Source organism: Eurosta solidaginis, chromosome 5 (assembly GCF_040869045.1).
Source record: "Eurosta solidaginis isolate ZX-2024a chromosome 5, ASM4086904v1, whole genome shotgun sequence".
Classification (NCBI taxonomy): domain Eukaryota; kingdom Metazoa; phylum Arthropoda; class Insecta; order Diptera; family Tephritidae; genus Eurosta; species Eurosta solidaginis.
Window position 1 is genome coordinate 158,118,506 of NC_090323.1, and position 1,153,433 is coordinate 159,271,938.

Below are 1,153,433 nucleotides of genomic sequence, written 5' to 3' on the forward strand. Positions count from 1 at the left end.
AAAACGAATGATGTTCATGGAGACTTACGAAGTTGCCACTTTCAGGGATATAAGCTTTGATAGGACTGTTTCGTACCCTAGTAATTGGTTTCTGGAACATAAGACCAAACCAGTCATTCGACTATTGTATGATAAGGACAAGTCGTTAACAGTATTAAGGGATTTGGCTTATGGATTCGTTAAGGGAGACAAATTAGGATCCTCTGTTGTATCTTTATATCTTTATAAAGTTATGGCTACTATCAAGGCATATTTACCCAACGCCTGGGAATCATATGGGCAAAAAATAGAAGTCCAAGATATAACACCATTGCATTTTGTGAAAGTCAATGAAGTACCATCAACTATCGGAGGGGATGTATCTGGAACCGCCAATTTTGCAGATTCAATAGAAACAGACAAATATCTCGTTGCTCTTATTATGTCTTTGTACCGTTTATCTAAAACCCATGACAAGCATAAACCTGTAGTTGCACACAGGATCAGTCAGTTAATATCTCCACTCGTACCATCACCTGGACTAATACATGACGTCAAGGCCTATCTCTCAAATGCCGGATACATAAACGATTGTTCCACTTTTCTTGGTTTGGCATCCGCATTGGATATGTTCCTATTTATGTATCCAAACCACGAATTTGCAAAAGCAAGAATAGGGACCATAATCCTTCGCTATCTCGGATGCTCTGGGTTAGGAGACCTGATATACTTATATAAAACTCTTCAGACCAAAACCTTAGCAAATGCTGTCGAATGGATATTTTCATATTATGCAGCTGCGGATGTATGGCAAATGCTCGGGATAAAGGCCGCAAATGAGGAGATAGAAAGAGAAGATTCATATTTTCCCTATCTAACGGGACTTGGACTGTCAGACAAAAATCCGTACGCAGCTGCGAACACAGCATCACTTCACTTCATAGTCCATGCAGTCGGCTCTCTTTATGGAGATCAGAGGTCCATTAATTCTATCATGCTCCCACCACTAGAAGTCAAAGAGCTTTGCAACAATGCAGCAATTATATTCTTGGCTAATAAGCGAATGGTAGGTCTTAAGGGTCGGCCGAGGACACAAGGAGAGAAATTCAAGAAAAGCGACGAGGTGAAAAAAGAGAGAGAAGTTAAAGGAGAGTAACCATAAACACGTATCCACGGGACAGACCAACGGATCAGACGGAGATGAGGATGAATCGGAAGACGATGAAGGTGAGGATAAACTTCCAAGCTCAAACACTTTGAACGGATGTCCTGAAACGTGGCTCAATTACTATCGAAATCGAAAATTCTTATTTTCAAACCGGGACTTAAAGACTCTGACTTGCGCTGTTAATACTATCAGGGAGATAAGGGAACACGCCATTGGCGAATGGATGTCAAAGAACTTCTTGAATATGATAAACTTCAAATGATTATTACCATTACCATGTTAATGTACAATAATTTTTAAACTACATAAATTCTCTTTAACACAAAAGTTAGTTCACATTTTTATTTTATTGCCAATTGCGCATCTGCCTTTTGACAGTATAAACGCTAGGCCAGAATCGCGGTTACATGAACTGATCTAGATTTTCGGTTACATATTACTCCGACAAAAATTTTACCGGTAACGTTCGGAAAAAGGCCGTTAATCGAAATCCATTCTAGTTTTCTTTTGGCTAGACATTCTTCTGCACGGAAATCGGGTTGACTCGACAAAGATGACTTGATAGGAAACTCTAATTTTTTGCGCTCTCATGAGGGATTTATCTCAAATTTGTGCTGACAACAATCACAGATAAATCCCTCGCGCTAGCTGAAGCGGGTACCAGAACAAAAAATGTGCTAGCTAAAAGGAAAAACGGGCCAAAAATTAAGGTAAACTTTAGTTTGACCTACAACTGTAGAATAGCGTTCAAAAATTATGGGAAAAAGGATAAAAAATACTTGTTTTAGTGTAAATATTATTAGTCCGAAGGCGGAGGGTAAATATTATTTCCCATTCAAAAGTTATCACTAAAAACAGGTTTTGTAAATATGAAATCCCGATGCAACCAGTCCATTTTGATTACAGAACCTGGAACGACAGACATGTAAGATAAGCCCTATCCACTAAATGATGTTAACCATTATATCCTAGGTCCGATTTACTCAAATTTCGAAAGAATATTTGGTTTTCACTGTGAGTTAAATGCGTTACAATATTTGACTAATTAATTTAATCAAAATGTATATTTTACTTAGAATTGTTTATATTTAACCAGAGAATTTAAACACAATGAGAAGGCGTTTTTGCTAGATTCCAACTTTTTTGCATGTGAACACGTCTTGCACTTCACCACACACAATCCAATTTCAATGTTAACCAGTTAACAGCAGAAAATTCTCTGTCAACAGTTTCAGCTGGTGTATAAATTCTCTGGATTTTCTCTTAATATGATTTCTTTGTGGGAATATAGGTATTTAGTAGGATTAATTAAATTTAAATTTTATTACTTGTAGCAATATATTTGCTTGTTTTATGATTTAATACGAATTTGAACTTAATTAATATAATAATAGCAATATATTTGCTTGTTTTATGGTGATGCAAATTGCAGAAATTTTGCTTATTTCTTTACAAACAAAAACCTATTCATATACCCAAAATATGCCCTTTCATGAAATGTATGTAAATTAATCATACATTTATGAATTATCCCATCCCTTTTTGTTAATAAATTAAAATGTTAGGAAAATGTATGCAAATTAAAATATGCATGCAAATAGTGTTTTGCCGACGGCATTTGCACACTTGGAATTTCTGTGCACACGAAATCCATTGCATATTTATAAAACGTTAATTTGCATAAAATGTATGCATATTAACCATGAAGTATGAATTATTAATAAATTGAAAAATTGAAATAAATAAAATATTTGATAACAGTTGAATAAATAAAAAAATATTTAGTTATTATTTGGACTATGAGTGGGAGGGGAGGTACCTATAAAGAAATTTCCTAAAGCATTTTATATGTATGTGTTATTCAGTACAATGATGTAAGTACCTATGTACTTGAATATTTTCAAAGGCAGGTTTGATAAGCCAAGTCAAACTTAAATACATTTGACCTGCCTCAAATTAACCCTTAAATATGTAAATAAGACCAACAATACACAAAAGACATGTGCCTGTTGATCAGATGTTGAGCATTGTATCATTGAATATATATGTATGAAAATACAAACCAAAGCAAAAAAGTACAAATGTACATGCATATATACATATTCAATAATACTCCAATTAAAAGCTTGGTCGCTTTGATGCTGTGGCAGTGTCTTAAGTTATTAATAAAACAACTTGTCGCTTTCCGCGTTATGAAGCGACCAAATCAATTATGGCAATCCGCGTATACGGCCATGTATATGTAAATATCAATGCTCGTAGCAATTAGCCGACGAAATACAATAGGCACGAGCCAAATTATGTGTCGTCGGTGGTTAAAAGTGTTGCCGTTTATACCTTTAACAACTCACAGCTAAAAGGGGAATTTATTATAAAATTAAAATAAACGAATTTATTGCTCTTTTGCGAAATAATGTTATATTTCTTCGCAAAATTACTTTAATTTATTTCGCCGCTCCCATATATTAATTTTTATCTATGAAAATAATGTAAAATTCTTACTTTGTACTGACATGTGATAAACAATCAGCATATACAGTATGACGTCACAGTGCGAATTCGGGCCAGAAACGGGTAAAACACCAGTCTTATGTTACAACTGCAACACAGTTGCTGCAAATTTGGCTGCGTGACTGCGCGAACAATTTTTCGGCAGAATATGATAGGGGGTTTCAAATAGCAAATAAAAATGTCCATAAGCTGTGACAACTCGGCAATTCAGGATATGAGAAAATTATTTGTAATAATTTATATGAACAATGGATGGAAATTTTTAGATTATATTGCTAATATGTTAGTGGACATTTACTAGGCAATATCTGTGCATGTTTATTTGCATTTTTTACTACCATATTAGTACTTTCATACAGGCTTATAAATAGTTTGGTATTATTTCAAAGGAAAAGTGCGGGGTTATGAATGTAGTTATGCTCGTCATAATGAATACCCCCAATATGCATCGAAGTTGGAATTTATAAAATCGCAAAAATTTGTCTTTTGACGATTTTATCAAATGCCATGTTGCCGAATTGCAAAATTCTATCATCAATTTGGATAACTTATGAAGAAGCATTTATGAATGAAAAATCAAGAGGAAGCTAGTTTTCAGGATTTTGTGATTTACATACAAAACATGAGCATACATATGTAAATATGTATGTGTGCTTGTGCGTATGGTTGGATGGTTGAAGTGAGTTTTGTTTTCTTTGTCAACATGCGAATATAAAAATATTTCTTAGCTTATACATATATGAACATAGATTTGTACATATGCTTGTGCGTAAGAATAATTTTTGTTGGAAGTGGTTGATTGAAACAGTTTGTCTTTTATTTGAGCATGTGAATGTACAAACATTTGTTAGCTTATGCATGGATATATTGGTATCAATGAAGTGGGTGGGAAATGGGGGTGTAGGCTGATCTTTAGTTTAGGAATATATGTGTGTACATATATACCAATCTAGGTTTGTTTATACCCACTCACCATTTAGGTGATTAAATTTTCAATTTCCCTACATATCAATATAATTTGATTACTCTTTCTGACAAAATAATGAGTTACCATACAATTGAACAAAAGATATAATCAAATATGAATACTTTAGATGATCAAACACTGAATATATTTTTTCAACCACATTTTGGAATCATATTTGAATCAAATGTGTTTTCTTTAGGAGATCATAAATTTATAATAATTTTTAATTCAGCTTTCTGAATCTTTTTTGACTATAATTGTTGAATGAATAATGTATTTTATACTTGTCAAAATATTTCTTTACATCGGAGCTGCTCAACCCCTATACACTTGTAGCACTTTTGTTTTTGTTTTGCCCTGAATCATAGGCACAGATTCAAATTCACACTTTGAATATAAAAAAAAAAAACAAGTAAGGACAGGACTGTCTTCGGCCGTGCCGAAGACTTCAACCTTTCATGAATGGGGCTGAACAATAATATTATCCCGTTCGTAATCTCCAAATAATCGGATTTATAAGATAAGAAATATATAGTGAACAGATGTACATACCTAAACGATTTTTAAAAAATAAAATAACATTTTTTTTTAAGATAAATATAAAATAAACAAGTAAGGAAGGTTAAGTTCGGGAGTAACCGAACATTACATACTCAGTTGAGAGCTATGGTGACAACATATCGGAAAATAATCATGTAGGAAAATGAACCGAGGGTAACCCTGGAATGTGCTTGTATGACATGTGTATCAAATGGAAGGTATTAAAGAGTATTTTAAAAGGGAGTGATCCTTAGTTCCATAGGTGAACGCCTTTTCGAGATATCGCCATAAAGGTGGATCAGGGTTGACTCTAGAATTTGTTTGTACGATATGGGTATCAAATGAAAGGTGTTAATGAGTATTTTAAAAGAGAGTGATCCTTAGTTCCATAGGTGGACGCCGTTTCGAGATATCGCCATAAAGGTGGGCCAGGGGTGACCCTAGAATTTGTTTTTACGATATGGGTATCAAATTAAAGGGGTTAATGAGTATTTTAAAAGGGAGTGGGCCTTAGTTATGTAGGTGGACGCCTTTTCGAGATATCAGGAACCTACATACGAAATTTCATCAAGAGACCTCAAAATTTACTCAAGTTATCATGTTAACGGATGGACGGACGGACATGGCTCAATCAACTCAGCTCTTCATCCTGATTATTTCGGTATACTTAATGGTGGGTCTATCTATTTTCCTTTGAGGACTTACAATTTTGGGTTTCGTGACGAAATTAATATACCATTTCATTTTCATGAAAGGTATAAAAACTTTAGCACTCCCATATGCCCTCACATATAATTTCAAATCGTGAAAATGCCTGAATTTCTTATGAAAGTGCCAAGAAAAAGCACTCCCGTATGAAGCTCAGGAGCTTGTGTATGATAAAAAATTACACTAATAATTTGACAACTATGTTGTATATTGTAAAAAGTAAAATCAGCAGGGACAATTTCCACCGCCTAGGGCCGCGCCATGTAGTTGAAGGTGGGGAATTTGTGGTAATATTATTCGAGCAGATATGTTGTTCCCTTTTTCTGATGGCCTGGTAAAATCGGCTGTTTTGGGAAAAATGGACACCTTTCCTCCCTCATTCATTCATGTAAGGTAAAGAATGGATGGGACCAATATATAAATAATAAAACAACGAGCGGCATTGAACCACAAGTTGAAAAAAGAAGAAATAAATTGATCCAAGTGCTTTACACCTGCACCAAACACCCTATTAAATAATTGGCTCCTAAGACCTTACTTAATGGGGCAAGTCAATTTACAATGAATCATCATAATTTATTTACAAAAAATCAGAGAATTCAAATTTCCAATATATTTGCTCTGATCAGAGATTTTTTGGTATCAGACGAACAGAGAAAATCGTTAAGAGAATTTTCTGTTACGTCTTGCACCCTGTTAAGTTAACATGAATTTGGGGAATAGTGGTGAAGTGCAAGACTTGACACATGCAAATGGATCGTAAGCAGTGGATGCCAAAAAAACGCCTTCTCATTGTGTTTAAATTCTCTGATTTAACTATAACTAGTCGTATTATTGTAAAGTAAGTTACTTGACATTTTTGTCCACGGCGAATTCGTTGAATTGCTTTGCCACCACCTGGTATGGATTCGCCTTGAGTTTGACAGTGCTCTCTCGAAACAAAGAGTTGCAAATCCATTCATCTATGGAATTCGATTTGTCATTACCATGTATACGGCGAATCCATACAAAGTGATGGCCAAGGCGAATTCAGTAGAGGTGGTGTTATCATAACAGCTGATTGCTTCTTGATAATTTTCCATACAAAGCCTTGTAAAACAATATGTCAGTTAATCGAAATCAAAAATTTTCTTTTGACGACATTCTTCTGCACGGCGAATTGGTTGAATTCGCTTTGCCACCACTTCGTATGGATTCGCCTTGTATTGTTGTACAAGGCTTTGTATGGAAAATTATCAAGAAGAAGCAATCAGCTGTTGGGTTAACAACACCTGGTACTGAATTCGCCTTGACTGTGTTTCAAATTTGGCCACTGTAAAAAAGTGCTTATCACAAAATTACAAAAACGTTTATGGAAATTTTTGAGGCGGGGAAAAACGTAAAAGAAATTTAAACTATAAAATAATAATAAAATAAAACATTAAAGCATATTCCAATTTATTTAACTGTATTTTTTTACTTTAGTAAGTAAATTTATTTCGTAAATTTTATAAAAGAAATGAGTTAAAATTAAACTAAATTAACATAAACCTACACACACAAAGTCTTAACAGCATAAATCACTCGTTATGATCACTTAAATTAAATACATAAATACATTCATATATAGCTCACAATCATAATAACATTTGCCTTTCGAAACCTACACAAACGTTGCAAATTTATTTCTATTCCTTTGATACGAGTTTTTTCACTCTAAGTTAATTATAATAACTAATAGTCGATTAATTAAATTCAATTAAATATAATATCGTTTGCAATTTTAATTCTTTTATATATATACTACTTAGGCAATTATTTAAAATATTATTTTATTTCTCTATATTTAAAAAAAGCTTAATTATTTTTTCGGACCAATTGCGGCCTTAGAACAACAATGCACAAACGTTTATCAAAAATTGTAGTAAATATATTGTTAAAACTTTATCGTGGGCTTGCACATAACAAGAAATTTATGTGTACAACGCACAGTGGGAAAGTTTTGAAAAATTGTTCCTCAAAATATTTAACTCAACATTGAATAAAGCTTAGTGCATATAGATGCTACCAAAGTAATCAGAGCTCTATTTACTTGCACTCGACTCTATGTGAACCCACCAGTCACCTATACGGCCTTAGTGTGGAGGCCGAAGACCACACAAAGAACACCAGCAGCAAAACTAAGCAAACTGCATCGACTAGTTTGTATTCCCCCAGCGGGTTAGGGGGTCAGAACAAACCCGCGGTAGGTATGCCTGTCGTAAGAGGCGACTAAAATACCAGATTCAAGGGGCTGTGTAGCGTAACCCTTCAGGTTGCCAGCGCAATATACAGCTTCTCCAAACCCAATTATCAACCCAACCTATCCGCGGCGAATCCTGTTTCACTAACAGACGAGGCTCTGGCGACCCCAAGCCCCTCGTGGAACTTGGGGTGGGGAGGTAGGGATGGCCTGAAGGTTTAATGGTGCCATATAATTGTTCCCGAGATGGTCGGGCTAGCACCTTAATGGTGCTGTGTTACCGGAGCGTACCGGATCTGTATCCGGCAAAGAACCATCACATCGATAACACTCCCCAAAGCCTTCGGGGAGCAACCTGATCGCTACAACAACAACAACAACAACAACAACTAGTTTGTATTGGTATCACGGATGCGATGAGAACGTCTGATGCAGTTAATGCTTAGTAATAATAGATAAAAGGCAACACTTGCTGCACTAAGGCTTGAAAATATTTCTCAGCTAAAGATCGGAAACATGTGAGGATATCTGAAGGTTATAAGAGTTCATAGGGAATACCATATTGCAACTACGTGATGCAATGGCCCCTACGCTTAGAATCTCACATAACTTTGGGTTGTCCAATGTGGACAGAAAAACAAGGTTTGGATACGTTGGGTTTCCAGGTATCAGGGACATGAAGGTAATGAAATGACAGAGCACCAGATCAAGCAGGGTGCTCTAGCAGCGTGGACTCACAAAGACACACCAGGGAAACCACATAGGATTTAATGCCCAGGGCAAAGATAGGCCAAAGTGGTTTTACTCCCAGACACGAGTGTCATCCAAACTCATTAATATAAGTAGAAACCTGCGAAATCTTATTGGGTCCTATACACTAGTCTATGACATCTAGTTAAGTCTATCCGATACACAAATATGTTACTTTTGTGAGCCGATTTATATTCTCTGCGAATGCAACGCTCTGGCAAGACAGAGCCTCTCCCATCTAGGTGGCGTGACTCTTAATGCCTAGTAATATGGAGTAAAAAGCCTGAGGTTGTACTTAAATAGACTAAAAGCCACCACTTACGATAATACGTTGAAAGGTCAAGCACAATAGATCTAAATAAAGGTAGCAGTGAATCGGGGCCTCGTAATAATAATAATAAGCACTATACGATAAATTTAATTGAATTGTAGCAATATTTCTGTAATTATTTGGCGGTACTCTCTGATTTTATAAAATTTTTCTACATCCCAGCCAGCATTTTTTGAAAATTTTGATCAAAAAATATTCAAATATCATACCCCAAGATGATTAAAAACGTTCAAATTTAAAAGCATTTTCTGTTCGAAAATTAACGTATCGTCGGGAGAAAAATGTACCATAAATGTGATTATTCTTGGATAATCATTTATGATTCATATTTCGAAACGCTTTTTGGTCATATTTGATATCATTATAAAATTGAGCTTTAATTGTTTTAGAGTAATATTTGAATGCTTTTCACAGTCAATTTCTAATAATATTCGTGAACATATTTCAATCGTTTTGATTGAGATTTTTGAATAATTTTTGAATGCGATTATGATGCATATATTCTTCATATCTCATTCAAATAGCTCACAACCTATGTATTGTCCAATCATTATGTATTTTCTGGGAAGCTGAAGGGGAGAAATGTGATTACAAAATGTGATTGAAAAACTATATTCAGTTTTTGATCATCAAAAGTAAGCATATTTGATTATTCTTTTTGTTGGTTTTTATGAAATATTAAAATTTAGTCATTAAAGGACTTCAAAAATGTTTCCAAAAAGTGATCGAAAAATGCTTTTTAGTTTTTGATCATCAAAAGTATTTATATTTGATTATTTCTTTTGTTCAATTGTATGATAACTCATTATTTAGTCAGAAGGAGTAATCAAATTGTATTGAAATGTAGCGAAATTCAAAACTTAATCACCTAAATGCTGAGTGGGATATGTATGTAGATCTCTAGCTCACCGTGGAGTTACCTTAAAGCTCAACAAACTTTTGTGCTTTAAGAAACCGTTCTATTTACTGTTGTGTTGCGATCTCTAGTCGAAATATCTGAGATAAATTTCTATAAAACTCACCGCTGTGCGACGCTTTGTTTTAAACTTTTAAAATAAATACATACGTACATATGTGTCTACATACAGCCCGACTACCGGCTAATACTTATTGCGAAATTAAATATGCAAACATACATGCCCACTAGACTGGGTCGAAAAAAAAGTTGCTAATGTCCGCCCCTAAGTTTAGAGATTATGTTGAGAGGGTTTCGGGAAAAAAATATTTTTTTTTGATCCTTCGAAATACAGCCGAAAAGTTTTTTTTGTTGTAACTTGGTTTTTGACGTCCGATTTTTAAAATTGATATGTCATTATTTTGGCCTTAGTATAACAGCTGTTATACGAGGTGAAAGGTCAGACCCTGACTTTTTACTTTTCACCTCGTATAACAGATGTTATGCTAAATTTCTCAAAAAACAGAGTTCAGCCCTTCAAATAAGGGAAAAGAGCGGACCACGAACACGTTTTTACTTTTTCAATTTGCTGAACGCTTTACCAACAAAAAAATAAATAAATTTCGAAATGTAGAATTTCGAACTTCGAAAGCCGATATTTATTTTCTGGATGCTAACTTCGAAAAAGGGAAATACTACTTTGTTTACTTAGGCCTCAATCTCTACAAAAAAGTGGGTTTTGTCCAATACCCATAAAAAAAGTTGATTTTGTCGCATAGTGTTATTATTCAGAACAATTCTAAATATTCTCGCGGAATTTTGTTCTCGCGGATTTTTTTATTCCCGCGGAAAAATTCCTCCAATTCTGTTCTCCTAGGGAGAACAATAATTGGGGAATAGGAATTTCGAATTTTCGAAGTCGGCTGTTTTGTCAATTGAAATTTCGTTGCACATTTCTTATTTTGTTTAAAAAGTTTAATTATTGTTGCAAATTGGTTGGAAATTAAGAAATAAAATATAAACAATGCACAGTATTTATTGCATTTCATGTGGTATTCACTGAAATAAGTAATGAATTGGTGCCACAGCAACATCAACAGAGGAGAATAAGAAGAAGACGGCGGGATAACACAAATCCGCCGGAGTTGCCTGCTTTCATTCTGCAAAGCAATTTTCTGGCGGCCTCGTCGAGTTGAGTTCGCCTTTCGCTATATGCCAAAATCTACTTAAGCCTTCTTAAAAAATCCTTGCGCAATTTCTGGATGGCTGCATCAAATATACAAAGAGCTCTTCCGTTGCTTATGATATACTTTTCGACTTAAAATAAAGAATAGTGTGGTTGTTGTTGTTGTTGTATTAACAGTGAGAAAGAAAAAATACATATTTTAGCACAAATTTGTACAAATAAGTGTTCTTTCTTAAAAGAACGAATTTCCTTTAACTATTTTGATGCATGCCCTTTAACTAGTGAAAAAACTCCTATGAAATGGCAAAGAAATCTCCCTCTCCCTCACATTCATAATACCTACTTTTCTCCCATAACCGGTTTCCTCTTTTTCGAACATTGTTCAGAATAGGACGAAAGGGAGAAGTGAAAAAACTCACAAGAAATTTTTATTTAGAATACGAGGAATGGGAGAAGGGAAAAAACTCGCACGGAATTTTCGTTTAGAATTGGGCTGATTATAAATACTGTAACGAAATTTACTGCAATTCCGCTTATTTGCAACCTTCTGCTAACGTTCGAATCACTAAACTGTTGAATAAATATATCCAATATTCGATAATGCAAAATGGTCTTTATTAGACTACTTTCAAAATAACACTTCTATTGCTCGACAGATGGCGTGCATAAATCAAACTGACTTGTCGTGCCTCAACTGTTGCCGCTTTTATACTGTCCGGTTTCCTCGCCGACATATTTCTAGGCGCTTCTATTTCCAGAATTTACTACTTATCAGCTATAACTACAGATGCATGATTTTATAGCTTCTCTCATACCCCATGCGCGTGTATATGTGATACTTGCACAATTATTGCATACTTTCGGGAGTATCTCAGATATATGCATGTGGTTGTGCGTTGCTTCTCCGCTGCGTGTACGTACATATGTGTAGACATAATGATTGATTCGTTTATGTAGATACAAGGGACTGTCTGCTTTATTGTTGTTGTGGCTTCATTTACTTAGCATCAGACTAGTGATGTGAGTAGCACTTAAAATAAAAAAAAAAATAAAAAAGTAGCCCTTAGTGTCACTAATATTCATCACAATATGAAACAACAGGTTTGACTCACTTATTTACTTTGGCTTCCCCTATTTATGATATTTGGCATATCTTTATTAACTTTTTAATGCAAACCCTAATAATAATTTTTCCTCCAAAAATATCATGAGTTTCAGGTCTAAATATAATAAGAATCAGGTAAAATAACAGTTGCAATAAATATTGAAAGTGCTATAACTTCTTTGTTTATTATTTTAGTAATATGGTTTCAAAGCAACATTTTCTTGAATTTTTAAGTACTTTCGTTTGGTAAGGAAAAAGGGATACATTAGGGGGGAAAAAATTTTGTTAGCTGACCTAATCATGTGAAACCGACTTCATAGCTTAAAAGGACATTAAACGGAAATGTGAAACTTCTCAAGGCCAAAATAATGACATATCAAATTTAAAAATTGGACGTCAAATAACCAAGTTACAACGAAAAAACCTTCTCGGTTGTATTTCGAAGGATCAAAAAAAATTTTTTTTCCGAAACCCTCTCAACATAATCTTTAAATTTAGGGGCGGACATTAGCAATGCGCGCCCATCTATATATATTGCATTTATATAAAGAAAAAAGCGAAATCCATGCGATTGCACTTCAAAATCAATAAATTGTTAGAATAAAATAAAAAAAAAAAAAAACTGAAATTAGTGATAGTTTAGTCTTTTACCCATCTAATACAAAATTGGTTTTATTGTTCTTGTTGTTAGAATAAAGTGAAAGCGTGTCTTCTTCAATTAGAGCATGGCGCCTGACTGCCTTCATTCGATTCTTTCATAAATTTTTGTGTATCTTTTGCTTTGCATTTATCTTGATATTGATTTCAAAACGAAATTATTTCTTTTATATTTGACGCTGATTAATTAAATGATTAATTGTAATTCTTTGAATACAATCATCAAATTTTTTACATGTTTAAATAGATAATTTAATTATTTTAAAAATAGTTTTTTTGTAATTTGATTTTCTTTTTAAATTTTTTGTGTGAAGTGCTTTGTTGCAACTCGAGTTGTACATGATTGCTGTTTTGTTTTGGTTTTTGTCTTAATTTTAATTTTGTTACATCTTAATTTTGTTGTTGTTGCTGTTGTTGATATTCTATTGGACTCGTTATTGCCAACAGAAAATCACGTTGTGATTGTAGTATATTTCGTATAATGCGCAGCCACTCCATGGTCAATTCCACGGTGGCTGCATAGCAGATGATATTTAATCCAGGTTTATTTGGATCGGTTGATTTGAGCAGAAAACGATTGTTTGTAAGTTCTTCTAATTGCATTTTGTTCACCTGGAAAAAAAGATGGGAATTTGTTTTTTAAAAATTATTTATTTACAAAGTATTTTATAAATCATTATTATTATTATTAGGCCTCGATGCACTGCGAACTTTAGTTAGATCTATTGTACTCGACCTTTCAGCTACGCATCCTCCAGCTCACAAAAGCGGCAAATTTGTATATCGGATAGATTTAACTTAGTGAAAGGTGGTAGGTCCTCTCTGCTTAGAGAATGACAGATTTGGCTTATCTTTGCGCTGGGCATTCCATCCCGTATTGTCTGAGCTGCTTTGCTTCTTTATGTGGTTTCCCTATTGTGTGTCTTCTGAGTTCACATAAGGGTTCTGTATCTGCGATAGCAAGCAAGCCAAAGCCCTGGGCATTAAATCCAGCATAGTCTGAACTGCTTTGTTTCACAGTTACTTTTGTTTTCCCTAGTGTGTACTTTTGTGAGTTCACATAAGGGCTCCTTAACATAGAGTCTGCTAAAACACCCTGCTCGGCTAGGCAGTCTGTATGCCTCTGATGTCAGGATAATATAGGACTCCAATGCATTCATCCACAAGCTAAGAAGTAAAAGAAGTAAGGCTGCCTGGCTGTTTGACATAATGAGGATAATTCTTCTATTGCATGGATTTCTGCCTGAAAAAGTGGGGTAGCATCCCATTGTTATTGATTTCCTGAAGCTCGACCTGTAGATGCCAGCTCCAGTTTTTCCGTCGTAAAATTTGGATCCATCCGTGAATCAGACGTCCAAATCAGGGTCAGTATATGGATTCCCGTTTGCCAAAGAGATGTATCCACAATGGACACCTAATAATTCAATGAGTGTACTCGATGAGTGGTATACTGTGGGCTAGTTCAAAAAAAAGTTGAAAAAGATAACACTTAGTTCGGACTTATGTTCGGACTTACGTTGAGAAGATGTACTTTTTGATTCATCAAAATAGAGCCGAACTGTTTTTGTTAAAAAAAAAAAATACAAAAATAAATGAAAGGCGCGATAACCTCCGAGGAGATTTTAGGCCGAGCTTCTCTTCCAATTTGCGTCGTGCTCCTCTTGATTTTCCCTACAAACTGGCCGGACGGGACCTACATGTTTTATACCGACTCCGAACGGCATCTGCAAGGCAGATGAGTTTTCACTGAGAGCTTTTCATGGCAGAAATACACTCGGAGTGCTTGCCAAACACTGCCGAGGGGCGACCCCGTTTAGAAAAATTTTCTTCTAATTGAAAAAACTTGTTTCTAAAATTTTGATATTGCAACATCGTTAATGAAACAACAACACTATTAAACGTCACCAATGTTTACAATAAAATTGCTTTCCGCAACTGTTGTCGATCTGTGCGCGGAGGAAGAAAGCTGTATTTGTATTTGGCACGATTAATAGCTGTCTGTTTTTTACATCTATAGACGTTTACACTTAAACTTTATATGGACTGCTAAGCATCAAACTTTATCTATTCTTCTGAAATTGCCGCGCATAAAATTAGTACTACTAAATTTCAATACGCATTATACTCAGATTTAATTGAAATATGTGTCTATGTTTCCCCTCTACACTAATTCTATGTGCCACCTCTTCAAATGGTACGTGTCCACAATTCATCGCAACTGATTCAGCTATATGTTATACAAGTTAACATAGCAGCTAGAATCGCATTTAAATATGCTGCTCCTCCCGACATGTATGCTGGGTTAGTCACCAAACCGCCGTATATTTGTATCCGCATGTGAACATAGGTACAAACATTATCATTATCAATATCAATGTTATCAATATAAGCAAATGTGCTTGACAACAACAACAGCGAGTTAGCGCTTTCAAACTTTACTTGTTGCTGTCTGAGTGAAATATCGGGACTTTACTTCCAGGAATGCAAAGCAACAATACCATAAAAGCAAAGCAAGAAAATTATAATTACAAACAATGTGGCTTAGCACTTCAAAACCTTATTTGTTGCTGGCTGCGTAGAATATTTGAGCTTCGCCCAGGAATGCACGCTTACGGTAACTAAGCCAAGTTCTTTTTAATCACCTCTTCGCGGCAACGATGACATACCTACATTTGAAACGGTTCGATAGGCTTAGAGCTAGAAGCAATTAGTTTTAAGAATCAATTTGTAAAGTTGACCGGAGGAAGGCGAGTCGTATCGCTATCAAATAAATATATTGTAAAACACAATTGTCACAATCATTAACTGGCGCCCAACGTGGGGCTTAAAAGGACAAAGGACCCAATAATTCCAAAGGACCTGGTTGAAGTGAATCAACATATAATAGGACTAAGGAATCCAAAATTTCCAAGGAGCTGATTCAACTAAATCTACATTTACAAAAAATCTGTAAGTGATTTTTCAAAACATTTTCAAGTGGTTTAAAACAAAAAATTGGGAATGGGAATTAAGATTAAAGTGAGTGCATTTCTGTAATTAGAATATATCCAACAATAAAGTGCTTCTAAGTGAATATCTCTGATTAAGATAAAATCTATAAAAGGATAAATTAGAAAGTAAATTCTTAACTATAAAATAAATTTCTTAATTAGTTCACAAAATTATTACAATAAAACGCGTAATGATCTACACATTCAGTTATTTTTAATGAAGTAAGTTTTCAAACATTTTCTGGCACTTAATATTAAACTAAAGTTGATTGTGAAGATTCGCCTTTGTGGTATGTAGTAGCAACAAATATATTCAAAATATATTTGATTGAATATATGTAAGAATCTGCGAGTTATTAGTATTTGCATAAATTATATTTTACGCGTGTTTAGAACGCTGGTATATTGATATATAATTAATCTTTTCACGGGGATTTCTCGAAAGCCCTTCTCATATTGAATAAGTCAGATTTCGTGCTGCAAGAATACCTTTCTCCTCACACAATGTATTTAAATAAAGAACAAGTAATGGAAATCATTAGTGAAAGCAATGAGCGTACTAGACTTGAGTTGGTTGAACAGTTAGATAGTTTAGCTCAAGCAATTAGTCGTCTCCAACCCCCCACTGTTGAGCCATATCATCCAGTCTCAATAAATCCTTCGGTTGCAGAAAATAATGCAAGTTTAGACTTGATCTCTATCCGAATTCAAGGGTGATTCGACCTCTTACCCAGCGTGGCGAAGTGCAGCAGTTTTCGCAATGAATTATAATACAGAGAGATCAGAGAAATACTATGTAGCCATGGGTATATTAAGAAACAAAATTGTTAATTCCGCCAACTCTGTCCTTGCCTCATTCAATACAGTTTTAAATTTTAAAGCCATTATGGCCAGATTGGACCAGGAATATTCAGATAAGAGGCCTTTGTATGTCTTGGAAAACGAGCTTAGCATTCTCAGACAGGGTAATTCATCTATTGTTGACTTTTACAGCAAGGTGGAAAAATAACTATCACTTATAATAAATAAACATATTATGACCCATACTGGTAGGAATTAATGAACGAGCCAGGGAAAATGCTCTACGTATTTTTATATCAGGACTTCATCGCCCAATGTGCGATATTCTCTTCTCTGCTAGACACAAAGACCTCCCTAATGCCGTTGCCATTGCTCAAGAGCTACAAACCAATCATAGGCGAATGGAGTTTGCGGAAGCTTTTGCTGTAGGTAACGTATTCCGACCAATTAGGTCAACATTCACAATGCCTCAGCGCCAAGCGGTAGATCGTAATAACCAATCGATCTTGCGTTTCAATCAAAGTACGGTAAAAAGGCCAACCCCCATGGAAGTCGATAACGGTACAAGTTTTTATAAGCAGAGGACTAATCCTCAAAATTTCTCAAACGTTCAGCAACAACATAATAACTCATCGCAACATCAAACACCCAAATATACTGGAAAGCCACAGCATTTGAATTCTGATTTACCAGTAGCGTTGAAGCGTTCTCATGACCAATTACTTTCGGACTGTTCACCATTTCTAAAAATTAAAAAAACTAATTGTATGCTGGAAGAACAAAGTGCTTTTTTGAACGATGAAAAGTATCAAGACTGCACCGATAGCTCGTTTTACGAAATTGATTATTTAAATGAACATTATAATAATTATATTTCTCATGATAATGAACACTATAATCTTGATAAAGATATCGATGAGGAGATAAATCATTTAAACTGATATCGCTCCTGCCGTTTATTACTAAAAAGGCAAAAACGGCCAGGAGCTTCGAATTTTGATAGACACCGGCACGTCCAAAAATTACATTAAGGATCTCCCTTTTATTCAAGGTATTCAGTTTTTGGATAATCCATTTAAATTGACTTCAATAAACGGTGAAAATATTGTAAACCGAAAATGTTTCATTCACATTTTAAATAATACCTCGACGTTTTTCTTGCTACCGAATCTAAGAACGTTCGATGGTATCATAGGATATGATTTCCTGTAAAATATTAATGCAAAAATTGATACCGGTGAGGGGTATTTATTTTACCGTAATGGTAAAGTTAAATTACAGTATTTATCTTGTAATCAGGTTAATTCAATTGCAATAGAGGAAGAGTTTGATCCTCCATTAGTTCAAAAAAATTTCGGCAAGTTATAAAAAAGAACAATAATGATTTCGCTGACCCTAATAGGGCGTTGCCATATAACACTAGTGTGAAAGGCAGAATTCGAACAAATACAAATGATCCGATCTATAGTAAAAGTTACCCGTACCCCATTTCTGTGGCTCCATTCATCAATAATGAAATAAAAACTTTACTCAGAGATGGTATTATTAGGGAATCGTGTTCGCCATACAATTCTCATGTACACGTTGTTAGTAAGAAAGGCTTTGATGAAGATGGTAAGCCTAAACTAAGGATGGTGATCTACTTCAGGAAATTGAATGAGAAAACAATTCCTGATCGATACCCCATACCGGATACATCCGTAATCTTGGCTAACCTAGGTAGCTCCAAATTTTTTACAACATTAGACCTTAAGTCAGGGTTCCATCAGATTTTATTGTGTGAGGATGATAGGAAAAAACAGCATTCAATATAAATAATGGCAAATATGAATTTTGCAGATTGCCATTTGGCCTAAAAAACGCACCCAGTATCTTTCAAAGGGCCATTGACGATGTTTTACGCCAGGAAATAGGAAAATACTGCCATGTTTATGTCGATGACATATTTATATATTCTCCAGATGAAGAGTCACATTTAAACCACATTGACTGTATCCTGCAGAAACTTGAAAAGGCGGGAATGAGAGTATCAGCCGAGAAGTCGAGGTTTTTTAAAACCGAAGTGGAGTTTTTGGGGTTCCTTGTATCCGAGAAAGGTATAAAAACTTGCCCAGATAAGATTCACGACATCATAAACTACGAACCTCCAAGAACCCTTCGAGCACTTCGCTCATTTCTTGGGTTATCAGGGTATTACCGCCGTTTTGTGAAGGATTACGCTGCCATTGTAAAACCGTTGACAGTGTATCTTCGAGGTGAAAATGAACAAGTTGGTGCTAGGAATTCCAAAAACATAAAAATAGATTTTGACTTAAACGCCCTATGCGCATTTGAAAGAATAAAAAAGATATTAGCTTCCAAAGACGTGCTTCTCCAATATCCCGATTGTAACAAGCCCTTCGAGCTTACCACGGATGCTTCCTCTACTGCCCTAGGCGCAGTTTTATCCCAAAAGGGACGACCTATTACCATGATATCGCGAACACTTTCTGCTAGCGAACAAAATTATGCCACCAACGAGCGGGAACTTTTAGCTATTGTATGGGCATTAAAGAAACTTCGCCACTATTTGTGCGGGATTAAGGATGTCCATATTTTTACTGATCATCAACCGCTGATATTTTCGATGTCTGAAAAGAATCCCAATTCCAAGATGAAGAGGTGGCGATCGTTTTTAGAGGAATTCTCTCCCACTTTTCATTTCAAACCCGGAAAGGACAATAAAGTAGGTGAGGCACTTTCGCGACAGTTTGTCCAAAATTTGAGTGATAACGCTTCTAGTCAAACTGTGCATAGCGAAGTATCTTCGCGTAATACAATTAAAACGGTTAACTGTCCCATCAATCAATTTAAAAACGAACTTGTGCTATCAAAGTCTACCTCGTTTAGTAAATGTACCAAAATACTTTTCCAAAAATTTATTCGACACACAATTACATTTAACACTGTCGAAAATCTTATACAATGTTTAAAAAGCGCCATAAATACAAATACCACTAACGCAATCCACTGTGATCTTTCAACCTTAGCAGAAATACAAAATACATTAGTATCGGCATTCCCTGGTGTTAAATTCCTCCACACTGAAGTTATGGTCATAGATTTACCGAATAAAGATGATCAGTTGGAAGTAATAGCAACAGAGCACAATCGAGCTCATCGTGGCTTACACGAAAATTTTCGCCAAATTTTCAGCAATTACTTTTTTCCAAATATAAAAAAACTATTGAAAACAATGATTGCTAACTGCAAGATATGCTTGGAAAATAAGTACCAACGCAAACCACCTGATCCGGGGATTGGTAAATCTCCTATCCCACACCTCCATTTAGACATTTTTATAATTGGCAAGCAACTTTTCTTGACGTGTTTAGACAAATTGTCCAAATTTGCTGTTGTAAAGCCGATTACCTCAAGGTCAACAGTAGATATAAAGTATGCCTTATTAGAAATTTTTTTAGTATTTAGTAACACAAAAACCATCGTTTCTGATAACGAAAAGGCATTTCAATCGAATACCATAAAGGCCTTACTAAGGGATAATTTTGGAATAGACCAATTCTTTATACATACTCTTCATAGTGAAAGTAATGGTCAGGTGGAGAGGTTTCATTCCACATTATTAGAAATATCACGTTGCATAAAAGAACAACAGAAAGTAGAAGAAGTAATTGATTTGGTACTATTGGCAACTTATAAATATAATTGTAGCGTACATTCGGTAACTAAAATGAGACCAACTGATGTCTTTCACAATTTATCAGAAGAAAAATTAAGTGAGATAGAAAACGACTATTCGAAACTCAGTAGAAAAAGGTAAAATTTTGAAAACTTTTAGTCCTGGAGAAAAGGTGTTTTTGAGGCGGAATAAAAGGCTTGGAAGTAAATTAGATAAGGTCTTCGTAGAAAAGATTATTGAAAAAGATATTGGTACCACCGTTTTGATCGATGGAAGGAGAATCCACAAAAGCAATCTTCGTTAAGCGCAATTTCCATATAGATGCACCATAACAAATTAAAATCAAAACAACAATTGAAAAATAAAACAATAAAAAAAACAAAAACACTTTTCAATGATTTGAATTATCACATTGTTTTTCACAAGAAATGTACATATAACACTATTGAAAATTGAACATTAATAATTGCCATACTTAAATTTTCTACGTTTAAAATTGTCGCAGAACGCCCATTTGCCCTACACCGCATAAGGCTCATTTACGCTATTATGTCTATTGTAACCTCACATTTCATATTTGTATTTCATTTCATTTGTTTACTTCTTTATCTTTATTGCCTACTCATCATATTCTATATGTACTAAACTCGACTGAAATTTATCTACATATATATACATATGTACATTTAACTGTAAAATTGAATTCCATGTATTTTTGGCGATTAAGCGCGTTACTCCGTTTTGCTTGCTGAAACACGATTTAGTCGTTGGCCAGCAAACGGAGAAAAAACAGCAAAATAAACACAACTCGCTACACAACACGCACAACAAGCTATATTTGAACGCTAAAAATATATTGTTACTAATAAACCTATTGCTTATTATTTGGAAGGTGTACGTTAAATTTGCTCATCCAGGCCAACGACAAATTTTATTTTGCTTTTCGACAAGTTTTGCCTTTGTACAAGTTTATTTGCTTGTTCAACAAATTTCATTCATTTCATACAGTTTAGTTACAGGCCGCCGTATCACATTGATTGGAGTGAATCTTGTTGCCGCCCGTACACATCCACAAATGCTAGTACATACTCCACCACGTAGAAGCCCTCGCCTTAACAATAGTGTACAAATCACCAGTCAGAGTATGGCCGACAATAATTCGCCAACTTTGGAGTCAACCCCGGAAGAATCAACGGTCGTAGCCAATATCACCCAGCCAGATGTGAGTAACGATACCACCATAACGCCGCCCACGTCGGATGCCGACAGTTGTATCACTACAAATTCAGCCATGGGTGCTAATGCCGCCGAAGCTTCCAGAAACGCCACAGTGAGCATGCCTGCCCATTCAGCCTTCAACGTTAATGCCATGGAGCAACGCCTAGCTTTATTGGAAAACTATTTGCAAGCCACGCAAGTACAGTTAAGAGAGCGTGACATCGCAAACGAGAGTCTCAGAGCAGAAATATTACGAAGTGCCAGCTCTGCCGGAACATACGCCAGCAGCGCCGTCGTGGTATCGCATTCAGCAGTACCGCAGTCAACGCAAGCACCGCCGCCAGGTGCATATACATCAGAGCTCTTCCCAAATGCCAACTCTACCGTCACTTACGCCAGCAGCGCTGTCGCTGCATCGCAGCCAGCGATGTCGCAGCCAACGCCAGCACCGCCGCCGGGTGCATATACTAATGCACATCAATTAAACACTGGGGTCCATTATGATGTCAACTCACAGCCGCCAGCTCAACGCCATTTATTTGCCGAGTCCCGTTATGGCGTCAGTGCACAACCAACACCCTTTAGTACGGTGTCTTCAGCCAATAATTTGTACAATCCATACAATCATAGCTATGTGTTTTCATCACATTCGCCTAACTTATCCATGCCGCCGCCGTCTAACGCCAATACTCAAATGTATCCAGCGCCAACCGTATATATGCCACGGAAATTACTTGAGTTGCCAGAATTTAGTGGGCGTCCAGAAGAGTAGCCAGTATTTTATACAGCCTTTGTGGAGTCAACGGCAATGTATGGTTATTCTAATTTTGATAATAACCAGAGGCTGCAAAAGTGCTTGAAGGGTGACGCCCGTGAAATGGTCAAATCGCTTCTCATTCACCCGAACAACGTAAGCTGCATTATAGAACAACTGAAGAGCCGATTTGGACGTCCAGAGCAGCTCATTCGTAGCCAGCTGCAACAAGTAAAGGAGATTTCGCCAATCTCGGAAACCGCCTTGGGTAAGCTCGTTCCTTTTGCAACAAAGGTCAAAAATATTTGCGCATTTTTGCAATCCGCCAACGCCGACCACCATCTAGCCAACCCAATGTTGCTGGACGACTTAATCTCTAAACTCCCAATGAGTAAGCGTATCGAATGGGGCCGGTATGCAGTCACCGTGCAACCGCGAGCTATAACAGTACATTTTAGTGATTGGTTGACATCACTTGCCGATGTCATTTGTTCCATTCAGGACGAAAGCCAGTTCCTGGACATGACACAAAACGCCGAGTGCTACTACAAGTAGACGAAAAGCAAGAACAATGCAAATGCCCAGTTTGCCAGGTCAGCACAAACCATACGAGTGTAAACGTCTTCTCGACGCATCAGTTGCCAAGAGGTGGGCCAAAGAAAAATCTCATCACCTATGTTTTGCCTGCCTTAATGCAGGTCACTCCTCACGTGACTGCAGACAACGAAAGGTTTTTGGCATCAATGGATGCAATCGAATGCACAACAAATTGCTGCATGAATCCCACCCTGTTCATTCGCCAGTGCAATCATCATCGTCAACAAAGAAGGCCGTTCAATCCACACCAACTCAGCCATCGCCGCCAAAACAAGTGCCGCCAGCACAAGTAAATCATCAGCCAAATGATCCATCGGCTTCAGTGCTTAGTTGTGCCGCGGATTCAAAAGAAGGTAAACTGCTTTCGTATTCTGCCAGTCACGGTATACGGCAAGCAACGACATGTGAACACGTATGCCCTATTGGATGAAGGCTCGTCTGTCACAATGCTTGACAAAACATTAGCGCTGGAAATACACGGACAGCCGCACCACCTCAACGTTCAGTGGTTTGGTGGGCATGCCATACAAGAGCCAACCTCTTTGGTCGACATATGTATCAGTGGTGCAGGTATGTCAAAGAAACATAAAATGAAAAATGTGTATGTTGTAAAAAATCTTCAACTGCCATCACAAAGCCTTAGCCGTTCTGATTTAATATGCGAGAACAGACGAATGCGCCAGTTACCAGTGCAGCCGCAACCTAGTGTGGTGCCGAAAATACTTATAGGCATTGATAATTGTCACTTGGGTATCGCGTCAAAGACTGTTGCTATGCGTAAGAACGGTCCGTATGCAGCCAAACGGAACTGGGGTGGGTCGTGTTTGGTCCATCAAGCAACACTATGCCTAAGTCGCCAACATGCCTTTTGATGAACATAAACTCCGATGAAACTCTTCACAACATGGTAGCTGATTTCTTCGAAACCGAGAGTTTCGGTGTTAGAGCTGCAAAGCGTGTTGAGAGCGAAGCAGACGTCCGTGCCAGAGCCATGTTGGAAGCGACGACCCGCCGTATCGGTCCAAGGTTCGAAACTGGACTGTTATGGAAAGAAGACAACGTGCATCTGCCAGACAGCTACGATTTGGCACTCAAAAGGTTAGCGAGTGTAGAGAAACGGATGAATCGTGAGAACAGCTTTGCCGCCGCATACAAGCTCATGATTTCATCGTATATAGAAAAAGGTTATGCTCGTAAACCTGAACAGCGTGATGTCGACTCCATAACGCCATTCAGCTGGTATTTGCCGCACTTCCCAGTGACGAACCCGAATAAACCGAACAAACTACGAATAGTTTTCGATGCCGCAGCTGAGGTCAAAGGTGTTTCATTAAATCGCTATTTATTAAAGGGTCCCCAGGAATACAGGCCTTTGCCGTCAATCCTCTTTCACTTCCGTGAAGGAGCAGTGGGCGTATGCGGTGATATAAAGGAGATGTTTCACCAGGTGCTGATACGCCCAGAAGATAGAAAGGCACAGAGATTTCTGTGGAGGGATGGTGAAGCCGAACGACAACCAGATACATACGAAATGTGCGTGATGACATTCGGAGCTGCCTGCTCGCCCTGCATCGCACATTACATTAAAACACGAAACGCCCTTGAACATCAAAGTGATAACCCATGCACAGCCCGTGCAGTAAAAGCCATTTTGGATCATTTGGATCACGATTTTGTGGACAGCTTCGACACGTCAGAAGAAGCTATCGCAGTTGCCAACCAAGTGAAGTCCATTCACATGGATGCCGGTTTCGAAATGCGTAACTTTACGTCTAGTTCCTCGGAGGTTATCACGGCATTGGGTGAAATCGACGTCACAAAATCTCTTGTTAATAAAGATGGTATAAGTCTTGAGAAAGTACTTGGCCTATACTGGCAGCCAAATATAGATTGTTTCAACTTTAGCCTCAAATTCCATAACGTCAGTGAAGCCGTACTTGCCGGTGAACGACGCCCTACTAAGAGGGAGCTCCTAAGCGTGGTCATGTCGGTGTTCGACCCACTGGGATTTATTACGCACTTTGTCATCGGCGCGAGACTCCTAATGCGCGAGGCGTGGCGGCAAGAGGCCAGCTGGGATGAGCCGTTGTCCGACTATGTATCCGAGTTGTGGGAAAAGTGGGGTAATCAATTGCCATCAGTCACCAAATATGCCATTCTTCGGTACTATTTCCATGGAGGTAAGCCAAAAGAGCTACAACTGCACATTTTCGAGGACGCCAGCGAAAACGCATTTGCCGCTGTTGCCTATTGGCGGTCCACAAATGCTCGTGGAGACGTCGAAGTCACCTTCGTCTGCGCTAAGTCCAAGTGCGCACCACTGAAGCCGCTAACTGTGCCGCGCTTAGAACTACAAGCGGCGGTTTTAGGTACACGATGAAGCTACAAGCATCAACAACAAAGTTGCGTTTGCCCCAAACAGCCGTTGGGTACAGGGTCCACCATTTTTGCGTCAGCCAGAAAATACCTGACCTTCTGAAGAAGTTCTAGCCAAGCCACTGATCTGGATGACTGCAATGAAGAATTACGACCACAATACGCTTTAAACATCGTAAGTTATGACTTTATAAATTTTAATCGCTTCTCGTCGCTCAACAGGTTGGTAAGAACTACAGCCTGGGTAATCTTGTTTACTAAAATATGTCGACGCCAAGTTGAAATCTTAAGTAGTTGCTACGGATTGACGACCAGTGACTTGGAAAGAGCAAAACGCCTTCTATGTCGTTTCGTCCAGAATGAGTCCTTCAACGCCGAAATACAACAAATAAGTACAGGGCAAAGTATATCACGCCAAAGTTCTTTGCTACAACTATCGCCATATCTTGATGAAGAAGGAATTCTGCGTGTACGTGGGCGCATAGATGCTGCTAGTTGGTTGCCAATGGACGTGAGACACCACGTTATATTACCGCCTACACATACATTTACGAAACTAGTAACATTGCATCACCACACACTTATGGGTCATCAAAATACCGAAGCAACAATATGTTCCGTACGTCATTTATATTGGGTACCACGCCTACGAAGCCTTCTACGCAGCGTTATAGCCAACTGTCCAGTGTGCCGCCTTCGCAAGGCCATACCAGAGTTCCACCACTTATGGGACCACTCCCCATTGACAGGTTGACACCATACGTAAGACCGTTCACATACACGGGCCTCGACTATTTCGGTCCTGTATACGTAACGATGCGACGCAGTACAGAGAAGAGATGGGTGGCTCTCTTCACATGCCTTACCATACGTGCAGTGCACTTGGAGGTAGCCCACGACCTCAGCACTGATTCTTGCATAACAGTTATCCGAAACTTCATAAATCGTCGAGGTGTGCCAAAACGCCTGAGATCTGATAACGGAAAAAACTTCATCGGAACCAACAACGAAGCCAAGCGTTTTGCCGAAGTGTTCGACTGCACCCAAATACAGGGCGAATTGTCAAAACGTGGCATCGAGTGGCTCTTCAATTCGCCGCTCAATCCAGCCGAAGGAGGAACATGGGAACGCATGGTGCAGTCCATAAAAAGGGTATTACATCAGACGCTCAAAGAAGTCAAGCCGAGGGAACATACATTTAATTGTTTTTTGATCGAGGCCGAGAATATCGTCAACTCCCGTCCTCTTACACATTTGCCAATTGACGCGAAACAGGAACAGCCGTTAACACCAAATGACTTCTTATTGGGATCGGCTAATACTGCGCAAACACCAGGCTCATCCGAAGTCGTAACTGATACACTCGTTATCCGCCAACAATGGCGCATTGCTCGGCAAATTCGTGATCATTTTTGGAAACGCTGGATAGCGGAGTACCTCCCTACTTTAACACGTCGGGAGAAGTGGTGCCAACGTACGCAGCCAGTAAAAAGGGAGATCTAGTATTCCTATGCGATCCCAACGTTCCGCGAAGAGAATGGTGTCGGGGTGTAGTGGAGGAAATTTACCCTGGCCGAGATGGGGAAATTCGTCAAGTTGACGTGCGAACGGTGAAAATATTGTAAACCGAAAATGTTTCATTCACATTTTAAATAATACCTCGACGTTTTTCTTGCTACCGAATCTAAGAACGTTCGATGGTATCATAGGATATGATTTCCTGTAAAATATTAATGCAAAAATTGATACCGGTGAGGGGTATTTATTTTACCGTAATGGTAAAGTTAAATTACAGTATTTATCTTGTAATCAGGTTAATTCAATTGCAATAGAGGAAGAGTTTGATCCTCCATTAGTTCAAAAAAATTTCGGCAAGTTATAAAAAAGAACAATAATGATTTCGCTGACCCTAATAGGGCGTTGCCATATAACACTAGTGTGAAAGGCAGAATTCGAACAAATACAAATGATCCGATCTATAGTAAAAGTTACCCGTACCCCATTTCTGTGGCTCCATTCATCAATAATGAAATAAAAACTTTACTCAGAGATGGTATTATTAGGGAATCGTGTTCGCCATACAATTCTCATGTACACGTTGTTAGTAAGAAAGGCTTTGATGAAGATGGTAAGCCTAAACTAAGGATGGTGATCTACTTCAGGAAATTGAATGAGAAAACAATTCCTGATCGATACCCCATACCGGATACATCCGTAATCTTGGCTAACCTAGGTAGCTCCAAATTTTTTACAACATTAGACCTTAAGTCAGGGTTCCATCAGATTTTATTGTGTGAGGATGATAGGAAAAAACAGCATTCAATATAAATAATGGCAAATATGAATTTTGCAGATTGCCATTTGGCCTAAAAAACGCACCCAGTATCTTTCAAAGGGCCATTGACGATGTTTTACGCCAGGAAATAGGAAAATACTGCCATGTTTATGTCGATGACATATTTATATATTCTCCAGATGAAGAGTCACATTTAAACCACATTGACTGTATCCTGCAGAAACTTGAAAAGGCGGGAATGAGAGTATCAGCCGAGAAGTCGAGGTTTTTTAAAACCGAAGTGGAGTTTTTGGGGTTCCTTGTATCCGAGAAAGGTATAAAAACTTGCCCAGATAAGATTCACGACATCATAAACTACGAACCTCCAAGAACCCTTCGAGCACTTCGCTCATTTCTTGGGTTATCAGGGTATTACCGCCGTTTTGTGAAGGATTACGCTGCCATTGTAAAACCGTTGACAGTGTATCTTCGAGGTGAAAATGAACAAGTTGGTGCTAGGAATTCCAAAAACATAAAAATAGATTTTGACTTAAACGCCCTATGCGCATTTGAAAGAATAAAAAAGATATTAGCTTCCAAAGACGTGCTTCTCCAATATCCCGATTGTAACAAGCCCTTCGAGCTTACCACGGATGCTTCCTCTACTGCCCTAGGCGCAGTTTTATCCCAAAAGGGACGACCTATTACCATGATATCGCGAACACTTTCTGCTAGCGAACAAAATTATGCCACCAACGAGCGGGAACTTTTAGCTATTGTATGGGCATTAAAGAAACTTCGCCACTATTTGTGCGGGATTAAGGATGTCCATATTTTTACTGATCATCAACCGCTGATATTTTCGATGTCTGAAAAGAATCCCAATTCCAAGATGAAGAGGTGGCGATCGTTTTTAGAGGAATTCTCTCCCACTTTTCATTTCAAACCCGGAAAGGACAATAAAGTAGGTGAGGCACTTTCGCGACAGTTTGTCCAAAATTTGAGTGATAACGCTTCTAGTCAAACTGTGCATAGCGAAGTATCTTCGCGTAATACAATTAAAACGGTTAACTGTCCCATCAATCAATTTAAAAACGAACTTGTGCTATCAAAGTCTACCTCGTTTAGTAAATGTACCAAAATACTTTTCCAAAAATTTATTCGACACACAATTACATTTAACACTGTCGAAAATCTTATACAATGTTTAAAAAGCGCCATAAATACAAATACCACTAACGCAATCCACTGTGATCTTTCAACCTTAGCAGAAATACAAAATACATTAGTATCGGCATTCCCTGGTGTTAAATTCCTCCACACTGAAGTTATGGTCATAGATTTACCGAATAAAGATGATCAGTTGGAAGTAATAGCAACAGAGCACAATCGAGCTCATCGTGGCTTACACGAAAATTTTCGCCAAATTTTCAGCAATTACTTTTTTCCAAATATAAAAAAACTATTGAAAACAATGATTGCTAACTGCAAGATATGCTTGGAAAATAAGTACCAACGCAAACCACCTGATCCGGGGATTGGTAAATCTCCTATCCCACACCTCCATTTAGACATTTTTATAATTGGCAAGCAACTTTTCTTGACGTGTTTAGACAAATTGTCCAAATTTGCTGTTGTAAAGCCGATTACCTCAAGGTCAACAGTAGATATAAAGTATGCCTTATTAGAAATTTTTTTAGTATTTAGTAACACAAAAACCATCGTTTCTGATAACGAAAAGGCATTTCAATCGAATACCATAAAGGCCTTACTAAGGGATAATTTTGGAATAGACCAATTCTTTATACATACTCTTCATAGTGAAAGTAATGGTCAGGTGGAGAGGTTTCATTCCACATTATTAGAAATATCACGTTGCATAAAAAACAACAGAAAGTAGAAGAAGTAATTGATTTGGTACTATTGGCAACTTATAAATATAATTGTAGCGTACATTCGGTAACTAAAATGAGACCAACTGATGTCTTTCACAATTTATCAGAAGAAAAATTAAGTGAGATAGAAAACGACTATTCGAAACTCAGTAGAAAAAGGTAAAATTTTGGAAACTTTTAGTCCTGGAGAAAAGGTGTTTTTGAGGCGGAATAAAAGGCTTGGAAGTAAATTAGATAAGGTCTTCGTAGAAAAGATTATTGAAAAAGATATTGGTACCACCGTTTTGATCGATGGAAGGAGAATCCACAAAAGCAATCTTCGTTAAGCGCAATTTCCATATAGATGCACCATAACAAATTAAAATCAAAACAACAATTGAAAAATAAAACAATAAAAAAAACAAAAACACTTTTCAATGATTTGAATTATCACATTGTTTTTCACAAGAAATGTACATATAACACTATTGAAAATTGAACATTAATAATTGCCATACTTAAATTTTCTACGTTTAAAATTGTCGCAGAACGCCCATTTGCCCTACACCGCATAAGGCTCATTTACGCTATTATGTCTATTGTAACCTCACATTTCATATTTGTATTTCATTTCATTTGTTTACTTCTTTATCTTTATTGCCTACTCATCATATTCTATATGTACTAAACTCGACTGAAATTTATCTACATATATATACATATGTACATTTAACTGTAAAATTGAATTCCATGTATTTTTGGCGATTAAGCGCGTTACTCCGTTTTGCTTGCTGAAACACGATTTAGTCGTTGGCCAGCAAACGGAGAAAAAACAGCAAAATAAACACAACTCGCTACACAACACGCACAACAAGCTATATTTGAACGCTAAAAATATATTGTTACTAATAAACCTATTGCTTATTATTTGGAAGGTGTACGTTAAATTTGCTCATCCAGGCCAACGACAAATTTTATTTTGCTTTTCGACAAGTTTTGCCTTTGTACAAGTTTATTTGCTTGTTCAACAAATTTCATTCATTTCATACAGTTTAGTTACAGGCCGCCGTATCACATTGATTGGAGTGAATCTTGTTGCCGCCCGTACACATCCACAAATGCTAGTACATACTCCACCACGAAGAAGCCCTCGCCTTAACAATAGTGTACAAATCACCAGTCAGAGTATGGCCGACAATAATTCGCCAACTTTGGAGTCAACCCCGGAAGAATCAACGGTCGTAGCCAATATCACCCAGCCAGATGTGAGTAACGATACCACCATAACGCCGCCCACGTCGGATGCCGACAGTTGTATCACTACAAATTCAGCCATGGGTGCTAATGCCGCCGAAGCTTCCAGAAACGCCACAGTGAGCATGCCTGCCCATTCAGCCTTCAACGTTAATGCCATGGAGCAACGCCTAGCTTTATTGGAAAACTATTTGCAAGCCACGCAAGTACAGTTAAGAGAGCGTGACATCGCAAACGAGAGTCTCAGAGCAGAAATATTACGAAGTGCCAGCTCTGCCGGAACATACGCCAGCAGCGCCGTCGTGGTATCGCATTCAGCAGTACCGCAGTCAACGCAAGCACCGCCGCCAGGTGCATATACATCAGAGCTCTTCCCAAATGCCAACTCTACCGTCACTTACGCCAGCAGCGCTGTCGCTGCATCGCAGCCAGCGATGTCGCAGCCAACGCCAGCACCGCCGCCGGGTGCATATACTAATGCACATCAATTAAACACTGGGGTCCATTATGATGTCAACTCACAGCCGCCAGCTCAACGCCATTTATTTGCCGAGTCCCGTTATGGCGTCAGTGCACAACCAACACCCTTTAGTACGGTGTCTTTAGCCAATAATTTGTACAATCCATACAATCATAGCTATGTGTTTTCATCACATTCGCCTAACTTATCCATGCCGCCGCCGTCTAACGCCAATACTCAAATGTATCCAGCGCCAACCGTATATATGCCACGGAAATTACTTGAGTTGCCAGAATTTAGTGGGCGTCCAGAAGAGTAGCCAGTATTTTATACAGCCTTTGTGGAGTCAACGGCAATGTATGGTTATTCTAATTTTGATAATAACCAGAGGCTGCAAAAGTGCTTGAAGGGTGACGCCCGTGAAATGGTCAAATCGCTTCTCATTCACCCGAACAACGTAAGCTGCATTATAGAACAACTGAAGAGCCGATTTGGACGTCCAGAGCAGCTCATTCGTAGCCAGCTGCAACAAGTAAAGGAGATTTCGCCAATCTCGGAAACCGCCTTGGGTAAGCTCGTTCCTTTTGCAACAAAGGTCAAAAATATTTGCGCATTTTTGCAATCCGCCAACGCCGACCACCATCTAGCCAACCCAATGTTGCTGGACGACTTAATCTCTAAACTCCCAATGAGTAAGCGTATCGAATGGGGCCGGTATGCAGTCACCGTGCAACCGCGAGCTATAACAGTACATTTTAGTGATTGGTTGACATCACTTGCCGATGTCATTTGTTCCATTCAGGACGAAAGCCAGTTCCTGGACATGACACAAAACGCCGAGTGCTACTACAAGTAGACGAAAAGCAAGAACAATGCAAATGCCCAGTTTGCCAGGTCAGCACAAACCATACGAGTGTAAACGTCTTCTCGACGCATCAGTTGCCAAGAGGTGGGCCAAAGAAAAATCTCATCACCTATGTTTTGCCTGCCTTAATGCAGGTCACTCCTCACGTGACTGCAGACAACGAAAGGTTTTTGGCATCAATGGATGCAATCGAATGCACAACAAATTGCTGCATGAATCCCACCCTGTTCATTCGCCAGTGCAATCATCATCGTCAACAAAGAAGGCCGTTCAATCCACACCAACTCAGCCATCGCCGCCAAAACAAGTGCCGCCAGCACAAGTAAATCATCAGCCAAATGATCCATCGGCTTCAGTGCTTAGTTGTGCCGCGGATTCAAAAGAAGGTAAACTGCTTTCGTATTCTGCCAGTCACGGTATACGGCAAGCAACGACATGTGAACACGTATGCCCTATTGGATGAAGGCTCGTCTGTCACAATGCTTGACAAAACATTAGCGCTGGAAATACACGGACAGCCGCACCACCTCAACGTTCAGTGGTTTGGTGGGCATGCCATACAAGAGCCAACCTCTTTGGTCGACATATGTATCAGTGGTGCAGGTATGTCAAAGAAACATAAAATGAAAAATGTGTATGTTGTAAAAAATCTTCAACTGCCATCACAAAGCCTTAGCCGTTCTGATTTAATATGCGAGAACAGACGAATGCGCCAGTTACCAGTGCAGCCGCAACCTAGTGTGGTGCCGAAAATACTTATAGGCATTGATAATTGTCACTTGGGTATCGCGTCAAAGACTGTTGCTATGCGTAAGAACGGTCCGTATGCAGCCAAACGGAACTGGGGTGGGTCGTGTTTGGTCCATCAAGCAACACTATGCCTAAGTCGCCAACATGCCTTTTGATGAACATAAACTCCGATGAAACTCTTCACAACATGGTAGCTGATTTCTTCGAAACCGAGAGTTTCGGTGTTAGAGCTGCAAAGCGTGTTGAGAGCGAAGCAGACGTCCGTGCCAGAGCCATGTTGGAAGCGACGACCCGCCGTATCGGTCCAAGGTTCGAAACTGGACTGTTATGGAAAGAAGACAACGTGCATCTGCCAGACAGCTACGATTTGGCACTCAAAAGGTTAGCGAGTGTAGAGAAACGGATGAATCGTGAGAACAGCTTTGCCGCCGCATACAAGCTCATGATTTCATCGTGTATAGAAAAAGGTTATGCTCGTAAACCTGAACAGCGTGATGTCGACTCCATAACGCCATTCAGCTGGTATTTGCCGCACTTCCCAGTGACGAACCCGAATAAACCGAACAAACTACGAATAGTTTTCGATGCCGCAGCTGAGGTCAAAGGTGTTTCATTAAATCGCTATTTATTAAAGGGTCCCCAGGAATACAGGCCTTTGCCGTCAATCCTCTTTCACTTCCGTGAAGGAGCAGTGGGCGTATGCGGTGATATAAAGGAGATGTTTCACCAGGTGCTGATACGCCCAGAAGATAGAAAGGCACAGAGATTTCTGTGGAGGGATGGTGAAGCCGAACGACAACCAGATACATACGAAATGTGCGTGATGACATTCGGAGCTGCCTGCTCGCCCTGCATCGCACATTACATTAAAACACGAAACGCCCTTGAACATCAAAGTGATAACCCATGCACAGCCCGTGCAGTAAAAGCCATTTTGGATCATTTGGATCACGATTTTGTGGACAGCTTCGACACGTCAGAAGAAGCTATCGCAGTTGCCAACCAAGTGAAGTCCATTCACATGGATGCCGGTTTCGAAATGCGTAACTTTACGTCTAGTTCCTCGGAGGTTATCACGGCATTGGGTGAAATCGACGTCACAAAATCTCTTGTTAATAAAGATGGTATAAGTCTTGAGAAAGTACTTGGCCTATACTGGCAGCCAAATATAGATTGTTTCAACTTTAGCCTCAAATTCCATAACGTCAGTGAAGCCGTACTTGCCGGTGAACGACGCCCTACTAAGAGGGAGCTCCTAAGCGTGGTCATGTCGGTGTTCGACCCACTGGGATTTATTACGCACTTTGTCATCGGCGCGAGACTCCTAATGCGCGAGGCGTGGCGGCAAGAGGCCAGCTGGGATGAGCCGTTGTCCGACTATGTATCCGAGTTGTGGGAAAAGTGGGGTAATCAATTGCCATCAGTCACCAAATATGCCATTCTTCGGTACTATTTCCATGGAGGTAAGCCAAAAGAGCTACAACTGCACATTTTCGAGGACGCCAGCGAAAACGCATTTGCCGCTGTTGCCTATTGGCGGTCCACAAATGCTCGTGGAGACGTCGAAGTCACCTTCGTCTGCGCTAAGTCCAAGTGCGCACCACTGAAGCCGCTAACTGTGCCGCGCTTAGAACTACAAGCGGCGGTTTTAGGTACACGATGAAGCTACAAGCATCAACAACAAAGTTGCGTTTGCCCCAAACAGCCGTTGGGTACAGGGTCCACCATTTTTGCGTCAGCCAGAAAATACCTGGCCTTCTGAAGAAGTTCTAGCCAAGCCACTGATCTGGATGACTGCAATGAAGAATTACGACCACAATACGCTTTAAACATCGTAAGTTATGACTTTATAAATTTTAATCGCTTCTCGTCGCTCAACAGGTTGGTAAGAACTACAGCCTGGGTAATCTTGTTTACTAAAATATGTCGACGCCAAGTTGAAATCTTAAGTAGTTGCTACGGATTGACGACCAGTGACTTGGAAAGAGCAAAACGCCTTCTATGTCGTTTCGTCCAGAATGAGTCCTTCAACGCCGAAATACAACAAATAAGTACAGGGCAAAGTATATCACGCCAAAGTTCTTTGCTACAACTATCGCCATATCTTGATGAAGAAGGAATTCTGCGTGTACGTGGGCGCATAGATGCTGCTAGTTGGTTGCCAATGGACGTGAGACACCACGTTATATTACCGCCTACACATACATTTACGAAACTAGTAACATTGCATCACCACACACTTATGGGTCATCAAAATACCGAAGCAACAATATGTTCCGTACGTCATTTATATTGGGTACCACGCCTACGAAGCCTTCTACGCAGCGTTATAGCCAACTGTCCAGTGTGCCGCCTTCGCAAGGCCATACCAGAGTTCCACCACTTATGGGACCACTCCCCATTGACAGGTTGACACCATACGTAAGACCGTTCACATACACGGGCCTCGACTATTTCGGTCCTGTATACGTAACGGTGCGACGCAGTACAGAGAAGAGATGGGTGGCTCTCTTCACATGCCTTACCATACGTGCAGTGCACTTGGAGGTAGCCCACGACCTCAGCACTGATTCTTGCATAACAGTTATCCGAAACTTCATAAATCGTCGAGGTGTGCCAAAACGCCTGAGATCTGATAACGGAAAAAACTTCATCGGAACCAACAACGAAGCCAAGCGTTTTGCCGAAGTGTTCGACTGCACCCAAATACAGGGCGAATTGTCAAAACGTGGCATCGAGTGGCTCTTCAATTCGCCGCTCAATCCAGCCGAAGGAGGAACATGGGAACGCATGGTGCAGTCCATAAAAAGGGTATTACATCAGACGCTCAAAGAAGTCAAGCCGAGGGAACATACATTTAATTGTTTTTTGATCGAGGCCGAGAATATCGTCAACTCCCGTCCTCTTACACATTTGCCAATTGACGCGAAACAGGAACAGCCGTTAACACCAAATGACTTCTTATTGGGATCGGCTAATACTGCGCAAACACCAGGCTCATCCGAAGTCGTAACTGATACACTCGTTATCCGCCAACAATGGCGCATTGCTCGGCAAATTCGTGATCATTTTTGGAAACGCTGGATAGCGGAGTACCTCCCTACTTTAACACGTCGGGAGAAGTGGTGCCAACGTACGCAGCCAGTAAAAAGGGAGATCTAGTATTCCTATGCGATCCCAACGTTCCGCGAAGAGAATGGTGTCGGGGTGTAGTGGAGGAAATTTACCCTGGCCGAGATGGGGAAATTCGTCAAGTTGACGTGCGAACTGTTCAAGGAGTGAAGCGGAGAGCTGTGTCCAAATTGGCCGTTCTGGATGTAGTTGTTGGTGAATCGGATTAATTCACGGGGGTGGGAATGTCGCAGAACGCCCATTTGCCCTACACCGCATAAGGCTCTTTTACGCTATTATGTCTATTGTAATCTCACATTTCATATTTGTATTTAATTTCATTTGTTTAGGTTAGGTTAGGTTGGGGTGGCTGCCCGAGGGCACACTTAGGCCAGTAGTACTAGGCCCGTTGTGATACCACGAAAAACACCGTTACCTCTCCTCTTCGAACCATTTTGAGGACCTGATTAAATCTACCAGGTCCTTGACGTCATGCTCCACAACCTGACTCATAGTATCAAGAAATGGAGCTCCCAGAAAGCGCTGCCGTGCTCCGCTTAGCGCTGGGCAGTTGCAAATGAGGTGAACCACCGTTTCCTCCTCCTCATCTTCTTTACAACTCCTACAGCAACGACGATAAGGCGCTCCTAGCCTTTCTGCATGCCTACCTATGAGGCAATGACCCGTTAGTGCCCCTACAAGTGTGGAAATTGTATCCCTTCTTAGGTTGTAAACGTGACGGGACCTTTTAGGATCCCATTTAGGCCAGGTTTCTTTCGACGTTCGACATCCCGGTGTTTGTAGCCATCTTTCGTCGGCTTGACGGTAGATGTGCTCTTTTAGCATTAGCTTGCATGTGGACAGGGGCATACCTAAGCGTTCTTGTTCAGGAAGAACCTGCTTGGTTGTACCCTGCCTAGCGAGTTCATCTGCAATACAGTTTCCCTCGATATCCCTATGTCCAGGGACCCCTGTGAGGTGTACACGGTTCTGTTGAGCCATCTCTTGAAGAGATCGGCGACAGTTTAGTGCTAGTTCAGAATTGAACGAGTGGGAGCCCAGAGATTTTATGGCAGCTTGGCTGTCGTTGAAGATAAAAATTTCTTTGTCGACAATGTATGTCCCTATCCTAGCTGCGGCTTCCATTATGGCTGCAACTTCTGCCTGGAATACACTGCAGTGGTCGGGTAGTCTGAATGAGAGCTGGAGGTCAAGGTACCTTGAGTATACTCCACCCCCAACTCTCCCGTTTAGCTTGGAGCCGTCCGTGTATATGGAAATGCTGTTGCCCATAGCAAGGCACTTGTCCGACTCCGTCCAGTCATCCCTGCTGGGTATGTTTATCTTAAAGTTGGTTTCCGCAACTGTTGTGGTCGCACAGCGATCCGTGCTAGGAGGGAGACAACTGTATTTGTTTAGTATACTTGAGTGTCCTGTGGTCCTGTTGTTCCAGCACGACAACTCCCTTAGACGCAGGGCTGACGTTGCCGCTGCTCGATGACCAGCCAGATCCAGTTTCATTTGTTTACTTCTTTATCTTTATTGCCTACTCATCATATTCTATATGTACTAAACTCGACTGAAATTTATCTACATATACATACATATGTACATTTAACTGTAAAATTGAATTCCATGTATTTTTGGCGATTAAGCGCGTTACTCCGTGTAGGTCAGGGAAACAGACTCTTAGTCCCTACCTCCGTTTGCACCGTTTGCCAGCACAGAATATATATGTTTGCGACATCCGCCCAATGCAGCTCCTGCCTTGGGTGGTGCCACTTCCCTAGATGTTCTGGTCTCCGCGACGGCAACCCCCCGACGGGTTTCATCGCGCCATGTTGCCAGGTCGCCAACCCAAATCCTCCGGGTACCCCAATGCTTGCCCAAGGACGCCCAGTCCTAGGGCCACAACAGCAATTGCGTCCTGGCCTTCCCCAACCCAGGCGTAGTCACCCGTCACTTACCCCCAGAGTGGCGACGTCTCCCCTTATGCACTTCAGAATTCTGCAGTTAAACTGTAATGGACTAACTGGGAAGATTACGGAGATAGTCGATTTCATGAAGCGCCACAACATCCGCATTGCTGCGATTCAAGAGACTAAACTCACAGCAAGATCTGCATTGCAGACCTGCTCTGGGTATAACGTCCACAGGAAAGACCGCGAGAGCGGAAATGGAGGCGGTCTCGCGTTTATCATACACCACTCTGTGCAATATTATATATTTGATCCTGGCATCGACCGCAGGGACAATGTCTTAGAACGTCAAGGCCTATCTGTCCGGTCAGGCGATGCAAACCTAGAAATCATCAACATCTACATCCCTCCTGCCACCTGTTGCCCCAGTGGATACCGCCCTTATATCAGGGCCTTACTCACTGGCAACAATCGCATTATCTTAGGCGATTTCAATGCCCATCATGATCTATGGCATTCAAACTTGCGGGCGGACAGTAGGGGTGAGATGTTGGCGGATCAAATAGAAGAAATGACGTTCTGCACAATAAACGGAGACGCCCCCACACGTATGGTAGGAAGCTGTCACAGCTCGCCAGATATCTCAATCGTGAGCGCAGAACTCGTAAACTGCGTCAACTGGCAGCCGATGGTAACATTGGCATCCGACCACCTGCCCATACTTATTTCGCTTGAGCGTACCGCCGACTTCATCGTCACTTAAAAACGCACTTTCATAAACTTCAAAAAAGGAAAGGGGGAAGAATATAAATCCTTTACAGACACCCGCCTAGCTGCCCTCCCTATCCCGACTGATGCCCACCAAGGGGAGTGTGCCTTCCGTAAGGTCATTAAATCCGCCTCGGCACATTTCATTCCCGCCGGGAGAATTCCCGAAATCCGGCCCCACTTCCCGGCGGAGGCTGCAAACTTAGCGAGAGAACGTGACCTTATAAGACAGCTTGATCCAGGCGACCCCCAAATAAGGGATATAAACCAACGCATCAGATTGCTTGTGGATGATCACAAGCGGGCGAAATGGGAGGAGCACCTAAGAGGTTGTAACCTCTCTACCGGTGTGGGTAAACTTTGGTCCACCGTAAAGTCCCTATCGAATCCGACTAAGGACAAAGACAAAGTTTCCATCGCCTTTGGCGACAAAGTGCTGTCGGACGCGTAAAAATGCGCGAGCGCTTTCTGCCGACAATATATAATGCATCCTACGGTCGACAAAGATAGACGGAGAGCCAACAGACGCGCACATAAACACAAATTCAGCGCGTCATCAATCACCATCACCGCTAAAGAGGTTGAGGACGCCATTGGTCGTGCTAAACCATCCAAAGCAGTGTGCCCAGACGGCATAGCCATGCCGATGCTTAAAAACCTAGGGAAAGAGGGTTTCAAATATTTAGCGCATGTCTTCAATCTGTCTCTTTCCACCTTTGTCATACCTGAGAAATGGAAAATGGCCAAGGTGGTCCCGCTACTAAAGCCTGGGAAACCAGCTAACATAGGTGAGTCGTATCGTCCGATATCTCTCCTATCGCCAGTGGCAAAGACGCCTTATTTCCAAGCAAATTTGCAGCTAGCCCCTCATCAGCATGGCTTCAGAAAACTCCATAGCACTACCACCGCGCTAAATGCCATTAGCACCCAGATAAATTGCGGTTTAAATCAATACCCCAACCATAGAACAGTACTCGTAGCACTAGACCTATCAAAAGCTTTTGATACGGTCAACCATGGCTCGTTACTGCAGGACCTGGAAGGGTCTACCCTTCCCCCATGTCTTAAAAGGTGGACCGCAAATTATCTGGGTGGTCGGCAGGCATCGGTGCAATTTAGAAACGAAACATCAAAACCAAGGAGAATTAAACAGGGGGTGCCACAGGGTGGTGTACTATCCCCACTTTTGTTTAATTTCTACATATCTAAGCTACCTTCACCACCGGAAGGAGTCACAATCGTTTCCTACGCCGATGACTGCACAATAATGGCCACAGGCCCAGGCCCAAAGATCGATGCGCTATGCAATAAAATAAACGGCTACCTCCCTGATCTCTCCAGTTTTTTCGCCTCGCGAAACCTGGCATTATCACCGACTAAATCTTCCGCGACCTTATTTACAACATGGACGCCCCAAATGTCGACCATTTTGAACATCCACGTCGATGGCACCACGCTACCGACTGCCCTACACCCCAAAATCTTGGGTGTGACGTTTGATCAGGATCTACATTTTGGTGAGCACGCAGCCGCAACTGTTCCGAAAATTCAGAGCCGTAACAAAATCCTCAAATCCCTCGCTGGCAGTACTTGGGGAAAAGATAAAGAAACGCTCATGACTACATACAAAGCAATTAGCCAGCCGATTACGTGCTACGCGTCACCCATATGGTCGCCAAGCCTAAAAATCACCCACTGGAAGAAACTACAGGCCTGCCAAAATACTGCTCTCAGAATCGCCACGGGCTGTCTTCTTATGTCCCCAGAACACCATCTGCATAATGAGGCGAGAATACTCCCCATCAGGGAGAGAAATGAGATGCTGACCAAACAGTTCCTGTTGAATACCCAGAAACCTGGGCATCCCAACAGACATCTGATTGATGAACCAGCACCGCCTAGGGGCTTAAAGAGTCATCTCCGTAAGCATTTTGAGGAAATACGGCACCTGAGAACCCAGCCGTATGAAGTGGAAAAACACAAGCAGGTCCTTGGTGAACTCCATAAACAGGCGGCGGACCTTTATGCCGGGAACTGCCCTGTGAATCCAGTACTTAACGAAAATTATCCAAAACTTGCGGAAGAGGAACGCATACTCCCCAGGGAAACGCGTGTCACTCTTGCTCAACTTCGTTCTGGATACTGTAACAAGTTAAACTCTTACCTATCCATAATCAACCCCGACATACAAAATGTATGCCCCGCTTGCAATGTGTCCCCACATGACACCAACCATCTCTTCAATTGTAATGTGGAACCAACGCCTCTAACACCCCTTTCCTTATGGTCCACCCCTGTTGAAACGGCAAGTTTCCTTGGACTCCCGTTAGAGGATATTGATGACAATTTGTGATCGGTTGCGGCTATTAGGTGGGGCGAGCATTGCTACAACAACAACAACAACAACTGCGTTTTGCTTGCTGAAACACGATTTAGTCGTTGGCCAGCAAACGGAGAAAAAACAGCAAAATAAACACAACTCGCTACACAACACGCACAACAAGCTACATTTGAACGCTAAAAATATATTGTTACTAATAAACCTATTGCTTATTATTTGGAAGGTGTGGAACGTTAAATTTGCTCATCCAGGCCAACGACAAAAATATTGTTATCAAAGAATCTAAGCCCTACATTTGTATCGTTGTGCTAACTTCACGCACGGTGTAAAACAGTACACCTGAACGAACGGAGGACGTTTAGTGCTTAAGAAAGGGGGTAGTTAACATAGTAGCTAGAATCGCATTTAAATATGCTGCTCCTCCCGACATGTATGCTGGGTTAAGTCACCAAAGCGCGGTATATTTGTATCCGCATGTGAACATAGGTACAAACATTATCATTATCAATATCAATGTTATCAATATAAGCAAATGTGCTTGACAACAACAACAGCGAGTTAGCGCTTTCAAACTTTACTTGTTGCTGTCTGAGTGAAATATCGGGACTTTACTTCCAGGAATGCAAAGCAACAATACCATAAAAGCAAAGCAAGAAAATTATAATTACCAACAATGTGGCTTAGCACTTCAAAACCTTATTTGTTGCTGGCTGCCTAGAATATTTCAACTTCGCCCAGGAATGCACGCTTACGGTAACCAAGCCAAGTTCTTTTTAATCACCTCTTCGCGGCAACGATGACACACCTACATTTGAAACGGTTCGATAGGCTTAGAGCTAGAGGCAATTAGTTTTAAGAATCAATTTGTAAAGTTGATCGGAGGAAGGCGAGTCGTATCGCTATCAAATAAATATATTGTAAAACACAATTGTCACAATCATTAACTTACACAATGGCCACCAGAGGGTTATGTCTCCGCTTTTCGGTACACCCTGTGCTGTAGCTAGTTATTTAACCAACGTAAACGTATACGCGTGTAAAAAACACAGCTAATACTACCTTAGTTTTAGTGGTTCAGTCTTTGATTATTGAGCAATCTATGTCAATTGAAAGCGCACGAATGTGCAAGGAAATTACGACCGCTGCTTTACACTAAATAATTAGTAATTGTATTTCATGTTTAGAACTGTTAGTACTAAACAATTTGTACGCCCCAAATTCACATGCTTAACACTCCCTAAGTTTCAAATTTACCATTTTCGAGAATTTTTGAAGATAGAAAAGTTGGACGTCTCAGAGAAACGAATCCACTCACATGTGTTCAACTTCTTTCTAATCAACAACAAACAAGATCTACGTACTCCGAAGCCAAATTGTTTGCACATCAAACAAACATTTTTTTAACTTACCTGTAAATGCCAACGATACGTATATGTTGGACTACTATATTGTAGTTTTTTGCCATCAATATCCGCAAAAATAATACTTTGTTCGAATAGAAAAACATACAATTCACGCGGTTTTTGCATCATATAGGCATTGCGTTCAGCGCCTTTCTCATCCTCCACACAGGTAAGTTTGTCATGCAGCAGCAATTTGCCTTGCGCAGTAATTTTGCCTTCGAATTTTTGTAAGCGACGCAATTCCATCGCCTCATTAGCAGCCTTACAAATCATCTTAAAAATTAGTTAGAAAAACAGTTAAATTAATATTGTGTTAAAACAAATAGAAAAAAAGAACAAAACAAAAAGCCAAACAACAATATTTACCCCCATAACGCGCATAGCTTCTTCAATGCCAACAACTTCAGCATCACGTCCAGCGGCTCTGGCATGTTTGGCAATTTCTCTAAATAATAATTCATATTTGGGTAATCTTTGCACTGGTTTTATGAGCAAATCGTTCAGCTAAATAATTTGTGCGATAAAATAAGCAAAAATATATATTGAAATAAGACATTGACATTGATATTGCGATAAGGCGATGAGTTACATACATCCAAACGACTACCTAGTTTTTGTCGTATTTGGTCAAAATATAAAAGATGTGTTGTCACAATGTGATCTGATACTGGCTTATTTTGGTAATATTTATTATACATATCAAATTTGGGTAAATAACGTTTTATGATTGGGCCCAGATCGGCAGGAGAGTTGCGGCAACGCACCAATGCTTCCAAAAAGAATCTGCAAATATATATATTTTAGAAATTAAATTTAATAATAGAAAATATTCTGTGGGGCAGTTATTTTTGTTTTTTATACTCAGCTTAGCACAGCTCACAGAGTATATTAATTTTGTTCGCATAACGGTGCCCCGTAACGGCATAAACTAATCGAGATAGATATAGACTTGTGGCAACGCCAAACAAATATATTCGCTGGCAACCATCGTCACGTTGACAAGTAATTTTTTCCTTTCGTTTTAATCTTAGATTCTTACCTTCATTTTGTATTAAGGATTCAATAAAATTTCGTTGAGCAATTAACACGCGATATTTTATATTGGTGACCCCGAGACAGTAAATGAAAAAAAAAACGGAATACAATTTTCGATCAAAAACTACAGATTCCACCATGACGGAGTTAGATGCAATCAAAAAACAGTTAAATGACGCATCAGTCAACAACCAAGCACCAGTGCGAACTTGCGCCAAGTGTCCATTCCAACTTTCAATCGAGGAAACCCACTTATTTGGTTTGCTCAACTGGAACGTGCGTTTCGACTGAACAACATCACAGTTGACAACGACAATTTGACATAACCTCAATCAAATTAGAAGATGATGTCTTACTCCACGCGGAAGACCTCATACTACACCCGCCGGAAAACAACAGGTACGACACTTTAAAGCAGCACATAATAAAAAAGTTCACGGATTCTCCAGAAACAAAACTTCATAAATATGCTGGCACAAATGCGCCGTTTGTCACCAGAGGACAGTACCGGCCTTCTTCGTGTGCTATTTCTTCGGCAGATGCCAGCATCCATTAGGCTAATGCTAGTTTTATCAGAAGGAAGTCTTGACCAACTAGCCACATCAGCTGACAGAATGCTGGAAACCCTTAAAATCTCTCCCAGTTCTATATCAGCTATCGAGGTCCCGCCTGAAGACGACTCCGTCTTTGCAATAAAGTCGACGTCTCAAAACAAATCTAAAATTGCCGATGTCAACGCTACAATAAACTCTCTACTAAGCAAAGTCAATGCCATTCAGGTTGAGCTCAAAAAGTTAAATAGCAATTCTAATCGCAGCCCGTCAAATAATGTAAATACAACAAATTTGTGCCACTTTCATAAGAAGTTTGGAAGTTCTTCTAAAAAGTGTAGAGATGGCTGATAAATGTAAATTCAGCGAACCTGAAGTCGAATTTTTACGATACACTGTTAATTCGCAGGGCTGTAGGCCACCAAATGATCGGGTAGCCGTCATTGAAAAATATAATAAACCTGAAACTATTGCCGACCTCCGAAGGTTTCCAGGTATAATAAATTATTACCGACGGTGCATACCCCATGCTGCCAAACTCCAAGCTCCACTTAATGAGTACCTGCATGACTCAAAAAAAAAATGATAAACGAAAAATTGTCTGGACACCGAAATCCAGTAAGGCCTTCGAAGCATGCAAAAAGAGTATTTCCAATGCAGCAATCCTTGCGCATCCAGTATGCAACGCTCCTCTTGCACTCACATGTCACGCCTCAGACGTGGCCATTGGGGCCTCGGTTGAACAAAAAATGAATCGCGTCCCCTCGGATTTTTCTCCCCAAAATTATACCCACCCGAGCAAAATTATAGCACTTATGATCGGGAGCTTTTGGCGATTTACGAGTCGGTAAAATACTTTCGGCATTTTTGAGAAGCACAGCAGTTTATCATCAAAACCGACCACAAGCCTCTCATGTACGTTTTCACGCAAAAGCTTGACAAAGCATCACCTCGTCAGCTACGTCAACTTAACTACATATCGCAGTTTTCAACGAGCATCGTACATCTTTCTGGTGACGAAAATTCAGTAGCAGATGCACTGTCGAGGGTTTACACAATTTCTATGCCAACCGCAGTTACTAATAAGCAACTTCAAAACGCGCAAGAGATGGATAGTGAGCTAAGAGAACTGTTAACCGGCACAAATTCTTTAACATTGCGGCGCATGAACTTCGAGGATCAAACAAAAATTTATTGCGATACTTCAACAGACCAAAACAGAATCTATATATCTAAAAACTTACGGTTTCAAATTTTTACTTCGGTTTATGGGCAATCACATCCGAGTTCACGATCGACCCTTCGTCAAATGCGAGGTAAATATGTATGGCCAGCGATTAACAAAGACGTCGCTCATTGGGCAAGAAGTTGAATGCAATGTCAGAGAGCTAAAATCAGCAGACACAATCATTTCATACCTATCAAAATTCAGATGCCTAACAATCGTTTTGATCACGTCCATATGGACATAGTCGTTCTGCCACCTGACAGAGGTTACCGATACTGTCTAACAATGATTGATCGATTCTCTCGATGGCCGGAGGCTGTTACACTTCGAAACATCACTGCTGACGTAGTTGGGCAAGCTTTCTGGAACCATTGGATATCGCGCTTTGGATTTCCAAAGTCAATAACAACTGACCTAGGTACCCAATTTGAGTCTGCTCTTTTCAACTCACTATCTAAACTCATTGGCGCACAACACGTACACACAACAGCATATCATCCGCAATCTAACGGCATGATAGAAAGGTGGCATCGATCACTCAAAGCCGCCCTTATGTGTCATGACAGCAATCGGTGGACTACACTGCTACCAATCGTACTCTTGGGCCTCAGAACGAGTTTCAAAGATGATTTGCAAGCCTCTTCGGCTGAGTTTGTTTATGGGACCAATCTTCGCTTACCCAATGAATTTTTAGACCATAATGAGTCTACGAGTAGCCTGCACAATTTTATCAACATACTTAGAGAGCAAATGAGAGTACTACGTCCAGTCCCAGCAGCCCACCATAGTAAAATTAAGCCATTTTTAGCAAAAAACATGAGCAGTTGTTCCCACGTATTTCTCCGAACAGATTCAGTGCGTGCACCATTGGAAGCACCATACACTGGGCCCTATGAAGTGATATCCAGACCATCCGATCGAGTTTTCACTATAAGGATCGGGAACAAAGATGTCCAGGTTTCTGTAGAACGGCTTAAACCAGCTTTCATTACTTCCGACCAATAATGATTTTCAATGAAGTTATTAAGAAGGGAGTGATATGGCAACGCCAAACAAATATATTCGCTGGCAACCATCGTCACGTTGACAAGTAATTTTTTCCTTTCGTTTTAATCTTAGATTCTTACCTTCATTTTGTATTAAGGATTCAATAAAATTTCGTTGAGCAATTAACACGTGATATTTTATAGACTTCTATATATCAAAATGATCTGGGCGAAAAAACAAATTCATTTAGCCATGTCCGTCCGTCCGTCCTTCCGTAAACACGATAACTTGAGTAAATTTTGAGGTATCTTAATGACATTTGGTATGTAAGTTCCTGGGCACTCATCTCAGATCGCTATTTGAAATGAGCGATATCGAAAATTTCGAAAAACCGAAAAAGTGCGATAAAGCGATGAAACTTGGTAGGTCGGTTGACCTTATGACGCAGAATAGAAGTTTAGTAAAATTTTGGACAATGGGCGTGGCACCGCCCACTTTTAAAAGAAGGTGATTTAAAAGTTTTGCAAGCTGTAATTTGGCAGTCGTTGAAGATATCGTGATGAAATTTGGCAGGAACGTTACTCCTATTACTCCATATGTTCTAAATAAAAATTAGCAAAATCGGATGACGAACACGCCCACTTAAAAAAAAATTTTAAGTAAAATTTTAACAAAAAATTGAATATCTTTACAGTATACAAGTAAATTATTTCAACATTCAACTCCAGTAATGATATGGTGCAACAAAATACAAAAATACAAGAAAATTTCAAAATGGGCATGGCTCCGCCCTTTTTCATTAAATTTGTCTAGAATACTTTTAATGCCAGAAGTCGAACAAAAATTTACCAATCCTTGTGAAATTTGGTAGGGGCATAGATTCTATGACGATAACTATTTTCTCTGAAAATGGGCGAAATCGGTTGAAGCCACGCCCAGTTTTTATACACAGTCGACCGTCTGTCCTTCCGCTCGGCCGTTAACACGATAACTTGTGTAAAAATCAATATATCTTTACTAAACTTAGTTCACGTACTTATCTCTGCACTCACTTTATCTTGGTATTAAAAATGGGCGAAATCCCACTTTGACCACGCCCAGTTTTTCGATATCGAAAATTTCGAGAAATGAAAAAAATTACATAATTCTATGCCAAATACGAAAAATGGATGAAACATTGTAACTTGGTAAAATGGGTGTGACACCTACCATAGTAAGTAGAAGAAAATGAAAAGGTTCTGCAGGTAGAAATCAAAAGCCCTTGGAATCTTGGTAGGAATACTGTTCGTGGTATTACATATATAAATAAATTAGCGGTACCCGACAGATGATGTTCTGGGTCACCCTGGTCCACATTTTGGCCGATATATCGAAAACGTCTTCACATATACAACTAAGGGCCACTCCCTTTTAAAACCATCATTAATACCTTTAATTTGATACCCATACCATACAAACACATTCCAGGGTTACCCTAGGCTCATTTTCCTACATGGTGATTTTGACAAAGGTTGAAGGAAAATCGTTCCAAAAAACGTCACCCTTGGTCTACAGTTGGAATTAAAAACCACTTATAAACCATCTACGAAACCCTACGAAACCAACGCTCTCAGCTGAGTATGTAATGTTCGGTTACACCTGAACTTAGCCTTCCTTACTTGCTTTTTTTTAGCAGAAAAGAAAAAACCTCAAGATAATGAAAAATCCAGAAAATTCAGCAAAGTTTCGAAAAGGTTACATTAGGTTGGTCTGTTCGGACCGCGAGGACCTTAAATGGGCTGAATGAGTCCATGGTGTTACCCGACGACGAAACTAAAAAACCCTATCAGAAACCAGGATTATGTTATAAAAAAACTCCGTTCTCTTGAAAAATGCTAGAAGCTTTCTAGGCCACTTGCTGCTTCTAGATCTCATAGCCGTATCACTCCTAATAGCTGTAGTCTTGCCTTGGCGAAATGAAAATTTGATTAAAGGTTGCTATAATATTTCAAAAAAAAAAAATTATAAATATATTTTTTTAACTCAACAAACGTCGATATATGTACTCAGACTGTATAAATTGTAACCAAAGCAATGGAGGCGTGACCAAAAGGATGTATCTATTAGCTTGTATACAGTGTCCATTAGAGGGAAAAAATGGTAGAGGCCAATTTTGACATAATGTTTGGACTTAGCAGTAAGTAATGCCTAAAAGCTACACGTTTTACTAAGCAAAGCAATGATTCAGTTGTCGTTCAGAGAAGCACATTGTGTGAAACAAAACTGCTGATTTGTGGAAAAATAACGGTCACAATCACTGAACGTCATGCTGAATATATATCCAGCAGATATTGCGACAAGATCGTTGGTCAGGCTTCTTGATATGGGCTATGGGCTTTCTGACTTCGAACACTCTAGCGTTCTTACCAGTTTCGACTTTATACCGGGCAGAACGGACTATTGTATGCCGATAACTGCTCCCTATACAACCTTCACCCCAGTCATTCCACCGAGAGAGGAGTGGGGAAGAGGAATTATCTGGGGCATGGGATCGGTTAACTTGTTCACGGATGGGTCGTAGTTGGATGGAAAGGTTGGTGGGGGTCTTTTGTCAAGAGCTAAATGTAAGCCGCAAGTTTAAGTTGGCTGATCACTGCAGTGTATTCCAAGCGGAAGTTGCTGCGATTAAGGATGCGGTGGATGAAATGCTATCCAATGCTACTACGGCTAGGGAATTTAACATCTACTCTGATAGCCAAGCGGCTATCAAGGCCTTGAGCTCAACTACAGTGCGATCGAGGGTGGTCTGGGAGTGCCTGACCTCGCCTGCGATTGCATAGAATTATTTTACAATTAAGATTATCTGGGCCCCGGGCCATAGTGATATCTCGGGTAACTGTCAAGCGGATCTCTTAGGCCGCATCGGTACAACTGAACAGGATGAAGATGGCTGTAGGGATTTCGGGATTCCGCTGGCAACCTATGGATTGCTCCTCCATAGCTGGGCCTCTAGTCAGCTCAGAAAACGTTGGGCGGACACCACGTCTTGCAGGGTAGCAAGATCTTTCTGGCCGAAAGTGGATGGCAGGAGGTCTGCCGAAATAATTGGGTTCACTAAGGCTCACCTATCAATGGTCATTGGGGTTTTGACAGGGCACTGTCCCGTGGGTAAACATGCGGTACGTCTCAATATACTGGAAACTCCATCCTGCTGCAGCTGTATGGAGTATGATGACGTGGAATCACCAAATCTCTTTATGCTCGATTGCCCAGCTTTTGCCAGAACTAGGCGAAAGTACTTCGGTCGCGACTCTCCTGGATCTCCTGAGGATTTATCCAAAGTTGAGATCGGTATCATTCGGAGCTTTATCGTTGCTACCCAACGATTCTCTAGATCTAAGTCACCGTTATTTTTGGTGTATGTGGTATCACAACGGACCTTCGTGTTGTCCAAGTGAGCTATCCTTATCAGGCCAGCTACCATCTAACCTAACGGTCACATTCATGCACGCTTGACAAACCAATTGTGGTGGGTAGTTTGTCACTCTAAGTGCCGCTAGAGATGTGAATTGTGCACAAAAACACTTTCGAGTTGAACGCAACTGCTTCGTTCAGTTTCATACTTCAACTGCCCATTGTCCCCACCCATTTTTCTTGGAAACTAAAAAAAATTTAAAATTTTTGTTTAATTTATTATTTGACCATGATTACTTTTTAGTTAGTCAAGCTCTATCTCGTGGTTTAAAGTTTCTAAAAGAAATCCTTCAAAAATTTCAACAGCTTCATTTCTCGGACTCAAAGCAACACATTTGAATACTCACTTTTTATGCCATTCGTAAATAGCTTCAATATTACCAAACACCATGCGCTCTTTACCACCTTTCAGATCATCGGGTATGGGTATATCACTTTTGGGATCGAGTACCTCAGCAAGGTAGCTGAAAAAAAGCAACAAAAAATTTAAAAATTTAAATAAACCTTTCCATATGAAACCAGAAAAATAAATGTCATACCCGTTAACAATACTTTTTAAGTCCTCAATATAAGACTTTTCGGTGGTTATCAATTCATCAATTGCGTATTGACGCTTTCGCAACGCGCTCTCAATATCACTTAATTCTGTATTGCGCTGGAAATAAATAAATCAATACATATATCTTAGAGAGGAAAACATTTGAAATGCATATTGTGCCGAATATTAGCAGTTCTATTAATCACTATGCTGCTGGTAAATAAATACGCAACAACAGCAAAGTAAGCAGCCACGCATACATATAAACCGCTAAGCTAACAGCAGAGAGAATATTTCACATACATATATGTATTTAGTCGGCGGCTAAGAGCAGAAGTTGTTACTCACACATACACACGCAAAAAACTAGAAGAGGAACGTAAATACCAGATACATAAAGGAGATATAAAACAGCAGCTTTTCGCGAAAAGTCTAGAAAAGGCGACTAAAATACCTAAATGATTCAAAGAGTTGTGTAGCGCAAACGTTTCAAGCGGTTTAGTTTCTCCAACCCAATCGTCGGCCTCACCTACCCATGGCGAATTCTTATGGACCTAGGGGGTGGAGGGGGGCGGTATGGCGTAGAAGGTTCAATGTGGTAATATTAAATAGTTCCCGATATGGTCGGACTTGGAAGTCTACAGAGGAAGTTTCGGGGGATGCGCCCTTTTTAGCTAGTTTATCCGCTTCGTCATTCCCATCTATTTCCATATGCCCTAGGACCCAATATAGATGTATGAAGGGAAGGTAAAAAAAGTCTTGGACATTTTCTCATGATCTCGATACCGCTCGTTAAGACCAACAAATTACAGTTTATTAACACCGTAACTTCAGCACAAACTAAGCTATATTCAGCAAATCTTAAAACGAATTTTTTATAGTGGTGGAATTGGGAGACGATTCCTGCACATGATGGTAAAAAAAAGTATGTCTTTTGTCGTTCGGAATCACAAACTCCAACAATATTATGAAAAGCTGCAAACTCCATAAAAATTCCATACATTCAAGGTTGTAGAATGCTGTCTGACATTTTCTTCCGTCGTTAATCAAAAGCTGGTCATATCATTTGTGTAATTTGGCAGAAATATGGTGCTTGATATTATATACGGATCTTTTCTAAGGACCACTCCTACTTAAAAAAAAAAGTTGCTTAAAGATTTAATCTTAACAAAATTTGCAATATATGTATTGTATGTCACAACACTATTAGTAGAGATATGGTAGTGCAAAGTGCGAAAGTTAAAGAAATACGTTTAGTGCCATAAACAAAAACTTGGTTACCTCCTCCGAGAAGATTAAGTCCGAGTTTCTCATACATATTTTATTCCGACTCCGAAAGGCAGCTGCAAGGCCTATGCATTTCCACTAAGTGTCACTTGAAGTTTTAAACTTAATTCAGAGACCGAAGACAGTAGAAAATGCATTACAAAAAGTTTCGCTAAGTGGTGCACGGATTGTGATACTTAGAAAAATTTTACGGAACGGAGGGAATCTTGCGATCGAGTTTAAGTAACTTCTCATTGAGCTACAAACGTGAAACTTCACAGATAGGTTAATACACCGTGACAAACGAACAAAAAAAAAATCCGTTAGGTGGCGCACGGATCGAAATAATTAGAAGTTTGAAACCGGTTTTTGCAAATTGGCGGGACGGGGCCTTCTTGTTTAATGCAGACTACGAACTGCATCTGCAAGGCAGATTAGTTTTCACTGAGAGCTTTTCGTGGCAGAAATAGACTCGGAGTGCTTGCCAAACATTGCCTAGGGGCGACCACGCTTAGAAATTTATTTTTTCTAATTGAAAAAACTTGTTCCGAAAATTTTGATGTTGCTTTGCCCGAGGCGTGAACCCAGGATCACCGGTGTGGTAGGCGGAGCACGCTACCACAACACCCCGGCGGCCGTGAAGATAAGATATAAAGGTGGATCGCAATTAATTGCCTATATCTTGATAAGTTGACCCTTTCCTGCCAACTTTCCAATATGCGCTCCACTTTTATATTTTTATTTCTCATAAACATTTTTACAATATCTATGTCAAAATTTTAAAATCAAAGTTCAGCAAGAATATGCCTTTGATTTTTTTCCATTTATGTATATAAAGGAAGCGCTTAAATTTTTTTTTATTTTCCTAGAATGGAATGTCGCTGATACTCAAGCTGATAATGTGCTGTAATAGCGCAGTGAAATTTTCTATATTGCGTTTGTTTTCCTAGTGATGATCAATCGATTGCCAACCTTTAATTGAACGAGCGTGCGATGTTACCATATTTGCTCAAACTTTTCAGAAGAACGCGATGCTCTCTCATAAAAAGTAACACTGCTGCAACAACTCCAGCTCGAACACACCCACGATCTCATTAAAAGAAGTTTATTTTGGTAAACATTTCGAAGTACCCACTGGAATCGAGTATACTAGACAGCTTTTTACTGAGTATGAGTATTAGCATCGATACTTTGATACGAGTATTTTAAGCGAGTACCGGTACCGATACTTTTTCTAATAGTTCTATCATTAATCATATCATAACCGACCACTTAAAAATATATTGTAAAAAAAACTTTGTATACGTACCACCTCTTTATGATTATAAGAGTTGCTGTTATCATAATTATCTGAGGCATCCGCTTTCTCACCGCCCACTGTGGTGCATCCATTGCTGGCACAAACATCAGCATTGCTGTTACTACAATTATTTGCATTTGGTTTTAATATTTTTGATTTTTCCTCATGTTGTTCCTGTAATATAAATAAATAAGTATAGTATTAAGTTTGAACTAAAAAGAAAATCACGTAAAAAGTTATAATAAAATTACCGTCTTCTCTTTGACAATTTGCTCAATTTCCAACAAATCTACGGCAGGATTTCCATCCATTTTACCGGCGCTCGCCTATAAATAAATTAATAAATAAAGAATTAACTATTATTTAGTACTTATATAAGATTTTTATTGAATAGATACAAGCAATGAAATATTAGGTTATGAATATGTTTATTAACACGGGTCGATTTTTATGGACGAAAGTTAACCGATTTCGCGCCATCCATTTTTCGATAGGATTTGGGCTAAGGAAAAACAAGTTCCACTACGCATACCCAAAAAAATAATTTTCAAGTCTGCGAAATTACATTTTTTTTTACTTTTTTTCGACTTTGATTTTTAAAGTTTTTTTCATGACCTACTAAAAAAATTGTCATAGGTATACCCTGTCCAACCCAAAAATGTCCGCTAAAAACGTTGGCGATAGCAGTTTTTTGAAAAAAAAAAAATTATTTTTTTCATATTTTACATTTTACATATGAAAATTTTTTTAGTAGGTCATGAAAAAATCTTAAAAATCAAAGTCGAAAAAAGTAAAAAAAAAAAATGTAATTTCACAGGCTCGAAAATTATTTTTTTGGGTATGCGTAGTGGAACTTGTTTTTCCTGAGCCCAAATCCTATCGAAAAATGGTTGGCGCGAAATCGGTTAATAAATCGACCCAGTCTAATGTTTATGTGTGTTGTATACGATATTAACCTCATCGCCATGATGCAGTAAAACCAGACAGGCGAAGTCAGTAGTACAACAACAAAAATTGGCGGTCCTCATAATCATCGGTCATGATTTTATAAATAGTGGGGAGGGCAAATATTTGTTACTTTTTATACTCAGCTGAGCAGAGCTCACAGAGTATATTAACTTTGTTCGCATAACGGTAATCCGTAACGGCATAAACTAATCGAGATAGATATATACTTCTATATATCAAAATGATCTGGGCGAAAAAAGAAATTATTTAGCCATGTCCGTCCGTCCGTTCGTCCGTAAACACGATAACTTGATTAAATTTTGAGGTATCTTGATGAAATTTGGTATGTAGGTTCCTGAGCACTCATCTCGGGTCGCTATTTAAAATGAACAATATCGGACTATAACCACGCCCACTTTTTCGATATCGAAAATTTCGAAAAACCGAAAAAGGGCGATAATTCATTACCAAAGACGAATAAAGCGACGAAGCTTGGTAGGTGAGTTGAACTTATGACGCAGAATAGAAAATTAGTAAAATTTTGGACAGTGGGCGTGGCACCGCCCACTTTTAAAAGAATGTAATTTAAAAGTTTTGCAAGCTGTAATTTTCCAGTCATTGAGGATATCATGATGAAATTTGGCAGGAACGTTACTACTATTACTATATATGTGCTAAATAAAAATTAGAAAAATCGGATCAAGAACACGCCCACTTTTAAAAAAACAAATTTTTTAAAGTCAAATTTAAAGTAAATTATGTCAACATTCAACTCCAGTAATGATATGGTGCAACAAAATGCAAAAATAAAAGAAAATTTCAAAATGGGTGTGGCTCCGCCCTTTTTCATTTAATTTGTCTAGGATACTTTTAATGACATAAGTCGAACAAAAATTTACCAATCCTTGTGAAAAATCGGTTGAAGCCACGCCCAGTTTTTATACACAGTCGACCGTCTGTCCTTCCGCTCGGCCGTTAACACGATAACTTGAGTAAAAATCGATGTATCTTTACTAAACTTTGTTCACGTACTTATCTGAACTCACTTTATCTTGGTATAAAAAATAGCCGAAATCCGACTATGACCACGCCCACTTTTTCGATATCGAAAATTACGTAAAATGAAAAAAATGCCATAATTCTGTACCAAATATGAAAAAAGAGATGAAACATGGTAATTGGATTGGTTTATTGACGCAAAATATAACGTTAGAAAAAACTTTGTAAAATGGGTGTGATACCTACCATATAAAGTAGAAGAAAATGAAAAAGTTCTGCAGGACGAAATCAAAAGCCCTTGGAATTTTGGCAGGAATACTGTTCGTGGTATTACAAATATAAATAAATTAGTGGTACCCGAGAGATGATGTTCTGGTACACCCTGATCCACATTTTGGTCGATATCTCGAAAACGCCTTCACATATACAACTAAGGGCCACTTCCTTTTAAAACTCTCATTAATACCTTTAATTTGATACCCATATCGTATAAACACATTCTAGAGTCACCCCTGGTCCACCTTTATTTCGATATCTCGAACTAAGGCCCACTCCCTTTTAAAATACTCATTAACACCTTTCATTTGATACCCATATCGTACAAACACATTCTAGAGTCACCTCTGGTCCACCTTTATGGCGATATCTCGAAAAGGCGTCCACCTATAGAACTACGGCGCACTCCCTTTTAAAATACTCTTTAATACCTTCCATTTGAAACCCATGTCATACAAACACATTCCAGGGTCATTTTGTTAAATGTTGATTTTCCCTTATTTTGTTTCCAAAGCTCTCAGCTGAGTATGTAATGTTCGGTTACATCCGAGCTTAGCCTTCCTTAATTGTTTTTTTTTTGGGATTTGGGATTAATGGCAGGGTTCTATGACCATAGTGCCAGGTACAAAATCAAAATGACATTTCTAGATTGTCGTTTCATTCCACATGTTCCTCCGTTATTGACAATAGCTCCATTATTCACAGTAGCTCCGTTATTCAGTAATATTTAAATTCCGTTATTTCACGATATGTTAATTTTATTGGTTTTTAAATTACGCCAGGCACAAAATCAATGGTAAATTGGTTTTTATATGGCACCACGCCAGTTTTTAAACTTCAATATGAATTCTCTGATTCCTGTTAGGAGTGCAAAACCACCACACTGACTCCAGGTCAGGGAAGAGTTGTATCTCCCAACTCCGCCAAAACGTCAGAAGGAAACACAAAGCCAACCTTAAGGCTTATTTAAATTTTCAGCTCAACCAAAAAAGCCCGAAAAATTGCAGTTGAGCAGAGGATGACACTGCATGACCACTCCGACGAACAGACTAGAACGGAATGTTTTCCAGGCTTTGAACCCAGTATTTTCGATGTGGTAGGCATAGCACATGCTATAATCACACCACGGTGGCCGACTAGCTTTGCTCGGTTAACTAACAATTACTAATGTCACCCTAAGATACCGAAGAAAACTGTTAAAATAACAGATTTCCGTCAACATTAGTAAGAGCGACTGTTGATATGACTGAGATTTCTGTGGGAAGATAGTCATAAGAACAAAAGAGTTCGCGCCATGAAAATTAGTTTCTCTGTAAAATTGACTGTTGCATTTGCATAATATTGACAGTTGTTCGCTGTTGAAAAGACCAATGAAATTAATTCTTTTAACAAAAAAATCAGTTAGGTTGATTGGGTATTAGTCAATTTTACAAAATACTGTTAGCTTGAGTCCAACAGTTTTTCTTCAGTTGAAATACTTAAAAAAATGTCTTTTCTTAACAAAAAACTCGATTGAATTAATGCGATCAATTTCACTTAATGTCTGCATTAACAGACAAAACAAACCTGATTTATTTATTTTACAAGCTTAATTTCTTTCGGTGTAGTACTTTATTTTTTTTTTAATAAAAATTTAATAAATTTATGTTTAGGGATTCGAGAGCATGTTGACAGTTGAAATATTTATAATAATTCCACAACGATAAATTATAAGAATTCAAGAATTTTCTTTTAATTTATAATTTATGCTTTTTATATGTATATGTACATATGTATGTACATACATAGCTCCCAAATATATTTAGCTACGCACGAAAGTAATTATAATTAAATTGAATAAAAGAAAAATTAAATTTAATAAAAGAAAAAAAAAGTATTTCAACGCCCACGTTTCCTGTTATTTCTTTAATTTACATATGTATGTACATAAATATGTATTAATATTATTCTTATTTTCTTCTACATACAAATTTTCTCAATGCGCTACTAAAAATATACGCACGTAGTACTTATTGTAGTCACATCGCATGTATGGCATGTGTTGATGTGATTTGTCGGTTCTTAATTAAGTGCGTTTTGTATGCATCACAATATGTGATTCGTATCTCTCAAGGCAAATAACATTTTATTTCAGAAATGATGGATACTGCGCATCAATGAGAACAGCGAGGAGCAACGGAAGAGGGAGTGAGCATGTCATGCAATGTTGAGCTTTCTCGGTGCCCTGGACTAAGTGTAAGCTTTCAACTTTCTGGCTCAGTGGGAATGCACTTAAAAATCAATCGTAAGATTCCGGATCTTTAAATATTTTGATCCCTGCCCCTTCTAGAAGAATTTTTCATTCTAAATATTGAATTATAATAATATATTTAATAATAATATTATTATTAATATAATAATAACAATGAATAATAATTATTATTAATCCTATATGGAGGCTTTTAATGTATTTAAGTGCCTCTGCAGGCTTTTTACTCCCTATCACAAAGGGATTAAGAGTCACGCCAGCTATGCATTCGCAGAGAATATGAACCAGCGTTTCATTCTCCAGGTCACAAAAGCGACAGATTTATGTGTCGGATACATTTAACTTAATTGAAGATATCGTAGACTACAATGTCTCGTATAGTACCCAATGAGAGTTCGTAGCTTCTCTCTGCTTTGATTAATGAATTTGGCTTACACTCTCGTTGCTGGAAGTATAACCAATTTGGCATTTCTTTGCCTTCAGCATTCAATCCAGTAATGTTTCTTGTTTCCCAGTTACTTATGGCTTCATTGTTATATGCTTTTGTGAGTCCACAGAGGGGCTCTGGACCATAGAATGCTGCTATAGCACCCTGCTTTGCTAGGCAATCTGCACGTTCATTACCTTCAGGTCACCTGATTTCCGGGAACTCATTCCCTGTCTGTCCACAATGGACATCACATTCTGATTCCATTGAAAATCAGATTTTGGAGCCACCCAGGGATGGCGGGGATAGTTTTCTTTCTCCGGGAAAAAGGCACCAGGACAGTTTTGTTATGATTGATAGACAATCCTTTGGTATCAGACTACCTTTCTATGATGCGCAGGGTTTGTTGCATGCGATTGGATATTGTTTCCTTGTGCATCCCTGTGATGCAAAGGGTGTGATGCAGAAAACAAAGTCATCTACATGCCCTTGTGTGTGATTAGGGCAGTGGCGTAGTGAGGTTTTCTTGCGCCCGGGCAAAATATTTTTTTATTAATAAACCAATAAAGTTGTAGGCTGAAGAATGATACAAATATTACAAGGTAAAACCGGTGAGAGTCAAATGACGTTTTAAAAAATGTTAAAATTCTCACTGCTCTCATACTTTTTTATTTTATTTTGATTTCCTTTTCAGTACAAAAAAACAACATAAACAAACATTACCTTTTTATTTTATTATATTAAATATTTTTACATTAAGCTCAAAGTTTTTTATGAGAACCACCGAATTCTTAATCGATGGAGTGTAATCATTTTGGTGGGAAAGCCATCATAACTCTGGCAGCCTCATCCTGAAATATAGGAAACATTGCCCTTGCTTCATGGCACTGCGAATGCAGACTGGAATCAACAAAAGAAAACTATACCGCAACATAAACATAATATCCCCTGTCTCTTCAAACTTTTAACATCACAGGACTTGGCATTGATTTAATGTACATACGTCCATATTGTTCACGACGTGGACCTACGCGCATAACACAACAACTGGACAGCCACTTCGAACACAGCCTCTGCTTCAATACAAATGCATCCGCAATTGCCTACAATGCACAAGGATGCATCAAAATCCTCAAATCGCTGCAACTGAAAAAGTTACATGGCTACCAAATTTTCTACTTAGAACTGCCACGGAATATCTTCTTAAGACGTCTGAGCACCGAGGCATCCCAAAAGACAATTGATTGATGTAGTTGCGCCTCCAGGGCTGATAAGAAGACATCTGCATAAGCCCTTTGACGAGAGTATGATCCAGAGAAACACGAACGAGGGTCTGTGATTTCCTTCAAAGTCAGGCTCCCGCCTTTGCAGACATCGCCGAAGAAGAATGCATACTTCCGAAGAATATGCGCGTTACTCTGCCCCAACTTCGATCTCTATGTATGGCCCCAGCCTGGTGTATAGTACAAATCATCTATTCGTCTATAATGTGGAACAAACACCTGTAATAGCATTCTTTTCGGTAAAACCACATTGAAACTGCTCGATTCATTGCATTTTATTTAAAGTGTTCTAGCTCATTAACCCAGGCGAGGGATTTGTACAACAAAAATAAGAATCATACATGGACGGACGGGAAAAAGACTAAGCCGCCTAGTTCTGTCGCCGATAAACTGGGAAATGCATTAGTGCGCTGCTCTCTGCATGTCATCAAAACAAAATCGGGATTCCCCACGTAACAAAGTGGGGGAAAAAGATGTGAAAAATTCAACCTTCACAAATTAATGTCCCCCAGTTGGACTAGGTGAATCTTCCAGCAGCGAAGACCTGCAACATCTCTAACAAGCCAATCTAATAAAACCGCACTGCGTTTTTTAGCGCACGCAAACAACCGGCGTTTTTTGCCCTAACCCAAATAAGCATGCGTTGCGACAATGTAAAGCATGTGTGCAAACGTCAAATCTAAATGTCACGCAGAACAAAAATTGGAAATCGAGTTAGGTTTTCACGCAGCAAATTCAATTTGGGTTGCTCTCATACAAGTTGTCTGTGCATGAGACATTTTTGACAGACAATGACTTGCGTGCGTTTATATTAGGTTGGCTTGTAATGATGGAAGAAAGTGGATGCTGGTACATATGAACAAATTATGACCATGCATTGTTAAATCGTACAAATTATAAAACCGAACTAAAAACAATTCATACCGAATTTTCTATCTACATACATATTTTACTTTTATTCTTTATCGGGCATTTGTAAAAGTCAAATATTCTTAAATTTTTGTTTGTATCCTTTGGATTGTCATTTCACATATTTCGATAAAAAGTTCTGTTTCATAGAAATCTGTATTATAAAATTTACCCAAGTTCTTACAATTTCTTTCTATCGTTATTATCTCTGTTTAACAAATATCCCACGTCTAAGAGAAATCCAAATATAAAATTAAGGTCATTTAGTCGTTTAAATCTTGTACGTATTTCTTTTTGGAGACGATCGAGAACACTTTTCATAATGCGGGAAATTTCACATCAATTCAACATCTCTAGCCGATTCTCCGGGCATTTCGCGGTGCCTTCATACACGTTTTACCATATCAATATCCCATTTTTCACAAAGAGACTTCGCTTGTTATATTGCTTCTTTACAGAGAGTGTCTCGAATTTCGGATAGTTCAGTCGCTAATGATTTAAGATCATGATATGCTTCTCTAAAATTCATCACCGGATCTTGTAATCTGAGTTGCACACGATCAATCCTACTTAAGACTTCATACCAGAAATGAACTAATGTTATGAAACTAAAACTTAGTATATTTTGCAACAGAATTGTGCTTCGCTTCACTTGTGGTGTTAGTGTCCTCTGCTAATTGTTCTAAGTGTTCTACTACATTCTCTAGCCCATCGACGATAACGCTAACCGCTTGTATTCTGGTGCTCCATCGTGTTCAGATTAACGTTTGACAGTTTTTGTTAAAGCATTTTTTAATAATTTCCATCGTAACGTTGAACGTGAAATAAAAAAGATTATGCTTTCAATTATTCCACAACCTGTATTTAGTTTTCCGAATATATGCATGCATTTTTTAGTATAGAACATTTTTTCCAGAAATCAGTTATAATAAAAATACAAATTATCCAGGAAGTTCTGCTTTGCGGGCCATTTGCCGCCCCCGCTAATAGCGCCCGGAGCAAGATGCCTCCCTTGCCGAGAAGAAGACAAAATTGCAGAAAACGACTTTAGAGTTCGTAAAAAGATAATATGTATAGATGCTTCTCAATAAATAAAATACGGCTGCATTTGCAAGGATCACAAAAATAAAAATAAATATTTACTACGGTCCTCTCAACATAATCTTCAAATTTAAAGACGATGTTTTATAACCTTTTTTTCGACCAAGTGTAGTGTACATACATACGTACGATACAGATGGGGAAGGAATCATATTTCGGTTGTGAAATTCTGTAAGTAGTTAGCGATATCACAAATCTTTTTTTTTTTTACTTTTGTCACCATAAAAATGGTAAAAAAATATTTCAAGAAATGATTGACATCGCCAGCAAAAGATAAGTTTTTGAATTCCTTCTGCGTTAGTTTGGAGTTGGCATTGTGTTGTTTGTGGATTGAGATCAGAACCATGAGGACGTGTGTATTCAAAGTCAGCTGTCGAGGCAACGTAAGCGCCAAGGCGACGCAAAAGTTGCAAGAAAAGAGCATTTGTATGCAAATGTGTATGCGCTACCGAGGCTTCCCTACTTGAATCTTATTCTTATGGAAAACTTATTCCGACAAAGTGCATACCGAAATTAAACAAATAAAAAGGCTATAGACCCTACTAATAAGGTCTATAATATAATAGTGCTTGGATATTCACTTTATGGAAGCCTTATTCATTAACCTGGGTAGATTTGTATGGACGAAAGTTAACCGATATTGCGGCATGGATTTTTCGATAGGATTTGGGCTCAGGAAAATAAAAGTTCCACTACGCATACCCAAAAAAATAATTTTCAAGTTTTTTGAAAAAAAAAAATATATTTTTTTGGAAGAGAGTTGCATTTTTATTGAATTTCAGCGTCGAACTGAAAAATCTGATTAAGTGATTAGCTAATTGAGACTAAAGACTTACCAAAACGGTTTGAAATACATGGTGCAATTTGCGACGAAACTTTCGCCAACTACTTTCGTTTTCTACTGCCAGTTTCTTATATTAATTTCGTATTGATATGACGGATATAATTTATATTTCGAACACTGGTGCAGTGCGGCAAATGTTTGATTAACAAAATCGGATAAATTATTTTCAATGATTTCAACTTTTTGTTTTAATTATTTACTTCAGATCTTGTATTACAACTTTCTTTCGATTTTATTACACGAGCTTTTTCCTATTAACGAAATACTAGCAATTCGTGTAAATAAACGCATAAGTAGTTATTGGATTTTTTATATGCAATTTTATTCTGCTAAAATATTCGCGAAACACTCAGTGTGGCCAGCAGAAAAAACATTCCAATTGAAATACAAATGAAAACTGATTTGATATTGCAAGAAGAAATGTGTGTTGTCGTTCGCACTTTGCATTGATGGTGATCGCGTCATAGCGATTGAAGTGAGCGACACAGTGAGTGTGATCGTAGAACAATTTTACACACAAAAAATATTGGGCTATCAAAAAAATGTTCCCATATTCACATCATAATAGATATATTTTATTAATACACTGAACATCAATAAAAATGCAGCTATCTTCCATAAGGGGGAGATCTAGAGTCTTACAAGGGAATATTGCAGCTTGGTTAAGCCGTAATAATTATATATACGAAAAAGTCCGTGAGTGCACATAAACCAAACCAGAACAAGCAATGGAGGCAAGACTGGCATAAGGGGGATGAAGCGACAGGAATTGTGCAGAGAGTCCAACGGCTACTTTAAGCTTCAGCAGGAGAGCCTTCTTGTTAAATTGCAGAATGCAGAAAAAAAACAAAAAAGTAAATAAAAAAGAAAAGAAATGAAAAGTAGAGAAAAGGAAAATAAAGAAAAAAAGAAAAAATGGAAAGGAATATAATGAGAGGAAAGAAATGAAAAGGAAAGGAAACAAAAAATATAAGATAAGAAAATAAAAGAAAAGAAAAGGAAAGCAAAGGAAAAGAAAACAGAAGAAAAAAAGAGAAGAAAAGGAGAGAAAAAAGAAATGACCCAGGGGCTCAAGGACCCATCTCCATAAGCATTATGATGAAATACGGCACCTGAGAACACAGCCGTATGAAGCCAAAAAACACAAGCAGGTCCTCAGTGAACTACACAAACAGGCGTCGGACCTCTATGTCAGGAAGTGCCCGGTGAATCCTGTACTCAAAGAACAATACCCTAAACTTGCAGAAGAGGAACGCACACTCCCTAGGGAAACGCGAGTCACTCTAGCTCAACATCGATATGGATACTGTAACAGGTTAAACTCTTACCTATCCAGAATCAACCCCGACATACAAAATGTATGCCCTGCTTGCAATGTGTCCCCACATGACACCAACCATCTCTTCAATTGTAATGTGGAACCAACGCCTCTAACACCCCTTTCATTATGGTCCACACCTGTTGAAACAGCAAGGTTCCTTGGACTCCCGTTAGATAATATTGATGACAATTTGTGATCGGTCACAACTATTGGATGGGCCGAAGCACTGCTACAACAACAACAATAACAACAAAAGAAATTAAAATAAAAGAAAAGAGAAGAAAAGGAGGAAAGAAGACAAGAAAAGAAGATACAAGAAAAGAAAAGTAAAGAAAATAAAAGAAAAGGAAAGAAAGAAGGAAAGGAAGGGAATAAAAGGAGTGCAAAGAAATTAAAAGGAAAGTTAAAAAAAGAAAGCCATGGAAAGGAAAAAAATAGGAAAGTAAAGGAAAGGTATGAAAGGAAAGTAAAGTAAAGGAGCGGAAAAATAAGAACAGAAAAGAAGATAATAATACTGACACACACAATCCCGAAATATATAGTTCAAAATACGACTATGTCCCGAACAGTCATAGTGCAGACAGAAAGTCGATGTGCATTCGGCTGATCTCTTTATGAATGTCCTGTTTTTATACTCAGCTGAGCAGAGCTGACAGAGTATATTAACTTTCTTCGCATAACGGTAATCCGTAACGGCATAAACTAATCGAGATAGATATAGACTTCTATATATCAAAATGATCTGGGTGAAAAAAGAAATTCATTTAGCCATGTCCGTCCGTCTGTAAACACGATAACTTGAGTAAATTTTGAGGTATCTTGATGAAATTTGGTACGTATATTCCTGGGCGCTCATCTCAGATCGCTATTTAAAATGAACGAAATCGGACTACAACCACGCCCACTTTTTCGATATCGAAAATTTCGAAAAACCGAAAGTGCAATAATTCATTACCAAAGACGGATAAAGCGATGAAACTTGGTAGGTGCGTTGACCTTATGACGCAAAATAGAAAATTAGAAATTTTTGGACAATGGGCGTGGCACCGCCCACTTTTAAAAGAAGGTAATTTAAAAGTTTTGCAAGCTGTAATTTGGCAGTCGTTGAAGATATCATGATGAAATTTGGTAAACACGTTACTCCTATTACTATATGTGTGCTAAATAAAAATTAGCGAAATCGGATGACGAACACGCCCACTTTTAAAAATTATTATTTTGTAAGTAAAATTTTAACAAAAAATTTACAGCATAAAAGTAAATTATGTCAACATTCGACTCCAGTAATGATATGGTGCAACAAAATACAAAGATAAAAGAAAATTTCAAAATGGGCGTAACTGCGCCCTTTTTCATTTAATTCGTCTAGAATACTTTTAATGCCATAAGTCGAACAAATATTTACCAATCCTTGTGAAATTTGGTAGGGACATAGATTCTATGACGATAATTGTTTTCTGTGAAAATGGGCGAAATCGGTTGAAGCCACGCCCAGTTTTTATACACAGTCGACCGTCTGTCCTTCCGCTCGGCCGTTAACAGGATAACTTGCGCAAAAAACAATATATCTTAACTAAACTTAGTTCACGTACTTATCTGAAGTCACTTTATCTTGGTATAAAATATGGCCGAAATCCGACTATGACCACGCCCACTTTTCCGATATCGAAAATTACGAAAAATGAAAAAATGCCATAATTATGTACCAAATATGAAAAAAGAGATGAAACATGGTAATTGGATTGGTTTATTGACGCAAAATATAACTTGAGAAAAAACTTTGTAAAATTGGTGTGACACCTACCATATTAAGTAGAAGAAAATGAAAAAGTTCTGCAGGGCGAAATCAAAAGCCCTTGGAATTTTGGCAGGAATACTGTTCGTGGTATGACATATATAAATAAATTAGCGGTACCCGACAGAAGATGTTCTGGGTCACCCTGGTCCACATTTTGGTCGATATCTCAAAAACGCCTTCACATATACAACTAAGGGCTACTCCCTTTTAAAACCCCCATTAATACTTTTAATTTGATACCCATATCGTACAAACACATTCTAGAGTCACCCCTGGTCCACCCTTATTGCGATATCTCGAAAAGGCCCACTACGTTTTAAATAATCATTAACACCTTTCATTTGATACACATGTCATACAAACACATTCCAGGGTTACCCTAGGTTCATTTTGCTAAATGGTGATTTTCCCTTATTTTGTCTCCAAAGAGAACATTTAAAACACCATTCGGAATATAAATTGTGAAAAACCAAATCGAATTTCGGAAAACCTATAACTTTTACTTTGTTGAACCAAAACTGCTTGGGCAAAAAACCGGACACTCAAAATATTTTAGAGTAATCCAAATAAAAAGTTCGAAGTCTTTGTAAAATTTTCTCGAGTTTTCGAATTTTTCTAAAACGTTTCTGATTGGTTTCAGTTAAAAAATTCAAAGAAGTCAACTGTCTACTTGTCACTGCAATTTTTCTGTTCACTGCTGTATATACTATTAATACAAACAATTACACACATTGACACAATACCGATTACCAGTCCATATCTATAAGCTCTAAATAATTTTCTTTAATCACGAGATCAATGTGTGTTGCCATAAAGATTTGGGTACAGCAGTCCCTCGTGGTTGGGCAAAAAATTGCACACAAGCCTAAGCCCAGCAGGATAAAGAAGCTAACTAAGTAGAAGTAGAGTCGACACTACATTAGGAGAAAATTACAGGCGATCGTTGCTTGGACTTTTTTTAAATCACCAATTCTTGGTACTGGGAAGAGAGAAGTCGACAAATCAGCCATATGACCGCCCCGCTGTCCGTTGTTAATTTCTTCTCTAATAGTCGCCGTTGCTTTAACTCTTTAGCGCATTCACCGGCACTGTTTTGGTATCATCAGTTTTTATTGCATACTCCAGCCTTTTTCATTCTATATCTACATATATTTCAAGTTAAATTGTGTATGGAGCAAAGCGCTTAAAAGTATTCCCTAAATTCCCACATGGGTTAATTTTTTCTGTGTGGTATAGACAAAGCGAATGTTTCTTGTTTCGTATTTTACTGACCTTTTAAGAAATTCTGGCCTATTTAAAAGGGGCTGATTATTTGTTCACATAGTACATATGTATGTAAAAATATACACAATTTAAAAAAGACTGTGTGATTCAAAAGTTTTGAAACCGAATTTCGTTGCTCCAATTAGTTCTTTTAAATTTTATTTTTTACAAGTAAGGAAGGCTAAGTTCGGGTGTAACCGAACATTACATACACAGCTGCCAAATTACAGCTTGCAAAACTTTTAAATTACCTTCTTTTAAAAGTGGGCGGTACCATGCCCATTGTACAAAATTTTACTAATTTTCTATTCTGCGTCATAAGGTCAACCCACCTACCAAGTTTCATCGCTTTATCCGTCTTTGGTAATGAATTGTCGCACTTTTTCGGTTTTTCGAAATTTTCGATATCGAAAAAGTGGGCGTGGTTATAGTCCGATTTTGTTCATTTTAAAGCGATCTGAGATGAGTGCCCAGGAACTTACATACCAAATTTCATTAAGAGACCTCAAAATTTACTCAAGTTATCGTGTTTACGGACAGATAGACCAACGGACGGACATGGCTAAAAGTATTTCTTTTTTCGCCTAGATAATTTTGATATATAGAAGCCTATATCTATCTCGATTAGTTTATGCCGTTACGGGGTACCGTTATGCGAACAAAATAAAATACTATGTGAGCTCTTCTCAGCTGAGTATAAAAATGGCAAAATCCAAAATTGAGTATTCATCAAATGAAGGTTTGTTTATGTAGCGTGGAGTGTTTTTGGTCATTGTGAAAATAAACAAAAAGGCAATTCATTCATAGAGGCCTTCCTATGTGCGAAAGACTTTTATTTACATATTAATTTATGTTCGCGTATGTACAGCTATGCACAGAAAAATAGCAACAAAAATTATTTACAAGTTTTATAATTGAGTTGCTCACAGTCTTTTGTAATCTGGCGTGCAAGTTTTACCGGCTGGTAGAATATTGACAGATCATAAGATGGTACATTTTTTGTTTTTGTTTTGTTTGCAAATCGACAATACCACTTGTGTGAAAATATGTGTTTAATAACTATTTTAGATTCAAATTTCAGGTATTATTTCCACAGATATTCTATCACATCATGGATGGCCAAGTAAAAAAGGCGCATCCCTCAAATCTTGTACCGCAGACGTCCAAATCAGACTGGGCGCGATTAAGAAAAAGCAAGGATTGCTCATGATCGACCAAGCTGTAAAGTGTCGAAGATCATGTGAGGGTATTATACCATTAGATTAACGAAGTTACTCTTATCATTAAAAAAAGAGGATTATAGATGGATGCTGCTTTCTGGTGTCACATGCGTTTGAGCTAGGCATAGTCAGTGATAGAAGATGTAAGAAACGTGGGTTGGAGTAGGAAACCATCGAGGACGTTTTGTGCCCGTGCTCTGCGTTCATCAGGCTAATTAGGAGTGACACAGCTACAAGATCTAGAAGCAGCGACATAGGTCTAGAAAGCCAAGAGGATATAGTTATTTTATAACATAGGCCCTAGTTTTTGATAGGGTTTTTCAATTTGGTCGTTAAACGAGCTTCTGGTAATTCAATGGACTCATTAAGTCCATGTGAGGTCCTCGCGGACTGGCATGTTTAACTAACTTAACGTGGGATCATTTGAGCTATCCAAAGCCATATAGTTGTTGTTTCCGAATTCTTTAGGATTAAAGGTTATTTTTAGCTAATAAAAATACTGCCAAATTTTACTTTAACTTAGTTCGTACAGTTTCGGAATTTTTTTATCGGAACTTTCTTTATCGTTCAGTATGAAATATAATAAAGAAACACAGCAAAAAAAGTATTAAAGAAGCACAAAAAAAAATTTTCATATTTTTTACTGAATTTTCCCGAAGAATCTTGGAATAAATTGCGATAATCGGTAAAAATAGATATATTCGATCGGAGCCGATATTTTAGTCATATTTAAACTGATCGGACCTCAGATGCGAAATCAGTACATGAAAAGTGAGTTGATGGAAGAAAATGTAAAACACTTTACGAAAAACCTGAGACACATTTTTCAAAAATCAATGCGAATTTTGAGACTTCAAAGTTGTTACACTAAAATTGATTGGACCGCAAAACTGCACACTTAAACATTTTCTGAAAATTCCAAGTAGTATAAATTTAAATATTTTCATAATTTTTGACATTTATACAATTTTCGAATTTTTTAAAAATATTTTCTAATTTTCGAAGTTGCTTTATATAATTCTGTTTGCACAATTCATTAAATTTTATTTTAACAATTACTGAAATAAATGAACGATGAAAATCTTCGTATGCAAATAATGTGTGCTGCTATTTTTATGCTCACGGGTGCACATATATATCTATATATAATTACTTACAATTCGTACTTTATGTGTTAAATACATTTGTTTTGTATGCAAATAAATTTATTCTAATTTACTCAAATAAGGAGCGACAATTTTTAAGGTTTAGTGCGATAATTATGCGTCTTAATGGGCGTGGTTTTTGCGAAAAAAAACACTGATATATGATAAAACGACAGGAAAAAGTCAAGGTGTTAGAAAACAAGAACAAATACATTTTACTGAACAAACATTTATACTTAAATATTGTCAGTATGAATAGTTGATATGTGGGTTAATGGGCATTAACGACTTCGAAACAATGAAAAATTGCAACGCTTTGTGCTGAACCTTTGGAGTCACATAGTCCATAGTGTTACCACAACTTTGCTCAAAGACTAAACTGAAAAACCGATCCAGGGCTCAGGACTTATATTATCAAATAACTCCGCTCTTTTGGCAAACACTAGAAGCTTTATAGGACCTATGATACATGCTGATTTTAGATCTGATAACTGTGCCACTCCTAATGGCTTGGCGAGCGCAGGGCACGAGAACAAAACGTGTTCGACCGTTTCCTCCTCCAACCTTCACTTCCTACATCTGCTATCACTGACAAGGATTAATTAAAAGCATGTAATGTCAGAAGGCAGCTCCACTCCTTTCCTGCTTGGTTGATTATGTGTAGCCGTCAGCAGCTGCAGGAGGTCACTTCAAGTATTATTATATTTTGCAAACATAACCCCCCCTTGTACATGAACATTGAGGACAACGAGAAGGCATACGAAGATGCAGGGGAAATGCTGAAGTCTGCGGAAGTGGTCGTGATGTAATATACTCTTGCGTCAATAAAACGAAACATACATAGCAGATTCAAGGAGTTAGTCGTCACGAACTGGCACTCCTCGAAAACCTGTAAGATAACCAAGCAAATCTGGCTGAATTACGATAAAAGAAAAACAGAGGACCTACTAAATAGTTCGATGAAAGAAATATTTTGGATCACTGCATGGGACACTGGCCAATCGGCCTGCATGCTGCGAGAATGGCGATCCCTTTCAACAGCGTTCGGAGGAGTTTCACACTACCTGTTTGAATGCCCAGCTCACACTAGGTTTATAACTATGGACAGTTATCTACTGCCGGAACTTTGGGAATAAGCTAAATGCTCTGTTAAAGATATAATCAGGTTCATTGCCTGCACCGATTGCTTTAAACGGAACATCGAGTAGTCATACTAAAACAGCAGCTATTGGTTCCAGGAGAATTTCATCAAAACGGCACACAGTGAGCTACTTTTGGTCGGGCCAGGGTATCCGGGGGCACAGCAACCAAGCATTTTTCATTTAAAATAAATTCAAATGATATCTACATAGCAGTGTTAAAACTGATTAGTGCAATGAAATAGTGATTTACACATTTTCGTAAAAAAATTAATTATTTCCTAATGCCATACATCCATTTTTGGAAAAAAATTCAATACGAGTGTTGCATTTTATATTTTGCGCCTTGACAACACTACATGTGATTAGCTGTAATTAGATATTTTTTATCGTAAAGTTTGGTATTTTTTGGCATAAACTTGCATATAACGTTTTCACTTACGAGTTTTATTTGTGTTTATTTATAGGGAGTTTAAAAATTCATATTGCTTAAAAATGGAATTAATCCGTGAACATTTTCGTGCGATGATTTACTACGATTTTTGACGTGGATTATAGAGACAGGAGTGCATCAATCAACTTACTTCTACTTTTGATGCTGAATCGCCACACTTAGCCACTGTGAAACGATGGTACAACGAGTTCCTACGTGGGTGCCAATCTTTGCAGGACGAATTTCGTGTAGGTCGTCCAAAAATCGTGGTTGTGCCAGAAACAGTCGATGCTGTGCGTCAATTGATAATACAAGATCGGCATGTGACATATCGCGAGATAGAGGCATCCTTGGCCATTAGTGGGACCAGCATACATTCAATATTGAATGAACACTTGTCCGTAAAGAAGATTTGTTCTCGTTGGATACCGCATAATTTGATAATTGCCCAAAAAAGGACTCGTGTCGATTGGTGTAAAGAAATGTTGAAGAAATTTAGCCGTGGTGGATCAAAGCACGTCTATGACATCGTAACAGGTGACGAGTGTGGGATCTATGTATATATTCCGGAAACAAAGCAGCAATCGACTGTATGGGTGTTCCAAAACGAGCCTAATCCAACAAAAGTTGTTCGCGCAAGAAGTACCTCAAAGCAAATGGTCGCTTCTTTTTTCGGAAAATCTGGTCATGTCGCAACTGTTCCATTAGATAAACTTAAAACGGTCAATTCTGAGTGGTATACAACCATTTGTTTGCCAAATGTTTTTTGGAGAATTAAGGAAAATTAACCGCCGAAGAAAAATCATTCTTCACCAAGACAATGCGAGCTCTCACGTATCGATTCACACAAGAGAGTTTTTGATGACTCAAAAGGTCGAATTGATGGGTCATCCGCCATACAGCCCTGATTTGGCACTTAATGATTTCTTTTTATTCCCAAACATAAAAAAAAAAAAAAAAAAATGCGAGTTAAATGTTTTTCAAGGCCTGAAGGAGCCTTCAAACAGCTCATTTTAGAGGTGGCCTCTTCTGAGTGGTAAAAGTGCTTTGAAAATTGGTTCGAGCGAAAGCAGAAGTGTATTGACTTGGATGGAGAGTATTTTGAAAAACAATAAAACTATTTTCCTTAATATTTGACTGTGTTTTCCTTATTAGGCGTAAAATATAAAAGGCAACCCTCGTAATCTAAATTTAAAGGACATTCTTTTATCCTTTGACATTTTGAGATTTATGTATTACAATTGAATTTCTTTTATAGGCCTCTAAGTGCTATTGTCTAGCAAAACAATATACGAAATACTTTATTAGCATCAAACACGCAACAACTTGTGGAGCTTGTTTAGCGATTACATATCTACATAAGGTCAATATGCATACATATATACGTACATACGAACACATGCAACAGCTGTGGCGCCTAACAATTAATAATAAAATCATTCAAGCTTAAACGAAAACTATTAAGTGCAGATAAATTTTGAAAAACAATGCCAATGCCTTTGCACGCAAGGTCTATTATTGTTTGTCCGACACATTAAGATATATATAAGGTCGTATCAAAAATATTAAAAGCTTCATGCAGACATATTGGGGTCACGTCTTCATAATAGTAGAATGGAAATAATCGATCTTTGTGTTTTTTGTTTTCGAATATCAGCCTACAACAAATTGACCATGTGTAACGAAAAACACTTCGGCCATAAAACGCTGGTTGATTTCATTTTTGAAATATTTTGAATTATAAAAGAAAATTATTATTTCTTTATTAACTGCAAATATTTTAAACGGGAACTATGCATTTAACAAATATTCTTACATCACAGTTGTGGTACAACTAGGCGTATGAGCAACATTTATTTCGTTATGTGATGAATTTCATATCAAAACCTATAAAAACAAGTAAGGAAGGCTAAGTTCGGGTGTAACCGAACATTACATACTCAGTTGAGAGCTGTGGAGAAAAAGTAAGGGAAAATCACCATGTTGTAAAAAGGACCTAGGGTAACCCTGGAATGTGTTTGTATGACATGTGTATCAAATGGAAGGTATTAAAGAGTATTTTAAGAGGAAGTGGGCCATAGTTCTATAGATGGACGCCATTTAGGGATATCGCCATAAAGGTGGACCAGGCCTGACTCTAGAATTTGTTTGTACGATATGGGTATCAAGTGAAAGGTATTAATGAGTATTTTAAAAGGGCGTGGGCCTAAGTTCTATAGATGGACGCCGTTTCGATATATCGCCATAAAGATGGACCAGGGGTGACTCTAGAATTTGTTTGTACGATATGGGTATCAAACGAAAGGTGTTAATAAGTGTTTTAAAAGGGAGTGGGCCTTAGTTCTATAGGTGGACGCCTTTTCGGAATATCGTTATAAAAGTGGACCAGGGGTGACTCTAGAATGCGTTTGTACAATATGGGTATCAAATGAAAGGTGTTAATGAGTATTTTAAAAGGGCGTGGGTCTTAGTTCTATATGTGGACGCCTTTTCGAGATATCGCCATAAAGGTGGACCAGGGGTGACTCTAGAATTTGTTTATACGATATGGGTATCAAGTGAAAAGTGTTAATGAGTATTTTAAAAGGGCGTGGGCCTTAGTTCTATAGGTGGACGCCTTTTCGAAATATCGCCATAAAGGTGGACCAGCGGTGACTCTAGAATATGTTTGTACGATATGGGTATCAAATGAAAAGTGTTAATGAGTATTTTAAAAGGGCGTGGGCCTTAGTTCTATAGGTGGACGCCTTTTCGAAATATCGCCATAAAGGTGGACCAGCGGTGACTCTAGAATTTATTTGTACGATATGGGCCTTAGTTCTATAGGTGGACGCCTTTTCGAAATATCGCCATAAAGGTGGACCAGGGGTGACTCTAGAATTTGTTTGTACGATATGGGTATCAAGTGAAAGGTATTAATGAGTATTTTAAAAGGGCGTGGGCCTAAGTTCTATAGATGGACGCCGTTTCGATATATCGCCATAAAGATGGACCAGGGGTGACTCTAGAATTTGTTTGTACGATATGGGTATCAAATGAAAGGTGTTAATGAGTATTTTAAAAGGGCGTAGGCCTTAGTTCTATAGGTGGACGCCTTTTCGAAATATCGCCATAAAGGTGGACCAGGGGTGACTCTAGAATTTGTTTGTACGATATGGGTATCAAGTGAAAGGTATTAATGAGTATTTTAAAAGGGCGTGGGCCTTAGTTCTATAGGTGGACGCCTTTTCGAAATATCGCCATAAAGGTGGACCAGGGGTGACTCTAGAATTTGTTTGTACAATATGGGTATCAAGTGAAAAGTGTTAATGAGTATTTTAAAAGGGCGTGGGCCTTAGTTCTATAGGTGGACGCCTTTTCGAAATATCGCCATAAAGGTGGACCAGCGGTGACTCTAGAATTTGTTTGTACGATATGGGTATCAAATGAAAGGTGTTAATGAGTATTTTAAAAGGGCGTGGGCCTTAGTTCTATAGGTGGACGCCTTTCCGAAATATCGCCATAAAGGTGGACCAGCGGTGACTCTAGAATTTGTTTGTACGATATGGGTATCAAATGAAAGGTGTTAATGAGTATTTTAAAAGGGCGTAGGCCTTAGTTCTATAGGTGGACGCCTTTTCGAAATATCGCCATAAAGGTGGACCAGGGGTGACTCTAGAATTTGTTTGTACGATATGGTTATCAAGTGAAAGGTATTAATGAGTATTTTAAAAGGGCGTGGGCCTAAGTTCTATAGATGGACGCCGTTTCGATATATCGCCATAAAGGTGGACCAGGGGTGACTCTAGAATTTGTTTGTACGATATGGGTATCAAACGAAAGGTGTTAATAAGTGTTTTAAAAGGGAGTGGGCCTTAGTTCAATAGGTGGTCGCCTTTTCGGAATATCGTTATAAAAGTGGATCAGGGGTGACTCTAGAATGCGTTTGTACAATATGGGTATCAAATGAAAGGTGTTAATGAGTATTTTAAAAGGGCGTGGGTCTTAGTTCTATATGTGGACGCCTTTTCGAGATATCGCCATGAAGGTGGACCAGGGGTGACTCTAGAATTTGTTTGTACGATATGGGTATCAAGTGAAAAGTGTTAATGAGTATTTTAAAAGGGCGTGGGCCTTAGTTCTATAGGTGGACGCCTTTTCGAAATATCGCCATGAAGGTGGACCAGGGGTGACTAAAGAATTTGTTTGTACGATATGGGTATCAAGTGAAAGGTGTTAATGAGTATTTTAAAAGGGCGTGGGCCTTAGTTCTATAGGTGGACGCCTTTTCGAAATATCGCCATAAAGGTGGACCAGCGGTGACTCTAGAATTTGTTTGTACGATATGGGTATCAAATGAAAGGTGTTAATGAGTATTTTAAAAGGGCGTAGGCCTTAGTTCTATAGGTGGACGCCTTTTCGAAATATCGCCATAAAGGTGGACCAGGGGTGACTCTAGAATTTGTTTGTACTATATGGGTATCAAATGAAAGGTGTTAATGAGTATTTTAAAAGGGCGTGGGCCTTAGTTCTATAGGTGGATGCCTTTTCGAGATATCGCCATAAATGTGGACCAGGGGTGACTAAAGAATTTGTTTGTACGATATGGGTATCAAGTGAAAGGTGTTAATGAGTATTTTAAAAGGGCGTGGGCCTTAGTTCTATAGGTGGACGCCTTTTCGAAATATCGCCATAAAGGTGGACCAGCGGTGACTCTAGAATTTGTTTGTACGATATGGGTATCAAATGAAAGGTGTTAATGAGTATTTTAAAAAGGAGTGGGCCTTAGTTCTATGTGTGGACGCCTTTTCGAGATATCGCCATAAACGTGGACCAGGGGTGACTCTAGAATTTGTTTGTACTATATGGGTATCAAATGAAAGGTGTTAATGAGTATTTTAAAAGGGAGTGGGCCTTAGTTCTATAGGTGGACGCCTTTTCGGAATATCGTTATAAAAGTTGACCAGGGTTGACTCTAGAATGCGTTTGTACAATATGGGTATCAAACGAAAGGTGTTAATAAGTGTTTTAAAAGGGAGTGGGCCTTAGTTCTATAGGTGGACGCCTTTTCGGAATATCGTTATAAAAGTGGACCAGGGGTGACTCTAGAATGCGTTTGTACAATATGGTCTATAGGTGGACGCCTTTTCGAAATATCGCCATAAAGGTGGACCAGGGGCGACTCTAGAATTTGTTTGTACGATATGGGTATCAAATGAAAGGTGTTAATGAGTATTTTAAAAAGGAGTGGGCCTTAGTTCTATGTGTGGACGCCTTTTCGAGATATCGCCATAAACGTGGACCAGGGGTGACTATAGAATTTGTTTGTAGTATATGGGTATCAAATGAAAGGTGTTAATGAGTATTTTAAAAGGGCGTGGACCTTAGTTCTATAGGTGGACGCCTTTTCGAAATATCGCCATAAACGTGGACCAGGGGTGACTCTAGAATTTGTTTGTAGTATATGGGTATCAAATGAAAGGTGTTAATGAGTATTTTAAAAGGCCGTGGGCCTTAGTTCTATAGGTGGACGCCTTTTCGAAATATCGCCATTAAGGTGGGCCAGGGGTGACTCTAGAATTTTTTTGTACGATATGGGTATCAAATGAAAGGTGTTAATGAGTATTTTAGAAAGGAGTGGGCCTTAGTTTTATATGTGGACGCCTTTTCGAGATATCGCCATAAACGTGGACCAGGGGTGACTCTAGAATGTGTTTGTACGATATGGGTATCAAATTAAAGGTATTAATGAGGGTTTTAAAAGGGAGTGGCCCTTAGTTGTATATGTGAAGGCGTTTTCGCGATATCGACCAAAATGTGGAACAGGGTGATCCAGAACATCATCTGTCGGGTACCGCTAATTTATTTATATATGTAATACCACGAACAGTATTCCTTCCAAGATTCCAAGGGCTTTTGATTTCGCCCTGCAAAACTTTTTCATTTTCTTCTACTTAATATCGTAGTTGTCACACCCATTTTACCAAGTTTTTTTCTAAAGTTATATTTTGCGTCAATAGACCAATACAATTACCATGTTTCATCCCTTTTTTCGTATTTGGTATATAATTATGGCATTTTTTTCATTTTTCGCAATTTTCGATATCGAAAAAGTGGGCGTGGTCATAGTCGGATTTCGGCCATTTTTTACATCAATACAAAGTGAGTTCAGATAAGTACGTGAACTGAGTTTAGTAAAGATATATCGATTTTTGCTCAAGTTATCGTGTTAACGGCCGAGCGGAAGGACAGACGGTCGACTGTGTATAAAAACTAGGAGTGGCTTCAACCGATTTCGCCCTTTTTCACAGAAAATAGTTATCGTCCTAGAATCTAAGCCTCTACCAAATTTCACAAGGATTGGTAAATTTTTGTTCGACTTATGGCATTAAAAGTATCCTAGACAAAATAAATGAAAAAGGGCGGAGCCACGCCCATTTTGAAATTTTCTTTTATTTTTGTATTTTGTTGCACCATATCAGTACTGGAGTTGAATGTTGACATAATTTACTTATATACTGTAAAGATATTAGCTTTTCTTTTAAAATTTGAATTTAAAAAATTTTTTTTTTAAAAAGTGAGCGTGGTCGTTCTCCGATTTTGCTAATTTTTATTAAGCAGACATATATGTAGTAATAAGAGTAACGTTCCTGCCAAATTTCATCATGATATCTTCAACGACTTCCAAATTACAGCTTGCAAAACTTCTAAATTACCTTCTTTTAAAAGTGGGCGGTGCCACGCCCATTGTCCAAAATTTTACTAGTTTTCTATTCTGCGTCATAAGTTCAACTCACCTACCAAGTTTCATCGCTTAATCCATATTTGGTAATGAATTATCGCACTTTTTCGATTTTTCAAAATTTTCGATATCGAAAAAGTGGTCGTGCTTACTGTCCGATATCGTTCATTTTAAATAGCGATCTGAGATGAGTGCCCAGGAACCTACATACCAAATTTCATCAAGATACCTCAAAATTTACTCAAGTTATCGTGTTAACGGACAGACGGACGGACGGACGGACATGGCTCAATCGAATTTTTTTTCGATACTGATGATTTTCATATATGGAAGTCTATATCTATCTCGATTCCTTTATACCTGTACAACCAACCGTTATCCAATCAAAGTTAATATACTCTGTGAGTTCTGCTCAACTGAGTATAAAAAGGCACATGTTGAACCAGCCCCTCAGATTTTGATGAAATTTTGCATAGAGGTACACTTTTTCTACAAAAACACCACCTCGTTTTTAAAAATTGCATTTTTGAAAAATTGTGGGCGTGGCAAGGTGTCAAAGTTGTGAAAAATGTGTGAAAAAGACGGTAATAGGTACTTTTGAGCTGTGATAACTACGGAATGGCTCAACCCATTTCCAAGATCTTGGTACCATTGGAAAGGTATTCTAATCGGCTATCGAAATTTTTTTTGCTTGATCTTTATAATTTTTTCCAAGCTTAGTTTCAAAAAAAACAAAAAAAAATGGTTTTTCAGCGAAATAAAAATTCTTACAGTATACGTTTTCGAAAGCCTATTTGAATACCTTTCTAATGGTACCAAGATCTTTGAAATCGGTTCATCCATTCTGTAGTTACCACAGCTCAAAAGTACTATATCAAAATATAGAGATGAATTTACTGAAAACTTAAAAAAAAAAAAAAAGAAAAAAAGACATTTTAGTTTTTGCATATGTTATATATATTAAATAGACCTTTCTAATAAAAAAATATTTTATTTTAAAACACTTGGCCTTTGAATTTTTTTTCAAATCTAACATAAAATTAAGGAACAATTTTGCGGACAACAAAACAGCTTTAACTTCGCACTGCCAAGATACAGGACATTACCCGGACTTTGACAATGTCGCTATTTTAGAAAAGGAGAGAAATTATAATAAACGTTTCATGTTAGAAATGCTACACATAGTGGACACCCCTAATCATAAGAGGATGAATTTTAAAACGGACATCGCGAATTGTTCACATGTCTACCGCAACCTAATCAGGAACAACAAACATTCGTGACACATTTTTTACCCACCCACACAAATATAAAGGCTTCGTCTTCGTTTTGAATGTAATTGTAATGCTGAGATGACCACGCATTTATGTATTCTCCGTCTATTACTTTGTTGTTTTGAAAGTTTTTTGTTTACAATTACGGTTCTTTCATTTGTTTATACTCTCTGTTTAATACCGGTTTCTTGGAAATCGACCAAGTGACTGATCGCCTGCGCATCGCCAATTCAGCAATCCACCGGCATCCACCAACCCATCGTAATTTACGATTCGTTGGGTATCCATTCCATTAATAACCGGTTGCTTTGAAATCGATCCACCGATTCATCATCACCGATTCACCAATCCTACTCACCAACATCGTCATCTACTACTCGCCTACAATCGATTCCACAAACCACCGGGTACTTGGAAATCAATCCAACGATTTGTCATCGCCGCCACCAATCGCTTGTTCAACCATCGTAACCCCCCCACTTCTTATCGATAACATAACAGTCCGCTGCAAACCACGTCATCATCAAACGATACACCGTTCGCCGAAATCCGATAACAGTTCCCCGATTACACCAGTAAACCCGTTACACTGTTCACCGATTTCGCCGGCTGTCCAAGGATTCCACTGGCAGCCAGAGCCTGTATATCACCCCTTCCATTAGCTAGCGGTTGGTTTCTCGACTCTCGATGGACTGAGTGCTACCCTCAGCCTCGACGAAAGCAATCTTACAATATTTTATCGAGGAGTTAACGTTTTGTAATCGAAAAGGTTAAAAGTTATCATCGAAAAGTTATCCACATTTTATGAAACAGTTACAGATTTGTTGTCAAAAAGCTATCGATATGTAAAAGGAGTGTTCACAATTTGTGGCGTGTTATCGATTTGATGATGTTAGGGCGGAGAGCATCAACAAATTTTGTAAAATATCTTTCTAGTTTATCATTTTGTTAGGTTAGACTGAGTGGTAGCTACCCCGGCAGCGAAAGCTCAATTGGAAAACATGAAGGTTCGTTGTGATTCCACATAAGATAACAGAGACGCAAGCCATAAGTATTTAGACAACTCTTGCGTGACAGCAGCATTGCATATCACTCTGCACATCCCACCTGTACACCTAATGGCCAAAAATATAGCGCTAGCAACTGCAACTACACTTAAGGCCTCGGGGCAGCTTGAGTGCTGGACGTATGGCTTCAGCAATATAACGCCAATTAATATAGGGCGAATGGACTACATAGTTTCTCGTCTGAGCTTCGAAAGAGATTCTGGGGCCACAATATAGCCGGGTTGGCGTAAGGCTGTTGAAATGGCAGAACATACTATACATGTGCATACCAATGCTCTCTACTATGTCGATCCAGAAAAAAGTATGTTCTACAGGTTGTCAGATCACTGCAATGTCTTTCAAGCGGCATTTGCAGCCGTGAAAAAAGTAGCAGAATTTCTGGAGGAAGCTTGCTTAAGGAGCAGTCGCGTCAATATAGATCTCACACTGTACTTCATCAAGAAGTGTACTGGAATGCAAAGAGGCGTTGGTGAGACTTCGCTCAGACCGGACCATACATATATACTAGGATCCCGATCATAAAGGCATGAGTGTGCGGCTGCACCCTCCGCCTTCGATGGATCGACGTCCCAATTCGTTTGGGAGAAATCAAAGGAGACAGCAGTTGCATATGATCCATCAAGCAGGATATACGTAGACAGAAGAGCGGGGCTGCAACATTTCAAATATCATGTGCAAATCATATGACGTTAGATTCACACCGTTGCTTACATCTCTAAAAGAAAAAGACTTGAGGCTCACGATGTGCATACTAACAGGACACTGCCTTCTGGCTTCACATACTTATAAGTTAGGACTCATCAGTAACAGCAGATGTACGAAGTGCGAGGTGCAGGAAGAAGCGGTTAAGCACGTTCTGTGTTCGTGTCCTGCACTCGCGAGATAAAGGCTCCTGTTAATAGAGGCGGCCGAGTTGTCACGTCTCGAGGCAACAATTAAGCTAGGTCCTAGAAAATTTCTCGTATTCGCCAAGAGGATGGAGTTATTCTAAAACATAAGTCCTGGTGCATAATTGGGGTTTTCCCGTTTTTTCGTCAAACAAATTCTGGTAAAACTGTGAACACTCAGCCTTTATGAGGTTTTTATTGACCGCCCAGTTCAATCTAACCTAACCTACACTTCTAATTATGTGAGGTGGCTACTTCGAAGGACCAAAGTTTGAGGACACACAACAACTTGTGTGAAAAAATGGCAAAATACCATCCCAAAGTCAATTGTAATTAATTTCGTAAATCGCTTTATGAGCCAATAGTATATTATTTGTTTTATTTTATTATTAATCAAAAGTTTTGTTGACTTACCATGTTTTCGGAATTCTTTTTGTGATCCTTTGCAAATGTTGGTGGTCCATTTGCCATCAAATGTGGCTCTTGTAATGGTTTCATAGGCGGTGGTAGTTCGAGGCCAGCTTCTTCTTCAGCCTCATATTCGGCTTGTTGTGCAGCATTGGCTTGAGATGCGGCAGCCGTCGCCGCCGATGTGCCATAATGGCTACGACTACCAGCTGTGGTTACTGATGTGGAGAGACTCTTGTCATCCTGTTCCGTTTGTTTTTGTGTTAACTAGAAATTATAGAAATAGCAATACATTGAATTAGAAATATTAAGAGCTAATTGAGTTGGAGAAAAGAAAAACAAAAAGGAATTATTATTATTATAATTTACGATAACGCAGTATTTTGAAGGATTTGGAAAAACAAGAAATAAATGATAAATAAAAAATTTCAAGGCGCGATATGCTTCCGTAGAGAATAAGGTCGAGCTTCTTTTCTGATTTGCTTCGTGCTCCTTTTAATTTTTGCTAAAATTTGGCGGGGTGGTACGGGGCCTACATGTTTTACGCCGTCTCCGAGAGCCATCTGCAAAGCAGATTAATTTTCACTGACAATCTTTTCATGGCAGAATAATACTCGAACCGTTTGCCATATATCGCTGCCAAGGGACGATCTTGATTAATTTTTTTTTCTAATTGAAAAACTTGTTTCTATATTTTCAATTATTTTTTTGCCTGGGACTTGAACCCAGGATCTTCGGTATGATAGCCGGAACACGCCATCACCACACCACGACGGCCGCCCAAGAAACAAATTACAGATTTAATTTAATTTGAAAAAATGCAGTCAATGAAAGCTTAAAAACATATCTAAATTTTTCGATAAGGCAGTTAAGAATTTTAGAATATTAAAACTAAACGAAATATAAGGGAATGAAAAAAAATATGTAGGTTTAAATAAAGAGGAAAAATTTGTCATAAATAACAATTACCCCTTTTATTCAAAAACACTTAGTTTTTCATTCCTGCATACTTCGTTCATTTTAAATATTGTAAAATTCTTAATAGCCTTATAAAAATTGTATCATATTGTGGCGAATGTTGACATCACTAGGCTGCTAGTAAATAATCACGCAACAACAAAAACATGAGGCATCCACTCTTATATGCATGTCCACATTAAAGCTAGCAACACTTATGTAGTAGGCGACGAAGAGATATCTCTCACATACACACATGTAATCATCACCCGAAGTAGTTACTCACACATACACACGCATATGGCTATAAACTACAAACATACACGTATATAGCTGGCAAGAAAGCATGAGCTACAAGAGTTCTAGTAGGTGAAACGTCTAGACCTTTGGAGAAATATGCGGACGAGACAATAAAGATTATAAAAGCAGCGCAAGCTGAGTAATAACGCATCAGTTTTGATTTAAACACGCTATTGGTTGTGAAGTACAATTGTGAAGCACTAACCTCAAAGTAATCCAAATAAAGACCAGTTTACAATACTGAATATTGTGAGTGATTTATTCAACAGTTCAGCTATTCGAACGTTAGCAGAAGGTGCATAATATCCAGGATTTATCCAAAATTCGTTACAATATGTTTTTAAAGCTTTAGAGTCTTATGTTCAAACAGAGAGCCCTCTCTGAGTAGCTAAGCGTGGGCAGTTAAGGGCGAGCAGTTTAATGTGAGTTATAAGGGAGTAATTTGATGTGCTTGTAGGCGTATGAGTCGTGGCACAGTGGATGACGTACCCGACTCAAACGTTTGGGGTTGCGGGTTCAAAGCCCATTGCAACCAAGCATTTTTTAAATTTATAATTTTATAAATTATTATTTTAATGGACTGTATTTTATTAAGTTAGTTAATTATAATGTTATTTATGGTGTATTTAAAACACGGGACGATGCAAAGCATCGGTACACCTTTATTTATTTAATTTATCTTTATTTTAATGTATTCAATTTATTAAGTTTGTTATTTTTAATTTTATTTATGGTGTATTTAAAACACGGGACGATGCAAAGCATCGGTACACCTTTATTTATTTAATTTGGGGCGAGCATGGGGAACTCTGAGGTTTCGCTCTAATGAGCCACCTCATCTTCTATTTGAAGACCCCTTTAAAAATGTGATGTGGAGGCGAGCACTGGGCTCTGAGGTATTGGCACCCCATCTTCTACTCAAAGAACCTCCATTTTAAATTAAAAACTAAAACTATGTCTTTAGAATATTTCATAAGCCGGATGAGAATTTCAGCGCTTATGAAACAAACGAAAGAAAAAAACCCATAGTTTAAGTCGCTTAAACACTGAGATTTTTTAGTAGAATGCAAAGCTAGGACGACATAGCCCAATCAGAAGTGAACTTTCTACAAAGCTAAGTACAGCCGATTGGGGGAAGGTTTGCCCCAGATGCATGTTTAACACAAATAAAAACATCATCAGGGCTGTTAACAAAAAATGTTGGAGCAGTACCGCAAAAGCCTGAGGACAACAAATGAGAAAATAAAAAAACACAAGGCGCGATATACCTCAGAAGAGATTTAGGTAGAGCTTGGTTTCCAATTTGCCTCGTGCTACTTTTTAATTTTTCCTACAAATTGGCGAGGAGGACGGGGCTTATGTGTTTTTTACCGACTCCGTACTCGCTGAGAAGCTATTCAGGCCAGAAATACAATCGGAGTGTTTGCCAAACCACTGCCGAGGGATAACGGTGGTCAGACATTATTTCGTTATTGAAAAAACTGTTTTCTAAAAATTTTGATGTTGCTTTTTCCGGGACTTGGGCGTAGCAAGGTTACGTTAAATACTCTCTGGATGTGAATTGTTTCCAAGTGGCATAAACAATTCTGATGGTCCATTGATCGTCTCCAGCCAGTTTGGAGGATATTCCGGAGACATACATTTAGAGATGTGCACATGCGACCAATGAGACTATGATAACGAATCGCATTTGCACGCCGGAAATCGGGGCGTCATAAGCATCGAAATAAAGTTGATACAAACTTTTCGAGTGAACGTAAGTTCTCATACATAAGTATCATAAAAAACACAACGAAACTCAATTAACATAAATTTAAGTTGATACTTACTCTTAAACTCTTCTCGGAGGATTTCTTTGTAAGTATTTTATCTGTTGGCGTCTTCTCGTTCTTGTTCTGCGAGTGTTTGCGTAGTGGAAACCATTTGGGCCTGTAAAGGTAAATACAAGGAAAAAACTTGAATGTAGACTTTCATATGTATGAAAAATATGTTATTATCAAAATAAAATCGGTACTATTTATAAACTTTTTCGGGATCCCCATTTCGATATCTCTTTGGGCGTATTCGTGAATCATTTCATTTGTTGTCTTGGTCAATTCAGGAATACTTCATCATGCATCAAGCCGCTTAGCTTTGCACTATAACCTAACAATTATTCACCCCTATTCCGCATTTCGATTACGTTCCCGTTCTACGCTCCGCTTTAATCGAAGTTGGGTATTCTGCATTACGGCGGAATCGTAACTAGAAGAGGAAGAGCAAATTATTTTTCGAAATCAGCTGTTTGTACGGAATGTGTGAACATTGGAACAAAATAAATTAAAGAAAATTTGTAAAAAACACTGAAAAACGTTTATATTTTATTATCCACGCCATTTTGTACAACAAAAAGCAATAGAATATATTGCCGCAGTGTTAAATTTTTTTGAGTGAAGTGCTTTCATAATTGTAAGTGTGTTTTTGTAGTTCTTTTGGCCAATTGCCTGCCGTGGCCACCAAGTTTTGCTAAAACGGATTCCTGTACGAATATAGTTGACATTTTCTGAATTTTATGGATCCTAATTTCATTGCACTGGCCTAAAATACTTTATAAAGATAATTCATTTATTTATTCTTTCCGCAAGGATTGTTTACGATTTCGCTTCACCTTCCTCTACTCCGGCAGCTTGCTTTGACATATAACTGGACCCAACGAACAGACACAAATTATTGCTGTCTATTATAATGGAATCAATAGCCGCGGCATTATTTGTGGAGTTGGAAAGCAACACATACGAAAATGGCCAGGAGGGAATGGAAAGACAAATATTGCGAGATTTGTGTAATCCATTTGAGATGAGAAATTGAACTTAAAAGTGGTAAAGTTTAATGGCTTATTTTCTTATTTAGGTTCAAAAAAACTTCCGATTTAATAAGGATGCTTTGAAGTATGTGTTAGATACTTTTGCGGGGCAAATACGTCCAAAGACTTCGACATCGACATGTTGATTTTGACCTGGAAACATATAAAATATAATCATCATCAAGCCTTCTACGTTTCTTAAAAAGTTTTACTTAATTTTTTGTTAAAATTATGTTATAAATTAATAAAAAAATAAAAAGAAAATATTTTTCCGCCAACTAATTTGCAACTTAGAAAAATGGAACTACGATCGAAATGCAGAATACGCAAAATCGAACGATTCGAAGTTGGATCGAAAGAGATTGGAACACAGAATACCAAATTTGCTAAATAGAAAAAATTCCAATCCAAGTCGAAATGCAGAATAGGGGTGATTAATGTGACCCTAAAAAAATTAAAACTGTAAAATAACTGATTTTCATGAACATAAGAATTACAGTGGCTGTTTATATGACAGATATTTCTGTGGCATAGTCATAAGAACAAATCAGTGAGCACCATGAGTTTCTCTTTAATATTAGCTGATGCATTTGTATAACACTGAAAGTTGTTCGCTGTGGAAATGACCAACGAAATCACTTCTTTTAACAGTAAAATCGATTAGATTGATTGAGAATCTATCATTTTTACAGAGCATTGAGACCAACAATTTTTTTCTGTCGAAATAACGAAACAAATTTATTTTCGTGACAAAAAACTCGGTTGAATTGAACAAAATGCGAATATCTTTTAATTCAAGAACAACAAACCTGATTTGTTGATTTTACTAGCCTTGTGTTTTTCGGTATAATCGGCGACCTTTTTGGGATAATTTCTATCATTTCGGGATTATATTCGGTATCATTTAGATATTGTTTTCGTGATAAATTTAGGATTATCTCTGGCTATTTGAGGAAAGTTTTGCGATCAATTCAGCACTCTTCGGGCATCATTTCCTTATCGCTTGGGAGCCGTTTCGGTATTGAATGAGAACCATTTCTGTATCGGGCCTATCCCCGAATAATTTCGGGATTATTTTTCGAATTATCTCTCGGCTTTGTTTACAGGTTCATTTTGTTATCAAGAATTATTTTGGTGACATTTCAGGGTTATTCTCTGATCATTTCGAGACTGTTTCGGTATAATTTGCGAATTGTTATTGGGAGTATTTCCCGACAAATTTTGCTTCGGTATTGTCTCCATGTTATTTCAGGTCAAGATTACACCGGAACTATCTCCGGATCCATATTTGGTACAACGGTCGGATCGAGGGCCGAAAATTTTCTAAAAGTGGGCAATGCACACCTTAAAAATTAAATTAAAGTTTTTGATGCAACAAAAGAGGCACCTGATATGATTTCATAAAAATTAAACCGTTTCAAAATCACAACTTCGTTGGCAATGTATCTATAGCAGCGAACAGAAAAACAGCAACGGTAATTTTTTTTCAACTTTAATTAATTAATTTCTTTTTTTATTTTCGGTATATTAAGAAAAAACATATTTCAATTTTGCAACTCAAACTGTGTAAACAAATCCCAAACACGTTTTCGAAAACATTCGAAAGTTTTACGAAAACTTAGATGTTTTAATTTTGTGGTTATTGGAGCTTTTCGGCCGATAATTTCAAGACAAAACACAAGTTTTTCTTTTTCTCCTACGCGTTTCGATGGGTATTTTCCATCTTCCTCAGGGAGGCTGTATATTTTAACATAAAAATATAAACATAAAACAAAACAAACATTAACATATTTAACAGTGAAAACTTTACACAACTCTTTAACAGACTTTCCACTTACTTTCAATGTTAAATAACTTTATTAAAACATATAGACATTACTGAACATAAATAAACAACACTTAACATTAATTCATTCATCTACACTGAATCGTCCACTAGCTGATAATGCCGTCATTAAGCGCAGTTGATGTTATTGACGTCTTTTTTAGATGTTTTAATTTGGACATTTACGACATTTTTTTCTTTCAAATTGAAAAAGAGTTCACACATGGCAAAAATTAATGCGAATTTTCAGAGACTTACAAATTGTACTTTGTTAGCCTAGTTTGATTGGAATGCAAAACTGCATACTCCAAAAAATTCGTTTGAAGCTATCGTAAAATTTTCTCGAATATTTTCATTTAAAAACATTTTGAGATTGAAGTATTTTCTTTAGATATCGGAAATAAAAAACAGAAGAATTTTGCTGAAGAAATTTTGTACAAATTGTCACTGCTATTTTTCTGTGCGCTAGCGTAAATATAGCCAATTGTACGCATAAGCATTACAACCACTTGCTTACTCATTCGTTCAATCATTATTTTGTGTACACACAATTAAACGGAAGAAAAGAAGGAAGTCGTAAAGAAAATATGTTGTGTGGAAATGAAGAACGGAATAGAACGGTTAACCGCATCCGTCTCATTACCAACTGCATTCCCATTCTCAGTTATGTACATACACACATACTTATATGTATACTATGCACGTAGACAAGAGTCTCAATAAAAACCCTAACACTAGAAAATTAAGACATATACATAAATTTGTGATAGGATAATAAGAGGGCGGCGACTCACTCAAACTGAATTGCCTCGTAAACAAGGATAGCTTATAAATAAAAAGAAATACGTAAAATTTTACGAGCTTGAAATGAGTTTCCCTAAAATGAATGTACTGCGAGAACTTTAGAAATTTTATTAATTTAGCATAACAACAATTTAAAAACCAGTGAGTGTACGTAATCCACACCCAAACAAAATAAGAAAAATAAGGAGAGTGAAAAGCTAAACTTTGAGAAAGTAGAAGCGAGTATTAGGCCCGGCTTTTCAGTAGTTGGTTAAGATAAGCTTAAACTACGTTTGCTTAGACTCTAGTCAAATTTAAACTCCAGTTAAACTACTGAGCAGTTTTTCAGTCACAGTTTAAGGCCGCCTTTGGGGTACGCTTTTTTGTGCGGCAACATTGGTTTTTTTATTATCTAGATAATTTGTAGATACGGCAACAGCTGGATTTTGTTTACCCAACAAACATGCAAAAAAAAAATCCAGCGAAATATATATCTAGTTCCGGAAGTGATATCCAACATTAATTATTCTTAAACCAGATAGTTCTCGAGTTGATATCCAACTTCATTCTCCAATCACTACAAACCTTTGAGCAATTTTGTAAAATTAAGAGTTTTCGAGTTGATCTCTAACGTCATTAATATTTTCCAATTATTACCCAACTTTCGAGAGATTTTGAGAAATGTACAGTTCTCAAATTTATATTCAACACATTTCTCCAGTTGATATCCTACATTCCATATCGAGCTGAGGTGGAAATGAAAAAAATCTCCAAGGTGGTACCACTAAAGCCAGCAGCTGTTTATTGTGAGAAATAAACACCTGGTTGATAGCAGTAATGAAGCATAATTAATCAAAAATAAATTATATATATTTTATTTTATTTTCGTGAAAATACTGTAGTATGAAACCTTACATGTGAGTCCAGTTAGAGGACCACAAGTTGGGAATTAAATTTTTTCAACTTAAGTAATAGCATTTTTTGCTTTATAAAAAATTCCCTCTTTTGCTGTGTACGCTATGATTCTCGAGCCACTGTTTCGAAACAACCCTTGAGATTTTAGAAGTATGCCTAATTATAAACATGAGCTCTAAAGGTATTCAAGCGCAAATGTTTGTTGGGTAATTTCGACGCCATTTCGAACGAACGCAAATAACTGATAGGTTAACTAGAGTTTAACTCTGCCAGATCGGCCGCTTAAGCGCAGCTTAAACTTAAAGTATACTGAAAAACTGCAGAGTAAGTTTAAGCGTAGTTTAACTGACAAACTGAGTTGAACTTGTGCTGAAAACCCGCGCCTAAGTAAACCAAACTAGAACAAAAAAGGAGAATTTGGAGAAGAAAAAAGTATGGAGTTTTCGGGAATAAGACAGCGAGTGTACGTAAACCAAACTGAGAAAACGAAAAAAGAAAATTGGAAGATGAAAGACTTTTCTAGAGAATTCAGTAAGTATATGTAAATGAAACTAGTACAAAAGAGGTATATTAGAAAAAGAGAAAGATAATGGCTTTTCTAAAAAGAGACAGTGAGTGTACGTAAACCAAACTTGTACTATAGAAAGGAGTATGAGGATAAGGAAAAGGTAAAGAAATTTCTAGAAGGATACAGAAAGATTTTTGGCCACTCTAATCGGCTTGAGAGTGTTCAGAAAGTTGTTTAACGATTTATTCTTCGATCTTTAAACTTTTCTCAACGAATGCCTTCATATGAATTTCAACGCCTTTTTATTGAATTAAACACGCTTGCAAATAGACGATCCCTTCTATCTTGCTCATTTGTCATTGGCATAATTACAGGGACCGTTGATTGTCCATCACTTCTTGATAAAATTAAGTTTTATGTACCATGCAGAAACCTCCGTCAGTTTGAATTCTTAAAAATTGGGTTTTCTAAAACTATTTATGGCGTAAATGCTCCTATCTTAGGGCTTGCGCTGAACTGAATATGTTTTTTAACTTCTCAGATGCTGACTACACTTTTCTTTGCGCTGCCTTAATTAACCATTTAAGATCTTATTTTTCTTAGCATTAAGGTAATGTAAAAATTTGCATAATATAGTCTGTAAGAATCTATAAATTCAAAGACAAAACTTAAATAAATAAATAAACAAGTAAGGACGGGACTGTCTTCGGCTATGCCGAAGACTTCAGACCATTCATGAATGGGGCTGAACAATAATCTTATCCCGTTCGTAATCTCCAAATAATCGGATGTATAAGATAAGAAATATATAGTGAACAGATGTACATACCTAAACGATTTTTAAGATAAATATAAAATAAAAAATGGCAAAAAACCCCCTTATCTGAACGATCGGTTGTATGGGATATATGTATATTATCAGCTCTATTATGCATTTCGACTTGGATTGGAATTTTTTCGATTTGGCAATTTTGGTATTCTGTGTTCCAATCTCTTTCGATCCAACTTCGAATCGTTCGATTTTGTGTATTCTGCATTTCGATCGTAGTTCCGTTTTTCTAAGTTGCAAATCAGTTGGCGGAAAAATATTTTCTTTTTATTTTTTTCATTAATTTATAACAGAGTTTTAACAAAAATGTAAGTAAAACTTGTTAAGAAACGTAGAAGGCTTGATGATGATTGTTTTTTATATGTTTACAGGTCAAAATCAACATGTCGATGTCGAAGTCCTTGGACGTATTTGCCCCGCAAAAGTATCTAACACATACTTGAAAGCATCCTTATTAAATCGGAAGTTTTTTTGAACCTAAATAAGAAAATAAGTCATTAAACTTTACCACTTTTAAGTTCAATTTCTCATCTCAAATGGATTACACAAATCTCGCAATATTTGTCTTTCCATTCTCGTCTGGCCATTTTCGTATGCGTTGCTTTCCAAAGCCACAAATAATGCCGCGGCTTTGATTCCATTATAATAGACAGCTATAATTTGTGTCTCTTCGTTGGGTCCAGTTATATGTCAAAGCAAGCCGCCGGAGTAGAGGAAGGTGAAGCGAAAACGTAAACAATCCTTGCGGAAAGAATAAATAAATCTTTATAAAGTATTTTAGGCCAGTGCAATGAAATTAGGATCCATAAAATTCAGAAAATGTCAACAATATTCGTGCAGGAATCCGTTTTAGGAAAACTTGGTGGCCACGGCAGGCAATTGGCCAAAAGAACGACAAAAACACACTTACAATTATGAAAGCACTTCACTCAAAAAAATATAACACTGCGGCAATATATTCTATTGCTTTTTGTTGTAAAAAATGGCGTGGATAATAAAATATAAACGTTTTTCAGTGTTTTTTTTACAAATTTTCTTTAATTTATTTTGTTCCAATGTTCACACATTCCATACAAACAGCTGATTTCGAAAAATCATTTGCTCTTCCTCATCTCGTTACGATTCCGCCGTAATGCAGAATACCCAACTTCGATTAAAGCGGAGCGTAGAACGGGATCGTAAACGAAATGCAGAATAGGGATGTATATATAGCCCCGATCGAAATGATTTTTACAGGAAATCTTCTATGATAAATTAGAATATATATCACAAAGTTTCACGTTTTTATATAGGAAACTAAGGGAGAAATGGCCAAATTCTTTCTATCTGAACGATCGGTTGTATGGGATAGGTATATACTATATACATATTGCTCCGATCAAAGTGATTTTTTCAGGAAATCTTCTATGATATATTAGAATAAATATCACCAAAATTAACGTTTTTATATTGGAAATTAAGGGAGAAATGGCCAAAAATTTTTCTATCTGAACGATCGGTTGTATGGGATATAACTATATATAGCTCCGATCAAAGTGATTTTTTCAGGATATCTTCTATGATATAAAAAATAAAAATAAATAAATAAAATAAATTGAGGGACTAGTTTGCGTTCAAACAGACAGACGGACGGGCGGACAGACAACGGACGGATATGGCTATATCAACTCAGTTCGTCGCCCTGATCAATTCGGCATACTTAATGGTGAGTCTATCTTCGATATTTCTCAACGTTACAAACATCGGACCAAAGTTAATATACCATTTCATGTTCATGAAAGGTATAAAAATATTCAGTGAGTGTCCGTAAGTCAAACTAATCAGAAATTTTATTTAAACCTAACTCGAACCAAATAAAAAGAATGGAAAATTAGAAGACAAATGAAAAGACTTTGCCAAAAAGAGTCTGTGAGAAAAGGCAAACTATAAAAGTTAAGAATTTTCGAGGAAATGTAAAGCTACACTAGAAGTAGAAGACTTTTGCATAGGTCGCTGGATACAGGCCTGCAGTAAGCAAAGATGAGTGAGTACCCATCAAAAAACAAATATTAGTAAAAATCCAAATATCATATATATTACTTCTAATTGCTGTTTTTATGTACGGGTCCTTTTTTCGCTCTTATTTGGAATCCAAATCTATAAATAAAGTTTTGGTTGTAAGGCTGGAGATTCGGGCTATTAGCGAGCTTTGGGCAAGTTTGGTCGTAGTGCTTTTGTTTAGCTATACTCTACTAAAATAATTTGTTGAAAATAAACGATTGTGAGCAAACAAAGAAATCTATTTGCACTATGGCACTATTGTGAATATTTGCACTGCATTACCGATAGGTGCTACCATACGCCAGATAGCAGCGCAAGCTGAACGTTTTAATTGATTGATAGAACAGCTTATTTCTGTTGATATTTGATAAGATACTTTTAGATTGGTTGCGCAAGATGCGCACGGGTACGGCTCGTATGTAGATATTGTAATTATTTTTAAAAAAATGTGTTTAATTGCAATATTTTGGCTCGATGATAGATTGAGTTTTCCCTCAGGGTAAAGAAATGCTCTTGTAAAAATTGTATGCATTTCGCTAGTTGAATTGTTGGCAAGAAATAACTTTTAACCTCCAAAACACACACACACACACATAAATGTATATACCAATTCCCATTTCCGATGTTCTGCCACTTCCTTCATCTATCAATCAACCTTTTGTGCTTAAAATACTATCCCTTTTTTTGTGTGATAATGTGTAGGAGTAGCGTAGCAAAATATTTACTCCACGTGTCCGATAATATGCAGCTATAATATGGTTAAAGGTCGTCGCCTTGAATGGGTAAACATACTTATTAAGATACACTCAGAAAAAACACATACTTAAAATGAGAAACAAATTTCCTAACCAAGTTTTCATTCAGCTGAGAAAATTTACAATGGATTGAGTAAACCTTTATTTTATTGGATGGAGTTTATTTTTTATTTGGAGAGTAGTTTCACGTGCATTTTTGTATCGTTTAAAGCCAATCACAGCTGAAGGGAGGGCTAATGGAATAGGAATACGAAAAGGAATGAGAACGGGAACAGAAATATGAATAGCAGTATAAAAAAGAGTAGATAGATATAGGCAAATAGAGATGAATAGGCCAGGGACTAGAATTAAGAATTGAAATAGAAACAGGGCGAGTAAGAGGAAAGTTACGATGGAGAGGTAGAAGTGATAAAGGAATAGAAATTTGAAGAAAAATCAGACTAGGTGGAAGAAAAAAAATAAAAAGAGGGGGAAGAAAGGTAAAAGGAAAATACGGAAGCGGTGAGGAACAGGGAGAAGAGACTGACGAGAAAAAGATCCAAGAAAGAAGCAGATTGGGAGCGATAAGAAAAAAGATAAGCGGAACAACATCTTTTAAATGTAAGCAAGTAAACTTAAGGCCAGGACAACGCTAGAAACGTCGGAGTAATAGAAAACACCCATTTCACCCTCCAAAAGACCAATGAATGAGTTATCGTTCGTAATGAAAAATGAAATTTTTCCAAATGAGAAATCAGGAAATATCGTGTTATTTAATACTGCATTTCCTTCTATTACTGTGGCCTTTGGTTAGATTTTTTGTGCTTGACATTGCCGCCTATTACTCTATGTACATGATTTTAATGTATTCAAGCACATCGTCAAACTTTTTACTCCATATCACGAAGGGATTAAGAGCCACGCTTCCTAGATGGGAGAGTGTCTGCCTTGCTAGAACGACGCATTCGCAGAGAATGTGAACCGGAGTTTTTTCCTCCAGCTCACAAAAGTGACAGACTGGTGTATCGGATAGGCATTCCACTCACATAAGCATCTGGATTGTTCGTGAATCATATTCTTGAGTATGGTCGTCTAGATATTTTACATTCGAACCATGAAAAGTACTTGGCTGGATTGACGAAAATATTGTATGACCTACAATTAATCGAATTTTTGGCAGATAGATTCTAATCATACAAGCAACGCATCAAACACGAATTTCTTATTGCTCCAAACTTGTTTAAATTGATAATTTATTTGGCTTCCATTAGGATGGTACGTAGGTATAATGACTATGACCCACGTCGCCCAAGATGCTAATTAATAGTTACCTCGGCTATGTACTTCAACCAGCCCGAGTTTTTATACTCAGCGTGCTTTGCACACAGAGTATATTAACTTTGATTGGATAACGGTTGGTTGTACAGGTATAAAGGAATCGAGATAGATATAGACTTCCATATATCAAAATCAAAAGTATCGAAAAAAATTTGATTGAGCCATGTCCGTCCGTCCGTCCGTTAGTACGATAACTTGAGTAAATATTAAGATATCTTCACCAAATATGGTACACTAGCTTATCTGGACCCAGAATAGATTAGTATTGAAAATTAGCGAAATCGGATGATAATCAAGCCCACTTTTTATATATGTGACCCGGTCTATGAAAAGGTGGCTTATAACTCAAAAAAGATTTTGCGAGAAACAGCTGTTACAGATAAACAATGCATTTCTTCAGTTTCTTAGTAGTAGTAATTTTTTTGAGTCATAAGCCACCTTTTCATAGACCGGGTCACATATATAAAATATTGGAAACACACAAAAAACCCGATAATTTAGTAAAGAATACACCTAGAATGTTGAAATTTGACATGTGGACTGATATTGAGGCTCTTGATAAAAATTTTGAAAAATTTTTTAAAATGGGCGTGGCACCGCCCGCTTGTGATAAAATCAATTTTACAAATATTATTAATAATAAATCAAAAATCGTTAAACCTATCGTAACAAAATTCGACAGAGAGGTTGCCTTTACTATAAGGAATGCTTTGAAGAAAAATGAACGAAATCGGTTAAGGACCACGCCCACTTTTATAAAAAAGATTTTTAAAAGGGTCGTGGACGAATAAAATAAGCTATATCGTTGCAAAAAAGAGCTTTATATCAATGGTATTTCATTTCCCAAGGGGATTTATGACAATAAATAGGTTAGGTGGTAGCTGCCCTGATAAGGAAAGCTCACTAAGGTCCGTTGTGATTACACATACAACAAAACGGTGACATAGATTTAGCTACTTAGAGAATCGTTTGGTAGCAACGATAAAGCTCCGAATGATACCGATCCCAACTTTGGATAAATCCTCGGGATATCCAAGTGAGTTGCGACCGAAGTACTTTCGAATAGTTCTGGCAAAAGCTGGGCAATCAAGCATAAAGTGATTTGGTGATTCCACCTCATCCTCCATACACCAGCAGCAGGATGGAGTTTCCAGTATATTGAGACGTACCGCATGGATACCCATGGGACCGTGCCCGTCAAAGCCCCAATGGCCATTGATATTATTTCAGCAGACCTCCTGCCATCCACTTTCGGCCAGAAAGAGCTTGCTACCCTGCAAGACGAGGTGTCCGCCCAACGTTTGCTGAGCTGACTCGAGGCCCAGCTATGGCGGAGCAATCCACGTTTGGAATACACTGCAGTGATCAGCCAACTTAAACTTGCGGTTTACATTTAGCTCTTGACAAAAGATCCCCCACCAACCTTTCCGTCCAACTTCGACCCATCCGTGAACAAGTTAACCGGCCCCATGACCCAGATAATTCCACTTCCCCACTTCCCCACTCCTCTCTCGGAGAAATTACTGGGGTGATGGTTGTATAGGGAGCAGTTATGAGCATACAATAGTCCGTTCTGTCTGGGATAAAGTCGAAACCGGTAAGAAGGCCAGAGTGTCCGAAGTCAGAAAGCCCATAGCCCATATCACGAAGCCTGACCAACGACCGGGCCGCGGTCGCCTTTCCGGCAATATCAACTGGATATATGTTCAGCACGACGTTCAGTGCCTAAGTAGGTGTTTTTCTGAGAGCGCCACTGATAGCGATCAGCGCCGTTCGTTGTACTGACACTTTGGAGGTGCTCGCCGTGCCTAGTGCTTTCCACCAGACCAGCACCCCATATAGCAGAATCGGTTTGACCACCATCTCATAAAGCCAGTGTACTACTCCTGGCGAGAGTCCCCATCTCTTTCCGATAGCCACTCTGCAGCAGCGGCCTCCCTGGGCCTATCTTCCACATTGGGCCTCCAGGACAGTTTCTTGTCCAAAACAATACCCAAATATTTAACCCTATCAGATAGTACAAACGGTACCCCTCCAATAGAGGGAGTTCTGAAATCAGTCATCTTATATCTCTTTATAAAAATAACCAATTCCGTTTTTCCCGGGTTGACCGCCAATCCACATGATTCAGCCTACCTCGCCACAGTATCCAGGTAGCCCTGCAGAACATCGCGCAGGGTGCCCAGAAATTTGCCTCTGAATAGAATAGCGAGGTCATCTGCATAGGCAACCACCCGACAACCATTGGCTTCTAGCTCCACAAGAAGCTCGTTGACTACCACAACCCAGAGCAGAGAACCCCCCTGTGGCGTGCCCCTGCACACCTTCCTCTCAATTATGGCACCTCCCCACTCCGCTGCGACAATTCTGCCGCATAGAAGTTTGCTAATAAATTCAACGAGAGCCGCCTCGACTCCTAAACCCACCAGAGCTCTTTCGATTGCCACCGGTAAGACATTGTTAAAAGCCCCCTCGTGTCTAGAAAGGCACATAGAGCAAACTCTTTGTGTTCAAGGTACCCCTCTATTTGTTTTACAATCGAATGGAGAGCCGTTTCCGTCGATCTGCCCTTGCAGTACGCATGCTGTGAAGCCGGCAGTAACCTCCGAGGTATCCTTTCCCGTAGGTACAGATCAATCAACCGCTCAAACGTCTTAAGAAGAAACGATGAGATACTGATTGGCCTTACTTGTTTTTATTTGGAGAGTAGTTTCACATGCATTTTTGTATCGTTTAAAGTCAATCACAGCGGAAGGAAGGGCAAATGGAATAGGAATATGAAAAGGAATGAGAACGGAAACAGAAATATGAATAGAAGTATAAAAAGAGTAGATATAGGTAAATAGAGATGAATAGGCCAGGGACTACAATTAAGAATTGAAATAGAAACAGGGCGAGTAAGAGGAAAGTTACGATGGAAAAAAAAAAATTTAAGAAAGATCAGCCTAGGTGGCAGAGGGGAAGAAAGGCAAAAGGAAAAGACGGAAGCTTTGTGGAACAGAGAAAAGAGAGTGACGAGAAAGAGATCCAAGAAGAGGCAGATTGGGAGCGATAAGAAGAAAGGGAAGCGAAGCAACATCTTTTAAATGTAAGCAAGTAAATTTAAGGCCAGGACAACGCTAGAAACGTCGGAGTAATAGAAAACACCCATTTCACCCTCCAAAAGACCAATGAATGAGCTATCGTTCGTAATGAAAAAAAAAAAACTAAATTTTTCCAAATGAGAAATCAGGAAATATCGTGTTTTTTAATACTGCATTTCCTTGTATTACTGTGGCCTTTGGTTAGATTTTTTGTGCTTGACCTTGCCGCCTATTACTCCATGTACATGCTTTTAATTTAATCAAGCACCTCATCGACCGTTTTACTCCCTATCACGAAGGGATTAAGAGCCACGCCACCTAGATGGGAGAGTCTTTGCCTTGCCATAGCGACGCATTCGCAGAGAATGTGTACCGGAGTTGCATCCTCCAGCTCACAAAAACGACAGATTGGAGTATCGGAGAGCATTCCGCTCACATAATCATCTGGATTGTTCGTGAATCACATTCTTGAGTATGGTCGTCTAGATATTTTACATTCGACCTATGAAAAGTACTTGGCTGGATTTTTTGACCTACAATTACATCGAATTTTTGGCAGATAGATTCTAATCATACAATCAACGCCTCAAACACGAATTTTTTATTGCTCCAAACATGTTGCAATTGATAATTTATTCGGCTTCCTTTAGGATGGTAGGTAGGTATAATGACTGTGATCCAGGTCGCCCAATTGGCTAATAAATAGTTAACTCGGCTATGTACTTCAACCAGCCCGAGTTGTTTATAAAATCAAGAATATTTGGAATCCCTTTTTCCACAATTTACCCAGATCTTCAAAAAAAGAGGCCTGCGAAGGATCATAGACGTGTTCTATGTAGAGCGTGTTCTACATAGAATAGAAAGTATCTTCAGTAGTTACATCCTTACCACTTCTGCAGTGGTCATTCTGGAGTGCCAATCTTTTCTATATATATACTTTGTTGCCGCTTAAGCGTTTAAATAGTTATGGCCGTCCAACAAGTCGCGCAGCCGCTTCTTCGCTCTGCCAACTGGCGCCAATTGGCCACACCAATCGCTTACCACCTGGTCCTTCCAGCGGACCCTCTTCCTCTGTTTCCATGGCCGAGTTCCGATAAAAATACTTTCTTAGCCGGAGTGTTATCTTTCATTCCCATAACATGGCCTAGCCAGCGTAGCCACTGCGTTTTAATTCTTTCTTTCTGTATACGTGCCTAAAACCCAGTGCAGACCGCTAAAAGCTTCCGCAGATCTCACCGGAAGACTCCTTAATATCGAACTGCTTGTGATGCTCTTCCATTCTTGCTGAGCTTTTTTCACGTCCAAATTTCGAATTTACCCCTTGGCTACGTCTAGGGATATGCCTACTTCCGTCTACTGAGCCCTTACGTGTTAGTCATTTCCTTTGATTCCACTATGACGCGAAACCTAAATAATGAATATTTATAGTGTCATTTCGAGTTACGTAGAAATCTCTAGAGAATTTGAATTTATTTCAGCTCCCATACCTGTGTCTAGCTTGCAGCAGTCGGTGTAGATTTGTATTTTGTTATTAGTTGGACATATACCCTTCTTTTATCATTTCTACTTGGAAGGATAGTGTTAACGCTGTCCTCAAGCTGCATTTTGCGGAGATATTAATCTATTTCGGAATTAAAAGTTTCCGCTGGAAGTAAATTAAAAGTACTGCTATGTGCTTTCTGAGTATCGTTCCAGTACCCAGATTTTCTGAGTTTCAGCGCCAACGTACAATAGATGATTCTGATACCACTTGGTGTGGTGGGACCAACAACATAAGCTAGAAGCAAAATGCCTATTGTATAACCAGACACTAGCCGAATCAGGAAGACGGAATGAGAGCAAGAGACTTGTTACTTCCAAGAAACTTTAGCGCCAACAGCACAGTATATTTTGAACAAAGGCGAGCTACTTTCTTGCATAGCTAAAATTTTTTTGGCGCTGGTTTCCTTATGGAAACTATAACTATAAAATATTTAGCGTCCACCTCAAAAAAAAAAAATACTTTTCACCTCAATATTATTCACCTTCTAGAAAAAAAATTATAATCAAACGTTCTTCGTAGGTTTATCAAAAGAAATAAATAAATTCAATGGAATCAAAATGATATCAAAACAATAAATATGTAGTGTAGGAGCATTACTTAAGTAGGCGAAAAGTTCGATAAGTAAAGTATACATATACATATGTATGTATGTATACGTATATGTAAATGGGTATGTGTAGGGGCACAAAATATGTGAATCACACTTTTACTTTACGGATATGATGTTGATTGTATTTTTTTAAAATGCGATTTTTAAAGCGCTGTTCTAGAACGAATGATGGGTTGGCAAAAGAAAAAATACACCAAAAACTGGAAGCGCAGCTTAGTTTGGCAGATTACCCTGAGAGATTAAATATGATTATGCATAGCCTCACGGAAAGGCTAAATACATAGCCATCTGCGCTTTTATTGACATCTCAGGCAGGGGCTTTCGATAACACGACACATGACGTTTTCGAACAAACTACGATTGGCAAGGATATAAGCCCAATAAACATCCGCTGGGTGATTTCCGTGCTAAAGAGAAGAAAAATCAGTCTTGAGCTAGGAGGGAGAACTGAGTCAATTGTGGCCAATAGGGGATACCTCAAGGGGGTGTACTCTCTCGTCTCTTGTGGATCCTAGTCATAGGTGACCTCTTCAATTACTGAATTCCAATGCATTTGACACACAAGGGTATGCAGCTGACTTAGTAATCTGTATCACAGGGATGTACGAGCAACGAAAAAACAATATCCAATCGCATGCAACAAGCCCTACGCATCATAGAAAGGTGGTGTGATACCAAATGCTTGTCTATCAATCCTAACAAAACTGTCCTAGTGCTCTTTAATTGAAAAAGGAAACGATCTATGCCAGAACCATCCCTGGGTAGCACCAAAATACGTTTGTCAATGGAAGAAAAATACCTAAGGGTTACACTGGACAGAATCCTCGCGGGGAATGTGCATCTAGATGCTACTTTGAACAAAGCTATAAGAGCTTTTTCGTCGGCTCCCGACTCTATGGCAAAACATAGGGATTATCTCCCAAAAGGGATACTGGACATTTAATGCTGTTGTGAAGTCAATAACCACCTATGCTTCCTTAGTTTGGTGGCTCAAAACCACTCGAAGAACAGCAATAATAAATGCATCAGTTAGTTTGTATTGGCATAATGGGTACGATGAGAACCTACCCTGCTGATGCACTAAATGCCTTAGTGGGAATACCTTTCTTCACTCTTCTAATAGAGAAAGAAGCAGCACTTGTAGCAAAAAGACTTCAAAATATTTCCGAACTATAGAGCGCAGTTGCAGTCGTACACAATTACTTCTAAGCTAGTGGATGAATGCATTGGTAAATAATCTTAGAGCTAAAAGCAAGATTTTGTTGAAATGGGCTCCCGTGCATTAAGGATATGAAGGTAGTGAACAGGCGCATTTGCTAGCCAAGCATGATACTTTAGCAGCATTCTATGATCTAGAGTCCTTTTGTGGGCTGATAAGAGCACACACTAGAGAAACCACAAGTAACTGTGAAATAGAGCAGTTTAAACGACACTGGATTGAATGCCCAGGGCAAAAGCTGGCCAAACTGTTTTTACTCCCAGCAACAAGTTTATAAGCTAAACTCATTAATTTAAGCATGGAGCACCTACGAACTCTCACGTGGTGCTATACGGGACATTGTTGTTAACGATATCACCTAATAAGTAAATCTATGCGATAAACAAATCTGTCGCTTTTGTGAATTGGAAGATAAAACGCCGGTGCACATTCTCTGCGTATGCGTCGCTTTAATAAGGGAGATACTAGCCATCAAGCTGGTGTGATCCTTCATGATATGGAGTACAAAGCCTGAAGAGGTACATATGTAAATACATAAGAAGCCTCCACATACTGTAACAGGTGGACGAAAAGGCCAAGAACTGTGTTTTTTAATGAATAGGAGCAACTAGCATTTCACTTCAAGCAGATTTATAATCAGGATAAAAGCCCTGCGGTCACCGTGGTGTGATGGTAGCGTGCTCCGCCTACCACACCGTATGCCCTGGGTTCACACCCCGGGCAAAGCAACATCAACATTTTAGAAAAAAGCTTTTTCAATTAGAAGAAAATTTTTCTAAGCGGTGTCGCCCCTCGGCAGTGTTTGGCAAGCGCTCCGGGTGTATTTGTGCCATGAAAGGCTCTCAGTGAAAACTCACCTGCCTTGCAGATGCCGTTCGGAGTCGGCATAAAACTTGTAGGTCCCGTCCGGCCAATTTGTAGGGAAAAGTAAGAGGAGCACGATGCAAATTGGAAGAGAAGCTCGGCCTTAGATCTCTTCGGAGGTTATTGCGCCTTACATTTTTATTTTATTTATAAAAGCCCAAACGAAGCGCCGTACTCAGCTTTCGGTGCCATTTTTGTTTTTAGCAACCCGTGCATTCAGAAGTAATGTTTTTGCAAAAATTTTAATTTTTTTACTTTTTCATGTTTCACTGCAATTACTAACACAAAATTAAAAATTAAAATCGATTTTAAATCATTCAATTTGCATTCACACCCGCCCCGCTGCCTCCTCATCATGCCTACCAGGATTTGTATTTTTCCTTGCGGCTCAATGGTTCCGCGTCTGCTGCAGCTGCCTCTGCACAACAAAAACATAAAAAATGTTCCGAATGATCACAGCTGAATGACTTGGACATGATTGGTTTATGCGCAGATTTAAAGGCACGTAAAATATTATTATTCATTGACGAGAAATTGACAAATTGTATTTTTAGGTTTATGATGATGATGTTTTGCTGATTGCCAATGCTACTAAGTAAGTTTATGCTATGATTTACAATTTTACACTTGAACTTTTAATGAAATATTTTTTTATAATAATTTAAACTTTTTTTATTTAACAATTGACCGGTAGCAAGTACAATGTGCGTTTAATTGAGATTTGATTTTCTTCATTTTTTGAACGTTAACATTTAAATATAAAATTTATGTGCGTTTTTTTTATTGTTGCCTATCTTTAGGTATGCTTTTACATATATATATGTCGATATGTATAAGCGCGTCTACACAGAGGCGTATGAGTAATGCTCGTGCACACTCGTATTCCTGCCACACAATATTTACAATAATGTTATGATTTTTTTTTGTAAAAAAAATTGAAGCGCTTCCTTCCTTTTAGAGCGTTCTTACCGCACGAAATGAGAGTGACCAACTGATTTTTCAGACGCTAGAATTCTTTGAGTCCAACGTTATATTCGAAACCGCAACGCGAAGCAAACGACACTGCTAACTACAAGCAAGGAAGGCAGCGTCTTAGGCGGCGCTGTTGACGTTGCACAGTGGGATGGTCAGTCGTTTTTTGTTTGTTTTATCAATTTACTTAATATATCAAAAAATATGTGTACGATGTTCTCTGAATTTAATTAAGTAAATTGGGCTATAGGATCATTTTTATCTCAGTTATTGTAAATAAAATAAAATAAACTAAAATGATGTAAAGTAAAACAAATAAAATAATATCAAATAAAATTAAAAAAATAAAACAAGTAAAGGTGCCAACCACCCTTCTGAATTTTGATTTCTGAATTTTTGTTTCTGAGTTTTGACTTCTAAGTTATGGCTTTCTGAAAACGGGTTCTCACTTATGTTTTCAGAAAAAAAATGTTTTTGAATTTTTGTTTTTTAAATTTATGGGGGAACCAAAAATAAAATAATGTATAAAAAAAATAAAAATTAACAAAAAAAAAATTATATATGTATAATAAAATAAAATTACAAAAAAAAAACAAGTAAAGGTGTCTAAGTTCGGGTGTAACCGAACATTATATACTCAGCGTGAGCTTCATTTCAGATAAATTACTTTTCTACATAACACGTGGCACCGCCCATTTAAAAAAAAAAAAAATTTCTCCCCATTTCCTCTTACAATAATACTTGATAAGTGAAATATATTGATTCATAACTATTTTTTGCTAAGTTATCGCATATTATTCTGGTCTACGACCCTTTTAAACTTGTTTTATATCTAAGTTGCCGTGGTCTTTAACCGATCACGTCCTTTTTTACTAGAAATATTTTCTGCTATAAGGAAAATATGTGTTCACGATTTTATTACGATCCGTTAATTTTTCTTCGAGTTATGGCTCCCGAAACATAGAAAATTGCTTAGTCATAAAAAGGGCGGCGCCACACCCATTTTCAAAAATTTTAGTGTTTTCCAATTTAATGCTATAATTAAATTTAAAAAGTAAAATTCTATTGATACAAAGCTCTTTTTCGCTAAGATATAGCTTATATTTTCGTCTACGACCCTTTTAAAAATCTTTTATATAAAAGTGGGCGTGGTCTTTAATCGATCTCGTCCATTTTTTCTAGAAATATTTCCTGCAATAGGGAAAATCTGTGTACCCAATTTTATTACGATCCGTTAATTTTTCTTCAAGTTATGGCTCCCGAAACATAGAAAATTGCTGTGTCATAAAAGGGGCGGTGCCACGCCCATCTTTTAAAAATTTTAAGTTTTTCCTATTTAATGTTATAAATCCACTTGGTAAATGAAATACCATTGATATAAAGCTCTTTTTTGCAAAGATATTGCTTATTTTATTCGTCCACGACCCTTTTAAAAATCTTTTATATAAAAGTGGGCGTGGTCCTTAACCGATTTCGTTAATTTTTTTTTTCAAAGCATTCCTTATAGTAAAAGCAATCTCTCTGCCGAATTTTGTTACGATAGGTTTAACGATTTTTGATTTATGATTAATAATATTTGTAAAATTGATTTAATCACAAGTGGGCTGTGCCACGCCCATTTAAAAATATTTTTATCAAGAGTCTCAATATCAGTCCACACGTCAAATTTCAACATTCTGGGTGTATTATTTACTAAATAATCAGGTTTTTTGTGTTTTCCAAAATGTTATGTATATAAAAAGTGGGCGTGGTTATCATCCGATTTCGCTCATTTTTAATACCAATCTATTCTGGGTCCAGATAAGCTCGTTTACCAAATTTGGTAAGATATATCAATATTTACGGACATGGCTCAATCAAATTTTTTTTCAACTCTGATGATTTTGATATATGAGAAAGTCTATATATATCTCGATTCCTTTATACCTGTACAACCAACCGTTATCCAATCAAAGTTAATATACTCTGTGTGCAACGCACGCTGAGTATAAAAATGAAATAAAATGAAGTAAAAGTAAAGGAAAATAAAATAAAATTAAATTAAAATATGATTGTAGCGACCTTTCCACAGTTGGATAAAATAACATAATATAAAATAAAAAAAATATAATGAAATATTAAAAATAAAAAAATTAAAAATTAAAGTAAAATAAAATAAAATAATATAAAATAAAATTTAAAAGCTATAATAAAACAGAAAAATAAAATAAAAATAAAGTTAACAACCCCATCCCGCCCTGCCTTCTGAATTTTGATTTCTGAATTTTTGTTTCTGGGTTTTGAATTTTAAGTTTTGGCTTTCTGAAAAAAGGTTCTGACTAATGTTTTCTGAAAAAATGTGCTTCTGAATTTTTGTTTTCTCAATTTATGGGGGGAACCAAAAAAGAAATAATATAAAAAAATTAACAAAAAACACTTATATATAGTTAAAAAAAAAAAAAAAAAATATAATGAAATAAAGTAAAATAAAATAATATAAAATAAAATAAAAAAGTTGTATAAAATCAGACCTGTAAAGTACTGAGTACATACTTGTAGTAGTACCAAATAAGTACAAGTATTCAAGTATTTCAAATCTAAGTACAAAGTATCAGTACTAGGGTACTTGTATTTCGAATCCGAAAGTACAAGTAGATACACTTACGAAATACTTGCAAGTACACCAAAGTACGTTTTCTGATAAAATATGTCACTTTGATTCATAAATGGAAAATCACAATATGAGTAAAATTTATATTAGAAAGCAACAAGAAGTAAAACAACATATCAAATAAGTACAAATTGTACAATAGCTAACAATATTAAAGTAGTTTTGCGTTTGCCTTCATTAGAACTAGCTTTTCAAACGAAAAGACCGTGACTGATTGCCTTCTAGGACTATAAATAATGCCTGCTAAGGAAAATAAACGCTATACTGGGTCGGAGGAAGCTGAGGGTGTATTCATTTTGAGTGATAGGTCCTTCATAAGAGGATAACTCTGAAGCATATTGAAATCTGTTGATGTATCATTAAAATACCTGTAAAACTCTTCTTCAACCATTTTGTCAAAGTTAGGTGATCGTAGGGTGCTAGTTGATCCGCTTCAAAACCGTTCAATACTTATCAAAGTACTTCGAAAGTACTTACAAGTACTTTACTTGTACTTCAACAATTCAAGTACAAGTACCTCGATACTTATACTTGTACTCATTTTTCGAAGTACTGAGGTACTGATACTTGTACTTGTACTGGTACTTTTTCTTTACAGGTCTGTTTAAAATATAACAAGATAAAAATAAAAAACGACAAAATTGTGTAAAATAAAAATAAATAAACTAAAAAAACTAAAAAAAATAAAATAAATTAAAATAAAACGAAATAAAATAGCATAAAGTAAAATAAAAAATAAAAATTAATAAAATAAAATAAAAAAAACTATAATATAATAAAATAAATAAATTGTTTGTTATCGAAAAGTTATTGACTTATCAACGAGAAATTATCGATATGTTATCAATTTGCTATAGGAGTTTTACCAATTTCTTATCGAATTGTTATCGAAAAGTTATCGATTTGTAATCAATAAGTTACCGATAAATTAAGGCAAAGCTATCGAAATGTTAAGAAAAGGATACTAAAAACAAAAAAAAGGATATTCATTTCTTTGCGGAAAAATAAATACTTGTTATCGGAGTGTTACCAATTTGTTATCGGCGTACTATATATTCATTGATAAGATGCCGAGGAAGCTCTTCGCAAAAAGCCCGGAACTATTTGTTTATGGTAAAGTAACCTGTGGGTTAACTTTATTAACTCCTGTGCGAAATCAAAATTACTTAAAAACATTAGTTTCCTAGACGTACAACTGCATGTTTACACATCGAACTTTACGAGTACTTGGTACGCACGCCATTTTTTCGATTGGTAAATATATGAACTTTTGAATATTGAATGATTTACAGCTCCAGCTGCTGTCACATATTTAATGTAGGTACAAGTACCTTTATAATATCCCACTGTGCATCTCGTCAACTTCAAACTGAAGAACCAACAAAACGCCAAACACACTCACACAATAAAACATTATAATTTACCGTTTAAGTATAAAAATGTAACCATTCAGGCTCATTTTACATACTTGTATTACAGTAGATATTATTATTATCGTTTCAATTATCAATGTGTTGGTTTTGGGGTTTTTTTCGGTTGGGCGCTATGTTAAAATAAAATAATTTGGGTGTGTAATAAACGCAGGGCTTAGCAGAGCGCAGTGGGGAACAGTTACGAGTGTTGTGTGTATAGAAAATATTTAAAACAAAATAAATATTAATAATAGTAGGTAAGTGGATATGTCGCATAGGACAATTGATGCAAAGCGAAGGCGTGTAAATATCTACACATTTTTGTATGTACACGTGTAAAAAAAGCCGACTAAATTTTTTTCAAAAATATGGATTCACAACTGCGGTCAGAATACTGTGCTCGACTAGCCCCACAATACTTAATGAAAGGCCGTCTTTAGAACTCCGTCACTTAAGCGGTTTTTCATATAGATGCGGTTAATTCAATCTTATGCATTATGCGTAGATTGCACGTAATTTTATGGATAACGGTAGATTGGGCGACACTGGCGCTATCTGACATGGAAAAGTAGCCAACTTGCAACTTTTGTTGCAAGGAAAGCATAAAAAGAAGAATTTGTCATTTGCTTTGGCTAAGCGTGCTGGCGCACTTTGCAAGTGAAATTATTTTTCCTGAACTGAACTGAATAAAATTTATTTTGCACTCATACGAGAATATGAATCGTAGTCCATCGTTCCCCATCTAAGTTAAGTTTTCGCAATACCAGTTAGCGTGCGGGATCGGTTTTTTGTGGTAAGAACTGGGGGTTTTCGCCCTACGCTATTCATATTTCATGTGATTTGCAATTTGTAGACAATTATGGTTATTTTTTCTTTAAAGATAACTCTATTACTTTAAATAAATACCGTTGCTTTTACGAAAACTGCTAGCGACTTACTAACTTTCTCGTCCTAACATATCACCCAAAGCTCTGAAGTATTATCAATCTTCACCACAAGAACTAAAAACTTGCGTTACGTAGCTGTAGTGACCGTAAAAATTATGCAAAAGGGGAACATTTTTCGTCGGATTTTTTTTATCTTTGGTGTATGTACATATGTATGCAGGCTCCTATGGGTTGTAGACCGCTTCTAAACGCAACTTCGAAGCAAAGGGTCTAACAAATAAACCGTCAGCACAATAAAGTGGTGTTGAGCAAAGACCTACCAACCCTTTAGGAGGGTTAGTTTGACGTGGCGCTAAATCAGGCGCCCATGCTCCCGGGAAAGGTTTCTCGGCTAAGGGCGTAGTCATGATAAGGCATCACTTATGTATGCTCATATATTCCATTTAACTTCAGAAGTAAAGACCTTAGACGGGCCCTTATCCTGGCATTCTGTTACATGGCTCGCAACCGCCAATATTTATGTTCCAGCATCCTTGAAGAGGTATAACGGCAAAGCAACATATTTGACCAATTATCAAAAATTCTGAGACTGCAATCCTTCGCTAACGATGCAGGTTGCCTCAATAGAAGCGCTAGATCATGGTACTCAAGATGTTATTAAGTTCTTAAAATAAATCCCGATCTCCAAGACATGCCAAAGGAAAATGCATGTCCCCAGGGTGGAACATGGAGCTTGAAATTCTTCGGCAGGACTTTAGCAATATTTTTGAACTGGCAAAAGTCGTCCACTACATATTTACAAAAAAGTTACTAGTTGCAAAAAGTAACCGGTTTTATATATGTATGTACCGGTTCCAAACAATTAGACAACGGGGTATTTAAAAAAAAAACAGTCCGAATGAAGAAAACGATTCTAATATAAGTAACTTATTTCTAATTTCTCGGCGGTCAACGTAGTGTGGTGGTAGCGTGCTCCGCCTACCACACCGAAGATCGTGGGTTCCAGCCCCGGGCAAAGCAACATCAAAACTTAAGAAACAGGTTTTTAAAATTAGAAAACAGGTTTTCTAAGCGGGGTCGCCCCGTGCCATGAAAAGCTTCTCAGTGAAAACCCATCTGCCTTGCAGATGCCGTTCGGAATCGGTATTAAACAAGTAGGTCCCGTCCCGCCAATTCGAAGGAAAAATTAAATTGGAAAAGAAGTTCTTCGAGGCTTACCATGTCTTATATTTATTTCTAGAAGAAACCGATTTCAAAAAATTAGCCGGTTCTGAAAGGAACCGGTTCTAAAAAGGTAAGCGCTTCCACAAAACTATCCAGTTCCCTAAAATTGAAAATGGCTGGGCCCTTAAATTCAGCACTAAAAAAAGAAAAGAAAAACGATTTATTTTTGTAAACGGTCCAATGTACACATGCATTTGATAAATTTTGCATTGGCGTCAAAACAGTTTGACAATCATTTAATGGGAGCCAAATACTTTCATACGCTGCATGTGAAGGCTTTTTAAATTTAATACAGTAATTTATCTTGAGATATGGCAGTTTTTCTTTTGTCCACAAACGTTTTGTTTTCATTCAAAGATTTATTCACTCAGCGGTTAGATAAACAGTAAATGTGTGTGAGTATGTATGTGAGAAAAGCTCGCAAAAATGGTGTGTTGGCACATAAAAAATTAGCGGAGTTGACAGAGGCGACCAAATCCATTTTACAATAGCGCCCTAAACATAGTCAGGATAGGCTGTTTGCCTTCGAGGAATGCCACCTTCCTGTGGACCACTTCATGTTGTGCAGTCTCGTTTGAAGGACCTGTAAATTGGGTTCTAGGAAGAGCATCAAAAGAACTGCAACCTCTCTGCGGATGTCGGTGGGCAACCGTCAAATACTTGTCTTACTCGACAAAATACAATGATGAAATATCCATCGCCTTTGGCGATAAAACTTTGTTGAACTTGAAGAAATGAAAGAGCGTATTCTGCCGATAATTTGTAATGCATCCTTCAGTAGACAAGGGTAGGCGTGCAACCCATTACTATCACCACCACAAAGGTTGAAAAAGCCATTAAAAAGGTAAAGCCCTCTAAATAAATAGGCCCAGACCGTAAAGTCATGCAAATACTGAAACACCTTGGCGATGAGGGAGTAAGCTACCACCGGGTGCGCGTTTTCAAATCTTTCGTTGAAGTCCTTTTTCATTCCCGAACAATAGAAAATGGCAACTACCACTACTAAAACCTGGAAAACGGCTAAGGAAAGTGAGTCATAACGACCGATATCACTCCTCTCGACAGTAAGGAAGGCATTGGAAACCGTCCTGCTCCCTCATTTCACTGAGAGTCTTCGCTTAGCTACCCATCAGCATGGCTTCGGCGAAATGAATAGCACTACCACCGTGATAAATGCCAGAAACACCCAGATAAATTACGGACTGAACCAGCAAAAAGCCCATCATAGGACAGGGTTCTTGGCACTTGACCTGTCATAAGCTTTTGACACAGTCAACCACGGCACGCTACTCCAAGACAAAGAAGGCTCACTCCTTCCCCTTGTCTAAGAAAAATGTACCGATTGATTGATTGGTCGACAAGGGTTCGTTAAGTTTAGGAACGTAACCTCAAAACGTAGTAGAATTGAACAGTGGGTGCCACAGGGTGGTATACTATCCCCACTACTGTTTAATTTCTCGACTGCAAGATAATGACGGCCACCGTGGTGTGATGGTAGCGTGCTCCGCCTATCACACCGTATGCCCTGGGTTCAACTCCCGGGCAAAGCAACATCAAAATTTTAGAAATAAGATTTTTCAATTAGAAGAAAATTTTTCTAAGCGAGGTCGCCCCTCGGCAGTGTCTGGCAAGCGCTCCGATTGTATTTCTGCCATGAAAAGCTCTCAGTGAAAACTCATCTGCCTTGCAGATGCCGTTCGGAGTCGGCATAAAACATGTAGGTCCCGTCCGGCCAATTTGTAGGGAAAAATCAAGAGGAGCACGACGCAAATTGGAAGAGAAGCTCGGCCTTAGATCGCTTCGGAGGTTATCGCGCCTTACATTTATTTTTTTTTTTTTAAGATAATGACAACAGGCCCTCCATAAGACTACGCATCTACGTCGTTTCTACAATAAAAAGATATCTCCTGAGTCTTTCTGGTGTAGTGTAAACAGCCAACAATTTAATCCCAAATATTTAAATCAGTCTAATATGCTACCCTGCTACAAAAATAGTCTAAATGTCCATCAATACATAAATATGCATTTGATAATTATTGCTGACATAGGCATTCACACGATTTAATACAGGTGTGTGTACAACACACAACCAAACAAATTTGAATTCTAGCAAATTTGCAACCATTGCATTTGCCATAGAAGTCACAGCTCAACACAGATGTGTAGGTACATATTTTGTATCGAGTTGTATGTAGGTATGTAAGTATGTATGCTTAAGGTAGATATGCATGTTAGTATGTATGCTTAAATGTAAATATGTATGTAAGAATATGTTTAGAATAATTTAATATAAATAAGCTGAAAGATTTGAATAAAGATTCATTCAGAATTCACTCATTAAGGTCACAACTCTTTTTATTGCATTTTAATCTTTTACATCGCGATCCTGCCTATGATTCTACTGGCTGAATTTTCAGCAAACTCTACTAAAACCATAATAAATTCCTAAAAAAGCGAGATGCTAGCCGCGCAGACGGTTTAGATAAGGTAGATATCGTTAAACTATTCATAGAAGAAAAAACGATAGGAGAAAAATATTACAAATGTATTAATAAAAATACAAAAGTTAAGGCAGAAACAGTAGTAAAGCATTTTAAAATAATAGTTGAAGCATTTAACAAAATAGGAAAAATAATTCAACAGTTAAATGGTAAACTCGACGGCAATCGAAAAGACCAGGCATATCAAATTTTTTCCAGCATTAGAGACAAATTGGTGTCCTCACTGGCAAGATATGATATAGAATTGCTAGTACCAACGAGTTTCAAGAAGGAAATAGAAATAGACTATAGCAAATTCCTTCTGGAGTCAGCATCCGATTTAGAAGAGGAACCAAAATTAGAACAAAAAGAAGAAGAAAAACAGGAACAAAAGGAAATTTTAACAGAGACGCCAAACTACCAAACAAGAAAAGACAAAATGGCTCAAACCACAGTAGAATTCTTAAAAACGGCTTCGTCCATTCTACCTGAGTTTGATGGTAAACATGAGAACTTACATAGCTTCTTAGACGCACTAGATATCCTAGAACAAATTAAGGATACTCATGAGACCATAGCAGTCTCCATGATAAAAACTAAGCTCAAGGGAATAGCTAGAAACCTTTTGAGCACTGAAAATTCAATACTAGCAATAAGGCAAAAGTTGAGTTCAGCAACTAAAGGTGAATCTGTAGAAGTTTTGACGGCAAAACTCCTAAACGTCCAACAGCGCAGTAAAACAGCTAACCAGTACACTGCCGAAATCGAAAAATTAACAAAATCGTTGGAATGTGCTTACATATCAGACGGTCTTGCACCTGATTTGGCAACCAAATACGCCACACAATCAGCTGTAAAGGCTATGTGTAAAAACTCGGCTAACGAAAGAGTTAAACTGATAATGCAAGCAGGAACGTTCACATCTATGAACGAGGCTATTTCAAAATTCACGAATAGCTGTACTGAAGTCACGGGTAGTCCAAATACAGTGTTACGCCTGACGCGCTCACAACGTAATTACCGAGGTAACTTCCGAAGAAGCTACCAAAATAATAATTATCGAAGTAACCAAAACCGAAGATATTACGGTAACACTAACAGATATAATAACAACAATAGTAATAGACAAAATAATAATATCCAAAGACGTAATTTTGGAGGTCAGTCAAGATCATCCAATCAGAGTAACACAAGCAATCTCCGTAATATAAACCAACAGGAAAACCAGCAAACCCCACTCCAACAGTAAATTCTAACGGTAATAAAATATGCACATTCAACTTGCATCTAAACAGCTACATATCTTCCAATACTACCCTAAATAAGTCAACTTCGACGTTCCTGATAGATACAGGAGCGGATATCTCAATAATAAAGAAGGGTCAAATTGACAGTAATGTCACAATAAATAACTCACAGATCACAGATTTAAAAGGTATTGGCCGAGGCATAACAAGCACACTTGGATCAGTAAAAGCAGATCTAACAGATGATAGTCTTTTAATACGACATAAATTTCACATAGTAGAAGACAATTTCCCAATCCCATGTGATGAAATTTTGGGACTCGACTTCATTAAAAAATATAATTGCATTTTAGATTATAATAAAAATGGGGACAGCCTAATACTACGACCATATGACTACCCAGAAGATATAGTTATACAAATGACAAATAAACCAACAATTAATAGCATTACAATACCCGCAAGAGCCGAAGTAATTAGACAGGTTCATATCAATAGTCACAATAAGGAACTATTAGTACCTCATCAATAATTGACTAATGGCATTTTTGTAGCCAACACGATAGTAAAATCAAATCAAGCTTTAATAAGAATAATAAATACAACAGATAAACATGCAATCATTCAAGATTATGACATCAAAACAGAAAGTTTAGAGGATTATGTAATAATTGAAAATACACCTCACTGTAAAGCTAATAATAAAGAAAAGTTAGAAAGATTGAATAAACATTTCCCACCATTCGCTAGTAAATCACTCAACACATTATGCTCAGAATTCGTTGATATATTCTCATTAGAAACAGAACCAATTACGACCAACAACTTTTACAAACAAAAGTTTCATCTGAAGGATAACACTCCTGTGTATATTAAAAATTATAGAATGAAATAAATAAACAAGTAAATAAACTAATTCAAGATGATATTGTTGAACCATCAACCTCAGAGTACAACAGCCCTATTTTATTGGTACCAAAAAAATCTCTTCCGGGAAAACAAGAAAAAAAGTGGAGATTAGTTGTTGATTTCAGACAAATAAATAAAAAATTAACAGCTGATAAATTCCCTTTGCCTAGAATAGATGATATTCTGGATCAATTGGGAAGAGCGAAATATTTCTCATGCCTAGATTTAATGTCAGGATTTCACCAAATAGAACTCAGCCCAGAATCAAGAGATATCACATCCTTTACAGCGGACAACGGTACTTATCGTTTCAAGAGATTACCTTATGGCCTCAAAGTAGCGCCAAACTCATTCCAGAGGATGATGATATTGGCATTCGCAGGTTTAAAACCATCACAACCATTCTTATACATGGACGATTTAGTCGTATTAGGATGCTCTGAAAAACATATGATTAAAAATTTACGGGATGTATTCTCCACATGCAGAAAATATAATTTAAAATTTCATCCGGACAAATGTCTATTTTTCAGCAAAGAAGTCACTTATCTTGGACATAAATGCACAAGAACTGGAATTTTACAAGACCCAAGTAAATTTAAAATTGTTCAAAATTACCCAACTCCCAAAAATGCCGATGAATCAAAAAGATTTGTCGCATTTTGTAATTATTATAGAAGATTCATACCAAATTTCGCGGAATACGCCAGGATTCTAACAAGACTTAGTAAGAAAAATGTAATTTTGAATTGGACAGACGACTGCGAGAAATCTTTTAATTACCTAAAAAATGCATTAGTTAGTCCAAATATCCTACAATATCCCAATTTTGATAAAGAGTTCTTTATTACAACCGACGCAAGTGGTTATGCTTGCGGTGCTGTCCTAAGCCAAGAATACGAAGGAAAACAATTACCCATTGCCTATGCCTCAAGATCATTTACAAAAGGCGAAATAAACAAAGCCACGATCGAAAAAGAATTAGCGGCCATACATTGGGCAATTATATATTTTAAACCATATGATCATCGACCTTTAACGTATTTATTCTCAATGAAAAACCCTTCATCTAAATTAACTAGAATCAGGTTAGATTTGGAAGAGTATGACTTTGGGGTGGAGTACATAGCCGGAAAAGAAAATTACGTGGCAGACGCTCTGTCACGAATAGATATCAATGATTTGAAAGAAATGTCAGTACAGGCATATAAAATAATGAAAGTCACGACAAGATCGCAAACTAAAAAGAATTCCAGTAATAACAGTAATAGAAATGAAGAGAAGAAAAATCACAAAGAGAACCTTATAATATAAGAAGCGCTTAATAAATGTGAAGTAAAAAGACTTGTCCAGCTCTTTTTCGATCCTCCGAAATTATATTTCAAAAAAAGAAAGAAAATTTGTAGTGAAATAAATATAGAAAATCAAATTGTTGAGGCGAAGATTGACTTAGGCCAATTCTTTACCAGGCTTATGGAAAAGGTCGGCAATTTGGGAATTAAGAAAATACAGTTGTCCTTAGGAGACAAATTGTTTAATTATACTCGAGTAGACACATTTAAGGAAATAGGTACCAAAGTTCTCAAAAATTTAACTATTGCATTAACTCTTGAGGTTGTGCATGTGACGGAAAATGATAAAATTAAAAAGATTTTTCAAAAATATCACGATGATCCTGTTAATGGTGGCCACCCAGGAATCAATCGTACAACTAATAAAATAAGACAAAAATATTACTGGACAAATATGAAAAATGATATAAGAAAATATATAAAGGAATGCGTTAATTGCAATAAAAATAAAATTTATAAAAATTTAAAAGAACCAATGATTTTGACTGAAACACCACCAAAGGCGTTCGAAGCCGTACAAATAGATACAATTGGACCTTTACCAAGATCATTAAATGGAAACGAATACGCTGTCACTCTAATATGTGATTTGACTAAATACTTAGTTGCAATTCCTATACAGAGCAAGCATGCAAAAACAGTAGCCAGATCCATATTCGAGAATTTCATATTAATTTATGGAAGTATGAAAACAATAATAACGGATATGGGATCTGAATATAAAAATAGCCTGTTTGAAGAACTATGTAAACTTCTCACCAAACTTTAGGCACTGTTGAACGTAGCCATAGAACTTTCAATGAATATGTGCGTTCATACATATCCATTAACAAAGATGACTGGGACGAATATCTTAAATATTTTGCATATTGTTACAATACTACCCCATCTACAGTCCATAACTATTGTCCATTCGAATTGATCTTTGGCAAAAAACCCCAGACTTACGAATTTTTACAAGAAAATACGGTAAGCCCATTATACAATTATGAGGCTTACGATAAAGAAATTAAATATATGTTACAAATAGCACAGGATAGAGCCTTTAAATTAGTAGAAGAGACTAAAGAAAAACAAAAGATTAGTTATGATAAAAATATTCACTATAAGGAAATAAATATAGGAGATGTAGTGTTAGTAAAAAACGAAACAGGTCATAAGTTAGATAGTAGATATAAAGGGCCCTATAAGGTAGAAGAAATCGATGAAAATAATAATTTTACTCTAATACCATAGGGTAGAAGAAAATACTAATAATAAAAATAATGACACTTTAATCCCATCTAGAATAGGAAATGAGGATAAGCACAAATTTCTCATGCATTCTCCAAATGCATAAGCATTCTAAAAAAAGGGAGATGTAGTGTAAACAGCCAACAATTTAATCCCAAATATTTAAATCAGTCTAATATGCTACCCTGCTACAAAAATAGTCTAAATGTTCATCAACACATAAATATTGTCACGGATATTAGCATCACTAAGTTATCCCATCACTAAGGCGATGATAAGGCCATGCCAAGCAGTATTTACGTTAATAATCAAATCAAGTATACACATATATAAGGCAGCCCAGAGAGATGTCACACACAGATGCATTTACTTATACGCCTATGTGCGCCCGAGAGACTGTAAACTACAAACATTCACATCAATAATTCAATCTTTATGTATCTACATAAACGAATAAATAATTGCGTCTACACATATGTGCCATGTACGAATACAAGCAGCGGAGAGTCAATGCGCAAACACATGCATATATCTGAGAAGTTTGAGAGCTACTGGACTAGTAGATTCTGGAAGCGCCTAAAAGATGTATAAAATTGTGCAATTTTAGTTATAGCTGAGAAGTTTGAGAGCTCATGGACAATGCTAGTACATTCTGGAAAAATGCGAACGAGGAAACCAAAGGGTATAAAAGGCAACAGATGAAGAGGCGCTGTAATTCAGTTTGAGTTGAGCTATCAATCAGTTTGATTAAGCACGCGATCTGGCGGCCAATAGTAGAGTTTCATTTGAGTTATCAATCAGTTTGGTTATTAAGCCAGCGAGTAGCAAAGTATAAGTGTATTGTGAAGTACTTTAATAAAGGCCATTTTTCCATTATTCAATATTGGAGTTATTTATTCAACAATTTAGTGATTCGAACTTAGCAGAGGATTGCAAATAAGAGGACATGGCAAAGTTCAGTGAATTGAAGATCCAGCAACTAAAGAAGGAGTTGGAGAGCCGTGGATTGAATACAAGCGGCGTTAAACTTGAACTTCAGGCACGGCTACGAGAGGCAATGGAAGCGGAAGGAATTGATGTGGAAGACTATGACTTTCATCTTGATGGTGAGGAAGTAACAAAAATTTAAGAGAAAAACGAAACATCGCAGACAGTTACGAGCACAGACTTGAACATGATTTTGGCTGCAATATCTGCTCAAACATCGACAATCTCATCACAGATGGAATCCCAAGAGACACGAATTACATCGAAAATTGAAGCACAAGAAACGCATATGTCAGAAATGTCGACACAGATAACATCCAAGATTGAAGCACAAGAAACGCGTATGTCAGAAATGTCGACACAGATTACATCGAAGATTGAAGCACAAGAAACGCGTATGTCAGAAATGTCGACACAGATTACATCAAAGATGGAGACACAACTGAAAGAACAAGAGGCACGCATAACAGTACAACTCGAAGCGCAAGAGGCGCGTATATCATCAAAACTCGAAGCACGTATGGACGCGAAAATAACGCAGTTTGAAGAAAAAATCGAAGCCGAGGTGGATGCTTTGAGAGGTCGTATACAAGAGTTGCAATTAAACCGCCCAGCTGTTTCAGCAAGCAATACAAAGGTAAAAACACCATCCTTTGACGGTTCTGTTCCTTTCCAGGTCTTTAAGCTACAGTTTGAGAAGACCGCAGCAGTGAACAACTGGAATGCGGAAGATAAAGTTGATGCACTGTTCGTGGCATTGAAAGGGCCTGCCGCGGAAATCTTACAGACCATCCCAGAGTACGAGCGGAACCACTACGAAACATTGATGAGCGCTTTAGAGAGACGTTACGGAAGCGAGCATAGGAAACAGATATTCCAAATTGAGTTGCAAAACCGCTACCAAAAAGCAAATGAGACATTGCAGGAGTTTGCTTCAGATATTGAAAGATTGGCTCATCTTGCAAATGCAGACGCACCCGTGGAATACACTGAAAGGGTAAAAATCCAGAGCTTCATAAATGGCATACGAGATGTGGAAACGAAGCGGGCTACATATGCGAATCCAAAACTAACGTTTGCTGAAACGGTATCGCATGCACTGACTCAGGAAACAGCCTCACTTTTGAGTAAGCCAGCGTACAAAGCTCATCGCGTGGAAGTGGAAAAGCCAGACTGGGTAGACGCAATTTTGGAAGCATTGAAGGGTACGCAGCAGAAGAATAATGATGCAGTCAAATGCTTTAAGTGTGGAAAGCCAGGGCATATTGCGCGTTATTGCAACACCAACCCTAACAGTTCCAACAATGTGGGTGGTCGTAAACGCAGAGCAGAAGGAGATGAGCAAATCTCCAAGACAAATCAATCGTTAAACTAAAGCGAGTCAGCAGCAAGGGGCGACAGCTGACTCCCTCAATTGAATGCCCCATAATCTCTATCTCACAAATTGGAAGAAGGTCGAGCAATCTTACTGTCGGAGGACATGTGGATGGAAAAGAACGTTTACTGACTGTAGATACGGGTGCATCTCATTCCATCATTCGAGCGGATTTAGTCAACAAGAAGATAAGACCAATGCATGCAGCAATATTGCGTACAGCCACTGGAGAAGACACCCAGGTAATTGGAGAAGTAGAATGTGAAGTAGCAATTGGGAACGTCACGGTACTACACAATTTTATAGTGGCAGGTATTGTTGATGAAATCATAATTGGAGTGGACTTCTTAATCAACCAAGGCATCAAAATCGATATGCAAAGCAAGACGATGCGATATAAGACCATGGATGTGCCACTTAATTTCGGCTACGAGAGAGGCTACAGTAGTAAACGAGTGCTGGTGGAAGAGAGTCAGCAAATACCACCAAAATCAGAAGCAGTCATATGGGCAAAGATTGATGGAGATTGTGGGACAAACAAATTGTGGGTTGTCGAAGCAGCAAATAAATCAGCACTGAACATACTTGTAGGGAAAACCTTGGCTATGACAAAACAAGATGGACGTATTCCGGTAAGAGTACTAAATGAGTTCAAGTCACCATTCAATTTGACCAAAGGAGCTATTTTGGGAAGATGCCAAGAGGCCGAAGTAGTTATTAACTGTGAACAGCTCCAGGAATACGTTTCATCTAGTAATACTGATCTTTCAAATGATATCACGGCATGGACGCATGGGCTAGAGGAAGCCTATCAGAGAAAGGCAAAACAACTGCTCATAAAATACGCGAACATATTTGACCAGGATGGTTCCAAACCAGGCCGCACCAATGTTGTGAAACATCAAATTGACACTGGAGATGCGAGGCCGATCCGTCAAGCTCCACGTAGTGTTCCACTAGCGAAGCGGGAAGTTGTGAGTCAAATCATACAAGAAATGAGTGACAGCGGCGTCATCGAACCATCAGCTAGTCCATGGAGCTCACCGGTAGTACTTGTAAAGAAGAAGGATGGAAAAATGAGGTTTTGCGTGGACTACCGGAAGTTGAATGACGTTACGAAAAAGGATAGCTACCCGTTGCCAAGAATTGACGACACTCTGGACTCGCTATCTGGTACGAAATGGTTTTCCACACTGGACTTGAAAAGCGGCTACTGGCAAGTTGAGGTGAAGGAGGAAGATAAAGAGAAAACAGCCCTCAGTGTCGGTGATGGTCTTTGGCAATTTACAGTGATGCCTTTTGGACTTTGTAATGCACCAGCTACTTTTGAGAGACTCATGGAACAGGTACTGAAAGGACTACATTGGAAAACATGCTTGGTGTACCTGGACGACATCATCGTATTGGGCAAGAGTTTTGATGAACATCTTAAGAACTTGGAGGAAGTTTTCAAGAGAATAGCTGGCGCTGGTCTGAAGTTAAGTCCCAAAAAGTGTACGCTGTTTAAAAAGGAAGTAAATTATTTGGGCCACAAGGTAACTACAGAAGGTGTCTGTACAACGAATGAAAAGATAGAGGCAGTAAAGGATTGGCCAAGACCACAGAACCTACATATATTGAGAAGTTTTCTTGGGCTGTGCACATATTACCGCCGATTTGTTCCAAATTTTTCCAGCGTAGCCCATAGCCTCCATGAGCTTACAAGATAAAACAAAGCTTTTGAATGGAAGAAGGAGCAAGAAGTGGCTTTCCAAACATTGAAGGAGCGTTTATGCACTGCCCCAATGTTAGCATATCCGATTCCAGGAGCAACATTTATTCTAGATACAGATGCGAGTGGATATGCTATAGGAGGCGTTTTATCACAACTGGTCGATGGACAGGAGAAGGTAGTTGCATATTACAGCCGTTCGATTGGAAAACCACAGAGGAACTACTGTGTTACGAGGAGAGAGCTGTTGGCATTGGTAGAGTGCATTAAACATTTTCACAAATACCTCTACGGCCAGCGATTCCGTGTCAGGACAGATCATGCAGCGTTGAAATGGCTTCTGCAGTTCCGTAATCCGGAAGGACAATTGGCACGGTGGATCGAGCGACTACAAAGCTACGACTTATCCATTGAGCATCGAAAAGGTAGTATCCATGGAAATGCTGATGCAATGTCACGAAGACCATGTAGTTTGGAATGCAAGCACTGTTCAAAAGCCGAGGCTAAAGAAGACATTATAGATGTCCGGCTAATGAATATAACATGTACAGATGAATGGGACAAGGAACAGCTAAGAAAGTGCCAGCTAGAAGATGCAGATCTGCCACGTGTTATGCAAGGGCTCGAACGAAATGAAAGACCAAACAGAGAAGAGATGTCAGCAGAGAGTCCCATTGCGAAGTCATATTGGGCACAGTGGAACAGTTTAGAATTGATATCCGGTTGCCTTCATCGAGTATGGGAGAGTGAGGATGGTAAATACAAGAATAAACTGATAGTTGTTCCCAGAAAGAGGATTCCTGACGTGCTCAGCGAGCTGCATAATGGTCCAAGTGGAGGTCATCTTGGAATCACGAAGACGCTCGAGAAGATTAAAGAGAGATTCTATTGGGTTGGTTGCCGTCAGTCGGTCACTGAGTGGATTGCGAACTGCGAGGTTTGCAGCAGAGCGAAATGGCCCAGAACACGAAGTCATGGCCAGATGAAGCAATATAACTCAGGTGCGCCATTTGAAAGGATCGCCATGGATGTCGCAGGTCCATTTCCTACTAGCAACCGCGGAAACAAATACGTACTGGTGGTTATGGATTATTTCAGTAAATGGCCTGAGGTATACCCAATCCCAAACCAAGAAGCAGAAACAGTAGCAGAAGTGGTTAAAAACGAATGGGTTGCAAGGTATGGTGTACAAATGGAGTTACATTCTGACCAAGGCAGGAATTTCGAATCAGCTGTGTTCCAGGAAATGTGTAAGTCATTGGGCATTCGAAAAACACGGACAACTGCATTGCATCCTCAATCCGATGGTATGGTAGAACGATTCAATAGAACATTGGAGGAGCAGTTAAGGAAAGTAGTAGACAAGTACCATAAAGAATGGGATACCCGCATACCATTATTCTTGATGGCTTACCGATCAGCAGTGCATGAGACAACGGGCCAAACCCCTGCAAAAGTAATTTTTGGCAATGACCTTAGACTGCCAGCTGATTTGAAGTTTGGGATAGATGCCAATGCGGAGAGAAATGTCAGGAAATCCACTAGTGATTTGGAAGAAGAGCTAAGAGAAATACATGATCTGATAAGGCAACGAACAAAGATTATGAGTGACAAGATGAAAGCCAGATATGATAAAGCAATTAATTCAGAAGGTTTTCAGGAAGGAGATTTGGTGCTGTTATACAACCCACAACGTAAAAAAGGTTTGTCCCCGAAATTGCAGTGTAATTGGGAAGGCCCATACAAAGTTGTAAAACGGATCAACGATGTAGTGTACCGCATACAAACCATCGGTAAACCACGAACCAAAATGAAAGTGGTCCATTTGGAAAGGCTGGCAACGTTTAGATCGAGATATTTGTCTGATCGGGACGATTCGACTTGGGTGGAGGGCAGTGTCACGGATATTAGCATCACTAAGTTATCCCATCACTAAGGCGATGCTAAGGCCATGCCAAGCAGTATTTACGTTAATAATCAAATCAAGTATACACATATAAGGCAGCCCAGAGAGATGTCACACACAGATGCATTTACTTATACGCCTATGTGCGCGCGAGAGACTGTAAACTACAAACATTCACATCAATAATTCAATCTTTATGTATCTACATATATAAACGAATAAATAATTGCGTCTACACATATGTACCATGTACGAATACAAGCAGCGGAGAGTCAATGCGCAAACACATGCATATATCTGAGAAGTTTGAGAGCTACTGGACTAGTAGATTCTGGAAGCGCCTAAAAGATGTATAAAATTGTGGAATTTTAGTTATAGCTGAGAAGTTTGAGCGCTCATGGACAATGCTAGTACATTCTGGAAAAATGCGAACGAGGAAACCAAAGGGTATAAAAGGCAACAGATGAAGAGGCGCTGTAATTCAGTTTGAGTTGAGCTATCAATCAGTTTGATTAAGCACGCGATCTGGCGGCCAATAGTAGAGTTTCATTTGAGTTATCAATCAGTTTGGTTATTAAGCCAGCGAGTAGCAAAGTATAAGTTTATTGTGAAGTACTTTAATAAAGGCCATTTTTCCATTATTCAATATTGGAGTTATTTATTCAACAGTTTAGTGATTCGAACTTAGCAGAGGATTGCAAATAAGAGGATTTGCAAGCAATTTCGTTACAATTGGTGTCAGAAGAGGAATTGTTGAATAAATTCCAGAGGACAACAAAGACATGGCAAAGTTCAGTGAATTGAAGATCCAGCAACTAAAGGAGTTGGAGAGCCGTGGATTGAATACAAGCGGCGTTAAACTTGAACTTGAGGCACGGCTACGAGAGGCAATGGAAGCGGAAGGAATTGATGTGGAAGACTATGACTTTCATCTTGATGGTGAGGAAGTAACAAAAATTTAAGAGAAAAACGAAACATCGCAGACAGTTACGAGCACAGAGTTGAACATGATTTTGGCTGCAATATCTGCTCAAACATCGACAATCTCATCACAGATGGAATCCCAAGAGACACGAATTACATCGAAAATTGAAGCACAAGAAACGCATATGTCAGAAATGTCGACACAGATAACATCCAAGATTGAAGCACAAGAAACGCGTATGTCAGAAATGTCGACACAGATTACATCGAAGATTGAAGCACAAGAAACGCGTATGTCAGAAATGTCGACACAGATTACATCAAAGATGGAGACACAACTGAAAGAACAAGAGGCACGCATAACAGTACAACTCGAAGCACAAGAGGCGCGTATATCATCAAAACTCGAAGCACGTATGGACGAGCAAATAACGCAGTTTGAAGAAAAAATCGAAGCCGAGGTGGATGCTTTGAGAGGTCGTATACAAGAGTTGCAATTAAACCGCCCAGCTGTTTCAGCAAGCAATACAAAGGTAAAAACACCATCCTTTGACGGTTCTGTTCCTTTCCAGGTCTTTAAGCTACAGTTTGAGAAGACCGCAGCAGTGAACAACTGGAATGCGGAAGATAAAGTTGCTGCACTGTTCGTGGCATTGAAAGGGCCTGCCGCGGAAATCTTACAGACCATCCCAGAGTACGAGCGGAACCACTACGAAACATTGATGAGCGCTTTAGAGAGACGTTACGGAAGCGAGCATAGGAAACAGATATTCCAAATTGAGTTGCAAAACCGCTACCAAAAAGCAAATGAGACATTGCAGGAGTTTGCTTCAGATATTGAAAGATTGGCTCATCTTGCAAATGCAGACGCACCCGTGGAATACACTGAAAGGGTAAAAATCCAGAGCTTTATAAATGGCATACGAGATGTGGAAACGAAGCGGGCTACATATGCGAATCCAAAACTAACGTTTGCTGAAACGGTATCGCATGCACTGACTCAGGAAACAGCCTCACTTTTGAGTAAGCCAGCGTACAAAGCTCATCGCGTGGAAGTGGAACAGCCAGACTGGGTAGACGCAATTTTGGAAACAATGAAGGGTACGCAGCAGAAGAATAATGATGCAGTCAAATGCTTTAGGTGTGGAAAGCCAGGGCATATTGCGCGTTATTGCAACACCAACCCTTACAGTTCCAACAATGTGGGTGGTCGTAAACGCAGAGCAGAAGGAGATGAGCAAATCTCCAAGACAAATCAATCGTTAAACTAAAGCGAGTCAGCAGCAAGGGGCGACAGCTGACTCCCTCAATTGAATGCCCCATAATCTCTATCTCACAAATTGGAAGAAGGTCGAGCAATCTTACTGTCGGAGGACATGTGGATGGAAAAGAACGTTTACTGACTGTAGATACGGGTGCATCTCATTCCATCATTCGAGCGGATTTAGTCAACAAGAAGATAAGACCATTGCATGGAGCAATATTGCGTACAGCCACTGGAGAAGACACCCAGGTAATTGGAGAAGTAGAATGTGAAGTAGCAATTGGGAACGTCACGGTACTATACAATTTTATAGCGGCAGGTATTGTTGATGAAATCATAATTGGAGTGGACTTCTTAATCAACCAAGGCATCAAAATCGATATGCAAAGCAAGACGATGCGATATAAGAACATGGATGTGCCACTTAATTTCGGCTACGAGAGAGGCTACAGTAGTAAACGAGTGCTGGTGGAAGAGAGTCAGCAAATACCACCAAAATCAGAAGCAGTCATCTGGGCAAAGGTTGATGGAGATTGTGGGACAAACAAATTGTGGGTTGTCGAAGCAGCAAATAAATCAGCACTGAACATACTTGTAGGAAAAACCTTGGCTATGACAAAACAAGATGGACGTATTCCGGTAAGAGTACTAAATGAGTTCAAGTCACCATTCAATTTGACCAAAGGAGCTATTTTGGGAAGATGCCAAGAGGCCGAAGTAGTTATTAACTGTGAACAGCTCCAGGAACACGTTTCATCTAGTAATACTGATCTTTCAAATGATATCACGGCATGGACGCATGGGCTAGAGGAAGCCTATCAGAGAAAGGCAAAACAACTGCTCATAAAATACGCGAACATATTTGACCAGGATGGTTCCAAACCAGGCCGCACCAATGTTGTGAAACATCAAATTGACACTGGAGATGCGAGACCGATCCGTCAAGCTCCACGTAGTGTTCCACTAGCGAAGCGGGAAGTTGTGAGTCAAATCATACAAGAAATGAGTGACAGCGGCGTCATCGAACCATCAGCTAGTCCCTGGATCTCACCGGTAGTACTTGTAAAGAAGAAGGATGGAAAAATGAGGTTTTGCGTGGACTACCGGAAATCGAATGACGTTACGAAAAAGGATAGCTACCCGTTGCCAAGAATTGACGACACTCTGGGCTCGCTATCTGGTACGAAATGGTTTTCCACACTGGACTTGAAAAGCGGCTACTGGCAAGATGAGGTGAAGGAGGAAGATAAAGAGAAAACATCCTTCAGTGTCGGTGATGGTCTTTGGCAATTTACAGTGATGCCTTTTGGACTTTGTAATGCACCAGCTACTTTTGAGAGACTCATGGACCAGGTACTGAAAGGACTACATTGGAAAACATGCTTGGTGTACCTGGACGACATCATCGCATTGGGCAAGAGTTTTGATGAACATCTTAAGAACTTGGAGGAAGTTTTCCAGAGAATAGCTGGCGCTGGTCTGAAGTTAAGTCCCAAAAAGTGTACGCTGTTTAAAAAGGAAGTAAATTATTTGGGCCACAAGGTAACTACAGAAGGTGTCTGTACAGCGAATGAAAAGATAGAGGCAGTAAAGGATTGGCCAAGACCACAGAACCTACATGAATTGAGAAGTTTTCTTGGGCTGTGCACATATTACCGCCGATTTGTACCAAATTTTTCCAGCGTAGCCCATAGCCTCCATGAGCTTACAAGAAAAAACAAAGCTTTTGAATGGAAGAAGGAGCAAGAAGTGGCTTTCCAAACATTGAAGGAGCGTTTATGCACTGCCCCAATGTTAGCATATCCGATTCCAGGAGCAACATTTATTCTAGATACAGATGCGAGTGGATATGCTATAGGAGGCGTTTTATCACAACTGGTCGATGGACAGGAGAAGGTAGTTGCATATTACAGCCGTTCGATTGGAAAACCAGAGAGGAGCTACTGTGTTACGCGGAGAGAGCTGTTGGCATTGGTAGAGTGCATTAAACATTTTCACAAATACCTCTACGGCCAGCGATTCCGTGTCAGGACAGATCACGCAGCGTTGAAATGGCTTCTGCAGTTCCGTAATCCGGAAGGACAATTGGCACTGTGGATCGAGCGACTACAAAGCTACGACTTTTCCATTGAGCATCGAAAAGGTAGTACCCATGGAAATGCTGATGCAATGTCACGAAGACCATGTAGTTTGGAATGCAAGCACTGTTCAAAAGCCGAGGCTAAAGAAGACATTATAGATGTCCGGCTAATGAATATAACATGTACAGATGAATGGGACAAGGAACAGCTAAGAAAGTGCCAGCTAGAAGATGCAGATCTGTCACGTGTTATGCAAGGGCTCGAACGAAATGAAAGACCAAACAGAGAAGAGATGTCAGCAGAGAGTCCCATTGCGAAGTCATATTGGGCACAGTGGAACAGTTTAGAATTGATATCCGGTTGCCTTCATCGAGTATGGGAGAGTGAGGATGGTAAATACAAGAATAAACTGATAGTTGTTCCCAGAAAGAGGATTCCTGACGTGCTCAGCGAGCTGCATAATGGTCCAAGTGGAGGTCATCTTGGAATCACGAAGACGCTCGAGAAGATTAAACAGAGATTCTATTGGGTTGGTTGCCGTCAGTCGGTCACTGAGTGGATTGCGAACTGCGAGGTTTGCAGCAGAGCGAAAGGGCCCAGAACACGAAGTCATGGCCAGATGAAGCAATATAACTCAGGTGCGCCATTTGAAAGGATCGCCATGGACGTCGCAGGTCCATTTCCTACTAGCAACCGCGGAAACAAATACGTACTGGTGGTTATGGATTATTTCAGTAAATGGCCAGAGGTATACCCAATCCCAAACCAAGAAGCAGAAACAGTAGCAGAAGTGGTTAAAAACGAATGGGTTGCAAGGTATGGTGTACCAATGGAGTTACATTCTGACCAAGGCAGGAATTTCGAATCAGCTGTGTTCCAGGAAATGTGTAAGTCATTGGGCATTCGAAAAACACGGACAACTGCATTGCATCCTCAATCCGATGGTATGGTAGAACGATTCAATAGAACATTGGAGGAGCACTTAAGGAAAGTAGTAGACAAGTACCATAAAGAATGGGATACCCGCATACCATTATTCTTGATGGCTTACCGATCAGCAGTGCATGAGACAACGGGCCAAACCCCTGCAAAAGTAATTTTTGGCAATGACCTTAGACTGCCAGCTGATTTGAAGTTTGGGATAGATGCCAATGCGGAGAGAAATGTCAGGAAATCCACTAGTGATTTGGAAGAAGAGCTAAGAGAAATACATGATCTGATAAGGCAACGAACAAAGATTATGAGTGACAAGATGAAAGCCAGATATGATAAAGCAATTAATTCAGAAGGTTTTCAGGAAGGAGATTTGGTGCTGTTATACAACCCACAACGTAAAAAAGGTTTGTCCCCGAAATTGCAGTGTAATTGGGAAGGCCCATACAAAGTTGTAAAACGGATCAACGATGTAGTGTACCGCATACAAACCATCGGTAAACCACGAACCAAAATGAAAGTGGTCCATTTGGAAAGGCTGACAACGTTTAGATCGAGAGATTTGTCTGATCGGGACGATCAGACTTAGGTGGAGGGCAGTGTCACGGATATTAGCATCACTAAGTTATCCCATCACTAAGGCGATGCTAAGGCCATGCCAAGCAGTATTTACGTTAATAATCAAATCAAGTATACACATATAAGGCAGCCCAGAGAGATGTCACACACAGATGCATTTACTTATACGCCTATGTGCGCGCGAGAGACTGTAAACTACAAACATTCACATCAAAAATTCAATCTTTATGTATCTATATAAACGAATAAATAATTGCGTCTACACATATGTACCATGTACGAATACAAGCAGCGGAGAGTCAATGCGCAAACACATGCATATATCTGAGAAGTTTGAGAGCTACTGGACTAGTAGATTCTGGAAGCGCCTAAAAGATGTATAAAATTGTGCAATTTTAGTTATAGCTGAGAAGTTTGAGAGCTCATGGACAATGTTAGTACATTCTGGAAAAATGCGAACGAGGAAACCAAAGGGAATAAAAGGCAACAGATGAAGAGGCGCTGTAATTCAGTTTGAGTTGAGCTATCAATCAGTTTGATTAAGCACGCGATCTGGCGGCCAATAGTAGAGTTTCATTTGAGTTATCAATCAGTTTGGTTATTAAGCCAGCGAGTAGCAAAGTATAAGTGTATTGTGAAGTACTTTAATAAAGGCCATTTTTCCATTATTCAATATTGGAGTTATTTATTCAACAGTTTAGTGATTCGAACTTAGCAGAGGATTGCAAATAAGAGGATTTGCAAGCAATTTCGTTACAATATGCATTTGATAATTATTGCTGACATAACCATTCACACGATTTAATACAGGTGTGTGTACAACGCACAACCAAACAAATTTGAATTCTAGCAAATTTGCAAACATTGCATGTCCCATAGAAATCACAGCTCAACACAGATGTGTAGGTATATATTTTGTATCGAGTTGTATGTAGGTATGTAAGAATATGTTTAGAATAATTTAATATAAATAAGCTGAAATATTTGAATAAAGATTCATTCAGAATTCACTCATTAAGGTAACAACTCTTTTTATTGCATTTTAATCTTTTACACTGGTTTCTTCACCACGCGCGACCTGTTTACGACATATCAGGAACAGATGATTCAAATATTTGACGTTCACCTCCATGGTATTATGCTACCGACTGTCAGTCACCCGAAGATCTATTGGGTAGCTTCGATAACACTCACCTTCAAGACGCATGCATTCGAAATTGTATCCAAAAAATCCTCAAGTCGCTTGCCGGCAGCATTTGGGGAAAGATAGAGAAACGCTGGTAACAAATTACAAAGCAATTGCCCGGCCACTCATGTGTCACACGTAACCAGTCTGGTCATCTGGTCTAAAAACAGACACTGGAAAAGGCTGCAGGCCTGCCAAAATGCTGTAATCTAAGAACTACCGCGGAATGTCTTCTTATGACCCCTGAAAATCATCTACATAGTGAGGCAAAATACCTGAACATTAAATAGCATAACGAAATGTTGAAAAGACAGTTTTTGCTATCTCGGAGGGATAAGAAAACATCTCCGTAAGTATTATGATGAGATCCGGCACCTACCCACACAGCCGTTTGATCCAGATAAGCATAAGGCCATCTAAGGCTAGTCCACACAGAATCGGTTAACACCTTTGCTAGGTCGCCCCAGGTGAACCCCCTTATCAATATAAACTATCCAACCCTTGCAGAAGAAGAAAACAGGCTACCAAAGAAGACACGAGTCACACTGCCCCAACTTCGTTCTGGATACTGTAATAGGTTAAACTCTTACTTGTCCAGAATTAACCCCTACACCAACCATCTTTTCAATTGTAATGTGGAGCCTACGCATTTAAAAGCAACATCCCTATGGTCCAACCCTTTTGAAAGTGCTAGTTTTCTTGGAATTCCGTTAGACGCCTTTGATGACACCTATTGAATTGGGCGAAACACTGTTAACACAATAACAACAACTTACAATGGATGATAAATTCTTGCGATCATCGATAACATATTTGCCCATCATATTCCCCTTTGTACAATAAAGCACTTGAAACATATAATTTGTGAAACGCATTTGCTTTAAGGATTTAAGAGGTTAACGAACTCGGAAAAAGATTTTCGTGTGCTTTTTCTTAAACGCAATTGAAGTTCATAGAAAAAGTTGTGCGTAATACATACATACGTACGTTTGCATTGTTGTATGTGTGGAACATTATTCAGATTTTTGTTTCACTTTACGAGGGAAAAAAACGAATTCAATAAACTTCTATCTAAACAACGCACATTTTTATCACGCTTTAGGTTTTGGACGTAAATAAAAGTAGAAGCCAAAGATTAAGGTCTGAGGGAAGTTGGAACGTTATACCCAACTTATTAATTTAATGGTTTTAAAAGTCAGTGGAGCCGTGTGTAGAAGTCCATGCATGTGGTGAAAGCTTATGTTGAGGATGGCTGAATATATAATCTGTTGGTTCATGGCGGAGCGCGACCGCCGTGGTGTGGTGGTAGTGTGCTCCTCCTACCACACCAAAGGTCCTGGGTGAGTGAAAATTCATATGCCCTGCAGTTGCCGTTCGGAATAGGCTTATAATATGTCCTGCTGATTTGTATGCAACATTTGAAAATAAGTTGGGCCTGGATCTCTCCGGAGGTGGAAGTATTTATTATTTTTGTATGGGTGAGGAGCGAGTCTTTTAGGCCAAGATGGTTATCTCCTATAAGGCGGCTTTTCTGTTTTCAGCAATGATGACGTAACAACTGTTTGACTGTAGAGCTGCTTCTCCAAGACGATGTATCGGGGTCGACTATCGGCCTAGAAGGTTTACCGTACCAGGTCGGAACGTACCAGATCTATATCCGGCAAAGGAATATCAACATCGATAACATTCATTAAAACCTCGGGGAGTGTGTTTATCGATAATACAACAACAACTGGTAGGTACCGGTGTGTATACCTAATTTTTTGTTTGTTTATATAAAAGAGTATCGCGTAAGATCCTTTTCTATTTACATAACGGCCCCAAAACATGTTTTTCAGCTGCATTCACTACGTAATTTCGCCACGGAAACTAACCCCCAGAATGTACCCGCGGCAGGTATGCCTATCGTAAGATGCAACTAAAGTACGCAGTATCTGCTATGATGGCCTAGAGGGTTCTGTGTGGTCATATTAAATCGTTCCCATGATGGTCGGGCTTAATGATACTTGTTGTCGGACGTACTGGATCGATATCCGGCAAAGGACCATCAACATCAAACCCCAGGTGGGGAACAACGCAATTCAATACCACGAGGGGTGTTCTCAATAGAGATATACGCCGCCGATAAACGCCGCCGATTTTGGTCGTTTTTCGCACGCCGCCGCCGAATGTCAAAAATATCGGCGTGGCGGCGACGGCGTCCGGCGCGTTACTATATTTTCTACTCATTTAGGACTGTTTAGGCCATTTATTATTGTTCATGTCGAAAATTTGTCGGATATTGTCGAAAGTGGTATCAACGGATGCGCATCACTGCCAGCTATAAGAAACTAATTGCGAAATTTAACTCTTTCTAACTGTTCAAAAGTTATTTAAAAAACTGGCGCTTTCGATGTCAGCTTAACACGGACTTTGCATCACCCAATTCACCAAGTTATTAAAACAAAACACCAAAAGAAAAGTTATGTAATAAATTTATATGCTCACTTTGTATATTTTTTTCAAAAAATTAATAATGAATTCAAATAAAATTACCCAAGACGAACATGTTATCAAATTGGCCTCAAGTTGTTAAAAAAGCAAAACACCCAAAAAAGGTGCCGATTTTTTATAAAATTGTATATTGCGATTGGCTGAAAGAATAAGCGAAATCTCCTTTGAAATGATTCTTACCTCATACTTAAGTTGAGGATATATGTATGTACGTATGAGAAGGATTTGAAAAATCACTTGGGCTTACATTCAAACATCAGTTGTTTATTTGCGAAACTACACAGTGGCGTCTGAAATGTTTATTTCGATTTTCACATTTCATCATTCAACACCCAAGTCTCCCGGTTTGTCATTTCCTAAAGTTGGCAGCCCTATCCCATACTAGTCCCTTGGAGTGAATCACATTGGATAAAGTCTATCAATTGTTTATAAATATCACCTACACGATACGGCTCCTGTTACAAATGTGAATACGTAGGCACATATATTTACCAGGTGAGGCTTTGTCCTTCGCAAGAACACTCAAAGTGGTGAAGCAAAAGCTTTCCCAAGATAGTCGAACTAATGACCGTGTGTGCTACTACTCTAATTTATTGGACAGTCGAACTAGTCTGAAAACTGAAGCTACGCGGTCATCATAATGAGCTCTTATATCGTAAGGCCGGAAAACAGCAGTTAACATCTTTCAACTTAAAATCGGTCGACTTTCATTCTTAAATATCGACTATTGAAATCAATGTTTTGAACACAGACGTCTGCAAACTTTGGTATACATTTTAAAAATTTTATCCAGGGTACTTGTAAAATTTTAATTATGTAGATGTGCCGAGGATTATACGATTTTCACGATGAGTTACGCAATGACATCCACTTATAGACTGCTTATGATATCGAGGGCGGCATCCTTGGCCGAATAGTCACTCCCTAACGTTTCAAGGTGTTTCTCTGGTGTAGCTCGGCAGCAAAGCGCGACAAAAACATCCCTTTCACATATTTAGCACAAGTCTTCGGAGCTACACCTAGAGCTTCTATAAGTTCGAAGTCGCAGGCCTATAGCTTCTGTGCTGGCATATGGTGTGAGGATCACGAGGCGTGGTAGCGACTGGTGGTCAGGATTGCTACTGTTCGCACATCGGGAATTGTAGCTCTTAAAAATAGCCGAAAAACTGGAGGCGCCACGAGAGTCATGAGTATTAATAGACCATTAATAGCAACCGTAAGTCGCCTTTGTGCGTGACCGCCAAGGAGCCACAAATGATTTAAAGAAATTGTGTTCGCGACGATTACTAGGAGTTAACCCTAGGTGAAACTACGCTTTGAACGACATATACAGACAAAAGTGTGACTATTTTATGTATCTCTATTTCTTTTCAGCAGACGCAGCAGTATCAATTCCAAAGACAGTGGTTAGGTTCGAAACCTCTCTGGGTAAGCGAACGAGGGACAATCCCTCCGCAAGGAGCTACTTCTGAAAATTTTTGAACGGACTGCGAGATCTTGAGGCAAAAACACCGGATCTTTCCGAAATGGCCAACAAGTTGATTTCCTTAAATACATACAAACAAAACCGTTCCTAAATATTATTTTTTTAAATAGAAAAATCAAGCTTTTTAAAGTAAGAACACCGGCGTACGCCGGCGCGCCACCCACGCCGCCGCCGCCGCCGAAAAAGTGATCGGCGTATACCTCTAGTTCTCAAGGAGGAGCTCTGTCACCCCTTTTGTGAAACCTAGTAGTGGATGGACTCCTGAAAAGGTTATCAAACAATGGCATCAGATGTCGGGTTACGCGGATGATATAGTAATAATTGCAAGGGTTAATTCCAGAGCACGCTTTGTGATATAATACAGACAGAATAAATCATCAACTCATCGAAGACAGCCATCCTCCCTTTCACCAGACCCTTATCACCCTTAAGAACAATAACAATAGATGACGTAGGACTGGAATTTGGAACTGAAGCCACATGTATTGAGATGGATGTATACCACGATGGTAAATCCCATGATAACCTCTGACTCGATAGCGTGGGTATCCAGAACAACTCTACTCACAACGAGGCAAGCGCTGACAAAACACCAACGAATGGAGTGTGTATGCATCGCAGGGGCTATGCGTACATGCCAAAGGATATCCTCGACCAAACTCCGCTAGACATACCGATAGAGCAGTCAGCCAATTGAGCCCTACTGCATATTGCAAAGGAGGGCTAGGGCAAAGGAAAGGTTATCTCATCTCGGAACATGGAGGAACTACGAGAGAAGATCCCAATCTCTCAACTCCCAAGATATAAAGTGAAATTGGGAGACAAGAATGTAGCCAGACTAGATACCAATCAACGCATACACAAGACGGTACCCAGATTTGTCGAAAACACCAGGCGGACTGAAGTCGTTGGACCTAGAGCAAAAAGATCAGTGTCTCTGGGAGGAAACCCGAGCATATCTATTTCAAGCGGAATTGTACGCCATAAGTTAGTGTGCTGAGCTGAACCTCAAATTTCGGAGTTCGAAATAAAGTCAGCACTAGTTTTGGAGTGCGTGTAAAGCTAAGCCAACTAGGAACACACATCGTAGTACTACTGGCCTGAGTCCCACACCACAGGAGAGAGGAGAGTAATGAGGAGAGTAACCGTTTCTGCCTGTGGGCACACAGGAAATTATTGAGCAGTTATTGTTAGAAGAAAGGGAAAGGAGAGCCCCCCCCCCTGGTGTTTCCAAATCGTTCCCGAGAAGGGCTAGTACCTTTATGGTGCTTGTTACCGGAACGTACTGCATGCGGCAAAGGACCATCAACATCGATAACACTCCTCAAGGCCTTCGGGGAGTATCCTTATCGCTACAACAACAACAAAAACAACAACAGGGAAAGGAGAGAAGAGCACTGACGCAATGGGTCAGGTTTAAGACTATCTAAGTTACTGTTAAAAGGTTATAGTACAAATAACCTAAAAATTCTAACAGCTATTCTTACAAGACATTGCAAACTTAACAGCCATATCCTAGCCAGCATTTTTTGAAAATTTTGATCAAAAAATATTTAAATATCATACCCCAAGATGATTAAAAACGTTCAAATTTAAAAGCATTTTCTGTTCGAAAATTAACGTATCGTCGGGAGAAAAATGTACCATAAATGTGAGTATTCTTGAATAACCATTTATGATTCCTATTTTGAAAGGCTTTTTATTCGTATTTGATATCAACAACGAGGCAACGAGGGGAAGAAAGCATGCGAAAGTGAGCTATTCGAGCCCCAGCTAACTCGCAAAAAAACTTGACCGATATACACTTGCGACTACAACATCCAACATCAGCATTATCGTCTGCATCTTAAAATACGGATACGATACGGGATGTTGAAGCCGTATCCAGGTATGTCAAGATAGTTTCACTAACCTGGGGTTCAAATAGCTCACAACCTATGTATTTTCCAATCATTATGTCTTTTCTGGGAAGCTGAAAGGGAGAAATGTTTGGGGAAATCTTCGTTCACGAGCAGCATTACATTATTTTTGTCTTGGGAAGAATATCTTTTGCATAAATAATAAAATTTGTATATATTTTTTCTTAGCTTCATGATTGAAAAAATTTGTCTATATGAAAAAAATAAAATTTTTAATGAAAAGTAAAATTTCAACAAGTATAAAATTCATTATTCAGTTAACAAATATATTCATAAAAGATTCAGAAAGCTGAATGAAAAATGATTATAAATTTTTGATCACCTAAAGTAAACACATTTGATTCAAATATGATTCCAAAATGTGATTGAAAAACTAGATTCATTTTTTGATCATCTAATTTAAGCATATCGACTGGTTACTGACTCAACCACGTAATGGCAAAAACTTAAGTTTACAGGAGAACCAATAAACCGATTTTTATTAGAGATATCAGTTTTTTCGAAATTCTAAGGATAACCAAATTTTATTTAGAGGACGTTCTGTTACATAAGAAAAAATATACACAAATATTTTGCTGATTTAGTATTTTAAATAATTTATAAGTACTTACGAGGTTGCTGTTCTTGCGAAAAGAAAATATATGTTGTATATGCGTGGTTGTTGTTTTTTTATTTTATGTATGTAATGTACATACGTAGTTTGTTTAAAGATTCTCAAATTGGTTTAATCTTAAAGCGAAAATAAGATTTTTTATGTGAAATGACAATTTAAAATAAACAAGCAGTATTAATTACTGAAAAAGACATAGTACATTAATACATGTGATTATAAGTTAAATTTTTTATGGAATTTAATTTTATATATCTTCGTGGCTCAAATTATCATAAAAAGCATGATAGTCAGTGGGAATGAACGCTTTAAAACTCTGCAAATCTCGGAATTTTCTTAAAGGTAATTTTAAAGGTTGTATATAAAGGCCTTCGACTTTGGGTAATGCCTTTTCAGTTTTTAATCGGTGTGGTAATTGTACCCATTCATCGTCGTAATCAAGTTTGTAAAAAATTCCAACTGAGGTATGCTTTAGACATTTTACATCAGTGACACAAGCGTCGCCTGATTTTGTTCCGGGTCTCATGGATTTGTAAAAATTTTATTCGGAACATTTTTTAAAAAATGTGTGTCCAACATAATGCACTTTATATGGTCCATTGGTTGTTCTTGCCTCCCGTATGAGCTTTATAAAATCAGCAGGAACAAACAGTTCTTTATTTTTTTTCCTTTCTCAATATTCGCATGGACGGAATCGCATTCCATTTGGGTATGACCAACGGACAAATACTTTTGGTAAACTGTAGTATTATACTTTTTGGAAAAATACGTCAACGCATTTGATAAATTCACATTTCTATTTTGTGCACTACATCCATTACTGAACAAACATATAGGAATATCCTTTGCAGTTACTTCAGTTTCTAAAAAATGTAATAAACATGAGGCAAAAATATTAGCGTCCATTCCACCTTCACCTTCATGCCATACATAATAAACTACCTCCGAGATTTTCAAATTAAAAATTGTGAATTGATGACATGATAACTTTTGTTTGAAGTAATGGGCCCCAGCAGCAATAAATGGAACCATTTGAACAGCTTGAACATCCAGTGTGAAGCAATTAATCTCTCCATTCCTTGCTCTCTCTTTATCTTGCTCCTTCTCTTTTCGAGCACGATCTTTAAGTCTTATGTGCGTATTGAAAGTGTTCGTATCAACATTCCTATTTTTATAAGCGTAACAAATAATGCACTGATCTTTTTTTGGTTTGTATAATCCGATGTTCAGCTCATGCGTTACGTTTAAAAAAGTTTTATATCCAGCCCTTTCAGATTCGGAAATATTATTCATACTTAAAAAATTTGTAAATCTGTTTAATGGATGTGTAAGTCAATTCCATATATATTTTTTGCGAATTTTGTCGGCAATAGTGAGATGGCATTTTTGGAATATTGTCCAAAAAGGATTTAATGTGTTCTATTTTTCTTGAGTTCAACAGATTTGTCTTTCTTGAATTACTTGTTTTTTTACTATACCATGGTCATTGGCATTTTTCAGTGTATTTCGAACAAACCGTTCCCCAATATTAAGTGTACCTAAAAACATATTTTTGCAGACTTGAATTGATTCACCTTCAACTTTTAGATGATAACGTAGAGTACACGATTTTTTTATGGTTTGGTTTCTTCTACGCCCAACTGGAACAACATGAACTAGTGGACTAATCCACGACTTTCTTTGATCCCATGACATTTCCCTCCAAAAGGACTTAAAGAGCTCAGCTCTTTGACAATCAGATATGCTTACACACTTATTGCTGCCCCTATCGGTTTTACATCGGCATCGCAGCTTTAATTTTCTCTCACTTCTCTTTTTCATACCCACCATTTCTCCACTGATTCTTTCCAAACTATAATAGCATTCTCCCTGTTGCCGCGCTTTTTTAACCTTTTCTCTTTTCCACTGTTGTCGCTTGCTGTGCCCTTACTTTGCTCTCGTGTGTGATATCAAGCCTAATGTTTCATCCAATTTATGCTTCGTTGGAGTACTTGATGTATTACTTGAGCTTTAAATAGAATTTACTTCAAAGCAACTAGACGAATCAATGGAAAATGTGTTCTCTGAACTACTTTCGACGTTCGAATTGGCATCTATAAAAAGTCCGGTTCTTTCGTCTAATTTCTTGGGAGTAAAGCTGTTATTAGTTTCGAAACTTTCAGCGAAAATGAGATTGCCCGTTTTTTCATCAAGAACTCTGTGAAGTTCAGCATTTGCTTCCTAAAATACAATATGAGTTTGAGTAACTTCTATGTAGATTATATGAAAGCACATGTTGATAAATTTATAACTTACCTTAGGATATTCTTTTATATTAGTCGACTTTTTGCAAATTTTTTTCTTTGGATTCATTTTTTAACACTTTTTATTAAAACGAAAAGAAGAATAATATGAAATAGAAATAACGGAACTTAAAACTGATGTATGGCAAGTGTTGCCAAGTTATCAATTTAAGGAGTGCATTAAAAGTAAGTCTTTTACGGGGTTGCTGTATTCATGAAATTTCATGTTTAAGTTACGAGTTTACGTAAAAAGGATTTTTGTTCTAAAATAAGTAAAAATTATTATTTTTCAAGGTTTACCCATTTGTAATACATGTTAATGCTTCTTTTGATACCAAAAATCAAAATTTTAGGAAATGGGAGTTAAGTGGTTGAGTCAGAAACCAGTCGATATTTGATTATTCTTTTTGTTGGTTTTTATGAAATATTAAAATTTTGTCATTAAAGGACTTCAAACATGATTCCAAAAAGTGATCGAAAAATGCTTTTTAGTTTTTCATCATCAAAAGTATTCATATTTGATTATTTCTTTTGAATCACATAAATGTGATCGTTCAGCAGAGACGATTGATTTTAACTTTTTGGAATGCGACGCAAACTGAAGACGTAGGACTAAGTTTTTGGGCTCGCCAATGCCAGAGCATTCTCTCATTCAAACCCTCAAACCAAGGGAGCTGCTAGGCTTCATCAAAGAAGTAAGCTTGGATGAGGTGCTGTGAAGGAGATAAGGCACAACAGCTCAATGGTCGCAGTACATTCCTCAGCAATTATCTATCTATTCTACAGTTCTTTTGTCACTTTCATATTTTTCATTGTTTGGAGCACGCTTAAGCTTTGAAAGTTTTTATGAGTCAATTATTTTATTCACTCAATGCGTCAAAATTGTTTGCACTTAATTAGCGCAAGCACTTTTTGACAAAACTTTCAAGTGCATTTCAATTGCAACTTTATAACACTTCACTTTATTCAACTTCATCTTTACAATTGACGCGGCGACAGAATTTTTGTGTTATGTTATTTTGTTATGAATAATATTGTTACGAATATTAGCAAAACTGAGGAGTGCTGCCATCTCCAGGCCGATGCTAAGCAGTGACGTGAATTCACATCAATAATTCAATCATTATGTATCTACATAAACGAATCAATAATTGCGTCTACACATATGTACACATTCCGACGAGCAACATTTACATACAAGGCAGCGAGAGATGAGATGTCACACACAGATGAATTTACTTATACGCTTATGTGTGTGCGGGAGACTGTAAACTACAAACTCACATATGTACATCTGAGAAGCGCTAAAAAGTAGACAATTGTAAACAAGTAGAAACTATATGAGAACTATACACACACGAATATAGTTGGTAAGTTCTGGAAATGGAAGAGCCTAGAAGTATGCAGCGTAAACTATAAAAGCGGGGCAGGCGAGTAAGAAGGAATTCAGTTTGATTTGAGTTGTCAAGCAGTTTGATTAAGACGATATCTAGCGAGCAATAGCAGTGTTATTTTGAATAGTAGAGTTTCATTGAGCTATCAATCAGTGTGGTTATTAAGCAAGCTATTCGTTGCACAGTTTGTTATTGTGAAGTACTTTAATAAAGGCCATTTTGCATTATTACAAATTGGAGTTATTTATTCAACAGTTTAGTGATTCGAGCTTAGCAGAGGATTGCAAATAAGAGGACTTACAAGCAAATTCGTTACAATTGGTGTCAGAAGAGGAATTGTTGAATAAATTCCAAAGGACAACAAGGACATGGCAAAGTTCGGTGAATTGAAGATCCAGCAACTAAAGAAGGAGTTGGAGACCCGTGGATTGAATACAAGCGGTGTTAAACTTGAACTTCAGGCACGGCTACGAGAGGCAATGGAAGCAGAAGGAATTGATGTGGAAGAGCATGTCTTTCATCTTGATAGCGAGGAGACAACAAAAATTGAAGAGAAAAACGAAACATCGCAGACGGTTACCAGTACAGACTGGGATTCAAGGGGTTGTGTAGCGCAATATATAGCTTCTCCAACCCAATTGTCAACCTCACCTTCGAGCGGCGAATCCCGTTTCACTAACAGACGAGGCTCTGGCGACCCCAAGCTCCTCATGGAACTTGGGGGTGGGGAGGGAGGGATGGCCTGAAGGTTTAATGTGGCCATATAAATCGTTCCCGAGATGGTCGGGCCAGCACCTTAATGGTGCTGTGTTACCGGAGCGTATCGGATCTGTATCCGACAAAGGACCATCACATCGATAACACTCCCCAAAGCCTTCGGGGAGTAACCTAATCGCTACAACAACAACAACAACAACACCAGTACAGACTTGAACATGATTTTAGCTGCAATATCTGCTCCAACATCGACAGTGTCATCTCAACTGGCAGAACAGCAAACATATATGGAATCGCAGGTGAACCGAATAACATCGAAGATTGAAGCACAGGAAACAAAAATTTCTTCACAACTTGAAGAACAGAAGACATATATGGCATCCCAAATGGAATCGCAGGAGACACGCATAACATCAAAGATGGAAGAACAAGAAGAGCGCTTATCATTACAGGTGGCACAAATGTCTTCACAGTTAGAAGCACAGGAAGCAAGGGTAACATCAAAGCTGGAAGCGCAGGATGCAAAAATCGCTCAATTTCAGGCAGAAGTCGATGATTTGAAGGGTCGTATGGAGCAGTTACAATTAAATCGTCCAGCAGTTTCAGCGAGTAATCCAAAGGTAAAAACACCATCCTTTGACGGTTCTGTTCCTTTCCAGGTCTTTAAACTACAGTTTGAGAAGACCGCAGCAGTGAACAACTGGAATGTGGAAGATAAAGTTGCCGCGCTCTTCGTAGCATTGAAAGGACCAGCTGCCGAAATCTTACAGACTATTCCAGAGTACGAACGGAACAGTTATGACGCATTGATGGCTGCTGTAGAACGGCGATACGGAAGCGAACACAGGAAACAGATATTTCAAATAGAATTGCAAAACCGCTACCAAAAAGCTAACGAGACTTTGCAGGAGTTTGCTTCTGACATTGAAAGATTGGCTCATCTTGCAAATACGGATGCACCCGTGGAATACACGGAAATAGTGAAGATTCAGAGCTTTATAAATGGCATACGGGACGTCGAAACGAAGCGGGCTACATATGCGAATCCAAAACTAACATTTGCTGAAACGGTATCGCATGCTTTGATTCAGGAAACAGCGTCGCTTCTGTGTAAGCCAGTTTTCAAAGCACGCCGTGTGGAAGTAGAAAGGCCAGAGTGGGTAGACACAATTTTGGAAGCACTGAAGGGATCTCAACAGAAGAAGGCCGGAGTTATTAAATGTTTCAAGTGCGGCAACCCAGGTCACATTGCACGTCATTGCGATCTTGGTCCTAATAGTTCCAACAATGTGGGTGGCCGTAAACGCAAAGCTGGAGGAGATGAGCAAGAGCGAGTAAGAGGTAGAGATCGAGAGCTAGATCCAGCTATTGAATGCCCTGTGATATCTGTGTTGCAAATTGGTAGAAAATCGAGCAGTCTTACCGTCAGAGGGAATGTCGATGGCAAGGAGCGTGTACTGACTGTAGATACGGGCGCATCTCATTCCTTGATTCGATCTGAATTAGTCAACAGGAGAGTAAAACCGTTACCTGGAGCAAGGTTGCGTACGGTCACAGGCGAGTATAACCAAGTCCAGGGAGAAGTGATATGTGAAGTACTGATTGGGAAGGTCGTGGTTTTACACAAATTCGTTGTGGCGGAGATCGTTGATGAAGTCATATTGGGAGTGGACTTCTTGGTTGACCATGACATCAAGATCGATATGCAGAAAAGGGTGATGCATTATGAGAACCAAGATGTGCCACTTAACTTCAGTTTGGAAAAAGGGTTCAGCAGTAAGCGAGTGCTGGTGGAGAAGACTCGACAAAGGCCACGAAAGTCAAAAGGAAAGGTTGATGGATCGAATATGCCAAATAAAGCGAAATTAAAAGTACTTCCGAGAAAAAGACCGGCATCGACAAACCCTAATGGATGCACTAAAATGACTGAAAGAATTTTTCAGAAAGAATGCAAGGATGGTTTCAAGCCAGCGCGCACTTTTGTTGGGAAACGTCGGAACGATACTGAGTATGTGAAGCCAATCCGTTAAGAACAAGCTCTACAAAGTAGTTCTTCATTGGCCAAGCAACAGAGTGCGAGAGAACGATCCAGAATAATGAGTAGTAAGATGGAACACAGGTACGACAGGGAAAATAATTCGGAAGGTTTCCGGAATGGAGATTTGGTACTGTTAAACAACCCTCACCGGCGGAAAGGTGTTCCAGCCCAATTTCGGTGCAGTTGGGAAGGCCCGTACAAAGTTGTGAAGAAGATCAGTGATACCATCTACCGCATACAAACCACTGGGAAACCACGGATTAGAAGGGTGGTCCTTTTGGAGATGCTAGCGGCGTTTAGATTGGGAGATTCGTCTGATCGGGACGATCAGACTTAGGTGGAGGGCAGTGTTACGAATATTAGCAAAACTGAGGAGTGCTGCCATCTCCAGGCCGATGCTAAGCAGTGACGTGAATTCACATCAATAATTCAATCATTATGTATCTACATAAACGAATCAATAATTGCGTCTACACATATGTACACATTCCGACGAGCAACATTTACATACAAGGCAGCGAGAGATGAGATGTCACACACAGATGAATTTACTTATACGCTTATGTGTGTGCGGGAGACTGTAAACTACAAACTCACATATGTACATCTGAGAAGCGCTAAAAAGTAGACAATTGTAAACAAGTAGAAACTATATGAGAACTATACACACACGAATATAGTTGGTAAGTTCTGGAAATGGAAGAGCCTAGAAGTATGCAGCGTAAACTATAAAAGCGGGGCAGGCGAGTAAGAAGGAATTCAGTTTGATTTGAGTTGTCAAGCAGTTTGATTAAGACGATATCTAGCGAGCAATAGCAGTGTTATTTTGAATAGTAGAGTTTCATTGAGCTATCAATCAGTGTGGTTATTAAGCAAGCTATTCGTTGCACAGTTTGTTATTGTGAAGTACTTTAATAAAGGCCATTTTGCATTATTACAAATTGGAGCTATTTATTCAACAGTTTAGTGATTCGAGCTTAGCAGAGGATTGCAAATAAGAGGATTTACAAGCAAATTCGTTACAATATAAATTAGCATATATGTGTGTATGTATTTGTATACTCAGCTGAGCAGAGATCACAGAGTACATTAATTTTGTTCGCATAACGGTAATCCGTAACGGCATAAACTAATCGAGATAGATATAGAGTTCTATATATCAAAATGATCTGGGTGAAAAAAGAAATTCATTTAGCCATGTCCGTCCGTCCGTCACGTAAACACGATAACTTGAGTAAATTTTGAGGTATCTTGATGAAATTTGGTATGTAAGTTCCTGGGCACTCATCTCAGAACGCTATTTAAAATGAACGAAATCGACCTATAACCACGCCCACCTTTTCGATATCGAAAAATCGAAAAAGTGCGATAATTCATAACCAAAGACGGATAAAGCGATGAAACTTGGTAGGTGGGTTGACCTTATGACGCAGAATATAAAACTAGTTAAATTTTGGACAATAAGCGTGGCACCGCCCACTTTTAAAAGAAGGTAATTTAAAAGTTTTCAAGCTGTAATGTGGCAGTCGTTGAAGATACCATGATGAAATTTGGCAGGAACGTTACTCCTATTACTATGTGTGTTCTTAATAAAAATTAGCAAAATCGGATGACGAACATGCCCACTTAAAAAAAAAAAATTTGTTTTTGTGGCTCCGCCCTTTTTCATTTAATTTGCCTAGAATACTTTTAATGCCATAAGTCGAACAAACATTTACCAATCCTTGTGAAATTTGGTAGGGGCATAGATTCTATGACAATAACTGTTTCCTGTGAAAATGGGCGAAATCGGTTGAAGCAACGACTAGTTTTTATACACAACCGACCGTCCGTACTTCCTCTTGGCCGTTAACACGATAACTTGAGCATAATTCTATACCAAATACGAAAAAAGGGATGAAACATGGTGATTGGATTGGTTTTTTGACGCAAAATATAACTTTGGAAAAAACTTTGTAAAATGGGTGTGACACCTACCATATTAAGTAGAAGAAAATGAAAAAGTTCTGCAGGGCGTAATCAAAAGCCTTTGGAATTTTGGCAGGAATACTGTTCGTGGTATTACATATATAAATAAATTCGCGGTACCCGGCAGATGATGTTCTGGGTCACCCTGGTCCACATTTTGGTCGATATCCGAAAACTCCTCCACATATACAACTAAGGACCACTACCTTGTAAAACCCTCATTAATACCTTTAATTTGATACCCATATCGTACAAACACATTCTAGAGTCACCCTTGGTCCACCTTTATGACGATATCTCGAAAAGGCGTCCACCTATAGACCCACTACCTTCTAAAATACACTTTAGTACCTTCCATATGATACCCATGCCATATAAACACATTTTCCTACATGGTGATTTTTCCTTATTTTGTCGCCAAAGCTCTCAGCTGAGTATGTAACGCTCCGTTACACCCCAACTTAGCCTTCCTTACTTGTTTTCTATTACACTAAAGCAAAGCGAAACTTAAACTTACCCGCTAAAGCCACGCCGCTTAGTTGATGAAGTCAACGGATCTGGTTTGCCGCGATTGTTAGCTAAAAAAAAATGCAAAGAATTTATTAATTTATTAAAAAGAAATATTAAAGTTATTCATCACTCACTTTGTTCCTGCATAACATCATTTGTTTCCTTGCGCGCTGAACTGTTCTTCTGTGCGCTTGGCGTTGGTTTAAGTATTGAAACTGGCACCAAACCTTCCTGTATAGCTGCATCGTCACTTTGTGGATTTAGGCGTACCAAACAAAAATCTGCTTCAGTAGTAGATAGTGCTTCTACAACCTCTACCTGTTGACCCTTACTAACACTCAGTTCACTCGTACCAGGTGTTGCAATATAATCAGCGACTACCCAAGTACCCTCATGCCCACTGCCAATCTGTAAGCAAAACAAAAGAGTAGGAAAAAAAATCATAATCAAAGGCATACAATAAGTGAGTCAGGAAAAAAAGGACAACTTAATTGAATACTATAATAAAAGCGACATTAATAAACGGAAAACTATGAGAACGACGTTGGCTTAAACAGCTTGAAGATAAAAATCAATAAATGCTACCAAGACATTGGTTGTGTCTCCTCCAAGCACCTAACCTTAACTCCTCCAATGATGTATAAACGATGAAATATGGCCTGTTTGTTTTAGTACTAAGTTGGTGGCTTATTCCTAATCAAACAGCCAAGCAAACAAGTAGGCAAAGTAGGAGAAGTTCGCCTCAAAGGCATAGAAAGTTGATAATGAAATATATTAAATAAATAAATAATGGACATACATACATCCGAGTATTTATAATGGGAAAGGTAAACGAATGACAAAATACTTAACTACTGCTGTAGTGGCACAGGATTAAGAACTAGGGATGTTAAGAATGTGGAATTTTAGTTATACGCACATACCGTAACGAATGTCAAGTGTTTTTAGGAAATATTGCGACGAATTTTATGAATTCTCGATAAGTCTACGCTTTTTGTTATCATTTGCACCACAGAACTGCCGAATAAATAAACTCAAATTTTCAGTATATCAAATGTGTACAACACTACTATGATATTAGTACGTCACAATTGAAATTATTCGCGTACTTCACTTACAATGTTTTGAAATCAAACTGATTGACGATCACTTGGAAAGCGCCGGTTTTATACCCTCAATGGACTCGCCCGCCTATTTCCCTAGGCCCTACAAAACTGCATACCCAAAAAAGTCTAGAGCACTCCAAATAAAAAGTTCGAAGTTTTCATAAAATTTTTTATCGAATTTTATGTTTTGTTCGAAACCGTTTTCGAGATTGATTTGCATAGTTACGATTTCAAAATACACAAAATAAATAGCGCAACCGCAGCCTTTGTTCAGCCCGAATTCGGGCTTTCATGTACTTTAACATTTTCTACGCTGCCCTCTATCTTCCTGCTTCCTTAGTATCATTGACCACGTAATACCATTTATTCTTTTTCCCGCATGTTCTTTTTTCATTCTCATTTATTCTCTTTTCGCAGACTGCGATTCCACTTATGTACACTCCCACCTTCACCCCCACTCCCAACCCTTTTTTACCATTTGTTACCATTACCACAAACATAAGAAAATTATTTTTGGATTTAAAAAAATGTTAAATCAAACAGATATATGTACATAACCAAAAAGTCGGAAATTAGGCTAGGATTTCCACCCCCAGGCTCTCGCCAGCTGCTACTCTTACTCCCAGTTTGACTCTGACTCACACTTCTAGTTGAAATTATGAATCCAGAGCTTGCTCAGCTGACTGTGTAGCACAGTAGAAGAGACAGCGGAGTTCCAAAGTCTATAGGCAGCCACGTTCAGTTCGAAAGTGCCGGCTCGGGCCAAAAGATCAGCATGGGAGATAATTTTTATCAAAAAGTAATTTGAAAACATTGCGAGTGAAGTTCTCAGCATCATGACAGGCCTAAGAGCTTTAATAGTCGACTGACTGTCGAAGTAAATATCAAATTTTTTAACATCCATATTAGCTGCGATCTTCGCATGGAAGTTGCTGAAGTCTAAATTTTCGGCTGACACCTAAGTTCGAAACTGCAGAATGGTGTATCGATGCCTTATTGCGAAGCTCTTACTCCTCCAATTGAGGATGGTCTCCGTTTTGCTGGAGAAGGGTTGAAAGCTAGTCCGCGATATTCAGACAATCTTGTCAAATACTTCTGTATTCAGAAGTCTCTCCTTGATAAGGATTGTCAGGGTCCTTACCACATACCACCATCATATTGTGACGAATATTACCATCTATAAGCTGTTACTAAGTAAATGCACAACAACAGAAACATTAAAGCAAGCTACAAAAACACATTAATCATCATTTACCCACATACATACAAGGCAACGAAGAGATAACTCACAACCACATGTAGTCATCAGCCGAAGTAGTACTCACATATACACGCGCATATGGCTATGCGAGAGGCTATAAACGTGTATCTGTAGTTTATAGCTGGTAACCAAGTAGAAAATTTTAGCAAAAGAAACCTCCAGACATTTGGAAAGAGAGTATAAAAGCAGCACAAGCTGATTAGTCAGTAATCAGTCTGATTTAAGCACGCTATCAGTTGCGAAGTGAAGTTTAATTGCGAAATACTTTCAAAGTAGTCTAATAAAGACCATTTTGTAATACAGAATTTTGGAGTGTTTTATTCAACAGTTTAGCGATACGAACGTAAGCAGAAGGTTACAAATAAGAAGGATATCCCAAAATTCGTTACAATATATTATATTTCAATTTCTTTCAGATCAACATAGGTTAGGCTGTTCTGAGAGGCAGAGTGTAAGGGACTTTGCTGAGCTTTAGCCTCTTTTTATTTCTGAACTTTTAAGAGAGACTTTCGATTACATTTTCGTATAGTTTTACGAACCTGGTTAAGTTACTCGATTTTGTGCATCACCATATCAGAAATGTACACACTATAGTAAATTCATAAACAAATTCACTGAACTGTAATAAGTGTTGATGAGCGTGGGATTTTTATAAGCAATTGCCCAAGATATCAGGATTATGACTTCATTTAAACTGATTTATTTTATATTAAAAAAAATAAAAACATTTTGAGTGAACAGCAGCACGGTTGCCACTTTGGACCATTTGGACCGAAAATGGTCGCTTCCAACCCCATTTGGCCCGCTGGTCCGATTTTCTTAATTTTGGTCCTTTTTCGGCACGGTTTTGGTACTTTCATTTCTTTTCACTGAAACAAAAATTCAAAATACTGCTCATAACATTTGCACAAATTTATTAATCCACATATTATTTTCAATTTACTTCAATGGAATTCTAACCACGAAAATTGCTCGGTCAATAAAATGTAGCAGATAATTTAGGCGAGGCATTGAAAATGTTGAATGTTCGGAAAAACACATTGTCATTAATTTTTGATGAAACAACGGACTTATCAGAAAAAAGCCTTGTTTTAGTGGTTAGATATTTCGATCGGTTATCAAACACTTTTCGTGATATATGTATTTTTGCGACTACACCTTTTCCAGTTTATGTTCAGAAATTTAAAACTCAAGTTCAGAAAATTGCAATTCAAGTTCAGAAAATTACAATTCAAGTTCAGAATTTCCAATTTAAATTCAGAAATTTACAATTCAAGTTCAGAAAATTACAATTCAAGTTCACAAAAATACAATTCAAGTTCAAAAATTCCAATTTAAATTGAGAAGATTACAATTCATGTTCAGAAAATTACAATTCAAGTTCAGAAAATTACAATTCAAATTCAGAAAATTATAAGTAGGGTGTTATTTTTCAAAAGTTATTCCAATTCACATAATACGTAATGCAATATTTATATGTAATTTGCGGAAGTGTTGATGCTTCGTTGACAATGGTGGCTTGGATATACTGTACCTCAAGTCTTCTCCAAGGCGTGTACATCCCGAGCTAAGAAATCAAACGGAAGACAACCCTTTGCAACAAGTGCATGGGCATTTTTTTCATCATAATCGACCCGAATTGGCCACCTATTGTAATATTGTAGTATTTATATATCTTGTTCTTTATTTCAATCATGTGGTTTATTTACCTATATTTGCTGATATAATCATGTTATGTGCTTCTTCTTCTTTGACAGCTGTTAATATTAAGATTTAAATTCTATTGTTCCTGTTTACTTTATAAAATTTTCATGTAATAATGTTTTGTACTATAAAAGACCGGAAGATGGTCTTATTGTACTAATAATTCCCAAATAAATGAAATGAAATAGGGACGCTGCGGCCATGAAAGTACTTCAGTCGATACCGCAGTTTGGAAGCAGTGGAAGGGGAAGACCTCCGCAGAGTTGCGAGAGGCAGGTGGAGGAAGACTTGATCTGTGCACACAGTAATTATACGTTACTTGCGGGATTGTGAACGCTCCGTTGATTTCGTCATCACTGCTGTCATACTCAATGCAGATCAATGTGCTTGTGACCCTAAGAATATAGCTGGATGTCCTTGTAACTGACCTCTTATGAGAGGAGGAGAGAAAAGAGAGGAAACGGTTTTTATACTCAGCTGAGCAGAGCTCACAGAGTATATTAACTTTGTTCGCATAACGGTAATCCGTAACGGCATAAACTAATCGAGATAGATATAGACTTCTATATATCAAAATGATCTGGGCGAAAAAAGAAATTCACTTAGCCATGTCCGTCCGTCCGTAAACACGATAACTTGAGTAAATTTTGAGGTATCTTGATGAAATTTGGTATGTAGGTTCCTGGACGCTCATCGCTATTTAAAATGAACGAAATCGGACTACAACCACGCCCACTTTTTCGATATCGAAAATTTCGAAAAACCGTAAAAGTGCGATAATTCATTACCAAAGACGGTTAGAGCGATGAAACTTGGTAGGTGCGTTAACCTTATGACGCAAAATAGAAAATTAGTAAAATTTTGGACAATGGGGGTGGCACAGCCCACTTTTAAAAGAAGGTAATTTAAAAGTTTTTCAAGCTATAATTTGGCAGTCGTTGAAGATATCGTGATGAAATTTGGCAGGAACGTTACTCCTATTACTATATGTGTGCTAAATAAAAATTAGCAAAATCGGATGACGAACACGCCCACTTTAAAAAAAATTTTTTTTTTAAGTCAAATTTTAACAAAAAATTTAATATCTTTACAGTATATAAGTAAATTATGTCAACATTCAACTCCAGTAATGATATGGTGCAACCAAATACAAAAATAAAAGAAAATTTCAAAATGGGCGTGGCTCCACAAATTTACCAATCCTTGTGAAATTTGGTAGGGTCATAGATTCTATGACGATAACCGTTTTCTGTCAAAATGGGCAATATCGGTTGAAGCCACGGCCAGTTTTTATACACAGTCGACCGTCTGTCCTTCCGCTCGGCCGTTAACACGATAACTTGAGTAAAAATCTATATATCTTTACTAAACTTAGTTCACGTACTTATCTGAACTCACTTTATCTTGGTATAAAAAATGGCCGAAATCCGACTATGACACGCCCACTTTTTCGATATCGAAAATTACGAAAAATGAAAAAAATGCCATAATTCTATACCAAATATGAAAAAAGATATGAAACTTGGTAATTGGATTGGTTTAATGAAGCAAAATATAACTTTAGAAAAAACTTTGTAAAATGGTTGTGACACCCACCATAAGAAAATGAAAAAGTTCTGCAGTGCGAAATCAAAATCCCTTGGAATCTTGGCAGGAATACTGTTCGTGGTATTACATATATAAATAAATTAGCAGTACGCGACAGATGATGTTCTGGTTCACCCTGGTCCATATTTTGGTCGATATCTCGAAAGCGCCCTCGCATATACAACTAAGGGCCACTCCCTTTTAAAACCCTCATTAATGCCTTTATTTTGACACCCATATCGTACAAACACATTCTAGAGTCACCCCTGGTCCACCCTTATGGCGATATCTCGAAAAGGCGTCCACCTATAGAACTAAGGCCCACTACGTTTTAAATAATCATTAACACATTTCATTTGATACCCATATCGTACAAACACATTCTAGAGTCACCCCTGGTCCACATTTATGGCGATATCTGGAAAAGGAAAGAACTATGGCCCACTCCCTTTTAAAATACTCTTTAATACCTTCCATTTGAAACCCATCTCATACAAACACATTCCAGGGTTATACTAGGTTCATTTTGCTAAATGGTGATTTTCCCTTATTTTGTCTCCAAAGCTCCCAGCTGAGTATGTAATGTTCGGTTACACCCGAACTTAGCCTTCCTTACTTGTTTTCGCTATCTCTTTCATGTGAGCAAAATTGATTTAAGTGAGTTAAGAAGTCCAATGCTTTGTTAACAGATAGTAGGACTTCATATCCCTGAATCAGATTATTAGCGCTAACATTTACCATGTTACATACTTTAATTGCAATTGCATGAAAGAAAAAAATCCTGACAAACTTTCTGAACTTGAATCGTAATTTTCTGAACTTGCAATGTATTTTTCTGAACTTGAATTGTAACTTTCTGAATAGGAATTGTAAATGTCTGATTTTAAAACGGAATTTCTGAACTTGAATTGTAATTTTCTGAACTAACTTGAATTGGAAACTCTGAACTTGAATTGTAAATTTCTGAACTTGAATTGTAAATTCTGAACTTGAATTGTAATTTCCTGACTTAAACTGGAAAAGGTGTACATCATTTACGATAGACGGAGTTTGCCACAGCGCAAATTTTTTAACCGTTCCTTAGTAAAATCTAACTGCGCTATACATTTTATATCATTGCAATCAAGCAAAACTAGGGTCACACCGTTTGGTTGGTGAAAGACATAGGCCCGTAATCATAGTCGCTGACTAAAATACTCTTTAGTTAAAATCTTACCTAAATTAAAAATGGGATTTAAAATTTTGGTCTGTCATAGACATATTAAACACAGTTTTCAGCTAAAATAAGCATGGACAGGGTATCCGCATGAAAAAAGGTATTGATTGGCGCTATGAAGAAATTTTAAAAATTAACCCTGTTCCTTACAACCGTGGTTACTTGACTCTACGTATAAAAAATGGTAATTTTTTACTTCACAAAAACTCTTACAATAGCACAAAAAATTGTCAAAAGAGTACCTGAAAACGCGTTTTGATCATAATGCGGTGGCGGATAATTATCATTCAATTCTATTTAAGAGTTATTAGCAAACGTTTTGTAAAAATTTGCTGTTTTTTTTTATCAGCCGTCAATTTAAAATTGAGTGCACAATCTTTTAATTGAACATGAACATACTTATTTAAAGAAAATTTACTTAACTCCGTTCTTAAAAAATGATTTAAATCTCGCAACATAAACGAATAAGTAGTTAAAGCGGATTTGGGCTTTTTAAAGCAAAGGAAGCAACAAGGCTATCCACTCATACACACTCGTATTCATGTTAAATAGTTTATATAGTTTGTAAGAATGTTTTAAAGAAAAGTTGTTTGCATTAAGACAGATGTGACGGCCTAAATGATGCAAACCTTAAATATTAGGTGGCCCTAATCGTTAAAGCCGTTTAATTTAAAAGACCCGAAACCGAATAGGGATATCTCTAACCGCGATAGTAATAAGTATGCAGGTCATTCAATGATATCAGGTTAAATCAAATTTAGGTTTGTCTTCGCAAAGTCAGCATAAATAAAGGGAGTTTAGTATAGTTTTGCATAGGAAAGAAGTGACCTAGAATGTTGAGCCATTCTACATGGACCTGCAAAGTGTAAATCCCTTTTACATTAGAAAATCATTGAACTCAAGTCGATCATGATATAGACTAAGAGGGTGATAAAGGGGGGGAAGTAGCTCAGCAGCGCCCGTACCAAGCGGTTCTTAAAATTTATGTTGCTAGTTCTTGTTGTATTCCGTGTTTTATTTCACGCTTTCTTTTAAGAGGAATTGGCAAATGTAAAGGGGAAATGCCAGCAGAATTGAATTCAGGAATTCTGTAATGTAATTCAACAATTTGAAGTCGGAAATAAGAAATTGTTCTTTTATTAATAGATATTCATAAAAAACCAAATAATTACCCTCAAACGGCTGCGAAACTGGTGAAAATTGTGTCAGCGCAAAACGCCCTTTTAGTTAATTATTTTCTGTGTACAACAATATCACCAAAATTACATCAACCACATGAAAGTCTTAAACTTTTTTTTTGCAAAAATATCTTTACAGAGTACAAGTATTACTTTGCAGCCTTCCGATTATTGCTTCCGAAATTAAAATGCGTCATTTGACACCTCTCCCGAAATTTTTTGACATGTATTAAAAATTGACGCCTGTGGTAAATAATTTCTTCCATTGAATATTTATTTCTAAATTTAATGCCAAAAGCAGTATAGGATGCTACTTTTTCCTCAAAAGATACTAAAATATCAAAACTCAAAAATATCTTTGAATGCGGAATAGTCTTAATTAAAGATATCCCATATGTATGTGGAGCCAACTAACCATCGCACATTTTAAGATTGTGTAGTTTTCGTCACAAACATATTAATACGCATTCTAGGTATAATAAATTAGTTGCTGACGTATGTCGGGGAAGCCTTTTTTTACTTCCATTTAAGTTCATCGCGTTTAAATAGCAAATTGTTTAATTTCTTGCAACTGTTGACAGCAGACCACCAAGTTAACACCTATTTTAAACAAGTAAGGAAGGCTAAGTTCGGGTGTAACCGAACATTGCATACTCAGTTGAGAGCTATGGAGACAAAATAAGGGAAAATCACCATGTAGGAAAATTAACCTAGGGTAACCCTGGAATGTGTTTGTATTACATGGGTTTCGAAAGGAAGGTATTAAATAGTATTTTAAGAGGGAGTAGGCCATAGTTCTATAGGTGGACGCCATTTATGGATATCCCCATAAAGGTGGACCAGTTACAATTTGCCTCAATAAACCAATCCAATTACCATGTTTCATCCCTTTTTACGTATTTGGTATAGAATTATGGCATTTTTTTCATTTTTCGTAATTTTCGATATCGAAAAAGTGGCCGTGGTCATAGTCGGATTTCGGCCATTTTTTATACCAATACAAAGTGAGTTCAGATAAGTACGTGAACTGAGTTTAGTAAAGATATATCGATTTTTGCTCAAGTTATCGTGTTAAGGGCCGAGCGGAAGGACAGACGGCCGACTGTGTATAAAAACTGGGCGTGGCTTCAACCGATTTCGCCCTTTTTCACAGAAAACAGTTATCGTCCTAGAATCTAAGCCCCTACAAAATTTCACAAGGATTGGTAAATTTTTGTTCGAATTATGGCATTAAAAGTATGCCAGACAAATTAAATAAAAAAGGGCGGAACCACGCCCATTTTGAAATTTTCTTTTATTTTTGTATTTTGTTGCACCATATCATTACTGGAGTTGAATGCTGACATAACTGACATACATATATACCGTAAAGATATTAAATTTTTTGTTAAAATTTGACTTTAAATAATTTTTTTGGTCCTTTTTCGATTTTACTAATTTTTATTAAGCATACATATAGTAATAGGAGTAACGTTCCTGCCAAATTTCATCATGATATCTTCAACGACTGCCAAATTACAGCTAGCAAAACTTTTAAATTACCTTCTTTTAAAAGAGGGCGGTGCCACGCTCATTGTCCAAAATTTTACTAATTTTCTATTTTGCGTCATAAGTTCAACTCACCTACCAAGTTTCATCGCTTTATCCGTCTTTGGTAATGAATTATCGCACTTTTTCGGTTTTTCGAAATTTCCGATATCGAAAAAGTGGGCGTGGTTATAGTCCGATATCGTTTATTTTAAATAGCGATCTGAGATGAGTGCCCAGGAATCTACGTAGCAAATTTCATCAAGATACCTTAAAATTTACTCAAGTTATCGTGTTAACGGACAGACGGGCGGTCGGACGGACATGGCTCAATCAAATTTTTTTTCGATACTGATGATTTTGATATATGGAAGTCTATATCTATCTCGATTCCTTTATACCTGTACAACCAACCGTTATCCAATCAAAGTTAATATTCTCTGTGAGCTCTGCTCAACTGAGTATAAAAAATAAAATCGGGCTCATGTCATTTTAAATTTAAAATACTTTTTTAGAGATAAAATAGTGTTTAAGTGGACTATAACAGACTTAAAATGATATTTAATTTAGAACCATGTTTAAACCAATAAAACTATATTTTATTTCGACTATGATTACGGGCCATAGACTTTTCCTAGAAATTTGAAAATGTAAAAACTAAAGGTAGACTTTATTTTTGTTTGTGCAGTTGGAATAAAAGTTTTTTTATTAAAATTTTATATAGGAAACCACGGAAACATCCTAAAATTTTTACTTTTTACAACGAATACGACACCCTAGTAATTTGCCGAATTGCTTGCATACCAATAAAATAAAACTAAAATTTGGTCCGTTTTTTGAGATCTGGTTCTTTTTTTCGATGAATTTTGGTCCCAAGTGAAAACATGGTATGGCAACCGTGAACAGCAGCTAACTTTCAATTTTAGCTATGGCGAAACCGTATTATTTCAAAATATATGAAAAAATTAGATGTGCCTAAAAGCATACACGAATGAGGGTTTTTTCTCCCACATGACAATCGTAAAATCATTCACAGAATTTGAGTTCAAGGCAACGCCTAAATTTTCGTCATGATATTTCGAGACTTAAGAGAACAAATTTTAGCGCTAGCTATAGCTGGAATTATTAGGAGAAATAGTAATTCTGACCGCATGTGACATGCAATGAAATGTTGCACACTTTTAGGGGCACGTAATATTATTTCACAGATATCGAACAAGACTAAATCAAAAAACCTAGCATTGCGGACAAGACGACAATAGCCAGAGTCTTTTCTCCCGTGAGTAGTGTCAGAAACCGCACTTCTACAACTACGTTCCTCTTGACAAGGCGTCTCAACACATTCCACTATTAGCTCTTCTCACTGCTTTCTGTTTGGGTTATTTGAACATATCGTGCATATGACTTTTCTGTGATAAGCTTCTATGTATCCCTAGTGAGCAAAAGTACACGATGTAAACATGAGAACTTGATAATGTTACTCCTTTTTTGCATGCAATCAATTAATCAACATTATTTAGAGATATGAACATAAAGCGTTTTAACCAGCGAAAAAAAAATAAGCAATACTCAAGGATATAGAAAAATCATGTCATAACGGGTGGCCGATTAAAGCATATATAAAAATAAAAATAAATAAATTATTTTGTCTGTAATTAATCTTCTCTACGTTTTTTTGTAGAATGATTTCAAAATGTTATATGTTATATGTACTAAAAAAGCTCTTTAGCAATTTAGGTAAATAGCAAGACGATCTTACTAACGAAGCAACATAACCTATTGGCTTGGCACAAAAATAAACCAACAAAGCACCAAATATACGAAAAGACTAATCATACTGACTTCTGACTATCTGCTTATCTCAACCTACCCAAAAAGCCCCCCAGCGGTAAAACCAACTCTCTTTCATAAAAACAGCTACGAATTGCCACTGCAAATTTTCTCAAATTTCGTCAATTAAATTTTAACTTATACATTTTCGATATTTAAAAAAAAAATTCTATGAATTTTATAGCTGAAACTGTGCAAATTAAGCTCAAAACCATTTTTGAAAAAGTTCTAAAATTCGACTAAATTTTGCGAAAATTTCGAATTAAAATCGCGTTGACTTTTGAAAAGTTTTTTCGAAAGGGTTTTTTAAATTTTCTTTTATATAAAAAAAATTTTTTACACTTTGTATTGAGTAATATTTAAAAAAAAGAACACTCTTCGAAAAAAATTTTATATTTTGAGAAACCCATAACTTGTATTAGCTAGACTAAAATTGATTGCGCTGTAAAACTGCATACTCAAAAAAGTTAAGTAAACTCCAAATACAAAGTTCAAACTTTTCGTAAAATTTCCAGAATTTTCGAATTTTTTCAGGTTTGGTTTGCACACTGTCATTTACAAAATTCAAACAGGTGTTTTCTAAAAATATTGAAAACGTATAAAAGAAAAATTGACGAAATTAAAAAAAAAAATGCAATTTTTCTTTTTGCTGCTGCCCAATTTAACTTACTTAAGTTTCTCAGGGGGGCAACATTCACAAGACACCCTGTAAATACCAACAATAGTTTTGTTTTTCCAAGAAATTAACGTTAGTATGTTAAAAAATAAATTGCTTAGAAGCTCTTCACATACTCAAAAAAAAAAAAAAAGAAATACACAATAAACAAACAAAACTTACTGTATCATACAAAAGCATTAGTGATGTACAGAACCGATATCCGGGTGTGAAGAAGCGAATACTATAAAGAAATAATGTTCGGGACTTTGCAAAAATAAACGAGCGGCCCAGAGTATGTTAAACTGCATTTAATATGATACGAAAAACTGGTCCAAGGGTAACGAAATTCAATTCATAAAGGCCCAAAATGAGTTATAGCTGAACATTCAGGGTATGGATTCAAGGTGCATGATATATGCTTTATAATATGTACCCATGGGGAAGCTCGGATTCATTATGAATCGGTGAGAGTAGCAGGTATAACAACAACTATCAAAATTGTCGGTCGATTGGTGAAAGTAATATAAAAAGGACTATCTCCGGCTTTGCCGAAGACATCATACCTTTCATGAATGGGTCAGAACAATAACGGTATCCATTCGTAATATCCAAATAATAGGGTGTACTGTGAAATATATAGTGAACAGATGTACATACTTAAGCGATAAATATAAAATAATTAAAAAAAAAATGATTTTTAATAATCGGGGATTGCCCGTATTGCTTTTTTTTAAATGTATGAAAACATTTATTTGAAGCAATTTTTTAATTTTATAATTTATTTAATAATTTGGGAAAAATTTAAACAACTTGACATCAGGACGGACAAGGCGACAGCTGTTTCGATTATACCTTGTAAATCTCTTCAAAGCCTTTTCTCCCGGGAGTGGGAGTCGAACCCGCACTCCTACGATAGTTGAAATGGTTATAAACGCATTCAGCTACGTCATGCCTTAGTTGTTGTAAAGTTTTTCCCAATTGCCTTCTTTTTTGCATATTTTAATCTTTTACACATTGCATACTTCGTATGCAATTATGTGTTAAAGCTATGCTTGGTACGGCGGTTTTCAAAGAAACTTTGGTTTTTTTGCTGTTTTTGTTCTATTTATAGAACTACAACGAATTAACCAACTTTGTCTGTTTGTATGATTTTTAATAATCGGGGATTGCCCGTATTGCTTTTTTTTTTAAATGTATGAAAACATTTATTTGAAGCAATTTTTTAATTTTATAATTTATTTAATAATTTGGGAAAAATTTAAACAACGTGACATCAGGACGGACAAGGCGACAGCTGTTTCGATTATACCTTGTAAATATCTTCAAAGCCTTTTCTCCCGGGAGTGGGAGTCGAACCCGCACTCCTACGATAGTTGAAATGGTTATAAACGCATTCAGCTATGTCATGCCTTAGTTGTTGTAAAGTTTTTCCCAATTGCCTTCTTTTTTGCATATTTTAATCTTTTACACATTGCATACTTCGTATGCAATTATGTGTTAAAGCTATGCTTGGTACGGCGGTTTTCAAAGAAACTTTGGTTTTGTTGCTGTTTTTGTTCTATTTATAGAACTACAACGAATTAACCAATTTTGTCTGTTTGTATGATTTGAAAAAATTTTTCCCAAATTATTAAATAAAATTTAAAAAAAATGTTTAAGTTAAATGGTTTTATTGAAAAGAATACTTACATTAAGTAGTAATAATACTAAAAGCTCGAAAATAATTAGGTAGGTCCTAGGTACTAGTATCACACTCCTCATCAATCCACGGCGTTGATCAGACAATTAAATAAAAGCGTTAGACGCCCTCAAAATTTCTATTGATAGTCATAAGTAAGACCAACTGATCCTTAATCAGGTTATGCTACCCTTCACATTTTTAGAAATTTCACGGTCCCAACGCTAGAATGATGAGGGGTGTAATGACTAGTACCTAGGACCTACCTAATTATTTTCGAGCTTTTAGTAGTATTATTACTTAATGTATGTAAGTATTCTTTTCTATAAAACCATTTAAGTTAAAAACAATTTTTTAATCATTTTATTTTCAAGTTCTTAGTCTTTATTTAATTGCCTATTATTTCTAATTCTATTTAGTTGATTTAGTGACTTATTATTACAAGGACTTTTTTCTGAAAATTTGTTCAAACGAAGTCCTTAATACACAATCCTTCCAAAGACTTTACTCGACTCTGCGCCACGTATGCTTGTCCCTCCTCCAACTCCAAAATATTTTGATGTCACTTCTACCGGACTGTATGTAATATTTGTTCCAAATATGAGTCAAATCGGACCACAAATACGATTTTTTTTGAATATTTTGATCCATGCGCCACCTATCAGAGTTTTTTTCTTATTACATATTGCATTGTCATCGCGTTCTGAACTTGTTTCAACCTTGTAGCTTATCGGGCAGCTACTTAAATTTCAATTATAAAATTCTGTTCGCTACACAGAGTCAAGCTAAATAAAACAATTTAAAAATAGGTAGGTACTTTGTGTGAGGATGCAGTTTCACGTTTTTTGTGGTCTGCATGTAAAAACTATGACCACGAATCACTTATTTCAACAATATATGACGTAAGCGTAAGTATTTGATGAAATTTTAAGCTTCTAGCCGTTAAAAAGGGGACAGTTTATATGGGGTATATAATATATATGCAACAGATCTCCGAATTTTTCAGCCAACAATATTTCCTATATACGAAAGCATTTGATGAAATTTGAAGCTTCTAGCTGTTAAAATGGGGCAGTAATTACGAAAAGCTTCTTATCTGAACAATCGGTTGTGGGGGATATATGCTATATGTATATACGACCGATCTGATCCATTTTTTCAGACAATAAATGTGCAATATACGAAAGAATATGGTGAAGTTTGAAGCTTCAATCTAATAAATTGAGGAAGATACGCTGTGTCCGATCTGGCCGGTTCCGATAAATGTCTAATCGACACCTAAATATACCCGCTCACCAAATTTTATCAAGATATCTCAAACAATGAGGGACTAGTTTGCATACAAACAGACAGGCGGACAGACGGACATGATTCGTGACGAAGTTAATATATCATTTCATTTTCATGAAAGGTATAAAAAAACAGGACTAAAATCCATTCCAAAATATTGGGGTTTCACTCACATGAGCGCCAATCGTGAAATGTTTTGTAGCTGATTAAATATTCGACTCTCGGTTTTAAATGCTAGAGTATTAGTTTTTTGCCTACTAATCGCTGTTAAACTATGGCATGTGCAACAACTTCGCATATATTCCACGCCTGCCCTCGGCTATAACATTGTAAGTGGACTAGTCAGGATGGATTGGAAAATACGCGCTTCTCACACATTACTATTACGCACACTTGCAAACACACATACATATTTCGAACACATGCACAAACATACATATGTTTTACAAAGTCGATGTGGGCGTTGTTAGTCAACAGGTGCTAAATCATCAATTTACTAGGTTAGCACGTTCAGTTAAAATTAAGTGTGCCATTGAAATGAACCCCTTTATTGCACAGCAATTAGTATGGCATGATTGATGGAGAGTGACATTTCAGAATGTTTAAGACTTTGTTGAGAAATAAAATGTTGTACATTTTTTTTTTTTTTGTCGAACATTAGATAATTTCGCACATAACATTAAATAAAAAAAAAAAAAAAAACAAAATACATTTTATAAATTTTTGAAACTCGATTTTTTCGAAAATCAAAATCGCACATAACATTAATTAATAAAAAAAAAACAATACATTTAATAAATTTTTGAAACTCGATTTTTTCGAAAATCAAAATGTTTTCAAAGTTAAAGCTATTAAGTTTTTTCCGAAAATTTATTAATTTATCCTAACGTTTATTAAAAATTTTGTCTAAAAACAAAGTTTGAGTGTGGTGCATCGCTAAATTAAAAATACAACTATCATAATTTTTAGAAATTCAAATTATTATCGAAATAGTTCGAGTTTTCGAAGTTGTAATACTTTCGAAGGTTTAACATTTTCGGTACTTCGGTTTTATTAATGTAGAGCTTGATACTTTTTTGTCCTTTTTGAACGCTACAAAATTTTCCTTTATTCGATAACAATAGCCGTGTTTTTTTCACAAGCGTATACGTTTACGTTTGCGCGTGAAAAAAAACGCCTATCCTCGCTGAGGTAATGCTTAGGAGACCCATCTAGCGGCAGTGATTAAATACCTACAGCTACAGCACAGGGTGTACCGAAAAGCGGAGACACAACCCTCTGATGGCCATAGGGTATAACATAAAGCTGAATCAGTTCCGATGAATTGTGGACACACATAGAATACATAGAATTAGTGTAGAGGGTGAAACAAAGACACATATTTCAGTTACATCTGAGTATAATGCGTATTGAAATTTAGTAGGACAAATTTTATGCGCAGCAATTTCAGAGGTGTATTTAAAGTTCGTCGCTTAGCAGTCCATATAAAGTTTAAGCGTAAACGTATATAGAAGTAAAAAAAAACGCAGCTAGTATGTGCTATACAAATAGCATCCAATTGAAAACAAAAATTGCCACAGCTTGCCTGCTAAGTTATTCAGGTACTTATATATCGAGTGAAGTGTTGAGAATAGTACCGCACGCTCCGCTACTTAAAACCGATTTGTATGTGGGTCATTTTACTAAAATAAAAGTTTTATTATTTTTTCGAAAGTTGATCTTTTTTCGCGAATCAAATTATTTTCGAAGTTAAAATTGTTCTTTTTATAATATCCGTTCACAGATATAAACAAAATATACATTTTTTATAGCATCCTATTGAAAACAAAAATAGCCACAGTAGCTGACAGCTTTCCCGCTAAGCTGTTCAATTACTTTCGAAATGGAGTGAAAGATTGAAAAGAGCAAGGCTCAACTTCTTCGAATCAACTTTCAACATGCGTTTGTGCGGCATTCCAGGTCAACGCATTTTATCAACTAATTTCACAAGGATAGATAAACAATCTAAGTTTTATAAATTGTATCTATTTATTTACTAGAGCTTAATTAAGCCTAGCTTATATCTATTTACAATGTATATTTTAGAAATCTTTTGAAATTTGAACTATTTTTGAAATTCCATCTGTTTTCAAGTTAATAGCTATTCTATTTTCCTCAAGTTAACTTTTTTTATAACATTGGGAAATGCATAAAAAGAACTTTTCCGAAATCGGAAACCATTTCATCAAGTCATTCAAAATAAATGTTAACAAAGAAATGCAAATCTCGCGACTAATATTTTTGTGAAAAATATTGAAAATATACTAAAATTTAACAAAACACAAGTACTTTGAAAAATCCAAAAATTTGAAAAATGTTAAAAATAATCTACTTAAGTGATACGTATATATTTTATCAAGTTATTGAATATATATTAAAAAATGTATATCTTCAGATAAAAGTTCGAAAATTCATTTGCGATAAAATCAAATGATTAAAAAAAAAATTACACAAAAAAATTCCAAAATTTTCAAAAATATTTTTCTTCTGATATATAAAAAAAGCTCCGAAATTTTCTTTTATTAAAATTACGAATTTGAAAAATCTTAAGTGTTATATAAAAAAATATTTATAATATTTTACATCAGAAAAAAATTATTTAAAAAAGTCCTTAATTTTTAAAAATCCAAAACTCGCGATATGTATGTACATATCTGCAAAGGGAGTTTAAAAAAATATACAAAGTCGGGAAATGTTTCACCAAATTGGTAAACAATTTTTTATTGTGATTATTTAGTAATAAAGTATTGCAACAAAAGAACAACAACACAAAATAGAAAAAAATTTTGAGTTACAAAAATAATTAAAAATTTAGCAAAATCCAACTAAGAACTGGTACACAAAGTTCTGCAAATTAAAGTAGTCAGTTTTTTTTAACTTTTATTTTTGTTAGCATGGAAATACATATTTATATTAATGACAGGTAAATAAACTGTATAAATTTATACGTTGCTATTCATATAACCGAATTTTTCTGGAGAGACTCGGCATCAAGTTTTCTGCAACGGTTTTATTCACTTCTAGCGACTCCGTTCGTCACGGTGTTCGTACTTCTACCACCAATGAAGCGCAAAACCGATCTTCGGTCAGTGTCATAGGAGTTTGTGAGTTTCGCCAGCTTTTTGTAAGTTACTTACTTACTTACTTAATTGGCGCTTAACCGTCTAAACGGTTATGGCAGTCCAACAAGGCGCGCTAGTCGCTCCTTCGCTCCTCCAACCGGCGCCAATTGATCACACCAAGGGAGTTTAAATCGTTTTCCACCTTCCAACGGAGTGGGGGCCGCCCTCTACCTCTGCTTCCATAGGCGGGTTCCGATAGAAACACTTTCTTGGCCGGAGCATCATCTTTCATTCGCATAACATGGCCTAGCCAGCGCAGCCGCTGCGTTTTAATTCGCTGGACTATGTTGATGTCTGCGTATAGGTCGTACAGCTCATCATTAAATATTCTTCAGTACTCGCCATCGCCAACGCGTAGAGGTCCATAAATCTTTCGAAGAACTTTTCTCTCGAGCTTTTTGTAAGTAACATTGGGATTATTCGTCCAAATGTCTAACATTTTTTTAACGTAGCTCTTCGTTCGCATTCATTTTTGACGTTGTTGAAGGCTTGACTACAGAAGCTAATATATTTTTAACAAGTAAAGGTGTCTAAGTTCGGGTGTAACCGAACATTATATACTCAGCGTGAGCTTCAATTGTACATTTCATTTCAGATAAATTACTTTTCTACATAACACGTGGCACCGCCCGTTTAAAAAAAATGTCTCCCCATTTCCTCTTACAATAAAACTTGATTAGTGAAATATCATTGATTCAAAACTATTTTCGCTAAGTTGTAGCTTATTATTCTAGTCTACGACCCTTTTAAACTTGTTTTATATCTAAGTTGCCGTGGTCTTTAACCGATCCCGTCCATTTTTGCTGCTATAGGGAAAACTGTGTACCCAATTTTATTACGATCCGTTAATTTTTGTCGAGTTATGGCTCCCGAAACATATAAAATTGCTTAGTCATAAAAGGGGCGGTGCTACGCCCTTTTTTGAAAATTTGAAGTTTTTCCTATTTATTGTTATAAATGCACTTAGGAAATTGAAATACCATTGATACAAAGCTCTTTTTCGCTAAGATATAGCTTAATTTATTCGTCCACGACCCTTTTAAAAATCTTTTATATAAAAGTGGGCGTGGTCCTTGACCGACTTCGTTTCTTCAAAGCATTCCTTATAGTAAAGGCAACCTCTCTACCGAATTTTGTAACGATAGGTTTAACGATTTTTGATTTATGATTAATAATATTTGTAAAATTGATTTTATCACAAGTTTTTCAATTTTTTTCAAATTTTTATCCAGAGTTGGGGAGTATGGGGAGTTCTAAATTTGCAGAAGTTTCTGTATCAGTCCTCATAAGACGAGTTGTCATGGAGTTCCCCGCACAAAGGAATTTTTATACACATATGTAGGTATTTCGAAAACGACATGTCCGACAAATTGCTTGACATCGAACTATTAAGAATGCGCCTGAGTATCAGTGTCACCCACAGCCTATGGCAGTGTCAGTGCCAAGAACCAAATGGCAGTTTCCGTACGTTCGTTTGTTTGCTCATGTTGATTATGTAGGCATACTTAATTGAGACAATGCTTTTAGAAACATGTATGCATGTATGTATAGTCATATGTTGAGGGAGTGGCCTGAGCAAGCAGCCCTTTTCCACAAGACAGTGAAGGGACTAGTTATGAATGAATTTTGTGTCCAGGTGCTTGGTGTTTTTAATGGCATAGTAATAATGGTATGACCATTTATATTAACATTGATAAGTTAATGGCTGTAAAAATGTCTACTACATAGCATGACATAAAATCTATAGACGTGAGAATATTTACATACTCAAATATATTTGTAAGTATGTGTGTAAAAATGTTTGTGTGCATAAGTGAATAGCAGTTAAAGTAGTTAAAGAGGTTGGGCTACGAAGCTTCGAAGTCAAACATGCAGAATAGGACATTTTTTTATAATTGCACAGGTCGAATGTAAATATAAAACATCATAAGGGCAATCCTGTATATGAACATGTGCATACAAACAAAAACATAGTGAGTACGAGTCCACACAAAAACGTCCCACGCATTATTGTCTCCCCATGCATCGTAAAAATAAAGATTGAAAGATGGTCGGTCGGTTGGAGATGAAAAAAAAAACGAATGAATTAGCAAACAAATTTTGTATTGAATGATGGAAATTGAACCTGTGGAACTATTTATACACCTTTTTCAATTTAAAATAGTTATTTTTGTTATTTTGTTTTAAATCACTGAAGAGTTGAAAAATTAAAGGAACGTTACTTATAATCAGGGCTCTTAATAAATTTTTACATTGAAGTGCAAATCATAAAACATATACAAAATTATATGTACACTGAAACTTTTTTAAATTGAAAAAAAAAAAAAAAATATTTTAAATTTTTATGGGCCTGCTTTAAAAAAAGTAACAGGAAATAACTTACAAACTTTTAAGGAGCTGAATAATGAAAATTATAAAAAACAATTTCGAAAACGTGTCGCAAAAGATCTGAAAATTCGAAGTTAATAAAAGTCTTCATGAAAATTTCCAAACTAATAAAAACCTGATATTTAAAATTCGAGTAATTTTTAAAAATCTAGCAGCAACAAAAATGATCTGCTAAACTTTAATGAATTGAATTACCAATATCTATTATTTAAACCAATTTCGATATCGGTGTGGAAATTTTTTTTTATACCGAAGTTTTTAAAAGTTTTCATAAAAATGTCCAGGTTAATAATAAATTGAATAAAAAAAGACTATCAGGCCTGTTCTGAATTCCGATTCCGATCAATTTTTTCGGAATCGAAATGGATTGGTGTTCTCAATTTCGATTCCGACCAAAAATTATCGGTTTGAAAAGTATTGCCTCTGAGCAGTCGGAATGAAACTTAATTGGCAGATTATACACAAATGTTGCGATATTTGTCTTTCAAATAATTTTTTTTTTTAATTCTTCATTTTATTTGGAAGAGTTGTATGTATTTTTTTGTTTAAATTTGAGTTAAATTGGCATAATAAATCTTTCTTTAAAAACTTCTATCAAGAAATCTATTAGGCAAACAAATCGATGCTGATCGAAATGAAGTCGACCTGTTCTGAATTCCGATCCAGCGCATTTTTACGATTCGCACGCACAATAGCACGTCTTCTTGCGTCTGCGCATCCAAAAACCATATCTGCAGGCATTTTTTAATTAAAATAAAATTTTATGATACTTAAAACAAAACACATAAACAAAAACAGCTGATTAAACTGGTTACCGAATCGGAATGAAAACGATTCGAAATCGACTTCGAATCGATTTTTTACAATCGGAATTGAGAACACCAAATAGAAACCGAGTCGAAATCAATGTCGTTTTACTTTTCATTCCGAGTCGGAATTCAGAACAGGCCTGTATGTAAAAATGTTTCGTAAACGTTATCGAAAAAACTCGAGATTTCAAAATATTTCATGAAACTATGCAACTAAAAATAAGTTTGTATGATTTTTAATAATCGGGGATTGCCCATATTGCTTTTCTAAATGTATGAAAACATTTATTTGAAGCAATTTTTTTTAATTTTATAATTTATTTAATAATTTGGGAAAATTATCAAGCATAGCTTTAACACATAATTGCATACGAAGTATGCAATGTGTAAAAGATTAAAATATGCAAAAAAGAAGGCAATTGGGAAGAACTTTACAACAGGCATGACGTAGCTGAATGCGTTTACAACCATTTCAACTATCGTAGGAGTGCGAATTCGACTCCCACTCCCGGGAGAAAAGGCTTTGAAGAGATTTACAAGGTATAATCGAAACAGCTGTCGCCTTGTCCGTCCTGATGTCACGTTGTTTAAATTTTCCCAAATTATTAAATAAATTATAAAAATAAGTTTGTTTGTTAAACTAAATGCTTCAAAAGATTTTTAAAGCAATTGTTTTAATTACAATTTATTAAATATTTTGGGAAAAATTTATTAACATGTATAACGAAAAGTATGTGAAGCAATTTCGAAAGCATTTTTTGTAAACTAGAAAATTCTAGAATTTTTTGTTTTTAATCTTGAAGCATATTTCGAAATCTAAAAGAACTTTAATGAAGTATATATTAAAAACTAGATTAACCAAATTTCGTAAAAATTCGAAACTTCGAGAAGTTCTTAAAAATGAAAAAAAATAAAAATAAATAAAAATTTAAATAAAAAAAATTCGATTTAATAACTAAAACAATATAAACTAGTTTCAACAACATTTTTGCAAAGATTCTAAAAATTAAAAAAAGTTTTTTAGACGTCCTATGAAAATTTCAAAATTAAAAGAAATTTATAAATTGTACAACGAAAATTATGTTTTTGAAAATTCGAGAATTTTTCTTAAACTTTTATGAATATTTCGAAATAATAGGTAAATCAATTTCGAAAATGTTTGCGAAGGACTTAGAAAGCTTTTAAAAATTTACATGCAAATTTTCCCAAAAAAAAAACAAAAAAAAAATGAATTGTATAACGAAAACTATGTATATAGATATGGAAAATTTCCAAACTTCAAAAAAAACCTTATGAACTATATATCAAAAACTATATAAACGAATGTCGAAATCGTTTTCGAAAAAATTGGAAAATTAGGAAAATGCAGAATTTCGAGAAGTTTTAAAAAACCTTAAAATTTCTAAAAGAAAATATACTTTAAAGAATTCTAGAGTAAAAGATTTTCTACGGTCATGTTTCTTTTATCAAAACACAAGCATTATTCGAAATTTTTTTACGAGTAGTGTCACATTTAAGAATTTATTTTAAGCTTGTAAATTTGCCCTTCATTTGTGCGTTTAAGTGCAAAAAATACTACTGCTTTACTTTACTTTTTTGTTTTTGTGTTTAAGTTATAACTGTCAAAAACAAAATCATTTCTGGCAAAGTAAACTAAAATTGAAAAGCAATATCGAATATGGCGCGTATTTACTCAACGGCAATGTGACATCCCACTGCGTATACGCAACATATTCATTCAAGCGTGCTATGTGTAAACAATAGTGATGCGACGGAGCTACGATATCGATTTCGAAAGATTAAGAGCATTTAGCTTTCGATTTCATCTTCGTATTTGGTGGCACGGGCGCGAGGGAGTTGCTTATGAAAAAAGTGTTGAGGCTTTTAAACGCAGAATTTTAAACACAGAAGAGTTTGCAGACTATGATTCCGGATGTTGTTATGAGGTTTTACTAATTTTTTTTTTTTAGCAATTTAACCTTTACGGGGGTACTGGTACAATATGTCTCACCTTCACTCAAAATATTTTTTTTTACTTATGAAAACTTTTATCTAAATTGGCCACTACAAATTCTTTGTTTCATTAATTGACCCAAACCATATTTGCTCTGTTATATCTAAGCATTCAAAAACTATTGAGAGAGCGGAGACAAACATAAAATGCGAAAGGGTTAAGCTGCGATTCGCAATTCAATTACGAATCAAATTTGAAAGATCTGATCTCGATTTCAGTTCTGCTAAACTCACTTCCGTGACGTCCCTATTATAAATGCAAGCCAAGCACAACGAAGTAGAAGAATAAACCCAATAATGCCTTGCGAATGAGAGCTTATTTATTCAACTGAATGCTGCATTACAAAAGAGAAAAATTAGGAAGACATATTTCATAAGTCTGCATTATTTTTTTCCGCATTTTCTTTTTGCTGCGGTCTGTTATTATTGCGGTTTTTTTTCGCGCTTTCACCCACTTGAAAAAAATTGGCAGCTTCATATAGTTGACAAAGGCAGGGGCGCTGGTTGTGTGTACGCCTTCATATAAAAATGAGAACTATTATTTTCTTGGTGCTCTCCAAATGGGACAAAAATTAAATAGATATTTTTATTCACTGAGTTTATAATTTTTGCATTACATTGACGCTGACGGTCGAAAAAAATGTCTGAGCTTAATAAGTGCATTAAAGCTTTTATTGACAATCGTTTTTTTTGTATGAACAGAAAAATTGTACCGACCGATGTGCTTGACGACCTTGCATGCAAAATCTTATCTTCGTAGGTATCCTGAAGGAATTTTCGCAGAAATACCTGAGTAAGATGACTAAGTTCTCGGCGATGTTTGCTAATAACGCACTGCTGAAAAAATCCAATGTTACTAGGCAAACTTCTGTTGAACGCGCCTAAATATATTCCACATCGTTTGATTTAAAAAACTATAGAATACATACATATGTACATAACTGAGTAGAAAATGATGAGCAACAAAGGTAATAGGCAATATTAAAAGGCAAGTTAGCTGAGAGGATAGAGTCATCTGCCTTTACACCAGTATGAAGTATGAATGTTGCAGATTTGGAGTTCAAAATTCAGCTTCCGAAAAGCTAGCTGAAGAAGAAGTGAAATTCAGAAACATGTTCTAGTAACGATCGCCGTGTGCAAAATTTGTAATTTTTCTCTAATTTGAAAACCGGGGAAAAAGGTATATTTAAACTGTATAACGAAAATTATGTAAACAACTTGCGAAAACGTTAACGAAAAAGTTGTAAAATTCGCGAGTTTTTGAGTTCGAAAAAACTTGAATGAATTCTTTTTGTTTTGTTGATTTTCCGACAGGTTGGATAAATTGATGTAAAATAGAAAATTTGGTTTGGAGGCAAACCGTATTCGGCGTTTGTCCATCTTCCAGCTTTGTTCTAACGAAAAATTACACCGAAACCGGGTTGTCTCCAAACCAAGGGATGACGGAAAATCGTTTCAATATACAACACTGCAAAAAATTGTAAGTCGAAAACAATCCAAACCAGTTCCAAAAACGTATTCGAAAAAATTAGAAAAGTCAAAAAATTTTAAAAACTCTTCATGCAAATTTTAAAATCAAAACACTTTTATGAATTGCAAAAGGAAAACTTAAAAAAAAAAATAATTAAAAAAAAATTTTAAGTTAAACGGTTTTATTGAAAACAGTACTTACATGAAGTAATAATAATAATAAAAGCTAGAAAATAATTAGGTAGGTCCTAGCTACTAGTCATCACACTCCTCATCAATCTAGGGCAGACAATTAAATAAAAGCGTTTCACGAGTGAAATTTCTAAAAATGTGATTAGGGTTCAGGGTCTTATATATGACTATCAATAGAAATTTATACGTCCAACGCTTTTACTTAATTGTGTGATCAACGCTCTAGATTGATGAGGAGTGTGACGACTAGTACCTAGGACCTTCCTAATTATTTTCTAGATTTTAGTATTATTATTATTTCATGTAAGTATTGTTTTCAATAAAACCGTTTAAGTTACAAATTTTGTTTTAATTATTTTATTTTCAGTTGTTAGTCTTTATTTAATAGCCTATTATTTCTCAATCTATTTAGTTCATTTAGTGACTCATTACTGCTGGGACTTTCCTGACAATTTGTTAGAATCTAATTCCTCAATACATAATCCTTCCAAAGACTATACTCGACTCTGCGCCACGTATGCTTGTCCCTCCTTCAACTCCAAGATATTTTGATGTCATTTCTACCGGGCTGTAGGTAATATTTGTTCCAAATATGAGCCAAATCGGACCACAAATACGATTTTTGTGAATATTTCGATCCTTGCGCCACCTAGCGGCGATTTTTTTCATAGGTCGCTTTCTATTCTTGTATGTATTATGTGTTCCAAATATGAGCTAAATCGGACTCAAATACGATTTTTGTGAATATCTCGATCCTTGCGCCACCTAGCGGCGATTTTTTCATAGGTCGCTTTCTATTCTTGTCCCAAATATGAGCCAAATCGGACCACAAATACGATTTTTGTGAATATTTCGATCCTTGCGTCACCTAGCGGCGATTTTTTTCATATGTCGCTTTCTATTCTTGTATGTATTATGTGTTCCAAATATGAGCCAAATCGGACCATAAATACGATTTTTGTGAATATCTCGAACCTTGCGCCACCTAGCGGCAATTTTTTTCTTATTATGCATTGTCATTGGGTTCTGAACTATATTCCAAGTTTCAAGCTTGTAGTTAATCGGGAAGTTACTTAAATTTCAATTACAAAATTCGTGACAGCCATGCAACCAGCCAGCCTGTCAAATCAACCTAAATAAAACCGTTTAAAAAACGGTAAATTTAAGAAATTTTTTTTAAATATTTATACAATTTTCGAAATAAAAAGAAAACTTAATGAATTAAATAACGAAATCTGTGGCGAAGTTTTTAAAAATCTTCATGAAAATTTCCTATTTAAGAAGACTTCAATTTGTATAACGAAAACTAATATGCTGATTAATTTTGAAAACACTTCCCAAGAAATTGGAAAATTTAAAAGTTTCTAAAAACCGACATAAAAGTTTCAAATAAAGAATGGATGATTATTTAAAGGGAATCGTTACAGTAAAAACTGCAAAAATATTGAAAACGTTGCAGGACATGAAAAGTAATCAATACCTCCATACTGTGCCCACATACTCGAAACCTAAGAAAGTTCATGTATGAGGTAATCGATTACGGAAAGTACAAGGAACAACGCTAGTCACAACTGAGAAAAGCTAAACGTACTGAAGCCCACCAACTTCTTATAAAGCTGCAATAAATATATTATAATAACAGTTTAGTCAATGTCAATGTAAGTTTTTCAACACAAAGCACATAATCAAGCAATTTGCTCTAAAATCCGATTCTTTGAGTGACAAGCAATCAAGAATTTTCCCAGGAATTATGACCAACGGCAGGTTTGAAGAAGACATGCTGCGCTATTAATATGATTTACCAAGAATAAAAGGAAATTATTTGAATAGGCACTGCATAGTTGGCAATGAATTGAATTCGCGGAAAAAGGGAATGTACACAACCAGAAAATAATGAATTCAGTTTTGCTTAGGTTTTACACTATGTAACAATTATTTGTATTTTATTCTGATTAGTTTGAAAATGATGTTGGATATTAACTTGAGAAAAATTAATTTGTCAAAGGTTTGATAATGATGTTGGATAACAAATTGAGATAATACATTTATCAAAAGTTGGAGAATGATGTTAGATAACAGCTTGAAAGCAATGAGTTTCTCGAAGGTTGAATAATTATTGGAGAATGATGTTGGATAAAAACTTTAGAACAGTGAAATTCTCAAAGTTTGCAGAATAATTGGACTTATGTTGAATAACAACATGAGAACAATAAATTCTCTAAGGTTGAAGGAAAATTTGAAAATGCTATTGGATATCAACTTGAGAACTATAAATTTCTCAAAGGTTGAAGATTGATGTTGGATACGAAATTGAGAACAATGAATTTCTCAAAGTTTTGAGAATGATTGGAGAATTAAGTTGGACAACAACTAGCAAAAAATAAATTTTTTTAAAGAGAATAATTGGGGAATGAAAAAAGGTGAAATTCTCAAAGATTGGGAATAATTGGAGAAAATGCTGGATAACAACTTGAGAACAACGAATCTATCAAAGCTTGGAGAAAAGCTCCAACAAAACAACGTTATATATGAAATAACATGTGAAGGCAACGAAAATGAGGAATGTAAGAAAATATACATAGGGACAACAAAACGGCCACTAGGAGTTCGGCTCGCAGAACATGAAGCAGATATACGAAAGAAAAAACAAAGCACAGCATTATGTCAACACACAACACAAACTGGACACGCAGCTGATCTACAAAACACAAGAATCATAGACAAAAAATAACAAGGAAAATCAAGGTACACATTAGAAAGCCTGGGCATATTGCAAAGAAGAGACAAAACAATAAACAAAAAGGAAGATAGAGATGACATTGCTGCTGCATACACCCTCTGTCTGTAACATTAATTCGTTTTAGTATGACAATGATACCACTTTGGAATGGTACGGAAAATAGTTAAAGTTCAAACAAAATTGTTTAAATAGTCCAATTATGTGAGTTTTCTATATAAATCGTGTTATATTATTCAAAGTGTTTTTGCCTATTGTCTTGTGATATTTGTTTGTATGTAATACTGTGATTACTAATTTGTTTTTATTTGCATCAAACGCTGATGGTCAAAAGAGCCTAAGTAAGCCTTAGTAAATTTTATCAATAAATTGACCGGAAAATCATAAAATTAAGCTTGGAGAATGATGTTGGATAATCACTTGTGAAGACTGAATACCTCGAAGGTAGGAGAATAATTAGAGAACTTGAGAACTACAAATGTCTCAAAGGTTGTGGAATAATTGAAGATTGGTGTTGGATATCAACTTGAGAACAATGAATTTCTTGAGATTTTTTGTTCATTTTATTAATTTCTCAAAATCGAGAGAATATTTTTTTTTATTTATTTCATTATTCTCATAAGTATATGTACATACATATATCCATAGCTTAATTTTACTTATTTAAAATATCATAAAGTATAGGGAATAGCTACTGACATCTTTATTTTATATAATAAGATACGTATGTCACATAATGTTTTTACAAATTCAATTACATAAATAGTAGTAGTGGGGTGAACAAATAAAAATAAAAGATTTATATAAACAATTTTAAATGAGTCTAAAATATTTAAAAAATGAATTGATTAAATCAAGTTCATGAAAGAATTTCAAGAAAAAAGATAAAAGCTAAGTGACAGAATTTCTCATATGAAAACCGATAAAAGAAAATTCAAACTATACAATAGCTTATACAATAGTAAACACAAAACACATAAGGCATCAACATTTCTACCTGGTTGGTATCAAACTCAAGAAGCCAATTTTTTATTTTATGGAAAAACTCAGATGTGGATCTAATCTCTCGTATGTTTTCTGGAAGCGAATTAAAAAGTTTGCAGGATAGGACAGTGCAGGAGTTTCTAAACAATGTTGTTCGAAAAACGGGCAAAGAAACAAGTTTGCTATGGCTACTACGCAGGCTGTACATTAGACTGGGTCGAAAAAAAGTTGCTAATGTCCGCCCCTAAATTTGAAGATTATGTTGAGAGGGTTTCGGAAAATTTTTTTTCAATTTTTTTTGATCCTTCGAAATACAGCCGAAAAGGTTTTTTCGTTGTAACTTGGTTAACTGACGTCCGATTTTTAAAATTGATGTCATTATTTTGGCCTTAGAAGCTTCACATTTCCGTTTAATATCCTTTTTAGCTATGAAGTCGTGTTCACATGATTAGGACCGCTAACAAAAATTTTTCCTCCAAAAACATCATGAGTTCGAGGTCTAAGTATAATAAGAATCGGGTAAAATAACAGTTGCAATAAATATTGAAAGTGCTATAACTTCTTTGTTTATAATTTTAGTAATATGGTTTCAAAGCAACATTTTCCTGAATTTTTAAGTACTTTCGTTTGGTAAGGAAAAAAAGCATACATTAGGAGGGGGGGTAAATTTTTGTTAGCTGACCCAATCATGTGAACACGACTTCATAGCTAAAAAGGACATTAAACGGAAATGTGAAGCTTCTAAAGCCAAAATAATGACATCAATTTTAAAAATCGGACGTCAGTTAACCAAGTTACAACGAAAAAACCTTTTCGGCTGTATTTCGAAGGATCAAAAAAAATTAAAAAAAAATTTCCCGAAACCCTGTCAACATAATCTTCAAATTTAGGGACGGACATTAGCAACTTCCGTTCCTTATCTCCTGTTGGATTTTGCAAAAAGCCAACTCTTTGTAAAAAATTTTGAAAACTTTGTAATAGATCATATTTGATCTTCTAAATAAGTCAAAGAAGTGAGAGCGATGCGCACATTTTTGCAGTACAGTTAACTGATTGATTTTATTGAAGTGATCACCACCCCAGCAACTTATTCCATATTCTATTTTTGAATGAAATATTCCATAGTAAACCGTTTTCAGAGTATGGTTTGATACGTATTTTCTGAGACGGTAATGTATACCATGGGATGAAAGTGAGTATTTTCTTAGAGTTGCGAGTTGTTCATTGGAGAATGGTGTTGGATAACAGCTGGAGAACAGTAAATTTCTCAAAGATTGCACAAAATTATTGGATAACAACTTAGGAACAATAAACTTCTCTATGCTAGGAGAATAATGTTGGATAACGATTTGAGATCAGTACTTCAAAGGTTGGAGAATAATTGGAGAACGATATTGAATATCAACTTAAGAACAATGAATAATTGGAGAAATTATGTTGGATAAAAACTTGAGAACAATGAATTTCTCAAAGCTTGGAGGATAATATGAGAATAATGTTGGATTACAGCTTGAGAACAATGAATTTCACAAAGGGAGAAGAATAATTGAAGGCTGATGTTTGATATCCTCTTGAGAGCAATGCATTTCCGGACGAAAACCTACTCTAATTATAATTATCATATTTAAAAATCTCACTTTACTGAATGTTGTACTGAAAACCGAGGTAGCAAAACTTTGTTACATAGTGCACTACTATTATACGTTTTTATATATGTACAAACAAATACAATCTATAATGACCATAGTAGTCATGCAAAAAAGGCATAAGCAAAAATACCTTTAATGACGCGTAGTGAAAGAGAGAAAGTAGAAACATATCTGGCATATACTAGGGTGAAGGTAAGCAATCTAACTAAGTATTTAGAGGGAAATTATAAAACAAGTTATAAAATGTTTGCTAAAATAAATGAATGCTGCCTGGTTTTGGTATTTACACTAAAATAATTAGAACAATTTTCATGTGTCTTGCAATGATACCTTGAAAATTTGAAAAATACTTGTTTTCATGCTGTGATAGAATGAAAGCAATTTTCTTCGACGTCTTTAAGATTTGCAGTTTAAACAGATTTTGCAAAAAAAAATATATATATATATATATAAGCGAAAGAAATGTTTTCCTTTATCTTCCTACGCGGTTCGGAGCATTTTGCATCTTCCTCAGTGAGATCTGTTTTTATTATTTATCAGAACATAAAGCAAATACAAATAACATCAAACGTTTAAGTACGACATTAAACTCAGTATAAGAAAATATCAGGTACCCCTGAGCAAGGTACCAAATGTACCGAAACGCGTATATGAATAACGAAAATCGGAGCGTTTGCTCAAACTTCTTCGGTCAAAAGGCTTAATTATAAAACTTTGAATTAATAAAAATGTGGGAACATTACAACATATAAAAAAAAAACAAGTAAAGGTGTCTAAGTTCGGGTGTAACCAACATTATATAATCAGCGTGAGCTTCAATTGTACATTTCATTTCAGATAAATTACTTTTCTACATAACACGTGGCACCGCGCGTTTAAGAAAAAATGACTCCCCATTTCCTCTTACAATAAAACTTGATAAGTGAAATATCATTGATTCAAAACTATTTCTCGCTAAGTTATAGCTTATTATTCTAGTCTACGACCCTTTTAAATTTGTTTTATATCTAAGTTGCCGTAGTCTTTAACCGATCCCGTCCATTTTTACTAAATATGTGTACACGATTTTATTACGATCCGTTAATTTTTCTTCGAGTTATGGCTCCCGAAACATAGAAAATTGCTTAGTCATAAAAAGGGCGGTGCCACACCCATTTTCAAAAATTTTAGTGTTTTCCAATTTAATGTTATAATTAAATTTAAAAAGTAAAATTCTATTGATACAAAGCTCTTTTTCGCTAAGATATAGCTTATTTTATTCGTCCACTACCCTTTTAAAAATCTTTTATATAAAAGTGGGCGTGGTCCTTAACCGATTTCGTTATTTTTCAAAGCATTCCTTAAAGTACAAGCAATCTCTCTGCCGAATTTTGTTACGATAGGTTTAACTATTTTTGATTTATGATTAATAATATTTGTAAAATTGATTTTATCACAAGTGGGCGGTGCCAAGCCCATTTCAAATTTTTTTTTTTTCAAATTTCTATCAAGAGTCTCAATATCAGTCCACACGTCAAATTTCAACTTTCTAGGTGTATTATTTACTAAATAATCAGGTCTTTTGTGTTTTCCAAAATGTCATATATATAAAAAGTGGGCGTGCTTATCATCCGATTTCGCTCATGTTCAATACCAATCTATTCTGGGCCCAGATAAGCTCGTGTAATAAATTTGGCGAAGATATCTCAATATTTACTCAAGTTATCGTGTTAACGGACGGACATGGCTCAATCAAATTTTGTATTCTTAATATGATCCACCCTAGCACACTGTTCACATAAATACTAAAGTACTATCGAAGGCTTAATAATGCATGTTATTTGCCGGTATGAAGAATTTTGATTATTGAAATTCATATGAAACGACAATTAAATAGAAAATGAAATAGAAAATTTCGAAAAACTACCACTTGGCAGCTGCATGGTTTAATGTGGTTTTAATTACTTGCATTGTTGTTGCGTTCAAATAGTTGTTTTTAACATGAGAAAGTTTAAGCATTTTTTTTTAACATTTAAATATAACTAGTTTAAAATGAGTCCTGGTGCTGGCTGGTATTTAATAGAATTGGTAAATATTCGTCTAACTGTGATTTTGTCGCAGCGACTGAAAAATAACAGTAAACTGCAAAAACAGCTTCGAAAAAGTCACCAGGACTGATGTAATGTGACAAGATTTGCGGCTAGTATACTCAGCTGCGACGATATGAGCAGGTAGGCCCGTGATCTTTACTCCTGCTTACGACTATGCCATCTTCTGCCCTAAATCTCAGCTTACTGCTCTTTAGTCGCAATTCGCTGTGACGAGAGTTGTGATTGCGTTGATTGGTAAGCGTTCAGTCATAGTCATAGATAAAAATTGCTGCGACTGACAAGTCACAGTCTCAAATCACATTGTTCCTAAAAAATCGGTAGAACTCTTAAACCAACCATTTACGTAAATTGCCTTCATGGGCATGGAACATTATCGGTCGATTTTATTCCCAAGCGGGCAAGAGCTCTCACCTAGCTCCAAGTGTATTCAGACCAATCAGAATGCATCAGAACTGTGCACACGGGGTGGCTCTCGACGGCGCATTATGGCTATTGCAAAGGTAGGTTTATTAAAATTGCTTCATAAACTAATGCAAAACAAATACAGGAATCCCTAAAGCACAACTAATTCTTCTTGGGCGTATTTATAGAAAAGCTCTGATTTGTTTGTGAATCGAGGAGCTTTCATTTACAAAACTGCCTAGAGACCAGCATTTAGAGGTATGCAGTGGTAGTTTTTTGGAATCGAAGCTCAGCACGGGAATTGATGTTTCATATTTAGAAATGTAGTTGTGCTTAGAATGAATATCATCTGGGTTCCGCGGCAAGCGAACATCCCGCCGAACTGTACTGCGCATCTATTGGCCAAAAAGGGTACTGCGACCGGACGTGGCGAGCTGTGTAGTGTGCTCTTGAACATATGGACTTTCGGTTAAACAAATCAAACGCCAAGCATACTACTTCATTCAGTGCAGCGAGATATTTTAGACAAGAGGTGAATAGTCGCAATCACTAGATGCAATAAGGTTCCTTTTACATGGTAATTGCTATTTAGACAAAGTGCTGTCCAAGAGGGCCAAGCGGCGATACTCAACATGGGGGAATCTCCTTCTTGCTGCAGCTGCACAAGAAACCACCACCATCAGAGGCAGTATTACGTTTTATTATCTGTGATCGAAACTCAATTTTTAAATCAAAATAGCAATGAAATATATGTGTACTAGCGACAAAAAGTACTCGTAAGATCCATAATTCATGGTAATTTTTAGACAAATTTTACAGTTACATAGTTATCGTTTGAGTGAATATGTCTTATAGTCACTGATCGTAAAACGTAATACGGGCCCAGATTTCGCTAGGACGAGACGAAATCTACGTTGCAGCTACTAAGCAAATCGGACAGAACGATAATTCTATCACCTTTTTATTTAGCTCAGAGTTATCCATGAATAGGTGTACTAGGCGTACACACTTAAAAACTCTGGATAATATTTAATTGTGTGGAGCTTCTTGAGTTGGAGCTACATAGGAGCACTTTGAAGCTGCAAAATAGTACAAAACTTTCAAACGGATACCCCTAACATCAATCCCATGGTTTGAAGTCTACTACAGTGCATTTTGCAGTCTTTTACTTCCGAAGAAATTAACTTGATTTAATTTAATAAGCCGAATTATAAAAGCAAATTAAAATAATCTTTATAAACCTACGCGTTTCCTCGCTTTCGCGTCTTCTTCAGGGTTTTTTTTAAAGAATAATTCTCAACAATAAAGCCATGATATCGCAATAGGGGCCTTTTGCATGGTTCATCAATTAACACCACCCTAATGTGTTCTCACACATAAAGTACATTCAAAATTTAAATAAATTAACAATATCCAATAGGCGCATAACAACAAACCTTAAATGTATTACTCGTCTGTCGAAATAGGCGAAATGAGCCAGGCGTATCAATCGTATACTGACGCGCCAATCCACTATGCACCACACTCGATTGTCGAAACCAAGGTAATGAGATTTTTCGTCGACTTTTCTGCGGTTTAATAGCTAATGTTGAGATTGAATTTGTAACGCCGCCACCAACGCCAACAGCGCTACCGACATCACCCCTAGCCGAAGTGGGTGTAAAATTAAAAGGCGAACCTGTTGTGGGAGAGGCGCTATAGTAGATAGATGTACTGGTGCTGGTGTTGGCGGTGGTACCACTAGTGACGGCAGCTGCAATTGGTGAACGGCTACCGTCCCCCCCACCGGTTGTTGTAAGTTGAAATTCAGCGCTACTGGGTGGTGTTTCGTAGGTGGCGCCTATAGAGGGGCTAGGCGATGGATCGGCCATGGCAAAGGGTGCTGTTGAATCGCCAAAGCTGGGATAACATGTATCAGTAATGCCGCCGGTGCTGCTGCCACTGTTGCTGCCACCATCATCAGCGATGTCTGAGGGCACTAAATGTGCCTCATTAAGCATATTTGTAGTGCTGCTGCTATTGTTGCCAGTTTTATGTTTATTTGTTGATTTTTTGTTGCCGCCCGGTGACGCATTGCCATCCGATTGGTCGATGCTGCTAATGCGCTCGATAATTAATTTTTTGACGGTCTTCATTTTGTTTTTTTTTTGTTTTTTTCTTTTTTTTATTTTCTAGATTTGATTTTTGTTATTTTTGTTAAAATTTAACATTTTCTAACTAAATTTTTATTTAATTTGTCTTTGGCGTTGTTTTTAATTTATTTTTAATAAATTTTTAATGTGAATATAAAATCGAAAAAATAAAGCTACCGTTGCATTTGGTTGATATTTTGGACTAAATATTTTATATTTATTTTATTTGTGACACGGTTTTGTGTTGTTTGTATACTCAATTTGGTAGGTTTGGCTTTAAAATTTTGAAAATTTTTTTAGAGTTGGTTTAATTAATTTTTTTGTGCTTTTTGATTTTCGTTTTTGGTGACGTATATTTTTTTATTTTAGCTTATTATAATTTTTCTTTGGCAAAGAAATACCGTTGAAAATAAATTAAATCACAGATCACTTAAGTCTTAACATACCAAAATAACGTTGCATAGACAATTAAAGCTCTGCCTCTTGTTTTCACTGCATGATTACAAGAAAATCATTTGTTGAAGCAAGTTATGCTGCTTCTTTCAACGTTGTTTCCTTCTTTTGCTGTTCAATTTCACGATTTTACTAATTTTTCATTATGTCATTTTGTTTCAATTTTCAAGTTTTTCGCTAACTTCTAGTTTTTTCAGCTTCTTGTTTTAAATTGTGGTATATTGAAGTTTTCTAAATTTGAAAACTATAAAAAAATTTAAATTTCGGTATTTTTCTATTGGGAAACTCACAAGTGTGTTGTATTCATATACAATTTTAAGTTTTAAGTTGTTTCCATGGGTTCTAATATAAAAATTCGATTGAAGCATAGCACATACGGCATATAGAAGACCTTTTTGTCCATATTGTTACGAATTTACTGCAAATCCTCTTATTTGCAATCCTCTGCTAAGTTCGAATCACTAAACTGTTGAATAAATAACTCCAATATTGAATAATGGAAAAATGGCCTTTATTAAAGTACTTCACAATAACACTTATACTTTGCTACTCGCTGGCTTAATAACCAAACTGATTGATAACTCAAATTAAACTCTACTATTGGCCGCCAGATCGCGTGCTTAATCAATAACTCATTGATCAACTCAAACTGAATTACTTCTTACTCGCCTGCCCCGCTTTTATAGTTTACGCTGCATACTTCTAGGCTCTTCGATTTCCAGAAGTTACTAGTTAGTTCGGCTACAAAATCGCCAGCCACAACTACGTGCACAAATTATTGCTCTCTCTTGTGACAACTCAGATAAGATATATGCATGTGTTTGTGCATTGCCGCTCCGATGCTCGTATACGTACATATGGTAGACGCAATTATTTATTCGTTTATGTAGATACATAATGATTGAATTATTGATGTGAATGTTTGTAGTTTACAGTCTCTCGCGCATACATAGGCGTATAAGTAAATGCATCTGTGTGTGACATCTTTCGGCTGCCTTATATATGTGTATACATGATTTGATTATTGACGTAAATACTGCTTATCGTGGCCTTGGCATCGCCTTAGTGATGGTATAACTTAGTGATGTTAATATCCGTGACAATATGTTTTAAATTAAATTAAACGAGCCGGACCCGTGCGCATCTTGCGCAACCAATATAAAAGGCTCTTATCAAATATCAACAAATTATTTTAATAAAATATGGCTAAACAAAAGTGGGTTTTATTACCTTTAAATTAGCTATTAGTCTTGGAAAAATTTTTCTTTGGAAAATAACCAGAAAAAATAAATGAATAAAAAATAAATAAAAAATATTTTTTTAATGATATATGAAATTATTTTTTTAATGATAATAAAAATAAAAAATAAATAAAAAATATTTTTTTAAATTAAAAAGGAAATTAGAAAATGAATTCAATAAAATATGTAGTAAAAACTAAAAGAAATTTTTGTACCGAATTCTTCAAACGAATAGTTTTTTAATTTTGATATGATCTATAAGCTTTAAATTTTAATCACCAACACTTTCTTTTTCAAGTTATACCAAATTTTCTAAGTTAAACATTTTTTTTTTCAATTTTAAGGCTTGAAGAAACACTTCAAAACCGGAAATTTAGTTTTAAGACAAAAAAAGCATTTAAGAAAAAATTTAAAAGAGAAATTAAAAAAAATAAAAAGTTTTTAAAAATAAAATCTAATAATGAAGGAGGTTTGATTCGAGCTCAAAGCTAGAACAAGGCTTAGCAACCTTCGAAATGAATCTATCTGCGCAGCTATAGCGGGTGTCTGAAAAATTTTCTATCTTCTATTCCAAAAATAAAATATAATTTTTCAATTATAGAAAAATTAAAAAAAAAAAAAACAATAATTATCATGAAAATTATTGTTCTGGCCTTGAGCTCGTATCGAACCTAGAATTCTTTATCAATAGGCCGATAAAACAAACACAATTGCTTATCATTTAAATTTTATTTAAATTAAATCCTTTTAGCTTTTAGATTCTTAAGTTTTTTGTTTTAATATTTGAAATTTATTTAATTTTGACTGTTTGAGTTTTGAAACTTTATAGCGAGACCAACAATGGTATTTCAAAATTGTGCTAAAACATAAATTTTTATATTTGATTTTGCTTTTTCGAAGCTGTTTTCATTTTCAATTTGTAGATTTTTTATCTAAAATTGTAAAACTTTAAATTTCCAATATTTGAGTTTATAAATTTTCAATTTTTATTTTTTACACTTGCCACTTTTTCCGTTTTCGTTTTTCTGTTTCGTGTATATTTTAATTTTCTATTTATTTTCTCTTCCGTGTCCAAGTTCAATTTCCTTTTTTTTCAAATTTCTCTATTTTTATACGAAACTTAATAAAGTTATTTTTTACATGCAATGCTCGACGGACGACTGACGTTTTACTTCAGTGAGTGGTGATTCTCTTCATGTCAAAACCAACCTCACCACAGTACTAAGTACGTATGCACTCAACGTCTATTTTAAAATCTGCTTAAAAATTAATCAACCATTAACATTGTTGGTTTTTGCTGCTGCTAATGAAAGCAGTTAGTTTAAATATTAACGGTAGGTACGCTGTTGTTGCTGTCGCCATTACTGTTCGAGTTTTTTCTCACGGTACATATACATATATATGTATAGGTTTAACGGTTATAAATAATTGTCACTCGCTGTGTCTATCAAGCATAGTGAAAATACACGAAAAGCCACTACTTAGCTCAACACAACAGTTGTTCAAAAATCGATAAACTTTCACAAAATGTTGACTTCTGCATGCATGTGAGCGTGAATGAGTGAGCGAATATGTAGGAACGTGTTGCTATTAAGCGAAAACATGACCTGAACTTCTTGTGATCCTGTGACTTAGTAGTATTTTTCAATTTTTGTATGCAAGTATTTATGTCATACCTACAAATTGTAAAACGCTCACAACATTTTTTTGAAACAAACTTTAAGTTGTGCCCGTTTTTGTATTTGCTTTGTGTGTGTGATGCTGCTTTGACAAGTTGGTTATGCATTTGAAAGATGTTGCCTTGACTTTTTAGTCCTCAATTACGCTGAAATGCGCAAGAATGACAAGAAAGTCATTCATGCAGTTGAATTAGAAACTGAAAAACTTTCCTAATATCACAACTTATTACTTAAGTTGCTCTAAAAGCTTTAATAGATCTACATATACAATTATGTATGCTTAACTTTTATTCTATGCACTAGGATACAGGTGACCTTCACCACATTTAATGACTTTATTTAGCTGTTTCATCTCCCGAAATCCTAGGTTATAGAGTAAAAAATATTTTTAATAAGTTCAACAACGGCTTGGCGGACATTTATAAAAAATGCAGAAACAATCTGTTGTCTGTATTCTTTTGGAAAACTGGGCAGAACTACTTCGGTACTACATCTGGTCCCTTTCGGTATTGTTACCAGGTTTGCTGTCGATATCATATCCAGAATATTTTGGCACCATTTCGGGAATATAACCAAATCATGTTCTGGCATTTTGGTATAATTTGGGGGCAATATTTCATAATTAGTTTTGGGGCTAACTCCAAATTGTTACGGACTCAAATCGTGATGATTTCCAAAATATATGCGGATCACTTTGCTTAAGTTTTTGGGATAATTTCTGAAATTTTGTTTGTATCACTTCATTATAGGGGTCGTTTCGGGACTATATCGACATTATTAAGAGATTAACTCGGATCGGTTCGGAATTATATTTAAATAATTTTCCAATTGTTTTCGGGGATTTACCGGAAGTAGCTCCGACATAATTTCAGAACTAAGTACGGATCATTTTGGAACTATTTTGGCATCACTGCGGGCCTATATCTGGACGAGTTCGGTGTTATCTCAAGACAATTTCGGGATTTTTTAGGGGGAATTGCGGACTACCTCCGAATCCTGCCCAATTATTTATATTCAATTACATTTCGTAATTGATTTCGTTTATCTTCAGGTGCTATTTTCGATCATTTCGGGATTCTTGTAAGGATCATGTAGGAAGCTCAATAGCTGATCTATAGATGTGACATTTCTTAGGGGGGACCTATTTCCTTCGTTCACATTAGGCACCAAAACCAGAACCGAAAATAGTCTGAAATTAAATTCGGACACGAGACTACAACCAAACCCAAGAACCCAACCGAAAGTAGACAGAAATTGAGACCGGAAACGAGTGTGGACCCAAAACCAAGAACAAAGTCGCAACCAGAAAAAGAGTGGTACGGAACACAACTTTAAACCGCATCCGAATTCGAGTCTTGAACTAAGCCAAACCTAAAAAAGGAAACATTAAATAAATACTTGGCGTGATTTACCTTCGGAGAGATTTAGGTCGAACTTCTCTTCCAATTGCTGCGTGCTCCCTATTTTTATTTTTTCTACAACTTTGCGGGACATGTATTTATTTCTTTTATTCCGACTACGAACAGCAGCTGCAAGGCAGATGCATTTTCACTGTGAAGTCTTTCATTACGGAAATGCAGAGAAAACAAAAACAACACCGAAACTGAATTCGGAACCCGGCCGAAGATGGACTAAAACCGAAACAGAATCAGGAACCAAAACCAGGGCTGAACCCGGATCAAAATTAAGAACGAAATAGGACCAAAATTAGAGCCGAAACAAGAATTCAAAGTAGAACCCGGGAAACTAATAGATCATTGTCAGGTATAGGAAATTATTTAGGATCTGAAATCACAAACTCAATCAAATACCTTGACAGGCCAATAGCAATAATAAACCAAAAAAAAAAACACAAAAAAGAAAACCCAGACAAATTACTTTTAATCGTGCTCTGCCTGGGCAGTTTTTTCTCATATTTTTATTTCTTTTGAATATTTTATTACATTAAAAAACAGTAATCAACCAACATAGCAAAGAAATTATCAGAAACTAATTTCTAGCACGAGATGTTTTATTTTTATTACTTTTATCTAACCGCATGCATTTAATTGCATGCAATGGAAATTTTTTCTATTTTTATACTCAGTTGAGCAGAGCTCACAGAGTATATTAACTTTGATTGGATAACGGTTGGTTGTACAGGTATAAAGGAATTGAGATAGATATAGACTTCCATATATCAAAATCATCAGTATCGAAAAAAAATTCGATTGAGCCATGTCCGTCCGTCCGTCTGTTCGTTAACACGATAACTTGAGTAAATTTTGAGGTATCTTGATGAAGTTTGGTATGTAGGTTCATGGGCATTCATCTCAGATCGCTATTTAAAATGAACGATATCGGACTATAATCACGCCCACTTTTTCGATATCGAAAATTTCGAAAAACCGAAAAAGTGCGATAATTCATTACCAAAGACGGATAAAGCGATGAAACTTGGTGGGTGAGTTGAACTTATGATGCAAAATAGAAAATTACTAAAATTTTGGACAATGGGCGTGGCACCGCCCACTTTTAAAAAAAGGTAATTTAAAAGTTTTGCAAGCTGTAATTTGGCAGTCGTTGATATCATGATGAAATTTGGCAGGAACGTTACTCCTATTACTATATGCATGCTTAATAAAAATTAGCAAAATCAGAGAACGACCACGCCCACTTTAAAATTTTTTTTTTTAAGTAAAATTTTAACAAAAAATTTAATATCTTTACAGTATATAAGTCAATTATGTCAACATTCAACTCCAGTAATGATATGGTGCAACAAAATACAAAAATAAAAGAAAATTTCAAAATGGGCGTGGCTCCGCCCTTTTTCATTTAATTTGTGTAGGATACTTTTAATGCCATAAGTCGAACAAAAATTTACCAATCCTTGTGAAATTTAGTAGGGGCTTAGATTCTAGGTCGATAACTGTTTTCTGTGAAAAGGGGCGAAATCGGTTGAAGCCACGCTCAGTTTTTATACAGTCGGCCATCTGTTCTTCCGGCCCCTAACTCGATAACTTGAGCAAAAATCGATATATCTTTACTAAACTCAGTTCACGTACTTATCTGAGCTCACTTTGTATTGGTATGAAAAATGGCCGAAATCCGACTATGACCACGCCCACTTTTTCGATTTCGAAAATTACGAAAAATTAAAAAAATGCCATAATTCTATACCAAATACGAAAAAAGGGATGAAACATGGTAATTGGATTGGTTCATTGACGCAAAATATAACTTTAGAAAAAAACTTTTTAAAATGTGTGTGACACCTACCATATTAAGTAGAAGAAAATGAAAAAGTTCTGCAAGGCGAAATCAAAAGCCCTTGGAATCTTGGCAGGAATACTGTTACATATATAAATAAATTAGCGGTACCCGACAGATGATGTTCTGGGTCAAACTGGTCCACATTTTGGTCAATGTCTCGAAAACGCCTTCACATATACAACTGTCTAGAGTCACCCCTGGTCCACCTTTATGGCGAGATCTCGAAAAGGCGTCCACCTATAGAACTAAGTCCCACTCCCTTTTAAAATACTCATTAGCACCTTTCATTTGATACCCATATCGTACAAACAAATTCTAGAGTCACCCCTGGTCCACCTTTATGGCGATATCTCGAAAAGGCGTCCACCTATAGAACTAAGGCCCACTCCCTTTTAAAATACTCATTAATGCCTTTCATTTGATACCCATATCGTAAGAACAAATTGTAGAGTCACCCGTGGTCCACCTTTATGGCGATTTCCCGAAAAGGCGTCCACCTATAGAACTAAGCCCACGCCCTTTTAAAATACTCATTAACACCTTTCATTTAATACCCATATCGTACAAACAAATTCTAGAGTCAGCCCTGGTCCACCTTTATGGCGATATCCCTAAATGGCGTCCACCTATAGAACTATGGCCCACTCCCTCTTAAAATACTATTTAATACCTTCCATTTGATACGAATGTTATACAAACACATTCCATGGTTACCCTAGGTTTGTTTTCTTACATGGTGATTTTCCCTTATTTTGTCTCCATAGCTCCCAGCTGAGTATGTAATGTTCGGTTATACCCGAACTTAGCCTTTCTTACTTGTTTTTATAATAATTTTTTGCTGCGGAATGTAGTGTTTGGGAAAAAAATTAAATAAAATTTATCACAGCATGCTACAACAACAAACAATAGGTTTGCTTGTATACAAATGCATATAAATACTGTAAATAGATATTTACATATTATAGCATTTAATTAAGTTCTCATCTCTCATATTTAATCTTGGAATTTATTGCTTCTGTCATAACACATTAACATCAAAAAAATAGGTTTTTAGTGGTTTAATGAATGTATCACAAAACAATGTGTGAAAAATATGAAATAATTCTAAGTTATTGTAAGCCAGTTGAAATTTCTGCTATCTCGGGTTCAGAAATAGATTGATTTTGCGGAAACTAAGGCGGCTATTGATGTTTTAAAAAAAAAATTTATACTTTCCTTTTATATTTGGTTTAATAATTTTTGTAATTTTTATTTTGAATATAATTTCATTATCTTTTTCGCGAAATTTTATTTTACATTTATTTTAGTCGTTTATAAATATTTGTTTATAAACTACTAGAAAAAATTTAAGGATCAAAAAAATTAAAATTTTTGGGCAATTTGGAGCTACAAGTGTGTAGTTTTTGGATTATAACCTTACAATTTTGTAGCCTCTGGATTTCGAGTAATCTTACAAAAAGCAGAAACCAAAAATACTTAAATTTTTTTAAACTTTTTTTTTGGTATACGGACGTGCAAAATTTTTCTTTGGTTAACCACAAAGGATCGCATACTTTGTTCATTTGGCTTTAGTTTCTTCCTTTAAGTACCTTGATATATTCAATTCTCGCCGCGATATCGGTATTCAAATGGAAAAGGATCCTGTTAACTTAGATAAAAAATATCCAGCAACCAATGATCGCACAGAAAGATAAGTATGGGTATCAACAACCTCAAAGACTTATCTTTAACTATCCATAACTTTTTCGAAAACTTTTTTTCTTTCTGTCACATGAATTTTAATATGCAACAAGACAAAGGGCTTTTGATCGTTTATTGGAAAATCAAGCACTGTATCGAAAATATTGAGGAAACCACTAATGTTAAGTGTGCCTTTCTCAGTTAAAAATTGGAGCATCACATTTTTTTTACCTTTATATTAAGTCCCTTTCATGTTTGTCCCCTCATTTCCATACGAATTTTTGGAAAAGTCTTTTTCGGTAACTTCCCGTTGAGCTAGACACTTGATACTTAGAACATAGTTCAGATATGGGAGACATTACAATACAAGTGAACAAAATCCGCTAGGTGGCGCACGGATCGAGATATACAGCAAATTAATTTTAAAATGGAAATTTTGCGATCGACTTTTAACTAACTTCTCGGTGATCCAGAGACTTGAAACTTAGTACATAGTTTGCGAGTCGATGGCACTATAATTCGTGGAAAAGAAAATGCCGCCAGGTGGCAGACGAATCGAGATAAACGAAAATCCCTGAAAAAACGCAGGGAATCTTGCAATCGATTTTTGAGTAACTTCCCGGTGAGCTGGAGATATGAAAGTCAGAACCCGGTGACAATGCACTATTTTATCAAACAAATTCCGCTAGGTGGCGCATGGATCGAGATATTAGGAAAATTAATTTTAATTTGGGAACCTTTCAATCCATTTTTAACTAACTTTCCGGTTACCTAGAGACTTGTAAATTAGCACATAGTTCGAGACCCTGTGACAATACAATTTACAGAAAACAAAATTCCGCTAGGTGGCGCGCTAATTGAGATAACTACAAATCCGTTAAAAACGAGGGGAATCATGCAATCGATTTTTGAGTAACTTCCCGGTGAGCTGGAGATATGAAACTTGAGCCGTAAGTCAGAACCCGGTGACAATGCACTATTTTATCAAACAAATTCCGCTAGGTGGCGCATGGATCGAGATATTAGGAAAATTAATTTTAATTTGGGAACCTTTCAATCCATTTTTAACTAACTTTCCGGTTACCTAGAGACTTGTAAATTAGCACATAGTTCGAGACCCTGTGACAATACAATTTACAGAAAACAAAATTCCGCTAGGTGGCGCGCTAATTGAGATAACTACAAATCCTTTAAAAACGAGGGGAATCTTGCAATCAATTTTTGAGTAACTTCCCGGTGAGCTGGAGATATGAAACTTGAGCCGTAAGTCAGAACCCGGTGACAATGCACTATTTTATCAAACAAATTCCGCTAGGTGGCGCATGGATCGAGATATTAGGAAAATTAATTTTAATTTGGGAACCTTTCAATCGATTTTTAACTAACTCCCCGGTTATCTAGAGACTTGTAAATTAGCACATAGTTCGAAAACCTGTGACAATACAATTTACAGAAAACAAAATTCCGCTAGGTGGCGCGCTAAGTGAGATAACTACAAATCCTTGAAAAACCAGGGGAATCTTGCAATCGATTTTTGAGTAACTTCCCGGTGAGCTGGAGATATGAAACTTGAGCCGTAAGTCAGAACCCGGTGACAATGCAATATTTTATCAAAAAAAAATTCCGCTAGGTGGCACGCGGATCGAGAAAGTAAGAAAACAAATTTTAATTTGGGAATCTTTCAATCCATTTTTAACTAACTTCCCGGTTACCTAGTCACTTGTAACTTAGCACATAGTTCGAGACCCTGTGACAATACAATTTATAGAAAACAAAATTCCGCTAGGTGGCGCGCTAAGTGAGATAACTACAAATCTTTGAAAACCGAGGGGAATCTTGCAATCGATTTTTGAGTAACTTCCCGGTGACCTGGATATTAGGCGCATGCATCGAGATATTGAGAAAACAAGTTTTAAATTGGGAATCTTACAATCGATTTTTAACTAACTTCCTGGATATCTAGAGACATGAAACCTGAAATATAGTTTAAAACTTGGTGACAGTGCAATGTTTGATCAAAAAATGTGAACTGCCCAACGCACAAGTCGAACTATTTAGAAGATTAGGCCATACCTTCATGGCTAGCCTCCTGAGTGTTGCAGGCGTTGTAGAATTCCACCTCGTTGAAGGCCTAACTCATTGCACGTCCTTTTAGGCGTACGCGACTTTCACCACGAATCTTTTAGACTTTCAGGCGTATGCGAATTTCACCACGATTTTCAGCTGTGCAAATTAAGTAGCTGACAAACGAGGTGGAATTCTCTTGTTGTGATGCGAGGTGGAATTCTGTTGTTTGCACCAGTCTTGTCAACGAAAATTCCACTAATTCTCTTAAATCTTGCTATTTTTAACAAATAAATAAAGATACGAATTTCCACTTAGGAATTACTTAAATTACTAATCAAACTTGCAATTGCCTTTTTGTAAGCAAGACTAAAAAATTGAAAATAAAAAGATGATACAAAAAATTTTAAGGACTACCTATATATAAATGGCCCAAAAAATAGAAGGAAATTTTACAGACATAGTCTTGTTGAATTTTAACTAAAAAACTTTAACAATAGCTCTTGTAAAAGAATTTTGGAATTTAAAATTATAAAGGTAGAGCGCGTGTTTAAATTTTAAATAATCAATTAGTTAATCCCAAGTACATGGTTTGCCTTAAATTGAAAGATTACGCACAACCTTTATAGTTTTAAATCCCAAAATTCTTTTACAAGAGCCATTGTTAAAGTTTTTTAGTCAAAATCCAACAAAGACTATGTTTTGTTTGCTCTGAAATGCTCATAATTTAAAAACAAATATAAAAAAAATATTTAAAATATTTCAAAAAAATTGTTTTGAGCAAATTTTATTTATTTTATAATTTTAGTTTAGAACCTTAAAATTCTAACTTTTATTTGTAAATTAAGTAATTATGTTAAATTCATATTCTTCATATTCTTTATTTCTTATGATTTTTTTACCTTATTTATATACATTTTTATTTTGAATTTTTTTTTCATAGTTTTTGGTTTTTATAATTTAGTTTTTAAGTAATTCTCATCATAATTTTTTTAAGTATATTTAATTTTTTTTTGTTTTTTTGTATGATTTAATCGGGGATTGCCCGTATTGCTTTTTTAAATGTATGAAAACATTTATTTGAAGCAATTTTTTAATTTTATAATTTATTTAATAATTTGGGAAAAATTTAAACAACGTGACATCAGGACGGACAAGGCGACAGCTGTTTCGATTATACCTTGTAAATCTCTTCAAATCCTTTTCTCCCGGGAGTGGGAGTCGAACCCGCACTCCTACGATAGTTGAAATGGTTATAAACGCATTCAGCTACGTCATGCCTTAGTTGTTGTAAAGTTTTTCCCAATTGCCTTCTTTTTTGCATATTTTAATCTTTTATGTGTTAAAGCTATGCTTGGTACGGCGGTTTTCAAAGAAACTTTGGTTTTGTTGCTGTTTTTGTTCTATTTATAGAACTTTTTTGTTTTTGTTATCTGATTAAATTTTTTACAAGTTATTTATTTTTAATCTTTTTCTTTATGTTTTTTTTATTTTTATGGATTTTTTTATTAAATTAAATTGTTTTATACAATTTGTTTATAATTTGTTTTGATAACATTTTTCTTTATATTTGTTTTTGGCGTTTCTTCCAGCTTTATTTTACAGTTCTTTTTATTTTGTTTAAATCAATATTTTTAAATTATTATTTTTTTAAATTTTATTTCATAATTTTCTTTCGATGACCTTTTTTAATTTTTTTTTTAAATTGACAAATTTTTTATTTTATTTCAAATTCTTATCACATTCGTAAATAGATGAACAGATGATTAAATCGAAGATCTTAAATTCCTATTTTTTTATTTCATTACCTTATAGTTTTTTACCTTATTATTTTAATAATTATTTTTTATATTTCCATAACAGTTGTTTTTTAGTATTGGGTTTTCATAATTTATTTTTATAACTTAGTTTTGAAATTTTTATTCATAATTTTTTTTTTCTTAATACATTTTTTATTGTTTTATTTTTAATTTTATTATTTCATAATTTTTTTTTCGGCGGCTGCCCTGGCGTGATGGTTGTGTGCTCCGCCTGCCACACCGAGGATACTGGGTTTATGCCCTGGGCAAAGCAACATCAACATTTTACAAACAAAAATTTTCTAAGCGGGCTCGCCCCTCGGCAGTGTTTTGCAGGCACTCCAAGTGTATTTATGCCATGAAAAGCTCTCAGTGATAAGAAGTAGGTCCTCTCCCGCAAATTAGTAGGAAAAATTATAAGAAGCACGACGCAAATTGGAAGAGAAGCTCGGCCTAAAATCTCTTCGGAGGTTATCGCGCCTTACATTTTTTTTTTGTTTTAATAATTTAGAATTTTTTTTCTATCGAGGTGTGATATACATATTTTAAATACATTGCCATTTTATTTACTCTGGAATCTGGTATCTACACACATATATTTTTTCACGAATTCAACTGCAAATTTTCCCACTTAAAATCTTTTTTTTATGATGTGCATGTTACATTTTTTTATGTTAATTAAAATATGAAGTGCAAAATTTTGCAAGTTTTCATATAAACAACATCAAAGGCAAATATATAAAATTTGCCAAAGCAAAGATGCAAAATAACTAAAGCAGCCACATTTAGGTGAGTGCAGATTTTATTTATTTATTTTAAGCGAAAGTCAAGTATTTGAATTGCTATTTAAAGTAGTTGTGAGTGTGTCTCTGAAATTCCCAAGCTGATTTTACTGAGAGAAGTCTGTTTTGCAATTTAATTAAAAATTGTATACAATCGTAACTTACTATCGAAGTTTTGGGCTGAAACGATTTATGAGCTTAATTATAATTAATGATCCTAGTACACAAAGCTATTATAACTTTGATCCTCTTACGAAATTTCGTAATCGTGCGAATAGGTTAAAATATACATATACAGAGATCTACATACATACACTGAAAGAAATGGTGCTAGCAAAATCAACAAATCTGTTCTGTTGTTCTCGACTTAACGGAGATTCGGTGAAATTGATCGAACTACGGTTAATTCAACCGAGTTCTTTGTCAAGTGAACAAATTAGTCTAGTCTATTTCAACAGAAAAGAAATTGTCGCTCTTAAGTTAACAAAATTCTGTGAGAAAAGGCTTTGAAGAGATTTACAAGGTATAATCGAAACAGCTGTCGCCTTGTCCGTCCTGATGTCACGTTGTTTAAAATTTTTCCCAAATTATTAAATAAATTATAAAATTAAAAATTGCTTAAATTAAATGTTTTCATACATTTAAAGCGATACGGGCAATCCCCGGTTAACTCATATAAGTAGACAACATTTGGTTAATTCGTTGTAGTTCTATAAATAGAACAAAAACAACAACAAATACCAAGTTTCTCTGAAAACCGCCTTACAAACAGGCATAACTTCAACACATAACTACATACAAATTATGTGATGTGTGGAAGATAATATATGCGAATAGAAGGCAATTGAGAAAAACTTTACAACAACTAAGACATGACGTAGCTGAATGCGTTTATAACCATTTCAACTATCGTAGGAGTGCGGGTTCGACTCCCACTCCCGGGAGAAAAGGCTTTGAAGAGATTTACAAGGTATAATCGAAACAGCTGCCGCCTTGTCCGTCCTGATGTCACGTTGTTTAAAATTTTTCCCAAATTATTAAATAAATTATAAAATTAAAAATTGCTTGAAATAAATGTTTTCATACATTTAAAGCGATACGGGCAATCCCCGGTTAACTCATATAAGTAGACAACATTTGGTTAATTCGTTGTAGTTCTATAAATAGGACAAAAACAACAACAAATACCAAGTTTCTCTGAAAACCGCCTTACAAACAACCATAACTTCAACACATAACTACATATAAATTATGTGGTGTGTGGAAGATAATATATGCGAATAGAAGGCAATTGGGAAAAACTTTACAACAACTAAGGCATGACGTAGCTGAATGCGTTTATAACCATTTCAACTATCGTAGGAGTGCGGGTTCGACTCCCACTCCCGGGAGAAAAGGCCTTGTCCGTCCTGATGTCACGTTGTTTAAAAATTTTCCCAAATTATTAAATAAATTATAAAATTAAAAATTGCTTGAAATAAATGTTTTCATACATTTAAAGCGATACGGGCAATCCCCGGTTAACTCACATAAAATTCTATAAAATTGACAGATTCCCAATCAATCTAATTGATTTTTTTGTTAACACAACTGATCTCACTGGTCATTTCAACAGGGATCAACAGTCAATACATGAACAAATTTCAGAGAGAATTTTACGCTCACTGCGCTCTCTAATTTGTACTTATGACGATGGTACCACTTGTTAAAAAAAACACCAGGATATATAAACCACCAAATCGAAAAACACACAAAATGGGAAAACAACAAAAAACTTGTTTTTCAGTTATCAATAAAAAACGAAAAACCCTTTTTTGAATTTACTGTGCAAAAAATTATGAGATACCGGGACACCTATTTATCGGGTACAATGCTACAACTTCTTCTCCAAGCGAAATGCAAAATTGCGCCCTCTTGTTGCAAGAGCGTTGTTTGAACGAACAAGATTTTCCAAAGTTAGTAACATTTTGTTCAAGTTTTTACGATTTTTCACTCACGCAAAAAACATCATTTTTTAATGATGTTTCCGACAACATAAAAGTTTGAATTGTTTTGGAATCGTTTCAACTTAAAGTGTTACGAAAATTAAACTTGCCGAATTACATGTAAAGTTACTCCAGTGGTGAATTACCTTCCTGTGATTTGATTCTTCACTTTTCTATAACCTACAAGTTCTCTATTTAAAATGTTATGTCAAACATTTATACTAAAAGTTTTGTTCGAAACAATCAAGTGTGGCAACTACATGCTAGAGAAGAAGTTGAGAATAAGCTGAGCTGCAACTGAAATAATTGAGAAACAGTTTTGTGACTACTATTTTCATTTCTATTTGGAAAGCGAAATTCAAACCTATAAATTAAATAAATTATAAAATATAAAATTTGGTGAAAGTGTGTTTAGTAAAACAAAATAATAAAGTGTATAATGTTTAATTTGTGCCAGCATATTTGATGTGCGCCCAATTGAAGTTCGGTTAGTAAGTGCCACCGTGGTGTGATGGTAGCGTGCTCCGCCTACCACACCGAATGCCCTGGGTTCGCACCCCAGGCAAAGCAACATCAAAATTTTAGAAATAAGGTTTTTCAATTAGAAGACAATTTTTCTAAGCGGAGTCGCACCTCGGCAGTGTTTGGCAAGCACTCCGAGTGTATTTCTGCCATGAAAAGCTCTCAGTGAAAACTCATCTGCCTCGCAGATGCCGTTCGGAGTCGGCATAAAACAAGTAGGTCCCGTCCCGCCAATTTGTAGAAAAAAATTAAAAAGGAGCACGACGCAAATTGGAAGAGAAGCTCCGCCTTAGATCTCTTCGGAGGTTATCGCGCCTTACATTTATTTTTTATTTTTGTCACAACAACTTTTTTTGTTCATTTGACTACTAAAACGGTCAATTACGAATCAACAATTTGTGCGCAGTTGATTCAACATCTTGTTGTGTTGGATAAAAATTTACAGAAATTTCGGTTGAATTGACCCGTATTTCTGTTGATTTTGCTAGTCCTTTTCTTTCAGTGTAGCAAAAATCTAAGGGAAAATAGGCATTGATTGAGCAGTGTACGTTCGTCCATCTATCAATTCTTCAAAACCGATTTACCTTAGAGTTCGGCCAAGGAAATCCTTAATTGAGGATATTTTGTAGTAACGCTCTATCTCAGCTCAAAATATATGACGTGGTAGGGCGATTATAAAACAAATGTTGACGTAGAACATTTTTCAAACACATTCTAATATAGGCTGTTTTATGAAAGTTTACTGAGAGGGTGTATTCGATGCGACAGCCGAGATAGAGCCAATATTCCACTCAGTAGTCGAATATTACCGATTTCGACACGTCACTATCCAGATGAGACAACAAGTAGCCACGCACACGTGTACACAGCAGCTAAGAGCGTATACGGCATTACTCCTACGTATGCACAGTAACAAAGACAGCATATGACATACCCCACATATTCATAGAATACATCAGCGATTATGAGATGCAGCAGATGAGAAAGTCAATTAAGCGACTAGTTGAGAAGGCTGTTCGCGAAAAGTCTAGACCCTGGGAAAAATATCGGAACGAGGCAACTGAGACTATAAACTCGGGGCAGTACAAGTGATGGGGGATTTGATTTTAACACGCGTGAGTGAAGTTGGTGGGTGAGTACATGAAATAATGAAGATATACTACTATAGTAGTGCCGTTAATAAAGATCAGTTTATATACATAACATTTGCATTTATTTTTCGACAGTTCATTGATTTGAACGATAATACAAGGCGCAGAACTATCGAGAATTTAAGATTCACTACAATATATAAAAATTTCGAATCCGCACAATTGTACTATAAATTCAAGCTATGGAGTTTTATCTATTTCGATATCAAAAAGTTGATAAAATCTTCCACCTTCTACAAAGAAAAATGTTCCCTCCCTTCAAGCATTTCATGTAAAACTTTTACGAAAATTTCGAACTTTTTATTTAGAATTTGTAGGGTTTTTTTTAGAGTATGTGGTTTTATAACCCAATGAAAGGTTTTATAACCCAATTATAAGGCCCACTTGCAGAACAGCAAGTTAATTTATTAGCTCAGAGTTAACCCGACTTCAGAGGTTAAACTCATATATTTTTGACAAACGTTTTAAAATAACACTGAGCTAAAAAAAATAGCCAACCGTTCTGCAAGTGGGCCTAAGTCTCCCAAAATTCGCATTGATTTTTTTTTTCGAAATTAAATTATACGCACTTGTTTGGAAGAAAATCTGAAACACCCTATCAAAATTAATGGTGGAAAATTTAGTGCAATGCACCAAAAATTGAGTGGTAGCGGAATTGAAAATTTAGGGCAACGTGTCCAACTACGAGTATATTTTACCCGATGAAGGTAATCGGCATTTATTATTTAGGCTATTCCGGGAGGAGGACCACACACTGGCGTACTCCAAAATATGATATTTATTAATTTTATTTTAAAAACTGTTGAAGGCTGTTTACTGAAACATTATTATGTTGGTATTTAAATTTTTACTCCCTGCGTCTTCTTCCCTGGAATAACTCAGAAATTGTTTTTGAGTGTATTAAATATGGTGCGCACATAAAACAAAAAAAAATTTTGATAAAATATTTTGTGTATAAAGAAGAAAGCATTTTGCCGCAGCTGTTACCAACAAATATTCTTTATATGCAGAATTATTTTAGGTTGGCGAAAATCATGAGTGTGTGCATTTGAGTACAATAAATTGATTTGATTATATAAAATAATGCTATAAACCGAAAGCAGCTTTGCCTATAAAGTGCAATCTTTTTTCTGCAAAAAATACTCATACGACATAAGCATGAAAACTAAATTTTGGCGATGCAAGAAACTATTAAGTATGTATGTATGCACATATGTTAAACATAAAATAAATAAATAAATGAAAGGCGCGATAACCTCCGAAGACATTTAAGGCCGAGCTTCTCTTCCAATTTATGTCCTGCTCCTTTTAATCTTTCCTACAAATTGGCAGGACGGGAGCTACATCTTTTATGCCGCCTACGAACGGCATCTGCGAGGCAGATGAGTTTTCACTGAGAGCTTTTCATGGCAGAAATACACTCGGAGCGCTTGCCAAACACTGCCGAGGGGCGACCCCGCTTAGATAAATTTTCTTCTAATTGAAAAACCTTATTTCTAAAATTTTGATGTTGCTTTGCCCGGAGTGTGAACCCAGCGCATTCGGTGTGGTAGGCGGAGCACGCTACCATCACACACGGTGGCAGCCATAATGCGAAAAATTAACCCTTTCGCTATTTTTTTCGCAGGCTCGAAAATTATTTTTTTGGGTATAGGTAGTGGAACATTTTTCCGAACCCAAATCCTATCGAAAAATCGATTGCGCGATATCGGTTAATAAATCGACCAGTCTAATGCACTTACATATGTTTACAAATACCTTCGAGTTAGAAAATAGCAAAACTGAATTGAAAACTGTTTAATTTTTTTTAATTGTTTTTTATTTCATTTTAAGAATAAAATTTAATGAATTGTAAAACAATAATTATGCAAACAAACCCAAAAAGAACTTTGGAAAAAATTCGAATCCTGAAAAAATTCAGATTTTTTAAAAATATAATGAATCGCAAAACGCAAATAATTTACATCAATTTCCAAAAGGCTTGTAAATTGAAGTAATTTTGAAAATATTTGCACTAACATTTTAAAATTCAAGAAAAAGTATGAATTGTTAAAGAATTATCAACTTTCGCAAGCTAAGCTCGATAACGTTTTCGAAAAAAAATTTTTAATTCGAGAAGATTCTAAAAAATCTTCTTAAAAACTGATAATTGAGCCAACTTAGAATCCGCTTTAAAAAAAATCTAAAGGTTTTTAAGCTGATCGTGAAAATTTTCAGATTTTTTAGAGTTTAAGGAATTGAATAACGAAAACAAGGGAAATCAATCCCAAGAAAACTGGAAAATTCGAAAAACTTTTAAATATTTGCTTTTAGGATTTTGCAAATTTAATAAAATATTTTAAAGAAACTTATGTAAAATAAATTCGAAAATGTTTTCGAAAAAATTGAAAATTTTCAGAAATTTTTTTAATTGTTATCTTCATAAAATTGTCTGAATTTGAAAACAACTTTACTGAATTACTAAACAAAAACTATGATAACCAGCTTCGAAACCGTTTTCAAAAAAAATCGAATTTTCGAGGTTTTTTTAAACTTGTAAAAATTTTTAAATGTTTTTTTTTTTTGTTGAATTTATTGAATTATATAACGAAAACAAAACTGAAAAAATCGAAAAGCATTTAGATATTTGCATTACGTTTAAAAAATAGTATGACATTAAAAAACTTATGAAAATCGAACTCGAAAATGTTAAATTAAAAGGTTCGAAAATTTTTTAAAGACCTCTACAGAAATTGTCCATTGTGAAAATAATTTAACGGATTGACTCAAAATTATGTGAACCAACTAAAACACTGTTTGCAAAAAAATTCCAAGTCATTTTTGAAAATATTCGAAATTTCAAGAGTTTTTAAAAGTTCTGAACATTTTTAGGTTTTTTTAGCATCTAATGAATTCTATAACGAAAACAATGTAAATCAGATTTTCAAAAAAACTGGAAAATTCAAAAAGCTTTTAAATGTTTACATTATCGTTAACAAAAGTGTGAATCTTTTAAAGAAACTTATGTCAACCGAATTCAAAAATATTTTCGAAAAAAAAAATAATAAAAAATTGCGAAGTTTTTAAATATCTTCATACACATTTTCTAATTTGACAAAAACTTTACTGAGTTATCTAACGAAAACTATGTAAAGCAACTTCGAAACAGTTTTCTGATATTAATTTTCAAATAATTTTTGGTGGTACTTTTTTACTCACATGTGTACATAACTATGTAAATTCGTAAACATGTAAATAAGAGAGAAATAGATATGCAGATTTTCTGGCAATTGTGCAGATGAGAGCTAGCATTTTATGGGCTCGTGCCATTTCATGACCTCTTCAGCAGCGAATGCATATTATGTAAACCCGCCAAACCAACCAGCACCTGTCACAAGCCATTCAAACTGAGTCAAACAGCCTGGCTGAAAACTTTTTTCCCTCTATTGCTGCTACACCGCAAAAATACTTTAGAAGGAATGCGTTACGTTGTATGAATGCTTCCGATGCTTACGAATTTGTCAATTCTATTTTTCGCAATGCTCGTATGCCTTTTGTGTGCCAACATTTCTATTCATATTTGAGTGGAGCGTTATTTTTGTTATTGTTGTTTGATAATGTTCTATTTTGGCTTGTTTCCTTTGTTGTATTTTTTGTTATATGGGATGTAAAAGTTAAATTTGTGAAGTTTTGTATATACATTAGGGTGCGTTTTTTTAGTTGAATTTTAACTATTTTTATGTACCTGAAAATTTCATTCCTTAAAGTAAGAGGAAATTACGAAATTAAAAATAAACGCAGTGTATATTCATCCTTTATCCGGACGTAGAAATAATGAAAAACAGCGGCAAAAATAAAAACAATTAAAAATAAAAAAAATAAAAATTGTAGTGAACTTTTACTTTTGTGAACAAATTTTTCCTACCGAAAAAAAATTTTATCAAAAAATATAATTTCTCCATACAATTTAAATGGGAAAAGCAAATATGGGAATGAACCAATACTGCAAGCACCTATAATTTCCATTTTGATTTGATATTTGGAGTCACATTTTCAGATGAAGCTGAAAAAACAAAATTTACCTGAATGCAGTAGATACACCTGCGACTAAAAATATAGCAGCAAAAATGATTTTCAAATATTTTTCTTAATTTCATTATTTTTGTTAATTTTTAATACATTTTTGGAATAATATATCGTGAACTATGATAACAAGTTTGATTTCGACAAATTTCGAAAACTCGAGAAGTTTCTAAAAATTTTAGGATTTTTTTTTTGTTTTCAATTTTTGGATTAAGTTTTATATAGCCGACCTTAACAAATAGCCAGTAAAGTTTAAAAAGTAAAATCAGAGAAAACTAAATTTTTGTTTGAAAAATTTAAAACATCATTTTATTTTAAAAAGTACATTTTTATGCCATAAATAGCAACCCTCATCTTGTAAATATTAATGCTACGCCATTACAAAAAAGGCGCGATAACCTCCGAAGAGATTTTAGGTCGAGCCTCTCTTCCAATTCACGTCGTGCTCCTTTTAATTTTTCCTACAAATTGGCTGGTGGGAGCTGTTTTACTCCGAACGGCAACTGCAAGGCCGATGAGCAGAAATACAATCGGAGTGCTTGCCAAATCACTGCCAAAGGGGCGACCCCGCTTAGAAAACTTTCTTTTAATTGAAAAAACTTGTTTTTAATTGCTGACAGCCAATGTATGCCATGTCGTATGAGTACCATTTTTCTTTTAATTCTCTTTCTCAAACCTCATCTAAAGAGGAGTAAACTTTCCTCGTACTGAGAGCTCTATGTGGTAAGGTAGTTAGGGGAGCCAAACGGCACTCCTGGACAAGCTTCTGTGAAAACGTGGATGGGTGTAACGAGTGGTTCAAACAGAACCTCTCGAAGGATCCTGTTCCATTTAGGAACCTAAGAGAATGGAATCTGGCCCATGAGCGGTGAGTAATCACTTGGATTTCTAATATACACTCATTTTCCGGGTGTCCTAGTTGTGCAGGAATCTGCATTTTTGCGATTGCCAGCCTAAGAGGAACAATATCCATCCTCCTTCCGGAAAGCCAACTTGCATGGGCCATTAACCTTTTTAAATCGTACAACTATCTTCGGTTGGTTTATGTTGTTGTTATTGTTTTAGCATTGCTTCGCCCCATCCGATAGGCACGACGATTCACACATTGTTATCAATACATCATATGAGGCAAGTTACATGCGGGACATACATTGATTATATCGGGGTTGATTCTGGATAGGTAAGAGTATCCAGATCGAAGTTGTGACAGAGTAACGCGCTTACTTTTCTCAACTGCGAATTTCGGGTATTTGGCGAAAGGAGTTTAACGGGAAACAATCGGCAAAAACCTTTAGTGAATCATAATGGACGAGACTGAGGGCCTGCGTTCGCTTATCAGAATCAAACGGCCGGGTTCGTGTACGCCGATTTGGTTATGGACCCAAGTCTTGGAACATAGTCAAAGTAACGTGCATACCAAAAGCGGGGAAAAGCTCCTACGACTCCAACAAACACTTCATACCAATGACCCTATCCTCACTTATTTCAAAAGCGCTGCCACGCCTGGTTGATCTTTACATAAGAAGCAGGATTCATCGGTATCTTTTTTCTATCAATAGTTATCAACAAATCACCGAAAAACTACGCCGAACCCCTGCGTAACCGAAAGTGGGATATATTAACCTTTTGCGTAGATCATATTTCGGAGTTGGGCTAGAGTGACTCCTCTCTTTCATCTTGTGCAAGGCTGGGATTGTGTATATTAGGGCGGGTCAAATTGTATGGGGAAAAAAAACTTCAGGCGCATATCCAGTTTCTAAATCTATGGGTCATACTGAGTAATATTGTCCATGGGACCATAGGTCTGAAATGAATTTCGAGCCTACCTAATTTTGTTAGAAAATATTTTTTTTTTTAGAAATTTTTATTATTTTTGTTAGAAAATATTTTGGGCTATTTAAAAATTGAATTTGCAACCGAACCCTGTTGTAAGTTTATTACCGTCCACTATAGTCCTTTCTTGCCCTTTCTGTAACAGATATTAGATTCGTTTCGTTCGTCAGAACTTATTGAAAGTTCGCTATATGTCAAAGAAGCAAATTTCATCAATCTTAGTTATGGTGATGGGGATAGATAGCTGTTTCCACAGACTTTCTTTTAGAGTAATTACAGCATTATTGGAGAAATCTTCAGATGCAGTTAAAATCTTATGTGGTGTGATGGCCCCTTCCAACCTTAAGTATGAAAGCCACTTTAGTCTCCGTTAAACTTTTTAGGATATGATTGAGTAGTAAGCGATATTTGTAAACAAAATTAAGTCTAATTTAATATGAAAAACACTAATGTTTAAATCTGGTTGTTATAACGAGTTGTAAATGATTTGCTCGATGTATGTATATATCTAGATATTCCATTTTTTGTTTCGAAAGTATGCTGCGAATGAGTACTTAGTAGTGTTTACTCAATCCGTTGATTGCATTCTTGGAATTTGTTTTTTTTTTTTTTTTCATTTATCGTGATAGCATTTTTTGTTGCTTGCTTTGAAGAATGTGCATAATTAAAAAAAACACACACTTTAAATTTTTTGTCTGTGCTTCAATTGCGTTCGAGTATTTTTTCAGCTTTTCAAGATTAGATAAGAGCGACACATACAAACAAACTTTGGCGCATGAACTTCTCCGTAGCTCGCTAAGCAACAAAAAAAGACCAATAGTAATTTACATTAGCAACAGCAATAACAATACCAGCAAATCACACTTTACAAAGTAAATATTAATTAGAAGTTTCTGCTTGTGAAATTTAGAAGAAAAAAATCACTTTATACACAATTTTGCGTACTTAAATTTATCAATACCAAAAAGGACCGACAACTTTTTTGTATCACTAAACAAAATTCAACAAAGCTGTTGTAGTTGACTGAATAGTTTTTGTTTTAGTGCGGCAAGAAATATAAGTAGAGATGCACGAAGTTTTACAGTTTCGTATTCTTTTCTGAATTTGCTGAAACTTTTTTACGCGCAGTAGTTTTAATTGAAGAAAAGTAGTTTAAGATGAGACACACAAATATTCATAGGGATAGCGAGCGTTTGAAAGAACCAATAACGACCGTTGCAGTTTCATATTTAGTCCGCGTAACGCGGTACACCGATCAGATGGACATGCGACCGACCGTTAGACTGATTTTTGTTTTTTTTTTCTTCGGTATCACGTGAAGCACACGACCGTCACACTTTTCACATCGCATTAGACTATATGCGGATTTTTCACTATGCAGCATAATAACACAACTGGAAAGTGCTACGGGAAACCGAACACAACTTAAGGCACACACAGCAAAGGAGCCTGCTACCGAATTGATGGATCATTTGAGCGCGAGCGTATAAACGTAATTGCTACTTCTACCGCTTACAATACGAAATGTCAGTCAACAACAAACCACAACCCAACGCGATAACATATCGAATTTTAAAAGTTCAAGTGGCTGTGTCGGTGGTCCATAACATTGTGTGTATGTATGTACATACATACGACGAACGACCTAGCGAGCGTGATATGCGACATACAAACACACACACGTACAAATTTGCCACCCACTGTTACTCATCAAATAGTGTCGAATGAAGTGGATTTTGTTGTTGGTTGGCTTATTCAAAGGGGAGAGAGTGTGTTTATAAATGAGTGAGGTGCTTACCGTAAGGCACAAAGCGCACAATATGCAATAGCTCTCGGGAAAAGCAAACGAGAGAGTGAGAGAAAGAGCTTTTCGTTTTGAACGACATAGCTCATCTGATTTTACGAAAAAAAGCTTTACCTTTTTGGTTTTTTGTTGTTTTTACATATATTATTTTATTATACTCAGTTGAGCAGAGCTCACAGAGTATATTAAGTTTGATTGGATAACGGTTGGTTGTACATATATAAAGGAATCGAGATAGATATAGACTTCCATATATCAAAATAATCAGGATCGAAAAAAAATTTGATTGAGCCATGTCCGTCCGTCCGTCCGTCCGTCCGTCCGTTAACACGATAACTTGAGTAAATTTTGAGGTATCTTGATGAAATTTGGTACGTAGGTTCCTGAGCACTCATCTCAGATCGCTATTTAAAATGAACGATATCGGACTATAACCACGCCCACTTTTTCGATATCGAAAATTTCGAAAAACCGAAAAAGTGCGATAACTCATTACAAAAGACAGATAAAGCGACGAAACTTGGTAGATGGGTTGACGTTATGACGCAGAATAGAAAATTAGAAAGATTTTGGACAATGGGCGTGGCCCCGCCCACTTTTACAAGAAGGTAATTTAAAAGTTTTGCAAGCTGTAATTTGGCAGTCGTTGAAGATATCATGATGAAATTTGGCAGGAACGTTACTACTATTACTCTATATGTGCTAAATAAAAATTAGCAAAATTGGATTAAGAACACGCCCACTTTTTAAAAAAAATTTTTTTTAATTAAAATTTTAACAAAAAATTTAATATCTTTACTGTATATATGTAAGTAAATTAAGTCAAAATTCAACTCCAGTAATGATATGATGCAACAAAATACAAAAATAAAAGAAAAATTCAAAATGGGCGTGGCTCCGCCCATTTTAATTTAGTATGTCTAGAATACTTTTATTGCCATAAGTCGAACAAAAATTTACCAATCCTTCTCAAATTTGGTAGGAGCATAGATTCTATGACGGTAACTGTTCTCTGTGAAAATGGGCGAAATTGGTGGAAGCCACGCCCAGTTTTTATACACAGTCCACCGTCTGTCCTTCCGCTCGGCCATTAACACAATAACTTGAGCAAAATCCGATATATCTTTACTAAACTTAGCCCACGTACTTACCTGAGCTCACTTTTTCTTGGTATAAAAAATGGGCGAAATCTGACCATAACCACGCCCACTTTATCGATATCGAAAATTACGAAAAATGAAAAAAATGCCATAATTCTATACCAAATACGAAAAAAGGGATGAAACATGGTAACTGGATTGGTTTGTTGACGCAAAATATAACTTTGGAAAAATCTTTGTAAAATGGGTGTGACACCTACCATATTAAGTAGAAGAAAATGAAAAAGTTCTACAAGGCGAAATCAACAGCCCTTGGAATCTTGGCAGGAATACTGTTAGTGGTATTGCATATATAAATAAATTAGCAGTACCCGACAGATGATTTTCTGGATCACCTGGTCCACATTTTGGTGGATATCACGAGAACGCCTTCACATATACATCTAAGGGCCACTCGCTTTTAAAACCCTCATTAATACCTTTAATTTGATATCCATATCGTACAAAAACATACCAGAGTCACCCCTGTCCCACCCTAATGGCGATATCTCGAAAAGGCGTCCACCTATAGAACTAATGCCCCCTCTCTCTTAAAATGCTAGTAACACCTTTCGTTTGATACCCATATCGTACAAACATTCTAGAGTAACCCCTGGCCCACCCTAATGGCGATATCTCGAAAAGGCGTCCACCTATAGACCTAGTGTCCACTCCCTCTTAAAATGCTCAGTAACACCTTTCGTTTGATACCCATATCGTACAAACATTCTAGAGTCACCCCTGGCCCACCCTAATGGCAATATCTCGAAAAGGCGTCCAAATATAGACCTAATGCCCACTCCCTCTTAAAATGCTCAGTAACAGCTTTCGTTTGATACCCATATCGTACAAACATTCTAGAGTCACACCTGGCCCACCCTAATGGCGATATTTCGAAAAGGCGTCCACCTATAGAACTAAGGATTACTCCCTTTTAAAATACTCATTACCACCTTTCATTTGATACCCATATCGTACAAACACATTCTAGAGTCACCCTGGCCCACCCTAATGGCGATATCTCGAAAAGGCGTCCACCTATAGACCTAATGTCCACTCCCTCTTAAAATGCTCAGTAACACCTTTCGTTTGATACCCATATCGTACAAACATTCTAGAGTCACCCCTGGCCCACCCTAATGGCGATATCTCGAAAAGGCGTCCACCTATAGACCTAATGTACACTCCCTCTTAAAATGCTCAGTACACCTTTCGTTTGATACCCATATCGTACAAACATTCTAGAGTCACCCCTGTCCCACCCTAATGGCGATATCTCGAAAAGGCGTCCACCTATAGACCTAATGCCCACTCCCTCTTAAAATGCTCAGTAACACCTTTCGTTTGATACCCATATCGTACAAACATTCTAGAGTCACACCTGGCCCACCCTAATGGCGATATCTCGAAAAGGCGTCCACCTATAGAACTAAGGATTACTCCCTTTTAAAATACTCATTACCACCTTTCATTTGATACCCATATCGTACAAACACATTCTAGAGTCACCCTGGCCCACCCTAATGGCGATATCTCGAAAAGGCGTCCACCTATAGACCTAATGCCCACTCCCTCTTAAAATGCTCAGTAACAACTTTCGTTTGATACCCATACCGTACAAACATTCTAGAGTCACCCTTGGTCCAGCTTTATGGCGACATCTCGAAAAGGCGTCCACCTATAGAACTAAGGATTACTCCCTTTTAAAATACTCATTACCGCCTTTCATTTGATACCCATATCGTACAAACACATTCTAGAGTCACCCTGGCCCACCCTAATGGCGATATCTCGAAAAGGCGTCCACCTATAGACCTAATGCCCACTCCCTCTTAAAATGCTCAGTAACACCTTTCGTTTGATACCCATATCGTACAAACATTCTAGAGTCACCCTTGGTCCACCTTTATGGCGATATCTCGAAAAGGCGTCCACCTATAGAACTAAGGATTACTCCCTTTTAAAATACTCCTTACCACCTTTCATTTGATACCCATATCGTACAAACACATTCTCGAGTCACCCCTGGCCCACCCTAATGGCGATATCTCGAAAAGGCGTCCACCTATAGACCTAATGCCCACTCCCTCTTAAAATGCTCAGTAACACCTTTCGTTTGATACCCATATCGTACAAACATTCTAGAGTCACCCCTGGCCCACCCTAATGGCGATATCTCGAAAGGGCGTCCACCTATAGACCTAATGCCCACTCCCTCTTAAAATGCTCAGTAACACCTTTCGTTTGATGCACATATCGTACAAACACATTCTAGAGTCACCCCTGGCCCACCCTAATGACGATATCTCGAAAAGGCGTCCACCTATAGACCTCATGCCCACTCCCTCTTAAAATACTCAGTAACACCTTTCGTTTGATACCCATACCGTACAAACATTCTAGAGTCACCCCTGGCCCACCCTAATGGCGATATCTCGAAAAGGCGTCCACCTATAGACCTAATGCCCACTCCCTCTTAAAATGCTCAGTAACACCTTTCATTTGATTCCCATATCGTACAAACACATTCTAGAGACACCCCTGGTCCACCTTTATGGCGATATCTCGAAACGGCGTCCACCTATGGAACTAAGGATCACTCCTTTTCAAAATACTCATTAACAGCTTTCATTTGATACCCATATCGTACAAACACATTATAGAATCACCCCTGGTCCACCTTAATGGGGACATCTCGAAAAGGCGTCCACCGATAGACCTAAGGCCCACTCCCTCTTAAAATGCTCAGTAACACCTTTCATTTGATACCCATATCGTACAAACAAATTCTAGAGTCAGCCCTGGTCTACCTTTATGGCGATATCCCTAAATGGCGTTCATCCATAGAACTATGGCCTATTCTCTCTTAAAATACTCTTTAATACCTTTCATTTGATACACATGTTATACAACCACATTCCAGGGTTACCCCAGATTGATTTTCCTTATTTTGTCTCCATAGCTCTCAACTGAGTATGTTATGTTCGGTTACACCCGAACTTAGCCTTCCTTACTTGTTATTATTATTCTAACAATGCGCCACATTGTTCTCAAAAATTGCATACAAAAAACTGTTTACCATATATACTGCCGTAGTTATGCCTTAACATTAACATGGTGGCTTATTTAGTGGTTTATATTAGAGTTGGAAAATATACGTGTACCTGTGATTTTATTATAAAGACTGAAAGATCACAGTAAACTTCAGTAACAGCTTGCAATCGCCTTGATTGACTGACTGTGACGGCATGTGCTTCCCGTTCGCAATCACGCATACCAATAATAGCAAGAAATAAGGGTACTGCGATGAGCTGAAAATACCAAACCCAGAGAAGCCTGAGCAACTGCCCGCGTCATATCTCAGTTTTTCTAAAGGGTATGGAGAAAGTGTTGGATGAACTTACATATTAGGTAGGTCAACCTAAACAAACTTCGTCTGTGTAGGACTAACTTTGCCTATCAGTCAGGAAAATTCACGGATACGGTTATTGATATCCTCACGGAAAAAATTTAAAAGACTTTGTAGTTTAAAAATATGACACACTGACTGGCAAGGATATAAGTCCAATGATGATTAGCTCAGTGCTTTTCACGATAAAAGGAAATAACATAATTTAAAACAATTTTAAGTTAAACGGTTTTATTTAAAACAATACTTACATTAACAATTGTTTTTGTTTTTATCGGCCTATTGATAAATCATTCAAGGTTCGAATCGAGCTCAAGGCCAGAACAATAATTTTTTCTAATGATAATTATTGTTATTTTTTAATTTTTCTAAATTTGAAAAATTGTATTTTGTTTTTGGAATAGTAAGTAGAAAATTTTTCAGACAACCTGCCATAGCTGCGCAGATAGATCCATTTCTTGTCTGAAAAATTTTCTACTTACTATTCCAAAAACAAAATACAATTTTTCAAATTTAGAAAAATTCAAAAATAACAATAATTATCATTAGAAAAAAATTATTGTTCTGGCCTTGAGCTCGATTCGAACCTTGAATACTTACATTAAGTAATAATAATACTAAAAGCTGAAAATTAATTAGGTAGGCCCCAGGTACTACTCCTCATCAATCTCGCGTTGATCAGACAATTAAAAAAAAAAGCGTTGCACGGGTCAAATTTCTATTCATAGTCATAAGTAGGACCAACTGAACCTTAATAACATAACCTCACATTTTTAGAAATTTCACGCTTCCAACGCTTTTATTTAATTTTTTGATCAACGCCCTAGATTGATGAGGAGTGTGATGACTAGTACCTAGGACCTACCTAATTATTTTCTAGTTTTTAGTATTATTACTACTTAATGTAAGTATTGTTTTTAATAAAACCGTTTAACTATTTTTTTTTTATTATTTTTTTTTCAAGTTTTTAGCCTTTATTTAATTGCCTATTATTTCCCATTCTATTTAGTGGTGTGATGGTAGCGTGCTCCGCCTACCACACCGGATGCCCTGGGTTCAAACCCCGGGCAAAGCAACATCAAAAACTTTAGAAATAAGGTTTTTCAATTAGAAGAAAATTTTTCTAAGCGGGGTTGCCCCTCGGCAGTGTTTGGCAAGCGCTCCGGGTGTATTTCTGCCATGAAAAGCTCTCAGTGAAAACTCGCCTGCCTTGCAGATGCCGTTCGGAGTCGGCATAAAATCATGTAGGTCCCGTCCGGCCAATTTGTAGGGAAAATCAAGAGGAGCACGACGCAAATTTTTTTATTATTGCATTGTCATCAGGTTCTGAACTATATTCCAAGTTTCAAGCTTGTATCTTATCGGGAAGTTATTTAACTTTGAATTACAAAATTCGCTCACAGCGGCCAACAAATCAAATGGATATGACACACACAAGGGTATGTAGATGACTTAATAATCTGCATCACAGGGAAGCACGAGAAATCAATATCCAATCGCATGTAATAAGACATGCGCATCAATCTTAACAAAACTGTCGTAGTTCCTTTCCCCGCAGAAGAAAGCTATCCATGCCAGAACCATCCGATTTTCGATGGAAGCAAAACACCTTGGGGTTACACTGCACAGAACCCTCACACTCACGTGGAACGCTCATCTAGATGCTATCTTAAGCAAAGCAACAAGTGCTTCCCTGGCCTGCACTCGATTCTATGACAAAATATTGGGGCTTTTTCCCAAATTTGTTAACTGTACTTTTAATACTGTTGTGAAGCCAATAGTTACCCATGCTTCCGTAATTTAGTGACCCAAGACCACGCAAAGAACAGCAGTACCAAAATTAAGCAAATTACATCGCTTTGTTTGTATTGGTATAATGGGTGCGATGCGAACGTCCCCTGATGATGCACTTAGTGCCTAAATATCTCTCCTTCCCTATTCTAATAGAGAAAGAGGCAACACTTGACACTAAGAATTCAAAATATCTCTGAGCTAAAGAGCGGAAACATCACATGGCATATAAAATAATAAGATAATTCATTGGAAATCCTGTATTGCAACTATGAGATGATGTGGCTCACATACTCACGGAATTTTGAGCTGTTCATTGTTCATAGGTCTGGTTTACGGATGGATCAACATTTGATGACGAAAAAATTGAAGCTAGTATCTATGAGCCGAACTTCAAAAAAAGAAATCGATACCAACGGGATAGGGTGACATGAGTCGGTGGTTTTTGTGTTCCAATGACGTTTTACATTTTTGATTAGACAACTCCTGCGGCCCCGAATACCAGCATTCGCTGCTATGGACGCGAGTGTCATCATAATCTGCCGGGTTCTCCAGTACGTAGTACATCTGAACGTACGTCCTGATAGATGACAAGACCGTAGCAACTAAACAACGCTGTTTTTGCACGCTGCCGCCGCTACGACAACAACATGTTAGCCAAACGACCCTGTGCAGAATCACAAGGAGAGTTTGCTCTCCCAATGTAAATCTATCAACGGCTGCCTTTCTATAACGTGACCTTATTAAACTCTACACACCTATTTAGCAAGCAGATAAATCAATCTAAAGTCACGTAAGAGGTTCGATGTTGTCAAATGTATTACTTTATGTGACCGCAGCGCTTACTCGTTGGTTATAGGAGCTTTAAAACTTTCGACGAAATAAATGTCGATTTATGAACCACCTTGTATGTAAAACTGCGATACAGTGCACAGTGGGAAAGCTTAGTCAAATTTGTTCGAAATAAAATACTTCACTGACCAGTTACCACTGATCAAAAATATATCTGTCACGGTGAGGTGGCATAAGGTCAACGGCCAAAAGGTCAATTGAGGTAATGACCATAAAAGATTGCGCGATTTTCTTCACGTTTACTGAGTTTGATTTAACGGAAGTCCACGCTGGACCGATATTAAATCCTTTTTTTGAGACTGGAATAAATTTAGAATTAAAAATCACGTGACTTTTTATTTGACATTTTGTTTTAAATTTTAGTTGAAAAAGTTCTTCCTTATCTCAAAGAGAACCAATTGGTTAAGATTTCTATTCGATTTTTCGCACCAAAATATTGGAAAAAGAGTAACGTATCTGGAAAAATTCAAAAACATATGTATCTTTTTATTCGATTACAGTTGTGAACATTTTTATACGCGGAATGCGAAACAAAACAATTGATCTTATGGCCACTTGATAAAAAAAGAATTTAACTCATGATGTTGTTGTTGTTGTAGCGATAAGGTTTCTCCCCGAAGGCTTTGGGGAGTGTTATCGATGTGATGGTCCTTTGCCGGACACAGATCCGGTACGCTGCGGTAACACAGCACCATTAAGGTGCTAGGCCGACCATCTCGGGAACGATTTATATGGCCACATTAAACCTTCAGGCCATCACTCCCTCCCCACCGCCAAGTTCCATGAGAGCTTGGGGTCGCCAGAGCCTCGTCTGTTAGTGAAACAGGATTCGCCGCGGATAGGTGAGGTTGACAATTTGGTTTGGAGAAGCTATATATTGCGCTGGCAACCTAAAAGGGTTGCGCTACACAGCCCCTTGAATCTGGTATTTTAGTCGCCTCTTACGACAGGCATACCTACTACGGATATATTCCAAAAGCAGGATGGTCATAATGTTAATATTGTTGACATCGTTACCTTTTGAAATTTGGCGTTGTGACCGCTTTTCGGGATTATTTCGGGTTAACTTTCGGTTAAGCCTCGACATTATTTCGAGACCATTTCGGTTTAGTTTTAAAGGTTATTAAGGTCCGATTCGGTGTAGTTTTCGCAGGCACTTTGGTATAGCTTTCGGAGCTAGCCAGTATACAGTTACCAAAAATTAATGGGTTTCGAAAAGTAAAAGTACTGAAAAAGTTATATTTCGGGTAAGCCATGCATATGGGACATAACGTTATTGACGTTTGTGAAAATATATAAGCTGTTTAATCTTTTTAGTTTGTAGGCAACTTAAGAACACACACTGTGCAACCTACATAGACATTGTCCCTAAAGGGAGGCGTGCATATGTACATAAATACATACATCGATAGGATAATTATGAGTAAAGCATTACAGATAATAGATAGTGTAAAACAAATAATGAGGTAATAGATATTATCAAATAGGTCGATACCTAAAAGTTAAACTCATAAAACATATACGAATCGGTTATAAGCCCGCGACTACCATGATATCGTATTACAAAAGCAGCTGTAACACTGCACCTATCGAGGTATAAAAAATTATTGCATATTTACATATGCATATGTATATGTACGTACATATGTATGTATGCCGGATGAATTGAGATGGGATTACCGGGAATATATTTTTTTATGTTGTTCGGGTATTTTCTAAAGCAGTTTTATTGAGGCAGCTGGCAATCAAAATTCAATCGCTGACAATTTCTGAATAATTTAGATACTATTTGAAAAATATACACCGCCAATATTATCGGTTTCGAAAAGTAACATTACCTAAAAGGTTAAAGATTTCAAAAAGTAATATAACAATACCGAAAACGTTATTGATTGCGAAAAAGTGACGATACTGCCAAAGTTATCGGTTTCGAAAAGTAGCGAAACAATATCTGTTTCGAAAAATAACAATACTGAAAAGGTTATAGGTTTACAAAATTTACACTACCGAGAGTTATCGATTTCGAAAAGTGAAAGTACGGGAAAGCTTATGTTGCGAAGATTAACAATGCCGATAAAATGATAGGTTTCGAAAGGTAACAGTATCAAAGTAGTTACCGGTTAAGGGCCACTTCAAGAGCGGCAATTTATCTTTTTAACTTAAAATAAATTTTAAAATTTTGTTGCAATTGTATGAAGTTAACCCCTCATGTGAAGCTAACTCTGAGTTTAAAATATTAAAAAGTAACATTATTCAGTTAGCGACTTAGAAAAGTAGTTCCACCGATAAAATATCATACAGTTCTTAGAAAGCCATCGGCTCCGAACAAAGCAACCAGGCTCGAAAAATCAATTAATAACATAAGAGCAAGTGAAAAGTTATCGATTTGAGAAAGGTAACCATTACCATAAAAATGATCGGTTTAAAAAAGGTAAACAATTCTGGAAAAATTATTGGATTAAAAAAAGGCAAAATGATCGGTTTAAAAAAGGTAAACAATTCTGGAAAAATTTTTGGTTTAAAAAAGGTAACCAATACCGGAAAAATTATCGGATAAAAAAAATTTTAATTAGCGTTGCCAGTTTAAAAGACTTTTCCAGCTTAAAAAAGTAACCGGTCTAAAAAAAGTAACCGGCTTGAAAAAAATAACCGTTTTCACGATACTAAACGGTTTTAAAGAGCGACCGGTTTCAAAAAAGGAACCGGTTTGAAAAAAATTTACAGTTTTCAGTAGCCGGTTTCAAAAAAGTATCTCAAAAAATTAACCGCTTTCAAAAAAGGAGCCGGTACAAAATAAGATAATTAGTTTGAAAAAATTAAACAGTTTCAGAGAAATATCCAGGTTAGAAATAAGTAACAGGTTACAGAAAAGTAGCTGGTTCAAGGAAAAAACCGGGTTGAAAAAAGTTACCGGTTTGAAAAAATAACCAGTTTGAAAACAAGTTACCCGCTTGTAAACAATAACCGGTTTAAAAAAGATAAAGGCTTGAAAAAAGTAACCGGTTTTAAAAATGAAACTCTTTAGAAAAAAGTAAACAGTTTTAAAACAGCCAAAAAATTAGCCGCTCTCGAAAAAATAACCGGGTTCAAAAAAAAGTTTTTAATTAGGTCAATGGTTTGGGAAGGGAAGTTTGGACAGAAAAGTTCTTCCGAAGACTGATCATCTGCTAGCATGAAAACACGTCCTAGAAGATTTTCTCACATGAAGAGTGTTATATTATACACACATACATTCACATCTTGCCTTTTATAGCAAAATTCGTCAATAGCTATTAAATCCAATTTTTTCAATGCTTTAATTATGATGTGCCGAAACTCCAGCATTTTATTGAATGGGCCAACATAAAAAAGACGTTAATTTACATTAATACGAACTTATTAACGCGCATTATATATTATTCCGTGAAAACGCATAAATATGCCATTACTGGAGGCCTTCAAGGGGGTGATAGAGAGAAAGTATGTGCTCTCATATCTTACAACATCTCTCCGAAATCGCGCTCTGAAACGCGTTGAGGAAAAAGAAAGTGGTTGGAAAGTCCTATTAGAATTCGTCAAAGTACATACATATGTACATACATACGTATGCACCTAAACAAAAATAAAACAACAAAGTAAGTATACAACATACGCGAAAGGCACCACATTTACATACATATGCAAATAAATTTACACCATATTCCAAAGTGAGGTAGACCAAATACTAACATTTGACATATCGTTGGGAATACCCGCTCGTGTGTGTTGGTGTGTTGATGGCAATGGCAAAGGCAATGTACAAAGCCGCTTCAGAGTGACACAAAGAAAGCTGCACCATATGTTTGTTGGCCTTCAACCCGCACTAAGAAACTTTTTTTACTGATTTATTTATTTATGTTTATATTTAGTCAAAAAGGCAGGTACTCAGGTACATACATATCTTACATCATAATGAGTAGGTTCTCTTTGGAGGTTTTGCTCAGCCTTTGAGTTAATATTTTGAGCATGCATTTGTAGTTTGTTTAGAAAGTTAATTTTCGTTTAAAAATGCTTAAGTAGCCACGGGTAGAGGCAATAGAGCCACAACTTATGCGGAAATTTAGTTGGTACGTAAGCTAAGGTGTGAGTTTGTTTCCGCGCCGTTAGTTTTAGAGGTCTATAAAAAAAACAAAAATATACATTTAGTGCAAAAACTTTTGGTTATTTACAGATTGTATGCGCAATTCCATGTAAAACTTACGAATGCTCGTAATTGAGTTGAATTTTTGTAAATTGCGAATTCGGAGTGGATGCACATTGGAAGACGGGGTTGTACCAGCCTAAACTAGATGGATATGTAGGCCTTGTAGCGCGACCTAAAGGCACAACGATAGCCTATCGGTCGGAGAAAGCGCAGAGAAGGAGGTAAACAGGTTAAAACCGGTAACACAGGTGAGGGCTGACTAGCGTCATGATGGCACCATCTTCTCTATACCAGGAGTAGCTCAATATGGCAAAAGTACATCCACTCTTACCGTCTCTACCTTCCTTGCCTGAAATCTCCGGCATGAAAATGGGCTTTTATTACCTGCTTGTGCGATTTGTATTGCAGCAATTTTCTGGTATACAATAGAGATTACGAAAAACGAATGAAAGAGTTTACCCAGGAAAATCATCAGTTAAAAGCGAAAAATGTTTCTAACATCGATGAACATTTCTGTATAACTCATAAGGCTCGGCAATAGTAGGTCTATAAGAGTTAACGTGGTCATATCAAGTCGCTCCCAAGATAGTGGGAGGTAAGACGCTTATTTTGGAGCTTACCTGATTTACATACGGCCAAAGACTACACCAAAATCTTCACATTAGGTGGCATTGTTTACGCCCCTATTGAATTGATGTTCAGGTAGGGCGTTTGTGCAACATATTTTACGATACGCCATTCTTCAGACAAACTCTGAAATATGGCAATTTTAAATAGTTTCTAGGACGACAGCCGAGCAGTCAATATAGGCAAAGTGAGACGACCCGAAGGTTCATTTCCACAATCATGATTACAGCCATTGCTCTATTTGCGATGGAACCACCCATATTGCATGTGCAACGAATATACAAATGCTATCACACTTTTAAACATTTCTCACAAGAAATAAACAAATTAGTAAAATCAAAGAGCTTATGAAACACCAACAAAGAATCTGTACTTTGAGCTAGCAGATGTGGCTACAGAAAGTGTTTAATTTAAACAAATCACTGTTTGGACAAATGCTCCGCTTAGAAATCCATTTATTTTATGAATTGCTATTTGCTGTGATTTTCTGAAGCTGCGGCTAATGCTTGGATTCATTAAGTAAAAATGACTGCCATCAAAAACTGCCTTAAGCTGACCCGCAGGTCAGTTGGGGTCAAAAGTGTTTCCATTTGTCACTCAAAGCCGATAAAGCAATGGTCAAAACCCACGCTAAATTTTTATGTTCATTTATTTCACAGCCCGTTTTAGTTATTTCCCGTTGTTTCACACGTTTTGGCATTATTTATTAATGGGACAGCTGCTGGTAAACGAAAACAAATTACAAACATGTTGCCAAATGAAATTTGGCTATTTTCATTGATATCGATCAGATTGTACTTAAATTTGATCTAGTGAAAACCAGGCATAAGCTTACCGCGCCATCTATTATCACATATTCACTTGGTTGTACGTTATTAGCCTTACGACTATGATAACGCACATAACTATGATGTTTTACTCTTTTACGGTAATACGCTACTAAACACTAATGCTACATCGTGTATACCAATACGCTTGTACATAAGTAAACTATTCTTCTAATACGCTTTTGCGATAATACTCCTTAGCGCTTATACGCTCTAACGGACCTAAGTGGGATTCAAGGGGTTGATAAGCGCAATACAAAGCTTTATAGCTTCAAAGCTTTCGCAACCCTACGCACCTAAGCGAGGGGAATCCTGTTACAAATATGAATGTATCATACACATATTTAGCAGGCGAGGCTCTGGCGACCCCAAGTTCCTCGTAGAACTAGGGGGTGTGGCGGGATGGCTTTGAAGGTTTAATGTGGTCATATAAATCGGTCCGAGATGGTCGCGCTAGTACCTTAATGGTGCTTTCTTACCGGAACGTACCGGATCTATATCCGCCAAAGGACTATCGACATCGATAACACTCCCGAAAACCTTAGGGGAGTGTCATTGTCGTTAATACGACAATAACAACAACAACGGACCTACGTTAATAGGCTTTAACGCTATTAAACATCTTATCAAGAATGCTTAATTATTTTTCCACGTAGATACGTCTTTGCACTGGCGTTTTTACGCTAATAATCATATATATTATTTCTAATTGCTGTATTTATGTGCGGATCCCTTTTCGCTATTATTTGGAATCCAAATCTATAAATAAAGTTTTGGTTGTAAAGATGGAGATTCGGGCTATTAGCGAGCTTTGGGCAATTTTTGTCGTAGTGCTTTTGTTTAGCTATATTTTATTAAAGTAATTTGCTAAAAATAAACGAGTGTGAGCACACAAAGAAATCTATTTGTACTATGGCACTATTGTGAATATTTGCTCTGCATTACCGGCAGTTGCTCTCATACGCCAGATGGCAGCGCAAGCTGTAAGTTATATTTGATTGATATAACAGCTGATATGTGCTGATATTTGATAAGAGACTTTTAGATTGGTTGCGCAAGAAGCGCACGGACACGGCTAGTTATTTACATACTAGCAGACCCGGCGGCCGTTGTTCTGTCCGAAATTTGGTCTATCTGCATACATTTTAAGATGTTTTTTTCCGTCTCACACTCCTAGTCTCAGTCCCAGACCTAGTCCCAGTCCCAGTCCCAGTCGGTTCCTGGCCCAGTTATCGGAAAAAAGCATCGTAGATACTAACCTAGGCAAAGGGCTACCCATATACCAAATTTCAGGCAAATCGAACCATGAATAGAATTTGTTCGGATGGATAGGTTCACAATCTGGTTCACTTCCCGGAAAAAACATCGTAAATACTTAACTAGGCAAAGAGCTACACTTAAAGCGACACCAAAAGATAATTGCCGATAACAGCAACATGGAGTTTATGTGTTTGAGCTCGAAAATTTCATTTCGGTATTATCAATTCATGTCCGTATTTCGGCTTCGCATGCATATTTACCCGTTTTGCCAGATTTATGCAACTAAACCGAAAATCACAATAAAAATTACTTTACTTTTAAGCTCTCACAGCTTTCATTTGATATTCATATTGTATAAACACATTCTAGGAGTATCCGGGTTCACACTTTGGCCTATATCTCCAGACCCTGGTCACCCAGGGGTAGGAAGAATACCCCGTATTAAAGTACTCATCAGCAGCTTTCAGTTTATACCCATATTGAACAAACACATCCTAGGGTTACCCGGGTCCACGTTTTGGTCTATATCTCAAGACCCTAGCCACCTAGCGAGATTAAAGGTTGACGAGCGACTTCCGTGGGGGAAACTACATAAGCATGCGCATTATTCCGTTGTGTTGTTTAGTCGCCATTAGGTAACAACATAATGACAATCGCATTTTTATGTCTAGACGAAGAAGATAAACGCTTTAATGCGCTGAAATGTTTTCACGGTGTCCCGTTTTTACGCTGTTATGCCAAACAACTCTAAAGCTGATAGTCTCCTACGTAGTGTAACCTAAGCGTAGTTGTTGTTGTTGTTGTAGCAATGCTCGCCCCACCTAATAGCCGCGGCCGATCACAAATTGTCATCAATATCCTCTAACGTTTTGGATAATTTTCGTTAAGTACTGGATTCACCGGGCAATTCCCGGCATAAAGGTCCCACGCCTGTTTATGGAGTTCACCAAGGACCGGCTGGGTTCTCAGGTGCCGTATTTCCTGAAAATGCTTACGGAGATGACTCCTTAAGCCCCTAGGCGGTGCTGAGTCATCAATCAGATGTCTGTTGGGATGCCCAGGTTTCTGGGTATTCAACAGGAACTGTTTGGTCAGCATATCATTTCTCTCCCTGATGGGGAGTATTCTCGCCTCATTATGCAGATGGTGTTCTGGGGACATAAGAAGACAGCCCGTGGCGATTCTGAGAGCAGTATTTTGGCAGGCCTGTAGTTTCTTCAAGTGGGTGATTTTTAGGCTTGGCGACCATATGGGTGACGCGTAGCACGTAATCGGCTGGCTAATTGCTTTGTATGTAGTCATGAGCGTTTCTTTATCTTTTCCCCAAGTACTGCCAGCGAGGGATTTGAGGATTTTGTTACGGCTCTGAATTCTCGGAACAATTGCGGCTGTGTGCTCACCAAAATGTAGATCCTGATCAAACGTCACACCCAAGATTTTGGGGTGTCGGACAGTCGGTAGCGTAGTGCCATCGACGTGGATGTTCAAAATGGTCGATATTTGGGGCGTCCATGTTGTAAATAAGGTCGCGGTGGTAGTGCTATGGAGTTTTCTGAAGCCATGCTGATGAGGGGCTAGCTGCAAATTTGCTTGGAAATAAGGGAGCAAAATGGGTTCAAGCGTCTTTGCCACTGGCGATAGGGGAGATATCGGACGATACGACTCACATATGTTAGCTGGTTTCCCAGGCTTTAGTAGCGGGACCACCTTGGCCATTTTCCATTTCTCAGGTATGACAAAGGTGGAAAGAGACAGAGTGAAGACATGCGCTAAATATTTGAACCCCTCTTTCCCTAGGTTTTTAAGCATCGGCATGGCTATGCCGTCTGGGCCCACTGCTTTGGATAGTTTAGCACGACCAATGGCGTCCTCAACCTCTTTAGCGGTGATGGTGATTGGTGACGCGCTGAATTTGTGTTTATGTGCGCGTCTATTGGCTCTCCGTCTATCTTTGTCGACCGTAGGATGCATTATATATTGTCGGCAGAAAGCGCTCGCGCATTTTTTCGCGTCCGACAGCACTTTGTCGCCAAAGGCGATGGAAACTTTGTCTTTGTGCTTAGTCGGATTCGATAGGGACTTTACGGTGGACCAAAGTTTACCCACACCGGTAGAGAGGTTACAACCTCTTAGGTGCTCCTACCATTTCGCCCGCTTGTGTTCATCTACAAGCAATCTGATGCGTTGGTTTATATCCCTTATTTGGGGGTCGCCTGGGTCAAGCTGTCTTATAAGGTCACGTTCTCTCGCTAAGTTTGCATCCTCCGCCGGGAAGTGGGCCGGATTTCGGGAATTCTCCCGGCGGGAATGAAATGTGCCGAGGCGGATTTAATGACCTTACGGAAGGCACGCTCCCCTTGGCGGGCATCAGTCCGGATAGGGAGGGCAGCTAGGCGGCTGTCTGTAAAGGATTTATATTCTTCCCACTTTCCTTTTTTGAAGTTTATGAAAGTGCGTTTTTCAGTGACGATGAAGTCGGCGTTACGCTCAAGCGAAATAAGTATGGGCAGGTGGTCGGATGCCAATGTTACCATCGGCTGCCAGTTGACGCAGTTTACGAGTTCTGCGCTCACGATTGAGATATCTGGCGAGCTGTGACAGCTTCCTACCATACGTGTGGGGGCGTCTCCGTTTATTGTGCAGAACGTCGTTTCTTCTATTTGATCCGCCAACATCTCACCCCTACTGTCCGCCCGCAAGTTTGAATGCCATAGATCATGATGGGCATTGAAATCGCCTAAGATAATGCGATTGTTGCCAGTGAGTAAGGCCCTGATATTAGGGCGGTATCCACTGGGGCAACAGGTGGCAGGAGGGATGTAGATGTTGCTGATTTCTAGGTTTGCATCGCCTGACCGGACAGATAGGCCTTGACGTTCTAAGACATTGTCCCTGCGGTCGATGCCAGGATCAAATATACAATATTGCACAGAGTGGTGTATGATAAACGCCTCCATTTCCGCTCTCGCGGTCTTTCCTGTGGACGTTATACCTAGAGCAGGTCTGCAATGCAGATCTTGCTGTGAGTTTAGTCTCTTGAATCGCAGCAATGCGGATGTTGTGCCGCTTCATGAAATCGACTATCTCCGTAATCTTCCCAGTTAGTCCATTACAGTTTAACTGCAGAATTCTGAAGTGCATAAGGGGGGACGTCGCCACTCTGGGGGTAAGTGACGGGTGACTACACCTGGGTTGGGGAAGGCCAGGACGCAATTGCTGTTGTAGCCCTAGGACTGGGCGTCCTTGGGCAAGCATTGGGGTACCCGGATGATTTCGGTTTGCGACCTGGCAACATGGCGCGATGAAACCCGTCGCTTAGACGTAGAGTACGGGACGCCCTTGGGCGTGAACAGCAAGGAGCCACAAAAGATTTATAAAAGTTACGTGGACGTCGGGTTTTGGGATCAAGCCCAGAACAACCTGTCCGATGCAACCATCCCTTGCACGAGACACACTGAACAGAGTATGACCGTCCTAAAAAGATTCTTTTCCGGCAGATGCAGCAAAACCAGTTCTCAGGACCGGGGTCAGGAGACGGACCCGGATTGGATTCGATGCCTTCCCGGAGTAAGAGAATATGGAGCAGTCCTGCTGCAAGGAGCTGCTGGGAGGATGACAATTTGTGGGAGGGACGAAACAAATTAGATGGGGTCACACTGAAATGACAGTCCTTGGTCGGGAAAAATCCCGAGTCGCTCCGGTACATAGAACCGACTGCCTTGGGAAGCGCCCTAGGCGTAGTCTTTGGAGTTAGTATGCTACATGGGAAAATAAAAAATGTAGTCATGTAGAACAATGTATGAAGTAAAGTTTATTTAGGAAAAAGGGTTTAATAACGGTTTGTTATAAAGTTATCGGTTTGTTATCGATAAATTATGGGTTTGTTGTAGATGCGTTACCGCCGAGTTATTGATTTGTTTAAAAAGTTAATTTCTTATCGAAAAGTTGGTGTGCTATCAAAAATATTGATTGCTATCGAAAAGTTTTTGATTTGTTATCAGTGTCACCAATTTGTTATCTGTGAATTATCGATTTGCTATAAAAAAGTTATTGAGTTACTATCGAAAAGTTATCGAATGTTTACCGAAGAGTTTTCAACTAATTTCGTTTTGTTGTCGAAAAGTTATCGACTTGCCTTTGGAGTAATCGGTTCGTTATTAAAAAATTACCGATTTGTTATGAAAAACGTATCGACTTATTATCGAAAAGTGATAAAATTTTTATCGATGAGTTAGCGAAAAGTTTTCGATTTATGATCGAAAAAAATGGATGTGTTTTCAAGAAAACATTTGATTTGCTATTGAAATGTTATCAGTTTGTTATTGGAGTGTCTTCTCATTGGTTTGTCAAGAACAAATACCGATAATTTTCAATATAAAATCGATGATACATCTGTAATCCATCAATAACAATCCGATTAGAAACTAGTAAGCTGTTGACTACCGCGATAACAAGCCGGCAGCAAACCGTAACTCGACAACAGGACTTCGGTATCGATAATAAGCCGATATTAAAACAATACCTTGTCGGTATCTTTAACTTGCCTGATAGTCAAGAAGAAGTAATTAAGCCGGGACGATGAAGAGAGATGTTTACGAACATATGCATATATAAGAGTCTAACTAAAAATAACTTTACAGGTCGCTCAATGTTAAAATTTTCTAGAGAATGATTCCGAGCAATATTTTGGCAAAAAAGAGCGTCAAAACCGACGAATATATAAAGTAATTTCACTAAAAGTATGCAAGGTTTATTAACTTCCTTCTTTAGGCCAAATTACGATTGGCTGCCATGCACTCTTAATAAATCCTTCGATATTTCATTTCTCGGTCACTGCAATACGTGTTAATCTTGTATTTTAATCTCTTATTGACGCTTACAATGCACTGGACACGCACCCTCCCAGCTGCTTGCTGGTTTACGTTATTTACACGTTACACCAAGCCGTCTCATAGTTCATGTCGCCTCAATAAAAGGGAAAACAAAATCACCTACCTTATTGTCACTATCTGTGGTATTACCCGATCCGAAACTAGCCAATGAGCAACGATCATGATCATTTTCTGTTAGTGGTTCATCCAAATCACGCGACGAACGTTGCGATGAGCCAGAGTTCTTTGCCGGCGACTTTGGTAATGTAAGTGACGTCCCCGAAAAGCATGTTTCCTGCATAACTTCACGCATTTTCTTTACCCAAATCTATACAATAAAAAAATAAAAATTGTTTGGTTATTTAAGTGGTTTAAAGACTAAATGTTACAGTTCAAATCGCTATACTTTGAACTATGCAAAAAAAAAAGTTGAATTGGAAATTTCCGGCAACCTACCTGTTTGGTTTCCAAACTATTTGCCTTCAATACAATGCGGCAATCAGAGAGCATAGGCGAACGTCCCGTCCACACAGCAAATTTAGTTTCATCACCTTCAATGTGTTCAGTGATGCCCATATCTATTAAAGAACAACAAGATTATAAATGAAATACATGTTTTATGATTTCTGCATTTCAAATTTACACTCACCAGTTGTCATGAGTTTGCTCTTAAATTGATATTTAACAGAACCATTTGAATCCTTCACCTCTTTAGCAAACAACAAATACAATTCAAACAAGAAAACGCGTCTCTCACGTCCCTTACGTATCAATTGCTTTGTATCCCATGCTTGGAATGCATCCTGCAATACAACCTCACCCAAATTATCAATGGGTACATCACAGTTTTCCAACAAAGATAAATGCATTGCATCATTCGCTTTCTTCGGCACATTTAACATTACTTCTAGACCTTCTTTAATTTCGCCATGACTCTCCTCACAGCATGAAAGTAAATCTTTGAGTAATAATTGGTATTTTGTAATGCGTTGCACTGGTTTTATGAGAAAAGCGGGCAAAGGATGTTCAACTTTGTGACGATGTTGTAATTCATCAAAATATGTACCCGAATGCTGTACCATCAAATTATTTGAGATCGGTTTGTTTTTACAATAATAAACATACATATCGAATTTTGATGCCCATGTGACAAAACAATGTCCAACATCTTCAGGCATAGTTTCATATTTTTCTAATTCACGTAAGAATATTTTCTGATGGAAATTATAAATTTCACGTATGTTGCCAAAGAGTGTGTCTTCCTTGCCCACCAATGGCGGTGGTACACCTTGTCCTGTGCGAAATTCTTCAAGGAAGCATTTAATGCATGTTTCCAAATCTTTTACATAGGTACGTTCAGTTTGCATTAGTTCGGCCATAATGAATTCTTTTCTGCGTGCCGATTTTCGTTTTTCTTCGTTTATTTCTTTAGATGCTGCTGTAGTTGATGTAGTTAGTTTTGCTTCTAGTGAGGGATCAGAATGTCGATCAGTTGTGGAACCTGTAATGAAGGAATTGATTGGTTTGAATGAGAGCGATTAATGTTATTACGTTAGGAAAATGACAAGTAGTAAGAGAGAAAAATCCAAATTATAGAATGTTAGGTTAGGTTGAACGATAGATAGCCCGTTCCGTAAGCAAATAAGTAATTCGTAAATTTTCCAAGATATTGTTTTTCGAGGTTCGAAATGATGCCCTTCCCAATATATTTATTGTATTAATAAATTTAAATATTAATAATGTAGGCGTGGTCCGTCTTCTTTTCTCATTTGAATTGTAGGAATTGTGTTCTCCTATTAAAAATTGTTAAAGGCAGGTCTTCTAGAATTTAAAAGGCGACACAAGTGTTTCATTGCATTTTGACGCGCTGAATCCAAATCTGCCATAAGGATGGGCCTAACGGGTCATAGTTCGACCCTAACCTCAAGAACAGGAAAAATCACTGTCGATTGAGGGGTTTTAGAGGTTAGGGCCGAACGACCCATTCAGGCAATTCTGATAACAGAATTGGATTCAGCGCAGCAAAACGCAGTGTATAACATTTGTCGCTTTGTCAAATCCGGTACTTTGTGATGTGCGGCTTCGTGCTTCCATCACTTTTGCTTTTCGCAGATATGGAATTTTGCCCCTTATAACACCTGTTATACATATATGCACATGGAGAAAAAATTTATACAGATCAACTTACAGTACAGTTAAGGGTCCAACTTTGAACTTCGAAAACTCTTTCGAAGTTCTAAACTGGACCTATCCTAATATATTTTTTTTATTTATTGCGCTCAAAAAGATTTAAAAAACTAAAAATGTGGCGTATCTATCTTATTTTCTTATTTGAATTGTAAACAAAATTTTTCTCTATTATAAAGGAGCAAAGGCAGATGTTCGAAAAAATTAAATGGTATAAATTTCACAGCTACACAAAAACAATTCAGCGGATTTATACTATTAAAATAAATTAAAGAGGCAAAACCCGCTAATTTTTTAATATTAGGAAGGGTCCAATTTCAAACTTGGAAACTCAATAACTTTTTTGGGTCAATACCCAGAAGCAAGGTCATTTTGTCGTATAGGGAGAACAAAATCATATTAATATAATATACTAACCAGAAGCAGAACTTATCGATGAATTTGCGTCAGAATCAGCCGGAACTACCATTGACATGCCAAGAGACTTTTCTAATTGCTCCCTGTAGGTATCCATGCGGTTGCTGAAGTCCTTGTATCTAGTTAAAAATACACACAAATATACGTCAGAATACATAGATCTTGAGCACAATAACTGCATTCATACAACAAACCTTTGATCCACTGACGCCACCCATTGTTTTATAGCGCTCGCATGCGCATGCCCTTTCTCCACCAAACTATCAGCCAATTGTATTAGCAACTTAACACGTTCACGTGTCTCTTTTGCAGTACCACGAAATTCGTTGTGCTCTTTGAGCAGACCTTCGGTCTCTTCGCGTGTCTTACCTACCAAATTTGTGCGTGACGAGAGGTAAGCTTCACCTGTGTTATGTATCCATTCGATTGCTTGTTTTGCGCTACGCTCAAATAGCACAAATTGTTGACATTGATCTAGCGATTTTTTACGTTGCGTCCAAAATTCAAGCACCTGATTTTCCTGCGTCAACAACTTATCGAGTATGGTGCGCACATGCGTCTCACAGTTGCCTTGTGTTTGATATTTGTAATATTGTTGTGAGCGATTGGCATATTTAAGGAATGTTTCGGCGGTACGACGTGCAAGTGTGCACGCTTTAAGGAATGCCTCCTTTTGTTCCTGATGCTTTGAAATTAATTGCACAATAGTTTGTGCTTTATCACTTGAGCCACCACCGCCACACCAATCGTCTTCGCGACGATACTCACGCTCCAAGCTATCGAGCACAGAGCATACCTGTTCGGCGGTTTTGTAAAAATTCATTGAAGCTGTTACGAGTTTGTGGCGCTCTTCAGCGTACGTGACCAGCTGTTGCCATTTTTTGGTTACATCATCGGATATTTCACGTATCGATTGTGGATCATAGTGATTGGCATTGATGAGCGCATCAGCGCGATATTTCACTTGCACAGCGGAAGTGTGTGTCTTCTCAATGGCAACCTTTTCGAAGGGAAAGGGAAAAGAGATGGAATTAATATATAAAACAATAGAAATTGTAGTGCCTAATTAAAAGTGTGTGAACGAATTTAGTAAATTGACACACATTTTCCATTTCGGTGGAAGTAATAAAATCCAAATATCAACAATTACGCCATCTCTAACTCACAACTAAAAATATCATGGTAAACAAGGAGGAAGTAGAAAGAGGAGAGGGAAGAGAGAGGGGAAAGTGGAATCTTTTAAAGCATGCAAAATTAGGCGTAGAAGTAGAGATAAGACAGAGAAGGTAAAATTGATGTGGAAAAAGAGAAGCGAATATAAATAAAATGGGTAGAGAAGGGGGAAATGAAGAATAGATAGGAAAGTTGAGGTAGGGGTAGAACGTGAAGGCGATGTGAAAAAAAGGGAAGGAAAAGGAAAGGTAAAGGTAAAGAAGAAGGCAGAGAAAAGAAAAGGAAGAAGAAAAGAGGAAAATGCAGATAAAAAGAATAGAAACAGGGTGTGGCGCGGATAGAGATAGGTGAAAGGGATAGTGAGAAGCAAGAAAGAGAGAGGGAATACTGAAGGAAAGCCGAAAGATAGGGGGTAGAGAAAGGAAGAATTGAAAGGGAGCAGAGATCAAGGCAGAGTTAGGATATAGGAGCGGAAGAGGAAAAAAAGAAGATGAACAGTAGGAGTAAGAGAAAGAGTAAAGCTACAAAGAAAAGAAAGCGGCAGATCGTGACAAACCAGGTGCGGAAAATATACAATGGTTTAGGTTTGTTGGGATTTTTTTTGTATACTACGCGGAACCTAAATTCTGTTCCGAAAAAATCTAGAAATTATCCCGAAAACCATCGCATAGTGATCTCGAAATTTGCTCGAACACAGTACCAAAAGAGTCCATTAATGGGAACCCCAGCTGGTTAGGAGGCTTAGAATGTACAGGTATAAATACCTGTCATAAGAGGCGACTAAAATAACTAAAGGATTCAAGGGGTTGTGCAAAGCAACCCTTTCACGGGGATGCCAGCGTAATTTATAGCTTCTCCAACTCCATTGTCAACCTCACCTACCCGTGGCGTAGACTGTTTCTAAGCAGCCGAGCCTCTGGCTACCCCAAGTTTCTCATGGAACTGGGAGGTGGGGGCCCGGATGGCGCAGAAAGTTCAACGTGGGCAATTTAAATCGTTCCCCAGATGGTTGGGCTAACACCCTAATGGTGCTTGTGACCGGAACGTACCGGATCTATAGCAGGCAGGGGATCGCCCCAAAACTTCGGGGAGTGTTTTTATCGCTAAAACAATAACAAAAACAGTCGAGTTGAGTTCAAACTCATAATATCTCTAACATATCTTGAAAAAAAAAACAGTTCAAAAACATTTCAAATAAGTACCGAAAAGGTTCAAATACCAAAAAAAAATCTCGAAGTAATACCGGAGCAAGCCCTAAATAAAATGGGCGGCAACTAAAACTATAAATGTACAAACCTAGCTAAAGCTGCCTCAAAAAGATTCCCAAAAAATCTCGAAATAATATCGAAAAAATCGAAAAATGGTCACGAAATAGTCCAGAAACAGTTCCAAAATTCTTCTGAAAACAGTTTCAAAGGGATTCCGAAGGTTCCGAGGACAGTTACGAAATTATTCGTAAAAAGTCCGGGTATGTTTCCGAAGTACTCCCACAATATCCCGAAAAGGTCGTCAAATACCGCGCGAAAAACACTCCTGGAACTATTGTGTCCTATGCGCGAATTGTTGATAACGAAAACAAACCTGAAGTGATCTCGAAATAGTCCCGAAACTACATATTATATCATCATCATCTCTTTCATGATCTGTAAATTTACTACTTCTTTCCTTTCTAAAAGTTCAAAATGTTCCCCAAAGAAATGAACAACTGGCTTGTAAGGAGCAAATAATAAACACCCAGGGACCCTAATTTTGGGGTTCTTCCAAAGTAAGTACACAAATATTTGCAACTTTTTCAGGTTGTCCAATTCAAATATTTCACCTCATCTCATTCATTTAATTCATCTCTAATTCATTCATAATCACCTGAAATTGTTCATGCTCTTTCCGCAACTGCTCTGCCTCCTGCAAACTATTTGGCGTTACAAAACTAGCAACCAACATTGCTTCACCATTGCGAATCCACGATATAACTTGGTTGGCATCATTTTGAAATTGGCACAGTTGTACAGCTTGCTCCAATTTCGCGCGTTTCGCTTCAGATAATTCCTCCAAATCAATTTCGCGTTCACCCAGAAAGTCCAAAAGATATTGTATGCGCGCTTGCGCTGTATGCGTAGCATCGGCCATTGAAATAATGCCGGCTGTTTCGAACATTTGTAATAAATCTTGTCCCTGTTGCAGTACCTCGTAGGTGGTATTTTGTATATCTGTAACAGAATCGTTGTGCATACGTATTAACTGTTCCGCTTTTTGATAGTCGCGTGACAGATCGGCATGTTGCAATTCTTCTGACCAAATTTCTAATTGCGATGATAATTCCATGGCGTCACGTTCAAAATAACGCAAACGCATAATTAGATCTGCGCGATATTGACGAGCTGACCAAAGTTCTTCAAGCTCGACCTTTTGTTTTGTTAACTTTTCTAAAGTAGTTTCAAGTCCTGATATTGAAACACTATTTTCATCGTATTCAAGTGAACGCATTTCTTGCAACAAAGCTTCCCCCTGCGCTATAGTTTGCATGCAACCTTTCAATGTGCTTTCCTGTTGTTCGCGAAATTGTTGTAAATGTCGTTCAATACCTTCGAGATTCTCTTGAGAGAGCATAGTTTGATCGGTGGAAACATCGGTGCGTAATTGATCAATCCAAGCGGTGACCTGTAATGAGACAAATGTCATAGTATCAACTTGATTAAGCTTATAAAAAGATTAGCACAAGTTTTGGAGATGGAATAACTCAACTGATGAGGCAAAACTTGGTGCTATTACAGTTAATATTCGCCTAAGCAGTCTTGCTATATGTGAGTGGAAAAAACGATAGCCTACACTACTAAATTTGAAATTGCAGCACAGCTGAAATAAAGTCCCTGTTGTTGTTGTTGTAGCAGTGCTTCGCCCCATCCAATAGGTGTGACCGATCACAAATTGTCATCAATATGCTCTAACGGGAATCCAAGGAAGTATTAACAGGGGTGGACCATAGTAACAGGGGTGTTAGAGGCGTTGGTTCCACAAATGGTTGGTGTCATGTGGCGACACATTGCAAGCAGGGCATACATTTTGTATGTCGGGGTTGATTCTGGATAGGTAAGAGTTTAGCCTGTTACAGTATCCAGATCGAAGTTGAGCAAGAGTGACTCGCGTTTCCCTAGGGAGTGTGCGTTCCTCTTCTGCAAGTTTGAGGTACTGTTCTTTGAGTACTGGATTCACCGGGCACACCTGTTTGTGGAGTTCACTGAAGACCTGCTTGTGTTTTTTGGCTTCATACGGCTGTGTTCTCAGGTGCCGTATTACCTCAAAATGTTTACGGAGATGACTCCTTAAGCCCCTGTTGTTGTTGTTGTTGTAGCAATGTTTCGCACCACCTAATAGCTGCGACCGATCACAAATTGTCATCAATATGCTCTAACGGGAATCCAAGGAAACTTGAAGTATTAACAGGGGTGGACCATAGTAACAGGGGTGTTAGAGGCGTTGGTTCCACAAATGGTTGGTGTCATGTGGCGACACATTGCAAGCAGGGCATACATTTTGTATGTCGGGGTTGATTCTGGATATGTAAGAGTTTAACCTGTTACAGTATCCAGAACGAAGTTGAGCCAGAGTGACTCGCGTTTCCCTGGGGAGTATGCGTTCCTCTTCCGCAAGTTTTGGGTACTATTCCCCGAGTACTGGATTCACCGGACAATTCCCGGCATAAAGGTCCGACGCCTGTTTGTGGAGTTCACCAAGGACCTGCTTGTGTTTTTTTGCTTCATACGGCTGAGTTCTCAGGTGCCGTATTTCCTCAAAATGCTTACGGAGACGACTCATTAAGTCCCTAGGCGGTGCTGGCTCATCAATCAGATGTCTGTTGGGATGCCCAGGTTTCTGGGTATTCAACAGGAACTGTTTGGTTAGCATCTCATTTCTTTCCCTGATGGGGAGTATTCTCGCCTCATTATGAAGATGGTGTTTTGGGGACATAAGAAGACAGCCCGTGGCGGTTCTGAGCGCAGTATTTTGGCAGGCCTGTAGCTTCTTCCAGTGGGTAGTTTTTGGGCTTGGCGACCATATAGGGGACGCGTACCACGCAAACGGCTGGACAATTGCTTTGTATGTGGTAATGAGCGTTTCTTTGTATTTTCCCCAAGTACTGCCAGCAAGGGATTTGAGGATTTTATTACGGCTCTCGATTTTCGGAACAATTGCGGCTGCGTGCTCACCAAAATGTAGATCCTGATCAAACGTCACACCCAAGATTTTGGGGTGTAGGACAGTCGGTAGCGTAGTGCCATGGACGTGGATGTTCAAAATGGTCGACATTTGGGACGTCCAAGTTGTAAATAGGGTCGCGGATGATTTAGTCGGTGATAATGCCAGGTTTCGCGTGGCGAAAAAACTGGAGAGATCAGGGAGGTAACCGTTTATTTTGTTGCAAAGCTCATCGATCTTTGGCCCCGGGCCTGTGGCCATTATTGTGCAGTCATCGGCGTAAGAAACGATAGTAACTCCTTCTGGTGGCGAAGGTACTTTTGATATGTAAAAATTAAACAAAAGTGGGGATAGGACACCACCCTGAGGCACCCCTTGTTTAATTCTTCTTGGCTTTGATATTTCGTTTCTGAATTGCACCGTTGCCTGCCGATCACCCAGATAATTTGCGGTCCACCTTTTAAGACATGGGGGAAGGGTAGCCCCTTCCAAGTCTTGCAGTAACGTGCAATGGTTGACCGTATCAAAAGCTTTTGATAGGTCTAGGGCTACGGGTACTGTTCTATGGTGGGGCTAGGTAAGGAAAGGTAGAAAGAGACAGGTTGAAGACATGTGCTAAATATTTGAAACCTTCTTTCCCTAGGCTTTTAAGCATCGGCATGGCTATGCCGTCTGGGCCCACTGCTTTGGATAATTTAGCATGACCGATGGCATCCTCAACCTCTTTGGCGGTGATGGTAATTGGTGATGCGCTGAACTTATGTTTACGTGCATGTCTGTTGGCCCTCCGTCTATTTTTGTCGACCGTAGATTGCATTATGTATTGTCGGCAGAAAGCGCTTGCTCATTTTTTCGCATCCGACAGCACTTTGTCGCCAAAGGCGATAGAAACTTTGTCATTGTGCCTAGACGGATTCGATAGGGATTTTACAGTGGACCAAAGTTTACCTACACCGGCAAAGAGGTTACAACCGCTTAGGTGCTCCTCCCATTTCGCCCGCTTGTGTTCATCCACAAGCAATCTGATGCATTGGTTTATATCCCTTATTTGGAGGTCGCCGGGATCGAGCTGTCTTATAAGGTCACGTTCTCTCGCTAAACTTGCGGCCTCTGCCGGGAAGTGGGGCCGAATTTCGGGAATTCTACCAGCGAGAATGACACAAGCCGAGGCGGATTCAATGACCTTGCGGAAAGCACGCTCCCCTTGGCGGGCATCAGTTGGGATAGGGAGGGCAGCAAAGCGGTTGTCTGTAAAGGATTTGTATTCGTCCCACTTTCCTTTTTTAAAGTTAATGAAAGTGCGTTTTTCTGCGACGATGAAGTCGTCGGGACGCTCGAGCGAAATAAGTATAGGCAGGTGGTCGGATGCCAATGTAACCATCGGCTGCCAGTTGACGCAGTTTACGAGTTCTGCGCTCACGATTGAAATATCCGGCGAACTGTGACAGCTTCCTACCATACGTGGGGGCGTCTCCGTTTATAGTGCAGAACTTCGTTTCTTCTATTTGATCTGCTAACATCTTACCCCTACTGTCCACCCGCAAGTTTGAATGCCATAGATCGTGATGGGCATTGAAATCGCCTAAGATAATGCGATTGTTTCCAGTGAGTACGCCGCTGATATCAGGGCGGTATCCACTGGGGCAACAGGTGGCAGGAGGGATGTAGATGTTGATGATTTCTAGATTTGCATCACCCGACCGGACAGATAATCCTTGACGTTCCAAGATACTGTCCCTGCGGTCGATGTCGGGATCAAATATATGATATTGCACAGTGAGGTGTATGATAAACTCGAGGCCGCCTCCATTTTCGCTCTCGCGATCTTTTCTGTGGACATTGTACCCAGAACAGGTCTGCAATGCAGATCTTGCTGTGAGTTTAGTCTCTTGAATCGTAGCAATGCGGATGTTGTGCCGCTTCATGAAGTCGACTATCTCCGTGATCTTCCGAGTTAATCCATTACAGTTTAACTTCAGAATTCTGAAGTGCATAGGGGGAGAGGTCGTCACTCTGGGATCCTTAAGCCCCTGGACGGTGTGGGTTCATCAATCAGATTTCTGTTGGGATGGCTTTGTAAGTGGTAATGAGCGTTTCTTTATCTTTTCCCCAAGTACTTCAAGCAAGAGATTTGACGATTTTATTACGGCTCTGGATTTTCGGTACAATTCACCAAAATGTAGTTCCTGATCGAACGTCACACCCAAGATTTTGGGGTGTAAGACTAAGCGTATTGCCATTGACGCGGATGTTCAAAATGGTCGACATTTGGGACGTCCATGTTATAAATAAGGTCGCCGATGATTTAGTCGGTGATAATGTCAGGTTTCGCGAGGTGAAAAAACTGGAGAGATCAGGGAGGTAGCCGTTTATTTTGTTGCAAAGCTCATCTATCTGTTGGCCTGGGCATGTGGCCATTATTGTGCAGTTATCGGCGTAGGAAACGATAGTAACTTCTTCTGGTTGCGAAGGTAGCTTTGATATGTAGAAGTTAAGACTTGGGGGAAGGGTAGACCCTTCCAAGTCTTGCAATAACGTGCCATGGTGACCGTAGCTTTTGATAGGTCTAGCGCAACGAGTACTGTTCTATGGTGGAGGTTTTGATTTAAACAGCAATCTGGGTGCTAATGGCATTTAGCCATTTAGCCATAGTGCTTGTGCTATGAAGTTTTCTAAAGCCATGCTGATGACAGGCTAGTTGCAAATTTGCTTTGAAATAGGGGAGCAAAATGTCTTCAAGCGTCTTGGCTATTGGCGATAGGAGAGATATCGGGCGATATGACTCTCCTATGTTAGCTGGTTAAATAACAAAGTCCCTCATGTGGACGAGTCTGGTCATAGAAGAGAAACTAATTGAGAGGGCACAAAAAGACAAAGTTTAACCATATAAAAAAGTTTCTATATGTAATCTTAATTAGATTAGAATCATGCCACCCCCAAAACAAACACCCTTTAAGTCCCCTATACCCAACCTACCTCTTTTTCGTGCGTATAAAATATAACAGCCATTTCCAAGCGCCTTCGTCGTTGCTCTACACGCTCAGCAAAGCTGGCTACTTGCAATTCCAGCTCACGCGCCACTGAATAAATCTCATTAGGATCCGCTTCACCACTACGTGCCAATTCATCTGCTGCCGATAGCAACTTCTCAGCATTGCTATAAGTATTTTGCGCTACATTTTCAAAATGTTCATGTGACTTTTGATAAACGCGTGCTTTCTGCAAATTGCGCCCAATGCCAGTATTTTTGCGTAAAAATACTTCACCATGATTTTTCAACCAATCTAATACTTGTTTGACATCCTCCTGAAATAGGCGTAAAGCCAAAGTTTGATGTAATCTAATTTTCTCTTGATGCCATTTCGCTTCCAATGAGCGATGATGTCCGAGTATTTGATGTATAACAGCGAGCACATGTGAAGCACCCTCACTATAATCTGCTGCGGGATTTTGTCGCTCATATTTATTAAAGCTACTATTCTTGCGATGATCGGGTACACCTGGTGGTGGTGGTTGATTGCACACTTGCACCAAATGATCCAATTGATAAAGTAATTTCTTGCTGGTTGAATGCACTTCCGTGTAAGCTTGACACATCGCTTCGTACAGCGATTGATGTGTGCGTATTGCTGTCTCTAAACTTTGTATATCTGAGGGTAGCGGTTGTGATGCTTGACAAGCTGCTGCCCATGAGGCAACACTATTACAATACTGTTCGGCTTTGTGATGAAATAGCACGCTTAGTTGTAGCACTGCAGTGCGTTCATCTAAACCTGCAGCGAAATCTTTCCAAGTGCGATCGAGTCGCGTGGCCAGCGTTTTAATATGTTGCGCAGCATAATGTTGACTTTCGATTAGGCGTGATGCCACAGCTAGTATGCGATCAATATTTACCGAGACGTTCATTGAGGCGACAGCGAACTTTTGATGTTCATCCTGTAGCGATTTTGCTACAGAGTAATTATGTCCAATCTCAACGTAGGACATTTGGAACACGTCACGATTATGCAATATCCAATCGAACATTTTTTCACAATCTTGTTCGAATAGTCGCCACTGGAAACATTGATCCAATTTGGATTTTTTGTGCTGCCACAATGTCAGTAAACGTTGCTGTCCGTTACGTATCAGATCAACTTGACGTAGTGATTTATTAATAGCCGCTGCCATATCTGGATTATTGGTGGCAGCGCGAAAAGCTGGTGAAGAGTTTTGAGTTTGTGTTGAAGTGCCGGAATCGCTGCCACCACAATCGGCACCAGAGCCAACGCAGGGCTAAGTAAGAAATAAGAAAAAAATACGTAAGTTAGTTTTTGTTTTCTAAATTCATGCAAACGTTAGTGAGGTCACGTTGATATTTCGGTCAGAAGTCCAGTCCAACATTGCTTCTGCAACAAGAGGTTATTTAAGGGACTTTGATAACGTAACGTATTCAAAAAATTTAACCAGTAAGCGGTTTCAAAAGAAGTAACCGATTTAAAAAAGTACCCGTCTCCAAAAACGTAAGTGAGTCCAAAACAAGTAAGGACGGGACTGTCTTCGGCTGTGCCTTTCATGAATGGGGCTGAACAATAATCTTATCCCGTTCGTAATCTCCAAATAATAGGATGTATAAGATAAGAAATATATAGTGAACAGATGTACATACCTAAACGATTTTTAAGATAAATATAAAATAAAAATGGCAAAAACCCCCTTATCTGAACGATCGGTTCTATGGGATATATATTATATATAGCTCCGATCGAAATGATTTTTACAGGAAATCTTCTATGATACATTAGAATATATATCACCAAGTTTCACGTTTTTATATTGCAAATTAAGGGAGAAATTGCCAAAAATCTTTCTATCTGAACGATCGGTTGTATGGGATATATACTATATATAGCTCCGATCAAAGTGATTTTTTCAGAAAATCTTCTATGATATATTAAAATATATATCACCAAATTTCACGTTTATACTTTCTAAATTGCGGCAGGAATGACCAAAATCGTCTTATCTGAACGATCGGTTGTATGGGAGATATATGTTATAGTGGTCTGATCCTACCGGATCCGACAAATGTCTAATAAACCACACCGGATGCCCTGGGTTCAAACCCCGGGCAAAGCAACATCAACAATTTTAGAAATAAGGTTTTTCAATTAGAAGAAAATTTTTCTAAGCGGGGTCGCCCCTCGGCAGTGTTTGGCAAGCGCTCCGGGTGTATTTCTGCCATGAAAAGCTCTCAGTGAAAACCCATCTGCCTTGCAGATGCCGTTCGGAATCGGCATAAAATCATGTAGGTCCCGTCCAGCCAATTTGTAGGGAAAATCAAGAGGAGCACGGCGCAAATTGGACGAGAAGCTCGGCCTTAGATCTCTTCGGAGGTTATCGCGCCTTACATAGTGGAGTGGGATAGTGTAGGATAAGAGAAAGTGGTGTGTATCCTCAAAATATGAAGTTCAGACCTCTACTTATGGAACGCGCACTTTCAAGATCGATAATTTTGATAACCACTAATATTTGCATTTAGGTATTTAGGTGTTCTCTCAATCTCTTGTTGGTTACTTTTACACTTTGGGCGTGTATAGCGGTAACTGGAAGTGCTTTTGTTTATTATGCTGCTGAAGCGGTTAACACATCAACTCCAATCCAAGTTTCAGCCACACTTATTCGAGATGAATTCTGTTAGTGAAGTTTATGCTAGATGAGGTTGAACGACTCAAGCGTATCCGATTCGTATGCTGCAAGATATATAGGCCAATTCAGCAACCTTTGCACCTTCGGGGAGCTTTTTAACTGCAGGACATGTTAACAGCAAATATATAGATTCTTCGTTGGTTATGTCACCAGTACTACTGACTAATTATATCCCAGTCAGTGCTATTTGCTACTGAGGTTTAACATGTGCTTATCACTGAAAATACAAAGGATTCAAGGTGTTGTGTATCGCAACCTCTGAACGGTTGCCAGCGCAGTTTACAGCATTTCCAACCCACTTTTCAACCTCACCCACCCTTGTCGATTGTATCATGCCATGCTCCGGCGACCCCAAGTTATACACGGAAATAGTGGTTTGGATGACCTAGAAGGTTCAACGTGGTCACATGAAATCGTTTCAGCCATGGTTGGCTACTATTTTAATGATGCTATTTTCCGGAGCATATCGGATCAATATCGGGCAAAGGACCATCAGCATTGATAAAACTCCTCTGTGAATCTTTTTATCGCTACAAGAAGAAGTATAAGACTAAAAGTCCAATAGTATCTTCTTCTTCTGATTTTATAGCTTTTATAGAGACACATGGAGATATTGGAAACAGTTATACTCCATTGTAGTTGTCGTTTTAATGAGATGATACGGAGACTTAGGAACTAGAAATTTGGAAATTTCACGCATGCAATATCACGACGCCGTGCCTTGTTGGACTCGAACAACATCTTGACGAATCTTAAACACCATTTAAAAAAACTCACATAAAACTGAATTAATACCACTCACCTGTCTACCTGGCGCACCAGCGCCACCCGCATTTTTATTGATTTTTGCTAACAATTTTTTACTTTGCAATTCCAAATCTTCAATTGGTAAATTTTGTATTTTCTTTTTCATTTCGTTGTGATGATCCAATGAATGTTTGGCGCCATTTACATCCTCAGCAAAATCATTACGCTGTAAATCCTCTTGCAGATCGTCAATACGATCAGCCATATCGCTCGCTTGCCAAAAGAAATCCTCAATAGCCAGACGTGATTCAGTCCACTGTTGATGATCGTATGGCTGTGTGCCATCAAAATCGGAAGTCAATTGATGCGCCTCAGCAATTTTATGTAATGCTTCGATCGATATATTCGATGTTTCAAATTTATATTTATTTGTTGATATAGAAGCGCGTTGTTTTTGCCAAAAATTATCCGGTTTAATTAATACAACATTATGAATATTAGCACTGAAATGTTCTTGTAGTACTTTGAGTATTGTCTTTAGATTTGTGGAACAATTGCCATTGCCACGCATATCAATGATGACCGTAAAACCGAGGTTCTTCGCCGAATCACTGCAATAAAGTGAAAGAATTGAAAATTTGTGAAATTATTTGAAGCTATAAAACAATGCAAAAGTCAAATGTGTTAAGTTTGGTGTGGTTTGAAGAAAGGAAGGGCGCGAAAGGAGGAAATAAATATAGTATGTGAACGTGAACATGCCGTAAATAGGAGCGAAAATAACACGCCAAACAAACGTTGCCATGTAACTATGTAACTATTCAATCAAAGAGAGACAATGAACTGCTGCGACATGGGCAAGTCAAGCAAGGTAGGCAGCAGCAATGTTTTTTTGTTTTTAATGTTTGTAGGTAGTGATTGTTTGAATTTTGCATAAATTAAGACTTTTACGATGAATTTGATTTTATATATGCTGACACAATTTCTTTTCATTAAATTTCTTTCACATGCATAAATATTTGATAAAAACTCGTCGTGGTTGTCGTCGCAATGTTTGATCAAATTATAATAGTTAAAGGATTGTGGGTATGCAACTTCAATGAGAGACACAAATTTTTAGTGATGCATTAGCAATATAACAGTAGTCGAATAAATGCGATAAATAAGCCGGAACCGAAGCCGAAACCCAAACGGGGATTGAAATCAACGCGGATTAGAAATTAAAATCGAAGTTGATACTACCAACGACACAAAAAAAAAACCGAACCCGGTACACCCAAAGAAATGACGCTGGTAAAGTCAACAAAACGGGTATGTTGTTTTTGAATTAATATACATTCGGTAAAATTTACAGTATTATGGTCAATTCAACCAAGCTTTTTGTCAAAAGCACAAATTGGTTTAGTAATTTTAACATAAGAGAGACTATTGGTCTTAAATTAACAATATTCTGTGAAAATGGCAGATTCTCAATCAATTAACTGATTTTTCCGTTAAAAGAATTGATTTCATTATGGTATGGCCTAGAAGGTTTAATCAGGGCTGCAAACTGGATCGATCCGGTTCATCAACCGAACCACCCGCTATTTTGGGGCTTTGAACCGACCACGAACCGAACCGTTTTTTTTCTTAACTCCAAAAACCGAACCGAAAACACCCAAAAAAATGGTTCGGTTCAAAATAAAGTTTCAACAAAAATCACTTATTTAATTCACGACTTTGCTTGAAAATTGCATACATTTCTTCGAGGCGGTTTGCAGCCCTGGGTTTAATGGGGTCAAATTAATCGTTCCCGAGATGGTCGCGCTAGTATCTTTATGGTGCTTTGTTACCGAAACGTACCGGATCTGTATCCAGCAAAGGACCATCAATATCGATAACCCTCCCCAAAATCTTCGGGGAGTGTCTTTATCGTTAATACAACAACAACAACAGAAATCTGTTATTTTAACAATTTTCATTGCTATTCTTAGGGTGGCAAGTAACAATTGTTAAGTTAAGTGAGCTACTGCTTGCATATAATGAATTTTGGTTAATTTAACTGTTGAATCTGTCAATTCAGAATCAACAATTTGTGCGAAATTGATTCAACAGCTATTTGGGAGGGATTTTTCCAGTTTTTTTTTTCTTTCAGTGTATACATTTACCAAAATCAAAGTGCGTACATTGATAGTCTAGATTATGAGGTACTTAGGACGCTATTATTCTGGGTATTGGACTGAAACATTCGAAAACATGTAATTTATGCAGTGATTTCTCATAACTCGCCTACATTAATATTTCGCATACTGTTAGAAATTGTTATTGACAGAAATCTGGATAGAGGAAATGAACCAAAAGAAACACCAGGGAAACCGAAAAGACCGGAAAAGCGATAGACGAATATAGAGAGGTAGATATAGAAGAAGCAGAGTGGTAGGAGGAGGAACTAGAGAGATGGATATAGAGAAGGAGAGATAAATACGAAGAGGGAGAGAGAGACGCAGAGAGAGAGAAAGGAACAGGGAGGAGCGTATAAGAGGGAGGCGAGAAGTAAGAGATAAAAACTTCTTAAAGGTCAAGTAGCCACCGAATTCCAGCTTTTGCTAACGCTAAAACTGCATCGTTAAAACAGTATCAGGTTCGCAAAAAAGTATGCCACATTTAGTACCATATGGTCACAAGGAATAACAGCGTAACATCTATAATTTTACATAGGACTTAGTTGGTTCTTCCTTTTGATTACATCGCATTAAATGTTGCATACTTTTCTGCGCACTTGCTACCGTTTTAGATATTTTTGGTGACGGACTTTTAGTGTTAACGAAAGCTAGAATTTGGGGATATAACAAAGTAAGGGCAGAACAACGTCTGCCGGAGCTGCTAGTCATCAATTTGTTTTACTTATTCATTTAAAATGTATTTAGAGCCCACGGAAAACACATTAGATGAATCGGGACTTCAAGTCAACTTGATGCAAAAGGGAATGATATTCGCAGTAAATTGATATCTTACGAATAGCTTGTATGGATGGATACCACTTCAGTATTGGATTTATCACTAGGACATGGAATATCAATATTTATTGATTAACAACAGGGTACAATGAATGCAGTATCCATAGTTGTACAAGAAAAAATACTGCAAAGGTCCCAACTTATAGGGATTAGCCTTCCAAGAGTGATAACATTTACTTTGATGATTCCCTCTTACAACTGGCAGTAGCACCCGAAGAAGGGTAAGACCAGCGTACTGCATTTGGTAAAAAATTAAAACTCTACAGTTGTCAAAAAATGAAAAAATTGAACTTACAACTCTAACAAATTGTGACCAATAAATAAGAGATGTTTCAGTTATACAACTTCGATAACATCCACTGTCTTTTGTTGGGCCCTTTCTATTGATTATTATACTCAGTTGAGCAGAGCTCACAGAGTATATTAAGTTTGATTGGATAACGGTTGGTTGTACATATATAAAGGAATCGAGATAGATATAGACTTCCATATATCAAAATAATCAGGATCGAAAAAAAATTTGATTGAGCCATGTCCGTCCGTCCGTCCGTCCGTTAACACGATAACTTGAGTAAATTTTGAGGTATCTTGATGAAATTTGGTATATAGGTTCCTGAGCATTCATCTCAGATCGCTATTTAAAATGAACGATATCGGACTATAACCACGCCCACTTTTTCGATATCGAAAATTTCGAAAAACCGAAAAAGTGCAACAATTCATTACAAAAGACAGATAAAGCGACGAAACTTGGTAGATGAGTTGAACTTATGACGCAGAATAGAAAATTAGTAAAATTTTGGACAATGGGCGTGGCACCGCCCACTTTTAAAAGAAGGTAATTTAAAAATTTTGCAAGCTGTAATTTGGCAGTCGTTGAAGATATCATGATGAAATTTGGCAGGAACGTTACTCCTATTACTATATGTACGCTTAATAAAAATTAGCAAAATCGGAAAAGGACCACGCCCACTTAAAAAAAAAATTTTGTTTAAAGTAAAATTTTAACAAAAAATTTAATATCTTTACAGTATATAAGTAAATTACGTCAACATTCAACTCCAGTAATGATGTGGTGCAACAAAATACAAAAATAAAAGAAAATTGCAAAATGGGCGTGGCTCCGCCCTTTTTCATTTAATTTGTCTAGGATACTTTTAACGCCATAAGTCGAACAAAAATTAACCAATCCTTTTGAAATTTGGTAGGGGTATAGATTTTATGACGTTAACTGTTTTCTGTGAAAATGGGTGGAATCGGTTGATGCCACGCCCAGTTTTTATACACAGTCGTCCGTCTGTCCTTCCGCATGGCCGTTAACACGATAACTTGAGCAAAAATCGACATATCTTTAATGAACTTAGTTCACGTGCTTACTTGAACTCACTTTATCTTGGTATGAAAAATGAACGAAATCCGACTATGATTGACTAACATGGTAAGGTAATTGGATTGTTTTATTGAAGTGAAATATAACTTTAGAAAAAACTTTATAAAATGGTTGTGACACCTACCATATTCAGTAGAAGAAAATGAAAAAGTTCTGCAGGGCGAAATAAAAAACCCTTAAAATCTTGGCAGGTAGTACATATATAAATAAATTAGCGGTATCCAACAGATAATGTTCTGGGTCACCCTGGTCCACATTTTGGTCGATATCTGGAAAACGCCTTCACATATGCAACTACCACCACTCCCTTTTAAAACTCTCATTAATACCTTTAATTTGATACCCATATCGTACAAACTCATTCTAGAGTCACCCCCGGTCCACCTTTATGGCGATATCTCGAAACGGCGTCCACCTATAGAACTAAGGCCCACTCCCTTTTAAAATAGTCATTAACACCATTCGTTTGATGCCCATATTGTACAAACAAATTCTAGGGTCACCCCTGGTCCACCTTTATGGCGATATCTCGAAACGGCGTCCACCTATGGAACTAAGGGTTACTCCCTTTTAAAATACTCATTAACACCTTTCATTTGATACGCATGTCATACAAACACATTCCAGGGTTTCCCTCGGTTCATTTTCCTACTGAGTATGTAATGTTCGGTTACACCCGAACTTAACCTTCCTTACTTGTTTTTCTATTATTTTTATAACAAAGATATTTTTGTTTTGTTTTGATATTAGCTAACCACAAGCCACATTAAAAATGAAATAAGATTTGTTTATGCATGCGTATTTTTTTAATTTTTATTTATTTGTTTCACTTTTAATGCATTGTGAAGAAAGAAAAAAATTGTAGCGATAAATTATCACCATTTGGCTATTGCGTCTGTCTCTCTGCCTGCCTTGCTCTTGTTTCTTTGGCAACGGAGACAGTAAATAACGCGGGTATGACATACATTTGCATGTATGTATGTGCGCATGCGTAACCAGACTCATTGTTCTTTGATATAGTCTTATAAACCTTGTCGGCACCAAATATAACTTATATAAAGTAAAAGTTAAAATTATTTGTAAAAAGGGTATATCGATTTGTACGACAATTAAATCTTGATTTTTTTGTTTTCGATAGTTTGAGAAAAAAACGTCTATAATGTTTGTAACTGAATCTAAGCAAACCGATTTTGAAAACGTTTTCAAAAAAATTCGACAGTAAGAGAAAATTTTACTTCTTATTTAGACTGAGGCAGAGTGCTCGCTATGAGCTATGCTAGGCTGGAAGCAACTTTTATTTTCATATATTTTGCAAGCTTCAAACGTAACTCTAACATCTTTTACTATTTCCCATAAAGAAATAATTTTCATAGCTTTATAACGACAATTTTTTTCCGACGGGTATTTTAAGATTTTTTTACTTTGTTAGACCAAAATTTATTGGGCTTAAAAACTGCATATTTAACAAGTAAAGGTGTCTAAGTTCGGGTGTAACCGAACATTACATACTCAGCGTGAGCTTCAATTGTACATTTCAGTTCAGATAAATTACTTTTCTACATAACACGTGGCACCGCCCGTTTAAAAAAAATATCTCCCTATCATAATTTTTCTTCGAGTTATGGCTCCCGAAACATAGAAAATTCCTTAGTCATAAAAGGGGCGGTGCCACACCCATTTTCAAAAATGTTAGTGTTTTCCAATTTAATGTTATAATTCAATTTAGAAAGTAAACTTCTATTGATACAAGGTCTTTTTTGCTAAGATATAGCTTATTATTTTCGTCTACGACCCTTTTATAAATCTTTTATATAAAAGTGGGCGTGGTCTTTAACCGACCTCCTCCAATTTTTTCTAGAAAGATTTCCCACTATAATGAAAATTTGTGTACCCAATTTTATTATGACCCGTTAATTTTTCTTCGAGTTATGGCTCCTGAAACATAGAAAATTTCTTAGTCATAAAAGGGGCGGTGCCACGGCCATTTTTTAAAATTTGAAGTTTTTCCTATTTATTGTTATAAATCCACTTGGGAAATGAAATACCATTTAGAGCTTTTTTTATTCGTCCACGATCCTTTTAAAAAACTTTTATATAAAAGTGGGCGTGGTCCTTAGCCGATTTCGTTAATTTTTCTTCAAACCATTCGTTATAGTAAAGGCAACCTCTGCCGAATTTTGTTACGATAGGTTTAACGATTTTTGATTTATGATTAATAATATTTGTAAAATTGATTTTATCACAAGTGGGCGGTGCCACGCCCATTTAAACTTTTTTTTTTCAAATTTGTATCAAGAGTCTCAATATCAGTCCACACGTCAAATTTCAACATTCTAGGTGTATTATTTACTAAATAATCAGGTTTTTGTGTATTCCAAAATGTTATATATATAAAAAGTGGGCGTGGTTATCATCCGATTTCGCTCATTTTCAATACCAATCTATTCGGGGTCCAGATAAGCTCGTGTACCAAATTTGGTGAAGATATCTCAATATTTACTCAAGTTATCGTGTTAACGGACAGACGGACGGACGGACGGACGGAAATGGCTCAATCACATTTTTTTTCGATACTGATGATTTTGATATATGGAAGTCTATATCTATCTCGATTCCTTTATACCTGTACAACCAACCGTTATCCAATCAAAGTTAATATACTCTGTGTGCAAAGCACGCTGAGTATAAAAAAATTCAGAGAACTCTAAATAAAAAGTTCGAAATTTTCTTGAATGTTTTCGAAAACGTTTCGAGATAGCTCTGCATTGTTTCAGTAACAAAATGTATATCAAAAATGAAAATAGAAAAGATCTATTGACGATATTTGCGAATTTTCATGAGTTACTCTATTATCTTAATACTAAAAACCCCGTCACATAAGATTTTTGATGCAGCATCGTGTGCTGACAGAAGATAAGATTGCACATACTTGCATGGGGAGCGACAAATAGCGCATCATCAGCGCCATCTGACATGAAAAAGGTAGCCAACTTCCAATTTTTTTTGCAAGAAAAGAATAAGAAGAATTTGACATTTGTTTTGGCTATGAGTGCTTTCAGACTTTGCAAGTGAAATTATTTTTCTCACTCGTTGGTACTTTTTCAAAATTTTTCACAATTAAAACTGCATTTTAACAAATGAATAGGAGATAAAATATGTTAGTGTAATATGACCATCGTGGTCATCTGTATGTCCATTCTGGTGGATATGGATTTTTGCCATGTACTGGCTAGATAGAATACGGTTTCTATGCCGAAAATGTGCAATCAATATGCGCACTAGTTTGTACTCACGTGATTTCTGTTTACGCTTTAAATAAAATGTTCACCACTCTTAATAGTAATATGTTTAGAGTATATTTAATAAAAAGATATATTTAATTTACACAAACGAGTAACCGGGACTATATATATTTTTATAGTTTAATTTACACAGCAAGTGCAGGCACGACTCGTTAGTTTGAATGCGCGGAATTAATTGGCTTCTATTCATTTGACAGATAGCCCTTATCGTGAATGTGTTGTTTTGACAGGTGACCCTTATTGTGAATTATGGTTATGTTTAATAAGCATTGCTTGACTTTATGGTCACGCAACACTTACCGTAAGGGTTACCTTACATTAGTAATCGCAGCATGCTAGAATGTTTATAACAGTGCTTCGCGAAATTTTTTTTGTGTGAATCGACAAGTAAATTTCAAGTGTTAAGTCTTATGGCCGGGCCATAATGAAGTTTTTCATATAAGTGCGTTCAACGCAATCTTATGCATGCCAGTAAATTCGGCACAATCTCGCAAGATGTTGCGTTTTGTAAATATAAAGGAACTTCAGACTTAGCAATTAAAACTTATTTTGCCTTGCCCATTCACATACAAAATTTCGGGAAGCACTGTTATAAACATTCTCGCTATACAAGAAAAATACTTGCTAACATATTTTGTTTCCTATTAATTTGTTTATATGCAGTTTTTATACTCAGCTGAGCAGAGCTCACAGAGTATATTAATTTTGTTCGCATAACGGTAATCCGTAACGGCATAAACAAATCGAGTTAGATATAGACTTCTATATATCAAAATGATCTGGGCGAAAAAAGAAATTCATTTAGCCATGTCCGTCCGTCCGTTCGTCTGTCCGTAAACACGATAACTTGAGTAAATTTTGAGGTATCTTAATGAAGATTGGTATGTAAGTTCCTGGGCACTCATCTCAGATCGCTATTTAAAATTAAAGAAGAAGTCGGACTATAACCACCCCCACTTTTTCGATATCGAAAATTTCGAAAAACCGAAAAAGTGCGATAATTCATTACCAAAGAGGCTAAAACGATGAAACTTGGTAGGTGGGTTGAACTTATGACGCAAAATTCTAAATTAGTAAAATTTGGGACAATGGGCGTGGCACCGCCCACTTTTAAAAGTAGGTAATTTAATAGTTTTGAAAGCTGTAATTTGGCAGGAACATTACTCCTATTACTATAATATAAAATAAATAAATGTAAGGCGCGATAACCTCCGAAGAGATCTAAGGCCGAGCTTCTCTTCCAATTTGCGCCGTGCTCCTCTTGATTTTCCCTACAAATTGGACGGACGGGACCTACATGCTTTAGGCCGACTCCGAACGGCATCTGCAAGGCAGACGAGTTTTCACTGAGAGCTTTCCCACATTTAAATTCATTTATTTGACCTAGTGTTTATGAGGGGGGGGGGGGGGGGGAGGTCTAGCTGGACGTCCAGCTGGACCCCCCACTTTTGAAGTTTTAAAAAAATCATTAAAAGTTGTCAAAAAACCGAATTCTTTCTGGCACTATTGAGCACGTAAATAGCACATAATTCCCACATTTAAATTGTTTTGTTTGGCCTAGTGCTTACGAGGGGGGGGGGGGGGGGTTCTAGCTGGACCCACCACTTTTGATGTTTTAAAAAAAACATTAAAAGTTGCCGTTGTTGTTATTGTTGAGCTCAAGGCCGGATTAAATAAAACGCTTTTATTTGGTTTTAATTTAATTTAATGTCAATATTTCGACCTCAGTCTGAAGTCATCATCAGGACTGCAAAAAACAATACGTATTTATAACAAATATATGCACCTAAAAACATTAATTAACATGTATCATATCAACACAACTTACATCTTAAGCTGCACTTGCAAGACTAACATTTAACAAAACAATTATAAAATGAAACAGCGATTGATAATCTAAACAGAGAGTATAAACAAATGAAAGAACCGTAATTGTAAACAAAAAACTTTCAAAACAACAAAGTAATAGATGGAAAATACATAAATGCGTGGTCATCTCAGCATTACAATTAAATTCAAAACGAAGACGAAGCCTTTATATTTGTGTGGGTGGGTAAAAAATGTGTCACGAATGTTTGTTGTTCCTGATTAGGTTGCGGTAGACATTAAATTAAATTAAAACCAAATAAAAGCGTTTTATTTAATCCGGCCTTGAGCTCAACAATAGCAACAACGGTATATACTAACGGCCAAAAAAGAAAATAAATTATTAAAAGTTGTCAAAAAAACGAATCGTTTTTGAAACTATCGAGCCCATAAATAGCACAAAATTCTGCACCTATCCTGTTTCGATTTTTCCGTCTGGGGTTATATGCCCCCCCCCCCTTGCCACCCTCTGTTTTTCTGGACAGACCGTAGCTTATGTTGGAGCAGATTAATAGCACATAATTCCCACATTTAAATTTTTTTGTTTGACCTAGTGCTTATGAGGGGGTGGGGTCTAGCTGGACGTCCAGCTTGACGGACCTAGTAATACCGAAATTGTTAAAAAAAAAATAGTAATCCCCAGAGCAGTACCGAAATGGTAGAAATGATCCTGAATTAGACACGAAGTGATCACGAAGATCCGAACTGTTGCCGAAATAGAGCCGATATTATTGCGCATTGCGCAGAGGTCTGGAATGTTACAGAATAGTACAAATGACATTCCATAAATATACCAAGCCAATCCCAGAACAATACGAAAATATTCCGAAAGATACTCAACTTATCCCTTAAGAGCCGTAACACAACTTTGAAGAGATCCTCAACCACACCCCTGGATGGAACAGTATTCTTTTGTTTCATATGATGTGGTTACATCTCGGAGTCTTTTCCTTGTCATTTCGGGATTTTATGGTTTCGAAAAATTTACCTTTCAATTAAAAACTAGATTATAATTGTGCAGTACCGTAAAAGTTCATGCACTACCTAAAATGTATCCGGTTTCGAAAAAGTAATCGATTCAAAAGAACGGATTCAAGAAAAAAATCATATAAGAGCAGGTTCGGTAAAGAACTAAAAATTGAACCGTTTCCTTTTCCGGACTTGACTTTTCCAGACCCTGTTCCTTTTTTTGGGTCAAGTTAATTTTTTGGAACCGGCAACTTTTTCCAAACTGCCAACTGTCACCTTTTCATAACCCTGTACTTTTTCGGATCTGGTTATATTTTCTGAACTGGTTTGTTTTTCGAATCCAGTTACGCTTTCGAAGCCGGTTGCTTTTTCGAACCAAGCCACTGTTCGAGGATTGGAGGGTTTTTCGGAATCAGTTACTGTTTTGGGAAAGGTTATGTTTTTGGTACCGATTACTTTTTCCGAACTGGTTTGTTTTTCGAATCCAGTTACGCTTTCGAAGCCGGTTGCTTTTTCGAACCAAGCCACTGTTCGAGGATTGGAGGGTTTTTCGGAATCAGTTACTGTTTTGGGAAAGGTTATGTTTTTGGTACCGATTACTTTTTCCGAACTTTTACAGAGATGTTTACTTTTTTGCAACCAGTTTTTTTTCGAAACCGGTTATTATTACAGAGACGGTTACTTTTCATGTACCGATTAACTTTTTCGAACCGGTCACTTTTACGGCGATGATTACTTTTTCGGAACCGGTCACTTTTACGGCGACGATTACTTTTTCGGAACCAGCTACTTTTACAGGTACGGTTACTTTTATGGAAATGGTTATTTTTTCGGAACCGATTAATTTTACGAATCCAGTTACCTTTTCCGAGCCATCTACTTTCACCGAACCAGTTTTTGACGGTCCGGGGACGGTAAATTTTACGAAGCCAGTTATTTAATTCAAACCTGTTTTTTTTACCGAATCGGTTAATTTTGCGGAGCCCGCTATAACTTCGGATCTAGTTGCTTTTAAGTAACCTGTTACCTCTACGGAACCGGATACTTTTAATAGACCGTTATTTTTACGGAGTTGATTTTTTTTCGGTAAATCATTTGTACCAAGCTTATATTCCAAAGATTTTGATAGGATCCCGGAACAATAAAACTTGACTAGAACATTGTAGAAAGAAATTACAAATCTGAAAGCTGTCAACATATCACGGCCCAATAACAAAGGCTCAAGCGACATAGTTTTCAAGCTCCTGCTTTCAATAGGAATAAACCGTTAGCCCACCATGATATTCGCTAGAGCTTACTATATGCCTAGCGAAGCCGGCTCTAGCAACAAATTATGCTCTTCATATTTTTTTTTGTAATATTTAACAAAAATGTGTTCATTAAAAAAAATAGTTTTGCTCGCTTGTGACGTTTTGCCGCTGGGGCCCGATATGTTAATATGTATTGTACCACGTGTCGCAATTTCCGCCGTTTTAACGGCGCCCACACTGCTTAGAAATAGAATTTCCATTTAATTAGCTGTCAAATTTGTAAAATATTCTCACAACTCAAAAATTGTATTTAAGTTCTAAGAAAAGAATAAAATGAAACGAAACAAAGCTATTTTTAATCTAACGAATTACGAAGATGTGTACTATCAAATCAATCATTACATATTTTCATTATTTCATCATTTGTGGTCGTCACAGCCTTCATGCATTTCCATCGTAAACGCACTATCTCACCGTACTTATGTACATATGGACGTATGTAGGCCCGCCTGTGTGTGTCCACATCTCGTAAAATCACATCTACGTATTTCGCAAATTATCCTCCCTCACACAAATAAACTAAATCATTCATTTCGACAGAACCTATGCTGTCTTGTGTCAGTATTTTATTTGGGATATGTGCTCATGTATGTCGGCTTACGCACCTACTTGTGCTCTATGCTTCCGATTGCTATTTATGGGTATGGTAGGGTCCCACACTGAAAACTAGTTCCAGATGATTTACTTGGTGAGTGCTATAACACTGAGCAAAGAGCAGTAGTGAAACGAAACTAAAGTTTTGTGACCACTTCACAGTTACACCCTAGGACTGTTTTTACGCCTGTCGTAAGAGGCGACTAAAATATCGAATTCAAGGGGTTTGTGTAGCGCAGCCATTTCAGGTTACCAGCGCAATACATAGCTTCTCCAAACCCAATTGTCAACCTCACTTATCCGTGATCCGTGGCGAATCCTGTTCCATTAACAGCCGACGCTCTGGCGACCCCGAAGACCTCATGGATGTAGGGGGTGGGAGGGCGGGATGGCCTAGAAGGTCGCACGTGGTCATAACAAATCGTTCCCGAGATGGTCGGGCTTGGTACCGGAACGTACCGGATCTGCAACCGGCAAAGGACCATCAACTCGATAACACTCCCCAAGGCCTTCGGGGAGTGACCTTATCGCTACAACAACAACAACTGTTTTTACTATATCTGGTTAAGTTAGAATTTATCTGGGAGATAACAAACCTTCAAATAGCTTCATTTAACATTTTCAGCGTGATTAACCACCAGTTAAAACAATAATTGTAAATATTTTATAGAACAAATCGCTAAAGTATATTGTGAATACACGAAACCCAGTAAAACAGCTGACTTTTGCTTACACTTCTCCTGCGAAGACAGTCACCTTGTAGCGGTGCAGGGGCTTACGCCGATCGCATATGATACTAATTGGTCAGATGGGAGCGGGGAAACCGCGCTCACCTGACAGATGTGGTCGAATGCGATCGGTAACCAGGAACTGTCACCTCCTAATCCAGGGTGTCATGCGTCACCGTGCCCATTGGACTGGTTTGCAGCCAGGCGGTCCACAACACCGGCTGTATTATAACGGCGCCTCCCCAACACCGGGCCACCTTGGGGAGTAACCATGGCCTTACCGCGTCAAGGGGCTCTGCCGCGGCGGAGCAAACCAGTTCCCCAAATTAAAACATTGACAACAACGCTTGCCGTCAAGCAAGTTGTCGTAAGAACAAAATGAACAACAACAAAAAAACAAACAACAACAATAAAAGCACAACGAAAAAAACGGGCTCCAAGAAGAGCAGCGGGCAGAGAAGCGGTAGGCCACGCACGTACTCCAGGCAATTCCTGGACAGCCTCGTGAGAGAGCAGGCAATGCTCTTCTTAGAGCATCAGAGGGGTGAATCCCCCTCCACAAGCACTGGAGTATACAGAGAACCGGCTCTTAAAACCGCGAACCCCAAGAACAACACCAAAACCCAAGGAGAGCAGCGCGGGCACGAAGAGCATTCCAACCAGGAAGCAGAGAAACCCGCCATCCCCAGTTGACCCCTATCCACTGGTGAGCAGCGCGGGCAAGGTAAACAAGGAGAGCAGAAGGCGGCGGCAGGCAACAAACCCGCGATCCATGGAGGCCCAGTACCTCCATTGCGCAGCGCGGGCCGCAAGGGAAAGCAAAAGAATTGACTGCCGGAGAGCGAGAAGGCTGACAAAGAGAGGCTACGACGGCGCATGTAAGCACCGATATCTCGAGGAAGGCCTGTCGCCCAGGGAGGCAAGAGCCAGGGCGGATGAGCGCAGGCATGAACCAGACCACGGGCAAAGAAAAGCCAATGCTCAAATAGGAAGCAAAGAAGGAAGAAGAACACAGCCAGCGGTAGCTGACCAGCATGCGCCCGCTCCCGCTGAAAAGCGCAGGATCGGGCAAATTACGCCGGAGGAAACTCCAAGTTCAAAGAGGCAACGGGCCCACGCTCCCAGGCACACTGCACCCACGGGCAGGGAGAATCAAGCCAGGGCGACTGGGGTACCCGCTGAGATGGCACCAAGGCAGCAAAGCTATTCGGAAGCCCTTAGGGGTATCCGAATAGCTGTTCTGCCCAGTGACTACCCAGCAGAGGCCCTAAGTCAAGAGGACTTGACGAATCTCCAAGAGCTCATAATGGACGGAGTGCTCAGGGGATGTGGGCATGCCCTAGTTTTTTGCGGGGTATACTTCCGAGCAGGGCTCCTCCTCGTAGACTGCGAGGACGAGAGAACGGTTAAGTGGCTCGTTGAAGTGATACCGACGCTTGAGGGGTGGACAGGACCACAATAATGCACGAGACGCGGGGATGAAATACCGCCAACGCATAATGTGACTATGTTCCACCCCAGAAGTGCGGAACGCCCCAAAGAGTTTGCGTTACGGTTCCTCGCCAACCAAGATGAGGGCCTCAGGACGCAGAGATGGCGCGTTTTTAATTGCAGCGCAGAGGAAACAGGCCTACCTCTCGACGAGGGCATAGACGAGGAATCGTATCAAATTATACGCAGAAACGGATTTAAGCTGCACTATAGGTACGGCCTGGTCCTAGTGAGACCCTGGAGGCAGAGGCAACCAGGGAATAATGAGCAGCCGGAAGACAAGGCGGAGGCAGAGGGCACCGACAGAGGCGAGCTGTCGGACGAGAATATGACGGACGCGAGCACCGATACCATCAGAGCTCGCGAGACCACAAACCCTCCCACCACAGCAAGCAAGAAGGACATAATCGTGCAGCCTGGGGATGAAAGAGATATCCCCACCACACAAGAGCTCATCGAGGGCTTCGGCCTCCAGGAGCTGGAGCTGAATGGGCGGCACGAAAGCGAGAGCGATTTGTCGGATGACGATGATCCGATGAGGCCGGCCGGGTCAAAATTACCGGCACAAGCATAAAAATAGCCCAGATCAACCTCCATCACGCCATTGCAGCCTCGGCTGTACTGGTGAGGAGGTTCGCCTCGGATGATCTGAGCATCGCCCTCTTACAAGAACCTTTGGCTTACAAGGGACAGGTGAGGGGCCTTAATGTGAGTAGCAACAAAGTTATTTGGGATCTCTCACAGCAGAGACCAAGAGCATGTGTAATGCTTAAAGCAAATATTAACTATTTTTGCATTACAGAATTTTTAAGTCGGGATCTGGTGGCGGTGCAGATCGAGGCAAAGGTGAATGGAGACAACACCAGCATTGTGCTGGCCGCAGCCTACTTCCGGGGGACGACAGCACAGTCCCTCCAGTTAACGTTCAGAAACTAGTGGAGCACTGCAGAAGAGCGAAACTTCCTTTGATCATAGGAAGCGATGCTAACTCCCACAACATGGAGTGGGGCAGCAGTGATACCAACCAAAGGGGTGAGTGTTTACTAGAATATATAGTCAGCAACGATTTGAATATAAATAACGTCGGGATCAAACCGACGTTTGTTACGACAGTCGGGGCAGTGGTCCTAGATATAACACTTGGCAACAACCTAACTGAGAATATGATCTCGAAATGGAGAGTCTCAGAAGAACCCTCCCTATCGGATCACAGGATCATAAGGTTTGAGCTGGGTGCTGTTTCGGGGCAATTCAGCCCTAAAAGAAATCCCAGGAAAACAGACTGGGGCAGATACAAAAGTATCATAGAGGCTAACGCGGATAGTCTCAGAAATAAGAGCAGAAGCACTAACTGTACTGAGTAAGAGGGCAGAGTGGATAGAGCAAATCAGATAATGATAGATGCTTACAACTCCAGTTGCCGAGTCTCCCTAGTTAAGGGTAAGAAGGCAACCCCCTGGTGGTCGCATGACCTGACACTACTAAGAAAGAAAGTCAGGAAACTCTTTAACGGGGCAAGAAGAACTGGGAGGAATACACTCAAAATTTAACAAAGTACAATAAAGAGATAAGGAAAGCTAAGAGGGAAAGTTTCAGAAATTTCTGTGAGGGAATTTCTAGCACACCTGCAGCGGCAAGGCTCCACAAGGCCCTAGCCAAAGAGCAGAGGGAGATTAACCTAGCGATTAGGCTCCCAGACAGTACCTATACCGGAACGGTGGAGGAGCGAGCGAAGGCCCTGCTACAAACGCATTTTCCGGGTGCCTCTCCGCAAGTACCGGAACTTGTGTTCCCCAGGGTGAAACCAACCCCATCAGACTGGCAATTGGCCAACTCCCTCTTCAGTGAGGCCAGAGTCAGATGGGCAGTGGAATCCTTTGAGAAATACAAATCTCCGGGGGTGGATGGCATCTACACGGCGCTGATGCAGCAAGGGACACAGATTATTCCACATCTGGCCAGGATCATGAGAGATAGCCTGGCACTGGGATACATACCCATGATGTGGAGAAGAGCAAAAATGGTTTTCATACCAAAAGTAGGAAAAAAGGACTATTCACAGGCAAAGTCCTTCAGACCAATAAGTCTAACTTCCTTTGTCTTGAAGGCAATGGAAAATATATTAGACCAAGAAATTAGGTCGAATGCCCTCAAGAGCTGGCCCCTACATCATAGCCAGCATGCGTACAGAGCGGGTAGGTCCACGGGCACAGCTCTGTACCAATTAACATCTGAAATACAGAGGGCGTTCGAAACAGAGGAAACAGTGATTTGCGCTTTCCTTGACATCGAGGGTGCCTTTGACAACACATCTCACGAAAGCGTAAACATAGCACTGCAGAGAAGAGGAATTCAGATGCCTATCCAGAGATGGATTGACAATCTACTCCGCACAAGAATCGCTGAAGTCCATGTAGGCAATAGCGCAGTTAAGGTTAATACCACGAGGGGGTGCCCTCAAGGAGGTGTTCTATCACCCCTTCTGTGGAGCCTAGTAGTGGATGAACTCCTGCAAAAGCTATCTGACAGTGGCATAAGATGCCAGGGATATGCTGACGACATCGTCATAATTGCAAGGGGTAAATTCGAGAGTACGCTCTGTGACATAATACAGAGAGCATTGAATATTACAAAGGGATGGTGTGCCAGTGTGGGGCTTAACATCAACCCATCTAAAACGACCATCATCCCTTTCACCAGACGAAGGGCCCTACCAGATCTGAGAGCAATTACAATAGATGGCGTGGCACTAGAAAATGGAACCGCGGTGAAATACTTGGGGGTCATTTTTGACACCAAGCTCCTACGGAAACAGCACTTCGACTCCATGAGAGCTAGGGCCACGAGGTCCATCATGATATGCAAACGTTTAGCAGGCAAATCATGGGGCTGTAGCCCGCATGTGCTAAGATGGATGTATAACATGATAGTAAAACCTATGATAACATACGGTTCGATAGCCTGGGCATCGAGAACAACTCGGGCGACGACGAGGCAAGCACTGTCAAAACTTCAGCGACTGGCATGTGTATGCATCACGGGAGCTATACGCACATGCCCTACAGCAGCGCTGGAGGCTATCCTCAATCTGACCCCACTGCATATATCAATAGAGCAGTCAGCCAAGCGAACCCTCCTGAATCTCGCTAAGGAGGCATCGGGCATAGGTAAAGTCATATCGTCCCGAAACATGGAGGAATTCAGAGAGAAGATCCCAACCTCTCAACTCTCGAGGGACGATATCCTCAGGCAGATAGCTTATGAGAGAAGGTACAAAGTAGAACTGGGAGACAAGGGTACGTGGGAGGAAAGCAGAATTGAGTACATTCATCAGCTAAATAGAATATTATGGTATACCGATGGCTCGAAGACGCCAGAAGGGATTGGATCTGGAGTCATTGGACCCAGAGCCAAGATATCAACGCCTCTGGGAGCACACCCAGGCATTTTTCAAGCGGAAGTATTAGCTATAGGCCAGTGTGCTGACCTAAACCTTCAGCGCGAATACTCCAATGAAACAATTGCCATACTCAGTGACAGTCAGGCCGCCCTCAAGACGATCTCGGCGTCTGAAATAAAATCAGCTTGAGTCCTTGAGTGCGTTGAAAAGCAAAATCAACTAGGAGCACAAAACCAACTGTTGTTGGCCTGGGTTCCTGGCCACAGGGGAGTGGAGGGCAATGAGGATCCTAACAGCTATTCTTACATGACATTGCAGACTGAACAACCTGACGAGCTGCGTCCGATTAATACCCTACCTATTGATGAAAAAATTATGGAAACAGTGGTGAAAAAGCAACTAGTAGCATACCTAGACGATCATAATATAATCATACCAGAGCAATCAGGCTTCAGGAAAGGCCACTCCTGCGAAACAGCATTGAATATGGTAATTGCAGAGTGGAAAGAGGCTGTTGCTGATAAAAAGGTAGTAGTATCTTGCTTCTTAGACTTAAAGAGGGCCTTTGAAACAATCGATCGAAATGAATTGCTGAAGTTAATGGATAAAATTGGGATCAAGGGAAAAGCTTTGGAATGGTTTCGTAGTTACCTCAGTAACAGAAAGCAGAGGACGGTAATTGGAGACGCAGTTTCATCGGTTGTTGATGTTAACATTGGGCTGCCACAAGGCTCAGTACTTGCTCCGATATTGTTTATAATTTACATCAATGATATAAAAACTTGCTTGAGAAATTGTAAAATAAGTCTTTTTGCGGATGATGCATTAGTTAGCATTAGTGACAAAAATGTAGATTGCGCTGTCGTGAAAATACAAGAAGACTTAAATAATTTATTTAAGTGGCTATGCAGTAGAAAGCTAAAACTTAATATTGATAAAACTAAGTATATGATATTTAACAAGAACCATAATAACTTAATCCAGTCTAGTCTGAAAATAAAAACCAATGCAATTGAAAGAGAAGATCAAATGAAGTACCTAGGTGTAATAATTGATGAGAAACTAAGTTTCACAGAACACATGAATCATTTAGAGAAGAAAATTGCACAGAAAATAGGATTTATGTATCGAACATGTAAGCATATTAGCCAACATCATAAAATATTAGTATATAGATCAATTGTAGAACCACATTTTATTTACTGCCCATCAATACTACTAGTAACAAATGATACGTTAATTAATAAGCTCCAAATACAGCAAAACAAAGTAATGCGTTTGATACTAAAATGCTCTTATAGAACATCAAAAAGTATTATGCTTCCTATGTTAAATTGGCTTAGTATTAAGCAATTAATCTGTTATTACTCTTTGAAGTTTATACATTACATAACACAGGGAATGTTACCAAATTATCTGAGTGATAGGATACATGAGATCCATAACTATGGAACTAGGAGTAGCAGAAATTTAAGACTGCCCAAAGTAAGAACCGAGTTCGCAAAAAAGACCTTAGAATACGTAGGCTATAAAATGTATAATGAACTACCAGCAGAGATAAAAGACTGTGAAAACGTTGTTAAGTTTAAAGAAAACCTATTTCTATATTGTAAAAATTTAAATATTTAATACTAGTTAAACAATAAATTTACTCATTTCTTTTTAATGAAATAGTTTTAAGAAACAATTATGAATTTTGTAAATTGTACTATACAATGAATTAGGCTTTTTTGGCCGTAATAAATAAAATAATAATAATAATAATAACAGCCACATGCAGAAGCTGGGCATACTATCAAACAATACATGCCGATTTTGTGATCGATCAGCGGAGACGGCGGAACATGTACTCCTGGAATGTGATGCAATCTCAAGACGTAGGGCTAAGTTTTTGGGCTCACCATGGCCAGAGCATTCTCACATCAAATCCCTCAAGCCAGGTGAACTGCTAGGGTTCATCAGAGAAGTCGGCTTGGATGAGGTGCTGTGAAGCAGTTGAGGGCACAATAGACCAATGGTCGCAGTGCGATCCTCAATTAATTATCTATCTATTTGCTTACACTTTACCTTGGACTTAACTGCCAGTTGATGTTTCAGTTTGTATGGAAGAAACGAGAATTGCAATGACTTATACTTACGTAGATAAGTGACTAACTGAAGATGGTGCACCGGCCCATGAAGTGATTTCCAACCCAGGCTTTTTCTTTACTCTATATAAAAGTAAAAAAGCCTCCGCAATTCTTTGAGAAAAACAGTATATCCACTAAGCCGATTACTTGAAGTCAAATCTTAAATAGGCATATAACTGTCAGAGAATGTCATAGAGGAATTAAAAATTGTAATTTTAACAACAAATATGTTTAAAGTTTTAAACTTTTAAATTTTTGTACGAATCTCTAGACTGTTCCCGAACCTCCTCTCGTTTTATACTCAGCTGACACTGCAATGATAATGTACCCAGATGTTCCCATTGCTAGATTGTTTGTCATTCAAGCGTTCGTGCTTACATATCATCAACCAACAACATATCGACTACTGAATAATATGTCACCCTATCTCTGTGCGGGTTCGAAAACGCCCCATCTCACTATTAAAGAAATTTCTACCTAAGAATTTAATTCAAACACGCCCTTTCTCAGATTTTGTTTCAAAGACGCCATACCTGAGCATAAATTCAATACATTTTGACATGAGCTCGTTGTTGTTGCTGTAGCGATAAGGACACTCCCCGAAGGCCTTAGGAGTGTTATCGATGTTGATGGTTCTTTGCCGGATGCAGATCTGGTACATTCCGGTACAAGCCCGACCATCTCGGGAGCGATTTGGTGTGACCGCATGCGACCTTCTAGGCCATTCCGCCCTCCCACCCCCTAGCTCCAGTTCGGGGTCTCGAGAGCCTCGGCTGTTAATCAAACACTCTTTTCCACGGGTAGGGGAGGTTGAAAATGGAGTTGGAGAAGCTATATTTTGCGCTGGCAACACCCTGAAAGGGTTGCGCTACACAACCGTTTGAATATATTTGGTATTTTAGTCGCCTATTACGACAGGCATACCTACCGCAGGTATATTCTAACCCCCTGGGGGTTGAATGAGCTCGTATACCTCATTATTAAACTTACTTAGGGCGTGTACTCATTACCTGTTGTTATCACGGTCAGGACCATAAATTGTTCTTAGAATTTTTTTCTCTAAAAGTCCAAAAGCCACACATGTTCTCTCAACATCGCCCATGGTTTCAAGTCATATCAGGACAGGGACAACGAGAGACTTACAGATCGTGAATTTTGTTTCAACTGCGTCCTCAGTACAAAGAACACATTATGGCAAGAGTGATTTTCCGTTCGATTTGTAGACTGACATGGCTCTTGCTGGCAAAGCTGGTTCCCGATTCTTTGTTTGATATCAGCAAGTACTTCGTATTTTCCTGGTTAACCGCAAGACCCACTTTTTTGCCTCTTTATCCAAAAAAGAGAGGTCAGAGGGGAACTCAGATTTTTATATCGTAAGTCTTTTTCAGGAATTGAGGTATCGAGAATATGTATAGTAGCATATAGGGTCTGAGGACGCATTGATAAGGTCCAATCAGTTCGTTGTCTTCGGGCTACAGTCATCTACGCGATATTAAGCAAGCTGATTCTGGCGGTTTACGGTATCGCCTACCTTGCGGGTTGAACTGAGCATTTTTAAATTCCAATTTGGAGGCTTACGCTCCTCCGACTATATTATGTATATATGCCTTGTTATTTTTTACCTGAGATATTGCCAGAATCACTTTTTAATAATCGGGTGAGTTAACGTATATTCTATCGTCAGGGATTGAGATATCGGGTTTGTCATATCCCTCACACTCTAGCAAAATGAGAAAGTGTTGCCATCATAGCTTAAGCGCACTCTGTATGTTTGTTGTCAGGTCACCTTTATCATTCTTGCAACAATCTGTCCGGGTATTTGAACAATCTATCATCTTCCAGATTTTCTGAAATTTCGCGTTCGGCCTCATATTTATTTATATTAAGCAGCGTACCAGTTGTTTTTTCGGGATCGCTGGAAACCTATGGCGTCTGCGCAGTGGTAGACTATGCATCCACTGATCAATTACATCGTCAGGTCGAAAATTGCTCCCAGTGACTAGGTATGAGAGCCGAGTGGAGAAATAACCTTCTTCGCTGCACAAAAGGGCACGCCTATTTTGGATGCGACACGTTAATTGTCCGAGTGCATATGCTTAGAGCTTGTAGCGCGCGCACATCCAGGGTACTGCGCATACCGGCATTCAATAGTGCTTTTGATCAGGAACCAACAAAGGAGCTTGATGTATCTTTTTATGCTGTAACAGGCAACTTACAATATTTTGACCTCTGTGAAGTCAATCAACTTCAATCCGTTGGGGGATTTTATATCATGAAGCCTAAATATACTTCCTAGCGCAGACAAGAATTGAAGTCGCCAAACATGATTTGGATATCATGACGGAGGCAACCATTTTTGGATTCTGATAAGAGGAGTCTTATATCTAACACCACAAAACAAACATTGCTTTCCTTCTGACAGTATGGTAGACGTCGAATGGCCCATTTGTTCTTTTGCATTGCTCCTTCTTCCTGTATGGCAGTGATGACAGCCTCTGTGTTGACAAAGACATCAGCCAACCAGGGATTATTAGCTTCTCCTGCAAGAATTGGGGCATTGATCGCATCTGAGGTTTGTTACCTAGTTTTTTTTACCTCTACATTAGGGAGATTCAACTACAACTGGTCTTTCATAATTTCGATTTTCTGTGGGGTATTCACGCAAACTTGCACACTGACTTACAGAAGACATTTATCATCTGTAATATTTTTGGTTTGATTCCAAGTGTATTTATATACAGACAAATGTACTTGCTATGTACATACGTATTTATAGCGCTTATGGATTTCCTTAGAAATTATGTGCCACTGTTTATGTGAATATATGTATATATGTGTATGTTTGTTTTGGCACTGTGTCTGACAATAATGTTTATGATGTCGACGTTGGAGAGTAGGAGGTGTTGACCATGGAATCGCTGCTATCGACTGTATCGGCCAAAAGCGTCGCCAAAGTCAAATGAAGTCGCGTCGTCATTGCCACAGTCCGCAGTTATCGTCACAGTTTCAGTCACAAATACACGAATAGTCGGCGTAACCGCCACCGGCGTTGTTTTCATCCTCTTCCTTAGCCATATTTACCGCGTTTTCCGTCACCTTCCCCACAGCAGACATTTGCCATACTCGTACATAGAGGTCTTGACAATTCATTCCAGTGTGCTTGTTCAAGTTTTGTATAGATTTCAGTGTTTTTGCTTTCTTGTGTGGATTGTTGTTGTTGATTTTTAGTTTATGTTCTTTCGCTTATGTATTTTGCGTAATTTTTCATTTTGTGGATTTTTTTCGTTTGGTTCACTCCTGCCTTTGTGCGATGTTGATGATGATGGGACTGCATGATTCTTTTTTAATTTTTATTGGTTTTTTATTAAGTATACCCAGTTGTAATATCTAATTTGGATTGGGGGTTGTTTGTGAATAAATTTCGGGAGTTTTTCAATAGAGGTTCGGGACTATTTCGGAACATTTTCAAAATCATCGGGAATATTTCCGTATAACTTTGGGATAATTTTAGGTCCGTGCCAGTAAAGGCCGGAAGCACATATTTTCTATATCACTTCGGTCAGGATTGTTTTCAAGATCAATTTGAAAATGTGTTCGAAATCATATCCAGACTTTTTTCGAACCATTTCGGGATCAAGTCGGTACTGGTTCGGAGATGTAGGATATTTCGAAATAATCTTAGGATTTTTTTCAAGATCATTTTGGATATGTGTTCGGAATCATATTCGGTCTATTTTCGGATAACTTTGTGATCGTTTTCGAGATCATGTCGGTACTGTTTCGGAGATACTTTAGGATTGTTTTCAGACTATTGTAGGGTATATTTCAGGATAGTTTTGGAATTGTTTTATGGACTATTTCGGAATCATTTCGGGACTACCTTCTAATAACACGGTGCTACACTGATTTTGAACTTTAATAGCGACCTAGTGTCCGTTGTAGGTCTTGATGAGTAGATCAAGATGTCGTATTCCAAAATTTTCTAACACCCCGAAATTTAAAAGTTATTGTTGAAAAACTGTTTTTCTTGTACCTCGCGCATTCAAAAATTCGTTACTCCGTCATTTTTCCATCAATTTTTGATTGCTTAACAGTTTTGGAGAAGATAGGGCTTTAAAAATATATATATTTGTCTATACTTTTTATAGCAAATTTTTGAGATTTTTTAAAAGTTATCTAAAATTTTCTCGTTTTTTTTTTTAATTTTTCAAAGTTTGACGACTTTTTAATGTATCATTTCTTTAATGAATTATTTTTTTTTTAAGAAGTTGAGAGAACGTTCTATTTCGAGTAAAAAAAGTACTGGCTGATCAAATTCGGTTGAGAATTGTTGAAATAACAACACTTTTTGTGAACAAGAAAATTTTGGTCTCTTCGTAGAATCGATATCGCGCCATGTCAGGATTGAATGTATGATTTCAGTATATCGCTGCCATCGTATTGAACATTCTTATCGTTTCTTTTATTCCACCCATTATTTTTTGTTATAACAAAATTTCTATTATTGACTTTAATTATTTAAACAATTTCGATATTTTTTATTTATCTACATATATCATCTCTCGAGTAATTTTATTTCGCTCCTATGTTGGAGAGAAAAAATAAAGAAATAAATAGTTGCAAATATATTTACATAAAATTGTGTTTTATATTATGTACTTAAAAAAAAACTTCGAAAGTTTAGAGAACGTTCTATTTCGAGTAAAAAAAGTACTGGCTGATCAAATTCGGTTGAGAATTGTTGAAATAACAACACTTTTTGTGAACAAGAAAATTTTGCTCTCATCGTAGAACCGATATCGCGCCATGTCAGGATTGAATGTATGATTTCAGTATATCGCTGCCATCGTATTGAACATTCTTATCGTTTCTTTTATTCCACCCATTATTTTTTGTTATAACAAAATTTCTATTATTGACTTTAATTATTTAAAAAATTTCGATATTTTTTATTTATCTACATATATCATCTCTCGAGTAATTTTATTTCGCTCCTATGTTGGAGAGAAAAAATAAAGAAATAAATAGTTGCAAATATATTTACATAAAATTGTGTTTTATATTATGTACTTAAAAAAAAACTTCGAAAGTTGAGAGAACGTTCTATTTCGAGTAAAAAAAGTACTGGCTGATCAAATTCGGTTGAGAATTGTTGAAATAACAACACTTTTTGTGAACAAGAAAATTTTGCTCTCATCGTAGAACCGATATCGCGCCATGTCAGGATTGAATGTATGATTTCAGTATATCGCTGCCATCGTATTGAACATTCTTATCGTTTCTTTTATTCCACCCATTATTTTTTGTTATAACAAAATTTCTATTATTGACTTTAATTATTTAAAAAATTTCGATATTTTTTATTTATCTACATATATCATCTCTCGAGTAATTTTATTTCGCTCCTATGTTGGAGAGAAAAAATAAAGAAATAAATAGTTGCAAATATATTTACATAAAATTGTGTTTTATATTATGTACTTAAAAAAAAACTTCGAATTTCGATAGCTGTTAAAAATGTTTGCTAGATCTTTTGCGTTTATAAGCCACATCGTCAGTATCGCGTTTTAGAGACCAGCAATAATTTGCCAGCATTCTGATCTGACTTTTTCCGACAAAGCGTTTTTCGATCTCTAATAGTTCCTGATGGAACCGTTCTCCCTGTTCGTCACTGAATTGTCCAAGATTTTCAATAATTCATTAAAGAAATGATACATTAAAAAGCCGTCAAACTTTGAAAAATTAAAAAAAATCTCGAAAATTTGCTTCAGCTTTCCAAAACTGTTAAGCAATCAAAAATTGATGGAAAAATGACGGAGTAACGAATTTTTGAATGCGCGAGGTACAAGAAAAACAGTTTTTCAACAACTTGAAAATTTCGGGGTGTTAGAAAATTTTGAAACACGGCATCTTGATCTACTCATCAAGACCTACAACGGACACTAGGTCGCTATTAAAGTTCTTGAGATATTTTTTTTTGTAGCACTGTGTAATCATTTTGGGATCTTTTCGGAACTTTCTCTAAACAGTTTCGGGAATGTTTTCGAGATAGCTTCGGAATTACTTTCGGAGTCACTTCAAGACTATCTTGTGACCATGTCAATATAATTTCGAACGTATCTCCAAAGTTTGTTTTTAAAAATTTTTCTGGATCATTTCAAGTATATCGTCCGATCATTTTGTGACTATTTAGGGATAACTTTGGACTATCCACGGATCATTTTGCAAAATTTTTCAGAAACATATCGATACCATTCTGGAGGTATTTCAATATTGGAACCGTTTATGTATTGTTTTCGAGACTATTTTAGTTTAGGGATCATTTCGAGTTAGTTCAACTTTTACAGCTATGTATGTCCTTAACATCTTTTATACTAAAATGAGCTAATATGACTGCCAACAGGTGGGTATAATGTAGGGGTATATTCGAACTGAAAACTTCTTTTCCTGTTGTTTATTTTTATTGGTTTTTTGTTTAGTTGTCTTGTTTTTTTAATTGCGCGTTTGTTGGGGCGTTGCGTGCATTTGCGAAGCTTCGAGCTGTTGCTATTGTAATTTTTTATTTTATTTTATTTTTTAATCTTTTTTATTTTAGTTTTTAATTTGTATACATACTATTTTCCTTATACGTAAGACTTAATGCATTTGCCAGTTTAGTAGCTAGAAACCTCTTTAGGAGGGAGGCGACTTTTAATGTGACAATATACGCATGTAAATATTATTGTCTTTCTTTCCTTTCAATTCTGCGTCAATTCTGTGCCTTTTGGCGATGCGTTTCATACAAGTAGTACATAAATAATAATAATTCGCCATTGTTTCCGAGTATCTTGTTTTGAAATTACTTATTGTTATGCAAGTTCCTTCGACTATATTTCCCTTTCACCCCTTCCCCCATAAACCAAGATTTTGTACTAGCAGCTCATTAAAATAAATATTTGTGTACCAGCTGACATTCCATATGTGCGCAGATTTGCATTGAAGCTGCGTACAGCCCGGCTTTGGTGCGTCCATAACGCATAACACTCAGATGAATCATTCCTTGATTTTGCACAGTATGCGCTTATACCCACACGGCATTTAGATGATTAAATTTTGAATTTCCCTACATATAAATACAATTTGATTCTTCATTCTGACTAAATAATGAGTTATCATACAATTGAACAAAAGAAATAATCAAATATGAATACCTTTGATGATCAAAAACTGAAAATCATTTTTCGATCACGTTTTGGAATCATTTTTGAAGTCCTTTGATGATTACATTTTAATATTTCATAAAAGTCAACAAAAAAAATAATCAAATATGCTTACCTTTCGATGAACAAAAACTGAATATAGTTTTTCAATCACATTTTGGAATCATATTTGAATCAAATGTGTTTACTTTAGGTGATCAAACATTTATAATCATTTTTAATTCACCTTTCTGAATCTTTCCTGACTATATTTGTTAACTGAATAATGAGTTTTATACTTGTTAAAATTTTACTTTTCATTGAAAAACTTATTTTTTTCACATACACACATTTTTTCAATCATGAAGTTCAGAAAAAATATGTATATAAAATTTTTATTATTAAGACATTCTTCAAGACAATTTAATGCAAATGCTGCTCATGCCCGAAGATTTCCCCAACCATTTCTCCACCTTCCCAGATAATACATAATAGTTGGACAATACAAAAGTTGTGAGCTATTTGACCAGGTAAGTGAAACTCTCTTGACATATGTACCTGGATATATCTTCAACATCCCGTACCGTATCGTAATTTAAGATATTGACGATCATAGCTGATGTTGGATGTTGTGGTCGCAGGTGAATATCGGTCAAGTTTGTTTGCGAGTGACCTGTGGTTCAAATAGCTCACTTCCGCATGCTTTCTTCCCCTGATGAAATAAGATTATTATGTAGTATCTTATTTTGAATGAGATATGAAGAATAAATGCATCATAATCGCATTCAAAAATGAGTCAAAAATCTAAACGAAAACGATTGAAATATATTCACGAATATGATCAGAAAATGACTGTGAAAAGCAGTCAAATATTACTCTAAAACAATTAAAGCTCAATTTTACAATGATATCAAATATGAATAAAAAGCGTTTCGAAATATGAATCATAAATGATTATTCAAGAATAATCACATTTATGGTACATTTTTCTCCCGACGATACGCTAATATTCGAACAGAAAATGCTTTTAAATTTGAACGTTTTTAATCATCTTAGGGTATGATATTTGAATATTTTTTGATCAAAATTTTCAAAAAATGCTGGCTGGGTACAAACATTTTATTTGCTGTGAAGTTTCTTCTGCCTATCTTTTGTCCAAAAATCGTATGCTATACTTGAATATATGTAGGTACGTAAGTCAAGATGAAAGAGGGTGTGGTGAAATAAAGAGTGGGTATGATGTAAAGAAGGCATCAAACGTTGAACAATTATTTCTTTTTACCCCATAAGTAGTTCAAATATGGCAAAGATTGGATGAGAAATGCTTTATGTGCCTAATGAATATTGTGACGAATATTAGTGACACTAAGTGATACTCACATCGCTAGTCTGATGCTAAGTAAATGAAGCCACAACACCAATAAAGCAGGCAGTCACTTGTATATACATAAACGAATCAATCATTATGTCTACACATATGTACGTACACGCAGCGGAGAGAAAACGCACAAACACATGCATATATCTTATCTGAGATGCGCTCAAAAGTAGGCAATAATTTGTGCAAGTAACACTCACACATACACGCGCATATGAGAAGCTATAAACGTAGTTATAGTTGGTAATTTTATAGCTGCTAACTAATAAGTAAATTCTAGAATAGGACCGCCTAGAAATATGTCAACGGAGAAACCAAACACTATAATAGCAGCAACAGTTGAGGCAAAGAGTATATATTTGTTAAGAGGCGTCACTCGATACTTTGTTGTTGCCAAAGCAACCCTGTCATGTCGAATGTGATTCTCAAGGAAGTTTTGTTTAGTTTTTTTTAATTGAATCCTATATAGTTATGCGGTAAAGTGACTTTGCATAATTACGATTTTTGGAAAGAGAATTAATTAATTAATTTAATACAATCAGTAAAATAAACACAAATACCCCACGAAAATGTATAGAAGGCGTTTTTATAAATACATCTGATAAAAAAAACCAACGACTACCTTGAGAAAACATCGAGTAATTTGATTTGGCAACAACAAAAGTATCGAGTGACGCCTCTTGACAAATATATACTCTTTGGTTGAGGCACGAAAATCAGTTTGATTTAAGCACGCTATCTGTCGAGCAATAGAAGTGTTATTTTGAAAGTAGTCTCATAAAGACCATTTTGCATTATCGAATATTGCAGTTATTTATTCAACAGCTTAGTGATTCGAACGTTAGCAGAAGGCTGCGAATAAGCGGAATTGCAGTAAATTCGTTACAATATGTATACCATGGTTCATTTAAATATGTAAACCGCGACAGTGGAGTCGGATATTGCCTTTCCAAAGGAATCGGGTGTAGGCTCAGATTTCTCAGATTATACTTAGTTATCGCTTTTTGTTTTGCCCCCCCCCCCCCCCCCCACGGTTGTATTGTGTGCTAAATTGCCCCGTACTACTCAGGTTAATGAGTTAAGCTGCTATTCTTTTTGATTAAAGAGTAAATAATTTGGTCTGTCTTTACTGTAACCAGTAAATTCAGTGTTGTCTGAACTGTCATATTTACCAGTTGCTTATAGTTCTTCTGTGAAATACCTGTTGATTACCTCCATGTTGGTCATGCCAAAGAGACACATGCCAACAAAAGTTTGTTGTTTTTTTATTAAACGGTTTTATTTAGCTTGACTTGACAGGCTGGTTGGTTGGATGGCTGGCTGGCACGAATTTTGTAATTGAAATTTAAGTAACTTCCCGATAAGCTGCAAGGTGGAAACTTGGAATATAGTTCAGAACCCGATGACAAAAAAAATGGCCTCTATGTGACGCAAGGATCGAGATATTCACAAAAATCGTATTTCTGGTCCGATTTCGCTCATATTTGGAACACATAATACATACAAGAATGTGACCTATGAAAAAATCGCCGCTAGGTGGCGCAAAGATCGATATATTCAAAAAAATCATATTTGTGGTCCGATTTGGTGCATATGTGGAACAAATATTACATACAGTCCGGTAGAAGTGACATCAAAATATTTTGGAGTTGGAGGAGGGACAAGCATACGTGGCGCAGAGTCGAGTAAAGTCTTTGGAAAGGTTATGTATTGAGGACTTATGATTCAAAGTTCGATTCGAGCTCAAGGCCAGAACAATAAGTTTTTTTCTGGCCTTGAGCTCGAATCGAACCTTGAATCATTTATCAATAGGCCGATAAAAATAAAAACAATTGAGGACTTATATTGTAACAAATTGTCAGGAGAGAGTCCTTGTAATAATGAGTCACTAAATAAACTAAATAGAATAAGAAATAATAGGCAATTTGTGATGGCACCCTGTGCATTCACATTTTAAATTGTAGTCAATCATATGCGCAACATTTTTATCTTTCAGTGCGAATATAAATACCACCAAAACAAAAGAAGAGCGCAAAGTCTAAGCCAACAGCCAACACAGAGACAACACAATTTGGAAACACATCAACCGCCAAGGAAAAAAATTGTCATACATACATACAGTTAAATTGTTATTGTATTGTGAACCGTTTTTCTTATACATTTCAATAAACTAAAATTGCATTAACGTCATCTTTCCAAATTAACTGTTCTCCAAATTATTGTGATTGGCTGTTGGATATCGTGCGAGTTACGGAATTTGGTAAAACGGAAAATTGTTTTGGCTAAAGTCGCGTACAGTTGCCGCGAGATAGAAAAACTCTGTAATTTTGCTAAAATAGATGTCGTGCCGTGAAAAGGAAATTGTGTGATTGTTTAAAAATTGTCGTACGTGCCCGTAAAAAATATAATTGTTATCCACCGCAATTAATACTTATAAAATAATTCGTCTTATTGTCGTCCGAAATTTTGTGTAATAAAGATTTAATCGCACCGTCTAACACAATATATGAGCAACATGCCGGTAGGCAACGGGTATAATTTGCGGAGCCAGGACAGTACTCAACATGATCCAGAGGAGAATACGGAGGGAGCCGTAGGAGCATCACAAATTCATCTTGCCTCAATTGTAGAGAGTCTGAATGCACTTACCAATGCAGTATCAGAGCTGAGGGTGGCGACTGAAGAAAGCCAGCGGGACATTGAGCGTTTGCGAAGCAATATAGAACGGGAGGCGCAACAAGTACCACAACCACATCTTGTAGAAGCAACGCGGCAAAGTTCACCAATGTCACTACCAGAGCGACCGACGCAAGATACAGTCTTGGCAAGCAATAAATCGGTGACAAAATTATATGACCTGCCAAGTTTTTCGGGCAATCCTGACGAATGGCCACTGTTCTTAGCGAATTTCAAGGACACAACGCAGGCATTTCGCTACAGCAATCGTCAGAATTTAATGCGCTTGCATAAATGCGTAGTTGGTCGTGCCAAGGAAACTGTTGCATCCATGTTAATATATCCTAATGATGTGCCAAATGCCATAGCAGAGTGAGAATTTCATTTTGGGCGCCCAGATATTTTAGTAAGAAGCCAAATAAGTAAAGTAGAGCAGTTTCCCAGTATCAGCGAGAATAAGGTAGATCAAATTATAGCATTCTCCACTAAAACAAGAAACATCGTCGGATTTTTAACATCGGCCAAGTGTGAGCATCATCTTTCAAATACCACACTATTGGAGCAGCTGGTCATGAAATTGCCACCCAGTAAACAATATGAGTGGACACGCCATGCCATCAATATAAGGCCATATGCAACGGTGAAGGAGTTTTCATTATGGTTATGCGAACTTGCCAGGGTGGTGTGCCTCATTCCGCCGTCAAACACGACCACTAGAAGTCATCAGCCAGTGCCTCAACAACAATCGTCGCGTCGAATAATGCATGTTGGAAGAGAAAAACAAGTAGAACGCGGACAGGGTATTAAGTGCTACGTATGTTAGGGTGCTCACGTAATCTCCAGCTGTGAATCTTTCAAAAACATGAGCGTGCACGATCGTTGGGAAAAAGTAAAGGGTAAGCAGCTTTGCTTCTCGTGTCTACGTAAAGGTCATAGCACAGTCAAATGTCGTTCAAAAAGAATGTGTGACGTTGATGGTTGCCGCCGATACAATCATCATAGCCTGCACGAAAAATCGAGTTTGCCTCAAAATACAGCTGCTACATGCCATACAGGTGAGTCCCAGCCAGTGCTAAACTGTAGAGATGTCGACCGGGAAAGTGGTCAATTTTTTAAATACGTTCCGGTCACGCTAATGGGGCCGAACGGTAGTGTAGACGTTTTCGCCATGGTGGATGAGGGATCAGCCGTATCCTTGATAGAAGATAACTTAGCTAAATGTTTGGGTCTCAAAGGTCGGAGACAGCCACTGACGCTTCAATGGTATGGCGAAAACTGCACAACCTAGGAGTCATCGAAGGTAAACCTGGAATTAAGAGGCAAAAATTCCGCATCAACATATAATATTCGAAACGTGTGCACCCTGCGAAGCCTTGATTTGCCAGCACAATCATTTTCGAAAGCCGATTTTGCCCACTTAGAGTTCCTGCCATTAGAAAATTATAGTCGTGTCAAGCCGTCGTTGTTGTTGGGTCTTGATAACACCTCGCTAAGTGTTCCGTCCACAACTGTTCAAGCCAGCGAAAATAGCCCTGTAGCAATTAAGACGAAATTAGGTTGGATAGCCTACGGTCGAACCAGTTCACCGCCACAAACACCAGTTGTATTGCATTTCCGTGAGCGAAAAGGTCTAACATCACTAAACGCATTGGTAACCGAATACTTTGCCGCCGACAACTTCGGAATAGGTGAGTCAATGAATCAAATTGAATCTGAGGAAGATCAGATAGCGCGCCAGATGCTACACAACAACACCCGACGTTTGGGCAAGCGTTTTTAGAGCAGACTACTATGGCGAAATTTACCACCAGCACTTCCGGACAGTTACGACATGGCGTACAAGCGCTTGTTGAGCATAGAGCGCAAGATGAAAGCCGATTCCCATTTTGCCGCCAAATACAAGGAGGAGATCGACAAATATTTGCTATGCCCGAAAGCTGTCTGATGAAGAAGTACGTATGAACTTTAAATTTAATTTTTATTTACCGCATTTTGCAGTTAATAACCCACACAAGCCAGAGAAAATGAGAGTTGAGTTCGATGCAGCTGCCCTAGTAAATGGCGTATCGTTGAACTCGTGCCTTCTTAAAGGGCCCGAACATGCCAGACCATTACTGAACATTTTATTCAAATTTCGTGAAGGGGCAGTTACAGTCGCAGCCGACATTCGTGAGATGTTTTCGCAAGTACTCATTAACAAGCGAGATCAACAGGCGCAACGATTTTTATGGCGTGATGGAAACGCTAATCAGCCAGTCGAGCACTTTGTTATGCAGTCTATGGTTTTCGGAGCCATATGCTCACCATGTATAGCGGAATTTGTCAAAAATAAAAATGCCGAAGATTTCCGTCAGCAGTATCCAGAAGCCGCTACAGCCATCGTCGAAAGCCATTATGTTGACGATTTCGTTGCCAGTTTCAAGAACGAACAAGATGCTGAGCGGATTTGCAATGACATCGTTTATATCCATTCCGAAGGAGGGTTTCAATTACGCGGATTTGTATCAAACGTCAAACGTCTGCAAGATAGCCTTAATGCAGAGCCACACATGCCACAGTCTATAAGTCTAGAAAACGGAGTCAGCTATGAAAAGGTATTGGGAATGCGCTGGAACACCATGACAGATTCATTTGAGTTTATGCTTAATTTTCACCGAGTTTCAAAAGCCGTTTTAGAGGGAGATCGTGCTCCAACCAAGCGTGAACTCCTCAGTATAGTAATGTCGGTGTTTGACCCATTTGGCATTATCGCCGATTTTTTGCTTTTTGCCAAAATGCTAGTACAAGAAGTGCGGAGACATTCTATCGGGTGGGACGAAGCGATTCCGAGTAGCCTGCATCACAAATGGTTTATGTGGTGGAGCGAACTAAAACACGTTAATATTGTTAAAGTTAAACGATGGTATTCACCGCAGCTTCAATCTACAACTTCCATACAGTTGCACATAGTGGTGGATGCCAGTCCATCAACATTCGCAGCGGCTGCGTACTTTCGAATCACTAGTATTGATGGTTGTGATGTCAAATTTATCGCGGGCAAAACCAAAGGTGCCCCGCAGAAGTTATTATCCGTACCGAGATTGGAATTGCAAGCCGCAGTGTTAGGCGTCCGAGTTGCGAATTTGGTCCGCCAAGGTCACAACGTCCAAGTAAATCAAACATATTTTTGGTCGGATTCGCAAACCGTACTACACTGGGTCAACTGGAAAGAACGAAAATTTAAGCCATACGTTGGTCATCGCATAGCAGAGATTTTAGCATCAACTAAAACTTCACAATGCCGTTGGATTCAGACCGATAACAATACCACAGACGTCGCCACCCGTCCAAAGTCGCCACCAAAGATTGAGGAACGTGGGCCATGGTTGCATGGACCTGAGTTTCTGCTACATTCAGTGGAGGATTGGCCAGCCACATCTTGCACACATATGCCCGAGCTACTCGAGGAGGAGATTTTGCCAAGCCTACATATACAAGCCAAGGTAACTAGTTGTTTACTAAAATTTAATCGTTTTTCTTCATATTTAAAGATGAAACGGGTAATGGCATGGGTCCTGCGAGCTGCCGACATATTTTTGAAACTACGTAGCACCTATCAGACATGTGATGGAGGCGGTCTGCAGTCAGAGCTAAGCGCCGCCGAACTTAATACAGCAGAGATATACATAGTCAAAGCCGTTCAGCGCGAAGTTAACGCAGAAGAAGTATCAGCCCTATTGAAAGACGAGCAACTCCATAGACAAAGCAGTATTCGTTCATTAACGCCGTATCTAGACAACGATCAGATCATGCGAATCCAAGGTCGCCTAGACGCAGCTACGGTTTTGCCAGTAGAGGCCAGAAGACCAATTTTAATGCCAGCCAAACACATCGTCTCCGAACTCATAATGCGTCAGTATCATGAGCGGCTACACCATCAGAATTTCGCATTGACATTGTACGAAGCCCGCCAAAAGTTTTGGTTTACTCATGCCAAGTCGCTGTTGAAGTCCGTGCAACGTACATGCTTAACGTGCCACATAGACAGAGCTAAACCAGCAGCGCCTCTGATGGGTCAGTTGCCTGAGGATCGGGTCACTCCTTATGTCAAGCCGTTCTCTTACACAGGAGTTGATCTTTTCGGCCCATTCAATGTTACCGTTGGTCGCCGGCGATAAAAACGATGGGCAGTTATATTTACGTGCCTAACTACGCGCGCAGCCCATTTAGAGCTTGCACATGATTTATCGACCGATGCGTTTTTGTTGTGTCTTCGAAACTTTATCAACCGCCGTGGCACTCCAATAAGAATCAGAAGCGACAACGGCACGAATTTTGTGGGCGCTCAACGGGAGCTAAAGGAAGCTGATCGCATGTTAAATTTCGAGCGTATATCAGATGAAGCCACCAGCCGCAATATTGATGGAAATTTAATTGCCCTTCCAACCCAAGTTCAGGGGGTTGTTGGGAGCGCCTTATAAATAAGCCGGAGGGGACCTACATGTTTTATGCCGACTCCGAACGGCATCTGCAAGGCAGATGAGTTTTCACTGAGAGCTTTTCATGGCAGAAATACACCCGGAGCGCTTGCCAAACACTGCCGAGGGGCGACCCCGCTTAGAAAAATTTTCTTCTAATTGAAAAACCTTATTTCTAAAATTTTGATGTTGCTTTGCCCGGGAGTTGAACCCAGGGCATACGGTGTGATAGGCGGAGCACGCTACCATCACACCACGGTGGCCGCGGGAGCGCCTTATAGGTATCGTAAAAAGAATGCTGCTAAAGACACTTCGTGAGGAGGCACCGAAGGAAGACACACTTCGAAGCGTATTGATCGAAGCTGAAAATATTTTAAATTCGAGGCCACTTACCGACGTGCCTTTATCATCGGAAGAGGACGACCCAATCACTCCTAACCATTTCCTTATGGGATGCCCCAATTCCATGCAAACAGCGCAGCCAGCCGATCAAAACATTTGCCTTCGAAAACAATGGCGTATCGCACAAAATCTGAAAGACCGCATTTGGAAGCAATGGGTGAGACATTATTTGCCCCAATTACTTGTGAGGCCTACGTGGCAAGACAAAGTTAAACCAATCGCTATCAACGATTTGGTTCTCGTCTGCGACGATCTTCAACCGCGAAGCCAGTGGAAGAAGGGACGAGTTACCAAGGTGTTTCCCGCTAAGGATAAGCAAATCCGCCTCGTTGAGATTAAAACAGCTAACGGAGTACTGCGTCGGCCGGTGTCAAGGCTTGCCATCCTCAGAATAAATGGTGAATCCCTACGCGATTCACGGTGGGGTGGGGTGTGATGGCACCCTGTGCATTCACATTTTAAATTGTAGTCAATCATATGCGCAACATTGTTACCTTTCAGTGCGAATATAAATACCACCACAACAAAAGAAGAACGCAAAGTCTAAGCCAACAGCCAACACAGAGACATCACAATTTGGAAACACATCAACCGCCAAGGAAAGAAATTGTCATACATACATACAGTTAAATTGTTATTGTATTGTGAACCGTTTTTCTTATACATTTCAATAAACTAAAATTGCATTAACGTCACAATTAAATAAAGAAATGAAAATAAAATAATAAAAAAATTTAAGTTAAACGGTTTTATTGAAAACAATACTTACATGAAGTAATAATAATACTAAAAGCTAGAAAATAATTAGGTAGGTCCTAGCTACTAGTCATCACACTCCTCATCAATCTAGGGCGTTGATCAGACAATTAAATAAAAGCGTTGGGCGAGTGAAATTTATAAAAATGTGAGGCGTAGCATAACCTGATTAAAGTTCAGTTGGTCTTATACATATATGACTATCAATAGAAATTTGCGGCGTGAAACGCTTTTATTTAATTGTCTGATCAATGCCCTAGATTGATGAGGAGTGTGATGACTAGTAGCTAGGACCTACCTAATTATTTTCTAGCTTTTAGTATTATTATTACTTCATATAAGTATTGTTTTCAATAAAACCGTTTAACTTAAAAATTTTTTTAAATTATTTTATTTCTAAATTAATCGGAAGTCTAAAGCGACAAATTACTAGCTTAGAAGTACTTACTTGTATAAGGTCGCAAGGTGATTCGATAATACAATTCTTCGAGGGCATTCAACCTCGCAAACTTCAATTGAATGAAAGTCCGTTTGAATAAAGGGTATAACCTCCCATTTGGATCCATTACTTGAATTTCGGTCTTCCAGCTTGATGGGACTAGAGAATATATGTGACCCGGTCTATGAAAAGGTGACTTATGACTCAAAAAAGAAATTGCGAGAAACAGCTGTTTTTTTTTTTAGTCATAAGCCACCTTTTCATAGACCGGGTCACATATACATATATATTAACACTAATGCCTTAAGTGCATCAGCAGTAAACGTTCTCAACGCATTTGTTAGGAGGAAGCAAGCCAGCTTGCTTTATTTAGTGATTGCTGTTCTTTGAGTGGCCTTCGCAAAACAGTCTAAGGAAGCGAAGGCGTGGCTTTACAAAATTGTTAACTAAATAAAGACTTTATTTTGAAATAACCACCCTGTTTTGAAATTATTATTATTATTATTATTATTATTATCATTATTATTATTATTATTATTATTATTAGCTTCTTTATTTAGCCGTAGCTATTTAAAACTTTCAGGTACAGTTTAGTAATACAAAATCGGTAATCTTAGCAATAGCTAATTGGCTCATTGTGAGCTATAATGTTCTCTAATATGATATATTATTTATTTGTATTTTATTAGGCAATTCATCCCAGCACAACAATTTGGCAAAAATTATTTTACAGTGCTAGTGCAAAGTGCTAGTGATAACCCCCTAACCCGCTGGGCTTTAAGAAAACCTTCGTTTCTTGGGTGGTAGCAGTAAATGTACAGGGCTCTGATCGCTCGTACCTATTGGATGTGGCGAAGCACTGCTACAAAAACTACAACACTAACAACAAGTGAAACCCTTAAGTACTTTGATTCTGTTGCAAAACTTTTATGCCGTCCCAAATATGGCATTAACATGAATAGCCTTCTTCTCCGGTTTTACGAAGATATCAAGTTATCTACATACTCTTATTCCCAAATAAATTAGTTTCCAGCAGGTGAGGTCATCTATGTCAAGAGTTAACAAGCGACGGAGGAATATACGCCATTTAGGATGTCCACTAGTGGCTCCAATCGATTCATTCAATGCGGTCTTTAGGTAGACCTTTTTTATGTACTAGTCCAAAATATTCTCCATGCCCTTGGCTAAAAACATTAGCCCCTACTCTTCGAAGTAGGCAGGCTTTATATACAATAGGCCTTCCTCTTAGAAGTAGACAGGTTTTATATAAATTTGATAGGTCTGAACTGAAAAAAATGTTCATGTTCAACTAAAAGTTGCCCAACACGGATTCACTTGGTGAATTATAGTAAGTTATGTTGTTCTGGTTTTTTTCTTATCAAAAGGATTGTTTCTATGCTAACAGCTGTTAGTGGCAGCATTTTCTAGGGCTATTTGATCTCATACGGAGCAGCTAACTTAAATGTGAAAACACATTATGGAACCAGGAAAGTTATATTCATAAATTTATGTAATAACAAATATCGCTCTCACTTACCTAGGAATCGTGATTAAGTAACTCAGCAAACGGCGCAAATCTTCTAGTTTGAGCCGATCACGTTTCGGTGTTGCTGGAAAGCACAATAATGGGCCACCTCGTCTGTCACGTCCACCAGTTAGACACACGACACGCTCCTGCAGTAGCGTTAAAATATCGCGCGCCCTTTGACCGTCCATTTTGGCTTGATGATTCTTGTGATATTATTGATTTTATGAGGAAATATATATTATTTTGATTTCGTAATAGTAGACAAAGATGTTTGTGTTAATTTCGTTGTCACTAATTTGAGTATCTTTTTGTTTTAGAGGTACTTTTTGATAATCTTTTCACGGGTTTCACGTTCAGTGTATAATTTCTTCTTCACCGCCATGGTCAATGGTGGTTTGGTATGTAGTGTAGTGTAATTACTCGGCTATTTTTTTAAACACTTATTAATTTTACCTCTCTCTTCAGAACGTAGATATATTATAAAATTACTTGCTCTGTGCAAATACTTTATCTTTTTTAAACCTAATACCACTTCAAAATTTCTCACCAATCACACGCATTATTTATTTATACAAATTTCTATTGCTTTTACGCTACATATTAACAATTACAAGGAATTTATCTTTTCAATGCCCATACGAATATTTGTTATGCCAATTAATTGTTAATTTTCATTGGATAATCACCTAATTGGCAAAGATATTTCCGTATACGTTCCGATCATCACTTGTTCTCAAATGCTCACACGGTCGTCGTTGTCGTTGACTTCATCAGTAGCAGCAAAGCATCCCAATTTCCCATAACTCCTTTTGTTTTTATTGTTGCTTATTTCTTTTTTAGCATATTCTTCGGATTATTTTCCATTATAAACTATGAACTTACATCCATTGGAGCAGTACACAGTCAAAATCAAAAAAAAACTAAAGAATAATCACAAAAACAACAAAAATATTAGTGGTCGTGAAAAGAATTGTTTGCTAGCTTCTAGCTGCAGCGCAGCGTCTTGTTCACTGTCTAATTTTTTTCTGGTTCCTGCTGCTTTTAGCTACTTGTCCATACGTCTTGTTTATTCTTCATCATCTTATTATGCTTTGGCTATTTGCTTCCTCTCGTATTCTTTGACTCCTCCTGATGTTCCTGCTTGCTGCTGTTGGTGCTCCGATGCTTTTTTTGTGGTCATTGATTTTTTGAGAATTTTTGTACTGCTGGAAAAACACAATTTCACAATAAAATTGAAAATTTTTTATTATATTTCACAAACGGAGAGTTCATTTCTTCACTTTTCAATTGCATATTGTAAAAATTTCATGTATTTCTTATTGAAAATTAAAAAAATTTGTAGGAGGATTTCCACTGCCCAATGTGAGAACGAAACAATTTATTTTTGAGTACTCTACAAACTCTCCACTGTTGTCGATGACAACCGAAAACAAGAATTATGCTAAGGTTGCCAGAGTGTTAAAACATATAGAGAATACATTTTGTTGAGGTAATTCCAGTTCTGTTGGTTGTTGCTTATCGAATTACGTTATAATAGCCGCTTTTTTTTTACACGTAGACGTCTATACGCTTAAACTTTATATGGACTGCTAAGCGTCAAGCTTTAAATACACCTCTGAAATTGCTGCGCATAAAATGTGTACTACTAAATTTCAATACGCATTATACTCAGATGTGACTGAAATGTGTGTTTTCGTTTCACCCTCTACACTAATTCTATGTATTCTATGTGTGTCCACAATTCATCGCAACTGATTTAGCTATATGTTATACCATATGGCCATCATAGGGTTGTGTTCCGCTTTTCGGTACACCCTGTGGCTGTAGCTAGTTATTTAACCACTGCCGCTAGATGGGTCTCCTAGGCATTATCTAAGCGAGGATAGGCGTTTTTTTTCACGCGCAAACGTAAACGTATACGCGTGTATAAAAAGACACGGCTAATGAGATATTTGTTTCCAATTCGTTGTATTTGGCACCTAAAGAGCTCCAACACGACTATTCCGTTCAGTTAATGTACGAAAGAAATACCGGAAATAGTGAGAAGTGCGTTCAGCAAGGTAACGCTAAAACGGTTTATCAACAGTGGTTTCGTCAGCGTATATTATGACAGCAAATTACTAGCTAGATAACGAATATAGTCCTTTTTTTTTAAATCTGCTAGCTCATGCCTTGCTTATGACGGAATTCAATGTAAGATTTAGGTACGCTCCCAAGGAAGAATTTGTAAAACATAAGGGATCTTTTGTGTGAGTCTATTTTCTGGTTGATATTCATTAGCAACTTATGGCTGACCGTCAAGAGAGTGGCCAGAAAAGTGACGCAATTATAGGAGCATTTAAGCCAAACGCATATTCAAAATCGAAATTGCACGTATTTGCTTTGCACACAGAGTATTTTAACTCTGCTTGGATAACCGTTGGTTGTACAGGTGTAGAGAAATCGAGATAGATATAGACGTACATATATCAAAATCATCAGTATCGAAAAAAATTTGATTGAGCCATGCCCGACCGTCCGTTAACACGATAACTTGAGCAAATATTGAGATATCTTTACCAAATTTGGTACACGAGTTTATCTGGACCCACAATATATTGGTATTGAAAATGAGCGAAATCGGATGATAACCACGCCCACTTTTTATATATATAACATTTTGGAAAACACAAAAACCTGATTATTTAGTAAATAATACACCTAGAATGTTTAAATTTAATATGTGGACTGATATTGAGACTCTTGATAAAAATTTGAAACAAAATTTTAAAATGGCGTGGAACCGCCCACTTGTGATAAATTCAATTTTACAAATATTATTAATCATAAATCAAAAACCGTTAAACCTATAGTAACAAAATTCGGCAGGGAAGCTGCCTTTACTATAAGGAATGCTTTGAAGACAAAATAACGAAATCGGTTAAGGACCGCACCCACTTTTATATAAAAGATTTTGAAAAGAGTCGTGGACGAATAAAATAAGCTACGTCTTTGCAAAAAAGATCTTTATATCAATGGTATTTCATTTCCAAAGTGGATTTATAACAGTAAATAGGAAAACTTTAAATTTAAAAAATTGGCGAGGCTCCGCCCCTTTTATGACTAAGCAATTTTCTATGTTTCGGAAGCCATAACTCGTAGAAAAATTAACGGATCGTAATAAAATTGGGTACACAAATTTTCCCTATAGCAGGAAATATTTGTAGAGAAAATGGACGAGATCGGTTAAAGACCACGCCCATTTTTATATAAAAGATTTTTAAAAGGGTCGTAGACGAAAATAATAAGCTATATCTTAGCGAAAAAGAGCTTTGTGTCAATAGAATTTTACTTTATAAATTGAATTATAACATTAAATTGGAAAACACTAAAATTTTTTTTAATGGGCGTGGCACCGTCCCTTTTATAACTAAGAAATTTTCTACGTTTCGGGAGCCATAACTTGAAGAAAAATTAACATATCGTAATGAAATTGTGTACTTATATTTTCCTTATAGCAGAAAATATTTCTAGTAATAATAGACGGAATCTGTTAAAGACCACGGCAACTTAGATATAAAAGAAGTTTAAAATGGTCGTAGACTAGAATAATAAGCTATAACTTAGCAAAAAATGGTTTTGAATTAATGATATTTCACTTTTCAAGTTTTATTGTAGAAAGAAATGGGGAAACATTTTTTTTTTTAACGGGCGATGCCACGTGTTATGTAGAAAAGTAATTTATCTGAAAGGAAATGTACAACTGAAGCTCACGCTGAGTATATAATAGACCCCTTTACTTGTTATCATACAATTTAGTTCACATTTTCAATATATTCCCTTTGGTTTTGACGGTATAGTCGAGTAGGCCATAATTGCGGTTACATGAACTGGTAGCAATTTTCGGTAACATAGTACTCCGATAACAAATTTAACGTTCTGAAAAAGGCCGTTTTTATATATCTGTGGGAACAGCACATTTGGTATGTAATAGGGCCGTTCCATTGGTTTATCGAGCTCTGGCTCAAATCTCATTGGAACTATCTGGATCAACTTTATGAGAGCTGGCAGCACTAACATAAAACATCTGTTTTGTTGAAAATAAGAAGAAACGTACACAACATTTTAAGATACTGATAGAATTATTAATATTTAAATAGTTTCGCACGTAAGCAAACTATTTATTTTCGGTAGAAGTGCAGTTTACGGTACCCACCCTAAAGTTGGGCTAAGATTTTCTAGTGAGGTATCAAAATACGCGTATTAATCTCGAGAATAATAATCCGAAGGCGGAAAAGATATTTGCAGTTGAAAATGGCGATTTGCATGTGGTTGTTGTTGTGTTTGTACCCACAAAAAAAAATTGTGCATCACCGTGGTGGTAGGCACGGTTATACCACACACCCGGACTTGGCATGGCGTAGCCCAGGGTTATTTTTTATAAGCGCGGCCGAAGGCCGCCAACGCAGAAAGGTGTTCTGCGCAAAAATACTATGGATCCCACTCCCGGTTTCGGAGGGACCGCGGGTCTTTTTTCGGTTTTTCGTTAATATCTTTTGAACGGGTAAAAAAGTTAACTTCCGCTTTCGTATTCTTGATCTAGACGTGAATACGCGTTTTTTGATACCTCACTCGAAAATTTTGGCCCAAATTTCGGTGGGTATCGTAAACTGCACTATTACCTTATTTTCCTTACATCATCTTCAAGTTGTTTACTTTTTCAATGTTTTTGCTTTTAAATATGGCGAAATCTTTTATGTATACACAAATGTACACGTATTCAGTGCTACAATGGCTCAACTATATGGTTGGCTCATCTCACCAGCTGATTTTATTTTTTTCATTTCACTGGAGTAGGGATTGTTAGAAGGAGATGGCAAGCTTAAAATGAAACCAACGAATTTACAACATTTTCTTACTAACAAATGCTGCTAAGTTTTATGTTTTCATTCCATTCCATTCGCCTAACACCAACAAGCTGATTTTGGCAATGTGAACAAAGGTATGTTGTTGCTGTAGAGATGAGCCAACCATATAGTTGAGCCATGAGTGCTACCAACTCAAAAGTGGTTAGCTATCAAAAAATCGACTACGGAAAACGAAACGAACAGAACTGCTATACGGATCAGAAATTGAACCAGATAAATATGAGGATCACAAAGTTGTTGCATTTGCATGTTACATTTCTATCCGTATCTGGTTCACGCACCAATGGAACGTAATAAATATCGATCTGGCATCGTCATCGATTATTCGGCGCGTCACGGGACTTCTGGAACTGTCGCGCATGTAGAGACTTGCCTTTTTTCATAGAAATTAACATAATTAACCTTGTTACGTCTTTCTTAATAAATCACCTTAATTAAAGTAACTAGAAGACTATTTCCCCCAAATATCTTTTATTCATGCCCGCGTATGCTCAACCACTTAAAAATATAGAAAGGAACACCGAGTGGGCAACTTATGGCACCCGCAGCAGTTAAGACTCCATTACTGATACTTAGCATAGACTTGACTTGGCTTGCGAACTGTCACATACAGTTCTGTTAAATGAACATTGCATGTTACTGATTACTCAAAACTTAACTTGACTTAGAAGTCTGTTGAATTTTGATTTTCTATGTAAGTTCTAAGTGACGTTTACATTTTGAGATGCCATTTGTTTGTTTCCATTTCATTTTGACATTTTGTCGTACAAATTGACATTTATTTAAAAATTAATTTCAACGCTGATTATGATGCCAGATTTTATGCGCCAAGTGGAGTATAATCGTGGCTAAGTTGCCAAGTTTACGCCAAGTCAAATCAAGTCTATGCTAAGTATCAGTAATGGGGGCTTTAGATAACTAACAAAATTGCATGTTATTGAACAAAGTGGCAAGGTTAAACTCTAGTCAACTTTAACCAAAGATTATCGAAAATAAAGATGTTTCAGGCGCAAACTTCGGTGGAAAGCAGCGGAGCATAACAAAATTCTAGTAGGTCACTTTCACCACACCAAAAACTTTTAACACAATTTTTAACATAATTTAAGCACAGAAATACACTGATTGTAGTTTTAGAGCGTAAAAATGTAAGTTCTGAACACATTACCTGAATTAAAAGTGTACAAATAATTATTAAATAACAAATACAGACAGTGGTAGTTAACAAATTCTGCTGTGGTAAGTGGTGAATGTGACGTACTAGAAGTTTTGTGAAGCTTGCTTCACACGATTTTTCGTCTCTGCAACATCTTTATTTTCGATAATATTTGCTTTAACTGGAGTTTAGACGCGCACTGAGAAACCGGCATTAAGCTGGAGTCATTGGTGCCGTATGTCGTATCGCTGTATCCGTATCCCTAACGTAATCAGCTGTTTATCGTTACGACGGAAACCAAAACCCAATTGCCCTACAAGAATACTGACTATCATATGACTATCATCTGATTGTCAGCAATGTCAACCTAACGATCAGCGCCTCATACAAACTTTCTATCACAAACTTAAGGGGACTTGCGCAAATGTGATGTAAACAACTGTGTACGTGTGAGTTTTTGTCTCCTTCTTATACACCAACATCGCCTACTGATTAAGTATATAGCCGTACTGCTCACTCTCAATCCTTTTCCTGGATCATTGCTGACACTCTAACTATCAAAAAATGTCATAAATGATAGTTTACTGTAGATATCAGGTTTGACTGTTATACTATCATAAATGACAATTGTTATATTCCGCCAAAAATGAAACAATGCTTTTTGCTTTTTATTTACTTTATTTCATTACGTTTTTAATTTTGTACGCGATAAAAGCATACGCGTTTCTTATTTGTTTAAAATAGTTTTATAAAAATTCGACTTCATAATTTATTATTTTCGATTTTTTTTCTTTTAGCATGGAGCTTTGAAATGCTCTCTTTTTCACTTTTTAAACTTATTTTTTATATGGTTTTCGTCGGTTGAAAATGGCGGAATTTAAAAAATAATAAAACAACCGTGATAATCATTTGATTGTCATATGACAGTCAGTAGTGACAACATGATTAAATCGGATAAACTGTTCTCGCATACATAAAATTCCGTTGAGAATTATGTATCTGTCTCACATGCATAATGGTATCTGCTGTATGTTCTTTTGTTCTGTACCAGGTGTCCGAAGCTTTCCCAGTTTGAGTCCTTTTTCATGATTATAGGCTGTCGTTGGGAACATGCGGACATGCGTGAGCGATCAAAGGAACATACATAAATTTGAGTATCAATGTTTACGTCATCGCAGGATCAGCATTGTCAATTACAATTGTGAGTGTATTAGTAAAACTATCAGCGTTTCTTGTAGGGTGGTTGGCTACGATACGGTTACGACCTTAGCGGCACCAATAATCGATTGCATTGATTCTCATAAGGTTGGTCGAATCAGCTGTTATAAGGTTACCGATACGGTTACCGATAAAGCACCAATGTCTCCAGCTTTAATTCGAACCGTCGTATATTCGTTTCAAAAATTTGTGAGAAAATGCATAAATTGAACGAAGAATTCATTATTAAGATTCAATTTTAAATGCGATGAATCAATTACACCCGGTTAAATTATATTTAAACTTACTATTCGGTTATTCACGGTTATTCAATCAACTTTGAACTTTGAAATGGGTCCGTATTGTGTGTTGCTTACATTTCCACTAAAGCGATATTTATGCAACTGTCAAATTATTTCTAAAAATTACAGTAAGTTATGAGTAAAACAAGTACAATTAGTCGCTAGTTCACATATGCCATTAATTCCACCTACTATTTCACAGCTATTGTGATTTAAAAAATGAGGTTCATAAACATTTTGCGTCTGTGAAGAGATATTTGCAAAATAAATTAAAACTTTTCATGTAGTTGTTGTAACGTTGTTGTACACATGAAAAATGTTGTGTCCAAAGGGATTTTGCACGGATTTACTTTTGGTGCTACCTCATTGATGGGCATTTTTGAACATGTATTGAGAGTGTCATGCTGTCGTATAGAATTACCTAGGTAGAAGGCCAATTAAACTTCCTTAACCCTAACGCTATAGTCGTAACTATACCCATATCCATAACCATCCCCATTGTATCGATTAATGGTGGCAACCTTAAACAACTGACATTTTCATAAAAACGAGGAAAACGCAAAAAAATACAAACATATTCCACAAACATTAAGTCTCTTAGTCAAAACGTATCCAAAACAATAAATAAAATATACAAAAAGTTAATAAATTCACCAACTCAAATATTTTTAGGTTGTGGATATGGCGAGAAACCAAAAACCAATTGGCTGGCTATGGTATGGTTATGGCTTTAGCGTTATGGTATGTCACCATTAATCGATTACATTGATTTCCATAATGTGGTTCGATCAGCTGTTTTATCTGGTTATGGATAAGACACCATTAATTGGCCCTTAAGTAAGTGTCCTTAAGTTTGTGGTAGTTTCCCTGCAAAAATCGTGTGACCAAAAACGCACACAAACACACGAATTTTTGACAGGGGTGACGATTTGGAATGAAAAATTCTTCAAATGAAATAGCATGTTGACAAATTTAGCTTTCCCACAATGTATCGTGCTCTCTCGCACCTATTATTTTTATAGGGATAGCAAAATACGTAATTTTTGCGTGCAAAAAAATTCGCCATTTCTAATTCAGCAGAGACAGCAAAACATTTGGTGGTCGAAAATTTTTTCAATTTTGAGAGTTTTAAATGGAATATCTCCGGAAATATTTAAAATTAACAGGGAGTTCTCCAGATCACATATATATATATTTTAAAGCTCGCAGACTTATAATTTAAAAGTAATTTGGTGTTAAAGTTTGCAAATTTCTATACAAATTTTATATGTGTATACGTATATATATGTGGCAGCACAGCTTTGTAATGTCATCAATAAAATATACCCTGCAAAAACGCTCCACGTCATTTTACTAGTCATTTTACGGTCATTGTGACTTTCTGCAGCGGTTATATTCATAGTCATTTTTGCATGGGGCGATTAGGTTTTGTGACCAAATTTTCCGTTTCGTTCCTATTAATGTGATCATGCATTCCGCTCCCACCTATAGGATGTGAGCATAGTACTGTGCTGTTCACACACGTCACAATGCTCGTCAAATGGCGGTCATTTTTCCGTCATTTCACTCTACATTTTCGAGCCATTTGACAATCAATTTTACTGCGGTTTTACCATTTATATAACCGCCATATAACGTGAATTTTACCTGCAGATTTACTTTACCTGGAGCAGCCATATGATTAAAATATGAACCAAAAAAATTGAATTTTCAATATTTATTATTTTTATTATATGTACATGAAATTGGAACTTATATTAATACAGTTCATATAAAAAAGAAGTAAGTACTTTAATAATAAATAAACTCGCTTAATTGAAATCTTTTCTAAGGGAGCAGAAAATAATTTTAAGCTTTAGAAAAAACTCCAATTATTTGAATAATCTACAACTTAAAGCTTAGTAGAAATTCAGATTAGGTTTACTCTTTTTTTTTCTGATCAAGAATATTCAAGGTGTCGTGGAATCAGATTGCTGTCGTAATTGGTGAACTTAAAAATGTACGACTAGTAATTGAGTCAGACTTATTATTGTTCTAAATCTAACCATTCCAGCAATAATTCTGCAACGCTTAGCAGAAGTATTGATTGGTTTCAAATCTAATTCCAACAGCAATCGTACCACGACATACTTTATTTATTTATTTATTTATTTATATGTACATGAAATTGTAACTTAAATTAATACAGTTCAAATAAAGAAAAGTAAGTATTATAATAATAAATAAACTCGCTTAATTGGTTTTCGTTTTCCAATTGAAATCTTTTCCAAGCGAACAGAAAATAATTTTAAGCTTTAGAAAAAACTCCAATTATTTGAATCAATTTAAATCTACAACTTAAAGCTAATTAGAAATTCAGATTAGATTTACTCTTTTTTTTCTGATCAAGAATATTCAAAGGTGTCGCGGAAACCGATTGCTGTCGTAATTGAATTTGAAAGTAATAAAGTAAAGTAAAATATGAATTTAAAAATGTAGGACTGGTAATTGAGTAAGACTTATTATTGTTCTAAATCTAATCATTCCAGCAATAATTCTGCAACCCTTAGCAGAAATATTGATTGGTTTCAAATCTAATTCCAACAGCAATCGTAACACGACATACTTTATTATATATGTACATGAAATTGTAACTTAAATTAATACAGTTCAAATAAAGAAAAGTAAGTATTTTAATAATAAATAAACTCTCTTAATTGGTTTTCGTTTTCCAATTGAAATCTTTTCCAAGCGAACAGAAAATAATTTTAAGCTTTAGAAAAAACTATAATTATTTGAATCAATTTAAATCTAAAACTTAAAGCTAATTAGAAATTCAGATTAGATTTACACTTTTTTTTCTGATCAAGAATATTCAAAGGTGTCGTGGAAACCGATTGCTGTCGTAATTGAATTTGAAAGTAATAAAGTAAAAAAAAATATGAATTTAAAAATGTAGGACTAGTAATTGAGTAAGACTTATTATTGTTCTAAATCTAATCATTCCAGCAATAATTCTGCAACCCTTAGCAGAAATATTGATTGGTTTCAAATCTAATTCCAACAGCAATCGTAACACGACATACTTTATTGTATATGTACATGAAATTGTAACTTAAATTAATACAGTTCATATAAAAAAGAAGTACGTACTTTAATAATAACATAAACTCGCTTAATTGGGTTTCGTTTTCCAATTGAAATCTTTTCCTGTGCAAGCACATCGCTAACCTGTGTTGGCAAAAGATATGATTATACTGTCTTCGATAGATAGTCGGACGAGCCGCTACTCGGCGAAGTAGAATGACCGTTGTGTCGGTGGCAGCAGTTACAACAGCAGATTCTAACTTTGCACCATCCGTACAGTGTGATGAATGCTTCACTGCTTTTTCCAATTGCTTGGCGCAAGCAATTTTTGCTGTTTGTAAAGCTTTAGCTGTAATGCAAATATATAGATGGGTTAAAGTGGTTTTCGTATGTTATTCAACAACTCACCCTATACCATCATCACAGCGTTCTCATCGATTTTGAATATGTGTACTGTTTCAGTATTCAGACCCAGTTCGTTTGGTTCAATATTTTCGATTTGATGAATATGTATACTATCAGTTAGGCAGACAATTAGGTGCGTTCGATTCATTCATATACTGTGGGGAATTGAGCCGTAGACGCAATGACAGATATTTTGATTCTTTTTGAAGTGTAACATTTGTAAACAGTTAGGTTTCTCTGCTGTTCCATCACCAGTAGAGAGCTATTGAAGAAACGCTCGACCAAGATAATATGTTGCGATTTACGCGCATAGATTTGTTCCACCTCGTCACAATTATTGATGGAGAAAATGCGAAAGCCATATTTACCATCCAATACCGAAATGGAACTGTAGAGGAAGAAACATTTATTAAAATTTAATAAAATCAAAAAATGATAGTTGTGCTAAAATGGGGTAATGTATTGTATGTTAAAGTATAGCGAAGTCTCAGCGGCTTTGTCCTGGTCAAAATTGAGTTTGAATAGGCTTTATTCTTCATTCTTAGAAACATGTACGAAGGTACCTGGTAAGATAATAAAAATCCTCAACGCTTTTTTTGCAATAACTTAAAAAAACTCATATTCAAACTTCTGCTTAACTTCTACATATCAATAGCTACCTTTACCACCAGGAGTCACTATTGCTTCTACGCCTATGCTATTGTTTCCTACACCGATGAGCTTTGTAATAAAATAAACAGCTATCTCCCCAATCTCTCCATTTTTGTCGCCTCGCGAAACCTGATATTGTAACCAACCAAATCATCGGTGATCTTATTTAAAACATGGCCGCGCCAAATGTCGACCATATGACATTACCCTACCGACTGTCTTACACCTTAAAATTTTGGGTGTGACTTTCATCAGGACCTACATTTTGGTGAGCACGCAGCCGCAATTGTTCCGAGAATTCAGAGCCGTACCAAAATCCTCAAATCCCTCGCTGGCAGTACCTGGGGAAAGGATAAAGAAACGCTCATGACTTCACACAAAGCAATTAGCCAGCCGATTAAGTGCTATGCGTCACCCATATGGTCGCCAAGCCACTGGAAGAAGCTACAGGCCTGCCAAAATACTGCACTCAGAATTGCCATGGGCTGTCTTCTTATGTCCGTAGAACACCATCTGCATAATGAGGCGAGAATACTCCCCGTCAGGGAGAGAAATGAGATGCTGACCAAACAGTTCCTGTACCCAGAAACCTGAGCATCCCAACAGACATCTGATTGGTCAATCAGCACCGCCTAGGGGCCTAAGGAGCCATCTCCGTAAGCATTTTGAGGAAATACGGCTCCTGAGAACCCAGCCGTATGCAGCGAAAAAACACAAGCAGGTCCTTGGTGAACTCCATAAACAAGCGTCGGACCTTTATGCTAGGAATTGCCCGGTGAATCCAGTACTCAAAGAAAAGTATCCAAACCTCGCGGAAGAGGAACACATACTCCCCAGAGAAAAGCGAGTCACTCTAGCTCAACTTCGTTCTGGATACTGTAACAGGTTAAACTCTTACCTATCCAGAATCAACCCCGACATACAAAATCTGCTAGCACTGACCAAGCCTAATTTAAAGGCATGTGACGCCAGAAAGCAGTGACCAGTCAGAATACCAGTCATGAGTCTACAGGCCTCCCTTTTTAATGATATAAGTAACTTTGTTTGTCTAAGGTTGTAAGACCTACACATAATCTTCGACACTTTACAGCCCCGTGCTTGGATCCGCGCCTTTCCTGCTGGTAGATCATGTGTACCTCTCGCATTCTCTTAATCAGGCAATTAAAATATAAAGGTAATTCTTTACTTTAGCGCCCAATAATGTAAGTCATGAATAAAATAACTTCTGAAACAGGTAGAACAAGTAAGGGTGTCTAAGTTCGGGTGTAACCGAACATGAGCTTCATTTGTACATTTCATTTCAGATGAATTACTTTTCTACATAATTTTAATTAGTTCTTGACGAGCCTTAATGTAAACGGTTTACTTGAGCTGGCCGGTCAAAGCACTTCATATAGGGTGTATGTGTCCGCAATGTTACCAGAATCGGTGTGATGACCAAACGGAAAAGCCCGATTGGCAAATACTAGAAGTTTTCAAGGTAACAACTAAAATCCTGCCTCTAAGTCTGATAACTATGCTTCCTCGAGGGAACGGAGCCTTAGCTACGCGCGCGCAAGAAACGAACGCATGCACTAAGCATGAAACCCCCGGAGGGAATGTCCTCGTAAACACTCGCCTCATGAGCCTCAAGTCTTCTTTCTTCAGAGGCAAGAGCAACTTTGTTAGTCTAATATGATAAGGAGTGCAAATGCCTGATTTGAAGGCCTTCTTACATGAGTTAAGAAATCTATTCATTTAAAAAGTTAAGAAAATGGAGAGGAAAAAGGTAAGAATATTTTTGTTAAGTCCTGATATGTGTCATGCGTTAAGGGGCCGAATAGTCACCGATAGAATACGATAAGGAAAATTACCTTCAATCACACGTTCACATCGTGCCGAACACGAACAAAGTAGTAGGAGCACGTACATATAGCTCATTTATTTCAATAGTGTCATAACTCAAAAAACATGACTTTTGAGTTAATAACATATAAACGTACCCAATATCATAATCTATGTTGTATAAAAAAATCTTTGTGATCAGTTAAAACTTTACCACTATAGCACAATGAAAATAAGCCTTTATATGGGCAACATATGGCAGTTAAAATCTTTGAATGGCTCTCCTGGAAAATTGTGTTTTTGGAGTTATGACACCATTGAAGTAAATGAGCGATATGTTATTATGCGAACCCATATTTTTACGTAAAAGTCCAACGATCACGGATGTTACGGCTTTATTTGAGGTTGTTGTTGTATTAACGGTAAAGACACCCCAAAGGTTTGCAGCAGCTTTAACTCCGACGTCGGCAGTATGACATCATCCATGACATCATAATAAAAAATTTGGGTAATTCTTTACTTTAGCTCACAACTGCTAAAACTCGTCTAAAAATATCGGGAGAGGTGTCAAAAGACGCGCTTTGGACCCAGGATCACGAATCTGAAAGCGGAAATTGGAAATTTTATTTCGTTTCGGAGATATTTGCAAACAAAATTAAAAATTTTCATGTGGATATTGTAATTTTGATGATTTTGTGGTACCCACAAGAAAAACTGTGGGTAAAAGTGTTTTGCGCGGATATAGTTTGGGTCTCCAAACCGGTGTTGGACCCACCCAGGGTAATTTTTTATAAGCGCGGCCGAAGGCCCCCAATGCAGAAAGCTGTTCTGCACAAAAATACTATGGATCCCACCTCCGGTTTCGGAGCGCTCCGTGGCCATTTTGCGGTTTTTTTAAAAAATATCTTGTGACAGAAATTAAATTCTTAATTTCCACTCTCGGATTCGTGGTCCAGGGATCAAAACGCGTCTTTTGAACCTTCTCCCAATATTTTTGACAGTTGTGAGCTAAAGTAAAGAATTACCAAAAATTGTATAACAATTATTATCTGGTTTATTTTTGTTGATACCTTTTCACATTTTTCCATGTCACGACACGCCATATAAATTGTGGCTCCACGTTTAGCTAGTTCCCCGGCTGTCTCCTTTCATATGATGGTATTTGCTCTAGTAATAAGAACAACTTTCCCTAACGCCGTCGTACTCTTTCGATACTTCCCACCTTGCATATAGGATCTACACAGAGACAAATGGTATTAGTTCATACAGCTTATTTTTAAATATTTAAAATGTGCGTATTCATGATTACCTGATAAACCACAAGGCGGCGGCTGCAGTCAGTAGCCAAGCAATAGTTATTTGCTCCAATATGCCAATCATCCTGAAATCATTATTACCGAATTTCCATCGGCGCTGCGCTTTTTAGCATCTTCTTTAACCATATCCTTGTTCTCGCTATGTATGTACTTAAATAGTGTGCTGTCAGGATCGGATGCTGTTTTATCACACATTTTTTCCAAAGCCATAAAACTTTCATCAGACGTACGTTTATTATTATAAGGAATCCTCTTTATAGTGTTTGCATTGTTGGATTTATTTTCATCCTCCATTTCAAATATTTTGTTCATTGCATTTCCGCTAACAGCAACGTTACTCTCGTGTTGATCCACATTCGCTACACGAGGAGCTGCGCGTGCTTCTAGCAAAGTTTGTAGATCCTCCTCTAAATCCAAGCTAAAGCGTTGGCAAGATACCGGCTCTTTAGCAGGCGTTGTAGCCTTTCTAAATGTGTTCGTGAATCGAGAAAAAAATGTTGAAGATATTGTTTGTATTAATTTTTAATAATAGGTATATATTACCCATGCTAAAGTGATTTATCTTTTTAAAAGTAAAGTAATAAAGTTCTACAAGCTAGTAGCTACTTTTTAGTCAAAGGTTTGGAAAAATTTCAAATTCTTATATATTAAGCCAATTTACTCTACAGTATTTAAAACATCCATCTCCATGCTCACTCGAATGGCTCATCATAAACAAGCATGCAATTTTAATGATACATTTATAAGCATTTACCGTTGCATGACAAGTAATTTCTTGACTTTTGCACGTCAAGCTTTATTTGCTTGAAATTTTTCCAATCCAGACATTTGTATTCAGGAAAATTGAAAAAGAGCAACAAACATCCAAGTTATATTTTGTTGAACCACAGCAGACAAGGCGCGGTAATCTTCCAGGGTTTTCGTTACGAAATATCTTTTCCAGAACGCCAAAAATTGTAATGCTCAATAGATTAAACTGGCTTAGTATTAAACAGTCAGTTAGTTATTTCACATTGAAATTTATACACCAACTTAGGTTAGGAATGTTACCGAATTACCTGAGTAGTAAAATACATTATAATCATGAAATCCACAATTATGGAACAAGAAATTGCAATAATATAAGACTGCCTAGAATAAGAACTGAGTTCGCCAAAAGGTCTCTTGAATATTTAGGGTATAAAATGTATAATGAGTTACCTTCTGATTTGAAAGACTGTGAAAATATTAGTAAGTTCAAAGAAAAATTGTTTTTATATTGTACGTCACTAAATGTGACATGAGTAGTTATGTTAATTTCTTATTTTAACCTAAACTAGGTCTTAAAGACCGTAATAATAAATAAATAAATAAAAATAAATAAATAAGCTTATACCACTTGAGCACGCTACGTTGTGTTATTATTTTATCCAATAGTTTCTTAATGGTTGCCCCATCATTTGAAATTGTGGCCTTGCCACTGGAATCAAGAATATGCTTGTCCATATTACATGAACCCAATATAGTGCGCACAGCGTCCACAATTGAATGCGAGGTATTGATGTTGGATATGATGAATATTTTTTACATAAAAACTCATGTACCCAATACAAGTTCAGGCATACCGCCGATAACACACCTTTTAAACGACGTTGTGTGTCCAAATCACTTAGCGGTTTTTCTTCTATGATTTGTAGCAATTCTTCAACAAACGTTGGATCATGTATGGGATGCGACCAAAGTGGACCGCCCATCTATATTTGGGAATATAAGAAACAATTTGGTGTGAACAATTGGTGCCAGTTAACCCTCTGAAAAAGCGACTGACGCGCCTTTTTGAACGGACATAACCGTTTAAACGGTTAAGCACCAATTAAGTAAGAAGGAAATAATTTGATTTATTCGAGATTAAATACTTAAGTGGGATAGTTGAAACTTACATGATGTTTATCACCGCAATACGCACAATTTGTATTAACATTTGGTCCAGTTGGTATACCGAATTTTACTTCCGCATTGCCTTTATCTGAGATCTTGCTTTTTACAATACCCATAGGCTGTAGCGTATAGGTATCACAACCAGTGCATTGAAATACCATTCATTGTTTGCTGTGTTCATAATATAAAGATATGGTAAGTAATGGATTGTGGTAAAAGGCCAAAATGCTGTATACCAACCTCATGCTATATTTACACTTCGCTTGACTACTATGCATACGCACAAATACGGGTATATAAAAATTGGCAGAAATGCTCAAAAGTGGCTCAATATATTTTCCATAACGATTAGAGTGCGTTTCAATGCAATGCAATAGTATACGCAATCCCATATCATGGCAGCATTTCATACGCAAAGGCACAGAACTATATTTGGCATTGCAGGCTTCAGGCGTATTGCCTGCCAGCACAGCCATATCATTCGCATTTACAAGTAATGAACCCCCACTCGTCAGTGATTGTATAGCGCCATCCAGAAAGCGATTCGGACAACCATAAGGATCTAGGTCTATAACATCGAAACGCTTCTCATATGAAGTTGAAAGGTACATGAGAGTCCTATTGCGAATTTTATTATTGATTATTACAGTTAAATCACTAGCTATTGATTCGTATATCAAACCAACATTGCATCCCCTTCGCTTGGCACAATTAAATGTTCCACTCCATTGTGTCGCATATTTACGATAATGGATTCTTTTCCATAACTTATGCTACGTAAACCTGTTGCAGCAAGCGCTTCCAATATTCGCAGTCCACCGTCGTATTTTACACCACCAGCCGTGTATGGTTTCTTGTCATTAGCATTGCTTGCTTTCCTTTGTATTTTGTGGATTTTTATGCGCCGCCGCTTCCCGCTCTCTTATCAACCGCTTTGTGTATACATTAAGTACTGAAATACTTAAATCACGATTAAATTCTTGTACTGGATTGTAGAATACGGCCCCGCCGGCAATAATTTCTGTAGTGCTTTCTTTGATCACACGTTCGGGTGCTTTGTCGTTCGTAGCGATCTGTTAATTCATAAAATTTAGGGCGATTTTGTTAATAACGCGAAACATATATTTACCTTATTTTCAGATATTTCCTCAACTTCCATTTTGGCTTTAAACTGCTGTGCATACAAGTTTTTGTTATCAGCTGTTCGGTGGTGGCATACGCTGGCTGCTGCTTTCGTTGAACAGTGAATCGTGGAAACTGTTTCAACAGAGGAAATATTTAAACATTACAGATGCACAACACTGTTTTTTTATAAATCAACGATGATAGCCAGCCTTGGGAGGTTGTTGCTGCTGCTATCTTGGCCTTGCATTACCCGGTTGCTGTTGTTGTATATACCTTGGTATAACTGGATGTGGCGTCATTGCCCCACCTGGTCCAGTTGATGCGGATCACGAACAACAACCACCACGACCTACACTGTTTGGGTTCACTTTGCTGCTGCAAACACAACTCCGTCACAATAATTAATGGAGACCATGGAGGGGTATCTCAACAAGAGAGGATATTTTATTGCACACATTGCCGTTTTTTTACACCGAATTTTCTAATCTTTTTTTTTTCAATTTTGGATAATAAATCTTAATGGTAATAAGAATTTTTTTCTTGTATGTATGTGGAAATCAAAATTTGCTATTCTGCATTAAAATTGCTCACGATTATTTATACTATGCAATTACATATTTCACTTTCTTTCTTTATAAACATGCACACATTGATATGAGTTTTTTTTGCTAAAACACACTTTAGTAGACCAAAAAATATTAAAGAATCCGTATATTAATTTCTGCAAAATGTAAATCACACAAATTGAAAAAATTTTCCACTTTTCTGCAGAATTAGAAATGGCGGATTTTTTGCACGCAAAAATGACGTATTTTGCTATCCCTAAGAAAATAATAGGTGCGAGAGAGCACGATATATTGTGGGAAAGCAAAATTTGTCAGCATGCTATTTCATTTGCACAATTTTTCATTCCAAATCGTCACCCCTGTCAAAAATTCGTGTGGCTGTGTGCGTTTTTGGTCACACGATTTTTGCAGGGTATGTATATATATATATATATGTGCATGTTGCTACAAAAGCGCGATTGATTTAATAAAAACATTTATAATAAGTGAAAACAATGCAAAAATGAAATGTGAAATATACTAAAATGCAATTTAAGTTTATCGTTGCCAATTTATATAGATATGTATGTGGATTAAGGTTTTGAAAGATGTGTAAATTGTAATTTAAAGTTCTATAGAAATTTGTTAAATTTGCAAACTTTAACAACTAATAACTTTTAAATTATAAGTTTGCGCACTTTAAAATATATATATTTGTGCTCGGGAGAACTCCCTCTTTCATTTGATACCAAGTTTTACCCCGAACTCGGGGGTGCTATTCTAAAATTTTCCCAAAGTCTTTAATATACAATGATTTTTGCTGTTTATTTCGACAAAAATTTTTGATTTGATTTTTGTGCTCATCGAAAGAATTCACAATTATATAGCACCATGCCGCGAATAATGATAAAAGGTGGTGTGTGGAGAAACACTGAGGTAAGCATTTGACGCGACTGGTTACTCTTGGCCGTTTATTAACTAAATTGATAACTTTCAGGATGAAATCCTCAAAGTAGATTAGATTAGATTAGATTATTTATTTATTACGGCCAGAAGCCTAATTCGTAAATTTGAAAATATTACAGTTTTTTATCTTATAGCTAAGGTTTTACAATATTCATATAATTTTGTTTTAAATACTGTTATTTGGTTGCAACTTTTTATATCCATAGGCAGTTCATTGTAACTTTTCAGACCCTTGTAGAAAATGTTCTGTTGATCAATTTCAGTTCTAAAAAACGGCAATTTGAAATTATGTTTGCTCCTCGTATTTATGTTGTGAGTTTGCTCAACTAATGCTATATTTTTATTTAAATACTCAGGTACATTTCCATGTTTAATATTAAATATGAATTTCATGGAGTGGAAAAAAATCTTTTGTTTCACACTTAACCAGTCTAAAGTCTTCAACATGTCAGCCGTTCGTGTATCTCTAGGTTTCTGAAGAATAAATCTCATGCATCTATTTTGAAGCTTTTGGAGCTTGTCTACTTCTTTATCCGATATTATGAATAGAATGGACGGGCAGTACACGAAGTGCGGTTCTATAACTGATTTATATAAGATTATTTTGTACTTTTTCTGAATGAATTTCGTTGTTCTCTGCATCACTCCTATTTTATTAGCAGCTTTTTTAATTGTATAATTTATATGATCTTCAAATTTGAGTTTATTATCAATTATTATTCCTAAGTATTTTATACTGTTAACTCTTTGTATGATTTCATCATTTATTTTTAGCTCGGCTATATCCTCCTCATTGATATTCCTCCTTGTTATTATCATATATTTAGTTTTATTTATGTTTAGTTTCAGTCTATTACCACACAACCATTTATACAAGTTATTTATTTCATGTTGCATTTTGGCGAGTGCAGTATTAATATTATTTTCACTTATCATAATTAATGCATCATCCGCAAAAAGTCTAATTTCACAGCTGTAATGAAATATGGCAAAAACCAGTGGTCACGTATTGTATCACTGCTGCATCGCAAATCTGCCAAGCAATGTAAGGCACGCTGGTACGAATGGCTTGATCCTAGCTTAAAGAAGACAGAATGGTCACGCGAGGAGGATGAAAAGTTTTTGCATTTTGCCTAATTAATGCCAACACAATGGCGTACAATTGCGCCGATTATTTCAGAGGGTTAACTGGCACCAATTGTTCACACCAAATTGTTAGGTACAGGATTCGCCACGGGTAGGTGAGGTTGGCAATCACAACCTCTTGAATCATTTTGGTCGGCAGGTATGCCGCGGATATATTCTTGGCACTTGTTATTCATGGCATTTATGATGCCACCAACACAACCTGGACAGACGCCAATGCTCAGTCAACCACCCAAGCCGTGTCAACCCCCAATACCCGGACACGTCCGGACGTCCTGGTCATAATGTATGCTAATACAACTAATAATTTACAAATTTGCTGATTATTTTTGTGTTATTTTCTTTAGAAACCACCTGCACCTGTTACTGGTAAATATCAACAGCCGCAACAGTATGATCAAGCCCAACGCCGTTTAGATCCCGATCAGATGCCAAATCCGATAAGCGTTATCATTGAAAATCAAAATAGCGCTGGTGGTGCTTTTATTACTAATGCTCAGGGTTTATTACCACCATTGGTGACCACAAAATATGTGGTAGAAGATCAGGGTAACTCATCGCCACGTTACGTTAGGTATCGATAATCGAAATTAATGTTTTGTTTGGCAATTACATTGATCTTTCTTCTTTGCAGGTCGTCTTTGTATTGCATACATGCAACAGCTGATTTATTAAAAACAACAGCTTTGTCCATTACACTTACCGCCTCACCAATGGCACGAACGGTTGAGGGTGAATATGAGCCACCCATTGTAAATTTTGGTGAATTGGGTGCAATTAGATCTAATCGTTGCAAGGATCAATAGCAACTTGTAGATGCTGGTCGTTGTTGTTGTTGTAGCGATTAGGTTACTCCCCGAAGGCTTTGGGGAGTGTTATCGATGTGATGGTCCTTTGTCGGATACAGATCCGATACGCTCCGGTAACACAGCACCATTAAGGTGCTGGCCCAACCATCTCGGGAACGATTTATATGGCCACATTGAACCTTCAGGCCATCCCTCCCTCCCCACCCCCAAGTTCCATGACGAGCTTGGGGTCGCCAGAGCCTCGTCTGTTAGTGAAACGGGATTCGCCACTCGAAGGTGAGGTTGACAATTGGGTTGGAGAAGCTATATATTGCGCTACACAACCCCTTGAATCCTGGTCGTCGTTTCCAATGTCTAATGTGTAAAGTAACAAGAGATGGTAAAAAAAATCTTTCACTTTTACTTGTGTTCATTGATCCATATTTTTTTTCAACAGTGCCAACTGCATATTTCCAACATTTGGGCCATACCGGACAGCGTGTCGATAAATATGAACGTCCTGAACTTGTATTGGGTACATGAGTATTTGTGTAAAAAATGCTTGGGTACCGATAGCTCTCATGGTAAACCTCAACTCATATCCACATCAATGCCTCGCATTCAATTGGGTTCACGTAGTATGGACAAGCATATTGTTGATTCCAGTGGTAAGGCCACAATTTCAAATGATGGGGCAACCATTATGAAACTATTGGATATTGTGAATCCAGCCGTAAAACTCTAGTAGACATTGCCAAATTTCAAAATGCTGAGGTAAGTTTTTTGTTATATTAGAATGTGTAGAACAGGCATGCTTAACGAACGAAACGATATCATTTTGTTACGATAATCAACGTTAATAAACGAAACGAAGTCATTGCGTTTCGTTTATTAACGTTAAGAACGCCAAATTAACGTAACGTAACGAAATGATATCGTTTCGTTCGTTAAGCATGCCTGGTGTAGAATAAAAATGTTTCTCTTATCAGGTCGGCGATGGCACCACTTCAGTAGTACTTTAAGCAGGTGAAATCTTAAAACAAGTTAAACCATATGTTGAGGAAGGCGTGCATGCACGTATCATCATTAAAGCTATACGTAAAGCATTATAATTATGCATGACCAAAATATGACATGGCTGTACATGTGGAAGAGCCAATCAAAGGAACAGCAAAGTGCTTTATTGGGAAAATGCTCTGCCACAGCAATGTCCTCCAATGTCCAAGAGTATCACAAAATTGTTAATGCTGAATGGCGTCTCCTGTACAATAAAATAGGTAAGTAAGGCGCCAATGTTGTGTTTTCTAAACTACCAATTGGTGATGTTGGTACACAGTATTTTGCAGATCGTGAAATGTTCTGTTAGTGTACCAGAAGAAGATTTGAAACGTACAATGAAAGCTTGTGGTGGAGCTGTTATGACTACAGCTAATGATATTAATTCAAGTGTTTTGGGTCAATGTGATTACTTTGAAGAACGTCAAGTTGGTGGTGAACATTTCAACATTTTCCAAGGTTTGATAGTGGGTTTGACATTAACTTCATTTTTATAGTTTATAATTATTTAAAGGTTGCGTTAATGCTAGAACATATACATTGATTTTACGTGGCGGTGCCGAACAATTTTTGAAAGAAACTGAGCTTCGTTACATGATGCTATAATGATTGTGCGGCGTACAATTAAACATGATTCTGTTGTTGCTGGTAAGTCAAAATACATATTGAAAAAAATTTCTAATCTTAAATTGATAAGTAAAATTATGAAAAGATTGTGTCCAACTCTGGAAGAAAAAACTATAAAATTTGTGTCAGTGAAATGATAATTATTGCTTTTGGTTGTTATTTTGAGGCATCGTCATCGAGTTCCTTCTGATCGTATATGCCGGTTCTTTTGCATTCTTTTACATGCATAAAGTGCCGTTTAAGCCTTCCTCACCCTCTCCTCCACGTTGAGCTTCCATGACAGCTTACTGTCTAGGATCATTCCTAGATATTTTTTGCAAGGTTTCCCCGTAGGGTCGCCCCTCCTAACTTAGGCCTGGTCCAATTAGGGACCTTGTACCTCTTTGTAAACAAGACCATATGCAACGTCATCTGCGTAAACCGTAAGTTTTTCTGGTCCCTCGTAGAATCCCCTAAGCAGTTGGTTAATGACCAGCGTCCACAGCAGAGGTGATAGCACCCGGAGTGCCCCTGTCCACTAATTTCGTGGCCGCGTACAATCCCCATTGCGATGTAATCTTACTGCAGTTTAACATGCAGTCGATCCATCTGGGTAAGGCTGGATGTACTTTAACGTAATTAAGACCATCAATAATCGCCCATTTAGAAAGCCCCGGCAATGCTTAAGAAGACTTCTAGAGCATATTCCTTATATTCCAGGGCTTTTTCTATGCTTATTACCACCCTATGCAATGCGGTGTCTACTGACTTGCCTTTGGTGTACGCCTGTTGTGTTGTGGAGAGCAGCTTTTCATCCACGTTGGACTTTATGTACACATCTATCAGCCTCTCAAAGGTTTTGAGCAGAAATTATGGGTCTATAATCTTTGGGATACACGTGACCGATCTTCCCCGCCTTTGGTAGGAAAGCTACACGAGCAGTTCTCCAAGAGTGCGGTACATGATTCAGTTTATGCACCCATCGAATATTATTTTAAGCCATCCCACGACCGCCCTACTTGAAACTTGTAGCATGGCCGGACATGTACCATCTGAGCCCGGCGATTTCACCACCACTACGAGGTCCTCAGTAGTGTAATTAGGCAGCATATATGAATGCAGCTGTTTCCTTACCATTACTACAGCTCGCACCCGTCCTTCCGTTTGCGCATAGTAAACGCCAAATCCGCGCGCGCTAAGTCCAGAACCCTTTCCTCCCGATGGAAGCCACGGCTCCTGGATCAGCGCGTTAGGAGGAGGGGTTCGCTCGACGCCACTTTACTGTGTTGGAGGTTTATCTGTATGACTCGCAGTACCAATGGGCTGCTTGTCCCCCTCCAGCACCTTCATCGTGACGTCGTCGTCCTCCTCTAGCCCTCTTGTACCTGTTGTGCCGGGTGTTCCTCTGTGCGACTCACAGCACCATCTGGCTGTTGGTCCCCTTCTAACACATTCGGGGTGACGTGGGCTACCTCCACCTGTCTTTTTTTCCTTAGGCTTTTGAGGTCCTTTTCGACGTACACCGTGTTAGGACCTTAATAACCGCGACTTCTTTTCCTGAGTCGCATATACATTTTGCCTGTACCTAAGGACATTTTTCCAAGCTGCGCGTACAATATATCCTCCGCCTGCTTGTTTATTTGGAAGATGTATAACTAACCTTCGTCCGTAGGCCGAGATACAGTAAGGACCTTCGAATCCTGTGTCGGTATGTTCGGATTCTGATTTTGCAAAAGTCGCAGTGTATCCTCCGACTTCATCACGCACCTTGGGGATTTGCGCTTTATCCACCATCTCAAAACGAGCGTTCGTGCCCTGCCTTTGGAGGTTTGGAACCACTTCCTCCAGCCATCGCAAGCTCGCGATGTTGTCGCACGCTATCATCTTCATACCATTATACCATCCCCCGAATCAAAGGTTGGAAGGAGCTTACTTGGTTATTCCCGCATCATCTTAACTTACTTACTTACTTACTTAATTGGCGCTTAACCGTCTAAAGGGTTATGGCCGTCCAACAAGGCGCGCCAGTCGCTCCTCTGCTCCGCCAACCGGCGCCAATTGGTCACACCAAGGGAGTTTAAATCGTTTTCCACCTGGTCCTTCCAACGGAGTGGGGGCCGCCCTCTACCTCTGCTTCCATAGGCGGGTTCCGATAGAAACACTTTCTTGGCCGGAGCATCATCTTTCATTCGCATAACATGGCCTAGCGCAGCCGCTGCGTTTTAATTCGCTGGACTATGTTGATGTCTGCGTATAACTCGTACAGCTCATCATTAAATCTTCTTCGGTACTCGCCATCGCCAACGCGTAGAGGTCCATAAATCTTTCGAAGAACTTTTCTCTCGAACACTCCCAAAGCCGCTTCATCTGCTGTTGTCATGGTCCATGCTTCTGCCCCATATAGCAGGACGGGTACGATAAGTGACTTGTAGAGTATGATTTTCGTTCGCCGAGAGAGGACTTTACTTTTCAATTGCCTACCTAGTCCAAAGTAGCATTTATTGGCAAGATTGATTCTTCGCTGGATTTCAGTGCTGATGTTGTTGCTAGTGTTGATGCTGGTTCCCAAATAAACGAAGTCTTTTACTCTTTCGAAATTATGGCTGCCAACAGTAGCGTGTTTGCCAAGGCGCATATGCGCTGACTCTTTGCTCGATGACAGCAGGTACTTCGTTTTGTCCTCATTCACCATCAAACCCATCTTTACCGCTTCTTTTTCCAGCTTGGAGTAAGCAGAACTAACAGCGTGGGTGTTTAGGCCGATGATATCAATGTCATCAGCATATGCCAGTAATTGCACGCTTTTATAATATAATGTTCCAGTGCGGTTAAGTTCTGCAGCTAGTATAATTTTCTCCAGCATCAAATTAAAGAAATCGCACGATAGGGGGTCACCCTGTCTGAAACCTCGTTTAGTTTCGAACGGCTCGGAGAGGTCCTTCCCAATTCTGGCTGAGCTGATGGTGTTGCTCAACGTCATTTTGCACAGCCGTATAAGTTTTGCGGGGAAACCAAATTCAGACATAGCGGCATATAGGCAGCTCCTTTTCGTGCTGTCGAAGGCGGCTTTAAAGTCGACGAAGAGGTGATGTGTGTCGATTCTCTTTTCACCGGTTTTTTCCAAGATTTGGCGCATTGTGAAAATCTGGTCGATGGTAGATTTACCAGGTCTGAAGCCGCACTGATAAGGTCCAATCAGCCGGTCCACGGTGGGCTTCAATCTTTCGCACAATACACTTGAAAGGACCTTATATGCGATATTAAGAAGGCTGATTCCACGATAGTTGGTGCATTTTGCAGTATCCCCCTTCTTGTGGACTGGGCAAAGAACAACCGTCGGGCATGCTTTCGTCCGCCCATATTTTGCTAAGAAGCTGCTGCATGCGCCTTACCAACTCCTCGCCGCCGAACTTGAATAGCTCCGCAGGCAATCCATCAGCGCCCACGGCCTTGTGGTTTTTCAATCTGGTTATTGCTATTCTAACTTCGTCATAACCGGGCGGGGGGACATATATTCCATCATCATCGATTGCAGGATCGGGTTCTTCATCTCTGCGCGGTGAATTGCTGCCTCCATTTAGGAGAGCAGAGAAGTGTTCCCTCCATAATCTAAGCACTCTCTGGACATCAGTTACAAGGTCGCCGTTTTCATTCCTACAGGAGTTTGCCCCGGTCTTAAAACCTTCCGTCTGTCGCCGTATTTTTTGGTAGAATTTTCGGGCGTTATTCCTGGTGGCTAGCAGCTCAAGCTCCTCGCACTCACGCCTTTCTGCTTCTGCTTTTTTCTTCCTGAAAAGGCGTCTCACTTCCCTTTTCAACTCACGATAGCGTTCACACACTCCTCTTGTCGCGCTCGCTTTTAACGTAGCCCTGTAGGCAACGCGGCATTCTTCATCATACCAGTTGTTTTTTCGTGGCCGCCGGTAACCAATTTTTTCCTCGGCGGCAGTATGAAGTGCTTTGGAGATATGCTCCCACTGCTCCTGTATTCCTTCAGGATGAGTTGTGCCCTCAGAGAGCAGGTGTGAGAGTCGAGTTGCGAAATCATTGGCAGTCTGTTGTGATTGAAGCTTTTCGACGTCTAGCTTTCCTTGTGTTTTTTGTTCCTTGTTTTTAGCCGCGTTGAGGCGGGTGCGTATTTTGGCTGCAACGAGATAATGGTCCGAATCGATGTTAGGTCCTCGGATCGTTCGCACATCTAAAACACTGGAGGCATGCCGTCCGTCTATCACAACGTGATCGATCTGATTGCGAGTATTTCGATCAGGAGACAGCCATGTAGCTTGATGTATCTTTTTATGCATGAACCTCGTGCTTGATATGACCATGTTTCGAGCACCGGCAAAGTCAATCAGCCTCAGTCCGATAGGAGAAGTTTCATTGTGTAGGCTGAACTTTCCGACTGTAGGGCCAAAAACACCTTCTTTGCCCACCCTGGCGTTAAAGTTGCTAAGCACGACTTTTATATCATGACGGGGGCAGCGCTCGTATGTGCGTTCTAATTGTTCATAAAAAGTGTCTTTCACCTCATCGTCTTTCTCCTCTGTCGGCGCATGGGCGCAGATGAATGATATATTAAAAAATTTTGCTTTTATTCGAATAGCGGCGAGACGCTCGTCCACAGGCGTGAACGCCAGCACTTGGCGACAAAGTCTCTCTCCCACCACGAATCCGACGCCGAAACTGCGCTTATTCGCATGGCCACTCCAATATATATCACAATTTTTGATCTTCTTTCCTTGCTTCGTCCAACGCATTTCTTGGATGGCGGTGATGTCAGTGCATGCCCTCAATTCATTGTCCCTCAAACGTTTGCCATGGTCGTCATCAATAGAGAGTGTATTTATCTGAGGCTTGTTGTTATATTTCATTGGAGTATGGTTTTACGTGGCGGGTCCCAAGCCCAGCGCACAACCCGCTCAGCGGGGGTGAAAATATTACTTGGCACGTTTATATAGCGAGCCGCTTGCTCCAAGACAGACGCCCGCTTGCAGCCGCACCTGGAGGTGTACAGACGCTGCCGATGAAATCTCCCCCGGCTAGCCCTTAAACCGATTATGTCAGAGTGGCCTAGCCAGGTTGTCGCCTTCTCACATTAGCTCACCGCTAAACGGGTGTTTAGCGGCTACCCAGAGGATACTTGGCCGCAAGCGACCGGCAGTAGTGAGCTGCTTGAACCGCTTGCAAAAGAATCGCTCTGGCCATTCCCAGGTGAATGGCGGTCAGAAGCTTTCCCCACTTTCGTGGACTTCTACACACGGCCCCACCCTCCCGCATCATCTTAAGCATTAAGCTAATAAGCTCCTTTTCTACAGATCTGGAGATCGGCTAAGACCTCACACCAACGACGATTTTCGTTACAATTGCTAGTGCATGCTCTCCAAGATGTAGATCCTGATCGAAAGTCACACCCAAAATTTTAGGGTATAAGACAGTCGGTAGGGTAATGCCATATGGTCGACATTTGGCGCGGTCATGTTTTAAATAAGGTCACCGATGATTTGGTTGGTGACAATATCAGGTTTCGCGAGGCGACAAAACTGGAGAGATTGGGGAGATAGCTGTTTATTTTATTACAAAGCTCATCGATGTAGGAAACAATAGCATAGGCGTAGAAGCAATAGCGACTCCTGGTGGTAAAGGTAGCTATTGATATGTAGAAGTTAAGCAGAAGTTTGAATATGAGTTTTTTAAGTTATAGCAAAAAAAGCGTTGAGGATTTTTAATATCTTACCAGGTACCTTCGTACATGTTTCTAAGAATGAAGAATAAAACCTATTCAAACTCAATTTTCACCAGTACAAAGCCGCTGAGACTTCGCTATACTTTAACATACAATACGTTACCCCATTTTAGCACAACTATCATTTTTTGATTTTATTAAATTTTATAAAATGTTTCTTCCTCTACAGTGCTATTTCGGTATGGGATGGTAAATATGGCTTTCGCATTTTCTCCATCAATAACTGTGAAAAGGTGGAAGAAATCTATGCGTGTAAATCTCACATATTATCTTGGTCGAGCGTTTCTTCAATAGCTCTCTAGTGGTGATGGTGACAGCAGAGAAACCCAACTGTTTACAAATGTTACACTTCAAAAAGAATCAAAATATCTGCCATTGCGTCTACGGCTCAAATACCCACAGTATATGAATGAATCGATTGCACCTAATTGTCTGCCTAACGGATAGTATACATATTCATCAAATCGAAAATATTGCACCAAACGAACTGGGTCTGAATACTGAAACAGTACACATATTCAAAATCGATGAGGAGGCTGTGATGATGGTATAGGGTGAGTTGTTGAATAACATACGAAAACCACTTTAACCCATCTATATATATATTTGCATTACAGCTAAAGCGTTACAAACAGCAAAAATTGCTGGCGCCAAGCAATTGGAAAAGGCAGTGAAGCTTTCATCACACCGTACGGATGGTGTAAAGTTAGAAACTGCTGTTGTAACAGCTGCCACCGACACAATATATAATAAGGGATGTGATACGATTGCTGTCGGAATTAGATTTGAAACCAATCAATACTCCTGCTATGGGTTGTAGAATTATTGTTTGAATAATTAGATTTAGAACAATAATAAGTCTGACTTAATTACAAGTCGTACATTTTTAAGTTCATCAATTATGACAGCAATCGGATTCCACGACACCTTTGAATATTATTGATCTGAAAAAAGAGTAAACCTAATCTGAATTTCTACTAAGCTTTAAGTTGTAGATTATTCAAATAATTGGAGTTTTTTCTAAAGCTTAAAATTGTTTTCTGCTCGCTTAGAAAAGATTTCAATCGGAAAACAAAAACCAATTAAGAGAGTTTATGTTATTATTTAAGTACTTACTTTTCTTTATATCAATTGTATTAATTTAAGTTGCAATATCACGTACATATATAATAAGGGATGTGATACGATTGCTGTCGGAATTAGATTTGAAACCAATCAATACTCCTGCTATGGGTTGCAGAATTATTGCTTGAATGATTAGATTTAGAACAATAATAAGTCTGACTCAATTACTAGTCGCACATTTTTAAGTTCATCAATTACGACAGCAATCGGATTCCACGACACCTTTGAATATTCTTGATCTGAAAAAAAAAGAGTAAATCTAATCTGAATTTCTAATTAGCTTTAAGTTGTAGATTTAAATTGATTCAAATAATTGCAGTTTTTTCTAAAGCTTAAAATTATTTTCTGCTCGCTTAGAAGAGATTTCAATTGGAAAACAAAAACCAATTAAGCGAGTTTATTTATTATTAAAGTTCTTCTGTTTTATATGAACTGGATTAATATAAGTTCCAATTTCATGTACATATATAATAATATTGAAAATAATAAATATTGAAAATTCAATTTTTTTGGTTCATATTTTATTCATATGGCTGTTCCAGGCAAAGAGGATAAATATAATAAGAGCCGTCACTCGTTATTTTTTAAGCATTTACTCGATGTAAACTGTGAGGTAGTCGCTACTTTTGTTTTATGAGTGACATTTTTGAATTGCCTTCCATTTATCCATGCGGTGTTGTCACTTTATGCAAACGTGTTTTTTGGAAAGAGAATTAAATAATTAATTAAATACAGTCGGAGAAATAAACACAAATACCCCGTGAAAATGTATAGAAGGCATTTATAAACATCTCGCCCAAAAAAAAAGTAGCGACTACCTCATAGTTTACATCGAGTAAATGCCTAAAAAATAACGAGTGACGGCTCTTATTATATTTATCCTCTTTGTTCCAGGTAGAGTAAATCTGCAGGTAAAATTCACGTTATATGGCGGTTATATAAATGGTAAAACCGCAGTAAAATTGATTGTCAAATGACTCGAAAATGTAGGGTGAAATGACGGAAAAATGACCGCCATTTGACGAGCATTGTGACGTGTGTGAACAGCACAGTACTATGCTCACATCCTATAGGTGGGAGCGGAATGGACTATCACATTAATAGGAACGAAACGGAAAATTTGGTCACAAAACCAAAGAGGATAAATATAATAAGAGCCGTCACTCGTTATTTTTTAAGCATTTACTCGATGTAAACTGTGAGGTAGTCGCTACTTTTGTTTTATGAGTGACATTTTTGAATTGCCTTCCATTTATCCATGCGGTGTTGTCACTTTATGCAAACGTGTTTTTTGGAAAGAGAATTAAATAATTAATTAAATACAGTCGGAGAAATAAACACAAATACCCCGTGAAAATGTATAGAAGGCATTTATAAACATCTCGCCCAAAAAAAAAGTAGCGACTACCTCATAGTTTACATCGAGTAAATGCCTAAAAAATAACGAGTGACGGCTCTTATTATATTTATCCTCTTTGACAAAACCTAATCCGCCCATGCAAAAATGACTATGAATATAACCGCTGCAGAAAGTCACAATGACCGTAAAATGGCTAGTAAAATGACGTGGAGCGTTTTTGCAGGGTTGTTGGAGGAATTTAGCTTGACACCTTGACACCACTGCCATCAGATGGTGTTAAGGCTCCATTACTGATACTTAGCATAGACTTGACTTGACTTGGCGTAAACTTGGCAACTTAGCCACGATTATACTCCACTTGGCGCATAAAATCTGGCATCATAATCAGCGTTGAAATTTATTTTTAAATAAATGTCAATTTGTATGACAAAATGTCAAAATGAAATGGAAACAAACAAATGGCATCTCAAAATGTAAACGTCACTTAGAACTTACATAGAAAATCAAAATTCAACAGACTTCTAAGTCAAGTTAAGTTTTGAGTAATCAGTAACATGCAATGTTCATTTAACAGAACTGTAAGTGACAGTTCGCAAGCCAAGTCAAGTCTATGCTAAGTATCAGTAATGGAGCCTTTATTTGAGTGCCAGTGTTCTTGAAGGGTATAAGACCGACAGGAGTCTGGCAGCATTATAATTTTAACATGTCAGTTTATATCAAATGTCAATTTGACATATTTTATTTGGACACATTTTTCTTAGCTTGTTTTTCCAAAATTTTCACTTCTGTTTTCTTTTAAAAATAGCAAAAATTTTACGTAAAATCAAATTAACTCTGCAGCATCGCAAAAGAAAATCCAAACAGAAAAGGCAAGAGGTTTCTGCAGCTTCTACGAGTGTTGACGCAGTTACTACTATAAGTGGGGAGAAGACATACAGACAAGAATTTGGCAACGAAATCAGCAGAGACACCGCCGTCATGGATACCAAGATAAATCGAGTACTTAATCAAACTTTGCGTCATCCACTTCACGGGCTACTATTCAAATATACCAATGTCATGAAAGGTGTACATTTGAATATTCAAAGTCTATATTCAACTGATTAATTTTTGATACACACACACAGGCTGGCAATATCGTTGGTTCCAAGTTGACTCACAAACTGGAACCCTTAGTTATTACCTATGCGATTCGACTTCAGCGGGGGATGAAGCAGTGCCTTCGCCGCAAGTTTTAGCTGGAACACCGCGTGGACAAGTACATCTTGCAGGCGCTGTAGTCTGTCCGAGTGATGAAGATTCACGCACTTTTTCCATTGGTTGTGCGTCTGGTGATACACTGAAGCTGCGGGCAACTGATGCACGTTCACGCCAAGAATGGGTAGATGGTTTGCGTGCTGTTGTGGAAAGTCATACAAAAGCTATGGATATTACAAATTCTTCAACACTGCCAGCAAGAGAATTGTTAGCTGCATCCGATGCTATGGTATCAGCGAGGCAAGCACTATATTTAACTGAACAGTGGTAAGTAGATGGAATGCCACATTAGTAAGACTTCATCTGCCGTCTGGGTTTGTTGCTGGTCGCTCCCACTGTTACTAACCTAGCTCCGTTTTCTTATTTCTGCATCTCTGCATTTAAGGACGGTTATTAGGTAGATACCATATATACTGATTTCTCAAAAGCTTTCGATTTCATTCCGCCTTTTTATCATGGTTAAAATCGTATCTGTCGAACCCGTTCTCTGTGCCTCGAAATCGAGGACTATAAGACCCGCCCTTTCTTTGCAACAACCGCAGGTCCTCAGGGTAGCATTCTCGTGCCTCTTGTTTGAGATTTTTTATAAATATAATTGCCTTCCTGCTTTACATTTCCTATAATTAATGTCCGGTCGAATTCCATACATCTGCCAAATGACCTAAATAATTTTATCGATTGTTGCAATGTCATAATTCTCTAACTTAATGTCACTAAATGTTTTCACAAGTCTTTTTCTAAGCCATCTAACTTACATACCACCCTTATGATATATCTGGCGGCCAACTAGCTTCTGTCAAATAATTTATTAACTTAGGTGTTGTATTTGACACTACTTTTTCTTTCGTCAATCAGACAGACAATACAGACCTGTGAAGTGTTTCCGAAGGCTTACAGAAACCTTCCTTCGTAGATATGCAAGAGACTCCCTGTACCAGGGAGGCTCTTTATATCTCTCTAGTTCGCTCAAAACTAGAATATACCTAAGTTGTTTGGAATCCTATCTATAACCGGCATGCGGCCAGAATTGAAAGGGTTCTAAGAAATTGTTTTCGGTTTTGTTTATGTTTCTCTTAACTTTGACGACTCAATACCATTCTATTACTCGCGCTGCAAGTTGCTGCTGTTTGTCTATAATCTCATCACAGGCTTTTTGAATTGTTCAGCTCTCCAAGCGAAGGATGCTTTTAATGTACCCAATAGGTGTTTTCGAATATGCTTATCATTTTTCTTGCGTGCTTTCATGTCAACACTGGAAGCGTACCTTTAATTTAATTTGTAATATCAATTTTTTTATTTGTTTATGTTATCTCATGTTATTTACGTTTTTATATAGGTATACGTGGATTACTAGTTTTAATATCTTTGTATTTAGTCTTAAGATTCTTTTTGGGAGTGTTTTTGCTATAACCGCAGCAAGTTATTTGATTTAAAATCTAATTATTATTAATTTTCAGCAATGCTTCATTGGCGCGTACTATTGAAAATATTGATTGTGAAACATTTTCACCAACAGATCCCGATTTACTTTTACTCAAAGCTATTTCAACAGCAAGCACGCAATGCTTACATCAATGTTTGAGTCTATTGCAACGCCACGAAGAGATACATAATACAAACGGATCTGCGAGTGCAAACTGAAGTACGGTGTTATCTATGCATATTATTTTTAAGATGACGTTGGTATGCTCTACCTACGCAGTTGTTATTATTCGTTTTATTTGTAATATATATCTGTTATCCGTAGGTGCTTGCTAGCCTTAATCGCGTTGTTAGTGCTGCATACACTACGGCCATTGTATTATTATAACATAGGAAGATTCAAAAATGTCCATGTTGAACGAGTAACAATTTATTAAAGCTTATAATATTAATTCGTGTATAGTTGTATGTATGTACATATAAGTTAAAAACTATAATTTGTATACAAATATAACAATATCTTATTTAGATTAGTTAGGATCTAAACGAATTATCAAATATATGCACATACTCTTCGCCTTACATGAAGATGTGGATATGTTATGTGCTGCATTGAACTCATTCAAGGGAAATACTACATAGTAGTAGCAGGTTGATGTTGTTGTTCATCGGGCACACCCATTCATTGTGTTGAGAAACAAAGCTGGTCGATTGAGACTACTGACTGGGAATCGGTGAAGGCCATTGTTTTTATACCCAGCGTGCTTTGCAAACAGAGTATATTAACTTTGATTGGATAACGGTTGGTTGTACAGGTATAAAGGAATCGAAATAGATATAGACTTCGATATATCAAAATCATCAGTATCGAAAAAAAAGATTAGATTGAGCCATGATATTGAGACTTAATAAAAGTTTGAAAAAATTTTTAAAATGGGCGCGGCACCGCCCACGTGATAAAATCAATTTTACAATAAAATAATAAAAATATAATAACGAATGCTTTGAAGAAAAATTAACGAAATCGGCTAAGGACCACGCCCACTTTTGTATAAAAGATTTTTAAAGGGGTCGTGGATGAATAAAATAAGCTATATCTTTGCAAAAAAAATGGCTTTATATCAATGGTTTTTCATTTCCCAAGTGGATTTATAACAATAAATAGGAAAAAATTCAAATTTTAAAAAATGGCCGTGGCAACGTCTCTTTTATGACTAAGCAATTTTCTATGTTTCGGAAGCCATAACTTGAAGAAAAATTTACATATAACAAAATTGAGTACACATATTTTCCTAATAGCAGAAAATATTTCTAGTAAAAATGGACGGGATCGGTTAAAGACCACGGCAACTTAGATATAAAACAAGTTTAAAAGGGTCGTATACTTGAATAATAAGCTATAACTTAGCAAAAAATTGTTTTGAATCAATGACATTTCACTTATCAAGTTTTATTGTAAGAGGAAATGGGGAGAGATTTTTTTTAAACGGGCATTGCCACGTGTTATGTACAGGGACGGAAAACAATAATTATTTTTTTTCCGAGTTGAAAAAGTCCTGGTCAAAAAATTGTCTTAGGTGAGAAAATGTTTGAGTTCCCAGGTATCCCTATAGGCTCATTCCATTTCAAGACACCCGGTCCGCGCAGGACATGATATTTGATTTCGATGACATTTTAATATGTTGTTCTTTGGTCAAAATAATGAAACATTTGTTTTTTTTGGCCTCAACAAAAATTTTTTTCGGATTTATCGGCAATTGAATTCCATAAAATGCAATCGTTACTTAATTCACCTATTTTTTCAACTGTCAATAACTTTGTCAAAAATTAACCGATTCTCATGATTTTTTCTTCGAAATGTTCGTTATTACTTTTAATTTTATATAAATTTATAAACAATTGCATATAGTTAAAAACAAATTTTTTTTAGTATTTAGTAAAAATTTATGACTTTTTTTTTAAATTAATATTTCAAAAAAACGGTTATTGTTTTTTGTTTAAACTTTTTCTATATCGAGTGAGCAGTTTATATTTCAACTTTGGTAAATATCCATTAGCCAACGCTCGTTGTTTTCGAAATATGAATATTTGAATATTAATCTTTTTTTCCCATATATTAATGCACTAGCCTTTACTCGCGGCCCCGTCCGCAAGGAGAAAATGAATTATATGGGCTATTCACGTTAGACTGCTTATCAAGATTCTGTTAAAAAAAATTTTTCTGTCTAATGCATTTTATTTTTGTAATCGAGTAAAAAAAGAACTAAATCAGCTGATAACCAGATAGGATCCCCAAAAGATCCCGAAACTATCCAGAAAAAGCCACGAAATGACCCCGACGCTATCGCGGACGGATCTCGAAAACCATCCAGAAATGCCCCGGAAGGGTCTCCAAAAGTTCCAGGAATAGTCCCAAAAAAACCCGAAATCACAACGACACGATTCTAGACTTATCCAGAGAGCCACACAGAAATGATCCCTGAAGGGTACCAAAATGATCCCGAAATAGTCCCGAAAAAGTTCCGAACTGACCCTGACGGGCTCCCGGACGGATATCAAAAACCATCCAGGAGGGTTCCTAAATTATCCCGACATAGTCCAGAAAAAAGTTCCGAAATGACCCCGAGGGGATGCACGACGGATCGCGAAAACCATACAGAAATGATTAAAATGATTCCGAATTAGTAAGGAAATGACCCCGATGGGATCCCGCACGGATCCAGAAATGATCCCATCAGGGTCCCAAAACTATCCTGAAAAGTAACAAAAAAAAAAAAAAAATTTCGAAATGACTCCTACGGCATCCCGGACGGATCCAGAAATGACTTCGGAAGGGTCCCCAAATGATCCCAACATGGCCCCGAAATGACCTCATGGATCCGGCAAACCATCAATGATCCCGAAATAATACAGAAAAATTCATGAAATGACCCCTAAAGTGTCCCCAAATGGTCCCTATGGGTTCCCGTACAGATCTCGAAATCCATCCAGAAGTGAGGCCGGAAGGGACCCCAACTGATCCGGTATTAGCCCCGAAAATGTCCCGAAATGACCCCGACGGGATCCCGTATGGATCGCGAAAACCATCCAGAAATAATCCCGAAATAGTCCCGAAATGACCCTGACGGGATCTCGGACGAATCCTGAAAACCATCCTTAAATGATCCCGAAAAAGTCCCGAAATGACCCTCCAGAAATTATGCCGAAAGGCTCCCCAAATGATCCCGTATTAGTCCTAAAAAAGTGCCAAATGACCCCGACGGGATCCCGAACGGATACCGAAAACCATCTAGAAATGAAGCCGGAAGGTACCCCAAATGATCCCGAAATAGTCCCGAAATGACCCGCCCAGAAATGATGCCGGAAAGGTCCCCAAATGATCCCGAAAAAGTCCTGAAATTACCCCGACGGGATCCCGGGCGGATCCCGAAAACCATCCAGAAATGATGCCGAAATTATTCCGTATTAGTCCCGAAATGACCCCGACGTGATCCCGAACGGATACCGAAAACCATTTAGAAATTACACAGGAAGGTACCCCAAATGATCCCGAAATTGTCTCGAAATGACCCTCACGAGATCCCGGACGGATCCCAAAAACCATCCAGAAATGATGCCGAAAGGCTTCCCAAATGATCCCGTATTAGTCCCAAAAAAGTCCCGAAATGACCCCGACGGGATCCCGGAGGAACCCAAAACCATCAAGAAATGATGGCGGAAGGGACCCCAAATGATCACGAAAAAGTCCGGAAATAACCCCGGACGGATACCGAAAAGCATCCAGAAATGATGCCGGTAGGTACCCCAAATGATCCCGAAATAGTACCGAAATTACCATGTCGGGATCCCAAACGGATACCGAAAACCATCCAGATATGATACCGGAAAGGTCCTCAAATGATACCCTAATAGTCCCGAAAAGACCCTGACGGGATCCCGGACGGATCCCGAAAACGATCTAGAAATGATGACGGAGGGTACCCCAAATGAGCCCGAAAATGTCCCGAAATTAACCTCACGGGATCCCGGACGGATCCCGAAAACCATCCAGAAATTATGCCGGAAGGGACCCCAAATGATCCCGAAAAAGTCATGAAATGACCCCGACGGGATCCCGGACGGATCCCGAAAACCATCCAGAAATGATGTCGGAAGTGACCCCAAATTTTCCCGAAAAAGTCATGAAATGATCCCGACGGGATCCCGGACGGATCCCGAAAACCATCTAGAAATGATGACGGAAGGTACCCCAAATGATCCCGAAATTGTCCCGAAATTAACCTCACGGGATCGCGGACGGATCCCGAAAACCATTCAGAAATTATGCCGGAAGGGACCCCAAATGATCCCCAAATAGTCCCGAAATGACCCTGACGGGATCCCGGACGAATCCCGAAAACCATCTACAAATGATCTCGAAAAAGTTCCGAAATGGCCCCGACGGGATCCCGGACGGATCCCGAAAACCATCTAGAAATGATGACGGAAGGTACCCCAAATGATTCCGAAATTGTCCCGAAATGACCCTCACGGGATCCCGGACCGTTCCCGAAAACTATCCAGAAATGATGCCGGAAGGGACCCCAAATGATCCCGACGGGATCCCGAACCGCTACCGAAAATCATCCAGAAATGATGCCGGAAGGGACCACAAGTGATCCCGAAAAAGTCTCGAAATTACCCCTACCGGTTCCCGGGTGGATACCGAAAACCATTCAGAAATGATGCCGGTGGGTACCCCAAAATGATACCGAAATAGTCCCGAAATAAGCCCATCGGGATCCAGGACGGATCCCGAAAACTATCCAGAAATGATGCCGGAAAGGTTCTCAAATGATCCCCTAATAGTCCCGAAATTACCCTGAAGGGGTCCCCGACGGATCCCGGAAACTATCCAGAATTGATGTCGCAAAGGTTCCCAAATGATCCCAAAACAGTCCTGAAATGGCCCTGACGGGATCCCGGACGGATCCCGAACACCATCAAGCAATGATGGCGAAAGGGTCCGCAAATGATCCCGTATTAGTCGCGAAAAAGTCTTGAAAAGGTCCCGAAATGACCCCGGCGGGATCCCGGACGGATCTCGAAAACCATCCACAAATGATCCCGGAAGGGTTTCGATATTACCCTAACGGGATTACAAATAAGGCGAAGCTAATTGTAGAACCATTTAATTAAGGCAGCAGGCGCGTTGGAGCGAATGAAGAGTTACAAAGAAACATACAGGTAAAGGTAATAAAAGCGTGCTAATAAAAACAATTGAAGGAGGGCGGATGGCGGGAGGAGAAGGACCGCTGCTCGTTTTTCCAAAATTGTTTAGATCTCGATCTGTATGTGCCAGATACCAAAAACTATTGATTTAGGAGAAAATTTATATTGAGTTATAACAATTTATAGATTTTACACCAGAGGAGGAGAGAAAGGGGGCGGGGGGACGGAGGGTGTCACTGCTCACTTTGTAAGCCCTCGACTTATTTGACCCATTGAGTCTGTGATATTGGTGAAGGCCAGTATACGTAAAGTTATAATGTGTAAAAATTATTAAAAAGTAATTGCTCGAAGTGGTCGTGGAACCCCCACCCCTCTTTCCATGTTCGCAAAAAATTTCGCTAGTAGACTACTGTCTGTGTCCCAAATTTCATCAAAATCCGTGTAGCCATTCTGGCGTGATTCAGTCGCAAAGACTAAAAAATATAATAATTAAATTATAACTGTTCCTAGGGGTCGGGGACCTCCCCCTTTTGAAAAATATATAGCTAGTAGATCCTTCTAGACTATTGGCTATATGCGTGCCAAATTTCATCCAAATCGGTTCAGCCGTTCTTGCGTGATTGAGTCACAAAGACAAACGTCTGGACAAACGTACAAACATCCAAACTTTCCCATTTATAATATACTAGCCTTTACCCGCGGCCCCGTCCGCAAGGATAAAATGAAATATGTGGGCTATTCACGTTAGCCTGCTTATAAAGTTATCTGTTTAAAATTTTTTTTCTGTCTAATGCATTTTATTTTTGTAATTGAGTAAAAAAAGAACTTTATGAGCTGATAATCTGATAGGATCCCAAAATCATAACGAAATTATCCAGAAAAAGCCGCGAAATGACCCCGACGCTATCGCGGACGGATCCCGAAAACCACCCGGAAACGCCCCGGAAGTGTTTCCAAAAGTTCCCGAAGTAGTCCCAAAAAAACCCGAAATGACAACGACACGATTCTAGACTTATCCAGATAACCACACAGAAATGATGTCTGAAGGGTACCAAATTGATCCCGAAATAGTCCCGAAAAAGTTCCGAAATTACCCTGACGGGCTCCCGGACGGATCTCAGAAACCATCCAGAAAATATCCAGGAAGGGTCCCTAAATTATCCCGACTAACTCCAGAAAAAGTTCCGAAATGGCTCCGAGGGGATCCACGATGGATCGCGAAAACCATACAGAAATGATTCCGGAAGGATTCCAAAATGATCCCGAAATAGTCCGGAATTGACCCAGATGGGATCCCGCACAGATCCAGAAATGATCCCGGAAGGGTGCAAAACTATCCCGGAAAAGTAACAAAAAATCCAGAAATGGCTCCTACGGCATCCCGGACGGATCCAGAAATGATCTCGGAAGGGTCCACAAATGATCCCAAAATGGTCCCGAAATGACCCTGATGGATCCGGCAAACCATCAAGAAATTATGCCGAAAGGGTCCAAAAATGATCCCGAAATAATACAGAAAAAGTCACGAAACGACCCCTAGAGGATCCCCAAATGATCGCGTATTATCCCCGAAAAGGTCCCGAAATAACCCCGACGGGATCCCGGACAAATCCCGAAAACCATCCAGAAATGATGCCGGAAGGAATCCCAAATGATTCCGTAAAAGTCCCGCATTGATTCCGACGGGATCCCGAACGGATACCGAAAATCATCCAGAAGTGATGCCGGAAAGGTCCTCAAATGATCACCTAATAGTCCCGAAATGACCCTTAATGGGTCATGGACGGATCCCATAAACCATCCAGAAATGATCCCGATATATTCCCGAAATGACCCTGACGGGATCTCGAACGCACCCCTAAATGACCCTGACGGGATCCCGGACAGATCCCGAAATCCATCCAGAAATGATCTTGGGAGGGACCCCAAATGATCCCGAAAAAGTCCCGCAATGATTCCGAGGGGATCCTGATCGGATACCGATAACCATCCAGAAGTGATGCCGGAAAGGTCCTCAAATGATCACCTAATACCAAAATGACCCTGACGGCATCCCGGACTGATCCCAAAATCCATCCAGAAATGATCTTGGGAAGGTCCCAAAATTATCCCGAAATAGTCTCGGAAAAGTTCAGAAAATACCCTGACGGGTTCCCGGACGAATCCTGAAAGCCATCTCTAAATGATCCCGAAAAAGTCCCGAAATGACCCTGACTGGACCCCGAAAGGATCCCGAAAACTATCCAGAAATGATGCCGGAAATGTCCTCAAATGATCACCTAATAGTTCCGAAAAGACCCTGACGGGATCCCGAACGGATCCCAACAACTATCTAGAAATGATGCCGAAAGGGCCGCAAATGATCCCGTATTAGTCGAGAAAAAGTCCCGAAATGAACCCGACGGGATGCCGGACGAATCCCAAAAACCAGCCAGAAATGATGCCGGAAGGGACACCAAATGATCCCGAAAAAGTCCCGCAATAATTCCGACGGGATCCTGAGCGGATACCGAAAACCATCCAGAAGTGGTGCCGAAAATGTCCTCAAATGATCACCTAATAGTCCCAAAATGACCCTGACGGCATCCCGGACAGATCCCGAAATCCATCCAGAAATGATCTTGGGAGGGTCCCAAAATTATCCCGAAATAGTCTGGGAAAAGTCCAGAAATTACCCTGACGGATACCGGACGAATCCTGAAAACCAATCTTAAATGATGCCGAAAAAGTCCCGAAATGACCCTGATGGGACCCGGAAAGGATCCCGAAAACTAACCAGAAATGATGCCGGAAAGGTCCTCAAATGATCTCCCAATAGTTCCGAAAAGACCCTGACGGGATCCCGAACGGATCCCGACAACTATCCAGAAATGATACCGAAAGGGTCCGCAAATGATCCCGTATTAGTCGAGAAAAAGTCCCGAAATGACCCCGACGGGATGCCGGACGAATCCCAAAAACCATCCAGAAATGATTTTGGAAGGGACCCCAATGATCCCGAAAAAGTCCCGCAATTATTCCGACGGGAATCTGAACGGATACCGAAAACCATCCAGAAGTGATGCCGGAACGGTCCTCAAATGCTCACCTAATAGTCCCAAAATGACCCTGAGGGCATCCCGGACAAATCCCGAAATCCATCCATAAATGATCTTGTGAAGGTCCCAAAATGATCCCGAAATAGTCTCGGAAAAGTTCAGAAATTACCCTGACGGGTTCCCGGACGAATCCTGAAAGCCATCCTTAAATGATCCCGAAAAAGCCCCGAAATGACCCTGACGGGATCCCGAAAGGATTCCAAAAACTATCCAGAAATGATGCCGGAAAGGTCCTCAAATGATCCCGAAAAAGTCCCGAAATGACCCTGACGGGATCCCGAACGGATCCCGACAACTATCCAGAAATGATACCGAAAGGGTCCGCAAATGATCCCGTATTAGTCGAGAAAAAGTCCCGAAATGACCCCGACGGGATCCCGGACGAACCCCAAAAACCATCCAGAAATGATGCCGGTAGGTATCCCAAATGATCCCGAAATAATCCCGAAATGACCTCGTCGGCATCCCGGACGGATACCGAAACTTATCCAGAAATGATGCCGGAAAGGTCCACAAATGATCCCCTAATAGTCCCGAAATTACCCTGATGGGATCCCGGACGGATCCCGAAAACCATCCAGAAATAATGCCGGAAGAGCCCCCAAATGATCCCGAAAAAGTCCCTAAATGACCCCGACGATATCCCGGACGGATCCCGGAAACCATCCAGAAATGATGCCGGAAGAGCCCCCAAATGATCCCAAAAAAGTCCCCAAATGACCCCGACGAGATCTCGCACGGATCCCGAAAACCATCCAGAAATGATGCCGGAAGAGCCCCAAATGATCCCGAAAAAGTCCCCAAATGACCCCGACATACTCCAGAAAAGGTTCCGAAATGGCTCCGAGGGAATCAACGACGGATAGCGAAAACCATACAGAAATGATTCCGGAAGGATCCCAAAATGATCCCGAAATAGTCCGGAAATGACCCAGATGGGATCCCGCACAGATCCAGAAATGATCCCGGAAGGGTCCGATAACTATCCCGGAAAAGTAACAAAAAATCCCGAAATGGCTCCTACGGCATCCCGGACGGATCCAGAAATGATCTCGGAAGGGTCCCCAAATGATCCCAAAATGGTCCCGAAATGACCCTGATGGATCCGGCAAACCATCAAGAAATTATGCCGGAAGGGTCCCCAAATGATCCCGAAATAAAACAGAAAAAGTCACGAAACGACCCCTAGAGGATCCCCAAATGATCCCGTATTAGCCCCAAAAAAGTTCCAAAATGGCCCTGACGGGATCCCGAAAGGATTCCGAAACAATACAGAAATGATGCCGGAAAGGTCCTCAAATGATCCCCTAATAGTCCCGAAATGACCGTGACGGGATCCCGACAACTATCCAGAAATGATGCCGAAAGGGTCCGCAAATGATCCCGTATTAGTCGAAAAAAGTCCCGAAAGGACCACGACGGGATCCCGGACGAATCCCAAAAACCATCCAGAAATGATGCCGGTAGGTACCCCAAATGATCCCGAAATAGTCCCGAAATGACCTCGTCGGCATCCCGGACGGATCCCGAAAATTATCCAGAAATGATGCCGGAAAGGTTCCCAAATGATCCCCTAATAGTCCCGAAATTACCCTAATGGGATCCCGGACGGATCCCGAAAACCATCCAGAAATGATGCCGAAAGGGTTCCCAAATGATCCCGTATTAGTCGCGAAAAAGTCCCGAAATGACCCCGACGGGATCCCGGACGGATCCCGAAAACCATCCAGAAATGATGCCGAAAGGGTTCCCAAATGATCCCGTATTAGTCGCGAAAAAGTCCCGAAATGACCCCGACGGGATCCCGGACGGATCCCGAAAACCATCCATAAATGATGCCGGATGAGCCCCAAAATGATCCCGAAAAAGTCCCCAAATGACCCCGACGAGGTCCCGGACGGATCCCGAAAACCATCCAGAAATGATGCCGGAAGAGCCCCCAAATGATCCCGAAAAAGTCCCCATATGACCCCGACGAGATCCCGCACGGATCCCGAAAACCATCCAGAAATGATGCCGGAAGGGTCCCCAAATGATCGCGAAATAGTTCCGAAATGATTCCGGAATAGTCCCGAAAATGTTCCAAAATAACCCCGACGTGATCCCGAACGGATCCCGTAAACTATACAGAAATGATCCCGGAAGGGTCCCAAAATGATCCCGAAATAGTCCCGAAAAAGTCCCGAAATTACCCCGGCGTAATCCCGGACCGATCCCGAAAACCATCCAGAAATGATCCCGGAAGGGTCTCGATATGACCCTTACGGGATTACAAATAAGGTGAAGCTAATTATAAAACCATGTTAATAAGGCAGCAGGCGCATTGGAGCGAATAAAAAGTTAGATAGAAACATACAGGTAAAGCTAATAAAAGCGTGCTAATAAAAACAATTGATGGAGGGCGGATGGCGGGAGTAGAGGAGAGGACCACTGATCGTTCCTCCAAAATTGTCTAGATCTCGTTCTGTATGTACCAGATACCAAAAACTATTGATTTAGGAGAAAATTTAGATTGAGTTATAACAATTTATGGATTTTACACCAGAGGGGGATATAAAGGGGGGCGGGCGGAGGGTGTCACTGCTTACTTTGTAAGCCCTCGACTTATTTGACCCCTTGAGTCTGTGATATTGGTGAAGGCCAGTATACGTAAAGTTATAATGTGTAAAAATTATGAAAAATAATTTCTCGAAGGGTCGTGGGACCCCCACCCCTCTTTCCATGTTCGAAAAAAATTTCGCTAGTAGACTACTGTCTGTGTCCCAAATTTCATCAAAATCCGTGTAGCCATTTTGGCGTGATTCAGTCGCAAAAACGAAAAAATATAATAATTAAATTATAACTGACCCTAGGGGGCGGGGACCACGCCCCTTTTGAAAAATATATAGCTAGTAGATCCTTCTAGACTATTGGCTATATGTGTGCAAAATTTCATCCAAATCGGTCCAGCCGTTCTTGCGTTATTGAGTCACAAAGACAAACGTCTGGACAAACATCCAAACATCCAAACATCCAAACATCCAAACATCCAAACATCTAAACATCCAAACATCCAAACATCCAAACATCTTAACATCCAAACTTTCCCATTTATAATATATATTAGATATTAGACTAGCTTTTGCCCGCGGCCCCGTCCGCAAGGAGAAAATAAAATATATGTGCTATTCACTGTAACGGCAGCCCTAATAATATGATAGCTTCAATTGCAAGTAGACATACAGCACGATGTATCTAACATTGCAACTAAATGTTAATAGAGGGATTTTTATCGATGCGCTGTTGATTAACATGCATTACTATGTTAGCGGTGGCTGCACATCATTCGGGGATGCATGTGTATGGGTGTATTGGAAGATATATCTGTATATGCGTGTATATGTTAGGTTTTTAGAAACGGACATTATTGCCTGGTTCGCTCACACATGCTACTATGCCAAAAGATAGGATTCTACAGGAAAATTGCCGGTGGCACTGTTATGTCAAAAAACCGCTTTGCCTGACACTATAAAAGGGCTAGCACGCGCATCATTTGCTAAAGTTAACCAAATCGCGGATTTAACCGAGTGGTGTACCTGTGCTAAAATTTTAAGTGAACCTTAAATAAATAAAAAGACAATTTAGAAAAAAAAAAAAAAACGTAAAGTAGTGTGACGCGAGTGGAACAAAAATAACGAGGTGCACAAGAAACGGAGGAGAACAAATCGGTGTGACGGACACCGGTAAAAATCCGCCAGGGTTTCTGACCAGGAATCTGCTGGTAAGTTGGGCCTTAATGGAAAAGTGCCATCCTCTAATATGTGCGTGAACAAAAGTGCTCGACATGTGATACTTTGTTAATTTGAATTTTTTTTATTTTTTCTAATAGGCGTAACCGCGATTTGGTTTCCAATTGTTGGGGAAAACGCTTTAGCTACTACCCTATCCAACAACAACATTCATCGACATTTTTGAATAGAAAAAAATGCATACCAACACACACCAGAGAAATCCACACACGCATCTAGGGACACACATCCACTAGTCACCAACACATTCACCCACAAGCACCAAGATTCGTCAGTAACAACCAGCAACACTAACTTACAGCCTGACACACGCATCACCAGTCACCATCTTTCACCTGGTCAAAATTGGTAACACTCATCCATCCTATTGTAAATCATATCATTCCATCTTTAAACACACACACGCATATAACTCCATCCATCGTAACACCAACTGCACCGAGCTATAACAGATATCAACACACACCTCAATACGGTCGGCGACATCCAGTTAAAACATCGACTCATCCATCCTATTCACATTCACGCACCAACAAACATTCACCGGCAAAGACACGAAAATTTACCAACAACACGCAAGTAACATAATTTTAAAAGGGGTGGCCATATCCATACTGGCCAGGACTAGTGGCCGTGTAGCGGCAGCAGCGCGGTCATCGTGAGGTGACAGAGCAAAAGCGGTCAGCTGTTATAAAACTTATGTACGTTCTAGTACATGAAAGGCCAATGCACCCCAATCGCCCATTAAACCACCACAAAAAAAAATCATCAGATTCAGCACTGAGTAAAGGCAGCCTCTCGGGCTCTCGGCAGCACAAGCTGTGAGATCAGCACAACATACATTTGTACCTGTATACACCACTTTTATGCAGCGAGAAACAGGGTGATTGAAAAAGGATGACCGGCACTAACCAAACCCGACATTGTTTTTTTTTTATTTTGATTAAATTTTCTTTTATAGTTTAAGTCTATGTATACTGAACATTCGGTCCCTAGTTTTGAGCATGAATTTATATTTTCAGGCTTTTACACTTACACACACATCCCCATAGGCCATCTTAAAAGTTTTTTTGTTGAGTAAAATTTTTTTTTGGTTCCGATTTTCTTTTTATTAATTCTATTCAAGCATTCTAATTTGGTACGACGCGTTTAATTAAATTCTATTAGCTAGATTTTTTTGATTTTGTTTGGCCTTACGCAACAATAACAACACAAACATATATGAAGTCGCCTTGCGCACGGAACTTACACTATTCATACCTATTCCTTTTTGTTAATAGGCGCGAACTATCAGTAATCCCCAGCGGCAGCTTTGTGGCCCTTTGATTTCCTTTTTTTCGGGATAATTAACCTTTTTATTAAACGCGTTATACTTTTTACGAATACACGAACCTGGGTGTCTAAACGGAAATAATAATAATTTACAAACAGACACTGCAATAATTTTATTGCACTTTTATTCAGCTAGAGAGGGCCAATATTACATATGTGAGTAGGGTTGTTGTTTTGATCTCTATTTATTTGCAGTACACTTTCGGATGGTCCCATTAGAGAGTTGACAGCGAGGTGAGTTTCAACAGCTGACCCATATTATATGTATGTATATGAATATGTATATTCAATAACCTGTTCACGTAAATAATTCTCATATTAGAACACAAGTCTTTACCTAAATATCACTATGTACAAATGTGCCGGCATTGCGGAAAATAATCTATGCACGCACGCATGTACATACTTATATTAAGTCATACGCTCATGTACGATCGATTGTAGATACTCAGCTGAGACTGAGATTAGGCTTCGGAACATATACCCTATAGCACTCTGCGTACATTTTTATTATTGGTACTCATTTTTTTCCCCTATTATTGTCTTTTGATGCAAATCAATTTGCGGCTTTTGAATAGTAATTTAATTTAAATTATACAATGTATCTGTACTAGTTGCATGGAGTACATAGTATTAAATATTGAACCTTTCTTGGATCTCATTTGGTTTCAATTTTTAAATCTCTTGTTATTGATACCAAATGCCAGTTATCATTTGTGGGCAGAATATAAAATAAGATACGTAGTAGTTATTGTAATAAATTTGTAAGCCAGTATAAACGAATACTTGCTTTGCTTCAGTTTAAATGGTTCGTTGAAAGTATCTAAAGGTAAATATGGAGTAATTTAACTTTCAGTGTTAGTGTGGGTGGGGCCCTTGGGGAAATGGGTGACTGTATGGGGGTTGTTAGACAGAAATGACGAACTGACCAGTGACTTAGACCAACCTTTTGACGGACGAACAAGTGTCTGGAAAGGGAACTCCACTCGGATTATGGAGCCAAAGTGGAGTTCAAGGCTGTTTGCGTTTAGTGAACAGGTGGGGTGGGAAGGCTCCCCCAGACAAGGACAGGCTTCTTCAGGTTTTTCTTGGTTTATTTCTATCGCCAGATCCTTCTAAGGCATGAACTTTTTTGTTGCAGTAACTGTGGTTAGGTGCTGTGGCAAGAACAGCGCCCCAATACCGACGAGCTCTAGCCGGGCGACCACCATGCCTGCCGGCCGCCGCATCTAACCCCTACAGGCAGTTACGCAACAATGGCGCCCAACGATTATAGACCAGTAACTTTTATTTTGTCATTTTTCTGTACATTTTAACTTCTTTATTTTAGATTTCTCATATCCCCTCTTAGCGCTACAGTTTCTCTATATATGCTACCTATTTCTAATTTCCGTCTTCTCGGACAGATTAGGGACTACTGATAACATCACTTTAGTGCACACAGAAGCGATTAGTATACAGTTGATAATTTGGGGCGGGGAGTGTTGTCTGCAGAATCGGAGTTCCTGCCTGGGTCTTCAAAGGCCTTAGTAAGTGGTATCCGAATTCAAGGTCAGCAAAACATTATACTTTTTTACGCGAGCGTCAAGCTATTCAAGCTGCCATATGAGCAGTCCAGCACAGCACATATGTGAGGTTTATAGTTTGCCACTCTGGGGGTAATTCTGGGATTCTATGGGATAAATGCGGCAACCGCGCGATTAGCTTAGGCTTCGAGCGTAGCTGTGTCACATTTAATTAAAAAGGGGGATTAGTTGACTTGACCTATGACAATGACTCAATGGACCGAAACAACACCCATGCCGTTAACCCTGCCGGGGCAACACCAACAACACACTAACCATATTTAAAATAAAATTACAAATATTTTGCGCCTTTCAAAACACCTGTGTAATTGGTTTATTTATAGATATCTTGAATTACTTTTTATATAAGAATTCCTATTTTTTAAATATACCGCTACGAATTAATCAGTACGAAAAGCTCGATTTCTGAATAATTTTTTTAAATGAATTGGTAGTTGAGAAAATAAATACAGTTTGTTTTTCCATTCCAAATAAATTATTACTATCTGTTATAATTGAGATTTGCTAAGCAGTTATCTTTAATTGAATGCTCTTGTTGAACCATCCATTTAACATCAAATAGAATTCACCTATAGGGATAATTTTCATACTACATATGCTATATTCTATTTCGCCTTGATTGAAAGTTTAAGCAAATATTTATACTGGTGAATTTCAATTTTTTTATGCTTATTTGTTTAGCGATTTTAAAAATTGGATTGTGTAATCTAATTGAACATTTTTTTCTTACTATCCCTTGAATTGAAATTTTATTATTATATTTTAGGGGTTATCACATATGATATAAGATTAATCTTTCTATACAAAAAAAAAAAAAAAAAAAAATACGGTGATTGGATTCTTCTTACATTTTTATCATAAGTTTTCATTTAACATTTTCATTTTGCTATTGGTATATATTTGAATTTTTATAGTTTATTGGCAAACTTACTCAAATTTTTATTCCCTAATTTTACTTATGTGTATCATCAATCCCTTTTATCGTTAGCCTCCTCTCTGGTAGTTGAACAACCGTAAGGCAAACAAGGATTTAAGGCTGAACATATAATTCTGAAATTTCGGTAATTTTTGTTTATTGATATACCTAATTTTAAGAATACCTGTGTGGTTATAAAACTGAATAACATACATGAATTTTTCTCGGTAAACGTTTACCATACACGTAAATACTAAAACTTTTTTTGACCTTACTGTTGGCGGTTTAAGCTATAATCTGAGTTTTAGAAGTAAAATATAAATCTTGAGTAAGTTACGGCGGTATGATCCCTTCATTAATCTCTTCATACCGTGAGATTTGGGTATTTTTGAATTACAACTTGAATTCACTTTTACGCTCTTAATAAGTTGTATCATCGTATTTGACTTTACACGTTTATTAATTTTTTTATGATTTTGTTAGCGATTTTTGTAAGAAAAATCGATTAATATCTTTGGCGGTTCTGTCACTGGGTGAGGTTTAATACCAAACATTAATTTAAAAAGATTTGCCATTTTTAATTTTTTTCATAATCGTTATTGTTGCCTTGAAGGTTGTGTTTCAAGTTTATTTGAAGAAAACATTGATTACTGAGTTTGGTTTGAAGAGTGTATGGAGGGTGACAAAAACAGTGACACACCAAGACCCGGGCTAGGATTATTCTCTAGTGATAGGATCTTAACAAGAAACCAGCGGAGAGCATTAGAGAACCAAATAGCGGGGTCTCTGTTCATTCAAATAGACACCGGGATAGAACACCCAGTAGACTTCGTACCAGTCGACTTATTTAACCTTTGTGCCGCTAGAGTATTTGGAGATTACGATACCTTAAGAAGGCAGGAACAGAAAAATCCTCCTAGCAATAGAGTGGGGTTAGATTCAACGGAGATATCACTGAGTTTTGGAAAGAAATTAGAACAGGCTCTCGAGATGACCAACGAAAATAATGGAGAGTCAGGACAGGGGGCAGTTGGGGGTTCCACAGATGATGCTACGAATAATGCGGCTACGGTTGGCACTGGAACCGGCCGTCCCGTACCGACAATAGAGGACCGAATTGAACAATTGAGTCAAGTCATGGAAGTGATTATGCAGCAGAATTCCTCCATTACGAAGCATCTGAATGAGGTACGGAAGATACGTTCAGATATGTCGCAGCTTAGCAACCGCATTGCCGAAGTGGAATCATCGATGCACGCACCAGCCGCACAACCCTTACAAGCAAACTCGTCCACGCCCCAACCAAGAAATGAGAGAACAGGTCAATCAAGCATACAGCGGGAAAATAGTAACCAATACAGAAAGAAGGTAGATCTTGATAAGTGGCACCTTAAGTTTGACGGATCAACCAAGAGCATGACAGTCGAGAGCTTTGTTTTCAGAGTTGAAAGGATGAGAGAACAACACCAGCTATCGTATGAACAGTTGCTCTCTGACTTTCATTGCCTAGTGACTGGTCCAGCACTTAAGTGGTACTGGCAGACGCTAGAGGATCACGCCGAAGACTCCACTTTTAATTATACGGTGCTACGAACAGAACTGCTGTCCCATTTCAAATCAGCCGAGTCTGATTATGAGGTCATCAAAGAAATTATGGAACGCAAGCAGCTGCCACATGAAACCTTTGACGAGTATTATGCTGATGTCCATGACCTTACCTTCCGTCTCCGGAAGAGGATACCCGAAATTGAATTAGTGAATATAATAAAGGTGAACCTGAAACCATATCTAGCAAATTTGACGTTCGCCACGAAAACAGAGACATTAGCAGAACTAAAGCTCCATTGTAAGCGAGCAGAAAAACTAGTGAAGGAAAATAAGTCTCGGTTTAAAAATGTCAATGAGCTAGATAATGGTGAAAACCATGGGCCCGTGAAGATAGATAGGGAGATAGAGATAGAAGCCTTAGGTAAGAATGTCAAAAACGAGGCAAGGCTCTATAGGAATACGTCAGATACCACCATGTCTCGTGATATAAGTAAACCTCATGCCCCATCCTTCCAGCCCAACCTTAATGGGAGTAGTTCGTCTAATAGTGCTGTTAAAGAATTTTGTCCTTCCCCATTCCACCTAATGTTATGCTTTGCCTGTGGTATGCCGGTAGATTACTATGGGAAAAACCCGGCAGAAGCGGCAAAGGACAGTTCATGTAAGTCCTATTTCCACCTCATGAAATGCTTTGCATGTGGTGGCGACTCCTCGTTTTGCGTGTTTAAACCCGAAGCGGGAAACCGGGCTCTGGCAGAGATGTCCGGGCACTCTGTCCAGAATCACAAGCACCCGGACCCCCAGAACTGAAATTAGGAAAGGAAACTGAATTAGAAATTTTGAAACGTGTGAATAATGTTAAGTTAGATAAGAGTATACCCGTTAGTGAGAGAGAAAGTCTACATGTAAGAAAAATGAAATACGAGGAAGCTAGGAGACGGATATTCTGTGAAGAAATAAGAAAAAAGAAAACAAATAAAAGACATTTTCGAAAAATTAAAACAATGCGAGAAAAACAAAAGAAATTTAAGAGAATACGTAATAAAATCGTATCAACCATAGTTACCGTGAAGGGAGACAATCGATTTTTTGCTAAAGCTGATATAGGAGGTCACACTGTGTTAGTCCTACTCGACTCTGGAGCAGGAGCGAGCTGTTTAGGAAAAAATTATACACATGTAATAGAAGGAAAGGAGCATTTGATACTTCCGGTTAGGGGACACAATATTCGCACGGCCAATGGGGGTGAAACGCCTGTCGTGGGTGTAATTACGCTGCCTGTTGTATGGGACAACATGACTCGGGATCTTGAATTTTTAATCGTACCCGATCTGCAACAGGAGGTATATCTTGGTATAGATTTCTGGCAAACCTTTGATTTGAGTCGTATAAGTCGGGGGGCAACTGATAATTCGAGGCGTAATGCTGTGTCAGAACTCACACCTGCCGATGGGGACTTGTCTTTTGATGCGGTGCAGCATGCGTTGTCAGGCGAGGAAGCCAAAGCACTGGACTACGCTAAGTCACAATTTCCATCATATGCTGTACGTGGTTTGGGGAGGACTGACTTGGAGGAACATGTGATTGAGGTAGCCAACGAGGATCTGCCGATTAAACAACGACATTACCCTGTATCCCCAGCCATACAAAAGTTGATCTTCGCCGAACTCGACAGAATGTTGGAAATGGGTGTCATAGAGGAAAGCAATAGCTGCTGGAACTCGCCCGTGTCGCTGGTCATAAAAGGAACGAAAAACCGATTGTGCTTGGACGCCCGCAAACTCAACGAACGGACGGTTAAAGATGCGTACCCACTGCCCCATATTGATGGCATCCTGAGTAGGCTACAGAACACTCGTTACATATCGGCTATAGACCTCAAGGACGCGTTTTGGCAGATCCCGTTAAAAAGCAAGTCCAGGGAGAAAACCGCCTTCACAGTGCCTGGTAGACCCTTATACCACTTTACGAGAATGCCTTTCGGTCTGTGCAACGCGGCCCAGCGCATGTGCCGCTTAATGGATAAGGTCATACCTGCTTGCCTGCGTGAATTTGTTTTCGTGTATTTAGATGACCTACTTGTATGTTCCCCTGATTTTTCGTCCCATTTGTATTTGTTGTCCGTTGTAGCTAAATGTCTCCGGGATGCGGAATTGACAATAAACGTTGAAAAGAGCAAGTTCTGTTTCAAGGAGGTTAGGTATCTGGGTTTTGTCGTAGGCAACGGGTGTATACGTACCGACGCCAACAAGATAGCGGCAGTAAGGGACTTCCCGGAGCCGAAAACTCCGAAGCAGCTCCGAAGATTTCTAGGGATGTCAGGCTGGTATCGCCGATTTATTCAAGATTACGCGACTATTGCAGCTCCGCTGCACGACTGCCTCTCCAAGGAGAATATAAAAAAGTTTGCAATAACCGACGATGCTCGAGTGGCTTTTGAAAAGTTAAAGCAGAGTCTTATTTCGGCACCAGTCCTGACGCACCCAGACTTTACAAGACATTTTTACATCCAGTGTGACGCATCGACCGACGGAGTTGGAGGCGTACTCTTCCAGCTCGATGACGATAAAAACGAACGACCGATAGCCTACGTATCTGCCAAGCGGAATAAAGCACAGAGAAATTACTCTATCACTGAATTGGAATGCTATGCAGCTGTACTTAGTGTGAAGCGTTTTCGGCCATACGTGGAGGGACTGCCCTTTACGGTGATCACTGACCATGCGAGCCTTAAGTGGCTAATGAGCCAGAAGGATTTATCTGGAAGGCTTGCGAGGTGGAGCCTTAAACTGCAAGCGTACGATTTTAACATTGAACACCGGAAAGGAGCCCAAAATGTTGTGCCGGACGCGCTGTCACGAATGAACATTGAAGAAATCGTGAAGAGTGACAGAGTAATAGATGTTGACACCAGCTCGCCTTGCTTTCAATCGCTAGAATATGAAGAGTTAAAAACGACAGTGACGGAGAACCAAAACCGACTTCCTGACTTATGCGTAGCTGACGGCTTTGTTTACACGACGGGGTTTGGTGGAAGCATCCCATTGTTCGCCCTCGGTTGGCCACGGAGGTATTCACAAGACTCTTTCCCGCATTCGTGAAAAGTATTATTGGCCTGGGATGGTAAAAGATGTGCAAATGTTCACAAGTCAGTGCGAAACCTGTAAAGGAAATAAAACACAAAATTCATTTCGCCGTCCGCCCATGGGCGACCAACACATTACTGAACGCCCTTTTCAGCGCTTATTTGTCGATTTTATGGGTCCTTACTCACGTACGTCCGATGGCTATATGTATGTGTTGTTTAGACCACTTCTCTAAATTTGTATTTTTAAGGCCAATGCGAAAAGCAACATCTGCTGAAGTAGTCAAGTTTATGGAGAGCGAGATATTCCATGTATTCGGCGTGCCGGAGTATGTACACTCAGACAACGGGAAGCAATTCGTGTCGGAAATGTTCACCTCGTTCCTGAAAAGATATGGTGCCACGCATGTAAAGACCGCTTTTTATTCGCCGCAGGCGAACGCAGCAGAGAGGGTGAATCGATCAGCGCTGCAGATCGTCAGATCGTGCATCAAAGATAATCAAAGAAACTGGGGTAAGTACGTGAGCGACGCAGCATTTGCTCTACGAAGTGCCGTGCACTCCGCCATTAATACATCACCATACTACGCCGTCTTTGGCATTCCGATGATACAACACGCCACAGCTTATAACATCCATCGAAAATTAAGTGGGTTGAAAGACGCCGAACATGAAGTACTGGAAGAATCCGACCGACTACAATTGATAAGGAACAAAATAATGAAGGAATTGCGGTTAGCTCACGAAAGAAGCAAGAAGGTGTATAATACAAGGAGTAGAGAAGTAGCCTTTAAGACTGGACAACTCGTTTACCGCCGTAACTTCCGACAAAGCTCAAAAATCGACAACTACAATGCGAAGCTTGCCCCAAAGCAAGTCAAGTGCATTGTACTCAAAGCGATAGGAAATTCGATGTACGAGCTCGGGGACACTAGTGGAAGGAAAGTCGGGGTATACCACGCAAAAGACATTTTTGTAGCCTGGTGTAGATATGTGCTGCCTCATTAGTAATGTTGTAGTTGTCTTCTGTTTATATGTAGTTGCTGTCCTTCATGTATAGACATTAGTTCACACCTGACAATCTACTATTAAGGTAGATTTCGGTGATATGGATAAGGACTAATACAGCGTGCGGATTTAGAAAGGCTAGAAAAATGTACACAGTTGTAAACAGGTAGTAGTAGTGGTGATGCGCCGCGGGAATGTTTGGAGTCGAAAAAAAAAAAAAAAACAAAAACAAAACACAACTAAGCCTGGCACTAGGTCATGGGTCGAGGCCACACGTTGGGCTGCGTTGAAAATTTCTTTACGCACACGCTCCATGATACGGGTACCATCGGCGGGTGCGAGCCTGTAACGGCAGCCCTAATAATATGATAGCTTCAATTGCAAGTAGACATACAGCACGATGTATCTAACATTGCAACTAAATGTTAATAGAGGGATTTTTATCGATGCGCTGTTGATTAACATGCATTACTATGTTAGCGGTGGCTGCACATCATTCGGGGATGCATGTGTATGGGTGTATTGGAAGATACATCTGTATATGCGTGTATATGTTAGGTTTTTAGAAACGGACATTATTGCCTGGTTCGCTCACACATGCTACTATGCCAAAAGATAGGATTCTACAGGAAAATTGCCGGTGGCACTGTTATGTCAAAAAACCGCTTTGCCTGACACTATAAAAGGGCCAGCACGCGCATCATTTGCTAAAGTTAACCAAATCGCGGATTTAACCGAGTGGTGTACCTGTGCTAAAATTTTAAGTGAACCTTAAATAAATAAAAAGACAATTTAGAAAAAAAAAAAAAAACGTAAAGTAGTGTGACGCGAGTGGAACAAAAATAACGAGGTGCACCAGAAACGGAGGAGAACAAATCGGTGTGACGGACACCGGTAAAAATCCGCCAGGGTTTCTGACCAGGAATCTGCTGGTAAGTTGGGCCTTAATGGAAAAGTGACATCCTCTAATATGTGCGTGAACAAAAGTGCTCGACATGTGATACTTTGTTAATTTGAATTTTTTTATTTTTTCTAATAGGCGTAACCGCGATTTGGTTTCCAATTGTTGGGGAAAACGCTTTAGCTACTACCCTATCCAACAACAACATTCATCGACATTTTTGAATAGAAAAAAATGCATACCAACACACACCAGAGAAATCCACACACGCATCTAGGGACACACATCCACTAGTCACCAACACATTCACCCACAAGCACCAAGATTCGTCAGTAACAACCAGCAACACTAACTTACAGCCTGACACACGCATCACCAGTCACCATCTTTCACCTGGTCAAAATTGGTAACACTCATCCATCCTATTGTAAATCATATCATTCCATCTTTAAACACGCACACGCATATAACTCCATCCATCGTAACACCAACTGCACCGAGCTATAACAGATATCAACACACACCTCAATACGGTCGGCGACATCCAGTTAAAACATCCACTCATCCATCCTATTCACATTCACGCACCAACAAACATTCACCGGCAAAGACACGAAAATTTACCAACAACACGCAAGTAACATAATTTTAAAAGGGGTGGCCATATCCATACTGGCCAGGACTAGTGGCCGTGTAGCGGCAGCAGCGCGGTCATCGTGAGGTGACAGAGCAAAAGCGGTCAGCTGTTATAAAACTTATGTACGTTCTAGTACATGAAAGGCCAATGCACCCCAATCGCCCATTAAACCACCACAAAAAAAATCATCAGATTCAGCACTGAGTAAAGGCAGCCTCTCGGGCTCTCGGCAGCACAAGCTGTGAGATCAGCACAACATACCTGTATACACCACTTTTATGCAGCGAGAAACAGGGTGATTGAAAAAGGATGACCAGCACTAACCAAACCCGACATTGTTTTTTTTCTATTTTGATTAAATTTTCTTTTATAGTTTAAGTCTATGTATACTGAACATTCGGTCCCTAGTTTTGAGCATGAATTTATATTTTCAGGCTTTTACACTTACACACACATCCCCATAGGCCATCTTAAAAGTTTTTTTGTTGAGTAAAATTTTTTTTGGTTCCGATTTTCTTTTTATTAATTCTATTCAAGCATTCTAATTTGGTACGACGCGTTTAATTAAATTTTATTAACTAGATTTTTTTGATTTTGTTTGGCCTTACGCAACAATAACAACACAAACATATATGAAGTCGCCTTGCGCACGGAACTTACACTATTCATACCTATTCCTTTTTGTTAATAGGCGCGAACTATCAGTAATCCCCAGCGGCAGCTTTGTGGTCCTTTGATTTCCTTTTTTTCGGGATAATTAACCTTTTTATTAAACGCGTTATACTTTTTACGAATACACGCACCTGGGTGTCTAAACGGAAATAATAATAATTTACCAACAGACACTGCAATAATTTTATTGCACTTTTGTTCAGCTAGAGAGGGCAATATTACATATGTGAGTAGGGTTGTTGTTTTGACCTCTATTTCTTTGCAGTACACTTTCGGATGGTACCATTAGAGAGTTGACAGCGAGGTGAGTTTCAACAGCTGACCCATATTATATGTATGTATATGAATATATATATTCAATAACCTGTTCACGTAAATAATTCTCATATTAGAACACAAGTCTTTACCTAAATATCACTATCTACAAATGTGCCGGCATTGCGGAAAATAATCTATGCACGCACGTATGTACATACTTATATTAAGTCATACGCTCATGTACGATCGATTGTAGATACTCAGCTGAGACTGAGATTAGGCTTCGGAACATATACCCTATAGCACTCTGCGTACATTTTTATTATTGCTACTCATTTTTTCCCCTATTATTGTCTTTTGATGCAAATCAATTTGCGGCTTTTGAATAGTAATTTAATTTAAATTATACAATGTATCTGTACTAGTTGCATGGAGTACATAGTATTAAATATTGAACCTTTCTTGGATTTCATTTGGTTTCAATTTTTAAATCTCTTGTTATTGATACCAAATGCCAGTTATCATTTGCTGGGCAGAATATAAAATAAGATACGTAGTAGTTATTGTAATAAATTTGTAAGCCAGTATAAACGAATACTTGCTTTGCTTCATTTTAAATGGTTCGTTGAAAGTATCTAAAGGTAAATATGGAGTAATTTAACTTACAGTGTTAGTGTGGGTGGGGCCCTTGGGGAAATGGGTGACTGTATGGGGGTTGTTAGACAGAAATGACGAACTGACCAGTGACTTAGACCGACCTTTTGACGGACGAACAAGTGTCTGGAAAGGGAACTCCACTCGGATTATGGAGCCAAAGTGGAGTTCAAGGCTGTTTGCGTTTAGTGAACAGGTGGGGTGGGAAGGCTCCCCCAGACAAGGACAGGCTTCTTCAGGTTTTTCTTTGTTTATTTCTATCGCCAGATCCTTCTAAGGCATGAACTTTTTTGTTGCAGTAACTGTGGTTAGGTGCTGTGGCAAGAACAGCGCCCCAATACCGACGAGCTCTAGCCGGGCGACCACCATGCCTGCCGGCCGCCGCATCTATCCCCTACAAGCAGTTACGCAACATCACGTTAGCCTGCTTATCAAGTTATCTGTTTAAAAATTATGTTTGTTTAATGTATTTTATTTTTGTAATTTAGTAGAAAAAAAGAACTAAATGAGAAGATAAGCTGAAAGGCACGCTTTCATGAATAGTACAATACAGTTTTTTCGAATTAAAACAAAAAAAAATTACATTTTGTTTTTAAATTAAATTAACTGATATGAGAGGGGTGAAAGAATTAGTACTCATAGAACAAAGGAGTGAAACTACAATTAGCTAAAACCAAAGAGAATTTTTTAGATGCAAATAGTGTTGCATTTTCGGGTATTTAGTTGGTTAAAATATTACAAAAAGTGTTTTTATTTGTTGTTATAACAGGTCGTTACAGGATTCATTTAAAATACTCAAAATTAGAACGAAAAAGCTGTGTTAGTTTGAAGATAAAACATACCGAATTTTAACTGCGAATAATTAGCAGCAAATCCACGGCCATAAAAGCTCATAATTTAAAAAGACATGTGTGCTGAACTACCGGTTGCGAAGAGACCTTAAATGATCCCGGAAGGGTCCAAAGATGATACTAAAATTCCCGGCCAGATACCGAAAATAATTCAGAAATTAACGAGGACGGGTACCAAAATGATTCCGAAATAGTCCCGAAAAGGCGCGAAATAACCCTGATGGGATCCCGAACGGATCCCGAAACCCATCCAGAAATGATGCGGAGAGGGTCCCCATATGATCCCGTAATAATACAGAAAAAGGTCCCCAAATGATCCCGAAATAGTCCCGAAATTACCCTGATGGGTTCCCGCACAGATCCCGAAATCCATCCAGAAATGATTCCGGAAGGGTCGCTAAACGATCCCGTATTAGTCCCGAAAAAGTCCCGAAAACCTTTCAAAAATGATACTGAAGGGCTCCCCAAATTATACCGTATTAGTCCCAAAAAAATACAGGAATGGCCCCGACGGGATTCCTGACGGATCCCGAAAAACCATCCAGAAATTTTGCCGGAAGGGACACCAAATGATCCCGAAAAAGTCACGAAACGAGCCCGACGGGATCCCGGATGGATCCCGAAAACCATACAGAAATGATGCCGGAAAGGTCCTCAAATGATCCCCTAATACTCCCGAAACGACCCTGACGGGATCCCGGATGAATCCCGAAAATTATCCAGAAATGATACCGAAAGGGTCCCCAAATGAGCCCGTATCAGTCGAGAAAAACTCCCGAAGCGACCCGACGGGATCCCAAAAACTATCTAGATATGATGATGCCGAAAGGTATCCCAAAATAATCCCGAAATTACCCCGACGGGATCCCGAACGGATCGCGCAAACTCTCCAGAAATGATGCCGGAAATGTCCCCAAATGATCCCCTAATAGTCCCGAAATTACCCAGCTGGGATCCCGAACGGATCCCGTAAACCATCCAGAAATGACACCGAAAGGGTCTCCGAATGATCCCGAATTAGTCGAGAAAAAGTCCCGAAATGACCCCGATGGGATACCGGACGGATCCCGAAAACCATCCAGAAATTATGCCGAAATGGTCCCTAAATGATCTCGAAAAAATCCTGAAATTACCTCGACGGTATCCCACAAGCCATCCAGAAATGTTGTCGGAAGGGACCACAAAAAATCCCGAAAAAGTCCCGAAATGACCCGACGGGATCCCGGACGGATACCGAAACCATCCAGAAATGATGCCGGTGGGTACCACAAAATGATCCCGTAATAGTCCCAAAATGACCCCGTCGGAATCCCGAACGGATTCCCAAAACTATTCAGAAATGATGCCGGAAAGGTCCCTTAATAGTCTCGAAATTATCCGGACGGGATCCCGGACGGATCCCGAAAACCATCCAGAAATGGTGCCGAAAGCGTCCCCAAATGATCCCGTATTAGTCGAGAAAATGTCCCGAAATGACCCCGACGGTATCCCGGACGAATCCCGAAAACCATCCAGAACTGATGCCGGAAGGGACCCAAATTATCCCGAAAAAGTCCCAAAATGACCCCGACGGGATCCCGGACGGATCCCGAAAACCATCCAGAAATGATGCCGGAAGGGTCCCCAAATTATCCCGTATTAGGCGAGAAATAGTCCCGAAATGACCCCGTCGAGATCCCCGACGGATTCCGGAAACTATGCAGAAATGATGCCGGAAAGGACCCCAAATGATCCCGAAAAAGTCCCGAAATGATCGTGACGGGATCCCGGACGGATACCAAAAACCATCCAGATGTGATCCCGGTAGGTACCCCAAATGATCACAAAATAGTCCCGAAATGACCACTTCGAGATCCCCGACGGATCCCGGAAACTATGCAGAAATGATGCCGGAAAGGTCCTCAAACGATCCCGTATTAGTCGAGAAAGAGTCCCGAAATGACCCCGAGGGGATCCCGGACGGATACCGAAAACCATTCAGATGTGATCTCGGTAGGAACCCCAAATGATCCCGAAATAGTCCCGAAATAGTCCCGAAATGACCCCGTCGAGATCCCCGACGGATCTCGGAAACTATGCAGAAATGATGCCGGAAAGGTCTTCAAATGATCCCCTAATAGTCCCGAAATGATCCCGGACGGATCCCGAAAACCATTCAGAAATGATGCCAAAATGCTCCCCAAATAATCCCGCATTAGTCGAGAAAAAGTCCCGTACTGACCCTGACGGGATCCCGGTCGGATCCCGAAGACCATTCAGAAATGATGCCGAAAAGGTTCCCAAATGATCCCGTATCAGTCGAGAAAAAGTCCCGAAATGACCCCGACGGTATCCCGGACGAACCCCGGAAACTATGCAGAAATGATGCCGGAAAGGTCTTCAAAAGATCCCGTAATAGTCCCGAAATGATCCCCGACGGATCCCGGAAACTATGCAGAAATTATGTCGGAAAGTCGTCAAATGATCCCCTAATAGTCCCGAAATGATCCCGGACGGATCCCGTAAACTATCCAGAAATGATGCCGGAAGGGACCTCAAATGATCCCGAAAAAGTCCCGAAATGATCCCGGAAACCATCAAGAAATGATGGCGGAAGGGACCCAAAATGACCCCGAAAAAGACCCGTAATGATCCCGGAAACCATCAAGAATTTATCTCTCAAAGGTACGCAAATGATCCCGAAAATACCCCGACGGAATGCCGAACGGATACCGAAACCCATCCAGAAATGATGCCGGAAAGGTCAATAAATGATCGCGAAATAGTCCCGAAATGATCCCCGAATAGTCCCGAAAATACCCCAAAATAACCCCGTCGGGATCCCTATAAAAAAACACTATACAGAAATGATCCCGGAAGGATCCCAAAATGATCCCGAAATAGTACCGAAAAAGTCCCGAAATGACCCCGACGGGATCCCGGACGGATCCCGAAAACCATCCAAAGGCAGCAGGCGCATTGGAGCGAATGAAGAGTTGCATAGAAACATACAGTTAAAGCTAATAAAAGCATGCTAATCAATACAATTGAAGGAGGGAGGATGGCGCAAGGAGAAGGAGAGGACCACTGATCGTTTTCCAAATTGTTTAGATCTCGATCTGTATGTGCCAGATACCAAAAACTATTGATTCAGCAGAAAATTTAAATTGAGTTATAACAATATATAGATTTTACACCAGAGGGGAGAGAAGGGGGGGAGGGGGCGGAGGGTTTCATTGATCGCTTTGTAAGCCCTCGACTTATTTGACCCATTGAGTCTGTAATATTGGTGAAGGCCAGTATACGTAAAGTTATAATGTGTAAAAATTATTAAAAAGTAGTTGTTTGAAGGGGTAATGGGACCCCACACCCCTTTCCATGCTCGAAAAAAATTTCGCTAGTAGACTATTGTCTGTGTCCCAAATTTCATCAAAATCCGTGTAGCCGTTCTGGCGTGATACAGTCACAAAAACGAAAAAATATAATAATTGAATTATAACTGTTCCTAGGGGCCGGGGACCTCCCCCCTTTTGAAAAATATATAGCTAGAAGAGCCTTCTAGGCTATTGGGTATATGTGTGCAAAATTTCATCCAAATCCGTGCAGCTGTTCTTGCGTGATTGAGTCATAAAGACAAACGTCTGGACAAACATCCAAACTTTCCCATTTATAATATACTAGCCTTTACCCGCGGCCCCGTCCGCAAGGAGAAAATGAAATATATGGGCTATTCACGTTAGCCTACTTTTCAAGTTATCTGTTTAAAAAAAATTTTCTGTCTAATGTATTTTATTTTTGTATTTGAGTAAAAAAAGAACTAAATGAGCTGATAATCTAATAGGATCCCCAAATGATTCCGAAATTATACAGAAGAAGCCACGAAATGACCCCGACGCTATCGCAGACGGAAACCATCCAGAAATGCTCCGGAAGGGTCTCCAAAATTTCCCGGAATAGTCCCCGAAATTACAACGACACGATTCTAGACTTATCCAGAGAACCACACAGAAATGAACCCTGGAGGGTACCAAAATGATCCCGAAAGAGTCCCGAACAAGTTCCGAAATGATCCTAACGGGCTCTCGGAGGGATCTCAAAAATCATCAAGAAAGGGTTCCTAAATTATCCCGACATAGTCCAGAAAAAGTTCCGAAATGACCCCGAGGAGATCCACGACGGATCGCGAAAACCATACAGAAATGATTCAGGAAGGGTCTCAAAATGATCCCGAAATAGTGCGGAAATGACCCCGATGGGATCCCGAAAACCATGTAGAAATGATGCCGGAAGGAACCACAAAAAAATCTCGAAATGACTCTTACGGCACCACGGAAGGATCCAGAAATGACCTCGGAAGGGTCCCCAAATAATCCCAAAATCGTCCCGAAATGCCTGATGGATCCGGCAAACGAAATGATGGCGGAAGGGTCCCCAAATGATCCCGAAATAATACAGAAAAAGGCATGAAAACACCCCTAAAGGGTCCCCAAATGATCCCTAAATAGTCCCGAAAAAGTCCCGAAATTACACCGATGGGTTCCCGTACAGATGCCGAAAACTATCCAGAAATCATGCCGGAAAGGTCCTCAAATGATCCCCCTAATAATCCCGAAATAACCCTGAAGGGCTCCTGGACCGATCCCGAAAACCATCCAGAAATTATGCCGAAAGGGTCCCCAAATAATCCCGTATAAGTCGAGAAAAAGTCCCGAAATGACCCCTATGGGATCCCGAACGGATCCCGGAAACCATGTAGAAATGATGCCGGAAGGTACCCCAAATGATCCCGATATAGTCCCGAAAAGCCCATGTCGGAATCCCGGACAGACCCCGAGAACTACTCAGAAATGATGCCGGAAAGGGGCAAATGATCCCCTAATAGTCCCGAAATGATCCTTACGGAATCCCGGACGAATCCTGTAAACCATCCAGACATGATGCCGGAGGGGACCCCAAATGATCCCGAAATAGTCCCAAAATCACCCCGTCGGGATGCCGGACGGATCCCCAAAACCATCTAGAAATGATGCCGGAAGGTACCCCAAATGATCCCGAAAAAGTCCTGAAATGATCCCGACGGGATCCCGGACGAATCCCGAAAACCATCCAGAAATGATGCCGGAAGGGACCCCAAATGATGCCGAAAAAGTTCCGAATTGATCCCGACGGGATCTCGGACGAATCCCGAAAACCATCCCGAAATGATGCCGACGGGATCCCGGACGGATCCCCAAAACCATATAGAAATGCTGAAGGAAAGTACCACAAATGATTCCGAAAAAGTCCCGACGGGATCCCGGACGGATCCCCAAAACCATATAGAAATGATGAAGGAAAGTACCCCAAATGATTCCGAAAAAGTCCTGAAATTACCCGTACGGGACCCCGATGGGATCCCGGACGGATCCCGAAAACCATCCAGAAATGATGCCGAAAGGGTTCGCAAATGATCCCGTGTTAGTCGCGAAACGTCCCGAAATTACCCCGACGGGATGCCGGACGGATCTCGAAAACCATCCAGAAATGATGCCTGAAGGTATCCCAAACGATCCTGATATAGTACCGAAATGAAGCTGACGGGATCCCGGACGGATCCTGAAAACCATTCAGAAATGATGCCGAAAGGGTCCCCAAATGATCCCGTGTTAGTCGCGAAACGTCCCGAAATGACCCCGACGGGATCCCGGACGGATCCCCAAAACCATATGGAAATGATGGTGGAAAGTACCCCAAATGATTCCGAAATAGTCCCGAAATGACCCCGACGAGATCCCGGACGGATACCGAAAAACATCCAGATATGATGCCGGAAGGGACCCCAAATGATCCCGAAAAAGTCCCGAAATTACCCCGACGGGATCCCCAAAACCACATAGAAATGATGAAGGAAAGTACCCCAAATGATCGCGAAATAGTCCCGAAATGGCCCCGACGGGATCGCGGAAGGATCCCCAAATCCATATAGAAATAATGAAAGAAAGTACCCCAAATGATACCGAAATAGTCCCGAAATGACAACGACGGTATCCCGAACGGATCCCGAAAACCATCCAGAAATGATGCCGAAAGGGTCCCCAAATGATCCCGTATTAGTCGAGAAAAAGTCCCGAAATGACCCCGACGGGATCCCGGACGGATCCCGAAAACCATTTAGAAATGATACCGGAAGGTACCCCAAGTGAACCCGAAATAGTCCCGAAATTTCCCCGACGGGATACCGAAAACCACCCAGAAATGATGGCGGAAGGGACCCCAAATGATCCCGAAAAAGCCCCGAAATGACCCCGACGGGATCCCGGACGGATCCCGAAAACCATCCAGAAATGATCCCGGAAGGGTTTCGATATTACCCTAATGAGATTACAAATAAGGTGAAGCTAATTATAAAACCATGTTAATAAGGCAGCAGGCGCGTGTGAGTTACATAGAAACATACAGGTAAAGCTAATAAAAGCGTGCTAATAAAAACAATTGAAGGAGGGCGGATGGCGGGAGGAGAAGGAGAGGACCACTGATCGTTTTTCTAAAATTTTTTAGATCTCGTTCTGTATGTGCCAGATACCTAAAACTATTGATTTTGGAGAAAATTATAACAATTTATAGATTTTACACCAGAGGGGGAGAGAAGGGGAGAGGAGGGCCGGAGCGTGTCACTGCTCACTTTGTAAACCCTCGACTTATTTGACCCATTGAGGCTGTAATATTGGTGAAGGCCAGTATAAGTAAAGTTATAATGTGTAAAAATTATTAAAAAGTAATTGTGCGAAGGGGTCGTGGGACGCCCACCCCCCTTTCCATGTTCGAAAAAAAATTTCGCTAGTAGACTTATTGTCTGTGTCCCAAATTTCATCAAAATCCGCGTAGCCGTTCTGGCGTGATTCAGTCACAAAGACGAAAAAATACAATAATTAAATTATAACTGTTCCTATGGGGAGAGGACCTCCCCCCTTTTAAAAAAAGTATAGCTAGTAGATCCTTCTAGACTATTGGCTATATGTGTGCCCAATTTCATCCAAATCGGTCTAGCCGTTCTTGCGTGTTTGAGTCACAAAGACAAACGTCTGGACAAACATCCAAACATCTAAACATCCAAACTTTGCCATTTATAATATATACTAGCCTTTACCCGCGGCCCCGTCCGCAAGGAGAAAATAAAATATATGTGCTATTCACGTTGGCCTGCTTATCAAGTTGTCTGTTTAAAAATTGTTTCTGTCAATGTATTTTATTTTTTAATACAGTAAAAAAAAAGAACTAAATGAGCTGATAGGCACGCTTACATGAATAGTACAATACACTTTTTTCGAATTAAAAAAAATACATTTTGTTTTTAAGTTAAATTAATTGATATGACAGGGTTGAAAGAATTACTACCCATAGAACAAAGGAGTGAAACTACAATTAGCTAAAACCAAAACGAATTTTTTAAATGAAAGTAGTGTTGCTTTTTCGGGTATTTAGTTGGTTAAAATATTACAAAAATTGTAATTATAGTTGTAACAGTTCGTTACAGGATTCATTTAAAAATAGAACGAAAAAGCTGTGTTAGATATTAAAGATAAAACATACCGAATTTTAATTACGAATAATATGCATTAAAACCACACATGGTCGTGGCTCAATTACCGGTTTCTAAGAGACCTAAAAGGATCCCGGAAGGGTCCCTAAATGACACCAAAAAAGTCACGAAATGATGCCGACGGGATCCCGGACAAATCCAGAAAGCTATCCAGAAATGATGCCGGAAGGGTCCCAAAATAATCCCGAAGTAGTCACGAAAAGTCCCGAAATGGCCCTGACGGGATCCCGGACGGATCCCGAAAACCATCCAGGATTGATTCCTGAACGGTCCGCAAATGATCCCGAAATAGTCCGGAAAGATCCCGAAAAAACTCCAATGGGATCCCGGACAAAACCCGAAAATCACCCAGAAATTATCCCGGAGGGGTTCCAAAATGATTCCGAAATAGTCACGAAAAAGGCCGAAATGACCCTGACGGGATCCCGAAAACCATCCAGAAATGGCTCTGAAGGGATCCCCAAATGATCCCGGAAAAGTCCCCAAACCATCCAGAATTGATCTCTGAAGGTTCCGCAAATTATCCCGAAATAGTACGGAAGAAGTCCCGAAAAGATTCCGACGGGATCCCGGAAGATCCCGAAATCACCCAGAAATTATCCCGGAGGGGTCCCAAAATGATTCTGAAATAGACCCGAAAAAAGCCCGAAATGACCCTGGCGGGATTCCGAAAACCATCCATAATTGATCTCTGAAGGGTTAGCAAATGATCCGGAAATAGCCCGGAAAAAGTCACGAAAAAACTCAGACATATCCCGAAAATCATGAAGAAATTATCCGGGAAGGGTCCCAAAATTACCCCGAAATAACTCCGACGGGATCCCGGACAGATCCCGAAGATCATCCAGAATTGAGCTCTGAAAGGTCCGCAAATAATCCAGAAATAGTCCGGAAAATGTCCCGAAAAAACTCCGTCGGGATCCCGGACAGATCCCGAAAATCACGCAGAAATTATGCCGGAGGGGTCCCAAAATGATTTCGAAATAGTCCCGAAAAAGTCCCGAAATGACCTTGACGGGATCCCGGACGGATCGCGAAAACCACCCAGAAATGACCTTTAAGGGCAACTGACCCCGAAATAGTTGTTAAAAAGTCCCGAAATTACGCCGACGGGACCACGAAAAACATCGAGAAATTATCCCGGAAGGATCCCCAAATGATTCCGGAACAATCTCGAAATTACCCTGACATTTTCCCGTAAAAGTAAAAAAATAAACACGACGGGATCCCGGACAAAACCCGAAAATCACCCAGAAATTATCCCGGAGGGGTCCCAAAATGATTCCGAAATAGTCACGAAAAAGGCCGAAATGACCCTGACGGGATCCCGAAAACCATCCAGAAATGACTCTGAAGGGATCCCCAAATGATCCCGGAAAAGTCCCCAAACCATCCAGAATTGATCTCTGAAGGTTCCGCAAATTATCCCGAAATAGTACGGAAAAAGTCCCGAAAAGATTCCGACGGGATCCCGGAAGATCCCGAAATCACCCAGAAATTATCCCGGAGGGGTCCCAAAATGATTCTGAAATAGACCCGAAAAAAGCCCGAAATGACCCTGGCGGGATTCCGAAAACCATCCATAATTGATCTCTGAAGGGTTAGCAAATGATCCGGAAATAGCCCGGAAAAAGTCACGAAAAAACTCAGACATATCCCGAAAATCATGAAGAAATTATCCGGGAAGGGTCCCAAAATTACCCCGAAATAACTCCGACGGGATCCCGGACAGATCCCGAAGATCATCCAGAATTGAGCTCTGAAAGGTCCGCAAATAATCCAGAAATAGTCCGGAAAATGTCCCGAAAAAACTCCGTCGGGATCCCGGACAGATCCCGAAAATCACCCAGAAATTATGCCGGAGGGGTCCCAAAATGATTCCGAAATAGTCCCGAAAAAGTCCCGAAATGACCTTGACGGGATCCCGGACGGATCGCGAAAACCACCCAGAAATGACCTTTAAGGGCAACTATAGTGTTAACTACTTTGTACTCTTTACTTTAATTTTTAAAATAATTTTAATTGAGTTTTCCTGTTAACTTAAAATTTTGAATAACTTCAAAAAAAGAAAATTCTAAGGGAATAAATATAGTGTTAACTACTTTATACTCTTTACTTTAATTTTTAAAATAATTTTAATTGAGTTTTCCTGTTAACTTAAAATTTTGAATAACTTCAAAAAAAGAAAATTCTAATTAGTTTGAAAATATTTAAACTCAAAAATATACAAAAATAAATTTTTAAAAATAAAATAAATATTTGGCTTATTACCAAAGCAACTGACCCCGAGATAGTTGTTAAAAAGTCCCGAAATTACGCCGACGGGACCCCGAAAACCATCGAGAAATTATCCCGGAAGGATCCCCAAATGATTCCGGAACAATTTCGAAATTACCCTGACATTTTTCCGTAAAAGTAAAAAAATAAACACGACGGGATCCCGGACGGATCCCGAAAACTATACAGAAATGATCCCGGAAAGTTCACAAAATGATTCCGAAATTGTCCCGAAAAATTCCAGAAAGGACCCCGACGGGATCCCAGACGGATCCCGAAAACCATCCAGAAATGATCCCGGAAGAGTCCCAAAGTGATCCCGAAAAAGTCCCGAAATGGCACCGACGGGATCCCGGATGGATTCAGAAAGCCATCCGGAATTGCTCTCTGAAGGGTTCGAAATTGACCGCGAAATAGGCCTGAAAAAGTCCCGAAATTACCCTGAGGGGATCCCGAAAACAATCCAGAAATTATCCCGGAACAGTCCCGAAAAAGATGCAGGAAGGGACCCCAAATGATCACGTAAAAGTTCCGAAATGGCCTCTACGGGATCCCGCGCGGATATCGAAAATCATAAAGATATGATACCGGAAAGGTCCTCAAATGATCCCCTAATAGTACCGAATTGACCCTGACAGGATCCCGGACGGATCCCGGAAACCATCCTGAAGTTATGCGGAACGGGACCCCAAATGATCCCGTATAAGTTGAGAAAAAGTCCCGAAATGACACCGACGGATTCCGGACGGATCCCGAAAACCATCCAGAAATGATGCCGGAATGGACCTCAAATGATCCTGAAAAAGTATTGAAATGGTCCCGACGGGATCCCGGACGGATCCCACAAACGATCCAGAAAAGATGCCGGAAGGGACCCCAATGAAAAATTCTCGAAATTACCCCGACGTGATCCCGGACGGATCTCGGATCATCCAGAAATGATACCGGTAGGTACCCCAAAATGATCCCGAAATATGCCCGAAATGACTCCGTCGGGATCCCGGACGGATCCCGAAAAGTAAACAGAAATGATGCCGGAAGGTGAAATTATCCCCTTAAAGAAAGATGAAATGATCCCTTTATAGTCCCGAAATGACCCTGAATGGATCCCCGACGGATCCCGGAAACTATCCAGAAATGATGCCGGAAAGGTTCCCAAATTATCCCAAAATAGTCCCGAAATTACCCTGACGGTATCCCAGACGGATCCCGAAAACCATCCGGAAATGATGACGAAAGGGTCCCCAAATGATCCCGTATTAGTCGAGAAAAAGTCCCGAAATGACCCCGACGGGATCCCGGACGGATCCCGAAAACCATTTAGAAATGATACCGGAAGGTACCCCAAGTGAACCCGAAATAGTCCCGAAATGTCCCCGACGGGATACCGAAAACCACCCAGAAATGATGGCGGAAGGGACCCCAAATGATCCCGAAAAAGCCCCGAAAAGACCCCGACGGGATCCCGGACGGATCCCGAAAACCATCCAGAAATGATCCCGGAAGGGTTTCGATATTACCCTAATGGGATTACAAATAAGGTGAAACTAATTATAAAACCATGTTAATAAGGCAGCAGGCGCGTTGGAGCGAATGAAGAGTTACATAGAAACATACAGGTAAAGCTAACAAAAGCGTGCTAATAAAAACAATTGAAGGAGGGCGGATGGCGGGAGGAGAAGGAGAGGACCACTGATCGTTTTTCTAAAATTTTTAAATCTCGTTCTGTCTGTGCCAGATACCAAAAACTATTGATTTAGGAGAAAATGTATACTGAGTTATAACAATTTATAGATTTTACACCAGAGGGGGAGAAAAGGGGGAGTGGGGGCGGAGGGTGTCACTGCTCATTTTGTAAGCCCTCGACTTATTTGACCCATTGAGTCTGTAATATTGGTGAAGGCCCGTATACGTAAAGTTATAATGTGTAAAAATAATTAAAAAGTTATTGTTCGAAGGGGTCGTGGGAACCCCACCCCCCTTTCTATGTTCGAAAAAAATTTCGCTGGTAGACTATTGTCTGTTTCCCAAATTTCATCAAAATCCGTGTAGCCGCGTTGGCGTGATTCAGTCACAAAGACGAACAAATACAATGTTCCTAGGGGGCGGGGACCTCCCCCCTTTTCAAAAACATATAGCTAGTAGATCCTTCTAGACTATAGGCTATATGCGTGCCAAGTTTCATCCAAAACGGTCCAGCCGTTCTTGCCTGATTGAGTCACAAAGACAAACGTCTGGACAAACATCCAAACATCTAAACATCCAAACATCCAAACTTTGCCATTTATAATATATATATTAGATATTAGATATTTTAAAAAGTAATTGTTCGGAGTGGGCGTGGGACCCCCACCCCCCTTTCCATGTTCGAAAAAAATTTCGCTAGTAGAGTATTGTCTGTGTCCCAAATTTCATCAAAATCCGTGTAGCCGTTCTGGCGTGATTCAGTCACAAAAACGAAAAAATACAATAATTAAATTATAACTCTTCCTAGGGGGTGGGGACCTCCCCCTTTTCAAAAAATATAGCTAGTAGATCCTTCTAGACTATTGACTATATGTGTGCAAAATTTCATCCAAATCGGTCCAGCCGTTCTTGCGTGATTGAGTCACAAAGACAAACGTCTGGACAAACATCCAAACATCCAAACTTTGCCATTTATAATATATATTAGATATTAGACTAGCCTTTACCCGCGGCCCCGTCCGCAAGGATAAATTTAAATATATGGGCTATTCACATATCAAGTTATCTGTTCAAAATTTTGTTTTCTGTCTAATGCATTTTATTTTTGTAATTAAGTAAAAAAAGAACTAAATGAGCTGATAACCTGATAGGATCCCAAATGATCCCGAAATTATCCAGAAATGCCCCGGAAGGGTCTCCAAAATTTCCCGGAATAGTTGAGAAGAAGTCCAGAATTGACCCCGTCGGGATACCGGACGGATCCCGAAAACCATCCAGAAATGCCCCGGAAGGGTCTCCAAAATTTCCCGGAATAGTCCCAAAAAACCCCGAAATGACAACGATTCTAGACGTATCCAGAGAACCACACAGAAATGATCCCTGAAGGAGTTCCAAAATGATCCCGAAATAGTCCCGAAAAATTTCCGAAATGACTCTGACGGACTCCCGGACGGATCTCGAAAACCATCCAGAAAATATTCAGGAAGGCGTCCCAAAATGAGCCCGAAACAGTCCGGAAATGACCCCGATGGGATCCCGCACGGATCCAGAAATGATCCTGGAAGGGTCCCATAACTATCCCGAAAAAGTAACAAAAAAAATCTCGAAATGACTCCTACGGCATCCCGGAAGGATCCAGACAGATCTGATGAAATGATGCCGAAAGGGTCCCCAAATGATCCGGTATTAGTCGAAAAAAAGTCCTGAAGTGACCCGGACGGGATCCCGGACGGATCCCGAAAACCATCCAGAAATGATGTCGAAAGGGTCCCCAAATGATCCCGTATTTGTCGCGAAAAAGTCCCAAAATGACCCCGAAGGGATCCCGGACTGCTCCCCAAAACCATCCTGAAATGATGCCAAAAAAGCCCTGGAATAACCCCGACGGGATCCCAGACGGATCCCGAAAGCCATCCAGAAATGATGCCGGATGGGACCCGAATGATCCTGAAAAAGTCCCGAAATGACCCCGACGAAATCCCGGACGGATACCGAAAACCATCCAGATATGAGGCCGGAAAGGCCCTCAAATGATCCCCTAATAGTCCCAAAATCACCCTAACGGGGTCCTGGACGGATCCCGAAAACCATCCAGAAATGATGCCAAAATGGGCCAAATGATCCCGTATTAGTTGAGAAAAAGTCCAGAATTGACCCCGACGGGATCCAGGACGAATCCCAAAAGCTATCCAGAAATGATGCCGGATGGACACCAAATAATCCCGAAAATGTCCCGAAAGTACCCCGACGGATCCCGGAAACCATTCAGAAATGATGCCAAAAGGGTCCCAAATGATCCCGTATTAGTTGAGAAAAAGTCCAGAATTGACCCCGACGGGATACCGGACGGATCCCGAAAACCATCCAGATTTGATGCCGGATGGGACACCAAATAATCCCGAAAAAGTCACGAAATTAACCCGACGGGATCCCCGACGGATCCCGGAAACCATCCAGAAATGATGCCAAAAGGGTCCAAAATGATCCCGTATTAGTTGAGAATAAGTCCAGAATTGACCCCGACGGGATACCGGACGGATCCTGAAAACCATTCAGAAATGATGCCAAAAGGTTCCCAAATGATCCCGTATTAGTTGAGAAAAAGTCCAGAATTGGCCGGTAGGTACCCCAAATGATCCCCTAATAGTCCCAAAATGACGCTAACGGGATCCCTGACGGATCCCGAAAATCATCCAGAAATGATGCCGGTAGGTACCCCAAATGATCTCGAAATAGTACCGAAATTACCCCCTTGGTATACCGGACGGATCCCGAAAACCAACCAGAAATGATGTCGGTGGGTACCCCAAAATGATCCCGATATAGTCCCGAAATGACCCCGTCGGGATCCAGGATGAATCCCGAAAACCATCCAGAAATGATTTTGTAAGGGACCCCAAATGATCCCGAAAAGGTCCTGAAATGACCCCGACGGGATCCCCGACGGATCGCCGAAACTATCCAGAAATGATGCCGGAAAGGTTCCAAAATGATCCCCAAATAGCCCCGAAATGAACCTGACGGGATCCCGGGATCCCGAAAATCATCCCGAAATGATGGCGAAAGGGTCCCCAAATGATCCCATATTAGTAGCGAAAAAGTCCCGAAATGACCCCGACGCCATCCCGAACGGATGCCGAAAACCATCTAGAAATGATGCTGGGACGAACCCCAAACGATCCCGAAAAAGTCCTGAAATGACCCCGACGGGATCCCGGACGAATCCCGGAAACCATCCAGAAATGATGCCGGAAGGGACCCCAAATGCTCCCGAAAATGTCCCGAAATTACCCCGACAATATCCCGGACGGATACCGAAAACCATCCAGAAATGATGCCGGTAGGTACCCCAAATGATCCCCTAATAGTCCCAAAATGACGTTAACGGGATCCCTGACGGATCCCGAAAACCATCCAGAAATGATGCCGGTAGGTACCCCAAATGATCCCGAAATAGTCTCGAAATGACGCTGACGGGATCCCGAAAACCATCCAGAAATGATGCCGAAAGGGTCCCCAAATGATCCCGTATTAGTCGAGAAGGATTCCTGAAATTACCCCTACAGGATCCCGGACGGATCTCGAAAACCATCCAGAAATGATGCTGGAAGATACCCCAAATGATCCCAAAATAGCCCCGAAATGGCCCCAACGGGATCCCGGACGGATCCCAAAAACCATCCAGAAATGATGCCGGAAGGGGCCCAAAATGACCCCGAAAAAGTCCCATAATGATCCCGGAAACCATCAAGAATTTATCTCTCAAAGGTACGCAAATGATCCCGAAAATACCACGACGGGATGCCGGACGGTTAACGAAACCCATCTAGAAATGATGCCGGAAGGGTCCCCAAATGATCGCGAAATAGTCCCGAAAATGTTTCAAAATAACCCCGACGGGATCCCGGATGGATACAGAAAACCATCCAGAAATGATGCCGGTAGGTACCCCAAATGATCCCGAAATAGTCCCGAAATTACCACGTCCGGATCCCGGACGAATCCCGAAAACTATCCAGAAATGACGCCGGTAGGTACCCCAGATGATCCCGAAATAGTCCCGAAATGACCCCGACGGCATCCCACACGAATCCCGAAAACCATCCAGAAATGGTGCCGGAAGGGACCCCAAATGATCCCGAAAAAGTCCCGAAATGACCCCGACGGGATCCCGGACGGATCCCGAAAACTATCCAGAAATGATGCAGGAGAGGTCCTTAAATGAGCCCCTAATAGTCCCGAAATTACCGTGACGGGATCCAGGACGGATCCCGAAAACCATCAAGAAATGATGGCGAAAGGGTCCCCAAATGATCCCGTATTAGTAGAGAAAAAGTCCCGAAATTACCCCGACGGGATCCTAGACGGATCTCAAAAACCATACAGAAATGATGCCGGAAGATACCCCAAATGATCCCAAAATAGCCCCGAAATGGCCCCGACGGGATCCCGGACGGATGCCGAAAAGTCCCATAATGATCTCGGAAACCATCAAGAATTTATCTCTCAAAGGTACGCAAATGATCCCGAAAATACCTCGACGGGATGCCGGACGGATCCCGAAACCCATCCAGATATGATGCCGGAAGGGTCCCCAAATGATCGCGGAATAGTCCCGAAAATGTCCCAAAACAACCCCGACGGGATCCCGAACGGATCCCGAAAACTATACAGAAATGATCCGGTAATGGTCCCAAAATGATCCCGAAAAAGTCCCGAAATTACCCCGGTGGGATGCCGGACGGATCCCGAAAACCATCCAGAAATGATCCCGGAAGGGTCTCGATATGACCCTAACGGGATTACAAATAAGGTGAAGCTAATTATAAAACCATGTTAATAAGGCAGCAGGCGCGTTGGAACGAATGAAAAGTTACAAAGGAACAAGCTAATAAAAACAATTAATGGAGGGCGGATGGCGGGAGGAGATGGAGAGCCCAACCGATCGTTTTCCAAAATTGTTTAGATCTCGATCTCTATGAGCCAGATACAAAAAATTATTGATTTAGGAGAACATTTATATTGAGTTATAACAATTTATAGATTTTACACCAGAGGGTCTGAGAAAGGGGGAGGGGGGTGTAGGGTGTCACTGCTCATTTTGTAAGCCCTCGACTTATTTGACCCATTGAGTTTGTAATATTGGTGAACGTCAATATAGGTAAAGTTATAATGTGTAAAAATTATTAAAAAATATTTGTTCGAAGGGGTCGTGGGCCCCCACCCCCCTTTCCATGTTCGAAAAAAATGTCGCTAGTAGACTATTGTCTGTGTCCCAAATTTCATCAAAATCCGTGTAGCCGTTCCTTGATTCAGTCACAAAGACGAAAAAATACAATAATTAAATTATAACTGTTCCTAGGGGACGGGGACCTCCCCCTTTTCAAAAAAATATAGCTAGTAGATCCTTCTAGACTATTGGCTATATGTGTGCAAAATTTCATCCAAATCGGTCCAGCCGTTCTTGGGTGATTGAGTCATAAAGACAAAGGTCTGGACAAACATACAAACATACAAACATCCATACTTTCCCATTTATAATATACTAGCCTTTACCCGCGGCCCCGTCCGCAAGGAAAATTTTAAATATATGGGCTATTCGCGTTAGCCTGCTTATTATCTGTTTAAAATTTTGTTTTCTGTCTAATGCATTTTATTTTTGTAATTGAGTAAAAAAAAGAACTAAATGAGCTGATAACCTGATAGGATCCCAAATGATCCCGAAATTATTCAGAAAAAGCTACGAAATGACCCCAACGCTATCGCGGACGGATCCCGAAAACCATCCAGAAATGCCCCGAAAGGGTCTCCAAAAGTTCCCCGAATAGTACCAAAAAAACCCGAAATGAGAGCGACACGATTCTAGACGTATCCAGTGAACCACACAGAAATGATCCCTGAAGGTGTTCCAAAATGATCCCGAAAAGGTTCCGAAATGACCCTGACGGGCTCCCGGGCGGATCTCAAAAACCATCCAGAAAATATCCAGGAAGGGTCCCTAAATTATCCCGACTAACTCCAGAAAAAGTTCCGAAATGGCTCCGAGGGGATCCACGATGGATCGCGAAAACCATACAGAAATGATTCCGGAAGGATTCCAAAATGATCCCGAAATAGTCCGGAATTGACCCAGATGGGATCCCGCACAGATCCAGAAATGATCCCGGAAGGGTGCAAAAACTATCCCGGAAAAGTAACAAAAAATCCCGAAATGGCTCCTACGGCATCCCGGACGGATCCAGAAATGATCTCGGAAGGGTCCCCAAATGATCCCAAAATGGTCCCGAAATGACCCTGATGGATCCGGCAAACCATCAAGAAATTATGCCGAAAGGGTCCCAAAATGATCCCGAAATAATACAGAAAAAGTCACGAAACGACCCCTAGAGGATCCCCAAATGATCCCGTATTAGCCCCGAAAAGGTCCCGAAATAACCCCGACGGGATCCCGGACAAATCCCGAAAACCATCCAGAAATGATGCCGGAAGGAATCCCAAATGATTCCGTAAAAGTCCCGCATTGATTCCGACGGGATCCCGAACGGATACCGAAAATCATCCAGAAGTGATGCCCGAAAGGTCCTCAAGTGATCACCTAATAGTCCCGAAATGACCCTTAAGGGGTAATGGACGGATCCCATAAACCATCCAGAAATGATCCCGATATAGTCCCGAAGAAGTCCCGAAATGACCCTGACGGGATCTCGAACGCACCCCTAAATTACCCTGACGGGATCCCGGACAGATCCCGAAATCCATCCAGAAATGATCTTGGGAGGGACCCCAATTGATCCCGAAAAAGTCCTGCAATGATTCCGAGGGGATCCTGATCGGATACCGAAAACCATCCAGAAGTGATGCCGGAAACGTCCTCAAATGGTCACCTAATACCAAAATGACCCTGACGGCATCCCGGACTGATCCCAAAATCCATCCAGAAATGATCTTGGGAAGGTCCCAAAATTATCCCGAAATAGTCTCGGAAAAGTTCAGAAATTACCCTGACGGGTTCCCGGACGTATCCTGAAAGCCATCTCTAAATGATCCCGAAAAAGTCCCGAAATGACCCTGACTGGACCCCGAAAGGATCCCGAAAACTATCCAGAAATGATGCCGGAAATGTCCTCAAATGATCACCTAATAGTTCTGAAAAGACCCTGACGGGATCCCGAACGGATCCCGACAACTATCTAGAAATGATGCCGAAAGGGCCCGCAAATGATCCCGTATTAGTCGAGAAAAAGTCCCGAAATGAACCCGACGGGATGCCGGACGAATCCCAAAAACCATCCAGAAATGATGCCGGAAGGGACACCAAATGATCCCGAAAAAGTCCTGCAATAATTCCGACGGGATCCTGAGCGGATACCGAAAACGATCCAGAAGTGATGCCGAAAAGGTCCTCAAATGATCAACTAATAGTCCCAAAATGACCCTGACGGCATCCCGGACAGATCCCAAAATCCATCCAGAAATGATCTTGGGAGGGTCCCAAAATTATCCCGAAATAGTCTGGGAAAGTCCAGAAATTACCCTGACGGATCCCGGACGAATCCTGAAAACCAATCTTAAATGATGCCGAAAAAGTCCCGAAATGACCCTGACTGGACCCCGAAAGGATCCCGAAAACTAACCAGAAATGATGCCGGAAAGGTCCTCAAATGATCTCCCAATTGTTCCGAAAAGACCCTGACGGGATCCCGAACGGATCCCGACAACTATCCAGAAATGATACCGAAAGGGCCCGCAAATGATCCCGTATAAGTCGAGAAAAAGTCCCGAAATGACCCCGACGGGATGCCGGACGAATCCCAAAAACCATCCAGAAATGATTTTGGAAGGGACCCCAATGATCCCGAAAAAGTCCCGCAATTATTCCGACGGGAATCTGAACGGATACCGGAAACCATCCAGAAGTGATGCCGGAACGGTCCTCAAATGCTCACCTAATAGTCCCAAAATGACCCTGAGGGCATCCCGGACAAATCCCGAAATCCATCCAGAAATGATCTTGGGAAGGTCCCAAAATGATCCCGAAATAGTCTCGGAAAAGTCCAGAAATTACCCTGACGGGTTCCCGGACGAATCCTGAAAGCCATCCTTAAATGATCCCGAAAAAGCCCCGAAATGACCTTGACGGGATCCCGAAAGGATTCCAAAAACTATCCAGAAATGATGCCGGAAAGGTCCTCAAATGATCCCCTAATAGTTCCGAAATGACCGTGACGGGATCTCGAACGGATCCCGACAACTATCCAGAAATTATGCCGAAAGGGTCCGCAAATGATCCCGTATTAGTCGAGAAAAAGTGCCGAAATGACCCCGACGGGATCCCGGACGAATCCCAAAAACCATCCAGAAATGATGCCGGTAGGTATCCCAAATGATCCCGAAATAATCCCGAAATGACCTCGTCGGCATCCCGGACGGATACCGAAAATTATCCAGAAATGATGCCGGAAAGGTCCACAAATGATCCCCTAATAGTCCCGAAATTACCCTGATGGGATCCCGGACGGATCCCGAAAACCATCCAGAAATGATGCCGGAAGAGCCCCCAAATGATCCCGAAAAAGTCCCCAAATGACCCCGACGATATCCCGGACGGATCCCGAAAACCATCCAGAAATGATGCCGGAAGAGCCCCAAATGATCCCGAAAAAGTCCCCAAATGACCCCGACATACTCCAGAAAAGGTTCCGAAACGGCTCCGAGGGAATCAAAGACGGATCGGCAAAACCATACAGAAATGATTCCGGAAGGATCCCAAAATGATCCCAAAATAGTCCGGAAATGACCCAGATGGGATCCCGCACAGATCCAGAAATGATCCCGGAAGGGTCCAAAAACTATCCCGGAAAAGTAACAAAAGATCCCGAAATGGCTCCTACGGCATCCCGGACGGATCCAGAAATGATCTCGGAAGGGTCCCCAAATGATCCCAAAATGGTCCCGAAATGACCCTGATGGATCCGGCAAACCATCAAGAAATTATGCCGGAAGGGTCCCCAAATGATCCCGAAATAAAACAGAAAAAGTCACGAAACGACCCCTAGAGGATCCCCAAATGATCCCGTATTAGCCCCAAAAAAGTCCCAAAATGACCCTGACGGGATCCCGAAAGGATTCCGAAAACAATACAGAAATGATGCCGGAAAGGTCCTCAAATGATCCCCTAATAGTCCCGAAATGACCGTGACGGGATCCCGACAACTATCCAGAAATGATGCCGAAAGGGTCCGCAAATGATCCCGTATTAGTCGAAAAAAAGTCCCGAAAGGACCACGACGGGATCCCGGACGAATCCCAAAAACCATCCAGAAATGATGCCGGTAGGTATCCCAAATGATCCCGAAATAGTCCCGAAATGACCTCGTCGGCATCCCGGACGGATCCCGAAAATTATCCAGAAATGATGCCGGAAAGGTTCCCAAATGATCCCCTAATAGTCCCGAAATTACCCTAATGGGATCCCGGACGGATCCCGAAAACCATCCAGAAATGATGCCGAAAGGGTTCCCAAATGATCCCGTATTAGTCGCGAAAAAGTCCCGAAATGACCCCGACGGGATCCCGGACGGATCCCGAAACCATCCAGAAATGATGCCGAAAGGGTTCCCAAATGATCCCGTATTAGTCGCGAAAAAGTCCCGAAATTACCCCGACGGGATCCCGGACGGATCCCGAAAACCATCCAGAAATGATGCCGCATGAGCCCCAAAATGATCCCGAAAAAGTCCCCAAATGACCCCGACGAGATCCCGGACGTTTCCCGAAAACAATCCAGAAATGATGCCGGAAAAGCCCCGAAATGATCCCGAAAAAGTCCCCAAATGACCCCGACGATATCCCGGACGGATCCCGAAAACCATCCAGAAATGATGCCGGAAGAGCCCTCAAATGATCCCGAAAAAGTCCCCATATGACCCCGACGAGATCCCGAAAACCATCCAGAAATGATGCCGGAAGGGTCCCCAAATGATCGCGAAATAGTCCCGAAATGATTCCGGAATAGTCCCGAAAATGTTCCAAAATAACCCCGACGGGATCCCGGACGGATCCCGTAAACTATACAGAAATGATCCCGGAAGGGTCCCAAAATGATCCCGAAATAGTCCCGAAAAAGTCCCGAAATTACCCCGGCGTAATCCCGGACCGATCCCGAAAACCATCCAGAAATGATCCCGGAAGGGTCTCGATATGACCCTTACGGGATTACAAATAAGGTGAACCTAATTATAAAACCATGTTAATAAGGCAGCAGGCGCATTGGTGCGAATAAAAAGTTAGATAGAAACATACAGGTAAAGCTAATAAAAGCGCGCTAATAAAAACAATTGATGGAGGGCGGATGGCGGGAGTAGAGGAGAGGACCACTGATCGTTCCTCCAAAATTGTCTAGATCTCGTTCTGTATGTACCAGATACCAAAAACTATTGATTTAGGAGAAAATTTAGATTGAGTTATAACAATTTATGGATTTTACACCAGAGGGGGAGATAAAGGGGGGCGGGCGGAGGGTGTCACTGCTTACTTTGTAAGCCCTCGACTTATTTGACCCCTTGAGTCTGTGATATTGGTGAAGGCCAGTATACGTAAAGTTATAATGTGTAAAAATTATGAAAAATAATTTCTCGAAGGGTCGTGGGACCCCCACCCCTCTTTCCATGTTCGAAAAAAATTACGCTAGTAGACTACTGTCTGTGTCCCAAATTTCATCAAAATCCGTGTAGCCATTCTGGCGTGATTCAGTCGCAAAGACGAAAAAATATAATAATTAAATTATAACTGTTCCTAGGAGGCGGGGACCACGCCCCTTTTGAAAAATATATAGCTAGTAGATCCTTCTAGACTATTGGCTATATGTGTGCAAAATTTCATCCAAATCGGTCCAGCCGTTCTTGCGTTATTGAGTCACAAAGACAAACGTCTGGACAAACATCCAAACATCCAAACATCCAAACATCCAAACATCCAAACATCCAAACATCCAAACATCTAAACATCCAAACATCCAAACATCCAAACATCTTAACATCCAAACTTTCCCATTTATAATATATATTAGATACTAGCCTTTACCCGCGGCCCCGTCCGCAAGGAAAATTTTAAATATATGGGCTATTCGCGTTAGCCTGCTTATTATCTGTTTAGAATTTTGTTTTCTGTCTAATGCATTTTATTTTTGTAATTGAGTAAAAAAAAGAACTAAATGAGCTGATAACCTGATAGGATCCCAAATGATCCCGAAATTATCCAGAAAGAGCTACGAAATGACCCCAACGCTATCGCGGACGGATCCCGAAAACCATCCAGAAATGCCCCGAAAGGGTCTCCAAAAGTTCCCCGAATAGTCCCAAAAAAGCCCGAAATGAGAGCGACACGATTCTAGACGTATCCAGAGAACCACATAGAAATGATCCCTGAAGGTGTTCCAAAATGATCCCGAAAAGGTTCCGAAATGACCCTGACGGGCTCCCGGGCGGATCTCAAAAACCATCCAGAAAATATCCAGGAAGGGTCCCTAAATTATCCCGACTAACTCCAGAAAAAGTTCCGAAATGGCTCCGAGGGGATCCACGATGGATCGCGAAAACCATACAGAAATGATTCCGGAAGGATTCCAAAATGATCCCGAAATAGTCCGGAATTGACCCAGATGGGATCCCGCACAGATCCAGAAATGATCCCGGAAGGGTGCAAAAACTACCCCGGAAAAGTAACAAAAAATCCCGAAATGGCTCCTACGGCATCCCGGACGGATCCAGAAATGATCTCGGAAGGGTCCCCAAATGATCCCAAAATGGTCCCGAAATGACCCTGATGGACCCGGCAAACCATCAAGAAATTATGCCGAAAGGGTCCCAAAATGATCCCGAAATAATACAGAAAAGTCACGAAACGACCCCTAGAGGATCCCCAAATGATCCCGTATTAGCCCCGAAAAGGTCCCGAAATAACCCCGACGGGATCCCGGACAAATACCGAAAACCATCCATAAATGATGCCGGAAGGAATCCCAAATGATTCCGTAAAAGTCCCGCATTGATTCCGACGGGATCCCGAACGGATACCGAAAATTATCCAGAAATGATGCCGGAAGAGCCCCCAAATGATCCCGAAAAAGTTCCCAAATGACCCCGACGATATCCCGGACGGATCCCGAAAACCATCCAGAAATGATGCCGGAAGAGCCCCCAAATGATCCCGAAAAATTCCCCAAATGACCCCGACATACTCCAGAAAAGGTTCCGAAATGGCTCCGAGGGAATCAACGACGGATCGCGAAAACCATACAGAAATGATTCCGGAAGGATTCCAAAATGATCCCGAAATAGTCCGGAATTGACCCAGATGGGATCCCGCACAGATCCAGAAATGATCCCGGAAGGGTCCAAAAACTATCCCGGAAAAGTAACAAAAAATCCCGAAATGGCTCCTACGGCATCCCGGACGGATCCAGAAATGATCTCGGAAGGGTCCCCAAATGATCCCAAAATGGTCCCGAAATGACCCTGATGGATCCGGCAAACCATCAAGAAATTATGCCGGAAGGGTCCCCAAATGATCCCGAAATAAAACAGAAAAAGTCACGAAACGACCCCTAGAGGATCCCCAAATGATCCCGTATTAGCCCCGAAAAAGTCCCAAAATGACCATGACGGGATCCCGAAAGGATTCCGAAAACAATACAGAAATGATGCCGGAAAGGTCCTCAAATGATCCCCTAATAGTCCCGAAATGACCGTGACGGGATCCCGACAACTATCCAGAAATGATGCCGAAAGGGTCCGCAAATGATCCCGTATTAGTCGAAAAAAAAGTCCCGAAAGGACCAAGACGGGATCCCGGACGAATTCCAAAACCATCCAGAAATGATGCCGGTAGGTATCCCAAATGATCCCGAAATAGTCCCGAAATGACCTCGTCGGCATCCCGGACGGATCCCGAAAATTATCCAGAAATGATGCCGGAAAGGTTCCCAAATGATCCCCTAATAGTCCCGAAATTACCCTAATGGGATCCCGGACGGATCCCGAAAACCATCCAGAAATGATGCCGAAAGGGTTCCCAAATGATCCCGTATTAGTCGCGAAAAAGTCCCGAAATGACCCCGACGGGATCCCGGACGGATCCCGAAAACCATCCAGAAATGATGCCGAAAGGGTTATCAAATGATCCCGTATTAGTCGCGAAAAAGTCCCGAAATGACCCCGACGGGATCCCGGACGGATCCCGAAAACCATCCAGAAATGATGCCGGATGAGCCCCAAAATGATCCCGAAAAAGTCCCCAAATGACCCCGACGAGATCCCGGACGGATCCCGAAAACCATTCAGAAATGATGCCGGAAGAGCCCCCAAATGATCCCGAAAAAGGCCCCAAATGACCCCGACGATATCCCGGACGGATCCCGAAAACCATCCAGAAATGATGCCGGAAGAGCCCCCAAATGATCCCGAAAAAGTCCCCATATGACCCCGACGAGATCCCGCACGGATCCCGAAAACCATCCAGAAATGATGCCGGAAGGGTCCCCAAATGATCGCGAAATAGTCCCGAAATGATTCCGGAATAGTCCCGAAAATGTTCCAAAATAACCACGACGGGATCCCGGACGGATCCCGTAAACTATACAGAAATGATCCCGGAAGGGTCCCAAAATGATCCCGAAATAGTCCCGAAAAAGTCCCGAAATTACCCCGGCGTAATCCCGGACAGATCCCGAAAACCATCCAGAAATGATCCCGGAAGGGTCTCGATATGACCCTTACGGGATTACAAATAAGGTGAAGCTAATTATAAAACCATGTTAATAAGGCAGCAGGCGCATTGGAGCGAATAAAAAGTTAGATAGAAACATACAGGTAAAGCTAATAAAAGCGTGCTAATAAAAACAATTGATGGAGGGCGGATGGCGGGAGTAGAGGAGAGGACCACTGATCGTTCCTCCAAAATTGTCTAGATCTCGTTCTGTATGTACCAGATACCAAAAACTATTGATTTAGGAGAAAATTTAGATTGAGTTATAACAATTTATGGATTTTACACCAGAGGGGGAGATAAAGGGGGGCGGGCGGAGGGTGTCACTGCTTACTTTGTAAGCCCTCGACTTATTTGACCCATTGAGTCTGTAATATTGGTGAAGGCCAGTATACGTAAAGTTATAATGTGTAAAAATTATTAAAAAGTAGTTGTTTGAAGGGGTCGTGGGACCCCCGCCCCTCTTTCCATGCTCGAAAAAAATTTCGCTAGTAGACTACTGTCTGTCGTTCTTGCGTGATTGAGTCACAAAGACAAACGTCTGGACAAACATCCAAACATCCAAACATCCAAACATCTTCACATCCAAACTTTGCCATTTATAATATATATTAGATTAGATATATATTAGATTAGATTAGATATTAGATTAGATTAGATTACATTACATATTAGCATACAAGGCGATCAATGCCAAATGCTTAAAATTAATTAAAATATCACATTTATTATTGAAAACATTAATTTGTTATTATTTTTCAGAATTACAGTGATTTTGTAACAGGACATGGCAAAAGCTCTTGTGACGGTATTGGAGGTTTAGTGAAATATTTTGCCATATTCTGAAAAATAATAACAAATTAATGTTTTCAATAATAAATGTGATATTTTAATTAATTTTAAGCATTTGGCATTGATCGCCTTGTATGCTGATATGTAATGCATTAAGATATGGCAAAAAATTCATATTTCGAAAACAACGAGCGTTGGCTAATGGATACTTACCCAAGTTGAAATATAAACTGCTCACTCGATATAGAAAAAGTTTAAATAAAAAACAATAACCGTTTTTTTTTTGAAATATTAATTCTTGAAAAAAAGTCATAAATTTTTACTAAATACTAAAAAAATAATTTTTTTTTAACTATATGCAATTGTTTATAAATTTATATAAAATTAAAAGTAATAACGAACATTTCGAAGAAAAGATCATGAGAATCGGTTAATTTTTGACAAAGTTATTGACAGTTGAAAAAATAGGTGAATTAAGTGACGATTGCATTTTATGGAATTCAATTGCCGATAAATCCGAAAAAATTTTGTTGAGGCCAAAAAAAACAAATGTTTCATTATTTTGACCAAAGAACAACATATTAAAATTTCATCGAAATCAAATATCATGTCCTGCGCGGACCGGGTGTCTTGAAATGGAATGAGCCTATAGCAATATCATGTCGAATCATGCATCCTTTTTCTTTTTCGAACTTTTCTCATAAAAGTCCACGTATAAAAGTAAAATCTGTATTTTTATTTTTTTAGTCCGATAGAACTAGTTAAACTCGGACTTTTAAAAATAAAAGTCCGGAAATAAAAGTTAAATCCGGACTTTTATTTTTTTAGGCCAAAATAAAAGTCCGGCTTGATAACAAAGAAACGGCTAATCCGAATTAAAAAAAAATGTCTGCTTCGGATAAGCCGTTTCTTTGTTATCTAGCGGAAGTTTTATTTTGGTCTTAAAAAATAAAAGTCCGGATTTAAAAATCCAAAAATAATTTTTATCTTGATCCAAATATATTAAAAGTCCGAACTTAATTGTTTTGCAAGGAATTATATTATAAAAGGAATAATGTAGAAAAGTAATTTATCTTAAATGAAATATACAATTGAAGCTCACGCTGAGTATATAATGTTCGGTTACACCGGAACTTAGACACCTTTACTTGTTTCTCGTGTACTATCTATTTACTTATGCTTATCTTCCAGTCTACTTTATAAGCTCATCGAAATAAAAGTCGCACTCATTCCATTTCTTTTGTATAGTTACTGAATAAAATAAACATATTTATTACGCTATTTGAATTTATTTATGTAGTATTTTATAAGAATATAATACCATACTTTTTATAGCTCAATAGTCGTACATAACTTACTTATAGAAGTTAAATCAATTCTTGCAAATTTATAACTTCATTGCCCCTTTCAAACGTTCAATTGGTATTTTTGCTATTGGTTTTGCTTGTGTTTTCATTTTTACATGGGGAATTCAATATCAAATCGACCAATAAAGAAAGTTTCTGCAACTATGAGTGAAATCTTCAAAGTCTAAATTGTTGTTATATTGACTTTTTTTTTTAATAAATAACATTAACGGGAGTTGGACATTAGTAAATAAGTTTTTGATATCTAAGAGTATTAACAACGGCCCCAAATATTCACCCTTATCGCGAGTTTTATTTTCACCCGAAAATATTCACAGTTTTTGTTCACCCTATCGCAGAGGGTGGCGAAACAATTTTTCGTGTTCGAAAAAGATTTCACCTTATCGGCAACTCTTTGTTGTTCGGGCGAAATGAACAGCGCGGAAACCCAAATTTGTTCACTTACATTTTACAGGCGAACGAAGAAAAATGTAAGTAATTCTTTGTTTTGAAATTTGGTACTCTTATAATTATATGTACTTTTATTATTAGAAATACATCAATAAATAATGCACAATCGGAAGCTGAGTGGGAAAAAGTGAAATTCCTGTATTGCTAAGTATGTAAATTCTATTTTTTATGACAACGTATCAGTCGACCAAGTTATCCATTGTGGACAAAGCAACGATTCCAAAATGTTGGGCACCTCACTGAAACAAGATTGGCTAAGGCCTACTTCATGGTCATTTCCAACGCCTTTTTTCTATGCGAAAAACGAAGACATGTACTCAATTTTGCAATGGGGGGAACTCCAAATTTTTGCTTCAATGGTGGCAAGGAGTTGGTAAGAATCTAGCAAATATTAGAATGCCGGCTTGTTTAGCCTGTAATATTGGCCAAAGCTAATTAAAAAAAATTAACTTGTTATTCAAAAGTGCTGAAAATAGTAATTATTAGCTTACAGTGAATCACTTAGCTCCAAAAGGTTAGAACTGTCTCTTAATTGCCTCCGAATCGCTTTCACATTTATATTCTAATCGCGCTCAATCAATACCAACCTAAGTGTAATACTAAACATTCTTTTATAAATTTTTTGTTTCTATTTTTGTTGTATTTTAAGGAAATATATGCTAGGTTACAAAATTTACACAATTGTAAGCAAATTTTTTGTTCACTGCTAATTCACAATAGACATCAGCTGTTTCGAAGTGAACTTTTGTTCACCCGAACAAAAGAAGTGAAGGCGAACACTTTTCCGCGTGAACTTCGCTATAAGGGTGATTATTTGTAACTAGCAGACAAAAAACCCGACAAGTAATTGAAATAGTTCGAGATAGTCTCGTACTGATTCCAGAAGCAATTTCGAACACAAACCAAGAAATGTTTCAAAATTATCCATAAATCAATTCTAAAATTAACGCGAAGTCGTATCGATATGGTCCTTAAAACAAACTCAAAATGTTCTTGAGATAACATGAAAACTGTGCGGACATGATGCGATCATAGTCCACAAATAGTTTTTAACCGACCCCCAAATGCTATTCAAATGATCCACAACTTAGACAGGAAAACTGACTGGACACTGCCTGCTGGCGTCACATGCCTTTAAACTAGGCTTGGTCAGTGATAGCAGATGTAGGAAGTGCGGGTTGGAGGAGGAAACGATCGAGCACATTCTGTGCTCGTGCCCTGCACTTGCCAGGCTAAGACTTCAGCTATTAGGAGTGATACAGCTGTCAGACCTAGAAGCAGCAAGTGGCTTAAGTCCTAGGAAGCTTCTAGTATTTGCCAAGAGGACGGAGTTATTTTATAACATAAGTCCTGGTTTTTGATAGGGTTTTTCAGTTTGGTCGTTAAAACAAACTTCTGGTAACACTACGGACTCAATCAGTCTATGTGAGGTCCTCATGAACCGGCCAGTTCAACCTACCTACCTAGACAGGAAAAGTATCGAAATAATCCGAAAACAACCACGAAATGATTTCAAAGATAGTCGACCCGCAATAGACCCGAAAACATCACAAATATATCCAAAAATTATCCCGAAATTACCAAAAGAAAAATCCTGAAATGATAGCGAATCGATCTCGGAAAAAATTCTTAAATGAATAGTCTCAAAATGGTCAAAAAATATACCCGAAGTTGTCCTGAAGTTATAAGGAAACAATCTCTAAATTATCAAGGGTGGCTTTCCGAAATTCGATATCGAACACTCGTCGGAACCGTTTTTGTGTCCGTATCTTGATATATATGAGTACTTTAGTTTCATAATTCAAAAAGAGCTCAGAAATGTTTTCGGAGCTATCAAAATATTCAGCCCAATCACGCAATCCATCGTAGACTGTTTTTTCGGGATTCGTAATATTCGAATTCGTAACATTGCTACGACGGATTGCGTGATTGGGCTGTTTGTTTTAAATATTTTTCGCGTTTCGTAAATTTTCTCCGCTGGCGAGAAATTGTAGAAAATTGCAAATAAACGTCAAAAGTTTACGTTCCGAATGAATTCAGTGAAAACACTGTACGAATTTCGAATTTACTTTTTACTTTCGGAGACGTTCGGAAACACGGTCGAATTGCATGATAGCAATTTCGTAACTTTCCCGAAAAAGCAGTCTACGATGGATTGCGTGATTGGGCTGATTTTCTGTTGTAACATTTTTTATGGAAGGGGTAAAATGGGCTCGAATTTATCTGGAGAAAAAAAGCGATATTATTCGATGAAAGTGTAGAAATGATCCCGAAAAAGTCCCGATAAAATAACGAAAACAATTCGGTAAGAAACCCCAAATTAAATCGAAAGTTTCGAAATGAAACAAAAATAGCCCCAATATTATCCCAACGCAATACCGAGTTTATATCGAATATAACCTCAAATAGTCCCGCAAGAAATCCCGAAATGATCCAGAGGAAGTTCCGAAATTATTTCGAAATAAACCGAAAACTATCTCGAAACTATCAAGAGTAAGTAACGAAAATTTTGACATGGTCACAAATTTATTTCGGAAAGAGTAGCTAAAATGGTCAAAAAATAATATCGATGTTGTACTGAAACTATGCGAATACAATTCCGACATTATCAGGAAATAGCCCGGACTATAGTCCTTAAAATAGTATTGAATTGGTTCTGAAAAAAAACCGATTTGATCCGGTGATAGTCAAGAAAGATCCCCAAATAGTTCCTATGAAATAACGAAAACATTCCCGCAATGAGCATCAAATTATTCCGAAAAAGTCCCAAAATGATCGGAAAGCAAATTATACCGAGAATAATCACAAATTGTTCCGAAAGCAATCCCTAAGGGGTTCTCAAATTATAGCAAAATGATTCCGAAGTTTTAGGGAGAAATTACCAAAACGTTCACTGAAACAATTCCGAAACCCAATTTACCCCCTCAGAAATCCATAAAAGGCCCCCATTTTGTCTCGAGATAATTTCAAACTATTCCGAAATAGTCCCAAAATGATGCTGACAACAATTCCGAAATTATCACAAAATGATTCCGAAAGAGTTCTATGTTCAGCTCTAAATGGTCATGTTAGCATTGCTCACTTTACAATATATTGATTAGAAAAAGATCTATATCATCTAGGTACTATATATATCATTAGTTTTATTCAAATACTTTCAAAGTTATTACGATTAAAAGGCTTTTCCTTGTGGAGAGGTAGTGTTACTGTCCATTTTTCTAAAATTGCTTATATTTGACACATCTGACCTCCCTAAGTGGAAAATTACCCTATCTCGGATGCCGTTTTTCGAAAATACCCTATCTCAAAAAACTCTACTTCAGAACTTTATTCAAAAACCACCTATCTGAAAATTTGTTCTAAAAAAGCCCTATCTGAGTATTAATGCGATCGTTTATGAAAAAAATATTCTAATACCTGAACTAGAACTCAGTCTGGTATAGGCATTTTTGAAATAAATCTTCAGATAGGTCGTTGTGATAATATTCCACTCAGCAGTCGATATCTCAATATCATTACTGTAGTTCAATGATTTAATTATAATGACTCAAAAATAATTGAAAGCTTATTCTTCCCAGGGGCATGGGACCTCCTCCATCAAACAAAAAAAAAAAAAGAAAGAAAAAAAGACATAACCACTAGAACTTTCCAAATCCATGAAGCTTATTGCATATTGGAATGATTGTTTTTCATCCCATGCCAAATTTGGCTTGGAGACAAACCGGTTTCAGCGTTGTGCTATCTTCAGTGTATTTTTTCGAAATTATTTCGGAAAAACTTTCGAAGATGACACTGAATGTGGCACAACGCCGAATACATTTTTTCGAAATTATTACGGAAATTTTTTTTCGAAGATGACACTGAATGTGACACAACGCCGATACCGGTTTATCTCCAAAACAAATTTAACAAGGGATGGCCCTGTTGGAAAATCAAGAAAACAAAATGAATAAGTATCTTGTCGTTTCGGATTTCCGTTTGAACTATTCTGAAACAAATTTTTTTCTTCCCTAAATTTTCATTCGAAAAGGCAACTTATTAGACGGATTCAGAAGGGTCTGTTTTTGAAGCACTTATTTTGTTTTGTTGATTTTCCGACAGCGTGGGTAAATGATGTATATTGGAACGATTTTCCGTCATCCCTTGTCAAATTTGGTTTCGAGACAAACCGCTTTCGGCGTTGTGCCATCATCAGTGTCGATTTTCGTTCGAAACCGGTTTGTATTGAAACCAAATTTGAGAAGGGATGACGGAAAATCGTTCCAATATACATCGTTTTTGTAGCACTTTCAAATTTACAGGGATCGTTCATTAAAAAAATCCTTATAATTGGTCAATTTAACCTGGAATTACCCATATTTTTAAATATAAGTATGTATTTTAGGCATATATGTAATACTCCTATATTGCTAATAGAAAATGCTCCAAATGTGTTTTGAATTCGAAATCAAAACAAGACAGCCTATACAATTTTTGTGATTGTAGCAGCATAAGTGTGACAAGAAAAAATTTAAATTTAGGTACATTCGAGTATTGAATACAAAAACAAAAACGTTTAAACAGCAATATCTCGGCACTCTGATGTTTGGGAATGTACCTAGCCTTTTGTAGCAATATAGGAGTATTACATATATGATTTTAGGTAACAGTCAAAATAAAAGAAAAATTTTGATTAAGTTTTTTTTATATAAATACTGCACTTATGTAGTTTTTACTTACACATACATACATTCATACATATCAGGTGTATGCATATGAAACCGGTATTGGCATCTAGCGATCAGTAGGCACAATTGTAGGAACAGTCAAAACTTACCATTGGCGCTAGTTGGCGTCTTATGATCTGTCAACAATATCCAACACCAAACATTTCAAGTTTCATACAACATCGTGTTTTTTTCGCTCTTGAAAATTTCGAAATACCTGCCTTCGAACAACGATTTGGGGGGAGCATTAATTTTCTGCTTCCATTTGAGTAAATCGGCGATAGAATCTCATCGAATGCTTGTTGTAGCTTACGGAGAGCACGCTCTTGGTCGTACGCAGTATAATGAGTAGTTCAACAAGTTTAAAAGTGGTAATTTTGATGTGAGTAACGCTGACCGCGGCCTACCACCGAAATGATCAACGCTACCAACAACAATTGGCCAATTTAAACCGTGCTCTGTGCCAAAAACGTGCAGAATATGAAATTAGGCAAGACAAAGTGATTTTTCTCGATGACAATGCACCATCACACCGAACAAAACAGACTCGGGAATTTGTTGAGTCGTACAGCTGGCAACCGCTACACCACCCCGCTTACTCACCAGACTTGGCTCCATCCGACTTTCACTTATTTGCATCGATGGGGCACGCACTTAGCGAACAGCGCTTCACTTCTTACGAAAATGTTGGAAAATAGCTCGATGACTGGTTTGCTTCAAAAAACGAAGACTTTTTTCGGCGAGCTATACATAAATTACCTGAGAGGTGGTCAAAATGTGTAGCTAGCGAGGGCGCTTACTTTGAATAAAATATTCGTTACCATTCTCTTGAAATAAATGTATTTTTTTTAATAAAAAATACCGGTTTCACATGCATACACCTGATATAAGTACAGACATATTCTTTTATTGTTACGGCAAGAAAAAATATGGCTATTTCTCTATATGGATTTGCAAATGAGTTACATTTGTTTGCGGTTTAATATTTTATATAATTATTCTTCTTTTTTGTTTGTATTCTACTGAATGTTTGTAACGTTTCTTTGTAAACGGATTTTGATTACTTTATTGTAATTTAAGGGGTTTGGAATGGGCTGCGCACTGTGGGGTATTTTGGAAAAAGACGTAAAATTAAATATTTAGTTAATGTTTAGTGGAAGAGTAATAAATTAAAAAGCATCTATGTATAGTTAAATATATTTCAGATCGAGACCCCTGGGGACAAGAATATGAATTGTAACAAACCCCGGCCAAATCAGGTGATGGACGAGGACAATATGAGAAACATTGCGAATGTTCTGTTTCTCACCCAACCTCCCAAAGAGGATGTACACTTTACTCAAGAAGGCCGCATTGAAGAACTATTCTATGAATAAGAGCTAAAAGTAGCCTAGTGAAGCATGAAATCTAAAAAAAGCTTCAGGGTTTAACAGAATTCACACGGAGGCGATTAAGTTATCTTCAAATAACTACCCAGATGACTTCGTCTATCTGAGATCCAGCATTAACAGCGAAAACAATGTCAGCTAAGGTAAGGTTAGGTTAGAGGAAGCTCACTTGGACAGCAAGAAGGTCCGTGGTGATCCCATATAGATATTGCTATTTAGAGAACCCTGTCTGGCAACGACAAGATTTCGAATAAGACCGATCTCACCCTGGACAAGTCCTTCGAAGATCTTAATGAGCCGAGATCGAAATAACTTAGCCTAGTCTTAGAAAAAGCTGAACAGTCAAACATGAAATGCCTCGATCATTCTACCTCATCATCCTCCATGCAGCTCGAGCTGCAGAAGAGTTCCTCAGTATGTTGAAACGTGTCGCATGGACTCCCATTGGACAATGAAACACTAAAACCCGAATCATCACATATACATAGATGAGCCAAGGTGAACACAATAAGCACCTCCTCCAATGTCAGGTTGGAAATTAAACGAGAAATGGCCATTGCGGAGTTCCCGAAGGAGGTACAAATATGAGCATTACGCCTATGTGAACATACTTACTTAATTTACGCTTAGACGTTTAAACGACGATGGCCGCCCAACAAGGTGCACCAGTTGCTTCTTCGTCCTTTTGCACCTGCTCCTTCCAGAGGAGTGGAACATAGTGGAGCGAATAAAAGCCCCTAGTGTGATGAATAAAAGCCCAAATGGACGAAGACGCTCCGGCCAAGAAAATATTACTATCGATAATCCTATTAGGAAGTAGAAGAAACGAGAGAGTTGGGAGAGATAGGTGGAAGGAGACCTTTGTGTTACCAATTGACGTCAGTTATCCGAAAACAGGGATAGCTGGCGTGACTCGTTCATCTACGCACAAAATCAAGTAGGTGGTGGTTAAGCGCAAATTAATGATGATGATATAACAAGTGTCTCGTCGGAAGAATCTTTCCTATCAACTTCCATGTTGCATATTGCAGGAAAATGACTAACAGCTTTCTTAAGCAACGCCTCGCGGCAGGAACAGAAGATGGGCGACGGCTTTCTCACCGACAGCATATGTTCCACAATAGATGTCATAGCAGAAGAAATAGAGGCTGTGGAGAAAGCCGAGACAGCGTCCCACCAAGCAAGACCAATGTGTTGATGGTCCCGCTGGATGACAAAACCGCTTACAACTCGGCCAGTGTGGGTGACATGTTTGAGGTGCCAGAATGATCTATGAACGTACCCATATCTGATGTCATAAGCGGCCTACAGAACTAGAACATAACTAATGAAAGGTGAAGATTACAGGCAAAACAGTACAGAGTTCGTTACTAGGCCTCTATGTCTGAAATCTTAAGCAGTCTTCTGCGTTTGGACAATCCAGAAAGAACCTTTGTCGTTGCTTTCGCAGACAGTGTGGCTACCGTCCTAACTAAAACTAAACCAGCTCATGTGCAGCGTAAACATATAGATGGTTGATGGCGGTCTTGAGTTAACAGATTGTCATCCTCATGAAGAGGAGGATCCCCACTGTCAGTAATATGACAGTTGTGGACCAGCAAATATATACAAGCACCCCAACGAAATGTTTGGGCGTAACACTAGACCTCATCTCACCTTTTCGGAAAACATTCAAGAAGCCTGCAAAAGTGCCGAGCACACTACACCAAACCTGTAATAGAGTAATGGATAGAATAAGTGATCCAAAGACATATATACGGAAGCTAGTCGTATCAGCCTCTGCTTCTATGCTCCCATACGGTGTAGACATTTTGGTTGATGCAATGACAACAGAAGTGCATAGCTGGCTTCAACACAGAGGGGCGCTGCGAATAGCTTCAGCCTACCGCACGGCTTCCGCAGAACCTGTTCTAGTCCTAGCGAGAACCATACCGAGTCTTCTTGCTTAGGAAAGAAGAGGAATATACGAAGCGAGATGATGTCATACAGGCATGAGACAAGCCATCGGATGCTACTCTGCAGCCAGTCGCACTAGGTCCATACTAGCCCATAATTATCGGTTTAGGAGACGGTACTAGTTCTACTGACACTTTCCAGGGAAGTGGACTAGGTAATTATTTACCGAACTGAACCCATGGTTGAAGAGACCAAACTATGGGGTCGATTTCTTCCTGACAAAATGTTTAACTTAAATACATGTATTTAAAAATGGCAAAAATCCAAACCCGAAATATAGACGACTTATAAACGGACAGTGTCATTAACAACATGACCTGTGGAAATGACAGATAATATGTGGTCAGCAGATACGTGATGCGCAGATTTCTTCCCAAATTAGAAAAATACTGCCTTCTTCATTAGCATGAGATTAGAGCCCACGTCGGGCCCATCAGGGCCCAAAGTATTCTTAAATGTCGTCTTAGTGGGTAGATTATTAAAGGCGATGGACGGCTAGAGCTTCTTAGTTAATCTTAAAAATCCCGCTCAAAATGTAAGTGGTTTCCTACATCCACAAAATCGAAAAGAAGAATTGAGTTAATTACTTACAATACCAACTTTTTTGGCTTCTTTTTAATATTTGAAGCTTTTGAAAAAAAAAGTGAACTTTCACAAAAATTAACCCACTGCGCGCCACTTGTTTTGATATCGACTTCAATACCGTAGAAAGGTGGATGAGCGAGGGAGGGCGGTGGGGGTGGGGGAAGATAAAGGGGTGATGGGTATTATGGGGGCTACTAAGTATAATGACTGCATATAGATACATACATTGGTATGTTTGACATTGGAAAACTTATGTTTTTTTGATTATTGAGTTATTTATGAGATTTATACACTTCGTGTCTATTGCAATGCTTAGTTTTTTTTGTTGCAACCAATTTTTTTAAGGTTTGATTTGAATTTTTTTTGTTATTAATTTAGTTTTGTGTGCTATTTTTCATATAGTCACTTAAAATTCGTAGCTTTAATCTTTAGTGGATCTTTCAAATGGATTAATTGTTGGAATTGATTCTATGGATTTGGATGAATATTAGTTTTTTACAAAGCTGTTGATAAACTGTTCAGCCATCACTCCAAGCAAATATTTGTTTTGTTTTGGGTATTGCTTAATTTTTCAGAAACAATTTAGTTGAGAATTCACATAAATGGAAAGAAAACGATTCCAACCAATTATCTATTGGAAGTGGAAAGGCCTTAAAGCGGAGCTATATGAAACACTTTGACAATAGTTACGACATATGTGACCTGGAATCATGAAACGACACTATTGTGCGAAAACAAGTTTTCGAGACAAACGCGTTTAAAGTTTTTGTTTAACTTGACTGTGTAGCGGCCGGCCGTTGTGAACGAATTTTGTAATTAAAATTTAAGTAACTTCCCGATAAGCTACAAGCTTGAAACTTGGAATATCGTTCAGAACCCGATGACAATGCAATAATAAGAAAAAAAGTCTCCGATTAGTGGCGCATGGATCGAGATATTAAAAAAAATTGTATTTGTGGTCCAATTTGGCTTTAAATGCGATTTGTAAAAAATAAGAAAGGTAGAAAACTGCGGTTTGTTCCATTTGAAAGAGCGTTAAATTGCCTATAAGAATCACTCAAAAAGTGAACAATGGTATTTTCGCACAATAGGGTCGTTTCATGATTCCAGGTTACTTATATTAAAAATATCTCAGATTTTTACTTAATTTTTGTGTGGCAAGGCCGTACCTAAACAATATATTGAAATCATCTGTCAAAAGCAACGGATGGCAAAGCACTCCTTTTGCTCTCGCCTCTTATCTTCTATAACTTTTTTTTTTGCTAATTTGAGGTTGAAAATTATTAATTTCTTTCGATTATATCAGTTTTAATTTTTTTGCATGCGATTTCGTTTATGAGCTTCTATTTTTTATTTATTTTTCATTTTGTGTGCTTTATCAAATTAAAATTATATATTAATTATTTTGCCAAAAATTAAATTTTTGTTGGGCCGAAATATTTATTTTATAAAAATATTAGGTACTAAATAAATTTGTTAACTTGACATTTTTTTCTTTTTTTTTTAACGTTATGTGTCCAAAATTTGTTATAAACATACAAAAATGCAGTATTTTGCTGCTTTTTAGTTGTAATATATACGTATTTATTTTGAATAGCTGTGCGTGGATTTGATAAAAGAGCTGACAAAATTTATAAAAAAAATAGAAATTTATAAAAAGGCACTTTTTGTAAATTTTACTATGAAAAAAGGGTATCAGATACGTTCCACACAAACACACCATGAAGATTTGACGGTCAATACCGACGAAGACTCCGATTTGAAAGCCTTTTTATGGAGAGTTTTCACATTAGATCACATGCACTAATCTACAATAACACTGCAAAAATCGCGAGTACTCCATGCATACATGTATGGAGTACTCGCTATGGACCAACCGAGTGCTCCAAAATTAACCACACTTCATACAAAAAATATGGTCCAATTAACATTGCGATGTCCTAGGACTGGACCATATACTCCAGCTCCGCATTACATCAGAGTAATCCATGGAGTAACCATAGTCCAATAAACATCATGTAGTGATTACAATCGTTAAAAACGAGCAATGATCGGCTTACAATATGTTCGTGTAGAAACATGAGTTGGTCCTTTGCTGTATTCAGTGGAGTTTAATGGTAAGTACTCCAGTGGACCACATGATCCAACGATTTTTGCAGGGAAATCCACAATGGTCGATCTACTCGTTCACATATGTCCCATCTCTACGTACTGGATTATAAGCTGTTAATGTGTGCTTTCAGGAAACGCAATTGTTGATCAGTCGTTGATTGGGTTGAGTGAGAGTATTTTATGGAATTAAACGTCAAATTACGAAGCATACATTTTTTCTCTACATTCGCTAAATGAGTTTGTTGGGCTGTCTGGCAGTTCTTTGACATTTTAAAGTATCGGTTATGAATAAAATAATTCATTTTAATGTTAAAGTGAAGTGTAGAAAAGAATTTAACACAAGTCTTTTTTTTTTTAATTTAATAATACTGTAGCAAATTTTAACATCAATAAATAAATGCACAACAACAAAAACATTAGGGGGACTCATGTAACCGTATAAATGCCTTATAAATTGTGTAAACGTATAAATTTATCTAGTGCGTAAACGAACTGTCAAATTTTGTATGAAAAATCATTTACACAATTTGTATAAATTTACGCGCACATTTCATTGTGTAAACGCGGTAAACTCAAAGGAATGCAACCTTGCAGACATTACAGCAGGCATTTTCATCAGAAATCTCCAACACCAGCAAGTCATTTACAAGAATATCTTAGTAAGGACGTTTTAGTTTTGATTTTTCACTTAATCTTGGCATTTTTTAATTTGTATAACAATCAAAAAATGTTTGTTTGGCAATAATACAGCTGATAAACAATAAAGTTTATCAAGAGTATTTCTAGGTGCGTTCATATAACAGCGTGTGTAAATGGATATAATTTTACACCTTATAAGTTATATGCTTTCATGAGTCCCCCTATTAAAGCAAGCTACATAAACACATTAATCATCATTTACACATACATACAAGGCAACGAAGAGATATTTTACACACACATGCATGCATGGAGTACTCGCGATTTTTTCAGGGTAGTTACTCACGCATACACACGCATATGGCTAAGCGAGAGGCTATAAACTACAAATTCACACGCATATAGCTGGTAACCAAGCAGGAGATTCTAGAAGGAGAAACGCCTAGACTTTAGCAGAAATATGCGAATGAGGCGACGGAGAGTATAAAAGCAACGCAAGGTGAGTATTCAGTATTCAGTTTGATTTAAACACGCTTTTAGTTGCGAAGTATATTGTACTACTCCCAAAGTTGTCTAATAACAAGTAAGGAAGACTAAGTTCGGGTGTAACCGAACATTACATACTCAGTTGAAAGCTGTGGAAACAAAGTAAGGGAAAATCACAATGTTGTAAAAAGAACCTAGGGTAACCCTGGAATGTGTTTGTATGACATGTGTATCAAATGGAAGGTATTAAAGAGTATTTTAAGAGGGAGTGGGCCATAGGGATATCGCCATAAAGGTGGACCAGGGCTGACTCTAGAATTTGTTTGTACTATATGGGTATCAAATGAAAGGTGTTAATGAGTATTTTAAAAGGGAGTGGACCTTATTTTATATCGTTATAAAAGTGGACCAGGGTTGACTCTAGAATGCGTTTGTACAAGATGGGTATCAAACGAAAGGTGTTAATAAGTGTTTTAGAAGGGAGTGGGCCTTAGTTCTATGGGTGGACCCCTTTTCGGGATATCGCCATAAACGTGGACTAGGGGTGACTCTAGAATACGTTTGTACAATATGGGCATCAAATGAAAGGTGTTAATGAGTATTTAAAAGGACGTGGGCCTTAGTTATATAGGTGGACGCCTTTTCGAGATATCACCATAAAGGTGGACCAGGGGTGACTCTAGAATTTGTCTGTACGATATGGGTATCAAATGAAAGGTGTTAATGAGTATTTTAAAAGGGAGTGGGCCTTAGTTCTATAGGTGGATGCTTTTTCGAGATATCGCCATAAAGGTGGGCCAGGGGTGACTCTAGAATTTTTTTTGTACGATATGGGTATCAAATGATAGGTGTTAATGAGTATTTTAAAAAGGAGTGGGCCTTAGTTCTATATGTGGACGCCTTTTCGAGATATCGCCATAAATGTGGACCAGGGGTGACTCTAGAATGTGTTTGTACGATATGGGTATCAAATTAAAGGTATTAATGAGGGTTTTAAAAGGCAGTGGCCCTTAGTTGTATATGTGAAGGCGTTTTCGAGATATCGACCAAAATGTGGACCAGGGTGATCAAGAAAATCATCTGTCGGGTACCGCTAATTTATTTATATATGTAATACCACGAACAGTATTCCTTCCAAGATTCGAAGGGCTTTTGATTTCGCCCTGCAAAACTTTTTCATTTTCTTCTACTTAATATGGTAGGTGTCACACGCATTTTACCAAGTTTTTTTCTAAAGTTATATTTTGCGTCAATAGACCAATACAATTACCATGTTTCATCCCTTTTTTCGTATTTGGTATATAATTATGGCATTTTTTTCATTTTTCGTAATTTTCGATATCGAAAAAGTGGGCGTGGTCATAATCGGATTTCGGCCATTTTTTACACCAATACAAAGTGAGTTCAGATAAGTACGTGAACTGAGTTTAACAAAGATATATTGATTTTTGCTCAAGTTATCGTGTTAACGGCCGAGCGGGAGGACAGACGGTCGACTGTGTATAAAAACTGGGCGTGGCTTCAACCGATTTCACCCTTTTTCACAGAAAAGAGTTATCGTCCTAGAGTCTAAGCCTCTACCAAATTCCACAAGGATTGGTAAATTTTTGTTCGACTTATGGCATTAAAAGTATCCTAGACAAATTAAATGAAAAAGGGCGGAACCACGCCCATTTTGAAATTTTCTTTTATTTTTGTATTTTGTTGCAACATATCATTACTGGAGTTGAATGTTGACATAATATACTTATATACTGTAAAGATATTAACTTTTCTTTTAAAATTTGAATTAAAAAAAAAAAATTTTAAAAAGTGGGCGTGGTCGTTCTCCAATTTTTATTAAGCAAACATATAGTAGAAAGAGTAACGTTCCTGCCAAATTTCATCATGATATCTTTAACGACCAGGAACCTACATACCAAATTTCATAAAGATACTCAAAATTTACTCAAGTTATCGTGTTAACGGACAGACGGACGGACGGACGGACGGACGGACGGACATGGCTCAATCCAATTTTTCATACTTCTCTTTTATTTTGTGCTGCTATCTAAAGACGACACTCTAGAAATGATTATAGGTATAGAAAAAAGTCGGCATCTCTAAAATTTCTTTATAATTACCGGTTATCGAAAGATAAAGTTTTGCGGGAAATCGAGTTATTTAATTATCGACTAGGAGTTAAGTACGAAAATTAAGATAATCTCTATATATGTAAACCAGGCCTTAGATGTAATAATATACGGGACACGGAACTGGTGCTTCGGTAGGTAGGGGCATTGACAGGGGCCCACATACATAAGCATAATAAAACATAACAGAACTTTGCATAATTACATAACACAACTTAACAAAATATAAAGTCACTTCACATCACATAACTTAACATAAATAAACGTCATTACATAACAAAACACCAGCAAATATAACAAAATATAACAAAGCAGAATATAATATAACATAAATAAATAAATAAATAACATAACATAATCTAACATAGCATAACAGAACATATTAAAACTTAACATAACATGACATAAAATAACATTACATAACACGACATAACTCAATATAACCCAGCGAAACATAAAATAACTTACAACAAATAAAAACAACATAACATTACTGAACATAGCAATGAGGGATCCAAAAAAATACCAGAAAATATAACAGCAACAACTTACATAACATAAAATAACGAAACATATAACATTCGCATATGCTCTTTTTTCACATTGTACAATTGCCACGCACAGTTGCACAAAAAAATCAGTCTAAAATTTTGCATTTCATAATTTTTTTCGCAATAAATTTGGTTTTTTTGTTGTTTTAATTTCTTTGTCCTAATTTTTTCCTAAAATTCCACATTTTTTGTATAAATAGTTAATTTTGTCGTAATTTTCGCTTCTACATTAAATAGATTACATAATAATACAATAATAATGATTAGTTTAGAGTTAATTTTAATAATTTTAAATTTTTGTTATTAATTTTTTCATTTTTGAATTTTATTCCGAAAGGCATTTGTTTCATATTTGTTTCCTAAAAAAGTTTTTTGCTTTTTTTGTGCTAAATGTTTTAAAATTAATTTTGAATTTTTATTTCTGTTTTGTCCTAAATTTTTTGCATTTCATTTAATTGTGTTTTTTTTTGAAAAATAGTATCAAATTAATTAATTGTTGTTTGTAAATTTTGTGTTTTGCCAAACATTTATTTAAATTTTGTACATTTACAATTGTCTAACAAAAATAAAAGCAAAAAAAATAAATTATATTCGTTAGAACTGAATTGGGCACACTCTTATTTTAATTTTTAGTTCTTTTATATTTTTTTAACATTCTCGCGCTTTCTGTTTGTTGCATGCGCGCAATTTTTAGTAGTCGCTTGAGTTTGTTTTGCATGGAATGTTCCGCTTACAGTACATACAAACAACAACAAAACGTGAGCTAAATTTGTTACACTCATGACTTAAAAATTAAGGAGATCTCTGCTCTAAAGTTAATGAAATTATTACTGTATGTACATTTTTTCAATATCATTTGAAATTGAAGCAATATTTCATCTAAATTTACAAAGGAAAAAAATACAGAGTTGCTTGTTTATATTTTGTACAAAATTAGTTGAAGTGAGGATTAAGAAAAGTGTATGTTTTTTAAACATTTTGCTTTAAAAATTAAGCTATTAAGCTTAAATTTGTTATAGATATTTTTACAAAATTTATTTTTCTCAAGCTTACACTTTAGCATCAGTGTGTGAATACCCCAACTGCGTTTAGTTTACATAAAAACCAGTGTACTTATTTTTTTAGCTTATCTAATGACATTGACATTTTTTAATTATTATAATTTTAATCCTTATTTTAATTTATTTTTGATTCTATTTTTTTTTTGCTACTCTTGCATTCAAATCCAAAATAATCTTAACATAAATACTTCAAAGTTATAAATAAATAAATCAGTTATGATTATTCTCAACAATGAAATTTTATATAAATTATTTAGTTTATAATACTGCTAATACTATGTTTGAAAAAATTTAGTTTTTTTTTTCAGAAAAATGAAAAATTAGTTATGTTACATGACTTCAATAGTTGCTCAATTTATTTCCTTTAAAAGCAACGTTACTTGGAATTTTTGATTTAGGAAGCACAATCTTATATGAGGCAGTGAACATGCCGAAAGACTTTGTTCTTTGTGCCAAAGCTCATTGTAATCGGTTCAAAATCATCAAGAGCTATACGGCTGATAAATAAGAGGGCAAAATAAGAGTTTTCGTTTCCCTCTTACGCGTTTTCACGCTTTTGTGTCTTCTTCAGGGAGTCTGAGAACTTTATTTGAAAGCAACTTTATTTGTTTGCCGAACCGGAAAGAAACGCTGAAGTTGCAGAAGAAAAACTTAATTCATTTTAAACCCGAAATGGATTTTGATGAGGAAAACCGAAGCCGCAAACCGAACTTATTTTAAAGAACGAAATAAAATCCGAAACCGAAATTAATTTTAAAGAACAAAGCTAAAACCCAAACCGAAACTTGTTTCGAAGACCAAAACCAAAATCCAAATCAATTTCGAAGATTGAAATCAAAACTCAAACCTAAATTTATTTTAAAGAGCGGCACCAAAACCGAAAAAATTTCGAAGATTGAGATCTAAACTAAAAACGAAACAAATTTTCAGAGCGATACCAAAACCGAAGATCAAAGCAAAAACCGAAAACGACATTAGTTTCACTTTAGGAATGGGCAGTTTAGAATTTTTGATTACCGTCCAATCCAATTATTTATAATAAATAAAAATAAATGTAAGGCGCAATAATCTCCGAAGAGATTTTAGGCCGAGCTTCTCTTTCAATTTGTGTCCTGATTATTTTTTAATTTTGCCTACAATTGGTGGAACGGGACCTACTTGTTTTATGGTTTGGTAGGCGGAGCACGCTATCATTACACCACGGCGGCCGCCAATTATTTAAAATAACGAAATTGAAATATCGAAGATCAGAACCAAAACCGAAACCGGAAAAATATTGAATATAGAAATCAAAACCAAAATTGGAATTTATTTCGAAGATCAAAAGCAAAACCGAAAGCTAAAATAAGGTGAGGTGATAGCTTAGCAGAGACGGGAAGTTTATAATTTTCGATTGCCATCCAATATCCAATCAGCAAATCATTTATCTTGGATGTGGTTCGTCCAGGTCGTGAATTTCGGAAACTTCTTCCTTGGATGACCACGAAAAGAGCTAGGGTGGAAAGATGACAACTTGCCAAGACAACTGCGACATAATCGGACCAACGGCTTACTGAGAGGGGATCTGCTTTGGATCAAGGTTATAATCCAAGATCAATTTTTGCGCCAAAATGAGAGGCAAAATTTAATACAACGAAATCTCTGGTAAAATACCTTACTTTTTGACATGGTCAATGTTAAGTCTTTTAGGCACTATGATGAGTCCATGCAGCTTGAATGTTGAGCCTAAAATTTCAGCATGAACGGCGACAGGCAAATAACTTATAGGAACTTGAGATGACTGAAATGGCCATTAAAAAGTGAAGGAGTGGTGTAGTGAGAGAGGGCGTGTCTGAAAGGCTGAATATCTCTTATATGAATTATAATGCCTCCGTTATCCTTAACAAAGCTGGTTTCTTCAAATATATTGCTCTTCTCCATCCACGCCTAGACAAAAGAGTGGTGCTTTGGAAAAAAGTTCTTTTTATGAATCTTTGATAATAAAAATGACTGACACCGATATAAATCAAAAACATTCAGCCTCTACTACGTAAAATTCTACAATGAGAAGGGACAGAGACGTACATGCCTGAGAGTTCCAGGTTCAGTGGGAAAAGTACCTCAGGTCTTGACCGCTTAAGGATCTCTCCGATGACATGGCGAAGCAATTGTTGACTTCGGAGAAAAAAACATAAGGTATCCTTAGGCTAAGAAGTGGTAGCAACGTTACAGTCTACACAGACAGCTCGAAAGGGATCGGGGAGCAGGAGCTGGCCTATACTCGCAGCATCTGCGGGTCAATCACTCTTGGTGAATTCTTGATCCTTGCAGTGCCTTTCAGGCGGCGGAGAGGAAGTCCAGTCTGCAAAATGAATTTGTAACGAACTTTGGAAACAGACAGACTTAAACTTCTTAAACCCATTAGAGTCAAACTTGATAAAATCGGCTAATGTATAGAGGTAACCACCGTCGCAAGCGTTAAAATGAAGTTATAGTCTGCTTAGGTTACGAAATTGCTGTGGACCAAATTATATGATTGTGAGGCCTCAAGGATCTTGTATGTTTGGATAGAAAAGGTACGAGCTTCTTTCACAGTGCTATTACACTGATACGTCGATCATGGAACAAGGCAACAGCCGCCTCTGTAGAAGATATCGGGGTGAGGACGAAGTCAGCACTTTCTTTAACGTTGTCCAGGAGGACAGGCAAGATGCATCATATTGCATCTCGTACGGTTTTTCGATAGTCTGCCGAAGGAAAGGAATGCGGATCCTGTGATCTTACATAAGTTCATATTTGAATGCTAACTAGGAAGTATGTATGTGTATTGGACGAATATACCCCTACTCGGCACTCACCGTCGGCATTCACTGTGGAATCGGACTGGAACTATGGGTTTTTTCCATACTTGCTTTCTCAACCTAACATAATCACCTATCTTTTTAGAACCAGAGCTACCAGCGAGTTGTTTTTTCTATGGTCTTTGGGATTTTGCAACTGAGCCCCTGTCTTTACATTGTGCTCCATATCTTCGCTAACCTTTATCATTTTAATAAGACGCAAAACTACAATGTCCATAAAAGCTTACATACATCCACACTTATAAGTAAGAGTTAATATTTGCCTTACTCGCTAGTTGTTGTGATGGGTTCAATTTTTATACTACTGGAACTTATATTACCGCTCGTTGCGCTAGACGTTATAATCACATCTGTGTTACCGCCTCCCATTGCGGACGTCGTTGCCGTACTCGTACTACTCACAATGGTAGACGTAGCTGTCGTACCAGGTGGCGAATCTTCACTAGCACCCACCAAAGCAGCCAGGTCCTCCGAGAAAAGACGAGTTGGTGAGTAAACACTACTACGCGATGTCTTATAGCCCATATCGAGACCGAGCTCAGAGAGGGTAGAGTGCAGATGAGTGTCGCTGGTTGGGCTAGTGCGACGATGTTGTTCAAGCATTGTAGGAGGAGGTGAGCATTTCGACTTTGTAGCTGTAGCGCTGACGCCCGCAGAATGCTGTTGGTGTTGTTGTTGTTGTTGCTGGTGCTGTTGCTGACCTTGTTGAAGCTGCTGGTGCTGAAGTTGTTGATAAGAATGACTGGAAGAGGATGATGCTGCGCCTTGAATGGAAGCTGCCCCAGCTGCTGAGTGATGAGGCATCGAACCACCACCGTAACCGAGTGTATGGTGTTGCTGCTGGTGTTGTTGTTGTTGATGCTGCTGTTGCATTGATTGTTGCTGCATATGTAAATGATGTAACTGTTGTTGCTGCTGTTGGCTAAGTACAGCAGCGGGATCGCAGCGCCCCATGTGTAAAGCCATTGCCATGCTGGGCGGCAAGTTGGGCGGAAGGCCTGGCATACCGGGACCACATGGTGATGGTGCATGACGTGGGGCGAGCATACTTCCGGCACCCGGATTTGAGGTGGTACTGAGCGCAGGAGAAATACTTGTTTTAGGCAGCGGCACGCCACCATGTACGCCAGGTGTAGGACCTGGATGTAGATGCGGTGGTAAGTTGAATAGGCCGGGGCCTGTTGGACCTTCAGATGGATGTTGATGTTGTACCGCTGCGGCTAACTGCATTTGTTGGCGTATATTATGTGCCACAGCTGCGACTGCGGCGGCGGTGGCCTCTTGCGACATTTGATCGCCGGTGGGTGTGGGTACACCATTTGGACATGGAACACTCATGCCAGGGTAATTCAAAGGACCATCTTGAAATGGAAACATGGGCTGGAAATGTAGAAGAAATTAAGCATAAGTAGGAAGTAAATACAATTCCAAACAAACACAGCAATTACCGAATGTCGTCCATAGGGTAGATGCGGCACGAGGCTTTCATCTTTCAATTCTTTAGCATCGCGAAAAACCACCGTTTTAATAACACCTTTTATATGTTCATCAGGCCAAATACCGAGTAGTATGCGTTGCGGTCGCCCGCGTCCTTTCGGGCGCAAATCGGGACCACCGTCAATTGAAGGGCCAAGCATGTTGTGCACCCGATTCGCGTACAAGACAAATGTCGGATATGGAATGTCATATTTACGTGCCGCCTGTGAGAGTGAAAGTCCTTCTTTGAGAACACTAAATATGGCTTCAGCCATAGTTTCGGGACGCCAAGATTTGAGTGGACCACGTTCGCGAAAACGTAAATGATGCATGAGACTTTGATTGGTATTCCAACATTTTTGCCACATTGATTGCAATTGATATTGGTAGCTATCTACTGGAAGGAAAATGAGAAAAAAGAAGAGTAAGGAAGTGCGTTATACATTAAGAACGAGAGCGATAGAGACGGGTTTGTCTATACAATAGTTTGCCATACTAACCTGAAATTGTTGACGATCCGGAAGGTCCCATCCAGCCATGTGAATTTTCTAGCATTTTAGCCTGCAAAGATACAAATATGGACCGATTAGTATGATGCAAAGAATATGGACGAAACTTTTCTTTAAATTGAAATTAAAAATTTTATTTATTCGTTTTCCATTGCTCTAATTGATCCCGAGAAAAATTTCAAAATGATCCCGAAACGGTTCCCAAATCTTTGAATGATCCCAAAAACGAGCCTATATGAGTTTCAAAATGGTATCAGGTAGCTATCCACGAATATGTCCAAAATGATCCCGCACACAATTCCGAAATAGTTCTGGAAAAGTTCCGGGTTCCCAATATAACTTCTAAATTATTCCGAAATAGTCATACATTTGTTTAAATTGTGCTAATATAACTTTGTTCTAAGACGTTTCTTAAGAATAACCGAAAATTATTATTTGAAAAAGAATTGCCCTTTTTGTATTGAGTTTTTTAAGAAAAAAATTGAAAAATATTAATGTAATTGTTTTTATTGTGTTTATATGGAGTTGTTCAACGATCTGTTTAAAACAAAAAACTAAATTGCTCTTTTCAAACAAAAGGTTGCTTTTATTTGGTACACATAAATTTGATTCAAAATTAAAAACAAGAACCAAAATTATTGTTTGAAAATAAGTAGCGATTGTCTTTGGCCACATATTTGATCAAAAATCTTTCAAAAAAAATTACTCCCTCAAATTTTTTTTCTAAAATCAAAAAAACTCTTCTTTGAACAAAAAAAATAAAAATAAGATAAAATATAATATTTGTAATTGTGTTCACATAAATTTGATCTAAAATCTTTTCGAAAGAAAAAAATGATTTAAAAAAATATTTTTATTGTTTCTGTGCTCATATAAATTTGTTTAAACTTTCTTTGTAAGAAAAAAATTGGTCCATAAAAAAATAAACAAATTATTTTTATTGAATTGATATGTATTTAATCTAAAATCTTTCCTTTAATAAAAAATTGTCAAACATTTGCGTTTGTTGTGTTCTCAAGAACTTGCTATAAAATTTATACTAAAAAAATATACTCAAACATTTTATAAGAAAAAAAAGTTCATTAGAAGAATTTAGTGCGTAATTATTCTTTAACTTTTTCTTAATTCTTAAAAATAGAAACAAAAAAATAAATTTTCTCTGTAAAAAATATATATGTATATGTATTTAATAATATATAACTGTATTCGTATTAATTTTTTCAAAAATCTTTTTAAAGAAAAAACATTTGATCTTAAAAAAACATTTTTATTGTGTTTACAAGAATTTGCTCAGAAATCTCTTTTAAGGGGGAAAAATATCTTAAAATACATAAATACTTAAAATGCTCTATTGTGTTTAAATGAATTTATTTTATGTTTTATATGTTTTTTTCTATAAAAAATGTATTTTCTGAAAAAAAAATAACTATAATTGTTTTATATTGAATTCATATGACTTATTCAAAAATCTTAAAAAAAATTTGTATTCATCTAAAAAAATTTGGAAACAAAATACAATTTTTTTTATTGTGCTTCAATGAATTTTTGTCAAAAATCTTCTCTTAAATGAAAACAATATGAATTTTTTCAAAAATCTTCTCTTAAAAGAAAACAATGTGTTCTTTGCAAATAATATTTCTTTTATTTTGTTAAAAAAATCAAACAATTGTTTCTTATTGCGTTGATATAAATTTGTACGAAAATAGTTTTTGAGAATAATTTTTAGAGAAAAGTGTACATAATGGTTTTATCTGTTTGTAAAATATTTTTTGTCTTGTCCACATGAATAAGTTTTAAAATCTTTCTTAAAGAAAAAAAATTTGAAATTTCTTTTTGCATTGTACTAATGAATTTATTGGAAAATTAAAAACAAATTCTAATTGATTTCTTGTTGGGTTCAAATGATGCATTCAAGAATTATTAAACTACTTGTTTGAGAAAATAATTTTAATATGAGTGCAAGAATTTGTTCAAAATTTTTATTGATTTATATGATCTTTGGAAAAAATATATAACTATTTTTATATTGAAAAAAAAAAAAAATTAATAAAAACAGTTTTTCTTGTGAAATATTATTTCGTTTTATTTTTTAAAAGAAAAATGATGTTCTTTGTGAACTAATGGCGGTTTTTTTTTTTTTTTTGTTTACATGCATATAAATTAACCTGGGTCGATTTGTATGGACGAAAGTTAACCGATATCGCGCCATCGATTTTTCGATACGATTTAGGCTCAGGAAAAAAAAAATAATTTTCGAGCCTGCGAAAAAAAAATGGCAAAAGGGTAAATTTTGCGACCAAAACACTCCCCAAAACCCAAAAAATAGTTTTTTGTTAAAAACTGTTGTAAAAACGTTGGAGATAACAGATTTTTGAAAAAAAAAAAAATAGGAGTGTTTGGTCGAAAAATTTACCCTTTCGCCATTTTTTTTCGCAGGCTCGAAAATTATTTTTTTGGATATGCGTAGTGGAACTTTTTTTCCTGAGCCCAAAACCTATCGAAAAATCGATGGCGCGATATCGGTTAATAAATCGACCCAGTCTAATATACATGTACATTTGCAGTTGAAAAACAAAACGCTTATAATTACTTAGGAGACCCACCTAGCGGCGGTTACTGAAGACTCGCGGCAGTGGTTAAATTACTCGCTACAAAACGGGTTGTACTGAATAGGGAAGACAAAAGCCTCTATTGGTCATAGTGTAAAACTTATAACTGAATCGGTTGCGATGAATAGTGGACACACACCCATTTCGGTCATAGAAGTGGAGGATTGCGTAGAGATCAAACGGAGGGATACATATCAGTGGCGGCCACCGTGGTGTGATGGTAGCGTGCTCCGCCTACCACACCGTATGCCCTGGGTTCACACCCCCGGCAAAGCAACATCAAAATTTTAGAAATAAGGTTTTTCAATTAGAAGAAAATTTTTTTAAGCGTGGCCGCCCCTCGGCAGTGTTTGGCAAGCGCTCCGGGTGTATTTCTGCCCTGAAAAGCTCTCAGTGAAAACTCACCTGCCTTGCAGATGCCGTTCGGAGTCGGCATAAAACATGTAGGTCCCGTCCGGCCAATTTGTAGGGAAAAGCAAGGGGAGCACGACGCAAATTGGAAGATAAGCTCGGCCTTAGATCTCTTCGGAGGTTATCGCGCCTTAGATTTTTTTTTATTTAAAATTTAGCAGTACTAATTTTCTGCGCAACAATAGGTGTAGATCAAGTTACACACCTAGCAGTCCATATAAAGTATAAGTGCATATGTATCTATATGTAAAAAAACACAGCTTATATTTCATTTTATTTTGCTTGAAGAAGAAAACGTAAATATTGTAACGAATTTACTTGCAATTGCCCTTATTTGCAACCTTCTGCTAAGTTCGAATCACTAAACTGTTCAATAAATAACTCCAATATTTAATAATGCAAAATGGTGTTTATTCAAGTACTTTCAAAATAACACTTCTATTGCTCGACAGATAGCGTGCTTAATCGAAACTGATTATCGCGCCTCTACTGTTGCTGCTTTTATACTGTGTGATTTCCTCGTTGCATCTTCTAGGCGCTTCCAGAATTTATATAGTTACTGGTATATAATTATAACTACAGATGCACGTGTGTAGCTCTCATATGCGCGTGTATTTGTGAGCGACACTTCCACAATAACAATTCCATACTTTTGGGAGCATCTCAGATAAGATATCTGCATGTGTTTGTGCGTTGCTTCTCCGCTGCGTGTACGTACATATGTGTAGACATAATGATTGATTCGTTTATGTAGATATATAATGATTGATTTATGGATGTGCATACAAGTCACTCTTAGCATCTGCTTTGAGATGACAGGTCCCCTTAGAGTTGCTAATATTCGTAAAATATGTAATTGTTTTTTATTGTGCTTAAAAAAACTTGTCCTTAACAAAAAGAAGTTTTTTAGTTAGTTCACAAATATTTGATTAAGAAAAAAATTCTACGAAAAAAATGCTTTGTTCTCTCATGAATTTGGCTGGAAATCCTTTTAAAGACAAAAATGTTTTTTGGAAAAAAATAATTTTTTCAATTTTGTTTTTTAAAAACACATGGTCAATTCTTATATTTTTAAAGTTCTTCGAAAAAGGCTTCCTAGGCCTATGGTGAAAATATAAACGCTTGCATGGCGGATTGCTGTTATTCACTTCTCATAGAGCTTTGTTGTCTTACAGTTACTCTATCGCCATATAGTTCCACAAGTTTGCTTACGTTACATATTCATGTCTTCACTAATTTATCGCAGTATTTATCCATAGTTTTTTTAAAATTCATTGACTTGTTAAAATCGACCTATATGCATAAGTTAATAAAGAAATATTACATATTCAATCTAGCATCGGCATGTTTGTATAATACCAACCTATATTCAAAAATGTATGTGTATAAGTAAAGTGAAATAAGTGAACCCTTCAACGTATCCGTTAGAGTAGACAAACCTTTGGTAGTTATAGAATTTTCTATATAAAAAAAAAAAGATCACTGAGGTGCAGCGCTCTCGCTTACAAGTGCTTTGAAGCATTTCGCAATACGCCAATGCACCCATGTACCAATCTAACAATTTAAAAATGTGCATGAATGATTGTAGTTTGCAATAAAAGATTCTCAATCTTTAACTAAATCGACTAATTGCATAACAAAGTAACATTTATACAAACGGATGGTAGGGCGAAGGCATAGCAATACTACAAACATACATACATAGGTATAAATGTGCCTATTTCTATGCTTTTCAATATATTCCGCTTTTGAGTGGCTAAAGCTCCCAAATGTAGGAGTGGAAAAGAGGGTGGGCGAAGGTGAAGAGAAAAATGTTGCAAATATTACTTAAACATATAGAACAGAAAGGGAAAAGGGAGTGCAAAATGTGAATAAAAGCAAAATTATTTTAGTCGAACAATTAAACCATCCAAAGTGAATACGCATAAGCACATAAACTTATGTATGGATGTGTAAATAATTTTTCAGGGGTTGCGAATAACAGTTATTGGCCAAAATCTATGAATATTCTAAAATAAAGTAGCTTAATATTGTTGTACGGAGATTTAATCTAACTATCTTCACACAGAATGCTCCGATTTTAAAACGGGTTTTTGCATTTGAAAGCTTAGCTATGTGACCGACATTTTCAATATAATTTGAAGGTGGCAAATTGCCAAAATGTAGTGAAAAATCGTAAATGTTTGGTTTACACAGCTATAAATTCAAATCGGATGGTTCGATTTTAATATTTCTCCTTTGCAGTAAAAATTGAAATATCTACCTTCGTTATGCAAAAAAAAAAAAAATGCATGATTCCCTTCTAATATAAGCAAAAAAGGCAGTGCGTTTGTCCGATGTGAACTGTGCGAGCAAACTTACTTTGAGTAGGACAGCGTCACAAACATACATACATACATGTTGAATTAGATCGAATGGTGAAAAAAGCCAGCATTAGCTAGCGTTATTTTACTTCGGGAGTACATTTATAGGTTTGTATGGATATATGTATGTATTTTCATTTCATATGAGCTTGACATTATCGCTCATTTGCTGCAACGTCGTCATAACTCAAAAAACACAATTTTCCACAAAAGCCAATCAAAGATTTTAACTGCCATATGTTGCGCATATAAACGCATATTTTCATTTTTATAACACGTGCTAAATTTGTAACTGATCACGAAGATTTTTTTACACAATATAGATCATGATATTGGGTACGTTTATATGTTATTAACTCAAAAGTCATGTTTTTTGAGTTATGACGACGATGCAGCAAATGAGCGATATGTATGAACATTTTGATGCGAGTTGCCAAGTTAAAGCAACATAAGTAGTTAAGAATGCATGCATCTCTTGAAAAATACTCTTTCGTTAAAAATTTTAAACATTTCGTTAAAATTCTCAATCAATATTTTTATACTCAGTTGAGCAGAGCTCACAGAGTATATTAAGTTTGATTGGATAACGGTTGGTTGTACATATATAAAGGAATCGAGATAGATATAGACTTCCATATATCAAAATAATCAGGATCCAAAAAAAATTTGATTGAGCCATGTCCGTCCGTCCGTCCGTCCGTCCGTTAACACGATAACTTGAGTAAATTTTGAGTTATCTTGATGAAATTTGGTATGTAGGTTGAACTTATGACGCAGAATAGGAAATTAGTAAAATTTTGGACAATGGGCGTGGCACCGACCACTTTTAAAAGGAGGTAATTTAAAAGTTTTGCAAGCTGTAATTTGTCAGTCGTTGAAGATATTATGATGAAATTTGGCAGGGACGTTACTCCTATTACTACATGTACGCCTAATAAAAATTAGCAAAATCGGAGAAGGACCACGCCCACTTTAAAAAAAAAATTTTTTTTTAAGTAAAATTTTAACAAAAAATTTAATATCTTTACAGTATATAAGCAAATTATGTCAACATTCAACTCCAGTAATGATATGGTGCAACAAAATACAAAAATAAAAGAAAATTTCAAAATGGGCGTGACTCCGCCCTTTTTCATTTAATTTGTCTAGGATACTTTTAACGCCATAAGTCGAAAAAAATTAACAAATCCTTTTGAAATTTGCTAGGGGCATAGATTTTATGATGTTAACTGTTTTCTGTGAAAACGGGCGAAATCGGATGATGCCACGCTCAGTTTTTATATACAGTCGTTCGTTTGTCCTTCCGCATGGCCGTTAACACGATAACTTGAGCAAAAATCGACATATCTTTAATGAACTTAGTTCACGTACTTACTTGAACTCACTTTATCTTGGTATGAAAAATGAATGAAATCCGACAATGACCACGCCAACTTTTTCGATATCGAAAATTACGAAAAATGAAAAATTGCCATAATTCTCTACCAAATACGAAAAAAGTGATGAAACATGGTGAGGTAATTTGATTGGTTTATTGACGCGAAATATACCTTTAGAAAAAACTTTATAAAATGGTTGTGGCACCTACCATATTAAGTAGAAGAAAATGAAAAAATTCTGCAGGGCGAAATAAAAAACCCTTAAAATCTTGACAGGTATTACATATATAAATAAATTAGCGGTATCCAACAGATGAAGTTCTAGGTCACCCTGGTCCACATTTTGGTCGATATCTGGAAAACGCCTTCACATATACAACTACCACCACTCCCTTTTAAAACTCTCATTAATACCTTTAATTTGATACCCATATCGTACAAACAAAGTCTAGAGTCACCCCTGGTCCACCTTTATGGCGATATATCGAAAAGGCGAACACCTATAGAACGAAGGCCCACTCCCTTTTAAAAATACTCATTAACACCTTTCACTTGATACCCATATCGTACAAACAAAGTCTAGAGTTACCCCTGGTCCACCTTTATTGCGATACCTCGAAAAGGCGTCCACCTATAGGACTATGGCCCCCTCCCTTTTAAAATACTCATTAACACCTTTCGTTTGATACCCATATTGCACAAACGAATTCTAGAGTCACCCCTGATCCACCTTTATGGCGGTATCTCGAAACGGCGTCCACCTATGGAACTAAGGATTACTCCCTTTTAAAATACTCATTAACACCTTTCTTTTGATACCCATATTGTACAAACAAATTGTAGGGTCACCCCTGCTCCACCTTTATGGCGATATCTCGAAACGGCGTCCACCTATGGAACTAAGGATTACTCCCTTTTAAAATACTCATTAACACCTTTCTTTTGATATCCATATTGTACAAACAAATTATAGGGTCACCCCTGGTCCACCTTTATGGCGATATCTCGAAAATGCGACCACCTATACAACAACCACCACTCCCTTTTAAAACCCTAATTAATACCTTTAATTTGATACCCATATCATAAAAACACATTCTAGAGTCACCCCTGGTCCACCTTTATGGCGATATTTCGAAACGGCGTCCACCTATAGAACTAAGGTCCACTCCCTTTTAAAATACTCATTAACACCTTTCGTTTGATGCCCATATTGTACAAACAAATTCTAGGGTCACCCCTGGTCCACCTTTATGGCGATGTCTCGAAACGGCGTCCACCTATGGAACTAAGGATTACTCCCTTTTAAAATACTCATTAACACCTTTCTTTTGATACCCATATTGTACAAACAAATTCTAGGGTCACCCCTGGTCCACCTTTATGCCGATATCTCGAAACGGCGTCCACCTATGGAACTAAGGATTACTCGCTTTTAAAATACTCATTAACACCTTTCGTTTGATGCCCATATTGTACAAACAAATTCTAGGGTCACCCCTGGTCCACCTTTATGGCGATGTCTCGAAACGGCGTCCACCTATGGAACTAAGGATTACTCCCTTTTAAAGTACTCATTAACACCTTTCTTTTGATACCCATATTGTACAAACAAATTGTAGGGTCACCCCTGCTCCACCTTTATGGCGATATTTCGAAACGGCGTCCACCTATAGAACTAAGGCCCACTCCCTTTTAAAATACTCATTAACACCATTCGTTTGATGCCCATATTGTACAGACAAATTCTAGGGTCACCCCTGGTCCACCTTTGTGGCGATATATCGAAACGGCGTCCACATTATGGAACTAAGGATTACTCCCTTTTAAAATACTCATTAACACCTTTCTTTTGATACCCATATTGTACAAAAAAATTCTAGGGTCACCCCTGGTCTACCTTTATGGCGATATCTCGAAACGGAACTAAGGATTACTCCCTTTTAAAATACTCATTAACACCTTTCATTTGATACCCATATCGTCAAACGCATTCTAGAGTCAACCCTGATCCACCTTTATGGCTATGTCCCTAAATGGCGTCCACCTATAGAACTATGACCCACTCCCTCATAAAATACTCTTTAATGACTTTCATTTGATACACATGTCATACAAACACATTCCAGGGTTTCCCTCGGTTCATTTTCCTACATGGTTATTTTCCCTTATGTTGTCACCATAGCTCTCAACTGAGTATGTAATGTTCGGTTACACTCGAACTTAACCTTCCTTACTTGTTTTTGGTATGTTTTTGTGTTGTGCATTAAGGAGATTTAATCTATCTATCACTATATATATTTGTATGCAGCTTATGGACGCCGAAACCACTCCGCCGCACAGTGTTTCGTGTAGAACAAGCTAGCTGGACAAAATTATTTTATGAGATTTTCCGTTTCATATGCAGTCATTTATTACAACTACGTAATTTTTTTCAGCCATATGTCCTTTTTTTTAATTTTTTTTCCAAAATTTTACTTCATATGCATACATTTGCTTATTTCGTAACAGTAACTTTTCCGACAGGGTGAATAATTGATGATTGTTTTGCTGCCATCTTAAGTGTCGTTGATCGTTCTGATTTGTTATCAGTTGTGCAGTATTTATATTACATTCAGGTATTTGCGTAGATGATACCAAATGCGGTTGTTTTGTGTAGCGTTCCTGTGTGGTTATATCTGCATTAGGATTGCTTTGTATGTACCTGTTTTTATGCCTTGGAGACTGGTGCGGTTGATTGTGGCAGGTTGAAGTCAGTGACCTTCGCCTTTTTGCTTTTGGTGGGCTCTTGTTGACCTTGCGCGTTTATTTTTGTGTGTTTTATGGCTACGTGTTTGTTCCCTGTACCTGGGAATTGGCTTTGCCGTTTGCAGATCAGCTTTAAAGGTTCAAATATCTCGTCGGAGCCGGTACGTACATACATCCCATTTTATATGTATAGATAACTATATCTACAAAAAAAAAAAATTTAAAAAGATGTGCAAAGAATTCGCAATGGGCTTTTCTTTCGACTATTAGAGAATACTTGCGACTATAACATATGTAAAATTTAGCCCGGATGTCCGCGGATGTATGTAACTTTTTTGTCCCTAAAGTGAAAAATATAGAGAAAAAATACCTTTTCTTCTTAATAACGGAATGTTAAATATATTGAAAATAGTCTAATTGCGAAAGAATTACTATTAAAAAATTTTACTTACCTGCGAGCTTAGAATCCATCAAAAAAATTATATAAAAGTGTTCATTTAAAAGGAATATGAAGCTTAATATTCAACAAGAATTTCGCAAATTAATCAATGCATTTTACGGCCACTCCTGCCTTCTTACTTCAATTACTCAATATATATGAGCCAAAATATCAAAAAAAGCAAAAATCCTGTTATTTTGTTTGTTTTCTTTCATTTCTCATTACACTTTTCTTGGAATAAGAACTTTGTTTTTGTCCGGCTAGCTTGTTCTACACGAAACACTGTGCACCGATTTGGTTAAAATTTGCAGGGTCGCTTCACAACAACCTACAACCTGAAGTTTCTTTGCAGTAAGTTGACCAAGGGCCGATTTATTCGAATAAATTCTATTCACGGTTTGATTTGCCTGAAATTTGGTATATAGGTAACCCTCTGCCTAGATTAGTATTTACCACACGTTTTTTCCGGGAAATGGATCAGGGACCGACTGGAACTGGGAATTGGGTTGGGCTGGGACTGGAACTGGGACTGGGAAGAGGGATTTAGAAGAATAAGAAGAGCTAGGGATGAGAAAAGAGCGAAGTAGAAAGGGACTGAGAAAGAGATAGAGTTAGACAAAGATAGAGAGATAGGGATAGATGGAGCGGAAAATAAGTGAGTGAAAATACGTAGACCGAGAAAGTGAAAAGGGAGAGAGGGGAGGGAGAGTAAGAGGTAGACACTTTTTAAAACTTTTGCAAATAGATCAAAGTTAATGCAGAATAATGCCCGCCGGCTCAGCTAGTTTAAAATAAAAAAAAAACATACAGAAGGACATACATAAGAAGTAAACCAAAGCGTCAATAATTCGCTGGGAAATCAGTAATATTTTTTCAAATTTTGAAATTAATTTTTTGGGTCTTCTGTAACTTTTTGAGTTTTTAGTTTGGCCCATGGTTCAACTATATGGTTGGCTCATTTCTACAGCAACAACATACCTTTGTTTAGATTGTCAAAATCTGTGTATTGGTATTTGAGCGAATGGAATGGAGAGACAACATTAAACTTTGCAATTCTTGTGTGTTGTGGGAAAATAATGCGCTAAATTAGATGCAGTTACTAAAAAAATAACTTAAAGTGAAACAATATTTTAATTACAAATTTACCACCACGGCAGTTAATAATTAACAATTTGTTGGTTGCGTTTTGCGTTTCCTTTTTTTTTTGTACAATCCCTATGCCAGTGAAATGAAAAAAATAAAATCCTGGGAACTTAAAAATATTTATTTAAATTTTTTTTTAACAATAATAATTTTTTGAGTTTTTTCATAAATTTTTCGGAGATATTTATTTCGCTCGAAACAAATAATTTTTAAGTTTCTTTATTTCTCAAGGAAAATAGTAATAGTTTTTTTATTTATTTTATTCTCCTGGAAAATAAAAATGATTTTTTGAACGTTTTTGATACATTTTTTTAGTTTTATTTTCCTCGCTGGGAGAGTAAAACAATTTCCGAGTTTTAAAATTTTTTGAAGCGAATTAAAAAAAACTTTTATATTCCAAACGATATAAAAAACTGGTAAAATAACTTTTATCTCCCGAACGAAATAAAAAATTTAAAGAAAATAATTATGAAAAAGCGATTTTTACAATACAACTTCTAATCGTTACGAATCCTGTTATTTATTGCTTTTTATTTTGTCATCCATACATACATACATACAAACAAACATATTTACATACATATGCATGATTATGACGTCTCGTGTAACGCCCTAATCACTTAACTACGTATGCAATTGCAAAATGAAATAGCGGAAGTAGCGCACACAATATAAAGAATAAGAAAAAAATACAACAAACAGAAATATTAAAAAAGAGGCCACAACTAGAGCCCAAGCAGAAATCAAGCAGCTAGCAGCTAGCAAAGGCTTGTACAGTTCAAGATTCATCGAGAGCGCTGGCACCTCTTCAAATGTTATTTACATATTAGCAAATAAAATTGGTAGTTACATTACTCTAACACACATATACACACATACATACACATATACAACAAACTGAGCACAAATCCATATTTAAATATGTTAGTATGCATATATTAACAATTATGACGTCATAAATGTGTGTATGTATATGGTATGGAATGCATTAATAACAAACATTGTCTACCTATCTTTCTTTGAGAGTATTGCACACATACCCACACACTTGCACTCACACAATGAATATGTATTTATTAAGTGGTTTAATGACAAAGATAAAGGCAAGCACAAACCACTTGTAAGTATGTATGAAAATTAGTTATATGTTAAATAATTGCTTCATTATGCTGCTGCTTTTACTATATTGTTGCTGATTGTTAGAATAACTTTACTCTATGCATGAATGTTATGTTTCGGAAAATCATTTATATTTATGCATTGAGTGCATGTGCAATAAAAAACAATGAAATAGTTACCCATACGCCCAGTTGGCCACTAGAGAAAAAGTAAGGAAAATAAAGTTGAAATTCTTGTATTCATAGTTAAAATATTAGTAATACTATTCTTAAGGAATCAGCAATGGGTACATTGCACTAAAACGTTTCATCTATCACTTAGCCTTAAATGATAGAGACAATAACTTGTGTGTTTTTGATCAGAGTTTGGGGGACCAGTTGGGTATTATTTGGATATCGATTCAGACCTGTTCCTGAAATAAAATTATTACGTCACTGTTGTTTTTGCGAATTTAAACGATGTAATCATTGATGAATTCTAGAACATTCTAAAACACCGATGCGGCACATCTTTCTGTAATGCATACACACACGTATATATTGGAAAAACTTCTCGCGAAAACGATTAACTCGTCAAATATTCGAACCCAAGAATAGTCGAATATAATGAAAAATTGAAAAAATTAACAAATTAGTATTAAAATTATTGTTATATTATAGCATGTGGTGTCGTACATAACATCAATTAAGGCTATATTTATATGTGTATCTTCTATTATCTCGCAATGTCAAAGATATAGAATAACATTCTAATTTGCTATTTCTTTGGAAACCAGCCGATCGAAATTTAACATTTTCGACATTAAATCATACATCATATGATGTAATGTGGGATATCATCAACTGAGTCTATATTTATATATCTTTTACTGTCTCGCAATTTCGAAGATGTATAATGACATCCTTTTTCACATGCATATGTTCTAATATCTCGCAAAGTCAATAATATATCGACAATAAATCACAACATACCCCACGACATGCTGTAATGACACATGTATAGAATCTTAACACATCACTTGAGGGTATATATGTATATCTTCTATCTCTAAATGTCAAAAATACTAATGATACCCTATAGACATTAATGCCTCTATTACGGTATACAACTCAACTTAGTTGGGTTGTAATTAAAACAACTCAACTTTCAGACAACTAAACTCCTGTTTGGTATTACGAATTACAACTTATTTCAGTTGAAGTTGAATTGGTGCTGCCAACGTAGGAAAGTTATGATTTGACAGATAAATGAACAGCTGATGAATTTGTGGCGGAAATTTAAGCATTTGCAAAAGTGATTTTGTTATTAAAAGATATTATATGATACGAAATCTATTAGAATATTATTGGAACTACTTAGCACTAAGTAAGAAAATGTTTAATTGACAAATGATGAGCTTCAAATGAAGTTATTTTGCAGATTTGGAAGGAAGCATTTTGCTCATTACTAAACACAATTAAGGAGCATTTCCGCAAAAGCGCTCCAGGGAAGGCTTTATCCCTATTTTAAAATTATTACACTCAGATTCCTTGTTGATATGGCAGCTAATGCTGTGGAAATGATTTTGGTGTTGGACTGGTTTTAGATATTATTGAGAAGCATATTTGTGCGAAGTGGATTAAATCCCAAACAGCAAAAATTGTATTTTACTCTTAAACAGGATTTCCAGGAGTAGTGGGTAGTATCGCTGGGACTCATGTTCGCATAATTTCACCTATTTTGTCTGCATCCGAAATGGGGCCAGCCTCATCCAACTTCGGAATGTTGCTCCATAAAGTCAAAAAGTTATTCCATGTAATCCTTCGTTTAAACGTTGTTTTTTCTATAAATGTGTACAAAATTGTTGATTATTGTTTGATTAAAAAAGGTTTAACTACCGGCTTTAAATTTTTTGTTTTTATTCAGCAACGTTTTATGAAACCGTGCACCATCTAACTCTTATCAAAGGTGAACATCTTTCTGCGTTGGTGGCCTTCGGCCGCGGATTGTAAAATAACCCTGGGTTGATCCAACGCCTTTCTATATTAGTGTGTACAAAAAACCCTGCAAAATACAACACCCACATGAAAATTTGAACCGAAATGATATGACAGAAATTAAATACAAATACAAATTCCAAAATCGGAGGTCGAAACGTGTCTTTTGATACCAACTTTGAAAATTTTTGTTAAAAATTAGGTGGTGAGCCGTCTTCTAAAGCGTAAAATTTTTTCAAAACAACTGCGAAATTGTATGAGACAACTGCCAGTAATCAGTTGTAAGATTCTGACGTCTTTGACAACTACACCAACACAAGGTTGTAAACGGTAATGCCACAAAAAGTTGTTAGACTAGACAACTCAACCGACATTTTTTTGACAGGTTGAGTTGTAATCTGTAATACCAATTTGCGAAATTTCAACCCAACCAGAGTTGAGTTGTAAACGGTAATAGGGGCATAAATCTTAGCATACCCCATCACATCATATGATGTCATGTCACATCATATAAAATTAAATGGCATCAATTGAATCTATATTTGCATATATTCCACTATCTACCACTTTTAAAGGTATATAATGACATCTATCTTGACAGTTTTTGAAAACCAATCGACCCAATTTTCACATTTTTCGACATTAAAGCATAGCATAGCCCACTACATCACATGATGTAATGCCATATCCTATCATATGGTGTCGGATTAATTAAGCAATGTCAATTGAGCTTGATGTTTTTTGAAAACTCACGACTGACGACATAGTGGAAGCGAGAAGCGGTGACTTTTTATGGAAAATTGTAAATGGTGTCAGAGTGGCAGAAACGTAGCCAGCTTGAAAAATGTATGAAAATAAAAATTGCTTCTCGCCTAGTGAGCACTCTGCCGTCAGCCTAATGGACCGAAACTTAGCATTATGAAAATTATGTGTGGGTGACACCACTTTTGTGCTGATAATCTTATTTACATATTTTAAGTTGTATGGGCTACCCTTATGTATTTTTTCAATACATACAATACGAATTTGAAAATATCTGATCATGCGAATCATTTCGTAACTGTTTCCATGCAATTTCGTGGCAATATAGAGATGTCACTTTGGGACAATTTCAAGACGATTTCGAGACCATTTCGATACCATTTCAGGACTGTTACATAATCATTTCAGGATCATTTGCGATTGTTTTCGAAATTATTTATAGACTGTTTCGGATCTAATCGGAATGATTTCAGGATCACTTCGGGACTATTTTCGGAATTATGTCGAGAATATTTTTAGAATCACTTCTAGATGAATTTGGACCTAATTTGGAACGATTTCAGGATCACTGCAGAATTATTTTAGGTATAGGCTCGTGACTATTTTGGAAATGATTTGGAACAATTTCAGGATCACTTCGGGATTAATTAAGGAATCATGGGAAAATTTCAGGATCATTTCTAGATTATTTCGGGAGAGTTACTAGATCATGTCAGGATCAGTTCGGGACTATTTTTGGAATCATTTCGGGAATATTTTTAAGTAATTTCTAAATTAATTCGAATTTGGAATGATTTGGAGACTATTTCGGAACCCATTTGGAACACTTCAGGATTATTTTCGGTAACATTTCAAGACAGCTTCTGGATCATTTCGAGACTGCTTCGTAATGATTTCAGGACTATAACAAGCTCACTTCGGGATTATTTTCAGAATCATTTCGAGACAATTTCGGAACCAATTTGGAACATTTTTGTAATCGCTTTGGGATTGTTTTTGGAATCATTTCGGTATAATCTCTGGGTTGTTTTCGGGCGTGTACTACCGCGAACTTGTTTAAGTGTCAATATGATACCAAACTAATACTGCAACAATCCCAAAAGGGGTTTGAAATGGTGATACTGAAAGTGTTTCAAATCGGGACCGAAAGTATTCGAAAATAGTGCAGAAATGATCCCGAAACTGACTTGAATTTGGGTCGGGTTGTTTTGAAATGATCTTTAAAAAAATCTAGTCAGTTAGATTTCTGGCATTGACCTAATAATAAATCTGAATATGAATTAAAAAAAAATCTTGAAGTGTTCCTGAAGTAATTCCTAAATATTCACGAAATGGTCCGAAATAGCCCCAAAATGGCCCAAGAATATGCGATACAATTCCATTGTCTTCAAAATTCGATCGAATTCCGTCAATCTGTTACGCATGGAAAAAGGTGGCACTTAGGTCCATATCATCACTGATACAACAACAATAACAACATGTCCAAATCAATTGATATGTAAAAAGCTTCTTAAGATGTTTTCATAGGGTTATCATGTATTAGCATTTTTTGCAAAAATGCAAAGAGTTTTCCACCTAGAATTATCTTTAACCTTGTTATAAATGCACAACTAGGGTGGTTCTTATAAATCAAATCAACAATATTTTAATCCCGGTTGAAAATGGCTAAGAGGTGTCGCACAGCGGTCAAAGATCAGACTAACCAATTAAGATTCAATATAGTAAAATCTGAACTTTAACCAACAAGCGACATTCGCTACGCAAGCGGGTGAAATACTTGGAGTAAAACAATATATAATTGTACCTATTGGGTATTTTGTGTGATTTCCAGTACATGTCTGCTTCTTGAGGGCATTAGTGTACTTACTTATTTTATTTATTTCTTCATATATTATATATCTACATACATACATACATAGTTGCATTTATCTAAATGTAAGTTCAAACATAGATAAAGGTATACATTTTTGCCAATAAGTACCACTTATTAATAAATTAAGTACTATTATTTTTTTGTATGTGGTGCAAGAGAAAATGTCTATGTTAACATACAACCCTACGCTCCACTAAGAACTTTGTTACACTTTTCCTTCGATATTGTCTGCAATTTGTGTACTTAAGTTGATGTTCTTATAGTTAGCACGTTTATGTGAATTAGGCATGCACATTTTTGCAGATACACACACACACATTTGTGTGTGTATGAATTTTATTTAGTATTTTATAGGCTCGAAATTTCTACATACAATGTAATATTATTATAGCATTTAGCCGACTATTAGCATTGAAATTATTTTATTATTTCTGAAAATTACTTTATACGAAAGACAAAATATGCAGGACACATTGAAGGATGATTCATTGTAGTATATTACGGCACGTTTACTGGGATTAATTTGATACAAACTTAAGCTCTATCCTTTCACGTAGCATGATCATCTTTACTAGCTTTAAAATTAAAAGCTCTAATCTTCCAATCTTTTTTAGAGCAAATCATACGATCCCTGCCACCAATTTTTTTAATTCATACTTGTGATACGGAATGACATAGGAGTATAAGCAAGACGGAATTTCAGTAATAAATATTTTTATTTAAACTATAAAGTGCATCACCAATTTTACGTATTGCTAAAGCGTTTGTTATTCAAGCGTTTGAGCTTTCGCCGAAAACAATCAACCGATCGCAAGGAAATTAGATAAGCGCCTAAAATTTCGACGAACTTGAGCTACTGGATAATTCTTAACACAATTTACGACCAGTGGGGGCGGTGCGACGCTTCCAGGCAAAAAATTTATTGCTGTTCGTTTGTGGTTGAAGGTAAAAAGAAGTAGGGAGAAAATGCCGAGTAAAAAGGATGCATTTCTTATGTAGAAACCTATTGTTGCGATAGGTTTCTGTAAATGTATCGTAAAGAAAAGTGGGTTGTGACCAGAGTTCAGAAAAAGAATAACAAAGAATAAAAATTCATTCATTTAATTTTTTATACCGTCTGCGAATCAACTTTAAAACATACATTTGTTTTCATTCGATACTGAAGAATAATTAAATATGCTATAAATTCGGAAAAAATTTTTTTTTTTTACATTCATTTATGCCTTTACACAATTTTGACAAATATTCTCCTTCCATTTCATTTATACAACTGAATGATTTTAAATATTAGTTTGGCGACCTTTCTATTTCATAAATTTTTATTTGCCGGCTTGAGGTCTGATGTTTTGGAAAATAAAACACAGATGTTTTAAATTTTTTACCAATATATTTCGGTTATGCACGATAACCGTCCTCAGGGTGAACTATAAACAAACAGAACACAAAATAACATATAATTTACATCAAACAACAATTAACAATTATTAACAAACATACATTTTTGACACGTCTTTCCCTTCGTACGTGGAGTTGTTAACTATATTGGTTTTTTATTAGATGCCTATAGGAGAGCGCGGTGTTTGCTACATCTGTTTTGTAGTTAATTCTTGTGTTAGTTGGTGTGTTTAGTATATGTAGCATTTCCAGTGTGAATCTCTTTCCATATTGTTGTTCTTGTTGAAGTACTATTGTTTTTTCGAAATTCGGGCAGTGCTTTCTCGTTGCACAATGGGTCATAAGTGCGGTTATTTGGTTATTTATATTTAAATCATTACAATATTTAAAATCTGATTTATGTTGTGCTAATCGAGTCTTTAATTTAGATTTAGTTGTTCCAATATATACTTTGTTGCATAATTCTTTGTCGTTTCCGTTACACGGGATTTGATAAATAATGTTGCTTTTTTCCATTTGCGGTATTTTCGATTTCGTTTGGTTAAACATACTTTTTAAAGTGCTCATAGGTTTGTGTGCTATTTTAATATCTTCTTTATTATAGATGTCAGATGTTGATAGGCGCTCAGATAATTTAGGTACATAAGTTAACGACTTGAATATTTTCGGGTTTTCCTCTCTACGTTGACTATTTGGTGATTTATATCTTTTTAAAAGAGTTTTTATAATTTTATCAGGAAAATCATTGGCTTTTAACAATATCTTTATTTCATTTTCTATGTCATTATGGTAAGTGTCATCTGTAATATTCATCATTCGTCTTATACAGCCCATTACCGTATTTATGATCATGTTTTTTAATTTATAATTCTACCCGATGTTATGGACTTCTTATACCACATTAACTTCAGTTGATTTCCTCGTCGTATTACTATTGAATCTAGATAGGGTAATTTTCCGTCGTCCTCGAGTTCCGTAGTGAATTTAATATTTTTGTCAAAAGAATATCAACTGAAGTTAATGTGGTATAAGAAGTCCATAACATCGGGTAGAATTATAAATTATTATTTTAAACATTCCAAAAACATGATCATAAATACGGCAATGGGCTGTATAAGACGAGTGATGAATATTACAGATGACACTTACCATAATGACGTAGAAAATGAAATAAAGATATTGTTAAAAGCCAATGATTTTCCTGATAAAATTATAAAAACTCTTTAAAAAGATATAAATCACCAAATAGTCAACGTAGAGAGGAAAACCCGAAAATATTCAAGTCGTTAACTTATGTACCTAAATTATCTGAGCGCCTATCAACATCTGACATCTATAATAAAGAAGATATTAAAATAGCACACAAACCTATGAGCACTTTAAAAAGTATGTTTAACCAAACGAAATCGAAAATACCGCAAATGGAAAAAAGCAACATTATTTATCAAATCCCGTGTAACGGAAACGACAAAGAATTATGCAAAAAAGTATATGTTGGAACAACTAAATCTAAATTAAAGAGTCGATTAGCACAACATAAATCAGATTTTAAATATTGTAATGATTTAAATATAAATAACCAAAAAACCACACTTATGACCCATTGTGCAACGAGAAAGCACTGCCCGAATTTCGAAAAAACAATAGTACTTCAACAAGAACAACAATATGGAAAGAGATTCACACTGAAAATGCTACATATACTAAACACACCAAATAACACAAGAATTAACTACAAAACAGATGTAGCAAACACCGCGCTCTCCTATAGGCATCTAATAAAAAACCAAAATAGTTAACAACTCCACGTACAAAGGGAAAGACGTGTCAAAAATGTATGTTTTCAATGTTTAAAAAGTTTTGTTAATAATTGTTAATTGTTGTTTGATGTAAATTATATGTTATTTAGTGTTCTGTTTGTTTATAGTTCACCCTGAGGACGATTATCGTGCATAACCGAAATATATTGGTAAAAAATTTAAAACATCTGTGTTTTATTTTCCAAAACATCAGATCTCAAGCCGGCAAATAAAAATTTACTGAATGGTTTTATTTTATACATTCTTAATCATTCTTATATTTTCTTAATCAATAGGGGGAATCTATTTATCATAGGTATTTCAGCAGATATATGTGTAGCGAGGGCAATTGCGTTCTCGATCCCGCGCTCTGAAGAACATAAGCAACCTATTTTTGAGACACGATAACTTAAAGTTGTGGAGATTCGGATTTTAGCGGAGCTTCATTGAGTCCACTCCGAAATATTCGCCTACTGTTCACCACGATGGACGCCTGTAAGGGCATAAGTGGTTTCTTTATAAAGTGATGCGTGGATTACAGAGTTCTTCTTTAGATTTTGGACTTGCAATATTGAAAACAGTTGCAATGAATTGCTAAACGAAAAAACGTCGTATAAGCCGACCGCCTTTTCTTGACGACCTTGACAAACGTAAAAATGCTATGACAAGCATATGAAGCGGCCGGGCGCTTAGTAGGAAAGTCTGCGATGCCGATGACATGGCATCGTTGATTTCCTAATGGAAACAAGTGTAGAGGCTTGTCGACAAGTATTTCGGTTCGCGCATTGTCACTATACCGCACAGCTGCACAAAGCGATCATAAAATGTTCCTATGTGCGATTAGATGACCAGTTCCATACCTGTGAGCTATGTGAGAAACACTTTTCTTCATATTTAAGTACCAAAAGATAAGATAATGTACACAATACCGTACGGCCGAATTTTGGTTTTGTCACCCGAATTTATTTATAACCGCTATAATTAGTTGTGAAGGATAATAGTTATGATGACATATACATATCTATAATTTGTTTAAAATTGGGCAAGGTGTAGCAAATTTTCATTTAATTTAACAGTTAAGAGATTGTTGCTTGAGTCGCCACTTAGATTTGCTCTTTGTTTTGTAAGGATAGTTGGTAAAGCACTGAAGGCTCTCTCAACAGACACCTAACTAGAAGGAACTGTCAATGCTATTTCCATTAATGCACTAATGTCCCTGTCCGCAGCAGAGTTTTTCCAGTATTCGAGAACATTGGTATGAAATGGAGTCCTCTCATGATAAGCCAACTTCACCAGTTTCTGTCGAATGGTTATGTATGTTGTTATTGTATCACTTTTTTGTAGATTATATTCTTCCTCTAAATCTCCATAAGGGTCGTCAGGCTGAATATTTACAAAGCTAGAAGCTGGGTCACTACATGCATCGTAATACTCGCTATGTTGTGGCAATTTTTGACGGATGATCTTAGTTTCTTTACAACTGATCTCCAAGCCTCTAAGTCCTTATGCACAGTTTTAAAAAAGTCATGTGCAGCCAACTGAAGCATGTGTGCAGCGCATCTTACAACTGGCAATAGAGATTTTATCCCCTCATTAAGCTTTGGTATTGTATAGTATTCATTTTCTGTATCTCAAGCATAGGCCACCAACTCATTTTGCATTTCTTCTACATCGCGAAGCAAGAGTTTGGATGCCTCAATCATGTTGGATCCATTGTCAGTGGTTATGGAATATATTTCTTTTAGGCATATTCCTATCTAAGTCATATTAACTATCTAAGTACTTTGATATTTCATCCTTGATGAAACTTGAGCTATGCCTTTGTCGTAATTGGTTCATACCAATTGTATGGATCATAATTTTATAATCTTTTATGTATTGAACGCTTATTCCTAATACGCTCCTACCCATTCGGTTCGCCACATCTATTTTAAGACTTATAGTTCTATCTTTTAAAATATGTCTTAATTGGGTTTTTATTTTAGTAGCACACAAGCTTAAATGCTCAGTAATATTTTTTGAATTTATAGTTAAACAGTAGGTATCGCTATATGGCTGAAGCAATCTCTTAAATTATTTTTCATCGTCAAAAATTCTAAAGGGCATGTTTTTAACTGTTACTAAGCCAACGCAGCAGTTCCAAAAATCCTCCCTGTTTAACTTTAATGGTGCCTTCGTTAATTGCCGCCTTCTTACCAGATTTGTTTCGACGAAATTCGTGCCAAATTTATGTTTATGAACTGCTTCATAATGGCGCTTTTTGTTCCCAAGAGATGTCCTTTTAATTCTTTTTCACAACGAAGACACTTAGATAAATTTCTGTTTGCATTGTATTGCACTAATTTTGTTTTTTCATTGCAAACTCTAGTTCACACAAAAGACCGCGTAAAAAATTTGTATGTATGAGCAATAAATTTTGGAGAATGAACACAAATGTTTATTTTTCAATTAACTCTTATTACAAATGAAAAGATAAACAAAAAAAATTTCAAATATTTGAGAACAAATTCCTGTGCTTTCTCAAAAAATTCAAATTTTTGAAGTTTTTATTTGTGACAGTAGTTGAACCTGTACTCCAGCTGTATAAATATTTCAATACATTTCAAATATTTGGGAATGATAGAAAAAAAATTCGAAGCAAATGTTTGCTATAAAGAATAATTTGTGAAAAAATTTATATTTCAAACATTCTCTAAACCCTGGTTGTGACACGCGCTTTTCAGAAAAAAAGTGTAATATTTAAAATTGTAAAGGGTTGGAGCTCAAACGGGTGAGGGGATATCTTGACCAAACATACACACGTATTATGTACATGGACCTATTACGTTTTGGTTCTTTAATATTTAACATCAGACACACTAGGATCTTGAAATCCAGACCATGGACTCGGGTATTTTTCAAATATGGATGTACAATTTGGGTATCAAATGAAAGCTGCTGATAAGAGATTTAAAACAAAAGTAAACTTTTTGCGATATCTCAACCAATTTACGAGACATAGGACATATTTAAGATTTTCGTGGCACAGTGTTTGTCGTTGTACACCTTTGAAACGGCTCGACCCATTCTCATGAAACTTTGTGAGTTTATTGACTAGGTTTGAGAATCGGATCTTATTTATTTTTTATACCCAAAATAGTAAGGGTGGTCCACCCTTTAATTTTGTATATTTTTCAGAAACAAGTTTTTTATTGATATTAGAGAAAAAACAAAAAAATACTCAGCTCCCGAGAAGCTAGCTGATGAAGAAGTGAAATTCAGAAGCATGTCTTAGTAGCCATCGCTGTTTGTAAACTTTGTAATTTGTCTCTAATATCAATAACAAAACAATTGTATAAAGTAATTTGATCATGTCCCGCTAATAATAAATACAAACAAATTTTTTCTTGGTTTGTAAAACAGCATTCAAAAATATTTACAACTCTCTCAGACTGGGACTGGGACTGCAAATGAGGGATGGAGAAGAATGAAAAAACTAGAGAGAAGAAAAATGAGGAAAGGAGAAAGACATTGAGGAAGAGATAGAGTTAGAGTTAGATGAAGATAGAGGTATGGGTATAGATGGAGCTGGAGAGGGAGAAGGATCTAGAGAGAAAAGGAAGGATGAAAAAGACGGAGAGGATGAAAGAGACGGCGAGAGAGGAGTAACTAAAAGGATAGAGAAAGGGGGGGGGGGGGAGGGCAAGAGGGAGAGTAAGAGGTATGCCGATAGACCCAAGGTAGGGCAGAACAACGTCTGCCGGGTCTGCTAGTTTTTTATATTTTCGAAAGCGTTTCAAAGTGTGGTATAGTGTTCATATATATAAGAGATAGATGAGTAGGAGAGGGAGAGGAAGAGGAAAATGGATGGGAGATTGGGCCTATCAGCTGGAGAGGTTGGGATAAGCGGAATGTGAGGTGGGTAAAAGAGATGGGAAGGGAAAAGAAGAGGTAGGGTAAAACGAAAAGCCATAGGGAAACAAGAAGCTAAGAGAGAAAGAGAGAAGGGGAATAAGAACAGGAAAGCAAATGACTAGAAAAAGGAACACCTAAAAACTAAAAACAGTGAAAGGGGAAAGGAACATGGTGAAAAAGAAAAAGAGCGAGAGATTGGGGAAATAAAGTGGGAGGGGAGTGCAAGAAAAGATAGAAGGAAAATGGATGAAAAGATATGATGACAAAAAGAGCGGAAGGGGAGGGGAGAAGAGAGTAGACTGGGAAGTGGAAGCAAAAAGGCGGGAAAGAGGTACAGCGGAAAGCCGAAGCAAGACGAGGAGGAAAAGTGCGATAAAGAAAAAATAAATATTATATGGAGCTGAAGAGAAGCGAAATATTTAACAGGCAGTTAAAGAGATAGAAAAAAGGAGAGAGTCCGAATGGAAAAACAGAAAAGGAAAGAGAAGACAGAGATAGAGATTAGAGGAGATAGACACAGATGCCCAAGGAAAGGGAGGAAAGGGAGAAAAAGGAGAAGAAAAAAAAACAAAATGAGAGTAGAAGCAAAGTAAAGACACAAAGAAAACGAAAACTCAGGCGAGGGAGGTCTGCAAAAGGACTTTTAGGCTACATATCCGATTTCTTAAAAAAATTTTAGAATAGCGTTATAGAAAATCGTCATAAAATCCTAAGCATTTTTTCGGGAATTGGTAATTGATATTTATAAAGGGAGAGGAAACGGTAAAGGAGTAGGTACAAAGAAAAAGAAAAACCTTTTTTCAGGAGCTCCTTATAATTTCCACATTAATACACTGTATTATGCTGTCAAAGGTCTTTTAAATCTCTCGGAGATATCCACCTACTTCCCTGTTAGGTGGGGTTGCATCAAGCAATTATCTGTTAGGATGACCAATCTTCTAGCAATTCTGCAGAAACTGCTTGTTCAACATCTTATTACACTCCTTTATTCTGAGCATTTTAAACTCCTCCGTAAGTTATGCTTAAGTCACATATATATATATATCCAGTGGCAGGTCTGGAGCATCTTGTAGTGTATGGCTTTTAATGGTGGCTTGACACCATACCGGCGGCGCGTTGTTGTTGTTGTAGCAATAATGACACTCCCCGAAGGCCTTGGGGAGTGTTATCGATGTTGATGGTCCTTTGCCGGATGCAGATCTGGTACGTTCCGGTAACAAGCACCATAAAGGTACTAGCCCGACCACCTGGGGAACGATTTGGTATAACCACATGAAACCTTCTACGTCATACCGCCCTCCCACCTCCTACATCAATCAGGAATTCGTGATCGCCAGAGCCTCGGCGGTTAATGAAACAGGATCCGCCACGGGTAGGTGTGGTTGACAGTTGGGTTGGGGAAGCTATATATTGTGCTGGCAACCCCTTGAATCAATTTGGTTTTTGGAAAGATTAAAGACATTGCCACTAATTTTTGAGCCTTTGGAAGGACCCAACCCAGTTATCAATATCGAAACGGCGGAAATTAAGTGCGGTTACAGTCTCCAGTCAGTGAAAAACAGAGTGACTCCGATACGTGAAACCGACTGCCATGGGAGGTGATGGGAATATGCTAATAAGCTCATTTGTTTTTACATTACGCTTATACTATAATTGTACCTAACTTTTGCTACTATGACTGCGAATATGATTCCGACTATGCATTAAACATGTTACCGTGAAGCGTAGGCAATACGCCATTACTTATCCTCGCATAAATGACAAAACGCTTGTAGGTACATTAATGTTCCTTGAGTGAGTACGAGTTTACGATAGTACGAGCTCACACGCTTTATGCTATTACGCTGGAATGCTTATACTTAAGTTTCCTGTTAATATGCACGTACGCATTTAAGCCAAAACACTTGTAGTGTTAAGACTAGCACGCTCTTACTCCGGTGCTATTTTAACCTTGGCAGGCCTTGGGGTACGTTCGAAGTCCGTCACCATTTAGTTGGTGGTGCAGGTTCGGTTGAGATTCTCCCGATTAACGCTGATCTGGCTCTGAACGCAGTTTTCATAAGGAACTGCGTCAACCTTCACGTGGCCTCCCTGCCTTCGCATAGATAACCACGGGATCAATCAAGGTGACTGTACATCCGGACTAATGTGGCGGCCCCGGGGACAAAACCAAAAGGAACTGAAGCCAACAGCAGGCAAGAAGCTTCTCCGGCTGCTACTCCAGGGGCAAGAGAGGAGAAGGCTAAAACAGGCACTCCTTCGTTAAGTGACCTAATTAAGAAGGCTGCAGAAGATCTTCAAAATTCTCAGGCCTCAGGAGGGATCGAAAACAAGATGACCAAGCGATACTGTTATAGGTGGTGGGCCTATTGAAATATAGCCCAGAAGTGCAAAGGGACTATAGATAGTTTAAAACTTTGCAGGAAATGCGGTCAGGAACGACACAAGGCCGCGAACTGCTCCAACGTACCGAAATGTGCGTTATGTGGGGGAGAAAATTCGGCAGGCAGTTTTAGATGCCCACAGCGGGAAGGAAGCAGCCAGATTGCCCTATGAGATTGTTGCAACTCAATTTAAACCACTGTGAAACGGCTTAAGACCTCTCATCCCAAACAATGTTTGAAGGAGGATTTGACATAGCGGTACTCTCTGAGCCATTCAGATATAAGCAGGAGCAAGGCTGGCTCACGGACTCGGCTGGGAAAGCCTCAGGAAAAGATGGCACCAACAGTGGCAGGATTAACGTGGGCAAAAATCAAAGGATACCAGGAAGACTTCTTCCGCAGGATTCACGTGGGCAAAAATCAAAGGAATATACATTTTTAGTTGGGGGGGGGGGGGGGGGGGGCGGAGTAGTAGAACTACCGATAAAGGTAGAGTTCTTCTCGAAAGCCTTACACCCCTGAGGTTAGAACTTCTAAATGAGGCAGGGAAATATACATTCGACACTGGCAATAGACGCTCCATTATAGATCTCACATTTGCTAGTAGCAAAATAGCGATACGAGCAAAATGGTGCTTCAGTAACGTCTACACACTAGAGATATACGCCGCCGATTTAAGACGTTTTTCGCACGCCGCCGCCGAATATCAAAAATATTTATTATTTAAATATTTATTTATTGTTCATCTCGAAAATTGGTTCGATATGTAGGAAACGGGTATCAAGGGATGCGCATCACTGCCAGTTATAAGAAACTAATTGCGAAATTTAACTCTTTCTAACTGCTCAAAAGTTATTTAAAACAAGTAAGGAAGGTTCAGTTCGGGTGTAACCGAACATTACATACTCAGTTGAGAGCTATTGTGGAAACATAAGGGAAAATAACCATGTAGGAAAATTAACCGAGGGTAACCCTGGAATGTGTTTGTATGACATGTGTATCAAATGAAAGCTATTAAAGAGTATTTTAAGAGGGAGTGGGCCATAGTTCTATAGGGGGACGATATTTAGGGATATCACCATAAAGGTGGATCAGGGTTGACTCTAGAATTTGTTTGTACAATATGGGTATCAAACGAAAGGTGTTAATGAGTATTTCAAAAGGGCGGGGGTTTTAGTTCTACAGGTGGACGTTGTTTCGAGATATCGCCATAAAGGTGGACCAGGGGTGACTCTAGAATGTGTTTGTACGATATGGGTATCAAATTAAAGGTATTAATGAGGGTTTTAAAAGAGAGTGGTGGTAGTTGTATAGGTGGTCGCCTTTTCGAGATATCTGCACAAAGGTGGACCAGGGGCGACTCTAGAATGCGTTTGTACAATATGGGTATCAAACGAAAGGTGTTAGTGAGTATTTTAAAAGGGAGTGGGCCTTAGTTCTATAGGAGGACGCCTTTTCGAGATATCGCCATAAAGGTGGACCAGGGGTGACTCTACAATGTGTTTGCACGATATGGGTATCAAATTAAAGGTATTAATGAGGGTTTTAAAAGGGAGTGGTGGTAGTTGTATAGGTGGTTGCCTTTTCGAAATATCGGTATAAATGTGGACCAGGGGTGACTCTAGAAAGCGTTTGTACAATATGGGTATCAAACTAAAGGTGTTAATGAGTAGTTTAAAAGGGAGTGGGCCTTAGTTCTATACGCCTTTTCGAGATATTGGCATAAAGGTGGACCAGGGGCGACTCTAGAATGCGTTTGTACAATATGGGTATCAAACTAAAGGTGTTAATGAGTATTTTAAAAGGGAGTGGGCCTTAGTTCTATACGCCTTTTCGAGATATTGGCATAAAGGTGGAACAGGGGTGACTCTAGAATGTGTTTGCACGATATGGGTATCAAATTAAAGGTATTAATGAGGGTTTTAAAAGGGAGTGGTGGTAGTTGTATAGGTGGTTGCCTTTTCGAGATATCGGTATAAATGTGGACCAGGGGTGACTCTAGAAAGCGTTTGTACAATATGGGTATCAAACTAAAGGTGTTAATGAGTATTTTAAAAGGGAGTGGGCCTTAGTTCTATACGCCTTTTCGAGATATTGGCATAAAGGTGGAACAGGGGTGACTCTAGAAAGCGTTTGTACAATATGGGTATCAAACGAAAGGTGTTAATGAGTATTTTAAAAGGGAGTGGGCCTTAGTTCTATAGGTGGACGCCTTTTCGAGATATTGGCATAAAGGTGGAACAGGGGTGACTCTAGAATGCGTTTGTACAATATGGGTATCAAACTAAAGGTGTTAATGAGTATTTTAAAAGGGAGTGGGCCTTAGTTCTATACGCCTTTTCGAGATATTGGCATAAAGGTGGAACAGGGGTGACTCTAGATGCGTTTGTACAATATGGGTATCAAAAAAAAAGGTGTTAATGAGCATTTTAAAAGGGAGCGGGCCTTAGTTCTATAGGTGGTCGCCTTTTCGAGATATCGGCATAAAGGTGGACCAGGGTGACTCTAGAATGCGTTTGTACAATATGGGTATCAAACTAAAGGTGTTAATGAGTATTTTAAAAGGGAGTGGGCCTTAGTTCTATACGCCTTTTCGAGATATTGGCATAAAGGTGGAACAGGGGTGACTCTAGAATGCGTTTGTACAGTATGGGTATCAAAAAAAAGGTGTTAATGAGCATTTTAAAGGGAGCGGGCCTTAGTTCTATAGGTGGTCGCCTTTTCGAGATATCGGCATAAAGGTGGACCAGGGGTGACTCTAGAATGCGTTTGTACAATATGGGTATCAAACAAAATGTATTAATGAGTATTTTAAATGGGAGTGGGCCTTATTTCTATAGGTGGACGCCTTCTCGAGATATCGGCATAAAGGTGGACCAGGGGTGACTCTAGAATGCGTTTGTACAATATGGGTATCAAAAAAAAGGTGTTAATGAGCATTTTAAAGGGAGCGGGCCTTAGTTCTATAGGTGGTCGCCTTTTCGAGATATCGGCATAAAGGTGGACCAGGGGTGATTCTAGAATGCGTTTGTACAATATGGGTATCAAACTAAAGGTGTTAATGAGCATTTTAAAAGGGAGCGGGCCTTAGTTCTATAGGTGGTCGCCTTTTCGAGATGTCGGCATAAAGGTGGACCAGGGGTGACTCTAGATGCGTTTGTACAATATGGGTATCAAACTAAAGGTGTTAATGAGTATTTTAAAAGGGAGTGGGCCTTAGTTCTATACGCCTTTTCGAGATATTGGCATAAAGGTGGAACAGGGGTGACTCTAGAATGTGTTTGCACGATATGGGTATCAAATTAAAGGTATTAATGAGGGTTTTAAAAGGGAGTGGTGGTAGTTGTATAGGTGGTTGCCTTTTCGAGATATCGGTATAAATGTGGACCAGGGGTGACTCTAGAAAGAGTTTTACAATATGGGTATCAAACTAAAGGTGTTAATGAGTATTTTAAAAGGGAGTGGGCCTTAGTTCTATACGCCTTTTCGAGATATTGGCATAAAGGTGGAACAGGGGTGACTCTAGAAAGCGTTTGTACAATATGGGTATCAAACGAAAGGTGTTAATGAGTATTTTAAAAGGGAGTGGGCCTTAGTTCTATAGGTGGACGCCTTTTCGAGATATTGGCATAAAGGTGGAACAGGGGTGAATCTAGAATGCGTTTGTACAATATGGGTATCAAACTAAAGGTGTTAATGAGTATTTTAAAAGGGAGTGGGCCTTAGTTCTATACGCCTTTTCGAGATATTGGCATAAAGGTGGAACAGGGGTGACTCTAGATGCGTTTGTACAATATGGGTATCAAAAAAAAAGGTGTTAATGAGCATTTTAAAAGGGAGCGGGCCTTAGTTCTATAGGTGGTCGCCTTTTCGAGATATCGGCATAAAGGTGTACCAGGGTGACTCTAGAATGCGTTTGTACAATATGGGTATCAAACTAAAGGTGTTAATGAGTATTTTAAAAGGGAGTGGGCCTTAGTTCTATACGCCTTTTCGAGATATTGGCATAAAGGTGGAACAGGGGTGACTCTAGAATGCGTTTGTACAGTATGGGTATCAAAAAAAAGGTGTTAATGAGCATTTTAAAGGGAGCGGGCCTTAGTTCTATAGGTGGTCGCCTTTTCGAGATATCGGCATAAAGGTGGACCAGGGGTGACTCTAGAATGCGTTTGTACAATATGGGTATCAAACAAAATGTATTAATGAGTATTTTAAATGGGAGTGGGCCTTATTTCTATAGGTGGACGCCTTCTCGAGATATCGGCATAAAGGTGGACCAGGGGTGACTCTAGAATGCGTTTGTACAATATGGGTATCAAAAAAAAGGTGTTAATGAGCATTTTAAAGGGAGCGGGCCTTAGTTCTATAGGTGGTCGCCTTTTCGAGATATCGGCATAAAGGTGGAACAGGGGTGACTCTAGAATGCGTTTGTACAATATGGGTATCAAACTAAAGGTGTTAATGAGCATTTTAAAAGGCAGCGGGCCTTAGTTCTATAGGTGGTCGCCTTTTCGAGATGTCGGCATAAAGGTGGACCAGGGGTGACTCTAGATGCGTTTGTACAATATGGGTATCAAACTAAAGGTGTTAATGAGTATTTTAAAAGGGAGTGAGCCTTAGTTCTATAGGTGGTCGCCTTTTCGAGATATCGGCATAAAGGTGGACCAGGGGTGACTCTAGAATGCGTTTGTACAATATGGGTATCAAACTAAAGGTGTTAATGAGTATTTTAAAAGGGAGTGGGCCTTAGTTCTATACGCCTTTTCGAGATATTGGCATAAAGGTGGAACAGGGGTGACTCTAGAATGCGTTTGTACAGTATGGGTATCAAAAAAAGGTGTTAATGAGCATTTTAAAGGGAGCGGGCCTTAGTTCTATAGGTGGTCGCCTTTTCGAGATATCGGCATAAAGGTGAACCAGGGGTGACTCTAGAATGCGTTTGTACAATATGGGTATCAAACGAAATGTATTAATGAGTATTTTAAATGGGAGTGGGCCTTATTTCTATAGGTGGACGCTTTCTCGAGATATCGGCATAAAGGTGGACCAGGGGTGACTCTAGAATGCGTTTGTACAATATGGGTATCAAAAAAAAAGGTGTTAATGAGCATTTTAAAGGGAGCGGGCCTTAGTTCTATAGGTGGTCGCCTTTTCGAGATATCGGCATAAAGGTGGACCAGGGGTGACTCTAGAATGCGTTTGTACAATATGGGTATCAAACTAAAGGTGTTAATGAGTATTTTAAAAGGGAGTGGGCCTTAGTTCTATACGCCTTTTCGAGATATTGGCATAAAGGTGGAACAGGGGTGACTCTAGAATGCGTTTGTACAGTATGGGTATCAAAAAAAAGGTGTTAATGAGCATTTTAAAGGGAGCGGGCCTTAGTTCTATAGGTGGTCGCCTTTTCGAGATATCGCCATAAAGGTGGATCAGGGGTGACTCTAGAATATATTTGTACGATATGGGTATCAAATGAAAGGTGTTAATGAGTAATTTAAAAGGGCGTGGGGCTTAAGTCTATAGGTGGACGCCTTTTCGAGATATCGCCATAAAGGTGGACCAGGGGTGACTCTAGAATGTGTTTGCCCGATACGGGTATCAAATTAAAGGTATTAATGAGGCTTTTAAAAGGGAGTGGTTAGTTGTATATGTGAAGGCGTTTTCCAGATATCGACCAAAATGTGGACTAGGGTTACCCAGAACGTCATCTGTTGCATACCGCTAATTTATTTATATATGTAATACAACGAACATTATTCCTGCCAAGATTTCAGGGGTTTTTTATTTCGCCCTGCAGAACTTTTTGATTTCATTCTACTTAATATGGTAGGTGTCACACCCATTTTACAAAGTTTTTTTCTAAAGTTATATTTTGCGTCAATAAACTAATTCAAATACCATGTTTCATCCCTTTTTTCGTATTTGGTATAGAATTATGGCATTTTTTTCGTTTTTCGTAATTTTCGATATCGAAAAAGTTGGCGTGGTCATAGTCTGATTTCGGCCATTTTTTATACCAATACAATAAAGATATATCAATTTTTGCTCAAGTTATCGTGTTAACGGCTGAGCGGAAGGACAGACGGTCGACTGTGTATAAAAACTGGGCGTGGCTTCAACCGATTTCGCCCTTTTTCACAGACATAAGTTATCGTCCCAGAATCTAAGCCCCTACCAAATTTCACAAGGATTGGTAAATTTTTGTTCGACTTATGACATTAAAAGTATCCTAGACAAATTAAATGAAAAAGGGCGGAGCCACGCCCATTTTTGAAATTCTCTTTTGTTTTTGCATTTTATTGCACCATATCATTACTGGAGTTGAATGTTGACATAATTTAATTATATACTGTAAAGATATAAAATTTTTTGTTAAAATTGGACTTTAAAAAAAATTTTTTTTAAAAGTGGGCGTGGTCGTTCTCCGATTTTGCAAATTTTTATTAAGCATACATATAGTAATAGGAGTAACATTCCTGCCAAATTTCATCATGATATCTTCAACGAGTGCCAAATTACAGCTTGCAAAAATTTTAAATTACCTTCTTTTAAAAGTGGGCGGTGCCACGCCCATTGTCCAAAATTCTACTAATTTTCTTTTCTGCGTCATAAGTTCAACTCACCTACAAAGTTTTATCGCTTTATTCGTCTTTGGAAATGAATTATCGCACATTTTCTGTTTTTCGAAATTTTCGATATCGAAAAAGTGGGCTTGGTTATAGTCCGATATTGTTCATTTTAAATAGCGATCTGAGATGAGTGCTCAGGAACCTACATACAAATTTCATCAAGATACCTCAAAATTTACTCAAGTTATCGTGTTAACGGACAGACGGACGGACGGACGGACATGGCTCAATCAAATTTTTTGTCGATCCTGATGATTTTGATATATGGAAGTCTATATCTATCTCGATTTCTTTATACCTGTACAACCAACCGTTATCCAATTAAAGCTAATATACTCTGTGAGCTCTGCTCAACTGAGTATAAAAACAGGCGCTTTCGATATCAGTTTAACACGGACTTTGCATCACCCAATTCACCAAGTTATTAAAACACAACACTTAAAGAAAAGTTGTATAATAAATTTAAATGCTCACTTCGCATATTTTTTTCAAAAAATTAATAAAATACAATGAATTTAAATTAAATTTCCCAAGTCGAACATATTTTCAAATTGTCCTCAAGTTGTTAAAAAAGCAAGTTACGCGAAAGAGGTGCCGAATTTTATATCCCGATTGGTTGAAAGAATAAGCGAAATCAGTGATGCAAAATCCTTTAGTAGGCTCCAGTGGTTAAAATTCTCCTTTGAAATGATTCTCAGCTCACACTTAAGTTGCATATACATATCTTCAACATATCTTCAACGTATGAGAAGGGTTTGATAAATCACTTATTTTCTTAGCTATAAAATAGCATCTGAAATCTTAATTTTGATTTTCACACTTCATCATTCAACACCCCAGTATCCCGGTTTGACATTTCCTAAAGTTGGCGGCTCTATCCAAAACTAGTCCCTTGGAGTGAATCACATTGGATATAGCCTATCAAACATGTTTAAATATGACCTACACGTAACGGCTCTATTTACAAATGTGAATACGTAAGCACATATATTTACCAGGTGAGGCTTTGCCCTTCGCAAGTACACTCAAAGTGGTGAAGCAAAAGAAAAGCTTTCTCAAGACAGTCGACCAAATTACCGGGTGTTCTGCTACCTGTCGAACTTGTCTGAAAACTGAAGGCGGTCATCCATAATGAGCTCTTATATCATAAGGCCGGAAACGAAGACTATTGAGGTCAATGTATCGAACACAAACGTCTGCAAATTTTGGTCTACATTTCTAAACTTTTATCCACGGTCCTTGAATATTTAAATTATATAGATGTGCCAAGGATTATACAATTTTCACCCATGAGTTACGTAATGATATCCACTTAGACTGCTTATGATTTCGAGGGCGGCATCCTTGACCGAATAGTTATTCCCTAACGTTTAAAGATGTTTTTTTTTTGTGTAACTCGGAAGTATAGCGCGACAAAACCATCCGTCAGAATATCTTCGGAGTTACACCTAGAGCTTTGAGGAAAGTGACGTCGACGAAGGTATGAGTTCGAAGTCGCAGTCCTATGGCTTCTGTGCTGGTATATGGTATAATGACCAGGATGCGTTATAGCGACCGGTGTTCGGGATTGCTACTGTTCGCACGTCGGGAATTGTAGCTCTTAAAAACAGCGGAAAAAACTGAAGGCGCCCTTTGGCACGATCAACAATTAGCCAGCATTGATGCTAATCATTAAAACTGTGCCACGAGAGTCGTGACTATTAGTAGATAATTGATAGCAACCGTAAGTCGCCTTTGTGCGTGACCAGCATGTAGCCATAAATGATTTAAAGAAACCGTGGCGACGTCGGGTATTAGAGTTAGCCCAGAACATCTCCTTCGGTGAAACTGTGCTACAAAAGTGTGACCATTTTAAGTATTTCTCAATCTCTCCGCAAGGATCTACTCCCGAAATTTTTTGAACGATCCACGAGATTTTGAGACAAAAACCGCGGATCTTTCCGAAATGGCTGAAACGTCAACTTCCTTAAATACTGTGACGAATACTAGCAACACTAAGGGGTAATATCATCTCTAAGCTGATACTGAGCAGTGGCTTGTATGCACGTAACCAAATTAATCATTATGTCTACACATATGTAGCAACGCACAACCACATGCATATATCTGAGATACTCCTGGAAGTATGCAGTAATTGTGCAAGTATTACTCACATATATACGCGCATGGGCTATGAGAGAACCTATAAAATCGTAGTTATAGCTGAGAAATTTATAGCTGATAACTAACTAGTAAATTTTAGAATAGAAACGATTAGAAGTATGCGAACGAGAAATCACAGAGTATAAAAGCGGCAACAGTGGAGGCACGACAATCAGATTGATTTAAGTAAGCTATCTGTTGCGAAGTATCAGTGTTTTTGTGAAATACTTTAATAAAGGCCATTTTGCGTTATTGAATATTGGAGTTATTTATTCAACAGTTTAGCGATACGAACGTTAGTAGAAGCTTGCAAATGAGAGGAATTGCACTAAAATCGTTACAATTGGTGTCAGAAGAGGAATTGTTGAATAAATTCCGAAGATTGCGAATACAACTTGGACATGGCAAAGTTGAGTGAATTGAGGATCCAGCAATTGAAAAAGGAGTTGGAGAGACGTGGATTGAATACAACCGTCAATAAACTCCAACTTCAGGCACGGCTACGAGACGCCATGGAGACGGAAGGAATTAATGTGGACGATGATGTCTTTCATCCTGATGGGGACGAGACAACCACAAAAATTGAAGAGAAAAATGAAACATCGCATGGCATCCCATCTGGAATCGCGTATTTCACAAATGGACACAGATTACATCCAAGATGGAAACTCAACTGGAAGAACAGAGAACTTATATGTCATCACAGATGGAATCACAGGAGAAGCGTATAGCATTTCAACTGGAATCGCAGGAGAACCGTATAACATTGAAGATTGAAGCACACGAGGCACGAATATCCGAAATGTCGGCACAAATTTCAGCGCAGATCTCTGCACAACTGGAAGAGCAAGAAGGACGTATTTCTTCGAAGATGGAGACGCAGGACACAAAAATTTTGCAACTCGAGAAAAAAAACCGATGCCGAGATTGAAACATTGCGAGGTCATATACAGGAGTTGCGACTAAATCGCCTAGGTGTTTCAGCCAGCAATACGAAGGTGAAAACTCCATCTTTTGACGGCTCTGTTCCTATTCAGGTGTTTAAGATTCAGTTTGAGAAGACCGCAGCAGTGAACAACTGGAGTGCTGAAGATAAAGTTGTTGCGCTATTCGTGGCATTGAAAGGATCTGCTGCTGAAATCCTACAGACTATTCCCGAGGGGGAGCGGAACAACTACGAAACATTGTTGAGCGGTTTAGAGAGGCGATACGGAAGCGAACACAGGAAGCAAATATACCGAATAGAGTTGCAAAACCGTTACCAAAAAGCTAATGAGACTTTGCAGGAGTTTGCTTCAGATGTTGAAAGGTTGGCTCATTTGGCAAATGCGGACGCATCCGTGGAATACACTGAAAGGGTAAAGATTCAGAGCTTTATAAATGGCATACGGGACGTCGAAACGAAGCGAGCCACATACGCGAACCCAAAGCAAACATTTGCTGAAACGGTATCCCAAAATTGACTCAGGAAACGGTTCCACTATTGAGTAAACCAGCATACAAAATCATCGTGTGACAGTGGAAAGGCCAGATTGGGTGGACACAATTTTGGAAGCACTGAAGGGATCACAACAGAAAAACTCTGGAGTTATGAAATGTTTCAAGTTGGCAACCCAGGCCACATTGCACGTTATTGCAGCATCAATGTGGGTGGCCGTAAACGCAGAGCTGACGGAGATGAGCAAATCTCCAAGTCCACTCAATCGTTAAACTAATGAGAGTCAGCCGCAATGGGCGACAGCTGGCTCCCTCAATCCCCATAATCTCTATCTCGCAAATTGGAAGAAGGTCAAACAATCTTATTGTCGGGGGACATTTGGATGGAAAGGAACGTTTACTGACTGTAGATACGGGTGCATCTCATTCAATCATTCGAGCGGATTTAGTCAACAAGAAGATAAGACCTTTGCATGGACAAGATTGCGTACAGCAACTGGAGAAGACAGCAGGGTTCTAGGAGAACTAGCATGTGAAGTCGCAATTGGGAACGTCACGGTAGTACACAATTTTATACTGGTATGCAAAGCAAGACGATGCGATATAAGAACATGGACGTACCACTTAATTTCGGATACGAGAGAGGCTACAGCAGTAGACGAGTACTGGTGGAAGAGAGTCAGCAAATACCACCAAAATCAGAAGCAATCATCTGGGCAAAGGTTGATGGAGATTGTGGGACAAAAAAATTATGGGTAGTCGAAGCAGCGAACAAATCAGCACCGAACATACTTGTAGGAAAAACCCTGGCTATGATAAAACAAGATGGACGTATTCCGGTAAGAGTACTCAATGAGTTCAAGTCAGCACTCAAACTGACCAAAGGAGCTATTTTGGGAAGATGCCAAGAGGCTGAAATAATAATCAATTGTGAACAGCTCCAGGAAGAGGTTTCAACTAGCAATATTGATCTTTCAGGTGACATCATGGCATGGACGGAGGGACTAGAGGAAGACTATCAGAGTAAGGCAAAACAACTGCTCCTAAAGTACGCAAACATATGTGACCAGGATGGTTCCACACCAGGCCGCACCAATGTTGTGAAACATCAAATTGACACTGGAGACGCGACACCTATACGTCAAGCTCCTCGTAGTGTTCCACTGGCGAAGCGGGAAGTTGTGAGTCAAATCGTACAAGAAATGAGCGACTGTCGCGTCATCGAACCATCAGATAGTCCATGGAGCTCACCGGTGGTACTTTTGAAGAAGAAGGATGGGAAAATGAGGTTTCGCGTGGACTACCGCAAGTTGAACACCGTCACGAAAAAGGATAGCTACCCATTGCCAAGAATTGACGATACTCTGGACTCGCTATCTGGTACGAAATGGTTTCCACACTGGACTTTAAAAGCGGCTATTGGCAAGTTGAGGTGATGGAGGAAGATAAAGAGAAACAGCCTTCAGTGTCGGTGATGCTCTGTGGCAATTTACAGTGATGCCTTTTGGACTTTGTAATGCACCAGCTACTTTTGAAATACGAATGGATCAGGTACTAAAGGACTACATTGGAAAACATGCTTAGTGTACCTAGACGACATCATCGTATTGGGACAGAACTTCGAAGAACATCTGAAGAACTTGGAGGAGGTTTTCCAAAGAAAAGCTGGTGCAGGTCTGAAACTAAGTGCCAAAAAGTGTGCGCTGTTTAAAAAGGAAGTAAATTATTTGGGTCACAAGGTAACCACAGAGGGCATATGCACTGCGAACTAAAAGATAGAGGCTGTAAAGGATTGGCCAAGACCACAGAACCTACATGAATTGAGAAGTTTCCTTGAGTTGTGCACATATAACCGCCGATTTGTACCAAACTTTTCCAGCGTAGCCCATAGCCTCCATGAGCTTACAAGAAAATATAAAGCTTTTGAATGGAAGAAGGAGCAAGAAGTGGCTTTTCAAACATTGAAGGAGCATTTGTGCACTGCCCCAATGTTGGCATATCCGATTCCAGGAGCAACATTTATTCTAGATACAGATGCAAGTGGATATGCTCAAGGAGGCGTTTTATCACAACTGGTCGATGGACAGGAGAAGCTAGTTGCATATTACAACCGTTCGATTGGAAAACCAGAGAGGAACTTTTGCGTTACACGGAGAGAGCTGTTAGCATTGGTAGAGTACATTAAACATTTTCACAAATACCTCTACGGCCAGCGATTCCGCGTCAGGACAGATCACGCAGCGTTGTAATGGCTTCTGCAGTTCCGTAATCCGGAAGGACAATTGGCACGGTGGATCGAGCGACTACAAAGCTATGACTTTTCCATTGAGCATCGAAAAGGTAGTACCCATGGAAATGCTGATGCAATGTCAAAGCTATTAGTCTAGAGCTAGTGGAAACTGTACCAAGGAACGCCTCCAACCAACTGGAAAGGAAAAGATGGAAACAACACCTTTTTGAACCAGAAGTATTTGATGTTGTATGGAACGATGCCGTAATACGAAGAACACATGCGGAAGATCTTTCGGTTCAAATATCAAAGTCAGTTGCGCAAAAGTAAATCGGACTCCGGTATATTGGTGGAACGAGGAAAGAGCGGAGGAGCGTAGAAAATGCCACAAGGCACGGCGAAGGGCGCAGAGGGCACGCTCGCCGCCATGATATGATGAACTATACAATACCTACATAGCCCAAAGAACGACGCTTAAGAATACTATAAAAAAGAGAAAGAGAGCCTGCTTCAATCAGAGCAGCGTTCATGCCCGATACTAATGAGAAGAATCGTAGAAACTCTTTTTCAGACACAAGATTACCGGACCTATCAAAGTGAGGTTCTCGAAGGAATGGAAATCCCAGAAATAACAGAGCAGGAGGTACTAGATGCAACACAAAGAGTTGCGGACAGTAAGTCTCCAGGACCTGATATATAGGACCAAATATAGCTCTTAAATCAGCGATAAGGTCTAGAACTTCGGTATATACGGATCTTTCCAACACCTGTTTCCAAGAAGGCGTCTTCCCCCGCTCATGACCGTGTACTACAAATCGACCTTCCCGGAGGCACGGAAATTGTCGGCTATGCAAATGATATTGTCGTAGTAGCCGTGGTCAAGATACTTGATCTGCTCCAAGCATTATGTAATGACGCCGCGGGAAGAATAAAGGAAGGGCTGACGAACATGGGGCTGGAGATGGCTAGTAATAAGACAGAAGTGGTTCTAGTGAGCTCAAAGCGGACTGTGGATGAGTTGGTCCTTACCATAGGAGATTATCAAATAAATTCAAAGCCTTCCTTGAAATTTCTAGGAGTAATCATTGACTCAAAACTAAATTTTAGGGAGCACTTCAGGGCGGTGGGGGAGAAAGTTTCTAGAGTTAGTGGAGCCCTAATGCGAATAATGCCCAACATCGGCGGCCCAGGCGAAGCTACACGTCAGCTATTATCCAACGTTACCAGCTCTATAATATTATATGCAGCACCAGTATGGCACGGATCTAAAATGGTCCACCAAAAAGAGTGCTAGTATATCTACCGCATTACTGCTATACGATTAGCATGTGCTTATCGGACGGTGTCCGACGACGCGATCTATGTTTTATTCAGGAAAATCCCAGTAGATCTACTCTCAGGTGAAATGGCCGATCTGTATGGCATTGAATCAGCCCACCATCTGAAGATGCTAAGAAAATCGCAAGGTCACGAACAATAGTTAGGCGGCAAGAACGGTGGGAAGATTCGAGAAAAGGGCGCTGGACCTTCATGCTAGTCCGGAATATAGCGGAATGGTACGAGCGAAAACACGGCGAACTAAATTACCACCTCACACAGTTATTGAGCAGACACGGCGGCTTCAAGGAATATCTACATAAGCGTGGTATAGGGGAGGATCCTTTCTGTCCACACTGTCCCTCCGAATTGGAAAGCGAAGAACATGTAATGTTTCACTGCCCTCGTTTTCACGGCGAAATACAGTCTGTAAACAGAGTTTTTGGAGAGGAGCCTTCCATTAGGAATTTAGTTCCACGAATGTGCGGACAAATATATTGTTGGATTGCTGTGAGAAAGATGGCCTATATAGTAATGACGAAATTGATGCATGCTGAAAGGGAGCTCAGAGAAATGCGCATACAAAGTAGTGGCGACTAAATCGCCTTTCCCTCACGACTATTATATAACTGGCAACTTTTAGGCTTTTTACGGCAATGCGTTTCTACTCATCTACACCAACACGCTTGTACGCCCTTACGTCAATACGCTTTACCTGTTGTACGAATTTACGTTGTATGCTAGTTTGTTGACGTTTACACGTTTAACGGCCTTGCGCTAGCACGATTTTACGATATCACGCTTTAACGGTAGACTGATTTTACACTATAACGCCTTTGCGTTACTAAAACTATACGCCGTTGCGCTTCCGCTAACACGAGCTTACGCTCTTACTCGTATGTATATGTTTTCGCTATCATAAGCTGTATTTCGTTGCAAACTATTACAATTAAAACACTAGCTAGCTTACCGAATTGCATGGAAAGCAACAATTAAAAGTAATCGAGTTGAGTTGGCTAACCGCTTAGGTAATTGTCGATCTGATTGATAGTGTTGTATAGTGTTGCATTTTCAAAAATAGGGCACTATTGTGAACGAGCGAATGAAATGAACATACGAATGTGCAGATAAACAAAAATAACAAAAGAACAGCGTGGCTGCAGGGTGACATACATACAAACAAACACACGCATTTCATGTATTTTGTTTTTGTAATTCTCTGGTTGAGTGTCAAAAACATACTGCGCTAGAAGTAGAAATGTCAAAGCAGCTAAAAAAAGTAACCATCTGTATGGTTCTGCCATAATGAAATTGTTTAGCTAGTTGGAGCGTTTTTTTCGAGCTCGCCTAATAAAAAAACCCCTATACTTACGCTAAAAGCTATTACGCAGACCAGTTACCTAAACGTTTGCACTCAATATGGGTATCAAAGGAAATAGGCTAGGTGAAATGTGAGACATTATTCTTTATCTACGAAGTTAACTTTTATCACTTGTAGGGAACGACACGTTTACAGGTTTTTTGTAAACCGTTTCATGGTCTGACTTCGTGGCTATTCACTCAAATCGCTTAACCAAATTAAGCATATAAATTTCCGTTGCTAAACTTTGCCGACAAAGATTACTCGTTTGAACACACACCAACCCCTTGGCGAATATGCACTTCCTTTTACCAATACGACACCGTAATAACAAAGGTATATACACACACACAGCTTTCAAAGTTCCTCTTCAATGAACGTATGTAATCCTTGTAAGCATGTGTAAGTGTATGTATATGTGCATCCTAACTGAATTATGTAAATTGATCGATTTCTCGGCGATTGTCAATTTGTTAATTTGCGATTGATTGATTGAATTTGATTTTATTATTTAAACAGAATCGGTCGGACGACCATTGAAGCTAAGGCAAAGTACAACTACAATTCAAACCCCCACCCAAAAACTAATTCACAACAAAGCCATACGTGTACAATCACACATACACAAATTGCCTAATACATGCACACATTATATTATACTTGTTACTAAATGATGCTGCTGGGCTTTTGGTCGCCAGTTCATAAGCAACTGAACGCGGTGCCGAACTAATGTCAAATCTAAAATGCACCGAATATGCAGCGGCAGCTAAGTTGAGCGCACAAAGCGTATGAGTCATAGAGCAATACCAGCAACAACAACAAAATGTAATTGCAAACAATAACAACAATTAGCTAACAGCTAAAGCTTTGCTCTTCGCACTACATCAACTGTAGCCTGCATTCTCAAATATTTACGATGACGACACAAACCCACACACGCACACACACACAGCCGCACACACATTCACAGGGTAACTGAAGCAGTAGGAGTACAGGTGTTTATACGTATGTATGTATGTGTCATATCTTTGTCAAACTCAACCTTATGCAATGATCGATTCGCCCAGGTTAGCTACTCGCCTTGGGCAGTTTGTAACAATCTATGCGCGCTGTTAACCGGCTGCTTAGCCAATGATTATGCATTAACAACAATACACGCAACTCCAATACTACATCCTCAGCGACGCATGGCACATTGGGATAAATGGCATCATGTCTGCCGGCATAAATTATGGAATAACTTCGTGTCCCGTCTACTAAGTAGTTGGTCTTGGCTCTTGGCTTGCTGGTTGGTATAAACTGGGGACACGCTTTTTTGAGGTACATGGAAACCGAATAATACTTTGAACCTTATTTACCCGTTATGACCATTGAATGCCCCCGATGAGTGCGAGTGAGGACATATACGTCCAAAGAGATCCGCAACATCCACCTTCCTTACCTCCTCAAGACTACGGAAAAACCCTGCAGCTACAACTATGAGTCGTGTTGTAGACTGAGGGCATCGGCAGAGAAGGTAATGAATCTGTTACTCCTCCCACCTGATTCTGATAGTATCTGCAGAAATGATTTGTTGGTATACTCCATTGTATCCAGTGCAATAGCACCTTGATCTGTTATAATTTCGGTTAATGCCTTCACTTCAGATATGTATAGTTTAAGGACGAAGCTTGTTCCTTTACTACACTATCTGGCGCTCGGCAGGCTAGTACCCCAGCTATATATGCGTGGCACACCAATCAGATCTAAAATAAGCAAGTACCATAAGTCTTAGAAGGCGTATATAATTTGCAGGAAGACGGAGTTATATTATAATTTCGGTCCCAGTTTGTCCCTGTAGCAAACTTCTGGTAGCACTATGGATTAATTGAGTCTATGTGAGGTTCACACGGACCTGCTAGTGTAACCGAGGTGATCCATCTGATGTGGTGGTAGCGTGCTCCGCCTACTACAACGATGATCCTGGGATTAAGTCTCCGCAAAGCAACATTGAACATTTAGAAAAAAAGTTTTTCTAAGCGGAAGCTGCTGTTCGGAGTCGGAAAAAATTAAAAAGGAGCTCGACGCAAATTGGAATAGAAATAAAGTCTCCCAGCGGCAGTTATGACCTACCCAACTCTTTATATCCCGGTCAGTTCAACCTAACCTATCTAAACATGGCCTCAAGAACCTTGAAACCATGAAATCAATCCGATTGGTCCAAAGCAAGCTCGTTGCTTTTATGGTGTATCTTTCCATTTCCTTAGGAGGTTGCCCAGTGGAGACCTACCCGCGTCCTTTTTATCCATTTGTAAATATTTTCTGACCATCTTATCAACAAGGTGGTTGCCGTGTTGTGAAGGTAGCGTGCTCCGAATACCACACCGAAGATCCTGGGTTTACGCCCCAGGCAAAGCAATATCAAAATTTTAGAAACAAGGTTTTTCAATTAGACGAAAAATGGTTTAAGCTGGGTCCTTTCTCAGCAAAAACTGATGCTTTGCATGTGCCGTTGGGAGTCAGCGTAAAACATGTAGGTCTCGTCCCAATTTTTTTGGAAAAATTAAAAAGGAGCACGACGCAAATTGGAAAAGAAAATCTCGGCCTAAGTTTTCTTCAAAGGTACATCGCGCCTTGTATTTAATATTTTCTCATCAGCAAGCTCATTTCCTTTGATTAAAAGAGACATCGAGATGTCCTATCGACGCCCCCGAACGATTTCTAAATGCTAAAAAATTAAGGAGAGTGGATTTTCCCAACTACACTCTTTTTAGCTGCAGGGGGAGGGGATACCTAAACTAAGTTGGAAGGGATAGGTTGAGGAAGACTTGAATTTATTTCGTGCTCCCAGTTGACGACAGTTATTGCGAAGCAGGGACTACCATTTCTTCTTCTTTTGATTTCTTGATTTTAAGCAGCTCGAATTCCAAGCCTTATCGATGATGAAAGTCCTTTGCCACTATTAAGGCACTAGCCCGAGCATCTCGGGAACAATTTGATATGACCACATTGAATCTTGTGAGCCATCACGCCCCTTTTCACTAGTTGCCTGCAAAATATGTGTAGGATACATTCATATTTATAACAGGATTCCCTTCGGGTAGGCACGTAGTAACAATTTATATCTGTATGGAGGAGATTGAGCGTACTGTTAGTATTAATGCCTTATCAGGTTTCCCCTCGTCCTCGTTAATTTCCTTTTACCACTTCAGTAGACGACAATGAAGTGTTCGGTACGCTTTGTTATTGTAGATCCCTGCAGCTTGCACTCCACCACCGGCCTCTCTTCGTTGAGTCAATCCAGTTGAAAGGGTCGGTATTTAGAGTCGTTATATTACACAGTTTGCTTAGTCTTCTGTGGAAACACGTCCCTGCTCAGACGCCATTTATCATATGAAATTGATGGGATCTGAAAGCTGGCGGGATAAGCTGGGTTGAACAGTCATTCCATCGGATTTTGGCCATTGACGAAGACTGCATGTAAAGCGATTTAGATTTGTACGTCAAACTCTCTCGAAAACTGTCGCAGAAGTCAATGCGGGAAATAAAGTTGTTCGGTCACACCCGCGGCTTAGACGCAAAGCGGCTTGTTTGTCAAACGAAGGAAATGAAGGTCTAATCAGAGCTAACATAATAAGATACTAATTCCAGCTGTATCGCAGCCTAAGGCAGAAGTAAGTCGATAAAAATTTACATGTCGTAATTAATAGATGTGAATCCGTTTCCAATAAATCAAAAATATATACTTAGCACTAGCACGGGCTTAAAATAGTAGCTAATTTCGTACACTCCAGCCCAGCGTGCATCATTGAATGCCTTTCACATGTGCTTGACACCCTCTTCCCACTCTTCAGCCTTCCGCCACATTTACTCCCATTTCGTTAGCCATTACCGCCGGCAACTGATGGAGAGACCACACCGAGATGCTTACGTTTGACATTATAGCCGCTGTCATGCATGTGCTGTCCGCAATATTGACGGTAATGACGTTGGCCTTTGATGATGACGTCGTATGCTGTTGGAACGATGCTGATGGTAGTGCTTCACTTAATTTCGTCTCTACGAATAGTGGTCATATTGGCCGCTGGCGGTAAGCCATATTTCGCCCCCTAGAATATTGCACGTTGACGAAGTAAAAGTAAGGCCGTTGTTGTTGTTGTCCTCTTTGTAACGTTGCACCTCACGAATAATAATAATACAGCAGGTCATCCGCAATAGACATTTTAAAAATAGCGAAATATTGAAGAGCTCGCTGGTTTATGTTGACCGCGTACATTTTTTATGAATCTCTACATTAACAGCAACAACAATATGTCACACTTAATTCCCTAAGTAAATTGAGGCATATCCGCCGTGGTGTGATAGTGGAATGATCCCTTACCACACTGAAGATGCTGGTTTCAAATTCCGGGCAAAGCAACATCAGGAATTTAGAAACAAGTTCTTTCAATTAGGAAAAATCTTTTCTAAACTGCCCCTACGGCAGTGATTTGGCAAACACTCCGATTGTAATTCTACCACGAAAAGCTTCTCAATGAAGCTTCGGTGATTATCCAACGGCTGATTTGTTCGTCTCACATCTCTGTATATTTATGTAGTTACGTAGTAAAGCTCTTATTACTTTGCTGAAACATCTGCGGGAAATGGAGTTAGATGTGAAACCCTCATTGTCGACGTTCATATAATCACCAATCAGGTGGTAAGAGGTCATGTAGGGTATATTGCAGTACGATACTAAATTATTTATTTGTGTTTCCGTATTAGGCCACATATTCAGCATTTTAGTTGTGACATTAAGTATGGACGCATGGGTTTGGCATGTGACGTTTTCGCGCAATTGGAAACAACAAATAGTCTGTATGTATGTAAGTATTGTTGAAATACAAATAGGATATTACTAAGAACAACAGTATTATAGGTCCGACAAATAAGCAGTTTTTCATATAGATGAGTTTAACACAAGCTTATGCACTAAGAGTAAATTGCACGTATTTTTATGGAGAACGGTAGAATGAGCGACAATGGCGCCATCTGATATTGAAAAGTAGCAAGCAAATCATAAGAAGAAGTTGACATTTACTTTGGCTAAGGGTGTTGGCACACTTTGCAAGTGAAATTATTTTTTCCACTGGTTGGTAAATTTTCTAACATTTTTCACAATTAAAAACCGCAATATAACAATCGAATACGACACAAAATATGTTAGCAAGTATTTTTGTTGTATAGGGAGAATGTTTACAACAGTGCTTCGCGAAATTTTGTATGTGAATGGGCAGGCGTAATATACTTCAATTGCCAAGTCTGAAGTTGCTTCATATTTACAAACGCAACATCTTGGTTGATTGTGGCGATGTTATTGGAATGCATAAGCTTGTGTTAAACGCATCTATATGAAAAATGTCATTGTACCGCGGCCTTTAGCTATTGCAATGAAATCTACACACGAACACACATACATACATAGATCACCTTACATACAATTTACTTATATAAATGTTAGGCATGCCTTTGATGCTGAGATGCATTAAAAAACATCCAGGGGCGAGAACTATAGCCGCCTGCAGAATTTTCAACGTTTACATATTGAAAACTGTTCATTTAAAATTTTTTATAAATTTAAAGATTTACCGATTTAGCACTACGGCAAAAGCCATCCATATCCTTACCTAAATGGGAAATCATCGGTGTTAGATAGGGTAACATGCCGCTGGTTGAAGAGAAGGGGTAGGAAAAGGAGGAAAGGGGAGTGATTCGGTATCGACAAAGCGCTACTATAGCGAAATCGTCAGAGATCACCTCCAGATGGATTTTGTCGATGCAAGAAGCAATAGTTCAATGACTGAGTACGCGGAGCACTGGCATCGTGGTTCATGATTAAGTAGTTCCCAAAAGAAGAGGTACTGCAGTACTGGATAACAACGTGGAGGCCTGTCAAAATTGCCTCGCGAATCCTTAAAATCTTTGTAGACTTTATAATGAAGGGGAACTTTGAATTTTACATGCACGTAAGTTCATTAACCCAGTATATATCTCCTCAGATGATGAATTTTTCTCTGTAGCTGAGCATTCTACATCTCGAGGACTAACAAACCACTGCCTTACAATGCGCTGTTACAACGTCCAAGACAATTTTCCTAATCCCAGTCCTTACCACGCGTTTTGGGCAACCACGATGTAAATGGACTAGGTTATTCTTTTATTCAAGATTCAAGCCGAGCTTTTCTTCCGATTTGCGTGGTGCTGTAATCTCTATCTATCTAACAAATTATTCCTATTTTACCCGAGTTCATAGAACTTCGTGCGGTGGTTGAAAAACGATGGATCCAACTTACTGATAATATGGACGTTAAATAATCTTTAAAAATCTTAAGACAAACGACAAAAGTCTAATGGGTCTAGAGTCCATAGATTTATGACTCCGTTTGCTAGACTTTGCAATGACGGCCTTTCTGCTACCTCCCCCATCTAGAGAAACATGATTCAGTGGAATACAGCTTCTAAGGATACATTTCACACATAAAATTCCATGTTCATTTAATCTAATTTGGCATTATTAGTTCATTGTTACCCTCGCAATAACTTTGTGTCATATGTGATGAGCTACAGCCTGGGAAGATGCTACGGAGCCCTTTCTCTCTATAAACGAATGGAAAAAGACTTTCCTTCCAGGGGCTATCTCTGTGTGGTTGCCAGTTCTTGTTAGAAAGGCTCAAATGAAATAATCTGCGTGAAAAAATTTAATTTCCCCAGCGAGGATATACCTTGATGCTGAAATTAGTTGGAAAAACTATCCCAATAGAAGATTGCAAGGCTTTCTGCAGCTTGCTACTATTAGCGTCAAAGACTTTCATTGAGGAAATGTTCTGTTCAGAATGTCGACATAGCGCAGTACTCATAACTTTTACGAAATTTCGTCGATTACTCTTCTGCATGACGAGGAGGAGGAAAAAGAAGAAAAACGCTGTAGAAAATGATAAAGAAGTGGAAGGTCATCTAGAAGAATGTTAATAACGAATAGGGAAAATTGAAGAAGTGAAACATAAGGCGTCGAAACGGAGGGACTGGGAAGGCCGAGAGCAAGAAGAAGAGGAAGGTAAATGGAGGGAAGTGGGACAGGAGTGTGAAGAATTTGTGAAGGGAATATTAGGAGGACAAAAAAAAGAAGGGGTCTAGAGGCGGAAAGAGTTTTTTAGCAGAAAAAGAAAAGGACAGAAGCAAACCGTGAAGCAATGAAGAAGAATAAGGGTAATGTGATGGAAAAGGTCGAAGAAGTCGAAAGGAATCTAGAAGGATGATTGTTGAACAAAAGAAAATATGGCGATTGGTAAGAAAAAGAAACGGACACAATGGTGGCAATGAGCTGGAAAAAGAGAGAGGAAGATCGGAAGAAAGGCGAAGAGAAGAAGAGCGGGAGAGAGAAAGAAAAAGTACGAAGACAAGTGTGAATAAGGGAGTAAGCTTAGAAGATAGAGAAAGGGAGAAAAAAAGGCAGCCCATGAAAAGAAAGAGGGAGAAAGGAAAATGAAAAAAGGAAGAGGGCTGGTTAAAGGGAGAGGAAGATGTAAAAAAATAGCAAGAATGAAAAAAAAGCAAGAGAGAAGATGGAAAGAGAAGGAAGATGAAGATGAGAGAAAATTTTGTTTCAATCGCATAGGTAACTTTGGCATTGTTATACTCAGCTGAGCAGAGCTCACAGAGTATATCAATTTTGTTGGCATAACGGTACCCCGTAACGGCATAAACTAATCGAGATAGATATAGACTTCTATAAATCAAAATGATCTGGACGAAAAAAATAAATTAATTTAGCCATGTCCGTCCGTCCGTCCGTCCGTCCGTGAACACGATAACTTGAGTAAATTTTGAGGTATGTTAATGAAATTTGGTATGTAAGTTTCTGGGCACTTATCTCAGATTGCTATTTAAAATGAACGAAATGGGACTATAACCACGCCCACTTTTTCTATATCACGCCAACTTTATCGAATGTAATTTGGCAGTCGTTGAAGACATCATGATGAAATTTGGCAGGAACGTTACTCCTATGTGTTCTAAATAAAAATTAGTAAAATCGTATGACGAACACGCCCAGAAAAATTTTTTAAGTCAAATTTTAACAAAAATTTGAATATCTTTACAGTATATAAGTAAATTATGTTAACATTCAACTCCAACATTTGTCTCCAAAGCTCTCAGCTGACCATGTAAAGTTCGGTTACACCCGAACCTAGCCTTCCTTGCTTGTTTTTATATTAGACTTAGCCGCAGCGAAGCAGGAAGGGCTTGTTAGTACTAGTATCATTTGCTTAATCCCTGATTTCATCTGCAAGTGAATGCCCATTGTAAAAGTATGAATTTTAGGTTTAAAAACAAAACCCGAATTGGAAGCGTGGTAGAAAGGATTTCCCTGATCACTTACGCCAAATTTCTTTTCAACTCATATCGATTATAAATTCCCATAATTTTTCTTCCAACTTTTCATAAACGAGTCAGGAAATGGGTGGCACCAATTTATTAAAAATACAGCTTTGTAACGCCTTTTTGACGCCTTAATCAACATAAAAAATAAAAGGCAATCGAAATCATTAAATTTATGCTTCAATTAAGAGTGCAATGTAAAATTAAGAATTTTAAATTGTGTACTTTAAGTGGCGTTCACACTTACACAAATGCACGTGCATTCCCACAGCTATGCCAGGAACTCAAGAAAAAATACTTGGCTTTATAGAATATACATGAACATATGTATGTATGTAACGTTAAGTAATAGTGTATCTTGAAAATAACCACTGATATTTATTGAAGCGTTAAACCGCCGTCAAATTGAGTGTGAAAAACCCCTTTTTCTATTGAACGCCAAGGGTTAATGAAATTTGTCGCATGCTCGTACGTTCTAAATATGACGGTAAACCAATATTGTTTGTGAGTTTTTTTTATGGCGGTTGGTCGTTGAGATTGCAACCACTTTGCGGTGTCGTCGAAGTGCACTTATGCGTGCGGACGGTAAGTGACAAATAATTGCACATATGTATGTGTATGTATGTGGATGTGTCTGAATTTTAACTTATGCTAAGCGGCTTACTTGATTGCATTGCCAAAAATATAGCCAAGAAAAAGGTAGCAAATAGTTGCCAAGGGTGATGTTCGAGTGTTTTCCAAATTTAATAAATTCACAGCGGGTATTACACATCATCCTTAACGACACACACACATACACACACGCACAAATTTATCATACGGCACACTTGTACGCTTAACAACAAAGTATTTCATCAAGCAAAGCAGCCAAGTGTTGCGGAAATCGCTAAATAACGTAAAATATTAGAACGGAAATCAACGAAGTTAGAAAACCAAAAATTAATTAGCGTAAATATATTTGCAAAAATGTTTAATACAACATAAATGGGCGCATATAGCTTACTACATACACGCATACATGCATACATTCACATAGCCATAAATGCGTTAATACTAAAAATTCAAAATCGTTGTTTGCATTCAGATAGGTTGTTGCTCTTGTTAACGCCAGTGTTCGAACTTCTAACAATAAAGTGGTGTATTATTATTGTGGTGAACATAATCTAGTAGACAGCAAACAAATAGAGAAGAAATTAAAGAAGATAAAAATAGTTTTCGGAAGATTTTGTCTTCAATTTTCCGGAGGACGAGGTATACCATATTAAGATATTGGGGTCGAAAACGACACGTCAATCTGTTTTGGGGATATAAATGTATAATAACTTTGATTGGATAACGGTTGGTTGTACAGGTATAAAGGAATCGAGATAGATATAGACTTCCATATATCAAAATCATCAGCATCGAAAAAAAATTTGATTGGGCCATGGCCGTCCGTCCGTTAACACGATAACTTAAGTAAATTTTGAGGTATATTGATGAAATTTGGTATGTAGGTTCCTGGGCACGCATCTCAGATCGCTATTTAAAACGAACGGTATCGGACTATAACCACGCCCACTTTTTCGATATCGAAAATTTCGAAAAATCGAAAAAGTGCGATAATTCATTACCAAAGACGGATAAAGTGATGAAACCTGGTAGGTGAGTTGACCTTATGACGCAGAATAGAAAATTAGTGAAATTTTGGACAATGGGCGTGGCACCGCCCACTCTTAAAAGAAGGTAATTTAGAAGTTTTGCAAGCTGTAATTTGGCAGTGGTTGAAGATATCATGATGAAATTTGGCAGGAACGTTACTCCTATCACTATATGTATGCTTAATAAAAATTAGCAAACTCGGAGAACGACTACGCCCACTTTAAAAAAAAATTTTTTTAAAGTCAAATTAAAAAAAAAAAAGTTAATATCTTTACAGTATATAAGTAAATTATGTCAGCACTCAACTCAAGTATTTATATGGTGCAACAAATACAAAAATAAAAGAAAATTTCAAAATGGGTGTGGCTCCGCCCTTTTTCATTTAATTTGTCTAAGATACTTTTAATGCCATAAGTCGAACAAAAATTTACCAATCCTTGTGAAATTTGGTAGGGGCTTAGATTCTAGGACGATAACTGTTTTCTGTGAAAACGGGCGAAATCGGTGGAAGCCACACCCAGTTTTTATACACAGTCGACCGTCTGTCCTTCCGCTCGGCCGTTAATACGATAACTTGAGCAAAAATCGATATATCTTTACTAAACTCAGTTCACGTAATTATCTGAACTCACTTCATGTTGGTATAAAAAATGGCCGACTATGACCACGCCCACTTTTTCGATATCGAAAACTACGAAAAATGGAAATATGCGATAATTCTATATCAAATACGAAAAAAAGGATGAAATATTGTTACGAATAGTAGGAAAACTAAGGAGTGCTGCCATCTCTAAGCCGATGCTAAGCAGTGACGTGAATTCACATTCATAGATCAATCATTATCTATCTACATAAACGAAACAATAATTGCGTCTACACATATGCACCATGTACGAATACGAGCAGCGGAGAGTCAATGCACAAACACATGCATATATCTGAGATACTCTTATAAGCATGCAATGAGGAAAACTATAAAATTGTGCAATTGTAGTTACAGCTGAGAAGTTTGAGAGCTACTGGACTAGTAGATTCTGGAAGCGCCTAGAAGATGCGAAGGTTGAAATCAAAGAGTATAAAAGGCGGCAATTGTAGAGGCGCTAGAGTTCAGTTTGATTTGAGTTGTCAAGCATTTTCGACTAAGACGCTATCTAGCGAGCAAGAGCAGTGTTATTTTGAATAGTAGATTTTTATTTGAGCTATCAATCAGTTTGGTTATTAAGCAAGCTATTCGTTGCACAGTTTGAGTATTATTGTGAAGTACTTTAATAAAGTCCATTTTGCATTATTACAAATTGGAGTTATTTATTCAACAGTTTAGTGATTCGAACTTAGCAGAGGATTGAAAATAAGAGGATTTGCAAGTAAAATCGTTACAATTGGTGTCAGAAGTGGGATTGTTGAATAAATTCCGGAGGACAACAAGGACATGGCAAAGTTCACTGAATTGAAGATCCAGCAACTGAAGGAGTTGGAGAGCCGTGGATTGAATACAAGCGGCGTTAAACTCGAACTTCAGCCACGGCTGCGAGAGGCAATGGAAGCAGAAGGAATTGATGTGGACGAGTATGTCTTTTACCCTGATGGGGACGAGAAAACAGCAAAAATTGAAGAGAAAAATGAAACATCACAGACAGTTACGAGCACAGACTTGAACATGATATTGGCTGCAATAGCTGCTAAAACATCGACAGTAACATCAATGTCGTCGCAAATATCATCCCAACTAGAATCACAGGAGGTAAGCATTTCAGAAATGGCGTCGCAAGTAACATCACAATTGGAATCGCAGGAGACACGCATAACATCGAAGATTGAAGCACAGGAAACACAAATTTCTACACAGCTCGAAGAACAAAAGACATATATGCATCTCAACTGGAAGAGCAGAAGACATATATGGCATCCCAACTGGAGTCGTAAGAAACACGTATAACATCTAAGATGGAAGCACAAGAGGAGCGCTTATCATTGCAGGTGGCGCAAATGTCTTCGCAGTTGTAAGCACAGGAAGCAAGGGTAACATCAAAGCTGGAAGCACAGGATACAAAAATTGTGCAGCTCGAGGACAAAATTGATGCTGGGATGGAAGCTTTGAGAGGTCGTATACAGGAGTTGCAATTAAATCGCCCAACAGTTTCAGCGAGTAATCCAAAGGCAAAAACACCATCCTTTGACAGTTCTGTTCCTTTCCAGGTCTTTAAGCTATAATTTGAGAAGACCGCAACAGTGAACAACTGGAATACTGAAGATAAAGTTGCTGCACTCTTCGTAGCATTGAAAGGACCAGCTGCCGAAATCTTACAGACGATTCCAGAGTACGAACGGAACAGTTATGAAGCATTGATGGCTGCTGTAGAACGACGTTATGGAAGCGAGCATAGAAAACATATATTCCAAATTGAGTTGCAAAACCGCCACCAAAAAGCAAATGAGAATTTGCAGGAGTTTGCGCCAGATGTCGAATGGCTTGCACATTTGGCGAATGCCGACGCACCCGTGGAATACACCGAAAGAGTAAAAATTCAGAGCTTTATAAATGGCATACGGGACGTCGAAACGAAGCGAGCCACATACGCAAACCCAAAGCCAACATTTGCAGAGACGGTATCACATGCACTGACTCAGGAAACTGCCTCACTATTGAGTAAACCAGCATACAAAGCTCATCGTGTGGAAGTGGAAAGACCAGATTGGGTAGACACAATTTTGGAAGCACTGAAGGGATTACAACAGAAAAATGCCGGAGTTATTAAATGTTTCAAGTGCGGAAACCCAGGTCATATTGCACGACATTGCAACAGCAACCCTAACAGTTCCAACAATGTGGGTGGTCGTAAACGCAGAGCTGAAGGAGATGAGCAAATCTACAAGTCCACTCAATCGTTAAACTAAAGAGAGTCAGCCGCAAGGGGCGACAGCTGGCTCCCTAAATTGAATGCCCCATAATCTCTATCTCGCAAATTGGAAGAAGGTCAAGCAATATCACTGTCTGAGGACATGTGGATGGAAATGAACGTTTACTGACTGTAGATACGGGTACATCCCATTCCATCATTCGATCAGATTTAGTCAACAAGAAGATAAGACCATTGCTTATAGCAAGATTACGTACAACCATGGGAGATGACACCCAGGAATGTGAAGTAGCAATTGGGAACGTCACGGTACTACACAATTTTATAGTGGCAGGTATTGTTGACGAAATCATAATTGGAGTGGACTTCTTAATCAACCAAGGCATCAAGATCGATATGCAAAGCAAGACGATGCGATATAAGAACATGGATAGGCCACTTAATTTCGGCTACGAGAGAGGCTACAGCAGTAAACGAGTGCTGGTGGAAGAGAGTCAGCAAATACCACCAAAATCAGAAGCAGTCATCTGGACAAAGGTTGATGGAGATTGTGGGACAAACAAATTGTGGGTTGTCGAAGCAGCAAATAAATCAGCACTGAACATACTTGTAGGAAAAACCCTGGCTATGACAAAACAAGATGGACGTATTCCGGTAAGAGTACTCAATGAGTTCAAGTCACCATTCAATTTGACCAACGGAGCTATTTTGGGAAGATGCCAAGAGGCTGAAGTAGTTATTAACTGTGAACAGCTCCAGGAACACGTTTCATCTAGTAATACTGATCTTTCAAATGCATCACGGCATGGACGCAGGGGTTAGAGGAAGCCTATCAGAGTAAGGCAAAACAACTGCTCCTAAAGTACGCGAACATATTTGACCAGGATGGTTCCAAACCAGGCCGCACCAATGTTGTGAAACATCAAATTGACACGGCAGATGCGAGGCCGATCTGTCAAGCTCCACGTAGTGTTCCACTGGCGAAGCGGGAAGTTGTGAGTAAAATCATACAAGAAATGAGCGACAGCGGCGTCATCGAACCATCAGCTAGTCCATGGAGCTCACCGGTAGTACTTGTAAAGAAGAAGGATGGAAAAATGAGGTTTTGCGTGGACTACCGGAAGTTGAATGACGTTACGAAAAAGGATAGCTACCCATTGCCAAGAATTGACGACACTCTGGACTCGCTATCTGGTACGAAATAGTTTTCCGCACTGGACTTGAAAAGCGGCTACTGGCAAGTTGAGGTGAAGGAGGAAGATAAAGAGAAAACAGCCTTCAGTGTCGGTGATGGTCTGTGGCAATTTACAGTGATGCCTTTTGGACTTTGTAATGCACCAGCTACTTTTGAGAGACTCATGGACCAGGTACTGAAAGGACTACATTGGAAAACATGCTTGGTGTACCTGGACGACATCATCGTATTGGGCAAGAACTTTGATGAACATCTTAAGAACTTGGAGGAAGTTTTCCAGAGAATAGCTGGCGCTGGTCTGTAGTTAAGTCCCAAAAAGTGTGCGCTGTTTAAAAAGGAAGTGAATTATTTGGGTCACAAGGTAACGACAGATGCGAACGAAAAAATAGAGGCTTTAAAGGATTGGCCAAGACCACAGAACCTACATGAGTTGAGAAGTTTCCTTGGGCTGTGCACATATTACCGCCGATTTGAACCAAATTTTTCCAGCGTAGCCCATAGCCTCCGTGAGCTTACAAGAAAAACAAAGCTTTTCAATGGAAGAAGGAGCAACAAGTGGCTTTCCAAACATTGAAGGAGCGTTTGTGCACTGCCCAAATGTTGGCATATCCGATTACAGGAGCAACATTTATTCTAGATACAGATGCGAGTGGATATGCTATAGGAGGCGTTTTATCACAACTGGTCGATGGACAGGAGAAGGTAATTGCATATTACAGCCGTTCGATTGGAAAACCAGAGAGGAACTACTGTGTTACGCGGAGAGAGCTGTTGGCATTGGTAGAGTGCATTCAACATTTTCACAAATACCTCTACGGCCAGCGATTCCGTGTCAGGACAGATCACGCAGCGTTGAAATGGCTTTTGCAGTTCCGTAATCCGGAAGGACAATTGGCACGGTGAATCGAGCGACTACAAAGCTATGACTTTTCCATTGAGCATCGAAAAGGTAGTACCCATGGAAATGCCGATGCAATGTCACGAAGACCATGTAGTCTGGAATGCAAGCACTGTTCAAAGGCCGAGGCTAAAGAAGACATTATAGATGTCCGGCTAATGACTATAACGTGTACGGATGAATGGGACAAGGAACAACTAAGAAAGTGTCAGCTAGAAGATATAGATCTGTCACATGTTATGCAAGGGTTCGAACGAAACGAAAGACCAAGCAGAGAGGAGATGTCAGCAGAGAGTCCCATTGCGAAATCATATTGGGGACAGTGGAACAGTTTAGAATTGATATCCGGTTGCTTGCATTGAGTATGGGAGAGTGAGGATGGTCAATGCAAGAAGAAACTGATAGTTGTTCCCAGGAAGAGGATTCCTGACGTGCTCAGCAAGATGCACAATGGTCCAAGTGGAGGTCATCTTGGAATCACGAAGACACTCGAGAAAATTAAGCAGAGATTCTATTGGGCTGGTTGCCGTCAGTCGGTCACCGAGTGGATTGCCAACTGCGAGGTATGCAACAGAGCGAAAAGGCCCAAAACCCGAAGTCATGGCCAGATGAAGCAGTATATTTCAGGTGCACTATTTGAAAGGATCGCTATGGATGTCGCGGGTCCATTTCCTACTAGCAACCGCGGAAACCAATACATACTGCTGGTTATGGATTATTTCAGTAAATGGCCAGAGGTATACCCAATACCAAACCAAGAAGCAGAAACAGTAGCAGAAGTGGTTAAAAACGAATTGGTTGCAAGGTATGGTGTACCAATGGAGTTACATTCTGACCAAGGCAGGAATTTCGAATCAGCTGTATTCCAGGAAATGTGTAAATCATTGGGCATTCGAAAAACACGAACAACTGCATTGCATCCTCAGTCCGATGGTATGGTGGAACGTTTCAATAGAACATTGGAGGAGCACTTAAGGAAAGTAGTACACAAATACCATAAAGAGTGGGATACCCGCATACCATTATTCTTGATGGCTTACCGATCAGCAGTGCATGAGACAATGGGCCAAACCCCTGCAAAAGTAATTTTTGGCAATGACCTTAGACTGCCAGCTGATTTGAAGTTTGGGATAGATGCCAATGCGGAAAGAAATGTCAAGAAATCCACTAGTGATTTGGAAGAAGAGCTAAGAGAAATACATGATCTGATAAGGCAACGAACAAAGATTATGAGTGACAAGATGAAAGCCAGATATGATAAAGCAATTAATTCAGAAGGTTTTCAGGAAGGAGATTTGGTGCTGTTATACAACCCACAACGTAAAAAAGGTTTGTCCCCGAAATTGCAGTGTAATTGGGAAGGCCCATACAAAGTTTTAAAACGGATCAACGATGTAGTTTACCGCATACAAACCATCGGTAAATCACGAACCAAGATGAAAGTGGTCCATTTGGAAAGGCTGGCAACGTTTAGATCGGGAGATTTGTCTAATCTGGACGATCAGACTTAGGTGGAGGGCAGTGTTATGAATATTAGGAAAACTAAGGAGTGCTGCCATCTCTAAGCCGATGCTAAGCAGTGACGTGAATTCACGTTCATAGATCAATCATTATGTATCTACATTATTCGTTGCACAGTTTGAGTGTTATTGTGAAGTACTTTAATAAAGGCCATTTTGCATTATTACAAATTGAAGTTATTTATTCAACAGTTTAGTGATTCGAACTTAGCAGAGGATTGCAAATAAGAGGATTTGCAAGTAAAATCGTTACAATATGGTAATTGGATTGGTTTGTTGACGCAAAATATAACTTTAGAAAAAAACTTTGTAAAATGGGTGTGACACCTTCTATATTAAGTAGTAGAAAATGAAAAAGTTATGCAGGGCGAAATCAAGAGCCCTTGGAATCTTGGCAGGAATACTGTTCGTTGTATTACATATATAAATAAATTAGCGGTACCCGACAGATGATGGTCTGGGTCACCCTTGTCCACATTTTGGTGGATATCTCGAAAACGCCTTCACATATACAACTACCACCACTCCCTTTTAAAACCCTCATTAGTACCTTTAATTTGATACCCATATCGTACAAACAAATTCTAGAGTCATCCCTGGTCCACATTTATGGCGATATCTCGAAAAGGCGTCCACCAATAGAACTAAGGCCCACTCCCTTTTAAAATACTCATTAACACCTTTCGTTTGATACCCATATCGTACAAACAAATTCTAGAGTCATCCCTGGTCCACCTTTATGGCGATATCTCGAAAAGGTGTCCACCTATAGAACTAAGGCCCACTCCCTTTTAAAATACCCATTAACACCTTTCATTTGATACCCATATCGTACAAACAAATGCTAGAGTCATCCTTGGTCCACATTTATGGCGATATATCGAAAAGGCGTCCACCTATAGAACTAAGGCCCACGCCCTTTTAAAATACTCATTAACACCTTTCATTTGATACCCATATCGTACAAACAAATTCTAGAGTCATTCCTGGTCCACCTTTAAGGCGATATCTCGAAAAGGCGTCCACCTATAGAACTAAGGCCCACTCCCTTTTAAAATACTCATTAACACCTTTCATTTGATACATATCGTACAAACGAATTCTAGAGTCATCCCTGGTCCACCTTTATGGCGATATCTCGAAAAGGTGTCCACCTATAGAACTAAGGCCCACTCCCTTTTAAAATACCCATTAACACCTTTCATTTGATACCCATATCGTACAAACAAATTCTAGAGTCATCCCTGGTCCACATTTATGGCGATATATCGAAAAGGCGTCCACCTATAGAACTAAGGCCCACGCCCTTTTAAAATACTCATTAACACCTTTCATTTGATACCCATATCGTACAAACAACGTCTAGAGTCATCCCTGGTCCACCTTTATGGCGATATCTCGAAAAGGCGTCCACCTATAGAACCAAGGCCCACTCCCTTTTAAAATACTCATTAACACCTTTCATTTGATACATATCGTACAAACAAATTCTAGAGTCATCCCTGGTCCACATTTATGGCGATATCTAGAAAATGTGTCCACCTATAGAACTAAGGCCCACTCCCTTTTAAAATACTCATTAACACCTTTCATTTGATACATATCGTACAAACAAATTCTACAGTCATCCCTGGTACACCTTTATGGCGATATCTCGAAAAGGCGTCCACCTATAGAACTAAGGCCCACTCCCTTTTAAAATACTCATTAACACCTTTCATTTGATACATATCGTACAAACAAATTCTAGAGTCATCCCTGGTCCACATTTATGGCGATATCTCGAAAAGGTGTCCACCTATAGAACTAAGTCCCACTCCCTTTTAAAATACTCATTAACACCTTTTATTTGATACCCATATCGTACAAACAAATTCTAGAGTCATCCCTGGTCCACCTTTATGGCGATATCTCGAAAAGGCGTCCACCTATAGAACTAAGGCCCACTCCCTTTTAAAATACTCATGAACACCTTTAATTTGATACCCATATCGTACAAACAAATTCTAGAGTCATCCCTGGTCCACCTTTATGGCGATATCTCGAAAAGGCGTCCACCTATAGAACTAAGGCCCACTCCCTTTTAAGATACTCATTAACACCTTTCATTTGATACCCATATCGTACAAACAAATTCTAGAGTCATCCCTGGTCCACCTTTATGGCGATATCTCGAAAAGACATCCACCTATAGAACTAAGGCCGACGTCATTTTAAAATACTCATTAACACCTTTCATTTGATACCCAGATCTTACAAACAAATTCTAGGGTCATCCCTGGTCCACCTTTATGGCGATATCCCTAAATGGCGTCCACCTATAGAACTATGGCCCATTCCCTCTTAAAATACTCTTTAGTACCTTCCATTTGATACAGATGTCATACAAACACATTCCAGGGTTACCCTAGGTTAATTTTCCAACATGGTGGTTTTGTCTCCATAACTCTCAACTGAGTATGTAATGTTCGGTTACACCCGAACTTAGCCTTCCTTACTTGTTCAAAATAAACGGAACTAAAAAAAGTAAAATGCTATTTATAATGATTTGGTTTTGAAAAGAATACTCCACAATTAAGGGCCCTTTACTGATACTTAGCATAGACTTGACTTGACTTGAGAACTGTCAGTTACAGTTCTGTTAAATGAACATTGCATGTTACTGATTACTCAATACTTAGCAACACTTAACTTGACTTAAAAGTCTGTTCAATTTTGATTTTCTATGTAAGTTCTAAGTGACGTTTACATTTTGAGATGTCATTTGTTTGTTTCCATTTCATTTTGACATTTTGTCATACAAATTGGCTTTTAATGATTATGATGCCAGATTGTATGCGCTAAGTGGAGTATAATCGTGGCTAAGTTGCCAAGTTTAAGCCAAGTCCAGTCAAGTCTATGCTAAGTATCATTAATGGGCCCTTTAAGGCTGGGATTATCCACATATTCGAATATCCATACGGATATCCGTTGACACGGAGAAAATCCCGACGGCATGGGTATCCGGTTAATATTCGTTTGTGGAACTATCCGGATATCCGGATTTATGAAGATCCGGTTAATACCCGTATTTTTGGATATCGAGTGAAAGCAACAAATTGATGTGCCATATATGTTTAGTTAACATTAATAACAATAAATTCTTGGCGAATTTAAATCAATTAACAGTGAATACAAAAAAGACTCGTATGGAGAAATATGTAATATGATGTTAAACTATATTCTTTTTGTTCTGGAGTAAGAAAACAAGTGCCGATATCCTTTCCCGACTCAACCAATTTCGTGTGAGACGAAGTACGTTTCCAGCACTTGAAAATACCCTTCAGAAGCTGTTGAAGTGGCAGGTACCGCAAGATATCTTTTGGCGATTTTCGACAGATTGGGATATATTTTTATGGTCTTGCCACCAATTGCTGGCACTGAGATTGTGGTTTATTTGTTCTTCGAATAACTAGCGCTGAAACTCGTCTTCCTCCCTTGTGTCACTGTCGTTATCATTTAGGAGTATATCCATGGCCGTGAGATCACTGTTTTTCGGAGCTTCTTTTTGGGCATTCATATCAGCAGTACCCATTTTTTTTGCCATTTTTTCCACATGCTTTTTTATTTTGTTACGAAAAGCATCGGTTGAGGCTTTAACTGTTTGAACCTCGGATCAAGACAACTCGCCATATGTTTAATACTGATATTTTCTAGAGATGGATCTTCAATGTCTTCAAAAGAAAAACGTCTTCTCAAGTCTGCATCTACTTTTTCTTTAAATGTTTTTGCCATCCTCGAAACAGTGTTTTTAAATTTCAGATGCTTATTAATAATTTTATGAATGATGGGCTTCACTTTAGAAATTGTAATCTCGCTATCACTGCTAAGCACATTTGTCGCAATTTCGAAAGGGATGAGTAAATCTATTAGAACATCAACTGCGTGTACGTTTACTCGAATGACTGAAACTCAACACCAGTTTTAAAACCTTTTGGATGACTCCACAACATTCCGGTAGTTTCATTCCTAAATTAAAACTCAATTGAAGTGTATGTGCACCGCATGGATGACTGGTTATGTCAGGGCTCAAACCCCGAAGAGCATTTGCGTCCATACCACATTATCTTGAAGATGGAAAAACGGATAGTGGCTCCATAGACTTGATGTCGATCCTTGGTTTTGTAGCGTTTTTTCACAATATAAACAAATGGCACTGTTCTTATTTTCACTTGTTTGTAAAGTTGTAGCTTTTTACTTTTTTACGTTAATTTAGAAATCTACAAACATATTTTGTGAATAATTTTTCGATGCTCGCGTGCGGAGTCCTGAAGCTCCCCACTTCATTATATCGAAGTTCTACCATTGAATATCTTGAATCTAGTTTGAATATCTACAATTTTTTTTGAAGTGGAAGTGTTCTTATTACTATATTATTGCCCCTTTTTCATGGCACAACATGCGTATGGAAGAGAGAAATCCACAGAGTCAGTGCTTCATGAGGACGTTCGAAGTTTGAAGGTGCTTTCAACGCAACGCGATAGAGCTTGCCTTCGCAAGGGGAGGAGTGGACGGCCCAAAATGGAGTTTGGCCACTTCCCTTCTATTTAACTACGAAATATAAACTGTGGTAGGGGGATTAATAGTAAGTAAGCATATATGTAAGGGCGAGCACAGGGTCGGGGTGCTCTCATCTCTGTTGTGGCTCATTATTATAAAGATATCCTAGCAAAATTGACTTCGAGTCTTTTTTTCTACGTGATGAGTGAAATTATGAAAGAATCGTTGGCAGAACTTAGCAGGTGGGCACAAACCCGTGGCTTTATTGTAATTCAGGAGAAGATTGCGCAGACTAATCTACTTCCTTTAACCCTATGAAGTAGTACCAAGGGTTAACAATCTCTTGGAAACTTAACTGTAAACTTTGCATAGTGGAAGGGGTATCGGGGCATGTATTGTTTACTACGTTGGTAAACCTATTTTCGGTAAGAAATGGTGCTTTGCCTGTTCTTCTTCTTCTTGTAGCAGCGCTACGCTCCAAAAAAAAAGTGCAATTACTCACAATATGTCATCAAAATTCTTTAACGGAAGTACAAGCAAACTTCCAGTTTCAAAAGCCTGCGACCAAAGACACATGGGTCTTAGAAACTTTGGTTCCACGTTGCAATTGAAAAGATGGTTGGCGTCTTGTAGAAATGTTACATGCAGTGCATATATTGCATCGAAGTTGATTCTGGATTAGTAGAAGTTTAACCTTTTGCGTGTACCTAAAAAGTCTGCTTTCCTCTACTAAGACTTTCGGGTATGGCCACTGACAACGGCGTTCCCCCGGGCATATGTTGGCTTAAGACTTTGGCGCCTCTTTATAGATGAGGCTATGCGCCAGCTAATACATTGTTGGGTCAAACGTCGTATGTACCGTATTTTTTCACAGTACTTGCGGAGGGCCATCCCTTATATCTACGCGAGACGGAGCCTGTTCAATGAGTTGCTTCAAGATGGATTTGCACATCAATTGAACTACTTTCCTACTGCGACAGGTTTCACGAAAAGATCTTTATCAATCGGAAAGCCTGCATATCATTTGATGACAGCAGCTTTACATGAGTTCCAAATGGTTGCCGGTCAATCGACGAACTCCGTAACGCAATGAGTTTTTCAAAAATTAACTTTATAACAAGCAATACAGGAGAGAGCTCTCTAACAGACTGGGAGTTTACCACGTTTCTTTACCGATTGAAAGTTCTTAGCTTGATGGGAGTGTTATACTATTTTCATCAACCAATTATGTGACTCCAGGATTATTGGCATAATACTATCATGTGTGTGGACATGAAAAAAGGTACCCTCACGTCGAATCTTAGATCCTCTCTGTACATTTCTCCATTCTCTCAGAGGTGTCATGCTTTGCTGTAACTTCAAGTCCGAACACTGGCAACTCCTTCCGCTGGTTAGGGTATTCCATTAATACTTGCGTGTTTGCCTAAATTTGCGAACATAGCAATACAACAAACACATACATATGCACATAGCAATACAACAAACACATACATATGACGATTTGCGCCAGTAACTACTGTTCTGATTAAATTTGATTATCTGTAGCGAAAAAAAGGAGCAAAGTAATAATCAACAAAAACAACATCAACTGAAGCAACTTGAGGCGCCCCTATAGGAGGTTGCATTCGCTACACATACATACACACTTGCATTAAAACATTTATTTGTGTGTAAATATATATTTGAATAGTTTATTTGTAATTAAGGATATAAGGATATTGGAACGAAGGATATTCAAAAGCACATATATATAGTTATTCATATTAATAAAAGTGAATGGATGTAAGTGTTTGTATGTATTACACTGTGTAATATTTTCCAGAATTGTAATCTGATGACTTTACAAAATTAAAGAAAACTTCAAAACCATTTGAATTTTGAACTCTGATAGGCGGATAAGGGTTCCAGTAAGCTCGAAATAGCAACACAGCTCGGCATATAAACTACTGTGATAAGCTGCTTGAAATGTTCATCAGGATATTCAGCGGATGGTGGGTGGACCTTCTTAAGACCGTAGTAAGATTCTGCAGGTAAAACCATGGCGCCCTGTAAGGGACACTGAAGACTTCAGGTGTTTTCGGAATATCAACGGAACTGCTCAAAATCGTTACCTGAATATTTATGTTGACGGAGGTATGAAGGCCGGAGTAAGTTGTTGAAGGAAATCATTATGGCGCCCTGTAAAGTACATCATATGCTACCAGTGCGCTTGGAATAGCACTTGGTATGATAAACTGCTAAGCTGAGATATTAAATTGTGGTGCCCTGTAAGGATCTTGAACATACAAGAGATGCCCCTGCTTTTAACGAGCACACAATGCTAATCGAATTGTTTTTGTTTTGGACAAAGATTAGGATTTATATTTGGAATTTGTAGGCTCTTAAGGTGGGAGGTATGATATTCTGTCACTGTGTTAGATTGGGGTAAAACCCAATCGAAATGGCAGCGGGATAATATCGAACCCGCACACGTCCTGTTCAAATATGGGTAGGCCTCAGGGTACATTCCGGGTCCGTCGTCGTTAAATTGGTGGTGTAGGTGCGGTTGAGGTCTCTACTGCTTTGCGTCCGGTCTAACTCTGAACGCATGTCGGATAAGGCCATGTGCCAACACTCGCGTGGCCTCCTCGCGAAATATAGATAGCCACGAGACCATAGTTGGGTAACTATACATCCGAACCCGGGTAGCAGCGTGGAGGTAGGACTCATTAAAATGGAAACTAATGAAAATACAGCAGATGAGGGAGAAATGTAGGAGAGGCCATAACAGATAAAGCCAAGAGTAAATCGGGAGCCATCAAGGCACTAAAAGCGTGGTCTGTGGTCAGATGGCGGACGAGGAGTCTCCATTAAGGATGGATGGCAACGGGTGTCGAAACCAACTCCTAGCCAATCCAGGAAAAGTGGGAAGAGGGCTTCGAAATCGGACCATGGTAGTAGGTTCAGGCAAGACAAAGGGCTGATCGTACGGATCAGATTAAGCTCTTAATTCAAGCCACTATGTGTGGGGCTGAGTTGCTTGGGCAGTGGAGCTTAGTCATATAGGACCATCAAATTTTAAAGGGAGTTTAAAAAGGGTTCGGCTAATAAGACGAACCAGTATAATATTAAGGGAAAAGCCTTACTGGGAGAAGTGATTCTGAAGGTCAGCCTGGATGGAATAGCCAGTAACAGCCAGTGTATATCCGCTTGCACTACAAGCGATATTGCTTCGAAAACGCAAAATGCCATTAGGGGCAAGCGATCGACACCTCGAAGGAAGGCTCTGTGTTACCGACGACTGGCCAAGAATATTCCGAAGCGTTGCAGTGGAAAGGCTGTTTCTTAGATATCTGAAAACCATGCCTGGACATTGGACTGTGCCAAGAGTTTCATCTGTAATGACGATCACACACCGGAGTCGAATGATCCCGATGAACAGCATGGTTCGAAGTATGATACGGCCAAAAAAAGGCTGTGGCCTATTAGGGTCAACGCCTCCTTGAATAAAGGAGACTGGGGAGTTGAGAACGTTCAACGGAAATGTCAAAAGTACAGCCTCCGTCCCCCTGGAAGTGATCGACAGAGGCAGGGAGGATGACTTTACCACCCAGAAGAAGTGGATGTGAGTGGCTAGTTCGATATCGTCGTTCTCTATGACCGCCGTTATGAAGAGCCCTGGTCCATGGATAGCCTTTGAATACTCGGATTTGGAGTGGGGCTACACTACAGGCCGTGGATCGGAGGGTGTTTCCTTTTGAACCGAGGCCTCTTCACGATATGTAGGGCAACGTCGAATGCATTTCCCACACCCCACAAAGCTCTTGAGGGCATCTCTGGTTAAGCCCCACTACCTCAAACACATTTCATCTGGGGTTGCAATTATTCGATCCGGGCAAAGTGAATGTTACACTGTGAGTTTTCCAAACATATTGACACACAAATGTAAGCTTTTTGGTGTGTATATATTTCTATTATCTAATCAGCGCTTGCAAACGTTGGCAAAGAGTAGCAGCCTACCAAAGTCATCATCGCCATCATCATCACGGCGCGCTTTTGCTTTTGCGACGCGGCTGCAATAAAATAAATAAAATTCTCAACTTTTTGCAAAATATGCACACTTGAAAAATAAATTACAACAACTTTGCAATAAAATTACAACAAAGTAACTACAAGTATACCCTCTATGTATTGATATATGTAGGGATGTTTGTTGTTGTATGTTATGCTGCATTAAATTGTTTTTACACATTCGGATCTTTATACTTAATAAATGTTCATAGACTGCCAAGTTTGTTGGATTGGAATCAAGTCCTTTCATAACAAACATACTTATAAGCGCACTTGAACGATGCAAAGTAGAAATATACATATCGAGTTTGTGTTGGTGGGGTAAGCGAAGCAACCTACCTGGTGGAGAAATTAGAACACTCAACTTCGCCTATTTTGAAATCGAACTACATAAAAATTAATGAATATTTGTATGTTTTTTACAGTAGGTCCATTTGAGCTTGTTTAGGGCGTTAATCTTTAACTTCAAAATGTGGTCATGGTACCTTGACAGGACAATCTTCTCTTAACTGAAGATGAGAATTAAAGCATCTTCAATTGACGTGCACTCTTATCGAAGTATAATCTATCAACGTTTTAAAAATATAAAAGAAAATTTGTGCATGTCCTTTATGGCCACTGAAGTCCTTATATTACTATTATACAATTTGTAGGCTACTGGACATAAAGTTAGGTAAGGTTAAGAGGGCGTGCATGGGAAGTTTCCACACTTTCACTCGGAAACATTTTTGTCCATTGTGAATGCCCTCCGTGAGTGGCGTGTGAAGACACATTCGTCCAACTAAATTACTTCCTAGTAGCCCTCAAAAACCCGCTTGCTTTCTTTGCCTCGTGTGCAATCCTGGACATCGGTAAAGAACGTGATGAATCGACTCCTATTCCTTTTTGTCCTGACAGTTTGCGCAGAGGGAGCTGGTTGGTATGTACCATCATCGGAGCATCGGGGAAATGGCGCAATTACCTATCTTGGCGCCCGAAAGAAATCTCCCTGCAGATTTGTTTAGCTTGGGATGAAAACTATTTCTTTTCCCATCTAAACAGAGCAATAAGGACCTTGAGATCTCTTAATAGTCCCTGTTGGTCCACTGACCCAATCTTGTCACTATGTCCAGGCACCCTGCACAGGCAGATATTGAAATGCCTTATTGACGCCAGCAAAGCCAGATAGCTTCGCATTATATGCTACTTTATGACATTGTATTCTAATGCATATAACGTGGCTCGACGGCCGACTAATATTGTTACAGTGGTGTTTGAGACCTTAAGGTCTTTGGGCCGTATGGCTGCTCTCTCCATTGCATAAATAGGTCTCCGCCTGGAAGACGCCGCAGATAAATTGAGTATAGCAGTTCACTTTGCCATTTTTCAGCAGTCTGTGTTTCATTTCATTTTCATTTCATTTCATTTATTTTTTAGTCTATGATTTCATTAATCTTACAGACTAGATTTACATTCATTCAACTTAAATGCTAATAAATTTATTTTATACATAATACGAGTAAAGCTTAGCGCTAAAGGACGCTCTCGGGAGTGCGAAGTCAAGCTCAAGGCTAAAAAAGATCCTGTTATATTCACTGAGGGCCCTAGAGATTGGATCAAAATTGTGATAGTTAGCTCCGATAACTTTCACGTGGAACGGATATTGGGCACGAAGGGTTCTGCTCGGGACATTGAAGCCAATTTGCGCTAGTAGTTCCGGGCAGGCAACCCAACCACATATAAGATCATACACAAACAGCAGAGATTGAATATAACGTCTGGTCGCAAGCGACTTCATGTTTATAAGGGCACAGCGGGCGCGGTAAGAAGGTAATTGTTCTAAAAAATTAAGCGGTTGGAGTGCGAATCGAGTGAAACTTTTCTGTACTCTTTCCAGTCTTCGAGAATGAGAGCAATAAATTGGGTTCCAAATTATGGAAGCATATTCCAGCTTTGAGAGAACTAAAGAATTATATAAAATTTTTCTGGTGTATGGATCTTTGAAAGTTCGCCCATATCGCCGCAGGAAAGCCAAATTGGAATAGGCTTTAGGAAGAATGGAGCTAATATGATTCGCGAAGGTAAAACCACAGTCAAACATTACTCCAAGATCAACGAATTCCCTGACGCTAGAGAGATTATCATCAGCAATTGAATACGCGGTATTAATCGTATTGAGGTTTCTCGAAAGCGTCATAAAAAAACATTTCTTTATATTAAGGCGTAGATTATTTATAATGTTCCAATTAGTTAATCTATTTAGATCATCTTGTAAAAGACATACATCTGACATGCTCGAAATTGTTCTAAAAACTTTTAGATCATCTGCGTAGAGCAGGTATTTTGAACTCCTAAAACAGGTTCCTATATCATTTATAAAAAAAAGAAATAAAATTGGCCCGAGAATACTACCCTGAGGTACCCCAGATGTGGCAATGAATGAATAAGACTTGGTATTCTCAATTTCGACGAACGAGGTTCTATTAGTGAGATAGGACCCAATCCAACGTTAAAAGGTAGAATGGAAACCCAATAGTTCAAGCTTGCCTAATAGTATGCTGTGGGTGACAGTATCAAATGCCTTGGCGAAGTCAGTATATACAACATCAACTTGATGTCCATTTTTGAACGACGAAATGCAAAAATGAGAAAATTAGGCTAGGTTCGTAACTGTGGAGCGACCACTGACAAACCCGTGTTGACACTCATCTATGGAACCTTTTATTACAAAGGATAGATTCTCTTTTACCACTTTTTCAAAGAGCTTCGAGCAAGTGGGCAGTTTAGAGATGGGTCTGTAGTTAGTTACTATGTTTTTGTTGCCAGATTTAAAGATAGGAGAAATCGAGGCTATTTTCCACCTATCAACAAACTCACCTCTTGTTAGGGAAAAATTGAAAATGTAACTTAATAGGACGCAAAACGACGTGCTACATTTCTTTAGAATAAACGACGAAATTCCCTCAGTATCGCTTTTTATCGACGTTTCCAGATCTAGGATGGCTTTCATAACGTCTTCCTCTGAGACTAATATGGATCCGAAGTAAACCATTTGTTCGACATCGGCGGAAAAATTATTAGCAGGGTTGCTAGTTACGAAGTTTGATTTAAAGAAATCTGCGAAAAGATTAACAGTATCCAATAAGCTCTCAGAAGCTATACCGCCGTAGGACATACAATTTGGGATATTAGAACAACCTTTTTTAGATCGTATATATCTCCAGAACGCCTTAGGGTTTTCCTTCATCTCTACTTCATACCGAGAAATATATTGCTTGTATAAAAATTTGTCAAGTACATTAAAGCTTTTACTATAATAAATATATTTTTCTTTATGAGAGACATCCTTCGAAGCTTTATAGAGTTTAAGATGTTTATTTCTAAGATTCTTAAGCTTTTTTAGATTTTTCGTATACCACGGAAGTTTATGCATTCTCGCGGGAAGTAAGGGTAGATTATCAGAGAAAATTTCGAGTATATTAAGAAGAAAGGCATCGTAACATTCCGCTACGCTTTTAGAGGCGAAAATTGAATTCCAATTTAAATCCAAAATTTTTTCTTTTAAAGCATTAAAATCGGCGGCACGAAAATCAAACTTTGCAGTGGAGATTATACTCGGAACTGAAACAAAATTAAAAAATTCCAGAGTTAAGGAGAGTGGGACATGGTGCATATCGCACCTGCATATAGGGAAAGTGGCCTCCGAAACACTAAAAATCAAGTTTTCATCTACAAAGATAAGATCTAAAATATTATTAAGCTCATTGTAAAATGAATTAATTTGGGTTAAGTTAATGCTGAAAAGACTATCTATAAAATTTATTTCGTGCGAGCTATTCACCCTTGTTGGTGTTAAGATACCATTATCAAGTTAATTTGACCATACAATTTTATTGAGGTTAAAATCACCCAAAATACAAAAATTACACTCTTCATCATTCTCATAAAGATTCACAATATTGTTTATATGTGCAGCACCGGACGTTGGATCTGGACGTTGGATTAGTTATGATGCCGTTTAATCGCGCCTTTGACATGCCGTCCAGTGCCCTATTTTGGTTGATTTTCGCCAGTGGGATTCGCTTAGTCGTCTAGCCACTTTCGCGTCCAAACCCTGGACGAACACATAAAGTGGTATCAAAATTAAAAATGTCGTTTAACCCTTGCTGTGGTGCGCTGCTCACTGCACCTGTTATTCCTAGGCATCCTACACTTTGCACCTTCTCTTCTTTTCCGGGGCATAAATATCAATTTGCAATTATTCAGAACTTACTAGATATGGTTTTGATTTAAAAAAGTGAACGGCGCTTCGTCTCCAACAAAGTAAACCCCTATACAACCTAAAAGAACTAGTGTAGGGAAATAGAGAGAGGTTGAGTATAATAAAAATAGGAATAGGAATTAAAATATGTAAACGTATAGGATATTGATTAGAAATTGGAAATGGAATAGTTATTTGTGCAGAAATTGGAAGATCAAATGAAAGAAGATGAAAAAGACGAAAAAAGAAGGTGGGAAAAGGAAGATTAAGTGAAGGAGGAAGTTAGAGAGGCAGAGAAAAGGGTGGAGTGAGGAAAAAAGAGGGGATGATGAAAGGAAAGGTGAAGAGGGGAGAAGAAGGGGAAAGAAAGAAACAAGTTATGAGGAAGAGAAAGCCTTGCGGGAAGAGGAAGAAGAAAATGGAGACGTAGAATAAAATTGTTTAACTTTCAGCCGGGCAATGTCCACAAGGCATGTCTGGTGTCGTGTATAAAAACCGACTGAATCCCAGGGCAATTCTTTTGCATGTGGTTCGAGCAGCACACTACTTCCGAACGATTTATCCCAAGTATTCTCTTGAATATGCGTTTGGTGGTGAGTTTATGAGGGAAAGCGACAACCTTCTAAGATCACTGCGTTATAGTCAGTTTAAGGCCCATTCCTGTTTTGTATCAAATGGCCAGCTATTCAAACGTGTAAGTTAACATCATTACCCACAGATCAAGCTCGTACGGTCTAATGATTCGCCTTTAATTCTTGAATATCCCAGTCATCTCAGCACATGCACCAACGAGGTAGAATGCCTATGGGTAGAGTGGCGCTTCATAGCAGCGCCTGGATTGCATATACGAATGCTGCTTCCGTGATTATTTTAAAGGCGTGCTTGGTACCTTTAAAGCCAGGTTGGGACAAAAAAAGATATATTTGTCTCCACAACCGGAAAAATGACCATATCCAGCACCAAGTTTAGCGATATATGTCTCACCTCTTGGCGTCCAAAACTAGACATATTGCCAACGACCACGCCAATCAGCTCGTACACCTGCTCTCTGAGAGTGTTGAAGGTTTGCATGCTGAGCTATTCGAATTCGGGCGGGTGCATATATGATGATTTAAATGTAAATGTTCTTCGCCCAATCCACAGGAATGAACACACGTAGGCATATAATTTCCTGTTAAGCATATTATGGGAACAAGCCCAACGTAGACCCACTCATCGAACTTTATCAGTGCGAATTTGGACCTGGTAAAGCTATCGTAGACAAGCTTCTTGCAATGCTCCAAATTTCTCAAAAAACCTGCCGCAGCGACCTCAAACTAAACAAAACTTGTCTGGCCTTATTAAACTAAAACTGAATACCGTAAATTGTTTCCAATTATATGCTTGTGTGAATATTGATGTTTAAATGCGTTCGTATGTGTGTTAAAGTGCATTGGGTAATGGAATGGGATGGCAAGCATTTGCACGAGTTCATGCGTTTATCTGCGTGCAAAAAGTTTTCACAAATAAAACATATTGTTGCAAAAGGCATTTAGTGAGCACTCATTTTTTGCACTCCCACACCATATGCATACGTGTATGTTTAACCCAGTGGAAAAATGAAGAAGTAAGAGCACTTACTAAAATTACCAAAAATTCGAGAATATTTCAAAAATTCAAAAAATAATGTTCAGTTCTAGAATTCATGCAACGGAAACAAATCTACACACAATTACAAAAACTATTCATATACATAGTACATATATCTGAAAAGTTGAAAAATTCAAAATAAACAAAAAAACTGTCCTTTGTAGCTTCAATAGATTTATAGGAAAAAATTCCGACAGTATTTCGCAAAATAATCACATTTTTGAATAAAATTAAAAATTCAAAAATTTGAAAATATCCACAGGTAAAATAAACTTCCCTGAGTAACTTTCTACAATACTAGGGTTTAAAAAAGTTCTACAGAATTCAGCCAAATGGACAAATTTATACAAAAAACTTAAAAAACTGTACTGACTGAAGTGATTTTCAAAAGCCCTTGAGTTTCTGAAAAGGAAGAAAGTTTACGCGAATTTTGCTAATTTTTTAAGAGTCCAAAAAATGTTGAAAGTAAAAAAAATTTAAAATTAAAAAAAAATTTTTACAAAATATTAAAATCACTAGCCATAACCTTTTCATAGTACAAGAGTTCACAAAAAGAAAAGAATGTTCTGCAAAATGGTCACTTTTTGTTCGAAAACTGCAAAAAAAAATATATAAAAGTTAAAATAAAATAATGAAAAAAACTGTGCTTTTGAGTTCCTGGGGTGGAAAAAAAAGATCTGCAAGATCACGCCAAATTTTGAAAAGCATTTAAGAAGTAAAAAAAAAATTTTTTTTCAAATATTATAACTTCAAAAATTAAACAAGCCTTAGTACCTGTTCATAGCAGAGCTTAAAATTTCTCGAACTTGTGCGAGGAAAGATTTCTCGCGAGTCTCACCTTCTAGTGAGATTCTCTAATCTCGAATTACTCGTAAGGCTCGCGAGCTTCTCGACATTCAATTTAATCGATTCATCGTTTGTTTTATATAGAGCTTATGATTTCTTCTGCAGCACAAGCGAAAATTTCCACATAACCATAACTAAAAAACATCGAAATTTATAGAATACTGATAATGCAACGACTGAATTGAAAGTCGAGAAGCACGCGAGTATTACGAGTATTTCGGGATTGGAGAATCTCGCGAGAAGCTGTATTCTCAATATCTCGTTAAAAAAATAAAATGTTGTGAACAAAATTATATGTGTAACAAATATGTTTTGAGTTAAATGACATTGGAAAGCAATATAATCAACAAAAAATTCACAAGTAAAAAAAACCAAGTGTATAAATACTGTCCCATACAGCAATTAAGTTGATGTCAAGAAGCTCGCTCGATTTACGAGTACTTCGAGACACGAGAATCATGCGAGAAGTCGGGTTCTCGATTTCTCGGGTCTCGAAAATCTCGCTTGTGTTCGAGAAGAAATCGTAAGTTCTAGTTCATAGTAGTAAAGTTCATAAAGGGAGAAAATGTTCTGCAAAATTACACCATACATGTATCCAAATTTTTCTAAAAACAAAAAAAAGTTCGGGTGTAACCGAACATTACATACTCAGTTGAGAGCTATGGTGACAACATAAGGGAAAATAACCATGTAGGAAAATGAACCGAGGGTAATCCTGGAATGTATTTGTATGACATGGGTATCAAATGAAAGATATTAAAGAGTATTTTATGAGGGAGTGGGCCATAGTTCTATAGGTGGACGCCATTTAGGGATATCGCCATAAAGGTGTATCAGGGTTGACTCTAGAATTTGTTTGTACGATATGGGTATCAAATAAAAGGGGTTAATGAGCATTTTAAAAGGGAGTGGGCGTTAGTTCTTTAGTGGACGCCTTTTCGAGATATCGCCATAAAGGTGGACCGGGGGTGACTATAGAATGCGTTTGTACAATATGGGTATCAAACGAAAGGTGTTAATGAGTATTTCAAAAGGGCGTGGGGCTTAGTTCTATACGTAGACGCCTTTTCGAGATATCGCCATAAAGGTGGAGCAGGGTGACTCTAGAAAATGTTTGTACGATATGGGTATCAAATTAAAGGTGTTAATGAGTATTTTAAAAGGGAGTGATCCGTAGTTCCATAGGTGGACGCATTTTAAAAGGGAGTGGGCCTTAGTTCTTTAGGTGGACGCCTTTTCGAGATATCGCCATAAAGGTGGACCAGGGGTGACTCTAGAATGTGTTTGTACAATATGGGTATCAAACGAAAGGTGTTAATGAGTATTTTAAAAGGGCGTGGGGCTTAGTTCTATACGTAGACGCCTTTTCGAGATATCGCCATAAAGGTGGAGCAGGGGTGACTCTAGAAAATGTTTGTACGATATGGGTATCAAATTAAAGGTATTAATGAGGGTTTTAAAAGGGAGTGGGCCTTAGTTCTATAGGTGGACGCCTTTTTGGGGATATCGCCACAAAGGTGGACCAGGGGTGACTCTAGAATGTGTTTGTACGATATGGGTATCTAATTAAAGGTATTAATGAGGGTTTTAAAAGGGAGTGGTGGAAGTTGTATAGGTGGATGCCTTTTCGAGATATCGCCATAAAGGTCGACCAGGGGTGACTCTAGAATGTGTTTTGATCGATATGGGTATCCAATTAAAGGTATTAATGAGGGTTTTAAAAGGGAGTGGTGGTAGTTGTATATGTGAAGGCGTTTTCCAGATATCGAACAAAATGTGGACCAGGGTGACCCAGAATATCATCTGTTGGGCACCGCTAATTTATTTATATACCGGGTGGCTGATGAAAGCCGCTACCAAAAAAAAAAAATTAAATAACTTTTTTTCTATTTAATGAATCTGGTTAATTTTTTTTTTATTTTGCAGATTGACTTTTACATTTAACAAAAATGGATAACTGGGACACTGAAACGAGAATTTTGATTGTCCGCCGCTATTACGCACTGGAGTCCGTAGTTTCGGTTCAAAGAGAGTATAGGCGCACGTTTGGCGGCAATCCTCCGAGCAGATGGACCATAATGAGACTTGTAAACAATTTTGCCGAGCATGGGGCAGTCAACAGAAGACCTTACCATCGAAACCCTTCAGTTCGAACGGAGGAAACAATCGCTGCTGTAGCTGCTGCCATACAAAACAATCCACGTGTTTCGACAAGAAGTTTATCTGCTCAAATGGGTGTAAGCAGACAGTCATTACAGTCAATTATGCACAAAGATTTGGACTTATTCCCATATAAAATTCAAATGGCCAAAAAACTGAACGCTGCAGACTTGCCGATTCGCTTGGAATTTTGCCAGAAGATGCTTCAAATGGTGGAAGAGGATGGAAACATGTTGAACTGTCTTTTCATGTCTGACGAGGCCCATTTCGATTTAAACGGCAACATAAAAAAACAACATTGTCGAATATGGAGTGCTTCCAACCCACACATACTCCATGAGACGGAATTGCATCCACTTCGTGTCACAGTGTGGAGTGCAGTTTCATCACGCTGCTTTATCGGGCCCTACTTCTTCGAAAAAAACTGTCACACCGTTACGGTTACTGCAGACCGTTACTTGAGCATGTTGAGAGAGTTTTTCTATCCAGAATTACGCCGAATTAGAATTTCTTTCAACTCTGTGTGGTTTCAGCAAGATGGTGCAGCTCCTCACATAGCCCGACCTGTTATGACAGAATTGCGACGAAAATTTCCCAATAAGCTGATATCCAGAAACTCCACATTCCGTTGGCCACCCAGCTCGCCTGACCTTACTGCACCTGACTTTTTCTTGTGGGGTTATTGCAAACAGGAAGTCTACAAAGCAAAACCAACAAATTTGAATGAACTAAGGCAATCCATTCGAGAAACAATTGCGGCTATTCCTGTCTCAACTCTCCAAGCAGTAATGAACAACTTTTTTGTAAGATGCCGCATATGCATCAACGAGCAGAGGGGACATTTAAAGTCCATTATGTTTAAAACTAATTAAGCTATATTTAATAAAATTGAATGAGCTTTAACATAAATAAAAGAAAAATGAATTCCATACACTGAAAAAAAAATTATGTGAGTTTCTTAATGTAGCAAAATTCATCAGCCACCCTGTATGTAATACCACGAACAGTATTCCTGCCAAGATTCCAATGGCTTTTGATTTCGCCCTGCATAACTTTTTCATTATTTTCTACTTAATATGGTAGGCGTCGCACCAATTTTAAAAAGTTTTTTCTACAGTTATATTTTGCGTCAATAAACCAATCCAATTACCATGTTTCATCCCTTTTTTCGTATTTGGTATATAATTATGGCATTTTTTTCATTTTTCGTAATTTTGGATATCGAAAAAGTGGGCGTGGTCATAGTCGGATTTCGGCCATTTTTTATACCAATGCAAAAGGAGTTCAGATAAGTACGTGAACTGAGTTTAGTAAAGTTATATCGATTTTTGCTCAAGTTATCGTGTTAACGGCCGAGCGGAAGAACGGACGGTCGACTGTGTATAAAAACTGGGCGTGGCTTCAACCGATTTCACCCTTTTGCACAGAAATAAGTTATCGTCCTAGAATCTAAGCCCCTACCAAATTTCACAAGGATTGGTAAATTTTTGTTCGACTTATGGCATTAAAAGTATCCTAGACAGATTAAATGAAAAAGGGCGGAGCCACGCCCATTTTGAAATTTTCTTTTATTTTTGTATTTTGTTGCACCATATCATTACTGGAGTTGAATGTTGACATAATTTACTTATAAACTGTAAAGATATTAAATTTTTTGTTAAAATTTGACTTAAAAAAAAAATTTTTTTTTAAAGTGGGCGTGGTCGTTCTCCGATTTTGCTAATTTTTATTAAGCATACATACGCCAAATTTCATCATGATATCTTCAATGACTGCCAAATTACAGCTTGTAAAACTTCTAAATTACCTTCTTTTAAAAGTGGGCGGTGCCACGCCCATTGTTCAAAATTTTACTAATTTTCTTTCTGCGTCATCAGTTCAACTCACCTACCAAGCTTCATCGCTTTATCCATCTTTGGTAATGAATTATCGCACTTTTTCGGTTTTTCGAAATTTTCGATATCGAAAAAGTGGGCGTGGTTATAGTCCGATATTGTTCATTTTAAATAGCGATCTGAGATGAGTGCTCATGAACCTACGTACCAAAGTTCATCAAGATACCTCAAAATTTACTCAAGTTATCGTGTTAACGGACAGACGGACGGACGGACGGACATGGCTCAATCAAATTTTTTTTCGATCCTGATGATTTTGATATATGGAAGTCTATATCTATCTCGATTCCTTTATACCTGTACAACCAACCGTTATCCAATCAAAGTTAATATACTCTGTGATCTCTGCTCAACTCAGTATAAAAAAAAAACAAAAATTAAAAAAAACTCTGAGTCGAGTTTTACTAGTTTCAAAGTTCCTGCACAGAAGAAAAAAGTTCAACAAAATTAAATATTTTAAAAATTGAAATGTACAAAAAACGGTCTGATTGCTTTTTGTTGTAGAGATCCTAAAATGGGGGCAACTATTTTTAAATTATTCTAATTATTTACAGTTTTCGGAAAAATTGTACCATTAAAAAAGTTTGAAAATATTCAAACAAGGTCTATCCTGCATATCTTTTCGATAGTTCTAGTGTTTTGAAAAATTCGAAAAGTTTGAAAAACTGCCCTAAGTAACTTTTCCATAATAGAGTTCATATAAAGAGAAAAAAGTTCTGCAAAATTAAATTATTTTTGCCAAAAATATATTAAATAATTACTAATAAAATAATTTAAAAAACTATTCTGAACTGGTTTCCAAGCGCTCTTGAGCTCCTGAAGTGAAAAAAGCTCTGTAAAATCACAATTTGTAAAATTTAAAAAAAATTAAAAAATAACTAGCCCTATTGCCTTTTTGTAGTACTAGAGTTTATAAAAAGTGCTAAGTGATCTGCAAAATTACTCCAAATATTTATGTTTCCTCAAAAAAATAAAAAAAATCAAAAAGAAATTTTTTCTGAGTTTTTAAATTTCTAGAGTTCCTGAAGAGAAGATCAAAGTTCTACAAAAATGTGCTAAATATTCAAATTTTTGAAGCAGTAAAAAAATTAAAAAAAAAATTAAAGAAAATCAAAACAAAAAACATGGTCTAATTGGCTTTTAGTGAAAAAATGAAAAAAAAAAAACTTGAAAAAGATTAAAAAAGAAATGGTATAATTGGCTTTTTTATTATAGAGTGCCTGAAATGAAAAAAAGGTGGAAAAATTACTCAAAATTTTCGTTTCTCAGAAAAATTTCAGAATTAAAAAAATTAATCGATACTCCTAGAGTTCTGAAATGAGGAAAAAAAACGTCTTCAAAATAACGTCATACATTTAATAAAATCAAAAAATTAAAAAAGAGTTACTGAAGGATAGAATAAAATTTCTGCAAAACTACGCCAAATAGGTATTTGGATTTTTTGAAAAACTCGAAAAAATTTCAACTTAGAACAAGTTCTTTCTTGTTAAAAAAAAATTATAAATAAAATTGAAAAAAACAACAAAAATGAATGTGAAATGAAGAAAATGTCTTAATTAGAATAGAAGAAAGAAAATTTCTAAGACAACCGCTACAGCTCTTTGTATATCACAAATTTGAAAGCTGCTAGGAACGTTAAGGGAGGAAAAAAAATGTTATCATAACAATAATAAAAAATAAATAAATGCAAGGCGCGATAACCTCCGAAGAGGCCGAACTTCTCTTCCAATTTGCGTCGTGCTCCTTTTTTAATTTTTCTTACAAATTGAAAAAACTTTTTTCTAAAATTTTGATGTTGCTTTCCCCGGTGCGTGAACCCAGAGTCTTTGGTGTGGTAGGCGGATCACGCTACCATCACACCACGGCGGCCGCACCATAACAATAATAGTAAAAATAAAAAAAGAAGATTTATTGTTAAGGCTTTGAGCTCGGTTCGAACTTATGGTCTACCAAATCAATGGGCCAACAAAGTAAGAAAAAAGTTCTAGATCTCCTAGAAAAGAGAAAGAAATTCTGTAAAGTGATGACCTGGATTAAAACTTTTTTTTCTATACACTAACTAGTCCACTTTTCATAAGTACTTAGATGAATTTCCATCTGGGAAAAGAAAAATTCGAATGCCCCAAGTTACTTGCTTATATCGACGAATGCGTTTTATAAATGCACTAATATGCTGCTGGAAATTGTATTAAATTGGAGTTTTCCGATTTGTTGTTGTTATTGTTGCTTATCCTTAAACATTTTGTAAGCATCGATTAAACTTTTGCGCAATGCGTTTAGTTTCGTAAAAAAAAGAAACCATTTTATCCACAAACACTATTATTTGAAATAACACAAACAAAAAACAAAATATCATAAACGGAAACAAAAAGTTTAAACAAAGAACTAGAAAACAAAAACTAAATAATTGCAATTTTGCGCCAATTGCTAATAAAATTTGAATTTTCGAACAAATCGTACCAGGCGTAAATTGCGTAAACTTTTTAATACAACAAAAAGATAAGAAGGGAGGGTGGCGAATCTGTACAAAGCATTGGAAAATGAAATTTCGTAATTTTGATTGCAGGAAAATCATGAAATTTACATTATTCATATCAATATGTCTGACGTTAAAAAGGCTGAGCGAATGTTCAGATGCACCTTGGATTAGGGTGGTGAAAAACAAATTTTTTACTATTTCCAATATTCAATAGAGCACGAACAAGAGTTAGCAGATCTAGCGTTTTTTGAGGCGCATCGGTGATCTGTGACTGTGTTTTGATTGGTTCGAGCTCATTTCGACATTATTTTGTATCAGTTTCGGGTCTTCCAACATTCATCGTGGCCTTACGACCACTTCCGAGCTATTTGCGGAGTTATTTCGAATTCTTTTTTACATTTTTTTCTGGAAGATTACTTGTTGAGTTCTGCTATATTTTTGAATTATCTAAATTACTCTTGGTTCATTTGTTGAGTATTTTCGGGAAAACATGTAATCTTGGAACAATTTCGAACCCTTTGCGGAGAGATTTCAAATTGATTCCGAAACTGTACCGACTTTTCAATTTTTGGCGATGTTTTGAAAAACTTTTTTTTAACTTTTTTTATTTTTAATTTTTGTGACTTTTGGAATATTAGGAGCAATCTCGCAGAAACTTCAGAATGACAGCATTACATTTCTTTTAGTTTTTAAATTTTTGAACCTTTCCTTTTCAGGAACTTTAAAACTGTGGAAAAGTTTTGCAAAACAATTTAAAATTTTAAAAAAATTTTTAATTTTGCCGACTCTTTGGCATTGTTTTGCAAAAAAATTTAAACATTTTTTTTTACTATTTTTGAAAAAAATTTAATATTTGGCGTTGTTTTATACTCCTTTCTAAGAAATCTAGAAATATTGAGATGTTACTCAGTAAAGTTTTTTTTTGGTTATGCAAGATTGCATATGAACTGTTGCATTTTCGAATGGGTAGTCGAGCCGTTCACTCAGCTGTCAATATGAGATCTGCTGGTTTACCTGCTTCAAGTTTTTGTTATATTTTATCATCTCCCATATATCGTTAGATTTGTAATAGAGCAACAATTATTACTGTTATATAACTTTGATACCTAAATTAACTGCGTCAAACTTCATCGGTATCAACAAAGGTGAAAATACGATTTTGCAAACACAAATGACGGTTCCGGTGTCTTTTAATTTCTGAATCATTTAACTCAAATAAAAAAGTTTATTTCAAACAATTTCAACGTTCGACCCTCAATATGTACATCGAAGTACTTATGTATGTAAATCTATCTATATATTTGCATTGAGTATACATATACATATTAAAAAATGCATACATACATATTTATAGGTAAAAAAAAGGATTGAAACCTGTAAAGGATACTCTGCGTGATGCATTAAACGTCATAACCGCAACAACATTCCACAATTGGGCGACGATGAGGAAACATGATTTGTATGGACCGTTAAACAATAAATCGAACGGAAACAAGTGCAAAGGCAAATCTAAACATATGCATACATATGTATTTGTATAAATAACGGTGTTTATGTGTGGGTAAACACTTTTATTTACATATGTTTTTATGGTTAAAGGTCAACTATGTGCATATGTATTAGTGTGATTCTTTTTACATTTTATTCATGCTGTGGGGCTGAATGTCCCACAAGTTAATATATGATATGAATTTTAAGGTCGCATTGAACATTTCTGATATATAAAGAACAATGAAGAAGAAAGTGTAGCAAGTTGGCTTGTGTATATATAGATTTACTTATGTATAGCTTCTTAAACTCTCTCTTCAAAGATACCTGTTTGTTTATAGTTGTATTTATTTTCATTGTTAAATTATTATTTATTGTAAATGAAGTAGTTTTACTTTTGATGTAACCGTTTTTTATGTTTGTGAAATTATTTTTGAAATGAGATATATGGATTCATTATTAAAGAACTCTCGAACGAAGCAGACGTATTCTTAATTTTTTCGGCATCCTACAGCTCAAAAGTGGGATTGTCAGACATTTTTTTTCCTACAAGCTGAAAATTTTCAATCGCATAGAACTGAAGTAAACAGTCAAATTTAAATCAAATTTTTTTTTGAAATTTTGGAAATACAATTTTCAATTTTAATTTTGGATTGGTTCAATGAATATGAACATTATTTCTGGATTTGGATTACTAAAACGAGTGGATACTAGTCAGCTTGAAGGATTTGGTGTACAAAAAGTTTGCGGATACTAATAGCGTTTCACGGTTTTGGATAATGAAAATGAGTGGATACTAACAGCGTTTCAAGGATTCGAATTATAAAAATGAGTGGATTTGGATTTCAAAAAATGTGCGAATACTAAATAACGTTTCGAGGATTTTGATTACAAAGATTGTGGAGATACTAAGCAGAATTTCAAGGATTTGGATTACAAAAAGTGGGTGGATACTAATCAGGATTCGGACTAAAATTTTCGATAAAAATAACGTTTCTAGGAGCTGCTTTAAGAAAGGTAGTAGATACTAATAGTTTTTTTTCACCCCAAGCGTTTCTGGGTGCCAAAATAAAGAAGATATTAAATATATTAACGAGAACATAGTAAGGTAAAATGGATACTCAATAAGTGCTAATGATTATACATTGGTACAACTTCGTGCATGGTTGCAGCAGCTTCAGTTGCCAACATCGGGTACAAAAAATACGTTGGCGTTGCGCATAAGTGAGGTACCGGTTGAGATGCGTGGTAGTTGTCCTACTGAAATTCTTGAGTTGGGTGGAAGTCCATTGCCGAATGTTCCTATTTTAGGAGGTTTGTTAAGGATTTTTCAATTATACGATTTGACGAAAAAAGGGAAGAAATTTTGTTTCGGAAAGAGTGAGTTAGAGTGTTTTGAGATGCTTAAGCAAAAGCTGCTAAAGTCTCCAATATTAGCTTTGTATGATCCTGCAGATGAAACTGAGCTCCATTGCGATGCTAGTTGTGTGGGATTTGGAGCAATTTTAATGCAAAGAAAAAAGGATGAGAAAATGCATCCAATATTTTATTTTTCGAAACGAACCACTGAAGCAGAAGCGAAGTATCATAGTTTTGAACTTGAAACTTTGGCTATAATATACGCACTTCAACGGTTCCGCGTGTATTTGCAAGGGTTGAAGTTTAAAATAGTTACTGATTGTAATTCATTTACTTTGACTTTGAATAAGAAGGAACTAAATCCTAGGATAGCGAGGTGGGCTTTAGAGCTTCAGAATTATGAATATGTGTTAGAACATCGTTCAGGTAGTCGCATGCAGCATGTTGATGCTTTGAGCCGAACCAATGGTGTATTTATTTTGAATGCTAATATGTTTGAAGATAATTTAATAATTTGTCAAAATAAGGACAAAAAATTAGGGGAATTGCGAAACATGTTGGAGAGAGGGGATCATAATTTATATGAAATGAGAAATGGTGTTATATATCGAAAAAGGGAGAATGGTTTGGTTTTGTTTTATGTTCCTGAGGAAATGGAAATACATGTGTTGTACAAATATCATAATGAAATGGGGCACATAGGTGTGGATAAAACGTTAGATGTTATATCTAAAACTTATTGGTTTCCACTAATGAAACAAAAAAACAAAGCTCATATACAAAATTGTTTATAGTGTATTTCATTTTCTCCAAAAGGTGGGCGCGAAGAAGGTTTTTTGAATAATATACCGAAAGAAAGTAGTCCTTTTGAGGTGGTCCATATAGACCATTATGGCCCAGTAGAGAACTTCAGGATGAAAAAGTACGTTTTCGTTGTTATAGATGCTGGAACGAAGTTTGTGTGGTTGTACCTTACAAAAACTACAAGTGCTAGAGAAGTGGTTAATGCGTTAAAGTGTTATTTCGATCTTATAGTAGACCAAACTGTATAGTGTCCGACAGAGGTAGTTGTTACACTTCAAACGAGTTTGAAAATTTTTTAGTTGAAGAAAATATTAAACATACAAAAATAGCTACGGGTTCACCACAATCAAACGGGCAAGTCGAGAGAATTAACAGAAGTATAGGTCCAATGATTGCAAAAGTTATGAACTCGGTAAAAAGTGTTAGTTGGGATAATGTTATAGAAACTGTGGAGTATGTGTTGAACAATACAAAACATACGACCATTAAGGAATATCCTAGTGTAATGTTTTTTGGTGTAAAGCAACGTGGAAGAGTGTTCGATTATTTAAAGGAGAATTTTGTGGATGAAGTACAGGATACATTACCAAAATCGCTGACAGACATTAGAGAAAAGGCAGCTGAAAATGAAAGACAGTTACAAAGTTATAATAAGGCGTATGTGGATGCCAAAATAAAGATTAAAAACATATACAAGGAGGGTGACTATGTCATGATTAAAAACATTGATTCGCACACAGGAGTATCAAAGAAAATTTTACCAAAGTTCAAAGGTCCGTATGAAATATCTAAGGTTCTAAAAAATGATCGCTATGTTTTAAAGGATGTTGAAGGTTTCCAACAATCAAGGACACCTTATGTGGGAGTTTGGGCAGTTGGAAATTTGCGGCCCTGGTTAGTGAAGGGAACCTTTACAAAGATCAGGTGATCTAAAATGCCAGGATGGCAGAGTTGTAGCAAGTTGGCTTGTGTATATATAGATTTACTTATGTATAGCTTCTTAAACTCTCTCTTCAAAGATACCTGTTTGTTTATAGTTGTATTTCTTTTCATTGTTAAATTATTATTTATTGTAAATGAAGTAGTTTTACTTTTGATGTAACCGTTTTTTATGTTTGTGAAATTATTTTTGAAATGAGATATATGGATTCATTATTAAAGAACTCTCGAACGAAGCAGACGTATTCTTAATTTTGTCGGCATCCTACAAAAGGATTATATAAAATTTGGATTTATAGAAGTTAAGTGTATTAACCAGAGGCCGTTGGTAGTGCAACCTAGTCTTTTGTGGAGTAGAACATTATAGAGCTAAAGATTTTTTCACATGCGGAATTTCGAGACCCGAGAAATCGAGAACTCGATTGAGAAATACAATTATGAATAATAAAGGACTATGAAGAAGAAATACTTAGGGAAGTTTTTGGTTTCATTAGACATTGACATCACAGAAACCAAAAAAATAATTTTTGATTGACATTTTTGTGATTTATTTTAATGCGTGCAATTTGTTAGTTTTTCATAAAACAACGTGCCTGTTATTAGTATTTTCCAGGAGAAAGAAAAACTCGTTTTTTGTAAAAGCATTTGGTTTATCCTAAAATAAAATTTTACAAACTTAAATTAGCCGGACATTTTTTTAGTAAAAAAAATTGCAAAAAAATTGTTCGTTTCGAAGACTTAAATTCCTTCTTTTTGTTGTTTCTCATGTGATTATATACAATGTACATTATTACTTTTTTGTGCTGGCGTTTCTTTCTGATTTTTGGACGAATAGCAGCTTTCTAAAAAAAAACTAATAAAAGATATTTAATTTAGGAGATATACATAAAAGGCCATGAAGGAGGAAATCTGATACCTCAAATATCTAATAATAGGATTTCTTCACCCACGCATGAATTTGTTCAAAAACGTTTTTAAGTAAACAAAAAAAATGTTATTGAGAGAGAGAAAAAGCAATTGTAAATAAAAACACATATTTTTTGTTTTGACAGTTTAATTCAGGGACGCATTTTAATACACTAGCATTTTCATGACGAATCACGCATACTTTTTATTATTAAAATTTTTGTTTGTACAAAAAATACACAAACAACCAACTCTTATAGCACCATACTTATACTTTTCCATAGTACACTTGCACCTATTTCTTCGCCATAAAGTTTGATCTTTTTGAGATATTTCATGAAATTTGATACACCGCTTTCTATTGATTCTATTTAAAAAAAAATCGTTACGTTTGGATGAGCCTTTCCGTCCTTAAAGAATAAACGTACAAATTTGACTCGTCGCAAGGCTATCACCGGTCTTTATCTCAGAAACGGATTAAGATATCGAAAGAGTTAGAGTTTAACCGTACACCAACAACTTTCAATCGATTCATATGACTCTAAAAACATGCTTAAAAGTTATACGCAACCACATTTTAGTCAACCCAGCGGGATAGGAGATTAGAATATTCCCGCGTAGTGAGAGGCGAATAGTATCCACAGGATTAGAAGGTTCAACGTGGTAACATCGAATCCCCTGAGATGGTCAGATGATACTAATTTCCTGAATGCACTGTATCAATATCCAGCAAAGGACCACCATTATTGATAATACTCTGCAAAACCTTCGGGGAGTGCATTTATTGCTATAAAAAGAACAGGAACACATTTAATATCTTCGCACCCCAATCACCTTATATGTAGCAAATATACACTATATCCCATTCTCATACCTACAAAATATATAAATTTCATAAAAATTTGTCATTTCATTTGGTAGAACTTAACTCATACACGTAGCGACACCCTATTTTCTTTCAAAAAACTACTTTAACCTACCCTCACCTTGAGGGAAAATATGGCAATAAATAATCAATAAATAAAGGAGTACTCGGACAAGACACGAATAACTTTACATAACAATCAATTCTGCCAGCAACCAGAACAGTAATAGCTGTACCAGATTGGATCCATTAAAATAGTCCTGAGCACCTGAGCAGTGACCCGCACTTGACTTAAATAATAAAAATATAGTTTTAAAAATTAAAAAAACACGCAAATAAGGTGCAGTTTTAGTATCTACAATCCACTTAGATATTTTATGTTGATAGCACCGTAGCACAGAGTACAGAGGTTCGTGTCTCCGCTATTAAGCACAACTCGTTTTGTAGCGAGTTATTTAACCACTTGCCCGGCTAGCCTAGAGAGGTATAAACAAGCATACATATACATAAGTGAAGTCAATATAAGGGTGTTAATAATATATGATGTATATTGGAACGAAATATAAATACGATACAAACGACAACAACAGATCAGAATGAAAACCGATACTGATGATGGCACAACGCCAAAACCGGTTTGCCTCGAAACCAAATTTGATAAGAGATGCCGGAAAAAGTTCCAAAATACATCATTTATCCACCCGTCGGAAAATCAACAAAACAAAATAAGTCAATGAATAATATATCTTCTAAGAGATTCAGGCCGAGCTTCTCTTCGAATTTGCGTCTTCCGTCTTTAAAAATTTTCCTAGAAATAGATGGCATGGGACCTACATTTTTTACGCCGTCTCCGAATGGTGTTGCTTCTTCCAGGTCTTGAACTCAGGACTTTTCTTGTTTTGAAAAAAATTATAATTTTCGAAATTGATGGTGGTGCCGGTCTTTTTTTGGCCAAGCGATCTCTAGCATTCCCGAATCCATTAATTGAAAAAGAACTGACCTATCTTGATAGATTTAGGTATAGATATTTCCTTATGATGTTAATGCATAAACGTGGTCAAAATCAGTTAATGACCACTCCTACCTTTGTTGATAATACTTAGTTGAAACTAAATGAAATATGCAATAGAAGCCCACGCTGTTTTATATATGTATATTAGGGTAGGTCAAATTTATTGTTGAAAAGGCACATCCAGTTTCTGAATCTATGGGTCATACTGAGTAATATTGTTCATGGGACCATAGGTCTGAAATGAATTTCGAGCCTTCCTGTTAGAAAATTTTATATCCCAATCCGAATAGCGGTTCTCACAAATAAAATACATGAAAATAAATGTCAAATTCGGATTCGGATTGGGATATAAAATTTTCTAACAAAATTAGGGAGGCTCGAAATTCTTTTCAGACATATGGTCCCATAGACAATATTACTCAGTAGGACCCACAGATTCAGAAACTGGATGTGCACCTGAAGTTTTTCCCCTTTTTCCCCCCATACAATATGACCAGCCCTAATGTATATATATATATATATATATAAATATTAGATTTTGTTTGCCCTCCACTGATTTGCACCAATTTTTTAGAGAACATATTGCATTCAAATCCCTACCATTATTTACTTGCGCTTGATTTTGTATATCACGTTACATCAACATTTTATGGTTTTTTCTATTATTGCAGCATACCATGCACATTTTATTTGTGAGGCCAGTAAAGCCCCTTTTTTAACATTTCTGCAACTCACCGCCGCATTTATTGCAATTCGAATGCCTGTTGCATGCATCTCCAATTAATGATAGGAGGTGTGTCCTGTATTTATATGCAACGGCTACTTGAAAGGTCAGTTGCATTGGATGCAGTTTTGTGGTTTTGTGTTTTTTGTGCTTTTAATTGACGCGTGACTAAAATTCACAAATAAATTAAAAACATTGAAATTATTGACATTTTGTAGTTATATTGATGCAGTTGAAGGTGATAAAAATCGACATGCTCTTTTCGTATGGAAAACGAAAATAAATCAAACAAGTAAGGAAGGCTAAGTTCGGGTGTAACCGAACATTACATACTCAGTTGAGAGCTGTGGAGGCAAAGTAAGGGAAAATCACCATGTAGTAAAAAGAACCTAGGGTAACCCTGGCATGTGTTTGTATGACATGTGTATCAAATGGAAGGTATTAAAGAGTATTTTAATAGGAAATGGGCCATAGTTCTATAGATGGACGCCATTTAGGGATATCGCCATAAAGGTGGACCAGGCCTGACTCTAGAATTTGTTTGTACGATATGAGTATCAAATGAAAGGTGTTAATGAGTATTTTAAAAGGGAGTGGGCCTTAGTTCTATAGGTGGACGCCTTTTCGGAATATCGTTATAAAAGTGGACCAGGGTTGACTCTAGAATGCGTTTGTACAATATGGGTATCAAACGAAAGGTGTTAATAAGTGTTTTAAAAGGGAGTGGGCTTTAGTTCTATGGGTGGGCGCCTTTTCGGGATATCGTTATAAAAGTGGACCAGGGTTGACTCTAGAATGCGTTTGTACAATATGGGTATCAAACGAAAGGTGTTAATAAGTGTTTTAAAAGGGAGTGGGCTTTAGTTCTATGGGTGGGCGCCTTTTCGTGATATCGCCATAAAGATGGACCAGGGGTGACTCTAGAATTTGTTTGTACGATATGAGTATCAAATGAAAGGTATTAATGAGTATTTTAAAAGGGAGTGGGCCTTAGTTCTATAGGTGGACGCCTTTTCGGAATATCGTTATAAAAGTGGACCAGGGTTGACTCTAGAATGCGTTTGTACAATATGGGTATCAAACGAAAGGTGTTAATAAGTGTTTTAAAAGGGAGTGGGCTTTAGTTCTATGGGTGGGCGCCTTTTCGGGATATCGCCATAAAGGTGGACCAGGGGTGACTCTAGAATGTGTTTGTACAATATGGGTATCAAATGAAAGGTGTTAATGAGTATTTTAAAAGGGCGTGAGCCTTAGTTCTATAGGTGGACGCCTTTTCGGAATATCGTTATAAAAGTGGACCAGGGTTGACTCTAGAATGCGTTTGTACAATATGGGTATCAAACGAAAGGTGTTAATAAGTGTTTTAAAAGGGAGTGGGCCTCAGTTCTATGGGTGGACGCCTTTTCGAGATATCGCCATAAACGTGGACCAGGGGTGACTCTAGAATGTGTTTGTACGATATGGGTATCAAATTAAAGGTATTAATGAGGGTTTTAAAAGGGAGTGGCCCTTAGTTGTATATGTGAAGGCGTTTTCGAGATATCGACCAAAATGTGGACCAGGGTGATCCAGAACATCATCTGTCGGGTACCGCTAATTTATTTATATATGTAATACCACGAACAGTATTCCTTCCAAGATAACAAGGGCTTTTGATTTCGCCCTGCAAAACTTTTTCATTTGCTTCTACTTAATATGGTAGGTGTCACACCCATTTTACCAAGTTTTTTTCTAAAGTTATATTTTGCGTCAATAGACCAATACAATTACCATGTTTCATCCCTTTTTTCGTATTTGGTATATAATTATGGCATTTTTTTCATTTTTCGTAATTTTCGATATCGAAAAAGTGGGCGTGGTCATAGTCGGATTTCGGCCATTTTTTACACCAATACAAAGTGAGTTCAGATAAGTACGTGAACTGAGTTTAGTAAAGATATATCGATTTTTGCTCAAGTTATCGTGTTAATGGCCGAGCGGAAGGACAGACGGTCGACTGTGTATAAAAACTGGGCGTGGTTTCAACCGATTTCGCCCTTTTTCACAGAAAACAGTTATCGTCCTAGAATCTAAGCCTCTACCAAATTTCACAAGGATTGGTAATTTTTGTTCGACTTATGGCATTAAAAGTATCCTAAAAGTAGGATTTTTACGAAGAGGATTGATTTAACCACTTCTCTCGAATAATGTGACCTATGACCTTTTTGTTACCGCTATCGGAGAGTGGAATCCGGCACCACCACGCTCTGCTGATGACAAAATGATAACAGAAACATTTGTGAGCATATTGCAAAGAGTATGACGTCTACCAAATGGCTAAGCTAAGGATTGGTCCTTTTTAAACATAAACCCGCATCAGACTACCGTCTTTTACTAGAAACTTGGCGGGTATAAAACCAATTGCACTCAAGGAGGTAATAAATAATGCAAACGCAAAGAAATTACCTTGGAGTCATCTTGCAAATGTAGGAAACATTTCGACAACATAACATCTTGACCAAAGGAACAAAATTAGTACAAAAAGATATACAAGAGCTTCCCAGTAAGAGCCATCAAATGCGGAGATGTATGTATTCCATGATAGTAAGGCATTTGCTGCTTTATGGACCCGTGGTCTTGTTAACAAGAGCTGATGTCGATGATGAGGTTCAGCAAACTATAGCGACTGGGATGTTGTACGGTAGCTATATGTATGTTAGACTGGGTCGATTTATTAACCAATATCGCGCCATCGAATTTTCGATTGGATTTGGTCTCAGGAAAAAAAGTTCCACTACCAATACCCAAAAAAATAATTTTCCTGCCTGGGGGAAATAATGGCGAAAGGGTAAATTTTTCGACCAAAACACTCCCCAAACCAAAAAAATATTTTTTTTTTCAAAAAACTGTTATCGCCAAGGTTTCTACAGCAGTTTCTTGAAAACAAAAAAGTATTTTTTGGGTTTTGGGGAGTGTTTTGGTCGAAAAATTTACCCTCTCGCCATATTTTTTTGCAGGCTCGAAAATTTTTTTTGGGTTAACTTAGTGCAACTTTTTTTCTGAGCCCAAATCCTATCGAAAAATCGATGGAGCGATATCCGGTGGCAGAAAATGTCGAAAACTTTATTTGCAATTTTCCCAATATTAAGTGAGAGTCAGACGCTACTAATATCTCTACCTTCATGTCTGCATCAAATCTCACTAGTCCTAGAAGTTGTAAAAAACGCTGAGCAGACTGTCTACCCGCGACTCGGCCTTACTTGCCTCGGTACCAGGCTATATAGGTGTCTCAGACAATTGAGCAGATAGTATGGAAATAAAAGCAGTTTCCACAAAGTCCACCAGACCTAAAGCATTGTTTTCAGTATATCTGCATTCTATAAGGAACAAACTCAGGGGAAAAAGAAAGAAACGTTAAGGAGGCTTATTAGCGTGAGAATAGGAACTGCAACGATGAAAGGTCTTGTTGGGAGGATATTATATCTTATATATAAAAATTTTCTGTAACTGTGTTTGTGTTTGAACTCCTTCGAAACGGCTCTACCGGTCCTCATGAAATTGTGTGGGCATATTAAGTAATTCTGAAAATCGGATCTAATCTATTTTCCATACCCCAAAATGCTAAGGGTGGTCCACTTGGACAGGGATTGGGACTGAATAAAAATGAATAAAAAGGACAAGAGAGAAGAAAAAGGAGCAAAAAGAAAGCAACTGAGAAAGAGATAGAGTTAGATAATTGTGATTTTTGGCGACCTCTTAATTAATTACTTATTTTATTTAAAGCTGGCTTCAGATCAAATTGAGTAAAACACAATATGTTTAAGTTTTACTACCAATATATTTCGGCTACTCTTCCGGTAACCGTCTTCAGGGCGTAACTATTGACAAAATCAAAACAAAATAAAATAAAACATTGACATTTGCACATATTAAAAATTATAAAATTGAACAAAATATATGTACATACATTGCATTTATTTACACGTCTGCTCTGTCTGACGTGGAGCTGTGTACTATCTTGTTGGAAAGTAAATATTTGTAGCTGTGCGCGCAGTTCGCTATATCTGTCTTATAATTGAGCCTAATGTTTGTATCTTTGTCGACGATATGTAACATTTCTAGAGTGAAACGTTTGCTATAATGTTGTTCTTGCTGGAGAATCTTTGTTTCTTCAAAATTTGGTGTATGTGCTCTCATTTTACAGTACATCATGAGTGCTGTTTTTTGATTCATTACATTATGGCAATGTTTTAAATCCGTCTTGTGTTGGGCAAGTCTAATTTTCAATTTTTGTTTGCTTGTCCCTACATAAACACTATGGCAAGGCTCATTGTATTTACCTCCTTTGCATGGAATTTCATAAACTACGTAACTTGTTTCCATTTCGGGTATTTTAGATTTTGTTTTGTTGAAAAAGTTTTTCAAGGTATTAATAGGTTTGTGTGTTATTTTAATATTTTCTTTATTGTAACAGAGTTAGATGGAGCGGGAGAGGGGGAAGAAGAGGGAGCTGGGTAAAAAAGAAGGATGGAAGTGATGGAGAGGCAGAAAGAGATATAGAGAGGAGTGAATAAAAGGGTAAAGAGAGTGAGGGGGAGGGAGAATAAAATATAAAAATGTCTTATAAGTTATGAAACTAAACCAAAGTTAGGGCAGAAAAACCTCTGCCGAGTCTGCTAATAAAGCTATAAAAGGCGATCTTAAAATAGTCAATGAATGAGTTATGAATGTCAACAGATATTTGTACAGGGCACGGAAAACCTATCTTGAGCCTCTGTAGGTTCTATGACATTCATTCTTCTTAGGTGCGATAATATCGTCTAGAATAGAGTAAAATATTTGGCTTACTTTGAGCAGAGCATGGGCTCTGTTGTAGACCCGTATGAAGTCCTTTCCATAAAAAGCGCACAGCTCACATCCTTAGTACTCGTACATGAATTTTTAAGTATATAATGTGTTTATGTCGGTTTTATAGTTGTAATTATCTAACTTAAATACATAAATAATTCAATATCTACATTATTTTTAAGTTAAAGCATTTCGCTGCACCTTGACGTGAACTTTAAAATATTTTACCATAAAATATTTAACAGGAAATGCATGCCAATCAAATGCCAATCTTTAGTAAAGAAATGAAAATAAATTGATATGCTGCCAAAGGGCTAGTCAAATGCATGTATGAAGAAAGTTTTAGTTTGTATATGTAGTTTAAATTAATAGTGCGACAATATATTTGGGCGAGGAATGATTCCAACCCAGGATTAAAGTATGGGTTAACGACCTTTGTAACATTCCTTTGCACTTGTCTTTGAAATGTCTTTTTATTCTGGCTGGAGAGGACTGTAGGCTCATGATGAAGGTTCGTACCAAACACTGTCTTTCGTCATCACACGAATAAAGGGTTAGCCTAACATGGACTTCTGGTAAGACTATGGCCACATTCAGTCTATGAGACCCCACAATTATTTCGATGGAACTTGTCTCACAGATTTCTAATGCTCAAGAAGGATCCACTGGGCATATTTTTTTTTTTCAGACGGGAGTGTTTTAAAAAAGCAATCCTGTAATTTTATCCAAGGGATCCCGAAAGATTCCCAATCAATCCCTAAATAGCTCTCAAATTAGTTTTGTAATGACACCTAAATTAAGGCACTGACTAGTTCAATCTAATCTAACTATATGAGAGAGAAGTATATCATTCTGGTTTATATGAACAAAACTCATGAGGAATATTAATTGCATTATTTGGAGTTTCCCATACCAGAAGGTATTCTGAGTTTTGATTAGAAACACCGGAAAAGTTTTCGATCGTTTGATTCCTTTAAGAGAAAAATCCAAAGAGGTATGCGGAGGAAGAGGTAAATAGGAGTTGAGTAGGGCAGAGGAAAATGCAAAAGGAAAGAGAGATACGAGAAGTATCAACAGGTAGTTTAAAGGAAAGGGAACGAAGAAATAGTGAATACCGAAGCCAATGTGGAACCTTGCCTCGATTTGTGAATAGCGTTGCCCGAGGAAGTAGTCTAATGGCGTTTTCTCGCCTGAGTTTTGTGTCCCATTACTGAATAGGAAAATTGGTCTGATTGCCGACTCATAGAGCATTTTGCATAGCGTCAGGTGACCTAGCTCAAAAGTTAGAATATAAGAGTGCATCATGAGGGTAACATTTCTTGCAGAAAAGAAAACGCCATACATGAGTTATTAGGAACAGTTTTGAATACAAATTTGAGAAATCACCAAACGTTTTCTTTGTACTCAAAACCTGTTACTTGTTCCTTTCTGAGTAGCATCGTATGACATTGGTATTTTCACGTTTTCATTCAAAAATTTGTTTTCTCGTTCTTCTTGCAAATTGCAGGTCGAATGCTTCTTGACACATCCAACCTTTGTTTCTTTAATAATGAGCCAATGGAAAACCTTTCCCCTATTCGTCAACAGTTTGCCAGAGGAATTAGTCTAAAAGCTCTTATATTTTCGGAAAAACTACTTTAATTGAAGATTTAAACATCAAGTAAACCGACGTTTTGAGTGCATATAAAGAAAAGATATGCACTCAAAACGTCGGTTTACTGTCTTCTAATGAATATCGTTTGGCATGTTTTTTTCAAACAACTTTCTCATCCTCATTGAAGTTTACTCTCAACTCACTTATAGCTGCCCTCTTGTAATTGGCTGAAACCTTTTAGAAATGCCACCTGTCTATAAATTCGAAAATGTATCTTAGATTTAAAAATGGCGCCCAAAATTGGGCAGATATTCTCCATAGAGCGGAGAGTTCCGCGAGAAATCTAGCGAAAAGATGTTTATATTTATGCCAGCACTTTTGTTTTTTGCATCGAGAACTTACCACGGAATCCTTCAAAACCTTCTCTTCGCTACTGCAGTCATTTAAAAGTTACATAAATTATCGTTGTTTGTGCCAGGACTTCAATTAATACTGAAAAAATATTGCAAGCGTGACTCACTGCTCGTAATTGACAATATGCAGCCGATATGCTTTTAGTGCATAAAATACGTGGTGGGAATCGTGGAAGAGGGTACTAACTGCCTTGAACACATTACTCTGCTGCGTGTTTTTTGGCCCATGTCCCCCTACTTAGCAATGGTCACTTTCCCTACTCAGAACTTTTCGTCAGGTCCCCTATGTCCCAAACCAGCACCTACTAAGCTCAGAAATCTTTGCTTTGTTTCCAAATCAGTGTAGTTGACAAAACAAAATAAAAACACAATGAATATCACGACAATAGCAACAGTTACTTAAGTGTTGCAAAAATAACAAGTACAAAATAAGCGCAAATTTAATAGGCTACAAGTGTGGCAAGTAACTCCAAAGTTGGTTTTATTACAAAGAAAGCAAAATTTTTAATCACAAATGGAGTTTTTTCATTGACAGAATATTAAATGTTGTAGCATTATAAAATCAAGTGTCTTACACACACTTCTTTACATACAAAAATATATGCAAGTATGCTTGCTTGCATTCATAAATAATTTTTTTTTAAATATAAATGCAACTTACTAACTGACAAAAGTGAAATAATGCAAACACATCAAATGGAAAAAGGGCGGAAAATTGTAAAACCAAAATGGTTAAAAAAAATAGAACAAGGCAAAGTTGGCGAAGGAGTAAATCGCTATATATCACATACGAATATGTGTGTAAGTACGTAGGTAGTCTTGCAACAAAAGACGTTGGGTGCAACATCAAAAACAATAATAGCATAACCGTAACTTTGTGTAAAATATTTGTGAAAATTCAAAATACGCGAAATGCTTGGCAAGTGGGAAATAAAAAGGTAGTAGCTCAGTTAAAAGGGAAATGTATTGGGCACATATGTACATACATACATATATCTGCTGGGAGTACAACAGAATGAAATAAAATAAAACAAAATTTCATTTTGTATTTTACATGAATTATTCATGACCCGGTCTGTAAGTTGCATAAGAAATGTTTGCCAATTTAAGCCAAAAAAAAAAAAAACAAAAAAGAAGAAATACACAACAACAAAGAAAGGGTGCAGGGTCTATGACAGCTAGCCACAAAAGACTTATTTCATATGCAAAAGCCGTTAGCGAAGATTGGCAATGTGCAACAGTGCCAAGTAGCACAGCAAAGCATTGATGAGAGGAGGACCGTGTAATGGGGCACCGTCGACTATATAATATATCAAAGATTATGTGCACCAACTTTAAGTGATGAATGTGCAACAGTGCTACTATGTTTTTTTTATACCCAGCTGTGCTTTTATTATAAGAGTATTATAAGTTTGATTGGATAAAGGTTGGTTGTACAAGTATAAAGGAATCGACATTGATATAGACTTCCATACATTAAAATCCGCTGTATCGGAAAAAATTTGATTAAGCCATGTCCGTCCGTCCGTCGGTCCGTCTGCCCGCCCGTTAACACGATAACTTGAGCAAATATTGAGTTATCTTCACCAAATACAGGCTTATCTGGAGATGGAATATATTAGTATTGAAAATGAGCAAAATACGACGATAACCACGCCGAATTTTTCGGTATCGAAAATTTGGAAAAATGGAAAAAATCAAATAATTCTAAAAGGAATACCGCTAAGCCAATGAAATTTGGTAAGTAGATTGGTTTTACGACGCAAAACATAAATTCCAAAACCTTTGGAATATGGGCGTGAAACCACCCACATTTAGAAGAAGAAAATTTGGAAGTGTAACAAGCCGTAAATCAAAAGCCGTTAAATATATTATATTGAAATTTGGCAGAGACACTATTCTTGCCAAATTATATAGACTGAGTGAAGATAATCAAAATAGGTTAAAGACCACGCCCACTTTTCCTAAAGGTCTAACCTTAACAAAGTTTGGTATTTAACTACATTCGACTGATATTCTACCTCAGTACTGGTATGTTTAAACTAAGAACAAAACTTAAACAAATTTTGAAAATGTGTGTGACCCGCCCTTTTTTTGCTACTCTTTCCAAAGTACGTTTAATACCATAATTCGATCAAAAACGAAAATGAGTTCAGAATAGAACCATATATGTATTATTGCGCAGCCTTATAACACTATTAACCACACAAAGGAAACAACAACAGAGTTTCAAGTGCACAGCTGAGTATGTAATGTTCGGTTTCACCCAAATTTAGACACTCTTACTTGTTTTTATTAGAATAGTGCACTGTTATATATGTATATTTATACATATCTATGTGAAAATTTTATATGAGGGTACTACTTGTGTTTTAATAATCATATAATACGCAATACAATACTTACAATGGTGAATCATTTAGGCTGTTAAAAATTACTGCTCACTGCCCCACAAGCATCGTTGGCTTTGTATTACCATTTGTGTTAGTTGAACTTAAATTCAGTTAATTTAATATATGGATATCAATGAAAGGCGCAGGTTTGGATGTGTGGACATCTTTTTTCTCATGGTATGGGTGAGTACAGAATGTAAGCGGAAGTGTAGTCACTACACACTGTAATGTGATATGGGAACAAAACATGTATACAGTTGATATGAGCGACAGCAAATGAATTCATGGAAATTAACAGAAGACAGAAAAAGAATTCCATGATATATAAAGGAAAAAGTGAAATAATAAAGAGAAACAAGAAAACTTTAAGAAAATGAAAGAAAAGATGAGAAAGAAAAAGAACAACAATGTTGATATAGATGATGATGATACTAATAACGATGCCCGCGGTAATCGTCACGTTTGCGAAGTCAAGGAAACACAAGGAAAGGAGAGTATTGAAAAAAAGGGGAGAGGAAAGAAAAGATTGGAAGCCATAAGAGAAGTCAAAACTAAAACTGGATGGCGTGGAAATGTTAATGGTGCGTTTTCGATGAGTTATCAGTTTTTATGTTATTGACAAGGTAAAGACGAGCTATCGATTTGTAATCGGAATGTTGTAAATTGGCTATCGATAACAATTATTATCAATTAGTTACTGATTTAATATCGAAGAGTAAGCGAAAAACTTTGGATTTACTACCGAAAAGCTGTCGACTCTTTATATAAAAGTTGTCGATTATTTATTCATATTTCACTCAAAAAATATGGAAATATTATCGGTGTGTTATCGAAAAGTTTTGGATTGACTATCGAAAAGTTGTTTTATATTTACCAAAAAGTTATCGATGTTTTAACAAAAAGTTTTGGATTTGTTTTCGATTTGTTATGAAAATTTATCGATTTGATATATAAAAGTTACTCATTTTTTATGGGAGTGTCACCAACTTATTATCGGTGTATTATCGACTTGCTTTCGAAAATGAATCGATTTGTTATCGAGACGTTATGGATTTGCTATCTCAAAGGTATGGATTTGGCGTCAAAAAGCTATCAATTTCTCGTCGGAGTATTACAACTTTGTAACCGGTGATCTCTGCTCTGTTCCATCGCCAAAAATCTGTAAAACAAAATCAAGTGCGCAGAAAAGTATGCAATATTTAGCGATAACATCGTAACTTCTACGTTTGTGGCATACACAAACAAAGCGAAGTTGCTGCGTTCGTGAGGACTTAGGCTTTTATTCCCTTGTGAATACAAATCTTTACCGATAACTCAGTTATCGATTAATTGATCGAATTCTCGCAAAGTAATATTGCATTGTCATCGGAGTTATACATGTGTGCAAAATTTCAGCTCAATCAGACACCGGGAAGTGTATCAAATTTAACTTGCAAGATTTGGTTACAGACAACAGCTAAGTTAAAGTAAATAAAAGTTTATAAATAAAATAAACACATTCAGTTTACACTTCTTTTGTGAGCATTTGTTTCGCTTAAACGCTTGAAAGTATGTTAAGTATGTATGTAAGAGACACACTGCGTATTTATATGTAAAATTCTACGCCTGAAATCATGCACCTTTTGTTTTTTCAGTGGCGGTTTTAATATTTTATGATGGAGCTCAACTGTTGCTCTGTGGCGAATTCGCTCAGTTAAACCGGCCCAAATTTACATAAAGTCAATATCCCAGGTTTAGTTACAGTTGTACGGGTAAAATTTCTGTAGGATACACATATTTCATTCAAGGAGCTAATTTATATTTGTATTAAATACAGCCATTCATAGCCAAACTATATTATGAAAACAGTAATACTGCAAACATAAAGTAATCGTCTCATAATTATGGTGTATAATTTTAGGCGCATATAAATCCGCAGTCTAGTTAGGAGTTTTCAAGTCCGAAAAACGCATGAGTAAGTTGGATAAAATAAAAAAAAAAAAAAACAACTTCTAATTACTTCTCGAGAAATTAATTTCCTTTTTTCTTGGAAAATTTTTAAGTGAACCAAAGTGCCAAAATATCGTTAACTTGTCGAGTTTAAATTGTGTATATATATGTATGTATTCACATAGCCACATTTGCATATACTTATCTACTCATATATGTATGTATATACACCTGTAAATAAGTTATTTCTTGGCTAACTATTCCACTTCCTTTTTAACGTACCCATGCATGTGAATCCTTAAGACATACATATGTACATAGAGCCACATATTAAGAGCATTTGAAATTTACGCCTTGTTCATATACATATACACATGTACATATATATTTAATTTAAATATATCAACCACCGTTAGTTAAACTTGGCTGGTTATCTTACAAAATGTCTTCCAAGACATTGAAGCGTTATAAATTTAATTTAAAATTTTGCGCATAAATTAAGCACATAAGCGTGAAAGTATTTAGCGTTGAAAAAGAAGGTAACAAAATGTAAATGGCCAATCTAGACGCCTACATATACATATACACATAGAGATATAAAATGGAAAATGGTATTAATTTTTTTTGAGTAGCCCGCTGGAAATGATTTTCCATAGGAAGAATTTTTTCATGGCAGAAATTGAGACCTGACAACTGTGCCACCCCAATAGCTGGAGCTTTGACCTGGCGAGCGCAGCTTATAAGCATGTCAAAGCTTACAAGTATGTGAGGTCAGAAGGCAGTATCCAATTAGTATGCCCATCGTGAGCCTTAAGTCTTCTCTCTTCAGAGATATGACCCAATTTGTGAGTCTAATATCGTAAGATATGCACATGATCTTGGAAGTGTTGCAGCCCCGCGCTACGGTCCACACCCTTCCGGTTTGATGATTGATCATATGCAACATATATCTGCTTTTGATTTCTCCCAAACGGATTGGAACGTTTACCATCGATTCAGCGAATGCTGCACCCGCCTTTGCCCTCTCATCGGCCTTGTAGGGCTGGTAAGGGAAAAAAATCGGAGATTCGTCACATATTTAGTAGTAGAGGTTAGGTTGAAGTGATTGCCGCGGAGGAGCAAAAAGGCCAGAGTCAGCGGGCCCGTTGAGTACCAAGACACCATAACTTGCAAAGGGAGCTCCCAGGCAGCGCGGGGCAGCTGTTGTTGTTGTTTTTATTGTTGTAGCGATAAGGACACTCCCCGAAGGCCATGGGGAGGGTTATCGATGATGATGGTCCTTTGCCGGATGCAGATCTGATATGTTCCGGTACCAAGCCCCAACATCTCGGCACAGATTTGTATGACCACATGCGACCTTCTAGTCCATACCGCCTCCCCACCTTCTAGATCCATGAAGAGTTCGGGGTCGCCAGAGCCTTGGCTGTCACTGAAATAAGATTCGCCACGGGTCGGTGAGCATGACAATTGGGTTGGAGAAACCATATATTGCGCTGGCAACCCCTTGAATCTATTTGGTATTTTAGTCGCCTCTTACGACAGGCATACCAACCGCGGGTATATTCTAACCCCTAACCCGCTGGGGGCGCTGGGAAGCTGCAGAGTTCCAATGCTGTTTCGGTTCCAGTTTCAGCTGCGGTTCTAGCTTACGTTCAAGTTCCAGTTTCTACATTGGTTCCAATCTCGGTATCAGTTCCAGTTTCGGTTGCGGCTACAGTTTCTGTTTCAGTTCCATTTTAAGTTTTCATTCCACTTTTGTTTGCGGTTGCAGTTTTGCTTATGGATCTTGTTTCCGTTTCAGTTCCAGGTTTAGTTTCGTTTCCAATTTTGGCTTCAGTTTTGGTTCCAGCATGGCCTGCGGTTCCAGTTTTCGTTTCAACTCCAGTTTCAGTTGCGATTCCACCTTCGGCTGTGACTCCAGTTTCAGTTTCGCTTTCGGTTCCAGTTTTGGAAAGATATTTTTTCCATTTTATCTTTTGCTCGCCATTCTTTTCCGCTTTGTTTCTTTTTCTGACCTTTCCATTTCTTTTATCGTCTTTGCTCTTGGGAAATAAAATGCCTCTAATGTAATTCCTAAACAACTAGCTATCAGCAGATGTTAACTGATTCAAAGTTTTTACTTTTTGGGGGAGTGTAAGGCTTTCATTAAAATGCTTGAGCATCTGTCTGGTGTCGCTCAATTGCGTGTCTGTCGCCTGGCTGATGTTTTTTGGTTGACACTGTCACTAGCTATATTCTCCTCTAAATAATCAGTCCGCTGGCAACCACCTATAGTAAGGCCTTACGTGATTCCATGTGGTTTAAGTCTCGTAACCATGGGTCCGAATACCCATCCCTCCCACCTCAGTGGAGGTATGTCCATTCTCTTACTAGCAAATAGGGATGTCTACAGAATACATTATGCGCGGGATTCGCCTCATGTATTCCCATAACATAACTTGACTATAGTAGCGTTTTTGCTTTGATGCCCTATAATATGTCTTCCCAAAACTTAGTTAATTTTTCGCCACCTCCTAGATATACTTAAGTTTATTAAGAGAAACTTCAGAAGCCAAATAATATCGATCTACATACATACATATGTATAGGCGTCATATTTTTTTACTAATAAATATACTTGGTTCATACTATGAATACGTATATGTGCATACACACATACATTTCTTTTCATCACTGGATATATTTTGTTTATACATTGCTCTCCTCATTTCGATACAAACACATAATTGACAAAGTGTGATTTTTCACACCATAACATATTACGTTTGACACTTTATATCTGCACTTACACATACAAACTTATAAATGTTTATAGGCTTTCATGTAATTGCAGTATTGGCCATATTATGCGACGAAGTAAGTAAGTTATATACAGACGTACATACTTCCCAATGAAATACCAAAGTAGTCCCAAAAAGACCAAACTTGTCCAAGAAAAATTCAATGATATGTCTAATACAGGTGTGTGCCCGAATTGGTAAGTTCGCACTCGATCTTTTAATTTAGATTTGCTGCTTTGGCTTTAGGGGTAGAGTCCGTGCCTGTGAACTGAATACGTATCCATTATATTGCAGCCATCCTCAAATCATTTTGGAATGTGACATCTTATATGAGTGCTATACAAAAATGCAATTTGTTGACTATTTGGACCGAGCGTTCATACTAATTGTGAGGTAGCTTGCTAACCAGTTGCGGCCGCCGTGGTGTGTTGGTAGCGTGCTCCGTCTACCACACTGAAGATTCTGGGTTCACGCCCCAGGCAAAGCAACATCAAAGGTTTTGAAACATGTTTTTTCAATTAGAAGACAATTTTTCTAAGCTGGATTGGCCCTCGGCAGTACTTGGCAGGCACTCCGATTGTATTCCTGCCATTAAAAGCTGTCATTGAAAACTCATTTGCCTTGCGGATCCCATTCGGGGTCGGCATAAAAGAAGTAGATCCCGTTCCTCCAATTTGTAGGAAAAATGAAAAGGACCACAATGGAAATTGGAAGGGACGCCCGGTCTAAAATCTTCTATAAAATCTTTTTTTGCAAACCAGTTGGTTTAAACGCCGGGTGTACACAGACGTATTTTAAATTGCATTAAAAATGTTACACAGCTCGTTACATATCCGTTACAGTTCGAAAAATATTTCATATATATGCACATATCATTCATATATGTTAGCGAGAGTACATATTATTTCATTATTTGAATAATTTAATAATTTCAATTAAATTTTGCTTAACACATTCCTATATCGGAAATGCATTGGATATGCAATGCAGTGGAAAGAAACATTGATACTCTGCGATGCTGAACAAAAAAAAAAAAACCATTATGTATGTACAAATATATGTCTACTGGAAAAAAATAATTAAGTTTTTTATTCGACAGTTGCAGATGCATTTTTCATAAAAGAATGTTCACCCAAAAAGGCTCTGCAAGCCAAGAGAATTATTTCAACAGCAACTGTTTAAATCAAACAGGAAAATTATCTACTAAATCCTTTTGCCAATTTCTGAAGGCCTCCGAAAACCTGGCCATGAAAATCCCACTTAGACCCCTTTATCAAAAGCTTGTGTTACTCTGCGCGGGGTTGTGTTTTTTGCGTCGAAGTGCAAGTCATTCTGCAACAGCCTCCACTCCAAATAAAAAAGTCAAGTTCAACTTTTTGGTGCTGGTAGCGCCAATAAAACTGACACTAATAAATATTCATAGCTCAATATCTGACATACACAGTTTGCTTCGTTTTTCGCATCTAAAGGGCAGCGCCAAAAATTTGCCTTGCACAATTGCGCTAACCCATTTCTTTGATACCTGCCATGGCGCTGGCTTCAGGGTATCAGCGTAAAAAAAAGCGGTGTTACCCAGCTCAACTAAGTCAATGGCCGTGTTTTTATACCTTTCATGAAAATGAAATGGTATATTAAGTTTGTCACGGACCTTAATATTGTAAGTTTTTAAATGAGAAGAGATAGACCCACCAATGAGTATACCGAAATGATCAGGATGACGAGCTAAATGAAATCTGGCCGTGTCAGTCTATCTGTCTGTCTATCTGTTTCAACGAAAACTAGCCCCTCAATGTTTGGGATATCTTGATGAAATACTGGTATATTTGGGTGCCCGATTAATCGTTTTTCGGAATTAATCTCATGGGAGTAGTACAGCATATATCTCCCATACAACCGATTTTTCGAAAAAAAGGTTTTTGTCATTTGGAAGAATAAAATTTCACAAGCATACGTATATAGAGCATACATTGTTGTCTAAAAAAAATATCGGCCATATATATAATATATTTCCCATAGAAATGATTGCTCAGATAAGAGGTTTCACTACTTCATCTTCATTTTAACCACTAGAAGTCTCACAAAGTGTATAAATATTTACGGTTATGGCCGTCCAACAAGACACGCCAGTCGCTTCATCTTTCTGCCAACCGCCGCCAATTGGACACACAAAGGGAGCTTAAATCTTTTTCCATCTGGTCCTTCCAGCGGAGTTCGGGCCGCCCTCTTCATCTGCTTCCATAGGCGGGTTTCGATAGAAATACTTTCTTAGCCGGAGCGTCATCTTTCATTCGCATAACCTGGTCTAGCCAGTGCAGCTACTGTGTTTTAATTCGTTGGACTATGTTGATGTCTGCATAAAGCTCGTACAGCTCATAGTTAATTCTTCTTCGGTCCTCGCCATCGCAAACGCGTATAGATCCATAAATCTCGAAGACCTTTCTCGCGAACAGAGCCGCTTCATCTGATGTTGTCATGGTCCGTGCTTCTGCACATTATAGCAGGACGGCTACGATAAGTGACTTGTAGAGTATGATTTTCGAAGAACTGGCCACGCGACCCCTAAAGACTTCAGACCGATATGTCTGACATCCTTTCAGCTGAAGACACTCGAGAGGTTAATGGACTCTGCATTAAAGGAGTCCTTGGAGGGAAAGTTATCGACATACCAGCATGAGTATATGAAAGGGAAGTCCACGGAGACGGCCTTGCATGCAGTTGTCTCCCAGATCGAGAAATCCTTGGCATTCAAGGAATTCACACTCAGAGCTTTTCTCGACATTAAGGGAGCTTTCAACAGCGTTACGCCCTCTGCGATAACTGATGCACTAATCGGCTTGGGAGCGGATTCGGGGCTAGTGAAACTTGTTCAGCAGTTACTGTTGCGAATAAGGGGGGGGGGGGTACTTTCTCCACTTCTATGGGTTGCCACACTTAATGAGCTCTTGGTTCTTCTTGAGAAGGACGGATGCAGCAAGGTAATCGCATATGCAGATGACCTTGCGCTGTTAGTATGTGGGAAGTTTCCGTAGACACTATACGATATAATGCAAACAAAGCTGAGACTGGTGGAGAACTGGACCAGGAGTAAAGGTCTATAGGTCAATTCAGCCAAAACTGAACTGGGTCTGTTCACCAGGAATTATAACATACCTGCGTTGCAGCTGCCGATGGTATGACCCTGACGCTGAGGGACTCTGCCAAATGCCTAGGAGTAATTTTGGATAGGTAAATATCCTGAAGGGAAAACGCTCAGGAGCGTGTGTCAAATGCAATTGTGGTACTGTGCAATTTTAGGGGAGCTGTTGCGCGAATATGTGAATTATCATCGGATATTACCCTGTGGCTCTACACCGCTTTGGCTAGACAAATTCTTTTATACGGGGCAGTGGTCTGGTGGACGAGCTTAGATACTAAATCGAACCCACGGGTATTTCAGAAGGTACAAAAAGTGCCCTAATCTGCGTGGGGTGCCCTGCGCGCCACCCCTGCGGAGGCGCTGGACACTATTTTTAATGTGTTGCCAATAGATTTAATGGCCCAGCAATGTGCGGCCTTTTCTGATCTGCGGCTGTGGGAGTTATCTGGATGGAGAGACATGCAGCCATTCTCTTTAAGTATCTGGAAGTACGAGGTTATTATCCCGGATGGGTATTATTGGTTGAAGGAGCCGCCACACCTGAGCGATAGGCTGCAGATATATACTAACGGCGCCAAACTGGATTATAAGGTGGGCAGCGGTGTCTTTGCACTTCAACTAGGGTGGAATCTATCATTTAGCCTACATCATTGCAGCGTCTTTCAGGCGGAGGTGGCTGCTATAAATGAGGCCGCTGATCACTTGGGGATAACAGAATTTGTATTTACTCTGACAGCCAGGCTGCACTAAAAGCACTTGGATCGGTCACATGTAAGTCCAGGACAGTAGATAAGTCCCGCAAATCTCTTAACGAGATCGGTGAGCAAACTTCCGTCAGTCTGGTATGGGTGCCTGGACACTCGCATATACCGGGCAATGAGATGGCTGACGAACTTGCAAGAGGGGGCACATCCGATCCGCTTACGTCGTCCTGGAAGGGACTGAGCATGCCGCTCGCTACCTGTAAGCTCATTCTGAAAGGGATTTTCCTCAGGGAAGCAGGTGTGAGATGGAGCAATCTTGAATCCTGCTACCACTCCAAGCTCGTTTGGCCTGAATGGGACGCAATACGCACAAAAAGTCTCCTTTTTTTTTGGTAGGGGGGCATATCTCTGGTGGTTGGCTTTTAACCGGCCACATAGCAATATGGAGGCACGCAAAACGGCTGGGTGCTCCCTATAATGATTACTGCAGGAGCTGCAAAGACGAAGAGGAGATAGAAGCAGTCAAACATTTTCTGTGCGATTGTCCCGCGCTTTGGCACAAGAGGAAGAAATCTCTGGGATCTCCCTTCTTTGATCTTTGGTGATCTTGCTAAGTTGGAACCTAAGAAACTCTTGACGTTTGCTGTATCGAGCTGTTGGTTTGAGTAGGGGAGAGATCCACGTGTTATCACGATGGGACGTTTTTGGGCCTAAGTGCACTGGTACTCGCACCGGTGGCTACTCTAACCTAACCTAACCTAAGATTTTCGTTTGCCCATGTTTAAATATAAGGCACACATTTTCGTCTCAAAAATCAAAGATCTATCGTATTCATAACTGGGATGACGGAAAATCGTTCCAATATACATCAATTATCCACCCTGTTCGACATTTTTTCTCAATAATTATACCTTTCATGAACATGAAATGGTATATTAACTTTGGTCCGATGTTTGTAACGTTGATAAATATAGAAGATAGACTCACTATTAAGTATACCGAATTGATCAGGGCGACGAACTAAGTTGATATAGCCATGTCGGTCTGTCCGTCCGTCCGTCAGTCAGTCTGTTTGAACGCAAACTAGTCCCTAAAATTTTCAGATATCTCAATGCAATTTGGCACAAAGATGTATTTTTGTATTATATTAGACATTTGTCGGATCCGGTAGGATCGGACCACTATAACATATATCTCCCATACAACCGATCATTCAGATAAGACGATTTTGGTCATTCCTGCCGCAATTTAGAAAGTATAAAAGTGAAACTCGGTGATATATATTCTAATATATCATAGAATATATCCTGAAAAAATCACTTTGATCGAAGCTATATATAGTTATACCCAATACAACCGGTCGTTCAGATAGAAATATTTTTGGCCATTTCTCCCTTAATTTAGAAAGTATAAACGTGAAACTCGGTGATGTATATTTTAATATATAATAGAAGATTTTCTGAAAAAATCACTTTGATCGGAGCTATATCTAGTATATATCCCATACAACCGATCGTTCAGGTAAAAACCCCCCTTTTTTACCATTTTTTATTTTATATTTATCTTAAAAATCGTTTAGGTATATACATCTGTTCACTATATATTTCTTATCTTATACATCCGATTATTTGGAGATTACGAACGGGATAAGATTATTTCATATTGTTTTGCTGTTAATTTCCTAATAAATTTAGTCTATTCATTGTTTTCAGTTTTATAGCACTTTTGAGATTTATATATAAAAAACAAAAATATTAGAGTTTTAATTACAAAAATAGTTCATATTATTTTTTAAAATTACTGATTTTAATTAGTGATTGCTGAGTACCGGTAAATTAAATTATTATTCACCCATATAAAATGATAGAGGACTTACCATTGAATATATTCAGACTATTAATTCTTGTTTTTAAAGGTTAGAAGTTTATTTTTAATAAATTAATTTTTCAATCGAAAGTAGTGCTGCATATTTTTGTTTATTTATGAAATAAATCAAATAATAATAATTTTTTAATATTTGTTTGTTCATTAACAAAAAAAGATATAAATCAATATTTCATGAAATAGAGAGACCAATGATGCGCCAACGAATAATGATCAATAAATTAATTTCTATGTATGGTATATTACTTAAGTTCTTGAGTCTCTTCGTTTCCGCCTTTATCTCTCCCTATCATACTTGTAAACAATCATTTATGTTGTCTTTATTGTTAACCATCGCAGAGCATTCTTTTTATCCCATAGATAGTGATGGTCCTAGACTATAGGTTGTCTAGTTCCAAAGACTGCTTACATACACACTGTTGCGCGTATTCAGCAAACGTACTAAAGGGCTCAAAGTCATCCATCTCAATGCGCAAAGCCTATATAAAAAGCTGGATGAATTGAGATTAATATCTGAGGGTTCTGATATAGATGTTATATATATTTCCGAGACCTGGTTTTCTTCATGTTACACACATGATTTGGTGCAACTAAATGGATATCAACTTTTCAGGGCTGATAGACGTGGTCATGGTGGTGGTGTTGCTATATATGTTAAAAGTAGTTTATCCTGTAAACTTTGCTGCAGTGCTAGTCCAAGCGATTCTGTCGAATATGTGTTCGTAGACGTGTTCTCTGTAAATAATGAAAGGCTTCTTATCGGCTGTGCATACAGACCTAATCGTGGAGTTGACTTCTCTGGCTTTATTGAATTTCTCGAGCCTCTACTTATAAGCTATGATAATATAATCATCGCTGAGGATTTCAACTCCAACCTTCTCGTCGACTCAACTCTAAAGCTAAGTATGGAGTCTCTTGGACTTTTTCCCACCAATTTAACTTCACCTACACACTTTACTGACTCAAATTCTTCTTTGCTGGATTTATGTTTTGTGAATGATCCCCTGAAATTGCTCCACTACGATCAATTGTCGGCATCTTGCTTTTCAAAGCAAGCATAGATTACAGTTCCCTTAATGCAGCGGTGGAGTCGGTCGAATGGAGCTTGATCGGTCGATGATCAGCCATCACTCCTACAGAACCATATTATTAGGCTTTTCGACAACCATGTGCCAGTGAAACTCAAGGCTGCTACACACAATAATACCCCTTGGTTTAGTGCCAATCTAAAATACTTAATTCACCAGCGTAACCTTGCTTACTCACGATGGAAAAGATACAAAACCCTGGAGGCTCACAACTGCTTCAAAGCAGCTAGGATCGCTGCAAATAAAGCCATTAGGTCAGCTAAGCAGAGATTTTATAATAACAAGTTTAGTGCTGCTTTGAGTTCGAAGGAAGCCTGGAAGTCGATTAAACATATTGGAATCGGAAAATCCAAATGCGATATTTCTGTCTTCCCTGATCTAGACATTAACGAGATAAATATAAATTTTGTAAATCTGCCAATCTCAACTGACAATATATGTGCTGACAATTATTGTATTCGCGCTAATGTTGAATTTGGTCCTCTTAAGTTTGCTAGTGTCGATGATTGTGATGTCGTTCAAGCCATTCTTTCAGTAAAGTCTAATGCTTTGGGGTTTGATGGTATATGTCCGAAATTTTTAAAAATAATTCTTCCTAAAATCCTTCCTCACTTAACCTACTTGGTTAACTCTGTGCTGACGTCCTGTGTATTTCCCAAATGTTGGAAAGTTGCTAAGGTAATCCCAATCCCCAAGCAAACAAGGAGTATAGACCTATAGCTATTCTGCCTTTCCTTTCCAAGGTCGTCGAACAAATTTTGCACTGCCAGATAAATACTTATGTGCAGGATAATAACCTTCTCACAGATTCACAGTCTGGATTCAGGTCAAATCGTAGCTGTAAAACGACGCTCCTATCGGTGATAGAAGATATTCGAGAACAAGTTGACAAAAATTTTACTGCTTTCCTGACTCTTCTCGACCATTCAAAAGCGTTTGACTCGGTCAACCACATACTGCAAGAAGCTGGACAACTTATTTAATTTCTCCAACTGTGCAACAGCCCTAATCAGATCGTATTTGGCCGACCGAACTCAGGGAGTAAGTGTTGGTAGCAGAAAGTCTGACTTCGTCAGTGTTTTAAGAGGAGTCCCGCAAGGCTCAATCCTTGGCCCCCTGTTATTTGTTTTGTATATAAACGATTTGCCTGGTGTTCTCAAGTATTGTAATATTCACATTTATGCTGACGACGTACAATTGTATATGTGCTGTCCTAGTGATCGTACCAGTTCATGTATTAATAACTTAAATTACGATTTATGTCAAATTGGTACGTGGGCTTCTATGAACGGCTTATGTCTTAACCCTAAGAAGTCGAAATGTATAGTCATTCATAGAAGGTCACTAGATAAAAGTGGAATGGAAAATTTAATTTTAGACAACACTATTATAGAATACGTTGACACGGCAAAAAATCTAGGTGTAGTTTTTAACAAAACCTTGACATGGAAAGATCACATCTTCCGCACAGTGGGAAAAGTGTATGGGATGCTTCGTACACTCTGGCTTACACAATATTTTACTCCGTTACATATTCGTCTACTAATAGCAAAAGCGTACTTAATACCTACGCTCCTTTATGGTTGTGAGGTTTACTCTAATTGTGACTATGTATGTAATAGGAAACTTAATGTTGTTTATAACAACATTGCTAGATACGTCTATGGGTTGAAAAGACTTGACCACGTCTCTCATCATGCTTACAGGTTGCTAAACATTTCTTTCGATAACCTTATTAAACTTAAAACGCTCACTACGCTACATAAATTAATATATATGAAGGAACCTGACTATCTGTATCGGATGCTAAATTTTCTTCAGTCGTCTAGTTCTGTTCTCCTTACCCACTTCAGACATCGTATGCTAATATCTGATCGCCAGTTCTTCATTACTTCCATACGTCTTTGGAACTCACTCCCTTCTAGACTTAGGCTTATAAGCAATGCTCTGCTCTTCAATAAAGAATTAACAAGTTTCTATAATAACCTAGACAATTAAAATACTGATTTCTTCTAAGCAAATGTACTCTATCATTCGTTTATTTTATTTATTTACTATTTATTAAATATATTATTTATTGTAACCTTTTCTTAGCCATAGTCATTAGCTTTAAGTTTCAAGTTTAAATTGTTCCTATTTTATGTCTTTTACCGACTAGCACTATAAAATAATTTTTGCCAAATTGTTGTGCTGGGATGAATTGCCTAATAAATACAAAAAAAATACAATAGAAGTATTTATATTAATTAAAACTAGTATCGCCTGTGGTCGAAATTCGACCAGCTTGTATTTTTTCAACTCAGTCTATGCATCCAGTGTTGGGGGAAGTGCAATATTGCGTTAATAGTTAAGCAGTAAGTGGAAATATAGAAAACTGGTCTAACTTACTTAAATTTTTCATTAAAATTTTGAATTTGATCTAAGACGTTGTACTTTTTGATGGTATATTCTTAAATTTTCTACAAACTTTGCAAATGTAATTATAACGTTTTGGTATGGAGCTCCTTAATTAAAAATATAAAAATATGTAAAATCAAATGAAATTTACATACAGTTATGGTGAAATTACTTGCAATTGAATTGAAAAGTATCTTTTTCCACAACACCCGGGAGGTCCCCGTTGGCGCGTTACCGAAGTTAGTTTTGGATACTCGGTTCCCCAGTAGGCGTATATCACCCATATACATATATCGCCCATTTACTTATCTTTTAGTTAAAAACGAAGAAATGTGCTAAAGAAATTTAGCCTATTTCACACCACGCGTTAGGTATGCAATTGGCGTTTTACCGAGTTGAATTTTGTACAAATACATATGCAAGTGTGACACAAAACTAAAATTTCGAATAAAATAGAGGATACCTTCATAAAAAATAAAATAAAAATATAAAAAAATATGTAATGAGAAAGAAGGCAGAGTTTACTAAACAAATTTTAAATGAAAGAAAAAAATATAGTACTTAAAGTGCGAAAAAATTAAGTGAAGTGAATAAACATTTCCATATAAAATCGAAATAAGTGCTCTTAGAATTTTTTTCCGGGTTTAATGTCATCATTGTGAATATTCATTCATGAATATTAATTTCATGAATTTATATGACCATATACACCATAAAATATCGTCTGTGAACGATATAATACTAAGATATAACAAAGCAGAATAAATTAGAAATAAAAGAAAAACAAACAAAAAGATTGAAGTTATTCACGCAAACATATTTACTAAAATAAAATTGATTTCGTAACTTTAAGCGACATAAACAAATTAGGGTTCTGGGATCTAAGCATCCGATTAATAGGCATATAATCCAACAAAGTTAGCATAATAATAAATATAGTCGGTAATATACTGCCTATGCAATACGGCAGCTATAATACCGGTTGCCGTTTTGACCTAAAATCAGAAACGTTTTTGGCACGTTTTTTTCGTTTAATATACAGCGTGAAATTTTTCAAGGTGTCAAGGTGTCAAGGTGCATTTAAATAATAATAAACTAAGTTGAAATAAAAGAATATAAAATAAATTAGCATAAAAGACAATATAAAAAATTTAATGTTATTTTGTAGCAAATTTATTTTTTTTGTTCATTATAAGACGTACTTTATCTAAAATGAGGATTAAATCTGCAAATGCAAAAAACATTTTCGGGCAAATTTGACATTAAATAAATTTAGTTAATTTCAACAAAAATTAACCCAATATTTGTGACTTCATGTTTTTTTGCAAGCACCTAAAATAAAAAACAAAGGATCTGACCTATGTAAGAATAAAGACCTATGCATTTACGTGTAAGTGAAATTTACCACAAAAATTGGGCCGTTCAAATATTAATTCTATTTAAGATTTTTTTGTACGCTGCACATTATTTTGGAACAATTTTTTAGGATTTTGGTAGATGCCACTATAGGTAAGTGGCAATAATGGGAAACCATGTTTAATTCTTTCACCGTCTGGCTCGTACGCATATGTGTGTAGGTCAAACATTTTATACTCGCTTTTCGAATTCGGTGGGGTTACATGATATGTTGTTATGTGTTTTAGAGCACTTACACACTTGGTCCTACAGATGGCGCGCTTTTGTGCACGACAACAAAATTAGATATTTGGGGTGATTATTCAAATTTACAAAAAACTTTTTTTTATTAATTATAAACAAATAGAGTAATATTAGTTAACAAAAATAGGCCTATGCACTGCGGCTGATCCATACGAATCGATTCATATAACTTTTATATGATTTTACGTATGGTAAGTATGCGAAACAGCCTGTCAATTGATTGTATTGAAATTTTGTTAGCGTATTAATGTATAGATGAACAACTGATTAAATATAAGCTAAACACTCACAATATATTTTGTTATTTTAAATTGTTTGATTGTTTTTAAAAACTCAATTATTTTTAGTTTATTTCATGTAAGGCGCGATAACCTCCGAAGAGATCTAAGGCCGAGCTTCTCTTCCAATTTGCGTCGTGCTCCTCTTGATTTTCCCTACAAATTGGCCGGACGGGACCTACATGCTTTATGCCGGCTCCGAACGGCATCTGAAAGGCAGATGAGTTTTCACTGAGAGCTTTTCATGGCAGAAATACACCCGGAGCGCTTGCCAAACACTGCCGAGGGGCGACTCCGCTTAGAAAAATTTTCTTCTAATTGAAAAATCTTATTTCTAAAATTTTGATGTTGCTTTGCCCGGGGTTTGAACCCAGGGCATACGGTGTGGTAGGCGGAGCACGCTACCATCACACCACGGTGGTCGTTTATTTATTGTTTTTTAATATATGATACGTTTTAAGGTGAAGATCAAACTGCTTAATTTAACTATTTAGTTGAATTTTTTGAAATAATCAATTATTGATTGCTAACTCATGGACAAATTTAAATTGGTATTCTTGCATACAAAATGAATTAAGGAGACTAACGATTTAAATATTTAAAGATTATGACCTAGATCCAGCTAATAGTCAATAAATATAATTAACGATTAGTCTTTGAATACAAATAACTATTCACTTATATTTAGTTAAACAATAGTTTTCCACTTGCAATCAATTTGTCAGTTGAAAATTATGCTGATCATTTTTATTTATTTTTTTAAAATATATCAAATAACAATTAATAAAACTATAAATCATCAAAACCAAATAAAACAACGTGACTAACGATTAATAATGCTAATCGAATTGTAGATGCATGGATTCTGAACGACAAATTAATAGCTTTGGTATTTATTTTTATGTTTTTATATACATTTATTTTAGTCCTTAAGGGCAATACTCACTTACAAATGAAAATAAGTAAACCATTTATATAATATACATACAAATAGACCGACACGTGCAACATTTACTATTAAATGTAAAAAATATATGTAAATATGTAGGTGCGTATGTATGTAGTTATGTAACCAGAACCATATGAATATATAAATATTTACATACTGAAGTATTTCACACTCGAAAATCCATTTGCCGTTAAAAATTGTAAAAAATGTTTTCAGTAAACACATTATTTGATTATTATTGCGGCAATCAGTAACGCGCCATGCTGCTGCTGCAGCAGCTCGATGTGCGGTTGTAAAGCCAATATGAGCAGCAAGAATACAAAACTACAACAACAATAATAATAATAAAATCAACATTTTGCGGCAAAATACTTTAAGTCACATATTGTCGTTGTCTCTGTTCAATATTCGTATTTAACGCACAATTGTTGCTATATGTATGTGCAATATACAGAGCCCGCCATAAGTATTAGATTACGAATAAGTATAGGTTCCCATAAGAGGCCAAAATTTGTATTGCGCATAAAGTAATGCGAATGAGAAACAAATGTACAGGTAAACCACGTCTAAGTCGATCTGAATTAAACTCAAAGTATCTGTGATTATTCAAATGAGAAAAAACTTAATGTATTGGCCACGTCTAGTACTTATGAAGGCCCCTGATTTGATTGCGTATATATGTTTGTATGATTGCATATATGGATTTGTATTCTCCAGCGTTGCATGACTTAAGTGTCCTATTATATTTGTATATTATTACTTAAAAAAAAAAAAAGTTTTTTACCACAAACAACCGAGAAAAAAATATAACCAACTTCGCCTACACTGTCCAATGGACAGTGTCCATGCGTTTGAACTGCCATTGGCATTGCTCGTCGCAGGCAACATCTTTACTATAAAATCGCTTAACTTGTTGCTGCATTTTCCATTGAAATTTTGAAAATGAATATAATTGTTAGCGTTTCCATATGGATGTAGGAATATGCAGGTAAGCATATGCTTTCACTCGGCGAATATTGCTGTGCCATATGATCCGTTTACATTACAAACAAGTAAGGAAGGCTAAGTTCGGGTGTAACCGAACATTACATACTCAGCTGAGAGCTATGGAGACAAAATATGGGAAAATCACCATGTAGGAAAATGAACCTAGGGTAACCCTGGAATGTGTTTGTATGACATGTGTATCAAATGGAAGGTATTAAAGAGTATTTTAAGAGGGAGTGGGCCATAGTTCTATAGGTGGACGCCATTTAGGGATATCGCCATAAAGGTGGACCAGGGCTGACTCTAGAATTTGTTTGTACGATATGGGTATCAAATGAAAGGTGTAAATGAGTATTTTAAAAGGTAGTGGGCCTTAGTTCTATAGGCGGACGCCTTCTCGAGATAAAGCCATAAAGGTGGACCAGGGGTGACTCTAGAATTTGTTTGTGCGATATGGGTATCAAATGAGTATTTTAAAAGGTAGCGGGCCTTAGTTCTATAGGTGGACGCCTTTTCGAGATATCGCCATAAAGGTGGACCAGGGGTGACTATAGAATTTGTTTGTACGATATGGGTATCAAATGAAAGGTGTTAATGAGTATTTTAATATATGGGTATCAAATGATTGGGTATCAAATGAGTATTTTAAAAGATAGCGGGCCTTAGTTCTATAGGTGGACGCCTTTTCGAGATAAAGCCATAAAGGTGGACCAGGGGTGACTCTAGAATTTGTTTGTGCGATATGGGTATCAAATGAGTATTTTAAAAGGTAGCGGGCCTTAGTTCTATAGGTGGAAGCCTTTTCGAGATATCGCCATAAAAGTGGACTAGGGGTGACTCTAGAATTTGTTTGTACGATATCGGTATCATCATAATAGAACATCATCTGTCGGGTACCGGTAATTTATTTTTATATGTAATACAACGAACAGTATTCCTGCCATGATTCCAAGGGCTTTTGATTTCACCCTGCCAAACTTTTTCATTTTCTTCTACTTAATATGGTAGGTGTCACACCCCCTTTACAAAGTTTTTTTCTAAAGTTATATTTTGCGTCAATAAACCAATCCAATTACCATGTTTCATCCCTTTTTTCGTATTTGGTATAGAATTATGGTATTTTTTTAATTTTTCGTAATTTTCGAAATCGAAAAAGTGGGCGTGGTCATAGTCGGATTTCGGCCATTTTTTATACCAATACAAAGTGAGTTCAGGTAAGTACGTGAACTAAGTTTAGTAAAGATATATCGATTTTTGCTCAAGTTATCGTGTTAACGGCCGAGCGGAAGGACAGACGGTGGACTGTCTATAAAAACTGTCCGTGGCTTCAACCGATTCCGCCCTTTTTCACAGAAAACAGTTATCGCCCTAGAATCTTAGCCCCTACCAAATTTCACAAGGATTGGTGAATTTTTGTTCGACTTATGGCATTAAAAGTATCCTAAAAAAATTAAATGAAAAAGGACTGGGCCACGCCAATTTTGGAATTTTCTTTTATTTTTGTATTTTGTTGCACCATATCATTACTGGAATTGAATGTTGACATAAACTCATATACTGTAAAGATATTAAATTTTTTGGTTAAATCTGACTTTAAAACTTTTTTTTTAAAGTGGGCGTGGTCGTTCTCCGATTTTCTTAATTTTTATTAAGCATACATATAGTAATAAGGGTAACGTTCCTGCCAAATTTCATCATAATATCTTCAACGACTGTCAAATTACAGCTTGCAAAACTTTTAAATTACCTTCTTTTAAAAGTGGGCGGTGCCACGCCCATTGTCCAAAATTTTACTAATTTCCCATTCTGCGTCAAAAGTTCAACTAACCTACCAAGTTTCGTGGCTTTATCCGTCTTTGGTAATGAATTATCGCACTTTTTGTGTTTTTCGAAATTTTCGATATCGAAGAAGTGGGCGTGGTTATAGGTCCATTTCGGTCATTTTAAATAGCGATCTGAGATGAGTGCTCAGGAACCTACATACCAGATTTCATCAAGATACCTCAAAATTTACTCAAGTTATCGTGTTTTTCTCTATATCTATCTCGATTCCTTATACCTGTACAACCAACCGTTATCCAATCAAAGTTATCACACTCTGTGAGCTTTGCTCAACTGAGTATAAAAAACACAAAATTACAATATAAAATTAATGGGGAAAATATACATTCGAGTCTGTGAAGGACTTCGGCTATCTAGGATCTAGCTTTAAAAGCTACAAGTACTACTTTGAACTGAGTAGGCATTGAAAAGTAAAATCCTTTCTTGATGAACAAAAATCACGCTAAATAAGTGGCTCATCAAGTCTTATCTTGGGACCTTATCTTAACATCCATGAATTTTATCTTCATATCCAGCCATTACGTTCCGATACATACATCTTCTGTTACTGGTCCAAAACGGACTGCTCTCCGACCACTTATCGAACACTTTCACAAGCTTAATCGAAGTTCACAGCCATAAACTTTTCAATGGTCATAGCATATGTTCGCTTAAGCAAGAGCATGTATGCGCTAGGAAGGGTCGCATCAAAGATATCGTTATAATATCGCTAGCGTCGTTGTGCGCCGCAGGGATTGCAAGGACGGCAGAGGAACAAAGTTAAAATGTTTAATTGCCTTATATTGCGGTTGAATTGTCTGACAACCGCAAATATTGTTGTTGTCGTTGTACTTGTTGTTGCTCTTGCTAGTTACCGCATTTGTTTTCACTTATTTCACGGTAGATATTGAAAGTGTTGTTATTATTGCTATTGTTGTTGTTGTTTTTATGAACATTTTTATTGTTGTTGCTGTTTTTGTTTTGATATTTTATTATTTTCAATGCTATTGGACAAATTAAAAAATATTTTACGTACAAGGATATCAAGCTTGCTGCTGCTGCTGCTGCTGCTCTGCTTCTGCTGCTAAGCTGGGACATTTTACTGTTTTCCTTCTTATTTAAATCCACACGCCGCCATGTAAAATGCTTTTGTTGTTTTTATTGGTCAGCTGAGTGGCATTTTTACAGCCACTTTGTGTCAGTGTCGAAATGTGGCATACGCACACACACACACACCTACACATACACGGAACAATCACAACAGCAATTACAGAACAGCGGCAGGAACAACAACAAGAACTACAAAAATACCAACAACAACAATGTGCTACATACGCATTGGCATATCAAAATCACCATCCATGGCTCCAGCTGCCGTTTCAACTCAACCAATTTGCTGTCATATTGGTCATTATTATTAAATCGAAGTTTAATTTTTATGAAGTCAGCATTTGTGCGATTATGGAAATGTGAAAAGAATTAAATTATTCCATTTTCGTTAATATTGAATTTTAATTTGCAAGTGTCATTGGTAAAGCGAGTGAGTGTATGAGTGCCAAATAAAAATAAACATGCAAGGATATGATATCTTTGTAGGGAATGTGATATATTTTTTGTTCTAGGTATAATCAATATCCTCGTTTGTTAAGGTAGTCATGTTTGAAAAGGGCATAGGAAAGGAAAGGCATATTATACCAACGGTATGGAGTTGTATAGCGTCATATACTAGGAGGGCGGCTCTATAAATAAACGTTTTTTCAACCATGGTCTGAATGTGTGCTTCAAAAACCATACGGACGAAGTAGTATGGCTAATATCTACAAATAGATGTTTGACCATTTTGGAGAGGTGGATAAAATTGTTTATTCATTTACAAGGACCACACTAGTAAGCGGTGCCAAAACCACCGCCTTGTGATCAGGGCCCCAGAGAGCCGAGCCGGGCCCCTGGGACAGTTCGCGTTTAAGGGCGCCCTAAAGAATAAACTCAATCCAGTAAAAACAAGTAAAGAAGGTTAATTTCGGGTGTAACCGAACCTTACATACTCAGTTGAGAGCTATGGTGACAACATAAGAGAAAATAACCATGTAGGAAAATGAACCAAGGGTAACCATGGAATGTGTTTGTATGACATGTGTATCAAATGAAAGGCATTAAAGAGTATTTTATGAGGGAGTGGACCATAGTTCTATAGGTGGACGCCATTTAGGGATATAGCCATAAAGGTGGACCAGGGGTGACTCTAGAAAGTGTTTGTACGATATGGGTAACAAAAGAAAGGTGTTAATGAGTATTTTAAAAGGGAGTAATCCTTAGTCCCATAGGTGGACGCCGTTTCGAGATATCGCCACAAAGGTGGACCAGGGGTGACCCTAGAATTTGTTTGTACAATATGGGCATCAAACGAAAGGCGTTAATGAGTATTTTAAAAGGGAGTGGGCCTTAGTTCTATAGGTGACCCCCTTTCGAAATATCGCCATAAAGGTGGACCAGGGGTTACTCTAGAATGTGTTTGTACGATATGCGTAACAAAAGAAAGGTGTTAATGAGTATTTCAAAAGGGAGTAATCCTTAGTTCCATAGGTGGACGCCGTTTCGAGATATCGCCATAAAGGTGGAGCAGGGGTGACTCTAGAATTTGTTTGTACAATATGGGTATCAAAAGAAAGGTGTTAATGAGTATTTTAAAAGGGAGTAATCCTTAGTTCCATAGGTGGACGCCGTTTCGAGATATCGCCATAAAGGTGGGCCAGGGGTGACCCTAGAATTCGTTTGTGCAATATGGGTATCAAACGAAAGGAGTTAATGAGTAGTTTAAAAGGGAGTGGGCCTTAGTTCTATAGGTGGACGCCTTTTCGAAGTATCGCAATAAAGGTGAACCAGGGGTGACTCTAGACTTTGTTTGTACGATATGGGTATCAAATGAAAGGTGTTAATGAGTACTTTAAAACGGAGTAATCCTTAGTTCCATAGGTGGACTCCGTTTCGAGATATCGCCATAAAGGTGGAGCAGGGGTGACCCTAGAATTTGTTTGTACAATATGGGTATCAAAAGAAAGGTTTTAATGAGTTTTTTAAAAGGGAGTAATCCTAAGTTCCATAGGTGGACGCCGTTTCGAGATATCGCCATAAAGGTGGACCAGGGGTGACTCTAGAATGTGTTTGTACGATATGGATATCAAATTAAAGGTATTAATGAGGGTTTTAAAAGGGAGTGGTGGTTGTTGTATAGGTGGTCGCCTTTTCGAGATATCGCCATAAAGGCGGACAAGGGGTGACTCTAGAATGCGTTTGTACGATATGGGTATCAAATGAAAGGTGTTAATGGGTATTTTAAAAGGGAGTAATCCTCAGTTCCATAGGTGGACGCCGTTTCGAGATATCGCCATAAAGGTGGGCCAGGGGCGACTCTAGAATTCGTTTGTGCAATATGGGTATCAAACGAAAGGTGTTAATGAGTTTTTTAAAAGGGAGTAATCCTAAGTTCCATAGGTGGACGCCGTTTCGAGATATCGCCATAAAGGTGGGCCAGGGGCGACTCTAGAATTCGTTTGTGCAATATGGGTATCAAACGAAAGGAGTTAATGAGTAGTTTAAAAGGGAGTGGGCCTTAGTTCTATAGGTGGACGCCTTTTCGAGGTATCGCAATAAAGGTGAACCAGGGGTGACTCTAGACTTTGTTTGTACAATATGGGTATCAAATGAAAGGTGTTAACGAGTATTTTAAAAGGGCGTGGGCCTTAGTTCTATAGGTGGACGCCTTTTCGAGATATCGCCATAAAGGTGGACCAGGGGTGACTCTGGAATGAGTTTGTACGATATGGGTATCAAATTAAAAATATTAATGAGAGTTTTAAAAGGGAGTGGTGGTAGTTGTATATATGAAGGCGTTTTCCAGATATCGACCAAAATGTGGACCAGGGTGACCCAGAACATCATCTGTTGGATACCGCTAATTTATTTATATATGTAGTACCTGCCAAGATTTTAAAAGTTTTTTATTTCGCCCTGCAGAACTTTTTCATTTTCTTCTACTTAATATGGTGGGTGTCACAACCATTTTATAAAGTTTTTTCTAAAGTTATATTTCGCGTCAATAAAACAATCCGATTACCTTACCATGTTTCATCCCTTTTTTCGTATTTGGTATAGAATTATGGCACTTTTTCATTTTTCGTAATTTTCGATATCGAAAAAGTGGGCGTGGTCATAGTCGGATTTCGTTCATTTTTCATGCCAAGATAAAGTGAGTTCAAGTAAGCACGTGAACTAAGTTCATTAAAGATATGTCGATTTTTGCTCAAGTTATCGTGTTAACGGCCATGCGGAAGGACAGACGGACGACTGTGTATAAAAACTGGGCGTGGCATCAACCGATTTCGCCCATTTTCACAGAAAACAGTTAGCGTCATAAAATATATGCCCCTACCAAATTTCAAAAGGATTGGTTAATTTTTGTTCGACTTATGGCGTTAAAAGTATCCTAGACAAATTGAATGAAAAAGGACGGAGCCACGCCCATTTTGAAATTTTCTTTTAGTTTTGCATTTTGTTGCACCATATCATTACTGGGGTTGAATGTTGACATAATTTACTTATATACTGTAAAGGTATTAAAATTTTTGTTAAAATTTTACTTTAAAAAAATTTTTTTTTAAAAGTGGGCGTGGTCCTTCTACGATTTTGCTAATTTTTATTAAGCGTACATATAGTAATAAGAGTAACGTTCCTGCCAATTTAATCATGATATCTTCAACGACTGCCAAATTACAGCTTGCAAAATTTTAAATTACCTTCTTTTAAAAGTGGGCGGTGCCACGCCCATTGTCCAAAATTTTACTAATTTTCTATTCGGCGTCGTAAGTTCAACTCATCTACCAAGTTTCGTCGCTTTATCTGTCTTTTGTAATGAATTTTCGCACTTTTTCGGTTTTTCGAAATTTTCGATATCGAAAAAGTGGCCGTGGTTATAGTCCGATATCGTTCATTTTAAATACCGATCTGAGATGAGTGCTCAGGAACCTACATACCAAATTTCATCAAGATACCTCGAAATTTACTCAAGTTATCGTGTTAACGGACGGACGGACATGGCTCAATCAAATTTTTTTTCGATCCTGATTATTTTGATATATGGAAGTCTATATCTATCTCGATTCCTTTATATATGTACAACCAACCGTTATCCAATCAACCTTAATATACTCTGTGAGCTCTGCGCAACTGAGTATAAAAATAACATAACATACATACATTTTTCAATTCACATCGTCGGTTTTATTTCATATAAAATAAGATTTACTGGAGCACTTACATAAATGAAATGTTATATTTCATTGTTTAATTTGTTTACATTCACTTTTTCTAAATATGTACATTTTAAGAGCTTGAATCAGCCAAGAAAACCTTCCGTGCTTTTTGGTCTGCAAATATGAAAATTACCGATTCAAAACTAATGCTGCGAGCAAGGCTGGACTGCAACGCTAACGTTCCACGGCTTGTCAAGCGATTTGGGCTCATAGTAGAACGTAAAAAATGATTTACGCGAGACAATATACTAAAAGAACGCTCCCCTTCAACCACACTGACTGGAAGTGTGCAAAATATTCTTAAAGCTATGCAGATGTGCGGAAATAATACTTCCATCTTCAAGTCATGAAATTTGTTCAGAAGTTGAAATGGTAGCAGCGAATCACATCCGAAATTTGCTAAGTAGATGGCCTTGGGATGAATGATTTCATCTATTAGATCCGCAGAATTATCGATACCATAAATCGTGCTGAATGTCGCTGCCTTTTCTCTGAGCTCTTCTTCCGTCAGATGCTGATACTTCCACAAAAAACTAAATTTAATCGCAATGTCATTTACGGCTTCGAAACGTCTTGTCATGTTACCAATCAGGCAGTCCAAAAGAACGTAAAAAACTTGCTGTTTGAATTGAGTTTCGGAATCACACTCAGGTGATTCGCCAGGTAATTCATCGTACTGGCGCTTTTTATCTTCCTTCTTTTCTCTGCGAAGGTATTCACAACTCCTATACTCCCTGCCAGAACCTTACATTCTTGAAGTATGATCGACCATTGATCCCTGAACTTCTTCAACTCATCAATCAGGCTTCGTATATTTTCTGTTTCCACGTCCAGTGTTGCATTTCTAGCTTGCAGTACTAGATTTCGATGGTTGATTACCGTCAACACTTTGAGCCAAATGGAGGCAAAGATGATAAACTCAAATTTCCCCATATATGCTTCAATACCTTTCAAATCCGTTACTGTTTCTGAACTCAGATTCAAAAGCTTGATTTCATAAATAGCTTTCAATATTTGGGGAATGTGAGTTGCGAACGGTTTCACACTATCCACACGAGCAGACCATCGTGTTTGTGACATGCTGTGCAACTTGCGCTAAAGATATTATAAAAATTCTGCATAATACCGAAAAATGTGATGACTTCTGCACAACATTCAGCAGCTTTCACTCCACATAAATTTAAACTATGACAAGCACATTGTGCAAATATTGCCAGAGAGTTATTTCTCAGAATACTACTCTGCGCTCCTTTGTAATGACCTCTCATATTACTGCCCTTATCATATCCTTGCCCACGGCAGTCATCCAGTGGAATATTGTGCTTTTTAAGAGTGCTGCGAATCACCTCAGCGATAGCTTCTCCTGTTTTTGCGTTACAATCGACAAACTCTAAGGAGTCCCTGTATAATAAAACATAACGCAATATAAAAACAGTCTGCTCAATATGCGCCGAATCAGGGCTTGCATCCACTATTACTGTGTAATACTTGATGGACTTTCTCTCGCCTTCTATCTTTCTAATTACTTGAATTGCACAGATTTCTATAAACTAATTTTGTATTCCATTCGACAAATAATGTGTTTGGAGACGATTCTTTTTCGTTTGAGATTCCCTCACCTTCTCCAAATGTTCATGCAATAGGGGGTCATAATTGCTGATCAGTTCCAAAATACCAAGAAAGTTTCAGTTTTTTGGATTTCCGATCAATGAGTTATCCCCTCTAAATGCCAATCCTTTTTCTCCAAGAAATAAAACAACATCAAGAATTCTGCGAAGTATCTCTCCAGCGAGCTGCTTCATTTTTAAGGGTTTCCGCTAAGAGAAAATCAACTGAACTTGCATTTCGAATATTCATTTCATATTGGCGCCACTCTATATAGCAAGTTTTATGATTTTGACTATTTTCATGTTCAGGAATTTTATCGTGTAACCTCTTCCAACCTTTTTCTTTAGAATAACCTGAAGACTTTGTCAAAGCTGATCGGGTATTTTAGGAAATTTTGCTGAAAAGCCGGCATGGAAAACAAAAAAGCGCTTCTTTTGTGGCACTCCAAACGAGCCAATCATTCACGCTTTACTTTTTCTCCGTTTTTTTAGACTAGTATGGACTATGATTTGAAAGAAATGGCGACCACTTACGTCGTTGGGAAGTCGAAATAAAATGTGGTTTTAAGTTAGTTTAAGCATTTTTGATAGACAGCGCTTATAAAATTGTGTCAAAAATGTTTATCTAACTTAAAATCACATTTTATTTCGACTATGACTATACCCCATAGTATTTCATCGGATGCTTATGATTTTAGTTAAGTGATTGTCAATTTTAAAACAATTTTTTGTAGCAACAAAATATGTATGTATCTATGAAATCATAGTTAGAGTACTGTCAATACTGCTTTGCCTTGCCGGGCCCCCAAAAACCTTCCGGGCCCCAGGGCGATTTGACCTAGAACATGCGAAATTCGGCAAACCGAGCATTTCGCTACTATCTCTGGATGACATTAATGCTACTGTTGGGACTTTTCTGTTGAGAATTTCCCCTCCGGGACTTTTCCAAAGAAATGGCTGAAGGTTCAATGCGGCTATATTAAATCGTTACCGAGATGGTCGGGAAGTGTATTTAGCGCTACAACAACAGCATGTTAAAAACTTGTTTCATTACTCTTTGCAGGTCGTAATTTTTAAATTTTGAAACTTTTTTGTCCTCATAGAAATACTTTGAGATTTCGAAGAGAAGTGAAGATATCGATTTTTGAATTTTTATTTGTTTATATAAATATTTTGTGGGCAAAGCCGATTTCTTGTTAATAAATAATTAAAGATTTTCGGAATCTTTTCAGGGATATTTCTGAATAATTTTATGATCATTTTTATATAACTTGCGCGGCACTACGGGATCATTTCGATATTACTTCGGGATTGCTTCGCGAACATTTTAGAGTTGTTTTTAGGATAATTGCGTGATAATTTCTGGGCTATATTGAGCAGTTTTGGCATTGTGTTCGGGATCCTGCGGACCATTTCAATACAATTATAAGGACAAGTTTGGGATTATTTGAAAACTTTTTCTTTTCGTAATTGGAATTGACACGGTTTAAGCCTCTATGGCGTCGATATTTTAGAACTATTTCAGATACTTGGGACTAATTTTGTGTAGCTTCGTCTTTGTCTCGGGACTAAGGCGTAGACAAATATGAAAATGGAGACAATGGTACGTGGGACAAAGATAAACTTACAGAGAAACTCATGACAAGAACGAGGATGGATGTTTAAAAACCAAGGCGATGATGATCAAAAGGCTAATACCAAAACAGAGCAAATCATAAATGCAGACGGAAGGTAATTCAAAACAGAAGACGGATATGGCCCTCAAAACGACTTTCCCAAACCATTAAAATAGATGACGGAAAATCCTTCCGAAATAATGTTTACTTTTACCCCGTCGGAAAGATCAACAACATGGGAGACTACCAATAAAAAATAAAAATGTAAGGCGCGATAACCTCCGAGGAGATCGAAGGCCGAGCTTCTCTTCCAATTTGCGTCGTGCTCCTCTTGATTTTCCCTACAAATTGGCCGGACGGGACCGACATGTTTTATGCCGACTCCGAACGGCATCTGCAAGGCAGATGAGTTTTCACTGAGAGCTTTTCATAAATACACTCGGAGGGGCGAACCCGCTTAGAAAAATTTTCTTCTAATTGAAAAACTTTATTTCTGAAATTTTGATGTTGCTTTGCCCGGGGTGCGAACCCAGGGCATACGCTACCATCACACTAAGGTGGCCGCATTACCAATACGTTTACCAAAAAGAGCAATTACATTTTCCGCACCAGGCTAAGTTAGCCACTTAGCAGTCCACGCCTGGAAAAAAGCACGGCTTGTCAAAAAATTGCCGATTAGAGAGACCACTATGCCCAACATGGGTTGAATCTTAAGGGAAATGTTGATAGCAATGCTTTTATGCTTCTTCAGTGGTCCGTTGCTGGACTCTTTAAGACACATTTTTTTGTCAGAAAATAAATAACGTTCAACTTGACAAGTTGACAAGTTGACAAAACATCGGCAAGCATTAAGCGACATTCATTGGAAGGCATGCACATTATACCGGTACTTTCAACGCAAAAATCGCATGCGAGGAAAATATTCTATGGCCCATTCTGAGCAGCTTTCCTTAAAATACTGTAGATCTAAAATGATTTCGGTCCCAGAATTTTCACTGGAAAATTTATTAGCTGGGTTTCATAAAACTGAAATTCCTGACATCTTTGCTTACGGTGTGGAGGAATGAAGAATGTAAGCGTAAGCTGAGTTTTTAGACTCCCATATCTATAAGGGAATGTAGAATAAAAGTGCAAGCGTATTGTGTGGTATTGGCTTGTTGCATGGGGGAATCCAGAATGTAAGCGTAGTTGTAGTCACTACACTTAAGTATAATGTGGGAACAGAAAAGGAGGGGGAGGAAACGAAAGATAAGAAAAGGAAGCCGAGAGCAGACGGCATTTTATAAATTTGTTAGGCAAGTGTGAATAGATTGTGATCGCTGTAGTATCGCTTTGCTATAGGTGTGTTATCGGCGAAGTATAGACAAGCTATCGATTAGTTATCGAAGTGTTGTATATTTTTTATCGATAACAAATGTTATCGTTGGGCTACTGAGTTTTTATCGAAAATTGAAAATCGATTTTTTATCGCAAATTTACCGATTGCCTATAGAAATGTTGTCGATACGTATTTAAAAAACTGTAGAAATATTTTCAAAAAGTTACCGATATATTACAGAAAATTAAAAAATTAGCACCGAAAAGCCTTAGATTATCTAGCGATAAGTTAGGAAAAAGTTATCGACTTAATATAGAACAAATGTGGACATGTTTTCGGAATATGACCAATTTGTTATCGGTGCGTTATCGACTTTTTATCGAAGAGTTATCAATTTTATATCGAAAAGATATCGACTTTTAATCAGAGTGTTACCGTGTTGTTATTGAAGTGTTATTGATTTGTTATAGGTGGCTTACCGATTTATTATGAAACAAATACCGATAAAACTTCACCATAAAATCGATGACACATCTGTAATTCGACAGGAACATGTTGTTTAAAACCAATAAGAAGCCGATGTCTCGGCTGTAACAAACCGATACCTCGACGATATTAATGAGCTATCGATAATAAGCTGATAATAAAACAATAACTTCTCGGTAGCGGTTGTTACAGAGCTTCGTCTCTTATTGATTTCTGGTGAAGTTGCCTCTGGTACCTTTGCACTAGTTAATTTGCATTTTAGTTTTCTAAACAAAAACCCTGTAGTTCCTCTGATGATTTTACATTTTTAGAAGGACATCCTACTGCACATACATATCTGCTTTTATAGATGTACACATAACCCGTTAGTCAAAATAAATACATACAACTCATCAATGCGTACTTAATACCGTAGTTTTGTTCATTATTCGTGAAGGTGGGTACACTGCGTATACGCAACCACGTTTCACATTATATAATAGTAATAATTACTATCTATCGTTTGAGGAGCGTAGAATATAGCATTGGCTACATAAACAACACTGCTTATTGAGAGCATCATAAGCAGCATTAACACACACAAGCAACACCAACAACAAACAATTGCAATACCAATAACAACAATAGCGATTGCCTTTTCTCTGTTAGCAGCGACAAAGGGTTATGATCAATGGCAAGCAAGCAAAAGCCGTACGATTTCTGATGCCTGACTGCCGCCTGACAACCATAACGTCTGAATTTCAGCTTGCGATTTCTATGATTCAATAATGATTGAATTAATTGCGTTAACAATTGACACTATCTTTGATGTTACAATGGTACATATGTAAGTGCGTACTTGTGTACATATACATATTGTGTATACAAGAAATATATATATGTATTTATGTATGATATGAACGCATTTGCGGAGAGAGCATATTTTACATAGTGACAAATGAATATTCTATTAGAACGTCCTTACATAAATACAAACGCATTCGAAATTGGTCAAGAGGATGTACCACATACAAATATTTAGATATGTATACAAATACATAAATATATATGGGATATTCCATCCCATTTCGACCAATTTTGAACCCGACCCCTTTAGAATTGGCTGAAAGTTTTTCTTCTTTTTCTAGCTTACGAAAGACGTTTTTCAGAATTTTTTCAAATTTTTTCATCCAAATCAAAAAAATTTTGAATTTAAAAAAAAAAAACACTGTTTTTGTTTTCAAAATGCTATAACTTTTTCAAAAATTGACCGTTTGGGATCTTTTTATTTTGTAAAAAACCTGAAACTTTGCGTCCTTACACAAAGTACCTATCTGTTTTTTATTTTATATTTATCTTAAAAATCGTTTAGGTATGTATGTAGATCGGTTAACTATATATTTCTTATCTTATACATCCGATTATTTGGAGATTACGAACGGGATAAGATTATTGTTCAGCCCCATTCATGAAAGGTATGAAGTCCCGTTCTTACTTGTTTTTTTTTTAATTGAAAAAAAAACTTTAACAATTTTTTTGTATTTTTTCCGAAAAGTACATTTAAAAACAAATTTAAAAAAAGAAACAAGATTCCAAACGGTCAATTTTTGAAAAAGTTATAGCATTTTGAAAACAAAAACGGTGTTTTTTTTAAAAATTCATAACTTTTTTTGAGTTGGATGAAAAAATTTCAAAAAATTCTGAAAAACGTCTTTCGAAAGCTAGAAAAAGAAGAAAAACTATCAGCCAATTCTAAAGGGGTCGGGTTCAAAATTGGTCGAAATGGGATGGAATACCCCATATATATGTGTACACGTGTATGGGAATGTATACAACCTTGGTTATTATAAGCCTCAATGTTTCTGTAGTTTTCCTTAAACAATATATACATACATACTATACATATATACTAGGCCGGGTCGATTTGTGGGGAGGCAAAAAATCGCCCATTGCTCTGTGAAAATCGTATTCTAGGGATCCAAATAAGAAACTTTGCCGAAGGAACCATACCTCTAAAACGAATTCTGATGTCCCCCCCGAAATTGCCTGTGTTGTTTTTTTTAAGCCACCACAAGACACAGCAGGTAGAATTGAAATTGCCCCTACCCAAAAGTTCGACCGAAAGGGGGGGACATCAGAATTCGTTTTAGAGGTATGGTTCCTTCGGCATAGTTTCTTATTTGGATCCCTAGAATACGATTTTCACAGAACAATGAGCGATTTTTAAATTGACCCGCCCTAATATATACGTATGCACGTGCGTACAAAACAGACAAATTACTTAAAAATTGTCGCAATTTTAAACACAATTATTATTAATTATTTTTTGCAATTTAAACATTTTTTACCGTAATGAGAAACTATTATGCGTAAATGTAAGCATGTTAAAATTTTAATGGTGCTTGTTATAAATTTAAAACGGAGGGTGTTTTGACGTAGGGAAATCTATGCGTCTACCTTTGATATATGCCACAATGAGTATCCGCCGTGGTATAGGGGAGGGGAAGTGTTCTGACCTAACAAACTAACATCAAAACATTTTTCAAAATTCTCATAAACTGGGGTCGCCTCTGAAAAGCTTCTCGATCGGAGTCGAAAAAAAAACATATAGTTCCAGCAACTTCTAGTAAAAACAAAAAGGTAGCAAACCACAAATTTAAAGAGAAAGTTGGCCCACTCTTATCTGAGACATGCATTACTATTATTATACTTTTTCTTGAAGTAATAAACTCGCTTAGTGTTTATTATTTCCAGATTTCTCTTGGACATTTTTCGGGATAATTAAGGTACTGTTGTTAACGAGATCAATCACGGCACATTTCTTATCCGTTCACAATCATTTCGATATAATTTCGGTACTTATTTTGGAAACGTTTCGTGATTAAACGCGACATCATTGCTATACTATTTCGGGATTACTAACGTGACTATTTCGAGCCTATTTGGGTATTATGTCGGTAAATTTTAAGGACCATTTCGGCTACTTGGTGATATTTTTGGAAACATTTCGGCATTATTTTCGGGATAATTTCAAACAAATTTTAGGATCGTGTCGAGCTTTACAGGATATTTTCGGAAGTATGTATGAATACAATAAGTATTTCGGAAGGGTTTTGGGCTTTTTATCATAACTAAAGGATGTGCTTACTACTTACTACCATGTGCAACGCTTACGATATTAGACTCACAAACTGGTTCATATCTCTGAAGAGAGAAGACATAAGGATCACGTTGGGCATACTAACTGGACACTGCCAGAAGGCGTCACATGCTTATAAGTTAGGTCTCGTCAGTAGCAACAGGTGTAGGAAGTGTTGCAGGAAGAAACGGTTCAGCACGTTCCGTGTTCGTCTCCTGCGCTCGCCAGGTCTATGCTCCAGTTTTTAGGGCCGGCAGAGTTGTCAGATCTCGAGGTAACAATTCAGCTAGATCATACAAAACTTCTAGTATTTGCCAAGAGGACCGATTTATTCTATAACATAAGTCCTGGTAACTCAATGCGATTCTTCCGTTTGGTCGTCAAACAAATTCTGGTACACTATGGAGACATTCAGTCTTTGTGAGGTCTTTATTGTTCGGCTAGTTCAACCAAAACTATTCTAACGCCCCTCTCGATCGAAAGCAAATCGATAACACGCCGATATAAAATTGGTAACACTTCGAATAAAAATGGATAAATTCTTGATATCAAATCGATAACTTTTTGTTAGCTTATCGATAATTTTTCGATAATAAATACATTATCGATAAAGATACATTTTCGATAACAATTCGATATTTTTTGATTAACTAATCGATAAAACACCGATAACAGCTTGGTAGTAGTCCGATAACAATTTGGTAGTAGTCCAATTAAAAATTTATCGATAAAATATCGATAAAATATAGACAGTTTTTCCATAATAAATCGATAAATTTTCGATAAGTAAATAAGATATCGATAGCCTTTCATAAGCTTAAGTTTAAGTAAGCCCAATTTGCAATATTTTAAGAACCAAAACTAGTGAGGTATTAAATATGGGGCAATTTATTTATTATTTATTTACATGAGGAGAAGAAGAGCCATTGCTCTAATTTCAATCTTTTTCTTATAAAACTCCTCTGTAGTTTCAGACTTATATCGCCACAATCAAGGATGCGGTCAACCTTTCCAACTGGGAGGTGTCACACCGCCGTACAGGGAGGTGTCACACCAAATCATCGGCGACCTTATTTACAACATGGGCGCGCCAAATGTCTACCATATTGAACATCCACGTTGATGGCATTACGCTACCGACTGTCTTACATCCAACGATTTGGATGTGATGTTCGATCAGGATCTACATTTTGGAGAGCGTACTACCGAAATTGTTCCTAAAATCCAGATCCGTAATAAAATCCTCAAATCTCTTGCCGGGAGCACTTGGGGTAAAGACGAAGAAACGCTCATTACCACTTACAAAGAAATTGGCTACTAAAGGTTACTCGCTGGAAGAAAATACAGGTCTGCCCCATTAGGGAGAGAAATGAATTCTGTTAAATACATAGAAACCTGGGCATCCCAACAGACATCTGATTGAAGAGGCTACACCTCCCAGGTGCTTAAGGGGTCATCTCCGTAAGCATTATGAGGAAATACGGAATCTGAGGACACAGTCGTATGAAGCAAAAAAGCACAAGCAGGTCCTCACTGACATACACAAATAGGCGTCGGACTTCTATGTCGGGAATTGCGAATCCGGTACTCAAGGAAGAATACACAGAACTAGGAGAGGAGGAACGAACTCTCCCTAGGGAAACGCCCGTCATTCTAGCTCAACTTCGATCTGGGTACTGTAACATCTTAAACTCTTACCTATCCAGAATAAATCCCTTCATACAAAATGTATGTCATGCTTGCAATGTGGCCCCATATGACACCAACCATCTCTTCAATGGTAATGTGGAACTTACGCCTATAGCACCCCTCTCAATATGGTCTACCCCTGTTGAAACTGCCAGTTTCCTTGGACTCCCGTTAGAGGACATTGATGACAATTTGAGATCGGTCGCACCTATTAGATGGGGCGAAGTACTGCTACAGCAACAACAATAACAACAAGAAGCGCCAATTCCTTCTTTACGAAAGATAAGAAGCACTAGTAAGAACACTTTCGGTTTTGGGCAATTTAGTACGTTCTCATTTTTTGATTGTGCTGTAAAGGTTTGGCTAGCGGAGATCAAGCAAACTTTCACACAACCGACGATAATTTGCAGTTTTGGGCTATTAGTAATATTTTTGGGGATTGTCTCCCTAGCATTTGAATATGTAATACAAATTTTGTTCATACTAACATCAATGCACATCAACAATTATTTGACATATGTAAATCTAAATAATGCAAATAAATCAACTTTCAACCAATCATTTATCAGTTTACCACTCACTTTCTATGGCGTGAATATACACATGCATAAACGTAAAGTTAGAATCTGATCTGCTTTGCGTTGAGTTTTTTGTTTTGCTTTAACTAAACTAATACTATTTATTATTGTGAATTGCATTTGAAACATTACTTATGGGTACAAAATATTGTAATTCGTATTATTTTGAATGTTGAAACTTTTGACAATATTACCAGAGGCACAACTTGGACAGCTATCGAGATAGATTTGATTGTGGAATATTCATTCTGTTAGATTATTTTATTAATGTTCGAACTAAATAAATTTTTCTTGCATATGTATGTATGTAATGTATATGGATACAGTAAGTAACAAATGCATGTGTAAAACAGTCGGCAGTGGGTGGTACAAACAAATAATTTAAAATAATGAAAAGAGAAATATTTTAGCCGCAAATATATAAGCAGTGTTGCCATTTTAGCTTTTTCCCGCTAGATTTAGCTTTTATTTTCTCAGTTTGGCTTGAAAAGTTGCGATTTAGTTTTAAGCTTTTGGTAGGCAGAAATCGAGGCGTAGTAACTTTATTAAGGCGACATCAACCTAATATCATTTTCGTTCCATGTGTTTGCCACTCGATTCTATAACTGTTTCATCTCCTTCGAAACCGCTTCCGAGCGAAATTGAATTTTTGATTGCAGAAACGTTTAACTAGGTTTCCTAAGTCCACGTGTTGGCAAAAGAGCTATGCAATGATACATATATGCTGAGTAAAACGACGGAGTGGACCCGTTGCAAAACGCTTCCACACGAATGGGATGACTCCTTGTTTTTCTGTACTTATGTCAACAAGCATAGTATTTATTTGAAAGATACCATTATTGAAGATACCATGGACCAACAACTTACTTATATAAGGTCTTATTAAAAGAAACTACTTGCTGTATTAGGACCTTTATATAAGGCTTATATATAGCACATTTCAAAATTTTATTCACCCGGGGGTCAATCAACGGCAGTGGCTCGGCCAGCCCAGAAAGTGTCATGAAAATATTCTCTCAAAAAATTCATTTGCCAGATATCATTTGGAGTCGGTGTAAAACACATACCAAAAATTTGAAAAGGAGGTGTGGAATGAAGAGTTTACATCTTTTATGGGTGCTTTAAAAGGACAAAAAGCAAATTACCTTATTGAAAATAGTTTTATCGGCATTCTTATTTTGCAAATACAAAACCATTTACCACAAACATATTACGAACACTTATAGCCTGTAGGGGCGTTTTATTTATCATGTCTCCCTTTTAAATTAAAATTCAGATAGCATCTGCTAACTATTTTTTTTTATGAATGTGGAAAAACATTATCTAAATTTTTTATGCTGTTTCTTATTTCTATTCTGTCATGAAATATTTTTTTTATTTTGCTATGAAGGGCTACGTCCACATTTATACAAAAGATTTTTAAAGGACCCTTTTAACGACGAAAATAATAAGCTATATCTTAGCAAAAAATAGTTTTGAATCAATGATATTGCACTTATCAAGTTTTATTGTAAGAGGAAATGGGGAGACATTTTCTTTTAAACGGGCGGTGCGACATATTATGTAGAAAAGTGATTTATCTGAAATGAAATGTACAATTGAAGCTCACGCTGAGTATATAATTTTCGGTTACACCCGAACTTAGACACCTTAACTTGTTTTCTCAGTATTTTTCTTGTATTTTCTCTTATATTTTTGCAGCGCTCCCTCCTAATATGGTTTCAGCACTGGTGTAAGTGTGTAAACTATATTTCCAAATACTAACGAAATACAACAAAAATACAATCTAGTTCATTAAAAAGAAATGAGTCCGTTTGTGTTTCAATAGGTTTTTTTGACATTCGGCGGTTTTTTCTTTATTGAAATGAAAATATTCTTTTTAGTTTGAAAATTTTGTGCACAAAAACACAATTTTCTTGTTAAAAAAGTTTGTTGTTAAAAATTATAATAAAAAATAAAATTTAAAACATAAACAAAAGGATGTAAAACTCACTAAAGGGGGGAATAGTGGTCTCATTTTCTCATGGTAAAAATTGTTTTTGTATTTTGAAGTTCCGATAAAGTTTCGTCAGTTTTTCTAGCTTGCAATCGAAAAAAGAAATTAAGTAGTGTCATATCGGCATTAGCCTTAAACATTTTTATTTAGCCTTTTTTAGCTTTTTATTTTTCTCAATCTAGCCTTTTTTCTGAAAAAGTTCTGGCTGCACTATACACAAGTACACTATTGAGAAGTGTGCGTTTGTGTGTAAATGTGAGTGTGTGTGAGTGTATTTAATAGCATATTTATATGCTCAAATTATTATACAGCCAATTTAACATAAATTTACATTCTATAACTATTTTGGTGGCTAACATCTGTGGACTTTCAAATTATTTTAAATTAATTATATGATATCAATCAAGTTATCAGATTGCATATCAAAATAAACGCAGTTGATGGGAAAAATTTGAGTTTTAATTGTGAACAACGTAAATTGGGCATGTTAATTAGATAGCAATTAAAATAAATATTTTAGAGACACGATTGCAATGTTAATAGGTGCACAATATTTTTATGCCGTGGGAATTTGAATCTTAATAAAAAATTTCAGTCACAAAAAAATGTAGATAATAACGGTTGCATATGCCGTTCTGCAATTAAGCACTGGTACAGAATCTACTGTAAATTTAGAACTTCCTATAAGTTTTTTGGTAATGATACAATATGCCTAGAGTAATTTTTTTTAAATAAACGTTTTATACCGTTGTTGTTACTGTTGAGCTCAAGGCCGGATTAAATAAAACTCTTTTATTTTGTTTTTATTTAATTTAATGTCAATATTTAAGCTGCACTTGCAAGATTCCTGATGATGACTTCAGACTGAGGTCGAAATATTGACATTAAATTAAATAAAAACATAATAAAAGCGTTTTATTTAATCCGGCCTTGAGCTCAACAATAACAACAACGGTATATACTAACGACCAAAAAAAAAATAAATTATAAACGTTTCATAACATTTTCAAAAAGATATTAATTTCTGAAGTCAGGCCTTCTTCAAGAGCGCCAAAAATTAATGCGAATGTATAGCTACATAAAAAAATGTTGTACACTTAGACAAATAATTCCAATGTTACTTACAAAAACTTGGCGAAACTCAGAGGATCATCATATGAAACTACCCGTGGATCGGCTTTGCGCTTCAAGAAAGGTGGTTTGGTGAAGGGAAAGCTAAGAAGACGACAAAGAGATCAGCAGACATTCAGCTGGAGAAAAATGTCCTATCACTAATTACGAAAACACGATCCAAGTTAATGAGGGATATTCCCAAAACAGATAAAAATCACACATGTGCAAGTCACACGAATCAAGAGCAGAGAAACGCTATTTTAACGTACAAAAAAAAAAGTTCCAAAACGACGTGGAAAACAGACTTCAAAACGCATTTCCTTTGCGCGTAAACTCTATGAGACCAATTGGGCAAGTAAATTTTTTTGTGTTATTATCTATGACGAAACATACTTCAAAATGGACATGCGAGCGTTGTCAGGTACTCCGTTCTACTGACCAACGTTGCTGAGTTGCGGCGAATTGAGCAATATTGGTCTTCGTTGATAGCTAAATTTTGACAAGTAAGAAACGCTAAGTTCGGGTGTAACCGAACATTACATACTCAGTTGAGAGCTATGGAGACAAAAAAGGGAAAATCACCATGTAGGAAAGTGAACCTAGGGTAACCCTGGAATATGTTTTTATATGTCATATCAAATGGAAGGTATTGAAGAATATTTTAAAAGTGATTGGGCCATAATTCTATAGGTGGACTCCATTTCGGGATATCGCCACAAAGGTGGACCAGGCGTGACTCTAGAATATGTTTGTACGATATGGGTATCAAATGAAAGGTGTTAATGAGGGTTTTAAAAGGGAATAGACCTTAAGTTTATATGTGAAGGCGTTTTCGAGATATCGACGGAAATGTGGACCAGAGTGACCCAGAACAGCATCTGTCGGGTACCGCTAATTTATTTATATATGTAATACCGCGAATTGTATTCCTACCAAGATTCCAAGGGCTTTTGATTTCGCCGTGCAGAACTTTTTCATTTTCTTCTACTTAATATGGTAGGTGTCACACCCATTTTACAAAGCTTTTTCTAAAGTTATATTTTGCGTAAATAAACTCATCCAATTACCATGTTTCATCCCTTTTTTCATATTTGGTAGAGAATTATGGCATTTTTTTCATTTTTCGTAATTTTCCATATCGAAAAATTGGGCGTGGTCATAGTCGGATTTCGGCCATTTTTTATACCAAGATAAAGAGAGTTCAGATAAGTACGTGCACTAAGCTTAGTAAATATATATCGATTTTCGCTCAAGTTATCGTGTCAATGGCCGAGCCTAAGGACAGACGGTCGACTGTGTATAAAAACTGGGCGCGGCTTAAACCGATTTCGCCCAGAAAACAGTCATCGTCATAGAATCTATGCCCCTACCAAATTTCACAAGGATTGGTAAATTTTTGTTCGCCTTATGGCATTAAAAGTATTCTAGACAAATTAAATGAAAAAGGGCGGAGCCACGCCCATTTTGAAACTTTCTTTTATTTTTGTATTTTGTTGCACCATATCATTACTGGAGTTGAATGTTGACATAATTTACTTATATACTGTAAAGATATTAAATTTTTTATTAAAATTTGACTTTTAAAAAAAATTTTTTTAAAAGTGGGCGTGTTCGTACACCGATTTTGCTTATTTTTCTTTAGTACTCATACAGTAATAGGAGTAACGTTCCTGCCAAATTTCTTCATGAAAGATGGCTGCCAAAAGCTTGCAAAACTTTGAAATTACCTTCTTTTAAAAGTGGGCGGTGCCACGCAAGTTGTCCAAAATTTTACTAATTTTCTATTCTGCGTCATAAATTCAACCCACCTACCAAGTTTAGTCGCTTTAACCGTCTTTGGTAATGAATTACCGCACTTTTTCGGTTTTTCGAAATATTCGATATCGAAAAAGTGGGCGTGGTTATAGTCCGATTTCGTTCATTTTAAATAGCGATCTGAGATGAGTGCCCAGGAACCTACATACCAAATTTCATCAAGATATCTCAAAATTTACTCAAGTTATCGTGTTAAAGGACAGACGGACGGACGGACGGACGGACATTGCTCAATCTAATTTTTTTTCGATACTGATGATTTTGATATATGGAAGTCTATATCTATCTCGATTCCTTTATACCTGGACAACCAACCGTTATTCAATCAAAGTTAAAGCTGGAGACATTGGTGCTTTATCGGTAACCGTATCGGTAACCTTATAACAGCTGTGAGCTCTGCTCAACTGAGTATAAAAATAGGGAAACCAACAAAAGACGTTACGAAAACACAAAAACTGTGGCGAATGGTCGAACTAAAAGTAAACAAAATTAGATGCCGGGTATTTCCAGAAAAGTTTTGTCATTTGGACAGCAACGAATAAATTAATAAAATTTCTTTACCTGTAATTGATATAAATATGTAGGAAAATGAACCGAGGGAAACCATGGAATGTGTTTGTATGACATGTGTATCAAATGAAAGGCATTAAAGAGTATTTTATGAGGGAGTGGGCCATAGTTCTATAGGTGGACGCCATTTAGGGATATAGCCATAAAGGTGAATCAGGGTTGACCCTAGAATTTGTTTGTACAATATGGGCATCAAACGAATGGTGTTAATGAGTATTTTAAAAGGGAGTGGGCCTTAGTTCTATAGGTGGATGCCGTTTCGAAATATCGCCATAAAGGTGGACCAGGGGTGACCCTAGAATTTGTTTGTACGATATGGATATCAAATTAAAGGTATTAATGAGGGTTTTAAAAGGGAGTGGTGGTTGTTGTATAGGTGGTCGCCTTTTCGAGATATCGCCATAAAGGTGGACAAGGGGTGACTCTAGAATGCGTTTGTACGATATGGGTATCAAATGAAAGGTGTTAATGGGTATTTTAAAAGGGAGTAAATCCTCAGTTCCATAGGTGGACGCCGTTTCGAGATATCGCCATAAAGGTGGACCAGGGGTAACCCTAGAATTTGTTTGTACAATATGGGTATCAAAAGAAAGGTGTTAATGAGTTTTTTAAAAGGGAGTAATCCTAAGTTCCATAGGTGGACGCCGTTTCGAGATATCGCCATAAAGGTGGACCAGGGGTAACCCTAGAATTTGTTTGTACAATATGGGTATCAAAAGAAAGGTGTTAATGAGTATTTTAAAAGGGAGTAATCCTAAGTTCCATAGGTGAACGCCGTTTCGAGATATCGCCATAAAGGTGGACCAGGGGTAACCCTAGAATTTGTTTGTACAATATGGGTATCAAAAGAAAGGTGTTAATGAGTTTTTTAAAAGGGAGTAATCCTAAGTTCCATAGGTGGACGCCGTTTCGAGATATCGCCATAAAGGTGGACCAGGGGTAACCCTAGAATTTGTTTGTACAATATGGGTATCAAAAGAAAGGTGTTAATGAGTTTTTTAAAAGGGAGTAATCCTAAGTTCCAAAGGTGGACGCCGTTTCGAGATATCGCCATAAAGGTGGACCAGGGGTAACCCTAGAATTTGTTTGTACAATATGGGTATCAAAAGAAAGGTGTTAATGAGTTTTTTAAAAGGGAGTAATCCTAAGTTCCATAGGTGGACGCCGTTTCGAGATATCGCCATAAAGGTGGGCCAGGGGCGACTCTAGAATTCGTTTGTGCAATATGGGTATCAAACGAAAGGAGTTAATGAGTATTTTTAAAAGGGAGTGGTCCTTCGTTCTATAGGTGTTCGCCTTTTCGAGATATCGCCATAAAGGTGGACCAGGGGTGACTTTATATTATGTTTGTACGATATGGGTATCAAATCAAAGGTGTTAATGAGTATTTTAAAAGGGCGTGGGGCTTAGTTCTATAGGTGGACGCCTTTTCGAGATATCGCCATTAAGGTGGACCAGGGGTGACTTTAGAATGAGTTTGTACGATATGGGTATCAAATTAAAGGTATTAATGAGAGTTTTAAAAGGGAGTGGCCCTTAGTTGTATATGTGAAGGCGTTTTCCAGATATCGACCAATATGTGGACCAGGGTGACCCAGAACATCATCTGTTGGATACCGCTAATTTATTTATATATGTTATACCTGCCAAGATTTTAAGGGTTTTTTATTTCGCCCTACAGAACTTTTTCATTTTCTTCTACTTAATATGGTAGGTGTCACAACCATTTTATAAAGTTTTTTCTAAAATTATATTTCGCGTCAATAAAACAATCCAATTACCTTACCATGTTTCATCCCTTTTTTCTTATTTGGTATATAATTATGGCATTTTTTTCATTTTTCATAATTTTCGATATCGAAAAAGTGGGCGTGGTCATAGTCGGATTTCGTTCATTTTTCATACCAAGATAAAGTGAGTTCAAGTAAGCACGTGAACTAAGTTCATTAAAGATATGTCGATTTTTGCTCAAGTTATCGTGTTAACGGCCATGCGGAAGGACAGACGGACGACTGTGTATAAAAACTGGGCGTGGCATCGACCGATTTCGCCCATTTTCACAGAAAACAGTTAACGTCATAAAATCTATGCCCCTACCAAATTTCAAAAGGATTGGTTAATTTTTGTTCGACTTATGGTGTTAAAAGTATCCTAGACAAATTAAATTAAAAAGGGCGGAGCCACGCCCATTTTGAAATTTTCTTTTATTTTTGTATTTTGTTGCACCATATCATTACTGGAGTTGAACGTTGACATAATTTACTTATATACTGTAAACGTATTAAATTTTTTGTTAAAATTTTACTTTAAAAAAAATTTTTTTTTTAAAAGTGGGCGTGGTCCTTCTCCGATTTTACTAATTTTTATTAAGCGTACATATAGTAATAGGAGTAACGTTCCTGCCAAATTTCATCATGATATCTTCAACGACTGCCAAATTACAGCTTGCAAAATTTTAAATTACCTTCTTTAAAAGTGGACGGTGCCACCCCCATTGTCCAAAATTTTACTAATTTTCTATTCTGCGTCATAAGTTCAACTCATCTACCAAGTTTTATCGCTTTATCTGTATTTTGTAATGAATTATCGCACTTTTTCGGTTTTTCGAAATTTTCGATATCGAAAAAGTGTGCGTGGTTATAGTCCGATATCGTTCATTTTAAATAGCGATCTGAGATGAGTGCTCCAACCGAACCTACATACCAAATTTCATCATGATACCTCAAAATTTACTCAAGTTATCGTGTTGACGGACGGACGGTCGGACGGACGGACGGACATGGCTCAATCAAAATTTTTTTCGATCCTGATTATTTTGATATATGGAAGTCTATATCTATCTCGATTCCTTTATATATGTACAACCAACCGTTATCCAATCAAACTTAATATACTCTGTGAGCTCTGCTCAGCTGAGTATAAAAAGTAAGGACGGGACTGTCTTCGGCTGTGCGAAGACTTCATACCTTTCGTGAATGGGGCTGAACAATAATCTTATCCCATTCGTAATATAATAATAGTGAACAAATGTACATACCTAAGCGATTTTTATGATAAATATAAAATTCATTCATTCCTTCATTCATTTTTATTGAGCATTTTACTTATATCTATTTATGTACAAGTTTCGCAGTATTACAAACTATGCAACACAAAGTTTAAACATAAAATCTTAAGACTTGTAGATATGTACATCTAAATATAAGAGAAGGTAAGACATTTTATATGTTATACTTAAAAAAGTGTCAAATGTCAACTTTATTGAATATGCAGTGGGGTGGACTGTTAAATATTGAAGTTAAAAATTAATTATATTGTGACGAATACTAGCAACACTAAGGGAGACTATCATCTCTAAGTCGATACTGAGCAGTGACTTGTATGCACAGAACCGAATAAATCATTATGTCTACTCAGATGTACGTACACGCAGCGGAGAGATACGCACAAACACATGCATATATCTTATCTGAGATGCTCAAAAATTGGGCATTTATTTGTGCAAGTATCACTCACATATACACGCGCATATGGGAAGCAATACACGTGCACCTGTTGTTATAATTTTATAGCTAGTAACTAAGTAAAGTCTAGAAACGCCTAGAAGTATAGAACGAGGAAATCGAAGAGTATAAAAGAGCGCAATCTGAGAAATCAAGGAATGAGTTTGATTTAAGCACGCTATCTGTAGAGAAGTAGAAGTGTTATTGTACTTTAATAAGGGCCATCTTGCATTATTGAATAATGGAGCTATTTATTCAACTGTTTAGTGATTCGAACGTTAGCAGAAGGTTACAAATAAGAAGAATGGCACTAAATTGTTACAATTGGTGTCAGAAAAGGAATTGTTGAATAAATTCCGAAGATTTCGAATACAATTTGGGCATGGCAAAATTGAGTGAATTGAGGATCCAGCAATTGAAGAAGGAGCTGGAGAGCCGTGGATTGAATACAACCGGCAATAAACTCGAACTTCAGGCAAGACTACGAGAGGCAATGGAAGCAGGAGGAATTAACGTGGAAGCGTATGTCTTTCATCTTGATGGCGAAGAGACAACAAGAAAAATTGAGGAGAAAAACTAAACACCACAGACAATGGCGAACACAGACTTGAACACAATATTAGCTGCAATATCTGCACAAACATCGACAGTAAGATCCAAGATGGAAAAACAACTAGAATCCCAGGAGAACCGTATAACATCTAAGATTGAAATACAAGAGGCACGAATATCCGAAATGTCGGCGCAAATTTCGGCACAGATATCATCGCAGATCTCTGCTCAACTGGAAGAGCAAGAAGGACGTATTTCCTCGAAGTTGGCGGCGCAAGATACACAAATTTTACAGTTTGAAAAAAAAAAAATCGAGGCCGAGGTGGATGCTTTGAGAGGACGTATCGAGCAGTTGCAACTAAATCGACCAGCAGTTTCAACGAGTAATCCAAAGGTAAAAACACCATCCTTTGACTGTTCTGTTCCTTTCCAGGTCTTTGAGCTACAATTTGAGAAGACCGCAACAGTCAACAACTGGAACGCTGAAGATAAGGTTGCTGCACTCTTCGTAGCATTGAAAGGACCAGCTACCGAAATCTTACAGACTATTCCAGAGTATGAACGGAACAGTTATGACGTATTGATGGCTGCTGTAGAACAACGGTACGGAAGCGAACACAGGAAACAGATATACCAAATTGAGTTGCAAAACCGTTACCAAAAAGCGAATGAGACTTTGCAGGAATTTGCGTCGGATGTTGAAAGATTGGCTCATCTCGCAAATGCGGACGCACCCGTGGAATACTCGAAAAGGGTAAAGATTCAGAGTTTTATAAATGGCATACGGGACGTGGAAACGAAGCGAGCGCAAAACCAAAACCTACATTCACAGAAAAGGTAAAACATGCTCTGATTCAGGAAACAGCATCGCTTCTGTGTAAGCTAGCGTTAAAAGCACGCCGTGTGGAGGTATAAAGGACAGACTGGGTGAACACAATATTGGAGGCGCTGAAAGGATCGCAAAAGCGGAGTGAAAGAGTTATCAAATGCTTCAAATGCGGTAAGCCCGGTCAAATTGCACGTCATTGCGATCTTGATCCTGGTGGTTGCAACAGCATTGGTGGTCTTAATAGGAAGGCTGTAGGGATGAGCAAGAGCGCGTCAGATGTAGAGATCGAGACCTATATCCAGCTATTGAATGTCCTGTGATATCTGTGTCGCAAATTGGAAGGAAATCAAGCAGTCTTACCGTCAGAGGGAATGTAAATGGCAAAGAACGTGTACTGACTGTAGATACGGGCGCATCTCATTCCTTGATTCGATCTGATTTGGTCAACAGGAGAGTAAAGCCATTACCTGGAGCAAGGTTGCATACAGTCACTGGTGAGTATAACAAAGTCCTGGGAGAAGTGATCAGTGAAGTCTTAGTTGGGAAGGTCATGGTTCTACACAAATTCGTTGTGGCGGGGATCGTTGAAGAAGTCGTATTGCGAGTCGACTTCTTAGTTGACCATGACATCAGGATCGATATGCGGAGAAAGCTTATGCGCTATAAAAAAAGGATGTGCCACTTAACTTCAGTTTGGAGAAAGGGCTTAGCAGTAAGCGAGTGCTGGTGGAGGTTATTCGACAGACACCACAAAAGGTTGATGGAACGAATGGGCCAAACAAATCAAAACCGAAAGTACCTGCGAGAGAAACACTGGCATTGAAAACCCCTAATGGACGCACTAAAACGAACGAAAGAACCTCCCAGAAAGAATGCAAGGGTGGTTTCAAGCCAGGGCGCACTACAGTTGGGAAACGTCGGAACGATACTGAGTATGTGAAGCCAATCCGTCAAGAACAAGCTCTACAAAGTAGTTCATTGGCCAAACAACAGAGTGCGAGGGAACGATCCAGGATAATGAGTAGTAAGATGAACCGCAGGTTCGATGAGAACAATAATACGGAAGGTTTCTTGGAGGGAGATTTGGTACTGTTATATAACCCTCACTAGCGAAAATGTTTTCCATCCAAATTTTGGTGCAGTTGGGAAGGTCCGTGCAGAATTGTGAAGAGGATCAGTGACGTCATCTACCGCATACAAACAATTGGGAAACCACGAAATAGAAGAGTGGTTCATTTGGAGATGCTGGCAGCGTTTAGATCGAGAGATTTGTTTAATCGGGACGATCAGACTTAGGTGGAGAGCAGTGTGACGAATACTAGCAACACTAAGGGATACTATCATCTCTAAGCCGATACTGAGCAGTGACTTGTATGCACATAACCGAATCAATCATTATGTCTACGCATATATACGTACACGCAGCGGAGAGAGTCGCACAAACACACGCATATATCTTATCTGAGATTTTCCCAAAAGTATTTGGGCAATTATCACTCACATATACACGCGCATATGGGATGCTATACACATGCACAAGTAGTTATAATTTCATAGCTAGTAACTAAGTAAAATCTAGAAACGCCTAGAAGTATGGAACGAGAAATCGAAGATTATAAAAGAGCGCAATCTGAGCAATCATGGAATGAGTTTGATTTAAGCACGCTATCTGTCGAGAAGTAGAAGTGTTATTGTACATTAATAAAGGCCATTTTGCATTATTGAATAGTGGAGTTATTTTTTCAACAGTTTAGTGATTCGAACGTTAGTAAAAGGTTGCAAATAAGAGGAGTTTCAGTAAATTCTTACAATATGTTGAAAATAGGTATAAATAAATCTATTTATGTAACTAACGCATTTAATAGAGCTTTTGTAAAGATAAAGGTAATACAAAGCAAAGCATTGAATATAAAACAAAATTAGTTAATTAAAAACTGTTTATGGATTCGTTCGCAGCAAAACTTCGATTTCGGTAGGTGAAAGGCCCAAAAGAGTGGTCTTCACGTTTTTCATGAATTGTTGTAAATTTCGTAAGGCACGAATTTCGGCAGGTATTGCATTAAAAAGTTTTCTAGATACTATAGTATAAAACTTGCTAGAGTGTGTGGTTCGCGAGGAAGGTACAACTACAGCAGGATGTGAGTTTATATTTAGATTATAGGTTTCCGATCTCATACTATGTAGGTATCCACACCCAATATAGTTAAGTACTTTGTGTGAGGATGTAAAGTTTCGCGTTTTTGTGGTCTGCATGAAAGTGATACGACCACTTATCTCAACATTATACATTAGTAAAATTTTATTTATATATTAGTAAAGCTTTATTGAGCGATTCGGTAAAAAAATGTTGTAAATAACAGGCACCCTATCATGTGTACACAGTGGTTGAGTGCTGCCAACTCTCAGAGTATTGATCCTGATCGTTCTAATGAGATTTGATCGTGATTCGGAGCTCGATGACTCATTGGAACGCTCAATGGAACGCTCCGTCTGCTGCTCATGTAAATGCGTGCCAACAAATAGCAGTTTGGAAACAAATAAAACTAATTAAGTTTACGCATTGTCCTTTTCATAAAAATATAAAGCTAATATAATACGAAATTTCTATAGAATTGTCATTTTAAAAAGCCGTATAAATATTTTGTATTTTTCATCATTAAGGCCATTGAAATATTAATTAGGCACTTCAAACCAAAAATTTACTCGAGGTAAAGAAAACAAGTAAGGAAGGCTAAGTTCGGGTGTAACCGAACATTACATACTCAGCTCAGAGCTATGGAGACAAAATAAGGGAAAATCACCATGTAGGAAATTGAACCTAGGGTAAACCTGGAATGTGTTTGTATGACATGTGTATCAAATGAAAGGCGTTAAAGAGTATTTTATGAGGGAGTGGGCCATAGTTCTATAGGTGGACGCCATTTAGAGATATCGCCATAAAGATGGATCAGCGTTGACTCTAGAATTTGTTTGTACGATATGGGTATCAAATGAAAGGTGTTAATGAGTATTTTGAAAGGGAGTGATCCTTAGTTCCATAGATGGACGCCGTTTCGAGATATCGCCATAAAGGGGGATCAGGGTTGACTCTAGAATTTGTTTGTACGATATGGGTATCAAATGAAAGGTGCTAATGAGTATTTTAAAAGGGAGTGGGCCTTAGTTCTGTAGGTGTACGACTTTTCGAGATATCGACCAAAATGTGGACCAGGGTGACCCAGAACACATCTGCCGGGTACAGATAATTTATTTATATATGTAATACGACGAACAGTATTCCTACCAAGATTCCAAGGGCTTTTGTGTTCGCCCTGCAGAACTTTTTCATTTTTTTTACTTAATATGGTAGGTGTCACACCCATTTTACAAAGTGTTTTTCTAAAGTTATATTTTGCGTCAACAAACCAATCCAATCACCATGTTTCATCCTTTTTTTCGTATTTGGTATAGAATTATGGCATTTTTTTCATTTTTCGTAATTTTTTATATCGAAAAAGTGGGCGTGGTCAGAGTCGGATTTCGGCCATTTTTAATACCAATACGAAGTGAAATCAGATAAGTACGTGAACTTAGTTTAGTAAAGATATATCGATTTTTCTCAAGTTATCGTGTTAACGGCCAAGACAGACGGTCGACTGTGTATAAAAACTGGGCGTGGCTTCAACCGATTTCGTCCTTTTTCACAGAGAAGAGTTAGCGTCCTAGAATCTAAGCCCCTACAAAATTTCACAAGGATTGGTAAATTTTTGTTCGACTTATGGCATTAAAAGAATCGTAGACAAATTAAATGAAAAAGGGCGGAGCCACGCCCATTTTGAAACTTTCTTTTATTTTTGTATTTTGTTGCACGATATCATTACTGGAGTTGAATGTTAATTTACTTATATATTGTAAAGATATAAAATTTTTTGTTAACATTCGACTTTAAAAAATTTTTTTTTTAAAGTGGGCGTGGTCCTCCGATTTGCTAATTTTTATTAAGCGTACATATAGTAATAGGAGTAACGTCCCTGCCAAATTTCATCATGATACCTTCAACGACTGCCAAATTACAGCTTGCAAACTTTTAAATTACCTTGTTTTAAAAGTGGGCGGTGCCACGCCCATTGTCCAAAATTTTACTAATTTTCTATTCTCCGTCATAAGTTCAAGTCACCTAACGAGTTTCATCGCTTTATCCGTCTTTGGTAATAAATTATGGCACTTTTTCTGTTTTTCGAAATTTTCGATATCGAAAAAGTGGGCCCGATATCGTTCATTTTAAATAGCGATCTGAGATGAGTTCCTAGGAACCTACATACCAAATTTTATCAAGATACCTCAAAATGTAATCAAGTTATCGTGTTAACGGACGGACGGACATGGCTCAATCAATTTTTTTTTTTTCAATACTAATGATTTTGATAAAGAAAAATCTATATCTATCTCGATTCCTTTATACCTGTACAACCAACCGTTATGTGAGCTCTGCTCAACTGAGTATAAAAAACCTAAAAGCAGTTTGGAAACAAATAAAACTAATTAAATTTGTGCTTTGTTCTTTTCGTAAAAATATAAAGCTAATATAATAGGAAATTTCTATAGAATTGTCATTTTAAAAAGCTGTATAAATATTTTGTATTTTTCATCATTAAGGCCATTGAAATTTTAATTAGGCACTTCAAACCAAAATTTTACTCAAGCTAGAGTAACAAAAAAAATCCTTTGTATTAATTGCTTTAACTTCAGTATACAAGTATTTTTATTGTTCAAATTCTTGAAATCTAGACGGCTACGTTTTTGCTTATTTTTTATTCACACGACCCAATTTGGTATAAATAGCGCCCACAAAATTGTTATCGGTATATTTTATACTTAAAAAGCGGTAGAAATAGTCTTAAGATAAAATGTATTTACGCCATTACTACGCGCTTTTGGTTATCATATTTAGCTGCAGTTTGACATATACGAGTTCGAAATTTCGCATTGCAGGGGGTTCTCCTTGGACCATAGAACAGAGCCCTTACTTGGCATCAATACGCCATATGAACAAACATCATTGCGTTGGTTCATTGGTCTCTTTGGACAAGGTGTTAACAGCTGCGAGTTGCGTGGAAAAGAAACATCAGAGCCAATTTGTTATTCTAGCTGGTGTAACGAATTTACGTGATATATTCTCAGCTGGAAAAACTCACAGCGTGACCAGGATAATTATTCCAAATAATTATAATTCCGCAACAAATGATATGGATATTGGTTGGGCCGTTTGACAAGAGTAATACAATAGATACAATACCAATTTGCGGAGATATTTTAAAAGGGGACATTGATATACGAATTAGTGGATGGGGTTGGACAACTCCAGAAAATGGGATGACTACGAATATACTCCAATCTACTGTCTTGACTACAATGTCAAGGTACTTATGTGCGAGTACATATTCGTTGTCAATGAAAACTATAACAGCATCAATGATTTGTGGTGTGGATGAAAGATCTCTTGCGTGCTATGAAGATTTTGGGGGACCGGGCGTTGTGAATAAAGAACTTTGTGCGGTGGTATCTCATAATCTGGGTTGTTCGCAATCCGATTGTGTGACTGTTTTTACAACTTTAAGTAATAAAAGGGTTAAGAGATTTTTAAATGATGCATTGGCTTTATGTGGAAATACAACTCTGTTCACAATTCACATATTCATGCAACCTTGTAAGATGTCAAATTTGAATTCAACATTTTTCTTCTGCTCTTTACTTTCAACAAATAAATTTCGTATTATATTTCGTGTTCAATAAAATTACTTTGTATTAACTTAAACATGTGTATATTAATTTTGTTTGGTGTAGAGGAAACTTCCACAGTGTTAGGTATACTATAAACTACAAAAGTTCAACACTTTAAAACTGCAGGGTGTTGTTATAAATCGACTCCTGAGTGTAAAATCACCCTAACTCGGCTGAACACCCCATTTCAGAACTCTTTTTTCATAAACGCTGCAAGTCACGGCAAAATATATAGAATTATGCTAAGATAGAGCTTTTTCGAAACGGTAGTAGAGATATGGTGATATTGAAGTCAGCAGATGAAATGATGATATTCCTTTTTGTGTTATATATAAATAAATGTTTATAATTACGTTTAAAAAAAAAACGAAACATTTTTTATTGTATGTAACGAAAGTGTGACACATGCAAATGCCTTAGATCAAACTTTATTCTTAGCTTTAAAGTTCCCTCTTTAATGAATAGAACATGAGATAAAAACAAAATTGCAGAATAAGTACTTTTAGGCCCTGAAAAACTCCATATAAAACAGCTGCTGCAATCAACCTTATGGAAATCAATGTACATATTATGTTATTGACGCCATAGCATAACGCCTTAGTGATAACCATACCGTAGCTAAGCAATTTGTTTTTGGTTGAAGTACATAGCTTAGCCTAGCCTAGGAGTTCATCATTATTTAACTAATTGCTTTCAAAACTCAATAAATCGCTTAAAATAGGGTGAAATATCAAAAGATATTTGGAATATTTGTTGCTTTTAAAATTTGTTTATGAAGGAAAGGCTCTGAAAAGCTGGAGCAATATTGTGTATTGAACACCTTTGTTACAAAGAACAAAGCTATACTTAAAAAAATGTCCTACTCTTTGCGAAACTTCACTGCGGTTGATTTTCTACTACACGTCACTAATCGTACGTACATGGCATGACCACATTCGTGAAAGATTAAGATTAAACAGTTCTACATTTGCAATTATACTGTGACTTTAAAAGAACATACAACCTGTTTTGTCCTCAAAAGCAATATCAGTTCCAAATAAATTATTTACCCTATAGAGCTGACTTATCACGTAATTTGCTTTCGTATGGTTGGCAACCAATGATCGAATTAAACGATACTACACTTCATTTTATTCCATTTGTGGCAACGATATTTTCTGTTGGAGTTTTTCGCGGGTAATTTTATTCTGCAACAAGTAAGGAAGGCTAAGTTCGGGTGTAACCGAACATTACATACTCAGTTGAGAGTTTTGGAGACAAAATATGGGAAAATCACCATGTAGGAAAATGAGCCTAGGGTAACCCTGGAATGTGTTTGTATGACATGGGTATCAAATGGAAGTTATTAAAGAGTATAGTAAAAGGGAGTAAGCCATAGTTCTATAGGTGGACGCCTTTTCAAGAAATCGCCATAAAGGTGGACCAAAGGTGACTATAGAATGTGTTTATACGATATGGGTATCAAATTGAAGGTATTAATGAGGGTTTTAATGGGGAGCGGCCCTTAGTTGTATATATGAAGGCGTTTTCGAGATATCGACCAAAATGTGGACCAGGGTGACACAGAACACCATCTGTCGGGTACCGCTAATTTATTTATATATGTAATACTACGAACAGTATTCCTGCCAAGATTCCAAGGGCTATTGATTTCGGCCTGCAGAACTTTTTCATTTTCTTCTACTTAATATGGTAAGTGTCACACCCATTTTACAAAGTTTTTTTTAAAGTTATATTTTGCGTCAATAAACCAATCCAATTACCATGTTTCATTCCTTTTTTCGTATTGGGTATAGAATTATGGCATTTTTTTCATTTTTCGTAATTTTCGATATCGAAAAAGGGGTCATAGTCGGATTTCGCCCATTTTTAATACCAAGATAAACTGAGTTCAGATAAATACGTGAACTAAGTTTAGTAAAGCTGTGAAAAAAGATGTGGTAATGGCCGAGCGGAAGGATAGACGGTCGACTGTGTATAAAAACGGGGCTTGGCTTCAACCGATTTCGCCCTTTTTCACAGAAAACAGTTATCGTCCGAGAATCTAAGCCCCTACCAAATTTCACAAGGATTGGTAAATTTTTGTTCGGTTTATGGCATTAAAAGTATTCTAGACAAATTTAATGAAAAAGGGCGGAACCACTTTCTTTTATTGTTGTATTTTGTTGCATCATATCATTACTGGAGTTTAATCTTGACATAATTTACTTATATACTGTAAAGATATTAAATTTTTTGTTAAAATTTGACTTAAAATTTTTTTTTAATTGGGCGTGTTTGTCGTCCAATTTTGCTGATTTCTATTTAGAACACATATAGTAATAGGAGTAACGATCCTGCCAAATTTCATCATGATATCTTCAACGACTGCCAAATTACAGCTTGCAAAAGTTGTAAATTACCCTCTTTTAAAAGTGGGCGGTGACACGCCCGTTGTCTAATATTTTACTAATTTTCTATTCTGCGTCATAAGGTCAACCCACCTGCCAAGTTTCATCACTTTATCCATCTTTGGTAATGAATTATCGCACTTGTTCGGTTTTTCGAAATTTTCGATATCGAAAAAGGGGGCGTGGTTATAGTCCGATTTCGTTCATTTTAAATAGCGATATAAGATGAGTGCCCAGGAACCTACATACCAAATTTCATTAAGATACCTCAAAATTTACTCAAGTTATCGTGTTCACGGGCAGACAGACGGACGGACGGACATGGCTAAATGAATTTCTTTTTTCGCTCTATCTATATCTATATCTATCTCGATTAGTTTATGCCGTTACGGGGTACTGTTATGCGAACAAAATTAATATACTCTGTGAGCTCTCCTCAGCTGAGTATAAAAAAATACATGCCAGGATCCCGTCTGATTTTCCTTATAAAACTATATAGCATTGATATTAATAATACGTATTAAACAGCCTATGTTATCAAATAAACAAATATACTCAGCTGGGCCCGTATCGTGTTATAAACAGGCCATACGAGAGAGGGGGGGTGTTGGGGAGGGGATACCCCCCGGGCCCGGTGTTTCTCAGGGGGCCCGTGATTTAGAGGTACTAAGACATTTTTTTTAATTCAGGAGAGTCTTTAGTTGTTCCATGTGTAAATTTTAAGCCGAATTTCAAAAGCAACGAATATTGATAATGATTTTTTGCCTAGACCTGAGGAGACAATGAAAACATCAAACAAAAATGTATGTTTACATGAATCCGAAATCGTTAAGTTTTCGTGGTGACACTGATGAAGGTTCATCTTCAAAAAGTCTTCCAACAATACCATAACGACTTCGTTATCGGTACCGTGAATAATGATTTTTTGCGATCTGAAGAAGTCAATGAAATAATTCGTAGAGGTCATCGCAAGTGTCCTGTTATTTTTCCACGTAATTGTCATGAGGAGGGATTTCCTACCTCGTTGTTAAACAGAATCTTGCCAAATGGACAGAAAGTGTAGCGTGACTAGTTAGTGTGGAGTGTCAGTAGCAATGCTTTTTATCGCCTACCATGCCGTTTAACTCCATTTCAATTCGAAAGCAACAAATTTTACAATTCAAGAACGGTTTTTGGCTTTCGTGGATTGTAACCAAAAAACTGGTCAGAAAATCGCTGATCTAATTTGCCATACTTGATTGAAAATTGTTTTGCACAAGGGTACGATAACGGCGCCAATATGAAAGGAGCTTACAACGGAGCACTACGTCACATTCTCGACAAAAACTCGAATGCTGATTACTCGCCTTGTGCAACCCACAACCTCAATTTATGTGATGTTGATGCTGCAGAATGTTGTACGGCTGCAATTACTTTCTTCGGAGTTGTACAAAAATGTTTTACTATTTTCAGCAGCACTCCACAACGATGGAAAATCCTCAAAAAAAATGTACCGAGCTCTCTTCATCTCGCCAAAGTTTCCGGACATTCGAAAGAGAAAACCCAAAAGACGTTCTGAAGATAATTTAAATGAGATGATTACGGATGATTCAGTGTCTGATTTTAAAAACAATACATTCCTGGTGATCGTTGATTCAGGCATTACTGAACGATTTGCAGCTATGAGAAATTTGAGCGAGACGTTTTTCTTTTTGTGGCAATTTGAAGACATGGATGAGACTACGGTTTTGGCGAGCGCAGCCAAATTTGTCGAAAAATTTAAGTCGAACGTTTCTCAAAGCTTAGAATGCGAAATAATTCACTTGAAACACATTTGCGAAGCAAATTTTGATAAAGGTCTGTCACCATTGGAATTGATAAATGCCGTCTATGTTCAAAATCTGTATACAATTTTCCCAAATATTTGTGTTGCTTTACGTATCTTTTGCACCATACCTGTCCTTGTAGCTAGTATAGAACGTTCCTTCAGCGTCCTTTCAAGAATCAAAAACTTTCATGGATCGTGTTCATCTAAAGAGACTTGCCATGTTTTGTGTTGAATCCGTTTTGGCAAGACAGTTAAATTTTTATATTATTATAAAAAAATTTGCAGCGAAAAAAGCAAGAAAAGCCACTCTTTGATATCCGAACCTTCTATATGGAATAATTAAAATTTATATTCATCATTAAATTTATCAGAAATGTATTAAAATGTTACCAAATAACTAGAAAAGATTATTTGAAATAATATATGGCTCTTAAAAGAGAATTTTATTTCTACGTTAATATAAAATAGTATAAATAGTAAAAGTTATGGGTTAATTTTATTTTCAGCTCTTAGTCCAAAAATCATTTAGTTGATGTTGCAAAAATTTTATTTGATGTAATCCATCAATAATGATTCGTGAATAAGACTTCATTAATTAAAATTAATCAAATTAATTAGTGGATTTTTTATAGGGGGCCCGTAAATTGTTTAGTCCCTGACCCGGATTTTCTCTCTACGGCCGTGGTTATAACATCCGTGATCGAATCGCAATAATGCTGAAATGGTAATTGGGATTGAGGTAAAACGTGAAATAGTGGCTACAGAAACCAATTAGATGCATTATGTATTATGATTTTTACAAAACGCCTGACAGTCCGCACGAGCCTACTTACAGAAATTCAAAACTTTTTTGGACTTCCTATTATGACCAAACCAAAATTGGTTTAAAATCAAACTGTAAAATCTTTCATGAAAAAGAGTATTTTGAGTTGGGTTTTGATATTGCATTGATTTTGTGGATTGAAATTAAAAGTGCGTAATTTTTATACTCAGCGTATGCGCACAGAGTATATTAACTTTGGTAACATAACGGTTGGTTGTACAGATATAAAGCAATCAAGATAGATATAGACTTCCATATATTAAAATCATTAGCATCGAAAAAAAATTTGATTATACAATGTCCGTCACTGTAACTTGAGCAAATATTCCAATATTTCACCAAGTATGGGCTTATATGGACAGAGAATAGATTGGTATTGAAAATGAGCAAATATTCCGATATTTCACCAAGTATGGGCTTATATGGACAGAGAATAGATTGGTATTGAAAATGAGCGAAATCGGACGATAACCGTGCCCACGTTATTGATATCGAAAGAGCATACAAATTTAAAAAATTAGATAATTCAAAAACGAATACCGTTAAGCTAATAAAATTTGGTAGGTGGATTTGTTTCATGACGCAAAACAAAAATTCCAAAAAATTTTCGAATATGGGCGTGGCAGCATGATAAATCAATTTTATACATAATATTAATCATCAATCAGAAACCCTTGAAGCTATCATAACTTAACTCGGAAGAGAGCTTGCCTTTACTATAAGGAATGCTTCAAAGAAAAATTTACGAAATCAGTTGAGGACCACGCCCACTTTTATATTAAAGGTTTTCAAAGGGGTCGTGGAAGAATAAAATTAGTTATATCTTAAGCTATAGCTTCTTTTCAATGATATTTCTTCTCCCAAGTGAAATTATAACAAGAAATAGAAAAAAAATCAAGTTCTTAAAAACAGACGTAGCCCCCATATATGACTAAACAATTTTTTATGTTTCGGGAGCCAGAACTCAAAGAAAAACAAACATATCGTCATAAAACTGTATAAATATATTTTTCTTATAGCAGCAAAAATTTTTAGTAAAAAAGGACGGGATCAGTTAAAGACCGCGGCCACTTTCATACAAAATAAGTTTAAAAGGGGTAGAAAAGTAATTTATCGGAAATGAAACTGTACAATTATAGCTCACGCTGAGTATATAATATTCGGTTATACCCGAACTTAGACACTCTTGTATTTTATAATAGCTAATTCCGATTGTCTAATATACATTGAATTTTACTATAATCGAATTAAAATTTTGCGAAAAAACTTTGCGTTTTTCAAATTCAAATCAAAGTTTTCTATAGAAATAGAGACTTTTCCCAAAACAATTTGAAATCCCTGAGATTTTCTAATATCAATTTTTTTTTCTAAAATCCAAATAAATTTTCGAAATTTGTTTAAATTAAAATTGACGTTTTCTGAAATTTAATCGAATAGCGGTTGCCGTGGTGATGTGGTACCATGCTCCGCCTACCACACCGAAGATCGCACCTTGCATTTATTTTTACACCTTTCATGAAAATGAAATGGTATTTTAAGTTTGTCACGAATCCCAAAATTGTAAATTTTTCTTTTTTACAGAGTTGCATGCAATATGCTAATGAGCTATACAAACGAAGCCGCAAATATGGCCATGTTTCGTAGCAGATTATAATTTATTAATTTTGATATTGTGAAAATGCCGGAATACAGCATTTCCCAGCGGGACACTTCAAAATTTGTGAAAAATACGTAATGTCCCGGCCAATACGGGACATTTGGCAACGCTACATACAACCGATTGTTCGGATAAGAAAGTTTACGTAATTTCTGCCCCATTTTTTTACGGCTAGAAGCTTCAAAATTCACCAAATGCTCGTTTACGGCATATATTGTTGAAATAAGTAATTCGTCGTCATAGTTTTTACATGCAGACCACAAAAACTTGAACCTTTGCATCCTCACACAAAGTATCTACCAATTTTTTATTTTATCTTTATCTTAAAAATCGCTTAAGTATGTTCTGTTCACTATATATTTCATATCTTATACACCCGATTATTTGGATATTAGGAACGGGATAAGATTATTGTTCAGTCCCATTCATTCAGCCCCGTCCTTACTTGTTCTTTACCACCGTCAATTGAGTGCGCCCGTCAGATGCTATTATATCCTTAGACGAGGATTATTGTTGCAGCCCATATTTTTCTATGTTAGGTTAGGTTGAACTGGTCTGTCGGAACACATTTTTTTCTAGAATGCATGTAGTTTTTTTCCAAATATCATTTATTTTTAAACGGTTTTATTTAGGTTGACTTGACAGGCCGCATGCACGGCCGTTGTGAACGAATCTTGTAATTAAAATTTAAGTAACTTCCCGATAAGCTACGAGCTTGAAACTTGGAATGTAGTTCAGAACCCAATGACAATGCAATAATAAGAAAAAAATCGCCGCTAGGTGGCGCAAGGATCGAGATATTCACAAAATTCGCATTTGTGGTCCGATTTGGCTCATATATGGAACAAATGATACATGCAAGAATAGAAATCGACATGTGGAAAAAATCGCCGCTAGGTGGCGCATGGATCGAGATATTCACAAAACTCGTATTTGTGGTCCGATTCGGCTCATATTTGGAACACATAATACATGCAAGAATAAAAAGCGACTTATGAAAAAAAATCGCCGCTAGGTGGCGCATGGATCGAGATATTCACAAAACTCGTATTTGTGGCCCGTTTGGCTCATATTTGGAACATATAATACATGCAAGAATAGAAATCGACATGTGAAAGAAAATCGCCGCTAGGTGGCGCATGGATCGAGATATTCACAAAACTCGTATTTGTGGCCCGTTTGGCTCATATTTGGAACATATAATACATGCAAGAATAGAAATCGACATGTGAAAAAAAATCGCCGCTAGGTGGCGCATGGATCGAGATATTCACAAAACTCGCATTTGTGGTCCGATTTGGCTCATATTTGGAAGATATAATACATGCAAGAATAGAAATCTACCTGTGGAAAAACTCGCCGCTATGTGGCGCATGGATCGAGATTTTCACAAAAATCGTATTTGTGGCCCGATTTGGCTCATATTTGGAACACATAATACATGCAAGAATAGAAATAGACGTGTGAAAAAAAATCGCCGCTAGGTGGCGCATGGATCGAGATATTCACAAAACTCGTATTTGTGGTCCGATTTGGCTCATATTTGGAACACATAATACATGCAAGAATAGAAATCGATCTGTGGAAAAAAATCTTCGCTAGGTGGCGCATGGATCGAGATATTCACGAAAATCGTATTTGTTTCCCGATTTGGCTCATATTTGGCGCATGGATCGAGATATTCACAAAAATCGTATTTGTGGTCCGATTTGGCTCATGCTTGGAACACATAATACATGCAAGAATAGAAAGCGACTTATGAAAAAAAATCGCCGCTAGGTGGCGCAAGGACCGAGATATTCACAAAAATCGTATTTGTGGTCCGATGTAATTTGGTCCATATTTGGAACACATAATACATACATGAATAGAAAGCGACCTATGATGCCCGATTTGGCGCATATTTGGAACAAATATTGCATACAGTCCGGTAGAAGGGACATCAAAATATTTTGGAGTTGGAGGAGGGACAAGCATACGTGGCGCAGAGTCGAGTAAAGTCTTTGGAAGGATTATGTATTGAGAACTTAGATTGTAACAAATTGTCAGGAAAGAGTCCTTGTAATAATGAGTAACTAAATGAACTAAATAGAATGAGAAATAATAGGCAATTAAATAAAGACTAAAAACTTGGAAATAAAATGATTAAAAAACAATTTTTAAGTTAAACGGTTTTATTGAAAACAATACTAACATGAAGTAATAATAATACGAAAAGCTAGAAAATAATTAGGTAGGTCCTAGGTACTAGTCATCACACTCCTTATCAATCTATGGCGTTGATCAGACAATTGGACGCGTCAAATTTCTATTGATAGTCATAAGTAAAACCAGCTGAACCTTAATCAGGTTATGCTACGTCTAACATTTTTAGAAATTATACAAACTGCAAGCATTAACTCAGCAGCTGCAAAAATTCTTCATGTGCTTTTTTCAAATATTTCTCTCATTATTAATATCTTAATGTTACATTGTTTACTTCTGTGATATTTTTTTTTAACTCAACAGCATATTTTAATCAGCAAATGCGTTCATGCATTTTTTCGCTTTGATTTCTTTTGTCTTATTGCAAATAATAATAATTTTTATCTTACATAACTCGTCAAAGCATTGAAAAAATATTCTTTTTGTTTTGTTTAGCCTTTGCAAATATGCACTTGCAATATTTACTAAACTAACAATAACTTGCAACATGTGCACACATACATACATATTTGTCAACTAACAAACAGTATACAGAAAGTCAGGGATGTGTCTATTTGTTTATATGTAGATTAACATATTTCCCACTTTCCAAAGTCTTAATAATCAAGAAGTTCATTACTTTCTACAATATTTCGCGATGATTTTATTTTGAATATTCTTTTTGCGTAAAATTAAAAACGAAAGCAACGGAACATTTTTCACATACAAAGAATTTATAACAAAGCGAATGAGATGTAGAAAGTTATGTGAAGAAAATACAAGTGCGGACGGGACTGTCTTCGGCTGTGCCGAAGACTTCATACCTTTCATGAATGGGGCTGAACAATAATCTTATCCCGTTCGTAATCTCCAAATAATCGGATGTATAAGATAAGAAATATATAGTGAACAGATGTACATACCTAAACGATTTTTAAGATAAATATAAAATAAAAAATGGCAAAAAACCCCCTTATCTGAACGATCGGGATATATATTATAAATGATTTTTACAGGAAATCTTCTATGATATATTAGAATAAATATCACCAAGTTTTACGTTTTTATATTGGAAACTAAGGGAGAAATGGTCAAAAATCTTTCTATCTGAACAATCGGTTGTATGGGATAGGTATATACTATATACATATAGCTCCGATCAAAGTGATTTTTTAGGAAATCTTCTATTATATATTAAAATATATATCACCGAGTTTCACGTTTATACTTTCTAAATTGCGGCAGGAATGACCAAAATCGTCTTATCTAAACGATCGGTTGTATGGGAGATATATGTTATAGTGGTCCGATCCTGCCGGATCCGACAAATGTCCAATATAATACAAAAATACATCCTTGTGCCAAATTTCATTGAGATATCTCAAAATTTGAGGGATTAGTTTGGGTTCAAACAGACAGACGGACGGACAGACGGACATGGCTATATCAACTCAGTTCGTCGCCCTGATCAATTCGGTATACTTAATGGTGAGTCTATCTTCTATATTTCTCAACGTTACAAACATCGGACCAAAGTTAATATACCATTTCCTGTTCATGAAAGGTATAAAAAGATTTAAATAAGCAAAAACAAGTCCACATGTCATTGCATTGCTTTAAGATTACTCATACGCCCCGCCCTGCTGTGTAAAACAAAGATTCTTCGTTGTTGAGTTCGTATGATAAAGAGATGTTGCTTTTAGAAAACAAATCTATCTTCAGTGGGTTTGTAAATATATGGAAGTCAATATAGTGAGTGTATGAGCAGCGTGTTAGTATGCAAAATTAACTGAAGGCTTCTTTTTGATTGCTCTTGGACTGGTGTGTTCAGGACTAAAGTTTACTGGGCAGGCATTTGATATTAATTACGAGGAGCAGTTTTTAAGACAGAATAGACTTTAAAAATAACTGATAACATATTAACCGCAATATTTCGACATACATACATACATACCGCCATATTTAGCAAACTTTCTTTTCAGAATGATGTTAGGACTCATAAGGAATATTCCTGGAACTATTTCCTACTGTTCTGGAGTGGATTGGTATATTTTTAGAATGCTTTTAGTACGACTCAGAAACAAAGTCGGCACTATTTCGAAATAATATCGGCTCTGCTTTTATATCAATTGATATCAGATGATTTGCTCTCTCGGGTCAAATACCTGGCCATTTCGGAATTGACCTAGCGATGTTTTCGAGACTGTTTCACACGTCGGCTCCGTTTCCGAATTCTTTCGGCAGCATTTCGAAATTAGTTCTGGACTTGTCTGAGAACAGGTCAGTTATATTTCAAGACTATTTCGGAGGATGATTAAGAACCATTTATATACTGTCTTCGATTTTATTTTGTAATTGCTAACATTATTAATTCATGTTTGCTGTTTTTTTGGAAACCTCGTGCATTGTTTTATTATCGGCTAATTATCGACAACGAATTGTTATCGTATAGATAACTTCGTCGGTTTTTTATTCGTTTGTTATCGTTGAGTTATCATCTTCATATTGGCTTACAAACGGCTTGTTATCGACGGGTTACAGATGTATTGTTGATTTTATATTGAAGTTGTATCGGTATCTCTTTCATAAAAATTGATGACTCGCCGTAGGAGGACCAACAGCAATAAAAAAAATCCTATATGGCTTTGAGCTGTGGGTAAATACACTTCGTAAGATTGCCGCGAAAGCAGCTCTGAGAGAAACCTGCGCTTATCGCACTTTATCAGCACCAGCCGTAAAGGTAATAAGCGGAACAATCCCCATCGAACTTTTAGCGCTGGAAAGAAAAAAAGGAGGATTAAGAACGCATGAAAGTCATTTGCAAAGAGAGCAGGAAAGAAACGTTTAGGTTGTGACATGAACAACGAAATGTACTCCGAGGCACCATAAGCTTTGGCGAGGTAAATTATTGCGTTACCCAAATGCTCTCCGCGCACGGGTACTTCAGAAAATATTTGCATAGGATAAAAAAGGCAGAAGATTCTATGTGCGGTTTCGGGCTGGGCGGCATTTCCAAATTGGGTGGTTTGTGGTTCACGGACACATGGTTGTTACGACGGCAGAAATCATGGTTTATTCGGTATTTTCCATCCCAACCTGTTAACAAATAGATAAAACGCCGATGACAAATTGGTAACACACCGATAGGAGATCGATAATTTTTCTATAACACACCAATAAATTTTTGATCACAAATCGATACATCATCATCTGCAAGCCGGCCATCCATCATCACCCAGTTTGCAAACTTTTAGTGAACGACTCGTCATGCATCACCCACCATCTGAACGTGCACCATTATCAAGCTGCGCCGGTTGTTCTGGATACCGGACGACTGCCCACCGAATCTCCGATCTACCAATGAAGTTGGCTATCCGAATCAGTTACTGAAAAAGCATCAAAGGGATGAAGGTCGGTTAAGCTCATAGTACTGCCGATAATAGCTAAGAAGATAATGTCTAATGCGTCCATGTATGGGTGGATGTATGTTTTTAAATCGGAATAGTTCTATACCAAAATGAACTAGTTTTAACTGCCAAGGAAAATTGAATGGTTATAAAAATTAACAATTGTAAGCAATTACATAAGTATACGCATCGCTACATAGACCGTGAAGTTTGATCTACATAAGCAAATATGTGCTTCTTTATAGTTACAACAGCAACAACGAAAGCCAGATATGTTATTCTTTTTATAAAAAGTTATTCATTCGTATTTGAAACAATGCAGACAAATATTATCAGGATTTTTAATAACACCTGTGCTCTACCGTATCCGCAGGATTTCGTCTCCTCTACACAGCAGACAACGGAATCCTGCGACCTCACTTAGTAAGTATTTTTTTGCTTATTACATATTTCAGTCTCTGTTTACGGCCGTTATTTTTTATCTCAGCTTACCTACTGTTTATCTATTATTACTCTACTTTAGCAATGAGCTGAGTGAATATCTGTCACGGAAATACGCCTTTGTTTTAGCTGCTGGCAATAGATTACAAATGGGAAAGAAACTTTTTGATATGTCAGCTTTAAAACAAATAATCGTAATACAGATGCGTAAAATAAATATGCGTAGCATGCAAGCAGAGTGTAGAGAGAGGGTGTGAAAGTAAATACTATGTTTTGAAAAATATGACGGTGGGAAAAGATTGCGATAGAGGTATGTGCCAATGAAAAATATCCATGAGTAGAATAAGCAGAATGTAAGATAGAACTTTTTATCCGAGGCTTGTTGTTATATTTCATTGGAGTATGGTTTTACGTGGCGGGTCCCAAGCCCAGCGCACAACCCGCTCAGCGGGGGTGAAAATATTACTTGGCACCTTTATATAGCGAGCAGCTTGCTCCAACACAGACGCCCGCTTGTAGCCGCACCTAGAGGTGTACAGACGCTGCCGATGAGATCTCCCCCCGGCTAGCTCTTAAACCAATTATGTCAGAGTGGCCTAGCCAGGTTGTCGCCTTCTCACATTAGCTCACCGCTAAACGGGTGTTTAGCGGCTACCCAGAGGATACTTGGCCGCAAGCGACCGGCAGTAGTGAGCTGCTTGAACCGCATGCAAAAGAATCGCTCTGGCCATTACCAGGTGAATGGCGGTCAGAAGCTTTCCCCACTTTCGTGAACTTCTACACACGGCCCCACCCTCCAACAGCAGATGAAGCGGCTTTGGGAGTGTTCGAGAGAATGGACCCCTACGCGTTGGCGATGGCGAGTACCGAAGAAGATTTAATGATGAGCTGTACGAGCTATGCGCAGACATCAACATAGTCCAGCGAATTAAAACGCAGCGGCTGCGCTGGCTAGGCCATGTTATGCGAATGAAAGATGATGCTCCGGCCAAGAAAGTGTTTCTATCGGAACCCGCCTATGGAAGCAGAGGTAGAGGGCGGCCTCCACTCCGTTGGAAGGACCAGGTGGAAAACGATTTAAACTCCCTTGGTGTGACCAATTGGCGCCGGTTGGCGGAGCGAAGGAGCGACTGGCGCGCCTTGTTGGACGGCCATAACCGTTTAGATGGTTAAGCGCCAATTAAGTAAGTAAGTAAGATAGAACTTGGCTTTTTAAAATAATTACTGTTCGGTGCTCAGCAAAGTTAGTTTGGGTATATCTTCGCAAATAGGCTTCACTTTTTTTGCCTTCATAGAAATTTTAAGTTTTATGACTGGAGTGAGTAATCTGTCTTGTACTTGTACTGACCGAGTTTTTTCGCCTTTTCTTCATACCAAAGAAGGCAGCACTGACGGCCAATAACTTGTTGCTTTTATTGGCGTTCCGCTATCTTTTGTAGAGGGACAGTTTCTACACACCTTTCGATTGTCTCCTAACACATTCTTGAACCTCCGGTAGTCAAGCTACTTCCCATTCATCTTTATCTTATATTGGTTGACGCTATTGGCTGTGCAAAATGACGTTAAGCAACACCATCTGCTCAATCAGAATTGGGAAGGACCTCTCCCAGCCATTCGAAACTAAATTGGTTTCAGACAGGGTGAACCGCTCTGGAAAATATTCTATAAAAGCGTGCAATTACTGGCGTACGCTGATGATATCATCGGCTTAAACACCCGCGGCGTTAGTTCTGCTTACTCCAAACTGGAAAAAGAAGCGGTAAAGATGGGTTTGATGGTGAATGAGAACAAAACGAAGTACCTGCTGGCATCGAGCAAAGAGTCAGCGCATATGCGCCTTGGCAACCATGATTCTTTTGGCAGCCATTATTTCGAAATAGTAAAAGACTTCGCTTATTTGGGAATCAGCATTAACACGAACAACAACATCAGCTCTGAAATCTAGCAAAGAACCACTCTTGTCAATAATTGCTACTTTGGATTAGGTAGGCAATTGAAAATAAAGTCCTCTCTCGGCAAACGAAAATCATACTCTGCAAGTCACTTATCGTTCCCGTCTTACTATATGGTGCAGAGGTATGAACCATGACAACATCAGATCAAACGGCTCTGGGAGTGTTCGAGAGAAAAGTTCTTCGAAAGATTCATGGACCTCTACGCGTTGGCGATGGCGAGTATCGAACAAGATTTAACGATGAGCTGTACGAGCTATACGCAGACATCAATATAGTCCAGCGACAACGCAGCGGCTGCGCTGGCTTGGCTATGTTATGCGAATGAAATGACGCTCCGACCAAGAAAGTGTTTCTATCGGAACCCGCCTATGGAAGCAGAGTTAGAGGGTAGCCCCCATTCCGTTGGAGGGACCAGGTGGAAAACGATTCAAGCTCCCTTGGTGTGACCAATTGGAGCCAGTTGGCAGAGAGAAGGAGCCTTGTTGGACGGCCATAACCGCTTAAACGGTTAAGCGCGAATTAAGTAAGTAAGGTAGTTTTGGAACCACATAGAGAACAAATATATCATTCCGTAAACTAGTCGGAATGATATATTTGTTTTCTATGTGGTTCCAAAACTACCTTACTTACTTAATTAAAGTATTTTTTTCGTTTTTTGAACAACACAACAGTAGTGTAGAACCTAAAAATTTGCCGGAAGTTAAGGCTTGAATTAGTTTTTGGTCGTTTTGTTTCTGTATTACCCGAATACAAGAGACCCAGGCTCAAGTCGCACACAGAGCGCCATTTCGATGCACTTCCTTTTAAACCTATTCTGTGGTCATAAGCAATAATGGGCGCAGTCCCGTGTAATAGGATAAGACTTACGAAATTATTGCTTGTGACCACAGAATTGCTGCTATTTTTAGTACGGCTATTCGGGCGCTCGGTTTAAACCACTTGTCGGGATCAATGAACCTGCTGATCTCTTAGGAAGCATTTAATAATTTCCTGAATTTACGACAGTATATTTGTGCCCATACTTTGAAATCTAGTGAGTGCGAGAGCTGGGCCTTCGCAAAGGTAGTGTTACACTGTTTCTTTACTGCCCTCATTGCCGCAGCTTCTGTTAAAAGAGATCCCAGCATGCAGGCCAAGGAGCATGCGTTCCGTGATTATGGCAATGACCGTAAACATTTCTTTTCTTGACCTATTTAGCAGGTCCCCTACTATCGTGAGTAGGCCGTTTTTTGGTTATCTTGCAGGTATTTGAAGAGTACCAGTTGTAATATCCTGGAATCAGCCACGCATGTTACTTTTGATTGATATAAAGGGATGATATGTCCTGACCACCACCATAATATTTAGCAGCGGCCCTCCCTTTCAAGTTCATGTTCCATACTATTACCCTCAATGTTCATTACATTTGCGAAAATATTCGACCTCCTGCAACCGATGGCAGCCTTAGAGGAAACGACCTGTGTATACCTCGTATCCTGTTGTTGTTGTGGTTGTTGTTGTAGCACTGATGAGTGTGGCTGTTCTGTAAAATTTTTTTTTCTACACACGCAGCAAAACCATTTCTCTTGCCGATTTGGGAAGACGGACTGACATCGCAACTCGTTTAGCGAAGACGCCAGCTTCTTTGCAGCAGTCCATTTTGGACCCGTCGGTGTAAAGTGTAATTGCGTTTTTTCCTTTTCACCACGTCCCTCCTCCTGTCTCCTCTTAAAAGGAGCTCACACCTGTCCAAACCTTGGGTTTGAGAAAATGATGATGAAGTTACACCGGGAAGCCTTCTGAGGATATCACTGTAACCATACGGCCTCGAGTACCAATAATCTGAGTACATGAGCTCGTACTGCAGAACAAGTTGCGGTTTTACGTGTGTTAAGATCCAAAGATAGCTGGTTAAGAAGAATATTTAGTCAGTTTGACACGACCTTAGTGCACCTGTTATACCTCCTAAGCCTGTTCGCTGTACACTTTTTAAACGGTTTTATTTAGGTTGTTTATTATTAATTAAACGGTTTTATTTAGGCTGACTTGACAGGCTGCACGGCCAGCGCGGATTTTGTAATTAAAATTTAAGTAACTTCCCGATAAGCTACAAGCTTGAAACTTGGAATATAGTTCAGAACCCGATGACAATGCAATAATAAGAAAAAAATCGCCGCTAGGTGGCGCAAGGATCGAGATATTCACAAAAATCGTATTAGTGGTCCGATTTGGCTCATATTTGAAAATCATATTTGACATACAAAAACATCAACCGCTTTAGTAAAAAAATTCACGCTAGGTGTCGCAAAAATTGAGATATTCAAAAAAAAATTACTTTTCTGTCCGATTTGGCTCTTTGAACAAATATTGTATACAGTCCGGTAGAAGTGACGTCAAAATACTTTGGAGCATATAAGTTCAAATTTTGCTGGTGAAATTTCAGTATAATAAAATAAATAAAATAAATTTTTTAAGTTAAACGGTTTTATTGAAAACAATACTTACATTAAGTAGTAATAATACTAAAAGATAGAAAATAATTAGGTAGGTCCTAGGTACTAGTCATCACACTACTCATCAATCTAGGGTGTTGATCAGAGAATTAAATAAAAGCGTTGGGAGCCTGAAATTTCTAAAAATGTTAGGCGTAGCATAACCTGATTAAGGTTAAGTTGGCCTTACTTATGACTATCAATAGAAATTTTACGCGTGTAACGCTTTTATTTAATTGTCTGATCAACACCCTAGATTGATGAGTAGTGTGATGACTAGTACCTAGGACCTACCTAATTATTTTTCTATCTTTTAGTATTATTACTTCTTAACGTAACTATTGTTTTCAATAAAACCGTTTTACTTAATTTTTTTTTTTTTAATTATTTTATTTATTATTATTTTAGTGTTTGTCTACGGCCGGCCACTACACTGTTACCCAATTGTATATATAGCGACATGAAGCCTTCGAAGAGAAGGATTGAATTAGAGCATCCCTTCCTGATGACTTTTAAGTCATAGCCATTTATTTGTTAGTAAAAAAATTAAGTTAAACCCTTCCGCTATGCGATTTTGTAATGCCATAAGCAGCACTGCTCTGTAAAAATGTGCACAAATAAGAGGCAACCTAATGTACATAAAGGTTATTTGGCTTCCTGCACTCAGAAGATATGTTTATCCAAATAAATATTACCAGCCTATAAGATGTTGTGAATTTTAAATATTCAGATTTTTCACTGCTCTCTTGCAATGGCAGGTATCTATGTGTTAGTATATGGGGGTGATTAAATATATTTAAATATTTATCATTTGGTCTGGTATAAGTAAGCAGATAAATCTTCTTATGCATATACGTATATCATAAGAATTAAGATTTCTATATACTTACATAAGCAACTACATATTTGAAGGGTGCTTTTTGTATTACAGCTTATTGAGAGATAGATATGCATGTATATACATTTCAAGGTTATTCGTTCAAATCTGCCAATTTTATAAATTTGGGGGAATATTTTTATACTCAGTTGAGCAGAGCTCACAGAGTATATTAACTTTGATTGGATAACGGTTGGTTGTACAGGTATAAAGGAATCGAGATAGATATAGACTTCCATATATCAAAATCATCAGGATCGAAAAAAAATTTGATTGAGCCATGTCCGTCCGTCCGTCCGTCCGTCCGTTAACACGATAACTTGAGTAAATTTTGAGGTATGGGATGAAACATAGTAATTGGATTGGTTTATTGACGCAAAATATAACTTTAGAAAAAAACATTTTAAAATGGGTGTGACACCTACCACATTAAGTAGAATAAAATGAAAAAGTTCCGCAGGCTGAAATAAAAAACCCTTGAAATCTTGGCAGGAATACTCTTCGTGGTATTATATATATAAATAAATTAGCGGTATCCATCAGATGATGTTCTGGGTCACCCTGGTCCACATTTTGTTCGATATCTGGAAAACGCCTTCACATATACAACTGCCACCACTCCCTTTTAAAAGCCTCATTAATACCTTTAATTTGATACCCATATCGTACAAACGCATTCTAGAGTCACCCCTGGTCCACCTTTATGGCGATATCTCGAAAAGGCGTCCACCTATATAACTAGGCCCCACGCCCTTTTGAAATACTCATTAACACCTTTCGTTTGATACCCATATTGTACAAACGCATTCTAGAGTCACCCCTGGTCCACCTATATGGCGATATCTCGAAAAGGCGCCACCTATAGAACTATGGCCCACTCCCTCATAAAATACTCTTTAATACCTCTCATTTGATACACATATCATACAAACACATTCCAGTGTTACCATCGGTTCATTTTCCTTTGGTTATTTTCCCTTATGTTGTCACCATAGCTCTCAACTGAGTATGTAATATTCGGTTACACCCCAACTTAACCTTCCTTACTTGTTATAAACAAAATTTGCTTGCCCTTGCAGTGATGTCGCTTACGAGCTTTCTTGTTATGTTTGTTTGGTTGTCGACATTGTTGTAGTTTTCTTCTCTGTTTTGTAGTTGCAAGTAACTACGGTGAAATTTATGATGGCACCTGCTGCGGTCTAAAAATTTATAAAAATTGCAGAAATTCGGAGATGAAATAATGTTAGTCGATGAATTCGGGAGAAAGTATTGTGCAATTAAGCAAAAATGAATGCTGAGTGTGCGCATAGTGTAATCAGAATTGGCTTGACGACCAAACGGAAACCCCCAATTTAGTTCCTGGACTTATGTTATAAAATAACTTGGCAAACACTAGAAGTTTACTAGGACTTAACTTAATTGCTACCTCAAGATCTGGCAATCATGCCACTGTATCTGAAGACTTGACCCCGATAATGTAGGACACGAACACAGAACGTGCCCCCCAGCGGGTTAGGGGATCAGAATATACCCGCGGTAGGTATGCCTGTCGTAAGAGGCGACTAAAATACCAGATTGAAGGGGCTGTGTAGCGCAACCCTTCAGGTTGCCAGCGCAATATATAGCTTCTCCAAACCCAATTGTCAACCTCACCTATCCGCGGCGAATCCTGTTTTACTAACAGACGAGGCTCTGGCGACCCCAAGCTCCTCATGGAACTTGGGGGTGGGGAGGGAGGGAATGGCATGAAGGTTTAATGTGGCCACATAAATCGTTCCCGAGATGGTCGGGCTTAATGGTGCTATGGTACCGGAGCGTACCGGATCTGTATCCGGAAAAGGACCATCACATCGATAACACTCCCCAAAGCCTTCGGGGAGCAACCTTATCACTACAACAACAACAACAACAACAACACAGAACGTGCTCAACCAACCTTTCTTCCTGAAGTCAGTATCTCCTATATCTGCTGTTACTGGCATGGCCTCATCTATAAATAAAGGCAGGGGCACTGCAGCTTTATTATGCCCATCATGAGCATCACAACTTTTCTCTTAAGAGAAATGATCAACTTTTTGAGTCTAATATATTACGGATATAAACGTGATCTTAGAAATGTTGCTGGTCGGCGCTTCTTTTCACACTTTACTTGCTTGTTTGAATATAGGAACCTCATGTCTCCTTTTGATTTCCATTGAGATACTTTATCCGTTTCTTAAGTATCCGCCACTTCGCATACGCGCTTGTAACTTGCTGCTACTTTCAATTTCTCGAGATCCCTTTCTCAACTTTCATAAAGCAGCAGAGCACTGTCTGCACAATATTATGCCTTCTGTCTTTCGCCGATTTTTTTGGGGGAATCGGTTCCTGTTATCTAACAGCTCTGAAGCTCTTCACACTCACATATTTCTGCGTATACTTTTTTTTTGTAAAAAGACGGCTCGGTTCCCTTCGCAACTTGAGATAATATTCTCCTTCTTTTCTGCAGGGGTAGAGGTGGTGTGATGGTAGCATGCTTCGCCTACCACACCGAAGATCTTGGGTTCAATTAGAAACAATTTTTTCTAAGCGGGATCGCCACTTAGCAGTGTTTTGGCCAACACTCTGAGTGTATTTCTGCCATGAAAAGCTTCTCAGTGAAAATTCATACTTGCAAATGCCGTTCAGGGCCGGCATAAACATGTAGGTCCCGTCCCGCCAATTTGTAGAAAAAATCAAAAGCAACATGACGCAAAATGGAATATTAGCTCGGCCTAGAGTCTATTTGAAAATTATGCCTTTATTTTTATTTCTTCTGCCTCTTATATGGGTTCACACACTCTTCTCGTTGTAATCGATCTCAACGTGGTTCGATAGGCAAAGTGCTATTCTTCGACATTCTTTATCGCACCAGGTGTTTTTTTTTTTGATCTGTGGTGTCCAATTTTTTCTCTGTGGTGGTACGAAGTGCTGGAGAGATATAGGCGCACGCGTCTGGTTGACTTATGCTTTCCGGCAATAGGTTTGCACTGGTTTTGTTGGAACGAGGTACTGGCACGGTTCGATGATGGGATCTCAATCGTGTGAAAGCCATGTAGAAGGATCCAGTGATGGGATCCGCTCGTGATTATTCTAACATAAAGCTGTTGTCACTTTTGTTTGTTCAGAAGAACTATAAGATTAAGTATTTTAGTTGCCAATTAGTAGCATCTACTGCAAAGCCATAGGCAATAGTATAATCCTGAAATTATCGCTTATAAGATTTTTTTCAGCATTTGTACCAAGACATCACTTAGAAAGACCGCGCCTAAGAGCAGGCTGTGCTTATTGGGGAAGAGGTTTTCCTGCCATCTGCTGAATAATTTCAAATATAAATTTTTTATAATAGATTATCTCAAAAAGGCAACAAAAGTCATCTATCAGTAAATGAAAGTTTAGGCACCTAAAAGTAGAAAGTGTTGTCGTTGTAGCGATAAGGACACTTTCCGAAGGTCTTGAGGAGTATTATCGATGCTGGTAGTCCAATATCGTTGGCAGATCCTGTACGTTCCGTAAACAAGCACAATTAAGGTACTAGCCCGACCATCTCGGGAACAATTTAGTATGATCTCATGAAACCTTCTAGACTATACCTCCCCCCCCACCCACTAGATCTAAGAGGAACTTGGGTTTGCCAGATCCTCTTCTGTAAAAGAAACAGGATTCGTCAGGGGTAGGTGAGGTTGACAATGAATTTGGAGGAGCTATAAATTGCGCTACACAACCCCTTGCATTAATTTTATACTTTGTTCGCCTCTTAAGACAGGCATACCTGCCGCGGGTAAATTCCAAGCCTCCTAACTCGCTGGGGTAAGTAGGCAGTATCGATTTGGTCATTGACATTTCAGTCACTTGTTGCACATCGAATAACCGTTTTAAAACGGCCATGTAAGACAACGCAACAGGTGTCGCTAAACCCCTAAAACAACAATAGCTTGCCAGTTAAACGTTGGCAACAGCAGTGGAAAAGCGATGCTACTCTGTCTGAGTAAAAACAAACATTAAACAAATAACAGCACAAAATATTAAAAATAACTGTAACAATATTTACCGCAAAATAGACAAAAGCAGGACGTAAAGAGCAATCAAAACAATTGTGGCAACAAGCGAAAAGACAACAATCGCTTTCTACTTTAGCACTTTGCCACAAAATTTTCTAAATTCAACTGAGAAATTCCATTGGCGAGGGTTGCCTCAGAAGCAACAATCCTCTGTTTATTAGCGTGATTTTTTATTTTATTTTGTCTGTTTTTTACTTTGACTTTTCTTTATTATTGTTGTTGTACGTGTTTACATCATTGAAGTGTAATTTTTAGCACTCCTGCTGAGTGGAACCACTTGATTTTGTGTCTGCCTGTGTGTTTGTGTATGTGTGATAGCGTGATTCCCCCAAAAAATTGCTTTTGGCTGCGCTTTAACCGCCGACCTGTTATGCTGTCTGCCTGGCTGTTTTCGTCTTTTATTGCTCTCTTCGTTAACAAAATTTATAAGAGCGTCTATGAAAACAAACTTGTATGAGTAAGAACAAGTATTTTATGCATTAGACTTGCTCCTGTTGCTTGGCTTCTGTGAATTGTGCTTAAGGCAAGCAACACGCCACCGCCTCCCTTACTGGCATCATCATTATAACCATCGTCGTTTTTGGTTGCGAGTCGTTGACGTCGCGTTTGTCATGTCAATTTGAAAATGGTTGACTTTTGGGTGTCGACATGATTTCATATTAGCTTTTTATTGCTTTGACATGACTTTATTCATTGTGTCTGCTTTTAACAATTTTCTTGTTTTTTTGCTACTTGTTGAATGTGCAATGTGAGATTTGGTAGTGGTTGGGTTAATCTTTAAATTGACACGGAGTAAATGTAAATGCCAGATCTCCAGTGATATACCCCTAACAAGTAATAATGTTTTGATGCGTAAACCTCTTTGCTCTTCGTTACGCCTTTGTTAAGGTTTATCGGTTTGTTATAGGTGTGTTATCGACGGCGTATAGACGAGTTATCGATTTAAAATCGAACTGTTATAAGTTTGCGATGATTTATCGATTTTGTATAGAAAATTTATCGATTCGTTATCGACTATTAATCGAAAATGTATCAAAGCAAAACGTTATCGCTATGTTATGGAAAAGTTATCTGTTGCTTTTCTATTTGTTCACTATCATTTATCGAAAGCTATTGTTTTACTATAGAAGAGTTATCGACTATTATTCTATTTCTTCCAAAGTAACAAGCTTTGTCGAAAGCTTTTTTAAAGGCATTCGAATTAAAGTGATAAAGTTCGTATCGAGGGGAGGTATCGGCATTGCTGTCGTCAATAAAACATCTATATATCTCAGCTATACTGAAGGGAAATAATATGCCGATGGGATGGCTTGAAAAGGTTCTGGTTTGGTTATAAGCGAGGTGGAAAGCTCCTTACGGCCACTGCTGGGTTATATGTGGGTAATTGAGGAATACTAGATTATAAAACCGAACTTGCTGTGCACCAACCGGGATGATTACGAGGTCTCAAGGTCCTTATGGTCATGTTTGGATAGAAAAAGAACTAGGTTCCTTCTCAAGCCAAACAAATCTGCAGTGAGAGTACTTACGGTGTCATTAAGGTGGCGCATACCAATAAGATCCCTAGCAGCTGTGTTCGGAGAGTCACCATAAAGCATGTGGGTCCCTTATCGCCACTTTGTAGGTAAATTAAAAGGGAGCACGCCGCAAATTGGAGTATAAACTCGAACTAAACATCCTCGGAAATAAATTGTGCCAAGTACTGTTTTATTTGATGCTATCATTTTTTTTCATCTGAATGTTACCTATTTGTTACAGGTGTGTCTAAAATATATCGATTTGTTATCAAATAGTTATCGGTATGATACCGAAAAGTTGTCGATTTATAATCTGAGTCATTCCAGATTGCTATCGGCGTGTTATCGACTACTCATCGCTTTTTTATGAAACGATAATAAAACAAAAGCGTGCCGGTATCTGTTGCTACCGATAAGAAGCTGTCGAAGCCCTTCTCAAAAGTCCTGAAGTTTTTTATTTCGGGTTATGACATCCCCTTTTATGGCATAACTTTAATTCCTGGGCGAGCTCTATTTAGGTTAAAAAAAGTTTTCTAAACGAATGCTTGGTACTTATGCTTTTGTTTTTGAAAATTATGGGAAATTCAGTATTTTCTTAGCATTCCGTATCGCCCTGTGGGGTTTTAGCCGGAGCTTTAAGAGAGGCGAAGTCTTTCTACAAACCTGCCTATCTCAACTAAGCGGAAGTGACCCTTCCAATGCTTCCAAATATTTGACGATAGGAATACTTTCTGAGTTGAAGCATCTTGTTACTTCATTATAACGCAATGTAGCCTGTGAGTACGTTGGCAATTTATTCGTTTCAGCGTTAAGCCCATGAGTATCTCTCCTGCAGTACTCGTTGTTGGCATTAGGGACAGGACTTTTATATCGAACGCTTCAAGGGCTATTCCATCGTCTTTCGACAGCGTTTTTATTTCCTAGCCATACATCAGGACAGGTATGATGAAAAACATGTAGTGGGTGATTTATGTTCGTCGTGTGAAGAGTATATGTTTTAGTTGCCTACACAGTCAAAAATAACACTTTTTGGCAAAAGTTGTTTTCGCTATTTAAGCTGATTTATTTACTTAATTGGCGCTTAACCGTTTAAACGGTTATGACCGCCCAACAAGGCGTGCCAGTCGCTTCTTCTCTTTGCCAACTGCCGCCAATTGGTCACACCAAGGAGATAGTTTTAATCGTTTTCCACCTGGTCCTTCCAGCGGAGTGGGGGCCGCTCTCTTCCTCTGCTTCCATAGGCAGGTTCCGATAGAAACACTTTATTAGCTGGAGCGTTATCTGTCATTCGCATAACATGTCCTAGCCAGCGCAGCCGCTGCGTTTTAATTCGCTGGACTATGTTAATGTCTGCGTAAGGCTCGTACAGCTCATCGTTAAATCTTCTTCGATACTCGCCATCGCCAGCGCGGAGAGGTCCATAAATGTTTCGAAGAACTTTTCTCTCGAACACACCCATAGCCGCTTCATCTGATGTTGTCATGGTCCATGCTTCGGCACCATATAGTAGGACGGGAACGATAAGTGACTTGCAGAGTATGATTTTCGTTTGCCGAGAGAGGACTTTATTTTCAATTGCCTACCTAATCCAAAGTAGCAATTTTTGACAAGAGTGGTTCTTTGCTAGATTTCAGAGTTGATGTTGTTTTTCGTGTTAATGCTGGTTCGCAAATAAGCGAAGTCTTTTACTATTTCGAAATAATGGCTGCCAATAGTAGCGTGGTTGCCAAGGCAAATATGCGCTGACTCTTTGCTCGATGATAGCAGGTTCTTCGTTTTGACCTCATTCACCATCAAACCTATCTTTACCGCTTCTTTTTCTAGTTTGGAGTAAGCAGAACTAACGGCGCGGGTGTTTATGCCGATGATATCAATGTCATCAGCATATTCCATTAATTGCACGCTTTTATAGGATGCTAAAGATTGTTCACAGATAAAGGAAGATACTTGCGGTCTCGAATTTAAATCCCTCCTCAGTCACAGAAAGTACTTTATACCCATTCACCATAGGACTTTATTTTTCCCCTTTTATTCGGGCACGACAAAACCTGGAAGTGTGGATGAATATTTCTGTGGCCCGCATGGTCTTCTTTCCGATATATGCACCCATTGTCCATGCATTGACCTTGTGAAGGTAAATACGAACAAAATGTAAACACACATACAAATTTTCTGACGGAAAATAAGAGAAAAATCTTAATCAACACACTTATGTGTGTATGTATAATACGTATATTTGTATATGGGACTTACTTATTTACCATATATGTAATACTTCTATATAGCAACTAATGAACTGTGCAGCCTGTCAAACATTACAGTACAGATATACAACGAGAGAAGGAGACAAAATCTCAAGGCTGTCGTTTAATTTTTGTAAAAAAGAGGCCTAAATATATGTATATTTCAACAAGCTGTCTTTTATCTATCAATATTGCACATTAGGCTATTTCGTTCTCCAAATGAAACATTAAGCTTTTGTTTTCCATTACCCTTATAAAATTTTTATTGTTTTAAGAACTCCGCAGAATAGCATTACCGATTTGTGCTGAGTGTGCAGATATACGTATGTAAATGAGCCCTTAGCCTCGTTTGTTTTTTGAAACGAAAAAAGCACGGACACAAAAAAATATGTTAGAAAAAAATTTATAAAATTGATATTATTTCAACACCATTAGCAGCCTGCCCAGTACATACTCATATTTTGTTTACTTCATCAAAAATTTACTTCATTAGAAAACACAAAATAAGTAAAATTTTTAAAACGTTTATATATCGTTTGTTCAAGCTAATTCACTTTGTTGGGGTGTATGTATAAGTATATTTTTATACATGTATATTTGAATTTTTTTCATTTCAAAAATACGAATTCTTCGCCTTGTTTTTTTCTTTACTATTTATGTAAATAATGTACTTTGTATGGCTGCAGCCCATGCTTAAATAATAAATATATCAAGCCTTGTATTGTATTTGTTGGTATTTTCATTGTTTAATCGACTAAACTGAGATTTTATAACAATTAGTATGCAGAAGTTGGGTAAAGGGGATAGTGACCCGTTGAACCCCTTTAATATTTTTTTTACACACGCTACCACAATTCACTAACACTAACAAAGCCCGCGCGTACGGAGAACATACATTTGCCCAGTTTCAGCAAATAATGAATGACAGAAAATTTGCACATTAGGAAGATAGGAAGGTATTGATATAGAAGTGTTATATATATGTTATTTATTTAATTGGCGCTTAACCGTCTAAACGGTTATGGCCGTCCAACAAGGCGCGCCAGTCGCTTTTTCACTCCGCTCCGTATATGGGACACGTGTGCATATATTGAGTACAACAAGCTAGCACCCTAAGATCATATCACAGTTATGATGCACTAAAACAAACCATAAACAAATTTGACTCTCTTTTACCTGCTTTGCTACCGCAATCTATTAAGTATAAGCAAAATTTGTATTTGCTTTCCATATTTATGTAAGAGGTGTAGAGTATATTCACCAGAAGGGGGATGAAGCTTCGTTTCTGCTTTTGAACCCAAAAATTGTCTGACGGTTGAGACTTTGCTGTAAATTCTTGTTTGGGGTAACACAACTTTCTAGTAGTTTTGTTTTTGTATAGAGCATGTCCTTTATAATATAATAGCTTTGTTTTTGTACATTCTTATATGCTTAAAAGATTTTTGGTTATTTCCGACAAGTTGACTTGAACGATTTCTGTTATTGCTTCAATGACGTTGCTCTTGAAAGACACGAATTAATTTATATAAATATTTATTTGTACACATTTACATATGCCCTGCAGTAAAACACCACAAGAGTCTGACAAAATAGTAGATTAGAACTACAATTTTCTGACTGTTATCTGACTGTTAGCAAAGCTGTTTCAAAAAGATCAAATTTTTTCCCCCGTTTCCTTTCTTCGGCCAACTGATGTTTGTTTGCAACTTGTGCATGGCCACCGTAGAAAGGAACGTAGGATATAAGATTACATTTCACATGAGGATCCCATCGATAGGACCTTGTATCGACTTCTAACAGGAGTTGTAAAGCGTTAAGCCGCTACTGTTCCCTCAAAATTTCAAATCTCTTACTCGTGGTTACTTCTGCGCCTCAGGTCACTTAGCCTTAATTGATTTCGAGAGTAGAACGATCAGTAAAATTGTAAACTTGGGAAGTGAATCACAGAAACCAGTTATATGAGGGTGTTTCACGAATGCTGTTGAGGCAATGAATTAATATTTTAACGGTGAAAGATGTTTATTTTCCTGAATGAAAGGCTGAGCTGATGTGGATGAAATGTGGCATATCAAAAGCCCACAGCTTGAAAGAATGTACCATCCAGAGTTTTCTGAATAAGCGAGGGAAAGTACTAACTTTTAAATTTTTTTGAGTCGACACGCTATGCGTATATTTGACCTAGATCAGGTCACAAAGATCGAGGTTTAATGAATTTTGGCAAAGTGATCAGGGCACCTACATCCACTCTTTCACTATGCACTCGTGACCAATTCAAGATCATTTAGAAATAATTTTAGCACAATTTCAAGATCATATCTGATTTAGCTCTGAATAACTTTCTTTGGATAATTTTGGAATATTTCCGGAATAATTTTAACACGGGTTTGTCACAAATGCAATGGGAATAGATGGGAATGAAAATGCGGACGAACTAGCTAAAAAGGGCACATGCCTTGAAGCTTGCTCCGTACACGTCCCAATTAGACTAGGCGAGATTAAGCGAAGGTGAGAGGTGCACATGATCGACCAAGCGGGAAAGGCGTGGGTTAAAGCGCGGGACTGTGAAGTGTCGAAGGTTATGTGCAGGTCTTACAACCTTAGACTAATAAATTTGCTTCTATCATTAAAAAGAGAGGACTGTAGACTCATGACGGGTATTCCGACTGAACAATGCCTTCTGGCGTCACATGCCTTTAAATTAGGCTTGGTAAGTGATAGTAGATGTAGGAAGTGCGGGTTGGAGGAGGAAACGATCGAGCACGTCCTGTGATCGTGCCCTGCAATTGCCAGGCTAAGACTCCAGCTATTAGGAGTGATACAGCTGGCAGATCTAGAATCAGTGGCTTAAGTCCTAGGAAGCTTCTAGTATTTGCCAAGAGGATGGAGTTATTTTATAACATAGGTCCTGGTTTTTGATAGGGTTTTCCAGTTTGGTCGGTAACACTACGGACTCAATCAGTCTATGTGAGGTCCGCATGGACCAGCCAGTTCAACCTAATATAACCTGTCACAATGCTGACATCATTTCAGAACTATATCGGAATGATTTCGAGATTGTTTTCGGTGTGTTTTCAAGGCTATTCAAGTATCTATTCGTAAATATTTCGGGACCAACCCAGACTCCTCGGATAACTTCGGTTCTATTTCCGAAAACAATTCACAGATATTTTTTTTTCTCGGACGTTGTGGCAGCGCACTGCCCTCAAGTGGCCCGATGAAACCAGGCTAATCCTGTTAAGTTTTTTTTTTGAATACATAACTTTTCATATTCTATTTCTTATTTATGTTTTATTTGCCGAGTCTTTGAGAGGCAGTGGCTTCTTAAGCGCCGAGATCTAAAACTGCTCAGCTACAGAGAAACTCATCAGCTGAGAAATATACATTCAGAAATACAATAAATTAAAAGTATATATATTATTTTTTCAATACTAAGAGAAGATAGAACCATTTTTTTCATGGCAAAGAGCGAGTCCGAAACATCAATTATTCTCGAGTGAGAGTTATAATCTTCACACAAACATAGAAAAGGTTCGTTTAGTTGGAAATTGCTTCTACATTGCTTAAGAATTATAGGTTTATAATGCCTTGAAACTCGGCATGGAAAATTCAAGTTTACTTCGTTCAAAATAAATGGGCTTGAAATCGATCCATTTAATAGTCTAGCCATAAATAGTACACCTAGCATTTCTCTACGACTTGCAAGGGTAGGAAGATTTATTAGTTTTAACCGATTAGTGCAAGGAATTCCTCCTTATTATACAAGGAGTCCCCTTGAAGATTTCTCAAGGCAAAAAGTAAAAACTGTTTTTGAATTGATTCTAGCCTCCACATGAACTTGATAACACGGATTCCAAATTATCGAGCCGTATTCTAATATCGGCCTCACCAATGATGTAAAAAGGGTTTTTGTAACGTAAGGATCACTAAACTCTTTTTCCCATCTTTTCATAAATGCTCAAACTCTCTCGCTTTATTGACTGTGGCATTAATATGAGGGTTGAAACGAAGTTTGCAATTCATTGTAACTCACAAGTCGACAAAAACATCAACGCTTTCCAGAGTTTGGCATTAATTGTGTAAGAAGCTGGCTGTACGTGCTCACGTGAAAAACACATGAATTTACATTTTTTTATGTTGAGCGGCATAAAATTCGCAATACACCAAGTAACTAAACAATTTAAATCCAACTGGAGTTACAGAACGTTCCTCAACCGACGCGTATAACTAAAAAAGTTTTACGTCGCCGGCATACATTAAAATTTTAGAATATTTTATAGTTGTGGAAATATCGTTTATAAAGAGCAAAAACAGAATCGGACCGAGATGGCTGCCCTGAGGCACACCGGAGGGAACATCGATGACATTCGAACAAATGTTTTTAAAAATCACTCTTTGAGTTCTGCCGCACAGATAGGAGGGGATCCAGCGAGTTAGGCCAGGTTGAAAGCCAAGCAATACGAGTTTATAGACAAGTAATGAGTGGCATACTTTGTCGAATACTTTGCTGAAATCAGTGCACATAACGTCGGAGTGATGGTTGTTTCGAAACCCATTAAAGACGTGAGTTGTAAATTCAGGCAAATTGGTTGTGGTTGATTTGCCTCTACAGAAGCCATGCTGAGAACTATCTATCAATGCAGAAATGGAAAATGTAAGGTGATTAGTAACGATTGCTTCGAAAAGCTTAGGGATAGCGGAGAGATTTGCAATTCCACGATAGTCCGTAAGGGGCTGGTAAATATATTCCACATATTTTATAAGAAAACATGTTGGGTATGTCCGGCACTATTTCGTAATTGCTGTCGGGAATATTCCGGTATTGTGCCCGACATCATTGCGTAACTTTTTTTTGGGCCAGTTTCGATACTTTCCTTGACACTTTTCCGATTTTGAAACCGCTTGAGAGAATTGGGATATTATGTACAGGATCATTTCGGAACGATTTCGGGATTATATTCAGGATTACTTCGTGAGAGTATGGTGCTAGTTCAAGATTTTTATTCATAACTTTTTCGGCATCGTTTAGAAACCATTCAGTTTAAATAAACTTTTTCGGAATGCTTCGGGATGGCTTTAGATAAGGAGTATTTTTAGGTCTGCTCTGGGACGGTTTTACAGATAATTTCGGAACTATTTCCAGATAGTGCTGCACATATTTTTATGACTTTTTTGCAATAGTTTTTGGATTGTGTCCGAAACCATTACGAAACTAGATTGGAATTATTTTATGGATTCTTTCCAGCTACTTTGGCAAAGGAAGCGATCGAGCTGGTTTTGTGCTCGTGCTCTGCGCTTGCCAAGCTAAGACTCCAGCTATTACGAGTAAAACAGCGGTTAGATCTAGTAGCAGCAAGTGGCATAGTTCCTAGAATTGGTCGTTAAACAAACTTCTGGTAACACTTCGGACTCATTCAGTCTATGTGAGGACTTCATGGACCGGCCATTTCAAGGTAATCTAATCGTGGCAAAGGAGGGTGCAGCAATCGATAAGTCGAAGGTAGATGTTCCAATCCATTTGGGAGAACACAAAAGGAGATAGGAGTTGCATATTATCCATCAAGCAGGAAAGGCGTGGACAGAAGTGCGGGGCTACAAAGTTTCTAACATGATGCGCAAATCCTACGAAGTTAGACACACACAAAGTTGCTTATATCTCTAAAGGTAGAAACCTTAAGGTTCATGATGGGCATATTACTTGGAAACTGCCTTCCGACGTCATATGCCTAAAAGTTAGGCCTCGTCAGTAACGGCACACGTAGGAAGTACGAGCTGCAGGAAGAAACGGCTTAGCGCGTTCTGTGTTCGTGTCCTGCGCTCGCCAGGTCAAGTCTCCAGCTACTAGAAGTGGGAGTGTTGCCAAGTCTCCAGTCAGCTATTAAACGAAGTCTCAGAAAATTTTAGTGTTTAGACAAGAGAACAGAGTTATTTTATAACATCTATGTGAGGTATTTATTGACCGGCCAGTTCATTCTAACCTTACCTCCGGCTTCTTTGGTAATACTTCCTTTCATGCAACTTTATTAAGATAGCCCATCCAGCATAATGAGAATTCTTATTGTAGTCTGTCAAATCAGCCATAGTCAGGTGTAAATGAGTCTGCCTTCCAGACCATTCTCAATCGCACAATCGAAGCACAGGCTACTCTAACCGCTTGAGTAGTGTTAAACGGCTCGAAAAATTACAGTTTTTACATACTAGAGTCCTTGACGCTGTCGTCGTTGAGAGCACGAGTTTTGTTCTAAAGTGTAGAAGATCAACCTTTGAAACCTTGTTTGATTGTTGGACTGTTTTAGTTGATAGTCCCTCCAAGTTGTACTAGTAAACTGGTGTTGATATAAGATATGTGTTAACTTGATAAGCCCTGCGGAAGACTAGTGTGAGATATGTATGTAGTTTATAACAATCAAGTTGGAATGCTATGCGCTTTTGTCAGTTGGCCAATGCTTTGTCGCACCGTCTTATGCACGTAAACATTCAAAGATTCGATTGCATGTGTATTCTGGTGGCCCGAGAATCAACTTTCTTTGAAGCAAATACTCTAGAATGTCCTTGAAAAAAATATGTTAAGCTACGGTGAATGTAAATAGAGCTACATATACTTAGTTATGTATAATGGCTGGAACGGATGATGTGAAGAACTTTTGGATACCTTTTGAAGTGAGCATCTGTTGTGGGAGTGTGTCTGTGTGTGCGTGTGTGATCCAAGGAAGAATTGGCGCCAAATAAATGTTGCTTGGTTAGCAACGAAGTGTCTTTGAAGACACAATACCACCATTACCGTTATCACGGCATAACAAAAAGGATGTGCTTAGTTGCTCCACTTTTATGGTTTCCTAGTAAATTTTGTTGCGTTGCTTTAGCTTGATGCGTGCAAATGTGTGCGTGCAAGTGAGAAAACCTATGCGTGCGTATGTTCAATAAGCCTATAAAAGTAATTATGGTAAACACTTGCATACATACTAAGCACACACAAACGTAGCAAATATAAAAGTATATAAAGCACACTCAGACAAACATTTCCATGTAAATAAATCTATGCACTTTTACACGAGCTAACTGCTTTGTTTTTGTTGTGATTATTGTCGCATTTATTATGTGGCAAATTTTTGCGGTTTCCGGTTTATTTGCCTCTTTTTTTGTTGTTTGCTGCTTTTTGTCTGCTACATTGAACTTTTTGCTGAGCAGATGATGCTGCCACAATTTGAAGCACACATAAATGCATGTATGTATGTATGTGTGTTTTGGAGTAGGTGCCTGTTTGTTGGAGCTGGAAATGCTTCACCATTGCTGCAGCATATGCTGCAAAAGTTTGTTTCTATGTAATGTTGGTGCTGTAGGTGGCAACCAACTGTTGCTTGCACGAATTTTGCCGCATGGCTAATTTATGTTCACATCAAAAGTTCGCACATTTAAACACTCACTTACACATACACAGCCACAAACACTTGGATGCTTAAATCTCATGATGGCGTTAAAATAATAAATTTTTTATATATTTGGTGTGACCTGGGGTGCTTGCGACTAACCTAGGATTAGTTTGTTATGCAGTTCGTAGAAAATATGCTTGTTGAATATTCAAATCGTTCCTATGAGAGTTTCGAACTCAGTGCAATAGCATTATCTCGATAAAATAATTCCAACTCCGCATGAAGCTACGCGGTAAAAAAATTTCGGCGCTGTTCGAGTTAGGTTAGGTTAGGTTGAACTGGCCAGTCCATGAGGACCTCACATAGACTGAATGAGTCCGTAGTGTTACCAGAAGTTTTATTTTAACGACCAAACTGAAAAACTATCAAAAACCAGGATCTATGTTATAAAATAACTCCGTCCTCTTGGCAAATACTAGAAGCTTTCTAGGTCTTGTGCCACTTGCTGCTTCTAGATCTGACACTGGTATCACTCCTAATAGCTGGCAAGCCTGGCAAGCGCAGAGAACGAGCACAAAACGTGCTCGATCATTTCCTCCTCCAACCCGCACTTCCTACATCTACATTGACCAAGAGTAATTTTAATGACCCAGAAGGCAACTTTGTTAGTCTAAGGTTGTAAGACCTACACATAATCTTCGACACTTTACAGCCCCGCGCGTGAACCCACGCCTTTCCCGTTTGGTCGATCATGTGCACCTCTCGCCTTCTCTTAATCCCGCCAAATCTAATTGGGACGTCTACGGACCAAGCTTCAAGGGATTCTCTCCAGAGACTGCTTACACTCTAACACGCCTTTAGATGCTGTGCTATGCGAGATTATTGTCTTAATTGCTGCTTGGCTGCCAATATAAAAGTTAACACGGTTGCAGTTTAAGCTATTCTCCTCCAGTGTTTCCATAACGCTACAGTGATCTGGCAGCTTGTAGGATCTGTTTTATTTCCGGATTAGCACAGTGTACCGCAAACCCTACTCCTTCCACCACTTTGGATCCATCTGTATACACATGTATCACCTCATCTGCCATTTGAGCACCCTTGCGACAACCATCCATCTCTCCACCTCTATTGTGACTTTTAAGTTCGAGTTAAAGATTCAAAAATAATCCTTAATATGGGCTTTTATCGCCGAGCTTTATCGTAAACATGAAAACCGCCCCTTATGAATGTTTAAGAAGTTTTGAGAAACAAAAGGATAATTCTTAATCGAATAGACGACTGGCGGGTTGAAGAACTTTCTGATACTTTTCTGTGGTGCTTAATGTGACGTAATGTAGCTCTCCCTTTTCATAACATAATTTATTTACTTAATTTGCGCTTAACCGTTTAAACAATCCAACAAGGCTAGTCGCTGGGCTAACTGGCGCCAATGGGTAACACGAAGGGACTCTAAACCGTTTTTCAGCAGATCCTTCCTGCGGAGTGGGGCTACCCACCTCCTCTGTTCCCATAGGCGGGTTCCAATTATAAACTTATTATTTTGGTGTCTGCATAAAGTTTCATTCAATCTTCTTCGGTACTCGCGTCGGTGAAGCATTAAGGATCATAAAACTGTCGATGACATTTTCTCTCGAGCACTTCCAGAGTCGTTTTATCTGATGTTATCATAATCCGTGCTTCCGCATTATATAACAGGATAGGTGCGATTGCCTGCTCAGTCCAAATTAGCATTTATTGGCAAGAAGGGGTTTTCGATGGATTTCTAGACTGACGTGGTTGTTTGTGCAAATGCCTCGCAGAACGATAGCAAAAACAATCCATCCAAAAGGGCGCCAAAATTTAGTTAAAAAGTTTTGAACTCTACGAAGAACAAGCTTTTTTACTAATTAGTGTTCCGAAACCCTCACTAGAGAAGGCATCTTATAAATGTGGGATTGACAGACGGACGTAGGACAACTAGAAGCGGACATACCTTTTAATTATACACTGCACTAATTGCATCCCTGCAATAGTTAGACCGGCAACCCGAACTAGACGAAGAGAGCCTAACACAAGTTAGTTAAAAGAGATGAACGACAATCAAGTTTGAAGTGCGGTACTGACAACACGTATATAAAAGTATATGTAAATGTAATAAACGCTAATATATACACGTTCTAGTAATTAACCGAGTTTTAATTGGAACCCTAGACAAAGAAATCCCACAATTGGGGGCTCGCCCGGAATTTTTTACAGTCGTTATACAAGTTAAAAAAGTTTTTCTAAAATAAAATCGGTGCAATCGTTAAATTGCTGCATAAATTAGAAACGCGAACGTGTATGTATGCACATATTATATGGGCGCACTGTAACAAGGGCAGAGGTAAATCGCAACGCACATAGCAGAAGGAGAAAAGTACCGCATCTTCGATTGTGTAAAAAGCATCAACTTTTACACAGAAAACTTGGGAAAATCGTGGTATGTAAGTAAATGCAAATTAAACCACCCGAAATAAGAGCCAGAAAAATAACGGAACGAAGAAACGGTTATACCGTGGCAAATAACGGCGTCATTCAGTGGAGATCTCGTTAGAGCAGTAGCAGAGCGCAGCCAAGCCTCAGTTGCGCGAAACAGCAAGAGTAAGCAGCGAACATTAAAATTCTGTCAGCAGCAGCAGAGAAAGATCAAACAATTGGTATAAGTTGCAATTTGAATAAGTTTGAAATTCAATTGCGTTTGGCAGAATTGTCTGCGAGTTGATAGCGAGGAAGGTTTGATCTAAGTTTTACTGCAGTGTGTATTGGAAATTGTGGCGTCGACAGAGGTTCGATAGTGAGAACAGTTGAGCTGGCACATTGTGTTCCAGGTAACGAAGGGTTACGATTGCAGTGGAAGAGTGGAAGTAAAGCAAAGCTGAGGTCAGTTAATGCGTCTTTGAGTGAAACAGAACGAAGGCGTTTGAAACAGTAGTTGGCTACAGCGACGTTACAGGCGAGATCAAACTAAATGCAGTTGTTCGAGTTATTTGCAGATAAGTTGTTAAAAATATATGTACGTTTTGTGTAATACATGTATGTGCACTGTTCGATATTTCTGGTGAGCAAAGTTAAATTGGAGTTTGTATGTCTGATGACGTTTTAGACACATTCTGTCTTGAGTAAAATAATTCGATTGATTAAAATAATCATACATAATTTCGACAGTTTAGAAATGAAATCTTAATTGCAAAATAAGTACATTGAGCTTCAGTTCAGATAAAGCCACTATTTGAGCAAAATAAATTTTGATCGCGTTTAAATATACTAATTACATTTTGTGAATTTGGGCTGAATTAAAACAAACATTCAAGCAATTTGAGTGCACTGTATCAAACTAGAGCTGTCGAATAGTTTTTAGTTGAGTGAAAAAAAAACATTTCTGTTTAAGTTTGTCTAAAAGTAAAGCGAAAAAAAAAATTTACTTCTCAAAGTTATTTTTGAAATCGATTCAAAACAAATTCATTCAAGAGTTGAATTTTAAATTAATAAACACTCAGATTTTCTTGTAAACCTTTGACTTAAGAAAATAAAGGAAACATTTACTGGTTTTCCACTTTGTACGTAAATTTATACTGCGATTTACGCGGAAATAGTTCACAAAACCTGTCTACAGGAAATTCTGAGTACAACCAATATATTGACAAGAAAGAAAATCTTTTTTTGTGATTTTAAGTATTGATACAATTTGAATACATAATATACCTCTTGCGTTGTAAACCATATTTATTGTAAGACGTCGACATGGACGTAAACGAAATTTTAGCATTGAACTTGAACGGTCTTAGGGAAAAACTAACATCGTTAGGACTATCAACTAGGGGACGTAAACGTGAACTCCAAGATACGCTTTTAGAACACTTCGGCCTTTCCAGAGAAGAAGGTGATGATAGTTCAGATTCGGATGGAAGTTTTCAGAATAGGTTGAACAATGCGACTCATAGCTATTTTAGTCTTCGAGACATTGAGGATACTCTGTCTTCGTTTTCAGGGTGTGGGCAACCTGACATTAATCAGTGGTTGCAAGAGTTTGAGAGTAATGCAGCTGTTGTTAATTGGAATGACCTGCAAAAATTTATTTATGGAAAACAACTCCTTAAAGGTGCGGCTAAAATATTTGTTAGGAGCCAGAGAGAAATTAAGGATCGGAACTCGTTAAAGTCCATCCTTAAAGAAGAGTTTGAAGTTAAGCTTAGTGCAAATGAAATCCATCGCCGATTAAAGAACAGACGTAAGAGGGCAAATGAAAGCTTTCTAGAATATTTGTACTCGCTGATGGAAATTGCAAGCATGCTAGATATGGATGATGCCAGTATCATTGAATATTTTATTGAGGGTATACCCGATACGAGATCCAATAAACAAATTCTTTACCAAGCTCTCACTATAGCTGATTTAAAAGAGAACTTGCGCGTATATGAAAAATGTCATGGACAATTCCAAAGTTTAGGTAGTAGAGCGGTTCCACAACCACCTCAAGGGAAAAATACAGACAAAAGTGAAACCCACGGCAGCAAAGCGTGTTTTAAGTGTGGAAAAGTAGGGCATCTGGCTAGGCATTGCACTCGTTCGGCTGTTCGGTGCTTTAAGTGTAGTCAAGTTGGTCATAAAGCCAATGATTGTAAGCAGCAGACATCGCGTACTGAAGAAAACAGCGAAAACAAGAAGGTTCATGTAGTTACCGACGGCAAAGAACAAGCAAATATTAAGCCAGTTGCGCGAGATACATGCCTATTTAGAGATTTAGAAATCAACGGGCACACATTTTCAGCTCTTTTAGACACGAGTAGTGACATTTGCGCGATAAGATACGACACTCTAGTGAACATTGGATATGTTGATCTACAACCAAAAATTAAAACCTTGTATGGCATCGGTAACAAAATGATTAAAACTATCGGATGTTTCACCGCGCGTATGAGTTTAGATGAAGTCGAAGTCGACATCGAGTTTCATGTCACTAAAGAGAGCGATATTTTGTACGACGCTATCTTGGGTAAAAACATTTTGAGTCAAGTCGATATAGCCATAAATGATGAAGGTGTAAGATTTTTAAAGAAAAGAATTGCAACTCAGGAACTCGATAATAGAGAGAAAACACCAGTTAGCAAGAAATTAGTTGTGAGTAAGGAAGCGAATATAGGCGAATTGGAGAAAGAGGTTGAGGCAATGTTGCAAATTGGGGTTAGCGTGAGCGTAGAGCCACAGTGTGAGCTTGATCATTTACAACCCGATACAAAAGCAAGTGTACTAGGTCTGATTACAAACTACAGATGTGTGAAGGAAAAACCATCGCCAATTGAGATGAAGATTATTTTGTCGGATGAAGTGCCCATTTACCAAAGACCGCGCCGACTGTCCTATGCAGATCAAGCCGTTGTCGAAAAACAAATTGAGGAGTGGTTAGCCGACAATATTATCCAGGCCAGCACATCCGAGTATGCGTCACCGATAGTTCTCGTTTCAAAGAAAGATGGTACAAAACGATTGTGCTGCGATTATCGTAAATTAAATGGAAAAATTATACGCGACAACTTCCCCATGCCGTTGATTGACGACGTGCTGCAAAGACTTCAATCGGCAACTTTCTACACAACATTAGATCTTCGTAACGGATTTTTCCATGTACCATTAGACATTGCGTCACGGAAGTATACGGCTTTTGTCACACACAATGGGCAATATGAGTTTCTATATGCTCCATTCGGTATTTGTAACTCCCCAGCAGTTTTCACGAGATACATTCATGCGATGTTAGGAGAGCTTATCCGCAATAAAACAATTATTGTATACATGGACGACATAATTATTCCTTCAAAGAGTGTGGAGGATGGGTTGACTAGTCTGAAAAGCGTGTTGGAGACAGCAGAGTTGTACGGGTTACAAATAAAATGGGAAAAATGCCAAATATTGAAGAGGCGAGTTACTTTCTTGGGCTACGTTGTTGAGGCATCAACTATAACACCGTCGCAGGAAAAGACTCAGGCAGTACAGAATTTCCCTGTTCCGACTGACATTAAAACGTTGCAACGCTTTTTGGGACTCACATCGTATTTTAGGCGTTTCATTCCGAACTATTCGTTGGTGGCTAAGCCACTGACTGATCTTTTGGGAAATCATGCAGAGTTTCGAATGGAAAACGAGCAAATAGCCTCAGTCCAACAATTAAAGACTGCGTTAGTGAATCCACCAGTACTCCGACCATTCGATCCAGCATTGCAAACGGAAATACACACGGATGCTTCTATGCAGGGATATGGCGCAGTCTTGCTGCAAAGAGACTCGCAGGATAGATGTCTGCATCCCATCGAATACATGAGCAGGAAGACTACAACCGCGGAACAGAAATACCACTCATATGAATTGGAAGTTTTAGCCATCGTAGCAGCGCTCAAAAAGTGGAGGGTATACTTAATGGGAATCAAATTTAAGATCATTACGGATTGTAACGCGTTTGCGCTTACAATGAAAAGACAAGAAGTACCCTTACGAATTTCGCGTTGGGCTATGTACCTTCAGGATTACCAATATGAGATAGAGCACCGTTCAGGAAAACAGATGAGGCATGTGGATGCGTTAAGCCGTATGCATTGTCTAATGATGACTGATAGTTTACGACACAGAATACAGGAAGAACAGCTTAAGGATGACAAGCTGGCAGCGATACGGAAAGTTTTGGAACATGAAAATTATCACGATTTTTATATAAAGCATGGTATTATCCATAAAGATCTCGCTAAAGAACTTATGGTAGTACCAGCACCTATGGAACGAGAAATCATCGAGATAGCTCACAGACAAGGACATTACGCATCCAAGAAGACACAAGATTTGGTTGAGAGAGATTTCTTTATCTACGATATAGCACCCAAGGTTACACACGTCGTGAAAAGCTGTGTAGAATGCCTAGTCGCGGAGGCCAAAGCCGGGAAAAAGGAAGGAATGCTAAACCCCATCAATAAAGAGGACAAACCGCTTGTGACATTTCATCTAGACCACGTCGGTCCTATGGAAGAAACAAAAAAGCGATACAACTATATTTTAGTGATCATCGACGCGTTTTCTAAATTTGTTTGGCTTTACCCCACCAAAAGCACAGGTAGCGACGAAGTGATAGATCGTTTAGAGAAACAATCGGCGATATTTGGAAACCCATCCAGGATTATAACGGATAGAGGGACTGGTTTTACATCAAATGCTTTCGAAGACTACTGTAGAAGTCAGCACATTCAGCATCTAGTTATAACCACTGGTGTGCCACGCGGTAACGGACAAGTGGAGAGGGTCCATAAAATAGTTATGCCAATGTTGACGAAGCTTTGCATCGAAAATCCCAAGTTGTGGTATAAGCACGTAGACAGAGTTCAACAACTAATAAATTCCACGCCGACGCGAAGCACCCAGCATTCTCCGTTCAAACTCTTAACTGGTGTCGATATGCGCGTTAACGCAAACCATGACATTCGAAGGTTGTTAGAAGATTCAGTTATAGAAGGGCTGGAGGCAGAGAGGAACACAGTGCGGGAGGAAGCGCGTGAAAACATATCTCGCATACAAAAGGAAAATATGAGAAACTTCAACAAGAACCGCAGGAAAGCAACAGAGTATGAAGTCGGAGAGTTGGTCGCAATTAAGCGCACACAGTATGGAGCTGGACTTCGACTGAAACAAAAATTTTTCGGACCATACAAAATAAAAGAGAAACAAGATCACGGTCGCTATATTGTACATAAAGTTGGTGACGTCGAAGGTCCGAGAATAACACACACAGTGGCAGAGTACATGAAGCCATGGAATCCTTCATCCGAGTCGAATGAAGCATCAGGATGGCCGAATGTGGGATTGACAGACGGACGTAGGACAACTAGAAGCGTGGGATTGACAGACGGACGTAGGACAACTAGAAGCGGACATACCTTTTAATTATACACTGCACTAATTGCATCCCTGCAATAGTTAGACCGGCAACCCGAACTAGACGAAGAGAGCCTAACACAAGTTAGTTAAAAGAGACGAACGACAATCAAGTTTGAAGTGCGGTACTGACAACACGTATATAAAAGTATATGTAAATGTAATAAACGCTAATATATACACGTTCTAGTAATTAACCGAGTTTTAATTGGAACCCTAGACAAAGAAATCCCACATAAATGATATGAGAGCTTAGCAGATCTCAACTAAGGAACAGATCTAAAATCTGGCATCTAGGCCCATGCGTCTCATATGTCGGCAGAGGGATGTCGAAGACCAATAACTGACAACCATTCTTAATTTTCTGTATTTCAGCAGAAAATAACCGATACAGGACATCCTCGGAAATTTACAATGTCCTTCCACAGGTAGGAGCACGGCTCTTGCGGACAGGTTTTCTTTCCGCAAATTTAATATAAGACAACTGAATCCGGCTTGTCAGACTGTTGGTCGTACGAAGGAGACAAGGAAATTAAAGTAGTTAAGCAAGGACAAATAAAAGCATTACAATCAATGAAGCAGTGAGAGAGAGCACATGAACTGTGTGGATAGTGACAAGGAAGTTCGAACACATTATTAACATTTGTCAAGTGCTTGGGAGCCGTGGTCCGAATGTATAGTGTAGGGTAGGAGGGTTAGAGACGCAAAGCAAGGGAAGATAAAAGCCAGATTTTCTTAAGTTGGAAACTCTGCAGGAGAGCGACTGGCAAGTTCAAACAGAGTAACACAGTACCGGGTAGCACTCATAATTGTTCAGCACTTGGGAGCTGCATCGACAAGACATATAGATTCCACGCTTTAAGGGAGATGAACCTTTACTAGAATGTAAACTTCAGGAAACCTGCAAATCGGGAAGCGAGCTCAAATAGGGTGATTTGTCGACAGCAGGAAGTACGTATAAGGAGGGAATTCAAAAGCCATAGAGAAACATATTGTCTAAAGCTTTCTCGGAGAAGCTATAGAAAGGTAACGTGTTTTTCAATGAGGGGATGATTAACTTGATGAACTAGACCCTGACTGTGGCGCTACTTGACGGTAGAAAATTCCGTGGAGAGAAGTCTCCCGAAGATCTTCTTAGCTTCATGATCAAGATTTTGCTGGGCGAACCGAGTATTCTGCTTCCTTTCTGTGTGGCGGAATAATACAACGGAGATAATGTGATGGCGTGCCATCAATACGCGACCTCGAGGTGGCTAGTGGGAGTTGTTCCTAGTCTCCAGGCACGAACGCACAGTTTGGGGCAGTCGATGGAGCGCTGCCCCTCCAAAAGCTAAGGTACGAAAGTCAGCTGTCAGTTGGAGAACACATTGAACCTATAACAGCATTAGAACATTAGAATATTCCGACTCGCGACCTGAAGGAATTTCGCGCATCTCCACCAACAGAACCATGATGAAATAATTATTCAGGTGTTCTCACCCCGTTGACGTTTTCCTTTATTCTGTCAAGTTGGGCATGCATAATTTAAAGAGTTTGTCTATCATACATAACTGCCTTTGAACTCTACTACGATCGAAGTAGATCTTGCTATACGTTTAGAAATATAAGTAAGCCGCTACCAGAATTTTTTAGACTTAAAGATTAACGCAACTTTGTATTCCCCATAAAAGATCACAGATAAAATTTAGCAGAAAACTTATTTTACGAGGAAACTTGTACGAAAAATGAAGCAACTAAAATTTATAACTTTTGTAATACAAGTAAATACCGGCAAATAGAGCTGCCGAAAAAGTGTGGTTATGTTGTGGACATCACCTTTATTACTCTATTATGAACAGAACGAAGTCTGCGCTACATTCTCCAAAAGAAAACAAGCAGGCTTGTCTCCATATAGTATTCTAGCTTCTGTTGAGCAGAGCTCACAGAGTATATTAACTTTGATTGGAGAACAGTTGGTTGTACAGGTATAAAGGAATCGAGATAGATATAGACTTCCATATATCAAAATCATCAGGATCGAAAAAAAATTTGATTGAGCCATGTCCGTCCGTCCGTCCGTTAACACGATAACTTGAGTAAATTTTGAGGTATCTTGATTTTGTATGTAGGTTCCTGAGCACTCATCTCAGATCACTATTTAAAATGAACAATATCGGACTATAACCACGCCCACTTTTTCGATATCGAAAATTTCGGAAAACCGAAAAAGTGCGATAATTCATTACCAAAGACGAATAAAGCGATGAAACTCGGTAGGTGAGTTGAACTTATGACCCAGAATAGAAAATTAGTAAAATTTTGGACAATGGGCGTGGCACCACCCACTTTTAAAAGAAGGTAATTTAAAAGTTTTGCAAGCTGTAATTTGGCAGTCGTTGAAGACATCATGATGAAATTTGGCAGGAACGTTACTCCTATTACTATATGTATGCTTAATAAAAATTAGCAAAATCGGAGAACGACCACGCCCACTTTAAAAGAAAATTTTTTTAAAGTCAAATTTTAACAAAAAATTTAATATCTTTACAGTATATAAGTAAATTATGTCAACATTCAACTCCAGTAATGATATGGTGCAACAAAATGCAAAAATAAAAGAAAATATCAAAATGGGCGTGGCTCCGCCCCTTTTCATTTAATAATGCCATAAGTCGAACAAAAATTTACCAATCGTTGTGAATTTTGGTAGGGGCTTAGATTCTGGGACGGTAACTTATTTCTGTGAAAAAGGGCGAAATCGGTTGAAGCCACGCCCAGTTTCTATACAAAGTCGACCGTCTGTTCTTCCGCTCGGCCGTTAACACGATAACTTGAGCAAAAATCGATATATCTTTACTAAACTCAGTTCACGTACTTATTTGAACTCACTTTGTATTGGTATAAAAAATAGCCGTAATCGGACTATGACCACGTCCACTTTTTCGATATCGAAAATTACGAAAAAATGAAAAAAATGCCATGATTCTATACCAAATACGAAAAAAGGGATGAAACATGGTATTTGGATTAGTTTATTGACGCAAAATATAACTTTAGAAAAAAAATTTGCAAAATGGGTTTGACACCTACCATATTAAGTAGAAGAAAATGAAAAAGTTCTGCAGGGCGAAATCAAAAGTCCTTGGAATTTTTGCAGGAATATTGTTCGTGGTATTACATATATACATAAATTAGCGGTACCCGACAGATGATGTTCTGGGTCACCCTGGTCCACATTTTGGTCAATATCTCGAAAACGCCTCCACATATACAACTACCACCACTCCCTTTTAAACCTCTCACTAATACCTTTAATTTGATACCGATATCCTACAAACACATACTAGAGTCATCCCTGGTCCAACTTTATGGCGATATCTCGAAAAGGCGTCCACCTATAGACCTAAGGCCCACTCCCTTTTAAAATACTCATTAATACTTTTCGTTTGATACCCATATTGTACAAACGCATTCTAGAGTCACCCCTGGTCCACCTTTATGCCGATATCTCGAAAAGGCGACCACCTATACAACTACCACCACTCCCTTTTAAAACTCTCACTAATACCTTTAATTTGATACCGATATCCTACAAACACATAGTAGAGTCATCCCTGGTCCAACTTTATGGCGATATCTCGAAAAGGCGTCCACCTATAGAACTAAGCCCCACGCCCATTTGAAATACTCATTAACACCTTTCGTTTGATACCCATATTGTACAAACGCATTCTAGAGTCACCCCTGGTCCACCTTTATGGCGATATCTCGAAAGGGCGTTCACCTATAGAACTAAGGCCCACTCCCTTTTAAAATACTCATTAACGCCTTTCGTTTGATACCCATATTGTACAAACGCATTCTAGAGTAACCCCTGGTCCACCTTTATGGCGATATCTAGAAAAGGCGTCCACCTATAGAACTAAGGCCCACTCCCTTTTAAAATACTCATTAATACCTTTCGTTTGATACCCATATTGTACAAAAGCATTCTAGAGTCACCCCTGGTCCACCTTTATGGCGATATCTCGAAAAGGCGTCCACCTATAGAACTAAGGCCCACTCCCTTTTAAAATACTCATTAACACCTTTCGTTTGATACCCATATTGTACAAAAGCATTCTAGAGTCACCCCTGGTCCACCCTTTATGGCGATATCTCGCAAAGGCGTCCACCTATAGAAGTAAGCCCCACGCCTTTTAAAATACTCATTAACACCTTTCGTTTGATAGCCATATTGTACAAACGAATTCTAGAGTCAACCCTGATCCACCTTTATGGCGATATCCCTAAATGGCGTCCACCTATAGAACTATGGCCCACTCCCTCTAAAAATACTCTTCAATACCTTCCATTTGATAAACATTTCATACAAACACATTTCAGGGTTACCCTCGGTTCATTTTCCTACATGGTTATTTTCCCTTATGTTGCCTCCATAGCTCTCAACTGAGTATGTAATGTTCGGTTACACCCGAACTTAACCTTCCTTACTTGTTTTCTGATTGTATTGCTGTTTTATCTCGCCGCAAATCCCTTTCTGATCGCACAAAAATATGTATGAATGTATTGGTCTCTAGTTAACTTAAGAAACTCACGCAAAAATATGGCATAAGTACGCTATAATTTAAATGCATTTTATTATAAGCACTTTGCATTTTTTTTGTTTTTTGTACTTAGCTTTTCCATTTATCAAAATTTCTCAACATTTTATATTGCACGTCATTAAAGACAATTAAATGCAAAATAGTTTCCTGTTTCAAGGCGTAAAAAATGTGTTGAGAACAAAGTAAAAAATAATATAATTTTGTTTCTATATACAATCTTGTATAATATAAATATGTACCTAAATACTTAAATACATTCCTATATATATATATATATATGCAAATTTATATTGTGTGAATATACTAGAGCGTTTTTGCTAAACTTGGCGGTTGAATACCAGTTAAGAGCATCAATCAAACTATGATGGTACGAGTGCAATACTGGATGTTTTGGGACTAGTAAGTACTCTATTTGATATAATTCAGGTATCGTTGTGTAACTAGTTATTGATCTTTTCGGAACGATATTAGTACCGTCCCATGATGAGTTCGGTATACCCTCAAGATTGTTTTCGGGATTAGAAGATAGCACACCACATTTAAAAGCATGATTTTTTTTTAACATTTTGTGAATTACATCGGGATACTATCGGAGCTATTTCGCAACAATTCTGATAGGTACACAAAGAGTTCAGCAGCAATAACAAGTTGTATTACAAAAAATTAGTTAGAGTAAAGTAACCAGTATCGCGTTTAAAATAAATTAATGGGTTCAGAAAAAAAAACTAGAAAAGTAATAGGTTCTAAAAAAAATTAAATTAAAATTTATATTTAAAAAAATTGTGCTCAAAACAATAATCAGCTCCAAAAAGAGTAACTGAATCAACAAAAAGTAACTGGTTCAAAACAAAATTTAACATTAAATTGATAAAATAAAAAATAAAAATTAAGGCTGTAAAATACGTCAGGCAGCTCGTATAATGAATCGATTCGAGAAACGCTTTTGTTGCACTTTTGGGTTTCAATATCTCAAAAGAAGAAACAATTTGACAAAACTGGTAATGTTTTCCAAATCGGCATACTCATTCATTGAAAATTGATTTTGACCAAACTTGCCACAAATACAAATTTTGTAAAAAAATATAAAGATACTGAACTTTTAGGAGGCAAAAAATATAGAAAGTTGTCATCCTTAGTACACATGTATCAATTAAATTTAGTTAGTTACCTATTACATCGTCGTTCCCAAGAAAGCTTAACATCTTTTGTGCTCCACGTAAAATACTAACAAATTTCATTGAAGGCATCTTTTTTTAAACGGTTTTATTTAGCTTGAGTTGACAGGCAGGCCGCATGCACGGCCGCACGGCCGTTATGAACGAATCTTGTAATTGAAATTTAAGTAACTTCCCGATAAGCTACAAGATTGAAACTTGGAATATAGTTCAGAAGCCGATGACAATGCAATAATAAGAAAAAAATCGCCGCTAGGTCGCGCAAGGATCGAGATATTCGCAAAATTCGCATTTGTGGTCCGATTTGGCTCATATTTGGAACACATAATACATGCAAGAATAAAAATCAACCTGTGAAAAAAAATCGCCGCTAGGTGGCGCATGGATCGAGATATTCACAAAAATCGTATTTGTGGCCCGATTTGGCTCATATTTGGAACACATAATACATGTGAGAATAAAAATCGACCTGTGAAAAAAAATCGCCTCTAGGTGGCGCATGGATCGAGATATTCACAAAAATTGTATTTGTGGTCCGATTTGGCTCTTATTTGGAACACATAATACATAAAAGAATAAAAATCGACCTGAGAAAAAAAATCGCCGCTAGGTGGCGCAAGGATCGAGATATTCACAAAAATTTTATTTGTGGTCCGACTTGGCTCATGCTTGGAACACATAATACATAAAAGAATAGAAAGCGACCTATCAAAAAAAAATCGCCGCTAGGTGGTGCAAGGATCGAGATATACACAAAAATCTTATTTGTGGTCCGATTTGATTTGGTCCATATTTGGAACACATAATACATACATGAATAGAAAGCGACCTATGATGCCCGATTTGGCTCATATTTGGAACAAATATTGCATACAGTCCAGTGACATCAAAATATTTTGGAGTTGGAGGAGTGACAAGCATACGTGGCACAGAGTCGAGTAAAGTCTTTGGAAGGAATATGTATTGAGGACTTAGGTTGTAACAAATTGTCAGGAAAGAGTCCTTGTAATAATTTTTTTTTTTATTATTTTATGTTTTTGCTCATGCTATTGTTTTAAAGAAGAGACGTTAGTACACTGGAAAGTAGAGTGTAAAAATTGGGCGTTGCCCAATTCGAGGAAATTAACCGGTTCTAAAAAAGTATCCGATCTAAAAATATAAATTGAAACTTGATTAAAAAAATCAAGCTGATGAAAAAAGTTCCGCTTTTCAAAATCTTACGAGTTCCAAATATTTGACATGTAAAAAGTAAACTAAAAAAAGTAAACAAAAAACGTAACCGGGTCCAAAAAATTATCAGGTTAAACAAAAAACTAAATCAAAATTTTAAACTTAAAAAGCTGTTAACTAGCTCGCAAAATTTAACCGGTTCAAAAAATGAGTGGGTTGAAAATAATAAGTAGTAAAAGTAACCGGTTCCTAAAAAGTATCCGGTTCGCAAAAATAGATTTGAGAATTTATTTTTTTAAATTTTTGAAAAAAGTAGATCAGCAGCGGAATTTATCAGCTCGTAAAATGTAACCGGTTCCACAAAAAATTAATATTTTGAGAAAATTGAACAGATAAAGCAACCGCTTCCTGGAAAATAGCCGGTTTCAAAAAAATTGTATTTAAAGTTTAGTTTAATAGAGGTTAATTGGAAAAAGTTGGTTATCAGTTCGTAAAATGTAACTGGTTCAAAAAAAAAAAAAAAAAAATTGGTGAGTTAAAAAAGCGGCTCCACAAAAGTAAACGTTTTTACAAAAAAAATGTGTTTGGGACACAAAAATAACGTTTTTCAGAAAACTGATCAACTTCGCAAAAGTAGCCAGCTCCAAAAAGCAGACGGTGGCCGCCGTGGTATGATGGTAGCGTGCTCCGCCTACCATACAGGTGGTTCACACCCAAGTAAGTTCCGTCCCGCCAATTTGTAGGAAAAATTAAAAGGAGCACTACTCAAATTGGAAGAGAAGCTCGGCCTTAAATCTTGCCAGAAGTTATCGCGCCTTTCATTTTTTTTTTTTTTTGTAATCAGCCCCAATAAGTTAACCAGTTTTCCAAAAGTAATCCGATTTGGAAGGTATTCGGTTCTACAAAAGTACTAAAACACAAAAAAAATTATGAATTCCAAAAAAGTAACCGATTCCAATAAATTTGTCTTTCCTTTGAACAAACAGTTCTCTAAAACAAGAGTAATTATTTCGAAAAAGGTAGCCCCTATTACCGAAGCAGCCGCTTTCAAAGTATTGACGGTGACCGGTCTCAACAAGTTTAAGAGTTCAAACAGTAACTGGTTTCAAGAAATTAGATTCTCCTTAAAACTAAACAGTTCAAAGTTATCCGTCCCAAATGTAATCAGTTCCAGCAAATAATCGGAAATTTTGTCCAGTGGCAATAAAATTACTGCTTTCATGATACTTACCAGCTACAAAAGTCTTCTAGTTCCAAAAAAGTTACCAGTTCAAAAAAATGTACCAGTTCTATGGTTTCAAAATGTTATCGGTTGCCATAAAATAACCGAATGTCTAAAGTAACCAAATTTATAAAGTAGCCCGTTCCCATGAAGTAATCGGATCTATTAAGTAACCCGTTTCCATAAAGTAACCGGATAAAATAAGCCAGCTCTAAAGAGTAACCGGCTCCAAAAAGTAACCGGATTCAAAAAATTACCGATACGAAAAAGTTTCCAGTACAAATTTTGTCTAAAATATGCTTACCTGAGACTAGTCTTCCTGCAGTTTATGCTTAATTTTATGACGGGGTGTATTTTTGGATTACTTCCTTTCCCCCATACATTTCTATAAAAATGAAAATCGTCGATTAAGTCCGCAAAAGTAAATACATATTCCCGACATAAATATTAAATGCTCTTACAACAACAACCACAACTCACTAACTTGGCAACACACTCACATTTTTTTTATGGCATTCAGATAAAAATCAAAAGTCGTTAAATTTTCAAATTATTATTGTATAAATATTGTAAAAAATGTTTATGTTGCGCATTTGTGTTGTTGTTGTTGTTGTTGTTGTGTTACTGTACGAATATGTGTAAACTCTTTTCCTTTTTATTATACCAACAAATTAATGCGGCTTGGCATTTACAACAATGTTGCATGTTATTTTGCACCAGCTTGATATATACAAATAAATAAACATATACACACTCACACATGCATACATACATGCGTATATATGTACATATATATAAGGTGGCGTGCGGTGCTTTTAACATTGCAACAATGTAGATCCTTTTATTACTTTTGTGACCATTTATTATGTTTTGTTTTGTTTCCTTATTTTTTATTTTTATAGTAAAATTTTTTTAAATTTTATTATTTTAAGTTGATTTGCTGGTTTTCTTTATTTCTTTATTTGTTTTTGTGTTTTTTTTTTTTTTTATGAATTACTAATATCACGTTTTAACTATTTTATGTATTGTTGTTATTGTTGAATTCTTTATGTATCGCATTTATTTCGTTACTTTGTTAGCGTTTTTTATTCGTTTAGTTGTTCGTTCAGTCGTTTATTCGTCGTTGCATCTGGGCATCTGTTGCATGAGTGGAGTAATTAGTGCATTCGTAAAATATTTTACAACTCTAATTAAAACGTACCCGATTTTTTTTTCGGTGTATAGTTATATAGAGTTGCTACATTTTGACAGTTGCTGGTCTACAATGAACGTTTAATGAGTTGGTTAGTTTTCTTTGTAGGTAAGTTGTAAGTTGTTGTTGTTGGTGGTAACAGAAATATGTGGAATATTATGAGGAGTTAAATTACTTGTACATTAAATGAAGTAGAATGAAAGTAATCAACAATAAATCGTGCTTAAGGCGAACTGAAGTGAATAGGACCAATCAAAATTATGAACATGTAAAAGTCCAATTAAACGTTATTTTATTTATACAGGATGACCGAAAATTGCATTTTAACACCTCGACCATAGCATCAACATCTGGACCATGAGAGAAATCGGTGCTCAGAGATCTTATTATTGCCGATTTTCACTCTTCACATCTCGGTCGAAAGCAATCACATTTTTCATCGATGAAAGATCAGATATGGTATCGTCGCCCGCTTGCCAGAAGCATGGATGTGCCAAAATGTAAATGTTGGGAAATCGAGTTTAAAAGTTTATTGCTCCCTCAAAATTAGAAGAATTAGTTTCCAATGTAAAAGTGTATCTATATATTATATTCACGCTATGCTCTTTCAACTGAGATAATTGCTCTGCTCGCACCCCTTCTATTTTCCGACATTTAGCACATTCATTTTTCTCGCACAACAAAAATTTTAAAAACTGATCTAATTTTTTGTTAACACAGCTATACAAAAAAATTAAAAGTAGTCGGATCAGGTAATGCGACTCATGTTTTCTATACATTTTGATGCGCTGAACCCAAATACGCTATAAGAATTGGCCCAAGTGGTCATGGCCTTAACCTCAAAACACGTAAAAAAATCAGTGCAGGTTTATTTTTAAATAATGTTAGGGCCACAATACCTGCTAAGCCAATTCTGTTGACGGATTGGGATTCGGAGCATCACAGTACTTGGGAAAACATCCGCGGCTTTGGCTTATCGAAAGTATGTATGTAAATGAAAAAGTTAAACATTCAATTCAATTTCATATACACTAATGTGTTTTTATTTAAAATATTATTGCAAACTTAGAACTAGTTCTTATACTTATCAGAATCAGAATCTTCTGAAATATTCGGTTTGGGTAAAGCATTGCCCTTAAGATTTTTATAAAAAGAATGATATTATTTTGGTACAACCAGTTTTTCACACCATATTTCCAAGTATTTTAATTTTGATTCGGGAAGAGACAACGGCTTCGAATAAACCGGTTTGTGTTCAATTAAACAACTATTTTTTTTTAGGATATTAACCTATTAAAAATTCTTCATCGGTATAATTTTTTTTTTGAAGAATACCAGGCACGTATACCCGAACGATTGAACATACGAATATGTGCTGTTCTTATTTTTTTCAAAAATTGTAAAAAATTGTTCACTGAAAGAAAAAGACTGGTAAAATCAACCGAAATACGGGTGAATTCAACCGAAGTTTCTGTCAATTTTTATCCATCGCAACAAGATCTTGAATCAACTGCACATAAATCGTTGATTCGTAATTGACCGTTTTAGTAGTCAAATGAACAAAAAAAGGTTGTTGCGACAGCTTTGTACGAAAGTACCTATGTTGCGGCATTTGCAAGGCAGATGAGTTTTCACTGAGATCTTTTCATGGAAGAAATACATTCGGAGTGCTTGTCGAACAGTGCCGAGTGGCGACCCCGCTTAGGAAAATTTTCTTCTAATTGAAAAACCTTATTTCTAAAATTTGTATGTTGATCTGCCCGGGGTGCGAACCCAGGGTCTTCGGTGTGGTAGGCGGGGCACGTTACCATCACACCACGGCGGCCGACATATACGTACGTAAATATGTGCATACAAATAGTACACAGCATACATAAATACAAAGTAGAGAGCGCAGTGATCGTAAAATTCTCTTTGAAATTCGCTCATGTATTGACTCTTGATCTCTGTTGAAATGACCAGTGAGATCAGTTGTGTTAACAAGTTAGTTAGATTGATTAGGAATATGTCAATTTCACAGAATTTTGTTAACTTAAGAGCGACAATTTCTCTTCTGTTGAAATGACTAAACTAATTTTTTCGCTTGACAAAGAACTCGGTCGAATTAATCATAATTCGATAAATTTCTCCGAATCTCCGTTAAGTCAAGAACAACAGAACCGATTTGTTGATTTTACTAGCACCATTTCTTTCAGTGTTTATCCATATCAACGAATGTGTCATACAATGCGCCACATTAATTTTTCTGGCTCAAACTTGTGTGATTGAAGTGTACATTCATGAAAATGGCACTGCAAATTATTGAGGTTTCCATGTGCGTGGAATCTCTAGATTTAAAAACCTAGAGAATCTAAAGGGTAATATAACGAGGCCTATAACACAAAATCGCAAATTATTGAAATCTCTTTTATTTCTGATGCCAACGATATTCGTGATGACCATAAAAAGGTTCCCAAAAATTGGGAAAAGCGACGGGTTTTGACCTGGCACCTTAATTTAAGTTAAACTCTGGACTTATAACTACCAATCAATAATGTTTAATATCCGTTTAAACTCTGGACTTTTAACTACCAATATATAATGTTTAATATCCGTTTTATAGTGAGATAAAGTGAGAAGGCGACAACATGCCAAAGCTACTCAAATATAATACTATGGCGAATATTTACAGTTTCGGTGCCTCACTATGCTGCTAGTGAATCAGACGTCGGGTAATTGAAAATGGAGCTGTGCTAGTGAGAGCCCCTTCACATAAGCAGTTTTTCATATTGATGCCTTTAATTAAATCTTATGCATTATGAGTAGATACACGTATTTTTATGGAGAACGGCCGATTGAGCGACACTGGCGCCATCTGACATGGAAAAGTAGCCAACTTGCAACTTTTGTTGCAAGTAAAGCATAAGAAGAAGATTTGACATTTGATTTGGCTAAGGGTGCTTTCACACTTTGCAAGTGAAATTATTTTTCCCACTTGTTGATACTTTTCAAAAGTTTTTCACAGTTCAATAAATAAATAGAACACAAAATATGTTAGCAAGTATTTTTCTTGTATACTGTAGATATTTATTATTAATTATTTGCATGCAAGTAAAAACTATTTTTTAATGATGCCAAAGAAGTATTGTTTCTCACGCGCGTACATAAGTACACACACCTTCTATAAATCGCTCATTATAACGACGGTGTTGAGAGAAGAGAGTGCTTGTAAGAAACATTTTCAGGAAGGTATATGGTCCTGCTCATGTGCCGACAGCAAGTATCGAAAAAGGTCTACATAAGAAGCGCTGCACCTTTCATCACGATCTACAGGTCCCGCTTTCTAATAGCCCGGATATTCAACATTAGCTGACACACAAAAATTCGCCTAAAAAGACCAGTATGAATTGCATAAGCCAACAAACTCTGCATGGAACGTGTTTTCCAAACCACTGCCGATGAGCGAACCCGTTTAGGAAAACGTTTATCTAAGGTATGGAATAGTTTAAATTAACACGCGGCTTTTTTGGCTGTTGGCAGCCATGAAGGAAGAATGAAGATCAATTTAAAAATAATTTGAGACTACTTGATGCTCCCTCTCTCTCTTCTCTCGTTCTTTCTCTCATTCTCACTCCCTCTCGCTATCCATTCTTCTTCTCTCCATTCTCTCGCTCCCCCTGAGTCTCCCACACCTCACCATCACCTTATAACCCGCCCTCTTTCTCTTCCTCTTTCTCTCATCCCCCTCTAACTCCTCCCTCTCTTTCTCTCACTCTCCAATCTGCCTTCCCCTTCCGCTCCCTATCTGTCTCTCTCTCTTCCTCTGCCACACCCTTTCTATCCCCTTGTCACTCTTCTTCTCCATCTTCCTGTGCCTCAATCATTTTACTTAAAACAAATTAACTTTTTTGTCGCTGCACTAATGGAAATCCAACTTATGGCTTTGTCCAATATTCCCCCCACTTGTTCTGACTCAGTATTCACAGTAGGTGTAATTTAATTTATTTTCCTTCTATCACTCATGAATCAGCGTTAAATCGTATTGTTTACTTTAGTGTGAAATAAATATACATTTTCGCATATATTTCAATATATTCTACTATAAAAAATAATTAACTAAGTATTTACATATTTTACATTCACCTTTTTATCTTTCTCACAAAAATTCAATGGGTCACACTAGAACAAAGTGAAAAAATAAAAAACAAAAGCAAAAACAACTTTTATTTCCTGCAGCTTATTAAAATATTAAATTGCAGTTTGTTAAATAAAATAAATCTAAAACGACTTAAGCCCCAATCTCATATACGAGTACATTAATAAAGTGTATGTACAAAAAAAAAAAAAAAAAAAACAAAAAAAAGAAACAAATAAATAAATACAATATTCTACATTTGAATTAGTGTGTGCTAATTGCTGGTCGCATTGTGGGGGATTTGCGGCAATTTGTTTGAATAATGCGATTTAATATTTTTTTTTTTGTCATTCAACCGCAGTGCACTTTTTACGTTGGTGTATGCTTTTGTTGTTGTCATTGTACCGCATTGCGGCAACAATTTAAAAATTTTATTATTATTTGGCGGATGTTTAATTGTATCTATTAAATTTTCTATTATAGTTACGAACTTGACGATTTTTGTTTTTTATGTGCAAATTTTTTCTATTTTTTTTATTTTTCTTATAATTTTTGCATTCATTTAATTTAATTTTTCGCCACGACTATTTGGCTACTTTTAATAGCCCATTTACACAATTGGGAATTTGAATGTTTCTATGTTTTAAAAATAACTATTTAACTGTTGCATACAAGTGCAGTGTTTCCAAGATATCTACATGTACAACTGCGAGAAAAATAATAGCAGTATAAATGAGTAGCAAATTTTTTTCACTTTTATCTTAATTAATTTTCTTTAAATGAAGAAAAAAAAAAATGTATTAATTAATCGTTTAACAAAAACTATGTAAATAAATTTCGAAACCATTTTCAAAAAACTTGAAAATTTGAGAAACTTTAAAAAAGTCTTATGAAAGATTTCAACCTTTTATTTAGAATATTTGAAGAATAGGCGACAATTTTTTGACCAGGAGTGTTTCAGATTTTCTTCCTTATAATATATAAAACGAGCGTTCCCGGCAGAAATCGACCAGTTGTTTTGCCTTCATTTGTAAAGTGGACCCCATTCCCCCTCTCACTATCTATATATATATTATCCTACAGGCTATTTTTACATTTCTCCCTCTTTTTTCCATTTCCCCTTCTTATTTATACCGTAACTTTATTCACTTTATTTCCATTCCCGTCTCATTCTTCCTCTCCATCACATTCCCACTCCAACTCTCGTTCCCATGCACATTGCTTATAGCTTTCCCACCTAATTTTCTCACATCAACTGCTGGGTGCAATATCACCCTATCTTGGCAGTCATTTCGAAAAATTCCTGTCTCAGAAAATGTTTGAATAACGCCCCATTTCAGAAATTTTTTTAAAATGTCCTTTTCTCAGAACTCGGTGAAGAACACCCCAGTTAATGTCAAAAGGTTTTGAGTTTAAGCTGAAATGGGGCGTTATTCAAACATTTTCTGAGAGGGTGTTTTCGAAATGGCTGCCGAGATAGGGTCATATTGCACCCAGCCGTCGATATATGGAATCTATATACCCCTTCAATTAATTACGGAGATATAGTGAATTTTAATTTTTGTTTCAGTTCCACTATCACTCCCACTTGAACTCCCTCTATCCCTATCCCTCTTATTCCCACTACCACCCGCTCTACTCTCTTCCATCTAAATTGCCCCACATATAGAATCTATATACCACGTATCAAATATTACATTCAAATAGTTACGGAGATATAGCGAATTTCGACAAAGTGCAACTTGTATTGCCTAGGGCGTGGCACCGTCCACTTTTTCAAATTTTGAACTGTATATAATCAGAAAAACACCTGGTGGTCACGTGAACTTAATGGGAAAATTTTGTGAGGACCGGTCGTATACTTCGGACGCCGATAGGACACACACACATACATGTTTATTTATTAGTTTGATAAAATTTGGTGTAGCAGAAAATCTAAAAAAAAAATAAAAATTCGGAAAGGAAGAGTCAAAAATGAATCTTAAAACGCTTCGAGCTTGTATTTTTTAGACATACATGATTTAGACTACGAAACTGTCATGAAAAGTTTCAAATACTTCTAAGATTTTCAAAAGTTTTCCAGGAAAGTTTACGAAAATTGTACATAAATTGTTCGCTATGCAAACCATACGTCTTTTTTAGCTTCAAGAAAAAGAGTCATAAAATTTTTAACTAATTTTTGCTGCTATTTTTTAACACGCAGATGTATACAAAAACGAATTTACTCTACTTTTCTCTTGGAGAGAAATGGATTAAAAATACTGGCACAGTGGTACCACAAAGTATATAATTTGGAATATTGTTTTAACTGATATGGAAGACATTATTCTAGGGCTCAGTTAGTCGTTGTCGTGGTCGTCTGCTTGTTTTCGCTTGCAATGAACTAACGCTTTATAAGGATCATCATGTAAGGATCTCAGGATCCGCATCATTGTATGATTTACCTGTGTTTGAGAAAAGTGTGTGAGAAAGGTGACTGAAAATATTTGTAGGCCCTCATCATGACTTGAGTATCTTTACGGTTTGGTACTCCTAGCTAGGTGCAGGATTGGCAATACTTCACTATACTAAATTAATAGGTTTGCTACTATATAAGTATTGTCCTTTGAAAGTCTCATAACATTTTATCGCATCGAGTTGTACAGCGAGTTGAAGTGCTTCAATATTATAAAATTTTTATAGTTAAAACTATGAAAAGTGCAGAAACATATATACTGTCGGAGATATCTGGAATTCAAAGATTAAAACTATATATATATTGCTTATTATTTGAGTCGATAAAGTTATCACTGTAAACTTACACACATTTCACAACCTCTATACTTTGGAAAATTTCATACTTTCTATCTACTTTTATAGATATCAAATTTCAGCTATGTCTTTAGAATATTTTATAAGCCAGTTGCGGCGGCCATCGTGGTGTAATGGTAGCGTGCTCCGCAAACCACACCGTATGCCCTAGGTTCGCACCCCGGGCAAATCAACATCAAAATTGTAGAAAAAGGTTTTTGAATTAGAAGAAAATTTGTCTAAGCGGGGTCGCACCTCGGCAGTGTTTGGCATGCGCTCCGGGTGTATTTCTGCCATGAAAAGCTCTCAGTGAAAACTCATCTGCCTTGCAGATGCCGTTCGGAGTCGGCATAAAACATGTAGGTCCCGTCCAGCCAATTTGTAGGGAAAATCAAGAGGAGCACGACGCAAATTGGAAGAGAAGCTCGGCCTTAGATCTCTTCGGAGGTTATTGCGCCTTACATTTATTTTATTTATAGTTGCGAATAATAAGCGCTGGAGCTTATAAAAGAAACGAAAGAAAAAACAACTTCTTTGCTTTAAGCTGCAAGTATGCACCGACGTGTGTCGTACGTACGGACGTTTGCCGTACGAAACACGTTTGACCGAACCCACAAGCCTGTAGGAATCAATATGCGCGTCATTAAAACCAGTGAGTTGTCTGTTGCTTACATCGCCGAATCGCAGACGTTGCGCTCACACAACATATAGTTTTCTGAAGCTGTTCGAAGCTCTTGAGGGTATTTCTGATTTTATCATGTTGCTATAGTGCTAACAGCTTCTTTCACATTTAAATTTCCAACACAATGCTTAATTTCGGAGATCTTGTGTCATAACTTGAACTTTTGCTCCAGAAATTATGCCGCCACTCTTCCAACTAAAGTATTCGAAATGAGCCTACAATTTTATGAAGGTCAAATTTTTTTATTTAAAGCGGAACATTGTCAAACATAACTCCATTCAGCGTGTCTCACTTGTGATAGGTTGGCTGTCCGTTTATACACGAGTAACTGTAGGCAAAGCAGCCAACCAGAAGAAATCGTGCAACTTTGCCGCAGATATACTGAAGAGTAACAATTAAACTAAATTTATATTAAATGCGGTGCTTTTTAGTTTTTTTATACCCGTGTGTATTGGAACCATACATTGCCCCCAGCGGGCTAGGAGGTCAGAATATACCCGCGGTAGGTATGCCTGCCGTAAGAGGCGACTAAAATACCTGATTCAAGGGGCTGTGTAGCGCAACCCTTCAGGTTGCCAGGGCAATATACAGCTTCTCCAATCCCAATTGTCAACCTCACTTATCTGCGGCGAATCCTGTTTCACTAACAGACGAGGCTCTGGCGACCCCAAGCTCCTCATGGAACTTGGGGGCGGGGAGGAAGGGGTGGCCTGAAGGTTTAATGAGACCATATAAATCGTTCCCGAGATGGTCGGGCTAGCACCTTAATGGTGCTGTGTTACCGGAGCGTACCGGATCTGTATCCGGCAAAAGACCATCACATCGATAACACTCCCCAAAGCCTTCGGGAGCAACCTTATCGCTACAAAAACAACAACAACAACAACAACAACAACAGAAACATACATTAGACCGTTAAAAAAAATTGTAACTGTTTTTGTAATACAAGTTGGAGAAATAAAATATTGTGACGATTATGAGTGACACTAAGTGATACTCACATCCCTAGTCTGATGCTAAGTAAATAAAGTCACAACAACGATAAAGCAGACAGCCACTTGTATCTACATAAACAAATCAATCATTATGTCTACACATATGTAGGTACACGCAGCTGAGAAGCAAGGCACAACCACATGCATGTATCAGATACTCCTGAAATTATGCAATGAGAGAAGCTATAAAATCGTGCATTTTTAGTTACAGCTGAGAAATTTTAGAGCTGATGGCCAACTAGTAGATTCTGGAAATAGAAGCGCCTAGAAGGTGCGAACGTTGAAAACAAAGAGTATAAAAGGCAGCAAATGTAGAGGCGCTGGAATTCAGTTTGATTTGAGCTATCAAGCAGTTTCGATTAAGACGGTATCTAGCGAGCAATAGCAGTTTCATTTGAGCTATCAATCAGTTTGGTTGTTAAGCAAGCTAGTTGCAAAGTATAAGTGTTATTGTGAAGTACTTTAATAAAGGCCATTTTTCCATTATTCAATATTGGAGTTATTTATTCAACAGTTTAGTGATTCGAACTTAGCAGAAGGGCAAATAAGAGGATTTGCAAGTAAATTCGTTACAATATGTATTTCTAATCTGTATGATTATCACGAAACTTCCGTTATTTTATTTGACGTTGTATTTTTGAATCAAAGAACTTCACCCCTCTTTGTATGTTGCGATTATCGCGTACTATATAAAAAAATTATCAGTCATGCCAGACCGGCCAGACGTCGCATAAAATTGTAGGTAAGTGTTGTATGGTTGAGGCCTGTAAACGAAAGGGAATGGGGGAAGAGGAAATAAAGAGAGTGTGAGGAGAGAGAAAGAATGAAGGGAGAGATGCAAGAAAAGAGAAGGGGCCAGGGTGAGAGAGGTAGCTTGAGAATGGGAAAGCATAAAAATAAGTAAGGAAAACTTCGTTCAAGACGATGATTGTGAAAGAAGATAACTGCAGAGTGGTGATGGTAAAACGCAGAGACCGAGAGCTGTAGGAGAGAGGGAAAGAAAGCTAAAACAGAAGAAGAAGGAAAGGGAATTTAATAGGGGCATATGGTAGCAATTGTGGGCATAAAAAGAGACTACTTTCCTAAAGAGACAAGTGGAATTTATGATAAGGGGTTAGAGGACTTTGGCTGCGTTATGTTACTATTCCTGGAAATATTGCGCTACAATACATGATTAGAAATTAGGGTTTCATTTTATCAGATCTATGCAAAAGCACTAACGACTGGCGCTTCCACTATGTTGGGGGTTTTTACTCGGATAAAAATGACACTTATGGCCTTCAAGTTAGTTAGTAGCTAGAAAGGCTTTGCCCACGGTTATCTCATCGAAAGATTAGAGTTGGACAAAAAGAGTTAGCCAAACCAAATTCTTTTGCGTGGGATATAGAATATCTTTTACTTTAATAACTTTTTGATTTCTAAACAACTTTTCTCACAGTATGGGTGAATATAGAATTTAAGCCTAATTGTAGCCACTACACTTTAGCGTAATGTGTGAACAATGTATGTACGTGGTAAAGTTTGTACGCGAGAAGCGGGTTGTTAGGGGCTTGTTATAGATGCGTTCTCGATTTTTTTTTATCGGAGTGCTTAAAATTTAATATCGATAACAGAGGTTATCGATTTTTTATCGACGAACTATAGCTTTGTAGTCGAAAAGTAATGGATTTACTATCAAAAAGTTATCGATTATCTATTGAAAAGTTGTCGATATGTGCGAAAAGTTACCGCTAGTTATCGTTATCAGAGTGTTACCAACTTGTTGTAGGCGTGTATCGAATTGTTATCTATTTTTATTGATATATTATCGATTTTTTTCAAAAAAGTAGCATTACATATTCGATTTCAACGTGTTTTAGTTACGTTATCGAAAATTTACCGATCTACTGTCAAAAAGTTATCGTCAAGTTATCGATTTCTTATCGGAGTGTTACTAGCTTGTTATCGATTTAAATTCATCGAGTTATCGGTTTGTTGCGAAACTGATACCGATAAAACTTGAATCGATGACACATCTGTAACCCGTCGAAAGCAGGCAAATAAGAAGACAATTAGTCGGCGAAAGCAAACAGAAAACTCGACGGTAATAATTCGCTATCTATAATGCTTGTCAGTATCGAATGTCAGTATCGAATTTTAACGATAAGAACTGTACAAAGCTTTTCTTAAATATCAAGAAAGCATTGGGGGCGAATATTCTGTATTGCAGTCTTCAGTACGCCACGCGCATGAATGAAAGCAGTTCTGCCCTAGGCCTTCCTTTTGATTTTTGAAGGCGCCTTTCGTCATAAATGCGTGATCGGTCCAATGCAATGTATCTCCAGCAATCATACAAACATAGATACTCTATTACACAAAAAAAATTTTTGGACGTGGGTTTTGCCCTATATACTCGGATTCTATGTTCAATTCTATAAAAAAAAAAAATACAATTACGAATCAAAAATAATTGGTTTTGTAGAAGATATAGCTATTTGAAAATTTTGCATTTTTGCCCCAGGCTAATGTAGGTCCATTCGCGTTATTTCGTCGATAGAGGGCGGCGGGTAGCTACCTGATGCAGCGATGCATCGAAAAAGATCTACTTAAAGCACAACATACTAATCTTAAAAAAAAATATACCAAAAAAATGTGGCTGAGAAACAGTAAAAAGGAGATAAAAGGTCCCAGATACACATGATTTTAGGTAGATTTGGCAATTCGTTAGGTACATATTAAGAAACTCATCGAAACTTTTACTGACGGATTGGCAGGCCTAACAATAGAGCATGCCAGCTTTCTGATAGCGTTTTGGTAAGTAACATTTTTTTTAAAAAGCTGTAGTTTCTTGAGTCACTCGTTGTGGGCGACGTTATGTTTTTGCATATTACAGAGGAATGATGTCTTCGAGAAGTTGTAAAGGAGCGGCTAATTCGTTTTGCTATATATGTGGCGAATGTATTAAAAGAAGACAAAACAAGTTTGATTTAACTAAAAACACAAGGATTTGCGAGACCTACCTAGCCTACTTCGGTCTACCTGTTAAAAACCAGGGCAAAAAATGGGCTCCACATGTTTCATGTAACTCTTGCAGAAGCATTCCGGAGCGTAAGTTTATTTTCTCTTTTCTAACTGTTTCGTATATATATACATATATCTACATATATATAATTGCATAACAACTGAAATTATTATGAAATGCTTTACGTTTTATTATAGTTTGGTACCAGGGTGAGAAAAGAGCCATGAAGTTCGCAGTGCCGAGTATTTGGAGGGAACCGAGTAATCATGACACTGATTGCTATTTTTGTGTAGTGAAACCACTGAAAGGGAAACGTTTAAGGAAAACAATATATCCGGAACAACCATCGACATCCGCTCCAGTACCACATTCGGAACAAAATCCTGTACCTGATCCACCTGTGTTGGAAAAGCAACTATTCCCTCAAGGCAGCTTTCAAACACCGAGTTCATCTGCATCCGTACATTCCGAATTTGTTCCTCAATTTGAACCAGGAATACCACATCTCATCAACTCTGAAGATCTCAATGACTTAATAAGAGACTTAAATCCAAAGCTGTCAGGGGCGAAAATTAAAGCTGGAGTCTTTGTTGGCCCTCAAATAAAAAAAATTATGAACCGCGATATTTTCCCGGACCTACTTAGCAATGAGGAGAAACTAGCGTGGAACAGTTTTAAGGCAGTAGTTTATGGCTTTCTTGGAAATCATAGGGATGAAAATTATGACGAGCTGATAACTGGCATGATTACGAATTTTTCCGCCATCGGATGTAGAATGTCGCTAAAGATTCACATGTTACATTCACATCTGGATAAATTCAAAGATAATATGGGAGCTTATTCAGAAGAACACGGGGAGCGATTCCATCAAGATATAATGGAGTTTGAGAAATGCTACCAAGGCCAGTATACGGAAAGCATGATCGGGGACTATATTTGGACGTTAATAAGAGAAAATGTTACCGAATATGGCAGGAAAAGCAGGAAAAAGCAATTTTAAACATTTAAACTGTATTCTAAAACTAAATTTATAAGAACAAATCTTAAATTGATTTTTACTATACTAGAATAAATCAAATCTGTGTCAAATTTTGATGAATTTTCATGTTTTTCGTTTTTCTCATTTTTTCGAACAAAACCAAATCAAAAATTTTTTATGTTCATATTCTTATTTCTGGGTGCAAAAGCAATAAAAAAAATATACGCACGACCCATGTACAAAAATGTTGTTGACCAGTGTTATTCATACTTGCATTTATCTTTAATTATAAAAAACAAATTCCCTGCGCTGTAGACATAATTATATGCGAAAAGTAAATACGTACATGCCCATATACATACATATATGTATCTATATAATATATCATCGCTTCTACTTCATTCACAAAGCGGATAAAGATTTGGTGGGATGGTGAGGCGCAAAAGATACTTGTTGCGGCACTCGCAACTAAGTATAATAAGTAACTAAGTAGATGCAACATTTTTATTACTGTATAATTTCCACTTAACAAGAGGATGTGATGCAATTCATTGCAATGCACTAAATAATGTTGAATACAGTAAGCTGCTAATGTTGTTCATATTGTGGTTGTTGCTGCTGCTACGTTTGTTACAAGCATCTAACAGCAGCTGGTGATTTATCTAAGTGTTTAGTATGTATATCTTTTATTTTTTTTTTTTTTTGTTGAAAGCAAAATTTTACACACTGCAAGATATTTAAATAGTTGCTGAGGTGAGACAATTAATGAATGCGAACAAATGGGAATTGCGAGTGCTGCTATTCATTCATGCAACAAAATGATTGTGGAAGTGATGTGCAATGAATTGTTAAGTGTGTAAGTTTTTTTTCAAAGTTTTTTGTTTTTTGTTATGTTCAAGCGGTTGCCTAACGCAAGTGAGGATTGTTAAATTTATTTGGTAGATTTAAAAGTTTTTTTTTTCGCCGATAGATCGCACTATGAGCTAAAATATCGTTTGAGTGGCTCGCATGAGCCTCCGATCCAAATGCCATAATACATAAGTCTATGCTTTTAACGTGAGTATATGTCCCTTTAGGATCAACCTCATCGTGCCAAATACAACGGATCTAATTACCTGATCTGATTGGCCAACTATCGTATAACTTCGTGGTCGATTTGGTACCAAATTAGCTTGTGTTTAAGCGACTGAAACTATGAACATTTTTCTTTCGTTTGTGCCATTAGACCTTGAGTGCGCTTGAAATTCTCAACTGATTATTGAAGCATTCTAAAGACATAGTTTAAATTTTTTATCCTAAAGCGGGATTTTTCAAAGCAAAATAAGGTGGCTCAACCTGCAGCCAATAACTTAGAGCCCCCATTGCTCGCCCACAATAAACACATACAAGGTGTAACAGGTGTATAGCGACCTCTCTCTAAAATAATTTTAAACAAGTAAGGAAGGCTAAGTTCAGGTGTAACCGAATATTACATACTCAGCTGAGAGCTGTTTCATCTCTTTTTTCGTATTTGATATAGAATTATGGCATTTTTCGTAATTTTCGAAATCGAAAAAGTGGGCGTGGTCATAGTCGGATTTCGGCCATTTTTTACATACAAAAGTGAGCTCAGATAAGTACGTGAACTGAGTTTAGTAAAGATATATCGATTTTTGCTCAAGTTATCGTGTTAACGGCCGAGCGGAAGGACAGACGGTCGACTGTGTATAAAAACTGGGCGTGGCTTCAACCGATTCCGCCCTTTTTCACAGAAAACAGTTATCGTCCTAGAATCTAAGCCCCTACCAAATTTCACAAGGATTGATAAATTTTTGTTCGACTTATGGCATTAAAAGAATCCTAGACAAATTAAATGAAAAAGGGCGGAGCCACGCCTATTTTGAAATTTTCTTTTATTTTTGTATTTTGGTGCACCATATCATTAGTGGAGTTGAATGTTGACATAATTTACTTATATACTGTAAAGATATTAAATTTTTCGTTAAAATGTGACTTAAAAAAATTTGTTTTTTAAAGTGGGCGTGGTCGTTCTCCGATTTTGCTAAGTTTTGTTAAGCATAGATATAGTAATAGGAGTAACGTTCCTGCCAAATTTCATCATGATATCTTCAACGATGCCAAATTACAGCTTGCAAAACTTTTAAATTACCTTCTTTTAAAAGTTGGTGGTGCCACGCCCATTGTCCAAAATTTTACTAATTTTCTATTCTGCGTCATAAGTTCTACTCACCTACCAAGTTTCATCGCTTTGTCCGTCTTTGCTTATGAATTATCGCACATTTTGTGTATTTCTAAATTTTCGATATCAAAAAAGTGGGCGTGGTTATAGTCCGATTTCGTTAATTTTAAATAGAGATCTAAGATGAGTGCCCAGGAACCTACGTACCAAATTTCATCAAGATACCTCAAAATTTACTCAAGTTATCGTGTTAACGGACGGACGGACGGACGGACGGACATGGCTCAATCAAATTTTTTTTCGATCCTGATTAATTTGATATATGGAAGTATATATCTATCTCGATTCCTTTATACCTGTACAACTAACCGTGAGCTCTGCTCAACTGAGTATAATAAACCAATTCGCCCGAATCACCAAAGCTTAGAGAGCTTGTAAGCGGGTGTACAATCAGAAGCTCTTATGTGTGTAAGATACGTAGTCTATCAAGTCTACTCAACATCGGGTTTCAAGGCAACGTCAGCTTGAGTTCCATTACGATTCTATGCTAAGCATAAATCATTCACTGCATTAGTTCTGACGCTGTCAGATACATGATACAATTCCAATACAATACAAGTATTTAGGGATGTGACCCACCTTTTGTAAGCACGAGGATAAAACTTGTATCACAATTAAGGGATGGGATTACAACTTTTTCTATCTGATTGTATGGGCATTCATATGTGTTCCAGTCTACGACTTAAATCCTCATCTACTAATCACATTCACCTTGATAAATGTCCGTTCCAGTCGGCTTAGCCCAACGCAGTTTCAAACATCAGAGAGGGCACAAACATAGCCTAGCCTACATTAAGTCAACTTTACACAACTATTTTAATCAACAGGTATTTTAGGAATGTCCTTTTCTTTGACCTTCCACGGAAGAGTCTTTGAAAAATATATGCTTAGCTTTTAACAGGTAAAGAGGCTGCTTTAGCCTTGTGGGAAAACTTTACTGCCTATTTACCAACGAAGGAGACCGCATTTCTCCCCTAGATCCATCAGGATTTCGGGATGGCCTGGAAGGTTTCATGTGGTCATACCAAATCGTTGCCGAGATGGTCGGACTAGTACCTATATGGTGCTTGTTACCGGAACGTACTGGATCTTCATCCGGCAAAGGACCTTCAGCATCGATAACCCTCCGTAAAGCCTTCGAGGAGTATCCTTATCGCTACAACAACAACAACCACATTTATCCGGAGAAAATACCTTATTGCCTATTTCGAAATCTGAATGAACCGCATTTCTCTAAAGAGAATGCTTTACTACCAACTTCAGCGGAGGAGGGACTGCATACTCTTAACCCCTTAAAGGGGTGGAGGGGGAGATACATATGTACATTAAATTTCTCAATAAAAATACTCCTCGGTAGTCATCTCAAAACGATTCTGGAGTGAATCTAAAACCAATTACGAAATTGTCTAGAGGTAATCTTTACATAGTTCCGAAATTATTCCTAAGCATTTTCACGGTGATCACTGAATAATACTGAAGTGGTTCAAAAACAAATATTTTCCAAAACGATCTGATTTCCAATTCGATTTTCATCGATTGTTAGCTCCCGAAACTTGGCGCTAGGTGTTAGGGTTAGTTGCTGGACGTTTAGCCTTTGTAATTCAAAATTTGAAAGCTTTTACTTCCCGTGAAAAATATTAGATGTGCTGCTCCGGGTTTAATTAAATAACCCATTCCATTTTGTTTTGCTAATATTCTATGCATGATGTCAATCATAACGGAAGTCAAGGCAGCTAGAATCGGGATCGTTACGTTTATAGAAATGAGCCACTGTAAAAGTGAGAACACAACTGCTGAGAATTAACGGACTCGGCCCAATTCCCCATTCGTTCGTCCAGCAGTGGTTCTATCGAGGGTGGATTCAATCGCGTAAGCTTTCATGTCATTGAAAACGCTTTCCACATCACCCTAGGCTAAAATTATAAATTGTTTCTGCAGAAATGTCTTCTCCACAATTCGTACCATTTCCTTTAGAGCAGTCGCAGGTACGTTTACTGCACCGTGCAAAACGAAAACACATCAAAATCTTCCATTATATTTATGGCTAGTCATTTATACAGGGTTTTCAATACGAAGGATGTGACATTTATTTTTCTGAAATCCTCGAATGTACTGTAGTGAAGATCTTTTTAGTTTCTTTACCAAGGTGTTTGGGGTTTTATCCAGCATAATTGGGAGATTACCATGTTTCCCCCGTAACTCTGATATTATGCATATAAACACGCCGAGGTGCTTCCTCTAATGTCCTATTCTCTCCTTGCGCTGACTCTACGGGGTCATCCGGAAGGTTGACAACTAAAAAGAAGTCAAAGCTCTCAGTTGCTGATCCTATCATACTCCATGATATTCTAGCGAAAACCTTTCCAAGTCCTACTGAGTTTTTCGTGAACTCAATTGACATGCGTTGTTGTAACTAGGAAATAATCTTTGAAGAGCACATTACTATTTATATTCCCTCATAGAAGTTCTCTACACCAGAAAGTCATCGCTTAAGTTGTCATCGTTCGACGACTCCTCTATATCAAAAAGGGTCATGTTTGGGCACCAGTGAAATCGCCACAAATAAATATTTGGTTTATAGCAATCTCCTAGTTTAAATAATACCACGTAATTTTTACGACACATTACATTATATTATTTTTCTACGCCCATATGTCAGCTCTTATTTAATTACGAATTTCCTCCCGCCACATTTTCTTTGAAAAAATAGAAATTTATTTAATTACCGTGGGCACATTCATACTCAAACTCATTTATCACTACTTATTGTACAAAAGTAATAAAATTTGCCAACTAATCTCTGCAAAAGAAAAAAAAAAAATAAATAAATACAATAGAATTTGCTGTAAGAAAAATTTGCATATGCAACAATAGACAAAAAAGCAACAACAACAAATGAAAATTGCAATAATAATAATGCGAAAAGTCATAGTAATTACAACAAATGTGATTACAATACTTAAAAAAAATAAATATTTTAATTCAAAGTAATTTCCGTCGCAAATGCAATGCCCTCTAATAAGCGAGCGAGAACAGGAAACGAATGTTGGAGTGAGGGAGAGAGAGGGGAAAGCGCAAGAGTGAGCCAAACATCAAATTGCATTTACTTAGTACAAATTAGATTTTTTTTTACTTTTCTTTAATCATTTTGTAATATTTTTTACATAAAACAAATAAGGACGGGACTGTCTTTGGCTGGGAAGAAGGCATCATACCTTTCACGAATGGAGGTGAAAAAAAATTGCTTAGTTATAATAGGGGCGGTGTCACACCAATTTTCAAAGATTTTAGTGTTTTCCAATTTAATGTTATAATTCAATTTAAAAAGTAAAATTCTATTGATACAAATCTCTTTTTCGCTAAGATATAGCATATTATTTTCGTATACGACCCTTTTAAAAATCTTTTATATAAAAGTGGGCGTAGTCTTTAACCGATCTCGTCCATTTTATCCAGAAATATTGCCTGCTGTAAGGAAGATATGTGTACCCAATTTTATTACGATCCGTTAATTTTTCTTCGAGTTATGGCTCCCGAAACATAGAAAATTGCTTAATCATAAAAGGGGCGGTGCCATGCCCATTTTTTTAAATTTAAAGATTTTCCTATTTATTGTTATAAAACCACTTGGAAAATGAAATACCGTTAATATAAAGCTCTTTTTTGCAAAGATATAGGTTATTTTATTCGCCCACGACCCTTTCAAAAATCTTTTATATAAAAGTGGGCGTGGTCCTTAACCGATTTCGTTAATTTTTTTTTCAAAGCATTCCTTATAGTAAAGGCAACCTCTCTGTGGAACTTTGTTACGATAGGTTGAACGAGTTTTGATTTATGATTAATAATATTTGTAAAATTGATTTTATCACAAGTGGGCGGTGCCACGCGCATTTTAAAAAATTTTTTAAAACTTTTAACAAGAGTCTCAATATCAGTCCACGCGTCAAATTTCAACATCCTAGGTGTATTATTTACTAAATAATCAGGTTTTTTGTGTTTTCCAAAATGTTATATATATAATGTGGTTATCATCCCAATTCGCTCATTTTCAATACCAATCTATTCTGGGTCCAGATAAGCCCGTGTACCAAATTTGGTGAAGATATCTCAATATATACTGAAGTTATCGTATTAACGGACAGACTGGCGGACGAACGGATAGACGGACGGGCGGACAATGCACAATCATTTTTTTTTTTCGATACTGATGATTTTGATATATGGAAGTCTATATCTATCTCGATTCCTTTATACCTGTACAACCAACCGTTATCCAATCGAAGTTAATATACTCTGTGTGCAAAGCACGCTAAGTATAAAAATAGGTTCGTGCTTTGTGCGAGGATGCAAAGTTTGACGTTTTTTGTGGTCTGCATGAGATAGATATGACCATGAATCACATATCTCAACAATATATGACGTAAACATAAGTATTTGATGAATTTTGAAGTTTCTAGCCCTTAAAAAGGGGGCAGAAATGACAGTTTATATGGGATAGATACTATATATACCGCCGATCTCTATGATTTTGTCACACAACAAAATATGCTATAAACATAAGCATTTGGTAAAATTTGAAGCTATATTCTATATATACTACCAATCCCTATGATTTTTCCAGACAATAATATGCGCTTTATACGAAAAGATATGGTAAAATTTGGAGCTTCAATCTATTAAATTGAGGAAGATATGACAAAAATCCTCTTTTCTGATAAATCGGTTGTATAGGGGATATATGCTACAGTTGTCCGATCCGATCGGTTCCGACAAATGTCTAATCGGACATCGAAATATACCCGTTCACCAAAATTTTATCAAAAATTACATTCAAACCGACAGACGGTCAGACGGACAGACAGACATGGCTAAACTAACTTAGCTCTTCATCCTGATCAATTCGGTATTCTTATTGGTGGGTCTATCTCTCCTTTTTTAAGTACTAACAATTTTCAGATTCGTGACAAACTTAATATACCATTTCGTTTTCATGAAAGGTATAAAAATGTCAGTTTATTTATTATCTCCACCATTTGTATACGGTATTCATATACCCAGTAGTCAAGTCGAATGTATTAATGTAAACTAGTCTGTTTCTAGTTCTAATTAGGTAAATATCACTGGACTACACCAGTGGTATCTAATACTAAGTGTAAACATTAGCGCTAATAATTGTTTGACTAACGTGTCACATGTTGCTTTAGAGTGGCGCTAAAAGGTAGAAAGATTAAAGAAAAGTGAGAAGCTGGTGGCTTACGGAAACACTTGCAAATTCGACCAGACATTTTGATGGATGACGGCAAGTTTTAAGAATGGCACACATTCTAGCAGAAACAGCAATATAAACCTAATATCCAATATACATAGAAAGCCTTAATATGGATAATGCACATGAAAAAGTAAGCCTTTCAAAAAGCGAGGACCAGGCAATCCCCAAGCAGGTTGAGGGGTTCATAACTTTCCTGCGGTAGGTATGCCTCGTCGTAAAAGGCGAATCGGGCGAAATGCTAGTACTGGAGCGTATCATATCCGACAAAGGACTGCCAAATCCGCAACACCCTCTTAAACTTTCTTGAAGTATCTTTAAGGTAGGAGCAACAACAGTAACAACAGCGGAAATAAAATTATGAAAACTTGGTCTATGTGGGAGCTTTCAAAAACAAAGAAAACTATGGACCTTATGCAAAAAAAGAGAGCATTTGCTATTGCATATTTTTTTATATGAAAGGCGTCTTAATTGTTGTTGCTGCATAGACAAAAGTAACAATAATTTACTTCAAAAATTTGGTTTAAGCAAATGCTCACTTTTATGCAAGAGGTCCAATGTCAGCGAAGTTCATGGCTCGCAAAAAATAGAAGTAATTGCACTTTTGCATACGTAATGATAGCACAATTGTGCTATACAATGCGGAACCCTCGTATAGATCTTTCTCGCTCTTGCCAAAATTTGCCACTTTGCCCTGAGTGGGAAATTGAAGTACAATTATTTCTAGACAAGCAGAAATCCTACTCTCACCATACATGTTCTTAGAATGGCTTGGCAAACTGGATACTGTCAAAAAGAAATGAGTGGGGCCTAGTACTCAATAGGAAAATTACTTCCAATGATGCTAACGGCGTGTATCGAAGAACATAACAAACTGTATGAGCAATAATGAGCATTGTGAAGCATATAAAAGCCCAACGCCTTAGAAGGTTAGGTTGTGTTATGCGAATAGATAAAATAAGCTTCAGTCTATAAAGTATTGCTCGCGTAGACCTGGACCTGTTGGCAAATGAAGGCCGGTTATTGAGGTGGGAAAAATCGTTGATGGAGGGTTGCTTTTACTTGGGGCTCTCAAATCTCGTCGGTTATCGCAAAGAAGGAATGACTCGCCTATCCTGCTACTCGACTGCCAAATACGCCACTTAATGATGATGATTATCAGATCTCATTAGTAATGAAGGGCTAAAGAACTTTTGCAATTTAATATTTTTAAAATAATGTTTATTGACTGTTAGCTGGCACACGTTTTTTTTTAATTTTTAAATTAAAGCCAGCTAATAGTCAATAAACATTCTTTTAAAAATATTAAATAGCGGTCACAGTGGTGTGATGGTAGCGTGCTCCGCCTACCACACCGGATACCCTGGGTTCAAACCCCGGGCAAAGCAACATCAAAATTTTTGGAAATAAGGTTTTTCAATTAGAAGAAAATTTTTCTAAGCGGGGTCGCCCCTCGGCAGTGTTTGGCAAGCGCTCCGGGTATATTTCTGCCATGAAAAGCTCTCAGTGAAAACTCATCTGTCTTGCAGATGCCGTTCGGAGTCGGCATAAAATCATGTAGCGCCCATCCGGCCAATTTGTAGGGAAAATCAAGAGGAGCACGACGCAAATTGGAAGAGAAGCTAGGCCTTAGATCTCTTCGGAGGTTATCGCGCCTTACATTTATTTATTTTTTTTAATAGTCAATAAATGTACTTCAAAGTAAGGGTCGCATAAATATTGTAATTTTAAAAGAACCTCTGCTGGATCACGTCAGGAAACAGAATATTATTACGTAAGTCTAACGAGGCTTCAAAACTTAGCGGTTGATGAATGGATACCTGCGATGAGGATTTGAGGGAAATTCGCACCTACCAATGTCTCGAGCCCTTCATGCTTCGCTCAAGTTACATAACGTTGGAGTACTAATACCTTCTGCTACTAGCCTAGCAGCCAAGCGAAACGACTTGATATAACTAAGTACAACTTTCTAGATCATCGAACCTCCACCCCCCTCCAGATGGGCTAGTTATTTTGCTTGAAAATTTGGGTTTACATCGTTTCAAATCATGCCCATATATTGTCTGCCGATTTTAAGCTTTAGCATTTTAAACACCTTACTTCCATTTGGAATATATTAGGAAAATTAGAAAACTAAGAAAACGGGATTGAAAGCGAAACCTTTAGTTGCTCAGAGAACATTTTCGCATAGAGATGTCTACTGCCCAACTAGTATGGTGTTTCACATTATGATTATGCACCATCTGAATGTAGGGCATTACCGTCACATTTGTGTGGGTTTAAATTTATTAGATTGTTGCTTGCATTATTTGGGTGTGTGGGAAATGCATTATGCTTCTGATCAACCCATTCATTTTTTCCATTCATTCATTAATTCATACATTTAGTTGACCACTCACTCTTTCACTGATTTAATATGTAAATTTTTTTAACAATAGTCAACTTTTTCTGGCCGCTGCTTGCATTGAATATGAAAAAAAATAAAATTGTTGGGATTTCCGCCCATGGTGACGTGGGTGTAGAAATACTTCTATTTTTGAAATAAGTTAGAACGAAAGATTAATGAAAAAGTCAAAACGATTGTAGATGCGTTGATGCCATAAGATATATGAATCTACTGCTCGTCGGCTGATCCATGGATTTTACCCCTTTTTAAATTCCTCTCAATATCAATCTCTTGCTATCACTTCACACTTGATGTCACAATCATTATTTATTTATTTATTATCGCTAACTCATAATTAAAATTATAGGCTAACGGGAAAAAACAGCTATAGCAACGCAGGCCATCAGCTGACTGCTGGGTTTAAAAGTTTGTATGTGTATGTGCTTAATTTCTTATGTATAGTTATAATGTTTTTAAAATAAATAATTACGTTGCATGTTAACTTAACTCTTTAGATTTCGAAGTACAGGTGTGATGATTTTAAAAATCTCAAGATTGTAGATATGCTTTGAGGGCTGGGATTTGATAGTAGGGAATTTGGATTTTGGGTGAGTATAGTTGTGCGTTGGGTATGGAACATCCTGCAGTCGCTTAGGATGTGCTCGACATTAATTAATGTGGTGCTATTGCAGTAGGGACATGTTTGAGATAAGTTGTTGTCAAATCTGTGCTGGTGTGTTAGTTTGGTGTGACCTAATCTGAGGCGAATGATTTTAGTTAGATCTAGTCTGTGCGGGTTATCTTTGTGGGCGAAGTTAAGGTATGTTTGGATGCATGGTTGTTTAACGGTCATGTTTTTATACCAGGCGGTTGTGTTGTGTATTTGTGATCTGTGTATTTTAGTGAAGTGCGTTTTTATAAAGTTCTTGATATCGTTGTGGTTGTAATTTGCGGTCATAGTTAAAGGTGAGGAGGTAGCTTCTCTCGCTGTTTGGTCGGCAAATTCATTGCCAGGTATTTTAACGTGTCCTGGAATCCAGATAAGTTTCAGTCTAGGATGGAAGTCTATAAGAGTACTTCTGATCATGGAAGCATAGTGATTATGGTTGTTTGTGTTTGAGATAGCGTCGAGTGCTGAGAGTGAGTCGCTACAGACGGCGAAGTGTCCTCGTCTTTGTTTTGCTATGTTAAGGGCTTCTGCTATAGCGATTATTTCAGCTGTGAAAACTGAGGTGTAGTCCGGAAGGAGAGACGTTTTTAAAATTTCAGAAGAGGTTGTTATGCTGTAGGATACACCCCTGCGAGTTTTAGATCCGTCGGTATACAAAAATTTGTTGTTATCGAGTTTGCTTTGTATGTCGAGGAAACTACATCGGTATACTTCGGGGGCGGTGGTTGATTTGTTGAATATACGAAGACTGGTATTTATGGATGTAGGATTTAAGAACCATGGCGGGCGTCTTTCTGCAGTATTGTTTATCGGTAGAAATGGGATTCCTAAAGATTGTGCTATATTAACAGTTTTATATAGTGCTGATTGTATTTTAGGAGCTCGTTTGGCTTTATTGAGACGTTTGGTAATAGCAGAAATGATACTATTTCTGTTACTTAGTATTTGCTTACTTAATTTTGCAATTGTTAAATCTCGACGAATTTCTAGTGGTTTGATGTTGGCTTCGTGTAGTAGACTAGTCACTGGAGTAGTTCGAAAGGCACCTAACGAGGTTCGTATCGCCGAATGGTATATAGATTTAATTTTGTTTGTTTGAGATTTTGCGCTGTATCCATATAAAAATAGGGCGTAATCTATCTTCGACATGAGAAGGGCATTGACTACATTTATAAGTGTCGACGGGTTGGCATTGAATTTGTTGCTAGCCAGACATTTTATTATGTTGAGTCGTTTTGATAGTGACGCTTGCAGATTTTCTATGTGATTTAACCAAGTGTATCGATTGTTGACGAGTACACCTAAAATTTTTAGGTTGTTACTGGTGTTAAAGTTAAAGTTATTGGCTATTAGTGTGCAAGTACAGTTTTTCTTCCGGCATATGTGGAGATGTTTGCACTTTTCTGTGGACAGGACTGCACCTGAGTAATTACACCAATTTTGAATGTCGCTAATTATATCATCAAGATTCACGACTATGTTTTTGTTTTTGTTTAATTTGCGTATTATTTGGAAATCATCTGCATATGCACAGAACTCTACTTATTTGTGAAGCGTGATAACGTCGCATAATTTGTTGTAAGCTATTAGAAACAGTACGACTGAGAGGGGGAACCTTGTGGTATACCGTTATATAGGGGGCGGCTGTCTGAATATTGACTATTATTTTTCTATTTTCCGTGTAGTGTATAATATAGTTGATGATTTTGTGACCAGCTCTCCATTCTACTAGTTGGTCGACGATGGTATGAATTCCCACATTGTCGAATGCTTTCGCGAAGTCTAGCGAAAGTATTGAAATGTGTCCTTTTTTGGATAGGGTGCTTGTTATTTGGTGGTCCAGATAGAGCAAGACGTCAGTTGCGGATTTGCCTTTTTTGAAGCCGAACTGTCGACTATTGAATAGGTTGCCCTTCGAAGCAAACCACCATAGTCTGTTGGCTATAATTTTGTCTAATAATTTTGAACAGCAGGGATTGAGTGATATGGGTCTGTAGGAAGCTATGTTAGTTTTGTTGCTATTTGGTTTTAATATAGGGATTATGGTACTATTTTTATACATCTGAGGGATATAGTTGTTAAAAATGTTGTTATATAATTTTAAAAGTCTCAGTTTGACGGCATGGGCAGAGTTTTTAATCATGGGATATGATATTCTGTCGGATCCAGGAGTTTTCCCTTTTAGTTGGTTGAGTGCTGTTGTAAATTCGAGAAAGTTAATTTCTTTATTAATTATTTGGGTAGGCTCGCTGGTTTGTGTGGGACTTGTAGGAGGGAGAATGGTAATTCTAGATTTGGCTTGTAAAAAAGGCACCGGGTATTTTTCATCACTGGACAAGTTTGACCAGTATTTACAGAATTCGTTTGCCATTGCTGGCTTGTCTAAAATTTGCTGATCGGGGTTGTTGGCTGGGTTAATGCTATGTATGCTGTGGTGTGTCTTTAGTCCGCAAAATGTCTGGATGTTTTTCCAGATTTTGCCGGGGGGCGATGTAGGGTTGATTTCAGAAGTAAATTGGTTTATTGATTTTCTTTTTTCTTTTTTAACTTCTCGTTTAAATATTGCGTTAGCTCTTTTGTAGTTTAATAAGTTTTGTTGTGTAATTTTGTGTTTGAAGGTGTGCCAAAGTTGGTTTTTTGTTCTGCGTAGTTCTTGTAATTGTGAATTCCACCAGGGAACTTGTTGTTTGCGTGTGTATGTTGTGTGAGGGATGGATTGGTTGGCTGATTTTGAAAGGATCTTGTGTAGGTTTCCTGCTTCTTGGTTAATGTTGTTGCTGATTGTTGTTTCGCTGTTGTGTTGGTCTGTAAGTGTTTGGTACAAGGGCCAGTTCGCTTTGTTCAAGTTGAATCGAGGTCTTTGTTTTTGTAGAGGTATTCCTGCCGTTGGGAAAAGGGTTGTTATTATGGGGTAATGGTCGCTACTATATAAAGTGGTCTCTAAATCCCATTTTGCTTCGACCGCTATTGAGGGTGAGCAAAAGGTTAAATCAAGGTGGCTGAACGTACCGTGTGTGCTCAGATGAGTAGGCGAGCCGTCATTGAGCAACACAAATTGTGATTGATTAATAAATTTCGATATAATTTTACCTCTTTTGTTGTTTTTGGGAGAACCCCAGTCGTTATGCCAGCTGTTAAATTCGCCTGCTACTATGCATGCGGAATGGCAGTTGTGGAATACATCCTCAAGGTTTCTTAGATTGAAAGGTTTTTTTTGGTGGTATATATATAGAAAACACTGTGAATTTTATTTTCGAAAAGACTGTGGAAGCGACTGTATCAATTGCGCCGCGAATGTGTAGTGGGGTGTGTTGAATAGACTTATGTATCAGAAGGGCGGTGCCACCGTATGAACTGCAGGAATTAGAAGCGTAGATATTGTAGTTAATTGGTATTGGTATATTGGAGACGGTTTGCAAATGTGTCTCTTGGAGTGCAATGATTGTTGGAGAATGAGTCTTTATTAGTATAGGGAGTTCGTTATAGTTATTGCTATAGCCTCGTATGTTCCATTGAATAAATTTTAATGACATTTGGTGAAAAGAAGGGACTTGGAGAGGGTTAGGGGTAATGGAGTGGGATTTGTGTTTAGTTTCTTATAAATCTAACTAGCTTAAGTTAAAGTACCTCCATATCGGAGGATTCTGTGCTATCGAAGTTGTGTGTATTGGTCTTTGATTTGTTATTCTTAAAACTATCATGAGTTTTCTGTTTTGCCTTGAGTTGCCTCTTTAGCCTATTTGAGGCGGTTCTCGGGAAAATTTGAGCGGCTTTTGGTGCGTTTTGAGTTATTTTATTTGTAATTGATTTTGTTGTTGACCGTTTACAGTCTTCGTTGGAGATTATATGAGTTGTTGGTTTGCTAGACTTTGCGTTGCTTGTTTCTCTCTGAGTAGTCGTTGATTGACAGAGTGTTGTGTTTTCGTCTTCGTATGTTATTTGATTGCGGTCAGCTGAGTAGGTTGTGGTTTTTGCTTTAGTTGCTGATGCGTATGTAACGGAGCCGTGTTGATGGCGCTCGTAATAAATTTGTTTTGCTGTTTTGGTATCCACTCTTTGGAGTGTTTTTATGGCTTGTAATTCTTTTTGTGTGATGAATATTGGACAGCTTTTGTTGAGTACAAAGTGTTTAGTGTCGTTCTGTTGGTGTTTTTCGCAGTTGAAGCAAACTGTTGTGTTGTTGCACTTTTCTTTGAGTTCTTCATTGGTATGAGCCGTGAGACCGCATTTAATGCAACGCTTTGTGTTTTTACAAAACTTTGCGGTGTGTTCGAATTCCAAACAGTTTGTACAACGAAGTGGGAGAGGAATGTAGGGCCTTATGTTTATTGATTGGTAGCCAATATTGATGCGTTCGGGTAAGTTTATGGTGGAAAAAGTTAGGATTATAAGGCCTGTTTCCGTTAGGATGTCGTTAGACTTCTTCATAATTTTTTTTACTTCAATGACATTTTGTTGTTGGAGTTCGCTTTTAATTTCTTCTTCGCTTATTCCTCGGAGATCGTTAGAGTAAATGACACCTTTGCTAAAATTGAGCGATGTGTGCACACTAACCTCGACTCTTATATTTTCATTAATTGCTGATAGCTTAATAAGTTTCTCAGCTTGTTGTTGTGTTTTTGTTTTAACTAGAAGTGTACCGTTTCGAAGTTTTTTACAAGTTTCTATTTCTCCTCCACATACACTGTCTATTGTTTTCTTTAATAGGAATGGTGACACATATGTTAAGGTTTGTTCGGAATCTATTCTGTTCATAATTAGATATTTAGGTCCGGGAGAGGCGATGTCTAATGTTTTCTCTTTGTTAGTTTGTATAAGCGGTTGGCTTCTTTTGATGCTCGATTGAGCATCAGGTGGTTCGTTCATTACTTTTCTTTTGTTTTGCTCAATTGTGAGCTTCTTTTTTGCTTTTATTAACAACCGTTTACAACAAGAGTGTGTGTGGTTCACGAGTAGAACAAGAGATAATCACTTTTACTTTTTGGAAGGTTGTCGCGATTAACACGGTGGTAGGTGTCGACCGATCAGTGTGATGTCTCGACAATGACTGATGATGTCACAATCAATTTCAATCATCTTTTTGAAGAATAGACAAGGAAAAGGGTGATGGCCTTAGTTGAGCTAGCTTTTTATTGTGAAGACAACTATCCTCTGTGCGGGTCTGAAATAGTTACCTGGCTTAGGCATGGGATGAAGTTGAAATGTATGATTACCGGCGTGGTTTTCAGTCAGCAGATCGATTTATTCGTGAGATCGGAAGATATGGTTGACCATTAAGTTTTCTCTTAGGAGTTCAAAATCACTGTAGTGTCTTCTGAGCGGAGCTCGCCGCGACTCAATATGCGGTGGATGTGAAGCTATCCGTTTCAAACAGCTGAGTTCTTGTGTGCGAAATTTTTTCATAGCGCATGCGGATATGACTCCTTATGCCGCTGGGAGACGGGGTTTCTTCAATTTGATTTTTGTTGGGATGCCCAGGTTTTTGAGTCTTTAGTAGAAACTATTTGTTCAGTATTTCGTTTCTCCCTTTTATGGAGAGTATTTCCGCCTCACTGTGTAGATGATGTTATGGCGACATAGAAAGACATCCCGTTGCAGTTCTTAGCGCCGTGTTTTCATCAAGTAACTTTATGCTTGACAGTCCTGATTGTGAGACAGCTTAGTAAAATTATTTCGGACTTGCATTACTTTGATATCTGTGCGATTTGTTCAACTCATTTTATTAAACTCATACGGCTAATCGTTTATCTTCTTTGATACTCACCTCCGCATCACGGAAAGGATCATAAATCTTCCAGAGAGCTTTTCTCTCGAAAACTCCAAGAGCCATTTCATCTTATCTACATGATTCTGAGCCATGCAACAGTACAGGTATGATGAGCGTCTTGTAGAGCATGATTTTAGTTCGTCGAGGAAGAAATCTACTGTTCAATTGGGTACTCAGTCCAAAGTAACACTTGCAGCCAACAATTATTTTCCGCTTGATTTTCCAACTGATATTGTTTTTGCTGTTAATGTTGGTCCTTAAATAGACGAAATCCTGGAAGTTTCGGATTAATATCCCTAAACAGTGACGTGGCTGCCAAGGCGCGCATGCGCCAATTATTTCTTGGAATACAGCAAATACTACGTCTTGTTTCCTTTAACCGCAAGACCCACTTTTTTTTGCTTCTTTATCTAATCTAGAGAAGGTAGAACTCACAGCACGTTTGTTCAGCCCAATAATAGCAATATCATCAGCACGCTCTTATAACAGATTGTACCATCACGGTTTAGTTCTACTGCTAGAATTATCTTCTCCGTCATAATTGTCAATCATCCTTGTCAAATTTGGTTACGAGACAAACTTGGACGACTATGACATATACTGGAAAAGCAACATATAAATTGGCAAACCTTTTTAAAAAATACAACATTAACACAGTGGTAAAAACACTGAACCATCTAGGGCGAAAACTAAGAACTAACACTAACTCAGAGGATCTGGTTAGTAGCCACGGAGTATTATCTCCGGATGCAACAAAGTTACATAGGACAAACAGGACGGCGAAGAAGAACGATGTTCAGAGAATACATTGGAGATTACAACAAAAAAACACGGAATCCATACATTATACCAGAGTCTAACTTCTCGAATCACATGTTCGAAAATGAATGTTGCCCAACAAACATCAATAAAACAGTTAGGGTCCTTCACATGCAAGCAAAAGGACGACGCCTCAACGTACTCGAAAACATGGAAATCTACAAGCAGAAAACATTCGACGGAAGAATAATAAACGAACAGATAAACCCAATTTCTGACACAATATTTGGGGCTTTACAGGGGTACAACAGACAAACACATAACATAAACACAAAACAATTAACGCACCAAAACAACAAACCCACAAAACAGGCCAAACGACTAAAATTACGGACTTTTACCTGCCCTAGCCAGCCACACAAATCGATCAGTAAAACCACCCTCGGTTCTGAATGAACACACAGCACATGCACATAAATATACACAACCATCAATTTTTACAATAGCTGCTCATGCACTTACGAACTATAAACACAAGACAAACGACAACAACAGATCAGAACGAAAATTCACACTGATGATGGCACAACTCCGAAACTGGTTTGCCTCGAAATAAAATTTGACATGGGATAAGGGAAAATTGTTCCAGTATACACCATTCATCAACCCTGTCGGAAAATCAACTAAACAAAATAAGTTAGATTAAGTGGTATCCAACACGGCAAGTGGAGTTTACTTGGACAACAAGAAGGTGCGTTAAGTTACAATATAAGATAACGGTGAAATACGCTTTAGATATCTAGAGAACTGTTTATAATTTCTAGAATATGTGCCGGTCACACACTGTCCAAAATTATGTCGAAAACTGAGTTATCAAGTCATAAGTGAGTACTTTTTCTGTAGAATAGCCACCCTAGACTAAATAAATGCTAGCTTGCCTAAACTAATATAATCATTTCCTTATTCCATATTAAAATAAATATATCCTCTTTCATTCTTCTTCTTCTTCTCGCAATAAAAGTTTCATTTTAAATTTCTTTGCCACAAATTGACTCTTCCCCATAACCACCAAGGGTGGAATAGAATAATTCATTGCACTCAAAAGGATTCCACTTCAACAAAATAAAACCAATAATTTATATGCATGTACTTGAAATTATATTGAAAGTATATATGTATGTATATGTATATCCACTTCTTTGCGTAATTTTGCATAAATATCAAAGACTTGCAATCAATGTAAATATAATTATATTTACAAATTTTTTCCAATCTTATTTTTCTATATAACAACTTATTCAAGTACATTAACATGTTCATATAGAGTACTTATGTTGTACATGTATGTTTGTTTGTATGTGTGTTACAACATTTGCAAAATATCAAATTTAATAATATTACACTTGTGCATCAATTGAAGCGTTCAACAATTTTGCTTAGAAAGCAACTACCAGACTGGAGTTTGTGCAGGCGTCGATGATGTCGCGACAGTGACGTTGCAAATGAACGCCAAGCATGTGATTATGTTTAGCTGTGATTGCACGTTGTATGTCGCACAGTCAAGGACGTATAGGATATGTGACTGATTGAGTAGGCAATGTACCTTACAGGAATATTGAGGGATTATTTTTTAATAAATTATTGTGACAAGAAGTTTATATGGAGGTTGACTTCAATATCAAAGATTATTGGAAAGTTATAAAATATTAATATAAGGAAGTTTTTCGGTTGGATCTGTTAACAAAACAGTCAAAGTTGATTTTTATTTTTCATATGGAATAAAGGTTAAAATTTAATTTTTATTCTTCAATCTAAAATTAAAGTTGGAATCCATTCCGTTAATAAAAAAAAACTATTCAAAAATTTAAAACAGCTTTGTTTTTTCCAGAAGGAGAACTTCCTCTAAATAGTGTTTGCTCGAGAAGGCATCTATGGTAAGAGGTCTTAATCCCCACTAGGGTCACCTGGTGCGGGTACAATAACATTTAACGAAGATAAGGACGCATTAAGTGAACGAGAATTGCTATAGAGAAAAAGAAGGAAAAATGCAAAAAAGAGCTTTGTCGTCAGAAACTACAACGGACGAGGAAAAGGTTCGGCTGCTTCACACAGCAGCCGATTCTATTTATCCGAACGACTCGAGATTTTTCCCGACCAAGGACTGTGATTCCAGTGTAGCCCCTCAAGTGTAATCCCATTTGTTACGTCACTCCTACAAATCGTTATTATCGGAGTGGATCCTAGCAGCCAGCCTGCTACATACTCTATTGCTCTGGGAAGGTTTTAAATCTAACCCCGAAGCAGAAAAGTGGTGTTGCTGGTTGCATGGAGTGAGTTGTTTTGCCCTAGATATCAGTATTCGTTGAAAAAGTTTTGGAGTCACCTTGCTGTTTTCGCCCCAAGGCGTTCCGTAGTTTGTATATCAGCGCACCCAGGAAGTCACAAAAAGTACGCGCTGTTGATCGCCTACAGCTAACATGGCCGCCTGCTCTATAGTTTTTTTGTACACAGCTTATCTGAGATCATCTGCCTCTGCCCTCCTCTTTCCTTCATCAAGAGTTCCTGCCTTGGATGATGCCACTCTCTTTGATGTTCTGGACTCAGCAACGGCACTCTGCCGAAGGATGCTATTGTCGCACCATGCCTCCACGCCACGCACCAACAACATTGGGCACTCTGGTATTTAACCAGTGGCATCTAGTACAAGTTCACAACAGCACATGCGATCCACACTTATTCTACCAAGGCGCATTCACACGTCTCTCATCCGCAGAGTGACGACATCTTCCCCGTCGTTCTTCAGAATAATGCAGTTAAACTATAAAGGGTTAGCTGAGAAGATCACGGATTAGTTGACCTCATGAGATGGCACAACATCCAGACAACTGCAATACAGAAGAGGCGGTTGTTGTTGTTGTACCAGTCCTTCGCCCCATCCAATAGGTGCGATTGCCATCAATATCCTCTAAAGAGTTCAAGAAAACTTTCTGTTTCAACAGGGGTGAACCATAATGAGAGGTGTGTTAGAGGCGTTGGTTCCACAATACAGTTAAAGTAATTCTTGGTGTCATGTGGAGACACGTTACAAGCAGGATATATGTTTTGTAAGTCGGGATTGATTTTGGATAGGTAAGAGTTTAACCTGTTACAGTATCCAGGTCGAAGTTGAGCTCGAGTTACTCGCGTTTCCTTAGGGAGGGTGCGTTCCTTTTCAGCATGTTCTGGGTATTTTTGTTTAAGAACTGGAGTCGCCGGCAATTCCAGAAATAGAGTCCCGACGTCTGTTTGTGTATATCACTGAGGAACTGCGTGTGCATTTTTGCTTCATATGGCTGTGTTCCCAGGTGCCGTATTTCTTCACAATGCTTACGAAGATGACTCCTTAAGCCTTGGGCGGTGTCGGCATATCAATCAGATGTCTGTTGGGATGCCCAGGTTTCTGGGTATTCAACAGAAACTGTTTGGATAGCATGTAATTTCTCTCCTTGATGGGGAGTATTCTCGTCTTATTATGTAGGTGGTGTTTTGCGGACATAAGAAGAAAACTCTTGGCGGTTCTGAGAGCAGTATTTTGGTAGGCCTGTAGCTTCCTAAGGCTTGGCGACCATATCGTGGACGTGTAGCATGCAATCGGCTGGCCAATTGCTTTGTAAGTGGCAATGAGCCTTTCTTTATCTTTACCCCAAGTACTGCCAGCAAGAGGTTTGAGGATTTTATTGCGGCTCTGGATTTTTGGTACAATTGCGGCTGCTTGCTCACCAAAAAGTAGATCCTGATCAAACGTCACACCCAAGATTTTGGGGTGTAAGACAGTCGGTAGCGTAGTGCCATTGACGTGGATGTTCATAATGGTCGGCATTTGGGACGTCCATGTTGTAAATAAGGTCGCCGATTATCTAGTCGGTGATAATGTCAGGTTTTGCTAGGCGAAAAACTGGAGAGATCAGGAGGGTATCCGTTTATTTTGTTGTAAAGCTCATTGATCTGTGAGCCTGGGCCTGTGGCCATTATTGTGCAGCCATCACCGTAGGAAACGATAGTAACTCCTTCTGGTGGCGAAGGTAGCTGTGATATGTAGAAGTTACACAAAACCGGGGATAGCACACCACCATCTGGCACCCCTTGTTTAACTCTTCTTGGTTTTGATGTTGCGTTCCTGAATTGCGCCGATGTCTGCCGGTCACCCAGATATCGGCGGATCAACACTAAGTTCAGCACAGTGAACGGGGATGTCCCGCTCGTGTGCTAGGACATTGTCATAGCCGAATTTTTACGTCTGAGCACCGTAATTTCATCAACTTCAAAAAGAAAAAAAACAAATTGACTGACTTTAAAGTATACACAGATAATCTTTTTGCTACCCTCCAAAATTCGACTGATATCAGCCAGAGACCTTAACTTGGGAAGCAGCAATAGCGACCCTAAAATCAGGATCACAACCCTACGCATCAGACAGCTTGTGGATAAACAGGAGCAAGCGAAATGGGGGAAGCATTCAAAGCACTGGCCTAGAAGGTTCAATGTGGTCATTAGACTGGGTCGATTTATTAACCGATATCGCGCCATCGATTTTTCGATAGGATTTGGGCTCAGGAAAATGTAGATATAATTTTGAGAATTGGAATCGAAATCATAAAGGGGATATCTCTGATTGCAGAATTTTTCATGGCACTATTTCCGGCTTATTTTGAGATTATTTCAGAATAATTTCGAACTATATCAAGAAGAATTTCCGAGCTCTAGGCCACACATATATATTAGTAATAAAAATGCGATTAATTATAAATTATAGAAAAATGTGTTTTTACAGCCCTGAAGATGATTTCTAATTGAAATCGAAATATCGACAAAATAAATAAATACAACTATGGTATAATTAATCGCATTTTTTTACTAATATATATGTGTGGCCTAGAGCTCGGAAATTCTTCTTGATATAACTTTTGAAAGACCGAAAATAAAAATAAAAACAACAAAAATTTCGAACTATATTTCACGGTCCTTTCGGGATGATGGTTCCGGAATCGTAGGGGGATAATTTTGAGATCTTTGCTGGATTACTTTCAGGTTAATTTCATCATGTTAGAATTATTTCTGATTTTTATACTCAGTTGGGCAGAGCTCACAGAGTATATTAAGTTTGATTGGATAACGGTTGGTTGTACAGGTATAAAGGAATCGAGATAGATATAGACTTCCATATATGAAAATCATCAGTATCGAAACCAAATTGGATTGAGCCATGTCCGTCCGTCCGTCCGTCCGTTAACACGATAACTTGAGTAAATTTTGAGGTATCTTGATGAAATTTGGTATGTATTTTCCTGGGAACTCAACTAAGATCGCTATTTAAAATGAACGATATCGGACTATAACCACGCCCACTTTTTCGAAAAAATGGGATAATTCATTGTCAAAGTAGGATAAAGCGATGAAACTTAGTAGGTGGATTTACCTTATGACGTTGAATAGAAAAGTAGTAAGTTTTTGGACAATGGGCGGTGCACCGCCCACTTTTAAAAGAAGGTAATTTAAAAGTTTTACACGCTGTAATTTGGCAGCCGTTGAAGATATCATGATGAAATTTGGCAGGAACGTTACTACTATTACTATATATGTGTTAAATAAAAATGAGCAAAATCGGATGAAGAACACGCCGACTTTTTAAAAAAAATTTTTTTTAAAGTCAAATTTTAACAAAAAATTTAATATCTTTACTGTATATAAGTAAATTATGTCAACATTCAATGACGTAGTGCAACAAAATACCAAAATGAAAGAAAATTTCAAAATGGGCGTGGCTCCGCCCATTTTCATTTAGTTTGTCTAGAATACTTTTAATGCCATAAGTCGAACAAATACTTACCAATCCTTCTGAAATTTGGTAGGGGAATAGATTCTATGACGGTAACTGTTTTTGTGAAAATGGACGAAATCCGTTGAAGCCACTCCCAGTTTTTAAACACAGTCCACCGCCTGTCCTTCCGCTCGGCCGTTAACACGATAACTTGAGCAAAAACCCAAATATCTATACTAAACTTAGTCCACGTACTTATCTGAACTCACTTTATCTTGGTATAAAAAATGGCAGAATGGCCGGCTATAACCACGCCCAGTTTTTCGATATCGAAAATTACGAAAAATGAAAAAAAATGCCATAATTCCATACCAAATACGAAAAAAGGGATGAAACATGGTAATTTCATTGGTTTATTGACGCAAAAATAACTTTAGAAAAAACTTTGTAAAATGGGTGTGACACCTACCATATTAAGTAGAAGAAAATGGAAAAGTTCTGCAGGGCGAAATCAACAGCCCTTGGAATCTTGGCAGGAATACTGTTCGTGGTATTACATATATAAATAAATTAGCGGTACCCGACAGATGATGTTCTGGGTCACCCTGGTCCACATTTTGGCCGATATCTGGAAAACGCCTTTATATATACAACTAAGGGGTATTCCCTTTTAAAACCCTCATTAATACCTTTAATTTGATACCCATATCGTAAAAACACATTCTAGAGTTACCCCTTGTCCACCTTTATGGCGATATATGGAAAAGGCGTCCACATATAGAACTAAGGCCCACTCCATTTTAAAATACTCATTAAAACCATTCATTTCATACCCATATCGTACAAACACATTCTAGAGTCACCCCTGGCCCACCTTTATGGCGATATCTCGAAAACTATAGAACTAAGGATCATTCGCTTTTAAAATACTCATTACCACCTTTCGTTAGATACCAATATCGTACAAATATTCTAGAGTCACCCTTGGTCCACCTTTATGGCGATATCTCGAAAAGGCGTCCACCTATACACCGAAGGCCCACTCGCTTTTAAAATTTTCATCAACACCTTTCATTTGATACCGATATCGTACAAGCACATTCTAGAGTCACCCCTGGCCCACCTTAATGGCGATATCTCGAAAAGGCGTCGTCCACCTATAGACCTAAGGCCCACTCCCTCTTAAAATGCTCAGTAACACCTTTCGTTTGATACCCATATTGTACAAATGCATTCTAGAGTCACCACTGGTCCACCTTTATGCCGATATCTCGAAAAGGCGACCACCTATACAGCTACCACCACTCCCTTTTAAAACCCTCATTAATACCTTTAATTTGATGCCCATATCGTACAAACACATTCTAGAGTCACGCCTGGTCCACTTTAATGGCGATATCTCGAAAAGGCGACCACCTATAGACCTAAGGCCCACTCCCTCTTAAAATGCTCAGTAAAGCCTTTCGTTTGATACCCATGTTGTACAAACGCATTCTAGAGTCACCCCTGGTCCACCTTTATGCCGATATCTCGAAAAGGCGACCACCTATACAACTACCACCACTCCCTTTTAAAACCATCATTAATACCTTTAATTTGATACCCATATCGTACAAACAAATTTTAGAGTCAGCCCTGGTCCACCTATATGGCGTCCATCCATAGAACTATGGCCCACTCCCTCATAAAATACTCTTTAATACCTCTCATTTGATACACATGCCATAAAACCACATTCCAGGGATACCCTAGGTGCATTTTCGTACATGGTGATTTTCCCTTATTTTGTCTCCATAGCTCTCAACTGAGTATGTAATGTTCGGTTACACCCGAACTTAGCCTTCCTTACTTGTTTAAATTATTTTTCCTCGTTATCTGGAACAGTTCCATTTAATTCGTTCTTACCCCTCTATATAAATAAAATGTGTTATGTAGTCATATATAGTGATCGAGGTACCAAATATTTTTGTAAAGAGTTGGGCGCAAGTTATAAATAATTTTTTTTCTTAACCAAATTCTATGCTTCATTAGTAACACAATAAAAGAAAGGCCTAGTTGTTGGTTTGAGGGCCCCAAATCAAAGTTATCTCAGAGATTTAGACTAGCTGGCCCAACTATAAATCCGAACCTGTACATATTTGTATTAATGTGTGTATATAACTCATCCATATTTATTGTTATTTTAAGTTGTATTTTGTTTTATAGGTTTTTCTAAATCTGTATTGTCTAGTGTACATAAGGGCGCAGGCTTAACCTCACACGCCGCATATGTACAAGTTTTGTATTCTCTAAGGGTGAATGTTTGAATTATAATATTTAAATATGTAGAAGATCAGCAAAAAAAAAATGTATAAAGGAAATATGAAATAAAATGTCTAAATGTTGAATATATAAGCTTTTGTTAAGATTGGAGATAATTTAATGGAAATGAACTACTTACGACGAGATATTAGAATTTCAAATACAAAGTACGTTTACGTAATTTATATTCTAAAAAACGAATTAAGGCAAGTCTGATATCTCGTACTAAGTTCTCTTAACCTAGGCGCAAATCAGTATATTCAGCAAATTTAACTCTATTAAGCTTCAAGAACATTCGCTTGCCTAGTTTGTTGATGCCTCAGTTCCATTACGAGAGGCATATTTTAAGGAGCTATAACACATTTTACTAACAAAACTGAGTAAAAATGATTGCAGAATTCAAGGAACTATGGCGTTCCTAACGGGAAAAAATAATGATTTAAATTTTAGAAATCGAATGTCAAATATCTAAGATATAATAAAAGACGAGTTAAGCTGTATTTAGAAGGATGAAAATAAGTAAACAAAAAATTGTATAGAGACCCTCCCACTTGTTAGCAATTGCGAATTCCAGCCTAAAAGTATGCGCGTGAAATTAAGACGAGCGGCCACACGAACAGGAAGGAAACAAATATGAAATATCGGCATGCCGTATATATATGGGGTATTCCATCCCATTTCGATCAATTTTGAACCCGACCCCTTTAGAATTGGCTGAACGTTTTTCTTCTTTTTCTAGCTTACGAAAGACGTTTTTCAGAATTTTTTCAAATTTTTTCATCCAACTCAAAAAAAATTATGAATTAAAAAAAAACACCGTTTTTGTTTTCAAAATGCTATAACTTTTTCAAAAATTTACCGTTTGGAATGTTTTTTAAAAAATTTGTTTTTAAATGTACTTTTCGGAAAAATACAAACAATTTTTTAAAGTTTTTTTTTCAATAAAATAAAAAAAAAGATATAAAAAAAAACAGCCCACTCCGGGATTAGTGGGGATGATTGCAGATTTGATTGAAGTTTTTTATGAAAAAAAAAAAAATGGCGAAATTCAAGAAATCTCGAAAATCTGAAAAATTAAAAAAAAACTTTAAAAATTTTTTTGTATTTTTTTCGAAAAATACATTTGAAAAAAGTTTAAAAAAAAAGATGCCAAACGGTCAATTTTTGAAAAAGCTATAGCATTTTGAAAACAAAAACGGTGTTTTTTTTTTAAATTCATAACTTTTTTTGAGTTGGATGTAAAAATTTGAAAAAAATCTGAAAAACGTCTTTCGTAAGCTAGAAAAAGAAGAAAAACTTTCAGCCAATTCTAAAGGGGTCGGGTTCTAAATTGGTCGAAATGGGATGGAATACCCCATGTATTCCCACTTAAGAGTCGCGCGACCCAGGTTTTTCACAGATTTTACCAACCTATTTTTTGAATGGGACTTGACTCGATGTCTGCATTGCTGACCTAGACTCCGAATGTAGAAAAGCTTGGGTAGTAATAGAACCATACATCTATTTTGAAGTTTTCTCAGTTTAAGATTGCCTCACCGCGAGAACTGACCTAGCATTGAAATATCTGGTTAACTAATCACCCTCAAAGAAGCTTAGCAACAAATGGATATTCATTATCATTCAAGTGCCTTAGCATTAGCAATCAACGTGTTTCCAGAAAGAGAGCTGTCTCAGTACCATATGTTGTGGTGTTCGAATAAATGCTTCATCTATACTTTTAAATAAAAATTTCTGTCGATGAGATTTACGAAAAATTAATGCTAAATCTTGGTGTTATCACCAGGAGTGTAGTACCTTTAAAACAACTGTGCTTATAGGATCATAGCATTGTTCAACGCAGTTTGTATCCACGTCGAGTTTGAGTTATGAAATACCTCAAATAAAAAAATAATAATATTTAAGTTTTACACGGAAAATTATCTTAAATGTGGTACGCGTATCCAGAATCTTAATCCGCCGAGCTACGTTTTCTTCAGATTGACTTAACACGGTGTACTTTATAAATTGTGAACGGCAGTCATACTTAAAGCAGTGGTTCTAAAAAAAATTTTTTTAAGCAAAGATCGAGCATGCTCGGATCCACCTGAGAATATTTTCAGTTGATGTGATGTTGCATCAACAGAGATTCGACTCACCAAATGGACCAACCCTCACGAATTGGCATTGCTATTCTTTAACGCAAGTCCATGGAAACTGGCAGCTTCAACACGTTCAGATTAAATGGCCTCTGCTGTTGCATGTGCGAATCCAAGAAGTCTACTTTCCTCTTCTGCAGGAATCGGGTATTCGACAATGAAAACACGGTTCATATCTATCTGCATGTATTGCTTCAAACAAGAAATACTCTATAGCCACGATATTCACCAATTCGGGGATCAGATGCGTCAAAGCATTCTTTCCTTTGCTCGAGCCGTTGCCATAATATTATGAACCTCACGTTGGCTTTTTACTCGCTTTATTCGTTCATTCTGTTGTTGGTATATCGCTTCCGGTTTTTGTTGTATTTCGTCCTTCCACATGGAAGTATTGTCGAAGCCGCTGGCTTGCTACCTGCACTGGCACTGGGTTTTTCAGGCTTCTTTTAAGAGACAATTCTTAATGCTGCTGGTAAGAGAAAGATTTGTTACTGTTGTTGTTTTAGCGGTGCTTCGCCCTATTCAATATGCGCGACCGGTCACAAATTTTCATCAATATCCTCTAACGGGAGTCCAAGGAAACTTGCATTTTCAACAGGGGTGAACCATAGTGAGAGGGGTGTTAGAGGCGTTGGCTCCACATTACAATTGAAGAGAAGGTTTGTGTCAGGTGGGGATATACATTTTGTATGTCGTGGTTAATTCTGGATAGGTACACTGAAAGAAAAAAAATTTTTTGGGTGAAAGATACCAAATGCCGCGCATTTTCTCATAAAATTGCATTTTCAAAACGACTCATTTTATCGCATTCGGCCTTTAAATGCACACACTCTTTTGACATTTTCTTACTGAAACAAATCCGGCGAAAACACAATGGATAAACGATGTAACATATCTTAGTGCTGCACCAGAGTTATAAAAAGCAGTTTTTACTAGTTCTTTAAAAGCCAAACTGGCATTTCTACCAGCAACTACCTTGGTTTTTGATAAATTTTTCTTTTTCTATTGAACTATAGCTTAATCAATTACGTCAGTGCATTTTCTTGCTATGGATTGGTGTCCTCGCAGTCGAGTCATACAGGGAAGGTTAAGCGAGATGCGAATGAGGCCAATGTAAACGCTTTCAAATGACTCATTTGGAAATATGCATTTGAGGCCAGTGAAAATGTAATAATATTGGTATACAAACAATTAGGCAATTCACTAGGACACTATTCGTTGTAAAAAATTAAATTTTTGGTTGTTTACGTGGTTTCCTTCATAAAGTTTGATCAATAGGAGAACTTTCTTTATTGCCATAATGTCTTTATATTAAAAAAAAAAAGTGCTGTATTCAAAATGCACAAAAGAAAAAAATATATTTTTATATACACATTGCTTTTTGAAATTTCTAGGATTTAACCAACTAATCGTTGTGGTCATAGTTTTGCTCACAAAGTTCTTAGGTCCAGCATTATTATCGTTGATTGATAGAAAAAAAGGGAATATAGAGTAGTACGTTCTGGTGTTAGGAAAATATGTGGCAAATTCAACAAATTATAAACGAAATTGAGCAATTCGAGGTATTTTAAGTTTCTTCCTATAGTTCCTTACTTCTTCCTAAACGTCCATACCACAACTCCGATCAAAGCAAATCAAAAGTAAAAAATTAAAAGTGACAACTGATTTGGTATTTCGTAGGGTTTTTAACTTCAAAAAATTGTAATCAAACGCATTGACCATTTGTGATCTAATCATATTTACGGGCACTATACATATATATAATTAACAAGTAATGAAGGTTAAGATCGGGTGTAACCGAACATTACATACTCAGCTTTGGAAACAAAATAAGGGAAAATCACCAAGGACATGGGTACCAAATGGAAGGTATTAAAGAGTATTTTAAAAGGGGGTGGGCCATAGTTCTATAGGTAGACGCCATTTCGGGATATCGCCATAAAGGTGGACCAGGGGCGACTCTAGAATGGGTTTGTACGATATGAGTATCAAATTAAATGTATTATTGAGGGTTTTAAAAGGGAGTGGCCCATAGTTGTATAAGTGAAGGAGTTTTCGAGATATCGACCAAAATGTGGACCAGGGTGACCCACAACATCATCTGTCGGGTATCGCTAATTTATTTATATATGTAATACCACGAACAGTATTCCTGCCAAGATTCCAAGGGCTTTTGGTTTCGCCCTGCAGAACTTTTTCACTTTCTTCTACTTAATATGGTACGTGTCACACCCATTTTACAAAGTTTTTTCTAAAGTTATATTTTGCGTCAATAAACCAATCCATTTACCATGTTCCATCCCGTTTTTCATACTTGGTATAGAATTATGCAATTTTTTTTTAACTTTTTGTAATTTTCGATATCGAAAAAGTGGGCGTGGTCATAGTCAGATTTCGGGCATTTTTTATACTAAGATAAAGGGGGTTCACCCCACCGGCGTCGCCTACCATCAGAACTAGGAACGTTAAAGCACCGAATGGCTGCTTTATCTTGGTAAACTCCAACAGCTCAATGCGTCAATGGTTTCGATCTCTTAATTTTTTTGTTCACGAATGCGCGTATTGTGTTTTTTAAAACAAATATAAAATGATCAATTCTTGTACGGAGAGTTCGGAGGTCCTCCTTAGATTAATGAGCTTGGCTGATACTTTCGTTAATGGAAACATAAAAAAATTGGCCTGTTTTTTGCCAGGGCGTAAATCCAATGGCGTCTGAATTGTTTTGTTTCCCACTTGCATATGGTTTCCCTGGTGTGTGCTTTTGTGAATCCTCAAAAGGGCTCTGGACCATAGAATGCTGCTGTAGCACCCTGCTTTACTAGGTAATCTGCATGTTCATTACCTTCAGTCCCTGATGTCCGGGAACCCATCCTAACAAAACCTTAAAACAACCTTTTTGCAAAAAGTTCCGAAAGTGCTACTTTTCGTTCTGCTCTTTGATTAATTTCTTCACAAACTCTAGATATTGGTATGCTCGCACGCATAGCTTGAACATCAATTGAAAAATTGTTTGCCCATGATCCAGTACTTTTCTTTTTAATGGCTTGCCTAAATTATCTGAAAGGTGAAATCTCATGGTTCTGCTACATTTTAATGATTGCACTGAAAGAAAAAGACTGGTAAAATCAACTGAAATACGGGTCAATTCAACCGAAATTTCTGTTAATTTTTATCCATCGCAACAAGATGTTGTATCAACTGCGCACAAATCGTTGATTCGTAATTGACCGTTTTAGTAGTCAAATGAACAAAAAAAGTTGTTGCGACAGCTTTGTACGAAAGTACCTATATTGCCATATACATAAAAAAATAAATATAAGGCACGATAACCTCCGAAGAGATCTAAGGCTGAGCTTCTCTTCCAGTCTGCGTCGTGCTCCTCTTGATTTTCCCTACAAATTGGTTGGACGGGACTTACATGTTTTATGTCGACTCCGAACGGCATCTGCAAGGCAGATGAGTTTTCACTGAGAGCTTTTCATGGCAGAAATACACCCGGAGCGCATGCCAAACACTGCCGAGGACGACCCCGCTTAGAAAATTTTTTTTCTAATTTAAAAAACCATATTTCTAAAATTTTGATGTTGCTTTGCCCGGGGTGCGAACCTAGGGCATACGGTGTGGCTGGCGGAGCACGCAACCATCACGCCACGGTGGCCATATACATACATACGTAAATTTGTGAATACATAAATACGCATGCTTGCTACATATACATACATATGTGCAGACTTACTAACCGAACTTCAATTGGGCTTACATCAAATATGCTGGCACACATTAAACATTATACACTTTATTATTTTGTTTTATTAAACGCACTTTCACCAAATACGCACTTTCGAAATATCGACCAAATAAAATTGAAATATAAAAATTTAAACTGTGTTTCAATTTTTTAAACAGCTCCTTAAAATTTAATAAATTATAATTTATTTAGTTTATAGTTTTGAACTTCGTTTTGCAAATAGAAATAAAAATAGTAGTCACAAAACTGATTCTCAATTCTTTCAGTTGCAGCTCAGCTCATTTTCAATTTCTTCTCTCACATGTAGTTGTCTCACTTGATTGTTTCGAAAAAAACTTGTAGTATAAATGTTTGACGTAACATATTAAAAAGAGAACTTGTAAGTTTAGAAAAGTAAAGAATCAAATCGCTAGAAGGTAATTCGCCACTGGAATAACTTTACATGTAATTCTACAAGTTTAATTTTCGTAACACTTTAAGTTGAAACAATTCCAAAACAACTCAAACTTTTATGTTGTCGGAAATATCAACATTAAAAAAGTATGGTTTTTATTATCTTATTAAATTCGTTCGCGTGAGTAAAAATTCGTAAAAACTTGAAAATGATGTTACTGACTTTGGAAAAATCCTGTTCGTTCAAACAAAACTATTGCAACAAGTGGGCGCAGTTTTGCATTTCGCTTGGAGGAGATGTTGCAAAATTGTACCCGATAAATAGGTGTCCCAGTATCTCATAATTTTTTGCACAGTAAATTCAAAAAAGGGGTTTTCGTTTTGTATTGATAACTGAAAAACTAGTTTTTTGTTGTTTTCCCATTTTGTGTGTTTTTTCGATTTGGTGGTTTTCTTATTTTGGTATTTTTTTTTAAACAAGTGGCACCACCGTCATAAGTACAAAGTAGAGAGCGCAGTGAGCGTAAAATTCTCTTTGAAATTTGCTCATGTAATGATTGTTGATCGCTGTTGAAATGACCAGTGAAATTATTTGTGTTAACAGAAAAATCAGTTAGATTGATTAGTAACCTGTCAATTTTACAGAATTTTGTTAACTTAAGAGCGGCAATTTCTCTTCTGTTGAAATGACTAAACTAATTTGTTCGCTTGACAAAGGACTCGGTCGAATTAACCATAATTCGATCAATTTCACCGAATCTCCGTTAAGTCAAGAACAACAGACCCGATTTGTTGATTTTACTAGCACCATTTCTTTCAGTGTAGGAGTTTAACCTGTTACAATACCCAGATAGAAGTGGATCTACAGTGACACGCGTTTCCCTAGTGAGAGTGTGTTCCTCTTCTGCGAGTTCTGAGTATTTTTCTTTAAGAACTGAATTCGCCGAGCAATTCCTGGCATAGAGGTCTGACGCCTGTTTGTGGATATCACTGAGGACCTGCTTGTGGTTTTTTGTTTCATGCGGCTGTGTTCGCAGGTGCCGTATTTCCTCATAATGCTTACGGAGATAACCTCTTAAGCCCATGGGAGGTGTGGTCTCATAAATCAGATGTCTGTTGGGATTCACAGGTTTCTGGATATTCAACAGAAACTGTTGTTCAGCAATTCATTTCTTTCCCAAATGCGGAGTACTCCCGCCTCATTGTGTAGGTGGTGTTCAGGTCATATAAGAAGATAGCCCGTAGCAAGATAGCCCGTAGCGGTTCTGAGGGCAGTGTGTATCTTTTTCCAGTGAGTAACCTTTAGGCTTGGCGACCATATCTGAGACGCGTAGCATGCATTCGGCCGGCCAATTGCTTTGTAGTTGGTAATAAGCGTTTCTTTGTCTTTACCCCAATTGTTGCCGGTAAGAGATTTGAGGATTTTATTACGGCTCTTGATTTTGGGTACAAGATATGTTATTCAAGTTGCTTGGTACAATTTTCCTCTCTACTTTTCTATTCAGATTCAAACTGCCGCTCGCTTACCGAGCTCATTGAGTCATTTACTGATCGCTTGCTCTGACTTTATCTTCCCTGGTTTGCAACCCTTTTTTAAACACAGGATTTTTTTGAGCTATTATAAGTGAATTCGACAAGTTACGAGTTTTCTAGTTATGCAAACAAAACGAAAAAAAATTGCTGAACCGCCGACTTCAAGCATCTTACACACGAGTTAAGAATTACTAAGGGGCACATATTTTTATAACCAAATTGTACTTGTTTTTATACTCAGCGTGATTTGCACACAGAGTATATTAACTTCCGTCCGTCCGTTAACACGATAACTTGTGCAAATATTGAGATATCTTCACCAAATTTGGTATACGAGCTTATCTGGACCCATAATAGATTGGTATTGGAAATGATGATAACCACACCCACTTTTCATATATACAAAATTTTGGAAAACACAAAAAACCTGATTATTTAGTAAATAATACACCTAGAATGTTGAAATTTGACATGCGGACTGATATTGGGACTCTTGATACAAATTTTACAAAATTTTTTTTAAATGGGCGTGGCACCGCCCACTTGTGTTAAAATTAATTTTACAAATATTATTAATCATAAATCAAAAATCGTTAAACCTATCGTAACAAAATTCGGCAGAGGGGTTGAATTTGCTATAAGGAATGCTTTGAAGAAAAATTAACGAAATCGGTTAAGGGTCACGCCCAATTTTATATAAAAGATTTTTAAAAGGGCCCTGGACCAATGAAATAAGCCATATCTTTGCAAAAAGAGCTTTATATCAACCGTATTTCATTTCTCAAGTGAATTCATAACAATAAATAGAAAAAACTTAAAAATTTTAAAAACGGGCGTGGCACCGCCCCTTTTATGACTAAGCATTTTTCTATGTTTCGGGAGTCATAACTCGAAGAAAAATTAACGGATCGTGATGAAATTGTGTACACATATTTTCCTTATAGCGGAAAATATTTCTAGTAAAAATGGACGGGATCGGTTAAAGACCAAGGCAACTTAGCTATAAAACAAGTTTAAAAGGGTCGTAGACTAGAATAATAAGCTATAACTTAGCAAAAAATAGTTTTGAATTAATGATATTTCACTTATTAAGTTTTATTCAAAGAGGAAATGGGGAGACTTTTTTTAACTGGCGATGCCACGTGTTATGTAGAACAATAATTTATCTGAAATGAAATGTACAATTGAAGCTCACGCTGAGTATATAATGTTCGGTTACACCGGAACTTAGCCTTCCTTATTTAAGTATACATATGTGCTTCCTATTCTTATAGGTCAGGGTATGAAGCCAACGACATATGGACGTGAGCATAATTCCGGTCACTTTTGACAACTTTTTGTCTCTGGTTGAATTTCGCAAGTCTCAAGTAACAAAAAAAAAATTATTGTGACAATCAACGGTTTTGTTGTTTCGGGGTAGATAATAAGTATATTTAATTAAAACTAGAATAAAGAAATTTCTACAAAAAATTTAATGAAATATGACACAACGCTGTTGCTATTAGAAAAACCACCCCAATTACAACATCCATCATCATCATCATCATCATTATCATCAGATATAAATCTATATTTTTATTATATAAAATAAAATGCTGCACAGCTAAAACATCTAATGGCAGGGATAACAAAAATCAACCCTGGTTTATTTTATGCACCACTGACAAGATATTATTTGGCATCGCCATATCGCCACATCGCATTAATGACCAATACTCTCATTATATCAGCAACGTAGTACTGTACAATGTACTGGTGCACCCCCTTGTATGTACATATGTATATGGATTTTAAATGCTTGCAACAACACCTTCCAACCAACGTTTCCATACTTATTCAAATGTTATATGCAAATTTACTGTCTGTCACACTTTTATGACAAATTTATTAATATAAAAAATATAAATAAGTATCGTCTGCATATTCAAATAAGTAATGCTGCGGCCAAGCACCCCCAATGTTGGTAATTTATTGAGAACAGCGAATATAAACATTTTTTGCAATGGAAACAGTGACATACGCTGAAAATGTGACAGAACATTATTTACAATTTTTAATTATTATACTCAGCGTGCTTTGCACACAGAGTATGTTAATTTTGATTGGATAACGGTTGGTTGTACAGGTATAGGGGAATCAAGATAGATATAGACTACCATATATCAAAATCATCAGTGTGGAAAAAAAATTTGATTGAGCGTCCGTCCGTCCGTCCGTCTGTGCATTAACACGATAACTTGAGTAAATAGTGAGATATCTTCACCAAATTTGGTACACGAGCTTACATGGACCCAGAATAGATTGGTATTGAAAATGAGCAAAATCGGATGATAACCACGCCCACTTTTTATATATATAACATTTTGGAAAACACAAAAAAACCTGATTATTGAGTAAGTAATACACCTAGAATGTTGAAATTTGACTTGTGGACTCATATTGAGACTTGATAAAAATTTGAAAATTTTTTTTAAAATGGGCGTGGCACCGCCCAGAGACATCGACAGAGAGGTTGCTGTTGCCATGAGGAAAGTTTTGAAGAAAAATTAACGAAATCGGTTAAGGACCACGCCCATTTTTATATACAAGATTTTTCCGCGACCCGGACGAGTAAAATAAGCTATAACTTTGCAAAAAAATCTTTATATCAATGGTATTTCATTTCCCAAGTTGATTTATAACAATAAATATGAAAAACTAAAAATTAAAAAAATGGGTGTGGCACCGCCCCTTTTATGACTAAGCAATTTTCTATGTTTCGGGATCCATAACTAAAAGTAAAATTAACATATCGTAATGAAACTGTATACACATGTTTTCCCTATAGCTGGAAATATTTCTAGTAAAAATGGACGGGATCGGTTAAAGATCACGGCAACTTAGATATAAAACAAGTTTAAAATGGTCGTAGACTAGAATAATAAGCTATGACTTAGCAAAAAATAGCTTTGAATCAATGATATTTCACTTATCAAGTTTTATTGTTAGAGGAAATGTGGAGCCATTTTTTTTATACGGGCGGTGCCACGTTTTATGTAAAAAAGTAATTTATCTGAAATTAAATGTGCAACTGAAGCTCACGCTGAGTATATAATGTTCGGTTACACCCGAACTTAGACACCTTGATTTGTGTGTTTTTTTTTTATATTTTCTCGAGTAAAGTTACGCAGAATCAGAAAACGTATAAGTAAATCAAAAAGAGAAATTCTGAAAACAGTGTCCGTATCGCGTTGTATGAACCGTGACCGAAATTCATTTTTTTAACCATTATAGCTCTGAAATGGTGAATCGGGTTAATGACATGTGTGAAATAGTTTAACAGAATCATATTTATAGTTTGTTTGAAATTGGTTTTCCATCCGAGATCGTATAACAACATATCTCCCCAGTTTTATACAATTTTCTTTCCCAGGTCCCAGTCTCACTCTCAAAAGCCCGCTGAAGAAATTTGGAGATGTCAACTGATTTTCTGTCAATCTTTATTAAATTTTGCTTAACAGCATTTTCATCATATTCAGCTAGTCATTTATCTATAAATTATCGAAATTCTTTTTTTCCATGTGTCAGATAAGCAACTCACTAATGCACCGCACCGACTGTCACCTCGTAAACGCCAAAACCGTTAACAAAAGTCAGCTGTTTTGCTGGTTTTCTTGTGTATTCAGAATGGATTTTGCGATATGTTCCACAAAATATTCGCAATGAGCGCTTTCTGCAAACATAACTGTTGATCAATCGTTGAGGGTTAAACTTTCTTTTAATCATCTAAACGGAGTGAGTTTTACGCCAAACTACTTACTTACTTAATTAGCGCTTAACCGTCTAAACGGTTATGGCCGTCCAACAAGGCGCGCCGTCGCTCCTTCGCTCCGCCGACCGGCGCCAATTGATCACACCAAGGGAGTTTAAATCGTTTTCCACCTGGCCCTTTCAACGGAGTGGGGGCCGCCCTCTACCTCTGCTTCCATAGGCGGGTTCCGATAGAAACACTTTCTTGGCCGGAGCATCATCTTTCATTCGCATAACATGGCCTAACCAGCGCAGCCGCTGCGTTTTAATTCGCTGGACTATGTTGATATCTGCGTATAGCTCGTACAGCTCATCATTAAATCTTCTTCGGTACTCGCCATCGCCAACGCGTAGAGGTCCATAAATCTTTCGAAGAACTTTTCTCTCGAACACTCCCAAAGCCGCTTCATCTGCTGTTGTCATGGTCCATGCTTCTGCCCCATATAGCAGGACGGGTACGATAAGTGACTTGTAGAGTATGATTTTCGTTCGCCGAGAGAGGACTTTACTTTTCATTGCCTACCTAGTCCAAAGTAGCATTTATTGGCAAGATTGATTCTTCGCTAGATTTCAGTGCTGAGGTTGTTGCTAGTGTTGATGCTGGTTCCCAACTAAACGAAGTCTTTTACTATTTCGAAATTATGGCTGCCAACAGTAGCGTGGTTGCCAAAGCGCATATGCGCTGACTCTTTGCTCGATGACAGCAGGTACTTCGTTTTGTCCTCATTCACCATCAAACCCATCTTTACCGCTTCTTCCCAATTCTGACTGAGCTGATGGTGTTGCTCAACGTCATTTTGCTCAGCCGTATAAGTTTTGCGGGGAAACCAAATTCAGACATAGCGGCATATAGGCAGCTCCTTTTCGTGCTGTCGAAGGCGGATTTAAAGTCGCCGAAGAGATGATGTGTGTCGATTCTTTTTTCACGGTTTTTTCCAAGATTTGGCGCATTGTGAAAATCTGGTCGATGGTAGATTTACCAGGTCTGAAGCCGCACTGATAACGTCCAATCAGCCGGGTCACGGTGGGCTTCAATCGTTCGCACAATACACTTGAAAGGACCTTATATGCGATATTGAGAAAGCTGATTCCACGATAGTTGGTGCATTTTGCAGTATCCCCCTTCTTGTGGACTGGGCAAAGAACACTTAGATTCCAACCGTCGGGCATGCACTCTTCCGCCCATATTTTGCTAAGAAGCTGCTGGTTGCGCCTTATCAACTCCTCGCCGCCGTACTTGAATAGCTCCGCAGGCAATCCATCAGCGCCCACGGCCTTGTTGTTTTTCAATCTGGTTATTGCTATTCTAACTTCGTCATAATCGGGCGGGGGACATATATTCCATCATCATCGATTGTGGGATCGGGTTCTTCATCTCTGCGCGCTAAAAAGCTGCCTCCATTTAGGAGAACAGAGAAGTGTTCCCTCCATAATCTAAGCACTCTCTGGACATCAGTTACAAGGTCGCCGTTTTCGTTCCTACAGGAGGTTGCCCCGGTCTTAAAATCTTCCGCCTGTCGCCGTATTTTTTGGTAAAATTTTCGGGCATTATTCCTGGTGGCTAGCAGCTCAAGCTCCTCGCACTCACGCCTTTCTGCTTCTGCTTTTTGCTTCCTGAAAAGGCGTCTCGCTTCCTTTTTCAACTCGCGATAGCGTTCACATACTCCTATTGTCGCGCTCGCTTTTAACGTAGCCCTGTATGCAGCGTCTTTCCTTTCAGTTGCAACGCGGCATTCTTCATCGTACCAGTTGTTTTTTCGTGGTCGTCGGTAACCAATTTTTTCCTCGGCGGCAGTACGAAGTGCTTTGGAAATATCCTCCCACTGCTCCTGTATTCCTTCAGGATGAGTTGTGCTCTCAGAGAGCAGGTGTGAGAGTCGAGTTGCGAAATCATTGGCAGTCTGTTGTGATTGAAGCTTTTCGACGTCTAGCTTCCCTTGTGTTTTTCGTTCCTTGGTTTTAGCCGCGTTGAGGCGGGTGCGTATTTTGGCTGCAACGAGATAATGATCCGAGTCGATGTTAGGTCCTCGGATCGTGCGCACATCTAAAACAATGGAGGCATGCCGTCCGTCTATCACAACGTGATCGATCTGATTGCGAGTATTTCGATCAGGAGACAGCCATGTAGCTTGATATATCTTTTTATGCATGAACCTCGTGCTGGATATGACCATGTTTCGAGCACCGGCAAAGTCAATCAGCCTCAGTCCGTTAGGAGAAGTTTCATTGTATAGGAGGAACTTTCCGACTGTAGGGCCAAAAACACCTTCTTTGCCCACCCTGGCGTTAAAGTCACCAAGCACGACTTTTATATCGTGACGGGGGCAGCGTTCGTATATGCGTTCTAATTGTTCATAAAAAGTGTCTTTCACCTCATCGTCTTTCTCCTCTGTCGGCGCATAGGCGCAGAAGAATGATATATTAAAAAATTTTGCTTTTATTCGGATAGCGGCGAGACGTTCATCCACAGGTGTGAACGCCAGAACTTGGCGACAAAGTCTCTCTCCCACCACGAATCCGACGCCGAAACTGCGCTTATTCGTATGGCCACTCCAATAGATGTCACAATTTTTGATCCTCTTTCTTCCTTGCTTCGTCCAACGCATTTCTTGGATGGCGGTGATGTCAGATTTTGCTTTAACGAGGACTTCAACCAGCCGGGCATCTGCACCAATCCCATTCAGGGAGCGGACGTTCCATGTTCATGCCCTCAATTCATTGTCCTTCAAACGTTTGTCATGGTCGTCATCAAAAGAGAGTGTATTTATCCGAGGCTTGTTGTTATATTTCATTGGAGTATGGTTTTACGTGGCGGGTCCCAAGCCCAGCGCACAACCCGCTCAGCGGGGTGAAAATATTACTTGGCACGTTTATATAGCGAGCCGCTTGCTCCAAGACAGACGCCCGCTTGCAGCCGGCTAGCCCTTAAACCGATTATGTCAGAGTGGCCTATCCAGGTTGTCGCCTTCTCACATTAGCTCACCGTTAAACAGATGTTTAGCGGCTACCCAGAGGATACTTGGCCGCAAGCGACCGGCAGTAGTGAGCTGCTTGAACCGCATGCAAAAGAATCGCTCTGGCCATTCCCAGGTGAATGGCGGTCAGAAGCTTTCCCCACTTTCATGGACTTCTACACACGGCACCACCCTCCAAACTACTAAGCACATAAATTGGATTTCCCATAAAGTTTTCATAGAGGGCTTCAATGAGTCGTCCCATTTTTACTGAACTTTCTTTTGTTTTTCATTTTTACGGATATCCTCATAAGTGTTTTGTTATTCACTCTTCAACTGAATCCATTTTTTATTACCTGCCTATTCACAATAGATTTTTGCAATTTGTTCTCTACAATTATTACATTTATCGATTCAACTGGAGTTGGTCACACTGTGTTGTTGAAGAAGAAAATGTCAAATTAACCTCCAGTTAAATTCTGATTTCACTAAAGATGAAAAAGGCGGCTCTTAATATTAAAGTGACGTGTAAAAATTTATTAAAACAGCCGTTTTCCTTAACCAGTTGGCTTAGCTTGCCGTACATAAAACGAAATTTGAATCTCTCAATTGGCGGAAACACGTTTGCAACAGATAAATAAAAGTTGTGTTCGCTGAAAGCGGGTTAGCAACGCTACATGGGTGAAAGCGAAAATGTGAAATGCGGTTATCTGAATGTTAACTGCTGTGCCACCTTCAGTGCAATTTTTCGTTCGTGAGCGGAAAATCGTATAAAACAAAATTAACTTAACTTGATGACGCGAAATGAGTAAATCATTTCAGATAATATAATTTTGCAACACTACGCTGAAGTAATAGGAAAGCGGTCTCGAGGGTTTCAAAGAGGTGGTTCTTTTAGTCCACGGATACAATGTTGCTGCGACGGTGGCAATTTCGGTGCATTAGGCATTTCTTATCTCAATCCGCACAAAAAAGAAATATTGATTCGTTTTTGCGTCTTCATCGTAATATATAGCTCCTTGCTGTTTATGAAAACAAATGGACCAGGTAATATTAGAAGGGCAAAAAGGTCTTGCAATTTTATTTAGAGTAAAATAAAATTCCCGTGCTCGAGTTAAATGCACAAGGTAATACAAGTAAAGTTTGCCATCAAGAAGCTGTTCAGAAAACGAGGATGATTGCTCTATCTGGCGCTTACACCTGCTAACTGAGAGCAGTCTTTAACCTGGTGATGAAATCGAGCAGTGTAAACGCCTCATATCACCGCTGCTAACACCTAAGGTTTTTGAGCTCGTACGAAAAAAGAGGAAAGTCGCTCTGCCTAGGATAGGAAAGACGCTGTCACAAGGGCAGATAGACTACTCAGAAGTAAGAAACAAGAGGAGGAAGGCATTTTTCTTTCCAACAAAATAATTCTGCGAAAAACAGGAAGGCCCAAGACCGAGTGAGATTTCTGCAGAATTGATGATTGGTAACCGAAGTTTAGTGCATGCTCAATAACGTATAACTCTACTTATTTCTAGAGGGAAGTTACGTTCCCTTAAAAGACTATGATATAGTAATAACGGCAATATCCGGCTGCTGCTAAAACGAGGAGGCGACAAGAGCATGGATCAACTCGTATGAAAAACATGGTTGAAAGAGGCCATGTCTTCAGATTGGAAGTTAAGTTTGATCTGCCCAACTCAAAAAAAAAAGTTGATCCCTCAAATCGGTCAAATTACGGCAGGATCACGCTGCTTAATATAGCGTGAGAGGTTCTGTCTAGATTATTTTGTGAGGATTGAAGACCAATGCCGGCTGTTTAGACCATATCTGTGCTGCTTCAGACCTGATACATTTAACGCAAGTCAGATGTTTACGATACGCCATACCCTGGAGAGGACTGACCATAACAGAACTGATACTTACTAATCACCATTTTGTCATGTTCTAAGCAGCCTTAGTCATCGAAATTAGTTGCTTGTATGCTGATATGTCTGAGCTTAAGGCACTTGGGAGGATTATAAGACTCTGCAAAATCACATTGAACAAGAATATCAACCCCATGTGAAAGGAAGGACCTCTCTGATCCATTCGAAACAAACGAGGCTTCAGACAAGGCGCCTCTTTGTCGTGTTATCTTTTGAGCCTCATGCTAGCCTCAACAAACGCGCCGAAAACTCTGCCTTTTATAGATAACATAAAAAATATGCTTTGCTGTAAAGAAGGCAAGAAAGTGTTTCTATCGGAACCCGCCTATGGAAGCAGAGGTAGAGGGCGGCCCCCACTCCGTTGGAAGGACCATGTGGAAAACGATTTAAACTCCCTTGGTGTGACCAATTGGCGCCGGTTGGCGGAGCGAAGGAGCGACTGGCGCGCCTTGTTGGACGGCCATAACCGTTTAGACGGTTAAGCGCCAATTAAGTAAGTAAGTAAAGAAGGCAATATGATGTACTGGCTTTATGAAAGGAAGAAACGGCTGATTTGTATCTTTGCTGACGTTAAAAGATAACATTTCGTAACAGCGAAAGTTCGTCTATCTGATTAGCCAAGTGCCGGCAATAACAGTGTCAGCTCAGAGATCAAATAGAGAATCACTCCTTCAAAATAAATAATATTTTGACCCCAGTAGACGCTTTATAAGTCTCTCATCATAGCTTGATATATGGCTAAGAGTTGTGTAATATAAGGAAGATTGAGTGGCCGATAGGGTATGGGAGAGAAAAGTTATGTGGAAATTATATGACACTTACCATAATGCCCACGCCATGCATCGCTGTTAGAGCTTTACGCAGACGTAAACATAACGCAGCTTGCTACACAATGGCCTAGTCATTTAAACGCCAATTTACGATAGCGATGGTAACAAAATAGGCTGATCCATATTCATTTTAAGCTACTGTATGTATGATTTTTAATTCCGCAGCAATTTTTTTTTTTCAAGTCGCCCTTAGTTTGAAAATCGAAAGTGGCAATGTATAATAATCGCTGCTCATATCTCATACCACACCAACAATTTAGCGCATTGGAACATTAAATCCCTACAAGAGAAAACGCCGGTAGCAGAGGCAACAACAAGAAATATTAAAAATATTTATATATCTACTGAATGCTGACAATTCAAATATACAAAATATATTTCAGAAATACATATTTGAATATCATATGCAAATATTTATTTGTGTATGTGTGCGTCAGTATGCATTTGCATTTGTATATACATATGACACCACCAATATCAAATGCCACACAATCTTGGATTTAGCAATTGCCACTCGAGGCTGCTTAAAAAGCAATAGAAATGAAAGAGCAGCTGAATGTCGAGTCGATGGCGGTGGCGCGTCGCGTGCAAGATGCGAACATAATTTTTCATTTAAAATTTAGTAATAAAACTTTTTTCAAAGAGCATTTATAGCTTTTTAACGCTATTTGCACCAACAACAAAAAAAAGCTACTACATATGTATGACGCAAGTGATTTTATTAAGGGATTTTATTTAAGTATGCAGTAGCTATAGCTTTTTAGGGATAATACTGATATCTTGCGTCTATGTTCCCCTGTTTGCATCTTCTAGTAGTCCAGGAACCAGTGTGGAAAAACATGAAAGAGGCTCATACTTTCACAATATTATTTTTTTTTTTTCATATAATATTAATATTGTAACGAATTTACTGCAAATCCTCTTATTTGCAACCTTCTGCTAAGCTCGAATCACTAAACTGTTGAATAAATAACTCAAATGTTTAATAATGCAAAATAGACTTTATTGAAGTACTTCACAATAACACTGATACTTCACAACCAATAGCTTGCTTAAATGAAACTGATTGTCGCGCCTCTACTGTTGGTGCTTTTATACTGTGTGATCTCCTCGTTGCATCTTCAAGGCGCTTCCAGAATTTACTTAGTTACTGGTATATAATTATAACTACAGATGCACGTGTGTAGCTCTCATATGCGCGTGTATTTGTGAGCGACACTTCCGCAATTATAATTGCATACTTTTGAGAGCATCTCAGATAAGATATCTGCATGTGTTTGTGCGTTGCTTCTCCGCTGCGTGTACGTACATATGTGTAGACATAATGATTGAGCAGTATTGCCTCATCGTGTATAGGAGGAACGGACTACATGGTCCTATGTCTGAACTTCGAAAAAGATCTCGGGGTCGCAATAGTGCTGAAGGTTTGGTGCAAGGGTGCGGAAATGGCAGAAGATGTTTTACACGTATATACCAATGATTCTAAATTAACTTTAAGTGTCGGATCTGCTGTTTACTTACGTGATCCAGGAAAAGGAAGATCTAAAAGGCTGCAAATCACTGCAGTGTCTTTCAGGCAGAAGTTGTAGTCGTAAAAGAAGCAGAAGGAATTCTGGAAGAAGCGTGCTTAAGCTGCAGTCCAGTCATTATAAATATTAATTATGGTGATTGTTTCACACATTACCTCATCAAGAGTTGTCCTGGAATGCAAAGAAGCATTGGAGAGACTTCCCTCAGTCCGCACCATACAAATATACTGGGTTCCCGTTTATAAAGGGATAGAAGGTAACGAAAAGTCCGATTAGATGACAATGCAGCGTGCAGCACTCGATGAATCGAAGATAGACGTAGCGATCCATTTATGAAAGCTCCAACGGGTTAGGGGGTTAATAATATGCCCGTTGTATGTATGCCTGTAGTATGAGGCGACTTAAATATCCAAATGGTTCAAGGAAATGTCAGAGCACTATACAGCTTCTTCAACCCATTTTATGGTGAGTCCTGTTTATTTAGTAGCCGAGGCTCTGCTTACTCAAAGTTACTTATGGAACTTGGGGGTGGGGGCAGAATAACCAAGAAGGTTTAATGTGGTCAAACTAAATCGTTCCCGAAATGGCCAGGCTTATACCCTAATGATGCTTGTTACCGCAACGTCCCGGATCTATATCCAGCAAAGGACCATCAACCTCGATAACACTCCCCCAAACCTCCGGGGAATGTATTTATCACTACAACAGCAACATTTTTTGGGAGAAATGAAAAGGAGACAGGAATTGCATATGATCTACCTGGACATAAGCGCGGAGCTGTAAAGTTTCTAAGATCAAACTCACAAGGTTGCTCATATCTCTAAAGATAGAAGATTTAAGGTTAACGATGGGCATACTAACTCGACACTACCTTCTGGTGCCACATGCTCATATGTTAGGCCTCATCAATAACAGCAGATGTAGGAAGTGTGAGCTGAAAAAATGCGCACTTGTTGTGTTCGTATCCTATGCTCACAATGTTAAGGCTCCAGCTAGTAGGGGCGGCAGAGTTTGCCAAATCTCGAGACACCAATTACATAAAAACGTTCTAATTTTGTTGCATTGGATAATTTTATGAGAGCGAACAGGCAAAAAGAAGAAAAATGCGGATTGAAAACTTGTGCTTACGAACCACCTGAAGAGTATAAACAAACATAAGTTCTTTCGCTTTCCGACAGATTTGACCGGTTGGTTTTGTACAACCAGCTGGAGAAATGTGTCCTGAATAAGCAGCGAAACTTTTTATTGGATACTGAACCCGCTAGTCCACGCGGACGAACATTAGATGAGGTATAAAAATTGCACTCTATGACCGTGCTGTGCTTTATATATGAAGATGAGAAAGCGAAGTACAATGGAAACCAGGTGCTTTCCAATCCCATACGTAAATAGATATCCAGTCAAGAACTGATTATTGATGCCGCGTAACACTACGAAGCAGACGTTGAGACGTGAATGTAGGGAATGTTGCCCTCGCTTATTCATGCTGCCGAAATATTTTGTTTGGTGTTGTAGTTTTAAACGCAAAGAAATCCCCCAAAGACTAAGATACGGCTTCTCAGTGCGAGTTTAACCTCCAGTCAAAGTTGACTAGAGTTTATCCTGCCACTTCGGTCGGTTTAGCTGAGTTGAGTAGCTGCTGCGATGTTATCGAACAAATTGACAATGTTAAACTCTAGTCAACTTTAACTGAAGTTCAAACTCGCACTGAAAAACCCAGCCTAAGGCATTGTTATGGATATTCCAGTCCTTTATCTAATTGAATCCAGCACTAGCACCTTCTGGCACGAGAACGATTTTTCTTACCACTCGAACTTCCGGATCTGTGGATTTTAGTTACCTCTTATGAGAGGCTTACCTATCCGCCGAATTTGTTTAAGCACCTTAAACCGCTATGGAAAGTTATAGATTTGGTCGTTTTACTTGATGAATTTTTGTCTGAAAAAATATTCAGTATGGCAATCTTGTGTGGGGGTATTGAGTTTCTTCTGGTATGGTTCTTATTAAAAAAATTTAACTTCAAAATTAATTGAAGAAAAAAGTACAGCCAAACGGGTGCTTCAATTAATTCATTCCATTTAACTAAAAAGTCATAAGGCTTTCGTTTATTACAGCGCTGTCAACATACATACCTACATACATATACAGTTATAAACACAAATTCCTAGTTAAATATATCCAATAGTTAATTTCAATACATCTGACTACCCAACTCGAACACTCAGCTCAAAAGTTGTGCTCTACCGGCTAATACCAACACTCAAGCGGCTTCTGCAAGGCATTTCAGTTTAGTTGTTCCGTTGCATTTAACATTTGAAGTATTTTTTTTTACCAGAATCAATTGCATTTAAAAGCATTTTCCTTTTATTACTTTTAGCTGCAGCAAAGTAATGCAATCTCTTCGCCACATGCACACACCCCACTCCAACTTATCTAACACGCTAACTACACACACACACACACGAAACCACATCTACGGCTAGTCACGTCCGTATTGTTTTTCGCAAAAAGAAAGTAATGAAAATGGAATGGACATAAAATTGGTATCCTTGTTACGATTACGCGTGGGCGTCTGCCTGCTGCATTTCTTATTGCGTCTGTCCATATGATACATAAATACATAGACATGTACACGAATAAATGCTGAAAAAAAACCTTGCATGCATACATTAAAAACATCTGTTTAAGTACAAGTGGGATATATTACATACATATACATATCTAAGTTGAATCAAGGGTTAAGCATTAGTGCAAGTATTACTGATTGCAATACTGTAGGCTGCAAATACAAAATTGTTATACCCAGTTGTGCTTAGATTATATTTTCTCTGAAAACATCTTGGTTATTCCAAGGTTATAAGGAAGGTTAAGTTCGGGTGTAACCGAAGATTACATACTCAGTTGAGAGATATGGTGACAACATAAGAGAAAATAACCATGTAGGAAAATGAACCAAGGGTAACCCTGGAATGTGTTTGTATGACATGTGTATCAAATGAAAGGTATTAAAGAGTATTTTATGAGGGAGTGGGCCATATAGACATATAGGTGGACTCCATTTAGGGATATCGCCATAAAGGTGGACCAGGGGTGACCCCAGAATTTGTTTGTACGATATAGGTATCAAATTAAAGGTATTAATGAGGGTTTTAAAAGGGAGTGGTGGTAGTTGTATATGTGAAGGCGTTTTCCAGATATCGACCAAAATGTAGACCAGGGTGACCCAGAACATCATCTATTGGATACTGCTAATTTATTTATATATGTAATACCACGAACAGTATTCCTGCCAAAATTTCAAGGGTTTTTTATTTCTCCCTGCAGAACTTTTTCATTTTATTCTACTTAATGTGGTACAAAGTTTTTTTCTAAAGTTATATTTTGCGACAATAAACCAATCCAATTACCATGTTTCATCCCTTTTTTTGTATTTGGTATAGAATTATGGCATTTTTTTCATTTTTCGTAATTTTCGATATCGAAAAAGTGGGCGTGGTCATAGTCGGATTTCGGCCTTTTTTTATACCAATGCAAAGTGAGTTCAGATAAGTGCGTGAACTAAGTTTAGTAAAGATATGTCGATTTTTGCTCAAATTATCGTGTTAACGGCCGAGCGGAAGGACAGGCGGTCGACTGTGTTTAAAAACTGGGCGTGGCTTCAACCGATTTCACCCTTTTTCACAGAAATAAGTTATCGTCCTAGAATCTAAGCCCCTACCAAATTTCACAAGGACTGGTAAATTTTTGTTCGACTTATGGCATTAAAAGTATCCTAGACAAATTAAATGAAAAAGGGCGGAGCCACGCCCATTTTGAAATTTTCTTTTATTTTTGCATTTTGTTGCACCATATCATTACTGGAGTTGAATGTTGACATAATTTACTTATATTCTGTAAAGATATTAAATTCTTTGTTAAAATTTGACTTAAACAATTTTTTTTTTAAAAGTGGGCGTGGTCGTTCTCCGATTTTGCTAATTTTTATTAAGCGCACATATAGTAATAGGGGTAACGTTCCTGCCAAATTTCATCATGATATCTTCAACCAAATTACAGCTTGTAAAATTTTAAATTACCTTCTTTTAAAAGTAGGCGGTGCCATGCCCATTGTCCAAAATTTTACAAATTTTCTATTCTGCGTCATAAGTTCAACTCACCTATCGAGCTTCGTCGCTTTATCCGTCTTTGGTAATGAATTATCGCACTTTACCGGTTTTTCGAAATTTTCGATATCGAAAAAGTGGGCGTGGTTTTATTCCGATATCGTTCATTTTAAACAGCGACCTGAGATGAGTACTAAGGAACCTACATACCAAATTTTATCAGGATATCTCAAAATTTACTCAAGTTATCGTGTTAACGGACGGACGGACGGACATGGCTCAATCAAATTTTTTTTCGGTCCTGATGATTTTGATATATGTAAGTCTATATGTATCTCGAGTCATTTATACCTGTACAACCAACCGTTATCCAATAAAAGTTAATATACTCTGTGAGCTCTGCTCAACTGAGTATAAAAATGAAAGGAGGAATTGGAAGTATCTTACTAATGGATACAGCAACTCATTCTTCAATTATTCAAGAATAATATGCAAGAATACTTTTTATGATGGGTTTCGCTGCGTGTACAATATTCCTTCTATATTAAAGAACATAACGTAACTGAAATTCAGAATATCTGGTGTGACTCATAATATTTTCAGAGGAGGCTTTTTGCATTTGCAAGCTATCGTTCATGAATGTGCAATTTTATCACAACCACTGAAAAATCACGATCGACGGCAGCGACAACTTCGAATATAGTGTGATTGACTGATTGTGATGGGGTGTGCTTATCGTTCGCAATCAAGCTTTGCAATAATGACAACCACAGAGCCGATCATAACTTTCATCAAGGGCGCGATTACCTGCGATAATATAAAACAACGATCTTGTGTTTCGTGCACTGAGAGAAATTGCGACAGATGTCATAGCAAACAACGGCTTTGCTAACAATCAGCTGATAGTCGTTTACAGCGGTAGTTGAAAGCAGCACAAATCACGAACTCTTTGAATCATACTGAGGCACCTAGTTGTTCTGCTGTGACAAGAGCTGTGACTGCGATTATAGGTAAGCGAAATTGTGAATTGAGATCTTATTGCTCTGCTTTAACTACTCAGTCACAATAGCGAAAACAAATGCTGCGACTGAAATGTCACACTCGTAAATCACGCTCTTCCTAAAAAATCGCAGGATCAAACCAAATCCTATATCAGTACCCATGTAAAGTTATTGGGGAAAAATATATTTTTAGATCAATTTCGAAAATATTTTCACGATCTTATCCATATGAGTTAGAAACAGTTTCAATATTCTTAAATGATTGTCGAAAATATTTAACATCATTTCTGCAATCCTTTCAAAAAACTCGGGACTAATTTATGGATTTTAACGGGCAGCTTGGGAGTTTCTTTGAGTAATTTCAGTAATATAACGGGATCATATAGGAACCTTGATTCATTGATCACCTGCAAACCATTGAGAGATCAGTTTTTAATTATTTGGGCATTCTTTGCGGAACTAATGCGCGTATAATTGGGATACTATTTCGGGGCAATGTCCAAATATTTTGTAGGAATAATTGTTTTCGTGCTGCAATTCCTCTTGATTTTTTAAATAGTTTTTTGGGGTGCGCCTTTAATGTTCGACTTTCAAAATTCCCATAGGACAAAATCTCGATTAATCACACCAATTTTCAGATAACACCATATCAGAATAAAACGAAATGCCGACAACAAGATACAATCCAAAAAAAAGTCCTATAATAATAGAACTCTGGGCCCATTTCACAAAAATACAAGTCAGTACTGATGTTACATACCCCTCACTATATTTCACGTTTTCAATAAAATGAAGTTAATAAGAAACTATTCTCCTCTTTTTATGAAATTGTTTGCTGTAATACATCTGGGTATATAATAGTCAGCTGAAACCGAACTCACTACACTTATCACTACTTTGGTGGCTGTGCCTACTTAATATATTGCGCATACACTCACACATACAGACAAAGAAATATACATTGTTGCAAGGCAATCGCATGTGGCATGCAGCATGCATCACATGTCTCATGGCAACATTGCTTCTGCTTTTGTTGCATTGCGGCGCATCTCAGTGGCTACACTATTTTACTTGCAACATTATGACTAGCCAGCGGACGCGCTCATGACCGCGTAAACGTGAATTCTCATACCCAAAGTAGTACGAATATATAAAGTGTTTTGTATAGGAAAACGCAGATGGATGCGAAGAGAAGTGGAAGGAGGGCAATACGAAAGGAAGTAAAAATGTATATATGACTGCAAATGCAACTGCACTCACTTACTCGCACCACACATAAAACACTCCTCTGCACAAGTGACGTTGTTGTTGCATACGGCAGACCGGCGGCGAACAATATCCTGCGAATGGTCAGTACAACAACAACATAAATATAACAACAATAAAAACGAAAATAATATGTGCATGCAGCATACCTCCTCCCCTCGATCACTTTCTCCAACCCTAAAGTCCAAAAAAAGCTGAACATCCAACACTTAGCGTCCATTGCACGTCACCCAACACCCCAGTTACTCATACACTCGATTAGGTCCATGACACTAATATTTTATTACTTACATTTCTGGCGAACTGAGTTGAGTAGTTGCGTTGTAAATTTTATAGTTTTGTGGTACTTAAGTTGTAGATACAAAGTAATTTTGTGGTTGTATTGGTGTTTTGCCAAATAGCGCATACTCTTTGTGTGTGTGTGTGTGTGTCTGCGTGTGTAAAATGAGTGGGCAGCTTCAGTATTTCAATATCCTGCGATAAAGCCAATGTTTGTAAGTGTGTGTGTGTGTATGTCTTTGTGTGACTTTGACTGTTTTGTGGCCGGGTGTAGGGCATTCATTACTTATTTGTAATTCAGTTCTACAGCTGCGATTTTTATTAGCGCTTTGTGTACGAGAGTTGAGAAATTTTGCGAATATTTTCTGCAATAGTAACTTGTTTTAGAATATTAGCAGATGTTATGGTTAGAAATACAAGTACACGTTGCATATTGCGAAAATGCAATATAAATTTTTTTATATCCAAATACCCGCAATGCATATTCTTATTTCTAAAGTTAGTAAATTGAGATTGATATCTCTATGTATATACATTTTCTATGTAAGTTTTGCCAGTATTCTTAAGAAAAAAAAGTTCAACAAATTTGGTATTTTTCAGAAAACCGACCTCGTACTTGTCTTACTTACGGTCCAGTATTTCTGAGTAATTTTTATTTACATTTAAAGATAAAGGGACCATGGAAACACGAAAACTTAATTACTCGGAAGTTAAAGACTATAGATCAATAAGTCTCTCTTGCTTTATCATTTAAACACTGGAGAGACTTATCGATCTACATATTAGGAGCAATGACAATATCTGCAGGATGGACGCAGCTCAGCACGCATACCGAAATGGCAAGTCAGTTGAAAGTGCCCTTCACGAGGCAGTCAGTGCTATCGAGAACTCACTGAGTTGCAAGGAATACACGTTAACTGCTTTCCTCGACATTGAGGGTGCTGTAAACAATGTGCAGACGGAGGTCATCTGCAAGGCTCTCACAAGATATGGAACCCAGAGCTCTATAGTTAGGGGTAGGGTCGTCAACGCAACTTTAGGAACTGGTTCTATTGGAAAAAGAACCACCAGAGGCGGGGTGCTATCGCCTCTTCTGTGGATACTGGTGGTCAATCAAATTCTAGAAATCTTTAGGAGAAAAGGAAGAAAGGTAGTTGCGTACGCCGACGACTTAGTGCTTCTGATCAAAGAAAAATTCTTGCCAACGATCAGCGATCGCATGGAAATGGCACTTTGAGACATTTCGCGATGGGCAAGGCAAAATTTGCTGGGGTACACACAACGTGTCGTGTTCACGACAAAGACAAAGGCACCCTCCTTTAACTTACCGAGGATAAACGGCAAAACGTTAAACCTATCTTCGGAATCCACATATCTTGGCATTATACTCGTCCAAATTCAGCTGGAGAAGGAACGTTGAGATGAGATAAAAGAAAGCTCTAGCAGCACACTACACCTGCAAAAGGGCCTTTGGACGGAACTTGGAACATATGGTGCTCTGATCTGGTGGAAGGCGCTAGGCAAAAACAGTAATTAAGTGTGGGTCGGGAAGGTACAAAGGCTGGTATGCCTAGGAATGTCAGGCACCGTGAGCAGCGCACCTCAAGAAGCGCTAAATGTAATCATGACATGACGAAGAGACATTTAAATGGAATAATAACTGACCTAACATCCAAAACCGACCACATCACAACGGTTTTGGACTTCCGGGTTCAAAACATACGATGTCCTTCAAGGGAGGAATGGGAAGAAGACCGATGGCTCGATGGAAAAAGGAACTGGAGCTGGGATGTACTCAACACAACTACAGTTAAGTCAATCATTCTGACTTTTTGGCGCTTGCAGTGTATTCCAGGCCGAGGTCTATGCCATAGACGGAGCAGCAATGCTGATTCAAGAGAGTAGGGTCTCCAACAACGAAAGGACAATCTCTGTTGACAGCCAAGCCGCCTTAAGGGCATTAGAGTCCAACATGATAGAATGGGATATCGTGCGGAGGTGTCGAGATTCGCTGGCTTCTATAAGTCATCTCAATGTCTCCTTTTGCTGGGTCCTTGGGCACAGCGGTATTGAAGGGGATGAACAAAAGTGAAGTGGACAGCTCCGTCCGACCATCGGTGAGATATCCCCTGGGGAGAATCGAGGAATATGAGAACAGTGCAACGAACTTGCTATGGACCAACTTACGGGTGTAATCACAGGTCATTGGGCTATCAAACTAATGTTCCAGCGGTGGCGAATACCAACAAGCTCCCACTGCAGATGCTGTCAGGATGAAGAGGAAGAGGAGTCAATCTACCACTTTTTCTGGCGATGTCCGAGGCTTCAAAGAAGAAGGTTCAGGTTTCTGGGCTCACAGTACTTCGACAGCCTTGCAGAGGTTGGGAAAGCGGACGTCTCCCTTCTTCTGGGGTTCATCAGGGAAAGCAAGTGGCTCGTTGAGAGCCACTAAGAGGTAATGGGGTTAAACGAATGTACCGCCACCCTGCCCTTACTGAGGGCACTCACAATGGACAAAAATATCTCCGCGGGGAAGTGTGGGTAATAAACACGCACCTCTTAACCTAACCTAACCTAACCTAAAGATAAAGGGGCGCAAGAGCCGTTTGTCAAATTTTACCATAACTGGAAAAGTGAAAATTTTAGTGTTATAGAAAATATTGCCCCAAACATTGGTACAAAAGCTTGTCGTTTCTTTCTAACACTGCATTTGTTTATCATTTGTTCTTCCATATTTTTTTTTTATCTCGGAAATTCAAAATGATGAGTAAATTTTTAGCAACAGGCTGCATCAATATGTGTTAACTTCCTGATAAAATCGGGGAAAATAGGAAAAATGTGTGGAAGGAGAAACGTTGGAGTTTCAAGTGTTAATACGAAATTCTACGTATTTTGTTAGGGCCGATGTTTTCTTTGGCACCAAAATCTAAAATCTTTAAAATTCTGTAGACATGGTCTAAGGCAGTGGTCGCCAGCTGTGGAAAAATTATTCGCGCTCACTTCACACATATTATTATTCGTTTAGTCGTCGCTGAACAAACAGAGTAGCAATATCGGAGAAGCTTATTGTTTATTTGGTCATTTCCAAAAAGATATTTTGCAAACAAATGCTCATGCGCAGAATGGTTTAATGGTATAATGTTCACAATTTATTTTGTATAAATTTTTCGTTAGAATAAAGCAATTAAATAGTATTTGTATGGCATATTTACTAATAATTTTTTGAGTGCTAACAAACATGCGTGCATATGTCCGACCTCATTGCTTTTTTATCAACGACTAAACCACTACCATTACACACACAGCCACAGTTTCAATTTTGGTTACCACTGGTCTAAGGACACCTTGTGCGCACCACCTTTTCTCTCCCACATTTCCAACACTTCCACTCTTTCAAAAAATTATGTCGCTATACCTATCGCTCTTGCTGTACCTCTACATATCATCTTTCTTTACATTTCCATTTGCCTCTTCCTGTCACTCTTCCCTTAATCCCTGTCCTATTCTTCCTCTCTTCCTATCCCTCTTCCTTTTCGGTCACATTTTCACTCCTCATATTCCCTTTCCCATCCCTCTTTCATCTTCCTTTCTCCTCATTCTCTTTTTCTCAGCCCCGCCCAACGGTTCTATCTGCTTATATGATATCTACTCTTTTTCCGGTTCTGCTCTCACTCTTACACGATTTATGAATCTGTCCCACGATTTCCGGCTTTTTGGAAATAGCTACGTCGCCTTCTTATCGGTAACAACCGATACCGGTAAGATATTGTTTATTATCGGCTTATTATCGATAGCGTACTATATCATCAGTTATCGGTTTGTTATTGGGTTGTTATCACCCAGTGATCTATTTTTTACTGGTTTCTTATATAATCGACAGGTTACAGATATGTCATCAATTTGGTATTCAAGTTGTTCGGTATCTGTTTCATAGCAAATCGATGATTAGCCGATAACGAATTTATCACACGACGATAACAAATCGATAGAAAGGGGTTAATAACCCTATAACGTTTCGATATCCAATCGATAATTTTTTTGTAACAAAAGGATAACGAATCGACAAATTTTCAAAAGCCAACCTATAACTTTTTTAATATAATTTTCCGATAACAAAAAGATAAATTTTTGATAACATATCGATAGTTTTTTGACAAAAATCAATAATTTTTTCTAAAATTTTTCAGTTGTAAGTCGATAACTTTTTGATTACATATCGATAAAAATAGTTAACTATTTGATTCCTCTTGTTATCGATAGCAAATTTCGACACTTCGATAGCATACCATTCCCAAATAATGCGCCTATGCCTACCGCATCAAAAATCGACCCTGAGATTGGAGGATCAACTAAGTTAATTGTGGCTACTTTTGAATGCCATCAACGGGGTTTGCTCTTTCCCATTTCATGGACTCTAGTCATCAATGGCCTTCTTCGCATTCTAGAAACTTAAACTTAAACTAGATACTTAGTAGAATGCAAGAAGAACCAACATCCCATTGCATCATATATATAGCTTCCCGTTATTTTAAATCAGTTGAAATAGTCTGACAAACTCCGTTTTAAAATTTAACTCGTCTGACATCTTAGCAAGTTAAATTATCACATGCGGTCATAAAACTTAACCGATTTTCGTCGCTTCAAATAGCTAGATGAATCGTGTATCAAGAAACCCCCATGCCAAGAAAAAACATTTGGGTACTTTTTTCTGGAACGCATTTTCTATGGCAAGCGGACAGACAGAACTCATTCGATGTGTTTATTTTAAATAGTATTTTGATGTACCTCAGAACAGCTGTTCTTTAAAATATATATAAAAGTACCCTGCGGTCAAAAGTCAATTCCGTTAGGTGTTATTTTAACTAGTTAGTATTTCGACGGGCACATAATACCTCACCGTTACTTCTGCAGATTAAAGAAGCCATTGTAAGGGCATAGCCTTTTAAATCAACAAGCCCAGACGGAATACCTATGCCGATGCTGAAACACCTTGGGCATAAGGGCATCAGCTACCTAACGCATGTTTCTACTTGTCGTTTTAGCCTTTGTCATTCCCACTACCAAAGCCTGAAAACGCAGCTTACGATGGTGAGTTGTATCTACCGTTATCATTTTTAAAGCCAGTAGAGAACCGTTGGAAACTATTCTGCTTCCCTCATTTAAAGACCAGCCATCAGCATGGCTTTCGTTAAATGCATATCACTACCACCGTGCTAAACACCATTAACATCCAGATAAATTGCGGACTGAACCAACCAAAATTCTATTGAATTTGCTCATGGCACTTAACATGTCAAGGCTTTTGACACAGTCAACCACCGCGTTCTACTGAAGGAGGAATAAGAGAACATCTCCGTAAGCATTACTATGGGATACCGCACCGTCCAACTCAGCCGGTTAATCCAGATAAACATAAGATGGCCCTAAGCCTAATCCACACTGAGGCGGTAAAAACCTTCGAAAGGTCGCGCTCGGAGAACGCTGTTATCAAAAACTCTTGCATAAACTAACTAGTATGGCATCTGGTTAGGATTCCTGGTGTATATTGTGACCAGTTTGTCGCCGTGTTAAAAATACAGCAGGGTATGCACTCACGTAAATGTTAATGCTATTTGTGCTTCAATTATGGACAGTAAATTAATTACAATATACACCAATTAAATTAATTTCATTATATTGAATTTTTAAAATATTGTACTTACATATGACATAATAATAAGCACAAATATAATCTACTTACTCATATAATATGTATAATTGTTCCCCCACTAACTTTACTATGCTTTGTAAATATGTTACCTAGTAGGAAAATCGGCTGCCAGAAAAGATATCAAATCTTATAATACATATATGCCATTAACTTGAAATATATATGTATAATTAGAAAGACCAGTGAAACTATTTTTTAAATTACTTATTCATCAGCAATTAGTTTCCCACACGCATCTTTATTACATAGTCTCTAACCACATGTATTTACCGCAAAGCTTACACTTACTTATACACAAGGACACTTGCCTGTTCCCACACTATACGTAAATGACGGCTTAGAGTAGGAGAAAGACAAAAGCCGCATAAAACATAATTAAATGTTAATAAAAAAACAGTTAAGTTATTATAAAGTTAAAGAATATAACTCAACAATAACGGGAAAGAGAATAAAAGAAGAGGCGCAGGGGACAATAGATTTTTTATGCATGTATTTTGGATGAAAGTGGGGCATACATATTTAACATTAGGAGTACATAGTTTTTACATTAGGTGGTTCCTTATTTGTTTGAAAAGTGTTTTGTGTTAAGTAATAATAATAATAATAAAACTCAACTTATTAATACTCTCAAAGCCCGCCCAACCGACACGAAGGGCGCATTCGCATGACGCACGGATTTTGTTTTGACGAGTTGTTGATAGGCGGAAGTTTGTTAAGTGTCAAGATCTATAACTGATCTGCTACTGAATGAAAATCGTCAGCTGAATATTATACATAACTGTTAGAAATTACACATATATTACATTGTTAAATAAGTGAACATTTTTACAATGTAAAAAATAAAATTTTTTATTTTTATTTTTCATATTGTTACGAGTTAAGAAAGGTTAGAACAGCTATCTTTAGTGAATCCGTTATATCAAATGAACTCGAATGAGAGTTAAAATCGCAGCACAAACAACCAAAATATTGATTTAGTCCGAAATTAGTTCTACACTGCCTCAGAAGAAGAGGTTTGAAATGTCTTGGCGCTCGTGATGGGACGTTGAAATTTACTTCGTTTAAAAGAAAAGGGCTTGAAATCAACCTATTCAGTGGCTTAGCCATAAACCTAACATTTCTCTACGACTTACAGAGTTGGAAGATTGATAAACTTCAAACGACTAGTTTAAGGGGGAAGATTATACGTAAAGAGCCAATGAAAATTCCTTAAAGAGAAAAGTAAAAATTGCTTTTGTATTGATTCTAATCTATCTGCATGAGGTCGATATCGCGGATTCTAGGTTACTGATCCATATTCTAGTATCGGTCTGACTAATGTGGTAAAGAGGGCTTTATTTACATAAGGGTCACTAAATTATTTGGACCATCGTTTCACGAACTATAGAACACCTCTAGCCTTATTGATAGTAGCCTTAATATGAAGGTTGAAACTTAGTTTACATCGATCGTGACTCCCAGGCCAATAATATAATTTACTGATACCAGAAAAAAATTATTAATTACGTAAGAGGCACATGAATTTACATTTATTGAGGTTCAGGGGCATTGAAATAACGTTGCACCAAGCACTTAAGCAGCCCAAATCCACTTGAACTAAGTGATGTTCTTCAATAGGCGCATAAGACCTAAAAAGTTTTACATCATTGGCATACATAAAGATTTTTGAATATTTTATTGTTGTACAAATATCATTATTAAATAGCATAAAGAGAATTGCACCAAGGCGACTACCCTGTGGGACGCCAGAGGGAACATCAATGTCAATGGAAATATTATTTTTTAAAATTCCTTTTTGCGTTCGACTGCAGAGATACGACGAGATCCACTGCGTGAGACCAGGTTGGAAGCCAAGTCGATTCAGATTGTAGATAAGCAAAGCATGGGAGACTTTCTCAAATGCTTTACTGAAATCAGTATAAATAACATCGGTGTGAAGATTTTCTCTAAACCCGTTAAGAACATGGGTTGTTAATTCAAGTAGATTTGTAATGGTGGATTTGCCTTTACAAAATTTTTATTGGATATCTGCAATCAATGTTGAAGAGAAAAATGTTAGCTGATTGGTAACAGAGCAATAAACTGAGCTTCATCGTCCAATAAATTTTTGTTTTGTTATCTTCACTATCTTGTTTTCTCTAATAAAAAGCCGATGCAAATATTTTAGGCGGTGATTCGTACTAAGATTTTATTTATTTTTTTTTAAACCAAACCAATAGCTCGACGATAATGTCGTTGCTGATAACAAACGTATACGTCTTCCATGTCGGCTGTTATCGTTAACAAGCCGATGAAACTCTTTCCAAAAAGTTCCGAAATGTTTTACAAATAATTCCGAAAGTATTCCGAAATAATACACTAGTAGATCCAAAATGGCCCACAAATATTTGAACTAATTCCGAAGTAGTTACGAAAAGCTTTCGAATTGGATACAGAATGATACCAATATCTTTTCGAAAAAATATCAAACGAATACGAAATTATTCCGAAAATAACTTCAGCTGTTTCCTCAAGGGTACAGACAACAAATTGTACAGATCCAAGACGAGTCTCAAAAGAAGACCATACAAAGTTATGTCGAAACTCTCTTGAAAATAGCGACAAAGTCCTGAAGTAATAGACTCCATAATTTTTAGAAATAGTTGCGTAAATAGTTTTAATCTTAATCAAATTACTCGAGTACTTGGTACTCACGCCTTTTTTAACAGACAAATAATTATAGGTATTTCTTCCATACATATTGTTACGAATTTAGTGAAATTCCGCTTATTTGCAACCTTCTCCTAACGTTCGAATCACTAAACTGTTGAATAAATAGCTCCACTATTCAATACTGCAAACTGGCCTTTATTAAAGTACTTCACAATAACACTTCTACTGCTCGACAGATACCGTGCTTAAATCAAACTGGATCATCGTGCCTCAGCTGTTGTTGCTTTTATACTGTTTGGTTTCCTCGTTGGTATATTTCTAGGCGTTTCTATTTCTAGAATTTACTAGTTAGTTACCAGCTATAAAATTACCAGCTATAACATAACTACAGATGCACGTAATAGCTTCTCATATGCGTGTGTATATGTGAGTGATAATTCCACAGATAATTGCCTACTCAGATAAGATATATGCATGTGTTTGTGCGGCTCTCTCCGCTGCTTGTACGTACATATGTGTAGACATAATGATTGATTCGTTTATGTAGATACAAGTGACTGCCTGCTTTATTGTTGTTGTGGCTTCATTTACTTAGTATAACTTAGTGTCACTAATATTCGTCACAATATATTTGACATTTTCAATTTGCCTCGAAAGTCAAACTCTTGTTATGATCTAATCAGAATTTTATCTTGCCATTCCTTGTAGGACAAAGTTTGCAAAATAAGCGCACCCTACTATACATATATATGTAACTACTTAAGTTGATATAGGTTTGTAAGTCAATTATTTTAGCAGTTCTCATTCTCTCATTCTCATTTTTTTACGTTAACTGTACGTAATAGTTTCGATTTAATATAATCAGATAATTTATAAAACAAAAAAATTTAATTTCTTCAGCCTTCGCATACAATAAATTATGCACTAAATGGGTAGGAGTACAAAATTACAGAAACAAGTATCAGGTTGTGATGTAAAATTATACAAAAAAGGAAAATGCATCCGTAATTAGTTTATAAATAATTGAATTAAAAAAGGAAATTGCTTTCGTTATATAAATGGGCAATTATAATTTTAAATTCAGTTTTTTGAATTTTATAGTAATGAAATTCTTGATTGCATTACTTAAGAACTTTTACCAGCCAAACTTAACTGAGAAGTACAAAAAATACAAAAACAGTATTCAAACATGTAAGGAGGGGATTGTTTTCCGTTGTAACGCTGATACTATACCTTTTGGGAAGATAACTTAATTATAATCAGATAGCATTATTGTGAAATATTTATATGGATCTGAGAGCATTCATCAACACATCGGATGATTTAAATCTTAAATCGAGGGCCCATAAAAAAATGAGCTCAAATCATGCATTCCGGAATTGTTGTAATTGTAATCGAATTTAAAAAAAAGTTTGATGATGTAGTGCTTTTGAAAGTTTTCGATTTTTTACATTTCTTCCACATTTCGCTACCAGTGTTCGGAGTATTCAAAATTGTTACCTGTGTAAACGACTACGCTGGAGATAAAGGCTTAATTAGCCCGGATATATATCGCGAAAAATATAAATAGTGTAACGAATTTTGTGAAATTCCTCATAATTATGCACCTTCTGCTAATAGAATAAAGTCTGAACATTGCGGTAATGTGTGATCTGTTTATTGGTTCATGAAGAGGACCCGTCTTAGTCTGCAAAGTGTATCATGTTATGCGATCACGGATCGAAAGCTATATTCACTTGAATGATTCTATTAGAACTGTCAAATTCTAATGAATTATAGATCTAATGAGTATGACTTGTAACCAATTCCGATAACCGATTAGTTTTTATGGACCAATCTAGACGATAACATAACAATACACTCCTTATTTGTCTAGAAATTTCAACTTTATAGACAAGTCTTCTTTTCTCAACAATAGGTTGTCTTGGTGATTTGTTTCAGACAATCAAACGTACATCAGCTAACTTCGGCAACTACTCGTTTCGAAGTGAGCTTAAAACCTTCGAATATAGGGAATAAGGATATCGCAAGAGTTCAAATTTTTCCTGAACTTCTCGGCAATTATTGAAGACTTGCGGCAGTGGTTAAATAACTTGCTACAAAACGGGTTGTGCGTAATAACGGAGACACGCACCTCTGTTGGTCGTAGTGTATAACCTATAGCTGAACCAGTTGCGATAAATCGGGGATACACACACCTTTCGGTTACAGAAGTGGAAAATAGTGTAGAGATGAAAAGTAGAGAACAAATTCATTTGCAGCTGAGTATAAGCGTACTAGTTTTTTGCGAAACAATTTCATAAGTTTATATAAACGTATACATTTAGCAGTCCATATAAAATTTAAGTGCATATGTATAAAAATGTAAAAAAGCACAACTTAAAACATTTCTTACTTCAACTTTTGTGCTAAGTTTATGCCTGGAAAAAATATATACCCTATATGTAATTATAAATATTTCATATTTCTTATTCGCTTTTCCCTCAACCCAAGCTTTTTTCCTCATTTAAATATGCATGAATTTCTTCGCGTCCTCTTCGTTTCTATATAATAATATGGTTTGCTCGCTGTATAATTACGTTTTTTATCCATTCTTCTCTGAAATTATTTTTCATACCTCCCCGTGTAAATTTTCATTTTAATATAAAATAAAATAATAATAAGAAAGTAAAGCGAATGCAGAAAAAATATTATTATTATTACAATAAAAGTAAAAAACGGCACACAAAAAACAACAACCAACACAACGAAGGAAAATGAGAAAATCGATTTTATGCAAATTGACTTTTGTGTTGTCGTAATTGTAAATGAGGATTTCTTTCGATGTCTACACCGCCGGCTCAACAGCCACCCAATGAGTGTATAATATTTTCTGGTACTTACCCACTTTTACTTGATATTTATTCTTTAATTTTATTTGTTAAGACAATGCAAAACGATGGCAAGCAAGTGGAGATGGGGTATTTGGGGAGAAGGGGGTGCGGGCGAACTTATGCGGACTTCGGGTGTATGGGTTTAAAAGGCAATTAGTAAGAGGAAGAGATGGATGGGGTGTAGGTATGTAAAGCGTGTGTGCGTCTGGGACTGCAAATTAACCCAAATAGAATCCCTGTAGAGAAAAAGTAACAAAATTTTCTTAAGTCTTTACAGACGCGATGCTTTGATCTTTAAATAAAATAATTAAAAAAAATTGTTTAAGTTAAACGATTTTATTGGAAATAATACTTACATGAAGTAATAATAATACTAAAAGTTATATATGACTATCAATAGAAATTTGACTCGTCCAACGCTTTTATTTAATTGTCTGATCAACGCCCTAGATTGATGAGGAGTGTGATGACTAGTACCTAGGACCTACCTAATTATTTTCTAACTTTTAGTATTATTATTACTACATGTAAGTATTGTTTCCAATAAAACCGTTTAACTTAAAATTTTTTTTTAAATTATTTTATCTTCAAATTTTTAGTCTTTATTTAATTGCCTATGATTTCTCATTCAATTTAGTTCATTAATGACTCATTATTACAAGGACTCTTTCCTGACAATTTGTTACAATCTAAGTCCTGAATACATAATCCTTCCAAAGACTTTACTCGACTCTGCGCCACGTATGTTTGTCCCTCCTCCAACTCCAAAATATTTTGATGCCACTTCTACCGGACTGTATGTAATATTTGTTCCAAATATGAGCCAAATCGGATCACAAATACGATTTTTGTGAACATCTCTATCCTTGCGCCACCTAGCGGCGATTTTTTTCTTATTATTGCATTGTCATCGGGTTCTGAACTATACTCCAAGTTTCAAGCCTGTCGCTTTTTTTACGATTTTTGTGAATACCTCAATCCTTGCGCCACCTAGCGGCGATTTTTTTCTTATTATTGCATTGTCAGCGGGTTCTGAACTATACTCCAATTTTCAAGCCTGTAGCTTATCGGGAAGTTAGTTAAATTTGAATTACAAAATTCGTGCCAGTCAACTCAACCTAAATAAAACCGTTTAAAAAATAAGATAACAATAGAACCCGAAGATGCCATGAATTTGAAAATATTTATTATTCACCTGAAAATACGGCAAAATTTTTTGACTTCCTTAAATTGGTAATGCACCACCAGGTTAAGTTAGGTGGTAGCTGCCGTGATAGGGGAAGCTCACTTGTTCAACATGAAGGTAATTAAACTTTGAGAATCGTTGCGTAGCAACGATATAGTTTCGAATGAGACCGAGCTCAAGCTGGGATCAATATTTCGCAGATCCAAGTGAGTCACGACCGAAGTATGTTTGCCTAGCCCTTCAAGAGGAGGTGTCCGCCCAACGCTTGCTGCGCTGACTCGAGGCCAATCTATGCAGGAGTAAACCACCGGTGACAGCGGAATCCTGAAATCCATCTACAGCCATATTAATCCCGTTCAGTTGTACTGATGCGGACTAGGAGATCCGCTTGACAGTTGCCCGGAATATGTTTTTGGTCCAGGACCAGATAATCTTAATTATTAAATAGTTCGATGCAATCGCAAGCGATGTCAGGCAGTCCCAGATAACTTCGATGATAATATAGTTGAACTCAAGGCCTTGATAGCTGCTTGGATATCAGAGTAGATGTTAGATTCCCTAACCGTAATAGTATTGGATAGCATGTCATCCACCGCATTCTTAATTGCAGAAACTTCCGCTTGGAAGGCGCTAAAGTGATTCGCCAACTTCAACTTGCGACTTACATTTAGCTCTTGACGAAGTAGTGAGACTTTCCTGGTCTGGAATAGTTAAGACACTATTTCTGTGACATATAGCTTGGATTGTATGACACTGCAGCAGCGGTTGGAAAGTCGGTATAACTGTTTCACGTGCAACCCAGCTCCAATTTCCTTTTATAATTTTGAGCTGTCTGTATAGACTGTAGTATCCCTACCAATAACTAAGTCCTCCTTTCGTTCCCTCCTCGAAGAATGTCTTATATTCTGTGCCTGAAAATCGACATATGGTGTGATATTTTCCATGTCGAGTGCTTGCCCGAAATTAGAGCGCCGTACGTTATATCATTCGAACGTGTGTAATGTATCTTTCTCCGGTTCCTGTGCTGTACGTCCTTCCCTGACCTATCATCAACACATTTTTTCAAGCTTAACTTGAAATCGAGAATTATATTAAAGTGAAAAAGTAATCTGATTTTTGTTTTTCCCTGTCAATCGAAATGCAGAAAAATTTCGTTTTCATGAACTCACTAATATTTGGACGGAATTCACTTATGAATAATATTGTAACGAATTTTGATAAATTCCGCTTATTCCAAACTTTCTGCTAACGTTCGAATCGCTAAACTGTTGAATAAATAACTCCAAAATTCAATAAGGCAAAATGGTTTTTATTAGACTACTTTGAGAGTACTTCACAATAACACTTAACTTCACAACTAATAGCGTTCTTAAATCAAAACTGCTTAGTCATGCCTCGGCTTGCGCTGCTTTTATACTCTCGGTTTCCTCGTTAACCCATTCCTCCTAAGGTCTAGTAATTTCGCGAATTTCATGCTTGGTTACCAGCCATATACATGTATATTTGTAGTTTGTAGCATATGCGTGTGTATATGTGAGTACTAATTCGGCTGATGATTACTTGAGTTTGTGAGTATCTCTCTGCTGCCTTGTATGTATGTGTGTACATGATGATTTATTTGTTTACGTACATACGAGTGGCTGCTTAGTATCGGCTTAGTGATGCTAATATTCGTCACAATATCAATAAGTCTGCAGCGTATGCGGTCACCCTCGTCCTTTCGCTGTGAAGGTGGCCTAGATTTCGTATTTATAGAAGAGACCGCAAATTGTATCTTAATGATCCCGAAGTAGTGCTGAAATGGTTCAGGAAACAAATTTGAAGCAATTTCGAGGAGGTTTTAAAGGTATCCTGAAAACAAATCCGACAAAGTCCATAAATTACACTGAAAATAAATCCGTAATGATGCCCAAATAGTCCAAAATTAATCCCGAAATAGTCTTAAAATGAGCCCAGAAATATCTTGAAAACCGGAAATGATCGCGGAAGGATTCTGAAATTATTCAGAAAGATACTCGTAATCTTAAAAAAAAAGATTTCGAAACTATGCGGTAATTTTACCGCACCAACTTTGGCATTGCTCAAATGTAATATTCCCAAAGAAGTATCAGAAAGTCTGGAAAAATTTCAAAATAGTCCCAGAAACAATCCCAACACGATTTCGAAATGATCCCGGAACGTTTTTGAAATTAATTTTACACAAAAACGAATATCCTGAATCAAAGAAATACAAAATCTACACAATGTTCTCAAAAGTTAATGCCGGGTCGTCTGGATTGGCCTTTACCGTGATCCACCACTGCTCTGCCACCAAAACCTTGCGGTAGAGCTAGTTCATTGATCTTATCATAGGTCTGCCACCTTAGTTTCTCCAAAAGACCTGATGGAAGTGTGTTCACAAAATTTTTATTTATCTGAATGAGAGCTGACATTGTAGGTGTAGGAAGATATAAATATCTAGTTTGAAGCAAAAGACATAAAGGATGAAATAATACAAATGAAATATATGTAAATGTGATTTTATATTTTCCAAATTGATGTCTGCGTGCCAATCAATATCTTTTTACTCTGTGGAAAATGAAAAACTTTTTAATTTTTTTTTTCGATTTGGCTTAGTTACCCAAATAAAAAAAAATTTAAAAAAATACACTTCCACCCTAAGACTAATCCAATTAGAAGTTTCGACCAATCCGAATCAAAGCACTGTTACATTCTTTGCCCTCATAGAACTAGAACTGTAATGAATATCTTTAATTTTTCTTCGTTATGGATCTAAAACTATATCTTATACAGATCTGGGTAAATAATTATTTATTTCCTGCGGGTATAGGCTTGCATTTGTATATATGCGTTCGGGTACACTAATACATACAAAGTTGAAAGAGCCAACATTTGGTGGCAATGCTCTACCGTTAAGACAATGTGCATAATAAGCATAAAACAAAATATAAGAAAATATTAAAAATAAGTTGAATAATTAGATTCGCTTAGCAGCAAAAACAGCAAAGCAGCCAAGCTGAAAGTATGTTGTGTTGAGCTTAGTTTGGGGGGTAAAATGGCCATTTTGATTTCTTTATATGAAAAGAGAAATTAAATTAGTACTGAAAAAAAAATAAAAAATTAAATTCTATATTCAAAGAGTGGTTTTGTAGCAAATAATTTTAAACATCTTACCCAGCTTTCTTCGCCCTATCAAACTTCACAAATTGACCAGTCAAAGGTCACTATCCCAAAACAAAGATTTCATAAAATTTATTGATTCATGCATTTGTGCTCCGCCAATTTCTTCTATTGCCTTTGCAACATTTTAAGTGATCTTTTTGTTTTTATTTATTATACTCAGCTGAGCAGAGCTCACAGAGTATATTAACTTTGTTCGTATAACGGTAATCCGTAACGGCATAAACTAATCGAGATATATATAGACTTCTATATATCAAAATGATCTGGGCGAAAAAAGAAATTCATTTAGCCATGTCCGTCCGTCCGTCCGTAAACACGATAACTTGAGTAAATTTTGAGGTATCTTGATGAAATTTGGTATGCAGGTTCCCGCGCGCTCATCTCAGAGCGCTATTTAAAATCGGACTACAACCACGCCCACTTTTTCGATATCGAAAATTTCGAAAAACCCAAAAAAGTGCGATAATTCATTACCAAAGACGGATAAAGCGATGAAACTTGGTACGTCCGTTGACTTTATGACGAGAAATAGAAAAATAGTAAAATTTTGGACAATGGGCGTGGCACCGCCCACTTTTAAAAGAAAGTAATTTAAAAGTTTTGCAAGCTGTAATTTCGCAGTTGTTGGAGATATCATGAAGAAATTTGGCACGCACGTTCCTCCTATTACTATATGTGTGCTAAATAAAAATTAGCAAAATCGGATGACGAACACGCCCACTTTAAAAAAAATTTTTTTAAGTCAAATTTTAACAAAAAATTGAATATCTTTACAGTATATAAGTAAATTATGTCAACATTCAACTCCAGTAATGATATGGTGCAGCAAAACACAAGAATAAAAGAAAATTTCAAAATGGGCGTGGCTCCGCCCTTTTTCATTTAATTCGTCTAGAATACTTTTAAGGCCATAAGTCGAACAAAAATTGCCAATCCTTGTGAAATTAGGTAGGTGCATAGATTCTATGACGGTAACTGTTTTCTGTGAAAATGGGCGAAATCGGTTGAAGCCGCGCCCAGTTTTTATACACAGTTTACCGTCTGTCCTTCCGCTCGGCCGTTAACACGATAAATTGAGCAAAAATCGATATATCTTTACTAAGCTTAGCTCACGTACTTATCTGAACTCTCTTTATCTTGGTATAAAAAATTGCAGAAATCCGACTATGATCACGCCCACTTTTTCGATTCCGAAAATTACGAAAAATGAAAAAAAAATGCCATAATTCTGTACTAAATATGAAAAAAGAGATGAAATAGGGTAATTGGATGGGTTTATTGACGCAAAATATAACTTTGCAAAAAACCTTGTAAAATGGGTGTGACACCTACCATATTAAGAAGAAGAAAATGAAAAAGTTCTGGAGGGCGAAATCAAAAGACCTTGGAATCTTGGCAGGAATACTGTTCGTGGTATGACATATATAAATAAATTAGCGGTACCCGACAAATGATGTTCTGGGTCACCCTGGTCCACATTTTGGCCAATATCTCGAAAACGCCTTCACATATACAACTAAAGGCCACTCACTTTTGAAACTCTCATTAGTACCTTTAATTTGATACCCATATCGTAAAAACACATTCTAGATTCACCCCTGGTCCACCGTTATTGCGGTATCTCGAAAAGGCGTCCACTTATAGAACTAAGGCCCACTCCCTTTTAAAATACTTTTTAATACCTTCCATTTATACCCATGTCACATAAACACATTCCAGGTTTGCCCTAGGTTCGTTTTCCTACCTTGTGATTTTCCCTTATTTTGTCTCCAAAGCTCTCAGCTGAGTATGTAATGTTCGGTTACACCCGAACTTAGCCTTCCTTTCTTGTTTTTTGTTGTGTTTTTTTATTATCGCCATACTTTTTTCAAGCCGCACACTTACCGAATTCCCGCCAATCCAATCACATTTTCCTTTATTCCCGCAACAACTTTGTTCTTAACTGTAGTCCTCATGTGGTGTGTGTCTGGGTGTGTGCCTTACCGCCACATTCCTTTGGCAAAGTTAATTTTATTTTTATTTCTTTTTTTGTTTTTGTTTCATTTGCTATTACTTAGTACTAGAGCTTTTTATTAGTCGCCAATTTAATAACATTCCTTTATGCATTTTCTGTTCTACTTAGTCACTTCGATTGGAATTCTATTACTTTTATTTGTTTTACTGTATTTGTGTGTATGTATTGTGTGTATGTGTATTTGTTGCTATATATTTTTATCCAATACTAGTTATTACTTAAATACTCATCTACAAATATACACACACAAACGCAATCGTCCTCTATTAACTTTGTATGGATTTTATAGTTTTCTGCAGGGAGCATTGGCGGTCCAGGTTTAATGGGCCGTTTCTTACAATGTCGCTTATAGAGCTTTGCTTTTCCTGCTGCTGCTGCTGCTGAGGTTGCTTTAGCCTTAGCTTATTCTTATTTATTAAGTTGCTCGTTAGTTGTCTTAAGCCCTGTTTTTCCGTAAAAGTTTAACTCAGTTTGTCAGTTAAACTACGCTTAAACTTATTCCGCACATTTTCAGTCTACTTTAACTGAAGTTTAAACTGAGCGTAAACGAACGATTTGGCAGGGTTAAACCCTACTTAACCTATAAGTTATTTGCGTTCGTTCGAAATGGCGTCGAATATACTCAACAAGCATTTGTTCTTGAGTACCATTAGAGCTCATCTGAAGATTTGGTTCGAAGCAGTGGCTAAACTTGAGAACAATAGCGTATTTAGCAAAAGAGAAAATTGTTTGTAAAGCAAAAAATTCTATTACTTAATTTGAAAAATGATAGTTCCCGACTCTTGCTTCTCTAACTGGACTCAAATGTAAGATTCCAATACTACAGTATTTTGTCGAAAATAAAATAAAATATATATAATTTATCACTGCTATCAATCAGGTGTTTTTTTTTTCACAATAAATAGCTGTTGGCTTTGGTATTAACACCTTGGAGATTTTTTTTTCAACTCCACCTCGGATCGATATCCAATATAGGATATCAACTGGAGAAACGTGTTGAATATTCATTTGAGAACTGTACATTTCTCAAAATCTTTCATAGATTGCATAAAAATTCGAAAACTCGAGAACTATAAATTTTACGAAATTTCTCAAAGGTTGGATAGTGATTGGAGAAAGTTGTTGGATATCAACATGAAAATCATCTGGTTTAAGAATAACAAGATAATAATGTTGGATATCACCTCCGGGACTAGATATATTTCTCAGGAGAAATATCTTTTAAATGTTTTTAGATAAACAAAGTCCAGGTTTTTGTCCTTTGTACTGTCCAAAATTCTTTGTAGCATGGAGTTTTTTTATTTTATTTATTTGTGAAAACTTTTTGATTTGGCCCAGTACAAATTCTCTTAATGACTCTAACCATATCTGCTCTGTTATGCCTAAGGTTAGGTTAGGTTGGGGGGCAGCTATCCAGTTGAGGACACTTAGTCCGTTGTTCTGCCACATACTCTAGCGGTCTAGTTATTTAGCGATTCGATGCGGGGCAACGATAAGGCATACATCGATCTTGGAAATTTCCTCCGGAGAGCAAAGCACGTCTCGCCTGAGATATTTATGCCTCGTCCTCGCAAAGACTGGACAGATGGGTATAAAGTTAGTGGATGATTCAACCTCTTCGTACACCATACAGCTAACACAATATCGCATAAACTCCCATTTCGCAGCGCCGCCGACCGCTTGTAATCAAAAACTGCCCAGACAGACTTCGACACCCGACAAATGGTGGTGTCGGCCCAACACTTGCTTAGCTGGCCCGTGGAGAACCTGTTCAGACGCAGACAGCAAATAGGCTACAGTGTCCCGAATATGAGTCAAGCTGTTGCTCACTTCCGTCTAGTGATGGGCAGCCTAAATTTCCGGCTTATGCTGAGCTCATGCTGGAAGACTATTCCCCCAACCCTCTCATCCAGCCTCAATCCATTGGTGAATAGGTTCACAAGACTCCCGTCCCATATTAATTTCCTGATCCATTCCTCCCTTTGGGGAATATGAGTGATGTATGTGGAAAATGGGGTGGAAGCCGGCGCTGATCTGCCAGGGATAAGTTCGAACTCGGTCAGAATGCTGGACTGCCCGTTACTAACAAGCTGATATATCGCGTAACTGAGCCGCTTTCTCGCGGGGATCTGTGGCCACTACACCAGACCAGAATGCCTGAGGGAAGCACCGTACTTGACTACCATATCGTTCAGCCTAAGTACCATATATGGAAAGTGCCTAAGTATTTACCAATTGTGCTCTTCCTATTCGTCGTCTCTACATTGAGTTTCAAGGACAACTTGGTTTCTTGAATAATTCGAATGTACTTAACCCCTTTAGACAGCATCAGCGGTACTCCCCCAGTGGAAAGTGATTTAATTTCAGGAAATTTCTCCTCCATGTAATCATAACGAGCTCTAATCTGCTACGGTTGGAAGCTAGTCTATATGATTCGCACCACCTGGTGGCGGAACCCAGATAAACCTGTACAACTTCCCTCTCTGTATTCAGAAATTTAGCATTGCCAATAATTGCCCGTTCATCGGCATATACCATCGCTTGGTAGCCCCCGCCTTCAATAACCTGAAGCCGAATATTGATTATTACCACCCACTGGGGCATGCCGCTTCTCACCTTTCTCTGAGCCTTCGCTCCCTCCCATTCCGCCGATGCAATTGTGTCACTCATCAACAGTGTCGATTCGACTCCCATTGTTGATAAGGCCCTTTTAGTTGCTTTTGGTAGGATATTATTTAAGGCTCCGTCTACGTCAAGAAAGGCACCAATTTTTCAGTTTCTAAACCAAAATACTGCTTTAAACTTTAATACTATTATTGTTAGTGTTTCAGATTGGCTATCTAATGTAATTCTAGTTTGAACAAGGATTTTTGAGAAAGTTTAGGGGAGTGTTACGCGGCGTTTTCCGCAAAAGAACACGGTATGATCTGGCACTAGCGACTTTGGGTACTCGCCCAGTTTCCGCGGAAACGATTATATAGACCTATCGAAACTTCATGCCCAAGGACGAACACTTGTGCTTGTAGGTATCGGAGTTGAGTCAAATATTCTCTGTTTATTGCATTTCTGAATTTAGAAGGTCGGGAATTTGAAGTGCTCGCAGATTGACTAATTTACCTACATCATAAAATATTCCATTAGCTTTGTTTGTACTTTTTAATTTGCTTTCTAATTTATTGTTTTGACACACTTATATGAAGGTCCTCTGCTTCGAGTCCAATACCTTTTTTAGTTTTAATTCCTCACTTAATTTTATAAGCAGATGCGCTAGAAATGGTCGTTGAGACACTCGTGGTGCTGCTGCTTTGTTTGCGCAAAAAATATTTAATTTTATTTCATTTATTACTTTTTTGTCATTCATTTCTAGCATATAATGAATTATTCACACATTTTATATATGTATGTATATATACACACACACACATGCACACATATGAATATACAAATATGGACCCCCTGCATTTTTCACAAAAGTTGCATTATTGTCGTCGCCCAACGGTTGCATGACCTCACTTCCCTTTCGATAGACTTTGTTGCAAATTATTATTTTTTATTACTAATGCATATTTGTTGTTGTATTTGCTTGCTTCTCGCTTTTCAGCAAATCTAAGCCCCCTACTTTCCCCAGAACGAAAAGCAGCCGTTTCGATGGTTCGAGGAAAAGTAAATTAATTTAGTTGAAAGCAATAAAGTTAAAGCTTTGTTGAGTTTTTAAATTGAAACTTGCCACAGCTAAAGACGCAGACCAACAACAGCAAAGACGACATTGCAAAAAGTGCAAGTTACCATCTAATATTTAACTACAATATATTCGATTAAAAAAGAAAAGACAAAAGAAGTAGTGTTGCCAATAAAAGTGGAAGAAGGAAGACAAGGAGCAGAAAAAGCAGAAGGCCAAGCAGTTTAATAGAAAATCAAAATCACATTGCAATCCCTTTTGCGCGTAAGTAAAGAACAGCAAAAAACAACCAACACTTCAACGGCATTGCGGCATTGACTGGATGGTTGATCAAGTTGTGTGTTGACGCTTAGATTGTCGAGGTGTTGAAAGCTTTTGAGGGTGGGCGAGTTATATGTTGCATGAGTTGGAGTGTGTAGAAGGCCTGGGTCAATGAATGGGCCAGTTCAATGATTATGTATTGGTTAGCATTTATTTCTTTGTATGTACATTTCATTTGTGAGCAATAACTTTGCTTAGCCTTTGCAGTTGTTGTTGTTGTAATTTAAGCTGGTTAAGCGAATACATTGATAGAAATATAAATTAAATAGGGTAGAGGCGCTAATACGTGCTAGCACGTACAAGAAATCTACTCTTTTCGAGTGTAAAAGGAGATCTCAACCTGTCATAGTCAATGGAAAACTGAACCTAGTAGTCGGAGCCACCCAGGGTGCGGTCTTAAGCCTCAATTTCGCTGAAACTGACTACTGTCGTTTTTGGACAAGGCAAAGGCACATTTCTTGTCGCTTTTGCAGGCGGCTTAGCTGCAATCATAACAGCACGAACCTGCGAGCTGGCACAGCTTAAACTAAACCATAAAGAGGACCACCCTGACTTCCATTAATATGACGGTTGAGGACAAGCAAATAGAAACACTGAAAAGCTTAGGAGTTATCACATTCGAGGAGCCTGAAAAAGGTCTGCGCACATTATACCCAACCATTGAAGATTTATGGTAAACACGATGGATCACTGTAAGTGCCGCATGCCTCTCATCTATATATTCCCTCTCGAGCTTTCCTCATACATAGTGGAAGTGGCAGATAGGATACGGCCAGCAGATACGTGAGCACTTATTTCCCTAAAGGAGCTGATGGTTGCCTAGCCTATTAGCATGAAAATTACCAATGAAACTCTTGTGTCGGGATAGGGGATACGGTACCCAATGTTTGAGCGTGCCGCATGAGTTGAGGTTTTAGTTTATTGCCTTTCGAAAGAGGATGAAAGTCCTTCATTGGAAGAGTCTAAGAGTGAAATTTGAAAAATCCCTGAGAGAAAAAAAAATTTCCTACTTTCACGAAATATAAAAAAAAACTTGTTGTCGGAAACTTTCCACTTTTTGAGCTTAACGGTGGCTCTTGCCACAGGAAGAGGGGCTACAAAGCGGGGCTGAAAGTCGTTAACTTAATGTTAGTATCACCATTCCCGGCCACGGAGTGAATAAAGCCTTTCAAGGGGTTTCCAGCGCAATATATAGCTTCTCTATTCAATTGTCAACCTCGCCTACCCGTGGCGAATCCTGTTCCCGGCCGAGGCTCTGGCGACCACAAGTTCCTCAAAGATCTGAGGGTGGGAGGGCGGTGTGGCCTAGAAGGTTTCATGTGTTCATACCTAATCGTTCCCGAGATGGTCGGGCTTTTACTTTAATGGTACTTGTTAGCGGAACGTGCCGGATCTGCAACCGACAAAGGACCATCAACAACAACAACACTTAACGTATTTCCGCATGCGGAGAAGAGTTACACTTTTTGCCAAATATAAAAGAAATCTAATTGTCCGACTACTAGCGTCTTTACCCTACACACTTTCCATTCTATAGACTTATATCTATGCAAGTGCTAAAGAAAAATTGCCTCAACGAAAGGTAGTACTTCTTTGTTCTTGTTGTTGCTTTTGTTTTTCTTGATATTGCATTTAGGGTATTTTACTGCAAGAGCGCGTTGCACGAAGCTGAAGAAAATTTTATTGCATTTATATCGTCAACTGTAAAACCTGGGGAATAACAAATCTTCAAAAAGTAGCCAAAGCAACAACAATAACAATACAAACCAGAGAAAGAAAACATGTTCATATAGAAATAAACTTTCGTTTACCAAATCAACCAGATAAGTTGTTAATATATTATTGTAACTGCTTCTGACCCCGAGCGTGCTTTGGATCAAGATGTTAGCCAATAACATATTCGATACGTAGATTGTTGGAATTCCTTATTTATTTATTAACTATTAATTTTACATATTAGTTATGCGATTTATGCCAATAGAGTTATTATTATCAATTTGTTGTTATGTTTAGGTATACATATAAATTTTGGTATTTAGGTGTCATACTCCAAAAGAATTTCATATGTTTTCTTCTAGGTGCTTTTTACGAAGCTCATTACTTTTTCTTCAAGAAATAATGAGTCCGTTTCTGAGAGTTCCATAGTCTACTTGTGTGTGAACATACATTTGTGTAAGATTCGTATAGGAGTTTTCAGAAAATTTTCAGCACCTTAAGGGATCAGCGCAGTAGATTTTGGATAACATATCAATAGAACTGCAAAACCAAACCGATAACGCGTCGATAACAAATCGATAACACGCCGATAAAAATAGGTAACTTTCCTAACAAATCGATATTTTTCGATAACAAGTAAATAACTTTCATATAATTTTTCAATAACAAATTGGTAGGTACTTCCTTGTCGATAAAAGACCGTTATCGATTAAAAATGTCTTGCTCTTCTATAACGAATCGAAAAATCGTTGTAACTTATAGGAAAGAAATGGATAACACACCCATAATTCGTCGATAAAAACGCGATATTTCATCAATAGCGGTTGTTACCAATAACAAACAGCTAACATTTTAATAAAAAATCGTTTATTTACGGATCACAAACCGATATTTTTATACTCAGTTGAGCAGAGCTCACAGAGTATATTAACTTTGATTGGATAACGGTTGGTTGTACAGGTATAAAGGAATCGAGATAGATATAGACTTCCATATATCAAAATCATCAGTATCGAAAAAAAATTTGATTGAGCCATGTACGTCCGTCCGTTCGTCCGTCCGTCCGTTCGTCCGTCCGTCCGTCTGTCCGTTAACACGATAACTTGAGTAAATTTTGAGGTATCTTGATGAAATTTGGTATGTTGATTTCTGGGCACTCATCTCAGATCGCTATTTAAAATGAACGATATCGGAATATAACCACGCCCACTTTTTCGATATCGAAAATTTCGAAAAACCGAAAAAATGCGATAATTCATTGCCAAAGGCGGTTAAAGCGATGAAACTTGTTAGATGGGTTGACGATATGACGCAGAATTGAAAATTAGTAAGCTTTTGGACAATAGGCGTGGCACCGCCCACTTTTACAAGAAGGTAATTTAAAAGTTTTGCAAGCTGTAATTTGGCAGTCGTTGAAGATATCATGATAACATTTGGCAGGAACGTTACTACTATTACTATATATGTGCTAAACAAAAATTAGCAAAATTGGATGAAGAACACGCCCACTTTTTAAAAAAAAAATTTTTTTAAATTCAAATTTTAACAAAAAATTTAATATCTTTACTGTATATAAGTAAATTAAGTGAAAATTCAACTCCAGTAATGATATGATGCAAAAAAATACAAAAATAAAAGAAAATTTCAAAACGGGCGTGGCTCCGCCCATTTTCATTTAGTTTATCTAGAATACTTTTAATGCCATAAGTTGAACAAAAATTTACCAATCCTTCTCAAATTTGGTAGAGGTATAGATTCTATGACGGTAACTGTTCTCTGTGAAAATCGGCGAAATCGGTTGAAGCCACGCCCAGTTTTTATAAACAGTCCACCGTCTGTCCTTCCGCTCGGCCGTTAACAAAATAACTTGAGCAAAAACCGATATATGTATCTTTACTAAACTTAGCCCACGTACTTATCTGAACTCACTTTATCTTGGTATAAAAAATGGCCGAAATCCGACCATAACCACGCCCACTTTATCGATATCGAAAATTACGAAAAATGAAAAAAATGCCATAATTCTATACCAAATACGAAAAAAGGGATGAAACATTGTAACTGGATTGGTTTGTTGAAGCAAAATATAACTTTGGAAAAAACTTTGTAAAATGGGTGTAACACCTACCATATTAGGTAGAAGAAAATGAAAAAGTTCTACAAGGCGAAATCAACAGCCTTTGGAATCTTGGCAGGAATACTGTTAGTGGTATTGCATATATAAATAAATTAGCAGTACCCGACAGATGATTTTCTGGATCACCTGGTCCACATTTTGGTCGATATCGCGAGAACGCCTTCACATATACATCTAAGGACCACTCGCTTTTAAAACCCTCATTAATACCTTTAATTTGATATCCATATCGTACAAACAAATTCTAGAGTCACCCCTGGCCCACCCTAATGGCGATATCTGAAAAAGGCGTCCACCTATAGACCTAATGCCCACTCCCTCTTAAAATGCTCAGTAACACCTTTCGTTTGATACCCATATCGTACAAACATTCTAGAGTCACCCCTGGCCCACCCTAATGGCGATATCTCGAAAAGGCGTCCATCTATAGACCTAATGTCCACTCCCTCTTAAAATGCTCAGTAACACCTTTCGTTTGATACCCATATCGTACAAACATTCTAGAGTCACCCCTGGCCCACCCTAATGGCGATATCTCGAAAAGGCGTCCACCTATAGACCTAATGCCCACTCCCTCTTAAAATGCTCAGTAACACCTTTCGTTTGATACCCATATCGTACAAACATTCTAGAGTCACCCTTGGTCCACATTTATGGCGATATCTCGAAAAGGCATCCACCTATAGAACTAGGGATTAGTCCCTTTTAAAATACTCATTCCCATCTTTCATTTGATACCCATATCATACAAACACATTCTAGAGTCACCCTGGCCCACCCTAATGGCGATATCTCGAAAAGGCGTCCACCTATAGACCTAATGCCCACTCCCTCTTAAAATGCTCAGTAACACTTTTCGTTTGATACCCATATCGTACAAACATTCTAGAGTCACCCTTGGTCCACCTTTATGGCGATATCTCGAAAAGGCGTCCACCTATAGAACTAAGGATTACTCCCTTTTAAAATACTCATTACCACCTTTCATTTGATACCCATATCGTACAAACACATTCTAGAGTCACCCCTGGCCCACCCTAATGGCGATATCTCGAAAAGGCGTCCACCTATAGACCTAATGCCCACTCCCTCTTAAAATGCTCAGTAACACCTTTCGTTTGATACCCATATCGTACAAACATTCTAGAGTCACCCCTGGCCCACCCTAATGGCGATATCTCGAAAAGGCGTCCACCTATAGACCTAATGCCCACTCCCTCTTAAAATGCTCAGTAACACCTTTCGTTTGATACCCATATCGTACAAACACATTCTAGAGTCACCCCTGGCCCACCCTAATGACGATATCTCGAAAAGGCGTCCACCTATAGACCTCATGCCCTCTCCCTCTTAAAATGCTCAGTAACACCTTTCATTTGATACCCATATCGTACAAACATTCTAGATTCACCCTTGGTCCACCTTTATGGCGGTATCTCGAAAAGGCGTCCACCTATAGAACTAAGGATTACTCCCTTTAAAATACTCATTACCATCTTTCATTTGATACCCATATCATACAAACGCATTCTAGAGTCACCCCTGGCCCACCCTAATGGCAACATTTCGAAAAGGCGTCCACCTATAGACCTAATGCCCACTCCCTCTTAAAATACTCAGTAACACTTTTCCTTTGATACCCATATCGTACAAACATTCTAGAGTCACCCCTGGCCAACCCTAATGGCGATATCTCGAAAAGGCGTCCACCTGTAGACCTAATGCCCACTCCCTCTTAAAATGCTCAGTAACACTTTTCCTCTGATACCCATATCGTACAAACATTCTAGAGTCACCCCTTGCCCACCCTAATGGCGATATCTCGAAAAGGCGTCCACATATAGACCTAATGCTCACTCCCTCTTAAAATGCTCAGTAACACCTTTCATTTGATTCCCATATCGTACAAACACATTCTAGAGACACCCCTGGTCCACCTTTATGGCGATATCTCGAAACGGCGTCCACCTATGGAACTAAGGATCACTCCTTTTCAAAATACTCATTAACAGCTTTCATTTGATACCCATATCGTACAAACATATTCTAGAGTCACCCCTGGTCCACCTTTATGACGATTTCTCGAAAAGGCGTTCACCTATAGAACTAAAGCCCATTCCCTTTTAAAATACTCATTACCACCTTTCATTTGATACCCATATCGTACAAACAAATTCTAGAGTCAGCCCTGGTCCACCTTTATGGCGATATCCCTAAATGGCGTCCATCCATAAAACTATGACCTACTCTCTCTTAAAATACTCTTTAATACCTTCCATTTGATACACATGTCATACAACCACATTCCAGGGTTACCCAAGGTTCATTTTCTACATGGTGATTTTCCTTATTTTGTCTCCATAGCTCTCAAATGAGTATGTAATGTTCGGTTACACCCGAACTTAGCCTTCCTTACTTGTTTATTATACTCAGTTGAGCAGAGCTCACAGAGTATATTAAGTTTGATTGGATAACGGTTGGTTGTACAGATATAAAAGAATCGAGATAGATATAGACTTCCATATATCATAATCATCAGTATCGAAAAAAAATTTGATTGAGCCATGTCCGTCCGTTCGTCCGCCCGTCTGTCCGTTAACACGATAACTTAAGTAAATTTTGAGGTATCTTGATGAAATTTGGTATGTAGATTCCTGGGCACTCATCTCAGATCGCTGTTTAAAATGAACGATATCGGACAATAACCACGCCCACTTTTTCGATATCGAAAATTTCGAAAAACCGAAAAAATGCGATAATTCATTGCCAAAGGCGGATAAAGCGATGAAACTTGGTAGATGGGTTGATGTTATGACGCAGAATAGAAAATTAGTAAGATTTTGGACAATGGGCGTGGCACCGCCCACTTTTACAAGAAGGTAATTTAAAAGTTTTGCAAGCTGTAATTTGGCAGTCGTTGAAGATATCATGATGAAATTTGGCAGGAACGTTACTACTGTTACTATATATGCGCCAAATAAAAATTAGCAAAATTGGATGAAGAACACGCCCACTTTTAAAAAAAAATTTTTTAAATTCAAATTTTAACAAAAAATTTAATATCTTTACTGTATATAAGTACATTAAGTCAAAGTTCAACTCCAGTAATGATATGATACAACAAAATACAAAAATAAAAGAAAATTTCAAAATGGGCGTGGCTCCGCCCATTTTCATTTAGTTTGTCTAGAATACTTTTAATGCCATAATTCGAACAAAAATTTACCAATCCTTCTAAAATTTGGTAGGGGCATAGATTCTATGACGGTAACTGTTCTCTGTGAAAATGGGCGAAATCGGTGGAAGCCACGCCCAGTTTTTATACACAGTCCACCGTCTGTCCTTCCGCTCGGCCGTTAACACAATAACTTGAGCAAAAACCGATATATCTTTACTAAAGTTAGCCCACGTACTTATCTGAACTCACTTTATCTTGGTATAAAAAATGGCCGAAATCCGACCATAACCACGCCCACTTTATCGATATCGAAAATTACGAAAAATGAAAAAAATGCCATAAATCTTTACCAAATACGAAAAAAGGGATGAAACATTGTAACTGGATTGGCTTATTGACGCAAAATATAACTTTGGAAAAAACTTTGTAAAATGGGGGTGACACCTACCATATTAGGTAGAAGAAAATGAAAAAGTTCTACAAGGCGAAATGAACAGCCCTTGGAATCTTGGCAGGAATACTGTTAGTGGTATTGCATATATAAATAAATTAGCAGTACCCGACAGATGGTTTTCTGGATCACCTGGTCCACATTTTGGTCGATATCGCGAGAACGCCTTCACATATACATCTAAGGGCCACTCGCTTTTAAAATCCTCATTAATACCTTTAATTTGATATCCATATCGTACAAACAAATTCTAGAGTCACCCCTGGCCCACCCTAATGGCGATATCTCAAAAAGGCGTCCACCTATAAACCTAATGCCCACTCCCTCTTAAAATGCTCAGTAACACCTATAGAACTAAAGCCCATTCCCTTTTAAAATACTCATTACCACCTTTCATTTGATACCCATATCGTACAAACACATTCTAGAGTCACCCCTGGTCCACCTTAATGGCGACATCTCGAAAAGGCGTCTACATATAGAACTAAGGCCCACTCCCTCTTAAAATGCTCAGTAACACCTTTAATCTTACCCATATCGTACAAAAAAATTCTAGAGTCAGCCCTGGTCCACCTTTATGTCGATATCCCTAAATGGCGTCCATCCATAGAACTATGGCCTACTCTCTCTTAAAATACTCTTTAATACCTTCCATTTGATACACATGTCATACAACCACATTCCAAGGTTACCCTAGGTTCATTTTCTACATGGTGATTTTCCTTATTTTGTCTCCATAGCTGTCAACTGAGTATGTAATGTTCGGTTACACCCGAACTTAGCCTTCCTTACTTGTTTAATTAAAAATTGATAAATTTTCGAAATTTTTTTTAACATTTGGTATCGTTAAAAAATGAAATTGAAAACAAATCAATCACTCGTTTATATTATAATGGATAAGCTGCCGATAACAAATATGTATCTCAAGCCGAAAGGAATTATTAGGATACTACGCCCATAACTCGTTGAGAACAAACTGATAACTCGTTGTTGTTGCTGTTGTTGTATTAACGATAAAGACACTCCCCGAAGATGTTGGGGATTGTTATCTATGTTGATGGTCCTTTGCGGGATATAGATCCGGTACGTTCCGGTAGCAAAGCACCATTAAAGTACTAGCCTGACCATTTGGAGAACGATTAATATAACCACATTAAATCTTCTAGGCCATACCGCCGCCACCCCTACTTCCATGAGGAACGTGGGGTCGCCACAGGCTCGCCGGCTAAAACATGTGTATGATACATTTATATATGTAACAAGATTCCCTTCGCGTAGGTGAGGTTGAAATTGGGTTGCATAAGCTTTGAAGCCATAAAGCTTTGTTTACGCTTATTAACCCTTGAATCCCATCGATAACTCATCGGTAAAGATTGTTATTGATTTCAAGTTGTTTGCAATTTCACAACGCCGTCCGGTGTAGGTTCCGGATTCAGTTTCGGTTTTGTTTTTCCTCTCCTTTCCTTATACAAATTCAGCGTACCACTGGGTGCAATTTTTTTTAATGGCTTCTGCTGAAATGCCGCCTCGCCTTAGACCTTATTTTAAAGATTACTTGCTACAAGGTTTCTGGTGCCGTATTTGGATAAATAGTCGATATGAATTGAGTTCGGCAATCAATTTTTCTTAAATATTCGATACTATTATATATCGCAACTGCTACCCCAGTGCATTCGATTGCTTAACAATGTTCTTGATATTATATATTTTTATACTCAGCTGAGCAGAGCTCACAGAGTATATTAACTTTGTTCGCATAACGGTAATCCGTAACGGCATAGAATAATCGAGATAGACCAGACGAGCCATGTCCGTCCGTCCGTAAACACGATAACTTGAGTAACTTTTGAGGAATCTTGATAAAATTTGGTATGTAGGTTCCTGGGCACTCATCTCAGATCGCTATTTAAAATGAACGAAATCGGACCATTAAGTGGGGGTGACTTTTTCGATACTGAAAATTTCGAAAAACCGAAAAAGCGCGATAATTCATTACTAAAGACGGCTAAAGCGATGAAACTTGGTAGGTGGGTTGACCTTATGACGCAGAATATAAAATTTGTAAAATTTTGGACAATGGGCGTGGCACCGCCCACATTTAAAAGAAGGTAATTTCAAAGTTTTGCAAGCTGTAATTTGGAAGTCGTTGAAGATATGAGGATGAAATTTGGCAGGAACGTTACTCCTATTACTATATGTGTGCTAAGTAAAAATTAACAAAATCGGATTACGAACACGGCCACTTTAAAAAAAAAATTTTTTAAGTAAAATTTTAACAAAAAATTTAATATCTTTAGAGTATATAAGTAAATTATGTCAATATTCAACTCCAGTAATGATATGGTGCAACAAAATAAAAAAATAAAAGAAATTTTCAAAAATGGGCGTGGCTCCGCCCTCTTTCATTTAATTCGTCTAAAAAACTTTTAATGCCATAAGTCAAAAAAAATTTAGCAATCCTTGTGAAATTAGGTAGCGGCATAGATTCTATGACGATAACTGTTTTCTGTGAAAGTGGGCGAAATCGGCTACAGCCACGCCCAGTTTTTATACACAGTCCACCGTCTGTCCTTCCGCTCGGCCGTTAACACGATAACTTGAGCAAAAATCGATATATCTTTACTAAACTCAGTTCACGTACTTACCTGAACTCACTTTGTATTGGTATAAAAAATGGCCGAAATTCGACTATGACCACGCCCACTTTTTCGATGTCGAAAATTACGAAAAATGAAAAAATGCCATAATTCTATACCAAATATGAAAAAAGAGATGAAACATGGTAATTGGATTGGTTTATTGACGCAAAATATAACTTAGAAAAAACTGTAAAATGGGTGTGACACCTACCATATTAAGTAGAAGAAAATGAAAAAGTTCTGCATGGTAAAATTAAAAGCCCTTGGAATCTTGGCAATAATACTTTTCGTGGTATTACATATATAAATAAAGTAGCGGTACCCGACAGATGATGTTCTGGGTCACCCTGGTCCACATTTTGGTCGATATCTCGAAAACGTCTTCACATATACAACTAAGGGCCACTCCCTTTTAAAACCCTTATTAATACCTTTAATTTGATACCCATATCTAATGTTGCCAAATGTCCCGTGTTGGCCGGGACATCCCGTATTTTTCACAAATTTTAAAGTCTCCCGCCGGGAAATGCTATGTCCCGGCATTTTCACAATATCAAAATTAATAAATTATAACCTGCTAAGAAACATGGCCATATTTGCGGTTTCGATTGTATTCAGGTCATTAGCATATTGCATGCAACTCTGTAAAGAAGAAAAATTCATCCCTACTGTGGTTCTGAATATTGTCAATGTTTGACATATCGCACACCTAAATATTCATTTTGCATGGGGAAGTGTTGTGTTTTAAAATAACGTCAGCAAAATGAATCCATAGAATATTGAATTCGCATTAAACACAGAAAACGTATTAATTATTAGCCTGTTTCATAAAAATATTTGTTATAAATAAATGAGTTTAAAAAGTTTAATTCTATCTAAAAATTATTTCGCCGAAATGAGCAACCCATACAAATATATAGATGTTTCCTATTTTTTAAATGTCCCGGGAAATTTTTAAAAATCCCGGGAATATGGCTCAAATTTGAGGTTTGGCCCGGGAAGCCGAAATAAAAATCTGGCAACCCTACCCATATCGTACAAACACATTATAGAGTCACCCCTGGTCCACCCTTATGGCGATGTCTCAAAAAGGCGTCCACCTATAGCACTAAGGCTCACTCCCTTTTAAAATACTCATTAACACCTTTCATTTGATACCCATATCGTACAACACACATTCCAGGGTTACCCTAGGTTAATTTTGCTAAATGGTGATTTTCCTTTATTTTGTCTCCAAAGCTCTCAGCTGAGTATGTAATGTTCGGTTACACCCGAACTTAGCCTTCATTACTTGTTTTTAATGGCTTCGGCTGAAATGCCGCCTCGCCTTATACCTTATTTTAAAGATTACTTGCTACAAGGCTATTGGTGCTGTATATGGATAAATAGTCAATATATATTTAGATAGGCAATCAATTTTTTTTTAAATATTCGATATTATTATATATCGCAACTGCTACCCCACCTGGCGGCCACCGTGGTGTGATGGTAGCGTGCTCCGCCTATCACACCGTATGCCCTGGGTTCGCACCCCGGACAAAGCAACATCAAAATTTTAGAAATAAGGTTTTTCAATTAGAAGACAATTTTTCTAAGCGGGGTCGCCCCTCTGCAGTGTTTGGCAAGCGCTCCGGGTGTATTTCTGCCATGAAAATCTCTCAGTGAAAACTCATCTGCCTTGCAGATGCCGTTCGGATTCAGCATAACACATGTAGGTCCCGTCCTGCCAATTTGTAGGGAAAATCAAGAGGAGCACGACGCAAATTGGAAGAGAAGCTCGGCCTTAGATCTTTTCGGAGGTTATCGCGCCTTACATTTATTATTTAACTGCTACCCCAGTTCATTCAATTGCTTAACAATGTTCTTGTTATTAAATATTTTGTTTTGTACGAATTAAAATAAATAATTAAACACGTCAATCGTATATTATTGTACAATATTTACTGAGTCTCTTTATAACTGGTCTGCTGCGACAATGTCTGGCACCTGCCAGACATACGCCCAGTGTCGTTCGTCTGGCAGCGCCATGCTTATGCGCCATTTGTTAGTGGGTGTATATGTGCGCTTTTACCTGCCGCCTGGCTGGCTGTCTTTATTTGGCCATAATGATTGCTTCTGAATCGCAACTTATTCACAGACCGTGGCTACGCTCATATGCGGACATACATGCATTTATATGTATCTATTTATATATGTATATGTGAATGACATACAAATAAATATATCAATAAATAAATATATTCCTGCCAATGAATAAGTTCATATTTTTATGATGAAATGTATATTTATGTGTGTACATATGTATGTTTGTGTATACTCATGCACATGTTCGCAAATAAATATTTCGTGTCAAGCTGACATTTGACATAAATTTTATGTTTACATTTTAATATGGTAAACAAAAAATCACTTAACCATCGGCACCACCACCATTGCCGCATCGTCGAAACAACGTGGATCCTTAAGAGCTGCTAACCAATGAACCGACCGACCAACATCATTAATGGTAAAAAATATTATTGTAAAAATATGTAATTATTCAAATGAAGCTACAAATATCTGTAAGTATGTTTAATATGCACATTAGGATGTGAGCCTTCGTCGGTTTCTTTTTGGCAAAGACCAAGACCGCCATGGTTTTGTTTTTTATCGATGATTTATATTGTCAAGTTATCGGCTTGTTAAAAGCGTGAAATTGGCTTGTTATTGGTTTGTTATCGACGTATTGCAGATGTAGTTTTATCGGTATATGTTCTAAAAAAACCGATGAGTCTTCGTTAGAAAATCGATAACACGCCGATAACAAAAAGAAACACTTCGATAAAAATCGCTAGCTTGTCGATAAAAGTTCGAGAACTTTTTGATACATTTTTTACCGATAACCGTATTTGTCGACAGAAAATTCGTAGCAGTTCCATAGAAAATCTATAACTCGTATATACCTCCGAAAACAATTTCGTAACACGCCGATAACAAGTCGACCAAAAATCTATCAGACAACATAACGATAACCATTATGAATAGTCGTTAGCTTTTCGATAATAAATCGAAAACGAGTTTGTAACTCATTGATAAAAAATCGGCAGCCCATCGATAACCTTATTTATCGATAGCAAAACTAAAACAATTTGTTAAAAAATTCGGTACTCATCTGCACTCTTCCTTTCCTCTTTTCTCCTTTCCTTTCCATTAATTTCCCTTCCTTTTCGGTCTAAATCCTTGAAAAGGTATGAATATGTCCCTTAGTCATTGCGTTATTTTGTTATTTCCTTCCTAATAAGGTGCACCATAATGTTCATCATATATTTATTATACTCAGTTGAGCAGAGCTCACAGAGTATATTAACTTTGATTGCATAACGGTTGGTTGTCCAGGTATAAAGGAATCGAGATAGATATAGACTTCCATATATCAAAATCATCAGTATCGAAAAAAAAATTCGATTGAGCCATGTCCGTCCGTCCGTCCGTCTGTCCTTTAACACGATAACTTGAGTAACTTTTGAGGTATCTTGATGAAATTTGGTACGTAGGTTCCTGGGCACTCATCCTAGATCGCTATTTAAAATGAACGATATCGGACTATAACCACGCCCACTTTTTCGATATCGAAAATTTCGAAAAATCGAAAAAGTGCGATAATTCATTACCAAATATGCATTAAGCGATGAAACTTGGTAGCTGAGTTGAGCTTATGACGCAGAATAGAAGACTAGTAAAATTTTGGACAATGGGCGTAGCACCGCCCACTTTTAAATGAAGGTAATTTAGAAGTTTTTCAAGCTATAATTTGGCAGTCGTTGAAGATATCATGATGAAATTTGGCAGGAACGTTACTCTTATTACTTTATGTCTGCTTAATAAAAATTAGCAAAATCGGAGAACGACCACGCCCACTTTTTAAAAAAAATTTTTTTTAAATTCAAATTTTAAAAGAAAAGTTAATATCTTTACAGCATATAAGTAAATTATGCCAACATTCAACTCCAGTAATAATATGGTGCAAAAAAATACAAAAATAAAAGAAAATTTCAAAATGGGTGTGGCTTCGCCCTTTTTCATTTAATTTGTCTAGGATGCTTGTAATGCCATAAGTGGAACAAAAATTAACCAATCCTTGTGAAATTTGGTAGAGGCTTAGCTTCTAGGACGATAACTGTTTTCTGTGAAAAAGGGCGAAATCGGTTGAAGCCACGCCCAGTTTTTATACACAGTCGGCCGTCTGTCCTTCCGCTCGGCCGTTAACACGATAACTTGAGCAAAAATCGATATATCTTTACTAAACTCACTTCACGTACTTATCTGAGCTCACTTTGTATTGGTATAAAAAATGGCCGAAATCCGACTATGACCACGCCCACTTTTTCGATATCGAAAATTACAAAAATGAAAAAAATGCCATAATTATACACCATATACGAAAAAATGGATGAAACATGGTAATTGTATTGGTCCATTGACGCAAAATATAACTTTAGAAAAAAACTTGGTAAAATGGGTGTGACACCTACCATATTAAGTAGAAGAAAATGAAAAAGTTTTGCAGGGCGAAATCAAAAGCCCTTGGAATCTTGGAAGGAATACTGTACGTGGTATTACATATATAAATAAACTAGCGGTACCCGACAGATGATGTTCTGGATCACCTTGGTCCACATTTTGGTAGATATCTCGAAAACGACTTCACATATACAACTAAGGGCCACTCCCTCTTAAAACCCTCATTAATACCTTTAATTTGATACCCATATCGTACAAACAAATTCTAGAGTCACCCCTGGTCTACCTTTATGGAGATATCTCGAAAAGGCGTCCACCTATAGAACTAAGACCCACGCCCTTTTAAAATAGTCATTAACACCTTTCATTTGATACCCATATCGTACAAACAAATTCTAGAGTCACCCCTGGTCCACCTTTATGGCGATATCTCGAAAAGGCGCCCACCTATAGAACTAAGGCCCACACCCTTTTAAAATACTCATTAGCACCTTTCATTTGATACTCATATCGTACAAACAAATTCTAGAGTCACCCCTGGTCTACCTTTATGGAGATATCTCGAAAAGGCGTCCACCTATAGAACTAAGACCCACGCCCTTTTAAAATAGTCATTAACACCTTTCATTTGATACCCATATCGTACAAACAAATTCTAGAGTCACCCCTGGTCCACCTTTATGGCGATATCTCGAAAAGGCGCCCACCTATAGAACTAAGGCCCACACCCTTTTAAAATACTCATTAGCACCTTTCATTTGATACCCATATCGTACAACCAAATTCTAGAGTCACTCCTGGTCCACGTTTATGGCGATATCCCGAAAAGGCGTCCACCCATAGAACAAAGGCCACTCCTTTTTAAAAAACTTATTACACTTTTCGTTTGACACCCATATTGTACAAACGCGTTCTAGAGTCAACCCAGGTCCACTTTTATAACGATATTCCGAAAAGGCGTCCACCTATAGAACTAAGGCCCACTCCCTTTTAAAATACTCATTAACACCTTTCATTTGATACCCATATAGTACAAACAAATTCTAGAGTCACCCCTGGTCCACCTTTATGTCGATATCTCGAAAAGACGTCCACCTATAGAACTTAGGCCCACTCCCTTTTAAAATTATCATTAACACATTTCATTTGATACCCATATCATACAAACAAATTCTCGAGTCAGGCCTGGTCCACCGTTATGGCGATATCCCTAAATGGCGTCCATCTATAGATCTATGGCCCACTTCCTCTTAAAATACTCTTTAATACCTTCCATTTGATACACATGTCATACAAACACATTCCAGGGTTACCCTAGGTTCCTTTTACAACATGGTGATTTCCCTTACTTTGTCTCCACAGCTCTCAACTGAGTATGTAATGTTCGGTTACACCCGAACTTAGCCTTCCTTACTTGTTTTTAATTAGTATGAATATTGTAAGTATCCCCTAAGTTATGAACATATCGTCCATTCAACTGCACTTTTTCGTCTTCGCGTTAATTGGTGCTTAACCGACCAAGGTCTAGTCGATATTGGGAGAGTTTAATTGAACAAGGCAGTTAGTAACACCAAGAGATACAACGTCTAGTCTATCGTAAGTTAATCTTTCTAGTTTTACCCCGCACTTGCTCGACCCTAATTTATTGTTTTCGCACTGGAAAATTGTAACCCTCATACTATGGTATTCAGGTGGTAGAACGTAGATGTTGGGGTAGCAGCATATTATTCTTCTTCGTAAAATGATATTATACTAAAATGGAATCGTTTATTATTTCCTGGCTCGGTACGGAGCGGTTGATGTCAGATGTTGCGCAAACCAAACCTTGTGGTTATGCCTGTAGTCAATAACTGTAATCGATTACTTTCGCGGTTTTGATAAGAAATCAGCCATACATACATACTAAAACTTGTTACTACAATCAACATTATAGACACATTCAATTAGGGTTTTACAGATCAGCCAGTTTAACCTATTATTACGGGTGATCAGTAGAGTACCCTTCAGTACTATAGTCTGGCTAACAACGATTTTAGTCGCATTTTACGAAAGGAATGCATAGGCAGCAAGGAAAATCAAGTTTGCATCCACTTGTTCTTAACCGAATGAAGGTCTACCCTGCAAAAATCGTTGGATCATGTGGTCCACTGGAGTACTTACCATTATACTCCACTGTAATGCAGCAATGGACCAACCCTGCAAAAATCGTTGGACCATGTGGTCCACTGGAGTACTTACCAACTTATGTTTCTACACGAACATGTTGTAAGCCGATCATGTAATCACTACACGGCGGCCACCGTGGTGTGATGGTAGCATGCTCCGCCTATCACACCGTATGCCCTGGGTTCAACTCCCGGGCAAAGCAACATCAAAATTTTAGAAATAAGGTTTTTCAATTAGAGGAAAATTTTTCTAAGCGGGGTCGCCCCTCGGCAGTGTTTGGCAAGCGCTCCGGGTGTATTTCTGCCATGAAAAGCTCTCAGTGAAAACTCATCTGCCTTGCAGATGCCGTTCGGAGTCGGCATAAAGCATGTAGGTCCCGTCCGGCCAATTTATAGGGAAAATCAAGAGGAGCACGACGCAAATTGGAAGAGAAGCTCGGCCTTAGATCTCTTCGGAGGTTATCGCGCCTTACATTTATTTTATTTAATCACTACACGATGTTTATTGGACTGTGGGTGTAATGCGGAGCTGGAGTATATGGTCGGGTCCTAGGACATCGCAATGTTAATTGGACCATATTTTTTGTATGAATTGTGGTTAATTTTGGAGCACTCGCTTGGTCCATAGCGAGTACTCCATACATGCATGCATGGAGTACTCGCGATTTTTGCAGGGAACTCATGTTTCTACACGAACATATTGTGAGCCGATCTTTGCTCGTTTTTAACGATTGTAATCACTACACGATGTTTATTGGGCTGTGGGTACTCCATGGATTACTCTGATGTAATGCGGAGCTGGAGTATATGGTCCGGTCCTAGGACATCGCAAGGTTAATTGGACCATATTTTTTGTATGAATTGTGATTAATTTTGGAGCACTCGGTTGGTCCATAGCGAGTACTCCATACATGCATGCATGGAGTACTCGCGATTTTTGCAGGGTACTCTTTTCTATGATGCCTAACAAATCTTATTGGCACATGGTACACAATATGATGGAATTCACATATAAAGACAGGTCTGATTGAGAGTTGTGGAGCTTTTGTCAACAGATTACTCAAAGTTTGAATTGATTACCCAGTCCAAAGTGTCATTTCTAAGTAAGAAAGATTCTCCATTGAATTTCTACTTCAGACTAGGAAAAGGGATTCAGATTTTGAGTGCTTATTTAATTATACAGTCCTTGTGCTTTGAGTAGACTTACACTCAGAAAAAAATTGCTTTCTTAAATCTACCATCACTGAACTTAATTTCAGCTTTTCACACACAAACTGCTATCCAAAATATTATAAATGGAAATGAAAGAAAACATCACAAATATTGAGAGAGCGTGCTCTCTTTGCGGAGGGGATTATATTTTTCCCGAATTTCCCACAAAATTAACCAAGTCTAATGTAAGGCTCCTAACCAAGGTTAAAGTCATGTGAGTCCGTTTTGAATTATCCAGTATTATTCTTACTGGGATATTGAGACTACGATGGAGGGCCGCACTATGGGGTAAACTTGAAAAAGTTGTTTCAAATTCATATTTCTCCGCAACGATTAAGGCTGGACTTACCAATTATAGGGATGTGATAAAAATCGAAATCGGATATTGGAAAAAATGTCAAATAAAAATATTGAAAAATGTTTTTTTGAAAAAAAAATATATTTTGCATTTTTTAACAATTTTTTTCTTAAATAGAAAAACTAAATGTTTCTTTTTGTCAAATCAAACCTTTTATGGATTTTTAAGCAAGGATTTTCAAAGCAAGATCGAAAATTTAGAAAAAATTGTTTTCAATTAGAAAAATGATTTTTTTAGCGGAGTTGCCCATCGGCAAACACCCCTAGTGTATTTCTGCCCGCAGCAGATTAGGGGCTTAGAATATACCCATCGGAGATATCCCCATTGTAAATACTTAATTCCTTCAAGGGGTTGTGTAGCGCAACCCTTTCAAGGGGTTGGCAGCGCAATATATAGCTCCTCAAACCCTATTGTCAACCTCACCTACACATGGCGAAACCTGTTTCTTTACACTGAAAGAAATGGTGATAGTAAAATCAACAAATCGGTTCTGTTGTTCTTGACTTAACGGAGATTCGGCGAAATTGATCGTATTATGGTTAATTCGACCGAGTTGTGATGGTAGCGTGCTCCGCCTACCACACCGAAGACCCTGGTTTCACACCCCTAGCAAAGCAACATAAAAATTTTAGAAACAAGCTTTTTCAATTAGAAGAAACATTTTCTAAGCGGGGTCGCCCCTCGGCAGTGTTCGTCAAGCGCTCCGAGTATATTTTTGCCATGAAATGCTCTCAGTGAAAACTCATATGCCTTGCAGATGCCGTTCGGAGTCGGCATAAAACAAGTAGGTCACGTCCCGCCAATTTGTAAGAAAAATTAAAAAGGAGCACGAAAAAACCAACTTAACAGACTTTCATCGTTGAATATTCTTGGCTTTAGACTTGTTTGGTTCGATTTAGAACGATTTTTTCTCTGAGTGTACAACTTAGTATGTATCCCGTTTAAAGTGTATTTTCACGGTCGAATCATGTAATCCACTTATTAGGTTTCTCTTTGCGCTGTAATATAAATTTTTCTAAAAATGAAATAACATTGTTGCATTTTTTATTGTTTATTAATTTATGTACATTTAATTGTTATAAAAATGTAAAAATAAATCATGCGCACACTTCAAATGAAATCATCAAAGCTATCATTTGGTATATTTTTCGCTTAATTATTATTATGGCAGCAATAAAATGTATTTTATGATTTAAAAAATGTAATTAAAAGTATAAAGTGCCTCATTGCATTGGCAGCGTTGGAATTTTATTACACATCTTTACAAATTATACATAGAAATTACGATATTTATAAATGTGAGATCATATAACAGAATTTATTTTTAATATGCGGTTTTTTTTTGGTTTTTATTAGATATTCATATGGATTTTTATATTATTGCTGAAATAGTTTTAATATTCTTACTTGACATCCGGTTCTAACCGGAGAGTAATATTAACAAGACCAAATTGGTAATGAAAGAAGGTGTCGCAATAAGAGACACAATTTATTAAAATGGTAGAGTGAAAGAGAGAAGTAAAAGGGAGAGGAGAGGGCGATAGTGAAGGATAAGAAGAGAACGAGAGAGAGGGAGGGATACAGAAAGAGAGGGAGATAGAGAGAAGGAGGAGGGAGAATAAGACGAAGTGGACAGTATTACTGGATAAATTCTGCAAGATTGATAGAAATGTCTTTTTTCCTATACACGTATGAAAGCAAAAATAAAACAGCGAGAAAAGGGCGACGGAGAAGTGTAAGGAGAGCTATAGGAAGGTAAGAGAGAGCGCGAGAGATAGAGAAAGAAAGAGAAAGAGAGACAGAGAGCAAGATATTGAGAGTGGAGGTGAGAGAAAAGGAAGGGAGAGAGTGAAATCGAGACGTTAAAGGAATTGTTAAAAGGAAAGGGAAACGAAGAAAAAAGGGAGGGCGCTAGGGAGAATGAGATAAAGTGCACAGCATGTAGTCCTTTAAGTATAGAGTTGCTTTCATCCATTGAAGAATCGTATAGGTTACGTTAATCTGGAAATAGGCTTCGTCTATCTTTAAACAATGTCAGTTTACAAATCCAATTGACTGAGTTGTTAAAATATTTGGCTGTTAAAAATCGTCTCTCCACGATCAAAGGTTATGCTCTATGAGCCTCACTTCATACTTGTCCCGATAAATCGGTATAATGTGCTGTATCGATGGAATGACGCTTTCAGTATAAGCAAAAGGAGCTCACTGAAATATTTGTGGCGCTGTCCATGTTGACAGCAGTGTTTATCATAGATGTACGAGCTTTATGCCGGCATGAATGTAGTGCAAAGTATACAAGTTTAAGGGCAAATAAAAGCAGACGCTCCGGCTTAAAACTTTTTTCTAACGACATCCTAATTTGAAAGCAGGATGTGGATATCTGCAGTAAGCTAGTAGCGGCAGGGCGAGGCAGAATTATTCTTCAGTTATCGTAAAATAAGGATAGCTGGCTTAACTTTTTGATGCAACGGCCAAAATTACCTAGCCGGTTAAGCGCCAATTAATAAATTATAATGATGATGGTTTACGGTTGAGGTGGAGGGTCTCGCCATACTTTTCCAGATTAAACTCCTGTATTCTTTCTTTTTTTTATTCTTAAATGCCGAATCTATCAATGTGCTAACCAAAGTATCAACTTATTAGACTAGAACTCGGGGCTGTGTCAAGCGATTATATATTTGGATGCCTAGAGGGATCGTCGTTTCTTGATGTGTAAATGCTATTAACTATAATGTGAAGCGATATTCATGCGAGAAGATCAAAGCCTAGAAAAGTAATTTCAGTTATGTTGCCTTGTTATTTTTTTGTTTAGTGGGTCCCAGAGACAACGACATCTGCGACGACTTAGAAGCTTTTCATTGCTGAAATACATACAAACTGCCAATCTCCGTCGAGAGCGACCTAAGATATAAATTATTTTGCTGATGTCCTTTTCATGTTACAGGCACTGGGCCCCATACAACAGCAACCTTCAAAATAACGAATCAATATATATATATTTGTATAGTTGTAAAGTAGCTAACACGAAATAACTATGTAGCAGTATATTCTTATGTTCGTCAACTTAATTCTTAATTTTTACAAAAGTTTCGAAATATTTATTTACAGTTTTAGAATTTTTTGGAGTATGCAGCTTTGTTGGACTACATTTTTGTCTAAAAATATAAAGCTTCGATGCTTAATAATTTAAGAATTCATGAGCTTAACACCGGCTTATAATAATTGAATACTCAATTTTCTTTTATTTTTGTATTTTGTTGCGCCATATAATTACTGGAGTTGAATGTTGACATAATTTACTTATACAATGTAAGGATATTAAATTTTTTTTTTAAATTTTACTTTTAATATTTTTTTTTAAAGTGGGCGTGTTCGTCAATCGATTTTGCCAATTTTTATTTAGCACAGTCATCATGATATCCTCAACGACTGCCAAATTACAGCTTGAAAAACATTTAAATTACCTTCTTTTAAAAGTGGGCGGTGCCACGCCCATTGTCCACAATTTTACTAATTTTCTATTCTCTGTCATAAGAGACCCACCTACCAAATTTAATCGCTTTATTCCTTCTTGGTAATGAATTATCGCACTTTTTCCGTTTTTCGAAATTTTCAATATCGAAAAAGTGGGTGTGGTTATAGTCCGATTTTAAGTTATCGTGTTTACGGACGGACGGACGGACATGGCTAAATGCATTTCTTTTTTCGCCCAGATCATTTTGATATATAGAAGTCTATATCTAGCTCGCTTAATTTATGCCGTTACGGATTACCGTTATGCGAACAAAATTAATATACTCTGTGAGCTCTGCTCAGCTGAGTATAAGAATATGTTTATGCCAAATTTCGTTTGGATTGGGAGATTTTTGTTCGACTTATGGCAATAAAAGTATTTTGGAAAGAGTAACCGAAACAGCCATTTTCAAAATTTGTTCAAGTTTTGTTCTTAGCTCAACCATACCACTACTGAGTTAGAATATCAGTCAACTGTAGTTAAATACTATAGAGTTATTGCAAACTTTGTTAGGGTTAGACATCTAGGAAAGGTGGACATAGTCTTCAACCGATTTTAAATTATCTTCACTTAGTCTATACAATTTTGGAAGGATAGTGGCTCTGGAAAATTTCAATGTTATATCTTTAAATACTTGATTTACGGCTTGTTAAACTTCCATATTTTCTTCCTCTAAATGGGGCTGGTGCCACGCCCATATTTACAAAATTTTTGTAATTCATGTTTCGCGTCATAAAACCAATCCACCTACCAAATTTCATCAGCTACCTGTATTCATTTTTAAATTGTCCCATTTTTTTCTATTTTTATACATTTTCGTTATCGAAAAAGTGGGCGTGGTTATCGTCCCATTTCGCGCATTTTCACCACCAATCTATTCTGGGTCCAGATAAGCCCATAAACCTAATTTGGTGTAAATATTTGCTCAAATTATCGTGTTAACGGAAGCACAGATGGACAGACATGGCTTAGTCAAATTTGTTTTCGATACTGATGATTTTGATATATGGATGTCTATATCTATCACGATTCCTTTATACCTGTACAACCAACCGTTATCCAATCAAAGTTATAATACCCTGTGTACAAGCACAGCTGAGTATAAAAAAATATATAATTAAATCCCTATAAAAAGAAATCTAAAAAAAATACCAGCAAATATGAGCGCAAATATGAAAACCTCCGTACATGCCACTGAATTTGTTTGCTCGCCTAACGTTTTCGGCTGCGCCTCCGTATGACTGCTTGCGCTAAATCGATTGTTCACTATTGATGGGGGTGGTAATAGGGGTAGTGATGTCGGTGTGGTGGTAAATCGTGTTTAATGTAACTGTTGGTTTATTTTATTTAATTAGGTATGCTTATTGCTATTATTGTTGTTGTCTATTCAACTATTTTACTTGTCGCATGCAATTTATGCACACAATTCATACACAAATAAATGCCTTTTTCGCGCAATTTGTTTTTGTTGTTATTATTCTTATTATTCGTTGGTCTTGTTGTGACTTTAATTAAGGCAAAATGATTTGAATGATTTTATGACATGTTTCCTGTCCATTTCTATTAGTTGCAAGAAAAATAAAGAACAAAACTAATTGACATGAAATGAGGCGCTGAAATGAGTAAAATGTTTAATGCAAAATGCACACATCCCTGCAAATACAGTACATGTATGTAGGTATATGTGTTCAACTACATGGGCAGGCATACGCTAATCTAAATACAAATTTAGTATTCGAAGGGTGGAAATATTTAAATGGATTAATGCATTTGTAATTTTTTTCTTTGCTCATTGAATGAACTACAGATGAGATGTTAAATATTAATTTAAGTAAGAGAGGTAGAATTTTTTTGCGAGATTAGGGGGTTTTGGTGCTTTTGGTACAATTAAAGTGCATATGTGGAAAGTTAAAACGAAAAAATAATAATAGAAAATATTTGGAAAATATAAATAATGTCAGGAATTGAACATTCGAACTTCTTACTCGTGACAGTTGAATTAATCACAAATTTCGCTGTGCTGAAAAAACTGATTGATATCATCGCTAGAAAAATTCTGAATGACCTTTCCGTAATCCCCATGAGAATTTGTCGTTGTGCAATTTTTCGTTCTCATCCGTTCTATTTCGGCTACTGTTGCGAAAACGCCCTATCTCAGAATATTTTTCGAAAACACCGCCATTAAAAAATCAACAAAACAAAGTAAGTCCAGAGGAAAGCCTTTGAAAAGCCTTTGCAGTGTAGTAATTCAGAGGTTTTATTGAGAAGAGCGCTGACGAAGGAAGCGATTTGAGCTTAAGTTTCACTTTGGCCTTTACTATATTACTTTTGTTTTGCACACACTGAATTGCCTTTTGAGAGAAACATCGCTCTTAAAGCGAGAACCCCAGCAACGACGCTTAAGTACTTCAGATGGAAATAATTTTTTGTGGTCCTGATTCCTTCAGAAGGCTGGCGGTTCTACTTTGATATTATATTGTCCATGAGGGGTTGGACAACGTACCTTTTGTCGCCCCGTGTGCTAATATTCTTCTAATGGCGGCTGGTAAAACCACAAAATCAATTTGGTTTTTGGAACCCCGCTTTTGCCCAATAATATTTTGCACTAGTAGTATCACGATAATTTTCCAACTTTGATTTAGTACATCTTCTGATATGGTTTTATTCCAGTTCCACTTAGGACGTTGGCGAGAACACTAATTTTTTAATTTAAAATCAGCCTCTATAATTAGAATGGCTGGTAGAGAAAACAACCTAGAGAGCTTTTAGTTTTTAAGTCATATAGACTAACAAAATTTACGCTCCACAAGTCGTTCATCATACCTGTCCTGATGTATGGTTCGGTACAGTGAACAGTCAGACGATGGGACGCCCTTGACGTGATTGAGAGAAAAGTTTTCTGGAAGATTTATAATTTGCGATGGTGCAACGAAAAAAAGCCCAAAGATTTGCGAAGTCATATTATGCGAATGGACGGAAACTCTCCGGCCAAAAAAGTATTTCTCTCGACACGTGTGTTTGTTACAATTGAAGGACACTTCCACTGAGTTGGGAGAAGCCGGTGGGGGAAGATTTGATCACACTCAGTACTCACAATCGGAGTCGGTTTTCGTGAAACAGGGATGGTGAGACTTTTTGCGAAGCGCTAGCTAAAGGCCAATTTATGATGATGATGATGATAATAAGCCAACATAGAGAGGGCCGGATTAACAAGTAGTCAGAATAGGAAGTTGCCTGGGGCCCACGATTTTGGGGGGGCCCCGAAAAATGAAAAAGACTTCTAAAATTTTCTTACAAGCATAACATTTTAGAGAGTGAAAGAAAAATAGTATCAGAACTGAAAATAATTTTTACTCAAATAAATAAAACTCAATTGACCGCATTCATAAGGCGACGACCGACGAACTACACAAGGTTCCTAAATTGTATTAGCGTGCAAAGAAGTATATTGAAAGATAAGAAAAAATTATCTCAAAATGTCCATTGGTTGTTTTTATTTTGAAATTATTTCTGTTATTTTTGGAACAGAGGGTGTAGAAGCCATCAACTTTATTTTGACTGCTATGTGTTCAGTGGGTAAGTCATTGCAAAGTGAAAAAGCATACTAGCAAACATGTGTTTTTTTTTACGGATTGTTAGAAGAGAGTTTAATTTCATTCCGTCAAAAGTTCAATGATTTCGAGGAAAAAAACGATACAATTATTACCTGGTTTAGGTTATACAGAAATCGTAAAATGTACTCGTCGTAGAAAAAAATAACCTAATGACGGAAATGCTCCAGAAGTAACAGTTTCGCTTCGCTATGATTTTAAGACAAATGCTTTCCTCGAAATCATCAACAATCTTCACAGTGAAAGAATATGGAGGTTTCAGAGAGATTTGCTTTTCTCATCAACTTTTATCCAAGTGATGGAGACCTCCACGAGACTATAAATAACTTAGTTATTTTTTGTTCTAGAGATTTGAAAGAATTTTTCATTGAAATGAAACAATTCCAAAGTTACATGAACTCCAGATACACTGATGCACAAAAAACTCATAGTCATTTGAATAAGATTCTAATGTAAGATCAATTAGCCGATTTATTTCCTAATACAGAAATAGATCTTCGGATTTTTTTAACATTAATGATCACAAATTGTTCCGCCGAACGATCTTTCGCGCAATTTAAAATAATCAAAGCTGCTGAAAGAGCTACAACGCGACAAAAGCGACTCGATGTGTTAGGTATACTTTGCATTGAGTCAGATTTATTGAACAAAATCAATATTGATTACATAATTTATGAAATTTAGTGATATTATTACATTGTGACAATAAAATGTATATGAAAGATAAAAGTTTGTACTTTTTAATCTAAAAAAGAAGGAAACGGACTTGAAAAAAGGGCCCTCAAATTGATGGTTGCCTACTGCCCCGTTGAGGGTTAATGCGGCCCTGAACATAGAGAAAGTGTGGAATCCTTAAGATTCCGTTTACTAGAAATTCTCGCAGTCGAAGTAATGATTGTTTAGTCATATTGATCAAGCGGAAGTTCGGAAGTTTGCTGCTGTTTGATGACGATGGATAATTTGGTAAGTTTGAGGGCGGCAGACTCTTTGGGCCATATCCTGCTGTTACTCGGTAGAAGATAAAGATTTGTCGACATTTGCTTAAAGCTTTACCCTACAGAAAAGAGTTCAATAGTCACTCAAACCGATAGCTTGGCACTACAAGTTCAATAACTACCGCCGAGCTGATGCAAATCGGTTGCACAGCGGGGAAATTGGCAGCCACAATTGTACCAAGAACGCTTAAAGCTGAGCTATATTTTATTAAATAAATAAATCAGAAGTTGCGAATGAACCAGCTAAGAATGCGTTCTGAAGCTTGCCAAGAGCTGCAGTTGAAAGCAATAACAAGTGGGCTGCTTTGAACATAGTGCGTTTCGCTGCAGATTCCTACAGAGTTGATCCCTGCTGAGACAAGTTATGGAGACAAGACCTTCCCCACCTGCAAAACAACATCGGAGAGAACGATTGTTACCTCCATAGATAATTCTTGCTGAGTCACGGATTGGAGAAAAGATCTCTTGAATATTTCAAACTGCGCAGCGATAAGTTTGCGAAATGTGGAAAACAACAACAATAAAAAATTGAAGCTGTGACCAGATGAAAAGAAATATTTCTTTTATTGAAACAAAAGTAGATTATTATATGAATAGGGCGTGACAACACACAAATGAAGTTAACAAAGACTGGAATAAACTGGCATACACATACTTATATGGGTTTCAGTTTCGGCTAATCGTATGCCTTGCGAAAGTATTCCAATGCAACCAGCAACAGAGAGCCTAGTGCTCCACCCACCTACCGACAGATTACTTGACGGTATAATGGTACTTAGAGGGTAGCAGGTTTATGGCAGATAAAGTACAACACTATTTTAAATACTGACGATGCTTCTTCCTGTGAACACTATATTTTAACTAAATATATTTGCTAAACATATTGTGCTCCAGGAATATCCCTATGTCATTCTGTGTCTCAAATATCCCATTTTAAAACTTGAACGCGGAAATATGTCCATTAGCTCGGCTGTTTTGTTCTAAAAACTCGGAGGTTATTGCCAACATGTAACTGTCAAACAGGCAATTAAATCCTAAACTCCCATAACGTGAAAATATTTTATTGCTATACTCAAACTAAATACATTGCAATACGAAATTGTAATTTATTACTAGGTATCAACTTTGTAATTGAAATCATTAAATGCACATTAATATTGAATATGGCAATGTGGAATGCGAATACGAATTTCCTTAAGAGAAACTGACTTTCAAATACAAACAAGAAATTGTTGGGCCTAGCTTCTTTTCCGAATACGGTTCCCATAATTTTTAATTTTTACTTACTTAATTGGTGCTTTACCGTTTAAATGGCACGCCTAACCCTAAAGAAATTTTAATGGAACCAGACTTTGTTTCTGAGGTGTGGCTAGCCGCCCTCTTGCTCTGCTTCCGTAGGCTCTATTAAAATGACTTTCTTAGCCGAAGTATTTGTATCTTTCATTCACATAACATGGCTTCGCTTGCATAGCCGCGACGGGCAAGGCAAAATGGGCTGTGGATAAACCCAACAAAAACCGAACTTGTCGTGTTCACGACAAAGATAAACGTACGCCTCTTTAACTTACCAAGGCTAAATGGCACAACGTTTAACTTATCTTCGGAAGCCAAATATTTTGGAATTAAACTCGATTCCAAATTAAGCTGGAATAGGAACGTCGAGATGAGATCAAAGAAAGCTCTAGCAGCATACTACACCTGCAATAGGGCTTTTGGACGGAACTGGGGACTGACACCATATGTCATTCATGGCATGTACAGAACAGCGATTCAACCAATACTAACATATCGATCTCTGGTATGGTGGAAGGCGCTAGACAAAAACAGTCATCCACAGATGGATGGGAAGGTAAGAAGGCTGGCATGCCTGGGAATGTTAGGCGCCGTGAGCAGCGCACCTCAGGAAGCGCTAAATGTAGCCTTTCACTTGATGCCTATACAAGTCTTTGTGCAGGGATTAGCCGCAAGAGGAGCTCTACTACTAAGAGAATCCAACATTTGGAATCAGCGAGGGCACGGACACGCGACGATTCTAGACGGCATGACCAAGGGTCAATTAAACGGAATAATAACTGACCTAACATCCAAAACCGACCACATCACAGAGGTTTTGGACTTCCAGGTTCAAAACGTAAGATATCCTTCAAGGGAGGAATGGGAAGAAGGCCTAGGCAATGGCAGGGTCTTTACACCGATGGCTTGAAAGTGGTAAAGGGAACTGAAGCTGGGATGTACTCAACACATCTACAGTTAAGCCTATCATTCCGACTTCCTGACGCATGCAGTGTAATCCAGACTGAGCTCTATGCCATAGATATATTAGCAAAGCTGCTTCAAGATAGTGTGGTCTCCGATACCGACGTAACGATCTTTGTTGACAGTCAAGCCGCCTTAAGGGCATTAGAGTCCAACATGATAAAATCGGATGTCGTGCGGAGGTTTCGAGTCTCGCTGGCTTATATAAGTCATCTCAATCTCTCCCTTTGTTGGATCCCTGGGCACAGCGGTATTGAAGGGAATAAACTCGCCGATGAGATGGGTATGGAAGGCACCGATTTGGACAAAAGTGAAGTCAACAGCTCCGTCCGACCACCACTGGTTTATCTCCTGGGTAGAATCGAGGAATATGAGAACAGAGCAACGAACTTGCTATGGACCAACAGGGTTGACTGCGAAGCCTCAAAGTCCTTATAGCCATTATTGGATAAGAAAGGCACCAGCTACCTTCTCAAACTGAACAAATCCTCGGTGAGGGTACATACGGGTGTCATCACACCTATGGCACCAATGTTCCGACGGTGGCGAATACCAACAAGCTCCCTCTACAGAAGCTGCCAGGAAGAGGAGGCCTTCTTAACCTAACCTAACCTAGTATAGCCGCTGTGTGTTAATTCGCTGGACTATGCTGATGCCAGCGTAAAGCTTGTACAACTTGTCATTGAATCATCTTCGGTCCTCGCCGTCACCAGCGCGTAGAGGTACGTAAAATTTGCTCCCGATGTTTTCATGTTTCATGCTTCTGCCCCATATAGCAGGACGGGTACGATAAGTGGCTTGGAGAGCATGATCTTCGTTTGCCGGGAGAATATCACGGCGCGGATAATTAAACCGATCATATCAATGTCGCCGGCATACGCCAGTAATTGCACGCTTATAGGAAGAACGCTGCAAGAAAAATATGCCTGTAAGTTTCGGTTTATAAATATATCCCGCGTATGACCTTCGAGCCGCATATTTGAGGCGAATGAGGATTGCACTTAAGCGTGCCTGTTAGAGCACCTACCTTTTGTTGCAGATGAAATCTAAAGATTTGAAAATATTTTATGACATAACCATTTGCTGTTTGTTGTCCGTAGCTAGAACGTTCTTTATGGCAAATCACTGGAGATGTAGCCAGCAGGTAAAAGCTTGAGTCTGTAATTTAAATCAAATGCAACATTTGTTGCAACTTAACTGCAACGATCTATTATATTGCCTGGTTTATATATTTTAGTACAGCTCCCCGGTCTCGTTCTCTCTCTCTCTCACTATCGTTCGGCATTGCACTTACTCTTACATTCTTACTTACTTATTTAAACATTTTTATTGTTTATTGCTCTTGCTTTTATTATTTTTATGGTTTTTTATTGTTGTTGCGCTTTCTTAATGTAATAAAAATAAAATGTTGCAATTCTATCAGCCAAACCACACCCAAGCACGCACGTATAAGCACACACAGCCAAACTAATACAAACACATTCACATACTCTGCGTCATGTTGCTATGCGAGTAATGTTGCCAATGTTGCAAAATGTGCGTGACGGTAAACTTTGCTGGTGCAGCGGTAAAAAAATAAAACATTCCAATGGATAGAGCAAACAAATGCCGAAGAAAGAAAGAAACAAAATGCAACAACAGGTAATAAAATTAAATGGAATTAAAACCAGCTACAACAATAGCAGTAGTAAATATAATAAAAAATGAGTAAGGAAATTTTATATCAAAAGTATTATGACAAAAAATACCCGGTTGTGGGATTTGACAATGGCTGTCCTTAAGTTTAAGAAGCGTTCTCACTCAGTAATAATAATAATTTGGCGCAAAATACCTCCGAGAATTCTTTAGCCGAGCTTCTCTTCTGATTTCTGTTGTGCTGCTCTTTAATTGGTTTTTTTTGTCTCGATTTAATTTTTTAATTTCGGCGGCAGCCGTGGAAGAAAATTGTTCTAAGTGAGGTCGTCTCGCGGCATCCTTTGGCAGGCACTCCGAGTGTTTTTCTGCCATGAAACGCTCTCAGTGAAAACTCATCTGCCTCACGGATGCCGTTCGGAGTCGGCATAAGACAAGTAAATCGCATCCCGCCAATTTGTAGAAAAAACTAAGGGAGCACGATGCAAATTGGAAGAGAAGCTCGGCCTAAAATTTCTTCGGAGGTGATAGCGCCCTACATTTATTTATTTTCATTTTTGATTACTCATTTTTAAGTTTTTATATGGAAAGTAGGCGTGGCTATCTGCCGATGTTTGTATTTTCCCCTATAGCAGCTCCTCTTTCAATGGGGAATATGCACTCCGAATTGCATCAGTGTACGTTTTACCTTTCCAAAGAGATCACTACCGAGAGCTGATGAGAAACCTACTTATTAAAGCATTGCCACACCAATTTTGTTTTGCTGATTGAATTAGCTCTACGTCGACAGCCTGCATTTTCTCGTGAGCAGAAGCACGCAAATCTCTATTTAACTGCATGTCATTGCAGGTATAACATGTGAGCATGAATCTTCGGACGCATAGGGAGATTGATAGACGAATGGGTGGATAAATAATGCTTACTTTTAATATTTTAAAAATTAAGGATTCTGTATATTAAATGTCTTGGTTTACGCCGGGCTTCACTTCCAATTTGCTTCGTGCTATTTTTTTTTACGTATTTTATGTAGACTTCGAACGCCATCTGCAAAGAGCTGCATTTTCGCTGGCAAGTTTTAAAGAAACTTATCTCCAAAGATTTTGATGTAGCTTTTCCCGGGCCTTGATTCCAGAAACTCTGGAATCTTACAATACTTACATGTAGTAATAATAATACTAAAAGCTAGAAAATAATTAGGTAAGTCCTAGGTACTAGTCATCACACTCCTCATCAATCTAGGGCATTGATCAGAAAATTAAATAAAAGCGTTGGACGCGTGAAATTTCTAAAAATGTTATTTGGGTTTCAGTTGGTCTTATATATGACTATCAATACAAATTTACGCGTCCAACGCTCTTATTTAATTGTCTAAACAACGCCCTAGATTGATGAGGAGTGTGATGACTAGTACCTAGGACTTACCTAATTATTTTCTAGCTTTTAGTATTATTATTACTTCATGTAAGTATTGTTTTCAATAAAACCGTTTAACTTAAATTTTTTTTTTAATTATTGTATTTGCAAGTTTTTAGTCTTTATTTAATTGCCTATTATTTCTCAATCTATTTAGTTCATTTAGTGACTCATTACTGCAAGGACTTTCCTGACAATTTGTTACAATCTAATTCCTCAATACATAATCCTTCCAAAGACTTTACTTGACTCTGCGCCACGTATGCTTGTCCCTCCTCCAACTCCGAAATATTTTGATGTCATTTCTACCGGACGGTGTGTAATATTTGTTCCAAATATGAGCCAAATCGGACATCATAGGTCGCTTTCTATTCATGTATGTATTATGTGTTCCAAATATGTACCAAATCGGACCACAAATACGACTTTTTTGAATATTTCGATCTTTGCGCCTCCTAGCGGCGATTTTTTTCATATGCCGCTTTCTATTCTCGTATGTATTATGTGTTCCAAATATGAGCCAAATCGGACTACAAATACGATTTTAGTGAATATCTCGATCCTTGCGCCACCTAGCGGCGATTTTTTTCATAGGTCGCTTTCTATTCTTGTATGTATTATGTGTTCCAAATATGAGCCAAATCGGACCGCAAATACGATTTTTGTGAATATCTCGATCCTTGCGCCACCTAGCGGCGATTTTTTTCATAGGTCGCTTTCTATTCTTGTATGTATTATGTGTTCCAAATATGAGCCATGTCGGACCACAAATACCATTTTGTGAATATCTCGATCCTTGCGCCACCTAGCGGCGATTTTTTTCATAGGTCGCTTTCTATTCTTGTATGTATTATGTGTTCCAAATATGAGCCAAATCGGACCGCAAATACGATTTTTGTGAATATCTCGACCCTTGCGCCACCTAGCGGCAATTTGTTTCCTTATTCTTGCATCGTCATCGGGTTCTGAACTATATTCAAAGTTTCAAGCTTGTAGCTTATCGGGAAGTTACTTAAATTTCAATTACAAAATTCGTGCCAGCCTGTCAAGTCAGCCTAAATAAAACCGTTTAAAAAGTCGGTACTTTAAAACTAACTGCTACCCAACAAACATTGATACCCAATAAGTAAATAATGGTGACTTATAGCCATAAAGCCATAACCAGATCGAACCTACCTTATGGAAATCTGGTTATGGCTTCATGGTTATAATTCACCATTAATTCGCCCTTTAACCCTGTAAGATGTACCTAAGGAGTAACCTATTTCAAATTTACTCTGCAACCTCAACCTAAAAAGTAATCGGTACCAAAAAATTAACCTTTACCTAAACTATAAAATTAACTATTAACGGATAGCGAGAAAACTGATGGTATCTATGTAAATATAACCGGGGCCTACATAGTAACTGGTAGTAACAGTAAAAAGTAGCCGGCACCCAAAACAGGTACCTTAAAATCAACTGCGAACTAAAATGGAACCTATACATTAAAAGTAACCAGTACCTGAAACGTAAACTGGTACCTAAAAAGCTTCCGGTTACAAAGAAGTAACATATAGCTAAGAAGTAATCGATAGCGAAATGTGAAAGGATTCGTAAAAAAAACGGGCTCTGAAAGGTAAGAGATATCCAAAAAACAAACCTCAAGGTTAAAAGCCCAAAAATAGCCAGTACCTTAAAAGTAACCGGCATCTAAAAATTAAGCGGTACCTAGAAATTAAACGGGAATTGGCGATTGTGGTTTTGCGATAACTGGTGCCAATTAAGGGTCCGACGTTGGTAACAGGAATAGAGGTACAGTGTTACAAGAATGTGGGCCAAGTAAATGTGCCCCGAGTTGGTGTCATGTTTGGAGTGGCCGCATTGATAGCCTGAGAACTATTTGACACAAAATCTGACAGGACACAGTTACTTACGTATATATCCTAATAGAATACGCAACATCTAGAGTCTGAACTACCTATACTACTACGGACACATAGAGAACTCAGGTTACACCTTCATCGTAAGCTATCAAAAAATAAAAATAACAAAGGTGGGCGATCGATCGTCGGACAGTGTTATTCATAAGATGACCAGCGTAAGTGATCGCCTCTATCATCATATAATCAGCAGATACATTGGAAATAAACTTCGAGCGAAACCGGCGAACGTTTGCTTAGCTAAATAGCTAGAGGTTAGCCAAAGATTTCAGTTAGCACGCTTCCATAGCTGAAATAACACCAAATGAGTTTAAGGACTAAGTTTTGATGGGCAAGAATTGAGCCGCGCACGCGGTTGGGCTTTTAGCTACAACCAGAGGCTCCGGTTGCTGTATAAAGCATTTCTTTCTAGCGCGTTCTTAAACAAACAAAATAACATACAAAATTACAGCTGGCTATAAATATAATGATGGCCACTAACCAAATTACATACAAATATTGTTGGCTTGCAGCAAGATATCAATGCCACAATGAAATGATGGTGACGAAAGGTGTAGACAATAGAAAAATGACAAGGCGAACGAGCGGTAGTTGCACTTAGCAGTGCAATGTTGCATGCAACAACAATGACAACTATGACCGCCACCATCACCACCAAAAAAGCCAATACAACGTGCGCAAATAAAACTAAAGGAGCAGCAAAATGCGAACTTAAACTATAAAATAAACATTAAACATACTAAAAACACTTTTTATGAGGCTCTCAAAGTGACGGAATTGTAATGGCATGAAATGGTGCAAGCAACAACGATGAGTTGCTCTGTTGCAGCAAATACACCTTCGTCACACACACATACACACACATGCACATTGGTGTAGATGCTACCTAAAATGCAGTTGAGTTGTGTTGTGTTGTTTGTTGATTATATAGTTATGAGTGTGTGTGTGTTATGCTATTCAGTATTGCCATATCAGCATTACTATTACACCAACTGATAGTTATTGTGACACTCTCCTCTTTCTTTCGTTCCTTTTTTGTTTTTATATGCAACATTCAAATATTCATGCCACCAACACGATCAACATTAAAATTCTACATTTTAAATTTTATATCGTCATGTGGATTTTGAGTGCATACGAAAAAATAATAAAAATAAACAATCACACAAATACACATACACGCACATGCATAAGTACTCATATAAAGGATAATAAAAATTAAAGAAAAGGATATATAAAAGTAGAATTAAAATGGCATTTGGCAATTGTTTTTGTATTCAGCATTTAATAGCTTAGCTTTGATAAAGATAAATACATTGTAAGCTGACAGGCTTAAGATTTAGAAATTACTATCCATTTCAAATGTCTTGGTTGCCGTAACAAACAAGCTTTGGACTGAGCTTGCTTGGTATAGGAATGGACCAATAATAAGAAAGTACGGAAAAATAAATATCGGAGTGAGCGCTTTCGAGCCGAAATGCAATTAATGTAATGTTAGCTTTTCGTCTTACAAAAGCAACTCAACTATAGTTGGAATAGAAAAAGGTCCGAGAGCCAGAATTCACCGGTCTTCAAACCGTTGTTTTATACATTGAATATTCTTGACAAACACCATAAAGTTTTTTAGTTTCAGGCTCAGTGAAGGGTTTCCTTATCACAACCATATTGAATTCAAAAAAGAAATACGATTACCAATTAGATAGGTGGAGAGAGTAGACAAGATTTCTTGGCTAGGTCAGAAGCCGAGATCATCATTGATTGGCACCTAGCACTTTAGGCAATTTTGTTTCGTTTGTAAAAGGCTCCGACAGCTTTCCCTTTTTGTAATAACTGAGTTCAGCTGGGCACGACAACTTGTGCCTCCCAGCTCAGTAACATGTCCCTCTCAGCAATTGCAGGTGCCAAATAAAGCGTCTTTATCTAATCTCATAATATGACCATCTTTTTTGTTGCAATTCATAGCATAGTTTCTGAATAAGGCTTACTTAATGTGCAGCTGGTCGCCCTTGTTCGAAATAAGCGCAGAACTTTAACATTAGAAAGAAATAGAAGTTTTATTTAAGTCCCCTCGAAGTGCTTTAAGCAGGCACTTTTAGCATTGCTAGTATTTTTGGAAGTGGTAGTGAAAGTGACAGTAGGATTGGAAGTAAGAGTAGGAGGGAGAGTGGGACTGGGAGTTGCATAAAGAGTGGTTATACCAAATTGTTCCCGAGACGGTCGGGCTAGTACATTTATGGTGCTTGTTACCGGAACGTACCAGATCATCATCCGGCAAAGGACCATCAACATCGATATCACTCCCCAAGGCCTTCGGGGAGTGTCCTTATCATTACAACAACAACAGGGGAAGCGGGAAAAGCGGTTTTAGGGGAGAACAAAGTCTGCGGGTATGCTAGTAACTTTTGAATAATTCTCTCTGGTCAAATTTGTGTAAAGAGTTCGATTTTCAAAGCTCTTTCTCATTCTCAGGATATTTTTGCTTTCATATACCTTTTAGAATCAAATTGGGATGAACTTTTATTTTTGCCAATATTGCATCGCTCGTCAAAGTATTAAGACTCGCTGGTATGCAAAATATTAAGACTCTATGGTCCAAAAATAAACAGCGAGTGCTTGATTGGTGTTCCATAGTGTTACCAGAATTTGTTTGAAGAACAAACTGGAAACTTCAATGGGTTACCAGGGCTTATGTTATAAAATAACTCCATTGTTTTGGTAAATACTAAACGTTTTACAGGACCTGCCTTGAGATCTGGCAGCTCTGCCGCCCCTAGTAGCTAGAGACTTGACCTCGCTAGCGCAGGACATGAGTACATCAAGTGCACAATCATTTATTCATGCATTCAGCACTTCCTACATCTGCAGTGTCCACTTAGTATTCTCACCATGAGCATTAAATATTCTCCCCTTGGAGATATGAGCAACTTTGTAAGTCTAACATCATAGAAATTGCGCATGCATAGCCAAGCGCTTCTGTCCACACCTTTTTTGATTGATGAATCATATGCAACTTTTGTCTCCTTCTTATCTCTCCCAACCGGATTAAAACCGCCGTGTTGTAATGATAGTATGCTCCGTCAACCACACGAAAGATCCTGGGTTCAAGCCGCGGAAAAACCAACATCAAACATTTGGAAAAAAGTATTACAATTAATTCTAAGCGGTGTCGCCCCTCGGCAGTGGTTTGCAAGCATTCCGAGTGTATTTCTGCCATGCAAAACGTCTCAGTGAAAACTCATTTGCTTTGCAGATGCCGTTCGGAGTCGGGGTAAACATGTAGATCCCGTCCTACATTGTAGGGAAAATTAAAAAGGAGCGCTACACAAATTGGCAGAGAAGCTCGGCCTAAAAGCTGAGGAGGTTATCGCGCATTGCATTTATTTTTATTGAATTGAGATGTCTACCGCCGATTCATCGAGTACAGCGCGCTCCTTTGCCAACTCATAAGCCGTTTCGTTACCTTCTATACCATTATGACCGGGAAGTATAGATATATGTTGCGGCATAAACCAAGTCTCTCCAATGCTTTTTTGCAATTCAGGACACTTCTTGATGAAGTGCTGTGAGATTATTGCTATAATGGCTGCCATAATATCAACATATATCTTGGCGCGACTACTGCTTTCTAAATGGCTACAGTGGGTAAGGGGCTTAGAATATACCCGCCGTAGGTATGCCTGTGCTAAGCTAAGAAGCGACTAAAATACCAAATTGCTTCAAGGGGTTGTGTAGCGCAACCCTTTCAAGGGGTTACCAGTGCAATATATAGCTTCTCCAACCCAATTTTCAACCTCACCTACCTGTAGCGAATCCTGTTTCTTTAACAGCCGAGGCTCTGGCGACCCCAATTTCCTTATGGATCTAGGAGGTGGGAGGGCGGTATGGCCTAGAAGGTTTCATGTGGTCATACCAAATCGTTCCCGAGATGGTCGGGCTTGGTACCCGAACGTACCGGATCTGCCTCTAGCAAAATACCATTAACATCGATAATACTCCCCAAGGCCTTCGGGGAGTGTCCTTATCGCTACAACAACAAAAAAACACTGCTACATTTTTCGGGATCGACGCAGGAATCAGCAGAACTGACCCCTTTCGTAAATTTGGAACCATCGGTATACCTGTGTATAGTATTTTCTGCCATTTCCACGCTCTTGCGGCAGCCTTCTAACTCTAATGTGACCCCAAGTTCCCATTGGAAGCTCAAACAAATTTATATATATATATACATATATATATATATATATTTCGTTTTTCAAGGATTTCCAATTTTTCCATGAGTTACCGCCAGTATCCCACTTCCATCTATCAATAACAAATTCTCTTCATGGTAAAGCATTTTAGTTACTTGATATAATTTATTTTAATTGGAATAATTTTATTTGTCTTTATGTTGGTTCATTTCCTATATTAAGACTATAATTAATTATTTTTGGTGCCCTTATAATTAATATATATGTATAGACATTAGACTGGGTCGATTTATTAACCGATATCGCGCCATCGATTTTTCGATAGGATTTGGGCTCAGGAAAAAAATGTTCCACTTCGCATACCCAAAAAAATAATTTTCGAGCCTGCGAAATTTCATTTTTTTGATTTTTTTTCGACTTTGATTTTTAAGGTTTTTTTCATGACCTACTAAACAAATTTTCATTTGATTGTAAAATGTTCATGTATACCCTGTCAGACCAAAAAATGTCCGCTACACACGTTGGTGATAACAGTTTTTTGAAAAAAAAAAAATATGTTTTATACATGGGCGATTCTCCCCGAGCTCTCAGTTTTACTAACCCAAAATTTTGGAAAAAAAATATTCGATTTCAATCATTTTTCTATGAGTTTTAATAGCTAAAAACATTCCCAAATTGGACGAGCTACAGGTATTAATTTCTGTTTTTGATACTGAAACCTGCCACGGTTGTGACATTACACGCGTGCAACGATTGTGAAATTTTGACAATAAATTGCTAGTATGAGGTGCAAGATTTTCCGTAAAATTTTAAGGTTATGTCAGCAAACTTTAAAAAAAAAATTGTACAATAGACGGTACCTAACTTAAAACTACAAAGATACAAGTGCCACTGTTGTGACTCGAATTTTTGATACGTACCGTTTTTTCCAGTTCTTAAGTGTTTAAAAATTGATATTACTTATATTAAGACTGCAAACATTAACATGGAAATATGCGGGGACATTTGCTGATCAAAATTCACACTCACATGTCACAAACCAGTGTGAAATAAAGCAGTACCAACCTAACGACTTTAATAACATTTTTTACTCAAAAACTCATGGATACTTTTCAAAATCAAATTACAAAGCGAAAGCAGAAATGTTATCATTAAAACAACATTTAATATTTTAGAGTAAGTCAAGTATTTAATATAATGACAGCTTTTGTTTAAAATAAAGATTATACCCCTGAGAATGCCAAGGAGCTTGGCGAAACGTAGGGTGATATTGGAGAAAAAGTACGAGTTTTTACTTGGACTAACTACACTAGACCAGCAAAGCCTAATAAAATTCAAATAATGACAGCTTATTACTCGTGTAATTAAAGATTAAAAAAGTTACCACCTAAAATGTTATGAAAAATGTGCTTTTGGACATGCCACGGTTGTGATATTTGTAGGGTATTATGAACTGTAAGTTCATAAAACTGATGACCAGTCAATAAAATTCAACATGAAACTTTAAAATAAAAATAATTTTAACTCAATTACATAATTTAATTCATAGAAAATGCTTAATTATATTTCAAATTTCGAAAAGACACAAAATTGTAAGCTGGCGGAGAATTACACATATATGAAAGTTTTTTAGTATGTCATGAAAAAAAACTTAAAAATCAAAGTCGAAAAAAAGTAAAAAAAATTAAAATTCGTAGGCCCGAAAATTATTTTTTTTGCGTATGCGTAGTGGAACTTTTTTCCTGAGCCCAAATCCTATCGAAAAATCGATGGCGCGATATCGGTTAATAAATCAACCCAGTCTAATGTATATACATAGCTTTGCTTTAGGTAGACATGTATGTGTGCAGCAAAATAAAACCAATGAGTTCAAGGAGCTATTTCATTCCTACGAATTACTATTTGAGTGTACATGATAGAGGAAAAGTTTGAATTTGTGTAATAAATATACTTATTTTTGATAAATTTGTTTGACTTTGGCGCACCCATATCGTTCGTTGTCCGGATGTTGCAGGGCTGAAATTGCTAAAGAAAATGCTGCGTCATAGCAGGGCGTTTACTGCATTTTTCTACATTAAAATAAATGATATTTGCTATCGTCTTTGTACATTAAAATACTTATGTGGTATTCAAAAAAAGTTATTTGTAAGGGAAACGAACTGAAATTTGTAAGACTTATGAAATTATACCGAATTTATTGATTTAGTATTATGTGAAAGTTGCACCTGATATGAGCACAAACGATTTATTTTTGGTGTAATGATAAGATTTTCAAGTACAATGACATGGTAAGTAACCCCATCTGATAGTACTAGACATAGTCCGGCAATGGAGGCTGTTGCGAATACAATAAGCATAGCACCCTCCGCGAGCTATAGGGCTATCCATGCGAAACTTCAATATGTTATATTTAAAGACTGTTGATTTACGGCTTGTAAAACTTTTAAATTTTGTTCTTCTGAATGTAGACGGATGTAGGGCTATCGTCCTTGTCTCACTTTTTCAAATGTTCGTGTAAATTCATTTTTGTTATTGATTCGAAATGCTATCGTCCATAACCTAAGTTGGCTTAAGCGACCAAATTTTAGATTTTCCATTCTAGACCGCAGTCCATAGCCTCCATTTTCGAGACGCCTTAACTTTTGTATTTTTGAAAATTTAAACACCATGCAAAATAGCGCCCAACATTTGGCGCTTTGTAGTGGTTCTGATTATGGAGTTAGTATAGAAATTGAGCACGTGTAAAGGAAAAGAGACCGCCTGAAGCAATGCAAACTGTTAGTAAATAAAAATATTTTCGGTAATTGTTAGGGTGGGAGGAAAAAAATAGTAGTTTTTCCATGCAACACGTGAGGCGAATTTTCAAGTTTTTATTAAAGGTGCACCACTGCTCTAAGCCCTGGCGCAGAGATCATAAGTTAAACATATGCTTATACGAAATTGATCGTTCAACAAAAGAGATCTAAATCGTCCCGTTTAGTAGTTATTCGAGATTAAAAGTCAACCTCAAATTTTTCCCATACGATTTTTATGGAAGAATTTAAATCAAAAAAATAAAACAAAAATCTTAAATTTTTAAGGGCTTTCTTTTTAGATCGACAACCGACTTTGTCAATTATCACAAAGTGTGTAAATAATAGCAACGACCACTGCTATGCCAAATTTCAGTATGATATCTTTAGCGGCTTTTGATTCACGGCATGCAAAACTTTAAAATTTTCTTCTTCTAAATGTAGACGGTGGCACGCCTATTTAAAATTTTATTTCCAAAATTCTATTTGCCGTCATAAATTCAACTCACGAATCAGGTTTCATCATTTTAGCCGTCTTTTTCAATGAATTATCATATTTTTAAAAATTTTCCATATCAGAAAATTGGGCCTGGTTAAAGTTCAATTTCCCCCATTTTCAATACCAATCTGTTTTGGATACAGAAAAGCCACTATACTTTATTTCGTAAGGATATTTAAATTTTTACTCAAGTTATCGTGTTAACGGACGGACGAACATGTCATGTTATCAAAATATTTTCCGATTCTTATAATTTTGATATAAGGAAGCCCAAATCAATATCGGTTCATTTATTTAGTCCTTATGTACAATCATTATCCGGTACACGTTGGGAGTAAAAGCAATTTCGGCTGTATTTGTAAAAATAGAAAAAAAAAAATAAAGCCCGATATCATCACGTCACAAGTTTCAATTCATGGAGGATTTTTCTACTGAAATGTGGCACCAAAACCTACCTGGGAAAGTCAAAGATCTAAGAATGACTGCATATAAGATTTTCACCCGACAGCGCCACTGGAAAAAATAGGGCTTTAGTACTTTTAGACTCTTGCGAGCCTATAATTTCGTTGGCTATAACCAATTTTCAGTTTCTTTTCGGAACGTATATGTATCGTATAAGAGATTTAGACCTCTCCAATGACATATATGTATATCAACTAGGAAAATATAATACAAATGTGCAAATTTTCCCAATGAACAAAGGTCTAAATCTTTCTTATACAATCCGAAGAGGAATTGAAAATCGGTTATAGCCAATAACTTTATACGCTTTGTGTCCTTAAGTTACGATTTTTGGGGTTTCCAAGGAATATCTTGTACACAGTCATTCTTAGATCTTCGAGATCTTCTAGAAAAATAGTATGGCTTCACAGGTATTTTCACTCTTGTCTGTTTGGTAACATTCTGTTATTATGCATTGTGCATTGTGTTCCTCCCGCCTAGGTGGTGTTGCCCTGGTCTAATAATCTTTATTGCGTTAATGACTATTTACCTGTCGTTGTAAGGACCAAACACCCCCCCCTGACCAGTCTCTTATCTTAACGCATAACAGTGCACTGTAAACTAAGCAAAACTTTATAATTTCCGCACGTTGTAAAGAATAAGTTTTAGTTCACTATCAGGGGTCTGGCTATTCAAAATTGTTGTTAGAAAACCAGCAATTCATTTAGCAACCAAAAATTGTAAATATTGCAATAAATTGCGTAAACAAGCGTGCAAAATGTTACCACACACATACATGCATGCATCATAAATATCTGTGTGTAAGTAAACAGGGTCAGAGTGCAAGAAACTTTAGAAGGTTTTGGGTAGGGGAAAAAAGCATTGTGGGGGCGGAGTGTGACATGAAATATTTGAATATGCAATTTTGGTAAGTTGCAGTAAAATGCGAAACTCAAAATATCTGCGATGAAATAACAAAAATAAAAGTAAACACATTAATTCACACATAGAAATAGTCAACGTAACAAATATTTAACTACACACAAACAATGAAAAAATACGTAGATAAATATCAATGAATAACAATACGCATACAAGTACTGTGGTGTAAAAACGAAATGCAGTAATATTTTTTTCTGGGTATTGGAGCAAACCGAGTCTTTTCTAGAGACTAATCCATGAGCAATAATATAAATATATGTAGTTTAAAACAAGTAAGGAAGTCTAAGTTCGGGTGAAACCGAAAATTACATACCCAGCTGAACACTTGAAATGCTGTTGTTGTTTGTTTTGAGTGCTTAATAGTGTTACAAGGCTGCGCAATAATACATATATATATATGGTTCTATTCTGAACTAATTTTTCTTCGAGTTATGGCTCCCGAAACATAGAAAATTATAGGTTTAACGATTTTTGATTTATGATTAATAATATTTGTAAAATTGATTTTATCACAAGTGAGCGGTGCCACGCCCATTTCAAACTTTTTTTTTTCAAATTTGTATCAAGAGTCCAAACATCAGTCCACACGTCAAATTTCAACGTTCTAGGTGTATTATTTAGTAAATAATCAGGTTTTTTGTGTTTTTCAAAATCTATCTATATATATAAAAAGAAGTGTACATTTTGATTGTTACTCCATAACTCGAGAACGGATAGAAAGATTGCCATTAAATTTTTAGGAAAGATACAGGAAGGAGAGATGATGGTAAGTTGATTTTGAAATCCCAAATCGGTTTAGCCATTCTGGAGTTATGATTTTTTTTTAGAAAAAATTCATGTAGGTATATAAAATTCGTCTGTCACGGTGTTAGACGCTTAACTCCTCCGAAACGGCTGAACCGATTCTCATCAAATTTTGTGAGCATATTGGGTAGGTCTGAGAATCAGCCAACATCTACCTTTTTTTCGCTACGAGCATAGGGTCTTGAGATCAAAACGTGGACCCGGGTACCCCTAGAATGTGTTTATACAATATGGATATCAAATGAAAGCTGTTGATGAGTGCAATAGTACAGGATAATTTTCATACAACTGGGAGGCTAGGGTATCGAGATATAGCATAAAACGTGGACCCGTATACCCCTAGAATGTGTGTGTATTATGGATATCAAATGAAAGCTGTTGCTGAGAGCTCTAAAGTTCATTGTGATATTCGATTTAGTAGCACCAACCTGACAAAACTGATAAATATGCATGCGAAGCCGAAATAAAGGCAAGAATTAATAATACACACATATCTATTTACATACGTCCTATTCGATTTGCCTGAAATTTCGTATATAAATTTGCCTATATTAATATTTACGATGCTTTTTTCCGGGAAGTATATCAGAGACGGACTGGGGCTGGGATTAGGACTAGGACTGGGACTGAGACTGCGACTCGGAGTGGGAGTGGAACAAAATACATACCACCCTCTGGGACTGGCAATAAGAGATGAAGAATAAGGAGAAAAACTTGAGAGAAGAGAAAACAGATAAGGAGACTGAGAAAGAGAAAGAGATAGAATGAGACGAAGATGGAGATTAAGCGAAAAAGACGGAGGGAGGAGTGAATAAAAAGATTAGGAAAAAGTGTAGAGGGGTAGGGCAGAGTTAGACGGAAAAAGCTTATTAAAATGTATGCAGATAGGCCAAATTTAGGGCAGAACAACGTCTACCTGGTCTGCTAGTATTATATGTATAAAAAGTGAGCGTGGTTATCATCCGGTTTCGCTCATTTTCAATACCAATCAAATAATATGCCAAATTTGGTGAAGATTTCTCAATATTTACTGAAGTTATCGTGTTAACGGGCAGACGGACGGACGGACATGGCTCAATCAACTTTTTTTCGATGCCGATGATTTTGATATATGGAAGTCTATATCTATCTCGATTCCCTTATACCCTGTGTACAAGTACAGCTGGGTATAAAAAAATAAAAAACACGCAAATATAGTGCCGTTTTAGTATCTACAATCCACTTAGATATTTGATGTTGATAGCACCGTAGTACATAGGTTCGTGTCTCCGCTATTAAGCACAGCTCGTTTTGTATCAAGTTATTTGACCACTGCCGCGAGTCTTCAATAATAGCCGCTAGATGGGTCTAACTCTCTTTTGCGCTCCTCGCCTAGGGAGCTACAAACAAGCATACATACAGGTGAACCTAATATAAGCGTGTTAAAAAAGAATTTGCCCGTTTTTCTAAGTTAGTCTTCTCCAAAAATACAGATATTTTATCTCCAAGTTAGAAATTAAACCCAACCTAAAATGTTCATAATATATATTGAGTTTAATACTTAAAAAAAATTAAAAAAAATATATATATACAATCGTGGTCTGCCCCCTTGGTTCATAAATATTATTTTTTATACCCAGCGTATACTTGTTCAAAAAGGTATTTTAACTTTGATGGCATAACGTTTGTTTGTAATGGTGTAAAGGAGTTGAGATGGATATAGACTTCATTATAAAAAAATTATTGAAATCGAAAAAGATTTTGATAGGGACATGCCCGTCCGCTGGTCCATCCGTTAACATGACAACTCAAGAAAAATTGATATATCATTGCGAAATTTGGCACACTGACTTACCTGGACACTGAACATATTAGTATTAAAAAGGGCCGAAATCGAATGATAACCACGCCTATATTTTCGATATCAAAAATTTCGAAAAATCGAAAAAATGCGATGGTTCAGAACCAAAGGGCGATCATCAATTTATTTAACTTAACAAGTGGGCTGTCTTTATGACAGAAAACAGAAATATGTTAAAACTAAGCGAAATGAGACCGTCCATATTTAAAAGAGGAAATTGTAGAAGATTTGAAAGCCTTAAATGAAAATCCGTTAACAATATCATGTTGAAATTTGGCACAGACGTTTTTCTTTCTTTAATATATACACAAAGTGAAAATTATTAAGTTGGTTGACAACCACACCCACTTTAAAAAAAATTGTTTAAGCATAAAGCTAATAATAATTCAATATCTTTACGGTAAATAACTAAATTATACCGATATTTCAGCTCAGAAGTGATATCGTGAAGCAAAGTACGATCATAAAAAATATGCTGAACACGGGCGTGGTTGCGCCTCTTTTTTAAGTTAATACCTCTTTAATATTACTAATGCTATAAATCGAACAAAAATAATCTTCAACCCGCGATCTTAAAAATAATCTTCTCCTATCTAAATTTGCTTAGGGCCTTGTTTTTATGACAAAAACTATTTCTTGTAGAGATGGGCGAAATCTTTTGGAAGCCATGCCCATTTCCTATACCCAGCCGACCCTCTGTTCTTCTGCAAGTCCATCAACACTGTGGCTTGACCAAAAAAATTAAGAAAAAATATCTTAACTGAATTTGGTACACACGCTTATCTGAGCTTAAAATCTATAGGTATTGAAATAATCGGAACCATATTTTCGATATCGAAAATTTTAAAAGATCGGACAACACATTAGAAAATGCTTATTAATTTGCGAAACTTGGCGTGTATATTAATTTTTAAAATCTAAAAAAACTTTGGAAAATGGGCGGGATTAAAAGCGGTAAATAACAGAGTTACCTAAAAAAAGTTGGCCTATCTGTTAATGTCCGACACGTACTGCCCTGCATTTTGATAAGCTTCATGGGAGTTCGCTCGGGGTTAGGCCCCAACTTCGAAAACCTTAATAAAAATGGAGGCCGAGCTTTTTTTGAGTATGCAGTTGATACGGATTCAGGGCAACAAAATGCCACATACTTTAATTGTTTCTCAATTACCTTTGTAATTCATCGCTCTTCCCTTTTTTGAATATCTGCCTTTTGACCCGATTACCTGTTATACACAGCAGCGAATAGAAAAATAGCAGTGGAAATTGTTTATCGAATTTCGTAAAATAAATTCTTTTTTCATATTTTCGATAATTAAGAAAAAAAATCTGTGAATTTTGTAGCTGAAACTATGCAAACCAATCTCAAAAATGTTTCCAAAGGAAATCGAAAATGAGTTTATTGTTTTCGAAGTACGTCTCTAAAATGAAAGTATAGGAATTCGAGGTTCGAAATGATCGAATTCTTATATTTTTATTTGTGATATTTTAGGAAAGAAACTTTTACGAATTTTGTAACTGAAACTTTAAAAACCAATCTTAAAAACGTTTTCGATAAAATTCGACAGTTCGAGAAAATATTATAAAAAGGTGTTTTGTATTGAGGGAAGTCTGAAACACTCTTTGGAAAAAAAGCAAAAATCAATGCGAATTTTCAGATACATTGAACTTATGCTTTGTTCCGCTAAAATTGATTGGGCTACAAACTGCATACACAAAAAATGTTGGGTTCACCAAATAAAAAGTCCAAATTTTTTTAAATTTTCTTCGAGATTTCTAATTTTTTCGAAAACGTTTTTTAGATTAATTTCAGCTACAAAACTAATACTAGTTTTTTTTTTTCAAACATCGAAAACAACAAAATTTTAATTTAATTGACAAACTTTGAAAAAAACTGCCACTGCTATTTTTGTGCCCGCTGCTGTAAACTTTGCTCAAAATTTACACTGTTCAATAAAGAAAAGCAGACAGAACAAGCATGATTTTTAAATCGTTAATTTGTAAACACAATAAATAAAAAATACTAAGATGGGTCAAAATTTGAATTTCGACAGCCGGTATCTATAATATGAGACTTACTTCGGAAAACGGGAAACACATTTCTTGCTTATATTTCGATCTCTAGACAAGTATTGCCGTATAGTGAAGGGTTTTCTTGAGTATCTTCACTGACATCGAACTATGTACCATTTTCTCATCTATAAAGATATATTTGCCCAAATACCGACAGTGAATCGTAAACCATTCCGTTGTGACCCACTGTTCGTTTGTGTTCGCTTGTAAGGACCTTGCTGCATATCTAATTCGTGCACTATTACCGTTTAAGCGCAATATGAAAACCAAATCGTTTAAGTGTGAGTGAAAAATATTGCGTTGAAAATTGTTGCAATTGCAATATGAAATGTCCGCGACTGCTACTTCTATAAATTTCTATGCACTTTGTAAAACTTTTTTTGGTGGTTTAGGTACAACGCGCCAAGGACTTTGGCAAAATGCATGCGGAAGAGAGGTGCATTTTCAGAAAGGTGTGGCTATTTCTGGGAAGGATTGCAAAATTTTTCGTTAGACACACAAAGCGCATTTTCTTCGTCGCATTTAAATGTGCTGCTAAATTACATGAAAAATATATTTGCAAATATTTCAAAAAAATACAAGGCTATCAGCTTAACGAAGGGGTAGCTTATGCAATGAACTTAGAAACTTTGGTGGTATTGGCTTGCAATTTGTAAGAATGCGACGTGGTGCATGCAAGTTGCTTCGAATGAGGATGAGATGAGAGAGGAAATTTCGCCGTAATATTTTGTGTATTTTGTACACAATGCACAAATAAATGTCTTATTCAGCATGCGGTTGCAATTTTAAAATGCACTTGCCACAATGCATTGTGATTTCATTGCATTCTTTGTTGCAGTATAGAGCAAATGTTGCATGCAACGTGTAAAAATGCATTTAAGTGAATGCACATGCTGCATAGAAACCAGGAGCACAGTAGCTTTAAGTTGGTGCCGAAATTCCCACAGCATTAGCTATTGATATAGAGTGCATACAAGCGCACACACACAAACATACATGAAACCAAAGAAATGCTACTTTAAGAAGCAGACGCAATGCTAAGAAATGCCCGTGGATAGGAGCCAATAAAGTGTGCTGCACTTGCAGTGGGATGTGAGAAGCAAAAGAAAAAAAAACAAATTTAACAGTCCAAACGAAGATGCTGACGCTGTTGTGCTAATACACACACATTCTTACGAACATACATATATCAATACCTATACATATAATAAGGAAAGTGCTCCTATTCGCCTCTATTTCGCCAAATGCTTCGTCTTTCGTAAGAAAACTCAAACTTTTGTGCCAAGAATGTATAGCAACAATAACAAAACTATTGGCAACAAAAACATAAGTAGTAAAATGGAAATTGTATAGCAATAGTAAGAAACGCAATGGTTTATATATGTTTGTATGTATGTATATATATATATATATAAAGAGCTTGCGTTAGTTATTTGCAATAGTTTTGTTGCATTTTGCGCAAAGAGGCAACCAAGAATGTTGTGCCAGCACCAACCAAGTACCTACGTAAATAATCAGTAAAGTGAAAGTTTTCTTATAAGAAAGTTGCGTGTAAGTCAGCGTTCGATGTTGTATGAGAGCCAAGCCAAATACGCAAGCACACACACACACACGCATCAATTGGCAAGAAGCAAGAATGAGTTTAAATATGGACCTTCACTTCCACGCACTTTGTTTGTTTGTTTGTTAGTAATACGATGCTGTTAATACTTATGTGTGTAAGTATGTGTGTATATATATGAATAAAATATGCAGCTGGTCTCGTACGAATTGATATTTATGAGACAACAAAGGAATTTGTATGCATGTCATCCATATAATGCACTGTATTTGAAACAGGCATGCTTAACGAACGAAACGATATCATTTCGTTACGATAATCAACGCTAATAAACGAAACGAAGTGACTTCGTTCGTTCGTGACTTCGTTTCGTTTATTAGCGTTGATTATCGTAACGAAATGATATCGTTTCGTTCGTTAAGCATGCCTGATTTGAAATATTTAGTTTTAGTTTGGATTTCTGTGGTTAGAACTCACATAAAAAGGTCAATTTGATCTTTAATTTTTGAATTCGAATTAAATATTTCAAGAGGTCACTTGAAGGTAAGCTACATCCTGGAATTATTACCTATTTAGCTACAAGCCTTTTCATTTATATCTTTTATGCAGTAAACAGAAAAGTCAGCAGAAATTAAGAGGACTGTGAGCCTTAATATGTACAACAACTTTTGAACGCTCCCTTACTTAAGCTCTATTGTTTTAGATTAAACATAAAAAACGTATTGCATATTACTAGGAGCATATTTTAATTTTCTGAACACTTTCTCGTTCTTTTAGCTATCCAAATTTTGTTAGAGAACTCTTGGGTTAAAGGGATATTTTCCATTTATATACCACACATAAACAGTTGGCGGCAGCCATGGTGTGGTGGTGGCATTTCCCGCCTAGCACACCGAATATCCTATATTCAAGCCCCGGGCAAAGCAACATGAAAATTTTAGAAAGCTGTTTTTTCAAGGTAACAGCTGTGATTTGGAAAGCACTCCGAGTGTACTTCTGTTATGAAAAGCTTCCCAGTAAAAACTCATCTGTCTTGCAGATGCCGTTCGGAATCCGAGTAAAACATCCCGCCAGGTTGTAGGTAAAATAAAAAACGAGCACAACGCGAATTGAAAGAGAGTTTTGGCCTAAAACATACTCGGTGGATTAACCCCCGTCAATTCTTTGTTGCTTTGAATACTTTCGCATTCTTTCAGTTACCAAGCTTTTGTTAGAGAATGTCCCAAGCAACACGTTGACGCTGTTAGCTCCCGGCAACATGTTTACCGCATGATTACCTTTTAAATTCCCTTATTTCGGAATCCGGGGTTAAAACGATACTTACCATTTATACCCCACACATAAAAAGTTCCACTTGATCTAAGTATATATTCATAAGATGAATTTCAGAGGTTGTTAAAGTGAGAAAATTATTTGCTATATTCAATTACTGTAAGCCTTTATGTAATAAAGCAAAAGTCCGAAATTTATTGTGTGTCTAAAAATATGCAACCCAATTTTTCATTCTGTCTGACGAAGACCCTTTTATGGCAATGAATAAGTTTAGGCACCTCATTAAAAATATTTCCTTTTTATAAAGCAAATATTTACAATATAAAAAATTTGTTGCATACTTCCTAGAGCATGTTACCATTCTACGTTTCCGCACACTCTTTGTAAGTAAAAACAACCATCTACGCCATTCCACCTCTCACTTCCTAGTTCCATGTGGAGTTTGGGGTCGCTAGAGCCCCGCCCACTAAACAAGTGTATAATACATTTATATTTGTAACAGGATTCGCCTCGCGTAGATGAGGTTGACAATTGGGTTGCGGAAGCTGTTAATTGCACCTATTCAACCACGTGTACCCCCTCTTCGATGGATCGGACGCTGTGGTATATAAATACCTGGGCACCGAGTGCTGTGAACGTGTTTACTAAAAGGTACTAGGTCCCGAATTGGTATAAGCCTAAGCCGGCAAAGGGTGACCCTTTAAGAGAAACCTTGCACAAAAAAAAAGGAATCATTCTAGATTCTAAGTTGTAGTAAAAGTTCAATGTGGAGGAGAGATTGAAGAAAGCCCCGACGGTGATTTACGCATGTAAAAGAATGCTGGGCCAGTACATCCCATGTTTCACGTCTCGCCCTATTGATCTCATTGGATATGAACAGTTATTAGCGAATCTCTCCCATACTATGGAGGCTTCTTTTGATGGGGAGCCTTCCAAAAAAGAACCTACCTCAACAAATTATGGGAAGTATGCAGGCTTTCAAGGCTTAGCTATACGGGAGCTTTGGAAACAACTCGAACGGTTGGCTGTTGCGGCCATTCTGCATATCCCACTGGCTCAATGATTTGGCTAAGCTTGAGCGCAGACCATACGACCATAGTAGTAAAGCGTCAACAAATATTGGACAAATATACTGACTTATACCATAACCGTGCTTTTATGGGATCGTTAGATCCACATCTCTGCAGTTCTTTTCAGGCGGAGGTAGTAGCCGTTACCAAAGCAAAAGGGACACTGGAGAAAAATCAGCCATTAAGGCAATAATCTCGCATAGCACAAAATCTAAAAATTTGTTAGGGTGTAAGCAATACCTAAAAGGAATCGGCTCCAGCTACTAGGAGCGGCAGAGCTGCGAGTTTTCGAGACAGCTATTAAGGTAGGTCCTAGAAAACTTTTAGTATTTGCCTAGAGGACGGAGTTATTTTATTACATAATACCTGGAACATAGTTGGGGCTTTTCCGTTTGGCCGTCAAATCAATTTTCGTAACATTTTGGAATATTCAATCTACGTGAGGTCTTTATTGACCAGCTCATTCAACCTATCCTAACCTAAGGATCAGTAGAGGGTGCAATATAAATCTACATAGGGTCGCCGGGAGTATGGGAATAGATGAAAACGTAAAAGCAGTTGAGCTAGTTAAAAACTGAGCATCCGTTGAAATTACCCTAAACATTCTAAACAGATGAGGCGAGATTAAAAGAAGGCGATAATTGCATAGGATGCGGAGACGTATCGTTTCGAAAACATATGCAGAGCCCGTATCGTGTGTTAAGATTCGTATCATAATTCATTTCTCACTCAATTTATAAATATGAAACTGCCAAACTATTTATATAAATTATGATAAAGTATAAATAAAACTTATACGCGAAGTCTCTAGTTCACATATGTCGTTATTCGGACTCACGATTTCAAAGCTAGTTTGATTTAATGTTTGAGCGAAAACTTGATTTGGATACGAATCGTAACACACGATACGGGCCCAGGTCTTACAACCTGAAGCTAAAAATGTGCTCTTGGGCCTATAGTCGCATAATGAATATTCTAACTAGACTTTGCCTTCCAGTGCCATTTGCTTTTGAACTAGACCTCGTCAGTGACAGGAGCTGTAGGAAGTACGGATTGCAGGAGAAAAAGGTGAAGAATATACTGTGCTCGTGTCCTGTGTGTTCATCAGGCTAATACTCCAACTAAAAGAAGTGACATAGCTATCAGGTCTAGAAATAACAAGTAGCAAAGGTTCTAGTATTTTTAAAGAGGGAGCGAGTTTTTTTTATAGTATAGGCATCGAGTTTTGAAAAATTTTAATTTGGCCGTTGTGCAAATTTCTGGTAATACTATGGACCCATTCAGTCTATATGAGGTCCTCACGTGGTAGCTCCCCTTTTTTTAATTAATTTACGCACGAATTGAATACTCAATCTAACCTGCCAACTATTAAAAAAAAACTTTACTATAAATACCATCCTTTAAACTTTAAACCCTTTATTTGCACTTGCATGATTCACCATTTTCATCCAATGGTGGTGGTTTGGTGGCAGCTTTCTGATAAAAAAAAACTTTATTCTGCAACGCCAGCAGTCATAACTAATTGAACTTTTCTTTATTTATAAAAAAATATCATAACTTACACACAAACATATACACGTAAACACCCACAATGTACATACAATGGCTCACAAAAGTATTTTTCATTCGAAGTTGATTATAAAAACCTTTAATTAATTTTATATTTTATTGAAGCGAATGATTCAAACTAGTGATATCAATTTAAAAATATGATTTCGTTTTTCGGTAAACCAAATAAAACATAAAAAATCCACATTTCTTTGCTCACAAAAGTGTTGCTTTTCACAACTATTTTTCTCCCACTCTTCGAGCAAAATGGACTTGAGGTATCTTTTCAACGAAATTTTATGTTATACATGCCATCTTCTAGATAGAACCGAAAACTTTCTACCGGATTTTTATCAGGACTTTAAGGAGGTAATGGTAAGTGTTTGGTGTTGAAAAGTATCAACTTTTTAGCATCATGGGATATGTTCTAAGGGTTCATGTCTTGTTGAAATAGAAACCCATTTTCTGTTAAGACGGACAAATAATCATGCTTACCCATTTTGCTCCTAAACAAACTAGCTTCTGTACTCCCTCAGCGGACATATAGCACCACAGCATGACACAACTTTACCATACTTCAAAGTTGCTTTAAAATTTTTGGGTTGCCGCTTTTCATTTCGCTTCCGCCATGCCCTGCGATGACCATCTGATCCAAATATTTTATGTATTTATAGAAACTGCCGTTTTCCAGGAGACAAAATCCTTGGTTTTTTAGTTCTTAGCGAAAAAGTGGAGTTTTTCTTTGCTAATTTTTGAAATTAAAGGCTATTTGCGAGATACGCCTTGTTTGTATGCACAATTCCAACTGTTTCGTTCGATATTTGGATTTGTAGTATAGATTTAAGTTTCGCGTTGATTTTCGGGCCCGATGTATAAGGGTTTTCACGGGTTTCTCTTAAAATTTGACGTTCTTCCCACATCGTCAACGATTTTGGTCGACTGCTCCTTGTCATTTTTTTTAATTACCGCGCCCTTAACGCGTTTTATTAATCTTTCAATTGGGGGGATGTGTGGAATAATGGTATAAGTCGAGTTACACCATTTTTCCATAAATCAACTAAATAAAAATAGCATGATTACATACACATACCATATTAATCTTAGAAAATAATAATGATATTTAACAAAGATATTAGCTTCATTGAAAAACGGTATAACTCTCTAATAAAATTTTGCAGTAGTGAAGCATCGAAATGGTATGAAAATATATTCAATGTCGTAGACCAGAAAGAACTGAAAAATAAAAGAATTGAAGTGGTTTCAAACACGACTAAGCAAACAGAGAACTCCATTGTTAAAAATAGAAAAAGTTTAAAAATGATAAGAGTAGTAAAAAAAGATTGCTACAAATAACAAAAGGAAATAACAAATAGTTATAAGCACATCTAAATAATAGAATATAATATATTTAACAATGGTTATTAATGTGTCTACTATTTTGTTTAATAAAGTATCTCAATCAAAATATTTGATATTCGATCTATGGAATAACGGTATAACTCAAAAAAAAAAAAAAAAGAAATCATCCATTTTGTAATAAAATTATGTATATATAAAATTTGTTACTTTTTCTTATCAAAGAATCATACTATCTAAAATCCTACCAAGTAGGATTATTATAAATTTATTTTTACATACATTGTTAAGTTTTTTCACTTTTCTCAAAAGGTTGATTCTTGAGTTATACCGTTATTCCACACATCCCTTCAATTGTTTGGCAACACCGACTAAACATTTCACTGATATACTTAACATTTGCAGCTTATCTTTGTGTGTCCCTCTGTGTTATATCTTTAATTTATCTCTGTCTTCGGGTATCTTTATTTATACATAGAAGTCAGCTACGATAACTCCAATTTTTACAACCGGAAACAAAAACCCAATCAGTATGGTTTTGCAGCTGGACGCTCTACTGTCACTAGGTTGGCACCCTTTCCTGGTTTTTTGTATCTACGCATTCAAGGACGTATCTTTAGTTGATGCTATATACATCGACTTCTCGAAGGCTTTGACAATTTCTCCCACCATGTCTTCATATATAAGCTTGAGTGTATTGACCTCTACTCTGTGTTCTTACGTTGGATAGAATCCTACCTAATGCATAGGCTCATGTGCGTTGAAATTAAATTGATTAAGTCTCACCCTTTAGTCGAAACATCTGGTGTACCACAGGGGAGTATCCTTGGTCCTCTCCAGTTTGTGCTTTTTATTAAAGATATTGGTTTCTGCTTCAAAAACTCCAGTTTCCCTCTCTATGCCGACGATCTTAAACTCTTCCGTAGATTCAATTCCCCTTCGTATGCCTGCCTTCTGCAAAACGAACTTAACAATCTGTTTGACTTGTGCCGTACTAACAATCCTTCACTATGTCATTCTCAAAATCACCCCGCTCCCATTCCTGATCCTATGGTATTTCAAGCGTTGGCGACAGTCACCGAATATGTTGACCCAGGCGTTGTCTTTGATTCCAACGTCACCTGCAATAACCATAACTACTATGTCCTGCCAAAGGCCTACAGAAATGTGGCTTTCCTTCGCAGATGTCAAAAAGATTTTAGAGCTCCTCATACATCTTTTTGGTGCGCTCTAAATAAGGATATGCTTCCATTATTTGGAACCCTATAAATAGCAGTCATTCGGCCAGAGTAGAAAGAGTTCAAAAAAAGTTTGTTCGCTTTGCCTTATGCTCTTTAAATTTTGATGATCCGTTACCACCTTGTACCTCTCGTTGCATAACTTATCAATTCGCAATCACTTGAAACAAGGAGAACGGTGCAGCTGGTAATGTTGCTGTTCAGCTCTTCTTGACAACATACCGTTTAATGTGCCCCTATGAACTCTTCGCTCATACCGACTGTTTTATTTGTCTGCTAGAAGGGTGAGTTACTATCAAAATTAATCCAACCTTTCGCGCCCTCAACCGAACTTAATAGACTCTCAATGGTTATAAATATTGGTTTCTCTTCGTCCAGAGACAACTTCAAGTGAACTATTAATATTTTCTCAACTTGATATTATCTTCTATGAATTTTTAGTGTAATATTTCTTCTTTAAATATTATATTGGCTGTTATATTTTGTTTTAAAATTTTTTTACTTATTTTGTATCTAGTCTGTACGATTTTGTGACCATAGGCTGAATAAACTAAACTAAAATAAAATGTTTTCCTTCATTATGCAGATACAAAATATATTGTTTATCAGATGCAGTTAGTTTTTTACCTTTTGAAATTTTTGATGTTCCCAGTAGCTGATAAAAACACGCATATGCAGCCAACAATATATCATAGCATAGAAAAAAAAAAAAATAAATCGCACCTTCGACGGGTTTTCGATGCAAAAGGCAAACTAATTTTTTGAAACAAGAATCTTGTCGCCTAGCTGTTTTCTTGTTGTAGTACCTATCTCTCTACCTTCGTCTAACTATATATCTTTCTCCTCCCCTATTTTCTTTTCTCTCTAGTTCTTCTTATTTCTTGTTCCCAGTCCCAGACGGTCCCTGCTCCATATCCCGGAAAAAAGTGTCGTACATACTGTAACGATTTTACTGCAATTCCGCTTATTTGCAACCTTCTGCTAACGTTCGAATCACTAAAGTGTTGAATAAATAACTCCAATATTCGATAAAGCAAAACGGTCTTTATTAGACTACTTTCAAAATAACACTTCTACTGCTCGACAGATAGCGTGCTTAAATCGAACTGATTTCCGTGCCTCAACTGTTTTTATAGTGTTTAGTTTCCTCGTTGCCATATTTCTAAGCGGTTCTATTCTAGAATTTACTAGTTAGTTATCAGCTATAAACTTACCAACTATAACTACGTTTATAGCTTCTCATATGCGCGTGCATATGTGAGTGTTACTTGCACAAATTATCGCCTACTTTTGAGCGCATCTCAGATAAGATATATACATGTGTTTGTGCGTTTTCTCTCCGCTGCGTGTACGTACATATGTGTAGACATAATGATTGATTCGTTCCCTGCAAAAATCGTTGGATCATGTGGTCCACTGGAGTGCTTACCATTATACTCCACTGTAATGCAGCAATGGACCAACTCATGTTTCGACACGAACATCCCTGCAAAAATTGCCGATGATTGCTCGTTTTTAACGATTGTAATCACTACACAATGTTTATTGGACTGTGGGTACTCCATGGAGTACTCTGACGTAATGCGGATCTGGAGTATATGGTCCAGTCCTAGGATATCGCAATGTTAATTGGACCATATTATTTGTATGAATTGTGGTTAATTTTGGAGCACTCGATTGGTCCATAGCGAGTACTCCATACATGCATGCATGTAGTACTCGCGATTTTTGCAGGGGTTATGTAGATACAAGTGACTGCCTTCATTTACTTAGCATCAGACCAGTGATGTGAGTATCACTTAGTGTCACTAATACTCGTCACAATACTTATCTAGGCAAAGGGCTACCTATATACCAAATTTCAGACAAATCGATGCGTGAATAGAGTTTGTTCGAAAAGATCGGTCCCTGGTCTACTTCCCGGAAAGAAACTTCACAGGAACGCTATCCTATCTTTCAAGTTAGTTCAACTGAACACGGTGTGCAAATTTGAATAAAATCAACAACGAACGTGACACGAAATTTATATACATATATGTATTAAGATAAGAATACTCATCTGAAAAATTAACTTTGTCTACCCTGCTGGTAAGATATTCGAAATTTGTACACATATGGTGTCAGCAAAATACTTTTGTGAGCCACTGTATGTATATATGTATGCAATTTTAAAACGCTTTGTACGTTAGAAGGGCAATTAATCTTTTTCATAACTTTATTCATGTATACATACATACCTTAATTTTAATATTACTTGAGTTTTTATTTATTTATTTCTGGTTTATAATAAAATTGTATTCCAACTTATCTTTCAGCAACATCAGGGTGTAGGTAACACCACGTGAAGTTTTCATCTATGAGATCAACCACCGATTGCCTTTAGCATTCCTTTGTTGTGCTTTTTATTTGCTTTTTTTGTTTGTTGGTGTTTTTGTTTACTTTCTTTGTTCAGGATATCGCGTAATTTTTCATCAGCCACTTAAACATCTGCACACAAACATAAGTATGAAGGTAGTTTTGTACTTCTATAAAACTATGGGTTTTTTTTGTAATTTCTTCTTGCTTAAAACATTTATTACAATTTTCAATTTTTTATCTGCGATTTTGTGTGAGATTATTTTTTTTAAATACGTAAAATATCGGTAGAGTTTTTTTCATAATATTGGCTAAAAATGTCCACATTGAGTATTTTTGTTTTGGTCGCACGTAGCGTCAAAGAGGGATGAAAAAGTTGAACTTATAAAAGCATCTAATCATCTGACTTTTGTCATCTCTTTAACATTTTTGTGTAAGTGTTATTCAAAAAAAAAAAAAAACTTGCAAGTCCTTAAACGATAAGAGATAGACCAACCATTAAGTATACCGAAATGATCAGGATGCAGAGCTGAGTTGATTTAGCCATGTCCGTCTGTCCGTCTGTCTATTTGTATGCAAAATAATCCCTCAATTTTTGAGATATCTTGATAAAATTTGGAGAGCGGGTATACTTAGGAGTCCGATTAGACATTTGTCGGAACCGGCCTGATCGGACCACTATAGCATATATCCCCCATACAACCGATTTTTCAGAAAAGAGGATTTTTGTCATATCTTCCACAATTTATCAGATTGACGCTTCAAACTTCACCATAAGCTACGGTATATTGCACACATTATTGTGTGAAAAAATGGATGAGATAGATCGTATATATAGATACGTCCCCCACAACCGATTGTTCAGGTAAGAAGCTTTTCGTAATTACTGCCCCATTTTAACAGCTAGAAGCTTCAAATTTCACTAAATCCGTACGTATGTAGCATATTTTGTTATTTGAAAAAATCATAGAGAACGGTCGTCATTTCTGCTCCCTTTTTAACGGCTAGACCTGCAAATTTCATCAAATAATTGCGTCATATATTGTTCAGATAAGTAATTCATGGTCATAGCTATATAATGCAGACCAAAAAAAAAACGCGAAACTTTGTATCTTCACACAATGCACCTACCTTTTTATACCCAGCTGTACTTGTGCACAGGGTATTATAACTTTGATTGGATAACGGTTGGTTGTGCAGGTATAAAAGAATCGAGATAGGTATAGACTTCCATATATCAAAATCATCAGTATCGAAAAAAAATTTGATTGAGCCATGTCCGTCCGTCCGTCTGTCCGTCCGTCCGTCTGTCCGTTAACACTATATCTTAAGTAAATATTGAGATATCTTCACCAAATTCGGTGCACGAGCTTATCTGGACCCGGAATAGATTGGTGTTGAAAAGGAGCGAAATCGGATGATAACCACGCCCACTTTTTATATATATAAAATTTTGGAAAACACAATAAACCTGATTTTAGTAAATAATACACCCAGAATGTTGAAATTTGACGTGTGGACTGATATTGAGACTCTTGATAAAAATTTAAAAAAAATTTTTAAATGGGCGTGGCACCGCCCACTTGTGATAAAATCAATTTTACAAATATTATTAATCATAAATCAAAAATCGTTAAACCTATCGTAATAAAATTCGGCAAAGAGGTTGCCTTTACTATGGCAGGTTGTCTATAAAAAATTTTTACTTACTATTCCAAAAACAAAATACAATTTTTCAAATTTAGAAAAATTAAAATGGTTGTATCATTAGAAAACAATTATTGTTCTGGCCTAGAGCTCGAATCGAACCTTGAATCATAAGGAGTGCTGTGAAGAAAAATTGAGGAAATCGGTTAACGACCACGCCCACTTTTATATAAACGATTTTTAAAAGGGTCGTAGACGAATAAAATAAGCTATATCTTTGCAAAAAAGAGCTTTATATCAATGGTATTTCATTTCCCAAGTGCATTTATAACAATAAATAGGAAAAACTTCAAATTTTAAAAAATGGGCATGGCACCGCCCCTTTTATGACTAAGAAATTTTCTAAGTTTCGGGAGCCATAACTCGAAGAAAAATTAGTTCAGAATAGAACCATATGTATATGTATTATTGCGCAGCCTTGTAACATTATTAAGTACACAAAACAAACAACAACAGCATTTCAAGTGTACAGATGGGTATGTAATGTTCGATTTCACGTGAACTTAGACTTCCTTACTTTTTTTAATTCATATTTATCGTAAAAGTCGCTTAAGAGTGTAATGTTCTCTATATATTACATATCTTATACAGCCGACTTTTTGAATATTACGAATGGGATAAGATAATTGTTCCGCTCCATTCATGAAAGGTATGAAGTTGTTGTTACTGTTGTTGCATTAACGACAAAGACATTCCCCGAAGATTTTGTGTAAATATAACAAAAAGTATCACTGATCTGGATATTTAGAATAACGGATCCGTTGAAATGTTGCGGTAAAATTTTAAAAGACTTGCCATTGAGCTACAGACATAAGCGCTCATAGGTAGTTGACACCTTATATTCTCCATTGATTTGATCAATATGCTGTGAGGATGGACCATCCCATAATGCAATGAAATATTTGATTTATTTTAATATGGAGTCATAACCGAAAATATGTTAGTCACGAAACTAGATCTGCCTCTTTTGAGTAGTATCGATAGCCCATGCATCAGCTGTCTCAACCTTAGGTATCTGCGATAAGCTATTGAGCAGTAATGACTAAAGCAATTTGCAAGTAAGAGCCCATTCACATAAACTTTATTATTTGTAACCCTCATGAACATGAAGTGACATAGTAACCTGATTATATGTATGTAAATACTAGAAAAAGAAGTCCTGGAACCACCAAGTATATTAAGATTATCGGGATAATGAGCTGAGTTGAAATGGCTATGTTAGTCTGTTTGTCCGTCTCTCAGCTTATTTGAACTAAATTAATTGCTGAGATATCACGATGAAGTTTCGTTTAAATATGCTCTTTCGTGTCCCATCAATCATTTGTTGAAACCGAAAGGACCAATATTTTAGCTGGTACAGACTTACAATTTTTATACACAATTGCTTACGACAAATGCATCATAAAAAATTTTGTGAAAAAATCACGAACATGGGCCATAAAAGTAAACAAAAATTGCCTAAATCATTAGCTACTGCAATTTTTCGAATGATTTTTTATTTTATAATGATTTGAGTGCAGTATCGTTAAGTGCACTAAAAAAAATAATTTTGTACATGCATTTAATTTTTTACACTATAATAACAAAAGAAAATAATCTCCGGCCAGACGCCGTCCAAACCAATTTCCTCTTAAGAGCCCCCATCAATCAGTGTTCATTTTATTTAAATGCAAATTCGCGTTTTTTGTTCCATTCATTACGTCAAATTCTGCTACATTCAGCTGTGTTGTCAGTGCAACATTATCAAACACCACCAACATATCTATATATGGGCAAGTCCTGGGTAACAGGCGCGGCATTCGCAAGCATTTCAAACTGTATAAAAGAGAACAAGAGCAGCGCACTGAGCGGATATTACAATGTTTGGAAAGTATTACCAGAATGCTTTATACCATAGAAACTTTGGGTACTTCAAACATTTAAGTACTTATGTATATGTATATGACCATATATAATGCGGTTCGGACGCGACAAGAAATAGAAAAAGAAGTTTTACACTCCTTAAAAGAGAGACTGAAGGTGCAAGAAGACCCTATGCGCTTAGATTTAGGAAGTCTGAACTATCTTTTTAAAACTCTGGTTGTAAACTAAATTACGGTTACGGCCTAGTCGAGTAAACCAAATCTGCATACCTGGTATTTTGATTACGCCCTCACAATTCGGGACAAGAGGCCAAAACCCCCGCTATCATAAGCGGAAATATATACTGGTAACTATACAAGTTTTCATCTGTTTATTTTTTGACCAATTTTTAGGTCATTCAATAGAGTATGCTTTTGTGCTTCTAACGATGTGCAAATGTTAGTTCCATTGACAGAAAAATCTCTGAAATAGTACAAAGTAAACCAAGAACTTGAACATTTGCATAATGCGTAACCGTCTTCCCTACTCTTTTGCTTGTCACTAAGTACAAAAAAGCCATAGATAATTTTGAGGTTAAAACTCACGAATATAATAAATCCATTTATATTTAGCTAAGATATTCTGATTTGACCATTTTTAGTCGACAAATATATGTTGTAGCGAAGTTCTGTCAAATTCCTGTCGAATAAATACTTCAGATATTCAATATAGCAAAATGTACTTTATATACAATACTTTGGTAGTAGTACTTCGCAATTACAATATCCGCGTTCTTCAATTATAGCGTTTAAAATTGAACTGATTGTTTCTCAGCTCGAACTGCTGTTATACTCTATGTTGCCTCGTTCGTCAATTTCTCCAAGGGTTAAGACTTTTTGCGAAGACTCTTCTCGAATAGCTGCTTATTTATTTCCTCTTTATATATCTGATATTCACGTTTCTCTTTTAGTTATATGCGTGTGTATGTGTGAGTAATAATTTCTGCTCTTAGCTGCTGCCTAAATGTATGTATGTGAAATATTCTCTTTGCTGTTAACTTCGCTGTTTATGTATATGTCTGGCTGCTTGCTTTACTGTTGTTGTGCAATAATTTAGTAGCAGCATAGTTATGAATTCTTTCGTTATATTTTGCGAGATTTCTCTAACATCTCCAAATATCAATTAACAGTTTATACGCTTTTGAAAGTACAAAACTGCCTCCGCCCTGACAACTTACAAGTTTTGTTCGTAAACTAAACAGAAATAAGGTCATAGGCCGACATATGGATCAACCAATGAAAGAGGGTTAACGGCCGCTATAAATTTTAGACACCAATATAATATGTTACCAGAACTTTTCGGAAAGCATGCTTCTCTGTCCAGGATGAAGGGAAACAATAAACAATTTTATTTTCACATCATACACATATTTGGACTTTAATCCCAAATTATAGGAATAAGGTCTGATCACTTTTGATTATCGATTCATGGAGGACCTTTTCTGGGATTCGCCCATATGCATATGTGTATGTTTAGCCCACAATTGCTCCTTATTTTTAATGCGTAAGTAAGTTTGCTTAAGTGGGCGTTGCATTCACCGCTTAATATGCACTTTTGTTTGACTTCAGATGTTTTCGATTATGAAATATAATTGCTTTGGTTATTTCCATTTTTGTGGAAATAAAAAAGGAAATGACCATTTGTTATTTCGCTTATTTTTCATTTACATTTGTACTCTGCAATTTTTTCTTCAATGCTTTGCTTTGTGTATATATTAAGCTGCTTGATTTGTAATTTATGCAGAATAGAGGATTTGTTGAAGCACTGATTGCTCTGCCGGTAATTGTTAGTAATTAAAGGATATTAAATTTAATGTTGACGTCTGAAGGTTCAGCGCCAATTGAATTCTAACTCAATCACGGGCTTTGAAAAGCAGTAATTTCTTTAAGTTGAAAAAACTAGCTATGATGGAAATTGTATCTCTGTTTACTTTACTTCCTTCCTGCTCTTTTATTAAAACTCATCCTTTTATATTTTAATGAACTTTAAAAATGAGTGAGGATAATAATTCATCGGTTTAACTGAAACTGGAAAAATATGTATTCTAGCAATGCATTTACTGGACAATTTTAATATATATAAAGTTAATGGAATAGGCAAAACATGAATAATAGTAAATACTTACAATTAGTGGCAATATTAGGATAAAGGTCATTGGCACTTACCTGGAAGAAGAAAAAATTTTAATTAATAAAACTTTTAACTTTTAAAAAATAAACTTTAATTTATGAAAATTGGATTGAAAGAATAAGTATTTTACGGTAATTAAAACATAACAATTAATCAGGTTGTGAATGGGAGCACCAGAAACAACATCGTTTGAAAAGTTTCACCCCAATAAATATTTTTGTTGTGTTTCAATTTTAGATGCATTTGAGAACTTGCTTTGCTCTCAAATCTCAACCGTTAGTTTTCAAATGTATCCCAAATAACCGTTCCAAACTTTCTGAAGCTAATGAGGAATTTAAATGTTTCGAACCCATTCCAAACTTGACCGGGATGAAATGGAATCGAGAAAGAGAGGGATCAAAATGAGAACGTGTTGTTGGTGTAATTGTGCTCAAAAGGCTGATAGTTTTGCTTGCGTATGTCGATATACCTATTTCATTCAACTATATATCAACCGTTTAATTCTGATAAAAGCTGACTTAAATTTATTCCCATTACATTTTCTGAGTGATAGGGTTGTAATCTTTAACTAGCTATTATCCGGCGCGTTGCAGTGGCAGAGAAACGTTCAGTAATTAACGCAGCTATTTTGTTGAAAGCAAACTTATAGTGAAAATTGATAATTCTCTCTCTCTCCTCTTTCTCTCAATTCCTTTCCCCCTACTTTTTTCCTACGTATTTTCTTTCTTGTAAATCTATCTGATATAGTCCCTCCCTTGACTCTCTATTTGTTTCTCTCCTTCCCCTCCCTCTCAATATTATCCCTCCACCATTCGGTTTTCTTTATGACTTTCCCTCTCCTTTTCAGCGTCCCTATCTCCTTCCACTCCTCATTTTTTCTTCACCTATATTTTCTTATCCCGCTCAATTTTCCGATTCGAACTCCATTCTACCTCGCTAACCATAAATCATAAATGCGATTTTTCAAATAGGCCGAGCCCTGATTCAAGCTTCTCCAATATTCATTCAGGCAAAAAGCTAACCACTTCTTAAAGAATATTTCATCGAACAGGTCTCTCTTTTCTACATTTTTCGTAGAAAAGGAATCTTAAATCATAATCTAGTCAAGAGCCTACCTAAGTAACAAATTTCAAGCGAATTCAACCATAAATAATATTTTTTTTATTGATCGCTATCTGAGCCACTCCCTGGAAAAAACATTGTTGGTGGCTTCAAAGCGGATAAATCTTTAAGGCATTTTATTGTTATCTTATGGCGCAGCCAAAACGGCAAAGCGAAGCAACCCGTCCAAAGCGTTTATGTCTATCATATGAACGACTGGAAGGAACACTCTAATGTTCACTGCTTCAAGTTTTCAAAAAGAACCCAGCCAGCAACTAATTTATATAACGCTTAAGTTAGAAAAGATTGGGTGTAGGTAAGCGCCTAGTACTCCTCTTGCGGAAGCTGGTCTGCTAGCTTAGGAGACGTTATTTGTCATCACATTTTTCACATAGTGCTGATATCACAAAGGAATGAGAAAAACAAAGGGCATATTGATTTCTACAACTTGGCTAGGTGCGTGGTAAACACTACGATGAGAATGATGAGAGCCGTCATTGTGTTGTTGTAATCTGTTACAGTATCCAGATCGAAATTGAGCCAGGTGGACTCACAACTCTCTGGGAAGTGTATATCTCCTGCGTAGGCGCGTCAAATCATTTGTCTGCGAAGATGCCCGGTTTGGGAATAGTTTAGGAAGAACTGAGTGTTCAACATCTCATTACGTATCTAACGATAGTGGCGTTGATATCGAGAAAAAATTTTAGCAAAACACAGAGGTATGTTGTTTATACTAACGGAATATAATTACCCCAGCTCCATGGATATACCTAATTCCATGTAGCAAAAATAAGAGGAGCAACCACAACATAGGTATGGTCCGAAGCACAAACTTGTAAGCACAAACAGGTAAGTAGATTCTGAGGTTGCCTTAGTCAGGACTATACTATCTAGGGTATAAACTACACAATGGGGCATGTTTTATTGTAGAACTAAGTCCTAGAATATATTTGTAGCTTTACATGAAATTCTGCCACTGCTCAAGTAAGGCAGTTGATACATCCTCATCCCACCCGTTACCTTCTAGCCAGATGACCTGCATTAAAATTGTTGCAATTACTAGGAGGGGAGCCAACCAGCTTAGTGAATCTACTAATTTGGCGATAGGAGAAAGTATCGATCGCTTGGTATAACTAGCTTGCTCCAGGAAGTCTTCATTAAGGAGATGGGATCTTGGGATGCCCTGTAGTACTCTTGCAGAAACTCCTGCTGAGTCCATTACTGCGGCTAATTTAACCCTGACTGTGATCGTTGCGTCCATGGTGTGTCCTCCTGCTGGCACGTCGTCCACGTACATGGATATTTGGGTAATTGGGTATTCGCCTTTCACGTGGTCTGCCAATTGAGGGACGGTCCTGATAGCAAAATAAGGGGCACTGCTAACTCCGAATTGAACTGTCTTTCACTCGTATAGTTGCGTTAAAGGTGAGGGGTCTGTTCGAAATATTATAAGTTTGTATTTCGTGTGGTCGGGATTTAAAAAGATTTGGTGGTACATTTTCTCAATATCGCCATTGAAAACATACTTAAAAAATCGCCATCGTAATATTAAATTGTGACTTATATATTTCTAGACAGAGCCATCTCTAGAATATTGTAGGGGCTAGTCACATATACATTTAGTTGGCAGGGATTTAAGGGGTTCATAAACGCAATTCACAGCTTCGCGGCACAATTGTCAACCTCACCTATGCGAGGTGAATATTGTTACAAATATGTATGTTTCATGCACATTTTTAGTAGGCGAGGTTCTGGTGACCCCAAGCTCCTCATGAAATTATGGGGTGGAGAGCGGAATGGCCAGAAGGTTGAACGTGGCATATTAAATCGTTCCCAAGATGGTCGGGCTAGTAACTTAATGGTGCTTGTTACCGCAACGTACCGGATTCATATCCAGTAAAGGACCATCAACATCGATAAAGGAGTGTCTTTATCGTTGCAACGGTAACAACAATCCAAGTTGCCAAAGGGACAGGATGGGCGGAATGTGGGCGGTTTCGCATAATGATTGGAACAGAGTAAACATGATGGCTAAGGAAATAGTGAGTAAGGGAAAGCAGGATATTTCTATACCTTTTCTGGTGTGAGTCATTCTTTTTTACATGGGTGCACGACTTTTTTTACCGACTGTTCAAAGCTTTCATTGATTATAACGAAAAAGAGATTAGTCGATTTCTTTCAATCAGCCTAATAAGTATGTAAGTATGTGACCAACAAAAATTAAAGTCACGATGGCACAAAAATTGCATTTGAATCAAGAAATTTTAACTCTTGCAATGATGTTTCACTTAACATATTTAAACAGACTGACATGGTCCCTCATCTTGTAAGCTCCATTTAGTACCAGAGTCGGTCATAAAAGGATCTCCTATGAGAAAACATGAGACCAACTCAATCGAATCGTTATCCTATGCACTTTGTACAGAGAAGAAAGAGGTTCCAAAAATATATAGCAATCTGTGTGTCGAGAAATGCCCTTTCTTAGAAATAATTTAGCCACATCCTGACCCAGGAAAACACAACAAAACTTAACAACAGTTAAAAATCGGAACACTTTTGAACAAAAGAGACCGGTGGCAATTTATTTCGTGTTTAAATAAAAAAACTTGTTTCCGCTACTCCACCAAATTCAAGGCACATGTCACAGCAGCACCAGCCTTGCAAATTCCCTCAAATGCAGATGAATGCTAGTCAGATATGCAATAATTGAAGTTAGACAAAAACAAGATGAACAAGTAAGGAAGGTTAAGTTCGGGTGTAACCGAACATTACATACTCAGTTGAGAGCTAAGGTGACAACATAAGGGAAAATAACCATGTAGGAAAATGAACCGAGGGAAACCCTGGAATGTGTTTGTATGACATGTGTATCAAATGAAAGGCACTAAAGAGTATTTTATGAGGAAGTGGGCCATAGTTCTATAGGTGGACGCCATTTAGGGATATAGCCATTAAGGTGGATCAGGGTTAACTCTAGAATTTGTTTGTAGGATATGGGTATCAAATTAAAGGTATTAATGAGGATTTTAAAAGGAAGTGGTGGTAGTTGTATAGGTCGTGGTCTTTTCGAGATATCACCATAAAGGTTGACCAGGGGTGACTCTAGAATGCGTTTGTGCAATATGGACATCAAACGAAAGGTGTTAATGAGTATTTTAAAAGGGATTGGGCCTTAGTTCTATAGGTGGACGCCTTTTCGAGGTATCGCAATAAAGGTGGACCAGGGGTGACTCTAGAATTTGTTTGTACAATATGGGCATCAAAAGAAAGGTGTTAATGAGTATTTTAAAAGGGAGTGATCCCTAGTTCCATAGGTGGACGCCGTTTCGAGATATCGCCATAAAGGTGGACCAGGTGTGACCCTAGAATTTGTTTGTACGATATGGGTATCAAATTAAGGGTATTAATGAGGGTTTTAAAAGGGAGTGGTGGTAGTTGTATATGTGAAGGCGTTTTCCAGTTATCTACCAAAATGTGGACCAGGGTGACCCAGAACATCATCTGTTGGATACCGCTAATTTATTTATATATGTAATACCTGCCAAGATTTCAAGGGCTTTTAATTTCGCCCTTCAGAACTTTTTCATTTTCTTCCACTTAATATGGTAGGTATCACAACCATTTTACAAAATATTTTCTAAAGTTATATTTCGCGTCAATAAACCAATCCAATTACCTTACCATGTTTCATTCCTTTTTTCGTATTTGGTATAGAATTATGGCATTTTTTTCATTTTTCGTAATTTTCGATATCGAAAAAGTGGGCGTGGTCATAGTCGGATTTCGTTCATTTTTCATACCAAGATAAAGTGAGTTCAGATAAGTACGTGAACTAAGTTCAGTAAAGATATGTCGATTTTTGCTCAAGTTATCGTGTTAACGGCCATGCGGAAGGACAGAAGGACGACTGTGTATAAAAACTGGGCGTGGCATCAACCGATTTCGCCCACCGATTTCGTTCACAGAAAACAGTTATCGTCATAAAATCTGTGCACCTACCAAATTTCAAAAGGATTGGTTAATTTTTGTTCGACTTATGGCGTTAAAAGTATCCTAGACAAATTAAATGAAAAAGGGCGGAGCCACGCCCATTTTGAAAATTTCTTTTATTTTTGTATTTTGTTGCACTATATCATTACTGGAGTTGAATGTTGACATAATTCACTTATATACTGTAAAGATATTAAATTTATTGTTAAAATTTTACTTTAAAAAAAATTTTTTTTTAAAAGTGGGCGTGGTCCTTCTCCGATTTTGCTAATTTTTATTAAATGTACATATAGTAATAGGAGTAACGTTCCTGCCAAATTTCATCACGATATCTTCAACGACTGCCAAATTACAGTTGCAAAATTTTTAAATTACCTTCTTTTAAAAGTGGGCGGTGCCACGCCCATTGTCCAAAATTTTACTAATTTTCTATTCTGTGTCATAAGTTCAACTCACCTACTAAGTTTAATCGCTTTATCTGTCTTTGGTAATGAATTATTGTACTTTTTCGGTTTTTCGAAATTTTCGATATCGAAAAAGTGGGCGTGGTTATAGTCCGATATCGTTCATTTTAAATATTGATCTGAGATGAGTGCTCAGGAACCTACATACCAAATTTCATTAAGATACCTCAAAATTTACTCAAGATATCGTGTTAACGGACGGACGGACGGACGGACGGACATGGCTCAATCAAATTTTTTTTCGATACTGATTATTTTGATATATGGAAGTCTATATCTATCTCGATTCCTTTATACCTGTACAACCAACCGTTATCCAATCAAACTTAATATACCTGTGAGCTCTGCTCAACTGAGTATAAAAACAATACCAGCAATAAAATTGGCATCAACAGAAAAACATATGTCTATGAATGTGTATAAAATAGACAATTCCCGTTAACAACACTAAACCATGAACAGCAACAATAAAATCGCAACGCATTTTACTGATTTTCTATGAAAGCCGACAAACGCTATTATCCGGCAAAAAAAAACTTTACGCGTTTTCCCCGCTTACCTACGACTGTGTATGGATTTTGAAATGTGGGTGCATGGATATCAGGGAGTGCGAATCAATAGCCGTGTTTTTTATACACGCGTATACGTTTACGTTTGCGCGTGAAAAAAACGCCTGTCCTCGCTTAGATAATGCATAGGAGACCCATCTAGCGGCAGTGGTTAAATAACTAGCTGCAGCCACAGGGAGTACCGAAAAGCGGAGGCACAACCCTCTGATGGCCATAGGGTATAACATATAGCTAAATCAGTTGCGATGAATTGTGGACACACATAGAATACATAGAGTTAGTGTAGAGGGTGAAACAATAACACATATTTCAGTTACATCTGAGTATAATGCGTATTGAAATTTAGTAGTACACATTTTATGCGCAGCAATTTCGGAGGTGTATTTAAAGTTTGACGCTTAGCAGTCCATATAAAGATTAAGCGTATAGACGTTTACGTGTAAAAAAGAACACGGCTAATATTTATGATTTTGAACTAAAAAATCTCAATGAAGGGACAATGTCGTCTACATAAGAAGAACAGCAATACATTTCCTATCACTCAAACTCTCGATAAATGGATTGATTATAATTTTAAAGATAAAAATAATTAAAAATTATTAATATTTTTTGAACTTTTTATTTCACTCGTAAATTAAGAATTAGTTTTTTGTAGATTTTATTTCGCTTCAGAGATTATTTTGTTTTCGCTCGGAAAACGCACCTAATTTCTTAGTTTTGTATTTCACTCGAAAAAAAAAAAACAGTTTTAAATAAATAGTATTTCAGGTTTTGGATTTCCCCGGGATAAGTTTTTTTTGTGTTTATAATTTTGCTCGTAATATTTTTTTATTTCGCTCGTATTTATAGAGTTTGTTTTTTGGTATTTTATTTCGCTCGGAAGATAGAAGCTATTTTTTTAGATTTTTGTATTACTCGAAAAATAACCGTTAGTTTACAGTTTTTTTATTTTACTCGGAAATCAAGATTTATTTTTGAGTTCTTCATTTCGCTCAGAAATTAAGACAATTTTTGAGTATTATTATTCGATTGGAAGTTAAGAGTTATTTTTAGAGTTTTTTTAAATCGCTCAAAAAATAGACGCTAAATTCTGAGTTTTTTTATTTTGCGCGGTTATTCTTTGAGTTTTTTTCGCACGGCAAATTATAGTCTTTTAATTTTTTTTTTATTTCACCCGGAAATCAAAAGTTATTTTTATTTCGAGAGAAGTTAAGATGTGTGTAAGTATTTTTATTTAGCTCTGAAGTTAAGAGTTATTTTTGGAGTTTTTTGTATCACTCGGGAAACGACAGTAATTTTTTGAAAATATTATTTACTTTTGAGTTTATTGCAAAGCCGGGAGTTTTAAAGCTTTTTATATCGCTCAGAAAATAATAATAAATTTTTAAGGCTCAACAATAATTTTAATACTCAGCTGAGCAGAGCTCACAGAGTATTTTAACTTTGTTCGCATAACGGCAATCCGTAACGGCATAAATTAACCGAGATAGATATAGGCTTCTATATATCAAAATTATCTGGGAGAAAAACGAAATTCATTTCGCCATGTCCGCCCGTCTTTCCTTCCGCCCGTAAACACGATAACTTGAGGTATCTCGATGAAAGTTGGTATGTGGATTTCTGGGCGCTCATCTCAGATCGCTATTTAAAATGAACGAAATCGGACTATAATCACGCCCACTTTTTAGAGATCGAATATTTCGAAAATCAGAAAAAAATCGAAAATTCATTACCGACGACGGATAAAGCGATGAAATTTGGTAGCTGGATTGACCTTATGACGAAGAATAGAAAATTAGTAAAAGTTTGGACAATGGGCGTGGCACTGCCCACTTTTAAAATAAGGTAATGTAAAAATTTTGCAAACTGTAATTTGGCAGTCGTTGAAGATATCATGATGAAATTTGGCAGAAACGTTACTCCTATTACTATTTGTATGCTACATAAAAATTAGCAAAATCGGAGAACGAACACGCGGTTAGGGGGGGGGGGGGGGGGGGGGTCAGAATATACCCGCGGTAGGTATGCCTGTCGCAAGAGGCGACTAAAATACCAGATTCAAGGGGGTGTATAGCGCAACCCTGCAGGTTGCCAGCGCAACATATAGCTTCTCCAAACCCAATTGTCAACCTCACCTATCCGCGGCGAATCCTGTTTCACTAACAGACGAGGCTCTGGCGACCCTAAGCTCCTTATGGAACTTGGGGTTGGGGAGGGAGGGGATGGCCTGAAGGTTTAATGTGGCCACATAAATCGTTCCCGAGATGGTCGGGCCAGAACCTTAATGGTGCTGTGGTACCGGAGCGTACCGGATCTGTATCCGGCAAACGACCATCACATCGATAACACTCCCCAAAGCCTTCGGGGAGCAACCTTATCGCTACAACAACAACAACAACGAACACGCCCACTTAAAAAAAAAAAAAAATTTAAGTAAAATTTTAACAAAAAATTGGATACCTTTACAGCATATAAGAAGATTATGCCATTCAACTCCAGTAATAATATGGTGCAACAAAACACAAAAATAAAAGAAATTTTCAAAATGGGCGTGGGTCCGCCCTTTTTCATTTAATTCGTCTAGAACACCTTTAATGCCATAAGTCAAACAAAAATTTACCAATCCTTGTGAAATTTGGTAGGGGCATAGATTCTATGACGATAACTGTTTTCTGTGAAAATGGGCGAAATCGGTGGAAGCCACGCCCAGTTGTTATACACAGTCGGCCGCCTGTCCTTCCGCTTGGCCGTTAACACGATAACTTGACCAAAAATCGGCATATCTTTAATGAACTTAGTTCACGTGCTTACTTGAACTCACTTTATCTTGGTATGAAAAATGAACGAAATCCGACTAGGACCACGCCCACTTTTTCGATATCGGAAATTACGAAAATTGAAAAAAATGCCATAATTCTATATCAAATATGAAATATTGTAATTGGATTGCTTTATTGATGCAAAATATAACTTTAGAAAAAACTTTGTAAAATGGGTGTGACACCTTCCATATTAAGTAGAAGAAAATGAAAAAGTTATGCAGGGCGAAATCAAAAGCCCTTGGAATCTTGGTAGGATTACTATTCGTGGTATGACATATATAAATAAATTAGCGGTACCCAACAGATGATGTTCTGGGTGACCCTAGTCCACATTTTGGTCGATATCTCGAAAACGCCTTCACATATAAAACTAAAGGCCACTCCCTTTTAAAACCCTCATTAATACCTTTAATTTGATACCCACAACGTAGAAACACATTCTAGAGTCACCCCTGGTCCACCTTTATGGCGATATCCCGAAATGGCGTCCACCTGTAGAACTATGGCCCACTCCCTTTTAAAATACTCTTTAATACCTTCCATTTGATACCCATGTCATAAACACATTCCAGGGTTACCCTAGGTTCATTTTCCTAAATGGTGATTTTCCCATATTCTGTCTCCAAAGCTCTCAGCTGAGTATGTAATGTTCGGTTACACCCGAACTTAGCCTTCCTTACTTGTTATGACTCATTTTGTTTTGTCGATTTTCCGACAATGACAGTTGATGTATATTGGAACGATTTTCCATCATCCATTGTCAAATTAGGTTTCGAGACGGCTTCGGTGTTGTGCCATCATCAGTGTCGATTTACATCAATAATTTTTTGATAATTATAAATCGCTATTTCTGTTGCAAAATACTGATATAGTTTAATTTTTGTTTACTCTCAGTTGCTTTTTGCCATTTCCATGTGCTCTTGGTTTATTAACAATTTATTTTGTTTTATCCACCTGTTTATAAAGGATTCCAGGTTTGAGTTCAAGGCCTATAAAAATAACTTTTATGATAATTATTATTTTTTTAATTTTTCTATAATTGAAATTAAATTTACAATTTTTTTATTTTGCTCGGAAATCAACAAAATTTAAAAAACAATTATAAAATCGAAATTTTTACAATTAACGTTGCAACTGGTACGATCCCTGATAGAAACTAGTAAATGTGTGTAGTCCAAAGACTTTATATATGTACGTAACTATCTTTCAACGCAACAGCTCCCCCAGTCATATAAATTGTACACCATTACAAATACTTCTAATACTCCAACCCCCATAGTTGCAACTCATTTGGAGTTAGGCTTCTGCACATTTTTTCCTAACACTCCTTTGGCTAGATGTGCCTATTCTCGACTATAGTCTATATATATATATAGTGCATAGATACACTCTTGTCGCTCCATTCGCCACCGACTGTCTGTAGGCATCAGGTTTTTTGTACCGTTACTTTGCATATCCTTCCAGGCACATTTAAAACTTTGTTTCGACGCCTCGTTTTTATACAACAAAACATGGCAATTCATTTGCTTGGACATACGAGAATATTTGGCTTTGAGTTGCCTATTTTTCAACTAAACATTCGCACATACAAAAAAGAAAACACACCATGCGGATGCATTCATGTAGTTTTTTTTTGTGTATTTGTTGTTAGTATTTTATAGTATATTTTATAAGATACGAAAATGAATTTACATCACACTTTTGTCTCACTTCAATATTAACACGTAGGCATACCAATTCAGTAATACGCACTGGTACACACACACATACACATGTCTAATTTTTCTCAATGGTTGGTTGAACTTGCAAATAAATACGTTTTTACTATCACAAAACGTTATTTCCGTCGCAAAGTCGTGTTCGGCGTTTTTAATCTTGGTGCGTAAATGGTGCAAAGGTTTATAGACAAACGGGTTGTCGGTAGGTGATCAGGGGTAGTTGTGGTTTTATCGGCAATTGCATTGTCGGTCTACAGCGAGCTCGACCTCCAGATATCGTTCGTGTGGAAAATAGGATGCAGTAGCGGAATCAGTTTGGCAGTTGGACTTTTATTCGATATATCTTGTCAAACGCATGTAGTTTTGAAGTATTCTGCGAGCAATGTAATCACCGTTTTGGGTATTCTTATGCCTCTGAGATGGATGTGCATTTGAGTGTGCCGCAAAACCAAAAGCTTAGGTATTTTCGAAAATAAAAACATGGAGGGAGAACCAGGTACAAACAGGAAGAGGCCAAGAAGAGGGAGTATGAGTTTGAGACAGAAACAAAAACCACAATGTGGATTCAGAATGCTTCTATGGGTTCATAAACGCAGCACCACTCTTAAAGTTTCACTGATTACTCATCCGTATATAGCTGGCGAGACTTTGGCGACGACAAGTTCCTTGCGAAAGAGCGGGGAAATGATCTAGACTGTTTAACGCTCAAAATCCTTGGGAAGTGTTCCTATATTAACAGCAACAGCAACGACAGAAAGTGAAATGCTCCAGCGCGTTAAAGGGTTCAGAATAATTCCGTGGTAGTGCACGCTGGACGTAAGGGCGACTAAAATCCACCGATTCAAATGTTTATGATGTAAAAAAGCGCCTCGCAGTAGTCTCATTAGTACCAGAGTATGCTAGGACCAGAGGTACGCTCTTATTCATACTTGTTACCCGGTTATAACCGTAACACTACCATAAAAATCCGGGCACATTTTTAAGCATACAATTACAACAACATGGAGAAGAGGGAAAATATAGGGTGTGAAGAAGAAAGAAACAGTGAAGGATACGGTAAAACTATGGTAAAACTATGGATTTAACCTTATCCGCGGCATTGTTTTCCATTTAGAGCTATAGTATAAAGCTTTATTAAATTTCACAACATTTCCCTAAATTAGTTACCTTATCCAATTAAATATATTTCATTTCACTTCAAAAAATTATTCCGTTGCCTACTTTGCGGCGCATTGCCATGTTTTACGCCAAGTCGCCATCTAATTTGATTTGTCGTAACAAATAATTTTAATTTATGCTCTCACATTTTCGCCGAATGAAGAAAAACAACAAAAGGGTCATCAAAAACTTACAATTTTCATGTGCTGTGCTGTGTATGCCACCCCACACTATACAACAAAAACTATGCGCATGAATGTATATGTAGCATATGTTATGTTGAAGAGCTCACAAAATATTCCATACACCCACTCAATCATCATTTATTTGATATTGTATGAATTGTAGATTTCAAATTTCATATAGCCAGCCACTTTAAACTTTGTTGTTGGATACGTACAGTATCGGTTGCAACTTAGATTGCATTCTGATGCGCGCCTATTTGTATGCTTCTACTTTCGTGCAATACTTGCATACGAATAGGCCTTAGCATACGCTCTTTTGATAGGATAGCACCAACTATTTTATTATTGATTAGGTTTTGCTTTTATAACGTAAGAATGCATCCGCTGCTTCTCCGGCCATTTATTTCGAAATTCAAATCTATATACATATTCGAGTACTTACTTTGGACCACTAAATTCCAACGTACAAAAGAAAGGTTTAGTACTTCCGTGATTGGAAGGTGGGAGCCGTAAAGGTTCATCTCCCGACGACTCGGCTAAAGGACTCACCTAGCTTTTGAGTACTCTTTACAATGAGCTATGGTCTTGAGTCTGGCCACAGAATTAAACATTAAAAAAAAATAAAAAAGGAGACTGGTTGATGTCCTGGTGAAAGCAAAATCGTACATCACCGCAATCTAAGAGATTAGATGGACGAAACTTCATCATCATGTAGATTAGTGTAGTTTCGAAGTGAGATGAATATTGGGAGTGCTGTCATGTGGATGAGCATCTTGTGAGTGGTTCAAGGGGCCTCCAGCAAAATTTATGGCTTCTTCAACCCAATTGTAAACCTCACATACTCATGGGTGTATTCTCCCGGTGAGGCATGCCTGTTAGATGCCTAACATCCACCAATTCGAAAGTTACGGTTTCAAACAGCAGTGGGGCTGGTACCAGAAGGTGGTGGTTCCAGATCCATATCCAGAAAAGGACTACCCACATTCGTAACACTTTGATAAACAATAGGGTAGTGGTTTTTTGCTTACAACAATAAGAACCTCCACACGATGAACGCAAAAATGCAGGGGCGATCGCTGTGGATTAAGGGGTTTCAAAAGTAGGCATGTATGTTGTAAGAAAGTCCTAAAATCCATAGATCCGGAAGGCTTTTACTGGAGATTACAGCATTATATCCGCAACACACGTTTGAGCCTTTGTTACAACAGAAATAAAAAGAAGGGGATCGGGATTGGCGATATATACTACGGTGGACCAGAGGAGGGAGGTGGTGTTTTATACGTCACTGAAATCAAGTTAAAGTCGCTAACAGTTCGGTGGGAAAAAACGTAGTGGGTTTGGTCCTAAAAACGCAAAGTACAGCTTCCACGTTGTAAAATCTCCAAAGTGGTTGAGGTTCGCTACGCATTTTACAGCCACTCGAATTATCGTAACATAGAGTATAGGACTCCAGAATAAGGGAGAGAAATGAAATGCTGAACAAACAGTTTCTGTTGAATACCCAAAAACCTGCGCATTCCAACAGCCAACTAATTGAAGGGGCCACAGGGGTTAACTATGTAACCGAGCAATTTCTTAGCCACTACTCACCGCCACTCGTCGGATATTGTAGAGTTGCAGAAAACATAGAAAAACCATTGGTATGACCATGTCCGCCGCGTCGTATAGCCTAGTTAGAGAAAAGAAACGTGAGGTCTGAGTGCTCGGCGCTGACGTCAACAAACCCTGAAAATGCTACAAAAAAATCCTGTGGATGACTAAAAGTGTCAAGCCCAGTGGGATATACTTCAGAAATGATAGTGGCAACCTGGTAACCGACATATGAAGGAATAAACGTTCCGGCATTCTACTGTAAAAATTTTATAAAATAAATCTTTGGCATGCTTCATTAATATCGCAACTACAGTTACGAACAATATAATAGCAGTAGATTTTTTTTTCAATTTTGTCAATAAATTCTCCTTGTTTTATTTTTTATATGTTACATAAAAATTTCTATACATTTTGGAACTGAAATTACTTAAATTAATTTCGAAAATATGCGAACTTTTACAAAACTTCGAAATTTTTATATGAGTTAACCGGGAATTGCACGTATCGCTTTAAGTGTATGAAAACATTTATTTCAAGCAATTTTTAATTTTATAATTTTTTTAATAATTTGGGAAAAATTTAAACAACCTGACATCAGGACGGACAAGGCAACAGCTGTTTCGATTATACCTTGTAAATCTCTTCAAAGCCTTTTCTCCCGGGACTTCTATGAAATTTTTTATGTATGCAGTTTTGCAGATAAATCAAATTTTAGTCTTACAAAGTACAAAGCTAGAAGTCTCTCTAATTTGTATCGAGTTTAGACAGTTTTTTTTTTCAAAGCATGTTTCAGATTTTCTTGCAGATAGAAAATAAAGTACGGAAGCGCACATCTTGAGAGATTGTACTTTCTTAGACTAGAATTGCATAAAATTCAATGAATTTGCAAAATTCTGAAAGCTTTGGATAAAAAATCGATATTTTCGTTATATTTTCTCAATCTTTTTTCGAAAACGTTGAGATTTGTTTGCATAGTTTTAATTACAAAATTTATTAATTTTTGAATGAATTAAGCGAGGATTACCATAATTGCTTTTAAATTTATGAAAATATTTATTTGGATTTTTTAATGAACTAGCCGGACCCGTGCGCATCTTGCGCAACAAATATAAAATTCTCATATCAAATATCAACAGAAATCAGCTGTTCTATCAATCAATCATCTATCAATAAAAACTTACATGCGCTTGCGCTACCATCTGGCGAATGTTAGCAACTGCCGGTTGCCGGCAATGTAGTGTTAGTTCTATTCAATTATTCACAATAGTGCCATAGTACAAATAAATTTCTTTGTGTGCTCACAATCCTATATTTTTAACAAATTATTTTATTAAAATATAGCTAAACTAAAGCACTACGACCCATAATGCCCAAAGCCCACTAATAGCACGAATCTCCATCTTTACAACCAAAACTTTATTTGTAGATTTGGATTCCAAATAAGAGCGAAAAAGGGACCTGCCCATAAAACAGCAATTAGAAATAATAGATAAGATTTGGGAAATATTTTAACAATATGTCAGCAGGACGGAACAGGCGACAGCTGTTTCGACACATGAAAAGATACGAAGTATGTACTGTGCAATGAACAAAATATGCAAAGAAGGCAATTGTGATAAGTTTACATCAACTAAGGCATGACGTGGCTGAATACATTTGTAAGACTTCAATCATCGTAGGAGTGCGGATTCGGATAACACTTCCGGGAGAAAAGGCTTTGAAGATATTTACAAGGTATAATCGATGATGTCACATGGTTTAAATTTTTCCTAAGTTATTAAATTCATTGATTTTTTATACCCGCTGCACTTGTACACATGGTATTGTTTCGAATATTAGCGAAACTAAGGGGTGCTGCCATCTCTAAGCCAATGCTACGCAGCGCCTTGCATGCACATCCATAAATCAATCATTATGTATCTACATCAGGGCTCTTCATTTCATAGCACAATTGTGCCCTCTCATATGGTTCGCTCTGTCGTCGTTAATTGAGTTAGTCTTCGCTTGGCACCTGGCGTAGCAACATCGGTGATTGGTATCGGCTGATCGGTATCAACATATGTATGAAAAATTATGCGTAATACATATGCTTGTTGTTAGCTCATTGCTTGCTATTAAGCGACTAAATGAAAAATTAATTCACTCGCACGATCATCGCGACGATTGCGCTCTCACTAATACAGGTGCACTTTCAGTTTTGAAAAGCCCTGATCTACATAAACGAATCAATCATTATGTCTACACATATGTAAGTACACGCAGCTGAGAGCAACGCACAAGGACATACAGATATCTTATCTGAAATGCTCCTAAAGGTATGCAATTGTGATTGTGGAAGTGTCGATCACACATACAAGCGCATGGGATATGAGAGAATCTATAAAAATTTTACATCTGTAGTTGTAGTTGAGAAATTTATAACTAACTAGTAAGTTCTGGAATTACAAAAGCCTAGAAATATGCAACGAGGGGGTCGGAAAGTATAAAAGGGCGACAACAGTGGAGGCGAGAGATCAGTTTTCATTTAAGCTATCAAGCAGTTTGGTTTAATTAAGCAAGCTATAAGTGTCATTGTTAAGTACTTTAATAAAGGCCATTTTTCCATTATTCAATTTTGGAGTTATTTATTCAACAGTTTAGTGATTCGTACTTAGCAGAATGTTGCATATAAGGGGATATGTAGTAAATTCGTTACAGTATTATAATTTTGATTGGATAACGGTTGGTTGTACAGGTATAAAGGAATCGAGATAGATATAGACTTCCATATATCAAAATCATCAGTATCGAAAAAAAATTTGATTGAACCATGTCCGTCCGTCCGTCTGTCCGTCTGCCCGTTAAGATGATAACTTGAGTAAATATTGAGATGTCTTCACCAAATTTGGTACACGAGCTTACCAGAATATATTGGTATTAAAAACGAGCGAAATCGGATGATAACCACGCCCTCTTTTTATATATAAAACATTTTGGAAAACACAAAAAAAATTATTATTAATAAATAATACACCTAGAACGTTGAAATTTCACGCTTGGACTGATATTGAGACTCTTGATAACAATTTGAAAAAAAAAAGTCAAAATGGGCGTGGCACCGCCCACTTCTGATAAAATCAATTTTACAAATATTATTAATCATAAATCAAAAATCGTTTAACATATCGTAACAAAATTCGGCAGAGAGGTTGCCTTTACTATAAGGAATGCTTTGAAGAAAAATTTACGAAATGGGTTAAGGACCACGCCCAATTTTATATAAAAGATTTTTTAAAAGGATCTTGAGCGAGTAAAATCAGCTATATCTTTGCAAAAAAGAGATTTATATCATTGGTATTTCTTTTCCCAAATGGATTTATAACAACAAATAGGAAAAATTTCAAATTTTAAAAAATGGCCGTGGCACCGCCTCCTTTATGTCTAAGCAATTTTCTATGTTTCGGGAGACATAACTCGAAGAAAAATTTACATATCGTAACAAAATTGGGTACGTATATTTTCCTTATAGCAGGAAATATTTCTAGTAAAAATGGATAAGATTTGTTAAGGACCACGCCCAATTTTATATAAATGACTTTAAAATGTGTCGTATATATATATACTTTATTATATCTTTATTTTAAAATAAACAGTAGGGAAATCCCCATATCTGAAGGAAAAGTGCAGTATTACCCGCTCAAGGTCATTGGCGTTAGCCTCTGAATCCTTTTTGCTTCTTTTAAACGAAAATTAGTTCAGAATAGAACCATATGTATATGTATTACTGCGTAGCCTCGTAACACTATTAAGCACACAAAACAAACAACAACAACATTTAAAGAGTACAGCTGGGTATGTAATGTTCGGTTTCACCCGGACTTAGGCTTCCTTACTTGTTTTTTGCTATTTTCGTTTTCGCAAATTTGTATCGAAAGCTTCGAAAAAGTTTGGTAGATTGAAATTAGAACATGTCTTTACTAAAGCTACTAACGTTAGAAGCCACATTTAGGAAAAATTATACGTAGCTCTCAGTCAAGCATATGTACTTAGACTCCTTGCTTACTTATATGTACATTAGGGTGCGCCTTAGCTATATGGGAGAAAAAAAAATATAGCGTACAGGGAATAACACCTCCCCATCCATAATTTCTGATGCGTCCACAAGTGTATCTTTCACATAGTTATCCTCAACACCACATTTGAAATTCATTTGATTTATTTTCTGCCAACTCTGTTTAAATCTGTGAAATATTTGAACACCAGGACCAGAAGACACTTGCATTTTTTGTTCAAACATGCTCCGCAAAATTATTTCCAGAATGTGATGTCGGCAGGGTAAATATAAAAGGTCTCTCTCTAATTTTTGCTCTAAAATTATACACGCCCCTTGTAAACGTCCCATATTGGACGCTGTAGTATCGCAGCAGAGGGCTTGCACTTTTTCGAGAAGGCCCCATTCGCTGAGCAAGTTGTATATGGCTGACGCTTGTTGCTTTCTCGTGCCTGCAGAAATAGCTGGGATTCCAAGCAATTGTTCAGTACCATTGAATGATATCACTACCGGTAGCCGATCAACGTTCTCTGAGTTGATCAAAGGTGGTAAAATTTTACCATCCCAATGAACCACCACTGCAGTTATTTCCTGGTTTTTGAAGGCGCGATAAATTTTGTGGGCGGATTAAACTCGATATCGAAAACGACACCGTCGAAGGGAGGTTCCGTTTATAATAAAGTCGTTAGCGTCATGTGTTAAAGCTTTAGCAGTTGCTATTAGTATTCGTACCGCATCACGATCACTTACTTTGCATTTATCCAGAACTGTGGCAAGCTCGGGTGTAATAAAGTTGATTCACGCCCGACTTTTCTTTACATTACTGGGACCCGGCAAATCGTCGAAATCTTTGGATAAATCTTCATCATCTTGCTCATTTTCACTACTTTCATCTTCCGTTAACGTGCATTCGGGATTTTTATACTCGCCTATTAAACAACAAAACAAAAAGAAAAAAATTTATACTTTTTGCAACACACTTGACACAAACAATAAAAACATGGTGAAACTAAAATTTTTACGCTAAGCAACGTCAAACTCGAGCCGTATTAAATTATATATCTTACCATGGATGTTAGCAATATATTCGGCGCTTTTACGTTTTCCTACAGCTTCGCGAAGGAGTTTCCTCTTTTCTTTTTCCAACAAGACGCGATCTGAACCAATAATTGAACCGTGTCGTCTTCCTGCCTTTGGCTTAGAAGAAATAATTTATCTTCCTCAATCGTAATTAGTTGTAGGGCATCAGCGTGGGCAATGTGAAAAAGGTTATTAAAAGTTGCAACAAAATCTTGCTCCCGATTTTCCTGCGTTTTTGTCCGGCGATTAGAGCTCTTCGGCAACCCCTTCCATTCCTGATACAAGCCTTCAAGTTTTAAAAGACTTTTGTCCACATTCTTCGTTGGTATTCGTGCTTTAGCCCAAAAAACTTCCACTTCTTTAATAACGAGGTAAGCAGCACCATGGAGACTTAATTTTACTTTACGAAGGTTATAAAAAAGCAAACGCAAAACTTGTTCGTTAGATAGCAACTTAGCACCGACAATTTGGCTTTCATCATAGTCAAGGAGATATAACTTTTCTTGTGTCCTGGTTTGCATTTTTAACTTAATTTAATTTAATTGTCTTATTTAAATTACACGAGGTAGCACACTTTAAACTTCTTGATAAACTAAATAATTATCACGTCTGTATAAGTCAAGTTTGCAGCTCCAAAGTGATTTTTGGTACATTTTTTGATCTCTTTGGTACCCAATTTTTGATCTCTTTGGACACTTTGGTGCTTGCACTAATTTTAAACACTTTTTAGTTTTTATTTTTATTAAACACTTTATCACTTATTTCACTACTGCTTAAATGCCTACATTTTCGCCGCGCTTAAGTAGTTTTTTACTGACGACCTGTTCAGGTGTTTCGCGACACGATTTGGCTTCGGCTAAACCCAAGTTCGGCACGGAGAAAAAGTACTTAATCGTGGTGTCGAATTGGTAGCAGATTAGTTGCAAGCTGCCAGCCACCGCTGTGCAAGCTACATACATGTAGTTTTGTGTGTCAATGCAATGCCTGCATATGGCTCCTGATTATGAATATTTATGTATGTCTGTGTATGATGTATTATGTATACTCTAATGCAACTTCGCAGAAGGATGTACTACGCAGAAGGACTTGGCATGGCGTAGCCCAGGGTTGTTTTTAAAATAAAATTTGAAATTTTGCACATACGCGGTTTTGCACCCACAGCAGTGGTACCTCAAATGAAAGGCAATTCAATTACCTATCCAATGCAAAAAAAGTTTTGAAAATCGGTTCAATAGTACTGAAGATATTGTGATTTTAAAAAAAAATTTATGAATATTGCAAACTTAACCCTCGTTGCGCCACGTCTTCCCATTATCCAATCGCCAAACTTTTTTGTAGAACATAATATTATACTCTAATGCAACTTTTGGGGGGGGGGGGTGTTATGCCCCATAGTTCAAAGTCAAAAAATAAGGCGCACCCTAATGTACATACCCACATGATTGTGTAAATATGCAACACTTCAAATCAATTACCCGAACAAATCACTCGTACACACTTTTATCCCCTTTTTCAAGCAGTGATTATCTTCTCCAAACAAACCTATGTACATATATTCATCCAAACACTCTTCTTATTAATATTTTTCGATTAAACGTACTTCAGTTTATTTCTTTGCTTGCAATTAAAATAAGTTTCCGCAGCAAGTTAAATATAAATACGTAAATAAATAAAAATCTTGCTATTTCATTCAATTAAATTGCAAGAAAATCGAGTGATGTCGATCTGAAGGAGTTAGGTTTTAAGATACAGCTTCAGTCGTTTAGCCGACAGCATGCAGTCCGATTGCATTGCTTGTGTACAGTGTGTTGTTAGTGGAGAAAACGTCTTCACTTAATTGATACTATAGCCACGGTACACGTATATATGTACATCTTTATTTGCAACTAAGCACACGCTTATCGACAGTTACATATATAGACATACACTTTTTAGTACTTATTTATGCGCAACATTTTCATAAGTGCAGATAAAGTTATGCATTTGGCAGTTCATATAAAGCTTAAGTTCATTTCTATAGGCTCATTCCATTTCAAGACACCCGGTCCGCGCAGGACATGATTTTTGATTTCGATGAAATTTTAATATGTCGTTCTTTGGTCAAAATAATGAAACACGTGTTTTTCTTTGCCTCAAAAAAATTTTTTTCGCATTTATCGGCAATTGAATTCCATAAAATGCAGTCGGTATTTTATTCACCTATTTTTTCAACTGTCAAGAACTTTGTCAAAGATTAACCGATTCTCAGGATTTTTTCTTTGAAATGTTCGTTATTACTTTTAAATTTATATAAATTTATAAAAAATTGCATATAGTGATTTTGTAGTAACACGGTGGCAAGTGATGTGCATATATGCCGCCGATTTACTACAAAATCACTGTAATTCTGAAAAATAACAACAAATGACTGCTTCCAATAGTAAATGTGTTATTTTTTATTAATTTTAAGCATTTGGCATTGATCGCCTTGTATGCTGATATGTATTGCATCAATATATGGCGAAAAAAGAGTTTGATATTCAAAAATTCATATTTCGAAAACAACGAGCTTTGGCAAATGGATATTTACCCAAGTTGAAACATTAATTTTTGAAAAAAAGTCATAATTTTTACTAAATACTAAAAAAATAATTTGTTTAAACTATATGCAATTGTTATAAAATTATATAAAATTAACAGTAATAACGAACATTTCAAAGAAAAAATCATGAAATCGGTTAATTTTTGACAAAGTTTTGACAGTTGAAAAAATAGGTGAATAAAATACCGACTGCATTTTATGGAATTCAATTGCCGATAAATGCGACAACAAAGTTTTTTTGACGCAAAAAAAAAAAACGCTTTCATTATTTTGATCAAAGAACAACATATTAAAATTTCATCGAAATTAAAAATCATGTCATGCGCGGACCGGGTGTCTTGAAATGGAATGAGCCTATATACATATATGTAACAAAAAACACAACTAATAACACTATATAGGTCGCGGGTACGTGTAAGAGTAAGTGATGGGGTTGATATTAGCGAAATCAGACAGCAATTCAGGTCAAGGCGAGGCAGGAAAAAGGATAGGAAAGTAAAGGCAAAAGAGAGAAAGGAAAGGTTATAGGTGTAATATCGACGAGGTATAGACTAATTTTTAAAATTATGTTATCGGATTGTTAAAAATTTTTAATAATCGTGGAGTTATCGATGTTTTTGTGATAGCTTATCGGTTTGTTAACACAAATTATCGATTTATTATCGAAACTTTTCGATCTGATATCGAAAATTATGGGTTTTCTAGCGAAAATTAATAGATTTGTTATCAAAAAATTATCGATTTTTTATCGACAAATATCTAATCGATTTTCGAAAAGTTATCGATTTGCTAACAAAAATGGTAGTTATCACGTACTCCCATTCAAAATAAAAACTCATTGACTCATACAATAAAAAGGGTCCTAACATTCTTTTCCACGAGAAAAGGATATATCAAATCATTCAACTTAATTTTAATACATCATAAGATTCCGTAAAAGGGGTGAAGGGGGGGGGGGGGGGGGGAGGAACGTGTTTATATCAACTTGTATGACGCCACCTTTGCTACAAAAACAACAAGCCAACTTTGTCCATGCGTATCGGTTTGACAGACTTCGACGAAAATTTTGAAGGAGATGGCATTCTATCGTATATTCCCGGACCACTTTGGGTGTATTTCGGAACTATTTCGTGAAAATTTTTGGTTGGTTGCAGTAATACCTCAGGACTATTTTAAGAGAAATTTCGAAACTACTTCGCTGCAATTTCGAGGTAATTTCAGGATCAACGCAGGACTATTTTAGAAATAATTACGAGACAACTTCGGGATCAATTTGGAATAATGTCACGACCACTTTGGAATCATTTTAGGTAACATTTCGGGACAACTTCTAATTCTGAAAGCATATGGATCATGTTTGGGTGCAAAATTACTTTCGTGCAACAGATTTCCCAAAACTATTGCTATGGCTTTCAAATTGGAAGGGGTTTCAAGATTTGCATATAGAGTTTCTTTGCAAAAAAAAATCGAGACTACTAAAGGGTTATCCCGGTGTTTCGAGAATGCCTTTTTTCTTAATTCAATTTCAAATAGATGAAATCTTTGCTTTACTCCGCATAGTCCTAGAACTCATTTTCTAAATTTTTTTTTGTTATTGTTACAGTATACAGAAACAAACACCGTATAAAATTCATATCTAGAGTACTAGCATCAATACGCAGTTCATTTTTAGAATACCTATCTTCGAATTTTGTAAAATTTCACAAATTGTTTCTTTTTGCATAGAATCAAATCATTGTGCAATGCAGATGTATGCAGACAGCTCCACCAGTGCAACCCACAACTACCTGCATATGTATGCGTATTGGATGTGTTTGATAGCGAGGCTTGGCGTCTTGTAGCCGCATATTCGATTGCATTTGTTGCAAACAACAGCGGCAAAAGTAAAACCAAGCAAGGCAAAGTACTTCATTGTGTGGCGGCGTCTTCAGCAGGCGATTTGTTGTATTTTTTGTTTTGTTATATATGGGGTATTCCATCCCATTTCGACCAATTTTGAACCCGACCCCTTTATAATTGGCTGAAAGTTTTTCTTCTTTTTCTAGCTTATGAAAGACGTTTTTCAGAATTTTTTCAAATTTTTTCATCCAACTCAAAAAAAGTTATGAATTTAAAAAAAAACACCGTTTTTGTTTTCAAAATGCTATAACTTTTTCAAAAATTTACCGTTTGGGATCTTTTTTTTTTAAATTTGTTTTTAAATGTACTTTTCGGAAAAAATACAAAAAAATTTAAAAATTTTTTTTTTTTAATTTTTCAGTTTTTCGAGATTTTTCGAATTTCGCCATTAAAAACTTACATGTTTACTGTGTCAGTCATTAAGCCTGGTTATTTTAATCGTAGGTTACCATAATATATAAAGAAAAGAATACTTAAAAATCATTTTCTTACATTTTTTTGTTATATAAATAAAATTGATAAAAAAAAATTTATTTTTGAAAATTTTTTTCAATTAAATAAAAAAATATATAAAAAAAATCGGCCCCTCCGGGATTAGTGGGGATGATTGCAGAATTAATTGAAGTTTTTTATGAGAAAAAAAAGGTGAAATTCGAAAAATCTCGAAAAACTGAAAAATTAAAAAAACAATAAACTTTAAAAATTTTGTTGTATTTTTTCCGAAAAATACATTTAAAAACAAATTAAAAAAAAAAAGATCCCAAACGGTGAATTTTTGAAAAAGTTATAGAATTTTGAAAACAAAAACGGTGTTTTTTTTTAAAATTCATAACTTTTTTGAGTTGGATGAAAAAATTTGAAAAAATTCTGAAAAATGTCTTTCGTAAGCTAGAAAAAGAAGAAAAACTTTCAGCCAATTCTAAAGGGGTCAGGTTCAAAATTGGTCGAAATGGGATGGAATACCCCATATGTAAGTACATAACATGAGTTTTTAATTTATAGGAATAAAAATAATTTATAACATATGTAACTACATAAACAGGCATGGGTACATTGGTACATTCTTTAATATACTTATATGGATATAAATCCATATAAAATATGTACGTATTTAAATATCCATCATACATGTTTTTATGAATGTAGGTAAATAAAAAAAAGCAAGTGTCTGTAGTGCCATGGCGATGTATTTGGTGCTTTATGTGCGCCTTGTAATGCTGCACAGCATGAGTATTTCTTTATAGCTTTAATTTATAAGATGATGTAGCAACTTGAAAGCTTTGAAGAAAAAAAATCTACTTTAATTAGATAATTAATTTAATTAATTTCCTTTCATATTGGCGCCAAGTATAACAAACACATGGCTTTATTCTAAATTTCACTTGTGAATGCATGAATATAATAATAGAGTGTACAAAACTATGTATGTAAATATGTACTATGGATGTCGCTATGCAAGTATGTAAGTTTGCTGGACATTGGAATGTTGTACACCAATATTATGCATTTTACCTATACGTTTTCTTCTTTTGTTCGTAAAAACAGTAACAATATTATTCCGAAATTGTTGTTGGAACCGAGACTACAAGACGAAGCTCCTAGATTTGACGTGAATGCAAACATTTCGAAACAGAACCCAGATTTCCCACATTGTTGTTGTTGTAGCACTGCTTCGCCCCATGCAATAGGTGCGACCACTCACTAATTGTCATCAATACCCACTAACGGGATTCCGATGAAACTTACAGTTTAAACAGGTTTGGTCCAGATACATAATGTTGTTAGAGGAGTTGGTTCCACATTGCAATTGCGGGACATACATTGGCTATGTCGGAGTTGATTCTGGTTAATTAAGGGTTTAACATATTACAGTATTTAGATCGAAATAGAGCTAGAGTAACGCGCGTCTCTCTGGAGACGCTGCTTTCCTCAACGGCGAGTTTAGCGTATTTGTCTATAGGAATGGGGTTCACTGGGCAATCGCTGGCATAATGGTCCGGCGCCATTTTATGGATGTTTCTAGGGAGCTTGTCGTGTTCCTCCTTTTCATACGGCTGAGTTCTTAAGTATAGAATTTCTTCATAGTGCTTATAAAGATGACTTTTTAAGTTCCTAGGAGATGGGGCCTCTTCAATCAGATATCTGTTGGGAAGACCAAGTTCCAGGTTATTTAGCAGAAACCTTTTGTTCAGCATTACATTTCTCTTCTTTATAGGAGTATTGTCGCCTTAATGTGTAGGTGATGTTCTGGCGACATAAAAAGACATCCCGTGATATTTCGATGCCCGATATTTTCTTCAGTGCGTTTCTTTTAGGCTCGCCGACCATATTGGGGACGCGTAGCATACAACATTTCCCATTGTAACAAGCTTAACTGAACAAACAAGTATATATATATATATATATATATATATATAACAAGAAAATAGGAGTGAAAATTTTTTATAAAAGTTTTTCAATAACCATTTTGTGTTTTCTTTAATTTAAGAAATAACTTATATCAATTTGGAACTGAAACTATGCATACCTATCTAAAAAAACGTTTTTCAAACAAAAAAAATTCCAACTTTTATGTAGAATTTTCTGATTTTTTTTGTATGCAGTTTTGTAGCCCAATCAATTCTAGTACCAAAAATTACAAGTCAAAGTTGTGCCAAGATTTATATTGATTTTTGACAATTTTTTTCCTGAGGAAGTCTCCGATTTTCTTCCATACCGAGCTAAGAACCCTCTGTTTTATTTACAAAAAAAAAAAAGATAAAATAAAATAAAAATAAATAAATATTAAAAAAAAAAAAAAAATTGTGAAAAATAAATATGATCTTAGATAGAAATGTACTTTATAGGACTAAAATTGATTGGGCTATAAAACTCCATACTCGAAAAAATTAAGAAAACTCTAAATAAAAATTTCAAAGCGTTCGTAAAATTTTCTTGCGCTTTTTGAATTCTTCAAAAACCGATTTTGACATTAATTTGCATAGTTTCAGTTACAAACTTCATAAAAGTTTTTTTTAAGTTATCGAAAGTGTAAAAATAAAAAAAAAAATTATTTATGATTTAATCTTGCATTGCCCGTATTGCTGATGTCACGTTGTTTAAATTTTTCCCAAATTATTAAATACATTAAAAAATTATTTAATTGGCGAAATTTTATAAATATTGCTACTTCTGTTTTTATGTTCGCTACTGTATGTGATTACAGTCACGATGGCATAGAAAAACCCTACATACGGAACCTTGAAATATTGAATGTTTGTTAAACACCTATTATTGAATGCAAAAATTTATATCTTCTATAATATAAAAATAAGTCGCTTAGTTGTGAAATAATCGCGAATCTCGAGAACTGTTGGACCGATTGCGCTAATTATTTTTTTAGAGTATTCCAGGAGGTACGGGGATTGTTCTTATATCTATCCTATATATCCCTAAATGGCGTCCATCTATAGAGCTATGACCCACTTCCTCTTAAAATACTCTTTAATACCTTTCATTTGATACCCATGTCATACAAAAACATTCCAGGGTTACACTAGGTTCTTTTTACAACATGGTGATTTTCCCTTACTTTGTCTCCACAGCTCTCAACTGAGTATGTAATGTTCGGTTACACCCGAACTTAGCCTTTCTTACTTGTTATTCATGTTTATAAGTTCTTTTCAATATAATTTGGATATTAGAATGCAACTAGATAATTTCAATGTAAGGTGTCTTGCCAAGCTAATCACGTCTAAACAAATTAATTTTTTTACATTAATTAAAACTTATTAGTATACTCGTCATTTTAAAAAGCACTTATAGTTAATTATTCAACACTAATGCACTCATCAATCCAGGGATGCACCTTAACGTTAAGCTAATCGTTTATCAAAAAATTTCCACCGTTTCCGTTGAAACACTTCGAAATATTATCGATAAAGAAATTATCAAGATAAATTGTATCTCGTTTTTAACCGAAACGAAAAGCTTTCGTTAACGTTAAAAACGTTAACGAAAACGTGATACTTTATGTTTGAATTGTGCTGGCAATGCTATAGCCATGGTGAAGCCGTAAGGTGGCAACAACGAGCGCACATACACACACAAACTCTATGTAATTTGTTTGTGTAATTCGTTGGTGGTAATGTCAAAAATACTCTGAGAAATGTTCGTACTGTCAAAATTCATGAGAAAAGTTGCAATCAGCTTGGATAATGCTTTCACCTTTAATGACTCCGCCATCAATCAGCTTTGCCAGCATAGTTTGAAATTAATAATCAACATAAACGATTTGATTTCGTTTTGATATGGCAGAAAACGAAACGAAATCATTTCGTTAATTTGACGATCTTAACGTTAATAAACGAAACGAAATGACTTCGTTTCGTTTATTAACGTTGATTATCGTAACGAAATGATATCGTTTCGTTGGTTAAGCATGCCTGCATCAATCTGACGCCTTATCTTGATACCGGTTTGTGAAGGAATGTGACTTAGTTCCGATTTTTTTATTTTTGCTTTGATCTTATTTAAATACTTTGCATTTCCACTAACGATACGCATGCGCAAATATTGATATATGTATATACCTGTATATGTTTATTTGTGACTACATAATAGCCAACATAAGTTAATTGTGCGCTAAATGGAGAGGTGGTAAGAGTTCGGTAAAATGTTACGTTATTAGTTAGCATATTTCGAAATTTATTTATCACTTAATTGTTATTTATTTATGTGCTTAAATGTAATGGCTACAACAACTTAACATTGAGCTGCGTATTTGCTTAAAAATATATATTTGAAATCAAAACATATTTTAATAAATGCATTCGCATAGCACGTGTTATTGTTCATGTTGCTACCATATGTTGTTAACTTTGTTGTTGTTATGCCAGTTGAGTTTGCGACTGCAGCATTGACTTTGACAACTTATGTTGCAACTCAACATATTCCGACTATTAACCTGCCAATCAGCTATTGGCCCATTTACGAACTACGTAAGTTTGTTTTGCTTGATTCCAATGCCGCTTGCTTCAGTCTCTCGTCGACTACTTGTCTGGCATTCTGTTCGTTCAGCTAGTATTTGTCATACGTTTTTAGTGCGTGATTTGCTGGTCACTATGTCAGTCACCTTGTTGGAAAAATGCCTTGTCTCAACAAACTCGTCACGTATTGTTGATATTGTTTTTTGTGATAGAGGTGCGAATGTTTAAGTTCAATGACACATTTCTTTAGAAGACTTCACATAAGGGAGCTAAAAACTTCGATGACCAAAGGAGGCCTATTGGACATACAGGATTTCATTAAAGATATTACGCACACTGGTTTCGCGGAAATTTGTGCGGTTTACGGGGTGATCAAAACATTTTGAAATTGAAAATAGTCTGAAGAGATCTATTGGCTACGGTTTTTCATAATAAGTGGTGGAAAACAGTCCACCGTCCACTGATAACATCTGTTCTTTAATTACTTTTAGTGGTTATAACTTTAATTATATTGACCTCGGATAATAATGTCTGTGGGTGTTATAAATCGAGATCGGAAAATTTTGAAAATGTGGGCGGTGCCATTCGCGCCCGCTTTTGTAATCGCTTCTTGAACTGTTTCTGAATAAATTGGGGATATTTCTTGGATGTTTTTAGGGTCGTTTCGTGACTATTGCGTGATCATTTCGGACCTTTCCGGTGCCTTTCCTTTGTCATTAGTTTTTTTTCGGGGATTATTTCGATATCATATCGGGACTGTTGTGGGGTAATTTGGGGACCATTTCCAGATGAACTCCGGTATATTTACAGATTACTTTTAGCTCATTTTGAAAATATAATCGGATCGCATCGGGTTTGTTTTGGGATAGTTTCGGGACTATTTTGAGATTCTATCGAGACTATTTCAGCGTGAGCTCTTATTTGCTTTTGGCATAACATCTAGATAATTTAGCGAGTATTTTAATGGAACATTTTGGTACAGCTTTCGGATAGATTGAGATTGATTTAGGTATCTTAAATATATCGGGTACATTTCTGGAATATCTGCAGGTTATTTCGATATCGGTCTCGAGATTATTTCGATCCATTTTCGTACCTCTTCGGGATCAGGGATCATTCATTTTTGTTTAAGTTATTTTTCGGAAATTGAGTTTCGGTTGATTTCGGATCCATATCAAGATCGTTTCAAGTATTGTGGAGTAATTTGAGGACTATCCCCCGATAATTTCGGATGGGTCTATCTCTGCATTTTTTTAAGCACATATTGGAAATATCTGGGGATCATTACGAGATTGAAATAGCTTCGGGAGCACTTTGAGATTCTTCCCAGATTATTTGGGTATAATTTCCCGATTGCTTTTGGGATACCACCTGGACATTTTAGCGAGTATTTTGATGGATCATTTTTGTACTGTTCTCCGAATCGTTTGGGAAGGTCACAAATTACCTTGGTACCATACGGGGAATATATCTAGAATATTTCAATATCGTTGTCAAGATCATTTGTTTGTTTTGGCGGATTAATTAGGAATTGATTGCGAGTAATTTCGGTTTAATTTTGGGAGTATTTTGAGGTATTTGGGGACTATCTCCTAATCATTATAGGTCTATCTCCAGATGGTTTTTAGCTCATCTCGGAGCACCTCGTGATTGTTTTAAGATTGTTTCGAGACTATTTCGGGAAAATTTCTTCTGGGATGAGATCGCGAGAAGTGCGGGAATATTTAAGCGATGAATTCGAAAATATTTCGGCATGACTTCGGTACTCACTTCAGGACTCAATCCGGATAATTATGGTACTATCTCCGAATTAAATTGCATTGAAATCAGTTTTGCGGCTAATTTGGGCCAATTTCGGTAATTTTTCGACTCAGTGTTATATGCTACTAACTTTCGGACTACTTCAGCATAAGCTCGTGAGTAGCTCGCCATGCTTGCCAGATTATTTTTGGCATTATTTGGGGAATAAGTTTGGGACCACTTGAAAGTCTTTTCGAGACTGTTTAATAGTTTCGGGTATTATTTTGGTTTTGTTTTAGTGGATATTTTCGAACTCTTTCATTTATCTAAAATATTGTTTTTGGTGTAATTTAATACTGTTTGCGTATCACCTCGGAATTATTCCTGGATTATTACTGGGACACTTTCCAAGACCATTTCGTGATTTATTAAGGATAACTAAAAGCCTATTCTGGTACGTTTTCGGAACTTACTCCGGATAATGACAGATTGTTTGAGTCACCACTTCGGGCCAATTTTGGATGTATTTCAGAACTGCTTTGGATTGTTATGTGTTTTGTGGACCTTGACGAGTATTCCTCGTATTTTAAAATCAAAACTAGTCACACTTAAGGTATCTCGTTGTTTAAGGAAAAACTTTATGTATAAAAATAACATTATTATTATTGTCCTTAACTACCTCCCATACGATAAAATTGTCTCTAATACTTATAATACAAGTAATTTGTATGCAATCATATTATTTTACTTTTCCGCATACTTGAGGTCAGATTGCTATATTCCCGTCATTAAAAACTACATAAACGCATTTTTTGTATTTTCCAATTTTCGTATAAATAATTTATGACAGCATTGCGAAAACAATTTACAATGAAATTCCTCTATGCAAAAACTTTTTATTGCAAATCAAACATATTCATATATAAATTTGTAAATGTGTGTATGTATGTATGAATGTGTAAGTAGGTAAGTAGTTACGTGCAATAACCGATTAATTAATTATTTACTTAAATATTCTACAAATTGCAGTAATTGTTGACAACTAAAGCATTTTAAACATAATTCCTATTACCACATGCCTACACACACATACAAATGTACTTTCATATGTTTGCATTTCCTATGGAATTTTACAATTCTGTAGTAACAAGGAATAGAACTCAAAGTAAATAATTTGGAGTTTTCAGAATTTTTCAAGAAAAATGCTAACTGGCTCTCTGCTTAGTTTTTAGTCTATAAAGTCTTAATTTTTTTAGCAAAAGAGCTGAGAGTTGTGTGATTATAATTCCGAGGGCGGCGAATGCAATGTTGGCAATAACTGAATCTTGTCTCAATCGTACAAAAAGTAATTTTATCACATTTCGTCAGCTATATTCCTTTTTTAAACGGTTTTACTTAACTTGACTGCACGGCCGTTGTGAACGAATTTTGTAATTAAAATTTAAGTAACTTCCCGATAAGCTACAAGCTTGAAACTTGGAATGTAGTTCAGAACCCGATGACAATGTAATAATAAGAAAAATCTCGCCGCTAGGTGGCGCAAGGATCGAGATATTCGAAAAAATCGTATTTGTGGTCCGATTTTGCTCATATTTGGAGCAAATATTACATACAGTGCGGTAGAAGTGACATCAAAATATTTTGGAGTTGGAGGAGGGACAAGCATACGTGGCGCAGAGTCGAGTAAAGTCTTTGGAAGGATTATCTATTGAGAAATTAGATTGTAACAAATTGTCAGGAAAGAGTCCTTGTAATAATGAGTCACTGAATTAACTAAATAGAATGATAAATAATAGGCAATTAAATAAGGACCAAAAACTTGAAAATAAAATAATTTAAAAAAATGTTTAAGCATTTTTGTTGTTATATCGGCCTACTGATTTGTAAGATCGCGGGTTCGAATCGAGCTCAAGGCCTAACAATAATTTGTTATCATTATTATTGTAATGATAACGGGGAAAAAGTGTCAATAAAATATGACACTATGGTAGCATTGCCATCAAACAAGTCCAATTTTCACATCCATTCTGCAACAGATGTCGCAGCGTTGTGAATATTAATTGGCACGAACCAGAATAGAAGTAGGATTAATGAAGACAAACAAAAAACCGCTGTGATGGCTGAATGGTTATAGCAGCGGCGCCTAAACTTTGCCGATGAATGAATTTAGCAGTTCCCGAAATGGATCTATACAACGAGCTTTGGCAGTTGTCTAAATTTTTTCTTTCTTCAATTCTAATTAAAAAATTTTTTCAATTAAGAAAAAATTTATCATAACAATAATAATGATAACAAGTAAGGAAGGCTAAGTTCGGGTGTAACCGAACATAACATACTCAGTTGAGAGCTATGGAGACAAAATAAGGAAAATCAATCTGGGGTAACCCTGGAATGTGGTTGTATAACATGTATATCAAATGAAAGGTATTAAAGAGTATTTTAAGAGAGAGTAGGTCATAGTTCTATGGATGAACGCCATTTAGGGATATCGCCATAAAGGTAGACCAGGGCTGACTCTAGAATTTGTTTGTACGATATGGGTATCAAATGAAAGGTGTTACTGAGCATTTTAAGAGGGAGTGGGCCTTAGGTCTATCGGTGGACGCCTTTTCGAGATGTCCCCATTAAGGTGCACCAGGGGTGATTCTATAATGTGTTTGTACGATATGGGTATCAAATGAAAGCTGTTAATGAGTATTTTGAAAAGGAGTGATCCTTAGTTCCATAGGTGGACGCCGTTTCGAGATATCGCCATAAAGGTGGACCAGGGGTGTCTCTAGAATGTACGATATGGGAATCAAATGAAAGGTGTTACTGAGCATTTTAAGAGGGAGTGGGCATTAGGTCTATAGGTGGACGCCTTTTCGAGATATCGCCATTAGGGTGGGCCAGGGGTGACTCTAGAATGTTTGTACGGTATGGGTATCAAACGAAAGGTGTTACTGAGCATTTTAAGAGGGAGTGGGCATGAGGTCTATAGGTGGACGCCTTTTCGAGATATCGTCATTAGGGTGGGCCAGGGGTGACTCTAGAATGTGTTTGTACGATATGTGCATCAAACGAAAGGTGTTACTGAGCATTTTAAGAGGGAGTGGGCATTAGGTCTACAGGTGGACGCCATTTCGAGATATCGCCATTAGGGTGGGCCAGGGGTGACTCTAGAATGTTTGTACGATATGGGTATCAAACGAAAGGTGTTACTGAGCATTTTAAGAGGGAGTGGGCATTAGGTCTATAGGTGGACGCCTTTTCGAGATATCGCCATTAGGGTGGGCCAGGGGTGACTCTAGAATGTGTTTGTACGATATGGGTATCAAATGAAAGGTGGTAAGGAGTATTTTAAAAGGGAGTAATCCTTAGTTCTATAGGTGGACGCCTTTTCGAGATATCGCCATAAAGGTGGACCAAGGGTGACTCTAGAATGTTTGTACGATATGGGTATCAAACGAAAGGTGTTACTAAGCATTTTAAGAGGGAGTGGGCATTAGGTCTATAGGTGGACGCCTTTTCGAGATATCGCCATTAGGGTGGGCCAGGGTGACTCTAGAATGTGTTTGTACGATATGGGTATCCAATGAAAGGTGGTAAAGAGTATTTTAAAAGGGAGTAATCCTTAGTTCTATAGGTGGACGCCTTTTCGAGATATCGCCATAAAGCTGGACCAAGGGTGACTCTAGAATGCTTGTACGGTATGGGTATCAAACGAAAGGTTTTACTGAGCATTTTAAGAGGGAGTGGGCATTAGGTCTATAGGTGGACGCCTTTTCGAGATATCGCCATTAGGGTGGGCTAGGGTGACTCTAGAATGTGTTTGTACGATATGGGTATCAAATGAAAGGTGGTAATGAGTATTTTAAAAGGGAGTAATCCTTAGTTCTATAGGTGGACGCCTTTTCGAGATATCGCCATTAGGGTGGGCCAGGTGTGACTCTAGAATGTTTGTACGATATGGGTATCAAACGAAAGGTGTTACTGAGCATTTTAAGAGGGAGGGGGCATTAGGTCTATAGGTGGACGCCTTTTCGAGATATCGCCATTAGGGTGGGACAGGGGTGACTCTGGTATGTTTTTGTACGATATGGATATCAAATTAAAGGTATTAATGAGGGTTTTAAAAGCGAGTGGCCCTTAGATGTATATGTGAAGGCGTTCTCGCGATATCGACCAAAATGTGGACCAGGTGATCCAGAAAATCATCTGTCGGGTACTACTAATTTATTTATATATGCAATACCACTAACAGTATTCCTGCCAAGATTCCAAGGGCTGTTGATTTCGCCTTGTAGAACTTTTTCACTTTCTTCTACTTAATATGGTAGGTGTCACACCCATTTTACAAAGTTTTTTCCAAAGTTATATTTTGCGTCAATAAACCAATCCCGTTACCATGTTTCATCACTTTTTTCGTATTTGGTATAGAATTATGGCATTTTTTTCATTTTTCGTAATTTTCGATATCGATAAAGTGGGCGTGGTTATGGTCAGCTTTCGCCCATTTTTTATACCAAGAAAAAGTGAGCTCAGGTAAGTACGTGGACTAAGTTTAGTAAAGATATATCGGATTTTGCTCAAGTTATTGTGTTAATGGCCGAGCGGAAGGACAGACGGTGGACTGTGTATAAAAACTGGGCGTGGCTTCCACCGATTTCGCCCATTTTCACAGAGAACAGTTACCGTCATAGAATCTATTCTCCTACCAAATTTGAGAAGGATTGGTAAATTTTTGTTCGACTTATGGCAATAAAAGTATTCTAGACAAACTAAATGAAAATGGGCGGAGCCACGCCCATTTTGAAATTTTCTTTTATTTTTGTATTTTGTTGCATCATATCATTACTGGGGTTGAATTTTGACTTAATTTACTTATATACAGTAAAGATATTAAATTTTTTGTTAAAATTTGCATTTAAAAAATTTTTTTTTTAAAAAGTGGGCGTGTTCTTCATCCAATTTTGCTAATTTTTATTTAGCACATATAGAGTAATAGTAGTAACGTTCCTGCCAAATTTCATCATGATATCTTCAACGACTGCCAAATTACAGCTTGCAAAACTTTTAAATTACCTTCTTGTAAAAGTGGGCGGTGCCACGCCCATTGTCCAAAATCTTACTAATTTTCTATTCTGCGTCATAACGTCAACCCATCTACCAAGTTTCGTCGCTTTATCTGTCTTTTGTAATGAGTTATCGCACTTTTTCGGTTTTTCGAAATTTTCGATATCGAAAAAGTGGGCATGGTTATAGTCCGATATCGTTCATTTTAAATAGCGATCTGAGATGAGTGCTCAGGAACCTACATACCAAATTTCATCAAGATACCTCAAAATTTACTCAAGTTATCGTGTTAACGGACGGACGGACGGACGGACGGACATGGCTCAATCAAATTTTTTTTCGATCCTGATTATTTTGATATATGGAAGTCTATATCTATCTCGATTCCTTTATATATGTACAACCAACCGTTATCCAATCAAACTTAATATACTCTGTGAGCTCTGCTCAACTGAGTATAAAAAATTATTGTTAGGCCTTGAGCTCGATTCGAACCCGCGATCTTACAAATCAGTAGGCCGATATAACAACAAAAATGTTAATACATCCCAGAGCACGGGGAAAAAGTGTCAATAAAATATGACACTATGACAGCATTGCCATCAAAAAAGTCCAATTTTTACATCCATTCTGCAACAGATGAGCAGTGTTGTGAATATCAATTGGCACGAACCAGAATAGAAGTAGGATTAATGAAGACAAACAAAAAACCGCTGTGATGGCTGAATGGTTATAGCAGCGGCGCCTAAACTTTGTCGATGAATGAATTTAGCAGTTCCCGAAATGGATCTATACAACGAGCTTTGGCAGTTGTCTAAATTTTTTCTTTCTTCAATTCTAATTTAAAAATTTTTTCAATTAAGAAAAAATTTATCATAACAATAATAATGATAAAAAATTATTGTTAGGCCGTGAGCTCGATTCGAACCCGCGATCTTAAAAATTTTTAAGTTAAACGGTTTTATTGAAAACAATACTTACATAAAGTAATAATAATACTAAAAGCTAGAAAATAATTAGGTAGGTACTAGGTAGTAGTCATCACACTCCTCATCAATCTAGGGCGTTGATCAGACAATTAAATAAAAGCGTTGGACGCGTATCATGTCTATTGATAGTCATATATAAGACCAACTGAACCTTAATAAGGTTCACATTTTTAGAAATTCCACGCGCCCAACGCTTTTATTTAATTGTCTGATCAACGCCCTCCTAGATTGATGACGATTATGATGACTAGTACTTAAGACCTACCTAATTATTGTCTAGCTTTTAGTATTATTATTAGTTCTTGTAAGCATTGTTTTCAATAAAACCGTTTAACTTAAATTTTTTTTAAATTATTTTATTATTTTCTACATTTAAAGAAAATACTTGTATGAATTTCTTATTGAAACTATGCAAACCAATATCAAGATCGTTTTCGAGAAAAATTCCAAAAATCGACAAAGTTTCGAACTTTTTATTGGAGTTCACTGAATTGTTTTGAGTATGCAATTCAATAGCACAATAAATTTAAAAAATTTAGTAGGTCTCTGAAAACTCGCATTGATATTTGAAAATCTATAATATAAAAATGAGTCGTTGAATATGTTGGTAAGTGCAAAACTCGAGAACGGGTGGACAGATTTCACCAGTTCAATTTTGGAATATTCCTTGAAATACGACCATGGTTCTTACATAGAGAAAATTTTTTTCCGGAAAATGGACAAGGGGTCGATCTATTTGAACATATTCTATTCACGTTTCGATTTGCCTGAAATTTGGCATATAGGTAACTTTTTGACTAGATTAGTATTTACGACACTGTTATGTCCGGGGAAGGGACCAGGGAATGACTGAAATTGGACTTGGGCTGTGGATGGGACTGTAACTGAAACAGGAGCTGGGACTGGGAATAAGGGATGAAGAAGAACAAGAAGAGCTAGAGCGAAGAGAAAAGAGGGAAGAAAAAAACTGAGAAAGAGGAAGATTTAGGCAAAGTTAGAGATATTGTGTGGGAACGGCGTTTTCAAGGAGTATCTACATAAGCGTAGGATAAAGGAAGATAATTTCTGGCAACATTGTCCCATCGAACTGGAAAGCGCAGAACACGTAATGTTTCATTGCCCTCGTTTTTATGGCGAAAAAATCTCTGTAGAGTTTTTGAAGAGGAGGAGGAGACAAAATTTTATCATCACCATCAATTGGTGCTTAATCGGCCAACATATTTTGGCGTTGCATAACAAATCGGTCATGTTTCAACATAACTGTCAGCAATTGCGAAGACCAAACAAGATCAAGTCTTGTTGGCGGAGGTCTCCCCTTTCGTCTGTTCCAAATACAATAGGAATTCTTCTTGCATTCCCATAACAAGGCCTAGCGGTTGACACCATGAAGAGGACCATAAAGAGTCGGCAGGACTTTTATCTCGAATACTCCAAGGGCCCATCGACTGTCGACACGGTCCATAATTCTGACCCATACATCAGGGTAGTTATGATAAGAGATTTATAGAGGGGTGTTGACAAGAGCTATTCTTCAATCTTCTAAGCAATCATTGAAGATATGGCAGAATTTTCTGCGCACAAAACGAGAATTTATTACAAAAATTGTATATGCTCCTTGGAACCCGAGGTCGGTTTATTTAACACAAATAAAAATTTGAAAAAGTACAGAACGTATTGTGGCGAATATTAGCATTTCGATACATTACTATGCTTCTAGTAAATATATGCACAACAACAGTAAAGCAAGCAGCCACACATATATGTTAACAGTGAAGCTAACAGCAAAGAGTATATTTCGAATATATACACAACTTTCGTCAGCAGCTAAGAGCGAAGATGACATTACTCACAACAACACATGTATATAGCTAAATAATAAACCATGAAATAAGCAAATGTTTGAGGAGACTGTTTATGAAAGTCTAGAGCCTAGGAAAAATAGTCAAACGAGGCAACAGAGAGTCCAAGCGATAATCAATTAATCACGCCATAAGTAAAGCACGCGAGTGATCTATTTGTGAAGTACTACTACAGAAGTGGTGTAAATAAAGAACATTTTGCTATATTGAATATTTGAGTTATTTATGCGGCAGTTTAGATATTCGTACTGTAGCGAAAGGTGTAGAATTCAAAAAACTCGCAACAGTATGAGGTTTTAGTATTGAATACACTATTAAGCCAAAAGGTTGGGAGGATCACGTGGAAAACCATGTGTTCTTTTTTGTTTTTTTTGAGAGTCGAATCGAAAAGATCTTTTTTTCCAAAAAATCTAATCGAATCCAGCTCTACTTAATACGTTTACTGAATATTCTATTTTGTTTCGGATCAGAATGAAGTAATGTGGTAGAGATTTTTTTTAATTTTATCACCTAAATATTTTTCTGCAATTTTACAACATTGTTTTAATTATGATTGGTTTCTATAACTTCTTTAATTTTGCAATAAACTGAAAATCTTAATATGTACAAATAATTTTACAACTCAACTAAAATGTATAATTCATATAGCCTGCGAAATGGCCGGATGAAGTAATGAAAAACTAAAACTCTTTCCTTCGAAGATCTTATTTTTATTGCTCGTATTTTCTACTTAATTACTACACGGAGTAAATGTCTGACTTTATGGGGTCCTTATTTTATAGCAACTAGATGCAGCGATATGTTTATGTATACATACATATTCATATATAATTTTTTTTACATATGTAAAACTCTATGTTGGGGAGCATTAGCGCACATATTTAAAGCAATCAAAATAACATTGTAAATTGCACTTTAGCATACAAACAAACATACATATACACATTAATACATATATATGCACATTTGAGTAATATTTATAATCACAATTTATACAATGTAATTTTTACGACATCAAACTGCATTTTCAAGTCAATAAAAAGTAATAACCAGATGCAGACGATGCGGTTCAACAGAGCACCCATACGTATGTATATATGTGTATGTGTGCGTGCGTCTCCCAAGTAATTAAAACGAAAGGAAATAGTATTTTTTTCTATTCCACAATTATTAAGTGCATATATAATATGTACAGTCATGGTGTATGTGTATGTGTGAACAGAAATGCCTTGGCAATTTTTAAGGATTTGAACATAAAAATAAAAGTTATTAGGCGTAAAGATGTAAGTTACCTGAGGCGTATACGAGGGGGATGTTAGTGGGGTCGATTTGCTACTTTTAGTTTCATTGTGTTTAATGGAACTTGAATCTTTCAATTAACTAAACTAATGCGTTATATAATGTCCAATGCATCTTAGTTGCATATATTCATTGGCAACTAAGAAATAACTGACATAGCAGACATAGCAGTTTAATTGCTCTGTTTTCGGAGAGGAACTAAAGAATGTATTGTAAGTACTGTTATACATATCAAGTGTCAGCCTACTTAGATGTGCAGACTGTAATTTGCAAGTTAACTTTTCTATGAATGAACATGTCGTATATGGCCCATAACAATATATCACAGCCCCCGCCTGTTGTCTTCTGGGATTATCATCGGAGCCGACAGAGCTTATTGTAATAAGCTGTGGGAATTGTTTCGAGTTGGGCCTTTAGCATATTTGGAGATATCTGAAACTGCCACATATGTACGTATGTCTCTGTTGATAAATTAATTCGAGCATGTAAAAGCGCTTATCAATTCTATGGTTCGCAGCGGTATCCAAAGACCTTAATGATAGGGCATCCAGTAGACGAATTTTCAACATGGACAAAACGAGTAATTGTTGCCATGTGCTGTGGAGTGGCCTCTACAACTGCGCAGCCGAGCGTGATTAGCCAGTGCCTACTGGAGTCTAGTCACTGGTGTTGTTGGCTCAACCTCACAACCGCCTTTTCGAAGGCTTAGGGCATGTTACGGGTATAGACAGTCTTTGACGAGTTGAATCTGGTACGCTCACGCACCAGCATGGTATATTATATAAAAAAAAAACCGTTCGTCCATAAGAAACTTGTGTCGGAAGGAGTCGTTAAATACTCCATAACGTATACAGGTCTTTTCTATTCTCAACTTGTTAATGAGCGCTTAGATAAAGGTCTCGTTCCTAGTTTATGGAAATCTTCTATAGTTGTGCCATTAGAAAAAGTTAAAAATACCATCAAAGCTGAGGAGATAAGACCTATTAACACGTTACAATGTGATGAAACAATTTTGGAAACAGTGGTAAAAAATCAGCTGGTAAAATATTTAGAAGATAATGTAATTATTATACCTCAACAATCTGGTTTTCGAAAGAAACATTCCTGTAAAAGTGCTTTGAATTTGGTTGTAGCTAACTGGAAAGAAGACTTAAGTAGGAAAAAACACATATTAGCTGTGTTTTTGGATTTAAAACGTGCATTCGAGACGATCGACCAAAACTTAATGTTGAAAAAGCTTTCCTACATTGGCGTTTCTAGTATAGAACTAATATGGTTTCAAGACTTCCTAATTAACAGATACCAAAGAACAGTGATTGGAACGTCCGTATCGGATAAAAGGGAGGTACCTGTTGGTCTACCTCAAGGGTCTGTGCTGGCACCCATATTGTTCAATATATATATTAATGATATAACTAGCTACATTAAGCACTGTGAAATAAAATTGTTTGCTGATGATACATTGCTGATGATAAGTGGGAACAATATTACTGAAATATATGCTAAGCTGCAAGAAGATCTTAACAGCGTATATGGTTGGTTATGCGTAAAAATACTAAAAGTGAATGTAAATAAAACTAAATTTATGGTTATATCTAGACGCAATTTTCAAAACAGTGAGCTACAAAACTTAAATATAAATAACGAACTAAATGAAAAAGTCAGCACCATAAAATACACGGGAATAAAAATAGATGATAAGCTGAATTTCAACGAGCACGTGGATTATACGGTAGGAAAAATAGCGAAAAAGTTATATTTTACACAACGAACCTGCAAATATTTAAATAGAAGGTATAAAATCATCGTCTACAGATCTATAATCGAACCTCATTTTATTTATTGCCCAACTATATTTTTCATCTTGCGAGATAGTCAGATATACAAGCTACAAAAGCAACAGAACCGAGCTATGAGATTCATTCTCAAAAAACGGTATGACACACCTATCAGAGACATGCTCTGCTCTCTTAATTGGCTTAGCATTAGACAGCAACTTTTTTATTATACCATAAAATTTATTAAAAACATAATAGAAGGAACTTTGCCTGCGTATTTGAGGACTAACATAAAATATGTAAAAGATATGCACTCTGTAAATACTCGTAATAAAAATGATTTTAATCTGCCGGCTTATAAAACTGAAGCAGACAAATGTAATCTGTATTATAAAGGTCTTAAATCCTATAATGAACTACCGAATGATATTAAATCATGTCATTCCAATAAATTTAAACAAAAATTGTACAATTGCAGAACACTACCAATTTAGTGCTGGACAGGCGGGCTTCCATAGCATCGATAGAAGTGCAGCGAAACTACACTGCTATGTAGCGCCAAGACTTCCAAGCTCTTGTACGCATACAAAAAAGATTGCCGAAGCACACACTGAAACGCATCACTCGATTAACTCAGTGCATTGCCGTGCAGATGTTGCCTTCACGCTTTACTAACATGCGTAAAATGCTTACATACTACACAAGCACAACACTTTGTTCGCATGATCTGGAAGTCTCCCATAGTACTCTAAGGTAGGACATAGATGTAACTATTCTAGATTGCATAGTCCAGAAGACAATTATAAACATGTAAAATATATTTAAGTTAGGCTTAGGAAAGCCGTAATAAATAAATACATTACATTACATTATATATAGTTCCAGTATGTCTACGCCCCTGTAAAATGCAAGATATATATATCCCAAATTATTAAATAAATTATAAAATAAAAATTGCTTCAAATCAACGTGATTTTGCAGCAAAAAAATTTACTATAAATTTCAGATGTGATCATTACATCATAGCAAATCAAATTTATTCAGCTATCACGTCATATCGAGCCATGTTATTGGAAATATTTTATTTGAAGTTCAGTTTTTGCGAAGACTTATACGAATAGTCGCAACATCCCTCAAAAACCTATCTGCATGCCTATATGCAAACTTTTAAAGTAATTAATATAAAAATCTTTCTTTTCTTTTCATTTCAGCCATCGAACGGCATTACAAACGAACTCATAAAATCCGGCAATCCTTGAAGCGATTTTGCTTTAACATTGTTGTCAAACAATCGAATAATAAATGAAAAAATAATGTTTTTTTTTTTTACTTTTTTATGATTTTTTTTCTACAACTTTTTTGTTTGTTTTAATTTATAAAACTGCTGTTTTATTGCTGCTTGCACACGCATCACATAATTGTGGCTCATGGAAAGGTGTCTGCTTTATAGCGCAAATAGCTTGATGCAGGCAGACAAGAATGTATCAACTAAATGCTAAAGAAATAAACAAGTAAGCATGAAGAGAATAGGAGCGTGGTTGATGCGTCGAGATGCATTTTCGTGCGCTGTGAAATGTTCACATTACCATTGAGTCCTTTCGTTGGCTTGCGTTTTTTCATTGTTCTTACTGGCTGTTCTTTACTAGCTGTATTTCATTTTCTATAGATTACATTTCATTTTCATTTTCATGTCGCATATCATTAGTGCTAACCATTAAATGGTAATAATCATTCTAATAATGCTATGACAATGTTGCCGAAAAGCATATTGCAAAGTTGCTTTTAGCAAGGGACGAGTCAGTGACGCATGCGCGGTAAAATTTAATGACTTGAATTGATTGTAAAAGTTGAGACATAAACTAGCAATCCTTAGAAAGAAGGTTTTAATTTTGTCTGGTAAACGAGATGAAATTCACTTATTTTAGATTCTAATTCATCTGCTGTTTAAAATAATATTTGTAAATTATTTGTAATTATTTTTTTTCATAGAGAAGACTTCATAAAGTTCAATTTGCTCCATATTTTTTAGCCCAGAGCTTCTGAATGCATTTATATTGCACTTAGATATGTTCTTGGATCAACTTTACAAAATGAAGAGTTTCAGTGGCCAATATTACATTAGTCCTTATAGGAATATTACTGCGTGGTAGTTCAAAGTAAATCTTTAGCAGCACTCTGCATCAGCATATTGCGTAAAGACGATGAATTACATTTTATTTTCAAATTTGCGTTAAGATGTTTATACAGCACGTAGTACTAAGTAAAACATAGCAACAAGCTACATCAGCATATTATGTCAACAGGATGTATCAAGATCTTGCGGCAGCATTTTGCATCAGTTCAACCAATATTACGGTGAAATTAAAAAAAAAAAATATTGAAGACGAAATCTGTCAGACTTAAGTAAAGTGTTTGTATGGAATGTTAGTCCTCTTATACTCATTTCTCCTTGGACTCCAGAGCTAAAATTTCGGTAGCCGATCTCTTTTGACCTCCTTAGCAATTAATGCAAATAAAAAAGAGCTTGAACGTGCTGCGATTTGATTTGTTCATTGGCGGTAACTCCGCAATTCAGAGAAGCACATAAAGGCCAACTCACTCAGTATGATACCTTGGCATGATATCCTCTTTTATAAATATTAGAAATTCAGCCGACCTGTGCATCTAACATAGAGGATATGTTTTTGATTTCTGGCAAAGTCCTTTGAACGTGCAGTGAACAATTTTTATTTCCTCCTCGTCTCTATAGCTTAGAGAGAAATCATTCACTGGGATTCTCATGAGTTTGCAGGGCATTCCCAACAGGCAGTGGTCTGTTAATAAGCCAATCAATTTGCCTAAGGAGTAACGAATAATATTGATTAGAAACCCGGTGTGATTCGCAATTGGGAGAGGCCAAGTAGGTCTTCAAACACATCACAAACTGGTTCCAGTGTCCATCTGGCATAACCTCTTTAGGTGTACCTCCGTCCATTCATCAGTCTTCCTTGCTAGTTCGTCGAAAGCATAGTACAGGTACAGAACTGCGACCAGGAAGGTATTGCGCTGAGAAGCCAACCTTCTGTTGCCGTTTATCAAGTGCCAATCGTCATATATTATGAGATATTTGAATAACAACCATACATCAGCTAGTTCGACAGCCCTATACTTAAGAATACTGAAATATCTTCTGAGTACGGAATACATTTAAAGCGATTCGTGAAGATAGCAGTCGTCTCATTCCTCCTCTCCGGGATTCTAATGAAGGACTTGTTGAAGTTGACATAAGTTATTAGAAATGCTCCACACAATGCTTACATGCCAAAATCTGATGAATCTTTACTGTACTGCAAATAGTTTGAAGTTTAGCATACAATTATATCGGGAAGAAATGCAGCATAATTTTGAAAGTCTATCTCGGTATGGAGGAAAGTACCTCTGGTTATCCTGCAGATCATGTCGTTTATTTCCAGTAGCGTCCACCGAACTGTTAAGCCCGAAAACTCTTTAGGCGCTCTTTACACCCAACCACGTGTATAACGATAGTTCCAAACTAACAGAACGGACCAGGTCTGCTGTTTGCTGTGTCTATCTAGAAATAAGTAGATCTATGTGTTGTTGTTAATAGTCAGGCGGCGATTAAGGCAATAATCTCACACAGTACTTCATCAAAAAATGTTCTGAAATACAAAGAAACATTGAAAAAACTTGGCTTAGGCCGGGCTATACATCTGTACTGCGTTCCCGGTCATAAAGGAATAGAAGGTAACGAAGAGGCTAGCGCGTTGCCAAAGGGGGGGTGCAGCACTCGTTGAATCGACGGTAAAAGTCCCAGGATGAGTTGAATTTGATCCATCAAGCAGGAAAGGCATGAAAAGAAGCGCCGGCCTGAAAAATATCTAAGATCATGTGCATATCCTACGATATTAGACTCACAAAGTGGCTCATATCTCTGAGAGAGAAGGCTAAAAGTTTACGATGAGCATACTTACTGGACACTGCATTCTGCCGACACATGCTTATAAGTTAGCCAGAAATGGCTAACCACGTTCTGTGTTCGTTTTCTGCGCTCGCCGGGTCAAGGTTCCAGCTATTAAGGGTGGCAGAGTTGCCAGATCTTGAGGTAGCTGTTAAGCTAGGGCCTAGAAAACTTCTCTTATTTGCCCAGAAGACGGAGTTATTTAATAATATATGTAAGTCCTGGCACGTAATTGGGGTTCTTACGTTTGTTCGTCAAACAAATTCTGGTAACACTATGGACACATTCATCTGTGTGAGGTCTTTATTAACCGGCCCGGATAACCTAAACTTTACACCAAACGTTTTAGCCAAGGCTGTCTTAAAGGCGTGGATTCCAGCTTCGGCCGACCTGATTGTCTTCCCGACACATTTGCTCATTTTACGTTTACTCTACAAGATAACTCCGAGGTATTTGATCTAGTGAGAGTTTGACCTTTACTCCATTTAAAAAATATTTTATTTTGTAGCATCCAATGTACGAAAATCAAAACGGACACCTGTAGTGTAGCCCGTGAATGCAATTCATTCCGTTGTTTTTGTGGTGATAATGTGCACAGCTATCCTTTCCCATTAGAGAAGACGCATTTAGAACTAGACAATTTAAGAAATCTCACATTATTTCTAGTGTGAGAACTTATATGTCTCTCTAACTGTTTAAGGGGAAAGAGTTGACTGGCTGTGAAAGAAATAAAAAGAAGTACCTATATCGTGCTAAGTTTTGTCGGTACATTCGACTGACTTATTTATGAATGATAACGGCTTTTTAAGCCTAAAACTTAAAATACTACAGTAATAGATTAAAAAAATAATAATAATATTAATACTAATTTTTAGCTGCCGGTTCGTATGTAGGAGTTTCCAATTAGTAGAGAAATGAGCAGTTCCAAAGGACGAGTCTTATTGGGAAGTTGGAAAGAACGTGTTTCCAACTCTGCCCTAATCCAAAATTAAAGTATTATAGTTTTAATATATATATTGTCGGAAAGAAAATGAATTCCGATCAGCACGACAACTGGCATCTCGCAATGCATCAGATAATGTTTTCGGAAGGTTGAAAGGACCTGTTACCGATCCCCTATAGAGGCAAAATTACTTATAGTACATAATTCTTCTTTATTGTTTGCGTAAAGGACTTAAGTTCGATCAATATGGCGAATGTCAGTGCAAGGCGGCATATTACAAGACTAATCTAAATGGAAGATAAGAGTGCTTTAGTCCCAATCCTTCATTGCTCAATGTGGTTTACGGATTTGCTTTGGGCGAGCCATTACTGCATCTTGACAATATTGGTTTTGGAATAAGAAAATTCTGGCTTTTCAGAGTAATTAAATAAAGACTATAAGGAGGTTTACTTTATATCGAGCTTCCTACCTTAACCATCAAATAACTATAAAGTTATTAAGTACGTAAAAGTTTTAATTTCTAAACACTAAATTTTAGTATTATCAATTCGTTGAATTTAACCCACCCATTCCCTTTCAACATGTCCTAAACAAATAACTATTTCATTGCAAGAAAAAATAAAAAACATTTAGAAATGCAAAACTGCATACATTTCATTTCCTTTGCAATTGTACTTTTTCCTGTTGTTGTTGTTGTGTTTTATTTTAAAATGCACTACAATTGCCGCTACACAGTTTAACTGCCATTTTTTGCTGTTGTTGTTTCAGTAATAAATGCAAGCAATAAAATATAGTAGAAGAAGAAGAAAAGTACAAAATGTGCAAGTGCAAGAAGAGTATAGGAATATGTGTCGGTGTGTGAGAGTCAGCGTACTATGGGCCAGAAATCCGACTTAGAGGACGAATTTCAAAACTGAAAACAAATTAAATGTTAGAGGAACTTTCTTGTTCCTTTCTTCAATCATTCACTTTTTGGAATCGGTTCCCTTTTTAAATCTTGTTTATTTTCTAGAGCCTGTTTCTTTACTGGAATCGATACTTTTCTAGAACCGGTTACTTGCATTGGTACGGTTCTATTTCTAAAACCAGTTATTTTTTAGAATCGGTAATTTTTAGAACTGGTTACTGTATTAGAAGCGGTTACTTCACTAAAACCGGTTACTGGTTTAGAACCGGCTACTTTTCTAACACAAGTTATTTCATAAAACCAGCCACTTTTCTAGAACAAATTATTTCTTTAGAACCAGTGTCTTTTAAAGAACAGGATACTTTTCTTGACTCGCCTACTTTTGAATTAGTTACCTTTTGGAACCTGGTTATCTATTTAATAATTTTTTTGTACAACTAAACCTTATTAGTCTGTTTTTTTTTTCAACCTTTTACTTTTTTAAACCGTTAATGTTTTCAAAAAACAACCGGATACCTTTTTAGAGCCGCTTGCTATTATGAAGTGTAATTTTTTTGGACTAGTTATTTTTGTAGTCGGTCGCATATTTTAACCGGCAAGTTTTCTGAACCCGCGTTTTGGAACTGCTTATTTCTGGGACCGTTCGCTATTGTGAACCGGTAATTTTTTCTAAAAGTGGGTATTCCTTTGAAATTTGTTTCATATTTTGAAACAGTTTTTTCTCGAATCGGTCATTTTTTTAAACTGGTTATTCTCTTGAACCGTAACATTTCTTAACCTACTACTACTATTATGAACCGTGTATTTTTTTTTGAAATGATTTTAATTTTAGAAATTGTTGCTTTTTTGAACTGGTTACCGTTTGGAACCTATAAGATACTCTTTTGGACTGGTTACTTTTTAAAACCGGTTATTTGGTACTGCTAACCTTTTAAAACTCATAAGTTCTTTAAAACGATTTTTTTACAACTGTTTAATTTTTTGGACTGGGTATCATTATACTCAGTTGAGCAGAGCTCACAGAGTATATTAACTTTGATTGGATAACGGTTGGTTGTACAGGTATAAAGGAATCGAGATAGATTTAGACTTCCATATATCAAAATCATCAGTATCGAAAAAAAATTTGATTGAGCCATGTCCGTCCGTCCGTCCGTCTGCCCGTTAACACGATAACTTGAGTAAATTTTGAGGTATCTTGATGAAATTTGGTGTGTAGATTCCTGGGCCCTCATCTCAGATCGCTATTTAAAATGGACGATATCGGACTATAACCACGCCCACTTTTTCGATATCGAAAATTTCGAAAAACCGAAAAAATGCGATAATTCATTGCCAAAGGCGGTTAAAGCGATGAAACTTGGTAGATGGGTTGACGTTATGACGCAGAATAGAAAATTAGTAAGATTTTGGACAATGGGCGTGGCACCGCCCACTTTTACAAGAAGGTAATTTAAAAGTTTTGCAAGCTGTAATTTGGCAGTCGTTGAAGATATCAAGATGAAATTTGGCAGGAACGTTACTACTATTACTATGTATGTGCTAAATAAAAATTAGCAAAATTGAATGAAGAACACGCCCACTTTTTAAAAAAATTTTTTTTTAAATTCAAATTTTAACAAAAAATTTAATATCTTTACTGTATATAAGTACATTAAGTCAAAATTCAACTCCAGTAATGATATGATGCAACAAAATACAAAAATAAAAGAAAATTTCAAAATGGGCGTGGTTCCGCCCATTTTCATTTAGTTTGTCTAGAATACTTTTAATGCCATAAGTCGAACAAAAATTTACCAATCCTTCTCAAATTTGGTAGGGGCATAGATTGTATGACGGTAACTGTTCTCTGTGAAAATGGGCGAAATCGGTGGAAGCCACGCCCAGTTTTTAAACACAGCCCACCGTCTGTCCTTCCGCTCGGCCGTTAACAAAATAACTTGCCCAAAAACCGATATATCTTTACTAAACTTAGCCCACGAACTTAACTGAACTCACTTTATCTTGGTATAAAAAATGGCCGAAATCCGACCATAACCACGCCCACTTTATCGATATCGAAAATAACGAAAAATGAAAAAAATGCCATAATTCTATACAAAATACGAAAAAAGGGATGAAACATGGTAACTGGATTGGTTTATTGACGCAAAATATAACTTTGGAAAAAACTTTGTAAAATGGGTGTGACACCTACCATATTAAGTAGAAGAAAATGAAAAAGTTCTACAAGGCGAAATCAACAGCCCTTGGAATCTTGGCAGGAATACTGTTAGTGGTATTGCATATACAAATAAATTAGCAGCACCCGACAGATGATTTTCTGGATCACCTGGTCCATATTTTGGTCGATATCGCGAGAACGTCTTCACATATATATCTAAGGGCCACTCGCTTTTAAAACCCTCATTAATACCTTTAATTTGATATCCATATCGTACAAACACATTCTAGAGTCACTCCTGGCCCACCCTAATGGCGATATCTCGAAAAGGCGTCCACCTATAGACCAAATGCCCACTCCCTCTTAAAATGCTCAGTAACACCTTTCGTTTGATACCCATATCGTACAAACATTCTAGAGTCACCCCTGGCCCACCCTAATGGCGATAATCCAAAAGGCGTCCACCTATAGACCTAATGTCCACTCCCTCTTAAAATGCTCAGTAACACCATTCGTTTGATACCCATATCGTACAAACATTCTAGAGTCACCCCTGGCCCAACCTATTGGCGATAATGCCCACTCCCTCTTAAAATGCTCAGTAACACCTTTCGTTTGACACCCATATCATACAAACACATTCTAGAGTCACCCCTGGCCCACCCTAATGACGATATCTCGAAAAGGCGTCCACCTATAGACCTCATGCCCACTCCCTCTTAAAATGCTCAGTAACACCTTTCGTTTGATACCCATATCGTACAAACATTCTAGAGTCACCCCTGGCCCACCCTAATGGCGATATCTCGAAAAGGCGTCCACCTATAGAACTAATGCTCACTCCCTCTTAAAATGCTCAGTAACACTTTTCGTTTGATACCCATATCGTACAAACATATTCTAGAGTCAGCTTTGGTCCACCTTTATGGCGATTTCTCGAAAAGGCGTTCACCTATAGAACTAAAGCCCATTCCCTTTTAAAATACTCATTACCACCTTTCATTTGATACCCATATCGTACAAACACATTCTAGAGTCACCCCTGGTCCACCTTAATGGCGATATCTCTAAAAGGCGTCCACCGATAGACCTAAGGCCCACTCCCTCTTAAAATGCTCAGTAACACCTTTCATTTGATACCCATATCGTACAAACAAATTCTAGAGTCAGCCCTGGTCCACCTTTATGGCGATATCCCTAAATGGCGTCCATCCATAGAACTATGGCCTACTCTCTCTTATAATAATCTTTAATACCTTCCATTTGATACACATGTCATACAACCACATTCCAGGGTTCATTTTCCTACATGGTGATTTTCATTATTTTGTCACCATAGCTTTCAACTGAGTATGTAATGTTCGGTTACACCCGAACTTAGCCTTCCTTACTTGTTTTGAACTAGTTTCTTCTTTGGAAGCGGTTACTTTTTAAAACCGGTTACTAATTACTTGTTTTAACCGGTTGTTTCTTAGAACTGGTTTAATTTTTGCAACAGTTTCAACATTTTTCGCAACTGAATTGTGCCCAAGTATGCAATCCCATAATCCATTGTACAATGAAAAAGCGGCCAGTAAGTTTTCTAAGTAATGCATTTCGTAGCTTTCTCCCTACTTCACTGCCAAAATTCCTCCTCTGTTGCCGCTGCCGCTCTCAAGTTGTTATTCGTGTTGCTATTCCATTTGCTAACAACGTGCCCAATTTATGGCCGTAAACTAATTTAACTTTTATAAATTACGAAACACGCATAAACACAATTTTATGCGAACTTTTTATGTGCGTCTTATAGCGAGTAAATATTCGTTCAGCTGTATGTACTCAAGTGTGTGTGTGTGTGTGTTGATTGCCTATGTATATTTGATTATTTGTTATTTGTTGCACGCATATACTTATTGAGGGAATACAACTTTGTTGCAGACCACGCCTGGCGGTCTAAGAAGTTCGTCTGTCAGTCAAAAATTGTTGCAATTACCCTCTTTGGCCCGTCGTTAGTAGCCCTCACCTATTGTAGAAGAAACATATATATGTATATCATTATGCATATGTATTTGTTCAATTGGCTTTCTTTCTTCCAGTGCACGTTAGAATTGTTTCGCTACAATGCTTCAACAGCACTTTATGAATGTACCATCATTGTTGCAACAGCTGCTGCTTCTACCACTGCTGCTGCGCCTGTTGTTGCCGTTACATGTATTTTTGTTGCAATTTCGGGTGGTCAGACCACCACTGTGCTGGTGATTCTAGGAAGTACTGTGTCTCTATAAAATAATCTGTTCACAGCTGTTTTCATCGCTCGCGATTTTAATATAGTCATGCACACACACACTCACGCATAAATACATTTGACTTTTTATTATTTGTGGCATTTTTGCGGGCGATGAAAATATGATTTTGTGACATTAATAACATATACATGTACCTACTACATTATGCAGTCGTTTGTCAAGAGGTGATTTTAAGCAAAGAATTTTATGAGCCTTCGTGGTGGTCAGCTTTTTGAGAGATTTGTTTGTGATTTTCTTTGGCTGAAAAAATAAATAAATGCTGTAAGATCTTTGTGTTTTAGTAAAAACTATAATTTATTTGATTTTCTGTGGGTTTATTTTATTGTAAGATTTTGCTAATCTTTCAGGAATTAATTTGATTATTATTTAAAAAGTGGTTATAAAATCTTTGAGTAAGCTGTGCAATAATGAAATCGTAAATTAGAACAACAAAAAACAGGTAAGGACGGGACTGTCTTCGGCTGTGCCGAAGACTTCATACCTTTCATGAATGGGGCTGAACGAATTGCCAAAAATCTTTCTATCTGAACGGTCGGTTGTATGTGATAGGTATATTCTATATACATATAGCTCCGATCAAAGTGATTTTTTCAGAAAGTCTTCTATGATATATTTAAATATATATCACAGAGTTTCACGTTTATACTTTCTAAATTGTGGCAGGAATAACCAAAATCGTCTTATCTGAACGATCGGTTGTATGGGAGATATATGTTATAGTGGTCCGATCCTACCATATCCGCCAAATGTCTAATATAATACAAAAACGGATATGGCTATATCAACTCAGTTCGTCGCCCTGCTCAATTCGGTATACTTTATGGTGAGTCTATCTTCTATATTTCTCAACGTTACAAACATCGGACCAAAGTTAATATACCATTTCATGTTCATGAAAGCTATACATATTTGGCGAACATCACATACAAGCTTTGAAAAATCTGTGATTCATGAGCTTGGAAATAGCATGTTCCCTGCGTGAAAATGGGAGACAGTCATGCAAAGCACCAATTTCGCGCTACAGATTTAATGACTACCACCGAGCTGGTGCTAATTGGATGAAGAGAGGAACAATTTGACTTGTAAGTTTGAGCTATATGAATTTAAGTCACTCGAAAGCAGCGATTATGACATAACCACTGAAGACTGTACCAGTTAAAAACGCATTGAAGAAGTTTTCCCTCTCGAAGTTTTTCCGCAAGCAGCTTTTCCTCAACTCATCACAAGAGTCATGAAAAAATTTTCCCGAGTAAATTTATTTAGGATTAGGTAATATATACCCCAACTACCTATTTTGATTAATCACAATTCAAAGCTCTTAATTAAATCGATTTTGGTATTAATCAATTGATAAACAAATATACATCATCAGAAGTTTTGTTTCGTTAAACTTTACAATAAACTTTGGAAAAGAGCATTCAAGCAAAATAAAGAATTTTTGATTAGTAATTTTTTAAAACTACTCAAATAATGTTCGCTTTTGATTAATCAAAATTTAAATTAGTCGAATAGTCGATTAATTGATTAACCTAAAGTTTTTTTTCATGAAATTCTATAAAACGTTTAAACATGTGAGCCTAACTCGCATCGCTTCTACAAAGTTGTTAAAAAAAGTGTCTTTACTAATTTCTTAATACGAACAAAAATATTTCGTTAGAAATTCCCGTAGTTATGTTATAATATTGGCTATGTCACTTTCCCAACCATCTAAGCAATTCCATTTAATAAGCTTTGCAACGTAATAAGAAATTAGTTTATGAGCTCTTATTGTGAAACATATGTTCATATTTTGCAAGAGAACAACAAATCCGGAGTTAGGACCTTTTTTACTGGTTGAAGCATATATTCGCGTACAATTTCAATTCAGTTTAGTCTGCCGACAAAAGTTATGTGTCATCCAAAAGGGGACAAAATACATCAAACGATTTAGTTTTGGCACCACTTTTTATACCTTTCATGAACATGAAATGATATATTAACTTTGGTCCGATGTTTGTAACGTTGAGAAATATATAAGATATCACCATTAAGTATACCGAATTGATCAGGGATATCTCAATGAAATTTGGCACAAGGATGTATTTTTGTATTATATTAGACATTTGTGGGATCCGGTAGGATCGGACCACGATAACATATATCTCCCATACAACCGATCGTTCAGATAAGACGATTTTGGTCATTCCTGCCGCAATTTAGAAAGTATAAACGTGAAAATCGGTGATATATATTCTAATATATCATAGAAGATATCCTGAGAAAATCACTTTGATCGGAGCTATATATAGTTATATCCCATACAACCGATCGTTCAGATAGAAAGATCTTTGGCAATTTCTCCGCTAATTTCCAATATAAAAACGTCAAACTTGGTGATATTTATTTTAATATATCATAGGAAATTTCATAAAAAAATCATTTCGATCGGAGCTATATATAATATATATCCCCTACAACCGATCGTTCAGATAGAAAGATTTTTGGCCATTTCTCCCTTAGTTTCCAATATAAAAACGTTAAACTTGGTGATATTTATTCTAATATATTGTCACGGATATTAGCATCCCTAAGCTATACCATCACTAAGGCGATGCTAAGCGATGTTAACGTCAATAATCAAATCATGTATACACATATATAAGGCAGCCGAGAGATGTCGCACACAGATGCATTTACTTATACGCCTATGTGTGTGCGAGAGACTGTAAACTACAAACTCACATACATCTGATAGACGCTGAAAAGTAGAAAATTGTAAACAAGTAGAAACTATATGAGAACTATAAACACTCGAAATAGTTGGTAAGTTCTGGAAATAGAAGAGCCTAGATGTATGCAGCGTAAACTATAAAAGCGGCACAACCGAGTAAAATGTAATTCAGTTTGAGTTGAGCAATCAATGAGTTATTGATTAAGCACGCGATCTGGCGTCCAATAGTAGAGTTTAATTTGAGTTATCAATCAGTTTGGTTATTAAGCCAGCGAGTAGCAAAGTATAAGTGTTATTGTGAAGTACTTTAATAAAGGCCATTTTTCCATTATTCAATATTGGAGTTATTTATTCAACAGTTTAGTGATTCGAACTTAGCAGAGGATTGCAAATAAGAGGATTTGCAAATAAATTCGTTAAAATATGATAGAAGTTTTCATGAAAAAATTACTTTGATCGGAGATATATGTATATAGTATATACCTATCCCATACAACCGATCGTTCAGATAGAAAGATTTTTGGCCATTTCTCCCTTAGTTTCCAATATAAAAACGTGAATATATTTATTTGGGGCCAATTTTTTATTACAATTGTAATTATTTGGAGCTTTTCGGCCGATAAAATAAAGACAAAACACAAGGTTTCTCTTTTCCTCCTACGCGTTTCGATGAAATTGAATGTAAGTATTATGTTAACAAGAGAGTGATGTGAATTGTGTTATTCACTAAGAAACCGTAGTCAATTCTTCGTTGAAAAGTCAACAGTTGAAGCAATTCCATCGAAATTCAGCTAAAATATTCCACTTTGACCCTGTTCAACCATCAATTATATGTACTGCAACGAACCATTTCAAAAGCTTATAAAAACAAGTAAGGAAGGCTAAGTTCGGGTGTAACCGAACATTACATACTCAGTTGAGAGCTGTGGAGACAAAGTAAGGGAAAATCACCATGTTGTAAAAAGAACCTAGTGTAACCCTGGAATGTGTTTGTATGACATGTGTATCAAATGGAAGGTATTAAAGAGTATTTTAAGAGGAAGTGGGCCATAGTTCTATAGATGGACGCCATTTAGGGATATCGCCATAAGGGTGGACCAGGCCTGACTCTAGAATTTGTTTGTACGATATGGGTATCAAATGAAATGCGTTAATGATAATTTTAAAAGGGAGTGGGCCTAAGTTCTATAGGTGGACGCCTTTTCGAGATATCGCCGTAAAGGTGGACCAGGGGTGACTCTAGAATTTATTTTGTACGATATGGGTATCAAATGAAAGGTATTAATGAGTATTTTAAAAGGGCGTGGGCCTTAGTTCTATGGGTGAACGCCTTTTCGAGATATCGCCATAAATGTGGACCAGGGGTGACTCCAGAATGCGTTTGTACAATATGGGCATCAAATGAAAGGTGTTAATGAGTATTTTAAAAGGGCGTGGGCCTTAGTTCTATAGGTGGACGCCTTTTCAAGATATCGCCATAAGGGTGGACCAGGGGTGACTCTAGAATTTGTTTGTACGATATGGGTATCAAATGAAAGGTGTTAATGAGTATTTTAAAAAGGAGTGGGCCTTAGTTCTATATGTGGACGCCTTTCTGAGATATCGCCATAAACGTGGACCAGGGGTGACTCTAGAATATGTTTGTACGATATGGGTATCAAATGAGAGGTGTTAATGATTATTTTAAAAGGGCGTGGGCTTAGTTCTATAGGTGGACGCCTTTTCAAGATATCGCCATAAAGGTGGACCAGGGGTGACTCTAGAATTTGTTTGTACTATATGGGTATCAAACGCAAGGTGTTAATAAGTGTTTTAAAAGGGAGTGGGCCTTAGTTCTATGGGTGAACGCCTTTTCGAGATATCGCCATAAACGTGGACCAGGGGTGACTCTAGAATTTGTTTGTACGATATGGGTATCAAATGAAAGGTGTTAATGAGTATTTTAAAAAGGAGTGGGCCTTAGTTCTATATGTGGACGCCTTTTCGAGATATCGCCATAAACGTGGACCAGGGGTGACTCTAGAATGTGTTTGTACGATATGGGTATCAAATTAAAGGTATTAATGAGGGTTTTAAAAGGGAGTGGCCCTTAGTTGTATATGTGAAGGCGTTTTCGAGATATCGACCAAAATGTGGACCAGGGTGACCCAGAACATCATCTGCCGGGTACCGCTAATTTATTTATATATGTAATACCACGATACTGTTCCTCCCAAGATTCCAAGGGCTTTTGATTTCGCCCTGCAGGACTTTTTCATTTTCCTCTTCTTAATATGGTAGGTGTCACACCCATTTTATCAAGTTTTTTTCTAAAGTTATATTTTGCGTCAATAGACCAATACAATTACCATGTTTCATCCCTTTTTTCGTATTTGGTATATAATTATGGCATTTTTTTCATTTTTCGTAATTTTCGATATCGAAAATGTGGGCGTGGTCATAGTCGGATTTCGGCCATTTTTACACCAATACAAAGTGAGTTCAGATAAGTACGTGAACTGAGTTTAGTAAAGATATATCTATTTTGGCTCAAGTTATCGTGTTAACGGCCGAGCGGAAGGACAGACGGTCGACTGTGTATAAAAACTGGGCGTGGCTTCAACCGATTTCGCCCTTTTTCACAGAACACAGTTATCGTCCTAGAATCTAAGCCTCTACCAAATTTCACAAGGATTGGTAAATTTTTGTTCGAGTTATGGCATTAAAAGTATTCAAGACGAATTAAATGAAAAAGGGCGGAGCCACGACCATTTTGAAATTTTCTTTTCTTTTTGTATTTTGTTGCACTATATCATTACTGGAGTTGAATGTTGACATAATTTACTTATATACTGTAAAGATATTAAATTTTTTGTTAAAATTTTACTTTTAAAAAATTTTTTTTTAAAATGGGTGTGGTCCTTCTCCGATTATGCTGATTTTTATTAAGCGTACATATAGTAATAGGAGTAACGTTACTGCCAAATTTCATCATGATATCTTCAACGACTGCCAAATTACAGCTTGCAAAACTTCTAAATTACCTTCTTTTAAAAGTGCCCATTGTCCAAAATTTTACTAGTTTTCTATTCTGCGTCATAAGTTCAACTCACCTACCAAGTTTCATCGCTTAATCCGTATTTGGTAATGAATTATCGCACTTTTTCGATTTTTCGAAATTTTCGATATCGAAAAAGTGGGCGTGGTTATTGTCCGATATCGTCCATTTTAAATAGCGATCTGAGATGAGTGCCCAGGAACCTACGTACCAAATTTCATCAAGATACCTAAAAATTTACTCAAGTTATCGTGTTAACGGACAGACGGACGGGCGGACGGACGGACATAGCTCAATCGAATTTTTTTTCGATACTGATGATTTTGATATATGGAAGTCTATATCTATCTCGATTCCTTTATACCTGTACAACCAACCGTTATCCAATCAAAGTTAATATACTCTGTGAGCTCTGCTCAACTGAGTATAATAATAAGCAAAAAGCAAGGTATGGTATTTTTTATAGCGTTTTCAGATGAAGTCGATAAAAATAAAAACTAAACGCTTTGAATTCAGAACTCATTTCAAACACAAGTGAGAGGAAATTCTACTTAAATAATGCTTTACATAACTAGCTATCAAAATACGCGAGAGCACAATGAAAAATTCTATCGAAAACTCAAGATTTTGGCATATTTTGTACCGTTTCTCAAAAATTTCTATACGTGGAACGAGCAGTTGTACACCGTTGGATGAGCCGAAATGGTATATTAAAATATAAAGCTATACACCAGTATATGCTTCAATCTATGGACAAGAGGCTTTTGGCTCCTAACTCCAAATTTTGCAAGAGTATTCGAAAGAATACATATGCTATGTTATTGTACAAACTTAGGCATGCGTCGAAAGTGTACTTTCACTGTCACACAGACTTAAACGTTTTCATGAGCCTTAAGGTATATGATTGCGATCTCTATCTGAAATAATTTGCTGGACTATATTCAAACTACATAAATAAATCTCCGTAATTTAAACAACTGCTTATATTTTTATCTCGAAGGCGCTAAAATGATACAGAGCTTTAGCAATCTGACATTTGAGAAGTATCTTCTGATTATTTTATTAAGCCAGAACGGTATAAACATATGTATATTGTAAATTCAGCCAGGGATGTACAGAGTATATCCTGAGTTTCATAATCCTTTGAAAAGACTATCAATCTAATGCTTTTTACTATTTTTGTTAAGACTCAAGTCCCGTTTCACCATTTACGTTCAACGCTGACCAGCACTTTAATTGACACAAATCGCTCGGTCATTTATGAAATCAACTGACGGTTAGCGTTAACCGAACCACAATAGTATGAAATATAAATTTTCTTAGCTCTTCGTCTAATAAAACCAATGCCTCTGCTTAATAATAAGCTAAAAGCTATAGACATGTATTTAGAAACAATAGTACATGCACTTTATTTGAGAGTAATCGTTCAGTGATCTGTCAAATAAAGTGCGAGGTAGCGTGATATTGGGACATAAATTACTACACGCATTAAGAAGTGCATTTATATTGTGACGAATATTAGTAACACTAAGTGATAATCACATCACTAATCTGATACTAAGTAAATAAAGCAATAATAACAATAAAGCAAGCTGCCACACTTGTATGTAAGTAAACAAATTAATCATCATGTACACACATACATACAAGCAGCAGAGAGATACTCACAAACGCATGTCATCATCAGCTACTACTTCGCTCACATATACACACGCATATGGTTACACGCGCGTATGGCTAGTTACCAGGTAGAGGATTCTAGAAGAAGAAACGTCTAGACATTTGGGCAGAGAGTATAAAAGCAGCAGAAGCTGAGTAGTCCGGAATCAGTTTGATTTAAGCACGCTATCAGTTGCGAAGTGAAGTTTAGTTACGAATTACTTTCAAAGTAGTCTAATAAAGACCATTTTGTAATACAGAATATTGGAGTGTTTTATTCAACAGTTCAGCGATACGATCGCAAGCAGAAGGTTGCAAATAAGCGGAATTTCCCTAAATTCGTTACAATATGTTCAGGGTGTGCTTTATATACCCATTAAAATAAATAAATATATATTTACTTTGTACACATAATTTCCTGAACGCATACTTACTTAGAATTTATTTATTTATATTTCATCAACCTTTCGAAATTTTTGGTTTCACTTACATTTCAGAATTTTTTATTAATAGGTCGAACGTATTTGGACCTACATATGTCTTCACAGTATGTGTAGAAAAGTGTTATTTATGCATTTATTACAACCATGTTATTGTTGTTATGACATATGTAGACGATCGTGCGAAACACAATGCATAACTGGTGAAAGATATTTTCCACCTTAAATGATTATCAATATTGTTCTGCCACTTTTCTTATGATTGTTAAACGGTGATAAAAGCAATCACTTTTTATGATATATGTGTATCAAATATTTGGAGGTTTTTAATTTCTAGCTGTGTATTCTAAGTATCGGAAAAGCCAAGACATATATATTGTCACGGATATTAGCATCAATAAGCTATACCATCACTAAGGCGATGGTAAGGCCATGTCAAGCAGTATTTACGTCAATAATCAAATCAAGTATACACATATATAAGGCAGCCCAGAGAGATGTCACACACAGATGCATTTACTTATACGCCTATGTGTACTTGAGAGACTGTAAACTACAAACATTCACATCAATAATTCAATCTTTATGTATCTACATAAACGAATAAATAATTGCGTCTACACATATGTACCATGTACGAATACGAGCAGCGGAGAGTAAATGCACAAACACATGCATATAGCTGAGAAGTTTGAGAGCTCATGGACAATACTAGTAGATTCTGGAAAAATGCGAACGAGGAAACCAAAGGGTATAAAATGCAACAGATGTAGAGGCGCTGTAATTCAGTTTGATTTAAGATTTCGATTAAGCGCTATCTAGCGAGCTATAGCAGAATTATTTTGAATAGTAGAGTTTCATTGAGCTATCTATCAGTGTGGTTATTAAGCAACCTATTCGTTGCACAGTTTGAGTGTTATTGTGAAGTAATTTAATAAAGGCCATTTTGCATTATTACAAATTGGAGTTATTTATTCAACAGTTCAGTGATTCGAACTTAGCAGAGGATTGCAAATAAGAGGATTTGCAAGTAAATTCGTTACAATATTATACTGGATCGATTTATTAACCGATATCGCGCCATCGATTTTTCGATAGGATTTTGGGCTCAGGAAAAAAAGTTCCCCTACGCATACCCAAAGAAATAATTTTCGAGCCTGCGAAATTTTTTTTTGTTTTTAATTTTTAAGGTTTTTCATGACGTACTAAAAAAAATTTCATGTATACCCTATCCGACCCAAAAATGTCCGCTAAAACCGTTGTCGATAACAGTTTTTTGAAAAAAAAAAGAAATAAATATTTTTTGGGTTTTGGGGAGTGTTTTGGTCGAAAAATTTACCCTTTCTACATTTTTTTTTCGCAGGCTCGACAACTATTTTTTAGGGTATGCGTAGTTGAACTTTTTTTTCCTGAGCCCAAATCCTATCGAAAAATCGATGGCGCGATATGTTAATAAATCGACCCAGTCTAATGTGTATCCCGAAGCGCCCGATTCATCAAAGAGCTACTATTTGGAAGGAACTTTCCACTTGTGACAATTGCAACGTCACCTGCTTAAGCCGTAAGTCTGACGGGTCACTCATCGAACCTCCTGAGTACGTGGTTGATGACCAGCATCCACAGTAGAAGTGGTAACACCCCTCATACAACCCCCATTGCGAAGTAATCTTCCTGTAACTTAACATGCAGCCGATCTCTAAAATAAATATAAACAATATGCGGACAGTAACTATCTCCACGTTAAACAGCGAAGACGTGTAAAATAATGTATGTAGAGAAATGTTCATGTTTGTTTAATTTTTTGTCAATTGTATTTTTATTTTATGTTTCTATAATTTGTTTATAGTTCAAAGCCCTGAAGACGGTTACCGTGTGTAACCGAAATATATTGGTAAACTAAAGAAAAAACAATTTTTGGTGTTTTAATACTAAAAATTGAACCTAAAGCCGGTTAAACATATACCTTGTTAAAATAAATATCATAAAAAACCTATTCACTGTATGTCGTGATCAAAAGTGAACGAGTTTGGATCACTTCTGCCTCTACTCGGAAAATCGACCCGAACATGTACAACCTTAATTATGCCAACCAAAAACAGCAAACACAAAACAGGATTAATAATAATAATAATAATTTACTTTGTTCATCATAAACAATGCAACATAATAGGTATAAAATATATGGCAAGAGTCTAAAATATATATAAAACAACTATAACTACAACAATCAAAAAACAAAAAACCTAAAACTACAAAATAAACGAAATGGTCAGAAATAAATAAAAAGTCGTACAAATAATGCGAACAAATATAATAATGATAATGGCAGACATGAACCGTAGCAACAACCACTCTTGACAAATATTGCAATTGCCGGCCAACTTTACTTTGCTACGCAACATTTTTACCGATGCCAACACCAAATTTATTTCAACTTGTGTGAGCGAACACCGTAGAAAATTGCAAGCAAGCAGTGCAACGTCAAAATCATTGTAGACTTCCTTAACAATGACAAAGCCGATAATGCTGATGAAGATCAGGAAATTGATAATAACGCTTACCACATTGTTGCACATTTCTTATACGGGGAATGCTTCTGAAGGAATTTTTATTTTGCTAACGTAAATGATATTAAGACTATGACGATTGTGGCCAAATTGGCAATTTTGTGGCGAGATTAAAAGAATGGCTATAATCAAGTTGCTGTATTTTCTCGCCGAATCGTTTTTTTGGTGTAGCTATGATTGGTGTGGTTTGAATTTGCAACTTTCTTCACTTCCTCTTCTTGTTTTGTCTTTTCTCCTGAGTCAAACAGTTTATCTACATAGTTGAAATTTCCGTATGGTTGGTAGCGCAAACGTGTCAGTGTGGCATTCAAGTGGCGTTAAGGTGGTAACATTGCAAAAGCCACAAAGCCAGCATTATTGGAATTCAAAAATTGATTTTTTGTTGACATGTGTATATTTATGAACATTGGTAAAGTCCCCACATAAAACAAAATAAAATGAAATTAAATAAAAATCAATTAAATTAATATAACAAGTGATCGGGCATTATAATACAAAGTAGCGGTCTTTTATGGAATTCCACAGCATTTGGGGCTATTTGCATACTGGATGTGTGGGTTGCCAATTGGCCGCGGTTGAAGAGCCCAGAAAACTTTATTATCTAATCGTTTTTATAGTTTATACACAAAGGGTAAAGTGGAACAAGTGAGGACAGGGCTAACTTTGAGTCGAACAATAATGGTTTGAAACTTCAAAAAATCATTAAATCTGAACAATATATGCATTATATAAACGACCGATCTTAACAATCTTTTTAAACAACAATACATGCCTTATATGTAAGCATACTGTGAAATTTCAAGCTTCTAGCTGTTAAAATGAGGAAGAAATTACTTTAAACCATTTATCTGAACAATCAGTTGTATGGGATATATATTTTATAAATTGCCGATCTTAACGAGTTTTTCACAGAACAGTATATGCTTTATATGTAAGCATCCTGTCTTATATGAAATCATCCTGTTTCAAGCTACTAGCTGTTAAAATGAGGAAGAAATTACTTTAAACCTTTTATCTGAACAATCGGTTGTATGGGATATATATTATATATATGACCGATCTTGACACTTTTTTCTGACAAAAATGTATGATATATATGTAGGCATCTTGTGAAATTTCAAGCTTGTGACTGTTAAAATGAGGTAGGAAATATGGTAGACTTTTTACCTGAACATTCGGTTCTATGGGATATATATTATATATATGAACGATCTTGAAAATTTTGGCAGACAACAATATATGCCTTATATGAAATCATCCTGTGAAATTTCATTCTTATGGCTGTTAAAATAAGGAATAAAATACAGAAATTAATGAATGAAAATGCTTTTTCGAAAAATCAATTGGATGGGGGACATATGCTATAGCGGTCCTATCAGGTCGGTTCCGACAAATGATCATTCGGACACCGAAATATACCAGCTCACCAAATTATATCAAGATATCTCAAACATTGAGGGATTAGTTTGTGTCCAAACAAACATACAGACAAACCGACAGATCTAAATCAACTCTGCTCGTTATCCTGATCATTTCGGTATACTTATTGGTGGGTCTATCTCTTCTTTAAAGACTGAAAATTTTGAGATTCGTGATAAAATTAATATAACATTCCATTTTCATTAAATATATAGAAAGAGTTTCTAGGTGGCTAAATCTTTTACTTCTTCAAAGAGATATCGCTAGCCTTATTGTTCAGGAGATACTAGACGATACACCTTTTGGAGATGTGATTTGAGTTTTTTACTGTCATAAATCAAACTTCACGCTTGAAGCCATTTTCCTCCCTTATTTCCAAGCACATTTGCAGCTAGCCCCTCATCAGCATGGCTTCAGAAAACTCCATAGCACTACCTCCGCGCTAAATGTCATTAGCACCCAGATAAATTGCGGTTTGAATCAATATCACCACCATAGAACAGTACTCGTAGCGTTAGACCTATCAAAAGCTTTTGATACGGTCAACCATGGCTCGCTACTGCAAGACTTGGAAGGGTCTACCCTTCCCCCATGTCTTAAAATGTGGACCGCAAATTATCTGGGTGGTCGGCAGGCATCGGTGCAATTCAGAAACGAAACATCAAAACAAAGGAGAATTAAACAAGGGGTGCCACAGGGTGGTGTCCTATCCCCGCTTTTGTTTAATTTCTACATATCTAAGCTACCTTCACCACCGGAAGGAGTCACAATCGTTTCCTACGCCGATGACTGCACAATAATGGCCACAGGCCCAGGCCCAGAGATCTATGAGCTATGCAATAAAATAAACGGCTATCTCCCTGATCTCTCCAGTTTTTTCGCCTCGCGAAACCTGGCATTGTCACCGACTAAATCTTCTGCGACCTTATTTACAACATGGACGTCCCAAATGTAGACCATATTGAACATCCACGTCGATGGCACTACGCTACCGACTGTCCTACACCCCAAAATCTTGGGTGTGACGTTTGATCAGGATCTACATTTTGGTGCGCACGCAACCGCAATTGTTCCAAGAATTCAGAGCCGTAATAAAATCCTTAAATCCATTGCTGGCAGTACCTGGGGAAAAGATAAAGAAACGCTCTTGACCACATACAAAGCAATTAGCCAGCCGATTACGTGCTACGCGTCACCCATATGGTCGCCAAGCCTAAAAACCACCCACTGGAAGAAACTACAGGCCTGCCAAAATACTGCTCTCAGAATCGCCACGGGCTGTCTTCTTATGTCCCCAGAACACCATCTGCATAATGAGGCGAGAATACTCCCCATCAGGGAGAGAAATGAGATGCTGACCAAACAGTTTCTGTTGAATACCCAGAAACCTGGGCATCCCAACAGACATCTGATTGACGAACCAGCACCGCCTAGGGGCCTAAGAATCATCTCCGTAAGCATTTTGAGGAAATACGGCACCTGAGAACCCAGCCGTATGAAGCGAAAAAACACAAGCAGGTCCTTCGTGAACTCCATAGACAGGCGTCGGACCTTTATGTCGGGAATTGCCCGGTGAATCCAGTACTTGAAGAAAAATATCCAGAACTCGCAGAAGAGGAACGCATACTCCCCAGGGAAACGCGTGTCACTCTTGCTCAACTTCGTTCTGGATACTGTAACAGGTTAAACTCTTACCTATCCAGAATCAACCCCGACATACAAAATGTATGCCCCGCTTGCAATGTGTCCCCACATGACACCAACCATCTCTTTAATTGTAATGTGGAACCAACGCCTCTAACACCCCTTTCCTTATGGTCCACCCCTGTTGAAACGGCAAGTTTCCTTGGACTCCCGTTAGAGGATATTGATGACAATTTGTGATCGGTCGCGGCTATTAGGTGGGGCGAGCATTGCTACAACAACAACAACAAACTTCCCGTACACAGAGCGCAACAGAGTTACTTACTATCGGCCAGCTGATCCCGTTATAAGCTGTTTTTATCCCATGCAATGCCGTTTAGTAATTGAGACAATCCCCTTTCTGTGGCGTTAAAACAACAACAACAAAGTGATGCGATACTAACTGCTGTTAGAAAGAAGACGACTAGGAAAGTGCCTTGACCTCTAATCCGGCCCACGTGGCAGAAAAAAACAAACACGTTAAATATAAATGCATTTCCTGAAGAACATTTCTAGAGTTGTTGAACTTTTTACTGGAATGAGTAATTAGAGAGAACGTTTTGTTGAATTTTTCATTTAATTCCAGTAGGTCTTAGGCGTATGGTTTGCGAGCAGGAATTATTTCAATTCAACCACTTCTGCGTACAGCATGCCTGTATAAATTAGCCTTAGCCTTACCCTACAATGCAGCTCAGGACATTCTCTCGGAGTCAGCATAACCACTTTAAGTCTCTAAAAACATTTCTGAAAACATATAGTGCCAAAAATATAATGACATCGCACTTTTTAATGGGTTCACGTTTAAATGCATCTTCGAGACTTAAGGCCGAGGGGTGGACCAGTATACTATAAAAATGTAAAGTAAAGCTTTTATTTGGGATCCGTTGAGGTTTATCAGTTTGTCTTTTCACAAACACATATTTTGCCGTTTTGACGTTTTCACAAAGAGCAATTCAATCCCTAAGTTTGTGTTTGACGTTTATTGTGTATTTGTGGATGGTGTGTTGTAGGTTTGCCCCGTTGATCGAAGGCTTAACTGCTGTCACGCCTCGACGGCACTCACGTAGGGGGTTTTCAAGACATCATCGAAAAAGGTGTCACTTATTTTATAAAATTTTTTTCTACTTAACCTGCCATCCTAGCTCATATTGCTTTATAAAATTTTTATTGTTTTATTAATATAGGGGCACAATCACTAAATTTGTACACGGCGATAGTTACTATAACATCTTTCTGAATTTCACTTCATCATCAACTAATTTTTCGGGTGTTGAGCTTTGAATTCTAGTTCACCTGCAAACCCACTCGATCCTTTAAATACCCCGATGCATGTAATTTATCCCTAACCTTTACTTTTTCGTTGGTCTTTCCCTTTCTACACACTTTGGTGCTTCCAACCTAGTCTCACCCAGTGGATCTCGTCGTATCTCTGCAGTCGAACGCAAAAAGTTATTTTTAAAAATACTTTTTCAAATGTCATCGATGTTCCCTCTGGCGTCCCACAAGGCAGCCACCTTGGTCCAATTCTGTTCTTGCTATTTATTAATGATATCTGTACCACTATAAAATATTCCAAAATCTTAATGTATGCTGATGATGTAAAACTTTTTAGGTCTTATGCGTCTATCGAAGAACGTCCCTTGCTTCAGGCGGATTTAAACTGCCTAGTTACTTGGTGCAACGTAAATTCAATGCCGCTGAACCTCAATAAATGCAAATTCATGTGCCTATCTCGAAGATCTTTGCCATCAGCCTCTTACGTAATTAATAATTTTTGTCTTCTATCAGTAAACTATTTTGAGGACTTGGGAGTCACGATAGATGCTAAACTTAGTTTCAACCTTAATATTAATGCTACTGTCAACAAGGCTAGAGGTGTTCTTTCATTCATGAAGCGGCGGTCCAAAGAATTTAGTGACGCTTATGTAACTAAAGCTCTTTTCATCACTTTAGTTAGACCGATACTAGAATACGGATCAATAGTCTGGAATCCACAATATCGAGTTCATGCAGATAGACTTGAATCAATACAAAAGCAATTTCTACTTTTATCTTCAAGGAATTTTCAGTGGGATTCTGCGTATAATCTTCCACCTTATACTAGTCTGTTGAAGCTTATCAATCTTCCAACTCTTGCTAATGCTAGGCGTTATATTTATGGCTAAACTCCTGAATGGACTGATTTCTAATCCAATTCTTTTGAACGAAGTAAATTTTAACGTCCCATCACGGATGTCAAGACATTACAAACCTCTTCTTTTCGAATTAAATGAACCTTTTCGGTGTTTGTGTCATGATTTTAACACTCATTCTAATTCATTTGATATAACGGATTCACCTTTTACCATAAAGAAAACTGTCTTATCCTATCTTAACTCTTAACAAAAGAAAAAAATCCAATGAATTAAAAATGTTCACTTATTTAAAAATGTAGTATGTATATGTATAATTTCTAACTGTTATATAATTTCTAACTGTTATGTATAGTACTCAGCTGATGATTTTAATTCTGTAGCTGAACGGTTTTAGATCTCGACGCTTATCAAACCTCGGCCTATTAACAACACGGCAATAACAAATCCGTGCGTCATGCGGATGCGCCCCTCGCGCCGGTCGGCCGTGCTTTGGAGGGTATTAATCCGTTGGGTATTATTATTATTATTATTATTATTATTATTATTATATACATACTTACTTATATTTTTAATGCAAAATTGTGTGGAACAGAACTTGATATGCGTTATTAGTTATGCTTCTGCTGTTCACAACTACATCAACGTTATTTTATACACATATATTTGATTGCCTTAGCACCAGTATTCATGAAGTCTAAGCAGCATGACGGAAATTGGAAGAGGAGCTCCGTCTAAATCTATTTTCGGAGGTATTTCGCGTCATGTATTTTTTTTTAATAAAGGCGCACTACTACATATCTACTGCTGAGAGGAATATCACCCTATCTGGCTGCTATTTCGAAAGCGCCCTATATCAGAATATATTTAAAAAAAAAAACATTTTTCGGAATTTATTTGAAGAGATTCCTATCTGAGAATGCGACGAAAGAAAGCCCTAACTCAGAACTGGTTTCAAAAGCGCCTTATACAAGCAAAACTTCAATGCATTCTGACGTTAGGTAGATCGTTTCTATAAAAAGAATTCTATGAAGGGGCGTTAACGAAACTGCAGCCGAAGTAGGGTGAAATTTCACTCAGCAATCGATATTCAAAACATATTTTTGAAAATTGCCACCTTCCTCTGAAAATTTGGCATACGCATAATTTTTCCTCATCTCCATTTTTTTCCAATGTCTACCTTGCACTCATCACTTAAGTTGATTCATCATCATTAAGAGGCGATGTATGCCCATTTCGTAAGAAGTCATGTCAGCTATCCCTGTTTCACAATAGCTGACGTCAGTTGGGAGGACCAAGGGAGCTAAGGCTCTTTCCCTGCCTCTCCCAGCTCCTCTGCTTCCAAACTGCGATGTCGATAGAAATACTTTTTTGGCTGGAGCATCTTCGTCCATTCGCATAACATGACGTAGCCAACGAAGCCTTTGGGTTTTTATTCTTGCACTATCATCATATCTGCGTATAGCTCGTACAGCTCGTCATCATACATTCTACGATACTCGAAGTCGGCATCACGAATATGACCATTAATCTGCTAGGGGACTTTTCTCTCGAACACTACCAGTTTCATCTCACCTTTTGTCGACAGCGTCCATGATACCGGGCCATACATCAGAACGAGTGTGATGAGCGACTTGCAGAGCGCGATTTTTTTTCGTCGAGAGAGGAGACTTTACTTTTCAATGGCCTCCTTAGTCCAAAGTAGCACTTGTTGGCAAAAGTTATTCTCCGTTTGATTTCTAAACTGACATTGTTTTTGCTGCAAGAGTTGGTTCCCAAATAGATGAAATCCTTTACAGTGTGGAATTAATATCCGTCCGCTGTGACGTGGCTTCCAAGGCGCAAATGCGCAGATTCCTTTTTGGATCACACCAAGTACTTCATCTTGTCCACATTTTTAGCAGGACCCACTTTTTTTGCTTCTTTATCTAATCCTGAGAAGGTAGAAACTTTGGTTTGTTAGCTTGAAAACCCAATGTATAGCATTTTTCCTTTTTTTTGTTGATTAGGAAATGTCTGGGTCGAAAAGTTGCCCTAGGTGAAAGTTTATCGGATCCTGAGCATAAAAAAAATCTATAATGTAAAAGTAAAATCTAACTTTCATTTTTTTAAGACAAATAAACGCCTGGCCCTATAACTATGGAATAAAAAATAAATAAATGTAAGGCGCGAAACCCTCCTAGGACATTTAAGGCCGAGCTTCTCTTACAATTTGGGTCGTGCTTCTTTTAATTTTTCTTTTTTTTTTTGCGGGGCAGAACGTACTTGTTTTATGCCTACTCCGAACGGCATCTGCAAGGCAGATGGGTAATCAATGAGAAGCTTTTCATGGCAGAAATCACTCGAAGTGCTTGCCAAACACTTCCGATGGGCGACCCCGCTTAGAAACATTTTCTTCTAATTGAAAAAACCTGTTTCTTAAATTTTGATGTTGGTTTGAGCGGGGCCTGAACCCAGGATCTTCGGTGTGGTAGGCGGAGCACGCTACCATCACACCACGGCGGCCGCCAACGAAACGAATTTTTTACCAATAGAGTCTTTTGTCAAAGTAGCACCATTTTTCTCGCCAGAAAGTTTGATCCAATTGAGATATGGCCTTGAAATGTTATAGAACGCTTTCTGTTAAAGCATAAGGATTCTGTAAGAAATAAAATGTGTCTCATTTGGATCAGCCATTTCATAGTTATCAGGCCGGACTTTTATTCCTTGAAAAATAAAAGACCGGATTTTAAGAGTCCTTATTTATTTACTTATTTCGAACCAAAAAATTTTAATTCTGAAAATAATTGTTTCTAAAGGACTTTTATTATAAAAGGCATACGAGTTTGGGTACCTTAATTCAATTGTATATCTCTTACACAAACAAATGTGCTTACTTTTACATTCGAGAAAATTGAAAAAGTTCACTGCGCCTCAATTGAGCCCGTTTTCGTAGCCATACTGTTGCCGCCACCAATCTCCTGCTACCTGATAAAACAACATTAAACTACTTTTTTTTATGTACAAATAAATATACAGAATTATAAAAATAAGCTACGTTTTTTTTATTATTATAGGTTGTTATTGATGACTTTCGTTTATTCCGCCTATGCGTTTTAACAACAACACCGCTGCAACATTAATATAAGTTAAACGTAACAATAAAGGCAGGGCGCAACTACGCCAAGAACAAAAACAAAATCAAATGGAAATAAATAAATATAAGTTGGAAACCATTCCAATCGTCGTCATAAACTTCAATACAAAAAATCATTTCCTTTACTTTGCAGCTGTGAAGTTAAATAATAAAATAATATAAGAATTCACAATAATGTTTATTATGGGTACAGTGGGTTGAACTTTGGAAAATCGTTGTTAAATATATTTAACTATTCTTAACATATAAATAAAATTATTTGAGGATCACTCATTATTTTCATTACTTTTTTTTATTAAGTTTTGAAAAAAAAAAAATCCATCGCAGAAATTCGAAATGTTAAGGCTTTGTGGGATTAGGAGAAAAAAAATATCATCGTAATAGTGTAACGAATTTTGGGAATTTCTGATTATTATGCACCTTCTGTTAACGTTCGAATCGTTGAAATATCGAATAAATTACGCAATATTCAGTATGGCAAATTGGTCTTTATTTAGACTACTTTGGGAGTAGTACAATTATCGCGTACTTCACTAAAGCGTGTTAAAATCAAACTGATTCATTATTCGTCAGCTTGCGCTGCTCTTATACGCACTGTTGCTTCGTTCGCATATTTCTTCAAAGGTCAAGGCTTTTCACGAGCATGCTTTTGGAACAGTTGTATCCCATACTTGGTTCTTTGTCTATATGCGTGTGTATGTGTGAGTAACAACTTCTACTTTTAGCTGATGATAGCGTGATGTGATGATTGTTTCTCTTTCTTCTTCACTCTTATCTGCTTAGTACATATGTGTATGTGAAATAATCTCTCTGCTTATATCTGGTGGTTATGTGTACGTATGGCTGCTTGCTTTAATGTGTACATGTACATAAGTGTGGCTGCTTGCTTTATTGTTGTTGTGCATTTTTTTAGTAGCAGTATAGTGATATATACAGCCCAATTCTAAACGAAAATTCCGTGCGATTTTTTTCCCTTCTCCCATTCCTCGTATTCTAAATAAAAATTCCTTGAGAGTTTTTCACTTCTCCCTTTCCTCGTATTCTGAACAATGTTCGAAAAAGCGGAAACCGGTTATGGGAGAAAAGTAGGTATTATGAATGTGAGGGAGAAGGAGATTTCTTTGCCATTTCATAGGAGTTTTTTCACTGGTTAAATTAAAGCGAATGCATCTAAATAGTTAAAGGAAATTGGTTCTTTTAAGAAAGAACACTTATTTGTACAAATTTGTACTAAAATATGTATTTACATTCTACCACAATATTCTCACTGTTAATACAGCAACAACAACAACAACCACAATATTCTTTATTTTAAGTCGAAAAATATATCATAAACAACGGAAGAGCTCTTCGCATATTTGATGCAGCCATCCAGAAATTGCGCCAGGATTTTTAAGAAGGCTTAAATAAATTTTTGCATATGATGAAAAACTAATTCAACTCGACTTGGCCGCCAGAAAATAGTTTTGCTGAATGAAAGCAGGCAACTCCGGCGGATTTGTGTTATCCCGCCGTCTTCTTATTCTTCTGCTCCTCTGTTGATGTTGCTGTGGCACCAATTCATTACTCATTTTAGTGAATACCACATGAAATGCAATACTATGCATTGTTTATATTTTATTTCTTAATTTCAAACAAATTCGCAACAATAATTAAACTTTTCTATTTTTTAATCAAAATAAGAAATGCGCAACGAAATTTCAATTGACAAAACAGTTGACTTCGAAAATTCGAAATTCCTATTCCCCAATTATTCTTCTCCCTAGACGAAAAGAATTGGAGGAATTTTTCTGCGGGAATAAAAAATCCGCGAGAACAAAATTCCGCGAGATTATTTAGAATTGGTGTGATAGAACTGCTAATATTCGCCACAATAGCATAGATGTGACTTGGATAAATGAACCCATATATAAATCAAACAAAGATATGCCATGCTCTTGAACCTTCTATTCTCTAGGTAGCCATTTGAAATTGAACTTTGGAAAATTTTCGCCAGATGGACTTTTATTCATATTATTTATTTTTCAAATCGAAAGCTTCATAAAGATGATTTCACAGATATTAATTCTATGAACCCCGGCAATGCATAAAGATAGAAGAAAGATTCCAAAATCTTTGCTAAATAATTTAAAAATGAATTTTCGTTATTTCATTTTAAAGTTGGATGTAGGAAGTATATTTACCCAACATACCCAATGTGCTAAATGACATCAAAAGGCTTTTGAATTTTGTTATGTTAAATCGGGAAGAGTCTACATAAAGAAAGCAGCACCATCCAGTTTGTAACAAAACTAAAAATTGCCATATTTTTCTTATATATAATGTCTACTTCTTCTATTGTTAGGAGTTGTAAAGTGGTTTCCGACGAAAACCACAGTGGTTTCCGTGGTAACGCACATTCAATTCAGAGTCCCGTTGACGTCGGACTCACTAACTTACTGTATTTGATTTAAGTCAGACCCACATACCGGTCGTCGGTTCAAGTTTAGATAGTTTTGCGGTAAAATCGGTGGACGATGCCAAAGTTCCAGTAGAATCGATGAGCGAATACCTACACTCAGAGAAAAAATCGTTCTAAAATGAACGAAACAAGTTCAAAATTAAGAACATTCGTTGATAAAAGTCTGTTCAGTACGTTTTTTCTTAACTCGTGACCGATAGACTTGTTTTAAGAGCAGTTTTTCCAAGCACACCGTTCGTATCTTATGACTACTTTCGTATTGATGAGTGAACCTTCTGTGGTCATTTCAAGCACTACTTGGGCTTGATTTATGATTATTCGTTCTCACGCTTCTACAACGATTTGTGGTCGATTTAACAGTTTTGGGTCCCAATTCAAGAACGGTTTGTGTTTGATGATTGGTGGAAGGGGGAGGTACCATTTATTAAATTTTTTTTATTACTAAATAATTTTTATGTCATTAATAAAAAATGTTAATAACAAAAAAACTATTACTAAACAAACGGATTAGAAAAAATGCATAATATGCATTTTTTCATATATTTCTCTTATTGAGAAATTCTTCTTGTTTGATGATGCAGTCAGAATATATATTTAAAACATTTCATAACAAGTTTGAGAATTACCTGTGCATATGTGATTGGAACTGAACGAAAAATAAAAGTTAAAAAAATAGAATATAAAAAAATTGTTTTAAAAAACTTCAAAGTTTGACGGTGATAGAACTCGCGCCACACGATCGCAACCGCAACATCATAGCCGATGGGCCACTACAGCTACTTGATAGCTTGTGCCAAATGTTGTATTTAACATTGTAGTACACACGAATTGTACCGTTTACTTTTACTTGAACTTAATTTAAGAACATTGTTCTTAATATTGTTCTTAATTTAAGAACATTTATTCATATTTTAAGACCAGCCGTTCTCTTTTCAAGAAAATGGTTTTCAGTTCTAGAACAAGGTTTTTGTTTTGAGAACAGGTCGTTCGTTTTTCAAGAACAAAAAAGTAAGAACATGAAAATCTTGAATTGAGTCCGGTGGTGCTGGATTTTATAACGGCGTTTTCTCTGAGTGTAGGGGATTGAATGAGGATGACAGATGATTAATGGTCAATAAATGGTGAACGGTGAAACGATGAGGATGAATCGGCGCCAAAGTTAGCAGTGAATGGCTTGCGAACAATGGCGGATGACGAATAGTAAAACGGGTGGTGGTAAGCAGGTGCTCACTTTACCAGTAGATGTAGAACGTCCGAGGTTTTATCAATGGAAAGATGGATTGTTGATTATAAGTGGCAAATGAGAGAAGGTTTATAATGTAGGGCCGGTCGGTGAACGGTGAAATGAAAAGTGATTTATTTATGTTAACACTACCCAAGGTCTGATGAGCTGATGTCCAATTAAGCCCTAGATCGGTTACCGGCGAGTATATGCTAAATATGCTCTAAAAAAATTAAAAAAAAAATTGGTAGCGTAGCTTTGGGATCTGCTCCCACGACATTTGTGGTACCAGCTCGACTGTTTCGGTACTGATTTATTTTACAACTCGACCCTTCGAGTCCGTGGTTTTTAGTCGCTTCTAACTCTAATTAAGTACCACAATACAAAGTATGAAAATTCGAATGTATGACATATGTATTTTCCAACACCTTCTAAACACTGTACATCATATTGCCCTTTGATCATCGTTAAAGAATATTATAAATTACTGCAACAACAAAAGTACGTATAAACAAGAAAGCTGGACAATAACAGGAGCAACACAGTGAACATTCATACAATGTGGATATACATACAGACATACATATATAAATACATACGTACCTATATTGATATATGCATTCAAATAAACAAACACACACACACCTTTCAAGCAATTTGAAATATTTATTTTATATTTTATTTTAAGCTAAATTAAAGAATATTATTTCTGTCGTTGTGCTCATGCCCCAATCTCGATTCGAGCTACTTTGCCCATTGCCTTCAGCATAGAGTGTTAGCCTCCTGCGGAGTTCTTGTGCTCCTTCAAAGTGCTTGCGATTAACCAGGCGCGTATGCTTGCTGTACCTATGTTAATATACACACGCAAGTGTAGCAAGTGTAGCTGATGTACATTAGACTGGGTGAAAAAAAGTTGTATAATACTAATTTACATCTTACGTTGAGAGGGTGTCGAGCAAGTTTTTTAATCCTTGCAAATACTGCGGGAATAATATTTTTATACTCAGTTGAGCAGAGCTCACAGAGTATATTATGTTTGATTGGATAACGGTTGGTTGTACATATATAAAGGAATCGAGATAGATATAGACTTCCATATATCAAAATAATCAGGATCGAAAAAAAATTTGATTGAGCCATGTCCGTCCGTTAACACGATAACTTGAGCAAATTTTGAGGTATCTTGATGAAATTTGGTATGTAGGTTCCTGAGCACTCATCTCAGATCGGTATTTAAAATGAACGATATCGGACTATAACCACGCCCACTTTTTCGATATCGAAAATTTCGAAAAATGGAAAAAGTGCGATAATTCATTACAAAAGACAGTTAAAGCGAAGAAACTTGGTAGATGAGTTGAGCTTATGACACAGAATAGAAAATTAGTAAAATTTTGGACAATGGGCGTGGAACCGCCCACTTTTAAAAGAAGGTAATTTAAAATTTTGGAAGCTGTAATTTGGCAGTCGTTGAAGATATCATGATGAAATTTGGCAGGAACGTTACTCCTATTAATATATGTACGCTTAATAAAAATTTGCAAAATCGGAGAAGGACCACGCCCACTTTAAAAAAAAAAATTTTTTTAAAGTAAAATTTTAACAAAAAATTTAATATCTTTACAGTATATAAGTAAATTATGTCAACATTCAACTCCAGTAATGATATGGTGCAATAAAATACAAAAATAAAAGAAAATTTCAAAACGGGCGTGGCTCCGCCCTTTTTCAATCAATTTGTCTAGGATACTTTTAACGCCATAAGTCGAACAAAAATTAACCAATACTTTTGAAATTTGGTAGGGGCATAGATTTTATGACGTTAACTGTTTTCTGTGAAAATGGGCGAAATCGGTTAATGCCACGCCCAGTTTTTATACACAGTCGTCCGTCTGTCCTTCCGCATGGCCGTTAACACGATAACTTGAGCATAAATCGACATATCTTTAATGAACTTTGTTCACGTGCTTATTGAACTCACTTTATCTTGGTATGAAAAATGAACGAAATCCGACTATGACCACGCCCACTTTTTCGATATCGAAAATTACGAAAAATGAAAAAATGCCATAATTCTATACCAAATACGAAAAAAGGGATGAAACATGGTAATTGTATTGGTCTATTGACGCGAAATATAACTTCAGAAAAAACTTTATAAAATGGTTGTGACACCTACCATATTAAGTAGAAGAAAATGAAAAAGTTCTGCGGGGCGAAATAAAAAACCTTTAAAATCTTGGCAGGTATTACATATATAAATAAATTAGCGGTATCCAACAGATGATGTTCTGGGTCACCCTGGTCCACATTTTGGTCGATATCTGGAAAACGCCTTCACATATACAACTACCACCACTCCCTTTTAAAACTCTCATTAATACCTTTAATTTGATAACCATATCGTACAAACTCATTCTAGAGTCACCCCTGGTCCACCTTTATGGCGATATCTCGAAAAGGCGTCCGCCTATAGAACTAAGCCCCACGCCCTTTTAAAATACTCATTAGCACCTTTCATTTGATACCCATATCGTACAAACGCATTCTAAAGTCACCCCTGGTCCACCTTTATGGCGATATCTCGAAAAGGCGAACATCTATAGAACGAAGGCCCACTCCCTTTTAAAAATACTCATTAACACCTTTCATTTGATACCCATATCGTACAAACAAAGTCTAGAGCCACCCCTGGTCCACCTTTATGGCGATATCTCGAAAAGGCGTCCGCCTATAGAACTAAGCCCCACGCCCTTTTAAAATACTCATTAGCACCTTTCATTTGATACCCATATCGTACAAACGCATTCTAAAGTCACCCCTGGTCCACCTTTATGGCGATATCTCGAAAAGGCGAACATCTATAGAACGAAGGCCCACTCCCTTTTAAAAATACTCATTAACACCTTTCATTTGATACCCATATCGTACAAACAAATTCTAGAGCCACCCCTGGTCCACCTTTATTGCGATACCTCGAAAAGGCGGCCACCTATAGAACTAAGGCCCACTCCCTTTTAAAATACTCATTAACGCCTTTCGTTTGATGCCCATATTGTACAAACAAATTCTAGGGTCACCCCTGGTCCACCTATGTGGCGATATCTCGAAACGGCGTCCACCTATGGAACTAAGGATTACTCCCTTTTAAAATACTCATTAACACCTTTCTTTTGATACCCATATTGTACAAACAAATTCTAGAGTCACCCCTGCTCCACCTTTATGCCGATATCTCGAAACGGCGTCCACCTATGGAACTAAGGATTACTCCCTTTTAAAATACTAATTAACACCTTTCATTTGATACCCATATCGTACAAACGTATTCTAGAGTCACCCCTGGTCCACCTTAATGGCGATATCTCGAAAAGGCGACCACCTGTACAACAACCACCACTCCCTTTTAAAACCCTCATTAATACTTTTAATTTGATACCCATATCGTACAAACACATTCTAGAGTCAACCCTGATCCACCTTTATGGCTATATCCCTAAATGGCGTCCACCTGTAGAAATATGGCCCACTCCCTCATAAGATACTCTTTAATGCCTTTCATTTGATACAAATGTCATACAAACACATTCCAGGGTTTCCCTCGGTTCATTTTCCTACATGGTTATTTTCCCTTATGTTGTCACCATAGCTCTCAACTGAGTATGTAATGTTCGGTTACACCCGAACTTAACCTTCCTTACTTGTTTATTTTAACATGATTTTTGACATCAGATTTTCTAAATTGGTTTTGGTCTTGAGAAGCTCTTTATTTCCTTTTAATGTTCTTTTGCGTACTGAAGTCGCGTTCATACAGTTTTATCCCCCTAACCAGTGCCCCGCAAGGTATGCTTCTCGGTTTGCTAGAAAACTTCTATGTGAAAACGACTGTACAGCCCAAAACGTCATAAGAAGAAATTATAGTTTCTTAAGATCAAAATAACAACGTGTCTATTCTGAAAGTGAGATTAAAATAAAGAAGTTAGAAAAAAATAATAAAATTTGGTTTGTTTTCAACGGCAAACAAGTACACATTCTTCCAGACCCTTTCAATATAGGCTTCAAATTTAGAAGCTGTTTTATGTAATGTTTGTATTTCGTATTGGGTATTTACAAATCTAATGTACATAAGAATGTTAAAAAAATTGCACAGGAAATCGACGGCGTGTTGGTTTCTTCAAATACCCCAATAAAAATATATAGATCGATTGATTCGGGTTCTTGGACTCGTATTCAACATTTTATTTTAATTTCTCCCCTTTTTGTTTCATATGCTGTTTTTAAACTGGTAGTAAACGTTTCTTTAGGTACCGACCTTCAACCAAATACTACGACTCATACAGCTGGAGAGCCATAAAAGGATAGTGTTATTGTGTCTCAACTCACACCCTCTTTAAGCTAAAGAAACCTGAATTATCAACAGTATGCAATTGGGCTTTAAGTTCGGATCTTGTGGGAAGCCCGGAAATAAATTTCAGTACAAAATACTGCAGCTTTTACCACTCAAAATTTGTGACAAAAGCCTACATTTACTATGGGAGCTCTAAGCTTTTCCCTGAACCTGAAACTATGTAGAGATCTCTTTCCGCATTTGATGATTATAGCCTGTATCAAAAAGATGGGAGAAATTCCTTTTTTCGCAGATAGCCAGACCAGGATAGTTCTACGGTCGTAAGTAGAGTGCAGTAAGCTAAGTAAGGTTCACAGCTAAGTTCATTGACATGACGATCGGCAATAGCTGGTACACCAAAGGTAAAGCTGACCAAAATAGGCCTGCCCATGGCAAAAGTTAGGGGTCGTAAGCCCTTTGCAGCGCAGCCCTTTCAACCTAACCGAAGCCACTCTTATTTTCTTCGCAGCTGGTTTATACACAGTAGACCGGGTCGATTTATTAACCGACATCGCGCCATTGATTTTTCGAAAGGATTTGGGCTCAGGAAAAAAGTTCCACTACGCATACCCAAAAAAAGAAAAATTTTGGAGCCTGCGAAAAAAACATGGCGAAAGGGTTAATTTTTCGACCAAAACATCCCCCAAAAAAACTGTTGTAAAAACGTTGGCGATAACAGTTTTTTGAAAAAAAAAAAAAACATATTTTTTGGATTTTGGGGAGTATTTGGTCGAAAAATTAACTCTTTCGCCATTTTATTTTCGGAGGCTCGAAAACTTTTTTTTTTTTGGGTATGGGTAGTGGAACTTTTTTCTTGAGCGCAAACCCTACTGAAAAATCAATGGTGCGATATCGGTTAGCTTTGGTCCATTCAAATCGACCCTTAATGCATAGTCTGTGCTGTTTTCCTGGTAAGGGCTGTTGTTGTTGTTGTTGTTGATGTAATAACGATAAAGAAACTCTCCAAGGATTTGAGGAGTGTAATCGATTTTGATGGTTCTTTGGCGGATATAGATCCGGTCCGTTCCGGTAACAAGCACCATTAAGGCCATACCGCCGACCATTAGGCCATATAGCCCCCCGCCCTAACTCCTTGCTTCATAAAGAACTTGGGTTCGCCAGAGTCTCGCCTGCTAAATATGTGTATGATACATTCACCTTTATAACAGGGTTCCCCTCGCGTGGGCGAGGTTGACAATTTGATTGTAGCAGCTCTGAAGCTATAAAGCTTTGTATAGCGCTTATCAACCCCTTGAATCCTGCCAGGTAAGGGCACGCACCTGACACTGTTTCATAAGCGCTGACGGCGCTAAAATGGCATTTTCTGGGCCATATTTTTTTTAACACCACCAAGCAGAAAAAGGTTAGCTTATCTCCATCAACTGTTTTTCTATGATATCCAAACTTTTGAAATAGGCGCAAAAGCTGAAATGATTTGCTCCACAAATTGATAAAAAATCGGGTTTGGAAAAAACGAATAATCGAACACCCTTACTTCGCATCTCTATGTATAGGTTTGTATATAGGAAGAGGATGCTACAGATGTGAGTTTAACGGAATCGGATCAGATTTTCAAACTCGCTTTATTTCAATCGAAAGTCGAAACATGGGACGACTTCTACTACTAAATCGTGAGTAAACAAAATTATATTTAATTCATATTGTCAAAAAGTTTCCACTCCATGGTACATTGCTACCGTTTTACATGGGTCCTTTCTTACAATCGAAGCGGTTAGAACTCCGATTCGGAATTAGATGACGAAATCAGTCAGAAACTCCGACTTTCCTGAATCAGAATCAAAGATCCGTAACATGGCTAGTGTAAATGACGAGTTGCAATTCTTGTCGTTGCTGGTTACTTGGCTGCCGCTGCTGTGGTTAAAGTTACTAACGGCGTCATTGTTGCAGTTGTTAGCGTCGGACGAGGGAATTAGTCTTCTCAAAATTCTGCTTAGCCTTCGTTTTTTTTTTAGTTTTTAATTTTGTTATATATATTTTTTTTTAGTTATATAAGAATTATTCGCCTCTCGTTGTTATAATAGTAATACTACTTGTTATACATACTTGTTATCTACTTTTATTCTTTGTTGTATTTTTTTTTGTACAATTTAGAAAGACGTTCATAAACGTAAGAAGTGAGGAAAAAAGTATGTGAAGACGATAAAATATAATTTCGGCTTTACATTATTTTAATGATGAAAAATGTAGAAACTTTATTATGATCAACAAAAAAACAACAACAATGAAGTGATGCACACCAGAAAGGCCAAAGGAATGGTGTATATGGATTGTGGGTTTGTATATTTGTAAGTCCCATACTTCAAAGACAAGTGTGAATAAGGGCGAAGGTGATGGTGACTCTATAATCGAAGAGTCCCTCAGTAGGGCTTGAAACCATTTCGTCCATTCGTGAATATATTTTTATACTCAGTTGAGCAGAGCTCACAGAATATATTAAGTTTGATTGGATAACGGTTGGTTGTACAGGTATAAAGGAATCGAGATAGATATAGACTTCCATATATCAAAATCATCAAGATCGAAAAAAAATTTGATTGAGCCATGTCCGTCCGTCCGTCCGTCCGTTAACACGATAACTTGAGTAAATTTTGACGTATCTTGATGAAATTTGGTATGTAGGTGCACTGAGCACTCATCTCAGATCGCTATTTAAAACGAACGATATCGGACGTGGTTATAGCCCACTTTTTCGATATCGAAAATTTGGAAAAACCGAAAAAGTGCGATAATTCATTACCAAAGACAGACGTGACGCAGAATAGAAAATTAGTAAAATTTTGGACAATGGGCGTGGCACCGCCCACTTTTTAAAGAAGGTAATTTAAAAATTTTGCAAGCTGTAATTTGGCATTCGTTGAAGATATCATGATGAAATTTGGCAGGAACGTTACTCCTATTAATATATGTACGCTTAATAAAAATTAGGAAAATCGGAAAAGGACCACGCCCACTTTAAAAAAAAATTTTTTTAAAGTAAAATTTTAATAAAAAATGTTATATCTTTACAGTATATAAGTTATGTCAACATTCAACTCCAGTAATAATATGGTGCAACAAAATACAAAAATAAAAGAAAATTTCAAAATGGGCGTGGCTCCGCCCTTTTTCATTTAATTTGTCTAGGATACTTTTAATGCCATAAGTCGAAAAAAAATTTACCAATCCTTTTGAAATTTGGTAGGGGCATAGACTTTATGACGCTAACTGTTTTTTGTGAAAATGGGCGAAATCGGTTGAAGCCACGCCCAGTTTTTATACACAGTCGTCCGTCTGTCCTTCCGCATGGCCGTTAACACGATAACTTGAACAAAAATTGACATATCTTTACTGAACTTAGTTCACGTACTTATCCGAACTCACTTTATCTTGGTATAAAAAATGAACGAAATCCGACTATGACCACGCCCACTTTTTCGATTTCGAAAATTACGAAAAATGAAAAAAATGATGAAACATGGTCATTGGATTGGTTTATTGACGCGAAATATAACTTTAGAAAAAACTTTGTAAAATGGTTGTGACACCTACCATATTAAGTAGAGGAAAATGAAAAAGTTATGCAGGGCGAAATAAAAAACCCTTGAAATCTTGGGAGGTATTACATATATAAATAAATTAGCGGTATCCAACATATGATGTTCTCTACCACCACTCCCTTTTAAAACTCTCATTAATACCTTTAATTTGATACCGATATCGTACAAACAGATTCTAGAGTCACCCCTGGTCCACCTTTATGGCGATATCTCGAAAAGGCGGCGACCTATAGAACTAAGCCCACGCCCTTGTAAAATACTCATTAACACCTTTCATTTGATACCCATATCATACAAACATATTCTAGAGTCACCCCGGGTCCCCCTTTATGGCGATATCTCGAAAAGGCGACCACCTATACAACTACGACCACTACCTTTTAAAACCCTCATTAATACCTTTAGTTTGATACCCATATCGTACAAACACATTCTAGAGTCACCCCTGGTCCACCTTTATGGCGATATTTCGAAACGGCTTCCACCTATAGAACTAAGGTCCACTCCCTTTTAAAATACTCATTAACACCTTTCCTTTGATACCCATATTGTACAAACGCATTGTAGAGTCACCCCTGGTCCACCTTTATGGCGATATCTCGAAAAGGCGACCACCTATACAACTACTGCCACTCCCGTTTAAAACCCTTATTAATACCTTTCCTTTGATACCCATATTGTACAAACGCATTGTAGAGTCACCCCTGGTCCACCTTTATTGCGATACCTCGAAACGGCGTCCACCTATAGAACTAAGGCCCACTCCCCTTTAAAATACTCATTAACACATTTCGTTTGATACCCATATTGTACAAACGCATTCTAGAGTCACCCCTGGTCCACCTTTATGGCGATATCTTGAAAAGGCGACCACCTATACAACTACCACCACTCCCTTTTAAAACCCTCATTAATACCTTTCCTTTGAAACCCATATTGTACAGATACATTCTAGAGTCACCCCTGGTCCACCTTTACGGCGATATTTCGAAAAAGCGACCATCTATAGAATGAAGGCCCACTCCCCTTTAAAAATACTCATTAACACCTTTCATTTGATACCCATATCGTACAAACAAAGTCTAGAGTCACCCCTGGTCCACCTTTATTGCGATACTTCGAAAAGGCGTCCACCTATAGAACTAAGGCCCACTCCCCTTTAAAATGCTCATTAACACCTTTCATTTGATACCCATATTGTACAAACGCATTCTAGAGTCACCCCTGGTCCACCTTTATGGCGATATCTCGGAAGGGCGACCACCTATATTACTACCACCACTCCCTTTTGAAACCCTCAACAATACCTTTAATTTGATACCCATGTCGTACTAATACATTCTAGAGTCACCCCTGGTCCACCTTTACGGCGATATCTCGAAAAGGCGTCCACCTATACAACTACCACCACTCCCTTTTAAAACCCTCATTAATAACTTTCCTTTGATACCCATATTTTACAAACAAATTCTAGGGCCACCCCTGGTCCACCTTTATGGGGATATCTCGAAAGGGCGTCGACCTATAGAACTAAGCCCACGCAAGTCAACCCTGATCCACCTTTATGGCGATATCCCTAAATGGCGTCCACCTATAGAACTATGGCCCACTCCCTCATAAAATACTCTTTAATGCCTTTCATTTGATACACATGTCATACAAACACATTCCAGGGGGTCCCTCGGTTCATTTTCCTAGGTGGTTGTTTTCCCTTATGTTGTCACCATAGCTCTCAACTGAGTATGTAATGTTCGGTTACACCCGAACTTAACCTTCCTTACTTGTTAAATAAGCGCTCGGGGAACTTTCGTCAAATTTTATAGGTAAGCTAAGTTTAACTCACAAAACAGGAGTCCGCAAAATAATCTAAGGTGATTAGACTTTGAATTAAAACTAGTTAAGGTATCCCGTGGCTTGTCATGCAACCGCTTATGTTTGGGAAACATAGACCAGAAACATATTGCGCTCTAACCTTCTTGTTTTTGTTATGCCTACATGGCACAGTAAACAATGTCGCTTTTTACACACACAAAGTTGCGTACCGACTTTTTTTACCACTTAATTAGTTTTTAGAGAGCAAATTATGCGTTCTTGCCACTTTCTTTTGGGGTTTGGGGTTCTTTTAAAACTTCAAGACAATTCCGTACGTAGCATCTCCATTAAAACCAAATCTTTAATAACACACACACATTTTCGGAACCAATTGTCAACCTCACCTATCCGTGGCGAATACTGTTTCATTAACAGCCGAGACTCTGGCGACCCCGAAATCCTCATGTATCTAGGGGGCGGGAGGGCGGTATGTCCGAGAAAGTCGCATGTTTTCATAGCAAATCGTTCCCGAAATGGTCGGGCTTGGTAACGGTGCCATCCGGCAAAGGACCATCAACATCGATAACACTTCCTAAGGTCTTCGGGGAGTGTCCTTATCGCTACAATAACAACAACTGCAAAGCTTCCTATCCTTGTAATTCGTTTATTTTTATACTTTATCGGACAATATTTTTTATGGAAAGTGGCCCTCATTCCGGTCTATGAAAAAAATATTGTTACGAATATTAGCAACACTAAGGGGTACTCTCATCTCTAAGCCGATGCTAAGCAGTGACTTGAATACACATCAATAATTCAATCATTATGTCTACACATATGTACGTACACGCAGCGGAGAAGCAACGCACCAACACAAGCAGATATCTTATCTGAGATGCTCCCAAAAGTATGCAATTTTAATTGTGGAAGTGTCGCTCACAAATACATGCGCATATGAGAGCTACACACGTGCATCTGTAGTTATAATTATATACCAGTAACTAAGTAAATTCTGGAAGCGCCTAGAAGATGCAACGAGGAAATTACACAGTATAAAAGCAGCAACAGTAGAGGCGCGAAAATCGGTTTGATTTAAGCATTCCATCTGTCGAGCAATAGCAGTATTATCAGTTTCATTTAAGCAAGCTATTAGTTGCGAGTTATAAGTGCAATTGAAAGTATTTTAATAAAGGCCATTTTGCATTATTGAAGAGTGGAGTTATTTTTTCAACAGTTTAGTGATTCGAACGTTAGAAGAAGGGTGCAAATAAGAGGATTTGCAGTAAATTCGTTACAGTATTATAAATGGTATCTTAGATTATTATAAGGGATGTCTTCTCTCCGCGAAATGAACAAAAGACAGGACCGATTCGACAAGATATTCTTTAAGGTGCGGTTTGCTTCTTGACTAAATAATATTGAGAATATTTGGAAGAGGGTTCGACCTATTTGAAAAAGAAACTGTTTATGGAAATAGAAGTGAAAGGAAAAGGAGATTGAAAGTGGATAAGCACAGAAACAGAGGTAGAACAACATGGAGGGAAGAAGGAAGAGTGGGATGAAGAATAGAGAAGGAAGGTGCGAAAGAGAAAAATAGAGAAATATAGAAGACTGCAGAGCTGTAAGGATGGATTTTGAAGAAGAATAGAGTGGGAAAAGGAGATGGGAAGAGAACAGAAGGAGTGAATGAAAAGTATATATTCAACATTGGTACCTTTTTTCACACAAAAAAAAAATCTGAAAATGGCTTTTCTGCTGCAAAAAATGCGCGTTTTTCAGCTAGTACCTATGGATAATTAAAAATGATTGATATGGCAACTCTACCTGCTGTTAAATTGTAGGAAAACATTCCTACTCTACCGACTAATACATAAAAGATAAAAGTAATGCTAAACTGTAATAAATAAATGTAATAAGTTGTACAAAACTGTGCGTCTGGCGGATGCCATAAAATACAGAAAAATTTGTGTTGGAAAATAAACATATAAAAGAAAAATATATATAATATTTTTTTATTCTACTCGCAAGTAGTACTCATATGGATGTAAGCACGTGAATAAGTATATACATACATACATACATAAGAATAAAAAAGTTGTTACCGTAGTAAGAAATTGTAAATCTCACAAAGAATTAAGAATAAGAACAAAAAAATAAAAGAAATATGAGAAAGTAGCACCGGGAAACTTCATGAAAATAAATTAGTTGTAATATTTATTTCGGTTTAAAACAAAAGCGGCAAGATATTAAAAGAAATGACATCGGTAAAATAACAATAACAACGTTATACATTAAGATATGTTGATGTGGTATAATTTAAAGGTGTGAAAATCTATGTAGGAATGTGTTGTAATAAAATGTGAACAAAGTTGTAAATGAGAAGTGCATACAGTGTACTACTAAAGTCTTCGTACAGCCCTAGATTATTGTGTTGCAGTATCTTCCAAATAGGTAATCTATGTGTATCTATGTATATATGTATATAAAACTGAATCGTGGTGAGTGTATGTTCAGATGTTTAAAACTTGTAAAATACTGGACCGACTTTTATAAAATTTTGTAGGTATATTACCAAGGTAACCGCATAGGCTATAGGCTATATTTCATATCGCTGGGTGGCTAGGGTCTTGAGACCAAAACGTGGACCCGGGTACCACTAGAATGTGTTTATACAATATGGATATCAAATGAAAGCTGTTGATGAGCGCTTTACAGCAGAACAATTTTTAAACCTCTGGGTGACTAGGATCTAGAGATATAGCCCAAAACGTGGGCCCGGCTAAAACTAGAATGTGTTTATACAATATGGATATCAAGTGAAAGCTGGAAGGTTCAAAACATGCTTATCAAGTAATATTTCATGCCATTACTTCGCGGGTATGGGATTAACCATGCTATTTTATATGAGAAAAATTTCTTTCCACGTGGTGAATCCCATGCTCGCATATTACGCACAGTGTTGAAAAGCAGGAACGCGATTCCAGATGTCGCCCGCTCATGCTATAATATTCCTAGGTGGCATTATATGACTAGCAGGAACTTTCGACTACCGGATGACAGATGTCGCTCGCTCATAACGCTATTTATTACCCGTCGTAGGTGGCGTCACAGCAGTGTTATTGGCGGCATTGTGGTGAAGTTCTGACTTACAGCTACTTCCGATTACCGAATTACAGATGTCGCCCGCTCATGTTATAATATTCGTAGGTGGCATTTTATGACTAGGAGCAACATTCGATTACCGAATTACAGATGTCGCCCGCTCATAACGCTATTTATTACCAGTCATAGATGGCATCACAGCATGTTATTGGCGGCATTGGGGTGAAGTTTGCTAACAGCAACTTTCGATTACCGAATTACAGATGTCGCCCGATCATATTACCAGTACTAAGTAGATTAGCACAGGAGAGTTATTGGCGTTACTGGTGGCATTGAGTTGAAGTGTTGAGAATTGATGTTATGTCGAAGATGAGTCTGAAGTGGTACTGCTGTTGGTGGAGTCATTGTGCCACGGTATAACGAAACAGTGTGTTAACTTCAGTGACACGAGCCCCCAAATTCCAACTTTCGCTCAGCTAAAATTCCATCGCCAAAATTCTCTAAAAGAAAATCAAGTGCGCAGAAAAGTATGCAGCGTTTAGTACCATGTAGTCGTAAGCGATAACAGCCTAACTTCTATTACTTAGGTGGTATTTGCTACCGACCACATGGTACTAAATATTGCATGCTTTTCTGCGCACTTGATTTTGTTTTAGAGATTTTTGGCGATGAAATTTTAACTAAGCGAAAATTGGAATTTGGGGGCAAGCTCGGTAGCAACTCAATAACTCAACACCGCACAGAGTTACGCAGCCTTACTGTATTCTTAGGTTAATCTATAACCTAAGTTATTAGCAATCACAAATTTCTAACCAAAATTTTTGGCAAAACGAAGTTTGCCAAGGTCAGCTAGTAATAAATAAAAGTTAAAAAAACTAAAAAAAAAAACTGCGCTGTTTTAGTTAAAAAAAATGCAAGGCGTGATAACCTCCGAAGAGATTTTAGACCTTCCAATTTGCGTCGCGCTCCTTTTAGTTTTTCCTACAAATTGACGGGCGGGACCCACTTCCTTAATGCCGACTCCGAACGGCATCTGAAAGGCAGATGAATTTTCACTGTGAAGCTTTTTATGGAAGAAATACAATCGGAGTGTTTGTCAAATCACTGCCGATGGGCGACCCCGCTTAAAAAGAATTTTTCTAATTGAAAAAGGGTTTTTTTTTAATTTTCCATGTTATTTATTTTTTAGTTCCGTTATCTATAAAAGCGTAGTTTTTTTAGTTTTATAAAACAATTATTTGTTTTTTATTTTTAAGTTCGATATATTTTGTTAGCAGATTTCTATGTTTTTGAGTATGTTCATATGTTTCATACGTGAAGGCTCTTAACTGTTTGTCTGATTGATGTTTGCGCCTAATTTTCCTATATCTGATTTGACTCCAATGGGAAAGCGATTGAAAAACTGTTGCGAATCATCGTTTAATTGATCTTTCGTATCTTGTTCTCTTTTTCGTCTCACTTCACCAAATTTTAAAGGGCCCCAAAGTCAATTTTTCCTATGGGGACTTTGAATTCAAATGGCCATAAAGTAAATCGGCCGTATGGCCCTCTGACGTAGTCATAAGGTTAATTGACTTTATGTCAGTTGACCTTATGTCACCAAACCATTTAAATATTACATTGTTATCGGTCGTTGATACGTTTGCAAAATTTCAATTAAATTTATGGTCATTTGAAGTGGTCATAAGGTCAATTGACTTTATGTTCTTTAAGCTTGTGTCACCCCACCAACAAATTATTGCATTGACATCTGTCCGTGGTACGTGTGCAAAGTTTCAATTAACCTTATGCCTATTCTAAATAAGATCAGTTGACCTTATCATCAAAAATGTTGCTTTGTCATAGGTCCTTGATACGTGCGCAAGGTTATAATTAAAGTTGTGGAAATTTGAAGTTGTCATCAGTTCAATTGACTTTATGTCCCTTGACCTTATGCCACTCCACTATCAGATTATTTTTCTCATCGGTACTTGATATGTGTGCAAAGCTTCAAACTAATCAAACTTCTGGAAGTTGGTGAAAATTATGCTCAAAGATTCCGTTACACACATACATCCATAAAACCCAAGTAAATAAAAGCTAGGTAAAAATCTACAATGTTCCTATCTGCTCCACGCTATACGGAGACATTTGTAGTACACTGTTTTTACTCGCTAATTCAAATGTCTATGTAATATGAATGACCAAACGACAACAAAGAAATTTGAAAAATTATAATCTTTGACCAATTTGTAGCAATGTAGTTGCCTTTGCACATATACGTATATGTAGTATGTATGCTAATATACTAAGTATGTGTTTGGGTTTGTAAAACAGATTAACTAGAATTGAGAGCGAAAGGGAAAACCGTCAATTTAGCTATAAATTTCTCGAAGCACAATACCGTAAGCCAAGTATTACCGACGGCATTGCAGCTCCAAAAGTTAAAAAGCTGGCATACATAGACTATAACAGTGGCGGTGCAAAAACAGGTTATTGGAGAGGGATTATTATACAAAGGGGATTATTATAGCAAATCGATAAGTTTTCGAAGAGAAGTCGACAGTTTTCCATAAAAAATCATAAACAATCGAACAAATAGATGAATTTTTTATAACAAACCGATAACTCGTACCTTTGCTATGGATATCAAATTTTTAGCACTTCGAAAACTCCTTCTTCGATAACCCACCTTTAGCAAACCGGTAACTCATCCATAAGGAATAAACAAAACGCCCATAACCGGTCAATGACAAATCGATTACTCATCGATAACAAATCATTAACACTTGAATAACAAATTGCCTTAATTTGCTATCTACCTACGCTCATATCATTTCTACCTCGCACATTGTTGGTTAGTTCATTGGTGCGAAAATCCACTCAAAAAAAGCACACAAGTTGCCCCAGCATTTTTCCTGCCCCTGGTTGGTAAGATAAACGCAACAGATTAAATTTAATTACACTGAATTAACAGCACTTGGTCATGAAAATCCCCGAGCTACTCCGGTACATAGAACCGCCAATGGAAAACGGCAGCTGCAACTCGAGATATTACCTTCCAATCCCATCCATGCTGTATGAACCCCAATTTCTCAGCTCGCACTGTGTACTGCAAAACCCTGTGTATATCCCTTATATTAATTTTAGGAACGGTTACAGACTGCCAACGCCTCCAGTTTTTGTTAGGCCAGTGGGCCTTGATGAGACCCGATGGCGCAACGACCTCCTTTGCTCTTATTTGTATCGAAGGTTGTCTGAAAGCCTGTATCTTGTTGCCGCTGTAATTGGCACACAGACAAATCATTGAACTTTCCTTAGCATTTTTTTATATACTTTGAGCTGATAGCCCTGGCAGCTAATGCTCATTCTGTGTTAGCCAATTAATTAATTTAATTAGTTAATAAATAATAATAATAATATATACTTAGTTTTACTCGACAGACTTTCAACAAACCCGTGCTCTGTATGCTCGGATTGATAGCAAACACACCTTGTACATCCATGCTGTAAATTTTGGCCTAGCAATCTTTTGCACCTTGGCTTAATTGTAAAATAAGTGATCCCAGCTATTTTTTGGCACTATCAGACAGACTTAGCTATTGACCACTAAAAGAAGGTAGGTTCAAATTTGGGAATTCCTTGCTAGTACTGGAGGGTACTAGTTCTGTGTTTGTGCGACTTAGGCCAAGTCGCGCGGTCTTCGCCTAACTACTCCACTTCCTATGTCATGCATACACCCGATACTACATTACCGATGTAGGCCACCATTTCAGACACATTTCTGTGGCGCTGTACAAGATTGCATTATACAACGCAAAGACAAATTGTTGGCAGCAGTATACCGCCCTTCGAATTCCCTCTCAACGGATGTTCTGTGATTGCTCCCAGTTAAGCGCTTATCATTTTGGACTTCAAAGTCGCCTCCTTCCCATTTACAATAACATTCCCATCGTCAGCAACAGTGGCATTATGGGCGTCCTCTTCTGCCCCCAACTAAACGTTATTAAAGGCTCCCTTTATGTCCAATAATGCCGGCAGGATAAACTATATGTTCTCAAGATTGTAGACCACTTCATGTAGCACACTCTGTTTAGCGGCCCCTAAGCATGAGGGAAACTGTCATTTCTTAAGACATTGCAATGTTAAAAGTACATTTGGAAAGCACTGTGAGGCGCATAATTAAAACTAGTACCGACTCTTAATACGATAGCTCTGCGCTAGTTGAAATTAGTGGGAGTATACTCAATTGGTCCGTAACCATGGAAAGCGAGCAAGAGAACCAATTTTTCACATAAGCTCGCGAGAGGTTGGTAAGCTTTCATGAGCTGCTATTATTTTTATCAATGTATAGTAGGAAGTAACAAAACCCGAAAACGCGGAAAGGTTTAGCTTAAATGTAGGGAGTCCTAGCATGGTTACTATTAATGGGGGTTCCAGACCTCTGCGCATATCCCCCATCATGCGCTTTGCGTATACATTTATTGACGTATTAACACATTGTATATCCACGTCAGTATGTTTAAGTATATAGCACGCGTGTTCACTCACTTTACTTTGGTCTTGCGGTAGGGTATGGACGCACGGCCAAACGCAGCAGAGGCAATCATTCCAAGTAGCAGATTTTGTGCTAATTGCTCGTTCGCTGGCAGTCTCGGTTGTGGTGGTTGGGTGCGCATATATATTTGATTATTCTTCGTAAAGTTGTTTTTTTTTGTTATTATTACAACTTTCACATTGATTTCTGGGCAATAAGACATCGCTAAAATTTTCTGTAAATTCGATCACGCCGTAGAAATGATTCCAGCCACCAGATGTGGATTTTAACCAAGCTATTGTACAACGTGTGTGAGCGCGTGTGTACGCCCATTCGTCTATCTGCACGCCGCGATGGACTATTGGTTTGTCAGTAAGCTGCCGTTCAAATTCTTTATGGCATTTTAGCAACGTATTTTATGGGGTCTTTGCCTTGCAACGTCATCGATGCTGATGCTCGTATGTGTGTATGGTTCATATGAATGCAACTGAAACATCAAACGTGTGCAATAACAAAGTTGCCGCAATGCAAATAGTAAATTCTAGGCAAGTCGATGAAGTAGTAGTAGTGGAAGAAAACGGAGAAGAAGAAGAAGAAATAACGCTTGCAACAGTGTTGTTGCAGCAAGATGCTGAAGAAATTTCCATGCAAATATTTACAACAAATTGCGGCATTAATCATTCAACAACATCGAGAGCGAGTTCAGTAAGGTGGGAAGTGGGAAGGCAGGCGCAGCGCTTTTAAAGCAGAGAAAAAGTGGTATGAAGAATAAAAAAAGATTTTTATTATAAATGCATATTTGTATACATTAACGTAAGTATGTGTGTACGAGTATGTGTATTTATATATCTAAATGTAAACTTAAATAAAAAGTGCCCATTGCAATCAAGTCTAAAAACATTAGGACGTCCGATCCAGAGTTCAAAGCGATTATTGTTGGGAGCGCGGCACGAAAAGAGGGTGTCAATTTTTGTCTGATGAATACAGCGCGCATTTTGAAGTTACGGCAGCGCATGTGGATGCAGCGAAGAAGTGGAATACTGTGCGCTTGGTTCTTCGATTTTTATATTCTATTAATTCTAATGCCATATGCCAAGTACCAGAATTGAACGAGTGCAATGAAAACAAACATGCGCCGTCATTAAGTTCAAGCATTTGGGCTCCTTTATAGCTGCCGCACGATCAGTCAGTCATTGACGCATTGATCTTGGCTGTAAACACAAGCTGTAATGATGACTGCATACATGTAGCTCCATACAAATACAAACACATGGACGGAGGTGTATAAATTCCTCCTGCTAAAAATCGCGAGACTAATTCCTAAAGGGAGTAGATCGCCAAAAATGCAGTTCGTCTGGCGTGGGCTATAATTGATCCAAAGGTACTAGGGGTAGAGTTGGGTTACTTACTCAAAATCTACGTGTTTAAGCGCCCAATTAGTTGCACCTGTGGAAGAACGAGTACGGCAGGACAAGTCTCCTTCAAAGGTATTGATTGCGGACCAGTTTCTTCAGAAATAGATCGCACAATTCTTTGTAGGGCTTCAATTTAGATATATATTTATGTGTGTCTTGTAATGATTTAAAATTCAAATGAATTGAAAATTAATAATAAGCAGCGTAAAATAAACGAATGAACAAAAATTATAAAAATCATATTCTTTCGCAACGGAGCCACAAAAAAACAATGATGGATTACACAAGTTTCTAATAGAAATGCATAAAACATAGTGCGAGCCAACAGATGGCGCCCGTTTCACTGTTGTAGTTGGATTCTAAGTAAACCCAAAGACTTCGCCAGACCTTTCTTGCAAAGGGCTATCCTACGTTTTCTCTGCTAACTCGAGGCGGAAAAGGACAGTCAACATCGGTAACACTCCCCAAAATCTTCGGGGAGCTCTGGAGGTAAGCCAGAATATCACCATTTATCTTTATTTTTGAGCCAAGATGTATCCGCTTGCTTAATTATGACACTTAATGTAAAGGAGGAGATGAACATTAAAAATGAAATTTGAAAGGCATCCTAAAGGGAGCTGCAATACAGCATGTTGATGTAACCGCAAAAACACTTCGCGCAGCCTTACGTTGAGCTTACTTTAAGAACTATTTCGAGAGCATTTCGGTACCATCGCTTTTTGAGGCTGTTTCGGGATCAATTCTGTAATATTTCTGGGACAAGCTTTTTCTTCCTTCCTTTCTCCTTTCTGTTTTTTATACTCAGCGTGCTTTCCACACAGAGTATATTAACTGTGATTGGATAACGGTTAGTTGTACAGGTATAAAGGAATCGAGATAGATATAGACGTCCATATATCAAAATCATCAGTATCGAAAAAAAAGTTGATTGAGCCATGTCCGTCCGTCCGTCCGTCCGACCGTCCGTTCGTTAGCAAGATAACTTGAGTAAATATTGAGATATCTGCACCAAATTTGGTACACTAGCTTATCTGGACCCAGAATAGATTGGTATTGAAAATGAGCGAAATCGCCCACTTTTTATATATATAAAATTTTGGAAAAACACAAAAAACCTGATAATTTAGTAAATAGTACAACTAGAATGTTGAAATTTGCAACGTGGGCTGATACTGAGACTCTTAATAAAAATTTGGAAACAGTTCTTAAAATGGGCGTGGCACCGCCCACTTCTGATAAAATCAATTTTGCAAATATTATTAATCATAAATCAAAAATCGTTAAACCTATCGTAACAAAATTCGGCAGAGTGGTTTCCTTTACCATAAGAAATGTTTTGAAGAAAAATTTACGAAATCGAACCACGCCCACTTTTATATAAACGATTTTTAAAAGGATCGTAGACGATCTTTGCAAAAGAGAGCTTTATATCAATGGTATTTCATTTCTTAATTGTATTTATAACAGTAAATAGGAAAAACTTCAAATTTAAAAACATGGGCGTGGCACCGCCCCTTTTATGACTAAGCAATTTTCTGTGTTTCGAAAGCCATAACTCGAAGAAAAGTTAGCGGATCGTAATAAAATTGGATACACAAATTTTCCCTATAGCAGGAAATATATCTCGGAAAAATGGACGAGATCCGGTAAAGACCACGCCCACTTTTATATAAAAGATTTTTAAAAGGATCGTAGACGAAAATAATAAGCTATAACTAAGCGAAAAATAGCTTTGTGTCAATAGAATTGTACTTTATAAATTGAATTATAACATTAAATTGGAAAACACTAAAATTTTTGAAAATGGGTGTGGCACCGCCCTTTTAATGTCTAAGCAATTTTCTATTTTTCTGGAGCCATAACTCGAAGAAAAATTAACATATCGTAATGAAATTGTAAACACATATTTTCCTTATACCAGAAAATATTTCTAGTAAAAATGGACGGGATCGGTTGAAGACCAGGGCAACTTAGCTATAAAATAAGTTTAAAAGGGTCGTAGACTAGAATAATAGGCTATAACTTAGCAAAAAATAGTGTTGAATCAATGATATTGTGACGAATATTAGTGACACTAACTGATACTCCCATCACTTATCTGATACTAAGTAAATAAAGACACAACAACAATAAAGCAAGCTGCTACACGTAAACAAATTAATCATTATATCTGTACACATACCTGTGGGGCAACAGAGAGAGATACTCACAAGCGCATGTCAACATCATCCGCTCACATATACACACGCATTTGGATACAAATTGCAAATCTACGTGTATATAGCGGGTAAACAAGCATCAGGTTCATGAAATTACTAGACCTTAGGAGAAATGGGTGAACGAGGAAACCGAAGAGTATAAAAGTGGCACAGGCTGAAGCATCACGAATCAGTTTGAGTTAAGCAAGCTATCAGTAAGCGAAGTATAAGTGTTATTGTGAAGTACTTTAATAAAGGCCATCTTGCATTATTGAAGAGTGGAGTTATTTATTCAACAGTTTAGTGATTCAAACTTAGCAGAAGGTTGCAAATAAGACGAATTGCAGTAAATTCGTTACAATATTTCACTTATCAAGTCTTATTGTAAGAGGAAATGGGGAGACACTTTTTTTTAAATGGGCGGTGCCACGTGTTATGTAGAAAAGTAATTTATCAGAAATGAAATGTTCAATTGAAGCTCTTGGACTTAGATACCTTTACTTGTTTTATTTTTTGTTTCCGATGTCATTTTAGAATCGTTTTATGACTGTGCTTGGTATAATTTCTGGATAAATCCAGGCCTATTTCGGAAACTAATTTTAATATTATTTTCGCAATAATCTAGGACTAATTTAGGTTCACTTCGAGACTTTTTCTAGGCTGATAGCGGGATTATTTAAGGACTGTTTTCGGTATAATTTCAGGGTCATTTCGGAACCCTTTCGGGATGACTTCTCTATTATATCGGGATAATTTTAAGGGACCACTTCAGCAATATTTCGGAATTATTTCTTGGTTATTTTCTGGGTGGTCATTTGACTAATTCAAACAATATCTGATTTATTAGGGATCATATCAGGATCATTTCAGAGTTTTCGCAACATTTTTCGGGATAGTTTGGAACTTTTGCGGCTATCTCGGGTTTATTTAAGGACTGTGTTAGAATAACTTTGAGACTGGCTTGGGATCATTTCATGACCGGCTTGGGACCATTCCTGCGGATATTCCAGAAAGTTTCAAGATTATTTTTGTAGTCTCTCTGAGATTATTTCGACCTTTTCGGGGTAATTTCGGTATTGGAACTGGGATCTCGAAAAAGTTTAGGCATTGTTTTCGGTATCATAGCGAGACTAACTCCGTACAGTTATTAAATTATTTATTGTCCTTAATATTTATTTATAATAAAAACTTGATCACAATCGCGGATTAAGTGTACGACATCCTGCCATCTCAATCCAGAAGAAACATATTTTGTATGTACACAATCGGATATATATTTAAGTTTGTAGGTATTACATATATCCACAGCTTCAATTCATGATTCCATGACTCCTTACTCTTCAGACTCCACTCCGCTGCAAAGGTGCTTTGTGGCCGCATCAGCTACTGAGTCATCTTCCTTCGGATCTTGTGTTTAAGTACGCGTATACACACATACATACATACAAACACATATTAAAAAATTATTTATTTATAGTTTTAATTTATATTTCCGGCGCAGGTTTTTCTTGTGTTTCTGTTTTATTTCACTACAACTTTCATTTATCATTGTTTATATATTTTCTCATTCATTTATTTATTTATTTTATTTCGAGCAACGCGAGCATTCATACTTGATTTTCGAGTTCGTTAATAAAAATGCATTGCGGATGCTGGTAATGCTCGAATGATACGAAGAAATATTTATTCCTTTGTGCCTCTTTTGGTTTTGGGTTTTTTTTTGTGTTTTTAGTTTTCGTTGTGTTTTTCTTGTTATTGTCATTGCAGTAAATCAAACATTTAGCACTGCAATGCAGCAAGACAACATTCCATGATTGGTATCTAGTGTTGTCTGAGGATTTTTTTATTGCTAAATTATTAATTAAATATTTTTCAGTTTTGTGCTGCTTTTTTGCAATTTTTTATTTAATTAATTACAGTGTTCGCCAGTCGACGGACCATATCTGCTGGCATGCGCTATGATTCGCATGAGTGGGGCAAAGTGTTCTTTCAAATGTTTGATTGGGTGTAGAGATTCATCGATAACGTCTTCACCTCATCTTCGAGTCTCGCTGTTTCATACATTAGGCAGAGACAGCCAGCCAAAAATGAAAAAGACCACCGCAAACAAAGTACGGATGAAGCTGCTACAGACAATGACCGATTATGCCACGATTAGGCTTATTTCAAAACTATGTTTTGATTCGAAGTTTCGGTATAATTTCGAAAAAGTTTACGGAATCATTTCTAGCCCTGGATCCTTCCGGGACTGTTTTCATAATTTTGTCGAGGCTTACTTCTGAAACATTTCTTGACTGTCTTTAAAGAATAACAGAATGGTTTTTATGATTGTGTTGGGAAAATTTCAGGTTTCTTTTCGCGATCACTTGAGTACTGTGTTTTGTGTAAGATTTTGGCATTATTTCGGAATCACAGTTTTGGAAATAATTTTTGAACAATTTGAGAATAAATAGGAACTATTGTGAAATTTTTGTTCTAGGGATTCAATTTTGGGATTTCCGAGGACTATTTGGAGAACTCTTATTAAATGTTTTGGAAATCGATTCGGGACTTTTTCCAGGCGATCTCGGATCAACTCTTTTTTGAATTATTTTGGACCGTTTCTATATGATTTTGAACTGCTTTATGAATGACTGGGAAAAATTAGAAATGACTTTGGGACTTTTTTGAATTATTATAGGCTATTTCCGAATAATTTGGTAGTGTGAGAGATAAGCTAATACATAAATCGTAGCGTTAAGTTGAACTATGTAAACATGCCATTAGGTTGAGTTCTTGTATATGCCGATGTGGCAATGCTATAACAAATGTCAAATAAAGAAACAAAAAAGTGCTCTCTTCCGGGTTGCAATTTATACGAAAACGAAGTTTGTACTCTTTCATTTTAATATATCTTAATATATCACAGTGGCGACGAGCAGAAAATAATTCAAACTGATTTATAAACGCGTAGCAAGTGCTTGGTGATCAGCGGATAATAATATTTTGGCAAAATGGCAACCAACAATTTTAATATTCCATTTTTTGACCACGAAAAAAACTCATGGTTTGTCTTTGAGAAGCAGTTGTTGCAATTCTTCATTGCTGCTAACATTGAGGAGGTAAAAAAGAAGGCAATATTGTTAACTTCGTTATCCGAAAGTGCGTATACTCTGTTGACAGCTTAGTACGTCCGGAGGCGTTGGAAGATAACAGCGTAACTTTGGAAAAGTGTCTCGATTGTCTGCGAAGCCATTATAGGCCAACAACATCTGCGTTTGCGGAGCGTTACAAATCTTACAATGCTACAAAAACAGCGTCAGAATCAATAAATGATTGGGCAGCTAGATTGAGAGCGTTAGCTGTAAAGTGTGAGTTTGGCCAAAGTTTAAATATGGCGCTAAGGGACAAATTTGTAATGGGTCTGGAAAAGGGTCCAGCCAGGGACAAAATTTGTTTGGAAAATGTAGGCGCAACTTTCGAGAAAGTGGTAGCGATAGCAAATACAGCAGAGTACTTTAAGCAACAACAAGAGGATATTATACAAGTAAAACAGGAAGAGCTAATTTTTTTGAAGAAAAATCAGAAGTCGCAAGCAGAGCAAAAGAAACAGCAAAATTGGAAAAACAAGTCAAATCAAGGCCAGCAGAAACAGCAACCATGCGAAGTGTGCGGCTACACTAACCATAGCAAAAGTGAATGTAAGTTTAAGAATTATAAATGTAATAATTGTAAAAAAAGGGGGCACCTAAAAAAATGTGCAAAGAGAAAAGTTTAAATTTTTTGAATAATGCAGACGAGTTAAGTTTATTCTCACTTAATAGAGCGAAAGATAAACCGATTGTTGTAACCATTTTTGTTGAAGGCAAGGCTACTGATATGCAGCTCGACACAGGGTCAGAAAACAATGTGATGTCGGAAGAGACATACAAAAGCCATTTTAGAAAAAATAAACTAAATGAGATATCAATTTTGTTGAAGACATACAACGGTGGCAGTATTGTGCCGCTTGGTGAGTTTGAGGTGGATGTACACTTTAAAGAGCAACGCAAATGCATTTCATTTTAGGCGGTCCGCCGTTGTTAGGTCGAAAATTCTTAAACAGTTTTGGTATTAAATTATCTAGCTTACATTTTTCTAAACAAATCAGATGCGACGTCAATGTCTTACATAAATTTTCCAAACTATTTGATGGGTCTTTGGGATTACTTAAGAAGAGTAAAGCCCATTTACATGTAAAGGAAGGCACCGAACCGAAATTTTTTAGGCCTCGACCATTACCTTTAGCGATTAAAGAAAAAGTTGAAAAGGAGATAGACAAGTTAGTAGAACTGAAATTTTTGGAACCAGTGGATTATTTCGAGTGGGGGACACCGATTGTTCCAGTGCAAAAAAAAGATGGGGGAATTCGCATATGCGGTGATTTTAAAGTGACCTTAAACCCACATCTGCATGTGGAAAAGTATCCCTTACCATGTATTGAAGAAATTTTTGCCAAGATGCACGGCAAATTCACAACAATTTCGACGTCAAAAGGCCTTTTTCAGTATACAAGATTGATATACGGGTTGGCATCCGCACCCGCCATTTTTCAAAAAATTATGGACACACTATTAGTAGGCATTGAGGGCGTGGTAGTATTTCTCGACGATATACTAATAACAGCAACCAACGTCAGACTTCTTACTCGAAGACTTGAAAAAGTGTTAGCCCTGTTAAGTGAGGCAGGGTTAAATTTGTCTAAATCGAAGTGTGAGTTTTTTGTTGACGAAATTAAATATTTAGGGCATATTATAAACAAAGAGGGCTTGCATATGGATCCTGATAAAGTAGAAGATATTAGAGGCGCTAAAGAGCCATCAAACGTAAAAGAGCTTCAATCTTTGTTAGGGGTGATAAATTTCTATAGAAGATTTTTACCTAATTTATCTACTTTGCTTCACCCACTTTATCAGTTGTTGCAGGCGAATACAAAATTCGAATGGTCAAAAGAATGTTCGGAAACATTTTCAAAACTTAAAGACTTATTGGCATCAGAGAAATGCCTAGCCCATTTTTGTCCCGAAAAAAGAATTAAATTAACGGTGGATGCTAGTCCCACGGGAGTAGGTGCGTTTCTAACGCAAGTAGAGACTGGTGAAATAGAGAAACCAATAGAGTTTGCTTCAAGAACATTGTCGGATACTGAAAAAAGGTATTCGCAACTTGACCGAGAAGCATTGGCTATACTGTTTGGTGTAAAAAAGTTTCATCAGTATATTTTCGGTAGGCATTTCACCTGGGTTACTGACAACAAGCCGTTACAACACATTTTTAGTCCGAAAAAAGGAATTCAGAAATGGCGTCAAATAGATTGCAGCGTATTGCTCTAACGCAATCAGGTTATTGTTTCGACATTGAATACCTCAAGTCTAAAGACAATATACCAGATTATTTCTCGCGAAACCCCGACAGAAGTGCCGAGGATCAATGCGTTTTGCCTGATGATGTTTATGTAAATTATTTTTGGTGGACGAAGCGAAATGATTAACTTAGAAAGCATTAAAACAGAAACTGCACAGGATAGGACGCTACAACGAGTAAAGAAATTTCACCATGAGGGATGGCCAGAGAAATGTCGGGATCCAGAGTTGTTACCATATTTTAATAAAAGATTGGAATTGGGCGAAGAATCAGGTTGCTTATTTTGGGGGTTTCGGGTTGTGGTTCCAAAAGCATTGCAAAATAAAGTTGTCGAATTTTTACATGCGACAAACATGGGAATTGTGAAAATGAAATGCAGGGCTCGTGAGTGTTGTTGGTGGCCGAACCTGGGAAAAGATTTGGAGAAGGTAGTAAAAAGTTGCGAGCTCTGTTTACTTAATCGTCCGAAACCACCAAAGCAAGAGCTTCTCCCATGGAAGAGACCCCAGGAAGTATGGTCGAGAATCCATTTAGATTTCTTTGGACCTTTTAAAAACCGCTGGTGCTTAATCGTTGTAGACAGCACAAGTAAATGGGTGGAATGCATAGACATGGGAACGAATATAACTAGCCGAGCTCTTATAGCAGTGTTGAGAGAAATGTTTGCACGTTTTGGGTTACCAAAATGCGTGGTTTCGGACAATGGTACGTCGTTCACATCGAATGAGTTTACCAATTTTTTGAAACAGAATGGAATTACACATGTAACATCTCCTGTAGGTCACCCACCCACTAATGGTCAGGCGGAAAATGCGGTTAAAACAGTTAAGACCGCCTTAAAACGGAATTTATTTAATACACCGTTGTCTGACTTCAACAAAGTTGTGAGTACTTTTTTGTTAGATTATCGAAATACTGTACATGCTAGTATGGGCGTATCTCCAGCCTACATTATGTTTAATAACAGGAAATTAAGATGTCGATTAGACTTACTCAATGGAAAGCGAAATGTTGTTAATCTAACCAATACTGAAATCACAGCATTTGTTGAAAAAAAGAAAAATGAACAAAAGAGATATTTTAAAGGAAAGCAAAACAACAACTTTAACGTGTATGACGCGGTGATAGTTAAAGATTATTCGGTTCCTGGGAAAGTAAAATGGACAAAAGCTGTGATTTCCAAAAGAATTGGAAAGCAAATGTATATTGTAAAAACTTACCATAATAAATCTTGGAAAAGACACGCAAATCAAATTATCTTATCGCAAAAAGAATCATCGCACTCATCACTAGATGATCCACTACAACCTTTAACAAATTTAAGTAATGAAAATCAAAACATATTAAGTAATAATTGTGGTCCCGATGATAAAAGTACAGACAAAAATACAACAACAACTACACATACAAGTAATAACGTACCCAACGATATTATTTGTAATGGGAAAACGAAGTCACGGGAACCCACTACTCATTATAATTTAAGACCGAGAAAATAACAATTTCTTGTCAAACAAATTTATGTATCCTAAGCGTGAAAGTCTGTATTAAAATCATGTATATGTTACCAATTAAGAAGGGGGTATTGTGAGAGATAAGCTAATACATAAATCGTAGCGTTAAATTGAACTATGTAAACATGCCATTAGGTTGAGTTCTTGTATATGCTGATGTGACAATGCTATAACAAATGTCAAATAAAGAAACAAAAAAAGCGCTCTCTTCCGGGTTGCAATTTATACGAAAACGAAGTTTGTCCTCTTTCATTTTAATATATCTTAATATATCACAGGTAGTATTTTGAAATAGTTCCAGTGATCATTCAAGTATTCTTTTAGTAATATTTTTATCTTCGGAATTATTTTGTTGTCATTTTGCGAGTGTCTAAAGAAAATTTCAGGATTGCTTTCGGCATCATGCCAGGAGTATTTTACGAACTTTAATTGATTGTGTTGGGGATCGTTTCGAGGCTTTTTCCAAGCAATCTCGCAACAACTGTTTTTAGAACTAGTTTCGCCTTATCATTTGAGTACAGTTTGTATCTATGGAAGATTTGAGAATTTTTGTTGTTATCATTTTGCGAGTGTCCAAAAGAAAATGTCGGGATTGTTTTAGAATTATCTTCGGAATCACTTCGGGGTTATTGTAAGGATTATAATGGGAATTTTCCGGTATTTTTTTTTCTGTTTTGTTGCTTCCCTAAGGAAATGTTTGTTTTAAATCGCTATAACGTTGAGTAATAAACATAGACTTAGGTCGAAGCAATAAAAAAGAGGAAATCTTATTTTTATACTCAGTTGAGCAGAGCTCACAGAGTATATTAACTTTGATTGGATAACGGTTGGTTGTACAGGTATAAAGGAATCGAGATAGATATAGACTTCCATATATCAAAATCATTAGTATCGAAAAAAAATTCGATTGAGCCATGTCCGTCCGTCCGTCTGTCCGTTAACACGATAACTTGAGTAAATTTTGAGGTATCTTGATGAAATTTGGTATGTAGGTTCCTGGGCACTCATCTCAGATCGCTATTTAAAATGAACGATATCGGACAATAACCACGCCCACTTTTTCGATATCGAAAATTTCGAAAAATGGAAAAAGTGCGATAATTCATTACCAAATACGGATAAAGCGATGAAACTTTGTAGGTGAGTTGAACTTATGACGCAGAATAGAAAACTAGTAAAATTTTGGACAATGGGGGTGGCACCGCCCACTTTTAAAAGAAGGTAATTTAGAAGTTTTGCAAGCTGTAATTTGGCAGTCGTTGAAGATATCATGATGAAATTTGGCAGGAACGTTACACTTATTACTATATGCCTGCCTAATAAAAATTAGCAAAATCGGAGAACGACCACGCCCACTTTTTAAAAAAATTTTTTTTTAATTCAAATTTTAAAAGAAAAGTTAATATCTTTACAGTATATAAGTAAATTATGTCAACATTCAACCCCAGTAGTGATATGTTGCAACAAAATACAAAAATAAAAGAAAATTTTAAAATGGGCGTGGCTCCGCCCTTTTTCATTTAATTTGTCTAGGATACTTTTAATGCCTTAAGTCGAACAAAAATTTACCAAACCTTGTGAAATTTGGTAGAGGCTTAGACTCTAGGACGATAACTGTTTTCTGTGAAAAAGGGCGAAATCGGTTGAAGCCGCGCCCAGTTTGTATACACAGTCGACCGTATGTCCTTCCGCTCGGCCGTTAACACGATAACTTGAGCAAAAATCGATATATCTTTACTAAACTCAGTTCACGTACTTATCTGAACTCACTTTGTATTGGTGTAAAAAATGGCCGAAATCCGACTATGACCACGCCCACTTTTTCGATATCGAAAATTACGAAAAATGAAAAAAATGCCATAATTATATACCAAATACGAAAAAAGGGATGAAACATGGTAATTGTATTGGTCTATTGACGCAAAATTTAACTTTAGAAAAAACTTGGTAAAATGGATGTGACACCTACCATATTAAGTAGAAGAAAATGAAAAAGTTTTGCAGGGCGAAATCAAAAGCCCTTGGAATCTTGGAAGGAATACTGTTCGTGGTATTACATATATAAATAAATTAGCGGTACCCGGCAGATGGTGTTCTGGATCACCCTGGTCCACATTTTGGTCGATATCTCGAAAACGCCTTCACATATACAACTAAGGGCCACGCCCTTTTAAAATACTCATTAACACCTTTCATTTGATATCCATATCGTACAAACAAATTCTAGAGTCACCCTGGTCCACCTTTATGGCGATATCTTGAAAAGGCGTCCACCTATAGAACTAAGGCCCACGCCCTTTTAAAATACACATTAACACCTTTCATTTGATACCCATATCGTACAAACAAATTCTAGAGTCACCCCTGGTCCACCTTTATGGCGATATCTCGAAAAGGCGTCCACCTATAGAACTAAGGCCCACGGTCTCTAAAAATTCTCATTAACACTTTCATTTGATACCCATATTGTACAAACACATTCTAGAGTCACCCCTGGTCCACGTTTATGGCGATATACCGAAAAGGCGTCCACCCATAGAACTAAGGCCCACTCCCTTTTAAAACACTTATTAACACCTTTCGTTTGATACCCATATCGTACAAAAAAATTCTAGAGGTACCCCTGGCCCACCTTTATGGCGATATCTCGAAAAGGCATCCACCTATAGAACTAAGGCCCACTCCCTTTTAAAATACTCATTAACACCTTTCATTTGATACCCATATCGTACAAACAAATTCTAGAGTTACCCCTGGCCCACCTTTATGGCGATATCTCGAAAAGGCATCCACCTATAGAACTAAGGCCCACTCCCTTTTAAAATACTCATTAACACCTTTCATTTGATACCCATATCGTACAAACAAATTCTAGAGTCACCCCTGGCCCACCTTTATGGCGATATCTTGAAAAGACGTCCACCTATAGAACTAAGGCCCACGCTCTTTTAAAATACTCATTAACACCTTTCATTTGATACCCATATTGTACAAACGCATTCTAGAGTCACCCCTGGTCCACGTTTATGGCGATATCTCGAAAAGGCGTCCATCTATAGAACTTAGGCCCACGCCATTTTAAAATACTTATTAAAACCTTTCATTAGATACCCATATCGTACAAACAAATTCTAGAGTCACCCCTGGTCCACCTTTATGGCGATATCTCGAAAAGGCGTCCACCTATAGAACTAAGGCCCAGGCTCTTTTAAAATACCCATTAACACCTTTCATTTGATACCCATATTGTACAAACGCATTCTAGAGTCACCCCTGGTCCACGTTTATGGCGATATCCCGAAAAGGCGTCCACCCATAGAACTAAGGCCCACTACCTTTTAAAACAACAAATTCTAGAGTTACCCCTGGTCCACCTTTATGGCGATATCTTGAAAAGGCGTTCACCTATAGAACTTAGGCCCACGCCCTTTTAAAATACTCATTAATACCTTTCATTTGATACCCATATCGTACAAAATAAATTCTAGAGTCACCCCTGGTCCACCTTTATGGCGATATCTCGAAAAGGCGTACCTATAGAACTTAGGCCCACTACCTTTTAAAATTATCATTAACACATTTAATTTGATACCCAAATCGTACAAACAAATTCTAGAGTTAGGCCTGACCCACCTTTATGGCGATATCTCGAAAAGGCATCCACCTATAGAACTAAGGCCCACTCCCTTTTAAAATACTCATTAACACCTTTCATTTGATACCCATATCGTACAAACAAATTCTAGAGTCACCCCTGGCCCACCTTTATGGCGATATCTTGAAAAGACGTCCACCTATAGAACTAAGGCCCACGCTCTTTTAAAATACTCATTAACACCTTTCATTTGATACCCATATTGTACAAACGCATTCTAGAGTCACCCCTGGTCCACGTTTATGGCGATATACCGAAAAGGCGTCCACCCATAGAACTAAGGCCCACTCCCTTTTAAAACACTTATTAACACCTTTCGTTTGATACCCATATCGTACAAAAAAATTCTAGAGGTACCCCTGGCCCACCTTTATGGCGATATCTCGAAAAGGCATCCACCTATAGAACTAAGGCCCACTCCCTTTTAAAATACTCATTAACACCTTTCATTTGATACCCATATCGTACAAACAAATTCTAGAGTTACCCCTGGTCCACCTTTATGGCGATATCTTGAAAAGGCGTTCACCTATAGAACTTAGGCCCACGCCCTTTTAAAATACTCATTAACACCTTTCATTTGATACCCATATCGTACAAACAAATTCTAGAGTTACCCCTGGCCCACCTTTATGGCGATATCTCGAAAAGGCATCCACCTATAGAACTAAGGCCCACTCCCTTTTAAAATACTCATTAACACCTTTCATTTGATACCCATATCGTACAAACAAATTCTAGAGTCACCCCTGGCCCACCTTTATGGCGATATCTTGAAAAGACGTCCACCTATAGAACTAAGGCCCACGCTCTTTTAAAATACTCATTAACACCTTTCATTTGATACCCGTATTGTACAAACGCATTCTAGAGTCACCCCTGGTCCACGTTTATGGCGATATACCGAAAAGGCGTCCACCCATAGAACTAAGGCCCACTCCCTTTTAAAACACTTATTAACACCTTTCGTTTGATACCCATATCGTACAAAAAAATTCTAGAGGTACCCCTGGCCCACCTTTATGGCGATATCTCGAAAAGGCATCCACCTATAGAACTAAGGCCCACTCCCTTTTAAAATACTCATTAACACCTTTCATTTGATACCCATATCGTACAAACAAATTCTAGAGTTACCCCTGGTCCACCTTTATGGCGATATCTTGAAAAGGCGTTCACCTATAGAACTTAGGCCCACGCCCTTTTAAAATACTCATTAACACCTTTCATTTGATACCCATATCGTACAAACAAATTCTAGAGTTACCCCTGGCCCACCTTTATGGCGATATCTCGAAAAGGCATCCACCTATAGAACTAAGGCCCACTCCCTTTTAAAATACTCATTAACACCTTTCATTTGATACCCATATCGTACAAACAAATTCTAGGGTCACCCCTGGCCCACCTTTATGGCGATATCTTGAAAAGACGTCCACCTATAGAACTAAGGCCCACGCTCTTTTAATATACTCATTAACACCTTTCATTTGATACCCATATTGTACAAACGCATTCTAGAGTCACCCCTGGTCCACGTTTATGGCGATATACCGAAAAGGCGTCCACCCATAGAACTAAGGCCCACTCCCTTTTAAAACACTTATTAACACCTTTCGTTTGATACCCATATCGTACAAAAAAATTCTAGAGGTACCCCTGGCCCACCTTTATGGCGATATCTCGAAAAGGCATCCACCTATAGAACTAAGGCCCACTCCCTTTTAAAATACTCATTAACACCTTTCATTTGATACCCATATCGTACAAACAAATTCTAGAGTTACCCCTGGTCCACCTTTATGGCGATATCTTGAAAAGGCGTTCACCTATAGAACTTAGGCCCTCGCCCTTTTAAAATACTCATTAACACCTTTCATTTGATACCCATATCGTACAAACAAATTCTAGAGTCACCCCTGGTCCACCTTTATGGCGATATCTCGAAAAGGCGTCCACCCGCTTTAAAGTTATAGAATTATATTATTCTGTAGGTCACCTCAATTTTTTCTAATTAATTCGTAATCGGAATTTATTTATTGTGTTCCATTTAAACGAAAAGACTTAGTCAGTTCGGTATTCGTTATTATACTTCTAGAATAATTTTAAGCTAAGCTTCTTGATTTAATAATTTAAGTGTTTGTCTTTTAAACGCAGCTTAGTTTTTCAACCCAAACAACCTACATTGTGTCGATATCGAATGCAATATTAGGTTTTGACTCGTACGAGAATTTCGAATGCCTGGCAAGTGTTACATGGCCCCGCCGAAAGTTTTAATACACTATATCAGTGCTGATTTATCAAATACTTATATGGAACTATACCTTGTTAAATCTTTTAAAAACTTTTGTCGATGTGCCATACGAAAACTAGAAATTTCAAAATTTTTTACAAAGGCATTCGATTTAAAAAAAATGTGAAAGTGCTACTTATCGTATAGGACGTCGGTATAAAGACGCAGAAAATTTCATTTATGAATAAGAGTAATCTTGTATGCCAGTCTTACGTCATAATTAAGATTGTCTAAGGTTTTTTTCTTTAAACTAATTTCCATTTATGTTTCTTCCATTACATCACAAAGCTTATGAAATTTTAATTTTATTATAAATGTTGGCTTAAAAAAAAACAACAAATGTGTTACCAAAAAAAATCAAGCCTAATTAAAACTTAAATAAATTAATTGAAACACAATTTTTTCAATCTCAATTTAATGCTTGTCGTAATAAATTTTATTAAACAAGTATAATTAATGGCTTTTTCTTAGTGTTTTGTTATTATTGCCTTACCTATGGCGATTAATATTAAGTTGCTGACAAATCAAGTCTGCAAGTGTGTACCATAATTGTGCACACTTACGCACGTTCATTAGGCTGTCACAGATAATATTAATTTTTATTTATTGCTTTAAGAGAGAAAAATACTTAAGGATCGTTGGGATGTAGGTAAATGCCGGTTACTACGATAATATCATAAGGCATATCCATAATTTTATCAGATGTACCCACGGCTGGGTACATAAAGCTAAACTGAACCAACTCTGCCTGATGACCCCAGTTGTTAAGGAATACATCCCGTTTGGAAAAATTATTCCTTTGACTGCAGCACCAGAGGATTGCAATACTTTTTTGTTAGTACAGAATAACGAATACAAAATTTTAGTCATTACTCCTTTTTGCATTTCTCTTTTTTAATCCATGGACTGCATTCATTGAACTGTAATATTCAGTGGAATGCATTCCGCAATCCTTTGAATTCCTTTGCCTTTCAAAATAAATATTCACTTGCGGAATGCTCTTGAATTTTGTTATTCCATAAGTGCTATGCTTTTAGATTTGTTTAATTCACATGGGAAATGCAAAAAGGAATAATTAGTCCGGACTAACAAAATGGAATAATGAATAAAAATATGTATTCATTATTTCTAAAAAAGGCAGAAAGGCTGCAATCCAAAAGCGTTAGTCCAGGAATGGAAATGCACGGATTGTATTCTGGGGTGATTGCTTTCCTTAACAATTCTGACTGATGAGCGAGCACCCATGACATCAGTATGCCACGATTAAATTTTAACCAATAGTTTCATATCAAAATATTTGGAAATGTTCTAATGGATACATATACTATACAAAGCTCTGCCTCCCCTTACCAAATATACCTTTATATGTCAAATGGGAAATAAAATTTATGATAAAGACGAATAGATTCAAAGATTATATAAATATTAAAAGGGCGACAGTCTTTCAAAGATTTTCAAAAAGTTTGATAGCTCAGTCTTCGTGTCATTTGCTTCATCCAATTTCTCGCCCAACACCTCTTCCTTTCTTCTTTTCGTCCGTGTTCTCTCGCTTTTTTCTTTCCCAAACTCTCCTATTATACCTCGCTTTCCATGCTAATTGTTTTTTCTTCAAATAAAAAATATTTTTTCGAATAGGTTACTACATGCAGCTAGGTCAGCTTAGGTTACGGTTGGGCATACTTCCCTTTTTAGGACTGGTCTGGATTTGGATTAAAGGGTGACTACACATCCTGGCCAGGTAGCGGATTAGACTGTTAACGGTTTTGATCATAGATGAAATATTAACAAAAATAGTAAAGGGAAAATTGGTCGAAATCGACGACTCTCAGCAGCTGGGATCTCCTCTAAGGAAGGCAACTCCAAAAGGGAAGCGTTTCAGGGAGTTATGTAGCAAAACCCTTTTAAGGCGTTGCCATATCTTCTCCGATCCACTCATCAACCTCGCCAAACCGTGGTAGCCGGTGTGGGTATACTCCAAGTTCCTCACGGAAAAAATACGTTGGATGACCTTGTTCAACGGGGTCATACTGAATTGTTTCCGAGATGGTCGAGTCTTAAGGCACACGATGGGCATACTAACTGAACACTGCATTATATCGTTACATGCTTATAAGTTCGACCTCGTCATTAAAAGCAGGTGTAGGAAATGTGATCTGCAGAATGAAACGGCTGAGCACGCTCTGTGTTCATGTCCTGTGCTCGCCAGGCCAAAGCTCCAGCTGTAAGGGGTGGCAGAGTTTGCCAGATCTCGGGGCAGCAATTAAGCTAGGTCCTAGAAAACTTTTAGTATTTGCCAAGAGGACAGAGTTATTCTGAAACGTAAGTCCTGGCACTCGATCAGGGTTCTTCCTCTTGGTCGTCAAACAAATTCTGTTAAATCTATGGACACATTCAGTATATGTGAGGTTTTTATTGACCGGTCAGTTCAACCTAACCTAACCTACATAGATATAGAACGTTTTCGGAACATTACTGAGATAAGGAAATTTGGAGTGATCTTCCCCTCGGCAGTTGCAATATATTTGTACGCATAAACATGTATATTAATTAAAATTCCAACTGCAGTAATAAAACAAAAAATATAATTCTATAAAATTTCCATAACATATGTTTAATTATCTTCATCCAAAGGGTAACCGTCAAAGCCAAACGAAGACAATTCACCACTAATAACATCCATATTATTTTATTCCCCCTCTACCTTCCTCAACAATATCAAATACAACGAATACAAACGAAATAGTCTGGTTTATGTTGTTTATAACTTTGTTCAATTGCAGATGCTTCCAACGCTGCGTCTTCGATTTGCCTGATACAATGAGATAGAACCCAGTCAAGTCTGGTGCGCGTTATTTATATGCATAAATTATTTATGCCGCATTAGGAGTATGGAAATAAATAAAATAAATTATACAAGGCAAAGTAAAGCCGATTAGGATGATGCAAGGAGAAGAAGAACATTCAACGTTGTGGCATTGCATTACGATATAAAAATATATAAAATTAATAAAAAGGCACAAAAAATATGAACATAATTTTAATACAACTTGATGTGAGCGATATTAATATGTTCGTATGTACTTAGATACATGGAATGGATTCGAATTATAATAAAGTAAAGAAAAGGAATAACAAGCACAAATGCATTCGCATTAAGATACGGAGATATGCAACTTTAGATAAGTGCGAGCCGTCAGTTGATGAAATTCTTATAAAATATGCTTTCACATTTTTTGTAGATTAATACAAAGTTGCAGAAAGTTGAGTTGGTACAAATGTGTTGCGTGATATCCCAGTAAAATTTTTAGTATGAATAAAGGTGGCTTTTGATGACCTGATACGTGAGGACTTATTCTAGAATGTTGGAACTAAATATATATTTATTCAGTTTAGATGGTAGGTAGTTGCGTTGAGCCAGATAGTGATTCTACAAACGCTGTGAATTATGCTATTGTGATTTTAACCAATTTTGCCACAACTCACTTCTATTCGCCAAACCGCTACTCAATTTCAATCGCTGTGAGTAACAGGGATTCGCCAATCACTTTGGAAAAATAGCCGATAGCGCCTATTTTCTCCACACTATAAGGTAGAGCCGTAAGTGAATTGGCGACTCAGCGGCAGATCCGTGCAAGGTGACCATATTTTGCATGCACGATTATAGAATAGTTGTTTCTCATAACACTTAAGCTCAGCATCACTACTTTATGCCAGTTTTCTGTTTAGAATTTTCGAAGATCACCTCACAGCTAAAGTTGCACCATTAGACATCACCTGTCCTGAAGATGTTTAGGCGGAAGTGATTTTGTTGAAGAAAGAGAATAAACAAAGGCTTCGGGTAAGAGATAAGGGAGAGGAAGTGGGAAAATAAAAGTAAAAGAAAATAGCAAAACAAGAGATAAGAAGGAAAAAGTAAACCAAGGTAAAGAAAAAAAGTGATCAGAATACCGAAAGAGATATTCCAGATACGACTAAATCCGAAACACAAAACTCCCATCCTTATTAATAATTAGCACATTTACCAGTCGAAACAGCAACACAATATAGTGGAAATTTTAATCCAGCGAAACTCGTGATCCTTTTTTCTTTGTATATCTTTTCCGTGGTGTCAATGATTATTACGGGTATATCCGCTGCCTTCCGGGGTTTTTACATCCAATTAGGATTTGAGGTTTTTATTTGCTCCGTTTATTGTTTCTTTGAAAATACTACACGACTGCGTGGCTTGGGTGACCATGCACCATCGAAATAAAATTAAAACTTTTTTTTTCATGACTTAACGCCTTGATGTCTCCAACCAGAAAGAGCGAGATCCATTTGGCGGAAATCGATCGTGCTCTCCTCTTTATCTCCTCATTTTCTCAAACCCATCATGCACGCAGTTAGACCGTTTGCCACAGGTGTTGCCACTGAACTATGTTTTGTAACTTTAACCCTAGTAGGAATTTGTGAAACCAATTGTTGCCAATTGTTATCCTCAAGCATTTAACTACCAGGCCATTCTATGTGAGTACATCTTACTGATATTACGATCAACAAAGAGACTTTAGGAACCAAATCCGCGCTCACAACCTCTTGTTTGTGCCACCCCATTTTAACTGACCCTAACTTCTTTTATGTATATTTTTGTTGAAGTAGAGTCTTATGTGAAGATAAAACTCAGACTCTCGAAGCCTTTAAGATAGTTAATAAGTTAACGATATAGCATATAAACATTTTTATTTTTTTTATTTTTTTTTTGTTACGAGTAAAGATAGGATAGGACAGTTTTCCTTATAGTAAAAAGTGAATCCGTTATATCAAATAAATTCGAATGAGAGTCGAAATCATGACACAAACACCGGAAAGGTTCATTTAATTCGAAATTAGTTCTACACTGCCTCAAAAGAAGAGGTTTGTAAGGTCTTGACGCTCGTGATAAGACATTGAAGTTTACTTCGTTCAAAAGAAAGGGGCTAGAAATTAGTCCATTCAATAGTTTAGCTATAAATAATACGCCTAGCTTTAACCGACTAGTATAAGGTGGAAGATTATATGCAGAGTCCCAATGAAAATTCCTTAAAGAAAAAAATAAAAATTGCTTCTGTATTGACTCAAGCCTATCTGCATGAACTTGATATCGCTAATGTGGTAAAAAGGGCTTTGGTTATATAAGGGTCACTAAATTCTTTAGACCATCTCTTCACGAATGATAGAACACCTCTAGCTTTATTGGCAGTAGTCATAATATGAAGGGTGAAACTAAGTTTAGCATCCATCGTGACTCCCAAGTCAATAAAATAATTTACTGATACAAGACAAAAATTATCAATTACGTAAGAGGCTGCTGTCAAAGATCTCCAAGAGAGGCATATGAACTTACATTTATTGATGTTCAGCGGCATTGAATTCGCGTTGCACCAAGCAACTAAGCAGTTTAAATGCGCTTGAAGCAAGGGACGTTCTTCAATAGACGCATAGGACCTAACAATTTTACATCATCAGCATATATTAAAATTTTGTAATATTTCATTATGGTACAGATAACATTAACAAGAACAGAATTGGACCGAGATGACTGCCCTGTGGGACGCCAGAAGGAACATTAATGGCATCTGAAAGAGTATTTTTAAATATTACTTGTTGCGTTCTACCGCAGAGATACGAAGCTTTCCACTGAGAGAGACCAGGTTGGAAGCCAAGTCGATTCAGCTTGTGGATAAGCAATGAATGGGAAACTTTGTCAAATGCTTTACTGAAATCAGTGTAAATAACATCGGTGTGAAGATTTTCCATGAATCCATGTGAGAATCCATGTTGAGAGTCTGCAATCAATGCAGAAATGGAAAATGTTAGCTGATTGGTAACAATGGCTTCAAATACCTTTGGGATGGCAGACAATTTTGCAATTCCTCGATAATTTTCTACACATGACATACTGCTAAGAAAAGATTCCTTCCAAGCAGCAGGAAAAACTCCATGTTTTAGGGACATATTGAATAAGTTATTTAGTTAGGGGCTGATAAATGTGTTCCGTGCATTTTTGGAGAAAACATGTGGGAATTAGGTCAGGACCGTATTTATAAGATTCCTTCAAATAAGTTAAATATGTAAGAACCTCTTCTGGAGATATTGATGGAATATTAATCGCGTTAAGTGAGTTAACTTGATACGGGTATTCACTAGACAAAGAAATTAATTCAGCGGAATAGTTAGATTTGAAAAATTGTGCAAATAAGTTAGCAATATCTTGATCGTCGCTAGAGAAATCATCACGGTATTTCATACCAGAAGGAAAGCCTTCAACCCTACGTTTAGAGTTCACGAAATCATAGAAAGCTTTCGGATTGCAAGTTATTTAACAGATTTATTTTACTTGGGTTTATGGAATAAATTCTAATAGATTAAATGAACCGAACAGAAGTATTTCATAAATAATAAAAAAGTAAAAACCCGATTTGGCAAAGAGCCTAAAAACTTGCGTTGGTTTCAGTGTTTAAAAATTTATTATAAATATCTTTCATACACTTACAAACGAAGAGCATCTGCAAGGCAGATGAGTTTTCATGACAGAAATACGCTCGGAGTGCTTGCCAAATACTGCCCAGGGGCGACTTCGCTTAGAAAAATTTACTTATAGTAATTGAAAAAACTTGTTAGTGCCTTTGATCGGAGCGTAAACCCAGTATCTTAGGTGTGGTAGGCGGAGTACGCTACGATCACACCACGGCGCCGCCATTAATTTTACATTACTTAAACTAATATTAGTTGTGTTTTTTTACATGTGTACACATGGGCACTTAAACTTTATATGGACTAAGTGTAACTTGATCTAAAGTTATAAAATTGTTGGCTAGAAAATGAGTACTGCTAAATTTCAGTATGCATTATACTCAGATGCAACTGATGTGTATTGCTCCATTTTATCTCTATACTATTCACCACTTCTGTGACCTAAAATGGTGTGAGTTCACTAATGATCGCTACCGATTTAGCTATAGGTTATTCACTACGAGCAACAGAGGTGTGAGTCTCCGCTATTCAGAACAACCCCTTTGTAGCGAGTTATTTACCACTGCCGCGAGTCTTCTATAATGCCGCTAGATGGATTTGAACAAGTCGTCCCGGATTGGCGTCCGAACGAGTCATATAAAAAATACGCTATTGCATACTTTGGGTTGCCCTGGTAATAACATAACCAGCGCGTTTTAGTTGCGCGAAGTTTATGTTGAGTTGAGAATTCTAATTTCTTAATTTCATGCGAATCTATAAAAGTAATTAGTAACGCAAAATATGCGCGCCAAATGGCAACAAAAACACACAGGCATTTAAGCATCTGCACATACATACGTACACATATAAACATTTATTCCTCAAGCAGAGTGAACAGCCTCCTCTGCAATGGCATAAGTTTTGTATGAATGTTTCTTTTTTTTTTCCATATACACATTTATTGCCTTTAGCACATCTGTAAAATATTTTTATTACTTTTTGCTTAAATTGATTTATATAATTTATTTTGTTTAATCCGTCTTAGTTTTTATTTTCATAATGCTTATTTGATTTTTTTTTTTTTTCATTTAATTTAATGTATTTTTATTTCTTTTAATTTTCCCTCGCATTTATTTCTTTAATATTTAATGAATTCTTGCTTATTTCTTCTAAGAAATTTATTATTATAAGTGTACGATAAAGCAATAAACTATTGGCAGCTGCGCATTTTGTTCCCCGCCCTGTTTGTGTGTATGTATGTGCAATTAAGCCACATCTGCAATAAATGCCACTAAACTTTGTAGATATATCATGTATACATACATACATATGTTGTGCTGTTACCGATCTTTATAGATAGGTGGCATTGTTGTAATATATAATTCGTTTGAATTGTTTAGAATCATCAGCGCAGTCATCAACATCTTGGCCAGGTTTGTGTGCGCTACGTTTGATTTTTATTTCTGTTCATTATTATGTTGGTATTTTTATTAGCTTTATTATTACGTTAATTTATTTACAATTTTGTTTTCGTTTTGCTTGCGTGTACGAGTTTGATATTAATTAAAACAAATTATTTATTTAATGCATGAAAACTTTCGTTTTAAATTTAAATTCGAAATTTTGAAAATAGAGGAAACTACCCAAACAAACAAACCGAAAATAAAACAAGTAAGAAAGGCTAAGTTCGGGTGTAACCGCACATTACATACTCAGCTGAGAGGTTTGGAGACAAAATAAGGGAAAATCACAATGTAGGAAAATGAACCTAGGGTAAACCTGGAAGGTGTTTGTGTGACATGGGTATCAAATGGAAGGTATTAAAGAGTATTTTAAAAGGGAGTGGGCCATAGTTCTATAGGTGGACGCCATTTCGGGATATCGCCATGAAGGTGGACCAGGGGTAAATCTAGAATGTGTTTGTACGATATGGGTAGCAAATTAAAGGTATTAATGAGGATTTTAAAAGGGAGTGGCCCTTATTTGTATATGTGAAGGCATTTCGAGTTATTGACCAAAATGTGGACCAAAACATCATCTGTCGGATACCGCTTATTTATTTATATATTTAATACCACGAACAGTATTCCTGGCAAGATTCCAAGGGTTTTTGATTTCGCCCCCCAGAACTTTTTCATTTTCTTCTACTTAATATGGTAGGTGTCACACCCATTTTACAAAGTTTTTTCAAAAGTTATATTTTGCGTCAATAAACCAATCCAGTTACCATGCTTCATCCCTTTTTTTGTCATTTTTCGTAATTTTCGATATCGAAAATGTGGGCGTGGTCATAATCGGATTTCGGCCATTTTTTATACCAAAATAAAGTGAGTTCAGATAAGTACGTGAACTAAGTTTAGTAAAGATATATCGGTTCTTGCTCAAGTTGTCGTGTTAACGGCCGAGCGGAAGGACAGACGGTCGACTGTGTATAAAAACTGGGCGTGGCTTCTACCGATTTCGCCCTTTTTCACAGAAATCAGTTATCGTCATAGAATCTATGCACCTACCAAATTTCACAAGGATTAGTACATTTTTGTTCGAATTATGGCCTTAAAAGTATTCTAGACGAATTAAATGAAAAAGGGCGAAACCTTGCCTATTTTTAAATTTTCTTTTATTTTTGTATTTTGTTGCACCGTATCATTACTGGAGTTGAATGTTGACATAATTTACTTATATAGTGTAAAGATATTAAACTTTTTGTTAAAATTTCACTTTTGAAACATTTTTTTTTTAAATTGGGCGTGTTCGTCATCCGATTTTGCTAATTTTTATTTGGTATACATATAGTAAGAGGAAAAATGTGCCTGCCAAATTTCATCATGATATCTTCAGCGATTGCGAAGATACAGCTTGCAAAACTTTTAAATTACCTTCTATTAAAAGTGGGCGGTTCCACGCCCATTGTCCAAAATTTTTCTAATTTTCTATTTTGCGTCATAAGGTCAATGCACCGCCAAATTTCATCGCTATATCCGTTTTTGGTAATGAATTATCGCACTTTTTCCGTTTTTCGTAATTTTCTATATCGAAAAAGGGGGCGTGGTTGCAGTCCGATTTCGTTCATTTTAAACAGCGATCTGAGATGAGCGCCCAGGAACCTGCATACCAAATTTCATCAAGATAACTCAAAATTTACCCAAGTTATCGTGTTTACGGGCGGACGGACGGAAATGGCTAAATGAATTTCTTTTTTCGCCCAGATCATTTTAATATATAGAAGTCTATATCTATCTCGATTAGTTCATGCCGTTACGGATTACTGTTATGCGAACAAAGTTAATATAATCTGTGAGCTCTGCTCAGCTGAGTATAAAAAGCTTTTTATATTTTCACTTCCCCTTCATCTTGATTCTCCGTACCACCTTTCTTTATATATTTTTGTTGTTGTTGTTGATGTTCCTTTGCCAGATATAGATCCGGTACATTTCGGTCACAAAGCACTATTTAGGTACTAGCCCGACCATCTCGGGGACGATCAATCAACCCCTTGAATCTCTTTGTATCTTCTCCGTCTTCCTCTTTATTTAGTTTTTCCTATTAATCCAACGATATTATTTGCAGTCACGAGGTATATTTGTGTATATTTGAGCGAAGCTTTGGAATATTAGGCTGCTTCGGCTGTAGCTCAAAAGAACCTGATCTATATTTAATATGACAACGTTGAGCTAGTATTGCCCAAAAAATGGTCATAAGAATTAGATAGGCAGAAGACCTTTTGTTTTTATTGTTTAGTCGCAAACCAGGACGTGGTGTCAGACATGGAGAGAAAAGGTAGCGGAAAGTTTTTGAGCTCGTACAGGAAGGGGTAGGCGAGTAAGAATAGAGAAGACTGAAATAAAAGTACGAAAGTGAGAAAGTAGAAGACCGCATTTAAAGTACTGGGCAGCATTAAGAATTTTCGAGAGCTGTTGACTCCACCTTGTCGCTAAGTTGCTCGTGCGATCAATATGGATCACTCTTGTCAATGGATGGCTTTGCTTAGTTCACAGTGTCCGAGTTAAATAACAAAATACTCACGAATATCCTTATTTATTACATTTAATTAGAGACCAATGTGTGGAAAGTACAAATCAGAGAGAGCAAAAGGTCCCACTCACAGTACTGGGCAACATTAAGAGTTATCCAGCACTTGAAGGCTGTAGTCGACCCAACCGAGAAGGAAGGTGCTTGCAAGACAGGTGAAATATGTAAGAGACGGTCAGCTCTCAAAACTTGCAGCGAGAAAGCTCTATATAGCAGCAAGTATGAGGATAAATAAAGAGGCAGTGATCTACTGAAGGCTGGGACCGCAAGGAACCAGAACGGGGGCTAGGCTAGCCGAAGTCGAAAGTTATAAGACAGAGGGACTTTACAAGCTAAAAAGCAGAAACCTCGAAAGCTGCAAGTAATAAAGGGAAAGAAACCTCAGAGAGGACAGTCGAAGTGGGTTTAAACGCCTATGCGAAATATTACCAAACATACTGGAATATAAGGGAGGTAACACTGCGTCTCTAGCGGTCCCTGAACGGATGAATGAAATGAACACGCAGTCCCTGACCGTGGTGCCAGTTGATCGCAGCAAAATTTCGTTAGCCAGATGTACACCGCCACGTGTAGATTTTCTGTAAGGGAACTTTTTAGCTTCATAATCACGATTTTCTTGGATGAGCCAATTTAATAGATTCCAATATTCAAAACACTGAGATAGTACAATGGCGGTAAATTGCTGGAGAACAGCGACCTTAGTAGAAGAGAGGAAGTAAAGCTCTCTAGAATAGCGAGAGGTAGAAAAAGACCTCGAGGTGTTGGAGTTCTACAGAGAGCTCAACGATGCTACGGGTCCAGCAAAAGTGTCTTACTACAAAGTTGAGGACCAATCGGTGGTACCCGCTGAATGGAGGAAGTTTCCTGCTACATGATTCAAAAAAGAAAATCACCATCTGGCGGGATTGGTGGAGGAAGAAGGGCACAAAGAACTGTTGGTTATCTTCTTTTATAGCGCTTGAAGAAGCTACTAACTGCGCTGCCAACCCTTGAAAGTATTACGCAAACCCTTGCCGTCATAGACGGAAATGGGAATACGAAACCAAATGCATGAGGAGGGAGGTATTTGGGGTATTGTGGTCATATCATAACCAAGATACCCAGAGGCAAAGTAACGCCATTTTAGTGGTGAGCTGAGGTTCTCCGGAAGTAGATGAATTAAAATCGGAAATGGTAGCGATCCTTTTAAACTACTCATTCCACGTATGTACCGCTGGCAACTGATTATCTTGATTTTTTCCCGACTACAAATACAACATAATATATGCGTATCTGTGGATGATCACTATAGTAGATTTAAAGTGGCTAACAAACCCGCGGTAAAGGCCATATGTATCTGTTTTAAGAGACGACAGAATTCTACAGACCTGAAGGATCCAGTGGTAGTGGGGCTAGTAGCAGAAGATGGTTGTACGGAAGTATGTCGAATTCATATACGCTGAATGGCTGCCCATATTCGCAACATTACCCTAAGCCTTTGTGAAATGTTTTGCGATTTCAACACAAACAACAACAACCACTATACGAGATGTCGCAAAACAAGACAGTTTCTTAGTCATGCCCTACTATAGTATTTCTGATGGAAGTTCATATCAGTCAGGTCGTGCGCCCGAATATACCTGGATGAAACCTCGCCTCAGAAACAGGCTGGACGAAGACAGAATCTCGGAAATATATGTATATGTACTGCCTTAAATTATAGCCGGTACGTAAATTATCTGGTTGTCTAATGCCCCGTTTCTTCTTTAAAGGTTAAGGTCACTTTGGAGGCTATTGTAGTTGGAGATATTGGATGACATGCTCGAGAAAAAACGCTTCTGATGTACATGTGTCGCATAAATTTGAGTGGCCTCACCATAACTCCTTCTGTTTCTGCTATGACGCATGGCTAGAAGGCAATTGGCCCACATGATCAACCCAAGAACCATTTCTAAAACGCGCTCAAAATTCATTATTTTCCATACCAACAACACATAAATAAGACAAGGTGTGCGTAATCACTTCGAATGAAAACAAAATCACTGAATTTGTCTGCCAAGGCGGAAGGAAGTCAACAATTCACTTAACCCAAAACGGCAAAATTCATTACACTCATTAACGCTATTGCAAAACTTCAACTAATCAAAAGCAAAAACAACAAAAGCACACACGCTGTCACATATGTATGTATGCGTGTATTTAGCACCGCCGCCACCCAGACTTGTCAGCCAGACAAGCTGACGGTCAGACCGAAGTTCGATGCTCGCACTCGCACATTCATAGATACTTCTATTTGTACTTAGTGTACTTGTACTCATCAAAACTTTGTAATTCAACTGTTGAGTTTTTGCTGTCTAAACGTTTTCCTGCGTTGTTGTTTGTTTTCATTGGCTGTAGTGCATCTCCGTCCATTCATATGGGTCCATATTGTGTATGCTGAAGCTCTCAACGACGCTGTGTGGTTCTTGTTTGACTTTGTTGGCGGTGGCGACGGCGGCGGCGGCATCTTCGCACCTTTCCCAGCTAAAAATTTGCCACCTCAAATTATTTAAGATGTTGTTTATTTGGTTATCGGCTCGTTTTTACATTTCTTGTTTTGATATTTGTCTGTTTTTGTTGTTGTTGTGTTTTACATTGGTTAGCTTCGCCAAAGAGCCCTTCATTAAATTGTATGAAAAATGTCGTACTTTATCATTAGAATTAAATAAAGTTAATAATTTTATAACTGTTTATGTAAAGCATCCATAAAATACAATTTGTAATGTTTTGCAAAATTTTTTGTTGTTATCATCTTCTTCACTCAACGATTAGTATAAAAACAGCAGATGATTTGTTAAAAAATGCACTAACCCAAAAGTATAAATTTTATATGTTATGATATGTAAATAATAAAAATATCTGAAAACTGCTACTTTGGGCTTTTTAATCTGCTCATTAGAGCTTTTGTGCATTATTTTGCATTAAAGTTTTCTTCTATTTAGTGTTATTACATTCGTTGAATTTTATGGCTCGCAAAGTTTAAATAAAATAGGTTGGTGAGATTTAACATATTTAGTATTATTTAGTGAAAAGGTTAAGTGCGTCAGAATTCGACTGATCAAAGACCCTTTTGATATGTTTTGGTAATCTCACCAGTTGTTAATGTTCTGACAGTTTGCCGCGATATTTGCGGCATGAATTGGAGCTATGTATACATGCCAGTATAAATGTACATTTGAGCCGTTTATTTTGAAAGTGGCATAAGTCATTTCATGTCGTTTAGGTTCAGTGATAATTTGTTTGTATCTCTCCTCGCGTCCAGTTTGTTAGAGTCCAATATCCAAAAGATGCAATTCTTATTATTATTTTATAATTGTAGAACCATCTATATATGCATTCGTTCAAAAATAACAATGCATTTAAGACCATGAGTTGGAAATGACTTATACCACTTTCAAAATAAACGGCTCATTTATTTCTTTTTAACACGTGTTGAGTCTTAAGGAGCATGCATAATCTATTACTCCCTTTGTACTACTTCTGTATGCATTTGGCTATACTAATGCCGGATGCGTACAAAATCACTAGAAAAACATGTATATATCCATACGTATCTTTAATATGCACGAAAATATTATCCCTGCGTTGATTAATTGGAATTTATTCCATATATGTATGTAATTACAATAACAATAACATGAAGATGATGGGAGATGGCGCAACTTGAAGGTATTAACTTCGATTATAAAAAAATAAATGTAAGGCGCGATAACATCCGAAGAGATTTTAGGCCGAGCTTCTCTTCCAATTTGCGTCGTGCTTTTTTAATTTTCCCAACAAATTGGCGGGATGGGACCTACTTGCTTTTATGCCGACTCCGAAACTTTTCATGGCAGACATACACTCGGAGTGCTTGCCAAACACTGCCGAGGCGCGACCCCGCATAGACAAATTTTCTTCTAATTTAAAAAACTTGTTTATACCATTTTGATGTTGCTTTGCCTGGGGCGTGAACCCAGGATCCTCGGTGTGGTAGGCGGAGCACGCTAACATCACACCACGGCGGCCGCCATGGACCATTAATACACACACAATTCTTACCGGTTTGGTTGAACGCCACCAAGCTGAAAATAGTATTCACAACAGTTCAAAGGCGGTAAAGCATCCTGCGCCAAAAGGACGACGGTGCCAATAATCTTCGATATATTCCAAGCTTATTGCTTCAAGTTCTTTTCGAAAACAAGGATTGTTTCAAGTGTATACATTGCGTAAATAAGAATTATTTTTGCAACATAATAAAGAACAACTAAAGGCGTCTAAGTTCGGGTGTAACCGAACATTATATACTCAGCGTGAGCTTCAATTGTACATTTCATTTCAGATATATTACTTTTCTAAACCAAAAATTTCTCCCCATTTCCTCTTACAATAATACTTGATACGTGAAATATTATTGATTCAAAACTATTTTTTGCTAAGTTATAGCTTATTATTCTAGTCTATGACCTTTTTAAACTTGTTTTATATCTAAGCTGCCGTCGTTTCTAATCGATCCCGTCCATTTTTACTAGAAATATTTTCTGCTATAAGGAAAATATGTGTACACAATTTCATTACGATATGTAAATTTTTCTGCGAGTATTGCTCCCGAAACCTAGAAAATTGCGTGGGCGTGGTTATCATCCGATTTCGCTCATTTTCAATACCAATCTATTCTGGATCCAGATAAGCTCGTGTACCAAATTTGGTGAAGATATCTCAATATTTACTCAAATTATCGCGGTAACGGCTAGACGGATGGACGGACGGACATGGTTCAATACAATTTTTTTTTTCGATACTGATGATTTTGATATATGGAAGTCTATATCTATCTCGATTCCTTTATTCCTGTAAAACCAACCGCTACGCAATCAAAGTTAATATACTCTGTGCGCAAAGCACTCTGATTATAAAAAGCGGAAGAGCCCTAAATTATATACGTGCAGACTATATTCAGAAAAGTGTATTTTTATAAACATACTATCATTGATACAACATGCATATTTCGTGCAAGCATACAACTTTTTCCACTCGTGTACCAATGAATTCTTGATACATTTTCACTAATACAGCATGCATACCTTTTCATGCATTTGACATGCATGCATTCTGCGTGCATACCATTTACTTCAACTGGGTTTTAAAACAATTTTTTAATTTTAGCCTATTGTTCAGCTAAGTTTAAAATTTCAACCGAGTAAAGTTTAAAAACGCAGTACTAAAATTAAGATGTTTCCAACTCGGTATAAAAAAAATTTTGAAAATTTCTTAAACCGGCGTAATGGTTTAAAACTTGGCAGCAAAAATTTTAACCTTGTACCATTTTTAATGTAACAAGGGCAACGCTCTAACGTTTGTCTTTCCCAGTTCAGAGAAACTTCTGTGGCAGGATGATGTGCTTGATCCACAATAGTAACTGATTGGCAAGTTCTTGCGGGTGCTGCAGAAGACTCAGAAGTCTTTGGTTAACGATCTAGAAGAAACTATATTCCGGTAACTAATAACAATAAAAAATAATGATGATTTTCATTCCAAAGGCAGACAGAACTGAACATGAGCTGACCAAGAATTTTAGACCAATAAGTCGCAAATCGTTCGTTGAACTAAGGGAATTTATGCAAATTTATTTGGGTAGGGTTATAAAGCGGCTTTGTAGAGGCACACCACAGTGTTGGCTACTCTCACCTCTACTGTTAGAAAACATGAAAATTTAACTGAGCTTTATAACGTTGGTTTGGCTTAGCCACTCATCTATAATGAGCGATGAATAATAGCAAAACTAATTAGGAGGGCACAGAACGTGGCTTTGGGAATTAACGATCGATTCTAGCATACAAGCGCGCATCAAGAAGGATCTGCGAAAATATCTTATTGATTTTTGCACTTGTAGATCAACGCTGGGTAAGAGATGAGAAGAAGCTTCCAAATCTCACAAACTTACAGATGTTTCAGGCCACTGTACTATGCAACGTTGCTCCACCGGCCCGGGGGTTGCCCATTGGCAGTGACCCCGCTTACAAAGACTTTAAACTAATTAAAAAAACTTGTTTCTAAATTTTTGATATTGTTTTGCCCGGGAATCGAATCCAGGATCTTCGGCGTAGTGGGCAAAGCACGCTACCACTACACCACGGCGGCAAGTAGGATCTTATATTAGCCTAATGATAATTTTAGTAGACTATATTCGTACCTTCTTGCAGTGGCCAACGCGAAAATAGCAGTGGACACTTTGAGAAAATTAAATTAATTCGTCAATTAAATTCTTATATTTGTTATTTCGATGATTTAAAAAAAGGCTTTTATGAATTTTTTAATTGAAGCTGTTCAAACTTATTTCAAAAACGTTTTTGAAAAAGTTAGAAATATTGATAGTTTTACTAAAATTGCGAATTATATATTTACAGTTTTTTGAATTTTTCCGAGTATGCAGCTTTGTAGCACAATCCATTTTACATAAAAAAATAAAAATAAAATATTGAATAAAAAAAATTCGAAACTTACATATGTACGATTTTCTCGAATTTTCGAAAACGTTTTCGAGATTGGTGCAAAAATAGAATACTTCTCCTAAATAATCGAAAATATATAAAAAAAGGAATTTATTTGAAAAAATTTGATAAAAATGCCCGCTGCTATTTTCGTGCCCGCTGCTGTAGATAAAAATGTTATGTCTTCCAAATGACCACATTTTTCATAAACTAAGATGACTAAAGTTAATACGATATAACTATGAATATATATGAAATTAGCACAAAGATCCTAAAGAACTCTTTTTATTGACAAACTCATCAACCCACATTCCTCTTTCTTAAATGAGTTAAAAGGAAGAATTTTCAACGGGCAATAAACAATCAATATGTTATTGAAATAAACAAAAATTCCAATCGACATCATTCACCCGGACCCGAAAGATGCTGTAGAGACAGTTAAAATGCCATGTAAGGGATAAAGTCACACAATCTTGCATCAAAACATTGAATATATATGTTTGTATGTGTGTATATCCCTACACTGAAACAAATGGTGCTAGTAAAAACAACAAACCGGTTCTGTTGTTCTTGACTTAACGGAGATTCGGCGAAATTGATCGAATTATGGTTAATTCGACCGAGTTCTTTGTCAAACGAACAAATTAGTTTAGTCATTTCAATAGAAGAGAAATTGTCGCTCTTAAGTTAACAAAATTCTGTAAAACTGATAGGTTCCTAATCAATCTAACTGATTTTTCTGTTAACACAACTGATCTCACTGGTCATTTCAACAGCGAACAACAGTCAATGCATGAACAAATTTCAAAGAGAATTTTACGCTCACTGCCCTCTCTACTTTGTACTTATGACGATGGTGCCACTTTAAAAAAAAAAAGCACCAAAATAAGAAAACCACCAAATCAAAGAACACACAAATTGGGAAAACAACAAAAAACTAGTTTTTCAGTTATCAATACAAAACGAAAACCCCCTTTTTTAAATTTAATGTGCATAACACTGCAAAAAAGTATGCGATACCCGGACACCTATTTATCGGGTACAATGTTGCAACTTCGGCTCCAAGCGAAATGCAAAATTGCGCCCTCTTTTTGCAAAAGTTTTGTTTGAACGAACAGGATTTTTCCAAAGTTGGTAACATTTTGTTCACGTTTTTACGAATTATCACTCACGCGAATGAATCTATTAAAAAAAAATAAATAAATGTAAAGCGCGATAACCTCCGAAGAGATCTAAGGCCGAGCTTCTCTTCCAATGTGCGTCGTGCTCCTCTTGATTTTCCCTACAAATTGGCCGGACGGGACCTACATGATTTTATGCCGACTCCGAACGGCATCTGCAAGGCAGATGAGTTTTCACTGAGAGCTTTTCATGGCAGAAATACACCCGGAGCGTTTGCCAAACACTGCCGAGTGGCGACCCCGCTTAGAAAAGTTTTCTTCTAATTGAAAAACCTTATTTCTAAAATTTTTGATGTTGCTTTGCCCGGGGTTTGAACCCAGAGCATCCGGTGTGGTAGGCGGAGCACACTACCATCACACCACGGTGGCCGCCAATCGAATGAATCTATTAAGATAACAAAAACATCCGTTTTTAATGTTGATATTTCCCACAGCATAAAAGTTTGAGTTGTTTTGCAATCGTTTCAAAATAAAGTGTTACGAGAATTAAACTTGGCGAATTACATGTAAAGTTACTCTAATGGTGATTCTTTACTTTTCTATACCTTACAAGTTCTCTATTTAAAATGTTATGTTAAACATTTATACTAGTTACAAGTTTTGTTCGAAACAATCAAGTGTGGCAACTCTACATTCGCGAGAAGAAATTGAGAATGAGCTGCAACTGAATGAATTGAGAATTAGTGTTGTGACTAACATTTTCTTTTCTATTTGAAAAGTGAAGTGACGCGCGGCGAAGTTCAAAACTATAAATTAAATAAATTATAAAAAATAAAATTTGGTGAAAGTGCGTTTAATAAAAGTGTATAATGTGTAATGTGTGCCAGCATATTTGATGTACGCCCAATTGAAGTTCGGTTAGTAAGTACATACATATGGGGTACTCCATCCCATTTCGACCAATTTTGAACCCGACCCCTTTAGAATTGGCTGAAACGTTTTCTTCTTTTTCTAGCTAACGAAAGACGTTTTTCAGAATTTTTTCATTCAACTCAAAAAAAGTTATGAATTAAAAAAAAAAACACCGTTTTTGTTTTCAAAATGCTATAACTTTTTCAAAAATTTACCGTTGGGGATCTTTTTTTTTTAAATTTGTTTTTAAATGTGCTTTTCGGAAAAAATACAAAAAAATTTTTAAAGTTTTTTTGTTTGTAATTTTTCAGTTTTTCGAGATTTTTCGAATTTCGCCATTTTTTTTTCTCATAAAAAACTTCAATCAATTCTGCAATCATCCCCACTAATCCCGGAGTGGGCCGATTATTTTTTTTTATTTAATTGAAAAAAAAAAACTTTAAACCGTTTTTTGTATTTTTTCCAAAAAGTACATTTAAAAACAAATTAAAAAAAAAGATCCCAAACGGTCAATTTTTGAAAAAGTTATAGCATTTTGAAAACAAAAACGGTGTTTTTTTAAAAATTCATAACTTTTTTTGAGTTGGATGAAAATATTCTGAAAAACGTCTTTCGTAAGCTAGAAAAAGAAGAAAAACCTTCAGCCAATTCTAAAGGGGTCGGGTTCAAAATTGATCGAAATGGGATGGAATACCCCCCATATGTATTTATTTTCCCGAGTTTTGTTTTAAATTCAAAGAAAATGGAAACAGTTTATATCAAATGTGCGTACACAAATATAATTATAATCAAAGACTCTTTAAAATAAGATGCTGCATTGTAGAGTTCTAAAACTTTGTGGAAATTGTAGGATGGCTGTTCGAGGAATTCACCATACCTTTTGCTATGCTGTCCGCCTCAACATAGCTGACTTTTTAAGGCTGTATAACTCTGTAATTTATTTTGCCTTAGGAAAAATTACCTATTTGAAAATAAGCTAGCTGAAAAATATTGGCATAACAGCTTAAGTTAAATCAACAATTGAAAATCCCAGCCAAACGATTTGTAAAAAAAGCTAATTTGTCTATTTATTCATTACTTTCTCGATATAGGGTGTGTTCGAGCTGCAGCAGTGTTACTTTTTATGATAGCGGATAACGTACCCGCAGCAGGTTAGGGGGTCAGAATATACCCGCGGTAGGTATGCCTGTCGTAAGAGGCGACTAAAATACCAGATTCAAAGGGCTGTGTAGCGCAACCCTTCAGGATGCCAGCGCAATATATAACTTCTCCAAACCCAATTGTCAACCCCACCTATCCGCGGCGAATCCTGTTTTAAAAACAGACGAGGCTCTGGTGACCCCAAGCTCCTCATGGAACTTGTGGTTGGGGTGGGAGGGGATAGTCTGAAGGTTTAATGTGGCCACATAAATGGTTCCCGAGATGGTCGGGCTAGCACCTTAATGGTGCTGTGGTACCGGAGCGTACTGGATCTGTATCCGGCAAAGGACCATCACACAACCTTATCGCTACAACAACAACAACATAGCGGATAACGTTCTTCAGTAAAATTTGAGCAGATGTGGCAATTTCGCGTGTTCGTTGATCATCTCTAGGAAAGTAGCGACATTCCAGCAACTAAGCAGCACTATAGCAATACTATTGTTATTATTTGGCTGCTCAAACACTCCCATATTAATTGTGCATTAAATCTAAAATATAAAACTCAAAAATGACTCCGGTTGGTATGTCCGGCATTAATTTGGTTCAAATACACAACCAATAATAGCCAAAGCCATAATAATTTACATGGGGCATCAATTCTTTGTCTGATTCAAAAGCTGAACTACCAGCGCTACCGTTATCAGCTCAGTGTCATCATTGCCAGTAGCGTCAATAACACCAAACTCGTGCCTGACACACAAAAACCATTTCACTCAATAGCGCAAGTAAAATGTACTACGCACTCCATACTGAGCAGCGTCAAAAATTCGCTTAGAGCCATTGCGTCAATGAGCTGGCATCGGCATGCGCTGGCGCCATGCAATTTACATCACTAAAATTGCGCGAATGTCCAGGCTTCTGACTTTTTTAATCGAGAGGGTGAAAACGAAGCAGGGGCAAAACGTATGGTGAATTCCTGTTGCAGTCGTCCCACTTTGTGGCGAATGAACGACTCTACAATGCTCCCTCTTATTAATGTAGGTGCTCTCTTTGTTATAAATATAATATAACACCATGGTGAACATTTTTGAAGAAAAAGTTGAAACAAATTCTTGAAACCGACGCCAACCTGGTTCGCAAGAGTACGTGTGTGAATATATATGGGGTATTCCATCCCATTTTGACCAATTTTGAACCCGACCCCTTTAGAATTGGCTGAAAGTGTTTCTTCTTTTTCTAGCTTACGAAAAACGTTTTTCAGAATTTTTTCAAATTTTTTCATCCAACTCAAAAAAAGTTATGAATTTAAAAAAAACACCGTTTTTGTTTTAACTTTTTCAAAAATTGACCGTTTGGGATCTTTTTTTTTTTAAATTTGTTTTTAAATGTACTTTTCGGAAAAAATACAAAAAAAGTTTTAAAGTTTTTTTTTGTAATTTTTCAGTTTTTCGAGATTTTTCGAATTACGCCATTTTTTTTTTCTCATAAAAAACTTCAATCAATTCTGCAACCATCCCCACTAATCCCGGAGTGGGCCGATTATTTTTTTTTTTTTTTGTTTTTTTATTTAATTGAAAAAAACAAAATTTAAAAATTTTTTTGTATTTTTTCCGAAAAGTACATTTAAAAACAAATTAAAAAAAAAAATTTTCCAAACGGTAAATTTTTGAAAAAGTTATAGCATTTTGAAAACAAAAACGCTGTTTTTTTTTTAAATTCATAACTTTTTTTGAGTTGGACGAAAAAATTCTGAAAAACGTCTTTCGTAAGCTAGAAAAAGAAGAAAAACTTTCAGCCAATTCTAAAGGGGTCGGGTTCAAAATTGGTCGAAATGGGATGGAATACCCCATATGTATGCAGCAAATATAAATGTAGCAATCATGCGTATTTACGTATGTATTCACATATTCAATGCAACATACTTTCGGACAAAGCTGTCGATGGTAATTCGGAAAAAGTTTTGTTTATTTGAATTCAGATTTAAGTTATTATTTTAATTAATATTACTAAATAAAGCAATAAAATCATTAGAAATGAAATGTACTTATGTATAATTTATACAAATAAAAAACTACGTAAATTTAAATATATATTTATCCAGCTTTTATTTTTTCCAAAGGTATTAATGTCATATGAACAGAAAACTCAGTTGATGTAAAAGTTTACTCTATAATCTAGAAAAAAACAGAAATATCTGTTATTTCAATAGATTTCACTGGTAGTAAAATTTCGACAATAAACTCTGTTAATTTAACAGTTTGCGCTGGCAATTTCAAAAGAACAGAAATCCCTTTCATATTAACAGTTTTTACTGGTATTCCTAGAGCGACGGTAATAATTGTTAATTTAACAAAACTGGGTAAAGTATAATGAAACAACTTTTTTGTTTATTTGACTACTAAAACGGTAAATTACGAATCAACGATTTATGCGCATCCGATTCAACATCTTGTTACGATGGATAAAAATTGACAGAACTTTCGGTTGAATTGACCCGTATTTCGGTTGATTTTACCAGTCTTTTTCTTTCAGTGTACATCTCGGCATATTATTCCTCAGTAACTTTTATACGTTTATTGATTTCCGCATGGCTTTTAAAATATTTATTTTAATTTTCTTTTATTTAAAAATCCATAATTGATCACACCAAGTCGCGATGTAGCAGCAGTCAGTTCAACGAACTACAATAACAAACAATAACGACAACAACAAGACAAAAGGAAAAGTCGGGTACGACCTACAACGAATACATCTAATGACGTGAATAAACAACAGAAGAGAACAGTTGAACAGAATATGTGATGATCTTCAATGCAGCTGAAAAGGGGGGTGAGATAAAAAAATATTAAAAATTATTATAAATACTTAAAAAAATAACACTCACATAAAAGTGCAATTAATCACGCAGCCAATGTGCAGACCAAGAAGGAGGCTAACAAAAACAGAAACATACAAACAACCTGAACTTTAAATAAAGGAAATAAAAAACGTAAATCGATTGCAGCGAGGAAGTCAACGGCGCGTCGCTCATTCATTTCATGTCCATCGAGCGTACATTGTCGTTGCGGCTCCGTTGCGCTGCATTGCTCTGCGCTTTGTGGAGATGCTGAGTGTGCGCACACCGCCTCTGATTTTTATTTTTATTTTTTTGTCTCCGAACAGACTGACACTTATCTTCTTTTTATCTTCTTATAAAAAAATTAAAATTGATTCTCGCTCTTTAGCATTATATATGTATATTGTATGTATGCAACTAAAAGTCTATATAAATAAATGTTCAAATATATAAATGTATGAAGTTTATATGTATGTACATATGTATGCTGGCATAAATGTTGAATTGTCGGTGCAATAGTGTAAACACAACGAATAAACTTCATCTGTCAATATTTGAGTCTGAGTTGAGTTCTTCGTTTTTTTTAATTGCATAAGCCTTTCCTTTCTTTGAATGTTTTAAACACATTCATCCAGTTTTAATGTAGGTACGCCTTGTTGTTTAATTTATTTATTTTTCAATATTTTTATATATTTGTTGTGTTGTAATTTATCAAATGATAGAAAACGATCGACGTTGGAGATGCCGTTGAAGTCGCTAAGCTCCATCAAAGGCACCATACATAATATAGAACTCTGTTAGGGGTGATGCAAAATCAAATTCATAAATCAACTGCTAAGTGGAATAACACTCTATCTCGTTTTGAAACGCCCTATCTCAGAATTGGATTGAAGAACGCCTTAGCTCAGTCTTTTTTTTTTCATAAACACCCCAGCTAATGTCGAGATATATTGAATGAAAGAAATTCTAAAATAGAATTCAAAAGTTGTCTGCAATAGGCTGATTTCGAAAAGGCAGCTGATGTAGGGTGATATTCCATTCAGCAGACGAAATATAGAATAAAAAGTGAAATTAAATGCAAGAAAATTGTCATCAATTAATATTTTTCATCATAATATTGTGTTTTATTTAACCACGGCCTTTAAGCTAATTATTATTAACATAACATAAACGCATAAGGCTATAAAAATTACCAAAAATTAATATTTTTCTTTAAAGCGCTGAATTTATTTGCTAAAGGCTGCCGCATTTTAAAGCCATCTAAATCACAGATAGCATTAAACGGTTAACCATAAAAGGCAATTCAAAACGAATACGAATAACAACCGATTTCCAAGCACTAGAGGGCTTTCTCAGTGTGATATGCTTATTTGTAATTTTTCTAGTTTCTTCACAGTGTTTTTATTTTCAAATATTTCCTCAATATCACTGTGATCTTTCATTGTGATTTATTGTCAAGGTTTTTTAGTTTTTGGATTGGCAAATTTCTCGTCCTAATGGAAATAGGGGAGGGGCGGGATGGCCTATAAATTTTAATGTGGTCATATTAATCATTCCTGAGATGAACGGGGTAGTATCTCAATGGTGCTTGTTGCCGGAACGTACCGGATCTATATCAGGCAAAGGACCATCGATATCGATAACACTACCCAAAACCTTCGGGGAGAGTCTTTATCGTTAAACAACAACAACATTAAAAAGAGGTCAGCGCTATATCGGGATCATTTTGAGACCATTTTTTTATAAAAAAGTTATCGATTTTTTTGAAAATATGTCGATTTGTTATCGAAAACTAGTCAATTTGTTATAATAAAATTATCGATTGGTATCGGAAAAATTTTCATTTTTTATTGAAAATTTATAATCGAAATATTGATGGTAAATTTATAGCGCTTAGAGAACAGATGGATAACTTATATATATCTCGTCGACAACACTCCGATATCAAATCGATAACATATTTATATCAAGCCGATAACTCGTCGATAACGGGTGATATCGATAATAAAACTATCAATTAAGATTTTCGATAACAAAACGAGAACATCTTGATATTTTTACAAAAAGAAAGAAAAAAATCGATTACCTTTCCAAAGAAAAATCGATATTTTTTTAATAAACAATATGATCTTTCCTTTCCTATTCCCTTTTTTATTTTTTCCTTGCCTTTGGCCGGGGGCAACAAACGCCAATATTTTTCTTAGTGCTTTAGTTTCGGTTGTGATCGTTGGCACTATTCTTGCATTTTCGTGGCTGACAAGAATTGAAAATACATTTGGTTACTTGGAACGCAAGAAATGGGAGAGCCATTTAGCCTTTTACTGAAGTAGTGCTGAAAAGGTAACGAAAACAGCTTCGAAGCAGTCCGAAATGATATTGGTATTATGCGTAAAACCGTCCTGGAAACGCCTTGAAATTACAACAAAAATAATTTCGAAACTAGCTGAAAATAATCCCGCACTGAACCCGAAATACACATGAACTTATTTCAATAATACCAATGGAAGTTACCAAAATAGTTCTGGAAAGATTGAAGTCATTCCGAAAATGGTCCCAAAATAATAAAAAAAAATTGTACCTAAAACAGTGCAATAATGGCTTGAAATGATCTCGAAACTTTCTCAGAATTATTCTCAAAATATCCCGCAACTACCCCGAACTCAAGCATATATGTACCAACAAAGTACCCGCACCATCACAGGTTGTTGCAACTCATCACAGGTCTATCACCATAATCAATATCTACGTGGAAATTGGCCACCCCATTGACAACTTTAGGTAAAAGTAACCGATATTTTTCATATCATAGAACCATAACTATTATGCCACCAATGCAAAGTATAAAAAGTGGTCGTACAAGAAAAGTGAAAAAAGCTCAAACACCGCCGGCAGTTTGGAGTGTCGAGTAAGATCATTGCATGAGTGAATCGAAAGCGTGATGCTGACTAAATAGCTATTACAACCAATGTGAAATTGAATATGACAACAATAAAGCCGAGGCGTCTACAAGGAAAACGCAGCAATGACTTAATCGGAGAAGAAGAATAAAAATAAAAATAAATAAAACACTACCGAAACGGCGCTTAGTGGAAGCCGTTTAGCCGGTAATCAGCGCGTAGCTCAATCACGTTGCACACTTTCAATTAAAACTGCGTAGCTCAACAGCTATCTTATACTTAGAAACTACATACGTAAGATTTAGCTTAATGAATAAAATTAGTTTATAACTTCACTTACCCGCTCTTCTTCGCGTATCATTTCCGCGATACCCGGTTTTATTTCCAAATCATCAGCTAGCGAGGGCGTATGATGGGGACCGTGTGGTGGAGGTGGTAGTGGACCGCTACCATGTGGCATACCCATGCCACCCATTTCCATTTGTGCAGCTACAGCAGCCGCCATCGCAGCCGCTTGAGAGCCCAACGCGAATCGCGAGTCACCTGCGCTACTAACCTGCTCGGAACGTCCGCCTACACCACTACTAATACCACCACCGGCGCCTATACTACTGCCACGGTCAGCGCCACTCATGCTACTGGGAGTCGGTGTTATTTGGCCGCTAAGCATGCTGGACGGATGTGTAGGTGTCGATGCCGATGAAGCTGGAGATGTGCGATGTGAATGCAGAAGATGCGATTGTTGTGATTGCTGATGATGCGCGTGTTGTTGTTGTTGATGTTGCTGCTGTGGCTGTGGTTGCGTTAGATGAGGAGTCACACATGGCGGTGTACACATTTGACTTAATAGCGAGGGTGCTGGCGTTGTTGAGGGTGAGGCCATATCTAAGTGTGCAGCACTTTCCAATAGCGAAGGCGTTAAACGCGAAGCAATCCGACTTGATTGTGTAGTAGAAGAAGGCGCTGTGGAGCTGGAAATTGATGTTAGCGGCGGCGGTGTTATAAGCAAACAATCTTGATCACGATCCCGTTCACGTTCGCGCTCACGTTCCCTATCGCGCTCGCACTCTCTTTCGCGTTCTCTTTCACGTTCTGCGCGTTCGGCAGCAATGAGACCAGACAAAGGACTTGGTGGTAGATTGAAGAGCATATCGGCAGAGGGCCAACGTCTTTTACGCACATTACGTCCTTGCTGATGTAGTAGCGCTTGATGTTGCTGCTGATGTGATAAATGTAGTGGTGAAAGACGTAACTCGAGATTGGTGCTGCTACCGCTGAGCAGTTCACCACCGAGGCTAGTAGCAGCAGCCGCTGCACCGAAGTCCCAGTCTGTGCGTGCTAAACGAATTTTTTTCTCAGCTTCTAAAAATGTAAGTGCATCATCATCAGTGTCGGCGATCGGTTCACCATATTCTTTACGTTCACGTTTCATACTCGGTGAAGTGCTATCCACGCCCCTTTTGGGCGACGTCGTTTTGGTGGGTGAATGAATATCTTTCATTAAACGCTCTGCAGCTGCCTCTTCCGCGGACACGCTATCAGCGCTTACATCCGCAAGTCCGCGTACTTTGAGCATTTCAGCTATACGTAAAAGTGGTCCAATTTGATCTTGACTTACGTTGATCTCACCACGATACATAAACTCCACTATCGCTTTTAAATCGCACCAATTCACGTCGCGCATTATCACTATGGGGTGTTGGCATGGTGTTTCGGCGAAGAGCATTTGAAAGTACGGCGAGCACGCAGACAAAATCATTTTATGCGCCTTGATCGAGCGTCCATCACAAGCAAGTGTCACGTCGACTAAGGACTCGGTTTGCAGAAGCTGATCGAAAACGCTTGTTAAATTACTTTGGTAGTTATTCCAACGCAAGCAAAATTGTTGCGGCACTATAGCAGTTGAACCATTTGAGGAATGTGGTGAAATCGGCGGCGCACCCAGCTCAGCACCACTTGCGCCATCAGGTGATGTCACACGTGTACCGATCGCATCACCATCAGTTGGTGTCGGCGTGCATGCAGTCGATGATGTACAGACAGGCGGTATTGGCGAATCATCGCGCAGTAATGGACTCTGATGAGCACCACTTTCTTTATGCTCATCATCACGCGTCGTCATACTTTCAGCATTTTGGTTTGTTGCACTTTGTGTTGTTGTTGTCGTTGTGGAAGTGTGTGGTGGTGATGTAAGCGGGCTAACAAGAAAACTCGGCAATGCGGAAGTGGGTCGTGTTGGTGGTTGGTGTGGTGACTCAGGCGAAGATATTGTTGTTGCGGATGTGGTTCGTGCTGTGACATTGGCGCGCTGTCGTGCTAATAACGGACTTGAGAGCAACGATCGATACGGCGACGGCGATGATGTGTTGTCGCCAGCACTCATTGATCGCGTGCCGCTTTGTGGCGGTGGTGAATTGGAAGTCATTTTGTTGTTATATAAGCGGTTATTTGTTGATCGGTGTACTATTTTCTTGGATATTAGTGTTAAAAATGGAATGGGTGGGTTTATGTAATCATTATTTGTTTATTTTGTTTACTTTCATAAAGCGCATTTTGATTCTTTCATTTTATCACACAACCGGCGGCTGTTTTTCTTTACTTCTTCAACGTGTTTGACTTTATAAATTCATTCTATTTTACACACATTTTCTTTTATTTTATTGTTCTTCTAAATAATATAAAATTATTTTCAGATATCTGTAAATCTGGTGATACATACTCTAGTATTTGGTTTTCTATTTCAATCCAAAACTTTTTTAAATTTTTCACTTGTGTTTGGCACAGTATCGAAAGTTTTTGTCCTTTAGAATACCGATCTCCCCTAAAGTTTTAAATTAGGAATTGCTCAGAAAACCAATCGCAATAAGTACGACCAATGATCAATTTTTTTGATGAAAAGGTTCTTGTGACAAAAATTATAGATATCTGAAGAATCAGTTGAATGGAATTGATTATACATATATACAACGGATGTTGTTGATTTCTTTACAAAAAAAAAAAAAAAAAAAAACACTGTCACATCCGTACATATTCAGGAAAGTTAAGCTGTTATTAATTAGTCTTAACCAGAGCTGCTCAACCCCTATTCATTTATGGCACTTTTGTTTTTGTTTTATCCTGAAGAATAGGCAGAAATACAAATTCACACTTTGAATAAAAACTCAAAAAAAAAAACTTTCATAGCACTCTCATATGCTTGCTCTCACAAGGCACTCCGGTATGATATTCAAATTTACACTAGCAAATTGACAGCAAAAATTTTTGCAATATGGCAGCACTGGAAAAAATTTTAATTTAAAATATATTCATTAAGGGGACCATCGAAATTCTTTAAACATTTAAAATTATTATTTTTTTTTTTTTGTTCAATTTAAGAAAGTTTCAGGGTGCATATAACTTTGTATATGTATTGTTATTTGCTCTTCAATATGAAATTTTTTGGAGAGCTCTGGTCTTAACTATGACATGTTGGTCTTTATTAACCGGACAAAATTCAAATTATTATATTACATAAACAAGCGCTTGTATGGCACAAACGATTAAGGGGACACAAAATTGTACAGTACTAGCAAACCCCGACAAACTTCGTTTTGCTGCTGTTAGTCAAACCTTCACCACAATGCCGCCAATAACACTGCTGTGACACCACCTACGACGGGTAATAAATAGCGTTATGAACGGACGACACTGCTGCGACGCCACCTACGACGGGTAATAAATAGCGGTATGAGCGGACGACATTTGTCATTCGGTAGTCGAAAGTTCCTGCTAGTCATATAATGCCAATATTAAAGCATGAGCGGGCGACATCTGTAATCGAGGGTTGCTGCTATTCAACACTGTGCGTAATACGCCAGCATGGGATTCACCACGTAGAAAGAAATTTTTCTCATATAAAATAGCATGGTTAATCCCATACCCGCGAAGTAATGGCATGAAATATTGCTTGATAAGCATGTTTTTAACCTTCTTGTTACTTTTAGTCCCCCAGCGGTATAAAAAATACTCTTTACGAATGCCCTTATCAACAGCTTTCATTTGATATCCATATTGTATAAACACATTCTAGTGGTACCCGGGTCCACGTTTAGGTCTCAAGACCCCAAGCCACGCCTGTAGCCTATTCGGATACCTAGATAACATACCTACAAAATTTTATAAAAGTCGGTCCATTAGTTTTCAATTTTTAAGCATCTGAACATACACTCACCACGATTCATTTTATATGAACAAATTTTTTTTTTATATAAACTAAATTTTACTTTTTATATAAACAAATTTTAATTATTGCTGGTTCTATCTCTTCTGGTATTGATTTACATCAGAACAAAGTTAATATACCAATTCACATTCTTGAGAGTGATAAAAATGTTACATTTTGAGAGCAATCAAAACAATCCATTCATTAGGGTATGGCTGCATTTGATCATCTATGAGAAGTCTATATAAATAATACATCCAACAATGAATTCGCAGTAAATAATAAAGTGAGAAGTTGATTATAAATAAAATAGTTTACGTTCCTTCTGTCTAAACTTTAACAACGAAGTGAAAAAAACACAAATGTCCTTTTCAAAAATAGTTTTTAAGATTAGGGGAGACCTTCCGGCTTTAATAACTTTATTGAAAAACATCGAACTGACTTAAATAAAAGTTATTTATTTTTCGTCGGCAATCGAAGAACTTAACATAAGAATTGTACTGACTTGGAAGTGTGCAAAATGGAAAAAATCTCACGATGATCACACATGCCAATAAGTTTTAGATCCATAAATAAGTTTATACTTTTCATTGAAAAAAAAACCTTAGTTATCTTGTTTTCTCGGGTCTAATATTTTTGCTACGGCCATTTGAAATATATAAATTTTTTCCTGAGTATTTTAGCAATAAGTGAAGTAAATATTGCACACCTAGATCAATAGAAAGTTAGCTCATAACGAGTATCTCTGGGCATTCCAATTAAATACCCATCTAACTATATACTCGATTTACTAACACCACTCACACTAATCAGCGGAAAAACACTTTGCAAAAAAACAAAAATCGGATTAACGCATAAGAGAGAGGCAGCCAGTTTTCTCGTTTTTTGAGCATAAGACTTCTTTTAATTGATCGCTGTTTTGATCAAGCTGTGTTATATAACTCGTGAAAAACAAATTTAGGGAGAGTTTCTAATCCCCGATGAAACAACGAAAATGGTCACAGAGAAGAAGAAAAAAAAAAATAAATAAAAAAAAAATATTATAAAAAAAACGTTGTTGCTGTATTTCAAAGATAAGAGAAAATTAATTATGTTGTATTCTGTTCTTTCTAGTTTACTTAAAAACTCTGAGCACATGTGGCTAGTATGAAGCTTTATCAACCTATCATAGATATATTTTACAGTCCTTTATTGTCAAATTTCATTAAACATATTCGCTCACGAAGCGGAACAATTTCGAAGTTCCGTCGGCATGTTGTGATAAAATGATTTTTTAACTGGAAGTTGTAAAGTTCACAAATGTGTTTTCTAGTGTTTTATCTACTACATTTAAGTATTGTAAACCGCGATGTCAATGCTTAAAGGAATCGGTTACTTTCATTGAAATTTTACTTTTTATGCATCCACGTGCTGTGTTTTCTTTGCCGGCGGCTTCACACCATTCGGGTTTTGCCATAAGAAAATAAAAATTTTAAACTAAAACTATCTTCATTTGAAAATCAAAAAGGATTTAATCTAGCGCTTAAAACATTATGTTAATAACCGTGGCTATAAACTAATAGTACAGATCACATTAATACAAAACAAGTAAGGAAGGTTAAGTTCGAGTGTAACCGAACATTACATACTCAGTTGAGAGCTATGGAGACAAAATAAGGAAAATCACCATGTAGGAAAATGAACCGAGGGAAACCCTGGAATGTGTTTGTATGACACGTGTAACAAATGAAAGGCATAAAAGAGTATTTTATGAGGGAGTGGGCCATAGTTCTATGGGTGGACGCCATTTAGGGATATAGCCATAAAGGTAGGATCAGGGTTGACTCTAGAATGCGTTTGTACGATATGGGTATCAAATGAAAGGTGTTAATGAATATTTTAAAAGGGAGTAATCCTTAGTTCCATAGGTGGACGCCGTTTCCAGATATCGCCATAAAGGTGGACCAGGGGTGACCCTGGAATTTGTTTGTACAATATGGGTATCAAAAGAAAGGTGTTAATGAGTATTTTAAAAGGGAGTAATCCTTAGTTCCATAGGTGGACACCGTTTCGAGATATCGCCACAAAGGTGGACCAGGGGTGACCCTAGAATTTGTCTGTACAATATGGGCATCAAACGAATGGTGTTAATGACCATTTTAAAAGGGAGTGGGCCTTAGTTCTATAGGTGGACGCCGTTTCGAGACATCGCCTTAAAGGTGGACCAGGGGTGACCCTAGAATTTGTTTGTACAATATGGGCATCAAACGAAAGGTGTTAATGAGTATTTTAAAAGGGAGTGGGCCTTAGTTCTATAGTGGGTCGCCGTTTCGAAATATCGCCATAAAGGTGGAACAGGGGTGACTCTAGAATGTGTTTGTATGATATGGGTATCAAATTAAAGGTATTAATTAGGGTTTTAAAAGGGAGTGGTGGTTGTTGTATAGGTGGTCGCATTTTCGAGATATCGCCATAAAGGTGGACCAGGGGTGACCCTAGAATTTGGTTGTACAATATGGGTATCAAAAGAAAGGTGTTAATGAGTATTTTAAAAGGGAGTAATCCTTAGTTCCATAGGTGGACGCCGTTTCGAGATATCTCCATAAAGGTGGAGCAGGTGTGACCCTAGAATTTGTTTGTACAATACGGGTATCAAAAGAAAGGTGTTAATGAGAATTTTAAAAGGGAGTAATACTAAGTTCCACAGGTGGACGCCGTTTCGAGATACCGCCATAAAGGTGGCCCAGGGGTTACTCTAGAATTCGTTTGTGCAATATGGGTATCAAACGAAAGGTGTTAATGAGTATTTTAAAAGGGAGGGGGCCTTAGTTCTATAGGTGGACGCCTTTTCGAGGTATCGCAATAAAGGTGGACCAGGGGTGACTCTAGACTTTGTTTGTACGATATGGGTATCAAATGAAAGGTGTTAATGAGTATTTTTAAAAGGGAGTGGGCTTCGTTCTATAGGTGTTCGCCTTTTCGAGATATGGCCATAAAGGTGGACCAGGGGTGACTTTAGAATATGTTTGTACGATATGGGTATCAAATTAAAGGTATTAATGAGAGTTTTAAAAGGGAGTGGTGGTAGTTGTATATGTGAAGGCGTTTTCCAGATATCGACCAAAATGTGGACCAGGGTGACCCAGAACATCATCTGTTGGATACCGCAAATTTATTTATATATGTAATACCTGTCAAGATTTTAAGGGTTTTATATTTCGCCCTGCAGAACATTTTCATTTTCTTCTACTTAATATGGTAGGTGTCACAACCATTTTATAAAGTTTTTTCTAAAGTTATATTTCGCATCAATAAACCAATCCAATTACCTCACCATGTTTCATCCCTTTTTTCGTATTTGGTATAGAATTATGGCATTTTTTTCATTTTTCGTAATTTTCGATATCGAAAAAGTGGGCGTGGTCAATGTCGGATTTCGGCCATTTTTTACACCAATACAAAGTGAGTTCAGATAAGTACGTGAACTGAGTTTAGTAAAGATATATCGATTTTTGCTCAAGTTATCGTGTTAACGGCCATGCGGAAGGACAGACGAACGACTGTGTATAAAAACTGGGCGTGGCATCATCCGATTTCGCCCGTTTTCACAGAAAACAGTTAACATCATAAAATCTATGCCCCTAGCAAATTTCAAAAGGATTGGTTAATTTTTTTCGACTTATGGCGTTAAAAGTATCCTAGACAAATTAAATGAAAAAGGGCGGAGCCACGCCCATTTTGAAATTTTCTTTTATTTTTGTATTTTGTTGCACCATATCATTACTGGAGTTGAATGTTGACATAATTTACTTATATACTGTAAAGATATTAAATTTTTTGTTAAAATTTTACTTTAAAAAAAAATTTTTTTTTAAAAGTGGGCGTGGTCCTTCTCCGATTTTGCTAATTTTTATTGGGCGTACATATAGTAATAGGGGTGACGTCCCTGCCAAATTTCATCATGATATCTTCAACGACTGACAAATTACAGCTTGCAAAAATTTTAAATTACCTTCTTTTAAAAGTGGGCGGTGCCACGCCCATTGTCCAAAATTTTACTAATTTTCTATTCTGCGTCATAAATTCAACTCATTTACCAAGTTTTGTCGCTTTATCTGTATTTGGTAATGAATTATCGCACTTTTTCGGTTTTTCGAAATTTTCGATATCGAAAAAGTGGGCGTGGTTATATTCCGATATCGTTCATTTTAAGTAGCGATCTGAGATGAGTGCTCAGGAACCTACATACCAAATTTCATCAAGATACCTCAAAATTTACTCAAGTTATCGTGTTAACGGACGGACGGACGGACGGACGGACGGACGGACATGGCTCAATCACATTTTTTTTCGATCCTGATTATTTTGATATATGGAAGTCTATATCTATCTCGATTCCTTTATATATGTACAACCAACCGTTATCCAATCAAACTTAATATACCTGTGAGCTCTGCTCAACTGAGTATAAAAAGAAAACATGTCCAATAAGTCACAGTCTTTAAGTCCCAAACACATTCGAATTTTGTATCGTTTTGGCGATGGAGTCACTCTGAAATAACGTACGTTGAGAACTTTCCTGGCACGTTGAATGGCTTTTTGTATTAATTTACACCTTTCTCAGTTTTCGTTCAGAAAATTGAAGTTCAGAAAGTGACAATTAAAACCCAAAATTTTCAATTTGGTTTCAGAAAACTACAATTGAAGTTCAGAAAAAGTTCAAAAGAAAATTCTGAACTTAAATTGCAATTTTCTGAAAATTTTGAACTTCAATTGTAATTTTTGACCTTCACTGAAAATTCTGAACTTTAAACTAAACAAAAACTGAAAAAGGTGTAGTTTTTAAAATAACAAAGAAACAAAATTAAAATAAGAATACAAGGACATATTTTGGTAAATTGGAAAAACCAATTGACAACATAACAGAAAGTGTAAGAATTTTGAATTCTATTTGTTTTACAAAGCGTTGCCTCTCTATTGAGTGCATAGCAGTGAAAGTGTGTGTTCAAAGTCAGCTGTTGACACAACCTAAGTGCCAAAACGACGCATAGTCTTTTATATATTCGGAGGTTCGTTTCGAGTTTGTACATAGATCTCTTAAACTTTGTATTGAGTATGTATCCTTTGATCGACTAGTTCAACCTTGCCTTATCTGGCGCAAGTATCTAAATATTTAGAAATCGTATGCCAAATATTTCGATGTGGTCTTAAGCAGCTTCCCGGTGAGTTAGTTCAGAAGCCGGGAAAAAAGTTCGCTGGATGGCGCACTGATCGTACTTTGAAATGTCGCACGAAATTTGAAATGTTTTGGTCGATTTTTAATTGGCCTTTTAGGGCAATATCTATTTCAAACTTGATACATACTTAGTTGCGAACTCGGTGACGATACAACAAACTAGGATGGAAAGTTCGGATATGTGAAGCTTTGAGCGAAATAGTTAGGAAATTCGCCCAAAGTTATTGGGTGTGTTAACCATTTAAAAAAGATTGGCATAGAGGTTAAATGACGTAATATTTTATATTCCACGAACTTCATAGTGATGACCTTAAAAGTTTCGAATTAAAAAATATATCAAAATAAAATCAATTGCGCTCCTCATTCATAGTCTTTTTTCTCATAGGCATTTGTTTAAGAACACATTTTTTGTTTTTTTTTTTTTTGGTCTATTTATATAAAGGTAGTATTTAATTAATGTAGTCTTCTGTTTTTCTTTGAAATTTTGTCTCAAAATTTTTAAAGCCATGCAACTTTCAATTAATCGCCGTATTCGCCATACACAGCAACCTTGGCAACAATTCTAGGTATTGTTCTAGCAAAAATCTACGTAGTAAGGAAATCTTCTAAACCTAAGGACTTGTTCTAAAATTTTTGTAATGGTAAAATTTAAAAGACAATTGCTAAAAAATGGTAGCGTTAAAAAGTATGATTTGAGACGCTCAACTAACTCGAAATCTCTTGGTTTTTTTTTGCAGAGGAGCACAAGAATTCACGTAATTTTCAGCTATTTTCTTCATAACTCGAGTTTGACTTTACTATATTGGGCCAATTTCCTGTCATCCATAGTAAAATTTCATATGCGGACAAACCAATTTCCGCGTTGTGCCATCTTCAGTACCATTTGAGGAAAAATGGCGTTGTTGATAGTATAACGCTTAACCCGCTTTGTCTTTAGCCCAAATTTGACACATTCAGTTTGAGAAGGAAAACTTGTACTGAGATGGCACAACACAAAAGTGGGTTTCTCTTCACAAAAAAATTGGACAAGGGATAACGGAAAACCTTTCCAGTATACATCAATATCTGCCCTGCTGAAAACTAACAAAAAATAAATAATTAGTAAGGATTTGCTATTCTTCAGTTCATTTTGTTCCCCCGACAGGGCTGATGATTTTTCATCATACCCATGGAGACCTTAAAATGGCACGGAAGACGGCACAACACCGACACACATTATCAACGAATCAAATTAGACAAACGATTACGGAAAATCATTCCAATATAAATCTTGCTTTTAGGCGTTACAATTGGGTGCCACAAAAATTTAAAGTCCCAGTACAAGTTCACATCCACTGAGTACTGTAACACACCACACTTCTTGGTGCCTTTGTGACAAACCGGATGTACTTCATACATTTATTTATTGAGTGAAAAATGCCCGATCACTTTTTGTCTCTTCAGTTAAAAATTCATTACTCATTTTTTATTTAACACAATATTTTATTCTAACTCTCCGATAAGCAACGCTCGCTTCTCTTATTTACTCCCAAACGCTGTTACACTACACCTGTGCCAAAACACAAGTTACTCACACCAATGCGAGCGCACATTTACAGAGAAAGAGGGCATTGTATGTTTGTATATAAAAATCAAACGGAAGTTCTTTGACGAGTCTGTATGTGTGCGTGTGCCAGCGTTTTTCTTTTGCTTTTCAAAATGTGCGTAACTATTTCCGCTCATCACAAATACTCACGTATTTATAATATATAAATGTATAATTTCTATTACGCGCTCATATTATTATTTTTTGGCTAAATATGTATGTGCATATACACCGGAATAAGCGTGATTATGCTACACATTGATACGCGCACTGCTGGTTGTTGGCAACATCATTACACAGCTGTCAAATATGTTGCATTGTTACTAATACTCCACAAATAGCATTTGTATTGCACGCTTCATTTTTTGTTGCCTCTTTTATTGATGTCGCGCGTTTTACATCAGAATTTGTTACTCGCGTAACCGTATCGGCACTCAAAACAGCGGAACGCGCAGCCCAATGTAAACAGAACTCAGTTCATTTCAATTCGTTTCGACGCGAATAGACGCGCGACTTGACCTATTGCGGTTATGCTTTTGGCTGCTTGCACTGCTGATTTCATAGCTTCGACTTACTGACTGTTTGGTTTGCTGACTTGCTGGAAAGTTGACCGGCCGGGCGGTAGTTTGATTGGTAGTACATATGACAACGCACAGACTGATAATAGCTTGACGCGCTAGTAATGCTTGCGGCTGAATTAGCAAGCTGCGCGTGCTTTAGTATCTTTTTTCGCGTAGCGCGTTTTTTAATATTATTTTTTCTGTTTTTGTTTTTTGTTTTTTTATAAACGCCTTAGCCAGCTTTTATTCAGACGCTTAAGGGCCAAGCGCTCAAGCTTTGCGTAGACGTTTGCGCGCGCTATGCCTATTATTCAGTTTTTTACGTTTGTTTTTGTATGAATATCCATGCGTTTGTGTGTGTGTATGTGAATGTGTATGTGCGTATTCTAATTACTTTGTATATGAGCGCGTGTTAAGTTTTGTTATTGACTTTAGTAGCTTGTAACGTTGTGCGGCGTGGCGTATGACGTACCTACTTATGTCGTATGTGTAAAATAGTTATGTTGTTAGTGTATGTATGTATGCGTATATATATTTTTGTAATGACGTTCAACAACAAAGTCTTCTCAGCACGACCGTCTGAATTAGACTGAAATCGTTTCGCAGATTTTGTTACGGAAAAACTAACTAAACTGAACCAAACTGAATGGCACTGTGAAATCGCAAACGAAAACTTTGACTGGGGGGAAATTTTCGCTGTCTGTTTGCTGTTGTCTGCGCGCCACGGCCGCCACACTATAAGCCATAGGCGTACATATGTATGTAAAAACTTACGTAAGTAAGTAAGCTCACGTAAGCAAGCAAGGCAAACGCAAGCACAAAAGTAAGTTTGTTTATAGGTGCATGCAGATGCGATTTACACACAAAAATATTGTAACTCCAACTTGCCTTTAATTTAGTTCCTGTTGCTACTGCTGCCGCTATTTCTACTTCCACTACTTCTACTTCAACTTCCACTGCTTCTGTTGCCACTCTTAGTTATAACGTCGTAGTTGTGTTCTTACTCTACGAGTATGCCTTGTTGTTATTGTTGCTATATACTACTATTACAATATTCATATCGTCAATTGGAGAGACGCCAAATAAGTCGAAAACGTAACAAGGGGAGACGACAAGGCGCACAGCACTGCCGGCAGCGAGTCATAGCAGTAACCATCGTGTGCTCCAAAGTAGTTGCATGCCACCACCACTGCCCTGCTTCTATTGCTGCCACATTTCACTTTAAATTTACATACATACACAACTTTACGTTGACTTGCGAGTATAAAAGCATATGCGCGCGCTCCTCCAACGGCGCTGACAGTCAAGGCAAAAAGCCAAAGCAAGCACCTGAGCCTCTGTGAGTTTTTGCACTATCACTTCTGAGTAGAATTTGTACATATATGTCCAAGTTATGTAGTTGTATTAGTTTACGTCAATTATAATGTATGTACGACACGACTTTGCTACCTCGTTGCAAGTACCGAATCTTTTTATTGCCGTGTATTATTATAGCAAAACAAGCGCCCTCGTCGGCAATTGCAATACCGGTAATATTTTGTAGTAGTTGTAGTTTGTTGTTCTCGCCCGCATGCGATTGTCGGCGTCTGTATTATCCTCGTCGTCGTCGTCGTAAGTGTTCTCGACATTAGCGTCGTCGAAGTCATTGAAATCGTCATCGTTATCGTTGTGTTGGTCTGTCATTTTAGTTGTCGTTGGTGCTACTGTTGCTCTTGCTTTTACTGTTGCTTCTCCAAATTAGTGTTGTGTTGCTGGTTTTGTTTTTGACCATTTCACACGTTGTTTTGTAGTTGTGTATTTCTATTGACTTTGCATTTTAGTTTGGGCACTAATATTAACAGCGCATTTTTTCTCGCATTTACCGTCGGCTTTTGCGTCTATGCCTATTTCCCATTGACAGCAACAGCGTTTTGCACAAGGAGAGTTTTTTAATCTTGCATTTTGTGGGTGGACTACGACTTTGAGGCCATTACTGCTGCTTGGGTGATGAATGGCGTATTTTTTTCGTGCACTAACGTGTGTTCTAAGATCTTTCATATAGCTCGCTTATACTCTCAGAACTCCCTAGCGCCTGCAGATCATGGATTCTAGAGTGCAAATATGAAGTTTGTTCAAAAGGAAAGAAATCAACGATATATGTACCTCTTATAGGTTTAAACGAAACTATGGGCTCGAAATCACGTCTATCCTGACATCATCAGCATTTTAATTCAGAATATGAAAAAAAATAGATAAATGAACTCCTTCCTGTAGTATCTGACGACATGCTTTAAGATTGATCTGATACTGTCTGGTTGAATTTCTGTTTGCAGTCCCATCGAGTTAATCTAATCAGGAATGCATCTGTGAAAACCGTAATTGAAACCATGGCTAGTAGACAAACCTATCGACATAATTATCGTTTTACTACGTAGTTAGAAATCGTTTAAGTGGCGACCGAGCTGGAACACGACACAAGACACTTTAGTTAACTTCAATTATTCTATATATTTCATATAACCTCAGCGTCGGCATTGGCAAAACAATCTCTATGGATACGTGGCCTTGGTTTTCACTGCTCAGCCATACTCATGCTGTGATCAGATGTAATATAATTGGCGTCCGAGCGGGGACAACGTAAACGATATGTAAACCTTCATTCAAAGGAAAATAGAGCCAAATCGCAACGTTTTCAAGACTCTTTGGGTGATTGCATTTAAAGGTTAACAAGAAAAAGAGTTTCGGTGTATCACAAATAAAATCCGATTTCCAAGAAAAAGAAAGGAGTGAGTATTCAATTTTGACCTTTAATTTTATGCATTCTTGCATATATGTTAGGGTCAAGCAGGGAATATTTCCGGGAAAATTTTTAGGTCATTTCATTTTTGAGAGCACTATGGAATCATTTGAGATCATTTCGTAGCTATTTATAGATAATTTCGAGATTATATTAGCGCTTATTCTCCATCACCTTGGAACCGTTTAGGATTTGTTTGAGACATTTTTTATATCAAAACTAAAAACGATAGGCCTGTTATCTCTTATTATTAACACGGTAAATGTTTGACATCGAGATCTATCGGCGTGTTATCGTATTGCTATCTAAAATTTATCTACGTATTGTCGGTTTACTATCGAAAAATTATCGATTTGTTATTGATTAGCCATAAAAAAAAGTTTTGTAATAAAAAAATTGTCTATTTGTTATAAAGATATCGAAAAAACTTTCAATAACGGATCGAAAAATATCCAATAACAGATCGACATTTTTCGATAGCAAATCGATAGACGCGATAATAAATCTATAAGTTTTGGATAACAAATCGACCCTTTTTCCATAGCGAAACGACCTTTTGATAAAAAATCGATATTTGTTCGATAAAAAATCGATTTGCAACTGCAAAAGTTTTTTGCTCCAATAAAATTAAGCATCAGCCTAAGATGTAACGTTGATAGCACGTTTACCTTCAAGGTGCATGCCTCAGAATTTATATCTAATGTACAAATTCGCTAGAAAATCCTCAATTCGCTTGCCGGCAGCACTTTGAGAAAAGATAAAGAAATGCTGCTAACAACTAATAAAGCAATTGGCCGACCGCTCATGTGCTAAGCGTCACCAATCTGGTCGCTGGTCTAAACAAAACACTGGAAAAGTCTGCAGGCCTGCCAAAATGCTGCATTCAGAACTGTCGTGGGAATGGCTTGATAGGGTAGTAACTTAATATGGTATTAACAAAAATAATATAAGTGGCGTTGGAACACGGCCCGATTAAATGGTATGTGGTATCTCTACACAATACCACAATAATACTTGAGGAAACTCGCGATGAGCCGCGGCGTTGGTTTTCTCCAATTTTTCCGTAATGTGTGCCGGAAAAGTATTCTAAACCTGCACCATGAGTTTGGCCTTTTCTCACCGTTATCACTACAACACTTCGGGGGCCTACGCTCAGTTACTTAAAACAAACACACATGCTACGGTTGGTCCAGATCTGCCTATTCCACTTTTGAATTCATAAAAATAACGCTCCCTTTTTTACGAATTTAAAATTTTTTTTTACCACTATGGCTCCTACCTATTTCTGATAGTTAGACATTCATCGAAAAGTTTCTTTGTAATCGTGTAAATATGTATAGTTTCTAGTTGTACAATGTGGATATAAATGGCGCTTTCAACGCTGTGATTAATTTCTGTGCTATTTTACCGAAATCAATTTGGTTATTGTTGGGATCGAGCCGGAGCTAAAGTGATGTTGTTGGGAGCCATTAGGAGCCAAAATAACTATTGCGTCACCCTTGGTTTAAACTTTACGCTCGCACGCGATTGTATCGATCCACACAAGTATTTCGCGACAGAGATAATATGCGTTTTAAATATAAAGACTTTGAAATTCCGCTGTCCACTTGCTCTTGTACATATATTGACGGTATTCATCAAATTTTTCTAGTTTACTTGATAGTTACAAAAAAAAACAAAATAATAACGAATTACGAGCTAAGATTGTTCCAAGCAATAACACCAAATAAAACAAAGTAAATGCAACAAGGTCCCTTTACGAAAATTCCAAAGTAAACGACATGCTGAGAGAGAGTGTATCGAGAAAGCCACCTACTTTCCATTTAGATCTTAGGCTTCTCAATTTTATTTTCATGCGATAGGTCTACAAATTGATAGGTGCTGAAAGGCGACGTCTACGCAATGCTCATATCAACGAAGGGTTCATCTAACTAAAAAAAAAACCAACACTAATACTTACAATAACTGCAACTGTAAACGCATATGTAAACTATTTCGCGAAGGGTTGATTGTATGACCATTGCCGTTGGAATAAGAATAACGTCGTCACTACAACTACACATTGACTATTATTTAAAGTGCTGCAGTTGACGTTGGGTTCTTTATTGCAATACTGCATTACTCATACATATGCAACCTAATCACAATGTAGGCCTAAAACGCGAAATTCACTAACGTTTCCCTGAAAGGCACGCGTTGTTGATTGGTGGTGCGACAGCAAGAATATCTATGTAGAACGCGCCCGCGCGCTATCTCCAAATGTGGAACAACAACTATTCAAATTAGTTTCTAGCTTATTCCCAAATCATATGCTCCCTTTAGGCGCGCGCGTTTACCTACTTTCTTACGTACAAAGAGATGAAGTGCACATAAAACGCATTTTGCAACGTGCTGTTCTCTGTATGTGTGTTTTGCAATATGCCGCACTTACACAATGTCGTTGCAATCACTTTAGTATTGCTACTCACACACGCAGCGCGCTATTCATGTACGCACACAATTGCGTGGCGCGCGCTTTATAGGTGCCAACGAGGGAGCCGTTTTCCGTCTAAAGGAATTTCAACGCCCTCATATAAATATATTGACGTGCACGTGTGCCAGTGTCCTAAGTGTATTGCTTCATATACGTCTATGTGTGCGCCTCATATTTTTCCTCTCACGAATACCCATCATCGCATTTGAACGCACGCATTGTGAACGATTAGTAACAACCCTTCTACGTTTGCTTCCTTCGGCATATCGTTCTACTAATCGTGACTTAACAACACCATCTCGTAAGTGAAATAGGAAAACATATTTTTATGCACGGATACTTGCGCTCACAATCACCGATGGCAACATTCCCGCCCACCACCCACAAATTGCTCTAGTGTCAGCGTGTTGTTGAGTGCTTACTTTACTGCTTCGTTGCCAAAAATTTTCGCATTTTTGGGCGCCCTGCTTTTTTTTGCCACACAGAGGGTCTGCGTTCTTGAGTGTGTGCATAGAGCGCGCTGACAGCCGTAGGAACCATATGAGCCGTGTTGTTTATGTGTCTCTGCTATGCAGAGATGATATCCTAGTTATGCTTCTTGTTATATTCATCCAGCACGCTGACCTCTTTTGCTTGCATTTGTTGCTTTTGTGTGTTAGGCAAGTTTCAATGTTTCTATAATTTTCTCAATAGCTGTTCTCTACTGTTCCTGTTAGCGTGCGGTCTGCTGCATTTCATTTGCTTTTGGTTTGTGATGGTGGGTCCTTTTTGGCGTCTCTTGTTTCTCACACTCAATCGGCTAATGACAAGTGGTGCATTTTGGGTGATGACTGCACTCATGCATTTTTGGATTTTGTATTTGCACATGTTTCGCTTTATTTTATGAACATTCCATTTCTGGCAACGAGAAAGTTTTTCTTCTTTATTTTGTTGATAGTAGAATTGGGTGCGTATCCTTATAATCTGGTGACTATATATGCGTATAAATTCGGATTTTCTTGGAAAAATTTGGAGGCTAAAATGGGTGTCTGTTGAACACGGTGCTTTAAAATTTTAAAAGACGGTATAATCCTCAGCAGTGACTTTGAGGGTTTCAGTGAAAAAAAAAAACAAAAATCTATGTAGGGATCAGTTTTTTCATGACAGATGTTTCAGGTGATGTTTGGTAGCACCAGAAGCTCAAAAAAACTTGAAAGGACCTCTCAGTATCGTTTTATATCATACAAGGTACCAACCCACTAAGAGTTAGCAACAGCACTTATCCACTAAAGAACAATCCAGATACAATCTCGAAACTGAGAAGGAATTCATTTACTTGGATATCAGCAAAACAAAATCTTAACCCACAAATCTGGCGGAGCAAACCTTTAGCCAATACGTGCTTCACTGACTGAGTATGCAACCGATAAGGAAAGCCCCTTATTGGCGAATGAAAATCAAGCTTTTTGAGTCACTCACTAACGTCATTCCGAATTATGGGCATCATCAATAGCTAATGTAGTATTTGTGAGGAAAAGCTTATGGAATATGCGAGTATCGTCTGATGTGATAAACAAAATTAACTCCCTGCTTTAGGTAAATTTTATGGAATGAATGAAGATGCTCCGATTCGGAAATAATTTCCTTCTATACCTGCTAAGGGTAGCTGCACATACGAGTTAATTGACCGTCTACGGATATGATCTTTTCTATCCTCACTATTAATGTCTTACTTTACTGAGTTTTTGGTGTGTTCTTTACTTCAAACGTCACTGTAGAACGAATGATCAAAGTAAGATAGATTAAAGGCTCCGCAGTGTGAAAACTGCTAGTTTTTGAGGATTTTCAATATTCGCCATCAATCTAAACCTGCCGGTAGGTAGGACGAGTTGGCTTGTTTTTTTTTTTGGTCTCATGCTCTTAGCTATCTCGAAGGAGTGTAGTTTTAATTTATTTGTATAACATAGCCATATACATGTAATGGAGTGGCCGTATTGTTATGTATGTATGCGTGATGTACACTAAGCTAGGTAGGTAGGTTGAACTGGCCGGTCCATGAGGACCTCACATAGACTGATTGAGTCCGTAGTGTTACCAGAAGTTTGTTTTAACGACCAAACTGAAAAACCCTATCAAAAACCAGGACCTATGTTATAAAATAACTCCGTCCTCTTGGCAAATACTAGAAGCTTCCTAGGACTTAAGCCACTTGATGCTTCTAGATCTGACAGCTGTATCACTGCTAATAGCTGGAGTCTTAACCTGGCAAGTGCAGGGCACGAGCACAGAACGTGCTCGATCACTTCCTCCTCCAAATCGCACTTCCTACATCTGCTATGACTGACCAAGCCTAATTTAAAGGCATGTGACGCCAGAAGACAATGTCCAGTCAGAATACCCGTCATGAGTCTACAGTCCTCTCTTTTTAATGATAGAAGCAACTGTGTTAGTCTAAGGTTGTAAGACCTACACATAATCTTCGACACTTTACAGCCCCGCGCTTGAACCCACGCCTTTCCCGCTTGGACGATCATGTGCACCCCACTCCTTCGCTTAATCTCGCCCAATCTGATTGGAACATATACGTAGCAAGCTTCAAGGGATGCGCCCTTTTTAGCTAGTTCGTCCGCTTTTTCATTCCGATCTATTCCCATATGCCCTGGGACCCAATATAGTTGTATGCTTCTCCCTGTCCCGATTCTCTCCAGAGACTGCTTACACTCTAACACGCATTTATATTCTGTGCTATGCAAGATTATTTCCTTAATTGCTACTTGACTGTCAATATAAAGTTAACACGGTTGCAGCTTAAGCTATTCTCTTCCAGGGTTTCTACTGCTTCGGCTACGGCTAATATTTCCGCTTGGAAAACGCTACAGTAATCCGGCAGCCTGTAGGATCTGCTTATTTCCGGATCAGCGCAGTATACCGCAGACCCTACTCCTTCCACTACTTTGGAACCATTGGTGTACAAATGTATCGCCTCGTCCGTCATTTGCGCACACTTGCGCCAACCGTCCACCTCTATTGTGACCTTAAGATCTCCCTCGAAGCGCAGATAGGGAATCATGTAGTTTGTTCGTCTTGTGATTTATGACGCTATACTACTATGGCCATATGGTCGGTGCTCAAGCTGCCCAGAAGCACCGAGCCTGGTTGCGGTCGTTAACGCTTTGTTCTTTGCTACCAGGTCTACAGGTGGGATGTGCAGAATGGCATACAGTGCAGCCGTCGGGGTTATCTTCATGGCTCCCGTAATGCTAAGCATCGATAGTCTGCATACCCACTCTAATTTTTTGAGGTATGTTGTTTTTTGTGTGGCTTTCCACCAAACAAGAACTCCATACAATCGCTGTAAAAACCCAATGAGAAAGAGAGGGCGATAGACCCCACGTACACCCAAGAATTCTTTTACATGCATAAAGTGCCGTTGAGGCCTTCTTAACCCTCTCCTCTAGGTTGAGCTTCCATGACAGCTTACTGTCTAGGATGATCCCTAGATATTTTGTGCAAGGTTTCTCCTGTATGGTCACCCCTCCTAACTTAGGCCTGGTCCAATTTGGGACCTTGTACCTCTTTGTAAACAGTACCATATCCGTCTTCTCCGCATTGACTTTCAACACGACATTAGATGCCCAGGTATGAATATCCCGAAGCGCCCGATCCATCAAAGAACTAATCGTTGGAAGGCACTTTCCACTTATAACAATTGCAACGTCATCTGCGTAAGCCGTAAGTTTTACGGGTCCCTCATCGAATTGCCTGAGCAGTTGGTTGATGACCAGCGTCCACAGCAGAGGTGATAGCACACCTCCCTGCGGCGTGCCCCTGTCCACTGATTTCGTGGCCTCGTACAATCCCCATTTTGATGTAATATTTCTGCAATTTAACATGCAGCCGATCCATCTGATTAAGGCAGGATGTACTTCAATGTAATTAAGACCATCCATAATCGCCCATTTTGCAACATTATTGAAAGCCCCGGCAATGTCCAAGGAGACTCCGAGAGCTTACTCCTTATATTCCAGGGATTTCTCTATGCTTATTACCACCCTATGCAATGCGGTGTCTACCGACTTGCCTTTGGTGTACGCATGCTGTGTTGTGGAGAGCAGCTTTTCATCCACGTTGGACTTTATGTACAAATCTATCAGCCTCTCGCAGGTTTTGAGCAGAAATGATGTTAAGCTAATGGGTTTGTAGTCTTTGGGATACACGTGACCGATCTTCCCCGCCTTTGGTAGAAAAGCTACACGAGCAGTTCTCCAAGAGTGCGGTACATGATTCAGTCTTATGCACCCATCGAATATTATTTTAAGCCATTCCACGACCGCCATACTTGAGACTTGTAGCATGGCCGGAAATATACCATCTGGGCCCGGCGATTTAAACTTAGAAAACGTATTCACCGCCCACTCGATCTTGGTATCGGTCACCAAGCCCGGCACTACTAGCTCCGTGATCGAAGTGTGAGTGATGTCTGCTGGCTCTTCTAAACCGTCTCCCGATGGGAAATGTGTATCGAGAAGCATCTCCAGGGATTCCTCACTATTACGTGACCATTCCCCGTTCTCTTTCTTTACTAGTCCCTGGACTATGTTCCCCTTTGCTTGGACTTTTTTCAACCTTGCTGTTTCGCTGGAGCACTCTATGTCCGTACAGAAACTTTTCCATGAGTATCTCTTCGCCCTGGTAATTTCACGCTTGTAGATCCTCAGTAGATCCCTGTACTCGTCCCGACACGCTTCGCTTTACGCGGCCTTTGCGAGCTTAAATATTCAGTTCACTAAGCTAGGTCCTCTAAAACTTTGTGTTGGCGTCGAGGACAAATGAGTGTAACGAAAAACTAAAATAAGTACTCAAAGTATTATGATGCTGTTTTTTAACGACATCGATAATATCTGCCTTATCCGCATATCCACACTTGGAATTATTATCAAGACCTAGAACGGCAGACTATTGTTATTGTTGGCAGAGTTTGCCTCAACAAGTAGTAAATATGATGGCTCTTGCTACACAAATACGCTTCCCGACTACGTTAACTTTAGGTGCATCCTAGTAAGTAAGAGTTTAATATGTTACAGTATTCAGATCGAAGTTGATCCAGAGTAACTGGAGTCCCCTAAGTAAATCAAGTATTTCGTAAATTAGAGGTAGTAAGTTGGCAACAATTACGACGTCACCCTTTGACGTGATGTGACGACCACAAAAGTGACAGGTAGCTCATGGTCGCCCGCCGATTGCCTTTTATGTTGATATCCGAGTTTAATTGTCTCCATTAAACCCAGTTGAATCCCTTTTCTAGTATTTCTGTTTTGTATAATTTCTGAACTTCAAAGTCAAAATTTTTAGCTAGCGGTCAATATTTTCAGGCTAGCTGCAAACGAAATCCTCTCAACGCCTTGCCTTTCGAAAAAGAAATTCGCATCTTTTACCTAATAATATCTTCAAAGTAGTCCCACCTTGCTTCTCTGAGTTCCAAACAAAGGCCTCCAAATTGAAAAAAAAAATAAAATAAAAAAAATTTAAGCGCTTCCTTTATATAAATGGACAAAAATCAGCGAAAAATGTGTCCTTATACAAAGACATATTCTTGCTGTTGTCGTTGTTGCAGCAGTACATATATTCTTGCTTAAACTTTGATTTTTAAATTTTGACACAGAAATTGCAAAAATTTTTATGAGAAGTAAAAATATAAAAGGGAAGCGCAACTTACTTGGATTGGAGAGTTGGTAGGAAAGGAGATATTATTAGTCAATCAATTGCGCTCCACCTTTATATTTTTACTTCTCATAAATATTTTTACAATTTCTATGTCAAAATTTAAAAATCAAAGTTTATCAAGAATATGTCTTTATATAAGGAGATATTTTCCGCTGATTTATATAAAAGAAGTGCTTACATTTTTTTTATTTTATTTTTATTTTCTCCTTTTCTTACATTTTCTCGACGTCTTAACATATCTGTTTTACGCTTGTAGTTCAATGAGAACTTACTTAAAATTAAACCCGAAATTCTCTCCGTTCCGTTTGATTTTTCGAAATCCCAGTCCGTGCGCCTCCTAGCGAAACTTTTTGTACTGTGTCAGCGGTTGTCATCGACCTCTGAATTACGGTCTAAATTTTTAGCGTCTAGCTCATCGAGAAGTTACTCAAAACCCGGTTCCAAATTTCTAAATTATTATCTAAATTTTTCGATCCGTGCTCCACCTAACGGCATTTTTTTTCTCCTTTTGTTCTTTTGTCACGATGTCTTAACCTGTCTGAGGTTTCATGTTTGTAGCTCAATGAGAAGTTACTTTAAAATCAATCCCAAAATTCCCTCGGTTTCGTACGATTTTTCACCAAATTTCCAAATTCTTTTCTAAATATTTCGATCCGTGAGCCACCTAACGGAATTTTTTTTCTCCTTTTCTTAAATTTTCTCGGCTTCTTATCCTATCTATGAAGTTTTACAGTTCTAGCTCAATGAGAACTTACATAAAAATCGATCCCAAAATTCCCTCCGTTTCGTACGATTTTTCTAAAATCTCATCCCGTGCGCCCCTAGCGAATCTTTCTGTATCGAGTCATCGACCTGTAAATTAAGTTTGAAATGTCAAGTCTCTAGCTCATCGAGAAGTTAATTAAAAGCTGGCTTGAAAATTTTCAAATTCGTTAATTATTTCGATCCGTGCGCCACCTAGCGGATTTTTCCCCTTTTGTTGCATTGTCACGGTGTTCTAACCTATGTGTAAAGTTTCACGTTTTTAGCTCAATAAGATGTTACTTAAAAATCGATTGCAAGATTTGTATGAAAAGCGGACAAACATTCAACCGACCTAATATAAAGGAAGTAAAAATCAAAATGTTCGTAGTGAGATTTGATCACCAATCGAGTTGCACGTTAACTTTCTTTGTGACATAGTGTGATGCTGTCATCATCCAAACTTTAGCGGCATTAACTACGAGACTTTCCGAACATAATTTTTGCTTGTTAGGGTAGGCTTTTAATTTAAACTCAGTAATGTAATACAATAAAATTAAAACATTTTAACGGAATTCGAATATTTAATTTTCATCGAACTTATTTATTATGACAAGAGATCTTTATTATGACAAGAGGTTAAGTTGTAAAAACTTTGGGAGAGTAACAAGTGGGGTGTTCCTTAAACAAAGTTAAATATATCATACTAACATTTTAACTTTCCGCGATGAGTCCTTCCGTAGTTTCTTATATCTTTAATGAAAATGAAATGGTATACTAAGCTTGTTACGAATCTCAAAATTGTACGTCCTTAAAGAAGAAGAGAAAGACCCACCAATAAGTATACCGAATTGATCAGGATGACTTTCTGAGTTGATTTATCCATGTCGGTCTGTCCGTCCGTAACTCCGTCTGTTTGAACCCAAACTACTCTCTCAATTTTTGAGATATCTTAATAAAATTTTGTTAGCGGGTATATTTTGGTGTCGGAATAGATATTAATAGGTACCGGATCGGACCACTATAGCATATTTCATCCAAACAACCGATTTGTCAGAAAAGAGGTTTTCTTGTTATATTTCCTCAAAGTGTCATCGCTAGAAGTTTTGCATTTAGCTTCTAGTATATCTCAAATTTCTTAAGTCAATTGCGAACTATAAAATGTTAGTGAATGAGATAAATGAGATCTCTATTTTAATATGCCCGTTTTCAATTTTCATATCCCATATCAAAAAAAACCCACGCCGCTAATTTCCAAAAACTCCTCGGTAGTAGTTCTAATCGAAATTCTCCTATTGCTTTTCTGACTAAAAACTTCAATACTCCTTACACGTATTCAAAAGCCACCCACAGACTGCAGCTGGTGGCACTGCGCTGATGAAACGCATATTTTCAAAGATATTAAGAAAAATGCGAGAGCATAAATCTTCTCCCATACCTGTGAGCAAGTGAGTCAGAACCGTTCTCATACGAATACTCTGTTAATTAGTGCCTTTTGGTGAAAAGCGAGTGCGGCAGTGAACGTCGCTTTGCTACATGTGCCTTCAACAACGTTCCAGGTCTCTGTCAACTCTCACGCACACATTCACGCGAATGAATGCAATTTCACGCACACATAAACACACGCATTGGTACTTTGATTATAACTGCAAGCAGTTGCAGCAAGTAAACAAAACCAATACACACACACACACTTAAATAATTAACTCATATAAACTAGTGTGAACGATTGGCAATGAAACACCTTGCAGGCAACAGCTTATGTTTTGTGAATTCGCCGGATGCAGAGAGTATACTTGGTTGAAAGAGATGAAAAACTGCGACGTGTTAAGAAATTCGGTAGTTGAGAAAATATATTGTTAAAGAAGAGTTTTTAGTGCATAATAAGAAAATATTAATTACTCTTTTCAGCTGTTCTTTTATATACGTGTGATAAAGAGTTTCGCTCTCTGTTTTTTCGTTTAAGTTGAAAATTTCTTCCACTCGTCAGACAAAAACATAAGTGCTTTAGACGGCATCCCAATTCTCCTCTTGAGTCAGATGACTTTTTTGCGCTCATATTAATGTTGCGTTTTTTGTTGTTGCCTTTTGAAGCCAAGCCCAGCCCCCCGTGCGAAAGATCTCATATGATTTCAATATGCGTCTGTTTATAAAGGGTGTCCCATACAGTGTTTGGTTTCTATTAAAAACAAAAATTTTAATGCGAGTTTTGTGCTTCATAGAACGAAAATTGCTCATACTTAGTACAGTAATAAGTTTCAAAACGTGTTCGTTGTATGTGCGAATGGTGATTAATGAATTACAAGAATTTTTTACTCATTTTTATACTCAGTTGAGTAGAGCTCACAGAGTATATTAAATTTGATTAGATAACGGTTGGTTGTACATATATAAAGGAATCGAGATAGATATAGACTTCCATATATCAAAATAATCAGGATCGAAAAAAAATTTGATTGAGCCATGTCCGTCCGTCCGTCCGTTAACACGATAACTTGAGTAAATTTTGAGGTATCTTGATGAAATTTGGTATGTAGGTTCCTGGGCACTCATCTCAGATCGCTATTTAAAATTAACGATAACGGACTATAACCACGCGCACTTTTTCGATATCGAAAATTTCGAAAAACCGAAAAATTGCGATAATTCATTACAAAAGAGAGATAAAGCGACGAAACTTGGTAGATCAGTTGAACTTATGACGCAGGATAGAAAATTAGTAAAATTTTGGACAATGTGCGTGGCACCGCCCACTTTTAAAAGAAGGTAATTTAAAATTTTGCACGCTGTAATTTGGCAGTCGTTGAAGATATCATGATGAAATTTGGCAGGAACATTACACCTATTACTATGTGTACGCTTAATAAAAATTAGCAAAATCGGAGAAGGACCACGCCCACTTTTAAAAAATTTTTTTTTTTTAAGTAAAATTTTAACAAAAAAAATTCAATATCTTTACAGAATATAAGTAAATTATGTCAACATTCAACTCCAGTAATGATATAGTGCAACAAAATACAAAAATAAAAGAAATTTTCAAAATGGGTGTGGCTCCGCCCTTTTTCATTTAATTTGTCTAGGATACTTCTAACGCCATAAGTCGAACAAAAATTAACCAATCCTTTTGAAATTTGGTAGGGGCATAGATTTTATGACGTTAACTCCTTTCTGTGAAAATGGGCGAAATCGGTTGATGCCACGCCCAGTTTTTATACACAGTCGTCCGTCTGTCCTTCCGCATGGCCGTTAACACGATAACTTGAGCAAAAATCGACATATCTTTAATGAACTTAGTTCACGTGCTTACTTGAACTCACTTTATCTTGGAATGAAAAATGAACGAAATCCGACTATGACCACGCCCACTTTTTTGATATCGAAAATTACGAAAAATGAAAAAATGCCATAATTCTATACCAAATACGTAAAAAGGGATGAAACATGGTAAGGTAATTGGATTGTTTTATTGAAGCGAAATATAACTTTAGAAAAAACTTTATAAAATGGTTGTGACACCTACCATATTAAGTAGAAGAAAATGAAAAAGTTCTGCAGGGCGAAATAAAAAACCCTTAAAATCTTGGCAGGTATTACATATATAAATAAATTAGCGGTATCCAACAGATGATGTTCTGGGTCACCCTGGTCCACATTTTGGTCGATATCTTTAAAACGCCTTCACATATACAACTACCACCACTCCCTTTTAAAACTCTCATTAATACCTTTAATTTGATACCCATATCGTACAAACTCACTCTAGAGTCACCCCTGGTCCACCTTTATGGCGATATCTCGAAAAGGCGTCCACCTATAGAAATAAGGCCCACTCCCTTTTAAAATACTCATTAACTCGTTTCGTTTGATACCCATATTGCACAAACGAATTCTAGAGTCACCCCTGGCCCACCTTTATGGCGATAATTCGAAACGGCGTCCACCTTTTAAAATACTCATTAACACCTTTCGTTTGATGCCCATATTGTACAAACAAATTCTAGGGTCACCCCTGGTCCACCTTTATTGCGATATCTCGAAACGACGTCCACCTATGGGACTAAGGATTACTCCCTTTTAAAATACTTATTATCACCTTTCTTTTGATACCCATATCGTACAAACAAAGTCTAGAGTCACCCCTGGTCCACCTTTATTGCGATACCTCGAAAAGGCGTCCACCTATAGAACTAAGGCCCACTCCCTTTTAAAAGACTCATTAACACATTTCGTTTGATACCCATATTGCACAAACGAATTCTAGAGTCACCCCTGGCCCACCTTTATGACGATATCTCAAAACGGCGTCCACCTATGGAACTAAGGATTACTCCCTTTTAAAATACTCATTAACACCTTTCTTTTGATACCCATATTGTACAAACAAATTCTAGAGTCACCATTGGTCCACCTTTATGGCGATATTTCGAAAATGCGACCACCTATACAACAACCACCACTCCCTTTTAAAACCCTCATAGCGTTAGACCTATCAAAAGCTTTTGATACGGTCAACCATGGCTCGTTACTGGAAGACCTGGAAGGGTCTACCCTTCCCCCATGTCTTAAAAGGTGGACCGCAAATTATCTGGGTGGTCGGCAGGCATCGGTGCAATTCAGAAACGAAACATCAAAACAAAGGAGAATTAAACAAGGGGTGCCACAGGGTGGTGTCCTATCCCCGCTTTTGTTTAATTTCTACATATCTAAGCTACCTTCACCACCGGAAGGAGTCACAATCATTTCCTACGCCGATGACTGCACAATAATGGCCACAGGCCCAGGCCCAAAGATCGATGAGCTATGCAATAAAATAAACGGCTATCTCCCTGATCTCTCCAGTTTTTTCGCCTCGCGAAACCTGTCATTGTCACCGACTAAATCTTCCGCGACCTTATTTACAACATGGACGCCCCAAATGTCGACCATATTGAACATCCACGTCGATGGCACTACGCTACCGACTGTCCTACACCCCAAAATCTTGGGTGTGACGTTTGATCAGGATCTACATTTTGGTGCGCACGCAACCGCAATTGTTCCAAGAATTCAGAGCCGTAATAAAATCCTCAAATCCCTTGCTGTCAGTACCTGGGGAAAAGATAAAGAAACGCTCTTGACCACATACAAAGCTATTAGCCAGCCGATTACGTGCTACGCGTCACCCATATGGTCGCCAAGCCTAAAAACCACCCACTGGAAGAAACTACAGGCCTGCCAAAATACTGCTCTCAGAATCGCCACGGGCTGTCTTCTTATGTCCCCAGAACACCATCTGCATAATGAGGCGAGAATACTCCCCATCAGGGAGAGAAATGAGATGCTGACCAAACAGTTTCTGTTGAATACCCAGAAACCTGGGCATCCCAACAGACATCTGATTGACGAACCAGCACCGGCTAGGGGCCTAAGGAGTCATCTCCGTAAGCATTTTGAGGAAATACGGCACCTGAGAACCCAGCCGTATGAAGCGGAAAAACACAAGCAGGTCCTTGGTGAACTCCATAGACAGGCGTCGGACCTTTATGTCGGGAATTGTCCGGTGAATCCAGTACTTGAAGAAAAATATCCAGAACTCGCAGAAGAGGAACGCATACTCCCCAGGGAAACGTGTGTCACTCTTGCTCAACTTCGTTCTGGATACTGTAACAGGTTAAACTCTTACCTATCCAGAATCAACCCCGACATACAAAATGTATGCCCTGCTTGCAATGTGTCCCCACATGACACCAACCATCTCTTTAATTGTAATGTGGAACCAACGCCTCTAACACCCCTTTCCTTATGGTCCACCCCTGTTGAAACGGCAAGTTTCCTTGGACTCCCGTTAGAGGATATTGATGACAATTTGTGATCGGTCGCGGCTATTAGGTGGGGCGAGCATTGCTACAACAACAACAACAACAACCCTCATTAATACCTTTATTTTGATACCCATATCGTACAAACAAATTCTAGGGTCACCCCTGGTCCACCTTTATGGCGATATCTCGAAAAGGCGACCACCTATAAAACGAGGGCCCACTCCCTTTTAAAAATACTCATTAACACCTTTCGTTTGATACCCATATCGTACAAACAAAGTCTAGAGTCAACCCTGATCCACCTTTATGGCGATATCCCTAAATGGCGTCCACCTATAAAACTATGGCCCACTCCCTCATAAAATACTCTTTAATGCCTTTCATTTGATACACATGTCATACAAACACATTCCAGGGTTTCCCTCGGTTCATTTTCCTACATGGTTATTTTCCCTTATGTTGTCACCATAGCTCTCAACTGAGTATGTAATGTTCGGGTACACCCGAACTTAACCTTCCTTACTTGTTATTTTTGGAAAAGAAATTTAGGCAGCAATCACAGCAAAATGGAAAAGATGACAATTGTTTGATTATACCGTGTAAGTCTTTTCTCCTAGAGTGAGTATCAAAATGCACCACTGCAAAGATGTTGCTGCTGCGGCGCAAAGTGGCTCAGAAGCAGCAGAAAGTATAGATGTGTGAATTGTGAAAACTCTTTTTTCCATATTTTAACTGAGGCGCTAATTGTATATTTGTTTCGAGAAAGGTATTCCGGCGCTGCTTTGAGCAAATAGTTTATACATAATTTTTTGATTTCTTAATTCTTCAAGAGAGTGCAAGATAGTTATATTTTTCTTGTCTTCTTCCTAATTGCACATGAATAAGAGATAGAGGATGTTTGCTCCAGGCCCCGTCCAATCTGTAAGTATTACTTTCCTATCATAATCATTAATTGGCGCAAGGAGGTTAAGTCTTCCCCAACCAGCATCTCCCAACTAAGTGGAGGTCTTCATCTGCCTCTGCTTCCAGACTGCGGTGCCGACTGAAATTCTTTCTTGGCGGGAGCGCCTTCGTCCATTCGAATACCAATAACTATCCAGGGGCGCCTTCGAGTTTTTATTCTGCACTACCGTCATATCTGCGTCACCTCAGATAGCTTATCATATTACCTCCTTCGATACTCGCGGTCGGCATCACGGACAGAACCATAAATCTTCCGGGGAACTTTTCTCTCGAACACTCCAAGTACCATCTCATCTTTTCTCGACACCATCCACGATTCCGAAGTGGTGATGGACGATATAGCGATTTTGAGCTATCAGTGAAAATAGATATGGCGATTTTTGAATCGCGGCTATTTTTTACAGCTATAGCGATCGCCTTAATTTATTTTTAATAAGCGAATCTGCAATTTGTATACTTGGATATAAAATAAGGAATGTTTAAGTTTGTTCACCGGAATAGATTGAATGTTATACATTAATTTAGTTTAGTATGCAGAATATATGAACCAAAATTGGAATAAAAAGAAAAAAATATGTATTTTACTGTAAACTGATATAATATAAACTTATATAATGTGAAATTCTAATTTTTTGAGACATTATGACACAATATTATTAACTGGCTGACGACATTATGTTTAGTCTCGAATTACACTCAATGAGATGAAACTAGCGGAAATAGATGTCTCTGCATCTTTGTTTTATATATTTTGCTAATTGAAAATGCTTCTATTTTTAAATGTAAGATGAATCAACCCGAAATAAATCTGTATATAACACCATATAAACATGATTTATTACTATTATTTTTATACTACACCGATGTATTCGGAAATACTCCGTATGAATTTATTCTGAAATTTGTATTTGGCGGCATAATGTTTTTATAGTAAAGTGAATTAATTTTTAATGAAAAACGCATAGGAAAAATATAACAAATTCTCCAAACTATTATAAAAATATTCTTTGACAGAAAATTAGCCACCCAATTCAGTGCCCTAGAAATTAGCCGGAGAATTCAACCATATAATATGACAAAACTTGAATTGCATTCTCCCAAAAAACTTAAATTTTGAGTTACATCTGTTTACAATAAAACGAGTGATGTATATTTCTATAATTATTTAATTCATCAACACAAATTGTATAAAACTGCTAACGGCTACTGCCTAGAAGTATTAACTTAGGAATTACATAGGCTATATATAATATATATCCCATAAAACCGATCGTTCAGATAGAAAGATTTTTTCCCATTTCTCCCTTAGTTTCCAATATAAAACGTGAAACTTGGTGATATATATTCTAATATATCATAGAAGATTTCCTGTAAAAATCATTTCGATCGGAGCTATATATAGTATATATCCCATACAACCGATCTTTCAGATAGAAAGATTTTTGGCAATTTCTCCCTTAATTTAGAAAGCATAAACGTGAAACTCAGTGATATATATTTCAATGTGTCATAGAAGATTTTATGAAAAAATCACTTTGATCGGAGCTATATATAGTATATATCCCATACAACCGATCTTTCAGATAGAAAGATTTTTGGCCATTTCTCCCTTAATTTAGAAAGCATAAACGTGAATCTCAGTGATATATATTTGAATATATCATAGAAGATTTTCTGAAAAAATCACTTTGATCGGAGCTATATATAGTATATATCCCATATCACCGATCGTTCAGATAAGGGGGTTTTTTGCCATTTTTTATTTTATATTTATCTTAAAAATCGTTTAGGTATATACATCTGTTCACTATATATTTCTTATCTTATACATCCGATTATTTAGAGATTACGAACGGGATAAGATTATTTTTAAGCCCCATTCATGAAATGTATGAAGTTTTCGGCACAGCTGAAGACGTCCCGTCCTTACTTGTTTTACTATAATTTGCTCTCATATTTCACTCGGTATTAAAACGGATTTTTAATAAATTAATACAACCAAATTTTCGCAGCCAACCAGATCAAAACGTCGTTAATAAAAGTATCAACTCAAAATAACGTCGCCTGAAAGAGCAAACTAGCTAAAAGCAAACACAACCAAGTGAAGAAATATAGCTACATGAAAAAATATAGTTTCATAAAGAAATATCGCTATGCCAATCACTGATATATATGGATAGCAACAACTATCGCTATTAGCGATTTTTCATTGACGGCGATGCAATCACCAATAGCGAAATATCGTTCCATCACTATTCCGAAGCATACAACAGGACGAGTGTGATGAGTGACTTGTAGAACGCAATTTTGGTTCGTCGAGAGAGGTCTTAACTGTTCAATGGCCTCCTCAGTCCAAAGTAGCACTTGTTGGCAAAAGTTAATGTCCGTTTGATTTCTAAGCTGACATTATTTTTGTGTTTGAAAAATATGTACCTGTATTTTGACCAAGGACTCAACCTATTAGTATTGTTGTTTTTTTTTTGAGTAGAAAAACTCCATAGATAGACCGATGTTAAGAAAAATGGTTAATGGTTACTCAACGTCCAAAAGAAATAACAGCCAAACCCAACTCTGCAGTCAAACTTTAGCTGTTAAAATAACCTTAATTTGTACGGTAGCCATAGTTCTTAAAAATACTATTTGTGAAGTAGGTGCCACCCCTCATTTTGCTCAATTGGTCATTTTACTTGAGGTGTAAGGACTTAACGTGTTATAGCTCCTTACCAATTATCATCATTCTACTATTACTACATCTAGAGATAAGCAGCTTAAATAATCCAACTGTATGGGAGGTGCCACGCCCCATTGCTCCTCACCCCACATTTTCTTGGTGGTGTTAGGAATTTGCCTCATATATCTTTTTACTGATTTTCAATGCTCTAGCATTCCGTAGTTATGCAGTATCAAAGATTCCATTTGTATGAGAGATGCCACGCCCCTTCCATATATCGGAATTATTTTTAGCCTATGACCATCCCTGAAAGCTTTCTAGTGGGTGTTTCGAACTTGGTTGTGATCGATAAATCCGTTTTGGACGCAGCTCTATCAATAATTACATACATATATACATGGATACATGCATAATTTGAAGTTTATATATATAGATATCCTCCACATACCACTTCCAAATGCTTATATCTAGATACCTTACGCTTACATTGTGGATTCTCCCATACCGTCAGCAAAGACAATCTGAAAACACCCTATAGATAAACTAATGGCGTTTTATTTTCTGAAAATAATGTTACCCTGTTGGTTATTCTCCGCTCTCTCGTAAGTTTATGTGTCCCTTTCAAGGAATATTTCCCAAAGAATAATAAAGAAAGGGGACATCATTACCTGCAAGTTCAGCAATTTTGAAGAACGCTAGATGACCCAGATCAAAAGTTAGAATTTGAGAGTGCGACATGAAGTTAACAGAAAAGAAAATGCTATTAGAGTGTGAATATTGCCAATGCACGATTAGTAAGTGTTTGTTGTTGTTTATGCATATTAATTTTATTTTATAATATATTTTGTTGTTTTTGTTTTATTATCGATATGATACCAACAACTATGAATCATGTTGCGCCTCCCCTTCAATAAGCCTACCCATTTATTTAACAACAACAGCAACAACAATTATTTTTATAAACACATACCCACTTTCACATACACATACCAATGGCAACACTCTGCTACACTCACACACACATGACGATAGAGATTTATAATATATATAATATGCAAACTAAAGCAAGCTAAAAACAGCGAAAACAACAAAAACAATAATAAAACATGCAACAATAAAACTTGTATAATAATAGTAAGAGCTTGCAGTTGGCAGATTGTTAATAAAACAAAAAAAAAAAAAAAAACTATTTCTACTATATTTTATTCGTCCGCACATTCGTCAAACGAAGAGTGAAAAAATAAGTGTGGAAGTGAGATCGACGATGCTAAAATGAAAGCAAAGCGAATGAAAGATTTCTTTTTTTCTGAAATTTGCATAAAAGCTTGCGTGTGTGTGTGTGAGTGTGTGTATAGTTTCGGACTTATATTTTAATTGCAACAATTTTATTAGCTGATTATATGTATATTGCTGAATTTTAATGTCGCATATGCACATATCAATCATTTTATATTAGTAAAAGTGTTTTCAGATTGTTGTTATTGTTTTCTTTGATGACTCAATTCTTTGTGTTCACTTTGTGATTTATAAATTGATTATGATTAAAGAAATCGTGATATTAATATTTGCTCCCCATGGCATAACACCCACGTACGGATGAGTACACATTATCGAGCTTTATATATTAGAACAGTCTTAGACCTCAAAATTAACTGAAGAATGGTGACATACTTTCCACAGAGCACATTACAGGAACCCGGCGTGTAGGAAGAATTAGTGCTAGGTATGCAATGTTGCAACTCGACGTGGTAAGGAGACGATGACTGAAAATAATAACTTTAGAACATTCTTTCTGTCAATTCCGCGAAATCCTGCACAATAATTAAGGGCTTTGGGTTCGAATTACGCAGCGTATGGGGTATGGAAGAGCCTCAGCGGGCTAAGGTCTTGCGATACCCCTTCGGTGGGCATGCCTGTCAAAAGAGGTAACAAAATTCTAGAAGGTTTGACGAAGTCATATCATATCGTTCCCGATATGGTCGGGTTACTACCTTAATGGTGCTAATTTCTGGAATGTATCAGATCAATATTCGGCAAAGGAACATCATCATCAGTAATACTCCCCAAAACCTTCGGAGAATGTCTTGATTGCTCTCACATGGAGACGAGATCGATATACCAAACCAGGACGATGGGGCCTTCGTTTCGCAATCTATATACCTTCGAGGTGATTTAGGCCGAGTTACACTTCCAACCTGGTTCGTGAATCTTTTAATTTTTCCTACAAATATGCGGGATGGGATCTACATGTTTTATGCCCGAACGGCATCTGCAAGGGAGATGAGTTTTAGCTCAGAAGCTTTTCATACAATCGCTCGGAGCGTTTGCCAAATTACTGACCCCGCTTGCAACAACTTTTTTCAAACAAATTGTTTCTAAAATGTATACGTTGCTTTGCCCGAGACTTGAACCGAAGTCCTTCGGTGTGGTAGGAAGAGCACGCTACCACCACACAACGGCGGCCGCGTCAGATATAATAAGGCGCCGAAAACGTTGGATTACGATCCGAGTTGTTCAAGCATGGAAGAGGTGAGGTGGAAAGCCTATCGATTGGTATCAAAGTGTGTTCTACGAAATCAACATAGAAGGCCATCTCAGTTCAGATTAGAAAGATGCGTGAACAGTGAAACGTTAGGATCATATATTTAACGATTTCAAAACTTTTGAATGCACGAAAAGTACCTGCCTGTTAACAGGAAAGAAGAGGAAACGAAAAAAGAAAGAGAGAGGAAAGTAAAGGAAATATTGGATATAAAAACCGAAGAAATGGCTGAAACCAGCGTGCTGTTGTAAAAGTGATATCGGGTTGTTATCGCTGAGTTATCGGATTGTTATACTCAGGTTTGTTTTCTGTTTATCGTAGGTGTGATATCCACGAGGCATATCGAAAAAAAATTTCGGTTTTTATCGACGAGTTATCTGTTTGCTAACGATTTATCATCGAAAAGTAATCCGTTATTTATCAAAATGCGTTCGACGATTTATCGATTTTGTATATAAGAGTTGTCGATTTTTAAACATATTTTCGATTATTTATAGAAAAGCTATCGATTTGTTATCACAATGTTGTTGATTTGAAATGGAAAAGTAAGTCATTTTTTATCGGAGTGTTACCAATTTATATCGTTAGCTTGTTGGTTTGTTTCAAAACACCAATAAAGCTTCATTACAAAATCGATGACACATCGGTAACCCGGCTACTATGAGCATATAGAAAAGCAATAACAACCCATCGACCCAGCGGCGATAACAAGCTGATAACAAACGATAACGATAGCATGATGTTATAATTTGCCGCCGATAATATAGCGAGAACTTGTCGGAATCGGTCGCTATGGATTCGACTTCTTTCCTAAACTTCCGGTAAAACTGCCTCTGTTGTCGCTTAACTTGCACTCCTGGGGTAAGCTAAAAGCTGGTTGTCAGTACCAGTTTAAAATCAGTTTCAGATGAGACGGTTCTTGAAGTGTTCGTGAGAAAAGCTCTTCGAAATATTTATGGGCCTCTATGCGTCAGCGACGGCGAGTACCGAAGAAGATTTAATTATGAACTGTAGGAGTTTTATGCAGACACCAACATAGTCCAGCAAATAAAAAAACAACGACTATGCTGACTAAGCCATGTTATGCGAATGAAAGATGATGCGCCAGGCAAAATGTATTCTTATTGGACCTCACCTATAGAAGCAAAGAAAGAGTGCGGCCCCCACACCGCTGGAGAAACCAGGTAAAATGGTTCAAATTCCCTTAAAATGAGCAATTGGCGCCACTTGGCTCAAAGAAAAAGCGACCTGTGCACCTTTGCTGGACGACATTTTAGTAAGTAAGTGTAACCTTGCCACTTTCACATTTATATGAAATTTTAGTGCTCATATTAGTTTAAGGGGCCAAAGTGTCATGGGAAAACTCTTGCCTAATTTAACTATAGTTTAAACTACCACAGAAAAACCGCGCCCTAAAATTTTGGTTTTCTGGACTAAAAATAAAGTTAATGTAAGGCGCGATAACCTCCGAAGAGATCTAAGGCCGAGCTTCTCTTCCAATTTGCGTCGTGCTCCTCTTGATTTTCCCTACAAATTGGCTGGACGCGACCTACATGTTTTATGCCGACTCCGAACGGCATCTTCAAGGCAGATGAGTTTTCACTGAGACCTTTTCATGGCAGAAATACACCCGGAGCGCTTGCCAAACACTGCCTAGGGGCGACCCCGCTTAGAATTTGTCTTCTAATTGAAAAACCTTATTTCTAAAAGTTTGATGTTACTTTGCCCGGGGTGCGAACCCAGGGCATACGGTGTGGTAGGCGGAGCACGCTACCATCACACCACGGTGGCCGCCGTTTTCTACACAGAGTAAAAAAAAAAAAAACAACTAAATGAGCTGATAACCTGAAAGGCACGCTTACGTGAATAGTGCAATACAGTTTTTATACTCATTTGAGCAGAGCTCACAGAGTATATTAAGTTTGATTGGATAACGGTTGGTTGTACATATATAAAGGAATCGAGATAGATATAGACTTCCATATATCAAAATAATCAGGATCGAAAAAAAATTTGATTGAGCCATGTCCGTCCGTCCGTCCGTTAACACGATAACTTGAGTAAATTTTGAGGTATCTTGATGAAATTTTGCACTCATCTCAGATCGCTATTTAAAACGAACAATATCGGACTATAACCACGCCCACTTTTTCGATATCGAAAATTTCGAAAAACCGAAAAAGTGCGATAATTCATTACCAAAGACAGATAAAGCGACGGAACTTGGTAGATGAGTTGAATTTATGACGCAGAATAGAAAATTAGTAAAATTTTGGACAATGGGCGTGGCACCGCCCACTTTTAAGAGATGGTAATTTAAAATTTTGCAAGCTGTTATTTGTCAGTCGTTGAAGATATCATGATGAAATTTAGCAGGGACGTTACTCCTATTACTGTGTGTACGCCTAATAAAAATTAGCAAAATCGGAGAAGGACCACGCCCACTTTAAAAAAAAAATTTTTTTAAAGTAAAATTTTAACAAAAAATTTAATATCTTTACAGTATATAAGTAAATTATGTCAACATTCAACTCCACTAATGATATGGTGCAACAAAATACAAAAATAAAAGAAAATTTCAAAATGGGCGTGGCTCCGCCCTTTTTCATTTAATTTGTCTAGGATACTTTTAACGCCATAAGTCGAACAAAAATTAACCAATCCTTGTGAAATTTGGTAGGGGCATAGATTTTATGATGTTAACTGTTTTCTGTGAAAACGGGCGAAATCGGTTGATGCCACGCCCAGGTTTTATACACAGTCGTTCGTCTGTTCTTCCGCTCGGCCGTTAACACGATAACTTGAGCAAAAATCGATATATCTTTACTAAACTCAGTTCACGTACTTACCTGAACTCACTTTGTATTGGTATAAAAAATGGCCGAAATCCGACATTGACCACGCCCACTTTTTCGATATCGAAAATTACGAAAAATGAAAAAAATACCATAATTCTATACCAAATACGCAAAAAGGGATGAAACATGGTAATTGGATTGGTTTATTGACGCGAAATATAACTTTAGAAAAAACTTTGTATAATGGTTGTGACACCTACCATATTAAGTAGAAGAAAATGAAAAAGTTCTGTAGGGCGAAATAAAAAACCCTTAAAATCTTGGCAGGTATTACATATATAAATAAATTAGCGGTATCCAACAGATGATGTTCTGGGTCACCCTGGTCCACATTTTGGTCGATATCTGGAAAACGCCTTCACATATACAACTACCACCACTCCCTTTTAAAATACTCATTAACACCTTCCGTTTGATGCCCATATTGTACAAACAAATTATAGGGTCACCCCTGGTCCACCTTTATGGCGATATCTCGAAACGGCGTCCACCTATGGAACTAAGAATTACTCCCATTTAAAATACTCATTAACACCTTTCTTTTGATACCCATATTGTACAAACAAATTCTAGGGTCACCCCTGGTCCACCATTATGGCGATATCACGAAACGGCGTCCACCTATGGAACTAAGGATTACTCGCTTTTAAAATACTCATTAACACCTTTCATTTGATACCCATATCGAACAAACGCATTCTAGAGTCACCCCTGGTCCACTTTTAAGGCGATATCTCGAAAAGACGACCACCTATACAACTACCACCACTCCCTTTTAAAACCCTCATTAATACCTTTAATTTGATACCCATATCGTACAAACAAATTCTAGGGTCACACCTGGTCCACTTTTATGGCGATATCTCGAAACGGCGTCCACCTATGGAACTAAGGATTACTCGCTTTTAAAATACTCATTAACACCTTTCATTTGATACCCATATCGAACAAACGCATTCTAGAGTCACCCCTGGTCCACCTTTAAGGCGATATCTCGAAAAGACGACCACCTATACAACTACCACCACTCCCTTTTAAAACCCTCATTAATACCTTTAATTTGATACCCATATCGTACAAACAAATTCTAGGGTCACACCTGGTCCACTTTTATGGCGATATCTCGAAACGGCGTCCACCTATGGAACTAAGGATTACTCGCTTTTAAAATACTCATTAACATCTTTCGTTTGATACCCATATCGAACAAACGCATTCTAGAGTCACCCCTGGTCCACCTTTAAGGCGATATCTCGAAAAGACGACCACCTATACAACTACCACCACTCCCTTTTAAAACCCTCATTAATACCTTTAATTTGATACCCATTTCGTACAAACAAATTCTAGGGTCACCCCTGGTCCACCATTATGGCGATATCTCGAAACGGCGTCCACCTATCGAACTAAGGATTACTCGCTTTTAAAATACTCATTAACACCTTTCATTTGATACCCATATCGAACAAACGCATTCTAGAGTCACCCCTGGTCCACTTTTAAGGCGATATCTCGAAAAGACGACCACCTATACAACTACCACCACTCCCTTTTAAAACCCTCATTAATACCTTTAATTTGATACCCATATCGTACAAACAAATTCTAGGGTCACACCTGGTCCACTTTTATGGCGATATCTCGAAACGGCGTCCACCTATCGAACTAAGGATTACTCGCTTTTAAAATACTCATTAACATCTTTCGTTTGATACCCATATCGAACAAACGCATTCTAGAGTCACCCCTGGTCCACCTTTAAGGCGATATCTCGAAAAGACGACCACCTATACAACTACCACCACTCCCTTTTAAAACCCTCATTAATACCTTTAATTTGATACCCATTTCGTACAAACAAATTCTAGGGTCACCCCTGGTCCACCATTATGGCGATATCTCGAAACGGCGTCCACCTATCGAACTAAGGATTACTCGCTTTTAAAATACTCATTAACACCTTTCATTTGATACCCATATCGAACAAACGCATTCTAGAGTCACCCCTGGTCCACCTTTAAGGCGATATCTCGAAAAGACGACCACCTATACAACTACCACCACTCCCTTTTAAAACCCTCATTAATACCTTTAATTTGATACCCATATCGTACAAACAAATTCTAGGGTCACACCTAGTCCACTTTTATGGCGATATCTCGAAACGGCGTCCACCTATGGAACTAAGGATTACTCCCTTTTAAAATACTCATTAACACCTTTCATTTGATACACATATCGTACAAACGCATTCTAGAGTCACCCCTGGTCCACCTTTATGGCGATATCTCGAAAAGGCGACCACCTATACCACTACCACCACTCCCTTTTAAAACCCTCATTAATACCTTTAATTTGATACCCATATCGTACAAACAAAGTCTAGGGTCACACCTGGTCCACTTTTATGGCGATATCTCGAAACGGCGTCCACCTATGGAACTAAGGATTACTCGCTTTTAAAATACTCATTAACATCTTTCGTTTGATACCCATATTGTACAAGCGCATTCTAGGGTCACACCTGGTCCACCGATATGGCGATGTCTCGAAACGGCGTCCACCTGTGGAAATAAGCATCGCTCCCTTTTAAAATACTCATTAACATCTTTCTTTTGATACCCGTATTGTATAAACAAATTCTAGAGTCACCCCTGGTCCACCTTTATGGCGATATCTCGAAACGGCGTCCACCTATGGAACTAATGATTACTCCGTTTTAAAATTCTCATTAGCAGCTTTCATTTGATACCCATATCGTACAAATAAATTCTAGGGTCACACCTGGTCCACCTTTATGGCTATATCTCGAAACGGCGTCCACCTGTGGAACTAAGCATCACTCCCTTTTAAAATACTCATTAACACCTTTCTTTTGATACCCATATTGTACAAACAAATTCTAGGCTCACCCCTGGTCCACCTTTATGGCGATATCTCGAAACAGCGTCCACCTATGGAACTAAGGATTACTCCGTTTTAAAATACTCATTAACAGCTTTCATTTGATACCCATATCGTACAAACAAATTCTAGGGTCACACCTGGTCCACCTTTATGGCTATATCTCGAAATGGCATCCACCTGTGGAACTAAGCATCACTCCCTTTTAAAATACTCATTAACACCTTTCATTTGATACCCATATTGTACAAACGCATTCTAGAGTCAACCTTGATCCACCTTTATGGCTATATCCCTAAATGGCCTCCACCTATAGAACTATGGCCCACTCCCTCACAAAATACTCTTTAATGCCTTTCATTTGATACCCATATTGTACAAACAAATTCTAGGCTCACCCCTGGTCCACCTTTATGGCGATATCCCGAAACAGCGTCCACCTATGGAGCTAAGGATTACTCCGTTTTAAAATACTCATTAACACCTTTCATTTGATACCCATATTGTACAAACAAATTCTAGAGTCACCCCTGGTCCACCTTTATGGCGATATCTCGAAACGGCGTCCACCTATGGAACTAAGGATTACTCCGTTTTAAAATACTCATTAACAGCTTTCATTTGATACCCATATCGTACAAACAAATTCTAGGGTCACACCTGGTCCACCTTTATGGCTATATCTCGAAATGGCATCCACCTGTGGAACTAAGCATCACTCCCTTTTAAAATACTCATTAACACCTTTCATTTGATACCCATATTGTACAAACAAATTCTAGAGTCACCCCTGGTCCACCTTTATGGCGATATCTCGAAACAGCGCCCACCTATGGAGCTAAGGATTACTCCGTTTTAAAATACTCATTAACACCTTTCATTTGATACCCATATTGTACAAACAAATTCTAGAGTCACCCCTGGTCCACCTTTATGGCGATATCTCGAAACGGCGTCCACCTATGGAACTAAGGATTACTCCGTTTTAAAATACTCATTAACAGCTTTCATTTGATACCCATATCGTACAAACAAATTCTAGGGTCACACCTGGTCCACCTTTATGGCTATATCTCGAAATGGCATCCACCTGTGGAACTAAGCATCACTCCCTTTTAAAATACTCATTAACACCTTTCATTTGATACCCATATTGTACAAACGCATTCTAGAGTCAACCTTGATCCACCTTTATGGCTATATCCCTAAATGGCCTCCACCTATAGAACTATGGCCCACTCCCTCACAAAATACTCTTTAATGCCTTTCATTTGATACCCATATTGTACAAACAAATTCTAGGCTCACCCCTGGTCCACCTTTATGGCGATATCCCGAAACAGCGTCCACCTATGGAGCTAAGGATTACTCCGTTTTAAAATACTCATTAACACCTTTCATTTGATACCCATATTGTACAAACAAATTCTAGAGTCACCCCTGGTCCACCTTTATGGCGATATCTCGAAACGGCGTCCACCTATGGAACTAAGGATTACTCCGTTTTAAAATACTCATTAACAGCTTTCATTTGATACCCATATCGTACAAACAAATTCTAGGGTCACACCTGGTCCACCTTTATGGCTATATCTCGAAACGGCGTCCACCTGTGGAACTAAGCATCACTCCCTTTTAAAATACTCATTAACACCTTTCTTTTGATACCCATATTGTACAAACAAATTCTAGGGTCACCCCTGGTCCACCTTTATGGCGATATCTCGAAACGGCGTCCACCTATGGAACTAAGGATTACTCCATTTTAAAATACTCATTAACGCCTTTCTTTTGATACCCATATTGTACAAACAAATTCTAGGGTCACCCCTGGTCCACCTTTATGGCGATATCTCGAAACGGCGTCCACCTGTGGAACTAAGCATCACTCCCTTTTAAAATACTCATTAACACCTTTCATTTGATACCCATATCGTACAAACAAATTCTAGGGTCACACCTGGTCCACCTTTATGGCTATATCTCGAAATGGCATCCACCTGTGGAACTAAGCATCACTCCCTTTTAAAATACTCATTAACACCTTTCATTTGATACCCATATTGTACAAACGCATTCTAGAGTCAACCTTGATCCACCTTTATGGCTATATCCCTAAATGGCCTCCACCTATAGAACTATGGCCCACTCCCTCACAAAATACTCTTTAGTGCCTTTCATTTGATACACATGTCATACAAACACATTCCAGGGTTTCCCTCGGTTCATTTTCCTACATGGTTATTTTCCCTTATGTTGTCACCATAGCTCTCAACTGAGTATGTAATGTTCGGTTACACCCGAACTTAACCTTCCTTACTTGTTTGAATTAAAAAGAATATATTTTGTTTTTAAGTTAAATTAATTGATATGACAGCGGTGAAGGAATTACTATTCATAGAACAAAGGAGGGAAACTACAATTAGCTAAAACCAAAGAGAATTTTTTATGTCTTGCTTTTTCGGGTATTTAGTTGGATAAAATATTACACAAAGTATAATTATAGTTATAACAGTTCATTACAGGAGTCATTTAAAAAAATCAAAATTAGAACGAACAAGTAAGGAAGCTAAGTTCGGGTGTAACTGAACATTGCATACTCAGCTGAGAGCTTTGGAGACAAAATAAGGGAAAATCACCATGTAGAAAAATGAACATAGTGTAACCCTGGAATGTGTTTGTATGCCATGAGTATCAAATGGAAGTTATTAAAGAGTATTTTAGAAGGGAGTGGGCCATAGTTCTATAGGTGGACGCCTTTTCGAGATATCGCCATAAAGGTGAACCAGGGGTCACTCTAGAATGTGTTTGTATGATATCGGTATCAAATTAGAGGTATTAATGAGGGTTTTAAAAGGGAGTGGCCTTAGTTGTATATGTGAAGGCGTGTTCGAGATATCGACCAAAATGTGGACCAGGGTGACTCATAACATCATCTGTGGGTACCGCTAATTTATTTATATATGTAATACCACGACCAGTATTCCTGCCATAATTTCAAGGGCTTTTGATTTCACCCTGCAGAACTTTTTCATTTTCTTCTACTTAATATGGCAGGTGTCACACCCATTTTACAAAGTTTTTTCCAAAGTTTTATTTTGCGTCAAAAAACCAATCCAATCACCATGTTTCATCCCTTTTTTCGTATTTGGTATAGAATTACCGAATTTTTTCATATTGCGAAATTTTCGATATAGAAAACTATGTTTAGTAAAGACAAATCGATGTTTGCTCAAGTTATCGTGTTAGCGGCCAAGAGGAAGGACAGACGGTCGACTGCGTATAAAAACTCGACGTGGCTTGAACCGATTTCGCCCATTTTCACAGAAAACAGTTACCGGCATAGAAGCTACCAAATTTCACAAGGATTGGTTAATTTTTGATCGACTTATGGCATTAAAAGTATTCTAGACAAATTAAATTAAAAAGGACGGATCCACGCCCATTTTGAAATTTTCTGTTATTTTTGTATTTTGCTGCACCACGTCATTACTGTAGTTGAATGTTGACATAATTTATATACTGTAAAGATATTACATTTTTTATTAAAATTTTACTTTAAAAAATTTTTTTTTTTTTTAAGTGGGCGTGGTCCTTCTCCGATTTTGCTAATTTTTATTAAGCGTACATATAGTAATAAGAGTAACGTTCCTGCAAAATTTCATCATGATATCTTCAACGACTGCCAAATTACAGCTTGCAAAAGTTTTAAATTACCTTCTTGTAAAAGTGGGCGGTGCCACTCCCACTATCCAAAATTATACTAAACTTCTATTCTGTGTCATAAGGTAAACCCACCTACCAAGTTTCATCGCTTTATCCGTCTTTGGTAATGAATTATCGCACTTTTTCGGTTTTTCGAAATTTTGTGGGCGTGGTTATAGTCCGATTTCGTTCATTTTAAATAGCGATCTGAGATTAGTGCCCAGGAACATACATACCAAATTTCATTAAGATACCTCAAAATTTACTAAAGTTATCGTGTTTACGGATGGACGGACGGACGGACATGGCTAAATGAATTTCTTTTTTCGCCCAGATCATTTTGATATATAGAAGTCTATATCTATCTGGATTAGCTTATGCCGTTACGGATAACCGTTATGCGAACAAAATTAATATACTCTGTGAACTCTGCTCAGCTGAGTATAAAAAGTTGTGTTAGATATTATAGATAAAATCTAAAGCCTTTAAAGCTCATAATTTAAAAAGGCATGTGTGCTGAACTACCGGTTTCGAAGAGTCCTTAAATGATCCCGGAAGGTCCCAAAATGGTGCCGAAATGGCCCCGGAAACCATCCAGAAGTGATTCCTGAGGGGTCCCTAGTGATCCCGATATAGTCCCCAAATGACCCCCTAACTAGGGTAGGCATCTTGTCGTTGGTGTGAGGGCTTAGCCGAACTCCATAGCGCCCGACTATAAGGCTGAGCTGTTTAGGACTGATAGGGTGCATTAGGCTGAATCATGTACCGCACTATTGGCGAACTGCTCGTGTAGCTTTCCTACCAAAGGCGGGGAAGATCGGTAACGTGTATCCCAAAGACTACAGACCCATTAGCTTAACATAATGTCTGCTCAAAACCTTTGAGAGGCTGACCGATTTGTACATAAAGTCCAACGTGGATGAAAAGCTGCTCTCCACAACACAGCATGCGTACACCAAGGGCAAGTCAGTAGACATCGCATTGCATGGGGTGGTAATAAGCATAGAGAAATCCCTGGTATAAAAGGAGTATGCTCTAGAAGTCTTCTTGGACATTGCTGGGGCTTTCAATAATGTTGCAAAATGGGCGATTATGGGTGGTCTTAATTACATTAAGGTACATCCTGCCTTAATCAGATGGATCGGCTGCATGTTAAGTTGCAGAAATATTACATCACAATGGCGATTGTACGAGGCCACGAAATCAGTGGACAGGGGCACGCCGCAGGGAGGGGTGCTATCACCTCTGTTGTGGACGCTAGCCATCAACCAACTGCCCAGGCGATGCGATGAGGGGCCCGTAAAGCTTATGCAGATGATATTGCAGTTGTCATAAGTGGAAAGTGCCTTCCAACGATTAGTTCTTTGATGGATCGGGTGCTTCGGGATATTCATACCTGGGCATCTAATGTCGGGTTGAAAGTCAATGCGGAGAAGACGGATATGGTCTTGTTTACAAAGAGGTACAAGGTCCCAAATTAGACCACGCCTAAGTTAGGAGGGGTGACCTTACAGGGAAACCTTGCACAAAATATCTGGGTATCATCCTAGACAGTAAGCTGTCATGGAAGCTCAACGTCGAGGAGAGGATCAAGAAGAACTCAACCGCACTCTATGCATGTAAAAGAATGCTGTGGTGTACGTGGGGCTTATCGCCCTCTCTTTCTCATTGGGTTTTTACAGCGATTGTAAGCCCTATTCTATACTATGGAGTTCTTGTTTGGTGGAAAGCCACACAAAAAACAACATACCTCAAAAAATTAGAGGGGATATGTAGCTTGTCGATGCTTAGCATTACGGGAGCCCTGAAAAAACCCTGACGGCTGCACCGTATGTCATTCTGCACGTTCCACCTGTAGACCTGGTAGCAAAGAACATAACATTAACAACCGAAACCAGGCTCGGTGCCTCGGGGCAGCTTGAGCGCCGACCATATGGCCATAGTAGTATAACGTCATCAATCACAAGACGAACAGACTACCTTATTCCCTATCTGCGCTGTGAGGGCGATCTTAAGGCCACAATAGAGGTGGACGGTTGGCGCAAGGGTGCGCAAATGGCGGACGAGGCGATACATGTGTACAGAGATGGTTCCAAAATAGTCGAAGGAGTAGAGTCTGCGGTATACTGCGCTGATCCGGAAATAAGCAGATCCTGCAGGCTGCCGGATTACTGTAGCGTTTTCCAAGCGGAAACATTAGCCGTAACCAAAGCAGTAGAAACCCTAGAAGAGAATGGTTTAAGCTGCAACCGTGTTAACTTTATATTGACAGTCAAGTAGCAATTAAGGAAATAATCTTGCATAGCACAGCATCTAAATGCGTGTTAGAGTGTAAGCAGTACCTGGAGAGAATCGGGACAGGGAGAAGCATACATCTATATTGGGTCCCAAGGCATATGGGAACAGATGGGAATGAAAAAGCGGATGAACTAGCTAAAAAGGGCCCATCCCTTGAAGCTTGCTCAGTAGAAGTCCCAATTAGACTTGGCGAGGTGTGGGTTCAAGCGCGGGGCTGTAAAGTGTCGAAGACTATTTGTATGTCTTACTACCTTTAACTAACAAATTTGCTCCTATCATTCTGACTGGACAAAGCCTTCTGGCGTCACATGCCTTTAAATTAGGCTTGGTCAGTGATAGCAGATGTGGGAAGTGCGGGTTGGAGGAGGAAACGATCGAGCACGTTCTGTGCTCGTGCCCTGCACTTGCCAGGCTAAGACACCAGCTATTAGGAGTGATACAGCTGTCAGATCCAGAAATAGCAAGTGGCTTAAGTCCTAGGAAGCTTCTAGTATTTGCCAAGAGGGAGGAGTTATTTTACAACATAGGTCTTGGCTTTTGATAGGGTTTTTCAGTTTGGTCGTTAAAACAAACTTCTGGTAACACTACGAACTCAATCAGTCTATGTGGGGTCCTCATGGTCCGGCCAGTTCAACCTAACCTAACCTAACTCCCAAATGACCCTGACGGGATCCCGAACAGAACCCGAGAACTATCGAGAAGTGAAAGGCCCCAAATGATCCCGAAGTAGTTCCGAAAAAGTCCCGAAATTACCATGACGGAATCTAAGACGGATTCCGAAAACCATCCAGAAATGATGTCGGTAGGGTCCCCAAATATTTCCGAAATTACCCTGTCGGGCTCTCGAAAACGATACAGCAATGATCCCGAAAAAGTCCCGAAATGACCCTGGCAGGATTCCGGACTGCTCTCGAGAACCGTGTAAAAATGATGCCGGAAGAGTCCTCAAATGATACCGAAATAGTCTCAAAAATTCCCGAAATGACTCTGATGGGATCCCGGACGGAACCCGCTAACCATCCAGAAATGATGCCGGAAGAAAACCCAAATGATCCCGAAAAAGTGCCGGAATAACCCTGCTGGGATCCCGAAAGCCATCCAGAAATGATACCGAAAGGATCCCCAAATGATCCCGGAATAGTCCCAAAAATGTTCCAAAATGGCCCTGACGGGATCCCGGACGGATATTTAAATTATCTCAGAAGGGTCCCTAAATGATGTTAAAATAGTCCAGAAAAAGCCACAAAATACCCCGTGGGGATCCTGGACGGATTCCGAAAACCATAGAGGAATGATCCCGGAAGTATCCCCAAATTATCCCGAAATAATCCCGGACGGATCCCAGAAACCGTCCAGATATGATCCCGGAAGTATCCCCAAATGACCACGAAATACTCCCGATATGACCCTGATGGGATCCAGAAATGCTCGTGGAAGGATATCGAAACTGTGCCGAAATAACAACGACGGGATCCCAGATGGTCCCGGAAAACAATCCAGAAATGATCGCGAAAAAGTCTCGACATGAACCTGACGGGATCCCGGACGGATTGCGAAAATCATCCAGAAATGATGCCGGAAGGGTCCCAAAATCATCCCGAAACAGTCCCGAAATTACCCTAACGGGATCACGAAAATCATCCAGAAATGATCCCGGAAGGATTTCCAAATGATCCCGAAATAGTTCCGAAAAAATTCCGACATGACCCCGACGGGATCCCGAAAACCATCCAGAATTGATCTCTGAAGGGTAAGCAAATGATCTGGAAATAGTCCATAAAAATTCCCGAAACTACCCCGACGGTATGCCGGACGGATCTCGAAACCCATCCAGAAATGATCCCGGAAATATCCTCAAATGATACCGGGATAGTCCCGAAAAAGTCCCAAAATAACCCCGACGGATCCCGAAAACTTTAGAGAAATTATCCCGGAATAGTCCCGAAAGGGTTCCGAAATGACCCTGACGGAATCCAGGGCGTGTTCCGAAAACCATCTAGACATGATGCCGGCAGGGTCCCCAAATGTTCCCGAAATTACCCTGTCGGACACTCGAAAACGATACAGTAATGATCCCGAAAAAGTCCCGAAATGACCCTGACGGGATTCCGGACTGCTCTCGAGAACCGTCCTGAAATAATGCCGGAAGGGTCCTCAAATGATACCGAAATAGTCTCAAATATTCCCGAAATGACTCTGATGGGACCCCGGACGGAACCCGCCAACCATCCAGAAATGATGCCGAAGAACACCCAAATGATCCCGAAAAAGTGCCGGAATAACCCTGCCGGGATCCCGAAAGCCATCCAGAATTGACCCCCAAATGATCCCGGAATAGTCCCAAAAATGTTCCAAAATGGCCCTGGCGGGATCCCGGACGGATCCCGAAATTAGCTCAGAAGGGTCCCTAAATGATGTTGAAATAGTCCAGAAAAAGCCACAAAATACCCCGTCGGGATCCCGGGCGGATTCCGAAAACCATAGAGGAATGATCCCGGAAATATCCCCAAATTATCCCGAAATAATCCCGGACGGATCCCAGAAACCGTCCAGATATGTTCCCGGAAGGATCCCCAAATGACCACGAAATACTCCCGAAATGACCCTGACGGGTCCTGAAGGGTCCCAAAATCATTCCGAAATAGTCCTGAAATTACCCTAACGAGATCCCGAAAATCATCCAGAAATGATCCCGGAAGGATCCCCAAATGATCCCTAAATAGTTCCGAAAAAATTCCAACATGACCCCGACGGGATCCCGAAAACCATCCAGAATTGATCTCTGAAGGGTAGGTACGCAAATGATTTGGAAATAGTCCAGAATAATTCCCGGAACTACCCCGACGGGATGCCGGACGGATCTCGAAACCCATCCAGAAATGATTTCGGAAAATCCCCAAATGATACCGGGATAGTCCCGAAAAAGTCACAAAACCCGACGGATACCGAAAACTTTACAGAAATTATCCCGGAAGAGTGCCGAAAGAGTTCCGAAATGACCCCGACGGGATCCCGGACGGATCCCGAAAACCATTCAGAAATGATCCCGGAAGGGTCTCGATATCATCCCGAAATAGTCCCGAAATTACCCTAACGATATCCCGAAAGTCATCCAGAAATGATCCCGGAAGGATCCCCAAATGATCCCGAAATAGTTCCGAAAAAATTCCGACATGACCCTTACGGGATCCCGAAAACCATCCAGAATTGATCTCTGAAGGGTACGCAAATGATTTGGAAATAGTCCAGAAAAATTCCCGAAACTAACCCGACGGGATGCCGGACGGATCTCGAAACCCATCCAGAAATGATTCCGGAAAATCCCGAAATGATACCGGGATAGTTCCGAAAAAGTCCCAAAATAACCCCGACGGATCCCGAAAACTTTACAGAAATTATCCCGGAAGAGTCCCGAAAGAGTTCCGAAATGACCCCGACGGGATCCCGGATGGATCCCGAAAACCATTCAGAAATGATCCCGGAAGGGTCTCGATATCACACTGACGGGATTACAAATAAGGTGAAGCTAATTATAAAAGCATGTTAATACCGCAGCAGCCACGTTGAAGCGAATAAAGAGTTACAAACAAACATACAGATAAAGCTAATAAAAGCGTGCTGAAAAAATAATTGCAGGAGGGTGGATGGCTGGAGGAGACGGAGAGAATCACCAAAATTTTTTAGATCTCGATACACATACCAATAATTATTGATTTAGGAGAAAATGTGATTCCGTCAAAAATACGTAAAAATACAACAATTAAATTATAAATGTCCCTAGGAAGCGTGGACCTCCCCCATTTTCTAGACTCTGGCTATACGTATGCCAAATCTCATCCAAATCCGTCCAGCCGTTCTTGCGTGATTGAGTCACAAAAACAAACGTCTGGACACACAAACATCCAAATTTTCCATTTATAATATTATTAGCCTTTACCCGGGACCCCGGCCGCGAAAGTAAAGTATATGGGCTATTCACGTTAGCCTGCTTATCCCGGACGGATCCTGAAAACCATCCAGAACTGATCCCGAAAGGGTTCTTAAATGATCGCGACATAGTCCAGGGTGTCACTGCTCAGCTTGTAAGCCCTCGACTTATTTGACGCATTGAGTTTGTAATATTGGTGAAGTTCAGTATACTTAAAGTTATAATGTGTAAAAGTTATTAAAAAGTAAGTGTTGGAAGGATCGTGGGATCCACCCCCTCCCCCTCTTTCCATTTTCGAAAAAAAATGTCGCCAGTATACTGTTGTCTATCTGTTTCCCAAATTTCATCAAAATTCGTGTAGCCGTTCTGGCGTGTTTCAGTCACAAAAACAAAAAAATGCAATAATAAAATTGTAACTGTTCCTATAGGGCGGGGACTTCCCCCTTTTTCAAAAACATATAGCTAGTAGATCCTCCTAGACTATTGGCTATATGTGTGCCAAATTTCATCAACCATCCAAACTTTTGCATTTATAATATTAATAAGATTAAGATTAAGATATGGGTATGGGGGAAAACCAAACTAATTGGTTGGCTATGGTATCGTTATGATTAAGGCGTTATTCTATGACTTCAATAACCCATTCCGTTCACTTCCATGGCGTTGGTTGGCTAGAGAGTTGGTTGGTTAGAGCTGTTTTAAACGAAGTTTGCCAGGGCCTCAAAATAGTTATTCCGCAATTTTCATTTTATCTTATGATCTGTTCATACACAAGGGAACTTTAAAGTCGTGATCAAAGTTTGATCTTACAACTTAATTCATTTACATGCGCCACACTTTAATTGCATATAATAAAAAATATTTATTTATTCGTCATACCAATTTAGTTTTACATGATACAAGACAAAAAAATTGCCATTTCGACTGCTGAGTGGAAAATCACCATATCTGAACTAATATTTAGAATAGGCCCTAGTTCAAAATGTTTCGAAATTCGGTGTTCAGTCGAGTAAGGGTGATATATTTCACTCAACAGTCCTCTTTTAACGACTTTGGGTATTGTATTTTTTCTCTTAAAAATAATAAAACATCTGGGTCTGTTAAATCTGTATAGAAACCGGGAGCACCGCGGTATTTACAAGGGCTTTGTACCACCGCACAAAGTCGTCCTTCCACAAGGGCCCCTGCTCCAATATCTAATTCACGCACACCACTTTCACTACATCCAGCACACATTATTGATGCTGGTAAAACATTCCGATAAAAACGGTTGCACTCCGTCCTTGACTTTACAGGCAATTTAGTTGTTTGGAGAATAAGATGAGGAGTATTAACATCTACAGCCCATCCACTAACTTCGATCATTGTTCCCGGTGATAAATCTTCAACACTGCAAAGATGTATTGGTTTTACGGCATCATTCACTTCAACATACTTATCCAATATAAGCACAGCTATATCCATAGGATTTATGTCTGCATTAAAATCAGTGTGAAATTTCTCTGCCACATCGAATTTTTGCCCTATTCCTGCGTCTATATTACATGGCATATCGGCTGCACCAGCTAGGACGGTGAGTTTCCCCATTGATATTGTGCAATACGTAACGGTAACCACCACATTCCTATCGACTAAGGTACCAGCGCATTTATAGACGAGAGAATCAAATATAGCAACCAAATGCGAACTCTGCTCTATTGTTATACTTTTGCCATTTCTAACACGATACTGCGCATCCGTAAATGTGAAATTGCAGTTTAGCCCGACAAACAGGATCGTTAGATGAATGAAAGAATTCATTTTAGTTTTAGGAACCTTTCGCAACTTTTTTAAGTATGAAATACATCAAGATTAATTTTGTGAGCGCTATTTATACCTAATTGAGTGGTGTGAATAAAAAATAAGCAAACACCTTTCAGTCAAAATTTCAGGAATTTTAAATAACAACAATATATCTTAATTAAAGTTAAAGATATACAATAAACAATTTTGTTTGGTTTCATTCGGTTATTCGGAGCTTATCTCCCAATTTGCGTCATGCTTCTTTTAATATTTCCTTAGTTTTTAATTAGTTAAACAAACAGATTTGCTTTATTAATTAAACAAGTTCAAGGTTTTTACTCATATTTCAACGAAATAAAATGAGCGCGGCTTTGGCAAAATATTTTGCTATACTTTTTCAAAGGAAAATTTACGTGGCGGTTTTCGAAATGGTACCATAGCAATATGCCAGTAAATGTTCCCATCTCTTTACTTTTTCCCAATAAAACCCAAATAATAATTGAATAACAATAATATTTACCGGTGTTAAGCTTATTAATTCTTAAAAATTTCCATGTACTTGTTTGCTTATATATGTGTTTGCACAGCTGAATTGTGTTATCAAATTGATATGCGTACAATGATAGTATTTTTAATGAATATGTTTTGCGGGGCAGTGTGGACCCGGGGAAGTCGGGCGTGTGCGTTGCAAATAAAAGAAAATAAATACCGAATTAGTAAATCTTAACCACAAGTTTGTTTACAAAATATAAGTTTATTGAAAATGTATAAAGGACGTAGCAATTGCAAAGAAATTAATCGAACTACAAAATGCACTTAACACGTTCAAATTTATGCAAGGGATTACTTGCAAATCGCAAATTGAAAATTAAAAATTACGTGACAATGGCAAGGAGTTAAATTATACAAAATAAATTCCCTTGGCAGTTCACAATTTAGACCACAATTTAAAGTTTAAGGTATACACTCGAAATGATTAGGAAACTCACCTGGGGCTAGCTGCTGGCTCTTGAACGTTCCAAATTAGTCCGCGGCACCTGCCGATAGCTAACTTTCGTTGAGTTTTTCCCCTTCAAAGTTAGCTTTCGGCTGGTGTTAGCCGTTACCGGTAATAATAATAAATAAATAACTAGTGTGCGTGTTAGGGTGGTCCGAAATATTTAGGCTGGTGGCCTAAACAGAATAAATACAGAAAAGAACAAGGGGTACAATTAATTAGTTTGATTTGTTTCCAAACTGCTAACATGTTCTATTGTATACTGCCAGAAAGGGTGCTGCAACACTGCTCCAACATACGTGGCCCAATAAATCGCAAAACATTCGCAGACGCAGAGATAAGCACACAGTGAAACAGAAGTAAAGATTTACTGGTTTTCTTAAAAAGGCAGGGTCCAATACTCCCCTTAAATACCTTTTTATTTAATAATCCTGAAACAGGTACGAAAACAACGAACAGATCGGCGATAGCTAAAAAATGTTCGGTACCAGTACTTCCGATATGATTCCCGAATCAGTATGAAATACCTTTGAAAACCATTTTGAAACAATATGGAAATAGTTCTAAACAATCTCGACGATATTATTACGAAAGCAATCTAGAAACGGATCCGAAACAGCCCCGAAAAGATCTTGAACACAGTCTCTAAATGGTCCTGAAATAGTCCAAGAAAATTTTAAATTAATCCCGAAACGGCCATTTTATTGTCTCAACGTATCTAGTCTATAAACAGTCCTGAAACGATTCCGTGCATAATCCCGAAATAATACTCAGGTATTCTTAAACTAGTTCCGAAAAGATTTCGTGCACGGTTTCGAACTGAGTTTATCCTGAAAAATATCCCGAACAGTCTTGATATAATCTCGGGAATCCGGAAATGATCACGCGCTCAACGCTTTTATTTCATTGTCTGATCAACGCCCTAGATTGATGAGAAGTGTGATGACTAGTACCTAGGATCTACCTATTTATTTTCTAGCTTTTAGTATTATTATTACTTCATGTAAGTATTGTTTTCAATAAAACCGTTTAACTTAAAATTTCTTTTTAATTATTCTACTTTCAAGTTTTTAGTCTTTATTTAATTGCCTATTATTTCTCATTTTATTTAGTTCATTTAGGGACTATTGTTACAAAGATTCTTTTCTGACAATTTGCTACAATCTATGTCACATAATCCTTCCAAAGACTTTACTCGGCGCCATGTATGCTTGTCCCTCCTCGAACTCCAAAATATTTTGATTTCACTTCTACCGGACTATATATAAAATTTTTTCCAAATATGAGCCAAATGGGACATCATAAGTCGCTTTCTATTCATGTATGCATTATGTATTCCAAAAATAAAATTTCTTTGAATATCTCGATCTTTGCGCCACCTAGCGGTGATTTTTTTCACAGGCCGTTTTCTATTCACGTATGTATTACGTGTTCCAAATGTGAGCCAAATCGGACCACAGATATGAGTACCTCGATCTTTGGCACACCTAGCGGGATTTTTTTTCATTAAGTGATTTCTATTTCTGAATGTAATATGTGTTCCAAATATGTGCCCAATCAGAACAAAAATACGTTTTTTTAATATCTCGATACCTGCGCCACCTGGTGGCGATTTTTTCATATGTCGCTTTCTATTCAACTTGTTTGTAATATGTGTTCCAAATATGAGCTTAATCGGTCCACAAATACGATTTTCTTGAATATCTCGATCTTTGCGCCACCTGGCGAAGATTTTTTAAACATCAAATATATAAATAAATATTCAATGGCAATAATAATTTACCACGGCGGTCACTGCTAATACATGTCCAAAAATTTTGGGAGAGGTGCTAAAAACGCAGTTTTACCACGGAAGCAATAATCCAAAGGCAGGAAAGAAATATTTTTACACTGTCAAGTCATTTTTGCCAAAAAGGGTAAACATTTTCATGTGGTTTTTGTAATTTTGATAATTCTGTTGTGCATAGAAAAGAATTAACTAAAAAGGCGTTTTGCGCCAATACAATTTTTATCTTCATTTTTTTAGCGCGGGCGAAGGCCTAGGTGTTCTGGGCGAAAATACTACAGATCCAAATCCCAGATTCGCAGCGGTGTATTTTTTCGGACGTTGGTGTACTGTTCCCTTCTTTTATCATTTCCTTAGGATACGCGTACACAGCCACCGATAAACCTAAAAGTGGCAATCGGCCGATGAAATTGACCGGGTGCTAAAACTGCAACCGACTATAGGCGACAGCTTTTTTTTATTATATTTTAATTTTTCGCAACAATACGATTGTTTTTATGTTTTAATTAGTTTTTCAGTCCATTACATAATTGGCGCTTAACCGTTTAAACGGTTATGACCGTCCCACAAGTCGCACCACTCGCTTCTTCTCTCTGCCAACCGGCACCAATTGGTCACACCAAGGGAGTTTAAATCGTTTTCCACCTGGTATTTCCAGCGGAGTGGATCCCGCTCCCCTACTCTGCTCCTATAGGCGGGTTCAGATAGAAACATTTTCTTAGCCGGATCGTCATCTTTCATTCGCATAACATGGCCTAGCCAGCGCAGCCGCTCCGTTTTAATTCGCTGGACTAAGTTGATGTCAGCGTAAAGCTCGTACGGCATCGGGCTATCAAAATCGGTGGCTGTGTAAGCGTACCCTTAGTCAATGGAGCGACAGACTTGAATTCAAAGATTGCCTTGTGTAAAAGGGTGTTCGAGGGAGTATGAGACCGTGCGCTCGTCCCACGAGTTAAATAAAAATCGGAAATATGATATAAGTATTACGTTATAATATTTATTAAGTAAATTAACAAATATTATTTAACTAATTACAATACGATACATATATTAATTATTACTATGTATATGAAATTACGTGTTTGTGGTATATTAATATTGTAACGAATTTACTTTTGCAAATCCTCTTATTTGCAATCCTCTGCTAAGTTCGAATCACTAAACTGTTGAATAAATAACTCCAATTTGTAGTAATGCAAAATGGCCTTTATTAAAGTGCTTCACAATAACACTCAACTGTGCAACGAATAGCTTGCTTAATAACCACACTGATTGATAGCTCAATGAAACTCTGCTATTCAAAATAATACTGCTATTGCTCGCTAGATATCGTCTTAATCGGAACTGCTTGACAACTCAAATCAAACTGAATTACTTCTTACTCGCTGGCGCCGCTTTTATAGTTTACGCTGCATATTTCTAGGCTCTTCGATTTCCAGAAGTTACTAGTTGTTTCGGCTACAAAATCGCCAGCCACAACTACGTGCACAAATTATTGCTCTCTCTTGTGACAACTCAGATAAGGTATATGCATGTGTTTGTAGTTTACAGTCTCCCGCACACACATAAGCGTATAAGTAAATTCATCGGTGTGTGACATCTCATCTCTTGCTGCCTTGTATGTAAATGTTGCTCGTCGGAATGTGTACATATGTGTAGACGCAATTATTTATTCGTTTATGTAGATACATAATGATTGAATTATTGATGTGCATTCACGTCACTGCTTAGATCGGCTTAGAGCTGGCAGCACTCCTTAGTTTTGCTAATATTCGTAACACTGCCCTCCACCTAAGTCTGATCGTCCCGATCAGACAAATCTCTTGATCTAAACGCTGCTAGCATCGCCAAATGTACCACTCTTCTACTCCGTGGTTTCTCAATGCTTTGTATGCGGTAGATGGTATCACTGAGCTTCTTCACAATCTTGTACGGGCCTTCCCAACTGCACCGAAATTTGGATGGAACAACTTTCCGCCGGTGAGGGTTGTATAACAGTACCAAATCTCCCGCCAAGAAACTTTCCGAATTATTGTTCTCATGGTACCTGTGTTCCATCGTACCACTCAATACCCTGGTTCGTTCCTTTACACTCTGTTGTTTGGCCGATGAACTACTTCGTAGAGCTTGCGCTGGACGGATTTGCTTTGCATAATCAGTATCGTTCCCACGTTTCCCCACAGTAGTGCGCTCTGGATTGAAACTACCCTCGCATTCCTTCTCGAAAATTCGTTGCTTCATTTTCCTACGTCTTTTAGGTTTTGCCAATGCCAGTGTTTCTCTCGCAGGTACTTTTGATTTTGATTTATTTGGCCCATTCGTTTCATCAACCTTTACCTTTGACTTTCGTGGCCTTTGTCGACTTTTCTCCACCAGTACTACTCTATTACTGCTGAAACCTTTTTCCAAACTGAAGTTAATTGGCACATCCTGGTTCTTATAATGCATCGCCCTTCTCCGCATATCGATATTGATGTCATGGTCAACCAAGAAATCCACTCCCAATATAACTTCATCAACAATCTCCGCCACAACGAATTTGTGTAAAACCATGACCTTCCCAATTAAGACTTCACATATTACTTCTCCCTGGACTTGATTATACTCGCCAGTGACCGTACGCAACCTTGCTCCAGGTAACCGCTTTACTTTCCTGTTAACCAAATCAGATCGGATCAAGGAATGAGATGCGCCCGTATCTACAGTCAGTACACGCTCCTTGCCATCCACATTCCCTCTGACGGTAAGACTGCTTGATTTCCCTCCAATTTGCGACACAGATATCACAGGACATTCAATAGCCCGGTCTATCTCTCTACCTCTTACTCGCTCTTGCTCATCTCCTCCAGCTTTGCGTTTATGGCCACCCACATTGTTGCAACTATTAGGACCAAGATCGCAATGACGTGCAATGTGACCTGGGTTGCCGCACTTGAAACATTTAATAACTCCGGCATTCTTCTGTTGAGATCCCTTCAGTGCTTCCAAAATTGTTTCTACCCACTCTGGCCTTTCTACTTCCACACGGCGTGCTTTGAAAACTGGCTTACACAGAAGCGACGCTGTTTCCTGTATCAGAGCATGCGATACCGTTTCAGCAAATGTTAGTTTGGGATTCGCATATGTAGCTCGCTTCGTTTCCACATCTCGTATGCCATTTATAAAGCTCTGAATCTTCACTCTTTCCGTGTATTCCACGGGTGCATCCGCATTTGCAAGATGAGCCAATCTTTCAATGTCAGAAGCAAACTCCTGCAAGGTCTCGTTAGCTTTTTGGTAGCGGTTTTGCAATTCTATTTGAAATATCTGTTTCCTGTGTTCGCTTCCGTATCGCCGTTCTACAGCAGCCATCAATGCGTCATAACTGTTCCGTTCGTATTCTGGAATAGTCTGTAAGATTTCGGCAGCTGGTCCTTTCAATGCTACGAAGAGTGCGGCAACTTTATCTTCCACATTCCAGTTGTTCACTGCTGCGGTCTTCTCAAACTGTAGCTTAAAGACCTGGAAAGGAACAGAACCGTCAAAGGATGATGTTTTTACCTTTGAATTACTCGCTGAAACTGCTGGACGATTTAATTGTAACTGCTCCATACGACCCTTCAAATCATCGACTTCTGCCTGAAATTGAGCGATTTTTGCATCCTGCGCTTCCAGCTTTGATGTTACCCTTGCTTCCTGTGCTTCTAACTGTGAAGACATTTGTGCCACCTGCAATGATAAGCGCTCCTCTTGTTCTTCCATCTTTGATGTTATGCGTGTCTCCTGCGATTCCAGTTGGGATGCCATATATGTCTTCTGTTCTTCCAATTGTGATGTTATACGGGTTTCCTGCGATTCCATCTTCGATGTTATGCGTGTCTCCTGCGATTCCAATTGTGATGACATGTTGGTGGATATTTGCGATGACATTTCTGTTATACGTGCCTCTTGCGCTTCCAGTTGGGATGCCAGTTGCGACGACATTGATGCTACTGTCGATGTTTGTGCAGATATTGCAGCCAATATCATGTTCAAGTCTGTGCTGGTAACCGTCTGCGATGTTTCGTTTTTCTCTTCAATTTTTGTTGTTGTTTCGTCCCCATCAGGATAAAAGACAAACTCGTCCACATCAATTCCTTGCGACTCCATTACCTCTCGCAGCCGTGCTTGAAGTTCGATCTTATTGCCGGTTGTATTTAATCCACGGTTCTCCAACTCCTTTTTCAGTTGCTGGATCTTCAATTCACTGAACTTTGCCATGTCCAAGTTGTATTCCCAATCTTCGGAATTTATTCAACAATTCCTCTTCTGACACCAATTGTAACGAATTTACTTTTGCAAATCCTCTTATTTGCAATCCTCTGCTAAGTTCGAATCACTAAACTGTTGAATAAATAACTCCAATTTGTAGTAATGCAAAATGGCCTTTATTAAAGTGCTTCACAATAACACTCAACTGTGCAACGAATAGCTTGCTTAATAACCACACTGATTGATAGCTCAATGAAACTCTGCTATTCAAAATAATACTGCTATTGCTCGCTAGATATCGTCTTAATCGGAACTGCTTGACAACTCAAATCAAACTGAATTACTTCTTACTCGCTGGCGCCGCTTTTATAGTTTACGCTGCATATTTCTAGGCTCTTCGATTTCCAGAAGTTACTAGTTGTTTCGGCTACAAAATCGCCAGCCACAACTACGTGCACAAATTATTGCTCTCTCTTGTGACAACTCAGATAAGGTATATGCATGTGTTTGTAGTTTACAGTCTCCCGCACACACATAAGCGTATAAGTAAATTCATCGGTGTGTGACATCTCATCTCTTGCTGCCTTGTATGTAAATGTTGCTCGTCGGAATGTGTACATATGTGTAGACGCAATTATTTATTCGTTTATGTAGATACATAATGATTGAATTATTGATGTGCATTCACGTCACTGCTTAGATCGGCTTAGAGCTGGCAGCACTCCTTAGTTTTGCTAATATTCGTAACAATATGAATATATTTTAGTTCAACTTACGTGAATCGTGGTGGCTGGAGTGTGCTGCTTGTCCTTTCGATGATCGCAAAAGTTGTGGAAGAGCCACCGTGTTCAAGAATTTTGCTATTTTTTTGCCATTCTTGTAGTTAACTGTTTGACAAAAGTAGTCAAACAGTTGATGTTAACATAACGGTAACATCTCTCATACTAGGGCTACATAAAATATTTATGTTTTGGGCCGTGGGCATAAACATGCAGGCCCTCTTGCGATAACCAATCCCTTAGAAGAACAGCAGGCAGCCACCAAGATTCAGAGTTAAAATTTCGGTAGTCTTCCACTGTATGAACAATTTCAGAAATAAAGAAAGTTATATACGTGTATTCAAAATTTCAGTTGCACTTGTATTATAAATTCATTTGATTAGCGTATAAAAAATGCATGTATAAATTCAACAATTCATATATGTAAATTCAAAATTTGAGTATAAAGGCTTAATAATTTTAATATATAAAATTACAATAATTAACAGGCCCATGATAGGACAAGCCAAAAGATGGTATATTGGGCCAGTAGTGGAATAGTGCTTGCTGGAATAGTGCCCCTGTATATCTTAGCGAACACGTCTGCTCCTAGTACTAGACGTACCGGGGCAGGCAGGATTATAAATATGCGCGTCTGCAAGCTTTAGATTGAAGTACGCTCTCACGATTGGACTGTCAATCTCGTTAGCCGGTGAGCGCTTACAAAAGTTCCGCAGAACTATAGCGTGGTTTGTGTCTGTGCTCGTTTGCCCGTAGTTGCCTCGAATTTTAATCAAGCAACTCTTTTGTTTTTTTGTCTGGAATGCAAAAAAAACATTGGTAAAACTTCGCTCAGGTCGGACCATACATCCTTACTGGGCTCCCGATCATAAAGGGAGAGAAGGAAACAAAAAGCTCGATGAGTTGGAAAAGGACGGTGTAACACTCGCTGAGTCGACGATAGACGCCCCAATCCATTTGAGAGAAATCAAAAGAAGACAGGAATTGTATATGATCTATCAAGAAGGAAAGGCGTGGACAAAAGCACGGTGCTACAAAATTTCTAAGATCATGTGCAAAGCCTACGATGTTAGACTCACAAAGTGGCTCATATCTGTGGAGAGAGACTTAAGGCTCATACTGACTGGACACTGACTTCTGGTGTCACATGCTTATAAGTTAGGCCTCGTCAGTAACAGCAAGTGTAAGAAGTGTGAGCTGCAGGAAGAAAGGTCGGCTCCAGCTATTATGGGCAGCAGAGTTGCCAGATCTCGAAGCAGCAATTAAGCTGGGTCCTAGAAAAGTGCTAGTATTCGCCAGGAGGACGGAGTTATTTTATAACATAAGTCCGGCACCTGATTGGGGTTCTTCCGTTTGGTCGTCAAATAAATTCTGGTAACATTATGGACACATTCAGTCTATGTGAGGTCTTTATTGACCGGTCAGTTCAACCTAAACTATGCCTAATTGAGTCATGTGAATAAAAAACAGGCAAAAACTTTTCAGTCAAAATTTCAGGAACTTGACATAACAAACATACATACATAGCTACACAAAGAATCATTTTTTTTTAACTAGTTAACCATGGCGGAACCATAAAAAGTGGCAGCACTTACAAACATAAATAAAAGTTCTACGTACTTTGTTTTTGTATATCGATGGACTAATGTCAAAATCGTACTGCCCCGGAATTTGATCACATTAAAAAAGTACAAATCAGCTGTCATTGTGCTGCCACCTTGTATAGTTCCGCCATGAGTTAAAAAAAAACAGATTTGATCCAGCGAAATGAAATGAACACATAATTGTTTGTTTATATATATGTATGTATGTATGTATGCATATTTGCACAGCTGAATTGTGTTATCAAATTGATACATATGTGTACAAAATAAAAGTATTTTCACGGAATAAATACAGAAAAGAACAAGGGGTACACTTAATTAGTTTGATTTGTTTCCAAACTGCTAATATGTTCTATTGTATAATGCCAGAAAGCCATAATTGGAGGCAGTGCACTAAATTTTGAGCAACAACACTGCTCGAACTTACGTGGCCCAATAAATCGCAAAACATTCGTAGTAGGGGAGATAATAATAATAACAGTGATAAACAGAAGGAAAGATTTACATGATACCTTAAAAGGGTAGGGTCCAATACTCCTCTAAAATATATATTTTTTTAAATGATCTTGAAATAGTTCCAAAAACAACGAAGAGATCCGGCGATAGCAGTCCTTCCGATATGATTCCCAAAACAGTCCTCAAATACTTTCGAAAACAATCTTGAAATATATGGAGATAGTCCCGAAACGGTCTCGACGATGTTATTATAAAAACAGGCATGAAGCTGTACCAAAGCAGCCCCGAAAAGATCTCTAACACAGTCTCTAAACGAAATAGTCCTAGAAAATCTTTAAATAGCCCCGAAAATGTTCTTAAAATAATCCCGAAACGCTTCTTAAATAGACCTAAAATGCCGAAAACATTCCCGAAACTGCCCCGAAATAATCACGAAAACAAAATAAACAAGTAAGGAAGGCTAAGTTCGGGTGTAACCGAATATTACATACTCAGATGAGAGCTATGGAGAAAAAATAAGGGAAAATCACCATGTAGGAAAATGAACCTAGGGTAACCCTGGAATGTGTTTGTATGACATGGTTATGAAATAAAAGGTATTAAAGAGTATTTTAAGAGGGAGTGGGCCATAGTTCTATAGGTGGACGCCATTTAGGAATATCGTCATAAAGGTGGACCAGGGCTGACTCTAGTATTTGTTTGTACGATATGGGTATCAAATGAAAGGTGTTAATGACTATTTTAAAAGGGAGTGGGCCTTAGTTCTATACGTGGACGCCTTTCGAGATATCGCCATAAAGGTGGCGAATTTGTTTGTACGATTTGGGTATCAAATGAAAGGTGTTAATGAGTATTTTAAAAGGGAGTGGTGGTAGTTGTATATGTGAAGGCGTTTTCGAGATATCGACCAAAATGTGGACTAGGGCGACCCAGAACATCATATGTCGGGTACCGCTAATTTATTTATGTATGTAATACCACGAACAGTATTCCTGCCATGATTTCAAGGGCTTTTGATTTCGCCCTGCAGAACTTTTTCATTACCTTCTACTTAATATGGTAGGTGTCACACCCATTTTACAAAGTTTTTTTCTAAAGTTATATTTTGCTTAATAAACCAATCCAATTACCATGTTTCATCCCTTTTTTCGTATTGGGTATAGAATTATGGCATTTTTTTAATTTTTCGTAATTTTCGAAATCGAAAAAATGGGCGTGGTCATGCTCGGATTTCGGCCATTTTTTACACCAATACAAAGTGAGTTCAGAAAAGTACGTGAGCTGAGCTTAGTAAAGATATATAGATTTATGCTCAAGTTATCGTGTTAACGGCCGAGCGGAAGGACAGACGGACGACTGTGTATAAAAACTGGGCGTGGCTTTAACCGATTCCGCCATTTTTCACAGAAAATAATTATCGTTCTAGAATCTAAGCCCCTACCAAATTTCACAAGGATTGGTAAATTTTTGTTCGACTTATGACATTAAAAGTATCCTAGACAAATTAAATGAAAAAGGGCGGAGCCACGCCCCGCCCATTTTCAAATTTTCTTTTATTTTTGTATTTTGTTGCACCATGTCATTACTGGAGTTGAATGTTGAGATAATTTACTTATATACTGTAAAGATATTATATTTTTTGTTAAAATTTGACTTAAACATTTTTTTCTTAAAGTGGGCGTGTTCGTCATCCGACTTTGCTAATTTTTATTTGGCACACATATATTGATAGGAGTAATGTTCCTGCAAAATTTCATCATAATATCTTCAAAGACTTCCAAATTACAGCTTGCAAAACTTTTAAATTACCTTCTTTTAAAAGTGGGCGGTGCCACGCCCATTGTACAAAGTTTTATAATTTTATATTCTGCATCATAAGTTCAACCCACCTACTAAGTTTCATCGCGTTATCCGTCTTTGGCAATGAGTTATCGCACTTTTACTGTTTTTCGAAATTTTCGATATCGAAAAAGTGGGGGTGGTTATAGTCCGATATCGTCCATTTTAATTAGAGGTCTGAGATGAGTGCCCAGGAACCTACACAACAAATTTCATCAAGATACCTCAAAATTTACTCAAGTTATCGTGTTAACGGACGGACGGACATGGCTCAATCAAATTTTTTTTCGATCTTGATGATTTTGATATATGGAAGTCTATATCTATCTCGATTCCTTTATACCTGTACAACCAACCGTTCTCCAATCAAAGTTATTATACTCTGTGAGCTCTGCTCAACTGGGTATAAAAACGGTGGCCGCAGTGGTGTGTTGGTAGCGTGTTCCGCCTAGCGTACCGAATATGTTGGGCTCAACTCCCGGGCACTATAACATCAAAAATTTAGAGAAATGTTTTTTTAATCGGGGTTTCCACTCGGAAGTGATTTGGCTAACACTTCGAATGTATTTCTGGTTTTCAGTGAAAATTCATCTGTTTTGCAGATGCCGTTGGAAATGCAGATGCCGTTGGAAAAGACGCTCGGCCAAAAATTTTTCGGTGGCTATCGTGCATTGCATTTATTTATTTAATTCCTAAATATTCATAAAATGATCCCGGCGATATTATTACGAAACAGTTCAGAAATTGATCGCAAACAGTTCCGAAACGATCCCGAAACACTCCTAGAAAAGCTTGAAATAGGCACGGAAAGGTTCATAAGATAGTCCCGAAATTGTTGTTGTTGTTGTTGTTGTAGCAGTAGTTCGCCCCATCCAATAGGTGCGACGGATCACAAATTGTCATCAATAACCTCTAACGGAAGTCCATGCAAACTTGGTGTTTCAGCAGGGATGGACCATAACGAGAGGGGTGTTAGAGGCTTGCGTTCCACAATACAGTTAAAGAGATGGTTGGTATTATGTAGGGACACGTTACAAGCAGGGCATACATTTTGTATGTCGGGGTTGATTCTGGTTAGGTAAGAGTTTAACCTGTTACAGTGTCCAGAGCGAAGTTGTGCTAGAGTGACTCGCGTTTCCCTGGGAAGCGCACGTTCCTCTTCCGCAAGTTTTGGGTACTGTTCTTTGAGTACTGGATTCACCGAGCAATTCCGGGGATAAACGTATGACGTCTGTTTCTGGAGTTCACTAGGACCTGCTTGTGTTTTTTGGCTTCACACGGTTGTGTTCTCAGGTGCACGGATAAGACCCCTTAAGCCCCTGGGCGGTATATTAAACAGAAACTGTTTGGTTAGCATTTCATTTCTCTTCCTAATGGGGTGTATTCTGGCCTTATTATGCAGATGGTGTTCTGGATACATAAGAAGACAGACCGTAGCGGTTCTGAGGGCAGTATTTTTGCAGGCCTGTATTTTAGGCTTGGCGACCATATCGGGGACGCCATGCTGAAGATTGGCTAGTTGCAAATTTGCATTTAAGCGAGGAAACAGAATGGCTTCAAATGAATTGGCTACTGGCGTTAAGATTGACCTTGGCCATTTTAGATTTTTCGGGGATGACAAAGGTGGAAAGAGACAAGTTGAAGACATGTGCTAGATAATTATGTAAATCCCTCTTTTCCTAGGTTTTTAAGCATCGACGTGGCTATGCCATCTGGGTCCACTGCTTTAAATGGTTTAGCGTGAACGATGGCATCCTCAACCTCTTTGGCGGTGATGGTAATAGGGGACGCGCTTTATTTATGTTTGTGTGCGCGCTTTTGGCCCGCCGTCTAACTTTCTCAATCACAAGCAATCTGATGCGTTGGTTTATATCCCTTATTTGGGAGGCACCGGGGTCGTGCTGTCTTATAAGGACAAATTCTCTCACTAAATTTGCGGCCTCCGCCGGATTTCCGGAATTCTTCCGGCGGAAATAAAACAAGTTGAGGCGGATTCAATGACCTTGCGGAAGCACCGCTGTCGCGATCTTTTCTGTGAACGTTATACCCAGAGCAGGTTTCAGAGCAGATCTAGCTGTGAGTTTGGTCTCGAGAATTGCAGCAATGCGGATGTTATGCCGCTTCATGAAACAGTCAATTCATTACAGTTTAACTGCAGAATTCTGAAGTGCAACGGGGGAGACGTTGTCACTCTACGGGTAAATGACGGGTGACTACGCCTGAGCTGAAGGAGGCCAAAAGTTTGCAGCCTGGCAGCATGGCGCAATGAAACCCGTCGGGGGGTTGCCGTCGCGGAGATCAAAACATCTATGAAAGTGACACCGTCCAAAACAGGAGCTGCATTGGAGAGATGACGCAAACATATATATTCTGTGCTGGCAAACAGTGGAAAAGGTGGTAGGGACTAAGGGTATATTTCCCAGAAAGGGAGAGTAGAAGACGGGCGGCGGCTGATGCTCGGCATTGCTACCGACTGTATTACCGATATTGTAGTTATGAGTGGGAGCGGTCGTATGAGCTTGTGGCGCAAGCAGTAGCGGGTACTTGTTGTGGCTTGCTGAGCAGCAGGGCTGTTAGAAGATAGTACCAAAGGGGGGTGCTGAGGTGCAGACTACGGGACTTGCGCGTGGACAGCAAGCAGCCACAAAAGATTTATAAAAGTTACGAGGAATTCGCGTTTTGCGGTCTTTCCCAGAACAACCTGCCTGATGCAACCATCCCTTGTACGTGACACAATGACAAGGGTGTGATCGTCCTATAAAGATTATTTTTCAACAAACGCAGCAGAACCATTTCTCAAGACCAGGGTCAGGTAAACGGCCTGGATTGGGTTCGATACCTTCCCGGAGTAGGAGAGTATGGCGCAGTCCTGCTGCAAAGATCTGCTGGGAGGATGAAAATTTGAGGGAGGGAAGCAACAAATTAAATGGGGTTACACTGAAATGACAGCCCTTGTTCGGGAAAAATCCCGAGTAGCTTCGGTACATAGAATCGGCTGCCTTGGGAAGCGCTTTAATCCCTATTATTATTCTCTTAAAGCCCCTTAACATAAACAGTTTTTCATGTAGACGCGTTTAACTTAATCTTATGCATTATGAGCAGATTGCACGTATTTTTGTGGAGAACGTTAAATTGAGCGACACTGGCGCCATCTGACATCAATAAGTGGCCAACATACAACTTTACTTGTAAGCAAAGCATAAGAAGAAGAATTTAACATTTGCTATGACTAAGGGTGCTTGCACACTTTGCAAGAGAAATTATTTTTCCCACTCGTTGGTAGCATAGCAGCAACATCGGCTGAGGCTATTGTTTTTTTACGCATTTCCGAAAAGATATTTTTGTTTGTTTGTTTAAAGGTGTGTTCAATTTATACTTATTATTTAAGAATTCATGAGCTTAACACTGGCTTATAATAGTTGAATATTCAATTATAATGTTTTTCTAATAGAAACTGAAAATAAAGAAGAAACATTTACTGGCATATTGCGATGGTACCATTTCGAAAAACGCCACGTAATCATCATCAGAAATGAGATAAACTGAATTAAGCCGGGAAACAAATACAAGCAGGATAGCCTAGTGGTTTAAGCAACTGCAGTTTCACCGTGTGATTCACGGTTCGAATCGCGGTGAAACCTTTGATAACATTACGAAATTGCCTAATGATGTTTATGCAGCGGTTCTCGAAATGGTACCATCGCAAAATGCCAGTAAATGTTTCCTTCTTTTTAGTTTTCCTCAATAAAAGCCAAATAATAATTTAATAGCAATAATATTTACCGGTGTTAAGCTCATTAATTCTTAAAAATCTTTAGGAAGTTTCCATGCACTTATTTGTTCATATATGTATGTGTTTGCACAGTTGAATTGTGTTATGTTGTTGTTGTTGTAGCAATGCTCGCCCACCTAATAGCCGCGACCGATCACAAATTGTCATCAATATCCTCTAACGGGAGTCCAAGGAAACTTGCCGTTTCAACAGGGGTGGACCATAAGGAAAGGGGTGTTAGAGGCGTTGGTTCCACATTACAATTAAAGAGATGGTTGGTGTCATGTGGGGACACATTGCAAGCAGGGCATACATTTTGTATGTCGGGGTTGATTCTGGATAGGTAAGAGTTTAACCTGTTACAGTATCCAGAACGAAGTTGAGCAAGAGTGACACGCGTTTCCCTGGGGAGTATGCGTTCCTCTTCTGCGAGTTCTGGATATTTTTCTTCAAGTACTGGATTCACCGGGCAATTCCCGACATAAAGGTCCGACGCCTGTCTATGGAGTTCACCAAGGACCTGCTTGTGTTTTTCCGCTTCATACGGCTGGGTTCTCAGGTGCCGTATTTCCTCAAAATGCTTACGGAGATGACTCCTTAGGCCCCTAGGTGGTGCTGGTTCATCAATCAGATGTCTGTTGGGATGCCCAGGTTTCTGGGTATTCAACAGAAACTGTTTGGTCAGCATCTCATTTCTCTCCCTGATGGGGAGTATTCTCGCCTCATTATGCAGATGGTGTTCTGGGGACATAAGAAGACAGCCCGTGGCGATTCTGAGAGCAGTATTTTGGCAGACCTGTAGTTTCTTCCAGTGGGTGGTTTTTAGGCTTGGCGACCATATGGGTGACGCGTAGCACGTAATCGGCTGGCTAATTGCTTTGTATGTGGTCAAGAGCGTTTCTTTATCTTTTCCCCAGGTACTGCCAGCAAGGGATTTGAGGATTTTATTACGGCTCTGAATTCTTGGAACAATTGCGGTTGCGTGCGCACCAAAATGTAGATCCTGATCAAACGTCACACCCAAGATTTTGGGGTGTAGGACAATCGGTAGCGTAGTGCCATCGACGTGGATGTTCAATATGGTCGACATTTGGGGCGTCCATGTTGTAAATAAAGTCGCGGAAGATTTAGTCGGTGACAATGCCAGGTTTCGCGAGGCGAAAAAACTGGAGAGATCAGGGAGATAGCCGTTTATTTTATTGCATAGATCATCGATCTTTGGGCCTGGGCCTGTGGCCATTATTGTGCAGTCATCGGCGTAGGAAACGATTGTGACTCCTTCCGGTGGTGAAGGTAGGTTAGATATGTAGAAATTAAACAAAAGCGGGGATAGGACACCACCCTGTGGCACCCCTTGTTTAATTCTCCTTTGTTTTGATGTTTCGTTTCTGAATTGCACCGATGCCTGCCGACCACCCAGATAATTTGCGGTCCACCTTTTAAGACATGGGGGAAGGGTAGACCCTTCCAGGTCTTGCAGTAACGAGCCATGGTTGACCGTATCAAAAGCTTTTGATAGGTCTAACGCTACGAGTACTGTTCTATGGTGGGGATATTGATTCAAACCGCAATTTATCTGGGTGCTAATGACATTTAGCGCGGAGGTAGTGCTATGAAGTTTTCTGAAGCCATGCTGATGAGGGGCTAGCTGCAAATGTGCTTGGAAATGAGGGAGCAAAATGGCTTCAAGCGTCTTTGCCACTGGCGATAGGAGAGATATCGGACGATATGACTCACCTACGTTAGCTGGTTTCCCAGGCTTTAGTAGCGGTACCACCTTGGCCATTTTCCATTTCTCGGGTATGACAAAGGTGGAAAGAGACAGGTTGAGTCGGTTCTATGTGCCGGAGCGACTCGGGATTTTTCCCGACCAAGGACTGTCATTTCAGTGTGACCCCATTTAATTTGTTTCGTCCCTCCCACAAATTGTCATCCTCCCAGCAGCTCCTTGCAGCAGGACTTCTACATATTCTCTTACTCCGGGAAGGTATCGAACCGAATCCGGGTCCGTCTCCTGACCCCGGTCCTGAGAAATGGTTTTGCTGCATTTGCCAGAAAAGAATCTTTTTAGGACGGTCATACTCTGTTCAGTGTGTCTCGTGCAAGGGATGGTTGCATCGGACAGGTTGTTCTGGGCTTGATCCCAAAACCCGACGTCCACGTAACTTTTATAAATCTTTTGTGGCTCCTTGCTGCTCACGCCCAAGGGCGTCCCGTAGTCTACGCCTAAGCGTATCCCCACTACCTTCCAGCAGCTTCGCTGCTCAGCAAGCCACAACAAGTACCCGCTGCTGCTCGCGCCACACGGCGCCAACAACTCAAACAGCTGATACCACTCATAACTACTACCTTCGTAGTAGAGCTGGTAGGAATGCTGAGCATCAGCCCCTGCCCCCGTCTTCTTCTCCCCCCCCCCCCTCTTTTGTGGCAGCAATCGTGCAGGTCAGGGAAACAGACTCTTAGTCCCTGCCTCCGTTTGCACCGTCTGCCAGCACAGAATTTATAGGTTTGCGACATCCGCTCAATGCAGCTCCTGCCTTGGGTGGTGCCACTTTCCTAGATGTTCTGGTCTCCGCGACGGCAACCCCTCGACGGGTTTCATCGCGCCATGTTGCCAGGTCGCAAACCCAAATCATCCGGGTACCCCAATGCTTGCCCAAGGGCGCCCAGTCCCAAGGCCACAACAGCAATTGCGTCCTGGCCTTCCACAACCTAGGCGTAGTCACCCTTCACTTACCCCTAGAGTGGCGGCGTCACCCCTCATGCACTTCAGAATTCTGCAGTTCAACTGTAATGGACTAACTGGGAAGATTACGGAGATAGTCGATTTCATGAAGCGGCACAACATCCGCATTGCTGCGATTCAAGAGACTAAACTCACAGCAAGATCTGCATTGCAGACCTGCTCTGGTTATAATGTCCACAGAAAAGACCGCGAGAGCGGAAATGGAGGCGGCCTCGCGTTTATTATACACCACTCTGTGCAATATCATATATTTGATCCTGGCATCGACCGCAGTGACAATGTATTAGAACGTCAAGGCCTATCTGTCCGGTCAGGCGATGCAAATCTAGAAATCATCAACATCTACATCCCTCCTGTCACCTGTTGCCCCAGTGGATACCGCCCTAATATCGAGGCCTTACTCACTGGCAACAATCGCATTATCTTAGGCGATTTCAATGCCCATCACGACCTATGGCATTCAAACTTGCGGGCGGACAGTAGGGGTGAGATGTTGGCGGATCAAATAGACGAAACGACGTTCTGCACAATAAACGGAGACGCCCCCACACGTATGGTAGGAAGCTGTCATAGCTCGCCAGATATCTCAATCGTGAGCGCAGAACTCGTAAACTGCGTCAACTGGCAGCCGATGGTAACATTGGCATCCGACCACCTGCCCATACTTATTTCGCTCGAGCGTACCGCCGACTTCATCGTCACCGAAAAACGCACTTTCATAAACTTCAAAAAAGGAAAGTGGGAAGAATATAAATCTGCAACAGACAGCAGCTTTGCTGCCCTCCCTATCCCGACTGATGCCCGCCAAGGGGAGCGTGCCTTCCGTAAGGTCATTGAATCCGCCTCGGCACATTTCATTCCCGCCGGGAGAATTCCCGAAATCCGGCCCCATTTCCCGGCGGAGGCCGCGAGCTTAGCGAGGGAACGCGACCTTATAAGACAGCTTGATCCAGGCGACCCCCAAATAAGGGATATAAACCAACGCATCAGATTGCTTGTGGACGAACACAAGCGGGCGAAATGGGAAGAGCACCTAAGAGGTTGTAACCCTCTACCGGTGTAGGTAAACTTTGGTCCACCGTAAAGTCCCTATCGAATCCGACTAAGCACAAAGACAAAGTTTCCATCGCCTTTGGCGATAAGGTGCTGTCGGATGCGAAAAAAATGCGCGAGCGCTTTCTGCCGACAATATATAATGCATCCTACGGTCGAAAAAGATAGACGGAGAGCCAATAGGACGTGCACATAAACACAAACTCAGCGCGTCACCAATTACCATCACCGCTAGAGAGGTTGAGGACGCCATTGGTCGCGCTAACCATCCAAAGAAGTGGGCCCAGACGGAATAGCCATGCCGATGCTTAAAAACCTAGGGAAAGAGGGTTTCAAATGTTTAGCGCATGTCTTCAACCTGAATTGTGTTATCATATTGATATGTGTACAATGACCGTAATTTTAATGAATAAATACAGAAAAGAACAAGGGGTACACTTAATTAGTTTTTATTGTTTCCAAACTGCTAACATGCTCTATTGTATACTGCCAGAAACTATGGGACAGTGTACTAAATTTTGAGAAGCAACACTGCTAGAACTTACGTGGCCCAATAAATGGCAAAACATTCGCAGTCGCGGAGATAATAATGATAACAGAAAGAAATATTGACTGGTTTTCTTAAAAGGCAGGGTCCAATACTCCCCTGAAATACCTTTCTTTGATATAATCCTGAAATAGGTACGAAAATAACGAAAACAGATCGGCGATAGATAAAAACTGTACGGTACCAGTCCTTCTGAATTTATTCCCAATTCAGCATGAAGTACTTTTGAAAACCATCTTGAAACAATCCAGAAACGGATCCGAAACAGCCCCGAAAAGATCTCGAAAATGGTCCAGAAATGGTCCTGGAAAATCTTGAAACAATCCCGAAAATGTTCATCAAATAATCCCGAATCGGTCCCTTAATAGTCTCAAAGTATCTAGTCTATAAACAATCCGGAAACGATTCCGAGCACAATCCCGAAAATCTTGGTTATTCTTAAAGTAGTCCTGAAAATATTTCGTACACGTTATCGAACTGGCCCAAATAGTTCGAATTGATCCTGAAAAATATCCCGAACAGTCTTAATATAATCTCGGGAGTCCGGACATGATCCTGGAATGATGCCGAAATTGTCCTGTGAGTAACCAGAAGACACAATCTTTTAGACTAACATCCATATATAAACCATGAACCGTAACATACATCTATCTATCTATCTATCTATATATATATATAATTCAAATTATGTATGTAGGTATAGATCGACTTGCGTCCTAAACGGATCGACCGATCACAACCCAATTTGCACAACCCACTAGAAACCTTCCAGGCATGGTCTAAAAATAATATCGATATATAAACGGGCGTGACACCTCCAATGCAAAATGAATATTTGGTACTACATAACTCTGAAATTATTCATGCTAGAACATTGAAAGTCATTAAGGAGTTATATGAGATCAATCCCTAACACCACCAAGAAAATGTAGGGTGGGGAAGAAGGGGCCGTGGCACCTCCCATATAAATAGAATTTATCATACTGCATATCTCTGGATGTAGTAATGGTAGGATAATGAAAATTGGTAAGGAGCTATATGAGGTTAAGTCCTAACACCTCCAGTAAAATGTGGAATTCGGGAAAAGGGGCGCGGCACCTTCCCTAAAAATGGGATTTTTCAGAACTACGGCTGCCGTACAAACTTAGATTATTATAACAATTAAAGTTTGACTACAGAGTTGTTTGGCTGTTATTCCTTTTGGATATTTACCAATCTTCCGCCATTAAATTTTTTTGTTAACTTCAGCCTATCCACATGTTCTATCTATATATATGTATAAAGTTAAAATTATGAATCTTTGTATGTAGGTATCAATCGGGTTGCGCCCTTAACGGAACGGGCCCATAAAACCATAATATTAATTCTTCGTTATTTCGGTTCTCCACGCTTATGTAGTGGGAAGGAAAATGCTTTTCATCACACAACTTTTACGAATGTCATTGAAGCAATTCATTTTATCGGAAAATTTCGAAAACAAAAAAGTTTAAAACCAAGAATTTCATTGAAACCGATAGATTTGTCTTTTCCATTTTAAATGCCTTAAATTTCCTATTCAATGAAGCTCAAGGACGATCATTAGCTGCGAATCAAGGGATTGAAGAGCGCAATACAAACCTTTATACCTTCAGAGCTTCTGCAACTCAATTGTCATCCTCACCTACGCGAGGGGAATCCTGTTACAAATATGAATACATTATACAACAAAAGTCTTTAGCTGTAGCAGGAGTCAATCTTACGAACTCATTTTTTAGCCATGCCTAGTTATGAATAGCCTGCATATTTGTATAGAAACGTGACGTAAAACCCACGGGCATAAGCTAGTATGTTATAAATGTGAAAATTGGGATGCTGGCTGCCTGAATGAACCAAATTAATGACTACTTAGGAAATAGGTTTGAGAGGGAGAGGAGATGCAACTGTTCACTTCACCTTATATTAAATACTAGCCTTTACCCGCGGCCCCATCCGCAAGGAGAAAATAAAATATATGGGCTATTCACGTTAGCCTGCTTATCAAGTTATCTGTTTATAAATTATTTTTGTCAATGTATTTTATTTTTGTAATAGAGTAAAATTAAAAAGATGATAAAACAATTTTAAGGACTTACCTACTTACTTAATTGGCGCTTAACCGTCTAAACGGTTATGGCCGTCCAACAAGGCGCGCCAGTCGCTCCTTCGCTCCGCCAACCGGCGCCAATTGGTCACACCAAGGGAGTTTAAATCGTTTTCCACCTGGTCCTTCCAACGGAGTGGGGCCGCCCTCTACCTCTGCTTCCATAGGCGCGTTCCGATAGAAACACTTTCTTGGCCAGAGCATCATCATTCATTCGCATAACATGGCCTAGCCAGCGCAGCCGCTGCGTTTTAATTCGCTGGACTATGTTGATGTTTGCGTATAGCTCGTACAGCTCATCATAAAATCTTCTTCGGTACTCGCCATCGCCAACGCGTAGAGGTCCATAAATCTTTCGAAGAACTTTTCTCTCGAACACTCCCAAAGCCGCTTCATCTGCTGTTGTCATGGTCCATGCTTCTTTTAAGGACTACCTTTATATTAATGGACCAAAAAAATAGAAGGCAATTTTTCCTTTAATACAGACATAGTCTTGTTGAATTTTGACTAAAAAACTTTAACAATGCTCTTGTAAAAGTATTTTGGGATTTAAAATTATAAAGATAAAGCGCGTGTTTAAATTTTAAATAATCAATTAGTCAATCCCAAGTACATGGTTTGCCTTAAATTTAAAGATTGCGCTTCACCTTTATAGTTTTAAATCCCAAAATTCTTCAACAAGACTATGTCTGTATTAAAGGAAAAATTGCCTTCCTTTTTTTGGTCCTTTTATATAAAGGTAGTACTCAAAATTTTTTTACTATCTTTTTATTTTACATTTTTTAGTTCTGCCTACAAAAAGGCAATTGCAACTTTGATTAGTAATTTAAGTAATTACTAAGTGAAAGTGGCACCGTCCAAAACAGGAGCTGTATTGGGCAGATGACGGAAACATATATATTCTGTGCCGGCAAACAGTTCAAAAGGTAGTAGGGACTAAGAGTATATTTCCCTGACCTACGCGATTGCTGCCAGAAAAAGGGAGAGAAGAAGACGGGGCCGCGGCTGATGTTCGGCATTACTACCGACTGTACTACTGATATTGTATTTATGAGTGGGAGCGGCCGTGTGAGCTGGTGGCGCGAGCAGCAGCGGGTACTTGTTGTGGCTTGCTGAGCAGGAGGGCTGTTGGAAGGTAGTGGCGAAGAGAGCGCTAAGGTGCAGACTACTGGACGCCCTTGGATGTGGACAGCAAGGAGCCACAAAAGATTTATAAAAGTTACGAGGACGACGGGGTTGGGGTCTATCCCAGAACAACCTGTCCGATGTAACCATCCATTGTACGTGACACATTGACAAGAGTGTGATCGTCCTAAAAAGATTTATTTTCCGACAAACGCAGCCGGGGTCAGGTAAAGGGCCCGGATTGGGTTCGATACCTTCACGGAGCAAGAGAGTATGGCGCAGTCCCGCTGCAAAGATCTGCTGGGGGATGACAATTTGAGGGAGGGGCGCAACAAATTAAATGCGGTTACACTGAAATGACATCCCTTGTTCGGGAAAAATTCCGAGTCGCTTCGGTACATAGAATCGGCTGCCTTGGGAAGCGCTTTAATCCCTATTATTATTCTCTTAAAGCCCCTTAACATAAACAGTTTTTCATGTAGACGCGTTTAACTTAATCTTATGCATTATGAGCAGATTGCACGTATTTTTGTGGAGAACGTATTTCAAAAATATATGACGTAAACGTAACTATTTGATGAAATTTGATGAATCTTGAAGCTTCTAGCCGTAAAAAAGGGGTCAATATGACAGTTTATATGAAGTATATAATATATATACCACCGATCTCTATGATTTTTTCAGACAACAATATATGCTATATACGAAAGCATTTTGTGAAATTTGAAGCTTCTAACTGTTAAAACGGGGCAGAAATTGCGCAAAGTTTCTTATCTGAACAATCGGTTGTATGAGATATATACTATGTATACCACCGATCTCAATGATTTTTTCAGACATCAATATATGCTATACACGTAAGCAGTTGGTGAAATTTGAAGCTTCTAGCTGTTAAAATGGGGTAGAAATTGCGAAAAGTTTCTTATCTGAACAATCGGTTGTATGAGATATATACTATATATACAACCGATCTCTATGATTTTTTCAGACAACAATATATGCTATATACGTAAGCAATCAGTGAAATTTGAAGCTTATAGCTGTTAAAATAGGGTAGAAATTGCGAAAAGTTTCTTATCTGAACAATCGGTTGTATGAGATATATACTATATATACAACCGATCTCTATGATTTTTTCAGACAACAATATATGCTATATACGTAACCAATCGGTGAAATTTGAAGCTTATAGCTGTTAAAATGGGGCTAAAATTTGCGAAAATATATATATATATACTATATATACCACCATATATATACTATATATACCACCGATCTTTATGATTTTTTCAGACAACAATATATGCTATATACGTAAGCATTCGCTGAAATTTGAAGCCTCTAGCTCTTAAAATAGGGCAGTAATTACAAAAAGTTCCTTATCTGAACAATCGGTTGTGGGGGATATATACTATATATACGACCGATCTCATAAATTTTGTCAGGCAAAAATATGTGCAATATACGAAAGTATATGGTGAAGTTTGAAGCTTCAATCTGTTAAATTGGGTAAGATATTACAAAAATCCTCTTTTTCTGAAAAATCGGTTGTATGGAGGATATATGCTATAGTGGTCCGATCCGGTCGGTTCCGACAAATGTCTAATCGGACACCCAAATACACCTGCTCACCAAATTTTATCAAGATATCTCAAAAATTGAGGGACTAGTTTGCATACAAACAGACAGACGGACAGACGGACATGGCTAAATCAACTCAGCTCTTGAACCTGATTATTTCGGTATACTTAATGGTGGGTCTATCTATTTTCCTTTAAGGACTTACAATTTTCGGTTTCGTGACGAAATTAATATACCATTTCATTTTCATGAAAGTATAATTAGCAAAATCGGATGAAGAACACGCCCACTTTAAAAAAAGAAATTTTTTTAAAGTCAAATTTTAACGAAAAATTTTATATCTTTACTGTATATAAGTAAATTATGTCAACATTCAACTCCAGTGTTGATATGATGCAACAAAATACAAAAATAAAAGAAAATTTCAAAATGATGATGGTTATGCGGCGGTTTTCGAAATGATACCATCACAATATGCCAGTAAATGCTGCCTTCTTTTTAGTTTTCCCAACAAAACCCAAATAGTAATTGAATAGCAATAATATTTACCGGTGTTAAGCTCATTAATTCTTAAAAATTTGTTTGCACATTTGAATTGTGTTATCAAATTTATATGTGTACAGTGACCGTATATTTAAAGAATAAATACAGAACAGAACAAGGGATATACTTAATTAGTTTTTATTGTTTCCAAACTGCTAACATGGTCTATTGTATACTGCCAGAAACTATGGGAGCAGTGTACTAAATTTTGAGAAGCAACACTGCTAGAACTTACGTAGCCCAATAAATGGCAAAACATTCGCAGTCGCGGAGATAATAATGATAACAGAAAGAAATATTTACTGGTTTTCTTAAAAAGGCAGGGTCCAATACTCCCCTGAAATACCTTTTTTTGAAATAATCCTGAAATAGATACGAAAACAACAAACAGATCAGCTATAGACAAAAACTGTTCGGTACCAGTCCTTCCGAATTTATTCCCAAATCAGTATGAAGTACTTTTGAAAACCACCATGAACAATCCAGAAACGAATCCGAAAAAGCTCCGAAAAGATATCGAAAATTGTCCAGAAATGGTCCTGGAAAATCTTGAAACAATCCCGAAAATGTTCCTCAAATAATCCCGAATCGGTCCCTTAATAGTCTCAAAGTATCTAGTCTATAACCAATCCCCAAACGATTCGGAGCACAATCCCGAAAATCCTGAGTTATTCTTAAAGTAGGCCGGAAAGAATTCTTACACGGTATCGAACTGGCCCAAATAGTTCCGAATTGATCCTGAAAAATATCTCGAACAGTTTTAATATAATCTTGGGAGTGGGGGAGGACATGATCCAGAAATGATGCCGAAATTGTCCTGTAAGTAACTAGAAGACACAATCTTTTAGACTAACATCTATATATAAACCAGGAACCGTGCATACATGTATTATAAATGTGAAAGTTGGGATGTTGGCTCCCTAGATGAACCAAAGTAACGACTACTTAGAAATACGGTTTCAGAGGGAAAGTAGATGCAACTGCATATATTAAATAATAGCCTTTACACGCGACCCCGTCCGCAAGGAGAAAATACAATTTGTGGGCTATTCACGTTATGCATATAATTTTTTCGCAATATTTTATATTTCAACGAGACATCAAGGACACGGCTGCTCGCGAGATTCTCAAACCTCGAATTACTCGTAATACTCGCGATCTTCTAGACTTTCAATTCAGTCGCTGCATTGGCAATATTCTATTCATTTCGGGATTTTTACTTGTGGTTTTGCGGACAGTTTGGCTTGTGCTCCAGAAGAAATCGTAAGTTCTATATAAAACAGCCAATGAATCGATTAAGTTGAATGTGGAGAAGCTCGCGAGCCTTACGAGTAATTCGAGATTCGGGAATATCGCGAACCTTGCGAGTAATCCGAGATTCTAGTATCTCGCGAGAAGGCGAGACTCTCGAGAAATATTTTCTCGAACATGTCCGAGAAATTGTAAGCTCTAGTTAAAATGTTACAAAAAGTGTAATTATAGTTATTACAGTTCATGACAGGATTCATTTAAAAAAATCAAAAATACATAGAACGAAAAAAATTTGTTAGGTATTAAAGACAAAACATACTGAATCTTAATTACGAATAATTTGCAGCACTCCATAGCTATAAAAGCTCATAATTGAAAAAGGCATGTGCGCTGAGCTATCGCTTTCAAAGAGTCCTTAATGAAACCAAAATAATCCCGAAATGACCCTGACGGGATCCCGGACGGATCCCGAAAACTATCCAGAAATGATGCCGGAATGGTCCCAATATGATCCCGCAATAGTCCCGAAAAAGTCCCGACATAAACCTGACGGATACTCGGACGGATACCGAAAATCGTCCAGAAATTATACCGAGCCCACAAATGATCCCAAAATAACCCTCACGGGTTCCCGGACGGATCTCCAAATCTATCTAGAAATGATGCCGGAAGGGTTTCCAAATTATCCCGGAATAGTCCCGAAATAACCCTGACGGGAACCTGAAAGCCATCCAGAAATGATACAGAAAGGATCCCCAAATGATTCCGAAATAGTGCCAAAAATGTTCCGAAATGACCCTGACGGGATCACGGACGGATCCTGAAATGATTTCAGAAGGGTCCCCAAATGATCTTGAAATAGTCCAGAAAAAGTCACAAAATGACCCCTTCGGGACCCCGGACGGATTCCGAAAACCATTCAGAAGTTATCCCGAAAAGATCCCCAATTTACCCCGAAATAATCCCGGACGGATCCCAGAAACCATTCAGATATGATCCTTAAAGAGTCCCCAAATGATCCCGAAAGGACCATGACGGGATCCCAGATCCCGAAAGCTATGCAGAACTGATGCGGAAAGCGCGGCGCTGCGAACTTTCTAAGATCATGTGCAAAGCCTACGATGTTAGACTCACAAAGTGGCTCATATCTCTGGAGAGAGAAGACTGAATCTCATACTGACTGGATACTAACTTCTGGCGTCACATGGTTATAAGTTAGGCCTCGTCAGTAACAGCAAATCAAGGAAGTGTGATCTGCAGGAAGAAAGGTCAAGGCTCCAGCTATTATGGGCAGCAGAGTTGCCAGATCTCGAGGCAGCAATTAAGCTGGGTCCTTGAAAAGTGCTAGTATTCGCCAGGAGGACGGAATTATTTTATAACATATGTCCGGCACCTGATTGGTGTTCTTCCGTTTGGTCGTCAAACAAATTCTGGTAACAATATGGACACATTCAGTCTATGTGAGGTCTTTATTGACCGGCCAGTTCAACCTAAACTGTACCTAATTGAGTCATGTGAATAAAAAATAGGCAAAAACTTTTCAGTCAAAATTTCAGTAAATTGACATAACAAACATACATACATAGCTATACAAAGAAGAATTTTTTTGTTAACTAGTTAAACCATGGCGGAACCATAAAAGGTGGCAGCACGGTGACATACTTACAAACATAAATAAAAGTTCCATGTACTTTGTTTTTGTAAATCGATGGACTAATGTCAAAATCGTACTGCCCCGGAATTTGATCACATTAAAAAAGTACAAATCAGCTGTCATTGTGCTGCCACATTGTATAGTTCCGCCATGAGTTAAAAAAAACAGTTTTGATCCAGCGAAATGAAATGAACACATAATTGTTTGTTTATATATATGTATGTATGTATGTATGAATGCATATTTGCACAGCTGAATTGTGTTATCAAATTGATACATATGTGTACAAAATGAAAGTATTTTCACGGAATAAATACAGAAAAGAACAAGGGGTACACTTAATTAGTTTGATTTGTTTCCAAACTGCTAATATGTTCTATTGTATAATGCCAGAAAGCCATAATTGGAGGCAGTGCACTAAATTTTGAGCAACAACACTGCCCGAACTTACGTGGCCCAATAACAGTGATAAACAGAAGGAAAAACTTACTGGATTTCTTAACAAGTTAGGGTCCAATACTCCCCTGAAATTTTTTTTTATACTAAGTTGAGCAGAGCTCACAGAGTATATTAACTTTGATTGGATAACGGTTGGTTGCACAGGTATAAAGGAATCGAAATAGATATAGACTTCCATATATCAAAATCATCAAGATCCGAAAAAAATTTGATTGAGCCATGTCCGTCCGTCCGTTAACACGATAACTTGAGTAAATTTTAAGGTATCTTGATGAAATTTGGTATGTAGGTTCCTGGGCGCTCATCTCAGATCGTTGTTTAAAATGAACGATATCGGACTATAACAACGCCCACTTTTTCGATATCGAAAATTTCGAAAAACCGTAAAAGTGCGATAATTCATTACCAAAGACGGATAAAGCGATGAAGCTTGGTAGGTGGATTGAACTTATGACGCAGAATAGAAAATTAGTAAAACTTTGGACAACGGGCGTGGCGCCGCCCACTTTTAAAAGAAGGTAATTTAAAAGTTTTGCAAGCTGTAATTTGGCAGTCGTTAAAGATATCAGGATGAAATTTGGCAGGAACGTTACTCCTATTACTATATGTATTCTTAATAAAAATTAGCAAAATCGGAGAACGACCACGCCCACTTTAAAAGAAATTTTTTTAAAACAAATTTTAACAAAAAATGTAATATCTTTAAAGTATATCAGTAAATTATGTCCACATTCGACTCCAGTAATGATATGATGCAACAAAATACAAAAATAAAAGATAAAGGGCGGAGCCACGCCCTTTTTCATTTAGCTTGTCTAGAATACTTTTTAGGCCATAAGTCAAACAAAAATTTACCAATCCTTGTGAAATTTGGTAAGGTCTTAGCTTCTAGGGCGATAACTGTTTTCTGTGAAAAAGGGCGAAATCGGTTGAAGCCACGCCCAATTTTTATACACAGTCGACCGTCTGTCCTACCGCTCGGCCGTAAACACGATAACTTGAGGAAAAATCGATATATCTTTACTTAACTCAGATCACGCACTTATCTGAACTCACTTTGTATTGGTATAAAAAATGGTCGAAATCCGACTATGACCAGGCCCACTTATTCGATATCGAAAATTACGAAAAATGATAAAAATGCCATAATTTTATACCAAATATGAAAAAGGGATGAAACATGGTAAATGGGTTGGTTTATTGACGCAAAATGTAACTTTAGAAAAAAATTTGCAAAATGGGTGTGACACCTCCTATATTAAGTAGAATAAAATGAAAAAGTTCTGCAGGGCGAAATCAAAAGCTCTTGGAATCTTGAAAGGAATACTGTTCGTGGTATGACATATAAAAATAAATTAGCGGTACCCGACAGATGATGTTCTGGGTCACCCTGGTTCACATTTTGGTCAATATCTCGAAAACGGCTTAAATCATTAACACCTTTCATTTCATACCCATATCGTACAAATGAATTCTAGAGTCACCCCTAGTCCACCTTTATGGCGATATCTCGAAAAGGCGTGCACCTATAGAACTAAGGCCCACTCCCTTTTAAAATACTCATTAACACCTTTCGTTTGATACCCATATCGTACAAATAAATTCTAGAGTCAGCCCTGGTCCACCTTTACGGCGATATCCCTAAATGGCGTCCACCCATAGAACTGTACCCTACTCCCTCTTAAAATACTCTTTAATACCTTCCATTTGATACACATGTCATAAAAACACATTCCAGGGCTACCCTAGATTCATCGTGATTTTCCCTTATTTTGTCTCCATAGCTCTCAGCTGAGCATGTAATGTTCGGTTACACCCGAACTTAGCCTTCCTTACCTGTTTTTAAATGATCTTGAAATAGTTGCAAAAACAACGAGGAGATCAGGCGACAGCTCTAAAATGTTCGGTAGCAGTCCTTTCGATATAATTCTCGAAACAATCCTCAAATACTTTCGAAAACAATCTTGAAATATATGGCGATAGCCCCAAAATGGTCCCGACGATGTTATTATGAAAACAGACATGAAGCTGTACCAAAGCAGCCCCAGAAGATATCTAACACAGTCTCTAAACGGTCCCGAAATAGTCCTAGAAAATCTTGAAATAGCCCCGAAAATGTTCTTAAAATAATCCCGAAATGGTTGTTAAATAGGCCTAAATGTCCAAAATGAAAGAAATGGTGCCAATAAAATCAAAAAAACGGTTCTGTTGTTCTTGACGTAATGGAGATTCTGTGAAATTGATCTAATTATAGTTAATTCGACCGAGTTCTTTGTCAAGAGAACATATTAGTTTAGTCATTTCAACAGAAGAGAAATTTTCGCTCTTAAGTTAACAAAATTTTGTAAAATTGGCAGATTTCTAATCAATATAACTGATTCTTCTGTTAACACAACTGATCTTACAGGTCATTTCAACGGCGATCAACTGTCAATACAGGAGCAAATTTCAAAGAGAATTTTTCGCTCACTGCACTATCTACTTTTTACTTATGACGATGGTGCCACTTGTTAAAAAAAAATACCAAAATAAGAAAACCATCAAATCGAAAAAACACACAAAATGGGAAAACAATAAAAAAACTAGTTTTTCAGTTATCAATACAAAACGAAAAACCCCTTTTTTGAATTTACGGTGCAAAAAATTATGAGATACCGGGACATCTATTTATCGGGTACAATTTTGCAACTTCTCGTCCAAGCAAAATTGCGCCCTCTTGCTGCAAAAGTTTTGCTTGAACGAACAGGATTTTCCCAAAGTTAGTAACATTTTGATCAAGTTTTCATAAATTTTCACTCACGCGAACGAATCTAATAAGATAATAAAAACATATTTTTTTAACGTCGATGTTTCCGACAAAATAAGAGTTTTAGTTGTTTTGGAATCGTTTCAACTTAAAGTGTTACGAAAACTAAACTTGCCGAATTACATGTAAAGTTACTTCAGTCATGAATTACCTTCTTGCGATTTGATTCTTTACTTTTCTATAACTTACAAGTTCTCTTTTTAAAATGTTACGTCAAATATTTATACTACAAGTTTTGTTCGAAACAATCAAGTGTGGCAACTACATGCGAGAGGAGAAATTTAGAATGAGCTGAGCTGCAACTGAAAGAATTGAGAATCAGTTTTGTGACTACTATTTTCATTACTACATTCATATATATGAATATGTAGCAAGCATGCGTATTTATATATTCACATAGTTACGTACTTATATGGCGCCCGCCGTACATTTCTGCCAAGAAAAGCTCTAAGTGAAAACTCATCTGCCTCGCAGATGCCGTCAAAGATAACTTGATACGAAACTCTCTCATTTTTTGCGCTCTCACGGGGGATTTATCTCAAATTTGAGCTGGCAACAATCACAGATAAATCCCTCTCGCGCCAGCTGAAGCGGGTGCCAGAACAAAAGATGTGCCAGCTCAAATGAAAAACGGCCCAAAAATTTCGGTAAATTTTAGTTTGACCTACAACTGTAGAAATGCGTTCAAAAATTATGGGAAAAAGGATCAAAATACTTGTTTTAGTGTAAGTATTATTAGTTCGAAGGCGGAGGGTAAATATTATTTCCCATTCAAAAGTTTGTAACGTAGCAAATGGAACGCCACAATATCTATTTTCCACCCCTAACATCATATTTTCCATATACTGCCCACCCCTAGTAGTGTATGTACCGACATACATATATACATACATACCGGCCCAACCATCGCGCAACCACAAAGCAAGCCAGCGATGGTGAACGCACAATGCTTGGGAATTTTCATTCGTGGCGCGCTGTGTGCGACAATGCGAGCATAATTCCCAACGTGTTCATAGTTACCTATGAATAAAATGATTGGCCGGAATACACCAGCACACTTCGCCGTAGGTAAGTGAAGTGCGTGTCGGCCGCCACTGGCGGTCGACAAGGGGTGCCCTTTGGGTTAGGAGGGTGCGTTACAAGGTCGGTTCCACCGATGGTACGCCCCCCCTGCTTATCGGACACCCCGCTGGTTTACCCACATTTCCAGTGAGTAAGACGGGATTTACACCCCTTATTACTTATCGGAAAGGTAATGCACGAGCAGCCTTCTCGGGTAGGAAGGAAACCCGTCCCAACGCCAGTGGCGGGCGGATTTCCCCACTACCCTGGCAGACTGCCCGAGCCAATATAAATACATTGTAGGGGATCCCTTTGGGTCGACGGGGGGTAAAGTTACAAGGTCGGTTCTGCCGATGGTACTTCCCCCAGGCCTATTGGGCAGCCTTACCCATATTCCAGGGACTCCCTTTGGGTCGAGAGGGGGTAAAGTTACAAGGTCGGTTCTGCCGATGGTACTTCCCCCCGCGGCCTATTGGGCAACCCTAATATTCTGTGGAGAGCCGTCGTCCTTGGATTACACTATATTGTCAGCGACACTACCTAGTGAACATCTATCTCTCTCTCTCTCTCCTGGATTCAAGGTTGTGGATATTTTAGCCCGAGAGCCGCGTGTGTGTGTGTGTTCGAAATCAAAACACTAATTCACTGTGTATTTATTTAGGTGGGGGAAGTGGGACCTCCATCCGACTCTGGATTAACTTGAGCATACCTCAGCCTTTGACCAAACCCACCTCATAAGTTATCACTAAAAACAGGTTTTGTAAATATGAAGTCCCGATGCAAAAAGTCCATTTTGATCACAGAACCTGGAACGTCAGACATGTAAGATAAGCCCTATCCATTAAATGATGTTAACTATTATATCATCAGCCCAATTCTAAAAAAAAATTCCGTGCGAGTTTTTTCCCTTCTCCCATTCTTCGTATTCTAAATAAAAATTCCTTGAGAGTTTTTTCACTTCTCCCTATCCTCCTATTCTGAACAATTTTCGAAAAAGAGGAAACCGGTTATGGGAGAAAAGTATGTATTCAGCCCAATTCTAAACGAAAATTCCGTGCGAGTTTTTTCCCTTCTCCCATTCCTCGTATTCTAAATAAAAATTCCTTGTGAGTTTTTTCACTTCTACCTTTCCTCCTATTATGAACAATGTTCGAAAAAGAGGAAACCGGTTATGGGAGAAAAGTAGGTATTATGAATGTGAGGGATAGGGAGATTTCTTTGCCATTTCATAGGAGTTTTTTCACTGGTTAAATTAAAGGGAATGCATCAAAATAGTTAAAGGAAATTCGTTCTTTTAAGAAAGAACACTTTTTTGTACAAATTAATGCTAAAATATGTATATACATTCTACCACAATATTCTCACTGTTAATACAACAACAACAACAACCACACTATTCTTTATCTTAAGCCGAAAAGTATATCATAAGCAACGGAAGAGCTCTTTGTATATTTGATGCAGCCATCCAGAAATTGCGCAAGGATTTTTTAAGAAGGCTTAAGTAGATTTTGGCATATGACGAAAGGCGAACTCAACTCGACGTGGCCGGCAGAAAATTGCTTTGCAGAATGAAAGCAGGCAACTCCGGCGGATTTGTGTTATCCCGCCGTCTTCTTCTTATGCTCCTCTGTTGATGTTGCAGCGGCACCAATTCATTACTCATTTCAGTGAATACCACATGAAATGCAAAAATGTGCATTGTTTATACCTTATTTCTTAATTTCAAACAAATTCGCAACAATAATTAAACTTTTCAATATCTTAAACAAAATAAGAAATGCACAACGATTTTTCAATTGACAAAACAGCTGACTTCGAAAATTCGAAATTCCTATTCCCCAATTTTTCTTCTCCCTAGGAGAAAAGAATTGGAAGAATTTTTCCGCGGGAATAAAAAAAAACCGCGAGAACAAAATTCCGCGAGAATATTTAGAATTGGTTTGCATATGTCCGATTTACTGAAATTTCAAAAGAATATATGGTTTTCACTATGAGTTAAATGCGTTACAATATTTGACTGATTAATTTAATCAAAATGTAAATTTTACTTAGATTTGTTTATATTTGACTCTAACTAGTCGTATTATTGTAAAATAAGTTTAAAGAAATGAATATTTTACGACTATCACTTTTATTAAATGATTGAAATTATAATCGCCGAAATGTATGTCAAAAATCCCCATATTCAGACCTATTAATTTTTGTTTGGAGTGGCATCATTGACAAACGTTATAAAAAATGTGCATTTTGACAGCGCTCTCTCGAAACAAAGAGTTGCAGATCCATTCATCTATGGATGCCGTTCGGAGTCGACATAATACAAGTAGGTCGCGTCTCGCCAATATGTAAGAAATATTAAAAAGGAGCACGACAAAATTGGAAGAAAATTTCGGCCCAAAATCTCTTCGGAGGTTATCGCGCCTTACATTTATTTATTTATATGGCAACATAGGTACTTTCATACAAAGCTGTCGCAACAACTTTTTTTGTTCATTTGACTACTAAAACGGTCACTTACGAATCAACGATTTGTGCGCAGTTGATTCAACATCTTGTTGCGATGGATAAAAATTGACAGAAATTTCGGTTGAATTGACCCGTATTTGGGTTGATTTTACCAATCTTTTTCTTTCAGTGTAGCGTGCTCCGCTTAGCGTGCCGAGGAAATTGGGCTCAACTCCCGGTCATAATAACATCATAAATTTAGAGAAAAGTTTTTCTCATCGGGGTTGCCACTCGGTAGTGATTTGGCAAACACTTCGAGTGTATTTCTGGTTTTCAGTGAAAATTCATCTGCCTTGCAGATGCCGTTCGAAATGCAGATGCAAATTAGAAAAGACGCTCGGCCAAAAAATTTTCGGTGGCTATCGCGCATTGCATTTATTTATTTAATTCCTAAATAGTCATAAAATGGTCCCGGCGATATTATTACGAAACAGTTCAGAAACTGATCCCAAACAGTACCGAAACGTTCCCGAAACACTCCTAGACAATCTTGAAATAGGCACGGAAATGTTCACAACATAAACCCGAAATTTTTGTTGTTGTTGTTGTTGTAGCAGTAGTTCGCCCCATCCAATAGGTGCGACGGATCACAAATTGTCATCAATAACCTCTAACGGGAGTCCATGCAAACTTGATGTTTCAGCAGGGATGGACCATAACGAGAGGGGTGTTAGAGGCGTGGGTTCCACAATACAGTTAAAGAGATGGTTGGTATTATGTAGAGACACGTTACAAGCAGGGCATACATTTTGTATGTCGGGGTTGATTCTGGTTAGTTAAGAGTTTAACCTGGTACAGTATCCAGAGCGAAGTTGAGCTAGAGTGACTCGCGTTTCCCTGGGGAGTGTACGTTCCTCTTCCGCAAGTTTTGGGTACTGTTCTTTGAGTACTGGATTCACCGGGAAATTCCCGGCATAATGGTCCGACGCCTGTTTCTGGAGTTCAGTAGGACCTGCTCGTGTTTTTTGGCTTCGTACGGCTGTGTTCTCAGGTGCACGGATAAGACCCCTTTAGCCCCTGGGCGGTGTTGCCTCATCAGTCAGATGTTCATTGGGATGCCCAGGTTTCTGGGTATTAAACAGAGACTGGTTGGTTGGCATTTCATTTCTCTCCCTAATGGGGAGTATTCTCGGCTCATCATGTAGATGGTGTTGTGGAGACATACGAAGACAGTCCGTAGTGGTTTTGCATTTTGGCAGGCCTATATTTTAGGCTTGGCGACCATATCGGGGACGCTATGCTGAAGATTGGCTAGTTGCAAATTTGCATTAAAGCGAGGAAACAGAATGGCTTCAAGTGACTTGGCTACTGGCGTTAGGAGTGACCTTGGCCATTTTCCATTTTTCGGAGATAACAAAGGTGGAAAGGGACAAGTTGAAGACATATGCTAGGTAATTATGTAAATCCCTCTTTTCCTAGGTTTTAAGTATTGACATGGCTATGCCGTCTGGGGCCACTGCTTTAGATGGTTTAGCATGAACGATGGCATCCTCGACCTCTTTGGCGGTGATGGTAATAGGGGATGCCCTTTATTTATGTTTGTGTGCGCGTCTGCTGGCCCGCCGTATAACTTTCTCAACCACAACCAATCTGATGCGTTGGTTTATATCCCTTATTTGGGAGTCACCGGGGTCGTGCTGTCTTATAAGGTCGAGTTCCCTCGCTAAATTTGCGGGCTCCGCCGGAAAATGACGCCGGATTTCCAGAATTCTTCCGGCGAAAATAAAACGAGCTGAGGCGGATTCAGTGACCTTGAGGAAAGTACGCTCCCCTTGGTGAGCATCAGTCGGGATTTGTAGTCATCCCACTTTCCTTTCTTAAAGTTGATAAAAGTGCAGTTTTCGATAATGATGAGGTCGGCAGGCCGCTCGATCGAAAGGAGTATAGGCAGATGGTCAGATGTCAATGTTACCATCGGGTGTCAATCGACGCAGTGTACAAGATCTGCGCTCACGATGGATAGATCTGGCGAACTGTGTGCGTCTCCGTTTATTGTGCAGAACGTCGTTTCCTCTATTCTATCTGCCAACATCTCACCCCTGCTGTACACCTGTAGGTTAGCAAGCCATAGATCGTGATGGGCATTGAAATCGAAGATAATGCGATTATCGCCAGTTTGCAGTGCTCTGACATCAGCGCCCCATCCACTGGAGCAACAGTTGACAGGAGGGATGTAGATGTTGATGATTTCTAGGTTTACATCGCCGAACCGGACAGATATGCCGTGACGTTCTAGGACACTGTCCCTGTGGCCGATATCGGCATTACCGATGTATTGTTCTGAGTGGTGTATGATAAACGCGAGACCGCCGCCACTTCCGCTGTCGCGATCTTTTCTGTGAACATTATACCCAGAGCAGGTCTGCAGAGCAGATCTAGCTGTGAGTTTGGTCTCGTGAATTGCAGCAATGCGGATGTTATGCCGCTTTATTAAGCCGTTAATCCATTACAGTTTAACTGCAGAATTCTGAAGTGGAACGGGGGAGAGCGAAGGGTAAGTGACGGGTGACTATGCCTGAGTTGAGGGAGGCCAAGACACAAATGCTGGGTAAGCATTGGGGTACCCAGTGTCTATGAAAGTGGCACTGTCCAAAACAGGAGCTGCATTGGACAGATGACGCAAACATATATATTCTTTGCCGGCAAACAGTGCAAAAGGTGGGTAGGGACTAAGAGTATATTTCCCTGACCTACGCCATTGCTGCCACAAAAAGGAGAGAAGAAGATGCTCGGCATTGCTACCGACTGTACTACGGATATTGTAGTTATGAGTGGGAGCGGCCGTATGAGCTGGTGGTGCGAGCAGCAGCGGTAGTAGTAGGTAGTACCGAAGGGGGGGGGGGGGGGGTGTCGGGCGCTAAGGTGCAGACTACGGAACGCCCTTGAGCGTGAACAGCAAGGAGCCACAAAAGATTTATAAAAGTTACGAGCACGTCTGGTTTTGGGGTCTATCCCAGAACAACATGTCCGATGCAACCATCCCTAGCACGTGACACAATGACAAGAGTGTGAGGTTTAAATACATTATTTTCCGGCAAATGCAGCAGAACCCTTTCTCAGGACCGGGGTCAGAGAGTATGGCACAGTCCCGCTGCAAGGGATGGCAATTTGAGGGAGGGACGCAACAAATTAAATGGAGTTACTCTGAAATGACAGCCCTTGGTCGGGAAAAATTCCGAGTCGCTCCGGTACATAGAACCGGCTGCCTAAGGAAGCGCTTTAATCCTTACCAGTATCGCCTGTGGTCGAAATTCGACCAACACTTATTTTTTTCAACTCAGTCTATGCATCCAGTGTTGGGAGTAGTGAAATAATGCGATAATAATTGAGCAGTGAGCGGAAATATAGCAAACTGGTCTAAATTACTTAAATTTTTCATTAAGACATTGTAATTTTTATTGTATTTTCTTAAATTTTCTACAAAATTTTCAAATGTAATTACATATAACCTTTTGGTATAGAGCTCGTTAAACAAAAAATATAAAAAATATGTAAAATCAAAAGAAATTGACAGAATTAAGGTGAAATTACTTGACATTAAATTGAAAAATAGGTTTTTCAACACCACCCGGGAGGTCCCCTTTGGGGCGCTACCGAAGTTAGTTTTGTGTGCTCGATTCCCCAGTAGGCCTATATCTCCCATATACATATACCCATTTACTTCAAAATTGTCATAATTCAAAAACACGAACTTTTAGTTAAAAACGAAGAAATGTGCTTAAGGAATTTAGCCTATTTCACGCCACCCGTTAGGTATGCAATTGGCGCTTTACCGAGTATAATTTTGTATAAATACATATGTAGTATGTACATAAGTGTGACATAAAACGAAAATTTCGAATAGAATAGAGGATACCTTCATAAAAAATAAAAATATAAAAAAATTATGTAATGAGAAAGAAGGCAGAGTTTACTAAAAAATTTAAATGAAAGAAAAAAATATAAAGTACTTAAAGTGCGAAAAAATTAAGTGATGTGAATAAACAGTTCCATATAAAAACGCAATAAGTGCACTTGGACCTTTTTCCGGATTTTAATGTTATCATTGTGGAAATATGAAGATTCTAATATTCGGATATTTAATGTTGGGATTCCCATTGAGATCTATGTACGTAATTAATTTGTATTAAATTTGTAAACATTCATATTCATGAAATGGAGATGAATATATATGACCATATCTACCATAAAATATCGTCTGTGAACGATGTAATACTAAGATATAGCAAAGCAGAATAAATTGAAAAAAAAGAAAAAGAAACAAAAACTTTGAAATTATTCACGCAAACATATTTCCTAAAATAAAATTGATTTCATAATTTTAAGCGACATAAACAAATTAGGATTATGGGTTCTAAGCATCCGATTAATGGGCATATAATCAAACAAAGTTAGCCCTATAATAAATATAGTGGGTAATATACTGCCAAGCAATATTTCGACCTAAAATCGAAAACGTTTTTGGGTCGTTTTTTTTTCGTTTAATATACAACGTGAAATTTCCGATTCAATCAAGTTGCATATAAATAATAATAAACTAAGTTGAAATAAGGGATAATATAATAAAATAAATAAAGATATATCAAAATAAATTAGCATAAAAGACAATATACAAATTTTAATGTAATATTTTTGTAGCAAATTTATTTATTTTTTGTTCACTATAAGACGTGCTATATCTAAAATGAGTATAAAATCTGGAAATGCAAAAAACATTTGGGTCAAATTTGCAATTAATTGTTATAAATAAATAAATTTAGTGAGTTTGAACAAAAGTTGACTCATTATTTCTGATTTCATTTTTTTAAAGCACCTAAAATGAAAAACAAAGAATCTGTTAAATAAAGACCTATGCTTTTACGTGTAAGTAAAATTTGTTCAAAAAAAAAAAAAAAAAAAATAGGCCGGTTAAGTTATTACTTCTCTTTAAAGTTTTTTTGTGCGCTAGCAATTATTTTAGAACAATTTTTTAAGGATTTTGGTACAGACCAATATAGGTAATTGGCAACAATGCGAAACAATATTTTATTTCAACTGAAAATGAACGAAGCAGTAGTTCTCTCACCGTTTGGCGTGTACAAATATATACATATGTAGAGATGAAACATTTGAGCAACGCAACAATTGAGAATTTGGAGCTATGTACTCGCGGGTTTATGTACATAATGCGTCCTACAGATGGCAATTTCGATAGTTGCACAGATTTTCGAAGTTACAAAAAACTTTTTCTTTTAATTATAAACAAATAGAGTAACATTTGTTAACAAAAATAGGCCTATGCACTGCGGCTGATCAATACGAATCGATTCATATAACTTTTATATGATTTTACGTATGTTAAGTATGCCAAACAGACTGTCAATTGAATGTATGGAAATTTTGTTAGCGTATTAACATATAGATAGTAGAGTAGTAAACGGCCTATGCAATATTTCGACCTAAAATCGAAAACGTTTTTGGGTCGTTTTTTTTTCGTTTAATATACAAAGTGAAATTTTCCGGTTCAATCAAGTTGCATAAATAATAGTAACCAAGGTTGAAATAAAAGATAATATAATAAAATAAAATAAGAAATATCAAAATAAATTAGCATAAAAGACAATATACAATTTTAATGTAATATCTTTGTAGCAAATTTATTTATTTTTTGTTCACTATGAGACGTGCTATTTCTAAAATGAGCATAAAATCTGGAAATGCAAAAAACATTTGGGTAAAATTTGCAATTAATTGTTATAAATAAATAAATTTAGTGAGTTTGAACAAAAGTTGACTCATTATTTCTGATTTCATTTTTTTAAAGCACCTAAAATGAAAAACAAAGAATCTGTTAAATAAAGACCTATGCTTTTACGTGTAAGTAAAATTTGTTAAAAAAAAAAATATGCCGGTTAAGTTATTACTTCTCTTTAAAGTTTTTTTGTGCGCTAGCAATTATGTTAGAACAATTTTTTAAGGATTTTGGTACAAACCAATATAGGTAATTGGAAACAATGGAAACAATATTTTATTTCAAGAGAAAATGAGCGAAGCAGTAGTTCTCTGACCGTTTGGCGTGTACAAATATATACATATGTAGAGATGAAACATTTGAGCAACGCAACAATTGAGAATTTGGAGCTATTTACTCGGGGGGTTTGTGAACATTATGTGTCCTACAGATGGCAATTTCGATAGTTGCACAGATTTTCGAATTTACAAAAAACTTTTTCTATTTATTATAAACAAATAGAGTAATATTTGTTAACAAAAATAGGCCTATGCACTGCGGGTGATCAATACGAATCGATTCATATAACTTTTATATGATTTTACGTATGCTAAGTATGCGAAACAGCCTGTCAATTGATTGTATGGAAATTTTGTTAGCGTATGAATTCATAGATTGTGGGTAATATACTGCCTATGCAATATTTCGATCTAAAATCGAAAACGTTTTTGGGTCGTTTTTTTTCGTTTAATATACAACGTGAAATTTTCCGGTTCAATCAAGTTGCATTTAAATAATAGTAAACTAAGTTGAAATAAAAGATAATATAATAAAATAAAATAAGAAATATCAAAATAAATTTGCATAAAAGACAATATACAAATTTTAATGTAATATCTTTGTAGCAAATTTATTTATTTTTTGTTCACTATAAGACGTGCTATATCTAAAATGAGCATAAAATCTGGAAATGCAAAAAACATTTTGGTCAAATTTGCAATTAATTGTTATAAATAAATAAATTTAGTGAGTTTGAACAAAAGTTGACTCATTATTTCTGATTTCATTTTTTTAAAGCACCTAAAATGAAAAACAAAGAACCTGTTAAACAAAGACGTTACGTGTAAGTAAAATTTGTTCAAAAAAAGCTTTTTTGTGCGCTAACAATTATTTTAGAACAATTTTTTAAGGATTTTGGTACAGACCAATATAGGTAATTGGCAACAATGGAAACAATATTTTATTTCAACTGAAAATGAACGAAGCAGTAGTTCTCTCACAATTTGGCTTGTACAAATATATACATATGTAGAGATGAAACATTTGAGCAACGCAACAATTGAGAATTTGGAGCTATGTACTCGGGGGTTTGTGAACATAATGCGTCCTACAGATGGCAATTTCGATAGTTGCACAGATTTTCGAAGTTACAAAAAACTTTTTCTATTAATTATTAACAAATAGAGTAATATTTGTTAACAAAAATAGGCCTATGCACTGCGGCTGATCAATACGAATCGATTCATATAACTTTTATATGATTTTACGTATGCTAAGTATGCGAAGCAGACTGTCAATTGATTGTATGGAAATTTTGTTAGCGTATTAATATATAGATAGTAGAGTAATATACGGCCTATGCAATATTTCGACCTAAAATCGAAAACGTTTTTGGGTCGTTTTTTTTCGTTTAATATACAACGTGAAATTTTCCGATTCAATCAAGTTGCATTTAAATAATAATAAACTAAGTTGAAATAAAAGATAATATAATAAAATAAAATAAGATATATCAAAATAAATTAGCATAAACGACAATATACACATTTTAATGTAATATCTTTGTAGCAAATTTATTAATTTTTTGTTCACAATAAGACGTGCTATATCTAAAAAGAGCATAAAATCTGGAAATGCAAAAAACATTTGGGTCAAGTTTGCAATTAATTGTTATATATAAATAAATTTAGTGAGTTTGAACAAAAGATGACTCATTATTTCTGATTTAATTTTTTTTAAAGCACCTAAAATGAAAAACAAAGAACTATGCTTTAAGTGTAAGTAAAATGTATCCAAAAAAATATGCCGGTTAAGTTATTACTTCTCTTTAAAGTTTTTTTGTGCGCTTGCAATTATTTTAGAACAATTTTTTAAGGATTCTGGTACAAACCAATATAGGTAATTGGAAACAATGGGAAACAATATTTTATTTCAAGAGAAAATGAGCGAAGCAGTAGTTCTCTCACCGTTTGGCGTGTACAAATATATACATATGTAGAGATGACACATTTGAGCAACGCAACAATTGAGAATTTGGAGCTATTTACTCAGGGGGGTTTGTGAACATTATGTGTCCTACAGATGGCAATTTCGATAGTTGAACAGATTTTCGAATTTGCAGAAAACTTTTTCTATTAATTATAAACAAATATAGTAATATTTGTTAACAAAAATAGGCCTATGCACTGCGGGTGATCAATACGAATCGATTCATATAAATTTTATATGATTTTACGTATACTAAGTATGCGAAACAGCCTCTCAATTGATTGTATGAAAATTTTGTTCGCATATGAATTTATAGATGGTGGGTAATATACTGCCTATGCAATATTTCGACCTAAAATCGAAAACGTTTTTGGGTCGTTTTTTTCGTTTAATATACAACGTGAAATTTTCCGGTTCAATCAAGTTGCATTTAAATAATAGTAAACTAAGTTCAATAAAAGATAATATAATAAAATAAAATAAGAAATATCAAAATAAATTAGCATAAAAGACAATATACAAATTTTAATGTAATATCTTTGTAGCAAATTTATTTATTTTTTGTTCACTATAAGACGTGCTATATCTAAAATGAGCATAAAATCTGGAAATGCAAAAAACATTTTGGTCAAATTTGCAATTAATTGTTATAAATAAATAAATTTAGTGAGTTTGAACAAAAGTTGACTCATTATTTCTGATATCATTTTTTTAAAGCACCTAAAATGAAAAACAAAGAATCTGTTAAATAAAGACCTATGCTTTTACGTGTAAGTAAAATTTGTCAAAAAAATAGGCCGGTTAAGTTATTACTTCTCTTTAAAGTTTTTTTGTGCGCTAACAATTATTTTAGAACAACTTTTTAAGGATTTTGGTACAATATAGGTAATTGGCAACAATGGGAAACAATATTTTATTTCAACTGAAAATGAACGAAGCAGTAGTTCTCTCACCGTTTGGCGTGTATAAATATATACATATGTAGAGATGAAACATTTGAGCAACGCAACAATTGAGAATTTGGAGCTATGTACTCGGGGGTTTGTGAACATAATGCGTCCTACAGATGGCAATTTCGATAGTTGCACAGATTTTTGAAGTTACAAAAAACTTTTTCTATTAATTATAAACAAATAGAGTAATATTTGTTAACAAAAATAGGCCTATGCACTGCGGCTGATCAATACGAATCGATTCATATAACTTTTATATGATTTTACGTATGCTAAGTATGCGAAACAGCCTGTCAATTGATTGTATGGAAATTTTGTTAGCGTATTAATATATAGATAGTGGGTAATATAATGCTTATGCAATATTTCGACCTAAAATCGAAAACGTTTTTGGGTCGTTTTTTTTCGTTTAATATACAAAGTGAAATTTTCCCGTTCAATCAAGTTGCATTTAAATAATAGTAAACTAAGTTGAAATAAAAGATAATATAATAAAATAAAATAAGAAATATCAAAATAAATTAGCATAAAAGACAATATACAAATTTTAATGTAATATCTTTGTAGCAAACTTATTTATTTTTTGTTCACTATAAGACGTGCTATTTCTAAAATGAGCATAAAATCTGGAAATGCAAAAAACATTTGGGTCAAATTTGCAATTAATTGTTATAAATAAATAAATTTAGTGAGTTTGAACAAAAGTTGACTCATTATTTCTGATATCATTTTTTTAAAGCACCTAAAATGAAAATCGAAGAATCTGTAAAATAAAGACCTATGCTTTTACGTGTAAGTAAAATTTGTCCAAAAAAATAGGCCGGTTAAGTTATTACTTCTCTTTAAAGTTTTTTTGTGCGCTAACAAATATTTTAGAACAACTTTTTAAGGATTTTGGTACAGACCAATATAGGTAATTGGCAACAATGGGAAACAATATTTTATTTCAACTGAAAATGAACGAAGCAGTAATTCTCTCACCGTTTAGCGTGTACAAATATATACATATGTAGAGATGAAACATTTGAGCAACGCAACAATTGAGAATTTGGAGCTATGTACTCGGGGGGTTTGTGAACATAATGCGCCCTACAGATGGCAATTTCGATAGTTGCACAGATTTTCGAATTTACAAAAAACTTTTTCTATTAATTACAAACAAATAGAGTAATATTTGTTAACAAAAATAGGCCTATGCACTGCGGCTGATCAATACGAATCGATTCATATAACTTTTATATGATTTTACGTATGCTAAGTATGCGAAACAGCCTGTCAATTGATTGTATGGAAATTTTGTTAGCGTATTAATATATAGATAGTGGGTAATATACTGCTTATGCAATATTTCGACCTAAAATCGAAAACGTTTTTGGGTCGTTTTTTTTCGTTTAATATACAAAGTGAAATCTTCCCGTTCAATCAAGTTGCATTTAAATAATAGTAAACTAAGTTGAAATAAAAGATAACATAATAAAATAAAATAAGAAATATCAAAATAAATTAGCATAAAAGACAATATACAAATTTTAATGTAATATCTTTGTAGCAAATTTATTTATTTTTTGTTCACTATAAGACGTGCTATATCTAAAATGAGCATAAAATCTGGAAATGCAAAAAACATTTTGGTCAAATTTGCAATTAATTGTTATAAATAAATAAATTTAGTGAGTTTGAACAAAAGTTGACTCATTATTTCTGATATCATTTTTTTTAAAGCACTAAAATGAAAAACAAAGAATCTGTTAAATAAAGACCTATGCTTTTACGTGTAAGTAAAATTTGTCCAAAAAATAGGCCCGTTAAGTTATTACTTCTCTTTAAAGTTTTTTTGTGCGCTAACAATTATTTTAGAACAACTTTTTAAGGATTTTGGTACAGACAAATATAGGTAATTGGCAACAATGGGAAACAATATTTTATTTCAACTGAAAATGAACGAAGCAGTAATTCTCTCACCGTTTAGCGTGTACAAATATATACATATGTAGAGATGAAACATTTGAGCAACGCAACAATTGAGAATTTGGAGCTATGTACTCGGGGGTTTGTGAACATAATGCGCCCTACAGATGGCAATTTCGATAGTTGCACTGATTTTCGAATTTACAAAAAAATTTTCTATTAATTATAAACAAATAGAGTAATATTTGTTAACAAAAATAGGCCTATGCACTGCGGCTGATCAATACGAATCGATTCATATAACTTTTATATGATTTTACGTATGCTAAGTATGCCAAACAGCCTGTTAATTGATTGTATGGAAATTTTGTTAGCGTATTAATATATAGATAGTGGGTAATATACTGCTTATGCAATATTTCGACCTAAAATCGAAAACGTTTTTGGGTCGTTTTTTTTCGTTTAATATACAAAGTGAAATTTTCCCGTTCAATCAAGTTGCATTTAAATAATAGTAAACTAAGTTCAATAAAAGATAATATAATAAAATAAAATAAGAAATATCAAAATAAATTAGCATAAAAGACAATATACAAATTTTAATGTAATATCTTTGTAGCAAATTTATTTATTTTTTGTTCACTATAAGACGTGCTATATCTAAAATGAGCATAAAATCTGGAAATGCAAAAAACATTTTGGTCAAATTTGCAATTAATTGTTATAAATAAATAAATTTAGTGAGTTTGAACAAAAGTTGACTCATTATTTCTGATATCATTTTTTTAAAGCACCTAAAATGAAAAACAAAGAATCTGTTAAATAAAGACCTATGCTTTTACGTGTAAGTAAAATTTGTCCAAAAAATAGGCCCGTTAAGTTATTACTTCTCTTTAAAGTTTTTGTGTGCGCTAACAATTATTTTAGAACAACTTTTTAAGGATTTTGGTACAATATAGGTAATTGGCAACAATGGGAAACAATATTTTATTTCAACTGAAAATGAACGAAGCAGTAGTTCTCTCACCGTTTGGCGTGTATAAATATATACATATGTAGAGATGAAACATTTGAGCAACGCAACAATTGAGAATTTGGAGCTATGTACTCGGGGGTTTGTGAACATAATGCGTCCTACAGATGGCAATTTCGATAGTTGCACAGATTTTTGAAGTTACAAAAAACTTTTTCTATTTATTATAAACAAATAGAGTAATATTTGTTAACAAAAATAGGCCTATGCACTGCGGGTGATCAATACGAATCGATTCATATAACTTTTATATGATTTTACGTATACTAAGTATGCGAAACAGCCTGTTAATTGATTGTATGGAAATTTTGTTAGCGTATTAATATATAGATAGTGGGTAATATACTGGGCCCGAATTACGTATTCCGTGAACTGAACACTCGTCTCTTAAAAGTACTTATTTGGTATTACGTGATACGTGAACGAATAGCTGCTATCGAAATTCGGTATTATGTGTCCAGTGAACGTACACAACAAATCGTAAACGTCAAAAAATTTCATACGATAGCAAAAAGACGTTCGAGTGCATTAAAAATTGGTTGTAGTTTGAAAATTAAACGAATTAATTTATAGTTCTTAAGTTTTAAATTTGTTTTTAAAAAAGTAAAGTGATCTTAGCACAACTAAAAAGGAAAATTTTATCAATCATTAAAAGGAAAATTTCGAGTTTAATAATGTAAGTAAATAAATATAAAATTAGTTAAAAGTATTTATAATATAAAATGTTTGTTTCCCCAAAGGACGCATCTAAATAAGCTTAATTATAAGCAAAAGGAGATGATGGGAGAATTTATGCAGCAGCACCCCAACCTGGCCAAAAACATCATACCAAATTGTGCCCAAGGAAAGGCGACATCTCAACGATTGTGGGAGGATCTATCTAAAAAACTTAACGCTGTAGGCCCACCTATGAAAGATGCAAAAATGTGGAGAAAGGTAAATCAAACAACCGATCGGAACACTCATCTCTTGGTATGATAATTTGTAATTCTGTGATATTTATAATTTGTAGGTATATGCTGACTAAAAATACCAAGCGAAGCGAAAACTAACTTTTAACCGCAGCTCAAAGTCTCGGACTAGTGGTGGAACATACGAGGAGAAATTGATAACATCAGCGGAGGAAAATATCATTGAAGCAAGAGGAGGAACTCTCTTCCACCTCTTTTTTATATTTATTATTAATTGTGCACTCATCACTAGAATTACCTGTGTTAATTTCTTTGTAAGCAATTCTTTTCCCCTTTTTTCCTTTTAAAATTTGCATAGGAATTTATTCCACAATGTAAATAAATAAATGTTCTTATTTACAATCAGAATATGACATTTAACTGTCAAAGTATCTATTACAAATCACCATTCAATCTATTACTGCCTGTCATAAATTACGATACGTTACTGAACGTACCTCATAATACCAATATTGCTATTCGAACGATCAGTCACGTAATCTTTATTCGTACGATTGCCGTTTCGATCACGGAATATGTAATTCGAGCCCTGCTTATGCAATATTTCGACCTAAAATCGAAAACGTTCTTGGGTCGTTTTTTTTCGTTTAATATACAAAGTGAAATTTTCCCGTTCAATCAAGTTGCATTTAAATAATAGTAAACTAAGTTGAAATAAATATAATATAATAAAATAAAATAAGAAATATCAAAATAAATTAGCATAAAAGACAATATACAAATTTTAATGTAATATCTTTGTAGCAAACTTATTTATTTTTTGTTCACTATAAGACGTGCTATTTCTAAAATGAGCATAAAATCTGGAAATGCAAAAAACATTTGGGTCAAATTTGCAATTAATTGTTATAAATAAATAAATTTAATGAGTTTGAACAAAAGTTGACTCATTATTTCTGATATCAATTTTTTAAAGCACCTAAAATGAAAATCAAAGAATCTGTAAAATAAAGACCTATGCTTTTACGTGTAAGTAAAATTTGTCAAAAAAGTAGGCCGGTTAAGTTATTACTTCTCTTTAAAGTTTTTTTTGTGCGCTAACAATTGTTTTAGAACAAAATTTTAAGGATTTTGGTACAGACCAATATAGGTAATTGGTAACAATGGGAAACAATATTTTATTTCAACTGAAAGTGAAAGGAGCAGTAGTTCTCTCACCGTTTGGCGTGTGCAAATATATACATATGTAGAGATGAAACATTTGAGCAACGTAACAATTGAGAACTTGGAGCTATGTACTCAGGGGGGTTTGTGAACATAATGCGTCCTACAGATGGCAATTTCGATAGATGCACAGATTTTCGAATTTACAAAAAACTTTTTCTATTAATTATAAACAAATAGAGTAATATTTGTTAACAAAAATAGGCCTATGCACTGCGGCTGATCAATACGAATCGATTCATATAACTTTTATATGATTTTACGTATGCTAAGTATGCGAAATAGACTGTCAATTCATTGTATGGAAATTTTGTTAGCGTATTAATATATAGATTATTATTCTCTTATAGCCTCTTCACATGAACAGTTTTTCATGTAGACGCGTTTAACGCAATATTATGCATTATGAGCAGATTGCACGTATTTTTGTGGAGAACGTTAGATTGAGCGACACTGGCGCCATCTGACTTGAATAAGTAGCCAACCTTTTGCAAGTGAGCATCATCAGAAATGAGATAAACTGAATTAAGCCAGGAAACAAATAGAACCAGGATGGCCTAGTGGTTAAGGAAACTGCAGTTTCACCGTGTGATTCGCGGTTCGAATCTCGGTGAAACATTTGATAACATTACGAAACTGCCCGAGGATGTTTATGTGACGGTTTTCGAAATGGTGCCATCGCATTATGCCAGTTAATGTTTCCTTCTTTTTAGTTTTTCCCAACAAAACCCAAATAATATTTGAATAACAATAATATTTACCGATGTTAAGCTCATTAATTCTTAAAAATTTCCAGGTACTTCTTTGTTTATATATGTGTTTGCACAGCTGAATTGTGTTATCAAATTGATATGCGTACAATGATAGTATTTTTAATGAATAAATACAGAAAAGAACAAGGGGTATACTTAATTAGTATTTATTGCTTCCGAACTGCTAACATTGTCTATTGTATACTGCCAGAAACTATGGGACTAAATTTTGAACAACAACACTGCTCGAATTTACGTGGCCCAATAAATCGCAAAACATTCGCATTCGCGGAGATAATAATGATAACAGTGATGAACAGAAGGAAAGATTTACTAGTTTCCCTAAAATGGCAGGGTCCAATACTCCCCTGAAATACCTTTTTTATACTCAGTGGAGGAAAGCTCACAGAGTATATTAACTTTGATTGGATACCGGTTGGTTGTACAGGTAAAAAGGAATCGAGATAGATATACACTTCCATATATCAAAATCATCAAGATCGAAAAAAAAATTTTATTGAGCCATGTCCGTCCGTCCGTTAACACGATAACTTGAGTACATTTTGAGGTATCTTGATGAAATTTGGAATGTAGGTTCCTGAGCACTCGTCTCAGATCGCTATTTAAAATGAACGATATCGGACTATAACCACGCGCACTTTTTCGATATCGAAAATTTCGAAAAACGGTAAAAGTGCGATAATTCATTACCAAAGACGGATAAAGCGACCAAGCTTAGTAGGTGAGTTGTACTTATGACGCAGAATAGAAAATTAGTAAAATTTTGGGCAATGGGCGTGGCACCGCCCACTTTTAAAAGTAGGTAATTTAAAAGTTTTGCAAGCTGTAATTTGCCAGTCGTTGAAGATATCATGCTGAAACTTGGCAGGAACGTTACTCCTATTACTATATGTATGCTTAATAAAAATGGGCAAAATCGGAGAACGACCACGCCCACTTTAAAAAAAATGTTTAAGTCAAAATTAAAAAAAAAATTTTATATCTTTACAGTATATATGTAAATTATGTCAACATTCAACTCCATTAATGATATGGTGCAGTAAAATACAAAAATAAAAGAAAATTAAAAAATGGGCGTGGCTCCGCCCTTTTTCTTTTAATTTGTTTAGGATACTTTTTATGCCATAAGTCGAACAAAAATTTACCAATCCTTGTGAAATTTGGTAGGGTCTTAGCTTCTAGGACGATAACTGTTTTCTGTGAAAAAGGGGAAATCGGTTGAAGCCACGCCCAATTTTTATACACAGTCGACCGCCTGTCCAACCGCTCGGCCGTTAACACGATAACTTGAGCAAAAATCGATATATCTTTACTTAACTCAGATCACGCACTTATCTGAACTCACTTTGTATTGGTATAAAAAATGGTCGAAATCCGACTATGACCACGCCCACTTATTCGATATCGAAAATTACGAAAAATGATAAAATTGCCATAATTCTATACCAAATATGAAAAAGGGATGAAACACGGTAATTGGGTTGGTTTATTGACGCAAAATGTAACTTTAGAAAAAAATTTGCAAAATGTGTGTAACACCTCCTATATTAAGTAGAATAAAATGAAAAAGTTCTGCAGGGCGAAATCAAAAGCTCTTGGAATCTTGAAAGGAATACTGTTCGTGGTATTACATATAAAAATAAATTAGCGGTACCCGACAGATGATGTTCTGGGTCACCCTTAACGGCTTACACGGCTTAAATCATTAACACCTTTCATTTCATACCCATACAGATGATGTTCTTGGTCACACTGGTCCACATTTTGGTCAATATCTCGAAAACGGCTTAAATCATTAACACCTTTCATTTCATACCCATATCATACAAACAAATTCTAGAGTCACCCCTAGTCCACCTTTATGGCGATATCTCGAAAAGGCGTTCACCTATAGAATTAAGGCCCACTTCCTTTTAAAATACACATTAACACCTTTCGTTTGATACCCATATCGTACAAACTCATTTTAGAGTCACCTCTTTTCCACCTTTATGGCGATATCCCAAAATGGCGACCACCTATAGAACTATGGCCCACTCCCTCTTAAAATGCTCTTTAATACCTTCCATTTGATACACATATTATGCAAACACATTCCATCCAATTATGCAAACACATCCCGGAATGATGCCGAAATTGTCCTGTAAGTAACCAGAAGACACAATCTTTTAGACTAACATCCATATATAAACCATGAACCCTGCATACATATATTATAAATGTGAAAGTTGGGATGTTGGCTACCTGGATGAACCAAAGTAATGACTACTTAGAAAATCGGTTTCAGAGGGAAAGGAGATGCAACTGCATATATTAAATAATAGCCTTTACCCGCGGCCCCGTCCGCAAGGAGAAAATACAATTTTTGGGCTATTCACGTTATGCATATAATTTTGTCGCAATATTTTATTTTTCGATACATCAAAAACACGGCTGCTCGCGAGATTCTCGAACCTCGAATTACTCGTAATACTCGCGATCTTCTCGACTTTCAATTCAGTCGCTGCATTGACAATATTCTATACATTTCGGGATTTTTACTTGTGGTTTTGCGGACATTTTGGCTTGTGCTCCAGAAGAAATGGTAAGCTCTATATAAAACAGCCAATGAATCGATTAAGTTGAATGTGGAGAAGCTCGCGAGCCTTACGACTAATTCGAGATTCGGGAATATCGCGAACCTTGCGAGTAATCCGAGATTCTAGTATCTCGCGAGAAGGCGAGACTCTCGAGAAATATTTTCGCGAACATGTTCGAGAAATTGTAAGCTCTAATTAAAATATTACAAAATGTGTAATTATAGTGACAGGATTCATTTAAAAAAATCAAAGATGCATAGAACGAAAAAGCTGTGTTAGTTAGTGAAGATAAAACATACCGAATCTTAATTACAAATAATTTGCAGCAATCCATAGCCATAAAACTCATAATTTAACAAGGCATGTGTGCTGATGATCCCGGAAGGGTCCCAAAATGATACCAAAATAGTCCGGAAATGATCCCGACGGGATCCTGGACAAATCCCGAAACCATGCAGAAATGATCCTTGAGGGTTCTCCAAATGATCCCAAAATAGTCCCAAAATTACAATGACGGGGTCCCGAAAACTATCCAGATATGATGCCGGAATGATCTCAATATGATCCCGCAATAGTCCCGAAAAAGTCCCGAAATAACTCTGACGGATACACGGACGGATTCCGAAAATCGTCCAGAAATTATGCCGAGCCCAAAATGATCCCGAAATAACCCTCAGGGGATCCCGGACGGATCTACAAAGCTATCTATAAATGATGCCGCAAGTGTTTCCAAACTATCCCGGAATGGTCCCGAAATAACCGTGACGGGAACCCGAGAGCCATCCAGAAATGATACAGAAAGGATCCCCAAATGATCCCGGAAGAGTGCCAAAAATGTTCCGAAATGCCGAATTTTTTATTTTCGCAATATCAGTCCCCACGTCAAATTTCAACATTCTGGGTGTATTATTTACTAAATTATCAGGTTTTTGTGTTTTCCAAAATGTTATATATATAAGAAGTGCCCATCGTTTCGTTCACCGAGTTATATACTTTCGCCTTTGAAAGCTAGGCCCCTTTCACCCAAAAATAAAATAGTGTCCAAAATTCTATATAAAATTTCTTTCCACTTTTGAGTTTCAGTGATTAGCTGGCCATTGATAAGTGTATCAATTGTAGCCTCCTTTTGAATTAGATTTTGTAAAGATCGCCATTGAATATAACATTTAATGTGATCTCGAGTATTTTCTTGTGATGGCAGTTTATCGTATAGCTTCTTCCATGCCTGGAATTTCGAATATCCGCAGAACAACTTTTAGGTCGATTTAAAGTATTGGTGCTTAATAGAAGACATGGTAGGCAATAAAAAGCATTGCTACTGGCACTCCACACTAACCAGTCACGCTCCATTCTCTCCATTTGGCAAGATTCTGTTTAACAACGAGGTAGGAAATGCCTCGTCATGACAATCACGTGGAAAAATAACAGGACACTTTTGATGACCTCGACGAATTATTTCGTTGACTTCTTCATATCGCAAAAACTTATTATTCACAGTCGTTTAAATAATCTGGACTTTGATACAGAGTTGGTGGTATTGTTGGAAAACTTTTTGAAGATGAAACTTCATCAGTGTCACCACGAAAGCTTTACGATTTCGGATTCATGTAAATATACATTTTTGTTTGATGTTTTTATTGTCTCCTTAGGCCCAGGCAAAAAATGATTATCAATATTCGTTGCTTTTGAAATTCGGCTTAAAATTTGCACATGGAACAACTAAAGACTCTCGTGAATTAAAAAAAATTTCTTAGTACCTCTAAATCGCGGGCCGGACGAGGTAGTAGAAACAATAAGTAAGACCTATTGGTTTCCTAAAATTAGAAAAAAGGCTTATAAACACATAGAAAATTGTCTGAGGTGCGTAGCATTTTCCACAAAGCATGGTAAAAAAGAAGGATTAATCAACATAATTCCTAAGGGGAACAAACCGTTTGAAATGGTGCATGTTGACCACTATGGGCCAATACATAGTATAAGCAGAAAATTCAAGCACATATTGGTAGTAGTAGACGCATTCACTAAGTTTGTGCGACTGTATCCAGCAAGGACTACAGCGTCAAAAGAAAGCAATAGCGGCGTTGAAAGATTGCTTCCGGGCTTATAGTAGTCCAAAGTACTTAACGTCGGACAGAGGCACTTGTTTCTCGTCGAAGAATTTCTAGATATTAACAACGTTCAGCACATAAAGATAGCAACAAATTCCCACAAGCTAATGGGCAAGCTGAAATTGTAAACAAGAGCCTAGGTCCGATGCTGTCGAAGTTGGTGAATACAGAAACAAATACAGGTTGGCATGGTAAGCTAGAGTCTATAGAGTTCGCTATGAATAACACTGTACATAGAGCAGTAAACGAACACCTAAATATGTTATTGTTTGTTGTTGCTCAAAAAGGCGTCATTCTAGATATATTAAAAGAAAATATTTTAGAGTCACTGCAAGCACCCAATAGTAGGTCAATCGAAGAGATTAGGCAAAAAGTACAGAAATATAACAAAAATTATGCAGATAAAAAAAGGATGCAGGCACGTAAATTTAAAATAGGCGACTCAAGTCGGAGCATCAAGTAAGCTTATTCCAAAGTTTAGAGGCCAGTACGAGATAGTGAAAATTTTGGAAAATGACCGCTGTATAGTTGAGGATGTAGAAGGTTTCCAACAGACCCAAATTACGGGGTACGTGGTCGGTCACAAATCTAAAACCTTGGTGTAAATGTAATAATCTAGAAAAAAATCATATTTGTATGATTGATTTCGTTGGGGATGTAGAATCAGGAGATTCTGTTTTTTTGTCAGGACGGCCGAGTTGTAGGCATACGTGCCTAAGATAAGCGCCCTTAGTACTTTAAGTTATTTAAGACACACTTAGTCATAAATGTGTTCCGACCGGCCATTCCTAGCAACATACATATTACAAAAGTCAAATGTCCTTTCAAATTGTGCATCCTCATTCCGTTTTAGCTAAAGTCATCGAATGCGTCAGGCTGTGTTGCCACGAAGCGGCGAAAATTGTTGTTAAGCCTGCCTAGATGAATATATAGAAAGCGGGTGGCAGAGTAGTCGATGTGTGGACGTTGAGAATGTTGCATTAACCAAATATTGCATGCAAAACGTGTTCTGCATGCAATTTTGAGACCGTATAAGAAACAAATGGGGAGGGGAATAAATGCACAAATAACGCGACAATAAAATATCACCAATGCATGCAGACATACCGAGATGAGAGGAAATATAAAGGAAAATAAAAGTGCGTTGTTTGAAAAGATGCAAATGCAAGTGTGCGGATATTCATATGGGGTTATATAAATGTATATTTGTTTCTAACATATTTTATGGTAGGGTAAATTGGCTAAGCAAGTAAGCTTTTATGTTCGCCCCAAAAGTGCACTTCAAAGGCGTTGGATTGAAAAAAAAAAAAACGCGCAACTGTTGAGAAAATAAATGCCACATCTTGTAGCCATTTGGAGAAAGTATATTTATACTTTGGCGGTCGTCGTCGTGTACTGGTAGCGTGCTCCGCCTATCACACCGAAGATCCTGGCAATGCAACATCAAAATTTTAGAAACAAGGTTTTTCAATTAGAAGAAAATTTTTCTAAGCGGGGTCGCCCCTCGGAAGTGTTTGGCAAACACTGCGAGTGTATTTCTGCCATGAAAAGCTCTCAGTGAAAACTCATCTGCCTTGCAGATGCCGTTCGGAGCGACATGAAACAAATAGGAACCAGCCAAATTGTAGGACAAATTAAAAATTAGCACGACGGAAATTGGAAGAGAAGCTCTGCCTAAAATCTCTTCGGTGGTTATCGTTACATTTATTTATATATATATCTTTCTATATATGCAAAATGCAAATCCACATGATTTGATTGAGGCTTATTTGAATGCAATTTCTTTTAAGAAAGTTTAATACCGATATCCTTCTAACAGTGTTGATTGCCAGCTCTACACTTTCTGGCATCATTATAACCGAAATAAATATCAGCCTAAACTTTCATAGGAGAATTGCTCTTGCCAAGAAATACACTTTACACTAAGTAGACTATTAAAAAGTTAAGTTTTTCTCCATCAAACAAACATCACGCTACATTCTCCGCTCGAAATCATAGATGTCGAAATATGGGACGGTCTTTTGAGTGCTCGAGATAAGTTCATTGGAGAATTGATATGTATTCTTTTGAGCATTTTACGTCGAATTCAATAGACACGGCCACTGAGGACTTATCATAGAAATTTAACGGTAGTCCAAAAAACTGGCAGGATTGGAACATATTAGAGTTGCCGTTTGAGGCGTTTGTTGCACATTGCAAGTGAAACGGAGGTAGGATTCACTCGAGGATTCAACGCATTGAGTAAGATTTTAACCTGATGAGTAATTTACCAAAACTGTATAGATAGTTAAAGCGGAGGGCCTTCTAAAATAGGACTGGATACCATTCCGTTGAAAAATCTGTTTAAATCTTCTGAGCTTGGATGTTAACTTTTAAATTGCACAGACGTTTGCTGATCATTGAGGTTGTTTTCGTACCACCTGTTAAGACTGTTAAGAACAGCTGATCCCTTTGTATCTTGGAGTAGTATGCCAGGGTTGCCTGTTTCAAAATCTCTTGACAAGTTTGTGCCGGGTATTTCATCGACTCCGACAGATTTTAATCACATATTCGATTGAAAGTGTGTATATATGTCAAATCTGACCACTACTTACCATCTTGAACTGAATGTGAGGCTGAAAGTGAAACCGAGATCAGAATGAAATAAGAACAGGTGATTGGAAACGAGTCCAAAAATGGAACCGAATTCGAATGTGAGGTTGGAATTGAGACCGAGACAAGGGTCAGAGCTGAGCATTTGACTGGAAACGGTTCCAAAAATGGAACCGGATTAGTATATGGGACTAGAAACGATACCAAGATCGGAACCGAATATGAGACTGGAATCAATACCGGTATCGGAGCCGGACAAGAGTATCAGACTGGAAAGGAGACCGAAGCCGGAATCGAAAATAAGAGTACGGCATTAGGTTATGGATGAGACTGAAAACGATATCAAAACCAGTGTAAAAAAGAGACCGGAAACTCGGGGATAAGATTGTAAATGCGATCGATACCAGACCAGGTTTAAAAACGATATTAAAACACACAAGCCTGTTCCATATAAAAATACAGAGACTGGTGCTCGACGTTGCTCTTACTAACACTACGGGGATAGAAGTTACGGGGAGCAGTCGTGCGAGCTGCACGTGCCAAAAGCAAGGGAGAGTCAAACAAGTTTCTTAATAACTCCAAGGTTGTTATTTTATGGGTCAGGGAAGTGGAATGGATAATGATGCTATAAAGTTAGACGAATTGTATGAAGTCCCAGGAGTTAATGGTCGGTTATAACACAAGTGCTTGTGCAGGAAAAGAGCTATAATTGTTTTGCGAGGCAACCGTGTGGGCTTGACGCGCCGAAACCAGCAAATAATTAACAAATTTCGAAAACTTGGACACACTGGAAAAAGTTTTGCCGTCTAAATATAATAAATAATAAATAAATAAATAATATTTTTCACTCTCTTGGGCTGATTTAAAAGTCATCATCATTAATAGTAATAGTGATGTCAGTTGGGAGTACTAAAAGAGGTCAAACCTTTCTTCTCGATTTCTTTCCAACGCAATGGAGGCCTCCATCTAAGTCTTACAGATTTCTAGTGAAGTTGCGAATATTTGCTGAGGAGGAAAGATCCAAGTGTTGGCAAACAATGACTGGTAGTTCTTCCCTTCAATCAGGAATACAACATTAAGGTTCCGTCTATAAAAGGTTAAAAAGGGTGCACGATACAAATTGGGAGAGAATCTCCTCGGAGATTTTCCAGAAACTTCACGGGATTAGTAGTCACCTTGGCATTTTTAAAGATTTTCTGCTTGGCCAATTAATAATTTTTATGTCTACATAAATCTCATTGATATGTTTTTTTGCTACCACCAACGAGCCGAAAAGGAAGAGATTAGAATTTCTAACGCTAATAATAACAATAGAGACAATAAAATCGACAGAATATCCATTGTACACAAAACTCCAGCATGACTCGGTTCTGTGTAAGTTCGCCTGCCTGTGCGGGAGTAGAGTGTCTGGAAGAATAGGAACATGGAGGCTACTACTCTACCAGCAAACTGTCGACAATACCGTGCAACGCTGGTCAAATAGAACAAAGTTATGGGAGATGGTTGAAGTGACTATAAGCACGTGAGTGATTGCTCATTGTTTGATGGCAAAAGAGTTGTGGAGATCCTCTAGCTAAATGGCGAACTAAATCTGTTTGTGTGTACGTGTTAAACATTAGAGCTTCTACTACGTTTAATACAACAATTTATTCGTTTATCGGGTGACGATGATGACAACATACAAAAATAAAATCCCGTTGACCAACCAACAATACTCTAGAAGGCCAGCAGCTGCTTTTGTTGCAAGGCGGGGCGGTGATGCAGAGCGATGTTGCAGAGCATTGATGCTTTAGTTAGTACAAGTATTGATGCAAATACGCGTGATATATCTGTGTGGATAATGGCTATTGGTGGAGGTTAACTTCATCCTCTCGGAATGTTCAACGCCGTCACCGTCATCGTCATCGGAAAAAGGAAGGTTTGATTTGACTTGGCGATTTAATCATAGCTGTCAGCTGTGTAAGCAACAACTTTGGTGAGTGCAATGAAGATAGCCAAACGTTAACAACGACAAGGTTTGAGCAACTAAACGCCAGGCTGGTGTGTGATATTTTAACTGTTTCATATGTGGAAGATAAATTCTTGCTAGTGGAAATGACTTCGGCAGCATTATAAACTTTATACAGCCTACCAACTTATGTTCCTACAACAAATATTCCGACTCACGTACAGTGAGTCAAAAGTCTTGTGCAATACCGATGCAAGATTTTCGAAGATGGGGGGAGGGGGGGAAGCATGCGTTCATCAGCCGAGTGCGTGCGCTGATGACTTCATTATTTTTCCAATTAAATTAAGGTAAACGCCCAACTATCTCAGGAACTCCTTCATATGACAACGTTAAACCTATTTGAACCTCCTTCCGTGAGATCGATCGACAGAGTCTCGCCTTCTAACTATATCAAAATGATGGTTATAAACTGCGATGGCAAGCCCTTCAAAGGGTTGCGCTACGACAAAAAGGTGCTAGTGTCATTGGGGATGAGGTGGTTTCAGCACCAGCAAGACCTTATCAGCCAAGTTACCGGCGATATATGATTTTCCAAAATCGATGAGTACATGAATCCTACTTAGAAGAAAGGTTCACTGTGATCGTCACTTGGCTGCAAAAATCCTGGAGTGGTAACACAGCCATAATGCAGCTTAGTTGTCTGAGAAGTATTCTCGTACTTGGGAGAGCGCCTGAAAAGTTTTGAGAAGGCAGACCCAGGAACGGAGAAAAATGTCACCGGGATGTTGTTCGATTCTTATGGGTGGTTGGAAAAGGGAAAAGGTCTTGTGAGGAGAAGCCTTCGTGAAATAGCTTCGGAGAAGGTGTAGAGCTGCAGAAAACGTTTACTGAAATCGATAGATGCACCAAATAAGTCACTATAGGTGTTTGGACAGAGACAAGAAGGACGGGGCCATATGAATGGGAGAATATCCGTGGGCGGCATTTGCAATCTCTGTGACTTACGGGAAGATCCTAAGAGAGTTTATTGGCCATTATTCGACCGTCTTTCGAGTTTAAAGTGGAAGGAATGCTCTAGTGCTCAAAGTCAGCTCAAGAAGCTAATAAAGCCAGAGTACAACTCTTGGCAAAATTTTCAGGAACCTGCCAATGATTCCCGTGCAGCAAAACAAGAAAGACGTTGCCTTCCCAAATTGGTAGGTGGGTTCACCTACCTAGGTGGGTTCAACTTATGACGCAAAATAGAAAATTTGTAAAATTTTTGGACAATGGGCGTGGCACCGCCCACTTTTAAAAGGAGGTAATTTAAAATTTTGCAAGCTGTAATTTGACAGTCGTTGAAGATATCATGATGCAATTTAGCAGGAACGTTACCCTTATTACTATATGTGTTCTTAATAAAAATTAGCAAAATCGAATGACAAACACGCCCACTTAAAAAAAAAATTTTAAAGTTAAATTTTACCAAAAAATTTAATATTTTTACAGTATATAAGTAAATTATTTCAACATTCAACTCTAATAATGATATGGTGCAACAAAATACAAAAATAAAAGAAAATTTGAAAATGGGCGTGGCTCCGCCCTTTTGCATTTAATTTGTCTAGAATACTTTTATTGCCATAAGTCGAACAAAAATTTACCAATCCTTGTGAAATTTGGTAGGGGCTTAGATTCTAGGACGACAACTGTAGTCTGTGAAAAAGGGCGGAATCGGAAGCCACGCCCAGTTTTTATACACAGTCGACCGTCTGTCCTTCCGCTCGGCCGTTAACACGATAACTTGAGCAAAAATCGATATATCTTTACTAAACTCAGTTCACGTACTTATCTGAACTCACTTTGTATTGGTGTATAAAATGGCCGAAATCCGACTATGAGCACGCCCATTTTTTCGATATCGAAAATTACGAAAAATGAAAAAAATGCCATAATTCTATACCAAATATGGAAAAAGGGATGAAACATAGTAATTGGATTGGTTTATTGACGCAAAATTTATCTTTAGAAAAAACTTTGTAAAATGGGTGTGACACGTACCATATTAAGTAGAAGAAAGTGAAAAAGTTATGCAGGGCGAAACCAAAAGCCCTTGGAATCTTGGCAGGAATACTGTTCGTGATATTACATATATAAATAAATTAGCGATACCCTACAGATGATGTTGTGGGTCACCCTGGTCCACATTTTGGTCGATATCTCGAAAACTCCTTCACTTATATAACTAAGGGCCACTCCCTTTTAAAACCCTCAATAATACCTTTAATTAGATACCCATATCGTACAAACACATTCTAGAGTCATCACCGGTCCACCTTTATGGCGTTATCTCGAAACGGCGTCCACCTATAGAACTAAGGCCCACTCCCTTTTAAAATACTCATTAGCACCTTTCATATGATACCCATACTGGTCCACCTTTATGGCGATATCCTGAAATGGCGTCCACCTGTAGAACTATGGCCCACTCCCTTTTAAAATACTCATTAGCACCTTTCATATGATACCCATACTGGTCCACCTTTATGGCGATATCCCTAAATGGCGTCAATCTATAGAACTATGGCCGACTCCCTCTTAAAATACTCTTTGATACACATGTCATACAAACACATTCCAGGGTAACCCTAGGTTCATTTTCCTACATGGTGATTTTCCCTTATTTTGTCTCCGAAGATCTCAGCTGAGTATGTAATGTTCGGTTACACCCGAACTTAGCCTTCCTTACTTGTTAACAATGTCTTACGGGTTTTTTTTCAAACATCAAATATGCACATTCGCGACTTTGGCATTGAACGGACGATATAGTCATCAAGTGCTGCATGTACAGTAGCTTCCGGGATTACTTGTGCAGTCACAATTAAAATTCATCTAAACCATGAAAACAGGATTTCTTGAGGGAACCTTCCTGATTTTTGTTGATTCACTACGTCGTCCACGTTTTCGGAAAAGTTTTGCCGCGAGTCTTACTGTACCGTCCATGCTTCAGATTTATTAGTCACTAAACTCACTTTGTATAGTTCTTTGTCCGAGGACAGTTTAAGGCAGATTGTCCTTCCCGCTATAAGGCTGCATCTGGCAGAATTGCTGTAGGGCGCTCCAAACAAAGTATCTAAGATAGATGCCTTCTTTATCCGCAACATTAAAGGGATTAGCTAGCTAAGTGAAAGCCAGTATCGAGGTCCATGGCATATCTAAACGGATTAGCGTAAAAATGTCAATAAGTGTCTAGAGTCACTGTCCATATGAAACTTTCTATATATTTTTCGCGTTCACATGCAACCCTCACATCGCACAGCAGCCACAATCACAGACACACCAAATGTGACATACAACGCTCAACGGTTTTACAAAAACAAAATATTGTGTATGTATATAGATATATTATATAACAAAAATGCAAATATTCCAAAACGTAAAATGCGAACATTGCATCCAGACGCACCAAGAGCAACACCAATAGCAACCAAAACAATACTTGTAGCAGAAGCAGTGGCTCCATGCGAAGCCTTCGTATGACTTTTTAAGGTATATGGCGGTGGGGTAAGCACCATATCAACTATTGGGTGGGAGGTATTCTCATATCTAGGAAGGTGGTGTAGCAGTGAAATAGAATATATTGCAGAAAATGGACAACTAAAAAAATTTTTAGTGGGAGAAAAGAGAATTTGCTGCTTCGTCGATGGATAGACACCAACATAAATGACGTTACTTGATGCTGAGGCATGGTTGGGGTGTTGTTGTTTCATAGGAAAAACCAGAACTTAGATTGCGCTAAGCAAGAGGCATATAGAAGGCAGTTTGTGTGTGGTCAGCACCCATTGAAGCCACAGTCAAATGCATGTAAATATAATTGTCTATAGTTGCAAGTATGTGTGTGTGTGTTAATATTTGGGGATGGCGGCGAAAAGTTCGCGAAAATACGGGTATATATATGCATATTTAGAATTGGCATTTTAGGCCGTCTAAGCATCGTTGTTATCATCGGCTACCTCGTGGCTACTACGCGTTCGTCTAATAGGTTTTATATACGAACAGTGTTCAAATAAGCAATAGCCAAGTAGAACGAGAATCTTATCATGATACTGAAGAAAGCTGGAGTAAAAGTTAAGCATCTAGAGTTAATATATAGAGTCCTTTAAGCAAGCGAGCAAGCCTTTCAAGTTTCATGCCGGTTGGGTTTGACTCCAACTTCAAACTAACTGCCTAGGAATACGAGGTTAGGGTTACGAAATTGTTTTCGACCACCTGGGATGATTGCGAGGTCTCAAGGTCGTTATGAATATGTTGGGATAGAAGGCAAGTTAAAAAAGTCTGCAGTGAGAGTGACGAATGCCATAACAAATCATTTTGCTATTGCACCAATATTCCGACGGTGACGCACGTCAACAAATTTCCAGAGTTATTGCATGTAAAGGTGTAGAGCTGGTTCCCAAAGTTTTTGATTACTTGAACGTCATATATGAAATTAACTTTATTATTATAATTACGTGCCTCACAATGGCAATAATCAGCAATAAGTTCTAAACCCTAATTCTCTCGACTTTATAAGGGGCTTTGCAGTTATACTTTGTTGATGTAAAAGAACTAAATTCTCTTCAGCTACCAAACGCGGCAATCTACGTAGGGCGACCTTTATTATGGGGGCTACCCGTTATGTTACAAGGACTGTTTTTCACCCTCTGTATCGTTCCCCTCACAAATATACTTTTTTGCTTGGACTCGCAAATATCTCTAGCAGCTTTGGTAAGGCCGCTTTTAATTTTAAGGGCGGCCCCGTATCGAGAAAACTCCGCTCATATACAGCCAAGTATACTGATTTAATATCCATGATTGTCATAACTTTCCTGATTCGGGAGCTTAGCAGTTCTTGCTTGCCATCATCCCGCAGCACTACCATAAGATGGAACGACGTAAATGCAGGCCCCTAAATCTAGCGATATAGTTGACAGTTATGGAGTTCGGCTAAACTTTCACATCATCTACAAGGTGCCTTCCTCAGTGGGTGATGCGTCAATCTAGCTGGGTAGTCTTTAACTATCCCCGTTTAGAAGGAAGGTTAGGTGGTAGCTGTCCAGGTAGGGGAAGCTCATTTGGACAGCATGAAGTTCCGTTGTGACACCACATAAAATAACAGTGACGTATCTATAGCTATTTAGAGAATCGTTGCGTAGCAACGTTATAGTGTCTAATGAGACCGATTTCAACCTTGGATAAATCCTCCGGAGAGCCTAGTTCTGGGAAACCTGGGTAATCAAGCATTAAGCGACTCGATGGTTCCATCTCATCATACTCCATACAGCTGCAACAGAATGGGTTGCCGGTGACCTGCCAAAACCCTAATGACCATTGATAAATTAGCCTAAGTAAATCCAGTCATTTCGGCAGACCTCCAGCCATCCACTTCCATCCAGAAGGATCTTGCTACCCTTCAAGAGATGGTGTAGGTCCTAACACTAGCTGAGCTGACTCGAAGACCATTTGCGCAGGAGCAGACATCAGGTGGACAGCGGAATCTCGAAATCCCTACATCCATCTTCGTCTGGTTCAATTGTACCGATGCGGGCTAAGAGATCCGCTTAACAATTGCCCGGGATCTCACTTTGGCCCGGCACCCAGACAAATTAATCGTAAAGTAGTTCATAAATTGAAAGCGCGGTCAGGTACTCCCAACCCACCCCCGATCGGATAATCCTCCGAACCGATTTCGGCAGCCTTGCTTTCCTCATCAGCAAGAAAGATATAGCCTTAGTAAAACCAAAAAAACCGAATTTTCTGTTAAAATAACTCCACTTATTTATTCAACAAACAATCAAGGACTAATTCTTAAATTGACAAACTTCAATAGAACTGACAGAGTTTGAGTTGATTAAACTAAGAATTTGTTAAAACAGCAAACTATTGCGGTATTTCATTTTAAGGATGTTACAGTTTCCAATAATTTTTTTGTTAGGCCAACAGACTTTTTTTGTAAATCCAGCAGCAAGGGAACTCCCATCTAAAAATAATATCGTCGAGGGTTCTTCAGTATGAGACAGGATGATTAGCAAATATAATTTTTCAGATCTTAGAGTTATTAACAGCGGGTACCAAAGTACCATCAAAGTGAGTTGTGGTCCTCCATCTTCGTTGATTGGTCTTCTTAATCGGGTGGCCCAAGATTTAAGTTAAAAAAAATTTGTTTAATGAAATGAAGAAGACTGCTGATAGGCCAGTCAATTTTAAAGCACATTTTCTTAAATATTGATTTCTGATTCCATAATCGAGCATTCATCGGCTAAACTTTATTTAATTCCACTGTGTCCGTGTACTCTACCTTGTAGATATTCGCGCCTTACTCGTTGCATTGTTTTTACAGGCATTCGTTTTCGCATTGGTTTTATTGCATGCTACAGATTACAACTACGACTGACGACTATCGTCACCACTGTCTCCAGCCCCACCCCCAACTTACGCTACCACTGCAGCTACGACGACACAAAGTAAACGATTGCGAATGCACGCATTTTTCTTGTTGTACTCGAATGTGTTTAGGCTCAAGTTGCTGCAGGGGTTATGCGGTGCGTATACTTGACGTTGATGCCAATACTATTATGCATACATACTTACATATGTAAGTGTGTGTTTGTATATGTGATACGCTGTCGATAGCCACGACTACACTGAATGGCGTTAGAGACTAATGAAATTGGCGTTCTTTTTAGGGAAAGGAAAGCTGCTGTAGGCATTTGATGTTGCCATAACAGCGCGTTTCAAACTTTTCTCTTGCTGCAATTGTTGCTCTTATTGATACATAGATAGAAATGTAGCTATGTGCATGTGATTATATTACCGTCTATGTATGCTACATAGAATTTATTTCCTTATGTGTGGTGAAAAGTTAGAGTAGCATCGCTTTTTGTGTATAGGCAAGTGGTTGCTTAAAGGGTTTTTTGAACATCCTCTACGATTTGGTAACGACATTTGCCGCGTTAAACGAAATATGAAACGCGAAACTGTACACCGTGGTGCTGTCACTCGTACGCAGACAACTTTAGTGGTCAATGTGTCGTAAGGATGTGAGGGTGCATGTGTTTTATGTTGATGTTCGCATGGTAATAGTTTTTCTTTAGTTATTATTAGTGGTGTTGGTGTTGTGTTGGCGAACTTTTGCTCAACTTTGCACATTTTTCTCCACTTGGCTGCGATAAAATGAAAGCCAAGCGCAATTGCATACAGCTCTCGAAAGGTGTTGGCCAAAGGGGCCATCAAATTGGATTTCTCAGCCATGGCGTCTGTTGAATTTAGGCATAAGCATACGCCTCGTTGCTCTATGACACCAACAGTGGAGAAGTATTGCTTTTGCTGGAACAAAATATACACATAGATACCTCGTTCATACACAGGAAGCCACAACCTCTTCCAATACCATCTTGGTACCATATGCGTACTTACATACATAGTTTTGGATTTGTTAGTTTAGCGTTATTAAGAGTTCACTCTACCCAGTGAGCTTGTATATTAGAGTGGGTCAAATTTAGTGTTGAAAAGGCACATCCATTTTCTGAATCTATGGGTCATACTGAGTAATGTTGTCCATGGGACCATAGGTCTGAAATGAATTTCGAGCCTCCCTAATTTTTTTAGAAAATTTTATATCCCAATCCGAATAGCAGCTCTTACAAATAAAATACATGAAAATAAATGTCAAATTCGGATTCGGATTGGGATATAAAATTTTCTAACAAAATTAGGGAGGCCCGAAATTCGTTTCAGACCTATGGTCCCATGGACAATATTACTCAGTATGACCTATAGATTCAGAAACTGGATGTGCACCTGAAGTTTTTTTCCCCCGTTTTTCCCATACAATTTGACCCGCCCTATTGCATATGCAGCATTATATCCTCAAATAAGGACGTATGGTGTCCGCGACACAATAGCTTTAGTTTTATTATGGTTGATAGGGCTGTTCTCCGCTGAAGGTAGACATATGTGCTCTGGTATTCTACGTTTTTTTAGACGCCCATGAAACTGAACTGAAGCGTTTCATTAGGACAGCATAGTATATCCACAATTTTTTGATACGGAATATTGCCATAGACTCCATAACTACAATTCGCAGTAGATCGCTTCCTGGTTTAAAATATTTTTCGATTACAGATAAAGCTTACATATTTCGTCGCCGCAACCAGTCTTCTCAGCAATGGATGGACTGGTAGAATCGGTTGGCGGATGCTAAACGCTGGTAAAAGGAATAAACTACCACTCAGAGAGCAATTGGCTGGTGTTAAGCTAAGCAGACTGATTGGGACGGCGAACCAGGTGACTGGTGGATTGTAGCCGATGCCCAGGGGGCCATTGAGATTGGTAAAAGGTGGATAAGTATGCAACTAGCCAAAAGATCGGCGCACGATGAGACGATGTTGATTAATCGCTGAATTATAAATCGGTGTACAAATAGTCCATGTATTGGCAAAAGCATTGAGAGATCATTGAATTTCACGCCGTTGCCATTAGTAGACGATGAGGTGAAGTTGAATAGCCGTTCAATCAGTAGCTGATAGGTTTATGCAAGTTTATGCAAAGGATAACCGAGGGATTAATGCCAGACAAGCGGTGGATTGATGAGCGTTGAGCCGATGTTGATCAGCCGGTTTGCCGATTTGTTGCTATGCAAAGAGTTGATGCAACGACGTCAAGCAATAAAAGAAAGAGACCACGAGGAATGCTAAGGGGTTGATAAGCGCAATACAAAGCTTTATAGCTTCAAAGCTTCCGCAACCCAATTGCCAACCTCACTTACGAGAGGGCAATCCTGTTACAAATATGAACGTATCATAAAAATGTTAAGAAGGCGAGGCTCCTCGCGGTCGTATTAATCGTTCCGGTGACGGTCGGGCTAGTACCTTTATGGTGCTTTGTTACCGGAACTTAACGGGTATGTATCCGACAAAGGACAATCAGCATCGATAACACTCCACAAAACGTTCGGGGAGTGTCTTTATCGTTAATACGACAACAACAACAACAACATGTGGAGTTTTTTTCAGTAACCGAAATCATAGCTTAAGTACAAGATAAACCATTTGAGAAGTTTATGACTGCGGTAATCGATTTGGCACGAATTAAATGCCTGAATTGTGTATTTGTTGATTATTCACTTTCTGATAACTTTTACAGTTAGTCGTCTATAGTTGTAACTTTAGGTGTGACTGATGCAATCTAATGGCGTGGGTGGTGTTATAAAAGCAGCAGTGCAGTCTCTAATGAGATTTAAGGAGAAAGGGAATAAGTCATATCGTCATACAGTCCTTTGGGCTCCTGTGCTGAGATTAGGTATAAAACTCTTTTAGGGTGGCAGTAAAAGTTTTGTGATATGATTGACGTTCCAGCCAAATTTATGAACGGAAATAGTCTCCATCGCATTAGCACTCTGTTTGCATAGATTTCTCCTAATCATCTTAAATATATTTTGCTTCATTTCAGATATTGGAAAGGCCAACTAACCAAGCAGAGCCAACTAACGATAACCTTAAACTGGCTTTTTTTGTTTTGCATCTTGCGCCTTGGCGACCACGCCACGCATTGGCTGCCATAATTTTGAAATAGCAAAAAACTTCGTTTATTTTGGAACCACCATTTACATAAGCAACAAAATCAGCTCTGAAATCGACCAAAGAATCAGTCTTGTCAATATATGCTACCTTGGACTAGGTCCTTGGACTTATCTTACCCGTCCTTCCATATGATGCAGAAGCATGCACCATGAACCATCAGATACCCCAGCGGGTTAGGGGATCAGAATATACCCGCGGTAGGTATGCCTGTCGTAAGAGGCGACTAAAATATCAGATTCAAGGGGCTGTGTGGCGCAACCTTTCAGGTTGCCAGCGCAATATATAGCTTCTCCAAACCCAACTGTCAACCTCATCTATCCGCGGCGAATCCTGTTTCACTAACAGACGAGGCTCTGGCGACCCCAAGCTCCTCATGGAACTTGGGGGTAGGGAGGGAGGGAATGGCCTGAAGGTTTAATGTGGCCACATAAATGGTTCCCGAGATGATCGGGCTAGCGCCTTAATGGTGCTATGGTACCGGAGCGTACCGGATTTGTATCCGGCAAAGGAATATCACATCGGTAACACTCCCCAAAGCCTTCGGGGAGCAACCTTATCGCTACAACAACAACAATAACAACATGAACCATCAGATAAAGCGAGAGACAAGTTCTTCGAAAGATGTATGTGTCTGTACGCGTTTTCGATGGCAAGTACCGGAGAAGATTAATTGATGAGTGATGCGAGGTTTTTGTAGACGCCAACAAAGTCCAGCACATTGAAACACAGCGGCTTGGCTGGCTAGGTAATGCCATGCGAATGAAAGCTGATGCTCCGGCCAAAAAAGTGTTCTTATCGGAACCCGTTTATAGAAGCAGAGGAAGAGCAAATGGCGCCAGTTAACTCAAAGAAGAAGCGAATTGCGTGCCTTGTTGGACGGCCATAGCTATTTAAACAGTATAAGCGCCAATTAAGTAAGATCTCACTTCCAACTCTGCATATAAATTCGGATAGCCCTTCGAGATGTCCCTTCTCATATGGTTTCCTAGGTAGTTGAATTTTTTGTAAGCCTATTGTGCTTTTTTGCATTTTTTGTTTGTTATTTGTCAGGCTTTCCATTGGCTACTACAGTTTTTTCGCTTGGCCTGAATGTTGCTTACGATTTTTTGGAAAAGGTGGATATGCGCTCTCCGGGTACTTTTTCTTTTGTACAACTCCTCGGCGCCTCTCCCTTCAACTGATTTGCAACTACTTCGTATGTGTATGTGTACCTATGGCATTAACTTTTTCTCGCACTTTTTTGTTGTTAGACACACGGATCTCGCTTCTACCTCCAACTAGTTTTTAACTTCAGTCAAATGTGAGCAATATCTGAATCAATATATTAGCCTTTCCTTCTCTAAGCCAATTTCTTCTTCTTCTTATTATATTGCAACGCGGCTTAAAATTTTGTTTGTTCATTGGTATTTTTGACAGCAGCGCGTATGTTCAAAAGAAAAAGACAACCAATTTTTCAAGTCTAGCGAAAAAAAGTCTAGTTTGATTGCATTGTGGATGGCAGCAACGAATTTGTGCCTATTCCATTTTTCTCATTCGCGAATGTCATAAATCCTTTTCATAAGCTTCATTTGCACCACGGTGATGGAATGGTTTGTTAAGTTTTAAAAGTGGCAGGACTCACACACACATACAATCATTGATATGAAACTTAAAGGCTTTTATATGCAAATATTTTGCAGAAACTGGGAGAAAAAACTCATACTATATTTCTGATAAGAATAAAGTGCTCTTTTGGAAATGCTTTATTTGTAATATTCTATGAAAAGACATATTGAGTGATCTGAGTCGGTCGTTCCGGCTTTTCATTCATTATATTCAAAAAGATCGGCCATTTGCTTTCAACCTCCAGTTTATGTACTCTAAAAATTTGTTGCAACGAGACTGAATGCCTTAAGGCAGTATGACACTGGACGGTACGACCATGCATTGGTTAGGTTCGGTTGGGTGGTAGCTCATCAGTTAGAGGACTTTTTTGTCCGTTCACACTTAGGTTGGTAATGGCTCCAGTTTTTAAGCGACTCGCTGTATGGTAATGAAATTTTCTAAGAACGTGCATATTGATTTTGGATATTTCCTCCTGAATGTCAAATACTTTCCAAACCAAATATTTACACCTCCTCTACGAAAAAGCTGGACAGCTGATTAAAAATTTGATGATTCCACTTGGTCCTCTTTACACCTAACATAGCTGGGATTGTCTAATTAATCAACGTCTAACGTATGCACCTTGGCAACCAGACTACTGTTGGCAGCCATTATTTCGAAAGAGTAAAAGATTTCAAATATTTGGCAACAAGCTTTAACACTAAAAACAACATCAGCTCTGAAATCTAGTGAAAAATCACTTTTGCCAATAAATGCTACTTTGGACTGAGTAGGCAATTGAAAACTGAATTCCTCTCTCGGTAAGCGAAAATCATGCTCTACAAGTCGCTTATGGTACCCGTCCTTCTATATGGTGCAGAAGCATGGACCATGACAACATCAGTTGAAGAGGCTCTGGGGGTATTCGAGAGAAAAGTTCTTCGAAAAAGATTAATGGATCTAGGCATTGGCGATGGCGAGTACCGAAGAAGATTTAACGATGAGCTGTACGTGCTCTACACAGACATCAACATAGTCCAGCGAATTAAAACGCAGATGACGCTCCGGCTAAGAAAGTAGTTTTATTGGAACCCGCCCATGGAAGCATAGGAGGAAGGCGACCCTCACATAGCTGGAAGGGTCAGATGGGAAATGATTTATACTACTTTGGTGTGACCAACTGGAGACTGTTGGCAAGCGACTGGCGCGCCTTGTTGGACGGTCATAACCGTTTAAACGCTTAAGCGCCAATGAAGTAAGTAAATAAGTAAGTAACGTATGAACTTCAAATGGATATTGCCCAATGCTGAAAAAATTACTATGCAAGTTTGAACTTGGAGCTAAGAACTAGCCAGACCGTCACCGACACCCGCCATGACGTGGTATGATACCAGCCATTTGAAATTGGGCAGACAGACTACCTCATCTAGTACATATACTGCTATAAAAATACTGGAGCCATAATACAGGAAGGGTGCCTCATGGTTTACCATCATGGATTTGACTATCGATTACTGCGTACAGTGAGCAGAAAAGAAAAGTCCAAATCCAGAAAGATTAAAGAGGCACTGCCATAGGGTGTTCCCAGAAGCAGGAAGTTTTTCTACATCCCCGTACTCCTTTTTCTAACAGAAGGGGTCACTATAGCTCCCTACATAGAAGGCAAACAGACCAGTACTTTTGTGCTTCACAATAGGCAGTTATCCCCTTGCCTCTCCAGCTTGTTACCTCATTTGATTTGGTAAGACGTAGATGGCATTACGCTTCCAACTCAAGTAAAAAAGATCATCCACAGGAAAAGGATCGGCAAATTCTGCTGAAGAACCTCGGTAGCGTCTAACAAAAAGATACGCTAGCCTCACCGAAAAATTCGACAGTCTCTCCTTCCATTTGTCCATACATCAGCTTACCCGTCCGAAGGCTCGTCCTTACAAGTTTTATCTTTACTCAGTAGTGCAAGAATACTTTAGATAGGTCTTGTCTGATTCAGAAGATAATAAGGCATCGCAGAAGCCACCTAAGTGACCAATGCCGGATTATATCTTATCCGCCCATCTGCACCGAACTGCTGAACTTACCAAGCCATGGTTAGAAGTTATATTTGTAGCTTGTCTAAGGTTAAATTACGTATCCGCATTATGGCGGGAGTTAAGGCAGTTTATATCGAATGATTTCAAGCCTAATATGCTATCTTCTTTTCTTTTTACAATCTTGGAAAGACTTCTGAAAGATTTCATTAGTAGATCGATGGACGCAATACATTTTTCGCAAGCTCAACGCTCATATAGTAAAAGCAGATTAACCGAAACTGCTCTTCACTTCTTTGTATTTGTCATTTATAGGTCTCCTAACCTCAACTAGTATACACAGGGGCCTTTAATAATGTTCTTCTGGAAGCAATCACCTTGGCCTCAATTAGCCTTTGAATTGAAATAGAAGCACATGCTAGGAAGTGTTCTCTCTCCGCTACTTTGCGTGGTGACCGTGAACCAACTTCGCCTAATGGAGGAGGAGGGTCAGAGGCTTATTGTTTTATTCGCCGATATCTAATAAAGGCGGTATTACGAACAACATGCAAGTGGGCATGAAGCCCCTGAAAAACTGAAAAGAATGTTAAAAAACGCAGAATCTTATACTTCCCAAGGTTGGCGGCGAAAGTCAGCTAGAAAACATTCTGGATAGGAAATTACTTTAGAGTTAAGATATTGTAAAGAATAAACATTTCAAAAAGCAAACACTGCGTTGTTCTCCTATAAAGGAGCGACTGGTGTCTCATGAGGTTTTTTTCGGGATCATTGTAAGCCCAATTCTACTCTATGGTGTTCTGGTTTTGTGGCGGCTCTTACAAAGTCATGAAACTGAAACGCTCACAAAAAGTCCAGAGGAGCTTGGAGCTCTGCATTAGCAGTGCTCTTGGCAGGCCCTGATAAGGGTTCTCACACTAGTCAATATTTGATAGGTACATGCAGCTAGGATGGGAATCGAATCATACCATTACGGACGCAGTTGCAAATGCGTTGTGGAGGAGGAAAGTCTGTGGCATCTTTTGTGCGATTGTCGGGCATTAAGTAAATGAAAATTGGGTCAACCGTTTTTCAAGGGATTTAGTCAAACTCGAAACTGTACGATATTTAAATTGATTCAATCTAGTAAGTGGTTCCTTGCCCTTTAAGATATCAAGATGGCCTAAGTGTCGGGATGGTATGCAACTACTCGGCACAGTCCTTTTAACTTAAGCTACCACTTAAAACAAAACAAGTAAGGACCGGACTATCTTCGGCTATGCCGAAGACTTCACACCTTTCATGAATGGGTCTGAACAATAATGTTATCCCGTTCGTAATCTCCAAATAATCGGATGTATAAGATAAGAAATATATAGTGAACAGATGTACATACCTAAACGATTTTTAAGATAAATATAAAACAAAACATGGCAAAAAACCCCCTTATCTGAACGATCGGTTGTATGGGATATATACTATATGTAGCTCCGATTGAAATGATTTTTACAGGAAATCTTCTATGATATATTAAAATATATATCACCGTGTTTCACGTTTTTATATTGGAAACTAAGGGATAAATGGCCAAAAATCTTTCTATCTGAACGATCGGTTATATGGGACAAGTATATACTATATACATATAGCTCCGATCAAAGTGATTTTTTCAGGAAATCTTCTATACTATATTAGAATAAATATCACCAAGTTTAACGTTTTTATAGTGGAAATTAAGGGAGAAATTGCTAAAAATCTTTCTATCTGAATGATCGGTTGTATGGGATATATACTATATAGCCCCGATCAAAGTGATTTTTACAGAAAATCTTCTATGATATATTAAAATATATATCACCGAGTTTCACGTTTATACTTTCTAAATTAGGGGAGAAATGGCCAAAAATCTTTCTATCTGAACGATCGGTTGTATGGGATATATACTATATGTAGCTCCGATTGAAATGATTTTTACAGAAGATCTTCTACGGTATATTAAGATATATGTCACCGAGTTTTACGTTTTTATATTGGAAACTAAGGGATAAATGGCCAAAAATCTTTCTATCTGAATAATCGGTTGTATGGGATATATACTATATGTAGCTCCGATCGAAATGATTTTTACAGGAAATCTTCTATTATATATTAGAATAAATATCACCAAGTTTAACGTTTTTGTATTGGAAATTAAGGGAGAAATGGCCAAAAATGTTTCTATCTAAACGATCGGTTGTATGAGAGATATACGTTATAATGGTCCGATCCTACCGGATCCGACAAATGTCTAATATAATACAAAAATACATCCTTGTGTCAAAGTTCATTGAGATATCTCAAAATTTGAGGAACAAATTTGCGTTCAAACAGACAGACGGATAGACGGACATGGCTATATCAACTCAGTTCGTCGCCCTGATCAATTCGGTATACTTAATGGTGAGTCTACCTTCAATTTCTCAACGTTACAAACATCGGACCAAAGTTAATATACCATTTCTTGTTCATGAAAGGTATAATTAGAATATATCTATGAGGAAAGTGTGTGTATGACAGTCTAGAGGAAAGAGTAATCATTATTTTCAACTTACGACTGATAAAATAGAAACAAATTATAGTGAGTTTAGTTGAGTTCAGTAAAAGAGAAATTCTGAATTTATCAATGATGAGTTTTTTCTAACAATAAAACAAACAAGTAAAGGTGTAACCGAATATTATATACTCAGCGTGAGGTTAAATTGTACATTTCATTTCGGATAAATTACTTTTCTACATAACACGTGGCACCGCCCGTTTAAAAAAAATGTCTCCCCATTTCCCTTTACAATAAAACTTGATAAGTGAAATATCATTGATTCAAAACAATTTTTTGCTAAGCTATAGGTTATTATTCTAGTATACGACCCTTTTAAATCTTTTAAACTTGTTTTATTTATATCTAAGTTGCCGTGGTCTTTAACCGATCCCGTCCATTTTTGCTAGAAATATTTCCTGCTATAAGGAAAATATGTGTACCCAATTTTGTTACGATATGTAAATTTTTCTTCGAGTTATGGCTCCCGAAACATAGAAAATTGCTTATTCATAAAAGGAGCGGTGCCACGCCCATTTTTTTTAATTTGAAGTTTTTCCTATTTAATGTTATAAATACACTTGTGAAATGAAATACCATAGATATAAAGCTCTTTTTTGCAAAGATATAGCTTATTTTATTCGTCCACGACCCTTTTAAAAACCTTTATATAAAAGTGGGCGTGGTTCTTAACCGATTTCGTAAATTTTTCTTCAAAGCATTCCTTATGGTATAGGCAACCTCTCTGCCTAATTTTGTTACGATAGGTTTAACGATTTTTGATTTATGATTAATAATATTTGTAAAATTGATTTTATCGCAAGTGGGCGGTGCCACGCCCATTAAATTTTTTTTTTTTTTAATTTTTAGCAAGAGTCTCAATATAAGTCCATGCGTCAAATTAAATTTCTAGGTTTATTATTTACTAAATAATTAGGTTTTTTGTGTTTTCCAAAATGCCATATAAAAAGTGCGCGTGGTTATCATCCGATTTCGCTCATTTTCAATGCCAAACTATTATGGGTCCAGATAAGCTCGTGCACCAAATTTGGAGAAGATATCTAATATTTACTCCAGTTATCGTGTTAACGGCAGACAGACAGACAGACGGCGGACGGACGGACGTGGCTCAATCAAATTTTTTTTCGATACTGATGATTTCGATATATGGAAGCCTATATCTATCTCGATTGCTTTATACCTGTTCAACCAACCGTTATCCAATCAAAGCTAATATACTCTGTGTGCAAAGCACGCTGAGTATAAAAATAAAGTCATCTCAAAAAACTGCTTTTCATTGTCTGTCATCTTTGATTACGGCGAAATAATTAAAAATCGCGGCTAATTAACACAAAAAAATATAAATTAAAAATGTTGCCGTTATTATTACTTTTGTGGATTTATTTTGTTTTTTATCAAAAACATTGTGATAACATTTTTTCCGCTGTCATTGTTACTCATCAATTACGAAACGGAGAAATCGGCGAGGAGGGTAGGGAATAATACAAAATGAGTCGTTGGCATATTCCAGTTTCACTGCAACACAAAAGTAACAATAAACAACTTTTTTCCTAAGACAAGGAATTTGAAAATAAGTAAACTTAAGGAAGTGGAAAATATTTGCTTTAGCTGTTGCTACTTGCTTTCGCGAATTATTGTGATTATAAAAATCATATTGTTTGTGTTTTCTTGTAGTGTTGGAATTGCAGCCGTTTAAATAAAAATAATACTCGTAATAAACATAAAATAAGAAAATTTTGAGGACAAAATTAAAATGGGGAAAAATACGAATATGGTAGAAATTGTTCAATTATTTGTGTATGGAGAGGGAGTGGGATCGAGAAGTGCTTCATGAATTTAAGTAGCCTAAAAAGCTTTTAATGGAACAGATATAACTCTGTGATTTTACAGATATTTTAACTGGACTTTAGGATTTCATTGGCCTCTATCTATTTATAAGGACAGTACCATATTACCTGAACAATCCATTGAATGGAAAAGTGCTTAGTTTTAAGGAATGTCACCTCATTTGCAACTGTCCGGCGCTGAATGGCACAAGGCAGCGCTTTCTGGAAGCTCCCGTTGCGGATAAACTGCGCCAGATCGTGGAACATAACATCAATTACCTGGCAGCTTTTACCCGGTCCTCAAAATAGCTCGAAAAGGAAAGGTAATGGTGAATTTTTATAGTATAACAACAGACTCAATGTCACTCCCCTAAGTGTGGCCCCCGGAAGCCAGTTCAACCTAACCTTACCTATGGCATGTTAATCTCTAGATTTTATTTCAACCTTGGATATATACAGAGCCTTATGTTTGAAAAAATGACTTATACTATGAAACGTCATGGCATAAAGCCCTTTAGTTGTAATATATAGAGGTATGGTAGCCATATTTTATAGCGGTCGACATCTGCAAAGTCAAACATATGGACGCTACATATATTAGTTTTCCTATTCCACACCATTTCCCGTTGTAAATAAGAAATCGTCAATTGTAGATGCAAAAGCGTCAGATGGAAGTCAGTCAAGTGTAAATGCGAATGCCTCACTTCGATATCAGAATAGTCAGTTCTAAATAAGAAATCAACAAATGTCATTTTGAAAGCTTCAATTGTAATTCAGAGTAGTCAGTTGTAAATGAGAATAGTCAATTGTAAATACGAAAGCGTCAAATGGCAATGACGTTAGTCAATTGTAAGTGCGAAAGCGTCTTATGGAAATGAAAATAGTTACTTTTAAATGAGAAAGCATCAAATGAAAATGCGAAAATGTGATTTGCAATTAAGAATACAAAAATGGTAATAAGCAATGTATGTGGCAACGGGCATATCCCATAAGGGTAATAACACTTGATGGGAAATCGCCTATATTCTGACTGACATATCTTGGAGTGAGAGAGCAAATCCATGAAACGACGTTGAATGCTGGAATGCTCTCGTGTAGTCTCAATTCAGTTGCTGATCTCTTCGCTCCATAAACCGACTTGTCTATATAAATATAGCAGGTTTTGCTCTACATACATCATACGTTTGTCAAAGTTATTGTAATATCTTCCTGCACCTATGTTTTTTACTTTGCCCCAGAGAGTCTCGATGGAGATCAGCATAAGTGAGCATAGTGCCAAATGCTGTACTCCCGTTTGACCATCTTAAGTATCACCTAACGCTGACTCTATTATAGACCAGAACTAGGTCGTTTATGTCGTTCGCCTACTCTTCCAATTGTTGGCAAACTGACCGTACTGAAGTAGCGCATGCACTCATTCTAAACGTCCGTCGATGGACGACACTCCAGATATCACGCCGAATAAATGAATGTACCAGCAATTACAAGTGGCGCTTTCTCATTTACCAGTAACCATTCTCATTTTCATATGACGGTTTAGCATTTACAATTGACTATTATTATTTCCAAGTGACGCTTTCTCAAATAACAAAACGTGCTGTACGAAGACTTTATAATGTTTCAGAACTAAAGATCGGAAACATCTCAGCGCATATAAAAGTAATGAGAAAATTCATAGAAGATGCCATATTGCAACTACAAGATCCAATGGCCGTTTCGCTCAGAATCTCACAAAATTTTTAGGTGTCCATTGCGAACAGAACTCTTGGGGGACTGTGAATCCATATATTCACCTTCACTTAGAGATCTGTGTCACGGATGAATCATAAATTTATCACGGAAAAATTGGAGCTGGTATCTATGAACCAAACTACAAGAAATTGATACCAATGTGATGTATTTTTATGACAGAAATCCATGCAATATAAGTTAGGGTTAAATACTGTCTTATAAGGGGCTTATTCTCGAGGCATATCCTCATTATTACAGACAGCCAGGAAGTTTTACGTGCCTTGCAGTCTTACACAATTACTTTTAAGCTAGTGAATGAATGCATTCGAGTTCTGAATGTTCTGGGAGCCATGGGCATCAGGGACATGAATGTATTGAACAGGCTGACTACCTCAAGTAGGGTGCTATAGCAGCATTCTATTGTGCATAGTCCTTCTGTGGGCTCACGAAGACACAAACTAGGGAAACATAAGTAACTTGGAAACATAGCAATTTAGACAACACTGGATTGGATGCCGAAGTCAAAGCCAAATCAAATTTTTTATATTCCCATCAAAGGGAGTATCAGTCATACTAATTAATTGAAGCATATATTACCCGGGAACGTTTACTGGATACTTTAGTCTACGATATAAGCTAAGCTTAGTAAAGTTTGTTCAACATAAATCTGCCGCTTTTCGAGCTAGAGAATGAAACGTCGGTTCACATTCTCTGGAATTCGTCGGTCTGACAAGTCAAAGACTATACCTTCTAAGTGGTTTGACTCTTAATACTCTAGTCATATGGAGTAAAAAGGCTGAAGAGGTATTCAAATACATTGTAAGGTGGTTTTCATCAAAGGCTGGGGTACCACTCGAAAAACCCAGAATTGGGGAGGCCCTTATTTCCTTTTAAATTAATACAAGTTACTTTATTGGTGATATTTGGGTTAGACGTAGAAACACTCACCGTGTCTGAGAGTTGTCATATTGAATGGGAAATGTAACCAACTGCTGATTGATTGTAGGGTTGCAGGCAATGTATCGATTGAATATTTCTGGATGCCGGTGGACAGGCGGCGGAAAACAGGGGAATGGTGCGTGCGTTGACGGACACCCTACGGTTGCTAGTGTAATCGGTGAACGGTAGTTGAGTTTGCAGCGTATTACTGTCTTATAGACAAATAGAGGAGGTAAAAATGGTTGGACAGGCGATATGACATGTCGTTGTGTTGGCTTTACCCGACGAATCGTCGACGACTAGTAGGTGGATCGACTTCAAGCGGGGCTTAAGTTAATTGAGGTCCGGCGAGTCGCAGCTGGTAAGTCGATAGACTGGCGGATCCCGGTGGACCGATTTCCGAGCAACTGAAAGTTGGTAAAACCGATATCCGGAAAGTTCCAGGCGACGGACTGGTGGGTCGATTTCGATGCAACCGATGGTTCATAAAATCGATGATACTCACGGAGTATAAATGGCTCCGTCGGTATGACGGCTATGGACGCATCTGTGCCTGGGATGACAAAAGGGTAGGAAAAATATACCTTCACGCCCAATCTCAGGACACACTAACAAAAGAGGAGGGCCTGTGAAAGATAAGGGAATTAGATATGTCCACGTATATTGTTTGCTGTGCATTCTCATTCTCTTGCTGATCGCCGTTAAGGTACGGTAGGATGTATATAGTGGTAATAATGTGAAGGCTTTACAACAGCGGAATATTTTGTCTTTTTCTTGCATCGTCTCGGTTTTCTGAACCATGTGGAGGATTTTAAATTTACGCTTATATGGGACGTTCCTTCAAATTTGATCGCAACATTTAGCGCATTTGTGCGAAAATTCAAAATATTTGGCACGGGCGCCATCTATCGACCTTCTCCCTTTACAATGCAATGTCATCAGGTTTTCACCCATGTGTCAGGTATGAAATTTGCAGCTTAATCTCAAAAATTAGAAGCAAGATTCCATCTGATCGAAGAATTTGTTCAAATACCTATATCCGTGTGACACCTAGCAAAACTTTTGTCATAGGTATTAAACTGTTAATGGCCTTTGAAATAAAAGTCGAGCTCAAGAATTCTAAACTCGTATGAAGCGGAAAATTGTTCTCATTTTGTTGCTTTAGAACGGTGCCGTGATCCAGGTATAAGGTCTCAAGTTTCTAGCTCAATAAAAATTTGCTTAAGAACTGATCGCAAGATCTTGAATACTCCTTAGAGATTTTCTAAAGGTCTCTTAATATATCGATCCCTATTCTATCTAGTATAATTACTTATCCTTAGTATTGCACTGAAACACAACTCTAAGCAATGTTTAAGATTTAGTTTCTCTATCCCATCGGGAAGTTACTTAAAAATCGATTGTTAAATTTCCAAACTCGTAAAAGTTTTTTAAATATCGCTATACCTGAGGCACCTTGTGAAATTTGTATTATCATCGTTTTTGAAGTATGCTCCAATTTTCAAAACCCTACCTCCACGAAGAGCTGCAAGCATTGTGAATTCATACAAGTGTCGAATGTGTGAAAAAAATGTTCACAATAGTAAACAGCCTCGATCACCTGTGCAATCACTGTTCGATTGCTTAAATCATTTACTCAATAGTGTTTTTCAAACGTTTTTGTAGAAGGCTGGTATAATGCATTATTTACATATTTCAAAATGTTTGCTTAATGGGCTGGTCATATTTTCTCTATTAACTAGATTTTAAAAATCAATATTAATTTGTAGTCTCATTTTCTATAGACTAAATTAAAATAAAAGTGCGTTTGAAACATGATTGGACAATTCATGGCGCTTCAATTTATTAACCGTGAGCAAAAAACAAACCTTTCTTCCATTCTCTGGACATTCGCGATAGCCGTTCTACCTGTCAGCAATTATTTGACAGGTAGGTATGGCAATGGAAGAATAGAAAGATTTTTCACTTGTATGAATTCACAATGTTTGCAAGATTGTCGAACTTTGTCCTTAAAGAAAGAACGCAGCTTGACCTCTCACGTAACTCTAATCTCTCATAGTATATAAATAATTAACAAACAAAATTTAAATTACCATACCAAATTCCTCTTTTTTCTACCTTGACAGTGCTAAATTTTTTTTTAAAAATAATGTGACGAATATTAGCAACACTAAGGGATACAATTATCTCTAAGGCAACACTAAGTAGTGACTTGTATGCACATAAATAAATAAATCATTATGTCCATACAAGCAGCGGAGAGCGACGCACAAACACATGCATATATCTGAGATAATCCCAAAAGTAGGCAATAATTTGTGCAAGTATCACTCACATATACACGCGCATATGAGAAGCTATAAACGTAGTTATAGCTGGTGATTTTATAGCTGGTGATTTTATAGCTGGTAACTAACTAGTAAATTCTAGAAATAGAAGCGCCTATAAATATGTCAACGAGGAAACCAAACAGTATAAAAGCGGCAACAGTTGAGGCACGAAAAATCAGTATGCGTTAAGCACGCTATATATCGAGAAGTAGTAGTGTTATTTTGAAAGTAGTTTAATAAAGACCAATTTGCATTATCGAATATTGGAGTTATTTATTCAACCGTTAATGATTCGAACGTTAGCAGAAGGTTGCAAATAAGAGGAATTTCAGTAAATTCGTTACAATAATACCAACAGGCGGGATACTGCCAATATTGACATTCCTCTCAAAAACAAAATCTTCCGAAAACTCAAATCATGCTTAGGTTTTTTCTATTACCAACAACAAATTTTCAACGTTGCTCCATGTTCTACCGCCCCTCCTCTTTGGGTTCGTTGAAAACATTACAAAAATTCTTTTAGACTTCTTGGGGCTAGCTACATACATAGGTGTTACATATTGAATTTGTTTGAAAGTGAAAATCAAGGGACTAAATGAACATACATTTAATCATTAACAATTAGACCTTGACTTGACCTTGCCACAATTGCAAATACATCAAAAAAGTTCACATTTGGGCGCCAGAAATTGACAAGCCTGCGACATTTTGTTGATAAGTCCGATGCGTAGAATCAATTGGAAAAGAAAACTTTACAAAATGGGCTCGTGCGTCCATTCAAACACGTTAACTGCAGGAGAACAGAAAAAGATAACAAAGCAGTTAGGCGTTTATGCCACACTAAAAAAATACAAGTTCAGGCAACACACTTTTTGCAAAAAGAGCAATATACGACACACACACGTGCACTCTTCCACTGCAAAGCATTCTTTACAACCCAATTCCATGCCCCACGCTTCTGTGTTAATATCAGTCCGCGAGTGCATCAAACATTGACTGTCGAACATCATTAGCATCGATTATCAACAGACACGTCAGTGATGTGACGTGATGCGATGCGCGACTCACTCCACATACACAGCAACTATACACCTGACTGCATACGCTCGCGGCGCGCCGATTCTGTGTGGCAGCTTAAATGTACATATATGCCACATGAAGCGTGAAACAGCAAAAAAAATACGCGATAAACAAAAATAGCAAAATGTACAAAAACGAAACACCAATATGTGCAGAGGTGGCAGACTGGTGCGTCGAAATAGATACATGAATGCGTGCCGCCGGAATTGATTGTTGCATCATTGGTGTAGTCATATACATACACACGTTCATATATGTGGCATGCTAAATTGCATAGATAGTAAATATGCGCACTATATACTCATACAAAAGTATATAAAACTTATATACCGCATATGTGTTCTACTATTTACTCGCATACAATTGTGTATGTGCAACAGAGTGAATGGATAAGCGCGTCAAGGTCATCACTCGAAATTATGCCACAAACACCAATGCGCTACCACAATGGCCAATAACGCACCTATACAACACACATATACACCTACTAATATATCCTCACACTAATGCGGAGCCTAAAAAACGGCGTGACACGTACAGCTTTTGCGTGTGTGTGTTGGTGTGTAAGTGAGGGTAGTGAGTTTGTTTTGGTCATTGCACCGAGTGCACTCGCGATTTGTTGCAACGATGCGACAGCGCTGCATTTGCAGTTTGCTCCAATTTCGAGTTGTTGAAAAAAGGACACACACAAATGGTTTAGGTGCATATATATACCTATGTATATATAGAGTTAGTGCATACGTAACTCACACCTAGCATAATTTTTTGCTGCAGCCGCTACGCTTGTTGCATGATGACCATGATTTGCGCTTTTGTGGTTAAACTTTTTGTTTTGCATTTATTAACGTGACCGATTTTTATTTATTTATTCGATACCCAGTTGTGTTAAGTTAACAAAAATTTTATTCTGAAAACTATAAATTGTAAAACGTTAACGAGTGAGGACCGAACACCCGCAACAGCGCTCTCTCTTTCAAAATACTCGTTTCTGAACGACCAGATGCATGAAACCTCGACACTTCGCTGATCCGATTAACATGTTATGGTCCTAGTATGGTGAATATATGTTTCTTAAAGTTAAATATTCATACCATCTTCATCTCTTTGGCTGCCAATAACTGATCACTGAAGTGACTTCTATAACTTCGCTCATATTTTACTTTTATTTAAATAATTTAAGGGTAACAAATCAAAGTGAACTAAGCAGAATTGTTTGGCGAAATATATCTATAACGCAGCGCTAGCATTATAACTTTATGTCATGTTAGCAATCACTTGAATGAGAATTAACTTATATAAAGGTCGAACCTGGGCGATCTTAAAAGCCCTCTTCCCTACCAACGAAATACCGGAAGAAAATGACTTCCACAAAAAGCTCTTGAAGAACCTCCTTAGCATAGTTACAACTTGCAGTAGGTTAGGTTAGGTTGTAGTTGCCCTGGTAGGAGAAGCTCACTTGGACAGCATGAAAGTCCGTTGTGGTGCCACTTAAAATAACGGTGAAGTAGCTTTAGCTACTAAGAGAATCGTTCTTTAGCAACGATATAATTTTTATTGATCCCGATTTAAATCTTGGATAAATCCACCGGAGATCGAAGTGAGTCGCGACCGAAGTACTTTCGCCTAGATCAGGCAAAAGCTGGGCAATCAATTATAAACTGACTTGAGGATTCCACCTCATTATCCTCCATAAAGCTGCAGCAGGATGGGTTTTTCAGTATATTGAGGCGTACCTATTGGACAGTGCCTTGTCAAAATCCGAATAATCAGTGATAGATGAGCCTTAGTGAACCAAATCATTTTGGCAGCCCTCCTGCCATCCACTTTCGGTCAGAATGATCTTGCTACCATGCAAGAAGTGGTGTCCGCCCAACGCTTGTTGAGTTTACTCCAGGCACATTTATGTAGTAGCAGACTATAGGTGGCCAGCGATATCTCAAAATTCCTTCAGCTATCTTCATCCAGTATAATTGTACCGATGCGGGTTAAGAAAACAGCATGACAGTTGGCCGAGATATTACTATGGCCCGGCACCCAGATCTTGTTCATAAAATAATTACTGGGGTAAAGGTTGCACAGGGAACAGTTATCGGCATACCATAGTCTATCCTGTCAGTGATAAAGTTGATGCTGGTAAGAAGACTAGAGTGGCTGAAGTCAGAAAGCCCATAGCCCCTATCATGAAGCCTGACGAACGACCAAGCCGCGGCCGCCTTTTCCGCAATATCTACTGGATGTATGTATGTTCAGCATGCCATTCAATGCCAAAATATATGTTATTCTAAGAGCGCCGCTGATACCAACCAGCGCCGTTCGTTGTACTGTATTTTCATTGAGAAGCTTAAAAAATAATAAGGCCTTATCGCCTATGGGTACGACCGCCAAGCGATTGCAGAGCATGTCCCAAAATAAAAGTTGACTTAGTGCGTCTTAATTATATATTTTTTTGCAAAAAAAAAGTTCGCGATTTTTATAAAACCGTGCTAACGGGTACTTTAGCGGAATTCCAAGGAGAAACCGGGATCCCATACCCTGGTTGACAACAGCCGCAGTTATAGGTGAGTCCAGTGAAACCCCCTTCCCCAGTCCATTGTGCATGTGGACTAATAGTGAAGATAAATAAAAAAATGTAGTAAAAAAAATAAAATTGTATACAAAGATAAAATTAAGTAATAAAATTAAATAAAATAAAATATATTAACTAAGATTATAAAATAAAGTAATAAATTAATTAAAATAAATAAAATTACATAAAATAAATAAAGCCAGATATTTAATAAAAATCTAGCGGATAAAATTAAGTAAAATAAATAAAACCAAATGAATAAATAAAATGATATAAATAGGTAAAATGAAATAAATAGATAAAAGGAAGTAAATAAATAAAATAACATAACTAGATAAAATACAATAAATATAATAAGTTCACATGCACTACACGTTTAGATTGCTGCGCAATGTAATGGCCCCCCAAGTTCAACCCAAAGAATCTCAACACATCAAATAAGTTCAATCAAAAGAATCTCAACACACCAAATCAGCCAGCTGATGTTTCACTTTCGTAACATTCCTATCGTTCATAATGCGATCGTGCACGCAAAAATAGATATACATAATTTTTCCATTTTTCGTGCGAGCAGTCGAGTTTTGATAAAACCTCAAGTTTAAAAATATATATTATATTGTATTGGGGAAAAAGCCCCATTGGAAACCCCATAAGCCAATGGCAATTTATAACGTTATAACTTCAAAACGTAATTAAATACACAGTGTTTATTAAAAACAAACCAACGCTCTTTTAATGTGGAAATGGTGGCAGTACCCGGACACCGCGACTAGTTCGCAACATTGTCCAGCGATCAAAAGTGGAACCACGCATCTGCTCCTGAAAACTACCGTGCATTTTCTCCGGCACGCTCGCAACTCCTGGTTGGTAAGCACGTACAATTCATCTATAATTTATTAGTTTACATGGCGACCGTGACATCGGGCCACGCCGCATGGTATACAAAATGGCGGATTTGCCAGCATCGGCTTCAAATTGTTAATTGCGCATTTATATTCGTTTCACTTGAACAAATTTGCTCATATGGATACGGCTGCAACGCAGATTGAATTTCCGTGATTCAACGAGTTTCAACATCATCGTAATCTATCCACCCAATCTTCATTTGTAACGCTGGCACAGCAACTTGTATGTATTTATATGTATATAAAAAATTATGATTTTCATACGTATGTACATTTCAAAATCTAAATATTTTCATAAATTTTTATAAAAGAAAAAAAGTTATATACGGCAAATTTATATATAAAAATTACAACGCATTCATTGTATTTTGTATGTTGACAACCTCTTTTGCTTGAAACATCCATACATTTTTTTTATAGGTTATTTTGCAGAAGGTACTTTGCGGAATTTGGTAATTACAATATATACATATATAAAATACTTTAAATATTATTTCGGGTTTTGCATATAATTATAATTGCCAATTGATACACTCTAGTCTGTTAGGGCCCATCGAGATGGCATCTCGGCAGAAGCAGGGTCCGTGGACCATGAAGGTTAGACTCCCGACTAACATATTGGGCGCAAATTGAACATGCGACCGAGAAGGCATCATCGTTACTAAGCAGGCTGATGCCAAACATCGCCGACCACGTTGTGGTTATGGTTATGTTTATGGTTACGATTATGGTTATAGTAATGGTTTTGGCTACGTTCATGGTTATGGTTGTGGTTATTGTTTTGATTATGATTATGGTTATAGTGATTTATAGTTATGGTTATGGGAGTATTAGTGAAAATGCTTACGGCTATGGTTTCAGCGACGGTTATGGTTAGTCAGTACTTGCTGTTAAGTCTACGGGTAAAGTACTGCTTTTTATTAACTGCTATAGTCACGGTACTTCTCTGTGTCATAGTTACACTTACGGTTACTTGTTATTGCTGTTTCTGTAAATCTTATGGTCTCGGTTCTTGGCGAGGGCACTGTTATTATTATGGTTAAAGTTAATGATTTGTAGACGTTTATGGATATGTAAACAGTTGCGGACATCGTTAAGGTCGCCTCAGCGTAGCTCCCCTAAAGGTGGCTTTAGTAACGACTTGTTACTGGACGACTTTCTGTCGTGCTGTTTGACTTTTCATTGTTTATCTTCCAAAAAACAAAACCGTATGTCAAACTGGATTCTGCTTTAAAGCTACATTATTATCTGTGTGGAGTTAAGGTTCGTTGCCAAGTATATCTCCGCAGTATAATGAAGTACAAGCGGGTATATAAATCTTGGCCAGAACCTGCATTTTGTATTTGCTCTTAATTTTTTTACCGGCAATGCAGTTTTTCCATAGCATTTTATCAATGCATTTCGTTTTACGCGAAGTTGATCCGCGTGCCACCAAATGCTCAATACATACATATGACGCGGGTTTGCTAGTAACTGGTCACCGCATGAGAGGCACCGCAATAATGACCGCACTTGAGTACTTTTGATATATCACACAAAAAATGCATACATATGTGTTCTTGTTGAGGAGTATGATGCGAGGAGTTGAATTTTTAAATTTTGTTGGCATAAAAATTCGGGCGACATCAAAATGCTGAAACCACGAAAATTTTTCCATTTTCAAGAACACTTTTTTTTGCCTTTTCAACAAATCGGTAGATGTCCTTGTTTGTTACGAGCTACTGCACTTTTGGACACACTCACTCTTTCAACAAACTTGATAGCAGTACATTGGCATCATCAACACGAATACAGCAGTCCAACATAAGGGGGAGTAGAGCTTCAGTGCATCACTTTAAACCATTGATATAGTCGAAGTTTCAACGCGCCGCTTTTTTCGGTGTTTGCTGCTATTTCAGTGCATACAATATTCATGTAAGAATTTACGTATTTTTGTATTCATGTATATATATTTCTCCAAGCACATCGTTTTTCTATATATTGACCACTTTCCAATCGATATGCCGATACATGCGCTGATTACATCGACGATTATTAGGGATTTCCAGCTTAATTGGTTGCACTCAAACAAGAATTGGTGAAAAACATGCACACACAGTGATACATCTACATAGGTACTCTGCACTAAAATATAATTGCATCGATAGAGATATGGTCACTGTTAGAGTAGACTTTCTTTTTACAGAATATGCATGATTCTAAATAGTGTTTGAAACAGTTTGTTCAAGGTTCGCATTTAGAGTGCCGCATTTGGGTGTGACGTTTGACGTTCGTCGCATCCAAGCATTCGCGGTTGTTTCTAAAGTACAGAGTCGCAGGAGGTCTGTCGAAATAATTGGGTTCACTAAGGCTCACCACTCCAATGGTCACTGCAGTTCTGATGGTGCACTACCCAATGGGAATACATGCGGTGTATCTCAATATACTGGAAATCTCTTCCTACTGTATCTGTATGGAGGATGACGAAGTGAAATCAACTAATGACTTTATGCTTGATTGGTCAGCCTTTGCCAGAGCTAGGCGAACGTATTTCGGTCACTACTCACTTTGATCTCGAAAGGGTTCATCCAAGGTTGAGATCGGTCTCATTCGAAACTATATCGTTTCTATGCAACGATTCTCTAAGCTGCGTCACAGCTATTTTATTTTATTTTATGTGTTATCACAACTGACATTCATGTTGTCCAAGTCATCTAATAACTTCATGCCAGCACTCTGGGAATTTCTAGAAAATACCGCACACGACACTTGGCTAGACGATCCTATACATATATCGAATTCATACAGGGCCGGTGATATATGCTGTTGAGTCCCCTCGGTGATTTCTTTTTTCGAGATGAATTTCAAATCTTTATAAAAGAGGAAAGGGCTAACATCTAAATCAAGGTAGAGGGCCCACACATCTGAAACTAAAAATTCTAAACTAGGTATTCGATATGGGCTGCAGGTGCTTGCTTATAGATTTCATGCTCGTTCGTACCGAAATAAGAACATCAACAAAGTGGTCCATCAGCTACGTATACACACACAGAAACCTTAATGGTACTAGCTTAGAACTTGAGGAGACTGCACCGAGGTAAGGTTTCAAGCAATTTAATATGAAGAATTTGGAATCTTTATCTTTTTGAACCACAAATAACTGAAAATATATGGAAATGTACCGCAGAACAATGTACACTTCACGAGCACCAGTCGGTTCAATAACTAAGCCATTGTTTAGGGCGTTTGATGCTGCCATGGGCAGAATTCTTAGGAATGTCCGTCGCATGGCAGTGTCTGATGACGTAATACGGAAGACGCTTGTTTATCTGTTGGCATGGGAAATCACTGATGATTCTTGGAACGTTCGAGAGAAAAGTTCTCAGGAAGATTTATGGTTCTGTCCGTGATGCCAACGGCCAATATCGAAGAACGTATAATGATGAGCTGTATGAGGCTACAGCATCGTGCAGCGCACAGGCTTCGCTGGCTAAGTTATGTTATGCGAATGGACGAAGATGAAAAAAGACGGCCAAGAAAGTAGCGCCGTCCACACCGCAGTTTGAAAGCAGAGGAAGTGAGGGAACTCCACTGAGGTGGGAGAGGCAGGTGGAGGAAGACTTGACCTCCCTTGGTGCTCCCATTATTGAATGATGATAATTAATGTGAAAAAACCTATCTGTTTGATATTTATATGAAGCGACCACCTGAAGACGTCAAGAAATGCGCAAGGTTCCGAACAAAAAAGGTTAGAAGCCTAAGGGAAAGTAAAAAGCGAAAGTACGAGAACAAAACTACTCACTCACGTAGACACTGAACGGACATGGCGATTTCAAGCAAAATTCTATTTGGAATATGCTGGGCATGTCCTATTTCATTGCCACGCCCAAAATGTAATTGTATAAAGATAGTTTTTGATAAGAATCCTCCTTCGAGGAACTAAGTTTCCTTTATGTTAATTCACATACATATAATGTTGGACTTCTGTGAGTAAAATTTCGTTGAAAATTATCTCAAAATTGATAAATGCGTAATGGGGAATGCCCATGCGAAGCGGTGCCTAAAGTACGAGTGCCGTTATGCCTAACGATTATCCCTTAAGGTAAAGGTAGTTAGAGGAAGATATAGAAGTAGAAATAGAGGTACAGGTGGGGGTAGAGGAAGAGGTAGAGGTAGACGAAGACGTAGAGGTAAACGTAGACATAGACGCAATTGTGGATAAGGACGTAAATGTTGACGCAGAAATAGACATTGACACAATCGTAAATGTAGACGTAGACGTAGAAACATACGTAGACGTAGGCGTAGATATAGTTTAAGAAGACATTCGCAAGTGTTGCTGAAGTTAGTGTTCTTTGACCGATATTCCTAAGTCATCTCATGTTGCTTGTCTGTGCGACCTAGCGTGAATAAAAGGTATTAAGTCCTTAATGAGAAGTAAATGGCGTTATTTCCGCCGATCAGTAATCGAGGAGCGCATTGATATCCCTTACCATGTTGTGTGAGTGGAACAACTAGTCCATAGCAACTCTTACTAGTGGTGCAAGTAGAAAGCTTCTCAACTTTAGAAGGACCATATAGAGAATTGCTTGACGCCATTTGGGCTCTTGAATCATCGTTAAATTTTAAATAATTAAGAGATATCCGCTGTGGCATAAAAGTTATTGATTTTTCAAAAAACGCACCGCATTCTCTTACAAAATATGTCAAAGGAAAAAAATCGAATTTAAATGTTTTAAGCAAAGTACTAAAACCGTCAATGACTAAATGATTTGTCTATGCGCCCCCGGCGCTATCAAACATCGTAGATCAGATGGCGCCAATGATTGACATTCGATTTAAATCATTAAATCAACCGCAATGCAGCATCAATTTAGAGCATACCAAATGAAAAAGTAAAACAAAAATACAAAAACAAAAAATATGGAATCATGGTTGTGTTGTTGCATGTCGCGAATGCACAATTGCAGCGAATATATATGTATCTATACATATTATTTGTTGTTTTTTTTTTTTTTGTTTTTTACTTTTCTATTTATAGGAAACATGCAACAGTTTGTGGCAACATCGAATGCACCTGTTTGCATTGTAATGAATATCATGTGAAAAAAATGGAGAATTGCAGCAAAAAAATTCAAAATATGTGCACTACAAATTGATTGACCAGCTGCAGTTGCATTCCACTAGCTGTTGTTGTGTCGCTGTGCATTACACTACCAATTTGCTGTTTGCGGCGGCACTTCATACACAATTTTTTTGTTTTTTTGGTTTCTAGGTGGTAGATGGATGTGTTGTGGCACGCGCTTGCTGTCTAACTGCTGTCAGCGCATTTTGATGGAGTGGGTGGCGTCACGCATGCCACGGTATTTGTTGTCGGTGTCGTCATCACCACCACCACCACCACCACCTCCACTAAATAGAATACTCACAGCACGGTGAGTGCACAAGGTGTAGGTTAAAAATCGCTGAATGTTTACCACGCTCACTGTTATTTATGTTGGCATGTCCGAAAGACAACCAACCCAACAATTGCAGTTGCGGAGTGTTGATTATATATTTTTTTCTTGTTTGCTGTCAATGCGCATACTGCGGCTACAGTTATGGGAAGGTAAATGGCCCTTGATAAAAAATTATTATTTACTTTGGAGGTAGGCGAAACGTAACACTATAACCAAAATCAATGAGAGATAAAGAACGGGAGAATGAGAATGGGAAAAGTGGGACGAAATATTAAAACGGAAAATAAAAGAAAATGAAGAGTGAGGGATTCAGAGGGCTATATGTTCAATTTACGAACAGTGCAGAAAAGCCGGAGTGAAAGAGAAGTAGTGAGAGTGAGAAGGAGAGTAAAAGGGATGGCGAGATAGGTATAGGCAGATAAACAGTGAAGGTTCGAGGAGCAAAATAAAGTAAGTGGACACTGAGGAGGATAGTAAACGGGAGCAAGAGAGTGACGCAATGAGAGGCCACGAAAGTGGCGTGAAAAGTATGTTGAGAGAGTAATTGAGAATAATAATGAAAGGGATATGGGGGGACAGAGAGAGGTTTATGTGGCTGGAGATGGAATGGAAATGCAAATGAGAATGGAAGATGGAGATGGCTGTGAAAATGCACAAGGCAAGTAAGACGGTAAGAGAACGTTATTGACAAAAATAACGAAAGTGTGAAAGAGGTAGAGAGACTGGATGTAAATGGAAATGGAAGAAAATGTGGAGATAGGGCTGAAGGCCCCAAAATTACCCAGGGAAAAAATTATATCGAAACAATCTCAAATTATCGTGAAATATTATCGTAACACCTAATCCAAAATAAATGTAAAAAAATCTCAAAATATCGCGATTTGTTTTCAAAACTATACCGAAACACCATAGAGGAGTTCAGGATTTTGTGCAAATGGTCTAGCACCACTGTATCTGTAAACTGGTGTAGTATTTTTACATAAAACGCCAAAATATTATGCGGCTATGCATTTTCTACGTCATGGCAAATACGCAACATCAAAAACCGTGGTTTGTTTTTTCTATTTTGACTAGTAAATTAACAACTGTCAAAATAAAACAAAATATGCAAAGAAAAAATTTTAAATGAAAAAAATTTGTTCACGATCTATAGCTTTCATTTGTTATGGCAGCGTTTTCAACACCAAATACAAAAAATTCTGCACTCCCTTCATATACTATGTCTTATGTCTACAATAATAATAGAAAATTTTCAAATAATTTAAGAATGATTTCAATAATAGTCCCAAAAGAAATCTGAAATATCCCCGATGTAATCCATTAAAACAATCGCGAAAACAATTCCAAAAATTTTCCGAAATGATCGCTAACAAGTCGCTAAACAGTTTCAAAGTGTTCCGAAAACAGTCATTAAACAGCTGCGAAATAATCCCGAAATGTCGCAAAGTCTCAGAGTGGTTTCAAAAAGAGCTCCAAAAAATCGCGAAAATACCGCTGGGGAAATAATCTAAAAAACCCTAAAATATTCCCGCTGAAATTATAAAAATTTTGCTGAAGCTCTCCTTAAAGAAAACCATCTCAGAATGATCCCTTGACAGTCGCCACATAGTTCCAAAAATGTAGGGAAGATAAAATAACTCCGATAAGAAGAAAAAATGACTTAATAATACCGAAATTGTCCCAAATTTTTCTGAAATTGTCCCCAAATTGTTCCACAATGATCCCGTAAACTATACTGAAATTATCATGAAATATTAGCAAGGGAAAGAAATAATTCGGAAATAATCCTGAAATAGTTCTGATATTACTATTCCTTAAATTATCGCGAAGTGTTTTGGAAAACAATTTTGAAATTGTCCCGAAATGATCGCCAAATACTCGTAAAACAATGTTTGGAATAAAGCGCTAAAATTGCCTAGAGATAACTTTGTATTTATCCCCAAACTTTTTCAAATTTTTCTGAAACTCTCCTTGTATAGTTCCAAAATTATCCTAAAAATAATCTGGAAATTATGGCAAATTTTCGGTTTTATCCATACCATATATAATTAGCCCAAACTTGTCCAGAAATAGTTCTATAATGATCCAAAATACAGTCCAAAATTTTTGCAAAATAATGTTAATAGAGAAAATGATCTTATAATAATAAAATCTTGCAACCAAACGCGAAGCCATACAGAAAACAATATCGAAACTGTCTCGCCCTTAATAACTTACAAACCAATCCCAAAATATTCCAAATTATTGCAATTTGCTTATGCAGGTTTTATTGTACTATAGATTTATTTTTATTTGGCTTTAAACTTAAATATATATCGTGAATGTGATCTTTTGATTTGGTTGAGAAAATTCAGAGAATGTGCTTAGGCGTGCCATTTCTATGTCCGTAACTGTATATATGTATATTAGAATGCACGTTGGTTAAGTGGCATGCAATAGTGCCATATTTTGTTTTTGTTGTTGCCAATGTTATTGATGAGGTGTTGAAATGTTGAAATGTTTGTAAAGGCGCCAAACTGTTGGTTTCGTTGTCATTGCTTTGTTTTTGTAATTTTCGCCTATGTCCTGTATATACAATTGTTGTAATTCATTTTTGCACATGACACGTGATCATCCGCGTGGTCATCGCGCTATTTATAGTCGCGCGTATTTTGTTATTTTGACTAGCACCTTTGTGACATTGAAACTGCAACACAACACACCTTACAACCCAACCCTTGTAATGTTTGCTGTTTTTTAAATCCACGCGCTTTCACTTGTCCGTTGGCATACAATTTTCTACAATTAGGCAAAATTCTCTCCCCCTCTTCTTACACATTTCATTGCATGCATGTTGCATTTCGTTGTTCGCTGCTATTGCCGCGCTGCCAGCTGGCACGCTGTCAGCTTTGCTTTGCATCCATCGGGATTATGCCACCAAACGCGATGTGTCTCGCCGCTATTTTGCATCCGATGCATGCGAGTTACTATTGTTATTGTTATTGCAATGCACATCAATGCCACATACTACTCCAAATGCATGTTGGTATGTGTTTTTTTTTTTTTTTTTTGCTTTGCAATTCTCATCACACTTATGCTACAAAGCACACGCGCGTTATTCGCAACTTGTTATTGTGGATTGTTGTTTTGTTTTTTTTGCACACATTTGCTATTTTTGTGTTGTTGTTGTTGTCAAAATGCCGATTTTTGCCACCTCAGTGCATATGTTCATGTGTGTATGTGTGTAGGTGCTGCTGCTTCTGCACTCGTTAACTTTCATTCATTCATTCATTGATGCTCGCTGCCTTTGATGTTGCATTTATTGTTGTTGTTTTAAATTCATTCATGCAGCTGGAGGCATGCCCCTTTCGTTGTTGCATTTTTTGTTAAATTCTTTTTTCTTTTGCACCACAACTATTGCACAAAAAAACGCAAAAGTGGTGCGTGTGCGTGTGTGTGTGTGCGCGCTAGGCGCCGGTAGATGCAACAGTTGCATCGCTGCGTGAGGTGCAAATAAACAGGAATGGCAACAAACACAACATAGAAAAAATGCAAAAATTACCACCAACGACAACAACAACAGTGTGCTTCACAGCAATAAAGTCAAAAGGTCCGCATTTGTTGTTGCATTTTTTTATTTATGTATGTTAGCTGCTCGAATTTTACTGTTGTTTGTTTGCTTGTATTTGCCTTGATTTTTTTTTTTTTGCTTCTCCACAATGCAATTGCAACTGCAATTTAAGCTGCATCATTGGCTTTTGTGTGTTGCAAATATGTCCGTGTGGCCGCAATGTCGCAGGTATGCAAACTCCGGTTGTCCTAACTTTTTTGTTTTTGTTCAGCCTCTGCCACATACGCTGCGGTTTTTGTGGTATTCGGTCATTTTGCTGCTTTTTACGCCCGTGTGAAAGCGAAATTTTAATTGCATATTTTTTGCATGCTAATGCTGTTGTTGTTGTTGTCAATTCTTGCATTTTTGATACCAATGGAATATGTATGTTGCCACACGAACTAAGCGATGGTGTTGTTGCCTGAAGTATGTTTTTTTGTCTTTCGGCAAGTTATAGAAAATTGGCATGTGGCACGCTTAAGTAACTAACACAAGCATACATACACAAAATTTGATAGTCGATTAAAGAATTGGAAAAAAATGCGTAAGAAAGGAAACTCACAGTACAGGCATTGTACATCTGTTACAAGAATGGTAGAAAATATAACGAATGGACGACTTTAAGGTATTGACAATGTTAACAACTTATTTGTGGCACTGTGGCTAGCGTACATATTTATAAAAAAGTTTCATCCATAACTCCCCAAGTATTTAAAACAATTATTACTGCGCTGTTATTCTTTGTTGAAAAAATAAAAAACCGGAATTTATTGATAATACTGTCCAGGAAATGACTGAAGCTTTGAGTGACAATTACATTCGCCACTGTAAGCTTTCAAAGAGTTGCGCATAAAACTTCACCGAAGTAAAGCTGTTCAGCGGACATATTTTAGCCAGCCAATAGCAAGCTTATCAAAACGGAGTAGCAGTTTCAAATATAGCAATCAGAAATAAGAAGATAGCGCCGTACTTCATAATCGCTTTGTAACCTTAGTTTTCTCCTTAGAAGGGTTAGTGAAAGCCGTCGTGTTGTGGGTGAAGCATGCTCCATTTACCACAACAAAAGTTCTGGGCTCAAATACCGGGCAAAGCCACATCAAAATTTAGAAAACAGTTGTATCAATTAGAAATAATCTTTTTAAGCATGCTCGCCCTTTGCCGGTGGTTACACAAATACTCGGAGTTTATTTCTACCATGTAAAGCTTCTGAATTAAAACTCATCTGCCTTGCAGCTGCCGTTCGGAGTCGATTGTATACATGTGGGTCCGGTCCCGTCAATTTTTAGGAAAAAATTAAAAAGGAGGACGACGATAATTGGATAAGAAGCTCAGCCTAAATATCCTCGGAAGTATATCGCGCCAAGCATTAATTTTTTTATTAAGAAGAGTCAAAGGCGATATATTGTGCAACTTATAGAGAACAAGTAAGGAAGGCTAAGTTCGGGTGTAACCGAACATTACATACTCAGTTGAGAGCTGTGGAGACAAAGTAAGGGAAATCACCATGTTGTAAAAGGGACCTAGGGTAACCCTGGAATGTGTTTGTATGACATGTCTATCAAATGAAAGGCACTAAAGAGTATTTTATGAGGGAGTGTGCCATAGATCTATAGATGGACGCCATTTAGGGATATCGCCATAAAGGTGGGCCAGGGGTGACTCTAGAATTTTTGTGTACGATATGGCTATCAAATGAAAGGTGTTAATGAGTATTTTAAAAGGGCGTGGGCCTTAGTTCTATAGGTGGACGCCTTTTCGAGATATCGCCATAAAGGTGGACCAGGGGTGACTCTAGAATTTGTTTGTACGATATGGGTATCAAATGAAAGGTGCTAATGAGTATTTTAAAAGGGCGTGGGCCTTAGTTCTATAGGTGGACGCCTTTTCGAGATATCGCCATAAAGGTGGACCAGGGGTGACTCTAGAATTTGTTTGTACGATATGGGTATCAAATGAAAGGTGTTAATGAGTATTTTAAAAGGGAGTGGGTCTTAGTTCTATAGGTGGACGCCTTTTCGAGATATCTCCATAAAGGTAGACCAGGGGTGACTCTAGAATGCGTTTGTACGATATGGGTATCAAATGAAAGGTGCTAATGAGTATTTTAAAAGGGTGTGGGCCTTAGTTCTATAGGTGGACGCCTTTTCGAGATATCGCCATAAGGGGGACCAGGGGTGACTCTAGAATTTGTTTGTACGATATGGGTATCAAATGAAAGGTGTTAAGGAGTATTTTAAAAGGGCGTGGGCCTTAGTTCTATAGGTGGACGCCTTTTCGAGATATCGACATAAAGGTAGACCAGGGGTGACTCTAGAATTTGTTTGTACTATATGTGTATCAAATGAAAGGTGTTAATGAGTATTTTAAAAGGAGTGGGCCTTAGTTCTATAGGTGGATGCCCTTTCGAGATATCGCCATAAAGGTGGGCCAGGGGTGACTCTAGAATTTTTGTGTACGATATGGGTATCAAATGAAAGGTGTTAATGAGTATTTTAAAAGGGAGTGGGCCTTAGTTCTATAGGTGGATGCCTTTTCGAGATATCGCCATAAAGGTGGGCCAGGGGTGACTCTAGAATTTTTTTGTACGATATGGGTATCAAATGAAAGGTGTTAATGAGTATTTTAAAAAGGCGTGGGCCTTAGTTCTATAGGTGGACGCCTTTTCGAGATATCGACATGAAGGTGGACCAGGGGTGACTCTAGAATTTGTTTTTACGATATGGGTATCAAATGAAAGGTGTTAATGAGTATTTTAAAAAGGCGTGGGTCTTAGTTCTATATGTGGACGCCTTTTCGAGATATCGCCATAAACGTGGACCAGGGGTGACTCTAGAATGTGTTTGTAGGATATGGGTATCAAATTAAAGGTATTAATGAGGGTTTTAAAAGGGAGTGGCCCTTAGTTGTATATGTGAAGGCGTTTTCGAGATATCTACCAAAATGTGGACCAGGGTGATCCAGAACATCATCTGTCGGGTACCGCTAATTTATTTATATACGTAATACCACGTACAGTATTCCTTCCAAGATTCCAAGGGCTTTTGATTTCGCCCTGCAAAACTTTTTCATTTTCTTCAACTTAATATGGTAGGTGTCACACCCATTTTACCAAGCTTTTTTCTAAAGTTATATTTTGCGTCAATAGACCAATACAATTACCATGTTTCATTCCTTTTTTCGTATTTGGTATATAATTATGGCATTTTTTTCATTTTTCGTAATTTTCGATATCCAAAAAGTGGGCGTGGTCATAGTCGGATTTTGGCCATTTTTTACACTAATACAAAGTAAGTCCAGATAAGTACGTGAACTGAGTTTAGTAAAGATATATCGATTTTTGCTCAAGTTATCGTGTTAACGGCCGAGCGGAAGGACAGACGGTCGACTGTGTATAAAAACTGGGCGTGGCTTCAACCGATTTCGCCCTTTTTCACAGAAAACAGTTATCATCCTAGGATCTAAGCCTGTACCAAATTTCACAAGGATTGGTTAGTTTTTGTTCGACTTATGGCTTTAAAAGCATCCTAGACAAATTAAATGAAAAAGGGCGGAGCCACGCCCATTTTGAAATTTTCTTTTATTTTTGTATTTTGTTGCACCATATCATTACTGGAGTTGAATGTTGGCATAATTTACTTATATACTGTAAAGATATTAACTTTTCTTTTAAAATTTGAATTTAAAAAAAAATTTTTTTAAAAAGTGGGTGTGGTCGTTCTCCGATTTTGCTAATTTTAATTAAGCAGACATAAAGTAATAAGAGTAACGTTCCTGCCAAATTTCATCATGATATCTTCAACGACTGCCAAATTACAGCGTGCAAAACTTCTAAATTACCTTCATTTAAAAGTGGGCGGTGCCGCGCCCATTGTCCAAAATTTTACTAGTTTTCTATTCTGCGTCACAATCTCAACTTACCTACCAAGTTTCATCGCTTAATGAGTATTTGGTAATGAATTATCGCACTTTTTCGATTTTTCGAAATTTTCGATATCGAAAAAGTGGGCGTGGTTATTGTCCGATATCGTTCATTTTAAATAGCAATCTGAGATGAGTGCCCAGGAATCTACATACCAAATTTCATCAAGATACCTCAAAATTTACTCAAGTTATCGTGTAACGGGCAGACGGACGGACGGACGGACGGACATGGCTCAATCGAATTTTTTTTCGATACTGATGATTTTGATATATGGAAGTCTATATCTATCTCGATTCCTTTATACCTGTACAACCAACCGTTATGCAATCAAAGTTAATATAATCTGTGAGCTCTGCTCAACTGAGTATAAAAATATTAATATTCGCGAAATTAATATATTCATGAATAACTTAATATTAAGGAGTTTGAGAGATCTCTGTTTACTAACTTGAAATCTGTGTTAAGAAATTTAACTTTTTTTAATATATCCTACTTAATTTAAATTTTGTATGTTATAGATTTTCAACTTGCGGTTTAAACTTTTTTATACTCAGTTGAGCAGAGCTCACAGAGTATATTAAGTTTGATTGGATAACGGTTGGTTGTACATATATAAAGGAATCGAGATAGATATAGACTTCCATATATCAAAATAATCAGGATCGAAAAAAAATTTGATTGAGCAATGTCCGTCCGTCCGTCCGTCCGTCCGTCCGTTAACACGATAACTTGAGTAAATTTTGAGGTATCTTGATGAAATTTGGTACGTAGGTTCCTGAGCACTCATCTCAGATCGCTACTTAAAATGAACGATATCGGACTATAACCACGCCCACTTTTTCGATATCGAAAATTTCGAAAAACCGAAAAAGTGCGATAATTCATTACCAAAGACCGATAAAGCGACGAAACTTGGTAGATAAGTTGAACCTATGACGCAAAACAGAAAATTAGTAAAATTTTGGACAATGGGCGTGGCACCGCCCACTTTTAAAAGAAGGTAATTTAAAATTTTGCAAGCTGTAATTTGGCAGTCGTTGAAGATATCATGATGAAATTTGGCAGGAACGTTACTCTTATTACTATATGTACGCTTAAAAAAATTAGCGAAATCGGAGAAGGACCACGCCCACTTTTAAAAAAAAATTTTTTGTAAAGTAAAATTTTAACAAAAAATTTAATATCTTTACAGTATATAAGTAAATTATGTCAAAATTCAACCCCAGTAATGATATGGTGCAACAAAATACAAAAATAAAAGAAAATTTAAAAATGGGCGTGGCTACGCCCTTTTTCATTTAATTTGTCTAGGATACTTTTAACGCCATAAGTCGAACAAAAATTAACCAATCCTTTTGAAATTTGGTAGGGGCATAGATTTTAAGGCGTTAACTGTTTTCTGTGAAAATGGGCGAAATCGGTTGATGTCACGCCCAGTTTTTATACACAGTCGTCCGTCTGTCCTTCCGCATGGCCGTCAACACGATAACTTGAGCAAAAATCGATATATATTTACTAAACTCAGTTCACGTACTTATCTGAACACACTTTATCTTGGTATGAAAAATGAACGAAATCCGACTATGACCACGCCCACTTTTTCGATATCGAAAATTACGAAAAATGAAAAAAATGCCATAATTCTATACCAAATACGAAAAAAGGGATGAAATATGGTAAGGTAATTGGATTGTTTTATTGACGCGAAATACAACTTTAGAAAAAACTTTATAAAATGGTTGTGACACCTACCATATTAAGTAGAAGAAAATGAAAAAGTTCTGCAGGGCGAAATAAAAAACCCTTAAAATCTTGGCAGGTATTACATATATAAATAAATTAGCGGTATCCAACAGATGATGTTCTGGGTCACCCTGGTCCACAAATTGGTCGATATCTGGAAAACGCCTTCACATATACAACTACCACCACTCCCTTTTAAAACTCTCATTAATACCTTTAATTTGATACCCATATCGTACAAACTCATTCTAGAGTCACCCCTGGTCCAACTTTATGGCGATATTTCGAAAAGGCGAACACCTATAGAACGAAGGCCCACTCCCTTTTAAAAATACTCATTAACACCTTTCATTTGATACCCATATCGTACAAACAAAATCTAGAGTCACCCCTGGTCCAGAAAGGCCCACTCCCTCTTAAAATACTTATTAACTCCTTTCGTTTGATACCCATATTGCACAAACGAATTCTAGAGTCACCCCTGGTCCACCTTTATGGCGATATCTCGAAAAGGGGTCCACCTATAGAACTAAGCCCCACGCCCTTTTAAAATAATCATTAACACCTTTCATTTGATACCCATATCGTACAAACGCATTCTAGAGTCACCCCTGGTCCATCTTTACGGCGATATCTCGAAAAGGCGTCCATCTATAGAACTTAGGTCCACACCCTTTTAAAATACTCATTAATGCCTTTCATTTGATACACATGTCATACAAACACATTCCAGGGTTTCCCTCGGTTCATTTTCCTACATGGTTATTTTCCCTTATGTTGTCACCATAGCTCTCAACTGAGTATGTAATGTTCGGTTACACCCGAACTTAACCTTCCTTACTTGTTTATACTCAGTTGAGCAGAGCTCACAGATTATATTAACTTTGATTGGATAACGGTTGGTTGTACAGGTATAAAGGAATCGAGATAAATATAGACTTCCATATATCAAAAACATCAGTATCGAAAAAAAATTTGATTGAGCCATGTCCGTCCGTCCGTCCGTCCGTCCGTCTGCCCGTTAACACGATAACTTGAGTAAATTTTGAGGTATCTTGATGAAATGTGGTATGTAGATTCCTGGGCACTCATCTCAGAACGCTATTTAAAATGAACGATATCGGACTATAACCACGCCCACTTTTTCGATATCGAAAAATTCGAAAAACCGAAAAAAATGCGATAATTCATTGACAAAGGCGGTTAAAGCGATGAAACTTGGTAGATGGGTTGACGTTATGACGCAGAATAGAAAATTAGTAAGATTTTGGACAATGGGCGTGGCACCGCCCACTTTTACAAGACGGTAATTTAAAAGTTTTGCAAGCTGTAATTTGGCAGTCGTTGAAGATATCATGATGAAATTTGGCAGGAGCGTTACTACTATTACTATACATGTGCTGAATAAAAATTAGAAAAATTGGATGAAGAACGCGCCCACTTTTAAAAAAAAATTTTTTAAATTCAAATTTTAACAAAAAATTTAATATCTTTACTGTATATAAGTACATTAAGTCAAAATTCAACTCGAGTAATGATATGATACAACAAAATACAAAAATAAAAGAAAATTTCAAAATGGGCGTGGCTCCGCCCATTTTCATTTAGTTTGTCTAGAATATTTTAAATGCCATAAGTCGAACAAAAAGTTGCCAATCCTTCTCAAATTTGGTAGGGACATAGAATCTATGACGGTAACTGTTATCTGTGAAAACGGGCGAAATCGGTGGAAGCCACGCCCAGTTTTTATACACAGTCCACCGTCTGTCCTTCCGCTCGGCCGTTAACACAATAACTTGAGCAAAAACCGATATATCTTTACTAAACTTAGCCCACGTACTTACCTGAACTCACTTTATCTTGGTATAAAAAATGGCCGAAATCCGACCATAAACACGCCCACTTTATCGATATCGAAAATTACGAAAAATGAAAAAAATGCCATAATTCTATACCAAATACGAAAAAAGGGATGAAACATGGTAACTGGATTGGTTTATTGACGCAAAATATAACTTTGGTAAAAACTTTGTAAAATGGGTGTGACACCTACCATATTAAGTAGCTCAGTAACACCTTTCGTTTGATACCCATATCGTACAAACACATTCTAGAGTCACCCTGGCCCACCCTAATGGCGATATCTCGAAAAGGCTTCCACCTATAGACCTAATGCCCACTCCCTCTTAAAATGCTCAGTAACACCTTTCGTGTGATACCCATATCGTGCAAACATTCTAGAGTCACTCTTGGTCCACCTTTATGGCGATATCTCGAAAAGGCGTCCACCTATAGAACTAAGGATTACTCCCTTTTAAAATACCCATTACCACCTTTCATTTGATACCCATATTGTACAAACACATTCTAGAGTCACCCTGGCCCACCCTAATGGCGATATCTCGAAAAGGCGTCCACCTATAGACCTAATGCCCACTCCCTCTTAAAATGCTCAGTAACACCTTTCGTTTGATACCCATATCGTGCAAACATTCTAGAGTCACTCTTGGTCCACCTTTATGGCGATATCTCGAAAAGGCGTCCACCTATATAACTAAGGATTACTCCCTTTTAAAATATTCATTACCACCTTTCATTTGATACCCATATCGTACAAACACATTCTAGAGTCACCCCTGGCCCACCCTAATGCCGATATCGCGAAAAGGCGTCCACCTATAGACCTAATGCCCACTCCCTCTTAAAATGCTCAGTATCACCTTTCGTTTGATACCCATATCGTACAAACATTCTAGAGTCACCCTTGGTCCACCTTTATGGCGATATCTCGAAAAGGCGTCCACCTATAGAACTAAGGATTACTCCCTTTTAAAATACTCATTACCACCTTTCGTTTGATACCCATATCGTACAAACATTCTAGAGTCACCCCTGGCCCACCCTTATGGCGATATCTCGAAAAGGCGTCCACCTATAGACCCAATGCCCACTCCCTCTTAAAACGCTCAGTAACACCTTTCGTTTGATACCCATATCGTACAGACATTCTAGAGTCACCCTAGGTCCACCTTTATGGCGATATCTCGAAAAGGCGTCCACCTATAGAACTAAGGATTACTCCATTTTAAAATACTCATTACCACCTTTCGTTTGATACCCATATCGTACAAACATTCTAGAGTCACCCCTGGCCCACCCTAATGGCGATATCTCGAAAAGGCGTCCACCTATAGACCCAATGCCCACACCCTCTTAAAACGCTCAGTAACACCTTTCGTTTGATACCCATATCGTACAAACATTCTAGAGTCACCCTTGGTCCACCTTTATGGCGATATCTCGAAAAGACGTCCAGCTATAGACCTAATGCCCACTCCCTCTTAAAATGCTCAGTAACACCTTTCGTTTGATACCCATATCGTACAAACATTCTAGAGTCACCCTTGGTCCACCTTTATGGCGATATCTTGAAAAGGCGTCCACCTATAGAACTAAGGATTACTCCCTTTTAAAATACTCATTACCACCTTTCATTTGATACCCATATCGTACAAAAACATTCTAGAGTCACCCCTGGCCCACCCTAATGGCGATATCTCGAAAAGGCGTCCACCTATAGACCTAATGGCCACACCCTCTTAAAATGCTCAGTAACACCTTTCGTTTGATACCCATATCGTACAAACATTCTAGAGTCACCCTTGGTCCAACTTTATGGCGATATCTCGAAAAGGCGTCCACCTCTAGAACAAAGGATTACTCCCTTTTAAAATACTCATTACCACCTTTCGTTTGATACCCATATCGTACAAACATTCTAGAGTCACCCCTGGCCCACCATAATGGCGATATCTCGAAAAGGCGTCCACCTATAGACCTAATGCCCACTCCCTCTTAAAATGCTCAGTAACACCTTTCGTTTGATACCCATATCGTACAAACATTCTAGAGTCACCCTTGGTCCACCTTTATGGCGATATCTTGAAAAGGCGTCCACCTATAGAACTAAGGATTACTCCCTTTTAAAATACTCATTACCACCTTTCATTTGATACCCATATCGTACAAACACATTCTAGAGTCACCCCTGGCCCACCCTAATGACGATATATCGAAAATGCGTCCACCTATAGACCTCATGCCCACTCCCTCTTAAAATTCTCAGTAACACCTTTCGTTTGATACCCATATCGTGCAAAAATTCTAGAGTCACCCTTGGTCCACCTTTATGGCGATATCTCGAAAAGGCGTCCACCTATAGAACTAAGACTTACTCCCTTTTAAAATACTCATTACCATCTTTCATTTGATACCCATATCATACAAACACATTCTAGAGTCACCCCTGGCCCACCCTAATGGCGATATCTCGAAAAGGCGTCCACCTATAGACCTAATGCCCACTCCCTCTTAAAATGCTCAGTAACACCTTTCATTTGATTCCATATCGTACAAACACATTCTAGAGACACCCCTGGTCCACCTTTATGGCGATATCTCGAAACGGCGTCTACCTATGGAACTAAGGATCACTCCTTTTCAAAATACTCATTAACAGCTTTCATTTGATACCCATATCGTACAAACATATTCTAGAGTCACCCCTGGTCCACCTTTATGGCGATTTCTCGAAAAGGCGTTCACCTATAGAACTAAAGCCCATTCCCTTTTAAAATACTCATTACCACCTTTCATTTGATACGCATATCGTACAAACAAATTCTAGAGTCAGCCCTGGTCCACCTTTATGGCGATATCCCTAAATGGCGTCCATCCATAGAACTATGGCCTACTCTCTCTTAAAATACTCTTTAATACCTTCCATTTGATACACATGTCATACAAACACATTCCAGGGTTTCCCTCGGTTCATTTTCCTACAGGTGATTTTCCTTATTTTGTCTCCATAGCTCTCAACTGAGTATGTAATGTTCGGTTACACCCGAACTTAGCCTTCCTTACTTGTTTTTATCTGTATTCAATTATCGAGACATGCTCATATTGCGTTATACAATTTGTTTTGTTATTGATATTAGAGAAAAAATTTAAAGTTTACAAACGGCAATGGTTACTAAGATACGTTTCTGAATTTCATTACTCCATCAGCTAGCTTCTCGGTAGCCGAGTATTGATCTCGAAATCTCCAAAATTCATACTTTACACTAGTATAAAGTCCTTTCCCCACGTAGCCATATGAATGCCCCGCTGTCCAATTTTCAATTGGTCTCTAAGTATTGCCTTTTGGTTGCTATTCCTTTATTCACCATTTAGGTACATACTAATTCCATATGCTTTGTAATCCTAATTGTGTGGAATAATCATAGGCGAGCTACGAGCTAAGTAATATTGGATTTTCATGTCCGTCGTATATTTTCAGCATATTTCAGCACAAAACTGAGGATTTTCTAATCGATTATTTAGTCCCATCGCGTTGGCGATGGCGAGTACCGAAGAAGATGTAACGATGAGCTGTACGAGCTCTATCTACGCAGACATCAACTTGGTCATGTGAATTAAAACGCAGCGGCTGCGCTGGCTAGGCCATGTTACGCGAATGAAAGTTGACGCTCCGGCTAAGAAAGTGTTTCTATCTGAGCCCGCCTATGGAAGCAGAGGCAGAGGGCAGCCCCCACGATTTAAACTCGCTGGTGTCACCAATTGGCGCCGTTTGGGAGAGAGAAGAAGCAACTGGTGCGCCTTTTTGGACGGCCATAACCGTTTAAACGGTTAAGCGTCAATTAAGTAAGTAAGTAAGACATGGAGCTAGGTTTTGAAGTTTAGAGCATATTTCAGAATGATAACAATGCAACGTGAGGGAAACAACTTTCGCTAGGGGGCGCCATTATCGTAAAATTTTAAAAAACATTGCATTAAATATTACATTCAAAAAACCTGATACCTCATACAAAGTTAAAAACCCGCTGAAAATGCATTTCACAAGGGTAACAAGAGCCCGTGGCGATATACATATTTAGAAATTTCGCTCCAAACTGGGAAATATTGCGATTAATATTCAAGAAATTTTCTTTTGAGCTACATAATTGCAGCTTCACAAATTGTTCCAAGGACCAAGATAATGCTCCTATAGGGTACGTAAACTCCACTAAGTGGCACACGGGTCAAGATAAAAAGAAATCAAATCATATTTGAAATCATTCGATAGATTTTTATATCACTTGTTGGAAAGCTAGACGCCTGCAATTGTATACAAATTTTATAACGAAAGGAGTGCAGTATCTATTAATGACAAAAAGTTTATCTAGGCAGCGCCTGAATGGAGGTATTTATGAGCTACAAACTTGAAACTCTACACATATATAGTTCAGCAAACACATGCTAACTGCGTTACGGACAGCGAGCAGCAACAACTGATTAACAGCAGTTCAAGCAAGCGAAATATTGGTATGCTTCCTCTATCATTCATGAGCATTGGCATATAAATATGCAGCATTTCCAAATATAAATGAGTCTCCTAAGGTGAGTCAGCCAGAGAAGTTGCGGCTACGCTGACTAGCCGGATGAGGTGAGCAATGCTTCCGCATAGGTGATCGCCTTCCCTCGCTCGGTTCCGAGCTTCGCTGGCCAATGGTTTGCGTATCGAGAGAAATATGGACGCTTGGAGTGACACCTCTCCCCTGCTGTTGTTGTTGTATTAACGATAAAGGCCCTCCCTGAAGGTTTTGGGCAGTGTTATCGATGTTGATGATCCCTTGCCGGATATAGATCCGGTAAGCTCCGGTAACAAAGCACCATTAAGGTACTAGCCCGACCATCTCGCGAACGATTTATATAACCACATTAAACCTTCAGGCCAAATTAATTGTTGCTGCACGCTTTGGTGGCCAATGTCAATGATAATCATAAAGTCAATAGGCCACAGGATATTGCATAATTGTATGACAATATATATGACACCAAACACACAAATGACTATATATTTATTAGATACTTACATACCAATAAGCAGATGTAGTTTTGCATTTTGTTTGAAGTTTTGCATTTTGTTTAGTTTATCCGCCGCCTTATTGTTTATATTTTATATTTATTTTTTTATACATAAAGTACATACATACATAAATATTTTTATTGTTATCGCCAGCCCATTGTTTACTTAAATTGCCTCCCTAAAATCACACTTTATCTATGTATTCACATTTGCACTGATGAGAACAAAAGCTTGTGGTCAATTTGCTGATTTGTTTTCAACTATTTTCAAACTTGTTGATTCAGATATCAACTAACTGGTATCCGCATTGTACGCACGTAGAAAATAAAAAAATAAAAATTCGTTTAATGAAAAATAAAAGCTATTTTTTATACTCAGTTGAGCAGAGCTCACAGAGTATATTAACTTTGATTGGATAACGGTTGGTTGTACAGGTATAAAGGAATCGAGATAGATATAGACTTCCATATATCAAAATCATCAGTATCGAAAAAAAAATTCGATTGAGCCATGTCCGTCCGTCCGTCCGTCTGCCCGTTAACACGATAACTTGAGTAAATTTTGAGGTATCTTGATGAAATTTGGTATGTAGGTTCCTGAGCACTCATCTCAGATCTCTATTTAAAAAGAACGATATCGGACTATAACCACGCCCACTTTTTCGATATAGAAAATTTCGAAAAACGGAAAAAGTGCAATAATTCATTACCAAAGACAGATAAAGCGATGAAACTCGGTAGGTGAGTTGAACTTATGACGAAGAATAGAAAATTAGTAAAATTTTGGACAATGGGCGTGTCACCGCCCACTTTTAAAAGAAGGTAATTTAAAACTTTCACAAGCTGTAATTTGGCAGTCGTTGAAGATATCATGATGAAATTTGGCACAAACGTTACTCCTATTACTGTATGTACGCTTAATAAAAATAAGCGAAATCGGAGAAGGACCACGCCCACTTTTAAAAAAATTTTTTTTTTAAGTAAAATTTTAACAAAAAATTTAATATCTTTACAGTATATAAGTAAATTATGTCAACATTCAACTCTAGTAATGATATGGTGCATCAAAATACAAAAAATAAAGAAAATTTCAAAATGGGCGTGGCTCCGCCCTTTTTCATTTAGTTTGTCTAGGATACTTTTAATGCCATAAGTCGAACAAAAATTTCCCAATCCTTTTGAAATTTGGTAGGGGCATAGATTTTATGCCGTTAACTGTTTTCTGTGAAAACGCGCGAAATCGGTTGAAGCCACGCCCAGTTTTTATACGCAGTCGTCCGTCTGTCCTTCCGCATGGTCGTTAACACGATAACTTGAGCAAAAATCGACATATCTTTACTGAACTTAGCTCACGTACTTATCTAAACTCACTTTATCTTGGTATAAAAAATGAACGAAATCCGACTATGACCACGCCCACTTTTTCGATATCGAAAATTACGAAAAATGAAAAAAATGCATTTATTCTATACCAAATACGAAAAAAGGGATGAAACATGGTAACTGGATTGGTTTATTGACGCGAAATATAACTTTAGAAAAAACTTTGTAAAATGGTTGTGACACCTACCATATTAAGTAGAAGAAAATGAAAAAGTTCTGCAGGGCGAAATAAAACACCCTTAAAATCTTGGCAGGTATTACATATATAAATAAATTAACGGTATCCAACAGATAATGTTCTGGGTCACCCTGGTCCACATTTTGGTCGATATCTGGAAAACGACTTCACACATACAACTACCACCACTCCCTTTTAAAACTCTCATTAATACCTTTCTTTTGATACCCATATTGTACAAACAAATTCCAGGGTCACCCCTGGTCCACCTTTATGGAGATATCTCGAAACGGCGTCCTCCTATAGAACTAAGGATTACTCCCTTTTAAAATACTCATTAACACCTTTCATTTGATACCCGTATCGTACAAACAAATTCTAGAGTCAACCCTGATCCACCTTTATGGCGATATCCCTAAATGGCCTCCACCTATAGAACTATGGCCCACTACCTCATAAAATACTCTTTAATGCCTTTCATCTGATAGACATGTCATACAAACACATTCCAGGGTTTCCCTCGCTTCATTTTCCTACATGGTTATTTTCCCTTATGTTGTCACCATAGCTCTCAACTGAGTATGTAATGTTCGGTTACATCCGAACTTAACCTTCCTTACTTGTTTTTATATAAAACTAGCGTACCCGACAGACGTTGTCCTGCCATATGTTTAAACACTGGACTTCTCCTCACTCTATATCAACGAACGGACTACAACTTTACGAATTTTTCTTCCATTTCTCTTTCTTATTCCAGTCCTTTCCTTATCGCCTTTATCTCCACTCCCTTCTCATTCTAATTATCCGTCTCACTACCAAGCACATTCACACTTCCACTCTTACTCTCATTCCCAATCCCACTCCCATTATCATTCCACTCCCTCTCTCATTTCCATTCTGACTCTCCCCATCTTAATTACTTTATACATGGCATCTACATACCAACTATGGGAGTATCAAGTAATTACTCACTCCTACTGCCACTTCCTTGGCCTCCAAATCTTCCACCTAACCTACTCCATATTTAGACCCTATTTATATTATCTACATACATATATACCAAATATTGCATGACCTTCAAATAATTACGGGTCATAGCGAATTTACGTATTTGTTTTACTCGCACTCTCATTCCTCCTACCACTTGCGCTTCCACTTCCAAGTCCGCTGCCACTTCCAACTGTATGACCTCAAATATAGAAGTTATTTGTCAAATAGTGTATACATCCTTAAGATAATTACATAATTAAAGCAAATTTAAACTTTTGTTTCACTTTTACTCCGACTTTCATTCCCATTTTCACTTCCATCATCACCCCCACTCTCAAAGCAAATATAGCAAGCTTAAAATTAAAATTTTTCCACTTATTCCTACCTCCACTCTTACTCTGCTCCTACTTTGAACTTCAATCAATTTCACCAGAAGAAGAGTCCTATCATCCCTAAAAATAATTGCAATATATTGCGTAGCTCTGGCAAAAGGAACTGAAGTAAAATACTTGGGGGCCATCTTTGACCCCAAGCTCTTTTGGAAGCAATACTTCGACTCCATGGAACTTGGAACACGAAGTCCGTCATGGTAAGCAAACTTCTAGCAGGCAAATCATGGGGCTGGGACCCAGGCCAAAAGGGAGTTAAGGGCAGAGGGACAAGCTGGCGAAGCAGCAGCGACTACAAGACTCAACGGTCCTGAGACGCTTCTGCCAGTTGGCCTGCTAGAAATTAGTGGGCATTTACTGTAGAAAAAGATAGAAAAGCACAATGCGCCTTTTATGCCTTTCAAAAAATAACCTTAGAATTCCAACCATTATTCTTACAAGACATTGTAGACTCAACAGCAATATGCGGAAATTGGGCATACAATCACATGACATCTGGCAATTCTGTAACTGGTCTGCGGAGACGTCCACGCCCACTTTTCCAAAATCCCATATAAATTAATATGTAGGGTACATTTACTCAATTATCAATGCAAATGGACTCGGATTTTCAGCTAAATGAATTTTCTAGTAGCTATGGACATGTCACCGCCCACCTCTCATAAAATTTTATAAAGCTAGAAAATTACCGGATAGCCACGTGGACCTAACCTGAAAATTTTGTGAAGAACACACTCACATTCATTTTTATACTCAGTTGAGCAGAGCTCACAGATTATATTAACTTTGATTGGATAACGGTTGGTTGTACAGGTATAAAGGAATCGAGATAGATATAGACTTCCATATATCAAAATCATCAGTATCGAAAAAAGATTTGATTGAGCCATGTCCGTCCGTCCGTACGTCCGTCTGTCCGTTAACACGATAACTTGAGTAAATTTTGAGGTATCTTGATGAAATTTGGGGTGTTAGTTCCTGGGCACTCATCTCAGATCGCTATATAAAATGAACGATATCAGACTATAACCACGCCCACTTTTTCGATATCGAAAATTTCGAAAAATCGAAAAAGTGCGACAATTCATTACTAAAGACGGATAAAGCGATGAAACTTGATAGGTGAGTTGAACTTATGACGCAGAATGGAAAATTAGTAAAATTTTTGACAGTGGGCGTAGCACCGCCCACTATTAAAAGAAGGTAATTTAAAAGTTTTGCAAGCTGTAATTTGGCAGCCGTTTAAGATATCATGATGCAATTTAGCAGAAATGTTAGCCCTATTACTATATGTATGCCTAATAAAAATCAGCAAAATCGGTGTACGACCACGCCCACTTTAAATCAAAATTTTTTTTGAACGTCAAATTTTAACAAAAAAATTAATATCTTTACAGAATATAAGTAAATTATGTCAAAATTCGACTCCAGTAATGATATGGTGCAATAAAATACAAAAATAAATGAAAACTTAAAAATGGGCGTGGCTCCGCCCTTTTGCATTTAATTTGTCTAGGATTCTTTTTTTATACACAGTCGACCGTCTGTCCTTCCGCTTGGCCGTTAACACGATAACTTGAGCATAAATCGATATATCTTTACTAAACTCAGTTGGCGTACTTATCTGAACTCACTTTATCTTGGTATAAAAAATGAACGAAATCCGACTATGACCACGGCCACTTTTTCGATATCGAAAGTTACGAAAAATAAAAAAAATGCTATAATTCTATACCAAATACGAAAAAAGGGATGAAACATGGTAATTGGATTGGTTGATTGACGCAAAATATAACTTTAGAAAAAACTTTGTAAAATGGGTGTGACACCTACCATATTAAGTTGAAGAAAATGAAAAAGTTATGCAGGGCGAAATCAAAAGACCTTGGAATCTAGGCAGGAATGCTGTTAGTAGTATTACATATATAAATAAATTAGCGGTACCCGAAAGATGATGTTCTGTGTCACCCTGGTCCACATTTTGGTCAATATCTCGAAAACGCCTTCACATATACAACTACCGCCACTCCCTTTTAAAATACTCATTAACACCTTTCATTTGATACCCATATCGTACAAACACAATCTAGAGTTACCCCTGGTCCACCTTTATGGCGATATCTCGAAAAGGCGTCCACCTATAGAACTAAGGCCCACTCCCTTTTAAAATACTCATTAACACCCTTCATTTGATACCCATATCGTACAAACAAATTCTACCACCTTTATGGGAATATCCCTAAATTGCGTCCACCCATGGCCTACTCCCTCTGAAAATACTCTTTCATACCTTCCATTTGATATACATGTCATAAAAACAAATTACAGGGTTACCCTAGATACATTTTCCTACATGTGATTTTCCCTTATTTTGCCTCCATAGCTCTCAGCTGAGTATGTAATGTTCAGTTACACCAAAACTGATCCTTCCTTACTTGTTATTTATAACGTGAAAGCATTTATCGATTTATTTGAACCATACCTCTCTTTCAGAAACAGATCTCACTTTCCTGCATTCTATTAGAAAATCGTGGAAGTTATAGAAAATTGCATAAATTTATTCCTTTTTTTTATTTTCCAGCGACGAATAATTCAATTAATACTGAAATATTGAACCATGACATGCAAATTATTTATATGTTACCAAGGTATAAATGTAAAAGTAAACATACATTCGTACAAACATATGTATATAATTTATATATTCGTCTGTACTTTGAGGGGGGTGCATTGGTGAATTTGTTATTTATAGAAATCCATTAATATGCAGTACAATGATGGTTTTTTTATTAAAAAACAGATGAAGATGTACATAGTGCCGACTTGTTAAACAGCGAATTCAGGTATAGCAGGCAATAACCTTCTTCTTCTGAACTTTGTCACCAAAACTATGCAAATCAACCTCAAAAACGTTTTCAAAAAAAGTGGAAGGTTCATAAATATTTTTCGAAAATTTTTAAGCTATTATGAAAATTTTTGATAGCTAACAATTTTTTATCTAAAGGGTGTTTCAGATTTTCTCTTGTTCACCCTTTTAATAAAGGGAAATCTAAAACATCCATGGAAAAAAAATTTTCAAAAATCAGTGCAAATTTTGAGACGCTAACAACTTACACTTACTTACATACAAAGCAGCATACCTAACAAGTAAGGACGGGTGTAACCGAACATTACATATTCAGCTGAGAGCTTTGGAGACAAAATAAGGGAAAATCACATGTAGGAAAATGGACCTAAGGTAACCCTGGAATGTGTTTGTATGACATGGGTATCAAATGGAAGGTATTAATGAGGGTTTTAAAAGGGTGTAGCCCTTAGTTGTATATGTGAACGCTTTTTCGAGATATCGACCAAAATCTGGACCAGGGTGACCAAGAGCATCATCTGCAGGGTACCGGTAAATTATTTATATATGTAATAACCCGAACAGTATTCTTGCCATGATTCCAAGGGCTTTTGATTTCGCCCTGCAGAACTTTTTCGTTTTCTTCTACGTAATATGGTAGGTGTCACACCCATTTTACAAAGTTTTTTCTAGAGTTATATTTTGCGCCCAAAACCCAATCTAATGACCATGTTTCATTCCTTTTTTCGTATTTGGTATAGAATTATGGCATTTTTTCATTTTTGGAAATTTTCGATATCGAAAAAGTGTGCATGGTCATAGTCGGATTTCCCCCATTTTTAATACCAACATAAAGTGAGTTCAGATAAGTACGTGAACTAAATAATGTATACTGGAACGATTTTCCGTCATCCCTTGTCAAATTTGGTTTTGAGACAAACCGGTTTCGGCATTGTGCCATCATCAGTGTCGATTTTCGTTCTGATCTGTTGTTGTCGTTTGTCCAGTATTTATAGATCGTAGGAACATGAGCAGGTATTTTCAAAATTGATGCTTGTGTATATTTAGTTATGTGTATGTGCTGTGTGTTTATTCAGAATCGAGGGTGGTTTTTACTGATTGATTTGCGTTGCTGACTGGGGCGGGTAAAAATCCCTAATTTTAGTCGATTGACCTTCTTTGTGGGTTTGTTGTTTTGGTGCGTGTGTTTTGTTTTTATTTGTTGTGTGTTTGTCTGTTGTACATATGTGATTTCTTTGTTTCTTGTAAACAAGTTTCAAAGGCTCGAATATTGTGTCAGAAATTGTGTTTATCTGTTCGTTTATTATTCTACCGTCGACTGTTTTCTGTTTGTAGATTTCCATGTTTTCGAGTACGTTGAGACGTTGGCCTTTTGCTTGTATGTGAAGAACCCTAACTGTTTTATTGATGTTTGTTGGGGAACATTCATTCTCTACCATGTGATTCACGAAGTTAGACTCGGGTATAATGTCTGGATTCCGTATTTTTTTGTTGTATTCTCTAATATGTTCTCTGAACCTCGTTCTAATTTGCCGTCCTGTTTGTCCTATGTAGCTATGTTGGCATCCGCAGGTATGCTTGTATACGCCGTGGCTGCTAAACGGGTCCTCTGAGTTAGTGTTAGTTCTTAGATTTCGCCCTAGATTGTTCGATGTTTTGAATGCTGTGTTAAGGTTGTATTGTTTAACCCTTCTGCTATGTTAGGAAAAAATTACACTTTTGAAGTTTTGGGTAAGTTTACCCACTCATGAAAGTTCACCGCTACTACAATTTTTTTAGTAAAACTTCATACAGTTTCATGGGAATGTATTTATTATTTCTTAAAGAAAATATTGTAAATAAATAAATAAAAGATAAATAAATGTATACATAGATGTTTAGCGGCAGTTTTTGCACACTAAGCTGCTATATTCCTTGCAAACAAATTTTTGGCACGTAGTGCATACCGTTGAATATTTATTTGAATTTTTTGTGTGATGGCAGAAGAAACAACGTTGACGTTTTTTTAGAAAATTCATGCGTGGGAGCAACAGGCGAAGGTATGACCCCTTTCGTGGATTTATAATTTTTTACATATTTTTAACAATATTCTTCGCGGAAATTCCATGTGGCATTCTCTCTCTACGGATGATATGTGGCTCGATCATTTGCTTTGCAATTTATTCTAGAAAAAGTCTGCGTTTATAAAGCTTTTTCGAGTTCCAAGATGGGTTTAATTCGGTCCAAATAACATATGCATTGTATGCCGATATATCTATCATATTTGAAAACAACGCAACTGGCCAACGTTTGGTCTGACATTTGCCCGTATAATTAGCTACTAGCTGATCAAATGCATCCACACCAGCTTTAGTTTTATTGTAGTGTAATATAACTCTATGCAACTACAAAATTATATTTTTTGGGACGTACGTCACAATAGTAACATTTTCCGTGAATAGAAATTGATTATGAAAAACGTTATTTTTTAACGTCGATAATTTTTTTCGGCAGAAAAGCTTTGTTCTTTCTCACAGTTCCCACCAAAGTAAAAATTATCGCATGTTATAGTGTGATCTTGGGAAGAGCTTCTGATAGGGAATGATCAACACGTTCGCCTAAAGAAAGTAAAGATAAGATGGTATAGTTTATATGTGCATATCACAAAACCGTTTATATAAATATAATTTAGGTTCATGATAGGCATTACGTTGGTTCCTTTCTGGTTCTGTATTTCTTGTTCGTCCTAAATAAACTTCCATGTTCCAGGCATACTTGCTTGTTGCATCACATAGAGCCAATATTTTTAAGCCTTATTTCGCGGGCTTTGACGGAATGTATTGTCTGAAGCCGCAACGATCACGAAAAGGCACTAACTGCTCATCGATTGTTACATTTTCGTGTAGATGATAAAATGTTTTTAGCTGGTGATTCCATTGATCCCAAACATTTCTTAATGAAGCTAGCTTATCGCGTTGTTTTCTTTCCTCCCTATCTTGAGTCGAGTCGAAACGAAGGCTCCTTGATATGTTCATGAATCTTTCCAGACTCATTGTTGCCCGGAAAATTGGTCTGCCTTTGTTTTCATCCCACAAATGAAGTAGGCTTTCACCATGTGATTTGAACACACCAGCCAATATTTGTAATTCTAGGTATGCTTCCAATTCTGTCAAATCTATGAGTCTCCAATTGTCTCCCAAAAGTTCCAGTCCTTTGGCATTGCTCATTTCAATAATCGTGTTTTTATACTCGAAGGAATAAATATATCAAACGATGATTTGACGTCTGTAACCATAGAAATAGCACGTTTCGATGGCCCAGGCGAATGAGACAAAATCTGATTTCCAGGGATTCTTCCTTTTGAAATTGAAGGTGGTTGATCATGCCAGAGAACACTTTTATCCTTTGATAAATTAGTTCCTAGGTTGACTTTTTCTTTCGCATTACAATCTTCAAGCACAATATCTTCTTCGCTGTCGCTGGAAGAAATGATTGAATCCTCAGCTTCTTCTTCTGGTATGGGTACAAAATCTTCATCATCATCACTGTCGTCAAAACAGTCCTCCTTATCAGCATTTATAATTTGCTGTATTTCTTCAGTACTTAGAATCTTTTCATAAAAAGCGAATTTTCATAAAAATAAATTATAGCAACTAATGAAAAGAATGTGACTTACCTTCTTTCTCTCAGACATTATGTAAAATCTTCCTACAATTATTTTTTATAAAAAATATAGAAGCTTCTCTCTGTATGAAAACAAACTAGTAACTGAGCGATGGGGAAATTGCTCTTTTCATATGTGCCTAAAACGGGGATTCCCAGTTTTCGTAATACTTATGAAGCTATCGATAATCGGTAGAAATAGGGCTGGCCATGGTGAAATAATATAATTTCACCATGTTGTTGGCCAAAATTGTCTAATAAATAATATTCATTAATTTTTGATCGAAATATGCAATGAGCTATGGCAAAAGTAAACTAAAGGACTAGGTGGGTCAAATTCACCCACCAACGCAATAAGTGTGACAAAAAAAATATTTAGAACTTTCTGGTAATAATAAAAACTATATATTTTTCAATTAGCATGTTAACCTGTTCTACTTGATGCAGTAAACAAGTGCAAAAAGAATCCGCACGATTCGATAAGATAAACCTAGGAATTTCGTTAGATTTTACTTAAAATTGGGTTAAATTGACCCAAACATAGCAGAAGGGTTAAAGAAGTTTGCCAATTTATATGTTGCTTTTCCAGTATATGTCATAGTCGTCCAGCTATTATTTTCCTTTTCATTATTTCTTTTTGGTTCCCCATTTGTCCTTCTGAGCTTATCTACTAGTGCTTTTTTATATCCGTTGTTTGCAGCGATATTATATATGACCTCAAGTTCTCTCTTATATGCCTCTTGTGTAAGAGCTGTTCTTTCAAGTCTATGTACCAAGTGCCTCAATGCTGCATTTTTATGCTGTTGGGGGTGATTTGAGATATTATGTATTATTGTGTATTATTATGTATTGTCATGTACCTACGAACTATAAATACAGGACAAACGAAAACAATAGATCAGAACGAAAATCGACACTGATGATGGCACAACGCCGAAACTGGTTTGTCTCAAAACAAAATTTTACAAGGGATGACGGAAAATCGTTCCAATATACATCATTTATCCACCCTGTCGGAAAATCAACAAAACAAAATAAGTACGTGAACTAAGTTTAGTAAAGATATATCGATTTTTGCTCAAGTTATCGTGTTAACGGCCGAGCGGAAGGACAGACGGCCGACTGTGTGTAAAAACTGGGCGTGGCTTCAACCGATTTCTCCCATTTTCACAGAATCGTCATAGAATCTATGCCTTTACCAAATTTCACAAGGATTGGTAAATTTTTGTTCGACTTATGGCATTAAAAGTATTCTAGACAAATTAAATGAAAAAGGGCGGAGCCACACCAATTTTGAAATTTTCTTTTATTTTTGTATTTTGTTGAACCATATCATTACTGGAGTTGAATGTTGACATAATTTACTTATATACTGTAAAGATATTAAATTTTTTGTTAAAATTTGACTTAAAAAATTTTTCTTTTCAAAAGTGGGCGTGTTCGTCATCCGATTTTGCTAATTTTTATTCGGAACACATATAGTAATAGGAGTAACGTCCCTGCCAAATGATATCTTCAACGACTGCCTAATTACAGCTTGCAAAACTTTAAAAAGGGGGCGGTGCCACGCCCTTTGGTCAAAATCTTACAAACTTTCTATTCTGTGTCATAAGGTAAACCCTCCTACCAAGTTTCATCGCTTTATCCGTCTTTGGTAATGCATTATCGCACTTTTTTGGTTTTTCGAAATTGTCGATACCGAAAAAGGGGACGTGGTTACAGTCCGATTTCGTTCATTTGAAATGCGAAATGAGTGCCCATGGATTTACATACCAAATTTCATAAAGATACCTCAAAATTTAATCAAGTTATCGTGTTTACGGACGGACGGACATGGCTAAATGAACTTCTTTTTTCGCCCAGCTCATTTTGATATAAAAAACTACCACTTCTTTTTTTCTGTACGCTGCAAAAAGAAGTTGTATGAAAGAATTTATGACCTACAGCACTTTTCACCAATCATATTTTTTTTAATGTCAGATTTTCAGCTATAAATTTAAACCTCTTGGTTTTGTGTTTGACCCGGAAGTGTCTGTAAGTTTCAATTCTTTGACATTTTAAAGGTTTTGGGTGTTTTAAAACTATTTTGAGATATTTTTTGTTGTTGTTGCTGTAGCGATAGAAACACTCCCTGAGGGTTTGGAGGGTGTTATCGATGTTGATGGTCCTTAGCCGGGTATAGATCCGGTAAGTTCCGGTAGCAAGCACCATTACGGTACAAGCTCTTCTAGCTCGGGAACAATTTAATATGACTACATTGAACCTTCTAAGCCAGGCCTCCCCCCACCCCCTTGTTCCATGGAGCTTGGGGTTGCCAGAGCCTCGGCTGCTAAAGAAACAGAATCCACCACGTGTAGGTTAGGTTGACAATTGGGTTTAAAAATCTATAAATTGCGCTGGCAACGTCATGAAAGGTTTGCGCTACACATTTTGTGTATTTTAGCCGCCTCTTACGATAGGCATATGTTCGTATATATTCTAAGCTCCCTAGCCCGCTAGGTTCTTGAGATTTTAGTCATAGTTTTAAATTAAGTTTAAAATTTAAATGGAATTAAATTCAAGAACTAATTAGTAAATTAAGAGCTTTACAAATTAGTACAAAAGATTTGAAAATTACTTAAATCGACGAATGGTTGAAAATTTATGCTCAAATGTTCTTCAAAGGCTAAGATAAATGAGGCCGGATATCATAAAAACGCTAACTGAGATGACCACTTCTACATCTTGGAGGCGCAGGCACAGAAAGCAGTTTTATGCTGGGCTGTTAACAATTAATCGGCGGCAGCTCTAAGTGTGGAGTTTTGGAAAATCTGAACATTTTTGTTGATTAGTGTTTACTACTACCAACGAAAAGGTTTGCTGCTCTCTAGATGCTTTCACCATTTTTCTTGCCTCTATTATTTTTAGTCCGTTTGATCTTGGAATTTATCTCTTTTATTTGTGGGTTAATTGCCGCAAAGGATCACTTTCTCTTGCTTAGGCTCCAGTTTGGGCCAAAGATTGAACGACTATTTCTTGTAAGTAACGCTTCAATATTTGAACGATATCCACTTTGACAAGGGGTTAAGCATGTATGTATAATATATAAACTGGCCGCTCTCATTTCCTTTCTCGTTGTCTGTTCTATGAGCGTTGTAGCCATCGCAAATTCAGAGATCCAATCTGAATGGCTAGTCGCTTTTATCGCTGTGATATGTTTTTTATGACTTTTTCCATAAAATCTGTTATCTTTCATAACTTCCAATGAAAGCTGTCAGTCTTTTGAAGCATGCCAGGGAGCAAATCGTCAATCTGGGAAGCACAGGCGGATGAGTGCGACTAGATAGTTTGAGCGTTAGTCGTGTCACAGTCGTGGTGCTGATGTACCGCTCATTTGTACCCTATCAAATCTGCAAGCGGCTTCTGGTTTTCTGTCGACACCGCGCATGATTCCGCAGAATTAATATGTGGGACCTTCAGTATGCGGAAGGGCAATCGTTTACAATTGTGGCGACCCATGCTTTAGAGCGTGATTGTTGTTCATTGAGAGAGGACTTTGGCTTTCATTTGCCTACACTGTGTACTTGCTCTGAAGAGTGATTATCCGTCGGATTTTTATGCTGAAGAAGTCTATAATTTAAGTCCGTCATAAGCGCTGTGGCTGCCAAAGCCCGAATGAGCTGAGTTAGCAAAGTGCCGAGTGGCATTCTAAATTTTGAATGCGAATATTTTTTTTTATACTGGCGATTCTAGCCAATATTTGAAGCATTCCCAGAGCGTAGCAAATCTTATAAAATTAGCAATGATTTCGTTTCATTTGCCGGTGACATTTGCAATGCGCGTACGTGACGGCATATTTGCTCTTATTTCAGTGTAAAAAAAATCTTGATATATTATTTTTCTTACTTTTTTAAAATTTAGTTTTATTTAAATTTTTTTAATTTTACTCCGTACAGCATCAAAGTCAGACAATTTTGACAATTCTAAATACGCGTTAAAGGGTGCCCTCCATCATCATAGAGTTGATTCTGTGAAAGTGTCTGCAACGAACTAAGCTGAGATGACGAGAAGTGTGGGAATGGAAATTAGGGAATGGAAGAACATACAAATCAGTTACCTTGAGTACCAGTGGTGGCCAATGTTAATAGCGTTTTATGTTTGTATGTATATATGACACGAATATACGATTTGCGATATTTTATTTAGCACAACCAAGATATCCATTGCAGTGGGTGGCAAATGCTTTCCGCCCCACATGCCACTTGGTTTGACACATAACAGCACATATTTATTATTGTATATGTAATGCTCTACACTCCACTTTTGTCAATATATTACAAGCACCCATTCTCTGTGCTCCCTGCGGTATTGCTAACGAACGACAAGCCCGTGTATAGCGACTGCCGGTGAGCTTGAAATTTTAAATTCATTTTTTAACGAAAAAACGCATTTGAAAGATATTCGAGAGTTCGACACAAACGACATATGAAATAATAATAAAATCAACAAATAAAATGCAAAAAATTACACAAACAAATATAGATGAGTGCGCATTGTAGAAACAGAGGACACATCCGCGCCGTTTTATACCAGTTAGTGTTAGATTTTAGAATTTTTTAATTCAACGGACGCTTGTCATTCAATCGAATAGTTTTGTGGTCATAAGCACAAGTCCAATTCTCTTCCTTGGGACTACGGCGATATTTGGTTTTGATCACGGAATATATGAACCACCTTTTTAGATTCAATGAGAGTTGTTTTCATTCAAGGTCCAGAAGACGAAATATTAGGTGTACAGCGCGGAGTCCTACAGCAAGAGGCAAACCTAGAACAAATCGCCTCATATCGTACCAGTCATTTCAGATGTGTAAAGTTGATCAGACTCACAGGCAAGACCAATAATAACGGGATGATCTGCACGAAATTCATGGTGGGATTTCTTTTGATAGATTTCTCACTTCTGTGTATGAAAGTCGACAAACTGATTGCATAATTTCAATGAGATTTTAAATAAAATAAGAGAAAAAAATAAATGGAAGGCACCTACTAAGAAATGTTAAGCCGAGCTTCTATTCCAATTTGCGTCGTGCTACTTATAATTTTTCCTACAAACGACGGGACCTACTTGTTTTATGCCGACTCCAAACAGCATCTGTAAGGTAGATGCGTCTTCACTGAGAGCTTTTCATGGCAGAAATATACTCGGAGTGCTTGCCAAACACTGCCGAGGGGCGACCGTTTTGAAAAATTTTCATCTAATTGAAGAAAATTGTTTCTAAAATTTTGATGTTGCTTTTCCCCTGGCGTGAACGCAGGATCTTCGGTGTGGTAGGGGGAGCACGCTACCATCACGCCAGTGCAGTTTTATACCTGGTAAATTCTGGGGTAAATTAGGTTAGGGGCTTAGAATATACCCGCGGCTGGTTTGCGCGCGCCGTTAGTTTTGCTTACTCCAAACTGGAAAAAGAAGCGTTAAAGATGGGTTTTATGGTGAATGAAGACAAAACGAAGTATCTGCTGTCATCGAGCAAAGAGTCAGCACATATGCGCCTTGGCAACCACGCTACAGTTGGCAGCCATACAAGTAAAAAACTTGGTTTATTTCGGAACCAGCATCTACACTAACAACAATATCAGCTCGAAAATGCAGCCAATAAATGCTATTTTGGACTAGGTAGGGAATCGAGAAGTAAAGTCTTCTCTCAGCAAACGAAATCCATAATCTACAAGTCACTTACCGTACCCATCCTGCTATATGGTGCAGAAGCATGGACCATGACAACATAAGATGAAGCGGCTCTGGGAGTGTTCGAGGGAAAAGTTCTTCGAAAGATTTATGGACCCCTACGCGTTGGCAACCTAAAGGGCTCAATTTAGTCATATTGAATCGTCCTGGGGATGGTCGGGCTTGTAACTTAAGGGTGTTTGTTAACAGAACCAGGATTTATATCCGACAAAGGACCAACAAAAACGATAACACTTAAGACCTCAGGGTGTTTTTTGTATCGCTACAACAAAAATAAACAACAACCTGGTAAATGTTTATCGACTCCATTTTCACTATAACCTTAATTATGGAGAATGCTCGATTCTTCTCTAGGCTAGGTGAGGCAAGATCCTTTCCTCTTTTTCGTTCGCGGCTTTCACCCGAAAAGAGTGTGCTATGCTGTCTTACACGCCATGTCACAGAATCGATAGAGGCTCCTCAATAGGATGACAAGTACGGGGATGTGGCTCGTACATATGCCATGTACTCAGTGTCAACATTCTCAAGCCCATTTATGGCTGTCCAATGATTACCCCTTTGGCGAACTTTTCTCTCTTATACCATATGAGCCATCATATGGTCTATCGACATCCTCCATGAGTTCAACCTATACATCAGTACAGGCATGATGAGAATTTTTGAAGCACTTACTTTTGTTCGTCGACAGAGCAGTATTAAGAACTAGAGCTAGTTAAACAAATTCGTATACTTACTTATGCTGCTGGGTATAATTCTTTATTTTACCCTGCCTTAATCTACTTGACTTGTTTGTATTAATTTTCTACATTTTCCATATTATTTTTTGTACACCAAACGCATACATTTTTACTTTTATTTTCTTGAAAAAAACTTTACTTTTCGAAAATGTGAGGCGCAAGTTAGATCCACATGTGCTATATGCTTGTCCAAAGTATTAGAACTCTCAGCAGGACCCAAACGACAACATGCATATTCATATATGTATGCACGTATGTGACCCCTAAAAACTCAAGCGCGCTTAATAGTTGCGTCTAAAATATGCCTTTTATAGGGTGAATTCGATGAGGTGGGAGCGCAGTATGAGCTAAAGTGAAGAGTGAGAAAGTCGTTCGGCCTATAAGCGAAGCATAGATTGAGTGCCTTGCTCAATGCGCTTTTGCTTGATTTTTCCGCTTTAATCGTGTAGCGGCACTAAGCGCGTGTAAGGGGTAGGGAGCATGTTACTTGGTGAGGAGTTTTTCGATGGTTTCTGGGGGTAATGAAGAATGTCATTTTTTATCAAAGTTAGCCAACTGCAGCCAAAATGTAATTCGAAGCGTCAGACAAGGAAAAATCCCATTGAAACGTCGTATTTTTGTTGTTTTACCTTTGATATCGTCAAAATGTTTGTGCGTATCTATGTGTGTATTGAGCATTTGTTCCTTGTTGCTGATGTTGTTGCAGCTTTTATCTGCTATAAAATGGACAAAGCAAGAAAGTTTTTTTTTTTAATTTTCTAAAAATAATCGCGCAACATTTAAAAAACAAAAACATGCAAAACTGAAAATATATTGAAGTAAAAACAATTTTTATTTTGTTCGATTTTTCTAAAAAATATTTTGCAATTTTTTCGCAATACAAATTCGATGCATGTAAATATATAACAAAAAGTATCTGTATGCGCCTGGCTTAGGCAACACGATATCGCTGTTAGCTGTCTTTGCCGGATGTATGTATATAAATATACATATATACTATGTAGGAACGTACATATGTATGCGTATTTCAATATTCAAAGTTCTTGTCTAAGTCTCCGTTTGCTTCGAAATTGCGTTAGCGCCGCAGCAGAGGAGTAAAAATGAAATATTCCTAAAACAACAATAACAATAATAAAGGATGTTGTAAAATATATATACTAGACTGGGTCGATTTATTAACCGAAATCGCGCTATCGATTTTTCGATAGGAATTGGGCTCAGGAAAAAGTTCCACTCCGCATACCCAAAAAAAAAAAATAATAATTTTTGAGCCTGCGAAAAAAAAATGGCGAAAGGGTAAATTTTTCGACCAAAACACTCCCAAAACCCAAAAAATATTTTTTTTTTTTTCAAAAAACTGTTATCGCCGATGTTTTTACAACAACTTTCGTCCATATAAAGCGACCCAGGTTGTGTTTTTTATAAAAGTCGCACTTTGACAAATAAGCGTCGTGGAATTGAAGTTAAACTATGAGTAGACGACGGGAATAATATGTTGTCTCAGGCGCGTAGTTGGAATCGGACGATTGCTATGTGCAACTCTGCCGTCAAGCTGGACCGAAGGTTTTTAACTACTTCATACCTGATACTCTGGCTTAAGGATCCCAAGAGAGTTATTGGATGTGGAGCTGCTGGTTAATTGACCATTTTGATTTCTAAACAGATATTATTGTGTCTGCAACCAGGTCTAGCCTATATTACTTACTTAATTGGCGCTTAACCGTCTAAACTAGCCTATATTACGTAAGAATTTTTATCCACTGTGATCGCCTTCAATGAATGCCGCATAGGGGCGAGCACATCGATACAACTAAATATAGACAATTAGTACGGGGCTGTCCATCTCATTGACACCTACATAAAGTTCTACTGCCTTTAAGGCAACATGTCCACGAAGTTCGAAAAATTCTTATCTGAGATGTAATATTTATTACCAGCCTGTATGCTATCTCTATGGTAGAGAATTTCGCCAGCTGATATCCGCATGTAAGATTTTCCAAATGTGAGAGCACTTTTTGCCGCCAAAGACCGCACGATCACATGAGAGGCACTAGTGAAATTGATATTTGACCCTTCTTGAGGTATGCAACATTCTGTACCCAATATTTTCAGATATGTTGGACTTTGTAAACGGGCTTTCTGGGTAATCTTCTGCAAAAACGTGGAAGGATATAGCAGTCCGTGAGACTCGGAAGATCCTATCGATGGATCATGCTCCATGGGGGTACCTGAAATTTGAAAATGGAAGCTGGGCGACGAGCGGTAAGTAATGCCTTCCGGATGCCCCAGTTGCGCAGAAATCTGCTTCGCTGCCAGGGATCGACTGCTAAAGAATCCCCTTGGGAGAGCCAACTTGCAAAGGCCATTAAATCTTTTAAGCCGCATCTCCGTAGCCGGAATGAATAATTCCTGCACAACTTCTGAGATCTTGGAAGGTTAACGTCCACTTTTGTTGGGTTGTGTTCCTTTGGAAAAGGGACAAAGTTAAACTCATCAGCAGATTACTGAGTGATTGTACTTTACTGGTGGAGTTTGAGGCTTGAGGGTGAATTAAGCGACGGCTCAGAGAAAGGTGAGAAGGGGTACGCCGCTGGAGGGTGTTATTTTTCCCCTGTTTTTGGTTGTGGTAATGAACGACCTGTTCCACGACCTTCCTATACCTGGGAGTAGCCCTGTTCATGTCTAACAGGGTTAAATATCTTGGGACTATTCTTGACACCAAGCTGTCATAGAAGCGTGATGTACCCAATATTTTCAGATATGTTGGACTTTGTAAACGGGCTTTCTGGGTAAGCTTCTGCAAAAACGTGGAAGGATATAGCAGTCCGTGAGACTCGGAAGATCCTATCGATGGATCATGCTCCATGGGGGTACTTGAAATTTGAAAATGGAAGCTGGGCGACGAGCGGTAAGTAATGCCTTCCGGATGCCCCAGTTGCGCAGAAATCTGCTTCGCTGCCAGTGATGGACTGCCAAATAATCCCCTTGGGAGAGCCAACTTGCAAAGGCCATTAAATCTTTTAAGCCGCATCTCCGTAGCCGGAATGAAAAAAGGGCAAGCACTGAGTGTGCCTCGTTCATTGACTCTACGATAGGGTGAAGAGTATTAACCCTTTCTTCCACGGTAGAAAGATTGGAAGCAGAGCAGTGATCGGCTATGGTTGGAATAAGCCGGGCTCTTCGTACAACACCTTTATCGCCCTTTAATTGTTAGGGAAGTTAACATCAACTCATATTATTAGGTACCAACATGCCAAGCTCTGTCACCGTGAATTCGGTGGCTGTGAGGTATTGCATGACCTCACTTGCAGAGGCACCTTTGATGCAAATTTTTTGGTCATCCCTGCCAACTGTCAGGCTGATCTCTTTGCCCGGGATGGCAAGGACAAATTTAAAGTGTCTGTCATTGAATGCTTTGGGATTCCGCATGTTCCTTGATATCTGCTTATGGCCAGGTGGGTCTCATCTACCCATGGTTATTGGATTGCATACAGGGCTTTGTCCGTTGGGAGTCTATGCGCTACGGCAATATGCTGGGCAGCAGCTGCGTTAGCTGTACGGCGGACGACGACTCCCAACTATATATCTATATTTTAGAGACACCCGTTGGGTTTGTGAATTACCAAGACTATACGCCTGAATATATTTTTCAATGGGCATGGGACTGCGTTCTGCCGCGTAGAATACCCCGTTTGTCAAAGGCGAAAATATATGCACTCAGAAAAAAAGTAAAAACTCCTTAGAAAAACGCAAAGGTCTGCATAATAGCTGTTCTGGTATCTAAAAATTTTAGTTGCTTCTGTTTTTGCGGTTATTGTTTGTGCTGCGTTGTTCTTTCCTTCACGCAACTCCCGACCATCCCTACCAGCAAAAATTTGTTTGCACTTAAAGTGGCTGGGCTTTACAATAAAAAAAAACACAAGTTTAGGTAGTCCAATAGTAGAGGCATAACAGTAATATAGTATGTGGTAGCAGCCAAACCAACCGTAACGCCTAAAATCAGACCCCTTACATGCACCCGCCAAAGATATACATCCCTCAAAGTCATCTATTTGCTACTGTTTGACGTTTTGTTGTTTTGTTGCATACGCGTCTAGTGTGTCAAGTGCAGAAGTTGCTACTATGTACATATATGTAAGCGTGTATGTTTGTGTGGATATTTATTTTTGCATTTTGTCAATCCGGCTCTCTTCAAAGCAGCGCTCTGTTACCATTTTATTCAAAACACTTCCGCATCGCATACAAAATTTCAATTCAATGTTGCCTCCTTCAAATTGTCTGCGTGCAACTGATACCCACTTTTGCACTTTTAGAATGAGTGAAGAAAAAATGTCAAAATTTTTTTTTATAGTTTTCGCTTAGGCTTGCAAAAGTTCGATACATACTAATAAATAGCCATATGCGAATATTATTCTTTTAGTTATCCAAAGTAAGTTTGATTCTCATACAGCATTTGTACTTTTTAGCATTTATTTTTTATTTTTTTGGTCCTTTTGCAATATGATAAGCCGTAATGCAGTCAACGATGAACAGAGGATGCTGTCAGAGAAGATGTATGCTGTAATAGGCTGCCATGGTCTTAGGTCTAAAGGTTACATCAAAATAGATTAAAGAATAGTGTTTCAAAACAAGGTAATCCAGATGACGTTTGCGGTCGGCATAAAAATTATAGATCCACGTCCAATTGTTGGATAAACATGAGAGTAGTAAGCCACAAATTGTATGAACAGCTCTGCCCGAAATCACTGGTTACAACCTGAAAACCGAAAAAAAACAAGAATAAAAGTCCAGCCTCAAAACAAGTTAGCAGCTCATTTTATAACAACCAAATCTATATGGATATCAAAATATATAGTTTAAGAAGCACTGAACCAACTCATAATAGAAATCTTATGAACATAAAAGGATTTGTGTGTTTTTTGCGAGGAAGAAGCTTCGAAAGGATCAAAATCAGTGTAGCACTAAAACGGCTTTCCGAGGAATGTTTTGCACTCCGATGTAGTTAAATGCACTGTTGGAGAGGCCCAACCTCGAGTCCGTGTGAAAACAATCACTGCATATGTATTTACTGCTTCGTAGTTATTACTGCGACTAGAGAGGCCTTGTCTCCAACACAAAGCACGTAATCCTTCAACTGATGCCGTTTTCGCTTGGTTGGAGAGGACTTGTCTCCAATTCTTCCCCTGGTTTTCTAATATGTTTCCTATATTCCAGTCTTTTCCTATTTTATCGTTTTATTTTACCGTTGCCTTATCTCCAATCAGTACTTAGTTCAGTCCTCTCCACTTTTGCAGCTTTTTTTTATCCATTTGCAAAACTAGGCAGTTTAATGTACGAGTATGTATGTGTGAGTTTGTCCTTATGGGCGTCCAAAATACTTAGCCGATCTTTACAAAACTTTCACAGCAGGTTGACGTGGTCACCTGTTTTTTTTTTTTTTTTTTTTGTATAAGTCGTCCTGGTTAGGAAATACTAAAATTCGCACCGTATAATTTGAAGTATGTACCCAATATTTGGTGTTTAGGTTCCATGCATGTGGTAATTTATGTGAGAGGAGTATAAGGTGTGGAAGTGGGAGTAAGAGTGAGAGTGGAATCGGGAATGGGTTTGAAAGGGAAAGTAAAACAAAAATTTAAATTCACTATATCTCCGTAATCATTTTGAGGGTGCATCCAATTAACGTAAAGTAAGACTACTATATTCAAAACCTTCTACTATACCGGTTCTGATTTTTAACATCAATCAGGAGATGCATAGTTGAAAAACCTCAATGAAAGGGAAGTCATATTAAAAATTATGCGTAATTTGAAAGTGTAGCAAATCTTTATTTGAAAATTTATACATTCTTGTTAAAATTAATCAAACCGATTTCAAACAGCAGCGCTGATTATATTACGAAACTTATATCAAATTTTATCATTAATAGAAAATTAATTGGTATTCAAATTTTGGTAAACAAAAACTATGAAAAACGAAACCAGAAATGAGCGCTGAGATGAGCTAAGTAATAGAAAACAATCAAATGATAATGGCAAATTTCGCAAAGAAAGATGTGCAAAAAAAGTAAATAACAAAAAATTGTTAAAATTACTAAAGATGTGAAAAAAATATGAATAGCGTATTATTGCAACAAATGCATAGTAAAAAGATCAGCAACTAAAGATAGTAAAGGTCCATTGCGGCGTGTTTACTGCTCAAAAAGAAAACCTAAAAAGTGCAAATGTTACCTTTGTACGAGAAAAAAAAAACGGGTAAAATTTAAATACAGACAAATCAAATTGACCTAAAAGGGAATTGCTAGTTTTACGCAACCATATGTACTACGCTGGAAAGCCATGCAGGAAAGTCTTGCATGAGCAATGAACTGACGAGATTTCTCACATTGTACTCAAATGTAAAAATGCAAAACTGGAAACTTTTAATTTGTAAACTTCATAAATAAGCCTATGAACATCTTTTTCAATATATCGTCTAATGATTGATATGTCTTTATCTCCACTGCCAGTTCCAAAAAAAATCACCACATTTCGAAATATTTATCAAAATCTTTGAACTCGACCTGTCTCGGAGTTTTGCTCATAAAGTCCCTATGTCACATCTAAATTTATTAAATTTAATGAATATTGAATTTTTCTAGAAGGGGAGCCTGCATGTGCATTTGGTAACATTCCCTTAACCTTCTTTAAAAAAAAAAAAAAAAAAACAATTTTTACTTAAGATGGTTGAGTTACTCGATTTTTGAATATTTTTCAATGGTTGGAGAGTAATTTGAAAAGGTGCCGGATATTAACTTGGGAACTATAATTTTTTTATAATATCCTATATATCTTCCCTTACTTCTTTTTCACCTCCTTTCGCATATTTATTCTATACCTCCTTTTCTTCTTTTTCTCATTTTCATTCTTCTTGCAATACCTCTTCCTTTTCTTTTCGATCTCCCTCTTTGTCGTCCTATTTATCTTTTCCTAACGATTTCCTCTTCCTTTTCGTCTTCGTCTTATTTTCTTCATCCTTTTCTAATTTCTTTCGTCATTATCTTGTGCTTCCTCTTCCTATTATTGTTTCTATTCTAATTCCAACCCCTATTCCTATTCCTGTTTTTAATCCCAATTCTATTCCTATTCCATTTCCTGTTCCAATTCCAATTCATATGCCATTACTTATTCCTTTTCTTTTTTCATTTATATTCTTCTTCCTATTCCTATTCCTTTTTCTTTTATTATTCCTATTCCTATCCCTTTTCCTATTCCTATTCCAATTCCAGTTCCTATTTTTATTGCTTTTCCCATTCCTTTTCGTTTTCCTACTCCTTTCCTATCCCGATTCTAGTTCCTATTCCTATTCAAGTTCCTATTCCTTTTGCTATTCCTATGCCTATTCCTTTTCCTTTTCCTATTCCGATGCCTATTCCTATTCATATTCCTATTTCTATTCCTTTTCCTTTTCCTGTTCCAATTCCAATTCATATTCCATTTCCCATTCCTTTTCTAATTTTCATTTATATTCTTCTTCCTATTCCTATTCCTTTTTCTTTTCTTATTCCTATTCCTATCTCTTTTCCTATCCCTATTCCAATTCCAGTTCCTATTTTTATTGCTTTTCCCATTCCTTTTCGTATTCCTACTCCTCTCCTATCCCGATTCCAGTTCCTATTCCAGTTCCTGTTCCTTTTGCTATTCCTATGCCTATTCTTATTCCTATTCCAATGCCTATTCCTATTCCTATTCATATTCCTATTCATATTCCTATTCCTATTCCCATTCCTATTGCTATTCCTATTAATATTTCTATATCTTTGCTATTACTATTACTATTCCTGTTACAGTTCTTACTTCTCTCCCTCTCACTTTCCATATTGATATCCCTCCTATTTTCTTTCATTCATTTCCTATGAGTCTTCCTCGCTCCTCTTTCCTCATCCCATTATATAAACCCCCTTAATCGCACTCCCATCCTTACTCTTACTCTCACCTAACTATCCATCTCCCAATCTCTACTTCCATCTCCATCTACATCTCCATTTACATCTCAGTCTCCATCTTTATCACCATACCCAGATCCAGCTCCCTTTTTCTCTTCCATTTCCGTTTTTCCATCCATTCCCTGGCCCTTGCTCCCTCTCTCGTCCTCTCCATCTCCTTTTTTACCACCTTCTCTCCTCCCGTCTCCTTCTCCATTTCCTTTCCACTCCTTTTGCCTTCGCCCTCTTTGTCTTTCGTCGTCTGGCTATCCTTTTCCCTTCCTTCTTCCCTCGCTCTCGCTCTCCCCCTCCCTCTCCGTCGACCCTCCACCACCCTTGAAATCATTTTCTACGTAGCTTTCTCTCAAAAATTTTTCGATTTTCTTTAGTACATATCTGAAAATTTTCCAACTCCTACAATCCCAACTGGGCATTCCTAGGAGTGTGGATACTGCCAAGAGAAAACACACAAAAAACCCAAACTAGCTAAAACAACAAAAGCATAAAGCGTAGTTGGCTATGCGGTAGTTTGCAAAGCCAGAGACAAAGCATAAAAAGATCTTTACGGCATTTTGAAAGCGAAGAAGAAGTCGTTGCGAGCCCATAAAACAATTACCAAACAGTATTTCCTTGAACATATTTATTAAACCTGTCCATGAGGAAAATGGCTTGCTAGCAAATAAGAACTACATAAAACAACAACAACAAAAACAAAGTAACTAAAGCGAATGCCATGGAAAAAAAAACTACAACAATGCACTGAACGGAGGGACGGGCAGACTATTATGCACGCGGGCGGACTGCGTATAGATGGACAGACATTGCATATAATATTATGAGCTGCCACTACAAGCCACCATAACCACTACCACAATCACCACAACTTGCCACTGTAATTGCAGTTAATGCAATTGTTGCACCATGATTTACAAACACACACACACGCATATGCCTACAAAACATCTTCAACGACTTCCGCGCCGATAGTCAAATCAAGCGATGTGTGGCAAGCAATTGAGAGTTTGTATGTATGCATGTTTATGTGCGCCAGAATGTGTGCAGTGCTAAGGGACTTATAAAACTTACCAAGTTTCTGCAACATTGGCTTCATTTAGTGAAGACATTACAAGCGCCAAGGAGGCCAAGCGCCACGCCACACCAAAATGTAACGCACGCTGCACAGCTACCTGAGTACCTATGTACATGCAATTGGCAAGTGATTGCTAGCAACAACAACTAACGGTTGAGTTATTGTTGAAGCTGTATTGCTTTATTTTGGTGCTTTCGTTGTTGTTATTGTTATTCTTATTGTTATTACTTGTACTTATGCTGCTAATGCTGTGTTTTCTTGTTGTTGGTATTGTAAGACAGTAGCTGCTTGTTTGCAATTTTTTTTTAGATGCGCTTGTTTTGTATATTGTTGCAGCGGCTACTGCATTTATTTTGGTTTGTAATTGCGACGTTTATTGTAGCACATACATATGTAGTTGTTGTTGAATTGCTTCTTCTGCTTCATATAATTATTATTGCTTCTGTTAACAAATGCATGCCGCTACTTTATTATTGTTGTTGTTTTTGTTGCGCATGGGCGCCTTCACATTGCTTGCACGTTTTCGTGTTCATCGTGGGCGATGCAAAACGCTTGGCCGCGACCTGTACAGCTCTTTCCAACCGCCAGCATTTCTGCTTCTGAGGGTTTTCTTTAAACCCAGCTAACTTCGGAGGTTGGAGTCTTGGGTAGCTTGCCATTTACTAGCGTACCTACTGATAGAGCGATTGTTTTGAATTTGAATTAAGTCGCACTTGAGTGCGTCCAAATGTCGTATGTGAAGATAGAATAATAGTCAATGATTTTTGCCAGTGCTTGCCATTGTGACAGTCTTTTGGCCAGAAAGAAAAACAAACATATTCAGGTTCGATTTCTCTACGAAGTTATCCAATTTGAAATGTTTTCCAGATCAGAATTTACAAAGTATTCGGTGGTTGTCGTCGATTCGTTGGTCAAAGCTGATTTCGATTTTAGTTTCGATGCGGTTTAGATTTTGTAGTTAGAAGATAAATGTTGACAAAATCGATATTTGATGGCTAATCTATATAAAAATCTGAATAATATACAAAGAAAAGTATCTAGCATGCTTTATGAAAAGGCTTGCATTTAGAAAACGTTGGCTCCGTGGAATTTGAAGTCAGTCGTCTCAGGATCTATAGCTTTGGAGCATAACATTTTGTTAGCCAAACGAAAGCCGAAATTACATTAAAAATGACATGGGTCCCAAGTACTTGTGAAGTTCGATGTGTAATCATGCTATAGAACTAATTTCTTCATGCTAACATAGATGTGTTTATTAGGACTAAATAATTTCGAGATTTTTGGGACGAACCTTGTAGGCTTCTTATCGGTAATAACCGATACCGATATTTCAATGTTTAGATTCAAGAGGTTGTGTAACGCAACCCTTTAAGGTTGCCAGCGCAATACATAGCTTCTTCAAACCCAATTGTCAACCTCACCTATCCGTGGCGAATTCCGTTTCATTACAAGCCTAGGTTCTGGCGACCCGGAACTCCTCTTGGATCTAGGGGATGGGAGGGGGGGTTTGCCTAGAAGGTCGCATATGGTCCTAACGAATCGTTCCCGAGATGGTAGGACTTGGTACCGGAACGTACCGGCAAAAGCCCATCAACATCGATAACAGACCCGAGGCCTTCAGATGGTTAGAATTGGTACCGGAACGTACCGGCAAAAGCCCATCAACATCGATAACACGCCCGAGGCCTTCAGGGAGTGTCCTTATTTCTACAATAACAACAACAACAACAACAACAACAACAGCAACAACAACACCAACAACACATTTCAATGTTTTATTATCGGCTCACTATCGATAGGAAATTTTTTTTGGCAAGTAATCGGGTTGTTATCGTCTTCTTATAGCCGAGATATCGGTTTATTGCAGGAGGGGTTCACAGTCTGTCATCGATTTTATATTGAAGTTTTATCAGTATCTGTTTCATAATAAACCGATGAGCTGCTGATAACCAATCGCCAACACGCTGATAACAAATTGGTAGCACCCCGATATTAAATCGATAATAATAACAGCAAATGATTGAAAATCGAAAGATTTTAAAAATTACCGATACGTTTTTAATACAAAAATTTATAATTTGGGGTACAATTTCGATAAATCTATGTCACATAATATCGATAACAAATCGATAATTTTTCGAGAGTAAGCAGGTGGCTTTTTGATAACGAACCGAGAAATCGACAATTCATTAATAACATTTGTTATCGATTGCAAATTCTCCACTTTTCGATGATTCAGTTGATAACACATCTTGCCTTGCCGTGATTTGCTATCTGATTTCGTCAGTTCAACTTTTGAAGATAGGTGTATATTAGGGCGGGTCGATTTAAAAAGCGCTCATTGCTCTGTGAAAATCGTATTCTAGGGATCAAAATAAGAAACTTTGCCGAAGGAACCATACCTCTTAAACGAGTTCTGATGTCTAATGCCCCCCCCCCCCCCCCCCCCCCCCCAATTTGGGTCGAACTTTTGGGTAGGGGCAAATTTTGACAAATCCCACTTTGACCCATTTAGAGTGCTCCAATCGAGTCCAAATGTATGACCGACTCCCACTAACTTTGGAGGCCCGATCCACCGATGCGAGTGGCACACCCCCTGGAACCCTGGAGTTCACCATAAATGTTTGTATGGAAATAGGCGACATTTCCCGCATCAGAACCTGAATGCAATACATCCTGGTATCATTCAGAGGACTTAGCTCATCAAAATGTATCGAGCAGCAATGATCAAATCATAGCAATGATTCTGATTTTATCAACCTTGTTGAGTCTAAGCATTTTAATCAAGATGAATTAAATGAATTAGTTAGAGATCTTAGACCTTCAACATTTTTTAGCACAAGTGTTCACTTCCATTCTTTACTGAAATTAATAATTTCGACTTTTGCAACAAAATTTTAGGTCTTGTGACTGCAATGGGGCAAGGAAACTACGATTTTGGATAGGATTTTCATTGGCCTACGAATTAGAAAAGTTATCTGTCATCCAGAGTACACTAGCCGCATGAAAGCACCTGAAAATCTGCATAGGAAGGGTTCATTTGTGTTGTAAACAACTTTTTAGGAAATAGGAAATTATCTTACTTCTCTGAAAGCTTGAAAGTGATAAAACAATGGTACATGTGAGTTTCGCGTTGGGTATAAAAAATATTTGTTCCTGCTCAAGTTTTTTTGTTTTTTACTTTTCTAAAATTTTGCTCATTCATGTCATACAGACACACACACTAACCCATATGTGCAAACACAATCTTAAGCGGTAAAGTAAGTTGTGTGGTAGTGCCAAAGACAAAACGATTGCATGGACAAACACCAGCTAGTATCAGACTAACAGACAGATGAAATGATAGACAAACGTACAAACATAAGTACAACAATGCTACTGACAACAATTTGAAGTTGGCAACTTGTGGCATTTATGAGCTGCATCGTGTGCCAGAGAACGAGTATGACGTCGCAAGCCACATGCACTGGCTCATAAGTAAGAATGTTAATCTTAAGACAAAGCCAAGTCGTAGCACAGCATAGTAAAGTTGGTAATACACAACAAATGTATGTACGTATATATGTATGTTTGTTAATTTGTATGTGAATGGAGTTGAGGACAATGTGTTGCATAGTTGGTGAATTACTGGCGATTGTTGCGAACATGCAGCATGCAACAAGTAGCAGTAAACAATTACACACCCACACACAGACACACCCACACATTTACACTTATAAACGCTGCATTATGGAAACAACAATTGAAACAACTACACACATACATATATACATGGGAGTATGTTAAAAAAAACTTGGCAGAGTAATATATAACAACAAAACAGTTCCAAATGTAGCATCAACAGTTTGTCAATGACTTTTAGCAAATTCGTTCATATTTATGTACATATACGATTGTTTGTAGTGATGTTTGTGCATAGATGTAGTTTATTACAAAAACAAAATAATGCACATAATTTTTGCACATTATATGCCACAGCAGTTAACACACACACACACACACACATTTCAATTGCCAACAACAATTGAAATATAATTTCACAACAGTAGCAGTGACAAGAACAATAACTACTAAATACTACAACTCACAAAATTGTATTAAAACAAAACATAGTAAAATAATTTGGATGGAGCTGAATATTAAATCTGCTACTGCTCTAGATCTGTAAAACAAATGGAGCCAAGAGCAACAGCAGCGTAGTGAGGTTTTCCTGCGCCTTGGGCAAAATATTTTTTAGGAGGAAGCTTCGTTCCCCGGCAGTTTGAAAGGCATAGAGGAGGAACTTAGTTTTGTCTGACAGCTTCATGGCTGTGCGAATGCAGATTGGAATCAACAAAAGAAAACTATGCTGCAAATTAAACATTTATATCCCTTGTCTCTTCAAATTTTTCACATCACAGGACTTCACACTGATTTAATGTACATACGGCCATATGGTTCACGACGTGGACCTTGCACATAACACAACAACTGGACAGCCACTTCAATGGCACAACGTTACTACTATGGAACCCCAACAACTTTTGGTAGTGACGTTCGGACACAGTCTCTGCTTCAATACAAATGCATCCGAAATTGCCTGCATTGGCAAAGATGCATAAAAATCCTGATATCGCTGCAACGATTCCCACTTAGAACTGCCAAATTTCCCACTTAGAACTGCCAAGGGATATCTTCTTAAGCCGTGTGAGCACCCAGGCATCCCAAAAGACAATTGATTGATGTAATTGCGCCTCCGTGGTAGATAAGAAGACATCTGTATAAGCCCTATGACGAGATCTGGTGTAGTATGATCCAGACTAACACGAACGCAGAGTCTGTGATTTTCTTCAAACTCAAGTTCCAGCCTTTGCAGACATCGCCAAAAAAGAATGCACACTACTCTGCCCCGACTTTGATCTCTACGTATGGCCCCAGCCATACATGGACGGACGGGAAAAAGTCTAAGCCGCCCAGTTCTGTCAATGATGAACAGGAAAATGTATATGTGCGCTGCTCTCTGTATGTCATTAAAACAAAATCGGGATATTCCGCTTTACGCCAAATTGTGGGGAAAAGGTGTCGGAAAAATTCAACTTCCACAAATTAATATTCCCCAGTTGGACTAGGCGAATCGTCTAGTTGCCAAAACCTGCAACATCTCTAATGATGGAAGTAAGTTGAATGTTGGTATGAGCAAATTATGACCATGCATGGTTAAATCGTACAAAATAAAAAAAAAAAAAACTATAAAACCGAACTAAAAACAAGTAACTAAGGCTAAGTTCGGGTATAATCGAACATTACATACTCAGCTGAGAGCTTTGAAGACCAAATAAGGGAAAATCAACATGCAGGAAAATTAACCTAGCGTAACCCTGGAATGTGTTTGTATGACAAGGGTATCAAACGGAAGGTATTGAAGAGTATTTTAAAAGGGAGTGTGCCACAGTTCTACAGGTGGACGCCATTTCGGGATATCGCCATAAAGGTGGATCAGGGTTGACTCTAGAATGCGTTTGTACGATAGGGGTATCAAATGAAAGGTGATAATGAGTATTTTAAAAGGGAGTGGGCCTTAGATCTATAGATGGACGCCTTTCCGAGATATCGCCATAAAGGTAAACCAGGGGTGACTCAAGAATGCGTTTGTACGATATGGGTATCAAATGAAAGGTGTTAATGAGTATTTTAAAAGGGAGTGGGCCTTAGTTCTATAGGTGGACGCCTTTTCGAGATAACGCCATAAAGGATATTAATGAGGGTTGTAAAAGCAAGTTTATATATATATATATATAATACCACGAAGAATATTTCTGCCAAGATTCCAAGGGCTTTTGTTTTCGCCCTTCAAAACCTTTTCATTTTCTTCTACTTAATATGGTTGGTGTCACACACATTTTACAAAGTTTTTTTTTAACTTCACAGTTTGCGTAAATAACCCAATCCAATTACCATGTTTCATCCCTTTTTTCATGTTTGGTATAGAATTATGGCCTTTTTTCAATTTTCGTAATTATCGATATCGAAAAAGTGGTCGTGGTAATAGTCCGATTTCGGCCATCTTTTATACCAAGATAAAGTGAGTTCAGATAAGTACATGAACTAAGTTTAGTAAAGATATATCGATTTTTGCTCAAGTTATCGTGTTAACGGCTAAGAGCGGAAGGACAGGCGGTGGACTTTGTATAAAAACTGGGCGTGGCTTCAACCGATTGCACCCATTTTGACAGAAAACAGTTATCGTCATAGAATCTATGCCGCTACTAAATTTCACAAGGATTGGTAAATTTTTGTTCGACTTATGGCATTAAAAGTATTCTAGACAAAGTAAAAAGGGCGGAGTCACGAAATTTTCTAATATTTTTGTATCTTGTTGCACCATATCATTACTGGAGTGGAATGTTGACATGATTTACTTATATACTGTAAAGATATTAAATTTTTTGTTAAAATTAGACTTTTAAAAAAAATTTTTTTAAAAAGGGGGATGTTCGTCATCCCATTTCGCTAATTTTTATTTAGCTCACATACAGTAATAGGAGTAAAGTTCGTGCCAAATTTCATCATGATATCTTCAACGACTGCCAAATTAGGGCTTGCAAAACTTTTAAATTACCTTCTTTTCAAAGTGGGCGGTGACACGCCCATTGTCCAAAATTTTATTAATTTTCTATTTTGCGCCATAAGGTGAACGTAGCTACCAAGTTTCATCGCTGTATCCGTCTTTGGTAATGAATTATCACACTTTTTCCGTTTTTCGAATTTTTCGATATCAAAAAAGTGGGCGTGGTTGTAGTCCGATTTCGTTCATTTTAAATATGGATCTGAGATGGGTGCTCAGGAACCTACATACAATCAAAATTTACTTAAGTTATCGTGTTAACGAACAGACGGACGGACGGACGACGGACATGACTCAATAAAATTTGTTTTCGATACTGATGATTTTGATATATGGAAGCCATATCTATCTTCATTCCTTTATACCTGTACAACCAACCATTATCCAATCAATGTTAATATACTCTGTGTGCAAAGCACGCTGAGTATAAAAATGCATACCAAATTTTCGATCTACATATATTATTTTTATTTTTTATCGGGCATTTGTAAAGTCAAACATACTAAAATTTGTGTTTGTATACTTTGGTTTGGGATTTCCACAAAGTTTTTGAGAGAGAGTTTAAAATTTTTTTAAAAATCAAAAAATCATTACGTCGGCCGGCAAGAGAGAATGGTTTTACCTTCCTATATTTTTATCATGGGCTGAAGATATCATCTATAATTAGACTCAAATACATATTTAATAATAATATGATTATAATACATTAGTAATAATATACGTTAGTAATATTGAGATAGTCAAGTTTGGAAAAAAATCTTCCCCATACGCGATTTTAAACGTAAGTAATTCTAACGGAGTTTTAGGTTCAATTTCTTTTCTACTGCGAAGTAATATCTTGCAGACACATATTTCGATAAAAAGTTCTGTTCCATCGAAATCTGTATTATAAAATTCACCCAAGTCCTTACAATTTCGTCGTTATTATTCCTGTTTAACAAATTCCCAACTTCGAAGAAAAATCCAAATATAAAATTAAGGTAAATTAGTCGTGTAAGTCTTGTACGTATTTTTTGTTGGAGACGATCGAGAAAACTTTTCATGACGCGAGAAATTTCACATTCTGCGGAAAGAACAATATCTCTAGCCGATTTTCCGGCACCTCCTTTCACGTTTTACTATATTAATATCCCATTTTTTACGAGGATACTTCGCTTTTTCTATTTCTTTTTACAGAGAGTGTCTCGAAATTTGGATTCACGTTTGACAGTTCTTGTTAAAGCATTTTTTAATAATTCCTATTGTAAGGTATAATAAAAATACAAACTATCCAGGAAGTTCTGCTTTGCGGACCTTCTGGCGCTCCCCTGTGAGTAGTGCCTGGAGCAAGATCTCGGTGTCATTCCGTGATGTGATAAAGCATCATTCGGAGTTATTAGTTCATATGGTGAGCTGAGGAATGGTTTTCGGGATAATTTAGGGACTATTTCAGGAGTGTTTCAATATCATTTCGGGGTCACATAAGGATCGTAGTGGAACTATTTCGGGGTAATTTTGGAATGGTTTTGGGTGATATTTCGTGCACATTTTGGGAATCAGTTGCTGTTGTTGTTATAGCGATACGGTTGCTCTCCGAAGGCTTTGGGTAGTTTTATTGATGTGATGGTCCTTTGCCGGATACAGATCCGGTACGCTCCGGTAACACAGCACCATTAAGGTGCTAGCACGACCATCTCGAGAACGATTTATGTGGCCAAATTAAGCCTTCAGGCCATCCCTCCCTCCCCACCCCCAAGTTTCATGAGAAGCTTGGGGTCGCCAGATCCTCGTCGGTTAGTGAAACAGGATTCGCCGCGGAAAGGTGAGGTTGACAATTTTGTTTGGAGAAGCTATATATTGCGCTGGCAACCTGAAGGGCTGCGCTACACAGCCCCTTGTATCTGGTATTTTATTCGCCTCTTACGACAGGCATACCTACCGCGCGTATATTCTGACCCCCTAACCCGATGGGGGATGGAATCAATTGTGGTTCCCCAGGGTCATTCGGGGACGATTTGAGGAACTATTTCGGAGTACCTCCGTTATAATTTCGAGGTCAGTGTAGGGTCATTCCTTGGTCGTTTCGGGATAATTAAAGGTCAAATTTGTATAAGTTCGGGGTAATTTCGAAAGATTTTATGAAAATGGAATGTAGGTAATTTTTAAGAAAGTGTCGAGGTTCATCGGGGGTCAGTTCAGGGTTATTTCTGAATGAATTTAGAGACTATTTCGGGATTCTACTGTGTTCAAAGACAAAAACTCAATTGTCGGCTAACAACCTTAAATAAGACATTAAGGATTTCAATTTAACGTAATATTCATAGAATGTCTGCAACCTTGAAACTAATATGAGAACTTTTTGTGTGAAAAGGCATGAAGTAAATGGGCTTTACAATATGTACTACAGTCAAGTGTCGACCATATCACACCGCCCACAACTATAATTTGTCCACCCACTCCCACACATTCTCTAACAGACCGATTTTCGGCTTATCTAAGTTGCTGTGTGAGACATATTTCTCAGCTGCCAAAACTATCACTACGATATAAAATTTCCACCTCAGAAAAGGAGGATGCCGCCTATAATAACAGCAACATCTGTTCTGAAATCCAGCGAAGAATAACTCTTGCCAATAAATGCTACTTTGTACTAGGTAGACAATTGAAAAGTAAAGCCCTCTCTGGGCACACGAAAATCATACTCTACAAGTCACTTATCGTACCCATCCTGCTATATGGTGCAGAAGCATGAACCATGACAACATCAGATGAAGCGGCTCTGGGAGTTCTTCGAAAGATTAATGGACTTCTACGTGTTGGCGATGGCGAGTACCGAAGAAGATTTAACCGAACTCTACGCAGACATCAACACAGTGCAGCGAATTAAAACGCATCGGCTGCGCTGGCTTGGCTATGTTATGGGAATGAAATATGACGCTCCGGCCAAGAAAATGTTTCTATCGGAACCCGCCTATGGAAGCAGAGGTAGAGGGCGGCCCCCACTCCGCGGGAAGGACCAGGTGGAAAAAGATTTAAACGGTTAAGCGCCAATTAAGTAAGTTATGTCGTGTAAATTCGACAGAAGATTATAGGTTTGACGATCTCCCAACTGTACATTACTAAATGGCAAGTAAGGTGGTGACCCGATAGTCCAATTCCAGATGTTAGGATCTTCGGTCTGTAAATATTACTTATCAAAAATAAGAACGTGTCGGTAAATGGCGACTACCCAATGGACATAGCCGAAAAGGGGACTCGCTATCTTACCTTATAAGTAACCCGCAGAGAGGATAACCCAAATAGCACAAGTAAACTGGTCAGGCAGTATCTACCGTACATAGGCCGCGCACAAACTGCTAATATGGCTGAAGCTGGACTAAGCAGTTGCACCATAACTCGAGACATCACTATACTAAAAGCGAAAGTCTATTAGTCGAGAGCAAGTACGTTAAACGTTATCAGCAAAATCTACTACTGTGAGTCATCGATAAAAAATCGATAAAACGCCAATAAAAAATTGATAGTACTCCAATAAAAACTCGATGTTGAACCGGGAACTTTTTGATAGCAAACCGATAAATTTTCGAAAACAAATCAATAACTTTTCGAGAACAAATCCCCATTCGTTTTAAACAATAATAAAACAAAATTTAAGTTGACACTACTGGGTATAATCAATAAACAAAAAAAATATATTCGCTAAACGACTTCTTCTTCCGCAAAACAATAAGTTAAAGCTTATTTACTGCAGCTACTCTTTCCACTGCACATGGATTACCACCTACTTCTCTACCTCAAAACCTGACAGCTATAACATTGTAGCGCCACAACGAGCGCGGGTTGCAGTTGCAAGTAGCGCTGTAAGGTTGCATGCAAAATATGTGTAATTGTTTAAACATTTTGTCCATTGTTTTGTGAATGATTTGTTGATTGCATATTATTATATTATTGTTGTTTTTGCTGCTGCTGTTGTCACTAAATTTTGTATATATTTTTATTGTTATGCGAGATTTTTGTTTGTTGTCTGTTGCCTTTCGGCTTTCGGCTTGTCGCTAGTATTAAATTTGTTGTTGTTGCTATTTTCGCTGTGGCGCTTTTATGTAATTTTCATATTATGGGCAATTGTCATATGTTGTACATTTTTATCGTTTATGTTACTATTTCTTTAAAAGGCAATATTCGTGCGCAACATCATGTCATATCGTTGTAGCTGCTGTTGTCTTACTGGTTGGTCTTTTGTTGATCTGCATATTGTTTGGGTCATCATGTTGGTTGCATCAAGACTTGAAAATAAAGTTGATATTACAATTAGTTTATGTAATTTTTTTTTGTTCTTATTATTTTCTGTCATAATTGCATCTTATTTCCATAAACTTTGTATGCACTCATCTAACTACTTGATGAGATTTGGGGTCGTCTTGAAGGTGGTCGTTGTTTATGGCATGCCCTTTGTTATTGATTAATGAAAATTACAACAACTGATTTCTTTGAACAACAAAAATAAAATTTGTCAACCCGAGCAAACCATAGAATCTGACATCTATACAAGCCTATGTGCTCGAAATTCCTCCCCTCATAAACTTCTACTGACAAAGGCTTTGGACTTCGAATGCGTGTTGCTGCACTAATGTGGCTATAGAAGGGCTTTACTTCCACAATTTCGTCTAATAATTGCGTTCTGCAAAGGGCGGTGACGCTTAATACAATAGAAGTTCTGCGGATCTGACGCTTTGTACCTTTCATAAATATAATAACTGACACGATCTCTACCACGTTCTTTGGTGGGCAGACTCCTCAAAATAAAGGGTAGGATTTACAATTGCGTTAGGGCTATAGGTTCCAAGTAAAACCCAGAATTTATTCAAAAACAAACAGTGCCTTGAAAGCATAGAAGATAGCGCCTCAACCAGCGGCGTGTCTTTGTTCACTGATTTCGTGCCGTCTTTTTTAAGTAACCTTCTTACAGCTCAACATGCATCCTATCGAGAGAAGAGGTAGGAGACAGACTTCCAACGACCGAAGAGCCTTTCTTGAAACATTTCTCTCGAAGGGCATTCTGACTCGATGACGTCATGCTTCATGTTTCAGTGCATAATAAAGGAGAATTCGTTTTTCGCAGGGATACCGATTTCTTAATGGAACGGTATAACAGTAGAAGAGGGCTTGGAAAGAAGAGGTAAAATTAGAATGAAATTAAAGGGTAAATGGACGAGAAGCGGGGAAGAATAAAAATAGGATAGAAGAAGAGATGCAATGATGACGGTTATAATGTCCTTATATTTTTGGTGAGCCATGGTCTAGAGTTATGGTTACAGTAACAGTAACAGGTGTGGTTTTTCTATGGTGTTACACTATTTTGATGGATAGAGGCATACGTTAAATGTCGTAGAGACGTTGGCTGGGTTACAATTATTGTTACGACAGCTCACTGCGGTTATGGTTAGGGTCATAACTACGGTCACGGCTATGGCCCAAGACCTGTTTACCCACAAAATCAGAGGCATTTGCAGCTTGGACCGCACTAAGCTGCGCAACTTTCAACTTTCGGACCTGCATGTTTTATGCCGACTCCGAACAGCATCTGCAAGGCAGATACGTTTTCACTGAGAGCTCTTCATGGCAGAAATACACTCGGAGTGTTCGTCAAACACTGCCTAGGGGCGACCCCGCTTAAAAAAATTTTCTTCTCATTGAAAAAACTTGTTCCTAAAATTTCTTTTTCCGGGGCATGAACTGATCCGGTGTGAATGGCGGTATGTCGAAAAATCAAATTAAACAACAGATATATAAGATATAACATACAGTAAACCAAACCACGATTCTTCAATAATTCTGACTGATCTCGGCTTTACTATAGGTTTTCACGTTCTCCTTTATAATTTAGCAATAAAGATAATTGTTCCATACATAGCTCAACTCCGTTCCGAAAGTCGAAGCACTAGAGCACTATAATTGTTTCAGTATCCCACAAGATCTTTACATCACGAATTTCCTACTCTTCTCTTCAAGAGTCATTTTATTTCCATTACTAAAGTAAACATTGTCTTGTACAAGTCCCTGTACCCATTTAATGGCAGAGCGCCACTGCTTACCAAAAATAAATGCAGACATTCAAATAATTTCTCAGTATTTGGTTCGAAAAAAGTACAACCTTCCCCATTTTAATCAAAAACCCTTTATCGGTTAAAGGCCTCAGGCAATACTGCGTACATCTCAATACCCAACAAATCAATACCGATTCGAAGTTTCATACATTCAGTCATTCGCTCATAATTAGATAGATCTACAGTGAAATTTAGCTGGTGCGGTGCGTAGAGTGCGTAAATATTTAGTACACCTAGCTAACTTATCATTGGAATATTCGCACATGTACTTAGGTATGGACGTACACACATATGTGTACATAAGGTTGAGCCTTGTTTGTAGATGGGAATGCATATGCGCAGTTATGAAGGCAAGGTGGAACGGCATTGGCATAGCTTGTACAATAATTGAAATCTATTGCTACCGCTAACTAAAGGTATGCTACATTTTTTTATACATATCTACATACATATGTACATAGTTATATTGTGGTCATATTGCAATCAATACTGTCTCCACACGCACAAAACTATTTTTCTTTTTGTCCGCAATGAATTTGAAATATTGCTGGATGTGTTTACATTTCTATACCTCTATACCCAGATGCACATCTTGGTAAGATAAGCCGGCTGCATGTTAAGTTGCAGGAAAGTTATTTTTTGTTTAAGTCTATATGAACCAAAGAAAGAAGAAAGTAGCGGTACTTCACAGTTCGCCTCTTGTTGACGCGGGTCATAATCAGGCGGACCGACTATTGAGCTACCAAATTTACAGCTTGAAATTCAGAAATACCACTTTTCCAGCTAGGTTGCAACATTTTCCCTCAGAACCTTCATTCCTTCGAGAGAGGAGTGGGGAAGGAACAAATATGGGGTAACTGGTTCACGGATGAGTAGAAATTGGACAGAAAAGTTTGAGGAGAAGTTTTTTTATCAAGACCTCAGTGAAAGCCGCAGGTTTAAGCTGCCAGATCACTGCAGCCTCTTCCAAGCGGAGGTTACCGCAATAGTGGATACAGTGGAAAGGATGCTGTCCAGTATGGTTAGACCACCTCCTCTGGCCACCTGTGGTCTGCTGCTCTCTAGATTAGCCTAGATTCACCTAAACGAACTCTCCGCGGACGCAACAACTTGCAACTCGTGGCTCTGATAAACATCCGATAAAATACTTATTCCCAAATTCATACGTGAAAAAAAAAGATAAAAACGATTAAAACATAATGGAAACTGGGTTCTGTTCTCACTGATGAATGGCCGAAGTTGTCTGGAACCTCAATGGCTAATTAAATTTCCTTAACCCTAACGCCATAGTCGTAACCATACCCACATACCTTAACCTAAAAATCGTGAAAATTTCATAAAAATGAAGAAAACGCAAAAAAATTACAAACATATTCCACAAAACATAGTCTCTTACTCCAAAACAATGAATAAAATCTACAAAAAGTTACTAAATTCCCCAACTCAAATATTTTTGGGTTATGGATATGGCTGGCTATGGTATTGTTATGGCGTTAGCGTTATGGTATGGCACCATTAATCGATTACATTGATTTCCATAAGGTAGGTTCGATCAGCTGTTTTTTCTGGTTATGGTTATATGGTTATAAGTCACCATTAATTTGCCTTTCATATGTAGATTTCATAAAGAGGGCACGATTGAAAAAACATCGCTTTATAAACATTTTATTGCCGTCCCTGTCTCCTAGTAGATATTCGATATAAAAAGTACAACCCCCAAATTCTCATGTTGCGTTAAGAGCGTCTCACTAAAAAATATTAGTTGTTTTTGCAGGCTGGTCCCAGGCATGCAATTGCACGGCAGGGTCACCTCACTGTTATCAGTCAATTGTGAAGTCGCTGATAGCGCTATACCGTGAGGGTTATTCGCTTACTGCACTTGGGTATACATTCTGCAATTTCGCCCAACATTTTAACATTCTTAATTGTTTATGCTTTGCTCTTTGTTTAGCCACGTACATTACTGTAGTGGCAATTTAGTTAAACAAACATACTTTTCAAATGGAACCAATAGTAACAAAAATCATTATCTAAAGATATAAGTATATAAATATATATACATATGTACTTAGTACCTTTATTTAGAGTGGCTAGAGTTTTGGCAAAAACTTGTACATGCCCACTTATTTAGGATGCATGTGTATGAACATACATATCTACTAATGTGTTAAGATAGTAGGGAACATTCCCTGAAGCTGTTCAAAAGCTCAACGACGCAACCATAATGAAATTATTCTTTGGTGAAGTATAAGGATGCAGGTATATGCCAACAACAACAAGTAGTTCGTTGTTCGTACCGATTTTCCAACAATACCACCCATTTCGTACCACTACACCGGAAGACTCTAGCAAAAACAAGTTGTATGAATACCATAATGAAAAAAAGTGCCAAAATTGTTGTGAAGTGTTCCTAAAATAGTACCGAAATGGTCTCCAAACCAATTCCATTAAGCCACAAAGTAGACCCTAAAAAGGCCCAGATAGACTCAACATAATGTCGAAAACGACAATAATATATCCCGGTAACAATACCGAAATGATTTTTAAATATTGCTGAAATAATAACAAATAGTCTCAAAATATTAAATCTATTGCCCAGAAAACGTCACGTAACGAATGAGTCCCAATATAATACAGAAACGGTCGCGATATATATTATATTATATATTCCGAGCTAGTCCCGAAATAATTGGCAAATACTCTGAGTGTATTTCTACCATGAAAACCTTTTCAGCAAAAACTCATCTGCTTTGCAACTGCCGTTCAGATTCGGTATAAAACATGTAAGTCCCGTTCCGCCAATTTATAGGAAAAACTTAAAAAGAGCCCGACGTAAATTCGAAGAGAAGCTTGGCCTAAATCACCTCCAAGGTGAGTCGCGCAAAAAGTAGCGAAATAATACTGAATTGGTTCGAAAATAATTCTGAAGCCAATACCGAAATGATCATGTAGTAGGTCTGAGATGACCCCGCACATATTCGAAGTGATCCCGAAGTACAGGCAGTATCATTGCAAAAGGTCCCCAGTGTTAAGAAGGTAACGTGATACCTCTTTACAAAATTTGATTTAAAAATATAAAGCCGCTTCCCAGATAGTAACGGATATTTAAAAGAAATAGCGTACCAACAAAAGTTTACCTAGCCGAACATTCGTTTCCTTAAATTTAAAAAAGTGTTTCTTTCTTCATCGCTTTCTAACCTATCCTCGTCTACTTTTGCTTCCATTTCTAAATCTATTCCCAAGCTTATATTATTCTTTCTCATTCGTTTTACCCTTCAGTCCCAATCCCACTGCCACTCTCACTCCCATTCCTTCTCCCACTCCCACTCTCACCGTGACAGGGTGGTGTGTACTGTATTGGCCATTCTAATCGAGACTCCCAACGAGAAATGTTTCTGAAACGCCGCCGCACCTCGACGCTGTTTTGCCAAGCCCTTATATAATAAGGTTAAATAGAAACACTAAAAATTCTAAATAAATACTACACATAATACCATAGATTTCAATATAAAGAGGTTATACAAGGTTATGAGTAAAGTATAGAAGTGGAAACCCTACTATGAAATATTAAAAATATGATTAGTTCCCATTGGCATCTCCCTTAATTTTGAAAAAATTCAAAGGTATGGCAACCTCGTTAAGGCACACTGAGTGGCAACACCTATAAAAAAATATATTTAGCGCTTCTAATTCGAATGCCGTTGATTTTACACAGCTTTCGCATGCTCACAACTCAAAAATAATATATCAATATCCGGTTTTAACAATTTCTAAAGCAAAGTTTGATTTGTAATTAGTTAAAAAACCGGATTTTCAATTTATGGGTCTCTTTTCGCGGGGCGTCAGATATATTATATATTTCTATACCTTTCATGAACATGAAATGGTATATTAACTTTGGTCCGATGTTTGTAACGTTTAGAAATATAGAAGAAAGACTCACTATTAAGTATACCGAATTGATCAGGGCGACGAACTGAGTTGATATAGCCATGTCCGTCTGTCCGTCGGTCCGTCTGTCCATCCGCCTGTCTGTTTGAACGCAAACTAGTCCCTCAAATTTTGAGATATCTCAATGAAATTTGGCACAAGGATGTATTTTTGTATTATATTAGACATTTGTCGGATCCGGTAGGATCGGACCACTATAACGTATATCTCCCATACAACCGATCGTTCAGATAAGACGATTTTGGTCATTCCTGCCGCAATTTAGAAAGTATAAACGTGAAACTCGGTGATATATATTATATCATAGAAGATATCCTAAAAAAATCACGTTGATCGGAGCTATATATAGTTATATCCTTTCATGAACATGAAATGGTATATTAAATTTGGTCCGATGTTTGTAACGTTGAGAAATATAGAAGATAGACTCACCATTAAGTATACCGAATTGATCAGGGCGACGGACTGAGTTGATATAGCCATGTCCGTCTGTCCGTCCGTCCGTCTGTCTGTTTGAAGGCAAACTAGTCCCTCAAATTTTGAGATATCTCAATGAAATTTGGCACAAGGATGTATTTTTGTATTATATTAGACATTTGTCGGATCCAGTAGGATCGGACCCCTATAACATATATCTCCCATACAACCGATCGTTCAGATAGGACGATTTTGGTCATTCCTGCCGCTATTTAGAAAGTATAAACGTAAAACTCGGTGATATATATTTTAATATATCATAGATTTTCTAAAAAAAATCACTTTGATCGGAGCTATATATAGTTATATCCCATACAACCGATCGTTCAGATAGAAATATTTTTGGCCATTTCTCCCTTAATTTAGAAAGTATAAACGTAAAACTCGGTGAAATATATTTTAATATATCATAGAAGATTTTCTGAAAAAATCACTTTGATCGGGGTTATATATAGTATATATCCCATACAACCGATCGTTCAGATAGAAAGATTTTTGGCAATTTCTCCTTTAATTTCCAATATAAAAACGTTAAACTTGGTGATATTTATTCTAATATATTGTAACGAATTTACTTGCAAATCTTCTTATTTGCCCTTTTTCTAAGTTCGTATCACTAAACTGTAGAATAAATAACTCCAATATTGAATAAAGGAAAAATGGCCTTTATTAAAGTACATCACAATAACACTTATACTTTGCAACTAGCTGGCTTAACAACCAAACTGATAGCTTAAATGAAACTGACTTTCAAAGTAATACTACTATTGCTCGCTAGATAGCGTCTTAATCGAAACTGCCCATAGCGCCTCTACCGCTGATGCTTTTATACCAGGCATCGGCATTTAGTAGCGCAATTGTGCACACTCAATTCACACGTATTCTTATTCTCTTTAGTTTAGTAGTCACTGAGCATTTGGCGCAGCAACATCGATTGTGTGCGTCGCTCGCAACGTTAACGAATGTTATTAGCAAGCAACAAGCGAAGATCGTTTGTTAATTTTTTCAATGCGCACAAGCGAAAAATATTAATGTTGACTAACCCTTTTGCGCAAATACAACGTATTTAATTGTATAAACCTTTTGCTTCCCATTTTGCGCATTAAAAATATAATAACAAATGATTTTGTCTTGTTGCTTTCTAATAAACGAACGAACTAAGCAAACCGATGCATCAAGTGATGTGCGCGACTATCGCGCTCTCACTAATACACCTGCATTTCCAAAATGCCGATGCCTGTTTTATAATCTGTGATTTCCTCGTGGCATCTTATAGGTGCTTTCGGAATTTTACTTAGTTAGTTATAAATTTCTCAGCTACAACTCCAGATGTATAACTTCTCATTTGAGTAATACTTGCACAAATTATTGCCCTCCTTTGTGACAACTCAGATAAGATATATGCATGTGTTTGTGCATTGTTTCTCCGCGGCTCGTATACGTACATGTGTGTAGACGCCATTATTGATTCGTTTATGTAGATCAGGGCTTTTCAAAACTGAAAGTGCACCTGTATTGGTGAGAGCGCAATCGTCGTGCGGGGGAATTGATTTTTCATTTACTCGCTTACTAGCAAGCAACGAGCTACCAACAAGCATATGTATCGCGCATGGTTTTTCATACATATTTTTATACCGATCAGCCGATTCCCATAACCGATGTTGCTACGCCAAGTGCCAAGCGACGACTAACTCGATTATCGACGGCAGAGCGAATCATATGCGTGTGAATTGAGAGGGCACAATTGTGCTATGAAATGAATAGCCCTGATGTAGATACATAATGATTGAATTATTGATGTGAATTCACGTCACTGCTTAGCATCGACCTAGAGATGGCAGCACCCCTTAGTTTTGCTAATATTCGTAACACTGCCCTCCACCTAAATCTGATCGTCCCGATCAGGTAAATCTCTCGATCTAAACGCTGCTAGCATCGCCAAATGTACCACTCTTCTATTTCGTGATTTCCCAATTGCTTGTATGCGGTAGATGACATCACTGATCGTCTTCACAACTCTGTACTGGCCTTCCCAACTGCACCGATATTTGGATGGAACACCTTTCCGCCGGTGAGGGTTGTATAGCAGTACCAAATCTCCCTCCAAGAAACCTTCCGAATTAAAGTTCTTGTCATGCCAGTGTCTGATCTCACTACTCATTACCCTAGACCGTTCCCTCACACTCTGTTGTCTGGCCAATGAACTACTTCGTAGAGCTTGCGCTTGATGGATTGGCATCTCATAATCAGTATAGTTCCCACCTTTCACAACAGTAGTGCGCTCCGGCTTGAAACTACCCTCGCATTCTTTCTCGGAAATTCGTTGCTTCGTTTTCGTGCGTCCATTAGGTTTTGTCAATGCTAGTAATTCTTTCGCAGGTACTTTTAATTTTGCTTTATTTGGCCCATTCAATATATCAACCATTGCCTTTGACTTCCGTGGTTTTTGTCGAGTCTTCTCCACCAGTACTCGTTTACTATGGAATCCTTTCTGCAAACTGAAGTTAAGTGGTATATCCTGGTTCTTATAATGCATCACCCTTTTCTGCATATCGATGTTGATGTCATAGTCAACTAAGAAATCCACTCCCAATATGACTTCATCAACCATCTCTGCCACAACGAATTTGTGTAGAACCATGACCTCCCCAATTAAGACTTCACATACCACTTCTCCCTGGACATAGTTATACTCGCCAGTAATCGTACGCAATCTTGCTCCAGGTAATGGCTTTACTAGGTTTTTAGAACTAACCCTTTTTACTTGGTAGCACTTACAAATAAATGCATTACGGCATCAGACATTTAACAAATTTTGTTCACTCGACAACAAATACTTTAACTTTTTAGTCTGCAAACAAATTATTAAGGACATAAAATAATTACTTTATAATGTATTTAATAATTTGGGAAACATTTAAACAACGTGACATCAGGACGGACAAGGCATGACGTGGCTGGATGCGTTTGTAACAATTCAACCTTCGTAGGAGTGCGAGTTCAAATCCCACTCCCGGGAGAAAAGGCTTTGAAGAGATTTACAAAGTATAATCGAAACAGCTGTCGCCTTGCTAGTCCTGATGTCGCGTTGTATAAAATGTTTCCCAAATTATTAAGGCTGTGTGGGAGTTAACCCAAGCTTCTACCTAAATAGAGAAAAAACCTAAATCACTGGAAACTGTCGGTAAGGCAGTGCAAAATAAAAATTTAGAATTTTTATGAGCATACTTTTCAACCTTAATTCAAATGTCAAATTTGAAAAACAAAAATATTGATTGTATATGCAAATAAATAGCTCTTGTCCATTCAATTTAAGTAAATCACAGATCATAGAGCGATGATCCCTGCCGCGATTAAGGTCCGATCGATTGTACGTGATGGTGAGCTCAATTTTGTTCAAGCTGATCTTGACGGCACAAAAATTGGATCCTTCTCAAATATGGACCGCAATCTGAACATATTTGACAGACAAGTACACTAACTGGCAGAAAGAAGTTATTGGAGACATACCAACATCACATTATTGAATTCGAGATTGTGGAAAAGATCATTGTGCACGTGCTCCACTATGTCCGAAAAAAAGCCTTATAAAACGGAGCCACTGCATTTTCTTGAACTGCTATCTGGGGATAGTCACTTACCTCTGTTCTTTTTAAGCGTGAAAACGCATCAAAAATGCCAAATTTCCCGTATTGTTATTATTTTCTTAGCAGAAATAAACAATTTAAAGTTTTAAATCAACTCGCACAGTTTTGACAGCTTTTTCCTAAATTATTGCAATGCTGGAAAGTTCCAGTGGAATATTAGTTTAGGTACTTAAATTTACGCGAACTCGCACCCAGCCTAAATAAATTATAAAAAATTTAAAAATGCTTCAAATAAATGTTTTCATACATTTAAAAGCAGTAAATAAAATAAAATAATTACATTAGGGTTGTTCTCTCCGCATACAATTCATAGAATAGGATGGTTCCAATGAGATTTGATTGTGATCCAGAGCTGGATGGCTCAATGGAACGCCATAAATGCAAATTTACAATTCTATAGATCACCCATAATGCAGTCGTAAATTTAGCGCCGCTTTCATCTTTGCCATTGTAGTTAAAAGTGGAATTGTTTACTTCAACACAATAAATATGATGGACGAAAATTGACAAAAATGACAAATGCATTTGTGACGCATTTTATATGCACGACAATACGAAAGCCCACATACAACTCATATATCTACTTATGTCAATCATATACTTAAACACATACATATGTACATAAATGGGGGATAATTAAAGGTCAAATTTGTATAAGTTCGGGGTAATTTCGAAAGATTTTATGAAAATGGAATGTAGGTAATTTTTAAGAAAGTGTCGAGGTTCATCGGGGGTCAGTTCAGGGTTATTTCTGAATGAATTTAGAGACTATTTCGGGATTCTACTGTGTTCAAAGACAAAAACTCAATTGTCGGCTAACAACCTTAAATAAGACATTAAGGATTTCAATTTAACGTAATATTCATAGAATGTCTGCAACCTTGAAACTAATATGAGAACTTTTTGTGTGAAAAGGCATGAAGTAAATGGGCTTTACAATATGTACTACAGTCAAGTGTCGACCATATCACACCGCCCACAACTATAATTTGTCCACCCACTCCCACACATTCTCTAACAGACCGATTTTCGGCTTATCTAAGTTGCTGTGTGAGACATATTTCTCAGCTGCCAAAACTATCACTACGATATAAAATTTCCACCTCAGAAAAGGAGGATGCCGCCTATAATAACAGCAACATCTGTTCTGAAATCCAGCGAAGAATAACTCTTGCCAATAAATGCTACTTTGTACTAGGTAGACAATTGAAAAGTAAAGCCCTCTCTGGGCACACGAAAATCATACTCTACAAGTCACTTATCGTACCCATCCTGCTATATGGTGCAGAAGCATGAACCATGACAACATCAGATGAAGCGGCTCTGGGAGTTCTTCGAAAGATTAATGGACTTCTACGTGTTGGCGATGGCGAGTACCGAAGAAGATTTAACCGAACTCTACGCAGACATCAACACAGTGCAGCGAATTAAAACGCATCGGCTGCGCTGGCTTGGCTATGTTATGGGAATGAAATATGACGCTCCGGCCAAGAAAATGTTTCTATCGGAACCCGCCTATGGAAGCAGAGGTAGAGGGCGGCCCCCACTCCGCTGGAAGGACCAGGTGGAAAAAGATTTAAACGGTTAAGCGCCAATTAAGTAAGTTATGTCGTGTAAATTCGACAGAAGATTATAGGTTTGACGATCTCCCAACTGTACATTACTAAATGGCAAGTAAGGTGGTGACCCGATAGTCCAATTCCAGATGTTAGGATCTTCGGTCTGTAAATATTACTTATCAAAAATAAGAACGTGTCGGTAAATGGCGACTACCCAATGGACATAGCCGAAAAGGGGACTCGCTATCTTACCTTATAAGTAACCCGCAGAGAGGATAACCCAAATAGCACAAGTAAACTGGTCAGGCAGTATCTACCGTACATAGGCCGCGCACAAACTGCTAATATGGCTGAAGCTGGACTAAGCAGTTGCACCATAACTCGAGACATCACTATACTAAAAGCGAAAGTCTATTAGTCGAGAGCAAGTACGTTAAACGTTATCAGCAAAATCTACTACTGTGAGTCATCGATAAAAAATCGATAAAACGCCAATAAAAAATTGATAGTACTCCAATAAAAACTCGATGTTGAACCGGGAACTTTTTGATAGCAAACCGATAAATTTTCGAAAACAAATCAATAACTTTTCGAGAACAAATCCCCATTCGTTTTAAACAATAATAAAACAAAATTTAAGTTGACACTACTGGGTATAATCAATAAACAAAAAAAATATATTCGCTAAACGACTTCTTCTTCCGCAAAACAAATAAGTTAAAGCTTATTTACTGCAGCTACTCTTTCCACTGCACATGGATTACCACCTACTTCTCTACCTCAAAACCTGACAGCTATAACATTGTAGCGCCACAACGAGCGCGGGTTGCAGTTGCAAGTAGCGCTGTAAGGTTGCATGCAAAATATGTGTAATTGTTTAAACATTTTGTCCATTGTTTTGTGAATGATTTGTTGATTGCATATTATTATATTATTGTTGTTTTTGCTGCTGCTGTTGTCACTAAATTTTGTATATATTTTTATTGTTATGCGAGATTTTTGTTTGTTGTCTGTTGCCCTTTCGGCTTTCGGCTTGTCGCTAGTATTAAATTTGTTGTTGTTGCTATTTTCGCTGTGGCGCTTTTATGTAATTTTCATATTATGGGCAATTGTCATATGTTGTACATTTTTATCGTTTATGTTACATTTCTTTAAAAGGCAATATTCGTGCGCAACATCATGTCATATCGTTGTAGCTGCTGTTGTCTTACTGGTTGGTCTTTTGTTGATCTGCATATTGTTTGGGTCATCATGTTGGTTGCATCAAGACTTGAAAATAAAGTTGATATTACAATTAGTTTATGTAATTTTTTTTTGTTCTTATTATTTTCTGTCATAATTGCATCTTATTTCCATAAACTTTGTATGCACTCATCTAACTACTTGATGAGATTTGGGGTCGTCTTGAAGGTGGTCGTTGTTTATGGCATGCCCTTTGTTATTGATTAATGAAAATTACAACAACTGATTTCTTTGAACAACAAAAATAAAATTTGTCAACCCGAGCAAACCATAGAATCTGACATCTATACAAGCCTATGTGCTCGAAATTCCTCCCCTCATAAACTTCTACTGACAAAGGCTTTGGACTTCGAATGCGTGTTGCTGTACTAATGTGGCTATAGAAGGGCTTTACTTCCACAATTTCGTCTAATAATTGCGTTCTGCAAAGGGCGGTGACGATTAATACAATAGAAGTTCTGCGGATCTGACGCTTTGTACCTTTCATAAATATAATAACTGACACGATCTCTACCACGTTCTTTGGTGGGCAGACTCCTCAAAATAAAGGGTAGGATTTACAATTGCGTTAGGGCTATAGGTTCCAAGTAAAACCCAGAATTTATTCAAAAACAAACAGTGCCTTGAAAGCATAGAAGATAGCGCCTCAACCAGCGGCGTGTCTTTGTTCACTGATTTCGTGCCGTCTTTTTTAAGTAACCTTCTTACAGCTCAACATGCATCCTATCGAGAGAAGAGGTAGGAGACAGACTTCCAACGACCGAAGAGCCTTTCTTGAAACATTTCTCTCGAAGGGCATTCTGACTCGATGACGTCATGCTTCATGTTTCAGTGCATAATAAAGGAGAATTCGTTTTTCGCAGGGATACCGATTTCTTAATGGAACGGTATAACAGTAGAAGAGGGCTTGGAAAGAAGAGGTAAAATTAGAATGAAATTAAAGGGTAAATGGACGAGAAGCGGGGAAGAATAAAAATAGGATAGAAGAAGAGATGCAATGATGACGGTTATAATGTCCTTATATTTTTGGTGAGCCATGGTCTAGAGTTATGGTTACAGTAACAGTAACAGGTGTGGTTTTTTCTATGGTGTTACACTATTTTGATGGATAGAGGCATACGTTAAATGTCGTAGAGACGTTGGCTGGGTTACAATTATTGTTACGACAGCTCACTGCGGTTATGGTTAGGGTCATAACTACGGTCACGGCTATGGCCCAAGACCTGTTTACCCACAAAATCAGAGGCATTTGCAGCTTGGACCGCACTAAGCTGCGCAACTTTCAACTTTCGGACCTGCATGTTTTATGCCGACTCCGAACAGCATCTGCAAGGCAGATACGTTTTCACTGAGAGCTCTTCATGGCAGAAATACACTCGGAGTGTTCGTCAAACACTGCCTAGGGGCGACCCCGCTTAAAAAATTTTCTTCTCATTGAAAAAACTTGTTCCTAAAATTTCTTTTTCCGGGGCATGAACTGATCCGGTGTGAATGGCGGTATGTCGAAAAATCAAATTAAACAACAGATATATAAGATATAACATACAGTAAACCAAACCACGATTCTTCAATAATTCTGACTGATCTCGGCTTTACTATAGGTTTTCACGTTCTCCTTTATAATTTAGCAATAAAGATAATTGTTCCATACATAGCTCAACTCCGTTCCGAAAGTCGAAGCACTAGAGCACTATAATTGTTTCAGTATCCCACAAGATCTTTACATCACGAATTTCCTACTCTTCTCTTCAAGAGTCATTTTATTTCCATTACTAAAGTAAACATTGTCTTGTACAAGTCCCTGTACCCATTTAATGGCAGAGCGCCACTGCTTACCAAAAATAAATGCAGACATTCAAATAATTTCTCAGTATTTGGTTCGAAAAAAGTACAACCTTCCCCATTTTAATCAAAAACCCTTTATCGGTTAAAGGCCTCAGGCAATACTGCGTACATCTCAATACCCAACAAATCAATACCGATTCGAAGTTTCATACATTCAGTCATTCGCTCATAATTAGATAGATCTACAGTGAAATTTAGCTGGTGCGGTGCGTAGAGTGCGTAAATATTTAGTACACCTAGCTAACTTATCATTGGAATATTCGCACATGTACTTAGGTATGGACGTACACACATATGTGTACATAAGGTTGAGCCTTGTTTGTAGATGGGAATGCATATGCGCAGTTATGAAGGCAAGGTGGAACGGCATTGGCATAGCTTGTACAATAATTGAAATCTATTGCTACCGCTAACTAAAGGTATGCTACATTTTTTTATACATATCTACATACATATGTACATAGTTATATTGTGGTCATATTGCAATCAATACTGTCTCCACACGCACAAAACTATTTTTCTTTTTGTCCGCAATGAATTTGAAATATTGCTGGATGTGTTTACATTTCTATACCTCTATAGATGCACATCTTGGTAAGATAAGCCGGCTGCATGTTAAGTTGCAGGAAAGTTATTTTTTGTTTAAGTCTATATGAACCAAAGAAAGAAGAAAGTAGCGGTACTTCACAGTTCGCCTCTTGTTGACGCGGGTCATAATCAGGCGGACCGACTATTGAGCTACCAAATTTACAGCTTGAAATTCAGAAATACCACTTTTCCAGCTAGGTTGCAACATTTTCCCTCAGAACCTTCATTCCTTCGAGAGAGGAGTGGGGAAGGAACAAATATGGGGTAACTGGTTCACGGATGAGTAGAAATTGGACAGAAAAGTTTGAGGAGAAGTTTTTTTATCAAGACCTCAGTGAAAGCCGCAGGTTTAAGCTGCCAGATCACTGCAGCCTCTTCCAAGCGGAGGTTACCGCAATAGTGGATACAGTGGAAAGGATGCTGTCCAGTATGGTTAGACCACCTCCTCTGGCCACCTGTGGTCTGCTGCTCTCTAGATTAGCCTAGATTCACCTAAACGAACTCTCCGCGGACGCAACAACTTGCAACTCGTGGCTCTGATAAACATCCGATAAAATACTTATTCCCAAATTCATACGTGAAAAAAAAAGATAAAAACGATTAAAACATAATGGAAACTGGGTTCTGTTCTCACTGATGAATGGCCGAAGTTGTCTGGAACCTCAATGGCTAATTAAATTTCCTTAACCCTAACGCCATAGTCGTAACCATACCCACATACCTTAACCTAAAAATCGTGAAAATTTCATAAAAATGAAGAAAACGCAAAAAAATTACAAACATATTCCACAAAACATAGTCTCTTACTCCAAAACAATGAATAAAATCTACAAAAAGTTACTAAATTCCCCAACTCAAATATTTTTGGGTTATGGATATGGCTGGCTATGGTATTGTTATGGCGTTAGCGTTATGGTATGGCACCATTAATCGATTACATTGATTTCCATAAGGTAGGTTCGATCAGCTGTTTTTTCTGGTTATGGTTATATGGTTATAAGTCACCATTAATTTGCCTTTCATATGTAGATTTCATAAAGAGGGCACGATTGAAAAAACATCGCTTTATAAACATTTTATTGCCGTCCCTGTCTCCTAGTAGATATTCGATATAAAAAGTACAACCCCCAAATTCTCATGTTGCGTTAAGAGCGTCTCACTAAAAAATATTAGTTGTTTTTGCAGGCTGGTCCCAGGCATGCAATTGCACGGCAGGGTCACCTCACTGTTATCAGTCAATTGTGAAGTCGCTGATAGCGCTATACCGTGAGGGTTATTCGCTTACTGCACTTGGGTATACATTCTGCAATTTCGCCCAACATTTTAACATTCTTAATTGTTTATGCTTTGCTTTTTGTTTAGCCACGTACATTACTGTAGTGGAAATTTAGTTAAACAAACATACTTTTCAAATGGAACCAATAGTAACAAAAATCATTATCTAAAGATATAAGTATATAAATATATATACATATGTACTTAGTACCTTTATTTAGAGTGGCTAGAGTTTTGGCAAAAACTTGTACATGCCCACTTATTTAGGATGCATGTGTATGAACATACATATCTACTAATGTGTTAAGATAGTAGGGAACATTCCCTGAAGCTGTTCAAAAGCTCAACGACGCAACCATAATGAAATTATTCTTTGGTGAAGTATAAGGATGCAGGTATATGCCAACAACAACAAGTAGTTCGTTGTTCGTACCGATTTTCCAACAATACCACCCATTTCGTACCACTACACCGGAAGACTCTAGCAAAAACAAGTTGTATGAATACCATAATGAAAAAAAGTGCCAAAATTGTTGTGAAGTGTTCCTAAAATAGTACCGAAATGGTCTCCAAACCAATTCCATTAAGCCACAAAGTAGACCCTAAAAAGGCCCAGATAGACTCAACATAATGTCGAAAACGACAATAATATATCCCGGTAACAATACCGAAATGATTTTTAAATATTGCTGAAATAATAACAAATAGTCTCAAAATATTAAATCTATTGCCCAGAAAACGTCACGTAACGAATGAGTCCCAATATAATACAGAAACGGTCGCGATATATATTATATTATATATTCCGAGCTAGTCCCGAAATAATTGGCAAATACTCTGAGTGTATTTCTACCATGAAAACCTTTTCAGCAAAAACTCATCTGCTTTGCAACTGCCGTTCAGATTCGGTATAAAACATGTAAGTCCCGTTCCGCCAATTTATAGGAAAAACTTAAAAAGAGCCCGACGTAAATTCGAAGAGAAGCTTGGCCTAAATCACCTCCAAGGTGAGTCGCGCAAAAAGTAGCGAAATAATACTGAATTGGTTCGAAAATAATTCTGAAGCCAATACCGAAATGATCATGTAGTAGGTCTGAGATGACCCCGCACATATTCGAAGTGATCCCGAAGTACAGGCAGTATCATTGCAAAAGGTCCCCAGTGTTAAGAAGGTAACGTGATACCTCTTTACAAAATTTGATTTAAAAATATAAAGCCGCTTCCCAGATAGTAACGGATATTTAAAAGAAATAGCGTACCAACAAAAGTTTACCTAGCCGAACATTCGTTTCCTTAAATTTAAAAAAGTGTTTCTTTCTTCATCGCTTTCTAACCTATCCTCGTCTACTTTTGCTTCCATTTCTAAATCTATTCCCAAGCTTATATTATTCTTTCTCATTCGTTTTACCCTTCAGTCCCAATCCCACTGCCACTCTCACTCCCATTCCTTCTCCCACTCCCACTCTCACCGTGACAGGGTGGTGTGTACTGTATTGGCCATTCTAATCGAGACTCCCAACGAGAAATGTTTCTGAAACGCCGCCGCACCTCGACGCTGTTTTGCCAAGCCCTTATATAATAAGGTTAAATAGAAACACTAAAAATTCTAAATAAATACTACACATAATACCATAGATTTCAATATAAAGAGGTTATACAAGGTTATGAGTAAAGTATAGAAGTGGAAACCCTACTATGAAATATTAAAAATATGATTAGTTCCCATTGGCATCTCCCTTAATTTTGAAAAAATTCAAAGGTATGGCAACCTCGTTAAGGCACACTGAGTGGCAACACCTATAAAAAAATATATTTAGCGCTTCTAATTCGAATGCCGTTGATTTTACACAGCTTTCGCATGCTCACAACTCAAAAATAATATATCAATATCCGGTTTTAACAATTTCTAAAGCAAAGTTTGATTTGTAATTAGTTAAAAAACCGGATTTTCAATTTATGGGTCTCTTTTCGCGGGGCGTCAGATATATTATATATTTCTATACCTTTCATGAACATGAAATGGTATATTAACTTTGGTCCGATGTTTGTAACGTTTAGAAATATAGAAGAAAGACTCACTATTAAGTATACCGAATTGATCAGGGCGACGAACTGAGTTGATATAGCCATGTCCGTCTGTCCGTCGGTCCGTCTGTCCATCCGCCTGTCTGTTTGAACGCAAACTAGTCCCTCAAATTTTGAGATATCTCAATGAAATTTGGCACAAGGATGTATTTTTGTATTATATTAGACATTTGTCGGATCCGGTAGGATCGGACCACTATAACGTATATCTCCCATACAACCGATCGTTCAGATAAGACGATTTTGGTCATTCCTGCCGCAATTTAGAAAGTATAAACGTGAAACTCGGTGATATATATTATATCATAGAAGATATCCTAAAAAAATCACGTTGATCGGAGCTATATATAGTTATATCCTTTCATGAACATGAAATGGTATATTAAATTTGGTCCGATGTTTGTAACGTTGAGAAATATAGAAGATAGACTCACCATTAAGTATACCGAATTGATCAGGGCGACGGACTGAGTTGATATAGCCATGTCCGTCTGTCCGTCCGTCCGTCTGTCTGTTTGAAGGCAAACTAGTCCCTCAAATTTTGAGATATCTCAATGAAATTTGGCACAAGGATGTATTTTTGTATTATATTAGACATTTGTCGGATCCAGTAGGATCGGACCCCTATAACATATATCTCCCATACAACCGATCGTTCAGATAGGACGATTTTGGTCATTCCTGCCGCTATTTAGAAAGTATAAACGTAAAACTCGGTGATATATATTTTAATATATCATAGATTTTCTAAAAAAAATCACTTTGATCGGAGCTATATATAGTTATATCCCATACAACCGATCGTTCAGATAGAAAGATTTTTGGCCATTTCTCCCTTAATTTAGAAAGTATAAACGTAAAACTCGGTGAAATATATTTTAATATATCATAGAAGATTTTCTGAAAAAATCACTTTGATCGGGGTTATATATAGTATATATCCCATACAACCGATCGTTCAGATAGAAAGATTTTTGGCAATTTCTCCTTTAATTTCCAATATAAAAACGTTAAACTTGGTGATATTTATTCTAATATATTGTAACGAATTTACTTGCAAATCTTCTTATTTGCCCTTTTTCTAAGTTCGTATCACTAAACTGTAGAATAAATAACTCCAATATTGAATAAAGGAAAAATGGCCTTTATTAAAGTACATCACAATAACACTTATACTTTGCAACTAGCTGGCTTAACAACCAAACTGATAGCTTAAATGAAACTGACTTTCAAAGTAATACTACTATTGCTCGCTAGATAGCGTCTTAATCGAAACTGCCCATAGCGCCTCTACCGCTGATGCTTTTATACCAGGCATCGGCATTTAGTAGCGCAATTGTGCACACTCAATTCACACGTATTCTTATTCTCTTTAGTTTAGTAGTCACTGAGCATTTGGCGCAGCAACATCGATTGTGTGCGTCGCTCGCAACGTTAACGAATGTTATTAGCAAGCAACAAGCGAAGATCGTTTGTTAATTTTTTCAATGCGCACAAGCGAAAAATATTAATGTTGACTAACCCTTTTGCGCAAATACAACGTATTTAATTGTATAAACCTTTTGCTTCCCATTTTGCGCATTAAAAATATAATAACAAATGATTTTGTCTTGTTGCTTTCTAATAAACGAACGAACTAAGCAAACCGATGCATCAAGTGATGTGCGCGACTATCGCGCTCTCACTAACACACCTGCATTTCCAAAATGCCGATGCCTGTTTTATAATCTGTGATTTCCTCGTGGCATCTTATAGGTGCTTTCGGAATTTTACTTAGTTAGTTATAAATTTCTCAGCTACAACTCCAGATGTATAACTTCTCATTTGAGTAATACTTGCACAAATTATTGCCCTCCCTTGTGACAACTCAGATAAGATATATGCATGTGTTTGTGCATTGTTTCTCCGCGGCTCGTATACGTACATGTGTGTAGACGCCATTATTGATTCGTTTATGTAGATCAGGGCTTTTCAAAACTGAAAGTGCACCTGTATTGGTGAGAGCGCAATCGTCGTGCGGGGGAATTGATTTTTCATTTACTCGCTTACTAGCAAGCAACGAGCTACCAACAAGCATATGTATCGCGCATGGTTTTTCATACATATTTTTATACCGATCAGCCGATTCCCATAACCGATGTTGCTACGCCAAGTGCCAAGCGACGACTAACTCGATTATCGACGGCAGAGCGAATCATATGCGTGTGAATTGAGAGGGCACAATTGTGCTATGAAATGAATAGCCCTGATGTAGATACATAATGATTGAATTATTGATGTGAATTCACGTCACTGCTTAGCATCGACCTAGAGATGGCAGCACCCCTTAGTTTTGCTAATATTCGTAACACTGCCCTCCACCTAAATCTGATCGTCCCGATCAGGTAAATCTCTCGATCTAAACGCTGCTAGCATCGCCAAATGTACCACTCTTCTATTTCGTGATTTCCCAATTGCTTGTATGCGGTAGATGACATCACTGATCGTCTTCACAACTCTGTACTGGCCTTCCCAACTGCACCGATATTTGGATGGAACACCTTTCCGCCGGTGAGGGTTGTATAGCAGTACCAAATCTCCCTCCAAGAAACCTTCCGAATTAAAGTTCTTGTCATGCCAGTGTCTGATCTCACTACTCATTACCCTAGACCGTTCCCTCACACTCTGTTGTCTGGCCAATGAACTACTTCGTAGAGCTTGCGCTTGATGGATTGGCATCTCATAATCAGTATAGTTCCCACCTTTCACAACAGTAGTGCGCTACGGCTTGAAACTACCCTCGCATTCTTTCTCGGAAATTCGTTGCTTCGTTTTCGTGCGTCCATTAGGTTTTGTCAATGCTAGTAATTCTTTCGCAGGTACTTTTAATTTTGCTTTATTTGGCCCATTCAATATATCAACCATTGCCTTTGACTTCCGTGGTTTTTGTCGAGTCTTCTCCACCAGTACTCGTTTACTATGGAATCCTTTCTGCAAACTGAAGTTAAGTGGTATATCCTGGTTCTTATAATGCATCACCCTTTTCTGCATATCGATGTTGATGTCATAGTCAACTAAGAAATCCACTCCCAATATGACTTCATCAACCATCTCTGCCACAACGAATTTGTGTAGAACCATGACCTCCCCAATTAAGACTTCACATACCACTTCTCCCTGGACATAGTTATACTCGCCAGTAATCGTACGCAATCTTGCTCCAGGTAATGGCTTTACTAGGTTTTTAGAACTAACCCTTTTTACTTGGTAGCACTTACAAATAAATGCATTACGGCATCAGACATTTAACAAATTTTGTTCACTCGACAACAAATACTTTAACTTTTTAGTCTGCAAACAAATTATTAAGGACATAAAATAATTACTTTATAATGTATTTAATAATTTGGGAAACATTTAAACAACGTGACATCAGGACGGACAAGGCATGACGTGGCTGGATGCGTTTGTAACAATTCAACCTTCGTAGGAGTGCGAGTTCAAATCCCACTCCCGGGAGAAAAGGCTTTGAAGAGATTTACAAGGTATAATCGAAACAGCTGTCGCCTTGCTAGTCCTGATGTCGCGTTGTATAAAATGTTTCCCAAATTATTAAGGCTGTGTGGGAGTTAACCCAAGCTTCTACCTAAATAGAGAAAAAACCTAAATCACTGGAAACTGTCGGTAAGGCAGTGCAAAATAAAAATTTAGAATTTTTATGAGCATACTTTTCAACCTTAATTCAAATGTCAAATTTGAAAAACAAAAATATTGATTGTATATGCAAATAAATAGCTCTTGTCCATTCAATTTAAGTAAATCACAGATCATAGAGCGATGATCCCTGCCGCGATTAAGGTCCGATCGATTGTACGTGATGGTGAGCTCAATTTTGTTCAAGCTGATCTTGACGGCACAAAAATTGGATCCTTCTCAAATATGGACCGCAATCTGAACATATTTGACAGACAAGTACACTAACTGGCAGAAAGAAGTTATTGGAGACATACCAACATCACATTATTGAATTCGAGATTGTGGAAAAGATCATTGTGCACGTGCTCCACTATGTCCGAAAAAAAGCCTTATAAAACGGAGCCACTGCATTTTCTTGAACTGCTATCTGGGGATAGTCACTTACCTCTGTTCTTTTTAAGCGTGAAAACGCATCAAAAATACCAAATTTCCCGTATTGTTATTATTTTCTTAGCAGAAATAAACAATTTAAAGTTTTAAATCAACTCGCACAGTTTTGACAGCTTTTTCCTAAATTATTGCAATGCTGGAAAGTTCCAGTGGAATATTAGTTTAGGTACTTAAATTTACGCGAACTCGCACCCAGCCTAAATAAATTATAAAAAATTTAAAAATGCTTCAAATAAATGTTTTCATACATTTAAAAGCAGTAAATAAAATAAAATAATTACATTAGGGTTGTTCTCTCCGCATACAATTCATAGAATAGGATGGTTCCAATGAGATTTGATTGTGATCCAGAGCTGGATGGCTCAATGGAACGCCATAAATGCAAATTTACAATTCTATAGATCACCCATAATGCAGTCGTAAATTTAGCGCCGCTTTCATCTTTGCCATTGTAGTTAAAAGTGGAATTGTTTACTTCAACACAATAAATATGATGGACGAAAATTGACAAAAATGACAAATGCATTTGTGACGCATTTTATATGCACGACAATACGAAAGCCCACAACTCATATATCTACTTATGTCAATCATATACTTAAACACATACATATGTACATAAATGTGCAACAGGATGTTTTGTATTTATATGCAGATGAGAGTGCTAAATTTGGTGAATCGGCTTTTTGCAGAAATTGTTAATTTGAATTTGTGAACAGTATCATTAACGCACGCACACACTAACATATGTACATCTGTACGAATTAATTATTTGGTGAATTGCAATTTTCGTTTCCAGCGTAATTATAAGCTGTTGGGTTTTCTTAATTTTCACTTGAATTCGATTATTGTTGCCTTTTTTTGAGGAAACAGCAAATTACTCTCACAGCCACAAAAAAACTAAAATTATCATCAAATTATTCGACCTAGTGCAAAATGAGGGTAACCTATTTTTCAGAAATGAAAACGACATAACTAAACAAACATTACACTTTCTTATTACCATAACAGGTTGACTTCAACATCACTTGGCCATATTCAGTCCGCTGCAGTCTCAAACAGATCTATCAAGGCACTCTATTGACTGAAATCAGGATGGTAATGTTCCAATCGTTGAATAGTGTGTCTCCAGAGTTGAAGGTGAGCGTACAATCCGAGGACACCAAATAAAATAACTTTTCTATCAGATCAGGATTCGAACAAGCTTCCAAGACACTGGTGATCATTTCAATTTCATGAGATAATAGGATGGGCTGCCGCAGTAACCATCTCTGTTCTTACACTTACAATATAACCGCCCCAACACTAATATAACGCACGACTGTGTTAGTTAATTTGAAAGTATTACAAATTAGAACAAAACTATTGAACCTAGAGACCATCATCTAGCTAAAATTTTTATTCTCTGCACCTTTGAAGAAGAAGTTTGTGAAACCACTGCAAACACACTACTGGTATTTACTAGGTCACTTTCAGATAATTTCCGGAATGTTGACCAGAAACCGACCTATTCCAATAAATCAAATATATAGCGCGATTCGCTTGAAACTTGGTGTAAGGGTAACTCTTCGACCAAAGGAATATTTGAGAAACTTTTCATTCCAGGGAGTGGACAATGGGCTGTACTATTCTAAAAAAAATATAGTTTTTGGTACCATTTCCTTGAAATTTGGTACAGGAGTACCTTCTTGACTAGCTTATAATTTGAGAAACATTGTTTACCGAGAAGAACCCGACCTGTTCAAAAACATCTTATTTATGGTTCGCTATCTTTGAACGGCGGCCGCCGTGGTGTGATGGTAGCGTGCTCCGCCTGCCACACCGTATGCCCTGGGTTCGCACCCGGGCAAATCAACATCAAAACTTTAGAAATTAGGTTTTTTAATTAGAAGAAAATTTGTCTAAAAATTTGTTCGCCCTTCGGCAGTGTTTAGCAAGCGCACCGAGTGTATTTCGGCCATGAAAATCTCTCAGTGAAAGCTCATCTGCCTTGCAGATGCCGTTCGGAGTAGGCATAAAACATGTAGGTCCCGTCCGGCCAATTTGTAGGGAAAATCAAGAGGAGAACGAGGCAAATTGGAAGAGAAGCTCGGCCTTTGATCTCTTCGGAGGTTATCCAACCTTACATTTATTTATTTACATCTTTGAAATTGATTAGGATAATCTTATATTTTATTAAAAGAATGCAAAATATTTTGGTAACTTTACCACTCAAGATCTAAAGAACCACTTCTACTTTATGCTGATCATGGTGCAATTAGCCAGACAGGTTAAACCAATATTAACAAATAAGGAAGGCTAAGTTCGGGTGTAACCGAACATTGCATACTCAGCTGAGAGCTTCGGAGATAAAATAAGCGAAAATCACCATTTAGGAAAATGAACCTAGGGTAACCCTGGAATGTGTTTGTATGACATGGGTATCAAATGGAAGGTATTAAAGAGCATTTTAAAAGGGAGTGGGCCATAATTCTATAGGTGGACGCGATTTCGGGATATCGCCATAAAGGTGGACCAGGGGTGACTCTAGAATGTGTTTGTACGTTATGGGTATCAAATTAAAGGTATTAATTAGGGTTCTAAAAGGAAGTGGCCCTTAGTTGTATATGTGAAGGCGTTTTCGAGATATCGACCGAAATGTGGACCAGGGTGACCCAGAAAATCATCTGTTTGGTACCGCTAATTTATTTATATGTGTAATACCAAGAACAGTATTCCTGCCAAGATTCCAAGGGCTTTTGATTTCGCCCTGCATAACTTTTTGATTATCTCCTACTTAATATGGTAGGTGTTACACCCATTTTACAAAGTTTTTTCTAAAGTTATATTTTGCTTTAATAAACCAATCCAATTACCATGTTTCATCCCTCTTTTCATATCTGATATAGAATTATGGCATTTTTTTTTATTTTTCGTAATTTTCGATATCGGAAAAGTGGGCGTGATTATAGTCCGATTTCTGCCATTTTCTATTCCAAGATAAAGTGAGTTCAGATAAGTACGTGAACTTAGTTTAGTAAAGATATATCGATTTTTGCTCAAGTTATCATGTTAACGGCCAAGCGGAAGGGCAGGCGGTCGACTGTGTATAAAAACTGGGCATGGCTTCAATCGACTTCACCCATTTTCACATAAAACAGTTATTGTCATAGAATCTATGCCCCTACCAAATTTCACAAGGATTGGTAAATTTTTGTTCGACTTATGACATTAAAAGTACTCTAGACGAATTAAATGAAAAAGAGCGGAGCCACGCCCATTTTGAAATTTTCTTTTATTTTTGTATTTTGTTGCACCATTTCATTACTGGAGTTGAATGTTGACATAATTTACTTATACACTGTAAAGATATTAGATTTTTTGTTAAAATTTGACTTTTAAAAAAAATTTTTTTAAAAGTGGGGGTGTTCGTAATCCCATTTTGCTAATTTTTACTTAGCACACATATAATAATAGGAGTAACGTTTCTGCAAAATTTCATCATGATATCTTCAACGACTGCCAAATTAGAGCTTGCAAAACTTTGAAATTACCTTCTTTTAAAAGTGGGCGGTGCCAGGCCCATTGTACAAAATTTTACTAATTTTCAATTCTGCGTCATAAGGTCAACCCACCTAACAAGTTTCATCGCTTTAGCCGTGTTTGGTAATAAATTATCGCACTTTTTCGGTTTTTCGAAAATTTCGATATCGAAAAAGTGGGCGTGGTTATGGTGCGATTTCGTTCATTTTAAATAGCGATATGAGATGAGTGCCCAGGAACCTACATACCAAATTTTATCAAGCTCTGCTCAGCTGGGTATAAAAAATGGAGCCACATTTGACAATACTCGCCCTCATAAATTAAAGTGTCGCTTCTTGACTTGTCTGCAATGTTTTTTTTATACAGTGTCATACAAAACTACATTCATGCTATTCTGAAACATGAAATAACGCACAAGAAAATAATGCCTGAGATCTCTATTTCCCTTTGTGGGAGAGTATTATTTCTTTTTGTATATGAAATAAGGTCTGTGTGCTTAACTTCGATTTTTAGGCACTAATTCCGCGGGCGTTATTTAATTTCAGCATAATTACGGAAATGCAACGTAACTGAATAACAAGCTGGATCTTCAGAGCATCTAATTTTCCACAACTACGAAATATGGAAACAGGCTGATGATATCAATGAGATGATCGACGATCTAGACCATGAAGTCGAGGATGAGTATCTGGGAGGCTTGTAAAATGGAAAACTCAGGATTGACGTTATACCAAGACCCCACATTTATCTATTAAACCAAACATTAAGATGTAAGTTCATTGAGCAGAAAGGGGTGGATGGTGAAAAATATTTATCGGTAAACATTTTTACAGCTTTAAAAAATCAGAGCTTATAGATTTACCTGATGGCAAAAAAGAAGTCAGATCTTCATTTTAAGTTTAGACAGTTGTGGCATTTCCCGGTCAACATTTAGACAAAGATAAAATGCTGCCAGCCATATGATCAAACACGACAGATGTTGTTTTAATTTTTTTTTATTTATCCACCTGCTTCTTCTCTTCTCACCCTATATTTTCTAGTTTATCTTATTGTCCTAGTTTATCTATTTGTCCGATTATTCAATTTTGCTATCGCTCTCATTCTTCTGTAAATCTTTCCCTTTTCCTCTTACTCGCCTTACTCTTGCTCTTGTCTAAATCTAACTCTCACTATAACTCCTTATCTTATCCTTTTGTTATTCTTACTCTTCCTCTTAACCCCACCTCTCTACTTTTTTTCAAAACATTATCCCTATTCTTACTTTTACTCTCACTTTCCCTGTTCCTACTTTTCCGACTTCTCTCCAACTTTATCTAATTTCTCCTATCAATTTCAATCAAAGTGCAGCATCAGGGTAACTTTTTTTCAGAAAAGAAAAGGCCTTATGAGTATTTTCAAATCACACCTTAAATCTCTTGACCACCAGCCTTGAACGAGTTTTTTCTAGTATTGGAAGCGCCTTCAGGGGAAAGAGCACTTACTCAGATCTATGGTTTAATTTTAGAAGCATTATTCCAGCTCCCTAGAGTATTTAAAATAAAAGTGTGATTATGTTATGTGAAAAAAAAAAAATTTATTGTCAGCAACTTTATAACCCCATAATTTGTATAATGAATTAAAACTTGGCTGCTTACTAACATTTCAATTATAAAACAATTCCGTTTCCAATGAAAAAAGATAGCATCTGTTGAATGATTATTTAGCTTTGTTGTTAAAAGTATTCAACATTAAAAGTTCTTTTTTTCATTTTGTTATTGCTGTTGTATAAATTAATTTCGTTTTATAAATTGTTATTGACATGTTACCTCAAAGTAGATATCATTTACACCATTCACTGTCAATATATTTGACATATTTGGCCCATTTCCAAGCCAATCTCTGAAACATCTGAAAATTGTTTTCTATTCATTCTATATATATATTTTTTTTTTATTTTTCTTACTAAATATAAATAAAAGGAAATCACCTAATGTACCCAAATTCAAATAGATGACAAGATCGTCTTTTATCACTGCCGCCATACAAAGAGTACAACAACAAAGCTAACATAAAAAAAAGCAGCCGCATAAAATCAATTACACGCACACCCATACATAGGCACACCCACATACCAGCACACATATACGTAGATGCACTGAATAGTCGTGTATACTTCGCAAGTAACATGTCGAGAACAAGTTAATTTGTTTTCATCGGTCTTTACCCCACCGCACTTGCCGATTATATATATATATTTTTTTGGTTTTCTTGTCTTTCATATTTTTGTTTAAATAACATTTCGTCTGCTTTTAATTTTCATTCAACACTAGAAAATAAACAAGAAATTAAAAGAAATCAGCGTTGGTGATAATATTAAAGTTAATATATGAATGTATCTATGTATGGAAGATAGCAAAGAGGGTGGAAGGTATAATGTAGCGTAATGGAATGTGAGTGTTTGTGAGTGTATATATGTGCGTGTATAATGATGCAAGATCATTTGTTTGATGTTTTAATGATGGTGACTCCGTTGTGAGTTTTGTAAACATATTTGGGTCGGAAGTTTGTGAAATTATTTCTTAAACAAACTTAATGTATGTACATTTCAGCAGCAATCTTTTATAACGGAGCTGCAATAGTACACGTGATGAGATATTGAAGCAGTAAGGTAGTTTAAGTTCGGGTGTAACAAAACATTAAATACTCATCTGTTAAGTTCCAAAAAAAAAGTAATAAATCCTAATATAGGCAAAGGACTACCTATTAAAGGTTTACGCCGGTCACTTAATCGGCGGCGGCTGCGTAGGTTTTATTATATTCCGGCGGCGGCGGCGTGGCCGGCACGCCGACAAATTGATCGGCGTAAACCTCTGAATTGAATTGCTGGACTTCAAAGTATCACATTGTCCACAACTAATGAATATGAAAACATACTGCTGACGTCAATGGTATGTTTGACCATCTGGAACAATATCATTAACTTGTTTTGTTTATATGTATTTAAGGAAATCGACGTTTCGGCCATTTCTGAAAAATCTCGTGGATCGTTTAAAATTTTCCGGAGTAGCTCCTATTTTTATTTCCAAATGTTGATGTACTTTAAGAGACAATAGTCTTACTTGTACAAATTATTAAATAAATTGAAATTGAAAATTGAAATTGATTTTGATATATGGAAATCTATATCTATCTCGATTCCTTTATACCTGTACAACCAACCGTTATCTAATCAAAGTTAATATACTCTGTGGGCAAAGCACGCTGAGTATAAAAATTAAATAAATCATGGTTCCGTTCCATAAAAAATATATAGTTCGTATATTCTGATGTACATATATCTTGCAATTCTGGACGGTGCCGAAAGGTAGGAGGTGGGTATTCGCAAGCAACCTTCATTGTAAGATTGATGGTCCCCTTCTTAAGGGGTCAAAGGATGAGCACAATGAGCTTCAGGCAAATACGAAGATAGCGCAACGAATATTATGTGAATGCAAGAAGATGCACCGGCTTAGAATGTATTCCTATGGACAACCGCATATCGAGGGGAGGCGACGAAGAGACTTCCACTGCGTTTGGAACTACAGGTTAAGTAATTCATATTTGATGCTCCGTATTTATGTAAACTATCGCCAAATAGCGGCGTGACTTTTTACGAAAAGGTGAAAAGATTAGGAATGCTGCAGAAAAAAAGGGTTTGGGAAATGGTGCACACCATATTTTATGTCACAAAAATTAAGGTTTTCCCGCACAAGCCATAAACACACACATATGTCGCTTCCCAAGGCAGTCGGTTCTATGTACCGGAGCGACTCGGGATTTTTCCCGACCAAGGACTGTCATTTCAGTGTGACCCCATTTAATTTGTTTCGTCCCTCCCACAAATTGTCATCCTCCCAGCAGCTCCTTGCAGCAGGACTGCTACATATTCTCTTACTCCGGGAAGGTATCGAACCCAATCCGGATCCGTCTCCTGACCCCGGTCCTGAGAAATGGTTTTGCTGCATTTGCCAGAAAAGAATCTTTTTAGGAAGGTCATACTCTGTTCAGTGTGTCTCGTGCAAGGGATGGTTGCATCGGACAGGTTGTTCTGGGCTTGATCCCAAAACCCGACGTCCACGTAACTTTTATAAATCTTTTGTGGCTCCTTGCTGCTCACGCCCAAGGGCGTCCCGTAGTATACGCCTAAGCGCCCCTCCACTACCTTCCAGCAGCCTCGCTGCTCAGCAAGCCACAACAAGTACCCGCTGCTGCTCGCGCCCCACGGCGCCAACAACTCAAACAGCTGATACCACTCATGACTACTACCTTCGTAGTAGAGCTGGTAGCAATGCTGAGCATCAGCCCCTGCCCCCGTCTTCTTCTCCCCTCTCTTTTCTGGCAGCAATCGTGCAGGTCAGGGAAACAGACTCTTAGTCCCTACCTCCGTTTGCACTATCTGCCAGCACAGAATATATAGGTTTGCGACATCCGCTCAATGCAGCTCCTGCCTCCGCGACGGCAACCCCTCGACGGGTTTCATCGCGCCATGTTGCCAGGTCGCAAATCCAAATCATCCGGGTACCCCAATGCTTGCCCAAGGGCGCCCAGTCCCAAGGCCACGGGAAGATTACGGAGATAGTCGATTTCATGAAGCGGCACAACATCCGCATTGCTGCGATTCAAGAGACTAAACTCACAGCAAGATCTGCATTGCAGACCTGCTTTGGGTATAATGTCCACAGGAAGGACCGCGAGAGCGGAAATGGAGGCGGCCTCGCGTTTAATCTACACCACTCTGTGCAATATCATATATTTAATCCTGGCATCGACCGCAGGGATAATGTCTTAGAACGTCAAGGCCTATCTGTCCGGTCAGGCGATGCAAATCTAGAAATCATCAACATCTACATCCCTCCTGTCACCTGTTTCCCCAGTGGATACCGCTCTAAAATCGAGGCCTTACTCACTGGCAACAATCGCATTATCTTAGGCGATTTCAATGCCCATCACGACCTATGGCATTCAAACTTGCGGGCGGACAGTAGGGGTGAGATGTTGGCGGATCAAATAGAAGAAACGAAGTTCTGCACAATAAACGGAGACGCCCCCACACGTTAGGAAGCTGTCATAGCTCGCCAGATATATCAATCGTGAGCGCAGAACTCGTAAACTGCGTCAACTGGCAGCCGATGGTAACATTGGCATCCGACCACCTGCCCATACTTATTTCGTTCGAGCGTACCGCCGACTTCATCGTCACCGAAAAACGCACTTTCATAAACTTCAAAAAAGGAAAGTGGGAAGAATATAAATCTGCAACAGACAGCAGCTTTGCTGCCCTCCCTATCCCGACTGATGCCCGCCAAGGGGAGCGTGCCTTCCGTAAGGTCATTGAATCCGCCTCGGCACATTTCATTCCCGCCGGGAGAATTCCCGAAATCCGGCCCCACTTCCCGGCGGAGGCCGCGAGCTTAGCGAGGGAACGCGACCTTATAAGACAGCTTGATCCAGGCGACCCCCAAATAAGGAATATAAACCAACGCATCAGATTGCTTGTGGACGAACACAAGCGGGCGAAATGGGAAGAGCACCTAAGAGGTTGTAACCTCTCTACCGGTGTAAGTAAACTTTGGTCCACCGTAAAGTCCCTATCGAATCCGACTAAGCACAAAGACAAAGTTTCCATCGCCTTTGGCGATAAGGTGCTGTCGGATGCGGAAAAATGCGCGAGCGCTTTCTGCCGACAATATATAATGCATCCTACGGTCGACAAAGATAGACGGAGAGCCAATAGACACGCACATAAACACAAATTCAGCGCGTCACCAATCACCATCACCGCTAGAGAGGTTGAGGACGCCATTGGTCGCGCTAAACCATCCAAAGCAGTGGGCCCAGACGGCATAGCCATGCCGATGCTTAAAAACCTAGGGAAAGAGGGTTACAAATATTTAGCGCATGTCTTCAACCTGTCTCTCTCCACCTTTGCCATACCCGAGAAATGGAAAATGGCCAAGGTGGTCCCGCTACTAAAGCCTGGGAAACCAGCTAACGTAGGTGAGTCATATCGTCCGATATCTCGCCTATCGCCAGTGGCAAAGACGCTTGAAGCCATTTTGCTCCCTTATTTCCAAGCACATTTGCAGCTAGCCCCTCATCAGCATGGCTTCAGAAAACTCTATAGCACTACCTCAGCGCTAAATGTCATTATCACCCAGATAAATTGCGGTTTGAATCAATACCCCCACCATAGAACAGTACTCGTAGCGCTAGACCTATCAAAAGTCTTTGATACGGTCAACCATGGCTCATTACTGCAAGGCCTGGAAGGCTCTACCCTTCCCCCATGTCTTAAAAGGTGGACCGCAAATTATCTGGGTGGTCGGCAGGCATCGGTGTAATTCAGAAACGAAACATCAAAACCAAGGAGAATTATACAAGGGGTGCCACAGGGTGGTGTCCTATCCTCACTTTTGTTTAATTTCTACATATCTAAGCTACCTTCACCACCGGAAGGAGTCACAATCGTTTCCTACGCCGATGACTGCACAATAATGGCCACAGGCCCAGGCTCAGAGATCGATGAGCTATGCAATAAAATAAACGGCTATCTCCCTGATCTCTCCAGTTTTTTCGCCTCGCGAAACCTGGCATTGTCACCGAGTAAATCTTCCGCGACCTTATTTACAACATGGACGCCCCAAATGTCGACCATATTGAACATCCACGTCGATGGCACTACGCTACCGACTGTCCTACACCCCAAAATCTTGGGTGTGACGTTTGATCAGGATCTACATGTTGGTGCGCACGCAACCGCAATTGTTCCGAGAATTCAGAGCCGTAATAAAATCCTCAAATCCCTTGCTGGCAATACCTGGGGAAAAGATAAAGGAACGCTCATGACCACATAAAAAGCAATAAGCCAGCCGATTACGTGCTACGCGTCACCCATATGGTCGCCAAGCCTAAAAACTACCCACTGGAAGAAACTACAGGCCTGCCAAAATACTGCTCTCAGAATCGCCACGGGCTGTCTTCTTATGTCCCCAGAACACCATCTGCACAATGAGGCGAGAATACTCCCCATCAGGGAGAGAAATGAGATGCTGACCAAACAGTTTCTGTTGAATACCCAGAAACCTGGGCATCCCAACAGACATCTGACTGATGAGCCAACACCGCCCTTGGGCTTAAGGAGTCATTTCCGTAAGCATTATGAGGAAATATGACACCTGACAACTCAGCTGTATGAAGCCAAAAAACACAAGCAGGTCCTTGGTGAACTCCATAGCCAGGCGTCGGACCTTTATGTCGGGAATTGCCCGGAGAATCCAGTACTTGAAGAAAAATATCCAGAACTCGCGGAAGAGGAACGCATACTCCCCAGGGAAACGCGTGTCACTCTTGCTCAACTTCGTTCTGGATACTGTAACAAGTTAAACTCTTACCTATCCAGAATCAACCCCGACATACAAAATGTATGCCCCGCTTGCAATGTGTCCCCACATGACACCAACCATCTCTTTAATTGTAATGTGGAACCAACGCCTCTAACACCCCTTTCCTTATGGTCCACCCCTGTTGAAACGGCAAGTTTCCTTGGACTCCCGTTAGAGGATATTGATGAAAATTTGTGATCGGTCGCGGCTATTGGGTGGGGCGAGTATTGCTACAACAACAACAACAACACACATATGTATGTGTTGTTTCTTACCATTGGCTTTGGTGCAATATCGTCAACAGGTGACAGCAAACAGCTAATTGCGGATTTAAATTTATATCAATAAAATATTCAAATAAATTGAAAATGCGCCATCATCATTAAATGTGGCTTCTCTAATGAATGGAGAAATGACACCAAAGTTACGGTCGATGTGCTTACCAATAACATACGAGTAAGTAAAGAAAGCAACAGCAACAAACATATCTCCATATAAAAAATTGCGCCTACAAAACGATAAAAATAAATCGCAACAAATGAGGCATTCAAAAATATTATACAGAACCTGAAAATATTTAACTTCCTTTTACTTAAGCGCTTAACGAAGCTAAGCATAATAACAGAAAAAAATTTAATGATAATCAAATAAAATATATGCTGGCGTATTGTAAAAATGCAAAACCAGAATGTTAACAGCCAACTTGCCGTTTAGCCGTTTATATAGCAACAACAAATGTGCATTCATGCCCGCACATCAGCATCAAGCGATCAGCAACTAAGTATGAAGGAAGACAAATAAACTAACTCAAACCATATAAAAAATAATAGTTAATGTATAAATTTAATGACAACTCGTTTATTAAAAATTTTATTTTATTTCAGTGCAACATTGTTGCAATACAAATGTTGGCGCAAATGCTTACATTGTTGCGAGCGAATGGCAGCAATGAGCGAAAGGCAGAGAGGAAACCGGAATTCCTGGAGGAAAGACTTAATGACGGTACGCGTGAATGTATGGATGAATAAATAAGTGTGATGTGGGTACAGTGGATCAATTGTGTGAGAATAGTGTACGATTTTTTTTTTTTTTTTTCGAAGTAACTGGAGGGCATATTTGCCCCAATAATTAACATGATCCTTAAAGGTCGCGACACAATGGAATTTTACATTAAGATACCAAGAGGTTGCGTATATAAATATAAAAGAACTTCAGACTTGGCAACTCAAGTTTTTTCGGCTTGCCCATTCACATAAAAAATTTCGCGAAGCACTGTTATAAAAATTCTCCCTATACAACAAAAATACTTGCCAATATATTTTGTGGCATATTAATTTGTTATATTGCAGTTTTTAATTGCGCAAAATATTAGAAAAATTACCAACGAGTGGGAAAATTAATTTCACTTGCAAAGTGTGCCAGCACCCTTAGCTAAAGGAAATGTCAAATTCTTCTTCTTATGCTTTGCTTGCAACAAAATTTGCAAGTTGGCTACTTTTTCATGTCAGATGGCGCATATGTCGCTCAAAAATACGTGCAATCTACTCATAATGCATAAGATTGAATTAAACGCATCTATATGAAAAACTGTTAACGTGACGGGGCTTTAAGCACCATTTCAACAAGTAAGAAAGGCTAAGTTCGGGTGTAACCGAATATTACATACTCAGTTGAGAGCTATAGTGACAATATAAGGGAAAATAACCATGTAGGAAAATTAAACTAGGGTAACTCTGGAATGTGTTTGTATGACATGTGTATCAAATGGAAGGTATTAGAGAGTATTTTAAGAGGCAGTGGGCCATAGTTCTATATGTGGACACCATTTAGGGATATCGCCATAAAGGTGTTCCAGGGATGACCCTAGAATTTGTTTGTAAGATATGGGTATCAAATGAAAGGTGTTAATAAGTATTTTAAAAGAGAGTGGGCCTTAGTTCTATAGGTGGACGCCTTTTCGAGATATCGCCATAAAGGTGGACCAGGGGTGACTCTATAATGTGTTCGTACGATATGGGTATCAAACTAAAAGTATTAATGAGGGTTTTAAAAGAGAGTGGTGGTAGTTGTATATGTGAAGGCGTTTTCGAGATATCGACCAAAATTTGGACTAGGGTGACCCAGAAAGTCATCTGTCGGGTTTCGGCCATTTTTTATACCAATACAAAGTTAGTTCAGATAAGTACGTGAACTGAGTTTAGTCAAGATATACCGATTTTTGCTCAAGTTATCATGTTAACGGCCAAGCGGAAGGGCAGGCGGTCGACTGTGTATAAAAACTGGGCATGGCTTCAACCGACTTCACCCATTTTCACATAAAACAGTTATTGTCATAGAATCTATGCCCCTACCAAATTTCACAAGGATTGGTAAATTTTGTTCGACTTATGACGTTAAAAGTACTCTAGACGAATTAAATGAAAAAGGGCGGAGCCAGGCCCATTTTGAAATTTTCTTTTATTTTTGTATTTTGTTGCACCACGTCATTACTGGAGTTGAATGTTGACATAATTTATATATATACTGTAAAGATATCGAATTTTTTGTTAAAATTTGACTTTAAAAAAAATTTTTTTTTTAAAGTGGGCGTGTTCTTCATCCGATTTTGCTAATTTTTATTTAGCGCATATATAGTAATAGGAGTAATATTTCTGCCAAATTTCATCATGATATCTTCAACATCTGCCAAAGTACAGCTTGCAAAACTTTTAAATTACCTTCTTTTAAAAGTGGGCGGTGCCACGCCCGTTGTCCAAACTTTACTAATTTTCTATTCTGCGTCATAAGTTCAACTCACGTACCAAGTTTCATCGCTTTATTCGTCTTTTGTAATGAATTATCGCACTTTTTCGGTTTTTCGAAATTTTCGATATCGAAAAAGTGGGCGTGGTTATAGTCCGATATCGTTCATTTTAAATATTTATCTGAAATGAGTGCCCAGAAACCTACACACCAAATTTTATCAACATACTTCAAAATTTACTCAAGTTATCGTGCTAACGGGCGGACGGACGGACGGATGATTTTGATATATGGAAGTCTATATCTATCTCGATTCCTTTATACCTGAACACCAACCGTTATCCAGTCAAAGGTAATATGCTCTGTGAGCTATGCTCAACTGAGTATAAAAATCGATAGCATACAATTAACATCAATTTAACCCTGATGGAGTCTGAGGGTTTATATTGACCCGTTTAAAGAAGAAAATTGGTTTTCCTGGGAAATTTTGCGGTTAATATTTTTAACAATATATGAATTTAATTCGTTTAAGAAACCTTAAAGGTACTAAACCTTTTCTTCGCAGTTTAAATGCAGAAAATTACACATAAAGTTCAAAAAATTGAAATTCAAATTCAGCAATTCCAGTTTAAAATCAGAAAATAACAATTCAAGCTCAGAATTTCCAATTTAAGATAAGAAGATAGCAATTCGAGCTCAGAAATTATAATTAGTGCCCATAAAATTACAATTCAAGTTAAGAAATTCTAATTTAAATTAAAAAAGCCACAACTCATTTTCAGAAAATTACAACCATGGTTCAACTATATGGTTGGCTCATCTGTACAGCAACAAATTATGTCTGTTCAAATTGTCAAAATCTGTGTATTGCTATTAGGTGAATGGAATGAAATGAAACAATAAAACATAGCAGTTTTTGTGTGCGGTAAGAAAATGTTGTCAATGTCTATCTCCTTTTGACAGTCTCATCGACCATGCAATGATAAAAATAAAATCAGCTGATGAGATGAGCCAACCATATAATTGAGCCATGATTACAACTCACTTTCAGACTTTTCAATTTAAGTTCACAAATTCCAATTTATATTCAGAAAATAACGTTTCAATTTCACGTTATTATTTCCAATTCAACTGAAAAACACTGCCAGTTTAAATTCATAAGGTTGTAACTCACGCTAAGAAAGATTCAATTGAATTTCAGAATTTCAAATTTAAGTTTAGTAAATTGCTATTCTAGTTTAGAATTGTAAGTCAAGTTTTGAAATTCTAATTTATATTCAGAAAGTTAAAATTCAAGCCCAGATATTTCAATTAAAATTCAGAAAATTGCAACTCAAAGTCAAAAAGATATAAGTAGCATGTTCCTTCTAGGCTTGTGTAATTTCTTCGAAATATGCCGTTGGGGTCAAGGTGGGGCGATATTTTCAATAGCATCCATTATTTTGAACCGTAGATCAGGGCAGTTATGATAATAGAGTAAGAAGAAATCGCAAGGAAGGAAACTTGAAACCTCGTTTGATTTCAAACTGCTCTGAGCGATCTCTCCTATTCATTATGAACCTGATAGAGTTTCTCAATTGGTTTTGTTTGACATGCAACTGTTATTCCAAACAAGCAGCATACAGACATGTAACACACTGATCGTTGATTTTAGGCTCTAGTCTTTTGAAAAAACCAACAATGTACGATATAAAACAGGCTGATTTCGAAAATGTTTAGGTGGTAAGCAGGAACATATTTTTCTGGATCGGGCAGAGCACGCCTAAATTCCAACCTGAAGGCATTCGCTCATACGATCATTTTATTAGAAAGAGTAGAGCACCTTTTTTGCTTCGTCTTTCAATAGCGCGGCGAGTAGTCCATCATTTCTCGTAGCTGTGTTATTTACTGCGGCGATATTTGTATTCCTATTTCCTTATTATCGGGAAGCTGAATGGAATTATGGCGTCAATTTCATCGTCTTGCTTACTGAGTAGCAATTTTGAGAACTGTTTCCAACATAATCACATTCTGCATGTCGGTTACCAGAACATTAACGGTAGTTTTTGCTGGAATTTAACTCAGCCTTGAAACCTTGCATCATCCGTCGAATTTTCTGATAAAATTTTGGAAAATATTCCCATCAGCCAGCATGTGAAGCAGCTCGCGCTTATGCCTGGACTGGGTTTTTGTCCTTTAAAAAGATGTATCTTTTTTCTCGCCGCATCATGAAAACACTTCCACACTTTGCGCGTTGGTGCATCTTAACGCATTGGCTCTATAAGCACCGTATTTTTTCCCTACCGTTTCGTACCGTTTTCTCGCACTGACTGAAAACTTATGGTGTCCACGCTCTCACTGTTATTTCCCTTGTTATGGAGGCTCCCAGTGAGCAGGTGTAACAGCTGAGTGACTCAGTTTCATGGGCGGTTTCTGAATGGCATAATTACTTGGATGTCACAAGGTATGATCCGCATCGTGATTTTAATACCTTGTACTGCGCTTATTCAAGACACCGGAGAGATGACAGTTTTTGTTAAAAAGTGGAACAAAAAATTACCAGTTAAAGCCAGTGTAATTCAGAGCTTCTCCGACACAATTTGCAACCCCTCCTTCTCGTGGGGTTGCCTGATTTGTTAGAAGGCGAGTCTGTGGCGACGCGAATTTCCTCACGGAGTGTAATGGATGTCCTAGAAGGTTCAGCGTGTAGTATCGAATTGTTCCTGAGATTGTTTGGCTAGTACTTTATTGGTGCTTTTTCCCGAACGCGACCTGTCAATATTCGGCATAGAACCATCATCCGAAAAAAGTGAAAACTTCGGAAGTCTCCTTATCGCTACAACAAGAATAAGAAAACTATTATTCAATCCGTTGAGGCTGAATATTCCGTTTGTAGGACCATTTACTTTGGTGTTATAGTTGCTTTGGTGTTTTGGCAGGAGCTTCGATTGTATATGTGACCCGGCCTATGAAAAGGTGGCTTATGACTCAAAAAAAAAAGAAAAACTACTAAGAAACTGAAGAAATGCATTGTTTATTTTAAACAGCTGTTTCTGGCAATTTCTTCTTTGAGTCATAAGCCACCTTTTCATAGGCCGGTTCACATATGTTCTCTAGTTTGTCATAAACAGGGTTCTCATCCACTTATGCAGCCGTATCTGTTACCGTGGTGACGAAGAAAAAAGATAAGCTGAAAACGTTCTTGATGCGAAACCTAGAGAGATGCTTGTCCACAGCCATTACCGATAGACCTTAAAGACAAAGTTCTTTTTTTTTTCAAGATTCAGTCAGGCATCCTTTATACTTATTCACTTGCACTTCCCTTCAGCCTTGAAAACAGAAGGACATCAACCAACTGAGCAGCGGTAGATTTCTTGAAACATATTAGATAACGACACGTTCTAAAATCATGGTTCTTTTGACGTATGCCATGGTCGTTATCAGAGAAGTCAATGCTTTTCCTTGGAAGGGCTTAAGAGAGGCTAGTAGCAGATTAATAATTGAAAAAAGACAGCGGAGCAACAACAACATCAAGATTTCCCTCCCAGGTATTGTTCATTATACAACATTTCAAATATCGCGACCAATCTCCATCGTACAACCCAGCTATGTTTTTTTTCATGGTGCAAACTCGACGATCCCTTAAGTCGAGTATGCCGAAGTGAGATTCAAAATATATAAATTTAACTATTTGTTCTGGCGCTCTGTCTACTGTAAAGTGAATTCGCAGATATTCATCCCAGCCAATTCGAGATGCACAATAGCAGATGGCTTGCAAGCAATTCAGAAATTCACACTACTCACACATACTACACAAACATCAATATCTGATTAAAAAAAAATTACATAAGTCGCGGAGGAACAAAATTCAAGAAAGTGAAGAAATCGCAAAGTATTTCTCATTCTACAGAATTCAGTCTAAATTGAAATCAGAAGCCACTCTGGTCGGACATTCGCCTTTGCCTTCTGCTCGTATGGGCTGGTAGATGTTTTAAGATTATTGAGATTATTATTGAATTTATTGAAATAATTTTTTACGCCTTAGGTTATAGAGTCCCCGCACAGTGGGAAGTTAATATCCATTTATTTGTATATGTTACACATTTGTACTTATGTAAGTATATATGTACATATTTACATAAATATTACATATGAATGCATATTTATGATACGTTCAGTGCACTTTGTGTTAAAATGTTGCTAAACAACTACAAACATAACACCAAATATGTAGCCCTGTAGCTATTGCGCATGCGCACACACAGTAGTAGCGATTTAATTCTAAAAAATGCGTGTAAAATAAACTAAAGTGCATAACCAAATAAAAGAGCGCAAATAAAGAATAAGCAATCAAAGTAATAATCATAAAATGTTAATGATGTGGCCAATGGCAGCTAAAGCAACAACAATAACAGAAGTAGCAATAGTCATTGCCTACATCAGCAAACAAACCTAAGGCTTAAGAAATGAAATGCAGCAGCTGAATCTTGTGCAATTCGATTGCTTACATTTCGTTGCAATCTTTTGTAGCTTTATTGGAAAAGCACCTGCGGTAGAACGATGAACTGCAGTTTTAATGGCAGCTGCATTTCAAGTAATAATGCCACACTCCTTCATTCTTATTCCAGAAATTTTTTAAGAAATTTCAAAAATGAAGTGCTCTAAAGATGGCTTAATTCCGAAGCTTTAACCTGCTTCGATAAACATGACAAAAAATTGTTCCGATATACACACAAAATCCATTCTGTAGAAAAACAAATGAAAACCAAAGTTTTGGCTCAGGACAAAGCTGACGTTGCTCCTCAGGTTCGCAAGTGAAGACCTAAACTTTATGTTTATGCATTTAGCAGCGGATCGCCATTGCTTTAGTTATATACATAGATATCTGTTACGCTATATGATATCTTTATATCTTAAAAATATTCTTATTGTCTTAGTATGAATGGATGGATATTTGGAAGTCGTGTTGTACAACCAGATCGTCAATAATATGGTGGATTTATCGATATATTTTGTAGACAAGAAAGTTGGACCCCACTTACTCGGGAACGGTTCCTTACTGATATGTTCTTTATTGTTCAAACTATAAGAATATTGACATTGACTAATGATATTATATATGCGGGTCATGTAAATCGAGGCCGCCCTCTTTGATTGTGAACGGGATTATTTCATATTTATTTCATTTTTGGACTTTTTCGACATGTTTTCGTGATATTTCTCGAACAATGTCTTTTGAGAAATGCTTCGGAAACTTAAGGTATAATTGTGGAAGTGCTTTCAGGATCTCTTGGGGAATTGCTTACGGAATAATTTAGGGGTTGTTTGAGAGCTATTTCGTGGTTTTCTTCGGTAACCTTTGGGGATGATTTCGGGACTGTTTTCGTTATCATTATCGGACTATTTCGTATCCTTTTCGGCATAACTGCGTGATTATATAAACAACATTTTAGGAGTATTTTCGGATGATTTCGAAGTAATTTTGTATTTTTTTTTTTTTTTTCAGAGTAATTTCGACATTTTTTTAGGGATAGTTTTTTAACTATTTTGGAATGATTTCGGGACCATTTCTGGTTTGATGCGCGGTTATTTTTGTTCATTTTTTGGAAATGTTTCAAGATCGGTTCGGCATCATTTCTAAACTATCTCATGACTATTCCGGCCTGATTTTTGAGAATAATTGGAAACTATTCGGGATTGCCTTTTAGAGTTTTTCGGCGATCAGCTCGGCACTTTGTTCTCAACATTTCAGCAACATTTCCAAAGTATATTGGATAATTTTGTCGTTGTTTCCGAGATCACAACGAGACCTTTTCGAGATTATTCCCCAATCTTCCTTTTCCCAATTCCTCACTTTCTTACTTCCTTCTCACACCTTTCCTTTTCTGTGCCTACTCCCTTTCCATACGTTCTTTTTTTTTTCATCCTCAACTGATTTTCCATTTTCCTTCCATCCGACTCCTTTCCTTATTGTCTCCCTTTCTTTTCTCTTCCTACTTGCCATCTTCGAATTCATCCCCGTTCCTTCTCTACATTTCATCTTTGCCGTTATTGCTACGTTTATCACAGTTTGGCGATATAAATTGTGGATGGTAGATGCTCATAATTGACGTAGCAGGTAAATATACCAAATTTTTAGATCCTGTGAAAAGTTGGTGAATGTGATCACATGGGTCCAGTACGAGCATGTCTGTTGATAAGCAAGCTACTGAAGAATATAAGGGCCACAGGATGAAGTGATGATATTCCCGTACACGGAACAATCGCAGGTACCTCTGCTGAAAGAACAAAATGCGCGGAAACATGAAGATAATTTAAAACAAATAAGGTCGGAACTGCACGGCCGAAGACTTCATACCTTTCATGAATGGGGCTGAACAATAATCTTATCCCATTCGTAATCTCCAAATAATGCGCTGTATCAAATAAGAAATATATAGTGAACAGATGTACATACCTAAACGATTTTAAGATAAATATAAAAAAATGGTAAAACCCCCTTATCTGAACGATCGGTTGTATGGGATATATATTATATATAGCTCCGATCGAAATGATTTTTTCATGAAATCTTCTATAACATATTAGAATAAATATCACCAAGTTAAACGTTTTTATATTGGAAATTAAGGGAGAAATTTCCAAAAATCTTTCTATCTGAACGATCGGTTGAATGAGATATAAACTATATATAGCTCCGATCAAAATTATTTTTTCAGAAAATCTTCTACAATATATTAAAATATATATCACCGATTTTCACGTTTATACTTTCTAAATTAAAGGAGAAATGGCCAAAAATCTTTCTATCTGAACGATCGGTTGTATGGGATATAACTATATATAACTCCGATCAAAGTGATTTTTTCAGGATATCTTCAATTATATATTAGAATATATATCACCAAGTTTCACGTTTATACTTTCTAAACTGCGGCAGGAATGACCAAAATCGTCTTATCTGAACGATCGGTTGTATGGGAGATATATGTTATAGTGGTCCGATCCTTCCGGATTCGACAAATTTCTAATATAATACAAAAATACATCCTTGTGCCAAATTTCATTGAGATATCTCAAAATTTGAGGGACTAGTTTGCGTTCAAACAGACAGACGGACGGACAGACGGACATGGCTACATCAACTCAGTTCGTCGCCCTGATTAATTCGGTATACTTAATAGTGAGTATATCTTCTATATTTCTCAACGTTACAAACATCGGACCAAAGTTAATATACCATTTCATGTTTAGAAATGGATTGCTCACGGTGTCCGCAGTTCTTGTAGGGTTTATAGAATGACATTTTGTACAAGGCTGCTGCATTTTTTGTAGTTATAATGCTAAAGATTACCGCTATAATAACATATACATACATATGTACAGGTTACACCCAACAGCTGCTTTAGTATTTTGATGTGTCGTTTCGCAATTTTTATTATATTATAAAAATTTTTGTTTGTGCCACAGTCACCATCTTACACATTGCGTATCTACAGAATTTTCACTCTTTTTATAGTTTCGCTAATAAGAATTACACAAACACACACACATACAATTATACAGCTCAGCTATTTCAGCAACAATGTTACCTTTGTAATGGGCATTTTCTCTTTTATTTAATTTTTGCTATGATTAGTTTGGTTTTAACTGCGGTTTTGCTGATAATGTAGATAAAAGCGACAAAGGTTCATTAATGTTGCTGTGGTCCGGTTAAGCTAATGACTGTCATTAAAAAAATTATAAAATTAATAAAATGAAACCTGAACTACAAACATACATATATGTGTATCACACGCACATAAATTGGGATTAAGTAAATTTGGTGCCAATTCATAAAACTTGCAAATGATCTGTAAAGTTGGGAAATCAACAAATTTTAGCTATGAGACAACCACGAATTAAGAATTGACTACATGTTATTAAATTTTAGTGAAAATTTACGAAGGTTCTTGACGATTATTGGTGGGACATACTTAATATTGAATCTTAACTAAACTATTGTATAATTTCAACTATCGCTACAAAAAATCGGGTACACAACCCCATATACAATCAAAACAAGTAAGAAAATCTCAGTTCGGGTGAAACCGAACATTACATACCTGCCTTGCAGATGTCGTTCTGTGGAGGCGTAAAACATGTAGGTCCCGTACCGCCAATTTGTAGGAAAAATTAAGAGGAGCACCACGGAAATCGAAATAAAATCTCGGCTTAAAATCTCCTCGGAGGTTATTGTATTTACTTATTTATTTATCTTTGAAAAAACATTTTATATTTTCAGAAATACATTTGACTTTTCCCTTTTTTCCCTCCTCTGATATATGGAGGGGCGGATACAGGATTTTTTTTGGGAGGGGCACACAGAACGAAGCCGCAAAAAATTAACAAGAACTTATATAAATATTTAGAAGTAGCATACCTACTTCAAATTTATTTATAGAGGTTCAAGGCTTATAAAAGTATCAAAATAATAAAAAATTATGTGTACAGTAAATAAATTTTTCTTTTATATTTCCTGCTGAAAATGTCCAGTACTTCATTAGGGTCCATTTTTCCCGCAATATCTTCATTGATGTGCATTAAAGCCAATCCATTCAAACGCTCTCCTGTCATCCTGTTGCGAAGATACGACTTTAATCGGCGTAATGTGGAGAAAGATCGCTCGGCAGCGGTGGTAGTCACTGGAAACGCATACAGCAATTGACAAAGAGTTCTATTTTTTGGCAACGCTGTTGCTCGTTTGTAGGCATCTGCTGCAGAATCTGGGATATTTTCTGTCATTTCTTTCCAAATTTTTAATTCACCCTTCAAAGCTTGAAAACAAGGAAAGTTTTCTTTATATACTTCTGCGCCTTGTAAAACATTCTCCAAATCTTCATCGCTGAACTTTTGGGACAGCAACTTTTGCAATTGCCCAATTCTTTGCATGGAGGCGTCAGGAAACCTGGATGATATTTCGTTTATAATATAGTCTAGAAAAGGAATATATATTGCAACTCGGTAACAATCCTCAACTGACTGAGTCTGAATGTTTGGTCGATTATTTTGACGCCCGGTGATTCTGGTGACCGTGATTTCTGCACCAATCTCTTTCGCGATGGCCTTAGCCTGGCTGAAAAGTTTTTTAAAAGAGTCAGTTCTAGTTTCACGTTGTCTCTGTAAACTCGATGTGGTCATATCAATAAGCTTAACTGCAGACTCTATATCAATATCTTTGGTTTGTAATTTTCGAAGTGTTGTTTATAACTCAAATTTTCTGTTTTAAAATTATTTAGAAGTGTGAAAATAAATTTAAAAGGTACATTTCCTTAAAATTAAATTCGAATACATATGTACATATATAAATATACCGTTCACAAGAGAAATTTTCATTAAACATAGATATTTCTGTAGAATTTCAAAATCTATAACAATTATGATTTTGATTTATTTGAGTTATTGATTACAATTAAAAAAAAACGGGTAAAAACCGCAAAATTAGGTGACTCAAAACATTATTATAACTTTCATGAAAATGAAATGGTATATTAATTTCGTCACGAAACCGAAAATTGTAAGTCCTTAAAGGAAAATAGATAGACCCACCATTAAGTATACCGAAATAATCAGGTTGAAGAGCTGAGTTGATTTAGCCATGTCCGTCTGTCCGTCTGTCCGTCTGTCTGTTTGTATGCAAACTAGTCCCTCAATTTTTGAGATATCTTGATAAAATTTGGTGAGCGGGTGTATTTGGGTGTCCGATTAGACATTTGTCGGAACCGACCGGATCGGACCACTATAGCATATATCCTCCATACAACCGATTTTTCAGAAAAAGAGGATTTTTGTAATATCTTACCCAATTTAACAGATTGAAGCTTCAAACTTCACCATATACTTTCGTATATTGCACATATTGTTGCCTGAAAAAATTGATGAGATCGGTCGTATATATAGTATATATCCCCCACAACCGATTGTTCAGATAAGGAACTTTTCGTAATTACTGCCCCATTTTAAGAGCTAGAGGCTTTAAATTTCAACGAATGCTTAAGTATATAGCATATATTGTTGTCTAAAAAAATCATAAAGATCGGTGGTATATATAGTATATATATGGTGGTATATATAGTATATATATATAGTATATATATATATATATTCGCAAATTTTAGCCCCATTTTAACAGCTAGAAGCTTCAAATTTCACCGAATACTTACGTATATAGCATATATTGTTGTCTGAAAAAATCATAGAGATCGGTTGTATATATAGTATATATCTCATACAACCGATTGTTCAGATAAGAAACTTTTCGCAATTTCTACCCCATTTTAACAGCTATAAGCTGCAAATTTCACCAATTGCTTAAGTATATAGCATATATTGTTGTCTGAAAAAATCATAGAGATCGGTTGTATATATAGTATATATCTCATACAACCGATTGTTCAGATAAGAAACTTTTCGCAATTTCTACCCCATTTTAACAGCTATAAGCTTCAAATTTCACCGATTGCTTACGTATATAGCATATATTGTTGTCTGAAAAAATCATAGAGATCGGTTGTATATATAGTATATATCTCATACAACCGATTGTTCAGATAAGAAACTTTTCGCAATTTCTACCCCATTTTAACAGCTATAAGCTTCAAATTTCACCGATTGCTTACGTATATAGCATATATTGTTGTCTGAAAAAATCATAGAGATCGGTTGTATATATAGTATATATCTCATACAACCGATTGTTCAGATAAGAAACTTTGCGCAATTTCTGCCCTGTTTTAACAGCTAGAAGCTTCAAATTTCACAAAATGCTTACGTATATAGCATATATTGTTGTCTGAAAAAATCATAGAGATCGGTGGTATATATATTATATACTTCATATAAACTCTCATTTTTGCCCCTTTTTTACGGCTAGAAGCTTCAAAATTCATCAAATTTCATCAAATAGTTACGTTTACGTCATATATTTTTGAAATACGTGATTCGTAGTCATAGTTTTTACATGCAGACCACAAAAAACGTGAAGCTTTGCATCCTCACACAAAGTACCTACCTATTTTTTATTTTATATTTATCTTAAAAATCGTTAAGGTATGCAGATCTGTTCACTATATATTTCTTATCTTATACATCCGATTATTCGGAGATTACGAACGGGATAAGATTATTGTTCAGCCCCATTCATGAAAGGTATGAATGTCCCGTTCTTGCTTGTTTCCTACTTAGTTTTAAAACTTTTAATTAACTACATTTTTTTGTTACTGGAAAATATGTGAATTTTAAATCACTTTGCAAAAATTCCTTGAAACCAATAAACAATTTGTAAAGAAATATAAATTCGGTCATATTGCCCCAAATACCACTGAATCTGAATCTCAACGTCTTGAACTGGTAAAAGCTTTAAGTTTTTTAAGCTAAGCTTTAAAAATAATAGTCTTCTGAACCGTTTTTTTAACATTTACTATTTATTGAAAATTTTACAGCTCTAGCTATTACCGTTGCTGAGGTAGTTAATTTAGATAAAAGCTTACCCAAAATGTCCAATAGTGTGGAGTTTGATTTTAAATTTTAGCAATAGCTATTGTGAAAAATGTTTGCAATTTAATCACTTATTTAGATGCTGTACCAAATGCTTAAAAAAAATTTAATTTTGACACTGATCTTGGTGAATACGAACGGGAAATGTTTTGCCAGCCAACGAGGGGGACACGTGTCGTCGTAGCATATACGGGAAATCTGTATTCTAATGAAATCTCAACAACACTAAAACTACAGTCTGAGGGGGCACGTTCGCCGTGGACATTTTTTCGAGTGCATTTCCACAAAATATGTACTCTGATAAAATCTCAACAGTACAAAAAAAGTTGGGGGGGGGGGGAGGGGATAAACGCCAATGGATATATGTATATGTATTTGCTGTTTTCTGAAATACGTTTGAGGGTTTCTGGAATATGTTTGGAAAATCTGAAATATATTTCTGAAATAAATTTTCACCTTTTACGAAACTAAATTGGGATTTCGGAAAATCATTTGGAATAACTGAGATACAGTTTGGTTTTTCTGAAATACATTTGTACGATTCTGATATTCATTTGGACTTTTCTGAAATACAATTGTTTTTTTCTGAAACTGAAATTGCTGGCCCAGATACATTATAAAACGTTAAGCTGGTACTGGTGATGCAAAACCAATCTATCACTGACCAAACGGAATGTTGTGGATCATGACATGGAACCACCAGCTAGTCAATGAAACTCAGTGGTAGTACTTTTGAAAAAGAAGAACATGTAAATTGGGTTTTTTTGTTCTGAAAAATTGGAGAAGTACTAAAAATGACGTTGAAAATGCCGCAACGCTGAAACTGGGTGGTTTCCCAACCAAATATGACAAGGAATGGCGGAAACCGTTCCAAGTAACATATCGACATTGTGGACTTGCTATCGGCTTAGAAATTGGTTTTCACCACGGTTTTAAAAATTAGCCACAAGGTAGTGGAAGCACATTAATAAGACAAGAAAAATTTACTATGAGTTATGGATTGCTGCAGCTTCTTTTGAGAGACTTATGCACTAGATATTGGGTGGACAAGTAATGTCCTTTCTGTTTAAGCGACTTAAACTATGAACATTTTTCGTTCATTTGTTTCAGTAGCCATTGAGTGTGCTTGTAATTCTCAACTGGTTAGTGAAATATTTTAAAGACATAGTTTGAGTTTTTTAATTAAAACCGAGGTTCTTCGGATGGTGTGCTAATACATCAGAGCCCAGTGCTCGCCTCCATATCACACTTTGAAGGGGTTCTTCAAATAGAAGATGAGGTGGCTCATTAGAGCGAAACCTCAGAGTGCCCAACGCTTGCCCCAAATTAAATAAATAGAGGTTTTTCTTGTAGAAAATGGGGTGCCAATACCTCAGAGCCGTCCCGTGCTCGCCTCCATATCACATTTTAAAGGGTTCTTCAAATAGAGGATGAGGTGGCTCAGTAGAGCGAAGCCTCAGAGCCCCCAGTGCTCGCCCCCAAATTAAATAAATAAAAGGTGTACTGATGCTATGCATCCTCCCATGACTTAAACACACCAATAACACTAAAACTACACAACTTAATAAACTGAATCCCTTAAAATAAACACAAATAAATAAATAAAGGTGTACTGATGCTATGCATCCTCCCATGACTTAAATACACCAATAACACTAAAACTACCCAACTCAATAAATAGAATACATTAAATCAAAAACCCCATAAACTCAATACAGTCCATTAATAATAATAATTTATAAATTTAAAAAAAAGGAATGCTTGGTGGGAGTTGAACCCGCAACCCCGGGCGTTTGGTCGGGTACGTCAGCCACTGTGCCACGACTCATACGCTTACAAGCACATAAAATTACTCATTTATAACTCTTATTAAACTGCTCGCCCTCAATTGCCCAAAGCTTAGACACTTTCGCATAAGGAATAATGGGTTTGAGAAAGACCTTTGAGAAATACCTGAATAACTTGACTGAAGTTTTGTAAAAAATACCTTGTGTTGGTCTGAAATTAATTTATAAAAGTGACCAATGTGTAAGAATAAAATGAGTTATTTGGGTCACAATGCTCGTCTAAAATGCAAATATAAAAGCTATGAATTATTGGCAAAGATCACAGAATTTATGTAGCTACGAGTTTGCGGGTTGTGTGCATACAACCACCGTGCCTCTACGAGTTTACTAGGAAAAGTGAAGCCACTGAATGAAGCCTAGCCAAACCCTTGAACACTGCCCCAATGTTGGCATTTCCGATTTCCGTATACTGAAAACTACCAATCAAATGTTTAATTTAACTTGTACTTTCTTTGAATCTCTACCAATATCTCTACCTATCTACGCTTGCTCCTCTAACTCACCCTCTGCTTCTCCCTTACCTACTTCCATCCCTTTATTTTTCCACTCCCTCTGAACATGTCGGTCCCAATTCCAATCCTTCCTTCTCAAGCTGCTTAAGCCTTTCCCTGTTAATTTTTCCGTGCCAGCACATGTTCTTTATTCCGTACTTTCCAACTCTCTATGCCAAAACCTTGCCTAGAGGCGTTAAGACTTGCTTTTCGATTCTACATCATAAGAAATTGGGTTTTTTTCTATCCGAGAAGGGTACACCTTTACAACATGTTGCATCAGCATGTAGCAACTTCTCGATGATCCTTAGCAAAAATGTGAAAAAGTGTTGAAAGAAGAAATCGCGACAGCTTAAAGTTTTGGTATAGAATGTCACTTATTTTATACGGATCAATATCTCATTGGCCACTAAAGCTTAACTTTTCCAGAATAATGTATACATAGTCCAAAAGAACTTTGTGGCCATATATAGATAAAACAAATACAAGGCGCGATAACCTCCTAAAATATTTAAGGCCGAACTACTCTTCCAATTTGCGTCGTGCTCCTTTTTGTTTTTTCTACAAATTGGAGGGAAGTGGTCTACATGTTTTACCCCGACTCCACACGGTATCTGCAAGGCTGATGACTTTTCACTGATAAGCTTTGTTTGAGGAATTACTACCGAGAGCGACCCTGATTAGACATTTTCTTTTTTTGTAATTAAAATAAGCTGGTTTCTAAACTTTTGATATTACTTTGGCCGGGATTTGAGCACAGGATCTTCGGTATGGTAGGCGAAACACGATACGGCGTTCACCACACCACAGTTACCATATTGACCCGCAATCTAGCGTACTAGACGAGAAGCTTTCGCGAAAGAAATTATCTGTACGAAGCCACAATTCAAAAATACCATGGTTACTCTGCTGTGAAATTGCACAATGTAATTATTAATACTTTTTATGAATAAACAATTCTTTATAATCATAAAATGTCTACCAACATACACAAAAAAAAATTTCAATAATAATTTAATTTGTTTATTTGAATTAGCCAGCAACAATGTTGCAACATACAATAACATAAACAAATAAATTTATACAAAAACATTTCTCGATACGATCACTTTGACCGGCGATCAACGGCAGCCATAGCGACGTCAGCAATAATCACTGCCACATACTTCCTTGATAATTGTAATTGTTTTCAGTCACTATGTAACCCATATGTACAGATGTTTATACATGAAATATATTTATTTATGTACGTATGACTTTTCCGCAATATATTGAAGTTTGAAGAATTTAAAGTTTATATACAGTAATTTAAAAATAAACACGAGCAGCCGAATGTCTGTTGTTGCGTCTACAAATGCCTACAAGCAACAATGTTGCAACTTTCAAGCGCTCAATAATATAATTGTATATCAACCCTGCAGGAAATGAAGCTACTTTATAAGTCACTTTTAATTGGTGTCGATAGAGCCTAGTGCTGACTCCTTTTTTTATTTTCTAATAGATTTGGATTGACTATTTTTACGAGGCGATGGCCAAAAACTGGTCAGTTATCACTACCTCTGCATGACCTGTACACTAGATATTATCAAACTACCTTTACCCACATGATTATCATGTCTACCTTTGACCGGTTTAACGCTAGCTTCCTTTCACTGGAAACTAAATACTTACGTGTTGCTCATTTAAATTTGGTTTAGTACACGTTACAAAATACTAGTTTTCAGTCTTTAAAATACACTTTATTAAATAAATTCAATTCAATTTCCCTTTGGGAGATATGCTTATATTATTTGAGTAAATTGAAACTTTAATTTTTTTAATTCAATTTTCCATTTGGTAGATAAGTTCGTATAGAATTATTTAAAATAAAATTTCAAAATCAAATTAGTATGTTATAACATTGATTGTCTTAGGTCCACTTGCTCAATGTAAATTTAAATTTTTAACTCTAGAGTTAATGTCAAATGAGGGGTTAAACTCAAGCATTTTGATAAATTTTCAAATTTGAAAATTTAACTTGCAGTTGAGCAAGTGGACCTTAAGGTACATAAATCAAAAAAATTTTCCATTTGAATTATTTAAAGTCCAAAGTAAATGCGGAGTAACTTAAATTGTTACATAATTCAGTTTGCGAGAAACACGATAACAGTGGTAGTCTTGGATGCTGGATCTCCGACCAGTTGAATTTAAAATCACAATCATTCTCCCCTCCATCCAAAACGTCAAAATCCGGCAAACTTTAGCACACATCCGACATCGAATGACTCCTTGTTAAGGGAGCTAGTGGATGTGGGACATGTGATTAAGTTTGCCGGGTTCTCTTATCATAAACACTGACCTTTTCACATTTTGGCGGTTTTTGATGTTTTGACTGGAGGGGGATGGTTGCGATATTTAATTAAACTGGTCCGAGATCCTGGCATCCCAGACTGCAGCATTCAAGAAAAAATTAGTTTCTTAATTTCGTATTTTTGACGAACCGTGAATAGACCTTCTTTCTTCGTAGTTTCAAAATGTGCTTCTTCTTGCCACAAGCTACGAATAAAGAAGTACTAATAAGCTTACATTCTATTTTACATATATTATTTAATTTTTCCTTTAGGTACATAAGTTGACATAGTATTTGTCAAAGCAAAAGATATCACCCAGCCAGCATTTTTTGAAAATTTTGAAAAAAAAAATTTAAATATCATACCCCAAGATGATTAAAAACGTTCAAATTTAAAAGCATTTTCTGTTCGAAAATTAACGTATCATCGGGTGAAAAATGTACCATAAATGTGATTATTCCTGAATAATAATTTATGATTCCTATTTCGAAACGCTTTTTTTCATATTTGATATTGTAAAATTGAGCTTTAACAGTTTTAGAGTAATATTTGACTGCTTTTCACAGTCATTTTTTAATCATATTCGTGAACATATTTCAGTCGTTTTGGTTGAGATTTTTTAATCATTTTTGAATGCCATTATAATGCATTTATTCTTCATATCTCATTCAAAATATGATACTACATAATAATCTTATTTCATAAAGGGGAAGAAAGCATGCGAAAGTGAGCTATTCGAACCACAGCTAACTCGCAAACAAACTTGACCGATATACACCTGCGACTACAACATACAACATCAGCATTATCGTCTGCATCTTAAAATACGGACACGATACGGAATGTTGAAGCCGTATCCAGGTATGTCAAGATAGTTTCACTTACCTGTGGTTCAAATAGCTCACAACCTATGCATTGTCCAATCATTATGTATTTTCTGGGAAGCTGAAGGGGAGAAATGGTTGGGTAAATCTTCGTTCACGAGCAGCATTACATTATTTTTGTCTTGAAGAATATCTTTTGCATAAATAATAAAATGTTTATATATTTTTTCCTAGCTTCATGATTGAAAAAATATGCGTATGTGAAAAAAATAAAATTTTTAATGAAAAGTAAAATTTCAACAAGTATAAAATTCATTATTCAGTCAACAAATATACATAAATTTTAATTTAGAAATTTTTGATCACCTAAAGTTAACACATTTGATTTAAATATAATTCCAAAATGTGATTGAAAAACTATATTCAGTTTTTGATTATCAAAGGTAAACATATTTGATTATTCTTTTTGTTGGTTTTTATGAAATATTAAAATTTAGTCATTAAAGGACTTCAAAAATGATTCCAAAAAGTGATCGAAAAATGCTTTTTAGTTTTTCATCATCAAAAGTATTCATATTTGATTATTTCTTTTGTTCAATTGTATGATAACTCATTATTTAGTCAGAAAGAGTAATCAAATTGTATTGATATGTAGATAAATTCAAAATTTAATCACCTAAATGCTGAGTGGGCAGGGAATACATTTTGATCATGCTAAGTTTAGTTAAATAAATGCAATTCATTTTCAACTTAGAACCTATATTAATACCTGGGGTTATAATATTAATAATAACATTTCAGCAAAAAAAATTGATCTGCTTAGCGTCTTTTTCAGAACAAATAAAGAAAAATTACTAGTTGGCAGTTGTTGGCAGGTTTTTCTGAGCAGCTGTTCGTTGAATACTTGCTTTGTGGAAATAACGTTAGTGGGCTTCTTAACGCATTTTTTTAACTTTTGCAAATAGTTTTCAAAGTCACACCCTGAAAAGCTATATAAAGGCCCAAACTGTTTGACACTTTCACTCAAATGAAGCAACCCGTGAACGTTGTATGATACACTGTTTTTTCCAAAAATTACTGGAAACTTTTGAACAAAAAGTTGCAGGAAAGAGTGAGCTTCTGAAACGTTGGACCTACATGTTTTCGGACAGGAAAGCAGGCGACAAGCAGTATGTAGTAAAAGAAGCAGTATGGTAAAAGTCATGTCCAACTTTTTCTTTTAAAACCAAAATTACAGAATATAAAAGAAATTGTCTGAACTCAGTGGCTTTCCAATGAATAAGCTCATCAAATGCCCGCGGCTTTCGGACAAACTCTTTTGGAATATATGAAGTAAGGGACTGTAGATGTTTTAAAATGTCATCTTTATGGGCAGTACTTAGTTTGAAAGCAGGTTCAGTTTTGCTACCATCTAATCTCAATAAGATCTTCCTCATCACCCCCAAATCTAACAGATGCATGGGGTCCAGTAGTACTTGTTGAATCATATCAATATTTAAATGCTCGAAAGGAGTTTTACGTATTTGAAAACATGGTTTGTGATGGTTACGATATCTCCTGCACTCGAAATATGTACCAGTAACAAGCTCCTCACATTGAGTTGAGTACATTAATGCACCATCTATTTTTCCTGCAACTTGGATACAGTTGGAACAGCCATGTGCAGCAGTGTGACCTGGTATACCACAAACAAATGTTCGCGCTGGCGCATCGCAGACTATTGCCCTTACTTTTATTTAATCAGCTTATTTCGAATAAACATAACATTTTCGGCCAGGTTTTTTAGTTCGCTTATTGCTTCACTCAAATAACTTTCAACACATCCTAGTCTAGTTTTCCCCAGATAAGCGCCAACAGGGAAAACTGAAAAGTTATCTATGTTTACGCTTTTCACTGGCCATAATTGCGTTCTTGAGCTTCGGTAAAGTGGAAGACCATCAACATTTATATCAATAATTAGCTCATCGCACTGAGAAATAATATCTAAAGCCTTATTAAATTGCTGTTCAAGCCCGAAGTGAGCGTAAAAACCAGGATGGACGTTTCTAATTACGGCTTTTCGAGTAGCATCTTCAAATGCAGAAGAGCTGAGAGGGATATCTAAATTTTCTTCATTTAAAATTAGAAGAAATGCTTCAAAAGATTTTCGGGAAATTGTGCTATCGAAATACCATTCTTTTATTTTTTCCCTAAATGTTTTTTTCTGCTCATGGTGTTGCACATTGAGGTTAGACACGACCTCCGGAGCGCTAAATGCAACAGAAGCTGTCACTGATTCTTGCACATTATAGCTAATATTTCGCAGTCGATTTAAATACACTTCTTTTTGTTTTTTTTATCAACCTACGCTGATTTCTTCCACTTGCACCTTTTTTGTACATTATTTTCTATTACCTTAACAAAATATTCACTTTAGTTCACGATTTGCACAAATTTCCATGACCGCAGCTTCAAACTTTTCGTTTACTTTTAAATTTGGCATTTGACAAACAGCTGATATTCAAATCTCAAAACAACCCGAGCACAAATGAATTTCGTGGTGAGAGCGGAGTGGTGGATTTCTCTGCACGACTATTCAACGACTTTGTAGTTAACGTAATTATGTTTGATTTAGATTTGATATTTTTCCCAATTAACACAAAGTAGTTATTTAGAAGGTCACTATTTTCAGCAATTTATAATATCTGAAAAATTTTATAAAGGTCTTTGAAATCTGTCGTGAAAATGTAATAAATATTTTACATTTTGATTATATACGCTGAATAATAATTTATTTGCTTAGAATTATTTCCATTTTAATTTATCAATTTAACAGGTACAGGTCGTTGATAGGCCACCATTGCATGATTTTGAAACCAGTTACAAGCCTATTTATTTTAATCCACTAAAAGTGAGTCAATTTTCGGAATCCCGCTAAATAGTCAGCTATTAGTTAGCTTGATTTTGCCAATTGGCATTTTTTGTCTGCAGGGAAGTGCCTTTACCACCGATCGACTGATTTGTTTACTATTCATTGTCGAACGTTCGCAGACCATAGATTTAGTGATTATCCGCGCCATGAAATTCACATGAAATGTGACACAGGAAAGAAAGAAACACTCAAAGAGTTACGGTATTTAAATAAACACAACATATTTTTAATTGTCACTTATACTAATATATTTTTTGTGAAGAATTTTTATTAGCTGTCCAGATCTACATTTTATCACATCTTCAAGAAGGTTCAATGTTGTCATATTAAAACGTTCCCGAGATGGTCGGGCTGGAAGCTTAATGATGCTTCTAACAGAAACGCACCGGATCTAGTTATATCCGTCATAGGACCATCAACATCAAGAACTCTTCCCAAAATTTTCGAGCAGTGATTCGTTTGGTTGTGTTGGTTTTTCGATAGGCTGGGTAATTGATGTGTACTGGAAGATTTTCCGTCATCACTCGTCGAATATGGATTTGAGACAAACCGGTTTTGGCGTTGCGCCATCATCAGTGTCGATTTTCTGCAAAAGTGCTACGAATCCCTCAAGAGAGGGGTCTCCGATTATTCTCTTTTGTCTACATTGGGGCATAACTGATCTCCTCTAGTACAGTAATCTCCTTGGGTAAAGTTACGATTAGCAATTTAAAAAAACGGCAACGAAATGAGTAAAATGAAGAATATTACAGGTGATGCAATCGAATTATTTAAAAAAATGCGGAGCCCTATAGCAAATTAAATTACCATAAGTTCCATTATCGTCGATCCATATCTTTTGGAATGAGTTGGCGGCTATATAATATTTTTACTTAGATATATTAAACAATCGTTTGAAAATTTTAATCTTTCGCTAAAAATGTACATATCGACGTGTCATACGAAAACTAAAACGTTTTGATACGAAAAGGGATTAGTCTTCTTTCGTTCTCTTAGGGGAACAAAGGGTATTGGTCATATAGTTCCCGTTTAGGTATAAATGGGTACAATTAATCTCTTCATAGGACAAAAGGGAATAGTTCAACGCGTACAAAGATATCAAAACTGATATTAGTCGCATACTCCTTTGCGACTCATCTCGTATTCATCATAGATTAATCGCCTTTTTCTAGGGTTCAGAAACAGGGGTTGTTCCTCACTGATCAACAACAGATCAGAACGAAAATCTGAACTGATGATGCTGGCAGAAGATCCTTCAAATATACTTCGAAGAGTGTCTTTATCGCCACAAGAACAACAACAAAGAAATAACTATATCTAGTTTACTACGTTGGGAAAAGGTTTGCCTTCATTTCTCTGCAGGGAAATTTATAAACAGTTAGCTTCAGTTGCGCAGTAAAGGTTTAATGAGTACCTCCGAACTTGTGCTAATTGGATGCGCACCCGGAAAGAAGGTAGCCACACTTCTACCATCAGCGCTTAAATGAATTAAATATAAATATGGCACAGCTAACTCAATAGGGAGCTAACTCAAAAATGTGAAATTTCGAAGTTATGAGTAAGTCCGGGCATCCCAAATCAATACATAGCGAATTGTATACTCCATTTACTATTATCGCCACTGATCAGCGAGAAAATACTTTGTCAAAAATAAAAATTGTACTTGGGCATATGACAGAGGTAGCCAGTTTTACGGGACCATTGACTATTGCGATATTTTGATTGGTCGCTGGTTTGATTTAGGAGTGAGATATATCAGGCTGATTGTACGGAACTACAGCGACCAAAAATACTTATTTCACTGTTGTCATGTTTTTCTAATACTATGTCAAAAACAGTTGTGAAGTTCAAGTCAAAAACGGCGTAAAAATTTTAAATATTTGTTTGGGCCATGACGAAAGAATCTGTCAACAGGGAAGCATAACCATCCATAAAGAAATGGGTATAGAGACGACCTTCCTTAGATAACACACGGATTCAGCTTTTTTTTTTTTAACCTGATCCAGCCTCATTGGCGGAGCCATATAAGGTGGCAGCACGGTAACATACTTAAAAACATAAATAAAACTTCCACGTTCTTTGTTTTTGTAAATCGGTGGACTTATGTCAAAATCGTATTGCGCCGGAAGTCAGCTTTCAACGTGCTGCCACATTGTATAGTTCCGTCATGATTAGCACTTAGAAATTCCTCCTTTCAACACTTTTTCACATATTTTTCGGAGGTATTAGAAAGTTGCTAAGTATCGTATATCCAGGAATATGGAAGTGCTGAGGTATAAGTCTGTTTCGCAAAGATGCCCTATGAGTTCACAGCAGAGTTTCACGCACCGCAGTAGCCATGGTATTTTTCTAAAAGGCTGCACCCCCTATGTAATATTTTTTTACAACAAACAAGTCAAATATCTTTTAGTGTTACACAATAAGATGAATCTAGTCACATAGTGGGCAGAATAAATGTGTACCAAGTACTGAAAATATGTACCTTTGATGGCCATGGCGATATTAAAAAAATAAATTAACATTTCATATTCGAAACTGATATGTACAAAGTCACATTGTTGAAAAATAACAGGTTTGACATGTTTTAAGAAACTAATCTAGTTTTGGTGTTAGCGAGTCGCACCTATTCTGAATTAACGCAGAAATATTGCATTCAGAGAGGGTACTGGCCCTTTTTCTGTCCCCTCGCAGGGCTTTCACATTGTGATGTCCTACGAAATGGCAATTGGTCTTTCAGAATGTTGAACGCGTTCTGATTTGATTCAGATGTAGGTGGCTCTGATATAATCGCTGCCTTTGGTTGGTCAATTTAAGTGCATATTGCTGAGACTGTACAGCTCTGTACCCGATTAGCACCAGTTCGAAGGTAGCCCTTAAACCGCTAGTGCAAAACTGCCGCTTTGTGTAACGGTCTCTCATATTTTATGCAGACATGTTATTAATAATATCTGGAGATTAGCTAATTAAATATTGCAATTCATTTCTTTAACTGATTTTTGAGTATATTATTGATCACAAAAACATTTAAATATGTGCATTGACTTAACTAATGTTTAGGATCACGTAGTAATAGAATTGTGCTGGTATTTATAAGGGGCGCTTTTTGAGTGAATGCAGTTCGAGCAAATCGCCAGTTGTGCAGATTGCTAAGTTGCAGATGGTGCTGGATGCCAATCGACAGCGCTGATGATCACGAATTAAGAAGTGCAAGGTAAAGTTGCGTTGAGAAATGTAAACAAGAACACTGCAATTGGCATATGCAAATGAACTGAGAAAGCTTGGAGAAAGACCAGCCAGGAAACCAGTCGATCGCAAGACATTAAATAAAATATTTTATTTCTAAAGCAGGCAAGCGATTTTTTTCCATTTTTTTTTTAATTCATTAATTTGCTCGAACAAATATTGGCAGTTTTCCTTATTTACAATACTTTATTCAATCGCAGACTAATCAGTACGCATAGATGGGCAGTTTTCATTTAAAATAGAAATATATTAAAAAATTTTTAATGTAATTCCATGTTTAATTGTACCGAATTTTGTCAATCAAACTCATTTGAATGTATCTCAAAACTCAATGCAATTAAATGAGTCAAACAACAGTTTTCCTCTCTTGCTTTATCTAAGTACCGTGAAAAAAATGCGGTTGGTCTAGTATGAATTCGGAATGAGTCGCAAAGTGACTAGGGACTTTAATCACTTTGATATCCTTATATGCGTTGACGTGATGCCTTTTGTTCGAGCATGTCCTATGGAGAGATCAGTTTGGCGTGCTTATGCCTGTTTATGTCAGACGGATCCTCTTTATATTCCTGCGGCTACTTTTGGACAGGTCCTTTTTTACTCTCCTATTTACCATTGCGTGTACTGTTCGACATGTCCTATTTGTATATCAGTCAGGTATTGTCGGACAGACCGTCTTCTTACCCCTTCAGCTACTGTCGGAAATGGACCCTCTTTTCGCCTATAATTCGTATTTCTACCCGTATAGGTTCTTAGCTATTTTATAATTTGTATTTTAACTCTAATACAATTTTTTAAGATTATTTTTATACTCAGCGTGCTTTGCACACAGAGTATATTAACTTTGATTGGATAACGGTTGGTTGTACAGGTATAAAGGAATCGAGATAGATATTGACTTCCTTATATCAAAATCATCAGTATCGAAAAAAAATTTGATTGAGCCATGTCCGTCCGTCCGCCCGTCTTTCTTTTAACACAATAACTTGAGTAAATTTTGAGGTATCTTGTTGATATTTGGTACCTAGGTTCCTGGGCACTCGTCTCAGATCGCTATTTAAAATGAACGATATCGGACTATAACCATGCCCACTTTTTCGATATCGAAAATATCGAAAAACCGAAAAAGTGCTATAATTCATTAACAAAGACGAATAAATTTTGGAAAATGGACGTGACACCGCCCATTTTTAAAAGAAGGTAATTTAAAACTTTTGCAAGCTGTAATGTGGCAGTCGTTGAAGCTATCAGGATGAAATTTGGCAGGAATATTACCCCTATTACTATATGTGTTCTAAACAAAAATTAGCAAAATCGGAGCCCACTTAAAAAAAATTTTTTTTAAGTCAAATTTTAACAAAAAATTAATATCTTTATAGTATATAAGTATATTATATCAATATTCAACTCCAACATTTGTCTCCAAAGCTCTCAGCTGAGTGTGTAATGTTCGGTTACACCCGAATTTAGCCTTCCTTACTTGTTTGTGACTGCAAGTGTTGACCTCTCTAGTTTCAAATTGAAACCTAGTTCTTTGGACTCCTTTTCAGAAAGACCAACATAATCTATATTTGAAACCAAATTTGCTTTGGTCATATAAAAAAGTTTTATATATATTTTCAAATTTTTAATGGTATGACTTATCCCAGCTGTACCCAAAAGGTACTAGAGGCAATCTATTATACCCCAATGTAGGGATCAACCGCAGACCACTCATAGTGTATCTATACTCAAAACAAAATGGCTTTAAATTTAAAGAAAATAAGAAAACAAAAAATAAAAGAAAATAAATTTTTAGTTCAAATTTAAAGAAAATAAAAGTTTAGTTCATTTTCAATGTTGAAGGGAACTGCCCATCTATATGGGTATGGATCTTCTTTGTATATATTTTTAAGTCTTCGCAATATGCACTATGCCTCAGCAAATAAACAAAGACGTGCGAAAGTCTGCCAGTTTGCATTCAATTAACGTCTGTACGTCGAACTGTCTATTGACCGGACGCAAATATGTATGTATATAAGCAAACGTAAGAATTGTTTTTTCATTCATTTCATTCCGACCACTGTAAGCATTATTTCCCCTCTATTCCTCAATTCTAAGAATTGCATACTTTCAGATTTAATATAATTTTTTTTTGTTTTTAATTTCTTTTCTAAATTTCCACTTATCCAGTACTCTAAGACCTAATCTGCTGTCCAGGATATCACCGTGAGCATATGAATTTTAGGGCCTGTGACAGGGCAAGTGACCAGCGGAATACCGAAGTTTCTACTATCAGTTACGTACATCTCGCCGTACCCACTCGGCCTTGAGATCAGTATAACAGAGACAGATATACCCTTATGCCACGACTTCGAGATAATTTGTATCAAAAAGTAGCTCGCTGCCACAGGGAGTGAAGTCAAGCAAATGCCAACATCCTGGAATATGTTACCACATAATATAGCAATGAACTACCCTTGGGGAGAGCCACCAGCATTTGTCAATTGCTCCTCGCCAACAGCACATAGTAGCCGCAGACCCCATACGATGAATTTTGCTGTCATGACATGAAAGTAGGAAGCGATCTTTGGTGGTACAGTCGCGCAACAAGTTTAGGTTGATTGACTAAGCCACGTATCGAAATATAGTAATCGGCAGTACCCTATTTTAGGTGTCAACTTCGAGCTCGAAAGTGCAAGCAGTGACAAAAGATATGCTTCTTGTTTAGAAGCTGATCACCAAAGATATGGCTGATAATTATTCCAAAGCTGTTGCTAGGTGGTGCATGATATTTAAAATAACCCAGAGCCCTATTAAAAAGCAATACTTTTAAAAAGCAATTCCTATAGATGGAGTAGCGTCTGCGATATTAAAAGATCTTTAGAAAATCCATACAGAGCTTGTGGAATCTAAATGGAGCACTTGTCGAGAAATTAGAAAATTAATACGATATTTGGAATTTTCCACCGACTTTATGTAACTATCTGTATTGTTTACACTCCCAATACAAATGGATAAGTAAGCGAAAGTATGCCGATCACAAATTGAAAAGTTTTTCGATAAAAAATCTTTAATATTTCGATAACTTTTGGATAACATATCGAAAATGCGCCGATAAAATAGCGATACCATTCCGATTACAAATCGGTAGCTTTTCGATAATTCGTCGATAAATATTGAGAACTTCTTGTTAGCATATTGTTATCGAAAGCAAGTTTATAACACTTCGATAAAAAACTGGTAACTCGTCGATAAGAAACACAAGCCCATTGATAACAAACCGTTAACACTTCGATAACAAATGTATAACAAACAGTAACTGTTAGATTTTCTTAATAAGAATTCACCAACACCATGTTTTCCATGTTTAATAATAGACTCAATTTTTCCCGATTTTTCAGTGCGAGTTTAAACTGTAGTTAAAGATTTTAAGATTTAATCCTGCCACTTTGGCCGCTTATGCTGAGATGAGCAGCGAAATTTTATGTTATCGAACAAAGTGGCAAGGTTAACTTTAACTGTAGTTTAAACTCGCACAAATCAACAAATGGCTGTGTCACATTCTCCACTGTATTTTGATTAATTTATACATATAAAGAAAGTGCTTACAACTTTTCGGCGACAGACGGAAGGTTTTAAGACCGGGGCAAACTCCTGTAAGAACGAAAACGGCTAGCTTGTAACTGATGTCCAGAAAGTACTTACATTATGGAGGGAACACTTCTCTGCTCTCCTAAATGGAGACAGCGATTTACCGCACAGGGATGACGAACCCGATCCCACAATCGATGATGGAATAAATATACCCCCACCCGACGAAGTCAGAATAGCAATAACGAGATTGAAAAAACCAAGGCTGCGGCCGCTGATGGATTGCCTGCGGAGCTATTCAAATACGGCGGCGAGGAGTTGGTAAGGCGCATGCATCAGCTTCTTCGAAAAATATGGGCGGACGAGTGCTTGCCCGACGATTGGAATCTAAGTGTTCTTTGCCCAGTCCAAAAGAAGGGGGATACTGCAAACTGCACCAACTATCGCGGAATCAGCCTTCTTAATATCGCATATAAGGTCATGTCAAGAGTATTGTACGAAAGATTGAAGCCCACCATGAATCAGCTGATTGGACCTTATCAGTGCGGCTTTAGACCTGGTAAATCTACCATCGACCAGATTTTCACAATTCGCCAAATCTTGAAAAAAAACCAGCTAAAAAAGAATCGACACACATCGCCGCTTCGTCGATTTTGAAGCCGCCTTCGACAGCATGAAAAGGATCTGCCTATATGCCGCTATGCTTGAATTTGGTTTCCCCGCAAAACTTATACGGCTGTGCAAAATGACGTTGAGCAACACCATCACCTCAGTCAGAATTGGGAAGAACCTCTCCAAGCCGTTCGAAACTAAACGAGGTTTCAGTCAGGGTGAACCCCTATTGTGCGATTTCTTTAATTTGATGCTGGATAACATTATACTAGCTGCAGAACTTAACCGCTATGGAAAAGTTTTCTACAAAACGTGCAAATACTGGCATATGCTGATGATGACCTTTATACAATCGGCCTAAACACCCGCGCCGTTAGTGCTGCTTACTCCAAACTGGAAAAACAAGCGGTAAAGATGGGTTTGATGGTGAATGAGGACAAAACGAAGTACCTGCTGTCATTGAGCAAAGAGTCAGCGCATACGCGCCTTGTCAACCACGCTACTGTTGGCAGCCATAATTTCGAAATAGTAAAAGACTTGGTTTATTTGGGAACAAGCATCAACACTAGCAACATCAGCTCTGAAATCCAGCGAAGACTCACTATTGCCAATAAATGCTACTTTGGACTAGATAGGCAATTTAAAAGTAAAGTCCTCTCTCGGCAAACGAAAATCATACTCTACAAGTCACTTATAGTTCCCGTCCGGCTATATGGTGCAGAAGCATGGACCATGACAACATCAGATGAAACGGATCTGGGAGTGTTCGAGAGAAAAGTTCTTTGCGAAATTTATGGACCTCCAAGCATTGGCGATGACGAGTACCCAAGAAAATTGAACTATGAGCGGTACGAGCTATATGGAGACATCAACATAGTCCAGCGAATTAAAACGCAGCGGCTGCGCTGGCTAGGCCATGTTACTCGAATGAAAGATGACGCTACGGCTAAGAAAGTGTTTCTATCTGAACCCGCCTATGGAAGCAGAGGCAGAGGGCAGCCCCCACTCCGCTGGAAGAACCAGGTGGACAACGATTTAAACAACCTTGGTTTGACCAATTGGCGCCGGTTGGTTAAGCGCCAATTAAATAAAAAAGTTTAGAATTTTGTTATCTCCTTTTTTGCTTCCTGATTCCTTAAAAATTTTGTTTTTTCAGATTTTGGGGTTTTTGCTTCTTATCGAACTGAGTATTTGGATATTCTCAAACTTAGCTCAAGCTAGACCGGGACGGAATAGAATCGGTAGTGTTGCATTAGCATTTACGCGTGCCTGATGTGTATGTGTGAATATATTTAGCCAACAAACTTCATATACATACATATGTATGTATGTAATCATATATGCACACATAAATGCTTGTGTTTACTTTGCATTTCCATTTAACGGACATCCTTTCGAATTAGAAATTGTGCTACGATGACCAGTACGCAAGTAACAGCCCCTCTCTTGCACAAAATGAGTGGATGACACGGTTGCACGACCGCAATATGCCACAGCACCCACGAACCAAAGGCTTGTCAATTTCAGTATGAGTGCAATGAGGGCGTTCATTTGAACACATAAACGTACATCTACCTTCATATATATGTATGTATATATGTATGTATGTACATATAAATAGCGATTATTTTAGTGATGTGCTTATGCATTAGGAAAGAGTCTCAAATTGACGACTTAGCAAAAATAGTGCATTTTCAGTTATGCAACAAACCTTTGCTGGACACTAGAAAAAAAAAGGATCCTGGCAACAGTGCCACCAATGCCACCGGTTTCATCATCGTCATTGCTACAGGCGCATCTATTTCGTTTCTTTTGCTCGCGACGTTCGCTTTTGTCGGCGTGGCAGGATTTTATTTGATGCAGTATTCTCGCTATCCTCGCCGTCCCATTGTTGCTTGCCATTGACATGGAGTTGTAGGTGGATAAGGACTTCAACGTTGATATTAGCGCAAGGACGCATTTTCACCACTTTCTTCTTCTACATGCTCACATTTTCTTTTAGTGCTGTAGTGTATTATATTACTCTTATTGCTCCTACATCGTTACTTTACATTGCTGCTGGTGTTGTTGTTGTGCATGCAGTGTACCTAAGTACTTATTGACCATTGGACAGTTGGCATTTGCCTCACGATGCAATGCAGTCAAACCGGCATATTCTTCCAGTGTGTCTACATACGCATAGAGAAAGGCGTTTTGTTGGTGAAGGCAAAGGATGCAAAACCCGCATGGACGCAATGTTCACACACACGCACACACACACACACACACACAATATTCTGGCAAATCTTTGCAATTGTGCTACATAATTTATTCTATGTTTTGCAGCAACTATTCGCATAGAGTTTTTGAATATCCTCCATTTTTGATTTTTGGTTTTTTATTGTTTGTTTTTCTGGGTAGTTATTCCTTTGTTGTTGTTATAGCTGCGTGTGTAGCAGGTTTTCGCAAGCTGCAGCCATTGCAAACTCTGCTCCAGATGTGTTTTTGTTTACTATTTTACCAAGTCTTCTACCTTTTCTTCAGCTATTGCGCACAAACCTAAGCTGTGTCAGCAAATTATTGATTGGTTGGATTTCTTAGTCGCGTTGGAGGATCTCAGGCAAAGTAAATATATATATTTATTTTATCCGACGAATTGTGTAATTAAATTTTATCTGAATAAAAACGCGAACATCTATATGGACTTTCGTAAAGGATCCAGTAGTACCAAATTAGCAGGAGGATAAGTGCCCACGCACATGTTGGCTGATTTTGCTAGTTCGAGAACTTAGCTCTGCCGTCCTCCCGTATGTTAGAGGTTTAGTAGTCAATGTTTGGCACTTTTGAGAAGTACAGGGAAGAATTGGCTGATATGGTCGGAAAAGAAAATAGCTTTGAGCCGTCTTTGGATAACGAATGTCCCTCAGATGTATCTTTAGTACTTTAATTTGGCTTGAGTGAAGCGAAAACGATGTATGCGTGAACCAGGTTCGGCTAGGTTTGATGACAGCTGTCTAGTTAAAGAACAGCTCACCTAGACACTTTTATGTTGGCCCTTTGTATCTACCACATAATCTTACGGTGAAACTGGATTTCTGTGCAGGTATATAAATATCCCGTGAGCTGGTCAAAATCAGACAAACATTTCACTTCGATCTCATAAAATAAAATAAATAAATAAACATTATTGTGGAAGCTGAGTGGAAAAGTGTAGAAGTTTAGGTAACATAAATTATGTCGTATGTGGTAGCTTGGATACCATCGCAGGGGTTGACTCAGTTTTAGCTTTTATCATAAACGAGGGTTAACCTTGCCTTGCGAAACCATATTCCCCTGATATCGAGCTGAAATTTTCTTTTGGAACACTTCTTGCCCGATAGCAGGAATATTCATTCTCCTTTGATAAACCACGCTTCTCTAAAATTAGGTATATCAATCCTAGGCGTGAAAACTGGGACCGATGTTGTAAAAATCTCAAGGAATCACTGCCAGAGGGAGTGTTGTCGAAGATTCCACTGATCTGGCTGAAAAATGGGAGTTAATACGCGGGTTTTGGGGGGCCTAGAATATACCCGCGTTAGGCATGCCTGACGTAAGAGGCGACTAAAATACCAACTTAGTTAAGGAGTTGTGTAGCACAACTCTCTCAAGGGGTTGCCAGGGCAATATATGGCTTCGCCAACCCAATTGTCAACCTCACCTACGCGTGGCGAATCCTATTTCATTAACAACCGAGGCTCTGGCGACCCCACACTCCTGATGGATATAGGGGGTGGGAGGGCGACAACAACAAAAACAACAATGCGCTTGCACAGGTTATTAATTATTTTAAGCCTTAAAAGTCTTAAGGAGGCTAAATTTTCATGATGCGCGCTCTAAGGAGAAACTGTATTCTGCAGTAACATACTTAAAAATGAAGCCCTGCCAATAACAGCAGATGTAATAAGGGCGGGCTGCATAAACATGGCAGTTAAGGACGTTATGTGTTCGTGTTATGCATTCGAGGGTCAAGGGTTCAGCTACTAGGGGCGACAGAGTTGTCACATTTCAAGGTAGGCAATAAGCTGTGTCTATAAAACTACTAATATTTACCAAGAGGATGGGGTTGTTTTATAACATAAGTCTTAGTACCTTGTTGTAGTTTTTATTTGGTGTTATAGTAGCACCATGTCAGTTTACTTAAGTCTGGTCTTTATTTAACTGGCTGGTTCAACTACCTTCATTCCAAAAGCATTTTGAAGTTATTTCAGGGCTCTCTAATTTGGATATAACTTCGGTGTCAAAAGGGAATCATTTCGGAACAAATTTGTGCGCTCTTTTGGAGTAGTCTTTGGATTATTTCACAATTAATTCGGGGTCTATTTAGGGTAATTTCAACATGGTGTTGAAGTCCATTTCGATGTGCTTCACCGGCCGGTTGTGAATAACTTCGATATAAATTGGACTAATTTCGGGGACTCTTTCTGGATTCTCCCAATGTCATTTGAAGATCACATCGGAGTCATATGGGGGAAGTTTCATTTTCATATATTCTCACTTCAGATTTCAGGAAATATTTTTGAGTCCTCCCGAGTTCATAGGGGATTATTTGGCGGTCACTTCGGAATGACTTCTGGGCTATTAAGGGATTATTTCGGGATTGTTTGGGTACTATTTCGTTGTCCTCCTGATGGTTTGGGGATCATATGATGGGCATTTAGGATAGGCATTGCAGGATGATTTTGAGGACTTTTTTCGGATTACAAAAATGTATCTATCCATTCCTTTATGACACCGCGAACCATCCGAAAATCATTCGAAGAGGTTTCTTTGCAATATATGCAATTTTGCTACTGCTATTTTAAAGAACTTTGGGGAAGTTTTTCTTCAAGTCATAGGAATGGTTTTTAGCGACCATTGGCCAAGTGGTGGAAACTTGTTAGACGAAGAAACTTGAAAACTGCCGGAAACCTTGTGCAGCTGCCGCGAGATTGCTGGCGGCTCTGTCTAAGGATGATCTATTGGGTGCATCTTATCACCGATCTAACTGATTTTCTCCTATTGAGTGTTAATCTGATGGAATGCATTTAAAATGGCTTTTTATGTCCAAAATCTTTATACGGTGAAATCAGTGACCTTTATTGTAATCAGCAACACCAAATCTGGCTAAAAAGGCATTGATTTCTGGTACTCTGTGTTTATTACTAGACGCCTCCTTCACAGCACGGGGTGTAATTAGGTTTCGGGGCGCAAGATATAGACTTTAATATAATGAACACTCCATCATTCTAAACAAATTCGACTTCATCCCTAGTAAGACCGATTACTGTGCGCAATTTTTCAACTATTTTCAGAACTTAAAACGAATAATGACGGAGTGACCTTGCCAGGTTGTCGCCTTCTCACAGTCGCAAGGGACCGGAAGTAGTGAGCTGCTTGAAGCGCATGTATAAGTATTTCCCTGGTCATTCCCTGGGTAATGACGCTCTGAAGCTTTCCCCATTTGGGTGAACTTCTACACAAGGCTCTACCGTCCATTTTATACATTTCTTTTTAATGTTACGTATACGCGCCGGTACCCGTATTTCTACTTGTTATGGACATGTTTGTGTGTAATTGGTTGGTTTCTCCTCGACATTTTTGGCATGATAAGCAATATTTTATTTAGTGCCAGCGATTTAAGCCTGAAAAATATTTTAGCACGAAATGTGTAAGTCACCAACCCTGACACTTCTCATTCCGAAATTGAAGAGATAGTACTGCATACCATAAGATTAAAAATTTGCGTTTGCGTTAACTATCTCCAAAGGAATCATCGTTTCCCTTTATCCATTTCTGCGTCCTTAAAGAGGCCTTCTTCAATCTTGTTGTTTGAAAAAAAAGGCCGAACTTCAAACCCTCTGGAATGCAATTAACATACATTGAGAATTTACAAAGTAGAATAGAAGTAACCAACCAGTATGTGAATCCAGTTTGAAATCCTGCGAAAGAAATAAGTTGATATATGTTCCAACAGCAATAAAAAGCCGCCATAGGACCACCACAGCTTCGCAATAGGAAAAAAACGCGCCATTTACTGTATTTGTCGGTATAAAGTGTATGCACCTAACATATACAATTGCACCCAAATATATTCATATAAGTATTGTCCAATAGTATAAAATATATTTTAAAATTTCGTTATGAGGAGCCGAAGCTTGGGTTGGTTTTCCGGTTTGGTGGCTTTTGGTAGTGCGCGAACATTATATTCGGTCCGTCTCGCTGACGTACTTAATTATTATCTGCAAATATGCAGCATTTTCGCCTACGAGCAAAAATTTCTAAAACAAAATTAATTCCACTTCAACGTTGTTGTTGTTGCCGCAAAAACTCCTACTAGTGGTTTCGTGAATGTTAGTGACCGGCGGGGGCAGGACCAGACGCATGCGAATAGGTACATATGTAAGTATATAGGCAAACAATTAATTTGAATATATTTGTGTAGGTACACATGTATGCATGTTTGTGTGACAAATTTAGAAATTAGTGTACGAAAATTATTCTTTTCGCATGGAAGCGAAAAATATGCGTTTGTATGAACAGCAACAACAAAAACAAACAAACGGCAAGAAATACGAATGTGTCAGTTAACTTATCACGTTTCCTAGCGCGCACTAACACACCAACAAAAGTAACAAATATGTGCGTAGTACGCATCTAGCAACCATTCACATGCGCACACGCACACCATTAAACCAATTGGAGGGACATGCGAATACGCAATTTGAGCCTACAAACCTTCCAGGCCTATTTCTGAGTGAAAATACTCTGAGCTCTTTGCATCGACATCGAGTTGGTAGAAAACCAACGATAGCGGCACAATTACTGGAGGACCAATGCATTGAATATATATGTATGTATGTATGTATGTATGTATGTATGTATGTATAGGTACTAGAAAGATGTGTAGTTTGGGTGTGGTATGGACCATGGCAGATACTTTCCATGCAATTTTGCACGCATTCTAGAATTTCAATTAAAAATAAATCACAAAATGTTGCCCACAATGCAGCATTGCATTTTTAGTGTGGACAAGGCAAAGTGGGTGCTGGTATTGCTTCTAGTGCACATCTCCACCATTCTTCTTTATACGTAGGTGGTGCCTACTTTGAACAGCATCAACATTTACCAGTTGAGAGGGGCACTGCTTTGGCGTCAATGGCAATGACATGTCCAGTACTGAGTTTCTTTCACCCACCACCACCCACCGTTCGCCAAATATGCTTAGATATTGAATTATACCAAGAGTCTAGTTTTGTCCCAACCCTGAATGCTTAGTATTTGGCTTCACAAGGCACACTGTGGGAAGCTCATGAGAAAATAGCTATAAATAAATAAAACCTTGTACTAAAGTAATAAAAATCTTCGGATCACTGTTCTGTAATGAAATGTAGGGAACAGTTCAGGACTTCAAAATTATTTATGGGTCGTTTTTGCTATTGGCACAGAATCTTTTCATAGTGTTGTCTGGCCCCTAAGGGATCAATAAGGATCTCTTTCGAAGTGTAATCGGTATCCGTATGATAAAAAAACGATGTGCCGAAGATATCTTTGTTATCTGTAACAAACCGTTATGGATTACTTTTCGATAAAAAATCAACCAATAGCTCATCGATAACTTTTTATGGCTAGCAAATTTATAACACCTTGATAACACACAACGATAATAAATAATAACAAACCTCAAAGTATAATAAACCTTCAACTCATCGAAAATAAACCATTAACACTTCAATATAAATTCGATGTCGATATCGCCATCCGATTTTGGTTCCGGTTTAGGCTTTAATGTGTTATCTTTATTTTAATTTCTTCCACCACTCTCACCCATTACGCCCACACTTACCCTACACTTATTTACATTCTTTATTCCCCCATACAGAATGCAATACTGGGCACTGCGCTGTTAGGACCCTACCATAGTTACGCCAAGATTGGGCGAATGGGCTTCCTTTGTGAGGAAACAAGTAATTATTCTTACAGACTCACATAAAGGAAAAATTGTTGTCAGACATAAGTCAGGTTAGGTTCAACTGATCTTTCTGTGAGAAGTTTAAATATACTGAATGAATGAATGAATAGTGTTGCCAGAAGTTTAATTAACGGCCAAGGAGAAAATCCTTATCAGAGACCAGGACCTATGGTGTAAAATAACTCCGTCCGCTTGGCAAATACTACAAGTTTACAAGACCTATGCCAAGTGATGCTTCCAAACCTGATAGCTGTGCCACTCCTATTAACTGGATTTTTAGCCCATCCGTCGTTTCCTCCTCCAACCCGTATATCGTACAGCATACAGCAGGACTATAGTTATGCCTTGAAAGTATCAGTACCTGACCACGTACCTGAGCCGGGATATTATTATCTACAAATGTACTGAAAAGACACACGCGCTGAGTACCGCTACCATATTCATGCTATAAGAGGATTACCGGATGGAAGGCGGAGTTATACAAACCTCGCTGAAGAGAAGAGCGCGATGAAGATAGGATGGTAGCTGCTTTGTCTTAGAAGTATAGCTTAGCGATAACCAAAAAGGTTGCTGTTCGAAGTCCTCGTAATAGAAGGATCACCCGCACTATGACTGAACGATTTCCACACAGCCTATCGCGAGGATGTTACCGCTGAATTTCTTATTAAGCGAGTTTTTTTTTTTATTTGGTTCAATTTTGTTAGAAACCAATTCCAATAATTTCCACTGTAAGGCGCCTACAGCGATGTAAACACCCCAAACTTGAATGGAGAAAACTCGAAAATTGCTTCCCGCCGTTGCCTTGAGCTGATATTCTGAGCTTTGCCATTCGATGTGGCCGGAACTAGTGTAGTTAAAAATGTGTGCGTGTGTATTTGTTTGTATGTTTTTTCTGACGAGCAGCAAATGTTGTAGAAATAGAAAATGCGGTGATAGAAAATTCAACGAACGCATTTACGCCAGCACCCAATTCTCTTTGACAGTCGAATGAATCTAATGTGGTACAATGCAAAAATACATGCACACACACATATATACATTCACTTATGCCTAGGGGCCTAATTACATATAGATGCATGTACAGATATATCTATACATATGTAGTGACCTAGGTTACTTGTGTATGTAGGTATGTATACGCATAAATATGTATTAGTATGTGATTCGCAATCCGTGCAGAAATATACTTACACACATACCAACAAAAAAATTACAAATTTCATAAAAAATTTTTGAAAAAGATGTAGTTCAAAGGCAAATCTCACGAAGTCTTTATCTGCGGATTGAAGGGATCGCATCTCCAAGCCAATTGCCGATCTAACCCACCCGTGGCGAATTCGGTTTTGTTTTTTTTTTTTGCAGGCGAAGCACTGGTGACCCTAAATTATTCACGAAAGTGGATTGTGGGATTGTGTTACTTGGAATGTGCAACGTGGTTTTCATGCCCGTGCTGGTATCTTAACAGTGCTAGATATCTGAACGTGCCGGATCTATATCAGTCAAAGGACCATCAACATCGATAACACTCCCCAGAACCTTCGGGGAGCATCTTTATCAAAACAAAAAGAAAAGGAAAAAAAGAAGTCTGAGTCAAAAACCGTTCATCCATAACTTCAACGCAACAATGCACGAGCCCAGCTAGTTCGAGTACCTAAAACTGCACATATCCACCCGCTCTAAGGGTAAAAAAATAAAATGTATTGAGGAAGTCAGACCATTGCCAGAAGGGGCTGGTACCGGAGTATAGCAGAGTCAGTCTTATAAAGGACTAACCACATCCGCAATACCCGACATGGGCCGGTTATTTTTGCAATCCTTCTCAAGAGAAAGGACTTCGCACGATCGTGCGTTGCTGTATTGGATGTGCATGGTTTTGGAGGTCCATTACCATTTCTTTTAACTCTACTCCTTGGGACTGCTTACAATGATCTACTTTACAGTCGATTCTACTGAATGGGATGATGCACTGCTACAACAACAAAAAATCTACTTTGCGGTTAGGCATCTTCCCAAAGTTGACCTTTTTTTCGAACTCACATACATCATCCGCTCCCGCAGTTAGCTCATAGATTTAACGCTTCTCTCGTCCTTAAGGTCGCTTATAGCATTGTCTTATTCTCCAAATTTTCTCTCTTGCCTCTCATGTGTATCGTAGATACAAGTTATTGATTCATCTATCGTGATCGTATGACCACTTGACCGGAATGGCCGGCTCGGTATAGGAAAAGCTCAGTTCAAACACGACCGAATATAGGTCTATATAGCGCCCCGCATACCGCCCTTCTGTTAATCTAAACGGCATAAATTCAAGTTCTTAAGCCGCTCAATCACTTATTCGGACGCTATGGAGTTCTTTTAAGTCCGCCCGCCATCGATAACGTGACTACATCAGCGTTTTATAATCACTTACACAATTTTCTATTGTTTGTATGTTTATTCACATAAACGAATATGTGGTCCGTCGAATATTGTATTGTATTTTATATTGAAGTGAAAATTTGTTACTCACACTAATACAAATACTTATTTATTCCTGTTAGCTTTATCATAGGTGATGCGGATGGGTATGTGGATATTTTGGTAGGCTTTTCGAACACTACGCAATGATTTCGAATACTTAATGTGTATTGTTGTTTTATTATTTTGTTCTACAATAGTTTTGTGCCAATGGTTTTTGGTAATGGCAGCTCTGGCCGAAAAAGAGTAGCTTCAAAGTTTTGCTTTTACATTTATAGTACTTAAATGTCCGTGCGTGTGTGTATTTGTGTGCGTACTTTACTTATTCAGGAATCTTTGTTTGCAATTGTAGTACCATGCGTACATACAAAATTATATATTTACAATCCGTTTATTCACATTCAGATTGCAAAATATGAGGATTGGTCTTTGCGTTTGTTTTAAATTCTGTACTTTTGTTCTACGCATCAGCGCAAAACTCAAAGTTTTAATCGAAATCAATAGTTTCCTCAATGATATTTTGAATTAACAATACTAAATAAAGGCCTTTGTTGTTGGAAGCAGTAGAAGTCAGAAATATTTTTCGTGCGTTGCAGAAACAACTATAGAGGAAAGGCGAAATCACTAACTTTGTCGAGGTCTGTGGTCTTGGTCGTTTCCGAGGTAATCGAGTTGCTACCTTAACGATTCGATTTTCCACAATATGACGGATAAGGTCCAGTAAAATACCATCAATATTGATAAAACTCTAAAATGTATGACTAGCCTATAATAGCTGCAAAGTTCATCCGAAGAAAATTTGCTATAAAATTATTGCGGTATAGCTCCAACATAATCCTGGAAGCAGTTCACAAACATTCCAGAAAATATTCTTGAAACAGTCTGTAAAATGGTCGCGAGATAGTCCGGGGATAAACCTGAAATGAGCCATAGAACAAAGGATATACATTTTTTTAAGAAGGTAGGGCCCAATACTCGCCTGAAACAGTTTTTTATGAAATGATCCCCAAATGCTCTAAAATATCTCATAGCAATTTTTCCGACATGATTCTCGAACAGCCTCGAAAAATTCACGAAACGGTTCGAAACAGTTAACAATTGTTTTTGTTTTAAAGCGTACTGATGATGATGACTTAAGGCGTTTTCTTTTCTGGAATAGTGATCCAAAAATAGCTCCAATACGACTCCAAAACTACCTGAAGAAAGCAGTCAAATTATTGCCAATAAGCCTCGAAATGCAAATGGTTCCAAATTTTTCTATACTGACTAGCTTTCCAATTTTATTTAAACCAAAATCTATATAAACCTTGAACCAACCATACGTATATTATACGTATATATTTTTGGATGTCGGGATGACCAGCCTTCGTGCCTCAACCATACTAGAACGGCTGCACGAGTTTCAAATTGGCCTTATATTCACTGGGCCTACTATTTTTTATGCAGGGAGTGTTCTGAAGCTAACAAAAAATAGCCCTGAAATTATTCTCTGATCCGGAATTAGCCCCGAATTATAAAAACTATCTCGAAATAGCCCTCAATCGGGAATCGAAATTCTCCCGAAAGAAATCCCCATCACATACCCAAATTTATCACGAAAGAATTGCAAAATGATGCGAAGATGATACGGAAATTATACTTTCTTATTAACAATTGCTTATTCTCATATCGAAGAAATGGTTTCGCATTCGCAGGCGACTTTTCTCATATTAAAACGAACAACTTATTCTCAAATTTAATTGACGCTTTCGAAATTATATTTGACGCTTTCTCATTTACGAATAACTGTTCTTATATCGAAGTGATGTAAATGCTAATACAATTGGCTATTCTTGTTTCCATATAACGTTTTGCATTTAAAATTGATTGATCAATTAAAATTTACGATTTCGTAACTTCATTTAACATTTTCTCATTTACAACTGACTTTTCGTATTTGCAACAGACTGTTCTCGTTCACACTTGACGCTTTCGAAATTTTGTTCGGCTCTTTCGTGTTTGGATTTGAATACCCTTATTTACAATAAACTATTCTCAGTTACAATTCACGCTTTGGAAATTTCATTGTAATCTCTCTAATTGACGAGTGTCTATTCTCATATTGGAAGGAGGTCTTCGCATTTACCACTGACTATTCCCATTCGCATCTGACGCTTTCACATTTGCAATTGACTATCCTCATTTACAACTTACAATTCCGAATTACGGTTCACGCTTACGAAATTTCACCGAAGCTTTCTCCTTATTTACGAGTGAGTATTCTCATATCAAAGTGGCACTTTCTTACTCACACCTGAAAATTTTGTTGTTGTTATGTTGCTCATACGCCACGGCATCTTCTACCAATAGTTCCTTACCAATTTTCTCTGTTTTAAAATTTATACAATTCTCCTCTAAAACTATTACTTGATTTTATTCCACCCGATCGTAGGACGCGCAAATAAAATAAAAGAAATTCCGCTTTTGTCGTTTGCCAGTCACAACTCTTACCACCCTGCGTCACTCACAATGGACCAATCCCAGGACGTAATTCTGTCTCCGATGTGCTTTTGCCACTATTTTTTAACAACAGCAAATCACATGCAAGCATACAAGAACATCGTTTCAGTATTTCTAATTTTTTATTTTTTCTCATTTTCAATTTCGTCAAATGCATGGCACAATCTAAAGGTTTGGTTGATATGGATAAAGTATGTATGTATGAATTTGGCATAGCAGAAAATGTCGTCAAATCTCAGCGCCATACTCTGGGTAGAATACGAAATTTGTTGAAGGCAATATACAGTTTTTCTTTTATTATTTTCTAGCCTAATCCGTGAACGCACAGTTAGTACTTTTTTATTGATATTCTGACTCATTGTTTATAGTTTTAACTAACAAGTTAAGTTAAACTATTTTGCAGCTCATGTCACCAGCACTTACAAGATACTTTCCTTTTGGTAGTATTTTTATACCCCTGCACACTGGTGCACATTTTTCCTTTGTCCACCTCCTCCGCTGGATTCTTGTAGGAGTATGCAGCTCGAACTTAAAATATGAAATTGAAATTTTAGCTTTTCGTTGCTCCAATAAGTCTTGCTTCACTTTCCGCCTCCCCCTTTGCAATCATTTTCACATGTAGGTTGGCATATTATCTGCATCTGCAATCCGTTTTCCATGCTAAGTTGATTCAGGCTCTAAAACATGAAAATTTCTTCTGAAAGGTGTATTGATGTGCAAAATATTTTCCTTTGACAGTAAATTCATTGTTCTTAGCCTTTAGTTTGTGTTTTATTTACCTGTTTGATGGAAGCTCGCTACATCTTTTTTCGTTTGGCCGTTAATTTACCTTTTCTTTGGAGTACATGGTCGGTTAATTTTTTGGAATGAAAAAGGCTCCAGTTTTCTCTACTATATCGTTACTGATATTTTTCTAGCAATCTATTAACTCTTTTCTGCTTTGTCGCGTTTAACTATGGCGTAATGAAATGGAACATGTCTGTATTTTCAAACGACAGCTAATGGCCTCACGCTTCGTTTGTTAATAGAATGTCCATAACACTTATCGCTCATTTAACTGGTTGCTTTTCATAGATGAGGTGTTTGTTTTTAATGGATGGGGTTTTGAAATCTGGAGTAAACAGAAACTTATGAATAAAAGCGCAGAGCCGCATTTAAAGGGAGATATATTGATGGAGAGGGTAGAGGAAAGCAGAACAAGACAGCGAGAAAGAGATTAAAAGAAAGGTTAGGGGAAGAGAAAAGGAAAGAGAGAGAGAGAGCGTCAGGAACATTTGGACGACGTCAGGAACAGGGTGACGGGAATGAAGATTGATATGGAAATAGAAATGGAGATGGAGCTGAAGCTGAAACTCGAGGTGGAGAGGAATTGGAGGGATTGTATAGCAAACCCCTTTTAAAAGGTTACCAGTGCAGTCTCTCCAACTCAATTTTCAACCTCACCCACCCGTTTTGAATTAAGTTTATTGAGCAGGCGAGTCTTTGACCACCCCAAGTTCCTTATGAAAAAGGGGGTCGGATGAATTATAAGGTTCAAAGTAGTCATATCAAATCATTCTCGGAAATGATCAGGCTACTTGATGATGTTTCTTTCCTTAAATAACCAGATCTGTGTTCGGGAAATGACAAGAAAAAGAAGAATAAGATGGCGATGGATGTGGAAATTGAGATTGCGATAGAGACGAAGATATTATGCGATGGAGATGGGCAGAGAAATTGTGATGGAGAGGAATATATTGTGGGGAGGGAGAGATAGTCAGAGAGGGGGAAGAAAGCGAAAAAGGAGAAGTAGAGAGAGGTATGGTAAGATTAAAAACTAGAAGCAGAATGAGATGGTGGTGGAGAAGAAGAAGAAACCAATGAATGAACAAAAAGTAATAGGGAGGGGTAGAAGAAGTAGAGAGGGAAAGTGGGAAAAGAGGGGTGTAAGGAAATGTGTTTGGAAGGTAAGGGAGTGAAAGTGGAGGGAGTCTTGAGTGTGGGAGTGCAAAAACCAACTGGATGAGCGGAAGAGCAATAAAATTTATAAATTAGCAAAGAAGCATGAGTAGTCTTGTCCCAAAATAATGATGAAAACGTTCCTGAATCAATACCAAAATAATCCGACAAATAGTTCCGAAATAATTGTGTTATATTTCTTAATTGAAAATGAAGCAATCTCAAATAGGATTGAAAAATAGGGATTTAAAAAAATAATAATAAAAAATAAATGTAAGGCGCCATAACTTCCTAACAGATTTAACACCGAGCTTCTCTTCCAATTTGTGTGGTGCTGCTTTTTTAATTTTCCGCGGGAAGGGACCAACTTGTTTTTAAGCCGACTCCGAACGGCATCTGCAAGGCAGATGAATTTTCACTGAATAGACTTTCATGTCAGAAATACACTGGGAGTGCTTGCCAAATACTGCTAAGTGGCGGCCCCGCTTAGAAAATTGTTCTTCTAATTGAAAAAAAAACGTTTCCAAAATTTTGATGTTGCTTTGTCCGGGGCGTGAACCCAGGACCTTCAGCGTGGCAGGCGGAGGACGGTACCATCACACCAGGGCATTACTCAATAGAATTCTGTAAGAGGACGTTTTAGATACAAATTCTGAAATAGGGCGTTATTCAAACGTTTTCTGAGATAGGGTGTTTTCGAAACGGCAGCTGAAATAGGGTGATATTCCACTCAGCAGTCGATATTCAACTAAACGTACGACCAACACTACGGAAGCTTTTGGTTTTTGTATTGATATTAAAGGGCTTTTTGGTCTTTTTCCCAAAATTATCAAATGGTTATTTAGCCAACTTAGAGCCTTAAAACAAATTGACCTGACCTTCTTACCATTTGAAGTGGTCGTAAGGCTTATGCATCTTATGACCATTTTAAATGGTCTTAACATCAATTGATTTTAATCTTGAACATTGACCTCAGTCACCCACCGTATTTTTTACATATTTTTTACTTACGATTTGGGCTCTGATTCAATATTTATCATGCCTTCAAGGAACTATGTTTTCTTCACTGCCTAGCTCACTACCCGAAGATACTAGTAGGGAGATGGCCGAAGTATTCATACGGCTAACATTTTTATATATCCGCTAAGACTGTTACACCAGCATTTATTTTGTGGGCTCAGTGAGCATGGGAGCATTTCTATGCCTAAAGGCCAAGAAAAAATCATAAAGTGTCAAAAAGTACTAAATAGCATCGCCCACTTACGTCCAGCGTCGAACTGGTTTTGAAATGTATCACTAAAGCTGTGTACTGGAAACGTTCGAAAAATACATAAACTGATACTAAAACACCACACAAACACACACATACACTCATATGTGTACGTGTAAATAATGCACGCGTGCCTAACATACAGATGAAATGACGCCTGTAAGCCAAAAAAGGATCAAGAGACGTTTCGTATGCAAAAGGTGTCGCAAACTAAAATTTAATTAGAAATGCAACCATGACAAAACTTTATTGCCAACGGTGCCTGTAACTAACAGAAAATAGAAAATGCAATAAGAGATGCAACTGCATCAACAGAAAATAGACAAATGCAAGTAAATTGCCAATGAGTGAGAAAAGGGGTGCGTCGATATCTGATGCACTACGAGACGGATACTGGCACTGCCAAAAGGATTTGAATTACTCTTACACGCAGTAGTTGCTTGGTTATGAACGTAAAGAGATTTTTCATATGAAAAAAGAAATAAACGAAGCTATCGACTTTGAGTATGACGATGACTACAGCGATAGTAATTTCTGGACATGCACACATCCATACATACAAATTGACATCTGAAACTGCATATCGGACACACATGCACCCATCTACTAGATGCATAAGCTTACGACGCATTGCATTTCTATCGAACCATAGGAATAAAACAAAACTTATAAAAATGCACTAATTACAATGAAGAAGGGAGTATAAGTGGCGGCGGAGGAAAATGCATTGCTCAAAGACAATGCGGACAGGGTGCGGTAAAAGACTTGCTTGCAAATTTTTGCAGGATACCAAGTTCATACATAGTTCGCAAAGTAGTTAAAATCGAGCATTGTTTAGGAAACAGAGATTGGAAGAGGGGCGTAAGTTAGTACAATGTAAAATACGAAAAAATAAAAACAACAAAAGCAACGATTGCACATGCACTTAGCTTGAAGCTAGGATACTGAGGCCAAAACAACAAAAACTTGACTGACCGACGGATAACATTATTGATTATGTTAACAGAAGCAACTAAATGCCAATCTGGCAGTCGCCACAGCAGCAACAAAGCATACAAAATGGCGTATGAATACATATCTAAGAATAATGGCGCCATCAAGTTCGTTTTAGCACAATTCAAAAGCGATGAGAAATGCATCTTTGACCCTTTTTAGGCGCTGAGATGCAACTATCGAGGACAATTGTCTGTTATTTTGATTTTCAACACATGCAGCAACTTACGCACCTACTACGTACACACACACATACATATGTACATAGTGCATGCAATTTTGTAATTTAGGCATGCATACATCGACAAATATTTATGCAAAGAGTAAAGGACTGAAATTTGATTTCCGGGCGCCTAAAATATATGCACATTTTTATGTAAGGGCGCATACAAACGCATAGGCCCACATGCATGTGTATCTCTATAAATACAGGCACGAATAGATTAATGGTTCAAGTCATACATTTTGGGATATTTTAAACAAAAAAGGGCGTGAGTACTAAGTACTGGTAAAACTCGATGTGCAAACATACAGAAGTACGTCTGGGAAACTAATGTTTAAAATTTACTAGAGCTCGCCTAGGGTTAAATCACAATAGAGGTTACTTTACCAGAAACAAATAGTTTTTGACTTTTTGAGAAGAGCTTCGTCAGCCGCTTGTCGGTGGCAATCGCTACTAATAACTTATTGCTTTATTATCAGTTTATTATTGATCGAATTTTGATTGTTGAGTTTTCAATTTTTATCAGCCTTCTAATGCTTTTTTATAAGCTTCTCAACGTCCTCTTCTTGATTTCTTGTTCAGCTTGTTATCGATGAGCTACACATGTCTCATCGGTTTATATTGAAACTTTTTCGGTATCTGTTTCATAACAAACTGTTAGGTCGTAGTTAACAACAAACATTTTTGATAACAAAATCGATAGCTTTTCGATAACACGCAGATAAAAAATCTATAAGTTTCCGAAAGCAAGTTGATATCATTTTGATACCATATCGCTAATTTTTCTTTAGTAATCAATAACTTTCTCATAAAAAATCTATAAATGTTCTACAACGAGGCCCAGAGCCTCGGGCAGCTTAAGCGCAGACCATATGGCCATAGACAACATAAACTTCTGGTAGTACAGGCTATGTGAGGTCCCCACGGACCAACCAGTTCAGCCTAATCTTACCTTACCTAGGCAAGAAATCAAGGTAATAAGGGCTTAATAGAGAGTAGGTACTCATTGCACTCACGGAAATTGTACCCCAGTTGCGCGTTACGATCGAAAATGTCTAATGTACCATAATTGCAGCCATCTCAGCAGCCCAGCAGCCGTGGACTAAAAACCACTCTATTTAGGACAGTTGTTCACCTGCAGGACCGCTTATGCATAACTTCAGGGTGGCGTTCCGCTTAAAATCTTCGGGTTTTTTTTATCTTGTGCTAATAGGACCATGTAAAATTTCGTGGTGGCAACGGCGCGCACACACGGAGGAGGAAATAAGAAAACACCGAAAAGGTTTCGATTAGTTCAATGACAATGTGTGGTTTTTATTAACAAGTTGAAACAACGAGTGTTAAGAAAGGGTTCTTGAACAGATGTTGTGGCGGGGGGAATATATTTAGCTCTGTGCCCTAAACAAAGTGCATTGGCCTACAGTTTGGAGCGTTACAGCAATATGAGTAGGTTGATGTCCATATTTTCCTGATTAGCTACGATATCTGCCTTCTCCGTCGCATGTTGATTTTGGGCCCAATATGATTGTCGGTAGTCTAACCGTACTTACTTTCTTAATTGGTGATTGAGGATTATGGCCTTCCAACAAGGCGCGCCAGTCGCTTCTTCTCTCTGACAACCAGCGCCAATTGGTCACACCAACGGAGTTTAAATCGTTTTCCACCTGGTCCTTCCAGCGGAGTGGGAGCAGCCCTCTACCTCTGATTACATAGGCGAGTTCCGATAGAAACCTTTTCTAGGCCGGAGCGTCCCCTTTATTTGCATAAAATGGCCTAGCCAACGTAGCCGATGCGTTTTAATTAGATGCACTATGTTGATGTCTGCGTAGAGCTCGTATAGCTCATCGTTAAGTTTAACCTTACTACTAAATAATTGGCTACCTTCATTGATGTTATATTTCCGGAGAAGATTGCAAAGCCAAGTTGTAAGACTACACAATGTTATAAGTGTTGTAAATTGATAGCACTACGAGGGGACAAAACTAGTAGTAATACCGTATCTTAAAGCTATGACTTTGCGCTAGTTCAGAGCTTGTATGGTTCACTTCAATATGTGAACAAGATGTGATTTTTAAATGTCCATAACTGTATGCAAACACTAGCATACATACAAGTATGCCCGTGCATATATTCACTATGTCTGTCCAATCATTTTCTTTAGTTGCTAGGCGCAGTTTAAGCTGAAAACTTCACCTTTGCTGACTATGCATTTTAAGTTTGCAACGAAGGACCATCAACCGCAGGACCAACGACAACAATAATAACGTAGCTACTTACATTGGCTAGGATAACGTCGAAATAATACATTAGTCGAATGCAGTGCACGTTGGAATTTGGAAATTTCTCAATACAACAAAAAAGTAATAAAAAAGATCGAAAAGAAAAATTGCAACGTTGATGAAAGCCACGAAACGCAAATTGCAGCTGCAACAAAGAATTTATAGGCGAGAAAAGCGTTGACAGCAACGTAATAGAATGCCGTTGAGTTAAAAATATCTAGCAAGCGCATTTTCTACCCCTAAGAGGAGTCAAATCAACGAAAGGTGACCAGCCACCCAAAAAAGTTGAAGATATATTTGGAAGGGAGGTTCGTTAGAGAATGTCGTTGTACATCTCCTAGAATGCAATTCATAGCTAAATCAAATCACTACTGCATATGAAAGATAAATAAGCACAAAAACATGCACACATACAAACACATATACGCAATCTTACCAAAAAATCTATAAAATTACAAACATATGTACATGCGTATGCAAAGAATAATTACTCGCTCAGTCATATGAGAATATCTACATATATGCAGAACACATTTACATATTTACATATATAGTACATACAACGCACGATATGTAAGCACCATATAAAGGTACAAAGGCCAATACGTTAGCCTCAAAATCAGCTTTTGGGTTTTTGAATTTTCCATATACGGATACAAGTTAAGTACAATGGAAGTACAAGGAAATGGCATTCAATAAGCTGACATAGTACTCATAAAACAAAACAAAGTAAGGACCATAGAATATCCCATATAATTCCAAATGAGATATTAGGTTTCTTCTTCTTCATCTATAGTCAAATTTTTACCTTCCCATTCTCTTTTAGTTAAGCGTGTTTGTGAGTGCTGATGCCGGTACCCATTTTAGTGTTGATACTTGGAGTAGCAAAGTTATGAATTTTTTTTTTGTTGTAATAACACAACAATAGTAAGAAATCGTAAAACTAAGCAACGGCCTGACCACACTAATCAATTCATCGGATCCTGCATATGTTTGTATTATACTCGTTCGGATGTATGTACGTATGTACACTACACATGATGTGCTTCATTATGAGATACGGGTGTGCGAATATTCGCATTATTACAGAAAGGAACAAAGGTTCTCTAATTATCAATTTTATTAGAGATGAAATGAAAACTGTCTTTTGTGCATTTAGGAAGTTAAAAATGGCTTACGAGAGAGCAGCGGGCGTGAAAGTTATGCCAGCTGCTGGACCCGTATACTGTCGTGCTCGTCGCAACTTGCTTGTTTGGAGCACTCCGTGTGAAATAGATAATTTACGAGAGATGAAGGGATATCATCTCCTTCCGAAGAACGTTCAGGTTGTAACGCCGCCACATTCATATAGTTACTACTACATATGTCCTCACTGTAACAGCGGTCAAAGAATCGAATCAGAATGCAGAGAAAAAATGCAAGTAATCACTTGAAGCATTTCACTTGCACGACAGTCGCTTAACCGTAAGTGCGCCAAATTCTCAAATTGTTTATAATGACTAATATCTAAGTAGAAACTATTTGTATATGATAGGGGATCGAATGCGCGACATACGATAATGGAACATCTCAACACCCTGCGTAAACAGATCTGACTCCCTTATCATGCACAGGCCCGCCACTTTCGATCAGTAGGTGACCTCGGACGCCGACTACTTTTTGGTGTGTCCTGAGATTGGGCGTGAAGGAATCTAGTTTCTAGTAGACCCTCCTTCTCGCAGACACAGGTGCGCCCACTATCCACGTACCCATCGATTTCACCAACCATCGGTTGCTTGGAAATCGACCCACCACTCCATCGCCAGAAACTTTCGGAACATCAAATTAGCCAACCTTCAGTTTATCAGAAATCGATCCAACGGCATTCACCAATTTACTGCTTTGTCAGCTGTTGTTGTTGCGGAGGTAGTGCTATGGAGTTTTCTGAAGCCATGCTGATGGGAGGCTAGTTGCAAATTTGCTTGGAAATAAGGGAGCAAAATGGCTTCGAGCGTCTTTGCTACTGGCGATAGGAGAGATATCGGACGATACGACTCTCCTATGTTAGCTGGTTTACCAGGCTTTAGTAGCGGGACCACCTTGGCCATTCTCCATTTCTCGGGTATGACAAAGGTGGAAAGAGACAGGTTGAAGACCTGCGCTAAATATTTGAAACCCTCTTTCCCTAGGCTTTTAAGCATCGGCATGGCTATGCCGTCTGGGCCCACTGCTTTGGATGGTTTAGCGCGACCAATGGCGTCCTCAACCTCTTTAGCGGTGATGGTGTTTGGTGATGCGCTGAATTTGTGTTTATGTGCGTGTCTGTTGGCCCTCCGTCTAACTTTGTCGACCGTAGAATGCATTATATATTGTCGGCAGAAAGCGCTCGCGCATTTTTTCGCATCCGACAGCACTTTGTCGCCAAAGGCGATGGAAACTTTGTCTTTGTGCTTAGTCGGATTCGATAGGGACTTTACGGTGGACCAAAGTTTATCCACGCAGGTAGAGAGGTTACAACCTCTTAGGTGCTCCTCCCATTTCGCCCGCTTGTGTTCATCCACAGCTTTGTCAGCTGCGACTACCCCATTCGTCATCTGCGTATCGCCGAGTCACCAATCCTGTTCACTGACATCCACCAATTCGTCAGCTGCGGCTCACCGTACATTGACTTCCTCAGTCATCGCTTGCTTGGATATCGATCTACAGATTCGTCGTCACCGATCACGTGGCATCCACGAATTCAACTCTTCGTAATCTACGATTCGGCGGTATTGATTCTTGGGAATCGATTCACCGATTCATCATCACCTATTCACCAATCCTGCTCACAGACATACACCAACAAATTAAATGATAAGCTCATAAGCCCGTTATTAAAGTTGTATACCATAAATTCGCCGAAATCCACGAACAAATTAAATGTCAAGCCCATCAGAGGCATCCATAAAAATGCGTCGGACTATTTTGCCAGAAATCGCCCGATGAACCCCGTTCTTAAAGGCAAATACCCTAAACTTGCAGTTGAGGAAAGCAACTTTTTCCTTAGAGACCCGCGTCACTATAGCTCAACTTCGATATGTATACTGGAATAGGTTAAACTCGTATTTATCCAGAATCAAACTCGATATACCCAATGTATATCCCGCTTGTAATGTGTTCCCTCATGACAACAACTATCTTTTCAACTGCAATGTGGAACCAAAACCTATAACACCCTTATATTTCTGATCCAACCATGTTAAAAAGGCAATTTCTTTTGGTTTTTTTTTACAGGATATTGATGACAATATGTGAGTGGTTGCGCACATTGGATGGGGCGAAGCACTGCTACAACAACAACTACTGCAGATATCCACCAATTTACCGATTCATCATCTACGACTGCAGGGGTGTATTGATTCGTCACCGCCGCTACCACCCACCTGTCAAATTATCGTATCCCCCCCTATGGATCGATTAGACACTATTACGCTGCGAAACACGATCAACGTTGCTTGATTACACCAAAAACCGTAAGCTGTCCGGCAACTCATACACCGTTCACCCGTTGTACCTCTATACACCGATTTCACTGCCAGCCGGATCTATTGATACTACGCCTTTCCATCGATCCATTAATTAGCGGTCACAGTTCTCCTCCAATATTACAACTAAATACAATTCTCCGCCGTGTGCGGGTACGTTCGAACCAAATACCGCCAACAAAGTAACGCTTATTCTGATTTATTTCGTTTTGATGATTTTCCGTAGCGTGAGTTCCATTTCTGTTGATATTGGAACGATTTTCTGTCATCCCTTGTCAAATTTCGTTTGCAGACAAACCGGTTTCAGCGTTGCGCCGAAAAATGACGCTGATAATGGCGTAACGCCCAGGTCGGTTTGTCTCCAAACCAAATATGACAAGCGATAACGAAAAATCGTTCCAATATACATCAATTATAGTAACGAATTTTGGTATGGATCTACCTGACTAATACCCGGTGATACCAGGGTAACCGGATATCAAAAAATCTAATTGCTAGAACCAAACTGAAATATATTTTAGACAAATTTTGTTATATCTTGCCGATAACTGTTTGATGAGATGAGCAACGAAAAGGATGCAGCGCGAATATATGTATATAGTTTTGATGAATTTTTTTTTGAATTTAATTGAATGTAATATCTCCCTGAGGAAGGTACAAAATGTACCGAAACGCGTAGGAGGATAAAGGAAAACTTTGTTTTTTTTCGCTTAAACATCACCGGCCAATAGCTCTTATACAAAATAACCCCTAAATTTATTTAATAATTGTTTTTATTTATTACATTTCAAAAGTTGGAGGTAAAGTATAAAAGCTGTGGATAAAACAGGCAGGTAGTGAGCATAAAAAAGAGAACGAAAGAGTAATGGGACAAGTCAAATATAAAAACTACGAATACAGAGAATAACAAATCATAAGAAACTAAAGGCAAGGAAATTAAGTATATTAAATTTCTCAGAATATTTTTTTTTTTTTTTTTGCAAACCAAAAACTCGTTCACACAAAAGTACCAAGAACACATACTTAAACAAAAATATAAGTATAAATAATTGACTTATATGAGCACAAAAAGTACAATCAACAAATAATAATATATTATAATAATTTGCTGAAAATATGATTGAAGTAAATAGACGGACAAATGTGAAGTAAGACTGCAACACATAAATATTAAAAAAAAAAACAACAAGAAACTTTGCAAACTTGGTACCCTTTGGCATTTAAATAAATAAGTGGAAGGTAACGAAACGAGAATGCGAACGTAAGATGGATAAGGGGCGTATGATGTGTAGCAGCGTGCGGAATTGAGAAGGCGAACCAAACCAACAGCACGAACGTGGAAAAATTGTATTTAAACAAGTAAGGAAGGCTAAGTTCGGGTGTAACCGAACATTACATACTCAGTTGAGAGCTGTGGAGACAAAGTAAGGGAAAATCACCATGTTGTAAAAAGAACCTAGGGTAACCCTGGAATGTGTTTTTATGACATGCGTATCAAATGGAAGGTATTAAAGAGTATTTTAAGAGGAAGTGGGCCATAGTTCTATAGAAGGACGCCATTTAGGGATATCGCCATAAAGGTGGACCAGGCCTGACTCTAGAATTTGTTTGTACGATACGGGTATCAAATGAAAGGTTTTAATGATAATTTTAAAAGGGAGTGGGCCTAAGTTCTATAGGTGGACGCCTTTTCGAGATATCGCCATAAAGGTGGACCAGGGGTGAATCTAGAATTTATTTTGTACGATATGGCTATCAAATGAAAGGTATTAATGAGTATTTTAAAAGTGCGTGGGCCTAAGTTCTATAGATGGACGCCTTTTCGAGATATCGCCATAAAGGTGGACCAGGGGTGACTCTAGAATTTATTTTGTACGATATGGGTATCAAATGAAAGGTTTTAATGATAATTTTAAAAGGGAGTGGGCCTAAGTTCTATAGGTGGACGCCTTTTCGAGATATCGCCATAAAGGTGGACCAGGGGTGAATCTAGAATTTATTTTGTACGATATGGCTATCAAATGAATGGTATTAATGGGTATTTTAAAAGGGAGTGGGCCTAAGTTCTATAGGTGGATGCCTTTTCGAGATATCGCCATAAAGGTGGACCAGGGGTGACTCTAGAATTTATTTTGTACGATATGGGTATCAAATGAAAGGTTTTAATGATAATTTTAAAAGGGAGTGGGCCTAAGTTCTATAGGTGGACGCCTTTTCGAGATATCGCCATAAAGGTGGACCAGGGGTGAATCTAGAATTTATTTTGTACGATATGGCTATCAAATGAAAGGTATTAATGAGGATTTTAAAAGGGAGTGGGCCTAAGTTCTATAGGTGGATGCCTTTTCGAGATATCGCCATAAAGGTGGACCAGGGGTGAATCTAGAATTTATTTTGTACGATATGGCTATCAAATGAATGGTATTAATGGGTATTTTAAAAGGGCGTGGACCTAAGTTCTATAGATGGACGCCTTTTCGAGATATTGCCATAAAGATGGACGAGGGGTGACTCTAGAATTTGTTTTTACGATATGAGTATCAAATGAAAGGTGTTAATGAGTATTTCAAGAGGGCGTGGGCCTTAGTTCTATATGTGAACGCCTTTTCGAGATATCGCCATAAAGGTGTACCAGGGGGGACTCTAGAATTTGTTTGTACGATATGGGTATCAAATGAAAGGTTTTAATGAGTATTTTAAAAGTGCGTGGGCCTAAGTTCTATAGATGGACGCCTTTTCGAGATATCGCCATAAAAGTGGACCAGGGGGGACTCTAGAATTTGTTTGTACGATATGTGTATCAAATGAAAGGTGTTAATGAGTATTTTAAGAGGGCGTGGGCCTTAGTTCTATATGTGGACGCCTTTTCGAGATATCGCCATAAAGGTGGACCAGGGGGGACTCTAGAATTTGTTTGTACGATACGGGTATCAAATGAAAGGTTTTAATGATAATTTTAAAAGGGAGTGGGCCTAAGTTCTATAGGTGGACGCCTTTTCGAGATATCGCCATAAAGGTGGACCAGGGGTGAATCTAGAATTTATTTTGTACGATATGGCTATCAAATGAAAGGTATTAATGAGTATTTTAAAAGGGAGTGGGCCTAAGTTCTATAGGTGGACGCCTTTTCGAGATATCGCCATAAAGGTGGACCAGGGGTGAATCTAGAATTTATTTTGTACGATATGGCTATCAAATGAAAGGTATTAATGGGTATTTTAAAAGGGCGTGGACCTAAGTTCTATAGATGGACGCCTTTTCGAGATATTGCCATAAAGATGGACGAGGGGTGACTCTAGAATTTGTTTTTACGATATGAGTATCAAATGAAAGGTGTTAATGAGTATTTCAAGAGGGCGTGGGCCTTAGTTCTATATGTGAACGCCTTTTCGAGATATCGCCATAAAGGTGTACCAGGGGGGACTCTAGAATTTGTTTGTACGATATGGGTATCAAATGAAAAGTTTTAATGAGTATTTTAAAAGGGCGTGGGCCTTAGTTCTATAGGTGGACGCCTTTTCAAGATATCGCCATAAAGGTGGACCAGAGGTAACTCTAGAATTTGTTTGTACGATATGGGTATCAAATGAAAGGTGTTAATGAGTATTTTAAAAGGGAGTGAGCCTTAGTTCTATATGTGGACGCCTTTTCGAGATATCGCCATAAAGGTGGCCCAGAGGGGACTCTAGAATTTGTTTGTACGATATGTGTATCAAATGAAAGGTGTTAATGAGTATTTTAAGAGTGCGTGGGCCTTAGTTCTATATGTGGACGACTTTTCGAGATATCGCCATAAAGGTGGACCAGGGGGGACTCTAGAATTTGTTTGTACGATATGGGTATCAAATGAAAGGTTTTAGTGAGTATTTTAAAAGGGCGTGGGCCTTAGTTCTATATGTGGACGCCTTTTCGAGATATCGCCATAAAAGTGGACCAGGGGTGACTCTAGAATGTGTTTGTAAGATATGGGTATCAAATTAAAGGTATTAATGAGGGTTTTAAAACGGAGTGGTCCTTAGTTGTATATGTGAAGGCGTTTTCGAGATATCGACCAAAATGTGGACCAGGGTGATCCAGAACATCATCTGTCGGGTACCGCTAATTTATTTATATATGTAATACCACGAACAGTATTCCTTCCAAGATTCCAAGGGCTTTTGATTTCGCCCTGCAAAACTTTTTCATTTTCTTCTACTTAATGTGGTAGTTGTCACACCCATTTTACCAAGTTTTTTTCTAAAGTTATAATTTGCGTCAATAGACCAATAAAATTACCATGTTTCATCCCTTTTTTCGTATTTGATATGTAATTATGGCATTTTTGTCATTTTTCGTAATTTTCGATATCGAAAAAGTGGGCGTGGTCATAGCCGGATTTCGGCCATTTTTTACACCAATACAAAGTGAGTTCAGATAAGTACGTGAACTGAGTTTAGTAAAGATATATCGATTTTTGCTCAAGTTATCGTGTTAACGGCCGAGCGGAAGGACAGACGGTCAACTGTGTATAATTACTGGGCGTGCCTTCAACCGATTTCGCCCTTTTTCACAGAAAACAGTTACCGTCCTAGAATCTAAGCCTCTACGAAATTTCACAAGGATTGGTAAATTTTTGTTCGACTTATGGCATTAAAAGTATCCTAGACAAATTAAAGGAAAAAGGGCGGAGCCACGCCCATTTTGAAATTTTCTTTTATTTTTGTATTTTGTTGCAACATATCATTACTGGAGTTGAATGTTGACATAATTTACTTATATACTGTAAAGATATTAACTTTTCTTTTAAAATTTGAATTAAAAAAATTTTTTTTTTAAGTGGGCGTGGTCGTTCTCCGATTTTGCTAGTTTTTATTAAGCAGACATATAGTAATAAGAGTAACGTTCCTGCTAAATTTCATCATGATATCTTCAACGACTGCCAAATTACAGCTTGCACAACTTCTAAATTACCTTCTTTTAAAAGTGGGCGGTTCCACGCCCATTGTTCTGCGTCATAAGTTCAACTCACCTACCAAGTTTCATCGCTTAATCCGTATTTGGTAATGAATTATCGCACTTTTTCAATTTTTCGAAATTTTCGATATCGAAAAAATGGGCGTGGTTATTGTCCGATATCGTTCATTTTAAATAGCGATCTGAGATGAGTGCCCAGGAACGTATGTAGGTTCATTTCATCAAGATACCTCAAAATTTACTCAAGTTATCGTGTTAACGGACAGACGGACGGACGGAAGGATCGAATTTATTTTTCGATACTGATGATTTTGATATATGGAAGTCTATATCTATCTCGATTCCTTTATACCTGTACAACCAACCGTTATCCAATCAAAGTTAATATACTCTGTGAGCTCTGCTCAACTGAGTATAAAAACCGTCAGCACAGAAGCTTGACAAGTGAGTAACTACTAGCACAGCCGGCGGTTTAACGATTGGTTGGTTGAGTAGACCCATTGTTGGGACACACAGAGGCGTAGCAGGGTGATCGATCAGATGATCAACTGACAACAACTTGCCGCATGCGCTGGCAAATACCGTTTGATGAGTGTACCTAAGTAGATGCATATATACTAGGGCGGGTCGATTTAAAAATCGCTCATTGCTCTGTGAAAATCGTATTCTAGGGATCAAAATAAGAAACTTTGCCGAAGGAACCATACCTCTAAAACGAATTCTGATGTCCCCCAATTTGGGTCGAACTTTTGGGTAGGGGCAAATTTTGAAAAATTCCACTTTGACCCATTTAGAGTGCTCCAATCGAGTCCCAATGTATGACCGACCCCCACTACCTTTGGAGGCCTGACCCACCGATGCCAGTGGCACACCTCCTGGGGGTTCACCATACAAACATTTCAAAAAATCGCCGGTTTTGCACTTTACATGAAAAAATCAGCGAAATGCCTATGTTTTTTCTTTATTATACTCAGTTGAGCAGAGCTCACAGAGTATATTAAGTTTGATTGGATAACGGTTGGTTGTACATATATAAAGGAATCGAGATCGATATAGACTTCCATATATCAAAATAATCAGGATCGAAAAAAAATTTGATTGAACCATGTCCGTCCGTCCGTCCGTCCGTCCGTCCGCCCGTTAACACGATAACTTGAGTAAATTTTGAGGTATCTTGATGAAATTTGGTATGTAGGTTCCTGAGCACTCATCTCACATCGCTATTTAAAATGAACGATATCGGACAATAACCACGCCCACTTTTTCGATATCGAAAATTTCGAAAAACCGAAAAAGTGCGATAATTCATTACAAAAGACCGATAAAGTGACGAAACTTGGTAGATGAGTTGAACTTATGACGCAAAATAGAAAATTAGTAAAATTTTGGACAATGGGCGTGGCACCGCCCACTTTTAAAAGAAGGTAATTTAAAATTTTGCAAGCTGTAATTTGGCAGTCGTTGAAGATATCATGATGAAATTTGGCAGGAACGTTACTCTTATTACTATATGTACGCTTAATAAAAATTAGCAAAATCGGATAAGGACCACGCCCACTTTTAAAAAAAATTTTTTTTTAAAGTAAAATTTTAACAAAAAATTTAATATCTTTACAGTATATAAGTAAATTATGTCAAGATTCAACTCCAGTAATGATATGGTGCAACAAAATACAAAAATAAAAGAAAATTTAAAAATGGGCTTGGCTCCGCCCTTTTTCATTTAATTTGTCTAGGATACTTTTAACGCCATAAGTCGAACAAAAATTAACCAATCCTTTTGAAATTTGGTAGGGG

At 37.7% G+C, this 1,153,433-nt stretch overlaps 5 protein-coding genes and 1 long non-coding RNA gene across 22 annotated transcripts; 3 read left to right on the forward strand and 3 right to left on the reverse strand.

The window, feature by feature from the left end:
* Positions 1-2,273: 2,273 nt before the first annotated feature.
* On the reverse strand, positions 2,274-276,711 carry trio (trio Rho guanine nucleotide exchange factor). 3 transcript variants are annotated; one of them, XM_067792357.1, is made up of 22 exons: positions 276,226-276,711; positions 275,353-275,767; positions 236,413-236,968; positions 232,899-234,197; positions 227,592-228,386; positions 224,750-225,555; positions 224,556-224,674; positions 222,601-223,452; positions 222,408-222,529; positions 222,076-222,279; positions 143,776-144,049; positions 143,649-143,709; positions 83,609-83,708; positions 80,529-80,789; positions 53,063-53,137; positions 52,821-52,985; positions 50,247-50,362; positions 50,055-50,171; positions 43,047-43,236; positions 42,820-42,957; positions 42,460-42,726; positions 7,304-13,630 (listed from the first exon to the last, which is right to left on the reverse strand). In XM_067792357.1, the coding sequence occupies exons 2-22, from the start codon at positions 275,529-275,531 to the stop codon at positions 13,409-13,411; spliced, it is 6,918 nt and encodes a 2,305-aa protein (XP_067648458.1). In that variant the 5' UTR covers positions 275,532-275,767; positions 276,226-276,711; the 3' UTR covers positions 7,304-13,408. The 3 variants fall into 3 exon arrangements, with proteins under 3 accessions (XP_067648459.1, XP_067648458.1, XP_067648457.1); XM_067792358.1 differs by lacking the exon at positions 7,304-13,630 and adding an exon at positions 2,274-2,422 and having other exon boundaries at positions 275,353-276,711; XM_067792356.1 differs by having other exon boundaries at positions 275,353-276,711.
* A 7,910-nt stretch (positions 276,712-284,621) lies between these two features.
* Positions 284,622-294,184, reverse strand: LOC137254573 (tRNA (guanine(26)-N(2))-dimethyltransferase-like). Of its 13 annotated transcripts, none has more exons than XR_010954034.1 (11): positions 293,480-294,167; positions 293,211-293,338; positions 292,768-293,154; positions 292,322-292,699; positions 292,084-292,252; positions 290,919-291,897; positions 290,158-290,630; positions 289,919-290,084; positions 288,878-289,856; positions 286,377-286,761; positions 284,626-286,317 (listed from the first exon to the last, which is right to left on the reverse strand). XR_010954034.1 is itself a non-coding variant. In XM_067792352.1 (9 exons), the coding sequence occupies exons 4-6, from the start codon at positions 292,122-292,124 to the stop codon at positions 290,038-290,040; spliced, it is 324 nt and encodes a 107-aa protein (XP_067648453.1). In that variant the 5' UTR covers positions 292,125-292,252; positions 292,322-292,699; positions 292,768-293,154; positions 293,211-294,161; the 3' UTR covers positions 284,626-286,317; positions 286,377-286,761; positions 288,878-289,449; positions 289,919-290,037. The 13 variants fall into 13 exon arrangements, 9 of the variants coding, with proteins under 9 accessions (XP_067648449.1, XP_067648448.1, XP_067648453.1 ...); XR_010954033.1 differs by having other exon boundaries at positions 293,416-294,167; XR_010954035.1 differs by having other exon boundaries at positions 291,027-291,897; positions 293,211-294,168.
* Positions 294,185-296,217: 2,033 nt separating this feature from the next.
* On the forward strand, positions 296,218-296,683 carry LOC137254574 (protein transport protein Sec24C-like). Its single transcript, XM_067792353.1, has 2 exons — positions 296,218-296,437; positions 296,498-296,683. The coding sequence occupies exons 1-2, from the start codon at positions 296,292-296,294 to the stop codon at positions 296,667-296,669; spliced, it is 318 nt and encodes a 105-aa protein (XP_067648454.1). The 5' UTR covers positions 296,218-296,291; the 3' UTR covers positions 296,670-296,683.
* Positions 296,684-296,955: 272 nt separating this feature from the next.
* On the forward strand, positions 296,956-305,061 carry LOC137253018 (uncharacterized). 2 transcript variants are annotated; one of them, XR_010953693.1, is made up of 7 exons: positions 296,956-297,051; positions 297,109-297,425; positions 297,641-297,928; positions 297,998-298,166; positions 298,222-298,355; positions 304,290-304,610; positions 304,674-305,061. It is a non-coding gene; the product is annotated as an uncharacterized lncRNA (long non-coding RNA). The 2 variants fall into 2 exon arrangements; XR_010953692.1 differs by having other exon boundaries at positions 297,988-298,166; positions 304,674-305,054.
* Positions 305,062-307,279: 2,218 nt separating this feature from the next.
* On the forward strand, positions 307,280-309,823 carry LOC137254577 (oxysterol-binding protein-related protein 11). 2 transcript variants are annotated; one of them, XM_067792359.1, is made up of 4 exons: positions 307,354-307,607; positions 307,669-308,065; positions 309,256-309,481; positions 309,546-309,823. In XM_067792359.1, the coding sequence occupies exons 1-3, from the start codon at positions 307,520-307,522 to the stop codon at positions 309,437-309,439; spliced, it is 669 nt and encodes a 222-aa protein (XP_067648460.1). In that variant the 5' UTR covers positions 307,354-307,519; the 3' UTR covers positions 309,440-309,481; positions 309,546-309,823. The 2 variants fall into 2 exon arrangements, with proteins under 2 accessions (XP_067648461.1, XP_067648460.1); XM_067792360.1 differs by having other exon boundaries at positions 307,280-307,607; positions 309,256-309,823.
* A 71,556-nt stretch (positions 309,824-381,379) lies between these two features.
* On the reverse strand, positions 381,380-866,277 carry bab1 (bric a brac 1). Its single transcript, XM_067792361.1, has 4 exons — positions 864,065-866,277; positions 383,092-383,152; positions 382,564-382,988; positions 381,380-382,495 (listed from the first exon to the last, which is right to left on the reverse strand). The coding sequence occupies exons 1-4, from the start codon at positions 866,147-866,149 to the stop codon at positions 381,380-381,382; spliced, it is 3,687 nt and encodes a 1,228-aa protein (XP_067648462.1). The 5' UTR covers positions 866,150-866,277.
* Positions 866,278-1,153,433: the final 287,156 nt, after the last annotated feature.

Coding starts and splice junctions, on each gene's coding strand:
- trio (XM_067792357.1), bottom strand. CDS start 275,531: ATGGACGGTCAAAGGGCGCGCGATATTTTAACGCTACTGCAGGAGCGT. Junction 228,387..232,898: donor TTTATACGCACGAAAAAGAG/GTAGGTTGGGTA, acceptor GTCTCATTACAG/GTCACCGCTTGGATTGATCA. Junction 13,631..42,459: donor CGTATCGTTGGCATTTACAG/GTAAGTTAAAAA, acceptor CTTTTTTTCCAG/GTGAACAAAATGCAATTAGA.
- LOC137254573 (XM_067792343.1), bottom strand. CDS start 292,124: ATGTTAATACAAATTGTGCGTATTGCGGTGATAAACATCAT. Junction 290,631..292,083: donor ATTGCGGTGATAAACATCAT/GTAAGTTTCAAC, acceptor GAACACATTTAG/AAAGGCTACAACGCCTGCTA.
- LOC137254574 (XM_067792353.1), top strand. CDS start 296,292: ATGCCAAATCCGATAAGCGTTATCATTGAAAATCAAAATAGCGCTGGT. Junction 296,438..296,497: donor TCATCGCCACGTTACGTTAG/GTATCGATAATC, acceptor TCTTCTTTGCAG/GTCGTCTTTGTATTGCATAC.
- LOC137254577 (XM_067792360.1), top strand. CDS start 307,520: ATGGATACCAAGATAAATCGAGTACTTAATCAAACTTTGCGTCATCCA. Junction 307,608..307,668: donor ATATACCAATGTCATGAAAG/GTGTACATTTGA, acceptor ACACACACACAG/GCTGGCAATATCGTTGGTTC. Junction 308,066..309,255: donor CTATATTTAACTGAACAGTG/GTAAGTAGATGG, acceptor ATTAATTTTCAG/CAATGCTTCATTGGCGCGTA.
- bab1 (XM_067792361.1), bottom strand. CDS start 866,149: ATGACTTCCAATTCACCACCGCCACAAAGCGGCACGCGATCAATGAGT. Junction 383,153..864,064: donor TGATACGCGAAGAAGAGCGG/GTAAGTGAAGTT, acceptor GTATCTTTGCAG/GCTAAAATGCTAGAAAATTC. Junction 382,989..383,091: donor CGGATCGTCAACAATTTCAG/GTTAGTATGGCA, acceptor TTTTCCTTCCAG/TAGATAGCTACCAATATCAA.